The sequence below is a fragment of the Mastigoproctus giganteus genome, chromosome 12 (genome assembly GCF_048544385.1).
Source record: "Mastigoproctus giganteus isolate SK-2022 chromosome 12, ASM4854438v1, whole genome shotgun sequence".
NCBI classification, from domain to species: Eukaryota; Metazoa; Arthropoda; class Arachnida; order Uropygi; family Thelyphonidae; genus Mastigoproctus; species Mastigoproctus giganteus.
Genome location: NC_143586.1, coordinates 76800074 through 77953506, shown reverse-complemented (window position 1 = coordinate 77953506; position 1153433 = coordinate 76800074). Strand labels below are relative to the sequence as shown.

Here is a 1153433-nt window from a genome sequence, read left to right as displayed (position 1 = left end):
TCGATGTGGTTCAAAAGATCACGAGAGCAAGGAATGTTCAGCTTCTAAACCGATCTGTATAAATTGCCAAGGAGAGCACCCTGCTTACTCCAGAGCATGCCAGCGGTGGAAGGATGAAAAAGAGATCCAAAAACTAAAAACAGAGCTGAATATCTCCTACCCAGAGGCCAGAAGACGCATGCAACCAATAAATAGCGGGAAACCTTCATATGCCCAGAAGGTTTCTGCGAAGTGCACTATCGGTACACAAACAGAGATGACTGTACCACCAAAAGAGTCATTCACTCCGATTGCACGCTATTTATTGAGTTCACAAAAGCCCACCAAAAAAACACAGTCAGCTGCCACTCCTATATCCGTACCTCCGAGTGCTCCACCACTACCAAAACCAAGTGGTAAAGAGCTAACAGATAAAACAGATAAAACAGAAACAATGGATGTCGAGCACAAGGAGGTACCGGATGAATCAGTCTTGGAACTCTTCGCGGAGGAAGAAATGGACACGGGACAGCGTCCATTCTTCCCCAAAAAAGATAAAGCCAAGACTGATAAAATTAAGCCCTCAGCAGTTCGGAAGCCGCCTGATGGACCCACCAAGCCAAAATAATGGCTAAATTCCTACAATGGAATTGTCGTGGATTCCGGCGAAATACTGATGACATCAAGGCCCTCCTGCAAAAGCATGAGCCAGTTTGCTTTTGCTTGCAGGAGACTTATCTAAAAGCAAACGATGATCCCACCATGCATAACATCACAATCTTTCGTAAGGATAGAATTGCGGATGGTCCTGCTCATGGAGGAGTGGCTATCCTTGTGAGTAATCAGACCCCAGTTCAGCCCTTGCTAATTACAACCAGCATAGAGGCTGTTGCAATTCGCCTTACAGTGGGTTTTCTATTAACGGTCTGCTCTATTTATTTGCCACCTGGGACTGACATCTCCCAGGAAGCCCTTGATGATCTTGTAACGCAGTTGCCGCCCCCTTTCTTATTTCTTGGGGATTTTAATGGACATAACACCCTGTGGGGTAGTGCTATCATCAATGGAAGGGGACGGGTCATAGAGCGTATGCTCAATGACAATGCCCTTTCCCTTGTAAATACTGGAACAAACACCTTCTTCCACATGCCTACCCGTACGTTTTCTGCCATTGATCTCTCTATCTGCTCCCCTTCTCTACTCCCTTCACTCACTTGGGAAGTGGAGGAGAATCTATACGGAAGTGATCACTTCCCTGTGATAACCTTGTTACACAGTGGGAGACCATGTCTTCCTTTTAGGTTACCACGGTGGAAGTTTGATCAGGCTGACTGGAATGCCTTCCAACATCAGGCAAATTTTGACCTCAGTACAGTCAGTCAGGAGCCTATCAATGATGCAGTTAAGTACATCACAGAAATTATTGTCCAAGCAGCTGCGAAAGCTGTTCCAAAAACATCTGACCGGTTTCCACCATTTCCCAAACCTTGGTGGAATTCACAATGCACAGCAGCAAAAAAGGCCCAAAACAAAGCGTGGGGGATATTCCGTCGATATCCTACCACTGCTAATCTAATAGCCTTCAAGCGCACACGAGCCAAAGCACGCTACATTCGCCGTCAGAGTCAAAAGGAATCATGGATCCGTTTTACGTCATCTATTAACCAGACTACCAATTCTAAGGTAGTCTGGGATAAAATCCGGAAAATGAAGGGAAAATATACATCCCACCCTTCTTCAATCCTAGATTATAATGGATGCGCTATTGCAGATCCAACTGCAATAGCCAATGCTCTTGGGGAAACATTCTCTAACATCTCTGCAACAGCTTCGTATTCCCCAGAGTTCCTGGTCCTGAAACATAAACTGGAAAGAGAAGCACTTAATTTTAAGTCCAAGGGCCTCTATCCCTACAACGGGGATTTTACTATTCAGGAACTTAAAAGAGCCCTCGCTCTTTCCAAAGCAAGTGCTGTTGGACCAGATGGCATCCATTATGACATGATTAAACATCTTTCACCAAAATCTATGGATTGTCTGCTCCTTCTGTATAACAGAATCTTTATCGAAGGGCAGTTTCCGGATTCCTGGCGCAAGGCAATCGTTCTTGCCTTTGCTAAGCCAGGAAAGGATCCAAAAGTCACTACCAATTATCGTCCTATTGCTCTGACTAGCTGTCTGTGCAAAATCCTGGAGAGAATGGTCAATTCTCGGTTAATTTGGTACTTAGAATCAAATGACCTTCTCTCCAATATCCAGTGCGGCTTCCGAAGGAACCGGTCCACTTTGGACCATCTTATTAGACTGGAAACATCCATCCGGGATGCTTTCCTAAAACGCGAACACTTGGTGTCGGTGTTCTTTGACATGGAGAAAGCGTATGACACAACTTGGAGATTTGGCATCTTAAAAGATCTGCATAGCCTTGGTCTTAGGGGACGACTCCCCATTTTTATTAAAAACTTTTTAGACAATCGATCTTTCCAAGTTCGTGTGGGATCCTCACTCTCTCGTTCCTTTAGCCAAGAGGAGGGAGTACCACAGGGATCAGTTTTAAGTGTCACGCTTTTCGCCATCAAAGTAAATTCCATCACAGAACAACTTCCTCCAACCGTAAACAGTGCCCTCTATGTTGATGACTTGAGCATTTTTTGTCAGTCATGCAACATGAGGGTTATTGAAAGACAACTGCAAAAAGCCATTGATCGCCTTAATTCCTGGGCACTTGCTAATGGCTTCAGGTTCTCGCCGGAGAAGACCGTTTGCGTGCACTTTTGTCGCAAGCGTAATCTTCATCCTGAACCTGAATTAAGGCTCGGACATAATGCTATTCCAGTAGCGGCGGATACAAAAGTTTTGGGACTCGTATTTGATAAAAAGTTAACCTTTCTGGATCACATCCGTCAACTCCGCACAAGGTGCACAAGAGGGCTGAATATTCTGCGCTCTCTTTCCTCTACATCTTGGGGTGCGGATCGATGCACCCCCCCCCTCGACGTGGGCACCTGTACGTGGTGAGGGGACCTCCCAGTGACGCTGCTGGTTTTCCAGACTAGCATCACTGGGATCTAACGCCCATACCTTGGTTCCAGGGTTACATCGTTGGAATCCGGCGTGTGCAGCCGTGCGCCGCGACCCGTGGAAGCGGAAAGGGGGATCCTGGTGGTTGAGGGGCCCAGCTTCAATACACCACTTTGGCCCCTGCTTCGACGAGACGGGTGGTCCCGGACCGGCTCGACTGGGATCAATCGGCGGGTGGTTTTATACTGCTAGGGTCAACTGCGTTCCAATAAGTCTCCCTCCCTATGGTCCTGGGACGGGATAAAGATTTATTGGTAACGTGGGTATGGTGTTCTAAGCGAACTCGGCGTCCCATTCGTGTACGCAGTACCTGCTAGTTCACGAGTGGGCGCCCCCTCGTAGGGCTCCGTGGTGGGTGAGGTACTTAGGCATCAGACATTTTTTCTTTACTCTCATGAGTAATTTAAATCCTTCTTCTGGGGCCCCAACAAGGCCCCTACCTAACCGATCAGATGAGAATGACACCAATTCTGCCAAAAGAGCCAGAACTGAGGATAAACGACCACCTATTACACCGCTTTTCCTCATACTCCATTCTACCGGAGAGCAGTCAATTGGGAAGATGTCACCCTTCTTTATCCAGAAAGGATTAGAAGGGCTGGCAGGATCACCAAAATCTGTAAAACGGCTGCGTTCTGGCGATCTTTTAATCGAAGCTTCCAGTGCAAAGCAAGCAGAAAGAATCCTGAATGCGACATCCATAGGGGGAATACCAATCAGTGTAACACCCCACAAAACTTTGAACTCTTCACGAGGAGTCATTTCAGAGTGGGATCTTCTTCATGTCTCTGAGGAAGAGATCTGCTCTGAACTAAAAGACCAAGGAGTGACGGCTGTCAAGAGAATATCAATGCGGAAGGATGGGAATCTCGTCCCTACCCGAGTTCTCATCATAACATTTAACACCCCACGGCCTCCAAGTTCCATCAAGGCAGGCTATTTAAACTGCCCAGTGCGGCTTTACATCCCAAACCCACTGAGGTGCTTTAAATGCCAAAAATACGGCCATTCACAAACGGCTTGTCGTGGTAACCCTGCCTGTGCTCGATGTGGTTCAAAAGATCACGAGAGCAAGGAATGTTCAGCTTCTAAACCGATCTGTATAAATTGCCAAGGAGAGCACCCTGCTTACTCCAGAGCATGCCAGCGGTGGAAGGATGAAAAAGAGATCCAAAAACTAAAAACAGAGCTGAATATCTCCTACCCAGAGGCCAGAAGACGCATGCAACCAATAAATAGCGGGAAACCTTCATATGCCCAGAAGGTTTCTGCGAAGTGCACTATCGGTACACAAACAGAGATGACTGTACCACCAAAAGAGTCATTCACTCCGATTGCACGCTATTTATTGAGTTCACAAAAGCCCACCAAAAAAACACAGTCAGCTGCCACTCCTATATCCGTACCTCCGAGTGCTCCACCACTACCAAAACCAAGTGGTAAAGAGCTAACAGATAAAACAGATAAAACAGAAACAATGGATGTCGAGCACAAGGAGGTACCGGATGAATCAGTCTTGGAACTCTTCGCGGAGGAAGAAATGGACACGGGACAGCGTCCATTCTTCCCCAAAAAAGATAAAGCCAAGACTGATAAAATTAAGCCCTCAGCAGTTCGGAAGCCGCCTGATGGACCCACCAAGCCAAAATAATGGCTAAATTCCTACAATGGAATTGTCGTGGATTCCGGCGAAATACTGATGACATCAAGGCCCTCCTGCAAAAGCATGAGCCAGTTTGCTTTTGCTTGCAGGAGACTTATCTAAAAGCAAACGATGATCCCACCATGCATAACATCACAATCTTTCGTAAGGATAGAATTGCGGATGGTCCTGCTCATGGAGGAGTGGCTATCCTTGTGAGTAATCAGACCCCAGTTCAGCCCTTGCTAATTACAACCAGCATAGAGGCTGTTGCAATTCGCCTTACAGTGGGTTTTCTATTAACGGTCTGCTCTATTTATTTGCCACCTGGGACTGACATCTCCCAGGAAGCCCTTGATGATCTTGTAACGCAGTTGCCGCCCCCTTTCTTATTTCTTGGGGATTTTAATGGACATAACACCCTGTGGGGTAGTGCTATCATCAATGGAAGGGGACGGGTCATAGAGCGTATGCTCAATGACAATGCCCTTTCCCTTGTAAATACTGGAACAAACACCTTCTTCCACATGCCTACCCGTACGTTTTCTGCCATTGATCTCTCTATCTGCTCCCCTTCTCTACTCCCTTCACTCACTTGGGAAGTGGAGGAGAATCTATACGGAAGTGATCACTTCCCTGTGATAACCTTGTTACACAGTGGGAGACCATGTCTTCCTTTTAGGTTACCACGGTGGAAGTTTGATCAGGCTGACTGGAATGCCTTCCAACATCAGGCAAATTTTGACCTCAGTACAGTCAGTCAGGAGCCTATCAATGATGCAGTTAAGTACATCACAGAAATTATTGTCCAAGCAGCTGCGAAAGCTGTTCCAAAAACATCTGACCGGTTTCCACCATTTCCCAAACCTTGGTGGAATTCACAATGCACAGCAGCAAAAAAGGCCCAAAACAAAGCGTGGGGGATATTCCGTCGATATCCTACCACTGCTAATCTAATAGCCTTCAAGCGCACACGAGCCAAAGCACGCTACATTCGCCGTCAGAGTCAAAAGGAATCATGGATCCGTTTTACGTCATCTATTAACCAGACTACCAATTCTAAGGTAGTCTGGGATAAAATCCGGAAAATGAAGGGAAAATATACATCCCACCCTTCTTCAATCCTAGATTATAATGGATGCGCTATTGCAGATCCAACTGCAATAGCCAATGCTCTTGGGGAAACATTCTCTAACATCTCTGCAACAGCTTCGTATTCCCCAGAGTTCCTGGTCCTGAAACATAAACTGGAAAGAGAAGCACTTAATTTTAAGTCCAAGGGCCTCTATCCCTACAACGGGGATTTTACTATTCAGGAACTTAAAAGAGCCCTCGCTCTTTCCAAAGCAAGTGCTGTTGGACCAGATGGCATCCATTATGACATGATTAAACATCTTTCACCAAAATCTATGGATTGTCTGCTCCTTCTGTATAACAGAATCTTTATCGAAGGGCAGTTTCCGGATTCCTGGCGCAAGGCAATCGTTCTTGCCTTTGCTAAGCCAGGAAAGGATCCAAAAGTCACTACCAATTATCGTCCTATTGCTCTGACTAGCTGTCTGTGCAAAATCCTGGAGAGAATGGTCAATTCTCGGTTAATTTGGTACTTAGAATCAAATGACCTTCTCTCCAATATCCAGTGCGGCTTCCGAAGGAACCGGTCCACTTTGGACCATCTTATTAGACTGGAAACATCCATCCGGGATGCTTTCCTAAAACGCGAACACTTGGTGTCGGTGTTCTTTGACATGGAGAAAGCGTATGACACAACTTGGAGATTTGGCATCTTAAAAGATCTGCATAGCCTTGGTCTTAGGGGACGACTCCCCATTTTTATTAAAAACTTTTTAGACAATCGATCTTTCCAAGTTCGTGTGGGATCCTCACTCTCTCGTTCCTTTAGCCAAGAGGAGGGAGTACCACAGGGATCAGTTTTAAGTGTCACGCTTTTCGCCATCAAAGTAAATTCCATCACAGAACAACTTCCTCCAACCGTAAACAGTGCCCTCTATGTTGATGACTTTAGCATTTTTTGTCAGTCATGCAACATGAGGGTTATTGAAAGACAACTGCAAAAAGCCATTGATCGCCTTAATTCCTGGGCACTTGCTAATGGCTTCAGGTTCTCGCCGGAGAAGACCGTTTGCGTGCACTTTTGTCGCAAGCGTAATCTTCATCCTGAACCTGAATTAAGGCTCGGACATAATGCTATTCCAGTAGCGGCGGATACAAAAGTTTTGGGACTCGTATTTGATAAAAAGTTAACCTTTCTGGATCACATCCGTCAACTCCGCACAAGGTGCACAAGAGGGCTGAATATTCTGCGCTCTCTTTCCTCTACATCTTGGGGTGCGGATCGATGCAACCTACTACGCATCTACCGTGCACTTGTACGATCCAGACTTGATTACGGGTCCCTGGTATACAATTCGGCCAGAGACAGTGTACTTCGTTGGCTGGACCCTGTCCATCATCAGGCCCTCCGTATAGCTACTGGAGCATTTCGAACATCTCCTGTCCAGAGCTTATACGTCGAAGCAAACGAACCGCCGTTATCGCTTCGACGTAAGCAATTGTCTCTAAACTACGCTCTAAAACTAAAATCCTTGCCAGACCATCCTACGTGGCTATCCGTTTTTGAGCCACGATGGGAAAATTTGTACAACACTCGAAAGACTGCCAATCGTCCTTTTGGTATTCGTCTCCAAGAGCTACTCAAAGAACTTAATATCAAGGTAGACAAAGTTGCTCAAACACCGAAGCAACCCCTTCCACCCTGGCATGCTCATGTTCCGGCATGTGACTTGTCCCTTAGAAATTGGGGAAAGTCGGACACTCCATCGTCTGTCTACCTGCAGCTTTATTCAGCACACCGAGCTGAATATTCTGACTTCGCGCCAGTTTACACAGACGGCTCGAAGTCGGAATCATATGTGGGATCTGCTGCTGTCTTTACAGACAGCACTACATCGGAGCAGATTCCCTCTGAATGCAGCATATTTACTGCAGAGCTGCACGCAATAGAGTTAGCCTTGGATCACATTAGTGAATGCCAACACCAACGGTTCATTTTATATTCTGACTCTCTCAGCGTGTTACAGGCTTTAATAACCGTGAAATATAATTCTCATCCAGTTCTGTCTAGCATTCAGCAGAAGATTCACTTCCTCCGTGAACGTGAATATGACATCCGCTTCTGCTGGATTCCTAGCCACATTGGGATTAAGGGAAATGATTTGGCTGACGCCGCAGCCAAATCAGCAATTCCAAATAATAACCGTTGCCTGTCAGTCCCCTATACAGACTACAGGCAAACAATACAGCAAAAGATACATTCCCAATGGCAGGATTTGTGGAATAGACAGACTGGGAATAAACTATATTGTATAAAGCCTGTAATTGAACCGTGGCAGTCTAGTCTGCGCAGGAATCGTAAGGAGGAAGTTGTTCTTGCCCGGACCCGCATAGGACATAGTCATTTGACTCATTCGTTTTTGCTGAGGGCTGATGACCCTCCTATGTGTGTGTCCTGTGGTACAACTTTAACTATCAGACACCTTTTAATTGACTGTCCAGATTTTAGCAATATCCGTTTTACCGCTTTTAACCATCTGACTGAGCCGTATACACTCAGTCAGATTTTATCTGACAATGACAATGTCTGCTGTTTTTAGCTATTTTAAATTAATAAAAGTTTTTAATTGTATTTAATTTATGCTTTTGTTACATTATTATATATTTCGACATGGTGGCCTTACTAATTAGGTCACCGAGAATTTAAACTTTTTAAATATTACCTAGTCTTGGCGCATTATGGCCACAGCTGCCAATGCGCCATAAAAAACCAAACCAATCAATCAATCAATCAACCTAGTTTTATACAAAAAACTCAGAGCAAAAGCAAGGCAAATTAGGAAGAAAGCAAAACGTGACTCCTGGATAAGCTTTGCATCAACTATTAACAAAAATACTGGCCCCGGGTGCCAAGCGTTATAGTGATCAAGCAATTTCCTGAGTGATTATTAGAGCGTTTTCTCAAAGATATAGTTCTGTTTCAGTTATAAAAGTTTTCTTACTTTCCTATTATTAGGCAACTTACTCTTACAAATCGTAAGCTAGTTTAAGAAAGGGAAAACACCTTTCTTTTTTTCTTTAAATTAACGTACTAACTTTTATACCGCTTGGTCACTCTAGCGGCACTGCTCCTGCCTCCCCGTGGCGGGGCCGGTAACCTGGGAGGAGAAATTCACTCTCCCAGGGCTGAAAGGAGCAAAGATGGATAAAAATATATATCCACCTATAGAGCCATTGAGCTCAAGACGAGACAATATAAATGACAATGATAATGACTTCTCTCAACCCAAGAGGCTGAGAACAACCCCTCAAGAGGAGATACCATCATTCCTCATTCTACACTCTCTCTCAGAGCAGCCTCTGAGTAAGTTATCGCCATTCCTTATCCAAAAATGTATTGAGTCTGTTGCAGGTTCACCGAAAATGGTGAGGCGACTTCAGTCCGGGGATATTCTTGTAGAGACCAGTAAAGCGCAACACTCTGCAAAGTTATTAAAGCAGACTACCTTTGGTGGACAACCAATAAAAGTCACTCCCCATGCCACCCTAAACTCCTCGAAGGGTGTAATTGCAGAATGGGACTTAGTAAATGTATCAGAAGAGGAAATAGTCCAAGAGCTTCAAGAACAAAAAGTAATCCAAGCAAGGAGAATCCTGACTCGGAAAGATGGTATTCTTGTTCCTACAAGGAGTATAATACTCACTTTTAGTTCTCCTATCCTACCAACATCTGTCAAAGCTGGCTATCTTCATTGCCGTGTGCGCCCTTACATCCCGAATCCAATCAGGTGCTATAAGTGCCAAAAATATGGACACTCCCAAACTGCATGTAGAGGTGAGGCAATATGTCCAAATTGTGGATCAAAGGAACATAATCAATCTGAATGCACTGCTACTCCTCATTGCCCAAACTGTAAAGGTAATCACCCAGCTTTTTCCAAAATATGCGAACTATGGAAACAAGGGAAAAAAATCCAAAAATATAAAGTTGAGAATAAAGTCACATACTCAGAGGCAAGAAGACAAATACTCATAACAGAACCAAAGCGTACATATGCCACTGCTGCTAAACAATGTCAGTCAGTAGGTATTCAAACAGATGTTACAGTTCCTCCAAATATATCCATCGCCGATTGGGCACGTTCCTTGCTCTCTGCTTCCAAACAGTGTCCTTCACAGCAAAAAGCTGAACAAGCCAGTAACACCCCAATTACCATTCCAACCGACGTGCCTCAAACAGCCAAACCAAAAGTGGCAGAAACTAAAGTTCTGAACCCACCAGTAGCTACGGGCATGGATGTTGACCAACGCAATGAATCAGATGATGGTATATTAGAACTGCATGCGACTGATGAGATGGATGTCACACGTCCCTACTTTCCAAAAAAAGAGAAAGGGAAATTGGATCGATCTAAGCAAGTTTCAACTAAAAAGCAGTCAGAAACAAAAATAAACAATAAAACCACTTAATGGAAAGATTCCTCCAATGGAATTGTAGAGGCTTTCGCAATACAAAAGACGATTTATATGATCTCATCGACCGGTATGATCTAGCAGGCATAGCCCTACAGGAAACCTACTTAAATGCAAGAGTGTGTCCCACCATTAAAAATTACACCATCTTCAGACGAGATAGGAGAATAGACTCGCCAGCCTGTGGAGGAGTGGCAATTCTTGTTAGAAACAACGTTCCATCGAAACATATTGCTCTTCAGACCCCTTTTGAAGCAGTGGCAGTGCGTATTGAAATTGGCATCACTCTTACAATAGCGTCAATATATATCCCTCCTAATTTCTTATTCACTTCAGACGACCTAGAAAATCTAATAGACCAGCTACCATCTCCGTTCTGCTTGCTCGGAGATTTCAATGCACATCATTCGCTGTGGGGATCTCCAACAATTGACAAGAGAGGTAAGCTAATAGAATCCTTTCTTGATGCTTATCAACTCACCATTTTAAATACTGGCGAGCCAACCTACATTCATTTTTCGACTGGATCCATGAGTTCAATAGACCTCTCGATCTGTTCTCCCTCCTTATATACTATTATGGAGTGGTCTGTTCTTAACAATCCAATGAACAGTGATCACCTGCCAATCCTCTGCAAACTCCAAACACGAGCAAACTCCCCTTCCCCACGTCGCTCCATTTGGATATTCCGTAGGGCACACTGGAGTGAATATGCCTCTCATGTTCAATTAGATGATAAAATTATACAATCTCAGACCATAGAAAATGTCACGGAACACATTACTACTCAAATATTACTAGCTGCCACCATTGCAATACCAAAATCTTTACCAGGGAAACGGAAACACAGTAACTACTGGTGGAACCAAGATTGTACGCATGCGAAACGGGAAAAAAACAGATCTTGGAATTTATTTCGTAAATTCCCCACAACTAGTAACCTAATTAACTTCAAAAGACTAAGAGCCAAGTTCCGCAAAATAAGAAGAAATGCAAAGAAAGAAGCCTGGATCAGCTTCTCCTCAAGTATAAATAAGGACACAGATAGTAGAATCATTTGGAGGAAAATTCAAACGCTCAATGGCAAATATGTCCAGTCCCCAGCTACAATACTAAATTGGGAAGGGAAGGAGTTGTCATCACCAGCAGATATAGCAAATGCCTTAGCTGAATCATTTGCCAGCATATCAGCAATATCCACCTTTAACCCAACCTTTCAAAGAATTAAAGAATCTGCAGAAAAGCGTAAGATTAATTTTTCTACGGCAGTTTCACATCCATACAACCATCCATTCACATTCGCAGAATTAGTAGGGGCACTCAATAAAACACCAAATAGTGCTGCTGGTCCAGATGGGGTCTATTATATAATGTTAAAGCAACTTGACAACAGAGCAAAAACAACATTGTTAAAATATTACAACCGTATTTTCTTAGAAAATACCTACCCACTCTCCTGGCGTCACTCAATTGTTCTAGCCTTCCCGAAGCCAGGAAAGGATCGTACCTTTCCGCATAACTACAGGCCAATATCACTGACTAGTTGTCTAGGAAAAGTCCTTGAAAAAATGGTTCACAGGCGGCTAACGTGGTTCCTGGAAGCAAACAACTTACTAAACAGCAGCCAGTATGGATTTCGAAAGAACCGGTCCACGCTAGATGTGATGATAAAAGCTGAGGCAAACATCCGAAATGCCTTTATAAGGAGAGAACATCTAGTCATGATCAATCTCGATATTGAGAAAGCCTTCGATACCACCTGGCGATATGGTGTACTAAAAGATCTCCATTCTTTCGGCTTGAGAGGTCAGTTACCTCAATTCATACAAAATTTTCTATGCAACAGAACGTTTCAGGTAAGGTATATGAACAATTTATCCAAATCATTTGAACAAGAGGAGGGTGTACCGCAGGGTTCTATTCTAAGTCCAACATTATTTGCAGTAAGAATTACAAACATGACACGGGAAGTACCAAATACAGTAGAATCCTATATGTTTGCCGATGACCTCATTATCTCCTGTCAATCCCAAACTATGAACATCATTGAAAGACAACTTCAAATTTCCATAGCTAAAATAGAATCATGGGCACTGCGGAATGGTTATTCTTTAGCCGAAAAAAAATCCACTGCAATTCACTTTTGTAAAAAACGAAAACTCCACCCGGATCCAGAAATATTTTTAAAAAACAGCCTGATACCTGTCACTAACAATTTTCGTCTGTTGGGGCTACATTTAGATAATAAACTTAATTTTGCTTCCCATATATCTTACCTTCGAACCACGTGTCTTAAAAAACTGAACATCCTAAGAGCCGTTTCCGCCATGTCCTGGGGTGCTGACAGAAGCTCTCTTCTCCATCTCTATAGAGCTTTAATAAGATCACGCTTAGATTATGGATCACCTGTCTATGACTCCGCTAGGAACAGTTCCCTATTACGACTGAACACCATACAGCATAGTGCCCTTAGGATAGCTGTGGGAGCCTTTAGAACATCTCCGATCCACAGCCTGTATATTGAGGCAAATGAACCTCCACTGCACCTAAGGAGAAAATCCTTATTATGTAACTATGCACTAAAGATTAAGAGTATTCCATCACATCCTAGCTGGCAGCACTTGTTCGACCCTAAATACACCATGCTATATCAAAATAAACCTAATGAGAATCGCCCAGCAGGGCTTCGACTGCAAGAGCTCATGATCAGTTGGAACATTAATTTTCATAATGTCTTCCAAGACCTTGGTACTCCCGAACCTCCCTGGACTGAATTCGTACCTCTCTGTGACAATTTCTTTTTAAGATGGGGGAAGACATCCCTGGCTAATACAAATTTTCAACAGCTCCATAAATCGCATTCCTTGGAAAACTCAGCAAAAGTACATATCTATACTGATGGCTCCAAAACGGATACAGCCGTAGGTGCTGCAGCAGTCTCCTCCAACTTCTCAGTAGCTGTTTCTCTTCCCACTGAATGCAGTATTTATACTGCAGAATTATTCGCAATAAAACTGGCTCTAGATAATATAAACAAGTACCATATCAAGGAATCCTTGATATATTCAGACTCCTTAAGCGCTATCACTGCCATTCAATCTACTTTTTGTCCCTCTCACCCCATTCTTAAAGAGATCCGATCTAAGTTATTTCACTATCAAACAGTCAATCAGAAGGTTACCTTCTGCTGGATCCCTGGTCATGTTGGCATCTCAGGCAATGAACATGCGGATGCTGCTGCAAAGCATCCCGACGCTGGATCTTCCAGACAAATAAAAGTTCCCTACACCGATCACAAATTTGTCATTAAAACAACATGCAGGAAACAATGGTCTCTCCTTTGGAAAACTCAAACCAATAATAAATTACTGCAGATAAAAAAAGAGCCACAACTGTGGACATCTAGTTGCAGGAGAAGCAGGCGACAAGAAGTGATTCTAGCAAGGCTCCGCATCGGCCATTCGCACCCAACTCACCTGTTTTTGCTTATGGGAGAGAATCCTCCTCAGTGTTTCTTCTGTCAGTCGCAGCTCACAATAAAACACATCCTCATAGAATGTCCCCAACTTTCAACAGTCAGAAAATCAAGCTTTAGCTCCCTGTCCAACTTAAAGGAACCATTAACGTTATTTGATATTCTTGGCAATGAAGCAAATTTCGAGGAACTGTTTAATTATTTGAAGCACATAAATCTGTATGATAGACTGTGATCAAAGTGACAAACAAATCCTGAATAGGCACAATATGGCCCAAGAGGCCCTTGTGCCAAAAAACCCCAATACAACAACAACAACAACAACAACAACAAATACAACAACAGCTTAAACATCTGTGTGAAGCTGATCTGTACATACTATTGCTATTTTATAATAGGATCTTCTCAGAAAACACATATCCTCTCTCATGGCGTCATTCCTATATTTGTGCAATACCAAAACCGGGAAAAGATACATCTCTAGTTCAAAATTACAGACCAATATCATTGACAAGCTGTTTGGGCAAGACCTTCGAAAGGATGGTGCATAAGAGGCTCACCTGGATTCTTGAATCCCAAAATCTGCTTTCTGATCACCAATATGGCTTCCGCAAAAACAGGTCCACCCTAGATTTACTTGTAAAAATTGAATCCAACATACGTAACGCCTTCATCAGGAGACAACATTTAGTTATGGTCAACCTGGATATTCAGAAAGCATTCGACACCACATGGCGTCATGGTATTATCACAGATATGCATCAGTTAGGGTTGAGAGGCTATCTCCCTCAAATTATTCAGAACTTTTTAAAGTTACGTACCTTTCAAGTCAGATATCAAAACTTCCTATCAGCATCTCATATTCAAGAAGAGGGTGTCCCACAGGGTTCTATACTGAGTCCAACCCTATTCGCAATTAGGGTCAACAATATATTGGAAGATCTTCCAAAAACTATTGAAGTATATATGTATGCAGATGACCTCACCATATCGTGCCAATCACAAAATATGAATACTATCGAAAGACAGTTACAAATTACTCTAAACAGAATAGAATCGTGGACTTTACGCAATGGATACCATCTTGCTGAACAGAAATCCACTACCACTCATTTCTGCAAACTCCGGTCATTTCATCCTGATCCTGAGTTAAAGTTAAAAAATGTGTCGGTTCCTCTGGTTAACACTGTCCGCTTTCTTGGCCTGATTCTAGATAGAAAACTGAACTTTCAAGCACATGTGGCCTATCTTCGTACCATCTGCTTGAAGAAATTGAATATCCTTCGGTGTGTGTCATCCATGTCTTGGGGCGCTGATCGGCATACGCTTATCCATATTTATAGAGCTCTCATCAGATCCCGTTTGGACTACGGTTCCCCAGTGTATGACTCCATTAAATACCATCCAGCACAGTGCCCTTCGAGTTTCTCTAGGGGCTTTCAGAACATCCCCAGTCCAGAGCCTTTACATTGAAGCCCACGAACCTCCCTTACATCTTCGGAGGAAAACATTGCTTTTAATGTATGCCGCAAAAATCCGCAGTCTTCCCTACCACCCGAATTGGAGATGTCTGTACAACACCGAATGGGACTCATTTTACAACAGTAAACCAAATGAAAACAGACCTGCTGCACTTAGACTTAAAGAACTAACTCAAACGTGGAATATTGCAATCGACAATATATATCAGGACATAACACCTCCTGATCCACCGTGGACAAATATCCCTGCAATTTACGATGACTATTTCCAACAGTGGGGAAAGAACACCTTGTGTCCCTTCAATATCGCACAGTTACATGAAGCTCACTCTGCTTTTAATTCACAGGCCTGTAAGATCTATACAGATGGATCGAAAACTGAGACCCAAGTAGGCGCTGCTGCGATCTTTCCATCTTTCAGCACTTCTGTCTCATTACCTGTAGAATGCAGTATCTTCACTGCTGAGCTTTATGCTATTAACTTGGCTCTAGGGCATATTACTCAACTTCTAATTTCGTCTGCCATAATATACACTGACTCGCTCAGTGCTGTCTCTGCCATAAATAGTAATACCAACTCCTCTCACCCTGTAATAAAACAAATCCATTCTAAATTACTTGTGTGTAATGAGTCAAACCAAACTGTAACATTCTGTTGGATTCCAGGTCATTCTGGGATAGCAGGAAACGAAAGAGCAGATCTAGCAGCCAAACAACCAGATACTACTCTTTTGCAGACTTTTCGATCCCCATATACTGATTATAAACATATCATCCATAAAGCATGTTACAATAGCTGGTCATTAATCTGGAGAAGTTATCCAGAAAACAAATTATTCCAAATAAAACCAGAACCAAAGCTGTGGCCCTCCAGCTTCCAGAAAAGCAGACGAGAAGAAACAATTTTAGGAAGGCTCAGGATTGGGCATACTTATCTCACTCATCTCTATCTATTAACTAATGACAGCGCTCCACAATGTACATCATGTCAAGTACAACTGACCATTCGCCATTTGTTAGTGGACTGTCCCCACCTTCAGAACATCCGCTTAGATACTTTTAAATCAATTGCTAAAACACAGTCATCAATAAATTTATTGCAGATTCTGGGAGATGATTCTAATAAAAAGGAACTATATACTTTCCTAAACCGGATACAAATATATCATAAAATATAGATATTATTTCATATTCACTATTAGAAGACACAATATGGCCCAAGTAGCCTTTGTGTCGTTAAACCCAACAACAACAACAACAACAACAACAAGGCTCATCCTGTGTTAAATCAAATCGGAAGACTCCTATTACAAATTGAAGAACGTCATCAATCAGTGACCTTTTGCTGGATCCCAGCACATTCGGGGATAAAGGGTAACGAACTTGCTGATGAAAATGCTAAAAATCCGTCAACCTTTGATTTAACCTCCAGTCCGGTTCCAGCCTCTGACTACTGTCACATCATACGAACAGCAGGTTTCGCGAAGTGGAAAGAGCTATGGCACACACAAAAGAATAATAAACTCTATCAGTTGAAACAGGATCCAAAGCATTGGCGCTCTAGCACCAAAACAGTGCGAAGAGAAGAAGTGGTTCTTGCACGGGCACGTATTGGACACACATATCTGACCCACCTCCATCTGCTCAGAGGCGAAGATCCTCCTCAATGTCCATACTGTTCAGAAAATTTAACAGTAAAACATATTCTGATAGACTGCCCTCAATATCAACAGGACAGAACATCCGTCCTCTGTTCCCTGAGAAATCTACGAGAACCAATGACATTGCAACATATTATTGGAGATGATGCAAACATCAACGAGTTTTTCTCTTATCTGAAAATAATTGGACTTTATGATAAATTCTAAAGTATCTCTGTAAACGCAACCAAGCTGTTATGCCTAAATTATGTTTTTAGCTATGCTTAAATTTTGTGTTTAGCATTTTCATGTGAATAGGCGCATTATAGCCACAGCAGCTTATGCGCCATTAAACCCCCATAACACACACACGGCCCCGAGTGCCAAGCGAGTGATCAAAGCGATATACAAAGCGATTTGAAAGCGTCTTTTTTCCAAGCGACTGATTAGAGAGTTTGTTAAAACCTTTTCTTTTATAAAGTTATTTATTTTGGCTCTTCCTAAATAAAGAAGTAAGCTTCCTGACAAGAAAGGAAAGACACCTTTCTATTATATATATAAGTAACTTCTCTAACACACTAACCACTAACCACTTTTCGCTTGGTCACTGGTGGCACCGCTCCTGCCTCCACGTGGCGGGGCCGGTAACCTGGGAGAAGAAAGTCCCTCTCCCGGGGCTAAAAGGAGCAAACATGGAATTTGATAATTTTCCTCCAATTGAGCCTCGACGCTCATCAGGTCCAATAGTCAATGACACAGACCACGACACATCACAGTCGAAAAGACTGCGAACTGACAAAGAGCAACAGGAATTCCCATCTTTCCTAATCTTCCACTCCTTGTCAAGCATATGCATGAATACGCTCTCCCCATTTCTGATACAGAAATGCTTGGAAAGCTCATCAGGTTCGCCTAAAATGGTGAAAAGGCTTAGATCCGGAGATTTGCTTATAGAAAGTGCGAGTCGTAAGCAATCAGAGACTCTGCTGAACCTCTCAACCTTTGGTGGTATTCCAGTGCAAATTACACCACATGCAACACTAAATACCTCCAGAGGGGTAATTTCTGAGTGGGATTTGATGAATGTCACAGATGAAGAACTGGTCCAAGAATTAAAAGAACAGAAAGTCTCACAAGCTAAGCGGATTATGATCAGAAAAGATGGTCAGCTTGTTCCCACACGAAACATCATCCTAACGTTTGGCACACCAAATTTACCTTTGAATGTTAAAGCCGGCTATCTAAACTGCCGTGTAAGACCCTACATTCCTAATCCCATCAGGTGTTATAAGTGCCAAAAGTTTGGGCACTCTCAGACCGTCTGTCGAGGGGATGCTGTGTGCCCAAACTGTGGTTCAAAATCTCACACACAAACGGAATGTGATGCTGAAACGCCACATTGTCCGAACTGTCAAGGCCAACATCCCGCTTATTCGAGGACCTGTGAACTATGGAAAACAGGGAAAAAGATACAAAAATACAGAGTAGAGCGGAAAGTGACTTTCCAGGAGGCAAAGAAACAAATTATGCTTACTACACCGAAACACAACTATGCAGCAGCAACAAAGAAATATCAGTCAGCAGCCACTCAAACTGACGTGTCGGTTCCCCCATCCGTGTCTATTGCAGACTGGGCTAGAGAAATACTCTCAGCCTCACAGCAATCTACTAAACAACAACATGCGACAGGTCGTGCCAATAATACGCCAATTACAGTACCGTCAACTGCATCGCAGTCCTCCTCAGAAACCATAAAAACTAAGATAGTAGCTCCAATGCAGAAAACTCAGCCAAATTTAACAAATATGGATACAGATGAAAACATCAACCAGGATGAGACAATCTTAGATCTACACGCAGAAGATGACATGGACACCGGACGACCAATTTTCTCGAAAAAAGAAAGAATAAAATTGGAGAGACAGAAACATACTGGACCTAAAAGGCAGACTGAACCAAACCCAACTACTAAAAACAAATAATGGACCACATCATACAGTGGAACTGTAGAGGCCTACGTAGCAACATTGATGATATCTATGACCTAATCCAACAGTATAGTCCGGTAAGCATATGTTTACAAGAAACTAATCTACCACCAAACGTAATCCCAAAAATCAAGAATTATACTATATATCAGCATAACAGAAATAACAATAACACTGTGCATGGAGGTGTGGCCATTCTTGTAAACTCAAGAATTCCTACTAAACATATTCCACTGCAGACCCCCTTAGAAGCAGTAGCAGTACGTGTCTCCTTAGGAATCATGCTAACAATAGTTTCAATCTACCTATCACCAAACAAAGTATATACTTATAATGATCTAGAAGAACTTCTGCTGCAGATCCCTCCCCCCTTCTGTTTATTGGGGGATTTTAATGCCCACCATCCACTCTGGGGCTCCCCGCATACAGACAGACGAGGAAAAATGCTGGAATCGCTACTTGACAAATGTAATCTAACACTGCTGAACACTGGTGCAGATACTTACATTCATTTCGCTACTAGAACAACTACAGCTATAGACTTAACAATCTGCTCTCCAACATTGTATCCCCTCATTCGCTGGTCAACAATGGATAATCCCCTAAACAGCGACCATTATCCGATAATTTGTGAAATCCAAATATCTAGAATACCCCAGGCAAATAATATGCACTTAAAATGGAAATTTCACAAGGCAGATTGGAAGGTGTTTGCTTCTAATATCTCATTCGACAACAAAATTATCAGACATGAATCCATCGATGATGCTACACAACACATCACAACTGAGATCCTAAATGCCGCAACCAAGGCTATACCCAAAATCCGTACTGGTTCCTCTAAACATGTAAATATGTGGTGGAGTGATGCGTGCCAGCTTACCAAAAAAGAGAAAAATCGGGCATGGAACCTGTTTCGAAAACACCCAACAACGGAGAACCTTATAAATTTCAAAAAACTTAAAGCAAAAGCACGATTTGTAAGGAAAAAGGCTAAAAAAGATTCTTGGATCCAGTTTGCCTCTACTATAACGAAAGATACCAATAGCAGAATAATCTGGAATAAAATAAAAAAACTGAATGGAAGATTCTTACCAACGCCCCATACAATACTGAGATGGAACGGACAAGACTTATCTTCACCGATTGAAATAGCCAATGCTCTTGCAGAAAATTTTGCCAAAATATCAGATATTGCTGCGTATGAATCATCTTTTCAGCAACATAAAAGAAGGGCTGAGAAATGCAAATTAAACTTCAGCACAAAACTAACACATCCATATAATCAGTCGTTTACGCTTTTGGAACTACAGGACGCTCTAAAAACATCAAAAAATGGGGCATCAGGTCCTGATGGGATTTATTACCTCATGCTGCAACATCTAGACCAAAAGGCATTAAATTCCCTATTGCTGTTTCTGAATCGGCTCTTCTCCGAAAGCCATTATCCACGCTCATGGTGTCATTCAACAGTGCTAGCGTTTCCTAAAGCTGGAAAAGATCAGACGAATCCATGCAACTATAGACCAATATCCCTTACCAGCTGCTTGGGCAAGACATTAGAGAAGATGATACACAATAGACTTGTATGGTGGCCCCAAGTGCCAAGCGATAGGGACCAAGCGATTTTCTTAAGCGAATTCTAAAGTGATCCTTCCAAGTGATTTTGTTCTCTTTCATTTCTAGCCGCTCTTATTCTCAGTTCATTGTAAGTGGTTCTTCACTTAGCAGATTTTAAGTAGAACCCAGGAAGGAAAATCACCTTTCTTTTTTAGGATATTTATCCATTTTTTCACTAACAAACTAATCCGCCAGCCGCTTGGTCACTAGGTGGCACTGCTCCTGCCTCCCCGTGGTGGGGCCGGAAACCTGAAAGGAAAAATAATCCTTTCAGGGCTAAAAGGAGCAACAATGGACTTGACAAACCAGGCTTCTCCTGGAATTATGGATCAAACTGATCACAATCGGCAGCAAGATGATCCTAATCCATCTACTGCCAAAAGACAAAAGAAAGATGTGACCCACACCATCTCGCCACTCTTTCTAATTGTTCATTCACTATCAGACCAACCAGTTTGTAAACTTTCTCCCTTTGTTATACAGAGGTGTCTAGAACATATAGCTGGTCCACCGAAAATGGTTCGCCGCTTGAAATCAGGCGACCTTCTGATAGAAACGTCAAATCATCGACATTCTGAGCTTCTTCTTGAAACCAAAACTTTTGGAGGGATTCCCATCAAAGTCACTCCACATGCCACTTTAAATTCATCTAAAGGGGTTATCGTGGAATGGGACCTCCTAAATAGCTCTGAAGAAGAAATCGTACAAGAGCTACAAAACCAGAATGTCATACATGCCAAAAGAATCCTTATTAAAAAGGATGGAAACCTCGTTCCAACTCGCACCATCATACTTACTTTCAGTACTCCAACTCTACCATCATCAGTCAAAGCCGGGTACCTGAATTGCCAGGTAAAGCCATATATCCCCAATCCGATAAGATGCTTCAAGTGTCAAAAATATGGCCATTCCCAAACAGTATGCAGAGGACAAGCTATTTGTGCCACTTGTGGCTCAAAAGAACATACCTGTAAAGAATGCAATACACAGTCTCCTTGCTGCCCAAACTGCAAAGGAGACCACCCTGCCTATTCCAGAGACTGTAATATATGGAAAAGAGAAAAGCAAGTTCAAAAATATAAAACTGAACATAAGGTAACATATCAAGAAGCCAAAAAGCAGATACCACTATTTCCAGCAGTGAGATCATATGCAGCAGCAGCAGCAACAGCAGCAACTACAGTACAGAAAACAAAGGTAATTGCAATACAGACTGACATCACAATCCCGCCTAACATCTCAATAGCAGATTGGGCACGTAACATTCTTATACAAACAAAACAAAAAGTAGATCAGGCAATTAATACACCCATTGTAATCCCACCAGATGCTGAAGATCCAACACCAACAAGCAGTACAAATTCCACCAAACCTGTTGAAAAAACACAAAAAAATACTGACACTATGGAAATTGATGAAAAGGAGAAAGAAGATGAACCAGTTCTGGAACTTTACGCAAATGATGACATGGACAGTGGTTGCCGACCCAGCTTCCCCAGAAAAGAAAAAATCAAAACAGATCGATTAAAACAAGCAACTCATCGTAAGTCATCTGAATCAAGTACTAAACCCAAATAATGCGTACACTTCTACAATGGAATTGTCGTGGCATTCGAAGTAATTTAAGCGATATCAAAGATCTAATTTCCGTATATGCTCCTGCAAGTATCTGTTTGCAAGAAACAAACCTAACTCAGCACATAAGTATTTCAATCAAGAACTACAATGTATATAGGCAAGATCGAAAAACCAATACAGGTCATGGAGGAGTCGCCATTCTTGTTGACTCTAATGTTCCATCCAAGCATATTCAGCTACAAACACCCCTTGAAGCAGTCGCGGTACGCATCGTGACTGGAATTACCTTGACTATGATTTCGCTCTACCTTCCACCTAATCATGCGTATTCACTGCAAGAATTTGAGGATCTAATTGAACAATTACCATCTCCTTTTTGTTTGATGGGGGACCTTAATGGGCATCATATCATCTGGGGATCACTTCATACAGACAAAAGAGGACAGATGATTGAAAAACTTATAAATAATAGGAACCTAACACTCTTAAACACAGGTACTCACACCCATGTCCACTTACCAACAGGGACTACCTCTGCAATTGATCTCACCATCTGTTCCCCAGCTCTCTTTCCTCTCCTTGACTGGTCTGTTTCCGATGATCCTTATAGCAGTGATCATTACCCAGTTGTTTGTCACCTACTAGCAAATGATGTACAGCAACCTATAAGAGGTATAAAATGGAAATTTTGCAAAGCAAACTGGGAAAAATACCAATATGCTGCTTCTCTAGATGAGAAAATCATAAGACATACTGATATCAATAATGCTGTTACTCACATCACAAATCAAATAATTTCTGCAGCAAACATTGCAATACCAAAGACAGCTAACCAGTCTCATAAACATTATAAGCCGTGGTGGAATGAAGAATGCTTGGAAGCAAAGAAAGAAAAAAATAAGGCTTGGAATCAATTCAGAAAGTATCCCACCACCACCAATCTCATAAAATATAAGAAAGCCAGAGCAAAAGCACGCTATATACGCCGGAAATCTCAGAAAGAATCCTGGATATCCTTTGCAAGCAAAATTAATAGAAATACGGACAGCAGAATAATATGGAATAAAATTAGACAAATTTCAGGCAAATATACAACCGTCCCTAAACCGATCATAAGCTGGAAAGGTCATGACATAACTGAACCAGAAAAAATTGCAAATCTACTAGGAGAAACGTTTGAGGAATTGTCAGCAACAACGTCATACAGACCAATCTTTCAAACATATAAAGCTCAAATCGAAAAATACAAAATCAATTTCCATGCAGCTCATGAGATTTCATACAATCAATCCTTCACTATAAATGAATTACATAAAGCCCTAGCCAAATCTAAAGAAAGCGCAGCAGGTCCGGATGGAATCCACTATCAAATGATCAAACACCTCCCTAAAAACTCTTTATGCATGCTGTTACTGCTGTATAATAGGATATACCTTGAGGATACATATCCAGACTCTTGGCGACATTCGTTTGTACTGGCCTTTCCAAAACCTGGGAAGGACCATTCAAATCCATATAATTATCGTCCCATCGCGCTCACTAGCTGTCTAGGTAAAATTTTAGAAAAAATGGTGAATGATCGGTTAACATGGTTTCTTGACTTCCATAACCTCCTGAGTCCTAGTCAGTATGGGTTCCGGAAAAATAGATCAACAATAGACATAATGACAAAAGCTGAATCAAATATTCGCAATGCCTTTCTCCGAAACGAACACCTTGTAATGATATGCCTTGATATTGAAAAGGCGTTCGATACTACGTGGAGATATGGTATCCTTCATGAATTGTACAAATTAGGTCTTCGAGGCCATCTACCAAAGTTCCTTCAGAATTTCATGACTAAAAGAACTTTTCAAGTCCGTTATCATCATATTCTGTCTCTAATATACAATCAAGAACAGGGGGTCCCCCAAGGCTCAGTCCTCAGTGCAACCCTTTTCGCTATCAAAATAAACCCTGTAACAGAAGTTATTCCAGCAACAGTTGAAACCTACCTATATGCCGACGACCTCACAATATCATGTCACTCACAGAATATGCGGACAATCGAGAGGCAGCTCCAATGTGCTATTAACAAAATAGAATCCTGGTCCATCTATAATGGATATCGAATCTCAGTACAAAAGACAGCGGCAATACACTTCTGCAGAAAACGAAAGATGCATCCTGATCCAGAACTCAGGATAAGCAATCAACAAATTCCACTGAAACAGAGTATCCGGCTACTAGGACTAATCATGGATCAAAAATTAAATTTCCTAGAACACATAAAATATCTACGTACAATGTGCTTAAAGAAATTAAACATTCTACGAGCTGTATCAGCCATGACATGGGGAGCTGATCGTTATTCACTTTTGCATGTTTATCGTGCAATGATAAGATCTAAATTAGATTATGGTTCTCCCATTTACTCCTCAGCTAGGAAAAGTGTGTTAAACTGGTTAGATCCAATTCATCACAATGCATTACGTGTTATTTCAGGAGCCTTCCGTACCTCACCTGTGTATAGCCTATACACAGAGATCCATGAACTCCCACTCAGTCTTCGTAGACAAGTTCTTCTTATGAACTATGCTGCGAAAGTTCAAAGCCTTCCTGGACATCCAACATGGCAATACTTGTATAAACCGAAATGGGAAAATTTATATACGAACAAACCTCATATCTGCAAACCTGCAGGTATCCGACTAAAAGAAATACTCTCACAATTGAACTTAAGTATGGATAAAATCTACCAAGATACCCCCACAGCCGTTCCACCGTGGAAAATCAGTTCAATTGACTGTGACATGTTCCTCATAAAATGGAAACAGAGCAATATCCCAAGTCAACATATAAAACAGCTTCATTCCTCTTATGTAACGCAATTCTCTGACTATTCTCATCTGTATACTGATGGATCCAAGACGGCCACACACGTTGGTGCTGCTGTTGCATTGCCAAACAACATAATCTCACAGTCTCTTCCAATAGAGTGCAGTATCTTTAGTGCCGAATTGTTTGCAATAAGTCTCGCCCTAGATCACATTGCCAAAACTTCCCTCGTAAAAAGTATTATTTTCACAGACTCATTAAGTGCAATATATGCTTTACAGACAGAGGATCATCCATCTCATCCGTATGTAAGAAAAATTCTTTCCTCCCTATTACACCTTCGGGAAAACAAACAAAGAGTCAGATTCACTTGGATTCCTGGACATTCTGGAATACTCGGCAATGAACGTGCGGATGATGCTGCAAAACATCCTTCTAACAAAAATTCTCACTTGCATAAAATACCGCTCAATGACTTTAAAAACATCAATCGAAAAGCCTCTGAAAATATATGGACGCAGACCTGGAAATCTCAAACAAACAATAAATTATACCAAATTAAACAAGAGCAGAAATCCTGGAAATCAAGTTTTCGGTCAAACAGACATGAAGAGGTTATCCTCGCCCGGCTTCGCATCGGGCACACATATTTAACACACTCTTACCTCCTAATGAAAGACGATCCTCCACAATGCTCTCAGTGTCTGACCACACTAACAGTGAAGCACATCATCATAGAATGTCCACGATACCAAATTGCCCGCCAATCAGCATTCAAATCGCATTCAAATGAGCCATTAAGCCTTGAACTCATTATGGGAGAAAACTCAAACCTCAGTGAACTCTTATCATACCTCAGCTTAATAAACTTAACTAATCATATCTAATATGTTAAAGCAGTAACAATGTAACAGGAAATAACAAAACTTGAACAGGCGCAATATAGCCGAAGTTGCTCTTGCGCCGTTAAACCCCAAACAACAACAACAACAACAACTTGTATGGTACATAGAATCCCACTCAGTCATTAACTGTAATCAATACGGCTTCCGCAAAAACCGATCCACATTAGACTTGATGGTGAAAGCCGAGTGTAACATACGAAACGCCTTTATCCGAAAAGAACATTTTGTCATGGTGTGCCTAGATATTGAAAAAGCATTTGACACCACCTGGCGCTATGGTATTCTACAAGACCTATATGCCATAGGACTCAGAGGTCGACTCCCAATGATCATAGAGAGTTATCTTAAAAATAGAACTTTTCAAGTGAGATACCGTAATGCTCTTTCACAATCTTTTGTCCAAAGAGAAGGTGTACCGCAGGGATCGGTACTCAGTGCTACACTCTTTGCCCTCAGGATAAACAATTTAGTTCCCAACATTTTGGGTAATGTAGACATCTATCTGTATGCTGATGATCTTGCAATATCCTGCCATTCACAGAATATGCGTACTATTGAACGACAACTGCAACTTTCCATAAACAAAATAGTGTCATGGACTTCACATAATGGTTATCGTCTATCCGCAACCAAAACTGTTGCCATTCACTTTTGTAAAAAACGTCAGTTACATCCAGAACCCGAATTGTCATTGGGAAATAAACCGATACCAACCACTAGCAATATCCGATTCTTGGGCATGACATTTGACACCAAACTGACATTCCAGAAGCATATACTACAAACACGAACTATCTGTATGAAAAAGCTGAATATACTTAAAGTTATCTCATCCATGACATGGGGAGCTGATCGCTATACTCTGCTCCATCTATACCGAGCTTTAATAAGATCGCGATTAGATTATGGCGCTCCAGTTTATGATTCCGCTCGAATGACTCTGTTGGCCTGTCTTGACACAGTACAACATAGTGCGCTCAGGATTGCTCTTGGGGCATTCAGGACTTCGCCAATCCAAAGCTTATATATAGAAGCCAATGAACCTCCACTCCACCTTCGGAGAAAGATGCTGCTCCTCAACTACGCAGTTAAAATAAATAGTTTTCCATATCATCCTATCTGGTCACACCTCTATGATCCCCAATGGGTAAGCCTTTTTAGAAATAAACCTCATGAAAACAAACCTACAGGAATCCGCCTACAAGAACTAATTCAGCAGTGGAATATACATTTGACCAATATTCATCAAGAAAGAGAAATCGTGCAACCTCCATGGAAAGCATGCATGCCTTCATGCGATTATTACTTTCAACGTTGGGGGAAACAATCCCTGAACAACGAAACTTTTCAGAAAATACATGCAGCCCACTCCTTAGCAAATGCACAAAATCTGCAAATTTATACTGATGGCTCCAAAAATGACACAGCTGTGGGAGCTGCCGTGGTTCTACCAACATCAACAGTCTCTGTCTCGTTGCCTCAGGAATGCAGTGTTTTCACTGCAGAACTCTATGCCATTAAGATGGGTTTGACCTTCATTGCTACTAACTCCACACCAAAGACTATAATATATACAGACTCTTTAAGTGCAGTGACAGCGCTCCAAGGCAATTCTCGCTCTCCACATCCATTGATAAATCTAATAAAAACTCAAATATTGGATCTTCATAAAAATAAGCAGAGTGTTACTTTTTGTTGGATCCCAGGGCACACTGGAATACCAGGAAATGAGCATGCAGATAAAGCAGCAAGAAATCCCACTGACAATGACAATATCCAGATTCCTTTCACAGACTATAAATTTATCATTCACCGAATATGCAATGAAAAATGGAGAGAAATTTGGCATAATCAATTAAATAACAAGTTACGAAATATAAAACAGAATCCGCAGGTATGGAAATCTAGTTTCCGCTCAAACAGGCACGAAGAAGTTGTACTTGCCAGGGCACGTATTGGACATACCCACCTTACGCATCTCTATTTATTGCAAGGAAATAACCCCCCAGTATGCATGCATTGTGATTCACCACTAACTATAAACCCCTCGACGTGGGCACCTGTACGTGGTGAGGGGACCTCCCAGTGATGCTGCTGGATTTCCAGATTAGCATCACTGGGATCTAACGCCCATACCTTGGTTCCAGGGTTACATCTTTGGAATCCGGCGTGTGCAGCCGTGCGCCGCGACCCGTGGAAGCGGAAAGGGGGATCCTGGTGGTTGAGGGGCCCAGCCTTAATACACCACTTTGGCCCCTGCTTCGACAAGACGGGCGGTCCCGGACCGGCTCGACTGGGATCAATCGGCGGGTGGTTCTATACTGCTAGGGTCAACTGCGTTCCAATAAGTCTCCCTCCCTTTGGTCCTGGGACGGGATAAAGACTTATTGGTAACGTGGGTATGGTGTTCTAAGCGAACTCGGCGTCCCATTCGTGTACGCAGTACCTGCTAGTTCACGAGTGGGCGCCCCCTCGTAGGGCTCCGTGGTGGGTGAGGTACTTAGGCATCAGACATTTTTTCTTTACTCCTATGAGTAATTTAAATTCTTCTTCTGGGGCCCCAACAAGGCCCCTACCTAATCGATCGTTAGATGAGAGCGAAAGTAATTCAGCTAAAAGAGCCAGAACTGAGGAGAAAACAACATCTGTGACACCTCTCTTCCTCATTCTCCATTCCACCGGAGAGCAGTCACTTGGGAAAATGTCACCCTTCTTCATCCAGAAAGGATTAGAAGGGATGGCAGGTTCACCCAAATCCGTAAAACGGCTGCGTTCTGGAGATATTCTAATAGAAGCATCAAATGTTAATCAAGCTGAAAAGTTTTTGAAAGCCACATCTATAGGGGGAATACCCATCATCACAACCCCTCACAAAACTTTGAACTCTTCAAGAGGTGTGATATCAGAGTGGGATCTTCTTCACGTTTCTGAAGAAGAGATCTGCTCTGAATTAAAAGAACAAGGAGTAACAGCTGTCAAGCGAATATCCATGCGTAAGGATGGGAATCTTGTCCCTACCCGAGTTCTCATCCTAACATTCAACATCCCAAGGCCTCCAAGTTCCATCAAGGCAGGGTACTTAAACTGCCCAGTGAGGATTTACGTTCCAAACCCACTGAGGTGTTTTAAATGTCAAAAGTACGGCCACTCACAAACAGCTTGTCGTGGTAACCCTGCCTGTGCTCGATGTGGTGCTAAAGATCACGAGAGCAAGGAATGTATAGCTCCTAAGCCTAACTGTATTAACTGCCAAGGAGAGCACCCTGCATACTCTCGAGCATGCCAGCGGTGGAAGGACGAAAAGGAAATACAAAAGTTAAAAACGGAGCTTAACATCTCCTACCCAGAGGCTAGAAAACGCATACAACCAATAAATAGCGGGAAGCCTTCATATGCTCAGAAGGTTTCTGCGAAGTGCACTATCGGTACACAAACAGATATGACTATACCACCAAGAGAGTCATTCACGCCGATTGCACGCTATTTATTGAGTTCACAAAAACCCACCACAAAAACACAATCAGCTGCTACTCCAATATCCGTACCTCCTAGTGCTCCACCACTAACAAAACCAAGTGGTAAAAAAGAGCAACCAAAATTAAGAGAATCAATGGATGTAGAGGAAAAGGAGGTACCGGATGATTCAGTCTTGCAACTCTTCGTGGAGGAAGAAATGGACACCGGACAGCGTCCATTCTTCCCCAAAAAAGATAAAGCCAAGACTGATAAAAGTAAGCCCTCAGCACCTCGGAAGCCGCCTGATGGACCCACCAAGCCAAAATAATGGCTAAATTCCTACAATGGAATTGTCGTGGATTCCGGCGAAATACAGATGACATCAAGGCCCTCCTGCAAAAGCACGAGCCAGTTTGCTTTTGCTTGCAGGAGACTTATCTAAAGGCAAATGATGATCCCACCATGCATAACATCACAATCTTTCGTAAGGATCGAATTGCGGATGGTCCTGCTCATGGAGGAGTGGCTATCCTTCTGAATAATCAGACCCCAGTTCAGCCCTTGCTAATTACAACCAGCATAGAGGCTGTTGCAATTCGCCTTACAGTGGGATTTCTATTAACGGTCTGCTCTATTTATTTGCCACCTGGGACTGACATCTCCCAGGAAGACCTTGATGATCTTGTAACGCAGTTGCCTCCCCCTTTCTTACTTCTTGGGGATTTTAATGGACATAATACCCTGTGGGGTAGTGTTAACATCACTGGAAGGGGACGGGTCATAGAGCACATGCTCAATGACAATGCCCTTTCCCTTCTAAATACTGGAACAAACACCTTCTTCCACATGCCTACCCGTACTTTTTCTGCCATTGATCTCTCTATCTGCTCCCCTTCTCTACTCCCTTCACTCACTTGGGAAGTGGAGGAGAATCCATACGGAAGTGATCACTTCCCTGTGATAACCTTGTTACACAGTGGGAGACCATGTCTTCCTTTTAGGTTACCACGGTGGAAGTTTGATAAGGCTGACTGGAATGCCTTCCAACATCAGGCAAATTTTGACCTCAGTACAGTCAGTCAGGAGCCTATCAATGACGCAGTAACGTACATCACAGAAATAATTGTCCAAGCAGCTGCGAATGCTGTTCCAAAAACATCTGCCCGGTTTCCACCATTTCCCAAACCTTGGTGGAATTCACAATGCACAGCAGCAAAAAAGGCTCAAAACAAAGCGTGGGGGATATTCCGTCGATATCCTACCACTGTTAATCTAATAGCCTTCAAGCGTGCACGAGCCAAAGCACGCTACATTCGCCGTCAGAGTCAAAAGGAATCATGGATCCGTTTCACATCATCTATTAACCAGTCTACCAATTCTAAGGTAGTCTGGGATAAAATCCGGAAAATGAAGGGAAAATATACATCCCACCCTTCTTCAATCCTAGATTATAATGGATGCGCTATTGCAGATCCAACTGCAATAGCCAATGCTCTTGGGGAAACATTCTCTAACATCTCGGCAACATCTTCGTATTCCCCAGAGTTCCTGGTCCTGAAATATAAAATCGAAAAACAGGCACTTAGCTTTAAATCTAAGAGCATATACCTCTACAATGGGGATTTCACTATTCTGGAACTAAAAAGAGCCCTCACTCTTTCCAAAGCAAGTGCCGTTGGACCAGATGGCATCCATTATGAAATGATTAAACATCTCCCACCAAAATCTATGGATTGTCTGCTCCTTCTGTATAACAGAATTTTTATTGAAGGCCAGTTTCCGGACTCCTGGCGAAAGGCAATCGTTCTTGCCTTTCCTAAGCCAGGAAAGGATCCAAAAGTCACCACCAATTATCGTCCTATTGCTCTGACCAGCTGTCTGTGCAAAATTCTGGAGAGAATGGTTAATTCTCGTTTAATATGGTATCTCGAATCAAATGACCTTCTCTCCAACATCCAGTGCGGCTTCCGAAGGAACCGGTCCACTTTGGACCATCTTATTAGATTGGAAGCATCCATCCGGGATGCTTTCCTAAAACGCGAACACTTGGTGTCGGTGTTTTTTGACATGGAGAAAGCGTATGACACAACTTGGAGATTTGGCATCTTAAAAGATCTGCATAGCCTTGGCCTTAGGGGGCAACTCCCCATTTTTATTAAAAACTTTTTAGCCAATCGATCTTTCCAAGTTCGTGTGGGATCCTCACTCTCTCGTCCCTTCAGCCAAGAGGAGGGAGTACCACAAGGATCAGTATTAAGTGTCACGCTTTTTGCCATCAAAGTCAATTCCATCACAGAACAACTTCCTCCAACTGTAAACTGTGCCCTCTATGTTGATGACTTTAGCATATTTTGTCAGTCATGCAACATGAGGGTTATTGAAAGACAACTGCAGAAATCCATTGATCACCTTAATTCCTGGGCACTTGCTAATGGCTTCAGGTTCTCGCCGGAGAAGACCGTTTGCGTACACTTTTGTCGCAAGCGTAATCTTCATCCTGAACCTGAATTAATGCTCGGACAAAATGCTATTCCAGTAGCAGCGGACACAAAATTCTTGGGACTCGTATTTGATAAAAAGTTGACCTTTCTGCACCACATCCGTCAACTTCGCACAAAGTGCACACGCGGGCTTAATATTCTCCGCTCGCTCTCCTCTACATCTTGGGGAGCGGACCGATGCACGCTTCTTCGGCTTTACCGTGCACTTGTGCGATCCAAACTTGATTATGGGTCCCAGGTATATTCTTCAGCCAGAGTCAGTGCCCTTCGATGGCTGGATCCTGTCCATCACCAGGCTCTTCGTATCGCTACTGGAGCATATAGAACATCTCCTGTCCAGAGTTTATACGTCGAAGCAAACGAACCACCGTTATCGCTTCGACGTAAGCAGTTGTGTCTAAACTACGCTTTTAAACTGAAATCCCTGCCAGACCATCCTACGTGGCTATCCGTTTTTGAGCCACGATGGGAAAATTTGTACAATACCCGTAAGACTGCTAATCGTCCTTTTGGTATTCGTCTCCAAGAGCTACTCATAGAACTTGATATCAAGGTAGACAAGGTTGCCCAAACATCCAAGCAACCCTTTCCACCCTGGCATGCTCGTGTCCCGGCATGCGACTTGTCGCTTAGAAACTGGGGAAAGTCGGACACTCCATCATGCGTCTACCTGCAGCTTCATTCAGCACACCGAACTGAATATTCCGACTTCGCGCCAGTCTACACAGACGGCTCGAAGTCGGAATCATATGTGGGCTCTGCTGCTGTCTTTACAGACAGCACTATATCAGAGCAGATTCCCTCTGAATGCAGCATATTTACTGCAGAGTTGCACGCTGTAGAGTTAGCCTTGGATCATATTAGTAAATGCCAATACCAACGGTTCATTTTATATTCCGACTCTCTTAGCATGTTACAGGCTGTAATATCTGTGAGGTATAATCCCCATCCAGTTCTGTCTAGCATTCAGCAGAAGATTCACTTCCTCCGTGAACGTGAATATGACATCCGCTTCTGCTGGATTCCTAGCCACATTGGGATTAAGGGAAATGATTTGGCTGACGCCGCAGCCAAATCAGCAATTCCAAATAATAACCGTTGCCTGTCAGTCCCCTATACAGACTACAGGCAAACAATACAGCAAAAGATACATTCCCAATGGCAGGATTTGTGGAATAGACAGACTGGGAATAAACTATATTGTATAAAGCCTGTAATTGAACCGTGGCAGTCTAGTCTGCGCAGGAATCGTAAGGAGGAAGTTGTTCTTGCCCGGACCCGCATCGGACATAGTCATTTGACTCATTCGTTTTTGCTGAGGGCTGATGACCCTCCTATGTGTGTGTCCTGTGGTACAACTTTAACTATCAGACACCTTTTAATTGACTGTCCAGATTTTAGCAATATCCGTTTTACCGCTTTTAACCATCTGACTGAGCCGTATACACTCAGTCAGATTTTATCTGACAATGACAATGTGTCTGCTGTTTTTAGCTATTTTAAATTAATAAAAGTTTTTAATTGTATTTAATTTATGCTTTTGTTACATTATTATATATTTCGACATGGTGGCCTTACTAATTAGGTCACCGAGAATTTAAACTTTTTAAATATTACCTAGTCTTGGCGCATTATGGCCACAGCTGCCAATGCGCCATAAAAAACCAAACCAATCAATCAATCAAGCAGAAGATTCACGTTCTCCATGATCGTGAATATGACATCCGCTTCTGCTGGATTCCGAGCCACATTGGGATTAGGGGAAATGATTTGGCTGACGTCGCAGCCAAATCAGCAATTCCCAATAATAACCGCTGCCTGTTAGTCCCCTATACAGACTACAGGCAAATAGTACATCAAAAGGTACATTCCCAATGGCAGGATTCGTGGAATAGACAGACTGCGAATAAATTATATCGAATAAAGCCTGTAATTGAACCGTGGCAGTCTAGTCTGCGCAGGATTCGTAAGGAGGAAGTTGTTCTAGCTCGTCTCCGCATAGGACACAGTCATCTTACACATTCTTTTCTGCTGAGGGCAGATGACTGTCCTATGTGCGAGCAATGCGACACCATTTTATCTATTAATCACATTTTAACCGTATGTCCACGTTTTAGACATGAACGTGATTTATACTTTACCGTTTTTAGTCATCTGGCTGAGCCTTATACACTCAGTCAGATTTTATCTGACAATGACCATGTGTCTGCTGTTTTTAGCTTTTTAAAATCAATAAACATTTTTACTGCCATATAAAATTTACATTTTATTGTTCTTTTCCATTGATTTATCTTTTATACTTTTGTTATTATTTATTTTGACATGGTGACCTAACTAGTTAGGTCACTGAAAGTTTAAATTTTTATTAATGACATGGTCTTGGCGCATTATAGCCCTAGTAGCTAATGCGCCAATAAAACCAAAACCAAACCAAACCAAACCAAACTAACTATAAAACATATTCTTATAGAGTGCGATCATTATCAGTCTATCAGATTCACAACATTTAGATCCCTCCGTAACTTGAACGAATCTCTTGAACTAAGACATATACTTGGAGATAACTCTAATCTATCTGAATTGTTTCACTTTCTGAAACAGATTAATATATATATGCTCTTATAAACTCGCTTTACTGATCTGTTCAGTGTCTCTCCACAGAATTAGGCGCAATTTGGTCATAGTAGCCCTTGCGCCAAAAAACAACAACAACAACAACAACAACAACAACACACACACACACACACACACATCCCACCCTTCTTCAATCCTAGATTATAATGGATGCGCTATTGCAGATCCAACTGCAATAGCCAATGCTCTTGGGGAAACATTCTCTAACATCTCTGCAACATCTTCGTATTCCCCAGAGTTCCTGGTCCTGAAACATAAACTGGAAAGAGAAGCACTTAATTTTAAGTCCAAGGGCCTCTATCCCTACAACGGGGATTTTACTATTCAGGAACTTAAAAGAGCCCTCGCTCTTTCCAAAGCAAGTGCTGTTGGACCAGATGGCATCCATTATGACATGATTAAACATCTTTCACCAAAATCTATGGATTGTCTGCTCCTTCTGTATAACAGAATCTTTATCGAAGGGCAGTTTCCGGATTCCTGGCGCAAGGCAATCGTTCTTGCCTTTGCTAAGCCAGGAAAGGATCCAAAAGTCACTACCAATTATCGTCCTATTGCTCTGACTAGCTGTCTGTGCAAAATCCTGGAGAGAATGGTCAATTCTCGGTTAATTTGGTACTTAGAATCAAATGACCTTCTCTCCAATATCCAGTGCGGCTTCCGAAGGAACCGGTCCACTTTGGACCATCTTATTAGACTGGAAACATCCATCCGGGATGCTTTCCTAAAACGCGAACACTTGGTGTCGGTGTTCTTTGACATGGAGAAAGCGTATGACACAACTTGGAGATTTGGCATCTTAAAAGATCTGCATAGCCTTGGTCTTAGGGGACGACTCCCCATTTTTATTAAAAACTTTTTAGACAATCGATCTTTCCAAGTTCGTGTGGGATCCTCACTCTCTCGTTCCTTTAGCCAAGAGGAGGGAGTACCACAGGGATCAGTTTTAAGTGTCACGCTTTTCGCCATCAAAGTAAATTCCATCACAGAACAACTTCCTCCAACCGTAAACAGTGCCCTCTATGTTGATGACTTGAGCATTTTTTGTCAGTCATGCAACATGAGGGTTATTGAAAGACAACTGCAAAAAGCCATTGATCGCCTTAATTCCTGGGCACTTGCTAATGGCTTCAGGTTCTCGCCGGAGAAGACCGTTTGCGTGCACTTTTGTCGCAAGCGTAATCTTCATCCTGAACCTGAATTAAGGCTCGGACATAATGCTATTCCAGTAGCGGCGGATACAAAAGTTTTGGGACTCGTATTTGATAAAAAGTTAACCTTTCTGGATCACATCCGTCAACTCCGCACAAGGTGCACAAGAGGGCTGAATATTCTGCGCTCTCTTTCCTCTACATCTTGGGGTGCGGATCGATGCACCCCCCCCCTCGACGTGGGCACCTGTACGTGGTGAGGGGACCTCCCAGTGACGCTGCTGGTTTTCCAGACTAGCATCACTGGGATCTAACGCCCATACCTTGGTTCCAGGGTTACATCGTTGGAATCCGGCGTGTGCAGCCGTGCGCCGCGACCCGTGGAAGCGGAAAGGGGGATCCTGGTGGTTGAGGGGCCCAGCTTCAATACACCACTTTGGCCCCTGCTTCGACGAGACGGGTGGTCCCGGACCGGCTCGACTGGGATCAATCGGCGGGTGGTTTTATACTGCTAGGGTCAACTGCGTTCCAATAAGTCTCCCTCCCTATGGTCCTGGGACGGGATAAAGATTTATTGGTAACGTGGGTATGGTGTTCTAAGCGAACTCGGCGTCCCATTCGTGTACGCAGTACCTGCTAGTTCACGAGTGGGCGCCCCCTCGTAGGGCTCCGTGGTGGGTGAGGTACTTAGGCATCAGACATTTTTTCTTTACTCTCATGAGTAATTTAAATCCTTCTTCTGGGGCCCCAACAAGGCCCCTACCTAACCGATCAGATGAGAATGACACCAATTCTGCCAAAAGAGCCAGAACTGAGGATAAACGACCACCTATTACACCGCTTTTCCTCATACTCCATTCTACCGGAGAGCAGTCAATTGGGAAGATGTCACCCTTCTTTATCCAGAAAGGATTAGAAGGGCTGGCAGGATCACCAAAATCTGTAAAACGGCTGCGTTCTGGCGATCTTTTAATCGAAGCTTCCAGTGCAAAGCAAGCAGAAAGAATCCTGAATGCGACATCCATAGGGGGAATACCAATCAGTGTAACACCCCACAAAACTTTGAACTCTTCACGAGGAGTCATTTCAGAGTGGGATCTTCTTCATGTCTCTGAGGAAGAGATCTGCTCTGAACTAAAAGACCAAGGAGTGACGGCTGTCAAGAGAATATCAATGCGGAAGGATGGGAATCTCGTCCCTACCCGAGTTCTCATCATAACATTTAACACCCCACGGCCTCCAAGTTCCATCAAGGCAGGCTATTTAAACTGCCCAGTGCGGCTTTACATCCCAAACCCACTGAGGTGCTTTAAATGCCAAAAATACGGCCATTCACAAACGGCTTGTCGTGGTAACCCTGCCTGTGCTCGATGTGGTTCAAAAGATCACGAGAGCAAGGAATGTTCAGCTTCTAAACCGATCTGTATAAATTGCCAAGGAGAGCACCCTGCTTACTCCAGAGCATGCCAGCGGTGGAAGGATGAAAAAGAGATCCAAAAACTAAAAACAGAGCTGAATATCTCCTACCCAGAGGCCAGAAGACGCATGCAACCAATAAATAGCGGGAAACCTTCATATGCCCAGAAGGTTTCTGCGAAGTGCACTATCGGTACACAAACAGAGATGACTGTACCACCAAAAGAGTCATTCACTCCGATTGCACGCTATTTATTGAGTTCACAAAAGCCCACCAAAAAAACACAGTCAGCTGCCACTCCTATATCCGTACCTCCGAGTGCTCCACCACTACCAAAACCAAGTGGTAAAGAGCTAACAGATAAAACAGATAAAACAGAAACAATGGATGTCGAGCACAAGGAGGTACCGGATGAATCAGTCTTGGAACTCTTCGCGGAGGAAGAAATGGACACGGGACAGCGTCCATTCTTCCCCAAAAAAGATAAAGCCAAGACTGATAAAATTAAGCCCTCAGCAGTTCGGAAGCCGCCTGATGGACCCACCAAGCCAAAATAATGGCTAAATTCCTACAATGGAATTGTCGTGGATTCCGGCGAAATACTGATGACATCAAGGCCCTCCTGCAAAAGCATGAGCCAGTTTGCTTTTGCTTGCAGGAGACTTATCTAAAAGCAAACGATGATCCCACCATGCATAACATCACAATCTTTCGTAAGGATAGAATTGCGGATGGTCCTGCTCATGGAGGAGTGGCTATCCTTGTGAGTAATCAGACCCCAGTTCAGCCCTTGCTAATTACAACCAGCATAGAGGCTGTTGCAATTCGCCTTACAGTGGGTTTTCTATTAACGGTCTGCTCTATTTATTTGCCACCTGGGACTGACATCTCCCAGGAAGCCCTTGATGATCTTGTAACGCAGTTGCCGCCCCCTTTCTTATTTCTTGGGGATTTTAATGGACATAACACCCTGTGGGGTAGTGCTATCATCAATGGAAGGGGACGGGTCATAGAGCGTATGCTCAATGACAATGCCCTTTCCCTTGTAAATACTGGAACAAACACCTTCTTCCACATGCCTACCCGTACGTTTTCTGCCATTGATCTCTCTATCTGCTCCCCTTCTCTACTCCCTTCACTCACTTGGGAAGTGGAGGAGAATCTATACGGAAGTGATCACTTCCCTGTGATAACCTTGTTACACAGTGGGAGACCATGTCTTCCTTTTAGGTTACCACGGTGGAAGTTTGATCAGGCTGACTGGAATGCCTTCCAACATCAGGCAAATTTTGACCTCAGTACAGTCAGTCAGGAGCCTATCAATGATGCAGTTAAGTACATCACAGAAATTATTGTCCAAGCAGCTGCGAAAGCTGTTCCAAAAACATCTGACCGGTTTCCACCATTTCCCAAACCTTGGTGGAATTCACAATGCACAGCAGCAAAAAAGGCCCAAAACAAAGCGTGGGGGATATTCCGTCGATATCCTACCACTGCTAATCTAATAGCCTTCAAGCGCACACGAGCCAAAGCACGCTACATTCGCCGTCAGAGTCAAAAGGAATCATGGATCCGTTTTACGTCATCTATTAACCAGACTACCAATTCTAAGGTAGTCTGGGATAAAATCCGGAAAATGAAGGGAAAATATACATCCCACCCTTCTTCAATCCTAGATTATAATGGATGCGCTATTGCAGATCCAACTGCAATAGCCAATGCTCTTGGGGAAACATTCTCTAACATCTCTGCAACAGCTTCGTATTCCCCAGAGTTCCTGGTCCTGAAACATAAACTGGAAAGAGAAGCACTTAATTTTAAGTCCAAGGGCCTCTATCCCTACAACGGGGATTTTACTATTCAGGAACTTAAAAGAGCCCTCGCTCTTTCCAAAGCAAGTGCTGTTGGACCAGATGGCATCCATTATGACATGATTAAACATCTTTCACCAAAATCTATGGATTGTCTGCTCCTTCTGTATAACAGAATCTTTATCGAAGGGCAGTTTCCGGATTCCTGGCGCAAGGCAATCGTTCTTGCCTTTGCTAAGCCAGGAAAGGATCCAAAAGTCACTACCAATTATCGTCCTATTGCTCTGACTAGCTGTCTGTGCAAAATCCTGGAGAGAATGGTCAATTCTCGGTTAATTTGGTACTTAGAATCAAATGACCTTCTCTCCAATATCCAGTGCGGCTTCCGAAGGAACCGGTCCACTTTGGACCATCTTATTAGACTGGAAACATCCATCCGGGATGCTTTCCTAAAACGCGAACACTTGGTGTCGGTGTTCTTTGACATGGAGAAAGCGTATGACACAACTTGGAGATTTGGCATCTTAAAAGATCTGCATAGCCTTGGTCTTAGGGGACGACTCCCCATTTTTATTAAAAACTTTTTAGACAATCGATCTTTCCAAGTTCGTGTGGGATCCTCACTCTCTCGTTCCTTTAGCCAAGAGGAGGGAGTACCACAGGGATCAGTTTTAAGTGTCACGCTTTTCGCCATCAAAGTAAATTCCATCACAGAACAACTTCCTCCAACCGTAAACAGTGCCCTCTATGTTGATGACTTTAGCATTTTTTGTCAGTCATGCAACATGAGGGTTATTGAAAGACAACTGCAAAAAGCCATTGATCGCCTTAATTCCTGGGCACTTGCTAATGGCTTCAGGTTCTCGCCGGAGAAGACCGTTTGCGTGCACTTTTGTCGCAAGCGTAATCTTCATCCTGAACCTGAATTAAGGCTCGGACATAATGCTATTCCAGTAGCGGCGGATACAAAAGTTTTGGGACTCGTATTTGATAAAAAGTTAACCTTTCTGGATCACATCCGTCAACTCCGCACAAGGTGCACAAGAGGGCTGAATATTCTGCGCTCTCTTTCCTCTACATCTTGGGGTGCGGATCGATGCACCCTACTACGCATCTACCGTGCACTTGTACGATCCAGACTTGATTACGGGTCCCTGGTATACAATTCGGCCAGAGACAGTGTACTTCGTTGGCTGGACCCTGTCCATCATCAGGCCCTCCGTATAGCTACTGGAGCATTTCGAACATCTCCTGTCCAGAGCTTATACGTCGAAGCAAACGAACCGCCGTTATCGCTTCGACGTAAGCAATTGTCTCTAAACTACGCTCTAAAACTAAAATCCTTGCCAGACCATCCTACGTGGCTATCCGTTTTTGAGCCACGATGGGAAAATTTGTACAACACTCGAAAGACTGCCAATCGTCCTTTTGGTATTCGTCTCCAAGAGCTACTCAAAGAACTTAATATCAAGGTAGACAAAGTTGCTCAAACACCGAAGCAACCCCTTCCACCCTGGCATGCTCATGTTCCGGCATGTGACTTGTCCCTTAGAAATTGGGGAAAGTCGGACACTCCATCGTCTGTCTACCTGCAGCTTTATTCAGCACACCGAGCTGAATATTCTGACTTCGCGCCAGTTTACACAGACGGCTCGAAGTCGGAATCATATGTGGGATCTGCTGCTGTCTTTACAGACAGCACTACATCGGAGCAGATTCCCTCTGAATGCAGCATATTTACTGCAGAGCTGCACGCAATAGAGTTAGCCTTGGATCACATTAGTGAATGCCAACACCAACGGTTCATTTTATATTCTGACTCTCTCAGCGTGTTACAGGCTTTAATAACCGTGAAATATAATTCTCATCCAGTTCTGTCTAGCATTCAGCAGAAGATTCACTTCCTCCGTGAACGTGAATATGACATCCGCTTCTGCTGGATTCCTAGCCACATTGGGATTAAGGGAAATGATTTGGCTGACGCCGCAGCCAAATCAGCAATTCCAAATAATAACCGTTGCCTGTCAGTCCCCTATACAGACTACAGGCAAACAATACAGCAAAAGATACATTCCCAATGGCAGGATTTGTGGAATAGACAGACTGGGAATAAACTATATTGTATAAAGCCTGTAATTGAACCGTGGCAGTCTAGTCTGCGCAGGAATCGTAAGGAGGAAGTTGTTCTTGCCCGGACCCGCATCGGACATAGTCATTTGACTCATTCGTTTTTGCTGAGGGCTGATGACCCTCCTATGTGTGTGTCCTGTGGTACAACTTTAACTATCAGACACCTTTTAATTGACTGTCCAGATTTTAGCAATATCCGTTTTACCGCTTTTAACCATCTGACTGAGCCGTATACACTCAGTCAGATTTTATCTGACAATGACAATGTGTCTGCTGTTTTTAGCTATTTTAAATTAATAAAAGTTTTTAATTGTATTTAATTTATGCTTTTGTTACATTATTATATATTTCGACATGGTGGCCTTACTAATTAGGTCACCGAGAATTTAAACTTTTTAAATATTACCTAGTCTTGGCGCATTATGGCCACAGCTGCCAATGCGCCATAAAAAACCAAACCAATCAATCAATCAAGCTTCCGAAGAAATAGATCCACTCTGGATCATTTAATCCGATTGGAAACGTCCATTCGTGATGCTTTTATTAAATCCGAGCATTTGGTAGCAGTTTTCTTTGATATTGAAAAAGCGTACGACACAGCCTGGCGATTTGGAATTTTAAAAGACCTCTATAACTTTGGTCTTAGAGGTAACCTTCCTCTTTTCATTAAAAACTTTCTTTCGAATCGCCAATTTCAAGTCGGTTTAGGATCCACCCTCTCTCGAGTTTTCTCTCAGGAAGAGGGAGTCCCACAAGGATCCGTTCTAAGTGTTACGCTTTTCGCAATCAAAATAAACTATCACAGAACAACTTCCACCCACTGTAAACAATGCCCTCTATGTAGACGACTTTGCTATATTTTGCAATTCATGCAATATGAGGGTCATTGAAAGGCAACTGCAGAAAACCATTGACCATCTTACAGCTTGGTCTTTGGCTAATGGGTTCAGATTTTCATCACAGAAGACTGTTTGTGTACATTTCTGTCGCAAACGTCCCCTCGACGTGGGCACCTGTACGTGGTGAGGGGACCTCCCAGTGACGCTGCTGGACTTCCAGACTAGCATCACTGGGATCCAACGCCCACAGCCTAGGTTCCGGGCTTACATCAATGGAATCCGGCGTGTTTGCCGTGCGCTGCGACCCGTGGAAATTCGGAAAGGGGGATCCTGGTGGTTGAGGGGCCCAGCTTCAATACACCACTTTGGCCCCTGCTTCGACAAGACGGGTGGTCCTGGAAGGCCCGGCTAGGATCAATCGGCTAGTAGGTTCGCCTGCGAGGGTCAACCGTGTCAAAGCCACGCCCCTACCCTCATGGTCCGAGGGACAGGATTCAGGCTGGCGGCGGTGCGGGTATAGTGTCTGGGTAGCCCTGGCGTCCCACTCCCGAGCGCATTTATTGCATGCCGGGTAGTGGGCGTCCCTTTGGGCTCCGTGGTGGGTGGGGAGCCCGGGCACTGAACAACTTAAAAATTTCCATGAATCCTGATAAACTTACTTCTTCAGGGGCCCCAACCCGGTCCCTATCTGAAAACATAGACGGAGAGGCAGATATTATTGCAACAAAGAGGCAGCGAACCGAAACATCACCATCAGGGCCTGTCCCAAGATTTCTCATTATGCATTCCACCAATGAAAAACCGATTGGCAAAATGTCGCCCTTTTTTATTCAAAAAGGGTTAGACGGGTTAGCAGGTTCTCCCAAATCAGTTAAGAGGCTCCGTTCTGGAGACCTCTTAATTGAAACTAAAAATGACAGGCAATCGGAACATCTACTCCGAGTAACATCAATCGGAGGTATCCCTATAACAGTGACACCACACAGAACACTCAATTCATCTAGAGGTGTCATTTCGGAGTGGGACTTTCTCGACGTATACGAGGAGGAAATCTGCTCCGAATTAAAACCACAGGGAGTCATTGCCGTCAAGAGAATCACTGCGCGAAGGGATGGAAAAATTGTTAAAACCAGGAGCGTTATCCTGACTTTTAACACTCCTAAACCTCCTGATGAGATTAAAGCTGGATATATCAACTGTTCAGTGCGTCCATACATTCCGAACCCTTTACGGTGCTTTAAGTGCCAGAAGTATGGACATTCTCAAATGGCCTGCCGTGGAGTCCTTGCATGCGCTCGATGCGGTGCAAAGGACCACGAAACAACAGCATGTTCAGCCGCAAAACCCACCTGTATTAACTGTGAAGGCGAACACCCGGCCTATTCACGAGCATGCCAGAGGTGGAAAGAAGAGAAAGAAATTCAACGGCTGAAGGCAGAGCTAAATATATCATACCAGGAGGCAAGGAAATCGGTCAAACCCCTGAATACCAACAGACCTACCTACGCCCAGAAGGTAGCAGGGAGATGTTCCGTCGGAACTCAGACGGACATGACCATTCCTCCAAAGGAGTCTTTCACTCCCATCGCGCGGTATCTATTAAGTTCTCAAAAACCCGCACAAAAGGACCAATCAGCTGCCACTCCTATATCGGTACCTCCTAACGCTCCACAAGTTCCAAAGGTAACTATTAAAGAAAAGAACAAAAAAGGGGAAGTACCACCTAGTACCCAAGAAAGGATGGATGTTGAGCAGAAGGAGGTACCCGAAGAGTCAGTCTTGGAACTCTTTGCGGAGGAGGAAATGGACACGGGACAGCGTCCATTCTTCCCCAAAAAAGACAAATCCAAGACAGATAAAAGTAAGCCCTCAGCACCTCGGAAGCCGCCTGATGGACCCACCAAGCCAAAATAATGGCTAAATTCCTACAATGGAATTGTCGTGGATTCCGGCGAAATATAGATGACATCAAGGCCCTCCTGCAAAAGCACGAGCCAGTTTGCTTTTGCTTGCAGGAGACATATCTCAAGGCAAATGACGATCCCACCATGCACAACATCACAGTTTTCCGAAAGGATAGAATTGCGGACGGCTCTGTACATGGGGGAGTGGCTATCCTTGTGGGTAACCAGACCCCAGTGCAGCCCTTGCTAATTACAACCAGCATAGAGGCTGTTGCAATTCGCCTTTCAGTGGGATTCTTATTAACTGTATGCTCTATATATTTGCCACCTGGGACTGACATCTCCCAGGCAGACCTTGATGATCTTCTAACGCAGCTGCCTCCCCCTTTCTTACTTCTTGGGGATTTTAATGGACATAACACCCTGTGGGGTAGTGCTAACATCAATCGAAGGGGACGAGTCATAGAGCACATGCTCAATGACAATGACCTTTCCCTTCTAAATACTGGAACAAACACCTTTTTCCACATGCCTACCCGTACTTTTTCTGCCATTGATCTCTCTATCTGCTCCCCTTCTCTACTCCCTTCACTCACCTGGGAAGTGGAGGAGAATCCATACGGTAGTGATCACTTCCCCGTGATAACCTTGCTACACAGTGGGAGACCATGTCTTCCCTTCAGGCTCCCCTCGACGTGGGCACCTGTACGTGGTGAGGGGACCTCCCAGTGATGCTGCTGGTTTACCAGATTAGCATCACTGGGATCTAACGCCCATACCTTGGTTCCAGGGTTACATCTTTGGAATCCGGCGTGTGCAGCCGTGCGCCGCGACCCGTGGAAGCGGAAAGGGGGATCCTGGTGGTTGAGGGGCCCAGCCTTAATACACCACTTTGGCCCCTGCTTCGACAAGACGGGCGGTCCCGGACCGGCTCGACTGGGATCAATCGGCGGGTGGTTTTATACTGCTAGGGTCAACTGCGTTCCAATAAGTCTCCCTCCCTTTGGTCCTGGGACGGGATAAAGACTTATTGGTAACGTGGGTATGGTGTTCTAAGCGAACTCGGCGTCCCATTCGTGTACGCAGTACCTGCTAGTTCACGAGTGGGCGCCCCCTCGTAGGGCTCCGTGGTGGGTGAGGTACTTAGGCATCAGACATTTTTTCTTTACTCCTATGAGTAATTTAAATTCTTCTTCTGGGGCCCCAACAAGGCCCCTACCTAATCGATCGTCGGAAGAAAGTGAGAGCAATTCTGCTAAAAGAGCCAGAACTGAGGAGAAAACACCATCTGTGACACCGCTTTTCCTCATTCTCCATTCCACAGGAGAGCAGTCAATAGGGAAAATGTCACCTTTCTTTATCCAGAAAGGATTAGAAGGGATGGCAGGTTCACCCAAATCCGTAAAACGGCTGCGTTCTGGAGATATTCTTATTGAAGCATCGAATATAAATCAAGCAGTGGCCCCAGGTGCCAAGCGATTTTGTGATCAAGTGTCTTTGCCAGTGAATTTGCGCTCTCTTGAATAAATAAAATCGTCTTCTTTATTTACAGCGTTACACTAACAATCAATTAAATAAGCTTCAGTAAAGAAATCACTTTACTTGAACAGGAGGAAAAGTAACCTTCTTTCTTTTTTTTCTTTTATTTTTGCATTACTACTAACCCACTACCGCTTGGTCACAAAGGTGGCACTGCTCCTGCCTCCACGTGGCGGGGCCGGTAACCTGGAGGGGAAAAGGTCTCCCTTCCAGGGCGAAATGGAGCAAGAAGTCCGTAAAACCCAGAAAAACACTGGGTGCATAGAAGAAACCTTGACAAGGCAAGAACAAGAGGAGTCTGGTTCTGTCGCAGCAAAACGTCAAAAGACTGACGTAGGCAGAATCCGAACTCCAACATTCTTGATTATTCATTCAACTGAAGAACAACCAGTTGGAAAGCTCTCTCCATTTCTAGTGCAGAAATGCCTAGAAAGCACAATAGGAACTCCAAAGACAGTCCGTCGTCTAAGATCAGGTGACCTACTAGTTGAAGTTGCCACTGCTCGACAGGCTGAGCAACTACAAAAACTGAAAACTTTTGGTGGAACTTCTATCACCGTTTCACCCCACATTTCCCTGAACACGTCAAGAGGTGTCATCACCGAATGGGACCTCATGAACGTGTCGGACGAAGAACTAAAACAAGAATTACACGACCAAGGAATCATTAATGTCAGACGAATTATGACAAAGAAAGATGGCATACTAGTTCCTACACGGAACATAATACTTACTTTTGACAATCCCAAGCCACCAACAGTGATAAAAGCAGGCTACCTTAACTGCCGAGTTAAACCGTACATCCCGAACCCATTACGCTGCTATAAATGCCAGAAATTTGGGCACTCACAGACAGTCTGCAGAGGAGTAGCTGCCTGTGCCACGTGTGGATCCACTGAACACATTAGTACTGACTGCACAGCCACAAGACCAATCTGTCTGAACTGTAAAGAGGCACACCCAGCATATTCCAAAGAGTGTTCCCTTTGGCAGCGTGAAAAAAAGATACAGCGGTACAAAACCGAACATAACGTAACCTACCAAGAGGCCAAAAAATCCCTACCGGTTCCAAATACTAATAAGCCCACTTATGCACAAATAACCACAAAACACATATCAATTTCTACCCAAACGGAAGTATCTATACCACCAAGTAAATCACTAGCTGAATGGGCAAGGTCACTGTTGTCCCCAGTACCAACGCCCCAAACGAAAAACAAACAAAGCAAAGCCATAAATACACCAATCTCAGTACAACCTGATGCCATTCAACAGAATACCACAGTATCTTCTACTCCTGACTCAAACCAAACAGAATACATGGACTCAGAAGACAATTTAAATCACGACGAACAGGTTCTAGAACTGTTCTCCAATGAGGATATGGATACAGGGAAACCTTATTTCCCAAAGAAGGGAAAAGTTAAACTTGACCGAGGCAAATCTTCTGTCCCTCGAAAAGAAGTCGAGGGTTCCACTAAACCCAAATAATGCTTACTTTCTTACAGTGGAACTGCAGAGGCTATCGCAGTAACTTGTCCGACATCCAAGATCTTCTTTCACAATATGACCCTATTGCCTTTTGCTTACAGGAAACCAATCTGACACCAAATATAAATGTTTCCCTTCGGAAATACATAATACATCGTCAAGATCGTGTTGCACAAAATTCGAACAATCCTGCCCATGGAGGAGTAGCACTGATTATCAATGCCCAGATACCCTCAAAGCCACTCCCACTAAAAACAAACCTTGAGGCAGTTGCTGCACGAGTCCATATCAACTTTGATTTAACCATAGTCTCACTATACTTGCCACCTAACCAAAATATAAGCTATGCCGATTTAGAAGACTTAGTAATACAACTTCCCAAACCCTACTGTATCTTAGGAGACCTCAACAGTCACCATCCGCTGTGGGGAAACCACAATCTGGACAAGCGTGGACAAATCATTGAAAAATTACTCGATCAACAGAATCTGATAACTCTCAATAATGGGGCTCACACCTATACACATCTTCCGACAGGATCCACATCAGCTATTGATGTCTCTCTGTGCACAGCAACCATATATCCTCTATTTGGATGGACTATTCACAGCAATCCACTGGGCAGTGATCATTATCCTGTGATATGTCGCATTAACACAAGCATTCCCCACCTCTCTTATCGGATCCCCAAATGGAACTTCTCAAAAGCTGAATGGGATGTGTACAAGCAGCTAGCAATACTAGAAGAAAACCAGATTCAACAAAAATCCATAAACCTGGCAGTAGAATACATATCTAATCAAATACTGCAGGCAGCAGACAAAGCAATTCCAAAACAATCCACAAAAATATCGGCCAAATCAAAAGTGTGCTGGAATGATGAATGTAATGCAGCTAAAAAACAGAAGAACAAAGCATGGAACATCTTCAGGAAGTTCCCCACAACAGAAAACCTCATCCGCTTTAAACAGGCAAGAGCAAGGGCAAAACGAGTCAGGCAGACTAGTAGAAGGGAAGCATGGAGACGCTTCGCATCCACAATCACAAGCACGACAAAAACTCAAACAATATGGGCAAAAATACAGCGAATGTACGCAAAATACCCACGTGTCAACTGTCCCATGCTCACTGTCAATGGCCACGATATCACAAAACCTGAGGATATCGCAAACACCCTGGGTAAAACTTTCATGAATATATCAGCCGCAACATCATACTCGCAATATTTTCAGGCACACAAAGCACAAGCTGAAAAAAAACGTATCAATTTTGAATCAGCATCAATTTCTGCGTACAATCTCCCCTTCACAATGTCAGAGTTGCATCATGCTCTATCGTCTACTAAACTCAGTGCAGCAGGGCCAGATGGAATCCACTACATCATGATAGCAAAACTCAGCGAACCGGCTCTCAAGACTCTGTTACTCCTCTATAACAGAATATTCAAAGAAAACACGTTCCCCGACAAATGGCACCACGCGTACATTCTGGCTTTTCCAAAACCAGGCAAAGACCCTACAAATCCGCAAAATTATCGACCTATTGCACTCACTAGCTGTATGAGCAAGGTCATGGAAAAAATGGTTAACGCCCGCCTAACCTGGTTTCTAGCTGAAAATGATCTCCTAAATCCTGTGCAATGCGGTTTCCGGGAAGGCAGATCCACTCTTGACCTTTTGATCAATACAGAAATAAACATCCGGGATGCCTTCGTCCGAAAAGAACATCTTGCAATGGTCTTCTTTGACATCGAAAAAGCATTTGACACTTCTTGGAGATATGGTATTATGCGAACCCTATACGATCTGGGATTTCGCGGACACCTACCACAGTTTATCAGAAACTTCCTGCATTGCCGCTCTTTTCAAGTTAGAGTTCACAACCAGTTATCTTCAAAATTCATCCAGGAAGAAGGAGTACCACAAGGGTCAGTGCTAAGTGCTACTCTCTTTAGTATAATAATGAATTCAATAACACACGACCTACCACAAACGATATCCACTACCCTGTACGCTGATGACTTCAGTATCGCCTGCCATTCGCCTAACATGCGAATGATAGAAAGGCAGTTGCAATGTGCTATCAATAAAATAGCCAAATGGTCCCAAAACAATGGTTTTCGTCTCTCACACCAAAAAACAGTTGGGATACATTTCTGTAGAAAGCGTAACCTACACCAACATCCGGAACTTAGACTAGAAAATCAGGTCATACCAGTGGTCCCTAGTGTTCGCTTTCTGGGTGTGATATTCGACCAAAAACTCACTTTCCTTGATCATATAAAAACGCTCCGGACTAACTGTCTTAAAAAGCTTAACATTCTAAGAGTTCTATCGGGCACAACGTGGGGAGCTGACCGTTACACGCTGCTAAATCTCTACCGTGCACTAATTCGGTCACGTCTGGATTATGGTTCTGTCGTATATAGCTCTGCTAGACCAAGCGCTTTACGTTGGCTTGATCCTGTACACCACAGCGCCCTTCGTCTTGCACTGGGGGCGTACCGTACATCACCGGTACAGAGCCTATATACCGAAGCGCATGAAACACCCTTACAGCTACGGAGACAAATGCTTTTATTAAATTATGCTGCAAAACTCAAAGGGCATCCAAACCACCCTACTTGGAATGGTGTTTTTTATCCTAAATGGGAAAACCTTTATAGAGCTTACCCATCAATAAACCCACCAACTGGGATACGTCTTCGCTCACTACAAGTTGACTGGCAAATTGACCTGAGTAAGATACAGCCTACTACCTCTCATGCAGTCCCACCATGGATGTATCATATACCGCCGTGTGACTTTTCATTCACAGCCTGGGGAAAACACACCATGTCCCAACAGAACGTGCTACAAATACATGCCGCACTGAGAACCCAGCACGGCCAGTACACACCGATCTACACAGATGGATCTAAAACTGAAAAGCATGTCGGTGCAGCAGCAGTATTTCCTAACATCACTTTGTCCAAAAAACTCCCCACCGAATGTAGCAGCTATACTACAGAACTCTGTGCTATCCACATAGCCTTAAACTACATACTCTCAAGAACAAGACTCCACAGCGTTATTTATACCGACTCCATTAGTGCTATCCAAGCTATACAACACAATACAAAAAATGATAACCCCTTACTTAGACAGATCTGGAATACTCTGACCAAGTTAAACCAGAAGAAACAACAGGTTCTGTTATGTTGGATCCCTGGTCACGCTGGCATTTCCGGAAACGAACAGGCCGACCTAGCTGCCAAAACTGCTACCGATCCTATAGACCAATCCTTCACTACACCTATATCTGACTATAAATACATTATAAATAAGCGATGCCTTGAACTATGGCAACATATCTGGCAGAATCAAGCCAACAATAAGCTACTTGGCATAAAAAAATATCTAAAACCATGGAGATCTAGTATCCGTGAGAACCGACATGAAGAAGTCGTATTAGCCCGATTAAGGATAGGCCACACACACCTGACACATCTTTATTTGCTGGCAGCCACTGACCCACCACTGTGTACAAACTGCAACACTCAGCTCACTGTCCACCATCTACTTATTGATTGTCCCAAGTACAGTATTCAGCGACAGGCTCTGTTTATTTCATTTCCCACGACGAACACCTCTCTCAGCATTTCTGATCTACTAGGAGACACACCACAGGTGTCCAAAATTTTTGATTTCCTCAAACATATAAAACTATACAACACAATATAAATATAAATTTGAACAGCATCTATACGGACGCAATTCAAGATTTAACATCACCATAGTTAGGCGCATTATGGCCTTTGCTGTCCTTGCGCCGTAAAGCCCCCAAACAACAACAACAACAACAACAAATCAAGCAGAAAAAATTTTGAAAGCCACATCTATAGGGGGAATACCCATTATTGTAACCCCTCACAAAACTTTGAACTCTTCACGAGGTGTCATATCAGAGTGGGATCTCCTTCATGTTTCTGAAGAAGAGATCTGCTCTGAATTAAAAGAACAAGGAGTAACAGCTGTCAAGCGAATATCCATGCGTAAGGATGGGAATCTTGTCCCTACCCGAGTTCTCATCCTAACATTCAACACCCCAAGGCCTCCAAGTTCCATCAAGGCAGGGTACTTAAACTGCCCAGTGAGGATTTATGTTCCAAACCCACTGAGGTGTTTTAAATGTCAAAAGTACGGCCACTCACAAACAGCTTGTCGTGGTAACCCTGCCTGTGCTCGATGTGGTGCTAAAGATCACGAGAGCAAGGAATGTATAGCTCCTAAGCCTAACTGTATTAACTGCCAAGGAGAGCACCCTGCATACTCTCGAGCATGCCAGCGGTGGAAGGACGAAAAGGAGATACAAAAGTTAAAAACGGAGCTTAACATCTCCTACCCAGAGGCTAGAAAACGCATACAACCAATAAATAGCGGGAAGCCTTCATATGCTCAGAAGGTTTCTGCGAAGTGCACTATCGGTACACAAACAGATATGACTATACCACCAAGAGAGTCATTCACGCCGATTGCCCGCTATTTATTGAGTTCACAAAAGCCCACCACAAAAACACAATCAGCTGCTACTCCAATATCCGTACCTCCTAGTGCCCCACCACTAACAAAACCAAGTGGTAAAAAAGAGCAACCAAAATTAACAGAATCAATGGATGTAGAGGACAAGGAGGTACCGGACGATTCAGTCTTGCAACTCTTCGTGGAGGAAGAAATGGACACCGGACAGCGTCCATTCTTCCCCAAAAAAGATAAAGCCAAGACTGATAAAAGTAAGCCCTCAGCACCTCGGAAACCGCCTGATGGACCCACCAAGCCAAAATAATGGCTAAATTCCTACAATGGAATTGTCGTGGATTCCGGCGAAATACAGATGACATCAAGGCCCTCCTGCAAAAGCACGAGCCAGTTTGCTTTTGCTTGCAGGAGACTTATCTAAAGGCAAATGATGATCCCACCATGCATAACATCACAATCTTTCGTAAGGATAGAATTGCGGATGGTCCTGCTCATGGAGGAGTGGCTATCCTTGTGAATAATCAGACTCCAGTTCAGCCCTTGCTAATTACAACCAGCATAGAGGCTGTTGCAATTCGCCTTACAGTGGGATTTCTCTTAACGGTCTGCTCTATTTATTTGCCACCTGGGACTGATATCTCCCAGGAAGACCTTGATGATCTTCTAACGCAGTTGCCTCCCCCTTTCTTACTTCTCGGGGATTTTAATGGACACAATACCCTGTGGGGTAGTGCTAACATCAACGGAAGGGGACGAGTCATAGAGCGTATGCTCAATGACAATGACCTTTCCCTTCTAAATACTGGAACAAACACCTTCTTCCACATGCCTACCCGTACTTTTTCTGCCATTGATCTCTCTATCTGCTCCCCTCCTCTACTCCCTTCACTCACTTGGGAAGTGGAGGAGAATCCATACGGAAGTGATCACTTCCCTGTGATAACCTTGTTACACAGTGGGAGACCATGTCTTCCCTTCAGGTTACCGCGGTGGAAGATTGATCAGGCTGACTGGACTGCCTTCCAACATCAGGCAAATTTTGATCGTAGCACAGTCAGTCAGGAGCCTATCAATGATGCAGTTAAGTACATCACAGAAAATATTGTCCAAGCAGCTGCGAATGCTGTTCCAAAAACATCTGCCCGGTTTCCACCATTTCCCAAACCATGGTGGAATTCACAATGCACAGCAGCCAAAAAGGCTCAAAACAAAGCGTGGGGGATATTCCGTCGATATCCTACCACGACCAACCTTATAGCCTTTAAACGTGCACGAGCCAAAGCACGCTACATCCGTCGTCAGAGTCAAAAGGAATCGTGGATCCGTTTTACATCATCTATTAACCAGTCTACCAACTCTAAGGTAGTCTGGGAAAAAATCCGGAAAATGAAGGGTAAATACACAGCACACCCCTCATCGGTCCTTGAATATAATGGATGTACTATTGCAGACTCTACTGCAATAGCCAATGCTCTTGGGGAAACATTTTCTAAGATCTCTGCAACGTCATCTTACTCCCCAGAGTTTCTGGTCTTAAAGTGCAAGACTGAAAATCAGGCCCTTAAATTCACATCGAAGGGTTCCCACCCATATAATGGGCCATTTACTATCCACGAGCTAAAAACAGCACTTGCCCATACAAAGGCTACCGCTGTTGGACCAGACAACATCCATTATGAAATGATCAAACATCTTTCACCAGAATCCATGGACTGTTTGCTTTTCATGTATAACAGAATCTTCCTTGAAGAGCACTTTCCGGATACCTGGCGCAAGGCAACTATACTTGCTTTTGCTAAGCCGGGAAAGGATCCTAAATGTCCAAAAAACTATCGTCCTATTGCTCTGACCAGCTGTCTGTGCAAAATATTGGAGAGAATGGTCAATGCTCGTCTCTTATGGTATTTAGAATCGAACGACCTTCTCTCCCTCTTTCAGTGCGGCTTCCGAAGAAACAGGTCCACACTGGACCACTTAATTAGACTGGAAACATCAATCCGTGATGCTTTCCTAAAAAGAGAACACTTGGTGTCCATCTTCTTTGACATGGAAAAAGCGTACGACACAACTTGGAGATTTGGTATTTTAAAAGACCTTTACAATCTCGGTCTGAGAGGCCACCTTCCCATTTTTATTAAAAACTTTTTATCCTGCCGTTATTTCCAAGTTCGTGTAGGATCCTCCCTTTCACGGCCTTTTTATCAAGAGGAGGGGGTACCGCAAGGATCTGTCTTAAGTGTTACGCTTTTTGCCATTAAAATAAATTCTATTTCTGAACAACTTCCTCCAACTATAAACAGTGCACTCTATGTCGATGACTTCAGCATATTCTCTCAATCATGCAATATGAGGGTTATTGAGAGACAACTGCAACAAGCTATTGACCGCGTTAACACCTGGGCCACGGCCAATGGATTCAGGTTCTCACCGGAGAAGACCGTTTGCGTCCATTTTTGTCGCAAACGTAACCTCCACCCTGAGCCTGAATTACGACTTGGACAAAGCACCATTCCAGTTGTATCAGAGGCGAAATTCCTGGGACTCATTTTTGACAAAAAGTTGACATTTGTTCAACACATTCGTCAGCTACGTACGAAGTGTACGAGAGGGCTTAACATCCTCCGCTCTCTCTCTTCTACCTCTTGGGGTGCAGACCGATGCACTCTTCTACGTCTGTACCGTGCACTTGTACGTTCAAAATTGGACTATGGGTCTCAGGTATATGCATCTGCCAGAAATAGCGCTGTTCATTGGCTTGACCCCGTCCATCATCAAGCCATCCGCATTGCTACCGGTGCTTTTAGAACTTCGCCTGTCCAAAGTCTGTACGCCGAAGCAAATGAACCATCTTTGTCGCTTCGGCGAATGCAGTTGTCTCTGCAATATGCCTTCAAGCTGAAGTCCCTGCCGGACCACCCCACGTGGACATCCGTTTTCGAGCCACGATGGGAAAATCTTTATAACACACAACGCAATGCCAATCGGCCATTCGGCATTCGTGTTCAAGAGCTACTCAATGAGCTTAACATCTCGGTAGACAAGGTTGCTCGATCATCACAGGAGCCCCTTCCACCCTGGCATGCACAAACACCAGCATGTGACTTCTCGCTCAAACTTGCGACGAAGTCTAATACTCCGCCCTATGTCTACTTTCAGCTCTATTCACAACACCGTGCAGAACATTCTGACTTCTTGCCAGTTTACACAGACGGCTCGAAGTCGGAATCATATGTAGGATCTGCTGCTGTTTTTCCAGATAAAACCATATCAGAGCAGATACCTGTTAACTGCAGCATTTACACTGCAGAGCTGCATGCCATAGAGTTAGCTCTAGATCACATAAGAAAACACCGTTACCAACGGTGTATTATATATGCCGATTCAATGAGTGCACTACAGGCTTTATCAGCGATGTCACACACCAATCATCCAACCCTGTCCCGAATTCAGCAGATAATATACAGCCTCGATGCAAGCGGATTCGATATCCGCTTCTGCTGGATCCCCAGTCACATCGGGATTAGAGGAAATGATTTGGCTGACACTGCAGCCAAATCGACAGCCCTGACGGATAATCTTGACCTGTTAGTCCCCTATACAGACTACAGGCAAGTGATCCGTAGTAACCTGCAATCTCAGTGGCAAGATTCGTGGCATCGACTGATTACTACAAACAAACTATGTCGAATTAAGCCTGTGATCCATCCTTGGCGGTCCAGCTTTCGCAGGGATCGCAAAGAGGAAGTTGTTCTTGCTCGGCTCCGCATAGGACACTGTTATTTGACACACTCCTTTTTGCTGAGGGCTGATGACCCTCCTATGTGTGAGCAATGCGACACCGTTTTAACCGTCGAACACATTTTATGTGATTGTTCTAGTTTTATAAATGCTCGTCTTACTGCTTTTACCCATCTGACTGATCCGTATACACTCAGTCAGATTTTAAATGACAACGACAATGTGTCAGCAGTTTTTAAATTTTTAAAGTCGATCAATTTGTATACAGTCATATGAAATAAACAATTTGCTTTTGTCATTGTACTGATTTTATGACTGTATGCACCTTAAGACGAAGTAGCTTTTTACAAGTTGCCAGTCTTACCTTTTTCCTGGCGCACTATAACCCTGCTGTTTTTGCGCCACAAAAATCAAAATCAATCAAACCCTTCAGGCTACCACGGTGGAAGATTGATCAGGCTGACTGGACTGCCTTCCAACACCAGGCAAATTTTGATCTTAGTACAGTCAGTCAAGAGCCTATCAATGATGCAGTTAAGTACATCACAGAAAATATTGTCCAAGCAGCTGCTAATGCTGTCCCAAAAACATCAGCCCGGTTTCCACCATTTCCTAAACCTTGGTGGAATTCACAATGCACAACAGCAAAAAAGGCTCAAAACAAAGCGTGGGGGATATTTCGCCGATATCCTACCACGAACAACCTTATAGCCTTCAAACGTGCACGAGCCAAAGCACGTAACATCCGTCGTCAGAGTCAAAAGGAATCGTGGATCCGTTTTACAACCTCTATTAACCAGTCTACCAACTCTAAGGTAGTCTGGGATAAAATCCGGAAAATGAAGGGAAAATATACATCCCACCCTTCTTCAATCCTAGATTATAATGGATGCGCTATTGCAGATCCAACTGCAATAGCTAATTCTCTTGGGGAAACATTCTCCAAGATCTCTGCAACATCTTCGTATTCCCCAGAGTTTCTGGTCCTGAAATATAAAATTGAAAAACAGGCACTTAGCTTTAAATATAAGAGTATTTATCCCTACAACGGGGATTTCACTATTTTGGAACTGAAAAGGGCCCTCGCTCTTTCCAAAGCAAGTGCCGTTGGACCAGATGGCATCCATTATGAAATGATTAAACATCTTTCATCAAAATCTATGGATTGTCTGCTCCTTCTGTATAACAGAATTTTTACTGAAGGGCAATTTCCGGACTCCTGGCGAAAGGCTATCGTTCTTGCCTTTCCTAAGCCAGGAAAGGATCCAAAAGTCACCACCAATTATCGTCCTATTGCTCTGACTAGCTGTCTGTGCAAAATCCTGGAGAGAATGGTTAATTCTCGTTTAATTTGGTATCTTGAATCAAACGACCTTCTCTCCAACATTCAGTGCGGCTTCCGAAGGAACCGGTCCACTTTGGACCATCTTATTAGAATGGAAGCATCCATCCGGGATGCTTTCCTAAAACGCGAACACTTGGTGTCGGTGTTCTTTGACTTGGAAAAAGCGTATGACACAACTTGGAGATTTGGCATTTTAAAAGATTTACATAATCTAGGCCTTAGAGGGCATCTCCCCTTTTTTATTCAAAACTTTCTCGCCAAACGATCGTTCCAAGTTCGGGTGGGATCCTCACTCTCTCGCTCCTTTAACCAAGAGGAGGGAGTACCACAAGGATCAGTATTAAGTGTCACGCTTTTTGCCATCAAAATAAATTCCATCACAGAACAACTTCCTCCAACTGTAAACAGTGCCCTCTATGTTGATGACTTTAGCATTTTTTGCCAGTCATGCAACATGAGGGTTATTGAAAGACAACTGCAGAAAGCCATCAATAGTCTGAATTCCTGGGCACTTGCTAATGGCTTCAGGTTCTCGCCGGAGAAGACCGTTTGCGTACACTTTTGTCGCAAGCGTAATCTTCATCCTGAACCTGAATTAAGGCTCGGACAAAATGCTATTCCAGTAGCAGCGAACACAAAATTCTTGGGACTCATATTCGATAAAAAATTGACCTTTTTGGATCACATTCGCCAACTTCGCACAAAGTGCACAAGAGCCCTTAATATGCTCCGCTCGCTGTCCTCCTTATCCTGGGGTGCAGACCGATGCACCCTTTTACGGCTTTACCGTGCACTTGTGCGATCCAAATTAGATTATGGGTCCCAAGTATATTCTTCAGCCAGAGACAGTGTACTTCGATGGCTGGATCCTGTCCATCATCAGGCTATACGTATTGCTACTGGAGCATTTCGAACATCTCCTGTCCAATGTTTATACGTCGAAGCAAACGAACCACCGTTATCCTTTCGACGTAAGCAGTTGTCTTTAAAGTACGCTTTAAAACTGAAATCCCTGCCAGACCATCCCACGTGGCCCTTCGTTTTTGAGCCACGATGGGAAAACTTGTACAACACCCGTAAGACTGCCAATCGTCCTTTTGGTATTCGTGTCCAAGAGCTACTCAACGAACTCAATATCAAGGTAGACAAGGTTGCCCAAACATCCAAGCAACCCTTTCCACCCTGGCATGCTCGTGTCCCGGCATGCGGGCCCCGGGTGCCAAGCGATTGTGACTAAGCGACTTCTCAGTACTTCCAGTGCGATTTCCAGAAAGCGATTTACAGTTCCTTTTTGTTGTTATCGTTTAAAAAATCTTTTCATTTTATAACAGCTCTCGTAACAAAAGTCCCTGTACAGAGCAAGGAAGGAAAGCCACCTTTCTTTTTTCTCATAGTATATTACTAATACCTACTAATCTTCGCTTGGTCACACCAGGCACTGCTCCTGCCTCCCCGTGGCGGGGCCGGAAATCTTGGCAGAAAAGTCTCTCTGCCAAGGGCTAAAAGGAGCAAAGATGGACTATACCAACACAGACTCTTGCGGGCTCAATGCCCCATCACATTCTAGAGAGCAGGAAGAATATACCCCTTCCTTTGCTAAGAGACAAAAGAAGGATACAGACCAGAATATCTGGCCTCATTTCCTCATAATACATTCTTTGACTGACCAGCCAGTCAGCAAGCTTTCTCCTTTTCTGATCCAGAAAAGTTTAGAGAATGTCGCTGGCTCACCAAAAATGGTTCGCAGACTAAAATCAGGTGACCTGCTTGTTGAAACAACACAATCCAAGCATTCTGACAAGCTACTTAAATTGAAAACACTTGGAGGAATTCCCATAGAAGTGTCACCTCATGCCACCCTAAACTACTCAAAAGGAGTTGTAACAGAATGGGATCTTCTACACGTATCCGAGGAAGAAATTAAACAAGAACTCTCAGACCAAAATGTCATTCAAGTTAAAAGAATCCTAATTAAAAAGGATGGTTCATTACTTCCAACCAGAAACATCATACTAACGTTCAACTTGCCAAATCCACCAACTACTGTAAAGGCCGGATACTTGAACTGTCATGTCCGACCGTATATACCGAACCCAATCAGATGTTATAAATGTCAAAAATTTGGGCATTTACAAACAGTATGTCGGGGGACTGCTGTATGTGCTTCATGTGGATCTAAAGACCATATCCATACCGAATGTTCTGCACAAACCTTGCAGTGTCCAAACTGCAGAGGCAACCATTCCGCTTACTCAAAAGACTGTGAAACATGGAAAAAAGAAAAAATGATTCAGAAGTATAAAATCGAGCACAAAGTTTCCTACCCTGAGGCAAAAAGACAAATATCACCAATTACAATAACACGCTCATATGCAGCAACTGTCCAACAGCATAAACAAATAAATGCTGTTACCACCACTACCACTTCAGTTCAAACCAACGTTACAGTCCCACCAAACATCTCTATTTCTGATTGGGCTCGCTCAATCCTAGCTCCATCAGCAAAATCATCTTCAACCTCAACTTCTAATCAAGCCATAAATACACCTGTTACAATTCCGCCAACAATGCCGTCTATGTCACGGCCAATCATGAATACTAAAAATATAGATAAAGATGACAAACCCCCTGTCCATGATCATATGGATACATATGAAAAAGAAGCCCCAGAAGAACCAATCTTAGAGATACATGCTGAGGAAGAGATGGAAGTTCGCCCAATCTTCCCCAGAAAAGAGAAAAAGCCTGAGCGATCCAAGCAGACCCCCACTCGTAAAAAGTCAGAGACAAATACAAATACAAAGCCAATATAATGCGCACAATAATACAGTGGAATTGTCGAGGTTTTCGCAGCAACCTGGATGACATTCGCAATCTAGTTGATAAATATCACCCGGTAGGCGTCTGCCTTCAAGAAACTAACCTCACACCACAAATAAATGCAGCAGTAAACCACTACGGTATCTACAGACAAGACCGAAGTTTTTCCGGAGGAGCTCATGGTGGAGTTGCAATCTTAATTGATTCCAAAATTCCGTGTAAACGCCTCCAACTACAAACTCTTTTGGAAGCAGTCGCAGTTCGAGTCTCAGTACATTTTACTTTCTCACTGGTCTCACTCTACCTTCCCCCAAATCAAGAATTTTCATTTTCAGATTTGGAAGCGTTAGTAGCCCAGCTTCCACCTCCGGTCTGTATTATGGGAGATTTAAATAGCCACCATCCCATGTGGGGATCCCGTCATCAAGATAAACGTGGTAAATTGATTGAGAAATTACTGGAGGAGCAAAATCTCTCTCTCCTTAATACTGGTACTGAGACATACATCCATTTGCCCACTGGAACAGCCTCTGCAATTGACGTATCCATATGTTCACCTGTCCTATACCCATTGATTGAATGGTCAATATTGAAGAATCCACTGAATAGCGACCATTATCCTGTGATCTGCAAAATACTAACAAATGATGTTGCACATCACGATGGCCAAAAAAGATGGAGATTCCATAAAGCTGACTGGACTAAATATAAAACAATTGCAGCAATAGATGAACAAATAATCACCACTCAGCCCATAGACAATGCTACAGCTCATGTCGCAAACCAAATTTTAATAGCAGCTGAAGCTACAGTTCCTCGGTCATCTGGAAAATGCCATAAACATGACACAGCATGGTGGACTGAAGAATGCAGTATAGCCAAAAGAGAGAAGAACAAAGCTTGGAATCTCTTCCGAAAATATCCCATTTTCATCAATCTCATAAATTTTAAAAAAGCCAGAGCCAAAGCTAGATATCTCCAGCGTAAAAGTAGAAAGGAATCATGGATACGTTTTGCCTCCACAATTAACAAAAATACAGATACCCGTGTCATATGGAACAAAATCAGAAAACTGAATGGGAAATTTCTTTCAGTTCCAACTCCACTAATAATCTGGAATGGACAGGAGATAACCAACCCCAAGGAAATCGCTAACTTACTGGCAACTATTTTTGCAAATATATCAGCAGTATCGGCATATACTCCATCTTTTCAGAAAACTAAAACTGCAGCTGAAAAATACAGACTAAATTTTAAAACCAACAAACAACTCCCATATAACCAACCTTTCAACATAGAAGAATTACAGAAAGCTCTGTCTAAGTCTAGGAAAAGTGCAGCAGGACTTGATGGAGTTCACTATGAAATGATCCAACAACTTAATGAAAAATCTCTAAAGGCATTGCTTATGCTATACAATAGAATTTATATGGAAAACTACTATCCAAATTCCTGGCTTCACTCCCTTATAATTGCCTTACCAAAACCTGGCAAAGATCACACGATCCCTACAAATTATCGACCAATAGCGCTAACAAGTTGCCTTGGGAAAATCCTCGAAAAGATGGTGAACAATAGATTAACCTGGTTTCTGGAAACATATAACGTTCTTAACATAACTCAATACGGATTTCGTAAAAACAGATCATCTCTGGACCCCATGATAAAAGCAGAAGCAAATATCCGAAATGCTTTTCTAAGGAATGAGCATCTAATAATGATCAGTCTTGATATAGAAAAGGCCTTTGATACTACCTGGCGATACGGCATTCTTAAAGATCTCCACAATATCGGTTTGCGAGGAAACTTACCACTCTTGGTAAAAAATTTTCTGAAAGTTAGAACCTTCCAGGTAAAATACCAAAACAATCTGTCAAAAATATACACACAGGAAGAAGGTGTACCCCAAGGCTCAGTGCTGAGTGCAACCTTATTTGTCATCAAAATAAACTCCATTATAAAAGACCTGCCAAAAACAGTTGAAACATTCCTTTATGCTGATGATGTTACTATCTCGTGCCATTCACAAAACATGAACATGATAGAAAGACAATTACAAAGTGCAGTGAACAAAATAGAACTGTGGACTAAAAACAATGGCTACAGATTATCAGAACAAAAAACAATAGCTGTACACTTCTGCAGACAACGAAAAATGCATCTAGATCCAGAAATAAAACTAGAAAACCGGCTGATACCTCTAGCAAATAGTATACGTTTCCTTGGCCTGATTCTTGACAAAAAACTTAACTTTTTGGAACACATCAAATACCTCCGAACAACCTGTCAAAAAAAACTAAATATTCTCAGAGTTCTTTCTGCAATGAAGTGGGGAGCCGATCGGTTCACACTTCTTCACCTATACCATGCTATAATCAGATCAAGACTAGACTATGGAGCCCCTGTGTACAGTTCGTGTAGACCAAGTGTCATCAAATGGCTCGATTCCATACATAATAGTGCCTTACGAATCTCTTTAGGTGCATACAGAACATCACCAGTACAAAGCTTATATGCAGAGACTCATGAGCCCTCATTATATCTCCGGAGGCAAATGCTGCTATTAAACTATGCAATTAAAATCCGAAGTCTGCCTCACCATCCTACTTGGCAGTATCTTTTCAATCCACAGTGGGAAATCCTCTACAGCAATAAACCCACAGTAAATAAACCAGCCGGAATACGACTAAAAGAAACAATTTCAAAATGGGGCCTAAACTTTGAAAATGTACATGAGGATAACAGCATAAGTATTCCACCATGGCACACCCACACGCCAAACTGTGACACTTATTTTCAACAATGGGGAAAAAGCACTCTGGCAAATGTCAACATAAAACAGATGCATGCAGCCCACGCATCACAGTTCTCGGAATACCTTCATATATATACAGATGGCTCTAAAACAGACACCAAAGTTGGTGCTGCAGTGGTACTTCCACACACTGTTCTCTCACAACAACTTCCAAATCAATGCAGTAGTTATTCCGCTGAACTATTCGCCCTACAAATGGCCTTAAAATACATAGATTCTTCCCCTCTTCTAAAACATCTCATCTACACAGATTCATTGAGTGCAATACAAGCTCTCCAAAAAAGACAGACTCCATCACATCCCTTTCTCTATCAGATACAAGCTCACCTTGTGAAGCTTAAAAGCAAAATGAGGCAAGTAAAATTCTGTTGGATCCCAGGACATACAGGCATTGAAGGTAATGAAAGAGCTGATCAAGCAGCAAAGAATCCTATAAACGTAAACCAAAGGTTTTGCAAAGTTCCATATACCGATTACAGACCAATCATAAAACAGTTTCTCCACAATCAGTGGTCACAAATGTGGCAAAATGAATTAAACAATAAATTGTTTCAAATAAAACATGAGCTACAGCCATGGAAATCGAGTCTTCGCAAGAATCGGCATGAAGAAGTCATTATATCCAGATTACGCATTGGACATACACATCTTACGCACAATTATTTACTCACCAAAGCAAATCCTCCAGAATGCCCTCACTGTTCTTGTCAACTTACTGTAAAACATTTCCTTATAGAATGTCCACAATACCACATGGCGCGACAATCAGCCTTCCACCTCCCTATAACTTCCCAAGATTCTCTGACCTTATCACAAATCCTAGGCGATAACTCCAAAATTGAAAATATATTCACTTATTTAAAATTAATAGGATATTTTGACCAGATATAAATCATATTTAAGAAATATAAATGTCTTTGTCACTAAACATTAATAGATAGGCGCAATATGGCCAAAGTTGCTTTTGCGCCAAAAAAACCCAACAACAACCAACCAACCCGGCATGCGACTTGTCGCTTAGAAACTGGAGAAAGTCGGACACTCCATCATGCGTCTACCTGCAGCTCCATTCAGCACACCGAACTGAATATTCCGACTTCGCGCCAGTCTACACAGACGGTTCGAAGTCAGAATCATATGTGGGATCTGCTGCTGTCTTCACAGACAGCACTATCTCAGAGCAGATTCCCTCTGAATGCAGCATATTTACTGCTGAGCTGCACGCTGTAGAGTTAGCCTTGGACCATATTAGTAAATGCCAATACCAACGGTTCATTTTATATTCCGACTCTCTTAGCATGTTACAGGCTGTAATATCTGTGAGGTATAATCCCCATCCAGTTCTGTCTAGCATTCAGCAGAAGATTCACGTTCTCCATGATCGTGAATATAACATCCGCTTCTGCTGGATTCCGAGCCACATTGGGATTAGGGGAAATGATTTGGCTGACGCCGCAGCCAAATCAGCAATTCCCAATAATAACCGTTGCCTGTTAGTCCCTTATACAGACTACAGGCAAATAATACATCAAAACATACATTCCCAATGGCAGGACTCGTGGAATAGACAGACTGCGAATAAATTATATTGTATAAAGCCTGTAATTGAACCGTGGCAGTCTTGTCTGCGCAGGAACCGTAAGGAGGAAGTTGTTCTAGCTCGTCTCCGCATCGGACACAGTCATCTTACACATTCTTTTCTGCTGAGGGCAGATGACTGTCCTATGTGCGAGCAATGCGACACCATTTTATCTATTAATCACATTTTAACCGTATGTCCACGTTTTAGACATGAACGTGATTTATACTTTACCGTTTTTAGTCATCTGGCTGAGCCTTATACACTCAGTCAGATTTTATCTGACAATGACCATGTGTCTGCTGTTTTTAGCTTTTTAAAATCAATAAACATTTTTACTGCCATATAAAATTTACATTTTATTGTGCTTTTCAATTGATTTATCTTTTATACTTTTGTTAATATTTATTTTGACATGGTGACCTAACTAGTTAGGTCACTGAAAGTTTCAATTTTTATTAATGACATGGTCTTGGCGCATTATAGCCCTAGTAGCTAATGCGCCAATAAAACCAAAACCAAACCAAACCAATCCTCAACTGACCTCTGATACCTATTTCCTTCAATGGGGAAAGAATTGCCTACCGGCAGTGACTGTGCAACAACTCCATGCTAGCCATATTCAAACCCATGCCGACTTCTTACCGATATATACGGATGGTTCCAAATCTCTGTCAACTGTTGGAGCAGCAGCAGTGTTTCCCTCTGCTATCATATCAGCTTCTCTTCCACCTGAGTATAGCAACTTTTCAGCAGAACTGTATGCAATACAGTTAGCTCTACAAAATTTGAATTTACATCCATCTGCAAAATATATAGTTTATACTGACTCTCTCAGCTCAATCAAAGCAATGCAGAATACATCTCAAAAGAATCACCATATTGTAATGAAAATCAGGAGTTTATTATTGCAGATTTATGATCGTCAACAACTAGTGAAGTTTTGCTGGATTCCAGCACATTCAGGCATAAAAGGGAATGAAGTGGCTGATATATCTGCCAAAAGTCCAAATTCAGACCTAACTTCTGTCCCTATTCCAGCGCCCGATTATAATACCTTAATTCAAGCAGCATGCCATGCACAGTGGACAGAATTATGGCATAACCAAACGAATAACAAACTTTTCCAGCTGAAACAATACCCAAAGTTCTGGCACTCCAGCAATCAGACAGTGCGGCGGGAAGAAGTGGTACTCACACGAATGAGAATAGGACACACCCATCTGACTCACCTCCACCTACTAATGGGCGATGATCCTCCTCAATGTCCACACTGCTTAGAACATCTAACAGTCAAACACATTCTGATTGACTGTCCGCAGTATCAACAACATCGAGATGCAATACTTCAAAATATGGATAATCATTCAGAAACATTGACATTACATCATGTCATTGGAGAGGATGCAAATGTTAACAAACTTTTCTGCTTTTTAAAACAAATCGGAGTGTATCATCTTTTATAAATCGGCTACAGAACTGAAACTAATTTAAACTGGGTTATTTTTTAATATTCCTAAGAACAGGCGCACTATAGCCATAGCAGCTAATGCGCCAATAAACACCCATACCACACACACACACACTCCACTTTAACAAGTCCCACACCATCTCAAACTGTCTGGAATAAAATCAGAAAAATGAATGGCAGATACCAGATTAATCCACCCCCAATCCTAAACTGGAATGGACAAATCACCGCACAGCCTTCAGAAATAGCCAATGCACTGGGTGAAACCTTTGCCAAAACATCAGCAACCACATCATATACTCCTAATTTTCAAACATACAAGGCAAGAATAGAAAAACACAAACTGAATTTTTCCACAAGAAATGACGAACAGTACAACCTTCCGTTAACTTTCCATGAATTAAAAACAGCTCTGTCGCAGACAAAGCAAAGCGCTGTAGGACCAGACCAAATTCACTACATGATGATAAAGGAACTTGACCACCAATCCCAAATGGCATTACTTGAACTGTTCAACAAAATCTTTCTAGAAAACCAGTTTCCACATAGTTGGCATCATGCAATAATTCTGGCCTTCCCAAAACCGGGAAAGGATCTTTCCAATCCACGCAACTACCGTCCAATTGCTTTAACAAGTTGCCTAGGCAAAGTTATGGAAAAAATCATCAACGCTCGTTTAATGTGGTATTTGAACAGTAATAATCTTCTCGACCCGGCACAGCATGGTTTCAGGAAAAATCGCTCAACACTAGACCTACTTATAAAACTAGAAAACAGTATACGGAATGCCTTCATCCGCAAGGAACATCACGTCATGATCTGCTTTGATATAGAAAAAGCTTACGATACGGCATGGCGTTATGGAATCCTACAAAACCTACACCTCCTTGGTTTACGTGGACATCTTCCTAAATATATCCAAAATTTCTTGCAACACAGGACATTCCAAGTTAGGCTGCAGACAATCCTTTCTAAGGTTTTCATCCAAGAAGAAGGAGTGCCTCAGGGGTCTGTGCTTAGCACTACCCTGTTCGCTATTAAAATAAATACAATAACCGAGCACATTCCAAGAATCGTTGACGCTGCTTTATACGTTGACGATTTCAGCATTTCCTATCACTCTCAGAATATGCGAAGTATAGAACGTCAGCTACAAGGAACAATAAACAAAATAAGCAAATGGGCTCAAACAAATGGCTTCCGGATTTCCACACAAAAAACTGCGTGTATACACTTCTGTAGAAAACGAAACCTACACCCTGATCCCGAATTGAAACTTGACGGACATATTATCCCAGTAATACCAAGCATAAGATTCTTAGGACTTCTTTTGGATAAGAAACTAACATTCCTTGATCACATTAAACAACTCAGGCTTTCTTGCTTAAAGAAATTAAACATTCTCAAAGTTCTTTCCGCAACAACTTGGGGAGCAGATCGATATACACTTCTCAAACTTTATCGATCTATAGTTCGTGCTAAACTAGATTATGGAGCAGCTGTTTACGACTCGGCTAAACCAAGTGCTTTGAGATGGTTAGACCCCATACACCACAGTGCACTCCGTATAGCACTCGGCGCTTTTCGAACTTCACCTGTACAAAGCCTTTATGCAGAAGCCCATGAACCTTCATTACAGCTTAGACGACAGAACTTGTTATTGCACTATGCCGTCAAGATAAAATCTATCAGTGATCATCCAAATAGAGACTTTCTGTTTTCATATAACTGGGAAAACATATACCAAGCCCATCCACGGATGAATCGACCTGCCAACATCCGTCTGAAAGATTTACTGCTAAGCCGAGAGCTTGATTATGACAACGTGGCTACTGCAATTGCACAGACCATTCCACCATGGTGCATAGTTCAACCCATATATGATATGTATTTTCAAACCTGGGGGAAAAACACTCTATCCAGAAAAAACTACCAGCAGTTATATGCAGCATACAAAGAACAATATCCAAATCACACTTTCATATATACAGATGGGTCTAAATCAGAGACTTGTGTAGGAGCTGCAATTCATTTTGAGGATCGTACCTTCATCCAACAACTCCCAAAAGAATGCAGTATTTTTACTGCTGAATTACAAGCCATTTCAATGGCTATAAACCACATCAAACATAAACAGATAGCAAACAGCATTATTTTCACGGACTCGCTTAGCTCTGTTACTGCCTTGCAGAACGCAAATACCAAAGGACATCCAATCCTACAACATATCCAATTTTCAGTATCAAAGGTATTACAAAGAAAGCACAATATCAGATTCTGCTGGATCCCAGGCCACACAGGAATAACTGGAAACGAAAGAGCAGACAAAGCAGCAAAAGAAGCTTCCACATCTGATTATGCCTTTCATACAATGCCATATACAGATTACAAATCCTTGATCCACCAAAGCAGTATAAAACAATGGCAAAAACACTGGCTAGATCAGACTAACAACAAACTTCGCCTAATAAAAGAAACACTTCGACCATGGTCTACTAGCTTCCGATCGAATAGACAGGAAGAAGTGATCCTCGCTCGATTGCGAATCGGGCATACACATATGACACACTGTTACCTACTCAGAGGTGAAGATCCCCCTCAATGCCAAAACTGTCAAGTTCCGCTGACTATACATCACTTCATGGTGAACTGCCCAAAATTTCATAGAGAACGTCAAAGAGCCTTTCAATCAATAATGAATAAACAAAACAATCTCATGCTTAAAACAATTTTAGATGACCGGCCAAATATAACCGAAGTTTTCTCCTTCCTCAAGTTAACTGGATACTTTCAAAACATATGGCCCCGGGTGCCAAGCGAATTCGAGGTCAAGCGATTTTTCTGCGAAAACAGAGTGCTCATCAAAAGCGATTAAAGTTTTTTCTAATTTCCTACGTTTCTATTAGCAGCTTTATTTCTATATCGTTCTACACTTAAAAGCCACAAGTTAGAACAGAGAAAGGAAACTCACCTTTCTTTATTTATCCATATATTTCTATTTCCACTAACGAACTAACACTTTAACCGCTTGGCCTCCTAGCGGCACTGCTCCTGCCTCCCCGTGGCGGGGCCGGAAATCTTGGCAAGCAAGTCCACTTGCCAAGGGCTAAAAGGAGCAAACATGGCAAACACAGACCATCAGCAGGATATTGAGAACGAAAATCCAAAGAGACAAAAGACTGATCGGATGGAGCAACCTTGCCCATCGTTCTTAATTATCCACTCTCTTACTAGTCAGCCCATTAATAAATTGTCTCCGTTTGTCATACAAAAACATCTGGAGGGTATTGCAGGATCTCCCAAGATGGTGAAGAGACTGCAATCAGGAGACTTACTAGTAGAAACCACCAACCACAGACATTCTGAGAAGCTGTTACAACTGACAAGTTTTGCTGGAATTCCAGCTAAAATATCCCCGCACACAACCTTAAATTCATCTAAAGGTGTGATATCCAGTTGGGACTTATTAAACGTTACTGAGGAAGAAATAACCCAAGAGCTGCAGGGACAACACGTAATTGAAGCAAGACGAATAATGATCAAAAAAGATAATGTACTTACACCTACAAGAAACATTATTCTCACCTTCAATACACCCAACTTACCCTCCTCTGTAAAAGCAGGTTATTTACTTTGCCGAATCCGGCCTTACATTCCAAACCCTTTAAGGTGTTACAAATGTCAGAAGTATGGCCACTCACAAACTGTATGCAGAGGAGTTCCTGTCTGCCCTAATTGGCCCCGGGTGCCAAGCGATTATTAGTGTAGCCAAGCGATTTCCAAGCGATCTATATATTGTGTGCAAAGCAAATAGTTTTCTTTAGGTTTTAAACACAGTTTTCCTCATTTATTTGTATTGTGAAACTTTTGCACTACAAAAAGTAGGCAGAGTTCCAGGAAGGAAATTCACCTTTCTGTTTCTTGTTATCTTACTAACCAAACTAACTCAGCCGCTTGGTTACCCTTGTGGCACTGCTCCTGCCTCCCCGTGGCGGGGCCGGTAACCTGGAAAGAAAAGCTATCTTTCCGGGGCTAAAAGGAGCAAAATGATCTCTTCTACAGGACATAAAGATCCTAATATGGCTGCTCATGAGACAGAAGACTCTAACTCATGCAGTGCTAAACGTCAAAAAACTGACAGTTTACTACAAAGAAGGCATCCAATGCACCTTGTATTGCATTCTACTCAAGAAAAGTCTCTTGGTAGTCTCTCGCCTTTTAAAATTCAGAAATACCTAGAAAATCTAATAGGATCTCCGAAAACAACTAAGCGTCTGAGATCGGGCGACTTGCTCGTTGAGGTCTCAGATGAACGGCAATCACAACGGCTCCAAAAACTGACATCCTTTGGAGGATTACCGATTACTGTCTCCCCTCATGCTACTCTAAACACCTCCAGGGGTGTGATAGCTGAGTGGGATCTCATAAATCTCTCAGAAGAAGAGTTGAAAAACGAATTGCAAGACCAGGGAATTGTGCATGTAAAGCGCATATACACAAAACGAGACAATGCTCTAGTTCCAACACGGAATATAATACTAACATTTGATAGCCCCAAACCTCCAGCATCCATCAAAGCAGGTTATCTGAATTGTCAAATAAAATTATACATTCCTAACCCTACACGCTGTTTTAAATGCCAAAAATTTGGGCATTCCCAAAACGTGTGTAGAGGTTTAGCCACTTGTGCCAACTGCGGTTCACGCGAGCACAATCACTCTGACTGCAAAGCAGAGCAGCACAAATGCTCAAATTGTAATGGCCCACATACTACCTACTCCAGAGATTGTCCCCTATGGAAAAAGGAAAAAAACATTCAACGGGTCAAAGCCGAAAAAAACATCTCGTACCAAGAAGCTAAAAAATCTGTACAGGCTCAATTTAACACTCGACCCAGCTTTGCTGAAATAGTCCAAAAACCAACTGTGGTAACAAGTACTGTGCAAAGAAGAATAACGACTGGTACTCAAACTGAGGTAACGTTTCCCCCAGACAGATCAATGTCAGATTGGGCTCGGTCAATTTTGGAAGCTATGCCCCTTTCTGGTAAACCATATAAATCAAACAAGGCTGTTAACACACCAATCACTGTTCCGCATTCTACCAATAATCCAATGTACTCAAAAAGTGTTGATATTTCTAAAACTGATTCGATTGAAATGGAAGAAAACACTGACCGCGAAGATCCCGTTCTCGATCTCTTCCCAGAAGAAGAGATGGAAACAGGAAGACCGTACTTCCCAAAAAGAAAATCTGGTCACCATAAGCCAACAGTACCTCGGACAGAAACCGAGGACCACACTTTACCCAAATAATGCCCAGTTTTCTTCAGTGGAATTGTAGAGGGTATCGCACCAACCTTGATGATATTCGGGATCTCCTTCTCCAGTATAACCCAGTTACCTTCTGCCTCCAAGAAACTAACTTAACAGCTTCTTTTGCTACCTCAATTAAACATCATGTTATCTACAGAAAAGATAGAGTTTCTCATTTAAGCAATTCGGCTCATGGAGGGGTTGCTCTTATAGTGAACTCCAATATCCCTTCCCGACCATTAATGTTACAAACAAATCTAGAAGCAGTAGCTGCTCGAATATCTTTTCCTTTTTCTTTTACCATTGTTTCCTTATATCTTTCCCCTAACCAAGACATTTCTTACACTGATCTTGAAACTGTTGTATCTCAGCTCCCTCCTCCCTTTTGCATCATGGGAGATTTTAACGCACATAATCCTCTATGGGGTGATAGAATACATGATAAACGAGGAAAAATACTAGAAAAGCTTTTAGATAAATTTAATCTGACTCTACTGAATACTGGTTTACCCACTTATTTTCATCTACCTTCTGGGTCAAGCTCAGCAATTGATCTCTCCATATGCTCACCAGTCCTTTTTCCGCTATTTGATTGGTCTGTTCATGACAGTCTACTGGGTAGTGACCATTATCCAATAGTCTGCCGTGTAGAATCAAATTCTCCACCTTGTCATAATCAAACTGCCAAATGGAACTTTGCCAAAGCTGATTGGGAAAAATATAGGCAACTAGCCACCCTGCAGAAAACAACTGTTTCAAATATGTCAATAAATAATGCGGTTGATTATGTAACAAATCAAATATTGCTGGCCACAGAAGCAGCAATACCAAGAGTGTGCACAGATCATAGAATAAGACCAAAACCCTGGTGGAACAATGAATGCAATCAAGCTAAACGAGAGAAAAATAAAGCCTGGAATAAATTTCGCAAAAACCCTACCGCTGCTAATCTAGTACACTTTAAGAAAGCCAGAGCCAATGCTAGACGCATTCAGCGTGCAAGTAAAAGAGAGTCATGGAAACGTTTTGCCTCAACCATTACACGGTCCACTAAAACACAAACCATCTGGAAAAATATTAGAAAAATGTATAATAAATATCCTCCTTCGCATCTATCAATACTGAATATAAACGGCAATGATGTTTCACTACCTCAAGACATAGCCAACACTCTCGGAGAATCCTTTGCTGAAACCTCTGCTGTATCCTCATACTCGCCAAACTTTCAGAAATTAAAGTCTCTTGCTGAAAAGCAGACCCTAAATTTTAACACAGACCACCATCAAATGTACAACTGTCCCTTTACCATAATTGAACTACGGCTTGCTCTTAACAGCTCGAAACACAGTGCTGCTGGACCTGACGGAATACACTATGTCATGTTGAAAGAGCTGAGCGAAAAGTCGCTTTGTGTCTTACTCCAGCTATATAATCGGGTTTTCACAGAAGATACTTTCCCTGATAACTGGCGACACTCATATGTCATAGCATTATTAAAACCTGGCAAGGATCCAATCAACCCGCGTCACTATCGACCTATTGCCCTCACCAGCTGTATGGGAAAAATAATGGAAAAAATGGTAAATTCTCGACTCACCTGGGTGCTGAGCAAATACAACCTCATCAATTCATCGCAGTGCGGATTTCATACAGGTAGATCAACTTTAGACCTATTGATACAAATGGAAAACCAGATTCGCAATGCCTTCTTAAGGAAGGAACATTTGACTACAGTTTATTTAGACGTTGAGAAAGCTTTTGACACAGCTTGGCGATACGGAATTCTCCGTGATCTACATGCATTAGGTTTCAGAGGTAATATGCCAAGATTTATACAGAACTTTTTGAAGCAGCGATCCTTCCAGGTCCGTATTCAATCCACTCTTTCCCGAAAATTCATCCAAGAAGAAGGTGTTCCACAGGGCTCAGTTTTAAGTGCCACTCTATTCACTATAAAAATCAATTCAATTACCAAGGTCATTCCAGCCACTGTATTTACTACCTTATATGCAGATGATGTCAGTATATCTTGTCACTCACAGAACATGAGAATGATTGAGAGACAATTGCAAGGAGCTCTTAATAAGATTACAACGTGGGCCACAGACAACGGGTTCCGCATATCACCTGAAAAAACTGTTGCAGTTCATTTCTGTAGAAGACGTAATCTCCACCCTGACCCACTTCTAAAGCTGGGGAACCATGATATACCTGTTGTGCCTACCATTCGTTTCCTTGGATTAACTTTAGATAAAAAATTGACCTTTCTTGACCATATTAAAGAACTTAGAACCACCTGTTTCAAGAAACTAAACATTTTGAGAGTATTATCAGCTACAACATGGGGTGCTGACCGTCAAACACTCCTTCATTTATATCATGCTATTGTAAGATCAAGGTTAGACTATGCGTCACCAGTCTACAACTCTGCTAGACCTAGCATTTTGAGGGCTTTGGACCCTATTCACCATAGTGGCCTTCGCATTGCTCTTGGAGCCTACCGCACATCTCCTGTGCAGAGCCTGTACGCTGAAGCTCATGATCCCCCACTCTCTCTACGAAGACAAATTTTACTGCTGAATTATGCCGTCAAAATAAAAAGCCAACCCCTGCATCCATCGTGGAAACATCTATTTACACCAGATTGGGAGAACTTGTATGCCGTTTATCCATCAATAAATCGACCCGCTGGCATACATCTTTGCTCACTACTTGATAATTGGCAGCTTGATCTTTCTAAAATAGCCACCACTAGTTTCACGACTCCTCCGTGGGCATTTTGCCCTGCCACCTGTGATCTGTCCCTTCAAGAATGGGGGAAAAGTACTCTTTCTTCACAGAATGTAAACCAGCTTCATAAATCTCTACTTGAGAAATATGAATCTTATACCATGATATACACAGACGGTTCCAAAACTGATCACCACGTCGGTGCTGCTGTTGTTCTTCCATCATCAACAATCTCTAATCAGTTACCTTTAGAATGCAGTATCTTTACTGCTGAACTTCATGCCATTCAGATGGCGCTAGAAACTATAAAGCTGAAGCAGTATACCCATAGTATTATTTTTACCGACTCTCTGAGTGCCCTTCTCGCTTTACAGCAACCAAGAAAGCATCATAACTACCTACTTGGTAATATTCAAAACTTGCTGGCTCATCTTGCTAAGAACACGAAAGTAATAAAATTTTGTTGGGTCGCTAGCCATGTTGGCATACCTGGCAATGAGAGTGCCGACCACGCAGCCAAATCTACTGTGCAACCAATTCATGACTCTTTCAAAATTCCTTTCACCGATTATAAAAGTCTTATAACAAAGCGAAGTATGATTCACTGGCAAACCATCTGGCAAAACCAAGAAGGCAACAAACTGCTTCGGATTAAACCGAAACTCCAGTCTTGGCCATCTAGTTTCCGCTCGAACCGAAAGGAAGAAGTCACACTTGCAAGATTACGAATAGGACATACACACCTTACTCACCTTTATCTTCTCTCTTCCTCAGACCCACCTTCTTGTCCGAACTGCCATGCTCAAATCACAGTCCAGCACATCATTGTTGACTGCCCTCTCTATAATGGAGTACGGCAGACCACCTTCTTATCAAACTATGCAGCCCAAACCACACCTACTTTGGAACAAATATTAGGCGACAGATCTGATATTAATGCAGTTTTCACTTTCCTAAAAAGGATAAAATGCTATGACAGAATATAATGCTTAAATCTTCACATAGTGCACATATCTCTCTTTTAATAAAGCCTTTTGCCTCCTACCATTGCTTGGCGCATAATGGCCTATAGGTGCCGTTGCGCCGTAAAACATACAACAACAACAACAACAACAACAACTGCCCTAATTGTGGATCTGCAGATCACATACAAAGTAACTGTACAGCTACAAAAATGACGTGCGCTAACTGCAAAGGTGACCATCCTGCATATTCCAAGACATGCGAAAAGTGGAAAACCGAGAAAAAAATAGTAAAATACAAGGTTGAGAACAAAGTAAGTTACCCAGAAGCGAGAAAATTAGTTGCTCCAACTATAACCAAAAATATGACCTATGCCAATGCTGTGAAAAAATATCAGACCGTCTCCACTCAAACTGATGTAACAGTTCCCACTAACAAATCAATTTCTGATTGGGCTAGAAATGTTCTTTCTAAGCAACAATCCAAGTTCTCTGACCAAGCCAATAATACTCCTCTGACAATACCAGCGGCATCACCTACTCCGGTCATAGATACCACATCTCATAGTTCAAACGCAAATGTAGTAAAAAATTTTCAGGACACAACCATGGACACAGATGGCACATCCATACAGGATGATCCCCCTCTAGAAATCCATGCAGAAGAAGAAATGGACACAGGTCGACCAGTTTTCTCTAAAAAAGATAAAACTAAATTAGAGCGTCATAAGCCAGTAACCTTCAAAAAACAGTCAGATACAGCTCCTTCAATAAAACACAAATAATGCCTTGTATTTTACAATGGAACTGCAGAGGCTTTCGTTGCAACACAGATGATATCCGTGATCTAATTAGCCGATATTCTCCAGTTGCCCTTTGTCTTCAGGAAACTTACCTAACCTCGCAAATTTCTCCTTCAATAAAAAACTATTGTCTTTATCGAAGAGATCGTAACACAGCAAATGCTGCCCATGGTGGTGTAGCAATCCTGATAAACTCAAAGATCCCAACTAAACATATTCCACTTCAAACTGAAATAGAAGCTGTTGCTGTTCATATAACTCTGAATATTTCAATAACAGTTGTTTCAATATACCTACCACCAAACCATACTTATTGTTTAAAAGATCTTGAAGATCTATTCATACAGATACCTCCACCTCTCTGTATATTAGGGGATTTTAATGGGCACCACCCCTTATGGGGCGATCCTAAACTAGACACACGTGGTCGACTCGTTGAAAGCTTTCTAGAGTCACAAAACCTCACCTTACTCAATACTGGTACGCACACTCACATACAACTCCCAACTGGACACACCTCAGCAATAGATCTCTCAATTTGTTCTCCAATACTCTTTCCAACCATAGAGTGGGACGTTTTAAATGATCCAATGGGCAGTGACCACCTTCCAATCATATGCAATGTTTTAATGTCACAGACTCCATCAAACAAGCTCCGCAGGAAATGGAAATTCGTTCGCGCAAACTGGGCAAAATTTCGATCATCAATCTCTCTTGACGAGGAAAAAATCCAGCTCCAAAATATTGATAATGTAACAGACTACATCACATCACATCTCCTAAAAGTGGCCAAGGACACAATACCATTATCAAACCCCCCTGATCGCAAGCATTATAATTATTGGTGGAATGATGAGTGCACAAAAGCAAAGAAAGCAAAAATCAAAGCCTGGAATTTATTTCGGCGATGTCCAACCACAACCAATCTCATTAATTATAAGAAGCTAAGAGCAAAAGCACGATTTGTACAAAAGCAAGCTAAGAAAGAATCCTGGACCCGTTTTGCATCGACCTTTAACAGAAACACTGATCCGAAAACTATATGGAAAAAAATTAGACAGTTATCTGGTAAGTTTCCTACTATACCATCTCCAATCCTCTCCTGGAAAGGGCAAGATCTATCCAATTCCTTAGATATTGCTAATGCTTTGGGCAATACTTTTGCTGAAATATCAGCGGCATCAGCATATCCTACATCATTCCAACGAATTAAAAACACTAGAGAAAAGCATGCCATAAAATTTCAAACCGCATGTACTCTTCCATATAACAAACCTCTGCAATACTTTGAACTTCTGCATGCCATTAGAACAGCCCACAATGGTGCAGCCGGGCCAGATGGGATTTATTATGTCATGCTTCAACATCTCGATGTCAAAGCTTTAAGACTGCTTCTGGTTTTTTACAATCGTATATTTTTAGAAAACGTTTTTCCAAATTCTTGGCACCACTCTACTGTTTTGGCATTCCTAAAACCTGGGAAAGATCCAACTAACCCCTATAGCTATAGACCGATCTCTCTGTCAAGCTGTCTGAGCAAAATCCTTGAAAAAATTGTCCACAGAAGACTCGTATGGATCATTGAGTCACAACATCTAATGAGCCATAGCCAATATGGCTTTCGTAAAAATAGGTCATGCTTAGATCTTATGGTCAAAGCTGAATTCGCCATTCGAAATGCCTTTGTTAAACGTGAACATCTTGTAATGGTTTCAATAGATATCGAGAAGGCTTTTGACACTACCTGGCGGCATGGCATACTTAGTGATCTTTACTCTCTTGGTTTGCGAGGCAACCTTCCTATTTTTGTTCAGAACTTCCTACGTACTAGATCGTTTCAAGTTCAGTACCAAGATGCCCTCTCCAAAACGTTTATACAGGAAGAAGGAGTGCCACAGGGATCAGTACTGAGTGCCACTTTGTTTGCTCTTAGAATAGATTCCATCACCAATCAGCTTCCAAATACAGTTGAGACCTACCTTTATGCAGATGATCTTTCTATCTCCTGCCATTCCCAAAATATGAGGTCTATTGAACGGCAGCTCCAGATATCACTTAATAAAATTCAACAGTGGGCCAGCCTCAACGGATATCGACTCTCGCAGCAGAAAACAGTTGCCATCCATTTTTGTAGACAGCGCAAACTTCATCTGGATCCTGAACTTCAAATTTATAATGTCTCCATCCCGGTCACTAATAGCATCAGATTTCTAGGATTAACATTTGACAATAAGTTAAATTTTATAGACCACATTAAAAATGTACGTACTTCCTGTCTAAAAAAGTTAAATATACTCAGAGCTTTATCCTCCCAAACATGGGGCGCAGATCGTACATCTCTGCTTCGGCTGTACCGTGCATTAATCAGATCCCGTCTTGATTATGGAGCTCCCATCTATGATTCAGCCAGATTGAGTGCATTGCGTTGGCTTGATCCAATTCAACACAGTGCCTTGAGACTTTCACTCGGTGCTTTCAGAACATCACCAGCACATAGTCTCTACATTGATGCCCATGAACCCCCACTAACTTTACGTAGGAAAACACTGTTATTGAACTATGCTGTCAAGATACAGAGCTGTGCCATGCATCCGACCCAGTCATACCTGTTCAATCCACAATTAGAAAACCTTTTCAGAAATAAACCAAGCGTAGTAAAGCCAGCTGGTCTTCGCCTTCTCGAACTGATGCAAATTTGGAATGTTCCCATCCTTTCTGTGCAACAGACAACAACTTGTCCTCAACCACCATGGGTTCCACCACCTATACCGACCTGTGACACCTACCTCTCTCAATGGGGTAAGAACATTTTACAAACATCAAATATCAAACAACTTCACGAAGCTCACATTCAAAGATACTTTGACTTCTCTCCAATTTATACAGACGGCTCTAAATCTAATTCAAACGTTGGAGCAGCTGCAGTGTTTCCAAATACCGTTATTTCAGCATCCTTGCCATCCGAATTCAGTATCTTCTCAGCTGAATTATATGCTATCAAACTAGCTTTACAGAATCTCTCTTCTGACTGTGCTTTAAAATATGTTATTTACACTGATTCACTCAGCTCAATCTTGGCTTTATGTAACTCCTTAAATAAAGTACACCCTGTTCTAGACGAAATAAAAAGCATATTACTGAAAATTGAAGAACGCCATCAACTGGTCACCTTCTGCTGGATTCCAGCTCATTCTGGCATTTTGGGCAATGAACTGGCTGATAAAGCTGCAAAAAATCCAACTAGCTTCGACTTAACTGATATCCCTGTTCCGCCATCAGATTTTGCATTAACCATTCAGGCTGCATGCCTGTCAAAATGGACAGCAATATGGCACTCTCAAATTAATAATAAACTATTTCAATTTAAACATGATCCAAAAATTTGGCGCTCTAGTGTCCGCACATCAAGACGAGAAGAGGTAGTCCTTTCAAGGGTAAGAATAGGACATACTTACCTGACCCACCTGTATTTACTCACAGGGAATGACCCGCCACAGTGTCCACTTTGTAATATAAATCTGAGTATTAAACACATTCTGATTGACTGCCCTTACTATGAACAAGACAGAACTTCAACCCTACTATCACTGATTAATCTTCGTAGACCAATAACTTTAGAGAATCTCATTGGAGATGACGCAGATATTTCCCAATTTTTCAACTTCTTAAAGCAAACTGGACTTTTTAATCAATTCTGAATTTATGGAACTTTATCATTTCTTTTTATTATAAATGAATAGGCGCATTATAGCCAAAGTAGCTTATGCGCCATCAAACCTCCATATCAACAACAACAACATCAAAACATATAAAATTAAAAGTACACCTTTTATAGAGAAACTACACAATATATATAGCAAAGTCTTGGTTCTGCCATAAACCACAAGTAAAGTGAAAAAATGCTGATATACAAAACTCTCCTACCTAGGCTAGGCGCATTATAGCCTAAGCTGCTCTTGCGCCAATAGCTTTCAAATAACTAACTAACCTTTTAGGTTACCACGGTGGAAGATTGATCAGGCTGACTGGACTGCCTTCCAACAACAGGCAAATTTCGATCTTAGCACAGTCAGTCAAGAGCCGATCAATGACGCAGTAAAGTTCATCACAGAAATCATCGTCCAAGCAGCTGCTAATGCTGTCCCAAAAACATCAGCCCGGTTTCCACCATTTCCCAAACCTTGGTGGAATTCACAATGCACAGCAGCAAAAAAGGCTCAAAACAAAGCGTGGGGGATATTTCGCCGATATCCTACCACGAACAACCTTATAGCCTTCAAACGTGCACGAGCTAAAGCACGCTACATCCGTCGTCAGAGTCAAAAGGAATCTTGGATCCGTTTTACATCATCTATTAACCAGTCTACCAACTCTAAGGTAGTCTGGGATAAAATCCGGAAAATGAAGGGAAAATATACCTCCCACCCTTCTGCAATCCTAGATTATAATGGATGCGCTATTGCAGATCCAACTGCAATAGCCAATGCTCTTGGGGAAACATTCTCTAAGATCTCTGCAACATCTTCGTATTCCCCAGAGTTCCTGGTCCTGAAATATAAAATAGAAAAACAGGCACTTAACTTTAAAACTAAGGGCATTTATCCCTACAACGGGGATTTCACTATTGTGGAATTGAAAAGAGCCCTCGCTCTTTCCAAAGCAAGTGCCGTTGGACCAGATGGCATCCATTATGAAATGATTAAACATCTTTCACCAAAATCTATGGATTGTCTGCTCCTTCTGTATAACAGAATCTTTACTGAAGGGCAGTTTCCGGACTCCTGGCGAAAGGCAATCGTTCTTGCCTTTCCTAAGCCAGGAAAGGATCCAAAAGTCACCACCAATTATCGTCCTATTGCTCTGACTAGCTGTTTGTGCAAAATCCTGGAGAGAATGGTCAATTCTCGTTTACTATGGTATTTAGAATCAAATGACCTTCTCTCCAACATCCAGTGCGGCTTCCGACGGAACCGGTCCACTTTGGACCATCTTATTAGAATGGAAGCATCTATCCGGGATGCATTCCTAAAACGGGAACACTTGGTGTCGGTGTTCTTTGACATGGAAAAAGCGTATGACACAACTTGGAGATTTGGCATTTTAAAAGACTTACATAGCCTTGGCCTAAGAGGGCATCTGCCTTTTTTTATTCAAAACTTTTTAGCCAATCGATCGTTCCAAGTTCGTGTGGGATCCTCACTCTCTCGCTCCTTTAGCCAAGAGGAGGGAGTACCACAAGGATCAGTATTAAGTGTCACGCTTTTTGCCATAAAAATAAATTCCATCACAGAACAACTTCCTCCGACTGTAAACAGTGCCCTCTATGTTGATGACTTTAGCATTTTTTGCCAGTCGTGCAACATGAGGGTTATTGAAAGACAACTGCAGAAAGCCATTGATAGTCTGAATTCCTGGGCACTTGCTAATGGCTTCAGGTTCTCGCCGGAGAAGACCGTTTGCGTACACTTTTGTCGCAAGCGTAATCTTCATCCTGAACCTGAATTAAGGCTCGGACGAAATGCCATTCCAGTAGCAGCGAACATAAAATTCTTGGGACTCATATTCGATAAAAAACTGACGTTTTTAGATCATATTCGTCAGCTCCGCACAAAGTGCACAAGAGGCCTTAATATGCTTCGCTCGCTCTCCTCTACATCTTGGGGAGCAGACAGATGTATCCTTCTTCGGCTCTACCGTGCACTTGTGCGATCCAAACTAGATTATGGGTCCCATGTATATTCCTCAGCCAGAGACAGTGTCCTGCGATGGCTGGACCCCGTCCATCATCAGGCCCTACGTATTGCTACTGGAGCATATCGCACATCTCCTGTCCAGAGCTTATACGTCGAAGCAAACGAACCACCGTTGTCACTTCGACGTAAGCAGTTGTCTTTAAAGTATGCTTTAAAATTGAAATCCCTGCCAGACCATCCTACGTGGCCCTTCGTTTTTGAACCACGATGGGAAAATTTATACAATACCCGTAAGACTGCCAATCGTCCTTTTGGTATTCGTTTCCAAGAGCTACTCAAAGAACTTAATATCAAGGTAGACAAGGTTGCCCAAACATCAAAGCAACCCTTTCCACCCTGGCATGCTCGTGTCCCGGCATGCGACTTGTCGCTTAGAAACTGGGGAATGTTGGACACGCCATCATGTGTCTACCTGCAGCTTCATTCAGCTCACCGAACTGAATATTGCGACTTCGCGCCAGTCTACACGGCCCCGGGTGCCAAGCGTTCCGTGACCAAGTGATTTTTGTGCGTTCCAAAAAGCGTTATATCCAAAGAGCCTTTGAACAAATTATATTTCGTTCCAACTACCGTTTTCTTTATTTATAAATTACTGCAGCACTTTCGCACTACAAGAAGTAGGCAAAGGCCCAGAAAGGGAAGCCACCTTTCTGTTTCTATTTCTAACAGTACTAACCAATTAACTCAGCCGCTTGGTCACCTAGTGGCACTGCTCCTGCCTCCCCGTGGCGGGGCCGGAAACCTGGGAGGTAAAGCAAACCCCCAGGGCCAAAAGGAGCAAAACATGGAATATGACAACTTCCCCCCGATTAAGACTGCAAATCTGAATAATACGGATTTGCATCAACCTGATATCGACTCTACCAATCCAAAGAGACTGAAAACGGATACTCATCGAATTGAACATCCGAGTTTTCTGATTCTCCATTCACTGACAAACCAACCCTTAGGCAATCTATCGCCATTTCTAATTCAAAAATGTCTTGAGAATGTAGCTGGTTCCCCGAAAATGGTGAGACGACTAAAATCTGGCGACTTGCTTGTAGAGACCACAAGCTCTAAACACTCTGAGTCTCTACTTAGACTCAATTCATTTGGTGGAATTCAAGTCAAGGTGTCCCCACATGCCACACTAAACACATCCAAAGGCGTAATTTCAGAATGGGACCTAATGAATGTTTCAGAGGAGGAAATTGTACAGGAATTGCAGGAACAGAAAGTCACACAGGCCAAAAGAATCATGATGAAAAAAGATGGCGAGCTAACTCCAACTCGGAGCATCATACTAACATTCAGCTCACCAAACCTACCTTCGTCAGTGAAAGCAGGGTATTTGCATTGTCGCATACGGCCATACATTCCAAACCCAATAAGATGTTATAAGTGTCAGAAATTTGGACACTCACAAACAGTCTGTCGAGGTGACCCAGTCTGCCCAAACTGTGGATCGAAAGAGCATACCCAAACTGATTGTAATGCCCAGTCTTCTCTTTGTCCCAACTGTAAAGGCAACCATCCAGCCTTCTCCAAAAATTGTGAACAGTGGAAATACGAGAAAAAAATCCAGAAATATAAAATAGAAAACAAAGTCTCGTTCCCAGAAGCACGAAAGCAACTGCAAATACAGATGCCTAGACGTACATATGCCGAAGCCTCGAAAAAATTTCATTCAGTATCCATCCAAACTGACACATCAATTCCACCAAACATCTCTATTGCTGAATGGGCTCGATCCCTGCTCTCTTCTGCACCACAATCATCAAAGCAACATATATCAAGCAGGGCTAACAACACGCCAATCACCATACCACCAGCTGTCCATGCAGCCCCTGTAATATCTGTTCAAACAGAGAAACCAGATACCGTTAGCAAACAGCCAGTTGACTCCATCCTTATGGATACCAATGAAATCCCCAGTCAGGAAGAAACAGAAACGATTCTGGAGATCCATCCGGAAGATGAAATAGACAAGAGACCAGTTTTCTCAAAAAGAGATAAAATCAAAATTGACCGCGGTAAACAGACTTTTAAAAAGCAGACAGACTCAGCTCCCTCATCTAAATCTAAACAATGAATAATATAGTCCAGTGGAATTGCAGAGGCTTGCGTAGCAATATTGATGACATCCAAGAAATAATTAAACGTCATAATCCAGTTGGCATCTGTTTACAGGAGACATATTTAACTCCTAAAGTATCTCTCTCGATCAAAAATTATTCTCTTTTCAGAGAAGATAGACCAGTTACAAATAAAGCTCACGGTGGGGTTGCTATTCTCATAGATTCACGAGTCCCTTGCAGGCGTATTCCTTTGCAAACCTCCATTGAAGCGGTTGCTGCGCGAATAGCAATTGGAGTCACTATAACAGTTGTCTCTATCTATCTACCGCCCACTCAGCCTTGCACTATTCATGAACTTGAAGATCTAATACTGCAGTTGCCAACCCCTTTCTGTTTATTGGGCGACTTCAATGGACACCATCCATTGTGGGGCTCTCCCAATGCAGATGGACGGGGACACCTTATTGAAATGCTCATTGACAGGCAGAATTTATCCATCCTAAATACTGGTTCACCAACTTACATTCATCTCCAAACAGGAACTGTGTCCTCAATAGATCTATCTATATGCTCTCCAATCCTTTTTCCTTGTATTGAGTGGACAGCTTTGGATGATCCACTGAACAGTGATCACTATCCACTAATCTGTAAAATTCAAACTTCACACTCCGTGACTTCAGAAAACTGCATGAAATGGAAATTTTCCAAGGCTGATTGGGCAAAATATACTTATCATGTATCATTTGATAATCAGATAATTGAATCTTGTCCAATTGACATAGTCACCAGCCATATCACTAAACAAATCCTAGCAGCTGCGTCTATTGCCATTCCACAGTCACAGTCAAGCTCTCGTAGATCCACAAATTATTGGTGGAATGAAGACTGTAGAAGTGCCAAAAAAGAAAAAAACCGAGCCTGGAATATATTCCGCAAACATCCTACTACCAATAATCTTATAAATTATAAAAAACTCAGAGCCAAGGCTCGCCATATCAGGAAAAAAGCAAAAAGAGACTCCTGGATCCGATTTGCAAATTCAATTAATAAAAATACAGATTCTAGAATAATATGGAGAAAAATAAAACAATTAAATGGCAAATTTCCTCCTCCATCCTCCCCAATTTTCAACTGGAATGGACAGGAACTGTGTACTCCTGCAGAAATTGCAAATGCTTTAGGCTCTGTATTCTCACAGCTGTCTGCATCGACCGCATATGACCAGTCATTTCAGAAGATTAAAGCTTCAGCTGAAAAATCTCGATTGAACTTCAAAACCAAATCGTGTCTATCATATAATCGGCCCCTCACTATGATTGAACTTCAAGAAGCTATACATACCTCAAAGAACAGTGCTCCTGGTCCAGATGGAGTGTATTATACAATGCTTAAACACTTAGATAACAAAGCATTATCCTTGCTGTTAACTTTCTACAATCGTATTTTCACTGAACATTCATTCCCCACATGCTGGCATCACTCCTATGTACTGGCAATTCCCAAACCAGGGAAAGATCACTCTGTCCCTCACCACTATAGACCTATTTCTCTTACCAGCTGCTTGGGCAAAACCCTGGAAAAAATGATACACCGCCGACTAACCTGGTATCTTGACTCCAAACATTTAATATCTGATAGCCAATTTGGATTCAGGAAAAATCGATCATCCCTGGATCTCATGGTCAAAGCTGAAACAAACATCAGGAATGCGTTTATCCGAAACGAGCATCTCGTTATGGTATGCCTTGACATAGAAAAGGCCTTTGACACCACTTGGCGTTTTGGTATCTTGAAAGATCTACATTCTCTTGACCTCAGAGGCCACTTACCATATTTCATACAAAACTTCCTTCAGAATAGAACTTTTCAAGTCCGCTATCGGCAAGTCCTCTCGCAAATCTATATACAACAGGAAGGAGTCCCACAAGGCTCAGTTCTGAGTTCTACCTTATTTGCAATAAGAATAAATAATATAACCAAATGCATACCAGTCCCTGTAAACACATATCTCTATGCCGATGACCTGACTGTTTCCTGCAGTTCACAGAATATGAACTTCATCGAAAGGCAACTACAAACCTCTCTTAACAATATTGAATTATGGATGACACAGAATGGATACCGACTATCACATCAGAAATCCAGTGTCATTCATTTTTGCAACAAACGAAAGATGCATCCTGAACCAGAGCTTCACTTAACGAATCATTCTATATTAGTCATGAAAAGTATTTCTCTCCTGGGCCTCATTTTTGATAGTAAGCTTAATTTCTTGGAACATATCAAATATCTGCGGACTACTTGCCAGAAAAAAATGAATATACTCAGAGTTCTTTCTTCGACAACATGGGGTGCAGATCGCTATACCCTGCTTCAATTGTATAGAACTCTAATTAGGTCTCGTCTTGATTATGGTGCCCCAGTTTATGACTCTGCCAGGGAAAGCGTACTTACACGCCTTGCACCTATTCAACATTCTGCCCTCAGGATTGCTACAGGAGCTTTTAGGACATCGCCAGTACAAAGCCTTTATATTGAAGCCAATGAAGTTCCACTCTGTCTCAGAAGAAAGGTGTTACTTCTGAATTATGCAGCTAAAATTCGAAGCATGCCTACCCATCCAATTTGGCCTATACTTAGTGACCCACAGTTTAAAAGCTTTTATAGAAATAAACCCAGTGCTGCTCAGCCTACTGGTATCAGATTACAAGCACTATCAGAAACTTGGAATGTCCATCTCGAAAAAGTCCTCCAAGATCCAACCTGTCCAGTTGCCCCATGGGCCTATAATATACCATCCTGCGACAATTACTTCGTAAACTGGGGGAAGCATTCCCTGGCAAATATCAATATACAACAACTCCATACTGCTCACACAGAGAATTATCCTCTTTTTACAAAAATATATACCGATGGATCAAAGTCTGATAGCGCAGTAGGTGCTGCAGCAGTATTCCCTTTTAACACCATCTCTCTATCACTTCCCACAGAATGCAGCAGTTATACAGCTGAGTTATTTGCCATCAAGCTTGCCCTACAAAATATTCTCCATCTGTCCATCAAAAAGAGTATAATATATACGGACTCGCAGAGTGCACTTATAACCCTACAAAACACCTCCTCACCAAAGAATCCTTTACTAAAAACTATAAGAGATATGTTGATACACACTCAGGAACGCCAGATTGTAGTTATCTTTTGCTGGATCCCAGGCCACACTGGGATATCTGGAAATGAATGTGCAGATTATGCCGCCAAACATCCTTCTAATTCAGATTCATCATGTGCTCTCGTTCCATATTCTGACTACAAATCTAATATACAAAGAATATGTAAGGAACAATGGACATTTATATGGCAAAATAAACCAGATAATAAGCTCTTTCAAATAAAACCAGATCCACAATTATGGGCCTCTAGCTTCCGGGAAAACAGAAAGGAAGAAGTAATCCTAGCCAGAGCAAGAATTGGTCACAGTCACATTACCCACCTATTCCTCCTCACAGGCAATGATCCTCCTCAGTGTACACACTGCAATTCTCAACTCACAATGAAGCACATTCTTGTTGAATGCACCTTATACTCGCATGCCCGGCAACTCTCATTCAGTTTTCTTCCTAATCTTAACGAATCTTTGAACCTCTGTCATATCATAGGTAATAATGCCAATCTCACAGAATTTTTCTCATTTATCAAGCGGATAAACTTATACGATCAGTTCTGACTGTTTGCAAAACAGTCATCATGAGTATCGTTCACATCGCTGATCGGCGCAATATGGCCTGAGCAGCCCTTGCGCCAAAAATAACAATAACAACAACAACAACAGCCAGTCTACACAGACGGTTCGAAGTCGGAATCATATGTGGGATCTGCTGCTGTCTTCACAGACAGCACTATATCAGAGCAGATTCCCTCTGATTGCAGCATATTTACTGCAGAGCTGCACGCTGTAGAGTTAGCCTTGGATCATATTAGTAAATGCCAATACCAACGGTTCATTTTATATTCCGACTCTCTTAGCATGTTACAGGCTTTAATATCTGTGAGGTATAATCCTCATCCAGTTCTGTCTAGCATTCAGCAGAAGATTCACGTTCTCCATGAACGCGAATATGACATCCGCTTCTGCTGGATTCCCAGCCACATTGGGATTAGGGGAAATGATTTGGCTGACGCCGCAGCCAAATCAGCACTTCCCAATAATAACCGTTGCCTGTTAGTCCCCTATACAGACTACAGGCAAACAGTACATCAAAAGGTACATTCCCAATGGCAGGATTCGTGGAATAGACAGACTGCGAATAAATTACATCGTATAAAGCCTGTTATTGAACCGTGGCAGTCTTGTCTGCGCAGGAATCGTAAGGAGGAAATTGTTCTTGCCCGGACCCGCATAGGACATAGTCATTTGACACATTCTTTTCTGCTGAGGGCTGATGACCCTCCTATGTGTGCGTCTTGTGGCACAATTATATCAATTAGACACCTTTTAATCGAATGTCCAGATTTTAGCAATATCCGTTCTAGCATTTTTAATCATCTGACTGAGCCGTATACACTCAGTCAGATTTTATCCGACAACGACAACGTGTCTGCTGTTTTTAGCTATTTCAAATTAATAAAAGTTTTTAATTGTATATAAAAATTTACGTTATTGTTACGTATTTATTGGTTCACTTTTTATATCTTTGTTATTATACATATGGACATGGTGGCCTAACTACTTAGGTCACTGAATTTTTTAACCTTTTATATATGACCGGTATTTGGCGCATTATAGCCTCAGTTGCTGATGCGCCAATAAAACACAAACAAACAAACAAACCAATATTTCCGAAGAGAGACAAAATAAAAATTGACCGACAGAAACAGACTTCCAAAAAGCAGACAGACACAGCTTCCTCATTTAAATCCAAACAATGAAAAACATCATCCAATGGAACTGTAGAGGCTTTCGCAGCAATATCGACGACATCCACGAGATAATTAAGCGTTATAAACCAATTGGAATCTGTTTACAAGAGACATATTTAACACCTCAGGTGTCTACTTCGATAAAAAATTACACTCTCTTTCGGCAAGACAGACCTGCTACTAATAATGCTCACGGAGGTGTAGCGATACTTATAGATGGAAGAGTACCCTGCAAACGCATTCAGTTGCAAACCACTGTTGAAATTGTTGCCACACGAATAGCCATTGGCGTTACCCTAACACTTGCTTCAATCTACCTGCCACCCAGTCGCCCTTGTACCATACATGAACTTGAAGATCTCATTCAGCAGTTGCCAACCCCTTTCTGCTTATTGGGTGACTTCAATGGACACAATCCATTGTGGGGTTCTTCCAATACAGACGGACGTGGAAAAATCATTGAAATGCTTATTGAAAGACGAAATCTAACCATATTAAATACTGGTTCACCAACTTACCTCCACCTCCCAACAGGAACAGTCTCTTCAATAGATCTCTCTATCTGCTCTCCAATCCTTTTCCCTAGTATCCAGTGGACAACTCTGGATGATCCACTCAATAGTGACCACTACCCTATAATATGTAAAATTGAAACGTCACACTGCATACCTTCAGAAACTCACACAAAATGCCCCTCGACGTGGGCACCTGTACGTGGTGAGGGGACCTCCCAGTGATGCTGCTGGTTTTCCAGATTAGCATCACTGGGATCCAACGCCCATACCTTGGTTCCAGGGTTACATCATTGGAATCCGGCGTGTGCAGCCGTGCGCCGCGACCCGTGGAAGCGGAAAGGGGGATCCTGGTGGTTGAGGGGCCCAGCCTTAATACACCACTTTGGCCCCTGCTTCGACGAGACGGGTGGTCCCGGACCGGCTCGACTGGGATCAATCGGCGGGTGGTATTATACTGCTAGGGTCAACTGCGTTCCAATAAGTCTCCCTCCCTATGGTCCTGGGACGGGATAAAGACTTATTGGTAACGTGGGTATGGTGTTCTAAGCGAACTCGGCGTCCCATTCGTGTACGCAGTACCTGCTAGTTCACGAGTGGGCGCCCCCTCGTAGGGCTCCGTGGTGGGTGAGGTACTTAGGCATCAGACATTTTTCTTTACTCTCATGAGTAATTCAAATCCCCTTTCTTCTGGGGCCCCAACAAGGCCCCTACCTAATCGAGATGATGACGCAGATAACACCTCTGCAAAACGAGCCAGAACTGAGGATAAATCACCACCATTAGTGACACCGCTTTTCCTCATTCTCCATTCCACCGGAGAGCAGTCCATTGGAAAGATGTCACCCTTCTTCATCCAGAAAGGATTAGAAGGGTTGGCAGGTTCACCAAAATCTGTAAAAAGACTGCGTTCTGGCGACCTTTTGGTCGAAGCTTCTACCACCAAGCAAGCGGAAAAAATCATAAAGGCTACATCCATAGGGGGAATACCTATCATCGTAACCCCTCACAAAACTCTAAATTCTTCACGTGGTGTCATATCAGAGTGGGACCTTCTTCATGTTTCTGAAGAAGAGATCTGCTCTGAATTGAAAGACCAAGGAGTGACAGTTGTAAAGAGAATATCGATACGGAAGGATGGGAATCTCGTCCCTACCCGAGTTCTCATCCTCACGTTTAACACCCCACGGCCTCCAAATTCCATCAAGGCAGGTTATCTAAACTGCCCAGTGAGGATTTATATCCCAAACCCACTGCGGTGTTTTAGATGCCAAAAATACGGCCACTCACAAACATCTTGTCGTGGTAACCCTGCCTGTGCTCGATGTGGTGTTAAAGACCACGAGAGCAAGGAATGTACAGCTCCAAAACCCGCCTGTGTTAACTGCCAAGGTGAGCACCCCGCCTATTCAAGAGCATGCCAGCGGTGGAAAGACGAAAAAGAAATCCAAAAACTAAAAACAGAGCTGAATATTTCCTACCCAGAGGCCAGAAAACGTATCCAACCAGTAAATAGCGGGAAACCTTCATATGCCCAGAAGGTTTCTGCTAAGAGCACTATCGGGACACAAACTGAGATGACTATACCACCAAGAGAGTCATTCACCCCGATTGCACGCTATTTATTGAGTTCTCAAAAGCCCACCAAAAAAACACAGTCAGTTGCCACTCCTATATCCGTACCTCCTAGTGCTCCACCACTACCAAAACCAAGTGGTAAAGAGCCTGAAGTAACAACAGAAAGAATGGATGTAGAGAACAAGGAGGTACAGGATGAATCAGTCTTGGAACTCTTTGCGGAGGAAGAAATGGACACGGGACATCGTCCATTCTTCCCCAAAAAAGACAAAGCCAAGACTGATAAAAGTAAGCCCTCAGCACCTCGGAAGCCGCCTGATGGACCCACCAAGCCAAAATAATGGCTAAATTCCTACAATGGAATTGTCGTGGATTCCGGCGAAATACTGATGACATCAAGGCCCTCCTGCAAAAGCACGAGCCAGTTTGCTTTTGCTTGCAGGAGACTTATCTAAAGGCAAATGATGATCCCACCCTGCATAACATCACAATCTTTCGTAAGGATAGAATTGCGGATGGTCCTGCTCATGGAGGAGTGGCTATCCTTGTGGGTAATCAGACCCCAGTTCAGCCCTTGCTAATTACAACCAGCATAGAGGCTGTTGCAATTCGCCTTACAGTGGGATTTTTAATAACGGTCTGCTCGATTTATTTGCCACCTGGGACTGACATCTCCCAGGAAGACCTTGATGATCTTGTAACGCAGTTGCCTCCCCCTTTCTTACTTCTCGGGGATTTTAACGGACATAACACCCTGTGGGGTAGTGCTAACATCAACGGAAGGGGACGAGTCATAGAGCGTATGCTCAATGACAATGACCTTTCCCTTCTAAATACTGGAACAAACACCTTCTTCCATATGCCTACCCGTACTTTTTCTGCCATTGATCTCTCTATCTGCTCCCCTTCTCTACTCCCTTCACTCACCTGGGAAGTGGAGGAGAATCCATACGGAAGTGATCACTTCCCTGTGATAACCTTGTTACACAGTGGGAGACCGTGTCTTCCTTTTAGGTCCCCTCGACGTGGGCACCTGTACGTGGTGAGGGGACCTCCCAGTGATGCTGCTGGGTTTCCAGATTAGCATCACTGGGATCTAACGCCCATACCTTGGTTCCAGGGTTACATCTTTGGAATCCGGCGTGTGCAGCCGTGCGCCGCGACCCGTGGAAGCGGAAAGGGGGATCCTGGTGGTTGAGGGGCCCAGCCTTAATACACCACTTTGGCCCCTGCTTCGACGAGACGGGTGGTCCCGGACCGGCTCGACTGGGATCAATCGGCGGGTGGTTCTATACTGCTAGGGTCAACTGCGTTCCAATAAGTCTCCCTCCCTTTGGTCCTGGGACGGGATAAAGACTTATTGGTAACGTGGGTATGGTGCTCTAAGCGAACTCGGCGTCCCATTCGTGTACGCAGTACCTGCTAGTTCACGAGTGGGCGTCCCCTCGTAGGGCTCCGTGGTGGGTGAGGTACTTAGGCATCAGACATTTTCTTTTTACTCATATGAGTAATTTAAATTCTTCTTCTGGGGCCCCAACAAGGCCCCTACCTAATCGATCGTCAGATGAGAGTGAAAGCAATTCAGCTAAAAGAGCCAGAACTGAGGAGAAAACAACATCTGTGACACCTCTTTTCCTCATTCTCCATTCCACCGGAGAGCAGTCACTTGGGAAAATGTCACCTTTCTTTATCCAGAAAGGATTAGAAGGGATGGCAGGCTCACCCAAATCCGTTAAACGGCTGCGTTCTGGAGATATTCTAATTGAAGCAGCAAATATAAATCAAGCTGAAAAATTTTTAAAAGCCATATTTATAGGGGGAATACCCATCATCGTAACCCCTCACAAAACTTTGAACTCTTCAAGAGGTGTGATATCAGAGTGGGATCTTCTTCACGTTTCTGAAGAAGAGATCTGCTCTGAATTAAAAGAACAAGGAGTGACAGCTGTAAAGCGGATATCCATGCGTAAGGATGGGAATCTTGTCCCTACCCGAGTTCTCATCCTAACATTCAACACCCCACGGCCTCCAAGTTCCATCAAGGCAGGGTACTTAAACTGCCCAGTGAGGATTTACGTTCCCAACCCACTGAGGTGTTTTAAATGTCAAAAGTACGGCCACTCACAAACATCCTGTCGTGGTAATCCTGCCTGTGCTCGATGTGGTGTTAAAGACCACGAGAGCAAGGAATGTCTAGCTCCTAAGCCTAATTGTATTAACTGCCAAGGAGAGCACCCTGCATACTCTCGAGCATGCCAGCGGTGGAAGGACGAAAAGGAGATACAGAAATTAAAAACGGAGCTAAACATCTCCTACCCAGAGGCTAGAAAACGCATACAACCAATAAATAGCGGGAAACCTTCATATGCCCAGAAGGTTTCTGCTAAGTGCACTATCGGTACACAAACTGAGATGACTATACCACCAAAAGAGTCATTCACCCCGATTGCACGCTATTTATTGAGTTCACAAAAGCCCACCACAAAAACACAATCAGCTGCCACTCCTATATCCGTACCTCCTAGTGCTCCACCACTACCTAAACCAAGTGGTAAAGAAAAGCCAAAAACTTTAGAAGAGTCATCCGTGACACCAGAAAGAATGGATGTAGAGAACAAGGAGGTACAGGATGAATCAGTCTTGGAACTCTTTGCGGAGGAAGAAATGGACACGGGACATCGTCCTTTTTTCCCCAAAAAAGATAAAGCCAAGGCTGATAAAAGTAAGCCCTCAGCACCTCGGAAGCCGCCTGATGGACCCACCAAGCCAAAATAATGGCTAAATTCCTACAATGGAATTGTCGTGGATTCCGGCGAAATACTGATGACATCAAGGCCCTCCTGCAAAAGCACGAGCCAGTTTGCTTTTGCTTGCAGGAGACTTATCTAAAGGCGAATGATGATCCCACTATGCATAACATCACGATCTTTCGTAAGGATAGAATTGCGGATGGTCCTGCTCATGGAGGAGTGGCTATCCTTGTGAGTAATCAGACCCCAGTTCAGCCCTTGCTAATTACAACCAGCATAGAGGCTGTTGCAATTCGCCTTACAGTGGGATTTTTATTAACGGTCTGCTCTATTTATTTGCCACCTGGGACTGACATCTCCCAGGAAGCCCTTGATGATCTTCTAAAGCAGTTGCCTCCCCCTTTCTTACTTCTCGGGGATATGAATGGACATAACACCCTGTGGGGTAGTGCTAACATCAATGAAAGGGGACGGGTCATAGAGCGTATGCTCAATGACAATGCCCTGTCCCTTCTCAATACTGGAACAAACACCTTCTTCCATACGCCTACCCGTACTTTTTCTGCCATTGATCTCTCTATCTGCTCCCCTTCTCTGCTCCCTTCACTCACTTGGGAAGTGGAGGAGAATCCATACGGAAGTGATCACTTCCCTGTGATAACCTTGTTACACAGTGGGAGACCATGTCTTCCTTTTAGGTTACCACGGTGGAAGTTTGATCAGGCTGACTGGAATGCCTTCCAACATCAGGCAAATTTTGAACTCAGTACAGTCAGTCAGGAGCCTATCAATGATGCAGTAACGTACATCACAGAAATCATTGTCCAAGCAGCTGCGAATGCTGTTCCAAAAACATCTGGCCGGTTTCCACCATTTCCCAAACCTTGGTGGAATTCACAATGCACAGCAGCAAAAAAGGCTCAAAACAAAGCGTGGGGGATATTCCGTCGATATCCTACCACTGCTAATCTAATAGCTTTCAAGCGTGCACGAGCCAAAGCACGCTACATTCGCCGTCAGAGTCAAAAGGAATCATGGATCCGTTTTACATCATCTGTTAACCAGGCTACCAATTCTAAGGTAGTCTGGGATAAAATCCGGAAAATGAAGGGAAAATATACATCCCACCCTTCTTCAATCCTAGATTACAATGGATGCGCTATTGCAGATCCAACTGCAATAGCCAATGCTCTTGGGGAAACATTCTCTAACATCTCTGCAACATCCTCGTATTCCCCAGAGTTTCTGGTCCTGAAACATAAACTGGAAAAAGAGGCACTTAATTTTAAGTCAAAGAACATCTATCCCTACAATGGGCCGTTCACTATTCAGGAACTGAAAAGAGCCCTCGCCCTTTCCAAAGCAAGTGCTGTTGGACCAGATGGCATCCATTATGAATTGGCTAAACATCTTTCACCAAAATCTATGGATTATCTGCTCTCTCTGTATAACAGAATCTTTATTGAAGGGCAGTTTCCGGATTCCTGGCGCAAGGCAATCGTTCTTGCCTTTCCTAAGCCAGGAAAGGATCCAAAAATCACCACCAATTATCGTCCTATTGCTCTGACTAGCTGTCTGTGCAAAATTCTGGAGAGAATGGTCAATTCTCGTTTAATATGGTATTTAGAATCAAATGACCTTCTCTCCAATATCCAGTGCGGCTTCCGAAGGAACCGGTCCACTTTGGACCATCTTATTAGACTGGAAACATCCATCCGGGATGCTTTCCTAAAACGTGAACACTTGGTGTCGGTGTTCTTTGACATGGAGAAAGCGTATGACACAACTTGGAGATTTGGCATTTTAAAAGATCTGCATAGCCTCGGTCTTAGGGGGCAACTCCCCATTTTTATTAAAAACTTTTTAGCCAATCGATCTTTCCAGGTTCGTGTGGGATCCTCACTCTCTCGTTCCTTTAGCCAAGAGGAGGGAGTACCACAAGGATCAGTATTAAGTGTCACGCTTTTTGCCATCAAAGTAAATTCCATCACAGAACAACTTCCTCAAACTGTAAACAGTGCCCTCTATGTTGATGACTTTAGCATATTTTGCCAGTCATGCAACATGAGGGTGATTGAAAGACAACTGCAGAAAGCCATTGATCGACTCAACTCCTGGGCACTTACAAATGGTTTCAGGTTCTCGCCGGAGAAGACCGTTTGCGTACACTTTTGTCGTAAGCGTAATCTTCATCCTGAACCCGAATTAAGGCTCGGACGAAATGCTATTCCAATAGCAGCGGATACAAAATTCTTGGGACTCGTATTTGACAAAAAGTTGACCTTTCTGGATCACATCCGTCAACTCCGCACAAAGTGCACAAGAGGGCTGAATATTCTGCGCTCTCTTTCCTCTACATCTTGGGGTGCGGATCGATGCACCCTACTACGCATCTACCGTGCACTTGTACGATCCAGACTAGATTACGGGTCCCTGGTATACAATTCGGCCAGAGACAGTGTACTTCGGTGGCTGGATCCTGTCCATCATCTGGCTCTCCGTACCGCTATTGGAGCATATCGAACATCTCCAGTCCAGAGCTCATACGTCGAAGCAAACGAACCGCCGTTATTGCTTCGACGCAAGCAGTTGTCTCTAAACTACGCTCTAAAACTGAAATCCCTGCCAGACCACCCTACGTGGCTATCCGTTTTTGAGCCACGATGGGAAAATTTATACAACACCCGTAAGACTGCCAATCGCCCTTTTGGTATTCGTGTCCAAGAGCTACTTAAAGAACTTAATATCAAGGTAGACAAGGTTGCGCAAACACCAAAGCAACCCTTTCCACCCTGGCATGCTCATGTCCCGGCATGTGACTTGTCCCTTAGAAATTGGGGAAAGTCGGACACTCCGTCATCTGTCTACCTGCAGCTTTTTTCAGCACACCGAGCTGAACATTCTGACTTCGTGCCAGTCTACACAGACGGCTCGAAGGCGGAATCATATGTGGGATCCGCTGCTGTCTTTAGGGACACCACTACATCGGAGCAGATTCCCTCTGAATGCAGCATATTTACTGCAGAGCTGCACGCTATAAAGTTAGCCTTGGATCACATTATTAAATGCCAATACCAACGGTTCATTTTATATTCAGACTCTCTCAGCGTGTTACAGGCTTTAATATCTGTGAGATATAATTCTCATCCAGTTCTGTCTAGCATTCAGCAGAAGCTTCACGTTCTCCATGAACGTGAATATGATATCCGCTTCTGCTGGATTCCTAGCCACATTGGGATTAGGGGAAATGATTTGGCTGACGCCGCAGCCAAATCAGCAATTCCCAATAATAACCACTGCCTGTTAGTCCCCTATACAGACTACAGGCAAATAATACACGAGAAGATTCACTCCCAATGGCAGGATTCGTGGAATAGGCAGACTGCGAATAAATTATATCGTATAAAGCCCGTAATTGAACCGTGGCAGTCTAGTCTGCGCAGGAATCGTACTGAGGAAGTTGTTCTTGCCCGGACCCGCATAGGACACAGTCATTTAACGCATTCGTTTCTGCTGAGGGCTGATGACCCTCCTATGTGTGTGTCCTGTGGCACAATGTTAACGATCAGACACCTTTTAATTGACTGTCCAGATTTTAGCAGTACCCGTTTTACCGCTTTTAATCATCTGACTGAGCCTTATACACTCAGTCAGATTTTATCCGACAATGACAATGTGTCTGCTGTTTTTAGCTTTTTAAAAGCAATAAAGGTTTTTAATCGTATTTAAAATTTATATGTTATTGTTGTTTATTTATGTTTTCAGATCTGGACATGGTGGCCTAATTAATTAGGTCACCGAGATGTTAAATTTTTTAGATATTACCTGGTCTTGGCGCATTATAGCCTTAGTTGCTAGTGCGCCAATAAAACCCAAATCAATCAATCAATCAATCAATCAATCCTTTTAGGTTACCACGGTGGAAGTTTGATCAGGCTGACTGGAATGCCTTCCAACATCAGGCAAATTTTGACCTCAGTACAGTCAGTCAGGAGCCTATCAATGACGCAGTAACGTACATCACAGAAATCATTGTCCACGCAGCTGCTAATGCTGTCCCAAAAACATCAGCCCGGTTTCCACCATTTCCCAAACCTTGGTGGAATTCACAATGCACAGCAGCAAAAAAGGCTCAAAACAAAGCGTGGGGGATATTTCGCCGATATCCTACCACGAACAACCTTATAGCCTTCAAACGTGCACGAGCCAAAGCACGCTACATCCGTCGTCAGAGCCAAAAGGAATCGTGGATCCGTTTTACATCATCTATTAACCAGTCTACCAACTCTAAGGTAGTCTGGGATAAAATCCGGAAAATGAAGGGAAAATATACATCCCACCCTTCTTCAATCTTAGATTATAATGGATGCGCTGTTGCAGATCCAACTGCAATAGCCAATGCTCTTGGGGAAACATTCTCTAACATCTCCGCAACATCCTCGTACTCCCCAGAGTTCCTGGTCCTGAAACATAAACTGGAAAGAGAAGCACTTAATTTTAAGTCCAAGGGCCTCTATCCCTACAACGGGGATTTTACTATTCAGGAACTGAAAAGAGCCCTCGCTCTTTCCAAAGCAAGTGCTGTTGGACCAGATGGCATCCATTATGACATGATTAAACATCTTTCACCAAAATCTATGGATTGTCTGCTCCTTCTGTATAACAGAATCTTTACTGAAGGGCAGTTTCCGGATTCCTGGAGAAAGGCAATCGTTCTTGCCTTCCCTAAGCCAGGAAAGGATCCAAAAGTCACCACCAACTATCGTCCTATTGCTCTGACTAGCTGTCTGTGCAAAATCCTGGAGAGAATGGTTAATTCTCGTTTAATATGGTACTTAGAATCAAATGACCTTCTCTCCAACATACAGTGCGGCTTCCGAAGGAACCGGTCCACTTTGGACCATCTTATTAGATTGGAAGCATCTATCCGGGATGCTTTCCTAAAACGTGAACACTTGGTGTCGGTGTTCTTTGACATGGAGAAAGCGTATGACACAACTTGGAGATTTGGCATCTTAAAAGATCTGCATAGCCTTGGCCTTAGGGGGCAACTCCCCATTTTTATTAAAAACTTTTTAGCCAATCGATCTTTTCAAGTTCGTGTGGGATCCTCACTCTCTCGTTCCTTCAGCCAAGAGGAGGGAGTACCACAAGGATCAGTATTAAGTGTCACGCTTTTTGCCATCAAAGTGAATTCCATCACAGAACAACTTCCTCCAACTGTAAACTGTGCCCTCTATGTTGATGACTTTAGCATATTTTGTCAGTCATGCAACATGAGGGTTATTGAAAGACAACTGCAGAAAGCTATTGATCGCCTCAACTCCTGGGCTCTTGCTAATGGCTTCAGGTTCTCGCCGGAGAAGACCGTTTGCGTACACTTTTGTCGTAAGCGTAATCTTCATCCTGAGCCTGAATTAAAGCTCGGACAAAATGTAATTCCAATAGCAGCGGACACAAAATTCTTGGGACTCGTATTCGATAAAAAGCTGACCTTTCTGGATCACATCCGTCAACTCCGCACAAAGTGCACAAGAGGGCTAAATATTCTGCGCTCTCTTTCCTCAACATCTTGGGGTGCGGATCGATGCACCCTACTACGCATCTATCGTGCACTTGTACGATCCAGACTGGATTACGGGTCCCTGGTATACAATTCGGCCAGAGACAGTGTACTTCGTTGGCTCGATCCTGTCCATCATCTGGCTCTCCGTACCGCTATTGGAGCATATCGCACATCTCCTGTCCAGAGCTTATACGTCGAAGCAAACGAACCGCCATTATTGCTTCGACGTAAGCAGTTGTCTCTAAACTACGCTCTAAAACTGAAATCCCTGCCAGACCACCCTACGTGGCTAACCGTTTTTGAGCCACGATGGGAAAATTTGTACAACACCCGTAAGACTGCCAATCGTCCTTTTGGTATTCGTGTCCAAGAGCTACTCAAAGAACTTAATATAAAGGTAGACAGGGTTGCCCAAACACCAAAGCAACCCCTTCCACCCTGGCATGCTCATGTCCCGGCATGTGACTTGTCCCTTCGAAATTGGGGAAAGTCGGACACTCCATCGTCTGTCTACCTGCAGCTTTTTTCAGCACACCGAGCTGAACATTCTGACTTCGCGCCAGTCTACACAGACGGGTCGAAGTCAGAATCATATGTGGGATCTGCTGCTGTCTTTACAGACAGCACTACATCGGAGCAGATTCCCTCTGAATGCAGCATATTTACTGCAGAGCTGCACGCTATAGAGTTAGCCTTGGATCACATTAGTGAATGCCAATACCAACGGTTCATTTTGTATACCGACGCTCTCAGCGTGTTACAGGCTTTAATATCTGTGAGATATAATTCTCATCCAGTTCTGTCTAGCATTCAGCAGAAGATTCACGTTCTCCATGAACGTGAATATGATATCCGCTTCTGCTGGATTCCTAGCCACATTGGGATTAGGGGAAATGATTTGGCTGACGCCGCAGCCAAATCAGCAATTCCCAATAATGACCACTGCCTGTTAGTCCCCTATACAGACTACAGGCAAATAATACATCAAAAGATACATTCCCAATGGCAGGATTCGTGGAATAGACAGACTGCGAATAAGTTATATCATATAAAACCTGTAATTGAACCGTGGCAGTCTAGTCTGCGCAGGAATCGTAAGGAGGAAGTTGTTCTTGCCCGGACCCGCATAGGACACAGTCATTTAACTCATTCGTTTTTGCTGAGGGCTGATGACCCTCCTATGTGTGTGTCCTGTGGCACAATCCTAACGATTAGACACCTTTTAATTGACTGTCCAGATTTTAGCAGCACCCGTTTTACCGCTTTTAGTCATCTGACTGAGCCTTATACACTCAGTCAGATTTTATCCGACAATGACAACGTGTCTGCTGTTTTTAGCTATTTTAAATCAATAAAAGTTTTTAATTGTATTTAAAATTTGTTATTGTTATCTCTTTATTGATTTAATTTTTATATATTTGTTATTATTTATCTGGACATGGTGACCTAACTAATTAGGTCACCGAGAATTTAAACTTTTAAATATTGCATAGTCTTGGCGCATTATGGCCACAGCTGCCAATGCGCCAATAAAAAACCAAAAACAAACAAACAAACATCACACAAAATGGAAATTTTCCAAGGCAGACTGGGCAAAGTATACAACTAACGTATCCTTCGACAATCAGATCATCAAATCTCATCCGATTGACACAGTTGCCGACCATATTACAAAACAGATTCTAGCAGCTGCATCCACTGCCATCCCACAGTCAAAGTCAAGCATTCATAGAAACAGAAATTATTGGTGGAACGAGGACTGTAAGAATATAAAAAAAGAAAAAAACCGTGCATGGAATTTATTCCGCAAACATCCTACCACCACTAATCTTATAAATTACAAGAAAATTAGAGCTAAAGCCCGTCATATTAGAAAGAAAGCAAAAAGAGACTCTTGGGTTCGATTCGCAACTACAATTAATAAAAATACTGATGTAAGAATTATTTGGAGGAAAATAAGACAATTAAATTGTAAATTTCCCCCTTTGTCGTCCCCACTTTTCACCGTGAATGGACAGGAGCTATCTACTCCTGCAGAGATTGCAAATGCTCTAGGGACGGTATTTTCACAGTTGTCTGACTCTACGGCATATGATTCATCATTTCAAAAGATTAAAGCTGTAGCAGAAAAATCCCATCCGAAATTTAGAACAACAACAACCTTCCAATACAATACACCACTTACTTTGGTAGAACTTCAAGAAGCTTTATCCACCGCTAAGAACAGTGCTGCTGGCCCGGATGGAATATACTACATAATGTTACAACATCTAGACAATAAATCATTATCTTCGCTACTGACCTTCTACAATCGTATATTTATGGAGCATTCCTTCCCCAGCTTCTGGCGTCATGCTTTTGTACTGGCGATACCCAAACCAGGGAAAGATCATTCTATTCCGAACAATTACAGACCCATTTCGCTCACAAGCTGCCTAAGTAAAACCATAGAAAAAATGATACACCGTCGACTAACGTGGTATCTTGATTCCCAAAATATTATCTCTGACAATCAATTTGGTTTCCGAAAACACCGATCATCTCTAGATCTCATGATCAAAGCAGAAACAGACATCAGGAATGCGTTTATCCAAAACAAACATCTAGTAATGGTATGTCTCGACATAGAGAAGGCCTTTGACACCACTTGGCGGTTTGGTATTCTGAAAGATCTTCATTCCCTGGACCTGAGAGGACACTTACCGTACTTCATACAGAATTTCCTACAACACAGGACCTTTCAAGTTCGCTATCGGCAAGTACTTTCGCAAACATACATACAAGAAGAAGGAGTCCCGCAGGGCTCTGTACTCAGTGCAACCTTATTTGCAATTAGAATAAATCAGATGACAAAAAATATTCCAAAAGCTGTAAACTCTTACCTCTATGCTGATGATTTGACTGTCTCTTGCAGCTCGCAAAACATGAGCTTTATCGAAAGGCAGCTGCAAACATCTATAAATAACATTGAGCTATGGATGATACACAATGGTTACCGACTATCCTATCAGAAATCTAGAGTCATTCACTTTTGTAATAAACGAAAGATGCATCCAGATCCAGAGATACAACTAACAAATCATCCCATCACAGTGGTGAATAGCATTCGTCTCCTTGGTTTAATTTTTGATAATAAACTGAACTTCCTAGAATATAGGCCCCGGGTGCCAAGCGTTCCGTGGCCAAGCGATTATAGTGCGTCTCTGAAAGCGTTTTCTAAAAAGAGAATTTAAGCAATCAGTTTATATTTTTAGTTTCAAACACCGTTCTCTTTATTTCTATATTAGAGTAGCTGTCTCGCACTACAAAGAGTAGGCAGAAGCCCAGAAAGGAAAACCACCTTTCTGTTTCCTTTTTCTATTAGTACTAACTTACTAACACAGCCGCTTGGTCACCTCGTGGCACTGCTCCTGCCTCCCCGTGGCGGGGCCGGAAACCTGGGTGGTAAAGCAAACCCCCAGGGCCAAAAGGAGCAAAACATGGATTTCGACAACTTTCCCCCGATCCAGACAGCAAATCCTAACTCATTGGATTTGCACCATCCCGATGATGACACAAACACCAGAAAGAGACTGAAGACGGATGCTTGCAGGATAGAACATCCTACTTTCCTGATCTTACATTCTTTAACAAACCAGGCCATAGGCAATCTATCTCCATTTCTCATACAGAAATGTCTGGAAAGTGTAGCAGGTTCCCCGAAAATGGTGAGACGTCTAAAATCTGGCGACCTACTGGTTGAGACCACCAGTTCCAAACACTCTGAGTCCCTTCTGAAACTCTCCACATTTGGTGGAATTTCAGTCAAGGTGTCACCACATGCTACACTCAATACCTCCAAAGGTGTCATCTCAGAATGGGACCTAATGAATGTCTCAGAGGAGGAAATTTTAAATGAATTGCAAGATCAGAAGGTCACACAGGCGAAAAGAATTATGCTGAAGAAAGATGGCGAACTTATCCCAACTCGAAGCATCATACTGACATTTAGTTCACCAAACCTACCAACATCGGTGAAAGCCGGGTATCTGAACTGCCGCATTCGCCCGTATATTCCAAATCCATTAAGATGTTATAAATGTCAGAAATTCGGACACTCCCAAACAGTCTGTCGAGGTGATGCTGTATGCCCTAACTGTGGCTCGAAGGAGCATACCCAAGCTGAATGTAAATCACAGTCCTCGCTCTGCCCTAATTGCAAAGGCAACCACCCAGCCTTCTCTAAAACATGTGACCAATGGAAATATGAAAAGAAAATTCAGAAGTACAAGGTAGAAAAAAAAGTCTCATTTTCAGAAGCAAGGAAACAAATACAGCAAGTGATACCAAAACATACATATGCTGATGCTACCAAAAGATTTCATACAATATCTGTTCAGACTGACAAATCAATACCACCAAACATTTCTATTTCTGAGTGGGCTCGATCTATACTCTCTTCCGTACCACAGTCCTCAAAGCAACAGACTTCAACCAGATCTTGTAACACACCAGTTACGATACCACCTGTTGCTGGTGCAACTTCCGTAAGACCTGCTCAAAAAGAAAATGCTGATCCCATTAATAAGCAGCATGCTGAATCCTCTTCCGCTATGGACACAAATGAGACTTGCAATCAAGAAGAAAATGAAACCATTTTGGAAATCCATCCAGAAGACGAAATAGAAACCAGACCTGTTTTCTCAAAGAGAGAGAAGATGAAAGCTGACCGCCTGAAACAGATTTCCAAAAAGCAGACAGATGCAGCTACTCCCTATAAATCCAAACAATGAAAAACATCGTACAATGGAATTGCAGAGGCTTTCGCAGCAATATTGACGACATCCACGAAATAATTATGAACCATAATCCAATTGGAATCTGCTTACAGGAGACATATTTAACAGCGCAGTTGTCTCCCTCGATAAAAAATTATACTCTCTTTCGGCAAGACAGACTTACAACCACAAATGCTCATGGAGGGGTAGCCATACTCGTGGACTCACGAGTCCCTTGTAAACGCATTCCCCTACAAACTGCCATTGAAGCCGTTGCCACGCGAATAGCGATTGGCATTAACCTAACACTGGTTTCCATCTACCTGCCACCCAGTGATCCTTGTACGTTTCAAGAACTTCAAGATCTCATTTTGCAGTTGCCAACTCCTTTCTGTTTATTGGGCGACTTCAATGGACATAATCCATTGTGGGGATCTCCCAACACAGACGCCCGAGGACAACTCATTGAAATGCTTGTCGACAGACAAAATCTAACCATATTAAATACAGGCTCTCCAACTTATTTCCATCTACCAACAGGATCAGTCTCTGCAATAGACCTATCCATCTGCTCTCCTATCCTCTTTCCTAGTATTGAGTGGACTGCTCTGGACGATCCACTCAATAGTGACCACTACCCAATAATCTGTAAAATACAAACTTCACTCTGCATAACTTCAGAAACCAGCAAAAAATGGAAATTTTCTAAGGCAGATTGGACAAAGTACGCTTCCCATGTATCCTTTGACAACCAGGTCATTGAATATCAACCAATTGACAAAGCTGCCAAACATATTACAAAACAGATCCTAGTAGCTGCATCTACTGCCATTCCTCAATCACAGTCAAGCATCCGTAAAAGCAGAAACTACTGGTGGAATGAGGACTGTAGAAATGCAAAAAAAGAAAAAAACCGTGCTTGGAATTTATTCCGTAAATACCCTACCACTGCAAACTTGATAAACTACAAAAAACTTAGAGCTAAGGCCCGCCATATTAGGAAAAAAGCAAAAAAAGACTCTTGGATTCGATTCGCAACTGAAATTAATAAAAATACTGACGTAAGAATTATATGGAAAAAAATCAGGCAATTAAATGGCAAATTTCACCCATTGTCCTCCCCACTTATCACCTGGAACGGGTTGGAACTGTCTACTCCTGCAGAGATTGCAGATGCCCTAGGCGCAGTATTTTCGCAGTTATCTCAATCAACAGCATACGAATCATCATTTCAAAAGATTAAGACTTCAGCCGAAAAATCCCACCTGAATTTCAGAACCAAATCCTTTCTACCGTACAATCAACCACTCACTATGCTAGAACTTCAAGAGGCTCTATCCACTGCAAGGAACAGCGCTGCTGGCTCTGATGGAATATACAACATAATGCTACAGCATCTAGATAATAAATCGCTATCTTTGCTTCTGACATTCTATAATCGCATCTTCATAGAACATTCATTCCCCAGTTCTTGGCGTCACTCTTTTGTACTGGCAATACCCAAACCAGGGAAAGATCTCTCTATGCCTAATAATTATAGACCCATTTCTCTCACCAGCTGCTTAAGTAAAACCCTAGAAAAAATAATACACCGTAGACTAACATGGTACCTTGATTCCCAAAACATAATATCCGATAATCAATTTGGTTTCAGGAAAAACCGATCATCACTGGATCTTATGATCAAAGCAGAAACTAATATTAGGAATGCATTTATTCAAAATAAGCATCTCGTCATGGCATGTCTCGATATAGAGAAAGCCTTTGACACCACTTGGCGTTTTGGCATCCTGAGAGATCTACATTCCCTGGATCTGAGAGGTCACTTACCTCTTTTCATACAGAATTTCCTACAGCAGAGGACCTTTCAAGTTCGCTATCGGCAAGTCCTTTCCAAAACATATATACAAGAAGAAGGAGTCCCTCAGGGCTCTGTTCTTAGTGCAACTTTGTTTGCAATAAGAATAAATCAGTTGACTAAAATTATTCCCAATACAGTGACTTCATACCTTTATGCTGATGACCTGACGGTCTCTTGCAGTTCACAAAACATGAGTTTTATTGAGAGGCAACTTCAAACATCAATCAATAATATCGAACTATGGATGACACAGAATGGTTACCGACTGTCCTATCAGAAATCTAGTGTCATTCATTTTTGTAACAAACGAAAGATGCACCCAGATCCTGAAATACATTTAAGAAACCAACCTGTCGCAGTTGTGAACAGCGTTCGTCTTCTTGGTGTGATTTTTGACAATAAATTGAACTTTAAAGAACACATTAAACATCTACGGACTGTTTGCCAGAAAAAAATGAACTTACTAAGAGTTATTTCTTCTACATCGTGGGGTGCAGATCGTTGCACCCTACTTCACTTATATAGAGCCCTAATTAGATCTCGCCTTGATTATGGTTCCCCGGTGTATGATTCAGCTAGGGAAAGCGTGTTATCATGTCTTGCCCCTATTCAACATTCTGCCCTCAGGATTGCTGTAGGTGCTTATAGAACGTCGCCAGTACAAAGTCTTTATATTGAAACCCATGAACCTCCCCTCAGACTCAGGAGAAAGATGTTACTCCTAAACTATGCGGCCAAAATTCAAAGTATATCTACTCACCCCATTAGGCCAATACTTAATGATCCACAGTTCTTTATGCACTATAGAAACAAACCCAGAGCAGTTCAACCTACTGGCATCAGATTGCAGGCATTATCGCAAACCTGGAATATACATCTTGACAAAGTCCTCCAAGATTCAAACAGTGCAGATCCTCCATGGTATTCTATTAAAGCATCCTGTGACAGCTGTTTCCTAAGCTGGGGAAAACATTTGCTTGCTAATATCAATATGCAGCAACTTCATACTGCTCACACACAAAATTATCCACATTTTGGCCCCGGGTGCCAAGCGATTATTAGTGTAGCCAAGCGATTTCCAAGCGATCTATATATTGTGTGCAAAGCAAATAGTTTTCTTTAGGTTTTAAACACAGTTTTCCTCATTTATTTGTATTGTGAAACTTTTGCACTACAAAAAGTAGGCAGAGTTCCAGGAAGGAAATTCACCTTTCTGTTTCTTGTTATCTTACTAACCAAACTAACTCAGCCGCTTGGTTACCCTTGTGGCACTGCTCCTGCCTCCCCGTGGCGGGGCCGGTAACCTGGAAAGAAAAGCTATCTTTCCGGGGCTAAAAGGAGCAAAATGATCTCTTCTACAGGACATAAAGATCCTAATATGGCTGCTCATGAGACAGAAGACTCTAACTCATGCAGTGCTAAACGTCAAAAAACTGACAGTTTACTACAAAGAAGGCATCCAATGCACCTTGTATTGCATTCTACTCAAGAAAAGTCTCTTGGTAGTCTCTCGCCTTTTAAAATTCAGAAATACCTAGAAAATCTAATAGGATCTCCGAAAACAACTAAGCGTCTGAGATCGGGCGACTTGCTCGTTGAGGTCTCAGATGAACGGCAATCACAACGGCTCCAAAAACTGACATCCTTTGGAGGATTACCGATTACTGTCTCCCCTCATGCTACTCTAAACACCTCCAGGGGTGTGATAGCTGAGTGGGATCTCATAAATCTCTCAGAAGAAGAGTTGAAAAACGAATTGCAAGACCAGGGAATTGTGCATGTAAAGCGCATATACACAAAACGAGACAATGCTCTAGTTCCAACACGGAATATAATACTAACATTTGATAGCCCCAAACCTCCAGCATCCATCAAAGCAGGTTATCTGAATTGTCAAATAAAATTATACATTCCTAACCCTACACGCTGTTTTAAATGCCAAAAATTTGGGCATTCCCAAAACGTGTGTAGAGGTTTAGCCACTTGTGCCAACTGCGGTTCACGCGAGCACAATCACTCTGACTGCAAAGCAGAGCAGCACAAATGCTCAAATTGTAATGGCCCACATACTACCTACTCCAGAGATTGTCCCCTATGGAAAAAGGAAAAAAACATTCAACGGGTCAAAGCCGAAAAAAACATCTCGTACCAAGAAGCTAAAAAATCTGTACAGGCTCAATTTAACACTCGACCCAGCTTTGCTGAAATAGTCCAAAAACCAACTGTGGTAACAAGTACTGTGCAAAGAAGAATAACGACTGGTACTCAAACTGAGGTAACGTTTCCCCCAGACAGATCAATGTCAGATTGGGCTCGGTCAATTTTGGAAGCTATGCCCCTTTCTGGTAAACCATATAAATCAAACAAGGCTGTTAACACACCAATCACTGTTCCGCATTCTACCAATAATCCAATGTACTCAAAAAGTGTTGATATTTCTAAAACTGATTCGATTGAAATGGAAGAAAACACTGACCGCGAAGATCCCGTTCTCGATCTCTTCCCAGAAGAAGAGATGGAAACAGGAAGACCGTACTTCCCAAAAAGAAAATCTGGTCACCATAAGCCAACAGTACCTCGGACAGAAACCGAGGACCACACTTTACCCAAATAATGCCCAGTTTTCTTCAGTGGAATTGTAGAGGGTATCGCACCAACCTTGATGATATTCGGGATCTCCTTCTCCAGTATAACCCAGTTACCTTCTGCCTCCAAGAAACTAACTTAACAGCTTCTTTTGCTACCTCAATTAAACATCATGTTATCTACAGAAAAGATAGAGTTTCTCATTTAAGCAATTCGGCTCATGGAGGGGTTGCTCTTATAGTGAACTCCAATATCCCTTCCCGACCATTAATGTTACAAACAAATCTAGAAGCAGTAGCTGCTCGAATATCTTTTCCTTTTTCTTTTACCATTGTTTCCTTATATCTTTCCCCTAACCAAGACATTTCTTACACTGATCTTGAAACTGTTGTATCTCAGCTCCCTCCTCCCTTTTGCATCATGGGAGATTTTAACGCACATAATCCTCTATGGGGTGATAGAATACATGATAAACGAGGAAAAATACTAGAAAAGCTTTTAGATAAATTTAATCTGACTCTACTGAATACTGGTTTACCCACTTATTTTCATCTACCTTCTGGGTCAAGCTCAGCAATTGATCTCTCCATATGCTCACCAGTCCTTTTTCCGCTATTTGATTGGTCTGTTCATGACAGTCTACTGGGTAGTGACCATTATCCAATAGTCTGCCGTGTAGAATCAAATTCTCCACCTTGTCATAATCAAACTGCCAAATGGAACTTTGCCAAAGCTGACTGGGAAAAATATAGGCAACTAGCCACCCTGCAGAAAACAACTGTTTCAAATATGTCAATAAATAATGCGGTTGATTATGTAACAAATCAAATATTGCTGGCCACAGAAGCAGCAATACCAAGAGTGTGCACAGATCATAGAATAAGACCAAAACCCTGGTGGAACAATGAATGCAATCAAGCTAAACGAGAGAAAAATAAAGCCTGGAATAAATTTCGCAAAAACCCTACCGCTGCTAATCTAGTACACTTTAAGAAAGCCAGAGCCAATGCTAGACGCATTCAGCGTGCAAGTAAAAGAGAGTCATGGAAACGTTTTGCCTCAACCATTACACGGTCCACTAAAACACAAACCATCTGGAAAAATATTAGAAAAATGTATAATAAATATCCTCCTTCGCATCTATCAATACTGAATATAAACGGCAATGATGTTTCACTACCTCAAGACATAGCCAACACTCTCGGAGAATCCTTTGCTGAAACCTCTGCTGTATCCTCATACTCGCCAAACTTTCAGAAATTAAAGTCTCTTGCTGAAAAGCAGACCCTAAATTTTAACACAGACCACCATCAAATGTACAACTGTCCCTTTACCATAATTGAACTACGGCTTGCTCTTAACAGCTCGAAACACAGTGCTGCTGGACCTGACGGAATACACTATGTCATGTTGAAAGAGCTGAGCGAAAAGTCGCTTTGTGTCTTACTCCAGCTATATAATCGGGTTTTCACAGAAGATACTTTCCCTGATAACTGGCGACACTCATATGTCATAGCATTATTAAAACCTGGCAAGGATCCAATCAACCCGCGTCACTATCGACCTATTGCCCTCACCAGCTGTATGGGAAAAATAATGGAAAAAATGGTAAATTCTCGACTCACCTGGGTGCTGAGCAAATACAACCTCATCAATTCATCGCAGTGCGGATTTCATACAGGTAGATCAACTTTAGACCTATTGATACAAATGGAAAACCAGATTCGCAATGCCTTCTTAAGGAAGGAACATTTGACTACAGTTTATTTAGACGTTGAGAAAGCTTTTGACACAGCTTGGCGATACGGAATTCTCCGTGATCTACATGCATTAGGTTTCAGAGGTAATATGCCAAGATTTATACAGAACTTTTTGAAGCAGCGATCCTTCCAGGTCCGTATTCAATCCACTCTTTCCCGAAAATTCATCCAAGAAGAAGGTGTTCCACAGGGCTCAGTTTTAAGTGCCACTCTATTCACTATAAAAATCAATTCAATTACCAAGGTCATTCCAGCCACTGTATTTACTACCTTATATGCAGATGATGTCAGTATATCTTGTCACTCACAGAACATGAGAATGATTGAGAGACAATTGCAAGGAGCTCTTAATAAGATTACAACGTGGGCCACAGACAACGGGTTCCGCATATCACCTGAAAAAACTGTTGCAGTTCATTTCTGTAGAAGACGTAATCTCCACCCTGACCCACTTCTAAAGCTGGGGAACCATGATATACCTGTTGTGCCTACCATTCGTTTCCTTGGATTAACTTTAGATAAAAAATTGACCTTTCTTGACCATATTAAAGAACTTAGAACCACCTGTTTCAAGAAACTAAACATTTTGAGAGTATTATCAGCTACAACATGGGGTGCTGACCGTCAAACACTCCTTCATTTATATCATGCTATTGTAAGATCAAGGTTAGACTATGCGTCACCAGTTTACAACTCTGCTAGACCTAGCATTTTGAGGGCTTTGGACCCTATTCACCATAGTGGCCTTCGCATTGCTCTTGGAGCCTACCGCACATCTCCTGTGCAGAGCCTGTACGCTGAAGCTCATGATCCCCCACTCTCTCTACGAAGACAAATTTTACTGCTGAATTATGCCGTCAAAATAAAAAGCCAACCCCTGCATCCATCGTGGAAACATCTATTTACACCAGATTGGGAGAACTTGTATGCCGTTTATCCATCAATAAATCGACCCGCTGGCATACATCTTTGCTCACTACTTGATAATTGGCAGCTTGATCTTTCTAAAATAGCCACCACTAGTTTCACGACTCCTCCGTGGGCATTTTGCCCTGCCACCTGTGATCTGTCCCTTCAAGAATGGGGGAAAAGTACTCTTTCTTCACAGAATGTAAACCAGCTTCATAAATCTCTACTTGAGAAATATGAATCTTATACCATGATATACACAGACGGTTCCAAAACTGATCACCACGTCGGTGCTGCTGTTGTTCTTCCATCATCAACAATCTCTAATCAGTTACCTTTAGAATGCAGTATCTTTACTGCTGAACTTCATGCCATTCAGATGGCGCTAGAAACTATAAAGCTGAAGCAGTATACCCATAGTATTATTTTTACCGACTCTCTGAGTGCCCTTCTCGCTTTACAGCAACCAAGAAAGCATCATAACTACCTACTTGGTAATATTCAAAACTTGCTGGCTCATCTTGCTAAGAACACGAAAGTAATAAAATTTTGTTGGGTCGCTAGCCATGTTGGCATACCTGGCAATGAGAGTGCCGACCACGCAGCCAAATCTACTGTGCAACCAATTCATGACTCTTTCAAAATTCCTTTCACCGATTATAAAAGTCTTATAACAAAGCGAAGTATGATTCACTGGCAAACCATCTGGCAAAACCAAGAAGGCAACAAACTGCTTCGGATTAAACCGAAACTCCAGTCTTGGCCATCTAGTTTCCGCTCGAACCGAAAGGAAGAAGTCACACTTGCAAGATTACGAATAGGACATACACACCTTACTCACCTTTATCTTCTCTCTTCCTCAGACCCACCTTCTTGTCCGAACTGCCATGCTCAAATCACAGTCCAGCACATCATTGTTGACTGCCCTCTCTATAATGGAGTACGGCAGACCACCTTCTTATCAAACTATGCAGCCCAAACCACACCTACTTTGGAACAAATATTAGGCGACAGATCTGATATTAATGCAGTTTTCACTTTCCTAAAAAGGATAAAATGCTATGACAGAATATAATGCTTAAATCTTCACATAGTGCACATATCTCTCTTTTAATAAAGCCTTTTGCCTCCTACCATTGCTTGGCGCATAATGGCCTATAGGTGCCGTTGCGCCGTAAAACATACAACAACAACAACAACAACAACAACATCCACATTTTACAAAAGTATACACTGATGGATCAAAGTCTGAAAGTGGAGTCGGGGCTGCAGCCGTCTTTCCCCATAACACTATCTCTGTTTCCTTGCCCACTGAATGCAGCAGTTATACAGCAGAATTATGTGCCATCAACCTTGCCTTAGAAAATATCCTCCATCTGTCCATCCAAAAAACTGTGATATATACAGACTCACAGAGTGCACTTATAGCCTTGCAAAATTCCTCCTCGCCAACACATCCTGTAATAGCAACAATAAAATCTCGGCTGATGCATATCCAAGAACACCAGCAAATAGTCATCTTTTGTTGGATCCCAGGCCACATGGGGATATCAGGGAATGAAAAAGCGGATTATGCAGCAAAACAATCATCCAACATAGCATCGACGAATTACTACGTTCCGTATATTGACTATAGATCCTATATAAGGCATGTCTGTAAAGAACAGTGGACACTTTTGTGGCAAGCTCAACTGCAGAACAAGCTCCTGCAAATAAAATCTGAACCACAGTTATGGGCTTCCAGTTTCCGTGTAAACAGAAGGGAAGAAGTCGTCTTGTCCAGAGCGCGAATCGGTCACAGTCACCTCACCCATCTTTATCTACTCACAGGAGACGATCCTCCGAAGTGTACTCACTGCAACTCTTTTCTCACTATCAAACACATTCTCATTGATTGTACACTATATACTGCTGCCAGAAAAGCCTCATTCGGTACTCTACGAAATCTTCAAGAACCTTTAACACTTCGTCACATTATAGGCAATGATGCAAATCTAATAGAATTTTTTGCTTCCTCAAAGAGATACAGCTATATGACCGCATCTGACATGATTTTATAATCACAATATCTGGACTCCTTTACCCTTGATAGGCGCAATATGGCCCTAGTAGCCCTTGCGCCAGAAATAACAATACCAATACCAATACCAATACCTAGAATATATCACACATCTAAGGCCTGCTTGCCAGAAAAAAATGAATTTATTAAGAATTATCTCTTCTACATCATGGGGTGCAGATCGGTACACCTTACTTCACTTGTACAGAGCCCTGATCAGATCTCGCCTTGATTATGGCGCCCCGGTGTATGATTCTGCTAGGGAAAGCGTGCTAGCACGTCTTGCCCCTATTCAACATTCTGCCCTCAGAATTGCTGTAGGCGCTTATAGAACATCGCCAGTGCAAAGTCTTTATATCGAAGCCCATGAACCTCCGCTCAGCCTCAGGAGAAAGATGTTACTTCTGAACTATGCAGCCAAAATTCAAAGTCTGCCTTCTCACCCCAATTGGCCAATACTTAATAATCCACAGTTCCCAATGTACTACAGAAATAAACCTAGAGCAGTTCGCCCTGCTGGCATCAGATTACAGGAATTATCACAAAATTGGAATATACATCTGAACAAAATGCTCCATGATCTGAACAGTTCAGATCCTCCCTGGTCCTTTATTAAAGCATCCTGTGACAGCTATTTCTTAAACTGGGGAAAAAATTCGCTTGCAAATACCAATATACAGCAACTGCATGCCACTCACACACAAAATTACCAAAATTTTACGCATGTATACACTGATGGATCAAAGTCTGGTAGTAAAGTCGGTGCTGCAGCTGTCTTTCCCTTTAACACTATCTCTGTTTCACTTCCCGCCGAATGCGGCAGTTATACAGCCGAATTATATGCTATCAAGCTTGCCTTAGAAAACATTCTCCAACTGTCCATCCAAAAAAGTGTAATATATAGTGACTCACAGAGTTCAATCTTGGCCTTGCAAAATTCCTCCTCAACAACGCATCCCTTAATAAAATCTATAAAATCTCAACTAATGCATATCCATGATCACCAACAAGTTGTCATCTTTTGCTGGATCCCAGGTCACACTGGGATATCAGGGAATGAAAAAGCAGACTATGCAGCCAAACATTCATCCAACATAGCATCGCCAGGTTACTATGTTCCATATATGGACTACAGAGCCCATATAAGAAATACATGTAAAGAACAATGGACACTTCTATGGCAATCTCAACTGAATAACAAGCTGCGTGAAATAAAACCTGAACCACAGTTATGGGTTTCCAGTTTTTCTGTAAACAGAAAGGAAGAAGTCATCCTGGCTAGAGCCCGGATCGGGCACAGTCAGCTCACCCATATTTTTCTTCTTACAGGCCCCTCGACGTGGGCACCTGTACGTGGTGAGGGGACCTCCCAGTGATGCTGCTGGTTTTCCAGATTAGCATCACTGGGATCCAACGCCCATACCTTGGTTCCAGGGTTACATCATTGGAATCCGGCGTGTGCAGCCGTGCGCCGCGACCCGTGGAAGCGGAAAGGGGGATCCTGGTGGTTGAGGGGCCCAGCCTTAATACACCACTTTGGCCCCTGCTTCGACGAGACGGGTGGTCCCGGACCGGCTCGACTGGGATCAATCGGCGGGTGGTATTATACTGCTAGGGTCAACTGCGTTCCAATAAGTCTCCCTCCCTATGGTCCTGGGACGGGATAAAGACTTATTGGTAACGTGGGTATGGTGTTCTAAGCGAACTCGGCGTCCCATTCGTGTACGCAGTACCTGCTAGTTCACGAGTGGGCGCCCCCTCGTAGGGCTCCGTGGTGGGTGAGGTACTTAGGCATCAGACATTTTTCTTTACTCTCATGAGTAATTCAAATCCCCTTTCTTCTGGGGCCCCAACAAGGCCCCTACCTAATCGAGATGATGACGCAGATAACACCTCTGCAAAACGAGCCAGAACTGAGGATAAATCACCACCATTAGTGACACCGCTTTTCCTCATTCTCCATTCCACCGGAGAGCAGTCCATTGGAAAGATGTCACCCTTCTTCATCCAGAAAGGATTAGAAGGGTTGGCAGGTTCACCAAAATCTGTAAAAAGACTGCGTTCTGGCGACCTTTTGGTCGAAGCTTCTACCACCAAGCAAGCGGAAAAAATCATAAAGGCTACATCCATAGGGGGAATACCTATCATCGTAACCCCTCACAAAACTCTAAATTCTTCACGTGGTGTCATATCAGAGTGGGACCTTCTTCATGTTTCTGAAGAAGAGATCTGCTCTGAATTGAAAGACCAAGGAGTGACAGCTGTAAAGAGAATATCGATACGGAAGGATGGGAATCTCGTCCCTACCCGAGTTCTCATCCTCACGTTTAACACCCCACGGCCTCCAAAGTCCATCAAGGCAGGTTATCTAAACTGCCCAGTGAGGATTTATATCCCAAACCCACTGCGGTGTTTTAGATGCCAAAAATACGGCCACTCACAAACATCTTGTCGTGGTAACCCTGCCTGTGCTCGATGTGGTGTTAAAGACCACGAGAGCAAGGAATGTACAGCTCCAAAACCCGCCTGTGTTAACTGCCAAGGTGAGCACCCCGCCTATTCAAGAGCATGCCAGCGGTGGAAAGACGAAAAAGAAATCCAAAAACTAAAAACAGAGCTGAATATTTCCTACCCAGAGGCCAGAAAACGTATCCAACCAGTAAATAGCGGGAAACCTTCATATGCCCAGAAGGTTTCTGCTAAGAGCACTATCGGGACACAAACTGAGATGACTATACCACCAAGAGAGTCATTCACCCCGATTGCACGCTATTTATTGAGTTCTCAAAAGCCCACCAAAAAAACACAGTCAGTTGCCACTCCTATATCCGTACCTCCTAGTGCTCCACCACTACCAAAACCAAGTGGTAAAGAGCCTGAAGTAACAACAGAAAGAATGGATGTAGAGAACAAGGAGGGACAGGATGAATCAGTCTTGGAACTCTTTGCGGAGGAAGAAATGGACACGGGACATCGTCCATTCTTCCCCAAAAAAGACAAAGCCAAGACTGATAAAAGTAAGCCCTCAGCACCTCGGAAGCCGCCTGATGGACCCACCAAGCCAAAATAATGGCTAAATTCCTACAATGGAATTGTCGTGGATTCCGGCGAAATACTGATGACATCAAGGCCCTCCTGCAAAAGCACGAGCCAGTTTGCTTTTGCTTGCAGGAGACTTATCTAAAGGCAAATGATGATCCCACCCTGCATAACATCACAATCTTTCGTAAGGATAGAATTGCGGATGGTCCTGCTCATGGAGGCGTGGCTATCCTTGTGGGTAATCAGACCCCAGTTCAGCCCTTGCTAATTACAACCAGCATAGAGGCTGTTGCAATTCGCCTTACAGTGGGATTTTTAATAACGGTCTGCTCGATTTATTTGCCACCTGGGACTGACATCTCCCAGGAAGACCTTGATGATCTTGTAACGCAGTTGCCTCCCCCTTTCTTACTTCTCGGGGATTTTAACGGACATAACACCCTGTGGGGTAGTGCTAACATCAACGGAAGGGGACGAGTCATAGAGCGTATGCTCAATGACAATGACCTTTCCCTTCTAAATACTGGAACAAACACCTTCTTCCATATGCCTACCCGTACTTTTTCTGCCATTGATCTCTCTATCTGCTCCCCTTCTCTACTCCCTTCACTCACCTGGGAAGTGGAGGAGAATCCATACGGAAGTGATCACTTCCCTGTGATAACCTTGTTACACAGTGGGAGACCGTGTCTTCCTTTTAGGTTACCACGGTGGAAGTTTGATCAGGCTGACTGGAATGCCTTCCAACATCAGGCAAATTTTGACCTCAGTACAGTCAGTCAGGAGCCTATCAATGACGCAGTAACGTACATCACAGAAATCATTGTCCACGCAGCTGCTAATGCTGTCCCAAAAACATCAGCCCGGTTTCCACCATTTCCCAAACCTTGGTGGAATTCACAATGCACAGCAGCAAAAAAAGGCTCAAAACAAAGCGTGGGGGATATTTCGCCGATATCCTACCACGAACAACCTTATAGCCTTCAAACGTGCACGAGCCAAAGCACGCTACATCCGTCGTCAGAGCCAAAAGGAATCGTGGATCCGTTTTACATCATCTATTAACCAGTCTACCAACTCTAAGGTAGTCTGGGATAAAATCCGGAAAATGAAGGGAAAATATACATCCCACCCTTCTTCAATCTTACCCCTCGACGTGGGCACCTGTACGTGGTGAGGGGACCTCCCAGTGACGCTGCTGGACTTCCAGACTAGCATCACTGGGATCCAACGCCCACAGCCTAGGTTCCGGGCTTACATCAATGGAATCCGGCGTGTTTGCCGTGCGCTGCGACCCGTGGAAATTCGGAAAGGGGGATCCTGGTGGTTGAGGGGCCCAGCTTCAATACACCACTTTGGCCCCTGCTTCGACAAGACGGGTGGTCCTGGAAGGCCCGGCTAGGATCAATCGGCTAGTAGGTTCGCCTGCGAGGGTCAACCGTGTCAATGCCACGCCCCTACCCTCATGGTCCGAGGGACAGGATTCAGGCTGGCGGCGGTGCGGGTATAGTGTCTGGGTAGCCCTGGCGTCCCACTCCCGAGCGCATTTATTGCATGCCGGGTAGTGGGCGTCCCTTTGGGCTCCGTGGTGGGTGGGGAGCCCGGGCACTGAATAACTAAATAAACTTCATGAATCCTGAGAAACTTACTTCTTCAGGGGCCCCAACCCGGTCCCTATCTGAAAATATAGACGGAGAGGCAGATATTATTGCAACAAAAAGGCAGCGAACTGAAACATCATCATCAGGGCCTGTCCCAAGATTCCTAATTATTCATTCCACCAGTGAAAAACCGATTGGTAAAATGTCGCCCTTTTTTATTCAAAAAGGGTTAGATGGGTTAGTAGGTTCTCCCAAATCAGTTAAGAGGCTCCGTTCTGGAGACCTCTTAATTGAAACAAAAAATGACAGGCAATCCGAACATCTACTCCGAGTAACATCAATCGGAGGAATCCCTGTAACAGTGACACCACACAGAACTCTCAATTCATCGAGAGGTGTCATTTCGGAGTGGGACCTTCTCGACGTGACCGAGGAGGAAATCTGCTCCGAATTAAAACCACAGGGAGTCATTGCTGTCAAGAGAATCACTGCGCGAAGGGATGGAAAAATTGTTAAAACCAGGAGCGTAATCCTGACTTTTAACACTCCTAAACCTCCTGACGAGATTAAAGCTGGATACATCAACTGTTCAGTGCGTCCATACGTTCCGAACCCTTTACGGTGCTTTAAGTGCCAGAAGTATGGACATTCTCAAATGGCCTGCCGTGGAGTCCTTGCATGCGCTCGATGCGGTGCAAAGGACCACGAAACAACAGCTTGTTCAGCCGCAAAACCCACCTGTATTAACTGTGAGGGCGAACATCCGGCCTACTCACGAGCATGCCAGAGGTGGAAAGAAGAAAAAGAAATTCAACGGCTGAAGGCAGAGCTAAATATATCATACCAGGAGGCAAGGAAATCGGTCAAACCCCTGAATATCAACAGACCTACCTACGCCCAGAAGGTAGCAGGGAGATGTTCCGTCGGAACTCAGACGGACATGACCATTCCTCCCAAGGAGTCTTTCACTCCCATCGCGCGGTATCTCTTAAGTTCGCAAAAACCTACACAGAAGGACCAATCAGCTGCCACTCCTATATCGGTACCTCCTAATGCTCCACAAATTACAAAGGTAGTTATGAAAGAAAAGAATAAGAAAGGGGAAGTCTCCCCTAGTACCCAAGAAAAGATGGATGTCGAGCAGAAGGAGGTACCCGAAGAGTCAGTCTTGGAACTCTTTGCGGAGGAGGAAATGGACACGGGACAGCGTCCTTTCTTCCCCAAAAAAGATAAATCCAAGACTGACAAAAGTAAGCCCTCAGCACCTCGGAAGCCGCCTGATGGACCCACCAAGCCAAAATAATGGCTAAATTCCTACAATGGAATTGTCGTGGATTCCGGCGAAATATAGATGACATCAAGGCCCTCCTGCAAAAGCACGAGCCAGTTTGCTTTTGCTTGCAGGAGACATATCTAAAGGCAAATGATGATCCCACCATGCACAACATCACAGTTTTTCGAAAGAATAGAATTGCGGACGGCTCTGTACATGGGGGAGTGGCTATCCTTGTGGGTAACCATACCCCAGTGCAGCCCTTGCTAATTACAACCAGCATAGAGGCTGTTGCAATTCGCCTTTCAGTGGGATTCTTATTAACTGTATGCTCTATTTATTTGCCACCTGGGACTGACATCTCCCAGGCAGACCTTGATGATCTTCTAACGCAGTTGCCTCCCCCTTTATTACTTCTCGGGGATATGAATGGACATAACACCCTGTGGGGTAGTGCTAGCATCAACGGAAGGGGACGAGTCATAGAGCGTATGCTCAATGACAATGACCTTTCCCTTCTAAATACTGGAATAAACACCTTCTTCCACATGCCTACCCGTACCTTTTCTGCCATTGATCTCTCTATCTGCTCCCCTTCTCTGCTCCCTTCACTCACTTGGGAAGTGGAGGAGAATCCATACGGAAGTGATCACTTCCCTGTGATAACCTTGTTACACAGTGGGAGACCATGTCTTCCCTTCAGGTTACCACGGTGGAAGTTTGATCAGGCTGACTGGACTGCCTTCCAACATCAGGCAAATTTTAATCTTAGTACAGTCAGTCAAGAGCCTATCAATGATGCAGTTAAGTACATCACAGAAAATATTGTCCAAGCAGCTGCGAATACTGTTCCAAAAACATCTGCCCGGTTTCCACCATTTCCCAAACCCTGGTGGAATTCACAATGCACAGCAGCAAAAAAGGCTCAAAACAAAGCGTGGGGGATATTCCGCCGATATCCTACCACGACCAACCTTATAGCCTTTAAACGTGCACGAGCCAAAGCACGCTACATCCGTCGTCAGAGTCAAAAGGAATCGTGGATCCGTTTTACATCATCTATTAACCAGTCTACCAACTCTAAGGTAGTCTGGGATAAAATCCGGAAAATGAAGGGAACATACACAGCGCACCCCTCATCGGTCCTTGAATATAATGGATGTACTATTGCAGACTTTACTGCAATAGCGAATGCTCTTGGGGAAACGTTTTCTACAATCTCCGCAACATCATCTTACTCCCCAGAGTTTCTGGTCCTAAAGCGCAACGCTGAAAAACAGGCCCTTAAATTCACATCGAAGGGATCCCACCCATACAATGGGCCATTTAATATCCATGAGCTGAAAACAGCACTCGCCCGTACAAAGGCTACCGCTGTTGGACCAGATAACATCCATTATGAAATGATCAAACATCTTTCACCAGAATCCATGGACCGTCTGCTCCTCCTGTACAACAGAATCTTCCTCGAGGAGCACTTTCCGGAAACCTGGCGCAAGGCAACTATTCTTGCTTTTGCTAAGCCGGGAAAGGATCTTAAATATCCAAAAAACTATCGTCCTATTGCTCTGACCAGCTGTCTGTGCAAAATATTGGAGAGAATGGTCAATGCTCGGCTCTTATGGTATTTAGAGTCGAATGACCTTCTCTCCCGCTTTCAGTGCGGCTTCCGAAGAAATAGGTCCACATTGGACCACTTAGTTAGACTGGAAACATCTATCCGAGATGCTTTCCTAAAAAGAGAACATTTGGTGTCGGTGTTCTTTGACATGGAAAAAGCGTACGACACAACTTGGAGATTTGGTATTTTAAGAGACCTATACAATCTCGGTCTGAGAGGCCACCTTCCCATTTTTATTAAAAATTTTTTATCCTGCCGTTATTTCCAAGTTCGTGTAGGATCCTCCCTTTCGCGGCCTTTTTGCCAAGAGGAGGGGGTACCACAAGGATCTGTCTTAAGTGTTACGCTTTTTGCCATTAAAATAAATTCTATTTCGGAACAACTTCCTCCAACTGTAAACAGTGCACTCTATGTCGATGACTTCAGCATATTCTCTCAATCATGCAATATGAGGGTTATTGAGAGACAACTGCAACAAGCTATTGACCGTGTTAACATCTGGGCCACGGCCAGTGGTTTCAGGTTCTCACCGGAGAAGACCGTTTGCGTCCATTTTTGTCGCAAACGTAACCTCCACCCTGAGCCTGAATTACGACTTGGACAAAGCACCATCCCAGTCGTATCAGAGGCAAAATTCCTGGGACTCATTTTTGACAAAAAGTTGACATTTGTTCAACACATTCGTCAGCTACGTATGAAGTGTACGAGAGGGCTTAACATCCTCCGCTCTCTCTCTTCTACCTCTTGGGGTGCAGACCGATGCACTCTACTACGTCTGTACCGTGCACTTGTGCGCTCAAAATTAGATTATGGGTCTCAGGTGTATGCATCTGCCAGAAATAGCGCCGTTCGTTGGCTTGACCCCATCCATCACCAAGCCATTCGTATCGCTACTGGTGCATTCCGAACATCACCTGTCCAAAGTCTGTATGTCGAAGCAAATGAACCATCGTTGTCGCTTCGACGAATGCAGTTGTCTCTACAATATGCCTTCAAGCTGAAGTCCCTGCCGGACCACCCCACGTGGACATCCGTTTTCGAGCCACGATGGGAAAATCTTTATAACACACGACGGACCGCCAATCGCCCATTCGGCATTCGTGTTCAAGAGCTACTCAATGAGCTTAACATCTCGGTAGACAAGGTCGCTCGATCACCAAAGGAGCCCCTTCCACCCTGGCATGCACAAACACCAGCATGTGACTTCTCGCTCAAACTTGCGACGAAGTCTAATACTCCAGCCTCTGTCTACCTTCAGCTCTATTCACAACACCGTGCAGAACATTCTGACTTCTTGCCAGTTTACACAGACGGCTCGAAGTCAGAATCGTATGTGGGATCTGCTGCTGTCTTTCCAAATAATACCGTATCAGAGCAGATACCCCTTGACTGCAGCATTTACACTGCAGAGCTGCATGCCATAGAGTTAGCTCTAGATCACATAAGAAAACACCGTTACCAACGGAGTATTATATATGCCGACTCAATGAGTGCACTACAGGCTTTATCAGCGATGTCACACACTAATCATCCAACCCTGTCCCGAATCCAGCAGATATTATACAGCCTCTTTGTAAGTGGATTCGATATCCGATTCTGCTGGATTCCCAGTCACATCGGGATTAGAGGAAATGATTTGGCTGACACTGCAGCCAAATCGGCAGCCCTGACGGATAATCTTGACCTGTTAGTCCCCTATACAGACTACAGGCAAGTGATCCGTAGTAACCTACAATCTCAGTGGCAAGATTCGTGGCATCGACTGATTACTACAAACAAACTATGTCGAATTAAGCCTATGATCCATCCATGGCGGTCCAGCTTACGCAGGGATCGCAAAGAGGAAGTTGTTCTTGCTCGGCTCCGCATAGGACACTGTCATCTAACACACTCCTTTTTGCTGAGGGCTGATGACCCTCCTATGTGCGAGCAGTGCGACACCATTTTATCCATCAAACATATTTTATGTGACTGTACCAATTTTAGAAATGCTCGTTATACCGCTTTTAACCATCTGACTGAGCCATATACACTCAGTCAGATTTTATCCGACAATGACCATGTGTCTGCTATTTTTAGTTTCCTAAAAACAGTAAACCTTTTTACTCGTATTTAAAAAAAAAAAAAACTCTTATTATTTTAAGGTTTACTATTGATACTCGTTTACAGATATTTGTCTTTTACAGTTTACAATTGTTTTTATACTCTGACTTAGTGACCTAATTCATTAGGTCACTGAATGTTTTACTAATTTTGTTGACAAAGTTTTGGCGCATTATAGCCTAAGTTGCTGATGCGCCAATAAAACTCAACTAACTAACTAACTAACTAACTCTTCAATCTTAGATTATAATGGATGCGCTGTTGCAGATCCAACTGCAATAGCCAATGCTCTTGGGGAAACATTCTCTAACATCTCCGCAACATCCTCGTACTCCCCAGAGTTCCTGGTCCTGAAACATAAACTGGAAAGAGAAGCACTTAATTTTAAGTCCAAGGGCCTCTATCCCTACAACGGGGATTTTACTATTCAGGAACTGAAAAGAGCCCTCGCTCTTTCCAAAGCAAGTGCTGTTGGACCAGATGGCATCCATTATGACATGATTAAACATCTTTCACCAAAATCTATGGATTGTCTGCTCCTTCTGTATAACAGAATCTTTACTGAAGGGCAGTTTCCGGATTCCTGGAGAAAGGCAATCGTTCTTGCCTTCCCTAAGCCAGGAAAGGATCCAAAAGTCACCACCAACTATCGTCCTATTGCTCTGACTAGCTGTCTGTGCAAAATCCTGGAGAGAATGGTTAATTCTCGTTTAATATGGTACTTAGAATCAAATGACCTTCTCTCCAACATACAGTGCGGCTTCCGAAGGAACCGGTCCACTTTGGACCATCTTATTAGATTGGAAGCATCTATCCGGGATGCTTTCCTAAAACGTGAACACTTGGTGTCGGTGTTCTTTGACATGGAGAAAGCGTATGACACAACTTGGAGATTTGGCATCTTAAAAGATCTGCATAGCCTTGGCCTTAGGGGGCAACTCCCCATTTTTATTAAAAACTTTTTAGCCAATCGATCTTTTCAAGTTCGTGTGGGATCCTCACTCTCTCGTTCCTTCAGCCAAGAGGAGGGAGTACCACAAGGATCAGTATTAAGTGTCACGCTTTTTGCCATCAAAGTGAATTCCATCACAGAACAACTTCCTCCAACTGTAAACTGTGCCCTCTATGTTGATGACTTTAGCATATTTTGTCAGTCATGCAACATGAGGGTTATTGAAAGACAACTGCAGAAAGCTATTGATCGCCTCAACTCCTGGGCTCTTGCTAATGGCTTCAGGTTCTCGCCGGAGAAGACCGTTTGCGTACACTTTTGTCGTAAGCGTAATCTTCATCCTGAGCCTGAATTAAAGCTCGGACAAAATGTAATTCCAATAGCAGCGGACACAAAATTCTTGGGACTCGTATTCGATAAAAAGCTGACCTTTCTGGATCACATCCGTCAACTCCGCACAAAGTGCACAAGAGGGCTAAATATTCTGCGCTCTCTTTCCTCAACATCTTGGGGTGCGGATCGATGCACCCTACTACGCATCTATCGTGCACTTGTACGATCCAGACTGGATTACGGGTCCCTGGTATACAATTCGGCCAGAGACAGTGTACTTCGTTGGCTCGATCCTGTCCATCATCTGGCTCTCCGTACCGCTATTGGAGCATATCGCACATCTCCTGTCCAGAGCTTATACGTCGAAGCAAACGAACCGCCATTATTGCTTCGACGTAAGCAGTTGTCTCTAAACTACGCTCTAAAACTGAAATCCCTGCCAGACCACCCTACGTGGCTAACCGTTTTTGAGCCACGATGGGAAAATTTGTACAACACCCGTAAGACTGCCAATCGTCCTTTTGGTATTCGTGTCCAAGAGCTACTCAAAGAACTTAATATAAAGGTAGACAGGGTTGCCCAAACACCAAAGCAACCCCTTCCACCCTGGCATGCTCATGTCCCGGCATGTGACTTGTCCCTTCGAAATTGGGGAAAGTCGGACACTCCATCGTCTGTCTACCTGCAGCTTTTTTCAGCACACCGAGCTGAACATTCTGACTTCGCGCCAGTCTACACAGACGGGTCGAAGTCAGAATCATATGTGGGATCTGCTGCTGTCTTTACAGACAGCACTACATCGGAGCAGATTCCCTCTGAATGCAGCATATTTACTGCAGAGCTGCACGCTATAGAGTTAGCCTTGGATCACATTAGTGAATGCCAATACCAACGGTTCATTTTGTATACCGACGCTCTCAGCGTGTTACAGGCTTTAATATCTGTGAGATATAATTCTCATCCAGTTCTGTCTAGCATTCAGCAGAAGATTCACGTTCTCCATGAACGTGAATATGATATCCGCTTCTGCTGGATTCCTAGCCACATTGGGATTAGGGGAAATGATTTGGCTGACGCCGCAGCCAAATCAGCAATTCCCAATAATGACCACTGCCTGTTAGTCCCCTATACAGACTACAGGCAAATAATACATCAAAAGATACATTCCCAATGGCAGGATTCGTGGAATAGACAGACTGCGAATAAGTTATATCATATAAAACCTGTAATTGAACCGTGGCAGTCTAGTCTGCGCAGGAATCGTAAGGAGGAAGTTGTTCTTGCCCGGACCCGCATAGGACACAGTCATTTAACTCATTCGTTTTTGCTGAGGGCTGATGACCCTCCTATGTGTGTGTCCTGTGGCACAATCCTAACGATTAGACACCTTTTAATTGACTGTCCAGATTTTAGCAGCACCCGTTTTACCGCTTTTAGTCATCTGACTGAGCCTTATACACTCAGTCAGATTTTATCCGACAATGACAACGTGTCTGCTGTTTTTAGCTATTTTAAATCAATAAAAGTTTTTAATTGTATTTAAAATTTGTTATTGTTATCTCTTTATTGATTTAATTTTTATATATTTGTTATTATTTATCTGGACATGGTGACCTAACTAATTAGGTCATTGTCTCTAAAGTACGCCTTAAAACTGAAATCCCTGCCAGACCATCCTACGTGGCCATTCGTTTTTGAGCCACGATGGGAAAATTTATACAATACTCGAAAGACTGCCAATCGTCCTTTTGGTATTCGTATCCAAGAGCTACTCAAAGAACTTGATATCAAGGTAGACAAGGTTGCCCGAACATCAAAGCAACCCTTTCCACCCTGGCATGCTCGTGTCCCGGCATGCGACTTGTCGCTTAGAAACTGGGTAAAGTCGGACACTCCATCATGTGTCTACCTGCAGCTTCATTCAGCACACCGAACTGAATATTCTGACTTCGCGCCAGTCTACACAGACGGTTCGAAGTCGGAATCATATGTGGGATCTGCTGCTGTCTTTACAGACAGCACTATATCAGAGCAGATCCCCTCTGAATGCAGCATATTTACTGCAGAGCTGCGCGCTGTAGAGTTGGCCTTGGATCATATTAGTAAATACCAATACCAACGGTTCATTTTATATTCTGACTCTCTTAGCATGTTACAGGCTCTAATATCTGTGAGATATAATCCTCATCCAGTTCTGTCTAGCATTCAGCAGAAGATTCACGTTCTCCATGAACGCGAATATGACATCCGCTTCTGCTGGATTCCCAGCCATATTGGGATTAGGGGAAATGATTTGGCTGACGCCGCAGCCAAATCAGCAATTCCCCATAATAACCGCTGCCTGTTAGTCCCCTATACAGACTACAGGCAAATAGTACATCAAAAGTTACATTCCCAATGGCAGGACTCGTGGAATAGACAGACCGGAAATAAATTGCATCGTATAAAGCCTGTAATTGAACCGTGGCAGTCTAGTCTGCGCAGGAATCGTAAGGAGGAAGTTGTTCTTGCCCGGACCCGCATAGGACATTGTCATTTGACACATTCTTTTTTGCTGAGGGCGGATGACCCTCCTATGTGTGAGTCTTGTGGCACAGTTTTATCAATCAGACACATTTTAGTCGAATGTTCAGATTTTAGCAATATCCGTCCTACCGCTTTTAACCATCTGACTGAGCCTTATACACTCAGTCAGATTTTATCTGACAATGACAACGTGTCTGCTGTTTTTATCTTTTTAAAATTAATAAATATTTTTACTCATATATAAAATTTTTACATTTTTCTTTTATATATTTGTTATATATTTTGACATAGTGACCTAACTAATTAGGTCACTGAAAGTTTAAAAATTTTCGTTTATAAATGACCTGGTCTTGGCGCATTATAGCCTTAGTAGCTGATGCGCCAATAAAACCAAAAAACCCAAAAACCCAAACCTAATTAGGTCACCGAGAATTTAAACTTTTAAATATTGCATAGTCTTGGCGCATTATGGCCACAGCTGCCAATGCGCCAATAAAAAACCAAAAAACAAACAAACATACAGATACCTCCACCTGTCTGTATATTAGGGGACTTTAATGGGCACAACCCCCTATGGGGTGCTTCTAAATTGGATACACGTGGTCGACTCATTGAAAGACTTTTAGATGCACTAAACCTCACCATACTGAATACTGGCACGCACACTCACATTCAGCTCCCAACTGGAAATACTTCAGCAATAGACCTTTCCATTTGTTCTCCAGTACTGGTCCCGACCATAGAGTGGTATGTTATAAACGACCCTATGGGCAGTGATCACTTCCCAATCGTATGCAAGGTATTGATAGCACAGACTCCTTTAACTAAACCCTGCAGGAAATGGAAATTTACAAGAGCAAACTGGGCAAAATTTCAGTCCTCAATCTCTTTCGATGAGAAAAAAATCCGTTTCCATCATATTGATGATGTGACAGACTACATCACGGCGCATCTCTTAAATGTGGCTAAAGATACAATACCATTATCAAACCCACCTGGTCGAAAGCACTATAATTATTGGTGGAACGAGGAGTGCACCAAAGCAAAAAAAGCAAAAAATAAAGCGTGGAATTTGTTTCGGCGTTATCCAATCACAGCCAATCTGATAAATTATAAGAAAGTAAGGACAAAAGCACGTTTCATACAGAGGCAAGCCAAAAAAGAATCCTGGGCTCGTTTTGCGTCAACAATTAACAGAAATACTGACAGCAAATTAATCTGGAAAAAAATTAGACAGCTTTCTGGCAAGTTTCCAACCATACCCTCTCCAGTCCTCTCATGGAATGGGCGAGATCTAACTAGTCCCTCGGATATAGCTAACGCTTTGGGCAATACTTTTGCTGAGATCTCGGCAATATCAGCTTATACTACATCTTTCCAACGAATTAAAAACAGTCGAGAACGGTATTCTATTAACTTCCAAACTGCCCTCATTCTGCCATATAACAAACCTCTACAATATCCTGAATTATTGGATGCCATTAAAACAGCTCGTAATGGTGCCGCCGGACCAGATGGGATCTATTATATCATGCTGCAACATCTTGAGGCCCCGGGTGCCAAGCGTATTTCGAGGCCAAGCTATATTCTTGCGATTTATAAAGTGCTCTTGATAAGTGATTGAAATTATATTTTACGTTCACATTTCTATAAACAGTTTTACTTTAAAAAACAGTTCTATACTTGAAAAGTAACAAGTAGAACACAGGAAGGAAATACACCTTTCTTTACATTTTCCTCAATTTATATTTTTACTAATTAACTAACACTTCAACCGCTTGGCCTCCGAGCGGCACTGCTCCTGCCTCCCCGTGGCGGGGCCGGTAACCTGGGGGAAAAGTTATCCTCCAGGGCGAAAAGGAGTAACGATGGATATAAATGACTATCCACCACTAGAGCCTTCAAATTCAAGGCCAGACATACCAAATGATGATGACCTAAACCAACCAAAAAGGCTCCGAAGAGAAGTGCAGAGCAATGAGATGCCAAACTTCCTTGTAATACATTCGCTCTCCAACCAGCCTGTTGGCAAATTGTCACCATTTGTCATCCAAAGATTTTTGGAATCCATTGCTGGTACGCCGAAAATGGTTAAACGTCTGCAGTCCGGAGACCTACTAATCGAAACAGCTTCCTCAAAACATTCAGAATGGCTGCTTAAAACAACAACCTTTGCTGGGCTACCCGTATCTGTAACTCCCCACAATACGTTAAACTCGTCAAAAGGTGTCATCACAGAGTGGGACCTGATTACAGTATCTGAAGAGGAACTAGTACAGGAACTGGGCAATCAAAAAGTAATTAGTGCAAAACGTATAAAAACCAAAAAAGATGGAAATCTTGTTCCAACCCGATCCATAATTTTAACATTCAGCACCCCAGATTTGCCATCCTCAGTAAAAGCTGGCTATTTAAACTGCCGAATACGGCCTTACATACCTAATCCTCTACGTTGCTTTAAATGCCAAAAATATGGACATTCGCAACAAGCATGTAGAGGTGATGCCATTTGTCCAATTTGTGGTTCCAAGGAGCATACACAAACAGACTGTTCAGCCTCAAGTCCCATTTGTCCAAACTGCAAAGAAAGTCACCCAGCCTTTTCCAAATCTTGTGAAATGTGGAAAACGGGGAAGAAAATCCAAAAATATAAAATAGAGCACAAAGTCACGTACCCTGAGGCACGCAGACAGGTTATGTCGACCATGCCCAGTCGTTCATATGCAGCTCACACTCGAAGCTTTAATTCAACAGCAGCTCAAACAGATGTATCCATACCTCCCTGCACATCTCTATCTAACTGGGTTAAAAACACATTATCAAGCCCTGTCAAAGACACACATCAAATTAAAACCACTGAATCGACCAACACTCCAATCAGTATCCCAGTTGAGACTCGGACAGTCCCGCATGACAAAGAAAAACTGAAAACTACTAAACACAACAATAAACCTGAATCATCCACTGGTAGTATGGAAGTAGATGTAAACCCAGATCATGAAGAACCAATACTAGAACTTCACGCAAACGATACTATGGATACCGGTCGCCCTACCTTCCCGAAAAGAGACCGAAAAAAATCCTCCTCAAACAAAAAACAGTCAGATGAATCGTCCTCATCTAAACCAAAATGAACCACAGCATCTTACAATGGAATTGCAGAGGCTTTCGTTCAAACACAGACGATATTCAATACCTAATTAATCAATATTCTCCGGTTGCCTTTTGTTTACAGGAAACTTACCTAACCACACAAATTTCTCCTTCGATAAAGAACTATTGCATTTATCGAAGAGATCGAAATACCGCTAGCGCTGCCCATGGTGGTGTGGCAATCTTAGTAAATTCAAAGATCCCAACTAAACATATCCCACTCCAAACTAATATAGAAGCTGTTGCTGTTCGTATAATTCTCCATAGTGCAATAACACTAGTCTCAATATACCTACCGCCAAACTGTACTAACTCTTTAAAAGATCTTGAAGACCTCTTTATACAGGTACCTCCACCTCTCTGTATATTAGGGGACTTTAACGGGCACCACCCATTATGGGGCTCTCCTAAATTGGATAGACGAGGCCGACTAATTGAAAGTTTTTTGGATGCACTAAATCTCACTATACTCAATACAGGTGCACCGACACACGTACAGCTTCCAACAGGACACACCTCAGCAATAGATCTCTCAATTTGTTCACCAGTACTAGTCCCAGCCATAGAGTGGTATGTAATAAACGATCCCATGGGCAGTGACCACTTCCCAATAGTATGCAACTTTCTAAAAGCAAAGACTCCTTCAATTCAACCCTGCAGAAAGTGGAAATTTGTCCGAGCAGACTGGGCAAAATTTCAATCATCAATTGACCTCGATGAGGAAAAACTCCGCCTCCAGCACATTGATGATGTGACAGATTACATCACGTCGCATCTTCTAAATGTGGCTAAAGACACAATACCAATATCAAATCCGCCGGGCCGAAAGCATTATAATTACTGGTGGAATGACAAATGCACCACAGCAAAGAGAGCAAAAAATAAAGCCTGGAATTTGTTTCGGAAATGTCCGAGCACAGTCAATCTCATTAATTATAAGAAATTAAGGGCAAAAGCACGCTTCATACAAAAACAGGCAAAGAAAGAATCCTGGACCCGTTTTGCATCCACTTTTCACAGAAATACCGATCCCAAAATAATATGGAAAAAAATTAGACAGCTGTCTGGTAAGTTTCCTACCATACCTTCTCCAATCCTCTCCTGGAATGGAAAAGATCTCTCTAATCCTGCAGATATAGCTAATGCTTTAGCCAATACTTTTGCAGAAATCTCAGCAACGTCAGCCTATACTACCTCTTTCCAAAGAATTAAAATCACTAAAGAAAAGCATGCTATTCATTTTCAAACTACCCGTCTTCTCCCATATAACAAACCTCTGCAATATTCTGAACTTTTACATGTCATTAGAACAGCTCGCAATGGTGCTGCTGGACCAGATGGAATTTATTATGTCATGCTACAACATCTTGATGACAAAGCTCTGCGCTGCCTCCTGGTCTTTTACAATCGCATATTTTTAGAAAATGTTTATCCAGCATCTTGGCATCACTCTACAATTTTGGCATTCCTGAAGCCTGGAAAAGATCCATCCAACCCAAATAGCTATAGACCCATATCTCTCTCAAGCTGCCTCAGTAAAATCCTTGAGAAAATTATCCACAGAAGACTCGTCTGGATCATTGAGTCGGAACATCTAATGAGCCATTGTCAATATGGCTTTCGCCAAAACAGATCATGCTTAGATCTTATGGTCAAGGCCGAATTTGCCATCCGTAATGCTTTTGTCAAACATGAACATCTAGTAATGGTTTCAATAGACATAGAGAAGGCTTTTGATACCACCTGGCGGTATGGTATACTTAGTGATCTTTACCTTCTCGGACTACGAGGCAATCTTCCTATATTCATTCAGAACTTTCTACATACAAGAACATTTCAAGTTCGATATCAACATGCCCTTTCCCCAACTTTCATCCAGGAAGAAGGTGTTCCACAGGGATCAGTACTGAGTGCCACACTTTTTGCCCTGAGAATAGATTGTATTACTAAGCAGCTTCCAAATACAGTTGAGACTTACCTTTATGCAGATGACCTTTCCATCTCTTGTCATTCTCAAAACATGAGGTCTATTGAAAGACAGCTTCAGATATCACTTAATAAAATTCAACAATGGGCGAGCCTCAACGGCTATCGGCTCTCACAACAGAAAACAGTTGCCATCCATTTCTGTAGACAACGCAAACTTCATCCAGATCCTGAACTTCAAATTTCTAACGTCTTTGTCCCGGTCACCAGCAACATCCGATTTCTAGGATTAACCCTTGACAATAAGTTAAATTTCCTAGATCATATTAAAAATGTACGGACTTCATGTCTAAAAAAGTTAAACATACTCAGAGCTTTATCTGCCCAAACATGGGGTGCAGATCGTACCACACTTCTTCGGTTATACAGGGCATTAATCAGATCTCGTCTCGATTACGGTGCTCCAATCTATGATTCTGCCAGAAAGAGTGCATTACGCTGGCTTGATCCCATTCAGCACAGTGCTTTGAGAATTGCAACTGGTGCATTCAGAACGTCGCCAGCACATAGTCTCTACATTGATGCTCATGAGCCCCCACTAACTTTACGCAGGAAAACACTGTTACTCAAATATGCTGTCAAGATACAAAGCTGTGCTTCTCATCCCATTCGGTCATACCTTTTTAACCCACCGTTAGAAACCCTATACAGAAACAAACCTAGCATAGTAAAACCAGCTGGTCTTCGCCTTCTTGAACTTGTGCAAGTTTGGAATATTTCCATCCATTCCGTAAAGCAGGTAGCAACTTATACTCAACCTCCATGGACTCCTCCTCCTCTTCCAATCTGTGACACTTACCTCTGTCAATGGAGAAAGAATTCCTTGCAAGCAGCAAATATCAACCAAATTCACGCAGTTCACATTCAAAGATATTCTGATTTCTCTCCAATTTATACAGATGGCTCTAAATCTAATTCAAATGTTGGAGCAGCTGCAGTGTTTCCAAATACAATTGTATCAGCTTCCCTTCCGTCAGAATTTAGTATATTTTCTGCTGAATTATACGCAATAAAACTAGCTTTAGAAAATCTTCATTTTAACTGTTCCTTAAAATCTGTCATTTACACTGATTCCCTCAGCTCAATCATGTCGTTATGTAATTCCTCAGATAAAGTTCACCCTGTTCTAGATGAAATCAGAAGCTTATTACTGCAAATTAAAGAACCCAATCAACAGGTCACTTTTTGCTGGATTCCAGCACATTCCGGTATTTTAGGAAATGAACTGGCCGATAAAGCTGCAAAAAATCCAACTACCTTAGATGTAACCAACATCCCTGTTCCAGCATCAGATTATGCACTAACCATTCATGCTGCTTGCCTATCACAATGGACAGCCCTGTGGCACTCCCAGACTAATAATAAACTCTTTCAGTTTAAACAAGACCCGAAAATTTGGCGCTCCAGTGTCCGTACATCGAGACGAGAAGAAGTAGTCCTCTCAAGGGCAAGAATAGGACATACACATCTGACCCACCTTCATTTACTGAGAGGAGATGATCCACCACAATGTACACATTGTTCCAACAATTTGACTGTAAAACATATTCTTATTGGCTGCCCCTATTATAAACAAGCGAGAACTTCATCCTTGATCTCACTGGTTAATCTACATAAACCAATTACTCTTGAAAACCTGATTGGTGATAAGGCAAATATTTCTGAATTTTTTGACTTTCTCAGGCAAACTGGGCTTTTCAATTATTTCTGATTTTCTTTTGATTTAGAGAAAACTCATGTCTTAATATAATAAGTGAATAGGCACATTATAGCCTTAGCAGCTGATGTGCCATTAAACCTCCAGAGCAACAACAACAAGCAACATCTTGAAGACAAAGCTTTGCGCCTCCTCCTGGTCTTTTACAACCGTATTTTTTTAGAAAAAACTTATCCAGCTTCTTGGCACCACTCTATTGTTTTGGCGTTCCTGAAGCCTGGAAAAGATCCAACCAATCCCCATAACTACAGACCTATATCTCTGTCAAGCTGCCTCAGCAAAATCCTTGAAAAAATTGTCCACAATAGACTCGTCTGGATCATAGAGTCACAACATCTCATGAGCAATAGTCAGCATGGCTTTCGACAAAACAGATCATGCTTAGATCTCATGATCAAGGCTGAATTTGCCATTCGCAATGCGTTCGTTAAACACGAGCATCTGGTTATGGTTACTATAGATATACAGAAAGCCTTTGACACCACCTGGCGACATGGCATACTTAGTGATCTTTATTCTCTCGGTCTACGCGGAAACCTTCCCATATTTGTACAGAACTTCCTATACACTAGATCGTTTCAAGTAAAATACCAAAATGAGCTCTCTACAACTTTCATTCAGGAAGAAGGTGTTCCTCAGGGATGTGTGCTGAGTGCCACTCTTTTTGCTCTTAGAATAGATTCCATCACTAAACAGCTTCCAAACACAGTTGAGTCATATCTTTACGCGGATGACCTCTCCATTTCCTGTCATTCCCAAAGCATGAGATCAATTGAAAGGCAGCTTCAGATATCACTGAATAAAATACAACAATGGGCCAACCTTAACGGCTATCGACTCTCACAACAGAAAACAGTCGCCATCCATTTTTGTCGACAACGCAAACTCCATCTGGATCCTGAACTCCAAATTTCCAACTTCTCCATCCCAGTCAATAGTAACATCAGATTTCTAGGATTAATCCTTGACAACAAATTAAATTTCTTAGACCATATTAAAAATGTACGTACTTCCTGTTTAAAAAAGTTAAATATACTCAGAACTTTATCCGCCCTAACATGGGGTGCAGATCGCACCTCCTTACTTCGGCTATACAGGGCATTAATCCGATCCCGTCTTGATTATGGTGCTCCTGTCTATGATTCTGCCCGAGCAAGTGTTTTGCGCTGGCTTGATCCAGTTCAGCACAGCGCCTTGAGGACTGCACTTGGGGCTTTCAGAACATCACCAGCACATAGCCTCTACATTGACGCTCATGAGCCCCCGTTAACACTACGTAGGAAAACACTGCTACTGAAGTATGCTGTCAAAATACAAAGCTGTGCCTCGCATCCAATTCAGTCATATTTATTTAATCCACCACTAGAAAACCTCTACAGAAGTAAGCCTAGTATAGTAAAACCAGCTGGTCTTCGCCTTCTTGAACTGATGCAAGATTGGAAAGTTCCCATTCATTCTGTACAAGAAGTAGTAACATGCACTCAACCACCATGGACTCCTACTCCTCTACCCACCTGTGACACTTACCTTTGCCAATGGGGAAAAAATGTTCTTCAAGCATCAAATGTGAAACAACTTCATGCAATTCACACTCACAAATATTTTAACTTTTCTCCAATTTATACAGATGGCTCTAAATCTAACTCAAATGTTGGAGCAGCAGCAGTGTTCCTAAATACCACTATTTCAGCAGCCCTTCCACCTGAATTCAGTATATTCTCAGCAGAATTATATGCAATTAAACTAGCCTTAGAAAACCTCTGTTCTGGCTGCTCACTAAAATTTGTTATTTACACTGATTCCCTCAGCTCAATTATGGCATTATCTAACTCCACAGATAAAGTTCACCCTCTTCTAAATGAAATTAGAAGATTATTACTGCAGATTGAAGAGCGCCACCAAATGATCACCTTCTGCTGGATTCCATCCCATTCTGGAATTTCTGGTAATGAACTGGCCGATAAAGCGGCAAAAAATCCATCTACCTTAGATTTAACCACTATCCCTGTTCCAGCATCAGACTACCCACAAATCATTCGTGACGCATGCCTAACAGAATGGACAGCACTCTGGCACTCTCAAACACATAACAAACTTTTTCAATTTAAACAGGATCCTAGAATTTGGCGTTCCAGTGTCCGTTCATCAAGACGAGAAGAGGTACTCCTTTCAAGATCAAGAATAGGCCATACACATTTGACTCACCTTCATTTACTCACAGGAGATGATCCACCACAGTGTCCACATTGTTTTCTAAATCTGACTGTGAAACACATTCTCATCGAATGCCCACACTATAATCAAGACAGAAATACAACCCTGCTATCTTTGGTTAACCTTCGCAAACCAATAACTCTAGAGAATGTCATTGGTGACAATGCAAATATCCCTGAATTTTTTAACTTTCTGAAGAAAATTGGAGTTTATAGTCATTTCTGATTTTTGCCTCTTCTGACATAAGAAGAAATTCTCATATATTATTACAATAAAGGAATAGGCGCATTATAGCCAAAGCTGCTTATGCGCCAGAAAACCCCCACAACAACAACAACAACAACAGACCTACAACCACAAATGCTCATGGAGGGGTAGCCATACTCGTAGATTCACGAGTCCCTTGTAAATGCATTCCGCTACAAACTACGATTGAAGCTGTTGCCACGCGAATAGCGATTGGCATTAGCCTAACACTAGTTTCTATCTATCTGCCACCCAGTTATCCTTGTACCTTTCAAGAACTTCAAGATCTCATTATGCAGCTGCCAACCCCATTCTGTTTACTGGGCGATTTCAATGGACACAATCCATTGTGGGGATCTCCGAACATAGACGCCCGAGGACAGCTCATTGAAATGCTTGTCGACAGCCAAAATCTAACCATATTAAATACAGGCTCACCAACATATTTCCATCTCCCAACCGGATCAGTCTCTGCAATAGACCTATCCATCTGCTCTCCTATCCTCTTTCCTAATATTGAGTGGACTGCTCTGGACGATCCACTCAGTAGTGACCACTACCCAATAATCTGTAAAATACAAACTTCACTCTGCATAACTTCAGAAACCAGCACAAAATGGAAATTTTCTAAGGCAGATTGGACAAAATATGCTTCCCACGTATCCTTTGACAACCAGACCATTGAATATCATCCAATTGACAAGGCTGCCAACCATATTACAAAACAGATCCTAGTAGCTGCATCTATTGCCATTCCACAAACACAGACAAGCATCCGTAGAAACAGAAACTACTGTTGGAATGAGGACTGTAGAAATGCAAAAAAAGAAAAAAACCGTGCTTGGAACTTGTTCCGCAAATACCCTACCACTGCTAATCTGATAAACTACAAAAAACTTAGAGCTAAGGCCCGACATATTAGGAAGAAAGCAAAAAAAGACTCTTGGATTAGATTCGCAACTGAAATTAATAAAAATACTGACATCAGAATTATATGGAAAAAAATCAGGCAATTAAATGGAAAATTTCACCCATTGTCCTCCCCACTTATCACCTGGAATGGGCTAGAACTGTCTACTCCTGCAGAGATTGCAGATGCCCTAGGCGCAGTATTTGCACAGTTATCTCAATCAACGGCATACGAACCATCTTTTCAGAAGATTAAGACTTCAGCTGAAAAATTCCAGCTTAATTTCAGAACCAAATCGTCTCTACCGTACAATCAACCACTCACTATGCTAGAACTTCAAGAGGCTCTATCCACTGCAAGGAACAGCGCTGCTGGCCCTGATGGAATATACAACATAATGCTACAACATCTAGATAATAAATCGCTATCTTCCCTTCTGACATTCTATAATCGCATCTTCATGGAACAGTCATTCCCCAGTTCCTGGCGTCACTCTTTTGTACTGGCAATACCCAAACCAGGGAAAGATCTCTCTATGCCTAATAATTATAGACCCATTTCTCTCACCAGCTGCTTAAGTAAAACCCTAGAAAAAATAATACACCGTAGACTGACATGGTACCTTGATTCCCAAAACATGATATCTGATAATCAATTTGGTTTCAGGAAAAACCGATCATCACTGGATCTTATGATCAAAGCAGAAACAAATATTAGGAATGCATTTATTCAAAATAAGCATCTCGTCATGGCATGTCTCGATATAGAGAAAGCATTTGACACCACTTGGCGTTTTGGCATACTGAGAGATCTTCATTCCCTGGATCTGAGAGGTCACTTACCTTACTTCATACAGAATTTCCTACAGCAGAGGACCTTTCAAGTTCGCTACCGGCAAGTCCTTTCCAAAACATTTATACAAGAAGAAGGAGTCCCTCAGGGCTCTGTTCTTAGTGCAACTTTGTTTGCAATAAGAATAAACCAGTTGACTAAAGTTATTCCCAATACAGTGAATTCATACCTTTATGCTGATGACCTGACGGTCTCTTGCAGTTCACAAAACATGAGTTATATTGAGAGGCAACTTCAAACATCAATAAATAATATCGAACTATGGATGACACAGAATGGCTACCGACTATCTTATCAGAAATCTAGTGTCATTCACTTTTGTAACAAACGAAAGATGCACCCAGATCCTGAAATACACCTAAGAAACCAACCTGTCGCAGTTGTGAACAGCGTTCGTCTTCTTGGTGTGATTTTTGACAATAAATTGAACTTTAAAGAACACATTAAACATCTACGGACTGTTTGCCAGAAAAAAATGAACTTACTAAGAGTTATTTCTTCTACATCGTGGGGTGCAGATCGTTGCACCCTACTTCACTTATATAGAGCCATAATTAGATCTCGCCTTGATTATGGTACCCCGGTGTATGATTCTGCTAGGGAAAGCGTGTTATCATGTCTTGCCCCTATTCAACATTCTGCCCTCAGGATTGCTGTAGGTGCTTATAGAACGTCGCCAGTACAAAGTCTTTATATTGAAACCCATGAACCTCCCCTCAGACTCAGGAGAAAGATGTTACTCCTAAACTATGCGGCCAAAATTCAAAGTATATCTACTCACCCCATTAGGCCAATACTTAATGATCCACAGTTCTTTATGCACTATAGAAACAAACCCAGAGCAGTTCAACCTACTGGCATCAGATTGCAGGCATTATCGCAAACGTGGAATATACATCTTGACAAAGTCCTCCAAGATTCAAACAGTGCAGATCCTCCATGGTATTCTATTAAAGCATCCTGTGACAGCTATTTCCTAAGCTGGGGAAAACATTCGCTTGCTAATATCAACATGCAACAACTCCATACTGCTCACACACAAAATTATCCACATTTTACAAAAGTATACACTGATGGATCAAAGTCTGAAAGTGGAGTCGGGGCTGCAGCCGTCTTTCCCCATAACACTATCTCTGTTTCCTTGCCCACTGAATGCAGCAGTTATACAGCAGAATTATGTGCCATCAACCTTGCCTTAGAAAATATCCTCCATCTGTCCATCCAAAAAACTGTGATATATACAGACTCACAGAGTGCACTTATAGCCTTGCAAAATTCCTCCTCGCCAACACATCCTGTAATAGCAACAATAAAATCTCGGCTGATGCATATCCAAGAACACCAGCAAATAGTCATCTTTTGTTGGATCCCAGGCCACATGGGGATATCAGGGAATGAAAAAGCGGATTATGCAGCAAAACAATCATCCAACATAGCATCGACGAATTACTACGTTCCGTATATTGACTATAGATCCTATATAAGGCATGTATGTAAAGAACAGTGGACACTTTTGTGGCAAGCTCAACTGCAGAACAAGCTCCTGCAAATAAAATCTGAACCACAGTTATGGGCTTCCAGTTTCCGTGTAAACAGAAGGGAAGAAGTCGTCTTGTCCAGAGCGCGAATCGGTCACAGTCACCTAACCCATCTTTATCTACTCACAGGAGACGATCCTCCGAAGTGTACTCACTGCAACTCTTTTCTCACTATCAAACACATTCTCATTGATTGTACACTATATACTGCTGCCAGAAAAGCCTCATTCGGTACTCTACGAAATCTTCAAGAACCTTTAACACTTCGTCACATTATAGGCAATGATGCAAATCTAATAGAATTTTTTTGCTTCCTCAAAGAGATACAGCTCTATGACCGCATCTGACATGATTTTATAATCACAATATCTGGACTCCTTTACCCTTGATAGGCGCAATATGGCCCTAGTAGCCCTTGCGCCAGAAATACCAATACCAATACCAATACCCCTCAGACTCAGGAGAAAGATGTTACTCCTAAATTATGCTGCTAAAATTCAAAGTGTATCTACTCACCCCATTCGGCCAATACTTAATGATCCACAGTTCTCTATGCACTATAGAAACAAACCTAGAGCAGTTCAACCTACTGGTATCAGATTGCAAGCATTATCGCAAACCTGGAATATACATCTTGACAGAGTCTTCAAAAATTCAAACAGTGCAGATCCTCCATGGTATTCTATTAAAGTATCCTGTGACAGCTATTTCCTAAACTGGGGAAAACATTCGCTTGCTAATATCAATATACAGCAACTTCATACTGCTCACACACAAAATTATCCACATTTTACAAAAGTATACACTGATGGATCAAAGTCTGAAAGTGGAGTCGGGGCTGCAGCTGTCTTTCCCTATAACACCATCTCTGTTTCCTTGCCCACTGAATGCAGCAGTTACACAGCAGAATTATGGGCCATCAACCTTGCCTTAGAAAATATCCTCCATCTGTCAATCCAAAAAACTGTGATATATACAGACTCACAGAGCGCACTTATAGCCTTGCAAAATTCCTCCTCGCCAACACATCCTGTAATAGCAATAATAAAATCTCGGCTGATGCATATCCAAGAGCAACAGCAAGTAGTCATCTTTTGTTGGATCCCAGGCCACATGGGGATATCAGGTAATGAAAAAGCGGATTATGCAGCAAAACAATCATCCAACATAACATCTACAAATTACTACGTTCCATACATTGACTACAGATCCTATATAAGACATGTATGTAAGGAACAGTGGACACTTCTATGGCAAGCTCAACCGCAGAACAAGCTCCTGCAAATAAAATCTGAACCACAGTTATGGACTTCCAGTTTCCGTGCAAGCAGAAGGGAAGAAGTGCTCCTGTCCAGAGCGCGAATCGGTCACAGTCACCTCACCCATCTTTATCTACTCACAGGAGACGATCCTCCTAAGTGTACGCACTGTAACGCTTTTCTCACAATCAAACACATTCTCATTGATTGTACACTATACGCTGACGCCCGAATATCCTCTTTCAGTATTATACGAAATCTTCAAGAACCTTTAACACTTCGTCATATTATAGGCAATGATGCAAATCTTCAAGAATTTTTCTGCTTCCTCAAAGAGATACAACTATATGATCGCATCTGATATGATTCTATAATCACAATGTCTGAACTCCATACCTTTGATAGGCGCAATATGGCCCTAGTAGCCCTTGCGCCAGAAATAACAATACCAATACCAATACCAATTCTTAAAGCAATCAATTTATACCACCTCCTCTAAGGAAGTGAATATAAGCAACAGACTAAACAAGAACGTATAAATCAGGTTAAAATGAACAATTGAAATCGAAAGTAAACACCCTAAAAACACATCACACCGTATGAACTGGCGCATTATGACCCCCGTAGTCCATGCGCCATTACACCTCAATACAAACAAACTAGTTTATCGTCTTTCCGGATCATGATTCGCCTTGCTTGTGTTACTTTTTGTTCTTGTAATTCCGTAACTATTTCCTCTTCAGTGACGTTTAGTAGATCCCACTCACTTATTACTCCTTTAGAGGAGTTCAGTGTATTATGCGGCGTGACTTTAATTGGGATTCCGCTTATAGTTGACAGTTTCAATAACAGTTCAGAGTGTCTTGCCTGCGTGGTTTCAATTAATAGATCTCCTGACTGAAGTCGTTTTACCATTTTTGGTGTTCCTGCTGAATTTTCAAGACACCTTTGAATGACAAAGGGAGACAAATTGCTTACTGGTTGATTCGATAATGAATGCATTATCAAGGCCCCGAGTGCCAAGCGATATTAGTGACCACAGCGCCTTTTCATAGTGATTATCTGATACGCTTTACTGTATATACGTTTCTCCTGAGTTTCGCAAGTCCGTTAACTCTTGAGCATTATAATTGAATAGATCTTTCAAATTATATAACCCAGAAAGGAAAGTACCTTTCTTTAACCCCCTTTTTTATTTTTCGTTAATACTAACCTTCACTTCGCTTGGGTCACTAGGCGGCACCGCTCTTGCCTCCACGTGGCGGGGCTGGTAACCTGGGAGAAAAAGATAATCTCCCGGGGCCAAAAAGAGCACGTCATGAGTAAATCAAACTCAGACTTATCTGGGCTGCCAGATGCACCCCAGACATCAAAAAAGAAAGATAGTTCTATTACAGGAACTTCAAAACGGCAGAAAACTGACTCTGACATCTATCCTTCTCCAGCTTTTCTAATCATGCACTCAACTGGTGAAAATGCAATTGGCAAAATCTCGCCATTTAGAATACAAAAGGAATTAGAAAGCAGAGCTGGAGCTCCTAAGTCTGTAAAAAGACTTAGGTCAGGAGATATTCTGATCGAGACCTCTAATAGTAAACACTCAGAGCGACTCTTGAATATTAATCTCTTTGCTGGAATACCAGTTATTGTGACACCCCATAGATCACTGAACACCTCTAAAGGAGTGATCTCTGATTGGGATTTAATAGATGTGTCCGAAGAGGAGATGCTTGAAGAACTTAAAGAAGAAGGCGTTATACAGGTCAAGAGAATTTCCACCAGAAAAGAAGGAGTTCTGACTCCTACACGCAATCTCATTCTGACCTTTAATACACCACATCGCCCAGCATCCATTAAGGCTGGATATCTGGTCTGTAATGTCAGACCTTATATTCCAAATCCACTACGGTGTTTCCGATGTCAGAAGTACGGACATTCCCAGACAGCTTGCCGGGGAACTCCTGCTTGTGCAAAGTGCGGGTCAGTTGAACACAACTGCGAAGCCTGTACTGCTCCCCAACCGATATGCCCAAACTGCAAAAAAGATCATCCCGCTTACGCTAGAACATGTGAACGCTGGAAAACTGAGAAACTTATTCAGATTTATAAAACCAATCATAACGTGTCCTACCAAGAAGCTAAGCGAAATATCTCACCACCAAACCTTGCAAATAGATCTACGTATGCTCAAATCACCAAACAATTCCAATCAACCGCATCGCAAACTGAACTAACAGTACCCCCAAAAGAGTCTTTCTCGAACCATGTAAAAACACTGTTCAATGCAACTCAAACTCAGGCAGTCAATACGCCTGTTTCTATACCAATCGAAAATCCCCACTCCCCGGATGAAGGGCACAAAGAAAAACAAATCGTAACTTCTGCTCACCAACAGGAAATGGATACTAAGGAAATACCCACAGATGACCCCGTCCTACACATTTTTGTAGAAGAAGAAATGGAAACAGAAAGGCCCTACTTTCGAAAGAAAGATAAAAACAAGAGTGAAAAACAGAGAACCTCAGCACCAAGAAAACGATCGGAAAGTCTAACTAGAGATAAACAATGAACACAATAATTCAGTGGAATTGTCGTGGTTTCCGTGCCAATATTAATGACCTGTACGACCTTACCTATAAATATACACCAATATGTCTCTGCCTCCAAGAGACATATTTCAAACCTCAAGACACACCAAAACTGTCTCATTACAATATCTTTAGAAAAGATAGAACCGTTCAAAATACTGCACATGGTGGCGTAGCTGTTATAACAAACCCACATGTTCCCGTCAAACAGGTCTTACTGAACTCTCCCCTCGAGGCAATAGCGGTCCGTGTAGCTGCTGACATCCATATTACAATCTGCTCCCTATATATCCCACCAAGCCTTTCCATCCAACAAAATGATCTAAACAACCTCATAGCTCAACTCCCCACACCTTTCCTCATTCTGGGAGACTTAAATGGTCATCACACACTATGGGGTAACAACAATATAGACCAAAGAGGAAAGCTAATTGAAAAAGTTTTAGATGATAACAACCTTCTCCTTCTAAATGACGGGTCACCTACTTATGTTCACCTTCCTTCTGGAACATATACTGCAATAGACTTATCTATCTGTTCAGCAACTTTGTATCCTACTCTAAAGTGGACGGCAAAAAATGATCCACTGCATAGTGATCATTTTCCCATTACGATTGAATTACTGAATAAGCCCTCTTATCATCTTACTAGAATTCCTCGGTGGCTAATTGATAAAGCAGATTGGGAGATGTATAAAAAATTAGCCAAACTGGATCCTGAAATTATACAAAAATCCCCAACCACAGAAGTGATTGAGTATGTCACAAAAACTATATTACATGCAGCAAGAAAAGCTATACCAAAATCCTCCTCAAAATTACCTGAACACCCAAAAATCTGGTGGAGTGACGAATGCCGTGTAGCAAAAAGAGACCAAAATAAAGCTTGGAATACTTTCAGGCGCTATCCAACCACCGCTAATCTCATTCAGTTTAAACGTGTTAGAGCAAGAGCGAGGTACATTAGACGCAGTAATAAAAAGGCCGCTTGGATTCGCTTCACTTCAACCATCAATCAAGCAACTCCCACACATAAAATTTGGAAAACAATCAGGAAAATGAGTGGTAAATATCAAATGACACCTCAGCCTATCATGGAATGGAGAGGGCAGAACATTTCTGACCCTACCCAAATTGCCAATATACTAGGAGAAACTTTTGCCAAAACATCAGCAACAGAAAGTTACATACCAGCTTTCAGAAGATTCAAAGCAAATTCAGAAAAACAAAAGTTAAACTTTTCTTCAAAAGCAGAAGATCAATATAACCTACCATTCACTACCTACGAACTACATAGAGCCTTGTCAACATCTAGGCGTAGCGCTGTAGGACCAGATAATATCCATTATTCGATGATACAGGAACTAAGTGCTGAATCACTGCAGTCACTTCTTGATCTGTTCAATAGGCTCTACCGGGAAGACACATTCCCTGAACAATGGCACCACGCTACAGTCCTTGCATTCCTTAAACCAGGAAAAGACCCGACAAACCCTACTAGCTATAGACCCATTGCCTTGACCAGTTGCGGCCCCGGGTGCCAAGCGAATTCGAGGTCAAGCTATTTTTCTGCGAAAACAGAGTGCTCATCAAAAGCGATTAAAGTTTTTTCTAATTTCCTACGTTTCTATTAGCAGCTTTATTTCTATATCGTTCTACACTTAAAAGCCACAAGTTAGAACAGAGAAAGGAAACTCACCTTTCTTTATTTATCCATATATTTCTATTTTCGCTAACTAACTAACACTTTAACCGCTTGGCCTCCTAGCGGCACTGCTCCTGCCTCCCCGTGGCGGGGCCGGAAATCTTGGCAAGTAAGACCACTTGCCAAGGGCTAAAAGGAGCAAACATGGCAAACACAGACCATCAGGATATTGAGAACGAAAATCCTAAGAGACAAAAGACTGATCGGATGGAGCAACCTTGCCCATCGTTCTTAATTATCCACTCTCTTACTAGTCAGCCCATTAATAAATTGTCTCCGTTTGTCATACAAAAACATCTGGAGGGTATTGCAGGATCTCCCAAGACGGTGAAGAGACTGCAATCAGGAGACATACTAGTAGAAACCACCAACCACAGACATTCTGAGAAGCTGTTACAGCTTACAAGTTTTGCTGGCATTCCAGTCAAAATATCACCGCACACAACCCTAAATTCATCTAAGGGTGTGATATCCAGTTGGGACTTATTGAACGTTACCGAGGAAGAAATAACCCAAGAGCTGCAGGGACAACATGTAATTGAAGCAAGACGAATAATGATTAAAAAAGATAATGAACTTACACCTACAAGAAATATTATTCTCACCTTCAATACACCCAACTTACCCTCCTCTGTAAAAGCAGGTTATTTACTTTGCCGAATCCGCCCGTACATTCCCAATCCTTTAAGATGTTTTAAATGTCAAAAGTATGGTCACTCACAAACTGTATGCAGAGGAGTTCCTGTCTGTCCCAACTGTGGTTCCTCGGATCACATACAAAGTGACTGTACGACTACTAAAATGAAATGTCCAAATTGCAAAGGTGATCATCCTGCCTATTCTAGAACTTGTGAAAAATGGAAAACGGAGAAACAAATTGTAAAATACAAGGTCGAGAACAAAGTGAGTTACCCAGAAGCGAGAAGACTAGTGGCACCTACTATGAATAAAAATATTTCCTATGCTAATGCAGTTAAAAAATACCAAACAGTCTCTACTCAAACTAATGTTACAGTTCCTACTAATATTTCAATTTCAGATTGGGCTAGAACTGTCCTCTCTGTGGAAAAACCAAATGTACCTAAACAACAACCCAAACTCTCAGACCAAGCAAATAATACTCCTCTTACAATACCAGCGGAATCTCCTCCTCCAATGAGTGCTACTACACCATGTATGACAAATTCAAATATAATCAAAAATATTCGAGACACAAGCATGGACACAGATGGCACATCTATAGAGGAAGATCCTCTTTTAGAGATCCATGCCGAAGAAGAAGAAATGGACACTGGTCGGCCAGTCTTCCAAAAAAAAGACAAACACAAATTGGAACGCCATAAACCAATAACTTTCAAAAAGCAGTCAGAATCAGCTCCATCAACTAAACACAAATAATGCCTTGTATCTTACAATGGAACTGCAGAGGCTTTCGTTGCAATACAGTCGATATCCAAGATCTAATAAATCGATTTTCTCCAGTTGCCATTTGTCTTCAGGAAACATACTTAACTTCGCAAATTTCTCCTTCGATAAAGAACTATTGCCTTTATCGAAGGGATCGTAATACAGCAAATGCTGCCCATGGTGGTGTAGCAATCCTGATAAATTCAGTGATCCCATCTAAACATATTCCACTTCAAACTGAAATAGAAGCTGTTGCTGTGCGTATAAAGCTCCATATTGAAATAACTTTAGTATCAATCTACTTACAGCCAAACCGTACCTACTGTTTAAAAGATCTTGAAGATCTCCTTATACAGATACCTCCACCTCTCTGTATGTTAGGGGACTTCAACGGGCACCACCCCTTATGGGGCGATCCTAAATTAGATAGACGAGGTCGACTCATTGAGAGCCTAATAGAGGCAGTAAACCTCACCATACTCAATACTGGCACACACACTCACGTTCAGCTCCCAAATGGACATACCTCAGCCATAGATCTCTCCATTTGTTCCCCATTACTGGTCCCGACCATAGAGTGGTATGTTTTAAATGATATAATGGGTAGTGATCACTTCCCCATCGTATGCAACCTATTAATAGCACAGACTCCTCCAGCTCAACCCTGCAGAAAATGGAAATTTTCCCGAGCAAACTGGGCAAAATTCCGGTCATCAATATCTTTTGATGAGGAAAAAATCCGTCTCCAGTCTATCGATGATGTGACAAAATACATCACGTCACATCTCCTAAATGTGGCTAAAGAAACAATACCACTATCAAATCCCTCGGTTCGTAAGCACTATAATTATTGGTGGAATGAGCAATGCACAAAAGCCAAAAAAGCAAAAAATAAAGCCTGGAATCTGTTTCGGCAATATCCAACAACACCCAATCTAATAAATTATAAGAAGTCAAAGGCAAAAGCACGCTTCATACAAAGGCAAGCAAAGAAAGAATCCTGGATCCGTTTTGCATCAAGCTTTAACAAAAACACTGACACCAAAATAATATGGAAAAAAATTAGACAGCTTTCTGGTAAGTTCCCTACCGTACCATCACCAATTCTGTCCTGTAATGGGCAAGATCTATCTAGTCCTCTAGATATCGCAAATGCTTTGGGCAACACATTTGCTGAAATCTCAGCGACGGAAGCTTATACTCCACTTTTCCAGAGAATTAAAAACACTGCAGAACAGCACTCTGTTAACTTCCAAACTGCTCTCCTTCTGCCGTATAACAAACCCCTACAATATTCCGAACTCTTGCATGCTATCGGAACAGCCCACAATGGTGCTGCCGGACCAGACCGAATCTATTACGCCATGCTACAACATCTTGATGACAGAGCTTTGCATCTCCTTCTGCTCTTTTACAATCGTATTTTTCTAGAAAATATATATCCAACTGCTTGGCATCATTCTACTGTTTTGGCATTCTTAAAACCTGGAAAAGATCCAACCAATCCCCATAGCTATAGACCAATATCCCTCTCAAGCTGCCTCAGCAAAATTCTAGAAAAAATTGTCCACTGTCGACTCGTCTGGATCATTGAGTCAGAACAGTTAATGAGCAATAGTCAGTATGGCTTTCGTCAAAACAGGTCATGCTTGGACCTTATGGTGAAAGCTGAATTTGCCATTCGTAATGCCTTTATTAAGCATGAACATCTAGTAATGGTTTCCATAGATATAGAGAAGGCTTTTGATACCACCTGGCGGCATGGCATACTAAGAGATCTTTACTCTCTTGGTCTGCGGGGCAACCTTCCTATATTTATAAAGCATTTTCTACACACTAGATCGTTTCAAGTACGATACCAACATGCCCTCTCTGCAACTTTCATTCAGGAAGAAGGTGTTCCACAGGGATCAGTACTGAGTGCCACTCTTTTTGCTCTAAGAACAGATTCTATCACTAAACAACTTCCAAATACTGTAGAAACTTACCTTTATGCAGATGACCTTTCCATCTCCTGTCATTCCCAAAATATGAGAACTATTGAACGACAACTTCAGATATCATTAAATAAAATACAGCAATGGGCCAGTCTAAACGGCTATAGGCTTTCGCAGCAGAAAACAGTTGCTATCCATTTTTGTAGACAACGCAAACTTCATCTGGATCCTGAACTTTACATCTCTAATATCTCCATCCCAGTCACTAGTAATATTAGATTTCTAGGTTTAATCATGGACAACAAGCTAAATTTCTTAGAGCACATTAAAAAAGTACGTACTGCCTGCTTAAAAAAGATAAACATACTAAGAGCTTTATCTGCACAAACGTGGGGTGCAGATCGTACCTCCCTTCTTCGATTATACAGGGCATTAATCAGATCTCGTCTTGATTATGGAGCTCCCATTTATGACTCTGCCAGAAAGAGCGCATTACGCTGGCTTGATCCAGTACAACACAGTGCACTGAGGATTGCACTTGGCGCATTCAGAACATCGCCAGCACATAGCCTTTACATTGATGCTCACGAGCCGCCACTATCTTTACGTAGGAAATTGCTTTTGCTGAAGTATTCTGTCAAGATACAAAGTTGTGCCTCACATCCCATTCAGCCATATCTTTTCAATCCGCCATTTGAAAATCTGTACAGAAATAAACCTAGCATAGTAAAACCAGCTGGTCATCGCCTCCTTGAACTACTGCAGGTTTGGAATGTATCCATCCATTCCGTAAAACAAGTCGCCACTTGTACTCAACCACCATGGGTTCCACCTCCTATACCGACCTGTGACACTTACCTCTGTCAGTGGGGAAAGAATATCTTGCAATCATCAAATATCAGACAAGTTCATGCTGTTCACACTCAAAAATATAATGATTTTTTACCAATATACACAGATGGCTCTAAATCCAATTCAAAAGTTGGAGCAGCTGCAGTGTTTCCGAATACAATTGTATCAGCAGCCCTTCCTCCTGAATTCAGTATCTTTTCAGCTGAATTATTCGCAATTAAACTAGCTTTAAAAAATCTCTCTCCTGACTGCTTTTTAAAATCAGTAATTTACACTGATTCCCTCAGCTCAATCAAGGCTTTGTGTAGTTCCTCAGATAAATTTCACCCTGTTATAAATGAAATTAGAAAATTATTGCTAAAGATTATAGAACGCCACCAACTGGTCACCTTCTGTTGGATACCAGCACATTCTGATATTTTAGGCAATGAACTGGCTGATAAAGCTGCAAAAAACCCAACCAGCTTAGATTTAACCAATATCCCTGTTCCAGCCTCAGACTACGCACTAATGATTCATGCTGCATGCCTATCAGAATGGACAGCACTATGGCATTCCCAAACGAATAATAAACTCTTACAGATTAAACAAGTTCCGAAAATCTGGCTCTCCAGTGTCCGGACATCAAGGCGGGAAGAAGTAATTCTTTCAAGAGCTAGAATAGGTCATACTTACCTGACCCATCTTCATTTACTCACAGGAGATGATCCACCACAGTGTCCACATTGTTCTCTAAATTTGACAGTGAAACACATTCTCATTGAATGTCCATACTATAAACAAAACAGAAATACCACCCTGCTATCTTTGGTTAACCCTCGAAAACCAATAACTCTAGAGAATATCATTGGTGACAATGCAAATATTCCGGAATTTTTTAACTTTCTGAAACAAATTGGAGTTTTCAGTCATTTCTGATTTCTGCCTTTTCTGATGTGACAAGAATTTCTCATATATTAATACAATAAAGGAATAGGCGCATTATAGCCAAAGCAGCTTATGCGCCATAAAACCCCCACAACAACAACAACAACTTGACCAGTTGCCTTTGCAAAATTCTTGAAAAGATGGTGAACCGTCGACTGATATGGTACCTGGAAAATTTAAATCTCTTACATCCTGCACAATTCGGCATTCGACAAAACAGATCAACACTAGATATATTAGTAAGACTAGAGAATTCCATTCGGAATGCATTCCTTAGATCGGAACACCATGTGATGGTTTGCTTTGACATCAGCAAGGCCTATGATTCCACTTGGAAGTATGGAATACTCCGCGAACTACATCGCCATGGACTTCGGGGCCATCTCCCGATTTTCATACGCAACTTCCTAGACAAGAGAACTTTCCAGGTTCGATTTAAAACTTCGCTGTCCAGACTATTTTTCCAAGAAGAAGGAGTTCCCCAGGGCTCTGTACTCAGTGCTACGCTCTTTATAATTGCGATAAACACCATTGCTGAACAACTTCCGAACACTATCGATAAGGCACTGTTCGTAGATGACCTTAGTATTTCTTGCCATGCGAAAAACATGAATACGATCGAGAGACAATTACAAGGGGCAATAAATAAGATCAGTACATGGGCACAAACCAATGGTTTTCAGCTTTGTTCTGAAAAAACGTTGTGTATCCATTTTTGCCGACAACGTAAATTGCACCTACACCCGGAACTACAACTGAACGGAAAACCAATAGCAGTTCAACCCAGCATACGATTCTTAGGAATCACCTTAGATCATAAACTTACCTTCCTGGAACATATTAAAAGACTAAGAACATCCTGCCAACAAAAACTAAATATCATCCGGGTTCTCTCAGCAACAAAGTGGGGAGCTGATCGCCTTACCTTATTACGGCTATACAGATCTTTAATAAGATCAAAACTTGATTATGGGGCCCCAGTATATAGCTCAGCAAGGCCTAGTGTCCTTCGCTGGCTTGATCCTCTCCATCATAGTGCAATACGCATTGCTCTAGGAGCATATCGCACGTCCCCAATACATAGTCTATATGCCGAAGCTCACGAACCCCCTCTCTCTATCAGAAGGCAACAACTTATATTACGCTATGCATATAAAGTTAGATCTATGCCTGAACACCCAAATTGGGAATTACTTTTCAATCCCCAACACAGCAGGTTATACCATAACCGCCTTACTGCTAACAGACCGTTAGGTTTAAGAATAAGACATCTTCTAGAAGAACTTAATCTGAGTCTTGATAATATCGCAAATACCCCTCCACTACTCCTTCCACCGTGGAAAATTACTCCACCTTTATGTGATAAATACCTGCATAAATGGGATAAATCTGCACTACATAAAGAAAATTTCTTGCAATTGTACCTTGCAGTGGTGGAGCAGTTTCCAAACTTCATTGTTGTTCATACAGATGGGTCAAAAAATGACACCCACGTTGGAATCGCCGCAGTTTTCCCGAACATAACATTAGCCTACAAACTGCCACATGAGTTCAGTATCTTTTCTGCTGAACTAATGGCAATTCAGGTTGCACTGAAGCATATCGAGTCCTCCAATATTGAAAACAGTATAATATTCTCTGATTCTCTAAGTGCACTTCAAGCCCTGGAAAACATCATGAACATCACCCACCCAGTCGTTAAAGAAATAACAAACTCTTTATATACCTTATCTGAGCTTGGAAAAACCATACACTTCTGTTGGGTCCCAGGACATATGGGAATTACAGAAAATGAATTAGCGGACAGTGCCGCAAAAGCGGCCGACTTACCACCTGACGTACAGTGGAGAGTTCCACATCAAGATTATAGACGAATAATACAGGAAAAATGCATGTACCAGTGGCAATCAACATGGCAAAACCAACTTGAAAATAAGCTTCGAAGTATCAAGCCAAATCTTGAGCAATGGCCTTCAAGCCTCAGTGCAATTCGACAACATGAGGTAATACTAGCTCGTCTCCGAATAGGTCACACTAATATTACTCATGGTTATCTTTTAAGAGGAGAGAATCACCCCCAGTGTGATCACTGTAAAACAGTGCTTTCAGTAAAACATATCCTTGTGGAATGCAAAAAATTTGCAATAGAACGCCAGAATATCTTCACTCCAGCCACTACTGAAGACCCACTAACTCTTATTTCACTTTTGGGCAATAAAACCAATGTCTCAAAAATTTTTACCTTTCTCAAAGCGATCAATATATACCACCTCATTTAGCTAGTCAAAAATCAGTTTCCTGACTCTCGATCCATAAAGAAATAGCATAAGTATTAACCTATGTATGGCGCACTATGGCCATAGACGCCCATGCGCCAAAAAAATCCCCAACCAAACAAACGAATGCATTATCAAAAAAGCTGGTGGTTCTGGTTTGCTAGAATCTGTTCTCATTCTTTTCGAGAGACTAGGATCATGTTCCCTTCTACGGGTGTCAATTTGTTGGGCCCCGAGTGCCAAGCGATATTAGTGACCACAGCGCCTTTCCAGAGTGATTATCTAGTACGCTTAATTGTAAATACGTTATTCCTGAGTTTCGAAAGTCCGATAACTCCTGAATATTATAATTAAATAGATATATTCAAATACTATAACCTAGAAAGGACAACCACCTTTCTTTAATCCCTCTTTTTATTTTTAGTTATTACTAACCCTTTTCTTCGCTTGGATCACTAGGCGGCACCGCTCTTGCCTCCACGTGGCGGGGCTGGTAACATGGGAGAAAAAGAATCTCCCGGGGCCAAAAAGAGCATAATGAGTAAATCAAACTCAGACTTATCTGGGCTGCCAGACGCAACCCAGATGTCAAAAAAGAAAGACAGTTCCACAGCAGGAACGGCAAAGCGCCAAAAAACTGAGCCAGAGACATATCCAATTCCAACCTATCTGATCATCCATTCAACTGGTGAGAATGCAGTTGGCAAACTTTCTCCCTTTAGAATTCAAAAGGAATTGGAAAGTAAAGCAGGATCTCCGAAATCCGTAAAAAGACTCAGATCAGGAGATCTTCTCATAGAGACGTCTAATACCAAACATTCTGAGCGACTTCTGAAAACAAATTACTTTGCAGGTCTCCCAGTAACTGTAACACCCCACAGATCACTAAACACCTCTAAAGGAGTGATCTCAAACTGGGACTTACTAGATGTAACTGAAGAAGAAATGCTAGAAGAACTGAAAGAACAAGGAGTTATTCATGTCAAGAGAATCTCCACGAGAAAAGATGGTAATCTGATCCCTACCCGCAATCTGATCTTGACCTTTAACACACCGAATCGTCCATCATCCATTAAGGCCGGATATCTGGTATGTAATGTCAGACCGTATGTCCCAAACCCGCTACGGTGTTTCCGATGCCAGAAGTATGGACATTCCCAAACAGCTTGCCGGGGAACACCCACTTGCGCAAAGTGTGGTTCAATCGAACATGATTGCGAAAAGTGTAATGCTCCTCAATCATTATGTCCAAATTGCAAGAAAGATCATCCCGCTTATGCCAGAATATGCGAGCGCTGGAAAAGTGAGAAACTTATCCAGAAATATAAAACTGAGCATAATGTTTCTTACCAAGAAGCAAAAAGAATCATCTCACCACCAACTCATACAGACAGACCTACGTATGCCCAAGCCATCAAAAAATTCCAATCAACCGGATCGCAAACTGAACTAACAGTATCCCCAAAACAGTCTTTCTCAAATTACGTAAAATCTTTGTACAGTGCAACTCATACCCAAGCAGTAACTACACCAATTACCATACCACAAGAAAATGTCCAGAGTCCGGATCAAGGACCCAAAGAAAAACATATCCTAACTTCTAGTCACCAACAACAAATGGACACTGAAGAAAAATCAGCAGATGACCCTGTTCTGCAAATTTTTGTTGAAGAAGACATGGACACCGAAAGGCCTTCCTTCCCAAAAAAAGATAAAAGCAAAAGTGAAAAACAGAAAACTTCAGCAACCCGAAAACGCTCAGAAAGCCTAAAAAGAGATAAATAATGCACAGAATAATACAGTGGAATTGTCGTGGATTCCGTGCCAATATCGATGACCTATACGATCTTTCTTGTAAGTACTCACCAATATGTCTCTGCCTTCAAGAGACGTATTTAAAACCCCAAAATACACCAAAACTGTCTCGTTACAACATTATTAGAAAAGACAGAACCAATGGGAATATTGCACATGGTGGTGTAGCCATTTTAACAAACCAACATATTGCTACCAAACAGGTCTCACTGAACTCTCCCCTAGAGGCAGTAGCAGTCCGTGTGGCAGCTGACATCCATATGACAATCTGCTCCTTATACATCCCACCAAGCTATACCTTCCAACAAAATGATCTCAACAATCTTATAGCCCAACTCCCAACACCGTTCCTCATTTTGGGAGACTTAAATGGTCATCACACTCTATGGGGTAACAACAACATCGACCAAAGAGGAAAACTAATTGAACAGTGTCTAGACTATAACAACCTCCTTCTTCTAAATGACGGTTCACCAACATACGTTCACCTTCCTTCAGGAACAAGCACTTCAATAGACTTGTCTATCTGTTCAGCAACCTTATATCCTATTCTAAAGTGGACGATAAACAACGATCCGCTACATAGCGATCATTTCCCCATAATAATTGAACTACTTAATAAGCCCTCTCATCATCCTACTAAAATTCCACATTGGCTCACTGAAAAAGCAGATTGGCAGTCCTATAAAAAATTAACTAAGCTTGATTCCGAAATAATCCAAAATTCCACAACTGATGAAGCAGTTGACTATGTCACAAAAACGATATTACATGCAGCAGAACAAACTATCCCGAAATCCTCATCTAAATTACCGATTCATCCAAAAACCTGGTGGAGTGATGAATGCCTTGTGGCTAAAAAAGAGCAAAGCAAAGCTTGGAATTCTTTTCGCCGGAGTCCAACTACAACCAATCTCATTCAATATAAGCGCGCTAGAGCAAGAGCGAGATATGTCAGATGCTGCAATAAAAAGGCTGCTTGGATCCGATTCACTTCAACTATTAATCAAACAACGCCTACACATAAAATTTGGAAAGCAATCAGAAAAATGAGTGGCAAATATAAAACGATACCTCTACCCATCATGGAATGGAGAGGGCAGTATGTAAATGATCCTGCTGAAATTGCCAATATACTGGGCGAAACCTTTGCAAAAACATCAGCAATAGAAAGTTATACACCGACTTTCAGAAGATTAAAAACAAGTTTAGAAAAACAAAAGTTAAACTTCTCTTCAAAAGGAGATGAACAATACAACTTACCTTTTACCATTCAAGAATTACACAGAGCCTTGTCAACATCTAGACGCAGTGCTGTATTACCAGATAATATTCACTATTCCATGATTCAGAAACTTAGTACCGAATCATTACAGTTACTTCTTCATCTATTCAATAGACTCTTCCTGGAAGATAAATTCCCTAATCAATGGCATCGTGCCACAGTCCTTGCCTTCCCTAAACCAGGTAAAGACCCTACAAATCCCACTCATTATAGACCAATTGCCTTGACCAGCTACATTTGCAAAACTCTCGAAAAGATGGTGAACCGCCGACTGATCTGGTACCTTGAAAATCTCAATCTCCTACATTCTGCACAGTACGGTGTCAGACAAAACAGATCTACACTAGATATACTAGTCAGACTAGAAAATTCCATCCGAAATGCATTCCTCAGATCGGAACACCATGTGTTAGTCTGCTTTGACATCAGTAAGGCCTATGATTCCACGTGGAAGTATGGAATACTCCGTGAATTACATCGTCATGGACTTCGGGGTCACCTCCCGATTTTCATACAAAATTTCCTATGCAAGCGTACATTCCAGGTTCGATTCAAAACCTCACTGTCCCAAGTATTTTCCCAAGAAGAAGGAGTTCCTCAAGGCTCTGTACTCAGTGCTTCACTTTTTATAATTGCAATAAACACCATTGCAGGACAAATTCCAAACACTATTGATAAAGCACTGTTTGTAGACGACCTGAGTATTTGGTGTCATGCAAAAAACATGAATACTATTGAGAGACAGTTGCAAGGGGCAATAAATAAGATCTGTTCATGGGCTCAGACTAATGGATTTCAACTTTGTCCGGAAAAAACATTTTGCATCCATTTTTGCCGCCAACGAAAACTCCATCCCAATCCAGAGCTAGAACTGAATCGCCAACCAATAGCAGTTCAACCGAGCATACGGTTCTTAGGAATCACTTTAGACCAGAAACTCACCTTTGTTGAGCATACCAAAAGACTAAGAAACTCATGTCAACAAAAACTAAATATCATCCGGGTTCTCTCTGCAACTAATTGGGGAGCTGATCGCCTTACTTTATTACGGCTATATAGAGCATTAATAAGATCAAAACTTGACTACGGAGCACAAGTCTATAGTTCAGCAAGACCTAGTGCCCTTCGCTGGCTTGACCCTATCCATCATAGTGGCATACGGATTGCATTAGGAGCATATCGCACGTCTCCAATACATAGCTTATATGCTGAAGCACACGAACCTCCTCTTTCGATCAGGCGACAACAACTGATACGGCCCCGGGTGCCAAGCGTATTTCGAGGCCAAGCTATATTCTTGCGATTTATAAAGTGCTCTTGATAAGTGATTGAAATTATATTTTACGTTCACATTTCTATAAACAGTTTTACTTTAAAAAACAGTTCTATACTTGAAAAGTAACAAGTAGAACACAGGAAGGAAATACACCTTTCTTTACATTTTCCTCAATTTATATTTTTACTAATTAACTAACACTTCAACCGCTTGGCCTCCGAGCGGCACTGCTCCTGCCTCCCCGTGGCGGGGCCGGTAACCTGGGGGAAAAGTTATCCTCCAGGGCGAAAAGGAGTAACGATGGATATAAATGACTATCCACCACTAGAGCCTTCAAATTCAAGGCCAGACATACCAAATGATGATGACCTAAACCAACCAAAAAGGCTCCGAAGAGAAGTGCAGAGCAATGAGATGCCAAACTTCCTTGTAATACATTCGCTCTCCAACCAGCCTGTTGGCAAATTGTCACCATTTGTCATCCAAAGATTTTTGGAATCCATTGCTGGTACGCCGAAAATGGTTAAACGTCTGCAGTCCGGAGACCTACTAATCGAAACAGCTTCCTCAAAACATTCAGAATGGCTGCTTAAAACAACAACCTTTGCTGGGCTACCCGTATCTGTAACTCCCCACAATACGTTAAACTCGTCAAAAGGTGTCATCACAGAGTGGGACCTGATTACAGTATCTGAAGAGGAACTAGTACAGGAACTGGGCAATCAAAAAGTAATTAGTGCAAAACGTATAAAAACCAAAAAAGATGGAAATCTTGTTCCAACCCGATCCATAATTTTAACATTCAGCACCCCAGATTTGCCATCCTCAGTAAAAGCTGGCTATTTAAACTGCCGAATACGGCCTTACATACCTAATCCTCTACGTTGCTTTAAATGCCAAAAATATGGACATTCGCAACAAGCATGTAGAGGTGATGCCATTTGTCCAATTTGTGGTTCCAAGGAGCATACACAAACAGACTGTTCAGCCTCAAGTCCCATTTGTCCAAACTGCAAAGAAAGTCACCCAGCCTTTTCCAAATCTTGTGAAATGTGGAAAACGGGGAAGAAAATCCAAAAATATAAAATAGAGCACAAAGTCACGTACCCTGAGGCACGCAGACAGGTTATGTCGACCATGCCCAGTCGTTCATATGCAGCTCACACTCGAAGCTTTAATTCAACAGCAGCTCAAACAGATGTATCCATACCTCCCTGCACATCTCTATCTAACTGGGTTAAAAACACATTATCAAGCCCTGTCAAAGACACACATCAAATTAAAACCACTGAATCGACCAACACTCCAATCAGTATCCCAGTTGAGACTCGGACAGTCCCGCATGACAAAGAAAAACTGAAAACTACTAAACACAACAATAAACCTGAATCATCCACTGGTAGTATGGAAGTAGATGTAAACCCAGATCATGAAGAACCAATACTAGAACTTCACGCAAACGATACTATGGATACCGGTCGCCCTACCTTCCCGAAAAGAGACCGAAAAAAATCCTCCTCAAACAAAAAACAGTCAGATGAATCGTCCTCATCTAAACCAAAATGAACCACAGCATCTTACAATGGAATTGCAGAGGCTTTCGTTCAAACACAGACGATATTCAATACCTAATTAATCAATATTCTCCGGTTGCCTTTTGTTTACAGGAAACTTACCTAACCACACAAATTTCTCCTTCGATAAAGAACTATTGCATTTATCGAAGAGATCGAAATACCGCTAGCGCTGCCCATGGTGGTGTGGCAATCTTAGTAAATTCAAAGATCCCAACTAAACATATCCCACTCCAAACTAATATAGAAGCTGTTGCTGTTCGTATAATTCTCCATAGTGCAATAACACTAGTCTCAATATACCTACCGCCAAACTGTACTAACTCTTTAAAAGATCTTGAAGACCTCTTTATACAGGTACCTCCACCTCTCTGTATATTAGGGGACTTTAACGGGCACCACCCATTATGGGGCTCTCCTAAATTGGATAGACGAGGCCGACTAATTGAAAGTTTTTTGGATGCACTAAATCTCACTATACTCAATACAGGTGCACCGACACACGTACAGCTTCCAACAGGACACACCTCAGCAATAGATCTCTCAATTTGTTCACCAGTACTAGTCCCAGCCATAGAGTGGTATGTAATAAACGATCCCATGGGCAGTGACCACTTCCCAATAGTATGCAACTTTCTAAAAGCAAAGACTCCTTCAATTCAACCCTGCAGAAAGTGGAAATTTGTCCGAGCAGACTGGGCAAAATTTCAATCATCAATTGACCTCGATGAGGAAAAACTCCGCCTCCAGCACATTGATGATGTGACAGATTACATCACGTCGCATCTTCTAAATGTGGCTAAAGACACAATACCAATATCAAATCCGCCGGGCCGAAAGCATTATAATTACTGGTGGAATGACAAATGCACCACAGCAAAGAGAGCAAAAAATAAAGCCTGGAATTTGTTTCGGAAATGTCCGAGCACAGTCAATCTCATTAATTATAAGAAATTAAGGGCAAAAGCACGCTTCATACAAAAACAGGCAAAGAAAGAATCCTGGACCCGTTTTGCATCCACTTTTCACAGAAATACCGATCCCAAAATAATATGGAAAAAAATTAGACAGCTGTCTGGTAAGTTTCCTACCATACCTTCTCCAATCCTCTCCTGGAATGGAAAAGATCTCTCTAATCCTGCAGATATAGCTAATGCTTTAGCCAATACTTTTGCAGAAATCTCAGCAACGTCAGCCTATACTACCTCTTTCCAAAGAATTAAAATCACTAAAGAAAAGCATGCTATTCATTTTCAAACTACCCGTCTTCTCCCATATAACAAACCTCTGCAATATTCTGAACTTTTACATGTCATTAGAACAGCTCGCAATGGTGCTGCTGGACCAGATGGAATTTATTATGTCATGCTACAACATCTTGATGACAAAGCTCTGCGCTGCCTCCTGGTCTTTTACAATCGCATATTTTTAGAAAATGTTTATCCAGCATCTTGGCATCACTCTACAATTTTGGCATTCCTGAAGCCTGGAAAAGATCCATCCAACCCAAATAGCTATAGACCCATATCTCTCTCAAGCTGCCTCAGTAAAATCCTTGAGAAAATTATCCACAGAAGACTCGTCTGGATCATTGAGTCGGAACATCTAATGAGCCATTGTCAATATGGCTTTCGCCAAAACAGATCATGCTTAGATCTTATGGTCAAGGCCGAATTTGCCATCCGTAATGCTTTTGTCAAACATGAACATCTAGTAATGGTTTCAATAGACATAGAGAAGGCTTTTGATACCACCTGGCGGTATGGTATACTTAGTGATCTTTACCTTCTCGGACTACGAGGCAATCTTCCTATATTCATTCAGAACTTTCTACATACAAGAACATTTCAAGTTCGATATCAACATGCCCTTTCCCCAACTTTCATCCAGGAAGAAGGTGTTCCACAGGGATCAGTACTGAGTGCCACACTTTTTGCCCTGAGAATAGATTGTATTACTAAGCAGCTTCCAAATACAGTTGAGACTTACCTTTATGCAGATGACCTTTCCATCTCTTGTCATTCTCAAAACATGAGGTCTATTGAAAGACAGCTTCAGATATCACTTAATAAAATTCAACAATGGGCGAGCCTCAACGGCTATCGGCTCTCACAACAGAAAACAGTTGCCATCCATTTCTGTAGACAACGCAAACTTCATCCAGATCCTGAACTTCAAATTTCTAACGTCTTTGTCCCGGTCACCAGCAACATCCGATTTCTAGGATTAACCCTTGACAATAAGTTAAATTTCCTAGATCATATTAAAAATGTACGGACTTCATGTCTAAAAAAGTTAAACATACTCAGAGCTTTATCTGCCCAAACATGGGGTGCAGATCGTACCACACTTCTTCGGTTATACAGGGCATTAATCAGATCTCGTCTCGATTACGGTGCTCCAATCTATGATTCTGCCAGAAAGAGTGCATTACGCTGGCTTGATCCCATTCAGCACAGTGCTTTGAGAATTGCAACTGGTGCATTCAGAACGTCGCCAGCACATAGTCTCTACATTGATGCTCATGAGCCCCCACTAACTTTACGCAGGAAAACACTGTTACTCAAATATGCTGTCAAGATACAAAGCTGTGCTTCTCATCCCATTCGGTCATACCTTTTTAACCCACCGTTAGAAACCCTATACAGAAACAAACCTAGCATAGTAAAACCAGCTGGTCTTCGCCTTCTTGAACTTGTGCAAGTTTGGAATATTTCCATCCATTCCGTAAAGCAGGTAGCAACTTATACTCAACCTCCATGGACTCCTCCTCCTCTTCCAATCTGTGACACTTACCTCTGTCAATGGAGAAAGAATTCCTTGCAAGCAGCAAATATCAACCAAATTCACGCAGTTCACATTCAAAGATATTCTGATTTCTCTCCAATTTATACAGATGGCTCTAAATCTAATTCAAATGTTGGAGCAGCTGCAGTGTTTCCAAATACAATTGTATCAGCTTCCCTTCCGTCAGAATTTAGTATATTTTCTGCTGAATTATACGCAATAAAACTAGCTTTAGAAAATCTTCATTTTAACTGTTCCTTAAAATCTGTCATTTACACTGATTCCCTCAGCTCAATCATGTCGTTATGTAATTCCTCAGATAAAGTTCACCCTGTTCTAGATGAAATCAGAAGCTTATTACTGCAAATTAAAGAACCCAATCAACAGGTCACTTTTTGCTGGATTCCAGCACATTCCGGTATTTTAGGAAATGAACTGGCCGATAAAGCTGCAAAAAATCCAACTACCTTAGATGTAACCAACATCCCTGTTCCAGCATCAGATTATGCACTAACCATTCATGCTGCTTGCCTATCACAATGGACAGCCCTGTGGCACTCCCAGACTAATAATAAACTCTTTCAGTTTAAACAAGACCCGAAAATTTGGCGCTCCAGTGTCCGTACATCGAGACGAGAAGAAGTAGTCCTCTCAAGGGCAAGAATAGGACATACACATCTGACCCACCTTCATTTACTGAGAGGAGATGATCCACCACAATGTACACATTGTTCCAACAATTTGACTGTAAAACATATTCTTATTGGCTGCCCCTATTATAAACAAGCGAGAACTTCATCCTTGATCTCACTGGTTAATCTACATAAACCAATTACTCTTGAAAACCTGATTGGTGATAAGGCAAATATTTCTGAATTTTTTGACTTTCTCAGGCAAACTGGGCTTTTCAATTATTTCTGATTTTCTTTTGATTTAGAGAAAACTCATGTCTTAATATAATAAGTGAATAGGCACATTATAGCCTTAGCAGCTGATGTGCCATTAAACCTCCAGAGCAACAACAACAAGCAACATCTTGAAGACAAAGCTTTGCGCCTCCTCCTGGTCTTTTACAACCGTATTTTTTTAGAAAAAACTTATCCAGCTTCTTGGCACCACTCTATTGTTTTGGCGTTCCTGAAGCCTGGAAAAGATCCAACCAATCCCCATAACTACAGACCTATATCTCTGTCAAGCTGCCTCAGCAAAATCCTTGAAAAAATTGTCCACAATAGACTCGTCTGGATCATAGAGTCACAACATCTCATGAGCAATAGTCAGCATGGCTTTCGACAATACAGATCATGCTTAGATCTCATGATCAAGGCTGAATTTGCCATTCGCAATGCGTTCGTTAAACACGAGCATCTGGTTATGGTTACTATAGATATACAGAAAGCCTTTGACACCACCTGGCGACATGGCATACTTAGTGATCTTTATTCTCTCGGTCTACGCGGAAACCTTCCCATATTTGTACAGAACTTCCTATACACTAGATCGTTTCAAGTAAAATACCAAAATGAGCTCTCTACAACTTTCATTCAGGAAGAAGGTGTTCCTCAGGGATGTGTGCTGAGTGCCACTCTTTTTGCTCTTAGAATAGATTCCATCACTAAACAGCTTCCAAACACAGTTGAGTCATATCTTTACGCGGATGACCTCTCCATTTCCTGTCATTCCCAAAGCATGAGATCAATTGAAAGGCAGCTTCAGATATCACTGAATAAAATACAACAATGGGCCAACCTTAACGGCTATCGACTCTCACAACAGAAAACAGTCGCCATCCATTTTTGTCGACAACGCAAACTCCATCTGGATCCTGAACTCCAAATTTCCAACTTCTCCATCCCAGTCAATAGTAACATCAGATTTCTAGGATTAATCCTTGACAACAAATTAAATTTCTTAGACCATATTAAAAATGTACGTACTTCCTGTTTAAAAAAGTTAAATATACTCAGAACTTTATCCGCCCTAACATGGGGTGCAGATCGCACCTCCTTACTTCGGCTATACAGGGCATTAATCCGATCCCGTCTTGATTATGGTGCTCCTGTCTATGATTCTGCCCGAGCAAGTGTTTTGCGCTGGCTTGATCCAGTTCAGCACAGCGCCTTGAGGACTGCACTTGGGGCTTTCAGAACATCACCAGCACATAGCCTCTACATTGACGCTCATGAGCCCCCGTTAACACTACGTAGGAAAACACTGCTACTGAAGTATGCTGTCAAAATACAAAGCTGTGCCTCGCATCCAATTCAGTCATATTTATTTAATCCACCACTAGAAAACCTCTACAGAAGTAAGCCTAGTATAGTAAAACCAGCTGGTCTTCGCCTTCTTGAACTGATGCAAGATTGGAAAGTTCCCATTCATTCTGTACAAGAAGTAGTAACATGCACTCAACCACCATGGACTCCTACTCCTCTACCCACCTGTGACACTTACCTTTGCCAATGGGGAAAAAATGTTCTTCAAGCATCAAATGTGAAACAACTTCATGCAATTCACACTCACAAATATTTTAACTTTTCTCCAATTTATACAGATGGCTCTAAATCTAACTCAAATGTTGGAGCAGCAGCAGTGTTCCTAAATACCACTATTTCAGCAGCCCTTCCACCTGAATTCAGTATATTCTCAGCAGAATTATATGCAATTAAACTAGCCTTAGAAAACCTCTGTTCTGGCTGCTCACTAAAATTTGTTATTTACACTGATTCCCTCAGCTCAATTATGGCATTATCTAACTCCACAGATAAAGTTCACCCTCTTCTAAATGAAATTAGAAGATTATTACTGCAGATTGAAGAGCGCCACCAAATGATCACCTTCTGCTGGATTCCATCCCATTCTGGAATTTCTGGTAATGAACTGGCCGATAAAGCGGCAAAAAATCCATCTACCTTAGATTTAACCACTATCCCTGTTCCAGCATCAGACTACCCACAAATCATTCGTGACGCATGCCTAACAGAATGGACAGCACTCTGGCACTCTCAAACACATAACAAACTTTTTCAATTTAAACAGGATCCTAGAATTTGGCGTTCCAGTGTCCGTTCATCAAGACGAGAAGAGGTACTCCTTTCAAGATCAAGAATAGGCCATACACATTTGACTCACCTTCATTTACTCACAGGAGATGATCCACCACAGTGTCCACATTGTTTTCTAAATCTGACTGTGAAACACATTCTCATCGAATGCCCACACTATAATCAAGACAGAAATACAACCCTGCTATCTTTGGTTAACCTTCGCAAACCAATAACTCTAGAGAATGTCATTGGTGACAATGCAAATATCCCTGAATTTTTTAACTTTCTGAAGAAAATTGGAGTTTATAGTCATTTCTGATTTTTGCCTCTTCTGACATAAGAAGAAATTCTCATATATTATTACAATAAAGGAATAGGCGCATTATAGCCAAAGCTGCTTATGCGCCAGAAAACCCCCACAACAACAACAACAACAACAGACCTACAACCACAAATGCTCATGGAGGGGTAGCCATACTCGTAGATTCACGAGTCCCTTGTAAATGCATTCCGCTACAAACTACGATTGAAGCTGTTGCCACGCGAATAGCGATTGGCATTAGCCTAACACTAGTTTCTATCTATCTGCCACCCAGTTATCCTTGTACCTTTCAAGAACTTCAAGATCTCATTATGCAGCTGCCAACCCCATTCTGTTTACTGGGCGATTTCAATGGACACAATCCATTGTGGGGATCTCCGAACATAGACGCCCGAGGACAGCTCATTGAAATGCTTGTCGACAGCCAAAATCTAACCATATTAAATACAGGCTCACCAACATATTTCCATCTCCCAACCGGATCAGTCTCTGCAATAGACCTATCCATCTGCTCTCCTATCCTCTTTCCTAATATTGAGTGGACTGCTCTGGACGATCCACTCAGTAGTGACCACTACCCAATAATCTGTAAAATACAAACTTCACTCTGCATAACTTCAGAAACCAGCACAAAATGGAAATTTTCTAAGGCAGATTGGACAAAATATGCTTCCCACGTATCCTTTGACAACCAGACCATTGAATATCATCCAATTGACAAGGCTGCCAACCATATTACAAAACAGATCCTAGTAGCTGCATCTATTGCCATTCCACAAACACAGACAAGCATCCGTAGAAACAGAAACTACTGTTGGAATGAGGACTGTAGAAATGCAAAAAAAGAAAAAAACCGTGCTTGGAACTTGTTCCGCAAATACCCTACCACTGCTAATCTGATAAACTACAAAAAACTTAGAGCTAAGGCCCGACATATTAGGAAGAAAGCAAAAAAAGACTCTTGGATTAGATTCGCAACTGAAATTAATAAAAATACTGACATCAGAATTATATGGAAAAAAATCAGGCAATTAAATGGAAAATTTCACCCATTGTCCTCCCCACTTATCACCTGGAATGGGCTAGAACTGTCTACTCCTGCAGAGATTGCAGATGCCCTAGGCGCAGTATTTGCACAGTTATCTCAATCAACGGCATACGAACCATCTTTTCAGAAGATTAAGACTTCAGCTGAAAAATTCCAGCTTAATTTCAGAACCAAATCGTCTCTACCGTACAATCAACCACTCACTATGCTAGAACTTCAAGAGGCTCTATCCACTGCAAGGAACAGCGCTGCTGGCCCTGATGGAATATACAACATAATGCTACAACATCTAGATAATAAATCGCTATCTTCCCTTCTGACATTCTATAATCGCATCTTCATGGAACAGTCATTCCCCAGTTCCTGGCGTCACTCTTTTGTACTGGCAATACCCAAACCAGGGAAAGATCTCTCTATGCCTAATAATTATAGACCCATTTCTCTCACCAGCTGCTTAAGTAAAACCCTAGAAAAAATAATACACCGTAGACTGACATGGTACCTTGATTCCCAAAACATGATATCTGATAATCAATTTGGTTTCAGGAAAAACCGATCATCACTGGATCTTATGATCAAAGCAGAAACAAATATTAGGAATGCATTTATTCAAAATAAGCATCTCGTCATGGCATGTCTCGATATAGAGAAAGCATTTGACACCACTTGGCGTTTTGGCATACTGAGAGATCTTCATTCCCTGGATCTGAGAGGTCACTTACCTTACTTCATACAGAATTTCCTACAGCAGAGGACCTTTCAAGTTCGCTACCGGCAAGTCCTTTCCAAAACATTTATACAAGAAGAAGGAGTCCCTCAGGGCTCTGTTCTTAGTGCAACTTTGTTTGCAATAAGAATAAACCAGTTGACTAAAGTTATTCCCAATACAGTGAATTCATACCTTTATGCTGATGACCTGACGGTCTCTTGCAGTTCACAAAACATGAGTTATATTGAGAGGCAACTTCAAACATCAATAAATAATATCGAACTATGGATGACACAGAATGGCTACCGACTATCTTATCAGAAATCTAGTGTCATTCACTTTTGTAACAAACGAAAGATGCACCCAGATCCTGAAATACACCTAAGAAACCAACCTGTCGCAGTTGTGAACAGCGTTCGTCTTCTTGGTGTGATTTTTGACAATAAATTGAACTTTAAAGAACACATTAAACATCTACGGACTGTTTGCCAGAAAAAAATGAACTTACTAAGAGTTATTTCTTCTACATCGTGGGGTGCAGATCGTTGCACCCTACTTCACTTATATAGAGCCATAATTAGATCTCGCCTTGATTATGGTACCCCGGTGTATGATTCTGCTAGGGAAAGCGTGTTATCATGTCTTGCCCCTATTCAACATTCTGCCCTCAGGATTGCTGTAGGTGCTTATAGAACGTCGCCAGTACAAAGTCTTTATATTGAAACCCATGAACCTCCCCTCAGACTCAGGAGAAAGATGTTACTCCTAAACTATGCGGCCAAAATTCAAAGTATATCTACTCACCCCATTAGGCCAATACTTAATGATCCACAGTTCTTTATGCACTATAGAAACAAACCCAGAGCAGTTCAACCTACTGGCATCAGATTGCAGGCATTATCGCAAACGTGGAATATACATCTTGACAAAGTCCTCCAAGATTCAAACAGTGCAGATCCTCCATGGTATTCTATTAAAGCATCCTGTGACAGCTATTTCCTAAGCTGGGGAAAACATTCGCTTGCTAATATCAACATGCAACAACTCCATACTGCTCACACACAAAATTATCCACATTTTACAAAAGTATACACTGATGGATCAAAGTCTGAAAGTGGAGTCGGGGCTGCAGCCGTCTTTCCCCATAACACTATCTCTGTTTCCTTGCCCACTGAATGCAGCAGTTATACAGCAGAATTATGTGCCATCAACCTTGCCTTAGAAAATATCCTCCATCTGTCCATCCAAAAAACTGTGATATATACAGACTCACAGAGTGCACTTATAGCCTTGCAAAATTCCTCCTCGCCAACACATCCTGTAATAGCAACAATAAAATCTCGGCTGATGCATATCCAAGAACACCAGCAAATAGTCATCTTTTGTTGGATCCCAGGCCACATGGGGATATCAGGGAATGAAAAAGCGGATTATGCAGCAAAACAATCATCCAACATAGCATCGACGAATTACTACGTTCCGTATATTGACTATAGATCCTATATAAGGCATGTATGTAAAGAACAGTGGACACTTTTGTGGCAAGCTCAACTGCAGAACAAGCTCCTGCAAATAAAATCTGAACCACAGTTATGGGCTTCCAGTTTCCGTGTAAACAGAAGGGAAGAAGTCGTCTTGTCCAGAGCGCGAATCGGTCACAGTCACCTAACCCATCTTTATCTACTCACAGGAGACGATCCTCCGAAGTGTACTCACTGCAACTCTTTTCTCACTATCAAACACATTCTCATTGATTGTACACTATATACTGCTGCCAGAAAAGCCTCATTCGGTACTCTACGAAATCTTCAAGAACCTTTAACACTTCGTCACATTATAGGCAATGATGCAAATCTAATAGAATTTTTTTGCTTCCTCAAAGAGATACAGCTCTATGACCGCATCTGACATGATTTTATAATCACAATATCTGGACTCCTTTACCCTTGATAGGCGCAATATGGCCCTAGTAGCCCTTGCGCCAGAAATACCAATACCAATACCAATACCCCTCAGACTCAGGAGAAAGATGTTACTCCTAAATTATGCTGCTAAAATTCAAAGTGTATCTACTCACCCCATTCGGCCAATACTTAATGATCCACAGTTCTCTATGCACTATAGAAACAAACCTAGAGCAGTTCAACCTACTGGTATCAGATTGCAAGCATTATCGCAAACCTGGAATATACATCTTGACAGAGTCTTCAAAAATTCAAACAGTGCAGATCCTCCATGGTATTCTATTAAAGTATCCTGTGACAGCTATTTCCTAAACTGGGGAAAACATTCGCTTGCTAATATCAATATACAGCAACTTCATACTGCTCACACACAAAATTATCCACATTTTACAAAAGTATACACTGATGGATCAAAGTCTGAAAGTGGAGTCGGGGCTGCAGCTGTCTTTCCCTATAACACCATCTCTGTTTCCTTGCCCACTGAATGCAGCAGTTACACAGCAGAATTATGGGCCATCAACCTTGCCTTAGAAAATATCCTCCATCTGTCAATCCAAAAAACTGTGATATATACAGACTCACAGAGCGCACTTATAGCCTTGCAAAATTCCTCCTCGCCAACACATCCTGTAATAGCAATAATAAAATCTCGGCTGATGCATATCCAAGAGCAACAGCAAGTAGTCATCTTTTGTTGGATCCCAGGCCACATGGGGATATCAGGTAATGAAAAAGCGGATTATGCAGCAAAACAATCATCCAACATAACATCTACAAATTACTACGTTCCATACATTGACTACAGATCCTATATAAGACATGTATGTAAGGAACAGTGGACACTTCTATGGCAAGCTCAACCGCAGAACAAGCTCCTGCAAATAAAATCTGAACCACAGTTATGGACTTCCAGTTTCCGTGCAAGCAGAAGGGAAGAAGTGCTCCTGTCCAGAGCGCGAATCGGTCACAGTCACCTCACCCATCTTTATCTACTCACAGGAGACGATCCTCCTAAGTGTACGCACTGTAACGCTTTTCTCACAATCAAACACATTCTCATTGATTGTACACTATACGCTGACGCCCGAATATCCTCTTTCAGTATTATACGAAATCTTCAAGAACCTTTAACACTTCGTCATATTATAGGCAATGATGCAAATCTTCAAGAATTTTTCTGCTTCCTCAAAGAGATACAACTATATGATCGCATCTGATATGATTCTATAATCACAATGTCTGAACTCCATACCTTTGATAGGCGCAATATGGCCCTAGTAGCCCTTGCGCCAGAAATAACAATACCAATACCAATACCAATTCTTAAAGCAATCAATTTATACCACCTCCTCTAAGGAAGTGAATATAAGCAACAGACTAAACAAGAACGTATAAATCAGGTTAAAATGAACAATTGAAATCGAAAGTAAACACCCTAAAAACACATCACACCGTATGAACTGGCGCATTATGACCCCCGTAGTCCATGCGCCATTACACCTCAATACAAACAAACTAGTTTATCGTCTTTCCGGATCATGATTCGCCTTGCTTGTGTTACTTTTTGTTCTTGTAATTCCGTAACTATTTCCTCTTCAGTGACGTTTAGTAGATCCCACTCACTTATTACTCCTTTAGAGGAGTTCAGTGTATTATGCGGCGTGACTTTAATTGGGATTCCGCTTATAGTTGACAGTTTCAATAACAGTTCAGAGTGTCTTGCCTGCGTGGTTTCAATTAATAGATCTCCTGACTGAAGTCGTTTTACCATTTTTGGTGTTCCTGCTGAATTTTCAAGACACCTTTGAATGACAAAGGGAGACAAATTGCTTACTGGTTGATTCGATAATGAATGCATTATCAAGGCCCCGAGTGCCAAGCGATATTAGTGACCACAGCGCCTTTTCATAGTGATTATCTGATACGCTTTACTGTATATACGTTTCTCCTGAGTTTCGCAAGTCCGTTAACTCTTGAGCATTATAATTGAATAGATCTTTCAAATTATATAACCCAGAAAGGAAAGTACCTTTCTTTAACCCCCTTTTTTATTTTTCGTTAATACTAACCTTCACTTCGCTTGGGTCACTAGGCGGCACCGCTCTTGCCTCCACGTGGCGGGGCTGGTAACCTGGGAGAAAAAGATAATCTCCCGGGGCCAAAAAGAGCACGTCATGAGTAAATCAAACTCAGACTTATCTGGGCTGCCAGATGCACCCCAGACATCAAAAAAGAAAGATAGTTCTATTACAGGAACTTCAAAACGGCAGAAAACTGACTCTGACATCTATCCTTCTCCAGCTTTTCTAATCATGCACTCAACTGGTGAAAATGCAATTGGCAAAATCTCGCCATTTAGAATACAAAAGGAATTAGAAAGCAGAGCTGGAGCTCCTAAGTCTGTAAAAAGACTTAGGTCAGGAGATATTCTGATCGAGACCTCTAATAGTAAACACTCAGAGCGACTCTTGAATATTAATCTCTTTGCTGGAATACCAGTTATTGTGACACCCCATAGATCACTGAACACCTCTAAAGGAGTGATCTCTGATTGGGATTTAATAGATGTGTCCGAAGAGGAGATGCTTGAAGAACTTAAAGAAGAAGGCGTTATACAGGTCAAGAGAATTTCCACCAGAAAAGAAGGAGTTCTGACTCCTACACGCAATCTCATTCTGACCTTTAATACACCACATCGCCCAGCATCCATTAAGGCTGGATATCTGGTCTGTAATGTCAGACCTTATATTCCAAATCCACTACGGTGTTTCCGATGTCAGAAGTACGGACATTCCCAGACAGCTTGCCGGGGAACTCCTGCTTGTGCAAAGTGCGGGTCAGTTGAACACAACTGCGAAGCCTGTACTGCTCCCCAACCGATATGCCCAAACTGCAAAAAAGATCATCCCGCTTACGCTAGAACATGTGAACGCTGGAAAACTGAGAAACTTATTCAGATTTATAAAACCAATCATAACGTGTCCTACCAAGAAGCTAAGCGAAATATCTCACCACCAAACCTTGCAAATAGATCTACGTATGCTCAAATCACCAAACAATTCCAATCAACCGCATCGCAAACTGAACTAACAGTACCCCCAAAAGAGTCTTTCTCGAACCATGTAAAAACACTGTTCAATGCAACTCAAACTCAGGCAGTCAATACGCCTGTTTCTATACCAATCGAAAATCCCCACTCCCCGGATGAAGGGCACAAAGAAAAACAAATCGTAACTTCTGCTCACCAACAGGAAATGGATACTAAGGAAATACCCACAGATGACCCCGTCCTACACATTTTTGTAGAAGAAGAAATGGAAACAGAAAGGCCCTACTTTCGAAAGAAAGATAAAAACAAGAGTGAAAAACAGAGAACCTCAGCACCAAGAAAACGATCGGAAAGTCTAACTAGAGATAAACAATGAACACAATAATTCAGTGGAATTGTCGTGGTTTCCGTGCCAATATTAATGACCTGTACGACCTTACCTATAAATATACACCAATATGTCTCTGCCTCCAAGAGACATATTTCAAACCTCAAGACACACCAAAACTGTCTCATTACAATATCTTTAGAAAAGATAGAACCGTTCAAAATACTGCACATGGTGGCGTAGCTGTTATAACAAACCCACATGTTCCCGTCAAACAGGTCTTACTGAACTCTCCCCTCGAGGCAATAGCGGTCCGTGTAGCTGCTGACATCCATATTACAATCTGCTCCCTATATATCCCACCAAGCCTTTCCATCCAACAAAATGATCTAAACAACCTCATAGCTCAACTCCCCACACCTTTCCTCATTCTGGGAGACTTAAATGGTCATCACACACTATGGGGTAACAACAATATAGACCAAAGAGGAAAGCTAATTGAAAAAGTTTTAGATGATAACAACCTTCTCCTTCTAAATGACGGGTCACCTACTTATGTTCACCTTCCTTCTGGAACATATACTGCAATAGACTTATCTATCTGTTCAGCAACTTTGTATCCTACTCTAAAGTGGACGGCAAAAAATGATCCACTGCATAGTGATCATTTTCCCATTACGATTGAATTACTGAATAAGCCCTCTTATCATCTTACTAGAATTCCTCGGTGGCTAATTGATAAAGCAGATTGGGAGATGTATAAAAAATTAGCCAAACTGGATCCTGAAATTATACAAAAATCCCCAACCACAGAAGTGATTGAGTATGTCACAAAAACTATATTACATGCAGCAAGAAAAGCTATACCAAAATCCTCCTCAAAATTACCTGAACACCCAAAAATCTGGTGGAGTGACGAATGCCGTGTAGCAAAAAGAGACCAAAATAAAGCTTGGAATACTTTCAGGCGCTATCCAACCACCGCTAATCTCATTCAGTTTAAACGTGTTAGAGCAAGAGCGAGGTACATTAGACGCAGTAATAAAAAGGCCGCTTGGATTCGCTTCACTTCAACCATCAATCAAGCAACTCCCACACATAAAATTTGGAAAACAATCAGGAAAATGAGTGGTAAATATCAAATGACACCTCAGCCTATCATGGAATGGAGAGGGCAGAACATTTCTGACCCTACCCAAATTGCCAATATACTAGGAGAAACTTTTGCCAAAACATCAGCAACAGAAAGTTACATACCAGCTTTCAGAAGATTCAAAGCAAATTCAGAAAAACAAAAGTTAAACTTTTCTTCAAAAGCAGAAGATCAATATAACCTACCATTCACTACCTACGAACTACATAGAGCCTTGTCAACATCTAGGCGTAGCGCTGTAGGACCAGATAATATCCATTATTCGATGATACAGGAACTAAGTGCTGAATCACTGCAGTCACTTCTTGATCTGTTCAATAGGCTCTACCGGGAAGACACATTCCCTGAACAATGGCACCACGCTACAGTCCTTGCATTCCTTAAACCAGGAAAAGACCCGACAAACCCTACTAGCTATAGACCCATTGCCTTGACCAGTTGCGGCCCCGGGTGCCAAGCGAATTCGAGGTCAAGCTATTTTTCTGCGAAAACAGAGTGCTCATCAAAAGCGATTAAAGTTTTTTCTAATTTCCTACGTTTCTATTAGCAGCTTTATTTCTATATCGTTCTACACTTAAAAGCCACAAGTTAGAACAGAGAAAGGAAACTCACCTTTCTTTATTTATCCATATATTTCTATTTTCGCTAACTAACTAACACTTTAACCGCTTGGCCTCCTAGCGGCACTGCTCCTGCCTCCCCGTGGCGGGGCCGGAAATCTTTGCAAGTAAGACCACTTGCCAAGGGCTAAAAGGAGCAAACATGGCAAACACAGACCATCAGGATATTGAGAACGAAAATCCTAAGAGACAAAAGACTGATCGGATGGAGCAACCTTGCCCATCGTTCTTAATTATCCACTCTCTTACTAGTCAGCCCATTAATAAATTGTCTCCGTTTGTCATACAAAAACATCTGGAGGGTATTGCAGGATCTCCCAAGACGGTGAAGAGACTGCAATCAGGAGACATACTAGTAGAAACCACCAACCACAGACATTCTGAGAAGCTGTTACAGCTTACAAGTTTTGCTGGCATTCCAGTCAAAATATCACCGCACACAACCCTAAATTCATCTAAGGGTGTGATATCCAGTTGGGACTTATTGAACGTTACCGAGGAAGAAATAACCCAAGAGCTGCAGGGACAACATGTAATTGAAGCAAGACGAATAATGATTAAAAAAGATAATGAACTTACACCTACAAGAAATATTATTCTCACCTTCAATACACCCAACTTACCCTCCTCTGTAAAAGCAGGTTATTTACTTTGCCGAATCCGCCCGTACATTCCCAATCCTTTAAGATGTTTTAAATGTCAAAAGTATGGTCACTCACAAACTGTATGCAGAGGAGTTCCTGTCTGTCCCAACTGTGGTTCCTCGGATCACATACAAAGTGACTGTACGACTACTAAAATGAAATGTCCAAATTGCAAAGGTGATCATCCTGCCTATTCTAGAACTTGTGAAAAATGGAAAACGGAGAAACAAATTGTAAAATACAAGGTCGAGAACAAAGTGAGTTACCCAGAAGCGAGAAGACTAGTGGCACCTACTATGAATAAAAATATTTCCTATGCTAATGCAGTTAAAAAATACCAAACAGTCTCTACTCAAACTAATGTTACAGTTCCTACTAATATTTCAATTTCAGATTGGGCTAGAACTGTCCTCTCTGTGGAAAAACCAAATGTACCTAAACAACAACCCAAACTCTCAGACCAAGCAAATAATACTCCTCTTACAATACCAGCGGAATCTCCTCCTCCAATGAGTGCTACTACACCATGTATGACAAATTCAAATATAATCAAAAATATTCGAGACACAAGCATGGACACAGATGGCACATCTATAGAGGAAGATCCTCTTTTAGAGATCCATGCCGAAGAAGAAGAAATGGACACTGGTCGGCCAGTCTTCCAAAAAAAAGACAAACACAAATTGGAACGCCATAAACCAATAACTTTCAAAAAGCAGTCAGAATCAGCTCCATCAACTAAACACAAATAATGCCTTGTATCTTACAATGGAACTGCAGAGGCTTTCGTTGCAATACAGTCGATATCCAAGATCTAATAAATCGATTTTCTCCAGTTGCCATTTGTCTTCAGGAAACATACTTAACTTCGCAAATTTCTCCTTCGATAAAGAACTATTGCCTTTATCGAAGGGATCGTAATACAGCAAATGCTGCCCATGGTGGTGTAGCAATCCTGATAAATTCAGTGATCCCATCTAAACATATTCCACTTCAAACTGAAATAGAAGCTGTTGCTGTGCGTATAAAGCTCCATATTGAAATAACTTTAGTATCAATCTACTTACAGCCAAACCGTACCTACTGTTTAAAAGATCTTGAAGATCTCCTTATACAGATACCTCCACCTCTCTGTATGTTAGGGGACTTCAACGGGCACCACCCCTTATGGGGCGATCCTAAATTAGATAGACGAGGTCGACTCATTGAGAGCCTAATAGAGGCAGTAAACCTCACCATACTCAATACTGGCACACACACTCACGTTCAGCTCCCAAATGGACATACCTCAGCCATAGATCTCTCCATTTGTTCCCCATTACTGGTCCCGACCATAGAGTGGTATGTTTTAAATGATATAATGGGTAGTGATCACTTCCCCATCGTATGCAACCTATTAATAGCACAGACTCCTCCAGCTCAACCCTGCAGAAAATGGAAATTTTCCCGAGCAAACTGGGCAAAATTCCGGTCATCAATATCTTTTGATGAGGAAAAAATCCGTCTCCAGTCTATCGATGATGTGACAAAATACATCACGTCACATCTCCTAAATGTGGCTAAAGAAACAATACCACTATCAAATCCCTCGGTTCGTAAGCACTATAATTATTGGTGGAATGAGCAATGCACAAAAGCCAAAAAAGCAAAAAATAAAGCCTGGAATCTGTTTCGGCAATATCCAACAACACCCAATCTAATAAATTATAAGAAGTCAAAGGCAAAAGCACGCTTCATACAAAGGCAAGCAAAGAAAGAATCCTGGATCCGTTTTGCATCAAGCTTTAACAAAAACACTGACACCAAAATAATATGGAAAAAAATTAGACAGCTTTCTGGTAAGTTCCCTACCGTACCATCACCAATTCTGTCCTGTAATGGGCAAGATCTATCTAGTCCTCTAGATATCGCAAATGCTTTGGGCAACACATTTGCTGAAATCTCAGCGACGGAAGCTTATACTCCACTTTTCCAGAGAATTAAAAACACTGCAGAACAGCACTCTGTTAACTTCCAAACTGCTCTCCTTCTGCCGTATAACAAACCCCTACAATATTCCGAACTCTTGCATGCTATCGGAACAGCCCACAATGGTGCTGCCGGACCAGACCGAATCTATTACGCCATGCTACAACATCTTGATGACAGAGCTTTGCATCTCCTTCTGCTCTTTTACAATCGTATTTTTCTAGAAAATATATATCCAACTGCTTGGCATCATTCTACTGTTTTGGCATTCTTAAAACCTGGAAAAGATCCAACCAATCCCCATAGCTATAGACCAATATCCCTCTCAAGCTGCCTCAGCAAAATTCTAGAAAAAATTGTCCACTGTCGACTCGTCTGGATCATTGAGTCAGAACAGTTAATGAGCAATAGTCAGTATGGCTTTCGTCAAAACAGGTCATGCTTGGACCTTATGGTGAAAGCTGAATTTGCCATTCGTAATGCCTTTATTAAGCATGAACATCTAGTAATGGTTTCCATAGATATAGAGAAGGCTTTTGATACCACCTGGCGGCATGGCATACTAAGAGATCTTTACTCTCTTGGTCTGCGGGGCAACCTTCCTATATTTATAAAGCATTTTCTACACACTAGATCGTTTCAAGTACGATACCAACATGCCCTCTCTGCAACTTTCATTCAGGAAGAAGGTGTTCCACAGGGATCAGTACTGAGTGCCACTCTTTTTGCTCTAAGAACAGATTCTATCACTAAACAACTTCCAAATACTGTAGAAACTTACCTTTATGCAGATGACCTTTCCATCTCCTGTCATTCCCAAAATATGAGAACTATTGAACGACAACTTCAGATATCATTAAATAAAATACAGCAATGGGCCAGTCTAAACGGCTATAGGCTTTCGCAGCAGAAAACAGTTGCTATCCATTTTTGTAGACAACGCAAACTTCATCTGGATCCTGAACTTTACATCTCTAATATCTCCATCCCAGTCACTAGTAATATTAGATTTCTAGGTTTAATCATGGACAACAAGCTAAATTTCTTAGAGCACATTAAAAAAGTACGTACTGCCTGCTTAAAAAAGATAAACATACTAAGAGCTTTATCTGCACAAACGTGGGGTGCAGATCGTACCTCCCTTCTTCGATTATACAGGGCATTAATCAGATCTCGTCTTGATTATGGAGCTCCCATTTATGACTCTGCCAGAAAGAGCGCATTACGCTGGCTTGATCCAGTACAACACAGTGCACTGAGGATTGCACTTGGCGCATTCAGAACATCGCCAGCACATAGCCTTTACATTGATGCTCACGAGCCGCCACTATCTTTACGTAGGAAATTGCTTTTGCTGAAGTATTCTGTCAAGATACAAAGTTGTGCCTCACATCCCATTCAGCCATATCTTTTCAATCCGCCATTTGAAAATCTGTACAGAAATAAACCTAGCATAGTAAAACCAGCTGGTCATCGCCTCCTTGAACTACTGCAGGTTTGGAATGTATCCATCCATTCCGTAAAACAAGTCGCCACTTGTACTCAACCACCATGGGTTCCACCTCCTATACCGACCTGTGACACTTACCTCTGTCAGTGGGGAAAGAATATCTTGCAATCATCAAATATCAGACAAGTTCATGCTGTTCACACTCAAAAATATAATGATTTTTTACCAATATACACAGATGGCTCTAAATCCAATTCAAAAGTTGGAGCAGCTGCAGTGTTTCCGAATACAATTGTATCAGCAGCCCTTCCTCCTGAATTCAGTATCTTTTCAGCTGAATTATTCGCAATTAAACTAGCTTTAAAAAATCTCTCTCCTGACTGCTTTTTAAAATCAGTAATTTACACTGATTCCCTCAGCTCAATCAAGGCTTTGTGTAGTTCCTCAGATAAATTTCACCCTGTTATAAATGAAATTAGAAAATTATTGCTAAAGATTATAGAACGCCACCAACTGGTCACCTTCTGTTGGATACCAGCACATTCTGATATTTTAGGCAATGAACTGGCTGATAAAGCTGCAAAAAACCCAACCAGCTTAGATTTAACCAATATCCCTGTTCCAGCCTCAGACTACGCACTAATGATTCATGCTGCATGCCTATCAGAATGGACAGCACTATGGCATTCCCAAACGAATAATAAACTCTTACAGATTAAACAAGTTCCGAAAATCTGGCTCTCCAGTGTCCGGACATCAAGGCGGGAAGAAGTAATTCTTTCAAGAGCTAGAATAGGTCATACTTACCTGACCCATCTTCATTTACTCACAGGAGATGATCCACCACAGTGTCCACATTGTTCTCTAAATTTGACAGTGAAACACATTCTCATTGAATGTCCATACTATAAACAAAACAGAAATACCACCCTGCTATCTTTGGTTAACCCTCGAAAACCAATAACTCTAGAGAATATCATTGGTGACAATGCAAATATTCCGGAATTTTTTAACTTTCTGAAACAAATTGGAGTTTTCAGTCATTTCTGATTTCTGCCTTTTCTGATGTGACAAGAATTTCTCATATATTAATACAATAAAGGAATAGGCGCATTATAGCCAAAGCAGCTTATGCGCCATAAAACCCCCACAACAACAACAACAACTTGACCAGTTGCCTTTGCAAAATTCTTGAAAAGATGGTGAACCGTCGACTGATATGGTACCTGGAAAATTTAAATCTCTTACATCCTGCACAATTCGGCATTCGACAAAACAGATCAACACTAGATATATTAGTAAGACTAGAGAATTCCATTCGGAATGCATTCCTTAGATCGGAACACCATGTGATGGTTTGCTTTGACATCAGCAAGGCCTATGATTCCACTTGGAAGTATGGAATACTCCGCGAACTACATCGCCATGGACTTCGGGGCCATCTCCCGATTTTCATACGCAACTTCCTAGACAAGAGAACTTTCCAGGTTCGATTTAAAACTTCGCTGTCCAGACTATTTTTCCAAGAAGAAGGAGTTCCCCAGGGCTCTGTACTCAGTGCTACGCTCTTTATAATTGCGATAAACACCATTGCTGAACAACTTCCGAACACTATCGATAAGGCACTGTTCGTAGATGACCTTAGTATTTCTTGCCATGCGAAAAACATGAATACGATCGAGAGACAATTACAAGGGGCAATAAATAAGATCAGTACATGGGCACAAACCAATGGTTTTCAGCTTTGTTCTGAAAAAACGTTGTGTATCCATTTTTGCCGACAACGTAAATTGCACCTACACCCGGAACTACAACTGAACGGAAAACCAATAGCAGTTCAACCCAGCATACGATTCTTAGGAATCACCTTAGATCATAAACTTACCTTCCTGGAACATATTAAAAGACTAAGAACATCCTGCCAACAAAAACTAAATATCATCCGGGTTCTCTCAGCAACAAAGTGGGGAGCTGATCGCCTTACCTTATTACGGCTATACAGATCTTTAATAAGATCAAAACTTGATTATGGGGCCCCAGTATATAGCTCAGCAAGGCCTAGTGTCCTTCGCTGGCTTGATCCTCTCCATCATAGTGCAATACGCATTGCTCTAGGAGCATATCGCACGTCCCCAATACATAGTCTATATGCCGAAGCTCACGAACCCCCTCTCTCTATCAGAAGGCAACAACTTATATTACGCTATGCATATAAAGTTAGATCTATGCCTGAACACCCAAATTGGGAATTACTTTTCAATCCCCAACACAGCAGGTTATACCATAACCGCCTTACTGCTAACAGACCGTTAGGTTTAAGAATAAGACATCTTCTAGAAGAACTTAATCTGAGTCTTGATAATATCGCAAATACCCCTCCACTACTCCTTCCACCGTGGAAAATTACTCCACCTTTATGTGATAAATACCTGCATAAATGGGATAAATCTGCACTACATAAAGAAAATTTCTTGCAATTGTACCTTGCAGTGGTGGAGCAGTTTCCAAACTTCATTGTTGTTCATACAGATGGGTCAAAAAATGACACCCACGTTGGAATCGCCGCAGTTTTCCCGAACATAACATTAGCCTACAAACTGCCACATGAGTTCAGTATCTTTTCTGCTGAACTAATGGCAATTCAGGTTGCACTGAAGCATATCGAGTCCTCCAATATTGAAAACAGTATAATATTCTCTGATTCTCTAAGTGCACTTCAAGCCCTGGAAAACATCATGAACATCACCCACCCAGTCGTTAAAGAAATAACAAACTCTTTATATACCTTATCTGAGCTTGGAAAAACCATACACTTCTGTTGGGTCCCAGGACATATGGGAATTACAGAAAATGAATTAGCGGACAGTGCCGCAAAAGCGGCCGACTTACCACCTGACGTACAGTGGAGAGTTCCACATCAAGATTATAGACGAATAATACAGGAAAAATGCATGTACCAGTGGCAATCAACATGGCAAAACCAACTTGAAAATAAGCTTCGAAGTATCAAGCCAAATCTTGAGCAATGGCCTTCAAGCCTCAGTGCAATTCGACAACATGAGGTAATACTAGCTCGTCTCCGAATAGGTCACACTAATATTACTCATGGTTATCTTTTAAGAGGAGAGAATCACCCCCAGTGTGATCACTGTAAAACAGTGCTTTCAGTAAAACATATCCTTGTGGAATGCAAAAAATTTGCAATAGAACGCCAGAATATCTTCACTCCAGCCACTACTGAAGACCCACTAACTCTTATTTCACTTTTGGGCAATAAAACCAATGTCTCAAAAATTTTTACCTTTCTCAAAGCGATCAATATATACCACCTCATTTAGCTAGTCAAAAATCAGTTTCCTGACTCTCGATCCATAAAGAAATAGCATAAGTATTAACCTATGTATGGCGCACTATGGCCATAGACGCCCATGCGCCAAAAAAATCCCCAACCAAACAAACGAATGCATTATCAAAAAAGCTGGTGGTTCTGGTTTGCTAGAATCTGTTCTCATTCTTTTCGAGAGACTAGGATCATGTTCCCTTCTACGGGTGTCAATTTGTTGGGCCCCGAGTGCCAAGCGATATTAGTGACCACAGCGCCTTTCCAGAGTGATTATCTAGTACGCTTAATTGTAAATACGTTATTCCTGAGTTTCGAAAGTCCGATAACTCCTGAATATTATAATTAAATAGATATATTCAAATACTATAACCTAGAAAGGACAACCACCTTTCTTTAATCCCTCTTTTTATTTTTAGTTATTACTAACCCTTTTCTTCGCTTGGATCACTAGGCGGCACCGCTCTTGCCTCCACGTGGCGGGGCTGGTAACATGGGAGAAAAAGAATCTCCCGGGGCCAAAAAGAGCATAATGAGTAAATCAAACTCAGACTTATCTGGGCTGCCAGACGCAACCCAGATGTCAAAAAAGAAAGACAGTTCCACAGCAGGAACGGCAAAGCGCCAAAAAACTGAGCCAGAGACATATCCAATTCCAACCTATCTGATCATCCATTCAACTGGTGAGAATGCAGTTGGCAAACTTTCTCCCTTTAGAATTCAAAAGGAATTGGAAAGTAAAGCAGGATCTCCGAAATCCGTAAAAAGACTCAGATCAGGAGATCTTCTCATAGAGACGTCTAATACCAAACATTCTGAGCGACTTCTGAAAACAAATTACTTTGCAGGTCTCCCAGTAACTGTAACACCCCACAGATCACTAAACACCTCTAAAGGAGTGATCTCAAACTGGGACTTACTAGATGTAACTGAAGAAGAAATGCTAGAAGAACTGAAAGAACAAGGAGTTATTCATGTCAAGAGAATCTCCACGAGAAAAGATGGTAATCTGATCCCTACCCGCAATCTGATCTTGACCTTTAACACACCGAATCGTCCATCATCCATTAAGGCCGGATATCTGGTATGTAATGTCAGACCGTATGTCCCAAACCCGCTACGGTGTTTCCGATGCCAGAAGTATGGACATTCCCAAACAGCTTGCCGGGGAACACCCACTTGCGCAAAGTGTGGTTCAATCGAACATGATTGCGAAAAGTGTAATGCTCCTCAATCATTATGTCCAAATTGCAAGAAAGATCATCCCGCTTATGCCAGAATATGCGAGCGCTGGAAAAGTGAGAAACTTATCCAGAAATATAAAACTGAGCATAATGTTTCTTACCAAGAAGCAAAAAGAATCATCTCACCACCAACTCATACAGACAGACCTACGTATGCCCAAGCCATCAAAAAATTCCAATCAACCGGATCGCAAACTGAACTAACAGTATCCCCAAAACAGTCTTTCTCAAATTACGTAAAATCTTTGTACAGTGCAACTCATACCCAAGCAGTAACTACACCAATTACCATACCACAAGAAAATGTCCAGAGTCCGGATCAAGGACCCAAAGAAAAACATATCCTAACTTCTAGTCACCAACAACAAATGGACACTGAAGAAAAATCAGCAGATGACCCTGTTCTGCAAATTTTTGTTGAAGAAGACATGGACACCGAAAGGCCTTCCTTCCCAAAAAAAGATAAAAGCAAAAGTGAAAAACAGAAAACTTCAGCAACCCGAAAACGCTCAGAAAGCCTAAAAAGAGATAAATAATGCACAGAATAATACAGTGGAATTGTCGTGGATTCCGTGCCAATATCGATGACCTATACGATCTTTCTTGTAAGTACTCACCAATATGTCTCTGCCTTCAAGAGACGTATTTAAAACCCCAAAATACACCAAAACTGTCTCGTTACAACATTATTAGAAAAGACAGAACCAATGGGAATATTGCACATGGTGGTGTAGCCATTTTAACAAACCAACATATTGCTACCAAACAGGTCTCACTGAACTCTCCCCTAGAGGCAGTAGCAGTCCGTGTGGCAGCTGACATCCATATGACAATCTGCTCCTTATACATCCCACCAAGCTATACCTTCCAACAAAATGATCTCAACAATCTTATAGCCCAACTCCCAACACCGTTCCTCATTTTGGGAGACTTAAATGGTCATCACACTCTATGGGGTAACAACAACATCGACCAAAGAGGAAAACTAATTGAACAGTGTCTAGACTATAACAACCTCCTTCTTCTAAATGACGGTTCACCAACATACGTTCACCTTCCTTCAGGAACAAGCACTTCAATAGACTTGTCTATCTGTTCAGCAACCTTATATCCTATTCTAAAGTGGACGATAAACAACGATCCGCTACATAGCGATCATTTCCCCATAATAATTGAACTACTTAATAAGCCCTCTCATCATCCTACTAAAATTCCACATTGGCTCACTGAAAAAGCAGATTGGCAGTCCTATAAAAAATTAACTAAGCTTGATTCCGAAATAATCCAAAATTCCACAACTGATGAAGCAGTTGACTATGTCACAAAAACGATATTACATGCAGCAGAACAAACTATCCCGAAATCCTCATCTAAATTACCGATTCATCCAAAAACCTGGTGGAGTGATGAATGCCTTGTGGCTAAAAAAGAGCAAAGCAAAGCTTGGAATTCTTTTCGCCGGAGTCCAACTACAACCAATCTCATTCAATATAAGCGCGCTAGAGCAAGAGCGAGATATGTCAGATGCTGCAATAAAAAGGCTGCTTGGATCCGATTCACTTCAACTATTAATCAAACAACGCCTACACATAAAATTTGGAAAGCAATCAGAAAAATGAGTGGCAAATATAAAACGATACCTCTACCCATCATGGAATGGAGAGGGCAGTATGTAAATGATCCTGCTGAAATTGCCAATATACTGGGCGAAACCTTTGCAAAAACATCAGCAATAGAAAGTTATACACCGACTTTCAGAAGATTAAAAACAAGTTTAGAAAAACAAAAGTTAAACTTCTCTTCAAAAGGAGATGAACAATACAACTTACCTTTTACCATTCAAGAATTACACAGAGCCTTGTCAACATCTAGACGCAGTGCTGTATTACCAGATAATATTCACTATTCCATGATTCAGAAACTTAGTACCGAATCATTACAGTTACTTCTTCATCTATTCAATAGACTCTTCCTGGAAGATAAATTCCCTAATCAATGGCATCGTGCCACAGTCCTTGCCTTCCCTAAACCAGGTAAAGACCCTACAAATCCCACTCATTATAGACCAATTGCCTTGACCAGCTACATTTGCAAAACTCTCGAAAAGATGGTGAACCGCCGACTGATCTGGTACCTTGAAAATCTCAATCTCCTACATTCTGCACAGTACGGTGTCAGACAAAACAGATCTACACTAGATATACTAGTCAGACTAGAAAATTCCATCCGAAATGCATTCCTCAGATCGGAACACCATGTGTTAGTCTGCTTTGACATCAGTAAGGCCTATGATTCCACGTGGAAGTATGGAATACTCCGTGAATTACATCGTCATGGACTTCGGGGTCACCTCCCGATTTTCATACAAAATTTCCTATGCAAGCGTACATTCCAGGTTCGATTCAAAACCTCACTGTCCCAAGTATTTTCCCAAGAAGAAGGAGTTCCTCAAGGCTCTGTACTCAGTGCTTCACTTTTTATAATTGCAATAAACACCATTGCAGGACAAATTCCAAACACTATTGATAAAGCACTGTTTGTAGACGACCTGAGTATTTGGTGTCATGCAAAAAACATGAATACTATTGAGAGACAGTTGCAAGGGGCAATAAATAAGATCTGTTCATGGGCTCAGACTAATGGATTTCAACTTTGTCCGGAAAAAACATTTTGCATCCATTTTTGCCGCCAACGAAAACTCCATCCCAATCCAGAGCTAGAACTGAATCGCCAACCAATAGCAGTTCAACCGAGCATACGGTTCTTAGGAATCACTTTAGACCAGAAACTCACCTTTGTTGAGCATACCAAAAGACTAAGAAACTCATGTCAACAAAAACTAAATATCATCCGGGTTCTCTCTGCAACTAATTGGGGAGCTGATCGCCTTACTTTATTACGGCTATATAGAGCATTAATAAGATCAAAACTTGACTACGGAGCACAAGTCTATAGTTCAGCAAGACCTAGTGCCCTTCGCTGGCTTGACCCTATCCATCATAGTGGCATACGGATTGCATTAGGAGCATATCGCACGTCTCCAATACATAGCTTATATGCTGAAGCACACGAACCTCCTCTTTCGATCAGGCGACAACAACTGATACGGCCCCGGGTGCCAAGCGTATTTCGAGGCCAAGCTATATTCTTGCGATTTATAAAGTGCTCTTGATAAGTGATTGAAATTATATTTTACGTTCACATTTCTATAAACAGTTTTACTTTAAAAAACAGTTCTATACTTGAAAAGTAACAAGTAGAACACAGGAAGGAAATACACCTTTCTTTACATTTTCCTCAATTTATATTTTTACTAATTAACTAACACTTCAACCGCTTGGCCTCCGAGCGGCACTGCTCCTGCCTCCCCGTGGCGGGGCCGGTAACCTGGGGGAAAAGTTATCCTCCAGGGCGAAAAGGAGTAACGATGGATATAAATGACTATCCACCACTAGAGCCTTCAAATTCAAGGCCAGACATACCAAATGATGATGACCTAAACCAACCAAAAAGGCTCCGAAGAGAAGTGCAGAGCAATGAGATGCCAAACTTCCTTGTAATACATTCGCTCTCCAACCAGCCTGTTGGCAAATTGTCACCATTTGTCATCCAAAGATTTTTGGAATCCATTGCTGGTACGCCGAAAATGGTTAAACGTCTGCAGTCCGGAGACCTACTAATCGAAACAGCTTCCTCAAAACATTCAGAATGGCTGCTTAAAACAACAACCTTTGCTGGGCTACCCGTATCTGTAACTCCCCACAATACGTTAAACTCGTCAAAAGGTGTCATCACAGAGTGGGACCTGATTACAGTATCTGAAGAGGAACTAGTACAGGAACTGGGCAATCAAAAAGTAATTAGTGCAAAACGTATAAAAACCAAAAAAGATGGAAATCTTGTTCCAACCCGATCCATAATTTTAACATTCAGCACCCCAGATTTGCCATCCTCAGTAAAAGCTGGCTATTTAAACTGCCGAATACGGCCTTACATACCTAATCCTCTACGTTGCTTTAAATGCCAAAAATATGGACATTCGCAACAAGCATGTAGAGGTGATGCCATTTGTCCAATTTGTGGTTCCAAGGAGCATACACAAACAGACTGTTCAGCCTCAAGTCCCATTTGTCCAAACTGCAAAGAAAGTCACCCAGCCTTTTCCAAATCTTGTGAAATGTGGAAAACGGGGAAGAAAATCCAAAAATATAAAATAGAGCACAAAGTCACGTACCCTGAGGCACGCAGACAGGTTATGTCGACCATGCCCAGTCGTTCATATGCAGCTCACACTCGAAGCTTTAATTCAACAGCAGCTCAAACAGATGTATCCATACCTCCCTGCACATCTCTATCTAACTGGGTTAAAAACACATTATCAAGCCCTGTCAAAGACACACATCAAATTAAAACCACTGAATCGACCAACACTCCAATCAGTATCCCAGTTGAGACTCGGACAGTCCCGCATGACAAAGAAAAACTGAAAACTACTAAACACAACAATAAACCTGAATCATCCACTGGTAGTATGGAAGTAGATGTAAACCCAGATCATGAAGAACCAATACTAGAACTTCACGCAAACGATACTATGGATACCGGTCGCCCTACCTTCCCGAAAAGAGACCGAAAAAAATCCTCCTCAAACAAAAAACAGTCAGATGAATCGTCCTCATCTAAACCAAAATGAACCACAGCATCTTACAATGGAATTGCAGAGGCTTTCGTTCAAACACAGACGATATTCAATACCTAATTAATCAATATTCTCCGGTTGCCTTTTGTTTACAGGAAACTTACCTAACCACACAAATTTCTCCTTCGATAAAGAACTATTGCATTTATCGAAGAGATCGAAATACCGCTAGCGCTGCCCATGGTGGTGTGGCAATCTTAGTAAATTCAAAGATCCCAACTAAACATATCCCACTCCAAACTAATATAGAAGCTGTTGCTGTTCGTATAATTCTCCATAGTGCAATAACACTAGTCTCAATATACCTACCGCCAAACTGTACTAACTCTTTAAAAGATCTTGAAGACCTCTTTATACAGGTACCTCCACCTCTCTGTATATTAGGGGACTTTAACGGGCACCACCCATTATGGGGCTCTCCTAAATTGGATAGACGAGGCCGACTAATTGAAAGTTTTTTGGATGCACTAAATCTCACTATACTCAATACAGGTGCACCGACACACGTACAGCTTCCAACAGGACACACCTCAGCAATAGATCTCTCAATTTGTTCACCAGTACTAGTCCCAGCCATAGAGTGGTATGTAATAAACGATCCCATGGGCAGTGACCACTTCCCAATAGTATGCAACTTTCTAAAAGCAAAGACTCCTTCAATTCAACCCTGCAGAAAGTGGAAATTTGTCCGAGCAGACTGGGCAAAATTTCAATCATCAATTGACCTCGATGAGGAAAAACTCCGCCTCCAGCACATTGATGATGTGACAGATTACATCACGTCGCATCTTCTAAATGTGGCTAAAGACACAATACCAATATCAAATCCGCCGGGCCGAAAGCATTATAATTACTGGTGGAATGACAAATGCACCACAGCAAAGAGAGCAAAAAATAAAGCCTGGAATTTGTTTCGGAAATGTCCGAGCACAGTCAATCTCATTAATTATAAGAAATTAAGGGCAAAAGCACGCTTCATACAAAAACAGGCAAAGAAAGAATCCTGGACCCGTTTTGCATCCACTTTTCACAGAAATACCGATCCCAAAATAATATGGAAAAAAATTAGACAGCTGTCTGGTAAGTTTCCTACCATACCTTCTCCAATCCTCTCCTGGAATGGAAAAGATCTCTCTAATCCTGCAGATATAGCTAATGCTTTAGCCAATACTTTTGCAGAAATCTCAGCAACGTCAGCCTATACTACCTCTTTCCAAAGAATTAAAATCACTAAAGAAAAGCATGCTATTCATTTTCAAACTACCCGTCTTCTCCCATATAACAAACCTCTGCAATATTCTGAACTTTTACATGTCATTAGAACAGCTCGCAATGGTGCTGCTGGACCAGATGGAATTTATTATGTCATGCTACAACATCTTGATGACAAAGCTCTGCGCTGCCTCCTGGTCTTTTACAATCGCATATTTTTAGAAAATGTTTATCCAGCATCTTGGCATCACTCTACAATTTTGGCATTCCTGAAGCCTGGAAAAGATCCATCCAACCCAAATAGCTATAGACCCATATCTCTCTCAAGCTGCCTCAGTAAAATCCTTGAGAAAATTATCCACAGAAGACTCGTCTGGATCATTGAGTCGGAACATCTAATGAGCCATTGTCAATATGGCTTTCGCCAAAACAGATCATGCTTAGATCTTATGGTCAAGGCCGAATTTGCCATCCGTAATGCTTTTGTCAAACATGAACATCTAGTAATGGTTTCAATAGACATAGAGAAGGCTTTTGATACCACCTGGCGGTATGGTATACTTAGTGATCTTTACCTTCTCGGACTACGAGGCAATCTTCCTATATTCATTCAGAACTTTCTACATACAAGAACATTTCAAGTTCGATATCAACATGCCCTTTCCCCAACTTTCATCCAGGAAGAAGGTGTTCCACAGGGATCAGTACTGAGTGCCACACTTTTTGCCCTGAGAATAGATTGTATTACTAAGCAGCTTCCAAATACAGTTGAGACTTACCTTTATGCAGATGACCTTTCCATCTCTTGTCATTCTCAAAACATGAGGTCTATTGAAAGACAGCTTCAGGCATTACTTAATAAAATGCAACAATGGGCGAGCCTCAACGGCTATCGGCTCTCACAACAGAAAACAGTTGCCATCCATTTCTGTAGACAACGCAAACTTCATCCAGATCCTGAACTTCAAATTTCTAACGTCTTTGTCCCGGTCACCAGCAACATCCGATTTCTAGGATTAACCCTTGACAATAAGTTAAATTTCCTAGATCATATTAAAAATGTACGGACTTCATGTCTAAAAAAGTTAAACATACTCAGAGCTTTATCTGCCCAAACATGGGGTGCAGATCGTACCACACTTCTTCGGTTATACAGGGCATTAATCAGATCTCGTCTCGATTACGGTGCTCCAATCTATGATTCTGCCAGAAAGAGTGCATTACGCTGGCTTGATCCCATTCAGCACAGTGCTTTGAGAATTGCAACTGGTGCATTCAGAACGTCGCCAGCACATAGTCTCTACATTGATGCTCATGAGCCCCCACTAACTTTACGCAGGAAAACACTGTTACTCAAATATGCTGTCAAGATACAAAGCTGTGCTTCTCATCCCATTCGGTCATACCTTTTTAACCCACCGTTAGAAACCCTATACAGAAACAAACCTAGCATAGTAAAACCAGCTGGTCTTCGCCTTCTTGAACTTGTGCAAGTTTGGAATATTTCCATCCATTCCGTAAAGCAGGTAGCAACTTATACTCAACCTCCATGGACTCCTCCTCCTCTTCCAATCTGTGACACTTACCTCTGTCAATGGAGAAAGAATTCCTTGCAAGCAGCAAATATCAACCAAATTCACGCAGTTCACATTCAAAGATATTCTGATTTCTCTCCAATTTATACAGATGGCTCTAAATCTAATTCAAATGTTGGAGCAGCTGCAGTGTTTCCAAATACAATTGTATCAGCTTCCCTTCCGTCAGAATTTAGTATATTTTCTGCTGAATTATACGCAATAAAACTAGCTTTAGAAAATCTTCATTTTAACTGTTCCTTAAAATCTGTCATTTACACTGATTCCCTCAGCTCAATCATGTCGTTATGTAATTCCTCAGATAAAGTTCACCCTGTTCTAGATGAAATCAGAAGCTTATTACTGCAAATTAAAGAACCCAATCAACAGGTCACTTTTTGCTGGATTCCAGCACATTCCGGTATTTTAGGAAATGAACTGGCCGATAAAGCTGCAAAAAATCCAACTACCTTAGATGTAACCAACATCCCTGTTCCAGCATCAGATTATGCACTAACCATTCATGCTGCTTGCCTATCACAATGGACAGCCCTGTGGCACTCCCAGACTAATAATAAACTCTTTCAGTTTAAACAAGACCCGAAAATTTGGCGCTCCAGTGTCCGTACATCGAGACGAGAAGAAGTAGTCCTCTCAAGGGCAAGAATAGGACATACACATCTGACCCACCTTCATTTACTGAGAGGAGATGATCCACCACAATGTACACATTGTTCCAACAATTTGACTGTAAAACATATTCTTATTGGCTGCCCCTATTATAAACAAGCGAGAACTTCATCCTTGATCTCACTGGTTAATCTACATAAACCAATTACTCTTGAAAACCTGATTGGTGATAAGGCAAATATTTCTGAATTTTTTGACTTTCTCAGGCAAACTGGGCTTTTCAATTATTTCTGATTTTCTTTTGATTTAGAGAAAACTCATGTCTTAATATAATAAGTGAATAGGCACATTATAGCCTTAGCAGCTGATGTGCCATTAAACCTCCAGAGCAACAACAACAACAACAACTGATACTACGTTACGCCTATAAAATTAGATCTATGCCAGAACACCCAAATTGGCAGATACTTTTTTCATCACAGCACACCAGGTTATACCAAAACCGCCCTAATGTTAATCGTCCTTTGGGCATGAGAATAAAACACCTCTTAGAAGAACTAAATCTAACCTTAGACAATGTGGCACATAGCCTTCCATCCTCTCTTGCTCCTTGGAATATCATTCCGCCCTCATGTGACTTACATCTACATGAATGGAATAAATCTACATTGCATAGAGAAAATTTCTTGCAGCTATACCATGCAGTAGTGAACCAGTTTCCTAGCTTTTCCATAGTACATACTGATGGATCAAAGAATGATGTCCACGTTGGAATCGCCGCAGTTTTCCCAAACATCACATTAGCTTATCAGTTATCACGTGAGTTCAGTATATTTTCCGCAGAACTAATAGCAATTCAGGTTGCACTCAATCATATCGAGTCTTCCGATATTAACAACAGCATTATTTTCACAGATTCCTTAAGTGCCCTTCAAGCACTAAAAAACACAATGAACATGACCCACCCAGTCGTGGAAAGAATAGTCAACTCTCTGCATACCTTATCAGTACTTGGGAAAAACATACACTTCTGCTGGGTCCCAGGACATATGGCAATTCCTGGAAATGAACTAGCGGACAATGCTGCCAAATTAGCTCACCTTTCATCTGAGAACAAGTGGAAAGTGCCTCATCAAGACTATCGACCAATAATCCATGAAAAATGCACGCGCCAATGGCAGTTATTATGGGAAAATCAGCCAAACAATAAACTTCGAAGTATCAAGCCAAACCTTAAGCGATGGCCTTCCAGCTTCAGTTCAATCCGACACCAGGAGGTAATATTGGCTCGTCTGCGAATAGGACATACAAATGTAACTCATGGTTATCTTTTAAGAGGAGAGATACCCCCTCAATGTCATCACTGTAATACAATGCTCACAGTGAAACACATTCTGGTCGAATGCACAAAATATACAAGAGAACGCCAGATGCTTTGCACTTCAGCCACAACAAAAGATCCTACACTTACCTCAATTTTAAACAACGAAACAAATGTCTCAAGCATTTATAATTTTCTCAAGATAATTAAAGTATATCACCTCCTTTAGTTAGAAAAACGTTTTGGTCCCTTCTTTCCATTTTCTCTATTTGAAAAGAAATTACATGCATAGTTACCATATGCATGGCGCACTATGGCCATAGTTGCCGATGCGCCCAATAAATTCCGAAACAAACAAACAAACAAACAATCAATTTGTTGAGAGCCTGTTGGCTCTATTGGTGGAAATTCGTCGCAATCCATTGCTGCTCCTTTTCGCCCCGGGAGAGGAGCTTCCTTCTCCCAGATGAACGTAATGACGCTGACAGACACATATTGGCCACAGTTGCCCTTGTGTCGTGAAATTTTCATACCAACAACAACAACAACCTTCTCCCAGGTTACCGGCCCCGCCACGTGGAGGCAGGAGCGGTGCCACCAGTGACCAAGCGATAAAAAGTTAGTGGTTAGTGTGTTACAAGAGTTAGTTATATATATACAACAGAAAGGTGATTTTCCTTTCTTGTAGGAGGCTTCCTTCTTTATTTATATTCCTTCTTTATTTATAAAGAGCCAGAAAATAAATAACTTTGAAAGTAAAAGACTTTAGAAATTTTAACTACTTCTTTATAGAAAATTCGCTTTGGAAATCGCTAGATCACTCGCTTGGCATTGGGGCCACCCTCATCAGTAAAAGCTGGATATCTACTTTGCCGCACTCGTCCTTTCATACCCAATCCGTTGAGATGTTATAAATGCCAGAACTATGGCCACTCTCAAACAACATGCAGAAGCAACCCAGTTTGTCCCAACTGTGGTTCCTCCGATCACATTCAAAGTGATTGTTTGGTGAAAGAAATGATCTGTCCCAACTGCAGAGGCAACCATCCGGCCTACTCTAAGACATGTGAGAGGTGGAAAACAGAAAAAAATTGTGAAATATAAAGTTGAAAACAGAGTTAGTTATCAGGGGGCTAGAAAATTAATTGCACCAAGTATACCTAACCGTACCTATGCCAATATTACAAAAAAATATCAAACCATTGCCACACAAACCGATGTTACCGTTCCTTTAACCACTTCCATCTCTGACTGGGCTCGGGTTGTCATCTCTCAGCAACAGTCCAGTGCCGTTAAGCACTCAGACCAAGCAAATAATACGCCTCTTACAATACCAGCAAAACCTCAATCTCCGCCAGTGAATATCACTACAAATAATGATAATTCGACTTCGAAAAAGATTATCCAGGACAAATCGATGGAGGCAGAGTATCCATCCAAACAGGAAGATCCAATTCTGGATGAAAAATATATAGTTTACACTGACTCTCTCAGCTCAATTAGAGCAATGCAGAATCCCTCTCAACAGAATCACCATATTTTAATTAAAATCAGGAGTTTACTATTGCAAATTGACAACCGTCAACAACTAGTGAAGTTTTGCTGGATTCCGGCACATTCAAGCATAAAAGGAAATGAACTAGCTGATATATCTGCTAAAAATCCATCAACCTTAGACTTAACCTCTGCCTTCATTCCAGCATCTGATTATAATATCATAATTCAAACAGCATACCATGCACAGTGGACAGCGCTATGGCATAAAGAAACAAATAACAAACTTTTTCAATTGAAACAGGACCCAAAATTATGGCACTCATGCACTCAGACAGTTCGGCGAGAAGAAGTGGTACTCGCACGGATAAGAATAGGGCATACCCATCTGACTCACCTCCATTTACTTACCGGCAATGATCCTCCACAGTGTTCACACTGCTCTGAACATCTAACAGTCAAACATATTTTGATTGACTATCCACACTATCAACCACATCGTACCTCAACACTTAAAAATCTGGCTAATCTTCAAGAACCGCTGACACTACATCATATCATAGGAGCGGAGGCAAATATTAAGGAACTTTTCTGCTTTCTGAAACAAATTAGAGTGTATAATCTTTTATGAATAGCTCTCAGAACTGAAATGAATTTGAATTGTTACGTTCTTTATTATTTTCTGATATAACTACGAATAGGCGCACTATAGCCATAGCAGCTAATGCGCCAATAAACAACCATACCACACACACAGGCCCCGGGTGCCAAGCGTTCCGTGACCAAGCGATTTCTTTGCGTATCTCAAAGCGTTATCTCTAAAGAGCCTTCAAGTGATAGATTATATTTTGTTTCAACAACCGTTTTCTTTATTTATTAATTAGTGTAGCTCTTTTGCACTAGAAGAAGTAGGCAAAGGCCCAGAAAGGAAAGTTACCTTTCTGTTTTTTATTTCTAATAGTACTAACTAACTAACTTAGCCGCTTGGTCACCTTGTGGCACTGCTCCTGCCTCCCCGTGGCGGGGCCGGAAATCTGGGTGGTAAAACCAACCCCCAGGGCCAAAAGGAGCAAAACATGGACTGTGACAATTTTCCACCGATTAGGACTGCAAATCCAAATACACTGGATTTGCACATACCCGATAATGACTTATCCAATCCAAAGAGACTGAGGACGGATGCTCCCCGAATGGAAAACCCAAGTTTTCTGATTCTGCATTCGCTAACTAACCAATCGTTGGGTAGTTTATCACCATTCCTCATTCAAAAATGTCTTGAGAGCGTAGCTGGCTCCCCTAAAATGGTACGACGACTGAAATCTGGCGACCTGCTTGTTGAGACCACCAACTCAAAACACTCTGAGTCTCTACTCAGACTCACCTCATTTGGTGGAGTTTCAGTTAAAGTGTCCCCACATGCCACACTTAATTCATCCAAAGGTGTTATTTCTGAATGGGACCTAATGAATGTATCAGAAGAAGAAATTGTTCAGGAACTGCAGGACCAGAAAGTCACACAGGCAAAACGAATTATGATGAAAAAAGATGGAGAACTCCTTCCAACTCGTAGCATAATTTTGACATTCAGCTCACCTAATTTACCTTCATCCGTAAAAGCAGGGTATTTGCATTGTCGCATTCGCCCATATATCCCGAACCCAATAAGATGTTACAAGTGTCAGAAATTCGGACACTCACAAACAGTCTGTCGAGGAGATCCCGTATGTCCTAACTGTGGTTCAAAAGATCATTCCCAGGCTGAATGTAAAGCCCAGGCTCCACTCTGCGCCAATTGTAAAGGTAACCATCCAGCCTTTTCTAAAAACTGTGAACAATGGAAATATGAGAAAAAAATTCAGAAATATAAAATAGAAAAGAAAGTTTCATTCCCAGAAGCCAGAAAGCAAATACAACTAATCACACCTAGACGCACGTATGCTGAAGCCGCTAAAAAGTTTCATTCAGTATCGGTGCAGACTGATACATCAATACCTCCAAATACCTCTATTTCAGAATGGGCTCGTTCCCTGCTCAGTTCTGCACCTCAACCTTCAAAGCAACAGATTTCTACTAGAGCTAACAATACACCAGTCACGATACCACCTTCTGCCGGTGCAGATCCCGTAAGATCCGTCCAAGCAGATAACGCAGATTCTAATCGAAAACAGACATTTGACTCCTCCCTTATGGATACTAATGAAATTTCCAATCAAGATGATACCGAAACCATTCTGGAGATCCATCCAGAGGATGAAATAGACCAAAGACCGGTTTTCTCAAAAAGAGAAAGGATTAAAATTGACCGTGCCAAACAGACTTCCAAAAAGCAGTCAGATTCAGTTCCTTCATCTAAATTGAAATAATGAACAACGTTGTCCAATGGAATTGTAGAGGCTTTAGGAGCAACATTGATGACATATACGACATAATTAAGCAGCATAAACCAGTGGGCATCTGCCTACAGGAGACATATCTGACTCCTCAGGTATCTCCTTTGATAAAAAACTATACTCTTTTCAGACAAGATAGACCTATTGCAAATAATGCTCGTGGTGGAGTAGCCATACTCATAGATTCGCGAGTCCCATGCAGACGCATTTCTTTACAAACCTCTATAGAAGCCGTTGCTACCCGAATAGCAATTGGCATCACTCTGACTCTTGTTTCGATCTATCTACCACCCAATCATCCGTGTACTATTCACGAACTTGAAAATCTTATAATGCAGTTGCCAACCCCTTGCTGTTTATTGGGCGACTTCAATGGACACCATCCATTGTGGGGTTCTCCCAATGCAGATGGACGAGGGCAACTCATTGAAATGCTCATTGACAGACAAAACTTAACCATCCTAAATACTGGTTCACCCACTTACATCCATCTCCCAACAGGAACAGTGTCTGCAATAGATCTATCAATATGCTCTCCGATCCTCTTTCCTAATATTGAGTGGACAGCTCTAGATGATCCACTAAACAGTGACCACTACCCATTGATCTGTAAGATCCAAACATCACGCTCTTCAACTGCAAAAAACCAAATAAAATGGAAATTTACCAAGGCAGATTGGGCCAAGTATACCTCTCATGTTTCATTTGATAAACAGATCATTGAATCCTTCCCAATTGACACAGCCACTGATCATATCACCAAAGAAATTCTAGCAGCTGCATCCATTGCCATCCCACAATCACAATCAGTCACCTACAGACCCATAAATTATTGGTGGAACGATGAATGTAAGAATGCCAAAAAAGAAAAAAACCGAGCGTGGAATATATTTCGCAAATACCCTACTACCAACAACCTTATAAATTATAAGAAACTAAGAGCCAAAGCCCGACACATCAGAAAGGAAGCTAAAAAAAACTCTTGGATCCGATTTGCGACTTCAGTAAATAAAAATACTGATGTAAGAACAATATGGAAAAAAATAAGACAGCTAAATGGCAAATTTCCTCCATTATCCTCGCCAATATTCAACTGGAATGGACAGGAGCTCTCTAGTCCTGCAGAAATTGCGAATACTCTAGGGACAATATTCTCCCAGTTGTCTGCCTCGAACTCGTATGATCCGTCATTTCAGAAGATCAAAGCCTCAGCCGAAAAATCAAAACTTAACTTCAAAACCGCTGCTTCTCTACCATACAATCAGACACTTACTATGATTGAACTTCAAAAAGCTATATATTCCTCAAAGAACAGTGCTGCTGGTCCAGACGGAGTATATTACATAATGCTTCAACACTTAGACAATAAATCACTGTCATTGCTGCTGACCTTTTACAACCGTATATTCATTGAACATTCATACCCCACTCGCTGGCATCACTCCTATGTAGTGGCAATTCCCAAACCAGGGAAAGATCATTCTATCCCTCACAATTATAGACCCATCTCTCTTACCAGTTGTTTGAGTAAAACATTAGGAAAAATTATACACCGCCGATTAACATGGTATCTGGATTCAAAACATCTAATCTCTGATAACCAGTTTGGTTTCAGAAAAAATCGCTCATCCCTAGATCTTATGGTTAAAGCTGAAACAAATATCAGGAATGCATTTATACGAAATGAACATCTTGTCATGGTCTGCCTTGACATAGAGAAGGCCTTTGACACCACCTGGCGTTTTGGTATCTTAAAAGATCTTCATTCCCTTGACCTGAGAGGTCACTTACCATGCTACATACAAAACTTCCTTCAGTATAGATCTTTTCAAGTTCGCTATAGAGAAGTCTTCTCACAAATCTATATACAAGAGCAAGGAGTACCACAGGGCTCAGTTCTCAGTGCTACTTTATTTGCATTGAGAATAAATCATATTACCAAATGTATTCCCAAGACTGTGAACTCATATCTCTATGCTGATGATCTGACTGTTTCCTGCAGTTCGCCGAATATGAACTTCATTGAAAGGCAACTACAAATCTCACTAAACAATATTGAACTATGGATGACACAGAATGGTTACAGACTATCTCATCAAAAATCGAGTGCCATTCACTTTTGTAACAAACGAGGGATGCATCCTGACCCAGAGCTACACCTAACAAATCATCCTATCTCAGTTATGAGTAGCATTCGCCTCCTCGGTCTAATTTTTGATAGGAAACTTAATTTTTTAGAACATATCAAATATCTCCGGACAACCTGCCAGAAAAAAATGAACATTCTCAGAGTTCTTTCTTCTACAACATGGGGTGCTGACCGTTACACCTTACTTCACCTGTATAGAACTCTAATTAGATCTCGTCTTGATTATGGAGCCCCGGTGTATGACTCTGCTAGGGAGAGTGTGCTAGTACGGCTTGCTCCTGTTCAACATTCTGCCCTTAGGATTGCTACAGGTGCTTATAGAACATCGCCAGTACAAAGTCTCTACGCCGAAGCCCATGAAATTCCACTCTGCCTCAGAAGGAAGGTGTTACTTTTGAATTATGCCGCTAAAATTCAAAGCATGCCTACCCATCCAATTTGGCCTATACTTAGTGATCCACAGTTTAAAATGTTCTACAGAAATAAACCCAGAGCAGTCCAACCTACTGGCATCAGATTGCAGGCTCTATCTGAAAGCTGGAATGTGCACCTTGAAAAAGTCCTCCAAGATCCAAACACTTCAGTTCCCCCATGGTCCTGGGTTAATCCATCCTGTGACAATTACTTCCTGAACTGGGGAAAAGATTCCCTTGCAAATATTAACGTGCGACAACTTCATACTTCTCACACACAAAATCATCCGCATTTCATGAAAATATACACAGATGGATCAAAGTCTGATAGTGGAGTAGGTGCTGCAGCAGTTTTCCCTTTTAACACCATCTCTGTATCTGACCTATTTCTCCTCACAGGAAATGATCCTCCACAGTGTTCTCAATGCAACTGTCAGCTAACAATGAAGCACATTCTTGTTGAATGCACTCTGTACAAACATGCTCGGCAATGTTCATTCAGCTTCCTTCCAAATCTAAAAGAACCTCTAAAACTCTCTCATATCATAGGCAACGATGCTAATCCCTTGGAGTTATTCTGTTTTCTTAAACGAATAAAATTATATGATCGTCTCTGACTGTTTCCATAACAGTCACCATTGATAACTTTCATATCACTGATAGGCGCAATATGGTCTAAGCAGCCCTTGCGCCAAAAATAACAATAACAACAACAACAACAACTCTGTATCTCTGCCTACTGAATGCAGCAGTTATACAGCTGAGTTATTCGCCATTAAACTTGCCCTAGAAAATATTATTCATTGCTCCATTAAAAAAAGTATAATATATACCGACTCGCAGAGTACACTAGTAGCCCTACAAAACATCTCCTCACCAACCAATCCTTTAATACAAACCATAAGAAGTAAGATGATTCTTATTCAGGAACGCCAGCAAGTAGTCATCTTCTGCTGGATCCCAGGTCACACTGGGATCCCAGGAAACGAATGCGCAGAGCATGCTGCAAAACATCCATCTAACCCATTATCTTCAGGCTTTTGTGTTCCATATGTTGATTACAAACCTATGATACGAAGGACATGTAAGGAACAATGGACACTTCTATGGCAAGCTCAAACGGGTAATAAGCTATTGGAAATAAAATCAGAACCACAGTTATGGACCTCTAGTTTTCGCACTAACAGAAAGGAAGAAGTCATCTTAACCAGAGCACGAATCGGCCACAGCCAGTTTACTCACCTATTTCTCCTCACAGGAAATGATCCTCCACAGTGTTCTCAATGCAACTGTCAGCTAACAATGAAGCACATTCTTGTTGAATGCACTCTGTACAAACATGCTCGGCAATGTTCATTCAGCTTCCTTCCAAATCTAAAAGAACCTCTAAAACTCTCTCATATCATAGGCAACGATGCTAATCTCTTGGAGTTATTCTGTTTTCTTAAACGAATAAAACTATATGATCGTCTCTGACTGTTTCCATAACAGTCACCATTGATAACTTTCATATCACTGATAGGCGCAATATGGTCTAAGCAGCCCTTGCGCCAAAAATAACAATAACAACAACAAAACCACACACACATACCAATTCTGGAACTATTTGCTGAAGAAGAGATGGACACTGGTCGCCCTTCCTTTCCGAAAAGAGACAAACCAAAGCCAGAACGCCATAAGACAGCCACAGCTTCTTCCTCTAAATTCAAATAATGTCCAACATCTTGCAATGGAATTGCAGAGGCTTTCGTGGAAACATTGACGACATCCGTTATTTAATTAATCGCTACTCTCCAGTTGGTTTCTGCCTGCAAGAAACCTATTTAACTCCTCAAATTTCCATTTCCATCAAAAACTACTCGGTCTATAGACGAGATCGGAATAATTCCGATTCTGCTCGAGGCGGTGTAGCTATTTTAATTAGTACAAGGATTCCAGCTAAGCAAATTACTCTCCAAACCCAAATCGAAGCTGTCGCTGTGCGTTTGATTACTCAAACTGCATTAACTCTAGTCTCAGTTTATCTCCCACCAAACCATGCTTACTCTTATAATGATCTTAAAGAACTTTTATTGCAGCTACCCTCCCCTGTCTGCCTGCTAGGGGATTTCAACGGCCACCACCCTTTATGGGGTTCATCTAAATTAGACAGACCCGGCAGATTGATTGAAACTTTACTGGAAAAAGAAAACCTCTCTTCTTAACAGTGGCTCACACACCCATATACAGTTAGCTAATGGACAGACCTCTGCCATTGACCTATCAATTTGCTCCCCGATACTATTTTCAGCTATGCAATGGTCCACTCTGGATGATCCCATGGGCAGTGACCATTTTCCAATTGTTTGTAATCTGTTGACTACATAACCACCATTAGATGAACCCTGCAGGAAATGGAAATTCTTTAAAGCCAATTGAGCCAAATTTCAATCAGCAATCACTCTTGACAAAAAAGTATTCAATTACACCCCATAGATGAAGTTACTGATTATATTACATCCTGTCTTTTAGTTGCAGCTAAGTACTGAACTCCATTATCAAATCCCCCGTCCCGACGGCATTTCGACTACTGGTGGAACGAAGAGTGCACAAAAGCAAAGAAGGAAAAAAATAAAGCATTTAATTTATTCCGTCGATCTCCAACCACAGCTAATCTAATTATATACAAGAAACTAAGGGCAAAGGCGCGTTACATTAAAAAGCAGACCAATTCTTGGACTAGGTTCGCATCAACTATCAATAGAAACACTGACTCCAGACTAATATGGAAAAAAATTAGGCAGCTTTCTGGTAAGTTTCCAACTATTCCTTCCCCAATTCTCTCCTGCAATGGGCAAGAACTCTCTGTTCCTCTAGATATAGCCAATGCCTTGGGCAAAACATTTGCTGAAATATCGGCTGCATCAAAGTACACTCCAAAAAATTAAGACCGCCACCGAACAGAGACCTATCAACTTTCGAACCTCACTGTCACTTCCCTATAATCAGCCTCTGCAATATTGTGAACTTTTACAGGCCATCAGAACAACACGAAACAGTGCCCCTGGGCCAGATGGCATATTATGTCATGCTGCAGCATCTCGATGAGAAAAACTTACAACTGCTTCTAATCTTCTTTAACCGGATCTTCCTGGAAAATATTTATCCAACCTCTTGGCACCATGCTACAGTTTTGGCGTTTTTGAAACCTGGAAAAGATCCCTCCAATTCTAATAGTTACAGACCAATATCTCTGTCAAGTTGCCTTGGTAAAATTCTGGAAAAAATGATCCATAGTCGACTCACTTGGATCATTGAAACTCAACATCTACTGAGTAATTGTCAACATGGCTTTCGCAAAAACAGGTCATCCCTAGATCTGATGATCAAGGCGGAATATGAAATTCGCAATGCCTTTTTGAAAAACGAACACCTTGTCATGGTCTCCATTGATATAGAGAAGGCATTTGATACCACCTGGCGGTATGGTATTCTCAGTGACCTATATAATCTTGGTCTACGAGGCAACCTACCCATATTTATTAGCAACTTCCTGAAGAGCCGATCTTTCCAGGTGATATATCAAAATTCCCTTTCTGCTACATTCTCGCAGGAAGGAGTACCGCAAGGATCAGTTTTGAGTGCAACATTGTTTGCCCTTAGAATTGATTCCATTACAAAAGTACTCCCAAATACTGTAGAGGCTTACCTGTACGCTGATGATCTCGCTATTTCTTGCCATTCTCAGAACATGAGATCTATCGAAAGGCAATTGCAGATGTCCCTCAATAAAGTTCAAAAGTGGGCTGAGCTCAATGGATATCGTCTTTCCCAACAGAAAACAGTTGCAATCCACTTTTGCTGTCAACGCAAATTGCATGCAGATCCTGAACTTCGGATTTCAAATTCCACCATTCCGATTGCCAGCAATATGAAATTCTTGGGACTAATCCTGGACAGCAAGCTCAATTTCTTTGAGCATGTTAAATTAAGACGTACTGCGTGTCTTAAAAAGATCAACATGCTAAGAGCTTTATCTGCCCACTCTTGGGGAGCAGATCGTACAACTTTGCTGCTCCTATATAGAGCACTGATTAGATCCAGTTTAGATTATGGTGCTCCAGTTTATGATTCTGCCCGAAGGAGTGTGCTACGCTGGCTGGATCCTATTCAACATAATGCACTGCGGATTGCAATTGGTGCACACACCATCTCCAACTCAGAGCCTATACATTGAAGCTCATGAGCCCCCTTTGCATCTTCGTAGAAAAATGTTATTACTTAAATATGCAGCCAAAATACAAACTTGCTATTCGCATCCTATTCAGCCATACCTTTTTAATCAACCACTGGTTAATCTCTACAGAAATAAACAAAGTAAAATCCAACCAGCTGGCCTACGGCTCCTTGAAATATCACAGAACTGGAATGTTCCTCTCCACAATAGGCAACAGATAAAGAATTACTCTCATCCTCCATGGACTACCTTTCCTCAATGTCCTGTGATACCTATTTTCTTCAATGGGGAAAGAATTGGCTACCGGCTGTGACTATGCAACAACTCCATGCTAGCCATATTCAAACCAATGCTGACTTCTTGCCGCCATATACGGATGGTTCCAAATCTCTGTTAACAGTTGGAGCAGCAGCAGTGTTTCCCTCTGCTATCATATCAGCTTCTCTTCCACCTGAGTATAGCAACTTTTCAGCAGGACTGTATGCAATACAGATAGCTCTAGAAAATTTGACTCTACATCCATCTGCAAAATATATAATTTATACTGACTCTCTCAGCTCAATTAAAGCAATGCAGAATACATCACAAAAGAATCACCATATTTTAATGAAAATCAGGAGTTTGTTATTGCAGATTTATCACCGTCAACAACTAGTGAAGTTTTGCTGGATTCCAGCACATTTAGGCATAAAAGGGAATGAAGTGGCTGATACATCTGCCAAAAGTCCAGGTTCAGACCTAACTTCTGTCCCTATTCCAGCGCCCGATTATAATATCTTAATTCAAGCAGCATGCATTGCACAGTGGACAGAATTATGGCATAACCAAAGGAATAACAAACTTTTCCAGCTGAAACAATACCCAAAGTTCTGGCACTCCAGCAATCAGACAGTGCGGCGGGAAGAAGTGGTACTCACACGAATGAGAATAGGACACACCCATCTGACTCACCTCCATCTACTAATGGGCAATGATCCTCCTCAGTGTTCACACTGCTTAGAACATCTATCAGTCAAACACATTCTGATTGACTGTCCACAGTATCAACAACATCGAGCTGCAATATTTCAAAATCTGGCTAATCGTCGAGAACCATTGGCATTATATCATGTCGTTGGAGAGGACACAAGTGTTAATGAACTTTTCTCCTTTCTAAAACAAATTGGAGTGTATCATCTTATATAATAGGCTTCAAAACTGAAACTAATTTAAACTAGATTATTTTATAATACTCCTAGGAATAGGCGCACTATAGCCATAGCAGCTAATGCGCCAATAAACAACCATACCACACACTAAAATATTTTTATCGTTTTATGCTATATGAACGTTTTAAATCGTATATTCTTTTACAATAATATACAAAATATTTAAATTTTGTATTCTACATCTTTTTGACTTGGCGCATTATAGCCTTAGAGTTTTATGGCACATTAGCGTCTAAAACAAACTTGTTGCACACGAAAAAAAAAAAAAGGTTGGGTGGGGGTTAGGAGGCAGTAGGCTGACTGGCTTTATAATAAAATAATAGCCTTGTATACATACATACATACAATGAGTGTTTCAAAAAATAAAAGAAACAAATATAGACACACATAAAAACACAGGTCCACTTTAATAAAAATGGTTGTCGATGTTGTATTCTTTAAAATCTGATCATGACAAAACAGCAGAGAATACTCTGGATGACTAACAGTTGGTTGTATTTGTGCATGTCTGCTTATCAACCCAAAAGGGTAGTTTACAAATGATCACAGTAAAAATCTCTTAACTGGCCACGTGGTTTATCCAGAAGGTTCATCATTGTTATGGAAATTTTAATGTTTTTAGATATAACAATTCATGATAAAATGAAGCATCAGTTAAAAATTCTTTGTATGTATACATATGTAGAACAGAAACTATTTCCAAAAGTATGAGGTATACAAACATTTCAGGTACTTTCCTATATTGGGAAAAGCCAGGAAATGGCTGAACAGTGATAAGTTTTACAAACTTATTAAACTGCATGAAAATAAAACTTTGTGTGTTCATGATAAATTTCAACACTGAATTAAAAAAAAAAAAAAAAAAATTTGTACACATATGTACAGTATCAGTATACAACACAGTAACATTAAGTACAGTTAACCTGAAGCACCACAAACAAATATATCCCTTTCTTTTGCTCTCCCTTATTACAATCTCGAAAAGCACAGCTCTACTGAACTTTTAGATTATTAACATATCCTTATACATGATCACAGATGTGTGCATGTGCACATACAAGTTCTTCATCAGTACAATGCTAAATCACTGTACCATTTCTTCCACTGCACTGGGAATTATCAATATTAGCAGTTTTTTCTATATGGAAAGTGTCTGTCTGGGCATCAGAAATTGGTGGAGTATGGCTTGTTGCCAGTGGTAGCATTCCTTCTTGTGTGATTTCTGCAGACAAGGCACCCATCTGTTTGTCTGTATCTTTGCTTTCTTTTGGTGGCTTGTAGAGGAACCAAGCCATGAAAAAAAAGATAGATGATAATCCTTTCAGAGTAACTGCCAAAATCAACATATTTGTGCTGAGCCGTTTGTTATCATAGAAGAGACATGAACCTTGAGTGGGACAACTACTTTGCCATAATTCACAGCTGAGGTCGATCAAGGAGCCAAACAGCATTGGTGCTGGAATAGTTCCTAAAAAAAAAAAGGATAGGACGAAAAATGTATATTATAATCTTTAATTTCACTAACTTTGTCATATCATAAAAATCAAAAAAAAAAAAAAAAAACCAAACATTACTTGAATATGAAAAATCTAGAATTTTATTTATGTTCATTGTTATAAAGAAACATTCTCTTCTGGTCTGGGGTTTTTGGCTAGGATTTTCTTGAATGATTAGTTTTTTCCCTAAAGGGTAAAAACTAATCATTCAAGAGAGATGAAATTGTTTCCTAAGTAATATATAACCCAAACAAAAGTTAAGCATTTCAACTACAGAATTCTAAGCTGAGAAATAGACAGGCATATGTCTATTTCAAAACTGATGGTCAATATTTTAAAGGTGAACGGTACAGACTACAATATGCAAAAAAAAGCCCAGTAAACAAGGGTTGGCCCCGAGTGCCAAGCGATTTTTGGTGGGCATCTGTATGTGGTGAGAGGCCCCTGGTGCCAAGCGAATTCGAGGTCAAGCGATTTTTCTGCGATATATAGTGCTCATAAAAAGCGATTAAAGTTTTTTATAATTTCGTGCATTTCTATTAGCAGCTTTATTTCTAGATCGTTCTACACTTAAAAGCCACAAGTTAGAACAGAGAAAGGAAACTCACCTTTCTTTATTTATCCATATATTTCTATTTCCACCCACTAACTAACTAACACTTTAACCGCTTGGCCTCCTAGCAGCACTGCTCCTGCCTCCCCGTGGCGAGGCCGGAAATCTTGGCAAGTAAGACCACTTGCCATGGGCTAAAAGGAGCAAACACAGACCATCAGGATATTGAGAACGAAAATCCAAAGAGACAAAAGACTGATTGGATGGAGCAACCTTGCCCATCGTTCTTAATTATCCACTCTCTTACTAGTCAGCCCATTAATAAATTGTCTCCGTTTGTCATACAAAAACATCTGGAGGGTATTGCAGGATCTCCCAAGATGGCGAAGAGACTGCAATCGGGAGACTTACTAGTAGAAACCACCAACCACAGACATTCTGAGAAGCTGTTACGGCTTACACGTTTTGCTGGAATTACAGTTAAAATATCCCCGGACACAACCCTAAATTCATCTAAGGGTGTGATATCCAGTTGGGACTTATTAAACGTTACTGAGGAAGGGACAACACGTAATTGAAGCAAGACGAATAATGATTAAAAAAGATAATGTGCTTACACCTACAAGAAATATTATTCTCACCTTCAATACACCCAACTTACCCTCCTCTGTAAAAGCAGGTTATTTACTTTGCCGAATCCGGCCTGACATTCCAAACCCTTTAAGGTGTTACAAATGCCAAAAGTATGGCCACTCACAAACTGTATGCAGAGGAGTTCCTGTCTGTCCCAACTGTGGTTCCTCGGATCACATACAAAGTGACTGTACGACTACAAAAATGACCTGTCCAAATTGCAAAGGTGATCATCCTGCCTATTCCAGAACTTGTGGAAAACGGAGAAACAAATTGTAAAATACAAGGTCGAGAACAAAGTAAGTTACCCAGAAGCGAGAAGACTAGTGGCACCTACTATGAATAAAAATATTTCCTATGCTAATGCAGTTAAAAAATACCAAACAGTCTCTACTCAAACTAATGTTACAGTTCCTACTAATATTTCAATTTCAGATTGGGTTAGAACTGTCCTCTCTGAGGAAAAACCAAATGTACGTAAACAATAACCCAAACTCTCAGACCAAGCAAATAATACTCCTCTTACAATACCAGCGGAATCTCCTCCTCCAATGAGTGCTACCACACCATGTATTACAAATACAAATATAATCAAAAAATATTCGAGACACAACCATGGGGCGCCGGGTGCCAAGCGTTTCTGTGGGCAAGCGATTCTCGTGCGATTGAAAAGCGTTTTTGTCTAAGCGACTAGGTTCTCTTTTGTTTTCTCCCTTGATTATTAAACTTTTTCGGTAAGTAGCCCTTTTTCTTAAAAGCACTAAGAAGAGAGCCCAGAAGAAGGAAAGAACCTTTTTCTTTAATTAAATTAGTCTTACTAATTGTACTGGCCCCGGGTGCCAAGCGTTCCGTGGCCAAGCGATTATAGTGCGTCTCTGAAAGCGTTTTCTAAAAAGAGAATTTAAGCAATCAGTTTATATTTTTAGTTTCAAACACCGTTCTCTTTATTTCTATATTAGAGTAGCTGTCTCGCACTACAAAGAGTAGGCAGAAGCCCAGAAAGGAAAACCACCTTTCTGTTTCCTTTTTCTATTAGTACTAACTTACTAACACAGCCGCTTGGTCACCTCGTGGCACTGCTCCTGCCTCCCCGTGGCGGGGCCGGAAACCTGGGTGGTAAAGCAAACCCCCAGGGCCAAAAGGAGCAAAACATGGATTTCGACAACTTTCCCCCGATCCAGACAGCAAATCCTAACTCATTGGATTTGCACCATCCCGATGATGACACAAACACCAGAAAGAGACTGAAGACGGATGCTTGCAGGATAGAACATCCTACTTTCCTGATCTTGCATTCTTTAACAAACCAGGCCATAGGCAATCTATCTCCATTTCTCATACAGAAATGTCTGGAAAGTGTAGCAGGTTCCCCGAAAATGGTGAGACGTCTAAAATCTGGCGACCTACTGGTTGAGACCACCAGTTCCAAACACTCTGAGTCCCTTCTGAAACTCTCCACATTTGGTGGAATTTCAGTCAAGGTGTCACCACATGCTACACTCAATACCTCCAAAGGTGTCATCTCAGAATGGGACCTAATGAATGTCTCAGAGGAGGAAATTGTAAATGAATTGCAAGATCAGAAGGTCACACAGGCGAAAAGAATTATGCTGAAGAAAGATGGCGAACTTATCCCAACTCGAAGCATCATACTGACATTTAGTTCACCAAACCTACCTACATCGGTGAAAGCCGGGTATCTGAACTGCCGCATTCGCCCGTATATTCCAAATCCATTAAGATGTTATAAATGTCAGAAATTCGGACACTCCCAAACAGTCTGTCGAGGTGATGCTGTATGCCCTAACTGTGGCTCGAAGGAGCATACCCAAGCTGAATGTAAATCACAGTCCTCGCTCTGCCCTAATTGCAAAGGCAACCACCCAGCCTTCTCTAAAACATGTGACCAATGGAAATATGAAAAGAAAATTCAGAAGTACAAGGTAGAAAAAAAAGTCTCATTTTCAGAAGCAAGGAAACAAATACAGCAAGTGATACCAAAACATACATATGCTGATGCTACCAAAAGATTTCATACAATATCTGTTCAGACTGACACATCAATACCACCAAACATTTCTATTTCGGCCCCGAGTGCCAAGCGATAGTGACAAGCGATTTTTCTCTGCGACTCATAAAGTGATCTTTGAAAGTGATATAGTTCTATTTTTTGTTGTACGATTTTCTCCTGTTTTGTTCACTTAAAGCGGTTCTTCACTTAAAAAGTCTTACGTAAGAACCCAGAAAGGGAATCTACCTTTCTTTCTTAGTATTTATATTAAATACTCACACTCTACTAACCTTAATATCCGCTTGGTCACTGGTGGCACTGCTCCTGCCTCCACGTGGCGGGGCTGGTAGTCTGGGAGAAGAAAGTACTTCTCCCAGGGCTAAAAGGAGTAAACATGGATACTAATGACTTCCCACGATTAGAGCCAAAGAGCTCGCAACAAGACAACCACGAAACTGATCATGACTTTTCATTGTCGAAAAGACTAAAAAAGGATGCAAACAAGCAGGAAGCTCCAGCTTTCCTGATCATCCATTCTCTGTCTTCACAATCTGTCAGCAAGCTTTCGCCTTTCATCATACAACGATGCCTTGTAAATGCAGCAGCATCTCCAAAAATGGTGAAACGCCTTCAATCTGGCGACTTGCTAATAGAGACCTCTCTTCCAAGACACTCTGACCTCCTGTTAAAACTTACATCTTTAAGTGGAATTCCAATCCAAGTCACTCCACACAACACCCTGAATTCTTCCAAGGGAGTGATCAGTGAATGGGACCTATTGAACGTTTCTGAGGAAGAAATAATTCAGGAACTAAAAGATCAAAATGTAACTCAGGCCAAGAGAATCATGATACGAAAAGACGGCATCTTAGTCCCAACCCGTAGCATAATTTTAACCTTTAGTTCGCCGAATCTACCATCCTCGGTTAAAGCAGGCTATTTAAACTGTCGTGTTCGGCCCTATATCCCGAACCCTCTGAGATGCTACAAATGTCAGAAATTTGGCCACTCCCAGACAGCATGCCGTGGAGATGCAACATGTCCAAACTGCGGATGCACAACTCACACTCAATCTGAATGCAAGGCACAAACTCCGCAGTGTCCTAATTGCAAGGGCAATCATCCAGCCTACTCCAAAGATTGTGATCTTTGGAAGTTAGGAAAAAAAAATACAGAAATACAAGACAGAAAATAAAGTATCTTTTCAAGAAGCTAGAAGACAAGTAAAATCAAGTATTCCAAAAACTACTTATGCTTCGGCTGCCCATAGTTATAAATCGGTAGCATGTCAAACAGAAGTGTCAGTCTCTCCAGATAAATCGATCGCCGACTGGGCTCGATCTGTACTATCAACTCAGCCTACATCTGAATCACAGTTAGTGGACCAAAGTAATAATACGCCACTCACAATTCCAACTCAAAACCTAACCCACAATACAGTGGCAGAAAAAGTACATAAATCAGATAGTGTGGAGGTGAAACAACCAACAAGCATGGATACAGATGATATGCCCAACCAAGAAGATTTTCTTGAATTATATGCAGATGGAGACATGGAGGATAAAAATGATTCAGGACGCCCTTCTTTTCCTAGAAAAGACAAATCTAAATCTGACCGTCACAAACAACCTACGCATAAAAAGCAGACAGATTCAGCTTCCTCTTACAAAACCAAATAATGGAACATATTATACAATGGAACTGTAGAGGTCTTCGCAGTAACTTAGATGATATATACGAATTAATTCATCACTATAAACCTCTTGCAATGTGCTTACAAGAAACTAATTTGACATCACTGGTCTCAGTCTCAATCAAAAATTACACTGTATTCAGGCAAGACAGGACTGTGTCTAATAACGCTCATGGCGGAGTAGCGATACTCGTGGATTCCACCATCCCCGCCAGACGTATTCCCTTACGAACATCCTTAGAAGCTGTTGCCACGCGTGTTGTTAGTGGTATTACTTTGACATTGGCTTCCATTTATCTTCCGCCCAATCATCAATATACTATTCAGGAACTTGAAGATCTTGTTATGCAGTTACCATCACCGTTTTGTTTACTAGGAGACTTTAATGCACATCACCCATTATGGGGTTCCCCCACCTCAGACAGACGGGGTAAGCTGATCGAAACGTTGATTGATAGGCAGAATTTATCATTACTGAATACTGGGTCTCCTACATATGTGCATCTCCCTACTGCTCAATATCTGCTATAGATCTTTCCATATGTTCCCCAATCCTCTTTCCAAGTATAGATTGGATACCTCTGAATGATCCTTATAGTAGTGACCATTATCCATTAATCTGCAAAATTCAAACATCCTGTTCCTACCCAATAGAAAGTCCAATTAAATGGAAATTTTCAAAGGCTGATTGGGAAAAATACAGATCGCACATCTCATTTGACAACGATATCATTCAGTCCGGTTCCATCAATAGCGTTACTGAGCATATCACAAATCAAATGCTGGCGGCTGCATCCGTCGCAGTTCCTCAATATCAAGCAAGTAATAGACGAAAATTAAATTACTGGTGGAATGAAGATTGCAATAATGCAAAAAAAGAGAAAAACAAAGCATGGAATCTTTTCCGCAAAAATCCTACCACCCCCAATCTTATTAACTATAAACGGCTCAGAGCTAAAGCTCGCTACATCAGACGCAAAGCAAAAAAAGAAACTTGGATTAAATTCGCCTCATCAGTTAATAAAAATACCGATATCAGATTAATCTGGAGAAAAATAAAATGTTTAAACAATAAATTTCCTCCTCTATCCACCCAGCTACTAAACTGGAATGGACAAGAACTCTCTAATCCCACAGATATATCAAATGCACTGGGAATTGTATTTTCTCTGTTGTCTTCTTGTAATGCTTATGATCAATCATTCCAAAAACGTAAAACCGTTGCAGAGAGATCCAAACTGAATTACGCTGACAATTCGGCTTTATCGTATAATCAGCCATTTACCATGTTCGAGCTACAGCAAGCTCTTACCAACTCAAGAAACAGTGCTGCTGGCCCTGATGGGTTATATTATGTAATGCTCCGAAATCTGGATCAAAGATCACTGTTTTCGCTGCTCATATTTTATAATCGAATATTTTCTGAACATACCCTCCCCAGCTCCTGGAGTCATTCTTATGTAATACCGATTGCAAAACCCGGTAAAGATCATTCGGTTCCTCAAAATTACAGACCGATATCCCTCACCAGCTGTCTCAGCAAAACTCTTGAGAAAATGATACATGGCCGTCTCACCTGGTTCCTCGAGTCTCAAAACTTGATAAATAAAGAACAATTTGGATTCCGGAAAAACCGATCCGCCTTGGATCTTATGATCAAAGCTGAGTCAAATATCAGAAATGCTTTCATCAAAAAGGAACATCTCGTCATGGTCTGTCTTGACGTTGAGAAAGCCTTTGACACTACGTGGCGTTTTGGAATCTTAAAGGATCTACATTCTCTTGGCCTGAGAGGTAATTTACCATATTTTATCCAAAATTTTCTTCAACGGAGATCCTTTCAAGTTCGTTATCGGGGAACCCTCTCTAAAATCTTTATCCAAGAAGAAGGAATTCCACAGGGATCTGTTCTCAGCGCTACCTTGTTTGCAATGAGAATAAACCATATAATTGAACTCATTCCGAAAACGGTGGATTCATACCTTTTCGCAGATGATCTCTCGATTTCCTGTCATTCTCAAAACATGCATTACATTGAACGCCAACTTCAAATATCAATGAATCGCATCCTGACATGGATGACACAAAATGGTTATAGACTATCCAGCCAGAAATCTACTGCCATACACTTCTGCTCTAGACGCAATATGCATCCTGAACCTGAGCTGCAATTGAATAACCATCCTCTTCCCATAACTGACTGTACTCGTCTACTGGGATTGTTCTTTGACAATAAGTTAAATTTCCAAAAGCACATTGAACATCTCCGGACTACTTGTCAAAAAAAACTGAACATTCTCAGAGTCTTATCAGCCACAACATGGGGAGCAGATCGCCAAAGCCTGCTACATATATATAGATCCATAATCAGATCTCGACTGGACTACGGTGCCCCTGTCTTCGATTCTGCTAGGGAGAGCGCTTTATCTCGCCTCAATCCTATTCAACATTCAGCTCTCAGAACAGCACTAGGTGCGTTCAGAACATCTCCAGTGCAAAGCTTGTATGTTGAAGCTCATGAACCTCCCCTAAATATCAGGAGAAAGATGCTGCTGCTGAATTATGCAACCAAGATCCAAAGCCAGATGACCCATCCTAATTGGCCAATACTCTACAATCCACAGTTTATGACCTTATACAGAAACAAACCACAGACAGTTCGGCCTGCTGGTATTAGATTAAAACAGCTAGCAGAAGATTGGGATGTACACTTCAATAAAATTTTACGAGATCCTATAGATCCTGATCCTCCATGGTCTGTCATCACACCATCTTGTGACAATTATTTCTACCAGTGGGGTAAACACTCTCTATCAGATATTAATATCCAGCAGCTACACATAGCGCATACTCAACGTTATCCTGACTTCGCTAAAATCTATACAGATGGATCGAAGTCTGAGAGTGGATCAGGCGCAGCAGTAGTACTCCCAGATACTACCATTTCTCTATCTCTCCCAACAGAGTGCAGTAGCTACACAACTGAATTATATGCCATAAAGCTTGCTATAGAAAGTATTTTCCATATGTCAATTCAAAAGAGCTTAATTTACACAGACTCGCAGAGTTCCTTATCAGCCTTGCAAAACAATTCCCCGTCTACTCACCCTCTATTAAAGCTCATTAGAACAGAGTTGATACGTCTGAGAGAGTGCCAACAAAAGGTTATTTTCTGCTGGATACCTGGTCATACTGGAATACCAGGAAATGAAATTGCAGATGATGCTGCCAAACATCCATCTAGAGCAGCCCCAACAAATTTCTTAATACCGTTTACTGATTATAAAATGAAGATCCGAAGTATATGTAAAGATCGATGGACTCTACAATGGCAAGCACAAATTCATAATAAACTTTTTCAAATTAAACCTGTACCAAAATTATGGGCCTCTAGCCTCATTACTAACAGAAAAGAAGAAGTAATCCTAACCAGAGCCAGAATCGGTCATACTCATTTAACTCATTTGTTCCTCCTCTCAGGGAATGACCCTCCTGAGTGTAATCATTGTCATACACCACTTACAGTGAAACACATACTTCTAGAATGTACTCTGTATCATAATGCTCGACTAATGTCATTCAGTTCTCTAGCAAGCTTAAAGGTACCATTGTCACTTAGCCATATCATAGGCGAAAAATCAAACATCGCAGAATTCTTCTCCTTCCTAAAACAAATAGGAATGTATAGCCGTTTCTAATTGCTTCTACATGAAACAAACAGGCAGTATGAACCACTTTTCTAAGTGCAATATGGCCTAAGTAGCCATTGCACTTAAAACCCCATAAACAACAACAACAACAATTTCTATTTCTGAGTGGGCTCGATCTATACTCTCTTCCGTACCACAGTCCTCAAAGCAACAGACTTCAACCAGATCTTGTAACACACCAGTTACGATACCACCTGTTGCTGCTGCAACTTCCGTAAGACCTGCTCAAAAAGAAAATGCTGATCCCATTAATAAGCAGCATGCTGAATCCTCTTCCGCTATGGACACAAATGAGACTTGCAATCAAGAAGAAAATGAAACCATTTTGGAAATCCATCCAGAAGACGAAATAGAAACCAGACCTGTTTTTTCAAAGAGAGAGAAGATGAAAGCTGACCGCCTGAAACAGATTTCCAAAAAGCAGACAGATGCAGCTACTCCATATAAACCCAAACAATGAAAAACATCGTACAATGGAATTGCAGAGGCTTTCGCAGCAATATTGACGACATCCACGAAATAATTACGAACCATAATCCAATTGGAATCTGCTTACAGGAGACATATTTAACACCGCAGTTGTCTCCCTCGATAAAAAATTATACTCTCTTTCGGCAAGACAGACTTACAACCACAAATGCTCATGGAGGGGTAGCCATACTCGTGGACTCACGAGTCCCTTGTAAACGCATTCCGCTACAAACTGCCATTGAAGCCGTTGCCACGCGAATAGCGATTGGCATTAACCTAACCCTGGTTTCCATCTACCTGCCACCCAGTGATCCTTGTACGTTTCAAGAACTTCAAGATCTCATTTTGCAGTTGCCAACTCCTTTCTGTTTATTGGGCGACTTCAATGGACATATGGCCCCGGGTGCCAAGCGAATTCGAGGTCAAGCTATTTTTCTGCGAAAACAGAGTGCTCATAAAAAGCGATTAAAGTTTTTTCTAATTTCCTACGTTTCTATTAGCAGCTTTATTTCTATATCGTTCTACACTTAAAAGCCACAAGTTAGAACAGAGAAAGGAAACTCACCTTTCTTTATTTATCCATATATTTCTATTTTCGCCCCTCAACGTGGGCACCTGTACGTGGTGAGGGGACCTCCCAGTGATGCTGCTGGGTTTCCAGATTAGCATCACTGGGATCTAACGCCCATACCTTGGTTCCAGGGTTACATCTTTGGAATCCGGCGTGTGCAGCCGTGCGCCGCGACCCGTGGAAGCGGAAAGGGGGATCCTGGTGGTTGAGGGGCCCAGCCTTAATACACCACTTTGGCCCCTGCTTCGACAAGACGGGCGGTCCCGGACCGGCTCGACTGGGATCAATCGGCGGGTGGTTCTATACTGCTAGGGTCAACTGCGTTCCAATAAGTCTCCCTCCCTTTGGTCCTGGGACGGGATAAAGACTTATTGGTAACGTGGGTATGGTGTTCTAAGCGAACTCGGCGTCCCATTCGTGTACGCAGTACCTGCTAGTTCACGGGTGGGCGCCCCCTCGTAGGGCTCCGTGGTGGGTGAGGTACTTAGGCATCAGACATTTTTTCTTTACTCTCATGAGTAATTTAAATCCTTCTTCTGGGGCCCCAACAAGGCCCCTACCTAATCGATCGTTAGATGAGAGTGAAAGTAATTCAGCTAAAAGAGCCAGAACTGAGGAGAAAACAACATCTGTGACACCTCTTTTCCTCATTCTCCATTCCACCGGAGAGCAGTCACTTGGGAAAATGTCACCCTTCTTCATCCAGAAAGGATTAGAAGGGATGGCAGGTTCACCCAAATCCGTAAAACGGCTGCGTTCTGGAGATATTCTAATAGAAGCATCAAATGTAAATCAAGCTGAAAAGTTTTTGAAAGCCACATCTATAGGGGGAATACCCATCATCACAACCCCTCACAAAACTTTGAACTCTTCAAGAGGTGTGATATCAGAGTGGGATCTTCTTCACGTTTCTGAAGAAGAGATCTGCTCTGAATTAAAAGAACAAGGAGTAACAGCTGTCAAGCGAATATCCATGCGTAAGGATGGGAATCTTGTCCCTACCCGAGTTCTCATCCTAACATTCAACACCCCAAGGCCTCCAAGTTCCATCAAGGCAGGGTACTTAAACTGCCCAGTGAGGATTTACGTTCCAAACCCACTGAGGTGTTTTAAATGTCAAAAGTACGGCCACTCACAAACAGCTTGTCGTGGTAACCCTGCCTGTGCTCGATGTGGTGCTAAAGATCACGAGAGCAAGGAATGTATAGCTCCTAAGCCTAACTGTATTAACTGCCAAGGAGAGCACCCTGCATACTCTCGAGCATGCCAGCGGTGGAAGGACGAAAAGGAGATACAAAAGTTAAAAACGGAGCTAAACATCTCCTACCCAGAGGCCAGAAAACGCATACAACCAATAAATAGCGGAAAGCCTTCATATGCTCAGAAGGTTTCTGCGAAGTGCACTATCGGTACACAAACAGATATGACTATACCACCAAGAGAGTCATGCACGCCGATTGCACGTTATTTATTGAGTTCACAAAAGCCCACCACAAAAACACAATCAGCTGCTACTCCAATATCCGTACCTCCTAGTGCTCCACCACTAACAAAACCAAGTGGTAAAAAAGAGCAACCAAAATTAACAGAATCAATGGATGTAGTGGACAAGGAGGTACCGGACGATTCAGTCTTGCAACTCTTCGTGGAGGAAGAAATGGACACCGGACAGCGTCCATTCTTCCCCAAAAAAGATAAAGCCAAGACTGATAAAAGTAAGCCCTCAGCACCTCGGAAGCCGCCTGATGGACCCACCAAGCCAAAATAATGGCTAAATTCCTACAATGGAATTGTCGTGGATTCCGGCGAAATACAGATGACATCAAGGCCCTCCTGCAAAAGCACGAGCCAGTTTGCTTTTGCTTGCAGGAGACTTATCTAAAGGCAAATGATGATCCCACCCTGCATAACATCACAATCTTTCGTAAGGATAGAATTGCGGATGGTCCTGCTCATGGAGGAGTGGCTATCCTTGTGAGTAATCAGACCCCAGTTCAGCCTTTGCTAATTACAACCAGCATAGAGGCTGTTGCAATTCGCCTTACAGTGGGATTTTTATTAACGGTCTGCTCTATTTATTTGCCACCTGGGACTGACATCTCCCAGGAAGACCTTGATGATCTTCTAACGCAGTTGCCACCCCCTTTCTTACTTCTTGGGGATTTTAATGGACATAACACCCTGTGGGGTAGTGCTAACATCAATGGAAGGGGACGGGTCATAGAGCGTATGCTCAATGACAATGCCCTTTCCCTTCTAAATACTGGAACAAACACCTTCTTCCATATGCCTACCCGTACTTTTTCTGCCATTGATCTCTCTATCTGCTCCCCTTCTCTACTCCCATCACTCACTTGGGAAGTGGAGGAGAATCCATACGGAAGTGATCACTTCCCTGTGATAACCTTGTTACACAGTGGGAGACCATGTCTTCCTTTTAGGTTACCACGGTGGAAGTTTGATCAGGCTGACTGGAATGCCTTCCAACATCAGGCAAATTTTGAACTCAGTACAGTCAGTCAGGAGCCTATCAATGACGCAGTAACGTACATCACAGAAATCATTGTCCAAGCAGCTGCGAATGCTGTTCCAAAAACATCTGCCCGGTTTCCACCATTTCCCAAACCTTGGTGGAATTCACAATGCACAGCAGCAAAAAAGGCTCAAAACAAAGCGTGGGGGATATTCCGTCGATATCCTACCACTTGTAATCTAATAGCCTTCAAGCGTGCACGAGCCAAAGCATGCTACATTCGCCGTCAGAGTCAAAAGGAATCATGGATCCGTTTTACATCATCTATTAACCAGGCTACCAATTCTAAGGTAGTCTGGGATAAAATCCGGAAAATGAAGGGAAAATATACATCCCACCCTTCTTCAATCCTAGATTATAATGGATGCGCTATTGCAGATCCAACTGCAATAGCCAATGCTCTTGGGGAAACATTCTCTAACATCTCCGCAACATCTTCGTATTCCCCAGAGTTCCTGGTCCTGAAACATAAAATCGAAAAGCAGGCACTTAATTTCAAGTCCAAGGGCCTCTATCCCTACAACGGGGCATTCACTATGCAGGAACTGAAGAGAGCCCTCACTCTTTCTAATGCAAGTACTGTTGGACCAGATGGCATCCATTATGAAATGATTAAACGGCTTTCACCAAAATCTATGGATTATCTGCTCCTTCTTTATAACAGAATCTTTATTGAAGGGCAGTTTCCGGACTCCTGGCGGAAGGCAATCGTTCTTGCTTTTCCTAAGCCAGGAAAGGATCCAAAAGTCACCACCAATTATCGTCCTATAGCTCTGACTAGCTGTCTGTGCAAAATCCTGGAGAGAATGGTTAATTCTCGTTTAATATGGTACTTAGAAACAAATGACCTTCTCTCCAACATCCAGTGCGGCTTCCGAAGGAACCGGTCCACTTTGGACCATCTTATTAGATTGGAAACATCCATCCGGGATGCTTTCCTAAAACGCGAACACTTGGTGTCGGTGTTCTTTGACATGGAGAAAGCGTATGACACAACTTGGAGATTTGGCTTCATAAAAGATCTGCATAGCCTTGGTCTTAGGGGACGACTCCCCATTTTTATTGAAAACTTTTTAGCCGATCGATCTTTCCAAGTTCGTGTGGGATCCTCACTCTCTCGTTCCTTTAGCCAAGAGGAGGGAGTACCACAGGGATCAGTTTTAAGTGTCACGCTTTTCGCCATCAAAGTAAATTCCATCACAGAACAACTTCCTCCAACCGTAAACGGTGCCCTCTACGTTGATGACTTTAGCATATTTTGTCAGTCATGCAACATGAGGGTTATTGAAAGACAACTGCAGAAAGCCATTGATCGCCTCAACTCCTGGGCACTTGAAAATGGTTTCAGGTTCTCGCCGGAGAAGACCGTTTGCGTACACTTTTGTCGTAAGCGTAATCTTCATCCTGAACCTGAATTAAGGCTCGGACAAAATGCTATTCCAGTTGCGGCGGATACAAAATTTCTGGGACTCGTATTTGATAAAAAGTTGACCTTTCTTGATCACATTCGTCAACTCCGCACCAAGTGCACAAGAGGGCTAAATATCCTCCGCTCTCTCTCCTCTACATCTTGGGGAGCAGACCGATGTACCCTCCTTCGGCTTTACCGTGCACTTGTGCGATCCAGACTAGATTACGGGTCCCTGGTATACAATTCGGCCAGAGACAGTGTACTTCGTTGGCTGGATCCTGTCCATCATCTGGCACTCCGTACCGCTATTGGAGCATATCGAACATCTCCAGTCCAGAGCTTATACGTCGAAGCAAACGAACCGCCGTTATCGCTTCGTCGTAAGCAGTTGTCTCTAAACTACGCTCTAAAACTGAAATCCCTGCCAGACCACCCTACGTGGCTATCCGTTTTTGAGCCACGATGGGAAAATTTGTATAACACACGTAAGACTGCCAACCGACCTTTTGGTATTCGTGTCCAAGAGCTGCTCAAAGAATTTAATATCAAGGTAGACAAGGTTGCCCAAACACCGAAGCAACCCCTTCCACCCTGGCATGCTCATTTCCCGGCATGTGACTTGTCACTTAGAAATTGGGGAAAGTCGGACACTCCATCGTCGGTCTACCTGCAGCTTTATTCAGCACACCGAGCTGCTCGCTATAGAGTTAGCCTTGGATCACATTAGTAAATGCGAATACCAACGGTTCATTTTGTATACCGACGCTCTCAGCGTGTTACAGGCTTTAATATCTGTGAGATATAATTCTCATCCAGTTCTGTCTAGCATTCAGCAGAAGATTCACTTCCTCCGAGAACGTGAATATGATATCCGCTTCTGCTGGATTCCCAGCCACATTGGGATTAAGGGAAATGATTTGGCTGACAATGCAGCCAAATCAGCAGTTCCCAATAATAATCGCTGCCTGTCAGTCCCTTATACAGACTGCAGGCGAATAATACACGAAAAGATACACTCCCAATGGCAGGATTCGTGGAATAGACAGACTGCGAATAAATTATATCTTATAAAGCCTTTAATTGAACCGTGGCAGTCTAGTCTGCGCAGGAATCGTAAAGAGGAAGTTGTTCTCGCCCGGACCCGCATAGGACATAGTCATTTGACTCATTCGTTTTTGCTGAGGGCTGATGACCCTCCTATGTGTGAGTCCTGTGGCACAATTTTATCAATTAGACACATTTTAGTTGACTGTCCAGATTTTAGCAATATCCGTTTTACCGCTTTTAACCATCTGACTGAGCCGTATACACTCAGTCAGATTTTATCTGACAATGACAATGTGTCTGCTATTTTTAGCTTTTTGAAAGCAATAAACGTTTTTAATCGTATTTAAAATTCATGTTATTATTATTTCGTTTATTGATTTATCATTGTAATTAGATCTGGACACGGTAGCCTAATTAATTAGGTCACTGAGATGTTAAATTTTTATATATTACCTGGTCTTGGCGCATTATAGCCTTAGATGCTAATGCGCCAATAAAACCAAACCAAACCAAACCAAATCTATTTTCGCTAACTAACTAACACTTTAACCGCTTGGCCTCCTAGCGGCACTGCTCCTGCCTCCCCGTGGTGGGGCCGGAAATCTTGGCAAGTAAGACCACTTGCCAAGGGCTAAAAGGAGCAAACATGGCAAACACAGACCATCAGGATATTGAGAACGAAAATCCAAAGAGACAAAAGACTGATCGGAAGGAGCAACCTTGCCCATCGTTCTTAATTATCCACTCTCTTACTAGTCAGCCCATTAATAAATTGTCTCCGTTTGTCATACAAAAACATCTGGAGGGTATTGCAGGATCTCCCAAGACGGTGAAGAGACTGCAATCAGGAGACATACTAGTAGAAACCACCAACCACAGACATTCTGAGAAGCTGTTACAGCTTACAAGTTTTGCTGGCATTCCAGTCAAAATATCACCGCACACAACCCTAAATTCATCTAAGGGTGTGATATCCAGTTGGGACTTATTAAACGTTACTGAGGAAGAAATAACCCAAGAGCTGCAGGGACAACACGTAATTGAAGCAAGACGAATAATGATTAAAAAAGATAATGAACTTACACCTACAAGAAATATTATTCTCACCTTCAATACACCCAACTTACCCTCCTCTGTAAAAGCAGGTTATTTACTTTGCCGAATCCGCCCGTACATTCCCAATCCTTTAAGATGTTTTAAATGTCAAAAGTATGGTCACTCACAAACTGTATGCAGAGGAGTTCCTGTCTGTCCCAACTGTGGTTCCTCGGATCACATACAAAGTGACTGTACGACTACAAAAATGACCTGTCCAAATTGCAAAGGTGATCATCCTGCCTATTCCAGAACTTGTGGAAAACGGAGAAACAAATTGTAAAATACAAGGTCGAGAACAAAGTAAGTTACCCAGAAGCGAGAAGACTAGTGGCACCTACTATGAATAAAAATATTTCCTATGCTAATGCAGTTAAAAAATACCAAACAGTCTCTACTCAAACTAATGTTACAGTTCCTACTAATATTTCAATTTCAGATTGGGCTAGAACTGTCCTCTCTGTGGAAAAACCAAATGTACCTAAACAACAACCCAAACTCTCAGACCAAGCAAATAATACTCCTCTTACAATACCAGCGGAATCTCCTCCTCCAATGAGTGCTACCACACCATGTATCACAAATTCAAATAGAATCAAAAATAATCGAGACACAACCATGGACACAGATGGAACATCTATAGAGGAAGATCCACTTTTAGAAATCCATGCCGAAGAGGAAGAAATGGACACTGGTCGGCCAGTCTTCCAAAAAAAAGACAAACACAAATTGGAACGCCATAAACCAGTCACTTTCAAAAAGCAGTCAGAATCCGCTCCATCAACTAAACACAAATAATGCCTTGTATTTTACAATGGAACTGCAGAGGCTTTCGTTGCAATACAGTCGACATCCAAGATCTAATAAATCGATTTTCTCCAGTTGCCCTTTGTCTTCAGGAAACTTACTTAACTTTGCAAATTTCTCCTTCGATAAAGAACTATTGCCTTTATCGAAGGGATCGTAACACAGCAAATGCTGCCCATGGTGGTGTAGCGATACTGATTAATTCAATGATCCCAACTAAACATATTCCACTTCACACTGAAATAGAAGCTGTTGCTGTGCGTATAACGCTCCATATTGAAATAACTTTAGTATCAATCTACTTACAGCCAAACCGTACCTACTGTTTAAAAGATCTTGAAGATCTCCTTATACAGATACCTCCACCTCTCTGTATGTTAGGGGACTTCAACGGGCACCACCCCTTATGGGGCGATCCTAAATTAGATAGACGAGGTCGACTCATTGAGAGCCTAATAGAGGCAGTAAACCTCACTATACTCAATACTGGCACACACACTCACGTTCAGCTCCCAAATGGACATACCTCAGCCATAGATCTCTCCATTTGTTCTCCATTACTGGTCCCGACCATAGAGTGGTATGTTTTAAATGATATAATGGGTAGTGATCACTTCCCAATCGTATGCAACCTATTAATAGCACAGACTCCTCCAGCTCAACCCTGCAGAAAATGGAAATTTGCCCGAGCAAACTGGGCAAAATTCCGGTCATCAATATCTCTTGATGAGCAAAAAATCTGTCTCCAGCCTATCGATGATGTGACAGAATACATCACGTCACATCTCCTAAATGTAGCTAAAGAAACAATACCACTGTCAAATCCCTCGGTTCGTAAGCATTATAATTATTGGTGGAATGAGCAATGCACAAAAGCCAAAAAAGCAAAAAATAAAGCCTGGAATTTGTTTCGGAAATATCCAACAACACCCAATCTAATTAATTATAAGAAGTCAAAGGCAAAAGCACGCTTCATACAAAGGCAAGCCAAGAAAGAATCCTGGATCCGTTTTGCATCAAGCATTAACAAAAACACTAACACAAAAATAATATGGAAAAAAATTAGACAACTTTCTGGTAAGTTTCCTACTGTACCTTCACCAATTCTGTCCTATAATGGGCAAGATCTATCTAGTCCTTTAGATATCGCAAATGCTTTGGGCAACACATTTGCTGAAATCTCAGCGTCAGCAGCTTACACTCCACTTTTCCAGAGAATTAAAAACACTGCAGAACAGCACTCTATTAACTTCCAAACTGCTCATCTTCTGCCGTATAATAAACCTCTACAATATTCCGAACTCTTTCATGCGATCGGAACAGCCCACAATGGTGCTGCCGGACCAGATGGAATCTATTACGTCATGCTACAACATCTTGATGACAAAGCCTTGCATCTCCTTCTGCTCTTTTACAATCGTATTTTTCTAGAAAACGTCTATCCAACCTCTTGGCATCATTCTACTGTTTTGGCATTCCTAAAACATGGAAAAGATCCAACCAATCCCCATAGCTATAGACCAATATCCCTCTCAAGCTGCCTCAGCAAAATTCTAGAAAAAATTGTCCACTGTCGACTCGTCTGGATCATTGAGTCAGAACAGTTAATGAGCAATAGTCAGTATGGCTTTCGTCAAAACAGGTCATGCTTGGACCTTATGGTGAAGGCTGAATTTGCCATTCGTAATGCCTTTATTAAGCATGAACATCTAGTAATGGTTTCCATAGATATAGAGAAGGCTTTTGATACCACCTGGCGGCATGGCATACTAAGAGATCTTTACTCTCTTGGTCTGCGGGGCAACCTTCCTATATTTATAAAGCATTTTCTACACACTAGATCGTTTCAAGTACGATACCAATATGCCCTCTCTGCAACTTTCATTCAGGAAGAAGGTGTTCCACAGGGATCAGTACTGAGTGCCACTCTTTTTGCTCTAAGAATAGATTCTATCACTAAACAACTTCCAAATACTGTAGAAACTTAGATTTATGCAGATGACCTTTCCATCTCCTGTCATTCCCAAAATATGAGATCTATTGAACGACAGCTTCAGATATCATTAAATAAAATACAGCAATGGGCCAGTCTTAACGGCTACAGGCTTTCGCAGCAGAAAACAGTTGCTATCCATTTTTGTAGACAACGCAAACTTCATCTGGATCCTGAACTTTACATCTCTAATATCTCCATCCCAGTCACTACTAATATTAGATTTCTAGGTTTAATCATGGACAACAAGCTAAATTTCTTAGAGCACATTAAAAAAGTACGTACTGCCTGCTTAAAAAAGATAAACATACTCAGAGCTTTATCTGCACAAACGTGGGGTGCAGATCGTACCTCCCTTCTTCGATTATACAGGGCATTAATCAGATCTCGTCTTGATTATGGAGCTCCCATTTATGACTCTGCCAGAAAGAGCGCATTACGCTGGCTTGATCCAGTACAACACAGTGCACTGAGGATTGCACTTGGCGCTTTCAGAACATCGCCAGCACATAGCCTTTACATTGATGCTCACGAGCCGCCACTATCTTTACGTAGGAAATTGCTTTTGCTGAAGTATTCTGTCAAGATACAAAGTTGTGCCTCACATCCCATTCAGCCATATCTTTTCAATCCGCCATTTGAAAATCTGTACAGAAATAAACCTAGCATAATAAAACCAGCTGGTCATCGCCTCCTTGAACTACTGCAGGTTTGGAATGTATCCATCCATTCCGTACAACAAGTCGCCACTTGTACTCAACCACCATGGGTTCCACCTCCTATACCGACCTGTGACACTTACCTCTGTCAGTGGGGAAAGAATATCTTGCAATCATCAAATATCAGACAAGTTCATGCTGTTCACACTCAAAAATATATTGATTTTTTACCAATATACACAGATGGCTCTAAATCAAATTCAAAAGTTGGAGCAGCTGCAGTGTTTCCGAATACAATTGTATCAGCAGCCCTTCCTCCTGAATTCAGTATCTTCTCAGCTGAGTTATTCGCAATTAAACTAGCTTTAAAAAATCTCCCTCCTGACTGCTCATTAAAATCAGTAGTCTACACTGATTCCCTCAGCTCAATCAACGCTTTGTGTAGTTCCTCAGATAAATTTCACCCTGTTATAATTGAAATTAGAAATTTATTACTAAAGATTAAAGAACGTCACCAACTGGTCGCCTTCTGCTGGATACCAGCACATTCTGGTATTTTAGGCAACGAACAGGCTGATAAAGCTGCAAAAAACCCAACCAGCTTAGATTTCACCAATATCCCTGTCCCAGCCTCAGACTATGCGCTAATGATTCATGCTGCATGCCTAACAGAATGGACAGCACTATGGCATTCCCAAACGAATAATAAACTCTTTCAGATTAAACAGGTTCCGAAAATCTGGCCCTCCAGTGTCCGGACATCAAGACGAGAAGAAGTAATTCTTTCAAGAGTAAGAATAGGTCACACTTACTTGACCCATCTTCATTTACTCACAGGAGATGATCCACCACAATGTCCACATTGCTATATAAATATGACTGTTAAACACATTCTCATTGACTGCCCCTATTATAAACAAGACAGATTTTCAACCCTGCAATCACTGGTTATCCTTCAACAACCAATAACCCTAGAGAATTTGATAGGTGACAAGGCAAATATATCTGAATTCTTCTGTTTTCTGAAGCAAATTAGAATTTTTAATCTTTTCTGATTAAGGACATTTCAGGCAGTACGATTCTTTCCCTTTTCCTTTAATAGAAATGAATAGGCGCATTATAGCCAAAGTTGCTTATGCGCCATGAAACCCCCACAACAACAACAACAACATCAATGGACATAATCCATTGTGGGGATCTCCCAACACAGACGCCCGAGGACAACTCATTGAAATGCTTGTCGATAGACAAAATCTAACCATATTAAATACAGGCTCTCCAACTTATTTCCATCTACCAACAGGATCAGTCTCTGCAATAGACCTATCCATCTGCTCTCCTATCCTCTTTCCTAGTATTGAGTGGACTGCTCTGGACGATCCACTCAATAGTGACCACTACCCAATAATCTGTAAAATACAAACTTCACTCTGCATAACTTCAGAAACCAGCAAAAAATGGAAATTTTCTAAGGCAGATTGGACAAAGTACGCTTCCCATGTATCCTTTGACAACCAGGTCATTGAATATCAACCAATTGACAAAGCTGCCAAACATATTACAAAACAGATCCTAGTAGCTGCATCTACTGCCATTCCTCAATCACAGTCAAGCATCCGTAAAAGCAGAAACTACTGGTGGAATGAGGACTGTAGAAATGCAAAAAAAGAAAAAAACCGTGCTTGGAATTTATTCCGTAAATACCCTACCACTGCAAACTTGATAAACTACAAAAAACTTAGAGCTAAGGCCCGCCATATTAGGAAAAAAGCAAAAAAAGACTCTTGGATTCGATTCGCAACTGAAATTAATAAAAATACTGACGTAAGAATTATATGGAAAAAAATCAGGCAATTAAATGGCAAATTTCACCCATTGTCCTCCCCACTTATCACCTGGAACGGGTTGGAACTGTCTACTCCTGCAGAGATTGCAGATGCCCTAGGCGCAGTATTTTCGCAGTTATCTCAATCAACAGCATACGAATCATCATTTCAAAAGATTAAGACTTCAGCCGAAAAATCCCACCTGAATTTCAGAACCAAATCCTTTCTACCGTACAATCAACCACTCACTATGCTAGAACTTCAAGAGGCTCTATCCACTGCAAGGAACAGCGCTGCTGGCCCTGATGGAATATACAACATAATGCTACAGCATCTAGATAATAAATCGCTATCTTCCCTTCTGACATTCTATAATCGCATCTTCATGGAACAGTCATTCCCTAGTTCCTGGCGTCACTCTTTTGTACTGGCAATACCCAAACCAGGGAAAGATCTCTCTATGCCTAATAATTATAGACCCATTTCTCTCACCAGCTGCTTAAGTAAAACCCTAGAAAAAATAATACACCGTAGACTAACATGGTACCTTGATTCCCAAAACATAATATCCGATAATCAATTTGGTTTCAAGAAAAACCGATCATCACTGGATCTTATGATCAAAGCAGAAACTAATATTAGGAATGCATTTATTCAAAATAAGCATCTCGTCATGGCATGTCTCGATATAGAGAAAGCCTTTGACACCACTTGGCGTTTTGGCATACTGAGAGATCTACATTCCCTGGATCTGAGAGGTCACTTACCTCTTTTCATACAGAATTTCCTACAGCAGAGGACCTTTCAAGTTCGCTATCGGCAAGTCCTTTCCAAAACATATATACAAGAAGAAGGAGTCCCTCAGGGCTCTGTTCTTAGTGCAACTTTGTTTGCAATAAGAATAAATCAGTTGACTAAAATTATTCCCAATACAGTGACTTCATACCTATATGCTGATGATCTGACGGTCTCTTGCAGTTCACAAAACATGAGTTTTATTGAGAGGTAACTTCAAACATCAATCAATAATATCGAACTATGGATGACACAGAATGGTTACCGACTGTCCTATCAGAAATCTAGTGTCATTCATTTTTGTAACAAACGAAAGATGCACCCAGATCCTGAAATACATTTAAGAAACCAACCTGTCGCAGTTGTGAACAGCGTTCGTCTTCTTGGTGTGATTTTTGACAATAAATTGAACTTTAAAGAACACATTAAACATCTACGGACTGTTTGCCAGAAAAAAATGAACTTACTAAGAGTTATTTCTTCTACATCGTGGGGTGCAGATCGTTGCACCCTACTTCACTTATATAGAGCCCTAATTAGATCTCGCCTTGATTATGGTGCCCCGGTGTATGATTCTGCTAGGGAAAGCGCGTTATCATGTCTTGCCCCTATTCAACATTCTGCCCTCAGGATTGCTGTAGGTGCTTATAGAACGTCGCCAGTACAAAGTCTTTATATTGAAACCCATGAACCTCCCCTCAGACTCAGGAGAAAGATGTTACTCCTAAACTATGCGGCCAAAATTCAAAGTATATCTACTCACCCCATTAGGCCAATACTTAATGATCCACAGTTCTTTATGCACTATAGAAACAAACCCAGAGCAGTTCAACCTACTGGCATCAGATTGCAGGCATTATCGCAAACGTGGAATATACATCTTGACAAAGTCCTCCAAGATTCAAACAGTGCAGATCCTCCATGGTATTCTATTAAAGCATCCTGTGACAGCTATTTCCTAAGCTGGGGAAAACATTCGCTTGCTAATATCAACATGCAACAACTCCATACTGCTCACACACAAAATTATCCACATTTTACAAAAGTATACACTGATAGATCAAAGTCTGAAAGTGGAGTCGGGGCTTCAGCCGTCTTTCCCCATAACACTATCTCTGTTTCCTTGCCCACTGAATGCAGCAGTTATACAGCAGAATTATGTGCCATCAACCTTGCCTTAGAAAATATCCTCCATCTGTCCATCCAAAAAACTGTGATATATACAGACTCACAGAGTGCACTTATAGCCTTGCAAAATTCCTCCTCGCCAACACATCCTGTAATAGCAACAATAAAATCTCGGCTGATGCATATCCAAGAACATCAGCAAATAGTCATCTTTTGTTGGATCCCAGGCCACATGGGGATATCAGGGAATGAAAAAGCGGATTATGCAGCAAAACAATCATCCAACATAGCATCGACGAATTACTACGTTCCGTATATTGACTATAGATCCTATATAAGGCATGTAGTGGACACTTTTGTGGCAAGCTCAACTGCAGAACAAGCTCCTGCAAATAAAATCTGAACCACAGTTATGGGCTTCCAGTTTCCGTGTAAACAGAAGGGAAGAAGTCGTCTTGTCCAGAGCGCGAATCGGTCACAGTCACCTCACCCATCTTTATCTACTCACAGGAGACGATCCTCCGAAGTGTACTCATTGCAACTCTTTTCTCACTATCAAACACATTCTCATTGATTGTACACTATATACTGCTGCCAGAAAAGCCTCATTCGGTACTCTACGAAATCTTCAAGAACCTTTAACACTTCGTCACATTATAGGCAATGATGCAAATCTAATAGAATTTTTTTGCTTCCTCAAAGAGATACAGCTATATGACCGCATCTGACATGATTTTATAATCACAATATCTGGACTCCTTTACCCTTGATAGGCGCAATATGGCCCTAGTAGCCCTTGCGCCAGAAATAACAATACCAATACCAATACCTAATTGTACTAACCTATACGCTTGGCCACAAGCGGCACTGCTCCTGCCTCCCCGTGGCGGGGCCGGTAATCTCGGTGTTAAAATATACCCCCAGGGCCAAAAGGAGCTAACATGGATACGAGTAATTATCCACCTTTAGAGCCATCAAGCTCAAGGTCAGAAATTCCTGACAACGACCGTGACACCAACCAGCCCAAAAGGCTTAGAAGGGAACCTGAATGCCATGATGAATTACCAAATTTCTTGGTGATTCATTCCTTATCCTCCCAACCTGTAGGCAAATCGTCACCATTTTTGATTCAAAAATATTTGGAATCAATTACTGGATCACCAAAAATGGTGAAAAGACTACAATCCGGAGATCTCCTCATTGAAACTGCCACCGCTAAACATTCTGAGCGGCTCTTAAACACAACATCATTTTGTGGGCTCACAGTATCAATAACTCCACACAGAACCTTAAATTCATCAAAGGGTGTAATCAGTGAGTGGGACCTAATGACAGTCTCCGAAGAAGAGCTACTTCAAGAACTAAGTATTCAAAAAGTTACAAATGTGAAACGGATTATGACTAAAAAAGATGGAAATCTCACTCCAACGAGATCCATCATTTTAACATTCAGTACGCCAGACTTACCATCCTCAATTAAAGCTGGCTATTTGAATTGTTGTATAAGACCATTTATCCCGAATCCCGTTCGCTGCTTCAAATGCCAGAAATACGGGCATTCGCAGCAGGCATGTAGAGGTGAGGCCATATGTCCCATCTGCGGTTCTAAAGATCACACTCAAGCGGATTGCTCTGTCAAAACCCCTGTTTATCCAAATTGCAAAGAAAGCCACCCAGCTTTTTCCAAAACATGTGAGCTATGGATTACAGGAAAGAAAATTCAAAAGTACAAAATAGAAAATAAAGTCACCTTTCCTGAGGCACGTAGACAAGTTAATGCGACCCTGCCTAGTAGTCGTTCCTATGCAGCTCGCACTCGGAACTTCGTTTCTACCGCAGCTCAAACAGATGTATCAGTTCCACCGAACTGGCTCAAATCTATGCTTTCAACCTCAAAGAAAGATAATCCTCCAAAAAGAACTAGCGAAGCCACAAATACTCCAATCAGCATTCCTACTCATACCCCATTAGTACCAGTTGGAAAAGAACAATTAAAATCTGAATCAGTCTCTAAAAAAACGGAATCTCGCTCCAAAAGCATGGATGTAGATGAGCTGCTAGACAATGAGGAACCTATTCTAGAACTCCATGCAGATGACACCATGGATACTGGACGCCCCACATTCTCAAAAAAGGACTGGAAAAAATGTCCCACGTACAGAAAACAGTCAGATGAATCACCCTCAGGTAAACCTAAATAAGGAACAATATCATACAATGGAATTGCAGAGGACTAAGCACTCATTCTGATGACGTAAGAGATTTAATAGTTCAATTTAATCCCATAGGTGTATGCTTACAGGAAACATTCTTGTCACCCCAAGTTTTGCCAAAATTTTCAGGTTATACCATTTACAGACGAGATAGGAACTCGGTATCACCTGCACGTGGAGGAGTTGCTATTCTTGTTAACGCTAGCATACCATCCAATCCGATTCAATTGGCCCCGGGTGCCAAGCGTTCCGTGGCCAAGCGATTCCAGTGCGTCTGTAAAAGCGTTTTTTCTAAAGAGATTTCCAGCGAATAGATTCTATTTTTTGTTTCAACAACCATTTTTCTTGATTTCTCGATCAAAGTAGCTCTTTCACACTACAAGAAGTAGGCAAAGGCCCAGGAAGGAAAACCACCTTTCTGTTTCTTTTTATATTAATACTAACTTCCTAACCCAGCCGCTTGGTCACCTTGTGGCACTGCTCCTGCCTCCCCGTGGCGGGGCCGGAAACCTGGGTGGTAAAGCAAACCCCCAGGGCCAAAAGGAGCAAAACATGGACTTTGAAAACTTTCCCCCGATCCAGACAGCAAATCCAAATTCAAAGGATTTGCATCAACCTAATGATGACAAAACCAACCGAAAGAGACTGAAGACGGATGATTCCCTAATAGAACATCCGAGTTTCCTGATCCTGCATTCCTTAGCGAACCAGGCCCTAGGCAATCTATCGCCATTCCTCATACAAAAATGTCTGGAAAATGTAGCAGGTTCCCCCAAAATGGTGCGCCGTCTCAAATCGGGCGACCTGTTGGTTGAGACTACAAGCTCTAAACATTCAGAGTACCTTCTCAAGCTCACAACATTCAATGGAATCCCTGTTAAGGTGTCACCACACGCAACACTCAATACCTCCAAGGGTGTTATCTCAGAATGGGACCTAATGAATGTTTCAGAAGAGGAAATTTCGGCTGCTCTTCCAGCTCAGTATAGCAGCTTCTCAGCAGAACTCCATGCAATCAAATTAGCCTTAGAAAATCTGATTCACTACCCATCTGTAAAATACATAGTATACACGGACTCGCTCAGCTCAATTACAGCAATGCAAAATTCCTCCTACACGGTTCACCCTGTGTTAGATCAAATCAGAAGTCTCCTACTGCAAATACAAGAACGTCATCAATCAGTGACCTTTTGCTGGATCCCAGCACATTCGGGGATAAAGGGGAACGAACTCGCTGACAAAACTGCTAAAAATCCATCAACTTTTGATTTAACCTCCGTCCATGTTCCAGCCTCTGACTACAGTTGCATCATACAAACAGCATGTCTCGCACAGTGGAAAGATCTATGGCAATCCCAAACCAATAATAAACTCTATCAGTTGAAACAACACCCAAAGCTTTGGCACACTAGCACCAAAACAGTGCGAAGAGAAGAAGTAGTACTTGCAAGGGCACGAATAGGACATACGTATCTCACTCACCTCCATCTACTCACAGGAGAGGATCCTCCTCAGTGCCCACACTGTTTAACTCAATTATCAGTGAAACATATTCTAATTGACTGCCCACAGTATCAACAAGAAAGAACATCTGTCCTGTCTTCCCTGAGAAATCTGCGAGTACCAATGACACTAAATCATATTATTGGCGAGGAAGCAAATATCAATGAATTTTTCTCTTTCCTGAAAAAAATTGGACTATATCATAAATTCTGAAAGATCACTGTAACAAAAATCATCAAGTTATTACAACAAAAATTTGTTTTTAACAGTTTCCTATGAATAGGCGCATTATAGCCCCAGCAGCTTATGCGCCATTAAACCTCCATAACACACACACACAGAAGAGGAAATTGTCAACGAATTGCAGGATCAGAAGGTCATACAAGCGAAGAGAATCATGATTAAGAAAGATGGCGAACTTATTCCAACACGCAGTATCATACTGACATTTAGCTCACCCAACCTACCATCATCAGTAAAAGCCGGGTATTTGAACTGCCGCATTCGCCCGTATATCCCAAACCCGCTAAGGTGCTATAAATGTCAAAAATTTGGACATTCCCAAACTGTCTGTAGAGGCGATGCAGTATGCCCTAACTGTGGATCGAAGGAACATGCCCAAGCTGATTGTAAATCGCAGTCCTCACTTTGCCCTAATTGTAAAGGCAATCACCCAGCTTTTTCAAAAACATGCGATCAGTGGAAATATGAGAAGAAAATTCAAAAATACAAGATAGAAAAGAAAGTCTCATTTTCCGAAGCCAGAAAACAATTACAGCAACTACTACCGATGCCAAAACGCACATATGCCGACGCTGCTCAAAAATTTCACTCAATATCAGTTCAAACAGATACATCAATCCCGCCAAGCATCTCTATTTCTGAATGGGCTCGAACTTTACTCTCTACTGTACCTCAGTCCTCAAAGCAACAGACTTCTAATAGATCTAATAACACACCAGTCACGATACCTCCTGTTACTCTTACAACTCCTGTAAGATCTACTCAAACAGAAAACTCTGATCCCGTTAACAAGCAGCATGCTGAATCTTTCTTCATGGACACGAATGAGACTTGCTCTCATGAAGAAACGGAAACCATTCTGGAAATTCATCCAGAAGATGTAATAGACGCCAGACCAATATTTTCAAAGAGAGACAAAATAAAAATTGACCGACAGAAACAGACTTCCAAAAAGCAGACAGACACAGCTTCCTCATTTAAATCCAAACAATGAAAAACATCATCCAATGGAACTGTAGAGGCTTTCGCAGCAATATCGACGACATCCACGAGATAATTAAGCGTTATAAACCAATTGGAATCTGTTTACAAGAGACATATTTAACACCTCAGGTGTCTACTTCGATAAAAAATTACACTCTCTTTCGGCAAGACAGACCTGCTACTAATAATGCTCACGGAGGTGTAGCGATACTTATAGATGGAAGAGTACCCTGCAAACGCATTCAGTTGCAAACCACTGTTGAAATTGTTGCCACACGAATAGCCATTGGCGTTACCCTAACACTTGCTTCAATCTACCTGCCACCCAGTCGCCCTTGTACCATACATGAACTTGAAGATCTCATTCAGCAGTTGCCAACCCCTTTCTGCTTATTGGGTGACTTCAATGGACACAATCCATTGTGGGGTTCTTCCAATACAGACGGACGTGGAAAAATCATTGAAATGCTTATTGAAAGACGAAATCTAACCATATTAAATACTGGTTCACCAACTTACCTCCACCTCCCAACAGGAACAGTCTCTTCAATAGATCTCTCTATCTGCTCTCCAATCCTTTTCCCTAGTATCCAGTGGACAACTCTGGATGATCCACTCAATAGTGACCACTACCCTATAATATGTAAAATTGAAACGTCACACTGCATACCTTCAGAAACTCACACAAAATGGAAATTTTCCAAGGCAGACTGGGCAAAGTATACCACTAACGTATCCTTCGACAATCAGATCATCAAATCTCATCCGACTGACACAGTTGCCGACTATATTACAAAACAGATTCTAGCAGCTGCATCCACTGCCATCCCACAGTCAAAGTCAAGCATTCATAGAAACAGAAATTATTGGTGGAACGAGGACTGTAAGAATATAAAAAAAGAAAAAAACCGTGCATGGAATTTATTCCGCAAACATCCTACCACCACTAATCTTATAAATTACAAGAAAATTAGAGCTAAAGCCCGTCATATTAGAAAGAAAGCAAAAAGAGACTCTTGGGTTCGATTCGCAACTACAATTAATAAAAATACTGATGTAAGAATTATTTGGAGGAAAATAAGACAATTAAATGGTAAATTTCCCCCTTTGTCGTCCCCACTTTTCACCGTGAATGGACAGGAGCTATCTACTCCTGCAGAGATTGCAAATGCTCTAGGGACGGTATTTTCACAGTTGTCTGACTCTACGGCATATGATCCATCATTTCAAAAGATTAAAGCTGTAGCAGAAAAATCCCATCCGAAATTTAGAACAACAACAACCTTCCAATACAATACACCACTTACTTTGGTAGAACTTCAAGAAGCTTTATCCACCGCTAAGAACAGTGCTGCTGGCCCGGATGGAATATACTACATAATGTTACAACATCTAGACAATAAATCATTATCTTCGCTACTGACCTTCTACAATCGTATATTTATGGAGCATTCCTTCCCCAGCTTCTGGCGTCATGCTTTTGTACTGGCGATACCCAAACCAGGGAAAGATCATTCTATTCCGAACAATTACAGACCCATTTCGCTCACAAGCTGCCTAAGTAAAACCATAGAAAAAATGATACACCGTCGACTAACGTGGTATCTTGATTCCCAAAATATTATCTCTGACAATCAATTTGGTTTCCGAAAACACCGATCATCTCTAGATCTCATGATCAAAGCAGAAACAGACATCAGGAATGCGTTTATCCAAAACAAACATCTAGTAATGGTATGTCTCGACATAGAGAAGGCCTTTGACACCACTTGGCGGTTTGGTATTCTGAAAGATCTTCATTCCCTGGACCTGAGAGGACACTTACCGTACTTCATACAGAATTTCCTACAACACAGGACCTTTCAAGTTCGCTATCGGCAAGTACTTTCGCAAACATACATACAAGAAGAAGGAGTCCCGCAGGGCTCTGTACTCAGTGCAACCTTATTTGCAATTAGAATAAATCAGATGACAAAAAATATTCCAAAAGCTGTAAACTCTTACCTCTATGCTGATGATTTGACTGTCTCTTGCAGCTCGCAAAACATGAGCTTTATCGAAAGGCAGCTGCAAACATCTGTAAATAACATTGAATTATGGATGATACACAATGGTTACCGACTATCCTATCAGAAATCTAGAGTCATTCACTTTTGTAATAAACGAAAGATGCATCCAGATCCAGAGATACAACTAACAAATCATCCCATCACAGTGGTGAATAGCATTCGTCTCCTTGGTTTAATTTTTGATAATAAACTGAACTTCCTAGAATATATCACACATCTAAGGACTGCTTGCCAGAAAAAAATGAATTTATTAAGAATTATCTCTTCTACATCATGGGGTGCAGATCGGTACACCTTACTTCACTTGTACAGAGCCCTGATCAGATCTCGCCTTGATTATGGCGCCCCGGTGTATGATTCTGCTAGGGAAAGCGTGCTAGCACGTCTTGCCCCTATTCAACATTCTGCCCTCAGAATTGCTGTAGGCGCTTATAGAACATCGCCAGTGCAAAGTCTTTATATCGAAGCCCATGAACCTCCGCTCAGCCTCAGGAGAAAGATGTTACTTCTGAACTATGCAGCCAAAATTCAAAGTCTGCCTTCTCACCCCAATTGGCCAATACTTAACAACCCACAGTTCTCAATGTACTACAGAAATAAACCTAGAGCAGTTCGCCCTGCTGGCATCAGATTACAGGAATTATCACAAAATTGGAATATACATCTGAACAAAATCCTCCATGATCTGAACAGTTCAGATCCTCCCTGGTCCTTTATTAAAGCATCCTGTGACAGCTATTTCTTAAACTGGGGAAAACATTCGCTTGCAAATACCAATATACAGCAACTGCATGCCACTCACACACAAAATTACCAAACTTTTACGCATGTATACACTGATGGATCAAAGTCTGATAGTAAAGTCGGTGCTGCAGCTGTCTTTCCCTTTAACACTATCTCTGTTTCACTTCCCACCGAATGCAGCAGTTATACAGCTGAATTATATGCTATCAAGCTTGCCTTAGAAAACATTCTCCAACTGTCCATCCAAAAAAGTGTAATATATAGTGACTCACAGAGTTCAATCTTGGCCTTGCAAAATTCCTCCTCAACAACGCATCCCTTAATAAAATCTATAAAATCTCAACTAATGCATATCCATGATCACCAACAAGTTGTCATCTTTTGCTGGATCCCAGGTCACACTGGGATATCAGGGAATGAAAAAGCAGACTATGCAGCCAAACATTCATCCAACATAGCATCGCCAGGTTACTATGTTCCATATATGGACTACAGATCCCATATAAGAAATACATGTAAAGAACAATGGACACTTCTATGGCAATCTCAACTGAATAACAAGCTGCGTGAAATAAAACCTGAACCACAGTTATGGGTTTCCAGTTTTTCTGTAAACAGAAAGGAAGAAGTCATCCTGGCTAGAGCCCGGATCGGGCACAGTCAGCTCACCCATATTTTTCTTCTTACAGGAAATGATCCTCCGCAGTGTATGCACTGCAACTCTGTTCTCACAATAAAGCACATACTCGTTGAATGTACCTTATACACTGATGCCCGAAAAGCTTCATACAGTAATCTTCAACAACCTTTGACACTCCAACAGTTCATAGGTAATAATGCAAATCTCCCGGAATTTTTCCGCTTCTTAAAATGCATAAATCTGTATAATTCTTTCTAACTGTTTTTACAGACACCGTGAAATCCTCATCTCGTTTATAGGCGCAATATGGCCTAAGTAGCCCTTGCGCCAGAAATAACCATACCAATACCAATACCGATTCAATTGAGAACTACCATAGAAGCTGTGGCAGCTCGCCTTGCAGCTGGTACGTCATTTACCATTGTTTCCATTTATATTCCGCCATCTGCACCACTTCTGCTTTCAGAACTTGACAACCTAATTGCACAACTCCCAACTCCAATTTGTCTTTTTGGTGACTTTAATGGACGCCATCCAATGTGGGGATCGGCCACAATGGATATAAGAGGCAAATTGATGGAGGAATTCATGCATAATAATGATCTTAATTTATTAAATTCTGGATCTCCTACCTACATCCACTTAGCAACCGGATCTGCTTCCGCAATAGACTTGTCAATTTGTTCGCCATCCATATTTCCAATCATGACATGGTCGGTATTAACCGATCCCTTCAACAGTGATCACTTTCCAATTATTTGCTCGCTACAAACAGGGGTTACTTCAAATCCTGACCAACGATCCACTTGGCAGTTTAAAAAGGCAAACTCGGGTGGCTATTCTGACCAGATACGCTTAGACAGATTTTATGTTCAAAGTCAACATATTGATGATGTCAACACTTACATAACCAATCAAATTATGACTGCAGCTAAGGCCTCCATTCCAAAATCCACAAATCACTGGTGGAATACAGATTGTTTAATTGCCAAACAGGAAAAAAACCGCGCCTGGAATCATTTCCGCAAGTATCCCACCACTAGTAACCTAATTGCTTTTAAAAGACTAAAAGCAAAAGCTAGACAAGTTAGGCGGAAAGCGAAACGGGATTCATGGATTGCTTTTGCCTCCACCATTACCAAAGACACGGACCCACAAGTCATCTGGAAAAGAATACAGGCACTAAATGGCAAATTTGCTTGGCTGCCCTCTCCGATACTTCATTGGAAAGGGAAAGACATTTCTACTCCCGAAGAAGTTGCAAATGCATTTGCAGAATCATTTGCAAAAATATCAGCTTCTGCCAACTATGCCTCCACCTTCCAGAAAATCAAAGCAGGTGCAGAACGGTATTAAATTAACTTCTCCACGCGCCGTTCATTCCCGTACAACCAACCGTTTACGTTAATAGAACTTCAGGAATCATTAAACAGATCTTCCAATAGTGCTGCAGGTCCAGATGGAGTTCATTACATTATGTTAAAGCATTTACTTGGAGAAGACTTGAGAACCCTATTAATTTTTTACAATCGGATCTACTCTGAAAATGCCTATCCGTCTTCATGGCGCCATTCGTTCATTATAGCCTTACCAAAACCAGGAAAAAATCCTTCCTGTGTTGAAAACTACAGGCCAATATCTCTTACGAGCTGCATGGGAAAAATTTTCGAAAGAATGGTTCATACTAGACTCACTTACATCCTGGAGTCAGAGAATCTCCTTCCAGATCACCAGTATGGCTTTCGAAAAAATAGATCAATCCTAGATGTACTCATTAAAGCCGAGTCTCATATCCGAAATGCCTTTATCATGAAACAACATCTGGTCATGGTCAATTTAGATCTTGAAAAGGCATTAGACACTACATGGCGGCATGGTATTATTATGGACCTTTACCATCTGGGGGCCCCAAGTGCCAAGCGATAGGGACCAAGCGATTTTTCTTAAGCGAATTCTAAAGTGATCCTTCCAAGTGATTTTGTTCTGTTTCATTTCTAGCCGCTCTCTTATACTCAGTTCATTGTAAGTGGTTCTTCACTTAGCAGATTTTAAGTAGAACCCAGGAAGGAAAAACACCTTTCTTTTTTAGGATATTTATCCATTTTCTTACTAACAAAGTAATCCTCCAGCCGCTTGGTCACTAGGTGGCACTGCTCCTGCCTCCCCGTGGTGGGGCCGGAAACCTGAAAGGATAAATAATCCTTTCAGGGCTAAAAGGAGCAATAATGGACTTGACAAACCAGGCCTCTCCTGGAATTATGGATCAAACTGATCATAATCGGCAGCAAGATGATCCTAATCCATCTACTGCCAAAAGACAAAAGAAAGATGTGATCCAAACCATCTCTCCACTCTTTCTAATTTTTCATTCTCTATTAGACCAACCAGTTAGTAAACTTTCTCCCTTTGTTATACAAAGGTGTATAGAACATATAGCTGGTCCACCGAAAATGGTTCGCCGCTTGAAATCAGGCGACCTACTGACAGAAACGACAAATCATCGACATTCTGAGCTTCTTCTTGAAACCAAAACTTTTGGAGGGATTCCCATCAAAGTCACTCCACATGCCACTTTAAACTCATCTAAAGGGGTTATTGTGGAATGGGACCTCCTAAACAGCTCTGAAGAAGAAATCGTACAAGAGCTACAAAACCAGAATGTCATACATGCCAAAAGAATCCTTATTAAAAAGGATGGAAACCTCATTCCAACCCGCACTATCATACTTACTTTCAGTACTCCAACTCTACCATTATCAGTCAAAGCCGGGTACCTGAATTGCCAGGTAAAGCCATACATCCCCAATCCAATAAGATGCTTCAAGTGTCAAAAATATGGCCATTCCCAAACAGTATGCAGAGGACAAGCTATCTGTGCCACTTGTGGCTCAAAAGAACATACCTGTAAAGAATGCAATACACAGTCTCCTCACTGCCCAAACTGCAAAGGAGACCACCCTGCCTATTCCAGAGACTGTAATATATGGAAAAGAGAAAAGCAAGTTCAAAAATATAAAACTGAACATAAGATAACATATCAAGAAGCCAAAAAGCAGATACCACTATTTCCAGCAGTGAGATCATATGCAGCAACAGCAGCAACTACAGTGCAGAAAACAAAGGTAATTGCAATACAAACTGACATCACAGTCCCACCTAACATCTCAATAGCGGATTGGGCACGTAATCTTCTTTTACAAACAAAACCAAAAGTTGACCAGGCAATTAATACACCCATTGTAATCTTGCCAGATGCTGAAGATCCAACAATTACAAAAATCCCACCAAACCTGTTAAAAAAGCACAAAAAAATACTGACACTATGGAAATTGATGAAAAGGAGCAAGAAGATGAACCAGTTCTGGAACTTTACGCAAATTATGACATGGACAGTGGTGGCCGACCAAGCTTCCCCAGAAAAGAAAAAATCAAAAAAGATCGATTAAAACAAGCAGCTCATCGTAAGTCATCTGAATCAAGTACTAAGCCCAAATAATGCGTACACTTTTACAATGGAATTGTCGTGGCATTCGAAGTAATCTACGCGACATCAAAGATCTCATTTCCATATATGCCCCTGCAAGTATCTGTTTTCAAGAAACAAACCTAACTCCGCACATAAGTATTTCAATCAAGAACTACAATGTATATAGGCAAGATCGTAAAACCAATACAGGTCATGGAGGAGTCGCCATTCTTGTGGACTCTAATATTCCATCACAAACATCCCTTGAAGCAGTCGCGGTGCGCATCGTGCCAGGAATTACATTAACCATAGTTTCACCCTACCTTTCATCTAATCATACGTATCCACTACAAGATTTTGAGGATTTAGTTGAACAATTACCACCTCCATTCTGTTTGATGGGAGACCTAAATGGGCATCATATCCTTTGGGGATCACTTCATACAGACAAAAGAGGAGGCCCCGAGTGCCAAGCGATAGTTCCCAAGCGATCTTTATAGTGCGTTTTCTAGCGTTTTTCCTAGAGTGAGTACTAGTGCTTTCATAAACCCTCCACCGCTCGCAACGTCACTGCTGACCGCTCGCAACGTCACTGCTTCCCTCGCTGAGCAACGTCACTGCTATCGCTAGCAACGTACTGCTCTCTTCTTCTGCTGATCGCTTGGTCACTGGTTGGCACTGCTCCTGCCTCCACGTGGCGGGGTCGGTAACCTGGGAGAAGGAATTCCCTCTTCCAGGGCTGAAAGGAGCAACGATGGATTGTGATGCATATCCACCGCTAGAGCCCACGAGCTCCATACCTGTCAACTCTGATTCAGAGCGTGACTTGAATCGTCCGAAGAGACAGCGGACTGAAAAACAGAGTGCAGATATGCCAGCATTTCTAATAATGCACTCATTATCCACACAACCTGTAGGCAAGTTATCGCCATTTCTAATACAGAAATGTTTAGAATCGGTTGTTGGATCTCCTAAAATGGTGAAGCGTCTTCAATCTGGAGACCTTCTAATTGAAGCTTCCAAGCCAAGCCATTCAGAAAAATTGTTAAAATTGACAACTTTTAACAGCATTCCAGTGTCAGTTACGCCACATAACACCCTGAACACCTCTAAAGGCGTCATCAGCGAATGGGACTTACTAAATGTCTCTGAACAAGAAATAATACAAGAGCTTAGTGATCAAAAAGTGACTCATGCACGGAGAATCATGACTAAAAAAGATGGCAACCTACTACCAACCAGGTCCATCATTTTAACTTTCAGTACTCCGACTCTTCCATCTTCTGTTAAAGCAGGTTACCTAAATTGTAAGATTCGTCCTTACATCCCAAACCCCATTCGCTGCTTTAAATGTCAGAAGTACGGTCATTCTCAAACAGCATGCCGAGGCGATGCTGTGTGTCCTCTTTGTGGTTCCAAGGAGCACTCTCAAGAAGACTGTACAGCTTCCACTCCTGTTTGCCCAAACTGTAAAGGAAGCCATCCTGCATTTTCTAAAGCGTGTGACCTTTGGAAAACAGGGAAAAAAATTCAAAAGTATAAAGTGGAGCATAAAGTCACATACCCTGAAGCAAGAAAGCAAATAATGCTAACCATGCCTAGCCGATCATATGTTTGTTTGTTTGTTTGTTTTGGGGCTTTACGGCGCAAGGACAGCAAAGGCCATAATGCGCCTAGCTATGGTGATATTAAGATACATAGTTCTATCTGTATAGATGATATTCAGAATTATATCATGTTGTATAGTTTTATCTGTTTGAGGAAGTCAAATATTTTGGTCACATGTGGTGTGTCTGCTAGTAGGTCAGAAATGCTGAGAGAGGTGTTCGCCGTGGGAAATGAGGTAAACATAGCTTGTCGCTCAGTACTGTACTTGGGACAATCAATAAGTAGATGATGGACAGTGAGCTGGGTGTTACAGTTTGTACACGTTGGCGGATCAGTGGCTGCAAGCAAATAAAGATGTGTTAGGTGCGTGTGGCCTATCCTTAATCGGGCTAGTACAACTTCTTCGTGTCGGTTTTCACGTATACTAGATCTCCATGGTTTAAGACCTTTCTTTATGCCAAGTAGCTTATTGTTGACTTGATTCTGCCAGATATGTTGCCATTTTTCAAGGCATCGTTTATTTATAATGTACTTATAGTCAGATGCAGGAGTAGTGAAGGATTGGTCTATAGGATTGGTAGCAGTTTTGGCAGCTAGGTCGGCCTGTTCATTTCCAGGGATTCCAGCGTGACCAGGAATCCAACATAGCAGAACTTGTTGTTTATTCTGGTTTAATTTGGTCAGAGTGTTCCAGATCTGTTTAAGTAAGGGGTTATCATATTTTGTATTGCGTTGTATGGCTTGGATAGCACTAATGGAATCGGTATAAATAACGCTGTGCAGTTTAGTTCTTGAGAGTGTGTAGTTTAAGGCCATGTGGAGTGCACAGAGTCCTGCAGTATAGCTGCTACATTCAATGGGAAGTTTTTTGGACAAAGTGATGTTAGGAAATACTGCTGCTGCACCAACATGGTTGTCTGTTTTAGACCCATCTGTGTAGATTGGTGTGTACTGGCCGTGCTGGGTTCTCAATGCGGCAAACATTTGCAGTATGTTCTGTTGAGATAGGGTGTGTTTTCCCCAGACTGTCAATGAAAAGTTACACGGTGGTATATAACATGTCCAAGGTGGGACTGTATGAGAGGCAGTGGGCTGTATTTTACTAAAGTCAATTTGCCAATCGGCCTGCAATGCGGAAAGACGTATCCCGGTTGGTGGATTGATTGATGGATACGCTTGGTATAGGTTTACCCATTTAGGAGAGAAAAGTCCGTTCCAAGTGGGATGGTCTGGATGTCCTTTGAGTTTTGCTGCATAGTGTAGTAAAAGCATTTGTCTGCATAGCTGAAGGGAGGTTTCATGTGCTTCAGCATATAGGCTGTGGACAGGTGATGTACGGTATGCCCCCAGTGCAAGACGAAGAGCACTGTGGTGCACAGGATCAAGCCAGCGTAAAGCGCTTTGTCTAGCAGAGCTATAAACAACAGAACCATAGTCTAGACGTGAACGTATTGGCGCATGGTACAATTGTAATAGTGTGTATCGGTCAGCTCCCCATGTTGTGCCTGATAGAACTCTTAAAATATTTAGCTTTTTTAGACAGGTAATCCTAAGTGTTTTTATATGTTCCAGGAAGGTGAGTTTTTGGTCAAGTATCACACCAAGAAAGCGGACACTAGGGACAACTGGTATGATTTGATTTTCTAGTCGAAGTTCTGGGTGTGGATGTAGATTACGCTTCCTGCAAAAGTGTATACCGACAGTCTTTTGGGTTGAGAGGCGAAACCCGTTGTTTTGGGCCCATTTTGCTATTTTGTTGATTGCACATTGCAGCTGTCGCTCTACCATTCGCATATTAGGCGAATGACAGGCGATACTAAAGTCATCGGCATACAGGGTAGTGGATATTGTTTGTGGCAGGTCCTGTGTTATTGAATTCATTTTTATATTAAAGAGGGTAGCACTTAGCACTGACCCTTGTGGCACTCCTTCTTCCTGTATGAACTTTGAAGATAAGTGATTGTGAAATCGAACTTGGAATGAGCGGTGTTGTAGGAAGTTTCTTATAAACTGTGGTAGGTGTCCGCGTAGTCCCAGATCGTATAGATTTTGCATTATACTATATCTCCAGGCAGTGTCAAACGCTTTTTCAATATCAAATAGGACCATCGCAAGATGCTCTTTGCGTACGAAGGCGTCACGGATGTTTATTTCTGTCTTAATCAAAAGGTCAAGAGTGGATCTACCTTCACGAAAGCCACATTGCACTGGATTCATAAGGTTATTTCGAGCTAGAAACCAGGATAACCGAGCGTTGATCATTTTTTCCATTACCTTGCATATGCAGCTGGTGAGTGCAATAGGTCGATAATGCTGCGGATTTGAAGAATCTTTTCCAGGTTTTGGAAATGCCAAAACATAAGCATGCCGCCATTTGTCAGGAAAAGTGTTTTCTTTGAATATTCCTTTGTAGAGCAATAAAAGTGTTTTGAGTGCGGGTTCAGTAAGTTTTGCTATCATTATGTAATGTATTCCGTCTGGCCCTGCTGCACTGAGTTTAGTGGAGGCTAGAGCATGATGTAATTCTGACATTGTAAAAGGGAGATTATATGCAGCAGTGGATGTTGATTCAAAATTAATTGAGTGTTTTTCAGCTTGTGCTTTGAGTGTCTGGAATTGTGGCGAGTATGATGTCACAGCTGATATTTCCATGAAAGATCTACCTAGAGCGTTTGCAATTTCCTCTGGCTTTGTAATATCAGAGCCATTTACAGTCAGAATGGGACAGTTGACACTTGGATGTTTTGCATACATACATGCTTCCCATACGCCTCCATGCTTCCCTTTTGCTGGTCTGTCTAACTCGTTTTGCTTTTGCCCTTGCCTTCTTAAAGCAGATAAGGTTTTCTGTTGTTGGAAACCTTCTGAAGATGTTCCATGCTCTGTTCTTCTCTTTTTTTGCGGCACTACATTCATTATTCCACCACACTTGGCCCCGAGTGCCAAGCGATAGTGTCCAAGCGATTTTCCAAAGCGATATATAGTGCTCTTTCCCAGTGATTTAGTTATATTTTTCTTTCCAGTGCTTTTCTCCTACTCATTTCTTTGTAAGTGGTTCTGTACTTAACAGATCCTAAGTAAGAACCCAGAAAGGAAAATTACCTTTCTTTTCCTAGTATATTTATTAATTTTTTGCACTAACAAACTAACCTCTCCAACCGCTTGGCCACTAGGTGGCACCGCTCCTGCCTCCACGTGGCGGGGCTGGAAGTCTGGGAGGAAAAGCGCTCACTCCCAGGGCTAAAAGGAGCAGCAATGGACTGTGATACATGTCCACCACTAGAGCCGACAGGCTCTCAACATACTGAGACTCGAAGAATGGAAGACGATTCCAATCTGGCAAAAAGAATGAAAAAAGACTGTAACAAATCAGAACCACCAGCTTTTCTGATTTTACATTCTTTATCGACTCAGCCGCTAAGCAGACTCTCTCCCTTTGTCATCCAGAGATGTCTGGAGAATGCAGCAGGTACACCGAAAATGGTGAAAAGGCTCCAATCAGGAGATCTCTTAATTGAGACCACTCAAGCAAGGCATTCAGAATTTTTATTAAAAATGACATCTATAAGCGGAATCCCAATCAAAGTCTCACCACATAACACCTTGAACTCCTCAAAAGGAGTAATAAGTGAGTGGGATTTGTTGAACGTAACTGAAGAGGAGATAGTCGTGGAACTAGCAGAACAGAAAGTAACTCAAGCAAGAAGAATTATGATAAAGAAGGATGACAATCTTGTTCCCACACGTAATATTATACTGACCTTTAGTACACCAAATTTGCCGACCTCAGTTAAAGCAGGCTACCTAAACTGCCGTATCCGCCCATACATTCCAAACCCTTTAAGATGTTTCAAGTGCCAGAAGTTTGGTCACTCCCAAACAACATGTAGAGGCGAAAATACTTGTCCTAACTGCGGGTCAAAAAACCATTCACAAACAGAGTGCACTGCAAAGGCTCCGGAATGTCCAAATTGCAAGAATGACCATCCAGCATACTCAAAATCATGCGAACTCTGGAAAATTGAAAAAAGAATACAAAAGTACAAGACAGAGAATAAGGTCACATATCAAGAAGCAAGAAAGCAAATAAAGTCAACTATCCCAAAAACCACGTACGCTGCCATTACACTAAAATGCCAAGCTGTTTCAACCCAAACTGATGTATCAATTCCGCCCAATACATCCATTGCAGAGTGGGCACGATCTGTGCTATCAATACCTCAACCTACCAGCAAACCCGTTGTAGTTGATGAAATAAGCAATACCCCTATCACAGTTCCGCCTAAAATAAAATCATGTGATAAAATGTCAAATAAAGCACGAAGGCAACAAGCCAGTGAATCACAAAAGGCAAACTCAAATAGAATGGACTCTGAAAATATAACTACACACGATGAAACAGTACTTGATCTTCATGCAGAAGATGATATGGAGACTGGATTTACATCAGGTCAAACTGATGACGTAGAAGAGGGTACAGATTCCGGACGTCCCAATTTTCCTAGAAAAGATAAAATGAAATACGACCGTTAAAAGCAACCCACTCACAAGAAACAGACAGACTCGCCTTCCCTCCTCAAACCCCGATAATGCAGAACATTGTTCAATGGAATTGTAGAGGTTTACGCAGCAATACCGATGACATCTATGATTTAATATCCCGATATGGTCCTATAGCCGTTTGCATACAAGAGACTAATCTAACTCCACAAGTCATTCCATCAATCAGAAATTTTACATTTTACAGAAAAGATAGAAACTCCTCATTATCCGCACGCGGAGGCGTCGCGATTCTAGTTGACTGTAAAATGCCATCTAGAAAAATTCCGCTTCAAACCCACTTAGAAGCCATTGCCGTACGTGTATCAGTTGGGCAAATTCTAACTCTAGTATCTCTGTACCTTCCACCTAACAAGATGTGCACGTTTAAAGAACTAGAAGACCTTATAAGACAGATACCACCACCTTTTTGTATCTTTGGTGATTTCAACGCGCATCATCCATTGTGGGGATCAGACCACATGGACAGTAGAGGACACTTGATCGAGACTATACTAGACCAACTGAATATAACATTACTGAACACTGGTGAAAATACTTATACTCACCTTCCCTCTGGATCTATGTCAGCAATTGATTTAACTCTCTGTTCCCCCATATTATACCCCAGTATAGAATGGACAGTATTAAACGACCCACACAACAGAGATCACTTTCCAATCATATGCAGAATCCAAACGCTTCAAACATCACATCCTGATAATCGCTCAAAATGGAAATTCTCCAGAGCAGATTGGAAAAAGTTTTCAACCCGTCTTTCTTTTGATAGCCAATTGATCAAACTACAATCCATTGATGATGCCACAGAGCATATTACCACACAAACCCCTCAACGTGGGCACCTGTACGTGGTGAGGGGACCTCCCAGTGACGCTGCTGGGTTTCCAGATTAGCATCACTGGGATCTAACGCCCATACCTTGGTTTCAGGGTTACATCTTTGAAATCCGGCGTGTGCAGCCGTGCGCCGCGACCCGTGGAAGCGGAAAGGGGGATCCTGGTGGTTGAGGGGCCCAGCTTCAATACACCACTTTGGCCCCTGCTTCGACAAGACGGGTGGTCCCGGACCGGCCCGACTGGGATCAATCGGCGGGTGGTTTTATACTGCTAGGGTCAACTGCGTTCCAATAAGCCTCCCTCCCTATGGTCCTGGGACGGGATAAAGACTTATTGGTAACGTGGGTATGGTGTTCTAAGCGAACTCGGCGTCCCATTCGTGTACGCAGTACCTGCTAGTTCACGAGTGGGCGTCCCCTCGTAGGGCTCCGTGGTGGGTGAGGTACTTAGGCATCAGACATTTTCTCTTTACTCATATGAGTAATTTAAATCCCCTTTCTTCTGGGGCCCCAACAAGGCCCCTACCTAATCGAGAAGATGAAAAAGAAAACACCTCTGCAAAAAGAGCCAGAACTGAGGATACACCAACACCATCAGTGACACCGCTCTTCCTCATTCTCCATTCCATCGGAGAACAGTCAATTGGAAAGATGTCACCCTTCTTTATCCAGAAAGGATTAGAAGGGTTGGCAGGGTCACCAAAATCCGTTAAACGACTGCGTTCTGGCGATCTTTTAGTCGAAGCTTCCAGCACAAAACAAGCTGAAAAATTCTTAAACTCTACATCCATAGGGGGAATACCTATCACCGTAACCCCCCACAAAACTCTGAACTCTTCACGTGGTGTTATATCAGAGTGGGACCTTCTTCATGTTTCTGAAGAAGAGATCTGCTCTGAATTGAAAGACCAAGGAGTGACAGCTGTGAAAAGAATATCGATACGAAAGGATGGGAATCTCGTCCCTACCCGAGTTCTTATCCTCACGTTCAATACCCCAAGGCCTCCAAGTTCCATCAAGGCAGGCTATCTAAACTGCCCAGTGAGGATTTACATCCCAAACCCACTGAGGTGTTTTAGATGCCAAAAATACGGCCACTCACAAACATCCTGTCGTGGTAACCCTGCCTGTGCTCGATGTGGTGTTAAAGACCACGAGAGCAAGGAATGTTCAGCTTCAAAACCGATCTGTATTAATTGCCAAGGAGAGCACCCCGCCTATTCTCGAGCATGCCAGCGGTGGAAGGATGAAAAAGAAATCCAAAAACTGAAAACAGAGCTGAATATCTCCTACCCAGAGGCCAGAAAACGTATCGAACCAATAAATAGCGGGAAACCTTCCTATGCTCAGAAGGTTTCTGCCAAGTGCACTATCGGTACTCAAACTGAGATGACTATACCACCGAAAGAGTCATTCACTCCGATTGCACGCTATTTATTAAATTCACAAAAGCCCACCAAAAAAACACAATCAGTTGCCACTCCTATATCCGTACCTCCTAGTGCTCCACCACTACCAAAACCAAGTGGTAAAAAAGAGCAAAAACGTTCTGAAGAGTCACCCGTAATACCAGAAACAATGGATGTAGAGAACAAGGAGGTACAGGATGAATCAGTCTTGGAACTCTTTGCGGAGGAAGAAATGGACACGGGACATCGTCCATTCTTCCCCAAAAAAGACAAAGCCAAGACTGATAAAAGTAAGCCCTCAGCACCTCGGAAGCCGCCTGATGGACCCACCAAGCCAAAATAATGGCTAAATTCCTACAATGGAATTGTCGTGGATTCCGGCGAAATACTGATGACATCAAGGCCCTCCTGCAAAAGCACGAGCCAGTTTGCTTTTGCTTGCAGGAGACTTATCTAAAGGCAAATGATGATCCCACCCTGCATAACATCACAATCTTTCGTAAGGATAGAATTGCGGATGGTCCTGCTCATGGAGGAGTGGCTATCCTTGTGAGTAATCAGACCCCAGTTCAGCCCTTGCTAATTACAACCAGCATAGAGGCTGTTGCAATTCGCCTTACAGTGGGATTTTTAATAACGGTCTGCTCTATTTATTTGCCACCTGGGACTGACATCTCCCAGGCAGACCTTGATGATCTTCTAACGCAGCTGCCTCCCCCTTTCTTACTTCTCGGGGATTTTAACGGACATAACACCTTGTGGGGTAGTGCTAACATCAACGGAAGGGGACGAGTCATAGAGCGTATGCTCAATGACAATGACCTTTCCCTTCTAAATACTGGAACAAACACCTTCTTCCATATGCCTACCCGTACTTTTTCTGCCATTGATCTCTCTATCTGCTCCCCTTCTCTACTCCCTTCACTCACCTGGGAAGTGGAGGAGAATCCATACGGAAGTGATCACTTCCCTGTGATAACCTTGTTACACAGTGGGAGACCGTGTCTTCCTTTTAGGTTACCACGGTGGAAGTTTGATCAGGCTGACTGGAATGCCTTCCAACATCAGGCAAATTTTGAACTCAGTACAGTCAGTCAGGAGCCTATCAATGACGCAGTAACGTACATCACAGAAATCATTGTCCACGCAGCTGCTACTGCTGTCCCAAAAACATCAGCCCGGTTTCCACCATTTCCCAAACCTTGGTGGAATTCACAATGCACAGCAGCCAAAAAGGCTCAAAACAAAGCGTGGGGGATATTTCGCCGATATCCTACCACGAACAACCTTATAGCCTTCAAACGTGCACGAGCCAAAGCACGCTACATCCGTCGTCAGAGTCAAAAGGAATCGTGGATCCGTTTTACATCATCTATTAACCAGTCTACCAACTCTAAGGTAGTCTGGGATAAAATCCGGAAAATGAAGGGAAAATATACATCCCACCCTTCTTCAATCTTAGATTATAATGGATGCGCTATTGCAGATCCAACTGCAATAGCCAATGCTCTTGGGGAAACATTCTCCAACATCTCCGCAACATCCTCATACTCCCCAGAGTTCCTGGTCCTGAAACATAAACTGCAAAGAGAAGCACTTAATTTTAAGTCCAAGGGCCTCTATCCCTACAACGGGGATTTTACTATTCAGGAACTGAAAAGAGCCCTCTCTCTTTCCAAAGCAAGTGCTGCTGGACCAGATGGCATCCATTACGACATGATTAAACATCTTTCACCAAAATCTATGGATTGTCTGCTCTTTCTGTATAACAGAATCTTTACTGAAGGGCAGTTTCCGGATTCCTGGCGAAAGGCAATCGTTCTTGCCTTCCCTAAGCCAGGAAAGGATCCAAAAGTCACCACCAACTATCGTCCTATTGCTCTGACTAGCTGTCTGTGCAAAATCCTGGAGAGAATGGTTAATTCTCGTTTAATATGGTACTTAGAATCAAATGACCTTCTCTCCAACATACAGTGCGGCTTCCGAAGGAACCGGTCCACTCTGGACCATCTTATTAGATTGGAAGCATCCATCCGGGATGCTTTCCTAAAACGTGAACACTTGGTGTCGGTGTTCTTTGACATGGAGAAAGCGTATGACACAACTTGGAGATTTGGCATCTTGAAAGATCTGCATAGCCTTGGCCTTAGGGGGCAACTCCCCATTTTTATTAAAAACTTTTTAGCCAATCGATCTTTCCAAGTTCGTGTGGGATCCTCACTCTCTCGTTCCTTCAGCCAAGAGGAGGGAGTACCACAAGGATCAGTACTAAGTGTCACCCTTTTTGCCATCAAAGTGAATTCCATCACAGAACAACTTCCTCCAACTGTAAACTGTGCCCTCTATGTTGATGACTTTAGCATATTTTGTCAGTCATGCAACATGAGGGTTATTGAAAGACAACTGCAGAAAGCTATTGATCGCCTCAACTCCTGGGCTCTTGCTAATGGCTTCAGGTTCTCGCCGGAGAAGACCGTTTGCGTACACTTTTGTCGTAAGCGTAATCTTCATCCTGAACCCGAATTAAAGCTCGGACAAAATGTAATTCCAATAGCAGCGGACACAAAATTCTTGGGACTCGTATTCGATAAAAAGCTGACCTTTCTGGATCACATCCGTCAACTCCGCACAAAGTGCACAAGAGGGCTAAATATTCTGCGCTCTCTTTCCTCAACATCTTGGGGTGCGGATCGATGCACCCTACTACGCATATATCGTGCACTTGTACGATCCAGACTGGATTACGGGTCCCTGGTATACAATTCGGCCAGAGACAGTGTACTTCGCTGGCTCGATCCTGTCCATCATCTGGCTCTCCGTACCGCTATTGGAGCATATCGCACATCTCCTGTCCAGAGCTTATACGTCGAAGCAAACGAACCGCCATTATTGCTTCGACGTAAGCAGTTGTCTCTAAACTACGCTCTAAAACTGAAATCCCTGCCAGATCACCCTACGTGGCTAACCGTTTTTGAGCCGCGATGGGAAAATTTGTACAACACCCGTAAGACTGCCAATCGTCCTTTTGGTATTCGTGTCCAAGAGCTACTCAAAGAACTTAATATAAAGGTAGACAGGGTTGCCCAAACACCAAAGCAACCCCTTCCACCCTGGCATGCTCATGTCCCGGCATGTGACTTGTCCCTTAGAAATTGGGGTAAGTCGGACACTCCATCGTCTGTCTACCTGCAGCTTTTTTCAGCACACCGAGCTGAACATTCTGACTTCGCGCCAGTCTACACAGACGGCTCGAAGGCGGAATCATATGTGGGATCTGCTGCTGTCTTTAGAGACAGCACTACTTCGGAGCAGATTCCTTCTGAATGCAGCATATTTACAGCAGAGCTGCACGCTATAAAGTTAGCCTTGGATCACATTAGTGAATGCCAATACCAACGGTTCATTTTATATTCTGACTCTCTCAGTGTGTTACAGGCTTTAATATCCGTGAGGTATAATCCTCACCCGGTTCTGTCTAGCATTCAGCAGAAGATTCACGTTCTCCATGATCGCGAATATGACATCCGCTTCTGCTGGATTCCCAGCCACATTGGGATTAGGGGAAATGATTTGGCTGACACCGCAGCCAAATCAGCAATCCCTAATAATAATCTCTGCCTGTCAGTCCCCTATACAGACTACAGGCAAATAATACACGAGAAGATACATTCCCAATGGCAGGAGTTGTGGAATGGACAGACTGGGAATAAACTATACCGTATAAAGCCTTTAATTGAACCGTGGCAGTCTAGTCTGCGCAGGAATCGTAAGGAGGAAGTTGTTCTTGCCCGGACCCGCATAGGACATAGTCATTTGACACATTCGTTTTTGCTGAGGGCTGATGACCCTCCTATGTGTGTGTCCTGTGGCACAATTTTAACGATCAGACACCTTTTAATTGACTGTCCAGATTTTAGCAGCACTCGTTCTACCGCTTTTAACCATCTGACTGAGCCGTATACACTCAGTCAGATTGTATCCGACAATGACAACGTGTCTGCTGTTTTTAGCTATTTTAAATCGATAAAAGTTTTTAATTGTATTTAAAATTTATGTTATTGTTACGTCTTTATTGATTTATTTTTTTATATCTTTGTTATTATACATCTGGACATGGTGGCCTAACTACTTAGGTCACTGAATGTTTTAATTTTTTTTTTTTTTACATATGACCGGTATTTGGCGCATTATAGCCTCAGCTGCTTATGCGCCAATAAAACTCAAATCAAATCAAATCAAACCAAACAAATACTGACCACTGCCTCCGAAGCAATACCTCAAGCCTCCACATTTAAACACAAAAACCTTAAACACTGGTGGAATGAAACTTGTACCAATGCCAAAAGGGAAAAAAATAAAGCTTGGAACCTGTTCCGGAAGTTCCCAACTACCAACAACCTAATTCAGTATAAAAGACTAAAGTCAAAAGCTAGGCAAGTTAGAAGAAAAGCCAAAAAGGAATCGTGGATACAGTTTGCCTCCACTATTACAAAAGATACTAGCAGTCGTCTCATCTGGAAAAAAATTCGGCAATTAAATGGGAAATATCCACCTCTTCCTTCTCCCATTTTAATCAAAAATGGACAGGAAATTTCTTCCTGTCAAGAAATAGCTAACGTCCTTGCAGAGAGTTTTTACCAAACATCTGCCACGTCAGCATATAGCAACTCCTTTCTTAAAATCAAAGCTTCAGCAGAAAGGTACAAAATAAATTTCCATACTTCCCAATATATTGGCTATAATCAACCGTTTAACCTATTTGAACTGCAAACAGCATTAAAAAGATCACCTAACAGTGCAGCTGGACCTGATGGTATATATTATGTAATGCTGGAACATATAAACAGTACAACCTTGAATTTACTATTAATGTTCTATAATCGGATTTTTCTTGAGGGTACGTATCCATCTTCCTGGCATCATTCCATCATTTTGGCCTTTCCTAAACCAGGAAAAGATCACACATTTCCAGAAAATTACCGACCTATTTCTCTAACTAGCTGCCTAAGTAAAATCCTAGAAAGAATGATACACAGACGGCTTACCTGGGCTCTTGAAACTAAACAACTGATGAACAACAATCAGTTTGGTTTCCGACAAAACAGATCCACTTTAGATCTAATGGTGAAAGCCGAGACTAACATCCGCAATGCTTACGTCAAAAATGAACATCTTGTAATGGTAAGTCTCGATATAGAAAAGGCTTTCGACACTACCTGGAGATACGGCATATTGAGAGAGCTTCATTCCATAGGATTGCGAGGGCACTTACCAGAATTCGTTAAAAATTTTCTTCAACACAGAACCTTTCAGGTCCGCTATCAATCTGTACTTTCCCGGTCCTACACTCAAGAAGAAGGTATCCCGCAAGGATCAGTACTGAGCTCTACCCTTTTTTCACTTAGACTGAACACCATAACACACAACATCCCAAATACTGTAGAACTATATATGTATGCTGATGATCTAACTATATCTTGCCGTTCCAAAAATATACATACCATTGAAAGACAGCTGCAACTCTCTATAAATAAGTTGGAGGCATGGGCAATGCAGAATGGATATCGTTTATCAGACCAAAAAACAATTGCAGTTCACTTTTGCAAAAAACGTAAGCTACACCCAGAACCAGAACTCAGATTAAAAAAGCATTTGATCCCTCTCACCAGTAATTTCCGTTTTTTAGGCCTAATATTGGACACCAAACTGAACTTTATTTCACATATCACACACCTCCGAACTGTCTGTCTAAAGAAACTTAATATACTTAGGTCCATTTCTGCTATGACATGGGGAGCTGATAGGTACACTCTATTACATTTGTATCGTGCTATTATCAGATCTCGTTTAGACTACGGTGCTATTGTATATGATTCAGCTAGGAAAAGCGCATTAATCAGACTTAATACCATCCAACACAGTGCCCTTCGAACTGCTCTGGGCGCATTTAGAACATCCCCTGTTCAGAGTCTGTATGTAGAGGCACACGAACCTCCACTTCACCTTCGAAGGAAAATGTTGCTTCTAAATTATGGAGCTAAAATTCAGAGCCTTCCAGACCATCCCGTTCGACCGTTGCTTTCCAACCCTGAGTGGACAACGTTCTATAACAGTAAACCGAATGAAAATAGACCAACTGGCATGAGACTAAAAGATTTGCTTCACACCTGGAATATTGATTTTGATAACATACTTAAAGAAAGCGATATTCCTGATCCACCCTGGTCTGTAAATCTCCCTCACTGTGATACGCACTTTCAGCAATGGGGAAAGAACTCCCTGGCAGATGAAAATATCAAACAACTACATAAAGAACATGCCCTCAACAATATACAAAGCTACCAAATATATACAGATGGCTCAAAAACAGATTCTACAGTTGGTGCCGCAGCTGTCTTTCCATCTTTTACAGTCTCCATATCACTACCAGTTGAATGTAGCAGTTACACTGCTGAGTTATATGCAATTAAACTAGCCTTACAGAATATTAACACTATCCACAATACTAGCAGTATAATATACACTGATTCTTTGAGTGCAGTGTCTGCTTTGGGTAATCAGTTTTCAATATCACAATCAATCGAAAAACAAATCATTTGCTACTTAAACCACCTACGAAGTAGGAATCATAAAGTGAAATTCTGCTGGATCCCAGGGCATTCTGGTATCTTAGGCAATGAGAGAGCAGATCAGGCAGCCAAAAATCCAAACAGTACAACACCAGCAAATTATAAAGTACCATATAGAGATTACTTGAAGTATATAAAAAAAGTCTATATGTTTCAGTGGTCAGAAATATGGAAGACACAAAGTAATAACAAGTTGCTCCAAATCAAAAAAGAACCTGCGTTATGGATTTCCAGCCTTAGACAAAATAGACAGGAAGAAGTTGTTCTAGCAAGACTAAGGATTGGACATACTCATCTAACCCATATGTTTCTACTTATGGGGGATGACCCACCTCGATGCACGCATTGTTCACTACCGCTTACAGTCAAGCCTATACTTTTAGATTGTCCTCACTATTCTCCTTTCAGAAGAATTTTCCATTCTCAATCACAACTACAAGAACCGTTATCGCTTAACCACATGATTGGCAATAGTGCTAACCTAGCTACACTCTATACATTTCTGAAGGAAATACATATATATGAATTCCTATGATGCCAAAATAGAACATATTATATTACCTTAGAATAATAATGTAGGACCTGGCACATTTTGGCCTTAGTTGCCCTTGTGCCTTTAAACACCAATACCAATACCACCACACTTTAGAGCGGGCCGATATTTTAGTGGATCGTTTCGGAATTGCTTTGTCCGCTGCTTGCAGTATTTTGTTAGATATATGTTCTACTGCCAAGTTTATGGGTGTTTGTTGGACTTGTTTTTCTTCTAGTGTAGCCAGCTGCTTGTACGTATCCCATTCAGCTTTGGAGAATATCCATTTTGGAATTCGATAAGAAGTATGGGGAACGGTTGTATCAATGCGGCATATCACAGGGTAATGATCACTGCCCAGTGGGTTGCTGTGGATAGTCCATCCGAACAGAGGGTATATGGTTGCTGAGCATAAAGAGACATCAATAGCTGAGGTAGATCCTGTAGGAAGATGCGTATAGGTGTGCGCTCCATTATTGAGAGTTATCAGATTGTGTTGATCAAGTAATTTTTCGATAGTTTTTCCACGCTTGTCCAGGTTATGGTTTCCCCATAGCGGATGGTGACTGTTCAGGTCTCCTAGGATACAGTAGGGTTTGGGAAGCTGGATCACTAGTTCTTCTAATTCAGCGTAGCTTATGTTTTGGTTAGGTGGTAAGTATAATGAGACTATGGTTAAATCAAAGTTGACATTGATTCGTGCAGCAACTGCTTCAAGATTTGTCTTTAGTGGGATTGCTTTTGAGGGTATCTGGGAGTTGATGATCAGTGCTACTCCTCCATGTGCAACGTTGTTCAGATTGTGGGCAACACGATCCTGCCGATGCATTATGTATTTCTGAAGGGAAACAATTGTATTTGGTGTTAGATTGGTTTCCTGTAGACAGAAGGCAACAGGATCATACTGCGAAAGTAGATCTCGGATGTCAGCCAAATTACTGCGATAGCCTCTACAGTTCCATTGTAAGAAAGTAAGCATTATTTCGGTTTAGTGGGGCCCTCGATTTGTTTTCGAGGTGCAGAAGGTTTAGATCGCTCAAATTTACCTTTTCCCTTCTTTGGGAAATAAGGTTTCGCTGTATCCATCTCCTCTTCAGTAAACAGTTCTAAAATCTGTCCATCTTCGTTTGATTTATCTTCTGAATCCATGTAGTCTGTTTGGTTTGAGTCGGGAGTGGTAGACACTGTAGTATTTTGCTGTTGAGTGGCATCTGGTTGTATTGTGATAGTCGATCATATGCATCGGTCACAAAAAATAGCCGCTCAGCTGCAACCCAAACAGATGTCTCCATCGAACCGAATATTTCCTTTGCTGCCTGGGCCAAAACTGCGCTAACTTATAATAAGAAAACTACAGTCAGTGAGACCAGCAACACCCCAATCAGCATCCCAACTGATGCTATCTCAACCTTGCCAGAAACAACGAAATCAGCTACTATTGAAAACCAGAAGAAATCGAAACCAAGGATTAGCAACATGGAAATGGAGGTTCAGTCAGAGGATGAAGAGACAGTACTTGAGTTACATGCGAATGATACCATGGATACAGGACGCCCAACATTTCCCAGAAATGAAAAATCGAAACTAAGCAGACAGAAACCTTCCCAGAAAAAACAGTCAGATCAATCTTCCTCCAATAAATCCAGCAAATGAATAAATTCCTTCAATGGAACTGTAGAGGATTACGCAGTAATATAGATGACTTGAATGATTTACTAATACAAACTAAAGCAATAGGTGTATGTTTACAGGAAACCTTTTTATCACCACAAGTTTCTCTGAAAATTAAAAATTATTCTATGTTTAGGCGAGACAGGGATTCTGACACTCCTGCTCGTGGTGGGGTGGCTATTCTTATTCGAACTAACATACCGTCAAGACATTTCCAACTACAAACCTCTTTAGAAGTTGTAGCGGTTCGGATAGCAATGGGAATATCGTTAACCCTTGCATCCATTTATATCCCACCGAATTATCCTTGCTCCCAGATTGAACTTGACAACCTTATCACACAATTGCCACCTCCAGTCTGTTTACTCGGCGATTTCAACGGTCACCATCCATTGTGGGGATCTCCCATCATGGATAGGAGAGGCCAATTAATAGAAATGTTCCTGGATAACCATAACCTGACTCTGTTAAATTCTGGCTCTCCAACTCATATTCAACTACCTACAGGTAGTACATCAGCCATAGACTTATCAATATGTTCAGCCTCTCTTTTTCCAAGCATGGAATGGTTAGTGTTAAATGATCCATTGCACAGTGACCATTTTCCTATCATCAGTTCAATTCAAACACAGATGGTGTCATGTCCTAAAGGCCGCACTTCTTGGAACTTTCATAAAGCAGACTGGAAAAACTATTCAACTTGTGTTCTACTTGACAAACTATATGTACAACAAAATCGTATTGATGACGTAACTGATCACATTACAAGCCACATTTTATCTGCAGCAGAAATTTCCATTCCAAAATCTAACCAGTGCAAGCGGGTACACCAAAATCAGTGGTGGAATGAAGAATGCTCCAAAGCGAAACGAGAAAAAAAATCATGCCTGGAACCAGTTTCGCAAATTTCCAACTACCGCCAACCTCATTATGTACAAAAAACTCAGAGCCAAAGCAAGACAAATTAGGAAGACAGCAAAACGTAACTCCTGGATTAAATTCGCCTCAGATATTAATAAAAATACTGACACTCGAGTCATTTGGAGAAAAATTCAAGCTCTGAATGGGAAATTTCTACCGCAGCAATCTCCAATAATACAATGCAATGGGCAGGACTTATCCTCTCCTACTGACATTGCAAATGCTTTAGCCGAATCTTTTTATAACATTTCTGCCTGTTCCTCTTATGCGATCTCCTTTCAACGCAGTAAAACTGATTCAGAACGTCATAAGTTTAATTTCACAACTAGACTTTCACTTCCATATAACCAGCTGTTTACTCTATCTGAACTGAGAGAATCTTTGAGCAAATCTCCGAACAGTGCAGCAGGACCAGACGGCATTCACTACAATATGCTGAAGCATCTGTGTGAAGCCGATCTCGGCACACTATTACTCTTTTATAACCGGATCTTCTCTGAAAATACGTATCCTCTGTCATGGCGTCATTCCTATATTTGTGCTATTCCAAAACCAGGCAAAGATCCTTCTCTAGTTGAGAATTACAGACCAATATCATTGACAAGCTGTCTGGGCAAAATCTTTGAAAGGATGGTACATAAGAGGCTCACCTGGATTCTAGACTCCGAAAATCTCCTTTCTGATCACCAATATGGCTTCCGTAAAAACAGGTCCACCCTAGATGTACTTGTAAAAATTGAATCAAACATTCGTAATGCCTTCGTGAGAAAACAACATCTAGTGATGGTCAACCTGGATATTCATAAAGCATTTGACACCACATGGCGTCATGGTATTATTAAAGATATGCATCAGTTGGGGCTGAGAGGACATCTCCCTTTAATAATTCAGAACTTTTTAAAATTGCGTACATTTCAGGTCCGATATAAAAACATGCTGTCAACATCTCACATTCAAGAAGAGGGTGTCCCACAGGGTTCCATATTGAGTCCAACCCTATTTGCGATTAGGATCAACAATATTTTGGAAGAACTTCCAAAAATGATTGAAGTATACATGTATGCTGACGATGTCACTATATCCTGCCAATCGCAAAGCATGAATACTATCGAAAGGCAGCTACAAATTGCTTTAACGAAAATTCAATCCTGGACCTTAAGAAATGGATATAATCTCGCTGAACAGAAAACCACTACCACTCATTTCTGCAAACTTCGGTCACTTCATCCTGATCCAGAGCTAAAGATAAATAACGTGCCAATTCCTCTTGCTCACAATATCCGTTTCCTTGGTCTGATACTAGACAGGAAACTGAACTTTCAAGCACATGTGGCCTATCTTCGTACCATCTGCTTGAAGAAATTGAATATCCTTCGGTGTGTGTCATCCATGTCATGGGGTGCTGATCGTCATACTCTCATCCATCTGTATAGAGCTCTCATCAGGTCTCGCTTGGACTATGCCTCTCCAGTATATGATTCAGCAAGGAAAAGTACTTTAGAACGACTAAACACCATCCAGCACTATGCTTTGAGAGTCGCTCTAGGCGCATTCAGAACTTCCCCGGTTCAGAGCTTGTACATCGAAGCTCATGAACCTCCCTTACATCTTCGCAGAAAATCATTACTTCTGATGTATGCTGCAAAAATCCGTAGTCTGCCCGCTCATCCTTGTTGGAGATGTCTCTACAATACTGAATGCGAATCATTTTATATCAGGCCCCGGGTGCCAAGCGAATCTTGAGGCCAAGCGATCTTCCCTGCGAATTCTATTGCGATTATATTAGAGAGATAAGCTTTTCACTTTAAGTTCACACGTTTTTTCTTCCGTTATTCAAATATATAATAAAAGTTCTCTTTCTTAAAGTATAAGGAAGAAGTTTCAGAAAGGAAAGTAACCTTTCTTAATTTTTCTGTGTACTAACCTTCTATTTTACTCGCTTGGTCACTTGGTGGCACTACTCCTGCCTCCCCGTGGCGGGGCTGGACCTGGGTGAAAATACATCACCCAGGACTAAAAGGAGTTGAAAATGGACCAAAATACTAATAACACAAGATTGGAGAAAGCAAACTCCAATAAATGTGACGACTTACAGCTGAACATGTCTCAGGCTAAGAGAATGAAAATCAACAGCTCTCAGCCTACTGTCCCTTTTTTTTTGGTGATACATTCGTTATCATCACAACCCGTGGGAAAATTATCCCCTTTCTTAGTTCAGAAGACTATAGAGTCCATGGTTGGATCACCAAAAATGATAAAACGATTACAATCAGGTGATCTCTTAGTAGAAACCTCATTAAGTCATCAATCGGAAAAATTACTACAAATGAAAACTTTTGCAGGACTACCAGTTGAAATTACCCCACATAATTCCCTGAATACATCGAAAGGTGTTATTACTGAATGGGACCTTTTGACTGTTTCAGAGGAAGAACTACTGAGCGAGCTAACAGAACAACAAGTAATTCATGTTAGGAGGATAATGATGAAGAAAGACGGAATTCTCATTCCAACCCGATCAGTAATTCTCACATTTAACAATCCTTCTCTTCCCCATTCAGTTAAAGCAGGATATTTAAATTGCAAAATCCGACCATATATACCAAATCCAATAAGGTGTTACAACTGTCAGCGATACGGACACTCTCAGGCGACATGTCGCAGTGATCCCATCTGTCCACTCTGTGGATCAAAAGACCACAATCAAGCAAACTGCACATCCACTACACCACTCTGTCCCAATTGTCACGAAAATCATCCTGCTTTTTCGAAGACATGCGAAATGTGGGTATTGGGAAAGCAAATTCAAAAATACAAAGTAGAAAATAAAGTGTCTTATCCGGAAGCAAGAAAACAGATACTTGCAACCAAACCTTCACGTTCCTATGCTTCAGCAGTGAAACGACAGCAAACTATAGCCACTCAAACGGAGGTAGTAATACCTCTAAATCACATTATAGACTGGAGTAAAGTAATATTGATGACAAAAACAGTTTCACAAGAAACATCCAGTGGTAAAGAGCAGGATACTTCCATGCCTGGAAAGCAGAAATCAGAAGTAAAATCTTCAAAAACAAAGCAAACATCATCTAATAAACCGTGTGAACAGAAACAAACAAATATAGATCAAATGGACACTGATGAACAGAGAGAGAACATACTAGAACTACACCCTGCAGAAGATATTGATACACCTCGTCCTAATTTTCCGAAGAAAGATAGACCCAAATATGATAAACGGAAAAACTCAAAAGCGCAGTCAGATTCAGCAAATCGTCCCGAGACCTAAATAATGCAACATATTATTATACAGTGGAACTGTCGTGGTTTACGTGGAAAATTGGATGAAATAAAAGATATAATTCAGCAGTATAAACCGGCCTGCATTTGCCTTCAGGAGACCCATCTAACACCTCAATCTTCACCCACATTTCAAAATTATACACTTTTCCGGAGAGACAGGAATGATAACAGAACTGCCAAAGGAGGAGTGGCAATTTTGGTAAATACTCATATACCAGCTAAGCAAACAACATTAAGAACCAACTTAGAAGCAGTAGCAGTAAGAATAGCCATCGGAATTTCTATCACAATCTCGTCCATTTATCTTCCACCAAATATCCCCCTCTCCAGATCGGAATTAAATGATCTTACTATGCAGCTCCAACCTCCCTACTGCCTTATGGGAGATATGAATGCCCATCATCATTTGTGGGGATCTACTCACACAGACAATAGAGGTAACATAATCGAAACTCTCATAGATGATCAACAACTGAATTTACTGAATACCGGATCTCACACTTATATCAGTTTGTCTACAGGTATCACCTCTGCAATAGACTTAACAATATGTTCTCCATCAATTTATCCTAGTATAGAATGGTTCGTGTTGAATGATCCTTACAACAGTGATCATTTTCCGATAGTATGTTCCATACAGACACAATCAACTCCTGCAGAAGGAACGAGAACAATATGGAATTTTAAAAAAGCTAATTGGAGTAAATATATGCAATTAATCAAACTGGATAAGCAATTAATAGAAACCCTGCCAATAGATGATGCTGTCTTATATATCAATGATCAACTGCTAGAAGCTTCCAAAGCTACAATACCTCAAATAAGTAAGGCAAGGCAGGCACGGTACAACTCTTGGTGGAATGCAGAATGTGCAACAGCAAAAACAAAACAAAATCGAGCATGGAACAGATTCCGTCAATACCCAACTACCGCCAATTTAATTGCATATAAAAAAGCCAAAGCTGAAGCAAGGAGAATTCGGAAAAAAGCAAAGAAAAAGTCTTGGATCGTGTTCGCTTCTACACTTACTAGGAACTCGAATCCTGGTTTGGTGTGGAAAAAAATTCGGATTTTAAGTGGAAGATATCCAATCACACAATCTCCAATCTTCCATTGGAAAGGGCAGGACGTTTTTCAAGCAGATCAGATATCAGAAATTTTGGCTGAATCTTTCGCTTCCATATCAGCAGTTACAAGCTACAGCACTGACTTTCAAAAATATAAAGAGCAAGCTGAACGGAGTAAATTGAATTTCTCTACCAAGATATCTCATTCTTATAATCTACCATTTCTAAAAGAGGAATTACTTACAACCATTACAAAATTACCAAATAGCGCACCAGGTCCCGATGGCATTTATTATACTATGATACAACACCTAAACTCTGATTGTCTGGAAATCCTGCTAGCACTATATAATAGAATTTTTCTGAACAACCTGTATCCATCCATATGGCGACATGCAATTGTCCTTGCATTTCCCAAACCCGGAAAAGATCCTTCCTATACATATAATTATCGCCCGATTTCACTGACCAGCTGCTTGGGAAAAATCCTTGAACGAATGGTGCATAATAGACTTACGTGGTTGCTGGAAAAAGAGAATGTTTTATCACCCCACCAATTTGGATTTAGGAAAAATAGATCAACACTTGACCTACATGTCAAAGTGGAAACAAATATTAGAAACTCATTTATAAGAAAGCAGCATATGGTGATGGTAAATCTAGATCTTGAAAAAGCCTTTGACACAACATGGAGATTCGGAATTCTACGAGATCTATTTCAAATAGGATACAGAGGACAACTTCCACAATTTATAGAAAAATTTCTTGCCGACAGAACATTTCAGGTACGATACAAAGGCTGTTTATCTACAATCTATATACAACAGGAAGGGGTTCCCCAGGGCTCAGTATTAAGTGCAACCCTGTTTGCACTGCGGGTGAACAATATCACAAAGGTTATACCCCCATCATTGCAAATATATATGTATGCAGATGATCTTTCCATTTCATTTCAATCACAAAGCATGAACACAATTGAACGACAGCTGCAATTATCCATAAACAAAATAGAAGTATGGACTCAAAATAATGGCTATAGAATATCTGAGAAAAAATCTGTTGTTATACACTTCTGTAAAATGCGTGGTCTTCATCCTGAACCGGTCTTATACTTAAATAAAACTGCTCTACCTGTTGTTCAAAATTTCTCCTTTTTGGGCTTAACAATAGATAGAAAACTAAATTTTCAGGAACATATACTAAGACTTCGAACTAGTTGCCTCTTAAAACTTAACATCTTGCGCACAGTATCTTCAATGGCCTGGGGAGCCGACAGGTCCACATTATTACTATTATATAAAACTTTGATTAGATCTCGTTTAGACTATGGATCTCCTGTATATGCTTCAGCAAGAAGGAGCATCTTACGTCGTCTAGATACCATTCACCATAATGCTCTCCGCATAGCTCTAGGAGCATTTAGAACTTCACCAATCTACAGCCTGTATGCAGATGCTTCGGAACCCCCGCTGAATCTTCGACGAGATTATTTACTGTGCATGTATGCGGCAAAAATATACAGTCAGCCATCACATCCAAATTGGTCCATTATTCACAATCCACCATGGACGAGTAATTATGATCACAAGCCAAATGAAAATAAACCAGTAGGACTGCGCCTCAGACACTTAGCTCAAGTTTGGGAAATACATTTCCAGAACATTTCTGCAGTAGATATATACTCAGAACCTCCTTGGATTCCGACTGTGCCATTATCCATATCACATCTTACCAACAGAAATAAAAAAGAGATCTCTCAAATCATTATACAGAAGCTTCATGCACTGCACAGTTTTGAAAATAGAAACAGTCATCAGATTTACACAGATGGTTCAAAATCGAACAACTCAGTAGGCGCCGCAGTAGTTTTACCGGAATATATTATATCTGTCTCCTTGCCTCATGTTTGCAGTATTTTCACAGCAGAATTATATGCTATTAAACTAGCACTGGATGATATTACCCAGCATCAACTTCTACCTGCTCTAATCTATACTGACTCCCTTAGTGCAGTAGCAGCTTTGCAGAACAGCAAACATTCCTCAAATTCCTTGATTCAGCATATCAAAAAACAACTCGGAATTTTTCATAAAGCAAGAAAACAAGTGTCTATCTGTTGGATTCCCAGCCATGCTGGAATTCTAGGAAATAATCATGCAGACCAAGCCGCAAAAAATCCAGATCTTAATATACATGATAACTTTCAGTTTGTACAATTTACAGATTATAGGGATGTATTTCGTACCAAATATACTTCCATCTGGAAACAACTTTGGAGGGACCAATCGTGCAATAAACTTCGCAGAATAAAAAAAGATCTATGTTTGTGGAATTCTAGCTCACGTACAAATAGACAGGAGGAAGTTATATTAACAAGACTGCGCATTGGACATACCTTCCTTACTCACAAACATTTACTTTTAAGAGAAGATCCACCGCTCTGCTCTGTCTGTCAGATACAACTTACAGTAAGGCATATCCTGATTGATTGTCCCTCATATTCAGCCGTTTGAGCCACATCCTTCCAATCATTAGGAAACTTGCAAGCTCCTCTAACCCTCTCTCATGTACTTGGTGACAAAGCAAACCTAAGTGAGCTCTTTATATATATTAAACATCTAGGAATAATAAATGCACTCTGATATATCCATCCTAAATCATTAAAATGAACGTAATGACGCTGACAGACACATATTGGCCACAGTTGCCCTTGTGTCGTGAAATTTTCATACCAACAACAACAACAACATTTTATATCAGTAAACCTAATGAAAACCGACCTGCTGCACTTAGATTTAAGGAACTGGCTCAATCATGGAACATAGATATCAGCAATATATTTCAGGACAAAACACCACCAGATCCACCCTGGGAAAATATCTGTGCAATATATGATGACTACTTTCAACAGTGGGGAAAGAACACGCTGTCTCCTTCCAATATCGCACAGTTACATGCAACTTACACTCTTTCTAATTCAAACGCATGTGAAATCTATACAGATGGATCAAAAACCGAGACCCAAGTAGGTGCTGCTGCAATCTTCCCAACATTTAGCACTTCTGTCTCATTGCCAATAGAATGCAGTATCTTCACTGCTGAGCTCTATGCTATAAACTTAGCTCTGGATCACATTATTGAACAACTAATTCCGTCTGCTTTAATATTCACTGACTCACTCAGTGCTGTCTCTGCCATAAATACTAATACCAAATCCTCTCACCCTGTAGTAAAACAGATTCATTCTAAGTTACTTGCCTGTATGGAATTGAACCAAACTGTGACATTCTGCTGGATCCCAGGACATTCTGGAATATCCGGCAATGAAAGAGCAGATCATGCAGCCAAACAACCAGAAACCACTATTTCGCAGACTTTTCAAGTTCCATTTACTGATTACAAACACATTATCCGTAAAGCATGTTATAACAGCTGGTCATTAATCTGGAAAGGTTATCCAGGAAATAAACTTTACCAAATAAAACCGGAACCACGGCTGTGGCAATCCAGCTTCAGAAAAAACAGACGAGATGAAATAATTTTAGGAAGGCTAAGGATTGGGCACACTCATCTCACTCACCTGTATCTATTAACTAATGACAGCGCTCCCCAATGTACATCATGTCAAGTACAACTGACCATTCGACATTTGTTAGTTGGACTGTCCCCACTTTCAAACCATTCGTTTAGACATCTTTAAGTCAATTTCTAATAAGCAGTCATCAATAAATTTATTACAGATTCTGGGAGATGATTTTAATCAAAAAGAACTCTTTACTTTCCTAAATCGTATAGGAATATATCATAAAATATAGCCATCACAATTAAGCTGATATTCCATATTAACCATTAGAAAGACACAATATGGCCCTAGCAGCCTATGTGTCGTTAAAAACAACAACAACAACAACAACAACAAAAGAGGACAGATGATCGAAAAACTTATAGATAGCAGGAACTTAACACTCTTAAACACAGGTACCCACACCCATGTCCATTTACCAACAGGGACTACCTCCGCAATTGACCTCACCATCTGTTCCTCAGCTCTCTTTCCTTTTCTTGACTGGTCTGTTTCTGATGATCCCTACAACAGTGATCATTATCCAGTTGTGTGCCACCTACTAGAAAATGACGTACCGCAATCTGTAAGAGGTACAAAATGGAAATTTTACAAAGCAAACTGGAAAAAATACCAATGTGCTGCTTCTTTAGATAAGAAAACTATAAGACAGTCTGATATCAATAGTGCAGTTACTTATGTCACAAATCAAATAATTTCTGCAGCAAATATTGCAATACCAAAGACAGCTACCCATTTCCATAAACACTACAAGGTGTGGTGGAATGAAGAATGCTTGGAAGCAAAGAAAGAAAAAAACAAGGCTTGGAATCAATTCAGAAAGTTCCCCATCACCATTAATCTCATAAAATATAAGAAAGCCCGGGCAAAAGCACCATATATACGCCGGAAATCTCAGAAAGAGTCCTGGATATCTTTTGCAAGCAAAATTAATAGAAATATGGACAGCAGAATAATCTGGAATAAAATTAGACAGATATCAGGCAAATAATCAACCATCCCTAAACCGATCATAAGCTGGAAAGGTCATGACATTACTGAACCAGAAAAAATTGCAAATCTACTAGGAAAAACATTTGAGGAATTGTCAGCAACAACATCATACAGACCAATATTTCAAACATATAAAGCTCAAATCAAAAAATACTAAATTAATTTCCATGCAGCTCATGAGATTACATACAACCAACCCTTTATTATAAATGAATTGCACAAAGCCCTAGCCCAATCTAAGCAAAGTGCAGCAGGCCCGGCCCCGAGTGCCAAGCGATATTAGTGACCACAGCGCCTTTCCAGAGTGATTATCTAGTACGCTTAATTGTAAATACGTTATTCCTGAGTTTCGAAAGTCCGATAACTCCTGAATATTATAATTAAATAGATATATTCAAATACTATAACCTAGAAAGGACAACCACCTTTCTTTAATCCCTCTTTTTATTTTTAGTTATTACTAACCCTTTTCTTCGCTTGGGTCACTAGGCGGCACCGCTCTTGCCTCCACGTGGCGGGGCTGGTAACCTGGGAGAAAAAGACAATCTCCCGGGGCCAAAAAGAGCATATCATGAGTAAATCAAACTCAGACTTATCTGGGCTGCCAGACGCAACCCAGATATCAAAAAAGAAAGACAGTTCCACAGCAGGAACGGCAAAGCGCCAAAAAACTGAGCCAGAGACATATCCAATTCCAACCTATCTGATCATCCATTCAACTGGTGAGAATGCAGTTGGCAAACTTTCTCCCTTTAGAATTCAAAAGGAATTGGAAAGTAAAGCAGGATCTCCGAAATCCGTAAAAAGACTCAGATCAGGAGATCTTCTCATAGAGACGTCTAATACCAAACATTCTGAGCGACTTCTGAAAACAAATTACTTTGCAGGTCTCCCAGTAACTGTAACACCCCACAGATCACTAAACACCTCTAAAGGAGTGATCTCAAACTGGGACTTACTAGATGTAACTGAAGAAGAAATGCTAGAAGAACTGAAAGAACAAGGAGTTATTCATGTCAAGAGAATCTCCACGAGAAAAGATGGTAATCTGATCCCTACCCGCAATCTGATCTTGACCTTTAACACACCGAATCGTCCATCATCCATTAAGGCCGGATATCTGGTATGTAATGTCAGACCGTATGTCCCAAACCCGCTACGGTGTTTCCGATGCCAGAAGTATGGACATTCTCAAACAGCTTGCCGGGGAACCCCTACTTGCGCAAAGTGTGGTTCAATCGAACATGATTGCGAAAACTGTAATGCTCCTCAATCAGTATGTCCAAATTGCAAGAAAGATCATCCCGCTTATGCCAGAATATGCGAGCGCTGGAAAAGTGAGAAACTTATCCAGAAATATAAAACTGAGCATAATGTTTCTTACCAAGAAGCAAAAAGAATCATCTCACCACCAACTCATGCAGACAGACCTACGTATGCCCAAGCCATCAAAAAATTCCAATCAACCGGATCGCAAACTGAACTAACAGTATCCCCAAAACAGTCTTTCTCAAATTACGTAAAATCTTTGTACAGTGCAACTCAAACCCAAGCAGTAAATACACCAATTACCATACCACAAGAAAATGTCCAGAGTCCGGATCAAGGACCCAAAGAAAAACATATCCTAACTTCTAGTCACCAACAACAAATGGACACTGAAGAAAAATCAGCAGATGACCCTGTTCTTCAAATTTTTGTTGAAGAAGACATGGACACCGAAAGGCCTTCCTTCCCAAAAAAAGATAAAAGCAAAAGTGAAAAACAGAAAACTTCAGCAACCCGAAAACGCTCAGAAAGCCTAATAAGAGATAAATAATGCACAGAATAATACAGTGGAATTGTCGTGGATTCCGTGCCAATATCGATGACCTATACGATCTTTCTTGTAAGTACTCACCAATATGTCTCTGCCTTCAAGAGACGTATTTAAAACCCCAAAATACACCAAAACTGTCTCGTTACAACATTATTAGAAAAGACAGAACCAATGGGAATATTGCACATGGTGGTGTAGCCATTTTAACAAACCAACATATTGCTACCAAACAGGTCTCACTGAACTCTCCCTCGAGGCAGTAGCAGTCCGTGTGGCAGCTGACATCCATATGACAATCTGCTCCTTATACATCCCACCAAGCTATACCTTCCAACAAAATGATCTCAACAATCTTATAGCTCAACTCCCAACACCTTTCCTCATTTTGGGAGACTTAAATGGTCATCACACTCTATGGGGTAACAACAACATCGACCAAAGAGGAAAACTAATTGAACAGTGTCTAGACTATAACAACCTCCTTCTTCTAAATGACGGTTCACCAACATACGTTCACCTTCCTTCGGCCCCGGGTGCCAAGCGTTCCGTGGCCAAGCGATTTCAGTGCGTTTATACAAGTGAACTATCTAAAGAGCTTTTGCCAATACATATTCTGTTTATTTCTGAATAGCGTTTTCTTCATTTCATTTTATATTTCAGTAGCTCTTTCGTTCTACAAGTAGTAGGCAAAGGCCCAGAAAGGAAAGACACCTTTCTGTTTCTTTTTCCTTTAGTACTAACTTAACTAACAGCCGCTTGGTCACCTCGTGGCACTGCTCCTGCCTCCCCGTGGCGGGGCCGGTAACCTGGGAGGTAAAGAAAAACCCCCAGGGCCAAAAGGAGCCAACATGGATAAAAATACTTATCCACCATTAGAGCCTTCGAGCTCCAGGGTAGAAAATTACAATGACCATGACACAAATCATGATTTAGGTAACAACACCAAAAGACTGAAAACTGATAGGATGGAGCAACCCTGCCCATCTTTTCTAATCTTCCATTCCCTCTCTAGTCAACCTATGAGTAAACTGTCTCCCTTTGTAATTCAGAAACATCTAGAAAGTATTGCAGGATGTCCTAAGACTGTCAAGAGACTGCAATCAGGAGACCTATTAGTGGAAACCAATAACCACAGACATTCGGAGAAACTTTTACAACTAAGTAATTTTGCTGGTATTCCAGTAAAAATATCTCCTCACGCAACCCTAAATTCATCGAAGGGTGTGATATCCAGTTGGGATCTTCTAAATGTCAGCGAGGAAGAAATAACCCAAGAGCTGCAGGGACAAAATGTCATTGAAGCAAAGCGCATAATGACTAAAAAAGACAATCAACTTACACCTACCAGAAACATTATTCTCACGTTTAATACCCCTGACTTACCCACCTCTGTAAAAGCAGGTTATTTGCTATGCCGCATTCGCCCATATATTCCCAATCCTTTACGATGTTACAAATGCCAAAAGTATGGTCATTCGCAAACTGTGTGCAGAGGAGTTCCAGTCTGCCCCAATTGTGGGTCCTCTGAACACAATCAAAGTGACTGTTCGGCTACAAAAATGACGTGCGCTAACTGCAAAGGTGACCACCCTGCATATTCCAAAACTTGTGAAAAATGGAAAACAGAGAAAAAAATCGTAAAATACAAGGTTGAGAATAAAGTCAGCTACCAAGAAGCAAGAAAACAAGTTACATCTACAATAAACAAATATTTAACCTATGCCAATGCAGTAAAAAAATATGAAACAGTCTCCACCCAAACCGATGTCACAGTTTCCACTAATAAATCAATTTCTGATTGGGCTAGAACTGTCCTCTCTGAGAAACAACCAAGTGTACGCAAACAACAGCCCAAAGTCTCAGACCAGGCAAATAATACTCCTCTGACAATACCAGCAGCATCTCCTCCTCCAATGAGTACTACTACGTCCGATATTACAAACTCAAATGCAATGAAAATTACCCAGAATACAACCATGGATACAGATAGTACATCTATACAAGAAGATCCAATTTTAGAAATTCACGCTGAAGAAGAAGAAATGGACACTGGTCGGCCAGTTTTCTCCAAAAAAGATAAATCAAAATTAGAACGTCATAAGCCAGTCACCTTCAAAAAACAGTCAGATACAGCTCCATCAGTTAAACACAAATAATGCCTTGTATTTTGCAATGGAACTGCAGAGGCTTTCGTTGCAATACAGATGATATTCATGACCTGATAAATCGGTATTCGCCAGTTGCTCTTTGTCTCCAAGAAACTTACTTAACTTCACAAATTTCTCCTTCGATAAAGAACTATTGTCTTTATCGAAGAGACCGTAATACAGCAAATGCTGCCCATGGTGGTGTTGCAATTCTGATAAATTCAAAGATCCCAACAAAGCATATCCCACTGCAAACTGAAATAGAAGCTGTTGCTGTTCGTATAACGCTCCATATTTCACTAACACTTGTGTCAATCTACTTGCAGCCAAACCATACATACTGTTTAAAAGAACTTGAAGACCTCATCATACAGATACCTCCACCTTTCTGTATTTTAGGAGACTTTAATGGTCACCACCCACTATGGGGCGCTACTAAATCAGATAGACGAGGTCGACTCATTGAAAGCCTATTAGAGGCACTAAACCTAGCCATACTGAATACTGGCACGCACACTCACATTCAGCTCCCAACTGGACATACTTCAGCAATAGATCTTTCCATTTGTTCTCCAGTACTGGTCCCGACCATAGAGTGGTATGTTATAAATGATCCTATGGGCAGTGATCACTTCCCAATCGTATGCAAGGTATTGATAGCACAGGCTCCTTTAACTAAACCCTGTAGGAAATGGAAATTTACAAGAGCAAAATAGGCAAAATTTCAGTCATCAATCTGTTTCGATGAGAAAAAAATCCGTCTCCAGTGTATTGATGATGTGACAGATTACATCACGTCGCATCTCTTAAACGTGGCTAAAGATACAATACCATTATCAAATCCACCGGGCCGTAAACACTATAATTATTGGTGGAATGAGGAGTGCACCAAAGCAAAAAAGGCAAAAAATAAAGCGTGGAATTTGTTTCGGCAATATCCAATCACAGCCAATCTGATAAATTATAAGAAAGAAAGGGCAAAAGCACGTTACATACAGAGGCAAGCCAAAAAAGAATCCTGGACCCGTTTTGCATCAACAATTAACAGAAACACTGACAGCAAATTAATTTGGAAAAAAATTAGACAGCTTTCTGGTAAGTTTCCAACCATACCTTCTCCAGTCCTCTCCTGGAATGGGCGAGAATTATCAAGTCCCTCGGATATAGCTAATGCTTTGGGCAATACTTTTGCTGAGATCTCAGCAACATCAGCTTATACTACATCTTTCCAACGAATTAAAAACAGTCGAGAACAGTATTCTATTAACTTCCAAACTCCCCTCATTCTACCATATAACAAACCTCTACAATATTCTGAATTATTGCATGCCATTAAAACAGCTCGTAATGGTGCCGCAGGACCAGATGGCATCTATTATATCATGCTGCAACATCTTGACGACAAAGCTTTGCGCCTCCTCCTGGTCTTTTACAACCGTATTTTTTTAGAAAATGTTTATCCAGCTTCTTGGCACCACTCTATTGTTTTGGCTTTTCTGAAGCCTGGAAAAGATCCAACCAATCCCCATAACTATAGACCAATATCTCTGTCCAGCTGCCTCAGCAAAATCCTTGAAAAAATTGTCCACAGTAGACTTGTATGGATAATACAGTCACAACATCTAATGAGCAATAGTCAGCATGGCTTTCGACAAAACAGATCATGTTTAGATCTCATGATCAAGGCTGAATTTGCCATTCGCAATGCTTTCGTTAAACATGAGCATCTGGTAATGGTTTCTATAGATATACAGAAGGCTTTTGACACCACCTGGCGACATGGCATAATTAGTGATCTTTATTCTCTCGGTCTACGGGGCAATCTTCCCATATTTGTTCAGAACTTTTTATACACTAGATCGTTTCAAGTAAAATACCAAAACGACCTCTCTACAACTTTCATTCAGGAAGAAGGTGTTCCTCAGGGATCTGTACTGAGTGCCACTCTCTTTGCTCTTAGAATCGATTCCATCACTAAACAGCTTCCAAACACAGTTGAATCATATCTTTACGCGGATGACCTTTCCATTTCCTGTCATTCCCAAAGCATGAGATCAATTGAAAGGCAGCTTCAGATATCACTGAATAAAATACAACAATGGGGCAGCCTTAACGGCTATCGACTCTCACAACAGAAAACAGTTGCTATCCATTTTTGTCGACAACGCAAACTCCATCTGGATCCTGAACTTCAAATTTCCAACGTCTCCATCCCAGTCACTACTAACATCAGATTTCTAGGATTAATCCTTGACAACAAATTAAATTTCTTAGACCATATTAAAAATGTATGTACTTCCTGTTTAAAAAAGTTAAATATACTCAGAACTTTATCCGCCCTAACATGGGGTGCAGACCGCACCTCCTTACTTCGGTTATACAGGGCATTAATCCGATCCCGTCTCGATTATGGTGCACCTGTCTATGATTCTGCCAGAGCAAGTGCATTGCGCTGGCTTGATCCAGTTCAGCACAGCGCCTTGAGGACTGCACTTGGGGCTTTCAGAACATCACCAGCGCATAGCCTCTACATCGATGCACATGAGCCCCCTTTAACTCTACGTAGGAAAACATTGCTACTGAAGTATGCCGTTAAAATACATAGTTGTGCCTCGCATCCAATTCAGTCGTACTTATTCAATCCACCATTAGAAAACCTCTACAGAATTAAGCCTAGCATAGTAAAACCAGCTGGTCTTCGCCTTCTTGAACTGATGCAGGTTTGGAATGTCCCCATTCATTCTGTACAAGAAGTAGTAACATGCGCTCAACCACCATGGACGTGTACTCCTCTACCCACCTGTGACACTTACCTTTGCCAGTGGGGAAAAAATGTTCTTCAAGAATCAAATGTGAAACAACTTCATGCAATTCACACTCACAGATATTCTGACTTTTCTCCAGTTTATACAGATGGCTCTAAATCTAACTCAAACGTTGGAGCAGCAGCAGTGTTCCTAAATACCACTATTTCAGCATCCCTTCCACCTGAATTCAGTATCTTCTCAGCAGAATTATATGCAAAAGCTAGCCTTAGAAAATCTCTGTTCTGACTGCTCATTAAAATTTGTTATTTACACTGACTCCCTCAGCTCAATTATGGCATTATCTAACTCCGCAGATAAAGATCACCCTTTTCTAAATGAAATTAGAAGATTATTACTGCAGATTGAAGAGCGCCACCAACTGATCACCTTCTGCTGGATTCCGGCACATTCTGGAATTTCCGGTAATGAACTGGCCGATAAAGCCGCAAAAAATCCATCTACCTTAAATTTAACCAATATACCTGTTCCAGCATCAGACTATCCACAAATCATTCGTGGTGCATGCCTAACAGAATGGACAGCACTCTGGCACTCTCAAACAAATAACAAACTTTTTCAATTTAAACAGGATCCTAGAATTTGGCGTTCCAGTGTCCGTTCATCAAGACGAGAAGAAGTACTTCTTTCAAGATCAAGAATAGGCCATACACATTTGACTCACCTTCATTTACTCACAGGAGATGATCCACCACAGTGTCCACATTGTTCTCTAAATTTGACTGTGAAACACATTCTCATTGAATGCCCACACTATAATCAAGACAGAAATACAACCCTACTATCTTTGGTTAACCTTCGCAAACCAATAACCCTAGAGAATGTCATTGGTGACAATGCAAATATTCCTGAATTTTTTAATTTTCTGAAGAAAATTGGACTTTTTACTCATTTCTGATTTCTCCTTTTCTGACGTGACAAGAAATTCTAATATTTTATTACAATAAAGGAATAGGCGCATTATAGCCAAAGCAGCTTATGCGCCAGAAAACCCCCAAAACAACAACAACAACAATCACCTTCCTTCAGGAACAAGCACTGCAATAGACTTGTCTATCTGTTCAGCAACCTTATATCCTATTCTAAAGTGGACGATAAACAACGATCCGCTACATAGCGATCATTTCCCCATAATAATTGAATTACTTAATAAGCCCTCTCATCATCCTACTAAAATTCCACATTGGCTCACTGAAAAAGCAGATTGGCAGTCCTATAAAAAATTAACTAAGCTTGATTCCGAAATAATCCAAAATTCCACAACTGATGAAGCAGTTGACTATGTCACAAAAACGATATTACATGCAGCAGAACACAAACTATCCCGAAATCCTCATCTAAATTACCGATTCATCCAAAAACCTGGTGGAGTGATGAATGCCTTGTGGCTAAAAAAGAGCAAAGCAAAGCTTGGAATTCTTTTCGCCGGAGTCCAACTACAACCAATCTCATTCAATATAAGCGCGCTAGAGCAAGAGCGAGATATGTCAGACGCTGCAATAAAAAGGCTGCTTGGATCCAATTCACTTCAACTATTAATCAAACAACGCCTACACATAAAATTTGGAAAGCAATCAGAAAAATGAGTGGCAAATATAAAACGATACCTCTACCCATCATGGAATGGAGAGGGCAGAATGTAAATGATCCTGCTGAAATTGCCAATATACTGGGCGAAACCTTTGCAAAAACATCAGCAATAGAAAGTTATACACCGACTTTCAGAAGATTAAAAACAAGTTTAGAAAAACAAAAGTTAAACTTCTCTTCAAAAGGAGATGAACAATACAACTTACCTTTTACCATTCACGAATTACACAGAGCCTTGTCAACATCTAGACGCAGTGCTGTAGGACCAGATAATATTCACTATTCCATGATTCAGAAACTTAGTACCGAATCATTACAGTTACTTCTTCATCTATTCAATAGACTCTTCCTGGAAGATAAATTCCCTAATCAATGGCATCGTGCCACAGTCCTTGCCTTCCCTAAACCAGGTAAAGACCCTACAAATCCCACTCATTATAGACCAATTGCCTTGACCAGCTGCATTTGAAAAACTCTCGAAAAGATGGTGAACCGCCGACTGATCTGGTACCTTGAAAATCTCAATCTCCTACATTCTGCACAATACGGTGTCCGACAAAACAGATCTACACTAGATATACTAGTCAGACTAGAAACTTCCATCCGAAATGCATTCCTCAGATCGGAACACCATGTGTTAGTCTGCTTTGACATCAGTAAGGCCTATGATTCCACGTGGAAGTATGGAATACTCCGTGAATTACATCGTCATGGACTTCGGGGTCACCTCCCCATTTTCATACAGAATTTCCTATGCAAGCGTACATTCCAGGTTCGATTCAAAACCTCACTGTCCCAAGTATTTTCCCAAGAAGAAGGAGTTCCTCAAGGCTCTGTACTCAGTGCTTCACTTTTTATAATTGCAATAAACACCATTGCCGGACAAATTCCAAACACTATTGATAAAGCACTGTTTGTAGACGACCTGAGTATTTGGTGTCATGCAAAAAACATGAATACTATTGAGAGACAGTTGAAAGGGGCAATAAATAAGATCTGTTCATGGGCTCAGACTAATGGATTTCAACTTTGTCCGGAAAAAACATTTTGCATCCATTTTTGCCGCCAACGAAAACTCCATCCCAATCCAGAGCTAGAACTGAATCGCCAACCAATAGCAGTTCAACCGAGCATACGGTTCTTAGGAATCACTTTAGACCAGAAACTCACCTTTGTTGAGCATATCAAAAGACTAAGAAACTCATGTCAACAAAAACTAAATATCATCCGGGTTCTCTCTGCAACTAATTGGGGAGCTGATCGCCTTACTTTATTACGGCTATATAGAGCATTAATAAGATCAAAACTTGACTACGGAGCACAAGTCTATAGTTCAGCAAGACCTAGTGCCCTTCGCTGGCTTGACCCTATCCATCATAGTGGCATACGGATTGCATTAGGAGCATATCGCACGTCTCCAATACATAGCTTATATGCTGAAGCACACGAACCTCCTCTTTCGATCAGGCGACAACAACTGATACTACGTTACGCCTATAAAATTAGATCTATGCCAGAACACCCAAATTGGCAGATACTTTTTTCATCACAGCACACCAGGTTATACCAAAACCGCCCTAATGTTAATCGTCCTTTGGGCATGAGAATAAAACACCTCTTAGAAGAACTAAATCTAACCTTAGACAATGTGGCACATAGCCTCCCATCCTCTCTTGCTCCTTGGAATATCATTCCGCCCTCATGTGACTTACATCTACATGAATGGAATAAATCTACATTGCATAGAGAAAACTTCTTGCAGCTATACCATGCAGTAGTGAACCAGTTTCCTAGCTTTTCCATAGTACATACTGATGGATCAAAGAATGATGTCCACGTTGGAATCGCCGCAGTTTTCCCAAACATCACATTAGCTTATCAGTTATCACGTGAGTTCAGTATATTTTCCGCAGAACTAATAGCAATTCAGGTTGCACTGAATCATATCGAGTCTTCCGATATTAACAACAGCATTATTTTCACAGATTCCTTAAGTGCCCTTCAAGCACTAAAAAACACAATGAACATGACCCACCCAGTCGTGGAAAGAATAGTCAACTCTCTGCATACCTTATCAGTACTTGGGAAAAACATACACTTCTGCTGGGTCCCAGGACATATGGCAATTCCTGGAAATGAACTAGCGGACAATGCTGCCAAATTAGCTCACCTTTCATCTGAGAACAAGTGGAAAGTGCCTCATCAAGACTATCGACCAATAATCCATGAAAAATGCACGCACCAATGGCAGTTATTATGGGAAAATCAGCCAAACAATAAACTTCGAAGTATCAAGCCAAACCTTGAGCGATGGCCTTCCAGCCTCAGTTCAATCCGACACCAGGAGGTAATATTGGCTCGTCTGCGAATAGGACATACAAATGTAACTCATGGTTATCTTTTAAGAGGAGAGATACCCCCTCAATGTCATCACTGTAATACAATGCTCACAGTGAAACACATTCTGGTCGAATGCACAAAATATACAAGAGAACGCCAGATGCTTTGCACTTCAGCCACAACAAAAGATCCTACACTTACCTCAATTTTAAACAATGAAACAAATGTCTCAAGCATTTATAATTTTCTCAAGATAATTAAAGTATATCACCTCCTTTAGTTAGAAAAACTTTTTGGTCCCTTCTTTCCATTTTCTCTATTTGAAAAGAAATTACATGCATAGTTACCATATGCATGGCGCACTATGGCCATAGTTGCCGATGCGCCCAATAAATTCCGAAACAAACAAACAAACAAGCAGCAGGCCCGGATGGAATCCACTATCAAATGATAAAACACCTCACTGAAAATTCCTTATCCATGATCCTACTGCTTTATAATAGGATATATCTTGAAAATACATATCTGGACTCTTGGCGACATTCCATTGTACTGGACTTTCCAAAACCTGGGAAGGACCATTCAAACCCATATAATTATCGCCCCATTGCCCTCACTAGATGTCTAGGCAAAACGCTAGAAAAAATGGTGAATAATCGGCTAACATAGTTTCTTGACTTCCATAACCTCCTTAGTCCTAGCCAATACGACTTTCGGAAAAATAGATCAACAATAGACATAATGACAAAAGCCGAATCAAACATACGCAATGCCTTTCTTCGAAATGAACACCTTGTAATGATATGCCTTGATATTGAAAAGGCGTTTGATACCACCTGGAGATATGGCATCCTTCAGGAACTGCACAAATTAGGACTTCGAGGTCATCTACCGAAGTTCCTTCAGAATTTCATGTCTAAAAGAACGTTTCAAGTCCGCTACCATCATATTCTGTCTCTAATATACAATCAAGAACAGGGGGTCCCCCAAGGCTCAGTCCTTAGTGCAACCCTTTTCGCTATAAAAATAAACCCTATAACAGAAGTTATTGCATCCTGACCCAGAACTAAGAATAAGTAACTAACAAATCCCAATCAAATGTAGTATCCGACTTCTAGGACTAATAATGGATTCCAAATTAAATTTCCTAGAACATATAAAATATGTATGCACCGTGTGCTTAAAGAAATTAAACATTCTACGAGCGATATCAGCCATGACGTGGGGGGCTGATCGTCACTCACTTTTGCACGTTTATCGTGCAATGATAAGATCCAGATTAGATTATGGTTCTCCCATTTACTCCTCAGCTAGGAAAAGTGTGTTGAATTGGTTAGATCCAATTCATCACAGTGCATTACGTATTGTTTCCGGAGCCTTTCCCCCTCGACGTGGGCACCTGTACGTGGTGAGGGGACCTCCCAGTGACGCTGCTGGACTTCCAGACTAGCATCACTGGGATCCAACGCCCACAGCCTAGGTTCCGGGCTTACATCAATGGAATCCGGCGTGTTTGCCGTGCGCTGCGACCCGTGGAAATTCGGAAAGGGGGATCCTGGTGGTTGAGGGGCCCAGCTTCAATACACCACTTTGGCCCCTGCTTCGACAAGACGGGTGGTCCTGGAAGGCCCGGCTAGGATCAATCGGCTAGTAGGTTCGCCTGCGAGGGTCAACCGTGTCAATGCCATGCCCCTACCCTCATGGTCCGAGGGACAGGATTCAGGCTGGCGGCGGTGCGGGTATGGTGTCTGGGTAGCCCTGGCGTCCCACTCCCGAGCGCATTTATTGCATGCCGGGTAGTGAGGGTCCCTTTGGGCTCCGTGGTGGGTGAGCCCGGGCACTGAACCACTTAAAAAAACTCATGAATCCTGATAAACATATTTCTTCTGGGGCCCCAACCCGGTCCCTAACTGAAAACTTTACCGTAGACCAAGAGAACGTCACTTCTGCAAAAAGACAGAAAAAGGAGGTTATATCAGGTCCTACACCTCGGTTCCTGATAATTCACTCAACTAGTGAGAAGCCTATAGGAAAAATGTCACCCTTCTTTATCCAGAAGGGTTTGGAAGGGTTGGCAGGCTCTCCTAAGTCTGTCAAATGGCTTCGTTCTGGTGACATACTTGTAGAAACCAGAAGTGATATACACTCAGAACAGCTCCTCTGTGCTACATCTATCGGGGGAATGCCTGTCACCATAACCCCCCACAAGACACTGAACTCATCCCGTGGTGTTATCGCGGAATGGGATCTGATGGATGTAACTGAAGAGGAAATCTGTTCAGAGTTAGAACCCCAGGGAGTGACAGCTGCTAAACGTATATCCATGCGTAGGGATGGAAAATTAGTTTCCACTAGAAATATCATCTTAACATTCAATTCACCAACTATTCCTCATGAAATTAAAGCTGGCTATATTAACTGCCCAGTGCGTCCGTATATCCCAAATCCGTTACGGTGCTTTAAGTGCCAGAAATACGGACATTCACAGATGGCTTGTCGTGGAACCCTTGTATGCGCTCGGTGTGGCGCAAAGGACCACGAAACAACTTCATGCTCAGCTGCAAAACCAACCTGCATTAACTGCCAACAAGAACACCCGGCCTACTCAAGGGCATGGCAGAGGTGGAAACAAGAAAAAGAAATTCAGCGACTTAAGGCAGAGTTGAACATATCTTATCAAGAGGCAAGGAAAACGGTGAAACCTATAAATATAAATAAACCAACCTACGCTCAGAAGGTAGCTGGGAGTTGTTCCATCGGAACTCAGACCGAAATGACCATACCACCAAAGGAGTCATTCACTCCTATTGCTCGCTACCTGTTAAGTTCAATAAAACCTGCACAAAAAGACCAATCAGCTGCCACTCCAATATCTGTACCTCCTAGTGCCCCACCAATTAGAAAATCAGTTTCTGGAGAAAAGAATAAGAAATCTGACGTACATCCTAGTTCTCAGGAAAAAATGGATGTTGAGGAGAAGGAGGTACAGGACGAAGCAGTCTTGGAACTCTTTACTGAGGAGGATATGGACACGGGGCAGCGTCCATACTTCCCCAGGAAGGATAAATCTAGGACTGACAAAAATAAGCCCTCAGCACCTCGGAAGCCGCCTGAAGGAAACACCAAGTCAAAATAATGGCTAAATTCCTACAATGGAATTGTCGTGGATTCCGGAGAAATGCAGAAGACATCAAGGCACTCCTGCAAAAGCACAAACCATCTTGCTTTTGTATACAGGAGACTTACCTAAGGGCAAATGATGACCCCAGGATGCACAACGTTACTATCATTCGCAAGGATAGAACTGGGGATGGCCCCGCTCATGGAGGAGTCGCAATCCTTGTGGGCAACCATACCCCTTTTCAGCATCTGCAACTTACTACCAACATAGAGGCAGTAGCAATTCAAATAACAGTGGGGTTTTTACTAACCGTTTGCTCTATATATCTGCCACCTGGTACTGACATCTGCCAGAAAGACCTTGATGATCTCGTAATGCAGTTGCCTTCCCCTTTCTTACTTCTTGGGGACTTTAATGGACATAACACCCTGTGGGGTAGTGCTAGCATTAATAGAAGGGGACGAGTCATAGAGCGTATGCTTATTGACAATGACCTCTGCCTTCTTAATGTGGGAACAAACACCTTTTTCCACATGCCTACCCGTACGTTTTCTGCCATTGATCTTTCTATCAGCTCGCCTTCTCTTTTCTCGTCACTTACCTGGGAGGTAGAAGGGAACCTGTATGGAAGTGATCACTTCCCCGTGATAACCACCTTAATTACTGGGAGACCTTGTCTTCCTGTCAGGTTACCGCGGTGGAAGTTTGATCAAGCTGACTGGAGTGCCTTTCAACACCTGGCAAAATTTGACAACTCTGCAGTCAGTCAGGAGCCTATCAATGATGCAGTTACGTACATAACAGACAATATTGTCCATGCAGCTGCAACTGCAATTCCAAAAACATCCACCCGGTTTCCTCCCTTTCCAAAGCCATGGTGGAATTCAGAATGCACAGCAGCTAAAAAGGCTCAAAACAAGGCTTGGGGGATATTTCGAAGATATCCTACCACAGTCAACCTATTAGCCTTTAAACGTGCCCGAGCCAAAGCACGCTACATCCGCCGTCAGAGTCAAAGGGAATCGTGGATCCGTTTCACATCATCCATTACCCAGACGACCAGTACTAAGGTGGTCTGGGAAAAAATCCGGAAAATGAAGGGAAAATACACAGCACACCCCTCATCGGTCCTTGAATATAATGGATGTACTATTGCAGACTCTACTGCAATAGCCAATGCTCTTGGGGAAACGTTTTCTAACATCTCTGCAACGTCATCTTACTCCCCAGAGTTTCTGGTCCTAAAGCACAGCATTGAAAATCATGCCCTTAAATTCACATCGAAGGGTTCCCACCCATACAATGGGCCATTTAATATCAATGAGCTGAAAACAGCACTCGCCCGTACAAAGGCTACGGCTGCTGGACCAGACAACATCCATTATGAAATGATCAAACATCTTTCACCAGAATCCATGGACCATGTGCTCTTCCTATACAACAGAATCTTCCTTGAAGAGCATTTTCCGGATACCTGGCGCAAGGCAACTATTCTTGCTTTTGCTAAGCCAGGAAAGGATCCTATATGTCCAAAAAACTATCGTCCCATTGCTCTGACCAGCTGTCTGTGCAAAATATTGGAGAGAATGGTCAATGCCCGTCTCTTATGGTATTTAGAATCGAACGACCTTCTCTCCCGCTTTCAGTGCGGCTTCCGAAGAAACAGGTCCACACTGGACCACTTAATTAGACTGGAAACATCTATCCGAGATGCTTTCCTAAAAAGAGAACACTTGGTGTCCATCTTCTTTGACTTGGAAAAAGCGTACGACACAACTTGGAGGGCCCCGGGTGCCAAGCGAATGTGATCGAGCGTTTTCTCTGTGCTTAAAAAGTGATTATATAAAAGCGATTTAAAGTTATATTAAGTTACTGCCTTTAAGAAATTTATTTTTTATATCAGCTACTGTCACAAAAAGTACTTGTACAGAGCAAGAAAGAAAAGCTACCTTTCTTTATTTTTCATACTTCTTTTACTAACACTTAATACTCTACGCTTGGTCACACCGGGCACTGCTCCTGCCTCCCCGTGGCGGGGCCGGAAGTCTTGGCAGAAAAGCTCATCTGCCAAGGACTAAAAGGAGCAAACATGGATCAACATGCCTTTCCGCCTCTCGAGCCGACAAGCTCTCGGCCAGAGTTAGACCCTGACCATAATACGTCGCAACCCAAGAGGTTGAAAACCACTTCCTCAGCGACAAATTGTCCTGCATTTCTTATAATGCACTCTCTTGCAGATCAGCCTCTCAGTAAGCTCTCTCCGTTCCTTATCCAGAAACAACTGGAAAGTTTGGCAGGATCTCCTAAGACAGTCAGGAGATTACAATCAGGCGACCTGCTATTGGAAACAGCGAACAGTAGACATTCAGAGAAACTGCTAAAACTTACAAGTTTTGCTGGAATTCCAGTAAAGGTTTCTCCCCATGCCACCCTAAATACATCTAAAGGTGTTATATCCAGCTGGGATCTATTGAATGTCACGGAGGAGGAGTTAACACAAGAGCTTCAAGATCAAAATGTCACTGCTGTGAAAAGAATTATGGTGAAAAGAGAAAATATACTCACACCTACAAGGAATATTATTCTAACTTTTAACACGCCAAATCTACCACCATCGATAAAAGCAGGCTACCTACTCTGCCGCATTAGACCATATATTCCTAACCCATTGAGATGTTTTAAGTGCCAGAAAAGTATGGCCACTCTCAAACGGCATGCAGAGGAAACCAGGTTTGTCCTAATTGTGGGTCCGCTGACCACACCCAAACTGACTGCTTGGCAAAAGAAATGACTTGTCCCAACTGTAAGGGAAACCATCCTGCCTACTCAAGGATGTGCGATAGATGGAAAACTGAAAAGCAAATCGTTAAATATAAGATTGAAAATAAAGTGAGCTTTCAGGAAGCACGGAAATTAATTGCTCCCAGTATGAATAAACGTACGTACGCCAATATTACGCAAAAATATCAATCAGTAGCCACTCAAACTGATGTTACAGTCCCTTCTACCACCTCAATCTCTGACTGGGCTCGGACTGTTCTCTCTCAGCAACAGTCCAATGTCCCGAAACAGTTGAACCAGGCAAGTAATACTGCACTTACAGTACCAGCTGCAACTTCTTCTCCTCCCCCAGTGATTTCTTCTATACCGAATAATCGCAACTCAAATTTAAAAAAGAATATCCAAGAAACGTCTATGGATACTATTGACTCATCCAGACAAGAAGAACCGATCTTAGAAATATATGCGGAAGAAGAAATGGACACCGGTCGACCATTATTCCCAAAAAAAGATAAACCAAGGCCTGAACGTCACAAGACAGTCACATTAAAAAAACAGTCAGAAGCAGCTTCTTCTACTAAACATCAGTAATGCCTTACATTCTACAATGGAATTGTAGAGGATTTCGTAGCAACCTTAACGATATTCAAGTCTTAATTAACCGCTACTCTCCAGTTGGTTTCTGTCTACAGGAAACCTATCTAACTCCGCAAATTTCCACCAACATAAAGAACTATGTAATCTATCGGCACGATCGTAATAATTCAAATACTGCCCGTGGGGGTGTGGCCATCTTAGTCAGCTCAAATATACCGACCAAGCAAATTTTTTTGCAAACTACAATTGAAGTTGTCGCCGTACGTTTGATAACCCAGATTGCTTTAACACTGGTATCAGTCTATCTCCCACCAAGTCATACCTTCTCTTACCAAGACCTTGAAAACCTGCTAATGCAACTAGAACCCCCTGTCTGTCTCTTGGGTGATTTCAATGGCCACAACCCCTTATGGGGATCGACAAAATTAGATATCCATGGCCGCTTAATTGAAACCTTTCTGGATAAGGAAAACCTTACTGTTCTTAATACTGGTGCACCTACTCACATACAACTACCAACTGGACAAACCTCTGCAATCGATCTATCAATATGTTCCCCGATTCTGTTTCCAATTATAGAATGGTCTGTTATAGACGATCCCATGGGCAGCGACCATTTTCCGATTATTTGCGACCTGCTCACTGCACAACCACCATTAATCATACCCTGCAGGAAATGGAAGTTCTCTCAAGCCAACTGGGTCAAATTTCAATCAGTTGTCACCCTGGATGAACAATATATACAAACACAGTCGATAGATGAAGCCACAGAGTATATCACTTCACATATAATATCTGCAGCTAAATGTTCGATTCCATTGTCGAATCCCCAATCCCGACGGCACCTTAACTATTGGTGGAATCAAGAATGCACAATAGCTAAGAAGTTAAAAAATAAAGCGTGGAATTTATTTCGTAGATCCCCAACCACAGCTAATCTTATCAATTACAAGAAACTAAGAGCAAAAGCACGTCGCACTCAAAGAGAAGCAAAGAAAAATTCTTGGATTCGGTTTGCATCCACCATAAACAGAAACACTAACTCCAGGTTAATATGGAAGAAAATCAGGCAGATTTCTGGAAAATTTCCAACCACCCCTTCACCAATTCTTTCATGGAATGGGCAAGAACTATCTGCTCCTCAAGACATTGCAAATGCCTTGGCTACAACTTTTGCCGAAGTTTCTGCGGCATCAAATTATTCTCCGGATTTCCAGAAAATAAAGACCCAGACTGAACAACGAGCCATCAACTTTCGAACTTCAGTTTTCTTTCCATATAATCAGCCTCTTCAATATCATGAACTTATACATGTCATTAAAACAACACGCAACAGTGCCGCTGGACCAGATGGAATCTCTTACATTATGTTACAACACCTTGGTGAGAGAAATTTACAAATACTGCTGGTCTATTATAACCGGATATTTATGGAAAACATTTATCCCAGCTCTTGGCATCATGCCACAGTTCTTGCCTTTTTGAAACCCGGTAAAGATCCTACCAGTCCTAACAGTTATAGACCTATTTCTCTATCCAGTTGCCTCGGTAAATTACTTGAAAAAATGATCCATAATTGCCTTGTTTGGATCATCGAAACGCAACAACTAATTAGCAATAATCAGCATGGCTTTCGAAAGAACAGGTCCTCCTTAGATCTCATGATCAAAGCTGAGTTTGCAATTCGTAATGCCTTTGTGAAAAATGAACATCTTGTTATGGTTTCCATAGACATAGAAAAGGCATTTGATACTACCTGGCGTCGTGGCATTCTCAGTGACCTCCATGCTCTAGGTCTACGAGGCAACCTTCCTATATTCATCAGGAACTTTCTCAGGACTCGTTCGTTCCAAGTTCAATACCGTAACTCACTTTCTATGACATTTTTACAGGAAGAAGGAGTGCCACAAGGGTCCATACTGAGTGCAACCCTGTTTGCCCTAAGAATCGATTCCATCACAAAAGATCTTCCAAATACTGTTGAGACCTACCTTTATGCCGATGATCTCTCTATTTCTTGCCATTCTCTGAATATGAGATCCATTGAACGGCAGCTGCAGATATGTTTAAATAAAGTCCAAAGGTGGGCAGAGTTAAATGGCTATCATCTATCACAGCAGAAAACTGTTGCAATCCACTTTTGTAATCAACGGAAAATGCATACAGATCCCGAACTTCAGATGCAAAACTTTACTGTTCCAGTGACTAACAGCATCAAATTCTTGGGCTTAATCCTTGACAGGAAACTGAATTTCCTTGAGCACATTAAATCTGTGCGTATATCCTGCCTCAAAAAGCTGAACATACTAAGAGCTTTATCTGCCTTGTCTTGGGGAGCAGATCGTACATCTTTGTTGCTCTTATATAGAGCATTGATCAGATCCCGATTGGATTATGGTACTCCTCTTTATGATTCCGCCCGTAAGAGTACATTGAAATGGCTGGATCCTATACAGCATAGCGCATTGCGGATTGCACTTGGTGCTTTCAGGACATCTCCTACTCATAGCTTGTACATTGAAGCTGATGAGCCCCCCCTTCACCTCCGCAGAAAAACGCTGCTTCTAAAGTATGCAGCCCGAATACAAAATTGTGGTCATCATCCTGTTCAGCCATACCTCTTTAATCCACCACTTCAAAACCTCTATAGAAATAAACATAGTAAAATAAGACCAGCAGGCTTACGCCTCATTGAGTTAATGCAGAGTTGGAATGTTCAGATTTTCAACAGGCAACATTTAATGAATTACTCCCAACCGCCATGGATTCCGCCTCCTCAGTTATATTTCGATACTTATCTTGACAAATGGGGAAAGAATCGTCTACCAACACTCAATATGAAGCAACTCCATGCAAGCCATATTCAGAAATACGTTGATTTTTTGCCCATATATACTGATGGCTCCAAATCACATTCAGCCGTTGGAGCAGCGGCAGTATTTCCCTCTACTATCATCTCAGCTGCCCTTCCACCTGAGTACAGCAGCTTCTCCGCAGAACTTCATGCAATAAAATTAGCTTTAGAAAACCTGAATCTCAACCCATCTGTAAAATATGTCGTATACACAGACTCTCTCAGCTCAATAACTGCAATGCAAAACTCCTCCTACAAGGCTCATCCTGTGTTAAATCAAATCGGAAGACTCCTATTACAAATTGAAGAACGTCATCAATCAGTGACCTTTTGCTGGATCCCAGCACATTCGGGGATAAAGGGTAACGAACTTGCTGATGAAAATGCTAAAAATCCGTCAACCTTTGATTTAACCTCCAGTCCGGTTCCAGCCTCTGACTACTGTCACATCATACGAACAGCAGGTTTCGCGAAGTGGAAAGAGCTATGGCACACACAAAAGAATAATAAACTCTATCAGTTGAAACAGGATCCAAAGCATTGGCGCTCTAGCACCAAAACAGTGCGAAGAGAAGAAGTGGTTCTTGCACGGGCACGTATTGGACACACATATCTGACCCACCTCCATCTGCTCAGAGGCGAAGATCCTCCTCAATGTCCATACTGTTCAGAAAATTTAACAGTAAAACATATTCTGATAGACTGCCCTCAATATCAACAGGACAGAACATCCGTCCTCTGTTCCCTGAGAAATCTACGAGAACCAATGACATTGCAACATATTATTGGAGATGATGCAAACATCAACGAGTTTTTCTCTTATCTGAAAATAATTGGACTTTATGATAAATTCTAAAGTATCTCTGTAAACGCAACCAAGCTGTTATGCCTAAATTATGTTTTTAGCTATGCTTAAATTTTGTGTTTAGCATTTTCATGTGAATAGGCGCATTATAGCCACAGCAGCTTATGCGCCATTAAACCCCCATAACACACACACACACACAACTTGGAGATTTGGTATTTTAAAAGACCTTTACAACCTTGGTCTAAGAGGCCACCTTCCAATTTTTATTAAAAATTTTTTATCCTGCCGTTATTTCCAAGTTCGTGTAGGATCCTCCCTTTCGCGGCCATTCTGCCAAGAGGAGGGGGTACCACAAGGATCTGTCTTAAGTGTCACGCTTTTTGCCATTAAAATAAATTCTATTTCTGAACAACTTCCTCCAACTATAAACAGTGCACTCTACGTCGATGACTTCAGCATATTCTCTCAATCATGCAATATGAGGGTTATTGAGAGACAACTGCAACAAGCTATTGACCGTCTTAACTCCTGGGCCACGGCCAATGGTTTCAGGTTCTCGCCGGAGAAGACCGTTTGCGTACATTTTTGTCGCAAACGTAACCTCCACCCCGAACCTGAATTACGACTTGGACAAAGCACCATTCCAGTTGTATCAGAGGTGAAATTCCTGGGACTCATTTTTGACAAAAAGCTGACATTTGTCCAACACATTCGTCAGCTTCGCACAAAGTGCACGAGAGGGCTTAACATCCTCCGCTCTCTCTCTTCTACCTCTTGGGGTGCAGACCGATGCACTCTCCTACGTCTGTACCGTGCACTTGTACGCTCAAAACTAGACTATGGGTCTCAGGTATATGCATCTGCCAGAAATAGCGCTGTTCGTTGGCTTGACCCCGTCCATCATCAAGCCATCCGCATTGCTACTGGTGCTTTTAGAACTTCGCCTGTCCAAAGTCTGTATGCCGAAGCAAATGAACCATCTTTGTCACTTCGGCGAATGCAGTTGTCTCTGCAATATGCCTTCAAGCTGAAGTCCCTGCTGGACCATCCCACGTGGACATCCGTTTACAAGCCACGATGGCAAAATCTTTATAACACACGACGCACTGCCAATTGGCCATTCGGCATTCGTGTTCAAGAGCTACTCAATGAGCTTAACATCTCGGTAGACAGGGTTGCTCGATCACCAAAGGAGCCCCTTCCACCCTGGCATGCACAAACACCAGCATGTGACTTCTCGCTCAAACTTGCGACGAAGTCTAATACTCCGCCTTCTGTCTACCTTCAGCTCTATTCACAACACCGTGCAGAACATTCTGACTTCTTGCCAGTTTTCACAGACGGCTCGAAGTCAGAATCGTATGTGGGATCTGCTGCTGTCTTTCCAAATAATACCATATCACAGCAGATACCCCATGACTGCAGCATTTACACTGCAGAGCTGCATGCCATAGAGTTAGCTCTAGATCACATAAGAAAACACCGTTACCGACGGTGTATTATATATGCCGACTCAATGAGTGCACTACAGGCTTTATCAGCGATGTCACACACCAATCATCCAACCCTGTCCCGAATCCAGCAGATAATATACAGCCTCGATGCAAGTGGATTCGATATCCGCTTCTGTTGGATCCCCAGTCACATCGGGATTAGAGGAAATGATTTGGCTGACACTGCAGCCAAATCGACAGCCCTGACGGATAATCTTGACCTGTTAGTCCCCTATACAGACTACAGGCAAGTGATTCGTAGTAACCTACAATCTCAGCGGCAAGATTCGTGGCATCGCCTGGTTACTACAAACAAACTATGTCGAATTAAGCCTGTGATCCATCCTTGGCGGTCCAGCTTACGCAGGGATCGCAAACAGGAAGTTGTTCTTGGTCGGCTCCGCATAGGACACTGTCATTTGACACACTCCTTTTTGCTGAGGGCTGATGACCCTCCTATGTGTGAGCAATGCGACACCGTTTTAACCGTCGAACACATTTTATGTGATTGTTCCAGTTTTATAAATGCTCGTTTTACTGCTTTTACCCATCTGACTGAGCCGTATACACTCAGTCAGATTTTAAATGACAACGACAATGTGTCAGCAGTTTTTAAATTTTTAAAGTCGATCAATTTGTATACACTCGTATGAAATATACAATTTGCTTTTGTCATTGAACTGATTTTATGACTGTATGCACCTTTAGACGAAATAACGTTTTTACAAATTACCAGTCCTACCTTTTTATATTTTAACTTTTTCCTGGCGCACTATAACCCTGCTGTTTTTGCGCCAAAAAAACAAAATCAAATCAAACCGGAGCCTTTCGTACCTCACCTGTGTATAGTCTTTATATATTAGATCCATGAACTCCCACTCAGTCTTCGTAGACAAATTCTTCTTATGAACTATGCCGCAAAAGTTCAGAGCCTTCCTGGACATCCAACATGGCAATATATGTTTAACCCGAAATGGGAAACTTTATATACGAACAAACCTAATATATGCAAACCTGCAGGCATCCGACTAAAAGAAATACTCTCACAATTGAACTTAAGTATGGATAAAATCTACCAAGATACCCCCACAGCCCTTCCACCGTGGGAAATCAGTTCAGTTGACTGTGACATGGTCCTCATAAAATGGAAACAGAACAATATCTCAAGTCAACATATAAAACAGCTACATTCCTCATATGTAATGCAATTCTCTGACTGTTCTCACCTGTACACTGACGGATCCAAGACGGATACACACGTTGGTGCTGCAGTTGTATTGCCAAACAGCATAATTTCACAGTCTCTTCCAATAGAGTGCAGTATCTTTAGTGCTGAATTGTTTGCAATAAGTCTCGCCCTAGATCACATTGCCAAAACTTCCCTTGTAAAAAGTATCATTTTCACAGACTCATTAAGTGCAATATATGCTTTAAAGACAGAAGATCATCCATCCCATCCGTATGTAAGAAAAATTCTTTCCTCCTTATCACACCTTAAGAAAAAAAAACAAAGAGTCAGATTCACTTGGATTCCTGGACATTCTGGAATACTCGGCAATGAACGTGCGGATGATGCTGCAAAACATCCGTCTAACGAAAATTTTCACTTGCATAAAATACCGCTCAATGACTTCAAAAACATCAATCGAAAAGTCTCTGAAAACATATGGACGCAGACCTGAAAATCTCAAACAAACAATAAATTATATAAAATCAAACAACAGCAGAAATCCTGGAAATCAAGTTTTCGGTCAAACAGACATGAAGAGGTTATCCTCGCCCGACTTCGCATCGGAAACACACATTTAACACACTCTTACCTCCTAATGAAAGACGATCCTCCACAATGCCCTCATTGTCTGACCACACTAACAGTGAAGCACATCATCATAGAATGTCCACGATACCAAATTGCCCGTAAAACAGCTTTCAAATCGCATTCAAATGAGCCATTAAGCCTTGAACTCATTATGGGAGAAAAATCAAACGTCAGGGAACTCTTTTCATACTTCAGTTTAATAAACTTAACCAATCATATCTAATATGTCAAATCAGTAACAGTAAAACAGAAAATAACAAAACTTGAACAGGCGCAATATAGCCGAATTTGCTCTTGCGCCATTAAACCCTAAACAACAACAACCATCTGGGGCTTCGGGGCCATTTGCCGGAAACAATTCAAAATTTCCTGCAATTGCGCTCTTTTCAAGTCCGATACAAAAACGTCCTCTCTACATCTCACATACAGGAAGAGGGAGTTCCGCAGGGATCAATACTCAGTCCAACACTGTTTTCAATCCGAGTTAGCACAATGACACGGGATATCCCAAAAACTGTTCAAACTTATATGTATGCAGATGATCTTACCATTTCCTGTCAATCTCAAAGTATGAATACCATTGAACGGCAGCTACAACTAGCCATAACCAAAATAGAGGCCTGGACTTCACGGAACGGTTACAGATTGTCAGAAAAGAAATGCACTGTCACTCACTTTTGCAAGAAGCGAGCTCTCCATCCGGAACCTGAACTACAAATAAGCAATACTCCAATCCCGCTTGTTAATACCGTTAAATTTCTTGGACTATTACTAGACCGCAAACTAAATTTCCAAGCTCACATCACTCATTTGAGAACTTCTTGTTTAAAACATTTAAATATACTTCGTTCGGTCTCATCTATGTCATGGGGAGCTGATCGGTATACTTTGTTGCATCTTTATAGAAGTTTAATCCGTTCACGACTAGATTATGGTTGTCCAGTGTATGACTCTGCCAGGAGCACTACTTTAAAACGGCTAAATATGATCCACCACAGTGCTCTGAGGACTGCGCTAGGAGCTTTCAGGACTTCTCCTATCCAAAGTCTATATATTGAAGCGCATGATCTCCCATTACATCTGCGTAGAAAAACACTATTGCTTCGCTACGCTGCTAAGATCCAGAGTCTACCATCGCACCCAAGTTGGGAGTATCTCTATAATACTCGTTGGGATGTTTTCTATGAGAGCAAGCCAAATGAAAATAGACCCGCCTCTCTCAGGATCAAAGAGCTTGTTCAGACTTGGAATGTCAATTTAAATGAAATCTTCCAAGACACAACTACACCTGTTGCTCCTTGGACATACGTGTCTGTCTCTCAAGATACATACTTCCTCCAGTGGGGGAAAAATATACCTTCCTGCAATATCAGACAGTTACATTCAGCTCATGATATGAACAACCATGCCTGTAAAATTTATACGGATGGTTCAAAAACTGAGAGTATGGTAGGTGCTGCGGCAGTTTTTCCTTTATGTACAATTTCAGCCACACTACCGCTTGCTTGCAGTGTCTTCACATCTGAATTATATGCCATTAAGTTAGCGCTTAGTAAGATAATTGAGCTTTCCATCTCATCTGCCATAATTTACACAGATTCTCTTAGTGCTGTCTCTGCCATAAGGAAGAAGTCCTCCATTTCTCACTCTACATTGAAACAGATTCATTCCCAGCTATCTGCTTGCAGTGTCTCCAATCAGTCAATCAGTTTTTGCTGGATCCCTGGCCATTCAGGCATTCCGGGAAATGAAAGTGCCGACTTTGCCGCTAAACATCCTCAACCCGCTCTCTCACAACATCCTCAGGTTCCTTTCTCTGATTTTAAGTCTGTCATATGCAAAGCCTGCTACAATAAATGGTCACAGACCTGGAAAAGTGACCCTAACAATAAACTTTACCATATAAAAGAAGATCCAAAGCTGTGGCTGTCTGGCTTCCGAAGAAACAGATGAGAGGAAGTGGTACTGGCAAGACTCAGAATTGGACATACTCACCACACTCATCTCTTTCTATTATTGGGTGAAAGCCCACCACAGTGCCCATCCTGTCAGACGCATCTTACAGTCCGTCATTTCCTGGTTGATTGTCCCTTACATTCAACCATCCGGTCAAACACTTTTCAGTCTCTCTCTAAATTGAATATATCACCTGATTTATCTCGCATCTTAGGAAATGAAGCAAATATTGAAGAACTTTTATTATATATAAAACATATTGGTTTGTGCAGAAGCATATAATGTAATCTCTCTAACAATATGCTTTTTGTAAATTAACGATGAAGAGACACAATTTGGCCTTAGTAGCCCTTGTGTCGTTAAACCAAACAACAACAATACAGACTACAGGCAAATAATACACGAGAAGATACACTCCCAATGGCAGGATTCGTGGAATAGACAGACTGCGAATAAATTATATCATATAAAGCCTGTAATTGAACCGTGGCAGTCTAGTCTGCGCAGGAATCGTAAGGAGGAAGTTGTTCTTGCCCTGACCCGCATAGGACACAGTCATTTAACTCATTCGTTTCTGCTGAGGGCTGATGACCCTCCTATGTGTGTGTCCTGTGGCACAATTTTAACGATTAGACACCTTTTAATTGACTGTCCAGATTTTAGCAGCACCCGTTTTACCGCTTTTAATCATCTGACTGAACCTTATACACTGAGTCAGATTTTATCTGACAATGACAACGTGTCTGCTGTTTTTAACTATTTTAAATCAATAAAAGTTTTTAATTGTATTTAAAATTTATGTTATTGTTATCTCTTTATTGGTTTATTTTTTATATACCTGTTATTATATATCTGGACATGGTGGCCTAACTACTTAGGTCACTGAATGTTTTAACTTTTTATAATATGACCAATATTTGGCGCATTATAGCCTCAGTTGCTGATGTGCCAATAAAACCCAAACCAACAACAACAGCTTATATGTACGCGGATTCCTCGCCATCTTCTGCCAATCACAAAGCATGAACACCATTGAGCGTCAACTCCAACTTGCCATTAACAGAATTGAATCCTGGATGTCATGCAATGGATATCGACTAGCTGAACAAAAGTCTACCACCACTCACTTTTGTAAGAAACGTGCTGTCCACCACCATCCTGAATTATGGCTAAACAATTGTCCAATACCAGTAGTAAACAGCATCAGATTTCTCGGTCTGATATTAGATAGTAAGCTTAACTTCCAAGCACATATCACATATCTACGAACTGGCCCCGAGTGCCAAGCGATAGTGCCCAAGCGATATTTTGTGCGATACATAGCGTTCTTTCACAGCGGATTAGTTATATTTATTTTCCAGTGTCACTATTCTTCTTGTTTTTCTTAAGTGATTCTTTACTTAAAAGCTTTGAAGTAGAATTCAGAAAGGAAATACACATTTCTTTCTTTGTGTGTATATATATATATATATATATATATAACCCATACTAACCTAACTAAACCTCTAAACCGCTTGGTCACTGGTGGCACCGCTCCTGCCTCCACGTGGCGGGGCTGGAAACCTGGGAGGAGAAAAACACTCTCCCGGGGCAAAAAGGAGCAAAGATGGACATAAATAGACATGCCACTTATGGATCTCATGATCCAGATCTCTCAAACAGAGAAGACTTAAATGCAGGAAATGCAAAACGGCAGAAAAAAGAAGGAACAGAAACCCCTGCTCCTCTTTTTTTGATACTGCATTCTTTGACTGACAATCCTTTGAGTAAGCTCTCCCCATTCTTAATACAGAAATGTCTTGAGAATGTGGCGGGCCCACCAAAAATGGTTAGAAGATTAAAATCCGGAGACCTTCTAGTGGAGATGAACGAGAATAAACACTCGGAAAAACTATTAAAAATATCGACTTTTGGTGGAATTCCCACAAAGGTTATGGCTCCGGGTGCCAAGCGTTTCCGTGGCCAAGCGATTCTTGCGAGTTTATAAAGCGTTTTTCCTCCAAGTGACAGAGTTTTCCTTGTTTTTCTCTTAGAATTAATATTTTCTGTTAAGTAGCTCTACTTACTTAAAAACACTAAGAAGAGAGCCCAGAAGAAGGCAAGTACCTTTTTCTTTAATTTAGCTAGCTGTACTAACTTACTAACTCTACGCTTGGCCACCAAGCGGCACTGCTCCTGCCTCCCCGTGGCGGGGCCGGTAACCTGGGTGGTAAAGGCAAACCCCCAGGGCAAAAAGGAGCGATCATGGATAAAAATCATTATCCAAACTTAGAGCCTTTGAGCTCAAGAGCGGAAGATTCTAAACATGACCATGACTCAAGTCAACCTAAAAGACTGCGAAGAGAAGCAGAATGTCATGACGATTGCCCAAACTTCCTGGTGATTCATTCCCTATCTGCCCAACCTGTGGGTAAGTTGTCACCATTCTTAATTCAGAAAATCTTGGAGTCAATTGCTGGATCACCAAAAATGGTTAAAAGACTGCAATCCGGAGACCTTCTGATAGAAACAGCCACCTCAAAACATTCTGAGCGGCTGTTAAAAACAACAACATTTGGTGGGTTGACAGTAGAAATTACTCCCCACAAAACACTAAATTCATCAAAAGGTGTCATCAGCGAGTGGGATCTAATTACAGTCTCCGAAGAAGAACTACTCCAAGAACTCAGCAGTCAGAAAGTTGTAAATGTAAAACGGATCATGACGAAAAAAGATGGAAATCTTACTCCAACAAGATCCATCATTCTGACATTTAGCACTCCAGACTTACCATCCTGTATTAAAGCTGGTTATTTAAACTGCCGGATTCGACCATACATCCCGAATCCTGTTCGTTGCTTTAAATGTCAGAAATACGGCCATTCCCAGCAGGCTTGTCGCGGGGAAGCCACATGTCCCATCTGTGGCTCTAAAGATCACACCCAAGCAGATTGTTCAGTCAAAACTCCTGTTTGTCCAAACTGCAAAGGAAGCCATCCAGCCTTTTCCAAAACTTGTGAGCTATGGATAACAGGAAAGAAAATACAAAAATACAAAATTGAAAATAAAGTCACGTTTCCTGAGGCACGTAGACAAGTTATGTCGACCATGCCTAGTGGTCGTTCTTATGCAGCTCGAACTAGAAACTTTGTTTCTACTGCAGCTCAAACGGATGTATCAGTTCCGCCTAACACCTCTCTAGCGAATTGGCTTAAATTTACACTTTCAACCTCTAAAAAAGATAATCCTCCGAAAAAAACTAGCGAAGCCACAAATACTCCAATCAGTATTCCTACTCATACCCCATTAGTCTCAGTTGAAAAAGAACAATTAAAATCTCACTCAGTCTCAAAAAAAATGGAATCGCCTACCAATAATATGGATGTAGATGAGCTGCTAAGTAACGAGGAGCCCATTCTAGAACTCCATGCAGATGACACCATGGATATTGGACGCCCCACATTCCCAAAAAAAGACCGGAAGAAATGTCCCACGAACAAAAAACAGTCAGACGAATCATCCTCAGCTAAATCTAAATAATGTATAACATCCTACAATGGAACTGCAGAGGACTAAGTAGTCATTCTGATGACTTAAGGGATTTACTAGCTCAATTCAATCCCATAGGTGTATGCCTACAAGAAACTTTCTTGTCACACCAAATTTCACCCAAATTTTCAAATTATGTGATATACAGACGAGATAGGAGTTCAAACTCTCCTGCTCGGGGCGGAGTAGCTATTCTTGTTAACTCTGACATTCCATCCAGGCCGATCCAATTGAGAACCACTCTAGAAGTTGTCGCAGCTCGTATTGCAGTTGGTATTTCAGTTACCCTTGTTTCCATCTATATTTCACCATCTCTACCACTTCCGCACTCAGAACTTGACAGCCTGATTTCACAACTCCCAACTCCAATTTGTCTCTTTGGTGACTTTAATGGACATCATCCATTGTGGGGGTCTACTACAATGGATAGAAGAGGCAAATTGATGGAGGAATTCATGAACAATAATGATCTTAATTTATTAAATTCTGGATCTCCTACTTACATACACCTAGCAACAGGTTCTGTTTCTGCAATAGACTTGTCAATTTGTTCACCATCTATCTTTCCAATCATGACATGGTCAGTTTTAACCAATCCCTTTAACAGTGATCATTTTCCAATTATTTGCTCACTACAAACAAGAGTAACTCCGAATCCTGTTCAACGATCCAACTGGCAGTTTAAAAAGGCAAACTGGGGAGGCTATTCTGCCCAAATACTCTTAGACAGATGCTATGTTCAAAGACAACATATTGATGAAGTAAATACTTATATAATCAATCAGATTCTCACTGCAGCTAATGGTTCCATTCCAAAATCCACGCCTTATCACAAACACAGAAATAACTGGTGGAATACAGATTGTTTAATTGCCAAACAGGAAAAAAACCGTGCTTGGAATAATTTCCGTAAGTATCCCACCACTAGTAACCTAATTGCTTATAAAAAACTCAAAGCGAAAGCTAGACAAGTTAGGCGGAAAGCGAAACGGGATTCTTGGATTGCTTTTGCCTCAACCATTACCAAAGACACGGATACACGAGTCATCTGGAAAAGAATACAGGCATTAAATGGCAAATTTACTCGGCTGCCCTCTCCGATACTTCATTGGAGAGGGAAAGACATTTCTACTCCTGAAGAAGTTGCAAATGCATTAGCAGAATCATTTGCAAAAATATCAGCTTCTGCCACCTATGCGTTCACCTTCCAGAACATCAAAGCAGGTGCGGAACGGCATAAAATCAACTTCTTCACGCGCCGCTCACTGCCGTACAACCAACCGTTTACATTAATAGAACTTCAAGAATCATTAAACAGATCTTCCAATAGCGCTGCAGGTCCAGATGGAGTTCATTACATTATGCTAAAGCATTTACGTGATGAAGACTTGAGAACTCTATTAATTTTTTATAACAGGATCTTCACCGAAAATGCCTATCCTTCTTCATGGCGCCATTCGTTCGTTATCACCTTACCAAAACCAGGAAAAGATCCTTCCTGTGTTGAAAATTACAGGCCAATATCTCTTACGAGCTGCATGGGAAAAATTTTCGAAAGGATGGTTCATACTAGGCTCACCTACATCCTGGAGTCAGAGAATCTCCTTCCAGAACAACAATATGGCTTTCGGAAAAATAGATCAACGCTGGATGTGCTTATCAAAGCCGAATCTCATATCCGCAATGCCTTTGTCATGAAACAACATCTAGTCATGGTCAATTTAGATCTTGAAAAGGCATTTGATACAACATGGCGGCATGGTATTATTAGGGACCTTTACCATCTGGGGCTTCGGGGCCATTTGCCGGAAACAATTCAAAATTTCCTGCAATTGCGCTCTTTTCAAGTCCGATACAAAAACGTCCTCTCTACATCTCACATACAGGAAGAGGGAGTTCCGCAGGGATCAATACTCAGTCCAACACTGTTTTCAATCCGAGTTAGCACAATGACACGGGATATCCCAAAAACTGTTCAAACTTATATGTATGCAGATGATCTTACCATTTCCTGTCAATCTCAAAGTATGAATACCATTGAACGGCAGCTACAACTAGCCATAACCAAAATAGAGGCCTGGACTTCACGGAACGGTTACAGATTGTCAGAAAAGAAATGCACTGTCACTCACTTTTGCAAGAAGCGAGCTCTCCATCCGGAACCTGAACTACAAATAAGCAATACTCCAATCCCGCTTGTTAATACCGTTAAATTTCTTGGACTATTACTAGACCGCAAACTAAATTTCCAAGCTCACATCACTCATTTGAGAACTTCTTGTTTAAAACATTTAAATATACTTCGTTCGGTCTCATCTATGTCATGGGGAGCTGATCGGTATACTTTGTTGCATCTTTATAGAAGTTTAATCCGTTCACGACTAGATTATGGTTGTCCAGTGTATGACTCTGCCAGGAGCACTACTTTAAAACGGCTAAATATGATCCACCACAGTGCTCTGAGGACTGCGCTAGGAGCTTTCAGGACTTCTCCTATCCAAAGTCTATATATTGAAGCGCATGATCTCCCATTACATCTGCGTAGAAAAACACTATTGCTTCGCTACGCTGCTAAGATCCAGAGTCTACCATCGCACCCAAGTTGGGAGTATGTCTATAATACCCGTTGGGACGCCTTCTATGAGAGCAAACCAAATGAAAATAGACCCGCCTCTATCAGGATAAAAGAGCTTGTTCAGACTTGGAATATCAATTTAAATGAAATTTTCCAAGACACAACTACACCCGTTGCTCCGTGGACATATGTGTCTGTCTCTCAAGATACATACTTCCTCCAGTGGGGGAAAAATATACCTTCCTGCCATATCAAACAGTTACATTCAGCTCATGCTATGAACAACCATGCCTGTAAAATTTATACGGATGGTTCAAAAACTGAGAGTACGGTAGGTGCTGCAGCGGTTTTCCCTTTATGTACAATTTCAGCCACTCTACCGCTTGCCTGCAGCGTCTTCACAGCCGAATTATGTGCCATTAAGTTAGCGCTTAGTAAGATAATTGAGCTTTCCATCTCATCTGCCATAATTTACACAGATTCTCTTAGTGCTGTCTCTGCCATAAGGAAGAATTCCTCCATTTCTCACCCTACAGTGAAACAGATTCATTCCCAGCTATTCGTTTGCAGTGTGTCCAATCAGTCAATCAGATTTTGCTGGATCCCTGGCCACTCAGGCATTCCGGGAAATGAAAGTGCTGACTTTGCCGCTAAACATCCGGAAACCACTCTCTCACAACATCCTCAGGAAGGCCCCGAGTGCCAAGCGATATTAGTGACCACAGCGCCTTTCCAGAGTGATTATCTAGTACGCTTAATTGTAAATACGTTTCTCCTGAGTTTCGAAAGTCCGATAACTCCTGAAGATTATAATTAAATAGATATATTCAAATACTATAACCTAGAAAGGAAAGCCACCTTTCTTTAATCCCTCTTTTTATTTTTAGTTATTACTAACCCTTTTCTTCGCTTGGGTCACTAGGCGGCACCGCTCTTGCCTCCACGTGGCGGGGCTGGTAACCTGGGAGAAAAAGACAATCTCCCGGGGCCAAAAAGAGCATACCATGAGTAAATCAAACTCAGACTTATCTGGGCTGCCAGACGCAACCCAGATATCAAAAAAGAAAGACAGTTCCACAGCAGGAACGGCAAAGCGCCAAAAAACTGAGCCAGAGACATATCCAATTCCAACCTATCTGATCATCCATTCAACTGGTGAGAATGCAGTTGGCAAACTCTCTCCCTTTAGAATTCAAAAGGAATTGGAAAGTAAAGCAGGATCTCCGAAATCCGTAAAAAGACTCAGATCAGGAGATATTCTCATTGAGACATCTAATACCAAACATTCTGAGCGACTTCTGAAAACAAATTTCTTTGCAGGTCTCCCAGTAACTGTAACACCCCACAGATCACTAAACACCTCTAAAGGAGTGATCTCAAACTGGGACTTACTAGATGTAACTGAAGAAGAAATGCTAGAAGAACTGAAAGAACAAGGAGTTATTCATGTCAAGAGAATCTCCACGAGAAAAGATGGTAATCTGATCCCTACCCGCAATCTGATCTTGACCTTTAACACACCGAATCGTCCATCATCCATTAAGGCCGGATATCTGGTATGTAATGTGAGACCATACGTCCCAAACCCGCTACGGTGTTTCCGATGCCAGAAGTATGGACATTCCCAAACAGCTTGCCGGGGAACCCCTACTTGCGCAAAGTGTGGTTCAATCGAACACGATTGCGAAAACTGTAATGCTCCTCAATCAGTATGTCCAAATTGCAAAAAGGATCATCCCGCTTATGCCAGAATATGCGAGCGCTGGAAAAGTGAGAAACTTATCCAAAAATATAAAACTGAGCATAATGTTTCTTACCAAGAAGCAAAAAGAATCATCTCACCACCAATTCATTCAGACAGACCTACGTATGCCCAAGCCACCAAAAAATTCCAATCAACCGGATCGCAAACTGAAATAACAGTATCTCCAAAGCAGTCTTTCTCAAATTACGTAAAATCTTTGTACAGTGCAACTCAAACCCAAGCAGTCAATACACCAATTACCATACCACAAGAAAACATACACACTCCGGACGAAGGATTTAAAGAAAAACATATCCTAACTTCTAGTCACCAACAACAAATGGACACTAAAGAAAAATCAGCAGATGACCCTGTTCTTCAAATCTTTGTTGAAGAAGATATGGACACCGAAAGGCCTTCCTTCCCAAAAAAAGATAAAAACAAAAGTGAAAAACAGAAAACATCAACAACCCGAAAACGCTCAGAAAGTCTAATAAGAGATAAACAATGAACAGAATAATACAATGGAACTGTCGTGGATTCCGCGCCAATATCGATGACCTATACGATCTTTCCTGTAAATACTCACCAATATGTATCTGCCTTCAAGAAACTTATTTAAAACCCCAAAATACACCAAAACTGTCTCATTATAACATTATTAGAAAAGACAGAACCAATCAGAATATCGCACATGGTGGCGTAGCTATTTTAACAAACCCACATATTCCTACCAAACAGGTCTCACTGAACACTCCCCTCGAGGCAATAGCAGTCCGTATAGCTGCTGACATCCATATGACAATCTGCTCCTTATACATTCCACCAAGCTATACCTTCCAGCAAAATGATCTCAACAATCTTATAGCTCAACTCCCAACACCTTTCCTCATTCTGGGAGACTTAAATGGTCATCACACTCTTTGGGGTAACAACAGCATCGACCAAAGAGGAAAACTAATTGAACAGTGTCTTGACAATAACAACCTCCTTCTTCTAAATGACGGTTCACCTACATACGTTCACCTTCCTTCAGGAACAAGCACTGCAATAGATTTGTCTATCTGTTCTGCAACCTTATATCCTATTCTAAAGTGGACAGTAAACAACGATCCGCTACATAGCGATCATTTCCCCATAATAATTGAATTACTTAATAAGCCCCCTCATCATCCTATTAAAATTCCGCACTGGCTTACTGATAAAGCAGATTGGCAGTCCTATAAAAAATTAACCAAGCTTGATCCCGAAATAATCCAAAATTCCACAACTGACGAAGCAGTTGGCTATGTCACCAAAATGATATTACATGCAGCAGAACAAACCGTACCGAAATCCTCATCAAAATTACCGATTCATCCAAAAACCTGGTGGAGCGATGAATGCCTTGTGGCTAAAAAAATGCAAAGTAAAGCTTGGAATTCTTTTCGCCGGAGTCCAACTACAACCAATCTCATGGCCCCGGGTGCCAAGCGTTCCGTGGCCAAGCGATCTCAGTGCGTTTCAAAAAGCGAGCTATCTCAAGAGGTTTTGCCATTATATATATTCTGTTTATTTCCGAATACCGTTTTTCTCATTTTATACTTAAGTAGCTCTTTCGTTCTACAAGTAGTAGGCAAAGGCCCAGAAAGGAAAGAAACCTTTCTGTTTCGTTTTCTTTATTACTAACACAACTAATAGCCGCTTGGTCACCTCGTGGCACTGCTCCTGCCTCCCCGTGGCGGGGCCGGTAACCTGGGTGGTAAAGACAAACCCCCAGGGCCAAAAGGAGCCGACATGGATATAAGTGACTATCCACCATTAGAGCTCTCGGGTTCGAGATCAGAAATTCCTGACAACGACCGGGACTCCAATCGTCCGAAGCGACAAAGGACGGAAAATCAGAATAATGACGTGCCAGCATTTCTTATAATGCACTCATTATCCACGCAACCTGTTGGCAAACTATCGCCTTTTCTAATACAGAAATGTTTAGAATCGGTTTGTGGATCTCCTAAAATGGTTAAGCGTCTCCAATCTGGAGACCTTCTAATTGAAACTTCTAAGACAACTCACTCAGAGAAGCTGTTAAAATTAACATCATTTAACAGTATTCCAGTGTCAGTTACGCCCCATAACACTCTTAACACCTCTAGAGGCGTTATCAGCGAATGGGACTTACTATCAGTGTCAGAAGAAGAGATAATACAAGAACTCAGGGAACAAAAAGTGACTCATGCGCGGAGAATAATGACCAAAAAAGATGGGAACCTACTACCAACCAGGTCCGTCATTTTGACATTTAGTACTCCGACTCTTCCATCTTCTGTTAAAGCAGGTTATTTAAACTGCAAGATTCGGCCATACATCCCAAATCCCATTCGCTGCTTTAAGTGCCAGAAGTATGGCCATTCTCAGACGGCATGCCGAGGCGATGCTGTGTGTCCTATTTGTGGCTCTAAGGAGCATTCCCAAGGAGACTGTACAGCTGCCACTCCTAGTTGCCCTAACTGTAAAGGAAGCCATCCTGCCTTTTCTAAAGCATGTGACCTTTGGAAAACAGGCAAACAAATCCAGAAATATAAGGTGGAACATAAAGTCACATACCCTGAAGCAAGGAAGCAAATACTGTTAACCATGCCTAGCCGATCATACGCATCGGTCTCTAAAAACTGCCGGTCAATTTCAACTCAAACAGATGTCTCCATAGAACCAAACATTTCATTTGCCACCTGGGCCAAAACTATGCTAACGTGCAATAAAAAATCTACAGTTAATGAAACCAGCAACACGCCAATCAGTATCCCAACTGATGCCATCTCAACCTTGCCCGAAAGAACAAAATCTGTTAGCGTTGAAAATCAAAAGACAATGAAACCATGCTATAGCAACATTCAAATGGAAGTTCAGTCAGAGGACGAAGACACAGTCCTAGAATTACATGCCAATGACACCATGGATACAGGACGCCCAACCTTTCCCAAAAATGAAAAATCAAAACTAAGCAGGCAGAAACCTCAGAAAAAACAGTCAGATCAATCTTCGTCAAATAAACCCAAGCAATGAACAAATTCCTACAATGGAATTGCAGAGGATTACGCAGTAATATAGATGACCTGAATGATTTACTCATACAAACCAACGCATTAGGAGTATGCTTACAGGAAACATTTTTATCACCAAAAGTTTCACTCAATTTCAAAAACTATACTATGTTTAGGCGAGACAGGGATTCTGACTCTTCTTCTCGTGGAGGGGTAGGTATTCTTGTCAAAACTACCATACCATCAAGACATCTCCAACTAGTAACCTCCCTAGAAGTTGTAGCGGTTCGGATAGCAATGGAAATATCATTAACCCTTGCATCTATTTATATACCACCTAATTACCCTTGTTCCCAGGCTGAACTTGACAACCTTTTAACACAACTGCCACCTCCTGTCTGTTTACTCGGTGATTTCAACGGTCACCATCCATTGTGGGGATCCTCCACTATGGATAAGAGAGGCCAATTAATTGAAACATTCCTAGATAACCATAATCTGACTGTATTAAACACTGGCTCTCCAACTCATGTTCAATTACCTACAGGTACAACCTCTGCCATAGATTTATCTATCTGTTCAGCATCTCTTTTTCCAAGTATGGAATGGTTGGTGTTGAATGATCCATTCAACAGTGACCATTTTCCCATCATCAGCTCAATTCAAACACAGGTCGTATCATGCCCGAAAGCCCGTTTATTTTGGAATTTCCACAAAGCAGACTGGAAAAACTACTCTACTTGTGTCCTACTAAACAAACGGTATGTACAGCAACAACATATTGATGACGTAACCGAACACATTACCAACCATATATTATCAGCAGCCGAAATTTCGATTCCAATATCCAAACAGAGCAAGCGGGTACACCAAAACCATTGGTGGAATCAAGACTGTACCATAGCGAAAGTAGAAAAAAACCGTGCTTGGAACCAATTTCGCAAATTCCCCACTACCGCCAACCTTATAGTTTACAAAAAACTGAGAGCCAAAGCAAGACAAATTAGGAAAAAAGCAAAACGTGACTCCTGGATTAAATTCGCCTCAACTATTAACAAAAATACTGACACTCGAATTATCTGGAAAAAAATACAAGCTCTGAATGGAAAATTTCTACCGTTACATTCTCCAATAATGCAGTGGAATGGGCAAGACCTATCTTCTCCTACTGACATCGCAAATGCTTTAGCAGAATCTTTCTATAATATTTCCGCCTCTACCACTTATGCGACTGCTTTTCAGAGAATTAAAACTAATGAAGAACGTAAAAAGTTGAACTTTTCCACTAATCTCCCACTTCCATATAACCAGCCCTTTATCATAGCTGAACTCAAAGAATCCTTGAGTAAATCTCCAAATAGTGCACCAGGACCAGACGGCATTCACTACAGAATGCTTAAACATTTGTGTGAAGCTGATCTGTACAAACTATTGCTATTTTATAACAGGATCTTCTCAGAAAACACATATCCTCTCTCATGGCGTCATTCCTATATTTGTGCAATACCAAAACCAGGAAAAGATACCTCTCAAGTTCAAAATTACAGACCAATATCATTGACCAGCTGTTTGGGCAAGATCTTCGAAAGGATGGTGCATAAGAGACTCACCTGGATTCTAGAATCCCAAAATCTGCTTTCTGATCACCAATATGGCTTCCGCAAAAACAGGTCCACCCTAGATTTACTTGTCAAAATTGAATCCAACATACGTAACGCCTTCATCAGGAGACAACATTTAGTTATGGTCAACCTAGATATTCAGAAAGCATTCGACACCACATGGCGTTATGGTATTATCAAAGATATGCATCAGTTAGGGTTGAGAGGCTATCTACCTCAAATTATTCAGAATTTTTTAAAGTTACGTACCTTTCAAGTCAGATATCAAAACTTCCTATCAATATCTCATATTCAAGAAGAGGGTGTCCCACAGGGTTCAATACTGAGTCCAACGCTATTTGCAGTTAGGGTCAACAATATATTGGAAGATCTTCCAAAAACTATTGAAGTATATATGTATGCAGATGACCTCACCATATCGTGCCAATCACAAAATATGAATGCCATCGAAAGGCAGTTACAGATTACTCTAAACAGAATAGAATCGTGGACTTTAAGCAATGGATACCATCTTGCTGAACAGAAATCCACTACCACTCATTTCTGCAAACTCCGGTCATTTCATCCTGATCCTGAGTTAAAGATAAAAAAATGTGTCGGTTCCTCTGGTTAACACTGTCCGCTTTCTTGGCCTGGTTCTAGATAGAAAACTGAACTTTCAAGCACATGTGGCCTATCTTCGAACCATCTGCTTGAAGAAATTGAATATCCTTCGGTGTGTGTCATCCATGTCATGGGGCGCTGATCGGCATACTCTTATCCATATTTATAGAGCTCTCATCAGGTCCCGTTTGGACTACGGTTCTCCAGTGTATGACTCTGCAAGGAAGAGTACCTTAGAGCGATTAAATACCATCCAGCACAGTGCCCTTCGAGTTTCTCTAGGGGCTTTCAGAACCTCCCCAGTCCAGAGTCTTTACATTGAAGCCCATGAACCTCCCTTACACCTTCGGAGGAAAACATTGCTCTTGATGTATGCCGCAAAAATCCGCAGTCTTCCCTCTCACCCGAATTGGAGATGTCTGTACAATACCGAATGGGACTCATTGTACAACAGTAAACCAAATGAAAACAGACCTGCTGCACTTAGACTTAAAGAACTAACTGAAACGTGGAATATTGAAATCGGCAATATATATCAGGACATAACACCGCCTGATCCACCGTGGACAAATATCCCTGCAATTTTCGATGAATATTTCCAACAGTGGGGAAAGAACACCTTGTGTCCCTTCAATATCGCACAGTTACATGAAGCTCACTCTGCTTCTAATTCACAGGCCTGTAAGATCTATACAGACGGATCAAAAACTGAGACCCAAGTAGGCGCTGCGGCGATCTTTCCATCATTCACCGCTTCTGTCTCATTACCTGTAGGATGCAGTATCTTCACTGCTGAGCTTTATGCTATTAACTTGGCTCTAGGTCACATTACTCAACTTCTAATTTCGTCTGCCTTAATATACACTGACTCGCTCAGTGCTGTCTCTGCCATAAATAGCAATACCAACTCCTCTCACCCTATAATAAAACAAATCCATTCTAAATTACTTATGTGTAATGAATCAAACCAAACTGTGACTTTCTGCTGGATTCCGGGTCATTCTGGGATAGCAGGAAATGAAAGAGCAGATCTTGCAGCCAAACAACCAGATAATTCTCTTTTGCAGACTTTTCAAACTCCATATACTGATTATAAGTATATTATCCGTAAAGCATGTAATAACAGCTGGTCATTAATCTGGAAAGGTCATCCAGGAAATAAACTGTACCAAATAAAACCGGAACCAAAACTGTGGCACTCCAGCTTCCAGAAAAGCAGACGAGAAGAAACAATTTTAGGAAGGCTCAGAATTGGGCATACTCATCTCACACACCTGTATCTATTAACTAACGACAGCGCTCCCCAATGTACATCATGTCAAGTACAACTGACCATTCGTCATTTGTTAGTGGACTGTCCCCATTTTCAAAACATCCGCTTAGACACTTTTAAATCAATTACTAATATGCAGAGATCAATAAATTTAATGCAGATTCTGGGTGATGAGCCTAATAAAAAAGAACTATTTACTTTCCTAAACCGGATAGGAATATATCATAAAATATAGTTATTTATTTCATATTTACCATTAGAAAGACACAATATGGCCCAAGTAGCCTATGTGTCGTTAAACCCAACAGCAACAACAACAACAACAACCAATCTCATTCAATATAAGCGTGCTAGAGCAAGAGCGAGATATGTTAGACGCTGCAATAAAAAGGCTGCTTGGATCCGCTTCACTTCGACTATTAATCAAGCAATGCCTACACATAAAATTTGGAAAGCAATCAGAAAAATGAGTGGCAAATATAAACCGATACCCCTACCCATCATGGAATGGAGAGGGCAGAATGTAAATGATCCTGCTGGAATTGCCAATATACTAGGTGAAACCTTTGCAAAAACATCAGCAATAGAAAGTTATACACCGACCTTCAGAAGATTAAAAACAAGTTTAGAAAAACATAAGTTAAACTTCTCTTCAAAAGGAGATGAACAATATAATTTACCTTTTACCATTCACGAATTACATAGAGCCTTGTCAACATCTAGACGCAGTGCTGTAGGACCAGATAATATTCACTATTCCATGATTCAGAAACTTAGTACCGAATCATTACAGTTACTTCTTCATCTATTCAATAGACTCTTCCTGGAAGATAAATTCCCTAATCAATGGCATCGTGCCACAGTCCTTGCCTTCCCTAAACCAGGTAAAGACCCTACAAATCCCACTCATTATAGACCAATTGCCTTGACCAGCTGCATTTGAAAAACTCTCGAAAAGATGGTGAACCGCCGACTGATCTGGTACCTTGAAAATCTCAATCTCCTACATTCTGCACAATACGGTGTCCGACAAAACAGATCTACACTAGATATACTAGTCAGACTAGAAACTTCCATCCGAAATGCATTCCTCAGATCGGAACACCATGTGTTAGTCTGCTTTGACATCAGTAAGGCCTATGATTCCACGTGGAAGTATGGAATACTCCGTGAATTACATCGTCATGGACTTCGGGGTCACCTCCCCATTTTCATACAGAATTTCCTATGCAAGCGTACATTCCAGGTTCGATTCAAAACCTCACTGTCCCAAGTATTTTCCCAAGAAGAAGGAGTTCCTCAAGGCTCTGTACTCAGTGCTTCACTTTTTATAATTGCAATAAACACCATTGCCGGACAAATTCCAAACACTATTGATAAAGCACTGTTTGTAGACGACCTGAGTATTTGGTGTCATGCAAAAAACATGAATACTATTGAGAGACAGTTGAAAGGGGCAATAAATAAGATCTGTTCATGGGCTCAGACTAATGGATTTCAACTTTGTCCGGAAAAAACATTTTGCATCCATTTTTGCCGCCAACGAAAACTCCATCCCAATCCAGAGCTAGAACTGAATCGCCAACCAATAGCAGTTCAACCGAGCATACGGTTCTTAGGAATCACTTTAGACCAGAAACTCACCTTTGTTGAGCATATCAAAAGACTAAGAAACTCATGTCAACAAAAACTAAATATCATCCGGGTTCTCTCTGCAACTAATTGGGGAGCTGATCGCCTTACTTTATTACGGTTATATAGAGCATTAATAAGATCGAAACTTGACTACGGAGCACCAGTCTATAGTTCAGCAAGACCTAGTGCCCTTCGCTGGCTTGACCCTATCCATCATAGTGGAATACGCGTTGCTTTAGGGGCATATCGCACGTCACCAATACATAGCTTATATGCTGAAGCACACGAACCACCTCTCTCAATCAGGCGACAACAACTGATACTACGTTATGCCTATAAAATTAGATCTATGCCAGAACACCCGAACTGGCCTATACTTTTCACATCACAGCACAGTAGGTTATACCAAAACCGCCCTAATGCTAATCGTCCTTTGGGTATGAGAATAGAACACCTCTTAGAAGAACTAAATCTAACCTTAGACAATGTGGCACATAGCCTCCCATCCTCTCTTGCTCCTTGGAATATCATTCCACCCTCATGTGACTTACATCTGCATGAATGGAATAAATCTACTTTGCATAGAGAAAACTTCTCGCAACTATACCATGCAGTAGTAGACCAGTTTCCCAGCTTTTCCATAGTACATACGGATGGATCAAAGAATGATGTCCACGTTGGAATCGCCGCAGTTTTTCCAAACATCACATTAGCTTATCAGTTATCACCTGAGTTCGGTATATTTTCCGCAGAACTAATAGCAATTCAGGTTGCACTGAACCATATCGAGTCCTCTGATATTAACAACAGTATAATTTTCACAGATTCTTTAAGTGCACTCCAAGCACTAAAAAACACCATGAACATCACCCACCCAGTCGTGAAAAGAATAGTCAGCTCTTTACATAGCTTATCAGAACTTGGAAAAAACATACATTTCTGCTGGGTCCCAGGACATATTGGAATTCCTGGAAACGAACTAGCGGACAATGCTGCCAAATCAGCTCACCTACCACCCGAGAAAAAATGGAAAATGCCTCATCAAGACTATCGACCAATAATCCAGGAAAAATGCATGTGCCAATGGCAGTTATCATGGGAAAATCAACCTAATAATAAACTTCGAAGTATCAAGCCAAACCTTGAGCGATGGCCTTCCAGCTTTAATTCAATCCGACATCAAGAGGTAATATTGGCTCGACTGCGAATAGGGCACACAAATATCACTCATGGTTATCTTTTAAGAGGAGAAATACCCCCTCAATGTCATCACTGTAATACACTGCTCTCAGTGAAACACATTCTGGTCGAATGCACAAAATATACAAGAGAACGCCAGATTCTTTGCACTTCAGCCACGACAAAAGATCTTACACTTACCTCACTTTTAAACAATGAAACAAATGTCTCAAGCATATATAACTTTCTGAAGATGATTAAAGTATATCACCTCCTTTAGTTAGGGAAAAAAATTATTTTCTGATTTCTTTTTCCATTTTCTGTAAGTGAAAAGAAATAGCATGCATAATTATCATATGTATGGCGCACTATGGTCATAGTTGCCGATGCGCCCAATAAATCCCGAAACAAACAAACAAACAAACATCCTCAGGTTCCTTTCTCTGATTTTAAGTCTGTCATACGCAAAGCCTGCTACAATAAATGGTCACAGACCTGGAAAAGTGACACTAACAATAAACTATACCAAATAAAAGAAGACCCAAAGCTGTGGCTGTCTGGCTTCCGAAGAAACAGACGAGAGGAAGTAGTACTGGCAAGATTGAGAATTGGACACACTCACCATACTCATCTCTTCCTATTATTGGGAGAAAGCCCACCACAGTGCTCATCCTGTCAGACGCAACTTACAGTCCGTCATTTCCTGGTTGATTGTCCCTTGCATTCAACCATCCGGTCAAACACTTTTCAATCACTCTCTACATTGAATATATCACCTGATTTATCTCGCATCTTAGGAAATGAAGCAAATATTGAAGAACTTTTATTATATCTAAAACATATTGGTTTGTACCGAAGTATATAATTTAATCTCTCTAGCAATACATATTTTGTAAATTAACGATTAGGAGACACAATTTGGCCGTAGTAGCCCTTGTGTCGTTAAACCGAACTACAACAACAACAACCACAAAGGTTACCCCGCATGCCACCTTAAACTCCTCTAAAGGGGTAATAGCCGAGTGGGATCTCCTTAACGTATCTGAGGAGGAAATCGTTCAGGAATTAGGTGATCAAAATGTAATAAATGCCAAAAGGATAGTAATTAAGAAAGATGGGGTTCTTACTCCTACCCGAACGGTCATTCTTACATTTAAAACACCAATTTTACCAACAACTGTTAAAGCTGGATATTTAAGGTGCAAAATTCGACCTTATATTCCAAACCCAGTCTGGTGTTTTAAATGCCAAAAATTTGGACACTCACAAGCAGTCTGCAGGGGTGTAACCACCTGTGCCTCCTGTGGTTCAAAGGAGCATGTTCACACAGACTGCCCCAATGAAATACAAAGCTGCCCAAACTGTAAGGGGAATCATTCAGCATTTTCAAAGGAGTGCATCCAGTGGCAGACTGAAAAGAATATACAAAAGTACAAAGTAGAACACAAGGTGCCATACCAAGAAGCAAAAAGACATTGTTTAATTTCAAATAAATTGCCATCTTATTCTTCAGTTGTAAAAAAGCAACGATCCATAACAGTACAAACAGATTGTTCAGTTCCGCCAAGCATCTCAATTTCTGATTGGGCCAGGTCAGTCCTCTCTACACCAAAAGAACAGCCTACCCAACAGCAATCAACTCATTCGGTAAACACACCATTGACAATACCGCCAGATAAAAATTCTGTACAACAGCCAGTTAATCAAACAAGCTCTGAAAGAAATAATCAAAAAACCAATACTGATACCATGGACATAGATAGAAATTCACACCGAGATGAACCACTTCTTGAACTTCATGCGGAAGAGGAGGACATGGACGTCACTAGACCAAATTTCCCAAAAAGGGAAAAAAGACTAGACAGGCGCAAACAGACCACATCCCGTAAGCAAGCAGACACAACCGATAATCCTCAATAATGCACAAAATCATTCAATGGAATTGTCGCGGACTCAGAGCCAACTTAGACGATGTCTATGACTTAATTACCGAATATAAGCCTGCTGTTCTTTGTCTACAGGAAACAAACTTGACCCCTAAAATAACTATGAGCATAAAACATCATATAATGCTTAGAAAGGATAGGAATGACTCTAATACAGCACATGGAGGTGTAGCATTGCTAGTAAACTCCAGAACTCCTTTCAGACCAGTCCCACTGCAAACAACTTTAGAAGCAATTGCTGCTAGAGTTATGGTTAAGATAGCGGTAACAGTTGTTTCTACATACCTTTCGCCAAACTGTTCACACTCTCTAGCAGATTTGAATGATTTAGTTACTCAGCTGCCACCACCTTTCTGTATCTTGGGTGACTGGAATGGGCATCACCCCCTATGGGGTTCCTCGCACCTTGATAAGAGAGGTCAGTTAATTGAAAAATTTCTTGAAAGGCACAACTTAACATTATTAAACAATAGGACTCATACGTACGTGCATCTTTCCTCAAGGTCAATTTCTGCAATTGATCGTTCAATATGCTCGCCAAACCTTCCTCTGGTTGATTGGCCCCTCAACGTGGGCACCTGTACGTGGTGAGGGGACCTCCCAGTGATGCTGCTGGTTTTCCAGATTAGCATCACTGGGATCCAACGCCCATACCTTGGTTCCAGGGTTACAACATTGGAATCCGGCGTGTGCAGGCGTGCGCCGCGACCTGTGGAAGCGGAAAGGGGGATCCTGGTGGTTGAGGGGCCCAGCCTTAATACACCACTTTGGCCCCTGCTTAGACGAGATGGGTGGTCCTGGACCGGCTCGACTGGGATCAATTGGCGGGTGGTATTATACTGCTAGGGTCAACTGCGTTCCAATAAGTCTCCCTCCCTATGGTCCTGGGACGGGATAAAGACTTATTGGTAACGTGGGTATGGTGCTCTAAGCGAACTCGGCGTCCCATTCGTGTACGCAGTACCTGCTAGTTCACGAGTGGGCGTCCCCTCGTAGGGCTCCGTGGTGGGTGAGGTACTTAGGCATCAGACATTTTCTCTTTACTCATATGAGTAATTTAAATCCCCTTTCTTCTGGGGCCCCAACAAGGCCCCTACCTAATCGAAATGAAGACGCAGAAAACAACTCTGCAAAAAGAGCCAGGACTGAGGATACACCATCATCATCAGTGACACCGCTTTTCCTCATTCTCCGGCCCTGGGTGCCAAGCGATTGTGACTGAGCGATTTATCTGTGCCTTATAGTGCGATTTCCAAAAAGTGATATATAGTTCTTTTACGTTCCTCTCGTTAAGTAATCTATTTATTTTATAACTGCTCTTGCTACAAAAGTACCTGTACAGAGCAAGAAAGGCAAGCCACCTTTCTTTTTTCATAGTCTTATTACTAACCCCCTACTACTACTCGCTTGGTCACACCAGGCACTGCTCCTGCCTCCCCGTGGCGGGGCCGGAAACCTTGGCAGAAAAGCTCATCTTCCAGGGGCGAAAAGGAGCAAAGATGGAGCAAAATGACTATCCATCTTTAGAGCCGACAAGCTCTCGGCCACATACTGAAATTGATTATGACATTTCACATCCCAAGAGGTTGAAAACAAATTCAACAACCAAAGAGTTTCCTTCCTTTTTAATTTTACATTCACTTTCGGAACAACCTCTCAGCAAATTATCTCCTTTCCTCATCCAGAAACACCTGGAGAGTATTGCAGGATCTCCGAAGACTGTGAGAAGGCTGCAATCTGGAGACCTTCTTGTAGAAACAACAAAAAATAGACATTCAGAGAAACTCTTACAACTCTCAAATTTTGCTGGGATACCAATTAAAGTAACCCCACATGCTACCTTAAATACATCCAAAGGTGTGATTTCTAGTTGGGATTTGTTGAACGTGACAGAGGATGAATTAACTCAAGAACTTCAGGATCAAAATGTTATTGCATCAAGAAGAATCATGACTAAAAAAGACAATAACCTTATGCCTACCAGGAATATCATTCTTACATTTAATTCCCCAAACCTACCATCAACAGTAAAAGCTGGCTATCTACTTTGCCGTGTTCGCCCGTATATGCCCAATCCCTTGAGATGCTACAAGTGCCAAAAGTATGGTCACTCTCAGACAACATGTAGAGGAAACCCAGTTTGTCCAAACTGTGGATCTTCCGATCATACTCAGTCTGAATGTTTGGCGACAGAAAAGACATGTCCCAACTGTAAAGGTAACCATCCTGCATATTCTAGAACTTGTGAGAGATGGAAAACTGAGAAACAAATTGTTAAATATAAGGTTGAGAACAAGGTAAGCTTTCAAGAAGCAAGGAAAATAATTGCTCCTACCATGCCCAAACGTACCTATGCAAATGTTGCACAAAAACAACAAACAGTATCCACCCAAACTGAAGTTACCGTCCCCTCAAACATATCAATCTCTGACTGGGCTCGAGCTGTCCTCTCTCAGCAACAGTCCAGTAACCCCAAGCATTCAGACCAGGCAAGTAACACTCCTCTTACAATACCAGTAAAATCTCCTACTCTACCGGAAGATCCAATATTAGAAATTCATGCCGAAGAAGAAGAAGAAGAAATGGACACTGGTCGGCCAGTTTTCCTAAAAAAAGATAAACAAAAATTGGAACGTCATAAACCAATCACCTTCAAAAAGCAGTCAGATTCATCTCAAACAATTAAACACAAATAATGGCCATCATTGTACAATGGAACTGTAGAGGTTTTCGTTACAACGCAGATGATATCCATAATCTAATTAACCAGTATTCTCCAGTTGCTCTCTGTCTCCAAGAAACTTACTTAACCTCGCAAATTTCTCCATCGATAAAGAACTACTGCCTTTATCGAAGAGATCGCAATACAGCAAATACTGCCCACGGTGGTGTAGCAATCCTGATAAATTCAAAGATCCCAACAAAGCATATCCCACTTCGAACTGAAATAGAAGCTGTTGCAGTTCGTATAACTCTCCATATTGCAATAACACTACTCTCAATCTATTTACAGCCAAACCATACTTATTCTTTAAAAGAACTTGAAGACCTCCTCATACAGATACCTCCACCTGTCTGTATATTAGGGGACTTTAATGGGCACAACCCCCTATGGGGTGCTTCTAAATTGGATACACGTGGTCGACTCATTGAAAGACTTTTAGATACACTAAACCTCACCATACTGAATACTGGCACGCACACTCACATTCAGCTCCCAACTGGAAATACTTCAGCAATAGACCTTTCCATTTGTTCTCCAGTACTGGTCCCGACCATAGAGTGGTATGTTATAAACGACCCTATGGGCAGTGATCACTTCCCAATCGTATGCAAGGTATTGATAGCACAGACTCCTTTAACTAAACCCTGCAGGAAATGGAAATTTACAAGAGCAAACTGGGCTAAATTTCAGTTCTCAATCTCTTTCGATGAGAAAAAAATCCGTTTCCATCATATTGATGATGTGACAGACTACATCACGTCGCATCTCTTAAACGTGGCTAAAGATACAATACCATTATCAAACCCACCGGGTCGAAAGCACTATATTTATTGGTGGAATGAGGAATGCACCAAAGCAAAAAAAGCAAAAAATAAAGCGTGGAATTTGTTTCGGCGTTATCCAATCACAGCCAATCTGATAAATTATAAGAAAGTAAGGGCAAAAGCACGTTTCATACAGAGGCAAGCCAAAAAAGAATCCTGGGCTCGTTTTGCGTCAACAATTAACAGAAATAGTGACAGCAAATTAATCTGGAAAAAAATTAGACAGCTTTCTGGCAAGTTTCCAACCATACCCTCTCCAGTCCTCTCATGGAATGGGCGAGATTTAACTAGTCCCTCGGATATAGCTAACGCTTTGGGCAATACTTTTGCTGAGATCTCGGCAACATCAGCTTATACTACATCTTTCCAACGAATTAAAAACAGTCGAGAACGGTATTCTATTAACTTCCAAACTGCCCTCATTCTGCCATATAACAAACCTCTACAATATCCTGAATTACTGCATGCCATTAAAACAGCTCGTAATGGTGCCGCTGGATCAGATGGGATCTATTATATCATGCTGCAACATCTTGATGACAAAGCTTTGCGCCTCCTCCTGGTCTTTTACAACTGTATTTTTTTAGAAAAAACTTATCCAGCTTCTTGGCACCACTCTATTGTTTTGGCGTTCCTGAAGCCTGGAAAAGATCCAACCAATCCCCATAACTATAGACCTATATCTCTGTCAAGCTGCCTCAGCAAAATCCTTGAAAAAATTGTCCACAATAGACTCGTCTGGATCATAGAGTCACAACATCTCATGAGCAATAGTCAGCATGGCTTTCGACAAAACAGATCATGCTTAGATCTCATGATCAAGGCTGAATTTGCCATTCGCAATGCGTTCGTTAAACACGAGCATCTGGTTATGGTTACTATAGATATACAGAAAGCCTTTGACACCACCTGGCGACATGGCATACTTAGTGATCTTTATTCTCTCGGTCTACGCGGAAACCTTCCCATATTTGTACAGAACTTCCTATACACTAGATCGTTTCAAGTAAAATACCAAAATGACCTCTCTACAACTTTCATTCAGGAAGAAGGTGTTCCTCAGGGATCTGTGCTGAGTGCCACTCTTTTTGCTCTTAGAATAGATTCCATCACTAAACAGCTTCCAAACACAGTTGAGTCATATCTTTACGCGGATGACCTCTCCATTTCCTGTCATTCCCAAAGCATGAGATCAATTGAAAGGCAGCTTCAGATATCACTGAATAAAATACAAAAATGGGCCAGCCTTAACGGCTATCGACTCTCACAACAGAAAACAATCGCCATCGATTTTTGTCGACAACGCAAACTCCATCTGGATCCTGAACTCCAAATTTCCAACTTCTCCATCCCAGTCAATAGTAACATCAGATTTCTAGGATTAATCCTTGACAACAAATTAAATTTCTTAGACCATATTAAAAATGTACGTACTTCCTGTTTAAAAAAGTTAAATATACTCAGAACTTTATCCGCCCTAACATGGGGTGCAGATCGCACCTCCTTACTTCGGCTATACAGGGCATTAATCCGATCCCGTCTTGATTATGGTGCCCCTGTCTATGATTCTGCCAGAGCAAGTGTTTTGCGCTGGCTTGATCCAGTTCAGCACAGCGCCTTGAGGACTGCACTTGGGGCTTTCAGAACATCACCAGCACATAGCCTCTACATTGACGCTCATGAGCCCCCGTTAACACTACGTAGGAAAACACTGCTACTGAAGTATGCTGTCAAAATACAAAGCTGTGCCTCGCATCCAATTCAGTCATATTTATTTAATCCACCACTAGAAAACCTCTACAGAAGTAAGCCTAGTATAGTAAAACCAGCTGGTCTTCGCCTTCTTGAACTGATGCAAGTTTGGAAAGTTCCCATTCATTCTGTACAAGAAGTAGTAACATGCACTCAACCACCATGGACTTCTACTCCTCTACCCACCTGTGACACTTACCTTTGCCAGTGGGGAAAAAATGTTCTTCAAGCATCAAATGTGAAACAACTTCATGCAATTCACACTCACAAATATGTTGACTTTTCTCCAATTTATACAGATGGCTCTAAATCTAACTCAAATGTTGGAGCAGCAGCAGTGTTACTAAACACCACTATTTCAGCAGCCCTTCCACCTGAATTCAGTATATTCTCAGCAGAATTATATGCAATTAAACTAGCCTTAGAAAACCTCTGTTCTGACTGCTCACTAAAATTTGTTATTTACACTGATTCCCTCAGCTCAATTATGGCATTATCTAACTCCACAGATAAAGTTCACGCTCTTCTAAATGAAATTAGAAGATTATTACTGCAGATTGAAGAGCGCCACCAAATGATCACCTTCTGCTGGATTCCATCCCATTCTGGAATTTCTGGTAATGAACTGGCCGATAAAGCGGCAAAAAATCCATCTACCTTAGATTTAACCACTATCCCTGTTCCAGCATCAGACTATCCACAAATCATTCGTGACGCATGCCTAACAGAATGGACAGCACTCTGGCACTCTCAAACACATAACAAACTTTTTCAATTTAAACAGGATCCTAGAATTTGGAGTTCCAGTGTCCGTTCATCAAGACGAGAAGAGGTACTCCTTTCAAGATCAAGAATAGGCCATACACATTTGACTCACCTTCATTTACTCACAGGAGATGATCCACCACAGTGTCCACATTGTTTTCTAAATCTGACTGTGAAACACATTCTCATCGAATGCCCACACTATAATCAAGACAGAAATACAACCCTGCTATCTTTGGTTAACCTTCGCAAACCAATAACTCTAGAGAATGTCATTGGTGACAATGCAAATATCCCTGAATTTTTTAGCTTTTTGAAGAAAATTGGAGTTTATAGTCATTTCTGATTTTTGCCTCTTCTGACATAAGAAGAAATTCTCATATATTATTACAATAAAGGAATAGGCGCATTATAGCCAAAGCTGCTTATGCGCCAGAAAACCCCCACAACAACAAATCCTCATTCTCCATTCTACCGGAGAGCAGTCCATTGGGAAGATGTCACCCTTCTTTATCCAGAAAGGATTAGAAGGGTTGGCAGGTTCACCTAAAACTGTAAAAAGACTGCGTTCTGGCGACCTTTTGGTCGAAGCTTCTACCACCAAGCAAGCGGAAAAAATCATGAAGTCTACATCCATAGGGGGTATACCTATCATCGTAACCCCTCACAAAACTCTAAATTCTTCACGGGGTGTCATATCAGAGTGGGACCTTCTTCATGTTTCTGAAGAAGAGATCTGCTCTGAATTAAAAGAACAAGGAGTGACAGCTGTCAAAAGAATATCAATGAGAAAGGATGGGAATCTCGTCCCTACCCGAGTTCTCATCCTAACGTTTAACACCCCACGGCCTCCAAGTTCCATCAAGGCAGGCTATCTAAACTGCCCAGTGAGGATTTATATCCCAAACCCACTGCAGTGCTTTAGATGCCAAAAATACGGCCACTCACAAACATCTTGTCGTGGTAATCCTGCATGTGCTCGATGTGGTGTTAAAGACCACGAGAGCAAGGAATGCTCAGCTCCAAAACCTATCTGTGTCAATTGCCAAGAAGAACATCCCGCCTACTCTAGAGCATGCCAGCGGTGGAAGGATGAAAAAGAAATACAAAAACTGAAAACAGAGCTGAATATCTCCTACCCAGAGGCCAGAAAACGTATCCAACCAGTAAATAGCGGTAAACCTTCATATGCCAAGAAGGTTTCTGCTAAGTGCACTATCGGGACACAAACTGAGATGACTATACCACCAAAAGAGTCATTCACCCCAATTGCACGCTATTTATTGAGTTCTCAAAAGCCCACCAAAAAAACACAGTCAGTTGCCACTCCTATATCCGTACCTCCTAGTGCTCCACCACTACCAAAACCAAGTGGTAAAGAGCCTCAAGTAACAACAGAAAGAATGGATGTAGAGAACAAGGAGGTACAGGATGAATCAGTCTTGGAACTCTTTGCGGAGGAAGAAATGGACACGGGACAGCGTCCATTCTTCCCCAAAAAAGATAAAGCCAAGACTGATAAAAGTAAGCCCTCAGCACCTCGGAAGCCGCCTGATGGACCCACCAAGCCAAAATAATGGCTAAATTCCTACAATGGAATTGTCGTGGATTCCGGCGAAATACAGATGATATCAAGGCCCTCCTGCAAAAGCACGAGCCAGTTTGCTTTTGCTTGCAGGAGACTTATCTAAAGGCAAATGATGATCCCACCATGCATAACATCACAATCTTTCGTAAGGATAGAATTTCGGATGGTCCTGCTCATGGAGGAGTGGCTATCCTTGTGAATAATTAGACCCCAGTTCAGCCCTTGCTAATTACAACCGGCATAGAGGCTGTTTGCAATTCGCCTTACAGTGGGATTTCTATTAACGGTCTGCTCTATTTATTTGCCACCTGGGACTGACATCTCCCAGGAAGACCTTGATGATCTTGTAACGCAGTTGCCTCCCCCTTTCTTACTACTTGGGGATTTTAATGGACATAACACCCTGTGGGGTAGTGCTAACATCACTGGAAGGGGACGGGTCATAGAGCGTTTGCTCAATGACAATGCCCTTTCCCTTTTAAATACTGGAACAAACACCTTCTTCCACATGCCTACCCGTACTTTTTCTGCCATTGATCTCTCTATCTGCTCCCCTTCTCTACTCCCTTCACTCACTTGGGAAGTGGAGGAGAATCCATATGGAAGTGATCACTTCCCTGTGATAACCTTGTTACACAGTGGGAGACCATGTCTTCCTTTTAGGTTACCACGGTGGAAGTTTGATCAGGCTGACTGGAATGCCTTCCAACATCAGGCAAATTTTGACCTGAGTACAGTCAGTCAGGAGCCTATCAATGACGCAGTAATGTACATCACAGAAATCATTGTCCAAGCAGCTGCGAATGCTGTTCCAAAAACATCTGCCCGGTTTCCACCATTTCCCAAACCTTGGTGGAATTCACAATGCACAGCAGCAAAAAAGGCTCAAAACAAAGTGTGGGGGATATTCCGTCGATATCCTACCACTGTTAATCTAATAGCCTTCAAGCGTGCACGAGCCAAAGCACGCTACATTCGCCGTCAGAGTCAAAAGGAATCATGGATCCGTTTTACATCATCTATTAACCAGGCTACCAATTCTAAGGTAGTATGGGATAAAATCCGGAAAATGAAGGGAAAATATACATCCCACCCTTCTTCAATCCTAGATTATAATGGATGCGCTATTGCAGATCCAACTGCAATAGCCAATGCTCTTGGGGAAACATTCTCTAACATCTCCGCAACATCTTCGTATTCCCCAGAGTTCCTGGTCCTGAAAAATAAAATGGAAAAAGAGGCACTTAATTTTAAGTCCAAGGGCCTCTATCCCTACAATGGGTCGTTCACTATTCAGGAGCTGAAAAGAGCCCTCGCCCTTTCCAAACAAGTGCTGTTGGACCAGATGGCATCCATTATGAAATGGTTAAACATCTTTCACCAAAATCTATGGATTGTCTGCTCCTTCTGTATAACAGAATCTTTACTGAAGGGCAGTTTCCGGACTCCTGGCGAAAGGCAATCGTTTTTGCCTTTCCTAAGCCAGGAAAGGATCCAAAAGTCACCACCAATTATCGTCCTATTGCTCTGACTAGCTGTCTGTGCAAAATCCTGGAGAGAATGGTTAATTCTCGTTTAATATGGTACTTAGAATCAGATGACCTTCATCCAGTGCGGCTTCCGAAGGAACCGGTCCACTTTTGACCATCTTATTAGATTGTAAACATCCATCCGGGATGCTTTCCTAAAACGCGAACACTTGGTGTCAGTGTTCTTTGACATGGAGAAAGCGTATGACACAACTTGGAGATTTGGCATCTTAAAAGATCTGCATAGCCTTGGTCTTAGGGGACGACTCCCCATTTTTATTAAAAACTTTTTAGCCAATCGATCTTTCCAAGTTCGTGTGGGATCCTCACTCTCTCGTTCCTTTAGCCAAGAAGAGGGAGTACCACAGGGATCAGTTTTAAGTGTCATGCTTTTCGCTATCAAAGTAAATTCCATCACAGAACAACTTCCTCCAACCGTAAACAGTGCCCTCTATGTTGATGACTTTAGCATATTTTGTCAGTCATGCAACATGAGGGTTATTGAAAGACAACTGCAAAAATCCATTGATCACCTTAACTCCTGGGCACTTGCTAATGGCTTCAGGTTCTCGCCTTAGAAGACCGTTTGCGTACATTTTTGTCGTAAGCGTAAAGTTCATCCTGAACCTGAACTAAGGCTCGGACAAAATGCTATTCCAGTAGCGGCGGACACAAAATTCTTGGGACTCGTATTCGATAAAAAGCTGACCTTTCTGGTTCACATCCGTCAACTTCGCACAAAGTGCACAAGAGGGCTGAATATTCTGCGCTCTCTTTCCTCTACATCTTGGGGTGCGGATCGATGCACCCTACTACGCATCTACCGTGCACTTGTACGATCCAGAATAGATTACGGGTCCCTGGTATACAATTCGGCCAGAGACAGTGTACTTCGTTGGCTGGATCCTGTCCATCATCTGGCTCTCCGTACCGCTATTGGAGCATATCGAACATCTCCAGTCCAGAGCTTATACGTCGAAGCAAACGAACCGCCGTTATCGCTTCGACGTAAGCAGTTGTCTCTAAACTACGCTTTAAAACTGAAATCCCTGCCAGACCATCCTACCTGGCCATCCGTTTTTGAGCCACGATGGGAAAATTTGTACAACACCCGTAAGACTGCCAATCGTCCTTTTGGTATTCGTCTCCAAGAGCTACTCAAAGAACTTAATATCAAGGTAGACAAGGTTGCTCAAACACCGAAGCAACCCCTTCCACCCTGGCATGCTCATGTTCCGGCATGTGACTTGTCCCTTCGAAATTGGGGAAAGTCGGACACTCCATCGTCTGTCTACCTGCAGCTTTGTTCAGCACACCGAGCTGAACATTCTGACTTCGCGCCAGTTTACACAGACGGTTCGAAGTCGGAATCATATGTGGGATCTGCTGCTGTCTTTAGAGACAGCACTACATCGGAGCAGATTCCCTCTGAATGCAGCATATTTACTGCAGAGCTGCACGCTATAGAGTTAGCCTTGGATCACATTAGTGAATGCCAATACCATCGGTTCATTTTATATTCCGACTCTCTCAGCGTGTTACAGGCTTTAATAACTGTGAGATATAATTCTCATCCAGTTCTGTCTTGCATTCAGCAGAAGATTCACTTTCTCCATGAACGTGAATATGATATCCGCTTCTGCTGGATTCCCAGCCACATTGGGATTAGGGGAAATGATTTGGCTGACACCGCAGCCAAATCAGCAGTTCCCAATAATAATTGCTGCCTGTCAGTCCCCTATACAGACTACAGGCAAATAATACACCAAAAGATACATTCCCAATGGCAGGATTCGTGGAATCGACAGACTGCGAATAAATTATATCATATAAAGCCTGTAATTGAACCGTGGCAGTCTAGTCTGCGCAGGAATCGTAAAGAGGAAGTTGTTCTCGCCCGGACCCGCATAGGACATAGCCATTTGACTCATTCATTTTTGCTGAGGGCTGATGACCCTCCTATGTGTGTGTCCTGTGGCACAATTTTAACGATCAGACACCTTTTAATTGACTGTCCAGATTTTAGCAGCACCCGTTTTACCGCATTTAATCATCTGACTGAGCCTTATACACTCAGTCAGATCTTATCCGACAATGACAACGTGTCTGCTGTTTTTAGCTATTTTAAATCAATAGAGGTTTTTAATTCTATTTAAAATTCATGATATTGTTATCTCTTTGAATTATTTTTTAGATATTTTTTATTTAATACCTGGACATGGTGGCCTAACTACTTAGGTCACTGAATAATTTAACTTTTTATATATGACCGGTATTTGGCGCATTATAGCCTCAGTCGCTGATGCGCCAATAAAACCCAAACCAAACAAACAAACCAAACAATATACAGACTACAGGCAAACAATACAGCAGAAGATACACTCCCAATGGCAGGACTCGTGGAATAGACAGACTGGAAATAAACTATATCGTATAAAGCCTGTAATTGAACCGTGGCAGTCTAGTCTGCGCGTGAATCGTAAGGAGGAAGTTGTTCTTGCCCGGACCCGCATAGGACATAGTCATTTGACACATTCATTTTTGCTGAGGGCTGATGACCCTCCTATGTGTGAGTCGTGTGGCTCAATTTTAACTTTTAGACACATTTTAATTAATTGTCCAGATTTTAGCAATATCAGTTTTACCGCTTTTAATCATCTGACTGAGCCGTATACACTCAGTCAGATTTTATCTGACAATGACCATGTGTCTGCTGTTTTTACCTTTTTAAAGTCAATAAACATTTTTGATCTTATATAAAATTTACATTTTTCTTTTATACATATGTTATACATCTTGACATAGTGACCTAACTATGTAGGTCACTGAAAGTTTAAAAATTTTTTTATATACGACCTGGTCTTGGCGCATTATAGCCTCCGCAGCTAATGCGCGAATAAAAACAAAACAAAACAAACAAACAAAACTGGTTGATTGGACGGTCACTGATAACCTGCGAAATAGTGACCACTTTCCAGTAATATGCACACTATCGGCTAACTCTCCTCCTCAAACTGAGATAAAAACTGTTTGGAAATTCGACAAAGCTAACTGGAAGAAATATCAAGAGCTGGCACATCTAGATATTCAGACTATCGAGACCCTCACCATTGACTCTGCCGTAACTTACATAACTCAGCAAATGATAGCAGCTGCAGAAACCAGTATACCCAGATCATCCGTGAAAACTCGCTCCCACCCAAAAATATGGTGGAATGAAGCCTGTAGCAATGCGAAAAAAGAAAAGAATAGATACTGGAACTTATTTCGTAAATACCCAACCACAGCTAACCTCATACAGTTCAAGAAAGCTGGAGCTAAATCTCGTCACGTACAACGAATAAGCAAAAAAGAGACATAGTCTAAATATGCCTCCTCTATAAACAAGACCACAAATATCAGAACTGTTTGGAATAAAGTTCGAAGAATTAATGGAAAATATCCACCTATAACCACTCCGATAATATATCTAAAAGGCAAAGAAATCTGCAATCCTCCCAATATTTCTAATACATTAGGTGAAACCTTTGAAAAAATCTCTGCTGTAACCGCATTTGAGCCAAGTTTCCAGGCACATAAAATACAAGCAGGAAAACATAATCTCAATTTCAGTACTTCACGACAGCATCTATATAATGTACCCCTTACCATGGCAGAGTTACGTAGCGCACTCAAGATCCAAAAATAGTGCTGCTGGCCCTGATGGAGTGTACTATGCATTGATATATCACTTGAGTGAAGAATCCCTTTCTGCTCTGCTAAAACTGTATAATAGAATCTTTGGCGAGGACTACTACCCTACCAGTTGGCGTCATTCTATTGTACTAGCTTTCTCAAAACCAGGAAAGGACCATTCAGATCCAGTAAATTACTGACCGATAGCGTTAACTAGTTGTATAGGAAAAGCATTAGAAAAAATAATTAATGCCAGATTGACATGGTTCCTAGAGACTGAATGCATTCTAAGTCAAAATCAATATGGATTTCGAAGAACTAGATCAACACTTGACCTTATGGTCAAAGCTGAAGGAAATATCCGAAATGCATTTCTCAGGAACGAACACCTAGTGATGATATGTCTTGACATCGAAAAAGCTTTTGATACAACCTAGCGGTATGGAATTCTTCACGATCTCTATGAATCCGGTATTCGTGGTCATCTTCCAAAATTTATCCAGAACGTTTTGAGCAATAGGACCTTTCAGGTACGATTTCACTCTGCTCTCTCACAAACCTTTGTGCAAGAAGAGGGGATCCCTCAAGGTTCTGTGCTTAGTGCCACGCTCTTCTCTCTCAGGATTAATTCCATTACAAAAGTTATTGGCCCCGGGTGCCAAGCGTTATAGTGATCAAGCGATTCCCTGAGTGATTTCTAGAGCGTTTTTGTCAAAGCTACAGTTATATTCATTTGTAAAAGTTTTCTTACGTTCCCATTAATTATTTGTTAACTTAGTATTACGAATTGTAACTAAGTTACAGGAAGGAAATTCACCTTTCTTTTTTCTCTTTAAACTAACGCATTAACCCTTATACCGCTTGGTCACTCTAGCGGCACTGCTCCTGCCTCCTCCTGGCGGGGCCGGTAACCTGGGAGAAGAAATCCACTCTCCCAGGGCTGAAAGGAGCAAAGATGGAAAACAGTTCTTTTCCACCTTTAGAGCCATCGAGCTCAAGACTAGAAAAAGACACCGAAAATGACTATTCTCAACCAAAGAGGTTGAAAACAACCCCACAAGAGGAAATACCAGCTTTCCTCATACTACACTCTCTATCAGAGCTGCCTCTGAGTAAACTGTCCCCATTCCTTATCCAAAAATGCATCGAGCCTGCTGCAGGCTCACCAAAAACAGTAAAGCGGCTCCAGTCTGGAGACCTTCTTGTAGAGACTATGAAACCACAGCATTCCGAAAAATTACTAAAGATGACTACTTTTGGCGGACAACCAATAAAAGTTACTCCCCATGCCACCTTAAACTCCTCGAAGGAAGTAATCGCAGAATGGGACTTGCTAACTGTATCAGAGGAGGAGATAGTTCAAGAGCTAGGTAAACAAAAAGTCATACAAGCAAGGAGAATTATGACTCGGAAAGATGGTGTGCTTGTTCCCACTAGGAGTATAATTCTCACTTTCAGCTCTCCCATCCTACCATCATCCGTCAAAGCAGGCTATCTCCATTGCCGTGTCCGGCCTTACATCCCAAACCCAATCAGGTGCTACAAGTGCCAAAAATACGGACACTCCAAATCTGCATGTCGAGGTGAGTCAGTATGTCCAATTTGTGGATCGAAGGAGCACAATCAAACTGAATGCACTGTTATGACTTCTGTTTGCCCAAACTGTAAGGGTGATCACCCAGCTTTTTCCAAAAGTTGCGAACTTTGGAAGCAAGGAAAAACAATCCAGAAATATAAAGTTGAAAATAAAGTGACATATTCAGAGGCCAGAAGGCAAGTACTAAAAACAGATCGAACACATACATATGCAATGGCTGCTAAACAATTTCAGTCAATAGGTACACAAACAGATGTTGCCGTTCCTCCAAATATGTCCGTCGCTAATTGGGCACGCTCCATTCTCTCTGCTCCCAAACAGTGTCCTTCGCAACAAAAAACTGAACAAGCCTGTAATACCCCAATTACCATTCCAGCTAATGTAAACCCAACAGCAAAACAAAAAGTGACAGAAACCATGGTACTGAAACCACCAAATTCAACATTGACCAGCACAATGACTCCGAAGAGGCCATATTAGAACTTCATGCGACTGATGAGATGGACGTAACACGCCCCTACTTTCCAAAGAAAGACAAAGGAAAATTGGATCGATGTAAACAAGTCACAACTAAAAAGCAGTTAGAAACAAAAACAACCAACAAAACCGCTTAATGGAAAGAATTCTTCAATGGAATTGTAGAGGGTTTCGCAGTATAAAAGATGATATATGTGATCTCATCCACCGTTATGATCCAGCAGCCATATCCCTTCAGGAAACTTATTTAAATTCACAAGTGTGTCCTACTATAAAAGATTACTCTATCTTTAGAAGAGATAGAAGTATCGACTCTCCAGCCCATGGAGGAGTGGCGGTTCTTATAAGAAACAACGTACCATCGAAACATATTGCTCTTCAGTCTCCTTTTGAAGTAGTGGCAGTGCTCATTGAAATTGGCATCACTCTTACAATAGCATCTATATATATTCCTCCTAATTTCTCATTTTCTTCAGATGACCTAGAAAATCTAATAGAACAGCTACCGTCTCCTTTCTGCTTACTTGGAGATTTTAATGCTCATCATCCGATGTGGGGATCTCTAACAATTGACAAGAGAGGCAAGTCAATAGAATCCCTTCTGGACTCTTATCAACTTACCCTTCTGAACACTGGTGAACCTACCTATATTCATTTTTCGACAGGATCCATGAGTGCAATAGACCTATCAATCTGTTCTCCTTCGGCCCCGGGTGCCAAGCGTATTTCGAGGCCAAGCGATATTTGTGAGATTTATAAAGTGCTCTTCAAAGGCGATTAAAGTTATTTTTAAGTTTATACGTTTATCTAAAGCCTTATTTTTTTAAAACCGTTCTACACTTGAAAAGCCACAAGTTAGAACAGAGAAAGAAAAGCCACCTTTCTTTTTATTCATTTTTCTAGGTCACTAATCAACTAACACTTTAACCGCTTGGCCTCCTAGCGGCACTGCTCCTGCCTCCCCGTGGCGGGGCCGGAAATCTTGGCAAGTAAGTCCACTTGCCAAGGGCTAAAAGGAGCAATCATGGATAATACAGACCATAAGGATATTGAGAATGATAATCCAAAGAGACAAAAGACTGATCGGATGGAGCAACCTTGCCCGTCATTCTTAATCATCCACTCCCTTACTAGTCAGCCCATGAATAAATTGTCTCCGTTTGTAATACAAAAACATCTGGAGGGTATTGCAGGATCTCCCAAGACGGTGAAGAGACTGCAATCAGGAGACTTACTAGTAGAAACCACCAACCACAGACATTCCCAGAAGCTGTTACAACTCACAAGCTTTGCTGGCATTCCAGTTAAAATATCTCCACACACAACCCTAAATTCATCTAAGGGTGTGATATCCAGTTGGGACTTACTGAATGTCACCGATGAAGAAATAACCCAAGAACTGCAGGGACAGAATGTAATTGAAGCAAAAAGAATAATGACTAAAAAAGATAATCAACTGACACCTACAAGAAATATTATTCTCACCTTCAATACACCCAACTTACCCTCCTCTGTAAAAGCAGGTTATTTACTTTCCCGCATCCGACCTTACATTCCAAACCCTTTAAGGTGTTACAAATGCCAAAAGTATGGCCACTCACAAACTGTATGCAGAGGAGTTCCTGTCTGCCCTAATTGTGGATCCTCAGATCACATACAAAGTAACTGTACAGCTACAAAAATGACCTGCCCAAATTGCAAAGGTGACCATCCTGCATATTCAAAGACATGTGAAAAGTGGAAAACGGAGAAAAAAATAGTAAAATACAAGGTTGAGAACAAAGTAAGTAAGCACTTGAAAATGGTTTCAGGTTCTCGCCGGAGAAGACCGTTTGCGTACACTTTTGTCGTAAGCGTAATCTTCATCCTGAACCTGAATTAAGGCTCGGACAAAATGCTATTCCAGTTGCGGCGGATACAAAATTTCTGGGACTCGTATTTGATAAAAAGTTGACCTTTCTTGATCACATTCGTCAACTCCGCACCAAGTGCACAAGAGGGCTAAATATCCTCCGCTCTCTCTCCTCTACATCTTGGGGAGCAGACCGATGTACCCTCCTTCGGCTTTACCGTGCACTTGTGCGATCCAGACTAGATTACGGGTCCCTGGTATACAATTCGGCCAGAGACAGTGTACTTCGTTGGCTGGATCCTGTCCATCATCTGGCACTCCGTACCGCTATTGGAGCATATCGAACATCTCCAGTCCAGAGCTTATACGTCGAAGCAAACGAACCGCCGTTATCGCTTCGTCGTAAGCAGTTGTCTCTAAACTACGCTCTAAAACTGAAATCCCTGCCAGACCACCCTACGTGGCTATCCGTTTTTGAGCCACGATGGGAAAATTTGTATAACACACGTAAGACTGCCAACCGACCTTTTGGTATTCGTGTCCAAGAGCTGCTCAAAGAATTTAATATCAAGGTAGACAAGGTTGCCCAAACACCGAAGCAACCCCTTCCACCCTGGCATGCTCATTTCCCGTCATGTGACTTGTCACTTAGAAATTGGGGAAAGTCGGACACTCCATCGTCTGTCTACCTGCAGCTTTATTCAGCACACCGAGCTGAATATTCTGACTTTGCGCCAGTTTACACAGACGGCTCGAAGTCGGAATCATATGTGGGATCTGCTGCTGTCTTTACAGACAGCATTACATCAGAGCAGATTCCCTCTGAATGCAGCATATTTACTGCAGAGCTGCTCGCTATAGAGTTAGCCTTGGATCACATTAGTAAATGCGAATACCAACGGTTCATTTTGTATACCGACGCTCTCAGCGTGTTACAGGCTTTAATATCTGTGAGATATAATTCTCATCCAGTTCTGTCTAGCATTCAGCAGAAGATTCACTTCCTCCGAGAACGTGAATATGATATCCGCTTCTGCTGGATTCCCAGCCACATTGGGATTAAGGGAAATGATTTGGCTGACGCCGCAGCCAAATCAGCAATTCCAAATAATAATCGCTGCCTGTCAGTCCCTTATACAGACTGCAGGCGAATAATACACAAAAAGATACACTCCCAATGGCAGGATTCGTGGAATAGACAGAATGCGAATAAATTATATCTTATAAAGCCTTTAATTGAACCGTGGCAGTCTAGTCTGCGCAGGAATCGTAAAGAGGAAGTTGTTCTCGCCCGGACCCGCATAGGACATAGTCATTTGACTCATTCGTTTTTGCTGAGGGCTGATGACCCTCCTATGTGTGAGTCCTGTGGCACAATTTTATCAATTAGACACATTTTAGTTGACTGTCCAGATTTTAGCAATATCCGTTTTACCGCTTTTAGCCATCTGACTGAGCCGTATACACTCAGTCAGATTTTATCTGACAATGACAATGTGTCTGCTATTTTTAGCTTTTTGAAAGCAATAAACGTTTTTAATCGTATTTAAAATTCATGTTATTATTATTTCGTTTATTGATTTATCATTGTAATTAGATCTGGACACGGTGGCCTAATTAATTAGGTCACTGAGATGTTAAATTTTTATATATTACCTGGTCTTGGCGCATTATAGCCTTAGATGCTAATGCGCCAATAAAACCAAACCAAACCAAACCAAACAAAGTAAGTTACCCAGAAGCGAGAAAATTAGTAGCTCCTACTATAACCAAAAATATGACCTATGCCAATGCTGTAAAAAAATTTCAGACAGTCTCCACTCAAACTGATGTAACAGTTCCCACTAACAAATCAATTTCTGACTGGGCTAGAAATGTTCTTTCTAAGCAACAATCCAAGTTCTCTGACCAGGCAAATAATACTCCTCTGACAATACCAGTGGCATCTCCTGCTCCAGTCATAGATACCATATCTCATAGTTTAAACACAAATGCAGTAAAAAATTTTCAAGATACAACCATGGACACAGATGGCACACCCATACAGGAAGATCCCCTTCTAGAACTCCATGCAGAAGAAGAAATGGACACAGGTCGGCCAGTTTTCTCCAAAAAAGATAAATCTAAATTAGAACGTCATAAGCCAGTAACCTTCAAAAAGCAGTCAGATACATCTCCAACAATTAAACACAAATAATGCCTTGTATTTTACAGTGGAATTGCAGAGGCTTTCGTTGCAACACAGATGATATCTGTGATCTGGCCCCGAGTGCCAAGCGAGTGATCAAAGCGAGTCTAAAAGCGAATCTCAAAGCGCCTTCTCTAGAATTAGTTGTTTTCAGAGAATTTTCAAGCTTTTGTTTACTAAGTTATTTCTTTTCTGCTCTTCTCAATAAAGAAGTAAGCTTTTCAAAAGAAAGGAAAGGTACCTTTCTTCTTCCTGTATATAGAACTAACCTACATAACACACTAACCACTAATCTCTTCTCGCTTGGTCACTGGTGGCACCGCTCCTGCCTCCACGTGGCGGGGCCGGTAACCTGGGGGAAAAGTTATCCTCTGGGGCAAAAAGGAGCAACCATGGATTGCGACAACTACCCAGCACTTGAGCCCAGACGCTCATGTTATGACATTAATGAAACCGAACGTGACGCATCCCAATCTAAGAGATTACGCAAAAATGAGAATGAACAGGAATATCCAACATTCCTCATATTGCATTCTCTTTCATCCAAACCTATGAGTGCCCTTTCACCATTTCTAATTCAGAAATGTTTAGAAAGTGTGGCTGGTTCACCGAAAATGGTCAAAAGATTACGTTCTGGAGACTTACTAGTTGAAACAACTAAACATCAGCATTCCCAGGCTCTACTGAAATTGTCAACTTTTGGCGGAATACCTGTACAGGCCACCCCTCATGCCACATTAAATAGCTCCAAAGGAGTAATAGCAGAGTGGGATCTGATGAATGTCGCCGAAGATGAGATAGTAGAAGAATTGCAAGAACAAAAAGTCGTTCAAGCCAAACGAATAATGTTAAAAAAAGATGGTGAACTTGTTCCCACTAGGAACATTATTCTAACGTTCAGTACACCAACCCTACCATCATGTGTGAAAGCCGGATACCTTAACTGTCGAGTACGTCCCTACATTCCCAATCCAATCAGATGTTTCAAATGTCAAAAATTTGGACACTCACAAACAGTATGTCGAGGGGACCCTACCTGCCCGAACTGTGGCTCTAAAGCCCATTTACAAACTGACTGCACTGCAGAAACGCCACAATGTCCAAATTGTAAAGGCCAGCACCCTGCGTATTCAAAAGCATGTGAACTCTGGAGGTTAGGAAAAAACATCCAAAAATACAAAGTTGAAAAAAAGGTCACCTACCAAGAAGCTAGGAAGCAAGTTATGCTCAATATGCCAAAAGTTAGCTATGCCGCAGCAACCAAAAAATATCAATCAACTGGTACACAAACAGCAGTCACAGTATCCCCATCTATTTCAATTGCCGATTGGGCTCGATCAGTGCTTTCGTCCCCACAACAACCATCTACAGAACAATGGAAAGTAACTTGCGCTAGCAATACTCCGCTAACAGTACCACCAACTGCAAATGATACTTTGCCAGAAACTACAAAATTGAAAGCATCAGCGTCAAACAATGCTGACCAACCATGCTCAGGAAATATAGATATAGATTCTGGTACTCTGCAAGAAGAGACCATTTTAGATTTACACGCAGAAGACGACATGGACACTGGGCGTCCTGCCTTCCGGAAAAAAGAAAGGATGAAACTAGATCGATCCAAACAGGCTGGATACAAAAAACAGACTGAACCTTTTACAACCTCTAAAACTAAATAATGCAGAACATTATACAATGGAACTGTAGAGGTCTACGAAGCAATATTTTTGACATTTATGATCTCATCAAACAGCATAATCCAGTTATCATCTGCCTGCAAGAAACTAATGCAACTCCACAGATGACTCCAGTGATCAAAAACTATAGTATCTACCAACAAGACAGAAGCAGCACTAACTCAAGAAGAGGCGTAGCCATACTTATTGACAACAAGGTTCCTACCAAACAAATCCCTCTACAGACCACTTTAGAGGCTGTAGCAGTACGTACTGTTTTCAGTTTTATGCTAACCGTAGTCTCTGTGTATCTCTCCCCAAACAAAGAATTTACTGTAAAAGAGCTGGAGGATTTTATAAAGCAGCTTCCATCTCCTTTCATTCTGCTAGGGGATTTCAATGGGCACCATCCTATGTGGGGATCTCCCAAGATAGACAAACGAGGAAAACTCATCGAAACAGTTCTGGACAATCAGAATCTCACATTATTAAATACTGGTGCTAACACTTATTTCCACTTTTCCACTGGAGTATCTACTGCCATAGATCTATCAATATGTTCTCCAAAACTATTCCCACTTATTCAGTGGTTAGTTTTAAGTAACCCACTGAATAGTGATCATTATCCGATCATTTGCAAATTGCAAACAAATAGAACCTCACATATAACCAGCCACAGAAAATGGAAATTTAACAAGGCAGATTGGAACAAGTTCACCAATGCAATTTTCTTTGATGATCAAGTCATCAAAAGCCAGCCTATAGATGTTGTTACTGACCACATTACTGCAGAGATAAAAACAGCTGCAACTTGTTCTATACCCAAAATCAGAGTTGGTCCTCATAGACATGCCAATGTCTGGCCCCGGGTGCCAAGCGTTCCGTGACCAAGCGATTTCTTTGCGTATCTCAAAGCGTTATCTCTAAAGAGCCTTCAAGTGATAGATTATATTTTGTTTCAACAACCGTTTTCTTTATTTATTAATTAGTGTAGCTCTTTTGCACTAGAAGAAGTAGGCAAAGGCCCAGAAAGGAAAGTTACCTTTCTGTTTTTTATTTCTAATAATACTAACTAACTAACTTAGCCGCTTGGTCACCTTGTGGCACTGCTCCTGCCTCCCCGTGGCGGGGCCGGAAATCTGGGTGGTAAAACCAACCCCCAGGGCCAAAAGGAGCAAAACATGGACTGTGACAATTTTCCACCGATTAGGACTGCAAATCCAAATACACTGGATTTGCACATACCCGATAATGACTTATCCAATCCAAAGAGACTGAGGACGGATGCTCCCCGAATGGAAAACCCAAGTTTTCTGATTCTGCATTCGCTAACTAACCAATCGTTGGGTAGTTTATCACCATTCCTCATTCAAAAATGTCTTGAGAGCGTAGCTGGCTCCCCTAAAATGGTACGACGACTGAAATCTGGCGACCTGCTTGTTGAGACCACCAACTCAAAACACTCTGAGTCTCTACTCAGACTCACCTCATTTGGTGGAGTTTCAGTTAAAGTGTCCCCACATGCCACACTTAATTCATCCAAAGGCGTTATTTCTGAATGGGACCTAATGAATGTATCAGAAGAAGAAATTGTTCAGGAACTGCAGGACCAGAAAGTCACACAGGCAAAACGAATTATGATGAAAAAAGATGGAGAACTCCTTCCAACTCGTAGCATAATTTTGACATTCAGCTCACCTAATTTACCTTCATCCGTAAAAGCAGGGTATTTGCATTGTCGCATTCGCCCATATATCCCGAACCCAATAAGATGTTACAAGTGTCAGAAATTCGGACACTCACAAACAGTCTGTCGAGGAGACCCCGTATGTCCTAACTGTGGTTCAAAAGATCATTCCCAGGCTGACTGTAAAGCCCAGGCTCCACTCTGCGCCAATTGTAAAGGTAACCATCCAGCCTTTTCTAAAAATTGCGAACAATGGAAATATGAGAAAAAAAAGTTTCATTCCCAGAAGCCAGAAAGCAAATACAACTAATCACGCCTAGACGCACGTATGCTGAAGCCGCTACAAAGTTTCATTCAGTATCGGTGCAGACTGATACATCAATACCTCCAAATACCTCTATTTCAGAATGGGCTCGTTCCCTGCTCATTTCTGCACCTCAACCTTCAAAGCAACAGATTTCTACTAGAGCTAACAATACACCAGTCACGATACCACCTTCTGCCGGTGCAGATCCCGTAAGATCCGTCCAAGCAGATAACGCAGATTCTAATCGAAAACAGACATTTGACTCCTCCCTTATGGATACTAATGAAATTTCCAATCAAGATGATACCGAAACCATTCTGGAGATCCATCCAGAGGATGAAATAGACCAAAGACCGGTTTTCTCAAAAAGAGAAAGGATTAAAATTGACCGTGCCAAACAGACTTCCAAAAAGCAGTCAGATTCAGTTCCTTCATCTAAATTGAAATAATGAACAACGTTGTCCAATGGAATTGTAGAGGCTTTAGGAGCAACATTGATGACATATACGACATAATTAAGCAGCATAAACCAGTGGGCATCTGCCTACAGGAGACATATCTGACTCCTCAGGTATCTCCTTTGATAAAAAACTATACTCTTTTCAGACAAGATAGACCTATTGCAAATAATGCTCGTGGTGGAGTAGCCATACTCATAGATTCGCGAGTCCCATGCAGACGCATTTCTTTACAAACCTCTATAGAAGCCGTTGCTACCCGAATAGCAATTGGCATCACTCTGACTCTTGTTTCGATCTATCTACCACCCAATCATCCGTGTACTATTCACGAACTTGAAAATCTTATAATGCAGTTGCCAACCCCTTTCTGTTTATTGGGCGACTTCAATGGACACCATCCATTGTGGGGTTCTCCCAGTGCAGATGGACGAGGGCAACTCATTGAAATGCTCATTGACAGACAAAACTTAACCATCCTAAATACTGGTTCACCCACTTATATCCATCTCCCAACAGGAACAGTGTCTGCAATAGATCTATCAATATGCTCTCCGATCCTCTTTCCTAATATTGAGTGGACAGCTCTAGATGATCCACTAAACAGTGACCACTACCCATTAATCTGTAAGATCCAAACATCACGCTCTTCAACTGCAAAAAACCAAATAAAATGGAAATTTACCAAGGCAGATTGGGCCAAGTATACCTCTCATGTTTCATTTGATAAACAGATCATTGAATCCTTCCCAATTGACACAGCCACTGATCATATCACCAAAGAAATTCTAGCAGCTGCATCCATTGCCATCCCACAATCACAATCAGTCACCTACAGACCTATAAATTATTGGTGGAACGATGAATGTAAGAATGCCAAAAAAGAAAAAAACCGAGCGTGGAATATATTTCGCAAATACCCTACTACCAACAACCTTATAAATTATAAGAAACTAAGAGCCAAAGCCCGACACATCAGAAAGGAAGCTAAAAAAAACTCTTGGATCCGATTTGCGACTTCAGTAAATAAAAATACTGATGTAAGAACAATATGGAAAAAAATAAGACAGCTAAATGGCAAATTTCCTCCATTATCCTCGCCAATATTCAACTGGAATGGACAGGAGCTCTCTAGTCCTGCAGAAATTGCGAATACTCTAGGGACAATATTCTCCCAGTTGTCTGCCTCGAACTCGTATGATCCGTCATTTCAGAAGATCAAAGCCTCAGCCGAAAAATCAAAACTTAACTTCAAAACCGCTGCTTCTCTACCATACAATCAGACACTTACTATGATCGAACTTCAAAAAGCTATATATTCCTCAAAGAACAGTGCTGCTGGTCCTGACGGAGTATATTACATAATGCTTCAACATTTAGACAATAAATCACTGTCATTGCTGCTGACCTTTTACAACCGTATATTCATTGAACATTCATACCCCACTCGCTGGCATCACTCCTATGTAGTGGCAATTCCCAAACCAGGCAAAGATCATTCTATCCCTCACAATTATAGACCCATCTCTCTTACCAGTTGTTTGAATAAAACATTAGAAAAAATTATACACCGCCGATTAACATGGTATCTGGATTCAAAACATCTAATCTCTGATAACCAGTTTGGTTTCAGAAAAAATCGCTCATCCCTAGATCTTATGGTTAAAGCTGAAACAAATATCAGGAATGCATTTATACGAAATGAACATCTTGTCATGGTCTGCCTTGACATAGAGAAGGCCTTTGACACCACCTGGCGTTTTGGTATCTTAAAAGATCTTCATTCCCTTGACCTGAGAGGTCACTTACCATGCTACATACAAAACTTCCTTCAGTATAGATCTTTTCAAGTTCGCTATAGAGAAGTCTTCTCACAAATCTACATACAAGAGCAAGGAGTACCACAGGGCTCAGTTCTCAGTGCTACTTTATTTGCATTGAGAATAAATCATATTTCCAAATGTATTCCCAAGACTGTGAACTCATATCTCTATGCTGATGATCTGACTGTTTCCTGCAGTTCGCCGAATATGAACTTCATTGAAAGGCAACTACAAATCTCACTAAACAATATTGAACTATGGATGACACAGAATGGTTACAGACTATCTCATCAAAAATCGAGTGCCATTCACTTTTGTAACAAACGAGGGATGCATCCTGACCCAGAGCTACACCTAACAAATCATCCTATCTCAGTTATGAGTAGCATTCGCCTCCTCGGTCTAATTTTTGATAGGAAACTTAATTTTTTAGAACATATCAAATATCTCCGGACAACCTGCCAGAAAAAAATGAACATTCTCAGAGTTCTTTCTTCTACAACATGGGGTGCTGACCGTTACACCTTACTTCACCTGTATAGAACTCTAATCAGATCTCGTCTTGATTATGGAGCCCCGGTGTATGACTCTGCTAGGGAGAGTGTGCTAGTACGGCTTGCTCCTGTTCAACATTCTGCCCTTAGGATTGCTACAGGTGCTTATAGAACATCGCCAGTACAAAGTCTCTACGCCGAAGCCCATGAAATTCCACTCTGCCTCAGAAGGAAGGTGTTACTTTTGAATTATGCCGCTAAAATTCAAAGCATGCCTACCCATCCAATTTGGCCTATACTTAGTGATCCACAGTTTAAAATGTTCTACAGAAATAAACCCAGAGCAGTCCAACCTACTGGCATCAGATTGCAGGCTCTATCTGAAAGCTGGAATGTGCACCTTGAAAAAGTCCTCCAAGATCCAAACACTTCAGTTCCCCCATGGTCCTGGGTTAATCCATCCTGTGACAATTACTTCCTGAACTGGGGAAAAGATTCCCTTGCAAATATTAACGTGCGACAACTTCATACTTCTCACACACAAAATTATCCGCATTTCATGAAAATATACACAGATGGATCAAAGTCTGATAGTGGAGTAGGTGCTGCAGCAGTTTTCCCTTTTAACACCATCTCTGTATCTCTGCCTACTGAATGCAGCAGTTATACAGCTGAGTTATTCGCCATTAAACTTGCCCTAGAAAATATTATTCATTGCTCCATTAAAAAAAGTATAATATATACCGACTCGCAGAGTACACTAGTAGCCCTACAAAACATCTCCTCACCAACCAATCCTTTAATACAAACCATAAGAAGTAAGATGATTCTTATTCAGGAACGCCAGCAAGTAGTCATCTTCTGCTGGATCCCAGGTCACACTGGGATCCCAGGAAACGAATGCGCAGACCATGCTGCAAAACATCCATCTAACCCATTATCTTCAGGCTTTTGTGTTCCATATGTTGATTACAAACCTATGATACGAAGGACATGTAAGGAACAATGGACACTTCGATGGCAAGCTCAAACAGGTAATAAGCTATTGGAAATAAAATCAGAACCACAGTTATGGACCTCTAGTTTTCGTACTAACAGAAAGGAAGAAGTCATCTTAACCAGAGCACGAATCGGCCACAGCCAGTTTACTCACCTATTTCTCCTTACAGGAAATGATCCTCCACAGTGTTCTCAATGCAACTGTCAGCTAACAATGAAGCACATTCTTGTTGAATGCACTCTGTACAAACATGCTCGGCAATGTTCATTCAGCTTCCTTCCAAATCTAAAAGAACCTCTAAAACTCTCTCACATCATAGGCAACGATGCTAATCCCTTGGAGTTATTCTGTTTTCTTAAACGAATAAAACTATATGATCGTCTCTGACTGTTTCCATAACAGTCACCATTGATAACTTTCATATCACTGATAGGCGCAATATGGTCTAAGCAGCCCTTGCGCCAAAAATAACAATAACAACAACAACAACAGCCAATGTCTGGTGGAATGATGCATGCCGTGATGCCAAAAAAGAACAGAATAAAGCATGGAATCTATTTCGTAAAAACCCAACAACTGACAACCTCATAAATTTTAAGAAACGTAAAGCTAAGGCACGCTATGTGCAGAAAAAAGCGAAAAAAGATTCTTGGATCCGGTTTGTTTCCACCATTAATAAAAATACAGAGAGCAGAAAAATCTGGAACAAAATTAAAAAGCTGAATGGTAAATCGCACCCGGAATCAACACCTATTATAAGTTGGAAGAGCAAAGATTACTCCTCTGCAATAGAAATTGCAAACGCCCTAGCCGAATCCTTTTCTGAAATCTCTGCCACATCCGCATATGAGTCAGCCTTTAAACAGATAAAAGACAACGCAGAAAAGCATAAGCTTACCTTTAAAACAATGGCATCTCTTCCATATAATCGACCTTTTACACTACTTGAACTAGAGAGCTCCTTAAATAGGTCAGCTAATAGTGCACCAGGGTCTGATGGGATACACTATATCATGCTCAAACACCTAAAGAAGAAAGCTATGAACTCCTTACTGATATATTTCAACCGGATATTCTCTGAAGGCTACTACCCTCTTTCTTGGCGCCATTCAATAGTCCTAGCTTTTGTCAAACCTGGAAAGGATCAATCAAATCCACAAAACTATCGGCCAATATCTCTTAGTAGTTGCCTTGGTAAAACATTAGAAAGAATGATTCACACCCGATTAATATGGTACCTAGAATCTCATTTGATAATAAACAGGAACCAGTATGGCTTTAGAAAAAATCGGTCAACTCTAGATCTTATGATCAAGGCAGAATCCAACATACGGAATGCTTTTATCCGTAAAGAACATCTTGTCATGGTCTGTCTGGATATAGAGAAAGCCTTTGATACCACCTGGCGCTATGGCATTCTTCAAAATCTGTATGCCACAGGACTCCGAGGTCAGCTACCACTAATCATACAGAGCTTTCTACAAAATAGAACCTTTCAAGTGCGTTACTGTAATTCTCTATCCCGCACATTTGTCCAAGAAGAAGGGGTCCCACAAGGTTCAGTTCTTAGTGCGACGCTCTTTGCAGTTAATTTAAACAATGTAACAGAGAATGTTCCAGTTAATGTTGACACCTATCTATATGCAGACGACCTTACAATATCCTGCCACTCACAAAATATGCGCTCAATCGAGCATCAATTACAGCCCTCAATAAACAAAATACAATCATGGGCATCTCATAATGGCTATCGCCTCTCTGCATCAAAAACAACTGCTATCCACTTTTGCAAAAAGCGTCAGCTGCATCCAGATCCTGAACTAAGGTTAGGAATCCAACAAATACCACTCAGCAACAATATCCGGTTCTTGGGACTAGTCCCCTCGACGTGGGCACCTGTACGTGGTGAGGGGACCTCCCAGTGATGCTGCTGGGTTTCCAGATTAGCATCACTGGGATCTAACGCCCATACCTTGGTTCCAGGGTTACATCTTTGGAATCCGGCGTGTGCAGCCGTGCGCCGCGACCCGTGGAAGCGGAAAGGGGGATCCTGGTGGTTGAGGGGCCCAGCCTTAATACACCACTTTGGCCCCTGCTTCGACAAGACGGGCGGTCCCGGACCGGCTCGACTGGGATCAATCGGCGGGTGGTTCTATACTGCTAGGGTCAACTGCGTTCCAATAAGTCTTCCTCCCTTTGGTCCTGGGACGGGATAAAGACTTATTGGTAACGTGGGTATGGTGTTCTAAGCGAACTCGGCGTCCCATTCGTGTACGCAGTACCTGCTAGTTCACGAGTGGGCACCCCCTCGTAGGGCTCCGTGGTGGGTGAGGTACTTAGGCATCAGACATTTTTTCTTTACTCTCATGAGTAATTTAAATCCTTCTTCTGGGGCCCCAACAAGGCCCCTACCTAATCGAGATGATGACGCAGATAACACCTCTGCAAAACGAGCCAGAACTGAGGATAAACAACCACCATCAGTTACACCGCTTTTCCTCATTCTCCATTCCACCGGAGAGCAGTCCATTGGAAAGATGTCACCCTTCTTCATCCAGAAAGGATTAGAAGGGTTGGCAGGTTCGCCCAAATCCGTTAAACGACTGCGTTCTGGCGACCTTTTGGTCGAAGCTACCAATTTTAAACAGGCGGAAAAAATCCTGAACGCCACATCAATAGGGGGAATACCTATCATTGTCACCCCCCACAAAACTTTGAACTCTTCTAGAGGCGTCATTTCAGAGTGGGACCTTCTTCATGTTTCTGAAGAAGAGATCTGCTCTGAATTAAAAGACCAAGGAGTCACAGCTGTAAAAAGGATATCGATACGGAAGGATGGGAATCTCGTCCCTACCCGAGTTCTTATCCTCACATTTAACACCCCACGGCCTCCAAGTTCCATCAAGGCAGGTTATCTAAATTGCCCAGTGAGGATTTATATCCCAAACCCACTGCGGTGTTTTAGATGCCAAAAATACGGCCACTCACAAACATCTTGTCGTGGTAACCCTGCCTGTGCTCGATGTGGTATGAAAGACCACGAGAGCAAGGAATGTTCAGCTCCAAAACCCACCTGTGTCAACTGCCAAGGTGAGCACCCCGCCTATTCAAGAGCATGCCAGCGGTGGAAGGACGAAAAAGAAATCCAAAAACTGAAAACAGAGCTGAATATTTCCTACCCAGAGGCCAGAAAACATATCCAACCAATAAATAGCGGGAAACCTTCATATGCCCAGAAGGTTTCTGCTAAGAGCACTATCGGGACACAAACTGAGATGACTATACCACCAAGAGAGTCATTCACTCCGATTGCACGCTATTTATTGAGTACACAAAAGCCCACCAAAAAAACACAATCAGCTGCCACTCCTATATCCGTACCTCCTAATGCTCCACCACTACCCAAACCAAGTGGTAAAGACAGTCCAAAAAGTTCGAAAGAGCCACCCGCAATAACAGAAAAAATGGATGTAGAGAATAAGGAGGTACCGGATGAATCAGTCCTGGAACTCTTTGCGGAGGAAGAAATGGACACCGGACAGCGTCCATTCTTCCCCAAAAAAGATAAATCCAAGACTGACAAAAGTAAGCCCTCAGCACCTCGGAAGCCGCCTGATGGACCCACCAAGCCAAAATAATGGCTAAATTCCTACAATGGAATTGTCGTGGATTCCGACGAAATATTGATGACATCAAGGCCCTCCTGCAAAAGCACGAGCCAGTTTGCTTTTGCTTGCAGGAGACATATCTAAAGGCAAATGATGATCCCACAATGCACAACATCACATTTTTTCGAAAGGATAGAATTGCGGATGGCCCTGTACATGGGGGAGTGGCTATCCTTGTGGGTAACCAGACCCCAGTGCAGCCCTTGCTAATTACAACCAGCATAGAGGCCGTTGCAATTCGCCTTTCAGTGGGATTTTTAATAACTGTGTGCTCCATTTATTTGCCACCTGGGACTGACATCACCCAGGCAGACCTTGATGATCTTCTAACGCAGCTGCCTCCCCCTTTCTTACTTCTCGGGGATTTTAACGGACATAACACCCTGTGGGGTAGTGTTAACATCAACGGAAGGGGACGAGTCATAGAGCGTATGCTCAATGACAATGACCTTTCCCTTCTGAATACTGGAAAAAACACCTTCTTCCACATACCTACCCGTACTTTTTCTGCCATTGATCTCTCTATCTGCTCCCCTTCTCTACTCCCTTCACTCACTTGGGAAGTGGAGGAGAATCCATACGGAAGTGATCAGTTCCCTGTGATAACCTTGTTACACAGTGGGAGACCATGTCTTCCTTTCAGGTTACCACGGTGGAAGATTGATCAGGCTGACTGGTTTGCCTTCCAAAATCAGGCAAATTTTGATCTCAGTACCGTCAGCCAAGAGCCTATCAATGAAGCAGTAACGTACATCACAGAAGTTATCGTCCAAGCAGCTGCGAATGCAGTTCCAAAAACATCTGCCCGGTTTCCACCATTTCCCAAACCTTGGTGGAATTCCCAATGCACGACAGCAAAAAAGGCCCAAAACAAAGCGTGGGGGATATTCCGCCGATATCCTACCACGACCAACCTTATAGCCTTTAAACGTGCGCGAGCCAAAGCTCGCTACATCCGTCGTCAGAGTCAAAAGGAATCGTGGATCCGTTTTACATCATCTATTAACCAGTCTACCAACTCCAAGGTAGTCTGGGAAAAAATCCGGAAAATGAAGGGTAAATACACAGCACACCCCTCATCGGTCCTTGAATATAAGGGATGTACTATTGCAAACTCTACTGCAATAGCCAATGCTCTTGGGGAAACGTTTTCTAACATCTCTGCAACGTCATCTTACTCCCCAGAGTTTCTGGTCTTAAAGTGCAAGAGTGAAAATCAGGCCCTTAAGTTCACATCGAAGGGTTCCCACCCATATAATGGGCCATTTACTATCCACGAGCTAAAAACAGCACTTGCCTATACAAAGGCTACCGCTGTTGGACCAGACAACATCCACTATGAAATGATCAAACATCTTTCATCAGAATCCATGGACTGTTTGCTTTTCCTGTATAACAGAATCTTCCTTGAAGAGCACTTTCCGGATACCTGGCGCAAGGCAATTATACTTGCTTTTGCTAAGCCGGGAAAGGATCCTAAATGTCCAAAAAACTATCGTCCTATTGCTCTGACCAGCTGTCTGTGCAAAATATTGGAGAGAATGGTTAATGCTCGTCTCTTATGGTATCTAGAATCGAACGACCTTCTCTCCCGCTTTCAGTGCGGCTTCCGAAGAAATAGGTCCACACTGGACCACTTAATTAGACTGGAAACATCTATTCGAGATGCTTTCCTAAAAAGAGAACATTTGGTGTCCATCTTCTTTGACATGGAAAAAGCGTACGACACAACTTGGAGATTTGGTATTTTAAAAGACCTTTACAATCTCGGTCTGAGAGGCCACCTCCCCATTTTTATTAAAAATTTTTTATCCTGCCGTTATTTCCAAGTTCGTGTAGGATCCTCCCTTTCGCGGCCTTTTTGCCAAGAGGAGGGGGTACCACAAGGATCTGTCTTAAGTGTTACGCTTTTTGCCATTAAAATAAATTCTATTTCTGAACAACTTCCTCCAACTGTAAACAGTGCACTCTATGTCGATGACTTCAGCATATTCTCTCAATCATGCAATATGAGGGTTATTGAGAGACAACTACAACAAGCTATTGACCGTGTTAACACCTGGGCCACGGCCAATGGTTTCAGGTTCTCACCGGAGAAGACCGTTTGCGTCCATTTTTGTCGCAAACGTAACCTCCACCCCGAGCCTGAATTACGACTTGGACAAAGCACCATTCCAGTTGCATCAGAGGCGAAATTCCTGGGACTCATTTTTGACAAAAAGTTGACATTTGTTCAACACATTCGTCAGCTACGTACAAAGTGTACGAGAGGGCTTAACATTCTCCGCTCTCTCTCTTCTACCTCTTGGGGTGCAGACCGATGCACTCTACTACGTCTGTACCGTGCACTTGTACGCTCAAAATTAGATTATGGGTCTCAGGTGTATGCATCTGCTAGGAATAGCGCTGTTCGGTGGCTTGACCCCGTCCATCACCAAGCCATTCGTATCGCTACTGGTGCATTCAGAACCTCACCTGTCCAAAGTCTGTATGTCGAAGCAAATGAACCATCTCTGTCGCTTCGACGAATGCAGTTGTCGCTACAATATGCCTTCAAGCTGAAGTCGATGCCGGACCATCCCACGTGGACATCCGTTTTCGAGCCACGATGGGAAAATCTTTATAACACACGACGGACCGCCAATCGCCCATTCGGCATTCGTGTTCAAGAGCTACTCAATGAGCTTAACATCTCGGTAGACAAGGTCGCTCGATCACCAAAGGACCCCCTTCCACCCTGGCATGCACAAACACCAGCATGTGACTTCTCGCTGAAGATTGCGACGAAGTCGAATACTCCAATTTCAGTCTACCTTCAGCTCTATTCACAACACCGTGCAGAACATTCTGACTTCTTGCCAGTTTATACAGACGGCTCGAAGTCAGAATCATATGTAGGATCTGCTGCTGTGTTTCCAAATAAAACCATATCAGAGCAGTTACCTGTTAACTGCAGCATTTACACTGCAGAGCTGCATGCCATAGAGTTAGCTCTAGATCACATAAGAAAACACCGTTACCAACGGTGTATTATATATGCCGATTCAATGAGTGCACTACAGGCTTTATCAGCGATGTCACACAGCAATCATCCAACACTGTCCCGAATTCAGCAGATAATATACAGCCTCTATGTAAGTGGATTCGATATCCATTTCTGCTGGATCCCCAGTCACATCGGGATTACAGGAAATGATTTGGCTGACATTGCAGCCAAATCGGCAGCCCTGATGGATAATCTTGGCCTGTTGGTCCCCTATACAGACTACAGGCAAGTGATCCGTAATAATTTACAATCTCAGTGGCAAGATTCGTGGCATCGACTGATTACTACAAACAAATTATGTCGAATTAAGCCTGTGATCCATCCTTGGCGGTCCAGCTTACGCAGAGATCGCAAAGAGGAAGTTGTTCTTGCTCGGCTCCGCATAGGACATTGTCATATTACACACTCCTTTTTGCTGAGGGCTGATGACCCTCCTATGTGCGAGCAGTGTGACACCATTTTATCCGTTGAACATATTTTATGTAACTGTACCAGTTTTAGAAATGCTCGTTTTACCGCTTTTAACCATCTGACTGAGCCGTATACACTCAGTCAGATTTTATCCGACAATGACAATGTGTCTGCTGTTTTTAGTTTCCTAAGATCATTAAACCTTTTTACACGCATTTAAAAAAAAAAAAAAACTTATTATTTTAACATTTACTATGGTTACTTGTTTACTGATCTTTGTCTTTTATAGTTTATACTTGTTTTTATACCCTGACTTAGTGACCTAATTCATTAGGTCACTGAAAGTTTTACCTTTTTATGACAAGGTTTTGGCGCATTATAGCCTTAGTTGCTGATGCGCCAATAAAACTCAACTCAATCAATCAATCAACTTGGGACTAGTACTTGACACTAAACTTACTTTTCAGGCACATCTAAGGCAATTACGGACGCAGTGCATGAAAAAGTTGAATATCCTCAAAGTTATCTCTTCCATGGCATGGGGAGCCGATCGCTTCACGCTTCTGCATCTATATCGAACCTTAATAAGATCTCGTCTGGACTATGGAGCTCCAGTATATGATTCTGCACGTAAGACAGCTTTGGCTTGGCTCAATCCAATTCAACATAGTGCTCTGAGGATTGCCTCCGGAGCTTTTAAGACGTCCCCAGTACAAAGTTTGTATATAGATGCCAATGAGCCTCCACTAAATCTCAGGAGGAAAGTATTGCTTCTTAGCTATGCAGCCAAATTACGTAGCCTCCCTTCTCACCCCATCTGGACATATCTCTTTGAACCTCAGTGGGTAAACTTATACAGAAACAAACCAAATGAAAATAAACCTGCAGGTATCCGGCTACAAGAGTTAACAGAAGACTGGGGCATCTATCTTGGAAATATATCTCAAGCTGCAGATGCAGTACAAGCACCATGGGCAATGTATACACCTCCTTGCGATAACTATATTTTCTTCAGTGGGTAAAACACTCCCTATCGAACAACAACATTAGACAGTTACATGAGTCTCATGCATTGGCCAATGCTCGCAGTCTCCAAATATATACAGATGGCTCCAAAACTGATATATCCGTAGGAGCTGGAGTAATCAGTCCTACAACCACTGTTTCTGTCCAGTTACCACTTGAATGTAGTGTTTATAGTGCTGAACTGTATGCGATAAAAATGGCTTTAAATGTCCTGAACGACCATCTAGACACCCAGATCATAATATACACTGACTCTTTAAGTGCTGTCAATGCCCTACAGAATAAATCACGAAATTTCCATCCACTTATCCCACAAATTAGATCTCAGTTATATCACCTCAGTGAAAATGAGCAAACTGTAACGTTTTGCTGGATACTCAGCCATGTTGGTATTCGAGGAAACGAGCGTGCAGATGAAGCAGCAAAACACCCTACTTGTTTCAATTACATCCCAGTTCCATATTCCGACTACAAACCAATCATACGGCAGATATGCACTGAGATATGGTCTGAAATGTGGCATCACCAAACAGATAACAAGCTCCTTCAAATAAAACAGAATCCACAGTTTTGGAGATCCAGTTCCCGATTAAACAGGCAAGAAGAGGTTGTGCTTGCTAGAGCACGAACTGGCCATACATATCTAACACACTTATTTTTACTACTAGGTGAAGATCCTCCACTTTGCTCGCTTTGTAGTACCACACTAACCGTGAAGCATATTATCATTGAGTGTCCACGTTACCATTCAGCCAGAATTGCATGTTTCAGATCTCTACTGAATTCACAAAACCCACTGCAACTAAAACATATACTAGGAGATGATGCCAATTTATCAGAATTGTTTATTTATCTGAAAATGATCAATGTATACAACCACTTCTAGACCCATCTATAATGTATTGATGAATTTTCGAAAGAAACAGGCGCAATTTGGCCATAGTAGCCCTTGTGCCAATAAATCCCACAACAACAACAACAACAACTTGCGACACCATTTTATCAATAAAGCATATTTTAGTATATTGCGTTAATTTTACCCATGTTCGCAATATATATTTTACCGCTTTTACTCATCCGACTGAGCCTTATACACTCAGTCAGATTTTATCAGACAACGACCACGTGTCAGCAGTTTTTAAGTTTTTACAAGCTATGAATATATACACACACATATAAATTGGATCATTTATTTTTAAACTTATACTGCTTTTATATATTTATATATATAAATAATTTGACGAGGTAACCTTTTTAAAGGTTACCAGAATTCATCTTTAGTGTTATTTTAATCATTTCCTGGCGCAGTATAGCCTTAGTTGTTTTTGCGCCAATAAACACAAAATCAAATCAAATCAAAAACCTGTTCCAGCATCAGACTATCCACAAATCATTCATGGTGCATGCCTAACAGAATGGACAGCACTCTGGCACTCCCAAACAAATAAACTTTTTCAATTTAAACAGGATCCTGGAATTTGGCGTTCCAGTGTCAGTTCATCAAGACGAGAAGAAGTACTCCATACACATTTGACTCACCTTCATTTACTCACAGGAGATGATCCACCACAGTGGATCATCTCCTGTGAGTAAATTTGACTGTGAAACACATTGTCATTGAATGGCCATACTATAAACAAGACAGAAATACAACCCTGCAATCTCTGGTTAACCTTGGGAAACCAATAACTTTAGAGAATGTCATTGGTGACAATGCAAATATTCCTGAATTTTTTACCTTTCTGAAGAAAATTGGAGTTTTTTGTCATTTCTAATTTCTGCCTTTTCTGACTGGACAAGAAATTCTCATAAACTATTACAATAAAGGAATAGGTGCATTATAGCCAAAGCAACTTATGTGCCATAAAACTCCCACAACAACAACAGGATTTAGTGTAAGATCAAGTAAGTTTTTATTTCCTCTGTTTGACAAAAAAAAAAAAAAAAAAAATTTGGGGTGGCCGTGTGACATTAATGTGAGTAATATTGCAACGTGTTTTCAATGTTGTGGTATCTATGCAGTCACTCATCATAATATACTGTGTTGAAATTCAGTTAACTAGTTTAGTTACATACATAACTAATCAGCTTAACTGGAAAATGAAGGAAGTGTAAATAAAATATGAAAACAAAATTTATGATGCCTTAAAACAAAATATGTTATGTTGAAATAAAAATAATGCTTCATAAGTCACTAAGCAGATGCCTTTTCTGACTTCCACTTTCCTTATTCTTTTCTGATTTTTAATTATAAACACAAGATGGAACTTACCTAACAATCTAACTGTAATCCACTGAATTCCCAGAGAAAACGACTTCTGGCTTTCTGCCACACACCTAAACAAAATTTTAAAACAATATTTTAACCAAAGCAAGGTAATGCAGATCTTTGGAAATGAGAAAATTTATCCTATATAGAGCAGAGCAACAATTTTTACAGTGTATGATTTCAGAATGTTTGGAAAGTCATATACCAAATCATGCTTCATATCATAAAAGGTATTTCATGATATGAAAGGTAAGATATTTTAATTAGAAATCACTCTTAGAATGACCTTTGTATGGAGATACAAAGGTCATTCTAAGAGTGACTCTTCTGAAACTTCATCTGAGGATGCATCATTATTATAGCTAATGATTTAGCAACTTCCTTCAGTAGAACCAAATAGATACCACCACCCTTTGTGCCTGGCCCCGGGTGCCAAGCAAATCTTGAGGCCAAGCGATCTTCCCTGCGACTGCTACTGCGATTGTATTAGAGAGATAAGCTTTTCACTTTGAGTTTTCACGTTTTTTCTTCCGTTATTCAAATATATAATAAGAGTTCTCTTTCTTAAAGAATAAGGAAGAAGTTGTAGAAAGGAAAATAACCTTTCTTAATTTTTCTCTGTACTAACCTTCTATTTTACTCGCTTGGTCACTTGGTGGCACTACTCCTGCCTCCCCGTGGCGGGGCTGGACCTGGGTGAAAAGACATCACCCAGGACTAAAAGGAGTTGAAAAGGGAGCAAAAAACTAACAACACAAGATTGGAGAAAGTTAACTCCAATAAATGTGATGACTTACAGCCGAACATGTCTCAGGCTAAGAGAATGAAAATAAACAGTTCTCAGCCTACTGTTCCTTTCTTTTTGGTGATACATTCCTTATCACCACAACCCGTTGGGAAATTATCCCCTTTCTTAGTTCAGAAGACTATAGAGTCCATGGTTGGATCACCAAAAATGATAAAACGATTAGAATCAGGTGATCTCTTAGTAGAAACCTCACTAAGTCATCAATCTGAGAAATTGCTAAAAATGAAAACTTTTGCAGGACTACCAGTTCAAGTTACCCCACATAATTCCCTGAATACATCGAAAGGTGTTATTACCGAATGGGACCTTTTGACTGTTTCAGAGGAAGAATTACTGCACGAGCTAACAGAACAACAAGTAATACATGGTAGGAGGATAATGATGAAGAAAGATGGAATTCTCATTCCAACCCGATCAGTAATCCTCACATTTAGCAATCCTTCTCTTCCCCAATCAGTTAAAGCAGGATATTTAAATTGCAAAATCCGTCCATATATACCTAATCCAATAAGGTGTTACAACTGTCAGCGATACGGACACTCTCAGGCGACATGTCGCAGTGACCACATCTGTCCACTCTGTGGATCAAAAGACCACAATCAAGCAAACGGCACCTCTGCTACACCACTCTGTCCCAATTGTCATGAAAATCATCCTGCTTTTTCGAAGACATGCGAAATGTGGGTATTGGGAAAGCAAATTCAAAAATACAAAGTAGAAAATAAAGTGTCTTATCCGGAAGCAAGAAAACAGATACTTGCAACCAAACCTTCACGTTCCTATGCTTCAGCAGTGAAACGACAGCAAACTATAGCCACTCAAACGGAGGTAGTAATACCTCTAAATCAAATTATAGACTGGAGTAAAGTAATATTGATGACAAAAACAGTTTCACAAGAAACATCCAGTGGTAAAGAACAGGATACTTCCATGCCTGGAAAGCAGAAATCAGAAGTAAAATCTTCAAAAACAAAGCAAACAGCATCTAGTAAGCTATGTGAACAGAAACAAACAAACATAGACCAAATGGATACTGATGAACAGAGAGAGAATGTATTAGAACTACATCCTGCAGAAGATATTGACACACCTCGTCCTAATTTTCCGAAGAAAGACAGACCCAAATATGATAAACGAAAAAACTCAAAAGCGCAGTCAGATTCAACAAATCGTTCCGAGACCTAAATAATGCAACATATTATTATACAATGGAACTGTCGTGGCTTACGTGGAAAATTGGATGAAATAAAAGATATTATTCAGCAGTATAAACCGGCCTGCATTTGCCTTCAGGAGACCCATCTAACACTTCAATCTTCACGCACATTTCAAAATTATACACTTTTCCGGAGAGACAGGAATGATAACAGGACTGCCAAAGGACGAGTGGCAATTTTGGTGAATACTAATATACCAGCTAAGCAAACAACATTAAGAACCAACTTAGAAGCAGTAGCGGTGAGAATAGCCATCGGAATTTCTATCACTATCTCGTCCCTATACCTTCCACCAAATACTCCCATTTCCAGATCGGAATTAAACGATCTTACTATGCAGCTGCAACCTCCCTATTGCCTTATGGGAGATATGAATGTCCATCATCATTTGTGGGGATCTTCTCACACAGACAGTAGAGGTAACTTAATCGAAACTTTCCTAGATGATCAACAACTGAATTTACTGAATACCGGATCTCACACTTATATCAGTTTGGCTACAGGTATCACTTCTGCAATAGACATAACAATGTGTTCTCCATCAGTTTATCCTAATATAGAATGGTTCGTGTTGAATGATCCTTACAACAGTGATCATTTTCCGATAGTATGTTCCATACAGACACAATCGACTCTCACAGAAGGAACCAGAACAGTATGGAATTTTAAAAAAGCTAATTGGAGTAAATATATTCAATTGATCAAACTGGATAAGCAATTAATAGAATCCCTACCAATAGATGACGCTGTCTTATATTTCAACGAACTATTAGAAGCTTCCGAAGCTACAATACCTCAAATAAGTAAGGTAAGGCAGACGCGGTACAACTCTTGGTGGAATGCAGAATGTGGAACAGCCAAAACAAAACAAAATCGTGCATGGAATAGATTCCGAAAATATCCAACAACCCTCAATTTGATTGCGTATAAAAAAGCCAAAGCTGAAGCGAGGAGAATTCAGAAAAAAGCAAAGAAAAATTCTTGGATCGTGTTTGCTTCCACACTTACTAGGAGGCCCCGGGTGCCAAGCGTTTCTTGAGGCCAAGCTATTTTCTGTGCTAAATAGTGCTGCGATTCCTATAGCGATTTTCTAAAGCGACTGAGTTTTTCCTTGTTTCATTTCGTTCGTAAGTCTTTCTGTTGATTAGCTCTACTTTTTAAAAGTATAGAAAGAGAGCCAGAAAAAGGAAAGTACCTTTTTCTTTATTGTATATACTAACCGTACTAACTCCTACGCTTGGCCACAAGCGGCACTGCTCCTGCCTCCCCGTGGCGGGGCCGGTAACCTGGGTGGAAAAGCTAATCCCCCAGGGCGAAAAGGAGCCGACATGGATAAAGAAAATTATCCAGCCTTAGAGCCTTCAAGCTCAAATACCATAGACTGGTATAACTCTGATGAAGGTAGTGCGCAACATAAGCGCTTAAAAGTAGATAATCAACCCGAGTATCCAACTTTCCTGATTATCCATTCCTTAACTAGTCAACCAGTGAGCAAACTCTCCCCATTTATTATAGAGAGATTTCTAGAAAATGCTGCTGGATCACCTAAAATGGTCAAAAGGTTACAGTCAGGGGATTTGCTGGTGGAAACTACACAGTCGAAACATTCAGAATTATTGTTAAAGATGACAACATTTGGTGGTATCCCTGTTAAAATATCTCCCCACTCAACCCTAAATAGTTCCAAAGGTGTTATCTCTGAGTGGGATCTATTGAATGTAACAGAAGAGGAGCTTGTACAAGAACTTAAAGACCAAAAGGTCATACAAACTAAGAGAATTTTGACTCGTAGAGACGGCAATCTCATTCCAACCCGCAGTGTAATTCACACATTCAATACCCCAAACTTACCAAATACTGTAAAAGCTGGTTATTTAAATTGCCATATCCGCCCGTATATACCAAATCCAATACGGTGTTTTAAATGTCAGAAGTTCGGACACTCTCAGGCAACGTGTCGAGGAAACACAATATGCCCAAAATGTGGATCCCAGGATCACACTCAAACAGACTGTACTGCTACATCTCCAGTTTGTCCTAACTGCAGGGAAGAACATCCTGCATATTCTAGAAATTGTGATTTATGGAAAGTTGGGAAAAAAATACAGAAATTTAAAGTGGAAAATAAAGTGACTTATCAGGAAGCGCGACGACAAGTACTGAAAGATACTCCTGTACGTACATATGCAGCTGTTACAAAGAAATACCGTTCAATTGCCACACAAACCACTGACTCAGTTCCACCGAACATATCACTGGCTGAATGGGCTAGAGCTCAGCTTTCAGTTCCTCAGCCATCCTTGAAGCAAAACAACAGAGACCAGACTTGCAATACTCCAATCTCCATCCCAAATACTAGTGGCATTAAGTCCCAAAGTGAGACCAGGATGACACAAGCCGAATCTTCTACTAAAACTCAAATTAATACTGCAGAAATGGATACAGATGACAAAACTGAACAAGAACCTATATTAGAAATTCATGCCGAAGAAGATATGGACACTGGACGGCCTACCTTTCCTAAAAAAGATAAAATTAAAATAGATCGCAATAAGCCTACTGCCTCTAAAAAGCAACCGGATCATCCTACCACTAAAACTAAATAATGAAGTGCATTTTACAATGGAACTGTCGAGGACTACGTACTAATACAGATGAACTTTATGAACTAATCCGAGATTTCAATCCAGCAGGCATTTGTTTACAAGAAACTTTTTTAACTCCACAAGTGACCCCCTCAATAAAGAAATATATTTTGTACAGGCGTGACAGGAATACAGCAACTGCAGCCCATGGAGGTGTAGCGGTTTTGGTATCCGTTACTATTCCGTCTAGACAAATCCCTTTAAAATCCAATTTAGAAGTTGTTGCTGTGAGAATAGAAATTGGAATATCTTTATCTCTTATTTCTATTTATCTTCCGCCGAACCAAACGTATATACTCAGAGACTTTGATGAGCTCCTTGCCCAGATACCATCTCCTTTTTGTCTGATGGGTGATTTTAATGGACACCACCCATTATGGGGAAGTCTCCATATGGATAAAAGAGGGCAGCTAATAGAAGCATTACTGGACAAACAAAATCTAACTCTGCTGAACACCGGTGCACATACTCATGTTCATTTTCCTTCAGGAAATACTTCAGCCATAGATCTATCTATTTGTTCCCCGGCTCTGTACCCAAGTATACATTGGGCTGTATTGGATAATCCTCACAATAGTGATCATCTTCCAATTACTTGTAAATTCCAAACTACCACCACCTATCCGGAAACTCGCAGAAGATGGAAATTTACAAAGGCAAACTGGGAAAAATTTTCCTTAAATACAGTTTTAGATAAAAACTTCATTCTGAACCAGTCAATAGATGAAGCTAATGACCATATTACTAAACGGATACTAGCAGCAGCTAACATAGTTGTCCCTCAGTCGTCGACTCATCCACGCAGGTGCAAAAACTACTGGTGGAATGATGAATGCAATAGAGCAAAAAAAGAAAAGAACAAAGCTTGGAATATCTTCTGCAAGCATCCCACTATTATAAACCTTATAAATTACAAGAAATTAAATGCTAAAGCACGACAAATAAGAAGGAAAGCCAAAAAAGATTCCTGGATACAGTTCGCTTCCACTATCACCAAAAACACCGATACAAGATTAATCTGGAGGAAAATCCAACATCTGAATGGCAAATATCCATTGTCATCCTCTCCAATATTGATCTGTAATGGACAGGAACTGTCTTCCTCCAAAGACATAGCAAATGCTTTTGCTGAAGCCTTTGCAAAAATTTCAGCAGCAAATTCATATGATGCTTCATTCCAACAAATTAAAGTGGTAGCAGAAAGGTATAAGTTAAATTTCAACACCGGTCTGTCTCTTCCATATAATCAGCTTTTTACTATATCCGAGTTAACGGATGCTCTTAACAGAGCACCCAATAGTGCAGCGGGACCTGATGGTATATTTTATATTATGCTAAAACACTTGAATGATACTGCTTTGCAAATTCTTTTAATATTTTTCAACAGAATTTTTGAAGAACATATTTATCCTAGCTCTTGGAGACATTCACTTGTATTAACCATCCCTAAACCAGGGAAAGACTTCTCTAATCCAGGAAATTATCGTCCAATTTCCTTAACTAGTTGTTTGGGGAAAACACTGGAGAAAATGGTTCTGAAGCGCCTCACCTGGTTTCTTGAGTCACATAACATCTTACATAAAAATCAGTACGGTTTTCGGCAAAATAGATCTGCATTAGATATGATGACCAAAGCAGAATCGAACATCAGAAACGCTTTTGTCAGAAATGACCACCTTGTTATGGTAAGTTTTGATTTAGAAAAGGCCTTTGATACAACATGGCGTTTTGGTATTCTGCGTGACCTTTACACCTTTGGTCTACGAGGCAGGCTTCCTCTGTTTATTCAGAGCTTTCTCCAGAGCAGAACCTTTCAGGTTAGTCATCTAAATACTCTATCTAGAATTCATATACAGGAGGAAGGGGTCCCTCAAGGGTCTATCTTGAGTCCAACTCTATTTTTAATAAGAATAAACAAAATCATCCATGATATTCCAAGCACAGTAGAAGTATATCACTATGCAGATGACCTCATGATTTCGTGCCAAGGAAAAACTATGAATTCTATTGAGAGACAGCTTCAAATCTCAATTAACAAAATCGAGCTGTGGATGTCTCGCAATGGCTACCGCTTATCACCACAAAAATCTAACTGTATTCATTTCTGTAAAAAACGTAAGATCCACCCTGAGCCTGAACTACATCTTAAAAATACCACCATACCTCTTTCCAATAGTATCAGATTTCTTGGCCTAATGCTGGACAATAAATTAAACTTCTTACAACACATCTCATATCTGAGAACCATTTGCTTGAAAAAATTAAATATCCTCCGAGTACTATCTTCATTGACGTGGGGTGCTGACCGATACACTCTGCTTCGGCTATATCGGGTATTAATCCGATCTCGCTTGGATTACGGAGCTCCAATCTATGACTCTGCCAGGAAGAGTGTACTAACTCGGCTAGACACCATCCATCACAGTGCCCTAAGAACTGCTTTAGGAGCATTCAGAACATCCCCTGTACAGAGTCTATATATAGATGCACACGAACCTCCACTCCATCTTCGGAGGAAAATGTTGATGCTGAACTATGCAGCAAAAATACGGAGTCTTCCTTTTCATCCTATCTCGCCATACTTATTTGAGCCCCAGTGGACCACATTTTATCAAAACAAGCCTAACGAAAACAAGCCTATTGGGATAAGGTTGCTACAGTTAACACAATGTTGGAATCTAGACATGGGTAATGTCTTTCAGGAAATGAGCAATCACGACCCTCCGTGGTCTGATTATACACCAATTTGTAACTTCTCATTCCAACAATGGGGGAAAAAGCAAGCAGCAGACCTTACCATCAGGAAACTCCATGCTGCACATGTAGCAGAAAATTCTCGGTATCTTCAAATATATACCGATGGCTCGAAAACAAGTACGACAGTGGGCGCAGCAGCAGTTTCTTCTATCTTTTCTACTTCTGTGTCCCTTCCAAAGGAATGCAGCATCTACTCTGCTGAACTGTGGGCGATTAAAATAGCTCTGGATCACGTTATTAATCTGTCTAGTAAGCGAATTATGATCTACTCTGATTCTCTGAGTGCAATAAAATCATTGAAAAATCCATCCAAACCAATCCACCCCATCTTGAAGCAAATTAGATCACAGATAATTGCGTTACAAGCTGCAAACCAATTAGTCCGTTTCTGTTGGATAACGGGTCATGTAGGCATCAAAGGAAATGAATATGCAGATCAAGCCGCTAAACATCCAATCACTGCAAGATCTCCTAACTACCAAGTGCCATATGTAGATTACAAATCAGTCATAAAAAACGTGTGTGAAGAGCAATGGTTGCAAATCTGGCAGGCTCAGTGTGGAAATAAACTGCTTCAATTTAAACAGGAACCTAAGTTATGGCCATCAAGTATGCGATCAAATAGGCAAGAGGAGGTGATCCTGGCTAGGACGCGTATTGGGCACACGCATCTAACCCATATTTATCTGCTCATGGGGGAAGATCCGCCTATTTGTACATATTGTCAGACTACACTTACGGTGAGGCATATTCTAATAAATTACAATCATTATAATAATTATCGGGAAAAAATTTTCAAATCGCTTTCATATCTGCAAGAACCTTTGACATTACCCATCTGATTGGAGACAATGCAAATCTAGCTGAGTTCTTTTATTTCTTAAAGCAGACGGGATTATTTTACAGATTTTAACTGTAAATTGCACTATCAAATAGAATCAGGCACAATATGGCTTTAGCAGCCCTTGTGCCATTAAACAGCACATCAACCAACCATCAACCGCTTCTGCTGGGTTCCCAGCCACATTGGGATTAGGTGAAATGCTTTGGCTGTTGCCGCAGCCAAATCAGCAATTCCCAATAATAACCGCTGCCTGTTAGTCCCCTATACAGACTACAGGCAAATAGTACATCAAAAGATACATTCCCAATGGCAGGATTCGTGGAACAGACAGACTGCGAATAAATTATATCATATAAAACCTGTAATTGAACCGTGGCAGTCTAGTCTGCGCAGGAATCGTAAGGAGGAAGTTGTTCTTGCCCGGACCCGCATAGGACACAGTCATTTAACTCATTCGTTTTTGCTGAGGGCTGATGACCCTCCTATGTGTGAGTCCTGTGGCACAATTTTAACAATCAGACGCATTTTAGTTGACTGTACCAGTTTTAGAAATGCTCGTTTTACCGCTTTTAACAATCTGACTGAGCCGTATACACTCAGTCAGATTTTATCCAACAATGACCATGTGTCTGCTATTTTTAATTTCCTAAAATCAGTAAACCTTTTTAATCATATTTAAAAAATCTTATTATTTTAAGATTTTCTATTGTTACTTGTTTACTGATATTTGTCTGTTACAGTTTATACTTGTTTTTATAACCTGACGTAGTGACCTAATTCAGTAGGTCACTGAAAATTTTTTACTTTTTATGACAAGGTTTTGGCGCATTATAGCCATAGTTGCTGATGCGCGAATAAAACTCAACCAAACAAGCAAACAAACCTTTAAATATCAGGAGAAAGATGTTGCTGTTAAACTATGCAATCAAGATCCAAAGCCAGGTTACCCATCCTAATTGTTCAATACTTCATGATCCGCTGTATATGACCCTGCATAGAAACAAACCACAGACAGTTCGGCCTGCTGCTATTAGGCTAAAACATCTAACAGAAGATTGGGATATACACTTCGATAAAATTTTGCGAGATCCTATAGATCCTGACCCTCCATGGTCCGTCATCATGCCATGTTGTGACAAGTATTTCCATCAGTGGGGTAAACACTCTCTATCAGACTTTACCGTCCGACAGCTACACATTGAACATATTCAACATTATCCTGACTTCGCAAAAATATATACAGATGGATCGAAGTCTGAGAGTGGATCGGGTGCAGCAGTGGTACTCCCTGATACCATCATTTCTCAATCTCTTCCGACAGAGTGTAGTAGCTACACAACTGAATTATATGCCATCAAGCTTGCATTAGAAAATGTCTTCCATATGTCAATTCAAAAGAGCATAATATACACAGACTCGCAAGGTTCCGTATTAGCATTACAAAACAATTCCCCGCCTACTCACCCGTTATTAAAGCTCATCAAAACACAGTTGATACGTCTTAGAGAGCATGAGCAAAAGGTTATCTTCTGCTGGATCCCAGGCCATACCGGAATACCAGTGAATGAAATTGCAGATGACGCTGCCAAAAATCCATCCAGCCCAGCCCCAACAAATTCGCTAGTACCCGTCACAGATTATAAAATGAAAATACAAAGAATATGTAAAGATCAATGGACTCTTCAGTGGCAAACACAATCCCATAATAAACTACACCAAATAAAACCCTTACCAAAATTATGGGCTTCCAGCTCTATAGAAAACAGGCAAGAAGAAGTAATTTTAGCCAGAGCCAGAATTGGCCATACTCATTTAACCCATCTGTTCCTTTTGTCAGGAAAAGATCCTCCCCAGTGTAATCATTGTCATACACCACTCACAGTCAAACACATACTTCTGGACTGTACTATATATAATAATGCTCGACTAATATAATGTTTCTTGTTTACTGATATCTGCCTTTTACCGTTTATACTTGTTTTTATACATTGACTTGGTGACCTAATTCGTTAGGCCAAAAAAAATTTTTTACCTTTTTTAATGACTAGGTTTTGGCGCATTATAGCCTTAGTCGCTAATGCGCCAATAAAACCCAACAACAACAACAGCTCGACTAATGTCTTTCAATTCTCTGTCAAATTTAAAGGAACCTCTGTCACTTAGCCATATCATAGGCGAAAATTCAAATCTTGCAGAATTCTTCTCCTTCCTAAAACGAATAGGATTGTATAACTGTATTTAACTGCTTCTAAATCAATAAACGCAGACAGTATGCACCACTTCCATAAGTGCAATATGGCCTAAGTAGCCATTGCACTTTAAACCCAAACAACAACAACAACATTATAGCCTTAGTTGCTAATGCGCCAAAAAATCCAAACAAACCAACCAAAACAAAACCATTATATAAAATATAAAATTTTACAGGCTCATTTTAGCCGCAGTAGCTCTTGAGCCAAGAATTTTTAAATCAAATCAAAATCAAAACTGATAAATAATCGTAAACCAATAACTCTTGAAAATTGCTTTGGTGATAAGGCAAATATTTCTGAATTTTTTGACTTCCTCAAGCAAACTGGACTTTTTAATAATTTCTTATTTCGAATTTTCTTTTGATTTTATAGAAATTCCTGATCTCTTAAAATAATAAGTGAATAGGCACATTAGCCATAGAAACTTATGTGCCATTAAGCCTCAATAACAACAACAATTACCTTCCTGAGAATGATGCACAAATATCATCTGATCTGAATCCTCTTTTTTAATATAACAATCATGTACCCAATAAGATTGTAATAGGTGCATTATGGGCTTAGTAGCCCTTGCCCCAAAAAAACCCAACAACAACAATTGGGATACATTTATTTATAATATAATTAAAAATGAGTGTTTAAAATCTTGTAAATCTCTGGAAAGTGCTATATGTTGACACTCACCTCAAAGTAGCCGAAAGAGATGGCATGCTGACCAAAAATGTTAACAACATACAGAAAAACATGATGAGAAGAAATACTGGCATGTATCCACAAGTGCTGGGACATGTTTCTCGAGTTGCTTGAATTTCTACATACGCACTATCAATAGAAACATTTCTTCCTTTGTCTTTTATACAGGTGCAATTTCCGTATACCTAAAATTATATAAATGAATTAATATATATAATGTTGGATAAATTATGCTATGCTGTATAAGGCTAAAATTAAAAATATAAAGATTTTTCTAATATGAAGGAGAGAAAATTCAGTATTGCTGCAAAATTAAAAAAAAAAAAAAAAAGAAAGAAAGACAGAAAAAAAAAAAAACATTGATGCTCACGAGCAACCACTAACTTTACACAGGAAAACACTGTTACTGAAATATGCTGTCAAGACACAAAGTTGTGCCTGTCATCCATTTAGTCATACCTTTTCAACCCACTGTTAGAAATCCTAAACAGAAACAAACCTAGCATAGTAAAACCAGCTGGTCTTCACCTTCTTGAATTGGTCCAAGTTTGGAATATTTCCATCTATTCCGTAAAGCAGGTAGCAACCTATACTCAAGCACCACGGGCTCCTCCTCCTCTTCCAACCTGTGACGCTTATCTCTGTCAGTGGAGAAAGAATACTTTGCAAGCATCAAATGTCAATTAAAAACCATTTCCTCTGCGACCGAGTTTTCTGCATTTTTAATAATGCATTCATTATCAGAACAGCCTCTTAGTAAGCTATCCCCCTTTCTTATCCAAAAACACTTGGAAACTATTGCAGGGTCTCCCAAGATGGTTAAGAGATTGCAATCGGGTGACTTACTAGTAGAAACTGTCAACTGCAGGCATTCTGAAAAACTCTTTAAAGTGACAAACTTTGCTAAAATTCCAGTAAAGGTAACTGCCCATGCAACCCTAAATACATCTAAGGGTGTTATATCTAGTTGGGACCTTTTGAATGTGACAGAAGAAGAAATTAAAGAAGAGCTAAATGAACAAAATGTAATTGCTGTCAAAAGAATTATGACTAAAAGGGACAATATACTCATACCCACCAGAAATATCATTCTCACCTTTAGCAGTCCAAATCTACCATCATCAGTAAAAGCAGGATATCTACTCTGTCACTTTCGTCCTTATATTCCTAATCTGTTGAGATGCTATAAATGCCAAAAGTATGGCCACTCTCAGACGGCATGCAGAGGGAACCCAGCTTGTCCTAACTGTGGATCTTCTGATCACAGTCAAAATGACTGTTCGGCAAAAGAAATGACTTGTCCTAATTGCAAGGGTAACCATCCTGCTTACTCTAAAACATGTGAGAAGTGGAAAATGGAAAAAAAAATTGTAAAATATAAAGTCGAAAACAAAGTTACTTATCAGGAAGCAAGAAAATTAATTGCGCCCAGTATATCTAACCGTAGCTATGCCAGTATTGCAAAAAAATATCAAACAATAGCCACGCAAACTGATGTTACTGTTCCATCCAAAATATCAATCTCTGACTGGACGGCCCCGAGTGCCAAGCGTTTTCCAAGTGATCAAGTGATTTAAAGTGATTCTAGAGTGCGCTTCTCAATTATACTTAGTTTACTATATTTATAGCGATCTTAATTTTTTAGTACTCCATAAGTAAGTTTTGCTAAAAGAATCTAGCAAACTAACAGAAAGGAAAGTCACCTTTCTTTTTTCTCTTATCTCAAACTAACCACCAACCCTACTAACTTATAGCAACTGCTTGGTCACTTGGTGGCACTGCTCTTGCCTCCTCGTGGCGGGGCTGGAAACCTGGGAGTTGGAAGGTACGCTCCCAGGGCTAAAAGAGCAAATCATGAGTAGTAAAGTCACTACTTCCCAAGGGACTTCAGAAAAGATCCCACCAAATCGGCTTGATGAAGAACCAGAAAATACTGCCAAAAGGCAAAGAACAGACGGCTCCAAACCATCACAGATTCCTTTGTTCCTAATCATCCACTCCACAGGAGAGGAGACACTAGGAAAGAAATCCCCATTTTTCATCCAAAAAGTCTTGGAAGGACTAGCCGGAACACCAAAAACGGTCAGGCGACTCCGATCTGGGGATTTATTAGTCGAAACGTCTAGTACTAGACATTCAGAAAAGCTCTGAATGTATCAAACTTTGGAGGTATACCAGTAGTGGTCACCCCCCATAACACTTTAAACTCTTCGCGGGGAGTAATCTCCGAATGGGACCTCTTACACGTTACTGAAGAGGAAATCAGCAAAGAACTCCAAAATCAAGGAGTGACAAATGTAAGACGGATTTCTATTCGGAGAGATGGAAATGTAATACCTACCAAAACCTTAATCCTGACATTTAACACACCAAAAATCCCATGCACCGTAAAAGCAGGATATTTGAACTGCCAAGTAAAAGTATATATTCCAAATCCTTTGCGCTGTTTCAAGTGTCAACAATTTGGACACTCTCAAACAGCATGTAGAAACACACCGACATGTGCTAAATGTGGATCCAAAGAACATCAGATTGATGAGTGCCCAGCCACAGCCCCAAAGTGTCCAAATTGTAAAGGAGAACATCCCGCGTACTCCAGAGCATGTGATAGATGGAAAAAAGAAAAAGAAATACAGAAATACAAAACAGAGCACAATATTACATACCAAGAAGCAAGAAAAATGGTCCAGCCAACCATAACCAATAGACCAACGTACGCACAAGTAACAACTAAATTTAAATCAGTGGAATGTCAAACTGAAATCTCAGTTCCTCCAAATGAATCTTTTTCTCCACAAGTCAAACACTTACTCCAAGCAAAGCAACAAGATAAACAAGAGAAAACAGTAAACACACCCATCTCAATCCCCTCAGATTCTCCAACCTTGCAACAGTGTAAGAGTAATAGCAGACCACAAAATCACGAACCTAACTCAGAATTTATGGAATTTGAGAAAACGGGAAAGATAGATGACGATACGTTGGAAATCCATGCCGAAGAATCAGAAGAAGATATGGATACCGGAAAACCGATATTTCCCAAAAGAGACAGAGTAAGGACAGAAAAACAAAAGACAGTCACCCAACGAAAACAGCTCGAGGGGCTGAGCAAATATAAATAATGGATAAAATTATCCAGTGGAACTGTCGTGGATTACGTACTAATTTTGACGACGTACTGTATCTGATCACCCATTACACACCAATCTGTATATGTCTCCAGGAAACGTACCTCAAACAACAAGATACCCTGAATATCAGGAACTACTCAATGTACAGAAGAGACCGAATAACTCAAAGTATAACACATGGAGGAGTTGCTATATTAGTAAATGACAGAATACCAACACAACAGGTGCATTTAAATAGCCCATTAGAAGCGGTAGCAATTCGTACAATAGCAAGGTCCCTATTAACCATATGTTCATTATACATTCCACCAGGAGATGATGTCTCTTATGAAGACCTAGACGCATTACTACAACAACTACCACCCCCAATTTGTCTGATGGGATATATGAATGGACATAACCCTTTGTGGGGATGCTCCGACTACAACAGAAGAGGACGCATCATTGAACAACTTCTAGATAATCATAACCTCTTACTTCTTAACAGGGGTAACCACACCTACTTCCATTTTCCAACTCGGACCACCACAGCTATAGATCTTACCATATGTACCCCTACACTTTACACAGCATTTAATTGGCCCCGGGTGCCAAGCGTATTTCGAGGCCAAGCTATATTCTTGCGATTTATAAAGTGCTCTTGATAAGTGATTGAAATTATATTTTACGTTCACATTTCTATAAACAGTTTTACTTTAAAAAACAGTTCTATACTTGAAAAGTAACAAGTAGAACACAGGAAGGAAATACACCTTTCTTTACATTTTCCTCAATTTATATTTTTACTAATTAACTAACACTTCAACCGCTTGGCCTCCGAGCGGCACTGCTCCTGCCTCCCCGTGGCGGGGCCGGTAACCTGGGGGAAAAGTTATCCTCCAGGGCGAAAAGGAGTAACGATGGATATAAATGACTATCCACCTCTAGAGCCTTCAAATTCAAGGCCAGACATACCAAATGATGATGACCTAAACCAACCAAAAAGGCTCCGAAGAGAAGTGCAGAGCAATGAGATGCCAAACTTCCTTGTAATACATTCGCTCTCCAACCAGCCTGTTGGCAAATTGTCACCATTTGTCATCCAAAGATTTTTGGAATCCATTGCTGGTACGCCGAAAATGGTTAAACGTCTGCAGTCCGGAGACCTACTAATCGAAACAGCTTCCTCAAAACATTCAGAATGGCTGCTTAAAACAACAACCTTTGCTGGGCTACCCGTATCTGTAACTCCCCACAATACGTTAAACTCGTCAAAAGGTGTCATCACAGAGTGGGACCTGATTACAGTATCTGAAGAGGAACTAGTACAGGAACTGGGCAATCAAAAAGTAATTAGTGCAAAACGTATAAAAACCAAAAAAGATGGAAATCTTGTTCCAACCCGATCCATAATTTTAACATTCAGCACCCCAGATTTACCATCCTCAGTAAAAGCTGGCTATTTAAACTGCCGAATACGGCCTTACATACCTAATCCTCTACGTTGCTTTAAATGCCAAAAATATGGACATTCGCAACAAGCATGTAGAGGTGATGCCATTTGTCCAATTTGTGGTTCCAAGGAGCATACACAAACAGACTGTTCAGCCTCAAGTCCCATTTGTCCAAACTGCAAAGAAAGTCACCCAGCCTTTTCCAAATCTTGTGAAATGTGGAAAACGGGGAAGAAAATCCAAAAATATAAAATAGAGCACAAAGTCACGTACCCTGAGGCACGCAGACAGGTTATGTCGACCATGCCCAGTCGTTCATATGCAGCTCACACTCGAAGCTTTAATTCAACAGCAGCTCAAACAGATGTATCCATACCTCCCTGCACATCTCTATCTAAATGGGTTAAAAACACATTATCAAGCCCTGTCAAAGACACACATCAAATTAAAACCACTGAATCGACCAACACTCCAATCAGTATCCCAGTTGAGACTCGGACAGTCCCGCATGACAAAGAAAAACTGAAAACTACTAAACACAACAATAAACCTGAATCATCCACTGGTAGTATGGAAGTAGATGTAAACCCAGATCATGAAGAACCAATACTAGAACTTCACGCAAACGATACTATGGATACCGGTCGCCCTACCTTCCCGAAAAGAGACCGAAAAAAATCCTCCTCAAACAAAAAACAGTCAGATGAATCGTCCTCATCTAAACCAAAATGAACCACAGCATCTTACAATGGAATTGCAGAGGCTTTCGTTCAAACACAGACGATATTCAATACCTAATTAATCAATATTCTCCGGTTGCCTTTTGTTTACAGGAAACTTACCTAACCACACAAATTTCTCCTTCGATAAAGAACTATTGCATTTATCGAAGAGATCGAAATACCGCTAGCGCTGCCCATGGTGGTGTGGCAATCTTAGTAAATTCAAAGATCCCAACTAAACATATCCCACTCCAAACTAATATAGAAGCTGTTGCTGTTCGTATAATTCTCCATAGTGCAATAACACTAGTCTCAATATACCTACCGCCAAACTGTACTAACTCTTTAAAAGATCTTGAAGACCTCTTTATACAGGTACCTCCACCTCTCTGTATATTAGGGGACTTTAACGGGCACCACCCATTATGGGGCTCTCCTAAATTGGATAGACGAGGCCGACTAATTGAAAGTTTTTTGGATGCACTAAATCTCACTATACTCAATACAGGTGCACCGACACACGTACAGCTTCCAACAGGACACACCTCAGCAATAGATCTCTCAATTTGTTCACCAGTACTAGTCCCAGCCATAGAGTGGTATGTAATAAACGATCCCATGGGCAGTGACCACTTCCCAATAGTATGCAACTTTCTAAAAGCAAAGACTCCTTCAATTCAACCCTGCAGAAAGTGGAAATTTGTCCGAGCAGACTGGGCAAAATTTCAATCATCAATTGACCTCGATGAGGAAAAAATCCGCCTCCAGCACATTGATGATGTGACAGATTACATCACGTCGCATCTTCTAAATGTGGCTAAAGACACAATACCAATATCAAATCCGCCGGGCCGAAAGCATTATAATTACTGGTGGAATGACAAATGCACCACAGCAAAGAGAGCAAAAAATAAAGCCTGGAATTTGTTTCGGAAATGTCCGAGCACAGTCAATCTCATTAATTATAAGAAATTAAGGGCAAAAGCACGCTTCATACAAAAACAGGCAAAGAAAGAATCCTGGACCCGTTTTGCATCCACTTTTCACAGAAATACCGATCCCAAAATAATATGGAAAAAAATTAGACAGCTGTCTGGTAAGTTTCCTACCATACCTTCTCCAATCCTCTCCTGGAATGGAAAAGATCTCTCTAATCCTGTAGATATAGCTAATGCTTTAGCCAATACTTTTGCAGAAATCTCAGCAACGTCAGCCTATACTACCTCTTTCCAAAGAATTAAAATCACTAAAGAAAAGCATGCTATTCATTTTCAAACTACCCGTCCTCTCCCATATAACAAACCTCTGCAATATTCTGAACTTTTACATGTCATTAGAACAGCTCGCAATGGTGCTGCTGGACCAGATGGAATTTATTATGTCATGCTACAACATCTTGATGACAAAGCTCTGCGCTGCCTCCTGGTCTTTTACAATCGCATATTTTTAGAAAATGTTTATCCAGCATCTTGGCATCACTCTACAATTTTGGCATTCCTGAAGCCTGGAAAAGATCCATCAAACCCAAATAGCTATAGACCCATATCTCTCTCAAGCTGCCTCAGTAAAATCCTTGAGAAAATTATCCACAGAAGACTCGTCTGGATCATTGAGTCGGAACATCTAATGAGCCATTGTCAATATGGCTTTCGCCAAAACAGATCATGCTTAGATCTTATGGTCAAGGCCGAATTTGCCATCCGTAATGCTTTTGTCAAACATGAACATCTAGTAATGGTTTCAATAGACATAGAGAAGGCTTTTGATACCACCTGGCGGTATGGTATACTTAGTGATCTTTACCTTCTCGGACTACGAGGCAATCTTCCTATATTCATTCAGAACTTTCTACATACAAGAACATTTCAAGTTCGATATCAACATGCCCTTTCCCCAACTTTCATCCAGGAAGAAGGTGTTCCACAGGGATCAGTACTGAGTGCCACACTTTTTGCCCTGAGAATAGATTGTATTACTAAGCAGCTTCCAAATACAGTTGAGACTTACCTTTATGCAGATGACCTTTCCATCTCTTGTCATTCTCAAAACATGAGGTCTATTGAAAGACAGCTTCAGATATCACTTAATAAAATTCAACAATGGGCGAGCCTCAACGGCTATCGGCTCTCACAACAGAAAACAGTTGCCATCCATTTCTGTAGACAACGCAAACTTCATCCAGATCCTGAACTTCAAATTTCTAACATCTTTGTCCCGGTCACCAGCAACATCCGATTTCTAGGATTAACCCTTGACAATAAGTTAAATTTCCTAGATCATATTAAAAATGTACGGACTTCATGTCTAAAAAAGTTAAACATACTCAGAGCTTTATCTGCCCAAACATGGGGTGCAGATCGTACCACACTTCTTCGGTTATACAGGGCATTAATCAGATCTCGTCTCGATTACGGTGCTCCAATCTATGATTCTGCCAGAAAGAGTGCATTACGCTGGCTTGATCCCATTCAGCACAGTGCTTTGAGAATTGCAACTGGTGCATTCAGAACGTCGCCAGCACATAGTCTCTACATTGATGCTCATGAGCCCCCACTAACTTTACGCAGGAAAACACTGTTACTCAAATATGCTGTCAAGATACAAAGCTGTGCTTCTCATCCCATTCGGTCATACCTTTTTAACCCACCGTTAGAAACCCTATACAGAAACAAACCTAGCATAGTAAAACCAGCTGGTCTTCGCCTTCTTGAACTTGTGCAAGTTTGGAATATTTCCATCCATTCCGTAAAGCAGGTAGCAACTTATACTCAACCTCCATGGACTCCTCCTCCTCTTCCAATCTGTGACACTTACCTCTGTCAATGGAGAAAGAATTCCTTGCAAGCAGCAAATATCAACCAAATTCACGCAGTTCACATTGAAAGATATTCTGATTTCTCTCCAATTTATACAGATGGCTCTAAATCTAATTCAAATGTTGGAGCAGCTGCAGTGTTTCCAAATACAATTGTATCAGCTTCCCTTCCGTCAGAATTTAGTATATTTTCTGCTGAATTATACGCAATAAAACTAGCTTTAGAAAATCTTCATTTTAACTCTTCCTTAAAATCTGTCATTTACACTGATTCCCTCAGCTCAATCATGTCGTTATGTAATTCCTCAGATAAAGTTCACCCTGTTCTAGATGAAATCAGAAGCTTATTACTGCAAATTAAAGAACCCAATCAACAGGTCACTTTTTGCTGGATTCCAGCACATTCCGGTATTTTAGGAAATGAACTGGCCGATAAAGCTGCAAAAAATCCAACTACCTTAGATGTAACCAACATCCCTGTTCCAGCATCAGATTATGCACTAACCATTCATGCTGCTTGCCTATCACAATGGACAGCCCTGTGGCACTCCCAGACTAATAATAAACTCTTTCAGTTTAAACAAGACCCGAAAATTTGGCGCTCCAGTGTCCGTACATCGAGACGAGAAGAAGTAGTCCTCTCAAGGGCAAGAATAGGACATACACATCTGACCCACCTTCATTTACTGAGAGGAGATGATCCACCACAATGTACACATTGTTCTAACAATTTGACTGTAAAACATATTCTTATTGGCTGCCCCTATTATAAACAAGCGAGAACTTCATCCTTGATCTCACTGGTTAATCTACATAAACCAATTACTCTTGAAAACCTGATTGGTGATAAGGCAAATATTTCTGAATTTTTTGACTTTCTCAGGCAAACTGGGCTTTTCAATTATTTCTGATTTTCTTTTGATTTAGAGAAAACTCATGTCTTAATATAATAAGTGAATAGGCACATTATAGCCTTAGCAGCTGATGTGCCATTAAACCTCCAGAGCAACAACAACAGCATTTAATTGGGAAGTTTTTGAGGATCCTCTTGGGAGTGATCATATTATCCAGTAATTTCCACACTGGTCAGTGAATATCCATACCATACCAGCAGGACTCCTCGTTGGAAAATAGAAAAAGCTAATTGGGAAGCATTCAGGAGGAAAGCAGTTTTCAACACCAATATCATTGAGCAGGAAACAGTAGTTGTTGCACTAGCACATGTCACAGAAACCATACAAAACGCAGGCAAGCTAACAATCCCTAAGACTTCATCACATTTTCCAAACTGTCCGAAAACATGGTGGAATGATGACTGCACTGAAACAAGAAAACAACAGAATAGGGCATGGAACCGTTTTCGCAGGTATCCCACAACAGAAAATCTGATTCAGTTCAAAAGAATGCGTGCCATAGCGCGATTTACCAGGAAGCAGAGTCGAAAAGCAGCATGGATAAAATTCACATCTACAATAAACAAAAAAACAAATGCACATATAGTCTGGAATAAAATAAGAAAAATGACAGGTAAATATAGAAATAGGCCATCACCAATACTGATCTGCAATGGAAATAGTTTGACTGAACCTACCGTTATTGCAAACACATTAGGCGAGACCTTCGCCAAAGTATCAGCGAAAGATTCATACCATCCGGAATTTCTGATCCAAAAAGAAAAAGCAGAAAAGCATAAGATCAAATTTAAATCAAAAGGTAATGAACCCTACAATCAACCATTCACAATAAACGAACTACACGAAGTTTTGTTCACAGCCAGGCCAAGTGCAGTAGGCCCAGACGATATACATTACGACATGATCAAGCACCTTAACAACACTGAACTAGAAAATTTATTGAAACTGTATAACAGAATATTCCAAGAAAATGTATTTCCAAACACATGGTGCCATGCAATAGTACTAGCTTTCCCGAAACCTGACAAATCCATGCAACTATCGACCAATAGCCCTCACCAGCTGTTTAGGAAAACTATTAGGAAAAATGATAAACAAAAGACTGATTTGGTATCTAGAGGAAAATAACATCTACACAAACACGCAATGTGGTTTTAGACATCAAAGATCTACTCTGGATCATCTAGTCAGGATAGAAGCCAACATCAGAAATGCATTTATCAGATCACAACATATGGTTACAGTATTTTTTGACATCGAAAAAGCTTACGATACCACTTGGAGATATGGGATCCTGCGAGATATGCACCATGCTGGACTGAGAGGCAATCTCCCTGTGTTTATCCAGAACTTCCTTATGAACAGAACCTTCCAAGTCAAAGTACAAACTTCTTTCTCTAAAATCTACCAACAAGAAGAAGGTGTTCCACAGGGCTCAGTCTTGAGTGCCACTTTGTTTGCCATAAAGATTAATTCGATCACAAATCAACTCCCTCCTTCGGTTTCACATGCACTTTATGTTGATGACTTTAGTATCTCTAGTCAGGCACAGAACATGAGAACTGTCGAGAGACAATTGCAATGCGCAATCAACAATATAAGTAAGTGGGCACTGGATAACGGTTTCAGACTGTCAACACAAAAAACAATATGTGTACATTTTTGTCGCAAAAGAAATCTCCATCCTGATCCCGAACTAAAATTAGAAGGCAAAAATATACCAACGCAGCCGAAGGCAAAATTTCTCGGACTAATCTTAGATAAGAAACTCACATTCGTGGAGCATATCCGAGAGCTGCGTAAAAGCTGTACAAAACACATGAACATACTTAAAATCCTTTCGTCAACAGCATGGGGAGCAGACAGATATTCCTTACTAAACCTATACAAAGCACTAATTAGATCAAAATTGGACTATGGAGCCCCAGTTTACGATTCAGCACGGAAAACAGCTCTGAAATGGCTGGATCCAATTCATCACAATGCACTGCGTATAGCTACTGGCGCTTATCGTACCTCTCCCATATATAGTCTCTATGCTGAAGCCAACGAACCACCTTTAACTCTTAGGCGACAGCAACTCGCATTGTATTATACATTTAAAATAAAATCTATGCAAGGGCACCCTACTTGGGAGACCCTCTTTGATCCACGATGCAGAAACATATATCAGAATCGCCAACAAGCAAACCGACCCCTGGGAATTAGAATGCAAGACTTTCTGGCAGTACATAACTTTAATATAGACAAAATAGCACACATGCCAGTTCATACTCCTCCACCATGGGATTCGCATATCCCGATGTGCGACTTCTCCTTTCAGAAATGGAATAAAAAAGCGATACCGTCAACAATCTTCCAACAGTTACATGCAGAGCACAGAATTCAATTTCCTGACTATATTCCAATATACACAGATGGTTCAAAAACAGACACTTTAGTGGGAGCAGCAGCGGTATTCCCAGATATAACTATAACACAACAGCTACCCAAAGAGTGCAGTGTATACACAGCAGAATTATACGCAATAAAAATAGCCTTAACTCATGTACAAGATAAGCATTACACGAGAAGTGTAATATATACAGATTCCTTGAGTTCCTTACAATCCATGCAAAACATAGGTACATCCAAACACCCCATCCTTTGGCACATACGGCAAATATTAACTGACTGCGCCAAAAATGAACAGGATATTTTTTTTCTGCTGGATCCCAGGACACACAGGGATTGCGGGAAACGAAGCAGCAGACAAGTCAGCCAAAGAAGCCGAACTACAGATCGGAGAGCATATATCAGTCCCGTATTCCGATTACAAGCCTGCGATATGGCGTATCTGCCAGTTGAAATGGCAAGAAACCTGGAATCAGCAAACTGCAAACAAATTATACCAAATAAAGCCGAATATTGAAAACTGGATTTCTAGCAGTCGAAGGTCGAGAAAAGAAGAAACAGCACTCACCAGGCTAAGAATCGGCCATACCCATCTTACACACTCATTTTTGTTGCGAGCAGAGGAACCACCACGATGCCAGACTTGTGACACCGTTCAATCAGTAAAACACATATTAATAGACTGTCCTACATATACAAATGAACGTAAACAAGTCTTCAAAGATATTTATGAGACACATGACGCCATTACACTAACAGATCTCTTGAAAAATAAACATGACTGCACAGATGTTTTCAACTTTCTTAAAGCTATCAATTTATACCACCTCCTCTGAGGAAGTGAATATAAGCAACAGACTAAACAAGAACGTATAAATCAGGTTAAAATGAACAACTGAAATCGAAAGTAAACACCCTTGAAACACATCACACCGTATGAACTGGCGCATTATGACCCCCGTAGTCCATGCGCCATTAGACCTCAATACAAACAAACAAGCTTTCCTAAAATGCGAACACTTGGTGTCAGTGTTCTTTGACATGGAGAAAGCGTATGACACAACTTGGAGATTTGGCATCTTAAAAGATCTGCATAGCCTTGGTCTTAGGGGACGATTCCCCATTTTTATTAAAAACTTTTTAGCCAATCGATCTTTCCAAGTTTGTGTGGGATCCTCACTCTCTGGTTCCTTTAGCCAAGAGGAGGGAGTACCACAGGGATGAGTTTTAAGTGTCACGCTTGTCGCCATCAAAGTGAATTCCATCACAGAACAACTTCCTCCAACCGTAAACTGTGCCCTCTATGTTGATGACTTTAGCATATTTTGTCAGTCATGCAACATGAGGGTTATTGAAAGACAACTGCAGAAAGCCATTAATCGCCTCAACTCCTGGGCACTTGAAAATGGTTTCAGGTTCTCGCCGGAGAAGACCGTTTGCAGAAGACCGTTTGCGTACATTTTTGTCGTAAGCGTAATCTTCATCCTGAACCTGAATTAAGGCTCGGACAAAATGCTATTCCAGTAGCGGCGGACACAAAATTTTTGGGACTCGTATTTGATAAAAAGTTGACCTTTCTGGATCACATTCGTCAACTCCGCACAAAGTGCACAAGAGGACTAAATATTCTCCGCTCTCTCTCCTCTACATCTTGGGGGGGGAGACTGATGTACCCTCCTTTGGCTTTACCGTGCACTTCTGCGATCCAGACTAGATTACTGGTCCCTGGTATACAATTCGGCCAGAGACAGAGTACTTCGTTGGCTGGATCCTGTCCATCATCTGGCACTCCGTACCGCTATTGGAGCATATCGAACATCTCCAGTCCACAGCTTATACGTCGAAGCAAACGAACCGCCGTTATCGCTTTGACGTAAGCAGTTGTCTCTAAACTACGTTTTCAAACTGAAATCCCTGCCAGACCATCCTACGTGGCTATCCATTTTTGAGCCACGATGGGAAAATTTGTACAACACCCGTAAGACTGCCAACGGACCTTTTGGTATTCGTCTCCAAGAGCTACTCAAAGAACTTAATATCAAGGTAGACAAGGTTGCCCAAACATCAAAGCAACCCTTTCCACCCTCGCATGCTCGTGTCCGGGCATGCGACTTGTCGCTTAGAAACTGGGGAAAGTCGGACACTGCATCATGTGTCTACCTGCAGCTTCATTCAGCACACCGAACTGAATATTCCGACTTCGCGCCAGTCTACACAGACGGTTCGAAGTCAGAATCATATGTGGGATCTGCTGCTGTCTTTACAGACAGCACTATATCAGAGCGGATTCCCTCTGAATGCAGCATATTTACTGCAGAGCTGCACGCTGTAGAGTTAGCCTTGGATCACATTAGTGAATGCCAATTCCAACGGTTCATTTTATATTCTGACTCTCTTAGCATGTTACAGGCTTTAATATCTGTGAGATATAATCCTCATCCAGTTCTGTCTAGCATTCAGCAGAAGATTCACGTTCTCCATGAATGCGAATATGATATCCGCTTATGCTGGATTCCCAGCCACATTGGGATTAGGGGAAATGATTTGGCTGACGCCGCAGCCAAATCAGCAATTCCCAATAATAACCGCTGCCTGTTAGTCCCCTATACAGACTACAGGCAAATAGTACATCAAAAGATACATTCCCAATGGCAGGATTCATGGAATAGACAGACTGCGAATAAATTATAATGTGTAAAGCCTGTAATTGAACTGTGGCAATCTAGTCTGCGCAGGAATCGTAAGGAGGAAGTTGTTCTTGCCCGGACCCGCATAGGACACAGCCATTTAACTCATTCGTTTTTGCTGAGGGCTGACGACCCTCCTATGTGTGTGTCCTGTGGCACAATTTTAACGATTAGACACCTTTTAATTGACTGTCCAGAGTTTAGCAATATCCGTCTTACCGCTTTTAACCATCTGACTGAGCCGTATACACTCAGTCAGATTTTATCTGACAATGACAACGTGTCTGCTGTTTTTAGCTATTTTAAATTAATAAAAGTTTTTAATTGTATTTAATTTATGCTATTGTTACGTTTTTATTGATTTATTTTTTATATCTTTGTTATTATATATCTGGACATGGTGGCCTTACTAACTAGGTCACCGAGAATTTAAAATTTTTAAATATTACCTAGTCTTGGCGCATTATAGCCGTAGTTGCTAATGTGCCAAAAAAATCCAAAGAAATAAACAAACAAACAGTAGAAACCTCATTAAGTCATCAATCAGAAAAATTGCTACAAATGAAAACTTTTGCAGGACTACCAGTTGAAATCACTCCACATAATTCCCTGAATACATCTAAAGGTGTTATTACCGAATGGGACCTTTTGACTGTTTCAGAGGAAGAACTACTGAGCGAGCTAACAGAACAACAAGTAATACATGTTAGGAGGATAATGATGAAGAAAGACGGAATTCTCATTCCAACCCGATCAGTAATTCTCACATTTAACAATCCTTCTCTTCCCCATTCAGTTAAAGCAGGATATTTAAATTGCAAAATCCGACCATATATACCAAATCCAATAAGGTGTTACAACTGTCAGCGATACGGACACTCTCAGGCGACATGTTGCAGTGATCCCATCTGTCCACTCTGTGGATCAAAAGACCACAATCAAGCAAACTGCACATCCGCAACACCAGTCTGTCCCAATTGTCACGAAAATCATCCTGCTTTTTTGAAGACATGCGAAATGAGGGTATTAGGAAAGCAAATTCAAAAATACAAAGTAGAAAATAAAGTGTCTTATCCGGAAGCAAGAAAACAGATACTTGCAACCAAACCTTCACGTTTCTATGCTTCAGCAGTGAAATTACAGCAAACTATAGCCACTCAAACGGAGGTAGTAATACCTCTAAATCAAATTATAGACTGGAGTAAAGTAATATTGATGACAAAAACAGTTTCACAAGAAACATCCAGTGGTAAAGAGCAGGATAGTTCCATGCCTGGAAAGCAGAAATCAGAAGTAAAATCTTCAAAAACAAAGCAAACATCATCCAGTAAACCATGTGAACAGAAACAAACAAACATAGACCAAATGTACACTGATGAACAGAGAGAGAACGTACTAGAACTACACCCTGCAGAAGATATTGATACACCTCGTCCTAATTTTCCAAAGAAAGATAGACCCAAATATGATAAACGGAAAAACTCAAAAGCGCAGTCAGATTCAGCAAATCGTCCCGAGATCTAAATAATGCAACATATTATTATACAATGGAACTGTCATGGTTTACGTGGAAAATTGGATGAAATAAAAGATATTATTCAGCAGTATAAACCGGCCTGCATTTGCCTTCAGGAGACCAATCTAACACCTCAATCTTCACCCACATTTCAAAATTATACACTTTTCCGGAGAGACAGGAATGATAACAGAACTGCCAAAGGAGGAGTGGCAATTTTGGTGAATACTCATATACCAGCTAAGCAAACAACATTAAGAACCAACTTAGAAGCAGTAGCAGTAAGAATAGCCATCGGAATTTCTATCACAATCTCATCCATTTATCTTCCACCAAATATTCCTCTCTCCAGATCGGAATTAAACGATCTTACTATGCAGCTTCAACCTCCCTACTGCCTTATGGGAGATATGAATGCCCATCATCATTTGTGGGGACCTACTCACACAGACAATAGAGGTAACATAATCGAAACTCTCATAGATGATCAACAACTGAATTTACTGAATACCGGATCTCACACTTATATCAGTTTGTCTACAGGTATCACCTCTGCAATAGACTTAACAATATGTTCTCCATCAATTTATCCTAGTATAGAATGGTTCGTGTTGAATGATCCTTACAACAGTGATCATTTTCCGATTGTATGTTCCATACAGACACAATCAACTCTTATAGAAGGAACCAGAACAGTATGGAATTTTAAAAAAGCTAATTGGAGTAAATATATGCAATTAATCAAACTGGATAAGCAATTAATAGAAACCCTGCCAATAGAAGATGCTGTCTTATATATCAACAATCAACTGCTAGAAGCTTCCAAAGCTACAATACCTCAAATAAGTAAGGCAAAGCAGGCACGGTACAACTCTTGGTGGAATGCAGAATGTGCAACAGCAAAAACAAAACAAAATCGTGCATGGAATAGATTCCGTCAATATCCAACTACCGCCAATTTAATTGCATATAAAAAAGCCAAAGCTGAAGCAAGGAGAATTCAGAAAAAAGCAAAGAAAAAGTCTTGGATCGTGTTCGCTTCTTCACTTACTAGGAATTCGAATCCTGGTGTGGTGTGGATAAAAATTCGGATTTTAAGTGGAAGATATCCAATCACACAATCTCCAATCTTTCATTGGAAAGGGCAGGACGTTTTTCAAACAGACCAGATATCAGAAATTTTGGCTAACTCTTTCGCTTCCATATCAGCAGTTACAAGCTACAGCAATGAATTTCAAAAATATAAAGAGCAAGCTGAACGGAGTAAGTTGAATTTCTCTACTAAGACATCTCATCCCTATAATCTACCATTTCTAAAAGAGGAATTACTTACAATCATTAAAAAATTGCCTAATAGCGCACCAGGTCTCGATGGCATTTATTATACTATGATCCAACACCCAAACTCTGATTGTCTGGAAATCCTACTAGCTCTATATAATAGAAGTTTTCTGAACAATTCGTATCCATCCATATGGCGGCATGCAATTGTCCTTGCATTTCCCAAACCCGGAAAAGATCCTTCCTATACATATAATTATCGCCCGATTTCACTGACCAGCTGCTTGGGAAAAATCCTTGAATGAATGGTGCATAACAGACTTACGTGGTTGCTGGAAAAAGAAAATGTTTTATCACCCCACCATTTTGGATTTAGGAAAAATAGATCAACACTTGACCTACAAGTCAAAGTGGAAACAAATATTAGAAACTCGTTTATAAGAAAGCAGCATATGGTGATGGTAAATCTAGATCTTGAAAAAGCCTTTGACACAACATGGAGATTCGGAATTCTACGAGATCTATTTCAATTAGGATACAGAGGACAACTTCCACAATTTATAGAAAAATTTCTTGCCGACAGAACATTTCAGGTACGATATAAAGGCTGTTTATCTACAATCTATATACAACAGGAAGGGGTTCCCCAGGGCTCAGTATTAAGTGCAACCCTGTTTGCACTGCAGGTGAACAATATCACAAAGGTTATACCCCCATCATTGGAAATAAATATGTATGCAGATGATCTTTCCATTTCATTTCAATCACAAAGCATGAACACAATTGAACGACAGCTGCAATTATCCATAAACAAAATAGAAGTATGGACTCAAAATAATGGATATAGAATATCTGAGAAAAAAAATCAGCTGTTATACACTTCTGTAAAATGCGTGGTCTTCATCCTGAACCGGTCTTATACTTAAATAAAATTGCTCTACCTGTTGTTCAACATTTCTTCTTTTTGGGCTTAACAATAGATAGAAAACTAAACTTTCAGGAACATATACTAAGACTTCGAACTAGTTGCTTCTTAAAACTTAACATCTTGCGCACAGTATCTTCAATGGCCTGGGGTGCCGACAGGTCCACATTATTACTATTATATAAAACTTTGATTAGATCTCGTTTAGATTATGGATCTCCTGTATATGCTTCAGCAAGAAAGGGCATCTTACGTCGCCTAGATACCATTCACCATAATGCTCTCCGCATAGCTCTAGGAGCATTTAGAACTTCATCAATCTACAGCCTGTATGCAGATGCTTCGGAACCCCCGCTGCATCTTCGACGAGATTATCTACTGTGCATGTATGCGGCAAAAATATACGGTCAACCATCACATCCAAATTGGTCCATTATTCACAATCCACCATGGATGAGTAATTATGATTGCAAGCCAAATGAAAATAAACCAGCAGGACTGCGCCTCAGACACTTAGCTCAAGTTTGGGAAATACATTTCCAGCGGCCCCAGGTGCCAAGCGATTTTGTGATCAAGTGTCTTTGCCAGTGAATTTGCGCTCTCTTGAATAAATAAAATCGTCTTCTTTATTTACAGCATTACACTAACAATCAATTAAATAAGCTTCAGTAAAGAAATCACTTTACTTGAACAGGAGGAAAAGTAACCTTCTTTCTTTTTTTTCTTTTATTTTGCATTACTACTAACCCACTACCGCTTGGTCACAAAGGTGGCACTGCTCCTGCCTCCACGTGGCGGGGCTGGTAACCTGGAGGGGAAAAGGTCTCCCTTCTAGGGCGAAATGGAGCAAGAAGTCCGTAAAACCCAGAAAAACACTGGGTGCATAGAAGAAACCTTGACAAGGCAAGAACAAGAGGAGTCTGGTTCTGTCGCAGCAAAACGTCAAAAGACTGACGTAGGCAGTATCCAAACTCCAACTTTCTTGATTATTCATTCAACTGAAGAACAACCAGTTGGAAAGCTCTCTCTATTTCTAGTGCAGAAATGCCTAGAAAGCACAATAGGAACTCCAAAGACAGTTCGTCGTCTAAGATCAGGTGACCTACTAGTTGAAGTTGCCACTGCTCGACAGGCTGAGCAACTACAAAAAATGAAAACTTTTGGTGGAACTTCTATCACTATTTCACCCCACATTTCTCTGAACACGTCAAGAAGTGTAATCACCGAATGGGACCTCATGAACGTGTCAGACGAAGAACTAAAACAAGAATTACACGACCAAGGAATCATTAATGTCAGACGAATTATGACAAAGAAAGATGGCATACTAGTTCCTACACGGAACATAATACTTACTTTTGACAATCCCAAGCCACCAACAGTGATAAAAGCAGGCTACCTTAACTGCCGAGTTGAACTGTACATCCCGAACCCACTACGCCGCTATAAATGCCAAAAATTTGGGCACTCACAGACAGTCTGCAGAGGAGTAGCTGCCTGTGCCACGTGTGGATCCATTGAACACATTAGTACTGACTGCACAGCCACAAGACCAATCTGTCTGAACTGTAAAGAGGCACACCCAGCATATTCCAAAGAGTGTTCCCTTTGGCAGCGTGAAAAAAAGATACAGCAGTACAATACCAAACATAACGTAACCTACCAAGAGGCCATAAAATCCCTACCGGTTCCAAATACTAATAAGCCCACTTATGCACAAATAACCACAAAACACATATCAATTTCTACCCAAACGGAAGTAACTATACCACCAAGTAAATTGTTAGCTGAATGGGCAAGGTCATTGTTGTCCCCAGTACCAACGCCCCAAACGAAAAACAAACAAAGCAAAGCCATAAATATGCCAATCTCAGTACAACCTGATGCCATTCACCAGAATACCACAGTATCTACTACTCCTGACACAAACCAAACAGAATACATGGACTCAGAAGACAATTTGAATCACGACGAACAGGTTCTAGAACTGTTCTCCAATGAGGACATGGATACAGGGAAACCTTATTTTCCAAAGAAGGGGAAAGTTAAACTTGACCGAGGCAAATCTTCTGTCCCTCGAAAAGAAGTCGAGGGTTCCACTAAACCCAAATAATGCTTACTTTCTTACAGTGGAACTGCAGAGGCTATCGCAGTAACTTGTCCGACATCCAAGATCTCCTTTCACAATATGACCCTATTGCCTTTTGCTTACAGGAAACCAATCTGACACCAAATATAAATGTTTCCCTACGGAAATACATAATGCATCGTCAAGATCGTGTTGCACAAAATTCGAACAATCCTGCCCATGGAGGAGTACCACTGATCATTAACGCCCAGATACCCTCAAAGCCACTCCCGCTAAAAACAAACCTTGAGGCAATTGCTGCACGAGTCAATATTAACTTTGATTTAACCATAGTCTCACTATACTTGCCACCTAACCAAAATATAAGCTATGCCGATTTAAAAGAATTAGTAATACAACTTCCCAAACCCTACTGTATCTTAGGAGACCTCAACAGTCACCATCCGCTGTGGGGAAACCACAATCTGGACAAGCGTGGTCAAATCATTGAAAAATTACTCGATCAACAGAATCTGATAACACTCAATAATGGGGCTGACACCTATACATATCTTCCGACAGGATCTACATGAGCTATTGATGTCTCTCTGTGCACAGCAACCATATATCCTCTATTTGGATGGACTATTCACAGCAATCCGCTGGGCAGTGATCATTATCCTGTGATATGTCGCATTAACACAAGCATTCCCCACCTTTCTTATCGGATCCCCAAATGGAACTTTTCAAAAGCTGAATGGGATGTGTACAAGCAGCTAGCAATACTAGAAGAAAACCAGATCCAACAAACATCCATAAACGTGGCAGTAGAATACATATCTAATCAAATACTGCAGGCAGCAGACAAAGCAATTCCAAAACAATCCACAAAAATATCGGCCAAATCAAAAGTGTGGTGGAATGATGAATGTAATGCAGCTAAAAAACAGAAGAACAAAGCATGGAACATCTTCAGGAAGTTCCCAACAACGGAAAACCTCATCCGCTTTAAACAGGCAAGAGCAAGGGCAAAACGAGTCAGGCAGACTAGCAGAAGGGAAGCATGGAGACGCTTCGCATCCACAATTACAAGCACGACAAAAACTCAAACAATATGGGCAAAAATACAGCGGATGTACGGAAACCACCCACGTGTCAACTGTCCCATGCTCACTGTCAATAGCCATGATATCACAAAACCTGAGGATATCGCAAACACCCTGGGTAAAACTTTCATGAATATATCAGCCGCAACATCATACTCGCAATATTTTCAGGCACACAAAGCACAAGCTGAAAAAAAAACGTATCAATTTTAAATCAGCATCATTTTCTGCGTACAATCTCCCCTTCACAATGTCAGAGTTGCATCATGCTCTATCATCTACTAAACTCAGTGCAGCAGGGCCAGATGGAATCCACTACATCATGATAGCAAAACTCACCGAACCAGCTCTCAAGACCTGTTACTCCTCTATAACAGAATATTCAAAGAAAACACGTTCCCCGACAAATGGCACCATGCGTACATTCTGGGTTTTCCAAAATCAGGCAAAGACCCTACAAATCCGCAACATTATCGACCTATTGTACTCACTAGCTGTATGAGCAAGGTCATGGAAAAAATGGTTAACGCCCGACTAACCCGGTTTCTAGCTCAAAATGATCTCCTAAATCCTGTGCAATGTGGTTTCCGGGAAGGTAGATCCACTCTTGACCTTTTGATCAAGACAGAAATAAACATCCGGGATGCCTTCGTCCGAAAAGAACATCTTGCAATGGTCTTCTTTGACATCGAAAAAGCCTTTGAAACTTCTTGGAGATATGGTATTATGCGAACCCTATACGATCTGGGATTTCGCGGACACCTACCACAGTTTATCAGAAACTTCCTGCATTGCCGCTCATTTCAAGTTAGAGTTCACAACCACTTATCTTCAAAATTCATCCAGGAAGAAGGAGTACCACAAGGGTCAGTGTTAAGTGCTACTCTCTTCAGTATAATAATGAATTCCATAACACACGACCTACCACAAACAATATCCACTACCCTGTACGCTGATGACTTCAGTATCGCCTGCCATTCGCCTAACATGCGAATGATAGAAAGGCAGTTGCAATGTGCTATCAACAAAATAGCTAAATGGTCCCAAAACAATGGTTTTCGTCTCTCACACCAAAAAACAGTTGGGATACACTTCTGTAGAAAGCGTAACCTACACCAACATCCGGAACTCAGACTAGAAAATCAGGTCATACCAGTGGTCCCTAGTGTTCACTTTCTGGGTGTGATATTCGACCAAAAACTCACTTTCCTTGATCATATAAAAATGCTCCGGACTAACTGTCTTAAAAAGCTTAACATTTTAAGAGTTCTATCGGGCACAACGTGGGGAGCTGACCGTTACACGCTGCTAAATCTCTACCGTTCACTAATACGGTCATGTCTGGATTATGGTTCTGTCGTATATAGCTCCGCTAGACCAAGCGCTTTACGTTGGCTTGATCCTGTACACCACAGCGCTCTTCGTCTTGCACTGGGGGCGTACCGTACATCACCGGTTCAGAGCCTATATACCGAAGCGCATGAAACACCCTTACAACTACGGAGAGAAATGCTTTTATTAAATTATGCCACAAAACTCAAAGGGCATCCAAACCACCCCACTTGGAATGGTGTTTTCTATCCTAAATGGGAAAACCTTTATAGAGCCTACCCATCAATAAACCCACCAACTGGGATACGTCTTCGCTCACTACAAGTTGACTGGCAAATTGACCTGAGTAAGATACAGCCTACTGCCTCTCATGCAGTCCTGCCATGGATGTATCATATACCGCCGTGTGACTTTTCATTCACAGCCTGGGGAAAACACACCATGTCCCAACAGAACTTGCTACAAATACATGCCACACTGAGAACCCAGCACGGCCAGTACACACCAATCTACACAGATGGGTCTAAAACTGAAAAGCATGTTGGTGCAGCAGCAGTATTTCCTAACATCACTTTGTCCAAAAAACTCCCCACTGAATGTAGCAGCTATACTGCAGAACTCTGTGCTATCCACATAGCCTTAAACTACACACTCTCAAGAACTAGACTCCACAGCGTTATTTACACCGACTCCATTAGTGCTATCCAAGCTATACAACACAATACAAAAAATGATAACCCCTTACTTAGACAGATCTGGAATACTCTGACCAAGTTAAACCAGAAGAAACAACAGGTTCTGTTATGTTGGATCCCTGGTCACGCTGGCATTTGCGGAAACGAACAGGCCGACCTAGCTGCCAAAACTGCTACCGATCCTATAGACCAATCCTTCACTACACCTATATCTGACTATAAGTACATTATAAATAAGCGATGCCTTGAACTATGGCAACATATCTGGCAGAATCAAGCCAACAATAAGCTACTTGGCATAAAAAACATATCTAAAACCATGGAGATCTAGTATCCGTGAGAACCGACATGAAGAAGTTGTATTAGCACGATTAAGGATAGGCCACACACACACCTGACACATCTTTATTTGCTGGCAGCCACTGACCCACCACTGTGTACAAACTGCAACACTCAGCTCACTGTCCACCATCTACTTATTGATTGTCCCAAGTACAGTATTCAGCGACAAGCTATGTTTATCTCATTTCCCACGACGAACACCTCTCTCAGTATTTCTGATCTACTAGGAGACACACCAGATGTGTCCAAAATTTGATTTCCTCAAACATATAAAACTATACAACACAATATAAATTTGAATAGCATCTATACAGACGCAATTCAAGATTTAACATCACCATAGTTAGGCGCATTATGGCCTTTGCTGTCCTTGCGCCGTAAAGCCCCCAAAACAACATTTCCAGCACATTTCTGCAGTAGATATAAACTCAGAACCTCCTTGGATTCCGACTGTGCCTTTATCCATATCACATCTTACAAACAGGAATAAAGAGAGAGGTCTCTCCAATCGTTATACAGAAGCTTCATGCACTGCAAAGTTTTGAAAATAAAAACAGTCATCAGATTTACACGGATGGTTCAAAATCAAACAATTCAGTAGGTGCCGCAGTAGTTTTACCGGAATATATTATATCTGTCTCCTTGCCTCATGTTTGCAGTATTTTCACAGCAGAATTATATGCTATTAATCTAGCACTGGATGATATTACCCAGCATCAACTTCTACCTGCTCTAATCTATACTGACTCCCTTAGTGCAGTAGCAGCTTTACAGAACAGCAAACATTCCTCAAATTCCTTGATTCAGCATATCAAAAAACAACTCGGAGTTTTGCATAAAGCAAGAAAACAAGTGTCTATCGGTTGGATTCCAGGCCATAATCATGCAGACCAAGCCGCAAAAAATCCAGATCTTAATATACAAGATAACTTTCAGTTTGTACCATTTACAGATCATAGGGATGTATTTCGTACCAAATATACTTCCATCTGGAAACAACTTTGGAGGGACCAATCGTGCAATAAACTTCGCAGAATAAAAAAAGACCTATGTTTGTGGCGATCTAGCTCACGTACAAATAGACAGGAGGAAGTTATATTAACGAGACTGCGCATTGGACATACCTTCCTCGGCCCCGGGTGCCAAGCGTTTCCGTGGCCAAGTGATTATTGTGCGTCTATCAAGCGTTTTTCTTCCCAGCGACTAAGTTTTTCTTTGTTTTCTCTTGCAATTATTAAATTTTCTGTTAAGTAGCTCTAGTCTCTTATAAGAAATAAGAAGAGAGCCCAGAAGAAGGAAATCACCTTTTTCTTTAATTTAGATTTACTAACTGTACTAACTCTACGCTTGGCCACAAAGCGGCACTGCTCCTGCCTCCCCGTGGCGGGGCCGGTAACCTGGGCGGTAAAGACAAACCCCCAGGGCGAAAAGGAGCCATTATGGATAAAAATAATTATCCACCGTTAGAGCCTTCGAGCTCAAGAACAGACAATCATGACCCCAATCACGACTTAGAAAATGATCGTCCAAAGAGACAGAGGACTAATCAGATGGAGCAACCCTGCCCATCCTTTTTAATTTTCCACTCCCTTACTAGTCAGCCAATGAGCAAACTGTCTCCCTTCGTAATACAAAAACATCTCGAAGGTATTGCAGGATCTCCTAAGACTGTCAAGAGATTACAATCAGGAGACCTGCTAGTGGAAACTACGAACCACAGGCATTCGGAGAAACTCTTACAGTTAACAAACTTTGCGGGAATTCCGGTAAAAATATCTCCTCATGCAACCCTAAATTCATCAAAGGGTGTCATATCCAGTTGGGACCTGTTAAATGTCACAGAGGAAGAAATTACCCAAGAGCTGCAGGGACAAAATGTAATTCAAGCCAAACGTATAATGACTAAAAAAGATAATGAACTTATCCCAACCAGAAACATTATTCTCACTTTTAATACGCCCAACTTACCGTGCTCTGTAAAAGCAGGTTATTTACTTTGCCGTATCCGCCCGTACATTCCCAATCCTTTAAGATGTTTTAAATGTCAAAAGTATGGTCACTCACAAACTGTATGCAGAGGAGTTCCTGTCTGCCCCAACTGTGGTTCCTCGGATCACATACAAAGTGACTGTACGACAACAAAAATGACCTGTCCAAATTGTAAAGGTGATCATCCTGCCTATTCCAGAAGTTGTGAAAAATGGAAAACGGAGAAACAAATTGTAAAATACAAGGTCGAGAACAAAGTGAGTTACCCAGAAGCGAGAAGACTAGTGTTACCTACTATGAATAAAAATATTTCCTATGCCAATGCAGTTAAAAAATACCAAACAGTCTCTACTCAAACTATTGTTACAGTTCCTACTAATATTTCCATTTCAGATTGGGCTAGAACTGTCCTCTCTGAGGAAAAACCAAATGTACGTAAACAACAACCCAAACTCGCAGACCAAGCAAATAATACTCCTCTTACAATACCAGCGGAAACTCCTCCTCCAATGGGTGCTACCACACCATGTAATACAAATTCAAATATAATCAAAAATATTCGAGACACAACAATGGAAACAGATGGAACATCTATAGAGGAAGATCCTCTTTTAGAAATCCATGCCGAAGAGGAAGACATGGACACTGGTCGGCCAGTCTTCCAAAAAAAAGACAAACACAAATTGGAACGCCATAAACCAGTCACTTTCAAAAAGCAGTCAGAATCAGCTCCATCAACTAAACACAAATAATGCCTTGTATTTTACAATGGAACTGCAGAGGCTTTCGTTGCAATACAGTCGATATCCAAGATCTAATAAATAGATTTTCTCCAGTTGCCCTTTGTCTTCAGGAAACTTACTTAACTTCACAAATTTCTCCTTCGATAAAGAACTATTGCCTTTATCGAAGAGATCGTAACACAGCAAATGCTGCCCATGGTGGTGTAGCAATCCTGATAAATTCAAAGACCCCATCTAAACATATTCCACTTCAAACTGAAATAGAAGCCGTTGCTGTGCGTATAATGCTCCATATTGAAATAACATTAGTATCAATCTACTTACAGCCAAACCGTACCTATTGTTTAAAAGATCTTGAAGATCTCCTTATACAGATACCTCCACCTCTCTGTATGTTAGGGGACTTCAATGGGCACCACCCCTTATGGGGCGATCCTAAATTAGATAGACGAGGTCAACTCGTTGAGAGCCTAATAGAGGCAGTAAACCTCACTATACTCAATACTGGCACACACACTCACGTTCAGCTCCCAAATGGACATACCTCAGCCATAGATCTCTCCATTTGTTCTCCATTACTGGTCCCGACCATAGAGTGGTATGTTTTAAATGATCCAATGGGTAGCGATCACTTCCCAATCGTATGCAACCTATTAATAGCACAGGCCCCTCCAGCTCAACCCTTCAGAAAATGGAAATTTGCCCGAGCAAACTGGGCAAAATTCCGGTCATCAATATCTCTTGATGAGCAAAAAATCCGTCTCAAGCCTATCGATGATGTGACAGAATACATCACGTCACATCTCCTAAATGTAGCTAAAGACACAATACCACTGTCAAATCCCTCGGTTCGTGAGCATTATAATTATTGGTGGAATGAGCAATGCACAAAAGCCAAAAAAGCAAAAAATAAAGCCTGGAATTTGTTTCGGAAATATCCAACAACACCCAATCTAATTAATTATAAGACGTTAAAGGCAAAAGCACGCTTCATACAAAGGCAAGCCAAGAAAGAATCCTGGATCCGTTTTGCATCAAGCATTAACAAAAACACTGACACAAAAATAATATGGAAAAAAATTAGACAACTTTCTGGTAAGTTTCCTACCGTACCTTCACCAATTCTGTCCTATAATGGGCAAGATCTATCTAGTCCTTTAGATATCGCAAATGCTTTGGGCAACACATTTGCTGAAATCTCAGCGGAAGCAGCTTACACTCCACTTTTCCAGAGAATTAAAAACACTGCAGAACAGCACTCTATTAACTTCCAAACTGCTCTTCTTCTGCCGTATAACAAACCTCTACAATATTCCGAACTCTTACATGCTATCGGAACAGCTCACAATGGTGCTGCCGGACCAGACGGAATCTATTACGCCATGCTACAACATCTTGATGACAGAGCATTGCATCTCCTTCTGCTCTTTTACAATCGTATTTTTCTAGAAAATGTCTATCCAACTTCTTGGCATCATTCTACTGTTTTGGCATTCTTAAAACCTGGAAAAGATCCAACCAATCCCCATAGCTATAGACCAATATCCCTCTCAAGCTGCCTCAGCAAAATTCTAGAAAAAATTGTCCACTGTCGACTCGTCTGGATCATTGAGTCAGAACAGTTAATGAGCAATAGTCAGTATGGCTTTCGTCAAAACAGGTCATGCTTGGACCTTATGGTGAAAGCTGAATTTGCCATTCGTAATGCCTTTATTAAGCATGAACATCTAGTAATGGTTTCCATAGATATAGAGAAGGCTTTTGATACCACCTGGCGGCATGGCATACTAAGAGATCTTTACTCTCTTGGTCTGCGGGGCAACCTTCCTATATTTATAAAGCATTTTCTACACACTAGATCGTTTCAAGTACGATACCAACATGCCCTCTCTGCAACTTTCATTCAGGAAGAAGGTGTTCCACAGGGATCAGTACTGAGTGCCACTCTTTTTGCTCTAAGAACAGATTCTATCACTAAACAACTTCCAAATACTGTAGAAACTTACCTTTATGCAGATGACCTTTCCATCTCCTGTCATTCCCAAAATATGAGAACTATTGAACGACAACTTCAGATATCATTAAATAAAATACAGCAATGGGCCAGTCTTAACGGCTATAGGCTTTCGCAGCAGAAAACAGTTGCTATCCATTTTTGTAGACAACGCAAACTTCATCTGGATCCTGAACTTTACATCTCTAATATCTCCACCCCAGTCACTAGTAATATTAGATTTCTAGGTTTAATCATGGACAACAAGCTAAATTTCTTAGAGCACATTAAAAAAGTACGTACTGCCTGCTTAAAAAAGATAAACATACTAAGAGCTTTATCTGCACAAACGTGGGGTGCAGATCGTACCTCCCTTCTTCGATTATACAGGGCATTAATCAGATCTCGTCTTGATTATGGAGCTCCCATTTATGACTCTGCCAGAAAGAGCGCATTACGCTGGCTTGATCCAGTACAACACAGTGCACTGAGGATTGCACTTGGCGCATTCAGAACATCGCCAGCACATAGCCTTTACATTGATGCTCACGAGCCGCCACTATCTTTACGTAGGAAATTGCTTTTGCTGAAGTACTCTGTCAAGATACAAAGTTGTGCCTCACATCCCATTCAGCCATATCTTTTCAATCCGCCATTTGAAAATCTGTACAGAAATAAACCTAGCATAGTAAAACCAGCTGGTCATCGCCTCCTTGAACTACTGCAGGTTTGGAATGTATCCATCCATTCCGTAAAACAAGTCGCCACTTGTACTCAACCACCATGGGTTCCACCTCCTATACCGACCTGTGACACTTACCTCTGTCAGTGGGGAAAGAATATCTTGCAATCATCAAATATCAGACAAGTTCATGCTGTTCACACTCAAAAATATATTGATTTTTTACCAATATACACAGATGGCTCTAAATCCATTTCAAAAGTTGGAGCAGCTGCAGTGTTTCCGAATACAATTGTATCAGCAGCCCTTCCTCCTGAATTCAGTATCTTTTCAGCTGAATTATTCGCAATTAAACTAGCTTTAAAAAATCTCTCTCCTGACTGCTTTTTAAAATCAGTAATTTACACTGATTCCCTCAGCTCAATCAAGGCTTTGTGTAATTCCTCAGACAAGTTTCACCCTGTTATAAATGAAATTAGAAAATTATTGCTAAAGATTATAGAACGCCACCAACTGGTCACCTTCTGCTGGATACCAGCACATTCTGATATTTTAGGCAATGAACTGGCTGATAAAGCTGCAAAAAACCCAACCAGCTTAGATTTAACCAATATCCCTGTTCCAGCCTCAGACTACGCACTAATGATTCATGCTGCATGCCTATCAGAATGGACAGCACTATGGCATTCCCAAACGAATAATAAACTCTTACAGATTAAACAAGTTCCGAAAATCTGGCTCTCCAGTGTCCGGACATCAAGGCGGGAAGAAGTAATTCTTTCAAGAGCTAGAATAGGTCATACTTACCTGACCCATCTTCATTTACTCACAGGAGATGATCCACCACAGTGTCCACATTGTTCTCTAAATTTGACAGTGAAACACATTCTCATTGAATGTCCATACTATAAACAAAACAGAAATACCACCCTGCTATCTTTGGTTAACCCTCGAAAACCAATAACTCTAGAGAATATCATTGGTGACAATGCAAATATTCCGGAATTTTTTAACTTTCTGAAACAAATTGGAGTTTTCAGTCATTTCTGATTTTCTGCCTTTTCTGATGTGACAAGAATTTCTCATATATTAATACAATAAAGGAATAGGCGCATTATAGCCAAAGCAGCTTATGCGCCATAAAACCCCCACAACAACAACAACAACATACCTTCCTCACTCACAAACATTTACTTTTAAGAGAAGATCCACCGCTCTGCTCTGTCTGTCAGATTCAACTTACAGTAAGGCATATCCTAATTGATTGCCCCTCGACGTGGGCACCTGTATGTGGTGAGGGGACCTCCCAGTGACGCTGCTGGACTCCCAGACTAGCATCACTGGGATCAAACGCCCACAGCCCAGGTTCCAGGCTTACATCAATGGAATCCGGCGTGTTTGCCGTGCGCTGCGACCCGTGGAAATTCGGAAAGGGGGATCCTGGTGGTTGAGGGGCCCAGCTTCAATACACCACTTTGGCCCCTGCTTCGACAAGACGGGTGGTCCTGGAAGGCCCGGCTAGGATCAATCGGCTAGTAGGCTCGCCTGCGAGGGTCAACCGTGTCAATGACACGCCCCTACCCTCATGGTCCGAGGGACAGGATTCAGGCTGGCGGCGGTGCAGGTATAGTGTCTGGGTAGCCCTGGCGTCCCACTCACGAGCGCATTTATTGCATGCCGGGTAGTGGGCGTCCCTTTGGGCTCCGTGGTGGGTGGGGAGCCCGGGCACTGAACAATTTAATAAACTCCATGAATCCTGATAAACTAACTTTTTCATGGGCCCCAACCCGGTCCCTATCTGAAACCATTGACAAAGATCCAGATAGCATTATTGCTAATAAGAGGCAGCGAACCGAATTACCATCAGGGCCAGTCCCAAGGTTCTTAATCATGCATTCTACCAATGAGACACCGATTGGTAAAATGTCGCCCTTTTTTATTCAAAAAGGGTTGGATGGGTTAGCAGGTACACCCAAGTCAGTTAAGAGGCTCCGTTCTGGGGACCTCTTGATTGAAACAAAAAATGACAGGCAGTCTGAACATCTACTCCGAGTAACATCAATCGGAGGAATACCCATAACAGTGACACCACACATAACACTAAATTCATCGAGAGGTGTCATTTCGGAGTGGGACCTTCTCGACGTCACCGAGGAGGAAATCTGCTCCGAACTAAAACCACAGGAAGTTACTGCCGTTAAGAGAATCACTGCGCGAAGGGATGGGAAAATTGTTAAAACCAGGAGTGTTATCCTGACTTTTAACTCTCCCAAACCTCCTGATGAGATTAAAGCTGGATACATCAACTGTCCAGTACGTCCATACATTCCGAACCCTTTACGGTGTTTTAAATGTCAGAAGTATGGACATTGTCAAATGGCCTGCCGTGGAGTCCTTGCATGCGCCCAGTGCGGTGCAAAGGACCACGAAACAACAGCATGTTCAGCCACTAAACCCACCTGCATTAACTGTGAGGGAGAACATCCGGCCTATTCAAGAGCATGCCAGAGGTGGAAAGAAGAAAAAGAAATTCAACGGCTGAAGGCAGAGCTAAACATATCGTACCAGGAGGCAAGAAAAGCAGTGAAACCTCTTAACATCAAAAACCTACCTACGCCCAGAAGGTAGCAGGGAGGTGTTCGATTGGGACTCAGACGGACATGTCCGTCCCCCCAAAAGAATCATTTACTCCCATTGCACCGTTATCTTTTAAGCTCCCAAAAACCTGCACAGAAGGACCAATCAGCTGCCACTCCTATATCGGTACCTGCTAATGCTCCACAAGTAACAAAAGCAAAAGAAAAGAATAAGAAAGGGGAAGTAACACCTAGTACCCAGGAAAACATGGATGTCGAGCAGAAGGAGGTACATGATGAGTCAGTTTTGGAACTCTTCGCTGAGGAAGAAATGGACACAGGACAGCATCCATACTTCCCCAGGAAAGATAAATCCAAGACTGACAAAATTTAGCCCTCAGCATCTCGGAAGCCGCCTGATGGACCCACCAAGTCCAAATAATGGCTAAATTCCTACAGTGGAATTGTCGTGGATTCCGGCAAAATTCTGACGACATCAAGGCACTCCTGCAAAAGCACAAACCAGTTTGCTTTTGCATACAGGAGACTTATTTAAAGGCAAATGATGACCCCACCATGCATAACATTACCATCATTCGTAAGGATAGAATTGTGGATGGTCCTGCCCACGGAGGAGTCGCAATCCTCGTCGGCAGCCAGATCCCATTTCAGCCTTTGCAGCTTACAACTAGCATTGAAGCTGTAGCAATTCGCCTTACAGTGGGGTTCTTATTAACTGTCTGCTCTGTTTATTTGCCACCTGGGATTGACATCCCCCAGAAAGACCTTGATGATCTTATCATGCAATTGCCTTCCCCTTGTTTAATTCTTGGGGATTTCAATGGACGTAACACTCTGTGGGGTGGCCCCGGATGCCAAGCGACTTTCTGAGCTCTATAAAGCGATTCAAAGCGTTCTCCTTTAAAGGAATCACTCTTCTTTTAAGTTCCCTGTTAGTTTCTCTTAAGTTCTTAAAAAAAGCACTGTAGACGTCATCTTAGAAGTTGTAAGTTAAGTCAGGAAAGAAAAGACAACTTTCCTTTTAATTTTATTAGAGTTACTAACCCAACTAACCTAACAACCGCTTGGCCACTCGTGGCATTACTCCTGCCTCCCCGTGGCGGGGCCGGTAACCTGAGTGGGAAAGCCAACCCTCAGGGCCAAAAGGAGTACAAAATGGACAAAGAAGCCTTTCCCTCACTTGATCAGTTGAGATCACCTATTGATCAAGACCAACCCAATCATGACTCTTATCAAAATCAAAATAAAACACAAAAAACAGATCTATGTCAACAAGATCACCCAGCCTTTCTCCTTATTCATTCTGTTTCAGATTCTCCTGTTAGCAAATTATCCCCATTTCTAATCCAGAAATGCTTGGAAAATGCTGCAGGTTCACCGAAGATGGTAAAGCGATTACAGTCTGGAGATCTGCTGGTAGAGACAATGAAGCCAAAACACTCAGAATTTTTATTGAAACTGACTACTTTTGGTGGAATTCCCGTGAAAACAACGCCTCATGCCACTCTGAATACATCAAAAGGAGTTATAGCAGAGTGGGATCTGATTAACATCTCAGAGGATGAAATTGTACAAGAATTGACAGATCAAAAAGTAATACATGCAAAAAGAATATTAATCCGTAAAGATGGAGAATTAAAGCCAACAAGGAACATAATACTGACCTTTAGTACCCCAAACTTAGCAACAATGGTTAAAGCAGGGTATCTGAATTGTCGTATATGTCCATATATACCGAATCCCATCAGGTGTTACAAATGCCAGAAATATGGACACTCCTAGGTAGCTTGCCGTGGCACTATGATTTGCCCAAACTGTGGTTCAACAGAACACATTCAAGATGATTGTACCGTAACCTCCTTCACCTGTCCCAATTGCAAAGGTAACCATCCGGCATATTCAAAAATTGTGAAATGTGGAAAGTGGGGAAAGAAATACAAAAATACAAAACAGAAAACAAAGTAACGTATCAGGAAGCCAAAAAACACATCATGCAGTTTATGCCAAAACGCACGTATGCACAAGCAACCAAACACAATCATTCTATTGCTACTCAAACTGACATTGCAGTCCCTCCAAACATTTCTTTTGCAGATTGGGCCAGGTCCGTGCTTAATGCTAAGCCACAACCTGCCAAACACAAGCAACTGGAACAAGCAATTAATACACCAATTTCAGTTCCTCCTAACGTGCCTGAAACTACAAAAAAAGCAGAAAAAATAGTACCTACAGATCATGCTCAGACCAAGAAACAGTTCCCTATACATATGGATGTTGACAACAAAACTGACCAAGAAGAAACTATATTAGAACTTCATGCAGAAGAACACATGGATACAGAGAGACCGGTTTTCCCCAAAAAAGACAGAAATAAATCAGATCGTTATAAACAAATTGCTTCAAAAAAAAACAGACAGATCAAAACACAACTCCTAAAAGCAAGTAATGCAGCACATACTTCAATGGAATTGCAGAGGCATATGAGCCAATATTGATGATAAAAATGACCTGATTAATAAGTACAATCCAGTGAGTGTTTGTCTGCAAGAAACAAATTTAATACCACAGGTAACCCTCTCAATTAGAAACTTCACAATGTACAGAAAAGACAGGAATACTGCAAAATCCGGACATGGAGGAGTAGCAATACTAGTTAACTCTAAAATCCCAGTTCGACATATCTCTCTATAGACTGACTTAGAAGCTGTTGCTGTGCGTATTGCGCTTGGAATAACACTAACTCTTGTTTCAATATACCTCCCACCAAACAGACTTTTCATGCTTAAAGAACTAGAAGATCTTATAGCACAATTGCCAAAACCTTTCTGCCTTTTTGGAGATTTCAATGGGCATCACCCGTTGTGGGGATCTTCAAGCATGGATAAAAGAGGACATATGATAGAGACATTACTGAATCAACAGCAGATAACCTTGCTAAATACTGGCCATCACACTTATGTCCATCTACCCACAGGCTCCTCTTCAGCAATTGATCTGTCAATCTGTTCTCCCATACTGTTCCCCAGTATGGAGTGGTCAACCTTATATGATCCACACAACAGCGATCATTTTCCAATTATATGTAAAATTCAAACAAAACAATCCCACTCTCCAGATTACAGAGTAAAATGGAAATTCACAAAAGCGAACTGGACAAAATATCATTCTGTATTAATTTTGATGATCAATTTATTAAAACCCACCCAATAGATAAAGTCACAGAGCACATCACCGCACAAATTTTGGCAGCAGCTTCTGAGGCAATTCCTCAATCCTCTGCAAACCAAAAAAGACATGCAAAACACTGGTGGAATGAGGCCTGTAAGAGTGCAAAACGAGAAAAAAATAAAGCTTGGAACCTATTTCGTAGATTTCCTACAACAGCCAACCTCATTTTATATAAAAAACAAAAGGCAAGGGCACGACAAATCAGGAAACAAGCCAAAAAAGAAGCGTGGATAACATTTGCCAGTACCATTACGAAGGACACCAGCAGTCGGCTAATATGGAAGAAAATCCAACAATTAAATAATAAGTACATTCCCTTCTCTGCTCCAATCTTGATTAAGAATGGACGAGAACTGTCCTCCCCAAAGGAAATAGGCGATTTCCTTGGAGAGACCTTCAGTCAAATATCATCAGCTTCTGAGTACGACAATCCTTTTCTGAAAATCAAAACCTGTGCAGAAAAATATAAATTAAATTTCAATGCCAACCAATTCCTTCCTTATAATCAACCATTCATCCTAGCTGAACTTCAAGAAGCTCTAAACAGATCAGCAAACAGCTCAGCAGGACGGGACGGAATCTATTATATAATGCTTAAATACCTAAATAATGCAGCTTTAAGATTATCACTAGTATTCTACAACCGGATATTTCTTGAATGTGTTTATCCTTCCTCATGGCATCATTCTGTAATTCTTGCCTTTCCAAAACCAGGAAAGGATCAATCGCTTCCACAAAACTATCAACCAATTTCCCTAACCAGCTGTTTGAGTAAAACACTAGAAAAAATGATACATAGGAGATTAAAATGGATACTAGAAAGCAAAATGCTACTAAATATCAACCAATATGGTTTCAGACAAAACAGATCCTGTTTGGACCTTATGGTAAGAGCCGAAACTAACATTCGGAATGCATATGTTAAAAATGAACATCTGGTAATGGTGAGTCTAGATATTGAAAAGGCATTCGATACCACATGGAGGTATGGCATTCTTCGAGAGCTGTATACTCTAGAGTTGAGAGGACACATACCTCAATTCATCCAGAACTTTCTCAAGTGCAGAACCTTTCAAGTTCGTCACCAGAATGTACTTTCACAATATTTTATTCAAGAAGAAGGGGTGCCTCAAGGGTCCATACTTAGTCCTACCCTCTTCGCAATTAGACTAAATACCATGACGCAGAATATCCCCAAAAACGTAGAAATATATATGTATGCCGACGATCTTGCTATATCATGCCATTCACCAACCATTAAAAGCATAGAGAGGCAGTTACAACTTACCATAAATAAGTTAGAGACATGGACTGTAGAAAATGGTTATCGCCTGTCAAAACAAAAGACAATTGCAGTTCATTTCTGTAAAAAGCGCAGATTACATCCAGAGCCTGAACTTAAGTTAAAAAACCAACCAATCCCTCTTGCCAGCAATATCCGCTTTTTAGGTTTAATATTAGATACTAAACTTAATTTTTCCATGCACATAACTTATCTCAGAACTCTCTGCTTGAAAAAACTCAATATACTCAGAGCCATCTCCGCCATGGCATGGGGTGCAGATAGATGCACTCTCCTGCATTTGTATCGTTCGCTCATCAGGTCTCGTCTAGATTATGGTTCAATAGTATACGACTCAGCTAGGAAAACTGTACTTACAAGACTGAATACAATACAGCACAGTGCTCTTCGCACTGCTCTTGGAGCTTTTCGAACATCTCTGGTCCAAAGTCTCTATATAGAGGCATACGAACCACCACTCCACCTCAGAAGGAAAATGTTACTCCTCAACTATGCAGCCAGGATTAAAAGTCTTCCAGATCATCCGAATCAACCGCTGCTTTTCAATCCTGAAAGGGTAACATTCTATAACAATAAACCCACTGAAAATAGACCAACTGGTATTAGACTACAAGATTTGATGCATTGCTGGAATGTTCATTTTGAAAACACGCTCAAAGAAACCAAAATATTTGATCCGTCTTGGTCCTCAAACCCACCTTACTGTGATACCTATTTCCAACAATGGGGAAAAAAGTCCATGGAAAGCTGTTACATCAAGAAATTGCACGAAGCACATGTCGCTAGCAATGCGCAGAGCTGCTTAATATATATACTGATGGCTCAAAATCAGATGATGCCGTAGGTGCTGCAGCAGTCTTTCCCACAATTATAGTATCTGTATCTCTCCCGACTGAATGTAGCAGTTATACTGCAGAACTTTATGCAATCCACCTGGGGCCCCGGGTGCCAAGCGTTATAGTGATCAAGCAATTTCCTGAGTGATTATTAGAGCGTCTTCTCAAAGATATAGTTCTGTTTCAGTTATAAAAGTTTTCTTACTTTCCTATTATTAGGCAACTTAGTCTTACAAATCGTAAGCTAGTTTAAGAAAGGAAAAACCACCTTTCTTCTTTTTTCCTTAAATTAACGTACTAACTTTTATACCGCTTGGTCACTCTAGCGGCACTGCTCCTGCCTCCCCGTGGCGGGGCCGGTAACCTGGGAGAAGAAATCCACTCTCCCAGGGCTGAAAGGAGCAAAGATGGATAAAAATATGTATCCACCTTTAGAGCCATTGAGCTCAAGACGAGAGAACATAAATGATAACGATAATGACTTCTCTCAACCCAAGAGGTTGAGAACAACCCCTCATGAGGAGATACCATCATTCCTCATTCTACACTCTCTCTCAGAGCAGCCTCTGAGTAAGTTATCGCCGTTCCTTATACAAAAATGTATTGAGTCTGCTGCAGGCTCACCGAAAACGGTAAGGCGACTTCAGTCCGGGGATATTCTTGTAGAGACTAGTAACTCTCAACATTCTGCAAAATTATTAAAGCTGACTACCTTTGGTGGACAATCAATAAAGGTCACTCCCCATGCCACCCTAAACTCCTCGAAGGGGGTAATTGCAGAATGGGACCTGTTAAATGTATCAGAAGAGGAAATAGTCCAAGAACTTCGAGAACAAAAAGTAATCCAAGCAAGGAGAATTCTGATTCGGAAAGATGGTATCCTTGTCCCCACAAGGAGTATAATCCTCACTTTTAGTTCTCCTATCCTACCAACATCTGTTAAAGCCGGCTATCTTCATTGCCGTGTGCGTCCTTATATCCCGAATCCAATCAGGTGCTATAAGTGCCAAAAATACGGACACTCCCAAACTGCATGTAGAGGTGAGGCAATAAGTCCAAACTGTGGATCAAAGGATCATAATCAATCCGAATGCTCTGCTACTTCTCAATGCCCAAACTGTAAAGGTAATCATCCGGCTTTTTCGAAAATATGCGAATTATGGAAACAAGGGAAAAAAATCCAAAAATATAAAGTCGAGAATAAAGTCACATACTCAGAGGCAAGAAGAGAAATACTCAAAACAGAACCAAAGCGTACATATGCCACTGCTGCTAAAAAATTTCAGTCAGTAGGTTTTCAAACAGATGTTACAGTTCCTCCAAATCTATCCATCTCTGATTGGGCACGTTCTTTGCTCTCTGCTTCCAAACAGTGTCCTCCTCAACAAAAAATTGAACAAGCCAGTAACACCCCAATTACCATTCCAACCGACGTGCCTCAAACAGCAAAACCAAAAGTGGCAGAAACTAAAGTTCTGAACCCACCAGTAGCTACGGGCATGGATGTTGACCAACGCAATGAATCAGATGATGGTATATTAGAACTGCATGCGACTGATGAGATGGATGTCACACGTCCCTACTTTCCAAAAAAAGAGAAAGGGAAATTGGATCGATCTAAGCAAGTTTCAACTAAAAAGCAGTCAGAAACAAAAATAAACAACAAAACCACTTAATGGAAAGATTCCTCCAATGGAATTGTAGAGGCTTTCGCAATACAAAAGACGATTTATATGATCTCATCGACCGGTATGATCTAGCAGGCATAGCCCTACAGGAAACCTACTTAAATGCACGAGTGTGTCCCACCATTAAAAATTACACCATCTTCAGACGAGATAGGAGAATAGACTCGCCAGCCTGTGGAGGAGTGGCAATTCTTGTTAGAAACAACGTTCCATTGAAACATATTGCTCTTCAGACCCCTTTTGAAGCAGTGGCAGTGCGTATTGAAATTGGCATCACTCTTACAATAGCGTCAATATATATCCCTCCTAATTTCTTATTCACTTCAGACGACCTAGAAAATCTAATAGACCAGCTACCATCTCCGTTCTGCTTGCTCGGAGACTTCAATGCACATCATTCGCTGTGGGGGATCTCCAACAATTGACAAGAGAGGTAAGCTAATAGAATCCTTTCTTGATGCTTATCAACTCACCATTTTAAATACTGGCGAGCCAACCTACATTCATTTTTCGACTGGGTCCATGAGTTCAATAGACCTCTCGATCTGTTCTCCCTCCTTATATACTATTATGGAGTGGTCTGTTCTTAACAATCCAATGGACAGTGATCACCTGCCAATCCTCTGCAAACTCCAAACACGAGCAAACTCCCCTTCCCCACGTCGCTCCATTTGGATATTCCGTAGGGCACACTGGAATGAATATGCCTCTCATGTTCAATTAGATGATAAAATTATACAATCTCAGACCATAGAAAATGTCACGGAACACATTACTACTCAAATATTACTAGCTGCCACCATTGCAATACCAAAATCTTTACCAGGGAAACGGAAACACAGTAACTACTGGTGGAACCAAGATTGTACGCATGCGAAACGGGAAAAAAACAGATCTTGGAATTTATTTCGTAAATTCCCCACAACTAGTAACCTAATTAACTTCAAAAGACTAAGAGCCAAGTTCCGCAAAATAAGAAGAAATGCAAAGAAAGAAGCCTGGATCAGCTTCTCCTCAAGTATAAATAAGGACACAGATAGTAGAATCATTTGGAGGAAAATTCAAACGCTCAATGGCAAATATGTCCAGTCCCCAGCTACAATACTAAATTGGGAAGGGAAGGAGTTGTCATCACCAGCAGAAATAGCAAATGCCTTAGCTGAATCATTTGCCAGCATATCAGCAATATCCACCTTTAACCCAACCTTTCAAAGAATTAAAGAATCTGCAGAAAAGCGTAAGATTAATTTTTCTACGGCAGTTTCACATCCATACAACCATCCATTCACATTAGCAGAATTAGTAGGGGCACTCAATAAAACACCAAATAGTGCTGCTGGTCCAGATGGGGTCTATTATATAATGTTAAAGCAACTTGACAACAGAGCAAAAACAACATTGTTAAAATATTACAACCGTATTTTCTTAGAAAATACCTACCCACTCTCCTGTCGTCACTCAATTGTTCTAGCCTTCCCGAAGCCAGGAAAGGATCGTACCTTTCCGCATAACTACAGGCCAATATCACTGACTAGTTGTCTAGGAAAAGTCCTTGAAAAAATGGTTCACAGGCGGCTAACGTGGTTCCTGGAAGCAAACAACTTACTAAACAGCAGCCAGTATGGATTTCGAAAGAACCGGTCCATGCTAGATGTGATGATAAAAGCTGAGGCAAACATCCGAAATGCCTTTATAAGGAGAGAACATCTAGTCATGATTAATCTCGATATTGAGAAAGCCTTCGATACCACCTGGCGATATGGTGTACTAAAAGATCTCCATTCTTTCGGCTTGAGAGGTCAGTTACCTCAATTCATACAAAATTTTCTATGCAACAGAACGTTTCAGGTAAGGTATATGAACAATTTATCCAAATCATTTGAACAAGAGGAGGGTGTACCGCAGGGTTCTATTCTAAGTCCAACATTATTTGCAGTAAGTATTACAAACATGACACTGGAAGTACCAAATACAGTAGAATCCTATATGTTTGCTGATGACCTCATTATCTCCTGTCAATCCCAAACTATGAACATCATTGAAAGACAACTTCAAATTTCCATAGCTAAAATAGAATCATGGGCACTGCGGAATGGTTATTCTTTAGCCGAAAAAAAATCCACTGCAATTCACTTTTGTAAAAAACGAAAACTCCACCCGGATCCAGAAATATTTTTAAAAAACAGCCTGATACCTGTCACTAACAATTTTCGTCTGTTGGGGCTACATTTAGATAATAAACTTAATTTTGCTTCCCATATATCTTACCTTCGAACCACGTGTCTTAAAAAACTGAACATCCTAAGAGCCGTTTCCGCCATGTCCTGGGGTGCTGACAGAAGCTCTCTTCTCCATCTCTATAGAGCTTTAATAAGATCACGCTTAGATTATGGATCACCTGTCTATGACTCCGCTAGGAACAGTTCCCTATTACGACTGAACACCATACAGCATAGTGCCCTTAGGATAGCTGTGGGAGCCTTTAGAACATCTCCGATCCACAGCCTGTATATTGAGGCAAATGAACCTCCACTGCACCTAAGGAGAAAATCCTTATTATGTAACTATGCACTAAAGATTAAGAGTATTCCATCACATCCTAGCTGGCAGCACTTGTTCGACCCTAAATACACCATACTATATCAAAATAAACCTAATGAGAATCGCCCAGCAGGGCTTCGACTGCAAGAGCTCATGATCAGTAGGAACATTAATTTTCAGAATGTCTTCCAAGACCTTGGTACTCCCGAACCTCCTGGACTGAATTCGTACCTCTCTGTGACAATTTCTTTTTAAGATGGGGGAAGACATCCCTGGCTAATACAAATTTTGAACAGCTCCATAAATCGCATTCCTTGGAAAACTCAGCAAAAGTACATATCTATACTGATGGCTCCAAAACGGATACAGCCGTAGGTGCTGCAGCAGTCTCCTCCAACTTCTCAGTAGCTGTTTCTCTTCCCACTGAATGCAGTATTTATACTGCAGAATTATTCGCAATAAAACTGGTTCTAGATAATATAAACAAGTACCATATCAAGGAATCCTTGATATATTCAGACTCCTTAAGTGCTATCACTGCCATTCAATCTACTTTTTGTCCCTCTCACCCCATTCTTAAAGAGATCCGATCTAAGTTATTTCACTATCAAACAGTCAATCAGAAGGTTACCTTCTGCTGGATCCCTGGTCATGTTGGCATCTCAGGCAATGAACATGCGGATGCTGCTGCAAAGCATCCCGACGCTGGATCTTCCAGACAAATAAAAGTTCCCTACACCGATCACAAATCTGTCATTAAAACAACATGCAGGAAACAATGGTCTCTCCTTTGGAAAACTCAAACCAATAATAAATTACTGCAGATAAAAAAAGAGCCACAACTGTGGACATCTAGTTGCAGGAGAAGCAGGCGACAAGAAGCGATTCTAGCAAGGCTCTGCATCGGCCATTCGCACCCAACTCACCTGTTTTTGCTTATCGGAGAGAATCCTCCTCAGTGTTTCTTCTGTCAGTCGCAGCTCACAATAAAACACATCCTCATAGAATGTCCCCAACTTTCAACAGTCAGAAAATCAAGCTTTAGCTCCCTGTCCAACTTAAAGGAACCATTAACGTTATTTGATATTCTTGGCAATGAAGCAAATTTCGAGGAACTGTTTAATTATTTGAAGCACATAAATCTGTACGATAGACTGTGATCAAAGTGACAAACAAATCCTGAATAGGCACAATATGGCCCAAGAGGCCCTTGTGCCAAAAAACCCCAATACAACAACAACAACAACAGCAATCCACCTAGCTATATACAATATCAATATCTGTCTCAACACTAATAGTTTAATTTATACAGACTCTATGAGTGCGCTTTCCGCAATAAGTAACAATTTCTCAACCCCACATCCCATAATAAAAGAAATCCAGTCTCGTCTAAATCATTTGAGGAATGTGAATCATACCGTAAGTTTCTGTTGGATTCCAGGGCATGCTGGAATCACAGGTAACGAAACAGTAGACCAGGCAGCTAAGCACCCAAAGAGCAACGCACCTCCATCTTACCAAGTACCCTATATAGATTTATTAAAACATATCAGACGTATCTGTAGGGAACAATGGTTAAACATTTGGAAGACACAGACAAACAATAAATTATTTGAAATTAAACAAGAACCACAAATATGGAGCTCGAGCTTGAGGAAAAATAGGCATGAAGAAGTAATACTGGCAAGATTGCGCATAGGGCACACACACCTGACCCACTTGTTCCTGCTCATGGGCGATTACCCTCCTGTATGCATGCATTGTTCATCACAACTTACAGTTCGACATATTCTGTTAGATTGTTTGTATTACTCCCATATCAGAAATACTACCTTCCTTTCCCTGACACAAATGCAAGAACCTTTATCACTAACCCACCTATTGGGAAACAATGCCAATCTGAATGAGCTTTCGCTTATCTCAAGCAAACTAGACTTTATGAATGTATCTAGTAACAAATAAGGCAAACTCCGGTACCATTCCAAATATTTGAATAGGCACATTTTGGCCACAGTTGCCCTTGTGCCGAAAAACCTCTACACCAACAACAACAACTCTGTGGGGTAGTGCTGACATCAATGGAAGGGGACGAGTCATAGAGCATATGCTCACTGACAATGACCTCTCCCTCTTAAATGTGGGAACAAACACCTTCTTCCACATGCCTACCCGTACATTCTCTGCCATTGATCTTTCTATCTGCTCCCCTTCTCTCCTTCCTTCACTTGCTTGGGAGGTAGAGGAGAACCCATATGGAAGCGATCACTTCCCCGTGATAATCACCCTAACTAGTGGTAGACCGTGTCTTCCATTTAGTTTACCGCGGTGGAAGCTTGATCAGGCTGACTGGAATGCCTTTCAACATCTGGCAAATCTTGACATCGCTACAGTCAGTCAGGTGCCAATCAATGATGCAGTCGTGTACGTCACAGAAACAATTGTCCAAGCAGCTGCAATTGCAATCCCAAAATCATCTAGCCGGTTCCCACTATTTCCGAAACCTTGGTGGAATTCCGAATGCACAGCAGCAAAAAAAGCACAAAACAAAGCCTGGGGGATATTCCGCCGATATCCCACAACTGAAAATTTAATAACATTTAAACGTGCACGTGCGAAAGCGCGTTATGTACGACGTCAGAGCCAAAGGAAATCTTGGATTCGTTTTACATCTTCCATAACTCAGGCTGCTAGCTCAAAAGTAGTCTGGGATAAGATCCGGAAAATGAAGGGAAAATATCCACCATGCCCTTCTGTGATCCTCGAGCATAACGGATGTCCAATTGCAGATCGAACTGCAGTAGCAAATACTCTAGGGGAAACATTTGCAAAAATATCTGCAATAACATCTTTTCCCGCAGAGTTTTTGGCCCTGAAAGAGAAAAATGAGAAAAACCCCCTGAACTTCTATTCAAAAGGGCTTGAATTATATAACAAGCCCTTTTCACAGGAGGAATTAAATGCTGCACTCTTTCTCACACACGCAAGTGCTGTAGGGCCCGATGACATCCACTACGAAATGGTAAAACACCTCACACCACAATGTAAGGATCACCTTTTAATTCTGTTTAACAGAATTTTTCTTAATAAACAATTTCCGGATTCCTGGCGGAAGGCAATCGTTCTTGCCTTCCCAAAACCAGGAAAGGATCCTAGCAATCCAAGTAACTATCGTCCTATTGCTCTGACAAGCTGTTTGTGCAAAGTCCTGGAAAGAATGGTTAATGCACGCCTCGTATGGTATTTAGAATCAAATGGTCTGCTTTCCAGGACACAGTGCGGCTTCCGAAGAAATAGATCCACTCTGGATCATTTAATCCGATTGGAAACGTCCATTCGTGATGCTTTTATTAAATCCGAGCATTTGGTAGCAGTTTTCTTTGATATTGAAAAAGCGTACGACACAGCCTGGCGATTTGGAATTTTAAAAGACCTCTATAACTTTGGTCTTAGAGGTAACCTTCCTCTTTTCATTAAAAACTTTCTTTCGAATCGCCAATTTCAAGTCCGTTTAGGATCCACCCTCTCTCGAGTTTTCTCTCAGGAAGAGGGAGTCCCACAAGGATCCGTTCTAAGTGTTACGCTTTACGCAATCAAAATAAACTCTATCACAGAACAACTTCCACCCACTGTAAACAATGCCCTCTATGTAGACGACTTTGCTATATTTTGCAATTCATGCAATATGAGGGTCATTGAAAGGCAACTGCAGAAAACCATTGACCATCTTACAGCTTGGTCTTTGGCTAATGGGTTCAGATTTTCATCACAGAAGACTGTTTGTGTACATTTCTGTCGCAAACGTAATCTTCATCCTGACCCAGAATTAAGGCTTGGGCAAAATAACATCCCAGTTGTAGCAGAATTCAAATTCCTTGGACTTATTTTCGATAAAAAGCTGACATTTTTACAACATATTCGTCAGCTGAGGACAAGATGTGTCAAAGGGCTTAACATCCTTCGTGCCCTTTCGTCAACCTCATGGGGCGCAGATCGTGCAACCCTTCTTCGTCTCTACCAGGCACTTGTCCGTTCCAAACTCGACTATGGGTCTCAGGTCTATGGTTCTGCTAGAGATAGTGCACTTCGGTGGTTAGATCCAATCCACCATCAAGCCATCCGGACAGCCACTGGAGCATTTCGCACATCTCCTGTCCAAAGCCTTTACGTTGAAGCAAAGGAACCATCTCTGTCTCTTCGACGTAAACAGATGTCCCTTACAGTACGCCTTTAAATTAAAATCCCTGCCCGATCATCCCACGTGGCCATCCGTTTTTGAGCCACGCTGGGAAAACCTCTACAACACCCGTCGGACTGCCAACAAACCTTTTGGTATTCGCATTCAAGGGCTGCTGAATGAGCTAAACTTGACGGTAGACAACGTTGCCCAGTCACCAAGGCAATTCTTTCCACCCTGGCATGCTTATTTTCCAACTTGCGACTTCTCCCTTAAGATCTGGGAGAAGGCTACTACACCGCCATCTGTCTACCAGCAACTCTTTGCATCACATAGACAGCAGTATTCTGACTTTCTGCCAATCTACACAGATGGCTCAAAGTTAGAATGTCATGTGGGATCTGCTGTTGTGTTCCCTCACAAAACATTATCCTATAAGATCCCACAAGAAACTAGCATTTATACTGCAGAGTTGCATGCAATACAATCAGCCCTAGATCACATTAAAAATCGCGACTACCAGAGGTATGTGATTTATTGTGATTCATTGAGCGTATTACAGGCTCTAGTATCGGTGAGGTATAACCCTCATCCGATCCTGTCCAGGATCCGGAAGATTCTTTTTTCTCTCGTGGAATTAGAATTCGATATTCGCTTTTGCTGGATCCCAAGCCACATTGGGATCCGGAGAAATGAATTAGCTGATACTGCTGCCAAATCAGCTATTTCCCTGGATAATCATTGCCTGTCAGTCCCCTATAAAACTACAGGCAAATAATACGTTCTAGTTTACTCTCCCAATGTCAAGATTCTTGGCACGGACAGGCCACAAATAAATTACATCGCATTAAGCCTGAAATTACGCAATGGCAGTCCAGTATACACAGGGTCCGAAGAGAGGAAGTTGTTCTTGCTCGGCTCCGCATAGGTCATAGTCATCTAACCCATTCCTACTTGCTGAGGGCGGATGACCCACCTATGTGCGAGATATGTAATGTTATTTTAACCATCCGTCATATTTTAATAGAATGTCCTGTTTTTATAGAAGCACGGCGCTTGTATTTTACCGCTTTTTGTAATGTGACTGAGCCATTTACACTTAGTCAGATTATAGGTGACAGAGACAATATGTCTGACGTTTTTAACTTTTTACAGTCTATTAATTTTTATACAAGAATCTAAGGTTAATACTTTTTATACTTTTACTACTCATCTTTTGACAATAATTAATTACTTGACGTGGTAGCTCTGGCTACCAAAATGTTTAGTAGCGTTTTAAAATTTGACGGCGCATTATGGCCTTAGCTGCCAATGCGCCATAAAAAATCAAATCAAATCAAATTAAACCTAATTGATTGCCCATCCTATTCAACCGTTCGAGCCACATCCTTCCAATCATTAGCAAACTTGCAAGCTCCTCTAACCCTCTCTCGTGTACTTGGTGACAAGGCAAACCTAAGTGAACTCTTTATATATATTAAACATCTAGGAATAATAAATACACTCTGATATATCCATCCTAAATCACTAAAATGAACATAATGACGCTGACAGACACATATTGGCCACAGTTGCCTTTGTGTCGTGAAACTTTCATACCAACAACAACAACAACTATAAACAAGACAGAAATACAACCCTGCTATCTTTGGTTAACCTTCGGAAACCAATAACTATAGAGAATGTCATTGGTGACAATGCAAATATTCCTGAATTTTTTAATTTTCTGAAGAAAATTGGAGTTTTTAGTCATTTTTGATTTCTGCCTTTTCTGATGTGACAAGAAATTCTCATATATTTTTACAATAAAGGAATAGGCACATTATAGCCAAAGCAGCTTATGCGCCATAAAACCCCCACAACAACAACAACCAACTGGTCACCTTCTCCTGGATACCAGCACATTCTGGTATTTTAGGCAATGAACAGGCTGATAAAGCTGCAAAAAACCCAACCAGCTTAGATTTAACCAATATCCCTGTTCAAGCCTCAGACTATGCACTAATGATTCAGGCCCCGGGTGCCAAGCGAATCTTGAGGCCAAGCGATCTTCCCTGCGAATTCTATTGCAATTATATTAGAGAGATAAGCTTTTCACTTTAAGTTCACACGTTTTTTCTTCCGTTATTCAAATATATAATAAAAGTTCTCTTTCTTAAAGTATAAGGAAGAAGTTTCAGAAAGGAAAGTAACCTTTCTTAATTTTTCTGTGTACTAACCTTCTATTTTACTCGCTTGGTCACTTGGTGGCACTACTCCTGCCTCCCCGTGGCGGGGCTGGACCTGGGTGAAAATACATCACCCAGGACTAAAAGGAGTTGAAAATGGACCAAAATACTAATAACACAAGATTGGAGAAAGCTAACTCCAATAAATGTGACGACTTACAGCTGAACATGTCTCAGGCTAAGAGAATGAAAATCAACAGCTCTCAGCCTACTGTCCCTTTTTTTTTGGTGATACATTCGTTATCATCACAACCCGTGGGAAAATTATCCCCTTTCTTAGTTCAGAAGACTATAGAGTCCATGGTTGGATCACCAAAAATGATAAAACGATTACAATCAGGTGATCTCTTAGTAGAAACCTCATTAAGTCATCAATCGGAAAAATTACTACAAATGAAAACTTTTGCAGGACTACCAGTTGAAATTACCCCACATAATTCCCTGAATACATCGAAAGGTGTTATTACTGAATGGGACCTTTTGACTGTTTCAGAGGAAGAACTACTGAGCGAGCTAACAGAACAACAAGTAATTCATGTTAGGAGGATAATGATGAAGAAAGACGGAATTCTCATTCCAACCCGATCAGTAATTCTCACATTTAACAATCCTTCTCTTCCCCATTCAGTTAAAGCAGGATATTTAAATTGCAAAATCCGACCATATATACCAAATCCAATAAGGTGTTACAACTGTCAGCGATACGGACACTCTCAGGCGACATGTCGCAGTGATCCCATCTGTCCACTCTGTGGATCAAAAGACCACAATCAAGCAAACTGCACATCCACTACACCACTCTGTCCCAATTGTCACGAAAATCATCCTGCTTTTTCGAAGACATGCGAAATGTGGGTATTGGGAAAGCAAATTCAAAAATACAAAGTAGAAAATAAAGTGTCTTATCCGGAAGCAAGAAAACAGATACTTGCAACCAAACCTTCACGTCCCTATGCTTCAGCAGTGAAACGACAGCAAACTATAGCCACTCAAACGGAGGTAGTAATACCTCTAAATCACATTATAGACTGGAGTAAAGTAATATTGATGACAAAAACAGTTTCACAAGAAACATCCAGTGGTAAAGAACAGGATACTTCCATGCCTGGAAAGCAGAAATCAGAAGTAAAATCTTCAAAAACAAAGCAAACATCATCTAATAAACCGTGTGAACAGAAACAAACAAATATAGATCAAATGGACACTGATGAACAGAGAGAGAACATACTAGAACTACACCCTGCAGAAGATATTGATACACCTCGTCCTAATTTTGCGAAGAAAGATAGACCCAAATATGATAAACGGAAAAACTCAAAAGCGCAGTCAGATTCAGCAAATCGTCCCGAGACCTAAATAATGCAACATATTATTATACAGTGGAACTGTCGTGGTTTACGTGGAAAATTGGATGAAATAAAAGATATAATTCAGCAGTATAAACCGGCCTGCATTTGCCTTCAGGAGACCCATCTAACACCTCAATCTTCACCCACATTTCAAAATTATACACTTTTCCGGAGAGACAGGAATGATAACAGAACTGCCAAAGGAGGAGTGGCAATTTTGGTAAATACTCATATACCAGCTAAGCAAACAACATTAAGAACCAACTTAGAAGCAGTAGCAGTAAGAATAGCCATCGGAATTTCTATCACAATCTCGTCCATTTATCTTCCACCAAATATCCCCCTCTCCAGATCGGAATTAAATGATCTTACTATGCAGCTCCAACCTCCCTACTGCCTTATGGGAGATATGAATGCCCATCATCATTTGTGGGGATCTACTCACACAGACAATAGAGGTAACATAATCGAAACTCTCATAGATGATCAACAACTGAATTTACTGAATACCGGATCTCACACTTATATCAGTTTGTCTACAGGTATCACCTCTGCAATAGACTTAACAATATGTTCTCCATCAATTTATCCTAGTATAGAATGGTTCGTGTTGAATGATCCTTACAACAGTGATCATTTTCCGATAGTATGTTCCATACAGACACAATCAACTCCTGCAGAAGGAACGAGAACAATATGGAATTTTAAAAAAGCTAATTGGAGTAAATATATGCAATTAATCAAACTGGATAAGCAATTAATAGAAACCCTGCCAATAGATGATGCTGTCTTATATAGCAACGATCAACTGCTAGAAGCTTCCAAAGCTACAATACCTCAAATAAGTAAGGCAAGGCAGGCACGGTACAACTCTTGGTGGAATGCAGAATGTGCAACAGCAAAAACAAAACAAAATCGAGCATGGAATAGATTCCGTCAATACCCAACTACCGCCAATTTAATTGCATATAAAAAAGCCAAAGCTGAAGCAAGGAGAATTCGGAAAAAAGCAAAGAAAAAGTCTTGGATCGTGTTCGCTTCTACACTTACTAGGAACTCGAATCCTGGTTTGGTGTGGAAAAAAATTCGGATTTTAAGTGGAAGATATCCAATCACACAATCTCCAATCTTCCATTGGAAAGGGCAGGACGTTTTTCAAGCAGATCAGATATCAGAAATTTTGGCTGAATCTTTCGCTTCCATATCAGCAGTTACAAGCTACAGCACTGACTTTCAAAAATATAAAGAGCAAGCTGAACGGAGTAAATTGAATTTCTCTACCAAGATATCTCATTCTTATAATCTACCATTTCTAAAAGAGGAATTACTTACAACCATTACAAAATTACCAAATAGCGCACCAGGTCCCGATGGCATTTATTATACTATGATACAACACCTAAACTCTGATTGTCTGGAAATCCTGCTAGCACTATATAATAGAATTTTTCTGAACAACCTGTATCCATATATATGGTGGCACGCAATTGTCCTTGCATTTCCCAAACCCGGAAAAGATCCTTCCTATACAAATAATTATCGCCCGATTTCACTGACCAGCTGCTTGGGAAAAATCCTTGAACGAATGGTGCATAATAGACTTACGTGGTTGCTGGAAAAAGAGAATGTTTTATCACCCCACCAATTTGGATTTAGGAAAAATAGATCAACACTTGACCTACATGTCAAAGTGGAAACAAATATTAGAAACTCATTTATAAGAAAGCAGCATATGGTGATGGTAAATCTAGATCTTGAAAAAGCCTTTGACACAACATGGAGATTCGGAATTCTACGAGATCTATTTCAAATAGGATACAGAGGACAACTTCCACAATTTATAGAAAAATTTCTTGCCGACAGAACATTTCAGGTACGATACAAAGGCTGTTTATCTACAATCTATATACAACAGGAAGGGGTTCCCCAGGGCTCAGTATTAAGTGCAACCCTGTTTGCACTGCGGGTGAACAATATCACAAAGGTTATACCCCCATCATTGCAAATATATATGTATGCAGATGATCTTTCCATTTCATTTCAATCACAAAGCATGAACACAATTGAACGACAGCTGCAATTATCCATAAACAAAATAGAAGTATGGACTCAAAATAATGGCTATAGAATATCTGAGAAAAAATCTGTTGTTATACACTTCTGTAAAATGCGTGGTCTTCATCCTGAACCGGTCTTATACTTAAATAAAATTGCTCTACCTGTTGTTCAAAATTTCTCTTTTTTGGGCTTAACAATAGATAGAAAACTAAATTTTCAGGAACATATACTAAGACTTCGAACTAGTTGCCTCTTAAAACTTAACATCTTGCGCACAGTATCCTCAATGGCCTGGGGAGCCGACAGGTCCACATTATTACTATTATATAAAACTTTGATTAGATCTCGTTTAGACTATGGATCTCCTGTATATGCTTCAGCAAGAAGGAGCATCTTACGTCGTCTAGATACCATTCACCATAATGCTCTCCGCATAGCTCTAGGAGCATTTAGAACTTCACCAATCTACAGCCTGTATGCAGATGCTTCGGAACCCCTGCTGAATCTTCGACGAGATTATTTACTGTGCATGTATGCGGCAAAAATATACAGTCAGCCATCACATCCAAATTGGTCCATTATTCACAATCCACCATGGACGAGTAATTATGATCACAAGCCAAATGAAAATAAACCAGTAGGACTGCGCCTCAGACACTTAGCTCAAGTTTGGGAAATACATTTCCAGAACATTTCTGCAGTAGATATATACTCAGAACCTCCTTGGATTCCGACTGTGCCATTATCCATATCACATCTTACAAACAGGAATAAAAAAGAGATCTCTCCAATCGTTATACAGAAGCTTCATGCACTGCACAGTTTTGAAAATAGAAACAGTCATCAGATTTACACAGATGGTTCAAAATCGAACAACTCAGTAGGCGCCGCAGTAGTTTTACCGGAATATATTATATCTGTCTCCTTGCCTCATGTTTGCAGTATTTTCACAGCAGAATTATATGCTATTAAACTAGCACTGAATGATATTACCCAGCATCAACTTCTACCTGCTCTAATCTATACTGACTCCCTTAGTGCAGTAGCAGCTTTGCAGAACAGCAAACATTCCTCAAATTCCTTGATTCAGCATATCAAAAAACAACTCGGAATTTTTCATAAAGCAAGAAAACAAGTGTCTATCTGTTGGATTCCCAGCCATGCTGGAATTCTAGGAAATAATCATGCAGACCAAGCCGCAAAAAATCCAGATCTTAATATACATGATAACTTTCAGTTTGTACAATTTACAGATTATAGGGATGTATTTCGTACCAAATATACTTCCATCTGGAAACAACTTTGGAGGGACCAATCGTGCAATAAACTTCGCAGAATAAAAAAAGATCTATGTTTGTGGAATTCTAGCTCACGTACAAATAGACAGGAGGAAGTTATATTAACAAGACTGCGCATTGGACATACCTTCCTTACTCACAAACATTTACTTTTAAGAGAAGATCCACCGCTCTGCTCTGTCTGTCAGATACAACTTACAGTAAGGCATATCCTGATTGATTGTCCCTCATATTCAGCCGTTCGAGCCACATCCTTCCAATCATTAGCAAACTTGCAAGCTCCTCTAACCCTCTCTCATGTACTTGGTGACAAAGCAAACCTAAGTGAGCTCTTTATATATATTAAACATCTAGGAGTAATAAATGCACTCTGATATATCCATCCTAAATCATTAAAATGAACGTAATGACGCTGACAGACACATATTGGCCACAGTTGCCCTTGTGTTGTGAAATTTTCATACCAACAACAACAACTAATGATTCAGGCTGCACGCCTATCAGAATGGACAGCACTATGGCATTCCCAAACGAATAATAAACTCTTTCCGAAAATATGGCTCTCCAGTGTCCGGATATCAAGACGAGAAGAAGTAATTCTCTCAAGAGTAAGAATAGGTCATACTTATCAGACCCACCTTTATTTACTCACAGGAGATGATTCACCACAATGTCCACATTACTATATAAATATGACTGTTAAACACATTCTCATTGACTGACCCTATTATTAACAAGACAGAATTTCAACCTTGCAATCACTGGTTATCCTTCAACAACCAATAACCCTAGAGAATTTGATAGGTGACAAGGCAAATATATCTGAATTTTTCCTTTTTCTGAAGCAAACTAGAATTTTTAATTTTTTCTGATTAAGGACATCTCAGACAGTAGATTCTTTTCCTTTTCCTTTAATATAAATGAATAGGTGCATTATAGCCAAAGTAGCTAATGTGCCAACCAACCCCCACAACAACAAATCAAGAACCTTTAACACTTCATCATATTATAGGGAATGATGCAAATCTTCAAGAATTTTTCTGCTTCCTCAAAGAGATATAGCTATATGATCGCATCTGACATGATTTTATAATCACAATAACTCCATACCCTTGATAGGCGCAAAATGGCCCTAGTAGCCCCTGCACCAGAAATAGCAATAGCAATACCAAAATCTCTGTTCCGATCGCTCTTTAAAATCTGTTATTTACATCGATTCGCTTAGTTCAATCATGGCTTTAGGTAATTTCTCAGATAAGGTTCACCCTGTTATAGAGTGACAGACTGGAAATAAACTATATTGTATAAAGTCTGTTATTGAACCGTGGCAGTCTAGTCTGCGCAGCAATCGTAAGGAGGAAGTTGTTCTTGCCCGGACCCGCATAGGACACACTCATTTAACTCATTCGTTTTTGCTGAGGGCTGATGACCCTCCTATGTGTGAGTCGTGTGGCACAATTCTAACGATCAGACACCTTTTAATTGACTGTCCAGATTTTAGCAGCACCCGTTTTACCGCTTTTAATCATCTGACTGAGCCTTATACACTCAGTCAGATTTTATCCGACAATGACAATGTGTCTGCGATTTTTAGCTTTTTGAAAGCAATAAAGGTTTTTAATCGTATTTAAAATTTATATGTTGTTGTTATGTCTTTTATTGATTTATCTTTTTTATATATTTATTTTTAGATCTGGACATGGCGGCCTAATTAATTAGGTCACTGAGATGTTAAATTTTTACCTGGTCTTGGCGCATTATAACCCTAGCTGCTAATGCGCCAATAAAATCGAAATCAAATCAAAAACCCTGTTATAGACGAAATACAGAGCATATTACTAAAAATTGAAGAACGCCACCTACAGGTCACCTTCTGTTGGATTCCAGCACATTCTGGAATTTTTGGCAATGAAATGGCTGATAAAGCTGGAAAAAATCCAACTACCTTAGACTTAACTAATACCCATGTTCCACCATCAGACTATGTATTAACTATTCAAGCTGCATGCTTGTCAGAAAGGACAACAATATGGCACTCTCAAACAAATAATAAACTCTTTCAATTTGAACATGATCCGAAAATTTAGCACTCCAGTATCCGTACATCAAGACGAGAAGTAGTCCTTTCAAGGGCAAGAATAGGTCATACCCATCTAAACTATCTTTATTTACTCAGAAGAGATGATCCACCACAGGGTCCACATTGTTATAAAAATCTGACTGTTAAACACATTCTCATTGACTGCCCCTGCTATAGACAAGACAGAACATCAACCCTTCTATCACTGGTAAATCTTGATAAACCAATAACATTAGAGAATCTCATTGGTGACAAGGCAAATATTTTTTGAATTTTTCAACTTTCTGAAGTAAATTGGAATTTTTAATATTTTCTGAAAATTTCTCATATCCTTATATTAAAAATGAATAAGCACATTATAGCCATAGTAGCTTATGCGCCATTAAACTCCCATAACAACAACAACCAGTTGATCGAAGTAAGTGTAACATACTACAAGTATGAACCCGAGGCAGTACTGGAGACCCAACCCACAAGCTGTACTGGGACTGCGTCATAATAACAGATAAGACAATCCCGCACAACAGGCCTGTTAGTCCCCTATACAGACTACAGGCAAATAATACACGAGAAAATACACTCCCAATGGCAGGATTCGTGGAATAGACAGACTGCGAATAAATTATATCGTATAAAGCCTGTAATTGAACCGTGGCAGTCTATTCTGCGCAGGAATCGTAAAGAGGAAATTGTTCTCGCCCGGACCCGCATAGGACATAGTCATTTGAGTCATTCATTTTTGCTGAGGGCTGATGACCCTCCTATGTGTGTGTCCTGTGGCACAATTTTAACGATCAGACACCTTTTAATTGACTGTCCAGATTTTAGCAGCACCCGTTTTACCGCTTTTAATTATCTGACTGAGCCCTATACACTCAGTCAGATTTTATCTGACAATGACAACGTGTCTGCTGTTTTTAGCTTTTTGAAAGCAATAAACGTTTTTAATCGTATTTAAAATTTATATGTTATTGTTATTTATTTATGGTTTTTGTTTTTAGATCTGGACATGGTGGCCTAACTACTTAGGTCACTGAGAGAATAAATTTTTATATATTACCTGGTCTTGGCGCATTATAGCCTTAGATGCTAATGCGCCAATAAAATATAAATCAAATCAACCTGCACAACAGAGTGGACATAACTCTTGTGGACAAGAAGGAAAAGGCTACCTATCTAATGGACATAGTGGTACCCAACACGGGCAACCTGCAGAAAACCCATGGGGAAAAAATCAGGAAGTACACGAACCTAAGAAGGAGATCAAAGAGATGTGGCATATGCATCAAGTAAGGATCATCCCGATCATCATGTCAATCATGGGTATGGTGCTAAAGACTACATAACACTCTAGCAGCAATAGGTCTCCCAGCAAGCACCTACAAGGAACTCCAGAAAGTCACAATCCTGAACACCTGAAGAATAGTCAGAGAGTTCCTCGACCAAAAGTGACACCAGACATAACAACAATCACCCTGTGCACTTGGTAGCAATACTCATCACGAGGTGGAACCCCCAATCAAGGAGAAATAATAATAACATACAACGACATAAGCTTTGAAAACTGAGCTAACAGAAAGGAAATTAATACACAAACTGGTAGTTATGCGTTAACAGTTCCATTCTATTCCTTACCTTTGTATCATTCAGGCTGTAAATGTTTTGACAGCCAGCTAAACATGGAGAGTAATATTTAATATCATCCGTACCACAAATAGGATCATAATGTTTTGGAGAACACTGGCAATGAGCATTACAAGCTTCCTGAAATTTTGGTCTCCCTGGAAGGAGGGTTGAGCTGAGTTAAAAACAAAAGGGGAAAAATTAATATAACAGATAGTTCTTTTTTTCTAAAAATATTTAATTGTTAAATATCTTTCATATTAATGTATAATTAAAACTTAAGAATAAAAATGCACTGCAGTTAATAAATGTGTATATTTTGTTGCTTTATATTTATTTACATGGTATAAAAAAACAGGCATTCACATTTTTTGTTTTAAAAAATATGTTGAATGCAATTTGGCATTTTAATATATAAAAAAGTACGATTAACCTTGAAAAACTTGGACACAAGTAATAAAATTCTGTCTCAAGAGAAGCAGTACAAGTCATGTATGGTTATGAATGAAAGAATCACATAGATATATCATTCTGTTTTTGACTATTTTGTACATGTATAATTGGAGTTGAAATAACAAATTCTGTTTTCCTTCCCATGCACTTTAACTACAACTTCATTGTCTAATTATAGAGACAATGAATAGTAGGCACTCTGAAGCCCTACTGAGAATCTCAAAATTTGCTAATATTCCTGGCCCCGGGTGCCAAGCGATTGTGACTGAGCGATTTATCTGTGCCTTATAGTGCGATTTCCAAAAAGTGATATATAGTTCTTTTGCGTTCCTCTCGTTAAGTAATCTATTTATTTTATAACTGCTCTTGCTACAAAAGTACCTGTACAGAGCAAGAAAGGCAAGCCACCTTTCTTTTTTCATAGTCTTATTACTAACCCCCTACTACTACTCGCTTGGTCACACCAGGCACTGCTCCTGCCTCCCCGTGGCGGGGCCGGAAACCTTGGCAGAAAAGCTCATCTGCCAGGGGCGAAAAGGAGCAAAGATGGAGCAAAATGATTATCCATCTTTAGAGCCGACAAGCTCTCGGCCACATACTGAAATTGATTATGATATTTCACATCCCAAGAGGTTGAAAACAAATTCAACAACCAAAGAGTTTCCTTCCTTTTTAATTTTACATTCACTTTCGGAACAACCTCTCAGCAAATTATCTCCTTTCCTCATCCAGAAACACCTGGAGAGTATTGCAGGATCTCCGAAGACTGTGAGAAGGCTGCAATCTGGAGACCTTCTTGTAGAAACAACAAAAAATAGACATTCAGAGAAACTCTTTTACAACTTTCAAATTTTGCTGGGATACCAATTAAAGTAACCCCACATGCTACCTTAAATACATCCAAAGGTGTGATTTCTAGTTGGGATTTGTTGAACGTAACAGAGGATGAATTAACTCAAGAACTTCAGGATCAAAATGTTATTGCATCAAGAAGAATCATGACTAAAAAAGACAATAACCTTATGCCTACCAGGAATATCATTCTTACATTTAATTCCCCAAACCTACCATCAACAGTAAAAGCTGGCTATCTACTTTGCCGTGTTCGCCCGTATATACCCAATCCCTTGAGATGCTACAAGTGCCAAATGTATGGTCACTCTCAGACAACATGTAGAGGAAACCCAGTTTGTCCAAACTGTGGATCTTCCGATCATACTCAGTCTGAATGTTTGGCGACAGAAAAGACATGTCCCAACTGTAAAGGTAACCATCCTGCATATTCTAGAACTTGTGAGAGATGGAAAACTGAGAAACAAATTGTTAAATATAAGGTTGAGAACAAGGTAAGCTTTCAAGAAGCAAGGAAAATAATTGCTCCTACCATGCCCAAACGTACCTATGCAAATGTTGCACAAAAACAACAAACAGTATCTACCCAAACTGAAGTTACCGTCCCCTCAAACATATCAATCTCTGACTGGGCTCGAGCTGTCCTCTCTCAGCAACAGTCCAGTAACCCCAAGCATTCAGACCAGGCAAGTAACACTCCTCTTACAATACCAGCAACATCTCCTACTCTACCGGAAGATCCAATATTAGAAATACATGCCGAAGAAGAAGAAGAAATGGACACTGGTCGGCCAGTTTTCCTAAAAAAAGATAAACAAAAATTGGAACGTCATAAACCAATCACCTTCAAAAAGCAGTCAGATACATCTCAAACAATTAAACACAAATAATGGCCATCATTGTACAATGGAACTGTAGAGGCTTTCGTTACAACACAGATGATATCCATAATCTAATTAACCAGTATTCTCCAGTTGCTCTCTGTCTCCAAGAAACTTACTTAACCTCGCAAATTTCTCCATCGATAAAGAACTACTGCCTTTATCGAAGAGATCGCAATACAGCAAATACTGCCCACGGTGGTGTAGCAATCCTGATAAATTCAAAGATCCCAACAAAGCATATCCCACTTCGAACTGAAATAGAAGCTGTTGCAGTTCGTATAACTCTCCATATTGCAATAACACTAGTCTCAATCTATTTACAGCCAAACCATACTTATTCTTTAAAAGAACTTGAAGACCTCCTCATACAGATACCTCCACCTGTCTGTATATTAGGGGACTTTAATGGGCACAACCCCCTATGGGGTGCTTCTAAATTGGATACACATGGTCGACTCATTGAAAGACTTTTAGATGCACTAAACCTCACCATACTGAATACTGGCACGCACACTCACATTCAGCTCCCAACTGGAAATACTTCAGCAATAGACCTTTCCATTTGTTCTCCAGTACTGGTCCCGACCATAGAGTGGTATGTTATAAACGACCCTATGGGCAGTGATCACTTCCCAATCGTATGCAAGGTATTGATAGCACAGACTCCTTTAACTAAACCCTGCAGGAAATGGAAATTTACAAGAGCAAACTGGGCAAAATTTCAGTCCTCAATCTCTCTCGATGAGAAAAAAATCCGTTTCCATCATATTGATGATGTGACAGACTACATCACGTCGCATCTCTTAAACGTGGCTAAAGATACAATACCATTATCAAACCCACCGGGTCGAAAGCACTATAATAATTGGTGGAATGAGGAATGCACCAAAGCAAAAAAAGCAAAAAATAAAGCGTGGAATTTGTTTCGGCGTTATCCAATCACAGCCAATCTGATAAATTATAAGAAAGTAAGGGCAAAAGCACGTTTCATACAGAGGCAAGCCAAAAAAGAATCCTTGGCTCGTTTTGCATCAACAATTAACAGAAATACTGACAGCAAATTAATCTGGAAAAAAATTAGACAGCTTTCTGGCAAGTTTCCAACCATACCCTCTCCAGTCCTCTCATGGAATGGGCGAGATTTAACTAGTCCCTCGGATATAGCTAACGCTTTGGGCAATACTTTTGCTGAGATCTCGGCAACATCAGCTTATACTACATCTTTCCAACGAATTAAAAACAGTCGAGAACGGTATTCTATTAACTTCCAAACTGCCCTCATTCTGCCATATAACAAACCTCTACAATATCCTGAATTATTGCATGCCATTAAAACAGCTCGTAATGGTGCCGCCGGACCAGATGGGATCTATTATATCATGCTGCAACATCTTGATGACAAAGCTTTGCGCCTCCTCCTGGTCTTTTACAACCGTATTTTTTTAGAAAAAACTTATCCAGCTTCTTGGCACCACTCTATTGTTTTGGCGTTCCTGAAGCCTGGAAAAGATCCAACCAATCCCCATAACTATAGACCTATATCTCTATCAAGCTGCCTCAGCAAAATCCTTGAAAAAATTGTCCACAATAGACTCGTCTGGATCATAGAGTCACAACATCTCATGAGCAATAGTCAGCATGGCTTTCGACAAAACAGATCATGCTTAGATCTCATGATCAAGGCTGAATTTGCCATTCGCAATGCGTTCGTTAAACACGAGCATCTGGTTATGGTTACTATAGATATACAGAAAGCCTTTGACACCACCTGGCAACATGGCATACTTAGTGATCTTTATTCTCTCGGTCTACGCGGAAACCTTCCCATATTTGTGCAGAACTTCCTATACACTAGATCGTTTCAAGTAAAATACCAAAATGAGCTCTCTACAACTTTCATTCAGGAAGAAGGTGTTCCTCAGGGATCTGTGCTGAGTGCCACTCTTTTTGCTCTTAAAATAGATTCCATCACTAAACAGCTTCCAAACACAGTTGAGTCATATCTTTACGCGGATGACCTCTCCATTTCCTGTCATTCCCAAAGCATGAGATCAATTGAAAGGCAGCTTCAGATATCACTGAACAAAATACAACAATGGGCCAACCTTAACGGCTATCGACTCTCACAACAGAAAACAGTCGCCATCCATTTTTGTCGACAACGCAAACTCCATCTGGATCCTGAACTCCAAATTTCCAACTTCTCCATCCCAGTCAATAGTAACATCAGATTTCTAGGATTAATCCTTGACAACAAATTAAATTTCTTAGACCATATTAAAAATGTACGTACTTCCTGTTTAAAAAAGTTAAATATACTCAGAACTTTATCCGCCCTAACATGGGGTGCAGATCGCACTTCCTTACTTCGGCTATACAGGGCATTAATCCGATCCCGTCTTGATTATGGTGCTCCTGTCTATGATTCTGCCAGAGCAAGTGTATTGCGCTGGCTTGATCCAGTTCAGCACAGCGCCTTGAGGACTGCACTTGGGGCTTTCAGAACATCACCAGCACATAGCCTCTACATTGACGCTCATGAGCCCCCGTTAACACTACGTAGGAAAACACTGCTACTGAAATATGCTGTCAAAATACAAAGCTGTGCCTCGCATCCAATTCAGTCATATTTATTTAATCCACCACTAGAAAACCTCTACAGAAGTAAGCCTAGTATAGTAAAACCAGCTGGTCTTCGCCTTCTTGAACTGATGCAAGTTTGGAAAGTTCCCATTCATTCTGTACATGAAGTAGTAACATGCACTCAACCACCATGGACTCCTACTCCTCTACCCACCTGTGACACTTACCTTTGCCAGTGGGGAAAAAAATGTTCTTCAAGCATCAAATGTGAAACAACTTCATGCAATTCACACTCACAAATATTTTGACTTTTCTCCAATTTATACAGATGGCTCTAAATCTAACTCAAATGTTGGAGCAGCAGCAGTGTTCCTAAATACCACTATTTCAGCAGCCCTTCCACCTGAATTCAGTATATTCTCAGCAGAATTATATGCAATTAAACTAGCCTTAGAAAACCTCTGTTCTAACTGCTCACTAAAATTTGTTATTTACACTGATTCCCTCAGCTCAATTATGGCATTATCTAACTCCACAGATAAAGTTCACCCTCTTCTAAATGAAATTAGAAGATTATTACTGCAGATTGAAGAGCGCCACCAAATGATCACCTTCTGCTGGATTCCATCCCATTCTGGAATTTCTGGTAATGAACTGGCCGATAAAGCGGCAAAAAATCCATCTACCTTAGATTTAACCACTATCCCTGTTCCAGCATCAGACTACCCACAAATCATTCGTGACGCATGCCTAACAGAATGGACAGCACTCTGGCACTCTCAAACACATAACAAACTTTTTCAATTTAAACAGGATCCTAGAATCTGGCGTTCCAGTGTCCGTTCATCAAGACGAGAAGAGGTACTCCTTTCAAGATCAAGAATAGGCCATACACATTTGACTCACCTTCATTTACTCACAGGAGATGATCCACCACAGTGTCCACATTGTTTTCTAAATCTGACTGTGAAACACATTCTCATCGAATGCCCACACTATAATCAAGACAGAAATACAACCCTGCTATCTTTGGTTAACCTTCGCAAACCAATAACTCTAGAGAATGTCATTGGTGACAATGCAAATATTCCTGAATTTTTTAACTTTCTGAAGAAAATTGGAGTTTTTAGTCATTTCTGATTTTTGCCTCTTCTGACATAAGGCCCCGAGTGCCAAGCGAGTGACTATAGCGATTCCTAAGCGATTTTGAAAGCGATTTACTTAAAAGAGCGGTTGATTATAGAATAGTGTTATTTTTCTGAGCTTATTTAATTTTGCGCTTCTGAAGTAAAGAAGTTAGCGCACTTGACAGAAAGGCAAGACACCTTTCTTTTTGTATATAGGAATAACTTATTAACACACTAACAACTAATCTCTTTATCGCTTGGTCACTGGTGGCACCGCTCCTGCCTCCACGTGGCGGGGCTGGAAGTCTGGGAGAAGAAAACCACTCTCCCAGGGCTAAAAGGAGCAGTAATGGAAAACACAAAACAGTCTAGCCATGGATCTACTGATCCAGATGTAGATAGACATGCTCTAGATCATGACTTAAATCCATCCCATGCCAAGAGACAAAAAAAAGAAGGGACAGATCATTCTGCTCCTCTCTTTTTAATATTGCATTCCTCCACAGACCAACCACTTAGTAAGTTATCTCCATTTTTGATTCAGAAATGTCTCGAAAATGTGGCTGGCCCTCCAAAAATGGTGCGTCGATTAAGATCTGGAGATTTATTAGTGGAGATGAACGAACATAGACATGCAGAGAGACTTCTGAAAATTTCTACCTTTGGTGGAATTCCCACAAAGGTTACCCCACACGCCACCTTGAACTCCTCTAAAGGGGTAATATCAGAATGGGATCTCCTAAATGTATCGGAAGATGAACTTGTCCATGAATTAAACAATCAAAATGTAATCCACGCCAAAAGAATTTTGATCAAAAGAGATGGAGAGCTCGTCCCCACTCGGACAGTTATACTGACCTTTAAAACACCAATTCTTCCCACAACTATAAAGGCTGGATACCTCAGATGTCATGTTAGACCATACATTCCCAATCCGGTACGGTGCTTCAAGTGCCAAAAATTTGGTCATTCGCAAACTGTATGCAGAGGTGCAGTCACTTGTGCTGCTTGTGGTTCTAAAGAACACACACATACTGATTGTAACAAGGAAACTCAAAATTGTCCTAATTGCCATGGAAATCATTCTGCCTTCTCTAAGGACTGCGATCAATGGAAACGAGAAAAGAATATCCAGAAATATAAAATAGAGCATAAGGTGTCATACCAAGAGGCAAAAAAAACAATTTACAATTCCTGTTAAATCATCTACGTATGCGTCAATTACTCAACGACTATGCTCAGTATCAACTCAAACTGACTGCTCAGTCCCTCCAAATATCTCTATATCTGGTTGGGCTAAATCAGTACTTTCTTCATCAAAGGAAGCCTCTCCCTCCAGTTATGTAACAAAAGAGGTAAATACACCCGTATCAGTTCCTCCAGATAAGAATCCCATACTGCAACAGAAAGAACAAACCAAGAGCACTGAAAGAAGTGATAAATACAAACTCAGATCTGAAACCATGGACATCGATGAAAAAGCAGGCGATGACGATACAATTCTTGAAATTCATCCAGAAGATGACATCGACACAGGCAGACCAGTCTTCTCAAAGAAGGAAAAGGGAAAAATAGACAGGCGTAAACAGACTACTTCACGGATGTTAGCAGACACCAGTTAAAACCAAATAATGACTACAGTTATTCAGTGGAATTGCCGTGGGCTCCGTGCTAATGTAGATGACCTTTACGATCTATTAAATAAATATAAGCCTGTTGCAGTATGCATTCAAGAAACTAATCTCACAAATACAGCATCTATGACAATTAAGCATTATACCATATATAGAAAAGATAGAAGTTCCTCTAATTCAGCTCATGGAGGAGTAGCAGTCATAGTGAACTCTGTAGTTCCCTGTAGACCTATCCCCATACAAACACCTTTAGAGGCGGTTGCAGTTCGTGTCACCATTGGTATAACAGTAACATTAGTTTCGTTGTATCTATCACCAAACCATACATACAGCCTTGATGACTTAGATGATATAGTTAAGCAAATACCTGTTCCCTTCTGTATTATGGGTGACTGGAATGGCCATCACCCCCTATGGGGTTCCCAACATCTTGACTCTAGAGGACAGATGATAGAAAAATTTTTAGATAAACATAATCTAACTATTCTAAACACTGGTGATCACACATACATACACTCTCCATCTGGTTCAAGTTCAGCTATTGATCTTTCAATATGCTCCCCAGCAATATTTCCTATCATAGACTGGACTGTTACTGATAACCCTTGTGGTAGCGATCACTTTCCTATCATCTGTACCTTTAGCTCAAGTTCTCCTCCCCAGAGAGATATTAGGACAACCTGGAAATTTGAAAAGGCTAACTGGACTAAATACCAGGAAATAGCTCGAATAGATACTTCCGTCATTACAACCCTCACAATTGATTCTGCAGTCAGGTATACTACACGAAAAATAATGAAAGCATCGGAGGTAGCTATTCCAAAATCTTCACTCAAAATTAGGCTTCATCCAAAAATGTGGTGGAATGAAGCATGCAACAATGCTAAAAAAGAAAGAAATAAGTACTGGAATCTGTTTCGAAAATGTCCAACCACAGCCAACCTCCTACAGTTTAAGAGAGCCAGAGCTAAAGCTCGTCATATAAGACGAGAGAGTAAAAAAGAAGCATGGGCACGTTACGCATCTACCATTAACAGATCCACAGATACTTCTATAATCTGGAAAAAAATTAAACGAATTAATGGCAAATACTCGCAAACAACTTCTCCTATACTACTTGTAAGTGGGAAGGAAATTTCTGAACCTGTAGAGATTGCCAATGTCTTAGGTACTTCATTTGAAACACATTCAGCTGTTGCCACATACGAATCAGCATTTCAATTGCTAAAATCCCGGACAGAAAAATCCAAACTAAAATTTAATACTGCCGTCCCATACTCGTATAATCTACCTCTGACCATGATTGAATTGCGCAGTGCACTTTCTCGATTGAAGAACAGTGCTCCAGGCCCCGATGGAATTTTTTATCCCATGATCTCTCATTTAAGTGAGGATTCGTTAACTGCCCTTTTACAACTGTATAATAGAATTTTCCTAGAGGAGTATTATCCTGCTAGCTGGTGCCATTCTTATGTGCTAGCTTTCCCGAAACCGGGAAAAGACCACACAGATCCCAGAAATTACCGCCCTATTTCTCTAACCAGTTGTCTGGGAAAAACATTGGAAAAAATAGTTAACGCTAGACTGACATGGTTTCTAGAAACGGAAAACATTCTAAGTCCAAACCAGCATGGCTTCCGCAGAAGAAGATCTACACTTGATCTCATTATTAAAGCAGAAACAAATATCCGGAACGCTTTCCTCAGAAATGAGCACCTAGTCATGATATGCGTAGACATAGAGAAAGCCTTCGATACAACTTGGCGATATGGGATTCTTCAAGACTTACATAAATGTGGACTTCGGGGTCATCTGCCAATATTCATTAAGAACTTTCTAGGGAATAGATCCTTTCAGGTCAGATTCCGCTCTTCATTGTCTCGAGCATATGTACAAGAAGAGGGAGTTCCCCAAGGTTCAGTGTTGAGCGCCACACTCTTTGCAATTAGGATTGATGCCATAACCAAGTGCATACCTAACACAGTTGACGCATACTTGTATGCTGACGATCTTGCCATCTCATGTCACTCTCAAAATATGCGACTAATCGAAAGACAACTACAAGGTACCATTAACAAAATAGTCTCTTGGGCCAAAAACAATGGATATCGACTTTCTAAACTAAAAACAACTGCCGTACACTTCTGTCGCAAACGCTCTTTACATCCTGATCCAGACCTAAAGTTAGATTCTCATCGTATTACTTTCCAGCCTAGTATTAGATTCCTTGGTGTAATATTTGACAAAAAATTAAACTTCCTGGAACATATAAAGCATATTCGTACAAGTTGTCTTAGAAAACTAAATCTTCTCAGAGTAATTTCTTCTATGTCATGGGGCGCAGATCGCTACATGTTACTACAGTTATACCGCTCGCTGATTAGATCCAGGTTAGACTATGGGTCTCCTGCATATGACTCGGCCAGACCGAGTGCATTGAAATGGCTCGATCCCGTACATCATAGTGCCCTACGAGTTGCACTGGGGGCTTTCCGTACTTCACCAATCTTAAGCCTATATACCGAAGCCTATGAGCCACCGCTACATCTTCGACGACAAGTTCTGTTACTAAATTACGCAGCCAAAATCAGCAGTCTTCCACATCATCCCATATGGCAATATCTATTTATACCCAAATGGAGTAAACTTTATGAAAATAAACCACGGCTCAATAAACCATCTGGCATTAGGCTTCAAGCTCTTATCACAAGCTGGGACCTGAATTTTACTAACATTCTTCAGGATACTAGCATGGAAATACAGTCATGGCAAATGCCCCCGATACATATTGATAGACATTTTCAGCAATGGGGAAAGAATAACCTTCCAGATTCCAACATAAGACAAATTCATAAGACCCACTCCGCTGAGTTTAGCACTTTCATTCAAATATATACAGATGGATCGAAAATTGGTAGAAAAGTTGGTACTGCTGTAGTATTACCAAATATCACCATCTCCAGACAGCTTCCGTCTGAATGCAGTACTTATACCTCAGAACTATACGGCATTGTTCTAGCTCTAGAGAATATCAAAGAAGAGTTGTATACCAAATCCATCATATATACGGACTCATTGAGTGCTGTGAATTCTCTACAGCGTCAATTCTTCCCTAGTCATCCGCTGGTACAAAAAATTTGGGCACAACTACAAGAACTTCACGGACATGGACAGCTAGTAATATTTTGTTGGATCCCTGGACACGCTGGAATACTAGGAAACGAGCAGGCAGATTTAGCTGCTAAATGTGCTACAAATGTGATACCATCTAATTTCAGGACTCCTTATATTGACCATAAATCCATTATCAAACAGATGTATAAACAACAGTGGACACGCACGTGGCAAAGTCAAGCGAATAATAAACTTCTTGAAATCAAGAGAGAACCCAAGCAATGGCAATCCAGTCTGAGACGAAACAGAAAAGAAGAAACCATCCTAGCCAGATTACGCATTGGTCATACATTCCTCACTCATAGCTACCTACTAACAAAAAATGATCCTCCGCAATGCAGCAACTGCTTATGTTTATTAACAGTAAAACATATCATCCTGGAATGCCCGCTATATCTGCAAGAACGGAAATCTGCTTTCTTCTCTCATTTTCATAACTCCAGCCAGTTATCATTACAGAATGTTCTAGGAGATCGTGAGGACATGAATGACATTTTTCTCTTTCTAAAATTGATAAATAAATATCACAATATATGAACCATATCACGTGTAAGACAAACTAAGAAGATATTAGACAGTAATCAGTGCATTATAGCCTAAGTTGCTGATGCACCAACAAATTTAACAACAACAACAACAACAACTTCTGACATAAGAAGAAATTCTCATATATTATTACAATAAAGGAATAGGCGCATTATAGCCAAAGCTGCTTATGCGCCAGAAAACCCCCACAACAACAACAACAACAACAGCTAATATTCCTGTCACAGTAACTCCACATGCCACCCTAAATTCATCCAAAGGAGTGCTCTCTGAGTGGGACTTATTAAATGTTACTGAAGAGGAATTAGTCCAAGAGCTACAAGATCAAAAAGTTATACAGGCAAAGCGAATTAAAATCAAGAAAGATGGTGAACTGGTTCCGACACGCAGTGTTATACTGACGTTTTCAACACCAATCCTTCCAGCTACAGTTAAGGCTGGATATCTGAACTGCCATATCCGACCTTATATCCCTAATCCGATCAGGTGCTTCAAGTGCCAAAAATTTGGCCATGCTCAAACAGTGTGTAGAGGGGTTTCAGTGTGCCCCAACTGTGGATCCAAGGAACACACTCAGACAGACTGCCCAGCACAAACACCAGTGTGTCCAAACTGCAATGGTAGCCATCCAGCTTACTCAAAAGTTTGTGAAACCTGGAAAACAGGAAAGAAGATACAGAAATACAAAATAGAAAACAAAGTGACTTATCAAGAAGCAAGGAAACAAGTTTTGCTCACAGTACCGAAACTCACATATGCAGCCGCAACACAAAAATACAAATCAGAAGGAACACAAACTGAAGTGTCCATACCACCAGCTACATCCATTTCCGGCTGGGCTCGGACTGTTCTAGCGAATCCGCAGGAGTCCCCTAAAGAACAAGTAAAAGACCAAGCAAATAATACCCCAGTCACCGTACCACCAACTATTGCTCCATTACATTCAGATACTGAAAGTCTGAGAAATCTTAAACAGCAAAATACTTTAACCGCAGATATGGAAACCAATAACACCACCAACAATGATGAAACCGTCTTAGAAATACATGCTGAGGAAGACATGGATACTGCACGACCCACTTTCCCGAGAAAAGATAAAATAAAACTGGAACGCCATAAACAGATTGGTTCTAAAAAACAGTCAGAAATAATTCCTACCTCAAAAGATAAATAATGGAACAGTTGATTCAATGGAATTGTAGAGGCCTCCGTAGCAACATAGATGATATTCACGACTTGATAAATCAGCATCATCCAGTAGGCATCTGTCTACAAGAAACGAATCTCTCTCCAAAAGTGACACTTTCAGTTAAAAACTATGTTCAGGCAAGACAGGATCACTGCCCATGGATCACATGGTGGTGTAGCTATATTGATTGACAGTAAAATCCCGTCCAGACGTATTCCTGTACAAAGCACTTTAGAAGTAGTTGCAGTACGCCTCGCTCTTGGCACAACGCTTACTCTTGTATCTATATATATCTCACCAAATCAGAACTGCCCGATAACTGAACTAGATGATCTTATCTTACAACTACCTTCTCCTTTCTGCATATTGGGTGATTTTAATGCGCATCACCAGTTATGGGGATCTTTACATACAGACAACCGGGGATGCACGATAGAGGCTTTTCTTTTAAAGCATAATATCACACTGCTGAACACAGGCTCCGACACCTATGTCCATTTTCCAACAGGCTCAACTTCTGCTATAGATCTGTCATTATGCTCACCAATGTTATTTCCAGATTTCGATTGGAGAGTTTCAGAAAATCCATTAAACAGTGATCATTTTCCTATAATCTGTAAGCTCTGCACAAGAAGAAACTTACCAGTAAGTGGTCGAACTAAGTGGAAATTCTCAAAAGCTGATTGGAATAAATATGCATCAAGCGTTACACTAGACGATGATATTATTCATCATCACTCCATAGATGACGCCGTTAAACACATCACAGAACAAATACTGGCGGCAGCTGCTACAGCCATTCCTAAAACTTCAATTAAAGGATTCAAACACAAAAATTACTGGTGGAATTCGGCGTGTAACACTGCTAAGGGGGAAAAGAACAAGGCATGGAATCAGTTCTGAAAAAATCCAACCACTGCCAATCTGATTATCTACAAGAAACTTAAAGCCCAGGCCCGATACATCCGGCGAAAAGCTAAAAAAGAGTCTTGGATTCGTTTTGCTTCATCAGTCACTAAAGCCCCTCAACGTGGGCACCTGTACGTGGTGAGGGGACCTCCCAGTGATGCTGCTGGTTTTCCAGATTAGCATCACTGGGATCCAAAGCCCATACCTTGGTTCCAGGGTTACACCATTGGAATCCGGCGTGTGCAGCTGTGCGCCGCGACCCGTGGAAGCGGAAAGGGGGGGATCCTGGTGGTTGAGGGGCCCAGCCTTAATACACCACTTTGGCCCCTGCTTCGACAAGATGGGCGGTCCCGGACCGGCTCGACTGGGATCAATTGGCGGGTGGTTTTATACTGCTAGGGTCAACTGCGTTCCAATAAGTCTCCCTCCCTTTGGTCCTGGGACGGGATAAAGACTTATTGGTAATGTGGGTATGGTGTTCTAAGCGAACTCGGCGTCCCATTTGTGTACGCAGTACCTGCTAGTTCACGAGTGGGCGCCCCCTCGTAGGGTTCCGTGGTGGGTGAGGTACTTAGGCATCAGACATTTTTTCTTTACTCCTATGAGTAATTTAAATTCTTCTTCTGGGGCCCGAACAAGGCCCCTACCTAATCGATCGTCAGATGAGAGTGAAAGCAATTCAGCTAAAAGAGCCAGAACTGAGGAGAAAACAACATCTGTGACACCTCTTTTCCGGCCCCGAGTGCCAAGCGATATTAGTGACCACAGCGCCTTTCCAGAGTGATTATCTAGTACGCTTAATTGTAAATATGTTTCTCCTGAGTTTCGAAAGTCCGATAACTCCTGAATATTATAATTAAATAGATATATTCAAATACTATAACCTAGAAAGGAAAGCCACCTTTCTTTAATCCCTCTTTTTATTTTTAGTTATTACTAACCCTTTCCTTCGCTTCGGTCACTAGGCGGCACCGCTCTTGCCTCCTCGTGGTGGGGCTGGTAACCTGGGATAAAAAGACAATCTCCCGGGGCCAAAAAGAGCATATCATGAGTAAATCAAACTCAGACTTATCTGGGCTGCCAGACGCAACCCAGATATCAAAAAAGAAAGACAGTTCCACAGCAGGAAAGGCAAAGCGCCAAAAAACTGAGCCAGAGACATATCCAATTCCAACCTATCTAATCATCCATTCAACTGGTGAGAATGCAGTTGGCAAACTCTCTCCCTTTAGAATTCAAAAGGAATTGGAAAGTAAAGCAGGATCTCCGAAATCCGTAAAAAGACTCAGATCAGGAGATATTCTCATTGAGACATCTAATACCAAACATTCTGAGTGACTTCTGAAAACAAATTTCTTTGCAGGTCTCCCAGTAACTGTAACACCCCACAGATCACTAAACACCTCTAAAGGAGTGATCTCAAACTGGGACTTACTAGATGTAACTGAAGAAGAAATGCTAGAAGAACTGAAAGAACAAGGAGTTATTCATGTCAAGAGAATCTCCACGAGAAAAGATGGTAATCTGATCCCTACCCGCAATCTGATCTTGACCTTTAACACACCGAATCGTCCATCATCCATTAAGGCCGGATATCTGGTATGTAATGTCAGACCATATGTCCCAAACCCACTATGGTGTTTCCGATGCCAGAAGTATGGACATTCCCAAACAGCTTGCCGGGGAACCCCTACTTGCGCAAAGTGTGGTTCAATCGAACACGATTGCGAAAACTGTAATGTTCCTCAATCAGTATGTCCAAATTGCAAAAAAGATCATCCCGCTTATGCCAGAATATGCGAGCGCTGGAAAAGTGAGAAACTTATCCAGAAATATAAAACTGAGCATAATGTTTCTTACCAAGAAGCAAAAAGAATCATCTCACCACCAATTCATGCAGACAGACCTACGTATGCCCAAGCCACCAAAAAATTCCAATCAACCGGATCGCAAACTGAAATAACAGTACCTCCAAAACAGTCTTTCTCAAATTACGTAAAATCTTTGTACAGTGCAACTCAAACCCAAGCAGTCAATACACCAATTACCATACCACAAGAAAACATACACACTCCGGATGAAGGATTTAAAGAAAAACATATCCTAACTTCTAGTCACCAACAACAAATGGACACTAAAGAAAAATCAGCAGATGACCCTGTTCTTCAAATCTTTGTTGAAGAAGATATGGACACCGAAAGGCCTTCCTTCCCAAAAAAAGATAAAAACAAAAGTGAAAAACAGAAGACCTCAACAACCCGAAAACGCTCAGAAAGTCTAATAAGAGATAAACAATGAACAGAATAATACAATGGAACTGTCGTGGATTCCGCGCCAATATCGATGACCTATACGATCTTTCCTGTAAATACTCACCAATATGTATCTGCCTTCAAGAAACTTATTTAAAACCCCAAAACACACCAAAACTGTCTCATTATAACATTATTAGAAAAGACAGAACCAATCAGAATATCGCACATGGTGGCGTAGCTATTTTAACAAACCCACATATTCCTACCAAACAGGTCTCACTGAACTCTCCCCTCGAGGCAATAGCAGTCCGTATAGCTGCTGACATCCATATGACAATCTGCTCCTTATACATTCCACCAAGCTATACCTGCCAGCAAAATGATCTCAACAATCTTATAGCTCAACGACTTAAATGGTCATCACACTCTTTGGGGTAACAACATCGACCAAAGAGGAAAACTAATTGAACAGTGTCTAGACAATAACAACCTCCTTCTTCTAAATGACGGTTCACCTACATACGTTCACCTTCCTTCAGGAACAAGCACTGCAATAGATTTGTCTATCTGTTCTGCAACCTTATATCCTATTCTAAAGTGGACGGTAAACAACGATCCGTTACATAGCGATCATTTCCCCATAATAATTGAATTACTTAATAAGCCCCCTCATCATCCTACTAAAATTCCGCAATGGCTTACTGATAAAGCAGATTGGCAGTCCTATAAAAAATTAACCAAGCTTGATCCCGAAATAATCCAAAATTCCACAACTGACGAAGCAGTTGACTATGTCACCAAAATGATATTACATGCAGCAGAACAAACCGTACCGAAATCCTCATCAAAATTGCTGATTCATCCAAAAACCTGGTGGAGTGATGAATGCCTTGTGGCTAAAAAAATGCAAAGCAAAGCTTGGAATTCTTTTCGCCGGAGTCCAACTACAACCAATCTCATTCAATATAAGCGTGCTAGAGCAAGAGCGAGATATGTTAGACGCTGTAATAAAAAGGCTGCTTGGATCCGCTTCACTTCGACTATTAATCAAGCAATGCCTACACATAAAATTTGGAAAGCAATCAGAAAAATGAGTGGCAAATATAAACCGATACCCCTACCCATCATGGAATGGAGAGGGCAGAATGTAAATGATCCTGCTGGAATTGCCAATATACTAGGTGAAACCTTTGCAAAAACATCAGCAATAGAAAGTTATACACCGACCTTCAGAAGATTAAAAACAAGTTTAGAAAAACAAAAGTTAAACTTCTCTTCAAAAGGAGATGAACAATACAATTTACCTTTTACCATTCATGAATTACATAGAGCTTTGTCAACATCTAGACGCAGTGCTGTAGGACCAGATAACATTCACTATTCCACGATTCAGGAACTAAGTACCGAATCATTACAGTTACTTCTTCATCTATTCAACAGACTCTTCCTGGAAGATAATTCAGAGGAGGAAATTGTTCAGGAATTGCAGGAACAGAAAGTCACACAGGCCAAAAGAATCGTGATGAAAAAAGATGGCGAGCTAACTCCAACTCGGAGCATCATACTAACATTCAGCTCACCAAACCTACCTTCGTCAGTGAAAGCAGGGTACAGTAATACCCCGAAGTTACGCGATAGGTGGGTCCGACGAAAATCGCGTAAGTCGAATTCGCGTAAGTCGGGGTAGAACTTTGCATATAAATACATATAAATTTTGCTTAATTGGGACCAAGGACTAACAAAAACACTACTTTAGAAGAAAAATATTAATAAAATTGCAGTTCTTTATACATATTAATACAAAATATGTATTAAAAAAAACAAATGACTTACGTTAAAAAGTTATTTCGATGTCGATGGCTTCATAAAATCTAACAAATTCATCTGACGACACAGCGCGTTCTTTTTTTCACGCAGAATTTCTTCGTAGCAAGCTAATAATTTTTTTATTCCTTGCTTTGTAGCTATAACGCGTTCTTCGTTGGAGTCTATATTTTCTAAAATTTTTAAGCCCTTTACAATTGAGCCCTTTTCAATTTTCAACCTCTCAAGTTTGCAATTGTCATGTGCTTTTCGCCGTTGCTTCATTTAGGCCTGTAGCACGTGCAATATCGCATGGTCTTTCATTTCGCTCAAAGCGTTTCACAATTTCATATTTTTTCTCTATCGACAGAGGCGGACTGGCCATAAGCCTTACCGGAGAAACCCCGGTGGGCCAGTGTGATTTTGGCCATAAACCATAGTATGAGGCCACTATAAATTTTCCTGGGTAAGAATTTTTGATCCAGTCCGCCTCTGTTTATCGATAATTGCTTTTCCTTTTCTCTCTGAATCTGCAGTGTCTTCACCAGGACGCTTCCTTTTCACACCTTTTAATTAAGTATTTTATTCATTTTTAGGGAATAAAGCACAATTACAAAACGAGGAGGCATGTTTGATACGCATAAACAAAGCTGCGCGCATGTAGCAACTGAATAAACAACATCATAAAGGCAGAGATACACTATTAACACCTCACATTTCTAGGGGTTACTACCATAAAACAATAAAAATCCAGTTGCGTTTCTGCTAGTGAAATCTGTTATAAACTGGTAGTAAACTCGATCTAATTGCATTTGCGATTATACCGATAGCTGGAATTTGTTGGTTTTTACGTTATTATGGTGAAATGTGTTTCCCCTTCACTGATATAAAAAACATAAAAGCAGCAAAGTTGAATTTTGTTCATCTTTCGCTCTTATTCTCCGCCGTCGCACCGTATATCGATAACATATGAAAAACGACCTTGAAGATAGTGGGCGGCAGCGTTGCCAAACGAAAAAATCAAGAACCGCGTAACTCCGAGTTCGCGTAAGTCGGGGTATTACTGTATTTGCATTGTCGCATACGGCCATACATTCCAAACCCAATAAGATGTTATAAGTGTCAGAAATTTGGACACTCACAAACAGTCTGTCCAGGTGACCCAGTATGCCCAAACTGTGGATCGAAAGAGCATACCCAAACTGATTGTAATGCCCAGTCTTCTCTTTGTCCCAACTGTAAAGGCAACCATCCAGCCTTCTCCAAAAATTGTGAACAGTGGAAATACGAGAAAAAAATCCAGAAATATAAAATAGAAAACAAAGTCTCGTTCCCAGAAGCACGAAAGCAACTGCAAATACAGATGCCTAGACGTACATATGCCGAAGCCTCTAAAAAATTTCATTCAGTATCCATCCAAACTGACACATCAATTCCACCAAACATCTCTGAATGGGCTCGATCCTTCCTCTCTTCTGCACCACAATCATAAAATCAACATACAAAGGGTACTAGGAAAGTTTTGCAATATGATGCAACAATGAATCACAGGAAGCTGCTTGTTGCTGCATGTTGAGACATGTTCATACGTGCATAGTAGCCGCTGCGCCAAGTCGATGGGCTCAGTTATTCATTAGTAGTGAGAGTGTAAAGTGCTTGCGATGGCATCGTGGTCACGAAATGAGATAAGGACAGTTTTGCGGTATAATTTCGTGCGTGGTTTAACCATAGACCAGTGCTTAGAAGAAATGACTCTTGCACTAGATGATGATTGTCCACATCGTACAACGATATTCAGGTGGTATAGAGAATTCCATAGGGGAAATTTCACTCTGGAGGATTCTGAGAGGCCGGGAAGGCCACGAACGTCAGTTACGGAGGAAAACGTTACTGCTGTGAGGAAAATGCTTGACGAAAACAGGCGAGTGACCTACCAACAGATAGAGGATACTTTGGGCCTAAATGTACCAGCAATTCGTTCGATTCTGCAAGATCATTTGCACGTGAAGAAACTTTGTTCTCTCTGGGTGCCGCATCAACTGACTGAAGAGCAGATGACACGACGTGTGACTTGGTGCCGGGAGATGTTAAAAAAGTTTGATAAGGGACAATCTCGGTATGTGAACAACATCGTGACAGGTGACGAGACTTGGCTGTACTATTACGATCTGCCGACCAAGGCTCAAAACAAAGTTTGGGTCTTTGATGATGACGACACACCCGTAATTGTCAGAAAATCCCAGCTGTATTTTTCAAATCGAGTGGAATTGTGGAACGTGTCGTTTTGGACACGCAGAAGACAGTCACAGCTAAGTGGTATACTGAACAATGCCTGCCTAAAGTCATTGGATCTATGAAGAACCTGCGGCCAAAGTCAAGAATGGACACCTGGTACCTCCATCACGATAATGCTCCAGCTCACCGCGCCAAACCCTGCACCGAATATTTGACCACGACAGGACTGAAACTTCTCGAGCACCCTCCCTACAGACCAGACCTTGCTCCCTGCGACTTTGCACTGTTCCCGCATGTGAAAATGAAGCTAAAAGGGAGGCGGTTTTCCAGTGATGAGGACCTTCTACGGGCTTGGGACAACGAGTGTGCTTTACTCCCTAGTGAAACTTGGCAGAACTGGTTTAAAGATTGGTTTCGGAGGATGGAGAGGTGTATTGAATGTAGAGGAAATTACTTTGAAAAAATTAAATAAACAAAGCTGTATTGCAAAACTTTCCTAGTACCCTTTGTATATCAAGCAGGGCTAACAACATGCCAATCACCATACCACCTGCTGTCCATGCAGCCCCTGTAATATCCGTTCAAACAGAGAAACCAGATCCCGTTAGCAAACAGCCAGTTGACTCCATCCTTATGGATACCAATGAAATCCCCAGCCAGGAAGAAACAGAAACCATTCTGGAGATCCATCCGGAAGATGAAATAGACAAGAGACCAGTTTTCTCAAAAAGAGATAAAATTAAAATTGACCGCGGTAAAGAGACTTTTAAAAAACAGACAGACTCAGCTCCCTCATCTAAATCTAAACAATGAATAATATAGTCCAGTGGAATTGCAGAGGCTTGCGTAGCAATATTGATGACATCCAGGAAATAATTAAACGTCATAATCCAGTTGGCATCTGTTTACAGGAGATATATTTAACTCCTAAGGTATCTCTCTCGATCAAAAATTATTCTCTTTTCAGAGAAGATAGACCAGTTACAAATAAAGCTCACGGTGGGGTTGCTATTCTCATAGATTCAAGAATCCCTTGCAGACGTATTCCTTTGCAAACCTCTATTGAAGCGGTTGCTGCGCGAATAGCAATTGGAGTCACTATAACACTTGTTTCTATCTATCTACCGCCCACTCAGCCTTGCACTATTCATGAACTTGAAGATCTAATACTGCAGTTGCCAACCCCTTTCTGTTTATTGGGCGACTTCAATGGACACCATCCATTGTGGGGCTCTCCCAATGAAGATGGACGGGGACAACTTATTGAAATGCTCATTGACAGGCAGAATTTATCCATCCCAAATACTGGTTCACCAACTTACATCCATCTCCAAACAGGAACTGTGTCCTCAATAGATCTATCTATATGCTCTCCAATCCTTTTTCCTTGTATTGAGTGGACAGCTTTGGATGATCCACTGAACAGTGACCACTATCCACTAATCTGTAAAATTCAAACTTCACACTCTGTGACTTCAGAAAACTGCATGAAATGGAAATTTTCCAAGGCTGATTGGGCAAAATATACTTAGCATGTATCCTTTGATAATCAGATAATTGAATCTTGTCCAATTGACAGTCACCAGCCATATCACTAAACAAATCCTAGTAGCTGCGTCTATTGCCATTCCACAGTCACAGTCAAGCTCCCGTAGATCCATAAATTATTGGTGGAATGAGGACTGTAGGAGTGCCAAAAAAGAAAAAAACCGAGCCTGGAATATATTCCGCAAACATCCTACTACCAATAATCTTATAAATTATAAAAAACTCAGAGCCAAGGCTCGCCATATCAGGAAAAAAGCAAAAAGAGACTCCTGGATCCGATTTGCAAATTCAATTAATAAAAATACAGATTCTAGAATAATATGGAGAAAAATAAAACAATTAAATGGCAAATTTCCGCCTCCATCCTCCCCAATTTTCAACTGGAATGGACAGGAGCTGTGTACTCCTGCAGAAATTGCAAATGCTGTAGTATCTGCATTCTCACAGCTGTCTGCATCGTCGGCATACGACCAGTCATTTCAGAAGATTAAAGCTTCAGCTGAAAAATCTCGATTGAACTTCAAAACCAAATCGTGTCTATCATATAATCGGCCCCTTACTATGATTGAACTTCAAGAACCTATACATACCTCAAAGAACAGTGCTGCTGGTCCAGATGGAGTGTATTATACAATGCTTAAACACTTAGATAACAAAGCATTATCCTTGCTGTTAACTTTCTACAATCGTATTTTCACTGAACATTCATTCCCCACATGCTGGCATCACTGCTATGTACTGGCAATTCCCAAACCAGGGAAAGATCACTCTGTCCCTCACCACTATAGACCTATTTCTCTTACCAGCTGCTTGGGTAAAACCCTGGAAAAAATGATACACCGCCGACTGACCTGGTATCTTGACTCCAAACATTTAATATCTGATAGCCAATTTGGCTTCAGGAAAAATCGATCATCCCTGGATCTCATGGTCAAAGCTGAAACAAACATCAGGAATGCATTTATCCGAAACGAGCATCTCGTTATGGTATGCCTTGACATAGAGAAGGCCTTTGACACCACTTGGCGTTTTGGCGTCTTGAAAGATCTACATTCCCTTGACCTCAGAGGCCACTTACCATATTTCATACAAAACTTCCTTCAGCATAGAACTTTTCAAGTCCGCTATCGGCAAGTCCTCTCGCAAATCTATATACAACAGGAAGGAGTCCCACAAAGCTCAGTTCTGAGTTCTACCTTATTTGCAATAAGAATAAATAATATAATCAAATGCATACCCGTCCCTGTAAACACATATCTCTATGCCGATGACCTGACTGTTTCCTGCAGTTCACAGAATATGAACTTCATCGAAAGGCAACTACAAACCTCTCTTAACAATATTGAATTATGGATGACACAGAATGGATACCGACTATCATATCAGAAATCCAGTGTCATTCATTTTTGTAACAAACGAAAGATGCATCCTGAACCAGAGCTTCACTTAACGAATCATCCTATATTAGTCATGAAAAGTACTTGTCTCCTGGGCCTCATTTTTGATAGTAAGCTTAATTTCTTAGAACATATCAAATATCTGCGGACTACTTGCCAGAAAAAAAATGAATATACTCAGAGTTCTTTCTTCGACAACATGGGGTGCAGATCGCTATACCCTGCTTCAATTGTATAGAACTCTAATTAGGTCTCGTCTTGATTATGGTGCCCCAGTTTATGACTCTGCCAGGGAAAGTGTACTTACACGCCTTGCACCTATTCAACATTCTGCCCTCAGGATTGCTACAGGAGTTTTTAGGACATCGCCAGTACAAAGCCTTTATATTGAAGCCAATGAAGTTCCACTCTGTCTCAGAAGAAAGGTGTTACTTCTGAATTATGCAGCTAAAATTCGAAGCATGCTTACCCATCCAATTTGGCTTATACTTAGTGTCCCACATTTTAAAATTTTTTATAGAAATAAACCCAGTGCTGTTCAGCCTACTGGTATCAGATTACAAGCACTATCAGAAACTTGCAATGTCCATCTCGAAAAAGTCCTCCAAGATCCAACATGTTCAGTCGCCCCATGGGCCTATACTATACCATCCTGCGACAATTACTTCCTAAACTGGGGGAAGCATTCCCTGGCAAATATCAATATACAACATCTCCATACTGCTCACACAGAGAATTATCCTCTTTTTACAAAAATATAACCGATGGATCAAAGTCTGATAGCGCCGTAGGTGCTGCAGGAGTTTTACCTTTTAACACCATCTCTCTATCACTTCCCACCGGGCCCCGAGTGCCAAGCGAGTGATCTAGCGATTTTCAAAGCGTATTTTCTATAAAGAAGTGGTTAAAATTTCTAAAGTCTTTTACTTTCAAGGTTATTTATTTTCTGGCTCTATAAATAAAGAAGGAAGCCTCCTACAAGAAAGGAAAAACAGCTTTCTTTTGTATATATATATAACTAACTCTTGTAACACACTAACCACTAACTTTTTATCGCTTGGTCACTGGTGGCACCGCTCCTGCCTCCACGTAGTGGGGCCGGTAACCTGGGAGAAGGAAGCTCCTCTCCCGGGGCGAAAAGGAGCAACAATGGATTGCGACGAATTTCCACCAATAGAGCCAACAGGCTCTCAACATATTGACACCCGTAGAAGGGAACATGATCCTAGTCTCTCGAAAAGAATGAGAACAGATTCTAGCAAACCAGAACCACCAGCTTTTCTGATAATGCATTCATTATCGAATCAACCAGTAAGCAATTTGTCTCCCTTTGTCATTCAAAGATGTCTTGAAAATTCAGCAGGAACACCAAAAATGGTAAAACGACTTCAGTCAGGAGATCTATTAATTGAAACCATGCAGGCAAGACACTCTGAACTGTTATTGAAACTGTCAACTATAAGCGGAATCCCAATTAAAGTCACCCCGCATAATACACTGAACTCCTCTAAAGGAGTAATAAGTGAGTGGGATCTACTAAATGTCACCGAAGAGGAAATAGTTACGGAATTACAAGAACAAAAAGTAACACAAGCAAGGCGAATCATGATCCGGAAGGACGATAAACTAGTTCCAACACGAAATATCATACTGACCTTCAGTACACCAAATTTACCAAACTCAGTAAAAGCAGGCTACCTCCACTGCCGAGTCCGGGCATACATTCCAAATCCCTTAAGGTGTTTCAAATGGCAAAAATTCGGTCATTCTCAAACAACATGCAGAGGAGAAATTACATGTCCTAATTGTGGTTCGAAAAATCATTCTCACACAGATTGTACTGCAAAATCTCCGGAGTGCCCAAATTGTAAGAATGAGCCACCAGCTTATTCAAAATCATGTGATCTGTGGAAAATGGAAAAAAATATACAGAAGTTTAAGATTGAACACAAAGTATCATATCAAGAAGTAAGAAGACAAGTCAAGGTAACTATGCCAAAACGCAGCTATGCTACTGCTACCCAAAACTGTCAAGCTGTTGCTACCCAAACAGAAGTGTCAATCCCACCTAACACATCCATTGCAGAATGGGCACGATCTGTACTTTTGACAGATCAGCCCGCTAACAAACCTGTTTCAATGGACGAAGTAAACAATACCCCACTCTCAGTTCCATCTAAAATTACATCAATCGATAAATTACAAAGCAAACCACAAAGGCAACGTGCCTCTGAATTGAAACAACCAAATTCAAGCAGTATGGACAGCGAAGCTGTAAATGCACAAGAAGAAACAGTCCTTGATCGTCATGCAGAAGATGACATGGAGACTGGATGTTCATCTACTGGTATCGATGATGTAGAAGGGAGTACAGAATATGGACGCCCTTATTTTCCAAGAAAGGATAAGATAAAACATGATCGTCAAAAGCAAACTGCTCCCTCTTACAAGAAACAGACAGAATCATCTTCCCTCTCTAAAACCAAATGATGATGCACATCGTACAATGGAATTGCAGAGGTTTACGCAGTAATACCGATGATATATACGATTTGATCTCACAATATAATCCGCTAGCCATTTGCTTGCAAGAGACTTATTTAAATCCACAGGTAACTTTTTCGATTAAACATTTTACAGCCTATAGAAAAGATAGAATTAGTTCAACCCATGCACATGGTGGAGTTGCAATTCTAGTGAATTGTAAATTTCCAGCAAGAAACATTCCTCTTCAGACTCACTTAGAAGCCGTTGCAGTTCGTGTAGCAATGGGAAAAACAATAACTCTCATTGTATCTTCCACCTAACAATATCTACACGTTGAAAGAATTAGAAGATCTTATAAAACAGATACCATCTCCTTTTTGCCTTCTTGGTGACCTAAATGCACATCATCCGCTATGGGGATCTGCTTACATGGATAATAGAGGGCACTTGCTAGAAAAACTCATAGACCAACTGAACCTAACTTTGCTGAACACTGGTCATAACACCTACACTCATCTCTCCACGGGATGCATGTCGGCAATTGACCTATCTATATGCTCCCCTGAGTTACTTCCTACTATAGTTTGGACGGTTTTAAATGATCTGCACAACAGTGATCATTTCCCAATAATATGCAGAATTCAAACAATGCAGACGCCTTGCCCCGATCATCGGGTATTATGGAAATTTTCTAAAGCAGATTGGGAAAAGTTTTCTGTCTCCATCTCCTTTGATAGCCAATTGATACAACTAGGGTCCAATGATGATGCCACCGAGCACATTACCAAACAAACACTAGCAGCAGCTTCCAAAGCAATACCAATGTTTTCTGCCTTCAAACACAGAAACTTTAAACACTGGTGGAATGACGCTTGTACCATAGCGAAAAAAGAAAAAAATAAAGCCTGGAATCTGTTCTGTAAGTTTCCAACCACCGACAACCTAATTCAGTTTAAAAGGCTTAAGGCAAAAGCACGGCAAGTAAGAAGACAAGCCAAAAAAGAATCATGGATACAGTTTGCGTCTTCTATCACAAAAGACACTAGCAGTAAAATTATTTGGAAAAAAATTCGACAACTAAATGGAAAATTTTTACCGGTTTCTGCTCCAATTTTTACCAAGAACAGACAAGAAATATCCTCCGAGCTTGCAGAGACTTTCTCCAAAACTTCCGCCACTACAGCTTATGATACTTCCTTTCTACAAACTAAAGCCATAGCAGAAAAATACAAGATAAATTTCCAAACTACCCTGTCTCTAGCCTACAATCAACCTTTTCGTCTTTTTGAACTCCAAACAGCACTAAACAGATCACCAAATAGCGCTGCCGGAGCTGATGGAATCTATTATGTAATGATGAAACATCTAAACAATATAGCTCTGAAATGGCTAATAACATTCTTTAATCGGATCTTCCTCGAAGGTACCTATCCCTCCAACTGGCATCACTCCGTTATTCTAGCCTTTCCCAAACCAGGAAAGGATCAATCACTCACACAAAATTATCGACCAATCTCCCTCACCAGTTGTCTAGGTAAAACTCTAGAAAAGATGATACACAGGTGAATTACCTGGGTTCTTGAAACTCAAAAATTGCTAAACAACAATCAGTTTGGATTCCGACAAAACAGATCCACTTTAAACCTCATGGTGAAAGCAGAGACTAATATCAGTAATGCTTATGTGAGAAATGAACACCTTATAATGGTAAGTTTGGACATTGAAAAGGCTTCTGACACAACCTGGAGGTATGGCATATTGCGAGAACTTCATTCCCTAGGATTGCGGGGACATTTACCGAAATTTATTCAAAACTTCCTCCAAAACAGAACTTTTCAGGTTCGTTATCAAACAGTACTTTCACGTATTTATACCCAAGAAGAAGGTGTCCCACAAGGGTCAATACTTAGCGCTACTCTTTTTTCACTTAGGCTGAACACTATAACCCACAACATTCCCAATACTGTCGAATTATACATGTACGCTGATGATCTCACTCTATCTTGCAGTTCAAAAAATATTCATACTATTGAAAGACAGCTGGAACTCTCCATAAATAAGCTAGAAATATGGACACAGCAGAATGGGTATCATATGTCAGAACAAAAAACTGTTGCAATTCACTTCTGCAAAAAACGCAAGCTGCATCCGGAACTGGAACTACGGCTAAAGAACCACCTGATACCACTCACCAGTAATCTTCGTTTCCTAGGTTTAATGTTGGACACCAAACTTAACTTTGTTTCTCACATAACATATCTCCGAACTGTATGCTTAAAGAAATTAAATATTCTTCGGTCCATTTCTGCCATGAAATGGGGTGCTGATAGATACTCTCTCCTACATCTGTATCGTGCCCTTATCAGGTCCCGATTAGGTTATGCAGCTGTTGTCTATGACTCTGCTAGGAAAAGTGCACTAACCAGACTGAACACCATCCAACACAGTGCCCTTCGTACTTCGCTAGGAGTCTTTAGAACATCCCCTGTCCAGAGTCTGTATGTAGAGGCGTATGAACCTCCACTTCACCTTAGAAGGAAAATGCTGCTCCTTAATTATGCAGCCAAAATTCAAAGCCTTCCAAGCCCATCCTGTTCGATCATTGATTCTCAACCCTGATTGGATCACGTTCTACAACAGAAAAGTTACAGAAAATAGACCCACTGGTATTCAATTAAAAGAATTGATACATGCCTGGGACATAAACTTTGACAATATGCTTCAAGAGAATGATGTACCTGATCCACCCTGGTCTGTAACTCTCCCTCACTGTGATAACTATTTTCAGCAATGGGGGAAAAAATCCCTGCCATATGAAAGTATTAAACAGCTACATAAAGGCCATGCCCTCAACAATGCTCAACGCTGTATAATATATACAGACGGTTCGAAAACAGACTCTTCTGTTGGTACTGCAGCTGTCTTTTCCTCTTTAACGCTTTCAATATCATTACCAGTTGAGTGTAGCAGTTACACTGCAGAATTATATGCAATAAAATTAGGGCCTCGAGTGCCAAGCGATAGTGCCCAAGCGATATTTTGTGCGATACATAGCGTTCTTTCACAGCGGATTAGTTACATTTATTTTCCAGTGTCACTATCCTTCTTGTTTTTCTTAAGTGATTCTTTACTTAAAAGCTTTGAAGTAGAATCCAGAAAGGAAATACACCTTTCTTTCTTGTGTATATATATATATATATAATCCGTACTAACCTAACTAAACCTCTAAACCGCTTGGTCACTGGTGGCACCGCTCCTGCCTCCACGTGGCGGGGCTGGTAACCTGGGAGGAGAAAAACACCCTCCCGGGGCAAAAAGGAGCAAAGATGGACATAAATAGACATGCCACTTATGGATCTCATGATCCAGATCTCTCAAACAGAGAAGACTTAAATGCAGGAAATGCAAAAAGGCAGAAAAAAGAAGGAACAGAAACCCCTGCTCCTCTTTTTTTGATACTGCATTCTTTGACTGACAATCCTTTGAGTAAGCTCTCCCCATTCTTAATACAGAAATGTCTTGAGAATGTGGCGGGCCCACCAAAAATGGTTAGAAGATTAAAATCCGGAGACCTTCTAGTGGAGATGAACGAGAATAAACACTCGGAAAAACTATTAAAAATATCGACTTTTGGCGGAATTCCCACAAAGGTTACCCCGCATGCCACCTTAAACTCCTCTAAAGGGGTAATAGCCGAGTGGGATCTCCTTAACGTATCTGAGGAGGAAATCGTTCAGGAATTAGGCGATCAAAATGTAATAAATGCCAAAAGGATAGTCATTAAGAAAGATGGGGTTCTTACTCCTACCCGAACGGTCATTCTCACATTTAAAACACCAATTTTACCAACAACTGTTAAAGCTGGATATTTAAGGTGCAAAATTCGACCTTATATTCCAAACCCAGTCCGGTGTTTTAAATGCCAAAAATTTGGACACTCACAAGCAGTCTGCAGAGGTGTAACCACCTGTGCATCCTGTGGTTCAAAAGAGCATGTTCACACAGACTGCCCCAATGAAATACAAAGCTGCCCAAACTGTAAGGGGAATCATTCAGCATTTTCAAAGGAGTGCATTCAGTGGCAGACTGAAAAGAATATACAAAAGTACAAAATGGAACACAAGGTGCCATACCAAGAAGCAAAAAGACATTGTTTAATTTCAAATAAAATGCCATCTTATTCTTCAGTTGTAAAAAAGCAACGATCCATAACAGTACAAACAGATTGTTCAGTTCCGCCAAGCATCTCAATTTCTGATTGGGCCAGGTCAGTCCTCTCTACACCAAAAGAACAGCCTACCCAACAGCAATCAACTCATTCGGTAAACACACCATTGACAATACCGCCAGATAAAAATTCTGTACAACAGCCAGTTAATCAAACAAGCTCTGAAAGAAATAATCAAAAAACCAGTACTGATACCATGGACATAGATAGAAATTCACACCGAGACGAACCACTTCTTGAACTTCATGCAGAAGAGGAGGACATGGACGTCACTAGACCAAATTTCCCAAAAAGGGAAAAAAGACTAGACAGGCGCAAACAGACCACATCCCGTAAGCAAGCAGACACACCCGATAATCCTCAATAATGCACAAAATCATTCAGTGGAATTGTCGCGGACTCAGAGCTAACTTAGACGATGTTTATGACATAATTACCGAATATAAGCCTGCTGTTCTTTGTCTACAGGAAACAAACTTGACCCCTAAAATAACTATGAGCATAAAACATCATATAATGCTTAGAAAGGATAGGAACGACTCTAATACAGCACATGGAGGTGTAGCATTGCTAGTAAACTCCAGAACTCCTTTCAGACCAGTCCCACTGCAAACAACTTTAGAAGCAATTGCTGCTAGAGTTATGGTTAAGATAGCGGTAACAGTTGTTTCCATATACCTTTCGCCAAACTATTCATACTCTCTAGCAGATTTGAATGATTTAGTTACTCAGCTGCCACCACCTTTCTGTATCTTGGGTGACTGGAATGGGCATCACCCCCTATGGGGTTCCTCGCACCTTGATAAGAGAGGTCAGTTAATTGAAAAATTCCTTGAAAGGCACAACTTAACATTATTAAACAATGGGACTCACACGTACGTGCATCTTTCCTCAAGGTCAACTTCTGCAATTGATCTTTCAATATGCTCGCCAAACCTCCTTCCTCTGATTGATTGGACGTTCACTGATAACCTGCGAAATAGTGACCACTTTCCAGTAATATGCACACTATCGGCTAACTCTCCTCCTCAAACTGAGATAAAAACTATTTGGAAATTCGACAAAGCTAACTGGAAGAAATATCAAGAGCTGGCACATCTAGATATTCAGACTATCGAGACCCTCACCATTGACTCTGCCGTAACTTACATAACTCAGCAAATGATAGCAGCTGCAGAAACCAGTATACCCAGATCATCCATGAAAACTCGCTCCCACCCAAAAATATGGTGGAATGAAGCCTGTAGCAATGCGAAAAAAGAAAAGAATAGATACTGGAACTTATTTCGTAAATACCCAACCACAGCTAATCTCATACAGTTCAAGAAAGTTAGAGCTAAATCTCGTCACATACAACGAATAAGCAAAAAAGAGACATGGTCTAAATATGCCTCCTCTATAAACAGGACCACAAATATCAGAACTGTTTGGAATAAAGTTCGAAGAATTAATGGAAAATATCCACCTATAACCACTCCGATAATATATCTAAAAGGCAAAGAAATCTGCAATCCTCCCGATATTTCTAATACACTAGGTGAAACCTTTGAAAAAATCTCCGCTGTAACCGCATTTGAGCCAAGTGTCCAGGCACATAAAATACAAGCAGAAAAACATAATCTCGATTTCAGTACCTCACGACAGCATCCATATAATGTACCCCTTACCATGGCAGAGTTACGTAGCGCACTTGCAAGATCCAAAAATAGTGCTGCTGGCCCTGATGGAGTGTACTATGCCATGATATATCACTTGAGTGAAGAATCCCTTTCTGCTCTGCTAAAACTGTATAATAGAATCTTTGGCGAAGACTACTACCCTACCAGTTGGCGTCATTCTATCGTATTAGCTTTCCCAAAACCAGGAAAGGACCATTCAGATCCAGTGAATTACCGACCGATAGCGTTAACTAGTTGTATAGGAAAAACATTAGAAAAAATAATTAATGCCAGATTGACATGGTTCCTGGAGACTGAAGGCATTCTGAGTCAAAATCAATATGGGTTTCGAAGAACTAGATCAACACTTGACCTTATGGTCAAAGCTGAAGGAAATATCCGAAATGCATTTCTCAGGAACGAACACCTAGTGATGATATGTCTTGACATCGAAAAAGCTTTTGATACAACCTGGCGGTATGGAATTCTTCACGATCTCTATGAATCCGGTATTCGTGGTCATCTTCCAAAATTTATCCAGAACTTTTTGAGCAATAGGACCTTTCAGGTACGATTTCACTCTGCTCTCTCACAAACTTTTGTGCAAGAAGAGGGGGTCCCTCAAGGTTCTGTGCTTAGTGCCACGCTCTTCTCTCTCAGGATTAATTCCATTACAAAAGTTATTCCCGACACAGTTGAAACTTATCTGTATGCTGACGATCTGGCGATCTCAAGCCACTCACAAAACATGCGTTTCATTGAAAGGCAGCTTCAAGGTACAATTAACAAGCTTGTTCAGTGGGCCAAAAATAATGGATACAGACTTTCAAAACAAAAAACAACAGCAATTCATTTTTGTCGTAAACGGAATTTACATCCAGATCCCGATGTACATCTTGATTCTCATCCAATCTCTTTTCAACATAGTATTAGCTTTCTTGGACTAATTCTGGATAGAAAACTTAGTTTCTTAGAGCATATTAAACATATTCGTACAACTTGTCTAAAGAAGCTGAATCTCCTCAGGGCAATTTCCGCTATGTCATGGGGTGCAGATCGGTACATGCTGCTGCACTTATACCGGTCGCTCATAAGATCCAAACTAGACTATGGGTCACCTGCATATGCCTCAGCCAGAGAAAGTGTATTAAAATGGCTCGACCCAGTACATCACAATGCCCTCCGAATTGCACTAGGAGCTTTTCGTACATCGCCAGTTCAGAGTCTCTATACGGAAGCACATGAACCACCCCTATTTCTTCGTCGGCAAGCTCTGTTATTAGGTTATGCAGCAAAAATCAGAAGTTTCCCACATCATCCTTTAAAACAGTATTTATTCACCCCAAAATGGCATAATTTGTACCAAAATAAACCTTTGCAGAATAAACCATGTGGCATTATATTACAAAGCATAACTACGTGCAGCGAACTAAATATGAATGACATAATTCAAGATATTAGCACGGCTATGCCACCATGGCAAATACCCTTGGCCAATGTTGACCAACATTTCCAACAATGGGGAAAGAATGCACTTCCAAATTTCAGTATTCAGCAGATCCATGCAACTCACGCTTTTCAGTTCTCTAGTTATACCCAAATTTACACTGACGGTTCCAAGACAGATAATAAAGTTGGAGCAGCTGCAGTTCTACCAAACAATACAATATCCCAGCAGCTCCCTTTGGAGTACAGTATTTACACTGCAGAACTGTATGCTATCCTGATGGCTCTACACAATGTAAAACAGTCATTATATCCTCAAACTATTATCTACACCGATTCCTTAAGTGCTGTATCTGCTCTTCAATCAGAGATCACTCTCATTACTGCTCATATTTTTCAATCGCATTTTTTCCGAACATACCTTCCCAAGTTCCTGGGGTCATTCTTATGTACTAGCAATTGCAAAGCCCGGTAAAGATCATTCTGTTCCGCAAAATTACAGACCAATATCCCTTACCAGCTGTCTAAGCAAAACCCTAGAGAAAATGATACATCGCCGTCTCACTTGGTTCCTGGAGTCCCAAAACTTGATTAACAACAACCAATTTGGATTCCGGAAAAATCGATCTTCATTGGATCTCATGATCAAAACCGAGACAAACATTAGAAATGCTTTCGTCAAGAAGGAACATCTCGTAATGGTCTGTTTTGATGTTGAGAAAGCCTTCGACACTACTTGGCGATTCGGCCTCTTAAAAGATCTGCATTCTCTTGGCCTGAGAGGTAATTTATCATACTTTATCAAAAATTTTCTACATCAGAGATCCTTTCAAGTCCGTTACCGGGGAACCCTCTCTAAGATCTTTACCCAAGAAGAAGGAATTCCGCAAGGGTCGGTTCTCAGTGCCACTTTATTTACAATGAGAATGAACCACATAATTGAACTCATTCCGAAAACTGTAGATTCCTACCTCTTTGCAGATGATCTCTCAATATCCTGTCATTCTCAAAACATGCATTACATTGAACGCCAGCTACAAATATCAATTAATCGCATCGTGACATGGATGACAGAAAATGGTTATAGACTGTCCAGCCAGAAATCTGCTGCCATACACTTCTGTAACAGACGCAATATGCATCCTGAGCCCGAGCTCCACTTGAATAACCAACCTCTTCCCATAGCTAATTGTATTCGTCTACTAGGATTATTTTTCGACAACAAGTTAAACTTCCAAAAACACGTTGAATATCTCCGGACAAACTGTCAAAAGAAACTGAACATACTCAGAGTTTTATCAGCGACAGCATGGGGAGCAGATCGTAACACCCTGCTTCACCTATACAGAGCCATAATTAGATCACGCCTGGACTACCTGTTTTTGATTCTGCTAGGGAGAGTGTTTTATCTCGGCTCAACCCTATCCAACATTCAGCTCTTAGATCAGCATTAGGTGCATTCAGAACATCTCCAGTGCAAAGTTTATATATCGAAGCCCATGAACCTCCTCTAAATATCAGGAGAAAGATGTTGCTGTTAAACTATGCAATCAAGATCCAAAGCCAGGTAACCCATCCTAATTGGTCAATACTTCATGATCCGCTGTATATGACCCTGTATAGAAACAAACCACAGACAGTTCGGCCCGCTGGTATTAGGCTAAAACATCTAACAGAAGATTGGGATATACACTTCGATAAAATCTTGCAAGATCCTATAGATCCTGACCCTCCATGGTCTGACATCACGCGATGTTGTGACAAGTACTTCCACCAGTGGGGTAAACACTCTCTATCAGACTTTACCATCCAACAGCTGCACACTGAGCATGCTCAACATTATCCTGACTTCGCTAAAATATATACAGATGGGCCGAAATCCGAGAGTGGATCGGGTGCAGCAGTGGTACTCCCTGATAAAATAGTTTCTCAATCTCTTCCGACAGAGTGTAGTAGCTACACAACTGAATTATTTGCCATAAAGCTTGCATTAGAAAATGTCTTCCATATGTCAATTCAAAAGAGCATAATTTACACAGACTCGCAAGGTTCTGTATTAGCATTGCAAAACAATTCCCCACCTACTCAACCTTATAGCCTTTAAACGTGCACGAGCCAAAGCACGCTACATCCGTCGTCAGAGTCAAAAGGAATCGTGGATCCGTTTTACATCATCTATTAAACAGTCTACCAACTCTAAGGTAGTCTGGGATAAAATCCGGAAAATGAAGGGGAAATATACATCCCAACCTTCTTCAATCCTAAATTATAATGGATGCGCTATTGCAGATCCAACTGCAATAGCTAATTCTCTTGGGGAAACATTCTCTAACATCTCTGCAACATCTTCGTATTCCCCAGAGTTCCTGGTCCTGAAACATAAACTAGAAAAACAAACACTTAATTTTAAGACCAAGGGCCTCTATCCCTACAACGGGGCATTCACTATAGAGGAACTGAAAAGAGCCCTCACTCTTTCCAAAGCAAGTGCTGTTGGACCAGATGGCATCCATTATGAAATGATTAAACATCTTTCACCAAAATCTATGGATTGTCTGCTCCTTCTGTATAACAGAATCTTTACTGAAGGGCAGTTTCCGGACTCCTGGCGAAAGGCAATTTTTCTTGCCTTCCCTAAGCCAGGAAAGGATCCAAAAGTCACCACCAACTATCGTCCTATTGCTCTGACCAGCTGTCTGTGCAAAATCCTGGAGAATGGTCAATTCTCGTTTAATATGGTATTTAGAATCAAATGACCTTCTCTCCAGCATCCAGTGTGGCTTCCATAGGAACCGGTCCACTTTGGACCATCTTATTAGAATGGAAGCATCCATCCGGGACGCTTTCCTAAAACGCGAACACTTGGTGTCGGTGTTCTTTGACATGGAGAAAGCGTATGACACAACTTGGAGATTTGGCATTTTAAAAGACTTACATAGCCTAGACCTAAGAGGGCATCTCCCCTTTTTTATTCAAAACTTTTTAGCCAAACGATCTTTCCAAGTTTGTGTGGGATCCTCACTCTCTAGCTCCTTTAGCCAAGAGGAGGGAGTACCACAAGTATCAGTATTAAGTGTCACGCTTTTTGCCATAAAAATAAATTCCATCACAGAACAAGTTCCTCCAACTGTAAACAGTGCCCTCTATGTTGATGACTTTAGCATTTTTTGCCAGTCGTGCAACATGCGGGTTATTGAAAGACAACTGCAGAAAGCCATTGATAGTCTGAATTCCTGGGCACTTGCAAATGGCTTCAGGTTCTCGCCGGAGAAGACCGTTTGCGTACACTTTTGTCGCAAGCGTAATCTTCATCCTGAACCCGAATTAAGGCTCGGACAAAATGCTATTCCAGTAGCAGCAAACACAAAATTCTTGGGACTCATATTCGATAAAAAACTAACTTTTTTGGATCATATTCGTCAACTCCGCACAAAGTGCACACGTGGGCTTAATATTCTCCGCTCGCTCTCCTCTACATCTTGGGGAGCAGACCGATGTACCATTCTTCGGCTTTACCGTGCACTAGTGCGATCCAAACTAGATTATGGGTCCCAGGTATATTCCTCAGCCCGAGACAGTGTCCTGCGGTGGCTGGACCCCGTCCATCATCAGGCTATACGCATCGCTACTGGAGCATTTCGAACATCTCCTGTCCAGAGCTTATACGTCGAAGCAAACGAACCACCATTATCACTTCGACGTAAGCAGTTGTCTCTAAAGTATGCCTTAAAACTGAAATCCCTGCCAGACCATCCTACGTGGCCATTCGTTTTTGAGCCACGATGGGAAAATTTATACAATACTCGAAAGACTGCCAGTCGTCCTTTTGGTATTCGTTTCCAAGAGCTACTCAAAGAACTTAATATAAAGGTAGACAGGGTTGCCCAAACACCAAAGCAACCCCTTCCACCCTGGCATGCTCGTGTCCCGGCATGCGACTTGTCGCTGAGAAACTGGGGAAAGTCGGACACTCCATCATGTGTCTACCTGCAGCTTCATTCAGCACACCGAACTGAATATTCTGACTTTGCGCCAGTCTACACAGACGGTTCGAAGTCGGAATCATATGTGGGATCTGCTGCTGTCTTTACAGACAGCACTATATCAGAGCAGATTCCCTCTGAATGCAGCATATTTACTGCAGAGCTGCACGCTGTAGTTAGCCTTGGATCATATTAGCAAATACCAATACCAACGGTTCATTTTATATTCTGACTCTCTTAGCATGTTACAGGCTTTAATATCTGTGAGATATAATCCTCATCCAGTGTTGTCTAGCATTCAGCAGAAGATTCACGTTCTCCATGAACGCGAATATGACATCCGCTTCTGCTGGATTCCCAGCCACATTGGGATTAGGGGAAATGATTTGGCTGACGCCGCAGCCAAATCAGCAGTTCCCTATAATAACCGCTGCCTGTTAGTCCCCTATACAGACTACAGGCAAATAATACACGAGAAAATACATTCCCAATGGCAGGATTCGTGGAATAGACAGACTGCGAATAAATTATATCAAATAAAGCCTGTAATTCAACCGTGGCAGTCTAGTCTGCGCAGGAATCGTAAGGAGGAAGTTGTTCTTGCCCGGACCCTCATAGGACATAGTCATTTGACACATTCTTTTTTGCTGAGTACTGATGACCCTCCTATGTGTGAGTCTTGTGGCACAGTTTTATCAATTAGACACATTTTAATCGAATGTTCAGATTTTAGCAATATCCGTCTTATCGCTTTTAACCATCTGACTGAGCCATATACACTCAGTCAGATTTTATCTGACAATGACAACGTGTCTGCTGTTTTTAGCTTTTTAAAATCAATAAATATTTTTACTCATATATAAAATTTTTACATTTTTCTTTTATATATTTGTTATACATTTTGGCATAGTGACCTAACTAATTAGGTCACTGAAAGTTTAAAAATTTTTTTATAAATGAGCTGGTCTTGGTGCATTATAGCCTTAGTAGCTGATGCGCCAATAAAACCAAAAAAAAAAACCAAACCAAACCAAACCATCTGACTGAGCCGTATACACTCAGTCAGATTTTATCCGACAATGACCATGTGTCTGCTATTTTTAGTTTCCTAAAATCAGTAAATCTTTTTACACACATTTAAAAAAAAAAAAAAAATCTTATTATTTTAACATTTACTATTGTTACTTGTTTACTGATCTTTGTCTTTTATAGTTTATACTTGCTTTTATACCCTGACTTAGTGACCTAATTCATTAGGTCACTGAATGTTTGTCAAGGTTTTGGCGCATTATAGCCCAAGTTGCTGATGCACCAATAAAACTCAATCAATCATTCCTGCTTAAACCACCTACGAAGTAAGAATCATGCAGTGCTATTTTGCTGGATCCCAGGGCACTCTGGTATCACAGGTAACGAGAGAGCAGATCAGGCAGCCAAACAACCAAACAGTGCAATACCATCACATTACCATGTACCATACGTAGATTATTTGAAGCACATTAAAAAAATCAATACAATCCAGTGGTCTGAAATCTGGAGGTCACAAACGAACAACAAATTGCTTGAAATCAAAAAGAAACCAGCACTATGGAAATCTAGCTTAAGAAAAAACAGACAAGAAGAGGTTGTGCTAGCAAGATTACGCATAGGGCATACACATCCAACCCATATATATCTACTCAAGCAGGAGGTCCCACCTCAATGCACTCATTGTGCTTTACCACTTACCGTCAAGCATATACTCTTAGATTGTAAGCAGTATTCCTATTTCCGAAAAAATAGTTTCCCTTCACTGTCACAACTGAAAGAGCCTCTATCACTTGCCCATATTATTGGAAACAATGCGAATTTAAAAGAACTATTTACCTTTCTTAAGCAGATACAAATATATGATTTTCTATGATTACAAACTGGAACCAAATTTTATATAAAAACATGTCATAAGAACAGGCACATTTTGGCCCTAGTTGCCCTTGTGCCCAAAAATACCAATACCAATACTTCCCACAGAATGCAGCAGTTATACAGCTGAGTTATTTGCCATCAAGCTTACCCTACAAAATATTCTCCATCTGTCCATCAAAAAGAGTATAATATATACGGACTCGCAGAGTGCACTTATAACCCTACAAAACACCTCCTCACCAAAAAATCCTTTAATAAAAACTATAAGAGATATGTTGATACTCACTCAGGAACGCCAGCTTGTAGTTATCTTTTGCTGGATCCCAGGCCACACTGGGATATCTGGAAATGAATGTGCAGATTATGCTGCCAAACATCCTTCTAATTCAGATTCATCATGTGCTCTCGTTCCATATGCTGACTACAAATCTAATATACAAAGAATATGTAAGGAACAATGGACACTTATATGGCAAAATAAACCAGATAATAAGCTCTTTCAAATAAAACCAGATCCACAATTATGGGCCTCTAGCTTCCGGGAAAACAGAAAGGAAGAAGTAATCCTAGCCAGAGCAAGAATTGGTCACAGTCACATTACCCACCTATTCCTCCTCACAGGCAATGATCCTCCTCAGTGTACACACTGCAATTCTCAACTCACAATGAAGCACATTCTTGTTGAATGCACCTTATACTCGCATGACCGGCAACTCTCATTCGGTTTTCTTCCTAATCTTAAAGAATCTTTGAACCTCTGTCATATCATAGGTAATAATGCCAATCTCACAGAATTTTTCTCATTTATCAAACGGATAAACTTATATGATCAGTTCTGACTGTTTGCAAAACAGTCATCATGAGTATCGTCCACATCGCTGATCGGCGCAATATGGCCTGAGCAGCCCTTGCACCAAAAATAACAACAACAATAACAACAACCGTAAAACCTACAAACAAACAAGCAAGCAACTTATGATATTCTCCACAAATGGTTCCAAGACTGTTAACAGCAATTGTAAAAAGAGCAAAAGTGAATTACTGCCCACAGAGACCAGTGTGAGTGACTGTGTCTAGGTTTAGTTGCATTTAATATGAGCCCAGGAATTTTTTGACTATGTAAGTCATTCATAATGTGACAGTTATTTTAAAAATATATATTTATACCCAATAAATAATCTTTATAAAACATACCATAAATAAACGATCTACATGAAAATCAATTGAACAGTAATTTTTAAATGATCATGTTTTCAAACAAAGGCTTTGTAATATAACTTCATTATTGTGATTTCAGTAATGAAAATCATTACTATTTGCTGGAATAAATATTGTATTACATCCTTTAGTTTCTGTCTGGTTGGTTGAATTTTTCTCATTTATGTACACATAATTTATTTCATCTTTCATGCTATCTACTGTAAAAATATTATTAGTATATTTTTTTCATAACAGATTATGGCACATATTCATCATTTACTTACTTGTTATAAAGCGAAATATTCAGTCCAGCAAATTTCATATTAGGACAATGTAAAATGAATATGAACACTAATCCAACACATATAACTGTAAAGACAATACAGAGTCTGATAATCCCAGCACACCGAAGGTTAAATTTCTTTACAAGATAGCCTCCTAGAAAGGTTCCTCCACCAGCTCCAGGAATGGTGACAAGACCTAAACAGTCATTACATGTTTAATACAATATGAAATTAAACAAACAAAATTAATCTAATAAATATAAATAATCTGACCCAATATCTTAACCAATGAGACTAGAAAGTTTCTTAAAAGTTCTTTCAAAAATTCACATAAACACGCACACACATGGGGGGGGATGGTTCAGAAAAGGTTTTGTATTCACCCAGTAGTTGTTATAGAAGATTGAAACAAACACCATGCATTACACCTTTTCAATATAGTCATAAGACAAAACAACACATTTTGCCGTGTCACAGTACACTTCTGCAGGCCAGTTTTGTAGAAGTCTTCTGACTGGATTCACGGGAGGGGAGGTCCTTATGAACTGAAGATGTACAGATATATCCCGAATTCATGAGGGGAATCAAAAGGTATTATGAGTAATTGCAGACCTGCTAGGGCCCCGGGTGCCAAGCGAATTCGAGGTCAAGCGATTTTTCTGCTATATATAGAGTGCTTATCAAAAGCAATTAAACTTATTTCTAATTTCGTACGTTTTTATTAGGCCCCAGGTGCCAAGCGATTTTGTGATCAAGTGTCTTCGCCAGTGAATTGCGCTCTCTTGAATAAGTAAAATCGTCTTCTTTATTTACAGCATTACACTAACAATCAATTAAATAAGCTTCAGTAAAGAAATCACTTTACTTGAACAGGAGGAAAAGTAACCTTCTTTCTTTTTTTCCCCTCTTTTTTCTTTGCATATTACTACTAACCCACTACCGACAGAAACACAAAGGTGGCACTGCTCCTGCCTCCACGTGGCAGGGCTGGTAACCTGGAGGGGAAAAGGTCTCCCTTCCAGGGCGAAATGGAGCAAGAAGTCCATAAAACCCAGAAAAACACTGGGTACACTGAAGAAACCCTGACAAGGCAAGAACAAGAGGAGTCTGGTTCTGTCGCAGCAAAACGTCAAAAGACCGACGTAGGCAGGATCCGAACCCCAACCTTTTTGATCATACATTCAACTCAAGAACAACCAGTTGGAAAACTCCACCCTTTCCTAGTGCAAAAATGCCTAGAAAACATAATAGGTACTCCCAAGACAGTTACCAAGTACCATACGTAGATTATTTGAGGCACATTAAAAAAATCAATACAATCCAGTGGTCTGAAATCTGGAGATCACAAACGAACAACAAATTGCTTGAAATCAAAGAGAAACCAGCACTATGGAAATCTAGCTTAAGAAAAAACAGACAAGAAGAGGTTGTGCTAGCAAGTTTACGCATAGGGCATACACATCCAACCCATATATATCTACTCAAGCAGGAGGTCCCACCTCAATGCACTCATTGTGCTTTACCACTTACCGTCCCCTCGACGTGGGGACCTGTACGTGGTGAGGGGACCTCCCAGTGACGCTGCTGGACTTCCAGACTAGCATCACTGGGATCTAATGCCCACAGCCCAGGTTCCAGGCTTACATCAATGGAAACCGACATGTTTGCCATGCGCTGCGACCCGTAGAAATTCGGAAAGGGGGATCCTGGTGGTTGAGGGGCCCAGCTTCAATACACCACTTTGGCCCCTGCTTCGACAAGACGGGTGGTCCTGGAAGGCCCGGCTAGGATCAATCGGCTAGTAGGCTCGCCTGCGAGGGTCAACCGTATCAATGCCACGCCCGGCCCCGGGTGCCAAGCGTTTCCGTGGCCAAGTGATTATTGTGCGTCTATCAAGCGTTTTTCTTCCCAGCGACTAAGTTTTTCTTTGTTTTCTCTTGCAATTATTAAATTTTCTGTTAAGTAGCTCTAGTCTCTTATAAGAAATAAGAAGAGAGCCCAGAAGAAGGAAATCACCTTTTTCTTTAATTTAGATTTACTAACTGTACTAACTCTACGCTTGGCCACAAAGCGGCACTGCTCCTGCCTCCCCGTGGCGGGGCCGGTAACCTGGGCGGTAAGGACAAACCCCCAGGGCGAAAAGGAGCCATTATGGATAAAAATAATTATCCACCGTTAGAGCCTTCGAGCTCAAGAACAGACAATCATGACCAAAATCACGACTTAGAAAATGATCGTCCAAAGAGACAGAAGACTAATCAGATGGAGCAACCCTGCCCATCCTTTTTAATTTTCCACTCCCTTACTAGTCAGCCAATGAGCAAACTGTCTCCCTTCGTAATACAAAAACATCTCGAAGGTATTGCAGGATCTCCTAAGACTGTCAAGAGATTACAATCAGGAGACCTGCAGGAAACTACGAACCACAGGCATTCGGAGAAACTCTTACAGTTAACAAACTTTGCGGGAATTCCGGTAAAAATATCTCCTCATGCAACCCTAAATTCATCAAAGGGTGTCATATCCAGTTGGGACCTGTTAAATGTCACAGAGGAAGAAATTACCCAAGAGCTGCAGGGACAAAATGTAATTCAAGCCAAACATATAATGACTAAAAAAGATAATGAACTTATCCCAACCAGAAACATTATTCTCACTTTTAATACGCCCAACTTACCGTGCTCTGTAAAAGCAGGTTATTTACTTTGCCGTATCCGCCCGTACATTCCCAATCCTTTAAGATGTTTTAAATGTCAAAAGTATGGCCACTCACAAACTGTATGCAGAGGAGTTCCTGTCTGCCCCAACTGTGGTTCCTCGGATCACATACAAAGTGACTGTACGACAACAAAAATGACCTGTCCAAATTGCAAAGGTGATCATCCTGCCTATTCCAGAAGTTGTGAAAAATGAAAAACGGAGAAACAAATTGTAAAATACAAGGTCGAGAACAAAGTGAGTTACCCAGAAGCGAGAAGACTAGTGCTACCTACTATGAATAAAAATATTTCCTATGCTAATGCTGTTAAAAAATACCAAACAGTCTCTACTCAAACTAATGTTACTGTTCCTACTAATATTTCAATTTCAGATTGGGCTAGAACTGTCCTCTCTGAGGAAAAACCAAATGTACATAAACAACAACCCAAACTCGCAGACCAAGCAAATAATACTCCTCTTACAATACCAGCGGAAACTCCTCCTCCAATGGGTGCTACCGCACCATGTAATACAAATTCAAATATAATCAAAAATATTCGAGACACAACAATGGAAACAGATGGAACATCTATAGAGGAAGATCCTCTTTTAGAAATCCATGCCGAAGAGGAAGACATGGACACTGGTCGGCCAGTCTTCCAAAAAAAAGACAAACACAAATTGGAACGCCATAAACCAGTCACTTTCAAAAAGCAGTCAGAATCAGCTCCATCAACTAAACACAAATAATGCCTTGTATTTTACAATGGAACTGCAGAGGCTTTCATTGCAATACAGTCGATATCCAAGATCTAATAAATAGATTTTCTCCAGTTGCCCTTTGTCTTCAGGAAACTTACTTAACTTTGCAAATTTCTCCTTCGATAAAGAACTATTGCCTTTATCGAAGGGATCGTAACACAGCAAATGCTGCCCATGGTGGTGTAGCAATCCTGATAAATTCAAAGACCCCATCTAAACATATTCCACTTCAAACTGAAATAGAAGCCGTTGCTGTGCGTATAACGCTCCATATTGAAATAACATTAGTATCAATCTACTTACAGCCAAACCGTACCTATTGTTTAAAAGATCTTGAAGATCTCCTTATACAGATACCTCCACCTCTCTGTATGTTAGGGGACTTCAACGGGCACCACCCCTTATGGGGCGATCCTAAATTAGATAGACGAGGTCGACTCGTTGAGAGCCTAATAGAGGCAGTAAACCTCACTATACTCAATACTGGCACACACACTCATGTTCAGCTCCCAAATGGACATACCTCAGCCATAGATCTCTCCATTTGTTCTCCATTACTGGTCCCGACCATAGAGTGGTATGTTTTAAATGATCCAATGGGTTGCGATCACTTCCCAATCGTATGCAACCTATTAATAGCACAGGCCCCTCCAGCTCAACCCTTCAGAAAATGGAAATTTGCCCGAGCAAACTGGGCAAAATTCCGGTCATCAATATCTCTTGATGAGCAAAAAATCCGTCTCCAGCCTATCGATGATGTGACAGAATACATCACGTCACATCTCCTAAATGTAGCTAAAGACACAATACCACTGTCAAATCCATCGGTTCGTAAGCATTATAATTATTGGTGGAATGAGCAATGCACAAAAGCCAAAAAAGCAAAAAATAAAGCCTGGAATTTGTTTCGGAAATATCCAACAACACCCAATCTAATTAATTATAAGAAGTTAAAGGCAAAAGCACGCTTCATACAAAGGCAAGCCAAGAAAGAATCCTGGATCCGTTTTGCATCAAGCATTAACAAAAACACTGACACAAAAATAATATGGAAAAAAATTAGACAACTTTCTGGTAAGTTTCCTACCGTACCTTCACCAATTCTGTCCTATAATGGGCAAGATCTATCTAGTCCTTTAGATATCGCAAATGCTTTGGGCAACACATTTGCAGAAATCTCAGCGGAAGCAGCTTACACTCCACATTTTTCCAGAGAATTAAAAACACTGCAGAACAGCACTCTATTAACTTCCAAACTGCTCTTCTTCTGCCGTATAACAAACCTCTACAATATTCCGAACTCTTACATGCTATCGGAACAGCCCACAATGGTGCTGCCGGACCAGACGGAATCTATTACGTCATGCTACAACATCTTGATGACAAAGCATTGCGTCTCCTTCTGCTCTTTTACAATCGTATTTTTCTAGAAAATGTCTATCCAACTTCTTGGCATCATTCTACTGTTTTGGCATTCCTAAAACCTGGAAAAGATCCAACCAATCCCCATAGCTATAGACCAATATCCCTCTCAAGCTGCCTCAGCAAAATTCTAGAAAAAATTGTCCACTGTCGACTCGTCTGGATCATTGAGTCAGAACAGTTAATGAGCAATAGTCAGTATGGCTTTCGTCAAAACAGGTCATGCTTGGACCTTATGGTGAAAGCTGAATTTGCCATTCGTAATGCCTTTATTAAGCATGAACATCTAGTAATGGTTTCCATAGATATAGAGAAGGCTTTTGATACCACCTGGTGGCATGGCATACTAAGAGATCTTTACTCTCTTGGTCTGCGGGGAAGCCTTCCTATATTTATAAAGCATTTTCTACACACTAGATCGTTTCAAGTACGATACCAACATGCCCTCTCTGCAACTTTCATTCAGGAAGAAGGTGTTCCACAGGGATCAGTATTGAGTGCCACTCTTTTTGCTCTAAGAATAGATTCTATCACTAAACAACTTCCAAATACTGTAGAAACTTACCTTTATGCAGATGACCTTTCCATCTCCTGTCATTCCCAAAATATGAGAACTATTGAACGACAGCTTCAGATATCATTAAATAAAATACAGCAATGGGCCTGTCTTAACGGCTATAGGCTTTCGCAGCAGAAAACAGTTGCTATCCATTTTTGTAGACAACGCAAACTTCATCTGGATCCTGAACTTTACATCTCTAATATCTCCATCCCAGTCACTAGTAATATTAGATTTCTAGATTTAATCATGGACAACAAGCTAAATTTCTTAGAGCACATTAAAAAAGTACGTACTGCCTGCTTAAAAAAGATAAACATACTAAGAGCTTTATCTGCACAAATGTGGGGTGCAGATCGTACCTCCCTTCTTCGATTATACAGGGCATTAATCAGATCTCGTCTTGATTATGGAACTCCCATTTATGACTCTGCCAGAAAGAGCGCATTACGCTGGCTTCATCCAGTACAACACAGTGCACTGAGGATTGCACTTGGCGCATTCAGAACATCGCCAGCACATAGCCTTTACATTGATGCTCACGAGCCGCCACTATCTTTACGTAGGAAATTGCTTTTGCTGAAGTATTCTGTCAAGATACAAAGATGTGCCTCACATCCCATTCAGCCATATCTTTTCAATCCGCCATTTGAAAATCTGTACAGAAATAAACCTAGCATAGTAAAACCAGCTGGTCATCGCCTCCTTGAACTACTGCAGGTTTGGAATGTATCCATCCATTCCGTAAAACAAGTCGCCACTTGTACTCAACCACCATGGGTTCCACCTCCTATACCGACCTGTGACACTTACCTCTGTCAGTGGGGAAAGAATATCTTGCAATCATCAAATATCAGACAAGTTCATGCTGTTCACACTCAAAAATATATTGATTTTTTACCAATATACACAGATGGCTCTAAATCCAATTCAAAAGTTGGAGCAGCTGCAGTGTTTCTGAATACAATTGTATCAGCAGCCCTTCCTCCTGAATTCAGTATCTTTTCAGCTGAATTATTCGCAATTAAACTAGCTTTAAAAAATCTCCCTCCTGACTGCTCATTAAAATCAGTAATTTACACGGATTCCCTCAGCTCAATCAAGGCTTTGTGTAATTCCTCAGACAAGTTTCACCCTGTTATAAATGAAATTAGAAAATTATTACTAAAGATTATAGAACGCCACCAACTGGTCACCTTCTGCTGGATACCAGCACATTCTGATATTTTAGGCATTGAACTGGCTGATAAAGCTGCAAAAAACCCAACCAGCTTAGATTTAACCAATATCCCTGTTCCAGCCTCAGACTACGCACTAATGATTCATGCTGCATGCCTATCAGAATGGACAGCACTATGGCATTCCCAAACGAATAATAAACTCTTACAGATTAAACAAGTTCCGAAAATCTGGCTCTCCAGTGTCCGGACATCAAGGCGGGAAGAAGTAATTCTTTCAAGAGCTAGAATAGGTCATACTTACCTGACCCATCTTCATTTACTCACAGGAGATGATCCACCACAGTGTCCACATTGTTCTCTAAATTTGACAGTGAAACACATTCTCATTGAATGTCCATACTATAAACAAAACAGAAATACCACCCTGCTATCTTTGGTTAACCCTCGAAAACCAATAACTCTAGAGAATATCATTGGTGACAATGCAAATATTCCGGAATTTTTTAACTTTCTGAAACAAATTGGAGTTTTCAGTCATTTCTGATTCCTGCCTTTTCTGATGTGACAAGAATTTCTCATATATTATTACAATAAAGGAATAGGCGCATTATAGCCAAAGCAGCTTATGCGCCATAAAACGGCCCCGAGTGCCAAGCGAGTGATCTAGCGATTTACAAAGCGAATTTGAAAGCGTTTTTCTAAAGAGAAGTTGTTAAAGAGATTTTCAAAGGCTTTACTTTCAAAGTTATTTATTTTCTGGCTCTTGTTAAATAAAGAAGGAAGCCTCCTACAAGAAAGGAAAGACACCTTTCTTTTGTATATATAACTACTTTTCTAACACACTAACCTTTATCGCTTGGTCACTGGTGGCACCGCTCCTGCCTCCACGTGGCGGGGCCGGTAACCTGGGGGATAAATCAACCCTCGGGGCTAAAAGGAGCAGTAATGGAAACGAATGAATTTCCACGTAGAGAGCCCAAGAGTGCTCAATATGACAATCATGAACCCGACCATGACTTCTCTACCACGAAGAGAATGAAAAAAGATGCAGGCAGACAGGAATCACCAGCCTTCCTAATTATCCATTCTCTGTCGGCACAGCCTGTTAGCAAGCTCTCCCCTCTCATAATCCAACGATGTCTGGAACATGCAGCAGCATCACCAAAAATGGTGAAACGTCTCCAATCCGGGGACTTGCTAATAGAGACTTCTCTCCCAAGACACTCTGAACAACTATTGAAACTCACCACTTTAAGCGGAATTCCAATACAAGTCACTCCACATAACACCCTGAATTCGTCCAAGGGAGTGATTACTGAGTGGGATCTACTGAACGTGTCCGAAGAAGAAATAGTACAGGAACTAAAGACACAAAATGTAACTCAAGCAAAAAGAATCATGATACGAAAAGATGGTACCTTAGTCCCAACACGTAACATAATTCTAACATTCAATTCACCGAATCTACCAGCATCAGTCAAAGCAGGTTACCTAAATTGCCGTGTTCGACCCTTTATCCCAAACCCCTTAAGATGCTACAAATGCCAGAAATTTGGACACTCCCAAACAGCATGCCGTGGCGTTTCAACATGCCCAAACTGTGGCTCCACATCTCATACCCAGTCAGAATGCAAAGCACAAACTCCTCAGTGTCCTAACTGCAGGGGAAGCCATCCAGCATACTCTAAAGAATGTGATCTCTGGAAGATAGGCAAGAAAATACAAAAATATAAGACTGAAAATAAAGTCTCCTATCAAGAAGCTAGGAAACAAATCAAACTGATCATGCCAAATAGCTCTTATGCCTCGGTTATCCACTCTCACCAATCAGTAGCATGTCAGACGGAAGTGTCACTCTCTCCAGATAAATCGATTGCAGACTGGGCTCGATCAGTTCTCACGACCCAGCCTACATCAAAGCCAAACACAGTAGATCAATGTATGAATACACCCCTTACGGTTCCAACCCAGGTCATAACCCAAGTAACAGAAAAACTGCAAAAATCAGATCCTGTCGAGGCTAATCAACCACACTCAACAAGGATGGATACTGATGATACGATTACACAAGACCTTCTTGAATTACATGCAGATGGTGAAATGGAAGATTACAATAATTCAACACGCCCCAACTTCCCCAGAAAAGAAAAACCTAAGCTGGATCGTCACAAACAGCCCACTTATAAAAAGCAGTCGGATTCATCTCCCTCTTACAAATCTAAATAATGGAACAGATCATCCAATGGAACTGTAGAGGCCTTTGCAGTAATATCGATGATATCCATGAATTAATTCACCACCACAAACCTCTTGCAATGTGCTTGCAAGAAACGAATTTGACACCTCAGATCTCAATCAAAATAAAAAATTATACTATGTTCAGACAAGACAGAGCTGGCACTAACAGTGCTCACGGAGGAGTAGCAATACTCGTGGAGTCAAGCATCCCCTCCAGACGCATCCATTTACAAACCTCCTTGGAAGCTGTTGCCGCTCGCGTTGTAAATGGTATTACACTGACACTGGTTTCAATATATCTTCCACCAAATCATCAATATACCATTCAAGAAATCGAAGACCTTGTCTTGCAGTTACCATCTCCCTTTTGTATCCTAGGAGACTTTAATGCCCACCATCCAATATGGGGTTCCCCTATATCAGACAAACGAGGGAAGCTTATTGAAATGTTGATAGACAGGCAAAATTTAACTTTACTAAATACTGGCACTCCCACATATATCCATTTCCCTACAGGTACAACCTCTACAATAGACCTTACCATTTGTTCCCCAATCCTCTTTCCAAGTATAGAGTGGGTAACTCTAAGCGATCCTTATAGCAGTGACCACTATCCCATAATCTGCAAAATTCAAACATCCTGTTCCTTCCCAACAGAAAATCCAATGAAATGGAAATTTTCAAGAGCTGACTGGACGAAATACAGAACACACATATCATTTGACAACTACATTATTCAGTCCTGTTCCATCGACAGTGTCACTGAGCACATCACAAATCAAATTCTGTCAGCTGCATCCGCTGCCATTCCTCAATATCAAGTAAGAAATAGACGAAAGACAAATTACTGGTGGAATGAAGACTGCAGTCATGCGAAAAAAGAGAAAAACAAAGCGTGGAACCTTTTCCGCAAACACCCAACCACCTCCAATCTTATTAGTTATAAACGTCTCAGAGCAAAAGCCCGTTTCATCAGACGTAAAGCGAAAAAAGAAAATTGGATAAAATTCGCCTCATCAGTAAATAAAAATACTGATATCAGATTAATCTGGAGGAAAATAAAATGTTTAAACAGTAAATTCCCTCCTTTATCAACCCCACTACTGAACTGGAATGGACAGGAGCTTACTACTCCTACAGAAATATCAAATGCACTCGGAACCACATTTTCTCAACTGTCCTCTTCTATCACCTATGATCAAACATTTCAAAAACTTAAAACAATTGCAGAGAAATCCAGACTAAATTTCACAGAATTCTGCATTATCTTATAATAAACCATTTACCATGCTTGAGCTGCAACAATCCCTTAACAACTCAAGGAACAGTGCTGCTGGCCCAGATGGGATATACTATGTAATGCTGCGAAATTTGGATCAGAGATCACTCTCACTACTGCTTATATTTTTCAATCGAATTTTTTCCGAACATACCTTCCCAAGTTCCTGGAGTCATTCTTATGTACTAGCAATTGCAAAGCCCGGTAAAGATCATTCTGTTCCGCAAAATTACAGACCAATATCCCTTACCAGCTGTCTAAGCAAAACCCTCGAGAAAATGTTACATCGCCGTCTCACTTGGTTCCTGGAGTCCCAAAATATGATTCACAACAACCAATTTGGATTCCGGAAAAATCGATCTTCATTGGATCTCATGATCAAAACCGAGACAAACATTAGAAATGCCTTCGTCAAGAAGGAACATCTCGTAATGGTCTGTCTTGACGTTGAGAAAGCCTTTGACACTACATGGCGATTCGGCCTCTTAAAAGATCTACATTCTCTTGGCCTGAGAGGTAATTTACCATACTTTATCAAAAATTTTCTACACCAGAGATCCTTTCAAGTTTGTTACCGGGGAACCCTCTCTAAGACCTTTACCCAAGAAGAAGGAATTCCGCAAGGGTTGGTTCTCAGTGCGACTTTATTTGCAATAAGAATGAACCATATAATTGAACTCATTCCGAAAACTGTAGATTCGTACCTTTTCGCAGATGATCTCTCAATATCCTGTCATTCTCAAAACATGCATTATATTGAACGCCAGCTACAAATATCAATTAATCGCATCATGACATGGATGACACCAAATGGTTATAGACTCTCCAGCCAGAAATCTGCTGCCATACACTTCTGTAACAGACGCAATATGCATCCTGAGCCGGAGCTCCACTTGAATAACCATCCTCTTCCCATATCTAATTGTATTCGTCTACTAGGATTATTTTTTGACAGCAAGCTAAACTTCCAAAAACACGTTCAATATCTCCGGACAAACTGTCAAAAGAAACTGAACATACTCAGAGTTTTATCAGCGACAACATGGGGAGCAGATCGTTACACCCTACTCCACCTATACAGAACCATAATTAGATCACGCCTGGACTACGGAGCGCCTGTTTTCGATTCTGCTAGGGAGAGTGTTTTATCTCGCCTCAACCCTATCCAACATTCAGCTCTTAGATCAGCATTAGGTGCGTTCAGAACATCCCCAGTGCAAAGTTTATATATAGAAGCCCATGAGCCCCCTCTAAATATCAGGAGAAAGATGTTGCTGTTAAACTATGCAATCAAGATCCAAAGCCAGAGAACCCATCCTAATTGGTCAATACTTCATGATCCGCTGTATATGACCCTGTATATAAATAAACCACAGACAGTTCGGCCTGCTGGTATTAGGCTAAAACATCTAACAGAAGATTGGGATATACACTTTGATAAAATCTTGCAAGATCCTATAGATCCTGACCCTCCATGGTCTATCATCATGCCATGTTGTGACAAGTATTTCCACCAGTGGGGTAAACACTCTCTATCAGACGTTACCATCCAACAGCTACACATTGAACATGCTCAACATTATCCCGACTTCACTAAAATATATACAGATGGATCGAAGTCTGAGAGTGGATCGGGTGCAGCAGTGGTACTCCCTGATAAAATAATTTCTGAATCTCTTCCGACAGAGTGTAGTAGCTACACAACTGAATTATTTGCCATAAACCTTGCATTAGAAAACGTCTTCCATATGTCAACTCAAAAGAGCATAATATACACAGACTCACAAGGTTCCATATTAGCATTGCAAAACAATTCCCCGCCTACTCACCCGATATTAAAGCTCATCAAAACACAGTTGACTCGTCTTAGAGAGCATCAACAAAAGGTTATCTTCTGCTGGATCCCAGGCCATACCGGAATACCAGGGAATGAAATTGCAGATGATGCTGCCAAAAATCCATCCAACCAAGCCCCAATGAATTCGCTAGTTCCCGTCACAGATTATAAAATGAATATACAAAGAATATGTAAGGATCAATGGACTCTTCAGTGGCAAACACAACTCCATAATAAACTACGCCAAATAAAACCCTTACCAAAATTATGGGCTTCTAGCTTTATAGCAAACAGACAAGAAGAAGTAATTCTAGCCAGAGCCAGAATCGGTCATACTCATTTAACCCATCTGTTTCTTTTGTCAGGAAATGATCCTCCCCAGTGTAATCATTGTCATACACCCCTCACAGTCAAACACATACTTCTGGACTGTACTCTATATAATAATGCCCGATTTATGTCTTTCAGTTCTCTGTCAAATTTAAAGGAACCTTTGTCACTTCGCCATATCATAGGCGAAAATTCAAATCTCGCAGAATTCTTCTCCTTTCTGAAACGAATAAGATTGTACAACCGTATTTAACTGCTTCCAAATCAAAAAACGCAGACAGTATGCATCACTTCCATAAGTGCAATATGGCCTAAGTAGCCATTGCACTTTAAACCCCAACAACAACAACAACAACAATGCCACGCCCCTACCCTCATGATCCGAGGGACAGGATTCAGGCTGGCGGCGGTGCGGGTATAGTGTCTGGGTAGCCCTGGCGTCCCACTCCCAAGCGCATTTATTGCATGCCGGGTAGTAGGCGTCCCTTTGGGCTCCGTGGTGGGTGGGGAGCCCGGGCACTGAACAAATAAAAAAACTCCATGAATCCTGATAAACTCATTTCTTCAGGGGCCCCCAAACCGGTCCCTATCTGCAAACATAGATGAAGACCCAGATAGTATTATTAGTACAAAGAGGCAGCGAACAGAAGTAATATCAGGGCCTGTACCAAGGTTCCTAATAATGCACTCAACCGGTGAAAAACCGATTGGTAAAATGTCGCCCTTTTTCATTCAAAAAGGGTTAGATGGGTTAGCAGGTTCCCCCAAATCAGTTAAGAGGCTCCGTTCTGGAGACCTCTTAATTGAAACTAAAAATGACAGGCAATCCGAACATCTACTCCGAACAACATCAATTGGAGGAATACCTATAACAGTGACACCACACAGAACACTCAATTCATCAAGAGGTATCATTTCGGAGTGGGACCTTCTCGACGTAACCGAGGAGGAAATCTGCTCCGAATTAAAACCCCAGGGAGTTATTGCCGTCAAGAGAATTACTGCGCGAAGGGATGGAAAAATTGTGAAAACCAGGACGTTATCCTGACGTTTAACTCTACTAAACTTCCTGACGAGATTAAAGCTGGATACATCAACTGTTCAGTGCGTCCATACGTTCCGAACCCTTTACGGTGTTTTAAATGCCAGAAGTATGGACATTCTCAAATGGCCTGACGTGGAGTCCTTGCATGCGCTCGATGCGGTGCAAAGGACCACGAAACAACGGCATGTTCAGCCGCAAAACCCACCTGTATTAACTGTGAGGGCGAACACCCGGCCTACTCACGAGCATGCCAGAGGGGGAAAGAAGAAAAGGAAATGCAACGGCTGAAGGCAGAGCTAAATATATCATACCAGGAGGCAAGGAAATCGGTCAAACCCCTGAATATCAAAAACCCCTCTACGCCCAGAAGGTAGCAGGGAGATATTCCGTCGGAACTCAGACGGACATGACCATTCCTCCAAAGGAGCCTTTCACTCCAATCGCGCGATATCTCTTAAGTTCTCAAAACCCTGCACAAAAGGACCAATCAGCTGCCACTCCTATATCGGTACCTCCTAACGCTCCACAAGTAACAAAGATAATTATGAAAGAAAAGAATAAGAAAGGGGAAGTCCCCACTAGTACCCAAGAAAAGATGGATGTCGAGCAGAAGGAGGTACCCGAAGATTCAGTCTTGGAACTCTTTGCGGAGGAGGAAATGGACACGGGACAGCGTCCATTCTTCCCCAAAAAAGATAAATCCAAGACTGATAAAAGTAAGCCCTCAGCACCTCGGAAACCGCCTGATGGACCCACCAAGCCAAAAAAATGGCTAAATTGATACAGTGGAATTGTCATGGATTCCGGTGAAATATTGATGACATCAAGGCCCTCCTGCAAAAGCACGAGCCAGTTTGCTTTTGCTTGCAGGAGAAATATCTAAAGGCAAATGACGATCCCACGATGCATAACACCACAATTTTTCGTAAGGATAGAATTGCGGATGGCTCTGTACATGGGGGAGTGGCTATCCTTGTGGGTAACCAGACCCCACTGCAGCCCTTACTGTTTGTTTGTTAGTTTGTTATTTGGTTTTTAGGAGCATTAGCAACTAAGGCCATATTGCTCCGGGATATGCGGTGGTCATTCCTTGACCTTTCCGCATACTCCGTATTTGGTGGTGACGGGCTCGAACTCCGGTCTAATCAAGAAGCATGTGCTACGCACTGCTGCTCCTTCCCACCTGGCTACGGAGGCGCCCCACAGCCCTTACTAATTACAACTAGCATAGAGGCTGTTGCAATTCGCCTTACGGTGGGATTTTTATTAACTGTGTGCTCTATCTATTTGTCACCTGGGACTGACATCTCCCAGGCAGACCTTGATGATCTTCTAATGCAGTTGCCTCCCCCTTTCTTACTTCTCAGAGATATGAATGGACATAACGCCCTGTGGGGTAGTGCTAACATCAACGGAAGGGGACGAGTCATAGAGCGTATGCTCAATGACAATGACCTTTCCCTTCTAAATACTGGAACAAACACCTTCTTCCACATGCCTACCCGTACTTTTTCTGCCATTGATCTCTCTATCTGCCCCCCTTCTCTGCTCCCTTCACTCACTTGGGAAGTGGAGGAGAATCCATACGGAAGTGATCACTTCCCTGTGATAACCTTGTTACACAGTGGGAGACCATGTCTTCCCTTCAGGTTGCCACGGTGGAAGTTTGATCAGGCTGACTGGACTGCCTTCCAGCATGAGGCAAATTTTGATCTTGGCACAGTCAGTCAAGAGCCTATCAATGATGCAGTTAAGTACATCACAGAAAATATTGTCCAATCAGCTGCGAATACAGTTCCAAAAACATCTGCCCAGTTTCCACCATTTCCCAAACCTTGGTGGAATTCACAATGCACAGCAGCAAAAAAGGCTCAAAACAAAGTGTGGGGGATATTCCGCCGATATCCTACCACAACCAACCTTATAGCCTTTAAACTTGCACGAGCCAAAGCACGCTACATCCGTCGTCAGAGTCAAAAGGAATCGTGGATCCGTTTTACATCATCTATTAACCAGTCTACCAACTCTAAGGTAGTCAGGGATAAAATCCGGAAAATGAAGGGGAAATATACATCCCACCCTTCTTCAATCCTAGATTATAATGGATGCGCTATTGCAGATGCAACTGCAATAGCCAATGCTCTTGGGGAAACATTCTCTAACATCTCCGCAACATCCTCGTACTCCAAAGAGTTCCTGGTCCTGAAACATAAACTGGAAAAACAAGCACTTAATTTTAAGACCAAGGGCCTCTATCCCTACAACGGGGCGTTCACTATAGAGGAACGGAAAAGAGCCCTCACTCTTTCCAAAGCAAGTGCTGTTGGACCAGATGGCATCCATTATGAAATGATTAAACAACTTTCACCAAAATCTATGGATTGTCTGCTCTTTCTGTATAACAGAATCTTTACTGAAGGGCAGTTTCCGGACACCTGGCGAAAGGCAATCGTTCTTGCCTTTCCTAAGCCAGGAAAGGATCCAAAAGTCACCACCAATTATCGTCCTATTGCTCTGACCAGCTGTCTGTGCAAAATTCTGGAGAGAATGGTTAATTCTCGTTTAATATGGTATCTCGAAACCAATGACCTCTCCAACATCCAGTGCGGCTTCCGAAGGAACCGGTCCACTTTGGACCACGTTATTAGATTGGAAACATCCATCCGGGATGCTTTCCTAAAACGCGAACACTTGGTGTCGGTGTTCTTTGACATGGAGAAAGCGTATGAGACAACTTGGAGATTTGGCATTTTAAAAGATTTACATAGCCTAGGGCTAAGAGGGCATCTGCCCTTTTTTATTCAAAACTTTTTAGCCAATCGATCGTTCCAAGTTCGTGTGGGATCCTCACACTCTCGCTCCTTTAGCAAAGAGGAGGAAGACCACAAGGATCAGTATTAAGTGTCACGCTTTTTGCCATAAAAATAAATTCCATCACAGAACAACTTCCTCCAACTGTAAACAGTGCCCTCTATGTTGAAGACTTTAGCATCTTTTGCCAGTCGTGCAACATGAGGGTTATTGAAAGACAACTGCAGAAAGCCATCGATAATCTGAATTCCTGGGCACTTGCTAATGCCTTCAGGTTTTCGCCGGAGAAGACTGTTTGCGTACACTTTTGTCGCAAGCGTAATCTTCATCCTGAACCTGAATTAAGGCTCGGACAAATTGCTATTCCAGTAGCAGCGAACACAAAATTCTTGGGACCCATATTCGATAAAAAACTAACGTTTTTGGATTATATTCGTCAACTCCGCACAAAGTGCACAAGAGCCCTCAATATGCTCCGCTCGCTCTCCTCCTTATCTTGGGGTGCAGACCGATGCACCCTGCTACGGCTTTACCGTGCACTTGTGCGATCCAAATTAGATTATGGGTCCCAAGTATATTCTTCAGCCAGAGACAGTGTACTTCGATGGCTGGATCCTGTCCATCATCAGGCTATACGAATCGCTACTGGAGCATTTCGAACATCTCCTGTCCAGAGTTCATACGTCGAAGCAAACGAACCACCGTTATCGCTTCGACGTAAGCAGTTGTCTTTAAAGTACGTTTTGAAACTGAAATCCCTACCAGACCATCCAACGTGGCCATTCGTTTTTGAGCCATAATGGGAAAATTTGTACAACACCCGTAAGACTGCCAATCGTCCTTTTGGTATTCGTGTCCAAGAGCTACTCAATGAACTTAATATCAAGGTAGACACGGTTGCCCAAACACCAAAGCAACCCTTTCCACCCTGGCATGCTCATGTCCCGGCATGTGACTTGTCTCTTAGAAATTTGGGAAAGTTGGACACTCCATCATCTGTCTACCTGCAGCTTCATTCAGCACACCGAACTGAATATTCTGACTTCGCGCCAGTCTACACAGACGGTTCGAAGTCGGAATCATATGTAGGATCTGCTGCTGTCTTTACAGACACTACTACATCGGAGCAGATTCCCTCTGAATGCAGCATATTTACTGCAGAGCTGCACGCTATAGAGTTAGCCTTGGATCACATTAGTGAATGCCAATACCAACGGTTCATGTTATATTCTGACTCTCTTAGTGTGTTACAGGCTTTAATAACCGTGAGATATAATTCTCATCCAGTTCTGTCTAGTATTCAGCAGAAGATTCACTTCCTTCGTGGACATGAATATGATATCCGCTTCTGCTGGATTCCTAGCCACATTGGGATTAAGGGAAATGATTTGGCTGACACCGCAGCCAAATTAGCAATTCCCAGTAATAATCGCTGCCTGTCAGTCCCCTATACAGACTACAGGCAAAGAATACACGAGAAAATACACTCCCAGTGGCAGGATTCGTGGAATAGACAGACTGCGAATAAATTATATCAAATAAAGCCTGTAATTGAACCGTGGCAGTCTAGTCTGCGCAGCAATCGTAAGGAGGAAGTTGTTCTTGCCCGGACCCTCATAGGACATAGTCATTTGACACATTCTTTTTTGCTGAGGGCTGATGACCCTCCTATGTGTGAGTCTTGTGGCACAATTTTATCAATTAGACACCTTTTAATCGACTGTCCAGATTTTAGCAATATCCGTTGTACAGTTTTTAATCATCACACTAAGCCCTATACACTCAGTCAGATTTTATCCGACAATGACCATGTGTCTGCCATTTTTAGTTATTTTAAATCAATAAAGGTTTTTACTTGTATTTAATATTTACATGTTACTGTTATTTCCTTATTGATTTATCTTTTCTACATTTTATACCTTTTTTATTTTATATACTGACATGCTGGCCTAAGTAATTAGGTCAGTGAAAATTGAAATTTTTATATATGACCTTAGTTTGGCGCATTATAGCCTTAGTAGCTAATGCGCCAATAAAACCAAACAAAACAAGTATAGAAACAAACCAAAGACAGTTCGGCCTGCTGGTATTAGGCTAAAACATCTAACAGAAGATTGGGATATACACTTCGATAAAATCTTGCGAGATCCTATAGATCCTGACCCTCCATGGTCCGTCATCATGCCATGTTGTGACAAGTATTTCCATCAGTGGGGTAAACACTCTATCAGACTTTACCGTCCGACAGCTATACATTGAACATACTCAACATTATCCTGACTTCGCAAAAATATATACAGATGGATCGAAGTCTGATAGTGGATCGGGTGCAGCAGCGGTACTCCCTGATACCATCATTTCTCAATCTCTTCCGACAGAGTGTAGCAGCTACACAACTGAATTATATGCCATCATGCTTGCATTAGAAAATATCTTTCATATGTCAATTCAAAAGAGCATAATATATACAGACTCGCAAGGTTCCGTATTAGCATTACCAAACAATTCCCCGTCTACTCACCCATTATTAAAGCTCATCAAAACACAGTTGATACGACTTAGAGAGCATGAGAAAAGGTTATCTTCTGCTGGATCCCAGGCCATACCGGAATACCAGGGAATGAAATTGCAGATGACGCTGCCAAAAATCCATCCAGCCCAGCCCCAACAAATTCGCTAGTACCCGTCACAGATTATAAAATGAAAATACAAAGAATATGTAAAGATCAATGGACTCTTCAGTGGCAAACACAATCCCATAATAAACTACACCAAATAAAACCCTTACCAAAATTATGGGCTTCCAGCTCTATAGAAAACTGACAAGAAGAAGTAATTTTAGCCAGAGCCAGAATCGGCCATACTCATTTAACCCATGTGTTTCTTTTGTCAGGAAATTATCCTCCCCAGTGTAATCATTGTCATACACCACTCACAGTCAAACACATACTTCTGGACTGTACTCTATATAATAATGCTCGACTAATGTCTTTCAATTCTCTGTCAAATTTAAAGAAACCTTTGTCACTTAGCCACATCATAGACGAAAATTCAAATCTTGCAGCATTCTTCTCCTTCCTAAAACGAATAGGATTGTATAACCGTATTTAACTGCTTCTAAATCAACAAACATAGACAGTATGCACCACTTCCAGGCCCCGAATGCCAAGCGATAGTTCCCAAGCGATCTTTATAGTGCGTTTTCTAGCGTTTTTCCTAAAGTGAGTACTAGTGCTTTCATAAACCCTCCACCGCTCGCAACGTCACTGCTGACCGCTCGCAACGTTACTGCTTCCCTCGCTGAGCAACGTCACTGCTTCAACGCTAGCAACGTTACTGCTAACCCCGCTTGCAACGTTACTGCCATCGCTAGCAACGTACTGCTCTCTTCTTCTGCTGATCGCTTGGTCACTGGTTGGCACCGCTCCTGCCTCCACGTGGCGGGGTCGGTAACCTGGGAGAAGGAATTCCCTCTTCCAGGGCTGAAAGGAGCAACGATGGATTGTGATGCATATCCACCGCTAGAGCCCACAAGCTCCAGACCTGTCAACTCTGATTCAGAGCATGACTTGAATCGTCCGAAGAGACAGCGGACTGAAAAACAGAGTGCAGATATGCCAGCATTTCTAATAATGCACTCATTATCCACACAACCTGTAGGCAAGTTATCGCCATTTCTAATACAGAAATGTTTAGAATCGGTTGTTGGATCTCCCAAAATGGTGAAGCGTCTTCAATCTGGAGACCTTCTAATTGAAGCTTCCAAGCCAAGCCATTCAGAAAAATTGTTAAAATTGACAACATTTAACAACATTCCAGTGTCAGTAACGCCACATAACACCCTGAACACCTCTAAAGGCGTCATCAGCGAATGGGACTTACTAAATGTCTCTGAACAAGAAATAATACAAGAGCTTAGTGAACAAAAAGTGACTCATGCACGGAGAATCATGACTAAAAAAGATGGCAACCTACTACCAACCAGGTCCATCATTTTAACTTTCAGTACTCCGACTCTTCCATCTTCTGTTAAAGCAGGTTACCTAAATTGTAAGATACGTCCTTACATCCCAAACCCCATTCGCTGCTTTAAATGTCAGAAGTACGGTCATTCTCAAACAGCATGTCGAGGCGATGCTGTGTGTCCTCTTTGTGGTTCCAAGGAGCATTCTCAAGAAGACTGTACAGCTTCCACTCCTATTTGTCCAAACTGTAAACAAAACCACCCTGCATTTTCTAAAGCATGTGACCTTTGGAAAACAGGTAAAAAAATCCAGAAATATAAAGTTGAACATAAAGTCACTTACCCTGAAGCAAGAAAGCAAGTGCTACTAACCATTCCTAGCCGATCATACGCATCTGTTACTAGAACGAGCCGCTCAGCTGCAACTCAAACAGATGTGTCCATAGAACCGAGAGTTTCCTTTGCCACCTGGGCCAAAACTGTTTTATCATGCAATAAGAAACCTACAGTCAACGAAACCAGCAATACGCCGATCAGCATCCCAACTGATGCCATCTCAACTTTGCCCGAAACAACAAAATCAACTACCGTTGAAAATCAGAAAAAGGTGAAGCCACGAAATATCAACATGGAAACTGATGTTCAATCAGAAGATGACGACACAGTACTAGAGTTACATGCTAGTGACATCATGGATACAGGACGCCCAATCTTTCCCAGAAATGAGAAACCAAAACCAAGCAGACAGAAACCTTCTCAGAAAAAACAGTCAGATCAATCTTCCTCAAACAAATCCAACCAATGAATAAATTCCTACAATGGAACTGTCGAGGATTACGCAGTAATATAGACGACCTCAGTGATTTACTCACTCAAACTAATGCAGTAGGTGCATGCTTACAAGAAACATTTTTATCACCACACGCTTCGGTCAAAATCAAAAACTATACTATGTTTAGGCGAGACAGGGTTTCTAACTCTCCTGCTCGTGGTGGGGTAGCTATACTTGTGAAATCTACAATTCCCTCAAGACATCTCCAACTAAATACCTCCTTAGAAGTTGTAGCAGTCCGGATAGCAATGGGAATATCGTTATCACTTGCATCCATCTATATATCACCGAATTATCCTTGCTCCCAGACTGAACTGGACAGTCTTATTACGCAACTTCCGCCTCCCGTCTGTTTACTTGGTGATTTCAATGGTCACCATCCATTGTGGGGATCCTCCACCATGGATGGTAGAGGCAAACTAATCAAAGCATTCCTGGATAACCATAACCTGACTCTTTTAAACTCTGGTTCTCCAACTCATGTTCAACTACCTGCTGGTACTACATCCGCCATAGACCTATCCATCTGTTCAGCATCTCTTTTTCCAAGCATGGAATGGTTAGTGCTAAATGATCCATTCCACAGTGACCATTTCCCTATCATCAGTTCAATTCAAACACAGGTCACGTCATACCCTAAAGGCCGTACTTCTTGGAACTTCCAAAAAGCAGACTGGAAAACCTATTCCAGTTGTGTCATATTTGAAAAGCAATATGTACAGCAACAGAATCTTGATAACGTAACTGACCACATTACCAGCCACGTATTATCTGCAGCAGAAATTTCCATCCCAAAATCTAACCTGCACAAGAGTGTACACCAAAATCAGTGGTGGAATGAAGAATGCTCCAAAGCAAAGCGTGATAAAAACAGAGCTTGGAACCACTTTCGTAAATTCCCAACTACCGCCAACCTAATTGTCTACAAAAAACTCAGAGCTAAAGCGAGACAGATTAGAAAAAAAGCAAAACATGAATCCAGGACTAACTTCGCCTCATCCATTAACAGAAATACTGACACTCGAATTATTTGGAAAAAAATACGAGCACTCAATGGGAAATTTCTACCGTTGCAATCACCAATAATACAATGGAATGGGCAGGAACTATCTTCCCCTAATGATATAGCAAATGCGCTATCAGAGTCTTTTTATGACATTTCCGCCTCATCCTCTTATGTGACATCCTTTCAACGCATTAAAACTAATGAAGAACGTCAAAAATTAAATTTTCAAACTAGACTCTCACTCCCTTATAACCAGCCTTTTACTCTCGTCGAGCTGAAGGAATGCTTAAGCAAATTGTCAAATAGTGCAGCAGGACCAGACGGTATTCACTACAGTATGTTGCAGCATCTATGTGAATCTGACCTTGGCATATTATTAATATTCTTTAACCGTATCTTTTCAGAAAATACTTATCCTCTGTCCTGGCGGCATTCCTATATTTGTGCTATTCCAAAACCAGGCAAAGATCCCACTCTGGTCCAGAACTACAGACCGATATCATTAACAAGCTGTTTAGGCAAAATCTTTGAAAGGATGGTACATAAGAGGCTCACCTGGTTTCTAGATTCCCAGCATCTTCTCTCTGATCACCAATATGGCTTCCGTAAAAACAGATCCACCCTAGATTTACTTGTAAAACTTGAATGCAACATACGAAATGCCTTCGTCATGAAACAGCACCTAGTGATGGTCAACCTAGATATTCAAAAAGCATTCGATACTACCTGGCGCTATGGCATTATTAAAGATATGCATCAGTTGGGGCTGAGAGGCTATCTTCCTCAAATCATTCAGAACTTTTTAAAATTACGCACTTTTCAAGTCCGATATAAAAACGAGCTGTCAGCAACTCACATTCAAGAAGAGGGTGTCCCGCAGGGTTCAATACTGAGTGCTACCCTATTTGCGATTCGAGTCAACAAAATATTGGAAGATCTTCCAAAAACCATTCATATTTATATGTATGCAGATGACCTCACTATATCCTGCCAATCACAAAGTATGAATACTATCGAAAGACAGTTGCAAAATGCTCTATACAAAATAGAAACCTGGACCTTATGCAATGGATATCGTCTTGCTGAACAGAAATCCACCACTACACACTTCTGCAAACTACGATCACTTCATCCTGATCCTGAGCTAAAGATTAATAACATGCCAATACCTCTTACTCACACTGTCCGTTTTCTTGGCCTAGTGCTAGATAGGAAACTAAACTTTCAAGCACATGTGACCTACCTTCGGACCATCTGCTTGAAGAAATTGAACATCCTCCGGTGTGTGTCATCTATGTCGTGGGGCGCTGATCGGCATACCCTGATCCATCTCTATCGAGCTCTCATCAGGTCCCGTTTAGACTATGGCTCCCCAGTGTATGACTCTGCTAGGAAAACTATTTTAGAGCGATTGAACACGATCCAGCACAGTGCTCTGAGAGTTTCTCTAGGGGCTTTCAGAACCTCCCCAGTTCAGAGCCTTTACATTGAAGCCCACGATCCTCCCTTACATCTTCGGAGGAAAACATTGCTTTTGATGTATGCCGCAAAAATCCGCAGTCTTCCCTCTCATCCGAATTGGAGATGTCTGTACAATACCGAATGGGAGTCATTCTTCAATAGCAAACCAAATGAAAACAGACCTGCTGCACTTAGACTTAAAGAACTAACTCAAACGTGGAATATTGAAATCGGCAATATATATGAGGACATAACACCGCCTGATCCACCGTGGACAAATATCCGTGCAATTTATGATGATTATTTCCAACAGTGGGGAAAGAAAACCTTGTCTCCCTTCAATATCGCACAATTACATGAAACTCATTCTGCTTCTCATTCACAGGCCTGTAAGATCTATACTGATGGATCAAAAACTGAGACCCAAGTAGGCGCTGCGGCAATCTTCCCTTCATTCACTACTTCTATCTCATTACCTGTAGAATGCAGTATCTTCACTGCAGAGCTTTATGCTATTAACTTGGCCCTAGATCACATTACTCAACTTCTGATTTCTTCTGCCTTAATATACACTGACTCCCTCAGTGCTGTCTCTGCCATAAATAGAAATAGCACCTCCTCTCACCCTGTTGTCAAACAAATCCATTCCAAATTACTTGTGTGCAATGAGACCAACCAAACTGTGACATTCTGCTGGATACCAGGGCATTCTGGTATAGCAGGTAATGAAAGAGCAGATCTTGCAGCCAAACAACCAGATACCAATATTTTACAGAATTGTCAAGTTCCGTACTCCGATTTCAAACATATCATTCGTAAAGCATGTTACAATAGATGGTCACTGATCTGGAGAGGTTATCCAGGAAACAAACTATACAGAATAAAACCAGAACCAAAGCTGTGGCTCTCCAGTTTCCGGAAAAATAGACGAGAAGAAACAATTTTAGGAAGGCTAAGGATTGGGCATACACACCTCACTCACCTGTATCTATTAAATAATGACAGTGCTCCCCAATGCACATCATGCCAAGTTCAACTGACCATTCGCCATTTGCTAGTGGACTGTCCCCACTTTCAAACCATCCGCTTAAGCATCTTTAAGTCAATTTCTAATACACAGTCATCAGTAAATTTAATGCAGATCCTGGGAGATGATCCTAATAAAAAGGAACATACCATAAAATATAGGTATCGTTTCATATCCACCATTAGAAAGACACAATATGGCCCCAGCAGCCTATGTGTCGTTAAACTTAACTACAACAACAACAACACCACTTCCATAAGTGCAATATGGCCTAAGTAGCCATTGCACTTTAAACCCAAACAACAACAACAACTCTCCTCCACGCGTTGGGGAGCAGACAGGTGCACCCTACTACGTATTTACCGTGCACTTGTACGATCCAAATTAGATTACGGGTCCCAGGTATACTCCTCAGCTAGAGATAGTGTCCTCCGATGGCTGGACCCTGTCCACCATCAGGCTATCCGTATCGCTACTGAAGCTTTTCGAACATCTCTTGTCCAGAGCTTATACGTCGAAGCAAACGAACCATCGTTATCCCTTCGACGTAAGCAGTTGTCTTTAAACTATGCTTTAAAGTTGAAATCCCTGCCAGACTATCCTGCGTGGACATCCGTTTTTGAGCCACGTTGGGAAAACTTGTACAATACCCGTCAGACTGCCAACCAACCTTTTGGTATTCGTGTCCAAGAGCTAATCAGAGAGTTTAACATCATGGTAGACAAGGTGGCACAAACACCAAAAGAAACTCTTCCACCCTGGCATGCTCATACCCCATCGTGCGACTTTTCCCTTAAGAAATGGGTAAAGTCTGAGACCTCATCATCTGTCTACCAGCAGCTCTATTCTGCACACCAAGCTGAGTACTCAGACTTCCTGCCCGAAGTCTGAATCGTGCGTAGGATCTGCTGTTGTGTTTCGGGACACTATAATATCTCAGCAGATTCCTCCTGAATCCAGCATATACACTGCAGAGCTGTATGCTATAGAGCTAGCCTTGGATGACATTCGAACTTCTCAATTCCAAAGGTCAATAATATATTCTGACTCTTTGAGTGTATTACAGGCTTTATTATCTCTGAGACACAATTCTCATCCAGTTCTTTGTCAGGTTCGGCAGAAGATACATTCTCTTCATGAATACAAGTTTGATATTCGCTTCTGCTGGATTCCTAGCCACATTGGGATAATGGGAAATGATTTGGCTGACACTGCAGCCAAATCAGCAACACCCACTAATAATCGTTGCCTCTCAGTCCCCTATAAAGACTACAGGCAAATAATACGCAACAAGATAGATTCCCAATGGCAAGAACTATGGCACAGAGAGAGAACAAATAAATTATATGAAATAAAGCCTGTAATAGAAACTTGGCAGTCCAGTCTGCGGAGGAATCGGAGCGAGGAAGTTGTTCTTGCTTCACTCCGCATAGGACACGGTCATCTGACACATTCGTTTCTGCTGAGGGCAGATGACCCTCCTATGTGCGAGTCTTGCGACACCATTTTATCAATAAAGCATATTTTAATAAATTGCGTTAAATTTTCCCATTTTCGCAATATATATTTTACCGCTTTTACTCATCCGACTGAGCCTTATACACTCAGTCAGATTTTATCAGACAACGACCACGTGTCAGCAGTTTAAGTTTTTACAAGCCATTAAAATATATACACATATATAAATTGGCTCATTTAATTTTAAACTTATACTGCCTTATATATATTTATAAATAACAATTTGACGAGGTATCCCTTTTAAAGGTTACCAGAATTTATCTTTGTTGATATTTTAATATTTTCTTGGCACAGTATAACTTTACTCGTTTTTGCGCCAATAAAATCAAAATCACATCAAATCTTTTTTGGGGAAGAATGGACGCTGTCCAGTGTCCATTTCTTCCTCCGCAAAGAGTTCCAAGACTGATTCATCATGTACCTCCTTGTCCTGGACATCCATTGTTTCTGTTATTACTGTTGGCTCTTTACCACTTGGTTTTGGTAGTGGTGGAGCATTAGGAGGTACGGATATAGGAGTGGCAGCTGACTGCGTTTTTTTGGTGGGCTTTTGTGAACTCAACAAATAGCGGGCAATCGGTGTGAATGACTCTCTTGGTGGTACAGTCATCTCAGTTTGTGTACCGATAGTGCACTTTGCAGAAACCTTCTAGCCATATTAAGGCTTTCCGCTATTTATTGGTTGAATGCGTTTTCTAGCCTCTGGGTAGTAGATATTCAGCTCCGTTTTCAATTTTTGGATCTCTTTTTCATCCTTCCACCGCCGGCATGCTCTGGAGTAGGCAGGATGATCTTGTCGGCAATTTACACAGATCGGTTTAGAAGCTGAACATTCCTTGCTCTCGTGGTCTTTCGCACCACATCGAGCACAGGCAGAGTTAGCACGACAAGTCGTTTGTGAGTGGCCGTATTTTTGGCATTTAAAACACCTCAGTGGGTTTGGAATATAGATCATCACTGGGCAGTTTAAATACCGTGCCTAGATGGAACTAGGAGGACGTGGGGTGTTAAATGTTAGGATGAGAACTCGGGTAGGGACGAGATTCCCTTCCTTCCGCATTGATATTCTCTTGACAGCTGTCACTCCTTGGTCTTTTAGTTCAGAGCAGATCTCTTCTTCAGAGACATGAAGAAGATCCTACTCTGAAATGACACCGCGTGAATAGTTCAAAGTTTTGTGGGGTGTTACATTGATCGGTATTCCCCCTATGGATGTCGCGTTTAATATTCTTTCTGCTTGCTTTGTATTTAAAGCTTCGATTAAAAGATCGCCAGAACGCAGCCGTTTTACGAATTTTGGTGATCCTGCCAACCCTTCTAATCCTTTCTGGATAAAGAAGGGTGACATCTTCCCAATTGACTGCTCTCCGGTAGAATGAAGAATGAGGAAAAGCAGTGTTATAGCTGGTGTTTTTTCCTCAGTTCTGGCTCTTTTTGCAGAAATGCTCTCATTCTCATCTGATCGATTAGGTAGGGGGCCTTGTTGGGGCCCCAGAAGAAATTGGATTTAAATTACTCATATGAGTAAAGAGAAAGTGTCTGATGCCTAAGTACCTCACCCACCACGGAGTCCTACGAGGGTACGCCCACTCGTGAACTTGTAGGTACTGCGTACACGAATGGGACGCTGAGTTCGCTTAGGAGCACCATACCCACGTTACCAATAAGTCTTTATCCCATCCCAGGACCACAGGGAGGGAGACTTATTGGAACGCAGTTGACCCTAGGAGTAAAATACCACCCGCCGATTGATTCCAGTTGGGCCGGTCCGGGACCTCCTGTCTTGCCGAAGCAGGGGCGAAAGTGGTGTATGAAGGCTGGGCCCCTCAACCACCAGGATCTGCCTTTCCGAAATCCACGGGTCGCGGCACACGGCTGCACACGCCGGATTCCAAAGATGTAAACGTGGAACCAAGGTATGAGCGTTAGATCCCAGTGATGCTAGTCTGGAAGTCCAGCAGTGTCACTGGGAGGTCCCCTCACCACGTACAGGTGCCCACGTCGAGGGAACGAATGCAGTGTGTTCACTGCAGAGCTGCATGTGGTTGAGCTAGCCTTAGAGCGTATACAAACCACCCACCACAAAAAATATATTTTATATACCGATTCTCTGATTTCGTTGCAGGCTTTATCATCGATGAGGTTCAACCCTCATCCTGTCCTGACCCGGATACAGCAGAATCTGCACTTCCTTGAACAATTCAAATTTGATGTTTGTTTCGGCTGGATCCCAGGCCACATTGGGATCTCAGGAAATGATTTGGCAGACACTGCAGCCAAATCAGCGAACCTATTTAACTCTTGCCTGTTAGTCCCCTATACAGACTACAGGCCAGTAATTCGAAAGAAACTGGTGTCCCAATGGCATGGACAGACTACAAACAAGTTATATGAGATTAAGCCTGTAATTGAACATTGGCAGTCTAGTCTCCTCAACCACCAGGATCTGCCTTTCCGAAATCCACGGGTCGCGGCACACGGCTGCACACGCCGGATTCCAAAGATGTAAACGTGGAACCAAGGTATGAGCGTTAGATCCCAGTGATGCTAGTCTGGAAGTCCAGCAGTGTCACTGGGAGGTCCCCTCACCACGTACAGGTGCCCACGTCGAGGGAACGAATGCAGTGTGTTCACTGCAGAGCTGCATGTGGTTGAGCTAGCCTTAGAGCGTATACAAACCACCCACCACAAAAAATATATTTTATATACCGATTCTCTGATTTCGTTGCAGGCTTTATCATCGATGAGGTTCAACCCTCATCCTGTCCTGACCCGGATACAGCAGAATCTGCACTTCCTTGAACAATTCAAATTTGATGTTTGTTTCGGCTGGATCCCAGGCCACATTGGGATCTCAGGAAATGATTTGGCAGACACTGCAGCCAAATCAGCGAACCTATTTAACTCTTGCCTGTTAGTCCCCTATACAGACTACAGGCCAGTAATTCGAAAGAAACTGGTGTCCCAATGGCATGGACAGACTACAAACAAGTTATATGAGATTAAGCCTGTAATTGAACATTGGCAGTCTAGTCTGCGCAGGAACCAAAGAGAAAGTTGTTCTATCTCAGCTCCGCACAGGACATTGTCACTTGACACATTGCTATCTGCTGAGGGCAGACGATCGTGCTGTGTAGAAATTGTGACACCATTTTAACAGTCCGTCATATTTTAATTGAATGTTCGTCCTTTTATAGTGACCGCCGTTTATGTTTTAGCCATCTGTCTGAACCTTATACACTCAGACAGGTTTTATCGGACAATGACAATGTGTCAGCTATTTTTAAGTTTTTACAACTTATTAATGTAGATAATTCTATCTAGAATATTTTTATCGTTTTATGCTATATGAACGTTTTATATCATATATTCTTTTACAATTATATACAAATAATTTTAATTTTATATTCTACATCTTTTGACTTGGCGCATTATAGCCTTAGATGCTAATGTGCCATAAAACAAACAAATCTGTGGTTTTGACCTCCAGAAATGCAACTGAACTACGTGGTACGGTCACAGACAATCGTAGGGTAATCTCCAGTGCTGCGGTCTCTTGCCCCGATTAAGCGAAGTAAAACCTGGCTATTTTCTCGATTGGATTCTGTTTTTCAAGATTTGTCCCATATAAACGGCTGTCCTGATTAACCAGTGGCCCAAATAACCGGAATCCACTGTACTAATAAAATTAAAATGGCATAGCTGTCATCAGATATGGGGAGAACATATTTAGTAAATGGTCTAATATAGGTAATGAAAAAAAATGCTTGATCTGAAGTCAGCTGAAATAAATATTGATACATGATCAGGTATATCATCAGGGGACTACACCTGACCAGTGCAGTTCCTGATACATGGTCAGGTGTAGTCCCCTGATGATATACCTGATCATGTATCAATATTTATTTCAGTTGACATTAGATGAAGCATTTTTTTCATTACCTATATTAGACCATTTACTAAATATGTTCCCCCCCATATCTGATGAAAGCTACACCATTTTCATTTATTTTTATTTTATTAGTATTTTGTTGTAGTAATTTTACTTTACAGTTCCCCCACTTTGTATTGGCTTGGCAATTCAGCCCACAATTTACTTAATTCATCATAACCTCTAGGACATTAACATCCTTTCACTAATCTACTACTCTTATTTTTCTACTTTCCTCACCCTTATAGTTACTGGCACCTTGTGTAACTTTCACATCCATTTATGCATACTTAATTAAATTAATATTATTACAATTTACATATACTGCTGCATTGCGCTTTTAGGTGCATCTGTCATACCCCTCGACGTGGGCACCTGTACGTGGTGAGGGGACCTCCCAGTGACGCTGCTGGACTTCCAGACTAGCATCACTGGGATCCAACGCCCACAGCCCAGGTTCCAGGCTTACATCAATGGAATTCAGCGTGTTTGCCGTGCGCTGCGACCCGTGGAAATTCGGAAAGGGGGATCCTGGTGGTTGAGGGGCCCAGTTTCAATACACCACTTTGGCCCCTGCTTCGACAAGACAGGTGATCCTGGAAGGCCCGGCTAGGATCAATCGGCTAGTAGGCTCGCCTGCGAGGGTCAACCGTGTCAATGCCACGCCCCTACCCTCATGGTCCGAGGGACAGGATTCAGGCTGGCGGCGGTGCGAGTATAGTGTCTGGGTAGCCCTGGCGTTCCACTCCCGATCGCATTTATTGCATACCGGGTAGTGGGTGTCCCTTTGGGCTCCATGGTGGGTGGGGAGCCCGGGCACCGAACAATTTAAAAAACTCTATGAATCCTGATAAACTTACTCCTTCAGGGACCCCAACCCGGTCCCTATCTGAAAATTTAGACAGTGAAGCAGATAGCATTATTGCAAAAAAGAGGCAGCGGACGGAATTACCATCAGGGCCTGTCCCAAGGTTTTTAATTATGCATTCTACCAATGAGACACCAATTGGTAAAATGTCGCCCTTTTTTATACAAAAAGGGTTAGACGGGTTAGCAGGTTCGCCCAAATCAGTCAAGAGGCTTCGTTCTGGAGACCTTTTAATTGAAACTAAAAATGACCGGCAATCTGAACATCTACTCCGAACAACATCAATCCGAGGAATCCCTATAACAGTGACACCACACAGAACACTCAATTCATCGAGAGGTGTCATTTCGGAGTGGGACCTTCTCGACGTAACCGAGGAGGAAATCTGCTCCGAATTAAAACAGCCCCAGGTGCCAAGCGAATGTGATCGTGCGTTTTCTCTGTGCTTAAAAAGTGATTATCTAAAAGCGATTTAAAGTTATATTAAGTTACTATCCTTAAGAAATTTATTTTTTATATCAGCTACTGTCACAAAAAGTACTTGTACAGAGCAAGAAAGAAAAGCCACCTTTCTTTATTTTTCATACTTCTTTTACTAACACTTAATACTCTACGCTTGGTCACACCGGGCACTGCTCCTGCCTCCCCGTGGCGGGGCCGGAAGTCTTGGCAGAAAAGCTAATCTGCCAAGGGCTAAAAGGAGCAAACATGGATCAACATGCCTTTCCGCCTCTCGAGCCGACAAGCTCTCGGCCAGAGTTAGAAAACTAGCATAACACGTCGCAACCCAAGAGGATGAAAACCACTTCCTCAGCGACAAATTGTCCTGCATTTCTAATAATGCACTCTCTTGGAGATCAGCCTCTCAGTAAGCTCTCTCCGTTTGTTATCCAAAAACACCTGGAAAGTCTGGCAGGATCGCCTAAGACAGTCAGGAGACTGCAATCAGGCGACCTACTAGTGGAGACAATAAACCATGGACATTCGCAGAAACTACTAAACCTTGCCAACTTTGCTGGAATTCCAGTAAAGGTTTCTCCCCATGCTACCCTAAATACATCCAAAGGGATTATATACAGCTGGGATCTTTTGAATGTCATGGAGGAGGAGATAATGCAAGAACTTCAAGACCAAAATGTCATTGCAGTCAAAAGGATTATGACTAAAATGACAATATACTTGCACCTACAAGGAACATTATCCTCACTTTCAATACGCCAAATCTACCAACATCGATAAAAGCAGGCTATCTACATTGTCGCATTAGGCCCTACATCCCTAATCCTTTCAGATGTTTTAAGTGCCAAACGTATGGTCACTCTCAAATGGCATGCAGAGGAAATCAAGTTTGCCCGAATTGTTGGTCCTCTGAACACACACAAAATGATTGCTCAGCAAAAGAAATGGCCTGCCCCAACTGTAAAGGCAACAATCCTGCTTATTCCAGGTCATGCAAGAAATGGAAAACTGAAAAGAAAATTGTGACATATAAGATTGAAAATAAAGTAAGTTTTCAAGAAGCAAGAAAAGTAATTGCTCCCAGTATGACTAAGTGTACATACGCCAGTCTTGCCCAAAAGTATCAATCAGTGGGCACCCAAACCGATGTTACAGTACCTACAAACACTTCAATCTCTGACTGGGCTTGGGCTGTTCTCTCCCAGCAACAGTCCAATACCCCTAAGCATATAAACCAGGCAAATAATACTGCAATTACAGTACCAGCAACATCTCCTTCTTCTCCCACAGTGATTGCTTCTACATCAAATAATCGGAGCTCACATTTAAAAAAGAATATCCAAGAAACATCTATGAATACATTCGACTCATCTAGACAAAAACTATATTAGAATTACATGCAGAAGAAGAAATGGACACCGGTCGACCATTCTTCTCCAAAAAAGACAAACCAAAGCCTGAACGTTACAAGCCAACCACGTTAAAAAAGCAGTCAGATACAGCTCCTTCTACTAAACACCAATAATGCCTTATATTCTACAATGGAATTGCAGAGGATATCGTAGCAACCTTAATGATATTCAAGTCCTAATTCACCGGTATTCTCCACTTGGTTTCTGTCTAGGAAACCTACCTAACTCCACAAATTTCCACCAACATAAAGAACTATGTCATCTATCGACAAGATCGTAATACTTCAAATGCTGCCCGTGGAGGTGTGGCCATCTTCACCAGCTCAAAGATCCCGACCAAACAAATTGTTTTGCAAACTGATATTGAAGTTGTTGCTGTACGTTTGATAACCCAGATTGCGTTAACACTAGCATCAGTCTATCTCCCACCAAGTCATACTTTCTCTTACCAAGATCTTGAAAACCTGCTAATGCAATTGCCACTCCCGGTCTGTCTGTTGGGTGATTTCAATAGCCACCATCCCTTATGGGGATCAACAAAAGTAGATACACATGGCCGACTAATTGAAACTTTTCTAGACAGACAAAACCTTACTGTTCTTAATCCCCTCAACGTGGGCACCTGTACGTGGTGAGGGGACCTCCCAGTGATGCTGCTGGTTTTCCAGATTAGCATCACTGGGATCCAACGCCCATACCTTGGTTCCAGGGTTACAACATTGGAATCCGGCGTGTGCAGCCGTGCGCCGCGACCCGTGGAAGCGGAAAGGGGGATCCTGGTGGTTGAGGGGCCCAGCCTTAATACACCACTTTGGCCCCTGCTTCGACGAGACGGGTGGTCCCGGACCGGCTCGACTGCGATCAATCGGCGGGTGGTATTATACTGCTAGGGTCAACTGCGTTCCAATAAGTCTCCCTCCCTATGGTCCTGGGATGGGATAAAGACTTATTGGTAACGTGGGTATGGTGTTCTAAGCGAACTCGGCGTCCCATTCGTGTACGCAGTACCTGCTAGTTCACGAGTGGGCGTCCCCTCGTAGGGCTCCGTGGTGGGTGAGGTACTTAGGCATCAGACATTTTTTCTTTACTCTCATGAGTAATTTAAATCCAATTTCTTCTGGGGCCCCAACAAGGCCCCTACCTAACCGATCAGATGAGAATGACACCAATTCTGCCAAAAGAGCCAGAACTGAGGATAAACCACCATCTATAACTCCGCTTTTCCTCATTCTCCATTCCACCGGAGAGCAGTCAATTGGGAAGATGTCACCCTTCTTCATCCAGAAAGGATTAGAAGGGTTGGCAGGATCACCAAAATCCGTTAAACGGCTGCGTTCTGGTGATCTTTTAATCGAAGCTTCAAACACAAAGCAGGCAAAAAGAATGTTAAACGCGACATCCATAGGGGGAATACCGATCAATGTAACACCCCATAAAACTTTGAACTCTTCACGCGGTGTCATTTCAGAGTGGGATCTTCTTCATGTCTCTGAAGAGGAGATCTGCTCTGAACTAAAAGATCAAGGAGTGACAGCTGTAAAGAGAATATCAATGCGGAAGGAAGGGAATCTCGTTCCTACCCCAGTTCTCATCCTAACATTTAACACCCCACGGCCTCCAAGTTCCATCAAGGCAGGGTATTTAAACTGCCCAGTGAGGATCTATATTCCAAACCCACTGAGGTGTTTTAAATGCCAAAAATACGGACACTCACAAACGGCTTGTCGTGGTAACCCTGCCTGTGCTCGATGTGGTGCAAAAGACCACGAGGGCAAGGAATGTTCAGCTTCTAAACCGATCTGTGTAAATTGCCAAGGAGAGCACCCTGCATACTCCAGAGCATGCCAGCGGTGGAAGGATGAAAAAGAGATCCAGAAATTGAAAACGGAGCTGAATATCTCCTACCCAGAGGCAAGAAAACGCATTCAACCAATAAATAGCGGGAAACCTTCATATGCCCAGAAGGTTTCTGCGAAGTGCACTATCGGTACGCAGACTGAGATGACTGTACCACCAAGAGAGTCATTCACACCGATTGCCCGCTATTTATTGAGCTCACAAAAGCCCACCAAAAAAACGCAGTCAGCTGCCACTCCTATATCCGTACCTCCCAATGCTCCACCGCTACCAAAACCAAGTGGTAAAGAGCCAACAGTAATAACAGAAACAATGGATGTCGAGCACAAGGAGGTACCGGATGAATCAGTCTTGGAACTCTTTGCGGAGGAACAAATGGACACGGGACAGCATCCATTCTTCCCCAAAAAAGATAAAGCCAAGACTGATAAAATCAAGCCCTCAGCACTTCGGAAGCCGCCTGATGGACCCACCAAGCCAAAATAATGGCTAAATTCCTACAATGGAATTGTCGTGGATTCCGGCGAAATACTGATGACATCAAGGCCCTCCTGCAAAAGCACGAGCCAGTTTGCTTTTGCTTGCAGGAGACGTATCTAAAAGCAAATGATGATCCCACCATGTATAACATCACAATCTTTCGTAAGGATAGAATTGCGGATGGTCCTGCTCATGGAGGAGTGGCTATCCTTGTGAGTAATCAGACCCCAGTTCAGCCCTTGCTAATTACATCCAGCATAGAGGCTGTTGCAATTCGCCTTACAGTGGGATTTTTATTAACAGTCTGCTCTATTTATTTGCCACCTGGGACTGACATCTCCCAGGAAGACCTTGATGATCTTGTAACGCAGTTGCCACCCCCTTTCTTACTTCTTGGGGATTTTAATGGACATAACACCCTGTGGGGTAGTGCTAACATCAATGGAAGGGGACGGGTCATAGAGCGTATGCTCAATGACAATGCCCTTTCCCTTGTAAATACTGGAAAAAACACCTTCTTCCACATGCCTACCCGTACGTTCTCTGCCATTGATCTCTCTATCTGCTCCCCTTCTCTACTCCCTTCTCTCACTTGGGAAGTGGAGGAGAATCCATACGGAAGTGATCACTTCCCTGTGCTAACCTTGTTACACAGTGGGAGACCATGTCTTCCTTTTAGGTTACCACGGTGGAAGTTTGATCAGGCTGACTGGAATGCCTTCAAACATCAGGCAAATTTTGACCTCAGTACAGTCAGTCAGGAGCCTATCAGTGACGCAGTAACGTACATCACAGAAATCATTGTCCAAGCAGCTGCAAATTCTGTTCCAAAAACATCTGCCCGGTTTCCACCATATCCCAAACCTTGGTGGAATTCCCAATGCACAGCAGCAAAAAAGGCTCAAAACAAAGCGTGGGGGATATTCCGTCGATATCCTACCACTGTTAATCTAATAGCCTTCAAGCGTGCACGAGCCAAAGCACGCTACATTCGCCGTCAGAGTCAAAAGGAATCATGGATCCGTTTCACATCATCTATTAACCAGACTACCAATTCTAAGGTAGTCTGGGATAAAATCCGGAAAATGAAGGGAAAATATACATCCCACCCTTCTTCAATCCTAGATTATAATGGATGCGCTATTGCAGATCCAACTGCAATAGCCAATGCTCTTGGGGAAACATTCTCTAACATCTCTGCAACATCTTCATATTCCCCAGAGTTCCTGGTCCTGAAACATAAACTGGAAAAACAGGCTCTTAATTTTCAGTCTAAGAACATCTACCCCTACAATGGGTCGTTTACTATTCAGGAACTGAAAAGAGACCTCGCCCTTTCCAAAGCAAGTGCTGTTGGACCAGATGGCATCCATTATGAAATGGTTAAACATCTTTCACCAAAATCTATGGATTATCTGCTCTCTCTGTATAACAGAATCTTCATTGAAGGGCAGTTTCCGGATTCCTGGCACAAGGCAATCGTTCTTGCCTTTCCTAAGCCAGGAAAGGATCCAAAAGTCGCTAGAAATTATCGTCCTATTGCTCTGACTAGCTGTCTGTGCAAAATCCTGGAGAGAATGGTCAATCCTCGTTTAAAATGGTACTTAGAATCGAATGACCTTCTCTCCAATATCCAGTGCGGCTTCCGAAGGAACCGGTCCACTTTGGACCATCTTATTAGACTGGAAACATCCATCCGGGATGCTTTCCTAAAACGCGAACACTTGGTGTCGGTGTTCTTTGACATGGAGAAAGCGTATGACACAACTTGGAGATTTGGCATCTTAAAAGATCTGCATAGCCTGGGTCTTAGGGGGCAACTCACCATTTTTATTAAAAACTTTTTAGCCAATCGATCTTTCCAAGTTCGTATGGGATCCTCACTCTCTCGTTCCTTTAGCCAAGAGGAGGGAGTACCACAAGGATCAGTATTAAGTGTCACGCTTTTTGCCATCAAAGTAAATTCCATTACAGAACAACTTCCTCCAACCGTAAACAGTGCCCTCTATGACGATGACTTTAGCATATTTTGTCAGTCATGCAACATGAGGGTTATTGAAAGACAACTGCAGAAAGGCATTGATCGTCTCAACTCCTGGGCACTTGCAAATGGCTTCAGGTTCTCGCCGGAGAAGACCGTTTGCGTACATTTTTGTCGTAAGCGTAATCTTCATCCTGAACCTGAATTAAGGCTCGGACAAAATTCTATTCCAATAGCAGCAGATACAAAATTCTTGGGACTCGTATTTGACAAAAAGTTGACCTTTCTGGATCACATCTGTCAACTCCGAACTAGGTGCACAAGAGGGCTGAATATTTTGCGCTCTCTTTCCTCTACATCTTGGGGTGCCGATCGATTCACCCTACTACGCATCTACCGTGCACTTGTACGATCCAGACTAGATTACGGGTCCCTGGTATACAATTCGGCCAGAGACAGTGTACTTCGTTGGCTGGATCCTGTCCATCATCTGGCTCTCCGTACTGCTATTGGAGCATATCGAACATCTCTAGTCCAGAGCTTATACGTCGAAGCAAACGAACCGCCGTTATCGCTTCGACGTAAGCAGTTGTCTCTAAACTACGCCTTAAAACTGAAATCCCTGCCAGACCATCCTACGTGGCTATCCGTTTTTGAGCCACGATGGGAAAATTTGTACAACACCCGTAAGACTGCCAACCGACCTTTTGGTATTCGTCTCCAAGAGCTACTCAAAGAACTTAATATCAAGGTAGACAAGGTTGCCCAAACACCGAAGCAACCCCTTCCATCCTGGCATGCTCATTTCCCAGCATGTGACTTGTCCCTTAGGAATTGGGGAAAGTCGGACACTCCATCGTCTGTCTACCTGCAGCTTCATTCAGCACACCGAGCTGAACATTCTGACTTCGCGCCAGTTTACACAGACGGTTCGAAGTCGGAATTATATGTGGGATCTGCTGCTGTCTTTACAGACACCACTACATCGGAGCAGATTCCCTCTGAATGCAGTATCTTTACTGCAGAGCTGCACGCTATAGAGTTAGCCTTGGAACACATTAGTGAATGCCAACACCAACGGTTCATTTTATATTCTGACTCTCTCAGTGTGTTACAGGCTTTAACATCTGTGATATATAATCCTCATCCGGTTCTGTCTTGCATTCAGCAGAAGATTCACTTCCTCCGGGAACGTGAATATGATATCCGCTTCTGCTGGATTCCGAGCCACGTTGGGATTAAGGGAAATGATTTGGCTGACGCCGCAGCCAAATCAGCAATCCCCAATAAAAATCGCTGCCTGTCAGTCCCCTATACAGACTACAGGCAAACAATACAGCAGAAGATACACTCCCAATGGCAGGACTCGTGGAATAGACAGACTGGAAATAAACTATATCATATAAAGCCTGTAATTGAACCGTGGCAGTCTAGTCTGCGCGGGAATCGTAAGGAGGAAGTTGTTCTTGCCCGGACCCGCATAGGACACAGTCATTTGACTCATTCGTTTCTGCTGAGGGCTGATGACCCTCCTATGTGTGTCCTGTGGCACAATTTTAACTGTGAGACACATTTTAATTGATTGTCCAGATTTTGGTAATATCCGTTTTACCGCTTTTAATCATCTGACTGAGCCGTATACACTCAGTCAGATTTTATCTGACAATGACCATGTGTGTGCTGTTTTTACCTTTTTAAAGTCAATAAACATTTTTGATCTTATATAAAATTTACATGTTTCTTTTATACATCTTGACATAGTGACCTAACTATGTAGGTCACTGAAAGTTTAAAAATTTTTTATATACGACTTGGTCTTGGCGCATTATAGCCTCCGTAGCTAATGCGCCAATAAAAACAAAACAAAACAAACTGTTCTTAATACTGGTGCACCCACTCACATACAATTACCAACTGGACAAACTTCTGCAATCGATCTATCAGTATGTTCCCCGATTCTGTTTCCAATCATAGAATAGTCTGTTTTAGATGACCCCTTGAGCAGTGATTATTTTCCCATTATTTGTGATCTGCTCACTGCACAACCACCATTAGTCAATCCCTGCAGGAAATGGAAGTTCACTCAAGCCAACTGGGTCAAATTTCAATCTTTTGTCACCCTGGATGAGCAATATATATGTACACAGTCGATAGACGAAGCCACAGATTATATCATTTCACACATACTATCTGCAGTTAAGTGTTCAATTCCATTGTCGAATCCTCATTCCCGACGGCACCATAACTATTGGTGGAATGAAGACTGCACTAAAGCAAAGAAGTTAAAAAATAAAGCATGGAATCTATTTCGCAGATCACCAACCATGACTAATCTAATCAATTACAAGAAGCTAAGAGCGAAAGCACGTCTCATTCAAAGGCAAGCCAAGAAGAATTCTTGGATTCATTTTGCATCTACCATAAACAGAAACACTAACTCCAGGTTAATATGGAAGAAAATCAGACAGATTTCTGGAAAATTCCCAACAACCCCTTCACCAATTCTTTCATGGAATGGGCAGGAACTCTCTGCTCCTGAGGACATAGCAAATGCTTTGGGCGAAACGTTTGCTAAAGTTTCAGCGGCCTCAAATTATTCTGCGGATTTTCAGAAAATAAAGACCAAGACCGAAGAATGAGCTACAAACTTTCGAACCTCAGTTTTACTTCCGTATAATCAGCCTCTTCAATATTACGAACTTCTACATGCCATGAAAACGACACACAACGGTGCTGCTGGGCCGGATGGAATATCTTATATCCTGTTACAAAACCTTGGAGAAAAAAATTTACAAATACTACTGGTCTACTATAACAGAATATTTATGGAAAACATTTATCCCATCTCTTGGCATCATGCCACAGTTCTTGCCTTTTTGAAACCTGGAAAAGACCCTACAAGGCCATATAATTACCGACCAATTTCCCTCTCCAGTTGCCTCGGTAAATTACTTGAAAAAATTATTCATAATCGACTTGTTTGGACCATCGAAACACAACACCTAATGAGTAATAATCAGCATGGCTTTCGTAAGAACAGGTCCTCCTTAGATCTCATGATTAAGGCAGAGTCTGCAATTCACAATGCCTTCTTAAAAAATGAACATCTCGTTTTGGTTTCCATTGACATAGAGAAGGCATTTGACACTACCTGGCATCATGGCATACTCAGCGACCTCCATGCCCTTGGTCTACGAGGCAACCTTCCTATATTCATCAGAAACTTCCTCCAGAATCGTTCGTTCCAAGTTCGATACCAAAACTCACTTTCTATGACATTTTTACAGGAAGAAGGAGTGCCACAAGGTTCTGTATTGAGTGCAACCCTCTTCGCCCTTAAAATTGATTCTATAACAAAAGAACTCCCAAATACAGTTGAGACCTATCTTTATTATTATTATTATTATTATTATTATTATTATTATTATACATATGGTACAAGGAAGCCTGAGGTTTATGCTGTACCAGCCAAAAAAAAAAAAATTCCCCGAGTTACCCTGAGAGAGAGAAAGAGAAGTAGAAAGGAATCACCAAGAAAGAGAAGAATGATGATATCCAGCTCAGGACCCTGGGTTTGCCAAGCCCATACTCACCAGATGTGAGCCCCCGGGGTCTATGCGGATGACCTATCCATTTCTTGCCATTCTCAGAATATGAGATCCATTGAACGGCAACTGCAGTTATCCTTGAATAAGGTGCAAAGGTGGGCAGGACTCAATGGCTATCGTCTATCTCAGCAGAAAACTGTCGCAGTCCACTTTTGTAATCAACGAAAAATGCATACAGATCCTGAACTTCAGATGTCAAATTTTAACATTCCAGTGACCAACAATATCAGATTCTTGGGATTAATCCTTGACAGAAAATTAAATTTCTTTGAGCACATTAAAACGCTACGTACTTCCTGCGGCCCCGGGTGCCAAGCGTTATAGTGATCAAGCGATTCTCAGTGATTTCTAGAGCGTTTTTCTTGAAGCTGCAGTTTTTGTTCAGTTAAAAAAGTTTTCTTACGTTTTCATTAAATACTAGTAAACTTAGACTTACGATCTGTAAGTAAGTTACAGAAAGGCAAATCACCTTTCTTTTTTTCATTTAAACTAATATACTAACTCTTATACTGCTTGGTCACTCTAGCGGCACTGCTCCTGCCTCCCCGTGGCGGGGCCGGTAACCTGGGAGAAGAAATCCACTCTCCCGGGGCTGAAAGGAGCAAAGATGGATAACAATTCGTTTCCACCTTTAGAGCCTCCGAGCTCAAAACTAGCGACTAAACACACCGATGATGACTTCTCCCAACCCAAGAGGTTGAAAACAAATCCTCAAGAGGAGATACCAGCATTTCTCATACTGCACTCTACATCACACCAGCCTTTGAGTAAATTGTCCCCATTCCTTGTGCAAAAATGCTTAGAGGCTGTCGCAGGTTCACCAAAATCAGTAAGGCGACTCCAGTCTGGGGATCTTCTGGTAGAGACCATGAAATCCCAGCATTCTGCAAAGCTATTAAATCTGACAACTTTCGGCGGACATCCAATAAAAGTCACTCCCCATGCCACCTTAAATTCCTCCAAGGGAGTAATTGCAGAATGGGACTTATTAACCGTATCAGAGGAGGAAATAGTCAAAGAGCTACGAGAACAAAGAGTCATCCAAGCCAGGAGAATCATGACCTGTAAAGATGGTACTCTCATTCCAACAAGGAGCATAATCCTCACTTTTAGCTCTCCCATCTTACCAACATCTGTCAAAACAGGCTATCTCCATTGCCGTGTCCGACACTACATCCCAAACCCAATCAGGTGCTATAAGTGCCAAAAATATGGACACTCTCAGACTGCATGTAGAGGTGAGGCAATATGTCCTAACTGCGGATCGAAAGACCACAATCAATCCGATTGCAATGCTACCACTCCTAATTGCCCAAATTGTAAAGGGAATCATCCAGCTTTCTCTAAAATATGCGAACTATGGAAGCAAGGAAAAAAAAAAATACAGAAATATAAAGTGGAAAACAAAGTCACTTATTCAGAGGCGAGAAGAGAAATAATCAAAATGGAGCCAAAGCGAACGTATGCCACAGCTGCCAAACAGGTGCAATCAGTAAGTATCCAAACGGACGTTACAGTTCCTCCTAATACATCTATCGCGAATTGGGCACGATCCATACTCACTTCTCCCAAACAGTGTCCTTCACAACAAACAACTGAACAAGCCAGCAATACTCCAATCTCCATTCCAGCCGATGTGTCAACAATGAAACCAAAAGCTACAGAAACCCCAATGGTGCATCCACGGATTTCAACGGAAATGGATATTGATCAGGAGAAAAATTCAGATGATGGAATTTTAGAACTCCATGCAACTGATGAGATAGACACAACACGTCCTTTCTTTCCTAAGAAAGACAAAGTAAAAATAGAGAGGTATAAACAAGCTACAACCAAAAAACTGTCAGAAGCAAAAACAACTAACAAGAACGCATAATGGAAAGAATTCTTCAGTGGAATTGTAGAGGCTTTCGTAATGCAAAAGATGACTTGCATGATCTCGTAAACCGCTATGAACCAGCATGTATATCCCTACAAGAAACCTATTTAAATCCACAAGTGTGTCCTACCATTAAAAATTATACCATGTTCAGAAGAGATAGGAGTATCGACTCGCCAGCTCGTGGAGGCGTGGCAGTTCTTGTTAGAAATAATATTCCATCTAAACCTGTTGCTCTTCAGACTCCTTTTGAGGTAGTGGCAATGCGCGCAGAAATTGGCATGACTATTACAATAGCATCTATATATATTCCCCCAAATTCCTCAATCTCCTCAGAAAATCTAGAAAATCTAATAGACCAGCTACCACCTCCTTTCTATTTACTCGGAGACTTCAATGCTCATCACTCGCTGTGGAGATCTCCAACAATCGACAAAAGAGGTAAACAAATAGAAAATCTTCTCGATGTGTGCCAACTTACTCTTTTGAATACTGGAGAGCCTACCTATATACATTTTTCAACAGGATCCATGAGTGCAATAGACCTTTCAATCTGCTCTCCCTCCATATGTACTAATACGGAGTGGTCTGTTCTTGAAAATCCACTAAATAGTGATCATCTACCAATTCTCTGCAAGCTGCAAACACGGGTAAACTCCCCTTTGCCGGGTCGCTCCAAATGGAAATTTCGTAGGGCACACTGGAATGAATATGCTTCAAATGTTCAGTTAGATGATGAAATAATTCAACTTCAACCCATAGATTATGTCACACAACATATAACTAATCAAATATTACAAGCTGCCAACTCTACAATCCCAAAGTCCTTGCCTGGGAAACGCAAACACAATAATTACTGGTGGAATCCGGATTGTACATACGCTAAACAGGAAAAAAATAGGGCTTGGAATTTGTTCCGCAAATTCCCCACAACCAGTAACCTAATTAGTTTTAAAAGAATGAAAGCTAAGTTCCGCCAAATAAGAAGGAAAGCAAAAAGAGAAGCATGGATTAGCTTTTCCTCTAGTATAAACAAGGACACAGATATCAGACTCATCTGGAAGAAAATACGAACAATTGATGGCAAATATGTCCAGTCCCCATCCTCAATATTAAACTGGAAAGGAAAGGAGTTGTCCTCTCCGGCAGAAATTGCAAATGCCTTAGCCGAATCATTTGCCAGTATATCAGGTGTATCCACCTACGACCCAATCTTTCAGAAAATTAAAAAATCATCAGAGCAGCATAAGATCAATTTCTCCACCAGAGTTTCACACCCGTACAACCAGCCATTTACATTAACAGAACTTTTAGGGGCGCTCAATAAAACTTCCAGTAGTGCTGCTGGTCCAGATGGGATCTACTACGTCATGATAAGCCAACTAAACAACAGAACAAAAAGGGTATTGTTAAAATATTACAATCGAATATTTCTAGAAAATATTTACCCAAACTCATGGCGTCACTCAATTATACTAGCCTTTCCAAAGCCAGGAAAGGATCGCAGCTTTCCACATAATTACAGGCCGATTTCACTGACCAGCTGCTTAGGCAAAGTCTTGGAAAAAATGGTTCACAGGCGGCTAACGTGGTTCCTGGAAACTAACAACTTGCAAAATAACAATCAGTACGGGTTTCGAAAGAACCGGTCCACATTAGATGTAATGATAAAAGCAGAAGCAAACATCCGAAATGCCTTCATAAGGGGACAACGTCTGGTCATGATCAATCTTGATATTGAGAAAGCCTTTGATAACACCTGGCGATATGGTGTACTTCAAGATCTTCATTCTTTTGGCTTGAGAGGTCATTTACCCCACTTTATACAAAACTTCCTATGCCACAGAACATTTCAGGTTAGATACATGAACAATTTATCTAAATCATTTGAACAAGAGGAGGGTGTTCCTCAGGGGTCCATTCTTAGTCCGACGTTATTTTCAATAAGAATTACAAACATGACACAGGATGTACCTAATACAGTAGAATCGTATATATTCGCTGATGACCTCGTTGTTTCTTGTCAATCCCAATCCATGAACACCATTGAAAGACAACTCCAAATTTCCATCGCTAAAATTGAATCATGGGCATTGCAGAATGGCTATTCCCTATCAGAAAAGAAATCTAGTGCAATTCATTTTTGTAAAAAACGCAAACTTCACCCACCTGATTCCTGTCACTAACAGTTTCCGACTGTTGGGGTTATACTTAGATAACAAACTTAATTTTGCTTCCCATATTGCTTTCCTTCAAACTACATGTCTAAAAAAACTGAACATCCTGAGAGCAGTCTCTGCTAAGTCCTGGGGTGCTGACAGAAGCTCTCTCCTTCATCTGTATAGAGCTTTAATAAGATCACGATTAGACTATGGATCACCTGTCTATGACTCCGCTAGGAAAAGTTCACTATTACGTCTGAACACCATACAGCATAGTGCTCTTAGGATAGCTGTGGGAGCCTTCAGAACATTTCCGGTCCACAGCCTGTATATTGAGGCAAATGAACCCCCTTTGCATCTCAGGAGAAAATCCTTATTGTGTAAGTATGCAGCAAAAATTAAAAGCATGCCATTCCACCCTAGCTGGCAGTACCTGTTTGATCCTCAATATGCTGAATTATATCACAATAAGCCTAATGAAAACCGCCCTGCAGGGATTCGACTGCAAGAACTCACGATCAGTTGGGATCTTAATTTTCACAACATATTCCAAGACCTTGCTACTCCTGAAACTCCCTGGACTGAATTCTCACCTCTCTGCGACAATTTCTTTTCAAGATGGGGAAAATCCTCTCTGGCAAATATAAACTATCAACAGCTCCATAAAACTCATTTGTTGGAAAATTCAGATAAAGTACCTATCTATACTGATGGCTCCAAAACAGATGCAGCCGTTGGTGCTGCAGCAGTTTCTTCTACCTTTTCAGATGCTGTGTCTCTTCCTACGGAATGTACTATCTATACTGCAAAATTATTTGCTATTAAACTAGCTCTAGATAGAATACACAACAACTGTATAAAGCAATCCCTGATATACACAGACTCCTTAAGCGCAATCACTGCCATTCAAACTACCATGTCGCCCTCACATCCGATTCTTAAAGAGATACGGTCCAAGTTATTTTACTGTCAAAAAGCCAACCAGAAGGTTACCTTCTGCTGGATACCTGGTCATGCAGGCATTCCAGGTAATGAACAAGCGGACGCCGCCGCTAAACACCCTGACTCAAGCAATTCCAGGCAACAAACAGTGCCCTACACCGACTACAAATCCATCATTGAAACATCATGTAGGAAGCAATGGTCTAACCTCTGGAAAGCTCAAATAAATAATAAACTGCTGCAGATAAAAAAAGAGCCAAAATTGTGGACATCTAGTATTAGAAAAAGCAGGCGACAAGAAGTAATTCTAGCAAGGCTCCGCATTGGACATTCACATCCAACTCATCTGTATTTGCTTATGGGAGAGAACCCTCCTCAGTGTTTGTTGTGCCAGTCTCAGTTGACAATATATCATATTCTCATTGAATGTCCCCAACTTTCAACTACCAGAAAATCAACCTTTACATCCCTATCCCATTTGAAGGAACCGATTACCTTATTGCAGATTCTTGGCAATGATGCAAATTTGGAGGAACTGTTTACTTATTTGAAACAGATAAATCTTTATAATAGCCTATGATCACAATAACATGAGAAATTAGTGATAAGCAAATATCGAACAGGCACAATATGGCCCAAGAGGCCCTTGTGCCAGAAAACCCAAATACAACATCAACAACAACAACATCGTACTTCCTGCCTTAAAAAACTGAACATACTGAGAGCTTTATCTGCAATGTCTTGGGGAGCAGACCGTACATCTTTGCTTCTGCTATATAGAGCTTTGATCAGATCACGTTTGGATTATGGGATTATGGTGCTCCAATCTACGATTCTGCCCGAAAGAGTACACTATGCTGGTCAGACCCTATACAGCATAGTGCACTGCGGATTGCCCTTGGCGCATTGAGGACATCCCCTACCCAAAGTTTATATATTGAAGCACATGAGCTCCCTCTTTGTCTCCACAGGAAAACACTACTTCTTAAGTATGCAGCCCGAATACAAAACTGCTGCCAGCATCCTATTGGGCCGTATCTCTTTAATCCACCACTGCAAAACCTTTATAGAAACAAACCCAGTAAAATAAGACCGGCAGGCTTACGCCTAATTGAAATAACACAGAGTTGGAATATTCCTAATGTCAACAGGCTAGACATAGTCAAATGCCTTCACCCACCTTGGACACCTCGTCCACAATTAACTTGTGATACTTATCTTAAAAAATGGGGAAAGAATCTTCTACCGTCACTCACCATGAAACAACTCCATGCAAGCCATATTCAGAAATATGCTAGTTTATTGCCAATATATACTGATGGCTCCAAATCACACTCAGCTGTTGGAGCAGCAGCAGTATTTCCCTCTACAATCATTTCTGCTTCCCTTCCACCTGAGTATAGCAGCTTCTCTGTAGAACTTCATGCAATAGAAAGCTTTAGAAAACCTGAATCTCTACCCATCTCTAAAATATATTGTATACACTGACTCTCTAAGCTCAATTACAGCAATACAAAACTTTTCTTCAGGTTCCTTTCTCTGATTTTAAGTCTGTCATACACAAAGCCTGCTACAATAAATGGTCACAGACCTGGAAAAGTGAGCCTAACAATAAACTTTACCAGATAAAAGAAGATCCAAAGCTGTGGCTGTCTGGCTTCCAAAGAAACAGACGAGAGGAAGTTGTATTGGCAAGACTCAGAATTGGACATACTCACCACACTCATCTCTTTCTATTATTGGGTGAAAGCCCACCACAGTGCCCATCCGATCAGACGCAGCTTACAGTCCGTCATTTCCTGGTTGATTGTCCCTTACATTCAACCATCCGGTCAAACACTTTTCAGTCTCTCTCTAAATTGAATATATCACCTGATTTATCTCGCATCTTAGGAAATGAAGCAAATATTGAAGAACTTTTATTATATATAAAACATATTGGTTTGTACAGAAGCATATAATGTAATCTCTCTAACAATATGCTTTTTGTCAATTAACAATGAAGAGACACAATTTGGCCTTAGTTGCCCTTGTGTCGTTAAACCGAACAACAACAACAACAAAACTTTTCTTATAAGGTTCATCCTATATTAAACCAAATCAGAAGCCTATTATTAAAAATTGAGGAACGTCATCAATCAGTGACCTTTTGCTGGATCCCAGCCCATGCGGGGATAAAAGGGAATGAACTCGCTGACAAAACTGCCAAAAATCCAACAACTTATGATTTAACCCTTGCTCCTATTCCAATCTATGACTATAATCATATCATACAAACAACATGTCTTGCGATGTGGAAAGAGTTATGGCACACCCAAAGCAATAATAAACTTTACCAGTTGAAACAGGATCCACAGCTTTGGCGATTTAGCACCAAAACAGTACGAAGAGAAGAAGTGGTGCTTGCACGAGCATGGATAGGACATACATATCTGACTCACCTTCACCTACTTACAGGAGAGGATCCTCCTCATTGTCCACACTGTTCCTCGCACTTATCAGTCAAGCACATTCTCGTTGACTGCCCTCACTATGATCAGGACAGAATATCCATCCTCCTTTCCCTAAAACTTCCGGAACCGAAGACATTAAAAAATATTATAGGTGACGATGCAAACATCAACGAATTCTTCTCTTTTTTGAAAAAAATTGGATTGTATCATAAATTTTAAAACATCACTCTATTAAACCATAAATTGATTCTATCTGAAATTTGATTTTTATTAATTTCCTATGAATAGGCGCACTATAACCCCAGCAGCTCGTGCACCATTAAACCCCCATCACAACAACAACAACAACCGAATTAAAACCACAGGGAGTCATTGCCATCAAGAGAATTACTGCGCGAAGGGATGGAAAAATTGTTAAAACCAGGAGCGTTATCCTGACTTTTAACTCTCCTAAACCTCCCGATGAGATTAAAGCTGGATACATCAACTGTTCAGTGCGTCCATACGTTCCGAACCCTTTACGGTGTTTTAAATGCCAGAAGTATGGACATTCTCAAATGGCCTGCCGTGGAGCCCTTGCATGCGCTTGATGCGGTGCAAAGGACCACGAAACAACAGCATGTTCAGCCGTAAAACCCACCTGTATTAACTGTGAAGGTGAACACCCGGCCTATTCACGAGCATGCCAGAGGTGGAAAGAAGAAAAAGAAATTCAACGGCTGAAGGCAGAGCTAAATATATCATACCAGGAGGCAAGGAAATCGGTAAAACCCCTGAATATCAACAAACCTACCTACGCCCAGAAGGTAGCAGGGAGATGTTCCGTCGGAACTCAGACGGACATGACCATTCCTCCAAAGGAGACTGGCCCCGGGTGCCAAGCGTTTCTTGAGGCCAAGCGATTTTCTGTGCTAAATAGTACTGCGATTCCTATAGCGATTTTCTAAAGCGACTGAGTTTTTCCTTGTTTCATTTCGTTCATAAGCCTTTCTGTTTATTTAGCTCTACTTTTTAAAAGTATAGAAAGAGAGCCAGAAAAAGGAAAGTACCTTTTTCTTTATTGTATATACTAACCGTACTAACTCCTACGCTTGGCCACAAGCGGCACTGCTCCTGCCTCCCTGTGGCGGGGCCGGTAACCTGGGTGGAAAAGCTAATCCCCCAGGGCGAAAAGGAGCCGACATGGATAAAGAAAATTATCCAGCCTTAGAGCCTTCAAGCTCAAATACCATAGATTGGTATAACTCCAATGAAAGTAGTGCGCAACATAAGCACTTAAAAATAGATAATCATCAACCTGAGTATCCAACTTTCCTGATTATCCATTCCTTAACTAGTCAACCAGTGAGCAAACTCTCTCCATTTATTATACAGAGATTTCTAGAAAATGCTGCTGGATCACCTAAAATGGTCAAAAGGTTACAGTCAGGGGATTTGCTTGTGGAAACTACGAAGTCGAAACATTCAGAATTGTTGTTAAAGATGACAACATTTGGTGGTATCCCTGTTAAAATATCTCCCCACTCAACCCAAAATAGTTCCAAAGGTGTTATCTCTGAGTGGGATCTATTGAATGTAACAGAAGAGGAGCTTGTACAAGAACTTAAAGACCAAAAGGTCATACAAGCTAAGAGAATTTTGACTCGTAGGGATGGCAACCTCATTCCAACCCGCAGTGTAATTCTCACATTCAATACTCCAAACTTACCCGAATACTGTAAAAGCTGGTTATCTTAATTGCCATATCCACCCATATATACCAAATCCAATACGGTGTTATAAGTGTCAGAAGTTTGGACACTCTCAGGCAACATGTCGAGGAAACACAATATGCCCAAAATGTGGATCCCAGGATCAAACTCAAACAGACTGTACTGCTACATCTCCAGTTTGCCCTAACTGCAAGGAAGATCATCCTGCATATTCTAGAAATTGCGAGCTATGGAAAGTTGGAAAAAAAATACAGAAATTTAAAGTTGAAAATAAAGTGACTTATCAGGAAGCGAGATGGCAAATACTGAAAGATACTCCTGCACGTACATATGCAGATGTTACAAAGAAATATCGTTCAATTGCTACACAAACCAATGACTCAGTTCCACCGAACATATCACTTGCTGAATGGGCTAGAGCTCAGCTTTCAGTTCCTCAGGGCCCCGGGTGCCAAGCGTTCCGTGACCAAGTGATTTTTGTGCGTTCCCAAAAGCGTTATATCCAAAGAGCCTTTGAATAAATTATATTTCGTTCCAACTACCGTTTTCTTTATTTATAAATTTCTGCAGCACTTTCACACTACAAGAAGTAGGCAAAGGCCCAGAAAGGGAAGCCACCTTTCTGTTTCTATTTCTAACAGTACTAACCAATTAACTCAGCCGCTTGGTCACCTAGTGGCACTGATCCTGCCTCCCCGTGGCGGGGCCGGAAACCTGGGAGGTAAAGCAAACCCCCAGGGCCAAAAGGAGCAAAACATGGAATATGACAACTTCCCCCCGATTAAGACTGCAAATCTGAATAATACGGATTTGCATCAACCTGATATCGACTCTACCAATCCAAAGAGACTGAAAACGGATACTCCTCGAATTGAAAATCCGAGTTTTCTGATTCTCCATTCACTGACAAACCAACCCTTAGGCAATCTATCGCCATTTCTAATTAAAAAATGTTTTGAGAATGTAGCTGGTTCCCCGAAAATGGTGAGGCGACTAAAATCTGGCAACCTGCTTGTAGAGACCACAAGCTCTAAACACTCTGAGTCTCTACTTAGACTCAATTCATTTGGTGGAATTCAAGTCAAGGTGTCCCCACATGCCACACTAAATACATCCAAAGGCGTAATTTCAGAATGGGACCTAATGAATGTTTCAGAGGAGGAAATTGTACAGAAATTGCAGGAACAGAAAGTCACACAGGGCAAAAGAATCATGATGAAAAAAGATGGCGAGCTAACTCCAACTCGGAGCATCACACTAACATTCAGCTCACCAAACCTACCTTCGTCAGTGAAAGCAGGGTATTTGCATTGTCGCATACGGCCATACATTCCAAACACAATAAGATGTTATAAGTGTCAGAAATTTGGACACTCACAAACAGTCTGTCGAGGTGACCCAGTATGCCCAAACTGTGGATCGAAAGAGCATACCCAAACTAATTGTAATGCCCAGTCTTCTCTTTGTCCCAACTGTAAAGGCAACCATCCAGCCTTCTCCAAAAATTGTGAACAGTGGAAATACGAGAAAAAAATCCAGAAATATAAAATAGAAAACAAAGTCTCGTTCCCAGAAGCACGAAAGCAACTGCAAATACAGATGCCTAGACGTATATATGCCGAAGCCTCTAAAAAATTTCATTCAGTATCCATCCAAACTGACACATCAATTCCACCAAACATCTCTATTGCTGAATGGGCCCGATCCCTGCTCTCTTCTGCACCACAATCATCAAAGCAACATATATCAAGCAGGGCTAACAACACGCCAATCACCATACCACCTCCTGTCCATGCAGCCCCTGTAATATCCGTTCAAACAGAGAAACCAGATCCCGTTAGCAAACAGCCAGTTGACTCCGTCCTTATGGATACCAATGAAATCCCAAGTCAGGAAGAAACAGAAACCATTCTGGAAATCCATCCGGAAGATGAAATAGACAAGAGACCAGTTTTCTCAAAAAGAGATAAAATTAAAATTGACCGCGGTAAACAGACTTTTAAAAAACAGACAGACTCAGCTCCCTCATCTAAATCTAAACAATGAATAATATAGTCCAGTGGAATTGCAGAGGCTTGCGTAGCAATATTGATGACATCCAGGAAATAATTAAATGTCATAATCCAGTTGGCATCTGTTTACAGGAGACATATTTAACTCCTAAGGTATCTCTCTCTATCAAAAATTATTCTCTTTTCAGAGAAGATAGACCAGTTACAAATAAAGCTCAAGGTGGGGTTGCTATTCTCATAGATTCACGAGTCCCTTGCAGACGTATTCCTTTGCAAACCTCTACTGAAGCGGTTGCTGCGCGAATAGCAATTGGAGTCACTATAACACTTGTTTCTATCTATCTACCGCCCACTCAGCCTGCACTATTCATGAACTTGAAGATCTAATACTGCAGTTGCCAACCCCTTTCTGTTTATTGGGCGACTTCAATGGACACCATCCATTGTGGGGCTCTCCCAATGCAGATGGACGGGGACAACTTATTGAAATGCTCATTGACAGGCAGAATTTATCCATCCTAAATACTGGTTCACCAACTTACATCCATCTCCAAACAGGAACTGTGTCCTCAATAGATCTATCTATATGCTCTCCAATCCTTTTTCCTTGTATTGAGTGGACAGCTTTGGATGATCCACTGAACAGTGATCACTACCCACTAATCTGTAAAATTCAAACTTCACACTCTGTGACTTCAGAAAACTGCATGAAATGGAAATTTTCCAAGGCTGATTGGGCAAAATATACTTATCATGTATCCTTTGATAATCAGATAATTGAATCTTGTCCAATTGACATAGTCACCAGCCATATCACTAAACAAATCCTAGCAGCTGCGTCTATTGCCATTCCACAGTCACAGTCAAGCTCCCGTAGATCCATAAACTATTGGTGGAATGAAGACTGTAGAAGTGCCAAAAAAGAAAAAAACCGAGCCTGGAATATATTCCGCAAACATTCTACTACCAATAATCTTATAAATTATAAAAAACTCAGAGCCAAGGCTCGCCATATCAGGAAAAAAGCAAAAAGAGACTCCTGGATCCGATTTGCAAATTCAATTAATAAAAATACAGATTCTAGAATAATATGGAGAAAAATAAAACAATTGAATGGCAAATTCCCTCCTCCATCCTCCCCAATTTTCAACTGGAATGGACAGGAGCTGTGTACTCCTGCAGAAATTGCAAATGCTTTAGGCTCTGTATTCTCACAGCTGTCTGCATCGACCGCATACGACCAGTCATTTCAGAAGATTAAAGCTTCAGCTGAAAAATCTCGATTGAACTTCAAAACCAAATTGTGTCTATCATATAATCGGCCCCTCACTATGACTGAACTTCAAGAAGCTATACATACCTCAAAGAACAGTGCTGCTGGTCCAGATGGAGTGTATTATACAATGCTTAAACACTTAGATAACAAAGCATTATCCTTGCTGTTAACTTTCTACAATCGTATTTTCACTGAACATTCATTCCCCACATGCTGGCATCACTCCTATGTACTGGCAATTCCCAAACCAGGGAAAGTTCACTCTGTCCCTCACCACTATAGTCCTATTTCTCTTACCAGCTGCTTGGGCAAAACCCTGGAAAAAATGATACACCGCCGACTGACCTGGTATCTTGACTCCAAACATTTAATATCTGATAGCCAATTTGGCTTCAGGAAAAATCGATCATCATTGGATCTCATGGTCAAAGCTGAAACAAACATCAGGAATGCGTTTATCCGAAACGAGCATCTCGTTATGGTATGCCTTGACATAGAGAAGGCCTTTGACACCACTTGGCGTTTTTGCATCTTGAAAGATCTACATTCCCTTGACCTCAGAGGTCAATTACCATATTTCATACAAAACTTCCTTCAGAATAGAACTTTTCAAGTCCGCTATCGGCAAGTCCTTTCGCAAATCTATATACAACAGGAAGCAGTCCCACAAGGCTCAGTTCTGAGTTCTACCTTATTTGCAATAAGAATAAATAATATAACCAAATGCATACCAGTCCCTGTAAACACATATCTCTATGCCGATGACCTGACTGTTTCCTGCAGTTCACAGAATATGAACTTCATCGAAAGGCAACTACAAACCTCTCTTAACAATATTGAATTATGGATGACACAGAATCACATCAGAAATACCGACTATCACATCAGAAATCCAGTGTCATTCATTTTTGTAACAAACGAAAGATGCATCCTGAACCAGAGCTTCACTTAACGAATCATCCTATATTAGTCATGAAAAGTATTTGTCTCCTGGGCCTCGCCAGTACAAAGCCTCTATATTGAAGCCAATGAAGTTCCACTCTGTCTCAGAAGAAAGGTGTTACTTCTGAATTATGCAGCTAAAATTCGAAGCATGCCTACCCATCCAATTTGGCCTATACTTAGTGACCCACAGTTTAAAATTTTTTATAGAAATAAACCCAGTGCTGTTCAGCCTACTGGTATCAGATTACAAGCACTATCAGAAACTTGGAATGTCCATCTCGAAAAAGTCCTCCAAGATCCAACCTGTCCAGTCGCCCCATGGGCCTATACTATACCATCCTGCGACAATTACTTCCTAAACTGGGGGAAGCATTCCCTGGCAAATATCAATATACAACAACTCCATACTGCTCACACAGAGAATTATCCTCTTTTTACAAAAATATATACCGATGGATCAAAGTCTGATAGCGCAGTAGGTGCTGCAGCAGTTTTCCCTTTTAACACCATCTCTCTATCACTTCCCACAGAATCCAGCAGTTATACAGCTGAGTTATTTGCCATCAAGCTTGCCCTACAAAATATTCTCCATCTGTCCATCAAAAAGAGTATAATATATACGGACTCGCAGAGTGCACTTATATCCCTACAAAACACCTCCTCACCAAAGAATCCTTTAATAAAAACTATAAGAGATATGTTGATACACACTCAGGAATGCCAGCTTGTAGTTATCTTTTGCTGGATCCCAGGCCACACTGGGATACCTGGAAATGAATGTGCAGATTATGCAGCCAAACATCCTTCTAATTCAGAGTCATCATGTGCTCTTGTTCCATATGCTGACTACAAATCTAATATACAAAGAATATGTAAGGAACAATGGACACTTATATGGCAAAATAAACTAGATAATAAGCTCTTTCAAATAAAACCAGATCCACAATTATGGGCCTCTAGCTTCCGGGAAAATAGAAAGGAAGAAGTAATCCTAGCCAGAGCAAGAATTGGTCACAGTCACATTACCCACCTATTCCTCCTCACAGGCAATGATCCTCCTCAGTGTACACACTGCAATTCTCAACTGACAATGAAGCACATACTTGTTGAATGCGCCTTATACTCGCATGCCCGGCAACTCTCATTCAGTTTTCTTCCTAATCTTAAAGAATCTTTGAACCTCTGTCATATCATAGGTAATAATGCCAATCTCACAGAATTTTTCTCATTTATCAAACGGATAAACTTATATGATCAGTTCTGACTGTTTGCAAAACAGTCATCATGAGTATCGTCCACATCGCTGATCGGTGCAATATGGCCTGAGCAGCCCTTGCGCCAAAAATAACAACAACAACAACAACAGTTCCTCAGCCATCCTTGAAGCAACACAACAGAGACCAGACTTGTAATACCCCAATTTCCATCCCCACCACTAGTGGCATTAAGTCACAAAGTGAGACCAGGATGACAAATGCTGAATCTTCTACTAAAACCCAGATTAATAGTGCAGAAATGGATACAGATGACAAAACTGAACAAGAACCTATATCAGAAATTCATCCCGAAGAAGACATGGACACTGGACGGCCTACCTTTCCTAAAAAAGATAAAATTAAAATAGACCGCAATAAGCCTACTGCCTCTAAAAGGCAACCGGATCATCCTACCACTAAAACTAAATAATGAAGTGCATTTTACAATGGAATTGTCGAGGACTACGTACTAATACAGATGAACTTTATGAACTAATCCGAGATTTCAATCCTGCAGGCATTTGTTTACAGGAAACATTTTTAACTCCACAAGTGACCCCCTCAATAAAGAAATATATTTTGTACAGGCGTGACAGGAATACAGCAACTGCAGCCCATGGAGGTGTAGCGGTTTTGGTATCCGTTACTAATCCGTCCAGACAAATCCCCTTAAAAACTAATTTAGAAGTTGTTGCTGTAAGAATAGAAATTGGAATATCTTTATCTCTTGTTTCTATTTATCTTCCCCCAAACCAAACGTATACACTCCGTGACTTTGATGAGCTCCTTGCCCAGATACCACCTCTTTTTGTTTGATGGGTGACTTTAATGGACGCCACCCGTTATGGGGAAGTCTCCATATGGATAAAAGAGGGCAGCTAATAGAAACATTACTGGACAAACAAAATTTAACTTTCCTGAACACCGGAGCACATACTCATGTTCATTTTCCCTCAGGAAATACTTCAGCCATAGATCTGTCTATCTGCTCCCCCGCTCTGTACCCAAGTATACATGGGCGGTATTGGATAATCCCCATAATAGTGATCATCTTCCAATTACTTGTAAATTCCAAACTACCCCCACCACCTATCTGGAAACTCGCAGAAGATGGGAATTTACAAAGGCAAACTGGGAAAAATTTTCCTTAAGTACAGTTTTAGATAAAAACTTCATTCTGAACCAGTCAATAGATGAAGCTAATGACCATATTACTAAACGGATACTAGCAGCAGCTGACAAAGCTATTCCTCAGTCGTCGACTCATCCACGCAGGTGCAAAAACTACTGGTGGAATGATGAGTGTAATAGAGCAAAAAAAGAAAAGAACAAAGCTTGGAATATTTTCCGCAAGCATCCCACTATTATTAACCTTATAAATTACAAGAAACTAAATGCTAAAGCACGACAAATAAGAAGGAAAGCCAAAAAAGATTCTTGGATTCAGTTCGCTTCCACTATCACCAAAAACACCGGTACTAGATTAATCTGGAGGAAAATCCAACATCTGAATGGCAAATATCCATTGTCATCCTCTCCAATATTGATCTGTAACGGACAGGAACTGTCTTCCCCCAAAGACATTGCAAACGCTTTTACTAAAGCCTTTGCAAAAATTTCAGCAGCAAATTCATATGACACTTCATTCCAACAAATTAAAGTGGTAGCAGAAAGGTTTAAGTTAAATTTCAATACCGGTCTGTCTCTTCCATATAATCAGCCTTTTACTATATACGAGTTAAAGGATGCTCTTAATAGATCACCCAATAGTGCAGCTGGACCTGATGGTATATTTTATATTATGCTAAAACACTTGAATGATACTGCTTTACAAATTCTTTTAATATTTTTTAACAGAATTTTTGAGGAAGATGTTTATCCGCGCTCTTGGAAACATTCACTTGTATTAGCCATCCCTAAACCAGGAAAAGACCTCTCTAATCCAGGAAATTATCGTCCAATTTCCTTAACTAGTTGTTTGGGTAAAACAACTGGTTCTTAAGCTGGAGAAAATGGTTCTTAAGCGCCTCACATGGTTTCTTGAGACACATAACATCTTGCATAAAAATCAGTATGGCTTTCGGCAAAATAGATCTGCATTAGATATGATGAGCAAAGCAGAATCAAACATTAGAAACGCTTTTGTCAGAAATGACCACCTCGTTATGGTAAGTTTCGATTTAGAAAAGGCCTTTGATACAACATGGCGTTTCGGTATTCTTCGGGATCTTCACACCTTTGGTCTACGAGGCAGGCTTCCTTTGTTTATTCAGAGCTTTCTCCAGGGCAGAACCTTTCAGGTTAGTCACCTAAATGTTCTTTCTAGAATTCATATACAGGAGGAGAGGGTCCCTCAAGGATCTATCTTGAGCCCTACGCTATTTTTAATAAGAATAAAGAATATCATCCATGATATTACAAGCACGGTAGAATTATATCATTATGCAGATGACCTCATGATTTCGTGCCAAGGCAAAACTATGAATTCTATTGAGAGACAGCTTCAAATCTCAATTAATAAAATTGAGCTGTGGATGTCTCGCAATGGCTACCGCTTATCAGCACAAAAATCTAACTGTATTCATTTCTGTAAAAAACGTAAGATCCACCCTGAGCCTGAACTACATCTTAAAAATTTCACCATACCTCTTTCAAATAGTATCAGATTTCTTGGCCTAATCCTGGACAATAAATTAAACTTCTTACAACACATCACATATCTGAGAACCATTTGCTTGAAAAAATTAAATATCCTCCGAGTACTCTCTTCATTGACATGGGGTGCTGACCGATACACTCTGCTTCGACTATATCGGGTATTAATTCGATCTCGTTTGGATTACGGAGCTCCAATCTATGACTCTGCCAGGAAAAGTGCACTAACTCGGATAGACACTATCCATCACAGTGCCCTAAGAATTGCTTTAGGAGCATTCAGAACATCCCCTGTACAGAGTCTATTTATAGATGCACATGAACCTCCGTTCCATCTTCGGAGGAAAATGTTGATCCTCAACTACGCAGCAAAAATACTGAGTCTTCCTTTTCATCCTGTCTCGCCATACTTATTTGAGCCCCAATGGACCACGTTTTATCAAAACAAACCTAATGAAAACAAGCCTACTGGGATAAGGTTGCTACAGTTATCAGTATGTTGGAATCTAGACATGATTAATGTCTTTCAGGAAATGTGCAATCACGACCCTCCGTGGTCTGATTATACACCGGACTGTGACTTCTCATTCCAGCAATGGGGGAAAAAGCAAGCAGCAGACATTACCATCAGGAAACTCCATGCTGCACATGTCGCAGAAAATTCTCGGTGTCTTCAAATATATACCGATGGCTCGAAAACAAGTACGACAGTGGGTGCAGCGGCAGTCTCTTCTATTTTTTCTACTTCTGTGTCCCTTCCAAAGGAATGCAGCGTATACTCTGCTGAACTGTGTGCAATTAAAATAGCTCTGGATCACGTGATAAATCTGTGCTGGAAGAGAATTATGATCTACTCTGATTCTTTGAGTGCAATAAAATCATTGAAAAATCCATCCAAACCAATCCACTCTGTCTTGAAGCAAATTAGATCACAGATTATTGCGTTACAAGCTGTAAACAAATCAGTCAGTTTCTGTTGGATACCAGGTCATGTAGGCATCAAAGGAAATGAATATGCAGATCAAGCCGCTAAACATCCAATCAATGTAAGATCTCCTAACTACAAAGTGCCATACACAGACTACAAATCAGTCATAAAAAACGTGTGTGAAGAGCAATGGTTGCAAATCTGGCAGGCTCAGTACGGCAATAAACTACTACAATTTAAACAGGAACCTAAATTATGGCCCTCAAGCATGCGATCAAATAGGCAAGAGGAGGTGATCCTGGCTAGGACGCGTATTGGGCATACTTATCTAATGCATATTTATCTCCTCAAGGGGGAAGATCCGCCTATTTGTACATTTTGTCAGACTACACTTACAGTGAGACATATTCCAATAAATTGCAATCATTATGATAATTATCGAAACAACATTTTCAAATCGCTTTCACATCTGCAAGAACCTTTGACATTAACACATCTGATAGGAGACAATGCAAATCTACCTGAGTTCTTTTATTTCTTAAAGCAGACAGGATTATTTTACAGATTTTAACTGTTAATTGCAGTACCGAATAGAATTAGGCACAATATGGCCTTAGCAGCCTTTGTGCCATTAAACAACATACCAAGCAACCAACCAAAGGAGACTTTCACTACCATCGCACGTTATCTCTTAAGTTCACAAAAACCTGCACAGAAGGACCAATCAGCTGCCACTCCTATATCGGTACCTCCTAATGCTCCACAAGCAACAAAGATAATTGTGAAAGATAAGAATAAAAAAGGGGAAGTCCCCCCTAGTACCCAAGAAAAGATGGATGTCGAGCAGAAGGAGGTACCCGAAGATTCAGTCTTGGAACTCTTTGCGGAGGAAGAAATGGACAAGGGACAGCGTCCATTCTTCCCCAAAAAAGATAGACCCAAGACTGATAAAAGTAAGCCCTCAGCACCTCGGAAGCCGCCTGATGGACCCACCAAGCCAAAATAATGGCTAAATTCCTACAATGGAATTGTCGTGGATTCCGGCGAAATATTGATGACATCAAGGCCCTCCTGCAAAAGCACGAACCAGTTTGCTTTTGCTTGCAGGAGACATATCTAAAGGCAAATGACGATCCCACCATGCATAACACCACAATTTTTCGTAAGGATAGAATTGCGGATGGCTCTGTACATGGGGGAGTGGCTATCCTTGTGGGTAACCAAACCCCGGTGCAGCCCTTACTAATTACAACTAGCATAGAGGCTGTTGCAATTCGCCTTACGGTGGGATTTTTATTAACTGTGTGCTCTATCTATTTGCCACCTGGGACTGACATCTCCCAGGCAGACCTTGATGATCTTCTAACGCAGTTGCCTCCCCCTTTCTTACTTCTCGGGGATATGAATGGACATAACACCCTGTGGGGTAGTGCTAACATCAACGGAAGGGAACGAGTCATAGAGCATATGCTCAATGACAATGACCTTTCCCTTCTAAATACTGGAACAAACACCTTCTTCCACATGCCTACCCGTACTTTTTCTGCCATTGATCTCTCTATCTGCTCCCCTTCTCTACTCCCTTCACTCACTTGGGAGGTGGAGGAGAATCCATACGGAAGCGATCACTTCCCCGTGATAACCTTGTTACACAGTGGGAGACCATGTCTTCCTTTTAGGTTACCACGGTGGAAGATTGATCAGGCTGACTGGACTGCCTTCCAACATCAGGCAAATTTTGATCTTAGCGCAGTCAGTCAAGAGTCTATCAATGATGCAGTTAAGTACATCACAGAAAATATTGTCCAAGCAGCTGCGAATGCTGTTCCAAAAACAACTGCCCGGTTTCCACCATTTCCTAAACCTTGGTGGAATTCACAATGCACAGCAGCAAAAAAGGCTGAAAACAAAGCGTGGGGGATATTCCTCCGATATCCTACCACAACCAACCTTATAGCCTTTAAACGTGCACGAGCCAAAGCACGATATATCCGCCGTCAGAGTCAAAAGGAAACGTGGATCCATTTTACATCATCTATTAACCAGTCTACCAACTCTAAGGTAGTCTGGGATAAAATCCGGAAAATGAAGGGAAAATATACATCCCACCCTTCTTCAATCCTAGATTATAATGGATGCACTATTGGAGATCCAACTGCAATAGCCAATGCTCTTGGGGAAACATTCTCTAACATCTCCGCAACATCCTCGTACTCCCCAGAGTTCCTGGTCCTGAAATATAAAATCGAAAAACAGGCACTTAACTTTAAATCTAAGAGCATTTATCCCTACAACGGGGATTTCACTATTCAAGAACTGGAAAGATCCCCCGCTCTTTCCCAAGCAAGTGCCGTTGGACCAGATGGCATCCATTATGAAATGATTAAACATCTTTCACCAAAATCTATGGATTGTCTGCTCCTTCTGTATAACAGAATCTTTACTGAAGGGCAGTTTCCGGACTCCTGGCGAAAGGCAATCGTTCTTGCCTTCCCTAAGCCAGGAAAGGATCCAAAAGTGACCACCAACTATCGACCTATTGCTCTGGCTAGCTGTCTGTGCAAAATCCTGGAGAGAATGGTTAATTCTCGTTTAATATGGTATCTAGAATCAAATGACCTTCTCTCCAACATCCAGTGCGGCTTCCGAAGGAACCAGTCCACTTTGGACCATCTTATTAGATTGGAAGCATCCATCCTGGATGCTTTCCTAAAACGCGAACACTTGGTGTCGATGTTCTTTGACATGGAAAAAGCGTATGACACAACTTGGAGATTTGGCATTTTAAAAGATTTACATAGCCTAGGCCTTAGAGGGCATCTCCCCTTTTTTATTCAAAACTTTTTAGCCAATCGATCGTTCCAAGTTCGTGTGGGATCCTCACTCTCTCGCTCCTTTAGCCAAGAGGAGAGAGTACCACAAGGATCAGTTTTATGTGTCACGCTTTTTGCCATCAAATTAAATTCCATCACAGAACAACTTTCTCCAACTGTAAACAGTGCCCTCTATGTTGATGACTTTAGCATTTTTTGTCAGTCGTGCAACATGAGGGTTATTGAAAGACAACTGCAGAAAGCCATTGATAGTCTGAATTCCTGGGCACTTGCTAATGGCTTCAGGTTCTCGCCGGAGAAGACCGTTTGTCTACACTTCTGTCGCAAATGTAATCTTCATCCTGACCCAGAATTAAGGCTTGGGCAAAATAACATCCCAGTTGTAGCAGAATTCAAATTCCTTGGACTTATTTTCGACAAAAAGCTGACATTTTTACAACACATTCGTCAGCTGAAGACAAGATGTGTCAAAGGGCTTAACATCCTTCGTGCCCTTTCGTCAACTTCATGGGGCGCAGATCGTTCTACCCTTCTTCGCCTTTACCGAGCACTTGTCCGTTCCAAACTGGACTATGGGTCTCAGGTTTATGGTTCTGCTAGAGATAGTGCACTTCGGTGGTTAGATCCAATCCACCATCAAGCCATCCGGACAGCCACTGGAGCATTTCGCACATCTCCTGTCCAAAGCCTTTACGTTGAAGCAAATGAACCATCTCTGTCTCTTCGACGTAAACAGATGTCCTTACAGTACGCCTTTAAATTAAAATCCCTGCCCGATCATCCCACGTGGCCATCCGTCTTTGAGCCGTGCTGGGAAAACCTCTATAACACCCGTCGGACTGCCAACAAACCTTTTGGTATTCGCATTAAAGGGCTGCTGAATGAGCTAAACTTGACGGTAGACAACGTTGCCCAGTCACCAAGGCAATTCTTTCCACCCTGGCATGCTTATTTTCCAACTTGCGACTTCTCTCTTAAGATCTGGGAGAACGCTACTACACCGCCATCTGTCTACCAGCAACTCTTTGCATCACATAGACAGCAGTATTCTGACTTTCTGCCAATCTATACAGATGGCTCAAAGTTAGAATGTCATGTGGGATCTGCTGTTGTGTTCCCTCACAAAACATTATCCTATAAGATCCCACAAGAAACTAGCATTTATACTGCAGAGTTGCATGCAATACAATCAGCCCTAGATCACATTAAAAATCACGACTACCAGAGGTATGTAATTTATTGTTATTCATTGAGCGTATTACAGGCTCTAGTATTGGTAAGGTATAACCCTCATCCGATCCTGTCCAGGATCCGGAAGATTATTTTTTCTCTCATGGAATTAGAATTTGATATTCGCTTTTGCTGGATCCCAAGCCACATTGGGATCCGGGGAAATGAATTAGCTGATACCGCTGCTAAATCAGCCATTTCCCTGGATAATCATTGCCTGTCAGTCCCCTATACAGACTACAGGCAAATAATACGTTCTAAATTACTCTCCCAATGGCAAGATTCTTGGCACGGACAGGCCACAAATAAATTACATCGCATTAAGCCTGTAATTACGCAATGGCAGTCCAGTCTACGCAGGGTCCGAAGAGAGGAAGTTGTTCTTGCTCGGCTCCGCATAGGTCATAGTCATCTAACACATTCCTACTTGCTGAGGGCGGATGACCCACCTATGTGCGAGATATGTAATGTTATTTTAACCGTTACTCATATTTTAATAGAATGCCCTGTTTTTATAGAAGCACGACGCTTGTATTTTACCGCTTTTAATAATGTGACTGAGCCATTTACACTCAGTCAGATTATAGGTGACAGAGACAGTATGTCCGATGTTTTTAACTTTTTACAATCTATTAATTTTTATACAAGAATCTAAGGTTTATACTTTTTTATACTTTTACTTTACATCTTTTGGCAATAATTAATAACTTGACGTGGTAGCTTTGGCTACCAAAATGTTTAGTAGCGTTTTAAAATTTGACTTGGCGCATTATGGCCTTAGCTGCCAATGCGCCAAAAAAAAATCAAATCAAATCAAATGAAACAGGCATCTGTCATACCTAATTTATTAAACTTGCTTCCACTGAAACCATTTCATCTACTGTATACCTGTTCTCTGTGCAACTCTTTAAACTTTTCTTTTAAAGGGTTACATTGAAAAACTCATATATATATATTAGTATTAGGTGAAGTATTGTTTATGAATTTTGTTAGAGATCGTTTATTGAGATCAGTACCGATTAATGCCATCCAAGAGTAAGATTATGCATTACATCAGTCTGTATTGATAAGTACTAGATATGATGGAAAAAATGTCAGTTTGGTAAAGCGGTAGCAGTTTGGGTGAGATACGGTGCAATATGTGGACGCCATGTGAGTCAAACACCCAGGTAACGTACATATGCCAACACCGGCACCATGGCAAAACCTAGAGATACAATATATAATTAAAATGTGAGCGTAGAACAAAAGATAAAGCGTAGAACAAAAAGGTGAAAGCAGTAATGGAAGTAATATATGATAGAGCAAAATATATAAGCTAGTGAGGCAAAATTGTATAACAATACAGAGGCAAATTATAAAGCAATGCGGTAAATTATAAAAAAGGGGTCAATTATGGGTATGTAGATACATTAAAAGGGAATTTGTCTAGGGCTAACCCTCTCAATGTCTCAGCCCATAATTAACGTAGCTATCTGTTTCTGTAGTCAACTGCCAGCAACTCTAGGTAAGAATATAAGTAGGAAGGTAAAAAGGTAATGATAATATGCCGAAAGCTGGTATTACGCCGTTATTGGTAGGTCAGGAATTTAGAAGCAATAAGATGTGATCCAAATGCTGGTAACAAGCATGTATTTGATAAGTAGTTAGCTGGCGAGATAACTGTTAGCCTGACAGATAGCATAGTAGCATGAAAGATACAAATAAATATACTAGAGTAAGAGTTCCATCCATTGTAGTTGTATATCTTTGTTGAATAGGAAGCTCGGGCTAAAGGAAGGAGATTGTTTGGTAGTTTGTTATTTGGTTTTTAGGAGCATTAGCAACTAAGGCCATATTGCTCTGCTAAAGGAAGGAGAACGGAAGTAGGATGTAGAATAGCAATAGTACCTGAATCCCCCCTCGAATTGCTCTAATAGTTCATGAGGTATGAAGGAAAATAGTGTTATATAGTTTAGAGTCGAAAGTATAGAAAAAGTGGAAAAACAATTTTACGTGGGAAGAAACCGGGAGCGTAATTTCCCGTCCCTTAAAGAAAGGGATCCTGATATATGATTATAGGTATTACATTGTATAGGATGTAGGGAATATACTGTAATAGAAAATAGAAAGCCGTCGATATAATTAGGATATAATATGGGTGATATATATATATATATATATAAGGAACAAAAGTCTGGTGAACAAAAATATATAAAAATATAAATAGGTATGCTTACCACCGGTGAATGTGAAGAAAGAAAAAGATCGAGAAGTGGAGCACGTGTGTTATTTATTTGAAGCTAGTGGACGTAGGCGCCCTCTGGGTTTAGGGGTTGGTGAAATCGGAAACCAAGCCAGAAGAAACGATGCCAATAAACGGTAGCGCCCTCTGTAATCTAGGTGAACACATTGGTAATTTACGTGTATTAATTTTATGTGATAAGCTGTGGTGTATAAGCAGAACGGTAGATGGATCTCTGGAGGAAAGAGCATATGGCAAAAGGCCAATAGGAATATAGGGCGATATCAAGAAATAAAAGGTAATATAAGGAAATAAAGAAATTTATTCCTGCCCATGGAGCAAATATAGGTACGACTTTTTTAATGAGTGTAAGCTATATGTAGTATGCCCCATGGGTAGTGCCTACTATGTACATATGTACAAGCCCCACGAAGGTGCATGAGCCAACGCTATCGAACACTCTGTGTAGGTCTATATGTTGCTAGAACTTGGGCTGCAATAATAAATGGGTTGAGGTTATTATTATGTTTTTTGTTGATGGTTGTTGTTGTTTGGTTTTTTTTTTTTTTTTTAGGAACATTAGCAACTAAGGCCATATTGCTCCGGAGATATGCGGTGGTCATTCCCTGACCTTTCCGCATTCTCTGTATTTGGTGGTGACGGGCTCGAACCCCGGTCTAATCAAGAAGCATGTGCTATGCACTGCTGCTCCTTCCCACCTGGCTTTTTGTTGATGGCTATCAATATAGCTTTATGTATGTTGCGTGATATGAAGTGGTGTGGGAATCCATTGTTGATTAATTTGGATTTGAAGTCAGTGAGGGTGTCTATTATGCGAACTTGATTATTGCATATTTTAATCCTTCTGATACTTTGGGCCACTATGATGTTACTATGAATGCGTTTGGAGATATTTGAGTACCAGTTGGTTAAATCTATAGATTTTAAAGGAAAGTCGTTAAGTTTGTCGTATAGTTTAATTTGTAGTGCGTTGTCTACTATGTGTAGTCTAGGTCTAAGTAGGATGCTTTTTTGGTGCTGTGTGTGTTGGTGCATTCTAGTACCAATTCGGGAGTGTAAATAGTGCTGGCTTCGGTGATGAAGTTAGGTCTATTGATAACGATTAGATCATCTATATATCTGTAAAGTTTTAGATCAATGCTAAAATTGCGTTCAAAGTCGACATACCCTGATCCATCTCTATCGAGCTCTCATCAGGTCCCTTTTAGACTACGGCTCCCCGGTGTATGACTCTGCTAGGAAAACTATTTTAGAGCGATTGAACACGATCCAGCACAGTGCTCTGAGAGTTTCTCTAGGGGCTTTCAGAACCTCCCCAGTTCAGAGCCTTTACACTGAAGCCCACGAACCTCCCTTACATCTTTGGAGGAAAACATTGCTTTTGATGTATGCCGCAAAAATCCGAAGTCTTCCTTCTCACCTGAATTGGAGATGTCTGTACAATACCGAATGGGAGTTATTCTTCAACAGCAAACCAAATGAAAACAAACCGGCTGCACTTAGACTTAAAGAACTAACTCAAACGTGGAATATTGAAATCAGCAATATATATGAGGACATAACACCGCCTGATCCACCATGGACAAATATCAGTGCAATTTATGATGACTATTTCCAACAGTGGGGAAAGAACACCTTGTCTCCCTTCAATATTGCACAATTACATGAAATTCATTCTGCTTCTAATTCATAGGCCTGTAAGATCTATACTGATGGATCAAAAACTGAGAGCCAAGTAGGCGCTGGGGCAATCTTCCCTTCATTCACTACTTCTATCTCATTACCTGTAGAATGCATTATCTTCATTGCAGAGCTTTATGCTATTAACTTGGCCCTAGATCACATTACTCAAATTCTGATTTCTTCTGCCTTAATATACACTGACTTGCTCAGTGCTGTCTCTGCCATAAGTAGCAATACCACCTCCTCTCACCCTGTTATCAAACAAATACATTCCAAATTACTTGTGTGCAATGAGTCAAACCAAACTGTGACATTCTGCTGGATACCAGGTCATTCTGGTATAGCAGGAAATGAAAGAGCAGATCATGCAGCCAAACAACCAGATACATCTATTTTACAGAATTGTCAAGTTCCGTATTCCGATTTCAAACATATCATCCATAAAGCATGTTACAATAGCTGGTCACTGATCTGGAGAGGTTATCCAGGAAACAAACTATACAAAATAAAACCAGAACCAAACCTGTGGCTCTCAAGTTTCCGGAAAAATAGACAAGAAGAAACAATTTTAGGAAGGCTAAGGATTGGGCATACACACCTCACTCACCTGTATCTATTAAATAATGACAGCGCTCCCCAATGCACATCATGCCAAGTTCAACTGACCATTTGCTAGTGGACTGTCCCCACTTTTAAACCATCCGCTTAGGCATCTTTAAGTCAATTTCTAATACACAGTCATCAGTAAATTTAATGCAGATCGTGGGAGATGATCCTAATAAAAAGGAACTATTTACTTTCTTAAGTCGGATAGGAATATATCATAAAATATAGGTATTGTTTCATATTCACCATTAGAAAGACACAATATGGCCCCAGCAGCCCATGTGTCGTTAAACTCAACAACAACGTTCAAAGTAGTGAAGGTATAGGTTGGATACAAGGCTGGAGCTGCAGGCGCCCATAGCTATACCTATGTGTTATCTGTATATGCTATTTCCGTTGAATATGTAGTTATTGAGAAGGCATGCGTTAATGAGGTCGTCCCAGTATGGTTGTTAGTATGATATAATATTTTTATATTGTGTGTAGTAGTCGTTAAGTACAGTTAATAAACTAGTGTGGGGGATACTGGTGAATAGATTCTTGAAATCGTATGTGTTTATATGTTCTATAGTATATTTATTCGTATTTAAATAGCTTAGTATGGAGCTATTGTTGAGAATAATTTTAGAGTTAGTTATATGTCCGAATATGCTGTTGAGTATATGTAGCAGTTTTTGGTGTGGGATTTTTGCATAACTGTCTTTACATGAAGTGATAAATCTGAAACCAATCGGTGATTTGTGGAATTTTGGTATGCAGTATAAATAGGGGAATTTGGTGTTAGTATTAGTTAGTTTTAGCTTTTTATGTATGGCCAATATTTTCTTTGTGATAGTATTAGGGTTATAGGTGATAGGTTTGTAGGTGAGGCTATTGTTTAGTTTGTTTAATAGTGTGGCCGTGTAGAACCTTTTGCATATGATGCTGTAGTTATTGGAGGCTTTGTCTATTGTGGTTATGATGAACCTTTTTTTTGTAGTTTTGTTAGATGTTGCTTAATAGTGGTTAGATCGAAACATTTGGTGGGTATAGGTTTGTAGTGCATTGAAAGTATCTGTTTTTCAATGGCTAAGTAAGTGCGAGTTAGCCAGATGTGGAATGCCTCTATAGGTATGTGATGTTTATATGATAATTTTAGGCAAAAAAGTATAAGATCGTCGTGTAGTTGTTTATTATTCTTTTTAGTGTTGTTGATGGTGCTAGGTCTGAATTTGAAACCATAAGATAACAATTCGCGTAAATGTGGGTGGTCTATGATATTGAGATCTCCTGTGATGATGTGTTTGTGGTATTTATCCACGTACGTGCGATACTGATTACAGAAGCATTCAGCCTCGGCATTACTCTTATCTAAGTTACATGCGGTCTGCTTGTAGTTGCAGACGAAAAGACCGAAAGGTTTGTTGTAATAGAATCTGGTGCAGATGTGTACGTTGCTAATAGGTAGATCATCTGTATATTTATTGATGAGTTTAAGTAGTGTGATTCATAGTAGCGTTATTGAATTTGATACTAATGTATTCGTTGGTGGCCATCTTTAAATTACCAATCAGGAATTTAAAGATGACTTTGAGAAGGTGGTTTAGGTGCGAGTTGTTGTGGTTATAGGCAGTGTTGAGTTTGGCTAATGCTTTGATTTTGCTATGTTTTAATCCGAAGATGAAGTTATGAATATGTTTGATGTGTATATTAGGAATATCCCAGGATACCAGCATATCTGTAAAGCTGCCAGTTATGTTGTTGGTGCAAGTTTTTTTGTTGGTACTATTAGCTTTTTTTAGGTTTAGATATGGGGTTTTTAACCATCTGAAATAGATTGTAGACACAGGTGTCATGTATATTGCTGGTATAGCAGTGTCCGTTAAATTTGCTGTTAAGTCCGTATGGATATAGTGTTTTATGTTTTAGTATGCTGATGTTTTCTATCTCTAGCCTAGTTGTGTGGTTATTCTCTATGGCTAGGATAGTGATGGAGATATTGCTAAAGCAGTGTGTTTGGAAGTGCAATAGTTCTATGTCTTTTTGGTTGACGAAATTTTTTATGTGAGATCTATGTACATTGATTCTGATGTGTAGTTCACCACCAGTTTGACCAATGTATTTGCCATCACATTCTGCACAGTTGATGAGGTAGACCACCCCACTGGTGTGGCAGAATGTTTTGGCGTGGGCATTTGTGCTGTGTTTAGTATTCATGTATGGGCAAGTCTGGCATAGATGGTTGTTGCAGGTATTGAATTTTAGGTGATTATTAATAATATGTTCTGTGTGTTAGGCTCAGTGATGTAGGTAGTGCTCTGTGGATATGTAATTGTATCCGTGTGTGCGATATGGCTAGTCTTGCGCACCCTCTGAGGGCTGAAAGCATTAGATGCTGTGTGGCTAGTTGAGTAACTTGTCGGATCACCCGGAGCCTCAGTGAAATCCGCAGTACAGTTTATTCTACGCGACCGATGTAGCATCTTGTTATTCTTAGTGGTGTAGTAGCTCATGTTGGTAGATTAAGACTAGTAGAAATACTCCAGTATAGACCAGTGGTGCCTGCACGGGCCAAAAAGCACGTGTGAGTTAATTAGGGACATAGGCTGAATATGTACCGTATAGGTATAAGTGAAGTTGTGTACTATTATATTTAGGAAGAATCCTGGTAGACGAGTCACAGCTCAGGCAATCCCCTTGGTATATTAGTATTAGGCGAAGTATTGTTTATGAATTTTGTTGTTATAGATCGTTTATTGAGATCAGTACCGATTAATGCCCTCTAAGAGTAAGATTATGCATTACATCGGTCTGTATTGATAAGTACCAGATACGATGGAAAAAATGTCAGTTTGGTAAAACGGTAGCAGTTTTGGGTGAGATACGGTGCAATATGTGGACGCTGTGTGCGTCAAACACCCAGGTAACGTACATATGCCAACGCCGGCACCATGGCAAAACCTAGAGATACAATATATAATATATGATACAATATATAATTAAAAGGTGAGCGTAGAACAAAAGATAAAGCGTAGAGCAAAAAGGTGAAAGCAGTAATGGAAGTAATATATGATAGAGAAAAATGTATAAGCTAGTGAGGCAAAATTGTATAACAATACAGAGGCAAATTATAAAGCAATGCGGTAAATTATAAAAAAGGGGCCACTATGGGTATGTAGATACATTAAAAGGGGTTACTATATATATATATAGTACTACTGCTACTACTATATATATATATGTGTATATATATATATATGTATGTATATATAGTAGTAGTAGACCGATAACCAAGAGAATATTATTTACAATTTTCGTTGTTTATTATCATATTTACAACTTCATTGTTTATTTTCATTTTTATTGTTATTTTCATTGTTCATCATCATTTTATTTTTATTTCCATTTTCATTAATATAATTTTATATAGGCCTTCCAGGCTAAAACTAGTTTAGTAGTTTACTAGTCAGTGTAATGAATCAGTTCGTTGCCAGAGCAACGCTAATCACATCGAGTATTTTTACTTCAGGGAGAACTGTAACTACCATGTAATGGCACCAAACAGAAAAATTCAATTAAATTTGAGGGTAAAATAGCGACCGAGCTGAAATGTATATTTATCCGAATGGTCCAGAGTGAGTGCAGTAGTACAAGTGTTTGCGTTAACCGTGGTTCAAGCTTATTTGAGAACAGTTTGCAGATGATACAAAGGTTGGCAGAGTTGTTAATGACAGTAATGGCAGTGTGCTACTGCAACAGGATCTGGATAATTTGGGCAGATGGGCTAAGGAGTGGCAACTGAAGATTAACCTTGACAAATGCAAAGTACTGCATATGCCATGGAGTAATTGTGCAGTCAGATATGAAGTTTTCTGAGCAATGCAGACAGGTTGCCAGGGCAGGTCACGGGATTTTGTCAATGATATATAGGAATTTTGCTAGCAGGGAAAAGGAGGTGATTATCCCTCTGTATAAGGCAATGGTCAGGCTGTGCCTTGAGTACTGTGTACAGGTCTGGAGGCCTCATTTTAGGAAGGATGTAGATTTACTTGAGCGTGTACAGAGAAGGGCAACAAGATTGGTGAGGGGAATGAACAGATCCTCTTACCAAGAGAGGCTTAAGTTCTGCAAATTGCAGTGACTGGAGACTAGGCACATGCACGGTGATCTGATTGAGGTATATAAGGCCTTGAATGGGTTGAGCACGCTAAATTCTAATGGGATCCTTCCACTTGTTCAGATTACGAACCTAAGGGGGCATAAATTCAAATTAAGAAAAGACAGATGTAGAATAGATGTGCGGAAATTTGCCTTTAGCCAGCAGGTGGTTAATTGCTGGAACAAACTTCCATCTATCATGGTGGAAGTTGATAGGTTAAATAAATTTAAGGAGGAACTGGGCAGGCATTTGGAGGCAATGGTGTGATTTTTTTTTTTTGGCTGATGCTGCATAAGCTCATACACTTGCTTTCTTTCATCACATGCCACTACTACTAGTACTACTAACTGCGGAAAAAGTGCACAAGAGGACTGAACCTCCTAAGAGCCATTTTGTCCAATTATTGGAGAGCAGACTGCTGCACTTACTGTGCCTATATCGTGCACTTGTCTGTTCTAAATTAAATTATGGGTGCCAAGCATATGCATCAGCAAGAAACAGCATACTACGATGGCTAGACCCAGTTCATCATCAAGCCATCTGCATTACTACTGGAGCTTTTAGAATATCCCCAATCCAGAGTTTATACGTTAAAGCAGGCGAACTGCCATTGTCCCTGCGATGAAAGCAATTGTCACTAACATATACTTTTAAACTGAAATCCCTGCCAGACTACCCTATGTGGACATCTGTTTTTGAACCACTAGGGAAAATCTCTATAACACCCATCCAACTGCCAACCATCCCTTTGGTATTCATGTCCAAGAGCTACTCAGAGAACTTCGCATTACGGTAGACAGTGTTACCCAGTCACCAAGGCAACATTTTCCATCATGGCATGCTCACTCTCCACTATGCAATTTTTTCCTTAATATTGGTGGAAAGGCAAGCACTTCAGCATCTGTCTACCTACAACTCTATGCTGCTCATCAATGTATGTACTCTGATTTCTTGCCAGTCTTTACTGATGGCTCGAAATCAGAGTCATCTGTATGATCTGCTGCTGTCTCCCAGTTAGCACGGTTTCTCAGAAAATTCCTCAGGAATGCAGTATATACACAGCAGAGTTGTATGGTATAGAGCTAGCCTTGGACCACATTAGAAGTAATAATTATCAAAGGTGTATGGTTTATACTGATTCGTTAAGCACATTACAGGCCTTATCCATAATCAGATATAATTCTAATCCAGTCCTGTCCAGAGTCTGGCAGAAGTTGTTTATCGGCCCCGGGTGCCAAGCGTTTCTTGAGGCCAAGCGATTTTCTGTGCTAAATAGTACTGCGATTCCTATAGCGATTTTCTAAAGCGACTGAGTTTTTCCTTGTTTCATTTCGTTCGTAAGTCTTTCTGTTGATTAGCTCTACTTTTTAAAAGTATAGAAAGAGAGCCAGAAAAAGGAAAGTACCTTTTTCTTTATTGTATATACTAACCGCACTAACTCCTACGCTTGGCCACAAGCGGCACTGCTCCTGCCTCCCCGTGACGGGGCCGGTAACCTGGGTGGAAAAGCTAATCCCCCAGGGCGAAAAGGAGCCGACATGGATAAAGAAAATTATCCAGCCTTAGAGCCTTCAAGCTCAAATACCATAGATTGGTATAACTCTGATGAAGGTAGTGCGCAACATAAGCGCTTAAAAGTAGATAATCAACCTGAGTATCCAACTTTCCTGATTATCCATTCCTTAACTAGTCAACCAGTGAGCAAACTCTCCCCATTTATTATACAGAGATTTCTAGAAAATGCTGCTGGATCACCTAAAATGGTCAAAAGGTTACAGTCAGGGGATTTGCTGGTGGAAACTACACAGTCGAAACATTCAGAATTGTTGTTAAAGATGACAACATTTGGTGGTATCCCTGTTAAAATATCTCCCCACTCAACCCAAAATAGTTCCAAAGGTGTTATCTCTGAGTGGGATCTATTGAATGTAACAGAAGAGGAGCTTGTACAAGAACTTAAAGACCAAAAGGTCATACAAGCTAAGAGAATTTTGACTCGTAGAGACGGCAATCTCATTCCAACCCGCAGTGTAATTCTCACATTCAATACCCCAAACTTACCAAATATTGTAAAAGCTGGTTATTTAAATTGCCATATCCGCCCGTATATACAAAATCCAATACGGTGTTTTAAATGTCAGAAGTTCGGCCACTCTCAGGCAACATGTCGAGGAAACACAATATGCCCAAAATGTGGATCCCAGGATCACACTCAAACAGACTGTACTGCTACATCTCCAGTTTGTCCTAACTGCAGGGAAGAACATCCTGCATATTCTAGAAATTGTGAGTTATGGAAAGTTGGGAAAAAAATACAGAAATTTAAAGTTGAAAATAAAGTGACTTATCACGAAGCGCGACGACAAGTACTGAAAGATACTCCTGCACGTACATATGCAGCTGTTACAAAGAAATACCGTTCAATTGCCACACAAACCACTGACTCAGTTCCACCGAACATATCACTTGCTGAATGGGCTAGAGCTCAGCTTTCAGTTCCTCAGCCATCCTTGAAGGAAAACAACAGAGACCAGACTTGCAATACTCCAATCTCCATCCCAAATACTAGTGGCATTAAGTCCCAAAGTGAGACCAGGATGACACAAGCCGAATCTTCTACTAAAACTCAAATTAATACTGCAGAAATGGATACAGATGACAAAACTGAACAGGAACCTATATTAGAAATTCATGCCGAAGAAGATATGGACACTGGACGGCCTACCTTTCCTAAAAAAGATAAAATTAAAATAGATCGCAATAAGCCTACTGCCTCTAAAAGGCAACCGGATCATCCTACCACTAAAACTAAATGATGAAGTGCATTTTACAATGGAACTGTCGAGGACTACGTACTAATACAGATGAACTTTATGACCTAATCCGAGATTTCAATCCAGAAGGCATTTGTTTACAGGAAACATTTTTAACTCCTCAAGTGACCCCCTCAATAAAGAAATATATTTTGTACAGGCGTGACAGGAATGCAGCAAACTGCAGCCCATGGAGGTGTAGCAGTTTTGGTATCCGTTACTATTCCATCTAGACAAATCCCTTTAAAATCCAATTTAGAAGTTGTTGCTGTGAGAATAGAAATTGGAATATCTTTATCTCTTATTTCTATTTATCTTCCGCCGAACCAAACGTATATACTCAGAGACTTTGATGAGCTCCTTGCCCAGATACCACCTCCTTTTTGTCTGATGGGTGATTTTAATGGACACCACCCATTATGGGGAAGTCTCCATATGGATAAAAGAGGGCAGCTAATAGAAGCATTACTGGACAAACAAAATCTAACTCTGCTGAACACCGGTGCACATACTCATGTTCATTTTCCTTCAGGAAATACTTCAGCCATAGATCTATCTATTTGTTCCCCGGCTCTGTACCCAAGTATACATTGGGCTGTATTGGATAATCCCCACAATAGTGATCATCTTCCAATTACTTGTAAATTCCAAACTACCACCACCTATCCGGAAACTCGCAGAAGATGGAAATTTACAAAGGCAAACTGGGAAAAATTTTCCTTAAATACAGTTTTAGATAAAAACTTCATTCTGAACCAGTCAATAGATGAAGCTAATGACCATATTACTAAACGGATACTAGCAGCAGCTAACATTGTTGTCCCTCAGTCGTCGACTCATCCACGCAGGTGCAAAAACTACTGGTGGAATGATGAATGCAATAGAGCAAAAAAAGAAAAGAACAAAGCTTGGAATATCTTCTGCAAGCATCCCACTATTATAAACCTTATAAATTACAAGAAATTAAATGCTAAAGCACGACAAATAAGAAGGAAAGCCAAAAAAGATTCCTGGATACAGTTTGCTTCCACTATCACCAAAAACACCGATACAAGATTAATCTAGAGGAAAATGCAACATCTGAATGGCAAATATCCATTGTCATCCTCTCCAATATTGATCTGTAATGGACAGGAACTGTCTTCCTCCAAAGACATAGCAAATGCTTTTGCTGAAGCCTTTGCAAAAATTTCAGCAGCAAATTCATATGATGCTTCATTCCAACAAATTAAAGTGGTAGCAGAAAGGTATAAGTTAAATTTCAACACCGGTCTGTCTCTTCCATATAATCAGCCTTTTACTATATCCGAGTTAACGGATGCTCTTAACAGAGCACCCAATAGTGCAGCTGGACCTGATGGTATATTTTATATTATGCTAAAACACTTGAATGATACTGCTTTGCAAATTCTTTTAATATTTTTCAACAGAATTTTTGAAGAACATATTTATCCTAGCTCTTGGAAACATTCACTTGTATTAGCCATCCCTAAACCAGGGAAAGACCTCTCTAATCCAGGAAATTATCCTCCAATTTCCTTAACTAGTTGTTTGGGGAAAACACTGGAGAAAATGGTTCTGAAGCGCCTCACCTGGTTTCTTGAGTCACATAACATCTTACATAAAAATCAGTACGGTTTTCGGCAAAATAGATCTGCATTAGATATGATGACCAAAGCAGAATCGAACATCAGAAACGCTTTTGTCAGAAATGACCACCTTGTTATGGTAAGTTTTGATTTAGAAAAGGCCTTTGATACAACATGGCGTTTTGGTATTCTGCGTGACCTTTACACCTTTGGTCTACGAGGCAGGCTTCCTCTGTTTATTCAGAGTTTTCTCCAGAGCAGAACCTTTCAGGTTAGTCATCTAAATACTCTATCTAGAATTCATATACAGGAGGAAGGGGTCCCTCAAGGGTCTATCTTGAGTCCAACTCTATTTTTAATAAGAATAAACAAAATCATCCATGATATTCCAAGCACAGTAGAATTATATCACTATGCAGATGACCTCATGATTTCGTGCCAAGGAAAAACTATGAATTCTATTGAGAGACAGCTTCAAATCTCAATTAACAAAATGGAGCTGTGGATGTCTCGCAATGGCTACCGCTTATCACCACAAAAATCTAACTGTATTCATTTCTGTAAAAAACGTAAGATCCACCCTGAGCCTGAACTACATCTTAAAAATACCACCATACCTCTTTCCAATAGTATCAGATTTCTTGGCCTAATCCTGAACAATAAATTAAATTTCTTACAACACATCACGTATCTGAGAACCATTTGCTTGAAAAAATTAAATATCCTCCGAGTACTATCTTCATTGACGTGGGGTGCTGACCGATACACTCTGCTTCGGCTATATCGGGTATTAATCCGATCTCGCTTGGATTACGGAGCTCCAATCTATGACTCTGCCAGGAAAAGTGCACTAACTCGGCTAGACACCATCCATCACAGTGCCCTAAGAACTGCTTTAGGAGCATTCAGAACATTCCCTGTACAGAGTCTATATATAGATGCACACGAACCTCCACACCATCTTCGGAGGAAAATGTTGATGCTGAACTATGCAGCAAAAATACGGAGTCTTCCTTTTCATCCTATCTTGCCGTACTTATTTGAGCCCCAGTGGACCATATTTTATCAAAACAAGCTTAACGAAAACAAGCCTATTGGGATAAGGTTGCTACAGTTAACACAATGTTGGAATCTAGACATGGGTAATGTCTTTCAGGAAATGTGCAATCACGACCCTCCGTGGTCTGATTATACACCAATTTGTTACTTCTCATTCCAACAATGGGGGGAAAAGCAAGCAGCAGACCTTACCATCAGGAAACTCCATGCTGCACATATAGCAGAAAATTCTCGGTATCTTCAAATATATACCGATGGCTCGAAAACTAGTACGACATTGGGCGCAGCAGCAGTTTCTTCTATCTTTTCTACTTCTGTGTCCCTTCCAAAGGAATGCAGCATCTACTCTGCTGAACTGTGGGCGATTAAAATAGCTCTGGATCACGTTATTAATCTGTCTAGTAAGCGAATTATGATCTACTCTGATTCTCTGAGTGCAATAAAATCATTGAAAAATCCATCCAAACCAATCCACCCCATCTTGAAGCAAATTAGATCACAGATAATTGCGTTACAAGCTGCAAACCAATTAGTCCGTTTCTGTTGGATAACGGGTCATGTAGGCATCAAAGGAAATGAATATGCAGATCAAGCCGCTAAACATCCAATCACTGCAAGATCTCCTAACTACCAAGTGCCATATGTAGATTACAAATCAGTCATAAAAAACGTGTGTGAAGAGCAATGGTTGCAAATCTGGCAGGCTCAGTGTGGAAATAAACTGCTTCAATTTAAACAGGAACCTAAGTTATGGCCATCAAGTATGCGATCAAATAGGCAAGAGGAGGTGATCCTGGCTAGGACGCATATTGGGAACACGCATCTAACCCATATTTATCTGCTCATGGGGGAAGATCCGCCTATTTGTACATATTGTCAGACTACACTTACGGTGAGGCATATTCTAATAAATTGCAATCATTATAATAATTATCAAAAAAAAAATTTTCAAATCGCTTTCATATCTGCAAGAACCTTTGAAATTACCCCATCTGATTGGAGACAATGCAAATCTAGCTGAGTTCTTTTATTTCTTAAAGCAGACGGGATTATTTTACAGATTTTAACTGTAAATTGCACTATCAAATAGAATCAGGCACAATATGGCCTTAGCAGCCCTTGTCCCATTAAACAACACATCAACCAACCAACCAACCAAGTTGTTTATCATTTGTGAATCTAAATTTGATATCTGTTTCTGCTGGATTCCAAGCCACATTGGGCTCAAAGGAAATGATCTAGCAGACACTGCAGCCAGATCAGCACAATCCCACAGCAGTCACAGCCCACTAGTCCCCTATACAGACTACAGGCAAGTGACAAGAAATACATTACACACCCAGCGGCAACAATTATAGCATGGACAGTCCACAAACAAGTTGTATCAAATTAAGCCTATAATCCAAAGATGGCAGTCTAGTTGGTGCAGGAGTCATAGAGAGGAAGTTGTTCTAGCTCACCTCTGCATAGGACATAGTCGTGTGACACACTCTTTTCTGCTGAGGGCTAATGACCCTCCTATGTGTGAGTACTGTGACACCATTCCGACTATTAGACACATTTTAACTGAACGTCCATGTTTAAGCATGAACGATGTATATCTTTTACCACTTTTAGCCGTCTGACTGAGCCCTATACACTCAGTCAGATAATCTATGACAATGACAACGTGTCAGCTGTTTTTAACTATTTAAAACTGATAATTATTTACATCATTTTAACATATACACTTTTGTTAACATATACTTTTATTACATTTTATATATCATTTATACTTTGTTGATTGCTTTTATACATATTTTTTGTACAAATCTTTTTCTGACACAGCGATCAATATTCCTGGGTAGCTATGATATTTTAACCTTTTTTTCTCTACTTTCAATATGCCTACTCATTTATCGTGGTTGGCACATTATAGCCTAGGTTGCTGTTGCACCAGAAAATCAAACCAAACCAAACCAAATCCTGAAGTGGATTGAAAATGGCTGATGATAATAATGAAGTACATGAAATAAATAAATAAAAGTAATGGAGAGAGTGAATAGAATAGAAATACAGGCATACCTCGGTTAACGTTACCTCTGATAACGAAGCTTCGATATAACGAAGTCTGCAATTTCAAGCCCCATTTAACATAAAAAAAAAATATTCCAGTTTAATCACCTGAAATCTAAACAAACTGAAGAAATTACGGAAACCTTTGGGGCTTCTCGTGGTTGGTTCGAGAAATTTAAAAAACGGGCCAGGATTCATAGTGTAAAATTAACAGGAGAAACTGCAAATAAGTTTCCAGAAAAACTAAAGGAAATAACTGAACGTGAAAATTTTCCACCAAATTCGGTGTTCAGTGTTGACGAAAACGGTTTGTTCTGGAAACGGCTACCAACAAAAAGCTTTATTTCTATTGAAGAAAAATCAGCTGCTGGGTTCAAAGCAGCCAAAGACCGTTTAACGTTACTCTTTGGATCAAATGCCTCTGGTGATTATAAATTAAAATTGTTATTAGTTTACCATTCAGAAAATCCGAGGGCGTTAAAAGGTAACATAAAAATGAATTTACCTGTAATATGGAAAGCAAATAGAAAAGCTTGGGTTACCAAGAGTTATTTACTGATTGGTTTGTTAACCAGTTTTGTCCTGAAGTAAAACGGTATTGTCAAAAAAACAACTTTGAAGAAAAAGCTCTTTTGTTGTTAGACAATGCTCCGGGACATCCTACTGATCTTCACACGTTGGACACATGCATTCCTGTCAAAGTTGTGTTTCTTCCAGCAAACACAACTTCCCTGATTCAGCCATTGGATCAGGGAGTAATAGCATCATTTAAAGCTTATTATCTGCGTCGAACATTAAGCAATTTAACTGAACTAGAGGATAAAGAGGAAATGACAGTTAAAACTTTTTTGGAAAAACTACACCATTAAAAACGCAATTGAAAACATTAATAGTTATTGGAAAGAAGTCACTAAGAAATGCTTAAATGGAGTTTAGCGCAAAATATGTCCAGAAGTTGTACTAGAAGAAGAAAATAACATCCAAGAAATTATAAATAAAGTTATCCAGATGGCTCAATCAATAGGTTTCGAAAATGTCGATGAAGAGGATGTTAGAAATTTATTGAATGCAGAAGATGATGGTTTTTCAGTGGAAGATTTAGAAAATCTTGTTAGCAACGAAGACAAAGATAATGAAGACGAAGTTAAAGAAGTTCCTGCCGAAAAAGTGTTAACAACCAAAGATTTAAAAAGGTGCTTAAATGACATTGAAAACGTTTTAAATTTTTTTAGTGAATATGATCCTGATTTAGGAAGAAGTTTTATTGTTAAGCGATCAGTGTTAAATGCAATAACTCCGTATAGGCAATTGTTAAATGAAAAAAAAAAAAAAGCATAAGCAATCAACTTTAAACTCATATTTTAAAATGAGATTTCACTTTGTATGTAAGTTGACTGTTTATTTAATAAAACTTTTCTTTGTTCGAAAAAAAAGCTTTTCATTTTCTTTAAGTGGGAACGTATCCCTATTCTGGCCATAGTATTTTTACCTCTGAAAACGAAGTTTCGCTTAACGAAGTAATTTCATGGAACGCATCCTATTCGTTATTCGAGGTATGCCTGTATAAAAAAGGAGTAAAAGTAATTTCTAGGTCAAAGTAATAAAAAAAAACATGTATAAGAAAAAAAAATAATAATATACAGTCGATTCCGGTTATTTGGGACACATCGGGACTAGTGCATTTTGGCCCGATTAAGTGGCTGCCCCAATTATCCGAAGTTTCACGTAAGTAGCTAAAAATACAATTTACCCCCCCCCCCCCTTTACAATTAGTTCACTATACAATCAAATCACGTTACGACGAACTCACCATAGTCAAGTACCGTTCACTATACGATGTGCAGTAAGCGCCGGTCATTGTGATCACGTTTGTGAATTGAATTTTAATTCTATTAAACAGCGATTCTAATTAGCGAAAATAGGAGGAATATTATCCACAGGCTATAAAAGTAAAGATATATTAAGCACAAATTTACCCTTTATTACCTTACCAATTAAAAAATTAAATGATACGTGCAAATCGGAAGAATATACGTGATGATCGGAATAATTAATACGTACTGTAATATGTACATACTAACTAAACTAGTTGACACTTCTGTTCGCTGACATTTGTTGGTGGGGGCTGAAATTTAAAACAGTAAAAAGATAAGCAATCAATAACAAAGAACAGGGCACACATAAATTGCAAGTAACACAACACGCGCAAGTGAGAACGGAGTAACAAATTAGGAAGCTTTAAAAATAGGAATGAAGAGAAGATTCTGAAAATAATTTTTTTTATATGATTGAAGATTCCATGGAAGTGTAAACACATTTTACCATAATAACCCACAGAATTCCAGCTGTCGGTATTAATGCAAATTCAATAAGATCGAGTTTACTGTCCGTCTATTGCACCAACAGAAAAGCTCAATAAACAGGTGACTGCTAATTGTTTTTATTGTTTTATGGTCGTGACCTCCAGAAATCCGACCGAACTACGTGGTACGGTCGGAGACAATCGTAGGGTAATCTCCAGTGCTGAGGTTTCCTGCCCCGATTAAACGGCATTTTGTCCCAATTAAGCGAAGTAAACCCTGGCTATTTTCTCGATTGGTTTTTGTTTTTTAAGCTTTGCCCCAAATAAACGGCTGCCCCGATTAACCGGTGGCCCAAATAACCGGAATCCACTGTATAATACAAAATGGTATGATACTAAAGAAAAAGATACTGCCGCATAATGCACAACCTCTATGTAACTTTTCAAGAGCCAATCATCAAGATTGCAAGTAAATTTACTTGCAGTTTTCTGTTGTCTTATACCATTTTGTATTATATAGTATTATTATTTCTTATGTTTATTTGTTTTATTACTTTGATCTAGAAACTACTTTTACTCCTTCCTTCTTCCTTATTTCCTTTTTTATATTTCTATTCTATTCTTTGTTTATGTCAATTTTACTCTCTCTCGCTATTACTTTTATTTATTTCATTTATTTATTCTTTTATTCCATTTCTATTTTTTTTCCCACTTATTTACTTCTCTCTCTCCATTATTTTTAGGAATAATTATAATTAAATATAAAATATTTACATGTACACATGTTCTATATACACTTAAAAATTAAAACAAAGCTGGAATGAATTGAACAAAAGTTACCTTATGGATTATATTAGAAACATTACAAGTACTGTCATTTTATTTATTAGTTTGAATACTTATAAAATAAAATAATTACAAACACTTACCTACAACAACTGCTGCCCAACTAGCTGGAAGACTAAACTGTGATTCTATTACTTTGGGAAGGAATGTAGCCAGACCTGAAACCAACATTCCTGAAAGAACAATAATGAGTAAATAACTGTGCAACTAATCACACAATCACAGAAAGGGCAAAAATAAGCTTAGTTAATAGAGACTTAATTATCACATATGTCCTTATCCATATGGCCCCGGGTGCCAAGCGATTGTGATCGAGCGTTTTCTCTGTGCTTAAAGTGTGATTATCCAAAAGCGATTTAGAGTTATATTAAGTTCCTGCCTTAAGAAATTTATTTATTTAAAATCAGCTACTGTTACAAAAGTACTTGTACAGAGCAAGAAAGAAAAGTTACCTTTCTTTATTTTTCATATTTCTTTTACTAACACTTACTACTTTACGCTTGGTCACACCGGGCACTGCTCCTGCCTCCCCGTGGGGGGGCCGGAAATCTTGGCAGAAAAGCTAATCTGCCAAGGGCCAAAAGGAGGAAGCATGGACCAAAATACTTTTCCGCCTCTAGAGCCGACAAGCTCTCGGCCAGAGATAGACATTGACCATAACATGTCGCAACCCAAAAGGTTGAAAACCACTTCCTCAGCGACAATTTATCCTACATTCCTTATAATTCACTCTCTTGCAGATCAGCCTCTCAGAAAGCTCTCTCCGTTCCTTATCCAGAAACAACTGGAAAGTCTGGCAGGATCTCCTAAGACAGTCAAGAGACTACAATCAGGCGACCTTCTATTGAAAACAGTGAATTGTAAACATTCAGAGAAACTGCTAAAACTTACAAGCTTTGCTGGAATTCCAGTAAAAGTTTCTCCCCATGCTACCCTAAATACATCTAAGGGTGTTATATCCAGCTGGGATCTATTGAATGTCACGGAGGAGGAGACAACACAAGAGCTTCAAGATCAAAATTTCATTGCTGTGAAAAGAGAAAATATACTCACACCTACAAGAAATATTATTCTAACTTTTAACACGCCAAATCTACCACCATCGATAAAAGCAGGCTACTTACTCTGCCGCATTAGACCATATATTCCTAACCCACTGAGATGTTTTAAGTGGCAGAAGTATGGCCACTCTCAAACGGCGTGCAGAGGAAACCAGGTTTGTCCTAATTGTGGGTCCGCTGACCACACCCAAAGTTACTGCTTGGCAAAAGAAATGACGTGTCCCAACTGTAAAGGAAACCATCCTGCCTACTCAAGGACATGTGACAAATGGAAAACTGAAAAGCAAATCGTTAAATATAAGATAGAAAATAAAGTAAGCTTTCAAGAAGCACGGAAATTACTTACTCCCAGTATGAATAAACGTACGTACGCCAATATTGCGCAAAAAATATCAATCAGTAGCCACCCAAACTGATGTTACAGTCCCTTCAACCACCTCAATCTCTGATTGGCCTTGGACTGTTCTCTCTCAGCAACAGTCCAATGTTCCGAAACAGTTGAACCAGGCAAGTAATACTGCACTTACAGTACCAGCTACAGCTCCTTCTCCTCCCTAAGTGATTTCTTTTATATCGAATAATCTTAACTCAAATTTAAAAAAGAATATCCAAGAAACGTCTATGGACACTATTGACTCATCCAGACAAGAAGAACTGATATTAGAAATATATGCGGAAGAAGAAATGGACACCGGTCGACTATTATTCCCAAAAAAAGACAAACCAAAGCCTGAACGTCACAGGACAGTCACATTAAAAAAACAGTCAGAAGCAGCTTCTTCTACCAAACATCAGTAATGCCTTACATTCTACAATGGAATTGTAGAGGATTTCGTAGCAACCTTAATGATATTCAAGTCTTAATTAACCGCTACTCTCCAGTTGGTTTCTGTCTACAGGAAACCTATCTAACTCCGCAAATTTCCACCAACATAAAGAACTATGCCATCTATCGGCACAATTGTAATACTTCAAATGCTGCCTGTGGGGGTATGGCCACCTTGGTCAGCTCAAAGATCCCGACCAAGCAAATTGTTTTGCAAACTACAATTGAAGTTGTCGCCGTGCGTTTGATAACCCAGATTGCTTTAACACTGGTATCAGTCTATCTCCCACCAAGTCATACCTCCTCTTACCAAGATCTTGAAAACCTGCTAATGCAATTAGTACCCCCTGTCTGTCTCTTTGGTGATTTCAATGGCCACAACCCCTTATGGGGATCGACAATATTAGATATACATGGCCGATTAATTGAAACCTTTCTGGATAAGGAAAACCTTACTATTCTTAATACTGGTGCACCCACTCACATACAACTACCAACTGGACAAACCTCTGCAATCGATCTATCAATATGTTCCCCGATTCTGTTTCCAATTATAGAATGGTCTGTTATGGACGATCCCATGGGTAGTGACCATTTTCTGATTATTTGTGATCTGCTCACTGCACAACCATCATTAGCCATACCCTGCAGGAAATGGAAGTTCTCTCAAGCCAACTGGGTCAAATTTCAATCAGTTGTTAACCGTGGATGAGCAATATATACGAACACAGTCGGTAGATGAAGCCAGAGATGATATCACTTCACACCTACTATCTGCAGCTAAATGTTCAATTCCATTGTCGAATCCCCAATCCCGACGGCACCTTAACTATTGGTGGAATCAAGAACGCACAATAGCTAAGAAGTTAAAAAATAAAGCGTGGAATTTATTTCATAGATCCCCAACCACAGCTAATCTTATCAATTACAAGAAACTAAGAGCAAAAGCACATCGCATTCAAAGAGAAGCAAAGAAAAATTCTTGGATTCGGTTTGCATCTACCATAAACAGAAACACTAACTCCAGGTTAATATGGAAGAAAATCAAGCAGATTTCAAGAAAATTTCCAACCACCCCTTCACCAATTCTTTCATGGAATGGACAAGAACTATCTGCTCCTCAAGACATTGCAAATGCCTTGGCTAAAACTTTTGCCGAAGTATCTGCGACATCAAATTATTCTCCGGATTTCCAGAAAATAAAGACCAAGACTGAACGAGCCATCAACTTTCGAACCTCAGTTTTCTTTCCATATAATCAGCCTCTTCAATATCATGAACTTATACATGTCATTAAAACAACACGCAACAGTGTCGCTGGGCCAGATGGAATATCTTACATTATGTTACAAAACCTTGGTGACAGAAATTTACAAATACTGCTGGTCTACTATAACCGGATATTTATGGAAAACATTTATCCCAGCTCTTGGCATCATGCCACAATTCTTGCCTTTTTGAAATCCAGTAAAGATCCTACCAGTCCTAACAGTTATAGACCTATTTCTCTATCCAGTTGCCTCGGTAAATTACTTGAAAAAATGATCCATAATCGCCTTGTTTGGATCATCGAAACGCAACACCTAATTAGCAATAATCAGCATGGCTTTCAAAAGAACAGGTTCTCCTTAGATCTCATGATCAAAGCTGAGTTTGCAATTTGTAATGCCTTTGTGAAAAATGAACATCTTGTTATGGTTTCCATAGACATAGAGAAGGCATCTGATACTACCTGGCATCGTGGCATTCTCAGTGACCTCCATGCTCTAAGTCTATGAGGCAACCTTCCTATATTCATCAGGAACTTTCTCAGGACTCTTTCGTTCCAAGTTCGATACTGCAACTCACTTTCTATGACATTTTTACAGGAAGAAGGAGTGCCACAAGGGTCCATACTGAGTGCAACCCTATTTGCCCCAAGAATCGATTCCATCACAAAAGATCTTCCAAATACTGTTGAGACCTACCTTTATGCCGATGATCTCTATTTCTTGCCATTCTCGGAATATGAGATCCATTGAACGGCAGCTGCAGATATCTTTAAATAAAGTCCAAAGGTGGGCAGAGTTAAATGGCTATCGTCTATCACAGCAGAAAACTGTTGCAATCCACTTTTGTAATCAACGGAAAATGCATACAGATCCCGAACTTCAGATGCAAAACTTTACCGTTCCAGTGACTAACAACGTCAGATTCTTGGGATTAATCCTTGACAGGAAACTAAATTTCCTTGAGCACATTAAATCTGTGCATATATCCTGCCTCAAAAAGCTGAACATACTAAGAGCTTTATCTGCCTTGTTTGGCCCCGGGTGCCAAGCGTTTCCGTGGCCAAGTGATTCTCGTGCAATTAAAAAGCGTTTTTTGGTAAGCGACTAGGTTCTCTTTTGTTTTCTCCTTTACTTATTAAACCTTTTCATTAAGTAGCTTCATTTTCTTAAAAACACTTAAGAAGTGAGCCCAGAAGAAGGAAAGTACCTTTTTCTTTAATTTAGTACTTCTACTAACTAAACTAACCTCTACGCTTGGCCACAAGCGGCACTGCTCCTGCCTCCCCGTGGCGGGGCCGGTAACCTGGGTGGTAAAGGTAAACCCCCAGAGCCAAAAGGAGGTAATATGGATACAAATAGTTATCCACCTTTAGAGCCATTTTGCTCAAGACAAGAGACTTCTGAAATTGACCATGACTGTGTTCACCCAAAAAGGCTGGCCCCGGGTGCCAAGCGTATTTCGAGGCCAAGCTATATTCTTGCGATTTATAAAGTGCTCTTGATAAGCGATTGAAATTATATTTTACGTTCACATTTCTATAAACAGTTTTACTTTAAAAACAGTTCTATACTTGAAAAGTAACAAGTAGAACACAGGAAGGAAATACACCTTTCTTTACATTTTCCTCTATTTATATTTTTACTAATTAATTAACACTTCAACCGCTTGGCCTCCGAGCGGCACTGCTCCTGCCTCCCCGTGGCGGGGCCGGTAACCTGGGGAAAAGTTATCCTCCAGGGCGAAAAGGAGTAACGATGGATATAAATGACTATCCACCACTAGAGCCTTCAAATTCAAGGCCAGACATGCCAAATGATGATGACCTAAACCATCCAAAAAGGCTCCGAAGAGAAGTGCAGAGCAATGAGATGCCAAACTTCCTTGTAATACATTCGCTCTCCAACCAGCCTGTCGGAAAATTATCACCATTTGTCATCCAAAGATTTTTGGAATCCATTGCTGGTACACCCAAAATGGTTAAACGTCTGCAATCTGGAGACCTCCTAATCGAAACAGCCTCCTCAAAACATTCAGAATGGCTGCTTAAAACAACAACCTTTGCTGGGATACCCGTATCTATAACTCCCCACAATACGTTAAACTCGTCAAAAGGTGTCATAACAGAGTGGGACCTGATTACAGTATCTGAAGAGGAATTAGTACAGGAACTGGGCAATCAAAAAGTAATTAGTGCAAAACGTATAAAAACCAAAAAAGATGGAAATCTTGTTCCAACCCGATCCATAATTTTAACATTCAGCACCCCAGACTTGCCATCCTCAGTAAAAGCTGGCTATTTAAACTGCCGAATACGGACTTACATACCTAATCCTCTACAAGCTTTAAATGCCAAAAATATGGACATTCGCAACAAGCATGTAGAGGTGATGCCATTTGTCCAATCTGTGGTTCCAAGGAGCATACACAAACAGACTGTTCAGCCTCAAGTCCCATTTGTCCCAACTGCAAAGAAAGTCATCCAGCCTTTTCCAAATCTTGTGAAATGTGGAAAACGGGCAAGAAAATCCAAAAATATAGAATAGAGCACAAAGTTGCGTACCCCGAGGCACGCAGACAGGTTATGTCGACCATGCCCAGTCGTTCATATGCAGCTCACACTCGAAGCTTTAATTCAACAGCAGCTCAAACCGATGTATCCATACCTCCCTGCACATCTCTAGCTAACTGGGTTAAAAACACATTATCAAACCCTGTCAAAGACACACATCAAATTAAAATCAGTGAATCAACCAACACTCCAATCAGTATCCCAGTTGAGACTCGGAAAGTCCCGCATGACAAAGAAAAACTGAAAACTACTAAACACAACAATAAACCTGAATCATCCACTGGTAGTATGGAAGTAGATGTGAACCCAGATCATGAAGAACCAATACTAGAACTTCACGCAAACGATACTATGGATACCGGTCGCCCTACCTTCCCGAAAAGAGACCGAAAAAAATCCTCCTCAAACAAAAAACAGTCAGATGAATCATCCTCAACTAAACCAAAATGACCCACAGCATTTTACAATGGAATTGCAGAGGCTTTCGTTCAAACACAGACGATATTCAATACCTAATTAATCAATATTCTCCGGTTGCCTTTTGTTTACAGGAAACTTACCTAACCACACAAATTTCTCCTTCGATAAAGAACTATTGCATTTATCGAAGAGATCGAAATACCGCTAGCGCTGCCCATGGTGGTGTGGCAATCCTAGTAAATTCTAAGATCCCAACTAAACATATCCCACTCCAAACTAATATAGAAGCTGTTGCTGTTCGTATAATTCTCCATAGTGCAATAACACTAGTCTCAATATACCTACCGCCAAACTGTACTAACTCTTTAAAAGATCTTGAAGACCTCTTTGTACAGATACCTCCACCTCTCTGTATATTAGGGGACTTTAACGGGCACCACCCATTATGGGGCTCTCCTAAATTGGATAGACGAGGCCGACTAATTGAAAGTTTTTTGGATGCATTAAATCTCACTATACTCAATACAGGTGCACCGACACACGTACAGCTTCCAACAGGACACACCTCAGCAATAGATCTCTCAATTTGTTCACCAGTACTAGTCCCAGCCATAGAGTGGTATGTAATGAACGATCCCATGGGCAGTGACCACTTCCCAATAGTATGCAACTTTCTGAAAGCAAAGACTCCTTCAATTCAACCCTGCAGAAAGTGGAAATTTGTCCGAGCAGACTGGGCAAAATTTCAATCATCAATTGACCTCGATGAGGAAAAAATCCGCCTCCAGCACATTGATGATGTGACAGATTACATCACGTCGCATCTTCTAAATGTGGCTAAAGACACAATACCAATATCAAATCCGCCGGGCCGAAAGCATTATAATTACTGGTGGAATGATAAATGCACCACTGCAAAGAGAGCAAAAAATAAAGCCTGGAATTTGTTTCGGAAATGTCCGAGCACAGTCAATCTCATTAATTATAAGAAATTAAGGGCAAAAGCACGCTTCATACAAAAACAAGCAAAGAAAGAATCCTGGACCCGTTTTGCATCCACTTTTCACAGAAATACCGATCCCAAAATAATATGGAAAAAAATTAGACAGCTGTCTGGTAAGTTTCCTACCATACCTTCTCCAATCCTCTCCTGGAATGGAAAAGATCTCTCTAATCCAGTAGATATAGCCAATGCTTTAGGCAATACTTTTGCGGAAATCTCAGCAATGTCAGCCTATACTACCTCATTCCAAAGAATTAAAAACACTAAAGAAAAGCATGCTATTCATTTTCAAACTACCCGTCTTCTCCCATATAACAAACCTCTGCAATATTCTGAACAGCTCGCAATGGTGCTGCTGGGCCAGATGGGATTTATTATGTCATGCTACAACATCTTGATGACAAAGCTCTGCGCTGCCTCCTGGTCTTTTACAATCGCATATTTTTAGAAAATGTTTTTCCAGCATCTTGGCATCACTCTACAATTTTGGCATTCCTGAAGCCTGGAAAAGATCCATCCAACCCAAATAGCTATAGACCCATATCTCTCTCAAGCTGCCTCAGTAAAATCCTTGAGAAAATTATCCACAGAAGACTTGTCTGGATCATTGAGTCAGAACATCTAATGAGCCATTGTCAATATGGCTTTCGCCAAAACAGATCATGCTTAGATCTTATGGTCAAGGCCGAATTTGCCATCCGTAATGCTTTTGTCAAACATGAACATCTAGTAACGGTTTCAATAGACATAGAGAAGGCTTTTCATACCACCTGGCGGTATGGTATACTTAGTGATCTTTACTTTCTCGGACTACGAGGCAATCTTCCTATATTCATTCAGAACTTTCTACATACTAGATCATTTCAAGTTCGATATCAACATGCCCTTTCCCCAACTTTCATCCAGGAAGAAGGTGTTCCACAGGGATCAGTACTGAGTGCCACTCTTTTTGCTCTGAGAATAGATTCTATTACTAAGCAGCTTCCAAATACAATTGAGACTTACCTTTATGCAGATGACCTTTCCATCTCTTGTCATTCTCAAAACATGAGGTCTATTGAAAGACAGCTTCAGATATCACTTAACAAAATTCAACAATGGGCGAGCCTCAACGGCTATCGGCTCTCACAACAGAAAACAGTTGCCATCCATTTCTGTAGACAACGCAAACTTCATCCAGATCCTGAACTTCAAATTTCTAACGTCTTTGTCCCGGTCACCAGCAACATCCGATTTCTAGGATTAACCCTTGACAATAAGTTAAATTTCCTAGATCATATTAAAAATGTACGGACTTCATGTCTAAAAAAGTTAAACATACTCAGAGCTTTATCTGCCCAAACATGGGGTGCAGATCGTACTTCTCTGCTTCGGCTATACAGGTCATTAATCAGATCCCGCCTTGATTATGGAGCTCCCATCTACGATTCTGCCAGAATGAGCGCATTACGCTGGCTTGATCCCATTCAACACAGTGCTTTGAGGATTGCACTTGGTGCTTTTAGAACGTCGCCCAAACATAGTCTCTATATTGGTGCTCATGAGCCCCCATTATCGTTACGTAGAAAAACACTGTTACTAAAGTATGCCGTTAAGATACAAAGCTGTGCCTCGCATCCGATTCAGTCATATTTGTTCAATCCACTACTAGAAAACCTCTTCAGAAATAAACCTAGCATAGTAAAGCCAGCTGGTCTTCGTCTCCTTGAACTGATGGAAGTTTGGAATCTTTCTGTTCATTCCGTACAACAGGTAGCAACCTGCTGTCAACCACCATGGGCTTCTCTTCCTCTGGTGACTTGTGACACTTATCTCTGCCAATGGGGAAAAGACATTTTACAAGCATCTAATATTATACAACTTCTTGCAGTTCACACTCAAAGATATAGTGATTTTTCCCCAATTTATACAGATGGCTCTAAATCAAATTTCCCCTCAACGTGGGCACCTGTACGTGGTGAGGGGACCTCCCAGTGATGCTGCTGGGTTTCCAGATTAGCATCACTGGGATCTAACGCCCATACCTTGGTTCCAGGGTTACATCTTTGGAATCCGGCGTGTGCAGCCGTGCGCCGCGACCCGTGGAAGCGGAAAGGGGGATCCTGGTGGTTGAGGGGCCCAGCCTTAATACACCACTTTGGCCCCTGCTTCGACAAGACGGGCGGTCCCGGACCGGCTCGACTGGGATCAATCGGCGGGTGGTTCTATACTGCTAGGGTCAACTGCGTTCCAATAAGTCTCCCTCCCTTTGGTCCTGGGACGGGATAAAGACTTATTGGTAACGTGGGTATGGTGTTCTAAGCGAACTCGGCGTCCCATTCGTGTACGCAGTACCTGCTAGTTCACGGGTGGGCGCCCCCTCGTAGGGCTCCGTGGTGGGTGAGGTACTTAGGCATCAGACATTTTTTCTTTACTCTCATGAGTAATTTAAATCCTTCTTCTGGGGCCCCAACAAGGCCCCTACCTAATCGATCGTTAGATGAGAGTGAAAGTAATTCAGCTAAAAGAGCCAGAACTGAGGAGAAAACAACATCTGTGACACCTCTTTTCCTCATTCTCCATTCCACCGGAGAGCAGTCACTTGGGAAAATGTCACCCTTCTTCATCCAGAAAGGATTAGAAGGGATGGCAGGTTCACCCAAATCCGTAAAACGGCTGCGTTCTGGAGATATTCTAATAGAAGCATCAAATGTAAATCAAGCTGAAAAGTTTTTGAAAGCCACATCTATAGGGGGAATACCCATCATCACAACCCCTCACAAAACTTTGAACTCTTCAAGAGGTGTGATATCAGAGTGGGATCTTCTTCACGTTTCTGAAGAAGAGATCTGCTCTGAATTAAAAGAACAAGGAGTAACAGCTGTCAAGCGAATATCCATGCGTAAGGATGGGAATCTTGTCCCTACCCGAGTTCTCATCCTAACATTCAACACCCCAAGGCCTCCAAGTTCCATCAAGGCAGGGTACTTAAACTGCCCAGTGAGGATTTACGTTCCAAACCCACTGAGGTGTTTTAAATGTCAAAAGTACGGCCACTCACAAACAGCTTGTCGTGGTAACCCTGCCTGTGCTCGATGTGGTGCTAAAGATCACGAGAGCAAGGAATGTATAGCTCCTAAGCCTAACTGTATTAACTGCCAAGGAGAGCACCCTGCATACTCTCGAGCATGCCAGCGGTGGAAGGACGAAAAGGAGATACAAAAGTTAAAAACGGAGCTAAACATCTCCTACCCAGAGGCCAGAAAACGCATACAACCAATAAATAGCGGAAAGCCTTCATATGCTCAGAAGGTTTCTGCGAAGTGCACTATCGGTACACAAACAGATATGACTATACCACCAAGAGAGTCATTCACGCCGATTGCACGCTATTTATTGAGTTCACAAAAGCCCACCACAAAAACACAATCAGCTGCTACTCCAATATCCGTACCTCCTAGTGCTCCACCACTAACAAAACCAAGTGGTAAAAAAGAGCAACCAAAATTAACAGAATCAATGGATGTAGAGGACAAGGAGGTACCGGACGATTCAGTCTTGCAACTCTTCGTGGAGGAAGAAATGGACACCGGACAGCGTCCATTCTTCCCCAAAAAAGATAAAGCCAAGACTGATAAAAGTAAGCCCTCAGCACCTCGGAAGCCGCCTGATGGACCCACCAAGCCAAAATAATGGCTAAATTCCTACAATGGAATTGTCGTGGATTCCGGCGAAATACAGATGATATCAAGGCCCTCCTGCAAAAGCATGAGCCAGTTTGCTTTTGCTTGCAGGAGACATATCTAAAGGCAAATGATGATCCTACCATGCATAACATCACAATCTTTCGTAAGGATAGAATTGCGGATGGTCCTGCTCATGGAGGAGTGGCTATCCTTGTGAGTAATCAGACCCCAGTTCAGCCTTTGCTAATTACAACCAGCATAGAGGCTGTTGCAATTCGCCTTACATTGGGATTTTTATTAACGGTCTGCTCTATTTATTTGCCACCTGGGACTGACATCTCCCAGGAAGACCTTGATGATCTTCTAACGCAGTTGCCACCCCCTTTCTTACTTCTTGGGGATTTTAATGGACATAACACCCTGTGGGGTAGTGCTAACATCAATGGAAGGGGGCGGGTCATAGAGCGTATGCTCAATGACAATGCCCTTTCCCTTCTAAATACTGGAACAAACACCTTCTTCCATATGCCTACCCGTACTTTTTCTGCCATTGATCTCTCTATCTGCTCCCCTTCTCTACTCCCATCACTCACTTGGGAAGTGGAGGAGAATCCATACGGAAGTGATCACTTCCCTGTGATAACCTTGTTACACAGTGGGAGACCATGTCTTCCTTTTAGGTTACCACGGTGGAAGTTTGATCAGGCTGACTGGAATGCCTTCCAACATCAGGCAAATTTTGACCTCAGTACAGTCAGTCAGGAGCCTATCAATGACGCAGTAACGTACATCACAGAAATCATTGTCCAAGCAGCTGCGAATGCTGTTCCAAAAACATCTGCCCGGTTTCCACCATTTCCCAAACCTTGGTGGAATTCACAATGCACGGCAGCAAAAAAGGCTCAAAACAAAGCGTGGGGGATATTCCGTCGATATCCTACCACTTGTAATCTAATAGCCTTCAAGCGTGCACGAGCCAAAGCACGCTACATTCGCCGTCAGAGTCAAAAGGAATCATGGATCCGTTTTACATCATCTATTAACCAGGCTACCAATTCTAAGGTAGTCTGGGATAAAATCCGGAAAATGAAGGGAAAATATACATCCCACCCTTCTTCAATCCTAGATTATAATGGATGCGCTATTGCAGATCCAACTGCAATAGCCAATGCTCTTGGGGAAACATTCTCTAACATCTCCGCAACATCTTCGTATTCCCCAGAGTTCCTGGTCCTGAAACATAAAATTGAAAAGCAGGCACTTAATTTCAAGTCCAAGGGCCTCTATCCCTACAACGGGGCATTCACTATGCAGGAACTGAAGAGAGCCCTCACTCTTTCTAATGCAAGTGCTGTTGGACCAGATGGCATCCATTATGAAATGATTAAACGGCTTTCACCAAAATCTATGGATTATCTGCTCCTTCTTTATAACAGAATCTTTATTGAAGGGCAGTTTCCGGACTCCTGGCGGAAGGCAATCGTCCTTGCTTTTCCTAAGCCAGGAAAGGATCCAAAAGTCACCACCAATTATCGTCCTATAGCTCTGACTAGCTGTCTGTGCAAAATCCTGGAGAGAATGGTTAATTCTCGTTTAATATGGTACTTAGAAACAAATGACCTTCTCTCCAACATCCAGTGCGGCTTCCGAAGGAACCGATCCACTTTGGACCATCTTATTAGATTGGAAACATCCATCCGGGATGCTTTCCTAAAACGCGAACACTTGGTGTCGGTGTTCTTTGACATGGAGAAAGCGTATGACACAACTTGGAGATTTGGCATCATAAAAGATCTGCATAGCCTTGGTCTTAGGGGACGACTCCCCATTTTTATTGAAAACTTTTTAGCCGATCGATCTTTCCAAGTTCGTGTGGGATCCTCACTCTCTCGTTCCTTTAGCCAAGAGGAGGGAGTACCACAGGGATCAGTTTTAAGTGTCACGCTTTTCGCCATCAAAGTAAATTCCATCACAGAACAACTTCCTCCAACCGTAAACGGTGCCCTCTATGTTGATGACTTTAGCATATTTTGTCAGTCATGCAACATGAGGGTTATTGAAAGACAACTGCAGAAAGCCATTGATTGCCTCAACTCCTGGGCACTTGAAAATGGTTTCAGGTTCTCGCCGGAGAAGACCGTTTGCGTACACTTTTGTCGTAAGCGTAATCTTCATCCTGAACCTGAATTAAGGCTCGGACAAAATGCTATTCCAGTTGCGGCGGATACAAAATTTCTGGGACTCGTATTTGATAAAAAGTTGACCTTTCTTGATCACATTCGTCAACTCCGCACCAAGTGCACAAGAGGGCTAAATATCCTCCGCTCTCTCTCCTCTACATCTTGGGGAGCAGACCGATGTACCCTCCTTCGGCTTTACCGTGCACTTGTGCGATCCAGACTAGATTACGGGTCCCTGGTATACAATTCGGCCAGAGACAGTGTACTTCGGTGGCTGGATCCTGTCCATCATCTGGCACTCCGTACCGCTATTGGAGCATATCGAACATCTCCAGTCCAGAGCTTATACGTCGAAGCAAACGAACCGCCGTTATCGCTTCGTCGTAAGCAGTTGTCTCTAAACTACGTTTTCAAACTGAAATCCCTGCCAGACCATCCTACGTGGCTATCCGTTTTTGAGCCACGATGGGAAAATTTGTATAACACACGTAAGACTGCCAACCGACCTTTTGGTATTCGTGTCCAAGAGCTACTCAAAGAATTTAATATCAAGGTAGACAAGGTTGCCCAAACACCGAAGCAACCCCTTCCACCCTGGCATGCTCATTTCCCGGCATGTGACTTGTCACTTAGAAATTGGGGAAAGTCGGACACTCCATCGTCTGTCTACCTGCAGCTTTATTCAGCACACCGAGCTGAATATTCTGACTTCGCGCCAGTTTACACAGACGGCTCGAAGTCGGAATCATATGTGGGATCTGCTGCTGTCTTTACAGACAGCATTACATCAGAGCAGATTCCCTCTGAATGCAGCATATTTACTGCAGAGCTGCTCGCTATAGAGTTAGCCTTGGATCACATTAGTAAATGCGAATACCAACGGTTCATTTTGTATACCGACGCTCTCAGCGTGTTACAGGCTTTAATATCTGTGAGATATAATTCTCATCCAGTTCTGTCTAGCATTCAGCAGAAGATTCACTTCCTCCGAGAACGTGAATATGATATCCGCTTCTGCTGGATTCCCAGCCACATTGGGATTAAGGGAAATGATTTGGCTGACAATGCAGCCAAATCAGCAGTTCCCAATAATAATCGCTGCCTGTCAGTCCCTTATACAGACTGCAGGCGAATAATACACGAAAAGATACACTCCCAATGGCAGGATTCGTGGAATAGACAGACTGCGAATAAATTATATCTTATAAAGCCTTTAATTGAACCGTGGCAGTCTAGTCTGCGCAGGAATCGTAAAGAGGAAGTTGTTCTCGCCCGGACCCGCATAGGACATAGTCATTTGACTCATTCGTTTTTGCTGAGGGCTGATGACCCTCCTATGTGTGAGTCCTGTGGCACAATTTTATCAATTAGACACATTTTAGTTGACTGTCCAGATTTTAGCAATATCCGTTTTACCGCTTTTAGCCATCTGACTGAGCCGTATACACTCAGTCAGATTTTATCTGACAATGACAATGTGTCTGCTATTTTTAGCTTTTTGAAAGCAATAAACGTTTTTAATCGTATTTAAAATTCATGTTATTATTATTTCGTTTATTGATTTATCATTGTAATTAGATCTGGACACGGTGGCCTAATTAATTAGGTCACTGAGATGTTAAATTTTTATATATTACCTGGTCTTGGCGCATTATAGCCTTAGATGCTAATGCGCCAATAAAACCAAACCAAACCAAACCAAACTAAATCAAATTCAAACGTTGGAGCAGCTGCAGTGTTTCCGAATACCGTTATTTCAGTATCGCTTCCACCTGAATTCAGTATCTTCTCAGCTGAATTATATGCAATTAAACTGGCCTTACAAAATCTCTGTGCTGATCGATCTTTAAAATCAGTTATTTACACCGATTCGCTTAGTTCAATCATGGCTTTATGTAATTTCTAAGATAAAGTTCACCCTGTTATAGAAGAAATACGAAGCATATTACTAAAAATTGACGAACGCCGTCAACAGGTCATCTTCTGTTGGATTCCAGCACATTCTGGTATTTTGGGCAATGAACTGGCTGATAAAGCCGCAAAAATTCCAAATAGCTTAGACTTAACTAATATCCCTGTTCCGCCACCAGACTTTGCAGTAGCTATTCAAGCTGCATGCTTGTCAGAATGGACAAAAATCTGGCACTCTCAAACAAAGAATAAATTCTTTCAATTTAAACACGATCCAAAAAATTGGTGCTCCAGTATCCGTACATCAAGACGAGAAGAAGTAGTCCTATCAAGGGCAAGAATAGGTCATACCCATCTAACCCATCTTTATTTACTTAGAGGAGACGATCCACCACAGTGTCCACATTGCTATATAAATCTGACTGTTAAACACATACTCATTGACTGCCCCTACTATAGACAAGACAGAGCATCAACCCTGCTATCACTGGTAAATCTTAATAAACCAATAACTTTAGAGAATCTCATTGGTGACAAGGCAAATATTTTTGAATTTTTCAACTTTCTGAAGCAGATTGGACTTTTAAATCTTTTCTGATTTTATAAAAATTTTTTGATTTCCCTATATAAAAAATGAATAGGCGCATTATAGCCATAGTAGTTTATGCGCCATTAAACACCCATAACAACAACAACAACAAAACCATAAAGGCTTCGAAGGGAAGCAAAATGTCAAAATGATATACCAAATTTCTTGGTGGTACATTCGTTATCTGCCCAACCTGTAGCAAGTTATCACCATTCTTGATACAAAAGTGTTTAGAGTCTATTGCAGGGTCACCAAAAATGGTGAAGCGACTACAATCCGGAGACCTCCTGATCGAAACAGCCACCTCTAAACATTCTGAGCGGCTGTTAAATACAACATCTTTTGGGGGACTAACGGTATCAGTTACTCCCCACAGAACCTTAAATTCATCAAGAGGTGTGATCAGTGAGTGGGACCTAACTTCAGTCTCCGAAGAAGAACTATTCCACGAACTTAGTAGTCAAAAGGTAACAAGTGTAAAAAGAATCAGGACTAAAAAAGATGGGAATCTAACTCTAACTAGAACCATCATTTTAACATTCAGTACTCCAGACTTACCATCCTCAATCAAAGCTGACTATTTGAATTGCCGTATTAGACCATATATTCCGAATCCCGTTCGTTGCTTCAAATGCCAGAAATATGGTCATTCACAGCCGGCATGTAGAGGTGAGTCCATCTGTCCCATATGCGGATCTAAAGACCATACTCAAGCTGATTGCTCAGCGGCAACCCCTGCGTGTCTAAACTGCAAGGGAAGTTACCCTGCCTTTTCCAAATCTTGCGAGTTATGGATTACAGGGAAAAAAATTCAAAAATATAAAGTAGAAAATAAAGTTACGTTTCCTGAGGCACGTAGGCAAGTTATGTTGAGCATGCCTAGCAGTCGATCCTACGCTGTTCGCACTAGAAACAATAAACTGTTTCAAATAAAACATGAGCTACAGCCATGGAAATCGAGTCTTCGCAAGAATCGGCATGAAGAAGTCATTATATCCAGATCACGCATTGGACATACACATCTTACGCACAATTATTTACTCACCAAAGCAAATCCTCCAGAATGCCTTCACTGTTCCTGTCAACTCACTGTAAAACATTTCCTTATAGAATGTCCACAATACCACATGGCGCGACAATCAGCCTTCCATCTCCCTATAAATTTCCAAGATTCTCTGACCTTATCACAAATCCTAGGCGATAACTCAAACATTGAAAATATATTTACATATTTAAAATTAATAGGATACTTTGATCAGATATAAATCATATTTAAGAAATAGAAACGTCCTTGTCACTAAACATTAATAGATAGGCGCAATATGGCCAAAGTTGCTTTTGCGCCAAAAAAACCCAACAACAACCAACCAACCAATCGCACTAGAAACTATGTATCTACTGGAGCACAAACAGATGTATCAATTCCGCCTAATACCTCAATGGCTAATTGGCTTAAATCTACTCTTTCAAATTCAAAAAAAGAAAATCCTCAAAATAAAACTAGCGAAGCTACAAATACCCCAATCAGTATCCCTACTGATACTCCATCGGTCCCATATGACACAGAGCAAACGAAATCTGACACAGGTTCAAAACAAATGGAAACTCCTACCAACAGTATGGAAGTAGATGAGCGTTTAGATAATGGGGAACCCATTTTGGAACTCCATGCAAATGACACCATGGATTCTGTACTCCCCTATTTTCCGAAAAAAGATAAAATAAAACAAGACAGACCGAAAAGTTCCACTTCTAAAAAACAGTCAGACCAATCGACCACAACTAAACTCAAATAATGTCTAATATCATACAGTGGAATTGCAGAGGACTAAGAAGCAATTCTGACGACATAAAAGATTTACTGATTAAATATAATCCGATAGGAGTATGTCTACAAGAAACTTTCTTATCATCTCAAGCTTCACCAAAATTTACAAACTATACAATATATAGAAAAGACAGGATTTCGGAGTCTCCTGCTCGCGGAGGAGTAGCTGTGCTTATAAAATCAAACATACCGTCCAGGCGGCCCCGGGTGCCAAGCGTTTCCGTGACCAAGCGATTCTTGCGTGTGTATAAAGCGTTTTTCCTCCAAGTGACAGAGTTTTACTTGTTTTTCTCTTAGAATTCAAATTTTCTGTTAAGTAGCTCTACTTACTTAAAAACACTAAGAAGAGAGCCCAGAAGAAGGCAAGTACCTTTTTCTTTAATTTAGCTAGCTGCACTAACTTACTAACTCTACGCTTGGCCACTAAGCGGCACTGCTCCTGCCTCCCCGTGGCGGGGCCGGTAACCTGGGTGGTAAAGGCAAACCCCCAGGGCAAAAAGGAGCGATCATGGATAGAAATCATTATCCAAACTTAGAGCCTTTGAGCTCAAGAGCGGAAGATTCTAAACCTGACCATGACTCAAGTCAACCTAAAAGACTGTGAAGAGAAGCAGAATGTCATGATGATTGCCCAAACTTCCTGGTGATTCATTCCCTATCTGCCCAACCTGTGGGTAAGTTGTCATCATTCTTAATTCAGAAAATCTTGGAGTCAAATGCTGGATCACCAAAAATGGTTAAAAGACTGCAATCCGGAGACCTTCTGATAGAAACCGCCACCTCTAAACATTCTGAGCGGCTGTTAAAAACAACATTTGGTGGGTTGACAGAAATTACTCCCCACAAAACACTAAATTCATCAAAAGGTGTCATCAGCGAGTGGGACCTAATTACAGTCTCCGAAGAAGAACTACTCCAAGAACTCAGCAGTCAGAAAGTAGTAAATGTAAAACGGATCATGACGAAAAAAGATGGAAATCTTACTCCAACAAGATCCATCATTCTGACATTTAGCACTCCAGACTTACCATCCTCTATTAAAGCTGGTTATTTAAACTGCCGGATTCGACCATACATCCTGAATCCTGTTCATTGCTTTAAATGTCAGAAATACGGCCATTCCCAGCAGGCTTGTCGCGGGGAAGCCATATGTCCCATCTGTGGCTCTAAAGATCACACCCAAGTGGATTGTTCAGTCAAAACTCCTGTTTGTCCAAACTGCAAAGGAAGCCATCCAGCCTTTTCCAAAACTTGTGAGCTATGGATAACAGGAAAGAAAATACAAAAATACAAAATTGAAAATAAAGTCACGTTTCCTGAGGCACGTAGACAAGTTATGTCGACCATGCCTAGTGGTCGTTCTTATGCAGCTCGAACTAGAAACTTTGTTTCTACTGCAGCTCAAACGGATGTATCAGTTCCGCCTTACACCTCTCTAGCGAATTGGCTTAAAGTTACACTTTCAACCTCTAAAAAAGATAATCCTCATAATCCTCCAAAAAGGCCTCGAGTGCCAAGCGTTTCTAGTGATCAGGCGACATCTCTGCGATTATAAAGCGATTTCTAAAGTGATAGTGATACATATTTATAGAGTTTAAAGAAAATTCTCTATTGTACATATATATATAGTTGCTGAAAAGTACCAACACAAAGAATCCTAAGAAAGGAAAGACACCTTTCTTTTATTTATTTTCTAGTTCCTAACTACTAATCAACTTCTGCTTGGTCACTAGGTGGCACCGCTCCTGCCTCCCTGTGGCAGTGCCGGAAACCTGGGAGGAAAAGCTCTCACTCCCAGGGCTAAAAGGAGCAAACATGATTGATCCAAATATCACAACCACAGATCCCAAAGATCTGTCTCCTTTGAGTCGGAAAAATGAGGATAATGAGACAAATGTTACCAAAAGACAAAAAAAGGACATAACATCGCTTCACGCACCTATAAAGCGATTTATTCAACATCAGAACAGCCATTGGGAAAACCGTCGCCATTTGTAATCCAAAAATGCCTAGAAAGTGTAGCTGGAACACCAAAAAATGTCAAGAGACTGAAATCAGGCGACATTTTAGTCGAGACAGCCAATGCCAAACATGCAGAAAGACTGCTTCAGATGAGAACTTTTGGAGGATCCCAGTAGCAGTCTCTCCCCATAACAGCCTAAATACATCAAAAGGAGTAATTTCTGAATGGGATCTTATTAGTGTCTCAGAAGAAGAAATTAAAAATGAGCTAGAAGATCAAGGTGTCATTGCTGTGAGAAGGATTAATGTAACTAGAGATGGTATACTTACTCCAACTAGAAATTTGATACTGACCTTTAACACTCCCAAACCACCTACATCGGTAAAGGCCGGATATCTAAATTGTAACATCAGACCATACATTCCGAATCCTCTCCGCTGCTTTAAATGCCAAAAGTATGGTCATTCACAAATGGCATGCCGTGGAGTTCATATCTGTTCCAACTGTGGATCTCAAGATCATACCAATCAGAACTGTCCAGCCGAGCAACCAAAATGTCCAAATTGTAAGGGGGATCATTCCGCCTATTCTAAGAACTGCGAATTCTGGAAAAGAGAAAAGCAGATTCAACGATATAAAGTAGAACACTCAGTCACATACCAAGAAGCTAAGAGAACTGTACTCCCGACTATTTTAAACAGACCTTCCTATGCACAGGTTATAAAGAATCGGCGTACAATAGAGATGCAAACAGATTTCACGATTCCCCCAAAGAAGTCTATTTCGGATTGGGCACGAGGTCTACTTATCACATCCCAGCCAAAACAAAAAGAGAAAGTCACAAACACACCACTATTTGTACCTCCAAATGCAAAACACTCAGAAACAAAAGCCACAGAAAAACGTAATATCGTAAGCCAAAAGCCAATGGAACAAATGGATACAGAATTGACCAATCAAGCAGAGGAATCAGTACTAGAGATTTTTGCGGAAGAAGAGATGGATACCGGCAAACCATATTTTCCAAAGGAAAAACATAAACTTGAAAAGCTTAAAACAACAGCTAAGAAACAGTCTGACACTTTCTCCAAAACCAAATAATGGGGATTATAATCCAATGGAACTGCAGAGGTTTCCACAATAATATACATGATATATATGATCTGATTGCACAGCATACCCCGCTGTGTCTTGGCCTGCAAGAAATATATCTCAGATCTCAAGACTCTCCTACAGTAAAGAACTATATCACATACCGTAAAGACAGAGTAACAGGCGGCACGACCCATGGTGGTGTGGCAATTTTGGTAAATTCACATATTCCTTCCCAAGTTCTTCCACTAAACACAATCCTTGAGGCGGTTGCAGTACGCATAGCCATTAAATCTCTCATAACCATTATAACAATTTACGTTCCCCCAAACCAAGAATTACAACAACAAGACTTGGAAGATATATTAACTCAGTTACCTCCACCCTTCTGTATACTGGGAGACCTCAACGGACACAGTCCTATGTGGGGAAACACAGCCGTAGACCGGAGAGGAAAACAGATCGAAAAATGGATAGAACAGAATGACTTAACCCTGTTGAATGATGGCACACATACATACACGTATCTTCCATCGGGAACCAGCACAGCTATCGACCTATCATTATGCTCTCCAACATTATTTCCAATACTTGATTGGTCTGTACACAGAGATCCTCTCAGCAGCGATCACTATCCAATAATCATTTCCATGATATCAGGAACCACATGTCAGTCACGTAGAAATCCCAAATGGAAAGTAAATGAAGCGGATTGGGAAAAGTATAAATCCATTGTAAAATTAGCTGCAGATTTTATCAAGCAAAAACTGTTAGATGCAGCAGTACAATATGTAACAAATAAACTAATCCAATCTGCTGAGCAGGCTATTCCAAAAACATCATCACACCTTCCAATACATCCAAAACCATGGTGGAATGAAGAATGTTCACACGCTAAAAGAGAGAGAAATAAAACCTGGAATAATTTCCGAAGATGTCCCACTACAGAGAACCTAGTATTAGTCAAAAAGGCACGAGCGCGAGCCAGGTATGTTAGAAGAGCCAGTAGCAAAGCATCCTGGATAAAATTTGCATCCACTTTAACAAGTTCCACACCATCTCAAACTGTCTGGAATAAAATCATCAAAATGAATGGCAGATACCAGATTAATCCACCTCCAATCCTAAACTGGAATGGACAAATCACCGCACAGCCTTCAGAAATAGCCAATGCACTGGGCGAAACCTTTGCCAAAATATCAGCAACCACATCATATACTCCTAATTTTCAAATATACAAGGCAAGAATAGAAAAACACAAACTGAATTTTTCCACAAGAAATGACGAACAGTACAACCTTCCGTTAACTTTCCATGAATTAAGAACAGCTCTGTCGCAGACAAAGCAAAGCGCTGTAGGACCAGACCAAATTCACTGGCCCTGGGTGCCAAGCGAATCCGAGGTCAAGCATATCTAGTGCGAATCAAACAGTGATCTTTCTGAGAGATAAAGTTCTTTTTAAGTTATATCGTTTTGTATAAGCAGTTTATTTATCATAAATAAGTTCCGCACTTGTAAAGTATCAAGTAAGGACAGAGAAAGGAAATTCATCTTTCTTTTTATTATATATATTATATATTCTTTACTAACAACTAACCTTTCTAACCGCTTGGCCTCCTTGCAGCATTGCTCCTGCCTCCCCGTGGCGGGGCCGGAAACGTTGGCAGAAAAGTCCTCTTGCCAAGGGCGAAAAGGAGCAAAAATGGCAAATATAGACCAAAATGACATAATTAATGAAAACCCAAAGAGATTGAAGACAGATCGGATGGAGCAACCCTGCCCATCTTTCTTAATCTTTCACTCTCTAAGTAACCAGCATATGAGCAAATTGTCTCCCTTTGTTATACAGAAACATCTGGAGGGTATAGCAGGATCTCCCAAGACGGTGAAGAGACTGCAATCAGGAGACTTACTTATAGAAACCATGAATCAAAGACATTCTGAAAAGCTTCTACAACTAACAAGCTTTGCTGGAATTCCTGTAAAAATATCACCTCACGCAACCCTAAATTCATCTAAGGGTGTCATATTGAGTTGGGATTTATTAAATGTCACCGAAGAAGAAATAACCCAAGAACTGCAGGGACAGAACGTAATTGAAGCGAAAAGAATAATGATTAAAAAAGATAATCAACTGACACCGACAAGAAATATTATTCTCACCTTCAATACGCCAAACTTACCCTCCTCTGTAAAAGCAGGTTATTTATTTTGTCGCATTTGCCCATACATTCCCAACCCTTTAAGGTGTTATAAATGCCAAAAGTATGGGCATTCTCAAACTGTATGTAGAGGAATTCCTGTCTGCCCCAACTGTGGATCCTCAGACCATATACAAAATGACTGTACTGCTACAAAAATGATATGTACAAATTGCAAAGGCGACCATTCTGCAAATTCGAAGACGTGAAAAGTGGAAAACCGAGAAAAAAGGCCCAGAGTGCCAAGCGATAGTTCCCAAGCGATCTTTCTAGTGCGATTTTCTAGTGATTTTTCCTAGGGCGAGTACTAGTGCTTTAATAATCCCTCCACCGCTCGCAACGTTACTGTTGATCGCTCGCAACGTTACTGCTTCCCTTGCTGAGCAACGTCACTGCTTCACCGCTAGCAACGTTACTGCTAACCCCGCTTGCAACGTTACTGCTATCACTAGCAACGTACTGCTCTCCTCTTCTGCTGATCGCTTGGTCACTGGTTGGCACCGCTCCTGCCTCCACGTGGCGGGGTCGGTAACCTGGGAGAAGGAATTCCGTCTTCCGGGGCTAAAAGGAGCAGCGATGGATTGCGATGCATATCCATCGCTAGAGCCCACGGGCTCCAGACCCGTCAACTCTGATTCAGAGCATGACTTGAATCGTCCGAAGAGACTACAGACAGAAAAACAAACAACAGACATGCCAGCATTTCTGATAATGCATTCCCTATCCACACAACCTGTTGGCAAGCTATCGCCTTTCCTAATACAGAAATGTTTAGAATCGGTTGTTGGATCTCCCAAAATGGTTAAACGTCTTCAATCCGGAGACCTAATTGAAGCTTCTAAGCCAAATCACTCAGAAAAATTGTTAAAATTAACAACTTTTAACAATATTCCTGTGTCAGTAACAGCCCATAACACTCGGAACACCTCTAAAGGAGTTATCAGTGAATGGGACTTACTAAATGTGTCTGAGGAAGAAATCATTGAAGAGCTTAGCGAACAAAAAGTGACTGATGCAAGGAGAATTATGACGAAAAAAGATGGCAACCAATTACCAACCAGGTCCATTATTTTGACATTCAGTACTCCGAATCTCCCATCTTCTGTAAAAGCAGGTTACTTAAACTGCAAGATTCGACCCTACATCCCGAATCACATTCGCTGCTTTAAGTGCCAAAAGTACGGCCATTCTCAGACGGCATGCCGAGGCGATGCTGTGTGTCCTATTTGCGGCTCCAAGGAGCATTCCCAAGGAGACTGTACAGCTTCCACTCCCACTTGCCCAAACTGTAAAGGAAGCCATCCTGCATTTTCTAAAGCGTGTGACCTTTGGAAAACAGGGAAAAAAATCCAAAAGTATAAAGTGGAGCATAAAGTCACATACCCTGAAGCAAGAAAGCAAATAATGCTAACCATGCCTAGCCGATCATATGCATCGGTCACAAAAAATAGCCGCTCAGCTGCAACCCAAACAGATGTCTCCATCGAACCGAATATTTCCTTTGCCGCCTGGGCCAAAACTGCGCTAACTTATAATAAGAAAACTACAGTCAGTGAGACCAGCAACACCCCAATCAGCATCCCAACTGATGCTATCTCAACCTTGCCAGAAACAACGAAATCAGCTACTATTGAAAACCAGAAGAAATCGAAACCAAGGATTAGCAACATGGAAATGAAGGTTCAGTCAGAGGATGAAGAGACAGTACTAGAGTTACATGCTAATGATACTATGGACACAGGACACCCAACATTTCCCAGAAATGAAAAATCAAAACTAAGCAGACAGAAACCTTCCCAGAAAAAACAGTCAGATCAATCTTCCTCCAATAAATCCAGCAAATGAATAAATTCCTTCAATGGAACTGTAGAGGATTACGCAGTAACATAGATGACTTGAATGATTTACTAATACAAACTAAAGCAATAGGTGTATGTTTACAGGAAACCTTTTTATCACCACAAGTTTCTCTGAAAATTAAAAATTATGCTATGTTTAGGCGAGACAGGGATTCTGACACTCCTGCTCGTGGTGGGGTGGCTATTCTTATCAGAACTAACATACCGTCAAGACATATCCAACTACAAACCTCTTTAGAAGTTGTAGCGGTCCGGATAGCAATGGGGATATCGTTAACCCTTGAATCCATTTATATCCCACCGAATTATCCTTGCTCCCAGACTGAACTTGATAACCTTATCACACAATTGCCACCTCCAGTCTGTTTACTCGGCGATTTCAACGGTCACCATCCATTGTGGGGATCTTCCATCATGGATAGGAGAGGCCAATTAATAGAAATGTTCCTGGATAACCATAACCTGACTCTGTTAAATTCTGGCTCTCCGACTCACATCCAACTACCTACAGGTAGTACATCAGCCATAGACTTATCAATATGTTCAGCATCTCTTTTTCCAAGCATGGAATGGTCAGTGCTAAATGATCCATTCCACAGTGACCATTTTCCTATCATCAGTACAATTCAAACACAGACGGTATCATGTCCTAAAGGCCGCACTTCTTGGAACTTTCATAAAGCACATTGGAAAAACTATTCAACTTGTGTTCTACTTGACAAACTATATGTACAACAAAATCATATTGATGTTGTAACTGACCACATTACAAGTCATATATTATCTGCAGCAGAAATTTCCATTCCAAAATCCAACCAGAGCAAGCGGGTACACCAAAATCAATGGCGGAATGAAGAATGCTCCAAAGTGAAACGAGAAAAAAAACCGTGCCTGGAACCAGTTTCGCAAATTTCCAACTACTGCCAACCTAATTATGTACAAAAAACTCAGAGCCAAAGCAAGACAAATTAGGAAGACAGCAAAACGTGACTCCTGGATTAAATTCGCCTCAGCTATTAACAAAAATACTGACAGTCAAATCATTTGGAAAAAAATTCAAGCTCTCAATGGGAAATTTCTACCGCAGCAATCTCCGATAATACAATGCAATGGGCAGGACTTATCCTCTCCTACTGACATTGCAAACGCTTTAGCCGAATCTTTTTATAACATTTCTGCCTGTTCCTCTTATGTGATCTCCTTTCAACGCAGTAAAACTGAATCAGAACGTCATAAGTTTAATTTCGCAACTAGACTTTCACTTCCATATAACCAGCTGTTTACTCTATCTGAACTGAGAGAATCTTTGAGCAAATCTCCGAACAGCGCAGCAGGACCAGATGGCATTCACTACAGTATGCTGAAGCATCTGTGTGAAGCCGATCTCGGCACACTATTACTCTTTTATAACCGGATCTTCTCTGAAAATACGTATCCTCTGTCATGGCTTCATTCCTATATTTGTGCTATTCCAAAACCAGGCAAAGATCCTTCTCTAGTTGAGAATTACAGACCAATATCGTTGACAAGCTGTCTGGGCAAAATCTTTGAAAGGATGGTACATAAGAGGCTCACCTGGATTCTAGACTCCAAAAATCTCCTTTCTGATCACCAATATGGCTTCCGTAAAAACAGGTCCACCCTAGATGTACTTGTAAAAATTGAATCCAACATTCGTAATGCCTTCGTGAGAAAACAACATCTAGTGATGGTCAACCTGGATATTCATAAAGCATTTGACACCACATGGCGTCATGGTATTATTAAAGATATGCATCAGTTGTGGCTGAGAGGACATCTCCCTTTAATAATTCAGAACTTTTTAAAATTGCGTACATTCCAGGTCCGATATAAAAACATGTTGTCAACATCTCACATTCAAGAAGAGGGTGTCCCACAGAGTTCCATATTGAGTCCAACCCTATTTGCGATTAGGATCAACAATATTTTGGAAGAACTTCCAAAAATGATTGAAGTATACATGTATGCTGACGATCTCACTATATCCTGCCAATCGCAAAGTATGAATACTATCGAAAGACAGCTACAAATTGCTTTAATGAAAATACAATCCTGGACCTTACGAAATGGATATAATCTCGCTGAACAGAAAACCACTACCACTCATTTCTGCAAACTTCGGTCACTTCATCCTGATCCAGAGATAAAGATAAATAACGTGCCAATTCCTCTTGCTCACAATATCCGTTTCCTTAGTCTGATACTAGACAGGAAACTGAACTTTCAAGCACATGTGGCCTATCTTCGTACCATCTGCTTGAAGAAATTGAATATCCTTCGGTGTGTCATCCATGTCATGGGGTGCTGATCGTCATACCCTCATCCATCTGTATAGAGCTCTCATCAGGTCTCGCTTGGACTATGCCTCTCCAGTATATGATTCAGCAAGGAAAAGTACTTTAGAACGACTAAACACCATCCAGCACTGTGCTTTGAGAGTCGCTCTAGGCGCATTCAGAACCTCCCCGGTTCAGAGCCTGTACATCGAAGCTCATGAACCTCCCTTACATCTTCGCAGAAAATCATTACTTCTGATGTATGCCGCAAAAATCCGTAGTCTGCCCTCTCATCCTTGTTGGAGATGTCTCTACAATACTGAATGCGAGTCATTTTATATCAGTAAACCTAATGAAAACCGACCTGTTCCACTTAGATTTAAGGAACTGGCTCAATCATGGAACATAGACATCAGCAATATATTTCAGGACAAAACACCACCAGATCCACCTTGGCAAAATATCTGTGCAATATATGATGACTACTTTCAACAGTGGGGAAAGAACACGCTGTCTCCTTCCAATATCGCACAGTTACATGCAACTTACACTCTTTCCAATTCAAACGCATGTGAAATCTATACAGATGGATCAAAATTCGAGACCCAAGTAGGTGCTGCTGCAATCTTCCCATCATTTAGCACTTCTGTCTCATTGCCAATAGAATGCAGTATCTTCACTGCTGAGCTCTATGCTATAAACCTAGCTCTGGATCACATTATTGAACATCTAATTCCGTCTGCTTTAATATTCACTGACTCCCTCAGTGCTGTCTCTGCCATAAATAGCAATACCACCTCCTCTCACCCTGTTATCAAACAAATCCATTCCAAATTACTTGTGTGCAATGAGACCACCCAAATTGTGACATTCTGCTGGATACCAGGGCATTCTGGTATAGCAGGTAATGAAAGAGCAGATCTTGCAGCCAAACAACCAGACACCAATATTTTACAGAATTGTCAAGTTCCGTATTCCGATTTCAAACATATCATTCGTAAAGCATGTTACAATAGATGGTCACTGATCTGGAGAGGTTATCCAGGAAACAAACTATACAAAATAAAACCAGAACCAAAGCTGTGGCTCTCCAGTTTCCGGAAAAATAGACAAGAAGAAACAATTTTAGGAAGGCTAAGGATTGGGCATACACACCTCACTCACCTGAATCTATTAAATAATGCCAGTGCTCCCCAATGCACATCATGCCAAGTTCAACTGACCATTCGCCATTTGCTAGTGGACTGTCCCCACTTTCAAACCATCCGCATAGGCATCTTTAAGTCAATTCCTAATACACAGTCATCAGTAAATTTAATGCAGATCCTGGGAGATGATCCTAATAAAAAGGAACTATTTACTTTCTTAAATCAGATAGGAATATACCATAAAATATAGGTATCGTTTCATATCCACCATTAGAATGACACAATATGGCCCCAGCAGCCTATGTGTCGTTAAACTTAACAACAACAACAACCGAGAAAAAAAAATAGTAAAATACAAGGTTGAAAACAAAGTCAGTTACCAAGAAGCAAGAAAACTAGTCGCGCCAACTATAAACCAGAATATTACCTATGCAAATGCTGTAAAAAAATATCAAGCAGTCTCCGTTCAAACCGATGTCACAGTCCCCACTAATAAATCAATTTCTGATTGGGCCAGACATATCCTCTCTGAGATGCAACCAACTGTACGCAAGCAACAATCCAAGACCACAGACCAAGCAAATAATACACCTCTGACAATACCAGCGGTAACTCCTCCACCAGTGATTGCTACCACATCTTGTATTACAAACACAAATACTGTGAAAAATATTCAGGACACAACCATGGACACAGTTGGCACATCTATACAGGAAGATCCTATTTTAGAAATACATGCTGAAGAAGAAGAAGAAGAAATGGACACGGGTCGGCCAGTCTTCCAAAAAAAAGACAAACAGAAATTGGAACGCCATAAACCAGTCACTTTCAAAAAGCAGTCAGAATCAGCTCCATCAACTAAACACAGATAATGCCTTGTATTTTACAATGGAACTGCAGAGGTTTTCGTTGCAATACAGACGATATCCAAGATCTAATAAATCGGTTTTCACCAGTAGCCCTTTGTCTTCAGGAAACTTACTTAACTTTAGAAATATCTCCATCGATAAAAAACTATTGCCTTTTTCGAAGGGATCGTAATACAACAAATGCTGCCCATGGTGGTGTCGCAATCCTGATAAATTCAAAGATCCCAACTAAACATATTCCACTTCAAACTGAAATAGAAGCTGTTGCTGTGCGTATAATGCTCCATATTGAAATAACATTAGTATCAATCTACTTACAGCCAAACCGTACCTACTGTTTAAAAGATCTTGAAGATCTCCTTATACAGTTACCTCCACCTCTCTGTATTTTAGGATCGTAATACAACAAATGCTGCCCATGGTGGTGTCGCAATCCTGATAAATTCAAAGATCCCAACTAAACATATTCCACTTCAAACTGAAATAGAAGCTGTTGCTGTGCGTATAATGCTCCATATTGAAATAACATTAGTATCAATCTACTTACAGCCAAACCGTACCTACTGTTTAAAAGATCTTGAAGATCTCCTTATACAGTTACCTCCACCTCTCTGTATTTTAGGGGACTTGAATGGGCACGACCCCTTATGGGGCGATCCTAAATTAGATAGACGAGGTCGACTCATTGAGAGCCTAATAGAGGCCGTAAACCTCATCATACTCAATACTGGCACACACTCACGTTCAGCTCCCAAACGGACATACCTCAGCCATAGATCTCTCCATTTGTTCTCCATTACTGGTCCCGACCATTGAGTGGTATGCTTAAATGATCCAATGGGTAGTGATCACTTCCCAATCGTATGCAACCTGTTAATAGCACAGCCTCCTCCAGCTGAACCCTGCAGAAAATGGAAATTTGCCCGAGCAAACTGGGCAAAATTCCGGTCATCAATATCTTTTGATGAGGAAAAAATCCGTCTCCAACCGATCGATAATGTGACAGAATACATCACGTCACATCTCGTAAATGTGGCTAAAGACACAATACCACTATCAAATCCCTCGGTTCGTAAAGATTATAATTATTGGTGGAATGAGCAATGCACAAAAGCCAAAAAAGCAAAAAATTAAGCCTGGAATTTGTTTCAGCAAAATCCAACAACACCCAATCTAATAAATTATAAAATGTCAAAGGCAAAAGCACGTTTCATACAAAGGCAAGCCAAGAAAGAATCCTGGATCCGTTTTGCATCAAGCATTAACAAAAACACTGACACCAAAATAATATGGAAAAAAATTAGACAGCTTTCTGGTAAGTTTCCTACTGTACCTTCACCAATATTGTCCTGTAATGGGCAAGATCTATCTAGTCCGTTAGATATTGCAAATGCTTTGGGCAACACATTTGCTGAAATCTCAGCGGCAGCAGCTTATACTCCACCTTTCCAGAGAATTAAAAACACTGCGGAACAGCACTCTATTAATTTCCAAACTGCCCTCCTTCTGCCGTATAACAAACCCCTACAATATTCCGAACTCTTGCATGCGATCGGAGCAGCCTACAATGGTGCTGCCGGACCAGATGGAATCTATTACGTCATGCTACAACATCTTGATGAAAAAAAGCTTTGCATCTCCTTCTGCTCTTTTACAATCGTATTTTTCTAGAAAACGTTTATCCAACTTCTTGGCATCATTCTACTGTTTTGGCATTCCTAACACCTGGAAAAGATCCAACCAATCCCCTTAGCTATAGACCAATATCCCTCTCAAGCTGCCTCAGCAAAATTCAAGAAAAAATTGTCCACTCTCAACTCGTCTGGATCATTGAGTCTGAACAGTTAATGAGCAAAAGTCAGTATGGCTTTCGTCAAAACAGGTCATGCTTGGACCTTATGGTGAAGGCTGAATTTGCCATTCGTAATGCCTTTATTAAGCATGAACATCTAGTAATGGTTTCCATAGATATAGAGAAGGCTTTTGATACTACCTGGCGGCATGGCATACTAAGAGATCTTTACTCTCTTGGTCTGCGGGGCAACCTTCCTATATTTATAAAGCATTTTCTACACACTAGATCGTTTCAAGTACGATACCAACATGTCCTCTCTGCAACTTTCATTCAGGAAGAAGGTGTTCCACAGAGATCAGTACTGAGTGCCACTCTTTTTGCTCTAAGAATAGATTCTATCACTAAACAACTTCCAAATACTGTAGAAACTTACCTTTATGCAGATGACCTTTCCATCTCCTGTCATTCCCAAAATATGAGATCTACTGAACGACAGCTTCAGATATCATTAAATAAAACACAGCAATGGGCCAACCTTAACGGCTATAAGCTATCACAGCAGAAAACAGTTGCTATCCATTTTTGTGGACAACGCAAATTTCATCTGGATCCTGAACTTTACATCTCTAATATCTCCATCCCAGTCACTAGTAACATTAGATTTCTAGGTTTAATCATGGACAACAAGCTAAATTTCTTAGAGAACATTAAAAAAGTACGTACTGCCTGCTTAAAAAAGACCCCTCGACGTGGGCACCTGTACGTGGTGAGGGGACCTCCCAGTGACGCTGCTGGACTTCCAGACTAGCATCACTGGGATCCAACGCCCACAGCCAAGGTTCCAGGCTTACATCAATGGAATCCGGCGTGTTTGCCATGCACTGCGACCCGTGGAAATTCGGAAAGGGGGATCCTGGTGGTTGAGGGGCCCAGCTTCAATACACCACTTTGGCCCCTGCTTCGACAAGACGGGTGGTCCTGGATGGCCCGGCTAGGATCAATCGGCTAGTAGGCTCGCCTGCGAGGGTCAACCGTGTCAATGCCACGCCCCTACCCTCATGGTCCGAGGGACAGGATTCAGGCTGGCGGCGGTGCGGGTATAGTGTCTGGGTAGCCCTGGCATCCCACTCACGAGCGCATTTATTGCATGCCGGGTAGTGGGCGTCCCTTTGGGCTCCGTGGTGGGTGGGGAGCCCAGGCACTGAACAATTTAATAAACTCCATGAATCCTGATAAACTAACTTCTTTAGGGGCCCCAACCCGGTCCCTATCTGAAACCATTGACAAAATCCAGATAGCATTATTGCTAATAAGAGGCATCGAACCGAATTACCATCAGGGCCAGTCCCAAGGTTCTTAATCATGCATTCTACCAATGAGACACCGATTGGTAAAATGTCGCCCTTTTTTATTCAAAAAGGGTTAGATGGGTTAGCAGGTTCACCCAAATCAGTTAAAAGGCTTCGTTCTGGAGACCTTTTAATTGAAACTAAAAATGACAGGCAATCAGAATATCTACTCCGAACAACATCAATCGGAGGAATCCCTATAACTGTGACACCACACAGAACACTCAATTCATCAAGAGGTATCATTTCGGAGTGGGACCTTCTCGACGTAACCGAGGAGGAAATCTGCTCCGAATTAAAACCACAGGGAGCCATTGCCGTCAAGAGAATCACTGCACGAAGGGATGGAAAAATTGTGAAAACCAGGAGTGTTATCCTGACTTTTAACACTCCTAAACCTCCTGATGAGATTAAAGCTGGATACATCAACTGTTCAGTGCGTCCACACGTTCCGAACCCTTTACGGTGTTTTAAATGCCAGAAGTATGGACATTCTCAAATGGCCTGCCGTGGAGTCCTAGCATGCGCTCGATGCGGTGCAAAGGACCACGAAACAACAGCATGTTCAGCCGTAAAACCCACCTGTATTAACTGTGAAGGCGAATACCCAGCCTATTCACGAGCATGCCAGAGGTGGAAAGAAGAAAAAGAAATTGAACGGCTGAAGGCAGAGCTAAATATATCATACCAGGAGGCAAGGAAATCGGTCAAACCCCTGAATATCAACAAACCTACCTATGCTCAGAAGGTAGTAGGGAGATGTTCCGTCGGAACTCAGACGGACATCACCATTCCTCCAAAGGAGTCTTTCACTCCCATCGCGCATTATCTCTTAAGTTCACAAAAACCTACACAGAAGGACCAATCAGCTGCCACTCCAATATCGGTACCTCCTAATGCTCCACAAGCAACAAAGATATTTATGAAAGATAAGAATAAAAAAGGGGAAGTCCCCCCTATTACCCAAGAAAAGATGGATGTCGAGCAGAAGGAGGTACCCGAAGATTCAGTCTTGGAACTCTTTGCGGAGGAACAAATGGACACGGGACAGCGTCCATTCTTCCCCAAAAAAGATAGACCCAAGACTGATAAAAGTAAGACCTCGGCACCTCGGAAGCCACCTGATGGACCCACAAGCCAAAATAATGGCTAAATTCCTAGATTGGAATTGTCGTGGATTCCGGCGAAATATATATGACATCAAGGCCCTCCTGCAAAAGCACGAGCCAGTTTGCTTTTGCTTGCAGGAGACATACCTAAAGGCAAATGACGATCCCACAATGCATAACACCACAATTTTTTGTAAGGATAGAATTGCGGATGGCTCTGTACATGGGGGAGTGGCTATCCTTGTGGGTAACCAGACCCCAGTGCAGCCCTTACTAATTACAACTAGCATAGAAGCTGTTGCAATTTGCCTTACGGTGGGATTTTTATTAACTGTGTGCTCTATCTATTTGCCACCTGGGACTGACATCTCCTAGGCAGACCTTGATGATCTTCTAACGCAGTTGCCTCCCCCTTTCTTACTTCTCGGGGATATGAATGGACATAACACCCTGTGGGGTAGTGCTAACATCAATGGAAGGGGGCGAGTCATAGAGTGTATGCTCAATGACAATGACCTTTCCCTTCTAAATACTGGAACAAACACCTTCTTCCACATGCCTACCCGTACTTTTTCTGCCATTGATCTCTCTATCTGCTCCCCTTCTCTACTCCCTTCACTCACTTGGGAGGTGGAGGAGAATCCATACGGAAGCGATCACTTCCCCGTGATAACCTTGTTACACAGTGGGAGACCATGTCTTCGTTTTAGGTTACCACGGTGGAAGATTGATCAGGCTGACTGGACTGCCTTCCAACATCAGGCGGACCCGAGTGCCAAGCGAGTGATCTAGCGATTTCCAAAGCGACTTTCAAAGCGTATTTTCTATAAAGAAGTAGTTAAAATTTCTAAAGTCTTTTACTTTCAAAGTTATTTATTTTCTGGCTCTTTATAAGTAAAGAAAGAAGCCTCCTAGAAGAAAGGAAAAACAACTTTCTTTTGTATATATTTAACTAACCCTTGTAACACACTAACCAATAACTTATCGCTTGGTCACTGGTGGCACCGCTCCTGCCTCCACGTGGCGGGGCCGGTAACCTGGGAGAAGGAAGCTCCTCTCCTGGGGCGAAAAGGAGCAACAATGGATTGTGACGAATACCCACCACTAGAGCCAACAGGCTCTCAACCTATTGACACCCGTAGAAGGGAACATGATCCTAGTCTCTCGAAAAGAATGAGAACAAATTCTAACAAACCAGAACCACCAGCTTTTCTGATAATGCATTCATTATCGAATCAACCAGTAAGCAATTTGTCTCCCTTTGTCATTCAAAGATGTCTCGAGAATTCAGCAGGAACACCAAAAATGGTAAAACGACTCCAGTCAGGAGATCTATTAATTGAAACCACTCAGGCAAGACACTCTGAACTGTTATTGAAACTGTCAACTATAAGCGGAATCCCAATCAAAGTCACCCCGCATAATACACTGAACTCCTCTAAAGGAGTAATAAGTGAGTGGGATTTACTAAACGTCACCGAAGAGGAAATAATTACGGAATTACAAGAACAAAAAGTAACACAAGCAAGGCGAATCATGATTCGGAAGGACGATAAACTAGTTCCAACACGAAATATCATAATGACCTTCAGTACACCAAATTTACCAAACTCAGTGAAAGCAGGCTACCTCCACTGCCGAGTCCGGGCATACATTTCAAATCCCTTAAGGTGTTTCAAATGCCAAAAATTTGGTCATTCTCAAACAACATGCAGAGGAGAAATTACATGTCCTAATTGTGGTTCGAAAAATCATTCTCAAACAGACTGTACTGCAAAAACTCCAGAGTGCCCAAATTGTAAGAATGATCATCCAGCTTATTCAAAATCATGTGATCTGTGGAAAATGGAAAAAAAGATACAGAAGTTTAAGATTGAAAACAAAGTATCGTATCAAGAAGCAAGAAGACAAGTCAAGGTAACTATGCCAAACCGCAGTTATGCAACTGCCACCCAAAACTGTCAAGCTGTTCCTACCCAAACAGAAGTGTCAATCCCACCTAACACATCCATTGCAGAATGGGCGCGATCTGTACGTTTGATAAATCAGCCCACTAACAAACCTGTTTCAATGGACGAAATAAACAATACTCCAATCTCAGTTCCATCTAAAATTACGTCAATCGATAAATTACAAAGGAAGCCACCAAGGCAACGTACCACTGAATTACAACAACCAAATTCAAGCAGCATGGACAGCGAAGCTGTAAATGCACAAGAAGAAACAGTCCTTGATCTTCATGCAGAAGATGACATGGAGACTGGATGTTCATCTACTGGTACCGATGATGTAGAAGGGAGTACAGAATATGGACGCCCTTATTTTCCAAGAAAGGATAAGATAAAACATGATCGTCAAAAGCAAACTGCTCCCTCTTACAAGAAACAGACAGAATCATCTTCCCTCTCTAAAACCAAATAATGATGCACATCGTATAATGGAATTGCAGAGGTTTACGCAGTAATACCGATGATATATAGGATTTGATCTCGCAATATAATCTGCTAGCCATTTGCTTGCAAGAGACTTACTTAAATCCACAGGTAACATATACTATTAAACATTTTACAGCCTATAGAAAAGATAGAATTAGTTCAACCCATGCATATGGTGGAGTTGCAATTCTAGTGAATTGTAAATTTCCAGCAAGAAACATTCCTCTTCAGACTCACTTAGAAGCCGTTGCAGTTCGTGTAGCAATGGGAAAAACAATAACTCTCGTCTCATTGTATCTTCCACCTAACAATATTTACACGTTGAAAGAATTAGAAGATCTTATAAAACAAATACCGTATCCTTTTTGTCTTCTTGGTGACCTAAATGCACATCATCCGCTATGGGGATCTGCTCACATGGATAATAGAGGGCACTTGCTTGAAAAGCTCATAGACCAACTGAACCTAACTTTGCTGAACACTGGTCATAACACCTACACTCATCTCTCCACGGGATATATGTTGGCAATTGACTTATCTATATGTTCCCCCAAGTTACTTCCTATTATAGATTGGACGGTTTTAGATGATCTGCACAACAGTGATCACTTCCCAATAATATGCAGAATTCAAACAATGCAGACACCTTGCCCTGACCATCGGGTGTTATGGAAAGTTTCTAAAGCAGATTGGGAAAAGTTTTCTGTCTCCATCTCCTTTGATAGCCAACTGATACAACTAGGGTCCATTGATGATGTTGCTGAGCACATTACCAAACAAATACTAGAAGCAGCTTCCAAAGCAATACCAAAATTTTCTACTTTCAAACAGAGAAACCTTAAACACTGGTGGAATGACGCTTGTACCATAGCGAAAAAAGTAAAAAATAAAGCCTGGAATCAGTTCCGTAAGTTTCCAACCACCGACAACCTAATCCATTTTAAAAGGCTTAAGGCAAAAGCACGACAAATTAGAAGACAAGCCAAAAAAGAATCATGGATACAGTTTGCCTCTTCTATCACAAAAGACACTAGCAGTAAAACTATTTGGAAAAAAATTCGACAACTACATGGCAAATTTTTCCTGGTTTCTGCTCCAATTTTAATCAAGAACGGACAAGAAATATCCTCACCACAAGAAATAGCTAATGCGCTTGCAGAGACTTTCTCCGAAACGTCCGCCACTACAGCTTATGATACTTCCTTTCTACAAACTAAAGCCATAGCTGAAAAATATAAGATAAATTTCCAAACTACTCAGTCTCTAGCCTACAATCAACCTTTTTGTCTTTTTGAACTCCAAACAGCAATAAATAGATCACCAAATAGCGCTGCTGGAGCTGATGGAATCTATTATGTAATGCTAAAACATCTAAACAATTTAGATTTGAATTCGCTAATAACTTTCTTTAATCGGATCTTCCTTGAAGGTACATATCCCTCTATCTGGCAACACTCCGTTATTCTAGCCTTTCCCGAACCAGGAAAGGATCAATCACTCACACAAAATTATCGACCAATCTCCCTCACCAGTTGTCTTGGCAAAACTCTAGAAAAGATGGTACACAGGCGACTTACCTGGATTCTTGAAACTCAAAAGTTGCTAAACAACAATCAATTTGGATTCCGACAAAACAGATTCACTTTAGATCTCATGGTGAAAGCAGAAACTAACATCCGTAATGCTTATGTAAAAAAACGAACACCTTGTAATGGCCCCTCAACGTGGGCACCTGTACGTGGTGAGGGGACCTCCCAGTGACGCTGCTGGGTTTCCAGATTAGCATCACTGGGATCTAACGCCCATACCTTGGTTTCAGGGTTACATCTTTGAAATCCGGCGTGTGCAGCCGTGCGCCGCGACCCGTGGAAGCGGAAAGGGGGATCCTGGTGGTTGAGGGGCCCAGCTTCAATACACCACTTTGGCCCCTGCTTCGACAAGACGGGTGGTCCCGGACCGGCCCGACTGGGATCAATCGGCGGGTGGTTTTATACTGCTAGGGTCAACTGCGTTCCAATAAGCCTCCCTCCCTATGGTCCTGGGACGGGATAAAGACTTATTGGTAACGTGGGTATGGTGTTCTAAGCGAACTCGGCGTCCCATTCGTGTACGCAGTACCTGCTAGTTCACGAGTGGGCGTCCCCTCGTAGGGCTCCGTGGTGGGTGAGGTACTTAGGCATCAGACATTTTCTCTTTACTCATATGAGTAATTTAAATCCCCTTTCTTCTGGGGCCCCAACAAGGCCCCTACCTAATCGAGAAGATGAAAAAGAAAACACCTCTGCAAAAAGAGCCAGAACTGAGGATACACCAACACCATCAGTGACACCGCTCTTCCTCATTCTCCATTCCATCGGAGAACAGTCAATTGGAAAGATGTCACCCTTCTTTATCCAGAAAGGATTAGAAGGGTTGGCAGGGTCACCAAAATCCGTTAAACGACTGCGTTCTGGCGATCTTTTAGTCGAAGCTTCCAGCACAAAACAAGCTGAAAAATTCTTAAACTCTACATCCATAGGGGGAATACCTATCACCGTAACCCCCCACAAAACTCTGAACTCTTCACGTGGTGTTATATCAGAGTGGGACCTTCTTCATGTTTCTGAAGAAGAGATCTGCTCTGAATTGAAAGACCAAGGAGTGACAGCTGTGAAAAGAATATCGATACGAAAGGATGGGAATCTCGTCCCTACCCGAGTTCTTATCCTCACGTTCAATACCCCAAGGCCTCCAAGTTCCATCAAGGCAGGCTATCTAAACTGCCCAGTGAGGATTTACATCCCAAACCCACTGAGGTGTTTTAGATGCCAAAAATACGGCCACTCACAAACATCCTGTCGTGGTAACCCTGCCTGTGCTCGATGTGGTGTTAAAGACCACGAGAGCAAGGAATGTTCAGCTTCAAAACCGATCTGTATTAATTGCCAAGGAGAGCACCCCGCCTATTCTCGAGCATGCCAGCGGTGGAAGGATGAAAAAGAAATCCAAAAACTGAAAACAGAGCTGAATATCTCCTACCCAGAGGCCAGAAAACGTATCGAACCAATAAATAGCGGGAAACCTTCCTATGCTCAGAAGGTTTCTGCCAAGTGCACTATCGGTACTCAAACTGAGATGACTATACCACCGAAAGAGTCATTCACTCCGATTGCACGCTATTTATTAAATTCACAAAAGCCCACCAAAAAAACACAATCAGTTGCCACTCCTATATCCGTACCTCCTAGTGCTCCACCACTACCAAAACCAAGTGGTAAAAAAGAGCAAAAACGTTCTGAAGAGTCACCCGTAATACCAGAAACAATGGATGTAGAGAACAAGGAGGTACAGGATGAATCAGTCTTGGAACTCTTTGCGGAGGAAGAAATGGACACGGGACATCGTCCATTCTTCCCCAAAAAAGACAAAGCCAAGACTGATAAAAGTAAGCCCTCAGCACCTCGGAAGCCGCCTGATGGACCCACCAAGCCAAAATAATGGCTAAATTCCTACAATGGAATTGTCGTGGATTCCGGCGAAATACTGATGACATCAAGGCCCTCCTGCAAAAGCACGAGCCAGTTTGCTTTTGCTTGCAGGAGACTTATCTAAAGGCAAATGATGATCCCACCCTGCATAACATCACAATCTTTCGTAAGGATAGAATTGCGGATGGTCCTGCTCATGGAGGAGTGGCTATCCTTGTGAGTAATCAGACCCCAGTTCAGCCCTTGCTAATTACAACCAGCATAGAGGCTGTTGCAATTCGCCTTACAGTGGGATTTTTAATAACGGTCTGCTCTATTTATTTGCCACCTGGGACTGACATCTCCCAGGCAGACCTTGATGATCTTCTAACGCAGCTGCCTCCCCCTTTCTTACTTCTCGGGGATTTTAACGGACATAACACCTTGTGGGGTAGTGCTAACATCAACGGAAGGGGACGAGTCATAGAGCGTATGCTCAATGACAATGACCTTTCCCTTCTAAATACTGGAACAAACACCTTCTTCCATATGCCTACCCGTACTTTTTCTGCCATTGATCTCTCTATCTGCTCCCCTTCTCTACTCCCTTCACTCACCTGGGAAGTGGAGGAGAATCCATACGGAAGTGATCACTTCCCTGTGATAACCTTGTTACACAGTGGGAGACCGTGTCTTCCTTTTAGGTTACCACGGTGGAAGTTTGATCAGGCTGACTGGAATGCCTTCCAACATCAGGCAAATTTTGAACTCAGTACAGTCAGTCAGGAGCCTATCAATGACGCAGTAACGTACATCACAGAAATCATTGTCCACGCAGCTGCTACTGCTGTCCCAAAAACATCAGCCCGGTTTCCACCATTTCCCAAACCTTGGTGGAATTCACAATGCACAGCAGCCAAAAAGGCTCAAAACAAAGCGTGGGGGATATTTCGCCGATATCCTACCACGAACAACCTTATAGCCTTCAAACGTGCACGAGCCAAAGCACGCTACATCCGTCGTCAGAGTCAAAAGGAATCGTGGATCCGTTTTACATCATCTATTAACCAGTCTACCAACTCTAAGGTAGTCTGGGATAAAATCCGGAAAATGAAGGGAAAATATACATCCCACCCTTCTTCAATCTTAGATTATAATGGATGCGCTATTGCAGATCCAACTGCAATAGCCAATGCTCTTGGGGAAACATTCTCCAACATCTCCGCAACATCCTCATACTCCCCAGAGTTCCTGGTCCTGAAACATAAACTGCAAAGAGAAGCACTTAATTTTAAGTCCAAGGGCCTCTATCCCTACAACGGGGATTTTACTATTCAGGAACTGAAAAGAGCCCTCTCTCTTTCCAAAGCAAGTGCTGCTGGACCAGATGGCATCCATTACGACATGATTAAACATCTTTCACCAAAATCTATGGATTGTCTGCTCTTTCTGTATAACAGAATCTTTACTGAAGGGCAGTTTCCGGATTCCTGGCGAAAGGCAATCGTTCTTGCCTTCCCTAAGCCAGGAAAGGATCCAAAAGTCACCACCAACTATCGTCCTATTGCTCTGACTAGCTGTCTGTGCAAAATCCTGGAGAGAATGGTTAATTCTCGTTTAATATGGTACTTAGAATCAAATGACCTTCTCTCCAACATACAGTGCGGCTTCCGAAGGAACCGGTCCACTCTGGACCATCTTATTAGATTGGAAGCATCCATCCGGGATGCTTTCCTAAAACGTGAACACTTGGTGTCGGTGTTCTTTGACATGGAGAAAGCGTATGACACAACTTGGAGATTTGGCATCTTGAAAGATCTGCATAGCCTTGGCCTTAGGGGGCAACTCCCCATTTTTATTAAAAACTTTTTAGCCAATCGATCTTTCCAAGTTCGTGTGGGATCCTCACTCTCTCGTTCCTTCAGCCAAGAGGAGGGAGTACCACAAGGATCAGTACTAAGTGTCACCCTTTTTGCCATCAAAGTGAATTCCATCACAGAACAACTTCCTCCAACTGTAAACTGTGCCCTCTATGTTGATGACTTTAGCATATTTTGTCAGTCATGCAACATGAGGGTTATTGAAAGACAACTGCAGAAAGCTATTGATCGCCTCAACTCCTGGGCTCTTGCTAATGGCTTCAGGTTCTCGCCGGAGAAGACCGTTTGCGTACACTTTTGTCGTAAGCGTAATCTTCATCCTGAACCCGAATTAAAGCTCGGACAAAATGTAATTCCAATAGCAGCGGACACAAAATTCTTGGGACTCGTATTCGATAAAAAGCTGACCTTTCTGGATCACATCCGTCAACTCCGCACAAAGTGCACAAGAGGGCTAAATATTCTGCGCTCTCTTTCCTCAACATCTTGGGGTGCGGATCGATGCACCCTACTACGCATATATCGTGCACTTGTACGATCCAGACTGGATTACGGGTCCCTGGTATACAATTCGGCCAGAGACAGTGTACTTCGCTGGCTCGATCCTGTCCATCATCTGGCTCTCCGTACCGCTATTGGAGCATATCGCACATCTCCTGTCCAGAGCTTATACGTCGAAGCAAACGAACCGCCATTATTGCTTCGACGTAAGCAGTTGTCTCTAAACTACGCTCTAAAACTGAAATCCCTGCCAGATCACCCTACGTGGCTAACCGTTTTTGAGCCGCGATGGGAAAATTTGTACAACACCCGTAAGACTGCCAATCGTCCTTTTGGTATTCGTGTCCAAGAGCTACTCAAAGAACTTAATATAAAGGTAGACAGGGTTGCCCAAACACCAAAGCAACCCCTTCCACCCTGGCATGCTCATGTCCCGGCATGTGACTTGTCCCTTAGAAATTGGGGTAAGTCGGACACTCCATCGTCTGTCTACCTGCAGCTTTTTTCAGCACACCGAGCTGAACATTCTGACTTCGCGCCAGTCTACACAGACGGCTCGAAGGCGGAATCATATGTGGGATCTGCTGCTGTCTTTAGAGACAGCACTACTTCGGAGCAGATTCCTTCTGAATGCAGCATATTTACAGCAGAGCTGCACGCTATAAAGTTAGCCTTGGATCACATTAGTGAATGCCAATACCAACGGTTCATTTTATATTCTGACTCTCTCAGTGTGTTACAGGCTTTAATATCCGTGAGGTATAATCCTCACCCGGTTCTGTCTAGCATTCAGCAGAAGATTCACGTTCTCCATGATCGCGAATATGACATCCGCTTCTGCTGGATTCCCAGCCACATTGGGATTAGGGGAAATGATTTGGCTGACACCGCAGCCAAATCAGCAATCCCTAATAATAATCTCTGCCTGTCAGTCCCCTATACAGACTACAGGCAAATAATACACGAGAAGATACATTCCCAATGGCAGGAGTTGTGGAATGGACAGACTGGGAATAAACTATACCGTATAAAGCCTTTAATTGAACCGTGGCAGTCTAGTCTGCGCAGGAATCGTAAGGAGGAAGTTGTTCTTGCCCGGACCCGCATAGGACATAGTCATTTGACACATTCGTTTTTGCTGAGGGCTGATGACCCTCCTATGTGTGTGTCCTGTGGCACAATTTTAACGATCAGACACCTTTTAATTGACTGTCCAGATTTTAGCAGCACTCGTTCTACCGCTTTTAACCATCTGACTGAGCCGTATACACTCAGTCAGATTGTATCCGACAATGACAACGTGTCTGCTGTTTTTAGCTATTTTAAATCGATAAAAGTTTTTAATTGTATTTAAAATTTATGTTATTGTTACGTCTTTATTGATTTATTTTTTTATATCTTTGTTATTATACATCTGGACATGGTGGCCTAACTACTTAGGTCACTGAATGTTTTAATTTTTTTTTTTTTTTTTTACATATGACCGGTATTTGGCGCATTATAGCCTCAGCTGCTTATGCGCCAATAAAACTCAAATCAAATCAAAAACCTTGTAATGGTAAGTTTGGACATTGAAAAGGCTTTTGACACAACCTGGAGGTATGGCATATTGCGAGAACTTTATTCCCTAGGACTGCGGGGACATTTACCGAAATTTATTCAAAACTTTCTCCAAAACAGAACATTTCAGGTTCGTTATCAAACAGTACTTTCTCGTATTTATACCCAGGAAGAAGGTGTCCCACAAGGGTCAATACTTAGCGCTACTCTTTTTTCACTCAGGCTGAACTCTATAACCCACAACATTCCTAATACTGTCGAATTATACATGTACGCTGATGATCTCACTCTATCTTGCAGTTCAAAAAATATTCCTACTATTGAAAGACAGCTGCAACTCTCCATAAATAAGCTGGAAATATGGACACAGCAGAATGGATATCGTATGTCAGAGCAAAAAACAGTTGCAATTCACTTCTGCAAAAAACGCAAGCTGCATCCGGAACCGGAACTTCGGCTAAAGAACCACCCGATACCACTCACCAGTAATCTTCGTTTCCTAGGTTTAATGTTGGACACCAAACTTAACTTTGTTTCTCACATAACATATCTCCGAACTATTTGTTTAAAGAAACTAAATATTCTTCGGTCCATTTCTGCCATGAAATGGGGTGCCGATAGATACTCTCTCCTACATCTGTATCGTGCACTTATCAGGTCTCGATTAGATTATGGAGCTGTTGTCTACGACTCTGCTAGGAAAAGTGCACTAACCAGACTGAACACCATCCAACAAAGTGCCCTTCGCACTTCTCTAGGAGCCTTTAGAACATCCCCTGTCCAGAGTCTGTATGTAGAGGCGCATGAACCTCCACTTCACCTTAGAAGGAAAATGCTGCTCCTTAATTATGCAGCCAAAATTCAAAGCCTTCCAGCCCATCCTGTTCGACAATTGCTTCTCAACCCTGATTGGATCACGTTTTACAACAGCAAAGTTACAGAAAATAGACCCACTGGTATTCGATTAAAAGAATTGATACATGCCTGGGACATAAACTTTGACAATATGCTTCAAGAGAATGATGTACCTGATCCACCCTGGTCTGTAACTCTCCCTCACTGTGATACCTATTTTCAGCAGTGGAGAAAGAAATCTCTGCCAGATGAAATTATTAAACAGCTACATAAAGGCCATTCCCTCAACAATGCTCAACGCTGTGTAATATATACAGATGGTTCAAAAACAGACTCTTCTGTTGGTGCTGCAGCTGTCTTTCCCTCTTTTACACTTTCTATGTCACTACCAATTGAGTGTAGCAGTTACTCTGCAGAATTGTATGCAATAAAATTAGCCCTATAAAATATAAACACTTCCCACAACACCAGCAGTATAATATACACTGATTCCATGAGTGCAGTGTCTGCATTAGACAATAAACTTTCAATATCGCATCCCATCATAAAACAAATTTTTTCCTGCTTAAACCACCTACGAAGTAAGAAACATGCAGTGTTATTTTGCTGGATACCAGGGCACTCTGGTATTACAGGTAATGAGAGAGCAGATCAGGCAGCCAAACAACCAATCAGTACAATACCATCACATTACCAAGTACCATACATAGATTACTTGAAGCGCATTAAAAAAATCTGTACAATTCAGTGGTCTGAAATCTGGAAGTCACAAACGAACAACAAATTGCTCGAAATCAAAGAGGAACCAGCACTATGGAAATCTAGCTACAGGCAAATCAGGCAAGAAGAGGTTGTGCTAGCAAGAGTACGCATAGGGCATACACATCCAACCCATATATATCTACTCAAGCAGGAGGTTCCACCTCAAAGCGCGAATTGCACTTTACCACTTACCGTCAAGCATATACTATTAGATTGTAAGCAGTATTCCTATTTCTGAAAAAATGGTTTCCTTTCACTATCACGACTGAAAGAGCCCCTATCACTTGCCCACATTATTGGAAACAATGCAAATTTAAATGAACTATTTACCTTTCTTAAGCAGATACAAATATACGATCTTCTATGATGACAAACTGACCGAAATCTTATATTAAAACATATCATAGGAACAGGCACATTTTGGCCTTAGTTGCCCTTGTGCCCAAAAACACCAATACCAACATCAGGCAAATTTTGATCTTAGCACAGTCAGTCAAGAGTCTATCAACGATGCAGTTAAGTACATCACAGAAAATATTGTCCAAGCAGCTGCGAATGCTGTTCGAAAAACATCTGTCTGGTTTCCACCATTTCCTAAACCTCAGTGGAATTCACAATGCACAGCAGCAAAAAAGGCTCAAAACAAAGCGTGGGGGATATTCCGCCGATATCCTACCACGACCAACCTTATAGCCTTTAAACGTGCACGAGCCAATGCACGATATATCCGCTGTCAGAGTCAAAAGGAATCGTGGATCCGTTTTACATCATCTATTAACCAGTCTACAAACTCTAAGAGTCTGGGATAAAATCCGGAAAATGAAGGGAAAATATACATCCCACCCTTCTTCAATCCTAGATTATAATGGATGCGCTATTGCAGATCCAACTACAATAGCCAATGCTCTTGGGGAAACATTCTCTAACATCTCCGCAACATCCTCGTACTCCCCAGAGTTCCTGGTCCTGAAATATAAAATCGAAAAACAGGCACTTAACTTTAAATCTAAGAGCATTTATCCCTACAACGGGGATTTCACTATTCAAGAACTGGAAAGAGCCCTCGCTCTTTCCAAAGCAAGTGCCGTTGGACCAGATGGCATCCATTATGAAATGATTAAAAATCTTTCACCAAAATCTATGGATTGTCTGCTCCTGCTGTATAACAAAATCTTTACTGAAGGGCAGTTTCCGGACTCCTGGCGAAAGGCAATCGTTCTTGCCTTCCCTAAGCCAGGAAAGGATCCAAAAGTCACCACCAACTATCGTCGTATTGCTCTGACTAGCTGTCTGTGCAAAATCCTGGAGAGAATGGTTAATTCTCGTTTAATGTGGTATCTAGAATCAAATGACCTTCTCTCCAACATCCAGTGCGGCTTCCGAAGGAACCGGTCCACTTTGGACCATCTTATTAGATTGGAAACATCCACCCGGGATGCTTTCCTAAAACGCAAACACTTGGTGTTGGTGTTCTTTGACATGGAAAAAGCGTACGACACAACTTGGAGATTTGGCATTTTAAAAGATTTACATAGCCTAGGCCTTAGAGGGCATCTCCCTTTTTTTATTCAAAACTTTTTAGCCAAACGATCATTCCAAGTTCGTGTGGGATCCTCACTCTCTCGCTCCTTTAGCCAAGAGGAGGGAGTACCACAAGGATCAGTATTAAGTGTCACACTTTCTGCCATCAAAATAAATTCAATCACAGAACAACTTCCTCCAACTGTAAACAGTGCCCTCTATGTTGATGACTTTAGCATTTTTTGTCAGTCGTGCAACATGAGGGTTATTGAAAGACAACTGCAGAAAGCCATTGATAGTCTGAATTCCTGGGCACTTGCTAATGGCTTCAGGTTCTCGCCGGAGAAGACCGTTTGCGTACACTTTTGTCGCAAGCGTAATTATAATCCTGAACCTGAATCAAGGCTCGGACAAAATGCTATTCCAGTAGCAGCGAACACAAAATTCTTGGGACTCATATTCGATAAAAAACTGACCTTTTTGGATCATATTCGTCAACTCCACACAAAGTGCACACGTGGGCTTAATATTCTCCGCTCGCTCTCCTGTACATCATGGGGAGCAGACCGATGTACCCTTCTTCGGCTTTACAGTGCACTTGTGCGATCCAAACTAGATTATGGGTCCCAGGTATATTCCTCAGCCAGAGACAGTGCCCTTCGATGGTTGGACCCTGTCCATCATCAGGCTCTACGTATTGCTACTGGAGCATTTCGAACATCTCCTGTCCAGAGCTTATATGTCGAAGCAAACGAACCACCGTTATCGCTTCGTCGTAAGCAGTTGTCTCTAAAATACGCCTTAAAACTGAAATCCCTGCCAGACCATCCTACGTGGCTATCCGTTTTTGAGCCACGATGGGAAAATTTGTACAACACACGTAAGACTGCCAATCGTCCTTTTGGTATTCGTCTCCAAGAGCTACTCAAAGAACTTAATATCAAGGTAGACAAGGTTGCCCAAACACCAAAGCAACCCTTTCCACCCTGGCATGCTCATGTCCCGGTATGTGACTTGTCCCTCAGAAATTGGGGAAAGTCGGACACTCCATCATCGGTCTACCTGCAGCTTTATTCAGCACACCGAGCTGAACATTACGACTTCGCGCCAGTCTACACAGACGGTTCGAAATCGGAATCATATGTGGGATCTGCTGCTGTCTTTACAGACAGCACTACATCGGAGCAGATTCCCTCTGAATGCAGTATATTTACTGCAGAGCTGCATGCTATAGAGTTAGCCTTGGATCACATTAGTGAATGCCAATACCAACGGTTCATTTTATATACCGACTCTCTTAGCATGTTACAGGCTTTAATATCTGTGAGATATAATCCTCATCCAGTTCTGTCTGGCATTCAGCAGAAGATTCACGTTCTCTATGAACGCGAATATGATATCCGCTTTTGCTGGATTCCCAGCCACATTGGGATTAGGGGAAATGATTTGGCTGACGCCGCAGCCAAATCAGCAATTTCCAATAATAACCGCTGCCTATCAGTCCCCTATACAGACTACAGGCAAATAATACACCAAAACAAACACTCCCAATGGCAGGACTCGTGGAATAGACAGACTGGAAATAAACTATATTGTATAAAGCCTGTAATTGAACCGTGGCAGTCTAGTCTGCGCAGGAATCGTAAGGAGGAAGTTGTTCTTGCCCGGACCCGCATAGGACACAGTCATTTAACTCATTCATTTCTGCTGAGGGCTGATAACCCTCCTATGTGTGTGTCCTGTGGCACAATTTTAACAATAAGACACATTTTAGTTGAATGCCCAGATTTTAGCAATATCCATCTTACTGCTTTTAATCATCTGACTGAGCCGTATACACTCAGTCAGATTTTATCCGACAATGACAATGTGTCTGCTATTTTTAGATTTTTAAAATCAATAAATATTTTTACTCGTTTATAAAATTTACATTTTTCTTATACTTCTTGACATAGTGACCTAACTAGTTAGGTCACTGAAAGTTTAAAGTTTAAATTTTTTTAAAAATGACATGGTCTTGGTGCATTATAGCCTTAATAGCTAATGCGCCAAAAAAACCAAAACAAAAAAACAAAGCTTAAAAAAGATAAACATACTCAGAGCCTTATCTGCACAAACGTGGGGTGCAGATCGTACCTCCCTTCTTCGATTATACAGGGCATTAATCAGATCTCGTCTTGATTATGGTGCTCCCATTTATGACTCTGCCAGAAAGAGCGCATTACGCTGGCTTGATCCAGTACAACACAGTGCACTGAGGATTGCACTTGGCGCATTCAGAACATCGCCAGCACATAGCCTTTACATTGATGCTCACGAGCCGCCACTATCTTTACGTAGAAAATTGCTTTTGCTGAAGTATTCTGTCAAGATACAATGTTGTTCCTCACATCCCATTCAGCCATATCTTTTCAATCTGCCATTTGAAAATCTGTACCGAAATAAACCTAGCATAGTAAAACCAGCTGGTCATCGCCTTCTTGAACTACTGCAGGTATGGAATATATCCATCCATTCCGTACAACAAGTCGCCACTTATACTCAACCACCATGGGTTCCACTTCCTATACCGACCTGTGACACTTACCTCTGTCAGTGGGGAAAGAATATCTTGCAATCATCAAATATCAGACAAGTTCATGCTGTTCACACTCAAAAATATATTGATTTTTTACCAATATACACAGATGGCTCTAAATCCAATTCAAAAGTTGGAGCAGCTGCAGTGTTTCCGAATACAATTGTATCAGCAGCCCTTCCTTCTGAATTCAGTATCTTCTCAGCTGAATTATTCGCAATTAAACTAGCTTTAAAAAATCTCCCTCCTGACTGCTCTTTAAAATCAGTAATTTACACTGATTCTCTCAGCTCAATCAAGGCTTTGTGCAACTCCTCAGATAAGTTTCACCCTGTTATAAATGAAATTAGAAAATTATTACTAAAATTATAGAACGCAACCAACTGGTCATCTTCTGCTGGATACCAGCACATTCTGTATTTTAGGCAATGAACTGGCTGATAAAGCTGCAAAAAAACCCGGCCCCGGGTGCCAAGCGTTATAGTGATCAAGCGATTCTCAGTGATTTCTAGAGCGTTTTTCTTGAAGCTGCAGTTTTTGTTCAGTTAAAAAAGTTTTCTTACGTTTTCATTAAATACTAGTAAACTTAGACTTACGATCTGTAAGTAAGTTTCAGAAAGGCAAATCACCTTTCTTTTTTTCATTTAAACTAATATACTAACTCTTATACCGCTTGGTCACTCTAGCGGCACTGCTCCTGCCTCCCCGTGGCGGGGCCGGTAACCTGGGAGAAGAAATCCACTCTCCCGGGGCTGAAAGGAGCAAAGATGGATAACAATTCGTTTCCACCTTTAGAGCCTCCGAGCTCAAAACTAGTGACTAAACACACCGATGATGACTTCTCCCAACCCAAGAGGTTGAAAACAAATCCTCAAGAGGAGATACCAGCATTTCTCATACTGCACTCTACATCAGACCAGCCTTTGAGTAAATTGTCCCCATTCCTTGTGCAAAAATGCTTAGAGGCTGTCGCAGGTTCACCAAAATCAGTAAGGCGACTCCAGTCTGGGGATCTTCTGGTAGAGACCATGAAATCCCAGCATTCTGCAAAGCTATTAAATCTGACAACTTTCGGCGGACATCCAATAAAAGTCACTCCCCATGCCACCTTAAATTCCTCCAAGGGAGTAATTGCAGAATGGGACTTATTAACCGTATCAGAGGAGGAAATAGTCAAAGAGCTACGAGAACAAAGAGTCATCCAAGCCAGGAGAATCATGACTCGTAAAGATGGTACTCTCATTCCAACAAGGAGCATAATCCTCACTTTTAGCTCTCCCATCTTACCAACATCTGTCAAAGCAGGCTATCTCCATTGCCGTGTCCGACCCTACATCCCAAACCCAATCAGGTGCTATAAGTGCCAAAAATATGGACACTCTCAGACTGCATGTAGAGGTGAGGCAATATGTCCTAATTGCGGATCGAAAGACCACAATCAATCCGATTGCAATGCTACCACTCCTAATTGCCCAAATTGTAAAGGGAATCATCCAGCTTTCTCTAAAATATGCGAACTATGGAAGCAAGGGAAAAAAATACAGAAATATAAAGTGGAAAACAAAGTCACTTATTCAGAGGCGAGAAGAGAAATAATCAAAATGGAGCCAAAGCGAACGTATGCCACAGCTGCCAAACAGGTGCAATCAGTAAGTATCCAAATGGACGTTACAGTTCCTCCTAATACATCTATCGCGAATTGGGCACGATCCATACTCACTTCTCCCAAACAGTGTCCTTCACAACAAACAACTGAACAAGCCAGCAATACTCCAATCTCCATTCCAGCCGATGCGTCAACAATGAAACCAAAAGCTACAGAAACCCCAATGGTGCATCCACGGATTTCAACGGAAATGGATATTGATCAGGAGAAAAATTCAGATGATGGAATTTTAGAACTCCACGCAACTGATGAGATAGACACAACACGTCCTTTCTTTCCTAAGAAAGACAAAGTAAAAATAGAGAGGTATAAACAAGCTACAACCAAAAAACTGTCAGAAGCAAAAACAACTAACAAGAACGCATAATGGAAAGAATTCTTCAGTGGAATTGTAGGGGCTTTCGTAATGCAAAAGATGACTTGCATGATCTCGTAAACCGCTATGAACCAGCATGTATATCCCTACAAGAAACCTATTTAAATCCACAAGTGTGTCCTACCATTAAAAATTATACCATGTTCAGAAGAGATAGGAGTATCGACTCGCCAGCTCGTGGAGGCGTGGCAGTTCTTGTTAGAAATAATATTCCATCTAAACCTGTTGCTCTTCAGACTCCTTTTGAGGTAGTGGCAATGCGCGCAGAAATTGGCATGACTATTACAATAGCATCTATATATATTCCCCCAAATTCCTCAATCTCCTCAGAAAATCTAGAAAATCTAATAGACCAGCTACCACCTCCTTTCTATTTACTCGGAGACTTCAATGCTCATCACTCGCTGTGGGGATCTCCAACAATCGACAAAAGAGGTAAACAAATAGAAAATCTTCTCGATGTGTGCCAACTTACCCTTTTGAATACCGGAGAGCCTACCTATATACATTTTTCAACAGGATCCATGAGTGCAATAGACCTTTCAATCTGCTCTCCCTCCATATGTACTAATACGGAGTGGTCAGTTCTTGAAAATCCACTAAATAGTGATCATCTACCAATTCTCTGCAAGCTGCAAACACGGGTAAACTCCCCTTTGCCGGGTCGCTCCAAATGGAAATTTCGTAGGGCACACTGGAATGAATATGCTTCAAATGTTCAGTTAGATGATGAAATAATTCAACTTCAACCCATAGATTATGTCACACAACATATAACTAATCAAATATTACAAGCTGCCAACTCTACAATACCAAAGTCCTTGCCTGGGAAACGCAAACACAATAATTACTGGTGGAATCCGGATTGTACATACGCTAAACAGGAAAAAAATAGGGCTTGGAATTTGTTCCGCAAATTCCCCACAACCAGTAACCTAATTAGTTTTAAAAGAATGAAAGCTAAGTTCCGCCAAATAAGAAGGAAAGCAAAAAGAGAAGCATGGATTAGCTTTTCCTCTAGTATAAACAAGGACACAGATATCAGACTCATCTGGAAGAAAATACGAACAATTGATGGCAAATATGTCCAGTCCCCATCCTCAATATTAAACTGGAAAGGAAAGGAGTTGTCCTCTCCGGCAGAAATTGCAAATGCCTTAGCCGAATCATTTGCCAGTATATCAGGTGTATCCACCTACGACCCAATCTTTCAGAAAATTAAAAAATCATCAGAGCAGCATAAGATCAATTTCTCCACCAGAGTTTCACACCCGTACAACCAGCCATTTACATTAACAGAACTTTTAGGGGCGCTCAATAAAACTTCCAGTAGTGCTGCTGGTCCAGATGGGATCTACTACATCATGATAAGCCAACTAAACAACAGAACAAAAAGGGTATTGTTAAAATATTACAATCGAATATTTCTAGAAAATATTTACCCAAACTCATGGCGTCACTCAATTATACTAGCCTTTCCAAAGCCAGGAAAGGATCGCAGCTTTCCACATAATTACAGGCCGATTTCATTGACCAGCTGCTTAGGCAAAGTCTTGGAAAAAATGGTTCACAGGCGGCTAACGTGGTTCCTGGAAACTAACAACTTGCAAAATAACAATCAGTACGGGTTTCGAAAGAACCGGTCCACGTTAGATGTAATGATAAAAGCAGAAGCAAACATCCGAAATGCCTTCATAAGGGGACAACATCTGGTCATGATCAATCTTGATATTGAGAAAGCCTTTGATAACACCTGGCGATACGGTGTACTTCAAGATCTTCATTCTTTTGGCTTGAGAGGTCATTTACCCCACTTTATACAAAACTTCCTATGCCACAGAACATTTCAGGTTAGATACATGAACAATTTATCTAAATCATTTGAACAAGAGGAGGGTGTTCCTCAGGGGTCCATTCTTAGTCCGACGTTATTTTCAATAAGAATTACAAACATGACACAGGATGTACCTAATACAGTAGAATCGTATATGTTCGCTGATGACCTCGTTGTTTCTTGTCAATCCCAATCCATGAACACCATTGAAAGGCAACTCCAAATTTCCATCGCTAAAATTGAATCATGGGCATTGCGGAATGGCTATTCCCTATCAGAAAAGAAATCTAGTGCAATTCATTTTTGTAAAAAACGCAAACTTCACCCAGATCCAGAAATATTTTTAAAAAACAACCTGATTCCTGTCACTAACAGTTTCCGACTGTTGGGGTTATATTTAGATAACAAACTTAATTTTGCTTCCCATATTGCTTTCCTTCGAACTACATGTCTAAAAAAACTGAGCATCCTGAGAGCAGTCTCTGCTAAGTCCTGGGGTGCTGACAGAAGCTCTCTCCTTCATCTGTATAGAGCTTTAATAAGATCACGATTAGACTATGGATCACCCGTCTATGACTCCGCTAGGAAAAGTTCACTATTACGTCTGAACACCATACAGCATAGTGCTCTTAGGATAGCTGTGGGAGCCTTCAGAACATCTCCGGTCCACAGCCTGTATATTGAGGCAAATGAACCCCCTTTGCATCTCAGGAGAAAATCCTTATTGTGTAAGTATGCAGCAAAAATTAAAAGCATGCCATTCCACCCTAGCTGGCAGTACCTGTTTGATCCTCAATATGCTGAATTATATCACAATAAGCCTAATGAAAACCGCCCTGCAGGGATTCGACTGCAAGAACTCACAATCAGTTGGGATCTTAAATTTCACAACATATTCAAAGACCTTGCTACTCCTGAAACTCCCTGGACTGAATTCTCACCTCTCTGCGACAATTTCTTTTCAAGATTGGGAAAATCCTCTCTGGCAAATATAAACTATCAACAGCTCCATAAAACTCATTTGTTGGAAAATTCAGATAAAGTACCTATCTATACTGATGGCTCCAAAACAGATGCAGCTGTTGGTGCTGCAGCAGTTTCTTCTACCTTTTCAGATGCTGTGTCTCTTCCAACGGAATGTACTATCTATACTGCAGAATTATTTGCTATTAAACTAGCTCTAGATAGAATACACAACAGCTGTATAAAGCAATCCCTGATATACACAGACTCCTTAAGCGCAATCACTGCCATTCAAACTACCATGTCGCCCTCACATCCGATTCTTAAAGAGATACGGTCCAAGTTATTTTACTGTCAAAAAGACAACCAGAAGGTTACCTTCTGCTGGATACCTGGTCATGCAGGCATTCCAGGTAATGAACAAGCGGACGCCGCCGCTAAACACCCTGACTCAAGCAATTCCAGGCAACAAACAGTGCCCTACACCGACTACAAATCCATCATTGAAACAGCATGTAGGAAGCAATGGTCTGACCTCTGGAAAGCTCAAATAAATAATAAACTGCTGCAGATAAAAAAAGAGCCAAAATTGTGGACATCTAGTATCAGGAAAAGCAGGCGACAAGAAGTAATTCTAGCAAGGCTCCGCATTGGACATTCACATCCAACTCATCTGTATTTGCTTATGGGAGAGAACCCTCCTCAGTGTTTGTTGTGCCAGTCGCAGTTGACAATATATCATATTCTCATTGAATGTCCCCAACTTTCAACTACCAGAAAATCAACCTTTACATCCCTATCCCATTTGAAGGAACCGATTACCTTATTGCAGATTCTTGGCAATGATGCAAATTTGGAGGAACTGTTTACTTATTTGAAACAGATAAATCTTTATAATAGCCTATGATCACAATAACATGAGAAATTAGTGATAAGCAAATATCGAACAGGCACAATATGGCCCAAGAGGCCCTTGTGCCAGAAAACCCAAATACAACAACAACAGCAAAAAACCCAACCAGCTTAGATTTAACCAATATCCCTGTTCCAGCCTCAGACTATGCACTAATGATTCATGCTGCATGCCTATCAGAATGGACAGAACTATGGCATTCCCAAACGAATAATAAACTCTTACAGATTAAACAAGTTCCGAAAATCTGGCTCTCCAGTGTCCGGACATCAAGGCGGGAAGAAGTAATTCTTTCAAGAGCAAGAATAGGACATACTTACCTGACCCATCTTCATTTACTCACAGGAGATGATCCACACAGTGTCCACATTGTTCTCTAAATTTGACAGTGAAACACATTCTCATTGAATGCCCACACTATAAACAAAACAGAAATACCACCCTGCTATCTTTAGTTAACCCTCGAAAACCAATAACTCTAGAGAATATTATTGGTGACAATGCAAATATTCCGGAATTTTTTAACTTTCTGAAACAAATTGGAGATTTTAGTCATTTCTGATTTCTGCCTTTTCTGATGTGACAAGAATTTCTCATATATTATTACAATAAAGGAATAGGCGCATTATAGCCAAAGCAGCTTATGCGCCATAAAACCCCCCACAACAACAACAACAACAACAACCAAATTCACTACATGATGATAAAGTAACTTGACCACCAATCCCAAATGGCATTACTTGAACTGTTCAACAAAATCTTTCTAGAAAACCAGTTTCCAGATAGTTGGCATCATGCAATAATTCTGGCCTTCCCAAAACCGGGAAAGGATCTTTCTAATCCACGCAACTACCATCGAATTGCTTTAACAAGTTGCCTAGGCAAAGTTATGGAAAAAAATCATCAACGGTCGTTTAATGTGGTATTTGAACAGTAATAATCTTCTCGACTCGGCACAGCACGGTTTCAGGAAAAATCGCTCAACACTAGACCTACTTATAAAATTAGAAAACAGTATACGGAATGCCTTCATCCGAAAGGAACATCACGTCATGATCTGCTTTGATATAGAAAAAGCTTATGATACAGCATGGCGTTATGGAATCCTTCAAAACCTATACCTCCTTGGTTTACGTGGACATCTTCCTAAATATATCCAAAATTTCTTGCAACACAGGACATTCCAAGTTAGGCAGCAGACAATGCTTTCAAAGGTTTTCATCCAAGAAGAAGGAGTGCCTCAAGGATCTGTGCTTAGCGCGACCCTGTTTGCTATTAAAATAAACACAATAACCGAGCAAATTCCAAGAATCGTTGACGCAGCTTTATACGTTGACGATTTCAGCATTTCATATCACTCTCAGAATATGCGAAGTATAGAACGGCAGCTACAAGGAACAGTAAACAAAATAAGCAAATGGGCTCAAACAAATGGCTTCCGGATTTCCACACAAAAAACTGCGTGTATACACTTCTGTAGAAAACGAAACCTACAGCCTGATCCTGAATTGAAACTTGACGGACATATTATCCCAGTAGTACCAAGCATAAGATTCTTAGGACTTCTTTTGGATAAGAAACTAACATTCCTTGATCACATTAAACAACTCAGGCTTTCTTGCATAAAGAAATTAAACATTCTCAAAGTTCTTTCCGCAACAACTTGGGGAGCAGATCGATATACACTTCTCAAACTTTATCGATCTATAGTTCGTGCCAAACTAGATTATGGAGCAGCTGTTTACGACTCGGCTAAACCAAGTGCTTTGAGATGGTTAGACCCCATACACCACAGTGGACTCCGTATAGCACTTGGCGCTTTTCGAACTTCACCTATACAAAGCCTTTATGCAGAAGCCCAATGAACCTTCATTGGAGCTTAGACGACAGAACTTGTTATTGCACTATGCCGTCAAGATAAAATCTATCAGTGATCATCCAAATAGAGATTTTCTGTTTTCATATAACTGGGAAAACATATACCAAGCCCATCCACGGATGAATCGACCTGCCAACATCCGTCTTAAAGATTTACTACTAAGCCGAGAGCTTGATTATGACAACGTAGCTACTGCAATTACACAGACCATTCCACCATGGTGCATAGTTCAACCCATATATGATATGTATTTTCAAACCTGGGGGAAAAACACACTATCCAGGAAAAACTACCAGCAGTTATATGCAGCATACAAAGAACAATATCCACATCACACTTTCATATATATAGATGGGTCTAAATCAGAGACTTGTGTAGGCGCTGCAATTCATTTTGAGGATCGTACCTTCATCCAACAACTCCCAAAAGAATGCAGTATTTTTACTGCTGAATTACAAGCCATTTCAATGGCTATAAACCAAATCAAACATAAACAGATAGCAAACAGCATTATTTTCACGGACTCGCTTAGCTCTGTTACTGCCATGCAGAACGCAAATACCAAAGGACACCCGATCCTACAACATATCCAAATTTCAGTATCAAAGGTATTACAAACAAATCACAATATCAGAATCTGCTGGATCCCCGGCCACACAGGAATAACTGGAAACGAAAGAGCAGACAAAGCAGCAAATGAAGCTTCCACATCTGATTATGCCTTTCATACAATGCCATATACAGATTACAAGTCCTTGATCCACCAAAGCAGTATAAAACAATGGGAAAAACACTGGCTAGATCAGAGTAGCAACAAACTTCGCCTAATAAAAGAAACACTTTGACCATGGTCTACTAGCTTCCGATCGAATAGACAGGAAGAAGTGATCCTCGCTCGATTGCGAATCGGGCATACACATATGACTCACTGTTATCTACTCAGAGGTGAAGACCCCCCCCCAATGCCAAAACTGTCAAGTTCCGCTGACTATACAACACTTCATGGTGAACTGTCCAAAATTTCATAGAGAACGTCAAAGAGCCTTTCAATCAATAAACAAAACAATCTAATGCTTAAAACAATTTTAGATGACCGGCCAAATATAACCGAAGTTTTATGCTTCCTTAAGTTAACTGGATACTTTCAAAACATATAAAATTAATAGTACACCTTCTATAGAGAAACTACACAAATATATATAGCAAAGTCTTGGTTCCACCATAAACCACAAGTAAAGTAAAAAAAATGCTGATATACAAAACTCTCCTACCTAGGCTAGGCGCATTATAGCCTAAGCTGCTCTTGCGCCAATAGCTTGCAAATAACAACAAAAACAATAACAACCTTATACACTGATGCCTGAAAAGCCTCATTCAGTAACCTCCAAAATCTTCAAGAACCTTTGACACTCCGACAGCTCATAGGTAATGATACAAATCTCCCGGAATTTTTCTGCTTCTTAAAACGGATACATCTGTATAATTGGTTCTAACTGTTTTTATAGACACCGTGTAATCCTCACCTCGTTTATAGGCGCAATATGGCCTAAGTAGCCCTTGCGCCAGAAATAATCATACCAATACCCCTATAGAGACTGCAAGCTACTAATCCATAAAAAAATTATGCGCACGTTGGCAAGAAGCTTGGAATGGGTGCCCTACCAACAAGTTAAATGAAATTAAGCCTGTAATAATGCATTGGCATTCTAGTTAGCACTGGGTTGGCCAGGAGGAAGTAGTTCTTGCTAGGTTACGAATAGGACATTCTCACCAGATGCATTTGTATTTGCTGAGGGCTGATGATAATCCTGTGTGTAGATATTGCAACGTATTTTTAACTATACATCATATTTTAGTAGAATGTACATCTTTTAATAATTAACGCCGTTTAAGATTTAGCCATCTGTCTCAGCCTTCTGCACTCAGGCAGATTTTATCGGATGACGACAATGTGTCAGATATACTCAAGTTTTTAACTTGAGTACATCTCTATAACTTATAGGTATTGTGTAAACACCAATGTGCCATAGGTATGGCATTTATGCCATATGTTATTTTATTGTATATTTTTACATATTTCTTATATATTTATATTTTATACTTGGCACACAATAGTCTTAGATGCTGATGTGCCATAAAACTCCTAATAACCAACCAACCATACTACAGAGCTCCATGCCATCAAGCTCGCCCTGAAAAAGATCTCACTCCTGTCAATAAATAAAAGCATAATATATACTGATTAACAGAGTGCTCTTTTAGCTTTGAAAAGCAGTTTCACGCCTTGCACTGCAGAATTGTATGCAATTAAATTAGCCCTAGAGAAAATCAACACTTTTGCCAATGCTAGCAGTGTAATATACACTGATTCCACGAGTGCTGTGTCTTCACTGGACAATAAATATTCTGTATTTCATCCCATCATAAAACAAATCCTTTCCTGTTTAAACCATCTAAGGAATAAAAATCATTCGGTGAAATTTTGCTGGATCCCAGGACATACTGGAATAGCAGGTAATGAAAGAGCAGATCAGGCAGCCAAACAACCAAATAGTAGAGCACCAGAAATTTACGAAGTACCATACGTGGATTATTTGAAACTTATAAAAGACATCTGTACACTGCAGTGGTCAGAAATATGGAAGTCGTAAAGGAATAACAAACTGCTCCAAATCAAAGAGGAACCAGCATTATGGGATTCCAGCTACAGACAAAACCGCAGGAAGAAGTTGTACTGTCAAGTCTCAGGATAGGACATATGCACCTAACCCATATGTTTATTCTCATCGGGGACAACCCACCTCGTTGTATATATTGTACATCACCACTTACAGTCAAACATATACGTTTAGAATGTACGCACTTTTCCCTTCTTAGAAAAAAAATATTTTCCATTCTCAGTCACGATTTGAAGAATCTCTATCGCTTACCCACATTATTGGAAATAATGCCAGCCTAACTGAACTGTACACCTTCCTTAAACAAATACACTCACATGAATCAATCTGATGCTAAACTGAACCAAATTATTATATAATTGTACAATGACAATATAGGAACTGGCACATTTTGGCCTATGCTGCCCTTGTGCCCTTAAACACTCATACCAATATCAATCACACCTTGTTTGTTGTTGTTGTTATTTTGGTTTTTAGGAGCATTAGCAACTAAGGCCATATTGCTCCGAGGATATGCGGTGGTCATTCCGTGACCTTTCCGCATCCTCCATATTTGGTGGGCACAGGCTCGAACCCCGGTCTAATCAAGAAGCGTGTGCTACGCACTGCTGTTCCTGCCCACCTGGCTACAGAGGCGCCAATCACACCTTGCAATGCTTTATTAAAGCTAATAAAACATGAGCTGATATGTCTTTGTGAGCATCAGCAAACTGTTGTCTTCTCTTGGATCCCAGTTCACAGTGGTATTCTGGGAAATGAATGTGCAGATGATGCTGCAAAGCATCCCTCCAGCATAGCCTCAACAAATGATCTAGTACCATATTCTGATTACAGACACAATGTATGGAGAACGTGCTTGTTTGTTTATTATTTGGTTTATAGGAGCATTAGCAACTAAGGCCATATTGCTCTGGGGATATGGGGTGGTCATTCCCTGACCTTTCCGTATCCTCCATATTTGGTGGTCACAGGCTCGAACCCCGGTCTAATCAAGAAGCATGTGCTACGCACTGCTGCTCCTGCCCACCTGGCTATGGAGGCGCCTAGCAGAACATGCATGGAACAATGGGCACACCTGTGGAAAATGCAAACAAATAACTAGGTATTTTAACTGAAACTTGAACCTCAAGTATGGACATCTAGCCTTCGTAAAAATAGAAAAGAAGAAGTAATGTTAGCCAGAACCCCGAATAGGTCATACTCATCTCACACATCTCTACTTGCTTATAGGAAATGATCCTCTGCAATGTGCACACTGCTCGCAACCACTTACAGTAAAACATATACTTCTTGAATGTAGATTGTTCAACAATGCCCAACGAATGACTTTCACTATCATTTCTGATCTACAACAACCTCTGTTTCTCAATAGTATCATAGGTAAAGAAGCAAATCTTTCTGAATTCTTTCTCAATTTAAAACAAATTCAAATCTCTCTCTCTCTCTCTCTCAGGGTAACTTGGAAATTTTTTTTCCCCCTGGTGCAGCATAAGCCTCAGGCTTCCTTGCACCATATGGGTATTAATAATAATAATAATAATAAAAAATGTATGACTGTTTCTAACTGCTCCTCGTATAGTTATCATAAGTGACTCAATTAATTTGGGAAGCACAATGTGGCCTAAGTAGCTCTTTGGCCAGAAAATACCACCACAACAACATCATGGAAGCGAATGACTAAACTATCACTCATGGTTTCCAAGAAAACCCATTAGTCCTAATCCAAAATTTCACCAAATATACAACGAAAAAAAAAAAAAAAAAAAAAAAAAGACAGAAATACTCTCATAGCATAAGTATTTGTGTCCAATACTGCAATTAATAAAAAAAAATAGGAAAGATCAGCCTTTCAAATTATTCCAGATAACCAACGTTCTACTGTATTGCATATGGGTAGCACTAACCCCAACGTTACATACCAACTGTGTGGTACTATACTCAAGGTAGTGAAAAATGAAAGACCTGGGGGTAATTGTGCAGTCAGATATCAGGTTCGCTGAGCAATGGAGACAGGCTGCCAAGACAGCTTTTTGTCGTAAGCGTAATCATCATCCTGAACCTGAATTAAGGCTCGGACAATATGCTATTCCAGTAGCAGCGGACATAAAATTCTTGGGACTCGTATTTGATAAAACGTTGACCTTTCTGGATCACATCCGTCAACTCCGCACAAAGTGCACAAGAGGGCTGAATATTCTGCGCTCTCTTTCCTCTACATCTTGGGGTGCGGATCGATGAACCCTACTACGCATCTACCGTGCACTGCTACGATCCAGACTAGATTACGGGTCCCTGGTATACAATTCGGCCAAGAGACAGTGTTCTTCGTTGGCTGGACCCTGTCCATCGTTTGGCTCTCCGTACCGCTATTGGGGCATATCGAACATCTCCAGCCCAGAGCTTATACGTCGAAGCAAACGAACCGCTATTATCGCTTCGATGAAAGCAGTTGTCTCTAAACTATGCTCTAAAACTGAAATCCCTGCCAGACCATCCTACGTGGCTATCCGTTTTTGAGCCACGATGGGAAAATTTGTAGAACACCCGTAAGACTGCCAATCGCCCTTTTGATATTCGTCTCCAAGAGCTACTCAAAGAACTTAATATCAAGGTAGACAAGGTTGCTCAAACACCGAAGCAACCCATTCCACCCTGGCATGCTCATGTTCCGGCATGTGACTTGTCCCTTAGAAATTGGGGAAAGTCGGACAATCCATCGTCTGTCTACCTGCAGCTTTATTCAGCACACCGAGCTGAACATTGACTTTGCGCCAGTTTACACAGTGGGACCTCGTAGTCGGAATCATATGTTGGATCTGCTGCTGTCTTTACAGACACCACTACATCGGAGCAGATTCCCTCTCAATGCAGCATATTTACTGCAGAGCCGCTATTGAGTTAGCCTTGGATCACATTAAAATTCATTGGATTCATTTTATATTCCGACTCTCTCAGCGTGTTACAAGCTTTAATAACTGTGAGATATAATTTTCATCCAGTTCTGTTTAGCATTCAGCAGAAGATTCACTTTCTCCATGAACGTGAATATGATATCCGCTTCTGCTGGATTCCCAGCCACATTGGGACACTACATGGCGTCATGGGATTATTATGGACCTTTACCACTTGGGGTTTAGGGGCCATTTGCCGAAAATAATTCAAAATTTTCTGCAATTGCGTTCTTTTCAGGTCCGATATAAAAATGTACTCTTTGCATCCCACATTCAGGAAGAAGGAGTCCCGCAGGGATCGGTACTTAGTCCAACACTATTTTCAATCCGAGTTAGCAGCATAACACGAGACATCCCAAAAACTGTTGAAACTTACATGTACGCAGATGACCTTACAATTTCTTGTCAATCTCAAAGTATGAACACCTTCAAACGGCAGCTCCAACTTGCCATTACCAAAATACAATCGTGGACTTCACGGAATGGCTACAGACTATCAGAAAAGAAATGCACTCTCACCCACTTTTGCAAGAAACGAGCTCTCCATCCCAATACAGAATTACAAATAAACAATATTCCAATCCCACTTGTAAGTACCGTTAAATTCCTTGGAGTGATATTAGATAGCAAGCTGAATTTCCAAGCTCGCATCTCTCATTTAAGAAATACATGTCTAAAGCATCTGAATATACTGCGATCAGTCTCGGCTATGTCATGGGGCACTGATCGGTATACACTATTGCATCTTTATAGAACTTTAATCCGGTCACGGCGAGATTATTGTTGTCCGGTGTATGACTCTGCCAGGAGCAATACTTTACAACATCTAAATAATGTCCAGCACAGTGCTCTCAGGACTGCGTTTGGCGCTTTTAGGACTTCTCCAATCCAGAGTCTCTATATCGAAGCACATGATCCTCCATTACATCTTCATAGGAAATCATTACTGCTCCACTATGCTGCTAAGATCCAGAGTCTTGCATCTCACCCCAGTTGGGAGTATCTTTATAATACTCAGTGGGATTTGTTATATGACAGCAAGCCAAATGAAAACAGACCTGCTTCACTCAGGATTAAAGAGCTTTCTCAGAGTTGGAATATCAATTTAAGCGATATTTTTCAGGACACAACTGCACCTGTTCCACCTTGGACATACGTTTCTTCCTCCCACGATACACATTTTTTGGAGTGGGGAAAGAATACTGTACCTTCCTTTAATATCAGGCAGTTGCACTTAGCTCACACTACTCTGAACTCCCATGCCTGTAAAGTCTATACTGACGGATCCAAAACAGCTAGTGCGGTTGGTGCAGCTGCAGTTTTTACTGCAGCTGCACTAACGGTTACTACCTCACTACCATTAGTCTGCAGCGTCTTCACAGCCGAATTATATGCCATCAAATTAGCACTCAGTAAAATTATTGAACTTTCCATCTCACCTGCCATAATTTACGCTGACTCGCTCAGTGCTGTTTCTGCCATAAGGAAGAATTTTTCATCTTCTCATCCTACCTTGAAACACATTCATTCTCAGCTATTTTCCTAGAGTGTGTCTAATCAATCAATTAGTTTTTGCTGGATCCCTGGCCATTCTGATATTCCGGGAAATGAAAGTGCGGATCTTGCAGCTAAAAATCCTCAACCAGCTGTCCCAGAACATCCTCAGGTTCCTTACACTGATTATAAGCCTGTTATTCGCAAAGCAAGTTAAGACAACTGGTCACAGATCTGGAAAAGTAACACCAACAATAAACTTTACCAGATAAAGCAAGAACCAAAGCTGTGGCTCTCAGGCTTTCGACAAAACAGACGAGAGGAAGTAGTACTGGCAAGACTCAGAATTGGACACACTCATCATACTCATCTGTTCCTGCTACGGTGGGGCGCCTCCGTAGCCAGGTGGGAAGGAGCAGCAGTGCGCAGCACACGCTTCTTGATTAGACCGGGGTTCGAGCCTGTCACCACCAAATACGGAGTATGCAGAAAGGTCAGGGACTGACCACCGCATATCCCGGAGCAATATGGCCTTAGTTCCTAATGCTCCTAAAAACCAAACAACAACAACTGCTACTGGGAGAAGATCCACCCCAGTGTTCATTCCTGTGACAGTCAACTTACTGTTAGGCATTTCCTCTTTGATTGCCCCCTATATTCAACCATACGGTCAAACACTTTTCAGTCGGTCTCTAGGTTGAACCTCTCACATGATTTAACTCATATCCTGGGAAATTAAGCAAACATAAAAGAACTTGTAATATATTTAAAACGTATTGGCCTATATAGGAGTATTTAATTTAACATCTACAGTGGTATATTTCGACTAAACAAACTATGAGCAGACACAATTTGGCCTCAGTAGCCCTTGTGTCGTTAAGCCAAATAACAACAACAACAACAACGATATAATTTTGAATATCATCTATACAGATAGAACTATGTATCTTAATATCACCATAGTTAAGCGCATTATGGCCTTTGCTGTCCTTGCGCCGTAAAGCCCTAAAACAAACAAACAAACAAACAAACAGGTTTGAAGTACAGAGAAAGGCAATGAGATTGGTGAGGGGAACAAAGAGACGCTCTTACTAAGAAAGGCTTCAGTTCTGCAAATTGCAGCATCTGGAAAATAGGTAGGCACCTGTGAGGATATCTGACTGAGCTGTTTAAGGCTCTAAATGGAATGAGCAAGCTCAATCCTGATGGGATTTTTCTTCTTGCTCAGACCACACAAGAGCGGGCACAAATTCAAACCGAGAAAGGATATTTGCAGAATAGATGTGCAGAAGTTTGCCTTTAGCCAGCGGGTGGTTGCTTGCTGGAACAAACTTCCATCTGTTGTGGAAGTTGATGGATTAAATAAATTCAAGGAAGAACTAGTCAAACTATTGGAGGGAGTGAATAGGCGAAATCAGAGGTGTCTTTTTTTTTGACTGATGCTGTATAAGCTTGCTTTCTTGCATCATTTGTTCCCACTAATGCTGATGCTAATTCTTAAGCTAATACATTTAACTGTGAATTATCAAGAATGGAAGAATTTGAATATTATTTAAGATGATTTTATGTTACCTTCTGTGGCACCTGCTAGACTCAAGAATACAAAGGTTGGATTTGTTATGAGAAATCGGAAGGATGAAGGAAGGTCGCGAAGGCTGGTTCCAAATCCTGCTTCTGTAGCTTGACTGTTTTCTAGGTTTTGATGCATTTCTGATACCTTGTCTGCTTTAATCTTCAAATATCCTGCAAAAAATATGCAACAACAAGATAACAATATATAAAATTGGCTCATGGCATATTTTACTTATTTTGTATGAAATTTTATCAAATTTTTTATACAAATCTAAGATAGTGAATAATTTCAATTTCATTATTTATATAAACCAATCATACCTTGAGAATGTAATCTTAAAAATTTTCTTCCTAACAATTTAAGAAGAAATTTCAGCAGATTTCAAAAAAATTACCGTATTTCTTCCAATGTAAGATGCACCTTAATTTCAGAAAAAAAAAAGCTTTGATTCTAAGAAAAAAAAATAAATAAATAAAATAAAACACTAAAATAAATCTAACAAATATTTTTGTTATAATAGAATTCAATTTACTAACAACAATAGTACCAGTATTTATCAGTAGGTATGTTATTCATCACTTCCTTCTGAATCTTCCGAGCCATTGATATCTGTATCTGAATCAATATCAGAGACTACTTCACATTCAGCCCTATCTAGGGCTTATGATTGATAAATAAATAAATGACGAATGAAAAATAAAAATTTAGTCCATTTGGTAAATCACATAATTCAAAATTTTTAACATTCATTTTCATTTTGCACTTGTCTACTTGTTTTTAATGCAAACTTTTTTTTTTGGTTAAAATTGATAGCTGGGAGTCACCAAAAATATCTTGAGTTGCTATTTATCACCCACATTATCATCCAGTATACAGCCCTAGTACTGGAATGGTGCTACAAACCACACTGAAGTAATGAATGGCTTTAACTATACCATCATTATGGATACTATACCTTTAACTATACCATGGCCCCGAGTGCCAAGCGAGTGACTATAGCGATTCCTAAGCGATTTTGAAAGCGATTTACTTAAAAGAGCGGTTGATTATAGAATAGTGTTATTTTTCTGAGCTTATTTAATTTTGCGCTTCTGAAGTAAAGAAGTTAGCGCACTTGACAGAAAGGCAAGACACCTTTCTTTTTGTATATAGGAATAACTTATTAACACACTAACAACTAATCTCTTTATCGCTTGGTCACTGGTGGCACCACTCCTGCCTCCACGTGGCGGGGCTGGAAGTCTGGGAGAAGAAAACCACTCTCCCAGGGCTAAAAGGAGCAGTAATGGAAAACACAAAACAGTCTAGCCATGGATCTACTGATCCAGATGTAGATAGACATGCTCTAGATCATGACTTAAATCCATCCCATGCCAAGAGACAAAAAAAAGAAGGGACAGATCATTCTGCTCCTCTCTTTTTAATATTGCATTCCTCCACAGACCAACCACTTAGTAAGTTATCTCCATTTTTGATTCAGAAATGTCTCGAAAATGTGGCTGGCCCTCCAAAAATGGTTCGTCGATTAAGATCTGGAGATTTATTAGTGGAGATGAACGAACATAGACATGCAGAGAGACTTCTGAAAATTTCTACCTTTGGTGGAATTCCCACAAAGGTTACACCACACGCCACCTTGAACTCCTCTAAAGGGGTAATATCAGAATGGGATCTCCTAAATGTATCGGAAGATGAACTTGTCCATGAATTAAACAATCAAAATGTAATCCACGCCAAAAGAATTTTGATCAAAAGAGATGGAGAGCTCGTCCCACTCGGACAGTTATACTGACCTTTAAAACACCAATTCTCCCCACAACTATAAAGGCTGGATACCTCAGATGTCATGTTAGACCATACATTCCCAATCCGGTACGGTGCTTCAAGTGCCAAAAATTTGGTCATTCGCAAACTGTATGCAGAGGTGCAGTCACTTGTGCTGCTTGTGGTTCTAAAGAACACACACATACTGATTGTAACAAGGAAACTCAAAATTGTCCTAATTGCCATGGAAATCATTCTGCCTTCTCTAAGGACTGCGATCAATGGAAACGAGAAAAGAATATCCAGAAATATAAAATAGAGCATAAGGTGTCATACCAAGAGGCAAAAAAACAATTTACAATTCCTGTTAAATCATCTACGTATGCGTCAATTACTCAACGACTATGCTCAGTATCAACTCAAACTGACTGCTCAGTCCCTCCAAATATCTCTATATCTGGTTGGGCTAAATCAGTACTTTCTTCATCAAAGGAAGCCTCTCCCTCCAGTTATGTAACAAAAGAGGTAAATACACCCGTATCAGTTCCTCCAGATAAGAATCCCATACTGCAACAGAAAGAACAAACCAAGAGCACTGAAAGAAGTGATAAATACAAACTCAGATCTGAAACCATGGACATCGATGAAAAAGCAGGCGATGACGATACAATTCTTGAAATTCATCCAGAAGATGACATCGACACAGGCAGACCAGTCTTCTCAAAGAAGGAAAAGGGAAAAATAGACAGGCGTAAACAGACTACTTCACGGATGTTAGCAGACACCAGTTAAAACCAAATAATGACTATAGTTATTCAGTGGAATTGCCGTGGGCTCCGTGCTAATGTAGATGACTTTTACGATCTATTAAATAAATATAAGCCTGTTGCAGTATGCATTCAAGAAACTAATCTCACAAATACAGCATCTATGACAATTAAGCATTATACCATATATAGAAAAGATAGAAGTTCCTCTAATTCAGCTCATGGAGGAGTAGCAGTCATAGTGAACTCTGTAGTTCCCTGTAGACCTATCCCCATACAAACACCTTTAGAGGCGGTTGCAGTTCGTGTCACCATTGGTATAACAGTAACATTAGTTTCGTTGTATCTATCACCAAACCATACATACAGCCTTGATGACTTAGATGATATAGTTAAGCAAATACCTGTTCCCTTCTGTATTATGGGTGACTGGAATGGCCATCACCCCCTATGGGGTTCCCAACATCTTGACTCTAGAGGACAGATGATAGAAAAATTTTTAGATAAACATAATCTAACTATTCTAAACACTGGTGATCACACATACATACACTCTCCATCTGGTTCAAGTTCAGCTATTGATCTTTCAATATGCTCCCCAGCAATATTTCCTATCATAGACTGGACTGTTACTGATAACCCTTGTGGTAGCGATCACTTTCCTATCATCTGTACCTTTAGCTCAAGTTCTCCTCCCCAGAGAGATATTAGGACAACCTGGAAATTTGAAAAGGCTAACTGGACTAAATACCAGGAAATAGCTCGAATAGATACTTCCGTCATTACAACCCTCACAATTGATTCTGCAGTCAGGTATACTACACGAAAAATAATGAAAGCATCGGAGGTAGCTATTCCAAAATCTTCACTCAAAATTAGGCTTCATCCAAAAATGTGGTGGAATGAAGCATGCAACAATGCTAAAAAAGAAAGAAATAAGTACTGGAATCTGTTTCGAAAATGTCCAACCACAGCCAACCTCCTACAGTTTAAGAGAGCCAGAGCTAAAGCTCGTCATATAAGACGAGAGAGTAAAAAAGAAGCATGGGCACGTTACGCATCTACCATTAACAGATCCACAGATACTTCTATAATCTGGAAAAAAATTAAACGAATTAATGGCAAATACTCGCAAACAACTTCTCCTATACTACTTGTAAGTGGGAAGGAAATTTCTGAACCTGTAGAGATTGCCAATGTCTTAGGTACTTCATTTGAAACACATTCAGCTGTTGCCACATACGAATCAGCATTTCAATTGCTAAAATCCCGGACAGAAAAATCCAAACTAAAATTTAATACTGCCGTCCCATACTCGTATAATCTACCTCTGACCATGATTGAATTGCGCAGTGCACTTTCTCGATTGAAGAACAGTGCTCCAGGCCCCGATGGAATTTTTTATCCCATGATCTCTCATTTAAGTGAGGATTCGTTAACTGCCCTTTTACAACTGTATAATAGAATTTTCCTAGAGGAGTATTATCCTGCTAGCTGGTGCCATTCTTATGTGCTAGCTTTCCCAAAACCGGGAAAAGACCACACAGATCCCAGAAATTACCGCCCTATTTCTCTAACCAGTTGTCTGGGAAAAACATTGGAAAAAATAGTTAACGCTAGACTGACATGGTTTCTAGAAACGGAAAACATTCTAAGTCCAAACCAGCATGGCTTCCGCAGAAGAAGATCTACACTTGATCTCATTATTAAAGCAGAAACAAATATCCGGAACGCTTTCCTCAGAAATGAGCACCTAGTCATGATATGCGTAGACATAGAGAAAGCCTTCGATACAACTTGGCGATATGGGATTCTTCAAGACTTACATAAATGTGGACTTCGGGGTCATCTGCCAATATTCATTAAGAACTTTCTAGGGAATAGATCCTTTCAGGTCAGATTCCGCTCTTCATTGTCTCGAGCATATGTACAAGAAGAGGGAGTTCCCCAAGGTTCAGTGTTGAGCGCCACACTCTTTGCAATTAGGATTGATGCCATAACCAAGTGCATACCTAACACAGTTGACGCATACTTGTATGCTGACGATCTTGCCATCTCATGTCACTCTCAAAATATGCGACTAATTGAAAGACAACTACAAGGTACCATTAACAAAATAGTCTCTTGGGCCAAAAACAATGGATATCGACTTTCTAAACTAAAAACAACTGCCGTACACTTCTGTCGCAAACGCTCTTTACATCCTGATCCAGACCTAAAGTTAGATTCTCATCGTATTACTTTCCAGCCTAGTATTAGATTCCTTGGTGTAATATTTGACAAAAAATTAAACTTCCTGGAACATATAAAGCATATTCGTACAAGTTGTCTTAGAAAACTAAATCTTCTCAGAGTAATTTCTTCTATGTCATGGGGTGCAGATCGCTACATGTTACTACAGTTATATCGCTCGCTGATTAGATCCAGGTTAGACTATGGGTCTCCTGCATATGACTCAGCCAGACCGAGTGCATTGAAATGGCTCGATCCCGTACATCATAGTGCCCTACGAGTTGCACTGGGGGCTTTCCGTACTTCACCAATCTTAAGCCTATATACCGAAGCCTATGAGCCACCGCTACACCTTCGACGACAAGTTCTGTTACTAAATTACGCAGCCAAAATCAGCAGTCTTCCACATCATCCCATATGGCAATATCTATTTATACCCAAATGGAGTAAACTTTATGAAAATAAACCACGGCTCAATAAACCATCTGGCATTAGGCTTCAAGCTCTTATCACAAGCTGGGACCTGAATTTTACTGACATTCTTCAGGATACTAGCATGGAAATACAGTCATGGCAAATGCCCCCGATACATACTGATAGACATTTTCAGCAATGGGGAAAGAATAACATTCCAGATTCCAACATAAGACAAATTCATAAGACCCACTCCGCTGAGTTTAGCACTTTCATTCAAATATATACAGATGGATCCAAAATTGGTAGAAAAGTTGGTACTGCTGTAGTATTACCAAATATCACCATCTCCAGACAGCTTCCGTCTGAATGCAGTACTTATACCTCAGAACTATACGGCATTGTTCTAGCTCTAGAGAATATCAAAGAAGAGTTGTATACCAAATCCATCATATATACGGACTCATTGAGTGCTGTGAATTCTCTACAGCGTCAATTCTTCCCTAGTCATCCGCTGGTACAAAAAATTTGGGCACAGCTACAAGAACTTCACAGACATGGACAGCTAGTAATATTTTGTTGGATCCCTGGACACGCTGGAATACTAGGAAACGAGCAGGCAGATTTAGCTGCTAAATATGCTACAAATGTGATACCATCTAATTTCAGGACTCCTTATATTGACCATAAATCCATTATCAAACAGATGTATAAACAACAGTGGACACGCACGTGGCAAAGTCAAGCAAATAATAAACTTCTTGAAATCAAGAGAGAACCCAAGCAATGGCAATCCAGTCTGAGACGAAACAGAAAAGAAGAAACCATCCTAGCCAGATTACGCATTGGTCATACATTCCTCACTCATAGCTACCTACTAACAAAAAATGATCCTCCGCAATGCAGCAACTGCTTATGCTCATTAACAGTAAAACATATTATCCTGGAATGCCCGCTATATCTGCAAGAACGGAAATCTGCTTTCTTCTCTCATTTTCATAACTCCAGCCAGTTATCATTACAGAATGTTCTAGGAGATCGTGAGGACATGAATGACATTTTTCTCTTTCTAAAATTGATAAATAAATATCACAATATATGAACCATATCACGTGTAAGACAAACTAAGAAGATATTAGACAGTAATCAGTGCATTATAGCCTAAGTTGCTGATGCACCAACAAATTTAACAACAACAACAACATTAACTATACCATCATTGTGTTCTTTCATTATAGAAAGAACACAACTCTGCAGATTATAAAAATAAATTTAACTTCTAGTGGGCACACAAGCCAATTTTTTCAGCAAGTAGTTATTCACTTAGAAAAAGGAATCCCATTTTATAACCTGAAAAATGGGCAAGATATAACTGAAAATTTTTCACATTTTTGATGCGACTTATTTTCACTCTATTATGAACATAAATGTGAAAATTGCATCTTTTATATTGGAAAAAAAAAATATATTTTTAATTAAACACACCCCTCTGGTGTGTTTTAGATACGCATGAAAGCTCATATTCTAATATTTCTGTCTGCAGTTGGGTGTTTCTTCACTATTGCTATGTCCCCTCGACGTGGGCACCTGTACGTGGTGAGGGGACCTCCCAGTGATGCTGCTGGTTTTCCAGATTAGCATCACTGGGATCCAACGCCCATACCTTGGTTCCAGGGTTACACCATTGGAATCCGGCGTGTGCAGCCGTGCGCCGCAACCCGTGGAAGCGGAAAGGGGGATCCTGGTGGTTGAGGGGCCCAGCCTTAATACACCACTTTGGCCCCTGCTTCGACAAGACGGGTGGTCCCGGACCGGCTCGACTGGGATCAATCAGCGGGTGGTTTTATACTGCCAGGGTCAACTGTGTTCCAATAAGTCTCCCTCCCTTTGGTCCTGGGATGGAATAAAGACTTATTGGTAACGTGGGTATGGTGTTCTAAGCGAACTCGGCGTCCCATTCGTGTACGCAGTACCTGCTAGTTCACGAGTGTGCGCCCCCTCGTAGCGCTTCGTGGTGGGTGAGGTACTTAGGCATCAGACACTTTATCTTTACTCCTATGAGTAATTTAAATCCCCTTTCTTCTGGGGCCCCAACAAGGCCCCTACCTAATCGAGACGATGACAAAGAAAACACCTCTGCAAAAAGAGCCAGGACTGAGGATACACTACCACCATCAGTGACACCACTTTTCCTCATTCTCCATTCCACCGGAGAGCAGACACTCGGGAAAATTGTCACCCTTTTTCATCCAGAAAGGATTAGAAGGGTTGACAGGATCTCCAAAATCTGTAAAAAGGCTACGTTCTGGAGACATTTTAGTCGAGGCTGCAAGCCAAAAACATGCACTGCACAGAAACTACTGAAAGCTACATTGTTAGGGGGACTACCCATCGTCGTTACCCCCCATAAAACCTTGAATTTCTCACGCGGTGTCATATCAGGGTGGGATCTTCTTCATGTTTCTGAAGAAGAGATCTGCTCTGAACTTAAAGACCAAGGAGTGACGGCTGTGAAAAGAGTATCGATGCGGAAGGATGGGAATCTCGTCCCTACCCGAGTTCTCATCATGACGTTCAACACCCCACGGCCTCCAAGTTCTATAAAAGCAGGCTATTTAAACTGCCTAGTGAGGATTTATATCCCGAACCCACTGAGGTGTTTTAAATGCCAAAAGTATGGCCACTCTCAAACAGCTTGTCGTGGTAACCCTGCCTGTGCTCAATGTGGTGCCAAAGACCACGAGAGCAAGGAATGTTTAGCTTCTAAGCCAAGTTGTACAAACTGCCAAGGGGAACACCCTGCATACTCTCGAGCATGCCAGCGGTGGAAAGAGGAGAAGGAAATTCAGAAACTAAAAACAGAGCTAAACATCTCCTATCAGGAGGCCAGAAGTCGCATCCAACCTATAAATAGCGCCAAGCCCTCATATGCCCAGAAACCTTCTGGGAAAAGTACCATTGGTACTCAGACTGATATGAGTATTCCACCAAGGGAGTCTTTTACCCCCATTGCGCGCTATTTATTAAGTTCTGAAAAGCCCACCCAAAAATCACAGTCAGCCGCCACTGCTATATCCGTACCTCCTAGTGCTCCACCACTTCCAAAACAGAGTACTAAAGAAACTCTGAAGAAAGGGGAACAGGCATCTACAATTCAAGAGACAATGGATGTCGAAAATAAGGAGGTACAGGACGACTCTGTCCTGGAACTCTTTGCAAAAGACGAAGAAGAAATGGATACAGGCCAACGTACAGTCTTTCCAAAGAGAGATAAACCCAGGACTGAGAAAATGAAGCCCTCAGCCCTTCGCAAGCCACCAGACGGACCCAGTAAATCAAAATAATGGGTACATTTAAATTTCTTCAATGGAATTGCCGTGGATTTCGTAGAAATAGAGATGACATCAAGGCTGTCCTGAGTAAGCATGAACCAACTTGCTTTTGCTTACAGGAGACGTATTTAAAGGCAAACGAGGACCCTTACTTACGTAACTGCTCAGTTATTCGCGAGACAGAGCTGGGGATGGACCTGCCCACGGAGGAGTCGCTATCCTTGTGGGTAACCATAACCCCTTTCAAGTTGTGCTTCTTACCACTAATCGGGAGGCTGTAGCAATTCGTCTTACAGTTGGGTTCCTTTTAACTGTCTGCTCCATTTATTTGCCACCTGGGAACGGACCCCGAGTGCCAAGCGATAGTTCCCAAGCGATCTTTCTAGTGCGATTTTCTAGCGATTTTCCTAGGGCGAGTACTAGTGCTTTGATAATCCCTCCACCGCTCGCAACGTTACTGCTGACCGCTCGCAACGTCACTGCTATCGCTTGCAACGTCACTGCTATCGCTAGCAACGTACTGCTCTCCTCTTCTGCTGATCGCTTGGTCACTGGTTGGCACCGCTCCTGCCTCCACGTGGCGGGGCTGTAATCTGGGAGAAGGATTTCCCTCTTCCAGGGCTAAAAGGAGCAACGATGGATTGTAATGAATATCCATCTCTGGAGCCCACAGGTGGCAAAGTTGTTAACTCTGTCTCAGAACACGAGTCCAATCGTCCGAAGAGACTTCGGACGGAAAAACAGATTTCAGATATGCCAGCATTTCTTATAATGCACTCATTGTCCACACAACCTGTCGGCAAGCTATCGCCTTTTCTGATACAGAAATGTTTAGAATCGGTTGTTGGATCCCCAAAAATGGTGAAGCGTCTCCAATCAGGAGACCTTTTAATTGAAACCTCAAAAACATCTCATTCGGAAAAATTGTTAAATTTAACAACATTCAACAATATTCCAGTGTCAGTTACGGCCCATTGGTATTAGTATTGGTATTGTTATTTCTGGCGCAAGGGCTACTAGGGCCATATTGCGCCTATCAAAGGTATGGAGTTCAGACATTGTGATTATAGAATCATATCAGATGCGATCATATAGTTGTATCTCTTTGAGGAAGCAGAAAAATTCTTGAAGATTTGCATCATTGCCTATAATATGACGAAGTGTTAAAGGTTCTTGAAGATTTCGTATAATACTGAAAGAGGATATTCGGGCGTCAGTGTATAGTGTACAATCAATGAGAATGTGTTTGATTGTGAGAAAAGCGTTACAGTGCGTACACTTAGGAGGATCGTCTCCTGTGAGTAGATAAAGATGGGTGAGGTGACTGTGACCGATTCGCGCTCTGGACAGGAGCACTTCTTCCCTTCTGCTTGCACGGAAACTGGAAGTCCATAACTGTGGTTCAGATTTTATTTGCAGGAGCTTGTTCTGCGGTTGAGCTTGCCATAGAAGTGTCCACTGTTCCTTACATACATGTCTTATATAGGATCTGTAGTCAATGTATGGAACGTAGTAATTTGTAGATGTTATGTTGGATGATTGTTTTGCTGCATAATCCGCTTTTTCATTACCTGATATCCCCATGTGGCCTGGGATCCAACAACAGATGACTACTTGCTGGTGCTCTTGGATATGCATCAGCCGAGATTTTATTATTGCTATTACAGGATGTGTTGGCGAGGAGGAATTTTGCAAGGCTATAAGTGCGCTCTGTGAGTCTGTATATATCACAGTTTTTTGGATGGACAGATGGAGGATATTTTCTAAGGCAAGGTTGATGGCCCATAATTCTGCTGTGTAACTGCTGCATTCAGTGGGCAAGGAAACAGAGATGGTGTTATAGGGAAAGACAGCTGCAGCCCCGACTCCACTTTCAGACTTTGATCCATCAGTGTATACTTTTGTAAAATGTGGATAATTTTGTGTGTGAGCAGTATGAAGTTGCTGTATATTGATATTAGCAAGCGAATGTTTTCCCCAGTTTAGGAAATAGCTGTCACAGGATACTTTAATAGAATACCATGGAGGATCTGCACTGTTTGAATTTTGGAAGACTTTGTCAAGATGTATATTCCAGGTTTGCGATAATGCTTGCAATCTGATACCAGCAGGTTGAACTGCTCTAGGTTTGTTTCTATAGTGCATAGAGAACTGTGGATCATTAAGTATTGGCCAAATGGGGTGAGTAGATACACTTTGAATTTTAGCAGCATAATTTAGGAGTAACATCTTTCTCCTGAGTCTGAGGGGAGGTTCATGTGTTTCAATATAAAGACTTTGTACTGGCGATGTTCTAAAAGCACCTACAGCAATCCTGAGGGCAGAATGTTGAATAGGGGCAAGTCGTGCTAACACGCTTTCCCTAGCAGAATCGTACACCGGGGCACCATAATCAAGGTGAGATCTGATTAGGGCTCTATATAAGTGAAGTAAGGTGCAACGATCTGCACCCCACGATGTAGAAGAAATAACTCTTAGTATGTTCATTTTTTTCTGGCAAATAGTCCGCAGATGATTAATGTGTTCTTTAAAGTTCAATTTATTGTCAAAAATCACACCAAGAAGACGAACGTTGTTCACAACAGTGATAGGTTGGTTTCTTAAGTGTATTTCAGGATCTGGGTGCATCTTTCGTTTGTTACAAAAGTGAATGACACTAGATTTCTGATAAGATAGTCGGTAACCATTCTGTGTCATCCATAGTTCGATATTATTTATTGATGTTTGAAGTTGCCTCTCAATATAACTCATGTTTTGTGAACTGCAAGAGACCGTCAGGTCATCAGCATAAAGGTATGAATTCACTGTATTGGGAATAACTTTAGTCAACTGGTTTATTCTTATTGCAAACAAAGTTGCACTAAGAACAGAGCCCTGAGGGACTCCTTCTTCTTGTATAAATGTTTTGGAAAGGACTTGCCGGTAGCGAACTTGAAAGGTCCTCTGCTGTAGGAAATTCTGTATGAAGTAAGGTAAGTGACCTCTCAAGATCCAGGGAATGAAGATCTCTCAGTATGCCAAAACGCCAAGTGGTGTCAAATGCTTTCTCTATATCGAGACATGCCATGACGAGATGCTTATTTTGAATAAATGCATTCCTAATATTTGTTTCTGCTTTGATCATAAGATCCAGTGATGATCGGTTTTTCCTGAAACCAAATTGATTATCAGATATCATGTTTTGGGAATCAAGGTACCATGTCAGTCTACGGTGTATTATTTTTTCTAGGGTTTTACTTAAGCAGCTGGTGAGAGAAATGGGTCTATAATTATTAGGCATAGAGAGATCTTTCCCTGGTTTGGGTATTGCCAGTACAAAAGAGTGACGCCAGGAACTGGGGAATGACTGTTCCATGAAGATGCGATTATAGAATGTCAGAAGGGAAGATAGCGATTTATTATCTAGATGTTGTAGCATTATGTTGTATATTCCATCAGGGCCAGCAGCGCTGTTCCTTGCAGTGGATAGAGCCTCTTGAAGTTCTAGCATAGTGAGTGGTTGATTGTACGGTAGAGACGATTTGGTTCTGAAATTAAGCTGGAATTTTTCAGCTGAAGTCTTAATCTTCTGAAAAGATGGTTCGTATGCCGTTGATTGAGATAACTGTGCAAATACTGTGCCTAGGGCATCTGCAATCTCTGAAGGAGTAGACAGTTCTAGCCCATTCCAGGTGATAAGTGGGGAGGACAATGGGTGAAATTTTCCATTTAATTGCCTGATTTTTTTCCATATAATTCTGACGTCAGTATTTTGATTAATTTCAGTTGCGAATCTAATCCAAGAGTCTTTTTTTGCTTTCTTCCTAATATGTCGAGCCTTAGCTCTAAGTTTTTTGTAGTTTATCAGATTAGCAGTGGTAGGGTATTTGCAGAACAAGTTCCAAGCACGGTTTTTTTCTTTTTTTGCATTTCTACAGTCCTCATTCCACCAGTAGTTTCTGTTTCTACGGATGCTTGTCTGTGTTTGTGGAATGGCAATAGATGCAGCTACTAGGATCTGTTTTGTAATATGGTTGGCAGCCTTGTCAATTGGATCATATTCAATGGTCTGGTTGTCAAAGGATACGTGGGAAGCATACTTTGTCCAATCTGCCTTAGAAAATTTCCATTTTGTGCTGGTTTCTGAAGTTATGCAGAGTGAAGTTTGTATTTTACAGATTATTGGGTAGTGGTCACTACTGAGTGGATCGTCCAGAGCAGTCCACTCAATATTAGGAAAGAGGATAGGAGAGCAGATGGATAGGTCTATTGCAGAGACTGATCCGGTTGGGAGATGGAAATATGTTGGTGAGCCTGTATTTAATATGGTTAGATTTTGTCTGTCGACAAGCATTTCAATGAGCTGTCCTCGGGCGTCTATGTTCGGAGATCCCCACAATGGATTGTGTCCATTGAAATCGCCCAGTAAACAGAATGGGGTTGGCAGCTGCACAATGAGATCTTGAAGTTCTTGAAAGGTACAAGGATAACTGGGTGGCAGATAGATAGAAACTAGTGTTAGGCTAATGCCAATCACTATTCGCGTGGCAACAGCTTCAATCGTAGTTTGTAGCGGAATGCATTTACAAGGGACTCGTGAATCTACGAGTATGGCTACCCCTCCATGAGCATTTGTGGTTGTAGGTCTGTCTTGCCGAAAGAGAGTATAATTTTTTATCGAGGGAGACAACTGAGGTGTTAAATATGTCTCTTGTAAGCAGATTCCAATTGGATTATGGTTCATGATTATTTCGTGGATGTCGTCAATATTGCTGCGAAAGCCTCTGCAATTCCATTGTACGATGTTTTTCATTGTTTGGATTTATATGAAGTAGCTGCATCTGTCTGTTTTTTGGAGATCTGTTTCAGGCGGTCAGCTTTCATTTTCTCTCTCTTTGAAAAAACAGGTCTGGTTTCTATTTCGTCTTGTGGATGAATTTCCAGAATAGTTTCATTTTCTTCTTGATTGCAAGCCTCATTTGTGTCCATAGCAGAAGAGCATTCAGCATGCTGTTTATTAATGGGGTCAGAATTTTCTCTTTGAGCTGGTCTTACGGAAGCTGAAGCAGCAGCAGGTGGTATCGTGACTGGCGTGTTACTAGATCTGGTTGAAGTCTGTTGCTTTGAGGACTGTGGTACTGAAGAGAGTATAGATCGTGCCCATTCAGAAATAGAAATGTTTGGTGGTATTGATGTTTCAGTCTGAACGGATATTGTGTGAAATCTTTTGGTAGCATCAGCATATGTATGTTTTGGTATCAGTTGTTGTATTTGTTTTCTTGCTTCTGAAAATGAGACTTTTTTTTTCTACCTTGTATTTCTGGATTTTCTTTTCATACTTCCATTGTTCACATGTCTTAGAGAAGGCTGGGTGGTTGCCTTTGCAGTTAGGGCAGAGTGAGGACTGTGATTTGCAATCAGCTTGGGCATGCTCCTTCGAGCCACAGTTAGGGCATACCGCATCACTTCGACAGACTGTTTGGGAGTGTCCAAATTTCTGACATTTATAACATCTTAATGGGTTTGGAATATACGGGCAAATGCGGCAGTTCAGATACCCGGCTTTCACCGATGTAGGTAGGTTTGGTGAACTAAATGTCAGTATGATGCTTCGAGTTGGGATAAGTTCGCCATCTTTCTTTAGCATAATTCTTTTCGACTGTATGACCTTCTGATCTTGCAATTCATTTACAATTTCCTCCTCTGAGACATTCATTAAGTCCCATTCTGAGATGACACCTTTGGAGGTATTGAGTGTAGCATGTGGTGACACCGTGACTGGAATTCCACCAAATGTGGATATTTTCAGAAGGGAATCAGAGTGTTTGGAGCTGGTGGTCTCAACCAGTAGGTCGCCAGATTTAAGACGTCTCACCATTTTCGGGGAACCTGCTACATTTTCCAGACATTTCTGAATGAGAAATGGAGATAGATTGCCTATGGCTTGATTTGTTAAAGAATGCAAGATCAGAAACGTTGGATGTTCTATTCTGCAAGCATCCGTCTTCTGTCTCTTTCTGGTGTTTTTGTCATCATCGGGATGGTGCAAATCCATTGAATTAGGATTTGCTGTCTGGATCGGGGGAAAGTTGTCAAAATCCATGTTTTGCTCCTTTTGGCCCTGGGGGTTTGCTTTACCACCCAGGTTTCCGGCCCCGCCACGGGGAGGCAGGAGCAGTGCCACGAGGTGACCAAGCGGCTGTGTTAGTAGTTAGTACTAATAGAAAAGGAAACAGAAAGGTGATTTTCCTTTCTGGGCTTCTGCCTACTTCTTGTAGTGCGAGAGAGCTACTCTAATATATATAAATTAAGAAAACGGTGTTTGAAACTAAAATATAAACTGATTGCTTAAATTCTCTTTTTAGAAAATGCTTTCAGAGACACACTATAATCGCTTGGCCATGGAACGCTTGGCACCTGGGGCCTTACGCCCCATAACACCCTGAACACGTCTAAAGGCGTTATCAGTGAATGGGACCTATTAACTGTTTCTGAAGAAGAAATAGTACAAGAGCTTAGCGAACAAAAGGTGACACATGCACGGAGAATAATGACCAAAAAAGATGGCAACCTACTACCAACTAGGTCCATTATTTTGATGTTCAGCACTCCGAATCTTCCATCTTCTGTCAAAGCAGGTTATTTAAACTGCAAGATTAGACCTTACATCCCGAATCCCATTCGCTGCTTTAAGTGCCAGAAGTACGGCCATGCACAGACTGCATGCAGAGGAGATGCTGTGTGTCCTATTTGTGGCTCTAAGGAGCATTCCCAAGGAGAGTGTACAGTTTCCACTCCTACTTGCCCAAACTGTAAAGGAAGCCACCCTGCATTTTCTAAATGCATGTGACCTCTGGAAAACAGGGAAAAAAATCCAGAAATATAAAGTGGAGCATAAAGTTACATATCCTGAAGCAAGAAAGCAAGTGCTGTTAACCATGCCTAGCAGATCGTACGCATCAGTGACCAGAAGTAGCCGCTCAATTGCAACACAAACAGATGTCTCCATAGAACCAAGCAGTTCTTTTTCCACCTGGGCCAAAACTGCACTGCTAACATCCAAAAAGAAACTTACAGTCAATGAGACCAACAATACACCAATTAGTATCCCAAGTGATGCTATCTCATCATTGCCCGCAATAGCAAAATCAGCAAATGTTGAAGACCAAGAAAAAGGGAAACAATGCAATAGGAAAATGGAAATTGATATTCAACCAGAGGATGAAGAGTCAGTTTTAGAATTATATGCTAATGATACCATAGAAACAGGATGCCCAACCTTTTCAAAGAATGAAAAATCAAAACAAAGCAGACTGAAACCTTCTCAGAAAAAACAGTCAGATCAATCTTATTCAATCAAATCCAAACAATGAATAAATTCATACAATGGAATTGTAGAGGATTACGTAGTAATTTTGATGACCTGAGTGTTTTACTTTTTCAAACAAATGCAGTAGGTGTATGCTTACAGGAAACATTTCTATCACCAAAAGTCTCTCTCAGATTCAAAAATTACACCATGTTTAGACGAGACAGAGATTCTGATGGTCCTGCCCGTGGGGGCGTAGCTGTTCTTGTAAAATCTACTATACCGTCAAAACATCTCCAGCTACAAACTTCCTTAGAAGTTGTTGCAGTTCGGATGGCATTGGGAATATCATTAACGCTTGCATCCATTTATATCTCGCCCAATTATCCTTGCTCCCTGGCTGAACTTGACAATCTAATCGCACAACTGCCGCCTCCTGTCTGCTTATTCGGCGATTTCAACGGCCACCATCCATTGTGGGGATCTTCCACCATGGATAGAGAGGCCAATTAATTGAATCATTCCTGGATAACCATAACCTGACTCTGCTGAATTCTGGCTCTCCAACTTATATACAACTACCTACAGGTACTACCTCAGCCATAGACTTGTCCATCTGTTCAGCATCTCTTTTTGCAAGCATGAAATGGTTAGTGTTGAATGATCCATTCCACAGTGACCATTTTCCTATTATCAATTCAATTGAAACCCAGGCTGTGTCATGTCCAAAAGGCCGTACTTCTTGGAAATTTATAAAGCAGACTGGGAAAACTACTCAGCTTGTGTCCTTCTCGACACTCAATATGTTCAACATCAACATATTGATGACGTAACTGACCACATTACCAGCCAAATCCTATATGCAGCAGAAATTTCCATCCCAAAATCAGACCAATGCAAACATGTACACAAAAACCAGTGGTGGAATACGGATTGCTCTAAAGCAAAAGTAGAAAAAAACCGTGCTTGGAACCGGTTCCACAAATGCCCAACTACTGCCAACCTAATTTTATACAAAAAACTCAGAGCAAAAGCAAGGCAAATTAGGAAGAAAGCAAAACGTGACTACTGGATAAACTTCGCATCAACTATTAACAAAAATACTGACACACGAATTATATGGAAAAAAATACAAGCTCTCAATGGAAAATTTTCTCCGCAGCAGTCCCTGATAATACAATGGAATGGGCAGGACCTATCCTCTTCTACTGGCATTGCAAATGCTTTAGCAGAATCTTTCTATAACATTTCCGCCTCCTCTTCTTATGTCACCTCCTTTAAACGCATTAAATCTGTTGAGGAACGTCATAAATTTAATTTTTCAACTAGACTCTCACTTCCGTATAATCAACCCTTTTCTATAGCTGAACTCAAAGAATCCTTGAGCAAATCTCCAAATAGTGCAGCAGGACCAGACGGCATTCACTACCGTATGCTGAAGAATCTATGTGAAGCTGATCTCTACATACTATTACTCTTTTATAACCGGATCTTCTCAGAAAATACATATCCTCTCTCATGGCGTCATTCCTACATTTGTGCTATTCTAAAACCAAGTAAAGATCCTTCCATAGTTGAGAATTACAGACCAATATCCTTGACAAGCTGTTTGGGCAAAATCTTTGAAAGGATGGTGCATAAGAGGCTCACGTGGGTGCTAGACTCCCAAAACGTTCTTTCCGATCACCAATATGGCTTCCGTAAAAACAGATCTACCCTAGATTTACCACTCAAAATTGAATCTAACATACGTAACGCTTTTGTCATGAGACAACATCTGGTGAGGGTGAACCTAGATATTCAGAAAGCATTTGATACCACTTGGCGTCATGGTATTATTAAAGATATACATCAGTTGGGGTTGAGAGGCTACCTTCCACAATTCATCCAGAACTTTTTAAGGTTACGCACCTTTCAAGTCCGATACCAAAACATGCTATCAGCAACTCACATTCAAGAAGAGGGTGTTCCTCAGGGTTCCATACTGAGTGCTACCCTATTTGCTATTCGGGTCAACCACATATTGGAAGAACTTCCAAAATCCATACAAATATACATGTATGCAGATGACTTCACCATATCCTGCCAGTCACAAAGTATGAATACTGTTGAAAGACAGTTACAAATTGCTCTTTCCAGAATAGAATCGTGGACCTTACGTAATGGATACCGCCTAGCTGAGCAGAAATCCACCACTACTCATATTTGCAAATTACGGTCACTGCATCCCGATCCTGAGCTAAAGATCAATAACATTTCAATTCCTCTTGTTCGCACTGTCCGTGTTCTTGGCCTCGTACTTGATAAGAAACTGAACTTTCAAGCACATGTATCTTATCTTAGAACTATCTGCTTGAAAAAGTTGAATATTCTCCGGTGTGTGTCATCTATGTCATGGGGTGCTGATCGACATACCCTGATCCATCTTTATCGAGCCCTCATCAGATCCCGCTTAGACTATGGCTCTCCAGTGTATGACTCTGGAGAAGAACTACTTTAGAGTGATTAAACACGATCCAGCACAGTGCGCTGAGAGTTTCTCTAGGAGCCTTCAGAACCTCCCCTGTTCAGAGCCTTTATATCGAAGCTCATGAGCCACCTTTACATCTTCGGAGGAAAACATTACTTTTGATGTTTGCCGCAAAAATTCGCAGTTTTCCCTCCCACCCTAGTTGGAAATATCTGTATAATACCGAATGGGAGTCATTTTACAACAGTAAGCCAAATGAAAACCGACCTGCTGCACTTAGACTTAAAGAACTCACTCAAGCATGGAATATAGACATCAGCAATATATTTCAGGACATGACACCTCCTGATCCGCCTGGACAAATATTTCTGTTAATTACGACGGTTATTTTCAAAAGTGGGGTAAGAACACCTTGTCGCCCTCCAATATTGCACAATTACATGAAACTCACTCTTCTAACTCAGAGGCCTGCAAAATCTATACAGATGGATCAAAAACTGAGACCCAAGTAGGTGCAGCAGCAGTCTTCCCTTTATTCACCATTTCTGTTTCATTACCAACAGAATGCAGTATCTTTACTGCTGAGCTTTATGCTATTAATTTAGCTCTCGATCGGATAACTGAATTTTTAATTACGACCACTTTAATATACACCGACTCACTCAGTGCTGTCACTGCTATAATAAGTGGTAACAACTCTTCTCACCCTGTAATAAAACAGATTCGTTCTAAGCTACTTGCCTGTAAGGAATTGAACCAATCTGTGACATTCTGCTGGATCCCAGGACATTCTGGAATAGCTGGCAATGAAAGAGCGGATCATGCAGCCAAACAACCAGAAACCACCATTTCGCAGAATTTTCAAGTTCCATATACAGATTACAAACACATTATCCTTAAAGCATGTTATAACAGTTGGTCATTAATCTGGAAAGATTATCCAGGAAATAAACTCTACCAAATAAAACCGGAACCAAAGCTATGGCAATCCAGCTTCAGCAAAAACAGGCGAGATGAAATAATTTTAGGAAGGCTAAGGATTGGGCATACTCACCTCACTCACCTATATCTATTAACTAATGACAGCGCTCTACAATGTACATTCTGTCAAGTACAACTGACCATTCGCCATTTGTTAGTGGACTGTCCCTACTTTCAAAATATCCACTTAAACACCTTTAAATCAATAGCTAATACACAGTCATCAATAAATTTTTTACAGATTCTGGGTGATGATTCTAATGAAAAAGAACTATTTATTTTCCTAAATCGTATAGGAATATACCATTAAATATAGTTATATTCACTATCAGAAAGACACAATATGGCCCTAGCAGCCTATGTGTCGTTAAACACAACAACCTGGGAACGACACCGCCCAGGCAGACCTTGATGATCTCATCAAGCAACTGCCACCCCCTTTTCTATTATTGGGGGATTTCAATGGACATAATCTGCTGTGGGGTAGTTCTGACATCAACAGAAGAGGTCGGATTATCGAGTGATTGCTTGAAAACAATGATCTGGCCCTTCTAAATGTGGGATATAACACCTTTTTTCACTCGGCTACCCGTACATTTACTGCCATTGATATTTTCCTCTGCTCCCCTTCCCTCCTGCCTCTGAGTACATGGGAGGTTGAAGAAAACCTTTATGGTAGTGATCACTTCCCCGTGTTATCCACCATTTCAAATGGGAGACAATGTCACCAATCGAGGATACCACGTTGGAAGATCGATCATGCCGACTGGAATGCCTTTCGTCATCTGGCAACGTTTAATACCACTATAGTCGGCCAGGAGCCAATTAATGAGGCAGTAAAAGACATCACAGAAAGTATAGTCCAGGCAGCAGCAGTTGCAATTACCAGGACATCATCCCGCTTTCCACGTTTTCCAAAACCATGGTGGAATGGAGAATGCACAGCAGCTAGGAAGGCTCAAAACAAAGCATGGGGAATATTTCGTCATTACCCCACCACAGATAATTTAATAGCCTTCAAACGTGCACGTGCCAAAGCACGGTACATTAGACATCAGAGCCAAAAGGAATCTTGGATCAAATTTACATCTTCCCTTACACGGGCCGCCAATCCCAAAGCCATCTGGGACAAAGTTCGGAAAATGAAGGGCAAATACAACTCACACCCTTCATCGATCCTGGAACATAATGGATGTACAATTGCAGATCTAACTGCAATTGCAAATACTCTCGGGGAGACATTTGCTAAAGTGTCTTCAGAAACAGCTTACCCCCCAGAGTTCCTCGCACACAAGCAGAGAGCAGAAAAACATCACCTAAAGCTATCCTCTAACAACCGCGAGGAATACAATCAGCCCTTTACACAGTGGGAGCTGAAAGCAGCACTCTTACTCTCTAAGGCGAGTGCTGTTGGGCCAGACGACATCCATTATGAGATGATTAAACATCTTTCATTGGAATCCATGGATCGTTTGCTCCGTCTCTATAATAGAATCTATATTGAAGAGACATTTCCGGACTCATGGCATGTGGCAACTATCCTTCCCTATCCGAAACCAGGAAAGGATCCAAAAACACCAAACAATTACCGTCCTATCGCTCTGACGAGCTGCTTGTGCAAGATCCTGGAAAGAATGGTCAATGCTCGTCTCTTGTGGTATTTAGAAGTTAACGACCTCCTTTCCAGGATACAGTGTGGCTTCCGAAGGAACAGGTCAACACTTGACCATTTAATCCGCTTGGAAACATCTATACGTGATGCTTTCCTAAAACGTGAGCACCAGGTGTCAGTTTTCTTTGATATGGAAAAAGCGTATGACACGGCTTGGAGATACGGAATTTTAAAAGATATATATAACTTTGGTCTTAGAGGACACATTGCCCTCTTTATCAAAAACTTCCTTACAGACCGGTCTTTCCAAGTTCGTGTAGGATCCACCCTCTCCCGACCATTTTGCCAAGAAGAGGGAGTTCCACAAGGATCAGTTTTAAGTGTTACGCTTTTTGCAATCAAAGTTAACTCTATAACCGAACAACTTCCTCCTACCGTAAACAGTGTCCGCATTGTAGATGACTTTAGCATCTTTTTGCAGTCATGCAATATGAGGGTCATCGAAAGACAATTGCAGCATGCCATAGACCACATCAACTCTTGGGCAGTGACTAATGGTTTTAGGTTCTCGCCACAGAAGACTGTCTGCGTACACTTTTGTCGCAAACGGAACCTTCACCCTGAACCAGAACTTAAACTCGGACAAGACATCATTCCAGTAGCACCCGAGACAAAATTCTTGGGGCTCATTTTCGAAAAGAAGTTGACATTTTTACCTTATATTCGTCAACTGCGGACAAAGTGCACAAGAGGGTTGACTCTCCTACGCTCTATTTCTCCAATAAATGGGAAGCAGACCGCTCCACTTTGCTCAGCCTCTATCGTGCACTTGTCCGATCTAAACTAGATTATGGGTCCCAAGTGTACACATCGGCCAGAAACAGCGTACCTAGATGGCTGGACCCAGTCCACCACCAAGCCATCCGTATTGCTACTGGAGCATTTAGAACATCCACTGTCCAGAGTTTATATGTTGAAGCATCTGAACCACCACTGTCATTGCGACAAAAGCAATTGTCTTTAAAATATACTATTAAATTAAAATCCCTGCCAGACAACCCTACGTGGACGTCCGTTTTCAAGCCACAATGGGAAAACTTATATAACACTCGTCAGACTGCCAATCGGCCTTTTGTTATCCGTGTCCAAGATCTGATCAGAGATCTCGAGATCACGGTAGACAATGTTGCCAAGTCACCAAGGCAATCACTTCCACCCTGGCATGCTCGCATTCCATCATGCGACTTCTCCCTTAAAAATTGGGGTAAGTCCATAACTCCATCTTTTGTCTACCACCAACTCTACGCTAACCACCGGACCGAATACTCCGACTTCTTGCCTGTCTTCACTGATGGCTCGAAGTCGGAGCTGTCTGTTGGATCTGCTGCTATCTTTCCAGGTCTTTCTATATCCGGAAAGATTCCCCAACAATGCAGCATATATACACCTGAGTTGTATGCTATAGAGTTAGCCTTGGACCACATTAAAACCCATAGGTATCAAAAGTGTATGGTGTACACTGATTCTCTAAGTACTGCAGGCTTTATCGGGTATGAGGTATAATCCTCATCCATTTGTGACCCGGATTCAGCAGACATTGCATTCCTTGTTTGAGTGTTTATTTGACATTCGTTTCTGCTGGATCCCAAGCCACATTGGGATAGTGGGAAATGAACTGGCAGATGCTGCGGCCAGGTCACCCGAACCCCACAATACTTATTGCCTGTTAGTCCCCTATACAGACTACAGGCAGTTAATACACGATAAATTACTGTCCTAATGGCAACAACCCTGGCATGAGCAAGTCACAAACAAGCTCTATCAGATAAAGCCTGTAATCCGACATTGGCAGTCTAGTCTGCGCAGGAATCGCAGAGAGGAAGTTCTTTTAGCTCGGCTCCGCATAGGACACAGTCATCTTACACATGCTTTTTTGCTGAGGGCAGATGACTGTCCTATGTGTGAGAATTGTGACACCTATTTAAGCATACGCCACATTTTAACCGAGTGTCCACGTTTTAGACACGAACGTGATTTTTATTTTACCGCTTTTATTCCTCTGGCTGAGCCTTACACACTCAGTCAGATTTTATCCGACAATGACAATGTGTCTTCTGTTTTTAACTTTTTAAAATCAGTAAATCTTTTTACTCGAATTTAAAATTGATTTGGCATTCCTTTGTTCATATGTTTTGTACTTTTACTCCTTTTATATCTCGACATGGTGGCCTAACTACTTAGGTCACTGAATGTTTTCATTTTTTAATATATGACCGGTATTTGCCGCATTATAGCCTCAGTTGCTGATGCGCCAATAAACTCGAAACCAAACCAAACCAAACTATTGCTATGTTTAGACAAATGAATCGCTAAAGATAGCATCACTCTCACTAACAGAGAAAGTAAACTGCGAAATGAAAAGCCCACAATTCAAAACCTGCCAGATGCTGCAGTAAAATGTGAAGTCAGCATGCTTAAACAATTGGAGATGCTGCTATGAAAGGTGAATACAGCAAACTCCAGCAATTGGTTGTGAGAGATGCTGCTAATTTTAAATGTTAATTTTTCAACACTTGTATAATTATCAAACTTATAGAAAACATGTTATTTTATTTTTTTTATGGGTAAATTTCTTCAATACCAAAACAATTAATGAAGCCATATTGAAAGTTAAACCAATAATGAAGGTACACTAAAATTCACACTGATGTCACTTTAACACAGTGGTTTTCAACCGGCGTGATGCAACGACATTCCAGGACTGCCACATAATCTGAGTTTAAGTTATTTACACATATATTTTTTTAAAGTTTTTATATTTATTTCATTATAAAAAGTTGTATCTTATCTATTTAATTTTGTGCTGATCTATAATTAATGTTTATTTAGACCTCTATATAAAGAATAGGCTCTGTGGCTAAGCGATTTCTAGTGCATTTCTAAAAGCGATTTCTGCAAAGAGCATTTGAGCAAACAGATTCTATTTTTTGTTTCAAAAACCGTTTCTTTATTTTATTTGTACATCAGAGTAGCACTTTCGCTCTACAAGAAGTAGGGAAAGGCCCAGAAAGGGAATCCATCTTTCTGTTTCTTTTTTCTATAAATACTAATTACTAACTCAGCTGCTTGGTCACCTCGTGGCACTGCTCCTGCCTCCCCATGGTGGGGCCGGTAACCTGGGTGGAAAAGATAATCCCCCAGGGCCAAAAGGAGCCATCATGGATTCTACTCAGTAGCTCTTTCGTTCTACAAGTAGTAGGCAAAGGCCCAGAAAGGAAAGACACCTTTCTGTTTCTTTTTCCTTTATTACTAACACAACTAATAGCCGCTTGGTCACCTCGTGGCACTGCTTCTGCCTCCCCCGTGGCGGGGCCGGTAACTTGGGAGGTAAAGAAAAAACCCCTAGGGCCAAAAGGAGCCAACATGGATAAAAATACTTATCCACCATTAGAGCCTTCGAGCTCCAGAACAGAAAATTACAATGACCATGACACAAATCACGATTTAGGAAATAACACCAAAAGACTGAAAACTGATAGCATGGAGCAACCCTGCCCATCGTTTCTAATTTTCCACTTCCTCTCTAGTCAAACTATGAGTAAACTGTCACCCTTTGTGATTCAAAAACATTTGGAAGGTATTGCAGGATCTCCTAAGACTGTTAAGAGACTGCAATCAGGAGGCCTATTAGTGGAAACTACTAACCACAGACATTCAGAGAAACTTTTACAACGTAGTAATTTTGCTGGTATCCCAGTAAAAATATCTCCTCACGCAACCCTAAATTCATCTAAGGGTGTGATATCCTGTTGGGATCTTCTAAACGTCAGCGAGGAAGAAATAACCCGAGCTGTAGGGACAAAATGTCATTGAAGCAAAACACCTAATGACTAAAAAAGACAAATCAACTTATACCTACCAAAAACATTATTCTCACGTTCAATACCCCTAACTTACCCACCTCTGTAAAAGCAGGTTATTTACTATGCCGCATTCGCCCATATATTCCCAATCCTTTACGATTTTACAAATGCCAAAAGTATGGCCATTCGCAAACAGTATGCAGAGGAGTTCCAGTCTGCCCCAATTGTGGGTCCTCAGAACACAACCAAAGTGACTGTGCAGCTACAAAAATGACGTGCGCTAACTACAAAGGTGACCACCCTACATATTCCAAAACTTGTGCACCTTGGACATACGTTTCTTCCTCCCACGATACACATTTTTTGGAGTGGGGAAAGAATACTGTACCTTCTTTTAATATCAGGCAGTTGCACTTAGCTCACGCTACTCTGAACTCCCATGCCTGTAAAGTCTATACTGACGGATTCGAAACAGCTAGTGCGGTTGGTGCAGCTGCAGTTTTTCCTTCTCTAACAGTTACTGCCTCACTACCATTAGTCTGTAGCGTCTTCACAGCCGAATTATATGCCATCAAATTAGCACTCAGTAAAATTACTGAACTTTCCATCTCATCTGCCATAATTTACACTGACTCGCTCAGTGCTGTTTCTGCCATAAGGAAGAAAATTTCATCTTCTCATCCTACCTTGAAACACATTCATTCTCAGCTATTTTCCTGCAGTGTGTCTAATCAATTAATCAGTTTTTGCTGGATCCCTGGCCATTCTGGTATTCCGGAAATGAAAGTGCAGATCTTGCAGCTAAATATCCTCAACTAGCTGTCCCAGAACATCCTCAGGTTCCTTACGCTGATTATAAGCCTGTTATTCGCAAAGCAAGTTACGACAACTGGTCACAGATCTGGAAAAGTAACACCAACAATAAACTTTACCAGATAAAGCAAGAACCAAAGCTGTGGCTCTCAGGCTTTCGACAAAACAGACGAGAGGAAGTAGTACTGGCAAGACTCAGAATTGGACACACTCATCATACTCATCTGTTCCTGCTACAGGGAGAAGATCCACTCCAGTGTTCATCCTGTGACAGTCAACTTACTATTAGGCATTTCCTCTTTGATTGTCCCCTATATTCAACCATACGGTCAAACACTTTTCAGTCGGTCTCTAGGTTGAACCTCTCACATGATTTAACTCATATTCTGGGAAATGAAGCAAACATAAATGCACTTGTAATATATTTAAAACGTATTGGCCTATACAGGAGTATTTAGCATTAGCATTAGTAGAGGCATTTGATGCAAGAAAGCAAGCTTATGCAGCATCAGCCAAAAAAAAAAAAAAAACCCACTTCCACTTCACCCCTCTGTTCATTCAAAATACCTGTCCAGCTGAGCCTTAAACTTATTTAGGCTATCAACCTCCACCACAAGGGATGGAAGTCTGTTCCACCAACCAACTACCCGCTGGCCAAAGGCAAATTTCCACACGTCTATCCTTCATCTGTCTTTCCTCAATTTGAATTTATGCCCTCTCAGGTGATTTTTCTGAGCTAGAGGAAGAATCCCATCAGCATTGAGCATGCTTAAACCATTCAAGGCTTTATACACCTCTATCAGATCACCTCGCTGGTGCCTAGTCTCCAGACACTGTAATTTGCAAAACTTAAGCCTTTCTTCGTAAGAGCACCCCTTTGTTCCATTCACTAATCTTGTTGCCCTTCTCTGTACTCGTTCCAGCAGCTCTACATCCTTCTTGAAATGAGGCCTCCAGACCTGTATACAGTACTCTAGGTGTGGCCTGACCATTGCCTTATACAATGGAATAATCACCTCCTTATCCCTGCTGGAAAAATTCCTGTATATCGTTGACAATACTCCATGAGCTACTCTTGCAGCCCGTCTGCACTGCTCAGAGAACTTCATATCTGCCTGCACAACCACCCCCAAGTCCCTTTCATTCTCTATCACTGTCAGTGTAGTACCACAGAGTTGATACGTTGCTCTGGGGTTGCTGTTTCCCATGTGTAGTACTTTACATTTGTCAATGTTAAACTTCATTTGCCACCTCTCAGCCCATCTGCTCAACCTTTCCAGATCCTGTTGCAGCAGCATAGTGTCAGTAGTGACCTTGACAACTCTGCCAACCTTTGTATCGTCTGCAAACTTGGACATTAAGCTTGATATACCATCATCAATATCATTTATAAATACAGAAAACAATAATGGACCCAACACTGAGCCCTGAGGGACTCCACTAATAACATTAGTCCACGATGAGCAGTGTCCATTGATTACCACTCTCTGTCTTCTCCCCCTCAACCACCCCTTTATCCATAGCAGCAATTTGCCTCCAATGTCACACTGCTCCAATTTGTGTAGCAGTCTTCCATGTGCAACACTATCAAAAGCCTTTCTAAGATCCAAGTATATAATATCAAAGTTATTCCTGCATCCAGTTCTTTTCTGACTGCATCATAGTATCCAATCAAGTTGGTCAGGCAAGACTTCCCCTTAACAAAACCATGCTGTGTCTGAGCTATAACTGAAGTCTTGTCTAAATGATCCTGCAGTGCTTCTTTAACCAGTGCCTCCATTAATTTTCCTGGAACAGAAGTTAAGCTCACAGGTCTATAATTACTTGTGTCAGCCTTTGATCCTCGTTTGTGAATTGGGGTCACATTTGCACCTTTCCAGTTTATGGGTACCTCCCCTGAGCCCAAGGAAGCTCTCATAATTATGGCTAAGGGTTTGCTTACTTCCTTTGCTGCCTCCTTTAATATAACTGGATAGATCCCATCCACCCCGGGTGCCTTTCTTGTGTTTATCTTCAACAGTTTCTCCTCCACTTTACTCCCAGTTATTTCAAGATTCTGTAGCTTACTGCTAGAGTTGAATACACCTCTGGCATTCCCCTTGCTGAATAACTCCTCATGTGTGAATGTCAATGCAAAATATTCATTTAGTTTGTTAGCTACCTGAGCAGGATCATCAACAGTTGACCCATCAATATCAAGTGGACCAATCGGATTCATCCCCTTCCTTCTAGAGTTTACATAAGTAAAGAACTCTTTGCTGTTTTTCTTTGCATCCCTAGCCAAGGATTTCTCGTAATCTGCCTTCGCCTGCCTAACCTCCTTTGTAACTTGGTTGCATATCAACTTGTATCTATCATAGGCTTTTGTGTCATGTGTTAATTTGTAAGTATCCCATGCATTTTTCTTCTCTGCCATATGCCTCATTAGTTCATGGCCCCGGGTGCCAAGCATTCCGTGGCCAAGCGATTTCAGTGCGTTCGTTAAAGCGATCCTCCTAAAGAGCTTTTGCCAGATATAGATTCTTTTTCGTTCTAAATACCGTTTTCCTCATTTTCTATTAGAGTAGCTCTTTCGCACTACAAGTAGTAGGCAAAGGCCCAGAAAGGAAAGTGACCTTTCTGTTTCTTTTTCTTATTTCACTAACACAACTAACAGCCGCTTGGTCACCTCGTGGCACTGCTCCTGCCTCCCCGTGGCGGGGCCGGAAACCTGGAAGGAAAAGTTATCCTTCCGGGGCCAAAAGGAGCAATTATGGATACCGAAAATTTTCCACCTCTCAAGACTGTAAATCCTGCTTCTTTGGATTTGCAACAAACTGACTCTGACTATCAAACACGGAAGAGGATGAAAACAGATGTACACCTCAAATGGAATATCCATCTTTCCTCATACTGCATTCCCTAACGAATCAGTGTTTGGGTACTTTGTCTCCTTTTTATATACAGAAATGTCTAGAAAGTGTAGCCGGATCACCAAAAATGGTAAGAAGACTGAAGTCTGGCGACCTATTAGTCGAAACCACCAATCGTAAACATTCTGAGTCCCTTCTGAAACTTACATCGTTTGGTGGAGTTCCTACTAAAGTATCTCCTCATGCTACCCTGAATAGCTCCAAAGGAGTAATTTCCGAATGGGATCTGTTGAACGTCAAAGAGGAGGAAATTGTTCAAGAACTCCAAGACCAGAAAGTTACTGAAGCAAGACGAATAATGGTGAAGGAAGATGGAGAATTTGTTCCTACTCGTAGCATCATTCTTACATTTTCTATACCGAACCTTCCTTCAGCAGTAAAAGCAGGATACTTAAACTGTCGCATCCGTCCTTATATACCCAATCCTATTCGATGCTACAAGTGTCAGAAGTTTGGACATTCCCAAACTGTCTGCCAAGGAGATTCAGTTTGCTCAAACTGCGGATCAAAAGAACATGTCCATACTGATTGTAATGCTGAATCATTACGGTGTCCAAACTGCAAAGGCAACCATTCAGCCTTTTCCAGATCCTGCGAGCAATGGAAGCTGGAGAAAAAAATCCAAAAATACAAAGTGGAGAACAAGGTCACATACCCTGAAGCCAGAAAGAACCTACTACAAAACATGCCTAAGCGTACATATGCTGAAGCATCCAAAAGACAACAAACAGTTTCAACGCAAACAGATATATCAGTCCCACCAAAAGTGTCAATTTCTGATTGGGCTCGATCATTGCTATCACCTGCATCACAGTCAACAAAACACCAAACAGTAGATAGGACAAACAATACCCCGATCTCGATACCATCCACTGCTAAATTAGATCCAGTTACTGCAGATCAGAAGGAAAACTCAGTTCATGTTAGAAAGAAATTATTTGATAACACAGCTATGGATATTGCAGAAAACAATACTTGTAATGAACCTATCCTAGATCTTCATGCAGAAGACGACATAGACACACGTCCAGTCTTTCCAAAAAAGGACAAAATAAAAATTGACCGTCACAAGCAGAGTAACATTAAAAAACAGACAGATTCAACTTCTAATTCAAAACCAACACAATGAACAACATAATTCAATGGAATTGCAGAGGCTTTCGTAGCAACATAGACGATATATATGAACTAATTGATCGTTATCATCCTGTGAGCATATGCCTACAAGAAACAAATCTAACACCACAAGTGTCCGTGTCAGTTAAATATTACACTGTTTTTCGACAAGACAGGACAAACAGTGCTCATGGTGGAGTGGCCATACTCATAGACTCAAGGGTTCCTTGTAAACAAATTCCTCTTCAAACTGCCTTAGAAGCTGTTGCGGCTCGTGTAATGATTGGCATTTCTTTAACGATCGTTTCAATATATCTCCCTCCCAATCAGCAATGTACGTGTGATAACTGCTCTGGGAGCAATTAGAGTTGGTCATACATTTTAATTTTTTTCAAGTAGGTGAAAAATTCGGAGAGTTTTGCGTCATTACCTATGATGCTGTTGAGAGACAAGGGGTTTGAGATGGAGCTGAAAGTAGTCTGTCGGGCAGTGTCAAACAAGCTACATTCAATCAGAATGTGCTTCACTGATAATGGCTGCAAACAGTGCGTGCACTGAGGGGGATCATTTCCTGTGAGCAGAAACAGATGAGTAAGGTGAGTGTGGCCAATTCGGGTTCTGGCTAGAAGTACTTCTTCCTTTCTGATTTTACGGAGGCTAGAGGTCCATAGTTGTGGTTCGGGTTTCAATTGAAACAGTTTATTATGTGTTTGCTTTTTCCACAAAAGAGTCCATTGTTCCATACATATTTCTTGTATTTTATGTTTATAATCAGGATAGGGAACAAGATCATTTGATAAGGCTACGTTGGAGGGATGCTTTGCGGCATCATCAGCGCACTCATTTCCAGGAATACCGCTGTGACCTGGGATCCAGGAGAAGACAACAGTGCAAGGTTGCTCATGGAGATGTATCAGTTCTTGTCTTATTAGCTTTACCAAAGGATTGCAAGGAGAGGTGTCTGTGAGAGCTAAGAGAGCACTCTTGGAATCAGTGTACACTATACTTTTATTCGTTGACAGGAGGGAAATATTTTCCAGGGCAAGTTTAATTGCATAGAGTTCAGCAGTGTAGCTGCTGCATTCAGCTGGAAGTGGAATAGAAACAGTTGTATTAGGGAAGATAGCAGCTGCACCCACTTTATTGCCAGACTTTGAACCGTCAGTGGGGGGAGACAAAGACTAATGGATTAACAGTAGCCACTGGCAGAGGTGAAAGAGATTCTTGCACTGCTTCTATTGGATGAGCAGAAGCCTGAAAAACAAGATGCAGGATATTTCAGAGACTGCTGGAAGTCATTGTGATACAAGTAAACACATGGGTTGTGTTAGGGTAGCTATGAATAGAAACAAGTGCAGGTATACTTGCGTGTACACCAATGCTAGGAGTTTAGTAAATAAATTTGATGAATTTGAGGTATTGCTCAAAACATCAAAGGCAGATATTATTGGGATATCAGAGACGTGGTGTCACACAGATATAAGGAATGCAGAACTGGAATTTGGGGAGTACAATGTGTATAGAAAGGATAGACAGGACAGGAGGGGAGGAGGGGTTATGCTATTAGTTAAAAAACACATAAAATCCAAGGAAGTGAAGCCAGTCGATATTGATGGACAGGGCAGTGTCGAGTCAGTTTCGTGTGACATAAGCATAGGTAAATCAAAATTGAGAGTAGGAGTGTGCTATAGGCCTAATGACTCTGATGAGTATAATAAGATACTGTACAGGGAAATAGAATGGGCCAGTAAATCAGAGAGTCTTATAATGGGGGATTTTAATTTCCCAGATATTGACTGGAATTTGTGGGTTGGTCACTCACACACTAGCAGGGCTTTTGTGGATTTATTGGATGATTGTTTTCTACACCAGCATGTTCGGGAGGCAACTAGAGGGAGTAATACTCTTGATCTGATTATCAGTAGTGATTCTTCATGCATTAGGAATCTGCAGATAAAGGAACCACTGGGTGGCAGTGATCACAGTGTGCTGAAGTGGGATTTACTCAAGGAGGTAACTACCATCAGAGGCAAAGGGAAGGGTTTTTGCTTTCGTAAAGGCGACTATGATGGTCTGAGACAGTATTTAAATTCTATACAGTGGGACCAACTGATGATGTTACCAACAGCAAATTCAAAATGGGAAGCATTCAAGGAACTAATCTTGGAAGCTACCAAGCTTTACATACCAACCAAGAAATATTGTTCAAGGTTCAGGCCTAAATGGTTGTCAAATGAACTAATGAGACATATGGCAGAGAAGAAAAATGCATGGGATACATACAAATTAATGGGTGACATGGAAGCCTATGATAGATATAAGTTGGTCTGTAACCAAGTCACAAAGGAGATTAGGCAGGCAAAGGAAGATTATGAGAAATCCTTGGCAAAGGATGCAAAGAAAAACAGAAAAGAGTTCTTTACCTATTTAAACTCAAGAAGGAAAGGGATGAATCAGATTGGTCCACTGGATGTTGATGGTTCAACAGTTGAGGATCCTGCTCAGGTGGCTAACAATCTAAACGAGTATTTTGCATCTACATTCACACATGAGGAGTTATTCAGGAAGGGGAATGTCGTAGGTGAAGTAAACATTGGCAGTGAGCTAGATTATTTTCTAATAACTGAGAGGAAAGTGGAGGAGAAATTGCTGAGGATAAACATAAAAAAGGCACCAGGGGTGGATGGGATCTATCCAGTTATATTAAAGGAGGCAGCAAAGGAAGTAAGCAAACCCCTAGCCATAATTATGAGAGCTTCTTTGGACTCAGGGGAGGTACCCATGGACTGGAGATGTGCAAATGTAACCCCAATTCACAAAGGAGGATCAAAGGCTGACACAAGTAATTATAGACCTGTTAGTTTAACTTCGGTTCCAGGAAAATTAATGGAGGCACTGGTTAAAGCAGCACTGCAGGATCATCTGGACAAGAATTCAGTTATAGCTCAGACACAGCATGGTTTTGTTAACTGCAGGTCTTGTCTGACCAATTTGATTGGATACTATGATGTAGTCACAAAAGAACTGGATGCAGGGAATAACTTTGATATTATATATTTGGATCTTAGAAAGGCTTTTGATACTGTTGCGCATGGAAGACTGCTGCACAAATTGGAGAAGTGTGGCATTGGAGGCAAATTAGCCTAGTAGTCAGGCGCGCGGGTGCATAAGTACACGTGCCTTGAGTGACCGGGGTTCAAGCCCGTGACTGCTGAATACGGTGCTGTTTCTTGTATTCTGTCTATCTTGTTAACTCCTCTGACCGTTTGGTCGTCCCGGAGTATAAACAGAAAATTTATTTATTTATTATTAAATTGCTGCTATGGATAAAGGGATGGTTGAGTGGCAGAAGACAGAGAGTGGTAATCAATGGACACTGCTCAACATGGACTAATGTTATTAGTGGAGTTCCTCACGGTTCAGTGTTGGGTCCATTGTTGTTTTCTGTATTTATAAATGATATTGATGATGGTGTATCAGGCTTAATGTCCAAGTTTGCAGATGATACCAAGGTTGGCAGGGTTGTTAAGGACACTACTGATACTATGCTGCTGCAACAGGATCTGGAAAGGTTGAGCAGATGGGCTGAGAGGTGGCAAATGAAGTTTAACATTGACAAATGTAAAGTACTACATATGGGAAACAGTAACCCCAGATCAACGTATCAACTCTGTGGTACTACGCTGACAGTGGTAGAGAATGAAAAGGACCTGAGGGTAATTGTGCAGGCAGATATGAAGTTCTCTGAGCAGTGCAGACGAGCTGCAAGAGTAGCTCATGGTGTCTTGTCAATGATATACAGGAATAAGGATGTGATTATTCCCTTGTATAAGGCATTGGTCAGGCCACACCTTGAGTACTGTATACAGGTCTGGAGGCCTCATTTCAAGAAGGATGTAGAGCTGCTCGAACGAGTACAGAGAAGGGCAACAAGATGAGTGAATGGAACAAAGGATTGCTCTTACGAAGAAAGAGCTTAAGTTTTGCAAATTACAGAGCCTGGAGACTAGGCATCGGCGAGGTGATCTGATAGAGGTGTATAAGGCTTTGAATGGCTTGAGCATGCTCAATGCCGATGGGATTCTTCCTCTTGCTCAGAATAATCACCTGAGAGGGCATAAATTCAAATTGAGGAAGGACGGATGTCGGATAGATGTGTGGAAATTTGCCTTTAGCCAGCGGGCAGTTGGTTTGTGGAATAGACTCCCATCGCTTGTTGTTGAAGTTGATAGCCTAAATAAATTTAAGGCTCAGCTGGACAGGTATTTCGAATGAACGGAGGGGTGAAATGGGAGTAGTGGTTGTTTTTTTTTTTTTTTTTTTTTTGGCTGATGCTGAATAAGCTTGCTTTCTTGTATCATATGCCTCTACTAATGCTAATGCTAAAGTTCAAACTTCCTGTTCATTACCAACAGACAATCCACTAAAATGGAAATTTCCAAAGGCTGACTGGATAAAATATAGCTCGCTTGTCTCGTTCGACAACCATATCATACAGTGCTCTTCCATCAACCATGTTACTGAACATATTACAAACCAAATTCTAACAGCTGCAACCGCTGCAATTCCACAATACCAAGTCAGGAAAAGGCAAAAATTAAATGATTGGTGGAACGAAGAGTGCAACAATGCAAAAAAAGAGAAAAACAAAGCTTGGAATCAATTCCACAAACATCCAACCACTTCCAATCTTATTAATTATAAGCGACTTAGAGCAAGAGCCCGTTATATCAGACGGAAAGCAAAAAAAGAATCTTGGATTAAATTCGCTTCCTCAGTTAATAAAAATACAGACATCAGACTGATCTGGAATAAGATAAAATTGTTAAATGGCAAAATTCCTCCAACATCTACTCCACTAATTAACTGGAATGGACAGGAACTCTCTACTACTGCAGAAATCGCAAATGCACTAGGATCTGTATTTTCCCAGTTGTCCTCCTCAACTTCTTATGACCAGTCGTTTCAAAAAATTAAAGGTGTAACTGAAAAATCCAAACTGAATTTCACTGACAGATGTGCACTAAAATATAATCAACCATTTACCATGGTTGAACTTCAGCATGCTCTTACCAACACAAGGAATAGTGCTGCTGGCTCTGATGGGATATTTTATATAATGCTTAAAAATTTAAATACAAAGTCACAGTCATCACTGCTGTTCTTCCTCAATCGAATATTCACTGAACATACATACCCAAGTTCCTGGCGTCATTCCTACATTCTGGCAATCCCAAAACCTGGTCAAGACTATTCTGTTCCTCAAAACTACAGACCAATTTCACTTACCAGCTGTCTGAGCAAAACCCTCGAAAAAATGATTCACAGCCGCCTGACTTGGTATCTTGAGTCCCAAAAGTTAATGAATAACAATCAATTTGGATTCAGAAAAAATCGATCATCATTGGAACTTATGATTAAAGCCGAAGCAAATATCAGAAATGCATTCATCAAAAAGGAGCATCTCGTTATGGTCTGTCTGGATATTGAGAAAGCTTTTGACACCACATGGCGTTTTGGCATTTTAAAGGATCTACATTCTCTTGGCCTGAGAGGAAATTTGCCATATTTCATCCAAAATTTTTTAGAACAAAGATCCTTTCAAGTTCGTTACCGGGGAACTCTCTCTAAAATGTTTGTTCAGGAAGAAGGAATCCCTCAAGGGTCCGTTCTCAGCACCATTCTATTCGCAATTAGAATTAGTCAATTAACTGAAATTATTCCGAAAACAGTGGACTCATATCTTTATGCCGATGATCTAACAATCTCCTGCCACTCTCAAAACATGAACTACATTGAGGGACAATTGCAGATATCAATAAATCAGATCCAGATTTGGATGACACAAAACGGTTACAGACTATCCAGCCAGAAATCTACTGCCATTCATTTCTGCACCATGCGTAAAATGCATCCTGATCCTGAACTCCGATTAGATAACCAACTTATTCCAATTGCGAATAGTATTCGTCTGCTTGGCTTAATTTTTGACAGTAAGTTAAACTATCATAAACACATTGAACATCTCCGGACAGCTTGCCAAAAGAAAATGAACATACTTAGAGGCTTATCAGCAACAACCTGGGGAGCAGATCGTTACACCTTGCTTCACTTATATAGATCCATAATTAGATCTCGTCTGGACTATGGTGCACCTGTCTTCGATTCTGCTAGGGAAAGTACCTTATCTCGTCTGAACCCTATTCAACATTCAGCTCTAAGAATAGCTTTAGGTGCGTTCAGAACATCAACAGTGCAAAGTCTTTATGTGGAAGCCTACGAAGCTCCTCTAAACATCAGAAGAAAGATGTTATAACTGAACTATGCAACCAAGGTCCAAAGCCAGTCGACCCATCCCAATTGGTTAATATTTAATGATCCACCACTCAAGACCTTTTATAGAAACAAACCACAAGCAATCAGGCCTGCAGGTATTAGGTTAATGGAATATACAACTCAAAGTCCACCAAGAACCTATAGATTACGTTCCTCCATGGTCTGTCATCATGCCGTGTTGTGATAATTATTTCCACCAATGGGGGGAACACTCTTTAACGAGTGCTAACATCCAGCAACTCCACATTGCACATTTACAATGTTATCCCGACTTCGGGAAAATATATACTGACGGTTCAAAGTCCGAGAATAGATCAGGTGCAGCAGTGGTATTCCATGACACTATCACTTCTGTGTCACTTCCAAGAGAATGCAGTAGTTACACCACTGAATTATATGCCATAAAGCTTGCTCTGGAAATCATTTTCCATCTCTCAATCGAAAAGAGCATAATCTACACCGACTCGCAAAGTGCCCTATTAGCAATGCAAAAGATTTCCCCATCTAGTCATCCGTTACTACAGCAAATCAGATCAGAGTTGATTCGTCTCCGAGATCATCGGCAAAGCATTGTCTTCTGCTGGATCCCAGGCCATACTGGAATACCAGGAAATGAAATTGCAGATGATGCTGCCAAGCATCCATCCAGTACATCCGCAATGAATTTTCTGGTCCCGCTCAGTGACTACAAAATCCATATACGAAATATATGTAAGGAACGATGGACACTACAGTGGCAAACGCAGATGCATAACAAACTCCTTGAAATTAAACCTATACCCCAATTATCGCACAAACAGACAAGAAGAGGTTGTCCTGGCCAGAGCCCGAATAGGCCACACCCATTTGACCCATCTATTTCTGTTATCAGGTAATGACCCTCCACAGTGTTCACATTGCCACAGGCCACTCACAATAAAACACATACTCCTGGAATGCACCTTGCATAACAACTCCCGGCTAATTTCATTCACTTCTCTGTCAAACTTACAAGAATTGTCACTTCGTCATATGATAGGCGAAAATTCAAACCTTACAGAATTTTTTTTCCTTTCTGAAACGAATAGGTTTATATAACCGTTTCTAGCTGCTTCCATAGAAGCCAATAAAATTAGTACTAACTACTAGATAGGTGCAATATGGCCTAAGTAGCCTTTGCACCAGAAAAATCCAAGCACAACAACAACCAAGCACAGCACTTTATCGAAGGGCAGTTTCCGGATTCCTGGCGCAAGGCAACCGTTCTTGCCTTTGCTAAACCAGGAAAGGATCCAAAAGTCACTAGAAATTATCGTCCCATTGCTCTGACTAGCTGTTTGTGCAAAATCCTGGAGAGAATGGTTAATTCTCGTTTAATCTGGTATTTAGAATCAAATGACCTCTCCAACATCCAGTGCGGCTTCCGAAGGAACCGGTCCACTTTGGACCATCTTATTAGACTAGAAACATCCATCCGGGACGCTTTCCTAAAACGCGAACACTTGGTGTCGGTGTTCTTTGACATGGAGAAAGCGTATGACACAACTTGGAGATTTGGCATCTTAAAAGATTTGCACAGCCTAGGCCTTAGAGGGCATCTCCCCGTGTTTATTCAAAACTTTTTAGCCAATCGATCTTTCCAAGTTCGTGTGGGATCCTCACTCTCTCGTTCCTTCAGCCAAGAGGAGGGAGTACCACAAGGATCAGTATTAAGTGTCGTTTTTCGCCATCAAAATATATTCCATCACAGAACAAGTTCCTCCAACTGTAAACAGTGCCCTCTATGTTGATGACTTTAGCATTTTTTGTCAGTCAAGCAACATGAGGGTTATTGAAAGACAACTGCAGAAAGCCATTGATCGACTGAATTCCTGGGCACTTGCTAATGGCTTCAGGTTCTCGCCGGAGAAGACCGTTTGCGTACATTTTTGTCGTAAGCATAATCTTCATCCTGAACCTGAATTAATGCTCGGACAAAATTCTATTCCAGTAGCGTCAAGCACAAAATTCTTGGGACTTGTGTTTGACAAAAAGTTGACATTTCTTGAACATATTCGTCAACTTCGTACAAAGTGCACGAAGGGACTAAATATTCTTCGCTCTCTCTCCTCTACACATTGGGGAGCAGATAGGTGCACCCTACTACGTATTTATCATGCACTTGTACGATCCAAATTAGACTATGGGGCCAGGTATACTCCTCAGCTAGAGACAGTGTCCTTCGATGGTTGGATCCCATCCACCATCAGGCTATCCGTATAGCTACTGGAGCATTTCGAACATCTCCTGTCCAGAGTTGATACGTCGAAGCAAACGAACCACCATTATCCCTTCGACGTAAGCAGTTGTCTTTAAGCTATGCTTTAAAGTTGAAATCCCTGCCAGACCATCCTACGTGGACATCTGTCTTTGAGCCACGTTGGGAAAACTTGTACAATACCCGTCAGACTGCCAACCGACCTTTTGGTATTCGTGTCCAAGAGCTACTAAGAGAGTTTAACATCATGGTAGACAAGGTTGCACAAACACCAAAAGAGACTCTTCGACCCTGGCATGCTCATACTCCATTGTGCGACTTCTCCCTTAAGAAATGGGTAAAATCTGAGACCTCGTCATCTGTCTACTATCAGCTCTTTTCCGCACACTGAGCTGAGTATTCCGACTTCCTGCCCGTCTGCTCAGACAGCTCGAAGTCTGAATCGTGCGTAGGATCTGCTGCTGTCTTTCGGGACACTAGAATATCTCAGCAGATTCTTCCTGAATCCAGCATATACACTGCAGAGCTGCATGCTATAGAGTTAGCCTTGGATCACATTCGAACTTCTCAATGCCAAAGGTCAATAATATATTCTGATTCTTTGAGTGTATTACAGGCTTTATTATCTTTGAGACACAACTGTCATCCAGTTCTCTCTCGGGTTCAGCAGAAGATATATTCTCTTCATAAATATAAATTTGATATCCGCTTCTGCTGGATTCCTAGCCACATTGGGATAAAGGGAAATGATTTGGCTGACACTGCAGCCAAATCAGCAGCTCCCACTAACAATCGTTGCCTGTCAGTCCCCTATACAGACTACAGGCAAATAATACACCAAAAGATATATTCCCAATGGCAAGAACTATGGCATAGAGAGAGAACAAATAAATTATACCAAATAAAGCCTCTAATACAAACATGGCAGTCCAGTCTGCGCAGGAATCGGAGTGAGGAAGTTGTTCTTGCCCGACTCCGCATAGGACACAGTCATCTGACACATTCGTTTCTGCTGAGGGCGGATGATCCTCCTATGTGCGAGCAATGCGACACCATTTTATCCGTTAAACATATTTTATGTGACTGTTCCAGTTTTAGTAATGCTCGTTTTATCGCTTTTAAACATCTGACTGAGCCTTATACACTCAGTCAGATTTTATCCGACAATGACCACGTGTCTGCTATTTTTAGTTTCCTGAAATCAGTAAACCTTTTTAATCATATTTAAAAAAATCTTATTATTTTTACCTTGTTTACTGATATTCGTCTTTTACAATTTATACGGGCTTTTATACCCTGACTTAGTGACCTAATTCGTTAGGTCACTGAAAGATTTTTACCATTTTCATGACAAGGTGGTTTTCAGCTTTGTTCTCAAAAAACGTTGTGCATCCATTTTTGCCGACAACGTAAATTGCACCCACACCGGGAACTACAACTGAAGGGACAACCAATAGCAGTTCAACCCAGCATACGATTCTTAGGAATCACCTTAGATCATAAGCTTACATTCCTGGAACATATTAAAAGACTAAGAACATCCTGCCAACAAAAATTAAATATTATCCGGGTTCTCTCAGCAACAAAGTGGGGAGCTGATCGCCTTACCTTATTACGGCTATACAGATCTTTAATAAGATCAAAACTTGACTATGGGGCACCAGTGTATAGCTCAGCAAGGCCTAGTGTCCTTCGCTGGCTTGATCCTCTCCATCATAGTGCAATACGCATTGCTCTAGGAGCATATCGCACGTCTCCAACACAAAGTCTATATGCCGAAGCTCACGAACCCCCTCTCTCTATCAGAAGGCAACAACTTATATTACGCTAGGCATATAAAATAAGATCTATGCCTGAACACCCAAATTGGGAATTACTTTTCACCCCCCAACACAGCAGGTTATACCATAACCGCCCTACTACTAACCGACCATTAGGTATAAGAATAAGACATCTTCTAGAAGAACTTAATCTGAGTTTTGATAATATCTCAAATACCCCTCCACTATTCCTTGCTCCGTGGAGCATTACTCCACCTTTATGTGATAAATACCTTAATAAATGGGATAAATCTGCACTACATAAAGAAAATTTCTTGCAATTGTACCTTGCAGTGGTGGAGCAGTTTCCAAACTTTGTTGTAGTTCATACAGATGGGTCAAAGAATGACACCCACGTTGGAATTGCCGCAGTTTTCCCGAACATAACATTGGCCTACCAACTGCCACATGAGTTCAGTATATTTTCTGCCGAACTATTGGCAATTCAGGTTGCACTGAAGCATATCGAGACCTCCAATATTGAAAACAGTATAATTTTCTCTGATTCTCTAAGTGCACTTCAAGCCCTGAAAAACACCATGAACATCACCCACCCAGTCGTAAAAGAAATAACAAACTCTTTATATACCTTATCTGAGCTTGGAAGAACCATACATTTCTGTTGGGTCCCAGGACATATGGGAATTCCAGGAAATGAATTAGCAGACAATGCCGCAAAAGCGGCCGACTTACCACCTGATGTACAGTGGAGAGTTCCACATCAAGATTATAGACGAATAATACATGAAAAATACATGTACCAGTGGCAATCAACGTGGCAAAACCAACTTGAAAATAAGCTTCGGTATCAAGCCAAATCTTGAGCAATGGCCTTCAAGTCTCAGTGCAATTCGACAACAGGAGGTAATACTAGCTCGTCTCCGTATAGGTCACACTAATATTACTCATGGTTACCTTTTAAGAGGAGAGATTCACCCCCAGTGTGATCACTGCAAAACAGTGCTTTCAGTGAAACATATCCTTGTGGAATGCACAAAATTTGCAATAGAACGCCAGAATCACTTCAATCCAGCCTCAACTGAAGAACCACTAACGCTTAGTTCACTTTTGGGCAATCAAACAGATGTCTCAAAGATTTTTAACTTTCTCAAAGCAATCAATGTATACCACCTCCTTTAGCTAGTCAACAATCAGTTTCCTGACTCTAGATCCATAAAGAAATAGGATAAATACTGACCTATGTATGGCGCATTATGGCCATAGACGCCCATGCGCCAAAAAAATCCCCAAAAAAACAAAACAAACAAAAACAAACAATCATGATAAGGTTTTGGCGCATTATAGCCTTAGTTTGCTGATGCGCCAATAAAACTAAACCAACAACAACAACAACACTACATTCGCCGTCAGAGTCAAAAGGAGTCATGGATCCGTTTTACAATATCTATTAACCAGGCTACCAATTCTAAGGTAGTCTGGGATAAAATCCAGAAAATGAAGGGAAAATATACATCCCACCCTTCTTCAATCCTAGATTATAATGGATGCTCTATTGCAGATCCAACTGCAATAGCCAATGCTCTTGGGGAAACATTCTCTAACGTCTCTGCAACATCTTCGTATTCCCCAGAGTTCCTGGTCCTGAAAGATAAAATCGAAAAACAGGCACTTAATTTCAAGTCCAAGGGCCTCTATCCCTACAACGGGGCATTCACTAGAGAGGAACTGAAAAGAGCCCTCACACTTTCCAAAGCAAGTGCTGTTGGACCAGATGGCATCCACTATGAAATGATCAAACATATTTCACCAAAATCTATGGATTATCTGCTCCTTCTATATAGCAGAATCTTTATTGAAGGGCAGTTTCCGGTCTCCTGGCGCAAGGCAATCGTTCTTGCCTTTCCTAATCCAGGAAAGGATACAAAAATCACCACCAATTATCGTCCTATTGCTCTGACTAGCTGTCTGTGCAAAATCCTGGAGAGAATGGTAAATTCTCGTTTAATATGGTACTTAGAATCAAATGACCTTCTCTCCAACATCCAGTGCGGCTTCCGAAGGAACCGGTCCACTTTGGACCATCTTATTAGACTGGAAACATCCATTCGGGATGCTTTCCTAAAACGCGAACACTTGGTGTCAGTGTTCTTTGACACGGAGAAAGCGTATGACACAACTTGGAGATTTGGAATCTTAAAAGATCTGCATAGCCTGGGTCTTAGGGGACGACTCCCCATTTTTATTAAAAACTTTTTAGCCAATCGATCTTTCCAAGTTCGTGTGGGATCCTCACTCTCTCGTTCCTTTAGCCAAGAGGAGGGAGTACCACAGGGATCAGTTTTAAATGTCACGCTTTTCGCCATCAAAATAAATTCCATCACAGAACAACTTCTTCCTACCGTAAACAGTGCCCTCTATGTTGATAACTTTAGCATATTTTGTCAGCCATGCAACATGAGGGTTATTGAAAGACAACTGCAAAAATCCATTGAGCGCCTCAACTCCTGGGCACTTTCAAATGGCTTCAGGTTCTCGGCGGAGAAGACCGTTTGCGTACACTTTTGTCGTAAGCGTAATCTTCATCCTGAACCTGAATTAAGGCTCGGAAAAATGATATTCCAGTAGCAGCGGACACAAAATTCTTGGGACTCGTATTTGATAAAAAGTTGACCTTTCTGGATCACATCCGTCAACCCCGCACAAAGTGCACACGCGGGCTTAATATTCTCCGCTCGCTCTCCTCTACATCTTGGGGAGCAGACCGATGCACCCTTCTTCGGCTTTACTGTGCACTTGTGCGATCCAAACTTGATTATGGGTCCCAGGTATATTCTTCAGCCAGAGACAGTGCCCTTCGATGGCTGGACTCTGTCCATCACCAGGCTCTTCGTATCGCTACTGGAGCATATAGAACATCTCCTGTCCAAAGTTTATACGTCGAAGCAAAAAAACCAGTTATCGCTTCGACGTAAGCAGTTGTCTCTAAAGTACGGTTTTAAACTGAAATCCCTGCCAGACCATCCTACGTGGCTATCCGTTTTTGAGCCACGATGGGAAAATTTTTACAATACCCGTAAGACTGCTAATCGTCCTTTTGGTATTCGTCTCCAAGAGCTACTCACAGAACTTGATATCAAAGTAGACAAGGTTGCCCAAACACCGAAGCAACTCCTTCCACCCTGGCATGCTCATATTCCAATATGTGACTTGTCCCTTAAAAATTGGGGAAAGTCGGACACTCCATCATCGGTCTACCTGCAGCTTTATTCAGCACACCGAGCTGAACATTCTGACTTCGCGCCAGTTTACACAGACGGTTCGAATTCAGAATCATATGTGGGATCTGCTGCTGTCTTTAGAGACACCACTACATCGGGGCAGATTCCCTCTGAATGCAGCATATTTACTGCAGAGTTGCACACTATAGAGTTAGCCTTGGATCACATTAGTAAATGCCAATACCAATGGTTCATTTCATATTCTGACTCTCATAGTGTGTTACAGGCTTTAATAACCGTGAGATATAATTCTCATCCAGTTCTGTCTAGTATTCACCAGAAGATTCACTTCCTCCGTGGACGTGAATATGATATGCGCTTCTGCTGGATTCCTAGCCACACTGGGATTAAGGGAAATGATTTGGCTGACACCGCAGCCAAATCAGCAATTCCCAGTAATAATTGCTGCCTGTCAGTCCCCTATACAGACTACAGGCAAAGAATACACGAGAAAATACACTCCCAATGGCAGGATTCGTGGAATAGACAGACTGCGAATAAATTATATCAAATAAAACCTGTAATTGAACCGTGGCAGTCTAGTCTGTGCAGGAATCGTAAAGAGGAAGTTGTTCTCGCCCGGACCAGCATAGGACATAGTCATTTCAGTCATTCATTTTTGCTGAGGGCTGATGACCCTCCTACGTGTGTGTCCTGTGGCACAATTTTAACGATTAGACACCTTTCAATTGACTGTCCAGATTTTAGCAGCACCCGTTTTACCGCTTTTAATCATCTGACTGAGCCGTATACACTCATCAGATTTTATCCGACAATGACAATGTGTCTGCTATTTTTAGCTTGTTGAAAGCAATAAAGGTTTTTAATCGTATTTAAAATTTATATGTTATTGTTATTTATTTATGTTTTTTTGTTTTTAGATCTGGACATGGTGGCCTAATTAATTAGGTCACTGAGATGTTAAATTTTTAGATATTACCTGGTCTTGGCGCATTATAGCCTTAGTTGCTAATGCGCCAATAAAATCCAAACCAACCAACCTTCCGTATATGCTATTATGGAGTGGTCGGTTCTTGAAAATCCACTAAACAGTGATCACCTTCCGATTCTCTGCAGGCTGCAAACACGGGCAAACTCTCCTTCGCTACGTCGCTCCACTTGGAAATTTCGTAGGGCATGCTGGTATGAATATGCTACCCACGTGCAGTTAGACAATAAAATAATTCAATCTCAACCCACAGACAATGTCACAGAACATGTAACTAAAAAAATATTACAAGCTGCTAACTCCGCAATACCAAAATCTTTCCAGGGGAAACGGAAACATAGTAATTACTGGTGGAATCAAGACTGCACACACGCCAAACAGTACAAAAATAGAGCTTGGAATTTATTTCGTAAATTTCCCACAACTACCAATCTAATTAACTTCAAAAGACTGAAAGCTCAGTTCCGCCAAATAAGACGAAAAGCAAAGAAAGATGCCTGGATTAGCTTTTCCTCGAGCATAAACAAGGATACAGACAGCAGAATTATCTGGAGAAAAATAAAAACACTAAATGGCAAATACATTCAGTCCCCAGCTACAATACTAAACTGTGAAGGGAAAGAGTTGTCATCCCCGGGAGAAATAGCAAATGCCTTAGCGGAATCATTCGCTAGCATATCAGCAATAGCCTCCTACAAACCAACATTTCAGCGAATTAAAAAAACTGCAGAGCAGCATATGATTAATTTTTCCACGAGAATTTCACATCCATATAACCAGCCATTGATATTAACAGAACTTTTTGGAGCGCTCAATAAAACATCAAATAGCGCTGCTGGTCCAGATGGGATCTACTATATAATGTTAAAACAACTGAACGACAGAGCAAAAAGATCATTGTTAAACTATTACAACCGAATATTCTTAGAAAATGCTTACCCAGTTTCCTGGTGTCAATCAATAGTTCTAGCCTTCCCAAAGCCCGGAAAGGATCGTACATTTCCACATAACTATAGGCCAATTTCACTGACCAATTGTTTAGGCAAAGTCCTAGAAAAAATGGTTCACAGGCGGTTAATCTGGTTCCTGGAAACTAACAACTTGCTAAATAGTAATCAGTACGGGTTTCGGAAAAACCATTCCGCCTTAGACGTAATGATAAAAGCAGAGTCAAATATACGTAATGCCTTCATAAGGGGACAGCATCTGGTGATGATTAATCTAGATATTCAGAAACCCTTTGATGCCACCTGGCGGTATGGTGTTCTTAAAGATCTACACTCTTTCGGCCGCCGTTATCGCTTCAACGTAAGCAGTTGTCTCTAAACTACACTTTAAAGCTGAAATTCCTGCCAGACCATCCTACGTGGCCATCCGTTTTTGAGCCACGATGGGAAAATTTGTACAACACCCGTAAGACTGCCAATCGTCCTTTTGGTATTCGTCTCCAAGAGCTACTCAAAGAACTTAATATCAAGGTAGACAAGGTTGCTCAAACACCGCAGCAACCCCTTCCACCCTGGCATGCTCATGTCCCGGCATGTGACTTGTTCCTTAGAAATTGGGGTAAGTCGGACACTCCATCATCTGTCTACCTGCAGCTTTATTCAGCACACCGAGCTGAACATTCTGACTTCGCGCCAGTTTACACAGACGGCTCGAAGTCGGAATCATATGTGGGATCTGCTGCTGTCTTTACAGACAGCACTACATCGGAGCAGATTCCCTCTGAATGCAGTATATTTACTGCAGAGCTGCATGCTACAGAGTTAGCTTTGGATCACATCAGTGAATGCCAATACCAACGGTTCATTTTATATTCCGATTCTCTCAGCATGTTACAGGCTTTAATAACTGTGAGATGTAATTCTCATCCAGTTCTGTCTAGCATTCAGCAGAAGATTCACTTTCTCCGTGAACGTGAATATGATATCCGCTTCTGCTGGATTCCCAGCCACATTGGGATTAAGGGAAATGAATTGGCTGACACCGCAGCCAAATCAGCAATTCCCAATAATAATCGCTGCCTGTCAGTCCCTTATACAGACTACAGGCAAATAATACACGAAAAGATACACTCCCAATGGCAGGATTCGTGGAATAGACAGAATGCAAATAAATAATATCTTATAAAGCCTTTAATTGAACCGTGGCAGTCTAGTCTGCGCAGGAATCGTAAGGAGGAAGTTGTTCTCGCTCGGACCCGCATAGGACATAGTCATTTGACTCATTCGTTTTTGCTTATGGGCTGATGACCCTCCTATGTGTGAGTCCTGTGGCACAATTTTATCTATTAGACACCTTTTAGTTGAATGTCCAGATTTTAGCAATATCCGTTTTACCACCTTTAATCATCTGACTGAGCCGTATACACTCAGTCAGATTTTATCCGACAATGACAATGTGTCTGCTATTTTTAGCTTTTTGAAAGCAATAAACGTTTTTAATAGTATTTAAAATTTATATGTTATTGTTATATCTTTTATTGATTTATCTTTTTTATATATTTATTATTAGATCTGGACATGGTGGCCTAATTAATTAGGTCACTCAGATGTTAAATTTTTAGATATTACCTGGTCTTGGCACATTATAGCCTTAGTTGCTAATGCGCCAATAAACTTCAAACCAACCAACCAACACTCTTTCGGCTTGAGAGGTCATCTACCCCAATTTATACAAAGCTTCCTATGCCATAGAACTTTTCAGGTCAGATACATGAATAATTTATCCAAAACATTTGAACAAGAGGAAGGTGTACCACAGGGTTCCATTCTGAGTACAACATTATTTGCAATAAGAATCACCAACATGACAAGGGATGTACCAAATACAGTACAATCGTACATGTTTGCCGATGACCTCATTATCTCTACTGAATCCCAGACTATGAACACCATCGAAAGGCAACTTCAAATTGCTATAGCTAGAATAGAATCATGGGCATTGCGGAATGGTTATTCCCTAGCAGAAAAGAAGTCTACTGCTATTCATTTCTGTAAAAAAACGGAAACTACATCCAGATCCAGAAATATTTTTAAACAACAGCCTGATTCCAGTCACTAACAATTTCTGTCTGTTGGGGTTAAATCTAGATAATAAACTTAATTTTGCTTCCCATATGGTGTACCTCTGGAATACTTGTCTTAAAAAATTGAATATCCTAAGAGCTGTCTCCGCTATATCCTGGGGTGCTGACAGAAGCTCTCTCCTACATCTTTATAGAGCTTTAATAAGATCGCGCTTGGATTATGGAGCACCTGTCTACGACTCTGCCAGGAAAAGTTCTCTATTACGTCTGAACACCATCCAGCATAGTGCCCTTAGAACAGCTGCTGGAGCCTTCAGAACATCTCCGGTTCACAGCCTGTATATTGAGGCAAACGAATACCCTCTGAATCTCAGGAGAAAAATGTTATTGTTAAATTATGCAGCAAAGATTGGAAGTACCCCAGCCCACCCCAGCTGGCAGTATCTGTTTGATCCTCAACACACCCTGCTATATCACAATAAACCTAATGAAAACCGCCCTGTAGGGATTCGGCTGCAAGAACTCATGATCAGTTGGAAAATTAACTTTAAGAATATATTCCAAGACCTTGCTACTCCTGAACCTCCCTGGACTGAATTCATACCTCTCTGTGACAATTTCTTTTCAAGATGGGGAAAATCCTCCCTGGCGAATACCAATTTTCAACAGCTACATAAACTGCATTCTTTGGAAAACTCAGAGAAAGTTCATATCTATACCGACGGCTCCAAAACAGATACGGCTGTTGGGGCAGCAGCAGTTTCCGCCACTTTCTTAACAGCTGCCTCTCTTCCCACTGAATGCAGTATCTATACTGCAGAATTATTTGCAATAAAACTGGCTCTAGATAACATAAACAAATATCATATTAAACAATCTCTGATATATACAGACTCTCTAAGTGCAATCAGTGCCTTTCAATCTACCTTTCCTCCCTCTCATCCCGTTCTTAAAGAGATCCGGTCTAAATTATTTTACCATCAAACAGCCAACTACAAGGTTATCTTCTGCTGGATTCCTGGTCATGTCGGCATCCAAGGTAATGATCGTGCATACAGATAAAAGCCAACGCAGAAAAGCATAAGCTTACCTTTAAAACAACGGCATCTCTTCCATATAATCGACCTTTTACACTACTCGAACTAGAGAGCTCCTTAAGTAGGTCAGCTAATAGTGCACCAGGGTCTGATGGGATACACTATATCATGCTCAAACACCTAAAGAAGAAAGCTATGAACTCCTTACTGATATATTTCAACCGGATATTCTCTGAAGGCTACTACCCTCTTTCTTGGCGCCACTCAATAGTCCTAGCCTTTGTCAAACCTGGAAAGGATCAATCAAATCCCCAAAACTATCGGCCAATATCTCTTAGTAGTTGCCTTGGTAAAACATTAGAAATAATGATTCACGCTCGATTAATATGGTACCTAGAATCTCATTTGATAATAAACAGGAACCAGTACGGTTTTAGAAAAAATCGGTCAACTCTAGATCTTATGATCAAGGCAGGATCCAACATACAGAATGCTTTTATCCGTAAAGAACATCTTGTCATGGTCTGTCTGGATATAGAGAAAGCCTTTGATACCACCTGGCGCTATGGCATTGTTCAAAATCTGTATGCCACAGGACTCCGAGGTCAGCTACCACTAATCATACAGAGCTTTCTACAAAATAGAACCTTTCAAGTGCGTTACTGTAATTCTCTATCCCGCACATTTGTCCAAGAAGAAGGGGTCCCACAAGGTTCAGTTCTTAGTGCGACGCTCTTTGCAGTTAAGTTAAACAATGCAACAGAGAACATTCCAGTTAATCTTGACACCTATCTATATGCAGACGACCTTACAATATCCTGCCACTCACAAAATATGCGCTCAATCGAGCGTCAATTACAGCTCTCAATAAACAAAATACAATCGTGGGCATCTCATAATGGCTATCGCCTCTCTGCAACAAAAACAACCGCTATCCACTTTTGCAAAAAGCGTCAGCTGCATCCAGATCCTGAACTAAGGTTAGGAATCCAACAAATACCACTCAGCAACAATATCCGGTTCTTGGGACTAGTACTTGACACTAAACTTACTTTTCAAGCGCATATAAGGCAATTACGGACGCAGTGCATGAAAAAGTTGAATATCCTCAAAGTTATCTCTTCCATGGCATGGGGAGCCGATCGCTTCACGCTTCTGCATCTTTATCGAACCTTAATAAGATCTTGTCTGGACTATGGAGCTCCAGTATATGATTCTGCACGTAAGACAGCTTTGGCTTGGCTCAATCCAGTCCAACACAGTTCTCTGAGGATTGCCTCCGGAGCTTTTAAGACGTCCCCAGTACAAAGTTTGTATATAGATGCCAATGAGCCTCCACTAAATCTCAGGAGGAAAGTATTGCTTCTTAGATATGCAGCCAAATTACGTAGCCTTCCTTCTCACCCCCATCTGGACATATCTCTTTGAACCTCAGTGGGTAAACTTATACAGAAACAAACCAAATGAAAATAAACCTGCAGGTATCCGGCTACAAGAGTTAACAGAAGACTGGAGCATCTATCTTGGAAATATATCTCTAGCTGCAGATGCAGTACAAGCACCATGGGCAATGTATACACCTCCTTGTGATAACTATTTTCTTCAGTGGGTAAAACACTCCCTATCGAACAACAACATTAGACAGTTACATGCGTCTCATGCATTGGCCAATGCTCGCAGTCTCCAAATATATACAGATGGCTCCAAAACTGATATATCCGTAGGAGCTGGAGTAATCAGTCCTACAACCACTGTTTCTGTCCAGTTACCACTTGAATGCAGTGTTTATACTGCTGAACTGTATGCGATAAAAATGGCTTTAAATGTCCTTAACGATCATTTAGACACCCAGATCATAATATACACTGACTCTTTAAGTGCTGTCAATGCCCTACGGAATAAATCACGAAATTTCCACCCACTTATCCCACAAATTAGATCTCAGTTATATCACCTCAGTGAAAATAAGCAAACTGTAACGTTCTGCTGGATACCCAGCCATGTTGGTATTCGAGGAAACGAGCGTGCAGATGAAGCAGCAAAACACCCTACTTGTTTCAATTACATCCCAGTTCCATATTCCGACTAAAAACCAATCATACGGCAGATATGCACTGAGATATGGTCTGAAATGTGGCATCACCAAACAGAAAACAAGCTCCTTCAAATAAAACAGAATCCACAGCTTTGGAGATCCAGTTCCCGATTAAACAGGCAAGAAGAGGTTGTGCTTGCAAGAGCACGAATTGGCCATACACATCTAACACACTTATTTTTACTGCTAGGTGAAGATCCTCCATTTTGCTCGCTTTGTAGAACCACACTCACCGTGAAGCATATTATCATTGAGTGTCCACGTTACCATTCAGCTAGAATTGCATGTTTCAGATCTCTACTGAATTCAAAAAACACACTGCAACTACAACACATACTAGGAGATGATGCCAATTTATCAGAATTGTTTATTTATCTGAAAATGATCAATGTATACAACCACTTCTAGACCCATCTATAATGTATTGATGAATTTTCGAAAGTAACAGGTGCAATTTGGCCATAGTAGCCCTTGCGCCAATAAATCCCACAACAACAACAACAACAACATTTAACGTCTCTGCAACATCTTCGTATTCCCCAGAGTTCCTGGTCCTGAAATATAAAATCGAAAAACAGGCACTTAACTTTAAATCTAAGAGCATTTATCCCTACAACGGGGATTTCACTATTCCGGAACTGAAAAGAGCCCTCGCTCTTTCCAAAGCAAGTGCTGTTGGACCAGATGGCATCCATTATGAAATGATTAAACATCTTTCACCAAAATCTATGGATTATCTGCTCATTCTGTATAAAAGAATCTCTATTGAAGGGCAGTTTCCGGATTCCTGGCGCAAGGCAATCGTTCTTGCCTTTGCTAAGCCACGAAAGGCTCCAAAAGTCACTACTAATTATCGTCCTATTGCTCTGACTAGCTGTCTGTGCAAAATCCTGGAGAGAATGGTTAATTTTCGTTTAATCTGGTATTTAGAATCAAATGACCTTCTCTCCAACATCCAGTGCGGCTTCCGAAGGAACCGGTCCACTTTGGACCATCTAATTAGACTGGAAACATCAATCCGGGATGCTTTCCTAAAAGGCGAACACTTGGTGTCAGTGTTCTTTGACATGGAGAAAGCGTATGACACAATTTGGAGAGTTGGCATCTTAAAAGATCTGCATAGCCTTGGTCTTAGAGGGCAACTCCCCATTTTTATTAAAAACTTTCTAGCCAATCGATCTTTCCAAGTTTGTGTGGGATCCTCACTCACTCGTTTCTTTAGCCGGCCCCGGGTACCAAGCGAATTCGAGGTCAAGCGTTCAAAGTGCGAATATATAGCGATCTTTCCCAGTGATAAAAATGCATTTTAAGTTATATCGTTTTTTACTGGAAGTTCATTTATAATTCAATTCTATACTTGAAAAATCACAAGTAAGAACAAAGAAGGAAACTCACCTTTCTTTTTCATTACATATATTTACTCTATTTTACTAACTAACTAACTTATCTAACCGCTTGGCCTCCTTGCGGCACTGCTCCCGCCTCCCCGTGGCGGGGCCGGAAACTTGGGAGGGAAAGTCAACCTCCCAGGGCAAAAAGGAGCCTAACATGGACTACGACAATTACCCAGAGCTTGAGCAGCCTAGGCGCTCATCCAGTACCATCAACAATGCTGATCGTGAAATTTCTCACGATGTAACAAAGTCTAAACGACTGCGTACAGACACAGACCAACAGGAATGCCCATCATTCCTTATCTTACATAGTCTGTCAGACAAATCTATGAGCACTCTCTCACCATTTCTTATACAAAAATGTTTGGAAAATGTGGCAGGCTCTCCCAAAATGGTGAGAAGACTAAGATCTGGAGACCTCTTGGTAGAAACAGTGAGTTGTGCACATTCTGAGAGACTGTTGAAACTAACAATATTTGGCGGACTACCCATTCAAGTTACCCCTCATGCAACACTAAATACTTCCAAGGGAGTAATTGCAGAGTGGGATCTGATAAATGTAACAGAAGATGAACTGGCCCAAGAACTCAAACATCAGAAAGTGATACAAGCCAAACGCATCATGATCAGGAAAGATGGAGAACTTGTTCCCACCCGCAACATCATCCTGACATTCGGAACACCTATCTTGCCATCCAGTGTCAAAGCCGGCTATCTCAACTGCCGAATACGACCCTTTATCCCGAATCCTATAAGATGCTACAAGTGCCAAAAATTTGGTCACGCACAAATGCCTTGTCGAGGAGATCCAGTCTGCCCAAACTGTGGGTCGAAAGAACATTCGCAAGCAGACTGTGACGCCAAAACACCACACTGTCTGAATTGCAAAGGCGTGCATCCAGCCTACTCCAAGTCATGCGATCTGTGGAAAACTGAAAAAAAAATCCAAAAGTACAGGGTAGAACGAAAAGTCACATACCAAGAGGCAAGAAAGCAAATTATGCTTAACGCACCTAAGAACACATATGCAGCAGCAATGCAAAAACACCAAACAACAGCAACACAAACTGAAGTATCAGTTCCCCCAACCATGTCGATTGCAGATTGGGCCCGATCTATACTGTCACCATCAATGAAACAGACTCCAAAAGAGCAAAAGGTAGTAGATAGAGCCAACAACACACCTGTCACAGTCCCACCAGCAACCCCACATAGACCATTAGATAATTCAAAGTCAAAAACCGACTCAGTTACAAATAGGAAGACAAACAATATCACTTCAGAAAATATGGACACATAACAATACTGACCCAAATGAACCTATTCTAGATCTTCATGCAGAAGATGTCTTGGATACCGGACGCCCAACCTTTCCAAGAAAAGAGAAAATGAAACTCGATCGCCACAAACAGCCTGGGAATAAAAAAGACTCAGAATCTTCCTCAAGTAACAAAACCAAATAATGCACCAAATCATACAGTGGAACTGTAGAGGAATTCACAGTAACATTGATGATATCCACGAGTTAATTGATCGTTACCATCCCGTAGGCATCTGCCTATAAGAGACAAATTTAACACATCATGTATCACTCTCAGTTAAGAATTATTCACTCTTTAGAAAAGACAGAACTGCTACACATAATTCTCACGGAGGGGCAGCCATACTCATACACTCACGAGTACCTAGCAGGTTAATTCCTTTACAAACCTCCATCGAAGCTGTTGCAACACGTATTGTGATTGGTATTACTTTGACAATTGTTTCCATCTACCTTTCGCCCAATCACTCCTATACCATCCATGAACTGGAAGATCTTATTCAACAGTTGCCAACTCCTATCTGTTTATTGGGTGACTTCAATGGACACCATCCATTGTGGGGTTCTCCCAATGCAGATAGACGAAGACAACTTATTGAACAGCTTGCTGAAAGACAAAATCTGATTATACTAAATACTGGCTTGCCAACTTACATCCATCTCTCCACGGGTAGAACTTCTGTAATAGACCTTTCGATATGCTCTCCGATCCTCTTCCCTAGCATTGAGTGGACGGCCCTTGACAACCCGCTAAATAGTGATCACTTTCCGCTAATAAGTAAGATTCAAACAGGACATTCCATAATTTCCCAAAACTACGTAAAATGGAAATTTCACAGAGCAGATTGGGGAAAATTCACTTCCCAAGTGTCCTTTGATGAACAGATCATCGAATCCTGTCCTATTGACACAGCTACCGATCACATCACGAGACAAATACTGGCTGTTGCATGCACTGCGATTCCACAATCACAGTCAACAGCCCATAGAACCATAAACTATTGGTGGAACGAAGAGTGCAAATGTGCAAAAAAAGAAAAAAACCGAGCATGGAATCTGTTTCGAAAATATCCCACTACCGCCAATCTTATAAACTACAAGAGACTCAGAGCCAAGGCCCATCACATTAGGAAGAAAGCTAAAAAAGAATCTTGGATTCGATTTGCAAGTTCAATTAATAAAAATACTGATTCAAGAATAATATGGCGGAAAATAAAACAACTAAGTGGCAAAGTTCCCCGATTATCCTCCCCAATTCTCAACTGGAATGGACAGGATCTTTCATCTCCTACAGATATAGTGAATGCCCTAGGGACTGTTTTTTCACAGTTATCTGCCTCAACAGCATATGACCTATCATTCCAGAAGATCAAAGTATTAGCTGAAAAGTCCAAACTGAACTTCAGACATACGAGGATTTGTACTTTACCTCATAATCAGCCTCTTACAATGCTCGAACTTCAAGAAGCCATATCTAGCTCAAAACACAGTGCTGCAGGCCCCGACGGAATATACTACATAATGCTCCAACACTTAAATAAAGAATCGGTCTGTTCACTGCTCACTTTTTTCAATCGCATCTTTCTTGAACATTGTTTCCCCAGTTCCTGGCACCACTCCTATATAATAGCAATTCCGAAACCAGGAAAAGATCACTCCATTCCTGAAAACTATAGACCTATTTCTCTCACCAGCCGCTTAAGCAAAACCCTGGAAAAAATAATTCACCGTCGACTTACTTGGTTTCTCGACTCTAAAAATATAATTTCTGATAACCAATTTGGATTCAGAAAAAATCGATCAGCCCTGGATCTCATGGCCTTCGACACCACATGGCGTTTTGGTATCCTAAGAGATCTGCATTCCCTTGACCTGAGAGGCCACTTACTGTACTTCATATTGAATTTCCTTCAGCACAAATCTTTTCAAGTCCGATACCGACAAGTTCTCTCTCAAACATATATACAAGAAGAAGGGGTCCCACAAGGCTCTGTGCTCAGCACAACCTTATTCGCAATAAGAATAAACCATATGACTAAACACATGCCCAGCACTGTGAATTCATACCTCTATGCCGATATCACTATCAAGCACTATCAGAAACTTGGAATATAGATCCCGATAAAGTTCTTCAAGATTTAAGCAGTACGGATCCCCCATGGAGGTGTATTAAGCCACGCTGTGACAATTATTTTCTAAACTGGGGAAAACACTCTCTTCACTTTTTCTTGCAGTTCTCAAAACATGACTTTCATTGAGCAGCAGCTCCAAATTTCAATTAATAATATTCAGTTATGGATGGCACAGAATGGGTATCGACTCTCTTGTTCAAAATCTAAAGTAGTTCACTTTTGTAACAAAAGGAAGATGCATCCAGATCCAGAAGTACACTTAACAAATCAGCCTATCTCAGTTGTGAGCAGCATTCGTCTGCTTGGTCTGACTTTTGATAGTAAGTTGAACTTCATAGAGCACGTTAAACATCTAAAGACGTCTTGCCTGAAAAAAAATGAACATACTCAGAGTCATTTCTTCTACATCATGGGGTGCAGATCGGTACACGTTACTGCATTTGTCATTTGTATAGAGCCATAATCAGATCTCGCCTTGATTACGGTGCCCCGGTGTATGATTCTGCTAGGGAAAGCGTGCTAGCGTGACTTGCACCAATTCAACACTCTGCCCTGAGGATTTCTATAGGCGCTTATAGAACTTCACCAGTTCAAAGTCTTTATATTGATGCTCATGAACTTCCTCTAACCCTCAGGAGAAAGATGTTAATTCTTAACTATACAACTAAAATCCAAAGTCTACCTACCCATCCCATTAGGCCGATACTTAACAACCCACAGTTCACAACATTCTATAGAAATAAACCTAGAGCAATTCAGCCTTTTGCTCTCAGAGCTCAAGCACTATCAGAAACTTGGAATATAGATCCCGATAAAGTTCTTCAAGATTTAAGCAGTACGGATCCCCCATGGAGGTGTATTAAGCCACGCTGTGACAATTATTTTCTAAACTGGGGAAAACACTCTCTTGCAAATGTTAATATACAACAACTCCATATAGCCCATACACAAAATTATCTGCATTTTTCAAAAATATATACTGACGGATCAAAATCTGAGAGTGGAGTGGGTGCATCAGCCGTTTTCCCTCATAAAACCTTCTCTGTATCACTTCCCAATGAATGCAGCAGCTATACAGCTGAATTATACGCCATCAAAATTGCAGTGGAAAATATCCTCCATCTGACCATCCATAAAAGCATGATATATACGGACTCCCAGAGTGCGATTATAGCTTTACAGAACAATTCTTCTAAAACACATCCTTTAATAAAGCTTATAAAATCGAAACTGATGCATCTTCAAGAACTACGAGTGGCCATTTTCTGTTGGATCCCAGGCCATGCTGGGATACAAGGAAACGAATGTGTAGACTATGCCGCCAAACATCCATCCGACAGAGAATTATCACAGCATGACGTTCCATATATTGACTACAAAAGTAACATTCGAAGAATGTGTAAAGAACAATGGAGAATTCAATGGCAAGCCCAAACGCACAATAAACTCCGCCAAATAAAACCTGAACCGCAACCGTGGACCTCCAGTTTCCGTATAAACAGGAGAGAGGAAGTAATCTTAACAAGAGCGCAAATCGGCCACAGTCATCTTACTCACCTTTATCTCCTCACAGGTAATGATCCTCCACAATGCACACAGTGCAACTGTCCACTCACAATGAAGCATATTCTTATTGAGTGTACATTATACACCACGGCCCGCCAAGTCTCTTTTAGTTTCTGCCAAACCTTAAAGAACCTTTGACACTCTGTCACATCATAGGTAACGACGCTAATCTGCTGGAGTTCTTTCACTTTATAAAAAAGACCAAATTATATGATCATTTTTGAGTAATACCATCAAAATCACCATGCATATGTAACATTCATAACGGTGATAGGTGCAATACGGCCTAAGTAGCCCTTGCACCAAAAAACCACAACAACATTTCTTTAGCCAAGAGGAGGCAGTACCACAAGGATCAGTTTTAAGTGTCACGCTTTTTGCCATCAAAGTAAATTCCATCACAGAACAACTTTCTCCAACCGTAAACAGTGCCCTGTATGTTGATGACTTTAGCATATTGTGTCAGTCATGCAACATGAGGGTTATTGAAAGATAACTGCAAAAAGCCATTGATCGCCTTAACTCCTGGGCACTTGCTAATGCTTCAGGTTCTCGGCGGAGAAGACCGTTTGCGTACATTTTTGTCGTAAGCGTAATCTTCATCCTGAACCTGAATTAAGGCTCGGACAAAATGCTATTCCAGTAGCGGCGGGCACAACATTCTTGGGACTCGTATTCGATAAAAAGCTGACCTTTCTGGATCACATCCGTCAACTTCGTACAAAGTGCAGAAGAGGGCTGAATATTCTGCGCTCTCTTTCCTCTACATCTTGAGGTGCGGATCGATGCACCCTACTACGCATCTACCGTACACTTGTACGATCCAGACTAGATTACGGGTCCCTGGTATACAATTCGGCCAGAGACAGTGTACTTCGTTGGCTGGATCCTGTCCATCATCTGGCTCTCCGTACCGCTATTGGAGCATATCGAACATCTCCTCTCCAGAGCTTATACTTCGAAGCAAACGAACCACCGTTATCGCTTCGACGTAAGCAGTTGTTTCTAAAGTATGCTTTAAAACTGAAATCCCTGCCAGACCATCCTATGTGGCCATTCGTGTTTGAGCCACGATGGGAAAATTTGTACAACACCAGTAAGACTGCCAATCGTCCCTTTGGTATTCGTCTCCAAGAGCTACTCCAAGAACTTAATATCAAGGTAGACAAGGTTGCCCAAACACCAAAGCAACCCCTTCCACCCTGGCATGCTGGCCCCGGGTTCCAAGCGATTGTGACTGAGCGATTTATCTGTGACTTATAGTGTGATTTCCAAAAAGTGATATATAGTTCTTTTGCGTTCCTCTCGTTAAGTTATCTATTTATTTTATAACTGCTCTTGCTACAAAAGTACCTGTACAGAGCAAGAAAGGCAAGCCACCTTTCTTTTTTCATAGTCTTATTACTAACCGCCTACTACTTCTCGCTTGGTCACACCAGGCACTGCTCCTGCTTCCCCGTGGCAGAGCCGGAAGCCTTGGCAGAAAATCTCATCTGCCAAGGGCGAAAAGGAGCAAAGATGGAGCAAAATGATTATCCATCTTTAGAGCCGACAAGCTCTCGGCCACATACTGAAATTGATTATGACATTTCACAACCCAAGAGGTTGAAAACAAATTCAACAACCAAAGAGTTTCCTTCCTTTTTAATTTTACATTCACTTTCAGAACAACCTCTCAGCAAATTATCTCCTTTCCTCATCCAGAAACACCTGGAGAGTATTGCAGGATCTCCGAAGACTGTGAAGAGACTGCAATCTGGAGACCTTCTTTTAGAAACAACAAAAAGTAGACATTCAGAGAAACTCTTACAACTTTCAAATTTTGCTGGGATACCAATTAAAGTATCTCCCCATTCTACCTTAAATACATCCAAAGGTGTGATTTCTAGTTGGGATTTGTTGAACGTGACAGAGGATGAATTAACCCAAGAACTTCAGGATCAAAATGTTATGGCATCAAGAAGAATCATGATTAAAAAAGACAATAACCTTATGCCTACCAGGAATATCATCCTTACATTTAATTCCCCAAACCTACTATCAACAGTAAAAGCTGGCTATCTACTTTGCCGTGTTCGCCCGTATATACCCAATCCCTTGAGATGCTACAAGTGCCAAAAGTATGGTCACTCTCAGACAACATGTAGAGGAAACTCAGTTTGTCCAAACTGTGGATCTTCCGATCATACTCGGTCTGAATGTTTGGCGACAGAAAAGACATGTCCCAACTGTAAAGGTAACCATCCTGCAAATTCTAGAACTTGTGAGAGATGGAAAACTGAGAAACAAATTGTTAAATATAAGGTTGAGAACACGGTAAGCTTTCAAGAAGCAAGGAAAATAATTGCTCCTACCATGCCCAAACGCACCTATGCAAATGTTGCACAAAAACAACAAACAGTATCCACCTAAACTAAAGTTACCGTCCCCTCAAACATATCAATCTCTGACTGGGCTCGACTTTACATTGATGCTCATGAACCGCCACTATCTTTACGTAGGAAATTGCTATTGCTAAAGTATTCTGTCAAGATAAAAAGTTGTGCCTCGCATCCCATTCAGCCATATCTTTTCAATCCACCATTAGAAAATCTGTACAGAAATAAACCTAGCATAGTAAAACCAGCTGGTCATCGCCTTCTTGAACAACTGCAGGTTTGGAATATATCCATCCATTCCGTACAACAAGTAGCCACTTGTACCCAACCACCATGGGTTCAAACTCCTATACCGACCTGTGACACTTTCCTCTGTCAGTGGGGAAAGAATATTTTGCAATCATCAAATATCAGACAAGTTCATGCTGTTCACACTCAAAAGTATATTGATTTTTTACCAATATACACAGATGGCTCTAAATCAAATTCAAAAGTTGGAGCAGCTGCAGTGTTTCCGAATACAATTGTATCAGCAGCCCTTCCTTCTGAATTCAGTATCTTCTCAGCTGAGTTATTCGCAATTAAATTAGCTTTAAAAAATCTCCCTCCAGACTGCTCATTAAAATCAGTAGCCTCAGACTATGCACTAATGATTCATGCTGCATGCCTAACAGAATGGACAGCACTATGGCATTCCCAAATGAATAATAAACTATTTCAGATTAAACAGGTTCCGAAAATCTGGCCCTCCAGTGTCCGGACATCAAGACGAGAAGAAGTAATTCTTTCAAGAGTAAGAATAGGTCAACCTACCTGACCCATTTTCATTTTCTGACAGGAGATGATCCACCACAAAGTCCACATTGCTATATAAATATGACTGTTAAACACATTCTCATTGACTGCCCCTATTATAAACAACACAGAATTTCCACCCTGCAATCACTGGTTATCCTTCAACAACCAATAACCCTAGAGAATTTGATAGGTGACAAGGCAAATATATCTGAATTCTTCCGTTTTCTGAAGCAAATTAGAATTTTTAATCTTTTCTGATTAAGGACATTTCAGGCAGTACGATTCTTTCCCTTTTCCTTTAATAGAAATGAATAGGCGCATTATAGCCAAAGTTGCTTATGCGCCATGAAACCCCCACAACAACAACAACAACTGACTGGGCTCGAGCTGTCCTCTCTCAGCAACAGTCCAGTAACCCCAAGCATTCAGACCAGGCAAGTAACACTCCTCTTACGGCCCCGGGTGCCAAGCGAATTCGAAGTCAAGCGTTCAAATTGCGAATATATAGCGATCTTTCCCAGCGATAAAAGTTCAATTTAAGTTATATCGTTTTTTACTAGAAGTTCATTTATAATTCAGTTCTATACTTGAAAAATCACAAGTAAGAACAAGGAAGGAAACTCACCTTTCTTTTGCATTACATATATTATTCTATTTTACTAACCAACTAACTTATCTAGCCGCTTGGCCTCCTTGCGGCACTGCTCCTGCCTCCCCGTGGCGGGGCCGGAAACATGGGAGGGAAAGTCAACCTCCCAGGGCAAAAAGGAGCCTAACATGGACTACGACAATTACCCAGAGCTTGAGCAGCCTAGGCGCTCATCCAGTTCCGTCAACAATGCTGACCATGATATATCTCATGATGTAACAAAGTCTAAACGACTGCGTACAGACACAGACCAAGAGGAATGCCCATCATTCCTTATCTTACATAGTCTGTTGGACAAATCTATCAGCACTCTCTCACCATTTCTTATAGAGAAATGTTTGGAAAATGTGGCGGGCTCTCCCAAAATGGTAAGAAGACTCAGATCTGGAGACCTCCTGGTAGAAACAATGAGTCGTGCACATTCTGAGAGACTGTTAAAATTAACGATGTTTGGCGGACTACCCATACAAGTCACCCCTCATGCAACACTAAATACTTCCAAGGGAGTAATTGCAGAGTGGGATCTGATAAATGTAACAGAAGATGAACTGGCCCAAGAACTCAAACATCAGAAAGTGGTACAAGCCAAACGCATCATGATCAGGAAAGATGGAGAACTTGTTCCCACCCGCAACATCATCCTGACATTCAGAACGCCTATCTTGCCATCCAGTGTCAAAGCCGGCTATCTCAACTGCCGAGTACGACCATTTATCCCGAATCCTATAAGATGCTACAAGTGCCAAAAATTTGGTCACGCGCAAACGGCTTGTCGAGGAGATCCAGTCTGTCCAAACTGTGGATCAAAAGAACATTCGCAAGCAGACTGTGACGCCAAAACACCACACTGTCTGAATTGCAAAGGCGCCCATCCAGCCTACTCCAAATCATGCGACCTATGGAAAACTGAAAAAAAAATCCAGAAGTATAGGGTAGAACGAAAAGTTACACACCAAGAGGCAAGAAAGCAAATTATGCTTAACGCACCTAAGAACACATATGCAGCAGCAATGAAAAAATACCAAACAACAGCAACACAAACTGAAGTATCAGTTCCCCCAACCATATCGATTGCAGATTGGGCCCGATCTATACTGTCACCATCAATGAAACAGACTCCAAAAGAGCAAACGGTAGTAGTAGCGCCAATAACACCCCTGTCACAATCCCACCAGCTACCCCACATAGACCATCAGATATTTAAAAATCAAAAATCGACTGTTTCAAATAGGAAAACAAACAATATCACTTCAGAAAATATGGATACTGATAACAATACTGACCCAAATGAACCTATCCTAGATCTTCATGCAGAAGATGTCTTGGATACCGGACGCCCAACCTTTCCAAGAAAAGAGAAAATGAAACTCGATCGCCACAAACAGCCTGGGAATAAAAAAGACTCAGAATCTTCCTCAAGTAACAAAACCAAATAATGCACCAAATCATACAGTGGAACTGTAGAGGAATTCGCAGTAACATTGATGATATCCACAAGTTAATTGATCGTTACCATCCCATAGGCATCACAAGAGACAAATTTAACACGGCATGTGTCACTCTCAGTTAAGAACTATGCAATTTTTAGAAAAGACAGAACTGCTACAAATAATGCTCACGGAGGGGTAGCCATACTCATAGATTCACGAGTACCTAGCAGATTAATTCCTTTACAAACCTCCATCGAAGCTGTTGCAACACGTATTGTGATTGGTATTACTTTGACAATAGTTTCCATCTACCTTTCGCCCAATCACTCCTATACCATCCATGAACTAGAAGACCTTATTCAGCAGTTGCCAACCCCTATCTGTTTATTGGGCGACTTCAATGGACATCATCCATTGTGGGGTTCTCCCAATGCAGATGGACGAGGACAACTTATCGAACAGCTTGCTGACAGACAAAATCTGACTATACTAAATACTGGCTTGCCAACTTACATCCATCTTTCTACCGGTAGAACTTCTGCAATAGACCTTTCCATATGCTCTCCGATCCTCTTCCCTAGTATTGAGTGGACAGCCCTCGACAACCCGCTAAATATTGACCACTTTCCGCGAATATGTAAGATTCTAACAGGACATTCCATAATTTCCCAAAACTACGTAAAATGGAAATTTCACAGAGCAGATTGGGCAAAATTCACTTCCCGAGTGTCCTTTGATGAACATATCATCGAAACCTGTCCTATTGACACAGCTACTGATCACATCACGAGACAAATACTGGCTGCTGCATGCACTGCGATTCCACAATCACAATCAACAACCCATAGAACCATAAACTATTGGTGGAATGAAGAGTGCAAAGGTGCAAAAAAAGAAAAAAACCGAGCATGGAATCTATTTCGAAAACACCCCACCACTGCCAATCTTATAAACTACAACAGACTCAGAGCCAAGGCCCGTCACATTAGGAAGAAAGCTAAAAGATAATCTTGGATTCGATTTACGAACTCGATTAATAAAAATACTGATTCATGAATAATATGGCGGAAAATAAAACAACTAAGTGGCAAAGTTCCCCGATTATCCTCCCCAATTCTCAACTGGAATGGGCAGGATCTTTCTTCTCCTACAGATATAGCGAATGCCCTAGGGACTGTTTTTTCACAGTTATCTGCCTCAACAGCATATGATCTATCATTCCAGAAGATCAAAGTATTAGCTGAAAAGTCCAAACTAAACTTCAGACCTACGAGTAAATGTGCTTTACCCTATAATCAAACGCTTACAATGCTTGAACTTCAAGAAGCCATATCTACCTCAAAACATAGTGCTGCAGGCCCCGACGGAATATACTACATAATGCTCCAACGCTTAGATAAAGAATCGGTCTCTTCACTGCTCACGTTTTTCAATCGCATCTTTCTTGAACATTGTTTCCCGAGTTACTGGCATCACTCCTATATAATAGCAATTCCCAAACCAGGAAAAGATCATTCCATTCCTGAAAACTATAGACCTATTTCTCTCACCAGCTGCTTAAGTAAAACCCTGGAAAAAATAATTCACAGTCGACTCACCTGGTTTCTCGACTCTTAAAATATAATTTCTGACAATCACTTTGGTTTCAGGAAAAATCGATCAACCCTGGATCTCATGGTCAAAGCGGAAACAAACATCAGGAATGCATTCATTCGAAATGAGCATCTCGTCATGGTATGCCTTGATGTAGAAAAAGCCTTCGACACCACATGGCGTTTTGGTATCCTGAGAGATCTGCATTCCCTTGACCTGAGAGGCTACTTACCGTACTTCATATTGAATTTCCTTCAGCACAGATCCTTTCAAGTACGATACCGACAAGTACTCTCTCAAACATATATACAAGAAGAAGGGGTCCCACAAGGCTCTGTGCTCAGTGCCACCTTATTCGCAATAAGAATAAACCATATGACTAAAAATATGCCCAGCACTGTGAATTCATACCTCTATGCCGATGATCTCACTTTTTCTTGTAGTTCTCAAAACATGACCTTCATTGAGCGACAGCTCCAAATTAAAATTAATAATATTCAGTTATGGATGGCACAGAATGGGTATCGACTCTCTTGTTCAAAATCTAAAGTAGTTCACTTTTGTAACAAACGGAAGATACATCCAGATCCAGAGGTACACTTAACAAATGAGCCTATCTCAGTTGTGAGCAGCATTCGTCTGCTCGGTCTGACTTTTGATAGTAAGTTGAACTTCATAGAGCACGTTAAACATCTTAAGACGTCTTGCCTGAAAAAAATGAACATACTCAGAGTCATTTCTTCTACATCATGGGGTGGAGATCGGTACACGTTACTTCATTTGTATAGAGCCCTAATCAGATCTCGCCTTGACTACGGTGCCCCGGTGTATGATTCTGCTAGGGAGAGCGTGCTAGCGCAACTTGCACCAATTCAACACTCTGCCCTGAGGATTTCTATAGGCGCTTATAGAACTTCACCAGTTCAAAGTCTTTATACTGATGCTCATGAAGTCCCTCTAAGCCTCAGGAGAAAGATGTTACTTCTTAACTATACAACTAAAATCCAAAGTCTACCTACCCATCCCATTAGGCCGATACTTAATGACCCACAGTTCACAACATTCTATAGAAATAAACCTAGAGCAATTCAGCCTTTTGCTCTCAGAGCTCAAGCATTATCGCAAACTTGGAATATATATATCCTGATAAAGTTCTTCAAGATTTAAGTAGTACGGATCCCCCATGGACGTCTATTAAACCACTCTGTGACAGTTATTTTCTAAACTGGGGAAAACACTCTCTTGCAAATGTTAATTTACCACAACTCCATATTGCCCACACACAAAATTATCTGCATTTTTCAAAAATATATACTGACGGATTAAAATCTGAGAGTGGAGTGGGTGCATCAGCCGTTTTCCCTCATAAAACCTTCTCCGTATCACTTCCCAATGAATGCAGCAGATATACAGCTGAATTATATGCCATCAAACTTGCAGTAGAAAATATCCTCCATCTGGCCATCCATAAAAGCATGATATATACGGACTCCCAGAGTGCGATTATAGCTTTACAGAACAATTCTTCTCAAACACATCCTATAATAAAGCTCATAAAATCCAAACTGATGCATCTTCAAGAACTCCAACGAGTGGCCATTTTCTGCTGGATCCCAGGCCATGCTGGGATACAAGGAAACGAATGTGCAGACTATGCCGCCAAACATCCATCCGACAGAGAATTATCACAGCATGACGTTCCATATATTGACTACAAAAGTAACATTCAAAGAATGTCTAAAGAACAATGGAGAATTCAATGGCAAGCCCAAACGCACAATAAACTCCGTCAAATAAAACCTGAAGCGCAACCGTGGACCTCCAGTTTCCGTATAAACAGGAGAGAGGAAGTAATCTTAACCAGAGAGCGAATTGGCCACAGTCATCTTACTCACCTTTATCTTCTCACAGGTAATGATCCTCCACAATGCACACAGTGCAACTGTCCACTCACAATGAAGCATATTCTTATTGAGTGTACTTTATACACCACTGCCCGCCAAGTCTCTTTCAGCTTTCTGCCAAACCTTAAAGAACCTTTGACACTCTGCCACATCATAGGTAACGACGCTAATCTGCTGGAGTTCTTTCACTTTATAAAAAAGATCGAATTATATGATTATTTTTGAGTAATACCATCAAAATCACCATGCATATGTAACATTCATAACGGTGATAGGTGCAATATGGCCTAAGTAGCCCTTGCACCAAAAAACCACAACTCCTCTTACAATACCAGCGACATCTCCTACTCTACCGGAAGATCCAATATTAGAAATTCATGCCGAAGAAGAAGAAATGGACACTGGTCGGCCAGTTTTCCTAAAAAAAGACAAACAAAAATTGGAACGTCATAAACCAGTCACCTTCAAAAAGCAGTCAGATACAGCTCCATCAATTAAACACAAATAATGGCTTTCATTGTACAATGGAACTGCAGAGGCTTTCGTTGCAACACAGATAATATCCATAATCTAATTAACCAGTATTCTCCAGTTGCTCTCTGTCTCCAAGAAACTTACTTAACCTCGCAAATTTCTCCATCGATAAAGAACTACTGCCTTTATCGAAGAGATCGCAATACAGCAAATACTGCCCACGGTGGTGTAGCAATCCTGATAAATTCAAAGATCCCAACTAAGCATATCCCACTTCGAACTGAAATAGAAGCTGTTGCGGTTCATAAAACTCTCCATATTGCAATAACACTAGTCTCAATCTATTTACAGCCAAACTATACTTATTGTTTAAAAGAACTTGAAGACCTCCTCATACAGATACCTCCACCTCTCTGTATATTAGGGGACTTTAATGGGCACAACCCGCTATGGGGTGCTTCTAAATTGGATACACGTGGTCGACTCATTGAAAGACTTTTAGATGCACTAAACCTCACCATACTGAATACTGGCATGCACACTCACATTCAGCTCCCAACTGGACATACTTCAGCAATAGATCTTTCCATTTGTTCTCCAGTACTGGTCCCGACCATAGAGTGGTATGTTATAAACGATCCTATGGGCAGTGATCAATTCCCAATCGTATGCAAGGTATTGATAGCACAGACTCCTTTAACTAAACCCTGCAGGAAATGGAAATTTACAAGAGCAAACTGGGCAAAATTTCCGTCATCAATCTCTTTCGATGAGAAAAAAATCCGTCTCCACCGTACTGATGATGCGACAGATTACATCACGTCGCATCTCTTAAACGTGGCTAAAGATACAATACCATTATCAAATCCACCGGGTCGAAAGCACTATAATTATTGGTGGAATGAGGAGTGCACCAAAGCAAAAAAGGCAAAAAATAAAGCGTGGAATTTGTTTCGGCAATATCCAATCACAGCCAATCTGATAAATTATAAGAAAGAAAGGGCAAAAGCACGTTACATACAGAGGCAAGCCAAAAAAGAATCCTGGACCCGTTTTGCATCAACAATTAACAGAAATACTGAGAGCAAATTAATCTGGAAAAACATTAGACAGCTTTCTGGTAAGTTTCCAACCATACCCTCTCCAGTCCTCTCCTGGAATGGGCGAGATTTAACTAGTCCCTCGGATATAGCTAATGCTCTGGGCAATACTTTTGCTGAGATCTCAGCAACATCAGCTTATACTACATCTTTCCAACGAATTAAAAACAGTCGAGAACGGTATTCTGTTAACTTCCAAACTGCCCTCATTCTACCATATAACAAACCTCTACAATATTCTGAATTATTGCATGCCATTAAAACAGCTCGTAATGGTGCCACCGGACCAGATGGGATCTATTATGTCATGCTGCAACATCTTGATGACAAAGCTTTGCGCCTCCTCCTGGTCTTTTACAACCGTATTTTTTTAGAAAAAACTTATCCAGCTTCATGGCACCACTCTATTGTTTTGGCATTTCTGAAACCTGGAAAAGATCCAACCAATCCCCATAACTATAGACCTATATCTCTGTCAAGCTGCCTCAGCAAAATCCTTGAAAAAATTGTCTACAATAGACTCGTCTGGATCATAGAGTCACAACATCTAATGAGCAATAATCAGCATGGCTTTCGACAAAACAGATCATGCTTAGATCTCATGATCAAGGCTGAGTTTGCCATTCACAATGCGTTCGTTAAACACGAGCATCTGGTAATGGTTACTACAGATATACAGAAGGCCTTTGACACCACCTGGCGACAGGGCATACTTAGTGATCTTTATTCTCTCGGTCTACGGGGAAACCTTCCCATATTTGTACAGAACTTCCTATTCACTAGATCATTTCAAGTTAAATACCAAAATGACCTCTCTACAACTTTCATTCAGGAAGAAGGTGTTCCACAGGGATCTGTGCTGAGTGCCACTCTTTTTACTCTTAGAATCGATTCCATCACTAAACAGCTTCCAAACACAGTTGAGTCATACCTTTACGCGGATGTCCTTTCCATTTCCTGTCATTCCCAAAGCATGAGATCAATTGAAAGGCAACTTCAGATATCACTGAATAAAATACAACAATGGGCCAACCTTAACGGCTATCGACTCTCACAACAGAAAACAGTTGCTATCCATTTTTGTCGACAAAGCAAACTGCATCTGGATTGTGAACTCCAAATTTCCAACGTCTCCATCCCAGTCAATAGTAACATCAGATTTCTAGGATTAATCCTTGACAACAAATTAAATTTCTTACACCATATTAAAAATGTACGTACTTCCTGTCTAAAAAAGTTAAATATACTCAGAACTTTATCCGCCCTTACATAGGGTGCAGATCGCACCTCCTTACTTCGGCTATACAGGGCATTAATCCGATCCCGTCTCGATTATGGTGCTCCTGTCTATGATTCTGCCAGAGCAAGTGTTTTGCGCTGGCTTGATCCAGTTCAGCACAGTGCTTTGAGGATCGCACTTGGATCTTTCAGAACATCACCAGCACATAGCCTATACATCGACGCTCATGAGCCCCCGTTAACTCTACGTAGGAAAACACTGCTACTGAAGTACGCTGTCAAAATACAAAGTTGTGCCTTGCACCCTATTCAGTCATACTTATTTAATCCACCATTAGAAACCTCTACAGAAGTAAGCCTAGTATAGTAAAACCAGCTGGTCTTCGCCTTCTTGAACTGATGCAAGTTTGGAAAGTTTCCATTCATTCTGTACAAGAAGTAGTAACATGCACTCAACCACCATGGACTCTTACTCCTCTACCCATCTGTGACACTTACCTTTGCCAGTGGGGAAAAAATGTTCTTCAAGCATCAAATGTGAAACAACTTCATGCAATTCACACTCCCAAATATTTTGACTTTTCTCCAATTTATACAGATGGCTCTAAATCTAACTCAAATGTTGGAGCAGCAGCAGTGTTACTAAATACCACTATTTCAGCAGCCCTTCCATCTGAATTCAGTATATTCTCAGCAGAATTATATGCAATTAAACTAGCCTTAGAAAATCTCTGTTCTGACTGCTCATTAAAATTTGTTATTTACACTGATTCCCTCAGCTCAATTATGGCCCCGAGTGCCAAGCGATAGTGCCCAAGCGATATTTTGTGCGATACATAGCGTTCTTTCACAGCGGATTAGTTATATTTATTTTCCAGTGTCACTATTCATTTCTTTTTGTTTTTCTTAAGTGATTCTTTACTTAAAAGCTTTGAAGTAGAATCCAGAAAGGAAATACACCTTTCTTTCCTTGTGTATATATATATATAATCCGTACTAACCTAACTAAACCTCTAAACCGCTTGGTCACTGGTGGCACCGCTCCTGCCTCCACGTGGCGGGGCTGGAAACCTGGGAGGAGAAAAACACTCTCCCGGGGCAAAAAGGAGCAAAGATTGACATAAATAGACATGCCACTTATGGATCTCATGATCCAGATCTCTCAAACAGAGAAGACTTAAATGCAGGGAATGCAAAACGGCAGAAAAAAGAAGGAACAGAAAGCCCTGCTCCTCTTTTTTTGATACTGCATTCTTTGACTGACAATCCTTTGAGTAAGCTCTCCCCATTCTTAATACAGAAATGTCTTGAGAATGTGGCGGGCCCACCAAAAATGGTTAGAAGATTAAAATCCGGAGACCTTCTAGTGGAGATGAACGAGAATAAACACTCGGAAAAACTATTAAAAATATCGACTTTTGGTGGAATTCCCACAAAGGTTACCCCGCATGCCACCTTAAACTCCTCTAAAGGGGTAATAGCCGAGTGGGATCTCCTTAACGTATCTGAGGAGGAAATAGTTCAGGAATTAGGCGATCAAAATGTAATAAATGCCAAAAGGATAGTCATTAAGAAAGATGGGGTTCTTACTCCTACCCGAACGGTCATTCTTACATTTAAAACACCAATTTTACCAACAACTGTTAAAGCTGGATATTTAAGGTGCAAAATTCGACCTTATATTCCAAACCCAGTCCGGTGTTTTAAATGCCAAAAATTTGGACACTCACAAGCAGTCTGCAGGGGTGTAACCACCTGTGCCTCCTGTGGTTCAAAAGAGCATGTTCACACAGACTGCCCCAATGAAATACAAAGCTGCCCAAACTGTAAGGGGAATCATTCAGCATTTTCAAAGGAGTGCATCCAGTGGCAGACTGAAAAGAATATACAAAAGTATAAAGTAGAACACAAGGTGCCATACCAAGAAGCAAAAAGACATTGTTTAATTTCAAATAAATTGCCATCTTATTCTTCAGTTGTAAAAAAACAGCGATCCATAACAGTACAAACAGATTGTTCAGTTCCGCCAAGCATCTCAATTTCTGATTGGGCCAGGTCAGTCCTCTCTACACCAAAAGAACAGCCTACCCAACAGCAATCAACTCATTCGGTAAACACACCATTGACAATACCGCCAGATAAAAATTCTGTACAGCAGCCAGTTAATCAAACAAGCTCTGAAAGAAATAATCAAAAAACCAATACTGATACCATGGACATAGATAGAAATTCACACCGAGATGAACCACTTCTTGAACTTCATGCGGAAGAGGAGGACATGGACGTCACTAGACCAAATTTCCCAAAAAGGGAAAAAAGACTAGACAGGCGCAAACAGACCACATCCCGTAAGCAAGCAGACACAACCGATAATCCTCAATAATGCACAAAATCATTCAATGGAATTGTCGCGGACTCAGAGCTAACATAGACGATGTCTATGACTTAATTACCGAATATAAGCCTGCTGTTCTTTGTCTACAGGAAACAAACTTGACCCCTAAAATAACTATGAGCATAAAACATCATATAATGCTTAGAAAGGATAGGAATGACTCTAATACAGCACATGGAGGTGTAGCATTGCTAGTAAATTCCAGAACTCCTTTCAGACCAGTTCCACTGCAAACAACTTTAGAAGCAATTGCTGCTAGAGTTATGGTTAAGATAGCGGTAACAGTTGTCTCTATATACCTTTCGCCAAACTGTTCATACTCTCTAGCAGAATTGAATGATTTAGTTACTCAGCTGCCACCACCTTTCTGTATCTTGGGTGACTGGAATGGGCATCACCCCCTATGGGGTTCCTCGCACCTTGATAAGAGAGGTCAGTTAATTGAAAAATTTCTTGAAAGGCACAACTTGACATTATTAAACAATGGGACTCATACGTACGTGCATCTTTCCTCAAGGTCAACTTCTGCAATTGATCTTTCAATATGCTCGCCAAACCTCCTTCCTCTGGTTGATTGGACGGTCACTGATAACCTGCGAAATAGTGACCACTTCCCAGTAATATGCACACTATCGGCTAACTCTCCCTCTCAAACTGAGATAAAAACTGTTTGGAAATTCGACAAAGCTAACTGGAAGAAATATCAAGAGCTGGCACATCTAGATATTCAGACTATCGAGACCCTCACCATTGACTCTGCCGTAACATACATAACTCAGCAAATGATAGCAGCTGCAGAAACCAGTATACACAGATCATCTATGAAAACTCGCTCCCACCCAAAAATATGGTGGAATGAAGCCTGAACCAATGCGAAAAAAGAAAAGAATAGATACTGGAACTTATTTCGTAAATACCCAACCACAGCTAACCTCATACAGTTCAAGAAAGCAAGAGCTAAATCTCGTCACTTACAACGAATAAGCAAAAAAGAGACATGGTCTAAATATGCCTCCTCTATAAACAGGACCACAAATATCAGAACTGTTTGGAATAAAGTTCGAAGAATTAATGGAAAATACCCACCTATAACCACTCCTATAATACATCTAAAAGGCAAAGAAATCTGCAATCCTCCCGATATTTCTAATACATTAGGTGAAACCTTTGAAAAAATCTCCGCTGTAACCGCATTTGAGCCAAGTTTCCAGGCACATAAAATACAAGCAGAAAAACATAATCTCAATTTCAATACTTCACGACAGCATCCATATAATGCACCCCTTACCATGGCAGAGTTACGTAGCGCACTTGCAAGATCCAAAAACAGTGCTGCTGGCCCTGATGGAGTGTACTATGCCATGTTATATCACTTGAGTGAAGAATCCCTTTCTGCTCTGCTAAAACTGTATAATAGAATCTTTGGCGAGGACTACTACCCTACCAGTTGGCGTCATTCTATCGTACTAGCTTTCCCAAAACCAGGAAAGGACCATTCAGATCCAGTAAATTACCGACCGATAGCATTAACTAGTTGTATAGGAAAAGCATTAGAAAAAATAATTAATGCCAGATTGACATGGTTCCTAGAGACTGAATGCATTCTAAGCCAAAATCAATATGGATTTCGAAGAACTAGATCAACACTTGACCTTATGGTCAAAGCTGAAGGAAATATCCGAAATGCATTTCTCAGGAACGAACACCTAGTGATGATATGTCTTGACATCGAAAAAGCTTTTGATACAACCTGGCGGTATGGAATTCTTCACGATCTCTATGAATCCGGTATTCGTGGTCATCTTCCAAAATTTATTCAGAACTTTTTGAGCAATAGGACCTTTCAGGTACGTTTTTACTCTGCTCTCTCACAAACGTTTCTGCAAGAAGAGGGGGTCCCTCAAGGTTCTGTGCTTAGTGCCACGCTCTTTTCTCTCAGGATTAATTCCATTACCAAATGTATTCCCGACACAGTTAAAACTTATCTGTATGCCGACGATCTGGCAATCTCAAGCCAGTCACAAAACATGCGTTTCATTGAAAGGCAGCTTCAAGGTACAATTAACAAGCTTGTTCAGTGGGCCAAAAACAATGGATACAGACTTTCAAAACAAAAAACAACAGCAATTCATTTTTGCCGTAAACGGAATTTACATCCAGAACCCGATTTACATCTTGATTCTCATCCAATTTCTTTTCAACAGAGTATTAGCTTTCTTGGACTAATTCTGGATAGAAAACTTAGTTTCTTAGAGCATATTAAACACATTCGTACAACCTGTCTAAAGAAGCTGAATCTCCTCAGGGCAATTTCTGCTATGTCATGGGGTGCAGATCGGTACATGCTGCTGCACTTATACCGGTCGCTCATAAGATCCAAACTAGACTATGGGTCACCTGCATATGCCTCAGCTAGAGAAAGTGTATTAAAATGGCTCGACCCAGTACATCACAATGCCCTCCGAATTGCACTGGGAGCTTTTCGTACATCGCCAGTTCAGAGTCTCTATACGGAAGCACATGAACCACCCCTATTTCTTCGTCGGCAAGCTCTGTTATCAAGTTATGCAGCAAAAATCAAAAGTTTCCCACATCATTCTTTGAAGCAGTATTTATTCACCCCAAAATGGCATAATTTGTACCAAAATAAACCTTTGCAGAATAAACCATGTGGCATTAGATTAGAAAGCATAACTAAGTGCTGGGAACTAAATATGAATGACATAACTTTAGATAATAGCACGGCTATGCCACCATGACAAATACCCTTGGCCAATGTTGACCAACACTTCCAACAATGGGGAAAGAATGCACTTCCAAATTTCAGTCTTCAGCAGATCCATGCAATTCACTCTTTTCAGTTCTCTAGTTTTACCCAAATTTACACTGATGGTTCCAAGACAGATAGTAAAGTTGGAGCAGCTGCAGTTCTACCAAACATTACAATATCCCAGCAGCTTCCTTTGGAGTACAGTATATACACTGCAGAACTGTATGCTATCCTGATGGCGCTAGACAATGTAAAACAGTCATTATATCCTCAAACTATTATCTACACCGATTCCTTAAGTGCTGTATCTGCTCTTCAGTGTAAATTTCCATCCAGTCATCCGTTTCAACAACAAATTCAAACCAAGTTAATGCAGCTTCTTGCAAACAGGCAAAAATTAATTTTCTGTTGGATACCTGGGCACTCTGGAATCAGAGGAAACGAACAAGCGGATCGTGCAGCCAAGAACGCCAGTAACATAAAATCAGACATGCAGATACCTTACACAGATTTAAAATGCATCATACATACCAATGTTAGAAAAAAATGGCTATCCATTTGGCAGGGAGAAAAAAACAATAAGCTTTTTCAGATCAAAAAGGATCACAAGAAGTGGCTATCAAGCCTAAGGGGCAATAGAAAGGAAGAAGTAGTACTTGCTAGAATTCGAATAGGACATACTCACCTAACTCATAGTTATTTACTCACTCAGGAAGACCCTCCACTATGCAGCAACTGTCAAACTCAACTCACAGTAAACCACTTGATCATTGAATGCCCATTATATCTGAGAGAACGAAAAACAGCTTTCTCTTCACATCTATCTTCCTCTAATAAACTTACCTTACAACAGATTCTTGGAGACCGACGAGATATTAATGATGTTTTTACCTTCCTCAAATTGATAAACAAATATCACCTGATCTGAATCCTTTTATTTAATATAACAATCATGTACCAAATAAGACTGAAATAGGTGCATTATGGCCTTAGTAGCCCTTGCACCAATAAATGCAACAAACAACAACAACATCAGCTCAATTATGGCATTATCTAACTCCACAGATAAAGTTCACCCTTTTCTAAATGAAATTAGAAGATTATTACTGCAGATTGAAGAGCGCCACCAAATGATTACCTTCTGCTGGATTCCAGCACATTCTGGAATTTCTGGTAATGAACTGGCCGATAAAGCGGCAAAAAATCCATCTACCTTAGATTTAACCACTATCCCTGTTCCAGCATCAGACTACCCACAAATCATTCGTGATGCATGCCTAACAGAATGGACAGCACTCTGGCACTCTCAAACACATAACAAACCTAATTTAAACAGGATCCTAGAATTTGGCTTTCCGGTGTCCGTTCATCAAGACGAGAAGAGGTACTCCTTTCAAGATCAAGAATAGGCCATACACATTTGACTCACCTTCATTTACTCACAGGAGATGATCCACCACAGTGTCCACATTGTTTTCTAAATCTGACTGTGAAACACATTCTCATTGAATGCCCACACTATAATCAAGACAGAAATACAACCCTGCTATCTTTGGTTAACCTTCGCAAACCAATAATTCTAGAGAATGTCATTGGTGACAATGCAAATATCCTTGAATTTTTTAACTTCCTGAAGAAAATTGGAGTTTTTAGTCATTTCTGATTTTTGCCTCTTCTGACATAACAAGAAATTCTCATATATTATTACAATAAAGGAATAGGCGCATTATAGCCAAAGCAGCTTATGCACCAGAAAACCCCCACAACAACAACAACAACCTGGCATGCTCATGTTCCAACATGTGACTTGTCCCTTAGAAATTGGGGAAAGTCGGACACTTCATCATCTGTCTACCTGCAGCTTCATTCAGCATACGGAGCTGAACATTCTGACTTCGCACCAGTTTACACAGACGGTTCGAAGTCTGGATCATATGTAGGATCTGCTGCTGTCTTTACAGACAGCACTACATCGGAGCAGATTCCCACTGAGTGCAGCATATTTACTGCAGAGCTGCACGCTATAGAGTTAGCCTTGGATCACATTAGTAAATGCCAATACCAACGGTTCATTTTATATTCCGACTCCCTTAGCGTGTTACAGGCTTTAATATCTGTGAGATATAATCCTCATCCAGTTCTGTCTAGTATCCAGCAGAAGATTCACTTCCTCCGTGAATGTGAATATGATATCCGCTTCTGCTGGATTCCTAGCCACGTTTGGATTACGGGAAATGATTTGGCTGACACCGCAGCCAAATCAGCAACTCCGAATAATAACCGCTGCCTGTCAGTCCCCTATACAGACTACAGGCAAATAATACTCGAGAAGATACACTCCCAATGGCAAGATTCATGGAATAGACAGACTACAAATAAATTATATCGTATAAAGCCTGTAATTGAACCGTGGCAGTCTAGTCTGCGCAGGAATCGTAAGGAGGAAGTTGTTCTTGCCCGGACCCGCATAGGACATAGTCATTTGACACATTCGTTTTTGCTGAGGGCTAATGACCCTCCTATGTGTGAGTCCTGTAACACAATTTTATCAATTAGGCACAATTTAGTTGACTGTCCAGATTTTAGCAATATCTGTTTTACTGCTTTTAATCATCTGACTGAGCCTTATACACTCAGTTAGATTTTATCTGACAATGACAATGTGTCTGCTGTTTTTAGCTTTTTGACTTCAGTAAATCTTTTTAGTCACATTTAAAAAATCTTATTATTATAGTTACTTGTTTACCGATATTTATCTTTTAGTTTATACTTGTTTCATACCTTGACTTAGTGACCTAAATCATTAGGCCACTGAAAATTTTACTTTTGATGACCAGGTTTTGGCGCATTATAGCCTTAGTCGCTAATGCGCCAATAAAACCCAAGCAACAACAAACTTTTAAATCAATTGCTAAAACACAGTCATCAATAAATTTATTGCAGATTCTGGGAGATGATCCTAATAAAAAGGAACTATTTACTTTCCTAAACCGGATACAAATATATCATAAAATATAGTTATTATTTCATATTCACCATTAGAAGACACAATATGGCCCAAGTAGCCTATGTGTCGTTAAACCCAACAACAACAACGAGTAAACTCCCCTTCACCACATCGCTCCATTTGGAAATTCCGTAGGGCACACTGGAGTGAATATGCCTCTCATGTTCAGTTAGATGATAAAATAATACAATCTCAGACCACAGAAAATGTCACGGAACACATTACTACTCAAATATTACTAGCTGCTACCATTGCAATACCAAAATCCTTACCGGGGAAACAGAAACACAGTAACAATTGCCCCTCGATGTGGGCACCTGTACGTGGTGAGGGGACCTCCCAGTGACGCTGCTGGACTTCCAGACTAGCATCACTGGGATCCAACGCCCACAGCCCAGGTTCCAGGCTTACATCAATGGAATCCGGCGTGTTTGCTGTGCGCTGCGACCCGTGGAAATTCGGAAAGGGGGATCCTGGTGGTTGAGGGGCCCAGCTTCAATACACCACTTTGGCCCCTGCTTCGACAAGACGGGTGGTCCTGGAAGGCCCGGCTAGGATCAATCGGCTAGTAGGCTCGCCTGCGAGGGTCAACCGTGTCAATGCCACGCCCCTACCCTCATGGTCCGAGGGACAGGATTCAGGCTGGCGGCGGTGTGGGTATAGTGTCTGGGTAGCCCTGGCGTCCCACTGCTGAGCGCATTTATTGCATGCCGGGTAGTGTGCGTCCCTTTGGGCTCCGTGGTGGGTGGGGAGCCCGGGCACTGAACAATTTAAAAATCTCCATGAATCCTGATAAACTTATTTCTTCAGGGGCCCCAACCCGGTCCCTATCTGAAAATATAGACACTGACAGTACTATTGTGTCAAAGAGGCAGCGGACTGAACTACCATCAGGGCCTATCCCACGGTTTTTAATCATGCACTCCACCAATGAAAAACCGATTGGTAAAATGTCACCTTTCTTTATACAGAAAGGGTTAGATGGGTTAGCTGGTTCACCCAAATCAGTTAAGTGGCTCCGTTCTGGGGATCTCTTGATTGAAACTAAAAATGACAGGCAATCGGAACATCTACTCCGAGTAACATCAATCGGAGGAATCCCTGTAACCGTGACACCACACAGAACACTAAATTCATCGAGAGGTGTAATTTCAGAGTGGGACCTTCTCGACGTTACCGAGGAGGAAATCTGCTCGGAATTGAAGTCCCAGGGAGTTATTGCCGTCAAATGAATTAGTGCACGTAGGGATGGGAAACTGGTTAAAACCAGAAATATTATCCGGACATTCAATTCACCTAAATGTCCTGATGAGATTAAGGCTGGATACATAAACTGCCCCGTGCGTCCATATGTTCCGAACCCCTTACGGTGTTTCAAATGCCAGAAATATGGACACTCGCAAATGACCTGCCGTGGTTCCCTTGCATGCGCTCGATGTGGTGCAAAGGACCACGAAATAAATGGATGTTCAGCTACAAAAGCCGCATGTATTAACTGCAATGGAGAACACCCTGCATATTCAAGAGCTTGCCAGCGGTGGAAGGAAGAAAAGGAAATACAACGACTAAAGGTAGAACTTAACATCTCATACCAAGAGGCCAGAAAAGCAGTTAAACCAGTAATTAGCGGCAAAGCAACATACGCCGAAAAGGTATCCAATAAATGCTCGGTTGGCACCCAAACGGATATGACTGTGCCACCAAAAGAATCATTCACGCCCATCGCCCGCTATCTATTAAGTTCAGTAAAACCAGCACAGAAATCTCAGTCAGCTGCCACTGCAATATCGGTACCTCCCAGTGCTCAACCACTATCAAACGCGAGCACTAAAGTAACAGCACAAAAAAATCAAGAGCCCATGCCAGGACAGGAAAAAATGGATGTCGAAACCAAGGAGGTACATGACGATTCAGTATTGGAACTCTTTACGGAGGAAGAGATGGACACAGGACAGCGCCCTTTCTTCCCCAAAAAAGACAAATCCAAGACTGATAAAAGTAAGCCCTCAGCACCTCGGAAGCCGCCTGATGGACCCACCAAGCCAAAATAATGGCTAAAATCCTACAGTCGAACTGTCGTGGATTCCGACGAAACATTAATGACATCAAGGCACTTCTGCAAAAGTACAAGCCATCGTGCTTTTGTGTACAGGAAACCTATTTAAAGGCGAATGATGACCCCACCATACGTAACATTACGATCATTCGTAAAGACAAAATGGGGACGGTCCTGCTCATGGAGGAGTTGCAATCCTCGTGAGCAACCAGATTCCCTTTCAGCCTTTGCAACTTACAACCAACGTAGAGGCTGTAGCAATTCGCCTTAAAGTGGGGTTTTTATTAACTGTTTGCTCTCTTTATTTACCACCTGGTATTGATATCCTCCAGGAAGACCTTGATGATCTCGTCATGCAATTGCCTCCCCCTTTATTATTTCTTGGGGACTTTAATGGACATAACACTCTGTGGGGTAGTACTAACATTAACGGAAGGGGACGAGTCATAGAGCGTATGCTCACTGACAACGACCTCTCCCTTCTCAATGTGGGAACACACACTCTCTTCCACATGCCTACCCGTACTTTTTCTGCCATTGATCTTTCTATCTGCTCCCCCTCCCTCCTTCCTTCAGCTATATGGGAGGTGGAAGAAAACCCATATGGAAGTGATCACTTCCCCGTGATAACCACCTTAACTAGTGGTAGACCGTGTCAGCCATTTAGTTTACCGCGGTGGAAGATTGATCAGGCTGACTGGAATGCCTTTCAACATCTGGCAAATCTTGACATCGCTACAGTCAGTCGGGAACATATCAATAACGCAGTCGCGTACGTTACAGAAAGTATTGTCCAATCAGCTGCAATTGCAATCCCAAAAACATCCAGCCGGTTTCCACTATTTCCTGAACCTTGGTGGAATTCAGAATGCACAACAGCAAAAAAGGCACAAAACAAAGCCTGGGGGATATTCCGTTGATATCCCACGACCGATAATCTAATATCATTTAAACGTGCACGTGCAAAAGCACGTTATATCCAATGTCAGAGCCAAAGGAAATCTTGGATCCGTTTTACATCATCCATAACCCAGACTGCCAACTGAAAAGTAGTCTGGGATAAGATCCGGAAAATGAAGGGCAAATACCCACCGTGCCCTTCGGTGATTCTCGAGCACAATGGATGTCTAATTGCAGACCGAACTGCAGTTGTAAATACTCTAGGGGAAACATTTGCGAAAATATCTGCAACAACATCATTCCCTCCATAGTTCTTGGCCTTGAAAGAAAAACGTGAGAAACATCCATTAAACTTCTCTTTAAAAGGGCTCGAACCATATAACAAGCCCTTTACACAAGAAGAGTTAAATGCAGCACTGTTTCATACGCATGCAAGTGCTGTCGGGCCCAATGACATCCACTACGAAATGATAAAACATCTGTCACCACATTCTAAAAATCACTTATTAATTCTATTTAACAGAATTTTTCTCGATAAACAATTTCCGGATTCCTGGTGGAAAGCAATCGTTCTTGCCTTCCCAAAACCAGGAAAGGATCCTAGATATCCAAGTAACTATCGTCCTATTGCTCTGACAAGCTGTTTGTGCAAGGTCCTGGAAAGAATGGTTAATGCCCGCCTTGTGTGGTATTTGGAAACAAATGACCTGCTTTCCAGGACTCACAGTGCAGCTTCCGAAGAGACAGAACCACTTTGGATCATTTAATCCAACTTGAAACATACATTCGTGATGCTTTTATTAAATCCGAGCATCTGGTAGCAGTTCTCTTTGATATTGAAAAAGCGTACGACACAGCCTGGCGATTTGGAATTTTAAAAGACCTCTATAACTTTGGTCTTAGAGGTAACCTTCCTCTTTTCATTAAAAACTTTCTTTCGAATCGCCAATTTCAAGTGCGTTTAGGATCTACTCTCTCCCGAGAGTTCTGTCAGGAAGAGGGAGTCCCACAAGGGTCCGTTCTAAGTGTCACGCTTTTTGCAATCAAAATAAACTCTATCACGGAACAACTTCCGCCCACAATAAACAATGCCCTCTATGTTGACGACTTGACTATATTTTGTCACTCATGAAATATGAGGGTCATTGAAAGGCAACTGCAGAAAGCCATTGACCACCTTACATCTTGGTCATTGGCTAATGGGTTCAGATTTTCATCACAGAAGACCGTTTGTGTACACTTCTGTCGCAAACATAATCTTCATCCTGAACCGGATTTAAGGCTTGGGCAAAACAACATCCCAGTCGTAGCAGAAGTCAAATTCCTTGGACTTATCTTCGACAAAAAGTTGACATTTCTTCAACATATTCGTCGGCTTAGGACAAGGTGTGTTAAAGGGCTTAACATCCTTCGTGCCCTTTCGTCAACATCATGGGGCGCAGATCGCTCTACTCTTCTTCGTCTCTACCGAGCCCTTGTCCATTCTAAACTCGATTATGGGTCCCAGGTATATGGATCTGCTAGAGATAGTGCACTTCGGTGGTTAAATCCAGTTCACCATCAGGCCATTCGGAGAGCCACAGGAGCATTTCGCACATCTCCAGTCCAAAGCCTTTACGTCGAAGCAAATGAACCATCCCTATCTTTTCGACGTAAGCAGTTGTCTTTACATTACACCTTTAAATTGAAAGCCCTGCCTGATCATCCCACATGGGCATCAGTTTTTGAGCCACGTTGGGAAAATCTCTATAACACCCGTCGGACTGCCAACAGACCTTTTGGTATTCGGATGCAAGGGCTATTAAATGAACTAAACATGACGGTAAACAATGTTGCCCAGTCACCAAGGCAACTCCTTCCACCCTGGTATGCACATTTGCCAATGTGTGACTTCTCCGTCAAGATCATGGAGAAGGCTAATACACCGGCGGCCATCTATCAGCAACTCTTTGCATCACATAGAGAGCAGTACTCTGACTTTCTGCCAGTCTATACAGATGGCTCAAAGTCACAATCTTATGTGGGATCTGCTGTTGTATTTCCTCAGAAGACATTATCATTCAAGATCCCACAAGAAGCTAGCATTTATACTGCAGAGTTGCATGCAATTGAAATAGCCCTTGAGTTCATTATAAATAGCGATTACCAAAGGTACATGGTTTACTGTGATTCATTGAGCGTGTTACAGGCTCTAGTATCGATGAGGTACAACTCTCATCCGGTCCTGTCCCGGATCCGGCAGATGCTTTGTTCTGCCTTTGAATCAGAATTTGACATTCGCTTCTGCTGGATCCCAAGCCACATTGGGATCCGGGGAAACGAATTAGCTGATACCGCTGCCAAATCAGCCATTTCCCTGGATAGTCATTGCCTGTCTGTCCCTATACAGACTACAGGCAAATAATACGATGTAAATTATACTCCCAATGGCAAGACTCTTGGCACGGACAGACCACGAATAAACTACAGCTTATTAAGCCTGTTATCATGCAATGGCAGTCTAGTCTACGCAGGGTCCGAAAAAAGGAAGTTGTTCTTGCTCGGCTCCGCATAGGTCATAGCCATCTAACACACTCCTTTTTGCTGAGGGCGGATGGTCCACCTATGTGTGAGACGTGTAACGTCATTTTAACTGTTTCTCACGTTTTTATTGAATGTCCTGTCTTTAGACAATCTTTTCTTAGAACTTTTAATAATCTGGCTGAACCATTTACACTCAGTCAGATTTTAGGTGACAGAGACAACATGTCTGACGTTTTTAATTTTTTACGCTCGATCAATTTATACACAAAGATTTAAATTTATATTTTATACCTTTTATATAACCTTTAACCACATTATCATTTTAACTTTTTGACACGGTAGCCTGTTCTAAGGCTGACCAATATTTTTGTATTAGTTTTATTTTTTGATTTGGTGCATTATGGCCATAGCTGCCAATGCGCCATTAAAAACCAAACCAAACCAGTAACTATTGGTGGAACCAAGATTGTACGCATGCGAAACAGGAAAAAAACAGATCTTGGAATTTATTTCGTAAATTCCCCACAACTAGTAACCTAATTAACTTCAAAAGACTGAAAGCCAAGTTCTGTAAAATAAGAAGAAATGCAAAGAAAGAAGCCTGGATTAGCTTTTCCTCAAGTATAAATAAGGACACAGATAGTAGAATCATTTGGAGGAAAATTCAAACGCTCAAAGGCAAATATGTTCAGTCACCAACTACAATACTAAATTGGCAAAGGGAAAGAGTTGTCATCACCGTGAGAAATAGCAAATGCCTTAGCGGAATCTTTTGGCAGCATATCAGCAATATCCACCTTTAACCCGACCTTTCAACGAATTAAAAAATCTGCAGAAAAGCATAAGATTAATTTCCCAATGGAAGTTTCACATCCATACAACCAGCCATTCACATTAACAGAATTTCTAGGGGCACTCAATAAAACACCCAGTAGTGCTGCTGGGCCAGATGGGGTCTATTATATAATGTTAAAACAGCTTGACAATAGAGCAAAAAGAACATTGTTAAAATATTACAACTGTATTTTCTTAGAAAACACCTACCCACTCTCCTGGCGTCAATCGATTGTTCTAGCCTTCCCGAAGCCAGGAAAGGATCGTACCTTTCCGCATAACTACAGACCAATTTCATTGACTAGTTGTCCAGGAAAAGTCCTCGAAAAAATGGTTCACAGGCGGTTAACGTGGTTCCTGGAAACAAACAACTTACTAAACAGCAGCCAGTATGGATTTCGAAAGAACCGGTCCACACTAGATGTGATGATAAAGGCAGAGGCAAACATCCGAAATGCCTTCATAAGGAGAGAACATCTAGTCATGATTAATCTCGATATTGAGAAAGCCTTCAATACCACCTGGCGATATGGTGTACTAAAAGATCTCCATTCTTTTGGCTTGAGAGGTCAGTTACCACAATCTATACAAAACTTTCTATGCAACAGAACATTTCAGGTAAGGTATATGAAAAATTTATCCAAATCATTTGAACAAGAGGAGGGAGTACCGCAGGGTTCCATTCTAAGTCCAACATTATTTGCAGTAAGAATTACAAATATGACACGGGAAGTACCAAATACAGTAGAATCGTACATGTTTGCTGATGACCTCATTATCTCCTGTCAATCCCAAACTATGAACACCATTGAAAGACAACTTCAAATTTCCATAGCTAAAATAGAATCATGGACACTGTGGAATGGTTATTCTTTAGCAGAAAAAAAATCCACTGCAATTCACTTTTGTAAAAAACAAAAACTCCATCCGGATTCAGAAATATTTTTAAAAAACAGCCTGATACCTGTCACTAATAATTTTCGTCTGTTGGGGTTACATTTAGAAAATAAACTTAATTTTGCTTCCCATATATCTTACCTTCGAACTACGTAAAAAACTAAACATCCTAAGAGCCGTTTCCGCTATGTCCTGGGGTGATGACAGAAGCTCTCTTCTTCATCTCTACAGAGCTTTAATAAGATCACGCTTAGATTATGGATCACCTGTCTATGACTCCACTAGGAACAGTTCCCTATTACGTCTAAACACCATACAGCATAGTGCCCTTAGGATAGCTCTGGGAGCCTTCAGAACATCTCCGATCCACAGCCTGTATATTGAGCCAAATGAACCTCCACTGCACCTAAGGAGAAAATCCTTATTATGTAACTATGCACTAAAGATTAAGAGTATTCCATCACATCCTAGCTGGCAGCACTTGTTCGACCCTAAATACACCATGCTATATATCAAAATAAACCTAATGAGAATCACCCCGCAGGGCTTCGACTGCAAGAGCTCATGGTCAGTTAGAACATTAATTTTCAGAATGTCTTATAATGGGGGATTTTAACTTCCCAGATATTGACTGGAACTTGTGGGTTGGGCACTCACACACTAGTCAGACTTTTGGGGATTTATTGGATGATTGTTTTCTGCAGCAGCATGTTCGAGAGGCAACCAGAGAAAGTAATACTCTTGATCTGATTATCAGCAGTGATCATTCATGTATTAGGAATTTGCAGATAAAAGAACCACTAGGTGGCAGTGATCACAGTGTACTGACGTGGGATTTACTTAAAGATTTAATTACTATCAGGGGTAAAGGAAAGGGTTTTTTTCTTCCGTAAAGGCGAGTACAGTGGTCTCCGACAGTTTTTAAATTCTGTACAGTGGGATCAACTGACGATGTTATCAACAGTAAATTCTAATTGGGAAGCATTCAAGGAATTAATCGTGGGAGCTACTAAAAGTTTCATACCTATTAAGAAATATTGTTCAAGGTTTAGGCCTAAATGGTTGTCAAATGAACTAATGAGACTCGTAACAGAGAAGAAAAATGCATGGGATGCATATAAATTATCAAGCGATTCAGAAGCCTATGGCAGATATAAATTAATCTGTAATCAGGTCACAAAGGGGGTTCGGCAGGTGAAGGCAGATTACGAGAAATCCTTGGCAAAAGATGCTAAGAAAAACAGCAAGGATTTCTTTACTTATATAAACTCTAAAAGGAAGGGGATGAATCTGATTGGTCCACTTGACATCGATGGTTCGACTGTTGATGATCCTTCTCAGATAGCAAATAAACTGAATGAGTATTTTGCATCTACATTCACACGTGAGGAATTATTAAGGTTTGAAAATGGCAGAAGGTTATCAAATTGTAGCAGGATACTTAATGATTTTGTAATAACCGAGAGCAAAGTGGAAGAGAAACTGTTGAAGTTAAACATAAGAAAGGCACCTGGGGTGTATGGGATCTATCCAGTTATATTAAAGGAGGCGACAAAGCAACTAAGCAAACCCTTAGCCATAATTATGAGAGCATCCTTGGACTCAGGGGAGGTTGCCACGGAGTGGAGATGTGCAAATGTATCCCCAATTCACAAAGGGGGAACGAAGGGTGACACGAGTAATTACACACCAGTTAGTTTAACTTCTGTTCCGGGTAAAATAATGGAGTCGCTGGATAAAGATGCATTGCAGGATCATGTAGACAAGACTGCAGCAATAATTCAGACACAGCATGGGTTTGTTAAGGGAAAGTCTTGTCTGACAAATTTGATAGGATATTATGATGTGGTTACAAAGGAACTGGATGCAAAAAATAATTTTAATATCATATATTTGGATTTCAGGAAAGCTTTTGACACTGTTGCGCATGGAAGACTATTGTACAAATTGGAGCAGAATGGTATTAAGGGTAAGTTGCTACAATGGATAAAAGGATGGTTAAGTGCAAGAAGACAGAGGGTGGTAATCAATGGGTGCTGCTCTTCTTGGACTAATGTTATTAGTGGAGTCCCACAGGGTTCGGTGTTGGGTCCACTGTTGTTTTGTATATTTATCAATGATATTGATGAAGGTATATCAGGCTTAATGTCGAAGTTTGCAGATGATACAAAGGTTGGCAGGGTTGTTAATGACAGTAATGGCAGTGTGCTACTGCAACAGGATCTAGATAATTTGGGCAGATGGGCTAAGAAGTGGCAACTGAAGTTTAACCTTGACAAATGCAAAGTACTGCATATGGAAAGAAGTAACCCCAGAGAAACGTACCAACTGTGTGGTACTACACTTCAGGTGGTAGAAAATGAAAAAGACCTGGGAGTAATTGTGCAGTCAGATATGAAGTTTTCTGAGCAATGCAGACAGGCTGCCAGGGCAGGTCATGGGGTTTTGTCATTGATATATAGGAATTTTGCTAGCAGGGAAAAGGAGGTGATTATCCCTCTGTATAAGGCAATAGTCAGGCCACGCCTTGAGTACTGCGTACAGGTCTGGAGGCCTCATTTTAGGAAGGATGTAGATTTACTTGAGCGTGTACAGAGAAGGGCAACAAGATTGGTGAGGGGAATGAAGGGATCCTCCTATCAAGAGAGGCTTAAGTTCTGCAAATTCCAGTAGCTGGAGACTAGGCAGCTGCGCGGTGATCTGATTGAGGGGTATAAGGCCTTGAATGGGTTCAGCACGCTGAATTCTGATGGGATCCTTACACTTGTTCAGATTACGAACCTAAGGGGGCATAAATTGAAATTAAGAAAGGACAGATGTAGAATAGATGTGCGGAAATTTGCCTTTAGCCAGCGGGTGGTTAATTGCTGGAACAAACTTCCATCTGTCGTTGTGGAAGTTGATAGGTTGAATAAATTTAAGGAGGAACTGGACAGGCATTTGGAGGGAATGGTGTGATTTTTTTTTTTTTTTTTGGCTGATGCTGCATAAGCTCATACATTTGCTTTCTTGCATCACATGCCACTACTACTACTACTACCTTGGTACTCCTGAACCTCCTTGGATTGAATTCATATCTCTCTGTGACAATTTCTTTTTAAGATGGGAGAAGACATCCCTGGCTAATACAAATTTTCAACATCTTCATAAATCGCATTCCTTGGAAAACTCAGGAAAAGTACTCTATACTGATGGCTCCAAAACAGATACAGCTGTAGGTGCTGCAGAAGTTTCTTCCACCTTCTCAGTAGCTGTGTCTCTTTCCACTGAATGCAATATCTATACTGCAGAATTCTTCGCAATAAAGCTGGCTCTAGATAATATAAACAAGTACCACATCAAGGAAGCCTTGATATATACAGACTCCTTAAGCGCAATTCACTGCCATTCAATCTACTTTTTCTCCCTCTCACCCCATTCTTAAAGAGATCCGATCTAAGTTATTTCACTATCAAACAGTCAATCAGAAGGTTACCTTCTGCTGGATCCCTGGTCATGTTGGCATCTCAGGCAATGAATAAGCGGATGCTGCTGCAAAACATCCCGTCTCTGGATCTTCCAGACAACTAAAAGTTCCCTACACCGATCACAAATCTGTCATTAAAACAACATGCAGGAAACAATGGTCTCTCCTTTGGAAAACTCAAACCAATAATAAACTGCTGCAGATAAAAAAAGAGCCACAACTGTGTACATCTAGTTCCAGGAAAAGCAGGCGACAAGAAGTGATTCTAGAAAGGCTCCGCATTGGCTATTCGCATCCAACTCACCTGTTTTTGCTTATGGTAGAGAATCCTCCTCAGTGTTTCTTTTGTCAGTTGCAGCTAACAATAAAACACATCCTCATAGAATGTCCCCAACTTTCAACAATCAGAAAATCAAGCTTTAGCTCCCTGTCCAACTTACAGGAATCCTTAACCTTATTTCATATTCTTGGCAATGAAGCAAATTTCGAGGACCTGTTTAATTATTTGAAGCACATAAATCTGTATAATAGACTGTGATCGTAGTGACAAACAAATCATGAACAGGCACAATATGGCCCAAGAGGCCCTTGTGCCAAAAAACCCAAATACAACAACAACAACAACATCAAGGCTGAATCCGAAATTCGCAATGCCTTTGTTAAAAACGAACACTTAGTTATGGTCTCCATAGATATAGAGAAGGCATTCGACACTACCTGGTGTTATGGAATTCTCCGTGACCTCCATAATCATGGTCTCCGTGGGAACCTGCCTATATTTATTAGGAACTTCCTCAAGAGCAGATTTTTCCAGGTCCGATATCAAAATTCCCTTTCTACTACATTCTTGCAAGAAGAAGGAGTACCACAAGGGTCAGTTTTGAGTGTAACCCTGTTTGCCCTCAGAATTGATTCTATCACAAAAGAACTCCCAAATACTGTAGAGGCGTACCTTTATGCTGACGATCTCTCTCTTTCTTGCCATTCACAGAATATGAGATCTATCGAAAGACAATTGCAGATGTCTCTCAATAAAGTACAAAAGTGGGCTGAGCTCAATGGATATCGTTTTTTTTCCCAACAGAAAACAGTTGCGATCCACTTTTGCAATCAATGCAAACTCCATACGGATCCTGAACTTTGGATATCAAATTTCACCATTCCGATTGCCAGCAATATCAGATTCTTGAGACTAATCCTCGACAAATCCTGAGACTAATCCCTAAATCTTGAGACTAAGCTGAACTTCTTTGAGCATGTTAAATTATTACGTACTACCTGTCTCAAAAAGATCAACATGCTAAGAGCTTTATCTGCCCATTCTTGGGGAGCAGACCGTACAACTTTGCTGCTCTTATATAGAGAAATGATCAGATCCCGTTTAGATTATGGTGCTCCAGTTTATGATTCTGCCCGAAGGAGTGTACTACGCTGGCTGGATCCTATTCAGCATAATGCACTGCAGATTGCAACTGGTGCCTATAGGACATCTCCAACTCATAGTCTATACATTGAAGCTCATGAGCCCCCTCTGCATCTCCACAGAAAAATGCTGTTACTTAAATATGAAGCCAAAATACAGACTTGCTCTTTGCATCCTATTCAGCCATACTTTTTTAATCAACCACTAGTTAATCTCTATAGAAATAAACAAAGTAAAATCCGACCAGCTGGCCTACAGCTCCTTGAAATATCACAGAACTGGAATATTCCTCTCGACAATAGGCAACAGATAAATAATTACTCTCATCCTCCTGGACCCCCTTTCCTCAACTGAATTGTGATACTTATTTTCTTCAATGGGGAAAGAATCGCCTACTGACACTGAATGTGCAACAACTCCATGCTAGCCATATTCAAAGCTGTGCTGACTTCTTCCGGTATATATGGATGGTTCCAAATCTCTTTCAACTGTTGGAGCAGCAGCAATGTTTCACCTTGGCTATCATATCAGCTTCTCTCCCACCTGAGTATAGCAACTTTTCAGCAGAACTGTATGCAATACAATTAGCTCTAGAAAATTTGACTCTACACCCATCTGCAAAATATATGGTTTACACTGACTCTCTCAGCTCAATTAGAGCAATGCAGAATCCTTCTCAAAAGAATCACCATATTTTAATGAAAATCAGGAGTTTGCTATTGCAAATTGATCACCGTCAACAACTAGTGAAGTTTTGCTGGATTCCGGCACATTCAGGCATAGAAGGAAATGAACTGGCTGATATATCTGCTAAAAATCCATCAACCTTAACCTCTGTCTTCATTCCAGCTTCTGATTATAATATCATAATTCAAGCAGCATACCATGCACAGTGGACAGGGTTATAGCATAAACAAACAAATAATAAACTCTTACAATTGAAACAAGATCCAAAATTTTGGCACTCAAGCATTCAGACAGTTCGGCGAGAAGAAGTGGTACTCGCACGGATTAGAATAGGCCATACTCATCTGACTCACCTCCATCTGCTCATGGCCCTGAGTGCCAAGCGATAGTGCCCAAGCGATATTTTGTGCGATACATAGCGTTCTTTCTCAGCGGATTAGTTACATTTATTTTCCAGTGTCACTATTCTTCTTGTTTTTCTTAAGTGATTCTTTACTTAAAAGCTTTGAAGTAGAATCCAGAAAGGAAATACACCTTTCTTTCCTTGTGTATATATATATATATATAATCTGTACTAACCTAACTAAACCTCTAAACCGCTTGGTCACTGGTGGCACCGCTCCTGCCTCCAAATGGCGGGGCTGGAAACCTGGGAGAACAAAAACACTCTCCCGGGGCAAAAAGGAGCAAAGATGGACATAAATAGACATGCCACTTATGGATCTCATGATCCAGATCTCTCAAACAGAGAAGACTTAAATGCAGGAAATGCAAAACTGCAGAAAAAAGAAGGAACAGAAACCCCTGCTCCTCTTTTTTTGATACTGCATTCTTTGACTGACAATCCTTTGAGTAAGCTCTCCCCATTCTTAATACAGAAATGTCTTGAGAATGTGGCGGGCCCACCAAAAATGGTTAGAAGATTAAAATCCGGAGACATTCTAGTGGAGATGAACGAGAATAAACACTCGGAAAAACTATTAAAAATATCGACTTTTGGTGGAATTCCCACAAAGGTTACCCCGCATGCCACCTTAAACTCCTCTAAAGGGGTAATAGCCGAGTGGGATCTCCTTAACGTATCTGAGGAGGAAATCGTTCAGGAATTAGGCGATCAAAATGTAATAAATGCCAAAAGGATAGTCATTAAGAAAGATGGGGTTCTTACTCCTACCCGAATGGTCATTCTTACATTTAAAACACCAATTTTACCAACAACTATTAAAGCTGGATATTTAAGGTGCAAAATTCGACCTTATATTCCAAACCCAGTCAGGTGTTTTAAATGCCAAAAATTTGGACACTCACAAGCAGTCTGCAGGGGTGTAACCACCTGTGCCTCCTGTGGTTCAAAAGAGCATGTTCACACAGACTGCCCCAATGAAATACAAAGCTGCCCAAACTGTAAGGGGAATCATTCAGCATTTTCAAAGGAGTGCATCCAGTGGCAGACTGAAAAGAATATACAAAAGTACAAAGTGGAACACAAGGTGCCATACCAAGAAGCAAAAAGACATTGTTTAATTTCAAATAAATTGCCATCTTATTCTTCAGTTGTAAAAAAAAAAAAGCAACGATCCATAACAGTACAAACAGATTGTTCAGTTCTGCCAAGCATCTCAATTTCTGATTGGGCCAGGTCAGTCCTCTCTACACAAAAAGAACAGCCTACCCAACAGCAGGCCCCGAGTGCCAAGCGATAGTGACAAGCGATTTTTCTCTGCGACTCATAAAGTGATCTTTGAAAGTGATATAGTTCTATTTTTTGTTGTGCGATTTTCTTCCGTTTTGTTCACTTAAAGCGGTTCTTCACTTAAAAAGTCTTACGTAAGAACCCAGAAAGGGAATCTACCTTTCTTTTTTTGTATTTATATTAAATACTCACACTCTACTAACCTAAATAACCGCTTGGTCACTGGTGGCACCGCTCCTGCGTCCACGTGGCGGGGCCGGTAATCTGGGAGAAGAAAGACCTTCTCCCAGGGCTAAAAGGAGTAAAAATGGATACTCATGATTTCCCACGATTAGAGCCAAAAAGCTCTCAACATGACAGCCACGAAACCGATCATGACTTCTCATTGTCGAAAAGACAAAAAAAGGATGCAAACAAGCAGGAATCTCCATCTTTCCTGATTATTCATTCTCTGTCTTCACAACCTGTCAGCAAGCTCTCTCCTTTCATCATACAACGATGCCTTGTAAATGCAGCAGCATCTCCAAAAATGGTGAAACGTCTTCAGTCCGGTGACTTGCTAATAGAGACCTCTCACCCGAGACACTCAGACCTCCTGTTAAAACTTACATCTTTAAGTGGAATTCCAATTCAAGTCACTCCACATAACACCCTGAATTCTTCCAAGGGAGTGATCAGTGAATGGGACCTATTGAACGTTCCCGAGGAAGAAATAATCCAGGAACTAAAGGATCAAAATGTCACTCAGGCCAAGAGAATTATGATACGAAAAGACGGCACCTTAGTCCCAACACGTAGCATAATTTTAACCTTTAGTTCACCGAACCTACCATCCTCAGTGAAAGCAGGCTATTTAAACTGTCGTGTTCGGCCCTTTATCCCAAACCCTCTGAGATGCTACAAATGTCAGAAATTTGGCCACTCCCAGACAGCATGCCGTGGAGATGCAACATGTCCAAACTGCGGTTGCAAAACTCATACTCAATCGGAATGCAAGGCTCAAACCCCACAATGTCCCAATTGCAAGGGCAATCACCCAGCTTACTCCAAAGATTGCGATCTCTGGAAGTTAGGAAAACAAATACAGAAATACAAGACTGAAAATAAAGTATCTTTTCAAGAAGCTAGAAGACAAGTAAAATTAAGTATTCCAAAAACCACTTATGCTTCGGCTTCCCATAGTTTCAAATCAGTAGCATGTCAGACAGAAGTGTCAGTCTCTCCCAAGAAATCGATCGCCGACTGGGCTCGATTAGTACTAACAACTCAACCTACATCTGAATCACAGTTAGTGGACCAAAGTAATAATACGCCACTCACAGTTCCAACTCAAAACGTAACCCACAGTACAATGACAGAAAAATTGCATAAACCAGATCCTGTGGAGGTGAAACAACCAACAAGCATGGATACTGATGATATGCCAAACCAAGAGGATTTTCTTGAATTGCATGCAGATGGAGATATGGAGGATAAAAATGATTCAGGACGCCCTAATTTTCCCAAAAAAGAAAAATCTAAATCTGACCGTTTCAAACAACCCATGCATAAAAAGCAGACAGATTCAACTTCCTCTTACAAAACCAAATAATGGAACATGTTATCCAATGGAATTGTAGAGGTCTTCGCAGTAACTTAGATGATATACACGAATTAATTCATCACTATAAACCTCTTGCAATGTGCTTACAAGAAACTAATTTGACATCTCTGGTCTCAGTTTCAATCAAAAATTACACTGTATTCAGACAAGACAGGGCTGACTCCAATAACCCTCATGGAGGGGTAGCGATACTCGTGGACTCAAGCATCCCCGCCAGACGTATTCCATTACAAACATCCTTAGAAGCCGTTGCCACGCGTGTTGTTAATGGTATTACTCTAACATTGGTTTCCATTTATCTTCCACCTAGTCATCAATATACTATTCAGGAACTTGAAAATCTTGTCATGCAGTTACCATCTCCGTTTTGTTTACTAGGAGACTTTAATGCACATCACCCATTATGGGGTTCCCCCACCTCAGACAGACGAGGTAAGCTTATCGAAATGCTGATCGATAGGCAGAATTTAACATTATTGAATACTGGGTCTCCTACATATGTCCACCTACCTACGGGCTCAACATCTGCCATAGACCTTTCCATCTGTTCCCCAATCCTTTTTCCAAGTATAGATTGGATATCTCTAAGTGATCCTTATAGCAGCGACCACTTTCCGTTAATCTGCAAAATTCAAACATCCTATTCCCTTTCAACAGAAAGTCCAATTAAATGGAAATTTTCAAAGGCTGACTGGGCAAAATATAGATCGCACATCTCATTTGACAACGATATCATTCAGTTCGGTTCCATCAATAGTGTTACTGAGCATATCACAAATCAAATGCTGGCAGCTGCATCTGTCGCAATTCCTCAATATCAAGCAAGTAATGGACGAAAAATAAATTACTGGTGGAACGAAGATTGCAATAATGCAAAAAAAGAGAAAAACAAAGCATGGAATCTTTTCCGCAAATATCCTACCACCTCCAATCTTATTAACTATAAACGGCTCAGAGCTAAAGCTCGCTATGTCAGACGCAAAGCAAGAAAAGAAACGTGGATTAAATTCGCCACATCAGTTAATAAAAATACCGACATCAGATTAATCTGGAGAAAAATAAAATGTTTGAACAATAAATTTCCACCTCTATCCACCCCGATACTAAACTGGAATGGACAAGAACTCTCTAATCCCACAGAAATATCAAATGCACTGGGAATTGTATTTTCTCTGTTGTCTTCTTGTAATGCTTACGATCAGTCATTCCAAAAACGCAAAACAGTTGCAGAGAAAACCAGACTAAATTACACTGACAATTCTGCTTTATCTTATAATCAACCATTTACCATGTTTGAGCTACAGCAATCTCTTACAAACTCAAGAAACAGTGCTGCTGGCCCTGATGGGATATATTATGTAATGCTCCGAAATCTAGATCAAAGATCACTCTCTTCGCTGCTCATATTTTATAATCGAATCTTTTCTGAACATACCTTCCAAATTCCTGGAGTCATTCATATGTACTACCGATTGCAAAACCCGGTAAAGGTCATTCTGCTCCTCAAAATTACAGACCGATATCCCTTACCAGCTGTCTCAGCAAAACTCTCGAGAAAATGATACATCGCCGTCTCACTTGGTTCCTTGAGTCTCAAAACTTAATAAATAACAACCAATTCGGTTTCTGGAAAAACCGATCCTCACTTGATCTCATGATCAAAGCCGAGTCAAATATCAGAAATGCTTTCATCAAAAAGGAACATCTCGTCATGGTCTGTCTTGACGTTGAGAAAGCTTTTGACACTACGTGGCGTTTTGGCATCTTAAAGGATCTACATTCTCTTGGCCTGAGAGGTAATTTACCATATTTTATCCAAAATTTCCTTCAACGGAGATCCTTTCAAGTTCGCTATCGGGGAACCCTCTCTAAAATCTTTATCCAAGAAGAAGGAATTCCACAAGGGTCCGTTCTCAGCGCTACCTTGTTTGCAATGAGAATGAATCATATAACTGAATTCATTCCGAAAACTGTGGACTCATACCTTTTCGCAGATGATCTCTCAATTTCTTGTCATTCTCAAAACATGCATTACATTGAACGCCAACTTCAAATATCAATGAATCGCATCCTGTCATGGATGACACAAAATGGTTATAGACTGTCCAGCCAGAAATCTACTGCCATTCACTTCTGCTCCAGATGCAATATGCATCCGGACCCCGAGCTGCATTTGAATAAACATCCGCTTCCCATAACTAATTGTATTCGTCTACTAGGATTGTTTTTTGACAATAAGTTAAATTTCCAAAAGCACATTGAACATCTCCGGACTACTTGTCAAAAAAAACTAAACATACTCAGAGTCTTATCAGCCACAACATGGGGAGCAGATCGTTACAGCCTGCTTCATTTATATAGAACCATAATCAGATCACGACTGGACTACGGTGCACCTGTCTTCGACTCTGCTAGGGAGAGTGCTTTATCTCGCCTCAACCCTATTCAACATTCAGCTCTCAGAACAGCACTAGGTGCATTCAGAACATCTCCAGTGCAAAGTTTGTATGTTGAAGCTCATGAACCTCCCCTAAATATCAGGAGAAAGATGTTGCTGCTGAACTATGCAACCAAGATCCAAAGCCAAATGACCCATCCTAATTGGTCAATACTTTATAATCCACATTTTACGACCTTGTATAGAAACAAACCACAGTCAGTTCGGCCTGCTGGTATTAGGCTAAAACAACTAGCAGAAGATTGGGATATTCACTTTAATAAAATCTTACAAGATCCTATAGATCCCAACCCTCCATGGTCTGCTATCATGCCATCTTGTGACAATTATTTCCAACAATGGGGTAAACACTCCCTATCAGATATAAATATCAAACAGCTACACATAGCTCATACTCAATGTTATCCCGACTTCATTAAAATTTATACGGATGGATCGAAGTCTGAAAGTGGAATGGGCGCAGCAGTAGTACTCCCCGATACTATCATTTCTCTATCTCTCCCAAAAGAGTGCAGTAGTTACACTACTGAATTATATGCCATAAAGCTTGCTATAGAACACATTTTCCATATGTCAATTCAAAAGAGCTTAATATACACAGACTCGCAGAGTTCCTTATTAGCCTTGCAAAACAACTCTCCGTCTAATCACCCTCTAATAAAGCTCATTAGAACAGAGTTGATACGTCTGAGAGAGCATCAACAAAAGATTATTTTCTGCTGGATACCTGGCCATACTGGAATACCAGGAAATGAAATTGCGGATGATGCTGCCAAACATCCATCGAGAGCAGCCCCAACGAATTCATTAGTACCATTCATAGATTATAAAATTAAGATCCGAACTATATGTAATGGTTGATGGACTCTGCAATGGCAAGCGCAAATTCATAATAAACTTTTCCAAATTAAACCTGTACCAAAATTATGGGCTTCCAGCCCCATTGCAAACAGACAAGAAGAAGTAATTCTGGCCAGAGCCAGAATAGGCCATACTCATTTAACTCATCTGTTCCTCCTGTCAGGTAATGACCCTCCTCAGTGTAACCATTGCCATACACCACTCACAGTCAAACACATACTTCTGGAATGTACTCTATATAATAATGCTCGATTAGTATCATTCATTTCTCTGGCAAGCTTAAAGGAACCTTTGTCACTTAGCCATATCATAGGCGAAAAATCAAATCTCACAGAATTCTTTTCCTTCTTAAAACAAATAGGTCTGTACAGCCATTTCTAACTGTCTCTACATGAAACAACACAGGCAGTATGAATCACTTTTCTAAGTGCAATATGGCCTAAGTAGCCATTGCACTTAAAACCCCATCAACAACAACAACAACCCAACAGCAATCAACTCATTCGGTAAACACACCATTGACAATACCGCCAGATAAAAATTCTGTACAACAGCCAGTTAATCAAAGAAGCTCTGAAAGAAATAATCAAAAAACCAGTACTGATACCATGGACATAGATAGAAATTCACACCGAGATGACCCACTTCTTGAACTTCATGCAGAAGAGGGGGACATGGACGTCACTAGACGAAATTTCCCAAAAAGGGAAAAAAGACTAGACAGGCGCAAACAGACCACATCCCGTAAGCAAGCAGACACAAACAAACGATAATCCTCAATAATGCATAGAATCATTCAATGGAATTGTCGCGGACTCCGAGCTAACTTAGACGATGTTTATGACTTAATTACTGAATATAAGCCTGCTGTTCTTTGTCTACAGGAAACAAACTTGACACCTAAAATAACTATGAGCATAAAACATCATATAATGATTAGAAAGGATAGGAACGACTCTAATACAGCACATGGAGGTGTAGCATTGCTAGTAAACTCCAGAACTCCTTTCAGACCAGTCCCACTGCAAACAACTTTAGAAGCAATTGCTGCTAGAGTTATGGTTAAGTGATACTACGATACGCCTATAAAATTAGGTCTATGCCAGAATATCCAAACTGGCAGATACTTTTCTCATCACAGCACACCAGGTTATACCAAAACCGCCCAAATGCTAATCGTCCTTTGGGTATGAGAATAAAACTCCTCTTAGAAGAACTGAATTTAACCTTAGACAATGTGGCACATAACCTCCCATCCTCTCTTGCTCCTTGGAATATCATTCCACCATCATGTGACTTACATCTGCATGAATGGAATAAATCTACATTGCATAGAGAAAACTTCTTGCAACTATACCATGCAGTAATGGACCAGTTTCCCAGCTTTTCCATAGTACATACGGATGGATCAAAGAATGATGTCCACGTTGGAATCGCCGTAGTTTTTCAAAACATCACATTAGCTTATCAGTTATCATGTGATTTCGGTATATTTTCCACCAAACTAATAGCAATTCAGGTTGCACTGAATCATATTGAGTCTTCTGATATTAGCAACAGCATAATTTTCACTGATTCTTTAAGTGCACTTCAAGCACTAAAAAACACCATGAACATCACCCACCCAGTTGTGAAAAGAATAGTCAGCTCTCTACACTCCCTATCAGAACTTGGGAAAAACATACACTTCTGCTGGGTCCCTGGACATATGGGAATTCCTGGTAATGAACTAGCGGACAATGCTGCCAAATTAGCCCACCTACCACCCGAGAAAGAGTGGAAAGTGCCTCATCAAGACTATCGACCAATAATCCAGGAAAAATGCATGTGCCAATGGCAGTTATCATGGGAAAATCAACCTAACAATAAGCTTCGAAGTATCAAGCCAAACCTTGAGCAATGGCCTTCCAGTTTCAGTTCAATCAGACATCAGGAGGTAATTTTGGCTCGCCTGCGAATAGGACACACAAATATTACACATGGTTATCTTTTAAGAGGAGAGATACCCCCTCAATGTCATCACTGTAACAAAATGCTCTCAGTGAAACACATTCTGGTCGAATGCACAAAATATACAAGAGAACGCCAGAAACTTTGCACTTCAGCCAAAACAAAAGATCCTACACTTACTTCACTTTTAAACAATGAAACAAATGTCTCAAGCATTTATAACTTTCTCAAGATGATTAAAGTATATCACCTCCTTTAGGAAAAAAAAAAAAAAAAAAAAAATTTACTTTCTTGTTCCTTTTTTCCATTTTCTCTATTTGAGAAGAAATGGCATGCATAATTACCATATGTATGGCGCACTATGGCCATAGTTGCCGATGCACCCAATAAATCCCGAAACAAACAAACAAACAAAAACAAACAAGTTATGGTTAAGATAGCGGTAACAGTTGTTTCCATATACCTTTTGCCAAACTATTCATACTCTCTAGCAGATTTGAATGATTTAGTTACTCAGCTGCCACCAACTTTCTGTATCTTGGGTGACTGGAATGGGCATCACCCCCTATGGGGTTCCTCGCACCTTGATAAGAGAGGTCAGTTAATTGAAAAATTTCTTGAAAGGCACAACTTAACATTATTAAACAATGGGACTCACACGTACGTGCATCTTTCCTCAAGGTCAACTTCTGCAATTGATCTTTCAATATGCTCACCAAACCTCCTTCCTCTTATTGATTGGACGGTCACTGATAACCTGCGAAATAGTGACCACTTCCCAGTAATATGCACACTATCGGCTAACTCTCCTCCTCAAACTGAGATAAAAACTGTTTGGAAATTCGACAAAGCTAACTGGAAGAAATATCAAGAGCTGGCACATCTAGATATTCAGACTATTGAGACCCTCACCATTGACTCTGCCGTAACTTACATAACTCAGCAAATGATAGCAGCTGCAGAAACCAGTATACCCAGATCATCCATGAAAACTCGCTCCCACCCAAAAATATGGTGGAATGAAGCCTGTAGCAATGCGAAAAAAGAGAAGAATAGATACTGGAACTTATTTCGTAAATACCCAACCACAGCTAATCTCATACAGTTCAAGAAAGCTAGAGCTAAATCTCGTCACATACAACGAATAAGCAAAAAAGAGACATGGTCTAAATATGCCTCCTCTATAAACAGGACCACAAATATCAGAACTGATTGGACTAAAGTTCGAAGAATTAATGGAAAATATCCACCTATAACCACTCCGATAATATATCTAAAAGGCAAAGAAATCTGCAATCCTCTCGATATTTCTAATACATTAGGTGAAACCTTTGAAAAAATCTCCGCTGTAACCGCATTTGAGCCAAGTTTCCAGGCACATAAAATACAAGCAGAAAAATATAATCTCAATTTCAGTACTTCACGACAGCATCCATATAATGTACCCCTTACCATGGCAGTTACGTAGCGCACTTGCAAGATCCAAAAATAGTGCTGCTGGCCCTGATGGAGTGTCCTATGCCATGATATATCACTTGAGTGAAGAATCCCTTTCTGCTCTGCTAAAACTGTATAATAGAATCTTTGGCGAAGACTACTACCCTACCAGTTGGCGTCATTCTATTGTATTAGCTTTCCCAAAACCAGGAAAGGACCATTCAGATCCAGCAAATTACCGACCGATAGCGTTAACTAGTTGTATAGGAAAAGCATTAGAAAAAATAATTAATGCCATTATTAATGCCAGATTGACTTGGTTCCTAGAGACTGAATGCATTCTAAATCAAAATCAATATGGATTTCGAAGAACTAGATCAACACTTGACCTTATGGTCAAAGCTGAAGGAAACATCCGAAACGCATTTCTCAGGAACGAACACCTAGTGATGATATGTCTTGACCTCGAAAAAGCTTTTGATACAACCTGGCGGTATGGAATTCTTCACAATCTCTATGAATCCGGTATTCGTGGTCATCTTCCAAAATTTATCCCGAACTTTTTGAGCAATAGGACCTTTCAGGTACGATTTCACTCTGCTCTCTCACAAACATTTGTGCAAGAAGAGGGGGTCCCTCAGGGTTCTGTGCTTAGTGCCACGCTCTTCTCTCTCAGGATTATTCCATTACAAAATGTATTCCCGACACAGTTGAAACTTATCTGTATGCCGACGATCTGGCAATCTCAAGCCACTCACAAAACATGCGTTTCATTGAAAGGCAGCTTCGAGGTACAATTAACAAGCTTGTTCAGTGGGCCAAAAATAATGGATACAGACTTTCAAAACAAAAAACAACAGCAATTCATTTTTGCCGTAAACGGAATTTACATCCAGATCCCGATTTACATCTTGATTCTCATCCAATTTCTTTTCAACAGTATTAGCTTTCTTGGACTAATTCTGGATAGAAAACTTAGTTTCTTAGAGCATATTAAACATATTCGTACCCAAGTCACAAAGGAGATTAGGCAGGCAAAGGCAGACTACGAAAAATCCTTGGCAAAGGATGCAAAGAAAAACAGAAAAGAGTTCTTTACATATTTAAACTCGAGAAGGAAAGGGATGAATCAGATTGGTCCACTGGATATTGATGGTTCAACAGTTGAGGATCCTGCTCAGGTGGCTAACAATCTAAACAAGTATTTTGCATCTACATTCACGCATGAGGAGTTATTCAGGAAGGAGAATGATGTAGGTAAAGTAAACATTGGCAGTGAGCTGGATGATTTTGTAATATCTGAGAGGAAAGTGGAGGAGAGATTGTTGAGGATAAACATAAAAAAGGCACCTGGGGTGGATGGGATCTATCCAGTTATATTAAAGGAGGCAGCAAAGGAAGTAAGCAAACCCCTAGCCATAATTATGAGAGCTTCTTTGGACTCAGGGGAGGTACCCATAGACCGGAGATGTGCAAATGTAACCCCAATTCACAAAGGAGGATCAAAGGCTGACACAAGTAATTATAGACCTGTTAGTTTAACTTCTGTTCCAGGTAAATTAATGGAGGCACTGGTTAAAGAAGCACTGCAGGATCATCTAGACAAGAATTCAGTTATAGCTCAGACGCAGCACGGTTTTGTTAAGGGCAGGTCTTGCCTGACCAATTTGATTGGATACTATGATGTAGTCACAAAAGAACTGCATGCAGGGAATAACTTTGATATTATATATTTGGATCTTAGAAAGGCTTTTGATACTGTTGCACATGGAAGACTGCTGCACAAATTGGAACAGTGTGGCATTGGAGGCAAATTGCTGCTATGGATAAGGGGATGGTTGAGTGGCAGAAGACAGAGAGTGGTAATCAATGGACACTGCTCCACGTGGACTAATGTTATTAGTGGAGTTCCTCAGGGTTCAGTGTTGGGTCCGTTGTTGTTTTCGGTGTTTATGAATGATATTGATGATGGGACATCAAGTTTAATGTCCAAGTTTGCAGATGATACAAAGGTTGGCAGGGTTGTTAAGGACACTACTGACGCTATGCTGCTGCAACAGGATCTGGAAAGGTTGAACAGATGGGCTGAGAGGTGGCAAATGAAGTTTAACATTGACAAATGTAAAGTACTACATATGGGAAACAGTAACCCCAGAGCAACGTATCAACTCTGCGGTACTACACTGAGAGTGGTGGAGAATGAAAAGGACCTGGGGATAATTGTGCAGGCAGATATGAAGTTCTCTGAGCAGTGCAGACGAGCTGCAAGAGTAGCTCATGGTGTCTTGTCAATGATATACAGGAATTTTTCTAGCAGGGATAAGGAGGTGATTATTCCCTTGTATAAGGCAATGGTTAGGCCACATCTTGAGTACTGTATACAGGTCTGGAGGCCTCATTTCAAGAAGGATGTAGAGCTGCTGGAACGGGTACAGAGAAGGGCAACAAGATTAGTGAATGGAACAAAGGGTTGCTCTTACGAAGAAAGGCTTAAGTTTTGCAAATTACAGAGTCTGGAGACTAGGCACCGGCGAGGTGATCTGATAGAGGTGTATAAGGCTTTGAATGGTTTGAGCATGCTCAATGCCAATGGGATTCTTCATCTTGTTCAGAATAATCACCTCAGAGGGCATAAATTCAAATTGAGGAAGGACGGATGTCGGATAGATGTGCAGAAATTTGCCTTTGGCCAGCGGGTGGTTGGTTGGTGGAACCGACTTCCATCACTTGTTGTTGAAGTTGATAGCCTAAACAAATTTAAAGCTCAACTGGACAGGTATTTCGAACGAACGGAGGGGTGAAATGGGAGTGTTTTTTTTTTTTTTTTTTTTTTTGGCTGATGCTGAATAAGCTTGCTTTCTTGCATCATATGCCTCTACTAATGCTAATGCTAACCTGTCTAAAGAAGCTGAATCTCCTCAGGGCAATTTCCGCTATGTCATGGGGTGCAGATCGGTACATGCTGCTGCACTTATACCGGTCGCTCATAAGATCCAAACTAGACTATGGGTCACCTGCATATGTCTCAGCTAGAGAAAGTGTATTAAAATGGTTCGACCCAGTACATCACAATGCCCTCCGAATTGCACTGGGAGCTTTTCGTACATTGCCAGTTCAGAGTCTCTATACGGAAGCACATGAACCACCCCTATTTCTTCGTCGGCAAGCTCTGTTATTAAGTTATGCAGCAAAAATCAGAAGTTTCCCCCATCATCCTATAAAACAGTATTTATTCACCCCAAAATGGCATAATTTGTAACAAAATAAACCTTTGCAGAATAAACCATGTGGCATTAGATTACAAAGCATAACTACGTGCTGGGAATTAAATATGAATGACATAATTCTAGATATTAGCACAGCTATGCCACCATGGCAAATATCCTTGGCCAATGTTGACCAACATTTCCAACAATGGGGAAAGAATGCACTTCCAAATTTCAATATTCAGCAGATCCATGCAACTCACTCTTTTCAGTTCTCTAGTTTTACCCAAATTTACACTGATGGTTCCAAGACAGATAGTAAAGTTGGAGCAGCTGCAGTTCTACCAAACATTACAATATCCCAGTAGCTGCCTTTGGAGTACAGTATTTACACTGCAGAACTGTATGCTATCCTGATGGCTCTAGACAATGTAAAACAGTCATTATATCCTCAAACTCTTATCTACACCGATTCCTTAAGTGCTGTATCTGCTCTTCAGTGTAAATTTCCTTCAAGTCATCCGTTTCTACAACAAATTCAAACCAAGTTAGTGCAGCTTCTTGCAAACAGGCAAAAATTAATTTTTCTGTTGGATACCTGGGCACTCTGGAATCAGAGGAAACGAAGAAGTGGATCTTGCAGCCAAGAATGCCAGTCACATAAAATCAGACATGCAGATACCTTACACAGATTTAAAACGCATCATACATACCAATGTTAGAAAAAAATGGCTATCCGTTTGGCAGGGAGAAAAAAGCAATAAGCTTTTTCAGATTAAAAACGATCACAAAAAGTGGCTATCAAGCCTAAGAGGCAATAGAAAGGAAAAAGTAGTACTTGCTAGAATTCGAATAGGACATACTCACCTAACTCATAGTTATTTACTCACTGAGGATGACCCTCCACTATGCAGCAACTGTCAAACTCAACTCACAGTAAACCACTTGATCATTGAATGCCCATTATATCTGAGAGAACAAAAAACAGCTTTCTCTTCACATCTATATTCTTCTAATAAACTTACCTTATAACAGATTCTCGGAGACCTACAAGATATTAATGATGTTTTTACCTTCCTCAAATTGATAAACAAATATCACCTGATCTGAATCCTTTTATTTAATATAACAATCATGTATCAAATAAGACTGAAATAGGTGCATTATGGCCTTAGTAGCCCTTGCACCAATAAATCCAACAAACAACAACAACCATCTGCTCACAGGCGATGATCCTCCTCAGTGTTCACATTGCTCGGAACATCTAACAGTCAAACATATTTTGATCGACTGTGCACATTATCAACAACATCAAACTTCGGTGTTTCTTTCTCTGGCTAACCTCCGAGAATCGATCACATTAAATCATATCATTGGAGAGAAGGCAAATATTAGTGAACTTTACTGTTTTTGAGAAAAATTGGAATTTATGAGCGAATATAAATAGTTTTTGAGCTGAAACGAAATTGAACTAGCTTCATATTAATTATTATATATAACATTCCTATGAATAGGCGCACTATAGTCACAGCAGCTTTACGCCATTAAACACCCATACAGCACATGCCACCCACGAGGGCTCCTGGAAGCATCTCAGATTTTTAATGTATAATGGATTCATCTTTTCAGGTTTTGGATGATGCTACACAATTTTAAAAGATATTAGCAACTTAGGTAGAACTCTGGATAATGGTTTTGTCTAGGCTGAACATAAGCCCAAGTCATACGTTTGAATATTCAGCTCCTCTTTGTCTTCAGTGAGGGCAGAATCTCTCTCTGACCAAATTCGAATGCAGATAATTCATATGAATTTCGATTTGATCTCAATTACTGCATTGAAATATCTCTGCAATCCTATAGCATTGATTTTAACTCGTTTTGGTGGATTTCTTGAACACAATTACCTGCGGCCCTGTTTCTGTGGCCACAGTAATCACAATAGAGCATTTTCTCTCCCCAGCGAGTGCATTTTCCTTGATTTCTCTCGCATTCATTAAAAATTTCTGTTAAGTAGCTCTAATTTTTTAAAAGAAATAAGAAGACAGCCCAGAAAAAGGAAAGCACCTTTTTCTATAATTCAGATACCTTACTAACTGTACTAACCTCAATGCTTGGCCACAAAGCTGCACTGCCCCTGCCTCCCCATCGTGGGGCCGGTAACATGGGTGGTAAAGAGAAACCCCCAGGGCCAAAAGGAGCCATCATGGATAAAAATAATTATCCACCCTTAGAGCCTTTGAGCTCAAGAACAGAAATATACATTAACCATCACACCAGTCACAACTTAGGAAATGATCCAAAGAGACAGAAGACTACTCAAATGGAGCAACCCTCCCCATCATTTTTAATTTTCCACTCCCTCACTAGTCAACCTATGAGCAAACTGTCTCCATTCGTAATTCAAAAACATCTGGAAGGCATTGCAGGATCTCCCAAGACTGTTAAGAGACTGCAATCTGGAGACCTATTAGTGGAAACTACAAACCACAGACATTCAGAGAAACTTTTACAGATCACAAACTTTGCTGGCATTCCAGTAAAAATATCTCCCCACACAACCCTAAATTCATCTGAGGGTGTGATATCCAGTTGGGACCTTCTAAATGTCACAGAGGAAGAAATAACCCAAGAGCTGCAGAGACAAAATGTAATTCAAGCAAAACAACGTATAATGACTAAAAAAGATAATCAACTTATACCAACAAGAAATATTCTCACGTTCAATGCACCCAACTTAGCTGTCTCTGTAAAAGCAGGTTATTTACTTTCCAGCATCTGTCCGTACATTCCCAATCCTTTAAGATGCTATAAATGGCAAAAGTACATCCACTCTCAAACTGTATGCAGAGGAGTTCCAGTCTGTCCCAATTGTAGGTCCCCAGATCACAATCAGAGCGACTGTTTGGCAACAAAAATGATGTGCCCAAACTGCAGTTTGGGCACATCATTTTTGTTGCCAAATTCTGCATATTCCAAAACTTATGAAAAACTGAGGAAAAAAATTGTAAAATACAAGGTTGAGAATAAAGTCAGCTACCAAGAAGCAAGAAAACTAGTTGCACCTACTGTAAAATATTACTTACGATAATGTAATTAAAAAATATCAAACAGTTTCCACTCAAACAGATGTCACAGTTCACAATAACAAATCAATTTCTGACTGGGCTAGAACTGTCCTCACTGAGCAACAACCAAGTATGCATAAACAACAACCCAAACTCTCAGATCAGCTAAATAATACTCCCCTGACAATACCAGCGACATCTTCTCCTCCAATATGTGCTACTACATCCGATATTACAAATTTATATGCAATTAAAAATACCCAGGACACAACCATGGATACAGATGGCTCATCTATACAGGAAGATCTAATATTAGAAATCCATACTGAAGAAGAAATCGACACTTGTCAGCCAGTTTTCTCCAAAACAGATAAATCAAAATTAGAACATCATAAAGCCAGTCACCTTCAAAAAGCAGTCAGATACAGCTCCATCAATTAAACACAAATAATGCCTTGTATTTTGCAATGAAACTGCAGAGGCTTTCGTTGCAACACAGATGATATCCATGATCTAATTAACTGGTATTCTCACATGGCTCTTTGTCTTCAGGAACCTTACCTAACTTCACAAATTTCTCCTTCGATAAAGAACTATTGCCTTCAATAAAGGCAATAGTTCTTTATCGAAGGAGAAATTTGTGGTGTTGGTGGTGTTGCAATCCTAATAAATTCAAAGATCCCAACTAAGTACATCCCACTTCAAACTGAAATAGAAGCTGTTGCTGTTCGTATAATGCTCCATATTTCAATAATAATTGTGTCAATCTACTAGCAGCCAAACCATACTTACTGTTTAAAAGAACTTGAAGACCTCTTCATGCAGATACCTCCACCTTTCTGTATATTAGAGGACTTTAATGGGCACGACCCCTTATGGGGCGCTACTAAATTAGATAGACGGGGTCGATTCATTGAAAGCCTTTTAGAGGCACTAAACCTCGCCATACTGAATACTGGCACGTACACTCACATTCAGCTCCCAACTGGACATACTTCAGCAATAGATCTCTCCATTTGTTCTCCAGTACTGGTCCTGACCATAGAGTGGTATGTTATAAACGACCCTATGGGCAATGATCACTTCCCAATAGTATGCAAGGTATTGATAGCACAGGCTCCTTTAACTAAACCTTGCAGGAAATGGAAATTTGCCCAAGCAAACTGGGCAAAATTTCAGCAATATCCAATCACAGCCAATCTGATAGGCCCCGGGTGCCAAGCGTATTTCGAGGCCAAGCGATATTTTTGCGATATATAGAGAGCTCTTGTAAAGTGATTGAAGTTATTTCCTTTTAAGTTCCTACATTTCTATCAACAGCTTTTCTTTAAAACTAGTTCTATACTTGAAAACCACTAGTTAGAACACAGAAAGGAAACACACCTTTCTTTTTCCTATATTTCTTGTTCTATTAATCAACTAACACTTCAACCGCTTGGCCTCCAAGCGGCACTGCTCCTGCCTCCCCGTGGCGGGGCCGGAAATCTGGGGGAAAAGTTTTCCCCCAGGGCTAAAAGGAGCAACGATGGATAAAAGTGACTATCCACCTCTAGAGCCTTCAAACTCAAGGCTAGATAAACCAAATGATGAAGACCTGAATCAACCAAAAAGGCTCCGAAGGGAAGTGCAGTGCAATGAAATGCCAAACTTTCTGGTCATACACTCTCTCTCCAACCAACCAGTCGGAAAATTATCACCATTCGTCATCCAAAGATTTCTGGAATCGATTGCCGGAACACCAAAAATGGTTAAACGACTGCAATCCGGAGACCTATTAATTGAAACAGCCAACTCCAAACATTCCGAGTGGCTGCTCAAAACAACGACATTCGGTGGCCTGCCAGTAACTATTACTCCACACAACACCCTAAATTCCTCAAAAGGTGTTATAACCGAATGGGACCTACTTACAATATCAGAAGAGGAATTAGTTCAAGAACTGAGTAATCAAAAAGTAACCAACGCCAAACGCATAATGATTAAAAAAGATGGAAATCTTGTCCCAACTAGGTCAATCATTTTAACCTTCAGTACCCCAGATTTGCCATCCTCGGTAAAAGCTGGCTATTTAAACTGCCGAATTCGGGCTTATATTCCTAATCCCATTCGTTGTTTTAAATGCCAAAAATATGGACATTCCCAACAAGCATGCAGAGGAGAAGCTATTTGTCCTATTTGCGGTTCCAAGGAACATACACAAGCAGACTGTTCAGCCTCAAGTCCCATTTGCCCCAAATGCAAAGAAAGTCACCCAGATTTTTCAAAATCCTGTGAAATGTGGAAAACAGGGAAGAAAATTCAAAAATATAAAATTGAACACAAAGTCACATACCCTGAGGCACGCAGACAGGTTATGTTGACCATGCCCAGTCGTTCATATGCATCTCACACTCGAAGCTTTATTACAACCGCAGTACAAACAGATGTATCAATACCCCCCAGCACATCTATGGCTAATTGGGTTAAAAATACATTATCTAATTCAGGAAAAGACACACATCAAACTAAAACCAGTGAGTCGACCAACACTCCAATCAGCATCCCAACTGATACTTGGACAGCCTCGATGATAAAGAAAAATTAAAAACTACCAAAGACAACAAGAAACCTGAATCATCCACCAATAGTATGGCAGTAGACGTACACTCAGATCTTGAAGAACCCATACTAGAACTCCATGCAAATGACACTATGGATACTGGGCGCCCCAGCTTCCCAAAAAAAGACCGGAAAAAGTGCTCAAACAAAAAACAGTCTGATGAATCATCCTCAACTAAACCTAAATGAACCACAGTATCTTACAATGGAATTGCAGAGGTTTTCGTTGCAACACTGACGATATTAAATACCTAATTAACTGATTTTCTCCAGCTGCCTTCTGTCTACAGGAAACTTACCTGACCTCACAAATTTCTCCTTTGATAAAGAACTATTGCCTTTATCGAAGAGATCGTAATACCGCTAATGCCGCCCATGGTGGTGTAGCAATCCTAGTAAACGCTAAGATCCCAACTAGGCATATCACACTCCAAACTGAAATTGAAGCTGTTGCTGTTCGCATAACTCTCCAAAATGCAATAACACTTGTCTCAATCTACCTACCACCAAACCGTATTTGCTCATTAAAAGATCTTGAAGACCTCTTTATACAGATACCTCCACCTCTCTGTATATTAGGGGACTTTAATGGGCACCACCCATTATGGGGCTCTCCTAAATTGGATAGATGGGGCCGATTAATTGAAAGCTTTTTAGAGGCACTAAATTTCAGTATACTCAATACTGGTGCACCGACACACGTACAGCTTCCAGCAGGACACACTTCAGCAATAGATCTCTCGATTTGTTCACCCGTACTAGTCCCAACCATAGAGTGGTATGTAATAAATGATCCCATGGGCAGTGACCACTTCCCAATAGTATGCAACTTTCTGAAAGCAAAGACTCCTTCAATTCAACCCTGCAGAAAGTGGAAATTTGTCCGAGCAGACTGGGCAAAATTTCAATCATCAATCGACCTTGATGAAGAAAAAATCTGCCTCCAACATATTGATGAAGTGACAGAATACATCACGTCGCATCTCCTAAATGTGGCTAAGAACACAATACCACTATCAAATCCTCCGGGCCGAAAGCATCATAATTACTGGTGGAATGACAAATGCAACACAGCAAAGAGAGCAAAAAATAAAGCCTGGAATTTGTTTCGGCAATGTCCGAGCACAGTCAATCTCATTAATTACAAGAAATTAAGGGCAAAAGCACGCTTCATACAAAAGCAAGCAAAGAAAGAATCCTGGATCCGTTTTGCCTCAAGTTTCCACAGAAATACTGATTCCAAAATAATATGGAAAAAAATTAGACAGCTGTCTGGTAAGTTTCCTACCATACCTTCTCCAATCCTCTCTTGGAATGGGAAAGATCTCTCTAATCCAGCAGATATAGCTAATGCTTTGGGAAATACTTTTGCCGAAATCTCAGCAGCAACAGCCTATCCTACCTCATTCCAAAGAATTAAAAACACTGAAGAAAAGCATGCTATTCATTTTCAAACTGCTCGTATTCTCCCATGTAACAAACCTCTGCAATATTCTGAACTTTTACATGTCATTAAAACCGCCCGCAATGGTGCTGCTGGGCCAGATGGGATTTATTATGTCATGCTACAACATCTTGATGACAAAGCTTTGCGCTGCCTCCTGGTCTTTTACAATCGCATATTTTTAGAAAATGTTTTTCCAGCTTCTTGGCATCACTCTACAGTTTTGGCATTCCTGAAACCTGGAAAAGATCCATCCAACCCGAATAGCTATAGACCCATATCTCTCTCAAGCTGCCTCAGCAAAATCCTTGAGAAAATTATCCACAGAAGACTCGTCTGGATCATAGAGTCGAAACAGCTAATGAGCCATAGTCGATATGGTTTTCATCAAAACAGGTCATGCCTAGATCTTATGGTCAAGGCTGAATTTGCCATCCGTAATGCTTTTGTCAAACATGAACATCTAGTAATGGTTTCAATAGACATAGAGAAGGCTTTTGATATCACCTGGCGGTATGGTATACTTAGTGATCTTTACCTTCTAGGACTACGAGGCAACCTTCCAATATTTATTCAGAACTTCTTACATACTAGATCATTTCAAGTTCGATACCAACATGCCCTTTCCACAACTTTCATCCAGGAAGAAGGTGTTCCACAGGGATCAGTACTGAGTGCCACTCTTTTTGCTCTGAGAATAGATTCTATCACTAAGCAGCTTCCAAATACAGTTGAGACTTACCTTTATGCAGATGACCTTTCCATCTCCTGTCATTCTCAAAACATGAGGTCTATTGAAAGACAGCTTCAGATATCACTTAATAAAATTCAACAATGGGCGAGCCTGAACGGCTATCGGCTCTTGCAGCAGAAAACAGTTGCCATCCACTTCTGTAGACAACGCAAACTTCATCCAGATCCTGAACTTCAAATTTCTAACATCTTTATCCCGGTTACCAGTAACATCAGATTTCTTGGATTAATCCTTGACAACAAGTTAAATTTCCTAGATCATATTAAAAATGTACGGTCTTCATGTCTAAAAAAGTTAAACATACTCAGAGCTTTATCTGCCCAAACGTGGGGTGCAGATCGTACCTCGCTTCTTCGTTTATACAGGGCATTAATCAGATCCCGTCTCGATTATGGTGCTCCAATCTATGATTCTGCCAGAAAGAGTGTATTACGCTGGCTTGATCCAATTCAGCACAGTGCTTTGAGAATTGCAATTGGTGCATTCAGAACGTCGCCAGCACATAGTCTCTACATTGATGCTCACGAGTCCCCACTAACTTTACGCAGGAAAACACTGTTACTCAAATATGCTGTAAAGATACAAAGTTGTGCCTCTCATCCCGTTCAGTCATACCTTTTCAACCCACCGTTAGAAATCCTATACAGAAACAAACCTAGCATAGTAAAGCCAGCTGGTCTTCGCCTTCTTGAATTGGAGCAAGTTTGGAATATTTCCGTCCATTCCGTACAACAAATAGCCACATGTACTCAGCCACCATGGACTCCTCCTCCTCTTCCAACCTGTGACACTTACCTCTGTCAATGGAGAAAGAATACTTTGCAAGCATCAAATGTCAAACAATTTCATGCAGTTCACACTCAAATATATACTGATTTCTCCCCAATTTATACAGATGGCTCTAAATCTAATTCAAATGTTGGAGCAGCTGCAGTGTTTCCGAATACAACTCTATCAGTTTCCCTTCCATCAGATTTTAGTATATTTTCTGCTGAATTATATGCAATTAAACTAGCTTTAGAAAATCTCTGCTCTGACAGTTCCTTAAAATCAGTTATTTACACTGATTCACTCAGCTCAATCACGTCGTTATGTAATTCTTCAGATAAAGTTCACCCTGTTCTAGATGAAATCAGAAGCTTATTACAGCAAATTAAAAAACGAAACCAACTGGTCACTTTTTGCTGGATTCCAGCCCATTGCTGTATTTTAGGCAATGAACTGGCCGAGAAAGCTGCAAAAAATCCAACTACCATTGATTTAACCAATATCCCTGTTCCAGCATCAGATTATGCGCTAACCATTCATGCTGCTTGCCTATCCCAATGGACAGCACTCTGGCACTCTCAGACTAATAATAAACTCTTTCAGTTTAAACATGATCCGAAAATTTGGCGCTCCAGTATCCGTACATCGAGACAAGAAGAAGTAGTCCTTTCAAGGGCAAGAATAGGACATACACATCTGACCCACCTTCATTTACTCACAGGAGATGATCCACCACAATGTACACATTGTTCTAATAATCTGACTGTAAAACATATTCTTATTGGCTGCCCCTATTATAAACAAGCCAGAACTTCATCCTTGATCTCACTGGTTAAACTTCATAAACCAATAACTCTTGAAAATCTCATTGGTGATAAGGCAAATATTTTTGAATTTTTTGACTTTCTCAGGCAAACTGGGCTTTTCAATTATTTCTGATTTCAGATTTTCTTTTTTCTTTTCTTTTGATTTAGGGAAAACTCATGTCTTAATATAATAAGTGAATAGGCACATTATAGCCTTAGCAGCTTATGTGCCATTAAACCTCCAGAGCAACAACAACCAATCTGATAAATTATAAGAAATTAAGGGCAAAAGCATGTTTCATACAGAGGCAAGCCAAAAAAGAATCGTGGACGCGTTTTGCATCAACAAATTAATAGAAACACTGACAGCAAATTAATTTGGAAAAAAATTAGACAGCTTTCTGGTAAGTTTCCATCCATGTCCTCTCCTGGAATGGGAGAGATTTATCTAATCCCTCGGATATAGCTAATGCTTTGGGCAATACTTTTGCTGAAATCTCAGCAACATCAGCTTATGCAACATCTTTCCAACGATTTAAAAACAGTAGAGAACAGTATTCTATTAACTTCCAAACTGCCCTCATTCTACCGTATAACACACCTCTACAATATTCTGAACTTTTGCACGCCATTAAAACAGCTCATAATGGTGCCGCTGGACCCGATGGGCTCTATTATATCATGCTGCAACATCTTGATGACAAAGCTTTGCGCATCCTCCTTGTTTTTTACGACCGTATTTTTTTACAAAATGTTTATCCAACTTCTTGGCACCACTCTATTGTTTTGGCCTTCCTGAAGCCTGGGAAAAGATCCATCCAACCCCCATAGCTATAGACCAACCAACCAACCTCTGTCAAGCTGCCTCAGCAAAATCCTTGAAAAAAATTGTTCACAATAGACTCATCTGGATCATTGAGTCACAACATCTAATGAGCAACAGTCAACATGGCTTTTGACAAAACAGGTTATGCTTGGATCTAATGATCAAGGCTGAATTTGCCATTCACAATGCCTTCGTTAAACATGAACATCTAGTAATGGTTTCTTTAGATATAGAGAAGGCTTTTGACACCACCTGGCGTCATGGCATACTTAGTGATCTTTATTCTCTCGGTCTACTGGGCAACCTCCCCATATTTGTTCAAAACTTTCTACAGACTAGATCGTTTCAAGTAAGATACCAAAATGACCTCTCTACAACTTTCATTCAGGAAGGTGTTCCTCAGAGATCAGTACTGAGTGCCACTCTTTTTGCTCTTAGAATCGATTCCATCACTAAACAGCTTTCAAACACAGTTGAGATGTACCTTTATGCGGATGACCTTTCCATCTCCTGCCATTCCCAAAACATGAGATCTATTGAAAGGCAGCTTCAGATATCACTGAATAAAATACAACAATGGGGCAGCCTTAACGGCTATCGACTCTCACAATAGAAAACAGTTGCTATCCATTTTTGTAGACAACGCAAACTTCATCTGGACCCTGAACTTCAAATTTCCAATGTCTCTATCCCAATCACTACTAACATCAGATTTCTAGGACTAATCCTTGACAACAAATTAAATTTCTTAGACCATATTAAAAATGTACGTATTTCCTGTTTAAAAAAGTTAAATATACTCAGAGCTCTATCCGCCCTAACATGGGGTGCAGATCGCACCTCCCTTCTTTGGTTATACAGGGAATTAATCTGATACCGTCTCGATTATGGTGCTCCTGTCTATGATTCTGCCAGAGCAAGTGCTTCGTGCTGGCTTGATCCAGTTCAGCACAGTGCCTTGAGGATTGCACTTGGGGCATTCATAACATCACTAGCACATAGCCTCTACATTGACGCTCACAAGCCCCGCTTACTTTACGTAGGAAAACACTGTTACTGAAGTATGCTGTCAAAATACAAAGTTGTGCCTCGCATCCAATTCAGTCATACCTATTTAATGGCCCCGAGTGCCAAGCGATAGTGTCCAAGCGATTTTCCCAAGTGAGATATAGTGCTCTTTCTCAGTGATTTGGTTATATTTACTTTCTAGTGTTTTTCGCATCCTCATTTCTTTGTAAGTGGTTCTGTACTTAACAGATCCTAAGTAAGAACCCAGAAAGGAAAATTACCTTTCTTTTCCTAGTATATTTATTAATTTTTGCACTAACAAACTAACCTCTCCAACTGCTTGGCCACTAGGTGGCACCGCTCCTGCCTCCACGTGGCGGGGCCAGAAATCTGGGAGGAAAAGCTCTCACTCCCAGGGCTAAAAGGAGCAACAATGGACTGTGATACATGTCCACCACTAGAGCCAACAGGCTCTCAACATGTTGAGACCCGCAGAATGGAAGACGATGCCAATCTTCCAAAAAGAATGAAAAAGGATAGTAACAAATCTGAACCACCAGCTTTTCTGATTATACATTCCTTATCGACTCAGCCGCTAAGCAGACTCTCTCTCCCTTTGTCATCCAGAGATGTCTCGAGAATGCAGCAGGTACACCAAAAATGGTGAAAAGGCTCCAATCAGGAGATCTTTTAATTGAGACCACTCAAGCAAGGCATTCAGAATTTTTACTAAAAATGTCATCTATAAGCGTAATACCAATCAAAGTCTCACCACATAACACCTTGAACTCCTCAAAAGGAGTAATAAGTGAGTGGGATTTGTTGAACGTAACCGAAGAGGAGATAGTCATGGAATTACTGGAACAGAAAGTGACTCAAGCAAGAAGAATTATGATAAAGAAGGATGACCAACTTGTTCCCACACGTAATATTATACTGATCTTTAGTACATCGAATTTGCCGACCTCAGTTAAAGCAGGCTACCTAAACTGCCGTATACGCCCATACATTCCAAACCCTCTAAGATGTTTCAAGTGCCAAAAGTTTGGTCACTCCCAGACAACATGCAGAGGCGAAACTACTTGTCCTAACTGCGGATCAAAAAACCATTCACAAACAGAGTGTACTGCAAAGGCTCCGGAATGTCCAAATTGCAAGAATGACCATCCAGCATACTCAAAATCATGCGAACTCTGGAAAATTGAAAAAAGAATACAAAAGTACAAGATCCAGAATAAGGTCACATATCAAGAAGCAAGAAAGCAAATAAAGTCAACTATCGCAAAAACCACGTACGCTTCCGTTACACTAAAGTGCCAAGCTGTTTCAACCCAAACTGAGGTATCAATTCCGCCCAATACATCCATTGCAGAATGGGCACGATCTGTGCTATCAACATCTGAACCTACCACCAAACCAGTTCTAGTTGATGAAGTAAGTAATACCCCTATCACAGTTCCACCTAAAATAAAATCATGTGATAAAATGTCTAATAAATCCCGAAGGCAACAAGCCACTGAATTACAAAAGACAAACTCAAATAGAATGGACTCTGAAAATATAGCTACGCACGATGAAACAGTCCTTGATCTTCATGCAGAAGATGATATGGAGACTGGATTTTCATCAGGTCAAACTGATGATGTAGAAGAGAGTACAGATACCGGACGTCCCAATTTTCCTAGAAAAGATAAAATGAAATATGACCGTCAAAAGCAAACCACTCACAAGAAACAGACAGACTCGCCTTCCGTCCTCAAACCCCGATAATGCAGAACATTGTTCAATGGAATTGTAGAGGTTTACGCAGCAATACCGATGACATCTATGATTTAATCTCCCGATATGGTCCAATAGCCGTTTTTATACAAGAGACTAATCTAACTCCACAAGTAACTCCATCAATCAGAAATTTTACATTTTACAGAAAAGATAGAAACTCCTCACTATCTGCACGTGGAGGCATCGCCATTCTAGTTGACTGTAAAATACCTTCTAGAAACATTCCGCTTCAAACCCACTTAGAAGCTATTGCTGTACGTGTATCAGTTGGGCAAATTCTAACTCTTGTATCCCTGTACCTTCCACCTAACAAGATGTGCATGTTTAAAGAACTAGAAGACCTTATAAGACAAATACCACCACCTTTCTGTATCCTTGGTGATTTCAATGCTCATCATCCATTGTGGGGATCAGACCACATTTGAGCGAGACGATACTGGACCAACTGAATCTAACATTACTGAACACTGGTGAAAATACTCACCTTCCCTCTGGATCTATGTCAGCAATTGATTTAACTCTCTGTTCCCCCATATTATATCCCAGTATAGAATGGACAGTATTAAATGACCCACATAATAGTGACCACTTTCCAATCATATGCAGAATCCAAACGCTTCAAACATCATACCCTGATAACCGCTCAAAATGGAAATTCTCCAGAGCAGATTGGGAAAAGTTTTCAAACCGTCTTTCTTTTGATTGCCAATTGATCAGACTACAACCCATTAATGATGTCACAAAGCATATTACCAAGCAAATACTGACCATTGCCTCTGAAGCAATACCTCAAGCCTCCACATGTAAACACAAAAACCTTAAACACTGGTGGAATGAAGCTTGTACCAATGCCAAAAAGGAAAAAAATAAAGCTTGGAACCTGTTCCGGAAGTTCCCAACTACCAACAACCTAATTCAATATAAAAGGCTAAAGTCAAAAGCTAGACAAATTAGAAAAAAAGCCAAGAAGGAATCATGGATACAGTTTGCCTCCACTATCACAAAGGATACTAACAGTCGTCTAATCTGGAAAAAGATTCGGCAATTAAATGGGAAATATCTACCTCTTCCTTCTCCCATCTTAATCAAAAATGGACAGGAAATTTCTTCTGAAGAAGAAATAGCTAACACCCTTGCAGAGAATTTCTACCAAACATCTGCCACGTCAGCATATGACAACTCCTTTCTGAAAATCAAAACTTCGGCGGAAAGGTACAAAATAAAATTCCATACTACCCAATATATTGCCTATAATCAACCGTTTAACCTATTTGAACTGCAAACAGCATTAAATAGATCACCCAACAGTGCAGCTGGACCTGATGGTATATATTATGCAATGCTGAAACATATAAACAGTACGGCATTGAATTTACTATTAATTTTCTATAATCGGATTTTTCTTGAAGGTACATATCCATCTTCCTGGCATCATTCCATCATTTTAGCCTTTCCTAAACCAGGAAAAGATCACTCACTTCCAGAAAATCACCGACCTATTTTTCTAACCAGCTGCCTAAGTAAAATCCTAGAAAGAATGATACACAGAAGGCTTACCTGGGTTCTTGAAACTAAAGCACTGATGAACAACAATCAGTTTGGTTTCCGACAAAACAGAGCCACTTTGGATCTAATGGTGAAAGCCGAGACTAACATCCGTAATGCTTACGTCAAAAATGAACATCTTGTAATGGTAAGTCTCGATATAGAAAAGGCTTTCGACACTACCTGGAGGTATGGCATATTGAGAGAACTTCATTCCATAGGATTGCGAGGGCACTTACCAGAATTCATTAGAAATTTTCTTCAACACAGAACCTTTCAGGTCCGCTATCAATCTGTACTTTCTCGGTCCTACACTCAGGAGGAAGGTGTCCCGCAGGGATCAGTACTGAGCTCTACCCTCTTCTCACTTAGACTGAACACCATAACACACAACATCCCAAATACTGTAGAACTATATATGTATGCTGATGATCTAACTATATCTTGCCGTTAACAAAATATTCATACCATTGAAAGACAGCTGCAACTCTCCATAAATAAGTTGGAGGCATGGACAATGCAGAATGGATATCGATTATCAGATCAAAAAACTATTGCAGTCCACTTTTGCAAAAAACGTAAACTACACCCCGAACCGGAACTCAGATTAAAAAACCATTTGATCCCTCTCACCAGTAATCTTCGTTTCTTAGGCTTAATATTGTACAACAAACTGAACTTCATTCCACATATCACATACCTCCGAACTGTTTGTCTAAAGAAACTTAATATACTTAGGTCCATTTCTGCTATGACATGGGGAGCAGATAGATACACTCTGTTACATTTGTATCGTGCTATTATCAGATCTCGTTTAGACTACGGTGCTATCGTATATGATTCAGCTAGGAAAAGCGCATTAATCAGACTTAATACCATCCAACACAGTGCCCTTCGCACTGCCCTTGGCACATTTAGAACATCCCCTGTTCAGAGTCTGTATGTAGAGGCACATGAACCTCCACTTCACCTTCGAAGGAAAATGTTGCTTCTAAATTATGCACCTAAAATTCAAAGCCTTCCAGACCATCCCGTTCAACTGTTGCTTTCCAATCCTGAGTGGACAGCTTTCTATAACAGTAAACCAACTGAAAATAGACCAACTGGTATTAGATTAAAAGATTTGATTCACACCTGGAATATTGATTTTGATAACATACTTCAAGAGACCGATATTCCTAACCCACCCTGGTCTGTAAATCTCACTCACTGTGATACCCACTTTCAGCAGTGGGGAAAAAACTCCCTGGCAGATGAAAATATCAAACAACTACATAAAGAACATGCCCTAAACAATATACAAAGCTGCCAAATATATACAGATGGCTCAAAAACAGGTTCTGCCGTTGGTGCCGCAGGTGTCTTTCCGTCCTTTACAGTCTCCATATCACTACCAGTTGAATGCAGCAGTTATACTGCTGAGTTATATGCAATCAAACTAGCCTTACAGAATATTAGCCCTCTCCACAATGCTAGCAGTATAATATACACTGATTCATTGAGTGCAGTGTCTGCTTTGGGCAATCAATTTTCAACATCACAACCAATCAAAAAACAAATCATATGCTGTTTAAACCATCTACGAAGTAGGAATCATTCAGTGAAATTCTGCTGGATCCCAGGGCATTCTGGTATCTTAGGCAATGAGAGAGCAGATCAGGCAGCCAAAAAACCAAGCAGTACAACACCAGCAAATTACCAAGTACCATATAGAGATTATTTGAAGCATATTAAAAAAGTCTGTATGTTTCAGTGGACAGAAATATGGAAGGCACAAAGTAATAACAAGTTGCTCCAAATCAAAGATGAACCAGCCTTATGGATTTCCAGCTTCAGACAAAATAGACAGGAAGAAGTTATACTAGCAAGACTAAGAATTGGACATACGCACCTAACCCATATGTTTCTACTCATGGGGGATGACCCACCTCGATGCACACATTGTACACTACCGCTTTCAGTCAGGCATATACTTTTAGATTGTCCTCACTATTCCCATTTCAGAAGTTCTTTCCAAGCTCAATCACAACTGCAAGAACCACTATCCCTTAACCACATGATTGGCAATAGTGCTAACCTGGCTACACTCTATACCTTTCTGAAGCAAATACATATATATCAATTCCTGTGATGCAAAAATGGAACAGATCATATTACTTTAGGATAATAATATAGGACCTGGCACATTTTGGCCTTAGCTGCCCCTGTGCCCTTAAATACCAATAAAAGTAAAGTGAAGTGCAGCCATTATCAACCCACTGCAGGATGGAAGCCTCCTCAACAATTCATGTTGAGGGAAATGGACCATAATCTGCCACGCTGGTCCAGTGCGGGTTGGCAGATCAACCGTATTCAGCAGTCAGGGGCTTGAACCCCGGTCTACTCAAAGAGCGTGTGCTACTGCACTCCCGCTCCTGCCCACTCGGCTACGGAGGTCGGCTAAATACCAATACCAATAACTATTCAATCCACCATTAGAAAACCTCTACAGAAATTAGCCTAGCATAATAAAACCAGCTGGTCTCCGCCTTCTCGAACTGATGCAGGTTTGGGATGTTTCCATTCATTCTGTACAACAGGTAGTAACGTGCGCTCAACCACCATGGACTCCTCCTACCGATCTGTGATACTTACCTCTGCCAATGGGAAAAAAATATTCTACAAGTTTCAAATGTGAAACAACTTCATGAAGTTCACACTCACAGATATACTGATTTTTCTCCAATTTATACAGATGGCTCTAAATCCAATTCAAAGGTTGGAGCAGCAACAGTGTTCCGAAATACCACTATTCCAGCATCCCTTCCACCTGAATTCAGTATCTTCTCAGCAGAATTATATGCAATTAAACTGGCCTTAGAAAATCTCTGTTCTGACTGCTCATTAAAATTTGTCATTTGCACAGATTTCCTCAGCTCAATCTTAGCATTATGTAATTCTTCAGATAAAGTTCACCCTGTTCTAAATGAAATTAGAAGATTATTACGGCAGATTGAGGAATGCCACCGACTGGTCACCTTCTGCTGGATTCCAGCACATTCTAGAATTTCTGGTAATAAACTGGCTGATAAAGCTGGAAAAAAGCAGTGACCACTTCCCAATAGTATGCAACTTTCTGAAAGCAAAGACTCCTTCAATTCAACCCTGCAGAAAGTGGAAATTTGTCCGAGCAGACTGGGCAAAATTTCAATCATCAATTGACCTCGATGAGGAAAAAATCCGCCTCCAGCACATTGATGATGTAACAGATTACATCACGTCGCATCTTCTAAATGTGGCTAAAGACACAATACCAATATCAAATCCGCCGGGCCGAAAGCATTATAATTACTGGTGGAATGATAAATGCACCACAGCAAAGAGAGCAAAAAATAAAGCCTGGAATTTGTTTCGGAAATGTCCGTGCACAGTCAATCTCATTAATTATAAGAAATTAAGGGCAAAAGCACGCTTCATACAAAAACAAGCAAAGAAAGAATCCTGGACCCGTTTTGCATCCACTTTTCACAGAAATACCGATCCCAAAATAATATGGAAAAAAAATTAGACAGCTGTCTGGTAAGTTTCCTACCATACCTTCTCCAATCCTCTCCTGGAATGGAAAAGATCTCTCTAATCCAGTAGATATAGCTAATGCTTTAGGCAATACTTTTGCAGAAATCTCAGCGTCAGCCTATACTACCTCATTCCAAAGAATTAAAAACACTAAAGAAAAGCATGCTATTCATTTTCAAACTACCCGTCTTCTCCCATATAACAAACCTCTGCAATATTCTGAACTTTTACATGTCATTAGAACAGCTCACAATGGTGCTGCTGGGCCAGATGGGATTTATTATGTCATGCTACAACATCTTGATGACAAAGCTCTGCGCTGCCTCCTGGTCTTTTACAATCGCATATTTTTAGAAAATGTTTTTCCAGCATCTTGGCTTCACTCTACAATTTTGACATTCCCGAAGCCTGGAAAAGATCCATCCAACCCAAATAGCTATAGACCCATATCTCTCTCAAGCTGCCTCAGTAAAATCCTTGAGAAAATTATCCACAGAAGACTCATCTGGATCATTGAGTCAGAACATCTAATGAGCCATTGTCAATGTGGCTTTCGCCAAAACAGATCATGTTAAATCTTATGGTCAAGGCCGAATTTGCCATCCGTAATGCTTTTGTCAAACATGAACATCTAGTAATGGTTTCAATAGACATAGAGAAGGCTTTTGATACCACCTGGCGGTATGGTATACTTAGTGATCTTTACCTTCTCGGACTACGAGGCAATCTTCCTATATTCATTCAGAACTTTCTACATACTAGATCATTTCAAGTTCGATATCAACATGCCCTTTCCCCAACTTTCATCCAGGAAGAAGGTGTTCCACAGGGATCAGTACTGAGTGCCACTCTTTTTGCTCTGAGAATAGATTCTATTACTATGCAGCTTCCAAATACAATTGAGACTTACCTTTATGCAGATGACCTTTCCATCTCTTGTCATTCTCAAAACATGAGGTCTATTGAAAGACAGCATCAGATATCACTTAATAAAATTCAACAATGGGCGAGCCTCAACGGCTATCGGCTCTCACAACAGAAAACAGTTGCCATCCATTTCTGTAGACAACGCAAACTTCATCCAGATCCTGAACTTCAAATTTCTAACGTCTTTGTCCCGGTCACCAGCAACATCCGATTTCTAGGATTAACCCTTGACAATAAGTTAAATTTCCTAGATCATATTAAAAATGTACGGACTTCATGTCTAAAAAAGTTAAACATACTCAGAGCTTTATCTGCCCAAACATGGGGTGCAGATCGTACTTCTCTGCTTCGGCTATACAGGTCATTAATCAGATCCCGCCTTGATTATGGAGCTCCCATCTATGATTCTGCCAGAATGAGCACATTACGCTGGCTTGATCCTATTCAACACAGTGCTTTGAGGATTGCACTTGGTGCTTTTAGAACGTCGCCCAAACATAGTCTCTATATTGATGCTCATGAGCCCCCATTATCGTTACGTAGAAAAACACTGTTACTAAAGTATGCCGTTAAGATACAAAGCTGTGCCTCGCATCCGATTCAGTCATATTTGTTCAATCCACCACTAGAAAACCTTTTCAGAAATAAACCTAGCATAGTAAAGCCAGCTGGTCTTCGTCTCCTTGAACTGATGGAAGTTTGGAATCTTTCCGTTCATTCCGTACAACAGGTAGCAACCTGCTGTCAACCACCATGGGTTTCTCTTCCTCTGGTGACTTGTGACACTTATCTCTGCCAATGGGGAAAAGACATTTTACAAGCATCTAATATCATACAACTTCTTGCAGTTCACACTCAAAGATATAGTGATTTTTCCCCAATTTATACAGATGGCTCTAAATCAAATTCAAACGTTGGAGCAGCTGCAGTGTTTCCGAATACCGTTATTTCAGTATCCCTTCCACCTGAATTCAGTATCTTTTCAGCTGAAATATATGCAATTAAACTGGCCTTACAAAATCTCTGTGCTGATCGATCTTTAAAATCAGTTATTTACACCGATTCGCTTAGTTCAATCATGGCTTTATGTAATTTCTCAGATAAAGTTCACCCTGTTATAGAAGAAATACGAAACATATTACTAAAAATTGAAGAACGCCGGCAACAGGTCATCTTCTGTTGGATTCCAGCACATTCTGGTATTTTGGGCAATGAACTGGCTGATAAAGCCGCAAAAAATCCAAATAGCTTAGACTTAACTAATATCCCTGTTCCGCCATCAGACTTTGCAGTAGCTATTCAAGCTGCATGCTTGTCAGAATGGACAACAATCTGGCACTCTCAAACAAATAATAAATTCTTTCAATTTAAACACGATCCAAAAAATTGGTGCTCCAGTATCCGTACATCAAGACGAGAAGAAGTAGTCCTATCAAGGGCAAGAATAGGTCATACCCATCTAAACAATCTTTATTTACTTAGAGGAGACGATCCATCACAGTGTCCACATTGCTATATAAATCTGACTGTTAAACACATACTCATTGACTGCCCCTACTATAGACAAGACAGAGCATCAACCCTGCTATCACTGGTAAATCTTAATAAACCAATAACTTTAGAGAATCTCATTGGTGACAAGGCAAATATTTTTGAATTTTTCAACTTTATGAAGCAGATTGGACTTTTAAATCTTTTCTGATTTTATAAAAATTTTTTGATTTCCCTATATAAAAAATGAATAGGCGCATTATAGCCATAGTAGTTTATGCGCCATTAAGCACCCATAACAACAACAACAGCTGCAAAAAATTGAACTACCTTAGATTTCACCAATATCCCTGTTCCAGCATGAGACGATGCACAAATCATTCATGTCCCATGCCTATCAGAATGGACAACAATCTGGCACTCTCAAACTAATAACAAGCTCTTGCAGTTCAAACAGGATCCCAAAATTTGGCGGTCCAGTGTCCGTACATCTAGACGAGAAGTAGTAGTCCTTTCTAGAGCAAGAATAGGTCATACACATCTGACCCATCTTCATTTGCTAACAGGAGATGATCCACTGTAGCGTCCACATTGTTCTATAAACCTGATTGTGAAACACATTCTCATTGAATGCCCATACTATAAACAAGACAGAAATTCAACCCTGCTATCATTGGTTAACTTTCGGAAACCAATAAACCTAGAGAATCTTATCGTTGACAATGCAAATGTTTCTGAAATTTTCAACTATCTGAAGCAAATTGGAGTTTTTAATAATTTCTGACCTCAGCCTTTTCTGACGTTATGAAAACTTCTCATCTACTCCTACAATAAATGAATAGGCACATTATAGCCAAAGCAGCTTATGCGCCACCAAACTCCCATAACAACAACAACAACAATTACCCACAAAAGAGGTTAAGTTACATTCTATAATTTAAGAGAACTGTTAAATTTCTTCTAAAGAGATTCATCAAAATTCATTAACTACATTTTCAAAAAGTGAAGAAATGATATATTTTCCTTGATGCTGAAGTTTATTTTGCTATATGAACATGGAATGAATGCACACAGTGACATAGCAATCTCATAATAGGAATTATTACCAAACCATTCATTAGTAAAATGAATGGTTTGGTAATAATTATGTTGTGGTTTACCTGTTGTGTTGATAAGCTTTTTATTATATATCTGGACATTGTGGCCTAACTACTTAGGTCACTGAAAGGATAAATTTTTAAATTTTTATATATTACCTGGTCTTGGCGCATTATAGCCTTAGATGCTAATGTGCCAATAAAATCCAAACCAACAACAACAACAGCCTCTTGTGTACCTTTATAAGGTCAGTTTAGGAATTCATTACATTTTTAAAGTACAATGAAACATGTACAGAATAATTAAAAAAACTTTATATTCAGGTGCAGGTTAAAACTTGCACTCTGATAACAGCAAATCATGCTGCATTTATTGAATGCAGCACTGTGAGGTCAGTCAGTCATTGTACTTTTTGAATGACCTCACAGGAACTTCTTCAATGTAATATATATGCAATGTTAAAAGTGATGACTAAGCTTTTGGGTATTGTAAAAATGTGCATACACCTTTGGGAGTACTTAATGATAAAAATTGATTCAGAAAATAAAATTACCTGGAAGCGTTTTTGGGAAAGCTGCCAAAGGAAATGCAATTACAAAACCCAGAAATGCAGCAAAGACAAATCCTATCCACCATGCCCCAACCCAAACACTACTGGCAGTTGTGAGACCTAAGCTGCAAGAAAGATGAAAATAATCAATTTTATGATAAATTACTGATCTTTAAATAGAGAAAGTGAACCTCTGTGATATACTTACACTTTGGGATCCACTCCAATGTCAGTATATATTTTGAGGAATTGGCCTCCCACTAAATAACCTACAGCAGGGCCCACCACAGCCATGGTATAATATATGCCTATTAAAATATTTGATAATTTATTCCTGTATTACTCCATATTGATTTTTAATATATATATTATAATATGATATTTATTTTATTTATTTATTTTTCCAAGTTTAGAAGGAAGAAATCCTTCAAAATGAAGGAAGGAATCCTTACAAAAATTAACAGTTTAACAAAATTAAAATGGAGGATTGCTGTTTTGGTAACATTGGGTGTGCAAAAGAATTATTCAAAAATAAAAATTTGAAAAAACATAAAAATAAAAACAATGCATGTCAAATTTCACAGTTAGCAGTAAAGGTAACACTACACCTAGGTCTGCATCTCTAAGGAGAACAGTGTTCAATTTTAAGTTTTTAGGCTTAAATGCAAAATATATGAGAACACGGTGTATGAATAATTTTTGCATTGATTATAATTGAACCCAGTGCCGGACCAAAGTATTTCCGTGCCTCGGGCAGAAATGTTTTTCAGTGCCCTCTTACTAAGGATATATATATATATTTCTTGCCTCATTGTTCTTCTGTTTTTGGCACCTCTTAAAGATTGGCGCCCTGGACAAGGGCCCTAATAGCCCATGCCTTAATCCGGCACCGATTGAACCCGCTCTTCTCATTTAGCACAGATAATTATATGGTATAACAATTTTAAGATTCTTATCATACTCAGATACAGCCATTCATAGCTACAGATCTGACCATTCTAGGGGGTCTGCATGGAGAGCAGTCAAACTGGAAAACTTTGGATTAATTTTGAAAATACTGAAAAATTATATTTTTCGTCAAAAATTTATTCAACACTTATAAAACAGTTCTCAATGGTTCTGACATTTGGATGCTACAATGTGTTCAAATTTATAATCAGCAATAACCATCTTAACATTTTTTTTGGAAATTTTAATACATTATAAATAAAGTTTACTTTCATTTTTAAAAGTTTATTCATAAATTATACATTAAGTTTACAACCCAGAATGCTTTAAGCTTAATTCATGTTAGTTTTGTCTGTCTGCAGCTTTCTGTTTCATTTACCTGAAACTTTCTGTTTCTCACATTCTCATCAATTGCTTCAGAGTAGATGTTGTCAAACTTTAGAGTAATATCGGTTCCAACTACCAGTGATTACATTTTAAAGATAGTTGAGCTGTTCAGAGTTGAGATCAGTTGCCTCACCCTAACAATGACAAGCTTGGACATGTTTGGAAGAATATACTACATAAAATAAATAATTACAACTTGAGCAGCAGTTGTAATTATTTATTACAAAATTACAACTTTGCATCCACAATATATTTATATGTATATATAAATATGTTTAATGATGTGGATATAAAGAAAAACTGAAACTGAACATAAAATATCATTACATCCTATGCTGAGAAAATATTACTATATATTTTGGGGTTGAGGATATATTTCTCCTTTTATGCCCTTTTGTTTAAAAACTGGAAAAGTCAATGACCCATTAATGGGGATCATTTTCAAAACTTTTTTTGAACTATTACCCATCAGTTTTGGGATGGGGAATAATACTCCCCCACTGGCCCAAATAAGGTATTTCTGTGCCCCTAGCAGGCAGATAGATTTTTTGGTACCCCTTTACTATGGATATATATATATATTTTTTTTTTTTTTCATGATTTGTAAAATTTGGTGCCCCTTAAAGAATGGCACCCCTGGCAAGGGCCTTTATAGCTCATACCTTAATCTGGCATGCCCCCAACACCCATGCCCTTGTTTAAAGATAGGAAAAGCAAAATGAATGTTATCTGAAATTGAATATGAAATATCATCCATCCCTGAGCTTATAAAATATTATTATACTCTTTGGGCATTGGATATATATCTAGGGATGTGCTGTCAATTTGTTTACAAAAGGGTTGACTCAAGAAGAATTTTAGCTAAGAATCGTCCTGATTAATAGTTGTTAAACAATTTTATTTATTTATTTATTTTTTTTTTTTAACAAAGGCAAGCCCCTTCCAGCACACACCCCTGTATATATCTCTCCGGTGCCCTTCCTTAAAAATCAGAAAATTAAATGAATCATTAATTTAATGCCAAATATTTAAGAGATCATCTGAATATTCCCTTTCCAAACTGTTATGGAACAACCTTTCAAGGTTAGGGAATAATCTCACTGGCTCCATGTAGGTTTTCACAAATTAAAAAAAAGTGAATGAATTGGGAGTCACTTTTGAAATAATAATAATCAATAGTTTTCTACAAATTCACCACTTTGTTTTTATATCCGCGCCACTAAACAAACATACAGTATATAATGTATGCAAATTTCCCACTTTTCTAGCTTGTACACATCTACAATCCTAAAGCACATTTCCAGAAATATTTCTTGCCATTGCACCTAGAATACACGCAATTCTGCTTTCGCTCGCTCCTATCAGTGGAATGGCGATGGTCACAGATCTTTCTGCTTTTTCGCATTAAAACATCAAACATAACTTACTACTCTGTGGTAGGAAGGAACATTTTCTACCGAACGCCCTGCTACGGAGGCACTAGTGACACTATTTATTTATTATATAATTAGAATAAAAATACTCTATTTTAAAGTAGATAAATAAATCTGCTATTTTTAGAAGATTTATTTATCGATACGTACAAGATAAAAAATATTTTTTTTATTTTTATATATATATTTAAAATAAACAAATTCTTTATAAAAAATCTTGGCGGTATATTACTAACTTGGTGGTAACTTAACCTAGTTGGCCCGGGTTGCTTGCCCTCCTGGTAAGCGCAGTTGGTAGGATCGCCGGCCTGCCCCACACTGGGTGGAAAAGATTATTATTATTATTAGCTATATGGTTGAAAGGAAGCCTGAGGCTTATGCTGCACCAGCCAAAAAAAAAAAAAAAATTCCCCGAGTTACCCTGACAGAGAGAGAGAGCTAGAAGGGAATCACCAAGAAAGAGAAGAATGATGATATCCAGCTCAGGACCCTGGGTGTGCCAAGCCCATACTCACCAGATGTGAGCCCCCCGGGGATAATCTGAGTTCGAATCCCGTCGATGATGCTAGGAATTTTTACGGGAATTTTTCACAACGTCGCTGAGTTAGTTGATCTCAAGCGAGGAGAGCATGAATTTTTCTGTCGGAAAATCTGTTTTTTTCGTCCAGCAAAACATAAATTCGACCTCAGAAAAAACGCAATTTACAAACAATATACAGGAGCAACTTCACCTTAGTCGCCGATTCTTCTAAAACCCAACAACAACCAACAAGCCCCGAGTGCCAACCGAATTGTGACCAGGTGACTTATCTGTACATTCTTTCACTGAGAGAACTTTCTAGAGCGACCAGTACTCCTTTTTAGGTTCCTACATTTTCAAAAACTGTTTCTTTGATAGAAGCTTTTATACCAAAAAGTTCTTGTAGAGAGAGAGAGAGAGAGAGAGAGAGAGAGAGAGAGAGAGAGAGAGAGAGCGAAAAACCATCTTTGTTTATATTTTTCTTTCTTACCTACACTGGTGTACAAAACTTAAGGAACAACACTATTCCTAAAGGTTACAACCACAAAATCTTTACTTAAGATGATGATGGGATTCTTCCTCTAGCTCAGAAAACTCACCTGAGAGGGCATAAATTCAAATTGAGGAAAGACAGATGTAGGATAGACGTGCGGAAATATGCCTTTAGCCAGCGGGTGGTTGGTTGGTGGAACAGACTTCCATCCCTTGTGGTGGAGGTTGATAGCCTAAATAAGTTTAAGGCTCAGCTGGACAGGTATTTTGAACGAACAGAGAGGTGAAGTGGGTTTTTTTTTTTTTTTTTTTTGGCTGATGCTGCATAAGCTTGCTTTCTTGCATCAAATGCCTCTACTAATGCTAATGCTAAAGATACTCTCTAGTGATGAGTCTCAGCAGCGATTGTGGACGTCAGCTAATTTGGCGAGAGGTTGGCAAAAGGTATCAAACCCGCAAACATCACTGAAAGGGATCGATGTGGCAGTCGAGGTGTTCTCGTCTGGGGGCGGCGTTATCTTGGATGGATGTACACAACTTCAGATACTGGAAGGTGGTACTGTAACCGGTGAACGATACTGTACTGAGGGAATCCTTCCCCATTTGTGTCTGTTCCGAGGTACCATTGGCCCCGAGTTCGTGTTTATGGATGATAACGCCACACCACATCGCGCTGCAGCTGTTGTATGCTTTTGGAAAGTGAGGACATTGTTCGTATGGATTGGCCTGCCCGTTTCTGCCGATCTGAATCCCATTGAACACATATGGGACGCTCTCGGGAGACGCCTAGCGGCACGTCCACACCCACCAGAAAATGCTCACCAGCTGAAGATGGCGCTGACAGAAGAATGGACGATGCTACCACAAGAACTTATCAACAACATTGTTCTAATTATGGACAGGCAGTGCAAAGCCTGTATCTATATCATGGGTGGCCATATCTCATAATGAGGACCACCTCTTCCCTTTGTTCCATCTTTGCCAGTGATGCATCTGTATCATGGCAGCCAGTACCATGTTGCCTTTTTTGAATAAAGTTCCTCTGTACCGTTTTATTTCCATGTTTGTGTCGGTGTTGTTTCTTTCATCATTTCTGGCTCAGAAGGTTCCTTTGGTATCCTTTTCTCATATCCAGGCCACTCCTATGAGAAGCTACAAGTGAAAACCTGACTGGTCCTTAAATTTTGCACACCAGTTACTAATACCTGCGTGTACACTAATGCTAGGAGTTTGGTAAATAAATTTGATGAATTTGAGGTATTGCTCAAAACATCAAAGGCAGATATTGTTGGGATATCAGAGACGTGGTGTCACACAGATATAAGTAATGCGGAACTGGAATTTGGGGAATACAATGTGTATAGAAAGGATAGACAGGACAGGAGGGGAGGAGGGGTTATGCTATTAGTTAAGAAACACATAAAATCCAAGAAAGTGAAGCCAGTCGACATCGATGGACAGGGCAGTGTCGAGTCAGTTTGGTGTGACATAAGCATAGGGAAATCAAAATTGAGAGTAGGAGTGTGCTATAGGCCTAATGACTCTGATGAGTATAATAAGATATTGTACAGGGAAATAGAGTGGGCCAGTAAATCAGAGAGTCTTATAATGGGGGGATTTTAATTTCTCAGATATTGACTGGAATTTGTGGGTTGGTCACTCGCACACTAGCAAAAGCTTTTGTGGATTTATTGGATGATTGTTTTCTACATCAGCATGTTCGTGAGGCAACAAGAGGGAGCAATACTCTTGATCTGATTATCAGTAGTGATTCTTCATGCATTAAGAACCTGCAGATAAATGAACCACTAGGTAGCAGTGATCACAGTGTGTTGAACTGGGATTTACTCAAGGAGGTAACTACCATCAGAGGTAAAGGGAAGGGTTTTTGTTTTCGTAAAGGCGACTATGATGGTCTGAGACAGTATTTAAATTCTATACAGTGGGACCAACTGATGATGTTACCAACAGCAAACTCAAAATGGGAAGCATTCAAGGAACTAATCTTGGAGGCTACCAGGCTTTACATACCAACTAAGAAATATTGTTCAAGGTTTAGGCCTAAATGGTTGTCAGATGAACTAATGAGACATGTAGCAGAGAAGAAAAATGCATGGGATACATACAAATTAATGGGTGACATGGAAGCCTATGATAGATATAAGTTGCTCTGTAACCAAGTCACAAAGGAGATTAGGCAGGCAAAGGCAGACTACGAAAAATCCTTGGCAAAGGATGCAAAGAAAAACAGAAAAGAGTTCTTGACATATTTAAACTCAAGAAGGAAAAGGATGAATCAGATTGGTCCACTGGATATTGATGGTTCAACAGTTGAGGATCCTGCTCAGGTGGCTAACAATCTAAACGAGTATTTTGCATCTACAATCTAAACGAGTATTTTGCATCTACATTCACGCATGAGGAGTTATTCAGGAAGGAGAATGATGTAGGTAAAGTAAACATTGGCAGTGAGCTGGATGATTTTGTAATAACTGAGAGGAAAGTGGAGGAGAGATTGTTGAGGATAAACACAAGAAAGGCACCTGGGGTGGATGGGATCTATCCAGTTATATTAAAGGAGGCAGCAAAGGAAGTAAGCAAACCCCTAGCCATAATTATGAGAGCTTCTTTGGACTCAGGGGAGGTACCCATAGACTGGAGATGTGCTAATGTAACCCCAATTCACAAAGGAGGATCAAAGGCTGACACAAGTAATTATAGACCTATAAGTTTAACTTCTGTTCCAGGTAAATTAATGGAGGCACTGGTTAAAGAAGCACTGCAGGATCATCTAGACAAGAATTCAGTTATAGCTCAGACGCAGCACGGTTTTGTTAAGGGCAGGTCTTGCCTGACCAATTTGATTGGATACTATGATGTAGTCACAAAAGAACTGCATGCAGGGAATAACTTTGATATTATATATTTGGATCTTAGAAAGGCTTTTGATACTGTTGCACATGGAAGACTGCTGCACAAATTGGAACAGTGTGGCATTGGAGGCAAATTGCTGCTATGGATAAGGGGATGGTTGAGTGGCAGAAGACAGAGAGTGGTAATCAATGGACACTGCTCAATGCGGACTAATGTTATTAGTGGAGTTCCTCATGGTTCAGTGTTGGGTCCGTTGTTGTTTTCGGTGTTTATGAATGATATTGATGATGGGATATCAAGTTTAATGTCCAAGTTTGCAGATGATACAAAGGTTGGCAGGGTTGTTAAGGACACTACTGACGCTATGCTGCTGCAACAGCATCTGGAAAGGTTGAGCAGATGGGCTGAGAGGTGGCAAATGAAGTTTAACATTGACAAATGTAAAGTACTACATATGGGAAACAGTAACCCCAGAGCAACGTATCAACTCTGCGGTACTACACTGACAGTGGTGGAGAATGAAAAGGACCTGGGGGTAATTGTGCAGGCAGATATGAAGTTCTCTGAGCAGTGCAGACGAGCTGCAAGAGTAGCTCATGGTGTCTTGTCAATGATATACAGGAATTTTTCTAGCAGGGATAAGGAGGTGATTATTCCCTTGTATAATGCAATGGTTAGGCCACATCTTGAGTACTGTATACAGGTCTGGAGGCCTCATTTCAAGAAGGATGTAGAGCTGCTGGAACGGGTACAGAGAAGGGCAACAAGATTAGTGAATGGAACAAAGGGTTGCTCTTACGAAGAAAGGCTTAAGTTTTGCAAATTACAGAGTCTGGAGACTAGGCACCGGCGAGGTGATCTGATAGAGGTGGATAAGGCTTTGAATGGTTTGAGCATGCTCAATGCCAATGGGATTCTTCATCTTGCTCAGAATAATCACCTCAGAGGGCATAAATTCAAATTGAGGAAGGACGGATATCGGATAGATGTGCGGAAATTTGCCTTTGGCCAGCGGGTGGTTGGTTGGTGGAACCGACTTCCATCACTTGTTGTTGAAGTTGATAGCCTAAACAAATTTAAAGCTTAACTGGACAGGTATTTCGAACGAACGGAGGGGTGAAATGGGAGTGGTGTGTGTTTTTTTTTTTTTTTTTGGCTGATGCTGAATAAGCTTGCTTTCTTGCATCATATGCCTCTACTAATGCTAATGCTAATCTCTGCTTGGTCACATAAGGCACTGCTCCTGCTTCCACATGGCGGGGCTGGAAACCTTGGCAGGAAATTGATCTTCCAAGGGCCAAAAAGGAGCAGATATGGAGCACAATGAGTTTCCACTTTTAGAGCCAACAAGCTCTCGGCCAGAGACAAACTTATTATGAGATTTCACAACCCAAGAGATTTTGTGTTTACAACAGATTTTGATACATTTCTAATACTCACTTTTAGGCCGACTTACCTGGAGAGTATTGCAGCATCTCTAAGACCGAAGAGACTGCAATCAGGAGAACTACTTTTAGAAACTATAAATCGTAGACATTCAGTGAAACTGCTACTCCCTATGCATCTCTAAATACAATGAGTGATGCCAGAAACCTGAAAGGAAAAATAATCCTTTCAAGGCTAAAAGGAGCAACAATGTACTTGACAAACCAGGCTTCTCCTGGAATTATGGATCAAACTGATCATAATCGGCAGCAAGATGAGCCTAATCCATCTACTGCCAAAAGAAAGATGTGACGCAAACCATCTTTCCACTCTTTCTAATTTTTCATTCTCTATCAGACCAGCCAGTTAGTAAACTTTCTCCCTTTGTTATACAAAGGTGTCTTGAACATATAGCTGGTCCACCGAAAATGTTTCGCCGCTTGAAATCAGGCAACCTACTGATAGAAACGACAAATCATCGACATTCTGAGCTTCTTGAAACCACAACTTTTGGACGGATTCCCATCAAAGTCACTGCACATGCCACTTTAAATTCATCTAAACGGGTTATCGTGGAATAGGACCTCCTAAACAGCTCTGAAGAAGAAATCGTACAAGAGCTACAAAACCAGAATATCATACATGCCAAAAGAATCCTTATTAAAAAGGACGGAAACCTCATTCTAACCCACCCGCACTATCATACTTACTTTCAGTACTCCAACTCTACCATCATCAGTCAAAGCAGGGTAACTGAATTGCCAGGTAAAGCCATACATCCCCAATCCAATAAGATGCTTCAAGTGTCAAAAATATGGCCATTCCCAAACAGTATGCAGAGGATAATCTATTTCTGCCACCTGTGGCGGCCCCGAGTGCCAAGCGATAGTTCCCAAGCGATCTTTCTAGTGCGATTTTCTAGCGTTTTTCCTAGGGCGAGTACTAGTGCTTTCATAAATCCTCCAACGCTCGCAACGTTACTGCTGACCGCTCGCAACGTCACTGCTTCCCTCGCTGAGCAACGTCACTGCTACAACGCTAGCAACGTTACTGCTAACCCCGCTTGCAACGTTACTGCCATCGCTAGCAACGTACTGCTCTCCTCTTGTGCTGATCGCTTCGTCACTGGTTGGCACCGCTCCTGCCTCCACGTGGCGGGGCCGGTAATCTGGGAGAAGGAATTCCCTCTTCCAGGGCTAAAAGGAGCAACGATAGATTGCAATGAATATCCATCTCTGGAGCCCACAGGCGGCAAAGTTGTTAACTCTGTCTCAGAACATGAGTCCAATCGTCCGAAGAGACTTCGGACGGAAAAACAGATTTCAGATCTGCCAGCATTTCTTATAATGCACTCATTGTCCACACAACCTGTCGGCAAGCTATCACCTTTTCTGATACAGAAATGTTTAGAATCGGTTGTTGGATCCCCTAAAATGGTGAAGCGTCTCCAATCAGGAGACCTTTTAATTGAAGCAGCAAAAACATCTCATAAATTTAACAACATTCAACAATATTCCAGTGTCAGTTACGCCCCATAACACCCTGAACACGTCTAAAGGCGTTATCAGTGAATGGGACCTATTAACTGTTTCTGAAGAAGAAATAGTACAAGAGCTTAGCGATCAAAAGGTGACACATGCACGGAGAATACTGACCAAAAAAGATGGAAACCTACTACCAACTAGGTCCATTATTTTGACGTTCAGCACTCCAAATCTTCCATCTTCTGTCAAAGCTGGTTATCTAAACTGCAAGATTCGACCTTACATCCCGAATCCCATTCGCTGCTTTAAGTGCCAGAAGTACGGCCATGCACAGACTGCATGCAGAGGAGATGCTGTGTGTCCTATTTGTAGCTCAAAGGAGCAAAGTAGCTCAAACTGTAAAGGAAGCCATCCTGCATTTTCTAAAGCATGTGATCTCTGGAAAACAGGAAAAAAAATCCAGAAATATAAAGTGGAGCATAAAGTCACATATCCTGAAGCAAGAAAGCAAGTGCTGTTAACCATGCCTAGCAGATCATATGCATCAGTAACCAGAAGTAGCCGCTCAATTGCAACACAAACAGATGTCTCCATAGAACCAAGCAGTTCTTTTTCCACCTGGGCCAAAACTGCGCTGCTAACATCCAAAAAGAAACTTACAGTCAATGAGACTAACAATACACCAATTAGTATCCCAACTGATGCTAACTCATCATTGCCCGAAACAGCAAAATCAGCAAATGTTGAAGACCAAGAAAAAGGGAAACAATGCAATCGGAAAATGGAAATTGATATTCAACCAGAGGATGAAGAGTCAGTTTTAGAATTATATGCTAATGATACCATAGAAACAGGACGCCCAACCTTTTCAAAGAATGAAAAATCAAAACAAAGCAGACTGAAACCTTCTCAGAAAAAACAGTCAGATCAATCTTATTCAATCAAATCCAAACAATGAATAAATTCATACAATGGAATTGTAGAGGATTACATAGTAATTTTGATGACCTGAGCGATTTACTTTTTCAAACAAATGCAGTAGGTGTGCTTACAGGAAACATTTCTATCACCAAAAGTCTCTCTCAGATTCAAAAATTACACCATGTTTAGACGAGACAGAGATTCTGATGGTCCTGCCCGTGGGGGCGTAGCTGTTCTTGTAAAATCTACTATACCGTCAAGACATCTCCAGCTACAAACCTCCTTAGAAGTTGTTGCAGTTCGGATGGCATTGGGAATATCATTAACGCTCGCATCCATTTATATCTCGCCCAATTATCTTTGCTCCCTAGCTGAACTTGACAATCTAATCGCACAACTGCCGCCTCCTGTCTGCTTATTCGGTGATTTCAACGGCCACCATCCATTGTGGGGATCTTCCACCATGGATAGGAGAGGCCAATTAATTGAATCATTCCTGGATAACCATAACCTGACTCTGCTGAATTCTGGCTCTCAAACTTATATACAACTACCTACAGGTACTACCTCAGCCATAGACTTGTCCATCTGTTCAGCATCTCTTTTTGCAAGCATGAAATGGTTAGTGTTGAATGATCCATTCCACAGTGACCATTTTTCTATTATCAATTCAATTGAAACCCAGGCTGTGTCATGTCCAAAAGGCCGTACTTCTTGGAATATTTATAAAGCAGACTGGGTAAACTACTCAGTTTGAGTCCTTCTCGACACTCAATATGTTCAACATCAACATATTGATGACGTAACTGACCACATTACCAGCCAAATCCTATATGCAGCAGAAATTTCAATCCCAAAATCAGACCAATGCAAACATGTACACAAAAACCAGTGGTGGAATACGGATTGCTCTAAAGCAAAAGTAGAAAAAAACCGTGCTTGGAACCGGTTCCGCAAATTCCCAACTACTGCCAACCTAATTTTATACAAAAAACTCAGAGCAAAAGCAAGGCAAATTAGGAAGAAAGCAAAACGTGACTCCTGGTTAAACTTTGCATCAACTATTAACAAAAATACTGACACTCGAATTATATGGAAAAAAATACAAGCTCTCAATGGAAAATTTCCTCCGCAGCAGTCCCCGATAATACAATGGAATGGGCAGGACCTATCCTCTTCTACTGACATTGCAAATGCTTTAGCAGAATCTTTCTATAACATTTCCGCCTCCTCTTCTTATGTCACCTCCTTTCAACGCATTAAATCTGTTGAGGAACGTCATAAATTTAATTTTTCAACAAGACTCTCACTTCCATATAATCAACCCTTTTCTATAGCTGAACTCAAAGAATCCTTGAGCAAATCTCCAAATAGTGCAGCAGGACCAGACGGCATTCACTATAGTATGCTGAAGAATCTATGTGAAGCCGGATCTTCTCAGAAAATACATATCCTCTCCCATGGCATCATTCCTACATTTGTGCTATTCTAAAACCAAGTAAAGATCCTTCCATAGTTGAGAATTACAGACCAATATCCTTGACAAGCTGTTTGGGCAAAATCTTTGAAAGGATGGTGCATAAGAGGCTCATGTGGGTGCTAAACTCCCAAAACGTTCTTTTCGATCACCAATACGGCTTCCGTAAAAACAGATCTACCCTAGATTTACTAGTCAAAATTGAATCTAACATACGTAACACTTTTGTCATTAGACAACGTCTGGTAATGGTGAATCTAGATATTCAGAAAACATTTGATACCACTTGGCGTCATGGTATTATTAAAGATATACATCAGTTGGGGCTGAGAGGCTACCTTCCACAATTCATCCAGAACTTTTTAAGGTTACGCACCTTTCAAGTCCGATACCAAAACATGCTATCAGCAACTCACATTCAAGAAGAGGGTGTTCCTCAGGGTTCCATACTGAGTGCTACCCTATTTGCTATTCGGGTCAACCACATATTGGAAGAACTTCCAAAATCCATACAAACATACATGAATGCAGATGACCTCACCATATCCTGCCAGTCACAAAGTATGAATACTGTTGAAAGGCAGTTACAAATTGCTCTTTCCAGAATAGAATCGTGGACCTTACGTAATGGATACCGCCTAGCTGAGCAGAAATCCACCACTACTCATTTTTGCAAATTACGGTCACTGCATCCCGATCCTGAGCTAAAGATCAATAACATTTCAATTCCTCTTATTCACACTGTCCGTGTTCTTGGCCTCGTACTTGATAAGAAACTGAACTTTCAAGCATATGTAGCTTATCTTAGAACTATCTGCTTGAAAAAGTTGAATATTCTCCGGTTTGTGTCATCTATGTCATGGGGTGCTGATCGACATACCCTGATCCATCTTTATCGAGCTCTAATCAGATCCCGCTTAGATTATGGCTCTCCAGTGTATGACTCTACAAGAAGAACTAGTTTAGAGCGATTAAACACGATCCAGCACAGTGCGCTGAGAGTTTCTCTAGGGGCTTTCAGAACCTCCCCTGTTCAGAGCCTTTATATTGAAGCTCATGAGCCACCTTTACATCTTCGGAGGAAAACATTACTTTTGATGTTTGCCGCAAAAATTCGCAGTCTTCCCTCCCACCCTAGTTGGAAATATCTGTATAATACCGAATGGGAGTCATTTTACAACAGTAAGCCAAATGAAAACCGACCTGCTGCACTTAGACTTAAAGAACTCACTCAAGCATGGAATATAGACATCAGCAATATATTTCAGGACATGACACCTCCTGATCCGCCTTGGAAAAATATTTCTGTTAATTACGACAACTATTTTCAACAGTGGGGTAAGAACGCCTTGTCCCCATCCAATATCGCACAGTTACATGAAACTCACCCTTCTAACTCAGAGGCCTGTAAAATCTATACAGATGGATCAAAAACTGAGACCCAAGTAGGTGCTGCAGCAATCTTCCCTTCATTCACCATTTCTGTTTCATTACCAACAGAATCCAGTATCTTTACTGCTGAGCTCTATGCTATTAATTTAATTTAGCTCTTGATCGGATAACTGAATTTTTAATTACGACCACTTTAATATACACCGGCTCACTCAGTGCTGTCACTGCTATAATAAGTGGTAACAACTCTTCTCACCCTGTAATAAAACAGATTCGTTCTAAGCTACTTGCCTGTAAGGAATTAAACCAAACTGTGACATTCTGCTGGATCCCAGGACATTCTGGAATAGCTGGCAATGAAAGAGCGGATCATGCAGCCAAACAACCAGAAACCACCATTTCGCAGAATTTTCAAGTTCCATATACAGATTACAAACACATTATCCGTAAAGCATGTTATAACAGTTGGTCATTAATCTGGAAAGGTTATCCAGGAAATAAACTCTACCAAATAAAACCGGAACCAAAGCTATGGCAATCCAGCTTCAGAAAAAACAGGCGAGATGAAATAATTTTAGGAAGGCTAAGGACTGGGCATACTCACCTCACTCACCTATATCTATTAACTAATGACAGCGCTCCACAATGTACATTCTATCAAGTACAACTGACCATTCGCCATTTGTTAGTGGACTGTCCCTACTTTCAAAATATCCGCTTAAACACCTTTAAATCAATAGCTAATACACAGTCATGAATAAATTTATTACAGATTCTGGGTGATGATTATAATATCGGTGTTTAGATACACCATAGATAACTCTTAATAAACTACAAAGTAGTTGTTGTAGGCATCATTTGCTGTTTCTCATATTGTGCTCTGCCTTCACGACGAGTTGCCATGATATTGCACTACTTCGAATAAGTAACTCTTCACTAATAGAGAAGACTATTGTTACTTATTCTCAGTTGAGTACCACCACCCAGACAGCACTGTTTCACGGGTATTGGCCGATCATCAGTGGGTGGGCAGGTACCCTGGTAATGCAGACATGACGACCCAGTTGTGAAGTTAATCACACAATATGAGAGATGCCAAGAGGTGTAGATGTCAATATTTAAAATAAATAAATGCACAAGGCATAATAGAAGGCAAATGATGCCTACAACAACTACTTTGTAGTTTATTAAGAGTTATCTATGGTGTATCTAAACACCGATATTATATAGATACCAAACTCTTAAAGTATTATGCCTTGTGCATTTATTTATTTTAAATATTGACATCTACACCTCTTGGCATCTCTCATATTGTGTGATTAACTTCACAACTGGGTCGTCATGTCTGCATTACCAGGGTACCTGCCCACCCACTGATGATCGGCCAATAGCCGTGAAACAGTGCTGTCTGGGTGGTGGTACTCAACTGAGAATAAGTAACAATAGTCTTCTCTATTAGTGAAGAGTTACTTATTCGAAGTAGTGCAATATCATGGCAACTCGTCGTGAAGGCAGAGCACAATATGAGAAACAGCAAATGATGCCTACAACAACTACTTTGTAGTTTATTAAGAGTTATCTATGGTGTATCTAAACACCGATATTATATAGATACCAAACTCTTAAAGTATTATGCCTTGTGCATTTATTTATTTTAAATAGATGATTATAATGAAAAAGAAATATTTATTTTCCTAAATCGCATAGGAATATATCATAAAATATAGTTATATTCACTATTAGAAAGACACAATATGGCCATAGCAGCCTATGTGTCGTTAAACACAACAACAACAACAAACAATATTGAGTGTACTTTATACACCACTGCCCGCCAAGTCTCTTTTAGCTTTCTGCCAAACCTTAAAGAACCTTTGACACTCTGCCACATCATAGGTAACGACGCTAATCTACTGGAGTTCTTTCACTTCACAAAAAAGACATAATTATATGATCGTTTTTGAGTAATGCCATCACAATCACCATGCATATTTAACATTCATAACGGTGATAGGTGCAATATGGCCTAAGCAGCCCTTGCACCAAAAAACAACAACAACAACAGCCACTTGTGGCTCAAAAGAATATAACTGTATAGAATGCAATGCACAGTCCCTTCGCTGCCCAAACTGCAAAGAAGACCACCCTACCTATTCCAGAGACTGTAATATATGGAAAAGAGAAAAGCAAGTTCAAAAATATAAAACTGAACATAAGATTACATATCAAGAAGCCAACAACAGATGCCACTATTTCCAGTAGTGAGATCATATGCAGCAGCAGCAACAACAGCAGCAACTAAAGTGCAGAAAACAAAGGTAGTTGCAACACAGACTGACATCTCAGTCTCGGCTAACATCTCAACAGCGGATTGGGCCTCCTAGAGCTACTCAAAGAACTTAATATCAAGGTAGACAAGGTTGCCCAAACACCAAAGCAACCCCTTCCACCCTGGCATGCTCATGTCCCGGCATGTGACTTGTCCCTTAGAAATTGGGGAAAGTCGGACACTCCATCATCGGTCTACCTGCAGCTTTATTCAGCACACCGAGCTGAACATTCTGACTTCGCGCCAGTTTACACAGACGGTTCGAAGTCGGAATCATATGTGGGATCTGCTGCTGTCTTTACAGACAGCACTACATCGGAGCAGATTCCTTCTGAGTGCAGCATATTTACTGCAGAGCTGCACGCTATAGAGTTAGCCTTGGATCACATTAGTAAATGCCAATACCAACGGTTCATTTTATATTCCGACTCCCTTAGCGTGTTACAGGCTTTAATATCTGTGAGATATAATCCTCATCCAGTTCTGTCTAGTATTCAGCAGAAGATTCACTTCCTCCGTGAATGTGAATATGATATCCGCTTCTGCTGGATTCCTAGCCACGTTGGGATTAGGGGAAATGATTTGGCTGACATCGCAGCCAAATCAGCAATTCCTAATAATAATCGCTGCCTGTCAGTCCCCTATACAGACTACAGGCAAATAATACATCAAAAGATACACCCCCAATGGCAGGATTAGTGGAATAGACAGACTGCGAATAAATTATATCTTATAAAGCCTGTAATTGAACCGTGGCAGTCTTAGTCTGCGCAGGAATCGTAAGGAGGAAGTTGTTCTTGTCCGGACCCGCATAGGACATAGTCATTTGACTCATTCTTTTTTGCTGAGGACTGATGACCCTCCTATGTGTGAGTCCTGTGGCACGATTTTATTTATTAGACACATTTTAGTTGACTGTCCAGATTTTAGCAATATCCGTTTTACCGCTTTTAACCATCTGACTGAGCCGTATACACTCAGTCAGATTTTATCTGACAATGCCAATGTGTCTGCTGTTTTTAGCTTTTTTAAATCAATAAACGTTTTTACTTGTATTTAAAATTTATTTGTTGATGTTATTTCTTTATTGATTTATCTTTTTTACATTTTATACCGTTGTTATTTTATATCTTTACTTGGTGACCTTAATAATTAGGTCAGTGAAATTAAAATTTTTAGATATCACCTAGTTTTGGCGCATTATAGCCTTAGTTGCTAATGCGCCAATAAAACCTAACAAACAAACAAACAAACAAGCGGATTGGGCACGTAATCTTCATTTACAAACAAAAGCAAAAGTTGACCAGGCAATTAATACGCCCATTGTAATCTCACCAGATACTGTAGATCCAACACCAACAAGCAGTACGAATCCCACCAACCTGTTGAAAAAACACAAAAAAATACTGACACTATGGGAATTGATGAAAAGGAGCAAGAAGACGAACCAGTTCTGGAACTTTACGCAAATGATGACATGGACAGTGGTGGCCGACCAAGCTTCCCTAGAAAAGAAAAAATCAAAACAAATCGATTAAAACGAGCAGCTCATACTAATTCATCTGAATCAGTTACTAAGCCCAAATAATGCGTACACTTCTACAGCGGAATTATTGTGGCAATCGAAGTAATCTAAACGATATCAAAGATCTTATTTCCGTATATGCCCCTCCAAGTATCTGTTTACAAGAAACAAACCTAATTCCGCACATGAGTATTACAATCAAGCACTACAATGTATAAAGGCAAGATCGAAAAACCACTACAGCTCATGGAGGAGTCGCCATTCTTGTCGACTCTAATATTCCATCCAAGCACATTCAGCTGCAAACATCCCTTGAAGCAGTTGCAGTACGCATCGTAACTGGAATTACCTTGACCATGGTTTCACTATCTTCCACCTAATCATGCGTATACACTGCAAGAATCTGAGGATTTAATTGAACAATTACCATCTCCTTTCTGTTTTATGGGGGACCTTAATGGGCATCATATCATCTGAGGATCACTTCATACAGACAAAAGAGGACAGATTATTGAAAAACTTATAGATAATAGGAACTTAACACTCATAAACACAGGTACTCACAACCATGTCCATTTACCAATAGGGCGTGCACTTGTACGATCCAGACTAGATTACGGGTCCCTGGTATACAATTCGGCCAGAGACAGTGTACTTCGTTGGCTGGATCCTGTCCATCATCTGGCTCTCCGTACCGCTACTGGAGCATATCGGACATCTCCACAGAAGCGAATGAACTACCATTGTTCCTCAGGAGACAAAAGCTGGCCCTACTCTATGCATACAAGGTAAGATCCACAAGAAATCATCCGACTTGGGCATCATTATTCTCACCAAAATTTGAAAACATATATAGGAATCGCAAAAGTGCAAACAAGCCTCTAGGAATCAGACTGCAAGAGCTACTGACAACATATGATCTTAACGTAGATAATGTTGCAAATCTTGAAAGGCACATAATACCACCATGGATAAACCACTCCGCAACTTGTGAACTCTCCACGCAAACCTGGAATAAAAATAACTTATCAGACATTAACTTTCAACAACTGCATGCAGCACATAGAACTAAATATCCCAATCATTTACCAATATATACAGATGGATCAAAAGCAGAGAACCATGTAGGAGCATCGGCAGTATTCCCAGACACTACACTGGCACGCCAACTTCCAAAAGAATGCAGCGTCTACACTGCAGAATTAGTAGCAGTTCAGATAGCCCTGGAGTACTTCAGAACCACATATCATTTGAGAACAGTAATATACTCTGATTCATTAAGTGCAATACAAGCCATTCAAACCACGACCAATACAACCCATCCAGTTCTAGTGCAAATTAAACAGATATTAACGGATTTAACAAAAGAAAAAGAAGAAATACTTTTCTGCTGGATACCAGGACACAAAGGGATAAAAGGAAACGAAGAAGCTGATAGATTTGCAAAATCAACAACTAACCTTCAGAAACAACCTTTCCCAGTTCCGTATCAGGATTATAAACCAATCATTCAAAACCGCTCTCTGACACAATGGCAAGAACTCTGGCAAAAACAAACTTCAAATAAATTATATAAAATAAAACCAAAAGTTGAACATTGGAAAACAAGCACAAGAAAATCAAGGAGAGAGGAAGTTGTTCTGACTAGACTACGAATTGGACATACACACCTCACACATGGCTATTTACTACGTGCAGAAGAACATCCAAGATGCCAAACATGCAATACTACCCAAACAATCAGACATATACTCATAGAATGCCCAACCTATGAAAATGATCGACGAAAGATTTTCTCATCATTATATAAAAGAAATCAAGACATCACCCTCGGAGATATCCTAGGTGACGAGGGACGGGTATCAGACATTTTCAGATTCATGCAGACAATCAACATCTACCATCTACTATAAATAATGATAGAGTATATAATCACAGAAAATATTTAACTGCAGTTAATACGACAAGATATAGAGAATCAATATACACACAAAGACATAATATAACAAATGAACTGGCGCATTATGATCTCCGTTGTCAATGTGCCAATAAACAACAAACCAACCAACCAACCAATCGGACATCTCCTGTCCAGAGCTTATACGTCGAAGCAAACGAACCGCCGTTATCGATTCGACGTATGCAGTTGTCTCTAAAGTACGCTCTAAAACTGAAATCCCTGCCAGACGCCCCCGGGTGCCAAGTGTTATTGTGATCAAGCGATTCTCTGAGCTATTTACAAAGCGTTTTCTCACTGCGACAGTTCTTGTTAATTTGGAAAGTTTTTCTTACGTTTAAAGTTATTTATTGTTAACTTACTCTTACGAATTGTAAGTAAGTTACAGAAAGGAAAACCACCTTTCTTTTTCTTTCCTTAAACTAACAAACTAACTTACACTTCTTGGTCACTCTAGCGGCACTGCTCCTGCCTCCCCGTGGCGGGGCCGGAAACCTTGGCAGAAAAGGCTCTCTGCCAGGGGCTAAAAGGAGCTGATATGGATCCCAAAGATAGTTATCCATCTGTTGAGCCTCGTGCCTCAACCTGTCCAAGGACAGATCAAACTGATTTTGATACCTCCCATCCTAAGAGACAAAGAACAGAAGTTTCCAAAAAGGAATCACCTCTGTTTCTTATAATACATTCCCAAACAAGTCAACCAATAGGTGCACTTTCTCCATTTCTTATCCACAAATGTCTCGAGAATGCTGCCGGACCACCTAAAATAGTGAAAAGACTCCGTTCTAGAGATCTACTTATAGAGACTATGAATAGTAGGCACTCTGAAGCCCTACTAAGAATCCCAAAATTTGCGAATATTCCTGTCACAGTAACTCCACATGCCACCCTAAATTCATTCAAAGGTGTGCTCTCTGAGTGGGACTTATTAAATGTTACTGAAGAGGAATTAGTCCAAGAGCTACAAGACCAAAAGGTTATACAGGCCAAGCGAATTAAAATCAAGAAAGATGGTGAACTGGTTCCGACACGCAGTGTTATACTGACCTTTTCAACACCAATCCTTCCTGCCACAGTTAAGGCTGGATATCTGAACTGCCATATCCGACCTTATATCCCTAATCCGCTCAGGTGCTTCAAGTGCCAAAAATTTGGCCATGCTCAAACAGCGTGTAGAGGGGTTTCAGTGTGCCCCAACTGTGGATCCAAGGAACACACTCAGACAGACTGCCCAGCACAAACACCAGTATGTCCAAACTGTAATGGTAGCCATCCAGCTTACCCAAAAGTTTGTGAAACCTGGAAAACAGGAAAGAAGATACAGAAATACAAAATAGAAAACAAAGTGACTTATCAAGAAGCAAGGAAACAAGTTTTGCTCACAGTACCGAAACTTACATATGCAGCTGCAACGCAAAAATACAAATCAGAAGGAACCCAAACTGAAGTGTCCATACCTCCAGCTCCATCCATTTCCGCCTGGGCTCGGGCTGTTCTAGCGAATCCGCAGGAGTCCCCTAAAGAACAAGTAAAAGACCAAGCAAATAATACCCCAGTCACCGTACCACCAACTACTACTCCATCAAGTTCAGATACTGAAAGTCTAAGAAATCTTAAACTGCAAAATACTCTAACCGCAGATATGGAAACCGATGACAAAACACATAATGATGAAACCGTTTTAGAAATACACGCTGAAGAAGACATGGATACTGCACGACCCACTTTCCCGAGAAAAGATAAAATAAAATTGGAACGCTATAAACAGATTGGCTCTAAAAAACAGTCAGAAACACATACTTCAAAAACTAAATAATGGATCAATTGATTCAATGGAATTGTAGAGGCCTCCGTAGCAACACAGACGATATTCACGATTTGATAAATCAGCATCATCCAGTAGGCATCTGTCTACAAGAAACGAATCTTTCTCCGGAAGTGACACTTTCAGTTAAAGGCTATACAATGTTCAGGCATGACAGGAACTCTCCACATGGTGGTGTAGCTATACTGATTGACAGGAAAATCCCTTCCAGACGTATTCCCCTACAAACCACTTTAGAAGTTGTTGCAGTACGCCTTGCTCTTGGTTCAACGCTTACACTTGTATAAATATATATCTCGCCAAATCAGAACTACTCGATAACTGAACTAAATGACCTTATCCTACAACTACCCTCTCCTTTCTGCATATTGGGCGATTTTAATGCGCATCACCAGTTATGGGGATCTTTGCAGACAGACAGACAACCGGGGACGCACGATAGAGGCTTTTCTTGCGAAGAATAATCTCACTCTGCTTAACACAGGCTCCCACACCTATGTTCATTTTCCAATAGGCTCAACCTCTGCTATAGACCTGTCAATATGCTCACCCACATTATTTCCAGACTTCGATTGGAGAGTCTCAGAGAACCCATTAAATAGTGATCATTTTTCTATAATCTGTAAGCTCTGTACAAGGAGAAACTTACCAGTAAGCAGTCGACCTAAATGGAAATTCTCAAAAGCTGACTGGAATAAATACGCATCCAGTATTACACTAGAGGATGATATTATACAACATCACTCCATAGATAACGCCGTTAAACACATCACAGAACAAATATTGACAGCTGCTGCTACTACCATTCCTCAAACTTCAAATAAAGGATCCAAACACAAAAACTATTGGTGGAACTCTGCATGTAACACTGCTAAGAGAGAGAAGAACAAGGCGTGGAATCAGTTTCGAAAAAATCCAACCACTGCCAGTCTCATTATATACAAGAAACTAAAAGCCCATGCCCGCTACACCCGGCGAAAAGCTAAAAAGGAATCTTGGATTCGTTTTGCTTCATCTGTCACTAAAGACACAAGTGCAGGACTAATCTGGCGGAAAATAAGATGCCTTACTGGTAAGTTTCCATCAATTCCTTCCCCAATCATTGTCTATAAAGGACAGGAGATAACCCTTCCAGAGGATATTGCAAACATCCTCGCGGAATCTTTTGTTCACCATTCTGCCTCAACCGCATATGATCAAACTTTCCTAAAAGCCAAAACAATAACTGAAAAATATAAAATAAATTTCGGAACGAAGTCAGCCCTCTCTTACAATAAACCACTAACCATGTATGAATTAGAAGAATCCTTAAAAAATTCAGCCAATAGTGCACCTGGTCCAGACGGCATATATTACCTAATGTTAAAGAATCTAAATGAGGACACACGTTACTCCCTCCTAAAATTTTTCAATCGAATATTTGTTGCAAATTATTTTCCTATTTCCTGGAGACATTCTGTTGTTCTACCCATTCCAAAACCAGGAAAAGACCAATCAGACCCGCATAATTATAGACCAATCTCACTTACTAGCTGTCTGGGTAAGACTCTGGAAAAAATGGTACACAGTCGCCTCACCTGGTATCTTGAAACTCAAACTACTATGAACAACGATCAGTTTGGATTTCGTAAAAACAGGTCTACCCTGGATCCTATGATTAAGGCTGGGGCAAATGTGCGAAATGCATTCATAAAGAACGAACATTTGGTCATGGTGAGCTTAGATATAGAGAAAGCTTTTGAAACCACGTGGCGTCATGGCATCCTTCGTGACTTACATGCCCTAGGACTAAGGGGGCATTTACCATCATTAATTCAGAGCTTTCTCGAATATCGAACCTTTCAGGTTCGTTTTCAAAGTTCACTCTCGAAAATCTGCATACAGGAGGAAGGAGTCCCACAAGGGTCAGTCCTCAGTGCCACACTCTTCGCAGTTAGAATACACACTCTAACAACAGCCATCCCGAATTCAGTAGAGACTTATCTTTATGCTGACGATCTCACTATATCCAGTCATTCGCAAAATATGTTCTCCATTGAAAGGAAACTCCAACTGTCAATAAACAAAACGCAATCATGGATGTTACAAAATGGCTACCGACTATCTCCTCAGAAAACCTTTGCTATACACTTCTGCAAGAAACGAAAACTGCACCCTGATCCTGAATTGCGCCTTGGAAATCATGCTATTCCAGTCAATGATAATATTAAATTCCTAGGTTTAATATTGGACAAGAAATTAAACTTCGTGAAACACATACAGCATGTACGAACTATTTGTTTGGAAAAAAAATGAATATCCTTAGAGTTCTTTCTGCAATATCCTGGGGAGCTGACCGATACTCCCTTCTTCACTTATATAAAACCATAATCCGATCCAGACTAGACTATGGTGCACCTGTATATGACTCAACTAGAAAGTCAGCATTACAGTCCCTAAATACCGTTCAACATAATGCACTTAGAATAGCTCTAGGTGCCTTCCGAACATCTCCAGTGCATAGTCTATATATTGACGCACATGAACCTCCATTATCCTTAAGGAGACAGATGCTGCTGCTTACGTACGCTGCAAAACTTCGGAGTATGCCCTCACATCCTATCTGTCCTTACCTCTTTAACACGTCTTTCATAAATTTCTACAGGAATAAATCAAATGAAAATAAACCTGCTGGAATCAGATTGAACTATGTTGCTCAGTATTGGAGTGTCCCACTCGACAATATCCACCAAGATACCGGAGAAATAGAGCCTCCATGGTCCACTTTTAAAACTTTATGTGATGACTTTTTTCGAAAATGGGGAAAACAGGCGCTGAACAATGAAAATATACAGCAGCTACATTTAGCTCATGCATCAGCAAACAAACACTGTCTGCAAATATATACTGATGGAACCAAATCTGATACAGATGTGGGCGCTGCAGTAGTTCTTCCCACTTGTACAATCTCTCAAAAACTTTTCCCAAGTTGCAGTATTTACACCGCTGAACTTCATGCAATAAAAATGGCTATCGAACACATCAAAAACAGGTCTAATGAAGAGATAATAATCTATACCGATTCCTTGAGTGCAGTAACCTCTTTACAACATAAATGTCTGAACTCTCACCCTATCCTGAAAGAAATCAGAGCAGAGTTAATTAATCTCACAGAGCATAACACAGACGTAAGATTCTGCTGGATTCCCGGGCATGCTGGAATCCAGGGAAATGAAAAAGCAGATCAAGCAGCAAAAAATCCAATCAACCCAGTGTCTTCACTTGCCTCGATTCCTTATATGGACTGTAAACTCATCATAAAACAGTTATGTATTGACAAATGGACATAAGTATGGCAGCAACAGACCCATAACAAACTTTTCCAAATAAATCAAAAGCCACAGTACTGGAAATCTAGTTCGCGCTTAAACAGACGAGAAGAGGTTGTCCTTGTAAGGACACGAATTGGCCATTCCCATCTGACCCACCTCCATTTGTTAACAGGGGATCAACCTCCTCACTGTCGTCATTGTTCTACCCTACTTACAGTGAAACACATTCTCCTTGAGTGTCCCTACAATCATGCTGCTCGACTAACAAACTTTAAATCAGTTTCAACTCAAAACAATTCATTAGAGATGAACCATATTCTCAGTGATAACGCAAATTTATCCGATTTATTTAATTTTTTAAAAGAAATTCATTTATATGAACTTATCTGACATATGACTGGAAAAAAAAAAAAAATAAAATAAATATATATATCATTTGCAGAATTACTGTGACAGGCACAATTTGGCCTTAGTTGCCCTTGTGCCAATAAACTTCCATTAAACCAACAAACCCTGCCAGACCATCCTACGTGGCCATTCGTTTTTGAGCCATGATGGGAAAATTTGTACAACACCCGTAAGACTACCAATCGTCCTTTTGGTATTCCAAGAGCTACTCAAAGAACTTAATATCAAGGTAGACAAGGTTGCCCAAACTCCAAAGCAACCCCTTCCACCCTGGCATGCTCATGTTCCAACATGTGACTTGTCCCTTAGAAATTGGGGAAAGTCAGACACTCCATCATCGGTCTACCTGCAGCTTTATTCAGCACACCGAGCTGAACATTCTGACTTCGCGCCAGTTTACACAGACGGTTCGAAGTTGGAATCACAATGGCAACTGCTGCTGTCTTTACAGACAGCACTACATCGGAGCAGATTTCCTCTGAATGCAGCATATTTACTGCACAGCTGCACGCTATAGAGTTGGCCTTGGATCACATTAGTAAATGCCAATACCAACGGTTCATTTTATATTCCGATTCTCTCAGCGTGTTACAGGCTTTAATAACTGTCAGATATAATTCTCATCCAGTTCTGTCTAGCATTCAGCAGAAGATTCAATTCCTCCGTGAACGTGAATATGATATCCGCTTCTGCTGGATTCCTAGCCACGTTGGGATTATTGGAAATGATTTGGCTGACACCGCAGCCAAATCTGCAATTCCCAATAATAACCGCTGCCTGTCAGTCCCCTATACAGACTACAGGCAAATAATACACCAAAATATACACTCCCACCAATGGCAGGATTCGTGGAATAGACAGACTACGAATAAAGCCTGAAGTGAACCGTGGTAGTCTAGTCTACGCAGGAATCGTAAGGAGGAAGTTGTTCTTGCCTGGACTCGCATAGGACATAGTCATTTGACTCATTCTTTTTTGCTGAGGACTGATGACCCTCCTATGTGTGAGTCCTGTGGCATAATTTTATCCATTAGACACATTTTAGTTGACTGTCCAGATTTTAGCAATATCCGTTTTTCCGCTTTTAACCATCTGACTGAGCCGTATACACTCAGTCAGATTTTATCCGACAATGACAATGTGTCTGCTGTTTTTAGCTTTTTTAAATCAATAAAGGTTTTTACTCGTATTTAAAATTTATATGTTATTGTTATTTCTTTTATTGATTTATCTTTTTTTATATATTAGTTATTATATATCTGGACATGGTGGCCTAATTAATTAGGTCACTGAAAGGTTAATTTTTTATATATTACCTGGTCTTGGTGCATTATAGCCTTAGTTGCTAATGCGCCAATAAAATCCAAACCAAACCAAACTTTACCAACAGGGACTACCTCTGCAATTGATCTCACCATCTGTTCCCCAGCTCTCTTTCCTCTCCTTGACTGGTCTGTTTCTGATGATCCCTACAGCAGTGATCATTACCCAGTTGTTTGTCACCTACTATCAAATGATGTACCGCAACCTATAAAAGGTATAAAATGGAAATTTTGCAAAGCAAACTGGGAAAAATGCCAATGTGCTGCTTCTTTAGATGAGAAAATGATAAGACATTCTGATATCAATAATGCTGTTACTCATATCACAAGGCCCCGGGTGCCAAGCGAATCTTGAGGCCAAGCGATCTTCCCTGCGAATTCTATTGCGATTGTATTAGAGAGATAAGCTTTTCACTTTGAGTTCACACGTTTTTTCTTTCGTTATTCAAATATATAATAAAAGTTCTCTTTTTTTAAAGTATAAGGAAGAAGTTTCAGAAAGGAAAGTAACCTTTCTTAATTTTTCTGTGTACTAACCTTCTATTTTACTCGCTTGGTCACTTGGTGGCACCATGGTGGTGTAGCAATCCTAATAAATTAAAATATCCCAACTAAACATATTCCACTTCAAACTGAAATAGAAGCTGTCGCTGTTCATATAACTCACTGTATTTCAATGACAATTGTCTCAATTTACCTACCACCAAACCATACTTAGTCCTTAAAAGACCTTGAAGATCTCTTCATACAGATACCTCCACCCCTCTGTATATTAGGAGATTTTAACGGGCACCATCCCTTATGGGGCGATCCTAAACTAGATAGACAGGGTCGGCTAATTGAAAGCTTTCTAGAGTCACAAAATCTTACCATACTCAATACTGGTGCACACACTCACATACAACTCCCAACTGGACACACCTCAGCAATAGATCTCTCAATTTGTTCTCCAGTCCTGGTCCCAAGCATAGAGTGGCATGTTTCAAATGATCCTATGGGCAGTGATCACTTTCCAATCATATGCAATTTTTTAATATCAAAGACTCCTTCAAACAAACCCCGCAGGAAATGGAAATTTGTTCGGGCAGACTGGGCAAAATTTCGGATATCAATCTCTCTTGATGAGGAAAAAAATCCAGCTCCAGAATATTGATAATGTGACAGACTACATCACGTCACATATTCTAAAAGTGGCCAAGGAGACAATACCATTATCAAATCCCCCTGGTCGCAAGCATTACAATTACTGGTGGAATGAGGAATGTACAAAAGCAAAGAAAGCAAAAATTAAAGCCTGGAATTTATTTCGGCGATGTCCAACCACAAACAATCTCATTAACTATAAGAAACTAAGGGCAAAAGCACGATTTGTACAAAGGCAAGCCAAGAAAGAATCCTGGACCCGTTTTGCATCAACCTTTAACAGAAACACTGATCAGAAAACTATATGGAAAAAAATTAGACAGTTATCTGGTAAGTTTCCTACTATACCTTCTCCAATTCTCTCCTGGAAAGGACAAGATCTGTCCAGTCCCTTAGATATTGCTAATGCTTTGGGCAGTACGTTTGCTGAAATCTCAGCAGCATCAGCCTTTTCTACATCATTCAAACGAATTAAAAACACCAAAGAAAAGCATTCTATAAACTTTCACACTGCCCGCCTTCTTTCATATAACAAACCTCTGCAATACTCTGAACTTTTGCATGCTATTAGAACAGCCCACAATGGTGCTGCAGGGCCAGATGGGATTTATTATGTGATGCTACAACATCTTGATGACAAAGCTTTGCGCTTGCTACTGGTTTTTCACAATCGTATATTTTCAGAAAATGTTTTTCCAGCTTCCTGGCATCACTCTACTGTTTTGGCACTTCTAAAGCCTCGGAAAGATCCAACCAACCCCCATAGCTATAGACCGATATCTCTCTCAAGCTGCCTCAGCAAAATCCTAGAAAAGATTGTCAACAGAAGACTCGTCTGGATCATTGAGTCAGAACATCTAATGAGCCATAGTCAATATGGCTTTCGTAAAAATAGGTCGTGCTTAGATCTTATGGTCAAGGCTGAATTCGCCATTCGAAATGCCTTCGTTAAAAGTGAACATCTTGTAATGGTTTCAATAGACATAGAGAAGGCTTTTGACACCACCTGGCGGCATGGCATACTTGGTGATCTATACGCCCTTGATCTGAGGGGCAACCTTCCTATATTTATTCAAAACTTCCTATGTACTAGATCGTTTCAAGTTCAGTACCAACATGCTCTCTCTACAACGTTCATGCAGGAAGAAGGTGTTCCACAAGGATCAGTACTGAGTGCCACTCTGTTTGCTCTTAGAATAGATTCTATTACAAGACAGCTTCCAAATTCAATCGAGACTTACCTTTATGAAGATGACCTCTCCATCTCCTGCCATTCCCAAAATATGAGATCTATTGAACGGCAGCTTCAGATATCACTAAATAAAATACAACAGTGGGCTAGCATCAATGGCTATCGGCTCTCGCAGCAGAAAACAGTTGCAATTCATTTTTGTAGGCAGCGCAAACTTCATCCAGATCCTGAACTTCAAATTTCTAATGTCTCCATCCCGGTCACTAATAATATCAGATTTCTCGGATTAATCCTTGACAACAAGTTAAATTTTATAGACCCTTTTTAAAAATGTACGTACTTCCTGTCTAAAAAAGTTAAACATTCTCAAAGCTTTATCCGCCCAAACATGGGGTGCAGATCGTACTTCTCTGCTTCGGCTATACAGGTCATTAATCAGATCCCGCCTTGATTATGGAGCTCCCATCTATGATTCTGCCAGAATGAGCGCATTAGGCTGGCTTGATCCCATTCAACACAGTGCTTTGAGGATTGCACTTGGTGCTTTTAGAACGTCGCCCAAACGTAGTCTCTATATTGATGCTCATGAGCCCCCATTATCGTTACGTAGAAAAACACTGTTACTAAAGTATGCCGTTAAGATACAAAGCTGTGCCTCGCATCCGATTCAGTCATACTTGTTCAATCCACCACTAGAAAACCTCTTCAGAAATAAACCTAGCATAGTAAAGCCAGCTGGTCTTCGTCTCCTTGAACTGATGGAAGTTTGGAATCTTTCCGTTCATTCCGTACAACAGAAGCCCAGGGTGGTTGGCAGCAGCCTGCTGCCAACCACCCTGGGCTTCTCTTCCTCTGGTGACTTGTGACACTTATCTCTGCCAATGGGGAAAAGACATTTTACAAGCATCTAATATCATACAACTTCTTGCAGTTCACACTCAAAGATATAGTGATTTTTCCCCAATTTATACAGATGGCTCTAAATCAAATTCAAACGTTGGAGCAGCTGCAGTGTTCCCGAATACCGTTATTTCAGTATCCCTTCCATCTGAATTCAGTATCTTTTCAGCTGAAATATATGCAATTAAACTGGCCTTACAAAATCTCTGTGCTGATCGATCTTTAAAATCAGTTATTTACACCGATTCGCTTAGTTCAATCATGGCTTTATGTAATTTCTCAGATAAAGTTCACCCTGTTATAGAAGAAATACGAAACATATTACTAAAAATTGAAGAACGCCATCAACAGGTCATCTTCTGTTGGATTCCAGCACATTCTGGTATTATGGGCAATGAACTGGCTGACAAAGCCGCAAAAAATCCAACTAGCTTAGACTTAACTAATATCCCTGTTCCGCCATCAGACTTTGCAGTAGCTATTCAAGCGGCATGCTTGTCAGAATGGACAACAATCTGGCACTCTCAAACAAATAATAAATTCTTTCAATTTAAACACGATCCAAAAAATTGGTGCTCCAGTATCCGTACATCAAGACGAGAAGAAGTAGTCCTATCAAGGGCAAGAATAGGTCATACCCATCTAACCCATCTTTATTTACTTAGAGGAGACGATCCATCACAGTGTCCACATTGCTATATAAATCTGACTGTTAAACACATACTCATTGACTGCCCCTACTATAGACAAGACAGAGCATCAACCCTGCTATCACTGGTAAATCTTAATAAACCAATAACTTTAGAGAATCTCATTGGTGACAAGGCAAATATTTTCGAATTTTTCAACTTTCTGAAGCAGATTGGACTTTTTAATCTTTTCTGATTTTATAAAAATTTTTTGATTTCCCTATATAAAAAATGAATAGGCGCATTATAGCCATAGTAGCTTATGCGCCATTAAACGCCCATAACAACAACAACAACAACTTGGTGGCACTACTCCTGCCTCCCCGTGGCGGGCTGGACCTGGGTGAAAAGACATCACCCAGGACTAAAAGGAGTTGAAAATGGACCAAAAAACTAATAACACAAGATTGGAGAAAGTTAACTCCAATAAATGTGATGACTTACAGCTGAACATGTCTCAGGCTAAGAGAATGAAAATAAACAGCTCTCAGCCTACTGTCCCTTTTTTTTTGGTGATTCATTCGTTATCATCACAACCCGTTGGGAAATTATCCCCTTTCTTAGTTCAGAAGACTATAGAGTCCATGGTTGGATCACCAAAAATGATAAAACGATTACAATCAGGCGATCTCTTAGTAGAAAGAAACCTCATTAAGTCATCAATCGGAAAAATTGCTACAAATGAAAACTTTTGCAGGACTACCAGTTGAAATTACCCCACATAATTCCCTGAATACATCGAAAGGTGTTATTACCGAATGGGACCTTTTGACTGTTTCAGAGGAAGAACTACTGAGTGAGCTAACAGAACAACAAATGATACAAATTAGAAGGATAATGATGAAGAAAGACGGAATTCTCATTCCAACCTGATCAGTAATTCTCACATTTAACAATCCTTCTCTTCCCCGTTCAGTTAAAGCAGGATATCTAAATTGCAAAATCCGACCATATATACCAAATCCAATAAGGTGTTACAACTGCCAGCGATACGGACACTCTCAGGCGACATGTCGCAGTGATCCCATCTGTCCACTCTGTGGATCAAAAGACCACAATCAAGCAAACTGCACATCCCCTACACCACTCTGTCCCAATTGTCACGAAAATCATCCTGCTTTTTCGAAGACATGCGAAATGTGGGTATTGGGAAAGCAAATTCAAAAATACAAAGTAGAAAATAAAGTGTCTTATCCGGAAGCAAGAAAACAGATACTTGCAACCAAACCTTCACGTTCCTATGCTTCAGCAGTGAAACGACAGCAAACTATAGCCACTCAAACGGAGGTAGTAATACCTCTAAATCAAATTATAGACTGGAGTAAAGTAATATTGATGACAAAAACAGTTTCACAAGAAACATCCAGCGGTAAAGAGCAGGATACTTCCATGCCTGTAAAGCAGAAATCAGAAGTAACATCTTCAAAAACAAAGCAAACATCTAGTAAATTGTGTGAAAAGAAACAAACAAACATAGACCAAATGGACACTGATGAACAGAGAGAGAACATACTAGAACTACACCCTGCAGAAGATATTGATACACCTCGTCCTAATTTTCCGAAGAAAGATAGACCCAAATATGATAAACGGAAAAACTCAAAAGCGCAGTCAGATTCAGCAAATCGTCCCGAGACCTAAATAATGCAACATATTATTATACAATGGAACTGTCGTGGTTTACGTGGAAAATTGGATGAAATAAAAGATATTATTCAGCAGTGTAAACCGGCCTGCATTTGCCTTCAGGAGACCCATCTAACACCTCAATCTTCACCCACATTTCAAAATTATAGACTTTTCCGGAGAGACAGGAATGATAACAGAACTGCCAAAGGAGGAGTGGCAATTTTGGTGAATACTCATATACCAGCTAAGCAAACAACATTAAGAACCAACTTAGAAGCAGTAGCAGTAAGAATAGCCATCGGAATTTCTATCACAATCTCGTCCATTTATCTTCCACCAAATATCCCTCTCTCCAGATCGGAATTAAACGATCTTACTATGCAGCTCCAACCTCCCTACTGCCTTATGGGAGATATGAATGCCCATCATCATTTGTGGGGATCTACTCACACAGACAGTAGAGGTAACATAATCGAAACTTTCATAGATGATCAACAACTGAATTTACTGAATACCGGATCTCATACTTATATCAGTTTGTCTACAAGTATCACCTCCGCAATAGACTTAACATCAATTTATCCTAGTATAGAATGGTTCGTGTTGAATGACCCTTACAACAGTGATCATTTTCCGATAGTATGTTCTATACAGACACAATCAACTCTTACAGAAGGATCCAGAACAGTATGGAATTTTAAAAAAGCAAATTGGAGTAAATATATGGAATTAATCAAACTGGATAAGCAATTAATAGAAACCCTGCCAATAGATAATGCTGTCTTATATATCAACGATCAACTGCTAGAAGCTTCCAAAGCTACAATACCTCAAATAAGTAAGGCAAGGCAGGCACGGTACAACTCTTGGTGGAATGCAGAATGTGCAAGAGCAAAAACAAAACAAAATCGTGCATGGAATAGATTCCGTCAATATCCAACTACCGCCAATTTAATTGCATATAAAAAAGCCAAAGCTGAAGCAAGGAGAATTCGGAAAAAAGCAAAGAAAAAGTCTTGGATCGTGTTCGCTTCCTCACTTACTAGGAACTCGATTCCTGGTTTGGTGTGGAAAAAAATTCGGATTTTAAATGGAAGATATCCAATCACACAATCTCCCATCTTCCATTGGAAAGGGCAGGACGTTTTTCAAACAGACCAGATATCAGAAATTTTGGCTGACTCTTTCGCTTCCATATCAGCAGTTACAAGCTACAGCACTAACTTTCAAAAATATAAAGAGCAAGCTGAACGGAGTAAATTGAATTTCTCTACCAAGATATCTCATTCCTATAATCTACCATTTCTAAAAGAGGAATTACTTACAACCATTACAAAATTACCAAATAGCGCACCAGGTCCCGATGGCATTTATTATACTATGATACAATACCTAAACTCTGATTGTCTGGAAATCCTGCTAGGACTATATAATAGAATTTTTCTGAACAACCTGTATCCATCCATATGGCGGCATGCAATTGTCCTTGCATTTCCCAAGCCCGGAAAAGATCCTTCCTATACATATAATTATCGCCCGATTTCACTGACCAGCTGCTTAGGAAAAATCCTTGAACGAATGGTGCATAATAGACTTACGTGGCTGCTTGAAAAAGAGAATATTTTATCACCCCACCAATTTGGATTTAGGAAAAATAGATCAACACTTGACCTACACGTCAAAGTGGAAACAAATATTAGAAACTCATTTATAAGAAAGCAGCATATGGTGATGGTAAATCTAGATCTTGAAAAAGCCTTTGACTCAACGTGGAGATTCGGAATTCTACGAGATCTATTTCAATTAGGATACAGAGGACAACTTCCACAATTTATAGAAAAATTTCTTGCCGACAGAACATTTCAGGTACGATACAAAGGCTGTTTATCTACAATCTATATACAAGAGGAAGGGGTTCCATAGGGCTCAGTATTAAGTGCAACCCTGTTTGCACTGCGGGTGAACAATATCACAAAGGTTATACCCCCATCATTGCAAATATACGTATGCAGATGATCTTTCCATTTCATTTCAATCACAAAGCATGAACACAATTGAACGACAGCTGCAATTATCCATAAACAAAATAGAAGTATGGACTCAAAATAATGGCTATAGAATATCTGAGAAAAAATCAGTTGTTATACACTTCTGTAAAATGCGTGGTCTTCATCCTGAACCGGTCTTATACTTAAATAAAATTGCTCTACCTGTTGTTCAAAATTTCTCCTTTTTGGGCTTAACAATAGATAGAAAACTAAACTTTCAGGAACATATACTAAGACTTCGAACTAGTTGCCTCTTAAAACTTAACATCTTGCGCACAGTATCTTCAATGGCCTGGGGAGCCGACAGGTCCACATTATTACTATTATATAAAACTTTGATTAGATCTCGTTTAGACTATGGATCTCCTGTATATGCTTCAGCAAGAAGGAGCATCTTACGTCGCCTAGATACCATTCACCATAATGCTCTCCGCATAGCTCTAGGAGCATTTAGAACTTCACCAATCTACAGCCTGTATGCAGATGCTTCGGAACCCCCGCTGCATCTTCGACGAGATTATCTACTGTGCATGTATGCAGCAAAAATATACAGTCAGCCATCACATCCAAATTGGTCCATTATTCACAATCCACCATGGACGAGTAATTATGATCACAAGCCAAATGAAAATAAACCAGTAGGACTGCGCCTCAGACACTTAGCTCAAGTTTGGGAAATACATTTCCAGCACATTTCTGCAGTAGATATAAACTCAGAAACTCCTTGGATTCCGACTGTGCCTTTATCCATATCACATCTTACAAACAGGAATAAAAAAGAGATCTCTCCAATCGTTATACAGAAGCTTCATGCACTGCACAGTTTTGAAAATAGAAACAGTCATCAGATTTACACAGATGGTTCAAAATCGAACAACTCAGTAGGTGCCGCAGTAGTTTTACCGGAATATATTATATCTGTCTCCTTGCCTCATGTTTGCAGTATTTTCACAGCAGAATTATATGCTATTAAACTAGCACTGGATGATATTACCCAACATCAACTTTTACCTGCTCTAATCTATACTGACTCCCTTAGTGCAGTAGCAGCTTTACAGAACAGCAAAAATTCCTCAAATTCCTTGATTCATCATATCAAAAAACAACTCGGAGTTTTTCATAAAGCAAGAAAACAAGTGTCTATCTGTTGGATTCCCAGCCATGCTGGAATTCTAGGAAATAATCATGCAGACCAAGCCGCAAAAAATCCAGATCTTAATATACAAGATAACTTTCAGTTTGTACAATTTACAGATTATAGAGATGTATTTCGTACCAAATATACTTCCATCTGGAAACAACTTTGGAGGGACCAATCGTGCAATAAACTCCGCAGAATAAAAAAATATCTATGTTTGTGGAATTCTAGCTCACGTACAAATAGACAGGAGGAAGTTATATTAACAAGACTGCGCATTGGACATACCTTCCTTACTCACAAACATTTACTTTTAAGAGAAGATCCACCGCTCTGCTCTGTCTGTCAGATACAACTTACAGTAAGGCATATCCTGATTGATTGTCCATCATATTCAGCCGTTCGAGCCACAACCTTCAAATCATTAGCAAACTTGCAAGCTCCTCTAACCCTCTCTCATGTACTTGGTGACAAAGCAAACCTAAGTGAGCTCTTTATATATATTAAACATCTAGGAATAATAAATGCACTCTGATATATCCATCCTAAATCATTAAATGAACGTAATGACGCTGACAGACACATATTGGCCACAGTTGCCCTTGTGTCGTGAAACTTTCATACCAACAACTCATATCACAAATCAAATAATTTCTGCAGCAAACATTGCAATACCAAAGACAGCTAACCAGTTCCATAAACATTACATGCAGTGGTGAAATGAAGAATGCTTAGAAGAAAATAAAAAAAACATAAGGCTTGGAATCAATTCAGAAAGTATCCCACCATCTAATTTAAAAATATAAGAAAACCAGAGCAAAAGCACGTTATATACGCCGGAAATCTTAGAAAGAGTCCTGGATATCTTTTGCAAGCAAAATTAATGGAAATAGGGACAGCAGAGTAATCTGGAATAAAATTAGACAAATTTCAGGCAAATATTCAACCGTCCCTAAACCGATCATAAGCTGGAAATGTCATGACATAACTGAACCAGAAAAAAATTGCAAATCTACTAGGAGAAACTTTTGAGGAATTGTCCGCAACATCATACAGACCAATCTTTCAAAGATCTAGAACATCTCTATTCTGACTGTTCCTTAAAATCAGTTATTAACACTGATTCCCTCAGCTCAATCATGTCGTTATGTAATTCCTCAGATAAAGTTCACCCTGTTCTAGACGAAATCAGAAGCTTATTACTACAAATTAAAGAACGCAACCAATCATAAGCTTAATATAGTGTAGTATAGTACATAATATTGTCAATTAATCAGTAAAATCTATTGATCTTGTTGAACTTCATTGTCAATTAAATTGTACTTTTAACTATACATATAACGACTTAGGTTACGTAACATAAATAATTAGTAAAAATAAATAATTAATACTTAACTTGATACAGAAGTTATATAAAGGGATATCGTAGATAACACTCGATACTGAAACATAAATATAGCGTTATAACTGTGTTGGGATACAAGTTTAGGGTTTTAATTTTGAACTGAAATTGAAATTTATTTGAAATTAAATCGAAATCATGACTCTGACCAGAGCAGCAAAGCAAAAGGCTCAAGCTAATGGGAGTGCTGTGGCTCAGGGGAGAACTGAGGGGGGGGGGCAGTTGCCCTCTGAATCACAGCCTATTAAAATGCACTACTTGCTTGATGTTTGTGGAGCATCAGGTACGGGACATGATACTCCCATGGGGGATGTCTTTGTGTGTGCGCGATGCAAGGAGTGTAAGGAAATCAGGCAACTCAGCATTGTTATGGGACTATATGAGAGCTTGAAGGACAGGGTGGATGCCCTCGAAGGATTGAAAGTGAGGGCCCATCAAGCTCTCAGCTGCCCACATCAATGCCAGAGCATGCACTTGGTCATCACGCAACACAGCGGCAGCCCCCAAGGCAGAATGCGATGGTCCCAAAGGAACTAGTAAATGTTGGTGACTCTATTGTCAGGGAAACGGGAAACATGCTTTGTAAAAAGGATAGGTGGAACAGGACCAGGGTATGTCTGCCAGGGGCAAAGGTTGATGACGTTGTAGAGCGGATATCATCTTTTAAGGGCACAACAGGTGATATAGTTGTACACGTTGGCACTAATGATATTAAAAAGGGAAGGGTTATTGCAGAATTACTTAACAAGTACAGGTCACTGTTGAAAAAAAGCCGTGAATTAGGTTTGAATTTGAAAGTGTCTGCAATTCTGCGCAGACACGATAGGAGGGAGTATATGATGACAGCCCTGTCGATCAATTCGGCCCTGGAAAGATTGTGCAAGGCTCATGGGGTAGACTTTTTTCAGCCTGGTCTGTGCTTGTTAACAGGAGAGACTGCTTCTACAAGGATGGGATACACTTAAATAGAAAGGGTGCAAGAATGTTTGCTGATGATATCGAGGCAGTGTTAGGTGGGTCGGAAAACTGCTAGATTGGGGGGGATACAAGGACTAATAGATTAACAGTAGCCACTGGCAGAGGTGAAAGTGATTCTTGCACTGCTTCTATTGGAATAAGCATCAGCCTGGAAAATAAGATACAGGGTATTTCAGAGACTGCTGGGAATCATTGGGATACAAGTAAACACATGAGTTGTGTTAGGGTAGCTAAGAAAAAGAACAGGTGCATGTATACTTGCGTGTACACCAATGCTAGGAGTTTAGTAAATAAATTTGATGAATTTGAGGTATTGCTCAAAACATCAAAGGTAGATATTGCTGGGATTTCAGAGACGTGGTGTCACACAGATATAAGGAATGCAGAACTGAAATTTCGGGAGTACCATGTCTACAGAAAGGATAGGAAGGGAGGAGAGGTTATGCTATTAGTTAAGAAATACATAAAATCCAAGGAAGTGAAGCCAGTCGACATTGCTGGACAGTGCAGTGTCGAGTCAGTTTGGTGTGACATAAGCATTGGGAGATCAAAAGTGAGAGTAGGAGTGTGCTATAGGCCTAATGACTCTGATGTGTATAATAAGAAACTGTACAGGGAAATAGAGGGGGCCAGTAAATCAGAGAGTTTTATAATGGGGGATTTTAATTTCCCAGATATTGACTGGAATTTGGGGGCTGGTCACTCACACACTAGCAAGGCTTTTGTGGATTTGTTGGATGATTGTTTTCTACATCAGCATGTTCGGGAGGCAACTACAGGGAGTAATACTCTTGATTTGATTAGCAGTAGCGATTCTTCATCCATTAAGAATCTGCAGATAAATGAACCGCTAGGTGGCAGTGATCACAGTGTGCTGAAGTGGGATTTACTCAAAGAGGTAACTATCATTAGGGGTAAAGGGAAGGGTTATTGCTTTCGTAAAGGCGACTACGATGGACTGAGACAGTATTTAAATTCTATACAGTGGGACCAACTGATGATGTTACCAACAGCAAATTCAAAATGGGAAGCATTCAAAAAACTTATCTTGGAAGCTACTAGGCTTTACATACCAACTACCCCTCGACGTGGGCACCTGTACGTGGTGAGGGGACCTCCCAGCGATGCTGCTGGTTTTCCAGATTAGCATCACTGGGATCCAACGCCCATACCTTGGTTCGGTTCCACAGTTACACCATTGGAATCCGGCGTGTGCAGCCGTGCGCCGCAACCCGTGGAAGCGGAAAGGGGGATCCTGGTGATTGAGGGGCCCAGCCTTAATACACCACTTTGGCCCCTGCTTCGACAAGACGGGCGGTCCCGGACCGGCTCGACTGGGATCAATTGGGAGTCTGCTGACGAGGCCACTAGAGACGGTCGTGTTCAAAGCCGCTAAGTGGATTTTTCTTATTTATTGATTTGAAATTATTGTTTTTCTAAAACTTTTGATTTAAATTTAGTAATATAACATTATTTTGTGATTTTCTGATTAATTTGGTGGATTTATTCTTTACTCGGCCTTGTAATTGCATAAAAGTATCGGTAAGGGTTTCCACGTGTTTCAACTCCGCTACCGTTCGTAATTTTCCCGCCTTTGTGATACGATAGTTATATACCGTACTAGATAGCGTTAGTTGAACTTCGTTAGCAGTTAAATTGTACGTTTAAATAAATACATATAACGACTTAGATTACAAACGTAATATAATTAATTATATTTAACATAATTAATAACATAACATAATTAATTATAATTAATTAATAAAATCATGACTCAGACCAGAGCAGCAAAGCAAAAGGCTCAAGCTAATGGAAGTGCTGTGGCTCACAGCAGAACTGAGGGGGCACTTGTCCTCTGACTCACAGCCTTATAAAATGCACTGTTTGCTTGATGTTTGCAGAGCAATCGGGTACCGGACATGATACTGTCAAGGGGGATGTCTTTGTGTGTGCGCGATGCAAGGAGTGTATCGATATCAGGCAACAACTCGCCGTTCTTGTGGGCCTGTATGAGAGCTTGAAGGACAGGGTGGATGCCCTCGAAGAAACTAAATTGAGGGGCCATCAAGCTCTCAGCTGCCCACATCAACGCCAGAGCTTGCACTTGGGCATCGCGTGACACAGAGGCAACCCCCAATGCAGAATGAGCTGGTCCTGAAGGAGCTAGTAGTTGTTGGTGACTCTATTGTCAGGGAAACGGGGAACATGCTTTGTAAAAAAGATAGGTGGAACAGGACCAGGTTATGTCTGCCAGGGGCAAAGGTTGATGACGTTGCAGAGCGAATATCATCTTTTAAGGGCACAAAAGGTGATATAATTGTACACGTTGGCACTAATAATATTAAGAGTAGGAGACGGCAGAATTACTTAACAAGTACAGGTTACTGTTGAACAATAGCCGGGAATTAGGGTTGAATTTGAAAGTGTCTGCAATTCTGCCCAGACACGATAGGAGGGAGTATATGATGAGAGCCTTGTCGATCAATTCGGCCCTGGAAAGATTGTGCAAGGCTCAAGGGGCAGACTTTTTTTCAGCCTGGACTGTACTTGTTAACAGGAGAGATTGCTTCTACAGGGATGGGATACACTTAAATAGAAAGGGTGCAAGAATATTTGCTGATGCTATCGAGGCAGTGTTAGGTGGGTCGGAAAACTGCTAGCTTGGGGGGAGACAAAGACCAATAGATTGACAGTAGCCACTGGCAGAGGTGAAAGAGATTCTTGCACTACTTCTATTACAATGAGCAGAAGCCTGAAAAACAAGATGCATGGTATTTCAGAGACTGCTGGGAGCCCTTGCGGTACAAGTAAACACATGGGTTGTGTTAGGGTAGCTAAGGATAGAAACAGGTGCAGGTATACTTGCCTGTACACCAATGCTAGGAGTTTAGTAAATAAATTTGATGAATTTGAGGTATTCCTCAAAACATCAAAGGCAGATATTGTTGGGATATCAGAGACGTGGTGTCAAACAGATATAAGGAATGCAGAACTGCAATTTGGGGAGTACAACGTCTACAGAAAGAATAGACAGGATAGGAAGGGGGGAGGGGTGATGCTATTAGTTAAGAAACACATAAAAACCAAGGAAGTGAAGCCAGTCGACATCGCTGGACAGTGCAGTGTTGAGTCAGTTTGGTGTGACATAAGCATTGGAAGATCAAAATTGAGAGTAGGAGTGTGCTATAGGCCTAATGTATAATAAGGAACTGTACAGGGAAATAGAGTGGGCCAGTAAATCAGAGAGTCTTATAATGGGAGATTTTAATTTCCCAGATATTGACTGGAATTTGGGGGCTGGTTACTCACACACTAGCAGGGCTTTTGTGGATTTATTGGATGATTGTTTTCTACATCAGCATGTTCGGGAGGCAACTAGAGGGAGTAATACTCTTGATTTGATTATCAGCAGTGATTCTATATGCATTAAGAATCTGCAGATAAATGAACCACTAGGTGGTAGTGATCACAGTGTGCTGAAGTGGGATTTACTCAAAGAGGTAACTACCATTAGGGGTAAAGGGAACAGTTATTGCTTCCGCAAAGGCGACTACGATGGACTGAGACAGTATTTAAATTCTATACAGTGGGACCAACTGATGATGTTACCAACAGCAAATTCAAAATGGGAAGCATTCAAAGAACTTATCTTGGAAGCTACTAGGGTTTACATACCAACTAAGAAATATTGTTCAAGGTTTAGGCCAAAATGGATGTCAGCTGAACTAATGGGGCATATGGCAGAGAAGAAAAATGCATGGGATACTTACAAATTAACACATGACACAGAAGCCTATGATAGATACAAGTTGATATGCAATCAAGTTACAAAAGAGGTTAGGCAGGCCAAGGCAGATTACGAGAAATCCTTGGCAAGGGATGCAAAGAAAAACAGCAAAGAGTTCTTTATTTATGAAAACTCTAGAAGGAAGGGGATGAATCAGATTGGTCCACTTGATATTGATGGGTCAACTGTTGATGATCCTGCTCAGGTAGCTAACAAACTAAATGAATATTTTGCATCGACATTCACACATGAGGAGTTATTCAGCGAGGGGAATGCCAGAGGTGTATTCAACTCTAGCAGTAAGCTACAGAATCTTGAAATAATTGGGAGTAAAGTGGAGGAGAAACTGTTTAAGATAAACACAAGAAAGGCACCCAGGGTGGATGGGATCTATCCAGTTATATTAAAGGAGGCAGCAAAGGAAGTAAGCAAACGCTTAGCCATAATTATGAGAGCTTCCTTGGACTCAGGGGAGGTACCCATAGACTGGAAATGTGCAAATGTGACCCCAATTCACAAAGGAGGATCAAAGGCTGACACAAGTAATTATAGACCTGTGAGCTTAACTTCTGTTCCAGGAAAATTAATGGAGGCACTGGTTAAAGAAGCACTGCAGGATCATTTAGACAAGACTTCAGTTATAGCTCAGACACAGCATGGTTTTGTTAAGGGGAAGTCTTGCCTGACCAACTTGATTGGATACTATGATGCAGTCACAAAAGAACTGGATGCAGGGAATAACTTTGATATTATATACTTGGATCTTAGAAAGGCTTTTGATACTGTTGCACATGGAAGACTGCTACACAAATTGGAGCAGTGTGACATTGGAGGCAAATTGCTGCTATGGATAAAGGGGTGGTTGAGGGGGAGAAGACAGAGAGTGGTAATCAATGGACACTGCTCATCGCGGACTAATGTTATTAGTGGAGTCCCTCAGGGCTCAGTGTTGGGTCCATTATTGTTTTCTGTATTTATAAATGATACTGATGATGGTATATCAAGCTTAATGTCCAAGTTTGCAGACGATACAAAGGTTGGCAGGGTTGTCAAGGACACTACTGACACTATGCTGCTGCAACAGGATCTGGAAAGGTTGAGCAGATGGGCTGAGAGGTGGCAAATGAAGTTTAACATTGACAAATGTAAAGTACTACACATGGAAAACAGCAACCCCAGAGCAACGTATCAACTCTGTGGTACTACACTGACAGTGATAGAGAATGAAAGGGACTTGGGGGTGGTTGTGCAGGCAGATATGAAGTTCTCTGAGCAGTGCAGACGGGCTGCAAGAGTAGCTCATGGAATATTGTCAATGATATACAGGAATTTTTCCGCAGGGATAAGGAGATGATTATTCCATTGTATAAGGCAATGGTCAGGCCACACCTAGAGTACTGTATACAGGTCTGGAGGCCTCATTTCAAGAAGGATGTAGAGCTGCTGGAACGAGTACAGAGAAGGGCAACAAGATTAGTGAATGGAACAAAGGGGTGCTCTTACGAAGAAAGGCTTAAGTTTTGCAAATTACAGTGTCTGGAGACTAGGCACCAGCGAGGTGATCTGATAGAGGTGTATAAAGCCTTGAATGGTTTAAGCATGCTCAATGCTGATGGGATTCTTCCTCTAGCTCAGAAAAATCACCTGAGAGGGCATAAATTCAAATTGAGGAAAGACAGATGTAGGATAGACGTGCGGAAATTTGCCTTTAGTCAGCGGGTGGTTGGTTGGTGGAACATACTTCCATCCCTTGTAGTGGAAGTTGATAGCCTAAATAAATTTAACGCTCAGCTGGACAGGTATTTTGAACGAACAGAGGGGTGAAGTGGAAGTGAGTTTTTTTTTTTTTTTGGCTGATGCTGCATAAGCTTGCTTTCTTGCATCAAATGCCTCTACTAATGCTAATGCTAATCGGCGGGTGGTTTTATTCTGCTAGGGTCATCTGCGTTCCAATAAGTCTCCCTCCTTTTGGTCCTGGGACGGGATAAAGACTTATTGGTAACGTGGGTATGGTGTTCTAAGCGAACTCGGCGTCCCATTCGTGTACGCAGTACCTGCTAGTTCACGAGTGGGCGCCCCCTCGTAGGGCTCCGTGGTGGGTGAGGTACTTAGGCATCAGACATTTTTTCTTTACTCCTATGATTAATTTAAATTCTTCTTCTGGGGCCCCAACAAGGCCCCTACCTAATCGATCGTCAGATGAGAGTGAAAGCAATACAGCTAAAAGAGCCAGAACCGAGGAGAAAACAACATCTGTGACACCTCTTTTCCTCATTCTCCATTCCACGGAGAGCAGTCACTTGGGAAAATGTCACCTTTCTTTATCCAGAAAGGATTAGAAGGGATGGCAGGTTCACCCAAATGCGTAAAACGGCTGCGTTCTGGAGATATTTTAATAGAAGCATCAAATATAAATCAAGCTGAAAAATTTTTGAAAGCCACATCTATAGGGGGAATACCCATCATCACAACCCCTCACAAAACTTTGAACTCTTCAAGAGGTGTGATATCAGAGTGGTATCTTCTTCACGTTTCTGAAGAAGAGATCTGCTCTGAATTAAAAGATCAAGGAGTGACAGCTGTCAAGAGAATATCAATGCGGAAGGAAGGGAATCTCGTTCCTACCCGAGTTCTAATCCTAACATTTAACACCCCACGGCCTCCTAGTTCCATCAAGGCAGGGTATTTAAACTGCCCAGTGAGGATCCACATTCCAAACCCACTGAGGTGTTTTAAATGCCAAAAATACGGACACTCACAAACGGCTTGTCGTGGTAACCCTGCCTGTGCTCGATGTGGTGCGAAAGACCACGAGAGCAAGGAATGTTCAGCTTCTAAACCGATCTGTGTAAATTGCCAACAAGATCATCCTGCCTACTCCAGAGCATGCCAGCGGTGGAAGGATGAAAAAGACATCCAGAAATTGAAAACGGAGCTGAATATCTCCTACCCAGAGGCTAGAAAACGCATTCAACCAATAAATAGCGGGAAACCTTCATATGCCCAGAAGGTTTCTGCTAAGTGTACTATCGGTACGCAGACTAAGATGACTGTACCACCAAGACAGTCATTCACACCGATTGCCCGCTATTTATTGAGTTCACAAAAGCCCACCAAAAAAACGCAATCAGTTCCAACTCCTATATCCGTACCTCCTAATGCTCCACCACTACCAAAACCAAGTGGTAAAGAGCTATCAGATAAAACAGAAACAATGGATGTCGAGCACAAGGACGTACAGGATGAATCAGTCTTGGAACTCTTTGCGGAGGAAGAAATGGACACGGGACAGCGTCCATTCTTCCCCAAAAAAGATAAAGCCAAGAATGATAAAAGTAAGCCCTCAGCACCTCGGAAGCCGCCTGATGGACCCACCAAGCCAAAATAATGGCTAAATTCCTACAATGGAATTGTCGTGGATTCCGGCGAAATCCTGACGACATCAAGGCCCTCCTGCAAAAGCACGAGCCAGTTTGCTTTTGCTTGCAGGAGACTTATCTAAAAGCAAATGATGATCCCACCATTTATAACATCACAATCTTTCGTAAGGATAGAATTGCGGATGGTCCTGCTCATGGAGGAGTGGCTATCCTTGTGAGTAATCAGACCCCAGTTCAGCCCTTGCTAATTACAACCAGCATAGAGGCTGTTGCAATTCGCCTTACAGTGGGATTTTTATTAACGGTCTGCTCTATTTATTTGCCACCTGGGACTGACATCTCCCAGGAAGACCTTGATGATCTTGTAACGCAGTTGCCACCCCCTTTCTTACTTCTCGGGGATTTTAATGGACATAACCCCCTGTGGGGTAGTGCTAACATCAATGGAAGGGGACGGGTCATAGAGCGTATGCTCAATGACAATGACCTTTCCATTCTAAATACTGGAACAAACACCTTCTTCCACATGCCTACCCGTACTTTTTCTGCCATTGATCTCTCTTTCTGCTCCCCTTCTCTACTCCCTTCACTCACTTGGGAAGTGGAGGAGAATCCATACGGAAGTGATCACTTCCCTGTGATAACCTTGTTACACAGTGGGAGACCGTGTCTTCCTTTTAGGTTACCACGGTGGAAGTTTGATTAGGCTGACTGGAATGCCTTCCAACATCAGGCAAATTTTGATCTCAGTACAGTCAGTCAGGAGCCTATCAATGACGCAGTAACGTACATCACAGAAATAACTGTCCAAGCAGCTCCCAAAAACATCTGCCCGGTTTGCACCATTTCCCAAACCTTGGTGGAATTCACAATGCACAGCAGCAAAAAAGGCTCAAAACAAAGCATGGGGGATATTCCGCCGATATCCTACCGCTGTTAATCTAATAACCTTCAAGCGTGCACGAGCTAAAGCACGCTACATTCGCCGTCAGAGTCAAAAGAAATCATGGATCCGTTTTACATCATCTATTAACCAGGCTACCAATTCTAAGGTAGTCTGGGATAAAATCCGGAAAATGAAGGGAAAATATACGTCCCACCCTTCTTGAATCCTAGATTATAATGGATGCGCTATTGCAGATCCAACTGCAATAGCCAATGCTCTTGGGGAAACATTCTCTAACATCTCCGCAACATCTTCGTATTCCCCAGAGTTCCTGGTCCTGAAACATAAAATCGAAAAGCAGGCACTTAATTTCAAGTCCAAGGGCTTCTATCCCTACAACGGGGCATTCACTATGCAGGAACTGAAGAGAGCCCTCACTCTTTCTAATGCAAGTGCTGTTCGACAAGATGGCATCCATTATGAAATGATTAAACGTCTTTCACAAAAATCTATGGATTATCTGCTCCTTCTATATAACAGAATATTTATTGAAGGGCAGTTTCCGGACTCCTGGCGGAAGGCAATCGTCCTTGCTTTTCCTAAGCCAGGAAAGCATTAGCATTAGCATTAGTAGAGGCATTTTATGCAAGAAAGCAAGCTTATGCAGCATCAGCCAAAAAAAAAAAAAAAAAAAAAAAAAAACCACTTCCACTTCACCCCTCTGTTCGTTCAAAATACCTGTCCAGCTGAGCCTTAAACTTATTTAGGCTATCAACCTCCACCACAAGGGATGGAAGTCTGTTCCACCAACCAACCACCCGCTGGCTAAAGGCAAATTTCCGCACGTCTATCCTACATCTGTCTTTCCTCAATTTGAATTTATGCCCTCTCAGGTGATTTTTCTGAGCTAGAGGAAGAATCCCATCAGCATTGAGCATGCTCAAACCATTCAAGGCTTTATACACCTCTGTCAGATCACCTCACTGGTGCCTAGTCTCCAGACACTGTAATTTGCAAAACCTAAGCCTTTCTTCGTAAGAGCACCCCTTTGTTCCATTCACTAATATTGTTGCCCTTCTCTGTACTCGTTCCAGCAGCTCTACATCCTTCTTGAAATGAGGCCTCCAGACCTGTATACAGTATCTAGGTGTGGCCTGACCATCGCCTTATACAATGGAATAATCACCTCCTTATCCCTGCTGGAAAAATTCCTGTATATCATTGACAATACTCCATGAGCTACTCTTGCAGCCCGTCTGCACTGCTCAGATAACTTCATATCTGCCTGCACAACCACCCCCAAGTCCCTTTCATTCTCTACCACTGTCAGTGTAGTACCACAGAGTTGATACGTTGCTCTGGGGTTGCTGTTTCCCATGTGTAGTACTTTACATTTTTCAATGTTAAACTTCATTTGCCACCTCTCAGCCCATCTGCTCAACCTTTCCAGATCCTGTTGCAGCAGCATAGTGTCAGTAGTGTCCTTGACAACCCTGCCAACCTTTGTATCGTCTGCAAACTTGGACATTAAGCCCGATATACCATCATCAATATCATTTATAAATACAGAAAACAATAATGGACCCAACACTGAGCCCTGAGTGACTCCACTAATAACATCAGTCCACGATGAGCAGTGTCCATTGATTACCACTCTCTATCTTCTCCCCCTCAACCACCCCTTTATCCATAGCAGCAATTTGCCTCCAATGTCACACTGCTCCAATTTGTGTAGCAATCTTCCATGTGCAACAGTATCAAAAGCCTTTCTAAGATCCAAGTATATAATATCAAAGTTATTCCCTGCATCCAGTTCTTTTGTGACTGCATCATAGTATCCAATCAAGTTGGTCAGGCAAGACTTCCCCTTAACAAAACCATGCTGTGTCTGAGCTATAACTGAAGTCTTGTCTAAATGATCCTGCAGTGCTTCTTTAACCAGTGCCTCCATTAATTTTCCTGGAACAGAAGTTAAGCTCACAGGTCTATAATTACTTGTGTCAGCCTTTGATCCTCCTTTGTGAATTGGGGTCACATTTGCACATTTCCAGTCTATGGGTACCTCCCCTGAGTCCAAGGAAGCTCTCATAATTATGGCTAAGCGTTTGCTTACTTCCTTTGCTGCCTCCTTTAATATAACTGGATAGATCCCATCCACCCCGGGTGCCTTTCTTGTGTTTATCTTCAACAGTTTCTCCTCCACTTTACTCCCAGTTATTTCAAGATTCTGTAGCTTACTGCTCGAGTTGAATAGACCTCTGGCATTCCCCTCGCTGAATAACTCCTCATGTGTGAATGTCGATGCAAAATATTCATTTAGTTTGTTAGCTACCTGAGCAGAATCATCAACACTTGACCCATCAATATAAAGTGGACCAATCTGATTCATCCCCCTCCTTCTAGAGTTTACATAAGTAAAGAACTCTCTGCTGTTTTTCTTTGCATTCCTTGCCAAGGATTTCTCGTAATCTGCCTTCGCCTCCCTAACCTCCTTTGTAATTTGGTTGCATAACAACTTGTATCTATCATAGGCTTCTGTGTCATGTGTTAATTTGTAAGTATCCCATGCATTTTTCTTCTCTGCCATATGCCTCATTAGTTCATCTGACATCCATTTTGGCCTAAACCTTGAACAATATTTCTTAGTTGGTATGTAAAGCCTAGTAGCTTCCACGATAAGTTCTTTGAATGCTTCCCATTTTGAATTTGCTGTTGGTAACATCATCAGTTGGTCCCACTGTATAGAATTTAAATACTGTCTCAGTCCATCGTAGTCGCCTTTACGGAAGCAATAACCCTTCCCTTTACCCCTAATGGTAGTTACCTCTTTGAGTAAATCCCACTTCAGCACACTGTGATCACTGCCACCTAGTGGTTCATTTATCTGCAGATTCTTAATGCATGACGAATCACTGCTGATAATCAAATCAAGAGTATTACTCCCTCTAGTTGCCTCCCGAACATGCTGATGTAGAAAACAATCATCCAATAAATCCACAAAAGCCCTGCTAGTGTGTGAGTAACTAGCCCCCAAATTCCAGTCAATATCTGGGAAATTAAAATCTCCCATTATAAGACACTCTGATTTACTGGCCCACTCTATTTCTCTGTGTAGTTCCTTATTATACTCATCAGAGTCATTAGGCCTATAGCACACTCCTACTCTCATTTTTGATCTCCCAATGTTTATGTCACACCAAACTGACTCCACACTGCACTGTCCAGCGATGTCGACTGGCTTCACTTCCTTGGTTTTTATGTGTTTCTTAACTAATAGCATAACCCCTCCCCCCTTCCTATCCTGTCTATCCTTTCTGTAGACGTTGTACTCCCCAAATTGCAGTTCTGCATCCCTTATATCTGTGTGACACCACGTCTCTGATATCCCAACAATATCTGCTTCGATGTTTTGAGCAATACCTCAAATTCATCAAATTTATTTACTAAACTCCTAGCATTGGTGTACACGCAAGTATACCTGCACCTGTTTCTATTCTTAGCTACCCTTACACAACCCGTGTGTTTACTTGTACCGCAATGGCTCCCAGCAGTCTCTGAAATACCATGCATCTTGTTTTTCAGGCTTCTGCTCATTCTAATAGAAGCAGTGCAAGAATCTCTTTCACCTCTGCCAGTGGCTACTGTCAATCTATTGGTCTTTGTCTCCCCCCAAGCTAGCAGTTTTCCGACCCACCTAACACTGCCTCGATAGCATCAGCAAATATTCTTGCACCCTTTCTATTTAAGTGTATCCCATCCCTGTAGAAGCACAATCTCTCCTGTTAACAAGTACAGTCCAGGCTGAAAAGAATTCTACCCCTTGAGCCTTGCACAATCTTTCCAGGGCCGAATTGATCGACAAGGCTCTCATCATATACTCCCTCCTATCGTGTCTGGGCAGAATTGCAGACACTTTCAAATTCAACCCTAATTCCCGGCTTTTGTTCAACAGTGACCTGTACTTGTTAAGTAATTCTGCCGGTCTCCTACTCTTAATATTATTAGTGCCAATGTGTACAACTATATCACCTTTTGTGCCCTTAAAAGATGATATTCGCTCTACAACGTCATCAACCTTTGCCCCTGGCAGACATACCCTGGTGCTGTTCCACCTATCCTTTTTACAAAGCATGTTCCCCGTTTCCCTGACAATAGAGTCACCAACAACTACTAGTTCCTTCGGGACCAGCGCATTCTACCTTAGGGGTTGTCTCTGTGTCACGCGATGCCCAAGTGCAAGCTCTGGCGTTGATGTGGGCAGCTGAGAGCTTGATGGCCCCTCAATTTAGTTTCTTCGAGGGCATCCACCCTGTCCTTCAAGCTCTCATATAGGCCCACAAGAACGCCGAGTTGTTGCCTGATATCGATACACTCCTGGCATCGCGCACACACAAAGACATCCCCCTTGGCAGTTTCATGTCCCGTACACGATTGCTCTGCAAACATCAAGCAAACAGTGCATTTTATAAGGCTGTGAGTCAGAGGACAACTGCCCCCCCTCAGTTCTGCTCTGAGCCACAGCACTTCCATTAGCTTGAGCCTTTTGCTTTGCTGCTCTGGTCTGAGTCATGATTCTATTAATTTATTAATTAATTATGTTATGTTATTAATTATATTACGTTTGTAATCTAAGTGGTTATATGTATTTATTTAAACGTACAATTTAACTGCTAACGAAGTTCAACTAACGCTATCTAGTACGGTTTATAACCTATGGTATATCTAGTACGGATCACAATGGCGGGAAAGTTACTAACGGTAGCGGTAGTTACGAACACGTGGAAACCCTTACCGATACTTTTACAAGGCCGAGTAAAGAATAAATACACCAACTTAATCAAAAAATCACAAAATAATGTTATACTACTAAATTTAAATCAAAAGTTTTAGAAAAACAATAATTTCAAATGAATAAATAAGAAAATCCACTTAGCGGCTTTGAACACGACCGTCACTAGTAGCCTCGTCAGCAGACTCCCGAATCCGAAAGGATCCAAAAGTCACCACCAATTATCGTCCTATTGCTCTGACTAGCTGTCTGTGCAAAATTCTGGAGAGAATGGTAAATTCTCGTTTAATATGGTACTTAGAATCAAATGACCTTCTCTCCAACATCCAGTGCGGCTTCCGAAGGAACCGGTCCACTTTGCACCATCTTATTAAATTGGAAACATCCATCCGGGACGCTTTCCTAAAACGTGAACACTTGGTGTCGGTGTTCTTTGATATGGAGAAAGCGTATGACACAACTTGGAGGTTTGGCATTTTAAAAGATCTGGATAGCCTTGGTCTTAGGGGGCAACTCCCCACTTTTATTAAAAACTTTTTAGCCAATCGATCTTTCCAAGTTCGTGTGGGATCCTCACTCTCTCGTTCCTTCAGCCAAGAGGAGGGAGTACCTCAAGGATCAGTATTAAGTGTCACGCTTTTCGCCATCAAAATAAATTCCATCACAGAACAACTTCCTCCAACTGTAAACAGTGCCCTCTATGTTGATGACTTTAGCATATTTTGTCAGTCATGCAACATGAGGGTTATTGAAAGACAACTGCAGAAAGCCATTAATCGTCTCAATTCCTGGGCACTTGTTAATGGCTTCAGGTTCTCGCCGGAGAAGACCGTTTGCGTACATTTTTGTCGCAAGCGTAATCTTCATCCTGAACCTGAATTAAGGCTCGGACAAAATTCTTTTCCAGTAGCACCGGACAGAAAATTCTTGGGACTCATATTTGACAAGAAGTTGACCTTTCTGGATCATATCCGTCAACTCCGCACAAAGTGCACACGAGGGCTAAATATTCTCCACTCGCTCTCCTCTACATCTTGGGGAGCAGACCGATGCACCCTTTTACGGCTTTACCGTGCACTTGTGCGGTCCAAATTAGATTATGGGTCCCAGTTATATTCCTCAGCCAGAGACAGTGTCCTTCGATGGCTGGACCCTGTCCATCATCAGGCCCTCCGTATCGCTACTGGAGCATACCGCACATCTCCTGTCCAGAGTTTGTACGTCGAAGCAAACGAACCATCGTTATCGCGTCGACGTAAGCAGTTGTCTTTAAAGTATGTTTTAAAATTGAAATCCCTGCCAGACCATCCCACGTGGCCATTCGTTTTTGAGCCACGATGGGAAAATTTATACAATACCCGTAAGACTGCCAATCGCCCTTTTGGTATTCGTGTCCAAGAGCTACTCAAAGAACTTAATATAAAGGTAGACAAGGTTGCCCAAACACCAAAGCAACCCTTTCCACCCTGGCATGCGACTTTTCCCTTAGAAATTGGGGAAAGTGGGACACTCCATCATCGGTCTACCTGCAGCTTCATTCAGCACACCGAACTGAAAATTCGGACTTCGCGCCAGTCTACACAGACGGTTCGAATTCGGAATCATATGTGGGATCTGCTGCTGTCTTTACAGACAGCACTACATCGGAGCAGATTCCCTCTGAATGCAGCATATTTACTGCAGAGCTGCACGCTACAGAGTTAGCCTTGGATCACATTAGTGAATGCCAATACCAACGGTTCATTTTATATTCTGACTCTCTCAGTGTGTTACAGGCTTTAATATCTGTGAGATATAATGCTCATCCGGTTCTGTCTAGCATTCAGCAGAAGATTCACTTCCTCCGGGAACGTGAATATGACATCCGCTTCTGCTGGATTCCGAGCCACGTTGGGATTAAGGGAAATGATTTGGCTGACACCGCAGCCAAATCAGCAATCCCCAATAACAATCGCTGCCTGTCAGTCCCCAATACAGACTACAGGCAAACAATACAGCAGAAGATACACTCCCAATGGCAGGACTCGTGGAATAGACAGACTGGGAATAAACTATATCGTATAAAGCTTGTAATTGAACCGTGGCAGTCTAGTCTGCGCAGGAATCGTAAGGAGGAAGTTGTTCTTGCCCGGACCCGCATAGGACATAGTCATTTGACACATTCATTTTTGCTGAGGGCAGATGACCCTCCTATGTGTGTGTCCTGTTGCACAATTTTAACTTTTAGACACATTTTAATTGATTGTCCAGATTTTAGCAATATCCGTTTTACCGCTTTTAATCATCTGACTGAGCCGTATACACTCAGTCAGACCTTATCTGACAATGACCATGTGTCTGGTGTTTTTACCTTTTTAAAGTCAATAAACATTTTTGCTCTTATATAAAATTTACATTTTTATTTTATACATATGTTATACATCTTGACATAGTGACCTAATTAAGTAGTTCACTGAAAGTTTAAAATTTTTTATATACGACCTGGTCTTGGCGCATTATAGCCTCAGTAGCCAATGCGCCAATAAAAAACAAAACCAACCAACATAACAACTAAGAAATATTGTTCAAGGTTTAGGCCTAAATGGATGTCAGATGAACTAATGAGACAAATGGCAGAGAAGAAAAATGCATGGGATGCATACAAATTAACACGTGACACAAGCCTATGGTAGATACAAGTTGATCTGTAACCAAGTTACAAAGGAGGTTAGGCAGGCGAAGGCAGATTACGAGAAATTCGTGGCAAGGGATGCAAAGAAAAACAGCAAAGAGTTCTTTACTTATGTAAACTCTAGAAGGAAGGGAATGAATAAGATTGGTCCACTTGATATCGATGTGTCAACTGTTGATGATCCTGCTCAGGTAGCTAACAAACTAAATGAATATTTTGCATCGACATTCACACATGAGGAGTTATTCAGCGAGGGGAATGCCAGAGGTGTATTCAACTCTGGCAGTAAGCTAGAGAATCTTGTAATAACTGAGAGTAAAGTGGAGGAGAAATTGTTGAAGATAAACACAACAAAGGCACCTGGGGTGGATGGGATCTATCCAGTTATATTAAAGGAGGCAGCAAAGGAAGTAAGCAAACCCTTAGCCATAATTATGAGAGCTTCCTTGGACTCAGGGAAGGTACCATGGACTGGAAATGTGCAAATGTGACCCCAATTCACAAAGGAGGATCAAAGGCTGACCCAAGTAATTATAGACCTGTGAGTTTAACTTCTGTTCCCGGAAAAGTAATGGAGGCACTGGTTAAAGAAGCACTGCAGGATCATCTAGACAAGATTTCAGTTATAGCTCGGACACAGCATGGTTTTGTTAAGGGTAAGTCTTGCCTGACCAATTTGATTGGATACTATGATGCAGTCACAAAAGAACTGGATGCAGGAAATAACTTTGATATAATATACTTGGATCTTAGAAAGGCTTTTGATACTGTTGCACATGGAAAGCTGCTGCACAAATTGGAGCAGTGTGGCATTAGAGGCAAATTGCTGCTATGGATAAAGGGGTGGTTGAGGGGGAGAAGACAGACAGTGGTAATCAATGGACACTGCTCATCGTGGACTAATGTTATTAGTGTAGTCCCTCAGGGTTCAGTATTGGGTCCATTATTGTTTTTTGTATTTATAAATGACATTGATGATGGTATATCAAGCTTAATGTCCAAGTTTGCAGACGATACGAAGGTTGGAAGGGTTGTAAAGGCTACTACTGACACTGTGCTGCTGGAACAGGATCTGGAAAGGTTGAGCAGATGGGCTGAGAAGTGGCAAATGAAGTTTAACATTGATAAATGTAAAGTACTACATATGGGAAACAGCAACCCCAGAGCAACGTATCAAATCTGTGGTACTAAAATTACGGTGGTAGAGAATGAAAGGGACTTGGGGGTGGTTGTGCAGGCAGATATGAAGTTCTCTGAGCAGTGCAGACGAGCGGCAAGAGTAGCTCATGGTGTATTGTCAATGATATATAGGAATTTTTCTAGCAGGGATAAGGAGGTGATTATTCCCTTGTATAAGGCAATGGTCAGGCCACACATAGAGTACTGTATACAGACCTGGAGGCCTCATTTCAAGAAGGATGTAGAGCTGCTGGAACGAGTACAGAGAAGGGCAACAAGATTAGTGAATGGAACAAAGGGGTGCTCTTACGAAGAAAGGCTTAAGTTTTGCAAATTACAGTGTCTGGAGACTAGGCACCAGCGAGGTGATCTGATAGAGGTGTATAAAGCCTTGAATGGTTTGAGCATGATGAATGCTGATGGGATTCTTCCTCTTGCTCAGAATAATCACCTGAGAGGGCATATTGAGGAAAGACAGATTTAGGATAGACGTGCGGAAATTTGCCTTTAGCCAGCGGATGGTTGGTTGGTGGAACAGACTTCCATCCCTTGTCGTGGAAGTTGATAGCCTAAATAAGTTTAAAGCTCAGCTGGACAGGTATTTCGAACGAACAGAGGGGTGAAGTGGAAGTGGTTATTTTTTATTTATTTATTTTATTTTTTTTATTTTTTGGCTGATGCTGCATAAGCTTGCTTTCTTTCATCAAATGCCTCTACTTATGCTAATGCTAATTGGTCACTTTTTGCTGATTCCAGCCCATTCCGGTATTTTAGGCAATGAACTGGCCGATAAAGCTGCAAAAAATCCAACTACCTTAGATTTAACCAACATCCCTGTTCCAGTATCAGATTATGCACTAACCATTCATGCTGCTTGCCTATCACAATGGAGAGCACTCTGGCACTCTCAGACTAATAATAAACTCTTTCACTTTAAACCTGATCCGAAAATTTGGCGATCCAGTATCCGTACATCGAGACGAGAAGAAGTAGTCCTTTCAAGGGCAAGAATAGGACATACCCATCTGACCCACCCTGATTTACTCACAGGAGATGAAACACCCCTATGTACACATTGTTCTAACAATTTGACTGTAAAACATATTCTTATTGGCTGCCCCTATTATAAACAAGCCAGAATTTCATCCTTGATCTCACTGGTTAATCTTCACAAACCAATAACTCTTGAAAATCTCATTGGTGATAAGGCAAATATTTCTGAATTTTTTTACTTTCTCAGGCAAACTGGGCTTTTTAATTATTTCTGATTTATGGAAAACTCATGTTTTAATATAATAAGTGAATAGGCACATTATAGCCTTAGCAGCTTATGTGCCATTAAGCCTCCAGAACAACAACAACAACCAATCTTTCAAACATATAAAGCTCAAATCAAAAAATACAAAATTAATGTCCATGCAGCTCATGAGATTTCATACAACCAACCCTTTATTATAAATGAATTGCATAAAGCCGTAGCCAAATCTAAGCAAAGTGCAGCAGGTCCGGATGGAATCCACTATCAAATGATTAAACACCTCACTAAAAATTCTTTATGTATGCTCTTACTGCTATACGGGGTGATTCACTACCAGTGCGACAAACTTGCAGGAGGTGTAGGGGGGCACAAAGACGAATCGGAATCACATAGCATTGCAGGGTCCGAGGGCCCCGGGTGCCAAGCGTTATAGTGATCAAGCGATTCTCAGTGATTTCTAGAGCGTTTTTCTCGAAGCTGCAGTTTTTGTTCAGTTAAAAATGTTTTCTTACGTTTTCATTAAATACTAGTAAACTTAGACTTACGATCTGTAACTAAGTTTCAGAAAGGCAAATCACCTTTCTTTTTTCCATTTAAACTAATATACTAACTTTTATACCTTGGTCACTCTAGCGGCACTGCTCCTGCCTCCCCGTGGCGGGGCCGGTAACTTGGGAGAAGAAATCCACTCTCCCGGGGCTGAAAGGAGCAAAGATGGATAACAATACGTTCCCACCTTTAGAGCCTCCTAGCTCAAAACTAGCGACAAAACACACTGATGATGACTTTTCGCAACCCAAGAGGTTGAAAACAAATCCTCAAGAGGAGATACCAGCATTCGTCATACTGCACTCTACATCAGACCAGCCTTTGAGTAAATTGTCCCCATTCCTTGTGCAAAAATGCTTAGAGGCTGTCGCAGGTTCACCAAAATCAGTAAGGCGACTCCAGTCTGGGGATCTTCTGGTAGAGATCATGAAATCCCAGCATTCTGCAAAGTTATTAAATCTGACAACTTTCGGCGGACATCCAATAAAAGTCACTCCCCATGCCACCTTAAATTCCTCCAAGGGAGTAATCGCAGAATGGGACTTATTAACCGTATCAGAGGAGGAAATAGTCAAAGAACAACCAGAACAAAGAGTCATCCAAGCCAGGAGAATCATGACTCGTAAAGATGGTACTCTCATTCCAACAAGGAGCATAATCCTCACTTTTAGCTCTCCCATCTTACCAACATCTGTCAAAGCAGGCTATCTCCATTGCCGGGTCCGACCCTACATCCGAAACCCAATCAGGTGCTATAAGTGCCAAAAATATGGACACTCTCAGACTGCCTGTAGAGGTGAGGCAATATGTCCTAACTGCGGATCGAAGGACCACAACCAATCCGATTGCAATGCTACCACTCCTCATTGCCCAAATTGTAAAGGTAATCACCCAGCTTTCTCCAAAATATGCGAACTATGGAAGCAAGGAAAAAAACATACAGAAATATAAAGTGGAAAACAAAGTCACTTATTCAGAAGCGAGAAGAGAAATAATCAAAATGGAGCCAAAGCGTACGTATGCCACAGCTGCCAAACAGGTGCAATCAGTAAGTATCCAAACAGACGTTACAGTTCCTCCTAATACATCTATCGCGAATTGGGCACGATCCATACTCACTTCTCCCAATCAGTGTCCTTCACAACAAACAACTGAACAAGCCAGCAATACTCCAATCTCCATTCCAGCCGATGCGTCAACAATGAAACCAAAAGCTGCAGAAACCCCAATGGTGCATTCACGGATTTCAACGGAAATGGATATTGATCAGCAGAAAAATTCAGATGATGGAATTTTAGAACTCCACGCAACTGATGAGATGGACACGACACGTCCTTTCTTTCCTAAGAAAGACAAAGTAAAAATAGAGAGGTATAAACAAGCTACAACCAAAAAACTGTCAGAAGCAAAAACAACTAACAAGATCGTATAGTGGAAAGAATTCTTCACTGGAATTGTAGAGGCTTTCGTAATGCAAAAGATGACTTGCATGATCTCGTAAACCGCTATGAACCAGCATGTATATCCCTACAAGAAACCTATTTAAATCCACAAGTGTGTCCTACCATTAAGAATTATACCATGTTCAGAAGGGATAGGAGTATCGACTCGCCGGCCCGTGGAGGCGTGGTGGTTCTTGTTAGAAATAATATTCCATCTAAACCTGTTGCTCTTCAGACTCCTTTTGAGGTAGTGGCAATGCGCGCAGAAATTGGCATGACTATTACAATAGCATCTATATATATTCCCCCAAATTCCTCAATCTCCTCAGAAAACCTAGAAAATCTAATAGACCAGCTACCACCTCCTTTCTATTTGCTCGGAGACTTCAATGCTCATCATTCGCTGTGGGGGATCTCCAACAATCGACAAAAGAGGTAAACAAATAGAAAATCTTCTCGATGTTTGCCAACTTACCCTTTTGAATACTGGAGAGCCTACCTATATACATTTTTCTACAGGATCCATGAGTGCAATAGACCTTTCAATCTGCTCTCCCTCCATATGTACTAATACGGAGTGGTCTGTTCTTGAAAATCCACTAAATAGTGATCATCTACCAATTCTCTGCAAGCTGCAAACACGGGTAAACTCCCCTTTGCCGGGTCGCTCCAAATGGAAATTTCGTAGGGCACACTGGAATGAATATGCTTCAAATGTTCAGTTAGATGATGAAATAATTCAACTTCAACCCATAGATTATGTCACACAACATATAACTAATCAAATATTACAAGCTGCCAATTCTACAATACCAAAGTCCTTGCCTGGGAAACGCAAACACAATAATTACTGGTGGAATCCGGATTGTACATACGCTAAACAGGAAAAAAATAGGGCTTAGAATTTGTTCCGCAAAAAATCCCCACAACCAGTAACCTAATTAGTTTTAAAAGAATGAAAGCTAAGTTCCGCCAAATAAGAAGGAAAGCAAAAAAAGAAGCATGGATTAGCTTTTCCTCTAGTATAAACAAGGACACAGATATAAGACTCATCTGGAAGAAAATACAAACAATTGATGGCAAACATGTCCAGTCCCCGGCTTCAATATTAAACTGGAAAGGAAAGGAGTTGTCCTCTCCGGCAGAAATTGCAAATGCCTTAGCCGAATCATTTGCCAGTATATCAGGCGTATCCACCTACAACCCAATCTTTCAGAAAATTAAAAAATCATCAGAGCAGCATAAGATCAATTTCTCCACTAGAGTTTCACACCCGTACAACCAGCCATTTACATTAACAGAACTTTTAGGGGCGCTCAATAAAACTTCGAGTAGTGCTGCTGGTCCAGATGGGATCTACTACGTCATGATAAGCCAACTAAACAACAGAACAAAAAGGGAATTGTTAAAATATTACAATCGAATATTTCTAGAAAATACTTACCCAAACTCCTGGCGTCACTCAATTATACTAGCCTTTCCAAAGCCAGGAAAGGATCGCAGCTTTCCACATAATTACAGGCCGATTTCACTGACCAGCTGCTTAGGCAAAGTCTTGGAAAAAATAGTTCACAAGCGGCTAACGTGGTTCCTGGAAACTAACAACTTGCAAAATAACAATCAGTACGGGTTTCGAAAGAACCGGTCCACGTTAGATGTAATGATAAAAGCAGAAGTAAACATCCGAAATGCCTTCATAAGGGGACAACATCTGGTCATGATCAATCTCGATATTGAGAAAGCCTTTGATAACACCTGGCGATACGGTGTACTTCAAGATCTTCATTCTTTTGGCTTGAGAGGTCATTTACCCCACTTTATACAAAACTTCCTATGCCACAGAACATTTCAGGTTAGATACATGAACAATTTATCTAAATCATTTGTACAAGAGGAGGGTGTTCCTCAGGGGTCCATTCTTAGTCCGACGTTATTTTCAATAAGAATTACAAACATGACACAGGATGTACCTAATACAGTAGAATCGTATATGTTCGCTGATGACCTCGTTGTTTCTTGTCAATCCCAAACCATGAACACCATTGAAAGACAACTCCAAATTTCCATCGCTAAAATTGAATCATGGGCATTGCGGAATGGCTCTTCCCTATCAGAAAAGAAATCTAGTGCAATTCATTTTTGTAAAAAACGCAAACTTCACCCAGATCCAGAAATATTTTTAAAAAACAACCTGATTCCTGTCACTAACAGTTTCCGACTGTTGGGGTTATATTTAGATAACAAACTTAATTTTGCTTCCCATATTGCTTTCCTTCGAACTACATGTCTAAAAAATCTGAACATCCTGAGAGCAGTCTCTGCTAAGTCCTGGGGTGCTGACAGAAGCTCTCTCCTTCATCTGTATAGAGCTTTAATAAGATCACGATTAGATTATGGATCACCTGTCTATGACTCCGCTAGGAAAAGTTCACTATTACGTCTGAACACCATACAGCATAGTGCTCTTAGGATAGCTGTGGGAGCCTTCAGTACATCTCCGGTCCACAGCCTGTATATTGAGGCAAATGAACTCCCTTTGTATCTCAGGAGAAAATCCTTATTGTGTAATTATGCAGCAGAAATTAAAAGCATGCCATTCCACCCTAGCTGGCAGTACCTGTTTGATCCTCAATATGCTGAATTGTATCACAATAAGCCTAATGAAAACCGCCCCGCAGGGGTTCGACTGCAAGAACTCACGATCAGTTGGGATCTTAAATTTCACAACATATTCCAAGACCTTGCTACTCCTGAAACTCCCTGGACTGAATTCTCACCTCTCTGCGACAATTTCTTTTCAAGATGGGGAAAATCCTCTCTGGCAAATATAAACTATCAACAGCTCCATAAAACTCATTTGTTGGAAAGCTCAGATAAAGTATCTATCTATACTGATGGCTCCAAAACAGATGCAGCCGTTGGTGCTGCAGCAGTTTCTTCTGCCTTCTCAGTTGCTGTGTCTCTTCCTACGGAATGCACTATCTATACTGCAGAATTATTTGCAATTAAACTAGCTCTAGATAGAATACACAACAGCTGTATAAAGCAATCTCTGATATACACAGACTCCTTAAGCGCAATCACTGCCATTCAAACTACCATGTCGCCCTCTCATCCGATTATTAAAGAGATACGGTCCAAGTTATTTTACTGTAAAAAAGCCAACCAGAAGGTTACCTTCTGCTGGATACCTGGTCATGCAGGCATTCCAGGTAATGAACAAGCGGACGCCGCCGCTAAACACCCTGACTCAAGCATTTCCAGGCAACAAACAGTGCCCTACACCGACTACAAATCCATCATTGAAACGTCATGTAGGAAGCAATGGTCTGACCTCTGGAAAGCTCAAATAAATAATAAACTGCTGCAGATAAAAAAAAGAGCCAAAATTGTGGACATCTAGTATCAGGAAAAGCAGGCGACAAGAAGTAATTCTAGCAAGGCTCCGCATTGGACATTCACATCCAACTCATCTGTATTTACTTATGAAAGAGAACCCTCCTCAGTGTTTGTTGTGCCAGTCGCAGTTGACAATATATCATATTCTCATTGAATGTCCCCAACTTTCAACTACCAGAAAATCAACCTTTACCTCCCTATCCCATTTGAAGGAACCGATAACTTTATTGCAGATTCTTGGCAATGATGCAAATTTGGAGGAACTGTTTACTTATTTGAAACAGATAAATCTCTATAATAGCCTATGATCACAATAACATGAGAAATTTGTGATAAGCAAATATCGAACAGGCGCAATATGGCCAAAGAGGCCCTTGTGCCAGAAAACCCAAATACAACAACAAACAACTCAGTTTGGATTCAGACCAAATAGATCCATTTTGGATGTCATGGTAAAAGCAGATACTAACATCCGTAATGCTTATGTGAAAAATAAACATCTTGTAATGGTAAGTTTGGATATTGAAAAGGATTTTGACACAACCTGTAGGTATGGTATATTGCAAGAACTTTATTCCCTAGAATTGCGAGGACATTTACCAAAATTTATTCAAAACTTTCTCCAAAACAGAACTTTTCGGATTCGTTATCAAACAGTACTTTCTCGTATCTATACCCAAGAAGGTGTCCCACAAGGGTCAATACTTAGGCTGATCACTATAACCCACAACATTACCAATACTGTCGAATTATACCTGTACGCTAATGATCTTTCTATCTTGCAGTTCAAAATATATTCATACTAGTGAAAGACAGCTGCAACTCTCCATAAATAAGCTAGAAATATGGACACAGCAGAATGGATATCGTATGTCAGAACAAAAAAACAGTTGCTGCATCCAGAACCGGAACTTCGGCTGAAGAACCACCTGATACCATTCACCAGTAATCTTCGTTTCCTAGGTTTAATGTTGGACACAACTTTTTTCTCACATAACATATCTCCGAACTGTTTGTTTAAAGAAACTAAATATTCTTCGGTCCATTTCTGCCATGAAATGGGGTGCCGATAGATACTCTCTTCTACATCTATTTCGTGCTCTTATCAGGTCTCGCTTAGATTATGGAGCTGTTGTCTATGACTCGGCTAGGAAAAGTGCGCTAACCAGACTGAACACCATCCAACATAGTGCCCTTCGCACTGCGCTAGGAGCCTTTAGAACATCCCCTGTCCAGAGTCTGTATGTAGAGGCGTATGAACCTCCACTTCACCTTAGAAGGAAAATGCTGCTCCTTAATTATACAGCCAAAATTCAAAGCCTTCCACCCATCCTGTTCGACCATTGCTTTTCAACCCTGATTGGATCACGTTCTAAGACAGTAAAGATACTGAAAATAGACCCACTGGTATTCGATTAAAAGAATTGATACGTACCTAGGACAAATTTTGACAATATGCTTCAAGAGAATGATGTACCTGATCCACCCTGGCTGTAACCCTCCCTCACTGTGATACCTATTTTCAGCAATGGGGAAAGAAATCGATGGCAGATGAAAGTATTAAACAGCTACAAAAAGGCCATGCCCTCAACAGTGCTCAACGCTGTATAATATATACAGATGGCTCGAAAACAGACTGTTCTGTTGGTGCGGGGGCTGAATTTTACACTTTCTATATCAATACCAGCTGAGTGCAGCAGTTACACTGCAGAATTATACGCAATAAAATTAGCCCTAAAAATATAAACACTTTCCACAATACTAGCAATATAATATACTCCATGACTGCAGTGTCTCACTGCAATCATGCAGACACTGCATTCATGATTCCATGAGTGCAGTGTCTGCATTAGACAAATTTTCAATATCGCATCCCATCATAAAATAAAAATTTTCCTGCTTAAACCACCTATGAATTAAGAATCATGCAGTGATATTTTGCTGGATCCCAGGGCATTCTGGTATCACAGGTAATGAGAGAGCAGATCAGGTAGCCAAACAACCAATCAGTACAATACCATCACATTACCAAGTACCATATATAGATTATTTGAAGCGCATTAAAAAAATCTATACATTTTAGTGGTCACACACGAGCAATAAATTGCTCTAAATCAAAGAGGAACCAGCACTATGGAAATCTAGCTTCAGGCAAAACAGACAGGAAGAGGTTCTAGCAAGATTACAAATAGGGCATACACATCCAACACATATATATCTAGTCAAGGAAGATGTCCCACATTAATGCACGCATTGTACTTTACCACTTATCGTCAAGCATATACACTTAGATTGAAAGCACTATTCCTCTTTCCAAAAAAATACTTTCCTTTCACTGTCACGACTGAAAGAGCGTCTATCACTCGCCATATTATTGGAAACAATGCGAATTTAAATTAACTATTTACCTTTCTTAAGCAGATACGAATATATGATTTTCTATGATGACAAATTGGACCGAATTTTTATATAAAAACGTGTCATAGGAACAGGCACATTTTTGCCCCAGTTGCCCTTGTGCCCAAAAACACCAATACCGACAACAGATTAATATGGAAAAAAAATAGGCAGCTTTCTCGCAAGATTCCGACCATCCCTTCCACAATTCTTTTCTGGAATGGGCAGGAATTCTCTGCTCCTCTGGATATGGCAAATACCTTGGGAAAACTTTTGCCTAAGTCTCAGCGGCATCAACTTACTCTCCAGAATTCCGGCCAATATCGCACAGTTACACGCAACTTTCTAATTCGAAAGCATGTGAAATCTATACAGATGGATCAAAAACCGAGACCCAAGTAGGTGCCGCAGCAATCTTCCAGTCATTCAACACTTCTATCTCATTGCCAGTAGAATGCAATATCTTCACTGCTGAGCTCTATGCTATAAACTTAGCTCTGGATCACATTATTAAACATCTAATTCTGTCTGCTTTAATATACAGTGACTCACTTACTGCTGTCTGCCATAAATACTAATACCAACTCCTCTCACCCTGTAATAAAACAAATCCATTCTAAATCACTTATGTGTAATGAGTCGAACCAAACTGTGACATTCTGCTGGATCCCAGGGCATTCTGGGATAGCAGGAAATGAAAAAGCAGATCTTGCAGCCAAACAACCAGATACTTCTATTTTACAGAATTGTCAAGTTCCATATACCGATTTAAAACCCATCATCCGTAAAGCACGTTACAATAGCTGATAAATAATCTGGAGACGTTATCCAGGAAACAAACTCTACCAAATAAAACCAGAACCGAAGCTGTGGCTCTCCAGCTTCCGGAAAAGCAGACAAGAAGAAACAATTTTAGGAAGGCTAAGGATTGGGCATACGCACCTCACTCACCTGTATCTATTAACCAATGACAGCGCACCCCAATGTACATCACGTCAAGTACAACTGACCATTCGCCATTTGTTAGTGGACTGTCTCCACTTTCAAAACATCTGCTTAAACACGTTTAAATTATTTGCTAATACACAATCATCAATAAATTTATTGCAGATTCTTGGAGATGATCCTAATAAAGAAGAACTTTTTACTTTCCTAAATCGTATAGGAATGTATCATAAAATATAATTTATATTAATGAAGCTGATATTTCATATTCACCATCAGAAAGACACAATATGGCCCTGGTAGCCTATGTGTCGTTAAATTCCGCGACAACAGCAACATCCAGAAGGAGCAGACCTCTACTCCTTCTACATCTCATGATTAGGGCCTCGCAATGCCTTTGTGAAAAACGAACACCTTGTTATGGTCTCCATAGACACAGAAAAGGTATTTAATGCTACCTGGTGTTACGGCATTCTCAGAGACCTACATGCTCTTGGTTAAGAGGCAACCTGCCTATATTCATTAAGAACTTTTTGCGGAGTCGTTCTTTTCAAGTGTACTCGTGTTTGATAAAAAGTTGACCTTTCAAGAACATATTCGTCAACTCTGTACAAAGTGCACGAGAGGACTAAATACAGTATTCTTCGCTCTCTCTCCTCTACGCGCTGGGGAGCAGACAGGTGCACTTTACTATGTATTTATCGTGCACTTGTACGATCAAAACTAGATTACGGGTCCCAGGTATACTCCTCAGCCAGAGACAGTGTCCTTCGACGGCTGGACCCTGTCCACCATCAGGCTATCCGTATCGCTACTAGAGCATTTTGAACATCTCCTGTCCAGAGCTTATAAGTCGAAGCAAACGAACCACCGTTATCGCTTCGACGTAAGCAGTTGTCTTTAAATTATGCTTACTCTTCCACAGTGGCATGCTCACATCCCATCATGTGACTTTTTCCTTAAGTGATGGGTAAAGTCTGGGACTCCAGTGATGGGTAAAGTCTGGGACTCCATCATCTGTCTACCTGCAGCTCTATTCAGCACACTGAGCAGAGCATTCCGACTTCTTGCCAGTTTATAAACACGGCTCGAAATCAGAATCATGGGTAGGATCTGCTGTTGTCTTTCCAGACACTAATATCTCAGCAGATCCTTCCTGAATCCAGCCACCGCTGGTCCTTCGAACAGCTGTACCTGTCGTTCTGAAGTCCGACCACGCACGTGAGGCGATGCTATGGGCGATACCGAACTCTGCAGCCACACTCCTAGCGCTTCGACCTTCCTCGAGCCTCCCAATTATTTGACCCCTGGTAAAGTCATCCAGATGTTGTTTACTGCCCACTTCTTTGTCTGTAGCACTGTATGAAACCAATCGAACATCTGTAACAATTGTGCTCACCAGGCGGTAATTTTCACATAACTGATGCTTTTATCTGTTTATGTGAGCCCTCTCATTACGATTCAAATTTTTTGCGTGTGCACCAGCTTTCTACTGAACGACCACAGTTATGCAAATCACAACAGGCTGTTTCGTTTGATTTTGTGGTTGTAGCCTTTAGAAATAGTGTTGGTCCTTAAGTTTGGCACACCAATGTAGTAAGAAGGAACTATTTAAAAAAATAAACAATGCATGGAGTTAATTGTGAACGGAACCAAAGGAACAAAATAAGAGGTTTTTAAATGTATTTTTAGTGCAACCAAACAATCAATAGTTTACATCAACAGGGGCAGCCATCGCTTCAGAGAGTATGCGGCTGTTTACTAGAGTATGCGGACGTCTTTCAACAGCAACCACTTCAGAAATGCTTCCGATGTTGCCATTTTTGTTTTCAAGAATTAAAACCTTTACGTTACGAACGAAAATTTATAGTTCATAAATTACAGCACTTTTTTAAGTCACTGAAGTTCGAGCTAGCATACAATTGAACATCGAATCGTAATGAAATATCTTTTCTACAAAAGGGGGTATTCAAGCAACGATAGTCAGGAGGACATAGTAAATACATTTGGAGAATGTGCCCTATCATATACAATTGTAAAAAATTGGGTGGCAATCTAAACGAGGCAGAACTGGCATCAAAGATGAACAGTGCAGTGGACGTCTTTCAACAGCAACCACTTCAGAAAACATCAATTAAGTTCATGACATGGTGATGGATGATCGGCGAGTGACTATTAGAGCAATAGTAGAGGCTAAGGAATCTCAAATGAACGGAGCAAAACATTCTGTCAAACGAATTAGGCGTGACAAAGTTTTCTACACGATGGGTTCCCCGCCTTTTGACACTCGATAAGAAACGCACGCCTTCCATTTAAAACTTCAAAGCAGCTTTCTGCTCGTTATCGGGTAGATCCTGAAAACTTTCTGACACTGCTTCTGTGCTTCTATTCGATGACGCACAGATTTCTAAACAGGACCACATTTGGAAACACCCTGACCGCTAATATTTACTACATAAGCACATCACAAATACTGCTTCCCCTGCATTAAAAAAAATAATAAAATAAATAAATAAAATAAAATAAAATAATAATAAATAAAAAAAAAATGGGTGTTCTTTTCGCTTTCGGAATTATTTTTCTTCTAAATAGCAACTGGCTATATATTTAAAATGTGTTCTACGATTGAACACTGTTCCCATATCTGGGATGGTGCCCTCAAAACTTTGCTTAATGGGTAATTAAGAGAAGTTTTGGTGTCATTAATTAACATGACTACCCCTTTTGGGGTCAGCCATGTTAATTAATGACCCATCTCTCACAAACTCGCACCACTTTCTATCATACAGGCTTTCAGTTTCTGCTGCATACTATTCTGCTCTATAGATACTTCTATGGGTACTCATTTCTGAATTGGAATCTTTAATTCTCCCACTCTCTTCCAAACCAGACCGAACACGCGCCGAAAACCAGTCAACATCCATTAATTGCCCAACTCCAAACTCGCGGAACCAACCAACCAACAGTTTCTTTTCCTTACTTAATCCTTCTAATTCTGTTCTCCGAAACAAGCTTCCCTTCATTCACATATATTTCCCGAAAATTACAATCTTCAGGAATTCAAGGGTAATGTCAAAAAATATCTTTTGTCTTCTGAGCAATCAACCGCTGCACTAAGTACTATAGGTCCTAATACTATTAGAGGTTTTAATTTAAAAAAAAAAAAAGGTTATGTAATTATGGATGAAACATGGTTTCGTCAATACCAACCAGAGTGAAAACTGCAATGAAAACAATGGAAGCATGCTGATTCATCATCTTCAATGAAGTACACTGAGTGATCACTGAATTATGACCACCTACCTAATACTTCGTAGATCCTCCTTTTGCCTTCAGTACAGCAGCTAACCTACGGGCACTGATTCAACAAGATTTCGGAAGCGTTTGGGAGGTTTGGCCAACAAAAAGCTGTGTGTAATGAGGCTAGCAATACAGGTATGGCGGTGATTGGTGTATCCAGACGCATGATATGTCTTTCCATAGTGTTACACAAGTGCTCTATGGGATTGATATCAGCAGAGTTCGGAGACAATCGATATGCTGGAAGTCAGAACTGTGTTCCTCAAACCATTCCTGCACATCAAGTGCCTGGTTGCTCGGCGCATTGTCATCTTGGAAGCCACCATCGCCATTCTGAAAAACGTGTAACATAGCGGGGTGTACACAGTCAGCAAGCAGTTGACCATAGCGGACATCAGTGATACGTTATTCCACATGCACCAGGGGTCCAAGTTCCTGCCGGTGAAACATGCCCCACACCATACAACCGCCTCCAGCGGCCTGCACTTTTGATACCATGCATGATGGATCATGACCCTCATGTTGTTGACGCCCAATCCGTACACGACCATCCACAGTGTGGAATATATAATGCGGCTCATCCAACCAGCACACCTGCTTCCAGTCTTCTAAGTCCAACTTGCATGCTCTTTGTACCAGGCGAGTCTTTTACGCCGATGAACCTTTGTTAGGAGAAGGTGCCGTAGGGGTCGTCTGCTGGTATGGCCCATACGTGCGACGCATGGTCATGCCAGATATTGTTCCGGGTTGGCCCATGTTGTATTGGATAGTCAACTCTTCAACAGTGCTGCGCCGACTCGCCTCTACGAGTCGTTGAACCTGGCGCTCAACTCTAACATCAACCTTTCGTTGACCTTTGCAGTTTTGCCGTCGGGTCGTTGTTTGACCATTTTGACGCCAGTCTTGGTACACTTTAACCACGGCGGCTCTCAAACACCCCAGTGGGGTGTTTGAGAGCCGCCGTGGTTAAAGTGTAGCCTTTCGGAAAATAGTTCAGCCGTTTGGAAAATCAAGGCATCAGCTCGTTAAGCTCCCACAATCTGTCCTTTATTAAAGTCCGATAAATCCTTCCTTTTACCCATCACGGTCGGAATTTTACTACCTACTGAACTACTGACACCTTATCTATGCTACGTAGATCGACTAACTGCGCAATCTCGTACCTCACGTGGTCATCGGGTCGCATTCAGTTTTCATAGAGGTGGTCATAATTCAGTGATCACTCAGTGTATAAGTCCTGAAGCCTATAACTGTACTGAAGTTACTGAAGCCTATAACAGCTACAAGGTGATCTGTAATAGAGCCACAGAAAAGGTTCGACAGGCAAAGGCAGTTTATGAGAAATCACTAGCAAACAGAGCAAAGAGGGGGGGATAAAGAATTCTTCACATATATAAATGCCAAGAAGAGCAGGACAAACCAGATCGGACCTTTACGTAAGGGAAAGGGGATAGTAATAAATACACCAGCTGCCGTTGCAGATGAACTCAACAGTTATTTTGCATCGATATTTACAAATGAAAAGCCTTTTGTGGCAATGGGAAATTGTGGGAGCGAAGTTAAAAAATATGTAATTAATGATATTGAAATTTCGAAAGATTATTTAATGAAAAAACTTTCGAGCCTACAGACCAGTAAGGCTCCTGGAGTTGATGGAATATACTCTATAATCTTAAGAGAGGCGGCAAGCGAGTGCATTGAACCATTGAGGCTAATTATGCGAGCATCACTAGACTCTGGGGAGATTCCCTTGGATTGGAAAAGTGCAAATGTATCTCCCATACATAAGGGTGGCTCTAAAAGTGAAGTTGGAAATTATCGACCTGTCAGTCTGACTTCAGTAGTAGGGAAAATCATGGAGGCAATGATCAAGGGTGGAATTCAGGATCATTTGGATCGAATTGAAATTCTCAAGGATACTCAGCATGGTTTTGTAAAGGGAAAATCATGTTTAACAAATCTGGTTCGCTATTTCGAAAGGGTCACTAACGAGCTGGATTTAGGGAATAATTTCGACATTGTTTATTTAGATTTCAGCAAAGCTTTTGACTCAGTCCCACATGAGCGGTTGCTTTATAAGCTGGAACAGGTTGGAATCACTGGGAAAATTCTTAGATGGATAGAAGGATGGCTTCATGGCAGGAGACAGAGGGTTGTGATAAATGGCTATTCCTCAGATTGGGTTGATGTAAGAAGTGGGGTTCCCCAAGGATCAGTATTAGGACCATTGTTGTTTTTAATTTTCATAAACGACATTGATGAAGGGATAGAGGGCGTGATGTCTAAATTTGCAGATGACGTTAAAATTGGTAGAGTAGTTAATGATCACTGTCAAGCTGAGCTTCTTCAGAGAGACCTAGATAGACTTCAAGAATGGTCAGAAAAATGGCAGCTGTGCTTTAATCCAACAAAGTGTAAGGTATTACACCTGGGAAACAGTAATCCCCAAAAAAACTTATTCACTTGGTAGAGTTCAACTAAACCCAGTACTGGAGGAAAGGGACTTGGGTGTTACGATACGGTCAGACATGAAATTCTCTGAGCATTGTAAACAGGTTGCAAGGACGGCCCATGGTGTCCTATCGATGATCTATTGAACTTTTGCAAGTAGAGATAGGGACGTGATAATCCCATTATATAAGGCTTATGTTAGACCACACTTGGAATACTGTGTTCAAGTATGGAGACCGCACCTAAAGAAAGACATCGAGCTTCTTGAAAGGGTGCAAAGAAGGGTAACTCGCCTGGTGAGATCGGCAAAAGGGCGTCCTTATGAAGAAAGACTTCGAATATGTGGGTTGCAGAATTTGGAAACTAGACACCTTAGAGGAGATTTGATTGTGGTGTTTAAGGCTCTGAGAGGCATCAGTAAAATGAATGAGGACAAAATTTTCAAGATTATAAATGATGCTAGAACTAGGGGACATAAATTCAAGTTACGGGGGGATATGTTTAGATTGGACTGCAGGAAGTTTTATTTTAGCCAGCGAGTTATAAATTACTGGAATAAGTTGCCTACATGGGTGGTAGAGGCCGACAGTTTGGGGAAATTCAAAGGTCATCTGGATAGTACTTTCGGGTAACCTCCTCTAGACAGCAACTGATACCCAGCACCGGACACTTCCAGACATGAAACTGCAAATGGCGGACAACCCTGTCGACGCCGCTCCGTGATTCTCCATTGTGACGATCCTGGACTCTTTAATTTGAACTTTACCTATTCTCTTTTTCCTACCCACAGTCTTTCTCCAGGACTCTCACAACTGCACCTAGCACTCTTCCTGCTCCGTTTAGCCTGGGAGGATGCCTACGCTCTCATCCTCGCTACCTTGTCTGTCTTCTACTTTCCTGTCTCTTCTCCGCTCTTTCCTTGGCCCTCCCCACTCTCGCTCCTGCAAGAGTGTGGACGGCCCGTCAGATGTCTTTTACTCCCTGGTCCGGCTCCTCGTGCCAGTGGACGGATGCTGGGAGGCTCCTTCCTGGTGATCGCGCCTCCCAGTAACGAAGAGGCCAGTCAAACAACACAAACAACACACTACTCACACATAACCCAGGCCCCGGGTGCCAAGCGTTTCCGTGGCCAAGCGATTCTTGCGAGTTTATAAAGCGTTTTTCCTCCAAGTGACAGAGTTTTCCTTGTTTTTCTCTTAGAATTAAAATTTTCTGTTAAGTAGCTCTACTTACTTAAAAACACTAAGAAGAGAGCCCAGAAGAAGGCAAGTACCTTTTTCTTTAATTTAACTAGCCGTACTAACTTACTAACTCTACGCTTGGCCACCAAGCGGCACTGCTCCTGCCTCCCCGTGGCGGGGCCGGTAACCTGGGTGGTAAAGGCAAACCCCCAGGGCAAAAAGGAGCAAGCATGGATAAAAATCATTATCCAAACTTAGAGCCTTTGAGCTCAAGAGCGGAAGATTCCAACCCTGACCATGACTCAAGTCAACCTAAAAGACTGCGAAGAGAAGCAGAATGTCATGACGATTGCCCAAACTTCCTGGTGATTCATTCCCTGTCCGTCCAACCTGTGGGTAAGTTGTCACCATTCTTAATTCAGAAAATCTTGGAGTCAATTGCAGGATCACCAAAAATGGTTAAAAGACTGCAATCCGGAGACCTTCTGATAGAAACAGCCACCTCTAAACATTCTGAGCGGCTGTTAAAAACAACAACATTTGGTGGGTTGACAGTAGAAATTACTCCCCACAAAACTCTAAATTCATCAAAAGGTGTCATCAGCGAGTGGGACCTAATTACAGTCTCCGAAGAAGAACTACTCCAAGAACTCAGCAGTCAGAAAGTAGTAAATGTAAAACGGATCATGACAAAAAAAGATGGAAATCTTACTCCAACAAGATCCATCATTCTGACATTTAGCACTCCAGACTTACCATCCTGTATTAAAGCTGGTTATTTAAACTGCCGGATTCGACCATACATCCCGAATCCTGTTCGTTGCTTTAAATGTCAGAAATACGGCCATTCCCAGCAGGCTTGTCGCGGGGAAGCCACATGTCCCATCTGTGGCTCTAAAGATCACACCCAAGCGGATTGTTCAGTCAAAACTCCTGTTTGTCCAAACTGCAAAGGAAGCCATCCAGCCTTTTCCAAAACTTGTGAGCTATGGATAACAGGAAAGAAAATACAAAAATACAAAATTGAAAATAAAGTCACGTTTCCTGAGGCACGTAGACAAGTTATGTCGACCATGCCTAGTGGTCGTTCTTATGCAGCTCGAACTAGAAACTTTGTTTCTACTGCAGCTCAAACGGATGTATCAGTTCCGCCTAACACCTCTCTAGCGAATTGGCTTAAAGTTACACTTTCAACCTCTAAAAAAGATAATCCTCATAATCCTCCAAAAAAAACTAGCGAAGCCACAAATACTCCAATCAGTATCCCTACTCATACCCCATTGGTTTCGATTGAAAAAGAACAATTAAAATCTCACTCAGTCTCAAAAAAAATGGAAGCGCCTACCAATAATATGGATGTAGATGAGCTGCTACGTAATGAGGAGCCCATTCTAGAACTCCATGCAGATGACACCATGGATCTTGGACGCCCCACATTCCCAAAAAAAAGACCGGAAAAAATGTCCCACGAACAAAAAACAGTCAGACGAATCATCCTCAGCTAAAACTAAATAATGTATAACATCATACAATGGAACTGCAGAGGACTAAGTAGTCATTCTGATGACTTAAGGGATTTACTAGCTCAATTCAATCCCATAGGTGTATGCCTACAGGAAACTTTCTTGTCACCCCAAATTTCACCAAAATTCTCAAATTATGTGATATATAGACGAGACAGGAGTTCAAACTCTGCTGCTCGTGGCGGAGTAGCTATTCTTGTTAACTCTGACATTCCATCCAGGCCGATCCAATTGAGAACCACTCTAGAAGTTGTCGCAGCTCGTATTGCAGTTGGTATTTCAGTTACCATTGTTTCCATCTACATTTCACCCTCTCTACCACTTCCTCATTCAGAACTTGACAGCCTGATTTCACAACTCCCAACTCCAATTTGTCTCTTTGGTGACTTTAATGGACATCATCCATTGTGGGGGTCTGCTACAATGGATAGAAGAGGCAAATTGGTGGAGGAATTCATGAACAATAATGGTCTTAATTTACTAAATTCTGGATCTCCTACTTACATACACCTAGCAACAGGATCTGTTTCTGCAATCGACTTATCAATTTGTTCACCCTCTGTCTTTCCAATCATGACATGGTCAGTATTAACTGATCCCTTTAACAGTGATCACTTTCCAATTATTTGCTCACTACAAACAAGAGTAACTCCGAATCCTGTTCAACGATCCAACTGGCAGTTTAAAAAGGCAAATTGGGAAGGATATTCTGCCCAAATACTCTTAGACAGATGTTATGTTCAAAGACAACATATTGATAAAGTAAATACTTATATAACCAATCAGATTCTCACTGCAGCTAATGCTTCCATTCCAAAATCCACGCCTTATCACAAACACAGAAATAATTGGTGGAATACAGATTGTTTAATTGCCAAACAGGAAAAAAACCGTGCTTGGAATAATTTCCGCAAGTATCCCACCACTAGTAACCTAATTTCTTATAAAAGACTCAAAGCGAAAGCTAGACAAGTTAGGCGGAAAGCGAAACGGGATTCATGGATTGCTTTTGCCTCAACCATTACCAAAGACACGGATACACGGGTCATCTGGAAAAGAATACAGGCATTAAATGGCAAATTTTCTCGGCTGCCCTCCCCGATACTTCATTGGAGAGGGAAAGACATTTCTACTCCTGAAGAAGTTGCAAATGCATTAGCAGAATCATTTGCAAAAATCTCAGCTTCTGCCACCTATGCGTCTGCCTTTCAGAACATCAAAGCAGGTGCAGAACGGTATAAAATCAACTTCTTCACGCGCCGCTCACTGTCGTACAACCAACCATTTACATTAATAGAACTGCAAGAATCATTAAACAGATCTTCCAATAGCGCTGCAGGACCAGATGGAGTTCACTACGTTATGCTAAAGCATTTACTTGATGAAGACTTGAGAACTCTATTAATTTTTTATAATCGGATCTTCACTGAAAATGCCTATCCTTCTTCATGGCGCCATTCGTTCGTTATCGCCTTACCAAAACCAGGAAAAGATCCTTCCTGTGTTGAAAATTACAGGCCAATATCTCTTACGAGCTGCATGGGAAAAATTTTCGAAAGGATGGTTCATACTAGACTCACCTACATCCTGGAGTCAGAGAATCTTCTTCCAGAACAACAATATGGCTTTCGGAAAAACAGATCAACACTGGACGTGCTTATCAAAGCCGAATCTCATATACGCAATGCCTTTGTCATGAAACAACATCTAGTCATGGTCAATTTAGATCTTGAAAAGGCATTTGATACAACATGGCGCCATGGTATTATTAGGGACCTTTACCATCTGGGGCTTCGGGGCCATTTGCCGGAAATAATTCAAAATTTCCTGCAATTGCGCTCTTTTCAAGTCCGGTACAAAAACATCCTCTCTACATCTCACATTCAGGAAGAGGGAGTCCCACAGGGATCAATACTCAGTCCAACACTGTTTTCAATCAGAGTTAGTAGTATGACACGAGATATCCCAAAAACTGTACAAACGTATATGTATGCAGATGACCTTACCATTTCCTGTCAATCTCAAAGTATGAATACCATTGAACGGCAGCTACAACTTGCCATAACCAAAATAGAAACCTGGACTTCACTGAACGGTTACAGACTGTCAGAAAAGAAATGCACTGTCACACACTTTTGCAAGAAGCGAACTCTCCATCCCGAACCTGAACTGCAAATAAACAATACTCCAATCCCGCTTGTTAATACCGTTAAATGTCTTGGACTACTATTAGACAGCAAACTAAATTTCCAAGCTCACATCACTTATTTGAGAACTACTTGTTTAAGGCATTTGAATATACTTCGTTCTGTCTCATCTATGTCATGGGGAGCTGATCGGTGTACTTTGCTGCATCTCTATAGAAGTTTAATCCGTTCACGACTAGATTATGGTTGTCCAGTGTATGACTCTGCCAGGAGCACTACATTAAAACAGCTAAATATGATCCATCACAGTGCTCTGAGAACTGCGCTGGGAGCTTTCAGGACTTCCCCGATCCAAAGTCTATATATTGAAGCGCATGATCCCCCATTACACCTGCGTAGAAAAACACTACTGTTTCACTACGCTGCTAAGATCCAGAGTCTACCATCGCACCCAAGTTGGGAGTATCTCTATAATACTCGTTGGGATGCCTTCTACGAGAGCAAACCAAATGAAAATAGACCCGCCTCTCTCAGGATCAAAGAACTTGTTCAGACTTGGAATATCAATTTAAATGACATTTTCCAAGACACAACTACACCTGTTGCTCCTTGGACATATGTGTCTGTCTTTCAAGATACATACTTCCTCCAGTGGGGGAAAAATATACCTTCCTGCAATATCAGACAGTTACATTCAGCTCATGCTACAGACAACCATGCCTGTAAAATTTATACGGATGGTTCAAAAACTGAGAGTATGGTAGGTGCTGCGGCAGTTTTTCCTTTATTTACAAGTTCAGCCACACTACCGCTTGCTTGCAGCGTCTTCACAGCTGAATTATATGCTATTAAGTTAGCGCTTAGTAAGATAATTGAGCTCTCCATCTCATATGCCATAATTTACACAGATTCTCTTAGTGCTGTCTCTGCCATAAGGAAGAATTCCTCCATTTCTCACCCTATATTGAAACAGATTCATTCCCAGCTATTCGCTTGCAGTGTGTCCAATCAGTCAATCAGTTTTTGCTGGATCCCTGGCCATTCAGGCATTCCGGGAAATGAAACTGCTGACTTTGCCGCTAAACATCCCCAACCCGCTCTCTCACAACATCCTCAGGTTCCTTTCTCTGATTTTAAGTCGGTCATACGCAAAGCCTGCTATGATAAATGGTCACAGACCTGGAAAAGTGACCCTAACAATAAACTTTATCAGATAAAAGAAGATCCAAAGCTGTGGCTGTCTGGCTTCCGAAGAAATAGACGAGAGGAAGTGGTACTGGCAAGACTCAGAATTGGACACACTCACTATACTCATCTCTTCCTATTATTGGGGGAAAGTCCACCGCAGTGCTCATCCTGTCAGACGCAACTTACAGTCCGTCATTTCCTGGTTGATTGTCCCTTACATTCAACCATCAGGTCAAACACTTTTCAGTCACTCTCTACATTGAATATATCACCTGATTTATCTCGCATCTTAGGAAATGAAGCAAATATTGAAGAACTTTTATTATATCTAAAACATATTGGTTTGTACAGAAGCATATAATTTAATCTCTCTAACAATACGCTTTTGTGAATTAACGATGAAGAGACACAATTTGGCTGTAGTAGCCCTTGTGTCGTTAAACCGAACAACAACAACAACAACAACACACATAACCCACACTGACTGGCTTTGCTATGTTAACAGAGTATTTAACGCGGATTTGTGGGAAACCACGGGAACCGCATAACAAAAAACACTATGTCCACTATGTCCACTTTCGGGTAAGGGAAGCGCATAGGATGATAGGTTTAATTTCCTTTTTATTTATATTTTATTTTATTTATATATATATTTTTTATTTATTTATTAATTATTATTATTTAGTTATTTATTTTATTTATTTATTTATTTTGTTTTTATCATTGTTTTGTTCGGATTTTTTTTTTTTTTTTTTTTTTTTCGGCTGGTGCAGCATAAGCCATAGGCTTTCTTGCACCATGCGGCCGTTACTAATACTAATACTAAGTCACCCCCATCGGGAGGAAAGGTCAGGTCATGGTATGTCTTTTTGAATGCAAAGGGATAATAAAGATAGATTATCTTCCAAAGCGACAAAGAATAAACGGACAATACTATGCTAACTTAGTAACTAAATTACAAGTTGCAATCAAGTTTATAAAGCGTCCAGACAAACTGACTAAACATGTTTTGTTTCACCAGGATAATGCACTTATTTACATATCGAATGTTGCCACGGCTACAATTCATCAGGATGGCTACGAATTGCTGCCCACCTACCAACTCCTTAGATCTAGTCATATCCAATTTATAAAATGGGGAGGTTCTGGAAAAAGTGCACTGAATTACAAGGAGACTACATCGAAGAACAATGTACAATCAACATCAGATAATAACTGCTTCAATGTTAAGCTAGAAACTTATCAAACAACCGTAACCTTCGGAAATATAAAGAGAAAATGTATTTCTTTATTTTATTAAACTCTTTATTCTAACAAAGTAAGTACATTATGCGCATTGCAGTGAAGCATTTCACAGTCACAAGGACAGAGGTTTGTAGTTACATTCATGTATTGACTGTTCAAATTTTAAACTGAAGTTGCAGCATTGTAACAAAACTGCTAGTTTGAGAAGTTTTCATGCGCGTGCGTGAGCGCGCGCACCCACACAAAAGCACTGCCCAGTAGAGTGCACTTGCTTACAGAATTTTCGGGACAGGATGCATTAATAACTTGTGAAAAAATGTCTATGCGTTATGTGTTTAATGGCACCGAAGTAACCAGTGCTAGCCCAATAGGTCAAATATATATATAAATAAATAAAATAAAATAAATAAATATATACAGGGTGTTTCAAAAATGATGGACAATAATTTAATGGTGAAAAGTACAAACTAAAATAAGCAAAAAAGTCCCAGTGAACATCGCGCCGCAAATGAACCGTTTTCGAGATAATACACATTTTCTGTTAAGATCCGCCACTGACTATGGGAGCACTAGTTTAGCAAAAAGCTGTGAATCTAAGGGCGGTTTTATTAAACATAAGATAATAACATTTTTAATTTTTGGTTTCAATACCACAGGAATTTATAGATGTTCTTTCTAACACCCTTTCTTCAGCAACAGGTGTTATGCTTCTGGGCCTATCTGCTCGTACTCCATGTGCGAAGCGCCCATGTTCTCTAAGGCGTTGATATACCCTGATGAATGTGCGCCCCTGTTGGGCTGCCTTCGGCAGGGAAATGCTTGTTGGTACAAACGTGCAGCCTCAAGCGCATTGCCGTTGGCTTTACCATACATGAAGTGCATGTCCGCATACTCTTCGTTGCTGTAACCTTTTTCCATGTTGACTATCCTTTGACAAGTACTAGTATGCCTGCTATGTCTCAGAGCATTGAGAGAGGGGAAACAGAGAAAATGGGCATAACCTAACCTAAACAAACAAATCAGTGGTGGATCCCAACTCTGTACAGTTCACCTTGTCAGTGGCGGATCCCAACTAGAAATGTGCAATATCTCGAAAACGATACACTTAAGGACCCATGTTTACTAGGCTTTTTTTACATATTGTAGTCTGTACAGTTCTCCTTTAAATTATTGCCCATCACTTTTGAAACACCCTGTATATAAGCATTCAAACATATTTTACATTTTTTATGATCCCCGCAGATTTCTGTGGGATAGAATTGGAGATACTGTACAAATTTGTACTAGGAATTTCAATTGGGTTTACAACCTTCTCAAAGATCATTAAAATAAACTGAAAATGTGGCGTTCATTCGATTTTTTCTTCTCGAGTACATCAAAAATTATACATTATTGAGTGGAAATATTATGACCAGCCATCTAATAGCGTTATGGGCCGCCATTCGCCGTGACAAACGCTTGCACCCAGCTTGGCATTGACTTCACGAGAACGCGGAAGGTGTCCTCAGGTATCTCTATCAAAAGTCCCCATCAGATGCAAGTGATGTCAATGAACCATTCCCAAAACCGCGATACCATCGCCGCCGGCCTGTTTTCGTCCAACCATGCAGTCTAGTTGCGGCTGTTCACCTGCTCGCCATCGAATACGCACCAGCATGATACAGCTGTACCCTGGATTCATCAGACCAGGCTAATCTTTTGTCCAGTTGTCCAATGTTCAGGAACGGTGTTCTCGTGCCCACTGCAAGCGGAATTGTCAATGACGGTCAGTCAACACGGGCACATGAACGGGCCTCTACGCCAGAGCGTTGCTCGATCGTGTGCTCGGAAACGTTTCCAAGCTCAGAGAAACTCCATCAGGTCCTTCCCTTTCCCCACTGCATGGGCTTCGTACTGAAGAACTGACAGACATTGCCGTGCAGGCGCTATATATGCTCCGCAGTCGGTGATGTCACTCCTAAGTGCTGCGGGATCAGTCCACTCGTACAGACAGGGGATAGTAATAATGTTTTGGTTTATGAGTGTATATAAGTTTCCGTAGGGAAGAAATTGCTGGAGTTATGGAATTATCTCAAAACCTTCCCAGGAACTAACAGAAGTTAATTGGAAAATTTGGTATCGATCCGATTTTTCCTTGTTGAGTGATTCCCAAACATCCGAAACATACTTCCATTTATATACTCGTATATGGAAATAAATCTAAATTTTATAAAAAAAATAATTCCTGATTTTCTATAGGATTAATATTAATAATTGGTTACGGTGGCTACTAGACAGAAGACTACATTTCACATCGGCAACTCTAGATTAGAGAATATCCAGAAACTTCTTCAAAAGAACGTTGGCACTCATGAACAAGTTTGATCTGGATACGGCTGTAAACAGAATGAGTTTTATAGACCTATTTGTAGTAGGTTGACTGGCTGACGGACGAGTTCTGGGTTAAAAATGCCTTCATTAATTCGTTTGTATGTGGTGATGTCTCCTGCAGCTACCTCTGCGATTTTCTTCATGGCACTGGACTCGATGTCATGAATACCATGGAACATGTCATGGAACATACGATGTCATGGAACAGGACCAGGGTATGTCTGCCAGGGGCAAAGGTTGATGACGTTGTAGAGCGGATATCATCTTTCAAGGGCACAAAAGGTGATATAGTTGTACACGTTGGCACTAATGATATTAAGAGTAGGAGACCGGCAGAATTACTCAACAAGTACAGGTCACTGTTGAAAAAAAGCCGAGAATTAGGGTTGAATTTGAAAGTGTCTGCAATTCTGCCCAGACACGATAGGAGGGAGTATATGATGAGAGCCTTGTCGATCAATTCGGCCCTGGAAAGATTGTGCAAGGCTCAAGGGGTAGAATTTTTTTCAGCCTGGACTGTACTTGTTAACAGGAGAGATTGCTTCTACAGGGATGGGATACACTTAAATAGAAAGGGTGCAAGAATATTTGCTGATGCTATCGAGGCAGTGTTAGGTGGGTCGGAAAACTGTTAGCTTGGGGGGGATACAAAGACTAATAGTTTAACAGTAACTGCAGGCAGAGGTGAAGGTGATTCTTGCACAACTTCTATTAGAATAAGAAGCGACCTGGGAGCGAGGGGTGTTGGGGGTTCAGGGACGGATGGCAGTCATCCTGGAATACTTGGGTATATGGGATGTGTTAGAGTAACAAGGAATAGGCATAGGAGCATGTATGCTTGCATGTATACCAATGCTAGAAGTATAGTAAATAAATTTGATGAATTTGAAGTGTTGGTCAAGACATCAAAGGCGGATATTGTTGGGATAGCAGAGACGTGGTGTCACAAAGATATAAGGAATGCAGAACTGGAATTTGGGGAGTACAATGTGTACAGAAAGGATAGACAGGACAGAAAGGGAGGAGGTGTTATGCTGTTAATTAAGAAAAACATAAAATCAAAAGAAGTGCATCCAGTTGATATAGATGGACAGTGCACTGTTGAGTCAGTTTGGTGTGACATAAGCACTGCAAAAGCAAAGATAAGAGTAGGAGTGTGTTATAGGCCTAATGACTCGAATTAGTACAATGAACAATTGTACAGAGAAATAGAGTGGGCCAGTAAATCAGAATGTCTTATAATGGGGGATTTTAACTTCCCAGATATTGACTGGAACTTGTGGGTTGGTCACTCACACACTAATCAGACTTTTGTGGATTTATTGGATGATTGTTTTCTGCAGCAGCATGTTCGAGAGGCAACCAGAGAAAGTAATACTCTTGATCTGGTTATCAGCAGTGATCATTCGTGTATTAAGAATTTGCAGATAAAGGAACCACTAGGTGGCAGTGATCACAGTGTGCTGAAGTGGGATTTACTCAAAGAAGTAACTACCGTCAGGGGTAAAGGAAAGGGTTTTTGCTTCCGTAAAGGGGAGTACAGTGGTCTCAGACAGTTTTTAAATTCTGTACAGTGGGATCGACTGACGATGTTACAAACAGTAAATTCTAAGTGGGAAGCATTCAAGGAATTAATCGTGGAAGCTACTAGACTTTTCATACCGATGAAGAAATATTGTTCAAGGTTTAGGCCTAAAATGGTTATCAAATGAACTAATGAGACTCATGACAGAGAAGAAAAATGCATGGGATGCATATAAATTATCAGGCGACGCAGAAGCCTGTAGCAGATATAAGCTAGTCTGTAATCAGGTCACAAAGGAGGTTCGGCAGGCAAAGGCGGATTACGAGAAATCTTTGGCAAAAGATGCTAAGAAAAACAGCAAGGATTTCTTTACTTATATAAACTCTAAAAGGAAGGGGCTGAATATGATTGGTCCACTTGACATCGATGGTTCGACTGTTGATGATCCTGCTCAGATAGCAAACAAACTGAATGAGTATTTTGCATCTACATTCACACGTGAGGAATCATTACAGTTTGAAAATGGAAGAAGGTTATCAAATTGTAGCAGTGTGCTTAATGATTTTGTAATAACTGAGAGCAAAGTGGAGGAGAAATTGTTGAAGTTAAACATAAGAAAGGCACCTGGGGCGGATGGGATCTATCCAGTTATATTAAAGGAGGCGGCAAAGCAACTAAGCAAACCCTTAGCCATAATTATGAGAGCATCCTTGGATTCAGGGGAGGTTCCCACGGACTGGAGATGTGCAAATGTATCCCCAATTCACAAAGGAGGTTCGAAGGGTGACACGAATAATTACAGACCAGTTAGTTTAACTTCTGTTCCGGGTAAAATAATGGAGTCACTGGTTAAAGATGAATTGCAGGATCATCTAGACAAGACTGCAGCAATAATTCAGACACAGCATGGGTTTGTTAAGGGAAAGTCTTGTCTGACAAATTTGATTGGTTATTATGATGTGGTCACAAAGGAACTGGATGCAAAAAATAATTTTGATATCATATACTTGGATTTCAGGAAAGCTTTTGACACTGTTGCGCATGGAAGACTACTGTACAAATTGGAGCAGAACGGTATTAAGGGTAAGTTGCTACAATGGATAAAAGGATGGTTAAGTGGGAGAAGACAGAGGGTGGTAATCAATGGGTGCTGCTCTTCGTGGACTAATGTTATTAGTGGAGTCCCACAGGGTTCGGTGTTGGGTCCACTGTTGTTTTGTATATTTATCAATGATATTGATGAAGGTATATCAGGCTTAATGTCGAAGTTTGCAGATGACACGAAGGTTGGCAGGGTTGTTAATGACAGTAATGGCAGTGTGCTACTGCAACAGGATCTAGATAATTTGGGCAGATGGGCTAAGAAGTGGCAACTGAAGTTTAACCTTGACAAATGCAAAGTACTGCATATGGGTAGAAGTAACCCCAGAGAAACGTACCAACTGTGTGGTACTACACTTAAGGTGGTAGAAAATGAAAAAGACCTGGGAGTAATTGTGCAGTCAGATATGAAGTTTTCTGAGCAATGTAGACAGGCTGCTAGGGCAGGTCATGGGGTTTTGTCAATGATATATAGGAATTTTGCTAGCAGGGAAAAGGAGGTGATTGTCCCTCTGTATAAGGCAATGGTCAGGCCACGCCTTGAGTACTGCGTACAGGTCTGGAGGCCTCATTTTAGGAAGGATGTAGATTTGCTTGAGCGTGTACAGAGAAGAGCAACACGATTGGTGAGGGGAATGAAGAGATCCTCTTACCAAGAGAGGCTTAAGTTCTGCAAATTGCAGTGGCTGGAGACTAGGCACCTGCGCGGTGATCTGATTGAGGTCTATAAGGCCTTGAATGGGTTGAGCACGCTGAATTCTGATGGGATCCTCCCACTTGTTCAGAATACGAACCTACGGGGACATAAGTTCAAATTAAGAAAGGATAGATGTAGAATAGATGTGCGGAAATTTGCCTTTAGCCAGCGGGTGGTTAATTGCTGGAACAAACTTCCATCTGTCGTTGTGGAAGTTGATAGGTTAAATAAATTTAAGGAGGAACTGGACAGGCAATTGGAGGGTATGGTGTGATTTTTTTTTTTTTTTTTTTGGCTGATGCTGCATAAGCTCCTACACTTGCTTTCTTGCATCAAGTGCCACTACTACTACTACTACCTTTTTTATTTCTTTGAATTGGAATTTTCCCGTTTGAATGAACTTTCATTGTACAAAGTGTGTTATTCTACTATTTATTTTTATGCTTTGTACAATCTTTGTTCTGTTATCTTTTTCTGCTCTGTTATACACTTTAACTTGGGGCATGCCTATTGTGTATATTATCTGTTAAAAAAAAAATAAAATGATTGTTTTCACCCTTAATACAACTTCAACAGTCATATGAAGGGTGAAAACAAAATTATTGAAATACATTTCATTCGCGAAATAAAAGCGATAAAGTACAAAGTTACCTATTAGTAACTTTGTACTTTAGTGACACAAATTGTGACAATTAAGTTTAAATAATAATAAGTTATCGAAACAAAAGTTTTAAATACTTTTGAGTTATTTTGTAAAGCATGTGAGCTTGGGAGCATTCAAATGGAATTGACAGATTACTGCCACGTTTAGAACTTCCGTTTACTGAAGGAAAACCTATTTCTCTCTAAACAGCCAGAAGCAGAATATTTTATCTAAATAGGAATGGGGCAGCGTCGCCGAATTTATGGATGCTCATTGGCGTCAGTCGGATATCCTTTTGTGCTGACTTGATGCCCTACGAATACTAAACAAGGCAAAGGCCATACTGTATTCCACGCACAGTCACTTATCTTCTAGCGATCGCTGGAACTTCATTCAACATAGCCAACTTTCAAGCGTGACGGCCAGATTTTCTTATTTTTTTGGGTTTAGATAATACTTTAAAAATAAAGTTTTAAGTCCCATTTAAAAAAAAAAAAAACCTTATAACTATATGAAGATCAAACTACTGTGATTTCAAAGTTGCAGTCTCTGCAATTTTGAAGTTCTGAAAAACTGAATTTCACATTCGGTATTAATCAGGTACTCAGCTTGGAAAACTGTAAGTCGATTCCGTTTTTAGATTTGATACATAATTCAACCTGGATATCAGTTGAACAAATTGCAAATATAGGTTTCGATAACCACGAAAGATTGGTTGAAGCAATTTTTGTGTAGCAGATTAGCTTGGCTTCGGTATTGGTTGATGGGAAGAAGTTGTCTATCTTTAGCTTGCGAGCTAGAGTTTCCCTTTGGGACGACCATGTTGTTCATATCACAATAATCTCTCACCCAGGCTTTTCGATGGAGAGATTGAGCGGCAACTCTATGCGGATGATATGAAAATTTATAGGGTTATTGGTACTCCTCACGCAATTCAGCCAAGGGGGATGCTCGTATAAGAGCGGATTGCTGGATGCAAGTTAATTATATGCAAACTGGCTTTCGTGCGATTAGAGTTTGTCATTGCTATTCTACGAGAATAGGGTGGGCTTTGGTTCTGGTTGATCATTTTGTTGGCGCAGCGAGGATTGCGACGAAGGAATTACAAGGTTGTCAAGATAATACTGAGGGTGGATTCACCCCATCTTTGTATATCAGACACTATTTCTAAATCTGTGGGATGTCCGGCTTTATCGAACAAAACGTTTTCCTAATGACTTGATTACTGATACAATTTTGCTGAAATTGTTCGTGCGGCTTGCAGTGCTTATTTTGGATTACTCCTATGTAGTATGGGCTCCTCATCAGAAATGGGCGTATCATCGCAGTAATTACAAGAGGTTATGTAATAAGTTTTACTTCATCCCTATTTGTATAAAGTTATTGCATCGAATTAAGTTTTTATTTTATTTATAAGCTTGATAATTATGGTGTATATTCTACTTTTCTTTTGCATTTAACAATGCATCACTTCTAGGTTCTCTAAGTGATGCTGGTGAACAGTGATATTTTATCCCACACTACCATCTAAGCATGTTCTTAAGAAACATGCTGGGATGGTGATACATTGACCAAAATTAGTAGCTAAACTTTAAATGAAAAAAATTAACACTGTTATATTATGACGTATCTATTGCCTCAGGGAAGTCCAAAGACGCATATTTCGGATTTTCTACTACGTCCACTTAGTGTGAAAATAAAGAGTTTTTACGTCTTATAGATTCTGCAAAACTAGTCAGGTGAAGTTCAAAGATCTGTCGAAGCGTTTCTTTCGTTCTATATTTGAAAACTATATTACTATGCCAAGTGAACTTTTCCTCACATTTTGTCCACCATCTCATTTGTAATATTGTGACTCCCTTACTGCATCTTCACCAACAGGACATTTATTGCACTTCCATCCTTCCTTTGCTAACCTGTTTCCGTTACTTATAGATTTGGAAATCAGAATTCATTTTACCGCTTAGGGAAGCTTTCTTTCTAACCCCCCCCCCCAATCAGCTTTCTTTTATATTTATGAACACAGATACCCAGAAGAGGAAAGGCAAAAGAGGGGGAAGGAATAAAAGAGACTATTTGTTTTCGGAATTATGGAACGGAGAGTCCCGAGCCGCTAGAGTTCAGTCGATACATCAGAATGGAAAGAGAAATGGCAATTATGTTTGCCATGGTGCAATGATAACAGAACTCTAGAAGGGGTTGAATCAGATTGGTCCACTTGACATCGATGGTTCGACTGTTGAGGATCCAGCTGAGGCAGCTGATAAACAATGAGTATTTTGCATCTACATTCACATATGACGAATTCTGTAGGGAAGTAGAGGCCAGGGCTTATCAAAATCTAGCAGAGAGCTAAATGATTTTCTAATAACTGAGAGTAAAGTGGAGGAGAAATTGTTAAAGTTAAACGCAAAAAAGTCACATGGGATGGATAGGAGCTATCCAGTTGTATTAAAGGAGGCAACAAAGGAAATCAGCAAACCCTTAGCCATAATTATGAGATCTTCCTTGGACTCAGAGGAGGTCCCCATGGATGGGAGACGTGCAATTAGTAATTACAGACCTGTTAGCTTAACTTCTGTCCCGGGGTAGGGATTTTAATAATCTGGATGAACCATCTACACTCAGTCAGATTTTAGGTGACAGAGACAACATGTCTGACGTTTTTAACTTTTTACACTCAATCAGTTTATACAGAAAGATTTAAGTTTATATTTTTTATTTACCTTTAAAACGGAGTATATCATGTTTACCTTCTTGACGTGGTAGCCAGTTTATAGGCTACCACATTTTTTGTATCGGCTTTAATTTTGACTTGGCGCATCATGGCCTTAGTTGTCCGTGCGCCATTAAACACTAAACCAACCAACTGTTCCGGGGAAAATAATGGAATCGCTGGTTAAAGATGCATTGCAGGATCATCTAGACAAGACTGCAGTAATAATTCTGACACAGCATGGATTTGTTAAGGGAAGTCTTGTCTGACCAATTTGATTGGATACTACGATGTGGTCACAAAGGAACAGGATGCAAAAAATAATTTTGATATCATATACTTGGATTTTAGGAAAGCTTTTGATACTGTTGCACATGGAAGACTACTGTACAAATTGAAGCAGTATGGCATTAAGGACAAGTTGCTTCAATGAATAAAAGGATGGTTGAGCAGGAGATGACAGAGAGTGGTAATCAATGGACACTGCTCTTCGTGGACTAATGTTATTATTGGAGTCCCTCAGGATTCGGTGTTGGGACATTTTTGTTTTGTATATTTATCAATGGAATTGGAAATATATCAGGCTTAATGTCGAAATTTGCAGATGATACAAAGGTTGGCAGGATTGTTAATGACAGTATGCTACTATTTAACTCTCTGCACATAGCTACCGAAAAACTGGGGATGCAACATACCGGAAAGAGATCTTCCAGGATTCTTATAGATTTACCGAAATATGAATCGGCTGTAAAGTGGCTAACATACCAAAGAACTGTGAGTAAAAGTGAAACTTTCTGCTTTATGCTGCTGACGTTCCTAACGGTTGTGTAAATATATAAGATATATATGAAATTACTGAATTGTAATATATAATTTGTATAATGTATGTACAGAATCATTAATGTGTAAATACTGTATATACTGTATTAAGTATAAAATGTGTATACTGTATAATATTTCGGGACGAGACTACGTGATCAGTATATGTAACCCACTGCCCGTAGTATTTTGTACCCTGACACGTAATTAGCACCCTCCTGGCACTTGGCCGTCCCGGGGTGGTTTCCTTTTGTGAAATAAACAAATAATAATAATTATAACAATAATACTGCAACAGGATCTAGAAAAGTTGGGCAAATGAGCTGAGAAGTGGCAACTGAAGTTTAATATTAACAAATGCAAAGTACTGCATAAGCCCAGAGTAGCAGTAACCCCAGAGAAATGTACCAACTGTGCGGTACTACACTCGGGGTAGTGGAGAATGAAAAAAACCTGAAGTTATTGTGCAGTCAGATATGAAATTTTCTGAGCAGTGCAGACAGGCTACAAGAGTAACACATGATGTTTTGTCAATGATATACAGGAATTTTGCTGGCAGGAATAAGGAGGTGATTATCCGCTTGTATAAGCCAATAGTCAGGCCACGCCTTGAGTACTGTATACAGGTCTGGACGCCTCATTTTAGGAAGGATGTAGAGCTGTTGGAACGAGTACAGAGAAGGGCAACGAGATTGGTGAATGGAACAAAGAGTTACCCTTACCAAGAAAGGCTTAAGTTATGCAAATTGCAGCGTCTGGAGACTAGGCACCTGCGAAGTGATCTGATTGAGGAGTATAAGGCCTTGAATGGTTTGAGCAAGCTCAATGCTGATGGTATTTTTCCCTCTTGCTAAGATTACTCACCTGAGGGGACATAAATTCAAATTGAGGAAAGAAAGACAGTTGTAGAATAGATGTGAGGAAATTTCCTTTAGCCAGCAGGTGGTTTATTGTCGGAACAAATTTTCATCTGTCGTAGTGGAGGTCGACAACTTAAATAAGTTCAAGGCAGAACTATTTGGAGTGAATGGATGGGTGAAATGGGAAGGGTTTTTTTTTTTTTTTTTAGGCTGATGCTATATAAGCTTGCTTTCTTGCATCATATGTCTCTACTAATGCTAACATTGTTTGCCATTATACACAGTTTTTACTAGTTAAACGATTTAACATATTAAATAAGTGTACGTTGTCTACAGCCAATAAATAAAAAATCAGATAATAGTAAAACTATGCAATACTTACCCAGATAGACTGATGACATCTTTGTCGGGACGTTTTCATCAAGATAAGTACAACCAAGAGTATAAAAAGGGGCTGCTCCTGCGCCATGCAACAGCTGTCCAAGAAAAAATATGTATTTATAATTGGATAAAGAGGACAGGGGCTCAGTATTACACGTAGACATATTGTTCCACTGTAATCCACTGGGACATACGTCTTCTTGCTCTTTACTGAACTCATAGGGACCGGCGAGAAAGTGGGGAAGGGAAAAAACAAAAGATCCTAACCCTAAGATCAATACACCTGTTCCTATAAAAAGTGGTTTGCTACGAGTACCACCTAGATAGCTGACGGGTATAAGGCACAGAAAGGAAGCGATATCGTAACCGCCAGCGATTAATCCTGATTCCGTGCTTCGAAGATGGTAACGCTTTTCAATAGTGGTAATAACAACATTAATGAATCCGTTAACTATGAGTCCTTGTAAGAATCCTGCCCAACATAACCAGGCCAAAACCCACTGAGGCGTACGAAACCGCTGAAGGCAAGAAGGATGGAAGCGTCCCCAACCACATTTTCCGCCATCATCAGCGCAGTCATTGGGATTATAGCGATTATTCTGTGTTTGAAGAGACATCATATGATCTGCAACACAATCTCCGAGTGCGTGGTTGTTCGCGTGAGATACAAGAGGCTCATGGCTGTGTGATTCGTGCATATCATTAGGGTAACCATCAGTCATCGACGAGAGACGTGGCAGCTGCCCCATAGCGCTGTTCTTGACGATGGTCATCGTGGAAAGAAACGTCGTGTGCAAAACACCATATATAAATAAGTAGATCTTGAATTATTTCTTCCTTGTGTTTTCCTGTAAGATAAAACAAACAACTAGCTTTAATATCATATTCTGATACTAAAAAAGTAAATAGGACATATAACCTGATTTACGAAAAGAAATTAATAAAAATGAAATAAGCGATATATACTACCAGTTAAAATTAACCTTAAAGGAAATTTTCAATGACTATTAGGCCTATATAATTTCAAGAAAGTTAAACAAGCCATCGAAATAATGTAAGAGAGATTTAAACAGACTGAATGTCCTTGAGCAACTTAAGTCACGGACTTTACTCCGTTTGACTCCCTCCCTCCCTGTTTTTACCAGGGAAATCGTTAAATCTCACCGTTACTTGACCTCCCAAAGACAGGAAATGAAGGGGTGGATCTTTGCACTCATGAAACTTATTTCAGGAGTGTAAAGATCAATGTGAACATGTTAAGAAGGTTTCAAACTTCAAACTTAAAATGTATCGAAAGACACCTTTGGGATAATAAATCGAATATTCACTGCAATTTGCAATCTATCCAATGGTGAAGAAAGTTTGTGCAACATTTTAGAATAAAGAGAAACCCCATAAAGTAGGTACAGGTATTAGTTTAGTATTAACCCCGCATAACTGAAAATTTAAATAGTTACTATGTATACGAGAGGTGGTCAAAAAGTTCTTAGCAAAGGGTATATAAAAAATATATTAATAAATTAGTATGCTGTTTTGATATAACATGTCTTATAAAATAACATAAAAAATATATGTCTGTCACTGTCTTATGCAGATTCTAAAATTTAATTTTTTATTTTGGTAAATGAAAGAAGAAGAAATATCCAGCAAATCGTACATCATTCAGTAATGAAATTTTTGACCAAAGAGCTGAAGAAATCTATGAAATAATGACTACAGTGTTTGGGAAAGTTGTGCTATTGTTGCAAGATTTTCGACAGAGTTCAAAAGCGGATGGGAGTCAGTTGAGGATGATCCAAAGTCTGGTAGGCTACCTGACGCAATCAGTTCTGAAAAAATTGCCATCGTTAAACAAAACAATTTAGAACATAGAATTAAAGTATCCGAACTTTTTCGAGTTCGGACACTAATTTTTAAAATATACCCCCTTGGAAGCTTAACAATAATATATGATTATTTGGGAATGCCAAAAGATTGTTCAAGACAGTTCCCAAGAAACCATTCCATTTATGACAAACATCAGAGGGTAGAGTCATCAAATGAGAATTTAAAATTAATTCCTGCTGATAGATAGATTTTTTCCTATCTATCAGCAGGCGATGAAACTTAGCTACATCCTGAATTCAAATTAGACAGCGTGTAGTTCAAGCACTAGGGAAAAGTGTTGGCTTTAATTTTCCGGGACACAAAAGGATTGTTAATTGATTACCTTCGACATGACAATGAACCTGTGTGCAAAGCCGGGTTGCACAAGTAAAATTAATGAATGTGGATTTGAACAATTTAACTACCTTCCGTATAGCCTAGATTTGGCCCCAAATGACTATTTGTTCAGAAACCTCAACTCCAATCTTAAAATGATTTTAAAGATGTTGAAGAGTTATGTCAGTGTATGTGTAAGAGTTACATTTTGAAGAATTAAATTAAAAGCATTGCAGATTAAATACAATAAGTGTATTGAACTTCGGGGTGAATACATTGAAAAAAAACTAACTAATTTTGTATGTCTTTTATACTCCGTTCTCAGAACTTTGAGAACGGAGTATAAATGAGAGTTTCTAATACATACGTATTAGAAACTCTGAAATAAAATTAAACAATAAAAAAATATGCTTTTATTAACCTTGACTTTATTGGTTGATACATAGCGCATAATTAGCTGGAGATAATTATAATTTACAGTGAACGTATAGTGGTATTCAGGTACCAGTCAAAAATTTTGTGTCCATTAAATCCGAAGTTTGTTAAATGGAGGTCCGTGACATCAAGGGCTTACTGTACATGCTCGGCGACTGAGAAACTTCTGTGAATGTGGGATACAAAAGATATCATCACTGATTTTCTTAGGGAGCAGAAGAATTTTTGCATACTATGGCAGGATAAAGAGGTTAACAACTCAATGACATTGTTTCCACTAACACAATGAATATTCTGAGCGATTTTAAATGGAAAGTGTTCCCTTTTAAATGAAAAGTGCCAAACCCTTTAAGGTTTGCATCATTAAAAAAGTTCTTAGAAGGTAAAAAAATAAATAAAATAAAAATAAAACAATGAGGAAGAAACCGTAAAATTGTAGTTTTGGCAACAACCATAAAGTTTTTGCAGAAGTTAGCAGAAAGATGGCAGGAACAGATAAGGAAGAAAACTATCTCAAGAAGTAACAAAATTTGTATTATTAATGATAAATCAAATTTTATAAGATTCTCATTCGCCCTCCTCGTATATAAACTAGAAACACAAGACTCAGATAATTTTGAAGCTATAAAAAAACTACCAAATTTTGGAAGAGAATGTTATTCATTTGAATAATTTTTTTGTTTGAGATCCACCCATATATGCAACTGCAAAGGGCGATTTTTTTGAGTAATCTTGTTTTACTTCCTCTTCTACGATTTTAGAAATAACCTCATAAATTTTCATTATTAAATCGTAATTCTTGCATCAACGCTATTGCTAGAGGATTTGCGATAGTCAGTTCAACAGAGATTACGATATTGCGGAGTAGAAAGCATAACTTCCGAAATGGAAGAGAAATTTGATTATCAAGGCATATGAGGTTTTCGCTAGAACGATTTTTAACTGTATTGTTTTTATAAATACCTCTGAGCAGAAGAAGAGGGAGTGATGTTTGTGTAACAAGGGTTGTGGAGTGAGTAGGAAGGAGGGAGATTTCTCGGGTCAACACACTCTATTCTAACTATTCATCAAGATGGTATTAGCATAGCATAGCACCGCCCCCGGAAATCGATATGAACCATGGTGCGTGCGAGGATAGTGTACACATGAAGGCAGAATCTGAAATGCTATTGGCTCTTCCTGAAGTATAACACCAGCAGAGGTTCTTCATCTGTGACTGATGTGTTTTAATTAAATCGGTATTTCTACCAAGTGCGATATTCACACGACAACACACACGATGTCAGCTGTCAGGACACTTTACCGTAAGCGAGAAGGAGTAAAAGTAGTTAAAAAGATACATGAAGCAATTATCACGCGGATGATTTTCGTAAGTTTGCACAATGGAACCTATTCACGCATTCTCCTGGCGCAAACAATATTTTTCACTTTATTAACTACTTTAAATGGAGACCTAACTTTCCAGGATAAATGGCACAAGGAAATATTAGGTTAAAGCCGCTGTTATAAATACATAACTCGCATTTTCCTTAGTACAAACTATGGAAAAATAATGTGGGGTAAAAGGTCAACAAATAAATTTTATCATTTCAAAGAATGCATCGTAGAATGAATTGCATCAGAGAGACGGGTACAGATGAGTATTGAATGTGTAGGCTCAAATGAGAGAAATTTCTTTTATTATCCCAATAGCAAAAGTGAAAACTATCTTTTCAATCTCGTTTACTGTGTTCAGATTTTAAATTCCGAGCAATGCTGGCAGTGGAATTCTCTATTCAAACAAAGATGGGCTTGATAATTTTCAGCACTGAAATTAATTTCCACAGAAAATTCAGATTCTTCTGCAGAGGCGCACAAAGTTTAAGAGAGATGTCTATAAGATTCCAAAGTGAATTCTGGAAATTCGAGTAATGACAGCTTTCTTGGAATAAACGGAGGACGTATGGCACTAAAATCATGCAATTTGTAATCATTCCAAATCATCCAGTATGACAGTTAGGAAAAATCCCGAAAAGACCTTTCCGTGTTTTATAAATGACCGTAATTTGTATTTGATTATTAAGTAAACGTTTACTTAATCATCAAGGTGCACTATAGCTCCAGATTGTGCCATTAAACCTCCATAACACACACACACACAATCAATACTGTACGTTTATCATATACTCGTACCTGTTAGAGTTCGAATAAGACCATTTAGTGTCAGCATATCGTGTACCTAAATTGCTAGTATTCTTTTTTCGGTTCGTCTGTGTTTTTCGGGATGAGAAACGAGTTTCTGGGAAGAAAAATCACTCAAAGTTCTCCTGAGAACGACCAACTCGGCTATGATGTGAAAGATATCTTCCTAGTCCCAACCTCAAATACGAGTACATCTCAATTTGAACCAGCGATAGGAATCGAACACAAATTATTTAGTTCCTCATGATGATTAAGTCCCCTGCATTATTAAAAAAAACAAAAACAAAAAAAAAACTTAACAAGTCAGTCCGTTGGACAGCAGCGAGATGAGTGAAAAAACAAGCGCGGCAGTGGTGATCCAACTCATTGACTTCCTTGCACTGTAAATAACCCTATAATTAAAATTCATACACGACCACGAACTGGAAAATTTACGAAATGTATTATAATCATCGATAAAGATCTTTGATATTTTAGAATTATAAGTCCTGTTTAATGTGAACACGAAAGAAAATAAGACTAAAAAAAAAAAATCGAGATTTCCTAGGGGGATGTGGCTCCCCTGAGTACTCGAAATATAGTATAACAAAAATCGAACATGTGGTATTTCAATATTGTTTGTTTAGTTTACCCCTTAAAATTCAACTTTTTTTTTTTGCTGAGATACCTTTTACAGTTTTCTCAAAGAATACTGTACTACCTATTTTTTTTCTATGAGATTAATGTCCCTAAGTACATTTTTCAGATAATATGATTACAATATCGATGACTGACAAACTAGCCTGAAGACGTGATTTAGACAAATAAATTTACCATATAAACATTAAAAATTTATAGAAGTTTTTTTAATAAAGTCCATTTTTTATTCCTGAAAGGACTTCGTGTGCGCGTGCCGCCAATTGAATACCAATGCTAGCAGACACAACCCAAACTCGACTGCCCCTTAATGTTCTTTAGCTGAAATAAGGGGCTTATGCCTATATGCGACCTACGTGAGTTTACACAAACTAACCTGAACTGATTCGTGGTTTGAGTCGGGAGAAACCCACATATTTAAATCCACGTGATAACACAAAATATGGTAAGATTCTTGTAGTCTTTGTCTTACAAACTCCACTGACTCTGAGTAGTTGTCCAAGAGTATAAACAGAAAATTTATTTTTATTTTATTTGAAGTTAATCTTTCTTCAGCAAATGAGTACGAAAACAATCATACAAAGAGTTCTTTTAACTCTCATGGCTAACAGTGGTTAGAATAACTTCTTTTCCACACCGAGTGGAAAAGACCCAGATTCAAATCCTGTCGCTAGAGAAAATTTTTTTCCGTATTGTGGTCGAGTTAGTTGATTTTATGTGAGGGTTGCATGATTTTTCTCTCCAGAATTTTTTTAAAGTAAAATAGGCAAGCCGATTACAGAATACACCAATTTAGAGGCATTACTGTATCATATCCTAACGGCCTTTGCTGCCTCGGCGCTAATTCTAAAAACCAACCAACGAACAACGTTATTTTGGTTTTCCTGATCTACCATTTCTATGGGAAAGACATATATATAAAACTGAAAAATATTTATAAAGAGAAATTAAACCATCCCATGGTTGTTCAGACCTTCATGAGTTATACCGCAGCTTAAACAAAAACTACGCGTTTATCTACGGTATGTTTCGCATACCCTTCTCTCCCTTTTCCTAGCAGATTAAAAATAGGCTTTCTTCCTCTTAGAGACTCAAGGACCACTGAACTAACCTTGATTAAGGTTCCTGCAGCCTATTTCAGGCATAACAGGAAATCATACATGCCATTTCGATGCTACACGATATGAGGTGAGGGGAGGGGAGGAGAGGGGAGGGGGAGACAGATAGGCAAATTGTTCTGCACGTTCCTTTAATCTCTTTCCCTTCATAATTTTAAAAATGTTTAAAGAGGGTTTACCTGGATAAAAAAATCCACTTCACTTACCTTAATATGGGTTCAGCATCATCTTTACTAAATCAGCGTTAAGGGTGGCGCTGATCCAAATCGTAGTTATCCCTCATTTCATATGGTGGTTCTAAAGTTTGAGTTTGAAGATGCTGGTTTTTTTCTTTTATTAATTTCATTTCATTTTAATTAACTTTAGCTCGTTGTTTGTACATTAAAAGTAAGTAATAATAATAAGTCGAGGTTCAGGGAGAGAAAAATTCACAGCCTGAATAAACCTTTAGAGTACATTAATATAAAACCTAAAATAAAGCGACGAGTGGCTTAACCATGAGACTCCCGCAGTATTTGAATTGGAGCGCACCATTATGCACACGACCTTCTAAAATTCTAGGAGGTAAAAATTACAACTAGGGCTGGATCTTTCAAATATTGTCAGTAAGTATCTATGTGCCAATAGCTTCTACCTCACCTCCAGTGCAAAGCATTTTATCACAAACGGGGGAAACCTCTTGAAAGCAAACACATGCTGGTGTTTGTGATATATATCTCGCCACGATTTGGCACAGACCTGCACGGAGAGGACCTACTGCTTGTTTCTGGTTCGTAGTTTTTAATTCGTAAATATTTATTTACGAATTAAAAACAATAGCAGTGCTAAAAGTAAATTGTTATTCATACCAGTACGCGCGCAACCATTTTTTTCGATGGCGATATATTTAAAAAAAACAACTCAGATTCAATAATAATAATAAAATACGTTTTAAAATTTGTGTCAAGCTGACATTTATTGGAAATATTTTTACGAAATATTGTTAGACTGAAAATTGCATTTTCACTCCAAAAATGATTTAAACTTACCATTAGTAATATAATTTATCTAAATTTCATAAATTTATTGAAATTAACATTATTTAAAAAATTCAGTGAAATAAATATGTTAAAAACCCAAGTACAAATTCTGAGAAAGCACTTTGTGCTACGAGAGTAATAAAATCATTGTGCTTTATATGTGCCCACTATTGTGTCCATTTATTTATTTTAGAATAGCTGATTTTAAACTACAGTGAATATATTTTAATGGTTTTAGTACTCACAACAGAACTGCCACCTGTACCACGACTTTTCTAGATACTGTACTTCTTTCAAACAAATGACATAGCCTTAGATTTTAGTTTTTTATAAGTGCCTTGGAAAACTGTACAGGAGTTTGCTCTGTTGTGAGTAATACCATTGCAATAGTCAAGTTTCATCACATGACATGAGGTATAACAAAAAATTATGCCTTTTCAAATATTTCGATGGTTTCACTACGTAGCTTACCATTTGCATTACTTGTCCATTTAGTGAATCTTACCGTAGTTAGAGGCTCTAGCCCAAAAACTGTTTTCATCTCTTTCGGGATTATGCAAAACTTTATTTTAACTGGCTTTAACTTCCCGAAACAAATTATCATACTTTTCACCCCTTTTGTATGAATGAACTGGATTACATACAGACTTGATTTTTATTGGATGAGCTTCTGCGCACGTTTTGTTCTGTGCCAAGAAAGTCGGCGAGAGTTGTAGAAAGAGTGGTTCACGGAGCTGCGAGCGTGAGGTCAACAGAAACACAGCAACGGAGATCAAATCAGTACTGCCATTGATAGGGTGCATTTATTCAAACTAAAACTCACAGAAGACAATGTGTACATTCCACGCTTCATATAATTAAAAACCATTGAATAATGGAGGAAGAAAATAGCATTTATGAAATAAAAAAATAAATAAATTTTCTGTTTATACTCGGGGACAACCACATAAGATCAAAGTTCACAAGATAGAAAGAGAGAATAATGCAATTTCCAATTGTACAAAGTCTGTATTTCATAACACATTCTCTTTTTTTCAATATCTTCTTTAATATAATTTTCGGCTGAAATGTTAATTCACTAGTTTAAGACAAACCAGTAATGATAGGCGTTTAAAAAAGCGCGCAAGGTGGTTAAATTTTGGAAAATGCCCTCTAATAAAATTTTATGACTAGGGCCAATACTAGAGGACAGGGGAGTCGGATGCGAGAATGAATGTTGGAGAAAAATGACACCAATGAGGAGGAATTCTTCTTGCTCGGATTAAACCCCACATCTGTTGTGATTTGGAACCCGGGATGTGCACCTTCTGCACCTCCCTTACCCTAAGAACTAGCCCTGATTAGGACACACGACAAAACAGTCAATAACTGCTAATTGATGGTGGACATTAGAGGTGTGTTGCCTCAGGCCCACACAGTAGAAACAGTTATGTGTAATGCATTTGGACTCAGCGAGCTCTTTGTAATATGGCAAAACCATCGTTAGCTGATTGGCAGCATGCCGCTGGTCCAGACCATCGATAATTTGCTGCCATTAACCTGATTATATTTATATCAGTGTTTGGAGGTACTACCATGCACAGTTTTCATTTATAGACTTTGCAGACACGAACTATTTCCTTAAATGCATAATACAGTATATTTTCATTAGGAGAGAAAAAAAAAATCAAGACTAACACCCCAATTTTATTTTGCCATTAAATTTTACTCTGATACATAACGTGAAGTTCCCTCGATAAATGAAATAAAAATGAAGTATCATAAAAGAATTTACTTGAATGGATCGATAGAAAATCCTTCCTAAAATAAATTCACAATATAAAAGAAGTAATTTATATTCATTACATAACTATCTGGTAAAGACACCCTAACTTGTAAAGTTAGGTAATGCTGTAACAGAATCAACAGTTGTAATATAAAAAAAAACTAACTTTCCTTTTTGTGATTGTTATTTTACTCATACAGTTCATTCATAAATGTCCGAAAATTGATTTTTTTTTGTGTACACCAAAAAAAAAAAAAAAAAGAGAGCCCAGTTTGCGGACTCGATACGTGTTAATGCACTCTGTAATGGAGTTAAAGCTGACCTAAGTCGCTATTTCTGTCTTGGCTAGGTTTCACAGTAGGACAATTTAGCAAAGACGAAAAAATGCACTTATTCTTGTACTTCTAGGAGGCAGCCTTTGCCTAGAAATGGGGAGGAGGGACATTAGCTGAAGGAAAGGTACATAACATGCAATTTTTCCATGTTTTTTTCTTTGTTCGCTCTTTTGTTCACGCTGATTTGTACCTCCTTTCTAAAGTTAACGACATATGAACATGCCTACTTTCACAGGAGTAAGCACATTCTTTGGAAAACAGCGGTAGAAGTAACGTGTGTGTGTGTGTGAGAGAGAGAGAGAGAGAGAGAGAGAGAGAGAAAGAGAGAGAGAGAGAGAGTCCTATAAAGTGCGCACTAGCGATAAAACATTATTTGCTATACGTCTACTTCCAAAGGATTCCCGAGAGTGAAAATTGCAATAGCAAGAGAAGCCATTGCAGCGCCAAAGACCCGGAAGCCATTTTAATATTTCCAATTCCAGTGTTTAGCAGAACGGGAATATGACTTGAACAAAACAAGTCATAACAAAAGAATAACTAGAAAGCGAAACAGCGCGAAATCCAATTTCATAGTTCGTTTCCTCCGTGTTGTGCATATTACTATTTTTTACTTCTAGTGAAATCTTCGCAGTAACTGAAATTCTAAATTCTTATCTTTTGTTGTTATCACATATAAAATACCCACAGCAGGTTATATAGGATGCTGTATTATATTTTAATCAATCTTTACTGTTTTATTGTTTCTTTTGCATATATATTTTTAAATAGGATTGTATTTTTTTTTGTTTTCATTAACTGAACTCAATATTCGGTATAGATCAAAATTAAATATACAGTTAAGATTTTTAACTCTAAAATGATTCATTTTCATTTTTTGCCAGTGAAAAAGTTGCTTCCGATTAGTTCTACTGAAAGCATCACAAATCGCTTATTTAAAACTAATTCTTAGTCCAATCTTTGAACTTATGCTGACCTTCGTGAAGGGCGATATTCGTTTTGGCAGAGAAGGCACTAGTTGCCTTCTCTGCCAAGTCAAATTTATATTCGTATGTTTTCTTTCTCTCCTTCTTTATGGTTCTACTTCCACACTGCTTTACTGTTTTTAAGACGCGTTGTTACTAAACGTTTGGAAACCTCATTCATCAATTGGTAAGTGAGCAAAATGAAGAGAGCAGACGGCCTTTTAAAAGAACTATACCACGAGTCCTGCACCTTGGAAATACAGTCATACAGTGACATACAATTTTAAAAACGGTGTAATAATTTTACAGGAACAGCATTATCATGATCTTGTTATATTTGCATATTTTTTTATTTGTTAAAGAAGGCAGTCCCAGCCAGCTTTCCTAGCAATCCCACCATCTATTGCAATACCGTACATCACTAGTTGGTTATCACTCCTGGTACATGGAGACGGCCAGGGGTCGTCTGCCAGCCTACGGATGATATCAAATACAGTCAATCAAGAGGCCCCGGGTGCCAAGCGTTATAGTGATCAAGCGATTTCCAGAGTGATTTCTAGAGCGTTTTTGTCAAAGCTACAGTTATATTCATTTGTAAAAGTTTTCTTACGTTCCCATTAATTATTTGTTAACTTAGTATTACGAATTGTAACTAAGTTACAGGAAGGAAATTCACCTTTCTTTTTTTTCTCTTTATACTAACGCATTAACCCTTATACCGCTTGGTCACTCTAGCGGCACTGCTCCTGCCTCCCCGTGGCGGGGCCGGTAACCTGGGAGAAGAAATCCACTCTCCCGGGGCTGAAAGGAGCAAAGATGGAAAACAGTTATTTTCCACCTTTAGAGCCATCGAGCTCAAGACTAGAAAATGATACCGGAAATGACCACTCTCAACCAAAGAGGTTGAAAACAACCCCACAAGAGGAAATACCAGCATTCCTCATACTACACTCTCTATCAGAGTTGCCTCTGAGTAAACTGTCCCCATTCCTTGTCCAAAAATGCATCGAGTCTGCTGCAGGTTCACCAAAAACAGTAAAGCGGCTCCAGTCAGGGGATCTTCTTGTAGAGACCATGAAATCCCAGCATTCCGAAAAATTATTAAACATGACCACTTTTGGCGGACAACCAATAAAAGTTACTCCCCATGCCACCTTAAACTCCTCGAAGGGAGTAATCGCAGAATGGGACTTGTTAGCTGTATCAGAGGAGGAGATAGTTCAAGAGCTAAGTAAACAAAAAGTCATACAAGCAAGGAGAATTATGACTCGTAAAGATGGTGTTCTTGTTCCCACTAGGAGCATAATTCTTACTTTCAGCTCTCCCATCCTACCATCATCTGTTAAAGCAGGCTATCTCCATTGCCGTGTCCGTCCTTACATCCCAAACCCACTCAGGTGTTACAAGTGCCAAAGATATGGACACTCCCAAACAGCATGTCGTGGTGAGTCAGTATGTCCAATTTGTGGATCGAAGGAGCACAATCAAACTGAATGCACTGCTACGACTTCTGTTTGCCCAAACTGTAAGGGTGATCACCCAGCTTTTTCTAAAAGTTGCGAACTTTGGAAGCAAGGAAAAAAAATCCAGAAATATAAAATTGAGAATAAAGTGACATACCCAGAGGCGAGAAGGCAAATACTAAAAACAGATCCAAAACGCACATATGCAACGGCTGCTAAACAATTTCAGTCAACAGGTACACAAACAGATGTTGCCGTTCCCCCAAATATGTCTATCGCTAATTGGGCACGCTCCATGCTCTCTGTCCCCAAACAGTGTCCTTCGCAACAAAAAATTGAACAAGCCAGTAATACCCCAATTACCATTCCAGCTAATGTAAACCCAACAGCAAAACAAAAAGTGACGGAAACCATGGTACTGAAACCACCAAATTCAACCAGAATGGATATTGACCAGCACAATGACCCAGAAGATGCCATATTAGAACTTCATGCGACTGATGAGATGGACGTAACACGTCCCTACTTTCCAAAGAAAGACAAAGGAAAATCGGATCGATGCAAACAAGTCACAACTAAAAAGCAGTCAGAAACAAAAACAACCAACAAAACCGCCTAATGGAAAGAATTCTTCAATGGAATTGTAGAGGGTTTCGCAGTACAAAAGATGATATATGTGATCTCATCCACCGTTATGATCCAGCAGGCGTATCCCTACAGGAAACTTATTTAAATTCACAAGTGTGTCCTACTATAAAAAATTACTCTATCTTTAGAAGAGATAGAAATATCGACTCTCCAGCCCGTGGAGGAGTGGCAGTTCTTATAAGAAACAACGTACCCTCCAAACATATTGCTCTTCAGACTCCTTTTGAAGTAGTGGCAGTGCGCATTGAAATTGGCATCACTCTTACAATAGCATCTATATATATTCCTCCTAATTTCTCATTTTCTTCAGATGACCTAGAAAAACTAATAGAGCAGCTACCGTCTCCTTTCTGCTTACTTGGAGACTTTAATGCCCATCATCCGATGTGGGGATCTCCAACAATTGACAAGAGAGGCAAGTTAATAGAATCCCTTCTGGGCTCCTATCAACTTACCCTTCTGAACACTGGTGAACCTACCTATATTCATTTTTCGACAGGATCCATGAGTGCAATAGACCTGTCAATCTGTTCTCCTTCCGTATATACTATTATGGAGTGGTCGATTCTTGAAAATCCACTAAACAGTGATCACCTTCCGATTCTCTGCAAGCTGCAAACACGGGCAAACTCTCCTTCACCACGTCGCTCCACTTGGAAATTTCGTAGGGCACGCTGGTATGAATATGCAACCCACGTGCAGTTAGACAATAAAATAATTCAATCTCAACCCATAGACAATGTCACAGAACATGTAACTAAACAAATATTACAAGCTGCTACCTCCGCAATACCAAAATCTTTCCCGGGGAAACGGAAACATAGTAATTACTGGTGGAATCAAGACTGCACACACGCCAAACAGAACAAAAATAGAGCTTGGAATTTATTTCGCAAATATCCCACAACTACCAATCTAATTAACTTCAAAAGACTGAAAGCTCAGTTCCGCCAAATAAGACGAAAAGCAAAGAAAGATGCCTGGATTAGCTTTTCCTCGAGCATAAACAAGGATACAGACAGCAGAATTATCTGGAGAAAAATACAAGCACTAAATGGGAAATACATTCAGTCCCCAGCAACAATACTAAACTGGGAAGGGAAAGAGTTGTCATCCCCGGGAGAAATAGCAAATGCCTTAGCGGAATCATTCGCCAGTATATCAGCAATAGCCTCCTATAAACCAACCTTTCAGCGAATTAAAAAAACTGCAGAGCAGCATAAGATTAATTTTTCCACGAGAATTTCACATCCATATAACCAGCCATTCACATTAACAGAACTTTTTGGAGCGCTTAATAAAACATCAAATAGCGCTGCTGGTCCAGATGGGATCTACTATATAATGTTAAAACAACTGAACGACAGAGCAAAAAGATCATTGTTAAATTATTACAACCGAATATTCTTAGAAAATGCTTACCCAGTTTCCTGGTGTCACTCAATAGTTCTAGCCTTCCCAAAGCCCGGAAAGGATCGTACCTTTCCACATAACTATAGGCCAATTTCACTGACCAATTGTTTAGGCAAAGTCCTGGAAAAAATGGTTCACAGGCGGTTAATCTGGTTCCTGGAAACTAACAACTTGCTAAATAGTAATCAGTACGGGTTTCGGAAAAACCGTTCCACCTTAGACGTAATGATAAAAGCAGAGTCAAATATACGTAATGCCTTCATAAGGGGACAGCATCTGGTGATGATTAATCTAGATATTCAGAAAGCCTTTGATACCACCTGGCGGTATGGTGTTCTTAAAGATCTACACTCTTTCGGCTTGAGAGGTCATTTACCCCAATTTATACAAAGCTTCCTATGCCATAGAACTTTTCAGGTCAGATACATGAATAATTTATCCAAAACATTTGAACAAGCGGAAGGTGTACCACAGGGTTCCATTCTGAGTCCAACATTATTTGCAATAAGAATCACCAACATGACAAGGGATGTACCAAGTACAGTACAATCATACATGTTTGCCGATGACCTCATTATCTCTACTCAATCCCAGACTATGAACACCATCGAAAGGCAACTTCAAATTGCTATAGCTAGTATAGAATCATGGGCATTGCGGAATGGTTATTCCCTAGCAGAAAAGAAGTCTACTGCTATTCATTTCTGTAAAAAACGGAAATTACATCCGGAACCAGAAATATTTTTAAACAACAGCCTGATTCCAGTCACTAACAATTTCCGTCTGTTGGGGTTAAATCTAGATAATAAACTTAATTTTGCTTCCCATATGGTGTACCTCCGGAATACTTGTCTTAAAAAACTGAATATCCTAAAAGCTGTCTCTGCTATGTCCTGGGGTGCTGACAGAAGCTCTCTCCTACATCTTTATAGAGCTTTAATAAGATCGCGCTTGGATTATGGAGCACCTGTCTACGACTCTGCCAGGAAAAGTTCTCTATTACGTCTGAACACCATCCAGCACAGTGCCCTTAGAATAGCTGTTGGAGCCTTCAGAACATCTCCAGTTCACAGCCTGTATATTGAGGCAAACGAATCCCCTCTGCATCTCAGGAGAAAAATGTTATTGTTAAATTATGCAGCAAAGATTGGAAGTACTCCAGCCCACCCCAGCTGGCAGTATCTGTTTGATCCTCAACACACCCTGCTATATCACAATAAACCTAATGAAAACCGCCCTGCTGGGATTCGACTGCAAGAACTCATGGTCAGCTGGAAAATAAACTTTAAGAATATATTCCAAGACCTTGCCACCCCTGAACCTCCCTGGACTGAATTCACACCGCTCTGTGACAATTTCTTTTCAAGGTGGGGAAAATCCTCCCTGGCAAATACCAACTTTCAACAGCTACATAAATTGCATTCTTTGGAAAACTCAGAGAAAGTTCAGATCTATACTGACGGCTCCAAAACAGATACGGCTGTTGGTGCAGCAGCAGTTTCCGCCACTTTCTTAACAGCTGCCTCTCTTCCCACTGAATGCAGTATCTATACTGCAGAATTGTTTGCAATAAAACTGGCTCTAGATAACATAGACAAATATCATATTAAACAATCTCTGATATACACAGACTCTTTAAGTGCAATCAGTGCCTTTAAATCTACCTTTCCTCCCTCTCATCCCGTTCTTAAAGAGATCCGGTCTAAATTATTTTACCATCAAACAGCCAACTACAAGGTCATCTTCTGCTGGATTCCTGGTCATGTCGGCATCCAAGGTAATGATCGTGCAGATGAGGCTGCTAAACATCCCGATTCTGGATCTTTCAGTCAACTGAAAGTTCCATACACAGACTACAAATCCATTATTAGAAAAACATGTTGGAAACAATGGTCTTACCTCTGGCAATCTCAAACTAATAATAAACTATTCCAGATAAAAGAAGAGCCTCAACTGTGGACATCTAGTTTTAGAAGAAACAGGCGACAAGAAGTAATCCTGGCAAGGCTTCGCATCGGTCATTCACATCCAACTCATCTGCATTTGCTTTTGGGAGAGACTCCTCCTCAGTGTTTTTTTTGCCAGTCGCATCTAACAATAAAACATATTCTCATTGAATGTCCCCACCTTTCATCTGTCCGAAATTCCAGCTTCAGCTCCCTCTCCAATTTGCAGGAACCCTTAACCTTATCACATATTCTTGGTAAGGAAGCAAATTTCGAGGATCTATTTAAGTATTTAAAACGCATAAACTTATATAATAGCATCTAATCATAACGTGAAATCAGAGATACCCAAACCATGAACAGGCGCAATATGGCCCAAGAGGCCCTTGTGCCAAAAACCTCAAATACAACAACAACAACAAGTCAATCAAGATAAGTCACCAACTTTTTTGATAAAGCCTCACATAACCGAGTGGTCAGGAGCGCGAGTGCAGTAGCACACGCTCTTTGAATTGACCGGGCTTCAAGCCCGTGACCGGTAATTATGATAAACGTTTGTACTGATTCACTAAAAAGGCCTCTGTGGTCAGGAAATCTATCCATAATTGATGCCCATAATAAATATCCATAATAAGGAAATCTATCCATAATTAATTGGTCAGAGTGGGTGGCATCAATTATGGATGTTTGTACTGATTGATTTATTGTAAACTCCACTGACCTGGTGGTTGTGCCGGAATATAAACAAGAAATTATTATTTCTTGTTTATACTCTGGATAACAATGGCGAACTCGTAATCAAGCATAGCATTGTAATGGAATGAGCAAGGCATGTAGCTTCCTTTCATTAACTACAAGGGAATACCCAGTTCTGTAGCAGACCAATCCAAACCAATATCTTTAAGAAGCAAACTAACGATTTGCTATTCAACCGTCGCCATCACAAGCGGCAGGCTTGCCGTGGCGGTCTAATCTACCACAGGGGTTTCCAGTTTCTCCGACACGAACCCAGCCACCCAGAAGACGACAGGTGTGCTTGAAAGGTGATGGATCACAAATTCAAACTCGTCTGGCCCCTAAATGCTACCCCTACCTCAACAGTGAGATTAATTTCATTGTTGACTCATTAGTTCACAGAGGTTCATACGGGATATTCCTCAGTCTCAGACAACTTCCAATCTTCTATCTTAAATACCACAAGACAGCGTCACTCAATTGTTGAATGACGTGCTACTCATGTTGTACACTAACCAAAGCAGGATCAGAGCCATTCATTCGTCAGGTAACCTATAGGTGCATAACCAGGAGCCAGAACTTTTCACCATCAGACTAATCATTGAAACGCATATACCTGTTTCCAAAGAGCAATGTTTTTTATCAAATCAGTCCATAAAAATCCGCACAAAGGCATGTCATTCATCTCACAAACCACTCACCGTGGTTAGGATCTTGTTATATGTGCAAATGAGCAGTGGGCCAACAAGTTTACTGGCTTGTCCCATTGCTCACATGCACATATAAAATCGCCAGGAAGAAGGCCAGTCAGGACTTCTCTCTGCTAGAGATTAAATCATGGTATAATCAACAATCCCATATCGTAAGCGTTTTTAAATCTGTTTAATACAAATTTGCCATTATCCCTGATTATTGCTTTACCCCTAAAGCTCACATTTTGTCTTTTGATAGTAACGTGTTCATTAACCGGCAGTTTAAAATCAGTTTATTAAAATCGCAACCCGACTCATAGCTGAGCTGGAAGACTCCTGACTTATAAGCCTTTCATATGTTCGTATATTCTAGTCTAGTTTTCTCCCATGCAAGGTTATGTCTCCAGAATCGCATCGCAAGGAAATACTCCGGTTTTCCAGTGGAATAAGTTCAGTTCCAAAAAAAAAAAAAGTTATAATTACAGATCTAAAACTGAACATCACTCTAGTGAAAATGCTAATAATGTTTTCTTAAATCGTCGCCATAATGTAACTAACTGAACGTCCACCTGCACCTGTCGTTCCCAATCTTTTGTCACTGGAGGTAATCTAGCAAGCAATCACATACAGCTTCACTACCTTTGGTAGGCACAATATGGCCGAAGTAGCCCTTGCGCCAGAAACTCCCATAACAACAACATAATCTAGCAACTAAAAACTAGATTTGCGGCACCCTTAAAAACGATTTAATATTGGTCCGAACGGAGTTTTTTCTAATTTCGCACCGCCTCTTGAAGAAGTGCGTGGTATTTTAAAGCGGCGCCACACCGGTTTAAAATTACTTATCTACACTGTATTAATAATCTGCTAGATAAAGTGGCCAAATATCTCAATAATTTAAACTTGGAAATTAATCACAGTACAAACAAAAAAAAACAATTTTCTGTAGCAATTTTTCGTGATGTTTAGGAAGACAATATCGTAAGAGAATAAAAAAGAAATACATTTTGTGTGTGTATGTATGAGTATAAGACTGAAAAGAGAGAGAGAGAGAGAGATTGAAGGTGTACGAAGTACGCAGCGCCGTTATTAGTAGGGATAAATCCACAACCAAATCGTATCCGCAAGGTTTTATTTGAATTCGCATCGTTTTCCAAGACACTCCGAACATATATAACCATTTTGTTAAACTGAGGTTAAGGTGCTAAATTTCAGAGTAATGAAGACTTCGTTTTTATTTTGATTTCATCAGATTTACTTCATTGACTTGAGTTTATTATTAAATTATCTGAAGAGATGCAGAAAAAACTTATGCTAGCCAATGTGGTCGGAGGTGCGGAAAGACCATTATGGCTCTGTTCCCCCCCCTCCCCCCAGCGTGTTCCCTTACTGCTTAAATAGCAACCACAGTTGTTTGTTGCAATCCTTTCTTTGTTACATTTCCGAAACATTTGCCGCCAGTCAGTCCAGTCATTCACCCCATAAAGCGGCTGTCACTCCACTTGTGATGGATGTTAGGCAACAAATATTATCCACGTCTAAACCAAAGAAAGCCAGCTTTTACTCCTAACATCTGGATGGATTATGCTTCCATGAAGAGACCTGAATATCTGAAACGCTGAATCTCCTTTAGCTTCCTCCAGGGGATTTTCATTCTTAATGCAAGCTTAATTAGCAACCATATGCTTTCAAAAAGGCCGCCGAAGAATGAAATCTTACGTATCGTGTATTCACATCAGAATTTTTTTTATTATGAATTTTTTTTCCAGCTGTCCTGTTGAACAACAAAATTCAACTGCAAGGCGGAATTTTAATGGATATTACATCTGCACAAAACTCCAGGTATTTAAACCATTTCAACTTTAAAATATGACTATACAGTTTGAAAACTGCGTAGCCATGTTTTAAATTAAAACGATCTTTTAATCAGGACCGGATTTAGATACATGAGACCGTGAACCAAAGCATATGAAGAGGCCACAAAATACTTAATTATAGCGTTTGTTTTTGTATATATAGAATGCATTTTATGACACCGTATGTTGGATGAATCTGTTATTGTAATTAGGGAATATTCCCTGTGATGCGGAAGGTGATTTCAAACAATAAAACGAAAAATAAATTATGAAATAGTTAGCTTTCAAGCCGTTTCAAGCTGTGGAGAGATTATAATATTTCTTTTGAAGCGCGACGCTGTGCAGTTAGCCGGTCCGAGACGGAGGTATGGAATTTTCCGCAATTTTTCGTTTATTATTTTTATATCCGCAAAGGAGATAAACCTGCCATAGAACACACCCAGTTTACAAATATGACACACACACACTAACATCTCATGATCCGAGCTGTTTTGAAAATACAAAAACGAAATTCAAAACAAATACCGTAAATGGGAATATGATTTTTCTATTAGAGGCAACAGGATACCGTGACTGGAAAAAAAGCTTCAATCACAACTGACTAATAAGCTTCCTCGGCTTAGTCGGCAACGACGCCTGACTGTCGCGCACAAGCTTAGCGTCTAGTCCCCACAGATGACTGCAGGAACTTTTTTTTCCCTTATCTTGTTTTTCTTCTTCACCTGTACTTGTTACTTGTCTGTAGCAGTAGGGATCTCTTCCCCTACTAGAAACTCCGGTTTTCCATCTAGCACAACAAAGAATAAACTTAAGTAGTAGAATTCGTTGAGTAATTAACAGTTCTGGTTTACAACCTTAGTGATCATCTGATTAAATTGTCATTAATTCGCTTGGAAATCGGGGGGCGATTGATTTATCACTGTACGGATGTTCAATGCACAGATACAGAGCAATTCCAATAATTGTCCGACTCACTCAAAGTATGCTTCATTGTAAACTTTGAGAAGCAAACTTGAATCTGCCTCAACAAGAATAAAACATTAGCAATATAAGCATTTATAATCTATAATGGTTAGATTAGGTCAGATGTGGCGCCAAAAGCAACTGGTATTATGTGAAAATAAGTCTGTCTGTAATTGAGTGTTTAGCATAAGTTACAATTGATAATAATTCAAATGTGAGGCAAGCAGATAATGCTTAAAATTGGACCAAAGTAGCATGAACAGATGAAACAAGTTAACTCCTTGAATATTAATAGATAAGTAGCTGGACAGTTTATCCATTGCACGGAGGAGGAGTACATATGAATAGATATATATATATACTCCTCCAAATGATTTTTATGATTTTTCAATCCCAAAAATTTAATAGGCTAAGTATGAACCCTGTAAATGTTTACAAGACTGGTGGAAAACGAAGGAATAGGGGTTGAATAGCAGAGCAATGAAAGGGAACCAGTCCTACCATGGGTTGGGGGTGAAGGAGAGAATGAGTAAGACATGGATGTCGTATTATTCATTAGTCATTCCATACAGTTTACTACGCCCGGCTGTTGATTCAAAATCAGGCTAAATTTTTCTAACCAATTTAGCTAGCTTAATATAGATTTTAGCGAGTTTGGTTATTAATTCATGTTAGAACTATTCATTTATGTACAGTAATAGCATGAAAACACTTTCATGATAAGATATATCTATATTATCCTACAGGGATATATTTCTCCAATAGTTGAAATCAAATAAAATTCTTACAATTTACTACACTGCTCGACAAAATTAACAGAACAAAATGTTTTTCATGAATATTTTATTGTGAACAGTGTCATCGAAGGCGCATATTTGATATAATAGGCATCTGACATGCAAATTCCGATTATCCAATAGAAATCAATTTACCACTTTACAGACCCGCGCATCGTGCAAATTATTCACGCCTATAAAAACATGAGTTGTGACTACATCACTTCATCCCCGGTTTTTGACTTGCTCAGTGGGATAACCACATCTGCAGTACTCAGGATGGCAAGTCATCGACGTTTAGATGATTCTTTGAGATGGCGGGCCGTTGGACAACTTGAAGCCGGAAAGACCAGGGTTCAAGCCAATGATTGCTAAATACGGTGCTGTATCGTGTATTCTTCCTATTTTGTGAACTCATCTGACCGTGTGGTCGTCCAGCAGTATAAACAGAAAATTTATTTATTTTATTTATAACCTAACATTACACTACGATACAATAACACCATTTCATTGATTGGCCTTTATCAGTACTGTACCATCATAAAATACACAGCGGTCCCGACTAAACCATAGTTTAGTCAAGGCCACAAAACAAAATAAATAAAACAAAATGTCCTCGCAGTGTTTCAGATTCTTAAAGGCACAGTGAATTCATCTTTTCCGGTGATGCTATAGAAATTAAAAAGATATTAACAACTTAGGCAGAGCAGTGAATAACGTTATTTGTTTCTAATTTGAGCATAAGCTTAAACTTAAAGGTGGAATAGTGGGTTGCGCACTTCAGTGAGAGTGAAGAGATCCCCATGATCGAAATCGAACGCAGAAAGAGTACGAATTTTATTAGATATATATGTGTATTGCAAATGCGTCATAGAAGTTTAAGTGCTATTCTCTAAACAAAAGTAAAGAAGGTACTATTATTATTAGGTTAACGATTCACAAGCGTAATTTATATCTGTATAATTGTATTGTGTAGAAGTACGTGTTCACTGGCCTTTTGCATACTGAGCGGGATGAAAAACCCAGAATTATGAAGGAAAAATCCTACTCCCTCCGCCTTAAATCGGCTAACTATAGCCTAGATTGAAGATCACTTTAAAAGTTTTCCCGTGTAAGAAAAACTCAAGTTTCCGGATGGGGGGGATGGGAAACTAGCCATCCTTGTTTGAGACCGAACAAGCCCATGAACGTTCCTTGCTTCAATCTTCCAAATATAATTTTTCAGAGTTTCTAAAATTATTTACCATCTCCGTGAGAAACATGAAATAAGAAATCGAAGCTGCGCGGTGTTTCTCATCCTATAATCAATATCACATGACATTAATCATAGGATGAGAAATAACTTTTTTTTTCTTTATTATTATTATTTTTTTTCATTTGTGATCAGTAAGGTGAGGACATTTTAATTATATTAGAATGGATACAATTTTATATTAGAATGGATACTTTCAAAAAAGCAATGAAATTATGCCAATTGTAAAACAGAAAAGAAACAAAACAAGGCTAGCAAAAAATTAAAAAAAACTTACAAAAAAAATATATATATATTTTGGAACTGTTGTTTATACAATAATGACTGGCTTGCTAAAAATTATATTGATAGAGAAGTTTTTTTCCCCTGCACATTTACTTTCATTATTTTGTAACATTCCCCTTTCACACAAAGATCAATGTCTTCTGTGTTTCCATGCGTAAACAGATCCACCTAATCAAGTGCATTCAATAATTAGCATAATAAACTTTATCTGCTTGTTTCCGTCCTGCCAGCATTGGCTTGGGTGACCGAAACATGAAACCTTCAGAATAATATGCATGAAATGAAATTCATAAGATCATTGAGGGATCACTGCTCTTCGGAGGGAATGAAAATAATAACCGTGCCACAGTAGTCTAGCGGTAATTGACAACTGGTTCTCTAGTTTCCATCCTTGCGGACAAGCAAGATAATTAATGATGGGAGAATGTAGAGAGAGATAGAGAGAGCAATTAAAATTATCAATCTAACCAACAACAATGCATATTTATTAGCAATTATTTAAGGAAGATCCGTTTTGGAAAGTAATTGCCCATAAATCTGCACATCTGTAGTGAATGGCAGAAAATGTTTTATATTCCTACCAAATATAGGCTGTATGTATTTAGAGAAACTGCAGTCATATATGCATATTTTGTGTAAAAAATGTAACGTTCGTTACGAGTATAATATAAATATATAACCCCATTTATTGGGCTGCGTTGGCCCAATTCAGCATTTCAGTAAAGAACAGGTACTATTTTAATGCAGATATTGAAATAATTTGAGAAAATAACGTGATTGTCTGGGACCACTTTTGTCCTTCCTTGTAACAAATCTTAGGCTAAAGTTTTTCTGAAATAGCTACGTTTATCCGAGGGTCAAATGATGACATAATGTAAGATGCCATGTTATTGAAAATGTTGACTTACCTCGGAAGTTTAGTGTATTTGCTAAAAATGTTCAAAGATTTTCTGTACATACACTTACCTATGGTTAATTTTAGAACCACGCCCAACTATAAAAGCTCAGCTGAAATCATTATTTCCAACCTCTTTTGTGGTAAGACACTGTCAGTATCCTTATTTATAACCTCTTATTAAAACACCTCCAAGAGATTCTTCTGTAGCGCAAACTTCTATTAAAATAAAACAGGTCGCTCTTTCTATATATTGTTATTATAAAAAATAATCGTAAAGTATATTGCCCTTTATTTGGTAATAAAATGACCTTATCTTTACAGGTGAGGCCTTCTGGTTAGGACAGCAACTATGCATTCAAACCCAACCTTTTCAAATTGGTGTCACTACTAATCATACGTTTGTAACTTTCAGTGTAGATGCCCTCTAGCCTGTGGGCTATCTAAGGGATGGACTCTTGGACAAAAAATGATGGGATAGATGGGTAAAAAAATTGATTAAATTAATAAGGAAATCAGGTAAGCTAATTGTTTTAATACATAACAGAATTAATGATGGATTTTCCTAAGAAAATAAACAAGCGAAGTTTTACTAACTTCTCTTTACTGTTGAATTCACAAAATTCATAAAATTTACAACTGCAGCGTTTCTTGATACTGTGGTGCTTTCAGGAACAACAACAATCCCCTTTGTTTGAATTCTTTCAAGGTTTTTTCTGTATGAAACTTTGGACAAACAATTTTCTGATAGCCATTTTACATTTTTTTTTTTTTTTTTGGTGGTTTGAAAAAAACAATTTTGCCTAAAAAGTCTATACAAGTATATTCTGGAACTTTCCCAATTTCGGTGTGGATCAGTTTTTTTTTTAACCCCATAAATCTGGCTGTTCTTTAGTAACAAGTATAGAAGGAGATACAGGCGACTTCAAAGAATTCTCCGCTTTCAGATAAGAGTTTTATGACCATAAAATTCTTGTTATTCATTTTATGATTATAAATCAGAATTTTTACATAATACCATGATATCCTGTATTATGAATTTTGACGCAAGAAACATGTCAAAAGAAACTGTGAGATTAAGGAAAACTGTTCGTATTAACGGCAATCAGCATTTGGGAGCGCCATGAATATAGCATTTTAACTCCATGGGGATCTTGAGTGACAAAGGTCAAAACTTGTGATCTGAAGTATGGCTTGTATATCATTACTTAGTGAAGATTTATAATGATTTCGAACGAGCAATGAGCAATTATGCTGAACAAGCAAATTAATAAAAACACACTAATATGATCAAATTTTTTTCTGGTAATAACATGAACACTTCACGTTTTGAAGTTGCTAAACGAATGAAACTGTGCACATAGCAGTTTTTTAGTTGCTTTTTATCAGCGACGTAGAGCCCATACACAAGGTCTCGCCAAGACCTTGTACTGTCACTCACATTTCCATTTCACAGAAAACTTTGCTTCATTTTAAGTAGTAAAGTTTCTTTACTTGCTCACGAGTATTTTTTAATCACTAATCATGGATAGGAGAAGGAAGTGCTAGTATTTTATTGTGAAATATGAGAAAATTTAGCAGTGTTGGAACTTGATAATGGATATAAATGCATCAGAAAGTTAGAGATCACAAGTTTCTTTAAAGATAACAAAGGTGGTGGAATTACAGATTATGAATTACTAAGAGAGAGAGAGAGAGAGAGAGAGAGAGAGAGAGAGAGAGAGAGAGAGAGAGAGAGAGAGAGGGGGGAGCTCTTTTGAGCCTCTTTTCATTAGTAAAGACTCAAACGATCATCAGTTAAAAAGATTATGGATAATATTAACGAAGGTAATTGTATTGTTTATAATAATGTAGCCTCAGAATGCATTAATAACTTATTTATCTGCTATAATGCATCATTGGAAGAGATAATCATATCATGAAGTGCAACATTTTATTACAAAAAGTAGTTAAAAAAAGTATTAAATTTTACTGGATTCAGAATTTTTTGAACTGTTTTTTTTTTGAATTATTCGGAAACAATTCAAATTACTTCGAATAGTTTACATATCTACAAATAATCCCATGGAAACAGTTGATTGTCAGCAGAGACCTCATGGTCTCCCATCTGGAAACTCGCAGAATTGGCATCTTTTAAACACGTACTAACTTTTGGCGAAGGTTTCACCCCAGTGAAGTGGGGAGGTGCTAGTATTATCTTCCATGGCAGGTGAGGTTGTCATTATCCGAAACCAGCAGGAGGAAATGTGATTCACCCCGAGTTATCCGGATTTTTCAGCCCACAAAACACCTTCGGGTCGTCAAATAATTAAAATCTGAGCACACAGTGGTCCATCAGACTCAACAACCTTGAACACTTGAAGTGGTTTTGCCAGCACTCATTTCTGAGTGCAATTAGTTACACTTCGATGAGAACAATGTTTCAGGATAAAACTACAGAACCTACAACCTCAAAAATGTTTCTCTCACACACACATTCGATTTTAATACAACTGGCAACAAAAAGACACCTCTGACCCTTCTATCTTCTTCAGATTTCTGTGATAATTGCAAAGTGTGCAACTAATAAATTAAAGTGTGTTTCTGTTTATCTTCAAGATAGGCCGTATATGGCAGTTAAAAGTCAACTATCAAGTCCATATATGTTGCATTCTGGAATCCTTCATGGATCTAACTTGGGCCCTCTGCTCTTCACAGTTTACGTTGGTCGGTTAGTTGTTGTTGTAGGGTTTTAGGCGCATCAGCAACTTAAGCCATATTGTGCCGTATATATCTGTAAAAATGCATGTGATTTTTGGTCGATTTGCTGTTCGCCGGAGGAAAAACTCGAGTTTCCGAAGAAAAAACTATGCGACCCTCGACTGAGACCAACTAACTCAGCCACGTTTTGAAAAAGGCCCATCTATTAACTAATGACAGCGCGCCCAAATATATATCATGTCAAGTACAACTGACCATTCGCCCTTTGTTAGTGGAATGTCCCCACTTTCAAAATATCCGCTTAAATACCTTTAAATCAATTGCTAATACACAGTCATCAATAAATTTATTGCAGATGCTGGGAGATGCTTCTAATAAAAAAGAACTATTTACTTTCCTAAATCATATAGGAATATACCATAAAATATAACAGGTATTACAATGAAGTTAATATTTCATATTCACCATTAGAAACACAAAATATGGCCCTAGCAGCCTATGTGTCGTTAAACTCAACAACAAAAATCTCGTAAAATGGTATAATTAGCGAATGCTTAACTTAAATCTCAAACAAGCTGAATCCTATGCGAACAGATATAAAATGCACATAATTATACAACTATGAGTACAAGATTTCGAGATAGTACAAGATTTCGATAGTTGCAAGGACATTTTGAGTTGTACTCTAATAGGTGATTCCATAAAGATATCTACAACATTATCAACTTAGCATACGGAATGACAGGCCGATGGGCTTTAATGAAAGGCATGGATTTGGATTATGCATCGGCTGTCTGTAAAAAGATCACGTAAAACCCAGAAGAATACCCAAAATTATGCAATGTCATCAAACTTAACTTCTGCCAGGAATCCTCGTGCGGTAGCACAGTCAATATAATCACTGTTCTCCCTACACACCGGGCGAAAAAGGCTTCCGTTCGAATCCCGTCGGTGACGAAATTTTTATGGGTATTTTTTCACGACGTGGCTGATTTAGTCAATCCCATGCGAGGGTATCAGGGTTTTTTCTCACGTACACTCGGGTTTTTCATCCAGAAAAAAGGCAAATTTAACACAGAATAAACGCAATTTACAGACATAATATATAAGGTGCAATATGGTCTAAATCGTCGGTGCACGTAAAACTTCACAATGACAAATCCTGCAACGACAGAAGAAAGTACGGTGGATGGAATTACTTTAAGCCGTCAACTTTACTGCATTTCACTCTGCTATTGGAGAGGGATGAACATTTCATCCAAATATCCATCGAGCTAATTATGAATGGTATAGTCCTTCAACTCACACGACGTGGGAAACAAACCCCATGCATTTTGATATCTTCAAAGATGACTCCTCGGCCTCTGCTTCGTTTATTACCATTATTTTAAAATTATTATTTCATATTAAATTTTTTCTTGTGTTTTTACGTTTCAAACTGCTCAATTTCTCTATAACCGTCAAAATTCGTTTATCACTATTGTGGTATTTCGTATTATAGTATATTGTTACAACCAGTTTACCTGTTTATCAATTCGATCCATATGCTTAGATTGACCTGACGCTCATGTACGTTCTTGTGTTTTGGGTTATAAATAGTGCTGGTGGCTGAATAAAAGGAATCGACCTGTATATCACCACAAATATAAGAAATAAATAAATACCGGAATGATTAAATTTACAAAAACCTACTCATGATAGGAAATCTGTATTTCAATCTAGTTGGAAATGAGACTTGGATTCATTGATAACTTCTAGGTGAACCTAAATTCGACAACATCAATAAGTTTTATTTATATGACTCAATTTTACTAGATGGAGTCATGTAAATAAAAGAAAATAAACAACAAAACTAATAACAGTGCGTATGTATGTATATACGCTGGTATTCAAGAGTTAAGTTATAACCATAAAATCTGATATATCAAAAAAATGTACTTGATGTAATTCTATCAAATCTTTTGCTGTGTTTTTATAAGACTTAATTATACCAAGCTTGAAATTAAATGTAACTTTATGCTCAGAAACCGCGTTATCGCGGGCTCCAACCACGGTAAACTGAAACTGGTGATTACCATGGAATTATTGCTGTACTTTCATGCTTATCACTTGGCTACCTCATAACTACCCAAAACTGGAGACTTCGGGAATATAACACTGGTTTTAATCACGGTCCTTCCCCACACCTAGTGGAAAAGGCCAGGGTTCGAATCTTGTCAGTGATGCGAGGAGCTTTTATGGGCCTTTTTTCACTCCATGACTGAGTTAATATGTCTAAGGGGTAGATAACAAGATTCCCCACACCCTTGGAAATGACCTACTTGTTAAGCAAAACAGTCAAATCGACTGTTTTGCTTAACAGACGTAAGGTAATTCTCAAGTGGCTCTAATAGTTTTATCCAAAATTATAAGTTTTTATCCAAAACAGAAGGAAAGATCACTCTTGGATAATTTAGCCGTTTAACACGGAGTATGATCATCTCTGCCAGGTAAAAAATTCTCACAACAACCAACTCTTATGGTGTTTACATTACTGGTGATCATAGATGCTAATGTCCTACCGCTATCCTGTCAATAGCTATCGCCACGCAGAATCTTTCAAACGTCTACCTCACTCACAAAAAAAAAAAAAAAAAAAAACAGAAATCAGACGCGTTATATGTTAATAATGATTAGTGCTGTTGTAATTAGATGTTCCGAAGCTTAAAATCTTATCTTATTCTCTGTTCAAAATTATCGTATTAAATTACAGCATAAACATAAAATTTCATTCAAACAAAACAAAACACAAAAGTTATACAATTACCTTTAAGAAATAACAAAAAAGCATGAGTGTAATTTAACTTTTGGATACAAGTGTATTTAAAAATTGAAAAGAGAACAACTATTAGGTGTAGTGTCGCTAGTTAATGATACTGTGTGATTATCATTAATTACGTTCCACTATAATATCCAAAAGTGGTTGCACCTCAAGAGTAAAATAACTAACAGATTACTACGGGTAGAGAACTAATCGGTTCTAGCTATCCTTCACCAAAAGTTCTGTTACATAATATCGATCCATGTTCTGTTTCACGACAGTGAACACGTGGTAGTAAATGAAATGCTTTAATTAGATCTTGTAGTAGTTGTGAAATTCCAACATGCTGCCTTTCCTCCTGATCTCTTGCTATGAACTTACAAAGGTGGAGTACAAGCTACTGTCATAATCAGCTGTTACACTTGCCTGTTTTAATTATTGACGATATTATTTCAAAATCTAAAATTAATGTGCAGTATCTTCCTCCGATAATATATATGGTAGCTTCCAAGGAAGGTAGATTGTGTAATTTTTAATTAAGCTATCATACCAAAAAAAAAAAAAAAAAAAATATGCTAAAGAAGAAAGTAAATGTACATGGTGGCTATTATTAGATCATCGAACATCTAAAGTAATGGCAGAGCGGGTGCTGCCGGCATAACCTAAAATATTAACCAATTAAAATAATTCAAAGAGAAAGTTTCCACGCAAGGAGGAGGCATAACGACCACTATATATTATATACGCACTCTCAATAAAAGAAATCTATGTAAAGCGACCAAAGGAAGAGGAGGAACCTGGTGCTATCTCGGAAGGACAGTCGGTATCAATCTCCCAGTCATATTTAAATAAAGAAAGGAATTGAATTTTACTAAAATATAAACTTAGTTTCTCGTTACGAAATCCGATTTGTAGTCGTTTTAGCCACCTTTCCATCTGATCTACAGTCAATGTATTTTTGGAAGACGAAATCATATTCTTCTCAATAACGTACTCAATTTGAAAACAGAAAAGTCGAAATACAAAAACTTCCATATTGGGCAACTTCTCTCTGATTATCTATGTGTTTTTACTAATTGTAATAATTCACGCCCAATATTACATTCTCTTAAAATGAAACCCCTGTCATGTTTCATTTCATATAATTAGTTTTAATGGTAAAACCAATGCGTTATACTCTATGAAAATTACTTTTCGGTTAGCCTGGACAGGAACATTTATTTTAGCAATTGCAGGCTTAGTTTCGCTTTAGCTCGAAGATAACAACGATTATACCATCACTAATGAATTACTGGCTTATGAAAGATACATTACAGCAGAGTTTTAAAATACTCGTATACATTGAAAAGTATCAATTTATAAGGTAAGCTCGTTTTAACTGTTGGAAACATATTTCAAGTACAACTTGAGAGAAACTGAGAAAAAAATGAGAAAATTGTAAAAATTCTCCAGTGGGGGCAGAAATTTTTTTCCCGAAAGCCAAAGGTAAGGATCTGCTGATTCTTACGGCAATGCATGTGAAATTTGCGGAATGTGTTGAAGAACTTAAACCGAGAAATTACGAAACCACAACCTTACCAGAAAGTTAGCTAATGACGTTTTGCATTTGAGCATTATTACGCATCAACTCAAGAATTCAGACGAGGTATAGTTTTAAATATTAAAGAATAAGACCCTTATTCCTTAATATGTATTGTTACTACTAATTACAGATCCATGGGGCCCAGAATTCTGTAGGATGAGATTTTTCACCCTTTCTTTGACTAGAAACTCCTGGACTACTGAAATCCCGTTAAATGGAATAAATGCAATTATGAAAGTTAATGCCGTAATAGTCATGTTTATAGTTCGCCAAAACTTACAGTAATCAGCTCAATCCCCTTCGTCTTAGATTGTTACATTTCTCAGCGAAATCCACTATTACCGAGTAATTTTCTCTAACACGATGAAAATTTAAGGAAGATCGCCTTAAATTATATGTGAACTTAACCCGTTCGACGGTTTATACAAAATCATCCTTACCTTTACGACATGTACCATTGTTTCAACAATTCTCCAATACGTCATGCACTCGACACTTCAACTGCTGATGAGACTTCCTGCAGACAGCCAGGTGGCGCACTTCCGTGTGTGACTGGAGTCGGCATCCCTTCAGCGACCCAAAACTTCGCAGAAAAAGGATATCCATAATACGAGGGGGGGGATGTAATAACGCCATTCATTGCAGTTCATGTGGCAGCCTTCACTGGGTTCACTGCACGTGGAGTGAACATGGATTGCCACACTGCATATGTCTCGGCCTGCTGATATCCTTCTGCACCCATATCCTTCTGCACCCAAAGCCTATAACAATAATGGTCTTCTTTGAATGGTATCAGAATCTTATGCGCTATCATATAACCTTACACAGATTACGCAGCCAGTCTACGGGGGCATTTGAAACTTTTGTGGCCTGAGTACGAAGGGTTTATTTGAGGAGTCTAGTAATATGTTACTTTTCAAGGTAGTCAATATACTTTTGCAACCGATGCTGCAGTTCGTTAATTTCAGCAACAAAGGAAAGTTCTCTCTTGAGCCTCCAGAAATACATTCTCTGCAGCAATGGCATTACTTTCGGTGGGAAAACAGATGCCAGCCAGGTATTTTTTAAAATCAGGAAATAGGTTGAAAGTCTGAATTCCCCACATCATCGACGGGACTAGAACTCATGTCATTTCCACCTACAGTGGAGAGGACGGCGATCTTACCAACTGTTCTATCCACGAGGGCCAGGGACCATGAAATTACATCACATAAACTTCAAAACCCACCTGTATTAATTTTCAAGAAGAGCACCCTACTTACTCTCGAGCGTGCTAGAGGTGGAAGGGATAAAAAGAAATACGACTTAAAGCAGAGCTTAGCATCTCATACCAGGAGTCCAGAAAAGCTGTTAAGCCGGTAAATAGCAGTACGGCAACATATGCTGAAAAGGTTGCCAAGAAATGTTCAAATGGGACTCAAAAACGGAAATGAACACACCATCTAAATAGTCATTTACGCTTATTTCCCGCTATTTATCGAACTCAGAAAAATCAGCACAGAAAAATCAGTCAGCTGCCACTCCAATTTCAGTACCTCCTTCTGCTCCAGCATTCCCAAAATTGAGCATTAAATTAACTGTGCAGAAAACTGAAACGCCCACGACAGTGCAGGAAAAAATGGATTTGGAGGCCAAGGAGTTCCAAGGAGATTGGAACTCTCTGCGGAAGAAGAAATGGACACAGGACAGCGTCCATACTTCCCCAAAAAAGATAACTCTAGGACTGAAAAAAACTAAGCCCTCAGCACTTCGGAAGCAGACCGACGGATCCACCAAGCCCACTTAATGGCTAAATTCCTACAGTGGAATTTTCGTGGATTCCGGACAAATGCAGAAAGAATCAAGGCACTTCTGCATAAGCACGAACGACGGGTGCTTTTGCAAATAATTCTGCAGGGATAGAATTGTGGACAGCCCTGCTTATGGAGGAAGTCGTTATCCTCGTGGGCAACCACGCCCCATTTCAACCTTTGCAACTTACAACCAGTACAAAGGTTGTTGTAATTCTCCTTACAGTGGGATTTTTCTTAATAGTCTGCTTTATTTGCCACCTCAGACTGACATTCTCCAAAAAGACCTTGATCATCTTATCATGAAGCTGCCTTTCCCTTTCTTACGTCTTGGGGATTTTAGTGGACATAACACCCTGTGGGTGTTATGTCCACTAAAATCTAGCGCGGATATCATTGGAAGCGGACGAGTTATAGCGCATATCCTCACTGACATTGATATCTCTCTTCTAAACGTGGGAACAATCACCTTTTTTCACATGCCTATCCGCATGTTTTCTGCCATTGATCTTTCTATCTGCTCCCCATCTCTTACCTGGGAGGTGGAGGAAAATCTATGGAAGTTATCACTTCCCCGTGATAACCTGCTAACACAGTACAAGACCATATCTTCCTTTTAGGAAGATATGGTCCTTTTAGGCAACCGCGATGGCAAATTGATCAGGCTGATTGAAATGCCTTTCAAGATGTGCCATATTTTGATATCACTATAGTCAGTCGGTCAGTCGCCTATCAATGATGCAGTCACGTGCATCACAGAAAGTATCGTCCGTGCAGCTGCAATTGCAATTCCAAAAACACCCACCCGATTTCTACCATTTCCCAAAACATGGTGGAATTCAGAATACACAGCAGCAAAAAAGGCGCAAAACAAAGTCTGGGATATATGTCGCCAATCTCATAGCTTCTAAATTCGCACGTGCTAAATCACGTTATATCCGACGTCAGAGCAAAAAGAATCCTGGATCCGTTTTACAACTTCTATTAAACAGATGACCAGCTCTTAAGGTGGCCTAGGAAAAAGTGCGGAAAATGAAGGGAAAGTCTGCACACCCCTCATCGGTCCTGGAATATAATGGATCTACTATTGCAGACTGTACGGCAATAGTCAATGTTCTCTGGGGGAAACATTTTCTAACATCTCAGCAATATCACTTTATTCCCCAGAGTTTCTAGTCATTAAAAAACTGAAAATTGAGCTCTTAATTTTACATGAAAGTGTTTCCACCCATATAATGGATAAGGGGCATTTACCATCCCCCAGCTGAAAACGGCACTTGCACTTACGAAAGCTACCGCTGTTGGAGCAGACGACATCCATTATGAAATGATCAAACATCTTTCACCTTTTACTTTGGGAGGTGCAATATGATCCAAGTAGCCCTTACCCCAGAAACTATCATATCAATAATCTTCTATTGTCCTCCTACTCGTTCTACACATCTAAACGCGTGTTCTAAAGAGTGAAAATTGCATACAGTTTTTTTTATTATTATTATTGTTTTTTTTATTAAATATAATTTCATTTTTGTTTCTTTTTTAAATATATTGATGACGTTTGTATGCTAAATCAAGGACGGGGCGAAACTTCCCTACTGAACAAAAGCAGGTGATATGCAAAATTTTAATTTAGAAACCGTGAAATCTAAACCGTTATACTTTCAATTTTAATATAAAATTCAATGATCTCAGCACAAATATGACAAAAATGGTCCGACAATAAATAGCCTAAACCTAAAAAATATATACAAAAATGGCCAAATGTTATTCTACTGTGCTCCAAATAAATGGGCTTGATATATCTTTGTTTAAATGAAACAAATTAAAAGTGAAATTAAACATTTACTCTGGTGGCCTACATATCATGAAGAACTGAGAGATATCCAATAGAAATAGCGCATAAAAGCCCTGTGAAGCATCAAAGTTAAGATGCAAAGCTAGAATTTGTGATAATATGTGACGAAAAGAGTTACAGTAACAATCATAAACATGCTGGTGCAGTGAATAAACTCTTTTCGTTTCTTTCCAAAGAGTGAAATGTGATATGCCCTAAGGCATGGGCAAAAAACCCAGTTGCGAGTGCGCTTAAACTTAACCTAAATTATTACCCTACGACTGGAAATGTGAGGCGCTGGTATGCGACAATATTACCAGAGTCCAATATTTCATGACCTCCCCACCATCACTTGAAACAATTAACTTACCTCATAAATACCAGGAGCAGTTGCTTGCGCAACCTCAGTTACCACCATACAATATTTCTCCAATAGTTTAAAGATCACCTTCAGTGCGAATTCTTGCTTTGGAATTGTTAATCTAGATCTCGTCCTAACAGCTGCGCCCTGACATTGCCAATTTATTGGCTGCTAAACATGTTATCAGTAATCTACTTAGAACGCTGTTCCCAATCCAGAGCGACATCTGGAAGGCTGTTTTCGTATAAATTTTCCTATCTTTGGCAACGTCTGGGATGACATGAATTAAACTGGTTAAGAAATACACGCACTTTTCTTAGAAAATGACACTGTTCAAGCAGATTGACTGTGGTTTCAATAACATGGGGTGTCTATCTTATCCATTTATTTTTTATTTTAGTTTTAATATGTTATGAAATAAATTAATCCTTTCTGCTTACACGCAGAAGTTGCACCGGATTTGCCAGTTTCTGGCTAGGGGCTGCTTGTTAATAAAAATGTAAAAAAAAAAAAAAAATGTTAAAAATGTCAACTGGCCAAATATCTTCAAAGAGGAATCTGACTTGAAACCAGACCAAAACAATGGTACTTTCCTACTATGACAGAATTTCACTGGATTCGGCGGACCTGACCAACACTAAGCTTGAACTGACATCCTCCGCCAGATGGCAATCTAGACTGTGCATCCTAGAACATCTACTTTTAATCCCACTCCCTTCTTCCCCTCTTCGCCTGATGGAGCTTGTCTTCATTGACTTTTTAGGGACGCCTTCCTCTACATCCCCGATACTTCTATCTATTCTCCCCACTGGCACTTTATCCCATAATCTAACTTTTTTTCCCATGGTCTCTGTCAGGAAGATTAGGCAACCCTGGCAGAGACCAGCCAGAGAATATGGGACTGCCTGGCTTACCTCCCAGAGGTAGTGGGGGACAACGTGGGGTCCAACTAGAGGCCCCCGCAGCAGAAAGCCAGATGAACAACACAACACAACCCACTTACACAAAACAACACAACTCACACTTCTGGCTTTTACAGAGTTCTGTTCTTTCTTACAGAGAAACAAAGGCACAGTAGCCGGAAATCACCGGTGGCGCCTCAATCCAAACACTACGCCACTATGGTCAACTGCTTTCTATGTGTTTATACCGAGAAGTTTCACTGGTCAACTGCTTTCTATGTGTTCATACCGAGAAGTTTGCGCTAGTCAACTGCTTTCTATGTGTTGACAGCCAGTGAGAAGCTTCCGCTGCATGTCGATGCTGGTTTATGGTAAGCGTTCTACGTGTAAGCACCCTGATGCAGTTAACAGGCTTCTGTCTCGCAGGAAGCGACTTCAGAGAGCAAGGAGATTGTAGAGAATACCGAGACATCACAGTTAACACCGATATTAGCAATTCAGTGACTTCGACAGAGGGCAGAATATCGGCCTTCGAGGGATGGTCTCTGTCATGTAGCGGAAAGTGTGGGCTTTGACAATACCACAGCGCACAGATAATGGCAACAGTGGCCACAGGAAGGTACGACTGCTCGCCGAATGAGTAGTGGAGCCACGGAGGACTACAGAACGAGAAGGATCGTCTTATCAGTCAATAGGTTTAAAACGCATCTACATCAAATGATGGCTTCACTGAACGAACTGCGACATCAGCTGCCTACCACCCCATCACTCATCAAGTCGTTGCACGCCGACTAGTAGATGGGGCACGCCGTGCATACCTGCCATTGCGTTAATAAACCCTGACCGTTACCCATCATCAAGTGTTTGGAATGGTGCCGCACACGGCCACTTGGAATACAGGATGGCGTTAAGTGGTCCTAAGCGATGAATTCCGCTTCTGCTTGTGGCCCCAATGAGCGCAGCATACACTTGTAACGACGATGGATGAACCCAGTGATCCGAGCCATTGTTGATCACCATACTGCACAAACCAAAACCAAACTATTATTTTTAGGCCACTCGAATAATGAAATTAATCTGCCGTGCTGTGTGTCTTATGTTTGTTAATTGCGTGTGTTCTATGGTTTATTTGTCTGTTTTGTTGGACGAAAAACCCCAGTATCTGGGGGGGGGAGGAAACCTTGCTAGCTACGTCTGAGACCGACTAACTCAGCCACGGAGTGAAAAAAATTCCCCATTAAAGTTCCTCACGTCACACCATACTGCACACCCTTCTGGTGTTATCAGTGTGAGAAGTTATCAGTTTTGATAGTGTTTGTCAACGGCAATCTGACTTCTCGCTTCTATGACGCCGAGATTCTGGTACCCGTCGCTCTCTCTCTCTCCTTTTTTTTCCTGGGGTCACTGACACCATTTTTCACAATGATAATTCTGGAACACATAGCAGGGTTGATTTATTGATTGATGTAGGGTTTCAGGCACATCAGCCGCTAAGGCCATATTGCGCCGTGTATATTATGTCTATAAATTGCGCATGTTTTGTGGGCAATTTGCCTGTGTACTGGACGAAAAACCCGATTTCCAGAAGAAAAATCATACTACCATCGCCTGAGACCGACTAATTCAGCACGTTGTGAAATAGACCCATAAAAATTTCCTCACGTCATCGACAGGATTCAAACTCAGATCTTTTCCACCGGATGTGAGGAGGAAGGCGATTATACCAACTGTGCTAATCATGAGTGCCATGACGCAGGTATTTCCTCTGAGTGTCTTCGTGGTGTGGGCGTACTGTCTTGGTAGCCAGGTACCCGTATTTCTCCCCCATCCAGTACGCGTGAGCCATCCACAGAGCCACCGCAGTCAGAACAGACCACGGATGTGCTGCAAGGCCAGGTGCAAGAGGCTTGGTGGGAAACAACGCAGCAGGCTATTCGACACCTGTACGACTCAATGCCGAGACGCTTAGCTCCGTGTATCCATAACCGTGGTGGATATACATCATATTGATTTGTGCATTGTAAGCATCATTTTGTGAGATTAAATGTATTCACACATTTAGCGTCTGCAACTTTTATCACATGTTCCTTAAATCCTTGGCTATCATTACTCTAAGTATCGTATTCTCTCTGTATTCTAGTTCTTTCAGGGTGCTGCAATTTCACTGTCACTCAATATAAATGGGAACAGCACATAACTTCCAATTATCTTTCTCTCCACTCCACCCTACAGATCAGCCTTCGCGTATTCCATGTATTGATTGCACATTTTATTGCAGTTTTATCTTTTAATATTTCAATAAAAAACATGATCACTTTGTTAACCTATGAATTTGGATGAGTATTTATTTTGTTAATATTTTTATTATTCGTGAAATACAGAAAAAAAACCCAAATGCTTAGAATTTTATTTCTTCTTCATGTATTGTAATTAATGCAAGGAGAAATAAAAAAAATACATTGCAATAAAATTTCACATTAAAAAATATTAATCCAGTACAGTGAGAAAATAAAGAATATACAACAATGAAAAAGTACTATAAAATTAAAAAAAAAAAAAAAGATTAAACATTTTATTTAGATCCAAATTGAGAAACCATTTTAAATACTTATCCAGTACATCGTGTGCCAGTGATTGTTTTTAAGTCATTAAAGAAAATTCTCTAACTCGAAACTTGCAATTATGCAAAATCTGCTGTGTATTCATTCGGAAGGGCTGTGCTAAATGATTTGGTTATATTCCACCTCCGGAGGAAGTGGCTTCTTTTGCTTGAATCCGTTACGAATTACTGGTGTAAACTAACCTAACCTTTTCTCACTAGCGAAAAATGAAAGTCTATTGAAAAAACCACCCACACTTCTTTTGTTTGAATACGTCCCGAATTTGGCCATTCCCTCAATGCGGTGACAAGGTGTGCACGTAATCTGGAGTTCAGCCAATGATTTTATTTCTTTTCACCAATTTAGTGAATTTTCGTGTCTTGACGAAACGGATTGATCTTTAGTTCTACTTCAACAATATCGGATGCTTTGATAGTTTCTATTTGAACAAAAATGTACCACCAATAGAATCAAATTCCTGTCGAATGAAGTTCTATCAAATCAAGTTGGTTTGTCCTTTATACTTTGAAACTGGGGATGACGTACAGGGTTGGATCTGGTCATTTTATTGTTAAGTGTATTAGTATTGTGGCTGCTGATATCGGCACAATGACAAGCTCTGTCGCTGGCCATGGCTCTGCTCAATGACTCGATTCATTAGATAACTGGTGGTTCGAGTCGCTGAATTGAGTTATTCACTCATTAGCTATGACTAATATACGTCCTTCATTACAGATAAACATGTGCATCAATATTACTGCATTATGGTCTTAGTTACTAGTGCGCCATAAAACAATAAAACAGCATTAATATTATCATTAAATCTTAGCACACACATAGCAAAAATGTAATTATATTCAGCCACAAAAGTACACGCGCATATGCGCTTTCTTTTCTTCGAATAATGCTTCGCTTCGAATACAGAACTAAAACTTTCATCAAAATGCATGCGTCGAAACCTTGGAGAAAAACAAACGTACCGATCGCAAGACAGAGTTTGATCCCATGGTTGCTGAATATTGTATACAAGATGTGCGATGAAAAAGGATGCTATACAGCTACTTTTGTTATCTCTTAAATAATATATGCCTTTTCGCAAGTTTTTGGTTGAGTTCTCTTTTATAACTTGATATTACCACCTGGGAACCGCACTGCTCCCATGTGGTAATTAGAAAACTAATTTTCTCACTGCTATTCATGCACGAAAGAAAAAAGACTCTCCATCTTACAACAGAACTGCTAGAAACGAAAACTCTACAAAACAAAGATTAAATTTTAAAACGTGGGAGATAAAATAATTATCAGCAAGAAGACGCTCCGTTTTTGTTTTTGACTGTGTGCTGTAATCAAGAAACAGGATGAGAATATTCAATAGCAATAAAAAGAAAGGGTGGGGGAAGAGTCTTTATTATTGTAACCTGTGTTGTTACACTGGTTACAATGCGACACTGTCATGGCGTATTGTAACAAGTGTAACAACACAGTGTGATTTGCTGATAGAAAACTATTTATTAGGGTGACCCGAAAAGTTATTTCATCTACCCATGTGTGTCATGTCTGTAAATAGCGTGTGTTCTCTGGTCCATTTGCCTGCTTTGCTGGACGAAAAACCACGGGTTCCGAGGGAAATACCTTGCTACCTAAGCCTATGGCCTTAGTTGCTTATGCTCCTAAAAAAAAAAAAAAAAACCAAACCGTATTGCCCACCTGCTTTCTGTCGCAAGATGCTATTACTGAAGGAGCGCTCCATTTCATGAAAAGGATAATTGTACCAAGACCAAGTCCCCATCTAATAACTGGACTTTACGTGGACGGTTTCATGAAATTTTACCATTGGTTCTTTTGGAAAGATTGTCGAGCTGTTACAAATTTCATTAAAATAATAATAATAATACAAATAGAAATATGGCAGTTATTATTTCTATTTTTTTAACTCATATCACATAGGCTATCCATATACAGACCATTTTAAAAGAGTCATTTGATATTGTTTATCGACAGGCGCCGATTGGAGGAATGAATAGGCAATATGTTGGTTATTCACTAAAGAATGTTCTAGGTTCAGGTAGTGCGCATATGAAAGAACTCGTTTTTTCGTCATCACTTTAATAATTATAGAAATCTGAATTATTACTATTTGCTTATTATATTAGTCACAGCAGAAACGTGAAATACGTATTATATTTCAATTAATATTAAAATACAAGAGAAAATAAGTTATGGAAATTACAAAAACGTTTACTATATACACTGACTTACCGTTAATATCCGAACCTCTCTGTTGATAGTCGGTCACCACGTGTCAGACAAAACTATAAATATGCTGGTAGACCTTCGAGAAGACAGTAGTACAACTGTGAATGCAAGATGCCGCGATCGACAGAGTAAACAGACTTCCAGCGCGGAATGATAATAGGATAATAATCTTCAACGGCAATGAAGATCCCTACGTCGAGGATTGGTGATGTAATCTGCAAATGGAAGCGGATTGGTGTTGAAACCGTCACGAAATGGCCTGGAAACTTACGAAGCTGACGGAACGTGACAGGAGAGCCCTGCCAAGAATCGCCCGATCGGAAAGCAGGTCGAGTCGACGTTGTCGTACTATACACAGGACCTCAGTGAGACGATTAGGACACATGTCAGCACTAGTACAGCGCAGACGACGCAGAATGACATGGATTATCACGGTCGTGCAGCCGCCCACAATCACCCCGACTAATGCCAGAAGCCGTTCAGCTTGCTGTAAGGTTCGCCACTCTTGGGTCGTAGACTAATGGAAACCTGGGCTTTGGAATGACAAGTCACGGTACATCGCCTACTAGTCTGACAGTCGTGCCAAGGTGTAGCAGATGCCCGAAGAAAGCTACCTGCTGGATTGTTTCGTTCCGACAATGAAATTTGAAGGAGGCAACATGATGGTCTGGGGCCTTTTTTCATGGTTTAGCCTAGGCCATCGTTCGATTTGGACAAAGCCATTAATGCTGAGATCTACCTGGACGTCCTGGACAATGATGCGTTACTTACATTGCATCAGCACGTCAGCAGAACAACGTTCCATGTCATACTGCTCGCGTTGTGACGGACTGGCTTTTGAGGACACGAATTGCAGTCAAAGTTTTTGACTGCAATTCGACTGTCTTCAAAGAAGAGAACAGACACTATATTATCAAGTCATTTATTAATGCTGATGGGCATCCTAGAATAGGGTCATGTTCTGTGTCGATCCTTCTTTTTTTGAACCGCTTTCCCAACTAAATAAAATGGTTTTGGGTATAGTGAATTTTCTATAAGCTTTATGAAAAAGTTCTTATGTTTTTATTGGAGTTTTATTCAGTAGGACATATTTTATATTGACTGTCTGTTTTCAATCATTTTTCTTGTGAGTTTTTTTATCCTTGTTTAGGTGTGATGCTGATTTTCAGAAATTATTGCGCACCAATAGACACAAAAAATATAAGTTTGAGAAGTGACTGCTTCTTATGTATCAAAGAAACTAAGGTTATGAAGCGAGAGTATACCGTGCCTGTAGTTGTGTGGTTGGCTTTCCTGTTTGATGGACGTAAAGCCTAAAATTCCGGGAGAAAAAAATCTTGCGATCCTCGCCTGAGACCGAATAACTCAACGTAGTGAGAACAGCCCATAAGAATTCCTCGCGTCATTAACGGGATTCGAACCCTAACGTTTTCCAGCGGGTGTGGGGAAGACGGCGATTATATCGACTGTGAATATCTGAGAACTTTAATGTATGCATATAGTTTTCATTAAACTCATTCTATATTTTGTTTAGTAAAATTAGTCACAATCTTTTTTTGATAACCCTCACATTTCGTAGATTTTGGCAATATTACTTAATAAAAAATTCACCTGAATTTGTTCCAGTTCATCTTAAAGGATTTAAAGTTCTCATATTACAACCTTAAATACGCTTTAAAAAATCATGCCTTAAATGAAATTTTCAGCGAAAATGGGCATCATATGTACACCATATGCGCACCGAAAGTTAACGTATATCTCACAAACTGGCTAATTTTTGTAATATCCTGGAGATAAATTGTTCTAATTAATTAAACAAGTCAACATCCGGAGTAAAAAGAATGAGGTTGACATAAGGAGTCTCAAGAGAGACCACTGCAACCTTAGACTGACAGCTAGTCGGATCCCGTGCCAGAAACCGTAGTAACGGATTGCATTCTCCAGTCGGCAGATCATTACCTATGTGGAAAATAAATAAAAACTAATTAATATGCAAATGTAAGAAATAAGATAGCCTACCGAAAACACTACTGTCTTCTCACTTGACGGGGCTCCTTCGAACTGATCACTAAATGTTACGGTTGTGTAGAATGAGTACTGTGTTTTTGAGACAACTCTCTACTGGTGGATAATAGCAGGAAATCCGTCAGCAAAATCCTAATGTATGAGCCCAATAATACCTTTCCCCATACAGACCACCTACTGCGAGCGTGCAACCACCCAAACAGCACCTCATACAATTACAGAAATACCGGCATATTTCGTTGGGGAGGATGGATGTAGGCGAATTAGGAGAAACTCTACTTCTAGATGTCGCCACACTCTCGCCATCATTATCTGAAAAGTGGACGAATCCGGTGTCATTAGAGAAAAAATTATAGTGTTCTAAAATATGCAAGGTGTTTTTGTGAGCCTACTGTTCGCTGCAGGCAATATTCTGAAGTTAATGGTGGCTTTCTCCTAATAATTATGGCACATAGTTCATGCTGCGCAGATACAGCTTAATTGTTTTGCAGACTATTGCACCAATTGAAATGCCGGAGTTTTTTTTTTTTTTGTTGTTGTTTTTCTCCTCCTAAACAGCACGGCTTTGCGTTCTGAATTTGGCTTTGGAGCTCCATTACGAGCTGCTGCAGTTATCTTTAGGCTTTATTTGAACTAGATCGTTGATCTTTACACTGCAGCAACGGGAATAATTAAGTGCTCTGGCTATTTCTATTCGCCATACATTTCTAGCTCCCCTGAAAAAGATAAACAGCCGTTACTTTGCAATCGTGTATGTGTATTTCGTTCCATCTACATGTAATGCTAAACAGTAATTTCAATAATTGTTGGTTAGCCATTCACAACTGAATGTAGCCTCTATGAAGATCAAAGGACTAAACGGCTATTCTTATAACAAGCCAACCTCTAATTATGTTTATATACATATATATTTATTTTTATTTTATTTTATTTTTTTGTCGCCAAAGCAACTAAGACTATGAGGCGTAAGTTATTATATCTGTAAATCTGGAAATTTCGTGTTTTCTGTTGGTCGGTATATCTATACTGCTGGATTAAAAAAAAACAAGTTTTTTGGGTGTTCCTTAATTATTATCAAGAGGCCATAGTGGGTTAGCAAATTTCCGAGGTGTTTGCATATTTACTTTTGAGGGGTTCAGTTAGGCACAAGCAACATCTTGCGGCCTCATGAAAAAAAGTCATAGCGGTGTTTTATTTGCAAATATTTTCGAAAGCATTAAATTTCCCTTTCAAGCTTAGTAAAAGAGAGATTCACATTTTTCATGGTTAATGTGGAAACTTCAGCAGCGTGAGCACTTGATATTGAAATGTTCCATGGCGGGTACTGAACGGGAATTTCGAAGCCGACTTGGTGTAAAATTGCTCCAACTAAAACTATGGGAGATAATTGGTGAAACTTACTCTAGCATATTAGTACACTTGAAAGGATCAGACTATCCACGATGTAGAAGAATTGCTACAGAAAACATAAAGCAACATCAGAGTGAACATCAATTACTGAAACCTCACGGAAGTATATACCAACAAAAGATCTGACCTGACAGGTAAAATTCGGATTATGCAGAAACTTTTACTCAACGACTACCAAACAAAAAAACTTTTCGCTTATTTTATTATTATTTTTTACAAAAAATGCCTAAAAATCTATATCAGAATATTTAATAAAGAAGAAAATACTGAAGATACACAACAATTTGTACACTGAAGATAGTCTACAAATTGTTGTGGAGCAGTTATAAAAAGTGGTATGAATTATTTTTAAGCATGAATTACAAGGTATGGCTAAAAAGAAACAGGAAGTATTTTTTAAATAATTTATTATTTTAAATACGACAATTTCAATGTTTACCCCTCTCCAGCCATGTCTATGCAGCGCTCTATTCGCGATTTCCAGGATCTAAAACTGCAGCTGAAATCCTTGGAAGATACCGTCGTTTTTAATCGCTGCATTGTGTTCTTCTGAATGTCTGCTAAGTCCTAAAATTGTTTTCCTTTGAGGTGGATTTTAATTTTTGGGAACAGAAAAAAATTCACACAGCGCCAGATCTGAAAAATAAGTTGCTTGTATGGTGCTCCAATATTGTGATCTTGTTTTTCGTTAAAAACTTTCTCTGCGACAGAGGAATCACACGACGCATTGTCACGACGAAAAACCATGTCAAAATTGTTCTTACTGTTTCTTCGTCAATGTACTGTTCTGAGATTAGTCGAATGCTCATCCGACAGTCTTGGTGCAAGTTCTCTCGATTCTCTGGAATTTGTTCAACGTTCTTGTCGTCGTGGTCATCTTCTGGCCCCTCTCTGAACCGGTTTTGCCATTCGTACAGTTAAAGTAAAGTACAGTACACTTAAAGAGGCACAGTTCATTCAAAACTTAACCGATTGCAACAAAATAAAAACTGATCTGTACAGGGAAAAAAAAGCTACAGTACATTGTGAATGTTGTTGACTTGCGCAGTAGAAAGGCATTGGTAAGCAACAATTCTCGTTTCATTTTAGCCACCCCCTGTATTTGCTAAAACAATTTTGGGATTTTATAAAGAACATTGAACAAAAGAATAAAATCAAATGACAGAAAGCGTAGCGCTAGTCTCCTCAATAAGACTCAACGTCAGCGCAATCAATTAAAGGTCGGCTTAATGCTGAAGGTTAGCAACGTTACACAGTCTTCAAATGAGACGGTCGAGTTTGGATGAGGAGGATGCTTGGGAAGGTAATTTACCGTATTGTATTGTGCCCATGACGAGGAACTGCTCCTCTTGGTTCGGACTATTGGTTGCAATGTTAAACGCCATCAACTTGAGTCGTACACTAGTATCTTGGAAAAATCTGTGGTGACCTATTTCCATAGAACTGCACTCTGGCAGCTCTATGGAAACAGTCAGTCCCTCCCAGATAATGCTCCATTTCATGCAAAAGAGCACTGTAAAAAACGTTTTGAGGAAAAGGAAGTTTAATAGACTGCCCAACGTTCAGACCTGAATCTAATCGAACATCTTTCAAGTGAACTGAAACATTGGGTATGGCCAATACGCCCCTCTTTAGCTAAACTAGCAACTCACAGAGACAAACAGATTCCTGTTTACTGCTAGAAGGAAGTGTTTGAAAGTGAGTGAGTGAGTGATATGGCGGATAGATGCAATTATTGGGCCAAATGTTGGTCTGTTTATTATATATCGTGTTTGTTATCAGTAGATAAAACGACTTTGTATATATACATATAAGAAATATGCTGTTCAATTTCCCTATCGTAGGGTAATTTCGAGCTTCCAGAACCACTTAAGTGAACCATATTAATCCTTAATATGAGGATTATATGGTAGGGAAATCTTTGGAATAAACCACAGTAAACATAAAAATCGGGGTACGATGTGGTATTAGAATGTAAAGTATACATGACAACCCAAGTTTTTCAAACAAGCATCAATAACTTCAGGCAAACAGTTCTGACAGCTCACGTTCTTCCATCTCACAAACCCATATACTGATCCATCGAGAAATGGCTATCGACGAGTGTGTAGCATGTTTAGGATGCTTGCTGCAGGTTTCTGAACGATGGTCACGTGCCAGCACGGAGACCGTTCCGACAACATGTGTGAAAGTTTGTTGGAAGCCGACCAAAATATACAATATAACTGTAATACTTTACCGTTAACAATTTACATTAACTCTCTAAAACACTAATCACGTTAATATTTCAATAACGTAATAAATTTGAATATCCTCGCAGTAGTAGCACAGTGGTTTAATACTGCCCTCCCATACTGAAGATTTTTTCCCGACTTTTTTCACAAAGTGTACGAAATAGTCGGTCTCAGGCAAGGGCTGCATGGTTTATTTTCGGGAAACTTCACTTTTTCGTTCATTAAACGAGTAAAAACGGTATATTGGATCCGTAAGTTGCTTGTATTCTTTCATCAAACAGGTAAATATTACAATAAGCAACTTATAGAAACAATATACTGACCCTCAAAGTGATTACAAATTCGTGAAACCCACATTCTTAATGTTAATTTATTATTTAAGTATCCGTTTATTATTTAAGTATTTAAATATCCAGCTTTTTATCTCTTAGACTGCTTAAAAGTAGTGGTAATACACTAATAACCTTCACATCTTTGAAGAATTAAAAGTCAATACCGAATAGGAAATTTCAACAAACTGTTTAAACAACACTATGTTAAGTCATATCAAACATGATGAAAATAATTTGCGCTTACATTTAGGAAGAAGGACACTTTCAACATTTATTGCAGTCTCTGTTATAATTCTATTTATAATAATAATTTAAATTAAAACTGAAAGTATACTAGGGGTTCCGTGTCTTTGGAATCACACTGTGGTTCTACTATTTTTATAACTCTTAACCTTCGAAAAATAAGGCAAAATGATTAATTAATATGTATGTCTTTTATACACTGAGTGATCACTGAATTATGACCACCCCTATGAAAACTGAATGCGACCCGTTGACCACGTGAGGTACGAGAGTGCGGAGTTAGTCGACCTATAATGTTTATTATTTGGTTTTTAGGAGCATTAGCAACTAAAGTCATATTGCTCCGAGAATATGCGGTGGTCATTCCCTGACCTTTCCGCATCCTCCGTATTTGATGGTGACGGGCTCGAACCCCGGTCTAATCAAGAAGTGTGCGTGCTACGCACTGCTGCTCCTTCCCACCTGGCTACGGAGGCGCCCTTTTAGTCGACCTATGTAGCATAGATAAGGTGTCAGTGATTCAGTAGGTAGTAAAATTCCGAGCGTGATGGGTAAAAGAAAGGATTTATCGGACTTTGAAAAAGAACAGATTGTGGGTGCTCAACGAGCTGGTGTCTCGATTTCCCAAACGGCTGAACTGGTGGGGTGTTCGAGAGCCGCCGTAGTTAAAGTGTATCAGGACTGGCGTCAAAATGGTCAAACAAAAGCGCCGGACTGACGACTCGTACAGGAGAACAGGCGCAGCACTTTTGAACATTTGACAACTCAATACAACATTGACCAACCCGAAAAATATCTGGCATAACCATGCGTCGCACACTCGCACGTATGAGATATACCAGCAGACGACCCACCCCTACAGCATCCTCTTAACTAACCAAGGTTCATCGGCGAAAAAGACTGGCCTGGTGCAAAGAGCATGCAAGCTGGACGTTAGAAGACTGGAAGGTGTGCTGGTCGGATGAGTCACGTTATTTAACTCCACACCGTGGATGGTCGTGTACTGGCGACAATAACATGAGGCTCTTGATCCATGATGCATGGTATCAAAAGTGCAGGCCGGTGGAGACGGTTGTATGGTGTGGGGCATGTTTCACTGGCAGGAACTTGGACCCCTGGTGCATGTGGAACAACGTATCACTGGTCTTAGCTATCGTCAACTGCTTGCTGACTGTGTACAACCCGCTATGTTACCCTTTTTCCAGAATGGCAATGGTGTCTTAGACGACAATGCGCCGAGCCATCGGGCACTTGTTGTGCAGGAATGGTTTGAGGAACACAGCAGTTCTGACTTCCAGCATATCGATTGGCCTCCGAACTCCATCGATATCAATCCCATAGAGCACTTGTGGGACACTATGGAAAGGAATATCAGGAATATCATACCTGCATTGCTATTATTTGTTTTTTTTTTTTTTTAGGAGCATTAGCAACTAAGGCCATATTGCTCCTGGGATATGCGGTGGTCATTCCCTGACCTTTCCGCAACCTCCATATTTGGTGGTCACGGGCTCGAACCCCGGTCTAATCAAGAAGCGTGTGCTACGCACTGCTGCTCCTGCCCACCTGGCTACGGAGGCGCCACCTGCATTGCTGATCGCATTACACACAGCTTGGAAGCCTGAACGCTTCCGACGTCTTGTTGAATCAATGCCACGTCGTATAGCTGCTGTACTGAGGGCAAAAGGTGGACCTACGAAGTATTAGGTAGGTAGTCATGATTCAGTGATCACAGTGTATATATTATAATCACTTATGAAATACCTGCTTTCGCAGTTAATATTAGTGATGAGCATAATCAAGAAGTCATAATCGATTATTTCAATTATATATTAAAATCAGTCGAATGAATCATGCGATTATGGAAAATCAATACGACAAATTATGACAACTCGTTCGAATTTTACTGCCGGGAACTCGGGCTTTTCATAATGAAATAGATGGAAACGACCACAGAACGGATGTTCTGCGGTTGATTCAATCTATACTTCGATAAATCTATTCGATATACTGATGTCTCATGGTCTTAGTTGCCTAGATTCAAATCTCTTCTTCGTGAGCCTTTTTGAATCCACTTCACCAGCTTCCACTTATACACTGGAGAGAGGTTTGCTGGTTATAAGCTCCAAGCTGACCAGAGACGTTGAAGACTGTACAGTACATGCTTATGGGCCGATTTGCATGCTGTGCAGGGTGGGGGAAAAATCTGAATATCTCATGAAGAAAAATCGTGCTCCATCCGCTTCAGATTCGGCTAACTCTACCCCAATTGATGAAGGCTTTAAGAGTTCTTCCAGTCAATAACAAAATTCTAACCCAGATTTTTCCAAAAATGACCCAATAAAAAGTGACAAAACCACTTTTTTTTTCTTTTTTTTTTTTAAATTCCAATATCTTAGAATGAAATACAGTAATTCAACAACCTTCCAAAGTACTTGTTCTTGTTTATACTCCGCCATGACCACTAGGTCGGACGAGTTTAATTATTTTGACAATGAATACAATGATTAACCGTATTTAGCAGTCTCACGAGCTTGAATTACGGTCCACTAAAAGAGAGTGTGCTTCTGGAACCTTGGCTACATCGGGCATCTTTTACAATATTCATGCTTCAATTCCTATATGTTAAATTTCATTTAAGTAAAAGAAATTCAGTTAACCGTATTTAGCTGTGCCTCCTGTTAAATCTAAATGGAATCCTTTGTGTTTTATGCATATACTGTAGAGGTATAAACGAAACTGCAGAAGGTAGAAGTGTCATTTGCAATCATATCACGCGGAAACAAGCCGAGAAATGAGAGAAAATGGACAAATATCGAAAACCTGAAAAGTATTGTGCACTCTTCCAATAGCAGATTTTCTCCAAAAATAGAACACAATCACATCAAAAACACCAAAACTCCAATCTAATCAAATGGGAATTTTAAATTTACGCGATACAGTTATGACATCTGGTTGAAAACTAATGTGTTGTACAGCACAAGTTTGAAGGCAGATTTGAAGGTTGTGAGGCTGAAAAAATAAATAAATATAATGACAAGATATATTTATGATAGTGGTTCTCAACCGGATGTCATAACATCCGGTTGAGAACCACGATCTTATAGGAATATAAGATATCACCATGGATATTTGTGCACATCTTGTAGAATCAATTCCAAGTAGGATTATTACTGTTATTGCCGCTAAAGGAAGGCCAACTCGTTATTGACCACAAGGGCGGCCTGAAATGTAATGCCTCTTAGATCATAACTTCAGCGCTAGGTGGGGCAGCAAGTTCCTACTAGGATCTCCATGTAGCTAATATCCTCTAGTCAATCTGTGCATGGTGGAGTTTCTGTGCGGTTATTCGCTTTCAAATTACAGTTTTAAATGGAAGCATCTATGAACACGCGGTTCAAACAACTTTTTTCTCTTAATAATGATTTTCATTAAGAGATAACTATAGTTTCAAACATTATTACACTGCAATAATTACTGTATCGTTATTAACAGCATTACGTTCCGGAATCTATACAAGTCCTTTGGTCACACGCAGTGCGTGTGACCAAGGGATTGGTAGAGATATAGGTTATAGAAATAATATAGATTCCGAAACATAATGCTGTTTATAAAGGCAATTATCACGGTGTTAAGTGATTTAAAATTGGATTTATCTCTTAACTTTTATCCCTTTTTGAATCCCAAGAGGATACAATACATTTTAAAGCGTTATTTTGAGTGATGGAATTCTGAATTCACCACTGTGACCTGTAAAACAAGCGACAGGACAAGGAATTGCTATGACACATTTCCATGTAAAAAAAAATTTAAAAAAACGTATCATAACGAGTGTAAATGAAATTAAAGGCAAATGTTTTCTTTTCTTTGTGCGTAGTTTGTTTTTTCGTTTTATCTCTAATTCTTCAAACGTTATGCAATAAGAGGCATTAATTTTCAGTACAACTTCGAGCGTGTACAAAAACATAATTTGAGAAATGTTTCCTTATTACTTTTACTGGAATTACCTTCATAATATAAAGAAGAATATTACGACACACTGTTTAATAATGATCTTTGGAGAAGGCCACTATCATTAGAAAAATCGAGGGCATTAAAACGAAACAAAGAAAAAGCAAAGGAAAGGAGAGAAAGAAAAGAAATAAATGAAAGAAAAGGCTTCACCAGTAACTAAGTGGTAAGCACTTCTTCCACGACCTGCCACAGTCAAAACACAATATGACTACAGTTAGTAGAACTGGTATAATACGTGAGGCCACATTTTTATTCGCAATCCCCCCCCCCACCTCCCTCTTCTCCCAGCATCCAAACTCCAACCTATGTAATTAAAGGACTCATAAAGGAAACAAAGTTCTGGATGAACACATCGAGCTAGTGCAACTGAGATGAAAAAAGAAAACTATAATCGTTCCCATTCCGTAACTAGATGCTTAAAGTGATAATACTTTCGAAAATGGCCCCATTCTTTTTCTACAGTGGCTATGGACAAGAAGCAGTAAGTACTTTCAAAAAGGCTATAGCAATTGCGAATTAACATCTTGAATAGCAGTGGGAAATGAGAAAGGAGCTTAAATAACATTAGAACCGTAATAAAATTCCACATGGAGAGGTACAAAGAGACTGAATTAAAAAAGAAAAAAAAAAAAAAAACTTTTCTTAATAAATACTCAATTGAAAAGCTCTCGTAAAGTTCTTAACAAAGAACCTTGTAAATTCATTCCACTGCTTCGAATGTAATGAAAATACTAGTAATTATTAAATTAAGTATAACTAATAGATTATTGGTATATTATACGTATAAAAATATTATCAGAATAATGTGACATTAACAGTGGTGATGGGGTAATTGAAAGACTACAAGTAATAAAATTAATGTGAAAAATGTTTCATTTTATAAATATTGAACTCACAATTAGGCCGATGTAAAGAAAATATAATTCCGTATTAGCCAGTAGTGTATGTAATTCATTCATGACACAATTAAATGTTTTACATTAATGATAAAATGGTTATAAAGTTAAGTTTTTAATGAATAAATTTGAAAGACTGTAAGTGAAGGACACTTAGCCACCATACGAACCTTGCAGCTGATGTTGTTGACAACCCCACTCGTCGGAATATTCCTGAGTGTACAAGGATGGTTTTCGGATAAGATGGACTTTATTGTTTCAAAAGAATAAAGAAACATATCACAATGACCATAGGTCACTTCTTTTCAAGGTTTTCTTCCTGTATACTGACACTTTATTTCACCATCGTGGAAATGAAGAAAAATGACGATAATTACGATGGAACATTCGAAGCAGAAAGCATCGAATGAATTATCGTAATTTTCTACGGTTAGAGCACTCATGAAGGCTTCCATAGTTAATTATCGCCAAGTATCATCAGATATAACCGCAGTTAACCAAATATCCTTAATGCAATTCGAAATAAAACATTGAAGTTAGCGGTAAACGTATCAAAAAATCTAAAAAGCAGCATGATCAGATAATAATAACAGTGAAACACAATCATTATAACCGCGGCATTAATTGCAATAAAGATTCTCTCTCTTCACACAGTTTTAGATTCAGCGAAACAGTCTCAACCAAAACCCTCCTTTCCAGCATATAAAAAATAAATTTCATGCTTCAAACAGCAAGCTTTTTCATAATGGTGCTTCTACTCTTTTGGCGGAGTTTTGATAACTATAAAAATATCCTAATTTGAATGAAACATGTTCTCTTTTGTATTTTTATAAATTAATAGACAGGAAATGTGCTGAAACTCGAAAGCAGAGCTTCGAATGCAAGTGGAAATTATATATACATGTTTTTCCAGCCAAACCAAAATATTTTTTTGATAACTATAAAAATATCCTACGTCTTCTATGAATGCTTTCCAGTGTCTCGCTCGTGGCCCCTTTCCTTAAGTGCCTCTACGATCAGGTTGTTTTTGCTCACGTTGTGGTGATGAGTTCAAGAAAAGGGTCTTCAAAATCATTTAAGTTTGACATCCCTGATCTCAAAACCAGTCCTTTTGAATCTTTACATGCCAACGGATGGGGCACTAAAAGCTTCTCTCTCTCTCTCTTTCTTTCTCTCTACCTTGTCGTCTCCTCTTCTGTCCTCTCTCCGTGTCTCCGTTCCAAGGTCGATCGTGTTGCGAACACAGCTGCATATCACTCTTCTACGAAATTCAACCTCAGTTCTCATTCTCATAGTAAACCTACTGCCATTCAGTTGTCATGTGAATGTGTATTTAGTCACATTCATTATTGATATATAGTGAAAACATTTCAAAGCCTGAATGTTGTTCTTATATCAGTTTTTGTATTTGATGCAACACCACTGTTAGCACACAACTTATTAATACAATTTGACCCACACAGCAGAAATGACTATTACTAGCAATAAATGTTGTAAATATTTAATTATGTATGATATACTGTAATTGTTATAGTAGATATACAGCATATTATTAGAAAAATCGCTAAGGCCAAGCTTGTAATACTCTAAGAATGTCATTAATTTTCTGATAAAAATAGTAAGATGGTTTACGATTGCATTAATAAATACTGAGGATGGACAAAATAATGGGAGCAACTGATATGATACTAGTTTTTGTAATGGCAGTATGACTTATTTATGAACATGCAGGGATGTTTCTTTTTTGTTTCTTGCAGGTAGTACTCTGAAAGAAAGACGATAAAAAGTGATGTTTGTTTAGAGGTGATTCATTACTAATGGTAATGCCAGAAAGAGCACAAAAACTGGACATTTTATGATTGAAAAAATGCCATGTTTTCAAACGAATGAGCATTCAGACTTTTTCCAACATCGGTGAGAGTCTACTTTTGGCGAATGCCAAAGGAAGCATCATACTGACTGTCTTGTGCCAACCGTCAAACATGGAGGAGGATCAAGTGGTTTGTACAGCAATATCTTGATATTTTTAAGATCCTATCATCACTCTGGATGGGAAATTACTACCACTGATTACCTTGATATACCGAGTGACCAGGTTCATCCCATGGTTCATCCCACAAATGACGTCATGTTTCAAGATGATAATGACTGTAATATACACATAGCCAGATGAGATGATCTTGTTTTGAGGAGCATGAAAACTGAGGCTAAGCATCTCCAATGGCCTGCACAATCGCCAGACAAACGTTATTGAGCCACTGTGGGCATATTGGAAGAGGAGAGCGAGAGGCAGATTTCCTCCACCTTCAGTCAAGGAGCTTGAAACGTTCCTCCATGAATAATAGTCCAATATTACTCTTAAGGCAGTTCAAGATTTATTTGAATCTATTCCACGTAGAATACAAGCTGTTTTAAAAGCAAAAGGTAGTCAAGCACCATATTTGTGCATACATGTAACTCTTATCATTGGTGTTTCCATTGCTTTGTCCACCCCTGCATTTACATTCTGGTGCAAACGCCTAATTATATATATACATGTACTCTAATTCAAAATGGCGAAGAAGTAGTTTTTGTCCTGTATACCAAAATTAAGCTGAAATAAAAGTATAATAATTTTCTTGTGACAGGAGGAAAAAATCAAGCAAAATTACTAAATAGCCTGCTTTTGTATAACGGAGTAAGGAGTATAACAGATAAAAATATATTTTTTTTATAATACAGATTATATTTATAACTATTTATTATTTATATATAGGAAGGTGCCTGTATATTTTCCTATGCATGGCTTTCGTGGCAAACGTGCCATCACGTTCTAGAACAGTGATGTTCTAGAACGCGAATATTTTCAAATAACGTACCTCAGGGGTTATAAATTTCTGTGCTGTACTCTTCTCAAGAAGTGTTTACGAAAAACCTTACATGACATGGTCATGTTATTGATAAGGTATTTGGTGCAAAAGTCCAGACGTATATTCTAAACGAATGCTGAAATTTTGAAAAGGATTAAGCTGTTGCTCCAGGTTTACGATAATGTTTCGTAAGAGGGAGGAGGGAAACTAAGGGAGGCTATGACATCGAAAGTGGTTCGAAAACATTTCTATGGTCCACCAAAATATGTGATAAAAATTTATTGTCTATCCTTAACAAACTTTCCTTTATATAGGTTTTATGGAATCATAATTGGGCTTAATTGCTTTCCAGGGACCAACAAAACATGTTGAAAAGATGAGGTCGATCCGACTTTTCCTTCTCGAGTAATGTTTAAAAAATTAAAACTAATACAGATTTCTTTAGGAAGGGGGGCTGTCTAATCGTAATTGATTTTGAAACCTTCCTTGAGGACAGCAGAACGTACGCTGAAAATTTGGTATTAACTTGACATTTGCTTGTCGAGTAATGGTCAAACATTGGAAATATACTTCCACTTATGTAGAAATATAACTCGAAATTTAAAGGGAAAAAAAGCCAGATTTTTGCATTTTTCGCTTTTTTGCTTGATTTGAGAATGTGCCTAAAAAGGAAATTCTGTCGTTGCAGTCCAAAGAAGAAGCTCTGTGCAGATGCCTTTGTGGTAGCTTAGTCAGCATGAAGATTCTTGCTGCTCGTTTTGATCTAATTTGATACCGGTCGACAATTGAAGAAATTTCTGAAGTCCTCTTCAATCGAGGCTATAGTTAGCCGATTTTAGACGGAGGGAGGAGGGTTTCTAGTGAGTCATTTCCGTGTTTTTCAGCCCGCACAGCATGAAAATCCGCCTAAAAACACACCTACACAATATGGTTATATGCGACAAGCCCTGCTGCAGTTAAAATAATTTGCATTAATGCTGAAAAATTTATGATCATTAGAGTTATGCTGAAAAACAGTTATATCACCGGTCTTAAAAGAGAATTATTACGAGTTAAGTAACGTACGCAGTGTTCCATTTTTATTTCTTAAATAATTGAATTTTTTTCTTTTCTGTGATTAATAGAAGTGAAAAGGAAATAACTAATTAATTTATAACCAATTAATTACTAACTAATAATATGTAAAAGTGACTGTTTTCTCTTCATTGCACCTCTTGTTACATGCGGACGGACGGACTGATCGTACGTTTTGTTATACTTTACTTAATTCCTCCTGGATAACACACGTCGCATTTTAGGGCAAAAGCCTCCAGTTGCGTAGTGAGTTAACACGCTTACAAGTTAGTGCAAATGCATCAGATCTGCTCGCAGCTAACTACTAAATAGTTATAAAATTGGCATCGTTATATATATCCCATATTGTTAATACCTTCACAACGAGTTGCCATGATTTGCACTAACTCGAATAAGTAACTCTTCACCATAGGAGAAGACTATTGTTACTTATTCTCGGAGGATGCCACCACCCAGACGGCACCATTTTGGAGCTGATTGGCTCCTCTTCGGTGGGTGGGCAGGCACCCTGGCGTTGCAATGATGGCAAGACAGTTGTGAAGTATAACTCCACAATATAACTCGTAGTTAGCTGCGAGCAGATTTGATGCAATTGCAATGCTTGTAAGCATACAGTTTATTATAAATATGGTAAAGTTTTAATTTCCTCTGGCTGCAGCAATGATACAGTTGTCAGAAATTTTAAAGATACAGGTGGAGTTTATCTCTAAAATTGTCTTCAAGTACAGCCGATTTGTCTTGCAGGTGAAAAGAAAACAAAAAAAAAAGTCTGTTTTCGCTACTGTTAACTGATAGTGAAAGCAGACGCTTCATCGAGGATTTATAATACTCCTGGGATGGGAGATTTTATAAATCTTGGTGAGAACGGAGGCGGTACACTTTTCCTAATATGTCCCTTTTTTGGTGAGAGCTTTATCCTCGCAGGTGATAATAATAACTTCGGCGATATATTCTCTAGTACGGCATTCATTCATCGATTCATCTCTGGAGTGAACTAACCAGTAAACATTTTTTTTTTTTTTTCCAGCAGAACATTGGAGGAGTTCAGAACTGCCCAAGTTGTGTTGTTTATTGTTTAGCTGTCTACATCAATTACCTTAAAAGAGATTAAGTCAGCAACCTCGGAATCACTTGAACGAACCAATTTGAGCCCAGTAGCAGTTCAGTGGCAGTTAGATTGATGGGTACATGTCACGCTCACGCTATTCCACTGTTCGTTACATTTGAACGGGCACTTTTTTGTTTCTTTCTATTACTCTTTTCATGAGCTGGGTTTTATTTTTTGGAAGGTTATTGATTTAACTGGTAAGACTGCTATTTAGAAATTCTGGCGAAGATGTCACTGTAAATATGATTACAAGTAAATTTGATTACTACTGAAAAATTCAATACTTGACAGCGGTCAGAAATAAATGGTAAAACTTTTAATATAGTTATGGACAATATTTCCATTGTTTGCCATTTACTTTTTATTAATAGTACTATGCCATTTTATGCCAGTGCGATTATTCCATTCCATCTTAATTCATCTTGGTCCTCTTACGTGTAAAATTAACGTGTAATTTTTTATTTCTCTTATTCATTTTGTCGGAATTTTCATCCAGCAAAATGAAACAAGATCAATCAGTAGTAGAGTTAAGATAGGCGCACTGTAGTGGTCTCCTACTTCTCAAATGAACCCAGAGTTCTCACTTTTAAACAGCTGAAGAGAGGCAAAACTGAAGTTCGCTTCTAGTTCAATGGATTCAATTATAAATACGGCCCAATTAAAAGGGGAGGAAGAGACTCCTTCACCAGTCATCTCCTTTACTATCAAACTTTGATTCAACTATCTGGTATTCACTGAGATAATATTTATTTATATTTGGCAGAAGCAATAATATAATATAGCGTTAAAATCGGAAAGATTATAAGTAGTAATGCACATGGACGATATATATTACCAACTGCCCAACAAATATGTATTTCATGATAAACAAAATACAGGTATAACCAATCATGCCGGAAGTTTTAATACCATATCCAGAATAACCGAGTAGTATGGTTTATAATTTCCACCGACTTAAGCTTTGCAGTTCTTGCTAAGAGAATATTCGTTTTTACGAGTTCAGTGGTAGAATTTTATGATACCAAAACTTCACATGTTAAAAGTCCCATAACTACACATTCTTTAGTGCCCTTTAGAGAATTTCGTTTTCTTATCAGATCATACCTGTTGACAAATAATTATCTATTGCTATTATCGACGATGACGCGAAACATCAAATCAGATAACAAAGAAAAGAAAGGAGTGTAGCGTAAGACACTGTTATGACATCTATGGTACAATCTGAAGATGATACCAAGAATAATGGTAGGTTCATGACAGAATTAATCTATCATAAAATGACAAATCACATAGTACTAAGACGTTTATTATACTTGCAACCAATAGGGATACAGAAATATCAATGAACTATTTTCTTCTTTAATAATAGATGAGTACCACATATTATTGACAAATATACAATAAAAAAAAAAGATACAATGTCACGCAAATATTAAAATTGGGTGATAATGCAGCAGTAATATTTCCTGTGATCTCTGCAATCAATAAATATAGTGTCACATGCAAAACAAAAATATAAAATAAAATGAAAAATAATACCTTGTGGTTTACATTTGTTTTATTTATTTTCGTATTTAGTAGGTATATTTCTTCACAATTTCATGCTGAATAGTCTTTAAAATAATAAAGTAGAAGTGAAACTTTTCTTATATCTACACAAGAAAAGTTTATGTAGCGCTGAAGGCTAAATGTCATTTGAATCATCAGCTATCAGATGACTGATGGGTCATAGGCATTTGTATAATATAAATAATGGACGTTTTTGCTTTGAATGATTAAACTATTATTGTTTCCAAGTGTTCAGCATTTATTTTCTGACTATAGAGAAGTACATCAACTCATATAGTGAAGAAACAGGCATTGCAATTTCTGTGTAAAAACACAAATCTGAAATCTAAGTAATTTTTCATCTAATAAAACTAAATGTTACTGCGCACTGAGTACTATTTATTTTAAATATACATTTTTAGTTTACTTAGAAATTAAAAATTCTTAGGGAAGATATTAAGGTGTCCCGTTATTTATGAGGATTGTTTTGTCATCAGGTTTATAAAGTTACGTTAGATCCGATACCGTTTCCTTCTTGTTCTGCGTTTCATGAAATAGAATTACGAAACTAAATTCCTGTTACTAAAGATTAAATTTTAAACGGTGTCAATATTTAATGAGTGAAAGAGATAGAGTGTGTATATTCATTTACCAATAATCACTCGGGCAGAATCTGGCACAAGGGTTTCTTGAAAGCTTTGTAACTTGTGCCACTTTAAATTTATGTCGGTTCAGGCTGGAGTGCCAGAATTTACAAAAACTTAATATGTAGCGGGGTACCTGCTATAAAATAAAACAAGTACTGTCCTTTGAAAAACGGCCTAAAGGAATATTTGATTATTTAAAGAGAAACGGGCACGAGAAAATTCTTAAAGCCCTATCGAGAGTGTTTAATGGAGAAGAAAGAGGCTTATTTAATTCGAAAAGAAACAAATGTTTAGCGACAAAGGGTAATAAATAGCATCAGCACCTGGTCTACACGACGCTTAAAACCGCGCTTGTGATTTAGGATGATTATAAATTTTCCCCAGTTTACCCAATGATCAGAAATATCGCATTTTGTATTTTGTTCAGTTGATTCTCTGACATTGCACGGATTTACCATTTTGCCGATTAAACGTACTCTGAAGAAAGGCTGCTGTCCACTCTGATATTAAGATCTGTGCAGGCTAAACTATGTATTTGCTTGAGTGCCACTCTCTAATGAGTCCACAACGGGCTATGTGTCACGTGACACTAGTATTCATTGAAATGAAGTCTGGACCAACAGTACTTGCAAAATGATTAAGGTACAGTCCGATGAATTAAAGGTGCCGATTCTGAAACAGCAAATTCAGGTGTATTATTTATTTCGCTAGTTCATAAACAAGTAAAACTTAATGATTTATTAAGCTTCAGTATTATTAAATTAAAGTTTCTCCCTTAGATATCGTACACTGTGCTGTTATTTTCAATCAAGTGAGATTTATCCACAGCAAAATACTTTTCTCTTATACTGCTAAACAGTAATTACAACTTGTACAACTTCATCATAAGCTGTTAAATAAATATCGTTGAAAATGATGTATTTATATTTCGTTAAAACAAATTGAAACTGTATTTTCAGTTCTTTTTAACCGAAAGCTGATTATTGCAGTCTTCATCAAACGTCATTTAGTTGTTATCTCAGAGAGTAAAGACAAGAAATCTGCTGGTCCTCCCTTTCTTAACTTTTCGCGTGATGCTTTTATCGCAAAGGGCATGCAATAAACTGAAAGGGAGGGACAGCGTACTTGAATTCGCTGATGTGGAGATAAGCGTGCAACTTCGAAAGGCGTTCCTTACTAATTGTGGTGCTTCACCTTTCCTTTTGCGAAAAGGTGAAGGTTAATATAGTAAATAGTTACGGTACTATGCATTTGGCTACGTCGTTACCACGTCTTCACTTTGTTGGATAATAATTTATCAAAGGCCGACCGGGCTAGCAGGTAGGTAAAGTGCCTGCCTGGCAACCCAAAGGTCGCGAGTTCGATTCCCGCCTCGGGCTTGGTTCACAGTAAAATGCAAAAACTTTGGGAGGTGCAATATGGCCATAGAAGCTGATGCGCCAACAACTAACAAAAAAAAAAAAATTATCAAAGGATGCTGGACTATGAAACTGAATGTTCTGTTGCTACGGAAACCTGCTACTGTTACTCTAGCAATCACTTACCATACCAACAAAGAACACTACGGACAGATGGACTGAAATAGTGGCCCTAAGTTTTTCCACTAAGGTACAGTCCAGAGGCTCCCAAAATGTTGGGCGTTTGGGTTTTTTTTTTTTTTTTTTTTTGTGGGACGTGTTGTTTGTATGAAACACTTTTATTTTAACGAAATATGGGCCACATTTTTTTAGTCCTTTGCTTGGTTGATGTAGTTTAGTTAACACACGGTGCTGTCAAATTCAGACTCAGTGAGCATTAGCGGTTTTAGGAATTTTATGCTAAATCTGTTTTTAACATGAACTTATTCTAGTACGTAGAGGAGCGCAAAATTTATGAAAAAATTTAAGGGGGCATGAGGTATAAAAGTTTGGAAATCTCTGCTATAGTCTGTTCACAAGAAGAATACTCTGAAAGCATGGGTGACCCGTCAATATAGGCTAAATACGGGACGCCTATAGCACCAAAAACCTCAGCCTCTGGATCTGGGGGGCTGCGGATATTGTAGTTTCATACGATAAAGCGATTTGTATAAATTATGTTATACAGTTTATTTCTGGTCAAAATGGTAGATGACGTTTTAGGTATATAGTTTCGTCCAGACATTGTCGAGCACCTTCCTTACTCCTGTAGAGGGGAACGATGTAATTCATTAAGGTAAACAACTAAAAAAAAAAAATGGGATGTACTGCTGGTACATACAGTTAAATTCAGTTAGTTCATTATAGACACATCGATATATACGAAAATTAATTCGTAATTTTCATAAATGGAGAAATACTGTGAAAAAATTAATAATGGCTTAAAAATACCTTTTTAAAATTTTAAAATAAAAGTTTTATTTTTTATCATCCTATTTTTAAAATTTTTTTTCTTAAATTTTACGTAAATATCATATCCAAAGTGTTATTGCTTGAAATCGTGACAAATTTCTTTAAGCATAAAATGAATCATATTACAACAAAGAAACATAGTATAAGTAAAATTAACTTCTCATTACGTTTAGGGTTTTTTTTTATTTTTATTTTGCTTCATACTTTGTTTATTTCTTAATTAAAATATGTCGCAATTTAATAAGGCATGATACTATTTCAACGCAGGTATTGAAATAGTTTGAGAAAACACTGTTACTTTGCGTTATATTCTGAAACTGAAAACGTCATTTTGTATTTTATTATTTTATGTAAATAAATAAATACCTTTATTTTTAAAAAGTTTCTAATTCTGCTGTTATCTACTCCAAATTGCCTCGCGGTGTGTAAATATTTTATCACACGACTGAAAAAAAAAATAATAAAATAATTGCTAACCATCATTCACCAGTCTCATTTATTATGCATCCCCTGATTAAGCTCGGTTTTTCATCTGCAGCTAACATTAAATGAAAGTTAATTTATATGAAAATTACGTTGAGCATAATAATTAGGTGTCGAAATGGAAAATTTACGAAACTGAACACTCGTTAATAAACTATCTTATTTTTAATAATCAAGTATGTATATGTACTTTTAGTATTTGCAACAATTATAAATGGCAGTCATTCATTCGATAAAGTTGTAATTTGTCTGCCCAATCCAACCTTTATTCATGGTCAATTTTATATTACATTTACTAGCACAACTTCAAGAAATAGTATTCTGATTGAAGAAAACACTTCGAAACAACAAAAAAGTCTATATCTATAAAAAGTTTACCAAGAAGTTTTATAATGTAATACATTCCATAAAAAGTGCTGATAATAATCAAATTAAACTAAAAATTTAAACGTTATGTCCAAAGATGTATTATTAATATTTATAAAATGTTAATAGAAATTACTTTGTTAAACTATTAATCCATGATTTTAATTTAACAAGCTATTTATAAAAGTCGATTGTATTCAAAGATATTTTAGATGTATTGGTAAATGTTAACAGTTAGTATTAACTAAAAAGGGTCTCGGGCCTCAGACTATGGGAAATTTACTAGACGAACAATTTAGTGCAACGCATCATTTTAGTTTGTAGTAAATCACTCAAGTAGGTGAAATGGCATCGGTTTTGTTGCATCTCGTATTGTGTATGCCTTGGTATTGCCACTACCTCGAATAAGCAACTCTTTACCTGTAGAGAAGACTTCTGTTACTTTATTCTCGGCAGATATCATCACCCAGATGGCACCGTTTCGAAGCTTGTTGGCCTCTCATCGGTGGACGAGTAGGTATCCCAGTGATACATGACTGACAACTCACTTATGAAGTTTAACTTCACAGTATGAAAGAAGGAGTTCACAATATGAGATGTAACAAAAACAATGCCATTTCACCTACTTCGGTGATTTACTACGAACTAAAATGATGCTTTGCACAAAGTTGTTCGAGTTAGTATTAATTAAGTTTAGTATTCTTTTAATACAATACATATGCAATTTTTCTGTATACCGGTTTCTGTAACTAAATCGTTATAAGAATAATCTTTAATGAAGCACACATAAACATTTTCGTTTTGCGTTACTTGGGGAGGGGTCAGGAAATAATGATTAAGCTAATGAAGGGGGAAAAGTTTTGATAGTTAATAAATCCCATTCAAAAAAGAATGGTTTCCAGTGATTACATCTGCTAAAACTGCAGTTGATAATTTATTATTTACCACTTCATTACTTTCGAAAGAGAAGCAACCTCACACTTTTTTTAGATTAAAGTCTTGCTAGGACCGTATTTCACAGTGACAGTCGCGAGCCTTTTTCATGACTACAGAAGTCACCTCACCTCACGACACACAGTAACACCTCGGCACAGCTCGTGTAAAAGATACTTAATCCTGCACAGTGGAACACCGGCCGCAAGTCAAAGTCACAGTATTCACGCCTAGTGCGTTCGATGGTCGGGGGTTTTGACAGGCATGCTGCAGACATTCTGCCGAGTAAAGCGGGCAGGCGTAGAGGAGATTATATGCACATGTGGTAGGTGATTGTGACAGAAGGACCGTGACGACAGATACTGATGAAGGTGGCGAAAAACTGACGCACTATGAAAGCTAAGCAGAAGTTAAAGCCTGTTATTTTTACTGGCTGCTTAAATATTACTCGCAAGAAAGAAAAAAAAAACCAAAAATCTTTGTTAGTTGACAACATAATCAAGGCTATTTGTTTCGTTTTCCGTAGCACGAAACAGGAAAAATAAGAAAAAATATTCTGTCCGGGGAAAGGCATTATCTACCGCAGGATCTTTGTCCAAGTACGTTGTTTATCTTTGGGGATTAAGCATACTGACATGGCATTTTCGAACAGATTAAGGCCTTTGTTAAGATCGTAATAAGCGGTTTATCTTCATATTCTAAAGTCAGGAGGAACAGAAAGTCCAAACGAGTTTCTAATGCTAAAGATACAGACAGCTAGAATAGGCAATAACTGAATAAATGACGCAGTAGTCGTCGATCGAAAGGAAAGTTCGACTGGTGTTTCGCTAACTGTAAATTACTCGTTTAATTAATATACCTTTAAGCTGCATCAGTTATGACGAAGTTGAAGGCTATCTAATCCTTAGAATTCATGTGATAGTCAACCGGGAGTACATGTAGAAGAATTGTAAACCTCACAGGGTGATTCCCTCCTGATACAGTATACATTTCCAATTAGGTAAGAGTGATTCATGCAAGTTTCTTATTAGAGTACTTCTTTAAAACCTCAAAGAATCTCTTGGAAATTTGTAATTATATACCAGTGTCAACCTATCAATGTTTTTAAAGTAACTTCAACGCATCCCTTAACCTGCAAAAATCATGTGATCTGGTCGCGTATTTCTTACGTAGACCTCATATTACATCGTATCAGGGAATGACATCTTTGAAAACTCTTCGGGAGCGACTACCTTGACATGTTTTCGTCACTTATCGGTGCCTTGTCGAGAAGCGCGTAGTTCTGTTTTTTTTTAACACCAATTTTGATATGCTGAAAGGGCAACTACCACATGACCCGACTTAATACAAGCAAAAAAAAAACTGATTTTTTCCTCCTCATTCAACTTTACTCAACTCTTATATTCAACTTTATTATTAATGTATTAGTGGAAGATTTGGGGTTCTCAATACACCTTGGGATAAGATGTTGGGACCGATTTTTGGTGTAAAAAATATATTACAGTATATCTACTGTTCGCAAAAAAAATTTACGGACGTGGTACAAGGAATTCCAGTAGCAGACACAGGTTTTAGAAAACTCAAATTAACGTATGATATACCGGGTGGTTATAAAATAAGTTTCCCTATTCAGGAGACCCTGAACGCTGCTTACGCAAATGACACCCTATTAGATAAAAGCAGAAAGGCCAACGCCGCCGTCAATAACCATTATGGCTCTTACAAAAAAGGAACGTGTTCTTTTAGTAAAACTTCTACCAGAATAATAGTAACGCTAATGTAGCACTACGTGAATATCGGAAACTTAAAAGGTTTGCAAAAAGGACCTTTGACGTCAGTGCGGCTCCGAAAACTAATAAAGAAATTTGAAGCGACCGACCGGGGAGTTAGGTGTAATTCCAGGCAGGGACTGAACAACCACGTGTCGGAACGGAGGTAGTGGATGAAGTGGCGGTTGCAATGGTCAGTAGTGCCTGCCAGAAGTGTGTCAAGAGACTTGAACCTTCCGTGGTGTACTGTACGTAAAGTGCTTCGAATAATTTTACGCTGGTTCCCGTACAAGATTCGCGTAGTACAAGAAGTCTTGTGATTAGCAACAACGAATAGACTTTAAAAATACAAAAAAAAAAAAAAAAGAAGTTTTACCGGTTATCCTCGTATTTCCAATATTCGAAGTAATTATCTTACGCGATAATACACCTTGTCCAAGATGCTGTCATTACTGGAAGCACTTCTGGAACACCTGCTTATTTGTCTTGTGACATATCTTTCGATATTTGTTGTCTGCCCAAAATCATTAAACTTCCTCCATTAGAGTTCAATTTTTTTAGTATTGGAAACAAAAAAGATACCATGGGAGCTTGCCTAATAAGTATGGTGGATAGGGACCAGAATGATGTTGTTATTGGCCAGAAAAAATGCACATATACGAAGGTGTGAGTTGATGCTTTTGTTTATTTAATTTATCCTGCTTTTCTAACCATTGTCTAGCACGCCATTTTCAGGACTAGATGCAGTACGATTCCCTTTGTAAACGTGCTAATTAACATTTTGACCTTGTGGGACTTAATGTTCGGTCAAATCTGGAAAACATGGCAATGCGTATTCAATACATCTTAGTCGAAGACACAAAATAACACCAAAGAAAGCTAGACCAGCGGGGGTAGCGCCAAACTGCTCACACCAACGGCAGAACCGGATACCATCATCAAGAGAAGTCTGGTAGCGGCAGACTTCTCTTGATGATGGTATCAAGAGAAGTCTGGTAGCGGCAGACTTCTCGTGATGATGGTATATATATATACAGTCCGTTAATGTTCAATGTCAAGATTTCCCTCCCAACCCACACCAGCTCCCCATTTTGTAATATTTTTAGTCTACGTGATCATTAAAAATGAGTAATCATGAAAAATTGTGAAAATGCATTCTTGAACATGCGGATAATAAATTTTTAAATATAGCTTAGCGGACTGGCTGTAGACATAAAATAAGTAAGCAGCATAGTTACATCATTCTCGTATGGTGAGCTTCCTTATGCTCAGTATCTATTTATTATATAAGGGCTGTCAATTGACACTTGACTGTCATACTTTATGCGAACGGGAGACAAGAAGTTTGGGTTAATATTGACCATTTTCTAGATTTTGATTATTTCACTCGATATACTAACAAAATTGAATTCTAAAAGTTAGGAAAAATCCCATTCTCTGATTTTACCGCGGATAGGCCACGGCCTAGGGAGCGGATTTGGCGAATGGAGGTTAAAATGGTATGGTATTTCACTCGATACTAGTTCTTCATTTGATTTATATGTCATTACCAGTGCTCTACAAACACAGTCGCTCTGGCGACTAAGAAATCCGGCTTAGCGATTAGTATAGCGGCTGTGAGGTTAAACTTCCAGTTTCTTTTTTACGATCGCTATTTCTGAACCAGGAAAGAATTGGCACGATTTTCGGCAAAGGTACAGTACGATGGAGTCTTATTATGAAGACTCCATCGTACTGTACTGTATCAACAGCATTATTTTAGGGAACAAATGTTATTGGCTGAAGGAATAATACTTCAACCGGACATATCTGGCTTTCGTTAGGATATCATACAAATTAAAGTAGCTGGAGAGCACTTCGTAATTAGTTTTTTATTCAACACAGCAAACATTATCCTGTTTTAATCGATCAAGAGAAAAATTAAATTATTTAATTAAATAAAAATTAAATTAAATAATTAATTTAAATAAATGATAATTTTAATTTTATAAATTTAATTAAATAATTAAATTTATAAATTAATATAATTTATCATTTTGCAATTTTTTCGATTTGCGCTGCTTCGGTACGCTGGTAACCAGTTAAGATGTGAATTATAATTAAATTAATATATAGATGAAAGTAAAAACAAGTATAAAAAAATTTTAAAAATCAAAAATTTTAATTTAATTTTTACAGAGTTTAATTATCAACGAACAGAATACTGTAATGTCAGGTTGATTGACATCTGCTGCTTTGGTAAGACAACATTATGTGAATTTAAGTTTGACAAGCAAGGTGAACATCGGTATTTTCATCACAGTTCCCCTTTTCCCATAGATGCCATTGCCAAAAGTTAGTCCCCTCTCCCTACTTCCAGGTGGTGACTAAATTTTGGCAGTGGCCAAAAGTTCAAGTTACACCTTGAACAAATTTGTCGAGGCGTGGTTATTAGGTGACATTGGTGGTTCTGTGATTGAGATATCAAACCTTATAAATCATACCCCGCATAATGCACACCCCGACCACTGAATGAAGATTGTCCGAGAGTGGTGTAAACTTTTTGTAATAAATTATGACAATAATGAACGAGCAATTTAAAAAAAATCAAAAGAGAAGTAATCTAAATAATAGCGTGTTCATTGCAGTTTCATAAATCGGAATAAGAAAAACCGGTTGCATTATTTTTCTGTTATTGCTAAACCAGGTGTCAATGTACCGTCTATGAGACCGGAAGTTATATCCTCCTATGATGACGATGTAATGCGAGCTACTGCCTGGAAAGTTCGACGTCGGAACCGCAACGGAAGTGGCGAGACTAATTGGCTATTAGATACGTAGAGTTGGCGTCTGTGTGTGTGCGCGTACGAGGATCCCCAGTATTGTAGGGCAATAAACAGCACAACCAGACTCCATTCATGTTCTTGCTGTTTCATTCATCACAAATAACGATCCCAATCTTCAACATTATTTACACTGATACCTGCACTCAAATCTTTTAGATAGGCCAATGTGAAATCTCGTTAAAAAAACAAAAACAAAGTTGATATTAACACAAGGTCAAAGCCGTCCCTTCTTTTTTTTGGTGCCTCAACTGCCCATTAAAACTAGCTTTTTATGCTGATGATGCGCGAAATTTTTCTGCTTATTTCCAACTAAGAACAAACTAGGATATACTCGTACGCTACTGAAATTAGAGTTTTTCCTCGACTAGCTTTCTCCTATTATCTAAGCCAGGATTTCCCAAGTTATTGGTATCAGGTCGTCTACAAACTCGTAACCTAGGTCGCCTGGAATTTTGTATGAAATAAAAAAAAGTAATAATGATAATAATAAGCAAAAATAAATAAATAATTCAGTCGTAATGTGTACACTGAAAAAGTTATAAAAACTATCCCTTTAAATAGGCCTATGGTCTCAGAATTCATATTTAATATAAACAAGCAGTATCACAGAGAAAACGGATTAATAAATATTTTAGGATTTCAGCAATTCTGTAATTTATCGGTAGGTAACCGAAGTTCAGTTAATTTTACTATCAGTGTGGGTCACAGGTCTAGGCTATGGCTCTTCCACGAGTTCCTTTGGTATTCTACTATAAAATCGGTTTCACAATTACAGCGTATTTCGAAGATCACTGTCACATAACAACAGTGTAAGTATTCTTCCCCCGCTACCAAGTAATGCCCTCACGACTAGCGTGATCCATGTCCTTCCAAATTGTGTGAAAAAAAGCCTAGGTCTGAGTCCTGTCTAAATGGAAAGAACATTTATGGGTGCTTTTTTTCATAATGTGGCCGAATTAATTGGTCTCGGATCGAACATTTCTTGGGGTTTTCATCCATCAAAATAAAAGAAACTGTCCACAGAACACACGCAACCCTACAGACATAATATACTGACCTTCCATGGTCTTAGTTGCCTTGATACAAAAAATAAACAAAGTTTAGCTCCAATATAAGACAAAATATCCAACATAATCATTAGCAGTTTTATCACCAAACTCAGCATTTATTGCCACTGCTTTTTAGGCTTCCCTCTACCATGGTGGCAAATGCTGATATCAAAAGTTAAATATCGTTTGTTTCAGCAAAGTAGGCACGTATGTTCCGCTTATATGTCTCTGCTTATATTCCTTTCCAGCCACATAGATCAGAGCAGTTCAACTCTATGACAAGAATATTATCCTTAACCGTATTTAGCGGTCACGTGAAACTGAATCACGATCAATTGAAATGCGAGTATTACGTGTTGACCACTCAAATACGTCAGGCATGACAGTGAAACGTAACTTGAATGTATACCGTTCGTTCTTCCAAAGATATTCAGATATCAGTATTATTCAAGGAAATGGCTGTTTATTAAGGAAATTAACCATGTGTAGACCCACATTGGCTTAATGATAGCTACAGCCCTGGAAATACGCCTTCTTACAATTAGTCGTCCATTGCACATAAAATACGGCTTGTTGTCCTTGCCTTCACTTCAGCAGGCCTGCACATAGTCAAAACTATGTGCGGGCCAACTGAATTTTGAAATGTCATGCTTTCGTTTCCAAATCAGGTGCTTACAAAGTCTGGCTTTATGGCTCGTAGCGTTATCATACTGGTACACCATAACCTCTCATCGGTGGGCGGGTAGACACCCATCAGTGCAGCACCTGCTGAATTGATGGATATCTATTCACCCGCTAGTGAGAGGGCAATGAGCTTTGAAGTGGCCTCCGGGGTTATCAAATTAGATTGTTAGTTAAGTTAACACCTCAAAAATTGTGTTATTATTTTAAGAAGAACACAAGGCAAATTTGTAGTGAAAGCCTCGCAATATTTGAGACAATACTTTCTAGTGATCTTTTCTAGTGCAAACTTTTACCCAGGTACGAAACAAAAGTTAGAAATCAAAAAATTACGAGAAGTCAATGAATCAAAGTTAAAAACGTTCTAATGCACTAGGAATGCTGTAAACTGTTCTTTTAATATCATCACAACTAAAGCTCGACCTCAGTAAAACTACATCTTCATATCGGCTAACATCTGCTGTAGGATATGTAAACGTATGCTACAGCAGAGAGAATTTTCATAGATGGATGAAGGTCACTCATTAGCTATCCTGTAATTCATTCTCGCTATAATTCCACCTCTTCTCATCAACAAATTGTTGGTTTTAGAAACGCACTCCTCGCGTAAGCAGTCAGTACCCCGAATTATGCGGGTGAAAGGTATATGGAATGAGAGAGAAGAGGGACAGCTAACGAATGGCCTTCAACAGCATACAGAATTTCTCTCCACTATAACTATTGAGGTACGAGTCGTGGTTTGGAAGAAGTACGTAATGTCGTACAGAGAGCAATTTCAGGGACCATAGTTTGTATTCCCTTAATCCTCCCTCTTCCTGAACAAGTGAGAACGCCTACTTTGGAGCAAAGGCACGTCTCCTGCACCCAACATTAATGGAGGTCAGTAATGTTTACCGACAAGTAAACAAGAGGAGCACGAAACCAGGCCGGAAATACTATCGAAATAGACGCTTTCAAACCCCAGAGTAATAGCATGGGAAAGAATTTCTGTGGATGGGTGTATTACATTTCTAAGTTCGAACGAGAATCAGCATTTCACAGCAGTGGGTGCCCATCGGTAACATGCGCACCCACAGATGTACTTGAAAAAGTCCTGAGAAGACATATAGAATGAACGAAAGAATAGTTTTAAAATTATTAATTTTACTGTATTTATTATCCTGTATTCTCCTGAAGTACTTTTCTTTAAGGAAAAATGTTTTCTTCCCATCAAAAAAAATCTAATGGAGACAGAATAGGTAGGTGTTCTTGGAGATAATCGAAATTGAGACCTACGGAAATTAAACATCTTAAAAAAAACGTTCATTAAGCCATTAGACTGCCAAGTGCTGTGGTGGCACCTTTCTTCCTGGATTTATACAGCGCTTTCACTCTGTGACATTAGGCTGTTATTTTCAGAAAATGCGAGGCATCGTTACAAATTTTTACAGGTTTTTGGTAATTTCGTCAAAAAATGTGTTTTGCTTATCCAATTGGAATGCATATTATACTCATTGAAAATTACGTTTTTGGTATAAGATTTCAAGACGATCACCACAAAATATTTTTCGGTGTTACTGGTCATTTTCTGTTAATTGTTCTATACATCTGTATTTTGTTTGTTTTTGTTGAGATTTAAAATTTACTCCTTAAAATCAACTTTCAGCGATCTTGGATAAAGCAGTCTTCCTTGAAACGCAACGTATTGACATCTGTGACTGCAAATGATACAATCATGAATGAGTGTTTGTATTCACTTTTATACAATGTCTTGGCCCCCATGAATGCTTGGCTTTTTGGTTTTGGATTGATCCCCCCATTTAATTGGAATTCTCTTATTGTCTTAGCTGCTCGCGACTCAGAAAGTAGCTTCCAGAAAACTTTCTTCTTGAATGCACGTTTTCTCGCTATCACAGATTTAGGTTTGATAAGCTCCTCACCAAAGAATATTCTTTGTTGTGAACTTGGGACATTTTGAAAGTGCAAAAAAGATATACAGTATTAAGTAAAATAATGACATATTCTTAATGAATGAACGGATTATATGTTACATGGCTAATCTGTAATTTTATTTTCAAATAGGATACATTTTTTGGTCCTTCTGTATAGTACTTATTATTACATTTTTTTTTTTAATATTACAATTGGTAATATTAAAAAAGTAAAAAAAGGGCTATTCGAGTTGAAATTGAAACAGACGAGGCATAGATGTTTTTTATTTATTTATTGTATTAGGCGGTCCCTGTTGACCTGTGACAACTCCGCCGCGTGTACACAAAATCATTCAAATAAAACCCAGTTTAAAAAATGATAAATAATTGCTGCTCAGGAATGTATTACCCAGATAATAAATATGATGAAAAAAAAACCATGAAAATCTTACAGAAACGGGATAATATTACTAGGTATACCTACGAATACTATAGAATCATTGCTCAGGAATGCTGGGGTTATTGTCTCTAAAGGAAGACCAGTACTCTATTAACTATATTCTTTACTATTTTGGTAGGTTAGTGTATTACAAATTTAGAATCTTTCTATTGGAGATAAGAAGAATAAGCTTCTCGAAGTACTATATTAGAAACAGCACACACACAAACAAAATCAAAAAGTGGGAAACTACACGTGGAATTTTTAATATATTGAGTTTTAAATTTGGGAACTGTTCACTAAACAAGCCCTATCAATCAAAGAAATCATGTCCAATCAAAGAAATCATAGACAACGTTTTTGAACCCGCTCAAGATTCCTTTCTCAAGTCAACAAGATAAGCGACCGGCTTCGATGAAAAATGAAAATAGTGTGATCAGAATGAACACATCTCTTTCCTCACTGAAGCAGGTCTTACTTCATCTTCAGACTTAAGAACAGAATTTCAATAGAAAGCGGAGTCAGAAACGTAGTCTACACAAGCAAATAATTGTAAATTTATGAAGTCCTGGATGCAGGGAATATTTCTACAAATTTAGCAAAACTTTCCACATAATTTCACATGCAGATGAGGGTTACTTCTTAATATTTTTGTAGTTAGTTGTGCGTCAGATATGTTTTAATCCATAATAATTAGAGCTGAGGACGAATGAGAATGAAATAACTTTTGACATCAAGCAAAAATAAAAGTGGAGCTAAAAGCGACATTAGATTTTACCGTTATTCACCGAAGAACTGCTTTACTTAAAGGGACAGCCAATAATTGTATTACTTCAACAAAACGCAATAGGTGCAGAGAGTGCGGTAGCACCATATTCTTATTTCAGCAGGGGTTGAGATTGGAGTCAAGTGAGACCACATCTTAAGTGAAGTAACAGAATTCCCCACCCCCATAATTCACCTTAAAAGGGGAAGTCCATTGCTGTCTTGCACTAGAGTTCACACGTTCACGATGACGCTACTGACACAACGAATGTGAGTGTATCAAATTTCGCTGTATAAATTGTGCGTTACAATAGGAGATAAAATACTCCACTGAAGGACAAGGTGTGTCATCGCTAAAACAGACTTCTTTGTATTCGATAACGAAACAAAGAGAACTAGTATACTTCTATTTGTTAAAGTAAGTATCAATTCTCAAAAGAGAACAACTACTACTACTACATCCTTCTTTGGCTACATTTGGTAATAAGATATGAAGCTTGTTGAAGTTCTCAATACTTAAAGATTATAAAGTTTGCCGTAGAATCCAAATTAATTGGCAATACCTACTTGGTTACAAAAACCGACAGGTGAGTCGTCAGGAATTTTTATGGGGGTTGTTAAAGCTGTTTCAACCGATTTCTCCTACTAAAGGTTGTAACAGGACGGGTATAAAATATTTGCGAGGGGGGGGGGGATATTCCTATACACCCCTCTCGACGCCGCCAATGATAAAGATCAATCAAATGATGTTGGTCCCATTAAAATATCTCTTATTAGCCAGAGAATGGAGTATTGAAGTTCATTGTTATTGATAGTGTGGACAGTCAATCAAAATATGTTTCACTGTTAGATTAATAGAAGTGGAAAACCCTCATGCAGTAAGACCATGTATTGCGAGCACACGATTAATGTTAGTTCAACAAATTAAATGAAAGCAGCACCGTAGATCAAAGATGGCGAAACTTTGAAGGTTTCGCCTTAAAAATTAAACTGGGATACTTGTATTAACTGGCTTCATATGTAATTTCAAGAAATGAAGTAGGCTATACAAGTATACATTCAGAAATTTATTGTAAACTATGTGAAAAGAGTTTTAACTCACTTATATAAAAATGTGTGTTTCTTTCAGGACAGTCCTGCACAGTAACGGGCCTATTTTATTGTTATTTTATGTCCATTTATTTTCCATAAATGAATGCATTCAGAACTAAACAACCTATTAATAATAGCAATGTAATTGCTTTCTTTTCATTTCTCTCTCTCATTTCCCTTACTTCCATCAAACATGGCAGTTCTCTTATTCCAGTAATCACACGAATACGTATGGTGCCGACAAGATTCGTGTTTCAACGTCCTTTCATTATTGATGTCAGCGGGAAGTTGTGTTTATATAGCAATTTTTTGGATGAAAACAACTTGGAAGATCCCCAGGTGTCATTTATGAAGAAGCTGAGGACAAAGTGTCTTATAACTATGTTTCATAAATCTCATGTGCAGTGAATGTAACCAATCACCAAGTCATCAGCAGGTTGCTACGGTGATGAAACAGATGAGTGGATGTTTACAGTTGTGGCCGGCAGCACTTAGTCACGATAAATGGTAGCTATTAAGGTAGATCGGTGGGCACTGATGACAGCTACATTGATGATGGCTCTTCCTTAAAATTGCTTCTAATATCTAGCCATCGGGAACTGAAAGCTGAGGCCCCTACCTTGACGAAACACTAATGGTTAAAACGCAGTAAAATGCCTTAAAAGTTCACAAATAATCCAGAAATTAGCTGTCCAGAAAAATTAACTATTTATAGAAGATATTTATATTACTAACAATTTGTACAGAATACTATCCTTGATTCTTTAAAATAGTTAAGACACATGGGTTCCGCAACAAGTCTTTGAGCATACAACAGAAAAAGCAGACAAAAGCATGGACACGTCGCCCTGTTGCAGCATGTGCCGTTTCATTAAATTTTCTTTTTTTTTTTTATTTTATGGGCAGGCCATATTGAGTTAGAGAAGTTTCGTGGTGTCAGATGGATTCGAAAAAGTGCAGTGGACCACTCTAGTACGACACTGACCAATCAGCTATGATTTTTCCATAAAATTTTTGGTACCATTGCTTTATAGCAATAAATGACGTACATGCACAAAATTTAATCATCCACCACATTGCGCTGTAAATAATCTCGCATATAATCTATTAAAACTAACAATGTGCATTTTATTGTGAGAGAGTATATTGGACAATGATCAGTACCAAGCAGCAATCCTTCAGGATGACTTGAACAGGCTGCAAGAATCCTAGCCAAGCCAATTAGCAGCACTCGGGCAGAAGTGCGGTATTTTAAAACTCCCTACAATTCCGGGAGAGAAACATCCTACATGATGTTTTACTCCCGGAATTTCTAATTTTTGCTATCATCGCATGCAAAACCATCTGAAATACGCACAATTTGTAGACATGATATATTAACGCCTCATGGTTTAGTGTTCTACCTTATATACAGCCCTTAAAAATAAAATAATAAATGAACAAACTTTTACACACAGATGCACACCAGGGAGAGAATCTGTAAAAAGTTTACTACGCAATTTTTTTTTCTTTAAAAATAACGACCAGGAATGACATTTCGTACTGCTCCTCCTGGATAAAGGGCTAAAAATTCAAAAAGACAGAATATTATTCTTTTTCATTCAGATATTTCTAAAACAGTATCAACAATATGCCGACTTCAAAAATAGTGCGAATCAGAGTTCTTTTTCTCCTTAATAATTCTGATAGCCTGGGATGAAAAGGTAGATTTTCGTCAAGTTTACAACCTGTTATGCAATTCCTTATGAAATAAAATAGCAAAATAAATTTTTATACACAGGAGCGCATCAGAGAAAAATACGGGGGAAAACATTTCTCCCATTGAGAATCTATTTTTATACTTTACTATTTACAGCACAGCACTTTCAGTACAATAGAAATTTCTGTGCAATAAAAAATTAAGTTGAATCAGTACTGTACAACTCTTATGCAATACAGATCAAAATGAAGAGATTTGTTTCTTTTTCATTTTAATAAATCAATGACAGAAAACAAAGTATTTGTTTTCCTTTCAAGAAACAAGTTATTCATCACAGTGGGAACATCACTGGCAACAGCAATGGTAAGTCTCAACCAATTACAAATTGCACCAAATTAAAAGTCAACTCTAACCATGGAAATCCAGCATATAACAAAACAGACATGACGAAGTGATACTTGCAAGGTTAAGAATAGGACACACTCATTTCAGCCACTGTTATCTCTTGCGAGGAGAGGATCCCCCTCTATGTCCTACCTGCCATACACAACAAACAGTGGAACGTGTACTGATTACTTGTCCAGCTTTTGCAGCCTAGCGCCGAAACTGCTTTAAAGAGTTAATAACCAAGCATCACTCCCTCACTCTCAAAACCATATTGAAAAACAGGAAAAATATAACAGATGTTTTTCAGTTCCTCAAGGAAATAAACTTCTATTACCAAATATGAAATGAAATGTAATCCCTGTATTAAGCTATATACACTCCTTGATCCTTGGAAATTATTTTCAGCAAAATACACAAACGAACAGAACTGTCGTATAAAACCTTCAAGGCGCATTTTAGCCACAGTAGCTCTTGCACCAAGGACTCATATATCAATCAATCAAACTACATAGTATGCGTATACAAACTACATAGTATGCGTATAAAACAAACTTTCCATAAAAGAACTTATGTCGAGATGCACGAGTTGTGTAGAACGAAAATAACTACACAATTTTTAGCTGGTAGAGCTAAAATGAATTATGCATATAGAAGACAATTCAAGCAGAATTAAAACCTAACAAGATATTTACAATTACTTAAAACATTTATATGCCAATTCTTAGAGCGTGGCTGTCCATTTTAAGTCCATTACAGTTGATGTTATTGAGACTAAATGAATATTTATTGACTGGAAAGATGTACAGTGGAGGACAAAAAAAAATAAAATAAAATAAAATACATCACTTGTGAATTTTGCAAATAATGTGTTTGAGCTGCATTATGGGTTGCAGAAATGTTCAAAATGCATTTGTTAGATGGTATATATATCTCTGTGAATGAAAACCAATAAAAAGACTCCACCTGATATCCTTAATTGCCATAAATATCTTCCCAGAGGTTAAAATGCGTAATTAATGGAAATATGAGAAATCATGCAAATAAAAATTATGACAACCAAACATACATTTTATTGCATTTACGTGTACAAACTGAAATGACATGTTAACGTAATAGTATTATGTACTGTAAATCAGCAAAATAAGCCCTCAATATTTTGTTCTTTCTCCTCGAGCTGCAATTACAGCCTCGCAACGATCTGGCATAGAGTAAATCAACTTCTGACTATACGGTTGCCCAATTTCATGGTACCACACCCTTGCAATGCTCTCCTGCAGCTGAATCTTACTTGTTGGCTTCTTCTGAGCAATTTTTATACGACATTATGTACCACCAATTTTCAATAGGGTTGAAATCTAGACTGTCGCCGGGCCAGTCCAATACTATAATGCCAGTATTTCTGAGGTATGACTGCACCCCTTAAAGGAGAAAAACGAGGGAAAAAATTGGTGTAAGTATGTTTTAAGCCTTGTGAGACAAGAAGACAAACTGATCGTTAAATATAAATAGCATAAAACTTACCAATTTTGCTGTGTGGCAAGGTGTTGAGTCATGTTGAAAAATGCAGTTTTGGACGTCTGTGTGGTGATCCCTAATAACGGGTTTCAGGCACTCCTCCAAGATAGCAATGTAGGTTTCTGCATTCTCCGTTCCGTTAATAAACTTAATTCGCCCCGCCCCTTTGCTTATTATGCATCCCCAGACCATCTGACCGGTGGGGAACTTTACAGTCGGTATTATGCAGTCAGAATGGTATGCCTCCGATTTTCGTCTTCTGACATATCAGTTCCCATCCGAGCCATGCAGGTTGAATTTCGATTCGTCAGAAAAGATGACGGTGTCCCATTGCTCTTTTGTCCATGAAACATGCGTTTTAGCCCAGGAAATTCTCTTCTTCCTCATTTATTGGGTCAACAAAGGCTTCTTCTTGGGCCGATAGGCATGCAGACCACATTCCGAAAGCCTTCTTTGGATAGTTCGTGCTCTTGTTTCAATACCAGAGGCCATCTCAAAGTCCAGTTTTAGATCAGGAGCATTAGCATGGCGATTACAAAGGCATAGCCGTTTCATATTTAAATAGCTGTTTAATAAATAAATAAATTTTCTGTTTATACTCCGGGACGACCAAACGGTCAGAGGAGTTCACAAGATAGACAGAATACAAGAAACAGCACCGTATTCAGTAGTCACGGGCTGAACCCCGTCACTCAAGGCACGTGTACTTATGCACCCGCGCGCCTAACCACTAGGCTACGGCAGCGTAGTCACTCTCTTACGGCCTGATCCAGGTCTTCTTTTCACATCACCGGTTTCACGCTTTAATTTCAGCACCCAAGATACTGTTGACCAGCGGCAGCTTATTTTATCAGCGATAGCACGCGTAGAAAGCCCTTCCTGGGACAGAGCAACAGCTACACTTTTTTTTCTTGGTGTCAACTGAACATATGGAGCCATGCTTACACCTCCGCAAAAGCGGATACTAATGAGCGTGTATATCCTTCTAACGCAGTATTTATAGAGACTGCTGATGCAGTATCTTGCAATTACTGTCTGATGCAATAGAAGCGTTATCTGACGCAATACCTTTGCTTTGCGGCAAACAATGAAACTGTAATAGAACAATATCTTATACCTTTCACTACAAATGTTACTTTTTTTTAAAGTGATGAAGTTTTTTTTGTCCGCCACTGTATATAGCATATAATCTTAGGGACTTAATGGTAGCTTTGGTCTAAAGCCGTATTACGTTGATATTAACTGGACTGAAGTTTATTCCAGGTTATATCAAAATAAACTTCAATTCATTCATGGAGAACAAAAAAATAATAATAATAAAAAGAATTCTTTCAGGTCACTGCACTGCCTTAATTATCGTTTTTGTAGTGATGATGAAGTGGATTTGTCTTTGATATTGTGCGTCTCTGCCAAATCATAGTGGATCGACGTCTGCAAAAATCTGCACAGCAGCCAAGGTCTAAGCAATGCACTGTCATGTAGTGAAATATGAAAGTGATGGATTTTGCTTTAGGTTTTGAGTTGCGTGTTTTTCCAACAGTGAAGTAAAATTCTCTTTTCCTTGGACTTTTTTTTTTTTATTGCCGTTTGTTAAAGTCCCCATGTAGTTGGAGTGCGGTAAACTTTTCTATTGTTCAGAAGTTCTTAAAGCAGCGTTTCTAACAGTGCGGTGTGGCAAACAGGTTTGCAATAAGAACAGCTGTGGTCCGTAATCAGCAGTCTACTATTTTCAAGGGATGTTGTAACATCTGGCGGCTGGATTCTTATAAGTAGAGTTTTACAGCGTAAATCTTCAAACTAGAGCATACTTTTCGTATGCTTAAAACTGCCACTTGTAGTGGCAGTTTTAAGAATAAAAGGAATGTAACAAAAAACATACAACCAACCTACTGCTTTGTTTTTTATAACTATTCACTTGGTCTATCTACCCTTTAAAAAAATTAAATTTTAAAGAAGGTTCCGCTATTAAAAGAGACACGACAGGAAGAAATTTCAGTCAAGCCCGTTAGAATGTTAACAGTCTATCCATGATTTCGTACGCCCAATTGCTCTGATGAAGCGGATTATTAATAACATTTAGGCATCGCCAAAGGTCAGAGAAATTCACAAGATGGAGAGAATACTAGAATATCACAGGTAACTACCATTCCTGCGGCCTTGAACCGCAGAAAATTGAAACGCGTACGTTACTGTACCCTCGCATTTCATCAATGCCGGTTTATTACTTCGCGGGGCATAAGTGGGTCCACTGCACGGAGTTTGTCTACCACCTGATCGGTTCTCTTCCCAGTTAACAAACTTTTACGAATGAAAGTTTAGAAAACAATATACGTACTTTTATAATTTGTGACGCACCTTTCCATCTTATACAAATAGTATTTTCGTTTTAATTTACTTAAATGTCGACTTTAAAATCAATCATAAAAAATAGAGACAAAACAAATACCACAAAAATAAATATAGCTCTTCAGAGATTATGAATGTATTTTATTTTATTTTGTAAGAAATAATATTTTATTTTGAAAGAAATAGTACCTCACATAACCTAAGTATTCAGGGGTAATCGCATTATATGTATTCTAGATTTGAAAAATTGGGGTGAACCAATTGCATGATTTAATGCAGTTACATGATCAGAGACAGAATTTGAATTTTACCGATGTGAATTGCGGCAGAGCGTTCGATTGCATAATAAAATAATTATGTTTTTTTTTTGCTAACTAAATAATCTAAAAATATTACCGGAAATTCAATTTGAATATATTTATTAGATGGTACAGTAGCTCTGACTCCAACAATCTTCATAAAGCGATAGCTATGGAGATTATAGGAGTCAGAGCGATAATTATGGAGCGATAGCTGCCAACATTAAGTTAAAATGTGAACCCATGCTGCCAAATTCGTTTGGTAGGTGTATTACTACACTAATTTCCTATTTTTAAATAATGGATTTATTTAAATTTACAATATTTTTAAATAAACATTTTAAAATTAACAATACTTAAATATATAAAAAATCATTCTCTTATTATAGAAAGTTTAATCAATTCAGTTTAGCTCAGTTTTAAGGGATCAATGAAAAATATTGGTTTTCATAATTATCGATAACATCTACCATTAATCTAATGGTTTCACTTGTATAATTTATAATGATAAGTTTAATATATAGCTTCGATAATTTTCACGGCTGAATAAAACGTACAACTCCCATTAGGAAAATAACGCAAAAAACAAAACAAAACTATTATGTGTTATTATCGAAACTTAGCAAAGCATTCTATATTCTTTAATATGAATGCTGAGAAATCTTGATTTGAAACGGATTAGAAAAGACAAAAGATCTTGGTAGCACTCTACATAATTAAATTTTGCGGATACTGGTATTTTATCTTCAAGTAGCAGTACCTTCTTTAAACTACTGACGAAATTCAAGTCGCCAGAGTGAACATGATGAAAAAATTATTGTGCTATTACCGAACCGGCATATTTTATTACAGTTTTTCTCTACTTTAAATTGAGTTTAGCGAAAGAATGATTGTTCCTTTTTGTCCATGTCACTAACAGCACCAGTTCTTCAGACTTTCAAAGATAAAGACGTTTTATATTAGAGTTCCAAAATGACACTTTCAATCTATTGCTATATCCGTCTTGCGTTTCTAGCATATTGCCACAATACACTAGTTTTGTTTGACTGATTCACCGAACTCTGCCAACCTGTTATCTATGGGAGAGTTTGACGACGTGAGTGACTCACGCGCAAGCGAACTTTCGAAACCCGTGAAATGATGGACGCTACGCCTGTCAGGTCACTGCAACGTTACGGACTAGTCCTAAGACCTATATTCGTGCATTCAAAGTAATTCGGTTTGTAGAACGCAATTTCATCACTTCGTCAGCCTGCGACACTCCATCTCCTCTGGTCTATCAGTCTGAAATGCTCCCCGCCGATGCTGATTACTAAGGGCCACAGGGATGTGAAGTGAAGACCGTGGCACCTTCACACAATATTTCACAGTGGGTGGTGGGGAGCATTCGAGCAAGAATATGATATTAATCATACGCCCTCTTATCAGCTTAAATGGAGGTCAATAATATAGGAGAGAAGTACTAAACCTAAGGGGCGGATGATAAATTTCTCTTATTAATCTTTCTGATAATCTCAGTTAATGTAACTTTTAGCTGAATGTTACGATTAAGCTATATCAATGTCGTATGCGAGCAAAAGGACTTAGCAGTTGATTAAGACCTAAATTGAAAATTTGCGCCAATGTCATTACATAAAATATTTTTAATAAAAGGAGAGTAGATCGACCTTCTCTCACTGATACTAATAGACTAGAAGGCTACTTTGCCCTGGAACTTGTTGAGTTTGTGCACTAAATTGTTAGCAGGTGATGTTTCAGAATTCTTACCGAACCACATCATATGAATCCTGACACGTCACTTGCTAACAATTCTTACCATTTGAAAAATCTGCCAAACCTGTTATAAGAATCCTGAAATGCCACCTGCTAACAATTTAGTGTAGACTTATATTCCACATGAGTTTAATAAAACCTATTTTGTTAATAATTTCACGTGGTGTTATAGTGTCATTTATGATTATTATATATAGTATATAATTTACTGTATGGATTGAAATCACGTAATGTCCTTTCCTGGACTTTAAACTGTCCAGACAATATCGATCTCTTCTTAAGTGGATTCTAATATTTCAGGTACGACCTTAACAAATGCATCGCTCATGCGCTTCTTCTAAGCTTCCGTGTTTTCAATTTCTATATGAAAAAGCCCAAAAGAGAGAATGAAAACTGGTCGACCTTTTTATCGCTTTAAAGATTATGTGCTGCTGAAAATTATCTGATAGTGAGGCTCCAACGAGATGATGGTTCATCGTGCTAGAAAATGCTGTAATTCCTGCAGTTAAGTATTCCATTTTCAGAGCAAAACACACATAATGTTTCCGGTATTTAACTTCATGATCACAGATTTCGTGGAAATTATGCCATATCCAGATATGAGACGCATATGTATTTATTTTAGTTTACTTCGACGTTTAAAAACTATGATGTCCAGCTCAGAACAGAAGGTACAATTAGAGGCTAACATGTAAAACAAAAAAAAAAATATTTTTTCATTCAGCGCATGTTTGAAAGTTCTGAAATTTAACATGGCAGAAAATTAAAGAGGCTAATAATGATTGGCATTGGATGAGAGAGAGAGAGAGAGAATCCATCAACTCTATTTCACGTTAATTAATTCGAAAAAACTTTGTCTCCTATGTTCGCCTTTTTAATTAAAAATGTTTTACATAAAAATCCAATATTTTCCAAAATATCATCAAATGTCACCTAATTAATATTAGTAATATTAGTATTAAAATAGCATAGCAATGCAAGAAACTTCCTTTTTGACTGTAGCTGCCATCAAAAAGGAAGGAAGTTCATAAGCGGTCTTTTGTCAATGAATTATTCACGGTCTTATTAAAATTTTTTCATCCATTATAGTATTTGCTAAAAATTAAGGTATATTGAGGTAGACGAAATTCTTTGAAAACTAGAGGTCTCCGTTCAAAATATTAAAAAAATCAAGTCTTTGCTGGAAATATATATTTGAGGCGTTTCAGGTTGATATTCAGGAGTGTTAATTTGTTGGTTATTCATTATTACTTGATTCCTTAAGTGAAGAATGCCTTTATCGATGTTGAGGGCATGAATCCCATGAGAGATGAGGTTAATGATTAGAAGAATATTTCTATTTATCTTTATAATGACTATTTACATTATAAAGAGAGTTAATTTCATGGGAAAACTATTGAATGTCGGAGGATTTTTGCGCATTTGCTAAAACTAAACTAAACCTAGTATTCCAAACAAATAACTGATTAACCTGGCACCGGAGTTTATCGCGCAACATGCAATTCATGAAATGATTTGCATGTTGCGAAAGTTGATAACCTGGAATAATTCAGGGGGGAAATCCCCCCCCCTCGGCCTGAGATCGGCTAACTACAGCCCAGATAATGAAAAGAACTTTATAAATTCTTCCAGTTATCGACGGCAATCGAATCCAGACCTCTTCAAACGAGTGGTAGAGGATAATGTATCGTGCAGACTAAACTGATACGGAGAAATAACATGGTTAGATCACATGGAGCAATAGGGACAGATGCCAAAACAGTTGACACACTGCCACGCATCTTTGAACATACTTGATCGATCGTTCATGTGATATTTGAAATATCTGCCAATTCTTATCTAATTTTTCAAATTGTCGAAAGATGTTTTGTCCATATCGTAGGAAATGCCAAATCATTGTCTAGTTTGATTAGAATTAATATAACAAATAAATTTTAATTAGGCCGATTATTTGTAACAATTTAATTTGCATTTTGGAATAATTTGCATTCCTTCTAATTTTTTCCAGTGAACCAAGAATCATGCTTATTTCTCTGCATACTTATTGCAAACAAGTGTTTCTGGAACCGTAAAGCGCAGTTCATTTTTCCTTAATGGAATCAAAGTGCTCGACCTGTATGATTTGTTTTTAGGTTCGATTTTCAATTCAAATTCACTAATCTGAAATCTGTACAAATGATGAAACTCCATCTCGAGAAAAAAGAAACGATCTTAAGTATGTACACGCAACTATTTTAAAGGACAGCTAGAAAGCACAAGACATCACTGTTTCATTTTTTAAAACGATGAGCAAACTGTTCTTAAAGTATAAGTGGTCAAACAATTTGTTTTGACCATTATATCCGTTTGAGCTCACTATCTCAACTGTCTCGTGTGTCTCAGTATATGTCAAAAAGATAAAATATCTTTAATCGATATTAAGAGAATAATGCTTCAGTGTATTTTAAATAATTAGACAGGGAGAGAAGGAGGAGGAGGGGGGAGTAATATTCTCTCATGGAAATCGTCGACAATCACCACACTATCAGCATGCTGGAAGAGACAACAGACATCATCCTATTTGATATGCAGCGACCGAAAGAAAATTGAGCATGAACAAAGGTATCGGCGCTAGCTTCTATCTCTGTGGAGGAAAAAAGTCAACATCCAAATTTATCAGCCACGTCATTATTCACGTGTTTCTCTACTTCAACGTATATTGAGGTCATCATTCACTCCTCCCGAGAGGAGGGTGTGAGGATGTCAGGATGCTAGTGGTCTTCTACATACTCCGCCGTTTTAAATCTCAGGATCTAAACCTCCCCGCTTGTCAGTCGGATAACTGGCCGTGATAACTCCGGCTGCAGTCTCCCTAAGGCACATTTCAGATGAATATTTCACGACCAGATTGAATTACCAGGAATCATATGGCACGTGCCGCAGAGAGGTCACGGAGAGACAGGGTGAGAGAAAACAGTACTTTCAACCAATAGAGATTGTAAACTGGAGCCTTGAGATATAGCAGGTTTAATCAAGAAGTTAAAAAAAAAAAAAAACAGAAAAGAAAACAGCTCACTACAATGAGTTTATTATGGTAATTATAGCGAGAAAGATAACTTTTTCAAAATTCATAAGAAATTTTTTTATTTTTCATAAGAAATAATGCTTGTTAGTTATGCTTGAGCAACTTTTATCATTACATTTTAATTTAAAAGACAGGTGTGGCTTTAGACATGAAGACACCAATTCAAAGTATGTTTCTACAGAGAGAGATAACTTCATAACCGATTGCACAACTACCTCCAGATTTTTTCATTTTCAACTACCCTACACATACAAACTGTGTAGTACCACATAATTGATACGTTACGTTACGTTACTCTGGGGTTACTGCTACCCATATACAGTACTTTGTATTTCTCAATGTTAGACTTCAATTGCCATTTCTCAGCTTATTTGCCTAACTTTTCTAGATCCTGTTGAAGTAGCATACCGTGATTCCTGTCATAAGCCACCCTGCAAACCTTTATATCATCTGCAAACTTGGACATTAAGCCTGATATGCCTTCAATAATATCATTAATAAATACAGAAAACTACAATGGGCTTAACACTGAATCCTGGGAGACTCCACTAATAGCATTAGTCCACAAAATGCAGTGTCCATTGATTACCAGGCCCAGGGTGCCAAGCGATTGTGATCGAGCGTTTTCTCTGTGCTTAAAGCGCGATTATCTAAAAGCGATTTATAGTTCTTTTAAGTTCCTATCCTAAGAAATGTATTTATTTAATAACAGCTCCTGTTATAAAAGTTCTTGTACAGAGCAAGAAAGAAACACCATATTTCTTTATTTTTCTTACTTCTGTTACTAACATTTACTACTTTAAGCTTGGTCACACCAGGAACTGCTCCTGCCTCCCCGTGGCGGGGCCGAAAACCTTGGCAGAACAGCTAATCTGCCAAGGGCAAAAAGGAGCAAATATGGATCAAAATGTGTTTCCGCCTCTAGAGCGGACAAGCTCTCGGCCAGAGTTGACCATAACATATGGACCATAACATGTCGCAACCCAAGAGGTTAAAAACCACTTCGTCAGCGACAGATTTTACTGCATTCCTCATAATGCACTCTCTTGCAGATCAGCCTCTCAGTTAGCTGTCTCCGTTCCTTATTCAGAAACACCTGGAAAGTCTGGCAGGATCTTCTAAGACGTCAAGAGACTGCAATCAGGGGACCTACTAGTGGAAACAATGAACCGTAAACATTTAGAGAAACTGCCAAAACTTATAAAATTTGCTGGAATTCCAGTAAAAGTTTCTCCCCATACAACCCTAAATACATCTAATGGTATTATATCCGACTGAAAAGAAAAATTGTAAAATATAAAACTGAAAATAAAGTAAGTTTTCAAGAAGCAAGGAAATTTATTGCTCCAAGTATTACTAAACGTACATACTCCAATGTTGCGAAAAAATATCAATCAGTAGCCACCCAAACTGAGGTTACAGTCACTTCAAACACTTCAATATCTGACTGGGCTCGGACTGTTCTCTCTAAGCAATAGCCCAATATCCCTAAACAGTTCAACCAGGTAAGTAATACTGCACTTACAATACCAGCTACATCTCCGTCTCCTCCTTCAGTGATTGCTTCTGCATCGAATAATCGAAGATCAAATTCAAAAAAGAATATTCAATCCAAGAAAAGTCTATGGATACAACTGACTCATCCAGACAAGACCCAATCCTATAAATATATGTGGAAGAAGATATGGACACTGGTCGGCCATTCTTCTCAAAAAAAGACAAACCAAAGCCTGAACGCCATAAGCCAGCCACATTAAAGAAACATAAGATACAGCTTCTTCCACTAAACATCAGTAATGCCTTACATTCTACAATGGAATTGTAGAGGATATCGTAGCAACCTTAATGATATTCAAGTCTTAATTAACCGCTACTCTCCAGTTGGTTTCTGTCTACAAGAAACCTAACTAACGACTGAAATTTCTACTAAAATAAAGAACTATTCGATCTATCGACAAGATCGTAATACTTAAAATGCCACCCGTTGGGCGTGGCCATTTTGGTCAATACAAAGATCCCGACCAAACAAATTGTTTTGCAAACTGAAACTGAAGTTGTTGCCGTACGTTTGATAGCCCAGATTGCGTTCACACTAGTATCAATCTATCTCCCACCAAGTCATACTTCTCTTACCAAGACCTTGAAAATCTTCTAATACAGTTATCTTCTCCTGTCCACACTGTTCAAAAAATTTAACAGTCAAACATATTCTGATTGACTGCACTCACTATCACGAGGACAGGGCATCCGTCCTGTTTTCCATGAGAAATCTACCAGAACCAATGGCATTACAACATATTATTGGAGATGATGCAAACATCAAAGAGTTTTTCTCTTATCTGAAAATAATTGGACTATATGATAAATTCAAAAATATCTCTGTAAACAAAACCAAGTGGTTACGCATAAATTTTGTTTTTAGCATTTTCCTGTGAATAGGCGCATTATAGCCACAGCAGCTTATGCGCTTAAACCCCCATAACACACACACACACACACACACACTGATTACCACTCTCTGTCTTCTTCCGCTCAACCATACCTTTATCCATGGCAGCAACATACCCTTAATGCCACACTGCTCCAATTTGTACAACAGTCTTTATGCGCAACAGTGTCAAAAGCTTTCCTGAAATCCAAGTATATTATATGAAAATTAGTTTTTGTATCCAGTTCCTTTGTGGCCACATAATTTTGTTGCTTTATTCAGATAAGTGTCGCATCTGACTGATGGGGAGGGATATAATGATTGTACTATGACCAGAAAATATTTCGCAATATACAGAGAAGCACTGCAATTCATAACACCGACCTAATTTATTTCATAGAGTAATTATCATTAATTTTATCGCCTTCTGTTATAAAATATGTATGCCTGGCTAAAATTCCAGACACAATCATATTAAGTCCTAACTTTTTCTCCACTTCTAACTTCAATCTAAGACTTCAGATTATCAATGTTTAATAACCATTAGTACCTGAATATATCATAACAATATTACCTTTTGTTCCTTTATCTTGGGGCCTTGTTCCTGTTCTACTTATTCTTATTACAACAATACAGTATACTCTCTAAAATAGAAAAAAAAATTGTTTTAAATATTATTTATATTCGTATATAATATATATTATAAATATAATATTTATGTGTTTAATACGTTGACAAAAAAGCTACACATATACAAGCGATCTCTATAAGGCTGAATCCAGAATTGAAAGATAGAGAAAGAAAATCTTTATTGTACAGTAAAGATACAGATACAATAATGTGCCCGCCACAGCCAGGAGGCCAGGGGCTTGACAATGATATAGGGTAATATAAAAATATGTACAGTATAAAAATTTGTGCAGTATAAAAGATTACATAACAATTAAAAACGTAGCATTAGCCATTCAATAGATATGAATATGTACACAGTTGTGAGGCAGACAGTACACCAAGGTATGTGCACGTTCATATGTACAAAGCACATATTTAAGCATATTCACACAAGTCAGAATATTTCACAGTGCCAAATTGATGTTCGGTATTGCATTTTCTTGTGAGACAGTTCGTTGATTTGCCTGCGACGTGCCGTTATGCGCCTCATAGGAGATAGCAGATGGAGATATCAGTATGAGTCGACATCAGGGGCCAAACAAAAGGGGAACAAGTTCGGCCAACGAGCGCCTGTAATTGCGATCAGAAGCGAATTTCTGCAGGTCAACTCCGATCATTAGTAGGGCTTGTACTGTAGGAAGTATAGTAGGAAGTAAGATGTATAGAAGAATATTCCCTTCTCTGTAGTATTTCATTTTTTTGTAGTGTAATATTTCATTTGTATACTTGATCACCCAGGGAGTGAGCAAGCGTAAAAGGCAAACCATTCATCAAATAATAATAATAAAAATAAAAAAACTACTGAACGTAATGATATTTATTTGAAGATAATAAAATACTCAAACCAACGTTGGTATTATTATGTTTATTTCCGAATTGGAAGTATGTACATAATGGAGTCAAACGTTTCGTGGTATTTCCTAACCATTTCTTCAGTGACAGCTGTTCTTCCAATATCACCGTCAAAAAAGATCACAGAACAAAGTCACAATAACTTTGTTCGTGTGATATTGAAAAGACAGCTGTCACTGAAGAACTGGTAAGAAACTACCTCAAATGTTTGACTCCATTATGTACTATTTCCAATTCGGAAATAAACATAATAATACCAACATAGGTTTGAGTGCTTTATTACCTTCAAACAACAGAGCCATGCCGCCCAAGGAATGGTATTTAGATTATGGAAAAGACAACAAGCTGTCATATTATTATTATTATTATTATATTATCATTAGTCATATGGTGCAAGGAAACCTGAGGCTTATGCTGCACCAGGCAAAAAAAAATTTTTTCTGAATCCCCCGAGAGAGAGAGAGAGAGAGAGAGAGAGAGAGAGAGAGAGAGAGAGAGAGAGAGAGAGAGAGAGAGAGAGAGAGAGAGAAATAGTAGGGAATCACCAAGACAAAGAAGAATGATGATATTCAGCTCAGGACCCTGGGTGTGCCAAGCCCATACTCACCAGATGTGAGCCTCTGTGGTTATATATAAAAATCAAATGAGAACCAACTGATTGCGAAAAAGTGAATTTCTGATGACAATAATATTAAATGAAATTACTTTTATTGTAAAACTTTACTATAAAAATCAACAACGCACAGCAGCCTGAACCATGAACCTTTAACATTTTAAAGCTGACATATTCTTTCTTAAAGACAATCGAGTAAAACCATTCTTAAGTTTTAAAGGAGAGAAATATGGAAGTCCGTGTTGTATGTGATCGAAAGGAAATTGTTGAAGCCGTTATTTAAAAAATCCGCAGTACAGAAATGTATCAGCTATTGCACCACAAGTGAATTACCTCAAAATTTCTTATCAACTTCTGCACACTGAGGTGTAGATGCTGATAAGAAATTTCACTGGATAAAAAATTAGAAACCTTTTGCAAATGATGTCAACAGATAATTAAAAGTACGTTATGCAAAAGTACGTTATGGAAAAAGGTGGCTCTACTAAATGCTGAATACTCTAATCTTTCCAGTGAGTGTATATTATATATATATATATTTTTTTTTGGCTGATGCTGCATAAGCTCATACACTTGCTTTCTTGCATCACATGCGACTACTACTACTACTACTACTATTATACGAATATAATTGGCTTAAGCCAGGCTTAGCGAGTGCTGGCACAATGCCGATTGGTAACCAGCCTAAGCTAAACAAGTTTTAAACTGTCTGAAACTTACTTTACTGGTGAAACATGCCAATGAGGTTCAATCACACAAATTACATTCATTCAACTATGTAGGAAACCGGTACGAATTTTTGTATTAATAATTTAACTGAACTGAATGTTCTACTTGGCATACACGTAAGTTTCTGATAATATCCAAAATGTGTGTAAAAATATCCAAACTTCTATTAATTTGAACAATCTACAGTTGTTTTAGACTCGACCTGTATACAATAGTGTGTTTTGTTCCAATCCCTGTTGTCAGTTATATGTTTAATTATATAATTATTAACGAATTGTATGAACACAAGTTAGTTCAATGTCATCACTTCTGACAAATTGTACAGCCGGTGTTATATTTTTTATGGAGTATACACTATTAGAAACTTTAACGTTTTTAAAAGAAAATTTTTACTTCATTTAATCACGCTTATTCAATCCAATCGTCTGATATCCAGATTTTCAATTTTAATTTTTCTTTCCTTGTTCAAAATTCTTCAGTTTTGAATAAGGAAAGAATTACTTCTTTTCTCGGTGTTTTCTTGATTCTTTTAGATACTCGTAAAAGAAATAACCCATCAATTTTTATAAATAAAATCTCAAATACCTTTCTTTTTATTATTTTAAAGTTACTTGTTGTGAACCATGATGAAATTCCTGTGGAATATCATTACAACCTTTCTCGAAATTCTTTTCTAATTAACAGGAAAAAAAATGGTAAAAAAAGCTTAAACTTCGAAGTTAAGATAAAAAAACAAAAAAGGTTCATCTGGCTGCATTTCCTCTTTGGTCCAGCACGAACTCTAACTGCCAATCTAAAATCGCCACGATATCGCCGAAAGCTAACAAGATACTTTTCCTAGTCCGTAATCATGATCCGTTGCTCTAATCTCCCATGGTAACCGAGGCTGACCACCTACTCCCTCTAACCTCGATTCCCCCCCCCCTCTTCCCACTGCCTTCATTTCCTCACAAGTCTAATCACAAAGGTAAACAGCCAAGAAGACACATTTCCTGTCAAGTTTAAACCACGACTTTAGTTCTAATGCCGTTCGGCGTTCAGTGAGTGTCACGTGGCACCGAAAGGCCGCACCGCGCTCTAAATAGTAGCACGCGAGCGATCAGCACACGGGAGTAAGACTGTAATGCAACAGTCCCAGTGCCTAATGGATGGACGGGTGACACTAAATTAGCATTTTTATATTTAACGGTCTTTCGGTAAGCAATCCAAAAAAATTAGTTTTTCTTTCTTTTCTTTTTTTTTTCTTCTTTGTTTTTAGTTTGGTAAGCGTGCAATAGTGCACTGGTGAATCACTTTCTGGCAAAGAAGGAATTGTGATTAGGTTACGCATTGGAAAACTACGCACGGTGATATAGGATTTTGTTCTTTCGATGCAAATTTTGGAAGTAACAGCAAGAAAGCGTAATGAGAGCTTACCTGTATTATTTACTTTCAGAGTATAGAGGCTATTCAAACAAATAGCAATGGCAGCTAGTGAACTTGAAGTTCACTAGGTGCCATTGCTCTTGTTTCTTTTAATGAATTTCAAGAAGTTCACTAGCTGCCGTTGGTATTTGTTTCTCTTAATGCAGCATCATTATAAAAAGAAAATTCAGATAGACATTAAGTTTCATCACGTTTTGTTGGTCACTATAGAGATTTTGGGACCAATTCTGATTTCATATCCGTACTGAAACTTTGTGATAAATCTGGAACAACTGGTGTGATCCTTTTAAAAATGTCAGCGCTATAGCTCTATAGAATATTATTGTAGAACTTCACACAAAATATCATGTCAGTAAGTTAACCCATGTCCAGTGTGTACAGGTTCAGCTCTCCTATCTCATAGCTACCCATCACGTGAGCGTCGCATGTTGAGGTTTGGTAAACACTTATTGAATACAGCGAGACGTTTTTTTTTTAAAGTTGAAGTACGTTATTTGATAATCGAAAGAGACTGAACTATAATGCAACGTGTACATTGCGTTATTTGCTTAAACAAATAGCATCAAAGAAAGGCCACTTGCTTAAAATACGAGACCCTGTATGAAAGCCGACTTCAAGGGGCAGTGCTCCGGCATCACTGTCCTGAAGGTTAGTAACTTATTCCATAGGCCTCTATAAGCACAGCACGTGAATTGGGAATAACAAACCAGCGATGCGTTAAGTAACCACACGGTATAATGGTAAAACTTTCATTATTTATTACAGAAAAGCTACATTGCCTATGACATAAATTAGTAAAACTGAGGACTATCTTATCCTTCTTTGTGTTCAGTTGCCAGCGTTCTAACACCATAGCGTTTACTCATGATGAAATCCAGTGGATGCTAAATATATAGAGTGAACAAGTTGGTCCTGAAGGTTAGTAACTTATTCCATAGGCCATACAGTTTCTACTATACGGTAAGACATATTAGGGACTATTAAACTATACAGGGTATTTCATGCTATGTGGATCGTACATTCTGCATCAATAAAGGATAGGACAGCAATGAAAAATCCATACAGGAATTGTGAATGTACTGTACATAATGTATATACTATGAATATAGTATATAACTCTGAATCATATAGGATTTAGGTCCTTTAGGCTGTCACAGATGTTCTCTCATGTATATGTAAAGCTGGTCTTGTTACCTGGGTGTCAAACGCTGATGGAACTGATATTCAGGTGATACGCAAGTGGGTCGAATTTCGATGACGTCCGTCAGTCTGTGCCAGCCAAATCCTCTGCTTGTGCCGGACTGTTAACACCCCTGGATATAACCCCCAGGTGCGAAACAACGTAAGCAGGGATCGAGGTATGGTGCCCACAACACACGGAGGAATGCTGCCCCTCTGTGTCACCAGGCAATACTAGGTGGTATATAGCTTTCATCAACGGTGCAATACCACCACTTTGCTTATTGGAAGCTTGAAGTGGGTTTTTTTGGTAGTTGTTGGCGCATCGGCTTCTGTGGCCATAATGCACCTCCCAAGGTTTTTGCAGTACTTTGATCCAAGACCGAGGCGGGATTCGAACCCGCGACCTTTGGGTTGCTAGGCAGGTACTTTACCCACCCGGCTAGCCCGGTCGGCGCTTGAAGTGGTGGAACCCATGTTTAACCTCCAGAGCAAAGCTCCGAGAACTCCCCCCCCCATCATCTCTTCGATCATGCGGCTATGATGGACATCATGGCATAATCTCGCTGCCTCCACTCTGCCAGATAGTAACTGGAGGGTGTGCGAGTAGTGTCTATGGGGGGGGGGACTTTTTTGAGGTTAGGTTATGCCAAGGAGCTGGGTATATGCTTGCAGTGTGTACGCCACATCCAAAAATTTCATTACTTCACACAACATCTTCCCCATCTTTTCTTACTACTGACTACATCATAAATTGTGAAACTAATAGAACAAACTTATCTGCAAAAAGACCTCAACCTTCCAAACATTTCCTTGTTCATTTCACAAATACGTGGTCTCAGTTCCAATCTTAATAAAGTCCATTTCCACTTACAGTCTGCCAAACCCCACGTACTTTTTTCCGACAGAATCCCAATTATCGGTTGATTCAACCACTGTTCATCTCAGTTGTCCTAATTATTCGTGTTAAGTACTTGTGCGTATGCTTGCTCTGATATTCCCCGTCAGAGACTTAGTAATTTGGAATCTTCTCTCTTCGATCTTCTCTGGCTTAAATCATCTCTACCCAATTCTGTAAAATTCATCTGTTGCCTCTGTCGTTCTCCCAACTCCACTAATCAATTGGAATACTTTGAAACTTGACTTTTCCAGTCCAACTTCTAACAGTCAGGTAAATTTCCTTGGTGATTTTAATGCCCACAACTCCACCTGACTTCCGTTTTCGTCACACGGAATCAGCTAATCTAGATGCTGAGGCTTTTGCAATTACTAATGACCTCGCACAGATTGTTCATTTACCTACCAGAATACCAGACAATTCTAACCACACAGCCAACAAGCTTGATCTTTTTCTTACAAACGACTCTTCTAACTACACGGTTGAGGTGAATGGTCCTCTAGGCATCTCAGATCACAACTTGGTGATGGTCTCTTCTCCAATGGAGCCTTTCTCTAGTGGCCACTCTCAACCTCGTGTTGTTTGGCATTACAAAAATGCTAAATGGGATGACCTTCGAGATTTCTTTTTTCTTTTCTTCGGTCGGATTACTCTTTCAAATCTTCTGATGTCAGCGTTTGTTCAGATTGAGTCAGTGAAATTATTATTGTAGGCATGAAATCCTTTATTCCACATTCCACCTTAAAATCTTGTCTTTATATAAAACACGGTTTTCCAATAAATGTGCTAAAGCTGTTCAAGATAAGAATGTTGCATATCGCAATTGTCTTGCATTTAAATCTCCAGGTTCATTTTCTGGCTACACCAAAGCTCGCAAGAATTGTAAAGCAGCTATTAATCAGTCCAAAACTAAACTTTGAAAAAGCTAAGAGTAGAAAACTTGCTTCTTGTCCAAACAGTAGTCAAGCATTCTGGTCTCTTGCCAAAGCTATTGGCCTAAACTTTTGCCCATCTCTATTTCCACCTATGTCAAAACCAGATGGTTTTATTGTCCTCACCCAAAGATAAAGCTACCTTCTACCATCCCACTTTTATTCTAATCGTGTATTGATGGTCTTGGTAAAACACCTCCTACCATTTCCAGTACTCTCCATTCAATGCCTCCTGTGGTCTATCATCAAAAGGATGTCAGAAGAATTTTGAACGACTATGTTGACAAGGAAACGCCAGGTTCTGATGGTACTTCTCCTCTTGTTCTGAAAACCTTATAATAATGTAAAAATTGACGCCTATTGCCTAATTAATTTTTATTTCATTTAATTTTTAAGCATGTTTTTGTTTTCATATTAAGCGCGTTGAAATATATTCAAAAGTAAAATAAATATTATGTTTCACCATTAATTTCACATGTAATGCATTACGAGTCAACCTATTTCTTTTAATTCGCTATAGCTTCATCAAATTAAAGGTCCGCTCAGTCATGGTATACAATGTGGAACTGACAAAATGAATTAGTTAATTTAATTAAATTAAGAAATGATGTATTAATCAATAAAGGCTGAAAAAACGGGATTTTCGTAATATGTTTTTTTTTTTTTAACATAAAACGCAAAGCGTAATTTGCATTTGTAAATCAGGACTGTCATTCTGAAATCGGGATGGTCGAGAACCCTGGATGAAGTGCAGATAAACTGCAGTTAATACGGAGATTATCGAAGAATATTTATTTATTTATTTACCAACCAATAAAAATGTTAATCTGATATTTGTTAATTAATTTCACTGAATAAAATAGCTAGAAGAATAATAATTAGTGCGAAGAAGAAGCAAGGAAAAGGTGGAGTGAAATCTCGAGTTGAAATTTGTGAATATAAGTCTTATTTAACTAAACAAAATATTTTCAGAGCTATTAAAACAATGCTTCTATATTGGACGTTTGCTTAGAAATGAGCTGTTCGCTTTGACGAACAGTTATTTTCTAAAATAAACACTGTAAAAAATAGTGTAATCGATGCTAAGTATGCCTTGAAAGTTCTTTGCCCCTCGTGACTACAAAAAATGCTAGATAAGTTATAGAAAAAAAAGTAAGAAAAAAAACAGCGGTGTCAGGTTTCCCCACCATGCTATTTTCGAACTACGCACTGCTGCTTCCTGATTATTTTTCGCAATTTCGATTATACCTATTACTATCTGGATTACATCTATGTAATCATGCCCTGCTGGTTGCACAGCCGTCTCTTGAGGATATCAGATTTTTAACTCGTTCATAAATAAAACAAAAAAAAAAGTTCTGTTTATAATCCGGCAGGACCACAGTCACAGGAGTTGACAACCACTTGAAGAATACCATCATTATACGTATTTAGCAGTCACGTAAGCTAAAACTACTGTCAGTTCAAAAGTGTGTACTGTATTTTTTCTTTTATCGTGAACTGTTAATTTTTCAAGTCTTTAAATAAAATATCATGCTCACATATAACCTCGTATATCTTTATATATGTATAATAAAAGTTATCGCTAAAGTAATAAAAATCTGAATGCTTGCTTTTCTAGTTGACAACAAGTCTTCAGTTTTCCTTTATGTTTAAAATTGCGTTGCTGTTTCTCATTCTTTTAAAGTAGCATAAGGTTATCTGTATTGATTATAAAAGAAAGCTAAGAAATGTAAATGTGACGTGCCAAATACGTATTATTGCTTCTATCAAATGTTCAATTAAGGAAATTGTTATCGAGTGCTGAATACATAATGTTAAAATGGCGGAAGGCCTGACTGTACTTTCAAAGAGGATAGTGCCATTGTAGCTGAACATAATGATGCCTCAAACGATACTGTGTGGTAGTTCTAGTTTTTCAGTAGATGGGCTCTATATCGTTCCATCTCTAGTGCGGACACAGAGATGGAACTCGGAATATCCGAATCTCCAGAGACCGCCGAAGCTCACACGGTATTCACAGTTAATAGAGTCGAGAATAACTCCCACAAAGTAGTCAGCTACGGACCAATCCCAGAAGTCTATGGACACCCTTCATTCCGAACCATAAGCTTATATTGTCTGTGTAAGTGGTATCCGTGAATGACTGCGAAGCCCGACACCGCCGCTTCCTCTCCTCGAGCACGGTGATACAAATTCTGCCCTCCGTGTTGCAGATGGAGCTCAATAAATCCTTCAGAGACCAGCTGAATGCCAATCTCTACGCAAAGATGAGATTTCCGCAGCGAAAGTAGAGAGGCGTGACTGTACCAGTTGTCTCTTCGTGTGCCTATAAGTGTGTTCAGGTGCTGAAAGTTATAAACAACCTTCGGGCCACATAGAAACAGTATGGTCTGGCAAAGAAAAAAAAAGTTAATTCGAAATAATCTAATATTGTAGCTTGTAGGCAGAATAATATTTTAATTTATAATCAAATTTGTGATTACAAAGTTGTGTATGCATCTGAGTTACAACATATTTCCAAACTTTTGCGTATTCACCATATTTCCGAAAGAATCAATAATATCATAACGGCATTTAAAATATAATAAAATAAATGAAATCAGTGCGAATACTGTGAAGACAATATGTGTTGGATTTTTTTTTTATAATTTAAAATAATCAAGTGTTTTACACTGGTAATGAAAAAAAAATAATAAAAAAAAAACACTATATGACTCTGAGACAATCTTTTTCTTCCTGCTAAATTCTAGATAAGGAAAAGAAATGTTCTGTTATAAATTAAATTGAATGAACAGTCTCGGTACTTATGTTTTCTACGTTTAGTTTTGTGCAAATTGAGTAACTGGTAATTTTCGAGTGGATGTAACTTCGTTTAGTAATATTTGACAATATTTCTATTTTTTATAATTTATTACGCATTCATGAATGAGTCTGAAATAGTTTTTCCATCTTGGATATATTGGTAAAGTGACTAACAAGCTTGGTATTCATTCAAAATTAAATAAAATATTGGAATGCAATTTATAACGCTGTCTTCCAACTCTTGTAGCATTAGTTTGTGAATATATTAGTGGATGGAGTTGTCTATTTAAATAAATAAACAGTTAAGCTTTGCTATTATTCTTTTTAAGATAAATAAATAAAATAAAAGTAATTAAATGGAAATCTCTAGACCACAAGAGCGAAGAAAATTGAAAATTAAGAACGACAACTGTGCTAAATAAATCAGTTTGGAGCTAACAAAGCTATAATATACTGTATATTTTAAGTTTACAAGCCGAAATTCTTCAGCCATTTGTTTGGCCGGATTAACATTAACAGAGACGAGCTTTTGCTAAGCCGTTACGCGATATGGATTAACTATAATCAGTGTTAATACAAGTAGTTAGCATATGCAGAAATGATTAAACTACACATAAGAGAGAATTTCTCAGCAGCGTTCGCTCTCTCTCTCTCTCTCTCTCTCTCTCTCTCCTACATCCCACCACTTAAATTATAGGGTTTTCCTAGCCGTTGTGATAGATGCCATTAAAAGGCGTGGAATCTCGGTTCCAACCACTTCTATTGTTTCAATGGAATGTGTAGGAGATCACGATTACCTAAAATTCCTACTGCTTTTCTGGAAAGGGATTGCGAGAGGATTAAGTAGTTTCAGTTGCTTAAACAGACTTTTGGGTACTGTACTTAGACTGTACAGATAAAGGAGAGAAACAGCGCTGAGTGGCTGAAACAAAGGCACTTTTCAGAGAGAGAGAATTTCAGAGAGCCAGGTGGCAAAAACTCCTACAAGCACCCTCGGAGATAGATTCTCCGTAACGATCAAATACAAATTGCACAAATAATTCCTCGAATCACCATTTCATGCCACCCTGCTAAAGAATCCAGTTCCGATGGTGTGCCTTTATCAAATAAAATAAAAATTTATTTTAGGAGCCAAGCATCTTGTTTAATACTAAAAGACCAATATCTTCGTTATCTTAAGATTAGAATTTTAACTTAGTAGAACCATAAAGTACAGTCCATAAAGTTTAGAAACAATTGCTCTGGAGACGCAACGAGCCACAAAATGCATGCAGTGTTCTGAACTGCTTGTATCACATTATCTTTTGTGATGGAGAGGACTTTGTAGACGTTATCATACAGAACTGTAGGGTAAATATTATCATAAAAATCTTTGTGTATGTTTGTGCATAAATAAACTAACATTCGATTATTTGTGATGGAGATATTAGGTAAGGCAGTACATTTAAAGGGTTTAATCTTTGATTGTTTCTTTCTTAATAGAATCTGTAGACGGAGATGGAAGATTAAAATCTCCAAGTGGAACGAAGAAACAGCAAGGCCTAATGTTGCAATTATACCTATGGCTAATATATCTTACGAGATCATCAGCGAATTCAACAGACCTAATTCATCATACAAGTCCATCGTCGAACTGAACGTGACTAATTCATCATCGTATACTGCCGGAAGAGCAAGAGGAAATATAAATTTCATTATATTAACTATAAAAATTCTTTTTATTTTTAGAAAACAGGCTTCAAAATCGGATGATATATAACTACTATTAAGACTGCTTCCTCACCGGCCCTCCATCCTATGGGAACGTGACTTGACAACATCCAAATACTTTCCCATATCGGCAATACGTATCTTCTGTTAATTTTTATTGAGCCATGTCTCTGAAAACAATAATAAATCTGACATAAACTAAATAATAAAAATGTCTGTAATTAAGATAATTTTCTCCCGAGGCTTCTCGTATTCTGAAGATATTGCAACGTGAAAAATTAATCAGGTAAAACCGGCATGAAAGTCAAAATTGCATGAGTTGAGTTGGTTGCTATAAAGGACATTGATCTCTCTCTCTTACTTACTTACACACACACACACACACACACGCTACTTATGCTAGAGCGTAGGGGAAAGTGAGAGATCTCGATCATGTTTTGAATACATTTTCTGCACCTACTTGTGACTGATTTTTAACAAGTTAGGCATTGCATTACATTACATTTCAGGCGCTTTCCATTTCCGTTTTTTTTTAAATTAATTGAACTTTTTGGCTTCTGTGATTAATAAAATTAAAACGTAAATAAATAATTATCTTGCTACCAATTAATTACTAATGAATTAACTAATAATGTATAAAAGTAATTGATATTACTTCATTTATTTACTACTTGATTTTTAATGAAAATTGAAAAGTAACACATCCCACAGATTTTCTATGATTTAATAAATACGACAGCACTTCGATTATTCGGACTTCTATTCACTGAGGCTCTTTTAACTGAGCATAGCCCTGCACAAACTGTCAATTGGAAGAACTAGTATTTGGCAACAAAAACAAAATGAAATGTATTATTTGAAAAAAATTCAACTAATACATAAAAATATTACACAACAATTCTTATTGATTCTGATATTCTTATGCCACGAATTAAGAACTCATAATCGACAATTTCACCTCAACGTTTTAGGGAAAAAAAATCGGATGAAATTAAAGCACACTGAAATGGTTTGCTTTAATTAAAAAATAAATAAAACTTATTAGAAAAAATTAAGTTTTTATTCAACTACTTTAATTAATAATTAGAGCACAGTAAAAAGTAAACCGCAAATATCAACTGAAAAGGTGAACATTTTGGGTTTATAGTATCTGATACAGTTTCGGTCCCGTTTACCTCTGCCAATTGGGTTCCACTGTAGCAATACGTCTCTCAGATGTAGACATTTTTGTAAATAAATTAAGTACAAAACGAGTTTCTGTTCTGATTAATATAATAATTAAACAGTAACTTATATATTTAATAAACTGATAACAAAACAGTCCTCCTCGAAAAGCAACGCGTTTCATTTGCGTAAACCAAGACAGAGAACCTTTCTTTTCTACTGATCTGCTGCATTGCCTATTCATTCTCCTATTAAGCGCACTGGAAGAAACATGAAGTTGCTATCCATATACAATATTTGGATAGCCTTTGTCATAGGTTCTCAACCTGTAGTATACCTGTCACTGGTGATACACCTAATTGTGCCAGATGGTATGCAAACACATAAGAATAAAAATTCAAAATTAATTACACTTACAGTACATAAAAACACTGACATCATTTATGATTTATTTAAAAAAAACTGCAACGTGAAAAATTGGATGATATATAACAGCCTGGTGGTACAAATAACTTTCCAAAAATCTTTCTAAAAGAGCTAAATATGAAATTCCATATTTAGCTATTTTAGAAGTCCATTGGAAATCGGGTTGTTATATGCGGACGGACATGATAAACACAGTATGAGTTTTAACGCATATGCCAATGCGCCTATAAAGTTGTTTAACTGAATAATGAAATATCATTGCGAGCTAAATGCCTAAACAAAATATGTAATACATCTTTTTTTTAGACTTACTTATTCTTAGTAATTTTCAGAGAAATTAATATGCACAATACCAACAGTAAATACCCCAACTGCTACATGTTTTGTGATAAATCAATAATACAAATCCGTTTAAGTAATTGTTACTCCTGTATATTCGAAAGAAAAATCCAGAGATAAAAAGGTCAAAAATACGGGTCTCCAAAAACAGAAAAGAAAAAACAGCCTAAAATCCATTAGTGTTATATACGGGCAGAAATATGTTTTCATTTAAATTGTCATTGATAATTCTTAAATTATTTTTCACCGAAAGAATCTTAATTAAAAATCTAGTGTATAATTTCAGTAAATTTATTTAAATTAATAATTACAATAATAAGGAAAATTTGTAATACTACAGAAATTTTTACCCACAGTTGGATTAAAGCAATAATTAAGCATCAATGACATGAGACACGGCCAATTTCAATCCGTTAGGCTCAACATGTGTTAATATTTAAAATGTTACCTCTTATGTTAATTCTCCACTAAGTGACAAAACAAATAAAAAAAAAAGGAAGTAGAGAAGTTGCAATTTCTGATGCAAGTAATTATCATTTATAGACAAGACAAAAACAATAATATACGACATCAGTATGCAAATACTACAATTATATTATAAAATTATTTCGGTGATGGTAAAATTTGGAACAGAGTAATTATCGGAGAGGAAAAAGTTAATAAAATTAGGCCTTATATCATCCTGTGACAATTATTTAACGCGAGATAGTTATTTCGTCTTGCAAACTATGTCGTATACATCATGGCCTATTTAGGAAAGGGAAAAAATTAAAATTTTATTTTTATAAAATTGTTGTTGTAAGGTTTTAGGCTCATCAGCAACTTACACTATATTGTGCCGTATTTAATATGTCTGTAAATGGCATTAGATTCAGTGGTCGATTTGCTGTTTGCATAAAAACTTGAGTTACCGGGAGAAAAACCATGCTGCCCTTGCCTGAGACCGACTAACTCAACGACATTGTAGAGCACCATACAATATGTATATTGACTGTACAGGCGGTTGAAAAAAAATAATGGAAATACCTGTTATAAAAGTGCTAGTTTTTGTAATGGCTGTATGATGTATTTATGAACACGCAATGCTGATTTTTTTTTTTTTTTTTTGGCTTCTTGCAGGTAGCTGTAAAGGAAAGACGATAAAAGCTGATGTTTATTTAGAGGTAATATACTAATAAAAAGGTACATGAAGAAAATGACCGACCTGTCTGAATTCCAAAGAGATAAAATTATCGGTGCACGTTTAGCAGACTAAAACTGCTGATTTTGCTGGAACGAAAAACCTTGCTATCTACGCCTGAGACCGGCTAACTCAGCCACAGAGTGAAAAAAAGTCCATTAAAGTTCACTGACGGGATTCGAACCCGGGCCTTTTCCACCCGATGTGGGGAGGACGATGATGATACCACCATGCTACACGCATAGACCAATTGAATCGAAAGTGATGTCTACATTCAGTAAGTACGGACAAACAAAATCTGATAGGACGAATTGTGGCACAAGTTCGAAGCTGACTGAAGAAGACCGCTGGACACTGAAAAGAACTGTATCTAGAAAACATAAAACTACTGCCTGAAAAATAACCGCAGTAGTTAATGTGAGCTTAGGCGAGAATTTCATAATGTTGAAATTTATGGCAGAGTTGCTATTGCCAAGCCACTCATTACTAATTGCAATACTAGAAAGAGCACAAAAACAGGACACTTTATGATTTTAAACATGTCATATTTTCAGACGAATATCATGTTTTCCGACAAATGTCCTATTTTCTGACCTAGCTGCACTCTATACTTTTCTGAAGCGAATACATATATATGAATTCCTCTGATGCCAAAATGGAACAAATTACAATACTTTAGGATAACAATATGCGACCTGGCACATTATGGCCATAGCTGCCCTTGTACCCTTAAATACCAATACCAATTTTCCAATACCGGGAAGGGTTTACTTATGTTTGGCGAATGCCAAAGGAAGCGCATTATCCTGACTGTCTTGTGCCAACCTTCTACTGGATGATCCACCGAGGAATGCGACACAATTTTAACCATTACCCATAGTTTAACAGAATGTCCATGATTTAGTCATAATCGGTGAATATATCTTTTACCGCTTTTAGCCATCTGACTGAGCCCTATACACTCAGTCAGATACTCTCTGACAATGACCACGTGTCAGCTGTTTTTTACTATTTAAAACTAATTAACTTATTTAATTGTATATAAGCATACTCCTTTAATGTGTATAGTTTTTATACTTATATATCGTTTATGATGTTTTGCTACTTTTATATAGTTTATAACACCTTTTTGACATAGTAACTAATTTTCATTGGCACTACTATTTTATCACATTTTTATCTTTTTCATAATCATTACTGTTTTCTGTTCTTTTACCGTTGTTGGCGCATTATAGCCACTGTTGCTAATGCACCAATAAACTACAAACCAATAAAATTATCACTCTAAAAACGGGCGAATTACTGCCACTAATCACCTTGATATTCTGTGTAATAAGATCCATCCAGTGGTGCAAAAATTTTTCCCTCAAACTTCCATGTTTCAAGATGATAATATTTCAGGGCACTTACTAGATGTGTCCAATCTTGATTGGACACATCTAGTATGAAATAGGCTAAACATCCCATGGCCTGCACAATCACCAGACTTAAACGTTGTGGACATATGTGAACATATTTGGAGAGAAGAGTGAGAAGCAGATTTCCTCCATCTTTATCACTCAAAGAGCTTGAAACGTTCCTCCGTGAAGAATGATCCAATATTCCTTTAAAGACAGGACAAGATTTATTTGAATCTATTGGAATAGATTCAAATACAAGTCGTTTCAAAAGCAAAGGATGGTTCAACACCATATTAGTACATATCTGTAACTATTATCACTAGTTTCCATTATTCCGCCTCTCCCTGTATTTTCCAGAAGCAGAAAGTGATAAATACAAATGAATTATAGATCCACTCCATGCTGGTTTGCCTCCAAATAACGACTTTACTCTCCAAGAAGGAAGCTATATCGATGATTTCTGATATTTCTTTAAAATTTCAATTTCTTAAGAAGTCAGTCACAGAATTTTGGATGGTCATTACAGGGGTGTTTCCTAGCCTCAAGAGGAAAGCTGTGAACATCCTTTTGCGACATTCTACCTGTGTGAGACTGGATTTTCAGTGTGGCAGTAAAGAAAACAAAGTATCATTCTGTGATGAATAAGGAAAATGACTGGAGGGGCTATTTCAAAACCATTTCTATTTAAATCTTTGAAATTAAACGTATTAAAGTATATATCAATTTATATTTAATATATATTTTATACATCTTAAATAACTTCTGTATTTTAAGACTGAAACATTTTTGCACACTTAAATAATCTGATTTTCATTATGAATGTAAATAGTGAAACGAATTGACGATTATGCGATATTTTATGAATCCAAATAACGTATTGCACACAAGGTAAACACAGAAGTAAAAAAAAAATTTTACTAAGCTACGTATACAGTACGTCATCCACAAATTAAAATAATAATCCTAGACTAAAGCAAGCAATAATCAAGCAACTAAAAATCAATATTGCTATGTTTATCAAACTGACGCAAAGAAATTGCTCTTTGCTGTCGTTGGACAATATAATTTGAATATAATGCTGCAAAAATAAACATCCTTAGGTATGATACTTAAATGAAAACGTTTTTTGGAAAATACCAGTGCCTCTGGATCAAAACCTTTCTTTTTAATTGAAGAAGCAACGATAAACTATTTCAGGGCAAAACTTAAATAATGCATTGAAGCTTTGGCCTTTTCTTTATCATGCATTTTAGCATAAAAAATTTATTTAGAATTATAATCAGCTAACTCAAACCAGTGAATCTATTTTATGCACAGTTTCAGTCCCTTTAGAATTACAATGATACTCTAAAAACGTTTTTAATTCCTTACCAGTAATCGAGAGATGTACGCCGGTGAATAATCTAACAAATTCATGATTTTTTATCGCCAACTTATGCCTAATACTAAAAATAATTTCACAATGCGTCGTTCAAACAACGCAACAACAGTGGCGCATTTCATAAATTATAAATGTTGTTGCGACTTAGTACGAAATATTATATTAAGATGACATAATATATTAATAGCATACACAATTAATACTAATTTTCTTCTATCTTAATATTTTTATATCTTCGTTTTTCTAAAATTAATGTAGGGAAAAAAAGCAAAAAACAAAACACTGTTTAACTAACTATCGAGATGCGGTGTGTTATAAGCAACTGGTGTCGTAGAGTTCAGGTTACCATAAAATTATTTATTCATATACAGTATTTATTTATTGAGTCACGTTTTGAGTTAGAAAATATCTGTTCATTCAAAATGTTAATTTTAAATGTTATTTAGGGATTAAAACGGAAAAGGCAGTAGATGTTAGATCGGCAAGTTAGATACTTTTAAAACTGACTTCCGAAGGCCAGTTTTATTAACGTTTTATATTTTTGCAATATTTGTATGCAATAAGTGCGTACCAATGCCATGATATAAGAACTTCCATCATCCGCGTATATTTTTTCAGTTTATTATGGCTGCCAAAGGAAAGTGCAAGTTAATCTACAGGCTCATTCTTCTATGTTTTTTTTTTTTTATGTTTTTGGAATTTGTGGATTATATGGTATGGTAGCGAGCGAATAAGGTGAAGTATAACATCATTGGTGGCAACGGGTTTTGCAGTGCATATTGAACCTATTTTGGAATGCCTATGGGTGATCAAAAGAAGTTGTGGGCATCTCATTTCGCAGTGTTAGTTGCAGTTCAAGATTAGAGGGATGATTTCTTGGGAGTGAAAAGCCCAAGCCATCATAATGATTACTACTCGTACTTCATATCATGGATATATCGAAGTTTAAAAAGTCAGCGGATCGAAGTCATAGGCTTTTGCTACACTGGCCAAAAAATAAAATAAAATATATAAATAAATAAAAATACAAAATAAAAATATAAAAAATTTTAAGAAAAATAATCAACCTGTATGTTTTTCTCTTTGTGAAGGTAACTGTCCATTTGATCTTTGAGTATCCCCAAACTATCAGCCTGGACTACCCAGGGAGGAAAAAGGGAACTTCCTATCTATAACACAGTTTAAATCTCTTTCCTTGCAGTTTTAATTTAAGTCCTCTAGTTTTGGAAACAGTAAAAAAATTCGCCTTCTTCTATTTTGCTGTCTCTCTCAGAACTTTATGGACCTCACTCAGGTCCCCATCTAGGGTGCCTGTTTATCGAGCTATTCAGCGGATGCCCTTTTGTAGATTTCGCCAAGCGGGTTTCTTTTTTTGGACCCTTTCTAGAAGATCTATGTTATTTTCTTAAAGTGTAATCTCCATTCTTCGACAACTTGCCGAAAACAATCCCTGTTTCTAAAAAACAAAATTTTGCTTCCGCCATTACATATCAGGCTTGGACTAGTCAAACAATTTCATTGTTTCCTCAAGATGACACCTTCAAACATATACAATTTATGTTTCCAAAATTGTGAAAGTGAAAGGAGCTACGCTTATTGGTTTACAAGTTAAACAGATGTTGGCTTCACAAGAACTGGACGAAATAATGACTGATTCAAAGTGAAGTGCCTGGCAGTCCTTTAACCTTGTAGTGAATGGCTTTCTTGGTTGAAACGTTGAGCGAAAATTACAAAAGATGGAATGCAGAATGTCACTCAAACTCAATTACTTACAATCTCACCTGGACTTTTTTAGAACAAATCTGGGAAAAGCTAGTGACGAACATGTCGAGAGATTCTATCATACCGTAAATGAAAGACATACAGTAAATGAAGAGGCTATTGTTGTAGTAAGGTTTTTAGGAGCCATATTGTAGTAAGTAGTAAGGTTTTTAGGAGCCATAGGTTTTTTAGGTTTTTAAAGCCATATTGCTCAGTGTATATTGTCTGTAAATTACGTATGTTCTGATTTTCCGTTTTCTGAACGAAAACCCAGAGTTTTCCGGGAGAAAAAGCCATGCTACCCTCGCTTGAGACCGGCTAATTCAGCTACGTTGTGAAAGAACTCCACAAAAATTTCTTACTTCGTCGACGGGACTTAAACTCAAGGGAGGACGGCGATTCTACCAACTGTGCTACCCAAGAGGGCAAATGAAGAGGAACCAAGGAAGCTGTGGATGAAGCTATGATGTGCGACACTATCTGGTTTTGGTCTAGGATGATTACACCGATCACAAACGACAAAGTTGAAAAGTGCCATTTTACGGTAATTTTTTTGATTAACCCGAAGAAGGCTTCTGTTTATTAATTTGTGAAATTTTAGTCAGTTGTTTACTTGGAGTAAAAGTCAAGCCTAATAGTTGCCTCATAACAATATTAGACACCATCATTTACATGCGGTTATTTTACAAAAGATTGAATTGGGGACAACTGAATAAGTAATTCGTTCATGTTCTGTCAAATATTCAATTAAATTCGAACAAACAAATACAACATACCTCCTAAATGATTAGCATTAGCATTAGTAGAGAGATATGATGCAAGAAAGCAAGCTTATGCAGCATCAACCAAAAAAAAAAAAAAAAAAAAAACCCCTTCCACTTCACCCCTCCGTTCGTTCGAAATACCTGTCCAGCTGAGCCTTAAATTTATTTAGGCTATCAACTTCCACAACAAGGGATGGAAGTCTGTTCCACCATCCAACTACCCGCTGGCTAAAGGCAAATTTCCGCACATCTATCCTACATCTTTCTTTCCTCAATTTGAATTTATGCCCTCTCAGGTGATTATTCTGAGCAAGAGGCAGTATCCCATCAGCATTGAGCATGCTCAACCCATTCAAGGCTTTGTGCACCTCTATCAGATCACCTCGCCGGTGCTTAGTCTCCAGACACTGTAATTTGCAAAACTTAAGTCTTTCTTCGTAAGAGCAACCCTTCGTTCCGTTCACTAACTTTGTTGCCCTTCTCTGTACTCGTTCCAGCAGCTCTACATCCTTCTTGAAGCTGGACCCAGTTCACCAACAAGCCATCCGTATTGCTACTGGAGCATTTAGAACATCCCCTGTCCAGAGTTTATATGTTGAAGCAACTGAACCACCACTGTCATTTCGACGAAAGAAATTGTCTTTAAAATATAAGTTTAAATTAAAATCCCTGCCAGACAACCCTACGTGGACATCCGTTTTCAAGCCACGATGGGAAAACCTACATAACACTCGTCAGACTGCCAATCGGCCTTTTGGTATCCGTGTCCAAGAGCTGCTCAGAGAGCTCGACATCATGGTAGACAATGTTTCCCAGTCACCAAGGCAACCACTTCCACCCTGGCATGCTCGCTTACCATCATGCGACTTCTCCCTTAAAAATTGGAGTAAATCCATAACTCCATCTACTGTCTACCACCAACTCTACGCTGCCCACCGGGCCGAATATTCCGACTTCTTGCCTGTCTTCACTGATGGCTCGAAGTCAGAGTTGTCTGTTGGATCTGCTGCTATCTTTCCAGGTCTTTCTATATCTGGAAAGATTCCCCAACAATGCAGCATATATACAGCTGAGTTGTATGCTATAGAGTTAGCCTTGGACCACATTAAAATCCATAGGTATCAGAGGTGTACGGTGTACACTGACTCTCTAAGTACACTGCAGGTTTTATCGCGTATGAGGTATAATCCTCATCCATTTATGACCCGGATTCAGCAGACTCTCGACTCTCTGTCTGAGTGTTCTTTCGACATTCGTTTCTGCTGGATTCCAAGCCACATTGGGATCGTGGGAAATGAACTGGCAGATGTTGGGCCAGGTCACCAGAACCCCACAACACTTATTGCCTGTTAGTCCCCTATACAGACTACAGGCAGTTAATACATGATAAATTACTGTCCCAATGGCAACAATCTTGGCATGAGCAAGTCACAAACAAGCGCTATCAGATAAAGCCTGTAATCCGACATTGGCAGTCTAGTCTGCTCAGGAATTGCAGAGAGGAAGTTGTTTTAGCTCGCCTCCGCATAGGACACAGTCATCTTACACATGCATTTCTGCTGAGGGCAGATGACTGTCCTATGTGTGAGAACTGTGACACCTATTTAAGTATACGTCACATTTTAACCGAGTGTCCACGTTTTAGACACGAACGTGATTTTTATTTTACCGCTTTTAGTCATCTGGCTGAGCCTTATACACTCAGTCAGATCTTATCCGACAAGCACAATGTGTCTGCTGTTTTTAGCTTTTTAAAATCAGTAAACCTTTTTACTCGTATTGAAAATTGAATTGTTATTTCTTTGTTGATACATTTTTTACTTTTATACCTTTTATATTTCGACATGGTGGCCTAACTAATTAGGTCACTGAATGTTTTAACTTTTAATATATGACCTGGATTTGGCGCATTATAGCCTGAGTTGCTGATGCGCCAATAAAACCCAAACCAAATCCTTCTTGAAATGAGGCCCCCAGACCTGTATACAGTACTCCAGGTGCAGCCTGACCATTGCCTTATACAAGGGAATAATCACCTCCCTGTCCCTGCTAGAAAAATTCCTCTATATCATTGATAAGACACCATGAGCTACTCTTGCAGCCCGTCTGCACTGCTCAGAGAACTTCATATCTGCCTGCACAATTACCCCCAGCTCCTTTTCATTCTCTACCACTGTCAGTGTAGTACCACAGAGTTGATACGTTGCTCTGGGGTTGCTGTTTACCATATGTAGTACTTTACATTTGCCACCTCTCAGCCCATCTGCTCAAAAACAATTTTGTTAAGAACAATGGTGTGGGTATTTCGCACAGGAAAACATCTTAAAATACTTTAGTTAATACATATACAGTATACATCATTACTAAGCAATATTAATAACATGAATTTGTAACAAACCATGAGTAGGCATAATTGGTCCACAAGGTTCTTGTGTCAATGATACCACAGCAGCAATTCATAACACAGTAGCTTTAACAGCATCTAAATGAATTTCTGAAGATAGAAAAGCATTCTAATATTACCCCATGTGTAACATTATGTGATCCGGCTAAAAGCTTAGAAATAAAAAAATAAAAAAAAATCTTTACTTCGTTTTTAATAGCCGACGAAATTTGCAATTTAAATTGGAAATGAAACGATATAATCGAATCTTTCCCATTTCAATTTTTATAATCATTACGAACTAGAAAGTAGGCAGATATGGAATTAAAAATAGATAAATGAAACATAAATTTTATTCCTCACAAGTTTTAAATTCAGTTTTTAAGGTTTTGAATATGGAAATATATTTGCATTATCGATCAAACGCTAGCCAAGCCTAAATTTGGACCTAGAGTTCCATATTTATAAAAAGGTCAATGACACATTTGCGTTGACTAATCGTTCTAAATATTTTTACAGTATGGTAGATTATGTTAAGTGACATGTTAAAATATCGTGGAAGACTGAATTAAATTAAGAAATAAGAATAAGCGTAAACATAACATTCAAATTTAACAACGCAAACATTATACGTGCTGATGCATAGATTCGGGGTAGTGTGCTATAGCGGGGGAGCAGTATCAGAAGTCGCCCAGTGCTGTAATTCAATATGACCGGTGCACGCTCACACCTGAGCCACCTTTAACCAAACAATTTATGAAGGTCTCCACACAGAGAAGGGTATCCAAGAAGTCTGTGCGATGTTATTTTTAGGAGAAATGTTTGATTTTTTCTTTTCTTAACACTGGAAAGTTTAAAACATTACAGTAATAGAATATAGACGTTACCATATTTATTAAATCGTTGTCTTGAGATTGCTTCCGAGAGAACACCAGCACATGGGGTAGCTAATAATGATTCAATGGCATCTTTAATATTAAGCACGAAATCACCAAGATGAAATCAAAAGGAAAGGAAACTTTACCCACTCCTTACATCCAAGTTATATTTTCATTTCACCTCCAATGCACATTAGAAAAGTTTACAGTCGATGGAGATGCCTGTGTTAAGACAAGAGCAATTTGAGCATTTCGCCTATATTATTATTTTGTTTGCACAAAATTTGGAAATCCTGAGAGGTATGAAGGTTTCGAATTAATAGAATATTCAAAAGATAAAAATTTCGAAAAAACAAAGGAGAAATTAAGAGTACGAATACGGAAAATTACGTTATAGGATTAAATACTTCATAATACCTAATTTCCTTCCATAACGAAAGGAGTATTTCATTATATTACCTAATGAAATACTCAATTCAAGTCACATTATTTATTAATTTATTATGAAAGAAAATCTTATTTAATATCCCGACCTTCTCTTCTTATAACTCATTGTACCATTTTACCCGAACCCCTTATCCCCCTGCATTACGTAATTTTTTAGTATCTTTTACAATGTGGGTTGTTTGTATACCAAAGGGAAATAATATTGGGTTTTCAAAGTTATTTTTACTAAATAATAATTAAAAGAATGATGAACAACAAAAAAATTTCAAAACTTCAACAATTTAAGTTTTCTTCGGAAGGCTTCAAAATAATAATGATTTGAAATGTGCCCTAAGTATGAAACAAGAGAAATACATTGCTGATTATTTAAATTTACTCACCCATTGGTAGTTAGTATGTTTAGCTCAAATCGTGCCAAGGACCATATGTTCACGTGGTTTATTAAGATATTATACGATACCGTACTTTTTTTTTTAAATAAAGAATCCTTTCAAAAGATAATTTCTGTACAAATGTATTTGCTTTGTAGTACGTATGTTATCATTTTATTTATTAATGATTTTAAAGTCGATAATTTTATTTGGTTTCGTTGCTATAAAATTGTTTCCGTGAAACTGAGCATCAAGCTTCTGTATGAAATATAAACCGTGAATATCCCACCATGGCCCAAATGCGCTGTAATGTGATAAAGTGCATGTATGTATGGCCTTGTGGGCTAGAGAATTAAGTCAATATCATGAAGATATATATGATATATGCGCCAACATTTCACACTTAACTAGGATATGATGTTCAAGATGGAGATGGAGCTTAAGAATAACAGAGGCACAGGTCTCAGGCTGTATCAGCATAACAGGGACGTAGACATACCTTCACTAATGACTCGACTTGAGATGATTGGATGTTCTAGGTAATGGCTCCCCATACCAAAATTCCACATCCTGTTGGCATCGTTCTAGCATTCTCTGATGCAAAGTGAATGACAATTCTTCCCATCGTGTCTACAGACCACAATGTGCTGATTGCTACGTCGAACAGCATTGAGAGTCGTTACCAAAGACTACTTAATCCGTTCACACCACCTGCTGTTTTTTTGACAGCACTACAAATTCGACAACGGTAACGTCCGTGAAAGGCATAAACTGAGCACGGTGGTTATCATTGCTTTTCTTCCACCTCATGTGGAAAAGACCTAGGTTCGAATACCTTCAAGAAGAAAGAAAGAAAGAAATTTTATTATTATTATTATTTTTTAAATTGCTACCGTGGTCTAGCTAGCAGTCTCAAGCGACAGTTGTACAGTTTTTCTTCCGAAAATTTCAATTTTTCATCCAGCCAAAAGGCAGTCTAATTATACACGAAAAATCTGTACCAACGTTGGCATTACGACGCTTTAAATCTGGTGGATAGTCACGGATCTGTGTCCTGCAACCAATCGATAATCTGTTGATCGTCTCTTTTTGACCATCTCTTTGGGACAACAGATATGAGCTGCTTCAGCCCATACATGTTGCCAGATTTTAGGCGCATTTGCGACTTAGACCATACTGGACCATTGTACAATATATCTGTACAAATGTGTGTTCACAGGCTGATTTATACGTTGTGCGGGCTGAAAAAGCTGGAATAAATTGGGGGAGTCGAATATACTTCTGGCTCAGTTCGGCTAATTACAGCTTCGATTGAAGAGACCTTTAGGAATTCCTTCAGTCATCAACTGAAGACCTTCTAAACGAATGACAAGTGGCGAAACCACTATGCTAACACTGAAGATGAGGTATTGGAACTTTGTTATTGTACAAGGTTAATAAGACGGGAACGAAGAAAATCTGAATGTAATTTAAATAAATAAAAAGTTTAGGAAGGTGATTAAAAAAAGGAAATTAGAATAATTTGTTAACTCTAATTTATTAATTTGATAAATCAAATTTATCTAGCTTATATTATCGAATAAACCTAATTTATTAACATGATAACTGAAGTAACAGAAAAGGATACGCCGAAATCAAAATCAGTGCCATCGAGGTTTCTGTATAACAAGGTTTCCATAAAACGAACGATGTTTTAGTTCAAGAGCCTGATTTTTGGACGCAAACAAAATAGTACTGCTGAGATCTGCCATTTTAAAGTAATTTATTAAATCTGAAAACAACTAAACTGCAGAGATCAAACTTCTTGCCTTTCTTAAGTTTCCTTTATTTCCGCTTCTAATTACCTCCACGTAAGTTTGCGTTATATCAGAATCCTTTTGTCTGCTACACAGTAATCAAACGTAGTGGTGTAGTCACGAAAGGACGTTGCCACTTAAACTCTTAAATTAGGTTATTAATAGAGGGAATTGCTAGAGGATATAAAGCAAGACAATAGTTCTCAGGTATTTCTTTTTATTTGTAGGTATTCGGTAACAACATAAAAAGTGAACAAAGACTTATTCTTTAGATCAAGGTTCTTTCCATCATCTGGCTGTCTTTGATAGGATAGGATAGGTAGGCGTCGCTATTTTCAAAACAGTAACTTAGAAAATGGAGCCTTTCTTAAAGAGATAATACAGGACTTTCTTAAACAGATAAAGTTAAGCTTTATCGATGGTATATTTCATCCAGCGAATCAAAATGGTTTCTTACGCGTAGAAATAAGAGTACAATAAATAGAAAACTTCACTGGAAGTTCTTATTGTTTATCATCTAATATAATATGAAAATTAGCAATATTACCTGTTCTTTACATAAGAAACCGTTGATTAAGATATTTTTGCAGAGAAATAAGTTAAAAAAAACAGCTGTTTTAAAATTTTAAAGTTCTGAATCAGAGGAAATTATAACTAAGCATTTGAAAATTCTCTCTAGTATGCCGAAAGTCTGTTCTCTAATTTTCTATTTTCAATTAAGTTTTTGTAAGACAATAAAAAAAAAAAAGCTGAAAGCTGACTTTGAAACAAGATTCAACAACCTCTCCCAAAACGGGAGTTTAAGATGAAAATATTCCTTGAAGTGTCTCACACAGTTCAAAAAACAATGTGACGCCCTCCTTTTTGATGAATGTGCAATTTTAGCACTTTAAAATTAAGGAACGACATGATTGAATACAATACGAAGCGAAAAAGTGTTAAACCACATTGTAATATTAATAATATAACATTTTACCAGATTTTCCACGTTTCATTAGTGATCTTTACTTTTATCTTACATTCCCGTTATCAACAACTCATGGGGTACCATGACTTCTGGATACACCCTACAGAATTAAAAAAATTATGTTATTTATCTTTTAAAAATTGCTGTAAGAGGCGATAATTGTTGTTGAAAAAGGGAATTATCGAGTAGTCAATAAATTTTCTTAAAGTGAGACGGAGAAACCACCCAGATGAGGCAAAATGAGCATTTTTGGGAGCCGGTTTGGCCTAGGACGATTCCAAGGTCATTATCTTTGTCTTTCCTCGAAATGATGGATTTATTAAGTGATGCTGGGTACCGCTAGAGGAACCAGTGCAAGGGTGTGGTCTGAAGCTAACCATGATAGATGGAGATTTATGAGTACTTCAAGTCGGGTCTATTAATTTTTTTTCGCCACCCTAATAGAGAGCCACCATTCATAATTCGAAATGTTTTCGTAACACGTGCCTGGAACTACGTACGTCTCAGTGAAGGGATGTCTTATCAACAAAAGAAGACGAAAATATTCTTGAGTAAGATTTTAACTAAATTGTACTGGCAAACTCCGATTATACCCGAATATTAAAATTGGCGATATCAGTGTTAGTCACTTCCCTTTCTTTTACTTCATGAACAACTTCATTATTACTTTTTTTTTTTACCAGAAAAACTGGTTGAACGTCAAAATTGAAGTAAACAACTGTTTAAAAGATATCTGGATAAAAAGAGATATTCGATTCTGTTTAGAATTAATATTCTTAATACCATCGGCAACGAATTTCTCGAAATACTAACAATTTCTTGATCTTAGTATTTCGTACGTTATTTTCGTATTTTTTAAAAAAATCATAAAGAGATATTATTCAGAGTGACAACAAGAATGATTAATTAATATACCTTAATTAATATGCCTTAATATCAATCTGGTACATAAAGACTAAAGGAAATATAAAGGCAATTTTGAAAATAGAAATATATTAAGGAAATTATACGCAATAAATATTAATATTTAATTGAATTTTTTCGGCAGTCAATTAACTAACTGAAAAATCAGAAACGAATCATTAGAATATGATAAACGGTATTTATTCAAAAAACAGTATAAAATATGGCTGTCCGCTAAATAAAATGCGCAATATCACTCGATAACCTAAGGTACAATGGACCAGAGAGAACTCTGATTATATGGATAATAAAATAAAACGGGTATTTTTAAAAAGGTTTTATTAAAATTTTATTAACTTCCTTTTCTTTTCTAGGGGCTGATTTTTGTATTAAGCGGAAAGCGGATTATCATGACCTTATTGTAGTTAAAATATCTTAGTTAAAAAGTGAGATCCAGGGAAATAAATCATCAGAATAAATACTTTGTTCTAATGTAGAGCCGAATAACAAAACAAAACAAAATGGCCTTTACAAACTTGGGATAACTGATGCTCCACTATTAATTTTCTATTTGCTATATCTGAGTATTTTTGAATATTGCGTGCTGTTTAAAATCTTAAACATTACAAGGACAGTTAAAAATCACCGCGGCCCTTAATTAGTAGCTTTAATTTATGTTTATTCCATAATGAATAGCTTTGTATTTCTTTTCAAGTGAAAGAATTTACTACTGTCAAGATAACAAGACACGAAGGGATACTTTAGACCTCATTAGAACTGCTGACCGTATTCTTGCAACCAACATAAGACTGTGAAAGGAAAAAAAAAAAAAAAAAAAAGGCTGGCCCCTGCCGAGAGTGATGGGTACGGATTATAGGCCAAGGGAGGAGAATTGAATAATAACCCTTATCTTTTGGTTCCTGCTGCTGCTTGTCTTCTGGCCGAACTTTCTTGCCCTTTCACTGGAATGTTTGAGATGACGAACGAGTTTAACCTCCTTCAGGACTTGAGAGAAATGGGGAAGGAGGAAGGGGGGCGCAAAAGAAGAAAATAAAAAGCAAGATCGTTCATTCAGCTGTCTGCATGTTACTGTTGACAACTGGGACGTTTCTGATCTCTCTCTCGTAAGGCGATGTCGGAGTAGTCACGAAGATCAGAGGGGGTGGATTTATTGGCTCTGTGTATGGGGCTCTTTGGCAGTTACAGACTGCCGGCCTTGTACGCTCTGCATAGCATAGGGTAAGTATAAGAAAATTGTTGAAATTGGAGAACTTCAGAAAATCTTAAGTATACCCAAAATATAAATGTCCCCTACTCAAGAACATATCCCGGCTATCTATAAATAAGAAGGAAGCAAAAACTACTGCTTTCTTTAAAGGATGACCTAGTTTTTTTCTCCCTTTTTTCTTACCATTTCGCGGTACAGGGCAAAACGTGACACTCGGCTTATTAATTACAATTTAAACTGCAGAATGAAAGATAAAATATCAAAGGTGGTTTATTATGACACTGTGAAGCACGCAATAAAAAGCTGATTTTTTTTTTTCAATTTTTAATTAGCCTCTATATACACGACGGTGTTTCACTGTTTATTCTCATAATTCTTCAAAAACAGCATTTAACTTAATTATACTTTTTATTAATATTTGTAATTTATATTAAAACATGACACTAAAGATCAGGTATGAAATTTGATGCTTTCTTAATTTGTTGTCCACTTTTTATACAGAGATGGAGTCCACAATAGGAACTTAAACACATTAAAATTAATGTGCTTTAATTTTAGGTCATATCCTATAAACTCCACATAATTCATTATTATTGACTTCCTAAACATCATGTGTCCCATGGAAATACATTTCCTAAGAAGATAAAATTTTATATTTTTATTAGCAGTTATAGCAGTTTATATATATGTTTTTTAAAAAAAGTAGTAAATTTAAATTTTATTTAAATAACTTATTTAGCATTTATAATACGATGACTAGACCCAGTCCATCACAAGCCATCTGCGATGCTCTTGGAGCTTTCAGAACATCCCCAGGCCAGAGTTTATACGTCAAAGCAGGCGAACTGCCACTGTCCTGGCGATGGAGCAATTGTCACTAACATATACTTTTATACTGAAATCCCTACCAGACAACCCTACGTCACCTACGCAGCCAGACTTAAAAGCCTTCCTAATCATCCGAATCAACCGCTACTTTTCAATCCTGAAAGGAGAACACTCTATAACAATAAACCCACTGAAAATTGACAAACTGTTATTAGACTACAAGAGTTGATGCATTGCTGGAATGTTCATTTTGAAAACACGCTGAAAGAAACAAAAATACCTGATCTGCCTTGGTCCTCAAACCCACCTTACTCCCAGCTGAATGTAGCAGTTATACTGCAGAACTGTACGCAATCCATCTAGCTATTGACGATATCAATATCTGTCTCAACACTAATAGTTCAATATATACAGACTCCATGTGTGAGCTGTCTGCAATAAGTAATTAATTCTCAACCCCTACATCCCATAGTAAAAGAAATACGGTCTCGTCTAAATCATTTGAGAAATAGGAATCGTACTGTAAGCTTCTGTTGGATTCCAGGGCATGCTGGCATCTCAGGCAAAGAAACAGCAGAGCACCTCCATCTTACCAAGTACCCTATATAGATTTCCTAAAACATATCCGACGTATCTGTAGTGACCAGTGGTTAAACATTTGGAAGACACACACACGAACAATAAATTATTTTAAATTAAACATGAACCACAAATATGGAGCTCCAGCTTCAGGAAAAAACGGGCATAAAGAAGTAATACTGGCAAGATTGCGCATAGGGCACACACACCTGACCAATGGGCTGACCCTCCTATATGCACGCATTGTTCATCAAAACTTACAGTTCGACATATCCTATTAGACTGTTTGTATTATTCCCATATCATAAATACTACCCGCCTCTCTCTGACACAAATGCAAGAACTTTTATCACTAACCCACTTATTGGGAAAACAATGCCAATTTGGATGAGCTTTTCGCTTATCTTAAACAAATCAGACTTCATGAATATATCTAATATCAAATAAGTCAAACTCCGGTACCATTCCAAATATTTGAATAGGTACATTTTGGCCTCAGTTGCCCTTGTACCGCTAAACCTCTACACCACCACCACCTGCCAAGGGCTGAAAGGAGCTAACATGGATCACGAAGGAAGTTTAGTGTTTAGTATTGGCCATGTGGTGGAAGGAAGCCTAAGGCTTATGCCTCATAGGCCAAAAAAAAAAACAAAAGTAAAATAATAATAATAATAAAATAAAATGAATAATTAATAAATAATAAAAGAAAAAGAAATAGATAACCTATGCATTTCCCTCCTCTTATAGGTAACTATCCAGCTGACCTATGAATTTCCCCAAACTGTCAGCCTCAACCACCCATGTAGGTAACTTATTGCAGTAATTTATAACTCATTGGCTAAAATAAAACTTCCTGCAATCCAGTCTAAATACCTCTAAACCCAGTTACTTGAATTTAGGGCCCCCTAGTTCTAGAATCATTTCTAACTGAAAAATTTCGTCCTCATTCATTTTACTTTTGCCTCTCAGAGCCTTAAACACCTCAATCAAGTCTCCTCAAAGTTACCTTGTTTCCAAGCTGTGCAACCCACAAGTTCGGTCTTTCCTCATGCGGATGCCCTTTTGCCGATCTCACCAGGCGAGTTGCCCGTCTTTGGACCCTTTCCTTTCAAGAAGCTCGATATCTTTTTTTAGGTGCGGTCTCCACACTTGAACACTGTATTCCAAGTGTGGTCTAACAATAGCCTTATATAATGGGATTATCACGTCCTTATCTCTACTAGAAAATGTTCGATAAATCATCATGGACCTTTTTTGAAACCTGTCTTCAATGCTTGGAGAACTTCATGTCTGACTGTATCGTAACTCCCAGGTCCCTTTCTTCCAGTCTGTGCGAGCACAGTGGTATCGTACCGTCCTCCGCACACCGGGTGGAAAAGGCCCGAGTTCGAATCCCATCAATGACGCGAGGAACTTTAATGGGCTTTTTTCACTCCGTGGCTGAGTTAGTCGGTCTCAGGCGTAGATAGCAAGGTTTTTTCCCCCTGGCAACTCGAGTTTTTTGTCCACAAAACAGGCAAATCGACCATAGAACACACGCAATTTACGGACATAATACACAATGCACAGCAGATGAATTTAATTATTCGGGTGGCCTTAACCCCCTTTCTTCCACTACTGACTTTAGTTCAACTCCACCAAGTGTATAAGTTATTTTGGGGTTGCTGTTCCTCAGGTGTAGGACCATTTTGCTGAATTAAAGCATAGCTGCCACTTTTCGGACCATCCCTGAAGTCTATCTAGGTCACTCCGAAGAAACTCTGGTTGGCAGTGATTATTAACTACTCTACCGATCTTTACATCATCTGCAAATTTAGACATCACGTCCTCTATCCCTTCATCGATGTCATTTAAGAAAATCAAAAACAACAGTGGTCCCAACTGAACCTCACTACTTACATTAACCTAATCTGAGGAACAGTCATTTATCACAACCCTCTGCCTTCTGCCCTGAAGCGATCCACCTCTCCATCTAACGATCAGATTTGTTAAACTTGATTTTCCCTTTACAAGACCATACTGTGTATCCTTTTGAATTCCATTTATATCTAAATGATTAATAAATAATTAAATATTCTACCTCTTCCAATTAACATTTGAATATTCATAAGTATCCATGGTTTGAATTTATATCAACTAAATACGATTTCGTTATGTCTGTCTGTGTTCCTAAAATACAGCTCACAGAAAAAACACTGAAATAAGATCATGACAGTAATGGAGAGAGAGAGAGAGAGAGAGAGAGAGAGAGAGAGAGAGAGATGCACATATGTGCACACGAAGAGTGAACCTAAATTACTTCTTTAGAATGTAGTTGTCAGCTAACTCAGGAAATGAGTTCTAGATTAAACACCACGAACTTCCATTTCCTAAATCCAATGCTAAAATGAAAGAAAATGATGACATAGCATATAAACCCATTTCTAATGCGAAATGAAAAATCAGCTCGTTTTTATACCGCTCAGGAAATATAGACCAAATCAACTAGTTGAAAATTTCCAGAGATCTAAGAGGTTATCGTTTCTTATGTGGTGATTCATACTAAGAAATTCAAAAACTGGCTGAATATAAGAAACAGCTGTATTTTCTTTAAGTTTTAGTTTTTGTTATAGAACATTTAGGACAGAGTAAATTAAAATTAAAATGTAATAATGGAAAAACAATTTATTATCAAATCGATGCGAGTACTAAAAGGTCAACGTGAAACACATTTCTAACTTAAGATAAAAGAAAATACCTTTGAATTTGCATTCACTTTCTGTTATTTTAATAATGTGAACTTATCTTTCATTCCGCATGATTAATTTAAAGAATTTAAACCTTTCTTCACAAAAACGGTTAAGTATCGAAAGCGATAGCGACACTTTTATTGGAAACAAACATTTTCCACACCTATGATCAAAGACAATGATTCCAATCTATTGGGAATAAATATACTTACTGACTATGCCAGTAAATGTCAAAGAAGTTTTACCTTTTAAGACTTTGTACAGACGCATTCGGTGAGCCTTCTGATCATACCAAATATATATACACCTAGTTGTTAAGAGCCATTTTAAAAAACAAAAAGATGTTTAAATAATTTTCTGTTTATTATCTGTTAAACTTAAGGAAAGATTAAATTACATTTCACGTTTAATTTAAAGAATTCAGTTTATATTAGCGATGTTTCTTATTAAAAATGAGCTGGAATTACTGACAGAATAACAAACGGTTCTGTTGATATCGGTTTGAGCATCTTTAAGCCGAGTGGATTTTTAAAATAAAACCCGCGACCGAACAAACCATAAAGTAGGCCACTGGTGGTGAACTGCAGTGATTCATGTCAGAAGAGTGACAGGCAGTATGTGACATTTTAAGCAACAAGAAACGCTGTAAACTAAAATTGGCGATTAAAGTAAAATTATATTGCCTGTAAAAAAAACTTAAGTATGTTATATTTTAAGTTTTTTGGTTTTTTTTCTTTTTTTTTTGTATGACAACTTCTTGAAGAGTAAGGTAACAGATGTTTTGGGGCACAAACCATGCTTTTTTTTAAATAGTAGCCAAGTAGTCAAACTCGAGGGTACAGTAGCACGCGTTTTGGTTAACTATGTTCCATTCATCATGACTGTTAAATGAGGTGCTATTCTTGTATTCTTTCTATTTGTAAACTCCTCTGACCCTATATGACTATCCTGAAGCATAAAACAGAAAATTTATTATATTTTTGTATACGTTTGATGACTAAACCAAAATAGTTGTCATGTTTAACACGTGGATAATGGAAAATTGACTTTGCGCAATCAGTTCAAGGAACCTCCACTGCTGTCTGTACACGACTGTAGTTATAGCGTTACAGATGGTAGGTTTTCTTCATCCGCCACCCAATACCGATTTTGCCCTCTCCTGACTTTCATCTGTTTCAGCCTTCGAAAACATATCTGGAAGGGAACTGATTCGGTTATGAAATGATGTTGAATAGGATGGTCCGTGAATTTAACAACAGACAGCACTCGTGACGCTGTGGGAGTAAAATCCTAAATGCAATCAGAAACCATGATGAAAAGCACAGGGTGATTTTTTTTATTCATCATGTCATTTTATTCATCTGAAGAAAAAAACAAAAATTAACATGAACTATATTTAGAAGCGTTGTACTCACGGATGGAACACAGGTTATAATTATCTCCTTCCATACCAGATGGAAAAGGCCCGGGTTCGAATCCCATTAATGACAGGAGAAACTTTCACTACACGGCTGAGTTAGTTAGTTTCAGGCTTTTCCTCCCGGAAATTCAAACTCGTTTTTTTCGTTCAGCAAAACCGGCAAACGGACCAAAGAAAACACGAAATTTACTGACATAATGAACATGGGTGGACGAGTTGTTCTCGAATACCGCTAATGTGACAATTTTATATATATTTAGCAATTCTGGAAATTCATGCTACTTACTCTTACTCGGCCACAGTAAGAGTGTCAAGTTGCGAAGAACATGCTCACGCGTTTCCTCCAAGAATTCATTTTCAATCGCTTTCTTCAGAGCAGAAATGGTTCATGGATTCTTTTGAAACATTCTATCTTGGAGATAACCCAAGAGATAACCTAAGAGATAAAAATCACGTGGTTTTAAATCAATGGTATTGGAGGCCACGTTAGTTCTTTGCCATACACTTCAGGGTAGCAGATAGAAACCACTCAATTGTCAAAAATTTCATCCAGGAGCTCTAGGACAACTGCTGCAGGATTCAATGTTGTTAACCAAATTTCCAAAGTTTCCTCTATAGAGTAATGACGTTGTTAAAAATTTTGAAACTTGCGGAACTGCAAAGAAAAGAAATAGTATGGTTAATAAAAATTCACCCTGTAGTATATGTGCCTTCATTTATGGATTATTTCATTGTTCTGTTAATAAATATCTTTTCACAAGAAAACATGTGTTATCTTATTTTTTAATCTGTTTTTGCATGAAGAAAATTACATATTGTATTTTTAAATGCATTTTGTCCTATGGATCTTACTTCCTTCGAATAGTTCAGATAGTTTCGAATGTCGTTCCTTACCAGAGCGACATTCGAAGCTATTTTTATTTTTATTATATATGCCATCTTAAAGTGATTCTATGATCTAAGTGCAGGGGACTTAGATTATAGGAGTAAGGCTGTAAGTATCGGCACGAGTGTGCGCGTCTGTAATGTAAATTGGTTATATTCTATGACAGGTTTTCTTGTTTCTACTGGATGAAAAACACGAGTTCAAGCAGAGTGGGGAAAAACTATGCGACCATTGTTAACACCGATTAACTTGGCCACAGTAAGAAAAAGAGGCCACGAAATTCTTCCAGTCGAAACTCAAAGAGATGGAACGAAGGAGTTTATTATTGTTGTTAATTCAAGCATCCACTTGAAGAATTAACTAAACTATTAGTGCTTATTGTACTGATGGAAAATATGTTATAAATTTTCAAGTCGTCCTGCATCTTTAGCAATTTTACCATAATATACGGCTTAAACCCTTGGAAGCTGCACTGTTCAAACTGAAGTTGAATGGAGAGGGGGAAAAACGGTAATTGACACAATTACATGGTTTTCGTGGGTGTGCACTTTACTAGAGGAAATGCCCAGCAAGTTACAGTATTTAAGAGACAGTAACATAATCTAAAGGAAGCTGCCTCATTAGGAGGTAAATTGGATGTTTACTAATGGAAATTATTGCGATAATTGCCTACATCTGAGGAATGTGACTAGATACTCAGTCTCACTCTGTGTGTGGTCTGTAGTACCTATTATTATGGAAACGGAGAGCATTATTTATGTGCTAAACATTTCCTCTTCAAGATAGGGCATCGGAGATAATATCTCAATAGTGTATAAAGAACGATGAACACTAAGTGGACTGAGTTGTTGATTAATCATATTTTATATTTGTTATATTTCAAGGATAATACTCAAGGATAATTGTGATGATGACGCCACCTCAGTGTTATGGGGCGAGCTTTTCAATGATATTATTGTAAGTGAAAATGGGCAGATGCTTATTTTTAGAATCTGTGATAAAAAAATACGAATTTTCTATTGAATCTTAAAATAAACCTAACTTTTAACTGGACTACATTAAGAACTTTTTACCAACGTCCGATTTAAGCATAGAAAGAGATGTATGCAATATATCAGAGGCATGTAAAAGGGGTATGGGATACTGCCCTCTCATACATAGTGGAAAATTACCTGAATTCGCTACCAGTGGGAATGGAAGGAACCTTTTACTTTTTAATTTTATTTTTTGGTTGTTTTAATCGGTTTCGAAATGAATGTTTTTAACCAGGGAATTCTGTTTTGTTTTCATTTCGAATTTAGGATTTTTTAAAACGAATTCGGAATTGAAAAATCTGCTAAACGATGGAATACAAGCAGTTCATAGAGATAACTCGAAATTTTACGGAAAAATGCCAAATATTTATTAGTCCAATTTTATATTGAATTATATATTTGGATTTTAGAATCCAAATATAAAATTGAAAACTCAAATATAAAATTTCATAATTAGAATGATATGAATATAATCAAATGAATCGAATGATTTTCAATATTCGATTGAATGGATTATAGCCCTTTCAATTCCCTCTTTAGAGGAGACTAAAGGTGAAGTTTACATATTAAGCGAAGTGTACATAATACTGGATTTTTTTTTTTGTTTTCTTTTTACCCCACATTAGAGACGAGCTGGCCAATATCGGAACTTTTTTCCTCTTGCTGGAAGCTTAACATATCATCCCTTAAAACAAGCAAACTGACCAAAGGATGCATGTAATTTACAGACACTCTATACGGCCACATGTCATTAATTATGGTCCTTGAAAATAGCAAACCAAGAAACTAACCAATCTGGTTGCTAAATCTATTATCATCACGGTTAAGTACTATCACTGCTCATTTTGACGTTGCAAATACTCCAAAATAGTAGGAGTTGCTGTAATGTACTAATTTGATTTAATGTCATTTGAATCTTACAGCATGTGCGATATTTCGAGTAATATTTTAAGCGGACCATTGAATGTACGGTATAACTTGAATAAATCTTAATCGGTAAACGCTATAAACTCTAAGCGTGAGACATAAAACCCGATAAAATAAATAATTTTATGAAAAGCAAGATAAAATTGAAATATTCTAATTCAAGAACCATATTTTCGTATACTCGTTTTGTCAAATCGGTAAGGTGTTCACTAAAGTTGCAGAATTAGTTGCCAAAACTGACAAGGATTTCTTACAGTCAGAAAAAAATATGAAATTCATTTCCTGTCCTTCATATTCTTTAGTACTTAGGCTATACAAGAATTCTGTTTCTAAATAATTCAAATTTCGACTCTCGTGTTAAATTTAAGTTTATCGAGGAATATCTAATTTAGATTTATTACGTGGGTTGAATGTTTCTCATTTTAATTCTTTAGTAAGTCTTCGCTTGTGCCTTTTTCCCAGTTCAATTTCATTTATTTCTTTTTTCCATGGCCTTCCTGCTGTACCATAACACCAATGATACATAGAATTCGAAAAGTGAATCATAAGTGCTGTTTTCTTTCATGTTCTTTATTTGGACAGTTTAGACATCTGGTTTTAATCAATAAATCGAGGTTATAGATGAAGAGTCACTTATGAATCGAGAATGAGGCCACTTCCGCTTAAGTGTGATAGTGAGATAAGTGTAAAAATCTTGATTTCGTTAATATTTTCCCTAAACCAAACAACACGTTCACTTTTCCTTAAATATAAATATCTGTATCATTTATTTGATGTAAGCGGAAATTATTGTAGTGGATACAGGTTACGACAGCTATATCAGAGGCTATATCCCCTCCCCGCCCCCTATCACCCTTGGATAATGGGCAAACTGGCCCATAAATTCTAATAATAAGTTATAACTCTGTTTCAATGGAAGGAGGTTTTTTGCTATGAGTGTAAGAAGCTCTGGGATCTATAAGGTTAATAATAATAAAAAAAATATTTTAAATATTTGTAGGATAGGCTTACATTTAATAATAATTTTGATGTTTCCTAAATCACAATTTTTTGGTAATATTTCAAAGGCAATATAATTTTTCGTGAATCCATCGGCTTAAAATGGTTAGATTTCAATGTACTTGTAGATGCTACAGAAACTACTTTGAAATATCTTTTAAAACTACGTTTTCTTTAAAATAAAATTATTTTTAATTTTTAGACACATTTTCCAGATACGTAGTCGCAATATTTCCTTAATATAGCGCAATGTGAGTTTGGTATAAGTTTGTGTAGAGTTGCAGTCCGTTTGAACAAACAACAGCAACGCTATAATTATAAAACCCAAACAGAAGCATTTTATGAGTAATAAAAAAGCCAGTTGTAGCTTGTACAGCGAATAAATAGTTATGGGACATCAAAATCTTAGTTTCAATGCTTTTAAATCTTTGCTGGAACCTATTGGTATATAATTAACCGAAGGGAAACAAGACTCAAATGCTGCATCAGCCAAGAATTAAAAAACTATAAACAAGCTTTAGCAAAACTGAGCTTTCCCTTTCATCAGAGCTGGAAGAAAGAAAGAAAAGCGTTTCACCGGAAAATACCGTGTTTATAGGTTTATAATTCTTAGTCCCTGCAACACCTAGGTCTTGTTTCTTTCATAAAGTCTTCCAAGCTCGGAGGGCCTTTCTACAAAATGTAATAAACTGTTTCATGACAATGTACAACTAAAAATATGTCAACTAGCGGTCGCTATCAATAGAAAATTGACCATGCCATCCCTATCTTCGTAAAAGCAACGCTCGACGTGTGCGGAACTCAGGAAGTATGACGTAACAGAAATAACGATCTCGATAAGAACGGTTTTAAATAACGTTAAACATTTCCAATATAAACGATGCGTACGAGCATGAAGCAGTTCATATGATACGTTATTTGCTTTTAATTAAAATCTTTTAGTTCAGGAGTTAAGAGGGACATTTCAATCATTTCTCCAGAGATACTCGGATTATTATGGAAGAAATGTTTAGTGAGCTATCAGTTGCATCCACAGCTGGTGATGAAACGGGTGTAGCTAAAAATAGTTGAAAACACTCATTCCCTGGAGATACGGCGGAGCATTGGCCAAGGCAAAGAACAGAGACTTAAGCTGATTCGTAGCCAAGTAAATAGTCGAATAAAATCCTGTCAAGATAGAGCGTAATCGGAAGTTGGGTTAATGACATGATTCTCATTTTCATGTTCTATGTATGACCTTAGTGGATTCCAAAGGTGGTAAATAAGCTTGAACTCAAGGATTTTATTACTTTTTTTTTGTTTTTTAAGTCTTTTTTTTATCCACTTCTCTCAACCGTTCCCAATAATCGGAATTTACAGTTCATAACTGATTATTGGCTGAGATTTTAAAAATTTTAAGAAATAATTATGAAGTTAAATAATAAAGTTTAAAATGATAAAAACAATAAACGATCCGTTGATAATGTCATGTGCACATTTGATTATTAAAAATAAGATAATTTATTAATGACGATTTCTAGTTCATAAGATTTTTCCATTTCGACTCCAAATACAAGATTCTGTAAACTTTTCTGTAAGTCATAAAACTGCTAATCTTGGTTGAAATTTTTTCAAGCGAGTTATAAAAATTCATCATTTTCGGTTGCAGCCAACTTTATTGAGCAAAACATTAAAGCAAATTCAGAAAATTTCAAGCTAACCTGAACTTTTTCCATTTGTTTGGCTATCTGGATTCGAACAGTTATCGAAATCTTGCCTAGTTTGATTGTTTATTTATTAATATTAATGTCAATCCAAGAAAAACAGAAAGTTTATCATGGATGAACGAGGTTATTCAGATGAACTTAATCCGTTATAGAACCTCTTTTAAACGCTTTGGATTTAATTAATTTGTTTTGATCACTGCATGTACATCTTCAGTTATTCGACATATTAAAGCTTAGAAACGTTACCATATTTTTTGGTATCTCGCGAATTTGATCACCCAACTTGCAGACCTCGTGACCGGTACACTACCCACTTAGTTATGATTGTGTAGTCAGATTTACGAAATCTCGGGCTCAGTTAATTTTAAAACTAAAAAAGTTGCAAAAGATATTGCCAACCTTCTTGGATTTCTTGGGAAAATCTACATTTGAAAGGACTTTACCCGCTCCCATATTTACCGCACCGAGGAAGCTAGATTCTCATATTTCTGCATAATGATTATGTCTAACCACATTTTCCCATTAACATCGTTCATACAGATGTTCAATGTTAAAACAAGATGTTAAAAAATTGATTTTTTCTGTAGACGTGGTCATTGGCATTGGAAGGATGGCGACCACACTCTCTGAATTCTAACGTTCAACGTTGGTGGTTTGTAGTTCCTCCGAAGTTTCCGTGTATGTAGGAAATCAGATTAGTGGAAGATTCGTCGTTAACATTTCTTTATAACTACTGTTTGTCACTTCTGTAAGCGCTTATTATGAAAGACAATTACAATCCTTCAAAAGGTTTCTGTGGCCCTCCAGCTTCCGGAAAAGCAAGCGAGAAGAAATAATTCTGGCAAGGCTAAGGATTGGGCATACTCATCTAATAATAAATGACAGTCTCCCCAATCTCTCAATATTTGTTCAAACACTTAAATCAGCTGCTAATGCACTGTCAACATTATTGCAGATTCTTGGAGATGATCCCAGTAAAACGGAACTGCTTAGGAATATATCATAAAATATAACAGCTACTTTAAATAAAGTCATTTTTTCATTATTAACCATTAGAAAGACACAATATGGCCCTGGCAGCCTATGTTTCGTTAAGCTCCATCAAACACCAACAAACTCAAAAGGTTGGTCAGGAATATAAGATAGCACTTGACAACAAATCTGTATAAGGTAGCATTTTGCCACAAAGGACAAATTTTGGTTACTTACGAACACAATAAAAACTTAAATAAATAAAAATCTGTCTTCTCAATAATAAATTGAAAATATTAAAACATTCTATTTGCTAAACAGAACATTTTGTATCTCATTCCGGTTGTTGCGGCATTCACTGTTAGAGAGAATAAGGTAAGCCGATCGCAAATTAATAGCCAATAAATTTATTGGTGTAATCTATCTGGACAGAGACTCATTTTCTGAAGGGAATACGTGAGAGACGATCCTTTTAAATAAACCGAATTTAGTTAATTACGCTGGCTGAAAACACTAGCGCTAAATTGCCATGAAAATCTGCCACAGGAGAGCATGGAAATTAATTTCTTCGGTTGCTATTTCTGGACACACTCTCTCTCTCTCTCTCTCTCTCTCTTAAGAGCCGAGAGTTTAAGGCTTCCAAATGATAACCGTCTGTGTACAACAAGTTTTCTGAAAAGAGCGAATTTTGGGAAGGTTACATTAATCCAAGTGTAGGCGGTAATTTAATGCCTTCTGACATCCCACTAGATGACATTTTCCTCAAACGTACCGAGTTTATTTATACAAGACTCAAGAACCTACAAGCAGGAATTCAGGCTTATTTTTGAAACGAAAATGGGATGAAGAAATGGTGCAGAAAGCGGTTTTAAAAGTGAATTCTGGGCAATAACTGACATAAAAGTGACTTGTTTTTTTTAAAACTTTCACGGTTAAACGTGTTTAAATGCTTGATCTATGCTAATGGTTGCAGTCAGGAATAGAAAATGGATTATTTTTGGCTAATTTCTTAAAATGAAACGATTTCACATCTAGATTAACCTAGATGCGAAAGTTCTTATTAGAGAAATGACGACAGTGGGACACACCCTTTGTTCTACACATGCTTAACTGTGGTTTACATTACCGAGTAAAGCCCACGTACTACAAAAACCAGTTTATCATGTTTAGCTCTGGACATTTCTCCCCTTCCTCCTCCCCGTCTTCAGCTAACGTTCTGTGCGGCTTCACTCAGAACTGTTAAGTTCTCTGAACTAATTAGAGGGTGTCTCTGGTGCAGGGGGAAATGAGAGAAGAAGAAAGTTACTTAATGACTACGTGTTGAGAATGTAGTATTTAAAATATATTAATGAAAAAAAGACGAGACATGAATGGGCACTAAAAGTGGATTTAAGCATGAGCAATAATAAAATCGCACTGTTTATTTGTTTTGCAAAATCAGATCAGACATACGATTATATTCATCAGTGGTAGTTACGAGTAGATTTACCACATTTCTTAGGAACAAGGTCATTATACTCCGTCATAAACATGAACGTAAAAGCATACTTATCACCACGAAACAGTATGTGTACATTAAATATAAGCCATCCCCCTCCCAGCTTCAGATTTCATTGGATCTGTTTATAGTTTAGCTAGATTCTTATAAATTTAAACATTTCCCACGGCGACATTCGTACTGAAGCATTCAAGTTGTTGATGTGGTGACCAGTTATAGTAATTCTAAATCAAGAACGTTGTCTGAACAAGAGCGACTGTCGCCACTGGCTGCAATAACATCTCATCATGGCAAAACTGGTTCCCCATCCTGTAAAATAACACAGGGTTAAAGGTTGTCTGGATGACTATATTTTATATTCAAAAGGCTTGTCCATTTTTATTTTAAATTAGCCATGGAGCAAGCAAAGAAGGATGTACAGATCGGACTAACGGAGAAGAACTTCGAATTGTGAGGTCCTTACTTGGTTGTCTACAGGACTAACTATCTGTTGTCGACTAGTGTTTCTAAAGGTATATCCGATGGATTGTGTAGCTTTTGTCATGCAATAAAGATTTATTCAGTTTTTTTCGGGTTTTTTTGATGGCTGATGAAAAATTCCAGCACTAGAGGCATTTGGTTCACTTGATTTTTGAAATAAAACTGAAGTAAAACTGAATGATTTGTTTTTGGTTATTTTAAATCCATGGATTTATTCGTTTCCTGTTAATCATAAACATTTAATGTCATTTTTCTAACTTAAAGTAATAATTTGTGAAAAATACCTATTCATTGAGGTTGTCCAGGAGAACTAAGAAGTTATTTAAATAATATCTTTGGTTCTGATGAAATGTGATTCATTTAATGACCTAACTGGTGCGGCCTAAGGAATATAAAAAGTATAGTACTTTACGATATGATTTTGTTTTCAGTTAATATGGAAATTCGGGTTACAGTTCAAATCTTCTCAATCTTAATAAAATACTTAGTTCGTTCCTCATCGCAATTCATTGGTTTCTAGAAACTTCTTCCAAACAGTAAATGATATCTTCTGTTACAAAGAGAGTTATTCACTATACTCCAACACGTATCGGGAAGCTTAATTAAAAAACAAAAGAAACATCTGGTTAGAAAACAAATTTTAATATAGAGCATAGCTTCCTCATGGAGAACCACGCCCAGTGTGTTGTTCCAATGGACACCTATTGGAACAACACACTCTTTATGAGCTGCCGCACCGGTCAGCTCATAAAGAGTGTGCAGTTGGATTCACATTACGGTTCTAGGCTGAAAATGGCTGGTTTACCACATTATCCTTCTCAAACTACTGCTGTACTGGCCGAGCTTTGTGAAACGGAACGTTATCATGTTGTTACAAATACGGCCTCTAGAGGATTCTCTCTCTCTCTCTCTCTCTCTCTCTCTCTCTCTCTCTCTCTCTCTCTCTCTCTCTCTCTCTCTCTCTCTCAAGGAATCACCACAGTGAAAGTAAGAGAGAATTGCTCAGAACCTCAAAATAGACAGCTGCATTCATGGTATCATTGGTGACAGACAATGGATCAAGTTTGGCAGCACTCGTGGGTAGTAGCACAGTTGGTAGAATCGTCGTCCTCCCCACACCGGGTGCAAAAGACTTGAGTTCCAGTCCCGTCGATGACGTGAGGAATTTTTATGGGCCTTTGTCACAACGTGGCTGAGTTAGTCGGTCTCAGGCGATGGTAGCATGGTTTTCTCCTCGTGGAAATCCTGGTTTTCCGTTGAGCACACAGGCAAATCGACCACAAAACACATACGCGATTTAGATACATATTATATATACGGCGCAATACGGCCTAAGTCGCTGATGAGCCTTAAACCAACGACAACAACCACAGCAGTAGCTCTGTTTGTTTCTCATGTTTCCAACTTATAGCTTGTTTATGAAACAGTTCCATTAAACTTCGACTCTTTTGTACAGGATCTACTTGTTTCATAAAAGTTTGTGAAATTCATAATTAGTGTATAAGAAGTTATATATCATCTCAAGTTTATCATGCTCTATTAAGTTATTAATAAATAGTTATATACAGCACTCTAGTTTCCAAAATTAAGAAGCAGTCGCAGTGTGGAAGAGCATATCGTGGGAGATTGAAATATTTGGCTAGAATTTCTCCAATAGATGATCTTTAATGCATTTTGTAAAAAATCAGTGATAATTAATGGTAACATGGCAGTGTATACGCGTACTTATACATCCAGAAGTTGTGGAGAGCGGTCAAGAGTAGTATCATTCCATGCCTTAGTTTACTTTTGTTAAGTATATTCCTACAGAGGATAGAGGATACCCAATGAGGTACCTCCAACTGAGCACACTTCTTCCTCATAGGTGCCCCTTTCAACGATGCTATTAAAAAAATTCCGTGTTTCTGGCTCTCTGCAGATGACTACACCTGGAATCTTTGTAAATAATATACACCGCAACTGGCTTCGTTCCATGAAACGTGCTGTCAACGCCAATTGTGGGCTGTAACATAAGGTGAGGAGGTACACTACAGTTGTCTTGCATAGAGGCCACGCTCGTACTACGTCAGTATAGCAGAGGTAGGATACAAAGTTTCTGCGGATTCCTTGATGTCCGAATGTGGTCGAGATAGTGTTGACCATGTCTTCGCGAAGGTTTGATTTCATTGAGGGTTGTATTTACCTCCAAGGTGTTCTGATAACAGCCAATAGCACAGCTACGGAGGAATCGGATAAATCCATAGTGCTAATAAGGCCAATTCCTTATTGAAGCAGTCGAGCCTTAAGTAGCATGCGTCCGAGAGACGCGTAGGACCCTTCTTAATGTAAACAATTCAGTGGGAACAAAATACAAATGCGATGGTTTTAAAAGATAGAGGGACGGTTGATGATTGCGATAGGAAACTTCGTATATAAGGTGGGCAAATGATTGAGCAACGTGAAGACACGGTTTAAAGTGACAGGCTGCTTACAGGGAAGTCACAGACATTTAGGGCAGCTGGACTTAATGTGATCTCCCAGCACGATATTTCTGCAATGGAATCAATTGAAAGATGGAACCAGAAGACCAGAATCTGGATGTCCATTGGCTGAAAATAGCCTGAAATAACCGAATTTGGTTCACGAGATATAATAGTACCATAAACTTCTTATTTCCTATTACAACACTCATCTACCGACAGGCTCATGAATATTTACCATAGAACGTACTGTATAATAACAAATCTTCTTGGGTAGAGATCTCTAAAGTGCTGACAAACAATAAAGATTTGAATAATGATAGAATTGTCGTCTCTTCTCCACTACCATACAGTTGACTTAACATGATCTGCTTACTTTGGAAATAAAACGGTTAGGTATTTTTGTTGTCCCACCCTGCTTCTAATTTTTTTAGATTAAGCTGACTGTCCTTGTATATATTCTTCACAAACTACTGTGGCTACCTGCATATTATGTATCTTGTGGAATGGGCCAGTGTTTTCTAACCATCTCTTTGATAGTTGGATCAGGGCTTTTAGAATATTCTCCGAGGAAACTAAGGCCAAAAAGTTTTAGTATATTGTGTCTGTAAATTGCGTGTATTTTCTAGTTGAGTTTTCTATATTTGTAGTTAAAAACTTGAAAATATGAAAATCGACCATAATCCCCTGAGGTAAACCTGGAAACCCTTGCTCGAGACAGGCTATTTGCCTCTTTCACGCAATAGGCAAATAGCCTATTGCCTATCACGCAATAGGCAATAGGCTATTTGCCTATTGCGTGAAAGAGAAACCCGCAATAGTTCTTGTGTCCCGACGAGAAGTATTTTCCAACTTCCCGACACGGGAATCGAACCAAAGCGTCTTCTACATGGAAGAGAATAGCGAAGTTATCCACTGCGCCACTCAAGCAGATGCCTCTGAGATAGCAATCGATGAGACAAAATTGGCTGCTTCTTATGGGGAAAGCTGGCATCTTTTAAAACTTATACTTCTGATCACAAGATTTTTATTATACATTCCTTTACTGATATGAATATTCTTGAATTACTCTTTTGTGATTGTAGTACTGTTATATTATTATATACAAATATATAACCTTACATCAGAATAATGAAACAACTACGCACACTCTGAATGCACACTCTGAATGCACTGGTAACCCAGTGCGCTTATTCCCATTTTCGGTGACAGCGGTTCTTGGCCTTTATGGACTGCAACCCAAATTCTAGTCGCAGGGATCACTTGAGAATCATACCATAATTTATGACAAAAATCAAGAGAAACAGAATTAAAATAAACAAATGAACTTTTTTAAAAAGCCCTGAACTCGCACAGAAATTTAAAAACAGTTTATCAAGTCAAGTAAAATATTTTTGGAAACAGTGGTATATTGAAATTTCAGCACCTGGTTCTTACAAGCTTAAAATCTAGATTATTTCTTTGGGTTTAACAGACTGAATTGAGACGGGGTTATCATGAGACCAGACTATACAGGAAGGTCACTGGAATTCCTTGGGAATCGCTTTAAATGGCTGGTTGAACCAGTTCTTAATTCATGGGTCGCGCCCCGTGAATTAAGGAACACTAGCCTACGGATACAGTATGTATTCCAATTGACTGTTCCCAGAATTGCATGTTTTGTGATCTGTTTCTATACCGCAGGTGACTCGAGAGATACAATTTATGGAGTTAGGTGCTTATGAATCCAGTCAGTAAAAAGAGATTCTGAAAAAAGAAAAAAAGAACTGTGAAAAAGGTGAAAAGTTAAAAGGAGTAGACAATGTCGTCTTTCCGCGAAAGAAATGGTCGCATTCTAGAACGATTTCCCATTTTACCATTAACTAAAGATAGTTGTTGTTGATATGGAGGTTTGGTGGCGCATAAGCTACGTTGGCTATAATGCAACTAAAGATAGGACAAATGATTTCGATATGATTTTTCATATTTCTTACCAAGGGAGATGATCTAATGAGCAGTTAATTATCTCGATTTTCAATTAGAAAGGAGTAAGTAAGGTATGTTTTTAATAGCAGCACTACAATTGTTTTATTTCTTTATTTTTAAATGAGTTCTCAGTTACCTGAGCATTTTGAAAATCAGGCCAATGGTTTATTTTATAATTTCCTAATAAACTTCTACACCCGACAAGATTCAAAATTAACTAAATTTTTTGTTCTTTTAAGAGCGACAACGGAAAAAAGTGCGTTCATTTGCGATTAGTACAATGTTTACGAGGGCCCTACTCCCCACGCTGTGTGGGAAAGACCACATTTTATCCCACCTAAATGGGAGAAACTTTTGTTGGTTCTTTTTGTTGTTGCTCACACTGTGGCCGAGTTAGTCGGTCTCCAGTAAGGGGTGCATATTTTTTCATAGAATACGTGCTATTTACAAATAGACTGCGCTAACGCCTCATGGCCTGGCTTGCTTTGATGTGAATTGCTTACAGCACCCTAATAAATAATTAAAAATTATTTTTTAATAAAAATTTTTATTCCTTAATTTTTTATCACGTTGCCGGAGTATATTTCATAGGGAAAAATGGAATATAAACACGATTACCAATTATAAAGTAGCAATTAAAGTCGGCTACGTGAAAGTCCGGTTTCGGGGTTGTTTAATCTACTTATGATTGCTTAATCTACTTGTGATTGCCTAATCTACTTGCAGTTGGGTTTTAGGAATATCAGCATCTTAGACCATATTGCGCCATTCATAATATGTCGCGTTGTTCTATAGTCTGTTTGCTGTTTGCTGGAAGAAAAACTATGATGCCCTCGCCTGGGACCGACTAACTCAGTCACGTTGTCAAAAATACCCATAAAAATCCCTCGCGTCAATGCCGGGATGCGAATTTGGGTCTTTTCCATCCAAATTCGAATCGGAGTGGGGAGAACAGTAATTATACCAACTGTGCTATCCACTAAGGCTGCTTAATCTTCTTTTCTATGTTTCTTCTATTCTCAGGCAGAATTACGTAACCAGTAATTATTTCGCAGTTTTTTTTTGTTGATATTTAGTCCTTGACAGGTTTCAATATGCAATGCTGGTCATTATGTAAACGTCAGATATGACAAGGCAAACATTACATTAATAGATTCAGGACGTTAATTAGCTTATTTTTGCCATTCTTCCTCCTCTTTGTACCAAGAAACGAAAATATATCTTTGAGATGTGATATTCTGATCACATTTCCTTTACCGAGTAACTCGCTTATAAGTCGAAGGTCATCAGAGAAACTATATTTTGATCGAAAGTTTGCATTATTCATTGTTCGTTATGTTTTTAAATATTCTTCAGTACGTTTTAATTTTTTAATATCTGTCTTTTTTCCTGTTTATTTATTTCTTGAACTCAGAGGTAATAATCATTCATTGTGGTCCAAATTAAAACGCGCACTAAATTAAGGAATTTAGTTCAAACTGATTGTAGAATTTCTTCGTTGTTAAGAATCACTCCAGTATTGTAAAGATTACATTACGATGTACAATAGGTGTGACGATGAAATCTTCTAGGAACAAAAGGGTTAAGATACTATTAATTGATCGTAATATAATAATACGAATTTGTACGTTAAGTAAATGACAAACTTAAGTCTTTCGCATTTTATTTAACCTTTCCAGTACCGACTGTTACATCTCAAAACGTACCCTCCTGTAGCCCTTTTTTTTGACACGCAGCTGACCTCTTACGATCGGCCACACTGGTGACATTTACCGACAACTTTTTTACGCAGGTGTTGGTATAGTGGCATTCACAACATACAGACACATCACCGGGGAAATCGGGTTCGCCGCGGGGTTTAGCATTGGTAGAATAACAAATGTACATTTGTCGTTTGGTGGTCCAAGTCCATCGGAGACTTAAAGTTTAAGAAGAAAAATTTAAAGAACGGGCCGATACTCACTGAAATCCCAGAAGCCTGCCGCGGACAGAGGGCCTGTATTTAGCTACAGAAGGAATGCTGTGACAACACCTTTACTTTAAAAGCAGCGGCCGATGCCGTAACACATACACCAGGCGTAGACCTGTTGCTCCAGCTTGGCGACGGTCCCATTCACTACTACATGACGAATGCGTCTTACTGCACGGCCTTCCGCCACACTGACTCTCGGCCCGCGAGTTTGGGGCCCGCCACCTCAGCGGTCCACGTGGGGAGCACGCCTGCTTGGATCGATCTATTAGAGAGCGAGGGGTGTGCGTGCCTGTCGTCGTCCGTGGAACAGGAAAGACACAACAGAAGCACCGGAAAATCGACGGTACCGTGACACGCGGCCGACGAAGACGGTTGCGGCGACTTGCCGACTCTGAATGGTAGGATACCATAGCGTGATAGTAGCAGCTCAATAGTCCGTAACGGCCAGACTACCAGATAGTGTTAATTTATTATCAGTGTGGGAGGGGGTGAGGCGAGAAAAGAGAAATGAGGGCACGAACTCCTTTTCCGAGTATTATTCATGGACGCACGATACTTCATTTGGGGCTTTGGTTGATGGAATTACCATATCTGCACAGAAATATGATTCATGCGAATAATGATTGTACTTCTGATACGAATCCTTTCTTTAGAAAGTAATCTAAGTCTCCTGTGATCTAGACCAGGGCTTTTCAAAGTATCTTTTTGGCTGAGGAACATTTTCACAAATGGAAATGTTCCGCAAAGTCTTTTTGAAATTTAAAATTTCCACACAACCCCTAAAATTTTATAAATTAACAATAAATAATAATTTGAGAGCCATAATTACACTGTATATAATAAACTTCTAATCTAAAAGTACCTTGAAGAAAATTCACGGTCGGTTAATAACAGTATTGACCTCGTGACCAAATTGATAATGAAAACATTTGACCTACCTGTTTGCCGCACTTCTATTCCAGAACTTCTTAGGTCTGGAATAGAAAGTCCTTTTGGTTAGTAGAGCGCATATAATCATCATCATTAACCTCCTCATACCTGGTGGAAAAGACCTGAGTTTGAATGCAATCAACCACGGGAGGAATTCTTGAGTCTTTTTCACAACGTGGCTGAGTTAATCGATCTCAGGCGAGGGTAACATGGTTTTCCCTCCAAGAACTCCTGTCTTTCATCCAGCTAACAACAAATCGACCACACAATTTACAGCATGTTATACAGTGCATTTTGTAATATAGTCTAAGTTGCTGATGCTCCTAAAATCCTACAACAACATTCACTAAATGATAGAAGTAATAAAGAAGTTGCATAAAAATCAACCGCCCGTCCTGAGTTTCCCTTTATGCTTTGTATTTTCCAAGAGATAATGGAGACAGCTCACTCCCAGCTATCTGGAGCCAGTATACAGTGAAGCCGATTCAAAAATTCACACATCGCAAGCTTTCTAAAGACCTATGACCTATTTCTATTGGATATTCATTAAAGTTTTTGAAAGCGTATGAATTCTAAATTTGTGGACCACTCGTTTATTTTTATTATTATTTTTTTTATGAAACCCCTAAACACGAAAGGTACGAGTATTAGAACCTATAGTACTTAGTAAAGTGCGTGGGTGAAGGTTGGGAAGACAGAAGACACTTGTTAACATTAGACTTGAAATTCTGTAATATTCGGGGAAGTATATTTGAAGGAAGGTTGTTCCATAAAGTTGAAATTGAAGGCATAAACCAGAAAGAAGAAAAGTTGGTTCTGCGAGTTGTTGTAAGTTGGACAATAAATGAATGTTGACCGCTTGTTGCACTGTTCGGACTTTATGGAAAAGAGTGGGGGAATTATAGAACCCTTTCAGAAGAAGAGTGTCCATGGAAATATTTATAGAAAAGGCATGCAGCAAAAACAGAACGTTTATGAGAGGGAGAGTGGAGAGACTTTGTAAGAGATGGGTTCGTTAATTGACGTGACAACCATCTTTTAAATGGAGTATATAGAAGCCCGAGAGAAATTTCGGGTGCCACGCCAGATGTGGGAACAGTATTACAAGGTAGGGCGGATTTCTGATTTGTGCAGAGTGAGTAATTTTTTTTAAGAAAAGTAAAGCCGAGAGCGAAAGAGAAAACCCAGTTGTTTAGATGCAGAGGCAGCAATATTTGTGATGTGCAATGCCAAGAGATTTGTGTTATGCCAAGAGAGATTAGAAGTCACGGTAATCCCTAATAGAGATAGGTGATCTTGTCTAGAAATCTGAGTGTCATCAAAGATAAGCATAGGAGGTGTAGACTCCTTTTTGCGAGATATAAACGAGAATTGTGATTAGATATATTGAAATTAACTAAGTTATCTTTTCTCCATTGGAGCATTATCTGGAGTGGAACTTAGTCTGGATAAGGAACTGCTAGTGGATATTCGAGAAATTGAAGCAGTTTGTGCAGGGCAAGGTTTCTCAAATTGGAAGTTAAATGCAATTGGCTATTATCAGCAAAATTAAGAATAAGATTTCTTGTGGAAGAAGGTCATTAATATACAAGAGGAAAATAGTGGGAGAAAGAAGTTAGAAGACAGACCGCAATCTATCATTTTTATTTTCTCGCTCGCCACAGTGAGCGGCGAGAGAGGAAACTGGATACCCAATTAGAAAAAACAGTTGGCAAACCATAAGATGGAAGCTTACTTAGAAGACCTTTCAATAGCCTTAGAAATGTCAAGGGTAACATTTGAGCCAAACTTTTCCATTGAATTTGTCCATAGATGGGTAACATAGGTCAAAATATCACCAGTGGATCGATAATGACGAAATCCATACTGGTGGGATCATTGATCAAATGGAAGGTTTCGATATAGTTTAGAAGTTGGCGGTTAATGGGTTTTTCCATTACTTTGGAAAACGTAGACGTATGTGCAGTGGGAATATAATTGGATAGAGGGTTTTGCAACTCTTTTTAGGAACTGGTTGCATATGAGCAAATTTCCAAGCAGAAGGAAAGAAAACTAGTGGAATAAGAAAAGGCGACACAGTACAGAACTAAACTCAGGAAACAGGTTTTGAGAACAAATGGAAAAGGAAAAATATCATCAGGACATGGGACTTCCTTGGCGTCAAGGTTGTTCAAAATTCTTCTCACATCCTTTTGATGATAAACAACAAGAGGTCATTGAGTGGACTGTAATGGGAATAGCAGGAGGTGATTTACCAATATCACCAATACAGAAGTTAGGAGAAAAGGAGGATACTCCATTTTTTTTTTTTTTTTTTTTTTACATTTTTATTAACAAGCGGCCCCTAGCCAGAAACTGGCAAATCCTCTATATACAGGGTTGTTAAAATTAAAGTATTCGTATGTAGAGGGCTCTGGAGCGAGTTCTAAGGCTTGTACTGAAGAGAAATTTGGACAACAGGTACAATGAAGAATGCGCTCACCATTTATTGGAAAAATAAAATTAGTTAAAAAATTTGTCACTAATTTTTTTATGGCGCTGTATCACTGTATGGCGCGTAACTGTCTTAGTTACGATTATGCAAATAACTTACGTTATTTGCATAATCTTAAGTTATTGTCACAGTGCCACTATTCAGCTCTACTGTACTTTATAAAAGCAAAGCAGACTCTTCAAAATCATACAGTAGATGTTTGCCTGCACTACAGCAGCAATGCCAACAACGTTGCAGGAAAAGGCGCTATTAGTGAAGTATCAGAACAGCAAAAGGGCACAGGTGGACCTATAACTGTTTGTGCTGTCCGCAAAATTATTGCGAAATTTGAAGCAACAGGACATCTTGGTGTTCAACCAGGTAGAGGTCGAAAACGAGTGGACTCCTCTCGTGTTGAAGATGTAGCTATGGCTGTCGGGGATTTATCAAGTCAATCTCCATGTGATATCGCAAGTGTGCCAATTGTTTCTCGTGAAGTGAACATGCTGTATTCCACTGTAAAGCTAGTAATGCGTCAGGTGTTGCGATACCATCCTTACAAGATGCACATGCCACAGCTAAAGCATGGTGATGCAGATATTCGTTTCTCATACGCACTTCAGTTTCTGGCGCGAATGACAGTGGATATCACTTGGCCATGGAACACCCTTTGGAGTGATGAAGCCCACTTATGCTTAAATGGACAAGTGAATACACACAACTGTCGCATTTGGGCAACAGAAAACCCTCGAGTTATCCAAGAGGTCCCGTTACATTCTCCAAAATGACAGTGTGGTGTGGATTTACGGCCACATTCATGATTGGGCTATATTTTTTTGAACAGGTAACACCGACTGGACCCCACACCTGCTCCATCACTGGACAGCGAAATTATGAAATATTGGCAAATTTCGCAATACCAGAGCTGCAAAAACGTGGGTGCCTTCAGGATACCATATTCATGCAAGATGGTGCGCCACCCCACATCCACCGTTGTGTCCAAAGATTGCTAACGCAACACTTTACAGACAAACGGGTCATCAGCCGTTGTTTTCAGACATCTTGGCCACCCCGATCACCGGACCACCCCATACGACTTCTGGTTGTGGGTTTTTTTGAAGAACCAGGTATATCGGAATGGATGTCAAACTCTGGCAGATCTGAAGGACAGCATTAGACGTCATGTGCTGGCTATTCCAGTTCGCATTTATGTTCTACTGTAGAAAATGCTGTTCTTCGAATGGAAACTGTTGTTGACCAAAATGGAGGACACATTTAAAAATTGTAGCGCTGTTCAAGTGATTTGTATTGCCACAGCGCCATATAGTGACAAATTTTGTAACTAATTATTTTCTCAATAAATGGCGAGTGCATTCTTTAATGTACCTGTTGTCCAAATTTCTCTTCAGTACGAGCCTTAGAACTCGCTCGAGAGCCCTCTACATAGGGATACTTTAATTTTAACAACCCTGTACATACATACATATTATATTATATACAGATGATATGTAGATTCAAGGGCATATGAATTACAATGTCATAAAGTGAAATGAACATGTAACATGTCCAGACAATAAATTACACCGCATATTAGAACTAGTCAGATATATAAATTGTGGCACAAGGAATCATAAGAACAATACATGAATAAGACCAAACGTGGCACAAGAAGCCACTGACCGTAAGAAGAAGTCAGCATAAGACTCGTAACAGAGAAGAAAAATGCATAGGATGCTTATAAATTATCAAGCGACTCAGAAGCATATGGCAGATATAAGTTAATCTGTAATCAGGTCACAAAGGAGGTTCGGCAGGCGAAGGCAGATTACGAGAAATCCTTGGCAAAAGATGCTAAGAAAAACAGCAAGGATTTCTTTACTTATATAAACTCTAAAAGGAAGGGGATGAATCTGATTGGTCCACTTGACATCGATGGTTCGACTGTTGATGATCCTGCTCAGATAGCAAACAAACTGAATGAGTATTTTGCATCTACATTCACACGTGAGGAATTATTAAGGTTTGAAAATGGCAGAAGGTTATCAAATTGTAGCAAGATACTTAATGATTTTGTAATAACCGAGAGCAAAGTGGAAGAGAAATTGTTGAAGTTAAACGTAAGAAAAGCACCTGGGGTGGATGGGATCTATCCAGTTATATTAAAGGAGACGGCAAAGCAACTAAGCAAACCCTTAGCCATAATTATGAGAGCATCCTTGGACTCAGGGGAGGTTCCCACGGACTGGAGATGTGCAAATGTATCCCCAATTCACAAAGGAGGTTCGAAGGGTGACACGAATAATTACAGACCAGTTAGTTTAACTTCTGTTCCGGGTAAAATAATGGAGTCACTGGTTAAAGATGAATTGCAGGATCATCTAGACAAGACTGCAGCAATAATTCAGACACAGCATGGGTTTGTTAAGGGAAAGTCTTGTCTGACAAATTTGATAGGATATTATGATGTGGTTACAAAGGAACTGGATGCGAAAAATAATTTTGATATCATATATTTGGATTTCAGGAAAGCTTTTGATACTGTTGCGCATGGAAGACTATTGTACAAATTGGAGCAGAATGGTATTAAGGGTAAGTTGCTACAATGGATAAAAGGATGGTTAAGTGCGAGAAGACAGAGGGTGGTAATCAATGGGTGCTGCTCTTCTTGGACTAATGTTATTAGTGGAGTCCCACAGGGTTCGGTGTTAGGTCCACTGTTGTTTTGTATATTTATCAATGATATTGATGAAGGTATATCAGGCTTAATGTCGAAGTTTGCAGATGATACAAAAGTTGGCAGGGTTGTTAATGACAGTAATGGCAGTGTGCTGCTGAAACAGGATCTAGATAATTTGGGCAGATGGGCTAAGAAGTGGCAACTGAAGTTTAACCTTGACAAATGCAAAGTACTACATATGGGTAGAAGTAACCCCAGAGAAACGTACCAACTGTGTGGTACTACACTTAAGGTGGTAGAAAATGAAAAAGACCTGGGAGTAATTGTGCAGTCAGATATGAAGTTCTCTGAGCAATGCAGACAGGCTGCCAGGGCAGGTCATGGGGTTTTGTCAATGATATATAGGAATTTTGCTAGCAGGGAAAAGGAGGTGATTGTCCCTCTGTATAAGGCAATGGTCAGGCCACGGCTTGAGTACTGCGTACAGGTCTGGAGGCCTCGTTTTAGGAAGGATGTAGATTTGCTTGAGCGTGTACAGAGAAGGGCAACAAGATTGGTGAGGGGAATGAAGGGATCCTCTTACCAAGAGAGGCTTAAGTTCTGCAAATTGCAGTGGCTGGAGACTAGGCACCTGCGCGGTGATCTGATTGAGGTATATAAGGCCTTGAATGGGTTGAGCACGCTGAATTCTGATGGGATCCTTCCACTTGTTCAGATTACGAATCTAAGGGGGCATAAATTCAAATTAAGAAAAGACAGATGTAGAATAGATGTGCGGAAATTTTCCTTTAGCCAGCGGGTGGTTAATTGCTGGAACAAACTTCCATCTGTCGTTGTGGAAGTTGATAGTTTGAATAAATTTAAGGAGGAACTGGACAGGCATTTGGAGGGAATGGTGTGATTTTTTTTTTTTTTTTTTTGGCTGATGCTGCATAAGCTCATACATTTGCTTTCTTGCATCACATGCCACTACTACTACTACTACTACTACTACTAATACATGAATAAGACCAAACGTGGCACAAGAAGCCACTGACCGTAAGAAGAAGTCAGCATAAGATGAACACAAATAGCTGTATGGTCACAAGTACTGTAACTACATAAATTGTCCAATGAAATTATCCTGTTTACAAAGGAACATGATGATCATTAACTACAAGGTCAATTACACAGTTTATTTTAGCATCTTCAACTGTTACACAGAATTCATGTCAGTAGTCTGTAAGCCTTCTACTGTTCTTTCCTCAAGTTCGAGCAGCACTGACCTTCCTGGAATAAAGGAGGATACTAATAACTTGGCAACTGTCAAACTCAACTCACAGTAAACCACTTTATCATTGAATGCCCATTATACTTGAAGAACGACAAACAGCTTTCTCTTCACATCTATATTCCTTTAATAAACTTACCTTACAGCAGATTCTCGGAGACCGACAAGATATTAATGATGTTTTTACCTTCCTCAAAATGATAAACAAATATCATCTGATCTGAATCCTTTTATTTAATATAGCAAAATCATGTACCAAATAAGATTGTAATAGGTGCATTATGGTCTTAGTAGCCCTTGCACCAATAAATCCAACAAACAACAACAACTAATAATCTGGCTTTATATTTAGCTCATGAGGCAATAGAACCATTAAGTGTTAATAGAGGTAGGAGCATAGATGAGCAAAAGTTGCAGCCAATAGCTTTGGCAAGAAACCGGATTGCTCGACTACGTTTGGACAAAAAACAAGTTTACTACTCTTAGATTGTTCAAAATCTAGTTTGGCCTGATTACTGCTTTACGATTGTTGTGAGCTTTAGTGCAGGCAGAAAATGAATCTGGAGATTTGAAGGTGAGCCAATTGCGATATTCAACATCCTTATCTTGAACAGCCTTAGCGCATATAATGAAGAATTGAGGTTTAGATGAAGAACGAGTTTATAAGGTAGAGTGTGGAATGTAGGATTCCATCTCTACAAGAATAATTTGAGTGACACGATCCGAGCAAACATTGATATAAAAAGATTTAAAACAGTTAAGGCCTGACGTAGCCCAGTGGTCAGGAGCGCGAGTGCATAGCACGCGTTTCTTGAGTGGACCGGGGTTCAGTCCCGTGACTACTAAATACGATAAATATTTGTATTGATGATTTATTGTAAACTCTACTGACTTGGTTGTCGTGCCGGAGTATAAACAGAAAATTATTTGGCCTGACGTAGCCCAGTGGTCAGGAGCGAGAGTGCATCGCACGCGTTCCTTGAGTGGACCGGGGTTCAAGCCCGTGACTACTAAATACGATAAATATTTGTATTGACGATTTATTGTAAACTCTACTGACTTGGTTGTCGTGCCGGAGTATAAACAGAAAAAATTTATTTAATCCAACCAAGGAAAAGAATAATAGAAATCTTGCAGATCATCCCATTTCCCATTCTTGTAATGCCCAAGAACACGGGCCTGAAACGGCCATTAGAATGAAATGTTTCATTGGAGAAGAGACCAACACCAAGTTGTGATCTGGGGTGATTTGAAGATCAGTCACTTCGACAGTTCTTTGAAGGGTTATTCCTCAGAAAAATATCACGAGTAAGCTCAAGAGCAAAGATTTTAAGAATAAGTGGAGAAATACCATCAGGACCTGAGACTTTCTTGATATCAAGGTTGTTCAAAATTCTTCTCACATCCTTTTGACGGTAGATTATAAGAGGGCATTAAGTGGAATGGTAGGAGGTAATTTAGCATTAGCATTAGTTGAGGCATATGCAATAAAGCATAAGCTATATAGAGCATAAGCCAAAAAAAATAAATAAATAAAATCCTTTCCATTTCGCCCATCCGGTCACTCCAAATGTTTGTCTTAAATTTATTTAAGCTATGAACTTCCACAACAACAGATGGAAGTCTGTTCCAAAAATCAACTACCAGCTGGCTAAAGGCAAACTTCTGCATATCTATTCTGTAATTGCCTTTCCTCAGTTTGAATCTATGCCCCCCCCTCAGATTCTTAATCACAGCAAGTGGAAGTATGCCATCAGCATTGAGCCTGCTCAAACCATTGAAGACTTTATACACCTCGATCAGATCACCTCGCAGGTGCCTAGTCTCCAGATGCTGCAACTTACAGAATTTAAGTCTCTCCTGGTAAGAGAACCCATTTGTTCCTCTCACCAATCTTGTTTCCCTTCTCTGTACTCGTTCTAGTAACTCTACATCCTTCCTAAAACGAGGCCTCCAGACCTGTATGCAGTACTCAAGGTGTGACCTCGAGTACTGCATACCTCCTCTACAATCACCTCCTTGTCTTTGCTAGCAAAATTCCTATATATCATTGGCAAAACTCCATGTCCTGCTCTGGCAGCCAGTTTGCACTGCTCAGAGAACTTCATATCCGACTGCACAATTACCCCAAAGTCTTTTTCATTCTCCACCTTCCTGAGTGTAGTACCAGAGAGTCGGTACGTTTCTCTTGGGTTACTGCTGCCCATATGCAATACTTTGCATTTGTCAATATTAAACTTCAGTTGCCACTTCTCAGCCCATCTACCTAACTTTTCTAGATCCTGTTGCAGTAGAATTCGGTCTTTTGCTATCATTAGTAACCCTGCCAAATTTTGCGTCATCTGAAAACTTGCACATTAAGCCTGATATACCTTCATCGATATCATTAATAAATACACAAAACAACAACGGGCCCAGCACCGAACTCTGGCGGACTCCACTAATAACGTTAGTCCAAGTAGAGCAGTGACCATTTATTACCACTCTCTGCCGTCTCCCACTCAACCATCCCTTTATCCATTGCAGCAACTTGTCCTTAATGCCATACTGCTCCAATTTGTACAGCAGTCTTCCATGTGCAACTTCAAACCTCAGTATCAACAAAACTGGAACAGGCGCAATATAGCCGAAGCAGCTTTTGCGTCACAAAACAACATCCATGTGCAACAGTATCAAATGCTTTCCTGAAATCCAAGTATATGATATCAAAATTATATTTTTGCATCCAGTTCCTTTGTGACCACATCGAAGTATCCAATCAAATTGGTCAGACAAGAGTTCCCCTAACAAACCCATGCTATGTCTGAACTATCACTTCAGTCTTGTCTAGGTGATCCTGCATCACTTCTTTAACCTGTGACTCCATTAGATTCCCCGGAACAAGCTAAACCAACAGGTCTATAATTATTTGCGTCACTCTTTGTGAATTAGAGATACATTTGCACATCTTCAGTACATGGGGACCTCCCTGACTCTTAAGGATGCTCTCATAATAATGGCTAAGGGTTTGTTTACTTCCCTCGCTGCCTCCTTCAATATAACTAGTTAGATTCCATCTACCCCAGGTGCCTTTTTTATGTTTAACTTCAAAAATTTCTTCTCCACTTTGTTCTCCGCAATTAAAATATCATTTACCTCCCTGTTAGAGTTTAATAAACTTCTGTCCTCCCCTTCCTTACAGAATTCCTCATGTGTGAATGTAGATGCAAAATACACATTTAGTTTATCAGCTACTTGAGCAGGATCATCAACAGTCGAACCATTAACATCAAGTGGACCAATCTGATTCATCTCCTTCCTTCTAGAGTTTACATAACTAATGAAGTCTTTGTTGTTTTCTTTGCATCCTTTGCCAAGGATTTCTCATAATCAGCCTTCGCTTCCATAACCTCCTTTGTGACTTGATTACAGACTAGCTTATCATAGGCTTTTGTGTCACCTGCTAATTTATATGAATCCCTCGCATTTTTCTTCTCTGCTACGAGCTTCATTAGTTCATCTGACATCCATTTAGGCCTAAATTACCAAGATGTTGGCAGCGTGGTTAAGATTTTATGGTATTCTGGTAAATGAGTAATCTGTGCGAAGTCATTAGTCATTGCAAAAGCCTCAGCATCTCGACTAGCTGGTTCCAAGTCACTAGAAAACGGAAGCCGGCTACAATAGTGAACACTAAAATAGCCAAGAAAAATTACTTCACTGTTAGGAAAGTTGGACTGGAGAAAGTAGAGTTTCAAAGAAAGGACGTCAAAGAATTCCAAGTGATTAGTGGAGTTGGGAACGATAGAGGCAGCAGATGAATTTAATAGAATGGGGTAGAGAGATTTTAATCCAGAGAACTTCGAAATGAGGAGATTCCAAATAACTAGGTCTCTGGCAAGAACTGAGTTATTTTGTCATATCCTTAGTTATATCTTTCACGAGAAAAAGCAAAAAGCAGCTGGACCTCTTGTTTCTTGACATGAGATCTCCATTCAGCAGATATCAATTCTGGCCCTCATGGACAACATTGGTGTAATCACCCTCCTTCTGACACTGTGTGGAAAAGACGAGTTCGAATCCCATAAATGATTTTTCTCCCTAAAACTTGGGTTTTTGTTAAAAACACAGAAAATCGATAATAGAAGGCACGCAATTTATAAACATATTATTCACAGAGCAATATCGGCTAAGTTGCTAATGTGCGTAAAGCCGTACAACAATCAACCAACTATCTCTTTTCCAGCAATTTTTTTCATTCTACAAGAGTATTTCAAAATCCATTTTACTGCTCAAAAAATCAAAGCGGTACTCCAGCTGCGGTACACTTTTCTTTGATACCCCGACATGGAAAGCCTCATAGGCGCAATGCACAAGGGGCGTCACGCAAGGTGGCATTTTGTCTGTGGTTCTTCGCAGTCGCCCAAGTACTCTTCTGTAGCGTTCCAAGCTCGTTCTTCACGACCTGCAACCATGGGACAACCGAAGATCCTAAAGCTCACCTAACAAATACTATCAATGAATCTTCCATTGCAGATTCTTTTGAATATGAAATCGTTAAAGGGTCAATACAGATTGATCGCACGGTACCTGTTCCATTTCCTAATTTCTTACATCCTAAGCAGATTTCCTTCAGTGATGCTCATGAATCATCTGAAGTCTTGACATGTCATTATCATCTTATTTGGAAAGCAAATCTACGTCCAGTCAAGTTGCTCACCCTTCTTTGGATGCAGCCCAGTTAATTAGTCCTCTTTCTGATAATGTTAAGTTCTCCACCACGCCTTCAAATATATTTCTAGATTCTACTTGCTCTTCTGGAGTATGCGTGCCGAATAATGTGAATGGCCCTGTGGAAGCATCTCAGCCGTCGCTTCGGCAGGTCAGTTTTTGTCCTCAGCTCCTACGGACAGTCTTCGACCTATCAATTTTAATTAGTGTCTATCTTCTGAACCAATAAGAGCTCTAGATTTCAAGCTATTCCTCGCCAGGCTCAGTCTTTCGTCAACCCGGCTTGCTCTTTCCACAGATCCTTCAGATGTTGAGGATTTTCTCAACATTGAATTAGGTCTTCACACCTCTGTGAGAAAGTTATCCACCTATCCAGGCTATGCTTCGTTTCTAATCTTAAGTAATCCATCTGAACAAGCACGTATTTTAGATACGGATATTTGGCCAATTGACGCCATTACGAGTATTAAGCTGTACAGGTTGTCTTTTCGCACTGTTGCCCATCTTGCCAGACCTACTCATCCTAGCTAGCAATTATCTTCTCGATTTTTATCAAGATCGTCATCGTTATTCTTTTATATTAACTGTAGAAGTGTTGTAAATATCACTGCTTTTTCTTCCTTCTGCAACAAAACATTTGCCTTAGTCGCCCTCAATGAAACCTGGTTTACATCCACATATACTTCGCAATGAAATTTAAACTCTTTCTTGTTATGTCTATCGTTCGGATCGAGACTCGAAGGGTGGTGGTTTTGCTATCTTTATCCCTCACTTTAGTCAAAATGCTGCAGGTCACTAAAAATTCTTCCATCGAAGGTATCTCGTTATTCTTCTTCAGATTATGCTTTATTACCTTGCTTTCCCAGTTTATTTAGCCACCATTAAATAATTAGAGAATATTATAGATGCAGAAATCTTTTTGAAGCCTCCAAAAGAAATGCCACTCATTCTGGGTGATTTTAATATCTCAACTGCCTTTGACCCGAATCACTCACGAAATTCACTGACTAAGCAATTCTGCCGCATTTGGCTTAATAATGCCCTAACTCAATCTATACTTTTCCAACCCGAACTCCTACCTTGATTTAGTTTTAACCCACGAATAAACCCTCTTCCCAATTTCTAAGGATGGCTATTTCATCCAATCAGATCACTCCCCTATTTTCATTGATTTCTTTTCTTCTATTTCTGAACCTTCCTCTGACAGATTAGCTTTGGGCACGCTGACGGGACTTCGTTAAATCGGTTTCTGAGGAATGTTCAGTGGATTCCCAACCAAAACTTTGAATCGATTGATCATTACATTGATTACACTGGTTGGTATCAATTTCTTCCCTGAAATAATTTCGACAGATTCTCATAGAAAATATTTTCAAAACTGAGTTATGTGTTTAAAAAGTTCTCATCACCCTCAGTTTTAAAATATCGTAGGTTAATAACCAAAAGCGCTCGTGGGTAACAGGGTTGGTAGAATCGCCGTCCTCCCCACACCGGATGAAAAAGACTCTTTTTCACAAGTTAGTCGGTCTCAGGCGAAGGTAGCATGGTTTTCTCCCTGAAACTCGGGATTTTCGCCCAGCAAACAGAAAATTGGCTCAGAACACACGCAATTTACAGATATTACAGATCCAGACATTTAAACTCTTGATACTGTAAAGCCGCGTCTAATCACTCAGGCAGAATTGAACGATTTCGTCAGAGATTTGGACTTCTCCAAAACCAAGGCTCAATTACTATGATCGCGGCTTCAGCAGTGGAATAAATAAAAGATTTCATCAGATTACCCGAGAGAACAGCCTCATCCACCCATCTGTATTATGTCTCGAAAATTGAGCATGTTCTCTATACGTGTGTCAGTTTTCTAGACGAAATAACCAGGGGTTCCAGGAGGGAAAACCTTACCATTCTCACCTGAGACCAACTAATTTAGCCATGGTGTGTAAAAGGCCCATTAAAAGTTTCTGGCGTTATTGAAAGATTCGAACCCAGACTTTTTTTAACACAGTGTGTGAAGGACGATGATTATAACCATTGCGCTATATAAGAGAGACAATATGAGTTCTTCCTCTTATAATGCTAATAGCATCCTCTCCCCAAAAATGGTGTTCCTCTAGTAGCCACTGCTTTCGTTGTCCCTCAGAAGCAGCATGCTACTATTGAATCCTTAGTGTGGGAGAAAGATTGGAAACATCCATAATCGATAAGTGTATTGGGGAGCAATACTGTCGATTGCAGTATAATCTGTTGCTGGGCCAAACGTTTACAGAGGATGGACCTGCTGATTTACAGACGTTGTCCATTGGCCCACAATCAATTGTGCTGCGACTGACTATAGGAAGACAATATCATTGACATAAGAGAAATAGAAAGGATGTTGTTCATTTTCTGACGGATCTCGATGACTCCACTCAGCACCGTGGGACAAGAGTTTTCGAAACGGCGATTGTTTTCCTTGACCTCAAGTGATAACCTACTCTTTTCTCCTTCTCTTTTTCCTTGATCTGCTTGGTTGTCCAACCAGTTCTCTTCTCTCACGCTACTCGAATGGCATACTTTTAAATGATATATCTGCATGTTTTGTTTATATTCTTGGTGAAGCCTTTGGTTATTTATCACGTTTTTTCCAACTTTTCTTACTCCGCTATCTCTTCTTCGCTGGTTATTTTCCTCCGTTTTCTCAGCAGATCGATACTTTATTTCACATAACGAAGTTAACGCCGAAGAGAGATTGCGATTGTTTTATCGGTCCCCACCCACCAGACTGACAGCCTGTCACTACCTGCCACCGTAACATAGTTAATGCTAACACCTTGTCTTCCGTCAATATTGACCTCTCAGCACTGACGGCAATGTTTCCGCACTATGCTGCTGCCGCTGCCAACGCTGCTCGTGCTTTTAAATGATGTATTCTCTGTCTTCGCAAAGTTTTTCAGAGACAGACAATAAATGACTCGCTGGGAACATTTATTTTATGCTGGATAAAGAATAAAAAAAATTACTCGCGTATGTACGTCTAGCTGCACGTTCTTCAAGTGAATCATAATCATCCGTGCTTGAAGGTCCCTTCGTGGGATCTTGCTCCGAAAATTAAACATTATGTTGTTGCTCTTTGCTTCTTATCAAAGCTGAAACACACCGCGGGACTAGTAGTTGCCTGTCACCTTCACAAAAATCCTAGAGTTCTTTTCGTGGTAAGACGATAAGGTTTAACTCAATTGACATTTGATGAGAGGCGAAATATTTGAAGTTGGAATTGCTGGACAGTGTGATAGTCATTCAAAGAAAGCCGCACCTATAATTACTTTTTTCCCCCACATTTTTAGCAGGTTTAGCAAGGTGGACAATGCCATCGACTACCTTGCGCGATTTTACACTCTCACAACCTTCAATGATAACATTAGTAACAACTTTAGGATGGCCATAGTGTTTTTCATTGGTGATCGATGGTTAGACAGCATCCAACATCTGTTGAAGTGGATTTCTAGAGTTTGTGGATAAAGCGATGGGGAAAGGGAAATGTTTTGGCGATTATTTCGAAAAATTAATGTTGTGTTCAAGTCAGTTACTTCTTTTCTCTTTTTTTCTCCTCTTGCTCTGTGACTTACTGTCTCGGCCCTCGTAATATAAGGTTTATACTTCATTTCTTACATTGATATATAGTATGCGTAGTTTCCTTGAAAATCTCGGTGTTGTTTGCGAGGATCAGTGGTAATGGCTTTCATTAAGATGTCAAGGACATGGAAAGGAGGTATCAGGTGAGTAAGAACGTCAGTACAATAGTTCATTAATGATGAATGTGAGAGCGGTTTCAGAAAGAAAGCAAACCGGAATTTCCAGAACAGAAAAGAAAGAAAAAGTACACTAAATTTGAGAAATTTAGCCTACACTAAATTTCGCAACATTTGTATGAAGGTTATTAATAAATCCACACTCGATTTTGAAAAAGCTAAGCTCAGGAAACTTTGCTTCTTGTCCAAATAGTAGACAAGTCTTCTGATATCTTGCTCAAGGTATTGGCTGCAACTTTTGTCTATTAGTACTTCCACCTCTGTTAAACTTTGATGGTTCACCTGCATCCTGGTGAAAGAGAAATATCAACTATGCTTTTATCCTATCTTCCATTTGGATGGCCAGTTTTATATTTCACCACACATTTCGCGTTATCTCTAGATAGTTCCTATTTTCCAACTTTCTCAACTAATGTTGAATTTCAGAGGTCCAATTAATTCATTCAATTTATTTTTGCCTTCTGTGTATCAATGATCTTCCATTGACTGAAACATTCCATCAGACAGATCATGCTGTGCAAAACAGCAGCAACTTCTCGAACATCCGGCACTAGTTCCTTAAATACTAATCTCCAGGTAATTTTCCAATGAGGAGAAAGAGAACTTAGTTTCTCCAAACATTCTAAACCTCAGTGCTGTTTCTTGATTCGTTTTGTAATTCGTGTTAAATTTCTAGAGAAGTATCCATCCTCTTCCATGAAAACTGTTTATCTCTTGCTGATTTGCTTATAGATTCATTTACCATAGTTCACTGTGTTCTTTTCTCTTATCTCTTCTCAGTTTCGATTACATCACGCGTCTGCATATTTTCCCCCACATAGGGGATAGTCGCGTTACTGAGTTTTTCATCAGTTGCGATACTTCACTTTTTTTGTATATTTGTTTTATTCTTTGCTACTTCTGTGGCCTACAGACGTTTCATTCACCTCATTTACTTGACCTCTCGCCTTTGTCACCTTTAACCTTAATGATTACAGCTGTCCGATTCTGCACGCGCCCTCAGTGACCCGAACTACACGCTCACTACACGTGATTACGGGGGTAAGTGAGATGCCGGGACCTCAGTATGTGATTAGCTTCTCAAAAGGAGAGCTGGAGATAAAGAGAGACGGCTATCCAAGGACGTGTGTGCGGTCCAGTACGGGTGTGTCCACAGTTATTAAGTTTCAGAGAATAAACACTCCTCAGGCAGGGTACGGGGGAGCAGAGTCAGTAGATAATTTTGCTGAGGTTTTGTCTATACGAAATGTAGATTGGTGGATGGAAATTGTAATCAAATTGCCAATTCAGACAACCATTACATCAGCATTCTCTGGAAGTGTAGTTCACTCTGTGAAAATTTTATTTTATGACCGTTTCGTGTAACGTTTATTGCAGAATTATTCAGCTAATGCCAGTTATATACCTGAACGAATGTTAAAGGAATATTTCGCGTGTCCATTTCTATAATGTAGAACAGGGGTAGCTGCTTTATTTTCTCCCTATGTTTTGCAGAACTTTTTTTAGGCGTTCAGGAATTCGAAATAAATTCCTGTCTTTTTTCCCTGTCCGTTTTTCTGTTTTGTCAGTGATTTTATTTTTACCATTATGACAGTGGTCTTTGATACCTAGAAGAACACAGAGTGAATTTTTTTTGCAACATATGTCTTTTCAATTCTTCTTCGATAAAATATAAGTTGAGTTAAAGCAGGACAACACGGTCTCAGGCAAGGGTAGCATAGTTTTCTTCCCGGAAACTCGGGTTTTTCCTCCAGTAAACAGAAAATCAACCACAGAACACAGACAATATACTCCTAAACCCTACTATAACCACTATGGGACAGCAGCTGATGTCGCGGTTGCAATATTTGTATCGTCCTGTTGATGCTAGAATTGCACGCTTGATTTCGTCTTTCTTTGATACCAATTGTTTATTCTTAATTTCCTGCTCATTTCCGAGTTTAGTTGGCCTCAGGTCACATTCGTGAGTGAGTTTCTTCCATTAAAAGGAAAAACCATCCATTGTGCTTACTCAGTTTTCCCACTAGACCAGTCACTACTTCAGTGACTGGTCTCGTGTGAAAATGCACTGCTCTCAAGTGCGTTTTCCCTTTGTCTTATCTGTGGTTGGTATTAGGAAGGACGTCCAATCTTGACATCCAGTTCAGTCATCATTTGCAAGAACTTAATAATATGTTTGCTCTCCAAAAAGAACTCTCTATATAATTAACAACCGGTCCTCTAACTGGAACTAACTGGTTATTACGCACTGATAATAAGGTGGATAATACATAGAAGCTTGTCACAATTGCCACGCTTATAGAAGCAATCACAGCTAATATTGATCTCCTCAGTTCCAATCTATACACGTAATCCAATCCATAGGGATGCGTTTTAATGAAAGAATCCCTATGGATTGGATCCCTATGTGTCAGTCTTCAGTGAAAAGTCCCATTGATAAAAATTCATGGGATTTTTATCCAGATTATTCTGATTAGTCACTTACAGTGAAAATTTATTCTGTAAGTGACCTATCAGAATTTTCCTTTACGTCTACATCAAAGCAAATGTTCGAAATGGCCTCCTTCGCAGCAATACACGCCTCAATGCGTTTTCTCAGGCTGCCAGTCAAAATTCCTCGAGCGTTTCCAATTGTTCGACAACTACCCGTAGTCCGTCCTTGATGAACGTCCTTGTGCATTACGAAGTGGAATGGCGTAAACAATAGCCTTGGTGTGTCCCCATGAGAAGAAATCCAGTGAATTTAAATCGAAAACGCGTCCAGGCCATGCAGTTGGTCCACCTCTATGACTCCAATGGTCAGGATACTTCCGAAAATATTCTCGAATAGAGAGATTAAAATGTGCGGTGTTTCATTATGCATGAACCTCATTTGACTGCATTTTTCCAATGGAATTCTTTCCAGCAATGCAGGTAGTTCCTCATATAATAAATGCCTGTGATTCTGGCCATTGAGCGTAGTTTTCAGATTAGACATACTGATGACTACCTGATTGGTAGTCGCAGTGATACCAGTCCAAATGTTCCAATGTAACTGATGCTTACCGAGACTGAGTGATAAGGATGTTTCGTGCCCGTTGGTGATTTGTTATGAAAATTCATAATGGCATCTTTTGAATTGGGATTCATCCTTACAAATCTCTATTCCGGATTATCCTGACTTTTAACCTCTTTGGGCATACGCACATCACAAATATTGCTTCTTCTGCATTAGAAAATGTATATTCAAAACTGCATTCAAAAGAGAGCAGTCAGGTTAATTAATGATCCATCTCTAACAAAGTCTCTCCACCCTCTTTCTCTTTCTGTTTCAAAACAGACGTTCTGTTTCTGTACATGCCTTTTCTACAGATATTTCCATAGGCACTGTTATGAATCGGCATCTGTAATTCCCTCGCTGTCTTCAAAACTGGTTCGAATACGTGCAGCAACTAATTAGCATCCATTCACTGTCTATCTGCAAACTAACAGAACCATATTTTTCCTCTTTCTCATTTATTTTTTATAGTTCCGTTCTATGGAACAACTTTCCTTCACACGTATTTCTTGGACATTACAATCTACTGAAATTCAACTCTAATGTGTTCAATTATCTTCTGTCTTCTCAGCCTTCAATCCATGCAGGAACTAAGTACAGTAGGTTCTAATACCTTTCATGTTTGGGGTTTCCATGAGCAAAGAAAGAATGTTGTTCAATTTCGAAAACAAAAAAAGAAACGCCAAGTGGGACAAAGCACAATAAGCAGTTAAATCCTACAATATGGGATTTAAGTGCTTTTCTCGGTGCCAGAAAACTGTGTTAGGTATTCAGTAAGGATTGTCTTTGTGAGTGAGTAAAGCTATAAACGAAACAAAATACTAATTTTTATTTCATGACACGGAATACAATTAAAGAGACTTCTAAAGCTGAAATAACAAATGTGGCCAGCGAACATCTGGAAGAGTAATAGCTTTGGGATAAATGATAACACACACACTAAAAGGAAACTTGAGAACTTGCCTTATCGAGCACATTGGGTCTGGCAGTATAATTGGGGTACAATTCGAAGTAAAACGTATTTATAGTTCCGAGTAAAACTGATTTATAAGTTCAAGTGAAATACGTTTCCTTGATGCCCATAAATAGCTGAAAAATGTACTGACCCTGCAGGCTACAATATCAATATACAGAATTTAAATGGTAATGGAAAGGAATGTGTACTAATATTACGAGTTTTTAAATCTGATATTAGATTTCTTTCTACTTTTCATATTTCCCACATTGGAGGGTGATAAATTCGGCAAACTAACCACATACTCTCAAAATCTGAAACCTCATATTGTGGTTCGTTTTATTTATTTTTATTTATGATTAAAGTTTGCTTTTTTAAATAAAGGAATCCCTCGCTAACCGCAGGGAATGGAGGATTACATTCTTGGAAGGAACATACCGCAAATTTGGCAAAACCTCAAACCTCCAATATAATTCTCTCTCTGGGACTGCACACCACCTTCCTATCAACAGGACATGGTCCCACCAACCAAACACTAACATCTCTGAGAATTACTGCAGATCCCTACTGCCACTGCAGCCAGATCAAGAGTGGTTTCGAAATCGAAAATTTTAGAATAATGATATTGTATATTCAGACGTTTAACCTTTGTAAAACGATTGATGTATTTTTTACGTGCATATCTGTTAGCCCCTTTAATAGTCAACTTTGACGCAGTGATATGAGAGAAAATTTACAAAATATTAAGAAAATAAATACAAGACGAATCTTAAATTGTATTCACTGAATAGATTATCGTTATCCAGGCAACAAACTTCTTGAAAAGGTCCCAAGATGGATAAGGCAGCTCGTCTGGTGAGACTGGCAAAAGGGCGTCTATATGAGAAGAGATTTTGAATATGTAGACTGCAGAGTTTGGTTATAAATACCTTTGAGGGGATTTCGTTGGGCTTTATAAGACTCTAAGGGATATAATGAAATGAACGAAGGTGAAAAATTCACAGTACGTTAAATGAGATTACACCCAAGGGTAAAATTCAAGTAAGGAGGAAGCGAAAGGGAGAGTGCTAATTCCATAATTCTCTTAAGACTCTGATTGCATGGTTTGTTGCAGCTATTCTATGGCCGCCCAGTTAGAATCTTCAACTTTGAAAATATATGGTTCTTTAACGAGTACTGTGCATTGTTAAAGAGATAATTCCGATTAGTCTCATTAATTTCAATTAATGGTAAAATGATAACAGATACGCTGCTGACATTACGAGAAAAATGACATACTGATCAACAATGAAGACCTGGATGGAATGTCAGTTGTTGATTAATAAGGAAATAGACTCTTCGGCTGCAGTCGAAGACTTATTGTGAAAATGCATGTCATTGATGAGACTATCAAGGAGCCCAGGTGGAAATTATGTTCATTGGTTCACTGGAGCATTTTGTAAGTAGTAGGAGATGTGGCAATACACCTCCTAAGAGCATCCAGTCCATGCTTTATAGAACTGAATTCGAGAGATCATGTTGATATTCTATGCGGATAATGGTATTCATTTCCAGATAGTAATCAACTTCTCTCGAGACATGGTTCGCCATTACTGTTCTTCAAGATGAAATTGTTTCCTGTGACACTTATATAAGGTTTCACGTAGGGGTCTAGAACATCATTTAGTCATTGTTCTTCCTGAATATAGGTGGGTAAGCCTACCAAATGAAGATGCCTACCCAAAACCAGTACAACAAAGCACAAGCGTTCCTATGATGTTCCTGAGGTCCGAAAGAAATGGAGATGATTTTGTGCCAACTGTTGAAGCTATCTATTCAAGCTTATTTCTCTCCATCAGGTCTTTTCATACCAGTCCGTGACTCTTAGGACTTTTTATAAAGTCTCTAGAAATGATACGATGAATATTAATTCATGTGAGTACGTCTGCTTGAGACTCAACTCACTTACCCTGCAACAGATTTTAGATAACTCTGCAAATCTCGTTGAACTGTCTAATTTTATTCGGCAAATCCACTTTGACAAACGAATCTAAATATATATATATATATACAAAGTATATACATTAAAAAAACCTGTAAAGACACATTTTGCCTTTGATGCCCTTGTGTCTTAAAACCCTTAAACAACAACAACTTAACTCAACTCACTAGCATTCTATTGATTCTCCAATGCAATCAATTAGGCAGATGGTTCCATTCAGACATCCTTAACACATTGGCAACCTTGACTCAGTGGTTATTTTACCGAATGAGGAATCAGCTCAATTTTGGAAACCAGAACTAAAACAACAAACAAAAGCCAGGTGACATGCAAATGACTGCTTCTTACTCTCTTTCTTTTCTAATCCTTTGATATAAAGTAGCGTTCAGATACAATCAAGTCTATCACGAAGATTCCAGCAATGTTATTAAATACCAATCACTTTACTTGTTTTTCTTTTTAACGCTGAATTCATCAGTATTGGTACTATAACACGGATGATGTAGTTAATGCGAGTGCCGATTCACAGCGGACGCATTTGAAATGCCACCCTCTCAGCACGACTAATTAGCATCATTGACGTAATATTTAATAATTCATCAAACTGTTATAAATTGTTATTTGCCTAACCACTCCAGGTGTCATTCCACCCTAAAACTGGTTTCTAACGTTTAGCCAGGAGGGAACGCATTAATATGCAGAATACGTGTTATTGCTCTATGAGTTATGCAAGACCACGTACAGTACTTACAACTGTAAAAGGTAGAGGACAAAAGGAGAGAGAGATGAGTTGCTTTATTCTACAAGAGAGGGTTTTAGATGAACACTAATTTAACGGTTCCTCCATCCCGATGGGATTCGAACCTATACATTTTGTACACGTTGAAAGGAAGATGATGGTAACCACTCTGCACTCGCGAGGATAGATTGAACACTTATTTATTGCACTGCGTTCACACGATTGAAGAGAAATTACAGTTTGCCTGCTTTGCGGAATGAACATCTCGAGTTTCAAGCAGATTACGGAAGGCGAACTCTGAATGTTTGAGGTCGTGTTACCGCTCCTATAGATATCTCTATGACACCATCACAATGTGGTGTCATAGAGATATCTACAGCATAAAAAGGTTTGGATCAAGGCATATCGTCTACAGAAGGCTTCATGGGGGCGGTCTTCAGCACGACTACGGCCAGTCTGCATTCCCTTGACCTCAATACGTAAAAAGCCCGTTTCACCATTTCAGCAGATGATGAAATCATCCCAATTGGATCCAGGAATAAGTCGAATTGGGTTTAATCTGCAAGGTACGAGTAATCAAGCTTCACCTCATCCTATCGCGGAAAAGATATGTTTTCATTTACTAATGAGCTCTGGAGTCACGTTGGCAGTACAGATCTCCATCTGTTCTTGTATGGAATTCTCAAGAGTGTAAAGTATTGTGATGTGATCCTTAATCTTTGGCCCTCGCGAATTTTCTGGATTAGTTCGTTCAGACTTTCTTTCAAATAACTTTGGCCCAACCATAGCCGAGTAGCACGATACGATAAAAGCATATTTTTAGATTCGTTGCACGCTACAATCCATGTGATGAAACAAAATAGCGCAATATTGTTGTAGTAACTGTCTTGAAAACTTTTTCTTGCATGGCCATCTTGGAATATAAACGTAAAAATTATTTATATATTTAAACTACATATGGACATCAAATCCCATACAAAAATTTACGCAACTGCATTTAAAAAAACATGATTGTTTTTAACAGGACGATTAATCCCTGATTTCCCTTTCGTTGTAATAGACTTGTGCAAAAATATTGTTTAATTTCGTGTTGTGCAATAAGGAGCATTTATTTACAAATGGTCTTCGCGATTTAAAAAAAAGAGAAACAAATACGGAAAAAAACTACAAAGGTATTTTATAATTAACGCTTTATTCTGGCTTTCGACACTGAATTTTCATCCACTTGATGAATTAATTCTACTTAATGGAAAACTGGACCAGATTTCGTGATTCATATTTAGAAAAAAAAATATTTGAAATAATAATTTACAGCAATTCTCTGAACTGGCCAAAATATTTTGCAATATTTTTGATATTGTACCCATTATTTTCGCCACTGTCTTTATCGGCGCTCGCATTCCGATCCTTGAGAACCTGGTCGACGAAGACACGCAATTTGTAGTCCAGAAACGCACATTTAAGTATATTTATTCCACAGCTTATCTGTGCTTGGCGTCGGGAAGGCGATCTTGCCGTAATGCTCAGGTTCCACCCAACAGGGCAGTGCAGGAATCGCTTCCGGAAAGAAAGAACTGTAATGGAAATGCATATCACTGAATTGATTTAAGTCTTATCATTTATAGTAGCGATATCTAGGGTCACAAGAATGCAAAGGCATATTTATTGCCAGATCAATCAATTAAAAAAAAAAAAAAAAAACAGAGAGGAGGAAGAAACAAACAAATTCTGTCTTCGTTTGAGGCGTTCCCTTAGTTTATTCATCGACGCTCCCTGACGATGTACAATAATAAAACTTAGAAAGATTTCTAATTCAAATTCTTGAAGACCTAAGAGTTAACACCTTAATAATATTCTATCAATAATATATATTACTAATGTAATCTGAAATAGTTTATCGAGTCTCTGAAGTATAAATTATACTTGTTATCTTCAGATTCGTCCTGCTATGTCTGCAGTTAAACAAATCAAGATTTTGTTTTTTGGAACCACGGGATTGTTTGCTGCATTGTGTGTGGCAGTTTGCAACTGAATTCTGGAAGGCCATTCTCTTCCTCTGGCGCTCTCATCCTGGTCTCTACTGTCCTGCTCTTTCAGAGGCCGAGAAGCAAGGAAATTTAGTGAAACCACCTTGCAAAATCAGAAGGAATGCCCAAAGACATTGACCTTCTTTAACACATGCTTCATATTTCCATAGTCTTCTTTTGTTTTATGAACTGAGTATACTCTGAATCAAGACGGCTTTCAACCTTTTGCTTGAACTGTCTATGAAAAGGCACCCCTTATCTAGATTGTGACTAATACCAATTTATTCAAAAGGACCAATCAAATCAACATACACTCTTGAAGAAGCTCTGAGCTTCTTCAAGAGTGTAAAAACATGCATAAATAACATGTATTTTTCTGTAAGCGAAGTTCTGTAGTTGAGATCCAATAAATTGTATCCTTTCAAATGCGATATCAGAAGCTGTGCGTCGATTTGGTTAGCCCAAGTGTCTCAGTAAGTTATCTAACTATTGCTGATTAGAAAACTTTAGCGCTTTACTTCAACAACCTTTTTCTGAGCTGTAATAAACCCAAATTTCCTCTTCACTAGATTCATCGTCCTATTGCTAAGTCTCTTCTTCTTCTTTGAAAGGTGGATTGGGCATCGGAAGTTCTTAATTGAATGGTACAGGGATGTACTATAACTCTTCAATCCACAGAATTCACAAATAAAAATAAAAAATCTGATTATACGAATACTACAGTTCCAAGTCGCATAAATATACAACCTTCAACTGGCTCCAAAATGTTGACAGTGGAGAAAAACCAACGATACTGTTGGATTCATCACACAAAATACGTATAAGAAAGAGTTAAATATAAAGAACCATTTTTGCAACATACTGTTTATTGCAGTACAACTCGAAAGAAGAAGCTATGACTGTCATTTTGAATAAAATAATGTTCAGAGTGAATGACCTACAGGTTACTGACTCAAGGATGATACGGTTACAAACGAAATGCTTTGCCAGCGCCTACTGACTATACAAAAATAAAACAAAAGCACAAAGCCGAAACTGAAAATTCACAGCGCACGAAGTGAGTCATGTAAATTGATAGTCCACTATCATTTTACATGACTAATCACGTATAGATTACAAATGATGACATTGAACATGTCCTACAGATGTCACAGTGCCCGTTCGCAACCGTTGAGTTCATTCACAATGCCGACAGGATAATCGTGATTCCCAGACTGTCATTTTGAATAAAATGACAATTCAGAGATCGATTGCACAAAATTATGAGAAAATTCGAAGAAACAGATTTTCTCTGCTTTTCTCCAAACAGCATAGAACTGTTTTGTAGTATTTGTGGTTCTCTGTTTGATCACGCAGGACAAATTCATTATCAACAGTGCCCTGTGAATCAAAAGCATGATAGGCACGATCGAGATTGTCTTGCTTTTTTGGAATTTGGAGATAAGTGAGTTTTCGATTAAGAGGACTGGACAGTAGCCTCCTTTCTTTTAGAGTAATAGTCATACACCCACGATTTGTCATCACTAATGAAAGGAGAAACAAAATGGGGTGGCAGTACGTTGACGAAGATTCTGACATGCGAGACTCGATGCTTTCTCTGATCATCAGTGAAGACGCTAGGGACAAAGTTGGCTGAAAGGCGTGGCATACAAATCTTGTGTTAAAATTGATCGATATCTCATAAGAAATACCAGTATCACTTCGGGGATGGTTGACGTCTATCACTCCTGATCAAACCACTAACTCAAGCGATTGAATCACTGTTTTTTGAAGTTGAAAGGCGGCTAGAACCTCATCATCTTCGACAGACAAGTAACCCTCTTTAAACTTTGCAAATCATTAAAAAGTCTCCAAAGAACACATTGCATGTCGCGGGTTTCTGTTTCAAGTTACCTTGGTGGAATTCAGAGTGCACAACAGCAAAAAAGGCACAAAACAAAGCCTGGGGGATATTCCGTCGATATCCCACGACCGATAATCTAATATCATTTAAACGTGCACGTGCAAAAGCACGTTATATCCAACGTCAGAGCCAAAGGAAATCTTGGATCCGTTTTACATCATCCATAACCCAGACTGCCAACTCAAAAGTAGTCTGGGACAAGATCCGGAAAATGAAGGGCAAATACCCACCGTGCCCTTCGGTGATTCTCGAGCACAATGGATGTCTAATTGCAGACCGAACTGCAGTTGTAAATACTCTGGGGGAAACATTTGCGAAAATATCTGCAACAACATCATTCCCTCCAGAGTTCTTGGCCTTGAAAGAAAAACGTGAGAAACATCCATTAAACTTCTCTTCAAAAGGGCTCGAACCATATAACAAGCCCTTTACACAAGAAGAGTTAAATGCAGCACTCTTTCTTACGCATGCAAGTGCTGTCGGGCCCGATGACATCCACTACGAAATGATAAAACATCTGTCACCACATTCTAAAAATCACTTATTAATTTTGTTTAACAGAATTTTTCTTGATAAACAATTTCCGGATTCCTGGAGGAAAGCAATCGTTCTTGCCTTCCCAAAACCAGGAAAGGATCCTAGATATCCAAGTAACTATCGTCCTATTGCTCTGACAAGCTGTTTGTGCAAGGGCCTGGAAAGAATGGTTAATGCCCGCCTTGTGTGGATTTGGAAACAAATGATCTGCTTTCCAGGACTCAGTGCGGTTTCCGAAGAGACAGAACCACTTTGGATCATTTAATCCGACTTGAAACATACATTCGTGACTCTTTTATTAAATCCGAGCATCTGGTAGCAGTTTTCTTTGATATTGAAAAAGCGTACGACACAGCCTGGCGATTTGGAATATTAAAAGACCTCTACAACTTTGGTCTTAGGGGTAACCTTCCTCTCTTTATCAAAAACTTCCTTTCGAATCGTCATTCTCAAGTGCGTTTAGGATCTACTCTCTCGAGAGAGAGTTCTGTCAGGAAGAGGGAGTCCCACAAGGGTCCGTTCTAAGTGTCACGCTTTTTGCAATCAAAATAAACTCTATCACGGAACAACTTCCGCCCACAATAAACAATGCCCTCTATGTTGACGACTTTACTATATTTTGTCACTCATGCAATATGAGGGTCATTGAAAGGCAACTGCAGAAAGCCATTGATCACCTTACATCTTGGTCTTTGGCTAATGGGTTCAGATTTTCATCACAGAGGACCATTTGTGTACACTTCTGTCGCAAACGTAATCTTCATCCTGAACCGGATTTAAGGCTTGGGCAAAACAACATCCCAGTCGTAGCAGAAGTCAAATTCCTTGGACTTATCTTCGACAAAAAGTTGACATTTCTTCAACATATTCGTCAGCTTAGGACAAGGTGTGTTAAAGGGCTTAACATCCTTCGTGCCCTTTCGTCAACTTCATGGGGCGCAGATCGCTCTACTCTTCTTCGTCTCTACCGAGCCCTTGTCCGTTCTAAACTCGATTATGGGTCCCAGGTATATGGATCTGCTAGAGATAGTGTACTTCGGTGGTTAGATCCAGTTCACCATCAGGCCATTCGGATAGCCACAGGAGCATTTCGCACATCTCCAGTCCAAAGCCTTTACGTCGAAGCAAATGAACCATCCCTATCTTTTCGACGTAAGCAGTTGTCTTTACATTACACCTTTAAATTGAAAACCCTGCCTGATCATCCCACATGGACATCAGTTTTTGAGCCACGTTGGGAAAATCTCTATAACACCCGTCGGACTGCCAACAGACCTTTTGGTATTCGGATGCAAGGGCTATTAAATGAACTAAACATGACGGTAAACAATGTTGCCCAGTCACCAAGGCAACTCCTTCCACCCTGGTATGCACATTTGCCAATGTGTGACTTCTCCCTCAAGATCATGGAGAAGGCTAATACACCGGCGGCCGTCTATCAGCAACTCTTCGCATCACATAGAGAGCAGTATTCTGACTTTCTGCCAGTCTATACAGATGGCTCAAAGTCAGATTCTTATGTGGGATCTGCTGTTGTATTTCCTCAGAAGACATTATCATTCAAGATCCCACAAGAAGCTAGCATTTATACTGCAGAGTTGCATGCAATTGAAATAGCCCTTGAGTTCATTATAAATAGCGATTACCAAAAGTACATGATTTACTGTGATTCATTGAGCGTATTACAGGCTCTAGTATCGATGAGGTACAACTCTCATCCGGTCCTGTCCCGGATCCGGCAGATGCTTAGTTCTGCCTTTGAATCAGAATTTGACATTCGCTTCTGCTGGATCCCAAGCCACATTGGGATCCGGGGAAATGAATTAGCTGATACCGCTGCCAAATCAGCCATTTCCCTGGATAGTCTGTCAGTCCCCTATACAGACTACAGGCAAATAATACGATGTAAATTATACTCCCAATGGCAAGACTCTTGGCACGGACAGACCGCGAATAAACTACAGCGTATTAAGCCAGTAATTATGCAATGGCAGTCCAGTCTACGCAGGGTCCGAAAAGAGGAAGTTGTTCTTGCTCGGCTCCGCATAGGTCATAGCCATCTAACACACTCCTTTTTGCTGAGGGCTGATGGCCCACCTATGTGCGAGACGTGTAACGTTATTTTAACTGTTTCTCACATTTTTATTGAATGTCCTGTCTTTAGACGATCCTTTTCTAGAACTTTTAGTAATCTGGCTGAACCATTTACACTCAGTCAGATTTTAGGTGACAGAGACAACATGTCTGACGTTTTTAATTTTTTACACTCGATCAATTTATACACAAAGATTTAATGTCATATCATATACTTTTTTATATAAACCTTAACGATAGTATCATTTTTATCTTTTTGACACGGTAGCCTGTTTTTAGACTGACTAATATTTTTGTATTAGTTTTATTTTTTGATTTGGCGCATTATGGCCATAGCTGCCAATGCGCCATTAAAAACCAAACCAAACCAAACCAAATCTGTTTCAAGTTTTCCCAATTTTAAACATTTGATGGAAATTCAGTGCTCACTGAAATCATTCATTTAAAAATGCGACGAAAACATAAAGCACTTTCTATTCAACGCTCGCTTTTTCAGATTGATTGTAGATAAACGAGTGATTCATACGTTACATGTCTAAACGAGTCACCGAAAAGGTTTCAACGCCATCACAATTTCAAGATACTGCATCAGCCCTGAACTTTTTGATCACACCTTGTATGTAGTACAAATGGCTATCACATCAAGCAATTTTATATTCACAACCTCTAGCTTCCTCATACTGAACTTTAAAGTGATTAATTAATTGTTCCGTGTCTATTTTGCGGTTGAAAAACACACAGCTAGTGCCCTTTTCGCAAGCATTTTTTGTGCCTTTCATTGCTCATTTTCTGGACATATCGATTCTGGTACATTTCGACTGTCAACTAAAGAAAGGATAGAGGAAACCATTAACAGAGCTCACTGACTAAAAAACGTTTCACGTCGTTCGTATTCAATGACAAGTTGAAATCCGAGATCTTTCAGAAAATACAAGATCGTAAATGTGAAAAAAAGAAGACTAAGAGATAATCCCTGCGGGATCCACCAATTCGAAGGATAATTCGATTGAAGATAGAAAACCGAGTTGATTTTATCTCGGTTCCCTATTGATGATATCTGTTTTGAAGAGGATGAATAAATTGATATCAGAACAGATTCTGTATAATACAGTGGAAATCCTTCTCTAGATATGTATGAAATAACATTGACCGCCCTTGTTTATAATTTATGCGCATTCCATAAGATAGGACAGCAACGTTAGTAATATTGCTGGCTTGGGGTGAAGTAATAGTTAAATAATGATATCTCCAACCTCTGTGGTTGGTGATGCCAGTTCTTAAACCTCGGTGTGCAATTTTTTTAATATCATCATCATTCTGTTTTCGTTTTCCTGATGTACCGAAACAACGTTGACCCTGTTCTTTCAACATCGTTCATTGAACGATGTTGAAAGAACAGGGAAACGCAACTATGATATTTTAGATGGTTATACATCTAAAATCCATTTTAACGAAAATATTTCCAGGTCTTGGCATACTTCCTTTATCAATAAGGCTTTGCTAATCGTGTTTGAACGAAATAATTTTGAACAGCTTGGGTTGCGAATAGAGTTGTAGAAAAGCTGGTGGCAACCTATTGCCCATCACCTTTCCTTCCCAAGAACATTTCAATACGCGATGGAATCTAATGTTGTGGTCAAATATAACTCCAAGGTCTTTGTTTGTTGAAACTTGGAACTGGACAGGCGTTAGTTTCAAGGAAAAGATTATTACTTTCGATGGTTGATATGGAGCCTAAACTGTTTTTTATATATATTTTTTTTTACTTCATATAATACTAATTAGCATTAGCAAGGGCACACGATGCAAGAAAGCAAACTTATATAGCATCAGCCAAAAAAAAAAAAAAAAACACACACACACACACACACACACCATTCTCATTTCACCCATCCACTCGCTCCAAATGTTTGTCAAGTTCTGCCTTGAATCTATTTTTTTTTTTTTTTTATGAGAACCCCAAACACGAGAGGTATTATAACCTATAGTACTTAGTACCGTGCTTGGGTTGGAGGTTGAGAAGACGAAAGAAGATATTTGTTGATATTGGACTTGAACTTCTGTAGATTGTAATTTTCAGGAAATACGTATGAAGGAAGGTTGTTCCAGAAAACGGCAGTTGAATGAATAAACGAGGAAGATGAAAAGTTGGTTCTGTGGGTTTGAAGTTTGACAGTAAATGGATGTTGGCTTGTGGCGGCACGTGTTCGGACTGTTTTGAAAGAGAGATCGAGAATTATAGAAGCTAATTCAGAAGAACAGTGCCCATGGAAGTATCTGTAGAAGAGGCATGCAGCAGAAACAGTGCGTCTATGAGACAGCGAGTGGAGAGACTCTGTTAGAGATGAATCATTAATTAACCTAACTGCCCTCTTCTGAATGGAATCAAGAAGCCTGAGAGAGGTTTTGGGGGCACCACCCCAGATGTGGGAACAATATTCCATGGCAGGGCGGATTTGCGATTTATACAGAGTGAGCAGCTGTTTGGAAGAAAAGGAGAGCGAAAGAGAAAACCAAGTTTTTTAGATGCAGAGGAAGCAATATTTGTAATGTGCTTGTGCCAAGAGAGATTAGAAGTAAGGGTAATCCCCAAAAGAGATATATCATTTTGCCTAGAAATCGGAGTGTCACTAAACATAAGCATAGGAGCAGAAGAATCCTTTTTGCGAGATATAAGACAAGATTGAGTTTTAGAAGGGTTGAAATCAACTAAGTTGTCTTTGCCCCACTGGAGAATTACCTGAAGATCGGCATTTAAGGAATTGGCAGCAGATTTTCGAGAACTTGAAGCTGATTGAGCTGGACAAGGTTTCTCAAAATGGAAAGTTGAATGCAATGTGCTATCATCGGCAAAACTATGGATAGGATTTCCAGTCAATGGAAGAAGGTCATTGATATACAAGAGGAAAAGAGTGGGGGAAAGAACTGAACCTTGGGGGACACCGGCATTAGTGGAGAAGTTAGAAGACAGAGAGCCATCTACCATCACCCTCAGTGAGCGATCAGAGAGAAAACTGGATAACCAATTACTAAAAACAGTTGGCAAACCATAAGATGGAAGCTTGTTTAGAAGACCTTTATGCCAAACACGATCGAAAGCCTTTGAGATGTCAAGAGCAACTACTTGTGTTTCACCGAACCTTTCCATTGAATTAGTCCATAAATGGGTAACATAAGCCAGAATATCACCAGTGGATCGACACTCACGGAATCCATACTGGCGATCGTTGATAAGATGGAAGGTTTCTAGGTAGTTTAAGAGTTGGCGGTTAATTGATTTCTCCATTACTTTAGAAAGAGTAGAAGTAATTGCAATGGGACGATAATTGGATGGGAGGGATTTGTCACCCTTTTTAGGAACTGGCTGGATATGAGCAAATTTCCAAGCAGAAGGAAAAACACCTTTGGAATAAGAAAGTGAAAAAAGGCGGCAAAGAATAGGAGTAAGTTCAGGAGCACAGGTTTTGAGAACAAGTGGAGAAATACCATCAGGACCTGGAGCTTTCTTAGCATCAAGATTCATCAAAATCCTTCTGATATCCTTTTGACGGAAGACCACAGGAGGCATTGAATGGAGCGTGTTAGGAATGGTGGGAGGTGTTTTACCAAGATCATTAATACATGAGCTCAAAGAAAAATGGGATGCTAGCAGGTCAGCTTTATCCTTGGCTGAAGTGACAACAGAACCATCTGGTTTGGACAGAGGTGGGAGCAGAGATGGGCAAAAGTTGCGGCCAATAGCTTTGGCAAGAGACCAGAATGCTCGGCTACCATTAGGGCAAGAAGCAAGTTTTCTACTCTTAGCCTGTTCAAACTCTAGTTTGGACTGATTAATAACTGCTTTACAATTGTTGCGAGCTTTGGTGTAGGCAGAAAATGAAACTGAAGAATTAGAAACAAGCCAATTACGATATGCAACGTTCTTCTCTTGGACAGCCTTAGCACATTTATTGGAAAACCAAGGTTTAGATAAAGGACGAGATTTTAAAGTGGAGTGTGGGATAACGGATTCCATTCCTGCAAGAATAATTTCACTGACACGATCTGAGCAAAAGTTGACATCAGAAGTTTTGAAACAGTAATCAGACCAAGGAAAAGAAGAAAAGAAGTCTCGCAGGTCATCCCATTTTGCATTCTTGTAATGCCAAACAATACGAGGTTGGGAATAGCCATGAGATAAAGGTTCCATTGGAGAAGAAACAATCACCAAGTTGTGATCTGAAGTGCCTAAAGGACCTCTCACTTCAACCTTGTACTTAGAAGGGTTGTTTGTGAGAAAAAGATCAAGCGTATTGGCTGTATGATTAGGATTGTCCGGTATTCTTGTAGGTAAATGAACAATCTGTGCTAGGTCATTAGTAATTGCAAAAGCCTCAGCATCTCGACCTGCTGGGTCGGTGTGACTAGAAAACGGAAGCCAGCTGGAGTTGTGAACGTTAAAATCACCAAGGAAAATTACCTCACTGTTAGGAAAGTTGGACTGGAGAAAGTCAAGTTGCAAAGAGAGGAAGTCAAAGAGCTCCAAGTGATTAGTGGAGTTGGGAGAACGGTAGAGACAACAGATGAATTTTACACAATGAGGTAGAGAGATTTTAAGCCAGAGAAGATCAAAGAGAGGAGATTCCAAATTGCCAAGTCTCTGACAGGGAATATCAGAACGGACATATGCACAAGTACCACCTTTGAGGCGAAAGGAATCATAGAGCAAATAATTTGGACATCTGAGATGAGCAGTAGTTGAATCAACTGATAACTGAGATTCAGTCAGAAAAAGTACATGAGGTTTGGAAGACTGCAAGTGGAAATGGACGCTGTTGAGATTAGAATTGAGACCACGTATATTTGTGAAATGAATTAGGAAGTCCTTGGGAGGTTTAGATCTTTTCGCAGATAAGCTTGCTCTATTATTTTGACAATTCATGGTGTATTCAATAGTAAGAAAGTGGGTGGGACATGTTGTATGAAGTAATGAAATTTTTGGATATGGCGTACATGTGGTAAGAATATACCCGGATCCTTGACATAACGTGGCCTCGACAATGCTCCCCGCATACACACTATTCGGACTCCCTCCAGTCACTATCTGGCAGAGTAGAGGTAGCAAGATTATACACTAGCTGATCCGGAAGCTTCCTAGAGAGTTACCAATAGGTTCAGTCCGGTGTACTAACTAGCGGCCGGTCTGCGAATACCGTTTTAGAGCTGTACCCTCGAAATGTAAAGAATATTGGATCTCGCCACGACATTCATCATAACCTCAAAAATCATCAATCATAATCAATCATACTGCATGATGGAAGAGATAGGGAAGGGTTGGCCGGAACGTAGCTCTAGAGACTAAACATGGGTTCCACCACTTCAAGCCTCCAATAAGCAAAGTGGTGGTATTTCACCGGTTGATGAGTCATCTACCACCTAGTACTGCCTGGTAACATAGAGGGGCGGCGTTCCTCCATGTGGTGTGGGCGCCACACCTCGACCCCTGCTTACGTTGGTTCACACCTGGGTGGTCACCCACCATGTAATTGTGCATGAAGGTTATACCCAGGATTACTAACAGTCCCACCATCGTGAAGGTGCAAGCAGAGGATTTGGCTGTCATAGACCGTCCGGACTTCGCCGAAATTGGGTCCACTTTGACTTGAGTGTCACCCGAATATCAGTTCCATCAGCGTTTTAGACTCACAGGTAGCAAGAACAGCTTGTCTGGCATATCTGAGAGAATGTCTGTGACAGCCTCAAGGACCATAAGCTATCAACTTCTACCAATTTAAGCTATCAACTTCTACAACGACAGATGGAAGTTTGTTCCAGCAATCAACCACTCGCTGGCTAAAGGGAAACTTCCGCACATCTATCCTACAACCGTCTTTCCTCAATTTAAATTTATGCCCTCTCAGGCGATTATTCTGAGCAAGAGGAAGAATCCCATCAGCATTGAGCATGCTCAAACCATTCAAGGCTTTATACACCTCAATCAGATCACCTCACATGTGCCTAGTCTCCAGATACTGTAATTCGCAAAACTTAAGCCTTTCTTCGTAAGAGCAACCCTTTGTTCCATTCACTAATCTTGTTGCCCTTCTCTGTACTTGTTCCAGCAGCTCTACATCCTTCTTAAAATGAGGCCTCCAGACCTGTATACAGTACTCAAGGTGTGGCCTCACCATTGCCTTATACAAGGGAATAATCACCTCCTTATCCCTGCTAGAAAAATTCCTGTATATCATTGACAAGGCAGACTGTCTGCACTCTCAGAAAACTTCATATCTGCCTGCACAATTACCCCCAGGTCCTTTTCACTCTCTACCACTGCCAGTGTAGTACCACACAGTTGATACTCTACTCTGGGGTTACTGCTTCCCATATGTAGTACTTTGCATTTGTCAATGTTAAACTTCAGTTGCCGCCTCTCAGTCCATCTGCTCAACTTTTCTAGATCCTGTTGCAGCAGCATACTGTCATTAGTGTCATTAACAACCCTGCCTACCTTCGTATCGTCTGCAAACTTGGACATTAAGCTTGATATACCATCATCAATATCATTTATAAATACAGAAAACAATAATGGACACAACACTGAACCCTTGGTGGGGGGGCTCCAGTAATAATATTAGTCCACGAAGAGCAGTGTCCATTGATTACCACTCTCTGTCTTCTCCCACTCAATAGCAGCATTTATCCATAGCAGCAATTTGCCTCCAATTTGTGCAGCAGTCTTCCATGTGCAACAGTTCCAAAAGCCTTTCTAAGATCCAAATATATGATATCAAAATTATTCTTTGCATCAAGTTCCTTTGTGACTACATCATAGTAAAGGAGCTGGATGCAAAGAATAATATTGGCGGTAATTGAGATTTTGTCAGTATTTCATTTGTTGATCCTTTTCAATAATTGAAGATCGTTGGCATATATAAGTACAGGTTTTGTGGCCTGTGAAAAGGATCCTACATAGCACTCCTCTCTGAGTCGGCACTGCCATTGATCTGTCTTGTGAGGTTTCTCTCTCAAGTGATGACAGAGACACTTCTGTTGTTAAGCAAGAACTGTAAGAAAGCGAGAAAATCACCTGGTATTGAAATATGTTTTGATTATAATTGGGAGCAACATAACGTTGACGTTCACGCTGTAAAAATATCTGCAATGAATGCAGACAGATCTGAAAAAGAATTGAGTTTGTTACTGCCACAAGATTGATTACAGTCGAGCGGTTAGGTGGAGCGTATGGAAAACTGTGCTGGTATTTGGGGAAGAAGGCGATTTGTAAAGCACTGAGAGGATACGCCATTTCCAGTAGCTTGAATAAGGTGGATGAAATGCAGATAGGTCTGAAAGGATTTGGTAATATTCGATTTTTCTGTATTTCTTTCTTATGATGTTTTATACATGTTGATAACAAAAATTAAATTCATTTCGAAGATGTAAGGAACTGCTTCTGCAGTTCGCTACTCGCGAGAACCAATGTGCCCCCGGCCTTCACTGTTTTATCTGTTTGGCACTTAGTCAACAAAGGTTGAACCTCGCTGTTAGGTTTTGTAGCAGTGAATCCTGAAGATTGATGCATCTGGACAGGACCAGTTGATGACATGTGACGAAAAATGGCTTATTGACAGTAATACTAATACTAGAACGATCACATCATTGGTTATCATCCTGTGTACGCACCATTTAGCCCGATTAATACCAATACTGTATTATTTCTGTATTTAAAAAGAAAATTTCAAAGCGGTTAATGGATTTTTCATAGCAAAAGCATTTTTAATACAATAATAATTCGTTAATCCTCCAATAAGAATTACACTGAACAGCTTTCGTCCAGGTGTGTTGTCAGTGGTTACCAACCCTGGCTTGCTTTCATCGGTATGTTTTCACAGCTGTTGATTCGAGAGAATGGGACGTAGTCAGTGTGCTAATCGTGAGCGCTTAGTGATTGGAAAGAGAGAAAGAGGCTCTGTCAACTGGCACTAATGGCTTCGGAGTGGATTTTTCAATTGCAGTTATTCAGGAAACTGCGTTGTTGTATAAGCATGCGCTTACTATCAATTGGAGCTTATTAACGCTGAGGTTCCGTAGTCTATTAGTGCTATCACTGCCATGAGTTATCCTAGCAATTTATAAACCTTGGCTAGCTTGCTCCAGCATCTAAATTTGGAGAGATGCCAGATCGCGGAAGTAAACAAGCTTGTGCGTGATACGAAGGTCATTTCGATATAACGGTCAGGAGTTGTTCGTCTCTGATTTTAGTTGATTAATTTGCATTTTGGTAATTTTTGTGAGAATTTATCACTAGAATGAGTCCATGATGATTTACCGAATTCATTATATTAATATCCATGTAAAAGTTTAAATCAGGATTTAATGTGTTCGGGGTAGTTCTAAGTGGAATAACAAAAAGTCTTCATGCACGGTTTCATGTCGTATTTAGTTTATGTGCCAAAATAACTGGAAGGTTTCAGGCAATCAATAATTGGTTTCACGTTTCAAGAATTGTTTGAGAAAGTAATTCGACCAACTTTTGCATAATCAGCTTCAGCACAAGACTCTGCACTTTCGCACGTTTATTAAAAACAGGTCAACAACCACATCAACACATTAGTACGTATTCAGGATGTACTCATAACCAGAACTCAACTGGACGTATTCTTAGAACTCAAGTCAGAATATTACCACCTCACAATCCCTGCTCTAATCAATATTCTCGAGGAATAAATTACCATCAATGGAAATGTACTGAAAATAACTGAAGACATCATCCGGTGGACATCTTATCAGCTGAGGAGCATATAAGAAAAATGCGTCATATGTAGAGGGGTTCTATAGTGAAGTATTTCTTCGGACACCTTTTTCTCGTTCGCTCTAAAACTATTGCTTGCTGCATCTAAGATTATTCAATTATTCATCTAACTATTCATTAATCATTTATTATTCGATTATTCATCTAAGATATTCAAATTACTTGCTCATACACTGATAATTTGAAATATAGTATCAAATAATATCGGTAGAACGTGAATAACTACCAAATATAACACATAAAGCGAATTGATTTCTGGGCTTGGAGTTCAACCCCATCGTCCTCATAGGTAGCACAGTTGGTATAATCACCGTCCTCCCAGGTAGAAAACACCTGAGTTTAAATCCCGTCGATGACGTGAGGAATTTTTATGGATCTTTTTCACAACGTGACTGAGGTAGTTGATCTGAGGAAAGAGTAGCAGGGTTTTTACTCCCAGAAACTTGGGTTTTTCTTCCAGCAAGCAGAAAATCTTCCACAGAACACACGCAATTTACAGTATTATATATATGACGCGATATGGCCTAAGTTGCTGTCCGCCTAAAACCCTACAACCAACCAATCTTCAACCCTAACGGAATCTAGCTAAGGTAGGAATGAATAAATGTAAATCAAACAAGGATGCCGAAATTAGAGTAAATGGACGGTTATTTTAAAAAGTCCCTAGAAAACACAGCAGGGATCCTTCTCTGAATTCAAAGGAAACTAACAAACTGCCAAAGAGAAGCCCGCTGATGACACTGCCCTATACATGCAAGGACATTGATCTTAACAGTTAAAACGACTGTAATGGTAACTTGAAAGAGACATCATAATGTTACCTTTGTTTAATACAGATGTTCAATGAACTGTATAAAGTTCAAATGAAGCCAGAGGAAGTATAAAGGAATAGGAATATTTACACGCACATTAAATTAATTTAAATGTAAACAAGTTTCTGCAATATTTTCTTTAACTGACTATATCACCATAATTAATTTTGCCATTCATAATCAGATGAATATAGAATGTCTGCTGTGCAGGGACAAATCATTAGTTATATAAATAATAATAATTATTATTGAGCTTTGAGTAGTCTCTTATATAAACCAGCATTGTTTAATTTTTACTAGATTCTTCTCTTATTGTATAAATTTGAGTGGAAAACGATAAAAAAAAAACCTGGGATCTTTTAAAGATCGATTAGTTTTGCTCCATTATCCAACTTTTGTCAACTATGTTTGATAAATAAATAAATAATTGATACAAAGTGAAAATCCAAATCCATGATTTCGATTTTCACTTTATACGCATTTCATATAAAATTCATTTGATATTCTTTTTAATGTACAAGTTCGTATGCTTAATTAAATACAACTCATTACGTCATTATAAATCTTTTAAAAGTTTTTAAGCTCAAAGGTGCTAAATAGTGCACTGTAAATCCCACAATGTTCATATATCAGGTTGCTCGGTGGTTAATTCATTTGATTGTTTATAAAATATCAAATGGCATCGTAATATCTAGTAATTCTAACTAAACTCAGTCGTACAGGTCATTATTTAGACTAATTCTCAGTGTGAATTGATTTAGGGAGAGAATTACGACATAGAAACATGGTGAAAGATACACAGACAGATGAGTTCACTTCTTCTTCTTGTCTGGACTGTTTTAACATTTCGTTGCTGTTACAGGGCTGCCCAAGTGTAAACAATCTTTCTCTCTTTCTGTTTAGTCTGTATTTCACCATGTGCACCATATCCTCCCTCAGTAGGAGAATGTACAAGCGTGATGAGCCTATAGCATAACCTCTCTCTGACCCCACGCCGTCTCTCTCGCCGATCATCTAAACACTAGCCAGGATATTATCCCTGACTCCTGACACGAGTGAAAATAAATTACACGCGCCCGCAAAAGTCGTGAGCAGGGTTGTTCACGTTAAAAGAGGCTCTGTCCATATATCATCAAAATCCTGTTAATCCAGCAGGGATAAACTGGTAGATAGGGGTTTTACCGACCACGAAGCTCTTCGAAAAAACAGACAACTGCCACAGCATTTGGATGGTTAGAAGAGAGGAAACTGTATTCCGTTTTTGTTTTAACATTGCAAGAATCGTACGTGAGTTATGGTTGTAATGGATGAAAACAGTGCAGTATGAGAGCGTGAATGATGCAGAGAATATTTAGAGGATTAATCTTTCTTTCACACAATCATTTCGGAAAAGAAATCCAGTCTGTGAAATTGGATGATTTCGAAAGATTTGGAAATGTCTAACTTAGTTCAGACATTAAATATAAACTTCTGTCATGGAGCCGAGTAACATTTTGGAGTTCTCGGCAGGACTATAAGAATTCCCAATGAGTTGCTGCTGAAGGTCGCAACTCATTGTGAATTCGCTGTCTTTTTTTTAGAAATATTTCATAGTGTTCAGTTTGAAAGATTGTCACTAACATTCGAATAGAAATTTTAAGCGTGTCATGGGTATATAAGGTATGTTTTGGATATTAAAGATAAAGCTTTCTGTGGGTTTCAGATCTTAAAATTAGATTAGGTATTCTTAATTAAATTTCCAGGTTTTATAGTGTAGAAAATTTTACTGGCTTAAACCAATTTACAGAGAAAGGATTCGAAACGTTTTTTTCCTTAAAGGAGATATGAAAGCAAATCAAAACTTTTGAGTTAGAGAAACCAAAGGGAAGAAAATACCATTCACTCCCAGAAAAATGAAGATGAACCTTCTCAAGTTAATTGAAATGGTATTTTTCCTGAGTGCGAAGAACATTATTATTATCGACAATACGTTCTATACTTTATAAAAGATAATTAAGTGCTGCTTGCAATCAACGAAATCTGAAAAGTCAGAATGGTTGTGCACACACGTTCTTGTTGTCTTGTCTCTCTTTCTTTACCTTCCCCCTACACACACAGAAAGGGAAAGTGTTTTTTTTTTTGCGTTACTTATATTTTCGCACATACAACATACAGTAAGCCGTTGCAAGACTTGAAGCGTTCTTCAAGGGCTAAATTGCCGTGGGACTTATTCACTGATCCACTAAGAAGGAACCCAGTAAGTGACTAAAGTCGACGTGGCATGCTTTCAGTCAGACGTATCTCAAGTCGTGTCACGACTTAGTCGAGAGGACTTATCGACCTCTGTTCTTAGTCGTACTTTAGCACTACTCGACGCTTTGGAAGGTTCCATTTCAGAATACCCTAATATTGAAGTCGGTGTTGTCCAATCTTTGTAGCAAATGATCTCTAACTTCGTTGTTTGAATATTTTGTGAGTTTGTGTATACCATTTCTTGTACGTTCTTTGAGAAACACGAATCCTTGAGCAAATATATAATGGAGTGAATTTCCTGGTTAAAATGCTTTTCTTCGTTTCATTTTTTGCCGAAATATTCCATTTTTCATTTTTCAATTAGCTGTCATAAACTCATTCCCAAAAGAGAAATGAATTACCTCCCTCAGAGCTCTGTTTTTTGCGTGCCTTCTTAATGATCCACGATCCTTCTTTTGGCTCTTGAAAAAAAGAAAACTGAATTCCGAATTAGCATCTTTTCCAATCTGGTTCAGCTCCTTTACAATGAGAATGCTTCACTTATTAAAAGCAGCTATTAAGAATTCATAATTTTGAGTATGTTGTTAAAATTTTCACTCTTAAGACAAATATGTTCAGCGAAATCCATTTATTATAATATTATTTTAATTATTTCCTCAGTTGCATAAATAGTTTTTTTACCAGTTTCTTAATTCGAAAATTGAATGATGTTTTTATTTAAATATGTAGTAATTTGTTTAATCTGCATATTGATTTCTTAAATAGCATTATTCTCTTGGAAACTGAATTAGATTTTCATGATCTTTCCCTTCCTCTCTTACAGATTTTAGATGTTTTATTGTTTGTATATCATAAAATATGAAATCAGAAAGATTAAAATGAATGACAAATGATTAAAAAGGGAAAGACGTAATAACCAAGAACACCAGCTAGGGCCAATTTGGACAGTAATTTTTCATGTGGAAGGACACAGAAGATTCATGAGGGACATTGTCAAAAGCTTTCCGCTTTTAAATTGCAGGCTACCAATTTGAGAACCATTTTGAGGGCTATTTGAGGATCATTTTGAGGGCTATTTGAGGACCATTTTGAGGGCTATTTGAGGACCATTTTGAGGGCTATTTGAGGACCATTTTGAGGGCTATATGAAGACCAATGATCTGTATGGGTAACCATTTGAAAGCCGATCTATAAGGCTTTTAAGTAGAAATGACTAGGGCTTAGTAAATTGATCACACCTTGAAACAGTTTCTTGGCGTTGAAGAGAACTTGTAATTTGATTTCTCCCAGTAATGTCTGCTTTTCGAATCAAGTGTATTCTTTGTTTTGTTTATAGCTGTTACCAACGAATCTTAATTCTCTTTCTTCTACCCCTCGATATTAAGATGAAGTCTTAATTATAAATATATATGAAAATGTTTTGCTTTAATGGATTAATTTTATTTTCTTCTGCGCAAATCACTTTTCTTAGGCAACTATGAAACCCCTTGAGAGCAGTTGAATCAACCACACTATATGCTAGAGGATTTTACCACGGGTTTTTATTCTTGTATATACTTATGTTTCTTTACAATAAACAGAAAGTCATGTTACCCTGATTTCTGCAAACTCAGATAACAATTCAAACGAATCATCGTGACGAAAGCTGGGAAACTCATAAAAGCGCAAACATTTCCCAATACACATTCTGTCACGATGACTGTGCTTTTTTAAGCATCTATTACTCAAATACATGTTTTGTTTCTGGAAATTATTGTATTTGTATAATGTCCACAATGAGTTATCCTTTTAACAGTCATGGAACAAAGCGTAAGAGAGTTTTGATACGATACTCAAGCACAGAATGGTAAATTGTATAATTTTATGCACAAACAGAATTAGAAAACTGCGCTTAGGCATAATATTTAAAAAAAAAAACTTCATCTGTACTACGTTATCAAGGGCTATGGACTGTACAACAGCCTGTTGCGTACTGTACAAGAGTATTGTACATAAATACATGATTGCGTGCACAGTATCTAAATTGAACCTGCTGCCTGAATTCCGGTATAACATTGACAGAACCACATGGGCTCTTTATAGTATCCTGTCTGCAATGCATAGAGAATTTCCGTCAGGCTGTACAATTACCACTGATCTTTTACATACTCCACTACCTTGCGTTTGGTACCATCCAAATTGTTTGTTATTCTGGGAATTACTGCTCAGCAAATGTTTATAACTATTCTTCGTCTCCTACAACTTAACCATCCCTTTATCTATAGTAGTAACTTTCCCTTAAGGGCGCATTGCTCCAATTTATTCAACTATCATGCGTATAGTAAACCATCAAAGGTCTTAATGAAGTATAACTTATATGATACCAAAATTGTTCTTTGAATCCAGTTATTTCTGAAACATCATCTTTGTAGATAATCAGATTGGCAAGACATAATCTCCCATTGACAATTCCATATTGTGATTTATTTATAACTGCATTCCTGCTCAGATGATTTGACGATAACCAGTTCATCTGGGCAGGAATGCAACCACCGATTCCCTTATTTTCCCGAACAGAAGTCACGTTTAGTGTTACTCACTACACTCTATGAGCTGCCATTGCCTTTAGGAAATAGATTTGCACAACCCCAATCAGCAGGTACTTCTGAATGTAAGGCCGCTCTCATTATTATTGCCAAAGGTTTAGCTACCTCTTTTGATGCTTCTTTTAATATAATTGGACAGATTCTATCAACCCCAGATGCTTTGTTCACTTTGCTTGCAAAAATTTCTCCTCAACCTTCCTTCGTGTTATTATAAATTATCTTAAATCCCTGTCAGTATTAGACAGACCTTTACTGACCACACCTCACACTTTATAATCATTCCATACATTTTTTTCTTTGCCACTGTCACATAAATTCACCTAACATCCATTTTACTCTAATCTTGAACAATATCTCTTAGTTGATATAAAAGCGTAATGGCCTCTATAATTACAGCTCTAAGAACTTCCGATTTGATTTTTTTGACAACATCGCTTGGTCCCATTGAAAAGAATTTATAAAACATTGAGCCCATTGTAATCACTTTGACGAAAAGAAAATCCTTCCTCTTTACCTTTGATAGTAGTTATTTCTTTGGATAAATCTCACATCGATAGACTATGATCACTGCCATCTAAAAGTTGCTTTATTTGAAGTTTCTTCATGCATGAAGTGTCACTGTTGATAGTCATATCAAGAACATTGCTTTCTTTTGATGTCTCTCCAACAAGTTGGTCTAAGAAAGCAGTCATCCGACAAATGAAGACATGTTTTGCCACTGAGTGAACTGCCAACCCACGAGTTTCAATCGATATCTAGAAAGTTAAAATCTCCATCCAAAGACATTCTAATTTTCAGATCCTTTCTGCTTGTCTTTATAATAGTGCGTTGTACTTATCACAGTCATTTGGCCTATAGCAGGCTCCTACTCTCATATTTGTTTTTTCAGTATATATGTCATACCAGGTTAACTCAATATTCAATTGGCAATTTGTGCCCACTAGTTGTACCATTTTAGAGCCTATGCACGTCTTACTAAAAAGAGTTGACTTTTCGTTATTCCCCTTTTATTTATTTTCTTAATTGCTAAACTAACCCCCTCGCGGATAGCACAGTTGGTAGGAGTATAATCACACCCTCCTCCACACAACGGGTGGAAAAGATTGAGTTCGAATCCTGGCTATGACGCAAGGAATTTTTCTGTATCTTTTTCACAAGGTCTTTCATAATGGCTGAGTTAATCAATCTCAGACGGGTTTTTTCTCCCAGAACTTGGGTTTTCATCCAGCAAACAGCTGGATGAAAACAAAGTTGCTGATGCGTCTAAAATCCAACAAACTGCAACTATTACTTAACTAAAGTAAGTAACTTTATTAGTATTTCATACGTTTATTTATGCATGTATACTTATTTCTATGTACACGTATATTATGTTCGTTTTGCCTTATTATATTCATTTATTTTTTCAGCCTATATATAAAGGAAACAGAACAGAAAGATAAAAGGGTGTTTAAAATGTTTTTTCTATTTTGATTTAACTCTGTTTTTTCTCATTCTTTCTTGGAATCTTAATTAAGAACCACGATTCAATATGCATTTTTTCTAAGTTCAACTGCCTATCTGACATGACACCCTTCTCCTGACTAAGGAACATTAATAACTGAGAGATAGACTTACTTGGACTTAGTTCTGCTCGTCCATCGTATCCACTTAATTTTAAACAAGGTCAGTGTTTCAGATTAAAGTTAATTTCGAATAAATGTGACTCACGCTGGGGTGCATATTGACCTAGATATAGAGAAAGACATCTGAATAGTAGAAGAACATTCCAATAAATACGAATTGTTTTATCGTTTTGATATGTGCTGCGATAATTAAACCCAATAGGCTTCAGTATATTGTGCTGACCAACTGTTTGTGTATTCTGTAATAAGTTTTCCAGGTTTTGTGGGGTGTTTTTCTCTGTCTAGTGGTGAGCATAACCGAATGATTAGTAATCGAGAGATTGCAATAATCGAAATAATCGAACGAGTAGTAGTTATTAGTTACTGACCATTCGAATGATATAATCAATTGATTTTCTATAATTGAATGGGTCATTTGAATGAAATGAGTATAATAAAAATAACCGAAATATTTTCTATAATGGAAATGATTGATTTAGACCTCTTGATTATGCCATCATGACCCTCGTTGGTAGCACGGTTGGTAGGATCGCAGTCCTCCCCACACCGGGTGGGAAAGACCTGAATTGGAATCCCGTCGATGATGGGAGGATTTTTTATGGGTCTTTTTCACAACATGGCTGAGTTTAGTCGGTCTCAGGCGAGGGTAGCGTGGTTTTTTATCCCAGAAACTCCAGTTTTTCGTCCAGCAAAACAGAAATTCGACCTCAGAACACACGCAATTTACAGACAATATATACGGAGCAACGTGGCCTTAGTTGCCGATGCTCCTACAAAAAACAATAACAATATGCCCATCACTGTGATGCCGTCCAAGATTGAAGAACATGGCCACTGCTTCAAATCTTGCCACCAATGACGGCAATGTATTACTACAGTCTGTTGATCCAAATCTAATAGAAACAACAGATATATCAGGGGGAGATAGAGAGCAATAGATTTAGAAGTTGATGAAGTAACATATATCGATATTTCATTAACGGTGGATATTAGCAATAGAAGTGGCAAATGATGCAAGAAAGCAAGCTTATACAACACCTACTCGTTTGCAAATGGCTCGTCTGCACATCTATCCTTCAACCATCCTTCTTCAATTGAATTAACGCCCCTTCATGTGTGTAGTGTCAGCAAGAAGAAGAATTCCATCGGCATTGAGCTTACTCAATTCATTTAAATCCTTAAACACCTCAATAAGATCACGTATCAGGTGCCCAATCTCCACACGTTGCAATTTACGGAACTGAAGCCTTTATTGGTAAGAGCACCCTTTTGTTCCCCCTCGCCACTGTTTTTGCTTTCTCTGCACTTTCCAGCAGCTCCACGTTCTTCCTAAAATGACGCCTCCAGACCTGTATACAGTAATCAAGACGCGATCCAACCATTGCCTCATACAATGGGATGGTCGCCTCCTTGTGCCTACTAGAAAAGTCCCAGTATATGCTTGGGCTGTCACAGACTCCCAAATTTATCATTACTGTATGACCGTTTGGTCGTCCCGGAGTATAAACAGAAAAATTTATTTATTTTTTATTTATTTATAGTGAATGAACACTATTTGTTTCGCCTTTTTTTTAGTATTGTTATTTTCAAAAATTCTAGAAATTTCAATATTTCCAGGAATTAATAATTTTCTGTATTAATATTTGGGAAATTTTGGAACCAAAATTCAATTTATTTTGATGGAAGTCTCTTTCGCTTCTGTGTTAGGAACCCGTATATGGCTAGATGGTCTGTGCATATCGTTTGTTTAATCCACCATTAATTATTTCAATAGTGCTCTTACTTAGACATTTTTGTGTTGACCCGCTCGTGTTTTTTCTCAACTCCATTTGCCTCCCTCTTCCTCCTCCCATTCTGTTGACCTTCCTAATAGCATTCTTTGTTCTAATTTCTTTTCGCTCTCTCGCAGAATTCACAGTCTTCGAGCAATATGCCCCTGTCACGCTGTCGGCAATGGCCTTCGCCTCAGCGGAGACTTCGAGTGAGAACAACCTGTTTTGGAGACCGTGAATAGTTCAGCTGCATCAATCATCGAGTCCCTCATTTGACCTGACCCTTGTTAACGTTAATAAATATTCAGGGAAACTTTATCTAGTGCACATAGCATCATCCCATCTTATCTCCATGGCGATCGGTACTGACGATAAAAATTAACCTTCCGTAAGTCATTACGTAGTAGGAAGTATGGGGAATGATGGATGAGAAAGCAGTCGTAGGGGCCAACTATGGCTTGAATGAGGTGTAAAAGGAAGAAAGAAATTCAAATCATGAAGATCGCTGTTTTGAAAATTTAAATTAAAGGTTCGATATAATCATCATCGGGTCGCTTCTGATCAAATAAGCAGTTATCAAATAAGCATGTGTTGTTACAAACTTGATTGTTTCTGTAACTGATTAGATAACCAACTTTTTAATCTTCACAAGATCAGTTGAATTATACACTCAATGGGGAAAAAAGAATTAAAAACATTTATTCAATATCTAACTAGGCCACCTTTTTCCTGAGGGAATCTAGCTCCAGATTTGACTATTCTTTCATCAAGATATTTGTCAGATGCTATATCGTGGTCGGCAGAGAGCAGCGAAGCCAAACTGCCCTTTCAAACATATCCCAGACATTTCACAATTGCATTTACATCTAGAGAATTAGGCGACCAGATTAGATATTGGAAATCATCTTGGGAATATTCCAAGAACCATTCAGATACAATATTTTCACGGTGGACAGTTGCATTATGTCTTGAAAGAATCCATAGCAATCCAGGTAAAGATGAAGCATTGCAGAGTGAAGTTGGTCCGATACGACAGAAAAATATTCACAGGAGGTAACAAAGTCTAAAGGCTTGAACAAACCCAGTCCGTACCAACCAAGATACTACCTCCAGCCTCTTGAGTGGTGGACTCAAGACAATCTGAATGTATGGCTTCATGAGGGAGTTCAATCCACACTCTCGCTCTAACTGGTGAAAAACAAAATTTGTGAATCGAGACTTAGATCACATAATCATTTTCTACTGTTCTGGAGTCCAGTTTTGGCGTTGGCAGCGCCACTCCACTCGAATCTTTCGAATTTTTACAGAAAGAATTGGTTTGGTATGGGCACAAATCCCAGATTCTTCAATATCGTTGCATATTTCGTTTGGAAATTGGTCTTTCTTTGTCTAAATTTAATTTTTTTAGTCATTCGCTGCACACCAGCCTTCAATTTTACGGACAATTGCTTTAAATTCCTTTGAAGTCTCGTTCTTGGAGTACCGACTTTCTGCCACATTACATGACAACTTACATTTGTATACCGTACGTTTAATTATCCAAATGTAAGGGAAGCCAAATCCAAAAGGTTCCAATTTTTTGGCCAGTGAGTGTAACGCAGAAGTGTAGTTTCTTAGGACGAAAGAGAGAGATGACTTCCTAAATTTTTCTATAAACTGTTCATAAAATACCCTAAAGCTATAGTTAAAGAATCTTTACAAAAGAAACAGACTTTTAAAGTCCATGGTACGGTACAAACAAGAAACTTATGCATATGCAATGAGCAGTTAAGTCTTCTTTTCTATTTATATGCGATCTTTCATTCAATTTTCTTCTTCGTGTCCTAATTTCTACTGGGTATCGTTGAGAATTGACAAAAGAGTTCATTTAAATTATGTGTCCTTCATCCTCTTTCCTCATATGGGACGTAGTTCGACATGCGCCACTCTATTCTTTCAGTTATTGTGTTCAGTTTATGGTAACGTTGAAGTACCACGTCGATCTGAATTCATTTAATACGAAAATATTAAAATTCAGAATCAAAAGCAATCTAAATGCCAAACAAAACTGCAGAACATTCGGATATTTGAATGATAGAGACATTTGAATAAATATATATGTAGATTAATTTAAATATGTTTTTATATTAAAATTTTTGATATACTCTGTTTTTTAAAGATTAATAATTAGCACATACGTCAGAAAAATGACTAGATTTTTTAAAACCATTTTCTATTTATTTTCTCTTCCAACACTGAAAAATCTAATATAGCTTAAGGCATAATGAGGAGTTAAAACAACAAGTTCAAAATCACACACACGGTTCCCCACCGATCTTTCACTAATTCTATGGAAGAGGAGTCATAGTGAGTGACCTTGACCGCCTGTTGCGTTTCTCCTTGCTATATTAGGCTCCAGCAGATAGTTCTAAATTGCAGATCTGTATGATAAAAATCGATTTACTTCACAAATTAGTTGTGTCGAATAAATCAGCATAAATTCTATTAAGTTAAATAGGTAATCTCTGATACTTTTTTAATACTGTACCAATATGACCACAAATCTCTCTTTCATTGTTTTGGACTTTCTTCAGTGTTCTAGGAGCATAGGTCCAGTACCCTACAGCCTCAATTACAGATTGAATTGGACAAGGTGGATTTTTATAAATAAATAAAATTTGCATTTATACTACTGCCGCACAGAGGGTGAAGACGGGGTATATGATTGTTTCTGTGTTGGAGTTCAGATCAGGACAGAGGGAATGGGACTGAATTCATTATTGAAATAGGATTGAATAAATCAGGAAGCCGATGAAATTATTGGCCCGAGTATACGGGTCGATAATTTCGTTGAATAAATAATTTACACTGTAAATTTTGGGCTTTTCATAAACCGCAGCTTTGAATGCCTCGTGGGAGATTTTGTACTAATTTCTGGTAGAAAGCTAATGGTACTATGCTCCACTCGAACTTTTCATCACAGAGATGTTGGGTCTTTTTGATATTGCGCTTTACAACTACGCTTTCACAATCCTTGCTTTATGATATGAAGCGATATCATATTAGAAGATGTAAAGGCCACTTCCAGAAAACTGCTACAATAACGAAACAGGACTGTTCAGAAAATCTGTGTAGAACTCAACATTCGTCATTCCATGCACTGCGATCAGTAGACCTAGTCCATACAAGGGAAAACACCCGCAGACCATAACACTTCCTCCTCCCACTACCCAAGTTTACAGCTGGATAACAGATTCACGTATTAAACGTTCACCAGACATCTTCCATAACCAAACAGGTCCATCGGACTACTTTTCATAGATCCACATTCTAGGTTCAATGTGCTTTGCTCTATGCTAATCTACAAAGGCTTGTAGACTGCAGCTTCTTGAAAATTCGTGGCAAGCAGGTGTGCCTGGTTGCTCACAGCTCCAAACTCAGGTTCTCTAGGACCGAATTGCATGATGAGGTAACCACTCGTCTCGGTGGGTTGGATCTCGTCAATCAGCACTTTAAGCCGCCTCAAGGGCGTCGACAGCCAGCAGAAGCCGCAAGAAAACAGCCTCGCTGGGCCCACCTTTAAATTCCAGTTCTTCTTTTCTAGGACTCATGCCAGTGATCCGGGTCCAGAAGCGATACCCTTCAAGTTGGCTGCTTCTTGACTTCCTTTTTTCGGCGCATTGCCAAATTTAGATTGGGAATAAGTTCCTGGGCAAGACCATGCGCATACGTTTTGCTCCCACATGACATTGAACATTTTATTAACATATTTTTTTATTATATAGCATGTATAATCATTTTTGATTTTGTACTATAAACATTTCTAAAGGTAATTCAACTTGTTACAAACCTCCCTATATGAAATCGTACAACTGCCTCGGTGACATTACTGACAAAACAATTCATCGTGTTAAAACTGCAATAAATCCAATTTAAATTTGGTAAAGATTAAAAGGGGAATAAAGTCAATATGTAATAATGTGTAGTACTGCAGATAGAATCTTTATCTTCAATACAGAAATTTTAAAAAAATATAACGTAATTTTACTTTATTGTTGGGAACAAACATGTTGTAATCTGCAGCCCACAAAAGTGGTAATCGAAAGCAAACTCCTGGTCTCTAGCTCAAATATAATAACGCATCACTCAGACATCTCTCGACCGCTATATATCTAAGGCAATCAGGAAATGCGGATTGGCTTGATCACGGTCACCCCTGCCTCTTAATGGAAACAAATGATTAATGAGATTTCCTGATGATATTATCGATACGAGTGTGTATGTGTATGTGGGCGTGGGGGAGGGGAATCTATTAGGAGTTAAGATCGCACGTAAATTATGAACTTGAGAACTTTGAAAGAGCAATTGAAGCCACTTCCGAGCTAGTCAATCTGGGGTGCAAATCTGCAGAACTTAGATTTATCCATCAAAGCCGGAAAACTGACCATAGATTGCACACAGTTTACAAATGGTGCCTCTTCGCTTTATTCGTCTTAGCGCTGATCCAAAAACAACAAGGAAAACAAAATAAGTAAACTTTTTGTCCATTTATCACAACTTTCCAAAAATTCCCATGAATAAAAAAAGGGACTTTTTCCGATATTGAAGGTCATAGATCATATCTCTTCACGAAACATTCTTCAGATTCTCTCTCTGATGGCCATTTGAAGTACCTTGAACGATTCCAGAGTTTTAAGTGTTCCTACTGATAGGACATAACCGTCTAGGGTCGGGGGAAAGAGAGGACTGTTTGTCACCGGTGCGTCTATTGCTGGTCAATGCTATATGTTCACCCAACGGTTGGGAGTACACTCAACTTGTCAGGTTTATGGATTATGCGTAGTTCGCGGACTCCACTGACTCTTTGTCCGACGGTCATACTGCGGGTCGTCAGGCCACAAGTCGGCAGGGAGCCAGGGGCTGAGAAATTTTCCATTCTTCTTCCGCACATCGTCCGTAAATTGTCGGTAGCTGCGCAGTGTGTCACGTAACAACAGACCTCCCGCGACGTACTTCGCGTTCGATGTCACAGGGTAAAGCAGCCAGCAAACAAATGCACATGACGGTGAATCCTAGTGTCAAAACAAGCGGAAAAATAATGTGATTCGAGGGGGGTATTTGGGACGTTTTCTTTGTTGGTGCGCAAGAAATCTAGGTCTCATTCATTCGATGGTACTATAGGTGTCCTGGGAAAAATTACTCTTTCTCTTTAAATATGAGTGATGGACCATGGGAAGTGTTTATTTGCATTGAACTGCGTGTACACTCACACGCCTTCCCTTTATTCACTTCTCTTTTTTTTTCCTCATCCCGCGTTCTCCTACTTAGAAACATCCGTGGATCTTCAAAGCAAATGTAATCTTTCCCAATGGTTTTCCGAAACTCAATGTCTAATGTTTCATCTTTTATAATGTCGCGGGATTTGCATATGTCACCTCATTCTCCCATTATTTTCTCTACGTTTAGTCCAGTGGTACTTTATTAGGATTAGTAGAGTTGCAAACCCGGTATCCTGTCTTTTTTGTAGTGGTGGAACATACACATCTTGATGAATAGCGTCTTAGCCGTGGCATTTCTTGTTTCCATGGTGACGCATGAGCTGTTTAACAACGAACCGTCGAGCGCTAAGTGGTGAAAATATCCCCAGAGCGATGAGTTATGCGATTTCTGGTGAAAAGGGCGCTAGGGGTCCTCCGAGAATCTTTCTCTTGATTTATTGAGATCTGTTCGAATAATCAAAAGGAAACAGATAACAATGACGTATTTACTAATGGTGAACGCTTTGTTATGATGTATAAATAATAAACGTACTCGTACTGAATAGAATGGAAGATCTCACCCTTAATTGTATCTTTTCACGTATTCATGGTCTTCTGTAAATGGCTACGAATTGTATGAACCGATGGCCATTAAGGAGCGTTTATTTATTTTTAATGAGGGCTCATTTCTAGATATTGCATTAAATACAAAATGGAACTCTCTGGGCAGACATTATTGAAAAATGAATGTACAGAAATGTGGTTGTTTTGTTTTGATATTTTTACGGTTTGTAAACATACCTTGGCAATGGCAGAAATTAAAATACATACATTTTTGTCAAAGAGTGGTTACTGGTCAGTCTGGTTTCAGTGCTAGGGAAAATCAGGGAAAATCATGGAAGCGATGACTAAGAATGCAATCCAGATGAAATAGTTTTCTCAAGGAACACCGCATGGTTTTCTAAAGAGAAACAATTGGTTAACTATTATGACAGAGTCAACGGTTATTTGGATGCAGGAAATAAATTTCTCAGTTTATTTAAACTTGAGCAAAGTATTTTAGACGATTACTCACGAGAGTTTGTTATAAGCTGGAATCATGGGTAATTAATGGTTACTCCAGAATTGGAGTAACCATTAATTTTTAACAACGAATACAGCCACTATGAGCTTCAGTCATCATCAGTAACCCGTTGAGGTATAATTGGACGTCTTGTTCTCGCTCTCAGTTGTTCCAAAACATCCCAAGGGTGTTCAGTTGGATTCAGATCTTGGATCTGGGCTGGAAGTGGGAGGTTCACCAGATCAAAATCACTTTTATTCTAACCGTGCTTTGTACAACAGTAGAAATTTTTGTTTTTGGAGTTAATCATTACTTTGAAGAGGGGTGGGCATATTTTTGAAGATGGCCCATCTTCCAAGAATTTCGACAGTGCAAGCAAATCGATCAGAACGCCACAACGTTCACCTTATCTCAATAAATTTTGGAGAAATGCAATGTCTTACACTTTGGACATAACAATCCTGAAAGAAGTTATACACTTGGAGGAGATAATTAATATCAGTAGAGAAGGGGATTTGGTGGTTACGATGCAGGCACACAAAGTCATCCATACAGTGCAGACAGGGGGCAAGGAAGGCCTCCATGGTGTCCTTTCGATGATTTATCGAATAATACTTGTGAAGAGAGTGAGTTTATCGCCGTAGCCTAGTGGTCAGGCGCGCGGGTACATCAGTACACGTGCCTTGAGTGACCGGGGTTCAAGCCCGTGACTGCTGAACACGGTGCTGTTTCTTGTATTCTGTGTATCTTGTAAAACTCCTTTGACCGTTTGGTCGTCCCGGAGTATAAACAGAAAATTTATTATCTTTGTAAAAGCGGCGTTCTTCGCTTGGCTTGCCACTTTTCTGAAAGAAAAACCCGATAGATAAAGGCATGCAACCCTTGTCCGAGACCAAATAGTTCACTCACGTGAGGTCGTAAAATCCCTGCTTTCATGCAATGCATGTTGTTGTAGAATTTTAGGCTCATCAGCGACTTTGACGACAATACCCAACTGTGGATTGTATCTGTGCAAGTGTGTGTTCACAAGACGATTCGAATGTTGTGCGAGCAGAGAAACCTGGAACACCTCACCGGGGCAACCCTACTCCCTCCGCCTGAGATCGACTAACTACAGTCCGATTGAAGAAGCCTTCTGAAATTCCTTCAATCAACAACTGGTCTCGAATCCAGACCTACGACACATGGCGAAACCACTTTCTCTCACGGAGGACTGCAATGCGTGGCCAATATTAATACTAAGTCAATGTATCGGTCTTAATTTCAATTAAGAGAAAAAGTCATTTAATTCCAAGCGATTAGTTGATTGTGTCTATCGGAAAAGCATCCCACTCTACTCTTAGTAATATAATCGTATTACTAAGAGTAGAGTGGATTATATGTCAGTTTGAGAAATAATGTGTATAATTGAAATGAAATCTTGAAGCCAATTTCATGCTCATAGACGTAGCTTTATTAATATTAATATTACATTTACATGATGTTATATTTAAATGAATTTTTCAAACTGTTTTCAGTAAACGAGATTGGGAGGTTAACCAGTAACTGTTATAATGTATTGACTAGTTGAAAGTTGAGTTAGGTGTCGATCTTTGCAAATAACACTATCGATATTGTGCGTAATTACAAAACCCGAAGAAATCCTGTTGTTATTGTCCACTGAGATGCAGTTTTCAATATTAAATGCAGCAGACCAGTAAAGATTTGCTTTTGCCAAATCTCCTAGAACAAGTTGTGGATAATATAACTGAATAGAAATGACTGACAGTTAAAAGAAATTCCACAAACCGTTCTTGCTCGTAGAAACCAATCTTGTAGACCATGAATTATTAGCCTCTATTCGTTCAAGTCAAAGCTCGCTCTGTAATTTAATTCCTGGTGATTTATGGGGCTTAATGCATTTACCTAATCTTTAAGAGTCGCTATAGACGTCTGCTCATTATGGTGATGGATTAGGTCTCCGTGTGAACGCTGTTCGTTAATCGCTTCCCCCCCCCAACTCCGAGTGAGTGACTGCCATTTTCTATAGTGACGGAATAGGAGACATCAAATGACATTTCATTAATTACCGTGAATTTCCCTTTCGTTTCATCTGTCCGTAAATACAACTTATTTTACAGACTTTTAATCTCTTAATAAAGCAGTCCTCCTGTAATCCATAAAGCAGATTAATATTGGAACTCTTTAGTAGAGATAGCGAGTTTATAATTAAAATACAATGCGAGCCTTACAGAGAGCTGTCTGTTTTGGAAACACTGAAATTCACGTGACATGCTCTTGAAATCCAGGAGACAGCACGAACGAGAAAAAGAGAGAGAGAGAGAGAGTTAATCAGCTCAGTGCAGTAGTTAATTATATCGAACCTTATTAAAAGGTGAAACATGTTGAAATGAAAAGATTGACAAAAAGAGTTCCTAAGCAGTCCACTTTTAGATTATTTCTAAAAGTTATGAGCGTTACGTAAATTATTTTCTAAATGTCATCATACGAATTATAAATTTACATTTACAATATAAATTATAATTCATAGAATTACATTTACAATGTGCGAATCGATAGACGTATTTGTGTTGTTGATTAATTTTCTATCTGTTGGAATTTTTGTCGTGTTTAGCTCTGAAATTTATTAATGAGAATAAATTATTGTTTTCCTCTTCTACTTTTCAAAAATCCTACAATAAACAAACAAACTGGAAACTGTGACGTTAGTGGATTTTAAACAACCACCTTTTCTGTTATTGAGGTAGCTGTGCATAATTCATTTCTTGTCTGTGGATTACCGTCTCTTGAATAGTACAACCACAGGTTTCTGAAGTCTCAGAAAGTGTAAAGTTTTACTTCAGCAAAATAGCAACCTTGCTGACAGCTCAACTTTAAGCCTCCGGTTGGGAATCACCATCTATCTTTGTTACAGAGTGGACACTTGCACAGCTGCCACTGTTCAGTGGCAGCCACGTTACACAGGAAAATGCAAGATCGTGCGCCTGGATAGCTGTTCAGAATAACATACCACTTCCATAGCACCAAACTCAAGATAATTTACAATAGAAGGGACTTGGTAGTAGCTATGCAATCTGATAACAGGTTCTTTGAACAGTATAGGCTACCACCCAAAAGGCTATTAGAACATCTCCTGGGATTCTGTTAATGATATGTAGGAACATTGTCAAAAGGGACAAAGAAATGATTATTCTATTATATAAAGGAAGTTAGGTCTTGAATACTCCAGTTATCTTTGTAAACTACATTTTAGGGAGGTGTAGACCTGTTGGAACAGTATACGGAGACGAGCAACAAGTGATTGGGGTGTTGGCACGCAAATTGTAGTCCGCTAATAAATGTATTTTCTGCTCATTATGTAAACCTAAATGAGCTATAGCATTTCTCGGAGGCAGAGATAAAAGTGATTATGTATCGACGAGTAGATTGCACAAAGACAGAAACGCGGACACGTTTTTAATTTTATTTTTTAAATGTGTGTACTTTGAAACGAGGAAGGACACATTTTTAATGTCCATTAAAAAGAATTGTCATATTAGGACCACTCGGAAACCAACTCATCTACCCATGCGTAATATGTCCACTAAATTGCGTGTTTTATCTTATTGGTTTGCTTGTTTTGCTGGATGAAAAATCCGAGTAAAAATCCTTGCTATCCTCTCCTGAGACCGACCAACACAATCAGAGAGTGAAAAAAAGCGTATAATAGTTCCTTGCATCATATTGGCTCTGTTAGTACCACTGTGTCCAGTATAAGTTATCATCCTCGCAATCCAGGAAATGTTGCATCGTTAAGTTAATACGGTCTGTTAATTATTAAAAATGGACATTTGGTAGAAGTAGCGGGCTTCAATCGTTCAACTGCTTTAAATTTCCTTGTGGTAGGTTATTTTAGATTATTACTTTATGAATAAGAAATGTTTTATTGCGATTTATAACGTCATAGCGTGAAAGATTTTACTTTATCATTATTTATATAAGCGAAGTCCTCCATATGCATGATTTGTAGGACTACTTCTGAGGAAATCGATGTCAGATTCGCTGGCATCGATTTCGCTGACAGATCAACGAAGAATTGTTGGCATTTCTATCGAAGGTAATATGCATAAATGATAAATATTATACATTACTGCAGAGAGTTTACTTTATGCTATTACATTACTAGGGGTAGCAAAACAATAAAAAGCGAAAGCGAAAAGGCCAGTTATGCATTTATATTAGTGAATTACGAAAGGATTTCTCATAGGGGGAGGAGCTTAACATTGGGAAATTCCTGGCTGATTTTATTTCTCATATGTTCACTGGCACGAAACTTTGGAAATGATAAAGGACTATACAAGAATTAAGCGGTTCATAAGCTTATCTGGAATACCGATACGAATACCACTTAGAGAATATGGATAGGGAGTGTAATCAAAGCAGGAGACGTCTGGAATTTTCTTTGAATGATGTGTTATGTGTGCTATTATCGCCAAATCAGCTACATATGTAAGAGCATAGAGTACTTTTTTATAGTGCTTTACTATAGACCAGCACTATGCGACAAATAAACAATTTAAACTAGTAGTGGCATTGAAGGACCCGGTCTTCAGGGTCGATGTCCAAAAATCTTTTCTTCTATGATAATTTTTTTGCGCAAAGTTCATTTAGTTAAATCATTACTGTCAAATCAAGGAAGTGAACAGCTGCTACAAACAACTTCTAAAATCACAAAATAGAATGAAAGTTTGATGTGGGTAGGTTATTGTGCGAAGCTGACAACTCACTGCTGTTTAGCCTATAAAAATTCAGTATTTAATTTCTCAAGAGGCTTTGCTTTTCTTCTAAACAGCTTCTGACTATGTAAAAATCTAAAATCCGCCCTATCATGGAATATTGTCTTTATATTTGGGTTTGGTTCCCCCAAAACCACTCTTAAGCTCTTAGACTCTGTCCAAAACAAGACTGTCAAGCCAGTTAATAACCTCTTTTCATACAAACTCTCTCTCTTCCCTCTATCGCGTAGAAGTTCAGCTTCTGTTAAATGACTTTCTATAAATTTATCAACGCACACTCTTATGAAGTGGCATCTGTATTTTCAACTGTTTCTTCCAAGTCAGTCAGAAGGCGTGCCTTAACTTGCCAAAAATCCATTCATTGTTTAACTCCAAACTCACCGAAATAACATTTTCTCTTCCTTATTTATCCCTTCTATTTTTGTTCTTTGGAAAACCTTCCTTCGCTTTTTTCCTGACAATTACAATCTACAGAAACTCATGCCCAGTGTCAACAAGTATCCTGTTTTCTCGCTTTCAATCCAGGCGCGGTACTGAGTGCAGTACTGTAGGTTCAAAATTTTCGTGTTTGGGATTACTATTAAAAATGAACCAAATTATTATAACTTACTGACTAGTTTGCATGCTTGTTGGACGGAAAAACCCGAAAAGCCGTATTCATTTCCCCTGAGATCGGCTAATTGCAGTTCCGATTAAGGAGATCTTTAAAAATTCCTGAGGTCTCCGATCCCAAAACCTGCAATATGGTGTTCTTCTGTAGTTCTAGATTAGGGTTCATAATCAGTTGGATCCTCTTTTAGAAATCCATGCCGAAGAAGAAGAAATGGACACTGGTCGGCCAGTCTTCCAAAAAAAAGACAAACAGAAATTGGAACGCCATAAACCAGTCACTTTCAAAAAGCAGTCAGAATCAGCTCAATCAACTAAACACAAATAATGCCTTGTATTTTACAATGGAACTGCAGAGGCTTTCGTTGCAATACAGACGATATCCAAGATCTAATTAATCGATTTTCTCCAGTTGCCCTTTGTCTTCAGGAAACTTACTTAACTTTGCAAATTTCTCCTTCGATAAAGAACGATATTGCCTTTATCGAAGGGATCGTAATACAACAAATGCTGCCCATGGTGGTGTAGCAATCCTGATAAATTCAATGATCCCAACTAAACATATTCCACTTCAAACTGAAATAGAAGCTGTTGCTGTGCGTATAACGCTCCACATTGAAATAACATTAGTATCAATCTATTTACAGCCAAACCGTACCTACTATTTAAAAGATCTTGAAGATTTCCTTACAGCCAAACCGTACCTACTGTTTAAAAATAAAGCCTGGAATTTGTTTCGGCAATATCCAACAACACCCAATCAAATAAATTATAAGAAGTCAAAGGCAAAAGCACGCTTCATACAAAGGCAAGCCAAGAAAGAATCCCGGATCCGTTTTGCATCAAGCATTAACAAAAACACTGACACCAAAATAATATGGAAAAAAATTAGACAGCTTTCTGGTAAGTTTCCTACCGTACCTTCACCAATTTTGTCCTGTAATGGGCAAGATCTATCTAGTCCTTTAGATATCGCAAATGCTTTGGGCAACACATTTGCTGAAATCTCAGCGGTGGCAGCTTATACTCCACCTTTCCAGAGAATTAAAAGCACTGCAGAACAGCACTCTATTAATTTCCAAACTGCCCTTCTTCTACCGTATAACAAACCCCTACAATATTCCGAACTCTTGCATGCTATCGGAACAGCCCACAATGGTGCTGCTGGACCAGATGGAATATATTACGTGATGCTACAACATCTTGATGACAAAGCTTTGCGTCTCCTTCTGCTCTTTTACAATTGTATTTTTCTAGAAAATGTATATCCAACTTCTTGGCATCATTCTACTGTTTTGGCATTTCTAAAACCTGGAAAAGATCCAACCAATCCCCATAGCTATAGACCAATATCTCTCCCAAGCTGCCTCAGCAAAATTCTAGAAAAAATTATCCACAGAAGACTCGTCTGGATCATTGAGTCAGAACAGTTAATGAGCAATAGTTAGCATGGCTTTCGTCAAAACAGGTCATGCCTGGACCTTATGGTTAAGGCTGAATTTGCCATTCGTAATGCCTTTATTAAGCATGAACATCTAGTAATGGTTTCCATAGATATAGAGAAGGCTTTTGATACCACCTGGCGGCATGGCATACTAAGAGACCTTTACTCTCTTGGTCTGCGGGGCAACCTTCCTATATTTATAAAGCATTTTCTACACACTAGATCGTTTCAGGTTCGATACCAACATGCCCTCTCTGCAACTTTCATTCAGGAAGAAGGTGTTCCACAGGGATCAGTACTGAGTGCCACTATTTTCGCCCTAAGAATAGATTCTATCACTAAACAACTTCTAAATACTGTAGAAACTTACCTTTCTGCAGATGACCTTTCCATCTCCTGTCATTCCCAAAATATGAGATCTATTGAACGACAGCTTCAGATATCATTAAATAAAATACAGCAATGGGCCAGCCTAAACGGCTATAGGCTTTCGCAGCAGAAAACAGTTGCTATCCATTTTTGTAGACAACGCAAATTTCATCTGGATCCTGAACTTCACATCTCTAGTAACATTAGATTTCTAGGTTTAATCATGGACAACAAGCTAAATTTCTTAGAGCACATTAAAAAAAGTACGTATTGTCCTGCTTAAAAAAGATAAACATACTCAGAGCTTTATCTGTACAAACGTGGGGTGCAGATCGTATCTCCCTTCTTCGATTATGCAGGGCATTAATCAGATCCCGTCTTGATTATGGAGCTCCCATTTATGACTCTTGCAGAAAGAGCGCATTACGCTGGCTTGATCCAGTTCAACACAGTGCACTGAGGATTGCACTTCGTGCATTCAGAACATCGCCAGGACATAGCCTTTACATTGATGCTCACGAGCCGCCACTTTCTTTACGTAGGAAATTGCTTTTGCTGAAGTATTCTGTTAAGATACAAGCTTTTGCCTCGCATCCTATTCAGCCATATCTTTTCAATCCACCATTAGAAAATCTGTACAGAAATAAACCTAGCATAGTAAAACCAGCTGGTCATCGCCTTCTTGATCTACTGCAGGTTTGGAATATATCCATCCATTCCGTACAACAAGTAGCCACTTGTACTCAACCACTATGGGTTCAACCTCCTATACCGACCTGTGACACTTACCTCTGTCAGTGGGGAAAGAATATTTTGCAATCATCAAATATCAGACAAGTTCATTCTGTTCACACTCAAAAATATATTGATTTTTTAGCAGTATACACAGATGGCTCTAAATCCAATTCAAAAGTTGGAGCAGCTGCAGTGTTTCCGAATACAATTGTATCAGCAGCCCTTCCTCCTGAATTCAGTATCTTCTCAGCTGAGTTATTCGCAATTAAACTAGCTTTAAAAAATCTTCCTCCTGACTGCTCATTAAAATCAGTAATTTACACTGATTCCCTCAGCTCAATCAAGGCTTTGTGTAGTTCCTCAGATAAATTTCACCCTGTTATAAATGAAATTAGAAAATTATTACTAAAGATTAAAGAACGTCACCAACTGGTCACCTTCTGCTGGATACCAGCACATTCTGGTATTTTAGGCAATGAATTGGCTGATAAAGCTGCAAAAAACCCAACCAGCTTAGATTTAACCAATATCCCTGTTCCAGCCTCAGACTATGCACTAATGATTCATGCTGCATGCCTATCAGAATGGACAGCACTATGGAATTCCGAAACAAATAATAAACTCTTTAAGATTAAACAGGTTCCGAAAATCTGGCTCTCCAGTGTCCGGACATCAAGAAAAGAAGAAGTAGTTCTTTCAAGAGCAACAATAGGTCATACTTATATGACCCACCTTCATTTACTCACAGGAGATGATCCACCACAGTGTCCACATTGCTAAATAAATATGACTGTTAAACACATTCTCATTGACTGCCTCTATTATAAACAAGACAGAATTTCAACCCTGCAATCACTGGTTATCCTTCAACAACCAATAACCCTAGAGAATTTGATAGGTGACAAGGCCAATATATCTGAATTTTTCCGTTTTCTGAAGCAAACTAGAATTTAATCTTTTCTGATTAAGGACATTTCAGACAGTATGATTCTTTCCTTTTTCCTTTAATATAAATGAATAGGCGCATTATAGCCAAAGTAGCTTATGCGCCACGAAACCCCCACAACAACAACAACAACAACAATCAGTTGGACGTGCAATTTGCACATTCGTGTAACGGGTTACGAGAACCAACAGAATAGCCAGCCAGAACTTTCGATTTCATCCCATGATATTTCCTTATCTTTCTTTTTCTTTTTAAATGGAATATGGTGAAAAAACTGTATGCCACCAGCCCAGCTAATTAAGAATAATTTGAAATATTATCTGCAATGTTTTTGAGTTTTATCTGCAATGAATGCCCATACCGCAAAAGCGAAACGGCTGAATTAACTGAATTTAACTTACCTGACTGAGATGCTTCAGAATGATGTGCAACCTGGAGAACCAAAAGGAATAATTTAACGTATATAGGAGGGAGCAATTCACGAGTTGTTCATGTTATCAGAGAGTGTTTCTGAAGGCTAATGAGGAAAACAATGGAAGATCTGAGCGCATTACTTACAACAGGGTTTGTTATATCTGATGATACTTTGAGGGAGATGGACGAAAAATGGAAGAAGGTGACAACAAAAGTGAAGGAGAACAGCTGAAGAAATAGGCGTTGATGAAAGTTCAAGTGACAGAAGTATGATTGAAAGGGAGTGCTTGAAAATCCATTTATACTTGCTGTGATTGTTTAAAAGATGACCTATCGTGGCTATACTTGGATCCGATGCTACTGTCTGCAGGGTAAACGCTAGTTCCAGTACACATGTTAAAACTTAAAAAAGAAATGCAACATCAAAGCGCTTTATTGATTTGCAATGCAAAACCAGAGGAAAACAATAGTGTTCTAAAAGGTTATTGTAATCGGGATGACCAATGAAACAATAACGTGCAATTCTGAATGTTCTATTTTAATAAACAAGATTGTAATACAAGCAATTGTCATTTGATATTGCCATTTGGCAGTCCAAAATATTTTATTGGTGAGGCCTCTACTTCCTATCTCCTTACGAGAAAAAAAATGTGTTTTAATGGGCGATCCAGAACTAGGTACCCAGGATCAGTTGTAGATTCTGCTACTGCGTGCTTAAAATTGTGTAAATATTATAACCACTTAAAATTAGTGTGTGAATATCGTCAAGGTGAGTGCAATAGAACATTTATCATAATTAACAGTTTGCAATGGGAAGGGAAAAAATGCATACGTTTCTTTAAGTAGATTCCTAACTAGTTCCCTTACGATACCATTCAACTTTCTAGGTGACGAACAAAGATATAAGAGAGAAAAACAAAGTCGGTTGAATAATATTACAGAAATACGATTAATTGAAACCAAAAGCTATTAGTGCGAGGTCTGGTAATTCACAATCCATCAGTGCCCTTATCTACAATAAAGGGGATGCCAATGATGATATTAATGGTCCTAGATGTGCATGGTACGGTCCTTCCTAGGGAGTAAGATCTGACAGATGTGTGACCAGGGTTAGCTGACACACCCGCTTGAGTTGACCGTGGTTCTTCCACTCACGTGGATGCTAAATACGGTAATGTTCTTGTATTTTCTATCTTGTAAAGTCCTCCGATTCTGTATAGTTGTCTTGAAGTATGAACAGAATTTTTTTTGCTTGCATCAGCTGGGAAATTGAAAGCTACTTTTTTGTTTCGCAAAACGAAAATTTCTTCCTTTTTTAATATGATGGAAAAACATTCGGTGCCAATGGGATAGCTTTCCCTCCCATCCTCTTCTATACAGCATTTCCAAAGTTAATTATAATCCATGGCATTACTGTTTTAACGTGTGAACAGGTGGCAAATATTCACTTAAAATGATGCGACTCGGTTGTCAATGTTATATTAATAATTCAATTTTAGTTTAATTCAAAAAAAAGATTTCTGTGCTGGCTATGTTTTTTTTTTTTTTTTTTTTGCTTAAAATCAGAGAATGTCAAATGGAACTTTCTATGGCAAATCTTTGCTGAACTGTGAGGTACGTTTCTTACACTGAATCATTAAAGCAAGGAACGTTATAACATGTACGCTTAAGTTCTATATATTGGTAATTAATTTTAATCCTGGAATATTTCACTTATTAATGTGTGGGAGTCAATAAATACGAACACTTTTTTTTTCACACCAGAGGACGCTTTTACTACAAGACCGCGCGTGGCAACTCGGTAACAGACATAATTATAGTTTATTGTATACATAAAGGTCAGACACGCGTCTCAGAAAGCGAGGACTGTTTCGTCAGAGGTCTCCGTTGTGTTGATGAGGGTGGCTGGGTAGGTTCGACATCTGTCGACTTGGATCGTCCCCACTTTTCGGGTGTAAGACGGCCAAGCAGGGATCGTCGACTGCCCCGGTCACCTTTGGAGGACAGCCCAGGCTTCTAATTGGCCAGTAAAAAATAAAAAAGAGAGAGAAATAAAGTAATGATGAATTAAAGATTTATATTTTGTATAATAAATGTTCAATACAATACAATAAAAAGCCCAAAAGAAAAGTTTCAGTTGAAATAAATTGGTATAATTAATAATTAATTTTGTTTTAATAATCAACGTACGAATTAACCTATGTTAGTAATTTCTAATTGATAGTTCATTTTTAAAATTGTGCAAAATAAATCGTTAAAAATATTATTTTAAATTATTACCAAACAGTAATTTTAAAAAGAAAATTTCCAAATACTTCATTTTTAGGGATTAATATATGCGTGAGAATTTCTCATTTTTCTACTTGCTTTATATTTTTTATAGATTTTTTAAAAAAGAGAAATTGTTATTTTAAGAAAGCAAATTTTAATATTTTGTGTGGTGCCTATGGATTTAAAACCCGCAGGCACTCTAAGAAACACAACACAATTTCTGTATGAAAACCCTGAAACTTTTATAATCCATCTCTCAAAGCAACGGCTGGTTCACTCACACAAATTGTTTATTTTAGTCCGGTTTTTAACGGCTACAAAAATTTATCCCAGAGGAATTTAATTAAGAATCCACCAGAACCATTATTTTGTTCTAAATTAAGAACCCATTTCAGAGTTCCTTCTGCAGCATTATTCTTAATAAGATACGTGTTAGAATTTGATGCGCTTTTATATTTGGTGGATATGGAATTGTGGTCTCCTATTCTCTTTCTGCTGCATTCAATGATGTGTGTATAAATAGCTGGTTCCATTGATTGATATATTTCGCGTACCAATGAAATGTCTCCAGGAGTGATGTTCGAGAAGAAGAGATCGTGAAGGGTTTCTGTGTGGCCCAGTTTATCCATTGTAGATAACAAAGTCCAGGTCCAAGATAACGTTTAAGATGTAGGGGATATCATGATAGGTACAAGTAGTTAAGTTAACGTATACGAAAGAGGCAAGACAATTACCCCTCTGCTACTGAATTTCATTGTAATTACGATGCAATATGCTGGGCCCCGGGTGTCAAGCGTTCCGTGGCCAAGTGATTTCTAGTGCATTTCTAAAAGCGATTTTTGCAAAGAGAATTTCAGCGAAGAGATTCTATTTTTTGTTTCACAAAACCATTTTCTTGATTTTATTTGTATATCACAGTAGCACTTTCGCTCTACCTATAAGAAGTAGGCAGAGGCCCAGAAAGGAAACCCACCTTTCTGCGTTTTTTTCTATAAATATTTATTTACTAACTCAGCCATTTGGTCACCTCGTGGCACTGCTCCTGCCTCCCCGTGGCGGGGCCGGTAACCTGGGTGGTAAAGATAAACCCACAGAGTCAAAAGGAGTCATCATGGATTCTAACAATTTTCCACCCTTAGAGCTTTCAAGCTCAAGGCAAGAATCCTGTCATGATAATAACAACAGTCAACCTGCATTGGTAAAATTTTCGAGAGGATGGTTCATACATTCTAGGGTTACTTACATTCTGGAGTCACAGAATCTCTTTCCAGATCATCAGTATGGCTTTCGGAAGAATTGATCAACGCTGTGCGTGCTTATCAAAGTCGAATCTCATATTCTCAATGCCTTTGTCATGAAAAAACATCTAGCCATGGTCAACCTAGATTTTGAAAAGGCATTTGACACTACATGGCGTCAGGGGATTATTATGGACATTTACCACTTGGGGTTTAGGGGTCATTTGCCGAAAATAATTCAAAATTTTCTGCAATTGCGTTCTTTTCAGGTCCAATATAAAAACGTACTCTCTGCATCTCACTTCAGGAAGAAGTCCCGCAGGGATCTATATTTAGTCCAACACTATTTTCAATCCGAGTTAACAGCATAACACGAGATATCCGAAAAACCGTTGAAACTTACATGTACACAGATGACCTTACCATTTCCTGTCAGTCTCAAAGTATGAACGCCATCGAACGGCAGCTCCAACTTGCCATTCCCAAAATACAATCCTGGACTTCACGGAATGGCTACCGACTATCAGAAAAGAAATGCGCTCTCACTCACTTTTGCATGAAACGAGCTCCATCCCAATCCGGAACTACAAATAAACAATATTTCAATCCCGCTTGTACTGATAGGTAGTACCGTTAAATTCCTTGGACTGATATTAGACAGCAAGCTGAACTTCCAAGTTCAGATCTCTCATTTAAGAAATACCTGTCTAAATCATATGAATATTTGTTGGTTGCAGACATTGTTAACATCTAATGAAACTTCTATAATGCATTCCATTTCTGTGTATCTGACTCCATTTTGTTTTATGCTTATTCAATAATTTTTGCGAGTTGCAGCATTTCAAAGTGTTTATATACAAATCTGACTCATCTTGTTTATAGCAAAATCCGTTTTGATAGTGCTAAATGAGAAGTTCCGGCATAATCTTACCAAAAAGTTATAATTAACTTCATGTAGTTTCCCTTATTTTAACTAGCGTATTGTTTTGACTGATGAAATATAACTTAAGGGACATTAAATTCCATTAATCATACTTATCCATAAATGAGTAAATAGTAATGATATGAACTCACCTCAGCTGTTGGCCTTGCAGGAATGCTATCGGGAACACACCCTCTTGGAGGTAAAACAGGCTTTCCATCTTCTAAAGTTTCTAAACGTTCTGTTCGTTCGGGACCCAGGCTGATACTACTTCTTGCTAGCGGTTTCTTAAGTACTCGGGAAATTTTAGATCTTAAACTTTTCTCTTTTTCTTCTTTCTCCGATTTTACGGTGGTGCCGGCACCACCCAATCCTACAGACGCCGACTTCATCCCCGCGTGTGCGACTGATTCTCCCGTAGAGGTGACTTCTATGCTCTTCGATCTTTTCAGCGACATAAGTTTCTCTTTGAGACTCTTTTTGGGTTTTGCCACTGTCGGTACAGTTTCAGTACTCCCAGAAATGCTCTCTTCAGGTTCAGAATCTGTGACTATTCTGCGTCTAGGTACAGGACCATAACGGATCTCTGAATCCGGCGCTGAAGAATCAGATTCATACCCGTAAGCTGAACTACCACCACCACCATAGCGATTGGACATGCGGAGGCTTAAAAGACTGCCAGAGGGAGTGGTTACATTGCTCTCTTCTCCAGAATCCCAGATCTTCTGAAGGTCAGAAGCACCTAAGGTGTGATCCAGGGAGAGACTCTTTCGGTTAAGTGCCTTTTGTCGTGGTGGTGGTCGAATGATCATACTGGGGGGTGCTATTGGATAATTGGTGACTCTCTGCGGATTCATCCACCGTTGCCCTGGATCATTTGGCTTCGTTGGTCTATTAACTTCCTGGGCAGACATTGCTCTATAAATTGAAAGAAGAATATTATGGCATGTTCTATTAGAACAAAATTGAAAAATAATATATTGCTGATTTTTAATATCATTGAATGAATACCAAAATACGATATAAAACAAAAATCATTGAATCAGAATGCAATTTTTTTAGAATAGAAATCAAAATAATAGTGGTTAAAAATTGATCTTATGAACACATTGTGCCCTTTAAACTTGAGAAATCATGACGAGATTGCATCACTGTGTCAATAGAAAGGAGAAGAAACAAAATTCCAGTTGGTATAACTGTTGAAGCAGTAAGTAAACCTTATATAGTTATTTGTAGCTAAATTCACATAGAAGATTTACATATACTATTTTATGTTCTTTTTTGAGTAGTGCGTATTAAAAGCAGATAATAGATTTAAAAATTACAAGGATTACATGTGTAGCATAATTTTACAAATCCTTTGCGAGGGTTATTATGCGTATATAATATATTCTAAGGAAGGATCGACGTTCTTCAGGAATCGCAGCCAAATATATTGGTTTCGTTTTGTTCCAGTAAGATAAGGAGCGCAACAGAAGACTTGTCTTCCATCTTCAGTTCTGTTTTGTATACGGGCGATGCAAGAAGTATAGGGTGATTTTTTTCATTTATCATACTCTTCCTATCCTTTGCCGTTTCGCAAGCTTCAAATTTTTCGTACCAACAACACCATCTTTCTCTATAGATAAAGGTTTGGAGATTTGGCAACATGGAATACCGCAGTTGTCCTGGAATTCCTGAACGAATCTTTTGACAACAGAATAGTTTCTAACCGCTATCCTGAGGTGCATGGCAAAGGACTGGAGTGGCCTCCAATGTCACTTTATTTAAACCCCCTGTGATTTTTATTTCTAGTGTTATCTCAAGAAACAGTGTTTTAGAATTCGAGAACCATTCCTGCACTGAAGAATTCAGTTGAAGTTCAATTCTTTCTGTACCGTAGGAAATGTTGGAGCATGTTCTTCGCAACTTCATATTCCGACTGCGCCACATTATTGATAAACATGGAGGACACATTGAACATGTGGAATTAGTTTCCTAACACCTAAATATAGCTAAAGTGTTAATTTTTGTTTCTGAACACACTTTCATGTTCTTCAGATGAATAAAATGGCATGATAAATAAAAATTCGCTCTGTAACTTTTTTCGTATCAGTTTTATTGCATCAGCTTGACAACGTATCAGTTTAGCCCGAAAGAGTACGCATAGTGCACTGCGAATTGCACTTGGTGCTTTTAGGACATCTCCGATCCATAGTTTATATATTGAAGCCCATGAGTCCCCTCTTTACCTCCGCAAAAAATATTACTACTTAAGCACGCAGCTAAAATACAAAGTTGCTGTCAGCATCCCTTTGAGCCATACCTCTTTAATCCACCACTGCAAAATCTCTGTAGAAATAAACCCAGTACAATAAGACCAGCAGGCTTACCCTTTATTGAATTAACACACAATTGTAAGGAATGTTCCTATTTTCAACAGGCAAAAATAAATGAATTGTTCTCAACCACCTTGGATTCCCCTTCCTCAATTAATTTTCTTTCGATACTAATCTTCACAAGTGGGGAAAGAATCGTCTACCGACACTCAATGTGAAACAACTCCATGCAAGCCATATTCAGAAATACGCTGTTTTTTTGTCAATATATACTGATGGCTCAAAATCGCATTCAGCTGTTGGAGCAGTGGCAGTATTTCCCTCTACTATTATTTCCGCTGCCCTTTCACCCGATTATAGCAGCTTCTCTGCAGAACTTCATGCAATAAAACAAGCTTCAGAAAACCTGAATCTCTACCCATCTCTAAAATACGTTATATACACGGACTCTCTCAGCTCAATTACAGCAATGCAAAACTCCTCCTACAAGGGTCACCCTGTGTTAAATCAAATTAGAAGACTCCTATTACAAATTGAAGAATGTCATCAATCAGTGTCCTTTTGCTGGATCCCAGCACATTCGGGGATAAAGGGGAACGAACTTGCTGATCAAACTGCTAAAAATCCATCAACTTTTTATTTAACCTCCATTCCGGTTCCAGCCTGTGACTACAGTCACATCATACAAACAGCATGTCTCGCGCAGTGGAAAGAGCTATGGCACACCCAAACCAATAATAAATTCTACCAGTTGAAACACGATCCAAAGCGTTGGCACTGTAGCACCAAAACAATGCGAAGAGAAGAAGTGGTACTTGCACGGATATACATATCTGACTCACTTCCATCTCATCTACTCACAGGCGAAGATCCTCTTCAGTGTCCATACTGTTCAGCAAATTTAACAGTCAAACATATTCTGATTGACTGCCCTCACTATCACAAGGACAGATCATCCGTCCTGTTTTCTCTGAGAAATCTACGAGAACCAATGACGTTTCAACATATTATTGGTGACGATGCAAACATCAATGAGTTTTTCTCTTATCTGAAAAAAATTGGACTATATGATAAATTCTAAAATATCTCTGTAAACAAAATCAAATGGCTATGCCTAAATTTTGTTTTTAGCATTTTCCTGTGAATAGGCTCATTATAGCCACAGCAACTAATGCGCCATTAAAACCCCATAACACACACACACACACACACACACACACACACACACACACACACACACACACACACACACACACACACACACACGTACGTTGAATAAGGCAACATGGCTAAACATCATCAGGGGCCAACACATATTGGTCTACCCGAAATATACGGAGTTTCGTTGCTCCCAAAAATGGAAAAGTAAGTCCGAAAGAAAAAGTAATGAAATCGGATTCAACTGTCCCACAAGTATATGTAATTTTTTTTTCTTACCAGTTTTTGCACTCTTTTTGAGCTCACTTCCAGGTTTTCCTTCGCACTATTATCAGGATAACGAGTCTCGTGTTTTTAGGTCTTAAATTTACGAGCGAGAAATCGCTAAAAATAAATTTCGAATTTTTTTACATAATTTTATTATTTTCAAAAATAATGAGTATATTACACGATGGATCGAGTCTGTTTTTTCGTTGGGGTGGGGGGTGATATCAAGATGATGATATGTGACTGACAGTAATTGAAATTTAAGTTCGAATTTATCTTGAATTTTTCTAGAATTTTTAACTCTTTATTAATACATGTACACCACGAATAGATACCATACAGCAACTTAATATTTTATCATAAAACACAGTATTCTTTTCGATTTACTCAGGCGCTGAGGGTTCATCGGAGAAACCGTCCCCTCCTGGCTCCATTACTATATTACCATGGCAGTGCTAGACGCGAATTCATTCTAGTTTTAGCGTGAGCTGTGCCTGCCATCTATGAGTCATTGTGGGAAACACGATGTCTGTTTAAGTCATTGTAATGACTCTTGCGAACTGTTACCTAAATATGTAATTGGTTGCAATATTTATCATAAACTTGACTGAAATGTGACACGCGAATGGGATAAAGTGACAGATAGTAGAAGTCTCAAATAATAACAGTGAGACTGTTATTATTTAAGACTAAATTAATAATTACTGCATTTCATTTTTTGTTCTCATTACAATGACTTTATATAAATTGTTTAAACAAAAGTTCTCTTTCTTTCCAATTTCAGACAGAATTTAACAAAAACTTGAAAATTAGACGCATTCGATTAAGACGTGTTAAAATGCTGTGTTTATAATGTTTTCTTCCTTGAATTACTTGTCAAAGAGATACGATTTCCAAAGGATGCTCTAAATGCTGCCTTTGGAAGTCAATAATGCATTTTTAAAGTTTCACGTTTCCATTAAGGTATTCAGCCACATTAAATCGATTCGTGAATGAGATTGCGCATATATAATATGGATAAAAAAGACATGGACTAGCATGCAGTATTAACTGTTAGTACTGTATGACTAAATAGTCGATGAATCAGGGGAAACCCGTAAATAATCAATAATGTTCTTTTATAATATAAGACGGAACAGTTGTTTCTAGTATTTTAGACAATGTTTCTTATTCAAATAACTTAATATCTTTTATTAAACTATTTTTACAAGAATTTCAAACCTGAAACGCGTGTGCTACAGCACTTTTACATGACCACTCATCTACATCAAGTGTATACTGTACTGTACTTACAGTCGTGCGCTATTAAATTCTTTCTAATAAGAAATTCTGACCTTGAAGTAGAAATTTATGTGATGCAGAAGAGCCAATACTTGGAAATTTGGAATCAATGGGATGTTTTCATCTTACGAAACATAGAAACACGAGAAGGTTCTTTTGTGAAGTAAACTATTCTGATTTTTGAATAAGTAAAATTGTTTAGGATAAAGAGAAATACTCCTGTCAAACTTTTATCTTCTTCAACCTTGTCATAAATCATTCCGTCCTTGTACCTGAAGGGTTACTAAGCGGTCGCTGTCAAAAATACATTTTTCAACATTCTTTATGTGATTTAACGGGTTAAGGAAACAGGTCAGATAGTACACATGCGCGGTTATTAAACTGTATTATGTGAGGGCTTTAGAAGTTTTCTAAAAATTGATGGAGACACTTTAATAAGCGTAAAGTCGAAAAAAAATCATCCAAGGAGAACAATTCCTGTGTACCAAAGGGCACTCAGGAATTTCTAAAGACACTTATACATCATCCACATTCTACAATTTCTTTAAATACTGTGTACTTTCAAAATATATTTTATTACCAAATTAGAGATATGGTAATTATTGTCGATAAATATAAAAGAAAATTAAATTAACAATCAATTAATAATAATATGAACACTTTTGGTTATAATTCTGGAATTTCAGTTTTTGAGTCATAGAAACGTCTTTCGCTAGAATGCACTAAGTTAGGTGAGATGCGTGTTAAGCATCAGAGCAACTAAGACGATGAGGGGTCAGTGTACAGTGTCTGCGAGTCACGTGTAATTTGTGGCCGACTTGTCTGTTTGCTGGATGAAAAACTCAAGTTTCGAGGAGTTAAAACCACGCACTCTTGGCCTGAGACCGATTAACTGATCTCACATTGTGAAAAACCGACGGGTCATTGACAGAATTCGAACTAAGGCATTTTCCACCCGATGTGGAAGGATGGTGATTATATCCACCATGCCGCCAGCGACCAATATAATGCCTCACTTTGTAAAACTAATTTTACGCAATGTTTTCAGTATATATCTTTCTTGATGGAGGTCCTAGTATTTCTCTTGTCGTGTGTCAAAAGGCAAGGAAAAGAAGGATGTTGTTAAAATGAGTACTATCTAATTTCGGAAATACTTACCTGCGGAAAGATATTGTCCTTTTCATTCTTTCATCCTCTTTCTTTATTGCTGCAGATATCTTTCGAAGTTCATCGGACTGCTCAGTTATCTATAAATGTACAAATAAAATATCAAAAGACCAAGTTATTTAACCGGGTATACACGCCAGTAATTGAAATCATGTTTAGTGTATGATCATTAGTCACCACGTGCTTAAATAACATTTATTCATAAACTAAAAATCAGTTATCATAACTTTAATTAAATATTCGCTGCTGAAGTTGAATTACTATTCTTAATTATTATTATTATTATTACTGTCATTTAATGTACATATAAATAAATCCTTTTAATTTATCTAGCTTATTATTGCTGTGCTTTTTATTCTTCTTCAATTATTATTACATTTTAAGCTATTATTACTGTAATCAATTTTTTTACTATAATATTGTTAACCTATTCACCAGTTTCACCCTTCTTGTATTTTAATGTTCGTGGTAACTATTACAGGTAAGCTGAAATAAATAAATAAACAAAAATGTTATTAATTTATTAAATTAGATAATAATATCGTGTTTCAAGGAGAAAGGAAAATTTAGGGTTTATTATCCTTATTTTTAATATTGTTTTATCATTAAAATTTTTATAGAATACCCAATATATGTTTATATTCTTTCCTGACATTATAAAATCATGAAACTCACTTTGATTATAATATCTTTGAGTTCTGCTTCGTTTTTGCTGCCTGCAGGTGATTCTTTCCCTTTGACTTCCGCATTGGGTACCGTTGGGTTAATAATTGTAGACATTTTCTTTATCTACAAAGTAAAAAAATATATAAATAATAATAATAAAGTACTTGTGTAAATATGAAACTTGAAGATCTTAAATAATAACTAAAACTAAACGATACCCCAAAGGTTCCAGAACTTGGAAGGTGGAATTCTCGCTCGAAGTTTATGGAGGAACAAATTCGTAATGGCCAATTTTTTTGATATCTAAAGAGTAAGTCAGTTTGGCTTTCAGAGCACTACAGTAGTTTTGCATGGCAAGGATTTTGTGATGTATGCATAAAGTCAAAGGAGAGTACTTTGAAGATGACCTTACCCATTAAAGATTAGTCAAAGTAGAGGAAGTTAATCATACAATCCACTGTTGTTGGTAATATGAACGTCAGCTTCTAGGTCAAGGCTGTTAAGTGAACTAACCCTGGAATATGCAGACACAACCATAATTACGTATTATTTTACTTTAAATACGCCATTTTTTTATTGTTTTGGTATATTGCCAGCAATTTAAGCATGGTTCGGGTATCATAAACTAAAACATTTCCTTTTTTTGTAAAACAAACTGAAAGTATTTATTGTTTTTGTCTTGTAAACTATTCCGAGAATTATCGCATCGTTCTCTCACATAATTATATTCCAACTAGGAAACTTCTGTCCTGAATCCTGCTCCATTCGTTTGCTACTTACAGGCTCTACAAAACGGTCAATATAATGAATATATTTTAATCTCAATGAAGGATTTAGAGGGAGTTTTGTATTTAATAGGGATCAATCAAATAATAATTTTTAATGAAAATCTAAAACACAAAAGATATGAGAACCTATAGTGCATGTTATCGTGCATGGGTTGAAGGCTGAGACGTTGAAGCTGTGCGTCAGAAGATACTTGAGAATGATACTTGAATCTCTAGGTTGTAGTTTTTTGGGATATACGTGTGAAGGAAGGTTGTCTCAGAAAACAGATGTTGAAGGGATAAATGAGGAAGAAGGAAAGTTGGTTCTGTGTGATTTTGGGGTTGGATAATAAATGAATGCTGACAAGTTGAGGCATGTGTATCGACTCCATTGGAAGAATGTGCGGAAATTGCAAACCAGTTTAGGAGAAGAGTGACCAAGGAAGTATCTAAAGTAAAGGTATGCAGAGCGAAACTGAACTCTATGAGATAGAGAGTGGCGAGACTTCTTATGAAATGGGTCATTAATTAACCTGACTATCGTATATTGAATGGAGTTTAGAAATCTGAGAGTGGTTTAGCGTGGAGTTTAGAAATCTGAGAGTGGTTTAGTTAGTTATTAACTAATGCTAATACATGAATAAAACTCTAAACCCATATCTCATAATTATAAATATTCTTAAGCCATTCTTATAATAGCAGAGTTATATCGAGAACTACTATTGGTCACAATACACCAACCAGTGATATCTGACTTCCTTTCTACACCACCTACTTGGAAATAAATTACTACATTTGTTATCGTGTTATCCGTTTTGTTATCTGTTTCATACAGTTTATTGTGGAGTATGTCTATATACGAGTATTTGTGTTCATAGGCGAATTTACATGTAATGCGGGCATAAAAATCGGGATATCTTACAGCTGTACCCTACAACCTTCCACCTGAAATTGGCTGAATAAAGGCCACTTCAAACAAATATTTGCATCGAGGTTTCTCCAAAGAGATTTGAACCAAGAATTCCTTCGGTGAAGATTAAAAGAATTATTTAAATCTTCACAGAAGGAATTTCCGAATGAAATCTATGTTATCAAGATATGATATAAAGTATGTTATCTACAAATAATATAAACTACTCACATCTTCCATAATTTGGTTAACTTTCGTGTTAACTTCCTGAGCAGCCTGCACCCGATGTCTCCAGTCTTCTCTTTCCATCACTAAGATTTCTCTCTCTTTCCTAATTCTCTCAAATTGACCTCGAATTTTTGCATTCGCCTCTCTTACTTCGATCAGATCGCTGTGAAGCTGATAAAAATAAAAATACCTTGCATTCATTTGTTAAAATTCTTTTAAGAAGTGCTGATAACTAATTCACTAACAGTTACTGTAAGAAATTGGTTTAAGCTTACCTCTGACATTCTTCTCCTGCTGTCTTGCTGTTCTCGGTCAGAGGACATTTTAATTTCGTTCATTGCTTTCCGTGATTGCTGTTTATCTTTGTCTTTTTCGGTCTCTGCGTTTTTAAGTTTGTTTCTAAGGTCACTGAGTAGTTGTTGCGACTCATTGAGAAGCTTCTGCATTTCTGCCCTTTCCTTTTCCCATGCAAGCTCGAGTCGAGTCTTCGTGTACGATCGAGTAGAACCACGTGCGCTTTCGAGTAGTTTTTGTTCTTCTAACTAAAATGCAAAACGGGGAAGAGATAAGAATAAAACCGAATCGAAATCCTCTTTTTTCATAAAATGAATGATTCACTGTAATAATTTATCTTACCTGGTTTATTTTAGACCGTAGTTCAGACGTCTGGATGTCCCAGCTGTTCCGATCTGTTTCGTGCTGTATCTTCAAGTTCTTATTTTCCAGTGCAGCATCATCTAGTTGTTCCCGTATGTCTTCTAATTGATTGCGTAACTCTTCAACTTTTTTCCTTGCTGAGTCCGCCTGCAATGATCAAACTCTAACTTTACATCAAATCAATTTAATGTCGCAATATTTCCACTAAAAAGGGAAAGATCTAACGTGAAGAAATAAAGATCTATGGACTATTTTTTGACCTGCGAAGAACGCCATTGGGATAAAATTTCAGATGGAAATTATCAAAGACAGCTGAGAATGCGAGTAGAACTTTCTTACCTCTTCTTTATGTCTGGCCCTTTCTCTTTTCAGAGAACCTGTTCTGAGAACCTCATCTGCTGTTCGATCCACTGAAGGCGGCTGGACGTTTGGATTTTGGTGTTTGTAATGGTCCCTTTCAGAAGCCAACCTTGCTATTTGATTTTGCATGTTGGCCATTTCGGATGACATGAGAGTCATCCTTCCTTCATACTCGGCATTTACGGCTGCCAACTCTGCCTTGTGAGATTTTTCTGAATGGTCTAGTTTGATACGTAAATCTTGAAGGTCTTTGCTTTCTCCACGGCCAGACAGACTTCTAGCTATCCTGTCACGTTCCATTTCTGATGTCCTTTTCGTGGTGTCTTCCAGCTAATAAAAATAAAAATACAACACATTAATTCAAAATTAACAGACCTTTTCTGTTACTTTCCTTCAGTAACTTGAGGATAATCTGATTGACCATCATAATGTGTCTAAAATTCGCATTATGAAGTCACACCAAACTAGGAAATTCAAAATAAACAAATAACAAACTGATACTTTCTATTCATTTAAGCTTATCACAGAGAGTATTTACTTGAATGTAATGGATTAATTATTTACAACAAACCCATTAATTAATACTGAATTATTTAAATCTTAATGGAAATATTCCTATAATTAATTCAGTTTCTTTTTACAATGATTAACATGAACATCAATGTGTTATCATGTTTGAAATTAATCCGCCAATTTCCATTTCTAACTGTTCCCTAATTTTTTCTTTGCGGGTTGTTCGTTGAAATTTCCTAATTTTAAACAAGAAAGCTGAATGATAAAATAAGTAATAAATGAATAGCATTCTCATGTAGAGCAAATTAATGTTTGTAAAGTTAGATTGTATAGAAATGCAAACGCATTATATTGTCTGTAGATTGTGTGTGTATTCTGAGGTCGATTTTCTGTTTGCTGGATGAAAACCCAGAGTTTCCTACAGGAAAAAAACATGCTACCTTCTCCTGAAATCGGCTAACTCAGCCACATTGTGAAAAAGGCCCACAAAAATTCGTCACCTCATCGATCGGACTGTAACTCAAGTTTTTTCCATCGGGCGTGAGGAGGATGGCCATCCTACCAACTGTGCTACCCACGAAGGCGTTTGTCAATGTGAAATCTTTTAAATTGTTATTGTTTTAATCCTGATCAATTGCTACGTTGGGCAGTTTCTCTTTATAAATAGCTTTTTTTATGAAATTAAGAAGTACGATTTGTAAAGAAGCTATTGTGTTCGTGGTTAATCTGATTGAAATAAAAAATGACAATGAAGGTTACCTTTCTTACCATATCTTGGTCTTCTGTTTCCCCTCTTCCCACGTACATCTTCCAAAAGTATGATTATACAATTTCGGGACACGCATTTAAATATTGTGATTAATTTCATCATCAGGACTACCCTACATACTACTACTGCTGATACATATTCGACCGTTGTATCCAACTAGCCACACTAATAGTCTTTACTTACGTTAGACTTTTTCAGCATTAGTCTGGAGGTTTGAAATGTTCGTTATCTTCCCAGATAGATATTTATGGCTGTTGTCCCTCGAAGATATCAGCTTGTGATATCTCGGGGTCAAAATGTAAAAGTCAAAAATTCATCTATTCCAAAATTATCCCATGGTAATAGCAATCGTAGGTAATGCTAACTGCACGTTGGCATGACTTACGATTGCTAGATAACTAATTGCCATTATTCCAATAAGTTACACACTTTAGAACAGCGTCAATAACTGTAAGTTTAAAATAACTTTAATAACTGCAATAGTTAAAATAATTTTAGGAGTTTATCAGTGAGATTCAGAACGCTGTTATTTTCGAAACTAAGAAGCAGCTGTGAAAAGGTTAGAACTGGCGATCTACAGTGGAGAGAAATTCTATAGGCGGTTGAAGGTCATTCGTTTAGATGCCCTGTCATTTCTTATTCTTATCAACCCCAGAATTCCTGGTAATGATTGCATGCGCAAGCAGTGCTTTTCTTAGACTGAAAATTTGTTGATGAAAAGATTGGCTGTTGTAGGGGTTTTATACGCATCAGCAACTTAGGCCATAATATGTATGTAAATCGTGTGTGTTCTGTGGTCGATTTGCTGGACGAAAAACCATGCTCCCTTCGTCTGAGACCAACTAACTCAGCCACGTTGTGAAAAAGATCCATAAAAATTCCTCGCGTCATTGACAGGATTCGAACTGAAGTCTTTTCCACCCGGTGGGGAGATGACGGTGATTATACCATCTGCGATACTCACGAGGGCGACGAAAAGGGAAAGAAATGTGGCGTGAATAAAAAATTGAAATAAATGGTGGAATAGGTGGTGAATGGCCTTGAATTGCCTATAGAAATTTTCTCGACTATAAACAGACACTGATTTATAGAAATATAAACTGTTAAAAGACGTCTTACCCTTCTTTTGAGTCTTTCTCTTTCTTCTTTCAGATGCCTCTCTTCCTTTTTGTAAGATTCAATCAAACTGTCCTTCTCATCTATCGTGTCTCGAAGACGAATCTTTTCCTGTTCCCAACCAGTAATACGTCCCAGTTTGGTTTCCATTTCCTTGACATGTTCCTGCAGAAGAATATAAAGAATGTGTTAATAATATTCTGATTTATAAAGCATTCGAAAAAATGTAAAGAATTAAAGAAATGTCAGTTTTCAAATTGTGGGAATATATTACAATTTTATATTACTTTACGTTTTCCATGAAAGACAATGTTTCCAAATTATCAGGAAAAACATGTAGAAGTTTTCCAGTGTTACAGTCAAATTGGGCTTTTTATTTCAGAATTATTCCACACCCTGGCAATGATATAACTGGAGATAATATCATTGTACCATTTATTGACAGCCATAACAATAACTCTGTCAAGATGTTCAGAAAGAAACCAGTATGGAAATTTGTTTCTCATTAAGTTATCTTTGCAATCTCTAAGAGATTGCAAAGTTTCATAATTTGTAACATTGAGAAATGATATTACTGCATATGACTGTTGTTATATGATATTACTGTGTATGTTTTTAGGTGTATTGGAATGCCAGTGAGACAAAGTAAGAATCTGAGAATTGAATTGCAAGTTTTTTGCCACAGACCTTGGTGTAGAAAGTATTGTCTTCTTTGTGTAAATGTATATGTAGATCCAGGTATGTACCGATGAAGATTTATTCTCATAGATACAATCAACAACCAGTTCTGATGGGCAGTGTTTTACCATGTTATTCAAGAAGTTAGAATCAAAAGAGAAGAAAAATTACTCATTATTTCAAGAGATCTACAGGAATCTATTGCGATACCATAATGCTGGTTCTACAGATCTGTACCATTGAAGACAAAGCTTTTGAGTGAACATAAATTGATAATATTCTCACAATAATTTTTGTTGAATTGTAATTTGTGCTGATGTCCTTTGTAATGTTCATTGAAAACCAATCTGAGGTTATCTGCAAAGTGTTGGTGAAAGGTTTTCAAAGTCAAACGTATTAATATACTCTTATAGTGAGAGTATTACCATTAACTTTGTCTAAGACTGGGAGTTATTAAAAGTAATTTGGATAACAATAATATTGGTTAATGATTATAATTCCTTGTGAGATAATATATGTATATAAATCTATTACTAAAGATTGGTCTTACTTGCAGATCTAGTTTCTCCTTGATCCAAGCATCTTGGCGGGAGGTATATGTTTCTCGTAAAGTTTTGAGTTCGGATCGTGCACTGTCATACTCTCTCTTCAAGTTGTTATAATTTCCTTCTGCCTTTTCTTTGTCAGTTACCAAGCCCGCTTTCACTTCTACGAACTCATCTTCCAGCTGCTCGTACCTGGCTGTCAGGTGATCGTACTCCTTACGCTCCTTGTCCAGATCTTTTTCCAGTTGCTGGACCTTCTCCATTTCGTCGTCCAGTTCTTGGATACGATTCTGAGCTTTCCGCTGTTCTCTTTCCAGTTGCACAATTCGATCTCGAAATGAAAGGATCTCTTCATCTTTCATCTTCATGGCCTGTTCATGCTCACGTTCCATTCGATCGCGTTTTTTGGTTTCGGCTCTGATGTCGTTTTGTAGGTCAGCCTGCTGGGAATGCCATTCGTCTTTTTCCTTCCGCATCTGATTGGTTAGCTGACGATTCTTCTCGTTGGATTCCTTGATGGTATTTTCAGCCTGTAAGAAAAACGAATAAGCAATTAATAGTGGTGCGATGGCTGATTGCTGGCGATGAAAACTCTGTTGTATGCAAGGTCAGTCGCGTGCTTAATCAAAGAGATTTTAGTTCTCTCAAACAAGTCTGATTTCTATCATTCCTTATTTCAAATGCGCAGATTAAACAACTTATTGAAAGCGTGTATTGTGAAATGTAATTAGTGGGATGAGAAGGCAACTCTTGGTTTCGGCCCTCGATAATTTTTGGGTGTGATAAGACAAGAAAATATAAGATTGGCCATTTATTCACGTTGGAGATAAGCAATAGTTAAAATGGTAATGCAACAGGTAATGCAATTAGAGCCTAAGGAATACAGTACATTGGTTTTCATTTAAAAATTGGATTGGAATTGAGTCATTATTGAAATAAGTTAAACTTATTTAAGTTAAATTTAAAACAAACAAATTTTAATTGATTTTAACTTGTCTTAAAGAGGTGTTATTTATACTAACCTAAGAAACAACAAAGAAATATAATAATTTCAAGTATTAAACAAGATAAATCCTTCGATCTATGTGAAATGTAACAATAATTTGTTATATGTTTTTGAAGTATCACGTGTGTTCTCTTCGTTCGTTTTTTTCCCCAGGGAATGTTTCAGTCGATATAATTTAATTAATTTGGTTGATTATAATGCAGTTGTAATTTCAGTTTGCCTTACCTTTTCTAACTTATCCGTGGTGTCATTTAATTTATTTTTTATTGTTCTGCTTTCTTCTCTTATCAACTTGATCTCAGCTTCAGATTTTTCCTGAATCTCTCGTACTGCTGCTTCTTTCTTCCTTTTATGATCATCCTTCATCCTCGCTTCCTTACAGAATGAAAAATGAAAATTGTTACTGTTTTGGTAATTTGCACGTACAATAATTACAGAGAATATAAGTTTAGCAAAATATGGTTAATACCGTACATAAAATAAACCAACGCGAGTTCTCGTATTTCATAAAAAACAAGTGAAGCGTGATCTTCGAATGTTGCACCAGAAAAAGAAATCAAAGGTCAACAAGAAAAGGACCACAGAGTAAACCCAGTTTACTGACAGTGCACTGATGCCTCAAGGTCTGTAAATTGGGTGTACTCTGTTGTTGTTTTTCTGGATGTAAACCCAAATTTCTAGGAGAAAAACACCGTGTAACTCTTTCCCGGAGATCGTCTAACTCGGTGTGTCTACAAAGCTCAAAGAAATTCCTCCTCCATCTCGATAGCATTCGAACCTAGGCCTCTTACCCACTCTCTAGCTGTGAGGGCCTTAAACGAATGCCATGCTGCGAAACTACTTTGCCTTCACAGAGAACCATACGCGATTATAAGCTTTAACCCTACTGGTGAGTGATCAGGATTGTTTTTAGCATAAGAGAAATTAAGCAAAAAGTACGCTTCAACAAATAAGGGCATCAGAAATTTTACCAGAGATGGGCAAAGTGCGGAAATAACACCTTAAACTTCATCGAATTGTGCCATTAGATGAATCTCTTTAATCATTCCAACTAGGCATTGATACAAAAGTCGTCAAAAGAACAAAAAATGTGCCCGTGTACCAATTAAAAACCTTGTCCCATTAAAAACTTTCCTTCCTACCCTGTGTGCTCTAATTTTTTTGGAATTAACAGCAGGTAGATAGTTTCCTTACACAGAAATCCTTTCAATTTCAAAATTTAGATCGCTACTATATGGGTCGTTCAAATGAGGCATAAACTGGAAAGCAAGAAACGAATAATTGCACATGCAGAAGATAACTTCGCCCTCTAGGACTTGTTTGCAAATATGTGTCAGAAACTCAATGCGAGCTTAATGTCCGACACCTGTATGTACACATCAGTAGTTTATATCCTACAATACAAACAGCTGAGCTATACTTTATGTCACAAAATATTCCTGCGATATAATGATCACAAAGGACCAGATCTTCTCTGGTTGCTCCAAACAATTCCCAAGAAGAGAATCCTTATCCTAAATAACACACAAAATTGCACCAAAGCGAAGAGCATGTGTGCGGGACGTTGTACAAAGAGGTGTCTTCTTGTTGGTTCTGCTCATGGCTGTCCTGGTCCCATTCACCATAAACAGACTTGACTTCGTCACCTATGATGACGATGTCAAGATAATCACTTTAATCCGCTCACATGAGACTCCGATTCAAGTTCAGATCAACATCAACCAAAAGCTAGCTTATTTCATGAACAAGCTTTGTCTTTTCAACCTACAGATCAATCCAAAGAAATTAAATCAGCTCATATTTTCATGGAAGAAATCCCCTTCTACAAATTGTCTTCATGATCGAAGGTATCAATATCCAGGACATGTCGGGGCGTTGAGATCTTGGAATCTGGTTTGATTCTAAAGTAGTCTTCCATCAATATACTCATGTAGACCTCCTTCTCACGAAATCGGCTGGCTTCGCTGGTAAGAAAGAAACTTACCTATGCTATGTCAGCTATCCAGCGACCATCAGAAAATATTTTTCGTCATGCATCTACGCCTGTCTTCTGTGGTACGGAGGTATGATATCCGCTGCACCACGAACAGGCAAAAGGGTCAATCCAAGCGGCTGCAGTCCAAACGGGCTAAGTCTCCTAAAATCTGTTCCAGTCAAAAGGGCTAAAATAATGATTGGAGAGTACTGGCTTCTAAGGTGGGCCACCTGGAAACTTTTTCTTTCCTGTAATGCCACAACCATTTCGATTGCAAAAGAAGTAAGCACTATTCGTCTTCTGCAAGTTATTACGTGAAACAGAGTACTCTTCTCAGTAAAAATGTTCACTAGAACAATCTCTGAACTAAACTTTTGGGATGTGTATTTCTGTAGGGATTCCAAAAGCTGTTTTCGTGAAAATCCTATATTAAAGTAAATAAATACGTAAATTTTATTACCATGCTTCAACAGGCTGTCTGTTTCAAGTAGAGTTTCCCGACTCAGATACTCCCTTTGATCCAGTCCCTCGATTGGGATTTGCATAATTTCCTGCAAGAGTCCCATTACAGAAGGAGAGTCTTCCATAAGCTGCCCAGTATCCACAATGGTCGACCGAATCTATTAAGTGATTCAGATTATAAATTGTCGACAACAAGAAGAGTTAGATGCCAATGCCGAAACAGTTTCCTAGCTGTGATTGTATAATTCTTTGTATAAAATATACTTGCTGATATATTGGACTAAAATGTGTTGAACATCGACATATGTAAGACAAATTTTAGATGTTGAAAATCTAAGCTGTTTAGTCTAGGCGAGTGAAAGTGCGCCATCCTCGCCTGAGAAACTCAGCCACGGTATGAAAAAAGATCCGTAAAAATTCCTTGCATCTTTGATGGAATTGGAACTCGGGTCTTTACCACTCGGTGTGGGGTGGATGGTGATTGTACCAACTGTGCTACCCACGATGGCTGTACTTTTGGAAGTTTGTGGCCTATTTTTATACAAATAAGTTTGTTATTAGTTTGACTATTCAAATATCGTTTATTGAGTAACAATTTGAAAATGGAACACGAAGTACGACATGATGCCATTTTTAGATAATGCACAGAAGTATACTCATCTTCTCGACAAAGCATCTCCTTGGCAGTGTTCCCTCACACATTAATACCTCGATGCTTTCTACACAAATATATACGAGTAGAAGAAGAATGATCACCATAATTGAAAATCGAACTCAGTGAATTTATGCGATTTCAATTTTTGCGCTGAAATATCCCCCCTGCATTTCTATTACTATAAGTTACTATAGGTTGTACTGCGCGGGGCAAATTCAACACAGTTCTAAGGGTTGAGGCACACATGACGTCCAATGTGGGTTTGAATGGAAGTTTTACGTCCATACACCACTTGGCTGTTCACTTAAACAAAATACATTATTTACAGTTCAACACACGAAGTAAGAAACAAGACTCAAAAATCCAACTATTATTAGCTAATCATTAAATTTAGATGAATAAAAACGTTCAAATAATATATAAATAAGAATATAAAATATATACAACATTTAAATTCATAATTAATTCTCTTATTTTAATTTGTGTACTTTGTCATGGTAGGTTTTTTCCAACTGAGTTAACTGCTTTTGAATAGTTTCGCATTTTGCCCGGGAGTCTGCTACTTGGCGCTTCATGTCTTCTCTCTCTTTCAACCATCCGACTGACACTTCCGATTGCCTGTTGTCCACGTGCTTCAACTTTGCTCGTTCTTCCTCCAGCTGGCGCCACATAGTGGGAGAAAAATTAATTATTACGGTCAAAGTAGAAATAAATGTAATGCGTGTCTTAACACGCATTACAAGACACGCAAAAAGCTCAAAAATTAAAAGAGCTGTGAGAAATAAAATGATTTCGAAAATATTGCGAATATTTTGGGAAAATATATATTAGAATAAATCTATAATAAATCATATAGAATAAATCTAATATACTAGAACAAATATTATAGTGAGTGTTGATATTTATCTTTTTATGGATCACAAATTGAATTTGTGATCCACGTGCATGAAGGTGATATCCCACAGTTCTTTCGGGAAAAGAAAAAAAAAGAATAATATAATTTTAATTAAGTAATTAAGTATTATTTAATTAAGTTCAATTAATTAACTTTAATTATTTATTAAGTTTGATTGATTAACTTTAATTATTTATTAATTGTAAATTAAGTTTGGTTAATTGAGTTTAATTAATTATTAATTAAAGTTAGTTACGTTTAATTAACCTTAACTGATACGAATTGGTCATTCAAGCTGTGTAACCCCGAGTCACTCTCAAACATAAATTAGTTGGCCATCGCTGTTTTAAATACCAAACTTTTTTTTTTATTTTTGCAGATTTTGACTTTAATTATGAATATATCCTAAAAATAAACTCTGATATCTGGTTGCAAATTACTGAACTTTATTCGGTTTTCCCCCTTTGATCCTTCGACTTGGGTTCTTTGCGCTTCAAATAAATATATTTACTCACTGGAAAAAAAAAGGAAAAAAAACTCTTAGGATCTCTAGGCAATATTTTTAGACTACTGAACGCTTGCTTACCTCATTTCGCAATTGGTTACAATCTTTCTTCAATGTTACTACCTCGCCCTCAGTGATTTCCAAAGTTGATTCAAGTTCTTCTATTTTTTCTTCGGCTTTCTTGGTTTTATCCTTGTGTTCGTTCAGCTGGAATTAAATGAGGATACACTCAATTGCCTCTTTTAGTTTAATTTAATTCTTTATCATTTTTATTGTCGTTGGTGATGTTAAAACTTTTGTAAAATAATGTAAAAGAATTAGTTTAAAAATTTAACGTTAGGCTAGTAATTTACATTATTGAGTACATAATTAGACGCATTTCGTATTTGTTACCTCTCTTTGCATTTCTTCTTTCTGTGACTCCCATATCTTTGTACTTTTAAGCAGATCGTCTTTCAAGACACTAGTCGCTGCAAGTTTCTCCTGAACTTCTCGCAGCCGTGCTGTTTTTGTCTCTAAAGAGTCTTCAGCTGCCTTGGCTCTCTTTTCTAGAGATTGCTTCTCTGATTTCAACAAACTCAATTGACCTATTGTTTCCACACTGGTTCCTTTCTGAAGAGCGACCTGCTGCAGTTGTTGTTGCAATGATGCTACTTTCTCTTTTTCGTTCTGAAGTTCTTTCTTTATCGTTCCATTTTTGTGCTGCAGATATTCCAGTTCATGATTCATTTTGTCTTCTTTCTGCTGAATTTCTTTCTGTATGGTCTCCATTTGACGCTTCGTTTTGATTATATCATCCTCTATGGTCTCCTGGATTGATTCTCGACCTCGTAGAGTCACCTGAAGATCACCTAGTATATATAAAAACAATTAAATTTCATTATATTGAAATATAAAAAGTTCAATAAAGAGAGCGATACTAGCTCAATGTTGTTATAATCATCAAAGAATTTTGCTTTTGCTTGTTATTGCAATCGTCTTGTTTTTCGAAAGCAAAACATTCTTAACATTCTTTTATTTGTTAAAAGTAACAAAACAGCTCCCTCAAAATAAGCTGACCGTTTTAATTTCCTGTCTGAACATTTTGTAATTTTAAACATATTAAGAATGGATCTCTGGGTTCCAGGTGTTTACCGTTCATCCAGCACTAAGATAACCGCAGGTCGTACTTTAAACCATCCATCAAGATCTGTCTGGGATAAGTGAATATTCAACCAGCATTTATTTTAGGAAATCCCATTCATAACTAGAATGCACGATAAAATCTCTTCTACTCTACGAATGTCACTTCACTTTTTTTTTTAAATCTTTATTAAACAGCACGCCAAGAAGATTAACAACACCGCTGTCTACTTGTGACGTCTTATCATCTGTCTATTTGTATGAGACATGACAGACAGTCTGTATGTGCCTCTTACAATATACTCAAAATGGCCCGGAATCCCAATAAACGAGAGCCCTCAATCCAGGCAAGGAGAACTCCTTCTTGTCCTTTTTTACTCAACATTAATTCTCGCATCAGGGCCCACTGAATTTTAGGACTGCTCACCGACCTGCTTGCAGTACTTGACCCTGACCACTCGACTACAGTCATGCCTATATTTTTACAATTTTGAGTACTTAAATGTAACAGTAGCCTCAGCTAAGTATTGAGTGGAAAATTACGATAATCACCCTTTTGTCTTTAGCAGAAATTATTTACAAGAAATTTATTCTGTTATCTGTTTTGGCATTCAAATTGTACTGTATTTATATTGCATTAATTGTACTGTATTTATATTGCATTTAATTGTAATTCTAACTTATTAATTGCAATTGTAACTGTATTATTTAGCTCTTATTTGTATATATGTATTGTTTCATTCTCATTGCCTATCATTAAGTTTTTAACAGCTATTGCTATTTAACTCTGTGGCAGCACCCATGGAATTATGGTATTGTTAAAAATAAAAGAACATCGTACTATGTTAAACATCTACAGAAAATTCTGTTTTTTTTTGTTTTTTTGTTTTTTGGCCAATATATATTTTAATTTCCTTTTATGAATTGTCAAACATTTTGTTTAATTTTTAGAATCAAATTGAAAATTATATTATGTTTTGTAAACGTTCTAGTCACTATTTTGCAAATTACATTGCGGATTAATTTTATGGTGAAATTAAGAAATATGCTTGCTCATGTGCCGGTAGATGGCAGCACAGGTCGGAGCCTGTGCTATACCTTTAATCCCCCATCTTTAAACTCGTGCGGTAGTCGACGACTGTAAAATAATAATTATTATTATATTGAATTTTATTATGCAAAACAATACAGTAAAACTTCCATGTTGATTTGAATTGTACAATTTAAACAATCATTGGATTGTTCTGTATTTTGGTGAGAAAAAGATCAGGGTTGGCAGTCATACAAAGTGGACATTCCTCTCTTTGCTCTATGGACGGGTGGATTCAAGTCCAAAGGATTAGCGGTTTGGATAAAGAATTCAAAATATTTATTTTTGCTTTTGCTTAATTTTAAAATTTGCTGAATAGAATTTTTCTAAACGAGAATAACAGTATACTTACTTATTTCATCTTGAAGCTCACTCACGATTTCTCGTAGTTCCATCCTTGTAGCGCTTTCCCTCACAGCTCGGGGAGCTTTCTTCTTGTAATTTAAGCAGTCTTTCAACTTCTTATATTCCCTGTTTAGTCGAGTGTTTTCAATTTCCAATTGTGCCACTTTCCCTGAGAGTGTATAATTTTCCTCTTCTTTTGACTTCATTCGCATTTTTAAAGAATTAATTAAGTCGTTTTCAGTTTCGCTAATAGCTTCTTTTCGTGGTTTGTATTCTTGAATGATCGTTGCGGGCACATTGGAAGGTGGAGTCTTCCCAAGTTCACTCTTAACAGCGCCTAACTTTTTCTCAAGATCTTCAATTTTAAGTTTGAGCTCGAGATTCTCTAATTGAGCCATATCTGCTGGTCCAGGTGGTGGTTTTCTACTAAGACGAAGCGAAAGCCTCTTATTTTCGCCCGTTAGCCTTTCATTTTCGTTCTCCAGATCCGTAACTTTTTGACGAAGGATACCAGCTTCCTGCTCTACTAGCTGCAGCTGCCTTTTGAGGTCTACTTGTAAATCGCTATCTAAGGAGCGACTTCGAACCATTACCTTTGAAGCTTTCCGTCTGTGGACTTCTACTTCGGTTTGAAGACGTTCGTTATCTCGTTCCTTCTCTATTAATTTCTTCCTTAACTCTCTGGCTTCATACTCTAGTAGCTTGATCTTGTGCTCGTAATAGACGCTAGGACTTGACCCAGCTGGTGGTGGTTCAGGTAGGTCAATGGGAGTTACTGGTTGGTTGATGAGTTTGTTTTGTAGATACTTCACTTCTGATTGTAGACTTTCATTCTGATGCTCCATTTCGTCAACTTTTCTCCTCAAAACGCCCATTTCTTGCTCCGAAAGATCCAGTTGTAATTTGAGTTCATCAGCGGAAAGGTCATCTTCAGAAGAATCGCTGTCATTATCGTCTTTTTTCTTCTTCGTCTTCTTCTGACTCCTGGCCTGGACAACGTTGGTCAGTTTCTTCATCTGCATAACCAGTGTCTCGTTCTCTTGTTCCAAGCTGCTCAGTTTCCTTCTCATGGTCTTAGCTTCATCTTCTGCGTATTTCATTTGTTCTCGAAGATCATTTTCACGTTCCATGGTATCATATAGTTCATGAACTATACTTTCATAGTCCTTTCCTCCTAAGCCATCTTTTAGCGCAGATGTCACCTGCCAATGAAAGAAAAATAAAAATAGGTATAGAAAACATGATAAATCAATGCTAAAATGTAATATTTATTTAGTTAAGTAGATTCTGATTCCATATATAGTTTTCATGGTTTCCAAATGCACAAATGTAAAAGAATTTATTGATCCTCCACTCCGCCTCTTGTTGGATATAAGACAAACTTTATATTACAATGACCCATCACAGCACTTTGCCTATAAGTTAGATAAGAAAATATGGGAGTATCTTTTAACTTACAAAATACGTATGCAGTACTAAGAAAGCATGCCAGTCAGAGCCTGAAGACACCTATAGACTTTACTCCTACTAGTCCATTCTGCATTAGCTTTTTGTAATATGTGCCGCTATAAATTAAATTCTGCACTATTTTGGGTTTTTTATACTTATTTGAATATGTTTATGATTATACATTTTGACATAGTGACCTAATACATTAGGTTACTGAAGAAAACCACAGAACCTTGCATATGGGATACATAGTCGCGGAGAATCCCACACAAACATTTGAGGCGTGCCCTCTCTGGAAGGTTCCTGTGGACTCAAATGTTGGCTGATACCCAAAACCTGGACTGTGACCCAGGCGGATTATAGACGGACTATTCTTAGTGCTTCCTTTGCTTCTAACCTGCCTGGTGTTGATGTCCTTGGTGATGTCCCTCCTGATGAAACTGCCATCTAGGAGTAACTATCGAGACCACGGTGCCTGATTTCGTTGCCAGCTCCAGTGGACCTTTTGTTTTGTCGTAGGGCTTTTAGGCGCATCAGCAGTTTAGGCCATATTTTGCCGTATATAAGATGTCTGTAAATTGCGTGTTTGCTGTTTTTATTGGACGAAAACCTCGAATTTTGCGAGAGAAACTCGTGCTACCCTTCCCTGAGACCGAAAAACTCAGCCGCATTGTGAAAAAGACCCATAAAAATTTCTCCCATCATCGAAGGGACTCGAACTCAAGTCTTTTCTACTAGGTGTGGGGAGGATGGCGATTCCGCCAACTGTGCTACCGAGGGCAACTGTTATAACTGACCTAAGTGCAAAACCAGCACTTTGTACTACCATAGAATGTTTTGCCATCAGTTTCTCTAAACTTAATAATTCATTTACGAGTAGCACATAGGAAGTTGTGTTTGTTTGCAATTTAGTTACTGACACCCCTCTCCAATAATAAATAAAAACAAGCGACTTATATATAAAGACATATTCGTGCAGGAAGATATGACAGTTCCGTAAGCCACCAAGTTTAGAAAGTAGGCTTTATTAGGATTGGATCGTGGTCTTGGTCTTCAAAGCCTTAAAAGAGTTGAACAAACAATGATGGAGACATATTTTATTTTAGGATTATGCGAACAAGAGGGACGTAGATTTAAATTACAGAAAGATAATTGTAGATTAGATGTAACTTGCCTTTAATCAAAGGTAAGCAACTATTGGAATAAATTACTAGCCAGCCTTGTAGAGGCTGGAGATTATGTAGATTTAATGAAGGATTCAATATAACATTGGAACATGTAGATAAATGTAAAACAAGGGGGACATTTAATTTTCATTTTTATTTAGTGATTTTTGTGATAGATGATACATAAGCTTTGCTTTCGTGTATTATTCTACCAGTTTAACCCCAGAACGATGACATATATGCTTGCCGTGCTCTGTGCATTGATACATACACGAATCGGTCAAACTTGAGATTTATAATTTCAAATTATTCTCTGCATTCACCATTTTCTGTAACTGTTGGGATACGTCTTTAACACCACGATAACGAGTTAAGCTCGCATTCTCCTATTGAAAGTAATAGCTGCTATAAAAGTGTCAAGGAAGCTCTGTCATGCGTTCTTGTCAGCTATTGTAATCCTTTTCAACCTTCTAAAGTGAATTATGGCCAACATTTGGTGAAGATGAGAGAGAGAGAGAGAGCCAGGATGCTATAACAGTCAGGAAAACATCCGGTAGGGCGAGCACATTTACGAATAGGAACTGGCTATCTTAGAAGAAAATGATTACTTAATCAAACTGTCTGTTAAACAGGGAGATTGAATTTCCACACATCAATACGAGTGACCTAAATGGTATTATGGTATGGTGAGTAACAAAAGTAACCATGGTATTCTACTTCGATAAGATCTAGATAAATTACACTCCTGTGCAAACGTTAAGGCTGATTTCTCTTATAAATATCTTATCACTACCTGTCGAGATTCTGGTAAAATTTTATGTAGAATTCTATAAATGAACCCCACCAAAAACATTAGTAATATACGTTTCATGAAATGACTAAATTCGATCATGCCTTTCCGTGACCCTCCATGTCCTTAACTTTTACATATGAGTATATTTAATTGATCATGCAAATAGGAATTAAAGTACACTGGGTATTTGTAGTCTCAGGTTGTGTTAGGAAACCCTATGGCTTTAGCCCGGGATCGACTAATTCTGGGTGTGATGATTAAATGCCAAAGTAACGAAGGTTATGAGCATCAGTATATTGTGTTATGCAATCGTGTGGGTTTGTCGATTTATTGTTTGATGGACAAAAAAAAATCTAAGTTTCTGGCATCAAAACACCAAGCAGTCCTCCTCCTCTGAGACCGAATAACCCAACTGAGTTGTGAAAAAGCCCACCAATTCCTCGTGTCATTGACGGATTTCGAACTGAGGCATTTTCCATCCGATGTGGAAAAATGAGGATGATGATTATAACCACTGTGCTAGCCGCGAGCTCCGATGGGCTGGTATCCAGCAGAAACTTGGGCTTGAATTTCTGTAAGCTATATTTTCAATAAATACTTTAGGAATGCCAAGGTTTATGCTTGTTTATTGTTGTTATTCAGTTATTATTATTTTTTTATTATTTGTATCATTGAAAACTCTATAGTCAATCTTTAAAATCCAAACAGCCATATTTCGTAAACGTTCAGAATGGTACACGTTATCACGTGCTTGAAAACGCCTTTAAACGTTTGTGCAAATACAAAAAATACTAACAGGGTTTTTTTTTTTTGGAGCAAAATTCCAAAAAATCACTGGACCTGTTGGAAGAATGACGAATAGCAAATTCTCGTATAACTTTCCAGACGTAGTACGAAGCGACTGATTCAGCTGGATGTACTTGTTGAAAAGTTGCCAGCACCACAGTTAGTGAGGCGAAACGCTTTACTCGTAGTCACTGTGTTACGTTTTGCTTTTGATGACATCAGATTGAAAGACAAACAGAATAGAGATATACGGCATAACCAAGAAACCCTCCTGCGTTTTGCCACCTTTTAATGAAACGAAAGAATCCATTTAGCAGCTGCATTGAGTATTCCATTTAGGCAAAACTTGTTGCCACTTCTCCGAAGTAGGCGTAAAGAACCAAAGGAATCTCTAACAAAATATCACTAAATAGACCTGTATAACATTGGATCATTCAACAAGTACATTAATCTTGTTAAGATCTTATTATAGTTTCCATACATTCCTTTCACTTTTCTCTTAAGTGGTTCTAGTGGTCTGACCTAAACGTAGTGGTCAACGTTGGGGTGTAGTGGCGCACGCTTAAAGTTGGCCATGATTCAAGTACACATCACTGCTAAATATGGTTCATGATTGTACTTTTATCATAAAATATTCTTAACTCCTCCGATCCATGTGGTGGTACCAGAGTAAAAACTATTTCCCTTTATCTTTCCTAAATTTCCTGGATATAAACTGCTTTTATATTTCATTCAAATTTGCAAGCAACTGTATGAAATCAACAACATATTAACTACATCTCATTGCCCAATTTTATGTTCGTATTCCTTCATTAATTTAAGATCAGCCATTCTTTTGTGGGTTGGGACACCGTGACCAGATTACAATGGTTCACACATGGGTAGTAAACTCCTGAATACTAGGCATTTATAATCAATCCAGGATTTAGATGGATGCCTCAAACGACCTGACTTTGCTGATTTTCCATTCTTAACACGCAAGTTGACCTCAATATTTTTCCAACATAGTAGTGTACAGTAAGCTAATCATGGTACTTTGTACAAAGATTAGTTATTATAACTTTCCAATGACAACTCCATTTACATTTCATTAATGAAACTAAACTTCATTAATTAAAGCGCACACATTTTCATAAAATTGGTTCTTTGTTGGTAAACGGAAATATAGTTTAAGAAGTGTGCGTGTATGTACCTTTATTTTGATTGGCTGTAGAAACAGAGCAAGCGTGTTGTTGTTATTGTGGGGTTTAGGCGCATCAGCGACTTAGATCATATTGGGCTATTAGGTAAGATGCCTGAAAATTTAACGTGTTCTGTGGTCGATTTGCTATTCGGTGGACAAAAAGCCAGAATTTTCAGTAGAAAAACCATATTATCCTCACCTAAGACGGACTAACTCAGCCACATTATGAAAAAGATACATAAGAATTCCTCACATCATCGACGGGATTCAAACTCGGGTCTTTTTCACCTGGTGTGGGGAGAACGGTGATTCTACCAACGCAAGAGCAAACAGAGCAAGCACATACATACATACACAAGCATGAAATCAACGTGCAGGGTGTAGCACCAGTAATGATACTATTAGCGTTGCCATCAGCTAATGGTGTACATTTTATATTTGGTCCCCCTTTTGATTTTCATTCTGAACTCTCAGAAACGTTTCTCATTTTCTTTTATAGTGCTTTGTATGACTCTCGTAGTATTTCTTTTCCATGGGCTATCTCTTGTCACCATTAAAATTCCTTTTACTTGAATACTTATATAATAAATGGCTAATCAAGTAGACTGTGTTTATAAGGGTTATTCTTTCCAAGAGTACAGCTCTGTTTATTATTTTTTGTTGTCTATTTTCTCTGATTATCTGCTTCTAACAGTTTCCAAATGTTATTTACGTTTGGTACATTCATGTCCATTTTGATCACTATTGCTAGCTTTTCAAGGCTTAAAGCTCAAGTTTATGTGTATCTCAACTTAGTGTGTTGCTTGTGGATCATATTATTCATCAGTATCATTAGTAGCTAATATTCAGCTGCCATAATCTTCTGAATTAGGTTATGTGTCGCCAAATATAACAGCACCATTCATTGCAATTGTATCGGGAAACTTTTCAGTGCATGGTACAGTATTTTTAACTGGGGGGATTGTCAATCCTGCCACTTGTTCTTTGGTTTTTTCAAAAGTCTAAGCCCATGAGGCGTCAGTGTATTGTGTCTGTAATTGCATGTGGTCTATGGTAGGTTGCTTGTTTTACTGGATGAAAAATCTGCGTTTTTGGGGACCATCGACCGAGCTAGTTGGTCTTGGACGACGGCTGCAGGTTTAATTTAGGTGCAGCCCTTATTAATCGAGACTATAGTTAGCCGATTTTAAGCTGAGGAAATAAGGTTAGTAAGGTTTCTCCAGCAGTTATTCCGCATTTTTCAGCACATAACAATATGCAGTTTTACATCATTATGTTATTTTAATACTAATGCTAAAATCGGTAGATGAAAAGGCCAGCAAACTCTGGTCAGTGTGTGTGATGTGCACATACTGTTTCTCCACATCCAAGCGAACAAAAATAAAACATCCTCAGTACTCTCCATTTAGGATAAAGTTGAGTTGAATTTTTTCTCGTTTTACATGACGCTGGTTGTCTCCTTCGTTACTCAAAGTGAGTTTCTAGTTTCTGGAACAAGAAAAAAGTCACTGAGGCTAATTCTGGTGAATGGAAAATTTGAAAGAAGTTCTGGCGCAAAAACGAGCGAATCCAGAGAGTTGCATAATCAGGTCAGATGATGCAGCTGTATCAATTCGCAGGAGGGCTGTCTTCTGTGATTGTTTTCCTCTTGATTCTGGCTCCTATGAACTATTTTCTTGTTCCTGACCGCAAACTCCTTCTAATAGATGCAGATCTCAACACGTGGAGATCATCATCGTTTGAAATGCAACGCATCTGCTAAACCCTATCCCAAAAGAAGTGGTTTAGAAATGCTACCAAAAGTGGCGGAAAGTTGAGATCATCCTATTCGTTTAGGAGGGACAGTATACCAGAAAGAATTCGAGAGAGAATGTGATTAAATTATAGTATGATTAGTTTTAATAAATCAGTGTCAGAACGTTTTATTTAGACCTCATAACACAACCCAGACCATCGCTTTCGTTTGGAAAAAATAACGTAATAACAATCTGTTTGTGAACAATCGTAACCATATTCAATTCTAGCTAACTTAAACAAACTCTTGCAGTACCTTAAGTCAACAGGCGCTCTGTAAATCCAACTAAATGCCCATCTGGCTCTTTTGCATCTTCCAGATCACATAATAATCTCGATTATTCTTACTATACTGGATCAGCAAGTACATTCAAAAGAATGATCAAATTACCGGCTTAATAGACATCTTCTCAAGCACCTGCCAGTTTGACAACCATATCCTCCATGTCATAAATATAACTCTTAAATTTATTGGATTCATCAAGAGGTTCTACCTGTAAACTGTTCTATAAGTTATTGGTTATTCATCCGTTGCTTTAAATCCCTGTATAGGAAGATTCACTTGAAGAAACTCGAAACTGTATTGCCAACTTTGTAAGGTACCACTCCATTGGGCATCTTCTATTCTACCATCTTATTAATATCACTCACTCTGTGTGTACCAGCGTTTCAGAACTATTGATATCAGAAGAAACCTAGCTTATCTCAAATTTCTTTATAACATTCAATCTGAGAAATAGGATTCTCCACAACTAGTGCAACCGATCAAATTTCATGTCCGTTATAGCGCAACTAGATATCATTTCATATCTCTCCATCTAAATAGTGATATTAAAAAACAAAGTCCAATGAACAGACTCTCCTCAATCGCAAATAATCTCCATTTAGATTTTCTTTGACAACTCTTAGAATACTCTTAATACCATTAATGTTCTTGAACCTTACTTTGGCATAATAATTGATATAGTAATTAGGTTTTCCTTTTTTTTATTTTTATTCCTGTAAGTTCCTAACTTATTATTATATTCATTACTGTTTTTGTTTTGTTATAGCTATATTCTTTCTGTTATAATTGCACTGCATTACATGTTCTGGCTTTTTTTTTTTGCACATCATTTCTGAGCCCGTTGGTTGCTGTTAAACGAGAGGTATTAAAATATATAGTATTTAATACTGTGAATGGGCGGAAGGTTGAGAAGATGAAAGAAGAATCTTGTTGATATTATACTTCAACTTCTTTAGATTGTAATTTTCAGGAAATATAAATGAAGTGAGATTGTGCCAGAAAATATAAGTTGAAAGAATAAATGAGTAAGAAGAAAATGTGGTTTTGTGAGTTTGAAGCTGAACAGTCAAATGATGCTGACTGGTTGTGGCAGATGTTCGGATTGATTTGGAAGAGAGAGCAGGAATTATAGAATTCAGAAAAAACAGTGCCCATGGAAGCATCTATAGAAAAGGCATGCAGGATAAATAGAATGCAGAAGCAGAACGTCCATGAGACAGAGGGTGGAGAGACTCTGTTAGAGATGAGTCGTTAATTAACCCAACTGTCCTCTTTTGAATGGAATCTGAGAGAGATTTTGGAGACACCGGCCCAGATGTGGGAACAATATTCCATGGTAGGCGGATTTGTGCGGAGTGAACAGCTGTTTGGAAGAAAAGTAACGCCGAGAACGAAGAGAAAACCCAGTTTTTTAGAAGCAGACGAAGCAATATTTGTAATGTGCTTATGCCAAGAGAGATTAAAAGTCAGGGTAATCCCCAGTAGAGATATGATCTTGTTAGAAATCAGAGTGTAATCGAAGATAAGCATACGAGCAGAATAATTCATTTTGCGAGACATAAGACGGGACTGAGTTTTAGAGGGACTGAAACCAACTAAGTTATCTTTGCCCCACTAGAGAATTACCTGGAGATCAGCATTTAAGGAATTGGTAGTGGATATTCTAGAAGTTGAAGCTAGGGAAAGGTTTCTCAAACTGAAATATGGAATGCGATGTGCTATCATCATCAAAACTATGGATAGGATTTCCAGCAAATGGAAGAAGGTCATTAATATAAAAGAGGAAAAGAGTGGGAGAAAGAACTGAACCTTGAGACACACCAGCATTAGTGGAGAAGTTAGTAGACAGAGAGCCATCTACAATCACCTGTAGTGAGCGATCAGAAAGAAAACTGGATACCCAGTTATAAAATCTGCTGGTAAACCATAAGATGGAAGCCTATTTAGAAGATTGAAAAACTGCAAAAGCCTCAGCATCTCGACCAGCTGTGACTAGAAAACGGAATCCAGCTGAAGTTGTGAACATTAAAATCACCAAGGAAAATTACCTCACTGTTAGGAAAGTTGGACTGGAGAAAGTCAAGTTTCAAAGAGTTTCAAGTGATTAGTGGAGTAGGAAGAACGATACAGGCAACAGATGAATTTGACAGAATGTAGTATATTTTAAGCCAGAGAAGATCGAAAAGAGTAAATTACAAATTAGTAAGTCTCTGGCAGGAAATAGTAGAAGAGGCATATGCACAAGTACCACATTTGAAGCGAAAGGAATCATACAGCGCATAATTCGGACAACCGAGATGAGCATGGCTGAATCAACGGATAACTAAGATTCTGTCAGAAAAAGTTGTTGGGGTTTGGCAGACTGTAAGTGGAAATGGACATCATTGAGATTAGAACTGAAACAATGTGTATTTCTGAAATGAACTAGGAAGCGTTTGGGAGGTTTAGATCTTTTCGTGGATAAGTTTGTTCTGTTATTTCAACAATTCATGGTGTGTTCAGGACTAAAAAAAAAACGGTGGCGAGGACATGCTGTATGAAGTAATGAAATTTTTTGGTATGGTAAGTGTATACCCAACTCTTTGACTTAACATGGCCTCGACAATGCCCCCTTCCCCACCATACACACTACTCGGACTCTCTCCAGTCACTGTCTGGCAGAGTAGAGACAACGAAATTATACACTAGTTGATCCTAGAGTGTTATTAATAGGTTCAGTCTGGTGGACTATCTAGCGGCCGGCCTGGGAAAACTGTTATAGAGCTGTACCCTCGAAATGTAAGGAAGATTTGGATCTCGCCATGATGTTCATCGTAACTTTAAAAGACATCAAACATACTGCAAGAGTGGGAGGATTGCCGGAGCTTTGCTCTGGAGACTAAACATGGATTCCACCACCTCAAGCCTCCAATAAGCAAAGTGGTGGTATTGCACCAGTTGATGAGAGTCATCTAGATCAGGATAAGCAAATTATGGTCCCGGGCTCTCAGGGATCGGCGGTCAAGTCCGTTAAGAGGGTCCTCGAGAAGATGGACTTTCTGATGATTATGTGCGACATGAATGAATTCAGTAATAAAACAGATATAAACACACACTTTACATTAATCTTCAGAAGTAAGTTGTTGAGATTGTTTTGTTCTCTTGCATTCCTGGAAACCAGCGTATAATTGATTGTGCATTAAGCAGGCTACACACAGACAATCTAAACCTTAATTTTTCTCAATATTTATTTGGTGAGAAGTGTTCAGTTTGAAATTTAATTTATAGAAAATACTCATGTATGCCTTTCACACAAATTTAGATCTTCCAACGAATGTGGTTTGGGAGGCTGGGTATATGAAATAACATTTTGCGAATTTTTATAATTCTATTTTTAAATTTAGATAATTCAATTTCGATATGATGATTCGCTGAACTGTCTCAGCACTAAATAAGTGTAGAAGTCATCTGAGAGCTGACTACTGGAGACTTCACAGTAACCTGCAATTCAGCATCGCTGTCATATTTCTTGTTCAGTTCAGTTTCTTTTTAATTGTGAAGAATTTCAGCCACTAATATCGAGGTGTCTATTGTTAGCTTGATTCAGGAGTGCGAAACGTCTCGTCGGTCCCCTGTACACAACACTCACACACACACAAATGTTTTTTGCAAGATAACAAAACAGTGTGCAGCACCTTTCAATCCTTGACCTCGTTCCTCTGCTAACTAAAGAACGCTGCCAGTTTTTATTTTAGTCAAAGAAGTATACGCATCGAGTCACCTTTCTCTGCTTTTACTCCTTAACGAGTGTTTTGTTAAATTAATTTATAAATAAAAACTGGGAATGCCAGAGGAGAAGATTACAATTTTGTGGGACAACATCCTGTAGCAGAAGATATGCTATTAATTCTCTTCCCTTATTTCTGAGACATTACTTTAAACCTCTTACTCTGATCGTTGAAGTAATCTCTTTTATATGTTCACGTTTATGAAAGTGGCACCTTTTATATAACTTATTGCTGTTTTGTGCCCATGCACAAACTAATGCTTGTTGCGATTGAAATTAGAACGCTTGAAACGAAGCTATTTTTATAAATGGAGGAAGAGTGCTTCTCAGTAGTGTTTCAACACAAATAGTAGCTGTCTTGACTTCTATTTACAAATTGCTGAGATGAATGTTGGATGTCGGGGAGGGGGTTTGTATTGGGGAGGGTTGTATTGTCTGTACACCAACCTTTTCTCTCTTCTCTTTCACGAAACGGTCTGGAAGACATGGTTATGTAAATGCTGGTTTCGATTGCTTTAGAGATTCTGATTTGCGTAATGGCTTCCGTTGTGTATAGAGGGCGTAGTGCAGCCAGGATAATTAACGGTTACGTTTATATTCAGTAATGACGTTACTGAACTTTGCATCTGGGTGACCTTTGCTAATTTTAAATCGAGTGAAACTACCGACGGCCATGTGCATCACATTCTTTCATAATGTAAGTGGAGGGCTAAATAAATGTAAATAAATATATTGATAAATGTTTTTTTTTCGCGTGGGTCAATGTCCATCTAGTGAGCTAGAAAGTAGAAGTGCAAATATCAGAGTGGTTATGTTAAAGGAAAATATTGAAACAAGTTTATATTTTTCTGATTAATAGTTCCTTGAAGGGTGGCATAACAAAAATAGAGACCACTCTTCAAAAGTTTAGCTTGAGAAACAATTCTTTAAGTACCATGAAGGTTTTGACTCAATCCACTGTTCTGCCAAGTAACTCGACTCAATTCGCTGTTCTACCAAGCAATTCGACTCAATTCATTATTCTGCCAAGCAAAAGACTACGTGTGACACTAATCGAGAAGACTGTTTATGTAAATAAATTATAATCGGTTTTCTGGGTACCGGTGTGGTGGGGAGGATTATGTCACCCGACATAATCATGTCTACATAATTCCATTTAGTAACCGTGGAACAAAAACAGCCACAGTTACGAGGTCGCTCGACGTTTAGCGTCATAACCTGTACCAACTGATCGTACCATTAAAACATGGGTATGTAATTTTGAAGAAACTAGTTCTGCTCTCACAGAGAAGCTTCCAGGCTGAATAAGAAGCGGACGTACACCAGAAAACAACGCGGCTGTCAGGACCCATTTCATACGGAATCCAAAGCATGTAGGTCAGCATGCACTGTCGTTGAACTTATCCAATAGGAGTATTGGATAAGTTCAAGAAATGCTTACTGAAATGGATAACGATGAAGACTTTATTCATAATCTGTGGGTATCTGATGAAGCTCACTTTCATCTAAATGGTTTTGGGAATCAACAAAGCTTTCCTTATTGGGCGGAAGAAAACCCTCGCCAATTCCATCAACAACCATTGCATAGTGGCCGGATAACATTGCAGTGCGCATTTCATCTCATGGCATTATCGGCCCATATTTTCTGAAGATGATAATGGAAAGGTAACAATTGTGAGGTCAAGCAGCTCTGTTAACTTGATTTCAACTTTTTTGACTGATGAACTAGCTCCTAAGTTTCCGCAAGTTAATGAGGCCAGTTGGTTTCAACAAGATGCCGCAACACCTCATACTGCCTGGGTGTCAATGGACGACTGCTTTTCTTAACCACCATCTCCAGGGATGGCGACAATTCTTGGCCTCCAAGGTTAATATAATAATGATAGTAACCAGACACATCCAACCATCCCATGCACTTGGTACCAGTACCAATCACTGGGGGGGGGGATCCCATATAAAGGAGAAAAAGGTTTTTTTTTTAACAACGAACACTGATTATTCTCTTGGACAATTAGTTGTAGCAATAAGGTAAAGTACTGCTATAGACAGGATTGGCATTATGTACCGAGTTTAACCTGAGCTGAGGCGAGATGGCAAAACGTAAAGCTGGGTAGATTTCCCCAATTAGTCGTTGCGGTAACCGGTTGACCGCAAGGGACACGTCACACTTATTCAACGATGATTCACCACAGTGTTTTCGATGGTGAACGAAACTGGCATCTTGATTTCTACCGAACGCAAGTGAGGCAACCGCAACTAGGACTCCACCCACCTTGGCTGTCACCTTACTTTTTCAAATTCCAATGATGTTATCTGAAACAGGAAATAAATTTTAACTCTACGTTTGTCGCTAATTAAAATCGCGAATTCAAATAGATTTTTATATGAAAAGTACCAAGATAAACAGACAGGTATTTGTGATAACTTTGACGAGAAATATATATTTTCTGAAAATTGCAAGTACAGAAAATCAATTCCTAAATCAACAAGTGTCTTATGTCTTCTCAACCCACACGTAGTCACATTTCTCTAGGTACTGATATACAAGGTAAGCTATGTATCAATTTACCGACAAATAATTTAAATACTTTAAACCTAGAATTCAATTTCATTCCCATATTATTTTACTAATATTATTCATATGATGTTAATAGTAATACTACTATTAACATCATATAAATAATCGTTATATGATGGTATTTAAGTGAATTATTCCTCTATAAATTGCGTGTATTCTGTTGTCGATTTTCTGGTTTCTGGATGAAAAATGCGAGTTTCCGGGAGAAAAAACTCTTGTAAGAGACCCATGAAAATTCTTTGCGTAATTGACGGGGTTCGAACTCAGATCTTTTCCATCAGGTGTGGGGGAGGACGGTGATAATACCATCTGTGCTGCTCACGATTGTTTACGATTGCATATACAATTATATGCGGTTCTGAAATCCAATACAATACGTGGTACGACATCTTGAAAATTATGAATAGCAGAGACAGTGGTCTTTGAAGGGCCCGTTCAAAGACCACTTTAGACTGCACTTGTCCATGATTTTCTGCTCCATAATTGTTAACTTTTTTAAAGCGCTTTGATCCTATAAGATCACAAATGACGCAGTGCAAATTGAATCCATAAATTTGGTATATATACCGTTCTTTTCCTACAAAATGGGGTTGAAAATTGAAATATTATCTTCTTTTGTTCATTGGTGTTCTCTGCACCTTTCAGCTAAAAACCTTCCACTCATTAATAATCGTTTCCCCGAATGATATAACTAGTCCTGAAACACGTCTTTGTATTATACAATTTATTCTCGCGAGGATCTTCTAAGGTTGCCGAAAGTCGTTTCGGGGGATCGTATTCCAGCGTTGTTATACTGGGTTGCTTAAAATAGCGAAACACTAAAGCTATTTATTCTTTAATTTTGGCAATATTTACTGCACTCTCTCTTTGATGCGCTTTACCTCCACTGTATGTGATTTTCGGCAAGAAACCAAATCTCTTTGAAGCCAGGGATTTGCTTAGACTTCGCCTAGACAGCTGATGGTTTTATTACTGCAAAACACTATTACAATTAATCTTTTAAAGTTCTTTCACCTTCTATTATTCTCGCTTTAAAAACCTTTCGTACTTTGAGTTCACGCAAATTTTAAGCCATGATATAAGATCGTAGAAAAAATATGCATTCACATTTATTCGAGTTCCTATTTCATTGTAATATTAATCAGCTGATGGGGCACATAAATGCTTGAGTTTAGCTGGTTAAATAGTGTAGGGACCTCTAGTAAGAAGAAGAAGAAGAAGAACAAAGCGCACTGTAATAGCAGTAAGAGTGCTTGTACCCTGGAAATTGTCGCTATTTCTGTATGAATGTGCTCCTGAAGTGTCACCGCACCTTGATGCACGGCAGTGAAAAAGAACAATGGCATGTTGGCAAACTATAAAGAAAGTGGTCCTCGATGTTAGTGGATGCATCCAATAGTGAGAGGTAGGATAGGTAACTGTGATGGTGGGTGATTAAGAAAGGACAAAAGATAAGGTAGGATGAGAGCCATATCTCTCGCTCTCTCTCATTTTCTATGAAGGTGAATACAATAATGCGATGAGAGCTCTGTATTAAATTTCCTTCTTATACTCCAAGACTGCAACATAGAGTCGACGGAGTTCAGAATGTAAAGATTATAAAAGAATTACTCCATTTTGGGAGATTCCATTGGTTCGAACACGAGCCTGTGTAACTCTGAAGTTGTAGCTCCATTCGCCAGGTCGGATTCTGAATGGATTCTTCCATAGATATTGATTCGATAGAAGAATTGTTTTACTGAGATATTCAGTTCTAAAAATGTTATATATATATCGAATCAAGTAAGAGTCTAATATTTAGGAAAATGTTATTAAAATGTTACTTGTGAAATTTATGTAATGGAAGACAAAATACAATTAATTTAATAGATAGAAATAAAATTAGACATCGTAGGATCTTTATCCACCTCTTTCTAGAGTGTTATCAAGTGCGTGGTAAATTCAATCATCTGATAACGCATTGCTTATCTGGCCATCTTAACATCTATGTCCCATCTAGTATCTCATCTAGGCGATATTTTCTGTTTATACTCCTAGACGACTACGATGTCAGAGCAGTTCACAAGTTAGAGAGAGAGAGAGAACACAAGTAACAGTGCAATCCCCGAGTGGAGAGGAGGGGAGTGGGTAGGTCCCTTATGCAATTGTCCCAATTCTGTCAATTGTCTTTCGGGTCAGGTCATTAACGGTGCCTTTGCGATTTCTTCTTCACATCCGTTTCAACTGTTGACATGCTCTGGAGCCATTAATGGTGGTTTACCTGGCTTATGATTAATGTCGCACTATTTTCTGTCTAGCCCTCACGGGTAACACGTGGTTATAACCACCGTCCTCTCCATACCGAGTGGGAACGCCCGGATTCGAATGTCGTCAATGACAGAAGGAATATTTCAATTTTTATTTTTTCACTCATGATTGAGTTGATCAGTCTCAGTCGAAAATAGTAAAGTTTTTTTCCCTTCTGAGCTCTGGATTTTTGTCTAGAAAAACAAGCAAGCTGACCGGAGAATAGACGCGATTTATAAACATAATACACATGGGTGGATGAGGTTTTTCTCGGGTGACCCTAATATGACAGCTTTTAAATACTTTCTATCTAGGTATATAAAATAGGTATGTGCTCATCTATCAATTTAAATTGAAGTTTTGATGGGAGTTGGTTCATTCATCTGGAAACAAAAACACTGGGATATTTTGCAGGAATAAAATAATTCCAGGCTAAATATATTCCTCCTTAGCTTCTAATGAAACTGATACTTTTACTTGGACTGACACCATCAATCTTATTCTAGATCAACACCTTTCTGAAGACAATATTTTATTGGATCTTGATAAACATAATACTGTTAGTAACGCAATGCTGAATTTCTTCCTAATCATGACACTCCTTTGTTTTCCCTGTAAGAATTAAACTCTGTAGTTCTAAAGGTGGTATCAACTAAATGTCCAGGAGCCGATTTAGTTGAAAATATTTTCATCAAAAAGCTTCCTGCTCGGTACCTTCAATAGATGCTTTTGTTCCTGTACTTTCCCAAAATCTGTAAATTCGTTGCCCTAAAGATCGTAGAAAGTTTAATTGGTTTAGTTACTAGTAATCTCTTCATTGAATGAAATTTAAGGTCTAGCCTTCAATATGGCCTCCTTCCTGGCTCTATTATGATAACATAGTGGAAGAGTTCCTTAATCTAATATAATTCTACATTCAAGTATACGCTTGTAATTTTTGACTTTGAGGGTACTTTCAACACTCCCTTTAGCAGTTAGGTTGCTCCCAGAGGTAAATTCTGTGTCCCATGGTTTGGAACATCTTCTTAATATGGCTGTTTTAAGTTTGGATTTTTCTGATAAACATCAGAAAACTCCAAACGTATGGTTTATCGTGGTAAATTAGACTGCACCATATCTCCTGCTGTTATATGTAACATCTTTATCTCCGATGAACCAAGTACCTCGGTTTTTGACTAGACTATAAGTTCTGCTTCACTGCACATCTTCAAAGTCTTGCAAAGAAGGTTAAATTTGTTTTCCATGCTAACAAGCATTGCAGGCCGGAAGGAGACTGGATATTCGTTATTCGAGCGCCTACTTTAGAGCAACTTGGTCACTACTTATGCCACTTTTTATGGTATAGAAGAACTTAATTAATTGTGGTACCACCTAACCTTGCAACCATCCAGCGCTCTTTCCTTCTTGTTCTTCTTCACGCCTGTTTCAGAAAATCCACAAATGTACTTCAAGTTCTTGTTGGTCCTATGTTTCGACATTCCTCTTGGAGTCTCCATTAATTTTTAGGAATTTACTACCGATACTACTGCTGCTGACACATGCCACGAAAAGAAACAATGTTGGGAAATTCAAATGAATAAATGCCAAATGAAGGTCAAAATCTAAAAAGCGTTTAACTCCAAAAAATGTTTGCTCCAGAAGTAAATATTGTTCCATCCAAAATCGTGAGACATTTGTTTGAGTCCAGCCTGCTTACTTTCTTTCTTGATTACAGTTCACGGAAATATCAAAACAAAATTATATCACTTCAGACTTTGAGACACTCTCCTACTGTTTCTGTGGTGAAATTGAAATATCACTTCAAAGTTTGAGACACGGTTTCTGTGGTGAAATTGACGACTCTAACCATCTCTTATTTCATTGCATTTATGCGACAACCTCAAACTCTGATTACTAATTTTGAATTTAAAGTTTCTGCAGAGTTAATGCAAGTGGTGGGTTAATTCTAAAGGGGTTACCGTATCCTAATACCTTGTTTTTCATTAAGACGTTCTAACAAAAACAAAAAGAGAAGATGTTTTTAACAATTTCTGTTTTTAACGAAATGCGATTTCATTTTTTTAACAGGTTAATGACTATGAAAAAAACCAAGTAGTTAAAGATGGCAGGCAGTAAGCTAGAGTAGTGGGAAATCCTTGCCAAGGTGCGAGATGCGTCACAGATGTGCTATGCACAGAAATAACGCTTCTCTTGGGTGTTGTAGGACTCATAACGTTTATCCAGTAATGAATGTTCTCGCCTTCTGTGCAAGTGTCTGGAGAAGTCACGTGCATTTCTGGTATGTTGGTAGTCATGGTTACGCTTTTTGCCAGTCAGTTTTCCGTCTAGAACTAACCGCGTTGACTTTGTACGGTGGAATCCAAAACTGTTGTTCCTCAAGAAGAAAGTTTCCGCCTTCGTGCCCTAATTGGCTTACATTATGCGAAGTTCTTTAGCTAAGTAAGACGATCAGTTATTCCAAAACTCACATAGTAGGAATATATAATATAGTATTAAAATGAGACAAAAATAAAATTAATAAATCAATATTTTAACCTAAACTGATTTCTTCTTACAAGGATCTCTCTTATGGGTCTGTTGCTCATCCAATGAAATTTGTTTAATAAACACAGAATTCATAGGAGATGCAAGGATATTTCCTAATGCCACAGATGAGGTCTTAATAGAAGTGTTCTATGGCATCAGACTAGACTGTTCCTGGAATCTGCAATTAAGGTGGAAACTGGGTCTCTGTGGTATGAGATGACTAGTGGTAAAAAATGATAATGAGGGAGTGGTACAGGCAGCCGCCGACTTCTAGGAGCATGATAATAATCTGTTTGTGGAGGTTGAGTGAGCTAGAAAGGGTGATTTCTTCTTCATCGATGATTTTATCTCACTTTTTATTGATTGGAAATCGTGGACCGTTCAATATGGCAAGTCGAAATAAGTTTCGAACCAAACAGTGACTGTTATTTATTCCAGTGTATAAGACAGGATATAAGAGATTCAGATATCCTTGGCCTTGTTGAAAGAGTTACTGTTGCATCAGGTAATTTGCAACGATCCGAAGAATATGAGTAATACAAGAGATAATGTTGGAATCGATAGCCAAAAGCGACTACAATGTCCAATGAAATCTCAGTTGCCAAAAAGGATAAGGATTTTGGTTTCAAGATGAGCGGGCTCTATATGAACACGTACTTTCTAATAATTTTTAAAATTATGTTTGATCCAAGAGGAAGAAGAGAAGAGGTGTCAATAATTAGTGATACAAGTAAAACAATATCTGAAAAGTGTCGTTCTAAAAGTTACTGAGGGAGAGTTACTAAGATAGAGTAACGTTCAAGGGATTGACAGTATACATCTAGTTTTTAATAAAGGCAGCAGGTCAAAGCGTATGAAGCATGTGCCATCTTTTAATGAGATCATCATCGATCGTCATTATGCTTCAGGTTGATCCCCTTAGACTCGAAAAGCTAGTGTTTCTCCTATCCATAAGGGTAGACCTAAAAGGGCGATGAGAAACTATAAACCGATGGAGTACACTTCTACAGAGGGCAAGCTCTTGGAAGTAAGTTAAAGACACAATGCAGTACTGTCTAGAGAAGAATGGAATTCTGAGGAGATCACAGCATCGATTCGTATAAAAATAAATCTTATCTGACCAATCTGGTTAAATACTGTTACGATGAAACGAAAAACAACAATTGGGGGCAAAAAAACTACACTTCTACTGTATACACCAAGACTCTAATAACGCTTTTGATACAGTTCCTCATTAAAGATTTTTGTATAAATTGGAGAAAGCTGGGATTGCAATAAAGAATGGGAAGCAGAAGGTAGTCATAAATTGAATCCAGTGTATTGAAAAGCAGTAGTATATCGAAAAGGAGTAGGGTATTCATCCTAACATGCATTCTTCTATTACTCAGTGCCACAAAATGAAGAGTTGTCAATTCCAAATCCATCTTCCAGGGAAGGATGTTCAGATTTGGATGATGAATCTGGTCAATTGGATAACTGGGATTACGCCTCAGAAGCCTGTTCAATAGTGCAATAGTTTCTTGATTAGCAACAATTTTGTGACTTAATGAAGTGTTTGGGTAGTAGCTAAACAAATTCAATACGACTTCTTGTTTAAAAGTATGGAATCTACTGGATTTCAGATGAAAAACGTCAACGCGTAAAAAGATATGATGTACGTTTTTAAACTGTTGCAAACGCCTGCTATTGTTTTGATTTGATTGGTATATTATTTACAATCCAGAGGAGTGATGTATTTTCATATATGGTTCAAGTGAAAGTTTGAAAGCTGCATTGCTTTCATAATGGGAACAATAACAGAGTGCACAAAAAGAATCGAATACCCATCGATTCTATTTTGCACTCTATTCTCATTACGAGGGACTTTTGAAAGGTTCGTGGCCTGAGTATGAAAGGGTAGTGGTGCACTGTTAAAATTATATACTTAATGAACAACACTGCAAATAGTAACTCATAAAATTTTATGCGGTTTCGATAACGTATTTTTTTTAACTACAAGTCCTGAAGTCAACAGAGTTGTGTGGGTGAGGAATGATTGACAAAATTAGCCACCATTCAGTAATCCAAAATTTGAGAAAAGGGGACTAACGCCAAAAAAATTCATGATAATATGGTTACAACATTGTCCCCTTCCTATTCTATGGTTAAGAAGTGGGCAGCAGAATTTAAACGAGGGAGGAAAAGTGTGGAAGACGAACTACGCTGTGGATGACCACTAGGTGGCAGTGATCACAATGTGCTGATGTGGGATTTATTTAAAGATATAATTACCATCCGGGGTAAAGGGAAGGGGTTTTGTTTTCGTAAAGGTGACTACGCTGGTCTCAGATAGTTTTTAAATTCTGTACAGTGGGATCAACTGACGATGTTACCAATAGCAATTTCTAAATGTGAAGCATTCAAAGAATTAATCTTGGAAGCTACTAGGCTTTTCATACCATCGAAGAAATGTTGTTCAAGGTTTAGGCCTAAATGGATGTCACATGATCTAATGAGACTCGTGGCAGAGAAGAAATGCATGGGATGCATATAAATTAACTTGTGACACAAAGCCTATGGTGGACATAAGCTAGTCTGTAATCAAGTCACAAAGGATGCTAAGAAAAACAGCAAAGAGTTCTTTACTTGCGTAAACTCTAGAAGAAAAGGGATGAATCAGATTGGTCCACTTGATATCGATGGTTCAACTGTTGACGAGTATTTTGCATCTAAATTTACACATGGGGGGGGGCAGAGGTGTATTAAACTCTGGCAGTGAGCTAAACGATTTTGTAATAACTCAGAGCAAAGTGTAGGAGAAATTTTTGAAGATAAACATAAGAAAGGCACCTGGGGTGGATGGGATCTATCCAGTTATATTAAAGGAGGCAGCAAAGGAAGTAAGCAAACCCTTAGCCATAATTCCTTGGACTCCGGGGAAGTACCCGTGGACTGGAGATGCATAAATGTGACCCCAGTTTATAGAGGAGGATTAAAGAGGGACAGAAGTAATTACAGACCTGTTAGTTTAATTTCTGTTCAGGGGAAATTAATGGAGTCGCTGGTTAAAGATGCATTACAGGATCATCTAGACAAGACTGCAGCAATAATTCAGACACAGCATGGGTTTGTTAAGGGAAAGTCTTGTCTGACAAATTTGATTGGATAATATGATATGATCACAAAGGAGCTAGATGCAAAGAATAATTTTGATATCATGTACTTGGATCTTAGGAAGGCTTTGGATTCTGTCGCACATGGAAGACTGCTGCATAAATTGGAGCAATGTGGAGTTGCAGACAAACTGCTGCTATGGATAAATGTTGCTATTGAGTGGGAAAAGACAGAGAGTGGTAATCAATGGACACTGCTTTTCGTGGACTAATATTATTAGTAGAGCCTCCCAGGGTTCAGTGCTAGGTCAATTGTTATTTTCTGTATTTATTAATGATACTGATGATGAAATAGCAGGCTTAATATCTAAATTTTCAGACGACACGAAGGTTGGCAGGATTGTTAATGACTCTAATGACAGTACGCTACTGCAACAGGATCTAGAAAAGTTGAGCAGATGGGCTGAGAGGTGGCAACTGAAGTTTAACATTGACAAATGTAAAGTATTGCATATGAGTTGCAGTAATCCCAGAGTAACGTATCAACTGTGTGGTACTACACTGAGGGTGGTAGAGAATGGAAAGGACCTGGGGGTTATTGTGCAGTCAGATATGAAGTTTTCTGAGCAGTGCAGACGGTCTGCAAGGGTAACTCATGGTGTCTTGTCAATGATATACAGGAATTGTTCTAGCAGGGAAAAGGATGTGATTATCCTCGTGTATAAGGCACCTTGAATACTGCGTACAGGTCTGGAGGCCCAATTTTAGGAAGATGTAGAACTGCTGGAACGAGTACAGAGAAGGGCAACAAGATTAGTGAATGGAACAAAGGGATGCTCTTTTGTTTTTTGTGTTTTGTGGTTGCGTGCTGTCTTGTTCATTTAGCGTGTGTACTCGCGTCCTCGTACATAACCTCAAACCATAAATCTTCCTACACACATCCATAAAAAATCTCAAACTTGTTATTGGAATAAGAAGAGTGGTTTTATTTTTTATCACTTGGTTGTTCGAATCCTATCGGAAACAGGAGGAATTTTTAAAGGCTTCTTCAATCGGGGCTGTTTTTAGTCAATCTTAGGCAGAGCGAGTACAATTTTTTTTCTATGAGTTATTTGTTGATTTTTAGGGTGCACAGCATGCAAAACTAATCGTTTTGTGCACCTTAAAAACAGCATGAATTTTGTATTCCAACCCTACGCGGACAGAAGAAAATTCAGTCAACTGGAATTTTCAAAACTTAAAATTTAGTCGGAAAAATAAACTTATAGAAATCGAGAGAATTTCAAACGATGGACAGTTGAGGACAGGTTAGAGAGAATTTCAAACGATATACATGTTATTAAAAACCGTAGAAAGAGTTTCAACGCAACATAAAATTAAGTCCAAGAAAATTGATGAAAAGCCCAAGTAAAAATCATCGAGAAATAAAAGACTTCTTATTGAGATGATAATGATATTTATTTACATTATTCAAGAAATTTAAGAAGATAGAGAAGTCCCGCTTTAGCTTTTAAAATTTAACCTATCTGTGATACTGTCCTCAAACATGGTTAGGCCAATTACACTTTTGGGAGCGGATAAACGAAGTCGCTTCGCATTAACACACACTTTTATTCTTATACATTATTACCATGTTATGTAATACGAATCTTTAACGTGTCATCAATAAACACTGACACACTTTCACTTCATGACACCCCTAAAACAGATAATTGAATCTTCCATTTAGAAGGAAGTTAAGTGACATTTGCTTCCACTCCGACTCTTGAAGAAGAAGAAGAAAAAAAAACAGCCTCCTACAACATGGGATGTGAAATCCATCCATGTCCCTCCTATCCCAATGCTATTTTTGGAACTCCCATAAGTCTGCCCAAGTTGAAATTTAGCAATGGAATCCTAATGTGCGACACAGTTGTCCTTACCACTAAAGTATACATTGTTTTATGTAAGATTTTAATCACCGTTGTTGTTCATCCATTTAACCTTTTCAAAGAAGATTTAGGTTAATCTCCTAATAAGTCCACCGTATCTAAGAGAATTCTACTATAACATTATCTTGTGAATTAAGGAAAGAGTTATTATATAATGCATTGCCCTGAATAGTTTTATTTCCTTTTGTTTAACTGATCTGTGTCCACGTGGTGAGTGTTCACGTTCTTGCAGTGTCATTTAATATTTCCTTATCACGTGAAATAGAACTAAATGAAAACAAAATAAATTAATAAATAAATAAAATGTAGTATATATTTATATTATGTGACTATGTTCACTGAATTTAATGTATTTAATTATTCGCTCTATTATGTTTAAGCCATTATTATTTATTCATTCGTTTTGTTATGTTTTTTTTAGTTGTAGAATATTTTATTTCACGTGCTGATCCCAAATGACTGATTAATTCCAAAGTGGTAATCAATCATATGACATTTATTTTTGATCAAAAATCCGGTATACACAAAAAACAAAAAATAAATATAAAATCCGTGTTTCTTCAATAAGAATCCTAAAATCATTATTATGGTCATATAGATCTTCTCATCGTTAGTGTAGTTCATCTTTGCACAGTTTCAATTATTTTCAGAATTACTATATTAGTGTGAGAATTAACAATCTATAGCCAAAGTTAGTGAATAATTTTTTTTTTAAAAAACGAGACGTGGCAGGTTATTTCATTATATAGTTCCACAGTTATTAATTATTGTCATCTTATTCAGTTTTTAAATCTTCTTCGGTGAAACCAACTGAGATGCTGTTCGAGGGTTAGACCAAAATGGTTGTCAGATTAACTAATGAGTCTTGTGGCAGAAAAGAAAATTCATGTGATGATTATAGTTTATGAAGAACACAGAACCTGTAGTTAGTACAAATTAGACTGCAGTAAAGTCACTAAGAGAGTTCAGCAAGCAACGGCAGATTATGAGAAATCCTTGGTCAGACAACGAAGAAAAGTGGCAAATAATTCTTTGCTTATGTTAATCACTTTGGTCCACTATATATGAATGGCAGAACTATTGATGATCCTGTTCAGGTTGCTAACAAATTGATTACATATTTTTCATCTGCATTCACTCCTGAAGAAACTTTTACTGATGGGAACACCATAATTATACCACGTTATAAGTGGGAATTGAATGATTTTGTTATAGCTGAGAAGAAAGTGGAAGGAAAGTTGCTGCATCTAAAACAAGGAACCTTGGACAGATGGAAAAGATCTAAGCAAGCCTTTGACCATGATTATGAGAATAACCTTAGATTCAGGAGAAGTTCCTACAGATTAGAAGTATGCAAATGTCTCTCCTCTCCTCTTCACAAAAGGGGGGGGGGTCAGAGGGCGGAGTGATTACTTATAGACCTGTAAGCTTGACTTCAATTCCAGGGAATATTGGAGCCAGTAGTTAAAAATAAGTATTGCAGGATCATCTAGACAGGAAGACAGTCATACGAAAATCACAGCATGGATTTGTTAAGATCTTGTCTGACCAGTATGATTAGATATTATGTAATAACAAAGGGATCTTATGCAAAAAATAATTTTTATATAATTTAATTCAATTTCAGTAAAGCATGTGACACTTTTCCATAAACAAAAACTGCTGTAAAATTGAAACAGAGTGACATTAGGGGCGAATTAGAGCTTTGAATAAAGCGATGCTTGAGTGGCAAAAAGCAGAGGGTGGTTATAAAGAGGCACTGACCTTCGAGACTTATTAGTGGTGTCGCTAAAGGTTCAGTGCTGGGACCCTTACTGTTTTCAATATTTGTTAACGATATTATTGAATGAATAACACGCTTATTGTCTAAGTTTGCAGATGATACAAAGATTGGCAGGATAGCTAACAATGGGAATCAACATTCTACTAAAACAAACCCATAAAAATTAGGCAATCGGGCTGAGAGGTGGAAATTGAGATTTAATATTAATAATTGCATTTGATTAATTGACAACGAAAGAGACTTAGGGTGGTTGTACAGTACGACATTAAGTTCTCCGAATAGTGGAGACAGCCTGCTAGGAAAACTCATGGGTTCTGTCAATGATGTACAGGAACCTTTCCAGTTGGGGCAATTAGGTAATTATCGGATTGTATAAAGCAATGGTTAAGCTGCATCTCGAGTACTGCATACATGTTTGGAAGTCTCATTTTAAGAAAGATGTGGAACTATTGTAACGGTGCAGAGGGGAAACCAATTTAATTTGAAAACGGTTAGTTGTAGAATAGATGTGGACAACTTTGTTTTTCCGTCAGAGAGTAATTGATCGTTGGAACAAACTTCCATCTAGTGAAAGTGGAATTTGGGTAGTTTGAAAAAAAATAAGGAAGAATTAGACAAAGTATCATAGGAAACGACTAGATTCTTGGAGCTCGTATTTGACAGAAAGTTGACCTTTTTACAGAACATCCGTCAACTTCGAGCGAAATGCATGAGAGACTTGAACATCCTACATGCCATTTCATGTACCTCTTGGGGTGCTGACCGATGCACTTTATTACGCCTGTATCGCGCACTCATGCGATCTAAATTAGACTACGGGTCCCAGGTATATGCATCTGCTAGACTCAACGTACTTTGATGGTTGGACCCTATCCACCATCAGGAGATTCGTATTGCCACTGGAGCATTTCGCACATCTCCAGTCCAAAGTCTCTATGTCGAAGCATATGAGCCATCACTATCGCTTCGTAGGAAACAGTTCTCTTTACAGTATGCTTTCAAACTAAAATCCCTGCCAGGCCATCCCACGTGGCCATCAGTTTTTGAGCTACGATGGGAAAATCTCTATAACACCCGCCAGACTGCCAACCGTCCCTTTGGTATTCGTGTAGGAGCTAATCAGAGAACTCAATATAACAGTAGAGAATGTTGCCATGTCCACAACGCAACCAGTTCCACCATGGCATGCTCGAACACCACCATGCAATTTCTCTATTAACAAGTGGGGAAAGGCCACCACGTCAAACTCTGTATACCAAAAACTATACGCTGCCCACCCAGCTAAATACCACGACTTCTTGCCTGTCTTCACTGATGGCTCGAAGTCGAAGTTATCTGTCGGGTCTGCCGCCACCTTCCCAAATAACACTATATCTGAGATGATACCCGACGAATGCAGCACATACTCAGCAGAGTTGTATGCAATTGAATCAGCCCTGAACTACATAAAAACCCACAACGACCAAAGGTGTATGATGTACACAGACTCCTTAAGTATACTACAGGCTTTATCAGGGATGAAATATAATCCTCATTCTTTCCTGACCCGGGTTAAGCGGATGTTACATTCTCTCTTTGATCGTTCTTTTGACATCCGTTTCTGCTGGATCCCTAGCCACACTGGGATCAAGGGTAATTAACTGGCTGACGCTGCAGCCAGATCACCGCAATCCCAGAAGAACCGTAGCCTGTTAGTCTCCTATACAGACTACAGGCAATTAATACGCAAAAGGTTACTCTCCCAGTGGCAACAATCTTGGCATGGACAAGTCCCGAACAAACTCTATCAGATAAAGCCTGTAATAAAACCATGGCAGTCGAGTCTGCGCAGGAACCGCCGAGAGGAAGTTGTTTTAATTCGCCTCCGCATAGGACACAGTCATCTTACTCATTCATTCCTGCTGAGGGCGATGACACTCCTATGTGTGAGTAATGTGACACCTTTTTAACAGTAAGGCATATTTTATCCGAGTGCCCACTTTACAGGCACGAACGTCGTCTATATTTTACTGCTTTTAGCCATCTGACTGAGCCTCATACACTCATGCCATATTTTATCCGACAATGCAAATTTATCAGCTATTTTTAGCTATGTAAAATGTTTAAATATTTTTACACGTATTTAAAAGTTATTGTCTTTATAAACTTTTTACATATCCTTATTTCTATACATCTTGACGTAGTGACCTAATTTTTTATGTCGCTGAAATATAAATCTTTTCTTTTACCTGACCTGTTCTGGCGCAGCCAATCAAAGGAAATAGTTGGCTGATGTTGTTTAAGCTTTCTTCTTTGCATCATTTGCCAGTGCATTCTAATGCTAACATTTCAATTTCGATAATTATTGGTAATAATGCACATAAGTGTTGCAATGTAGAAGAAACTAAAATCGTTTCTACTTGGTACTCTGTAGTGAGGCGGTCACCTTAGTTTCAACTTTTAGGGGGGGGTGCAGTTGTCGTCAAAAAAAAAAAAGGTGAGAATATGTGGGAGGGACAAATTTAAGGCTTATTTCTGTGGCTGATATCATTGCATATGTATTTTCGTGGTCGGTCCTAGTTGTACAATGATATACTCTGAGTGATCACTGAATTATGACCACCTACCAAATACCCTGTTCGGCGACGATTCGCACGGAGAGTAGCCGCTATTCGCCTAGTCATTGACTCCACTAGATATCTGAAGACGTCCGTAAGGATCTACAGCGATTTACTTGCAAGGCTTTCCACAGTGGCAGTATAGATGGCAGTTGAGTGTTCATACGTTTAACTTCCCGTTCCAAAACATCCCACAGGTGTTCAATTGGATTGAGGTCAGGTGAATATGGAGGCCAATCAAGATGTGCGATATCTTCACAGTGTTGTTCGAACTATTGGTGTACAGGGCGAGTCCGATGGCATAGAGTCTTGGAGGATCCCGTTTCTGTCCCGGAAAAATGCAACATGGCAGGGTGCACAGAGTCTCCTCCTAAGTGCCGCCTGTAGACCTCACCAGTGAAACACTGGTCCATACGAACCGGTGGTGCGTATGGCCCAATGTCCATAACATACCCCATCTTAAGCAATCACCGCCACCTTCCTGAATAGTGAGCACCATGCGTGATGGGTCTGTGGACTCGTGTTGCTTGCCCCACACACGAAGGCGTCCTTCGGTGTATTGCACCAGGTATTTGGTCTCATCTGACTAGCGTGCTCATTTCTAGTCCTCCAGTCTCCAACCAGTATGTTATTGACACTACAGCATTCGCCGTGGACGATGATTAGCGGTGAAGAGTGGGTGTTTCCTGAGTCATCTGCTGTGAAATTCCAAACGTCTCAGTTTGCGGCGCAACGTCATTTGGGATCTTGTTCTTACGTTGCCCATATTATGTCAAATGTCGCAAAGTGACCTACCGGTGTTCCAGTACAACGCGCTGCACCCTTCGCTTACCTTAATCCACGTTGCGTAATCCTTTACAGCTGTCGGCGGGAGGTTTGACCGTTCGACATCATTCTTTCTACACCTTATCCAAAATGGGCAATAAGCAACGGACAAGACTTGCCTTTTCTGTATGGAATCACCCGACCCACGAGCTTCCACAATCATGCCCTTGTGAAATTCCATGATAAATTTACTACGTCCCACTTTATCACTTTGACTTGCACGACCAGTTGTAAATTACCACTGCTCTGGTGTACGAAGCTGTTTGGCTTTTTATACTGCGAACTATGCGACATAGTGCATTACTGATGTGGTGGTCATAACTGAGTGATCACTGAGTGTATATAAAGTTTTTGGTAAGCTCTGAGTAATAAACGCATAAGTACAATGTACATAAACTGTTCGTTTTGAAATATTATAGAGGGCCGTGCAGCAGCAGCAAGAACAGAGGTGTAAATAAAACTACAATGCAAAAGAGGTATCATTTACAATCGGCATACTAAACCAAAACTAACCTGGAGAATCTGAAGATTAATAAGAGGCAGAATGGATTTAGGCAGGAAGGACTTAGTGTACGACGAATTTCGGAACTTTTTATTTCGCCCCTTCCGTTTAAAAGCCGGTTGAATAAACGACTGATAACGGGTTTAGTCATAAAAACGTGTTGCCCTTATGGCCAGATGAAAATTGTGTTAAGTCTTTATTTCGTATTCCAGAATAAAATTTTAGCCTTTTGCGATCCATGACAGACTCGTGTTTTTTTTTTTTTTTTTCATCCCTTTTTTTTTATTGTATTGTTTGTTTGTCTGTCATTCCACTCAATTTAGGAGTGGGATCTTATCGTCCGTGTAATCTTTTCCAATTGAGAGTACTGTACTTATAACTGTGAGCAGCTGTTTTTCAAATTGAAATACTGTATTATTAAACTATCTTTTGTCCAACGGATATCCCAGAATAGTTGATCATGTTCTAAAAAAACGTTTCCAAAAATTAAAAATTGCCCAAGATGTCCTGGAATGCACAGGAACATGTATCAGTGCGTATAAACAGTTTTACACAGAGCGTTGCCTCAACAGGGTTCCCACGGAGGAGATGTCGCCAACAAACCTTTCATCACGAAAGTAAATGGAAAACGACGGATGTAACGATGTCATGCTCGGAGGAAATGGCCTCTAGAAGAGTTGAAAATAAATAAATTAATGTTTTGTTTATACTTCTGACTGCCAGAGAATGCCAAATAAGTTTGCAACTACATTGGAGTTATTTATAAATATTTTACTGTATGTTATGGGGTCATCTTGATTCGACCACGTGATATCCATGTGACAGGTGCACGTGGCAGTACCGCTGTTTTCAGATGAATGAATTTGTGTGTGGTGCAAACCCCGAAAACGGAGCTACATAATCCTTATTACGAAGCAACCCAGTTTGCATGATGTTGGACCAGTAGTTTTTGTGGTTGGTTTCTTGCAGAAGAACCATTTTGGCAATGATAAGCAGCGTTCTTCAGTAACTAATACAGTTTTATGGTGCCCATTATGATTCGAAAAGGGAAAATGTCACCCGTCACAAAACTCAGGGTGGCTTTGCCCTGATTTTCGGAAAATACGTGACACTGATGGATTGGTTCACTCATATTTCCCATCTAAGCCGAATGAAACCACAGTGGAACGAATTGGAAAGATCAATTTCTCAATTTAAAACTCTTTTGAGTCAAAAATGGAGTATTAATTCAGCTAGCCCTTATTGTTATAGATTGGTGTAAAGTGATCCATGAAGACTATGCACGGTACAAGAGGCCGAAGAGTGCGCTAATAAAATCCGATCTTTAAACCATTATTGTGTTTTCTCATAGTGTCTCATACTTGTGGTAACATTTGGTATAATGGTTTTGTTGATATAAACCTACAAAAGAATCCCTTTTGTAGGTTTATTGTAGGCTAAGGGAAGTCGAAGGTTACCATTATGAGAATAAATTCTTAAACATCATGAGGCGTGGTAAAGCAGTGTCGATTTAAATCTACAATTTACGAAACCGTAGCAGACACCGTCGTGAGTAGCACAGATGGTAGAACCGCTGTCCTCCTCAAACCGGGTGATAAAGACCAAGTTAGAATCTTGTCAATGAAACGAGAAATTTTTACGGGGCTTTTTCACAAAGTGGCTCAGTTTATTCGTTCTCAGTCAGAGTAGCACGGTTTTTTCTCCCGGAAACTCGGGATTTTTGAAAATCAGAAAGGCCAAATCAACCACAGAACAGTCGCAATTTACAGACTATAAAAATAGCGCAATATGGCCTAAGTTGTTGATGCCTAAAACCTTATAACAAACACAGAAACCGTAGTAGACAGTAGCTAATCGGGGTTTTATGGCACCTCAGACAACGACAGATTGCACTGTCTCATTTACATCGGATATTTTAATTGAAAAGAATTTTAATATTTATTTTCTTGATTATCTTTCAGTAAGTGATACATAAATTTTAAAAAAATTAAAGAAAAGAGAAAATACCATCCAGATATTCACAATGCGATAATCATGATCAACAAGAAGTGAGGTTTTTAAATAATAAAAATAAAATTTTCCTTAAAATATAAATAATAAAAACAACGTCTATTGATACTACTATACTAGACGCATTCAGATACAATCACTTTTGAGAAAATACGAGTTTTAATAAAGAAATGTAGGCTCATTGGACCCAATGACAGCATCGATCCGTCCTGGATTACTTTTGAACACTTCCTCGAAACAGACAGCCGAAATCCGTGTCCACTCCTCCCTAAGCGAAGCCACCAGTTTAACTGTAGAATTGGGCAGTATTGACCGCTCCCTGATCCTTTCCCAGTTCATTTCAAACGTATTCAATCGGATTCAGGTTTGAAATCAGGGCTGGCCAAGCCCGTTGTTTGATTTCATTTTACTCAACTTTCTTAGTTTACTCACTCCTAAATTAATAGTAACTGGACACAGCCAACCACCCCATGCGCCTGGTATCAGTACCCATCAAATGGTATAAATAATCCCATAAGAAGAAAAAGTGAAAATAATATTAATAATAATTACATAAATAAGATGGCTTCCAACGCATGGCTCATGAATGGGACGCTCTTCCCCGAGACCGGAGAATTCATGCTCGCAATCTAAAACAAGGTAATCAATACAAGGAACTGCAGGGATTACATCGTCAAGGATCCCGGAGTGTTGTCAGATGACATATGTCAGCGATGCCACCTGGCTCCAGAAACAATCCAGTACATCATTGCGATATGTAGGATGATCACCCAGACACAACCAGGTCGCGGGGATAATACATCAGAAGCTTGGGCAAAAATACCAGCTGATTAAAGAAAGTTTACTGTATTACAAATACGAGCCTCAGGCCATACTATTAGAGACCTTTATTCACAGACTATATTGGGACCATGCCATAACAACGGACAAGACGATCCCGCACAACAGATTCGCCATAACCCTCATCGACAAGAAGGAAAGGGCTATCTACCTGATCGACATAGCAGTGTCCAACCGTATAAACCTGCAGAAAACCTACGGGGAAAATATAAGGAAGTACTCAGACTTAAGACAAGCAATCAAAGAAATGTGGCATATGAAACAAGTAATGACCATCCTGATCACCGTGTCAACCACTGGCATGGTGCCAAAGAGCCTCCATAAGAACCTAGCAGCAATAGGCTCTCAGAAAACGTTTACATGGAACTCCAGAACGCCGCGATCTTGAACAGCTGTAGAATAGTCAGAGAGTTTCTCAACCAACAGTAACAATAATAGTAACCGGACACAACCGACCACTTCATGCACTTAGTGTCAGTGCCCGTCATGGGGAGAAAAAAAATCCCATAAAAGAGAAAGTGTTTTTAATAATAATAATAATAACATTACCTCACAAAGTCCAACCCCACGTCCGCCCTATGGACACGTCTGAAATAGTAACAGTGCATTCTTTGTACTGGCTAACAAGCTGTGACAAGCCCAGCAAGCTGGCAGTGGATAAAAATGCTAAAAACCAAGAAGAGTCAAAGCCGGAGTGAAAATAATGATAAGAAACTTAGTTTGGACACTGGACTGCGAATTGGAACACTGAATATATTTTCTTTAACAGGCAAGATAGTGGAGTTAATTGATATGATGAAGGAAAGGAAATTGGACATTTTGGGTTTGAGTGAGACTAAGTGGAAGAAAGAGGGAAACAAGTGTATGAAAAGGAGGATTTACATTATATTGGAAAGGTGCAGAAGATAAATCCAGGAATGGAGTACGTATTATTGTTAATAGGGAAATAAATGCAGAAAGAAGCCTGAGTGTCAAGGAAGAAATATGACTGTAGTGCAAGTTTATGCCCCCCCCCCAACAAGGAGCAGAAGATAGTGTGAAGATCGATTTGAGGAACAGCTGGAAAGGGCCATTCTAGGGAGGACTTTAGTGATTATGGGAGATTTGAATGCACAGGTATGGAGAGAAAGAGTAGGATTGGAGAGTGTTAATGGAACTTATGGATATTGAAAAAGAAATGAAGAAAGCCAAAGGCTGGTGGATCTGTGCTTGCGAAATGGATTGAAAATAAGTAATCTGGTTTGACAAGAACTAAAGCCACAAGATAACGAGATTTAGTTGGGATGGTAGATATAAAACGGTAATAGATTATTTTATTATTGATAGAATATGGAGCAGGAAGGTGATAGATGTAAAAGTTATACCCTCAGTAAGTATGGACGGCAACCAAAGGCTGGAAAAATTTAAGAAAGTGATGGTTCAAACAGCCGTAGAGGTGTGTGGGGAACTGAAGGAATCAGAAAGGAAAGAGAGAGAAACTGGTGGAATGGTAGAGTTAAAAGTGTAGTAAAACTGAAGAATGATGCGTTCAGGAAATTTATGAAAACAAAATTGGAAGAGGACAAAGATATATAATGAAAAGAAAAAAGAAGCAAAGGACAAAAGTTGGACGGAGTTTACATTTAAATTAGAGGAGAATATTAATGAAAATAGAAAGATGATATATGGCTTGTTGAGGAATAAGAAAAGGAACAATGAAGAAGCTGGGTTCCTAGTCGATATAGGTGGAAAAACACGGATGAGAAGGAAATCAGGAAACAGTGATAGGATTATTTTGCAACCCTGCTTAATGCTAAAGCCAATGGGAAGGTAGATGATGTAAGGAGAACAGAATCCATAGAGGGAGAATCCACAGTGAGAAACGAGAGCCCAAAAGTTGGTTTTGATGAAGTAAAAAAAGCAATGAAGAAGGTGGAAGTTATTAGGGCTGCAAGCAATATTGGACTAACATGGCTTTATGATATTATCAGCCTAGTTTGGAAACAGAAAATAATACCAAATTATTGGACAAGGGGAATCATTATGTCAGTTTTTAAGAAAGGGTCCAGAAGAGAATGTAACAACCGTAGGGGAATCATCCTATTATGCCACTGTGCTAAAATCTTTGTGCGAATTCTTGAGACAAGATTGAGGAATAAAATAGAAGAGAGAATGAGGGAAGAACAGCATGGATTTAGAAGAGGAAAGTCAACGATTGATTTGATATTTGCCTTAAGAGAATTGCTAGAAAGACACTGGGAGTTTGCCGAGAGCCTTTTACTGGTACTCTTAGAATTTGAAAAGGCATATGAGAGTGTGCAAAGAGAAAAGTGTGGGAAAGCTTTGAGAAAATGATAATGTATTTAAAATGTGAAAGTTGTGTGAGGACACAATTGGGATTCAGATTGGTTTTCAGTGTCCAATGGACTTCGACAGGGCAGAGGATTGTCACTACCACTTTTATTATTGTCATGCTGCAATAATATTGACAATATTATTGCAGCAGTGGATGATAAAAATGGTGGAACAGCTGTGTTTGCAGATGGTGTTGTCCTTTGTGCAAACAAGGAGAAAGAACTTCAAAAGAAACTAACACATTGGGAAAGCGTAGTTAGTGAGTATGGTTTAAGGATAAGTGGACAGAAAAGTAAAGAGATGCTGATAGATGGAGGGGGAGAGGTGAATGTAAAATGTGTGAAATTGGGGAAGGAAATAGTGGATAATTCTAAGCACCTAGGGAGTTTAAGGTGATAAATACGACATGTTTGGTTCCTATATTGACCTATGCTGCTGAGACGTGGAGGATGAATAAAAATGATTCTATCAGAGTCCAAGCAATAGAAATGAAGGTGCTAAGGACTATGCTAGCTAAAACTAGAAGAGATAAAATAAGAAATACTGATATAAGAATAAATCTGGGAATAGAAAGTTTGAGCGAGAAGACGATTACATCACGTTTACGATGGTTTGGACACATGAAGAGAATGAACTTGGACAGTTTGAGATGAAAATGGACAAGAAGAGGCCGAGAGGAAGCCCCAGGAAGAAGTGGAGAGATCAAATTAGTGAAGATCTGGAAACAAAGGGAATTGAATTGGAGAGAATGATAGAATACAAGATTTGGGAATGCAGAAAAAGATGGAAGGCTCAACTGACTTGGCTCATCTCATTTAATCCACCGTAGGTTGGAACAGTGATGGAGGTGAAGATGAAGAATAAAATTGCATTATATTAGTAGTCATAAAAAACATAAAATATGAACTCGTAAGGGTGCCTCATCATCAAGTGTTAATTATTATACAACTACATATTAATGCAGTTGTTCCCCAATAAACAAAAAATAATGCAATATAATACACTGCATTAATGTTAAAAATAATAATATATAAATAATAGCTGAGAAACTGACCTTAAAAATTTGGTACTCTGTTCTCTTGTTCTGTTTCTTGATATCTAGGGCCGGCCAGTGTGCTACTGGACCGGACATTTTAATTAATGCAAAAGCATGAACACACCAAACTTAAAATAATATTCAAGTTTTTTTTTTAGATTTTCACCAGCAAAAGAATCAAAAAATGTATTAGACAAAATATAATAAGTGATTATCGCATTATAATTATTAATAATAACCAGCTTTAAAGTTTATATTTAAGCTTGCTTATAACCAAAATTTGATATAGAAAATAAGTTATTGTTTTCTTAAAATTTGATAGTCATGTACTTTAAATAGAGGCTATTTGAATCATCAGTTGTTTAGGACTAAGCTGGAACATTTATTTCTAACTTTTTATGAAAAGGTGAATTTCGGTAATTTCTGTTTTAAATAAAATCTGGATATATCTGCTCCTGTCAGCCTCAATCATAAGACAGTAGAAATAAAAAGTGGGACGAAAGACATTACTCAAGAAACATGAAGAATTTACTATGGAATGTTTTTGCGACTCTACTCAGTTTACCACGTTATGAAATGAAATTATATCGTATAATAAAACAACCCAAGATAATACTAAAAAATGAGTTGAGTTGTAACTTACCTCCGCCGTTGTCTTGGTGTCTTTTTTGATCTTGTCTCCTTTGGTTTTGAGCAAGTGCTCCTTTTCTGCTTCTAACTTCTTGACAGCTTCTTTTAGTAATCCCATCTCGGAATGCATTTTCATTGACATGTCGCGAGACATGTTTAGTTCACTTTCCAGTTTCTTCATCTTTGTTTTATCAACGTCTATCTTACCTGTAGCGTGCAAATCTTTCACCTTTTCCTCCAACGTATGCCTCTCCAACTCCAGTTGTTCACATCTCTTCTCTGCCTTCCGCAGCTTGAACTGTAATACTCGACAGTTCTTGGAAGTGGCTTCGAGTTCCTTCTTCAGATCCCTGAACTCGCAAGCCTGGTCCTCTCTGAAGTTATCGTGTAACTCCTCCAGCTCTTCTTCAAGGTCCCTAACTTCTTTCTTGATTTCCTCATTCTCCTCCATCAGCTCTTCGCACAGGGTTTCAGCTTGTTGAAGTTTCCGTTGTAGTACTTCAACAGTCTCTTTTGTTTTTTCTGGTGGTTCCCTCTTGTTAACCTCCTTCTGCAGTTCTTTCACTTGGATCTTCAACACCTTGTTCTCATCTTTCACTTCTTCGTTGACGGTTTGCATTTCGTTGATCTTTGTACGAAGTTTCAGGAGTTCCGATGCCGTCTTTTCCAAAGCTTCCTTGTCCGTATCTGACAACAACCTGCGTCTTAGGATGTCGCTCTTTTCTTTCTCGAGACGTGCACATTTTCCTTCTAGAGATTCTACTTGCTTCTTTAACGAGTTCACTGTAGACTGGAGTTCATCGATGGTTTCCTGATTGGTCAGGGTGGTTTCCGTAGCTTCAGTAGTCGCCAAGCTTTCGTCATCTCCGTCCTTTCCTTTAACGGCAGTCTTCACCCGCAAGATGAATTCCACATCTGGTGAGGTAGTTTCTACATCGCTGTCCTCCAGAGACGAAAGCCCTCTGTCCACTTCTTTAGCCGCGATGATCTGAATCCGTTTGGACCTTTTAGAAGAACTTGGCTCCTTTTCCTTCTCCTCGCCACGTTCGGACGCCCCGTCAGGTTCTGACCTCTTGGAATCTCTACCGAACAGTCTCCCAATTCGACTTCTTTCGGGTGGTTTGCTCTCCTCCTTCCCCACCTTTTCTTTCTTTTCTTTTTCCTGAGCATTCCGAACAGTAGCCGTTTCCTCTTTCGAAGCCTTGTCTTCTTGACTAGAAGCGTCTGTGCTTGGCCGCTGCGGTCGAACCCGTCGCCCAGGAACGGTTGTTCCTGGTGTGGAAGTTGTCGATAGTGGCTCTGCTGTTGTGTTTGGCGCGTTTTTAGTACTTGCAGTGTTTTCGACACTATTTGGCACCAAACTGTCACTTTTTGACTGCGATTTTTCCACTTTTGTTTCGTCTTCGCTGCACGCCGATTCCCGCCTCCTACGAGGTAACGACACCGTGACGTTGGCGGCGACATTCGAGCCAGCCTGCTTTCCCTCCGTGGCTCCAACTTTGCTGCTTTTAAAAGCGTCTTTGTCATTCTTCTTGTGTTCGCTGTAATCCCTAAAACAACGCCTGCAACGAGTCGGTCTTACTGCATGGGGAATGAATCCTGTACAAAAGTTACTCATGGCGCGCGCAGAAAACGGGGGTTGTCTAGTCGGCGGATGTCGAGGGACTACCGCACGGTACACATACAACGGACATGGCCTAAAAACTGATCGTACGAACTTTCCGGGAAGCAAACGAACACGCACATTTTACCAAACACACAAAACACTGCAGGAATCTTTGGCAGACGAAGTACACACAAACACCGAAGGGTAGCGGGGGTTATTGGAGCCACGGCTGACCATCTTCGCCCATGGTCCGGGCAGACACTGAGACGTGACAGTGTTTTCGACCAGTGCTGAGTTACTATGAGTTACTAAGGGTACAGTGCGCATCTGTGCTGCCAGAAATACCCTCTCGTGACGCTAGTCTATCCCGTACACAAATGCCTTTAGATTCACTCGCTTACGAAGGATATTTTTGGATAAGCAACGCAGGAAGTTCACGTGCTCCCAATTGCAAAAAAAGAAAGAAAGAAAAAACTATTTCTGAGAGCATCCACTTTTCCGCTTTATAAAACAGTTTGATGTGAGAATTCTTGCAGTGGTGACTGGATCTGTTTGTGTCCCACCTCCAACCCGCTTGTTCTTTGTTTTTGGTTTCGGTCTTCGCGGAAACCTGTGCATTTACATTTTGAGGTACTTATGCAGAAATATGTATGGATTTATATTTGAAAAATATTCCAGAATTATATACATATGGTTATAGCTTAAAATTATATATGTATGAATTTTAAGGTTCGATTTATTTAATTAGGAAATCAATATGGTATCATGTGTGGATTGATATTTTTTGAAATTGCGAATAGAAAGGTAAGTAACATTTTCTTATACAGTAACGGATTGTGTCAGATCACAGATAATTAACATTCTAGACAAGAATGGACTTCAATTTTGAAATTTTGAGATCTGTATGAAGTCTGAGACATGTGTTAATCGAGGATAAATTTTGCTGACAACATTAATCCTTTTTTTCTGTTATATACTGAGAGAAATTAAACGTTTTAAAAATTCTTGGAAAGTTGGAATGTATTACTCAACTTTGTAAATTCCTTCGTATCTTCCACTGATAGAACTAATAAACTCAATGGAAAATATCGTGGAAAAATTCTGTGGAAAATAAAATAGAAAATAAAATTTAACATCTACCAGCAGATCTTAGTATTGCTTGTGTAACCTTTAATGGGAATTTTAATTTGCCACTTATCGACTGGAACTTGTGGACTGGTGAGCCGTTCAGCGGGCGAAGAATTTTGAATCAGTTGGACGACTATTGTTTATTCCAACATGTTAAAAAGAAAATAAAAGGGATGAAATATCCTCGACTTTATATTCATTTTTGTTCTGGTTCTTCTTGGGACTTTCAGAGCATCAAATTCGATATTTTCAACCCATCTAATGAATGGGCAAGCTTGCTATTGGACTTCCTTCCTTGTGAAGGGATCTAGGTCTTTTCTCTTCCCACTGAGTACGCATGCCTCAGACGTTCTACTTTTAACTGGTGCTGTCATCTACTTGTCATGTGATATTTGGAATTAACCATTACCTCCCGGAGGTGAGGTGTCCCAGTACATGTTTGATGATAATAAATTCTCGGTCCATATACGTTTTCTGATTGAGATTATTAAAATATTAAAAAATTATAATAACAGCCTAACTAAAGAAATAGAAATGTAAATAGCGTACTATGGTTCAGAAAATCTACTAGAGTTGATATCTATAAAATTAAAAAATCGTTTATTATGAACATCGTTTGCAAAGCTGCCTAATTACAGCATCTAAGCTTTTTGAGTTGTTCTGGAGTTCTTGTATTATGGTTTTAGAAGCATCAGCGACTAAGGCCATATTGTTCTTGTATATTTTCCTTAAATTTCGTGTGTTTTGTGGTTGATTTTCTGTTTGCTGGCCATAAAACAAGTTTCCGGGAGAAAAAACCATGCTGCCTGAGACCGACTAAATCAGCCACGTTATGAAAAAGACCCATAAAAATTCCTACAGTCATCGACGGGGCTCGAACTCAGGTCTTTTCCACCCCGTGTGGGTAGGACCAGCTGCACCCAAGAGGGCCACTGACAAGTGATAACGAAACCTCCCAAGATTAGAAACTACTAACAGTATTAGTAGTCCACAGAATAATGTCGTGTATAAATGAAAAATAACCAATCGTATCACTTTACTTAACATCGTAAAATACGTCTGAATGTTTAGGTAAATTTGAATTTCTTTTTCTTTTTTTTTCCCCTTTATTGTGAAGATTTGCCTCACTTCAATTTGGGAGGTCACAACGCATACATGGTCTTAATCAGAAGAATGAAATATTATGTAGACGAGTAGTCCATTACCAATACACCAATATACGAATTTGAGCTGTTTGCAGTTCGAATTCACGTGACCACAAAATATGTTTAAGGATATGTTTAACAAAATATGTTAAATTCACAGCAAATGGTGAGTTATAAAACCACCATTCTACTTTATGTGGTCGCATCGGAATTTAGATTATTATCGTTTTTATTATTTTAAATGAAATTAAAATATTAATAAAATAATATTAAATGATATTTTGAATAGGTGGTTTATGCATTACCCATGCATAAACCACCTTTTCAATATTAAATGATAATATTAATAAAATTGCGAAATAAACGCCACCTCTTCAATTCTACCGTTTCTAAGGCATCCTTTTCTAATGCGTTTATTTTTAATGTTGTCTTTTGAACTTAGTGAGGCAAGAAACCACTACACGTAGACAAAAACTTTTTCGATCAACGTAGTTTACTCTCTGCTGTTATTTTTAGCAATTCGTGTTGCATCCATGGTCTCATTGTACTTTACTTTGTGGCAACGATGTTTTGTTAGCCTTGTATACAGCAGTATTACTCCTAACTACTGCCAATCTCCACGTGCCATAAAAAAAAAGTTGGCGCTTTTATAGCTTTGTGGTGCCATCTATGTTTAAATACAAGTATTACACTTAGTGATTTGATTTATTATTGCTACTGATGAAGTAACATTTAAACATTTGTAAATAATTAAAATATTATGATGGATCATGGTTATAAAATTCGTTGAGCGCAAATTTCTTTCTCGAGACAACAAAATAATATAAAAATAAAATTCCGCCTATGAACTCAGCATAAAATATCGTCTCTGACTTGCAACAAAAAATCACGTTATTATGAATTCCAAAAGCACAGAAGGTTCATGCAATAGTGGCGCCATCTATGGGTTTTAAGTAACTTTTTAGAGAATTAATAATCATTTATAAGAGCGTTTTGTTTCTTTTGATGTAAATTGTTTGGTGCGTTTTTGATGTCAAATTCATGGATTTTTGCTTCTTTTTTTTATGGCGATTCTGCTAACTGTAGAATTTTACATTGTACAGGATAATTTCATATCATGTGTTATCGATCATATATGAACAGCAAGTGGCTGCATATTCTCGGAAAATATTTAAAAATGCAGAAGAGTGTTTGATAGGGCCGATCCTAGACTTCAGGAACCCGGGTTTTAAATATTTAAAACTCCCTGTTCTTTTATATATTTGTTAAGGAAATTTTAGACTTTTAGAGAATTAATAATCAGTTATAATAGTTACAGCTATATTGTACAAAAAAAAATTGCCAATAATTCTCAAATTATTCATGGAATCCCAAACGAAAACACAGCTTCCAGCCTGCCAAACATCAACAATGCATTCAGGTACCATGGCCTCATGTTGCTTTCTACAAATGTGGACACTCCTATAGAGTCGGAAACGGGATTCATCAGACCAGGTGACATATATCCTTATGTCGGTAGACCAGTGTTGCTGCTGATGTGCCCATGCAAGGCGCTGTTTCTTAACCATCCTTCCTCAATTTGAATTTATGTCCTTCATATGTGTAGTCTGAGACAGAAGAAATATTCCATCAGAATTGAGTTTACTCAATCCATTCAAAGCCTTAAACTCCACTTTAATAAAATCTTCTTGCAGGTGCCTAGTGTCCAGACGCTGCAGTTTGCAGAAATAAAGGCCTTTCTGGTAAGGGCGCCCTGCTGTTTCCCTCACTAATCTCGTTGTTCTTTTCTGCACCCCTTCCAACAGATCCACATCTTTCTTAAAATGAGGTTTCAAGACCTGTGTGCAATACTCAAGATGTGGCCTAACCATTTCTTCATACAACCGGATAATCACCTCCTTATCTCTACTGGAAAAATTCCTCTATGAATTTCATGTCAGACTCTACAAGTAACTCTGATGCTAAAATTATCCCAATAAGTAGTCCCTAATGGTGAGAAATGAGGTGTATTTGATTTAAAATTAAAAGCGGATATTGGATTGCTTTTGAGGAAAGTTTTATGGAATACTTTCCTCAGGGTAGATCTGTATGGAATGATTGTTGCCTAGAAGGATATTGTAAGATGTAGAATCTTACAAATTAATTAAAATAAAGATATTTGGTTTTTTTCTCAAAGTAAGATTAAAATAGAAGAACGTTAGATTTAGGGATGGGATAATTTAAGCGTGAGAATTAGGAATGGTAGCAAAGGGGTAAACTATCAATTCCCATAATACAAAAGAGTAAACAGGGACAGCAGGACTAGGTAAAGGGGTGCTATTTGAGAATAGGCGTGAAAAGGGTTGCTTGAGAATGAACAATAGGACGGGAGACGGGATTAGACAAAGCGCCTCCTTTGATCTACAACACCGTCAGACCAAAACAGGAAGGGAGTGCTCGTCCAGTGTTCGTTTCAAATTAAAACTGGCGTCAGGCTGACTGATATTTGAGTTTCTATTACTGTTAGAAAGAAAGGTGTGATTATAAAATGAGTATTTGTGGAGGTTGCCGGTGAGAAAAAAATAAGAGGTTTGGAAAAGGGGTTGGTTTGTGCGCTAGGGAGACAGCCTGGGTGAAAGGTGTTAGCGAATGAAATGGAAAGCAAATTTAAACTGTAGGGGAAGGATCGGTTGGAGTCCTTGGGGGAGGCATGCCAGGCTGAAGGGGAAGTGTAGAGTTCGGGGAACAAAAAGAGAGAGCGCGCGAAAAAAAGGGGAGAATTTATCGGAAGAAAAAAGTAAGAGTTGAGTGAAATATAGTGAGGAGATAGTCGACGGAAAAAGTCGAAGTGAGGTTATCGGAAATGTAGGGGAGTGAAAACAAAGGGATGAACGCGTAAGGGGTAGTTAAAGGGAGTTCGGTAAGGAGTGAGAATGAGAGAAGAAGATTCACATAGATGACCAAGTCCACCGAGGAAGGCGATAATACCCTGAAATAGTCTTGAAAGGCAAAGTAGCAGCCCCGGAACAGAAAGTAGCAGCCCTGGAACAGAAGGCACTTGGCACTTGAAGTAAGTGCCAAGTTATAAGAAGGAAGGATTGTATAAGAAAGTTGAATGTGGAAATTGAGTGTGACCCCAAAAGAAAATTGATGATACATTAGAGAAGTTATCATAATGGAAATTCATGAAAGTTTAATGTCCTTGTGCTAGATAAGTGATATACATGAATATAAATTTACATAACCAATTAGTTCATGCAGTGTGTCATATCTGTGGTGTTATCGTGTTATAATATGTGCAGAATTATTCTTAATTTTTTGTCCTGTATATATGTGTAATAAAGATTTGTATATAGCCTTAATGAAGTTGTGACTAGTCATTTTGAACACACAGCCCAATCCGAAGGAGGAATATACTTAATATAGAAATTCCCAAGAACCCGATTTCTTCTGTGAGATATACGAGTCAGATGCGAAAGGTGGGGTATGTTCAAATAAAATATAGGCATGTATACAGATTAAAAATCCCCCCCCCCCACACACAATAAGAAATGCGATTTCATTCGGATGCATATTCCAATGAAATCACAGTGGAGCTAATGCTTCGGTGCTACCTCTCAGACCATCATTTATGGTCTCATTGCATGCTACAATTAGAAGGAGGAAGTAAATAACTAACTCTGTTCTATGGTGGAACTTTGAGTTAACAAATTTTAGGAGACGGGTAAAAGAGGCCTGGTAGATCTTCCAGCGGTGAAGGCGGATTACCTGAGCTATTGAGATACAAGGGTAATAGGACTGTTATAAAGAGTTAAGAAACCGATACCAACACGTGATAAAAATGATTAAGCTTTGAAAATTTTCGTATGTTCCTGGAGAAAAAGAAGACCCCTGGAGTTTGAATTATAAATTGTCAACGGATAAGTTTTATGTTAATGTGACTTATTATACTATATCTAGTATATATATATACACTGCTAACTGGGAAGTCTTAGGATACCAATAGCCCATTTGTCACATGAGGGTAAAGTTGTGGCGAGGATGTTTTTAAGGAGATTAGAGGCATGTTATTTCGCATCCGGGTTGTCTTCCCTGGGCAATTTGGTTTTGTTAAAGGAAGTTCCGCAAAAGAGGCCGTTAAGGCTATTGTGGATAAAGTCAATAATATGAATATTTATATGATTTGATGATCTCCAAGATTTTTCGGAAGCCTTTGAGCATCAGTGGTACCGAAGAGTTCTTTGCCGATAATTTGCATGAAATCATCATGGATTATGTGATTACCACAAATGTATGATACAGATGAAGTATAAGCGAATGCTTGATTAAGCAACTAAGAAGGTGGCAAGGATCCATCCTGAGTCCTCGATTGTAGTCAATGTTGCTAAATGAACTATTAGAATAGCAGATGCCTATAGAAATACTGACTTATGCTGATGACATCGCTGTATTAGTGTATGCTGATTCTAGAACTGAATTTGAGCAGAATATTAATATGGTCTTCCATGTAGGAAGACCTTATTAATATTCTACTGGTGAGATGCAGTTCACAAAGGGTGGAGGTTTCTGTTCTAAAAACGATAATGACCCTCTTGAAGGCCTATAGATGACCTTCTGTCCGGATGACTGGTCAGGCATGAGCTGCAGGCCCGCTCTTAAGTATCTTGGAATCCTACTAACTGAGAAATTGACGTTTGTGTTGGAGGACTACAGGAGAGAGTTAAGTCCAAATTCTCTAAAATAAGGAGAGTGGTCCGTTATAGCTGGGGCAGGAAGAGGCGTGCTTTGCGATAATGCTGTACTTTGGTGTTTTTGTTCCTATATTGACTTTTCCCACAGAATAGTTTTACCGTGCGGAGAATATTCATGCTAAGAGGCAGCTTATTGCAACACAGAGATTTGTTATACTCTCCCTGCACCAGTATTGTAACATAAAATCATAGTCATAGTGGTTTCTCCCAACTGCAATGTTGGTACTCTTGAGAAGTAAACAGATCTCTATGAATGCCAGAATTGTGAGTATTGTGTGGTCTGTGTAGTGTTGTGTTGTTCTTATGGCTACCGAGCCGTGCAAGACCCTAGTGGGACCTAACTTTGATCGACTATCACTGCCAGGAGGTGAGCTAGCCATGCTCCGGCTTGTTCCTACAAGGGTTGCCAGAGCAGCAGAAGGATATAAACAAAACAGGTGTGTCCGAATAGTTTAAAGCAGTAGGTCGCAGGGAAGAAGGCCCATCTTACTGTAAAGCGAAAGGAGAAATCGGGGAAGGGACAAGCCCCAGGAGTAAAGTGATGGAAAACAGCTGTTTCCATGTGAGCAACATTTGAGGCCAATTTACAAGAATGTCCCACATTGTAGTACAGGGTCAGCAATGAATCCAACCTCAAAAGTGGTTTGCAAGAAGATATTCAGCCTCATCGCATAGTTCCAGTTGTATATCCTATTCCAGCTGTGGTTTGCGAGAAGGGTTGATCCACTCTGAGTGGAGGGGCCAGCAGGAATATCATCCCTCACTCCGGTGGAGTGCCAGCAAGAAGATCCACCCGAGGTGGGGTTTGCAGATGTGGTAATCGTTCACTACAATAGTAGTATCAGCAAGTGTTCCTACACGAGTAGGGGTTTGCATAGGTCAGGAAGTTAGAGTTCCGTTTGGAGGCCAAGTCAAGTCAGGGCAAGGTCACTTGTAAGGTTTAACTTTAGTCTATGTTACTTCTGTCTTTTGGGTGAGATTCTGTTGGTTGGCTCGTCTACTCTCAAAGACAGAATGCACAAGTTCTGCAAAGGCAGTATTTTTATGCCTGTAGGAGCAGATATTCATTGTGCTGTGAATTGTCCTTAATTTTCGTGAAGAGTGTAAGCCAGTAGTCTTCATATTTCTGGCAGTACATAATGTGCTCCCAACTCTCTTCAGTTCTATATAAAGGATCATGTTCAACTCCCAGTGTAGTTAACTTCAGTTTGAACGGCCCATGTCCTGTCAGGAGCAAAGTTATATACAAGCCTGGTGAATACCATGGTGGAGGCTTTAGATTTGCGAATGTAACTTAAGGGAGGAATTTTTTGGTGTTCTGCCCTTTGTCAGTATTGTTCCACATTGTCTGCCAAGTGTTGCGAAGTATTTCCATGATGCTCTTTTTTTCTTGTTTAGGTTCATTCACCAGATCAAGTAAAATGCCAGCTTTCTCAGTAGGGATGTTTTTCTTCAGCCGCCGGAAAAGTCCTCACCGAATAACTTCAAGGTGCAAAGGTATGTGTCCTGCAGTTACCTGGAGGGCTGGGGTGCTAACTGTGGGGCACGCCTTAGTGGTTGTAAGACGCACTGCTCTTTAGACTGAGGTCAGCTTATGACAGTTTCGATTAAGATTGTGCATCAAGCAGCAGTGCCATAACAGACAATGGGGACGAAGATACCGTGGTGAATTAATCTTTGAAAGGTTTGAAGGGTGTTATGCTGGCCGAACGCTGGTGATTCTTTGTCGTCTGAAGTAGTGTGCGTGGACTAATATCGCTATAATCTGCAGAGGAATGGGAGCTGGAATAGCAAATTCCTGTCAATGATATTGTTATATTAATAGCATCATCGGAATATTAGTTCATCATCAGAATATTAGCTCATTTTGTACCTTCTACTGGAACGACAAATAGTACAAAATGAGCTTATGGCTTTGGCAGGACTGGTGGGATTCCAGTACCGCAGTGAGGATAACGATGAATTTCTCCAGAGTTGACCTGTTGTCCGGGTAGAGTTGTTATCTTGATAGACTGTTCATATGCAGAAGGTGTACTATTAAAAGAATATGGGTTAAACGCGCGCCTCTGTGAGCTGGGCATTGAGCAATCTGCATTATGCCAATGTGTAGAAATGGAGACACCTCAACGTGTCATTTTAGATTTGTATGTTAGTTTACCTATCGATTTCCTGGTTGGAGGTTTAACTGAATTTATTTACCGTGTATTTAGTTAGTAGAGAGAATTGTTAATTTTTAAGTGTTTATTTAAAACTATAATGAAGAGGAGATTAATATTCAGTTCAGTTAATTGACATTAATTAAAGTGATGCTGCAAGACAGGGTGGCCCACTTCCCCAAGGCTGCAATTGTAACCCTTCCTTCGTCTCTCCTCCACTTAGGACTAAGATACCATCAAAACTAAGCAATTTAAAATGGGATATTGACAAAGAAATTACAAAAATAAACAAAAGTAAAACAGAAGAATACAGAATAGGATGCTTCTAGCAAGAAGCAAGGTCGCATTTATAATCTATCTATAATCAAACTGAATTCTATCATTACTCCTAAGACTTTTTCATTGTCTACTGCCTTGAGTTTTGTACTACCCAACTTGTAACTTCTTCAGGGATTACAGCTAGACAGTTGAGAGACAATTAACTTTATAAGGAATATCCTGAATCAACTTTTAATAGAAAGCGTCATACTCCGAAGATAGAAACTCGTGTTACAGGTATCTCAGAAGAACACACTCTGACTCAGATTTTCCAAAATTGGGAGGTAATGGCAATCTAAGCTGTCCTTAAACCGTGTTTCCTCAGAACATTACAGACATTTTGAGCTCTTGAGACTTTTAATGACTTTTTTTATGAATAGACCCTATAATATATATATATATATTGACAAACACTTTAGGGTGTCGCGTTGTCGGTAAACGACCCAATAAACCCAAAACCAAGAAATATACACAAAATGAATCTCTCTATATTCTACTAACATTAATGCTCTTCTGTTCGTCATACACATAATGAATTTACTGTATCACAACAACAATCAGTTCGTTGTTTTTGTTGTTGATATTGAATTTATCGGCATAAGGGCTACTGAGACCAAATGGTGTCTGTTCATAGTTTATTTACATGCAGCATATCGTTAAAGATGTTAAATTATATGCTTCTGTACAGGCCAATACGCTTTAAATACGTTAAAAATCCTTCTATATTTAAATCATGTGAGATGTTCAATGTGGAGAGTGACTAAAAAAGCGTTTGGCCGGTTGGTTGAATGTAAGGGACAATCAACCAAAAAACGACAGACCGTAAGGTGTCTGTGACAGGATGAGCACTGTGGTGCTTTTTCCCCCTAATAATAGGAAGAGATGAGTATGATGAATGTGTCCAGTTCTCACTCTTCCCAATACCATTTCCTCTCGTCTTCAGAAGCCAGACAGCCACAGCTTTGGACCTTGTTTTATCTGGTAAAGTTTATTGCTGGTGTTACTTTTCCAGATCTGTGACCAGTTTACGTAGCATGCTTTGCGAATAACAGTCTTATAATCAGAGTAAGGAACCAAAGGATCTTGTTAGAAAGCGGGTTGAACATGTTTAGCGGCAAGATCAGCATTTTCATTTCCCAGAATGCCAGAATGGTCAGGGATCCAGCAAAAACTAATTGACTGATTGGACACACTGCAGGAGAATATCTGGGAATGAATGTATTTCAAGGTTTGTTTGTTATGTTATTTGGATTTTAGGAGCATTAGCAACTAAGGCCATATTGCTCCGGGATATGCGGTGGTCATTCCCTGACCTTTTCGCATCCTCCGTATTTGGTGGTGACGGGCTCGAACCCCGGTCTAATCAAGAAGCATGTGCTACGCACTGCTGCTCCTTCCCACCTGGCTACGGAGGCGCCCATTATATTTCAAGGTAGAATGAGAAGGTTGTGAATTTCTTCCTTAAGGCGGACACAGCATTGAGGGAGTCGGTGTAAATGCAGACAAGATGGAAAGCAAAATAATCTTAATAACTTGATGTCATACACTTCAGTGGTGAAGACGCTGAAGGCTAATTGTAGTGAGGCTGTAACCGTAAGAGAAGGAAAAACTGCTGCAGCACCTACCATACTGGCAGTTTACGATCCGTCGGTATACATTTTACAGGCATGGAAGTTCCGAGTAGTGTGCAACTGCCTGATATTGCAGGGAGGTATGACATTTTTTCCCCGGTGAAGAAAATGTACATCGTGAGGGGCAGAAACGTACGTTCAAGTTGGAAAAGGTGCAGTTGTTTCCTGAAAGATATTACTTAAATTGATACGCGCACTCTGAACAAGCTCTTTAATCCTTAGTGAGGCAGGTCGATTTTCATTTGGCTTACTCTCATAGAAGAAATCCCACCGAGTATTTTAAAGATACACTGTGCTGCCACTTTATTAGGTACACCCCTGCTGTGCACACAAATGGTTTGTCCCACAACGTTGCAAGTCATATGATCACAGTTGTGGATATAAATGCAGCAGAACAACCTTTCTAGTATCAGTTAAGCGTGCAAACCGTAGCAAGAATGGGGAAAAGGAGTGATCTAACGGACTTCGAACGTAGCATGGTAGTAGGTGCAAGACGTGCTGGACAAAGCATCTCTGAAACGGCAGTTCTCCTGAACTTTACACGCACCACAGTTTCAAGGGTATATCGAGAATGGTGCAACGAACAGAAAACGTCCACTCAACGGCACTCCTGCGGAAGAAAATCGCTTGTTGGTGAGAGAGGTCACAGGAGGACGGCTAGAATTGTGCAAGCAAACAGACGGGCCACAGTGTGGCACATCGCGCCAGAATACAACCTTGGTGAGCAGAACAAAATATCGCAACGGACCACTAGTCTCACTTTGTCACGAATGAACTACAACAACCGACCGCCACATCGCGTACCTTTGTTATCAATGAAGAACAAGAGAGTACGCCTCCTGTGGGCACAGCAACACAAGCACTGGACTATCGAGGATTGGAAAACAGTTGCTTAGTCTGACGAGTCGAAGTTCCTGGTGCATCATGTTGATGGAAGGCTCAGAATTTGGCGAAAACAACGTGAATCCATGGACCCGTCAGGTCTGATGATTACTGTGAAAGGTCGTGGGGACAGTGTTATAGTGTGGGGAATGTTTTCTTGGCACACATTGGGTCCATTGATATCCATAGATTCATGGATGCCAGAATGCCACATCGTACCTAAACATTGTTGCTGACCAAATGCATCCGTTCATGTTGATAGTTTATCCTCAGTCAGATGGTTACTTCTATCATGATAATTCGCCTGTGCATAAAGCCCGAATCACTATGGAATGGTTCCAGGAACATGACAATGACTTTTCTTTGCTGCAGTGGCCCGCTCAGTCCGCGGATCTCAATCCTATTGAACATCTTTGGGATGAGCTGGAAAGGGCTGTTCGCTGCAGGCCTCCGCCGCACCTCCGTCGAATCACAAGGAACTGCGTGACACACTCATGTCTGCATGGTACCCCATTCCTGCACAACGTTTTCAGCATCTTGTTCAACCCATGCTTAGACAAATTCAGGCTGTTTTGAAGGCTAAAGGAGGCTCAACACGCTACTAGGTAGGTGTACCTAATAAAGTGGCAGCACAGTGTACTCCAACTGGGGTGCGATGAAAGATTCTGGATGTTAGCAGCGTAGTGGAGCACTAATGTTTTTCAACCAAGATGTAATGGGAGATCATGTGCTTCTGTATAAAGATTTTGGACTGGAGAAGTCCCGAAAGCTCTCAGCACAGTGCTTTGATGACTGTGTACTGTGCTAGATGACATTTAACTGTTGTAAAGTAGTGCTACTGGCAGGGTCATATACTGGACAACCATAATCTATGCGAGAACAGATTAAAGTTCTGTAAAGATGCAATAAAACATATCGAACAACGCCCCGTGACAAGGACAATAGTGACTGAAGTGTGTTCAAATGCTTTAGACAAGTATTTCTTAAATGAGTGATGCGAGCTTGAAAATTTAGCTTGCTGTCTAATATCAGTCCAAGAAATTTAAGGGTAGTAACAAGTGGGATTGGAATTTTGTTTATTTGCTATTCAGGATCAGGATGGAGAGCCGGACGCTTGCAAAAGCGAGTGGCAGTGCATTTCCTTTCTGATAGTCGATAACCTTTCCGTGAAGTCCAGGATTCTATTTGGATCTGGAGCTGCCATTCGATGGTGTGTTCATACTTTGAGATAGACAGGAAATGGTAAGATGGTATTGTTTGTTGATTCAATTTCTCTTTATGAATGGTTACGTTTTCTTTGATTTTCTTCGTGATATTTGATAATATTGCACTGTGTGAACATGGTGGAACATGTTGTGTACGTGGTGGAAATTAATTAGTCAAGTCATTAGTTCAATATTCACTTTATTTACTACTCTATCACTATAAGCCAGGGTGTAGTAAAGTGCAGGTATATTGGCTGCCACAGCAACATACCACACTGACATCTATTGTCTTTCACAGTGAAAAAAAAAAATAATAATAATAAAACAACACACGCACACAGCACAATTCAGATTCGTGTATCAAACGTCGACATCTATATACATTGCCTTATTGCTTTATAAAACACTACATGGATGTAAACAGGATGCAAAACTGACAATACTTTAGACACAGGGCATATTTAGGAACACAAAATACCGGTTGATTCATTTTGATTATTTCAAACTATTTCTACACTGTGAATACGGTGAAATATCTCACACATCGTTTAATATTTATATAATAGCATAATACATATACATAAAATCTATTTTTTTTCTCTATATCTGAATAAACCTCTAATCGCAAAAATATCACGGCTTTTGTGCATAGAAAATGAAAATCATTCATCTCTGATATGTTATGATGCCATGTGGTAATGTACTGAATTATGCTAATGAACTGGGCTGTTTATATGTATTTACAGGTGGCGCTTTCAGATTGGATCGTAATAATTCTGAACCAGTGCTTCCTGATTAGTTTCATATATCCATAAAAAACTAATGAATACTCATACGAAGCTATAGGTTAAGAATTTTAGAAATTTGACTCAACTGGTGTGTGTGTGTGTGTGTGAAATTACCAGCTATTGCATCCAACCGGTTTATTAATACAAAGGTATATACGGCCACAGTTCGTACTATCAACAGTCGCATAGATGCCTGTACAGGAATTCTAAATAAATAATCGCAGTATATTGCAATGATCCAACTAAATCAAATTATCTTAAGTCCTTACAGTCAACTCCACCTAATAGATAACTGAGGAATCCCAAAGAAGGTCTATTAAAACACGAACTTAATGGCAGAACTGCTCGTGATGACTGCACTTTTTTTTTTTTTGTTTGTTTGTTTTATTCATTGGATGTTTAGTTAGAAAAAAAAAAAAAAAAAAAAGAACTTCTCTGATATCAAGAAACGTTTATAAAATTTAAATAACGAATTTTTTTTACCTTTTGATAATTAAAATTAACTTCATTCGGTTCCTGACATAAAAATTGATATTATAACATTTGTTAACAAAGCATTTTAATCTTGGAAAAATTTAAACTTTCAAATAACATTTCATCGTGAAAGAAATGTTAATTGAACCACGTGCTTATTTTGTTAATTTATTGTTGTCATTGAGGTTACAAAAAAACACTAATGCAATTTATGTACAAAAGTAAAATCTTTACTGAAACGTAACGCTACAACTTAATTATGAACGGCTACGTTTAGAGAACTCTTTTGAACGCTTGTCATCAGGTATAATTGAGAGGAAAGAAAGAACAAATGTAACTAGTCCTTAACACATATATATATATATATATATATATATATATATATATATATTGCGTCGAGGGAAAAATATATACAAAAAATGCAAAGCGAAAACAGTTTGAAAGTAACAAAATCACAGTGTATGAGAACAGTAGGGTATCTAGCGATCCCTAAAGCGAATGGGGGTGGGAAAGTATAAAATCGAAGTCAGTTTACATATCACCGAATTGCTACTAAGAGATTAATAAAAATTCATTCGTTCTTACCCATAAACCAGTTAAATAAATACATATTTATTAATTTAAAATTTTATCGAAGTTTAGGTTATTCCTGTACTAAGTTTGGTAGTTTATCAAATAACGAAAATGGCAATTACAAATGTGGAGAAGCAATTCACATCGACAGCAGTCTTGAGTTAATTTTAGATAATTTCTTTTCCATATACAGCATTTAAAAAAGCACGCTGATAATCATAAAATAGTAAATAAATACATCGTCGATGCCTTTAAGCAGGACGCATCCCTTGAATGTTAAAATGACGAATTCAAGATACTTAGATTTTAAAAAAAATGGTGTTTAATGGCATAGCCAGACATGGTGACATTGACCACTAACCAATGTAATGCTATTCACGTTCGCATTAACATCTGTCTCGATGTTATTACACTACGTGGAATACTTAAAATATAAGTGAAGGTTCTGATGTCCTGAATTGAGATGGCTGAAATAAAATATCCTTTCTTCCCCGAGGCATTTGATGATCTGCAATGCGATGTAAAATATAAACGTTCTGTCTAAAAGACGCCATAAAAATACCTGGATGCGTCTTTGTAGTTAATCACTGTTAAAGCCTGCTGCATTGACATGAAGATTAACTGAGGTTCCGTTCACGTTTTTAATCAAGGTGGTTGCACACAAACCTTTCCACTAAATTAAAAAAGAAGGTTGGGTTTCTTATCACAAAAATTTTATTCTTTACTAAAAATAAAAGATATAATACTTTTTCTTAGATGTCATAGAAGGAAAAATAATTAATGGTCAGTCACCTGCTTGTTTACAATCCTCTTGGATGGTACAATGGTTATAATTACCATCCTCCAAGATCTGGTAGAAAAGGCTTGAGTTCGAATCTTTTCAATGACATAAGGAATTTTTATGGGCTTTTTTCACTACGTGCCTAAGTTAGTCGGTATATAACATTTGCTTCCACAATAGTCATGAAAAAGAATCTTGCAGATAGTGTTGGAAGTGATTACCACCTTCCTGCAAAAAAATAATCACTCTTGCAACACACTCGTTTGATTATTTGCACTTGTTGCAAGGAAATAGGCTGCAAATATGCAATAAATAAATTTTCAGTTCATAGTCCCGGACGGCCACTTGGAATCAGATGATATTACAAAATGGAGGATACAGGAACATCATTGTATTTATCAGTCACATGAGCTAGAACCACGGTTAACTCAAATGGAGTTCATGATGCTGAAAACTGTGTCCGTTGTGGAAATACATTTTGACCGAAATTGTTTTGAAGCAAAATGTGAATTAAGCTGTAGAATATCACAGGAGACCCCCCTTTATGGTGATGACACCACAGAGATAGTGTAAGATATCTTTGCTTTAATCCTTAACGTTTGACGTTGTTTAAGTTTCAGGAAAAGGAACAATAATATATTTTATTTTTGGTATCTTTGGTTTCAAAGACTTATTCAAAATTTCATTGGTGAAGAGTCATTCTAATGAAAAAAGATTATTATTATTTTTGTTGTTGTTGTCAACATGGCGATAATTTGTGCGATTCTAACAGAAATTAATTGTTGAAAATTATTATGAATACAGGTGAGCAGTACTCATCTGGGACCGACTAACTTAGCCACGTTGCGGAAAAATTCCATAGGAATTCATTGCATTACTGATGGGATTTTCTTCCCTCAGCCCTTTTCACCCAGTGTGGGAGGGAGGGGGTATTAAGTGGACCGGAAACCGCGATAGGCTGTGGTCGTGCCTGCTTTTAATGTTTGTTTCGGTAACTCTTTTTAGACGTAATTTTAAGGGAATCCGAGATTTTTGTGACAAGAGAAAGTATGCGGAGAAAATATCCAGAGAAATCCATTTCAGGCAATATATGGATGGCCACTTATTCCTATAAATACCAGCTTTATGAAATACAGCAATTCCTTTTTCTGTTGTGTTAATTGTCCTATTACGATATCACTTTTAAATCAAAAATATAAAAGCAACTCGGTTACGCAACTTTAAATTCGAATTTTCCATTCCCATAACTCCCTTTTAAGATAGAAAGTAATAAGAATGCAAACAATTCCAAATTTGAGAAATAATTATCATAAAAAAAAAGTATCCTTAATGATTTATAAAACTATTCATAATAATGGGAAAAACTCAAACTATTAAGCCTTACGAACATCATTAGGCTTAAAACATATTAAGCGGAGTTGACTGTCAACACCAACTTCCGGTGTTTCTGATGCACTTGGTGAAACGCAGTATCACAACTTCCGGCCGGCACTTTGTATCACAATGGACGGCATGTACGTACTTTGTAGCGAAGATTTATTGTCTGTAGTCCACGGTATGCCCATGCCTTGGAGCACTCAAAATACAAGAGTCCACAATTTCGAAAACGTGTCACTAGAGGTCACTAGGAGTAGCAACAGTCAAAGTTACTGCGCGTCACTAGAGATGTGTCCTGTTGGTTGCCATGGATGCATGATGGCTGAGAAAGAGGGCGGGACTATAGGCTTTACGTCACTGGTGTTAACCAGGTCAGGTAGCAGTTGAGGTGATGATGATAAATATTGACGAGACGCTTGGGTAATGGCGAGGGTGTAAGGCTTGGGAGGTGTCTCGTAACAGGAGGAGGTTGTTGGGCGGATTGAAGATAGGTCGCTTGTCGAAACATGAAGTGAGGTCTTCGTTTCTGGAAGGGAAAATTAAATTATGTCAGAAAACGTTGCTGATGGGTCCTGTTCTTCGAATATTTTAGATATTTTGAATTAGAAATCTGTTATTGTTTAAAATATGAGAGTTGTAGATATAAAAACAAATGCTGTTTAAAGAATGGGAATGTATTTGCTTAAAATGAATTTTGTTGCTCTGAAAATAAATTTATTTTTACACATTCGGCGATTATGAATAATCAGCCAATAAGATTTTGTACATACATCGTTTGTACATAAATTAAGGTAAGTTTTTTAGTAAATTTTAAATTGCAGTTCAAGTACAGTATACATAAAAGTATCTATAGAAATGTAACTCATTACTATACGTAATTTTACATATGAATTCCAAATATCCTATTTTAATTGGATATTCGAAATTTATGTTTCTAACAATGGCTTATCATCATGAGAAGGGACTTGGAATAACATTTCTTTATTAACTCCTATTTATTGGGTTAATAAATAGGGTTAATGAATACTCCTGACTTCACCAAGGCCCTTAGCTCAAGGGGGACCAAAAGAAAACGAATATACCTTTGTAGGATGATATGCCAGCGGTTTCTAATTTGTTGAAGTAGTGTTTTATTTCTCAAATAAATAAATTCGAAAGCTGCAAACCATTCATTTCAATGACTGGATGAAAGGACAAGGATGCGAATCCCATCGATGGAGGACTGTAGGAAGTTTTAAGTAAGGCAATTTCCTTTCTGTATGTGTCAAGAAAAGTGTCGACACTTTCTAAACAATTTCAGAATGCGAAGACCATTCCAAAATGTCAGGAAAAGGCGCTCCTGGAGTTCTCATCCAAAGAATATCAGTATTTTGCTCCAATAGCCATGTAGAATCATCATCAATATGAACTAAAAACTGAAAATAACTCAAATGCTACTTTAAGCATTTGAGTTATTTTCTTTAGAGTTACAGAATACTGAAAACATGACCTTGTTGACACAAAATTAAACCTTAGCTTTTTGGGGGCTTAGTGAAGATGAACGTTTCCATTGTTTGTTCATCTGTTTTGTTTCTGGTCATAGTGATGTACCCAGCATCCAGCACGTACATAAAGCTCCAACAGTTGCGAAGAACACTGTTTTCTGTGGAGCTTTTCGGGTATCAACAATCTTGGAACCCTTCTGGCTGCCATTTAGTTAACATGGGATACAATTAAATCTTTGCCTCTAATACTACTGTTCTAGTTCACTACTACGAACAAAGTATTGTGAAATATCACGGATAGTTCTGCAGTGAATTTCCAATTCATAGTCTATTACGCCTTGTGCGTTTATTTTCTTAATATAAAGTTAGTGTAATTTCAGTTTACTTAATTTGGATTGATGGATACCGATTTCAAGCATTATGCTTCAAAAATTATACTGTAATTCGCGTGCGTGTTTATTTATTTTTAATGAAATGTATGTATTCTCAAATTCTATACGAGAAATAGATTCAAACAAAAAATAAAAAGACTATTTCATTGTTCCACTAATTCCTTAAGATACATTAGAAAAGGAATACATTTTTAATCGAAAAAGCAGCGATAATCAATAAATGGATCGACGAATAGATGATTATATAAGATTTATTTTGACTTTTAACCAATGAGTGAAGTTATCAAGGAAGAATAGACAAATAAATAACCAGATAAATATTCAGGATAAACATCCAGATAAAAATGTGTAGTACCTAATTTTACACTAATAACACATTAATAAATAAAACTCTAAATAACTTGGTTGTATAACCACCAGTACACTCCATTCAATGCCTCTTGTGGCTTCCGTCAAAAGGATGTCAGAAGAATTTTGAACAGTTTTGATGCCAAGAAAGCGCCAGGTCCTGATGGTATTTCTCCACCCGTTTCCAAACCCTGTGCTCCTTAGCTGACTCCTGTTCCGTGTAGCATTTTTTCGCTTTCTTATTCCACAAGTGTTTTCCCTTCTGCTTGGACATTTACTCATATATTTAGCCAGTTTCCAAAAATGGTAACAAATCCCTCCCAAATCTCTCCCATCCAATTATCGTTCATTTGCTTCACTTTTATTCTTTCTAAAGTAATGGAGAAATCTACTAACCGCCAACTCTTAAACAATCTAGAAACCTTCCATCTGAACAATGATTGGGTTCCGTCAGTATCGATCCATTGGTGATATACTGGACTATATTACCCGTCTATGGAAAAATTCAATGGAAAAGTTTGGTGAAACTCAAATAGTTGCTCTTGACATTTCAAAGGCTTTTGATCGTGCTTGGCGTAAAGTTCTTCTAAATAAGCTTCCATCTTATGGTTTTCCAACTGTTTTTGTAATTGGGTATCCAGTTTTATCTCTGACCGCTCACCGCGGTAGATAGCTATCTGTCTTCTAACTTCTCGACTAATGCAGGTGTTCCTTAAGGTCCCATTCTTTCTCCCACTGTTTTCCAATTGTATATTAATGACCTTCTTCCATTAACCAGAAATCTTATCTATAGTTTTTCTGATGATTACTCATCGCCTTCCACCTTCCAGTTTGAGAAATTTTATGATGCACAAGCAGCTTCAACTTCTCGAATATTCACTGCCGATTCCTTAAATGTTGATACTCCAATTTCTAGGCAAGATCGTATATCTCTATTGGGGGTTACCCTGACTTCTAATCTCTCTTGGCATAAGCGCTAAAGTGCTTATGCCAAGAGAGATTAGAAGTCATTGAATATTGTGTCCACATTTGGGGTGGTGCCTCCAAAACCTCTGTCAGGTTTCCAGATTCCATTCAAAAGAATGCAGTTAGGTTAATTAATGTCTCATCTCTAACAAAGTCTTTCTACTCTGTCTCATAGACGTTCTATTTCTGCTGAAAGCCTTTCTATAGATACTTCTACGGGCACTGTTTTTCTGAATTAGCTTCTATAATTCCTGCTCTCTCTCTTTCAAAGCAGTCCGAACACGTGCTGCAACCAGTCAGCATTCTTTTGCTGTTCAACTTCAAACTTCTGTTCCTTCAACTTCCCTTCTCCGGACCAACCTTCCTTCATACGTATTTCCTGAAAATTACAATCTACAGAAATTAAAATGGAATGTCAAGAAGTAACCCCTGGCTTGGTGGCCGTGAAGGGCAACATTGCAATGTATCGAATTGTATTATCATCATCATTATTATTGCAATAAAGATTTCTTAATATCTTCTTTCATCTTTTTATTATTATTATTATCTGTTTATTTCTCTTTCGAGACACCCATAGACAGCACGTGGCTAGAGGGTGTGGTTACATTATAGTATTTACAAGCATGTTTACATGAACTTATTTACAAAATTTGGAGATGCAAAAACACAGAATATGTGGTTAATGAATTAATTGTTAAGTTGATTTAATTAATTGCAAATGGTTGTTAAATGCTATATATTATTATATTTATACTTTCCGATACACATTACCAAAGATTTCTGTCCTATACATTTTGTCTGTACATAGTTTCTCTGGATCTATATTTAAATTATTAAAATAATTCACAGTATTTGCTGGGAAAAATCTCCCCAGAGAGTCCAATCGAGTCAGTTGGCACTTGAGACTTGGTTCTTCCCTCTTTATTCTCGGTCGTATCATCCGGGGGCGAGTGATCACGTTTCCCACTTTCGGCGAATCTATTCTCTCCGTTAGTAGCTTTGCCAGAGTTAAGATGTTTCTGGTTGTGATGATATACTTCCAGGGTGTGATGTCCAGATTGGCAGACAAGACCGCTCTTGAGATGGTAAACGGTTTCCCGGCAATCTTGTTTAGCCATCTCAGGAGCCAGTATTCTACTCCTAAGAAGGCCTTGATGTTGCTCTCAGGTGCTGATGACCAGATAGTCGATGCGTACAACGGAATCGGTGTAACGCATTTAAGGATGTATTGAATTATAAGATGAGGGCTTCGGAGACCGGTGAGTTCTTGTCTAGTGCTCCACAGTGCTGCGTATGTCTTTTTCCTAATGTGTTCAAAGTGAGGTATGAAGTTTAATCCTTCATCCCACTTAAGGCCAAGGTCAACATGTGCGGAGGAATTTTGGATTCTGGTATTGTTCACAAAAATCGTAATTTCATTTTTCTTCTTTTTGTTTGTGAAGGTCATTTGGGCAGTTTTCTTTTCATTAAGTTTCAGGCCAATGTAGTGCAGATATTCTTGTAGCTTCTTGATTGCTTTGTTTGCTTCCTCTGATAGATGAGGTGCAGTTTCTTGTTCTTTAGATGTTACAAAAAATTTCAAATCGTCAGCATATGTAATAAATTGTTCACAGTTTTGAGCTAAAAATGGGGCTAGTGCTATTGCAAAGAAGGTTGCGGACAATACGCCCCCTTGAGGTACTCTCCTGGAGATACAGTAAGATGCTGTTTGTTTCCCGTTTATTGCGATAATTTGTCTTTCTTGAAGGGTGTTAATGAGAATGCTTAAAGTGCTTCCTGAAATGAGGAAATACTCCTTGAGGATTACTGTTATAGCTGGGATTGAGACGTTGTCGAAGGCTGCTGCAACATCCAGAAAAACGATGTCCAACTGTTGTTTATTGTTTAAAGCTAGCTTTGCAACCTTCAACCCATGCGGCCGTACTAAATACTACGGGTTCTAATACCTCTCGTGCTTGGGGGTTTCATTTAAAAAAGTATGTAATTTTACATTAATAAACACAACTGTAGATAACCTGGTTTGTTTCAAAAGGCACATCTAATTATCCTTACGTTTAATTAAGTATTCTTTAATACTGTTGACCTGTGATAAATATTTGCCCTGTTCGCTACGGAGGGCGAATATTTATCACACAATATTAATGGAAAGCCAACCCACCAAGACAGGCTCCATAAATAATGTGATCCTTTACTTACGTGCTATGGAACTAGGTTTTGTATCTTTCTCTTGATGCGTTGATGCCTTAGTGACATTTTTGGGCTTTCTTTTTCTGGTTTGTATGCCTGCTTTCCGCATGGCTAATGGACGGTTTACCTACAAAAACGAGAAACATAACCAATAAGAAAAAAAGCGTCATAAAAATAAATAATGCAAAAAAATGCACTAATATCTTTTCTGCCAGAAATCTGCTTGGATATTAAACAGTTTAGAGTGATACTCGATTTTTATCCTTGTTTCCAATTGTCCAATTCTAATTATCTTATCTTCATTAAACTGAAGCTGAGATGGACAGCTTGTACTTGATCATTGTGGCCGGAACCTTGTGATAAGCTACTGCGTAAACAAGTGTGTGTGGGTACACAGATTATAGTATGCAATTTTGCATCCTACATATGCATTTCATACATTTTGAATAACCTTCCTCCACACTTCAGCTTTGCTAGGACGACACTTTAAAGGTGTTTGAATAACAGTATGTGATGAGACCAATTACAATTAGTGAGCGTAGATGTCAAATGTTTACGGTTGAAAATATCTACTCTAAAATATCAATGAGAATTGATAATGCGCTTTGTTTTCAGTTACTGTGGCTTAAGATCATTACCGTTCCAGTTTTTCATCCAGTTTTTAGTATTGATTGTGGTTACGTTATCTTTTACCTACAACACAATACGAAATGATTATTTCCTTTTGTAGTCATCACCTACCCTTCTCTTCCCACCTATGATGGGTGACGACACATTAAAGATGGTAGGCTGTTGACAGATGGACTGGAATTATTGGGGGCAACATTCAACTTGGTCCTTATTTGTTGTCAGACCGTTTAAATGCCAGCAAGTATTATATACTTCTAGGCACAGCTCTGTAAGACCTAATAGATAGCCATCTTAAAATAGTGAAAGAATTAAATATTATTCCAACAGGTCCACATCCTTTGTGGAGCTCTTAGAAAGGATGCAAACTTGTTGAAACGGGTGCAGAGAAGAGCGACGAGATGAGCGAGAGGAAAAACAGGGTACTCCTAGCAGGAAAGGCTTCAGTTCGGCAAATTGCAGCACCTGGAGACTAGGCATCTGCGGCTCTGTGCTGATGGGATTCTTCCTCGTACTCAGACGACACACATGTGAGTGCATACATTTAAATTGAGAAATGATGGTTGTAGAATCGATGTGTAGAAGTTTGCCTTTTATCATTCCGACATTACAACCATACGGAATTGAATGGTATCGCATTGTAAAATTTAAAGGGCTTTTTGCCAGAATTTCAATTATCTTAAAATGAGTGGCACATTTATATCAGTTTTGGACCCTAAGGCGTTGAAAGATTTTGGGGGCCCCTACTGCTACAAATTTTGATTATACATAAGTTAAGACATAGATATTAAAATTAATAAAATTCAAAAAACAAATTTCGAGGTGTTTAAGGCCCCTAGCACAGTAGTTACGATCTCTGCCATTTCATAAAATGTGCAAACGTCCTGGGTTAGAATTCCGCCTTGATGGAAGAAAGTATTTCGTGGGCTTTGTTCAGACTGGTGAATCATACGGTTTAATGAGAAGGTTAGTTGGATCTTTCTCCCAGAAAGTGAAGAATTTTCAGAAGGAGAGTTATAGCGATCAAATCACAAAATGATTGTCATTTGTACTTAATAATATACATTTTAAAAGATACTTTAAATTTTCATGCGACTCTTACACTATAGGAATTGATGGATAACTATTTCCGTTATCCATCAATTCCTATAGTTTCCTCATCAATTCCTAGAGTGTTTGAACCACCAGCATTCCCTTGGATGATGAGCACGACCGATGGAGTATATCAGTCCATTCATATTGTTATAGCAGTGTCATATGTCTATGCTCGTTTTAGACATCAGCTGATATTAGGTTTTAGGAGTAACAGAGACACGCCATATAGCGCCATTGTGTATTATAGCTCTAAAAGTATGTTCAAGGGCCGATTTGCACTGTTACGTACTGAAAAATAACTCACTCACTCCCTATTCCCTCCAACTGAGATAAGCTAACAACAGCCCCAATTGATGGGACTTATAGAAATTTTTCCAGTATATGACAGGACTCGAACTGAGATCTCTCCAAATGAGTTGGAAATAATGTGGTGGTAAATTATTTCAATGGTTTCCGACAATCGAAAATGAGTTTTCAATGGTTGGAAATCCTGCTTTTCATGTAGGAAGAATTTGGTCTTATTGCCGGCATTACACCATGATAAATTGTTAATAACTTATAGGATAAAATCGAAATTTCTATTTTGGATAATAAAGTTTTCCAAATGATCTGTCTCTCCTCCTTCACCACACAGACAGCACATGACAGACAGATTATCCCCCAAACTACTTTTCTAAGAATAAGTTGTTTTTTTTATTATTACATCCAAAAATAGAAGGCTATTAAACTTATTATATTACTTTATTACATCCAAAACACAATATACAGCACATTTGCAAAACATAGTAATAAGGGTTTAACAACTTACCTGTTTACAATGTGACACCCCTGTTCTATACAGAGTTGCATCATTTTAACACTTGCTGTGCTGGCACATTAATTTTTCAAACTATACGTGATGGGTTTCACAAATGTCCTCAAAATGAAGCTAATTTAATGAAGTTATTTAGGTTTATACCTCTTTTTATTTTATCAAAGTATATAGCGATCAAATCACGCAAAATTTTTATTGAAGGATCAAATTTGATTCTTCAATAAAAATTGAAGAATTTTTATTGAATTTGGATCCTTCAATAAATATTTTATGCATTTAGCGGCTTATAACGATCAAAGCTGCAACAACAGATTAGTTTGATTCTTTAAAAGCAATTTATATGCAGATTGAAAAAGTCTCCCAGTTTTACCATGAATTCCTAATTTTAATTTTATGTTGTCAATAATAGTATTTAATCTGAACAATCATTAGTTGATAACATCACGCGCTATTTGTGTTTTTATTTAATAAAATTAATATTTGAATTGATATGTTATTTTGTATTTTTAATGTACATATACAAAACATAAGGATAAATAACGCAAACAAAAATCCAAGCGACTAGTAACAATAACTTCAGCGCCATCTTGCTATATTAATGATTTATATAGGATAATGAATAAATAAACTACATATTAATTCCATCAATTGAAAATGTGAATAATCTCGAAAAAATATTCATATAGTAAAACTGGATATAACTTTATTTTAAGCAATTGTTTTTTTGCAGATTTTTCTTAAAGAAAAGTGCGATTAGATTTATTTCTCTCTTCCAAATAGTAATTTAATTTACACCCAATTTTTTTTCCCTATTGCAGTCATTTGATTAATCTAATATAACTATTTTAGATTCATATATTGAAGCAAGCCGCCACTCACTGCATAAAAAAAAAATAAATGTAAACACCTTTTTTGTATATATTACGTATTTGTATTTATTTTGTTTACTACTGATTTGTATTTATTTCATTTTCATAACCGATGTTATAAATTATTAAATGCTGCATAATTTAATATTATTCATAAATCATCAGAACAATGCGAGATGTCAGTTTTCAGATGTACAAATAAGCCATGCCTGTTCACTGCAATACTATTGGAAAGTTTTGGAAAGGCTTCTTTTGGCGTTCAAATCTTGCATTGGTACAATGCAAGATTTGAAAACGCTAAGAGAAGCATTCTAATAGAACCAATGGAAATTGAAATAACCTTGCATTGGTACAATGCAAGATTGGTCCATTTTCCTTTGTACTTTTTTTGAAAATTGGTTCTAATTTCCTTTGTGTGTACTGATAAAACCTCTCTCCATGATTTTTTCTAGTATCCCCTAGATTTGGTGTGGGGAAAAAAATCAGATGAGAGTGCAAGTAATGAGGTTTTATTAACATTCTCCATCCCATTTTTCCATAATATTCAACCACTTATCAACTAGTTCTTCGTAATTTTCACCCTTAATATAACCAAGAAAGAATCCATTCGTCCACTACAAAAGGAAACGACTTCCAGGCATTTCGCTCAGCATCAGTCGTCATTTTGTCTTCCAGTCGGTGTGAAGTCAACATCTGCTTAACTTGTGGACCAATAAATATGCCACCTTTAATACCACAATTTTGGTAACAGGATATCTTTTTCTACACTGTGTATTCCAGGCTGTAACTGAATTTTGGCAGTCCATTCTCTTCTCCAGTGGCGCTGATCTGCTACTTTGCTGTCCCAGTGGCAAAGAAACAAAGGGAACTTGTGGAACCACCTTGTAAACCCAGAAGGAACTAAAACATCTCGAAGACCCCAACGGATATCTCATTTATACTAGTCATACTTGGTCTTCCCTAACGCATGACTAGAGTTTCCATAGTCTTCTTTAACATGAATAGAGAGCAAACAGGAATCGATGGGTGTACATTCCAATTGTGAAAAAACAGAGCTTTCAAAGTTTTACTTAAACTATCTAATAAATGAGAAAGGGCATTACTTCTCTGGATTCTAATTAATACTGATTTCTTCATAAAGATCAATCAAGTCAAAATAATAGCAGCAGTGTTACAAACGTCTATAACTAGCATGCTTTTTTCTGTACTTGGAAATTTTTCAACTGGGATCCAGTAGATTGCACTTTTATACGAGATGTCAGAACTCTGCACAGGATTATATTCAATCTATGAAGATAGGAACTTCAAAATGATTTTCTTACCTAAAACAATCCAGTTTAACCCTCTTTGTTTCATCCTTGGAACACAAACTGTTCATCTTGTCAAGAAAACATCTTTGGAAATATCAAGACGACACCTTTTTGAATGATTTTCTTGATGATCGAAGAACAGGGATTGAGCGAATAAACAGGGAGAAGTGTATATTAAACTCAATTAGAGATGATAGGTGAATTTAACAGCGGTGTGAGTAAGCAGGTTATGTAGGTTATAGAGAAACTATTGTCTACATCTATTGTGTACATTGAAACTATGTCACAAAGACCTGTGTAAGACCATATCAGATTATATTCACCATTTTAATCAGTGTTCCTGGTGGAATGACTTCAAGAATGTTTTAATGAGACAGAATGCTGCGTCTAATATTGTTATCAAACTATATTTGATGTATTTTCTTTTTTAATTCAAACCTTGTTACATTAAAATGTTCAGTGAATGTCATCTGTTTTACATCTGGTTAAAAACAAACTAGTTATAAATAAAAATCTCTAAAAACAATCTGTTGCAAGTGCATATTAGTGCTGTGACAGAGTTTTAAAAAAATATAAGCTAAATTTTCTAATAACGCTACAGAACTCCCAACCCACATTGTGTAGCTTGTAATACAAGCCGCAGGCATTACAGACGGGCTCTCCTTGGTTGTTTCTTCTCCAGAGTGTAGTGGTTGTCGTCCCACAGTTAGAGCAAGAAAGACCCAGTCGCCTGGAGGCAGGCTGAAAAAAAAAAAAAGAAAAGAAAGAAGCAAATTATTGTAGGTTGTAATAACTGATAATTGGAAGTTATAAATCACTCTATATAAGTATGAAAGAGAGAGTGTGCAGGTCCCATTGCTGTGCCTTATAAATATCTATGTAAAATAGTCATGGGCTGAATCGAATGATTAATAATCGATTATTCAATAATCAAATTAATCAATTATGCAAATCACTCGATTATGAAACCTAAAACAACAGCAAAACTTAAAGAAAAAAAGGATTAAAATGTGTAATATTCTGTAAATCAACTAACTGGGATGAAAAGAAGCATTCCAATTAATGTAAGGGTTATTAGACGAACAAGTTAGCGCAAAGCATCATTTTTATTTCATTATTGAACCAACTTGTTCGTCTAGTAAGCTTCCCTTAGTCTGGGGGTCTAGGTCCTAAACCCTTTTAAGCACTGTAAGGGTTATTTCATAAAAATAAAAAGCAGAAAGTAATCTACCGACAAAACATTAAATCAGTGCTCACTAATTATTAAATTATTAATTATTATTATTAAATAAATCCCAGTACTAAAATATAAAAACAATCTCACTTTTTTTTCTGCAGCGACAGGCGTGTTAAATTGAGAATTAACCCCAAAAGGCTGTTGACTTACACATCAATTATTGGAGGATTATTAACACTGTATTTATGTTGGTAAATTGTACAGTATTTTCAATCTTTTAATGGTAAATATGAGATATATCTTAAGGGCTCCATTAGTGAGCATGGATCGTCTAAGTAATCTTTTGTTTTCTTTCTCTTTCTGTACTCTTTCCTTTATTATAATTACCTACTGTTACGACACTGGAGTTGTTATTGAGAGCCATTTTCCTTATTCCTATTCTTATTTTTATTTTCATAACTGAATCATCACTTATTTGCGGTTGTTTATGTTATTACTGAGGGGGAACAAAGGCTGGATGAGGCTTTCGCTTCATTTAACCATCTAGTTTTTCTTCTAGGGAGGGGGAGGCGAGCAAACACATTTATCTTTCTCTATCCACAAATGTTATTGACAAATTGATGGAATTCGATTCTGGATGCAATAGTTGGGCCCTAGTCATCAAAAACCATACCATGGAGACCACTCAGGCTATTCAGATGTCTTTGAAAAATGCTTTCTGGTAGTCCCGCAGTCACATATCAGTAAACTTTTCATTACGAGTGCAGCAGGACAACTCTTGAGGGTTGACTAGCTGCACTCATTGATCGAAATATTCCTTTGTACCATGTGACAAAGGCTGATGTTCCAATTCCGTGAAGTCGGGGGGAACTTTTATAGTTTTTATACACCATGGCTGAGTTAATTGGTCTCAGCCATAATTACACGGTATACCCCGTTCGGGAAATTCGGGATTTTCATCCAGTAAAAGGGACAAACGGGCTATAGACAATACAGTTTATATTCAGGGCCTCATAACCTTAAAACAAACACCAGCACTGCATTTGTTCACAAGCCAGTTTGTTTATATATGGGATGGGAAAAAAATTGTGGAAATCCCGGGGAACCCTACTTCTCTGACTGAAATCAACTAACTAAGCTCTGAGTGAAACAGCCTTTAGAACTTCCTCCAGTTTTGGTATTGTGCAGGAGATCTGAATTCATGATTTCATCCCATAAAGTTCGACTGATTGAGATGCGTAAAGTTGGTTGAGTGAGGAAGGAGGGCGAAAGACTTCTGAATTTTCTTCAAACTAGGTACATTCAGCCGATCCCGGCTGATTTTGTTATTGGGGACCAGAAGAAGCGCCTTCGTTACTGGGGAACAGAAGAAACGTGAATCTGTGTACTTTATCTGGCACTGTTAAGTTAGCGACGAAGTGTTTTTAAATAACGTTACAAAATTGACGTGCTTAGTTTCGCCATTCAGTTAATAAAACACGCATAATTAAGTTCGCTGGCACAATCCATGTCCAAACCATTAGTTACAATCACCAAAAAGAAACTATCTCAAAGTCCAGCTCATATTTGTGTCCTTGACTGCCACCAATCTTACTCAGGACAAGGCTCATCGAATCATTATTCTAAATAGAACCAAGTGGCGTAACTGGCTCAGTCAAGCTCAGAGGTAGATTAAGAGGAGTGGATCGACAGTATTAAGCACGCATTAGACGAAATTACGGGCATTACGCTAGCTAGTGCTAAAGATCTAACCTTCGACAGGATAGCTGGAGGAAAACAGTGAATGGAAGTGTCATAGACCAGAACTGATTTTAAAAAAAATAAATATATTTTTTGCTTACTCCAGGACTACCGGATTAGGGAAGTTTATAAGATAGAAATAATACAATAACACCGCAGAACATTGCCAACGTATCGCCATTGCAAATGGCGGTTCCAAGGGTAAAGTCGGTAACTGCAGTCCGGTTAGTCCGACTTCGGTGGCAGGGAAAATCTTAGAGGCAATGATCAAGAGTGCATTCCGGAGATATTTAGATAGAAATAGCATTCAGAAGGACATACAACTTGGTTTTGTTATGGAAAAATCATATTTAACTAACCCGGTAAGCAATTTCGACACAGTTACTCATGAGTCGGATGTAGGGAACAATTTCGACACAGCTTATTTGGATTTTAACAAGGAAATTTGATTCAATCCTTCATGAAAGGCTACTGTATAAGCTGGAATATGTTCGGATTACTGGAAGGATTCTAAGATGGATTGCAGGGTGGCTGAAGGGCATGTATGTATGTGTAACCTATCTATGGTGGCTCCCGAGACAATTGTCCACCACCACCTAATGTTTCTATGAATGTATATAAAAATTCTGTAAAAGCCTGACGTGTAGTGTAGTTGTATGTCCGTGTATGATGTTGTGTATGTTGGGCCTCTTTGCCACCAGGGAGCAGTTATCATCTAGAAAACTGCTGCCCGGCGCACGTCTCTCGGCACGCGGAGCCGGGCCTCTGTCCCTGTTTTCGTCTGCATCCACCGGAAGTAGTACTAAACCAGTGGGTGCAAAAACCTAGTACTCAGGAAGAGTAATCCTGAGGGTACTACAGTTAAAAAAATGGTGGGGGGGGGAGCTCTTTCAGTGCCAATTTGAGAGCAGGAAACATCCAAAGGAGGAAGTTCTGAATGCAGGGCACAAGGCAGAGTGTTGTGATTAATGGATGTTTCTCAGATTGGTGTAACATCAGAAGGAGGGACTTCAAAGGATTGGTTCTTGGACCGCTGTTGTTTCTGATTTTCATTAACAACGTCGATGAAGAGATAAAGGGCGTGATGTCAAAATTTGCAGACGACGTGAAGATTGGGAAAGTCGTTAATGATCAGTGCCAAGCAGCCCACCTTCAGGATGACTTGAACAGGCTTTAAGAATGGTCAGAACAATGGCAGCTATGTTTTAATGCAACCAAATGCAAAGTCTTACACTCGGAAAATAGTAACCCCAAAATGACTTATACGACTGCTGTGGTCGAATTAAAAACAGCAGAGGAAGAGAGGGATCTGGGAGTTACGATACGGGCAGATTTGAAGTTTTCTGAGCAATGTAATCAGGCAACCGGGAAAGCCCATGGTGTTCTACCGATGATTTATCGAACAATATCCTGCAGAGATTGAGAGGTCATAATTCCACTATACAAGATAATTGTAAGACTGTATTTAGAATACTGTGTCCAAGTATGAAGACTTCATCTAAAAAAAAGACAATGGGCTTGTTGAAATGGTCCAAAAATTGGCAACTTGCATGGTGGAACCGTCATAAGGGCGACCATACGACGAAAGACTTCCATTATGTGGCTACAGAGCTTGGCAGCTAGACACCTTAGAGGAGGACTTGACAGTGGTTTATAAGACTCTAAGATGGGGTTTGTAAAATGAATGAAGGCGAAATTTTCAATGTTATAAAGAATTCCAGAACTATAAATTCAAATTACAGGGGAAGAAGTTTAGACTAGATTGCAAGAAGTTTTCTTTCAGCCAGCGTGTTGTGGATTGCTGGAACAAGTTGCTTTCGCAGGTAATTGAGGCTGACAGTTTGCATAAATTCAAAGATCAACTGGATCAACGTGAGGAGGGAAGAGCATAATTTGTATTTTGGTTATCTGCTCCCTTTTTTGAGGGGGGCGGTGCAGTAAAAGACTGTGGCTTCCTTACACTACGTGGATAATAATAATACTGTGTTCTCCTTCAGGTATTTTACAGTCACGCGGGCTGTACACCCGCTGAGTATAATACATTTGGATGATGATAATGGATGATGCCTCCTTATCAGAAATATCACATCAAATGAATTGGATGTGATGTGTTTTAAGAGATATGGATTTCAAATGAATTCAACCACTTACATTAAAATTGCTGATAATACTGATATTATTGTCCCGAACTACCATTTCTAATATATTTTTTCTGAATCAAATGGATTTTCTGCAAGTCTGAATGGATCACAAGTACATATATATTACTGCGTTTTATCGTGTTAAATACAGATCAAAAATGAATTCTCGATCTGAAGCGAAAAGATATTTATACGCAGAAAATTGTTCCTCATAATCGTTCAGAAATCGTATAATTTTTTGGAGGGGTATATTGATGAAAAGCGGGCCACTTGACTGCAATATACACTGAGTGATCACTGAATTATGACCACACCTATGAAAACTGAATGCGACCCGTTAACCAAGTGAGGTACCAGGGTACGCAGTTAGTCGACCTACGTAGCATAGATAAGGTGTCGGTGGTTCAGTAGGTACTAAAATTCCGAGCGTGATGGGTAAAAGGAAGGATTGTGGGTGCTCGACGAGCTGGTGCCTCGATTTCCTAAACGAATGAACTGCTGGGTGTTCGAGAGCCGCCGTTGTTAAAGTGTACCAGGAGTGGCGTCAAAACGGTCAAACAACGACCCGACAGCAAACCTGCAAAGGTCAGCGAAAGATTGATGTTAGAGGTGAGCGCCGGGTCCGAAGACTCGTACAGGCGCAGCACTGTTGAAGTGTTCACTACCCAATACAACATGGGCCAACCCGGAACAATATCTGGCATGACCATGCGTCGCACGTATGGGCTATACCAGCATACTACCCCTACGGCATCCTCTCCTAACCAGGGTTCATCGGCGTAGAAGACTCGCCTGGTGCAAAGAGCATGCAATTTAGTCGTTAGAAGACTGGAAGAAGGTGTGCTGGTCGGATGAATCACGTTATTTACTCCACACAGTGGATGGTCGTGTACGGATTTGGCGTCAACAACATGAGGTTCTTGATCCATCATGCATGGTATCAAAAGTGTAGGCCGGTGGAGTCGGCTGTATGGTGTGGGGCATGTTTCACTGACAGGATCTTGGACCCCTGATGCATGTTGAACAACGTATCACTAGTCTCAGCTATCGTACACCCCGTACACCCCACTCTGTACACCCCGCTATGTTACACTTTTTCCAGAATGGCGATGGTGTCTTCCTAGATGACAATGCGCCGAGCCATCGGACACTTGATGTGCATAAATGGTTTGAGGAACACAGTTCAGACTTCCAGCATATGGATTGGCCTCCGAACTCTACCGATATCAATCCCATAGAGCAACTGTAGGACACTATGGAATGGCATATCAGGCATCTGGATACACCAAACACCTCCATACCTGCATTGCTCACCGCATTACACACAGCTTGATTGGCCATACCTCCCAAACGCTTCCGACATCTTGTTGAATCAATGGCACGTAGGATAGCTGCTGTACTGAGGGCAAAAGGAGGACCTACGAAGTATTAGGTAGGTGGTCATAATTCAGTGATCACTCAGTGTATATTTGTTCCGTTTTACTAAAAAAATGTAGAAAGTACAGGTCGGCAAACTAACTGACTGAATCTAGGATATAATTTTCTCTCAAATATCAGTGGTTCTTAGATCTGTGGAATTTAGTTCCCTTTCTCCTTCTTGCAGTGGAAGCAGATAATCATTGAAGTGTCGACTTTAACAAAGAACTACTATGAAAATAATTTAAAAATGCTACTATTTGGAAATGTCTTCGCATAAATTTTAGAGGTATTGTTTTTACCCATGGGTATGTAGCCTTCTGAGGTAAGATCTGTTCTATCCCTTCTTACTAGGCACTAGTGGACACGCATTTCGTGCAATAGTGTCGCTTCGTAATGAGTTCAGGTTTATTTACGATGCTAATGTGAAAAGAAAAAAAATCTGAGCGAGTTAGTCGAGATACCATCAAGCTTTTATCTGTAGTTCGTGTCTGCAGTTGTAAATTTGATGCATAAATTGATAAACGTTGAGGAAAGAGCTTTTCCAGGATCTTCCCCTTTTTAATAGGCGAGCAGAGCTCCATTAATTAAAATCCTGTTTGAAATTTTGCTTTATTGGTGGTACTTGAAAAAGTTTTTTCTCCTTATAAACTTTGGAACAATAACAACACGAGATAAAGTTATCACGTGACTTGATTTAGACCAGGTCCGGCCAACGCGGACATAATATTGCCCACTCTCTTACGTGGGCGACTTCATCATATCCACAGACGCAGTAGAACTGAGGCAAGACATCCTAACAGTTGCGAACAGCATCAGCGAGACCCTGTCCGGAGTAATACCTAGAATATTTCGAAAGACGATTTATGGAACATTTCAGATGTTGATGGTGTACATATTGAGAATGTTTACATGAGAAAGCATTTGTGGGTAGCACAGTTGGTAGAATCGCTGTCCTCCCCACATCGACTGGAAAAAACCTGAGTTCGAGTCCCGTCGATGAAGTGAGGGATTTTTATGGGCCTTTTTCACAACGTGGCCGAGTTAGTCGGTCTCAGACGAGAGTAGCATGTTTTTTTCCCTCCCAGAAAGTCGGGTTTTTCGTCCAGCAAACAGAAAAGCAACCACAGAACACATGCAATATGGTGTTACTTGCTGATGCTCCTAAAACCTTATTACAACCACAACATTGCATGCGAAATCATTTTGAATGGTTTTCTTTGCCGGTAACAGATATCTATTTATTTTGTCATTGGTGATATGATTGATTTTTGCCCAACCCACTGACGTTTCCTGAAATTGATGGACAATCTGCGGATGCTTACCCGATATTAATGACTTCAGTTAATTACGCTACAAGGTGGTTGTGAAAATAATGGATCGACTCGCAATCAACCATTCTCCTCTTGATAGCCACTCAGGGCTAAAGGTTTAATGCCATAACTGAGAGGAAGACCTCTCCAAAATGATGATCTTCACTTGGAGAATACTTCATAGTATCCATATCAAAAGAGTTGGCTTAATAGTTGCATATTGTACAACTTACCAATCTTCTCTGAGGCTTTGATAAAGGTCTATTTACCCCATTCATCCGATGGTAGAGGCCACATGCGTTACACAGATAGTGACCTGTTCCATCTCGTCGCCACAGTGGAGTGGATATAGCGCCACAGTTCACGCATTCTCTTCCTTCTGCGAAATGGTGGTAATCCGGGGAATCTAAAAAGAAATTTAGATTTACTGCAATTAAACAGTAATTTAATATATGCATAAATCTTTGATTATCCAAGCGTCATAAACAACATTTTATAATTTGATTCAATATGCAATATCATAATCTTAAAATAAGGTAGAAAACGATCTACCTCTTTTGTCGTGGATGGTACAGTCAACAATAGATTCAAAGCAATTTTTCCTATTGATTCCAAAGATGGAATTGAAGCTAATCTTTTATAGATCTTTTTCAGTTTTCTATCTAACCCTCTGCCAGAAGTAATAAAGAAACTGTTGGCACTGTTTTAATTAATTCAGTCCCCTTTCTGCTGGGAAAAAGGAGCCATTTTCTTCACAACGTGTTAATTTTCTCTCTCCTCCTCCTCCTCCTACTAAGCGACATAATGAAACAGGATAGAAGAACAAGTGATCATTACTTTCTGCGTTCGGCACGATAAGTTTTAGTGGGTTCACGAAAGGTAGGGAAGCGTCGACCATGCCGACGTGAAGCCACTACAAAGTCTGGATTAACAGAGAATTTTATAAGTTGATGACGTCTCAATCAACAATAACACCAGTGCTTTAAGTGGTTAATTATTAGGACCGTAACGATATTTCAAGATAATTTATACGTCCAGTTTCTTGCGAAGACCTGCTGATCCAATCTTTGCCAAGCCATTAATTACTAGTGATTATTCTGGAGATGTGGCAGGCATAAAGTCTATATTAAACAGCTCGTGCTATTAATCTACGCTTGCTCACTGTGGTTACGCCTTTTCAAATAGGTGCACGTGTTACGGCTGTAATCTAGAGAGCAGCGCCTCCCTTATCTGGGCTGATTTGATTAGCTAAATTAAGACGCCGAAGCTTTTCCCCCCACTCGCTGGTCTCCCCCTAAGTTTCTCTACAGATAGGGCTTATCAGATGAACGTAAAGTGAGCCTCCTCGACACCACTTATATGCGAACCGGTGTGTCGGCCCTTGAGGATAATCGTCACTTATGATTGCCCGATCATCAGATGTAGTTCGGAAGGTGGGGGGATTGCTGACCTCCACCCGATTGGCGATAGAATGCTTAGTTTGTAGAGAGGATATTGGCAAATTTCTTGATTTCTTGATAATTTCCTTCAATTAGATCTTCAAAGATCCTGGAGGATTTGATAGAATATTAAATAAAATGAATTTTCTGTTTATACTTTGGACGTCTATTAGGTTTCTGCTATCGCATATTTAATTTGGTTTTCTGTTAGTCTATTCTTTCTCAGAAATTTCAAATGCCTACCATTTTGCGCACAGAACTATGTATTGTTCGACTATATAGAAATTGAAATATTGCGGCACTTACCTGCTCTTCTTCCAAATGACGATCCAGCCGCCTGCATCCCTGCTAAACTCATGCTGCTGTCAAAACTTCCCCAAGGCGATACTTCACCGCCAACGTAGGTATGATAAGGGTTGAGACCATTAGTCCTGGATAGACATGACGACGTATCACGAGATGGAGGACCGACTGGAGAACCAACTGCAGTGGGCTGTGGATGAAAGAATAACAGAAATAAGAACTGTAGCCCAAGAAGAGCATCTTAGAGTAATACACATGGATTCGTGCATTGACGATATTGAACTCTAACGTATAGAGAGGGATCTCTATCCGTCTACCCTTCTGAAATATACGATCGAGTTCCATCTCTGGAACATATTAGAATTCTGATATGATATATTTTTCTGTCAATTTAACGATTCTTTGGCTTACAAGTATGCACTTATTTCGGCAAAAATACGAAGGATTCTTACTTGCCATAGAGGAAGCGGAGAACAAACAATCTTCCACCATTTCAATCCAGCCCGCCCCGAGGTCCGTCATAAAGATAAGGAAAAGCGATTATGTTATCTGTACTGTCGCTAATATAGTGCGATCATAAACAAAATTTACATCAGTCTTTAAGAAAGCATTCTGGTCCAAATTGATTTCTTTTGCGTTCGCTAACTGAATTTTGAGTAAAACTTAAAATGCATTGAAATAGACGACCGTCCTTGTCTACAATTTATGCTTTGCATACCACATTTTGAAATGTGAAAAAGCGGAAAAACACGTTTTAACTCTCTTGTAATCTTAATGGTTCCAGTGACTCCTGGATGGGAGATGACATATTAACTTTGCAGTTAGTGTTATCTTAGCAGTTGGAATAGTTGTTTATCAATACGTGTTTGCGAAAGTACTGATAAAAATCGCTATCTGAAGTTGTAGAAATATTTTCTTGCTCATACCAAAACTATAAGTAATTTAAATGGCTTTGCACGTTCAATCCTCGAAGATCGCTTTCTTTTACGTTGAAGTGTAAACTGAATGAATGGGCAACTTATACAAAACGACATAAACGTATTCGTTTTATTTATAACGTTTATTTATTATGTAAAAAAAATGCATAGTAATATAATAGATTTAGCCACGAATCATCTTAAGTAATCGTATATGTCACCAACACAAAATAATTCTGTATTGGTAACATTTTTATGGTGCAGATTGCGTCCCTTGATACCATTGGAGCTATATTTGGACGCCACAGGTTATCTAGAAATTGTTCCCGACAAGGCGTGAATCCGTTTATGATTGCAGTTTATCCATCTGCGAATCAGTTCTTTCAACAGCATAAGGCACCATGTCGAAATACCAGAATTGAACAGAACTAGTTCCAATAACATGACAGCGAATTCAGCCTACTGGAAAGAGTCCTCCACAGGCACCAGATCTTAATGCAATTGCACATCTGAAATGAGGTGGAACGAGCGCTGCGGATCAGAGATCCGCAACCATCAAATTTGCAATAACTGTGGGTAGCATTTGAGTCGATATGGATCAGCATCCCTGTGACACGCTTTCGACAACTCTTTGAGTCCATGCCACGACGAATCCAAGCTGTTGTGAGGCCTAAATGAGAGATCTACTCCCTATTAGGTAAGTATCTAATATATTGGCCCATCGGGTTAGTGTAACTCAGTCTGAAAGTTGAAAACAACGGGCTGTTGCTGCTTGATTTAAAAAATGAGGACCCACTCATTAAATACACTTTACGATGTCTAAAGAAGTTTCAGCAAAGGTTTAAAAGATGAAAAAGGAAAGATAAATTACAAATGCAAGAAAAATGGAAACAACAACCAAAGAAGTTAAAGTATCTTCTCTTAAATTTGAAAATACGGGCGTTTAAAACGAGAAAGAAAAGTTTTAATTTTTTATATAATGGACCGTTATCCGAAATGATGCGAAGAGAGATTAATAACATTGTTTCACCACATTTCAATCCATGCACTCGGAATTCTTCCCTTTATCCCCAACCACCGAAACGTTTGTCATCTTCAATGTTGGCTGTCATGAATCCAGTCATCACTAATTAGCAAACATTGTAGAGACTGTCTCGGCATCAAGCTCGACACAGAACTACATTGGAGTCCCAATTGAGCGTCACGTAAGGAAAGCGGTAGAAGTAATAGTTTTTAACGACACGGATATATATTTACTGTAATCAACTCTCACGAAATACACACGAATGTAGCGGTCATAATTAATAAAAGTAATGTTGACAGCCTTATCAGATATATAACCCTAGACGACAGTTCATCACAGAATTCCAATCGCCGAAACGAAACTGCCAAATAGAAAAGGAAAAGAGAGAAAGATCAATAACAATGTGTTTAGAGTGCTGACGTAGGTTAGGTGATAGGGACTCAGTCACCAGATAGCGATCTGCCCTTGATAAACCCAATTAGGAGAAGGAACCTAATAATTATACGAGGTACTTAGTTCCGAGGACAAGGTGATTGATGTATTTGTTGTGAGAGGTCGCTGCTAAATACAGTGTCAGTAGATGGCCCCAAACAGTATCAGGAGGTCATTATTAAGGGGAGATATTTCAGTGGTGCTGACTTTTTTTTTTGTTCCCCTAGTCTTGCGCAAAACGTTTGATGCTCCATACCACACGTATTTAGTCTACATTAATGGCGTAATTCTTGTCGGTGGATCATTAAACTTTTTTTTTTGTAGTCAATACATTATAGACTTATACAGTATGATGTAATTTACAGGCCTTGGCAATCCATCCATCTTAAAGGTCGACACAAGTGTAATAAGGTTTTATTTTGTGATGCATCCTTCAGTTTTTGTATAGCATAGTTCAAAATTGTGTCTGTATTGATAGAAATTTAGTAGAAACTTGACATATTCTCTTTAAACGTTCTTTATTTAATGCAAGTTTGCATCTGGTGTTTTTCCAAGGTAGGTTATTAGATCGAAATCTATCATTCATTATTTGACAAAAAGTGGCTATCTAATTTCAATTTGAACTCTACCAAACTCTCTGTATTCGATCAATGTTGCAGACAATTCGTGTAATCAGGGAGTTCATGATCTTATATATCATAGTCAGGATACCATGGACCCTCTTAGCCTCTTGTTTGAAATGCATGGAAAATTTCATATCTGACTGAATGGTAACCGTGTAGTCTTTTTCGTTTTGGGCCACTTTTAACTCCACTACCCTAGCATATAAATAACCCTCGATTTCTGTTTCCTAGATGCAAAACCAGTAGTTGTCATTTTTCCAGAAACCTTTATGCAAACGATCTAAGTCATTTTGAAGCAAAATGGTCTGACCAGAAGTTGAACTAATACTGATTCCTGAGGGACTCCACTTGCTATACTAGTCCACCCTGAGTTATGTCTATTTTTCAGCCAGCCCCTGATCCAACGAAAGATTTAACCAGTAATCCCGAGTGGCCAAAAAAAAAAACAAACCGAAATTTCAGTTCATTATTTTTGTAATTAAAAATTAATATCATCAACTCTGTTCCTCATCAAGGCTTTTCAAATGATGTATGATATGTCATTATAGATTCAAAATTCGAGGGAAAGATCGTGGTTTTGAAAATGTACTACAGATCAGCTCAAATTTCATGAACAGAGATTCGGGACAAATCACCAAAGGTAAGATTTAACTTCCGTTTTTGAAATTTGTACATAAAATAAAAAATATCATGTGAAATATTATAATATTTCTAAATTGTTTCCGTACATATAGATAAATGTTTATTGTACATTTTAAACCTATCCATCACTCTAAATCATTTCCATACGACCTAAACAGCTTGTTATTAAACAGGTGTTTTTAAAGACTTAATAAAGACTTTAATGAAACTTTTAAAGATTCAATATGTTGTTAGAAGATTCATTTACCGATTACTATAAAACATTCTAACATTTAAAACGAAAAGCGCATTTTAATAATGAACAAGAACAAGATATCTCTAAAGATAAATGTTCAAACAGAAAACAGAAAGAAGGGAAAATAAGAAATTAATAATAATAAAAGAAAAACACTAAAGTGAAGGAGCAGCTTCAACAGCAATAAGTGGAAAATTATCGTTCCAACGTGCAATGAAAATTCAGTGAGTGAAACAGATTCACTTGGAATTGCAAATTTCGCGCACCTACGTGTATGGTTGTATTCCTGTAAGAGAACTGTCTTATTATGCCCACCCACCCAAGTCAGACTTTATAAGCCCATGTGTATTATATCCATAAATTGCGTGTGTTGTTCTCTGTTCAATCTGCCCATTTTTTCTGGGCGAAAAACCCGAGTTTCCGGTGGGAAAACCTCGCTGTCCACTTCTAAGGCTGACTAACTCACCCACAGAGTGAAAAAAAAGTCCATAAAAATTCCTCACGTCATTGACGGGATTCGAATTCGCGACATTTCCACCCTGTGTAGGGAGAATGGTGATTACAGCTACTGTGCTACTCGCCAGACCAACAAGGCTGTGTGATATGGCAAGAGGTACTGTCCGGATGATTGTTAGGGACGGAGAGCTGTTGGAAGGATGGAGTAGGACCAACCACATGCGTAGATCGTCAGGTTCTTCAATGTGTCCGAAAGTGTAATCTTAAGGATTTGAAATAATTCTAGAAGGGAAGAACATGTAACTGGTAGGAAACATGAAGGCTGTCCACGAGTAACAACTTTGAATAACGAATATTTGGCTTTAGTAGTCCAACACAACAGAACCATATCTGTACGTCAATTTGCATTGGAGTTGGGTCGCAGATGAGATAATATTCCAATCTAATACAAAGGTATGTCCTCCCCACACCCGGTGAAAAGGACTTGAGTTCGAATGCCGTTCAATGACGCGAGGAATTTTTATGGGCCTTTTTAAGAACGTGGCTGAGTTAGGTCTGAGGTGAAGGTAGAATGGCTTTACCTACCCGAAACTCAAGTTTTTCGTCCAGCAAATAACCAAAGAACACACGCAATTTACAGACATATTATATACGGCGCAAAAATGACCTAAGTTGGTGGTGTGCCTAAAACCTTATGACAACAATAAAGGTATACAGGGTGTCTTAACTTAAACAAAAGGGACTCTGTTAGGAAATCTGCGAGTTTCGCTCATTTAACACAGTTTTTACAACCTTTTTTCCAAGGAAGCAAGCTTATGAAGCATTAACAAAAAAAGAGAAAAGCTGCACACTTCATCCAGCTATACCCTCCAAGAATTTGTCTTCCTTGAATTTATTCAACCCACCCACTTCCACAACAATAAATGGAAGTTTGTTCCAACAGTCAACCACCCGCTGGCTGAAGGCAAAGTTCCGCCCATCTATCTTGCAACCATCCTTTCTCAACTTGAATATATGTCCCTTCGCTTGTGTGGTCTCATCAAGAGGAAGAATGCCATCAATTCATCTTCACAAATACACACAAAAAAGTTGTCTTCATGACTAGAAAATTGGTTTCATCACGGAAAATTGTTTTTAGTGAAGATCCCGCAGAAATTCCCTTTTAAAACGCTGCTCATACAAAAATCCCACAAGAGAGTCTGATTATCTTGAAGTACAGAGCACTGCAGTTGAAACAATGGAGTCAAGTTCTGTTCTGTGATGTCAGTATTCAGTTCTGAATATTGATTCTCAACGCTGTTATATCTGAGAGAGAACGTAATGTGAGAAATCAATCCTCCAACATATGAGAAAATGGCAGTTTTGGTATTGGGTAATAAATAAGTGAGAGATGTTCCCATTAATGACTGTACGCTTCTCCGTATATTAGAGGGTGGGACCTTGGGTGCTCGTTGATATAGAGATGGATCTAAGAGTCCTATGCAAAGCTGTTACGTTTGGTGCGATTGGTTGGCCAATGGACACATTTTGGACACAGGGTCTGCATAAGTAAACTTAATAAGTTTTGTTTCATATGTTCCAGTTCTGTTTTTAAAAAAAGAAAGGAAGAATATTAACAGATTTTTAAAAAAGGCTAATTGTGCTTATTAAGTGTGGCACCAAGTCTAAAATAAACCAAGGATTCTACAAACAATTTACCGCAAGAAATGAGCTTGTAAGAAACCCATTTAAGATCCATAGTTGAGTAAATGAAGTTAAGAGAGAGTCTTTATCTTTTACAATTTCCTTGGACTACATGATCCGAGAAAGCACTGGAATGATTGCTTTTTGCTTATTTAGAGTGCAGACAGGGTCGGATTTACATATAAGCTAAACAAGCTACAGCTTAGGGCCTCGCATTACAAGTGGCTCCGCTCCATCTTCAAAAATCCTTTTTTAATATTGTCACAGGTGAACTGTAAGAGAGAAGGGCCTCATGTTATAGCTTAGGGTCACAACATGTTTCAATCCGGCCCTGGGTGCAGAGGAATAACCCCAAAAATAAAAAAGGATGTTTAGTATCTTAATTCACCATGTGCTGTATAAGATCCACAGTTCGCGGACTTGGTCCGCCTATACTGATTCGACAAGAACCTCTTCAATACAATTGAAATTATGAATGGTTTCTATATGCGAGATTAACAGTTTCCAGAATGAAAATGCAATATTTCATTTGGGTCTTCCAAAAACTTCTGCAGAAATTATGATTCCAAGGCAAAATCCTGGACAATAAGGAGTTCATTCCCTGCGTTTTTCAGGAGAATTCACTTGTTGGCTGCAATAATATTTCCCAATTAATTGGAGTGAAGTGAACAGAGATTGAGATCTTTCGCCTGTGTGATTCCTTAACACAGTCATTAATCGGGAAATGTTCCTTCGATCGTCAAGTAAAGGAGGCGTATTAAAATCTCAACTTCTTAATAAAGTTAAATATTAAGAACATAATGGTTACTTTGTGAACATTTGAAGGTTCTTGTATTGTTCTCAGAAAATATTGAATGAGAAAAGTCTAGTGAATTCAGCGAAAGACCAATTAATTATCTCCATACCAGAGCAAATTAGAATTATTTAAGCAATTTTTATAAGATTTCCAGAAGGATGGTAATCATCTTAAATAGCTTTGCAATCAGTTTTCAACTTCTTTGAAATTAGAATTGTGATGCGAATCTGGAAAGGACGAGTACCACAACTGAAGAATAAGCATTGGTTGATTTCAAAAATTAAGGTGCAAGTTGAGGTTGAATGTTCATTTCTTGTACTGTTGCAGAGACTTTCTGGACAATCTTGATTAAGTCAGAGAGAGAGAGAGAGAGAGAGTTCACATAATGCATATTACTACTGGTCTTTGAAAGGGAAGACGTCTGGCTAGAGTAGAAGGGGAAGATGTACCTGCCTCAGAATGGCTTCAGTATAATGTCTTGCCATCAATAATGACGAGAGGTGTACAACTACTGTATTATCTGAGGACTCTCAGAGTGCTGGCGCAGTATGCTGTTCAGCAGACTGGATTGTCATTGTCTCTTGACGTGCCTTCTTCCGCCACTGGATCCCAAAAAAAAACATGATTCGTGGGTAAAATTAATCTCAATTCCATTAACTTCCTGGTCCATCTTTTATCATTACAACTTTCAATATATCTAACCCATTTCCTCTTAAAGCGGAAATGGGTTGGACATAACGCAAGAAAGGTGGACCAGAACTTAATATGGATGTTAATAACCCCTGTTCTGCGCTGATCTTTTAGCTTTCTGTCCCTTACAGTAATTCTCTCGTTGTATAACGTTCGGCCTTTCTAATAAACGACATCTTTCGCTTCCACATGATATCAGACAAAATGCACTGGCTAAATACCCTTTGTTTTAAGCTTGTTGGAATTTCCTCATCTTCAAATATTTTTAATTTTTTCCGCACAGTCCAGCCAAGTTGAATTCTTTCTAATTTCTAGCCCTCGTGGGTATAATCATCGCTTTGTATAATCGCCGTCCTCCTCACACCGGGTGGAAAAGACCTGGGTTCAAATTCTGTCAATGGCGCGAGGAATTTTTTGGGTCGTTTTCACAACGTGGCTGAGTTAGTTAGTCTCAGACGGGAAATTCGGGTTTTTCAGCGAACAGTAAATCGACCACAAACATATATACTGCGCAATATGACCTGTCGTTGCTGTGCCTAAAAACCTACAACTAACTGTCAATTTCTTCCATCTGTCTGCTTTCGATGCGTGCTATTTTGTCCCAGATAAATGCATTCTGACGGCTTGCAATTTTGTCCCAGATAAATGTATTCTGACGATTTTTTTTTCTATTTCCTGGTTTTCTATTTTAACCATTCTTATAGGTGCGTGTTTATCACTCGTTAGCAATGTTTAGTCTTAAACCTGCTTTACTAGAAGCTTTCTTAAACACACTTAGTATTTTTCATAGTCCAGCATGGCTTCTGCGGTTGGTTCTGCATCCTGTGTGAATCATCTGTGAGCCTTTCTCTATTTATTTTAATTCCAGCTGACGTATAATCTAGGCCTCTAAATACATCTTCCAATACTGCAGTAAATAGTTGAGGGGAAGATCGTATCTTCTTGGCGAATTCTCTTTTCTACTGGAAATGTATAACTGTTTTTTATCGAGTTTAAGATATATTATATCTGTAGTAATACAACGTCAATTATTAAATTGTGACAAATATATTGGTTTATTATATCAATCTGTTTTTTTCGATCAACTGTCTAACACATGGATGTGATCCATAATTACTTCTGAAACACTTTTGCTACCTTGTTTAAGATCTTTATAGACTTTAATTCTGTGATTTATTTTCGTAAACATTTTTCAAACAGATAATAATAAGCGTATTGGACCATAGTTCTCCAATCCTTCTTTTCACATTTCAACATAAGCACCAGAATGGCATTATTCCAAGTTCTGGGGATTTTTCAGTATTTAAGACATTTTGTACGAAAGTTATCTGAGCAATTTCAGGAGTTCAGTCAAGATTCCTTTTATTTCTCTTAGTACCAGTGCAGTTTCTTCAGGCAACTTCTTCGCCATCCTCTTCCAATTGTTCAAATTTCTATCCTATCCTTGTACATCTCCGTGTGATATTCTTTTGACTGTTTTATCCCTCTTATAGTCCTCGTGGGTAACACAGTTGGTAGGATCAAAGTCATCCCCACACAGAGTGGAAAAGACCTGAATTCGAATCATGCCGATGACGAGAGGAATTTTTACGCGCCTTTTCACAACCTATTGAGTTAGTCGGTTTCTTCGACCAGCAAACAGAAAATCGACCACAGACCACATGCAAATTATTGACAATATACACAGAACAATATGGCCTTAGTCGCCGATGCCCCTAACCCTACTAAAACAACATACAATAGTTTGATTGATGCCATCTATATTATTCTTGTCGATATTTGTTTCATTCCATTCCATTCAATTCCAATGTTTAATGGAATGTTCCATTACGTCCCATTAATCATTTGAATGCTCAGTTTTTTTGTACTAAATTTGTAGGAATCTGTGGGGAGCGCGTTATAGAGTATGTTATTTGTTGTTATTTGGTTTTTAGGAGCATTAGCAACTAAGGCCATATTGCTCCGGGATATGCGGTGGTCATTCCCTGAATGACCTTTCCGCATCCTCCGTATTTGGTGGTGACGGGCTCGAACCCCGGTCTAATCAAGAAGCGTGTGCTATGCATTGCTGCTCCTTCCCACCTGGCTACGGAGGCGCCATATAGAGTATGTTGTTGTTGTATTAGGGTTTTAGGCGCATCAGCGACTAAGGCCATATTGCTCCATATATACTGTCTATAGATTGCATGTGTTCTGTGGTCGATTTTCTGTTTGCTTGTCGAAAAATTCGGATTTCCGGGAAAAAAAAAAAACTATACTGTTCTCTTCTCAGACCGAATAACTGAGCCACGTTGTGAAAAAAAGCCCATAAAAATTCCCCACATTATCAACGGCACTCGAACTCAGGTGTTTTCCACCCCGTGTGGGGTGGACTGCAATTCTACAAATAGCGTTACCCACAAGGACCCCGCGTTATAGAGACTAGCTATGTTTGAGGGGAACATGTTTTTGAAACACACTAAATTGTTGATGGTAATCATGGAAGTCTCGTACGTCCTTGTTCTCAGCCATCCAAGCTTGGGCATCTAATAGTACTTGAAACTGAGGGTGCATCTATGATCCTTGTGATGAGTTTTACTAGCAGGTGGAAATTTGCTGCTGAAATCTGTTTTCTACTGGATTAGACGAAGGTAGGAGTGGAGAATCGACCAGATTTTGAATGGTCGCCCAGCAAGCCGATTGACCCACCTCAGGATCCAGTATTCTAGCCCATAGTATCTGTTGAGCTGTGCTTGTGGAACTGAGGATCAGATAACGAAGGCATAGAGTTGGATTAGAAAGAAGCTTCTTTGAATATGTGGTATCATTAGTGTAGGATTCGTGACCACCAATAAGAATCTCTCCATCAGAAAAATATTTTCTAATCAGTAGACGTTTCATACGTCCTTGTTCTCAACAAGCCAAGCTTGGGCATCTAATAGTATTTGAAACTGAGGGTGCGTGAGACTCCCTCCATTAGAAGAATTATATTTTCTACGTGGCTCCTTCTAAGCGGATTATTTTGTGGTTTTCTTTTAGAATGAAGATACTTCCTTGACAGATCTTTGGGAAAATTTCGTTCAAGTTCGATTTCAAGCATCTGAGGTAACTTCCTCTTTAATATAATTCGAATCGAAGGTATGCTTTTGTCCTTGCTAGTTCTGATTATTAAGTGGTTGCATACAAGTTCATCAACAGAGATAATCCACATTTGACCAGTACAAATCGATCTTTTAGAAATTAAATTTAGCGTAAAATAAATCTAATCTTGAAGAATGGCGGGTTGTGTCTGCTTCTATCAGAATTTATATGCAACCTCAGGATATGTGATCGCATTATTTTATTTATTTTTCTACGGGTACCCTTCACTACAAGAAATTATTTTTTGCAAACCTTTCATTTCAACATGAAATATTGGCAATTTTATTTGGTCCCATTATGTTTATGGAAAGTATAAATTTATCCTACCTCACACTTGGCCTGCATGATTTACAACATGTTGGTTTTGCTTTTAGGAGAGGTGACCTTGCAGTGATCACGAAGTGACCTCCGTGTCCGCACGTTTTAGCTTAAGAAAAAATTCACCCTATCTCTTCAGAACCCTTGAGTTTCGTTAAAGCTGTTGGCATAGGTTTAGTATCCTCACCGTTCTCAACAGACAGATGGTGTTGCGATCGCCGAGGACGCCCTAATTAGGTCAATGGATATCTAGAAGAGGCGTTTCCAATTGATTTCAATATGTCATTGAAACTTTTTAAAAATATTTAAAGTGGTCGTCCCAAGAGTAGTATTTTTACGATTATTATCAACGGAGAGATTTGGGGGATTCAGGCTCGTGTACTTCTTACAAGCTGCTCTGTGATTCAGCGAGAATAATTCTAATATCATTCTTTAAATAACCAAGGAGTTTCCAGAAGAAAAACTAGCAGTCAATGTTTAAGTATATTTCTTCAGATGTATTGCTGCTTCTTTTAATATTTAGATTATTTAGAGATTTAATTAAATAATATACAACAAGCTTTATTATTCCTTTCTTTACCCCAATCTTTGCAATGAAGTCCAGCTGCTTTACTATGCAATTAGATAATTTTTCAATATTACTAAGACTAATTCTTTATATCGAATACGGTCGATGAAACAAAGATGAAAGATCACACAGTTGCTTCAAAGTTCCACTGTCAAGTTTCTTCAACAATGCTGATTTATCCACGACAGATAATAATATTTCTTTTTTCCATATTTAAAGACAAATGAAAGTTAATTATACTGATAAAATGGAAATAAACATAGATGTTAATACAATGTGTGCAAAACTTAACGACCAGTCAGGTTTTCTCCTGCAGCTTCTCATAGGAGTGGCCTGGATATGGGAAAAGCATGCCAAAGAAACCTCGTGAGGTACAGAAATGATGAAGGAAACAACACCGACAGAACAACAAAACAAAACGGTACAGAGGGACTTTATTCAAAAATGGCAACATAGTACTGGCTGCTATGATGTAGATGCATCACTGCCAAAGATGGAACAAAGAGAAGAGGTGGTCCTCAGTAGGAGATATGGCCACCCCTAATGTTGATGCAGGCATTGCACCGGCTGGTCCATACTTAGAACAATGTTGTTGATAAGTTCTTGCGGTAACATAGTCCAATCCTCTGTCAGCGTCATCTTCAGCTGGTCAACATTTTCTGGTGGGTGTGGACGTGCCGCTAGGCGTCTCCCGAGAGCGTCTCATATGTGTTCGATGGAAGGGGAAGGCCAATCCATACGAATAATGTCCTCACTTTCCAAAAGCATATCAACAGCTGCAGTGCGATGGGGTGTGGCGTTATCATCCATAAACAAGAACTCGGGGTCGTACTGGAGTTGTATACGTCCATCAAAGATAACGCCTCCCCCAGACGAGAACACCTCGACCGCCATATCGATCCCTTTCAGTGATGTTTGCGGGGTGATACTGTGTGCCGACCTTTCGCCAGATTAGCTGACATCCAGAATCGCTGCTGAGACTGAATCTACTCTCATCAGTAAAGAGTACCTTACCCCATTGCGCTGTTGTCCAGTCCTTATGTTCGATGTACCATTGTAAACGGTGTCTCCGATGGGCACGTGTTAAAGGGACACAGCGTACTGGCCGTCAGGCAAACCACCTTTGTGGAGTCGCCTGGCCAGAGTAAACCGCGATATCCTTCGTCATGTGCGGCTGGTTTGCAATGAATCCCGCTGTCTGGTGTCGGTCCCTCTTGGCCCGTAGAAGTATATAGCGGTCATCATTGGGCGTTGTTTTTCGTGGACGGCCCCCACTGGTCCTTCGAACAGCTGTACCTGTCGTTCTGAAGGCCGACCACGCACGTGAGACGATGCTATGGGCGATACCGAACTCTGCAGTCACACTCTTTGCACTTCGACCTTCCTCGAGCTTCCCAATTATTCGACCCCGGGTAAAGTGATCCAAATGTTGTCTACTGGCAATTTCGTTGTCTGTAGCACTGTATGAAACCAATCGAACGTCTGTGACAATCGTGCTCACCATGTGGTAATTTTCACATAATTGCTGAACTGCTGCTTTTATCTGTTTATGTGAGCCCTCTCATCACGATTCAAATTTTTGCATGTGCACCAGCTTTCTGCTGAACAGCCACAGTTATGCAAATCGCCACAGGCTGTTTTGTTTGATTTTATGATTGTAACCTTTAGAAATAGTGTTGGTCCTTAAGTTTTGCACACCAGTGTAGATCACCACAGGAGATGGCGCTGGTCAGCTGGGAATGCTAATTGGACGACTGAGTGGTTTATTGGGCTGGCCAGGTGTCCAAATGAAGAAAAAAAAAAAAAGCAAAGCAGATTCTTTAGTACGTTGCCGAGTTTGCCCATTTTTCTAAAAATAGCAGACATATGGATCGTGATATGGAAGGTTCAACTTCTGCTTACTGCAAACGGGCTACTTCTACAGAAACAACCGACTCTTGAGATGGCACGGGTTGCACAGATCGAAATTTCTCTAAAAAGAGATCCTCTAGTCATTCTCGAACATTCTTGGATGAGCGATAAGCCACAAAGGCTCCAGGGAAGTGAAGAAACACCAACACGCACAGTTCGGCTGGAGTCAATCCATTGTTAGAAGAGTAGTAAAAGCAAAAAAGTGTTGGCAAAATAATAATCACTAGATGTTACGGCTCCCAATATTTGGGATCAAAAACGTTGACATATATGTCCAGACATACAAAATTTAATAGCGGTAGGAGTCGCAAAATTCCACCGTCCCTTAGAGCCCCAACACTCTACTAGATGCAAGTGGAGCAGCTGCACCAGGACCCTGAGCTAAGGGAAGCTCAAAAGGACAGGAGAAAAATGAAAGCTGAATTAAAAGTAAATAAATCACATTCCACCAGGGTCTATGCTCGTGATGATAGAGCATTGTATATCAGAGTTGCAGCAGCCTTTTCTATTTTTCATCTAGTTCTTTTGCTACTACGTCACAGTAGGCAATCAGATTGGTCACACAAAATTGCTCCTTAACAAATCTATGCATTATGGCTTCACTCCTATCAATATGATATTGCATTAGATCTTTAATGATTGATCAATTATTTTTCCTGGCACAGTGGTTAAACTTACACTTCTGTGGTTATCCACTTCACCATTTGAACCTCCCTTGTGAATAGCAGATACCTTTTTACATCTCTGATTTTTAAAGACCTCTCTTGGATCTAAGGATACTCTCATTATTATATCCAAAGAATTAGCCATCTCTTTTTCAGCTTCTCGTAATTGGATAGATTTCATGAGCTTTGCTCACTTTTAGCTGAAGTGATTTTTCTTCCAACTTCCTTTCTGTTATTACAAAAGCATCTAACTGCTGCTCCTGTTAGACAGACTTCTGCTAGTCCCATTTCTAAAAACTTCTTCATGTGTGAACGTAAATGAAAAACATTTATTCAGTTTTTCAGCAAACTGAGCAGATAATTCCATTCATGCCCAGTGATCCAATGTCATTCAACCTTTTCCTTATAGTGGTAATATACACGAAGAAATCCTCGCTGCTTTCTTTTGCGTTCTTAGCCAAAGACCTCATAATCCGCCTTAACTTGCCTAATCCCCCTTGAGTAACTTCATTACAGACCGGTTTATCCTTACTGTAGGTTTCTGTGTACCCTAATAATACATAATCATCCCATGCATTTTCTTCTCTGCCACTAATCTCTGATATATAGGACCTTCGCAAGTAGGGATGTCATTGTCCCTTTGTACAAGAGGAGTCAGACTACATTTAAATGCTGTGTCCACAGCCCGATTTGTTTGTTATGAGGAGCTGTAAAACTGGAATGACTCACAGAGGAAATCTTATCCAGTCTGCCTGAGATCAGCTAACTAATTAAGCCTCGAATGAAGAGGATTTCAAGAATTTCACCTTTTTATTGTTCATGGGGGATCGAACAGAGACCTCACCAGACGAATGGCATATGGAGGCTACGCTCTCTCTGGTCTTTGGGCAATATGGAAGGTAAGCCCTTGAAAATTGAAAAAAAAAAGAAAGACCAGGGATATAATGGAGAGTTCAGGGATAAAAATGATGAGAGGCTAGAGGTCTTAGGGAGGGCAAGATGTCCTACAGAATGGTCAGAGTGGATCGAACAAATCGGGCTTGAGGGAGTTGCACTGCTGCCTGGCAGACAATATTTTCGCTTCTCTTTCGCTCCCTTCCCACACCCCGCGTTCCACTGGAATTTTTCTAACTCAATGCCGATGTAACTCATGTAGTGAGATTTAGGTGTGCTGTTATCAGTAAACTGCGTGTGTTCTAAGATCTGATCGCCTCTTTTTGACAGGAAAAGCTGGAAGAGTACCAGAAAAAGTCTTCTAGCTTTGCTCAAGATCGGTTTATTTGGTCCTCCTTGAAAATACGCCAATAACGTTTTCTTCTTATGGACCAGCTTTCAACCCAGATTTTTTCGTGTACGGAAAAGAAATTCACATTGAGAAAAACAGAATTTATGAGTCTTTTGGTGGCGTTCTGACTTATTAGGTCCATAGTTTTTTAGCAATATCAAGAAGTATGAACAGAATGTCCATAGTTTTTGATATTTCCACTCAGGATTATATAACTAAGGTAATTTTTCTTTAAAGAATGCAACTGTAATGTTTTGAATTGAACTTCTTATAAAGTAGATATAGATATAAGCAATAATTTATCGACGAAAGCAAAGTAACATGAAAGTTAATCTTTCATCTTAAGAAAATTGCATGAGGGACAATTCCCTTTTTCTCCCCATTTACGGAATTTCCTAACGTGTGACGCTATCCGTTTTTTTTTTTTTTTTTTATATTAAAGGCTGGCACAAAAGCAAAAACATGGAAAGGCAACTGCGATGTCGACGACTTTCTGCTAAAGCAGGTAATTAGAATGTCAAACTTGTTTCTTATTGCACGAACAAAAGTTTTTGGACACACCACGCGAAAAAAATAGGTTATGAGAGTTTAAAAAATCCAACGATTTGATCTTTTAAGATTCAAAATACGAAATGTTTCTTATCTTTGTCAGTGTAATCCGGATTTGACCCTGTATTTACACGCGTATATGCAAGAAAAAAAGCGAAAAAAACTAGCATGATCTTCGTGAATCTGCTTATTGGTGCAGCAGTTATTAGGTGCTTGACTTCGATGTTTCACTCACGTAACTAAGTCAGAATAATGGCAGAATTCCTAAACATAAAAATGCAAAAACGTCTTGCATATTTTAAGGAAACGTTCCATTTAAAAACTGAGACATTGTCCTTGAAGTATACCCTCATCATCCATCACCTGAATCCGTGAAGGTGATGTGTTTCGACCAGCGAGGCATACTTTAAAGTGAACTAAAGAAGTTAACTTATTTTTTGATTTAAAAGTAGTAAACTGATCCTGTCCAGGACTAGTAAGGACATAGTAATATTAGTTTATCGAGGTCCACCTGAAAACATCGCTGCTGTTTGCCTTTGGCTGAGGAAATTGGTGGTTTAAAATCTAAACAACAATTAAGTTCAAATTATTTGATCAACTTACTTCCTGTGAACGAATTCCAATTGGCTGGAACTTTTAAACAGATCCTTTTTTTGAATAATTCGGATTCTTGACGTCACCTTCGCTTCTGATGATCGAATAAATGTAATCCTTGGGGTGTGGATTGGGGGGCGACTACTGCGAATAAAGAACACACGTGTTATCGTGGTGGATGAAGGCATCACGGACGCTAATAAGACATCATACCGACAGTCGTGTAGTTCGAAATAGTTAATCACTTCCAGATCCATATCAATCAGCAACTTTGAAGGATTAAGCTCAAACTTCAGCTGGTCGACACAAAACGGTGAGGTCACTCACTTCGCTTGGCAGAATGACGGCAGATGCGTGCCAACGACGGAAGTTCATTAGTATTCAAGGCATGTCAGCTCGCTCACAGCCAACCATTGGGGTATTTTTTCCCCCGTCATTTTCTTTCTGATTTATCTCGTGTGTCGTGGCAAACCTCTTGTAGCCTTGCGACGCATACCAAATGTGGAAACAGCGTCCACAGCCAACGCTGCTCCTAATGGCCCCCCCTGCATATTGAAATTGGTACGTTTTCATTGAAATGCGAGCTAAGTAGTTGTCGGATAGTTGGATAAGGAGCGGGGATTCAATTCGCCACGTGAGACGGCGTTGCATTAGCCATTTGAGACACTCTACAGCTGGTCGTACGAGGCGGACAGTGTGGAGTGACACGGCGGGTGTCTTGATGCACTTGAATTCTCAGCAAAACATCCGTGAGTATGTCGGGAGGTTTGGTGTAAGGGGGACAATACCCAATACAACTGGCGGCTCATCCAGGTATACAAAGTAGCAAGCTGAATTCTAATGATGAGTTTATTACACTTTGGCAGTGTGTCATACAGCGGACAAAACAATCTCCCATGTTACAGAATGCAATATTTATTACAGGAGACGGTCCTTTTATGGATTCATAAAATCGCATTATATATTAGACGAAAAGATTAATTACCGGATACTGACTGCTACTTAACATTATACAATAGACAAAGTTCACCAGATGTTATTAATGAAAACTTTTATTTCTGTCTTAATAGTTCGCTTGATATTTGTACTACTGAGGACTAATGATTCACTGAAGAGAACTTATTCTGAGTCAACAACAACAACAAAAAAAAGCGAATCGAACTTAATTTTTCCATTTTAGATAGCAACGATTCAATTTCTAATTCGCCTTTTATTTTACTTTACATTAGTTTAAATTTGTTTATGAGTACTGGATTTGGACAAGATTTGATGGCTACAAGTTAGTGGACCGGTTGTTACTGTTGTAGAGTTTGGGTACATTAACAATTTAGACCATATTGCGCCGTATATAATATGTTTGTAAATTGCGTGTAGTCGGTGGTCGATTTGCTATTTGCTGGACGAAAAACCCGAGTTTCCCGGAGTAAAAAACCATGCTATCCTAACTTGAGAACGACTAACTCAGCTTTAGTCACAAAGTTAGTCGAATAACTTTGTGAAAACTGGCCATAAAAATTCCTTGCGTCATTGACGGGATTCCAACTCAGGTCTCAGTGCTACCCCACGAAGGCGATGTATTTTATGATGGAGAGGACAGGAAACCAAGATTGTTTGATGGAGCAACAAGCCAGTTACGTCAGGATCCCTAATATTTTAAGAATGTCCAAAAAGAACCATCTGTCTGAATCTTTGTTCCTGGAGTCATTGGAACACTCGTGTCTGGTATATTTTGAATCAGATGTAGCCAAGTTACTACTCACCGTTAGTTGTGCAGTAGTTCGCGGATTTCAAAGAAGGCTCTAGACGTCAGAAACTGGAAATAGAAAACTTGGAGGTGGACCTAGGCAATAACTCTGAATAAGAACAGATTGCCATCACTATTTCGACTGCATTCGGACCTCAGGACTTCACAGGCACATGTATGTCTACTACGAAGGAAGTTGGAAATTGATAAAGATATTTATTAGCTGAACTGTGTGTCCACGCGATCTCTCAATCCTAGTCCTACAGTGCATGCTTCGAACGCTCTTGGAAGACCCTCCAACCACCTCCAACTTGGACTTCTTGGAAACTTCATTAACAGCATTGTGAATCCTATACTGCAGTCAGAGGTTGGGGGAAGATTCATATTTCTGATTATGTTACTATTAATGATATAAACTACGAATTTCTATCCAGAGTATTTAAGATTATCAACTTGCCAAGTTTCAGGAATTACAGCTAGATTATTATTTATTGCTTTACAGGTCTTCTGATTTGGAATATTCGCTGTTTTCTTTCATATTCCTTTCTTCGTCCGGAGAAATTTTCTCCCTCATGACGTTATCTATAATTGTCACAATTAAAACACTTTTGTTTGAACAAAACTGGATACAAGTTTTCTCTGATGTCCCTTGAGTTTACAGGGAAGATTTCGAAATTTTTTTGCAGCTAAAAGAAGGTTCTTGTAGCTTCAACAGAAGACACTATCAGGTAATTGTATACAGATGAAGACCGTAAATAACTGGCATATATGACAAGGCATGAACAACTTGACGTTCTCAAAGTGACGTTCAGAAACTCGTCTTTCTATTCCTGGCATGTATGAAAACTGTTGAGAACCTTATCAGCAGCTCCACCCCTGATAGCTTTGTAAATGCCAGGGTTATCTTCCTTCCTTAGATATTTAGAAGAGGGGGAGATCCCGAAGACTGATTTCGGCGGCATATTAGCGTACCCTAAAGATTGTTTGATAACGTCCCAAGGTTAATAAATAAACAGGACCATGGTGTAATTTGTTAGCTTAAACAGTTATGAATAATTATATTTGAATCCTTGTCTCATAAATACCAATTGTTAGGTTAATTGTATTTCAATGAAACGTTTCAAGAAGTTCAATGTCTATTGCATATAAGGAATCATTGGACATTTGATTGGTCTGGGTTAAATGGTAAAATATCCCTTTTTTGTATGTTTTTTTTATATATTATCTGTCCTTACAGGGTGTAACTGTACAGCCATGAGACTGAATTTTGTGTGTGGCTAATGGCAGCAGCTATATTAACAGGTGGTACGTTGATGAAGGTTTCTACCTATAGCAGCAACGTTGTAAAAGTTGTCCTCTCAGACTTCGTCCAGTAGACGCGGTGAACAGAAGTGGTTTGTCCAAAATAACTGACCGTTATTTATAACAGAGAATTTGTGTAAATATTTGTGTGAAGTTAAACAGATCTGCGAAAACACTTGCATAAAGAAAACTCAGATTGATAATCGATGAGCTGTTCTTTTTAGAACTGATTCAGCCATCTCATTTGCGTGATCATGTCAAGTCATAACAAGTATTCCACTGTTCTCTGCACAAAAGTGTCCTCTTCTTTGACAGTTGGCCAAAATACGTCCGTTTTTCATGGAAGGGATCATAAATTACCTTTTCTGAGGTCTTTCTCCCTTAGACAGAAATAATTTATCAGTCTTTGAAACAAAATATGCTTTTATTGTCCATGAATTACGTTGGTTTGTTTGCGTTCATGTAATGGAAAATGCCATTATCGTAGTCGAGCTTAAAGATTGTGTACACGTAGATGGTGATGACTAACACGCTATATACTGTTCTTGCTCGTGAATACACTGAATAACACTTTCGCTATTGAGTTATGAATAATATCGTTGGGTTTCCCGTTCCTTTTGCCGCTCAGCTTTGTAACCCATCCAGAGTCAGGTGGCCGGCTTAGAAACTATAGCTTCGTAATGTGGAAGTGAAGGTATGTTTGCATTTTCTTCAGTTGATGTACTGTGAAGAATTTTCTGACAGCCTCTAAAGTCCACACCAACTGGTTTTTATCGGGCCCATGACCAGAAACAGGGTCATGAAGTCCTACGTGGTTGGCTACTAAATGCGGTGTGCCGATTTTAGTCACTTCATTTACTGTGCTAGCTGACCTTGCTGCCGACATGAAGGTCGACTTGCCGGCAAACATGATACATTTTAAACAAGGTGCAGTCATTCTGGCTCATATGACATCATCGTAATTGAAGTGCATACAACACCAGCTGGAGTGAGATGTTCGTAAAGATTTGCTTGAGTAGAAATAGCTGAGAATTCGTGTGGATATCTCCACTCTATACTAAAATATAATCTATTATACGTTATTAAAACCGTTCTTAATACGTTTTTGTTCACTAAGTGGTGTTGAGGTTTGCATCTACAAAGATAGGTCATATATCATTTATTTTTGACCTTTATAACCAACCTCCTCGGCATTCTGCGATCTACTTGGACGCTACACTTCGCTTTTCTGTACATATACTGTGTGTATATGTACAGACAGTATATGTACATCGCTTAATATGAACATTATTTGTTCTATGTGTTTGAATTACACTTCAAAATGCAGTTAATGATAATATTCTTGCCAAATGACTTCCAAAAGTTGCAAACTTCTTTGATCCAAGATAGTGCCGGGAATATGGACAGAATAACTTTCCTAGTTTTAATTTACAGAATATTTTCAAATCATAATTACACAAATTTCTTTTTGACAGCTGTGTATATGAAAACATTTCTAATGTATCCTAAAAATCTTCGTACCAAAAGTTGATTTTATTCACCTCATTACCAACCCTAGTCAAAGCAATCAAAATGTATTGATCGACTAAAAATAATCATTGCAGATAAAATCATTACATTTTTATTTATGATTTTTCTTTATAAAAGGCGTATTCAAGTTAAATATAAATTAAAGTATTTCCACTGATCTACCGTTTTTGTCCAGGAGACCAAAATTCTAATAACGTGCTATGTCCCTCATCTATGTCAAATAGTCCCTCCAGTTTCGAAGAAAATTACTTTAAATGAAAAGTGTTTCACCACAAACTTTGTCTCCAGGAATCCAAAATCTGTGTCTTGAAGTGCATTGGGTCAACATAAATTTTTGGACTGCTCAGTGGTTGATTTCAAAAGAAGTTCTGCGTGGTCCAAATAGAAAGATTCAGAATCACATGCAGATTGCTGGTGAGACTCTAATTAGCGTTCATCAGTTAAGAATATTAATTTTGAATTCCTCACCTTTTAAAGTGAACGGTTTCGTTCTATCATGTATCATTAAAAGAAGTTATTTTTTCTGGTGAAACAACCATCTAATGTTATACCGTTTCTGAATAAATGTGACCTACGTTGATGCAGTGAACGTCTACACGAAGTTTACTTTTGACCAAACAGTGAGCAATAAGATTTCCTTTGGCATTTGATGTCAAGAAATCAAATTATGAAATAAGAAATCCACTTACCTGGAAAGTAAAACGTGTTGAGGACAGCGACGCATGTGCCGGCGGACCCGAAATGTAGGGCTCCGTAACAGAACACGCACGGGAAGAGAGCGTTCCATTGGAGGTACTCCAGACGCTGGTAGCACCGCCGTGAGCTGGAGCGGACACCGGCGGAGCTGTCGTTCCGCCGGCCCCATGACCGCTGCTGTTGACGTACTGATGGAGGGCCATGACGGGACGCGAAGTCGGAATGTACATCGGGCTAGGGTGGAGATACGGGGATGTACCGCTTTCTTGATAGGTAGGGGTGGGAAGGTGCACAGAGGATAAATTTTGAAACATTTCAGCGTGAAAAGTCAAGTCATAGGAGACATCAAACTCCTCCCTTCCCCCCTTGGGATTCTTAGTTAGAGTGGTAGTAGGACATCAGTATCCCAGGGTACGATTCGTTCATCGCAGATCATCAATAGAAATGTTTAAAAGGAGGAGGTTCTAGTTATTTTAAAAGTTTGGCGAAGTCTCTCTCGTGCTTGTAGTCTTTGTCTCGAACATTCTCCATTGTGGAAATGTGATGATCAAACCAAACGAATACAGCATTAAATAATCTTTTAAAGCTCTTGAATAGAAGAGGAAGATGCTTATGTACAAAAGATGCTTAGACTTGTCTCTCTTAGTACAACTGGTTGAAACCATTCGGTAAGTTCATCACCACTGTCCGAAAGAGTCTTGAACTATCCTAATCTGTAAGAAAATAAATTACAACGTACAATACTCTCTGAATGACGATATAACGTTATGTAACTGTTAAATATTATTTTATTTTTTCAAAAAAAAGCAGGAATTGGCTCCAAATAACATATACAGACTATATTCAATAACGAACAATAACTATTCATAATATTGAGGCATAATTAAAATCTAATTATGCCTCAATACAGTCAAATTAATTCTGATAATTATTATTTATGAAACAGAGAATGTTTGTTTCTCGATTGTAATAAAATTTAAACTGTATTTGTGAAAACGAATTGAGATGCTTCGATGCTTACCGATTTCCAGGCGTGATCAACTTTTCCAAATATTTCAAACTGTTAAATAAACACCTCTCGTAATACTTAATTAAAAACAACAAAGTAAACGAAATCTTTAACAAGATATTCCAAGATACTTAAGATACTTTGCCTAATAGATCTCTGGACACAGATACTGTATCAAGTAAACTTAACGCAGAGATATTCATCACTTATCTTACGCGATAACCGGGAACCCTATGGCTGACTATGAGCTTACCTAAAGCTACAAATGATGGCAACCACTGACATGGCGCTGTTCGCTTTATCGTCGACTACACACCTTCTCCTCCGTAATACCGCTTTCCAGTAGTAACCCCTGAATTACAAATAGACTGGGCACAACGTGAACGCGAAGCGTAAACACACCACATCTCTTGGGCGGTTGAATTAAGATGGTACAACCTTTGCGCACTCTTCCTATTGTCTGCCTTTTGCCCGCTTCCAGTAAGTGCGATGCAGCCAGTCAAGAACCACCTCCCTGCAATTGATTACGACTGCTAAGTAGACATACGTGTATTCGCACGGATCAGAGGACAGGGGAGGGGCATTCGATAGCAGATAGCTAATGGGAGTCTCCTAGAACCGCCTCCTTCATCCAATTCACCATGACGTCAACACGCAACGGTAATTTACTTTGTACGGCTATTTGCTTCGCACCCCTCATCCTCCCTGCCACTCGCTAGATGATTATCCGTATCGTTTCGCCCACCGCGTCATCCTGTCAATCTGTACCTACTAATATTCTTGGTGTGCTATCTTTAATAAACTCACCACGATTTTCACGTATAACGGACATTAGGCTTAACATTTTAATTTTTTCTTCTAATGCACATGGCCGAAGGAGAGGAATAAAGGAATAATAGGCGTCGTGGTAAGTGTAAGGGGAATGTTTAGCCCACTCGACTGAATTTTAGAAGCAGTTGTTGCGATAGTTGGTATTTACTTCCCACTTTTGAAAGGTGATAAGAGATTAGGTCCTTTTTAATGGTTATATTTTATTTATTTAAGTCTGTCCTCAGAGACGATATGATCTACACTAATAATAAACTGAATTTCTTCTTTAATGTCTTAGCTTTGGTAAGCGAGCTGTAGTGGAAAGAGGTTTTCTAGCTACTTAAAAAAAATTGTCACATTGATAGAAATCAAAATTGAAATGCGGCAGATATATACAAAAAGCTGATCGAAAGATCAGCGTTTTCTCTTAAAAGAAGATAATTTAAAGTACACTAATGTACCGCTGAGGGGGGGGGAGGGTTCTGGTACTCCGATTACAGTGACCAGAGGTAGTTTTTTCCTTTTGTGATATGACTTTTACTACTGTTCAAAAACTTTGCTGGATGAAAATCTCTGGCCTTCTCCCGAAACTAAAGTTAGGCTTTAGTTTTGGATGTTCCCAAAGTAGAAGTCGTTGTTAATACAAAAAATTCTACTTTGGGGATTGAGGTAGTTTACGAAGTAGATAGTGGTGTCCCCTAACTAAGTAGCGGGACATCGTAGCATAATCAGAAGATAGGCCTTGAGCTGATAGAAAGAAACATCAGCGTTTTCTCTTAAAATAAGGTAATTTAAAGTACAGTAATGTACTGCTGAGGGGGTTCTGTTACTCCAATTACGGTGACCAGGGGTAGTTCCCCCCCCCCCCTTTTGTGGTCTTACTTTTACTACTGGTCAAAAACTTTGCTGGATGAAAATCTCTTGCCTTCTCCCGAAACTAAAGTTAGGCTTTAATTTCGATGTTTGATGTTTCCAAAGTAGAAGTCTTTGTTAATACAAAAAGTTCTACTTTGGGAATTGAGGTAGTTTACGAAGTAGATGTGATGTCCCCTAACAAAGTCGGGGGACATCGTAGCAAAAAATAGAAGATAGGCTTTGAGTCTCGGGAAACACGATACTAATACTTCTTGTAACAACCGATAATGCTGATGGAATAATACTAAATATTAATAAAATAATTTAATAAAACTGCAAAAATGTGTACTGTACTGCACTGACAATTCCACTTTTACCGTGCTGTACAAGTGCTAAAATATATTACGCAATTAAAATCAAAAATGAGTAAAATACACGAGCAGCTTTTAGAGTTCTTTATTAACTTATAAATGGATTTATCACAACTGGTATCATTTTAAGGGAGGAAAGTAAAGGGTATATGAAGAGAAACAAAACTACTTTACAGAAGCAGTGTTATTTCAAGGAATTGTTTTAAATAAAGATCGGTTTTCTATTTATAATATTATTTTTTATTATGAAAGAATCAGATTAATAGCTATAAAGCAAAGCGTCAGTAATTCGTCTTCTGGTGTTTGCAGAGATGTTATTTTAGTCCAGAAAAGCTTCTTTTATAATTGGTGAGATGGCGCTAGTTGTATCAGAATACAAATAAATATAAGCTGTATTTATATGTGATACTGTAATAACTCATCTGTAAATAATATGTGAAACATTGATGGGTAAGAGATTGAATGCTTTTTACTAGAAATTTATGTAATCTTCTTGTACAACAAGCCATGCGTCTTTCGCTTTCTTTACAGCCATATATCTTTCGTAAATTGTCAAACGTCCATAGATTTCATATAATGCAGTTTGCGCTTGTTCAAGTTTAAATTAACAGACATAATGCAACTTTAAGAATATAATAACTCTTCAAAAATAACACAAAACGTTTCAAAACAACGAAAGGATCTTTGCAATATCTAGTTTTAGAGCAGCAACTATTTAAAACTGGATAAATTCTTCGCAACACCAAGTTATTAAAAGTATCACAACACTAAGGGAAAAAAGGCAGCAGCATTTGACAGATTTAGATATAGGCCCTGTGCATTGAATGGAGTGTTTTTCATAGTCTCGTGGAACACTGTCCGACAATTTGTTAGGCGTATCAAAGGATATGAGTTATAAATCTCCATTTTTCAGGCTGTTATTGTTGTTGTAGTAGGATTTTAGGCGCATCAGCAACTTAGGCTGTATTGTGTCTGTAAACTGCGTGTGTTCTGTGGTCGATTTGCTGTTTTTTTGGACGAAAAATCCGAGTTTCTGGTCTGAACCCTCACTTGAGGGTTGAGTAAAATTCCTCGCTTCATTGACGGGATTTGAACTCAAGCCTTTTCCACCCAGTGTGGGCAGGACGGTAATTATGTAACTGTGCTACCCCACGAGGGCCAACTATTCACACAAAACAACGTTTAACTGGGAAAGCGACATTGCCCACTGTTAGATTGAGATCAGAAATCCGAAGGATAGGATGGGGATAATCCATTGGGGCTACTCTTCCAATGTAAACTGTTACACATCGAGCTTTATAATAACAGATATTGTCCTGTTGCACCAAAGCTGGAAGCGAATCTTTCGATGTCAAAATATCGCCATCAGTCCAATAGCATAGCATGAAAAGCAGACACAAGCCATCAGATTACGGCGGCTGCTCTCCTCGGATAAGAGGTACATTCCAAACATTCAATCGAATGACATCACAATAAATTTTTTCCACCCGATTAAAAGAGCACATATCGAGATCGTGCCCAACAGACAATCTATTAGCAGTCCTCCTGAAATCGGTCTCAGTAGAGAAAGGCTTGTGGGAGGCAGCTTATCGTTGGAATCCCTGTTAATGCAACATTCTGAAACAAAACGTTGTCCAAAAAACCGAAATTAGAGTTGTCAAGGTGTATACTGATAACTGAAGGTTCAGTTTTATAAACAATGCAACCGTTTGGAAATTTATTTTCCAAAACATGTGGTTATTTTAGTAAATGTTCAACTCTGGAACGTTCCGCTGCCTTTTACTTGCATGACTTTAAAGACAGAGGCCTTTGCAATGTAAAGAATCTACCGAATTCCCTCATAGGCTAATTTATAGAAGTCACGCCATGCTAGCATCTTTCCACATTTATGTTCTCTCAGCTGGTTTCTGAAAAATACCTTATTGAAATGATACCTCGATATTTTGCAACTTCATAATGCTTTTGTAGTGCCACACTGCCCTCATCAAAATTTGGGTAATCAACAAGTTGCATAAAATGTGTTATACGTTTAGTGTCCCAACGCTTTTGATAATATGGTCTTTCTAGGCGTGTACAGCTAATCTACCAAAAGCATTCCGATATTAGCACATTTGGAGAAATCAAATTTAAGATCAGTTTCATGTAGCAGGCAAATCAGAAATTGTGCCTGTTCCTTCTGCAGTACAATCGCCAGAACCAGCATTCCAGTTCGTCTAAAAGGTGCTCATTCGGTTTAGGTCTTGACTCTAGGCTAGTCGGGTAGCCTAGAGTCAAGACCAAAAAATAAAAACTGCAGTCGATCATAATTTGCCCATCGCCAAGAAGTAAACGTCCAATTTCTCCTTATCCAACCTTGGTAGGAGAAACGAAACTACAAATTCTGCTCCTATCCTCGCGAAATTCTCGAACAATCTTCCCTGTGTACTTTAACAATTATACCAAACCAATTATCGGGTCCCCTGAATCTCCGGTCAACCCGCTGGCAGATTTGGAGATATCAAAGAGTAGTTTCGCCATTGCTTGGGTGGCAAGTTATTTCACTAAACAACAAGGCGCTGCCCGAAGCTGAACTACATGAGATGTAACCTTCTGCTGATTCCCAAAATTTCTTTTCTTGCAAACAGTTGAGTGGTTAACAATTTCAGGTTATCTATCTCTAAATGGTTCCCCCATTTTTAAAGAAATTCTAACCCTAAACAAAATTTCCTTCAATTTGAATCCCAAATTTAACCTCAAATGGTTTCTTTCCTGTTTACTTTTGATTTTCTTCCTATAGGCCTCTATCACCACAGCGAAACGCCGCGGAGTTGAACTGACGTTCCAGGTACCGCCACTCATCAGACACATACTTTATAATTTTCTCATTCATTTTGCGTACTCCATTAAGGACTTGAACAACTTGATCAGGACACCACCAAGTATCATGTCTGTAGTTTCTATAGATCGCACTTTTGTCCTCATTTTGATTCTCCTTTAGAAGTCATGTCTTTAATAAGTGAGGTCTCCAAACCTGAATACAATTGTACGGACGAATACAATTTGGACAATTGTATTCGTCCATCATTCTATAAAGAAGCAGTCTCAACATTCTTCTGCTAGCAGAGGTCTCGTAGATCATTGATAATACGTATACCTTGAGCCTTCCTGCTTACACTGCAAGGTAAACTTAATGTCATTTAACTTTTAAAAATGTGTTTTGTTTATAGTCAGACACGACCAGATAGGTCAGTAAGACTCACGACTGTTATAATAAGTTTTAAATTCGATAATACCGAAACAAGTTGCACGGGGAAGTTTAAAAATTAGCAAATGCGGCTCCTGATACAGCAAATTTCGATTCAAGCAACTTCGGCCCTCACCATTAATTAAAGTAAAAAACGCATTAAAAATAAAAAACAAACACTAATAGTATTTCTTAGTTTTATTCTTGTTTCATTTTTGATTTTACCCTGTCCATCATTGATCATTATGAAGATGAGAATGTCTAATAATTATAATCTTAATGACTAATGCCTGACTATTGATGCTGCTGTATCAGAATTGTATGTTAAACGATAAACATGCAAAAATAATGCTTTATATTCGTACCCAGTTCTAATTTGTATGATTTATTACTAGGTTGGTACAATGCTCAAGACGATTATCTGGCGAAGAAGGCCGAAGATGCCTTAAACAAGCCCTTGGTAATGCCACCCTAGCGCAGAGTTGTCCACAACCTCTTATGCCAGAATAGTTTCCCTTTCCCAGTCTGTCAAAGGTAATAATGTGATTGGGGCAAAAAACAGCAATTCTCTCGACTGGAACTCTCTTGTATGTGGCAATATTTTAGGACACAGCACAGATGAAATGATTGGAAACTCAATTAATCTAGACTTTAGCAAAGAACAACAAACCACAGTAAACGTTAGCGGGATGCAGCCTCTAGATATCTGCACTAATTTGCTGATGTTATAAGATCACTTCAGTTGCCATCAAAGAACATTCCCTCGTGGGTTGCACAATTGGTAGGATCGCCGTCCTCCCGCATTGGGTGGAAAAGACTTGAGTTCGAATCCCGTCGATGACTGGAGGAATTTTTATGGGTCTTTTTCACAACGTGGCTGATTTAGTAGGTCTCAGGCGAAGGTAGCATGGTTTTTTTCTCCCGGAAACTCCAATTTTTCGTCCAGCAAACAGAAAATCGACCTCAGAACACACGCAAATTACAGACATTATATACGACGCAATATGGTTTTGTCGCTGATGTTCCTAAAAACTTAAGGACAACCTTGGAACCATGGAACAGATTTTTGTGTCCAGACTGGAGGTCCACTGACAAAGTTGAGCGGCATAAAAGCCAACTGGGAAGCCGTACACGCGGTATCCTTTGAGGTCAGACAAGTGAAAACGAGTTTGGAATAATTTGTAAAATGAGTTTCCATAGGAAACAAAAATATTTCCGAAAATTACAAAAAAAGTGGTTTTTCCCCCAGCAGGTCACACACGCTACAAGAAGGAATGAGCCAATTTACTCAAATTAAAGAAGCAGGAACATAATAGAGCCACCTTTCAAATTAATGAATGCGAAAAGAATTGTTGATCACAGGGTAAATAAAGCTAATATGGGAAAGCGGATCTTTAATGACTGGGCTGCTGACACTTTCAGCACTCTTCTCATGCAAAACCAACTTACTTCAAATGAAAACAGAAACAGAATCATGGACGCCATTAAGAAAAGGAAAGCACCCTGAGATGGCAATCCTGAATCCATCTCACAGGGGCAAGATTACAATTACCAGGGAGAACCTTAAAAATTAGAGAACCAAAACAAGGCTACATATGGGCGGATAAATTTCCAGTTTTTATCATTAAAATAAGTCGAATTTCTTGATATATACACTGCCCTACGATTAATATCCGGACACCCCTCCACGGATGGGGAAACAGGTCCTATGCATGCAACACGTCACAGAACCTGCTATAAATATGCACACTGGGCTTCGAACAGACAATTGCAAAAGTGGGTATGCAAGATGACACGTTCAACAGAATTGATCACCTCAACAAATGCTAGACGCCGATTAACACGGTTTAAGAAGCGCGAATCATAGACTGCAGAGCAGTGGAAAATAGTCCTATGGACAGACTAGTCGAGGTTCGCACTCTACCAGCCTCATGGCAGTTCCTGGGTGTGGCGAATGCCAGGGGAACAGTTACTTCCTGATTGTATCCTCCCAACAATGAAGTTTGGGTGTGGGACTGCTTTTCATAGTTTGGCTTGGGCCCATTAGTCGTTATCCACAAAACCATGAATGCTGTGCAATACCAGGGACATTCTGGACAATTATGCACTTCCAACATTTTTAAAAATTTTTATCAATTCCGGCAGACCTCGAACAGCAGGAGTAACATGTCAAGAAGCCAACAGAATGTTGCGGAGACTGGAGAACTATCTTGATAACATTCGACTGCATCTTAACCCAAGCAAATCAACCCAGCTCACGATCTCTAACAATAAAATCAAAATTAACATCCCACTCATACCGAACCCTTGTGCACTGGGTGTTGGAAAATCTTAGATAACCCAACTGGTGTTGCGGATGAATTTAAAGATACTTTGCATCGGTCTTTACTGACGAAAGGCCATTTATGCCAAGAAGAGACTGTGCGAGTGAGGCTGAGCCATATGAAATTATATCCGGAGTTGATGGCATATACCCGGTAGTTTTGAGGAGAGTCCACCAGGGAATGTATTGAGGTTAATTATGAGGGCATCTTTGGACTCAGGAGAGATTTCTTTGGATTGGAGGAATGCTGCAAACGTATTGTTAATACGTAAATTCGGTTGTTAGGTTGAAGTTAGTAACTACAGACCGGTCAGTGTGACTTCAGTGGTAAGAAAAATCTTAGACGCGATCATTAAGGTGCAATCCAGGAAAATTTAGATGGATATGACATTCTGAAGGACACACAGCATGACTTTGTTAAGGGAAAATCACGTTTAACTAACTTAGTAGGCTATTTTGACAGAGTTACTTATAAGTTGGATTTAAGGAACAATTTCTACATAGTTTATTTGGATTTTAGCAAAGCATTTAACTCGGTCCCTCATAAGAGGTTACTGTGTAAGTTTGAACAGATTGAAACCTACTGGTAAGATCCTAAGATCTTACCAGTAGGTTTGGGTGGCTGTAGGGCAGAAGACAGAGGGTTTTGATTAATGGACATTCTTTAGATTGGTGTTAACACCAGGAGCGGGGTTCCTCAAGGATCGGGTCTTAGACCAATGTTGTTTCTCATTTTCATAAATGACATCAACAAAGGTATAGAAGGCGTGATGTCAAAATTCAGGATGAATTGAATAAACTTCAAAGATGGTCAGAGAAGTGGCAGCTATGTTTTAATACAGCTATGTTCATTTCATAAATAAATCGTCAGAGGCTGATCATGTCACGAGTCATCACAAATTGTCTCGCGAGTTGTAAGCAAGTATACAGAAGTGAAGTTGCGAATATCAAAAGTTCGTAAATAATTTCATTTTAACCAGAATTCATTTTAAGATGACCTGATCAGATTAGGAGACATCGCTTCTTAAGTTTCTGTAGTTCCGTTAATAAATGAAACGTCTAAAGTTGCTGTAAAAACACTGTACAGTGTTCAGCGTCTGTATGGGAATGACCTATCATTAAATCGTAACCTTTGGTGGAAGAATATGGAGATGGATTCGCTCTTAATGGACCTGAAAGTTGTTTCTGCAGCTGAAGCCTAGAATTCAGCCCTTTTGAATTTACCCTAATTGTAATTCAGTTCATGGTAGTGGGCCTATAGCTGCAGTCATCCTCCTCAATGTCCAAAAAGTCCAGAACATAGATTTGTAAATAAACAATCCTTATTACTGGTATTTTACGTATTATAGGTTACAACATCTAACCAGCTTTTAGTCTTTCTCTTTTACAGCATTTTATGTATCTTTTCTTCTGTATTCAATAATATTATCATCAATGTATAATAAGAATGTTAGTGTTATGTAATAATTCTTGGTCCTTCGTATTTAATTAATAAATGTGAAAAATGCATGCCGCGTAATTAGTTGTAGGGCTGTTCTTGTACTCAAAGTCCTTCAACAATTTATTTGTCTTGGCTCCTTGCCAAAAAAGGTTGGACGCCCCTGCAGTAAGTCATTTCTTGAGTTTATTTATCTTTCTTATTTTCTCAGTTGCAATATTCTAGCATTCCACCATTGCATTCTTTCGTGAATGGACAACTGACTGGTGACCTTTTTTTTCTGAAATACGTTCAAAGGAGGGAGGAGTGGACTTAGACGTAATATTACCCCGCTGGACATCCGACAATAATAATAATAATAATACGTAGCTTTCTACCTCCATAATCCGTTGAAGTTGGAAAACTGCTTCTCAACCCAAACTCAGGCATCGTCTTTATTGACGAGTTGCTATAGTAACAGACTAGGCAGAATACCTCCAGGCCACTTCGGTCTCGATAGCACACCAGAGGGTGTGTCTGCCATTTTAATCGCAAGGCGAGGCTGTTTTGCTGCTCGCTGTGGTGTCATAATCTTTTTGAAGCGTCCTTAAAATTCCTATTAACGCACACTTCTGGTGACAGAATCTTTCCCTCCCCTAACACTTATTCGCGTGCTTCTATTCCAAATCCACAACATACAGAGAGCTTGTAAATGTCTGGCCACGTGAAATAAAGGTTTGCGAACTCGTAGGCGTCGGGGGACATTTGTAATGGAGGCTGTCAGTACACGAAAACAGTATTGACCAGTTCTGCTTCGCAATCTCCCTAGTTCGAATCGAGTGATATTGGTGTTTGTCCTTGATTGATAAGAATAAATATTGGCTTAAATAATGGTAAAGGTGTTTTTATAATTAAGCAAGAAGGTTAATCAAATAGACGAAGGATAATTCTTTGGAAAATTATCCTTCGGTTAGATTTGATTATACCTACTGAAGTAGTTTTGATAGATCCCTTAGAATTCTGAACCTATTGCAAAACCTTATCTTTCCATTAAACATGTGGAATCCGTATTAATGAACCTTCAACTGAAATAGTTTTAATCTGTACATTGTGGGAAGATATCTGTTAATTCTTGTCTGCTTGTCTTACCATTGTCATCAGTGGGAGTCATTAATTAATCTACATGATATTAGCTTCTCCATTCTTTTCTCTCTTCCGCATCTCTCATCTAGGGCACGTCTTTTTTTCAATCGTTTCATCTGATATTGGATCTTCGTCTTTGTTTGGTCCTCTTGGTATTCAATTATCTATTGTCCCACGTTCTTGATATATCTTTCTCTTTTCCATTTACTGATATTTTGTTTTTCCCGTGCGTCTTTCACTTTATTCTTCCTTGGTATCCACTCATTTCTCTTATTTTCTAATGCACTTCATAGAAATATATCCTCTTGGTCTTCTGAACTAGTATCCTTGGGACTAGCACGGTGCGGGAAAGATCCAAGGAACCTCTAGATGAGTAGAACTCTTATGAGCTCTATCCATCCAAGCTGTGGCGTAGTTAGTCTGTTTCCAGCAAGGGAGGGTTGAAGATTTTTCGTCCACAAAACATACAAACCGGCCATAGAATATTCGCAATTCACAGACACCTTACACTGACGCCTTCTGTCCTTTCTGAAAACCAACCACTGAACCAACTTGTACATTAGAGTAACTTATTTATTTTGTTGTGTCGCGGTCAATTCTTCCACTTTTCTGAACGGTATGTTGCAGATAGAACATACAAGGTCTGGAAATAAAGCTCCTGGACTGGTGCAATACAATAATAACAGAAAGTGAAGCAGCTCAAAAATGGTTTTAATTTTAATAATTATAACCTGACTGAATGCACTAATTACACCGTTCTAAAAATTTCTGAAATATATAAGCGAAGGCGTTCAAAGAGATGATGTTCAGTTCGGTGGTTACGTTTTTCTTTATGTCCTCAACATCCTGAAATCTCTTTCCTTTGTGGGCAATTTTCACCTTGAGAAAGAGGAAGAAGATGTCCGTTGGTGCTGGATCAGGAGACCAGGATGTATAGTTGATCTGTACAATGCCATGTTTCTTCAGTAATGTCTTCGCAAGTGCGGAATGGGGGGGGGGGCATTGTTGTGCAAAAGAACGAGCTGCATTTGTCTCGAAATGCCAGAACGGAGCATTGCGTTTCTCCCCTTTAGGTAAAAATTCGTTGTGAATCACAGCCTGTGAGTCGAAAAACATGATCAGCATCGTCTTGATCCTGGAATTCAGTAAACGAAACGTTTTGGACCTTGGTCTGGACCTGAATTGTGCTGAAGCACCCAACACTCATCTCCTGAGACAATTCAGTGGAGGAAGTGAGGATTTTCTTGACAAGTCTGGATGAAGTCTTCGCATGATGACACTCTTCGTTGCTTATGCTCATCCATGAGGCTCCTGCTGGTCGTGCCGGAGTATAAACAAGTATTTGGCTGCATTTTTGGATTAAAAACACCAGTTCCAGGAGTAAAAACCACGCAACAACGTAAAAACCACTCAGCATGGTTTATAAATTACTGTTGACTACCGTAGTACCTAACTTTGGCTTTAAAAAGGATTAAATTGTTTTGTATTTTAAACATCTTTACAATATAAATATAAATTTTTACAATATAATATGATTGCAACGCTTGATTTATTGCCCACAATTCCTATTTATCTTTTGGAATCCAGTCCATTTACATCAATTCTTCGGCTTATGCACTTGTAAAACTAGTAACCGCGATGTTATAAGCGTTACTGTTATTAATCATAAAGTGGGAAGCCTAGAATTTTTGAATACGGAATTGAAATTTCAATTTAACAACCTTTGACTTTAATCAAAACTGGTTGCCTTCATCTATAGCTGAGATCTGTTTAAAAGCTTTGTCTTAACAATCGAAACTGACCATAAAATTATGCACACACACATAGAAATTGCCCCATCTTGAATTCAATTAATTATTCCAGGTTTTTCAGCCCTCACAACATACAAATCGGCCCCCCTGAACGCACATACTTGTACAGAGATAGTTCACGATGGCCCGCTGTGATCAAAATCGCTGATGCACCTAAATCCCAACAACAGCTTTTTTAAACTATGAATGTTATAAACCTTGAAGCATAAAGATATCTACAGTTTTTTCCTTGTCATTTCATCTAATCCATCTTTTCCTTCTTTTCTTTTTGGTTCGCTCTCTTTCTATTTGTCTCCAAAATGGTCTTGACGATCCAAGGTCCCGTCCTTATACACTACATGTTTCTGTAAGTAGATGTGTAATCTGAATTATTTGTTTATTGCCTTTCAGAAGTGTGGAAGATTTGACACACGGAACATCGCATTGCTGCGAATTCAATTTCTGGTACAGATTTCATAGGATGTTAAATAAGAGAATGATCAGATAAGGGAAAAACCAACAGTACAAGTTAGGGCAAATTATGTCCAGGTTAACAGGCGGTGTAGTGAGTATCACGCACTTAGCAGGTCTGGGTGAAGTGTACGTTGTGAGAAATGTATTGTCACACTGACTGCGAAATGCAAGAGAACGATAAAGCTCCCTTATCTGGGAACATGAGATGAATACCAATGAGGAGAATCACACTGCTCCTTTTTAACTCTCATTAACGCGAGTTAGCATAGCTGTCTGTTTTCTAGCATCTTTACATTTCGTTTTACACGGATTATATGTTTATATTCATGAAAGAGGGAGCATGCCAGATTGGATGGATAAATGGAGAAAAAAGGGTGAGAGAAAATTGGAAAGAAATCAGGAAAATGTTGGTAAAAAAGAAGAGAAAGAAAGGACAAAGGAAAGAATGATTAAGAGCAAAAGGAAGAGCTATAGATGGAAGAAAAAGATGGTACAATAAGTTTCTTCAACGAAATGTTTTTCCTTTTTGGTGAAGCCAAGTCAAATCTCTTATTGCCAAACGCACTGTTCATTGAGGTCAATTAAGTATCAGCCTGAACACTGCCAGCATTTGAATATTCGTTTGTAACTCCCAAATACCTTTCCGTTTAAAGAATCTAATCCATCATTATCTGTTACATATCGCCTGCCCATACTTCTGTTTCGTTTGAAGTGTTTGGTCTGTGTCACTATGGCAACTGGTTATTGTGTTCCGTGAAACACCATGCAGTCGCCAATTCGTAGCGGACAGATGTTGACGCATTTTCTTTTTCCTGCCAAGATGGAAAGTGAAAGTAGAAATTAAACCTTGTAATATATAAAGCAAACATTATCAGATGGTTTCGTTAATGGTGGAAGACGAGAAGCCACACAAACACTCGCGATTTCTTTCTCTCTGCATGTGTGTGTGTGAGGTTTGTGCGATTTTCTTTATTTGCCAAGCTTTGCTAGGATAATGAAGCAATTAGATGTACGACACACGTGTGTTATCAGACAGTGGGAACCATTTCGTGAGAGATTGTGTTTCTAATGGTGTCATTTTACCTCACCAATGAACTATCCTGTTTGGCAATAATGAAAAGCTCTTATCTCGCCAAAGGAAGAAACTAACCCGTTATCTACACACGAATATTTTAAGAAAACAACGCCAGAGAGAAATAACCATGAAGGTAATAGGACTGGCCTGTTTATTTGAGATTAATTAGCATTAATATGTTTTCCCCTAATAATAATTATGGGTTGGTGAGACGGAGAGGATTTAAAATCGTTGCCAATGCTTTTGAATTTATTTAATCTCTATAGTTAAATCTCTAAAGCCGTTCTATAGAGATTTAACTCTATAGAACGGCTTTGGAAGAGGAATGTGGTTTTTAAAAGTTATGAATTTTAATTCTAAATGTAATAGAATTTTTTTATGGAATAAAAACATTATTTAGATCCGATGATATTTGAAACTAAACTGCTGCACACAAAGTTACCTAAAAGTGAATGTATAATTACTTTAAATGATATATTATTATTCACTTTCCATTAATGATATTTTTCCTTTCATTACAAAGATTTCGGGGAAGAACCGGAAAAATACCACCGTTTGGATCAGCCAGCCTGACTGAAAGATTTGAGGAAGAAGGACGCTTTTTAGTTAGTCCACAAAATGGGAGACCATCAACATCCACTCTGTCTGTTGTTGAAGAACACAGCTCTGATCAGTAGAGCAGCGATTACATTCGTCGTATTTTCACACTGTATCGAAAAGGTCTACTTTAGAATCATGTAAATGATGCGGGGAACTTTTTCTGAATTTATTCACACTGTGGCCGAGTTAGGCACCTCTGCCATCGCTAAAAGAAGCCGTATGCTGAAAAGTTACCCTAGTTCCAGCAGTATATTTGCCACAGATTGTGGTAATACCGCGCTTACAATCACTTCTGGAATGATCACATTGATTCCTCCCTTCCAGTGATATTTGTGATTGGTGACAGCCATAACTTGGCACAGCTATGACCCTATGACCACCGATGCTGTTGTTGTTGTTGGAAGAGGGCTTTAGGAGAAACAGCAACTAAGATCATATTCCTCCGTGTATATTGCGTGTGTTCTGTGGTCGATTTTCTTTTTGCTAGACAAAAAACCGAGTTTCCGGGAGAAAAAACCGTGCTACCCTTCCCTGAGACCAACAAACTCAGCCATGTTGTGAAAAAGTCCCATAAACATTCCTAACATCATCGACGAGACTCGAATTCAGGTCTTTTCCACCCGGTGTAGGGAGGACGGCGATTCTACCAACTGTGCTACCCACGGGGGCTATGACCACTGAATCAATCTTCGCTTTAACAACAACCGTAACTAAATAAAGTTTTTATGTAATAGAAAACCATGTAACGTGTTGAATATCACTGTAAAAACGGTAACCCATAGTTCTCCCGACCAATAATTCTCCCACAATCGACTTTTAATATTTTTATCAGACTTTTGCAAACAGGCAAATCGATCAGAAAACACACGCAATTTACAGACATAATATACGTGTTTTAAGTCCCTGTATATAGAACAAAAATACGGACAACACCACTGGAACTGGAAGAACAATGTCAGGGTCACAGGAATTCTAATAACTCACCTGCAATTTTCAATAAAAGTAGCAATCTTTGTGGCTTCTAAAGTCAGAACCAGAGAATCGCCAAGAGAAGACTTAAGACACTCCATAAGTTATCGTTGAAGGTATTGTTCCTAGAATAATAAGTCTTTGTGGAGGCTCCCAGTAAAAGAAAACGTTTGTCCTCTTAAAGTTCAACTGACGATTCTGAAATGCGACACGAGCATTGGACGCCTACATATAGACACGCCTATCAATGTGTGCTGTCAGATAGGGAATAATAAGATTTTCATAAGTACCAACTATAATGACATTCTAGCACATCTAATGGCAATCATCTCACACCAGGGGCTCCCAATTTCCAGTAAATTACCCACTCCCCATCGAAGCATACTCTTTGAGGGCAAAAGGCGGTTTTACTACAGAAACTATAAGATAGGCGAACGATGTCTGCCCTAAAATTCGTTTCCTATGATCTCGCGCGAGACTGATTATACCACTATAAAGAAACAGTATACCGAATAAAGGTATGCGGTGCATGTCCTTGATAGCTACACTACAGTGGTTTTCAGTTTTATACAGATAGAAAATATTTTGAATGTGAGCAAAGGCTGCGCTGTCCTGTGATCAATCCCGAATTGGACACTTTAAATTCTTAGGCTTTTATAAATCTTGCTGCCTTCCAATTCTTTTAAATTCTCCTTTTCGTAGCATTCCATAATTTAATGATTTCCAGACACGGAAATCATGCACCGACTCAAGAATTACAAATTCTCCCTTGCTCCTATTTCATCAGGGCTTTGTCAAGACTTTTAAAGGCCCAAAACCAAATAAGAAAATACCCTAATCAAAAATAACAAACATTAAAAAGAACATGTACAAAATACGAACACTGGCTCTGGTACCAGAGATCGCAATCCATTAGCAATTGAATATGTTTATAACCGTGGTTCGAATCTACGTGTCTATAAAATTGGATAAGACTGCAGGTCTAAAACAATCTTTATATAAACAGCAATTAGTATTGATAAAGAAAAATATCAAAGACCTTAACTCGATGGCGCAAAGTAAGTGAACTTATTTTGCATTTTTACTTATATTTCTTATGCTAAAATTTCCAATGTCTAGCTCACTTCTGTTACTAAGAGATCTAGACATTGGAACAAGATGGTCGTGTTCCGATACACGCAGTGTGCCTAAAAGCTCGAGGGATCACGAATCCTCTGAGAAGAGAGCGCACCAAGTATTATTATAATCAAAATATTTGCTGTTTTATAGTGCTTGTTAATTTTTCCTAGTTTGGTTCATTATGCTTGTAATGAAACAAACAATATGTAACTATTTTCCTTTTATTTCGCTTTTGTTTTGTTGTTTCAGTGCCAATTTTTGACGCCCTAGAATTTAGCATCGTCAATCTGTTCAGCAATCCAGTCCTAAAAAGATATATCGACATCTATATAAATTTATTTGAACTGGAGTAGGACTATCACGCTAGTTCATATCTGATAGACCGATGTTTGGTCATCCACAATATAAACCATTAAGAACCAATGTTGAATTTAGAAACCCACTATAGAGTGAGTTACCAAACTGTTGAGGCACAAAACAATTTACTTCTCCTAACAGAAGTACAACGCTTCTTTAATGCAGTGGCAATCCCCCCCCCCACGCCTCACGCCTCACTTTTGATGATTACTGTCAACTCGTCAGTGGGAGGCCAAGCACCCCATCAGTACAATGCCTCTCAATCTAGCAATGGCTTGTGTCCATATTTGCACGTGAAATTACTTTGTAGCGCATTAAAACAGATGCAAAAGCTACTCGGTACGTGCAGTCACAAACCATCCAGCTTTCCACCTGGCCACAATTTCTTTTATCACTCCTGCATGTAAGGTTGATTTCCCTGGCTTAATTCACCAGAAAATCGGAGCCAGCCCATAGCGTAATGACGACATTATGGTGTGAGCGTGGAGGTAGGATTGTCGATAAGGCTCTAAGTCCCAGCAGGCCAGCCCCTTTTGGCCTCCCTCAGTTGCTGGCGGTTACTTGTTACCGATAAGCAGGATTTTACCTTGGGACGTCACCTCAGTGTTCCAGCGCTTTGACAGTGGGTTCTGCTGTCCTTCTCTGCATCTTCAACACTCTTATCTCTAGAGCGGCCGGACAGTGATGACTGCAGGCCGAGATAAGACCGTCTACTGTAATCACTCACTGGGC

The 1153433-nt window shown here is 40.0% G+C and overlaps 3 protein-coding genes and 1 long non-coding RNA gene across 6 annotated transcripts; 1 reads left to right on the top strand and 3 right to left on the bottom strand.

Annotated features, from left to right (window-relative positions):
• Positions 1 to 202147: 202147 nt before the first annotated feature.
• On the bottom strand, positions 202148 to 950536 carry LOC150077208 (solute carrier organic anion transporter family member 4A1-like). 2 transcript variants are annotated; one of them, XM_090386038.1, is made up of 12 exons: positions 950351 to 950536; positions 901277 to 901346; positions 813730 to 814576; positions 725959 to 726058; positions 725754 to 725875; positions 601082 to 601252; positions 536294 to 536383; positions 454023 to 454218; positions 414255 to 414417; positions 358463 to 358656; positions 347259 to 347323; positions 202148 to 203203 (listed from the first exon to the last, which is right to left on the bottom strand). In XM_090386038.1, the coding sequence occupies exons 3-12, from the start codon at positions 814499 to 814501 to the stop codon at positions 202815 to 202817; spliced, it is 2262 nt and encodes a 753-aa protein (XP_090242164.1). In that variant the 5' UTR covers positions 814502 to 814576; positions 901277 to 901346; positions 950351 to 950536; the 3' UTR covers positions 202148 to 202814. The 2 variants fall into 2 exon arrangements, with proteins under 2 accessions (XP_090242164.1, XP_090242165.1); XM_090386039.1 differs by lacking the exon at positions 901277 to 901346.
• Positions 950537 to 1014694: 64158 nt separating this feature from the next.
• On the bottom strand, positions 1014695 to 1076929 carry LOC150077207 (uncharacterized). The gene is made up of 16 exons (XM_090386169.1): positions 1074985 to 1076929; positions 1038786 to 1039980; positions 1036615 to 1037072; positions 1036303 to 1036428; positions 1035310 to 1035480; positions 1031955 to 1032104; positions 1030729 to 1031253; positions 1029504 to 1029665; positions 1027082 to 1027432; positions 1026722 to 1026889; positions 1026361 to 1026627; positions 1026089 to 1026256; positions 1024190 to 1024303; positions 1023506 to 1023594; positions 1017476 to 1018241; positions 1014695 to 1014908 (listed from the first exon to the last, which is right to left on the bottom strand). The coding sequence occupies exons 1-16, from the start codon at positions 1076587 to 1076589 to the stop codon at positions 1014732 to 1014734; spliced, it is 6492 nt and encodes a 2163-aa protein (XP_090242295.1). The 5' UTR covers positions 1076590 to 1076929; the 3' UTR covers positions 1014695 to 1014731.
• Positions 1076930 to 1077095: 166 nt separating this feature from the next.
• LOC150077205 (uncharacterized) lies at positions 1077096 to 1150994 on the top strand. Its single transcript, XR_016547688.1, has 2 exons — positions 1077096 to 1077207; positions 1150180 to 1150994. It is a non-coding gene; the product is annotated as an uncharacterized LOC150077205 (long non-coding RNA).
• Positions 1093842 to 1136463, bottom strand: LOC150077206 (transcription factor GATA-4-like). 2 transcript variants are annotated; one of them, XM_090386167.1, is made up of 7 exons: positions 1136429 to 1136463; positions 1135160 to 1135879; positions 1113390 to 1113576; positions 1111878 to 1112050; positions 1104473 to 1104598; positions 1099152 to 1099269; positions 1093842 to 1094291 (listed from the first exon to the last, which is right to left on the bottom strand). In XM_090386167.1, the coding sequence occupies exons 2-7, from the start codon at positions 1135478 to 1135480 to the stop codon at positions 1094035 to 1094037; spliced, it is 1182 nt and encodes a 393-aa protein (XP_090242293.1). In that variant the 5' UTR covers positions 1135481 to 1135879; positions 1136429 to 1136463; the 3' UTR covers positions 1093842 to 1094034. The 2 variants fall into 2 exon arrangements, with proteins under 2 accessions (XP_090242293.1, XP_090242294.1); XM_090386168.1 differs by having other exon boundaries at positions 1111914 to 1112050.
• Positions 1150995 to 1153433: the final 2439 nt, after the last annotated feature.

Bases quoted from the DNA above. Each gene is read 5' to 3' on its own strand.
- LOC150077208 (XM_090386038.1), bottom strand. From the start codon at position 814,501: ATGACCATCGTCAAGAACAGCGCTATGGGGCAGCTGCCACGTCTCTCG. The intron at 414,418-454,022 runs GTAAGTAAATGA...TTTTTAACTCAG, and splicing joins AATATTTCGCTTTATAACAA to CTCAACCCTCCTTCCAGGGA. The intron at 358,657-414,254 runs GTAAGGAATAGA...ATATAATTTTAG, and splicing joins ACAGCCTGAATGATACAAAG to GTATACGGAAATTGCACCTG.
- LOC150077207 (XM_090386169.1), bottom strand. From the start codon at position 1,076,589: ATGAGTAACTTTTGTACAGGATTCATTCCCCATGCAGTAAGACCGACT. The intron at 1,035,481-1,036,302 runs GTAAGCAAGCGT...ATGTGGCGCCAG, and splicing joins GTAACCAATTGCGAAATGAG to CTGGAGGAAGAACGAGCAAA. The intron at 1,026,890-1,027,081 runs GTAAGAAAGTTC...TGATCATTGCAG, and splicing joins GGGCCAGACATAAAGAAGAG to GCGGACTCAGCAAGGAAAAA.
- LOC150077206 (XM_090386167.1), bottom strand. From the start codon at position 1,135,480: ATGTTTCAAAATTTATCCTCTGTGCACCTTCCCACCCCTACCTATCAA. The intron at 1,113,577-1,135,159 runs GTAAGTGGATTT...TTTCATCCACAG, and splicing joins CAACACGTTTTACTTTCCAG to CCCACTGCAGTTGGTTCTCC. The intron at 1,094,292-1,099,151 runs GTAAGTAAAGGA...TTTCCCTTCCAG, and splicing joins AAAACCTAGTTCCATAGCAC to AAACGAAGACCTCACTTCAT.